Source organism: Falco biarmicus, chromosome 17 (genome assembly GCF_023638135.1).
Source record: "Falco biarmicus isolate bFalBia1 chromosome 17, bFalBia1.pri, whole genome shotgun sequence".
Taxonomy (NCBI): domain Eukaryota; kingdom Metazoa; phylum Chordata; class Aves; order Falconiformes; family Falconidae; genus Falco; species Falco biarmicus.
Window position 1 is genome coordinate 1,455,923 of NC_079304.1, and position 1,111,838 is coordinate 2,567,760.

At 50.2% G+C, this 1,111,838-nt stretch overlaps 22 protein-coding genes and 2 long non-coding RNA genes across 46 annotated transcripts; 13 read left to right on the plus strand and 11 right to left on the minus strand.

The window, feature by feature from the left end:
• Positions 1 to 33,214: 33,214 nt before the first annotated feature.
• MRC2 (mannose receptor C type 2) lies at positions 33,215 to 61,074 on the minus strand (the record flags this gene model as incomplete). The annotated part of the gene is made up of 30 exons (XM_056362728.1): positions 33,215 to 34,554; positions 35,034 to 35,060; positions 35,461 to 35,640; positions 36,055 to 36,174; positions 36,452 to 36,601; positions 36,794 to 36,962; positions 37,048 to 37,286; positions 37,764 to 37,872; positions 38,088 to 38,251; positions 38,333 to 38,447; positions 39,109 to 39,254; positions 39,341 to 39,441; positions 39,668 to 39,735; positions 40,036 to 40,196; positions 40,552 to 40,587; positions 40,881 to 41,019; positions 41,138 to 41,240; positions 41,364 to 41,506; positions 41,753 to 41,970; positions 42,093 to 42,241; positions 42,381 to 42,496; positions 44,802 to 44,909; positions 45,172 to 45,326; positions 46,807 to 46,995; positions 47,583 to 47,726; positions 48,451 to 48,564; positions 48,744 to 48,908; positions 49,128 to 49,301; positions 49,578 to 49,976; positions 60,885 to 61,074. Coding segments are annotated over 30 exons (4,512 nt in total), but the record flags the coding sequence as incomplete, so codon positions are not given.
• A 9,085-nt stretch (positions 61,075 to 70,159) lies between these two features.
• Positions 70,160 to 113,626, minus strand: TLK2 (tousled like kinase 2). 7 transcript variants are annotated; one of them, XM_056362266.1, is made up of 23 exons: positions 113,330 to 113,626; positions 111,124 to 111,209; positions 109,209 to 109,274; positions 102,302 to 102,373; positions 99,699 to 99,768; positions 98,604 to 98,647; positions 97,480 to 97,575; positions 94,599 to 94,766; positions 93,942 to 94,037; positions 90,951 to 91,043; positions 89,369 to 89,479; positions 88,320 to 88,456; positions 86,773 to 86,925; positions 83,237 to 83,303; positions 81,275 to 81,372; positions 80,823 to 80,904; positions 79,033 to 79,124; positions 77,987 to 78,076; positions 77,324 to 77,493; positions 75,652 to 75,790; positions 74,414 to 74,525; positions 73,231 to 73,338; positions 70,160 to 72,858 (listed from the first exon to the last, which is right to left on the minus strand). In XM_056362266.1, the coding sequence occupies exons 2-23, from the start codon at positions 111,202 to 111,204 to the stop codon at positions 72,685 to 72,687; spliced, it is 2,319 nt and encodes a 772-aa protein (XP_056218241.1). In that variant the 5' UTR covers positions 111,205 to 111,209; positions 113,330 to 113,626; the 3' UTR covers positions 70,160 to 72,684. The 7 variants fall into 7 exon arrangements, with proteins under 7 accessions (XP_056218241.1, XP_056218240.1, XP_056218244.1 ...); XM_056362265.1 differs by having other exon boundaries at positions 111,124 to 111,212; positions 113,330 to 113,625; XM_056362269.1 differs by lacking the exon at positions 113,330 to 113,626 and adding an exon at positions 113,012 to 113,159 and having other exon boundaries at positions 111,124 to 111,212.
• Positions 113,627 to 126,070: 12,444 nt separating this feature from the next.
• On the minus strand, positions 126,071 to 139,372 carry METTL2A (methyltransferase 2A, tRNA N3-cytidine). The gene is made up of 9 exons (XM_056362375.1): positions 139,245 to 139,372; positions 137,373 to 137,464; positions 133,082 to 133,443; positions 131,680 to 131,729; positions 131,131 to 131,191; positions 129,814 to 129,953; positions 128,919 to 129,025; positions 128,653 to 128,718; positions 126,071 to 127,300 (listed from the first exon to the last, which is right to left on the minus strand). Exons 1-9 carry the CDS (start codon positions 139,331 to 139,333, stop codon positions 127,149 to 127,151), a joined length of 1,119 nt encoding a protein of 372 aa, XP_056218350.1. The 5' UTR covers positions 139,334 to 139,372; the 3' UTR covers positions 126,071 to 127,148.
• A 13,993-nt stretch (positions 139,373 to 153,365) lies between these two features.
• On the minus strand, positions 153,366 to 174,120 carry ITGB3 (integrin subunit beta 3). Of its 2 annotated transcripts, none has more exons than XM_056362482.1 (15): positions 173,793 to 174,120; positions 168,592 to 168,677; positions 164,141 to 164,333; positions 161,867 to 162,119; positions 161,193 to 161,355; positions 160,429 to 160,590; positions 160,175 to 160,270; positions 159,892 to 159,981; positions 159,378 to 159,512; positions 158,521 to 158,950; positions 156,055 to 156,277; positions 155,731 to 155,831; positions 155,485 to 155,604; positions 154,276 to 154,442; positions 153,366 to 153,530 (listed from the first exon to the last, which is right to left on the minus strand). In XM_056362482.1, the coding sequence occupies exons 1-15, from the start codon at positions 173,848 to 173,850 to the stop codon at positions 153,462 to 153,464; spliced, it is 2,346 nt and encodes a 781-aa protein (XP_056218457.1). In that variant the 5' UTR covers positions 173,851 to 174,120; the 3' UTR covers positions 153,366 to 153,461. The 2 variants fall into 2 exon arrangements, with proteins under 2 accessions (XP_056218457.1, XP_056218458.1); XM_056362483.1 differs by lacking the exon at positions 173,793 to 174,120 and adding an exon at positions 172,712 to 172,997.
• A 3,976-nt stretch (positions 174,121 to 178,096) lies between these two features.
• Positions 178,097 to 178,432, plus strand: RPRML (reprimo like). Its single transcript, XM_056362729.1, has one exon. The coding sequence runs from the start codon at positions 178,097 to 178,099 to the stop codon at positions 178,430 to 178,432; it is 336 nt and encodes a 111-aa protein (XP_056218704.1).
• Positions 178,433 to 178,670: 238 nt separating this feature from the next.
• LOC130160341 (uncharacterized) lies at positions 178,671 to 200,712 on the minus strand. Its single transcript, XR_008825987.1, has 3 exons — positions 199,732 to 200,712; positions 183,158 to 183,266; positions 178,671 to 182,242 (listed from the first exon to the last, which is right to left on the minus strand). It is a non-coding gene; the product is annotated as an uncharacterized LOC130160341 (long non-coding RNA).
• Positions 200,713 to 239,716: 39,004 nt separating this feature from the next.
• On the minus strand, positions 239,717 to 269,235 carry CRHR1 (corticotropin releasing hormone receptor 1). The gene is made up of 13 exons (XM_056362634.1): positions 268,862 to 269,235; positions 260,324 to 260,408; positions 251,331 to 251,450; positions 250,051 to 250,136; positions 248,877 to 248,983; positions 248,360 to 248,480; positions 247,940 to 248,093; positions 247,626 to 247,686; positions 246,684 to 246,756; positions 245,433 to 245,518; positions 243,550 to 243,685; positions 243,309 to 243,350; positions 239,717 to 242,138 (listed from the first exon to the last, which is right to left on the minus strand). The coding sequence occupies exons 1-13, from the start codon at positions 268,904 to 268,906 to the stop codon at positions 241,998 to 242,000; spliced, it is 1,257 nt and encodes a 418-aa protein (XP_056218609.1). The 5' UTR covers positions 268,907 to 269,235; the 3' UTR covers positions 239,717 to 241,997.
• Positions 269,236 to 322,612: 53,377 nt separating this feature from the next.
• On the plus strand, positions 322,613 to 832,246 carry ASIC2 (acid sensing ion channel subunit 2). Of its 3 annotated transcripts, XR_008825954.1 has the most exons (11): positions 322,613 to 323,351; positions 783,323 to 783,473; positions 811,353 to 811,480; positions 824,467 to 824,617; positions 825,039 to 825,095; positions 825,623 to 825,776; positions 826,503 to 826,594; positions 828,313 to 828,392; positions 831,328 to 831,396; positions 831,605 to 831,779; positions 832,142 to 832,246. XR_008825954.1 is itself a non-coding variant. In XM_056362461.1 (10 exons), the coding sequence occupies exons 1-10, from the start codon at positions 322,788 to 322,790 to the stop codon at positions 831,704 to 831,706; spliced, it is 1,548 nt and encodes a 515-aa protein (XP_056218436.1). In that variant the 5' UTR covers positions 322,613 to 322,787; the 3' UTR covers positions 831,707 to 832,246. The 3 variants fall into 3 exon arrangements, 2 of the variants coding, with proteins under 2 accessions (XP_056218436.1, XP_056218437.1); XM_056362461.1 differs by having other exon boundaries at positions 831,605 to 832,246; XM_056362462.1 differs by lacking the exon at positions 322,613 to 323,351 and adding an exon at positions 730,305 to 731,159 and having other exon boundaries at positions 831,605 to 832,246.
• Positions 832,247 to 903,631: 71,385 nt separating this feature from the next.
• Positions 903,632 to 918,702, plus strand: SMARCD2 (SWI/SNF related, matrix associated, actin dependent regulator of chromatin, subfamily d, member 2). The gene is made up of 13 exons (XM_056362144.1): positions 903,632 to 903,868; positions 911,226 to 911,410; positions 913,594 to 913,636; positions 914,208 to 914,330; positions 914,434 to 914,553; positions 914,713 to 914,808; positions 915,783 to 915,884; positions 916,137 to 916,298; positions 916,578 to 916,675; positions 916,937 to 917,072; positions 917,155 to 917,277; positions 917,358 to 917,459; positions 917,568 to 918,702. The coding sequence occupies exons 1-13, from the start codon at positions 903,704 to 903,706 to the stop codon at positions 917,619 to 917,621; spliced, it is 1,509 nt and encodes a 502-aa protein (XP_056218119.1). The 5' UTR covers positions 903,632 to 903,703; the 3' UTR covers positions 917,622 to 918,702.
• A 63-nt stretch (positions 918,703 to 918,765) lies between these two features.
• On the minus strand, positions 918,766 to 922,685 carry PSMC5 (proteasome 26S subunit, ATPase 5). Its single transcript, XM_056362145.1, has 12 exons — positions 922,533 to 922,685; positions 921,996 to 922,067; positions 921,475 to 921,544; positions 921,217 to 921,314; positions 920,785 to 920,841; positions 920,441 to 920,671; positions 920,145 to 920,271; positions 919,784 to 919,974; positions 919,584 to 919,682; positions 919,355 to 919,465; positions 919,190 to 919,276; positions 918,766 to 918,880 (listed from the first exon to the last, which is right to left on the minus strand). Exons 1-12 carry the CDS (start codon positions 922,569 to 922,571, stop codon positions 918,827 to 918,829), a joined length of 1,236 nt encoding a protein of 411 aa, XP_056218120.1. The 5' UTR covers positions 922,572 to 922,685; the 3' UTR covers positions 918,766 to 918,826.
• A 55-nt stretch (positions 922,686 to 922,740) lies between these two features.
• FTSJ3 (FtsJ RNA 2'-O-methyltransferase 3) lies at positions 922,741 to 929,767 on the plus strand. Of its 3 annotated transcripts, none has more exons than XM_056362143.1 (22): positions 922,741 to 922,845; positions 923,381 to 923,507; positions 923,603 to 923,708; positions 923,909 to 923,955; positions 924,136 to 924,215; positions 924,411 to 924,510; positions 924,677 to 924,871; positions 924,951 to 925,066; positions 925,575 to 925,679; positions 925,858 to 925,958; positions 926,034 to 926,114; positions 926,204 to 926,362; positions 926,679 to 926,814; positions 926,922 to 927,127; positions 927,247 to 927,367; positions 927,464 to 927,557; positions 927,812 to 927,965; positions 928,064 to 928,140; positions 928,265 to 928,367; positions 928,512 to 928,695; positions 928,791 to 928,885; positions 929,168 to 929,767. In XM_056362143.1, the coding sequence occupies exons 2-22, from the start codon at positions 923,441 to 923,443 to the stop codon at positions 929,355 to 929,357; spliced, it is 2,517 nt and encodes an 838-aa protein (XP_056218118.1). In that variant the 5' UTR covers positions 922,741 to 922,845; positions 923,381 to 923,440; the 3' UTR covers positions 929,358 to 929,767. The 3 variants fall into 3 exon arrangements, with proteins under 3 accessions (XP_056218118.1, XP_056218116.1, XP_056218117.1); XM_056362141.1 differs by lacking the exon at positions 922,741 to 922,845 and adding an exon at positions 922,999 to 923,051; XM_056362142.1 differs by lacking the exon at positions 922,741 to 922,845 and having other exon boundaries at positions 923,274 to 923,507.
• Positions 929,768 to 930,055: 288 nt separating this feature from the next.
• LOC130159997 (alpha-2-macroglobulin-like protein 1) lies at positions 930,056 to 942,985 on the minus strand. The gene is given in 37 exon segments (XM_056362139.1): positions 930,056 to 930,717; positions 931,175 to 931,216; positions 931,393 to 931,495; positions 931,599 to 931,667; positions 931,801 to 931,891; positions 931,987 to 932,111; positions 932,183 to 932,398; positions 932,498 to 932,712; positions 932,832 to 932,988; positions 933,156 to 933,230; positions 933,382 to 933,541; positions 933,675 to 933,756; positions 933,924 to 934,100; positions 934,273 to 934,347; positions 934,596 to 934,647; positions 934,837 to 934,958; positions 935,248 to 935,374; positions 935,451 to 935,676; positions 935,856 to 936,000; positions 936,244 to 936,340; positions 936,593 to 936,796; positions 936,974 to 937,123; positions 937,375 to 937,520; positions 937,603 to 937,660; positions 937,964 to 938,191; positions 938,358 to 938,522; positions 938,684 to 938,793; positions 939,502 to 939,616; positions 939,700 to 939,829; positions 939,918 to 940,002; positions 940,151 to 940,304; positions 940,428 to 940,448; positions 941,094 to 941,146; positions 941,450 to 941,612; positions 942,009 to 942,198; positions 942,639 to 942,732; positions 942,735 to 942,985. Coding segments are annotated over 37 exon segments (4,548 nt in total). The 5' UTR covers positions 942,829 to 942,985; the 3' UTR covers positions 930,056 to 930,685.
• A 1,371-nt stretch (positions 942,986 to 944,356) lies between these two features.
• LOC130159998 (alpha-2-macroglobulin-like protein 1) lies at positions 944,357 to 955,124 on the minus strand. Its single transcript, XM_056362140.1, has 22 exons — positions 954,917 to 955,124; positions 954,272 to 954,461; positions 953,794 to 953,956; positions 953,631 to 953,683; positions 953,082 to 953,102; positions 952,351 to 952,504; positions 952,149 to 952,230; positions 951,943 to 952,057; positions 951,430 to 951,541; positions 950,522 to 950,631; positions 950,202 to 950,366; positions 949,346 to 949,561; positions 948,977 to 949,034; positions 948,749 to 948,894; positions 948,280 to 948,429; positions 947,567 to 947,785; positions 946,874 to 946,964; positions 946,663 to 946,762; positions 946,073 to 946,298; positions 945,870 to 945,996; positions 945,495 to 945,616; positions 944,357 to 945,032 (listed from the first exon to the last, which is right to left on the minus strand). The coding sequence occupies exons 1-22, from the start codon at positions 954,988 to 954,990 to the stop codon at positions 945,015 to 945,017; spliced, it is 2,712 nt and encodes a 903-aa protein (XP_056218115.1). The 5' UTR covers positions 954,991 to 955,124; the 3' UTR covers positions 944,357 to 945,014.
• A 154-nt stretch (positions 955,125 to 955,278) lies between these two features.
• LOC130160005 (uncharacterized) lies at positions 955,279 to 964,074 on the plus strand. The gene is made up of 3 exons (XR_008825914.1): positions 955,279 to 955,358; positions 955,955 to 956,108; positions 962,396 to 964,074. It is a non-coding gene; the product is annotated as an uncharacterized LOC130160005 (long non-coding RNA).
• AGPAT1 (1-acylglycerol-3-phosphate O-acyltransferase 1) lies at positions 956,438 to 960,826 on the minus strand. Its single transcript, XM_056362146.1, has 6 exons — positions 960,642 to 960,826; positions 958,171 to 958,304; positions 957,690 to 957,865; positions 957,461 to 957,556; positions 957,151 to 957,223; positions 956,438 to 956,957 (listed from the first exon to the last, which is right to left on the minus strand). The coding sequence occupies exons 1-6, from the start codon at positions 960,824 to 960,826 to the stop codon at positions 956,716 to 956,718; spliced, it is 906 nt and encodes a 301-aa protein (XP_056218121.1). The 3' UTR covers positions 956,438 to 956,715.
• Positions 963,685 to 967,943, minus strand: PRR29 (proline rich 29). The gene is made up of 6 exons (XM_056362148.1): positions 967,834 to 967,943; positions 967,241 to 967,361; positions 965,298 to 965,431; positions 964,259 to 964,434; positions 964,081 to 964,151; positions 963,685 to 963,795 (listed from the first exon to the last, which is right to left on the minus strand). The coding sequence occupies exons 1-6, from the start codon at positions 967,909 to 967,911 to the stop codon at positions 963,764 to 963,766; spliced, it is 612 nt and encodes a 203-aa protein (XP_056218123.1). The 5' UTR covers positions 967,912 to 967,943; the 3' UTR covers positions 963,685 to 963,763.
• A 7,867-nt stretch (positions 967,944 to 975,810) lies between these two features.
• Positions 975,811 to 987,063, plus strand: LOC130160115 (vasoactive intestinal polypeptide receptor 1-like). Its single transcript, XM_056362379.1, has 13 exons — positions 975,811 to 975,894; positions 978,034 to 978,157; positions 981,113 to 981,220; positions 982,162 to 982,271; positions 982,545 to 982,642; positions 983,145 to 983,277; positions 983,910 to 984,063; positions 984,729 to 984,789; positions 985,074 to 985,140; positions 985,225 to 985,316; positions 985,556 to 985,685; positions 986,010 to 986,051; positions 986,259 to 987,063. The coding sequence occupies exons 1-13, from the start codon at positions 975,823 to 975,825 to the stop codon at positions 986,349 to 986,351; spliced, it is 1,284 nt and encodes a 427-aa protein (XP_056218354.1). The 5' UTR covers positions 975,811 to 975,822; the 3' UTR covers positions 986,352 to 987,063.
• A 5,908-nt stretch (positions 987,064 to 992,971) lies between these two features.
• SCN4A (sodium voltage-gated channel alpha subunit 4) lies at positions 992,972 to 1,032,847 on the plus strand. 4 transcript variants are annotated; one of them, XM_056362290.1, is made up of 26 exons: positions 992,972 to 993,080; positions 1,001,773 to 1,002,071; positions 1,002,379 to 1,002,497; positions 1,003,453 to 1,003,542; positions 1,004,225 to 1,004,353; positions 1,004,480 to 1,004,571; positions 1,006,326 to 1,006,634; positions 1,008,431 to 1,008,494; positions 1,008,858 to 1,008,999; positions 1,009,808 to 1,010,020; positions 1,010,887 to 1,011,042; positions 1,011,285 to 1,011,408; positions 1,012,166 to 1,012,404; positions 1,014,206 to 1,014,379; positions 1,014,685 to 1,015,041; positions 1,018,095 to 1,018,532; positions 1,022,111 to 1,022,240; positions 1,022,538 to 1,022,692; positions 1,023,871 to 1,024,044; positions 1,024,613 to 1,024,735; positions 1,024,987 to 1,025,265; positions 1,026,469 to 1,026,522; positions 1,028,001 to 1,028,138; positions 1,028,303 to 1,028,407; positions 1,029,116 to 1,029,386; positions 1,029,853 to 1,032,847. In XM_056362290.1, the coding sequence occupies exons 2-26, from the start codon at positions 1,001,808 to 1,001,810 to the stop codon at positions 1,031,043 to 1,031,045; spliced, it is 5,532 nt and encodes a 1,843-aa protein (XP_056218265.1). In that variant the 5' UTR covers positions 992,972 to 993,080; positions 1,001,773 to 1,001,807; the 3' UTR covers positions 1,031,046 to 1,032,847. The 4 variants fall into 4 exon arrangements, with proteins under 4 accessions (XP_056218265.1, XP_056218268.1, XP_056218267.1 ...); XM_056362293.1 differs by having other exon boundaries at positions 1,024,987 to 1,025,196; XM_056362292.1 differs by having other exon boundaries at positions 1,018,095 to 1,018,523.
• Positions 1,032,848 to 1,035,251: 2,404 nt separating this feature from the next.
• CD79B (CD79b molecule) lies at positions 1,035,252 to 1,040,800 on the plus strand. Its single transcript, XM_056362530.1, has 6 exons — positions 1,035,252 to 1,035,427; positions 1,037,375 to 1,037,416; positions 1,038,249 to 1,038,557; positions 1,039,088 to 1,039,206; positions 1,039,435 to 1,039,476; positions 1,039,829 to 1,040,800. Exons 1-6 carry the CDS (start codon positions 1,035,361 to 1,035,363, stop codon positions 1,039,925 to 1,039,927), a joined length of 678 nt encoding a protein of 225 aa, XP_056218505.1. The 5' UTR covers positions 1,035,252 to 1,035,360; the 3' UTR covers positions 1,039,928 to 1,040,800.
• A 4,545-nt stretch (positions 1,040,801 to 1,045,345) lies between these two features.
• Positions 1,045,346 to 1,048,721, plus strand: GH1 (growth hormone 1). Its single transcript, XM_056362358.1, is given in 5 exon segments — positions 1,045,346 to 1,045,678; positions 1,045,680 to 1,045,712; positions 1,046,432 to 1,046,548; positions 1,046,938 to 1,047,099; positions 1,048,440 to 1,048,721. Coding segments are annotated over 5 exon segments (639 nt in total). The 5' UTR covers positions 1,045,346 to 1,045,552; the 3' UTR covers positions 1,048,641 to 1,048,721.
• A 631-nt stretch (positions 1,048,722 to 1,049,352) lies between these two features.
• On the plus strand, positions 1,049,353 to 1,055,736 carry RDM1 (RAD52 motif containing 1). Its single transcript, XM_056362367.1, has 7 exons — positions 1,049,353 to 1,049,455; positions 1,050,462 to 1,050,641; positions 1,051,030 to 1,051,152; positions 1,051,628 to 1,051,790; positions 1,052,352 to 1,052,450; positions 1,053,509 to 1,053,597; positions 1,054,992 to 1,055,736. Exons 1-7 carry the CDS (start codon positions 1,049,369 to 1,049,371, stop codon positions 1,055,094 to 1,055,096), a joined length of 846 nt encoding a protein of 281 aa, XP_056218342.1. The 5' UTR covers positions 1,049,353 to 1,049,368; the 3' UTR covers positions 1,055,097 to 1,055,736.
• Positions 1,055,737 to 1,055,885: 149 nt separating this feature from the next.
• Positions 1,055,886 to 1,071,221, plus strand: LOC130160100 (leucine-rich repeat-containing protein 37A2-like). Of its 8 annotated transcripts, none has more exons than XM_056362360.1 (16): positions 1,055,886 to 1,056,189; positions 1,056,540 to 1,056,900; positions 1,057,122 to 1,057,193; positions 1,057,392 to 1,057,430; positions 1,057,600 to 1,057,671; positions 1,060,407 to 1,060,478; positions 1,060,914 to 1,060,994; positions 1,062,894 to 1,062,965; positions 1,063,882 to 1,063,956; positions 1,064,456 to 1,064,574; positions 1,066,541 to 1,068,003; positions 1,068,106 to 1,068,201; positions 1,069,084 to 1,069,148; positions 1,070,068 to 1,070,125; positions 1,070,235 to 1,070,386; positions 1,070,767 to 1,071,221. In XM_056362360.1, the coding sequence occupies exons 2-16, from the start codon at positions 1,056,719 to 1,056,721 to the stop codon at positions 1,070,813 to 1,070,815; spliced, it is 2,667 nt and encodes an 888-aa protein (XP_056218335.1). In that variant the 5' UTR covers positions 1,055,886 to 1,056,189; positions 1,056,540 to 1,056,718; the 3' UTR covers positions 1,070,816 to 1,071,221. The 8 variants fall into 8 exon arrangements, with proteins under 8 accessions (XP_056218335.1, XP_056218334.1, XP_056218338.1 ...); XM_056362359.1 differs by having other exon boundaries at positions 1,056,579 to 1,056,900; XM_056362363.1 differs by having other exon boundaries at positions 1,055,886 to 1,056,900; positions 1,070,262 to 1,070,386.
• An 810-nt stretch (positions 1,071,222 to 1,072,031) lies between these two features.
• PLEKHM1 (pleckstrin homology and RUN domain containing M1) lies at positions 1,072,032 to 1,093,217 on the plus strand. Of its 2 annotated transcripts, XM_056362569.1 has the most exons (13): positions 1,072,032 to 1,072,125; positions 1,072,992 to 1,073,427; positions 1,076,725 to 1,076,813; positions 1,078,536 to 1,078,783; positions 1,080,236 to 1,080,871; positions 1,082,096 to 1,082,489; positions 1,084,378 to 1,084,618; positions 1,085,084 to 1,085,992; positions 1,087,575 to 1,087,720; positions 1,087,904 to 1,088,097; positions 1,088,549 to 1,088,612; positions 1,089,183 to 1,089,340; positions 1,092,340 to 1,093,217. In XM_056362569.1, exons 3-13 carry the CDS (start codon positions 1,076,772 to 1,076,774, stop codon positions 1,092,467 to 1,092,469), a joined length of 3,162 nt encoding a protein of 1,053 aa, XP_056218544.1. In that variant the 5' UTR covers positions 1,072,032 to 1,072,125; positions 1,072,992 to 1,073,427; positions 1,076,725 to 1,076,771; the 3' UTR covers positions 1,092,470 to 1,093,217. The 2 variants fall into 2 exon arrangements, with proteins under 2 accessions (XP_056218544.1, XP_056218545.1); XM_056362570.1 differs by lacking the exons at positions 1,072,032 to 1,072,125; positions 1,072,992 to 1,073,427 and adding an exon at positions 1,073,438 to 1,074,142.
• Positions 1,093,218 to 1,093,607: 390 nt separating this feature from the next.
• ARHGAP27 (Rho GTPase activating protein 27) lies at positions 1,093,608 to 1,107,119 on the plus strand. The gene is given in 19 exon segments (XM_056362577.1): positions 1,093,608 to 1,093,925; positions 1,094,171 to 1,094,817; positions 1,099,636 to 1,100,064; positions 1,100,640 to 1,100,855; positions 1,101,644 to 1,101,754; positions 1,101,853 to 1,101,920; positions 1,102,041 to 1,102,128; positions 1,103,354 to 1,103,458; positions 1,103,888 to 1,103,986; positions 1,104,056 to 1,104,092; positions 1,104,095 to 1,104,145; positions 1,104,284 to 1,104,396; positions 1,104,398 to 1,104,410; positions 1,104,695 to 1,104,793; positions 1,105,092 to 1,105,169; positions 1,105,325 to 1,105,459; positions 1,106,234 to 1,106,292; positions 1,106,294 to 1,106,340; positions 1,106,443 to 1,107,119. Coding segments are annotated over 18 exon segments (2,553 nt in total). The 5' UTR covers positions 1,093,608 to 1,093,925; positions 1,094,171 to 1,094,190; the 3' UTR covers positions 1,106,621 to 1,107,119.
• The last annotated feature ends 4,719 nt before the right edge of the window (positions 1,107,120 to 1,111,838 follow it).

The following is a 1,111,838-nucleotide window of genomic DNA, read 5'->3' on the forward strand; positions in this document are numbered from 1 at the left end:
TAGATCCTGCAGCACTTTGCAGGTCCCTATCAGCCAGATCACAGCAGCGCTGACTTCCTCCTTCCCAGTATTTGTCTGCACTCTGTGCAAAGGGAGCGCGGTAGGCAGGAAAACTCAGGAACACACACACCACACAGCCCCCCCCAGGACAATAGCGTTCACACCAAGGAGACGCAAACCCAGTTCTCCTACACCCTGAGTAAGCACTCTACCTACCAAATTATTTAGTAAAAAGTTGGAGTTGGGATGTTGATTCCGTGCTTTCCAGCATTATGGGACCGAGCGTGGACATGGTTCCCAGAGAGGGCGAAAGGGTGTGAGTCACCGTGTTTCAGATGTGGAAAAACTGTGTCTTCTGCAGTATGAAATTAAGTCTAGAGAGTAAACGCTCTCTTATGTGGTTGAGTCTGTTCTCAAATCAGGTCATTACATTTAGGTCAGAGTCATTCCCTAACGTGCAGACTATTGGCAAATGTGGATGATATTACTTTGACTTGGCTGGATTCAGGCTTTCCAATTCTAAAAGCAAAGCAATCTTACTTCAACTTGGCAAACATTAAAACATGCAATGGGTGAATATTTTGGCTGGGTGTGCGTGCCTCTCCCATACACTTTCTCTTTTAAGTGACATCACTTTTATAGTTCTATTCAGTTTTTGATGCATATTTCTGATGCCAAATTGAATACACTGCTCAGTTACCAACCTCGCTGCTATTTTGGTTGTTATACTGCCATCGTCAGCGTATTAGGCATACAAAATAATACACAATTATGATTTCCGACTCAGGGGGGGGGTCCATCACATTTCCAGTGACAGAATAACATACTACAGTGTTTTGGTTTCCTCACTTTCTGTTTTCCCCTGCCCAAAACCTACTGTGACACAGATTCCTAGTAGAGAAGACCAAGTCAAAAAAGAGCATCCAGGCGGTGGTAAGGTCAGAAAAGGGTTCGTGACCAGCCCTACTTCCCTGGACATTCATGGTACCATCTTAGACTGGTCTCTGGGTGGCTCTGGGTTAAATCTGCACCCGGCAGTAATGCAGCTTGACAGAAGCAGAGTTACAGCGTTGGAGTCAAGGACATGACAGCCACACCAGATGCATTTTAAGAGGTTTTTACTTCTGCCCGTTGCTCAGCTGGTCATGTGAATGAATGCAAATGACCAGCCAGAACCTGTCTTCCAGTTGAGTTTCATCCGAAAGGAGTTTTAGTGTGTGCTCTCCCCGGCTGCTCCAGGGGCAGTAAGCGGCGGCTGTAGACACGTTTCAGAAGTGCAACGTCAGAACCCGAACAAACTGCTCGTGCAGGTGCACCCTCTGCCCTCCAAATGGCTGCTGTGACCTACACCCGGTGAGCCATGCTTGCTTAGGGTGGGTTTGGGTTGGCTTTTGGCTCCAAGTGGCAATCAATCAATTCCAAAAGCGAACCCAAGACAACTATTTACCTAGAAGACTTCTCTTGTCACTGGTTTGTCCCTTAGCTGTGTTGAAGTTCCCTTGGGTGCTTCCCAGGGAAAGCGGTGTTGCTGGTCTCTGGGCGGGTGCAGGACAGAGTGACTAGCACAGGATAGCACGCCGAGGAACACTTCAGCCACAATGCAAATTCTTTGCTAAATACCAATCCTCTATTCAAATGGCTTGACTAGAAATATTTTTTTCGGCCGTGCACATATTGCGGACAAGGAAGGGAAACAACAATTTTGTTGGTGTGTGAACTTACTGAAAATCAATAGATGATTGATATTTAATGCATGAATATCCAAAGGTTATAATTTGACACTTTTTAATCAAATATAAAGTCCATAATGAGATCACAATTCTCTATAAAGCCTATTTTGCATTCATGAAGGTAGATCCTAAAATGAAAAGTAAATAAGCGTTTGCATATGCTATTTTTGGTGGAGTTACATGGAATAGGATCTCTGAGGAGGCATTCTAGTAGTTCTAGAGAAACAAGCAAGAAAACTCCCCTTGGCTGAGTATCTGCTGGTTCAAGCCTTTCTTTCCGCCCACCCCCACCCCCCCACCCCCCCTGCCCCGAAAGACTGTATCAACGTAGAAGATTGTTTGCTCAGGGGTTCACAGGACAGGGTGGTGAACTGGCCACATTCACATTGTCTTATGATTAGACCAGAATGAAAGACAGTGGTCCAGACTGATCTGGAGACTGGTGAGTTTCACAAGAGTCTTACCAGATAACCCCTAAAATATACAGATATTTTATTTCAATATGCCAGAGGACTTTTGTGCCAACAAATATATTTGGCTTGTACATATTTCATGTATTATACTACGTGATAATTCTTTTACATCATGCAGCTTTCCATGAAACAAAGCTTACCCTCCAGATATTTCTGTTTATCTGACTTTGAAACTATTTGGTGAGGATTCAAGTTGTTTGCATTGTTTAATAATTATTTCCAGAAGAAACATTTCTGTTTATTAAATAAGCTTTCTTCTAGTTATTGAGCTAATTCAGTAGCCTCACAATGGATGGAGCTATCTACTGGTTTATCATTCCTTTATGAAAGAAGGCTTCGGTATTTTTAATTTCCATTGTATAGCATTTGTCTAGGCATTTGTTCTGGTGTTTTAAAAGTGAAATGAAAATGTTTTATGCATTGATAACTGAATGAAAATGTACTCATTTATACCTTTAAACCACAGGACAGATGAATTCAGTCTTTACTTGGCCTTACATTTGCTTCCCTCTCTTTCTCCCCAATACAGGTAATGTATGTGCTTCCATTAGACTAAGTAGTCTATATTTCTGCCTTAATTATCTATCCCACCCCCCATGCTATTGCTACATATTTTGGACAGGTTGTTGGTTGTTTGTTTTATTTTTTTCTCCTGTGAAAACAAGTTTTCTAATTTATTTCAGAATAAATGATAATGGAGATTATTTGTGAACAACAGCTCCCTCTAGTTTTTGTTCTGCTCTGTTTGTCGCCAACAGGGAATTGAAACGAAAATAAATCTCCCCCTAATGCAAAGATTGATCTTGGTGTCTCACTTCTACGTTCTGAAATACAGTGTTTATAATTTTTATCCCAAATTGAAAGCCAAGTGCAATTAAAAGAGTGGAACTAAGTATGTTAAAATGGACGGCGAGATTAGAAGATTATGCACAGTTTACAGTCTCAGTTTAAACAAACATTAAAAGTATCTGGGTAAAAACAAAGGAAATTACAATGCCCCTGAGAAAGGAATCTAAATCATTTTAAAGCTGAATAATGTGGTTCTTCTTTTCTGATCTGAGGATACACAACACAATCATTTGTCTTTATTGGCTAAAGCTTATATCCCAAGCTAACAACTGAGCACGTGTAGCTTGTCGGAATTTTTCATCCCTGCTCCGCTCCTCGTTTGTACCATACACTACAATAAATTACCCTGCACTTCGCTGACCGTTCAGATTTATAGCTGTATCATCCAGAGCTTTGAAGCAGCACCAAAGGCTTTGAAGGAGACCTCTAGTCCCGCAGCAGCAAGCAACGGCGAACATCTAGACTTTTTCGAGATGTTTAAATGGAAGAGTGAAGCTACGGCAAGGTATACTAAAGACCTACTTTAGGACCAACACATTTAAAACTAGACTTAATCCTATAGTTAGCACCCCAGTTTGTGGAGAACCGACATCAAGACAAACTATCTGTTCTTAGCTATTTTATTTGTCAGAGAGCAAGATCTGTGGTTGAAAGCTGAAGTTACAAAAATAAAATATGAAGAAAATGTGCAAAGTTTTTATGATAGGCAGTTAATCATTGAACAAGTTGTTAACATTGTGGTAAACACTCCATCCTTCAGAATCTTTAAATAAGATATGACTGTGTCTAAATTACAATATTAAGACCACAAAAACTGCACATAAAAGCAAACAAAATATCCTCCCACCACATCAACAGCACAAATAATCAAAAAACAAAGTTAGAAAGCAATGACTTTGTGAGCCCAATGGCAGAAATACCATTGACTTCAGAAAAGTTTGTGTGTTTAAGTTCTGCTGCTGCTCCAGAGCATTGTCTTTCCCCAAGTCCCTTCCACTTTCTGCCTCAGTGCTTTGAGCTCTGCAGACGATCTGTGGGACAGAGGACTAGATGGTTCTCTCCCTCACTGCAGTGCTACCTGCCAGCAAATGGTGATAGGTAAATAAAATAATAGCATTTCCTTCTTAGAAGAAAGCTGAAAACCTATTCCAAGTATGAAGTGAAAAATATACATTTATCTGAATATTTTTTAAGAAAACTGACCTCATCTACCAACTAGCAAGGATAAAGTAAGGTGAAAATTCTGTGAAATTAAAAAAGCATGTAAAATTTATCTCCTAGGATCTAATTTCAAAACAATAATGGTGTGGTAATTCTTTCCACTACAGTCCTTTTTACTTTAAATTTCTCATATGAGGCTTGCAAGGAGTGTCATATCAACTTTCAACTTTTTTTTTTTTTTTTTTAACAGTTCACTAACCTGGATGACAAACATTTCTCTACTTCTGATTGAAACATCACTATACTACTAATCACTAACACAACATGCTGAATGTACAATTGTGATAACAGCTCAATGAAATAATCTTCGTTAAAATATGCAGGTCACTACAGTAAACAATTATAATCAGCAAAGTACTTGGCAGAATGAGATCAGAGAGATCTTAGGAGATGATACTCAAGGAAGAATTAACAATAATATTATCATACTGAGATACTTGCATATTTATCGCCATTTTGACGGTGGCCCAGCAGGAAGATGTTTCTCCCCAGTGATTATCTCAGCTAATACTCTAGCTATTTAGCTAGATTGCCAGGCATCTATCTTCTGCCACAGAGGTTTTCCTTTTTTCTTTCTAAAGAAGGTTCAGCAGTCTTTTCTTTATACCATGTAAAAGGAAGATTACATTTATACAGAATTTGCCAGATTGTGAGTAATGGATATGTTGGTACATGCTACAGCTCTTTGGCTCGATCTTTTTATGTACATATAAACAAAACCCAAATCCTCCTCTTGCATATTCTAGTCTAGCGCACTGTATTAAAGATCTCCAAAAGAAGATGGAAAAGAAACCCTTTACTGCCATTAGAATTAAAACTATCAGCATAGTCTCTGTATTTGAGTAATTTTTACGTTCCTCTCCACCTATGCATATATGTAGTAGGAATTATTATTTTTTTTAACCCATGATCATTCAGGGAATGATTGTAGATCTACTTTTTTGTGAGTGCCATATGTGACCTTTCTGAATCTGCAACAGGAAAAGGGCTTTAGGAGTTCCTTGTAGCATTTGATTAATGTAAGCAAGATTAACATGCTTATATTGAAGAATGTTAGGTTGCTACCCTTATACAAGCTTCCAAAAAAAAAGATTTTACTTTCAATTACTGCTTTTTAAAGCAACCCAAAAAAGTGCTATGCTCTTGAAGCAGCTAAGTGCAACCAGACATAACCTGGTAGGAATTTACACGACCCCATCAATAAGCCCTCACCTTGACATGTGCCATGCCCCTTCTCTCAGCTTTTCCTGTGTATCCAAAGGTATTAAGCCAAGTTGCATAAACATGTTTGTCTGCAACTAGTGTAAAAAGTTGGATGTGCATGAAAGTTTGTTACATTATTTTTCTTTTTGTTTGTTTTAAAGTAACATAGCTTTTTAAATTCAAAAGTTGAAAGACTGGTATATTAGCTATTCTGCTTTTCTTTACGCATTAGCCTAGACTTCATGCTTCAAGTGTAGCTACTCCAGGCTGTATTCTTTCCAGAGCTTGTTATATTCTTACCCTAAACTGTGCAAGTATTGTTGAGATGTTAATTTGAAAATTATTTTCAGTATTCAGCACTCAATATTTGTATTCGTATTCAAGCATCCAGCAGCATAAAAAGTTACTATGTTTTATCTCTTTACAAAGAATTTTTGAAGACCAGAATTAATTTGAGTGTTATTGTCAAACGGATACATCTAAATGAAAAATGCTAACATCATAATGACAAAGGTCATGCCCGTCCTCGAGAATACAGAGGGCAGGATTGTTTTGTGGAACAGGAACATGCAAAGTGTTTCACGATGGAACCACCACCATGTGGTTTGAATGGCTCACATTGTAGTTCCCCTGATGATATTAACATGCAAAAGGTCACAAGTCCAAATTAGACTTGCAAGTTAACAGACCTAATAAACTTAACTGAAAACATTCACTTGTATATCTACACAGACAGATATATATATATAGGGAGAGGTCTCTTCATGTCACATTGGTACTTATTTATGCTACAGAATCACAGCTTTCAGTTTTATTCTTGCAACAGTGATATCACTCTGGCAAGTAATCTGCAAAATAAAGATTTTCAACAAAAGGCCTTGGTTTGCATAGTGAAGAGTACCATACTCCGTAAAAGAACCCAAATAAAATACAAACAAAAAATTGAAGAACATAGTACACTGTGTGGAAAAAAACTGATTTCAATACATGTAAAACTACTTCAGGGAGAGATTAGAGCAGAGGAGGAGAAAGGGACTTTCTGTTTATGGGTGGTACACGTGTTTTCTTTCTGCTATTTACAAGATTTGTTCTTATACTGCTTTATTTGTATTGCAGTTTTCCCCCCTCAGAGCTGGTGATGTTCAGTCACCCCCCTTGCTTTTCCAGACCTTCACAAATCAAGAGTTCTGGAAGCAACATGGATCTGTCATCAAATCTCCTGGGAACAGGTGAAGCCTTAAATTTCCTATTATAGACTATGTATCAGTCAGGCAGAAGTTGAAACACAACAGAAGCTTCAAAAAAAGTCAAGAAAAGTATGTTTGCGCCAAATAAAGTCACCTCAGGTGAGTACTGGGTACATGAAATAGTCATTTGTCCCATTATTAGAAACAGCTAACTGGATGGATGCTTAGTAATTTATTCTTTGTATTATACCCTTATATTACTTTGCTTTATTTTCTTCATATAAACAAATCAATTTAATAACAGAAGAGTTTCAAAATAGAGTTCACATCTGCATTTTTAGGTAATTTTTAAACTGCCACACAACAGCTTGTAACTGTAAACTTTTTCTTGGTGAATGAAGTGAAATGGCTTAGCGGTATGATTCAGGACACCCAACATTACTTTTGGAATAAGGAATCACAGAATAGGCAGACGTGCCTTTCAGTTAATTGTGAAACTTGGGATCAAAGGCCAGAGATAAAGCACATCTTCTGATCACCCTGCTCCTGCAGGTCACTAGGCTTTTAATGAACACAGGATCAAGTCCATATTTCATGCAACTTACAGTTGGTTGAGATAAGAAGGGTAATTTAAAATGAATTATTTGTGTTTAAAATAAAAAGGAAATAGGAAAGTTACTTACCATAGTTAATTTTATCAAAACAACAACTAAATCCTCCATAATTTACATAGCAGCCATTAAACAAGTTCCAACCTAACAATGTGTATGAGTAAATTCTCCGAAAACAATATGAAGTTTGCCAGGATTAGCTAATCAGTTTATTGTTTCGGTGAAGTCAGTCAGCATCTGTGCCAGCAAGTTGCTTTTTAAAGTGATATTCCATTTTGAAACACAAAGCTTCAAGTATTTGTAGAATAGAACAAAGAATATTCACTAAACATCAGAGCAGATGGATGGTTTCTCTCTTCTCGAGGGAGACTGTGGGGACACAGCTACATCTCTGGAGACAAAAACCAGGCCCATACAGACAAAGAGTTTTGCAGGAATGACCATCTTTGCAGGTTTGTATCACTGTAGAAATAGTTTGCATAAACACACAACTGTTTTGATCTTGTTCCTGACATTTAATTAAACTGGGGCTCTCCACACAATCAAAAATGCCATTGAATATTCAAGACTCTGGTAGCGGTGTTTGCAAGTTTTAGAGAGGAAACGGAATAGGTCTTTTCCTAATTCTGATTTACTGCATAGTCACATTCCACTAACTCGAAACCAACACCATTCAGCAAAAAAAAAAAAGTATTTTAAAATTAAGGTTAAACCCATGTAAGTCTGCATTCACGTAGGTCTGAGGTAATCCCACTTGCCTCAGCGTTATTTCATGTCTTTGCCTTAATTTAGAACAGAAAATAGGCCTCAGGTATTTGGGGGAAAAGTGCAGTCAGAATTAATGGGTGCCCTGCTCTTGTAACCATGTAAGGACAAAATCTTATTTCCATCCAAAGCTTCACTTCCACCAACCTCCAGAGCCAAGGGCTGCCTCTCCTCGGGCAGCCAGGTCTGCAGAGCAGGACCACTCGTCCCTCCCTGTCCTTCCAGCAGGGAAAACAGGGAGCAGCACAGAAATGCAGCAAAATTAAGTGTTGCTATGGGCTCATATTCTTATGCATGTAACTTGCTCTTTGTAGAAAGACACTCAAACTTTTCCTCAACTTACCAGCAACAAGTAGCTCGAAGGGAAGTTTATCTTAAAGACTGTCCTCATGGCCTCCCTGTCTGTTCTGGTTCAGACTGAGGATATGTTTTCCCACTTGCCCATCACATTCCTCATATATTTTTATCTTCATCTTTCTTTCTCTCCGACATAAACATGCATGCAGGCATACTCACACCATTATTTTACATACTTATCTGCCCCTCACAGTTTGTTTCTGACTATCCTACGCTATTTCAATGACTTTGCAGCACCTGTGGGTTTGTTTATTTATGTTGGAGTGAGAAACTAAGGCAAAGTAAGTGATTTATATAGGATCAGTTTTAGCAGAGCACAAAACCGAATCCAACCATCCTATCTTCCATACGAGGGTCCCAAGTACTGACTGTATTTTCCATTCAAAACCTGTCTGAGGCTCGGAGAGCTCCGTTTCTGCTGAGGCCACAGGCAACGAGGCAACTGTGAGAAATAACACAGCTATTTTTCTTCTTTTGATATCACCATCTTGGAATTACCACTTTCATCGACTTCAAGAACTCTCAAATTGCCATCTAGAGAGTAAACATCTTGTTTTGAAGAAGAGAAAAAAATAAACTTCTCAAGACCAGTTAGATGACTATGGCCCCAGTTTACTCTTACTGTTGGTTTTTGGGTTTTTTTTAATGATGCCTTGGAGTTAGAGGTGAAGTATTTATCATCTAGACCATGTTTTAGTGTACAGCAGACCAAAAGAAGTACAAGAGAAAACTGAACTTAATGGGAAATGTTGCCTTCTGCACTACATCTTGGTGAATTCTCAAGTTGCTGCCAAGTTTCTGCATGGTTTCTCACAGTAAAAGCAGTTTACTTGACACAGAGAGGACACAGCCACAGTAAAATATGGGACGGCAATCGCTGATAGAGCACACATGTTCTTAAACCTGCATTACAATTAGAAATTGGAAGTAAATACATTCAAGTGCACCCATGTAGCAAGAAGAAACATGATAAAGCAGCCTCAAGCAATATAAAAATACGCTGTATGAATGAGCAGGCAGCCCAAGCAGAACAGCAGTCTTAATATCTCCGCGGGATGAAAGGCGCACACGCACTTACCAGCCGAGGGATAATGCACGGCTGGGAGAACCCCCCGGGCTGCGATTCCACACCAGCAGGTAGAGGAGCATCGTCTGCCGGAGCAGTAGCAGGGGTTTGATCCCAGCGACCTAACCTGCAACTAAATCAGGCTGTCGGAGGGATTAGTTTCTTTACCTGTGAAGTTCTATTCCTTCCTGCGGTTTGAAGATTGTACTGCGGGAGGCAATTTTGCAAGATGACACAAGACGGTGGGCTGCTTCTCGCTCCTCGAGAAGTCATTGATCTATCGTGAAGCGTGAGCAGGCTGGCTTTAGCCAGGCAACGTTTTTGAGCTAAACAAGAAAACAGGACTTGCAGTCATCTCAGGGGATAGATCACGTTTCCTAATGGTTTGTGTGACTTTTTGGTAAGATAATAATTAGAATCTCTAAAACTTTTTTTGCTGTTGTTACCATAACATATGGTTTTGCGTATAAATGTTAACACACGGCGAGTTCTGTTGCAGGGCGCCCTTGAGGATTAGAACAAGTAGCAGACCTCCCCCAGAGTACATGTTAAAAAATCAGCTCAGCTTCACGTTCAAACTGGGGCAGATCAAAGTGCTCCCTGAATATGTACATCACTGTGTAAGAAGAGAGATAAAATTCTTGAAACTGAAAATCCCATCTCTTACATTCCATAATAAACCCCCCTCGGACAGGTCGGCAATGCAATTCCCGCTGCTTACACAGAGTTCTGCAACTGCATATTCAAGGAAACAAAGCTCAGGTGGGTCAGAATGCATTCCAGGAGGGAGGTAAATATTAACTGACCTTCTAGGTGCTACTGCATCATTTAGTGCTATCTATTAGTGTTCTTCACATGTTCCTACACATATCCCACCAGACAAGCAGTATTGATTTTCTGTCTGCGTTCTAAAGCAGCTCATGAATAAATTCATATTGTTAACAAGAATTCTAACTAGAATTAGAATTACCAATAACTGACTGTGCTATAACATCAATACCAGGATAATTTTCTTAAGCCACTCCAAATGTGTGCTAAACACTCAATACAAAAATAAAACACTATTTTGACAGTCCATTTGTTTGCTGGATTTGTATTTTTTTTTTATTTTGATGGCAGATCTTGGAGTTCAGCAAGATTGTGCAAGAAAATCAAGTGCAACTGCATTTGAGGACAAGAAGTGATCTCAAAGGAGGAGAAGTGTAACAGTCCTCTAACCTCAGTCTAGATAGCAGGGGCCTTGAGACAAAAAAAACAGACCGAAACAAACAACAAAAACAAAATAGGAACTGTTCCAGCACAGGCACAAGCTCAGTCATTTCCAGCTCGGTCATGCACACTGATCTCCCAGGGAACTATCGGTTCCTCCCCAGCAAACAAGCTGAGTAAGGTTCATCCCTCCTGCACGATGGAAGGGCCCCTTTTCGGTCCAGAGGGAATAGCTCATGTTCTAGTCAGTATTTAACCTTGGAAGATCCTTTTAAAGAAATGGAAGATAAAGAAAACTAATCGGCACCTTCTGTAAATCTTTCCTTTAAGTCTTTCCCTCAGCCTTAGCCGGTTTCCTAGTATTCTGGGACACAAGAACAAATTTAGTTAAATATATTTAGCACAAGGTGAGTGACATAGCTTGGGAAAAGTTGGAAATGACAAAAATGCATCATCAAGAGGGGGTACATCTTCCCATTGGCCTTTAAGCATGCGCAGAGCGAGGGTCACCACTGTAGAACCACAGCAGAGAGAATCCAAGGACAGTGGCAAATGATACCCTCTAGGTGGGAAATGTCCAGAAGATGCAGATCATTCTGAATTTGAAGACAGGCCAAGGAATTAATCTATTCAAAAGATGCTTAATATTGTTAATTACGGAGGTAGGGCTAGAGCTCGTATTTACTGCTAAGACCGGCATTCTTACAGAAGCCGGCAGAGGTGTCCCATCCCGGTGGCTTTGTGCCATGGGTTCCGTGGCCGTGCCGGGAGGCTGCTGCTCGCCACCACCCGGGAGCCCCAGCTCAGCCTGCACATCGACTCGAGCCCACGGTGGGCTGGAGCTCAGCAACCTGCTCTCCACAAACAGGGGGTTTGTATGGTGCTTCAGCACTCAGCGTGCATATGCCCCTGTCCCTTCTACACTAGGGATGATTTTTCTACTTCAGAAAGCCTTGAACCTTCATTGCCAGTTTGCAATACACCTGAAGATGGCAGCTCACCGGAGGACAGCGTCAACAGCAGCTGGAACATTTCATCTCCCAGTGGTACCTCGTGTTGGGGAGGACTTACAGAGTTCACCTTGGTCTTCATCTCTAGATTCTTCAGCCCATCCTTGTTTCAGACAAGATTCACCCTTGATCTTTGTTGCAGCACTCTCCAGACTAGCCGGCTGCCACAAGGTCTTTTACTGTCACATACCAACACACTCCTCATGCCAGACCCTCTGCTGCCTTCTCCTGGTCTCTCCTCTTCCAGGGTGTGTGTTCTCTCTCTTCTCTCTGCTTCTTCCTCCTCGGCTGCTCTCTCTTCATGACTGCCCAACCTCTTAGCAGAACCAGCCACAGCTGCACCTTATCTACATCAGCCAACGCACCACCCCTGAAGCCAGCCCACAGCTGTATGTTATCAATATTAATTAACCCAGCTTCATTCCTCTACAGATCTTCATATTGCTTGTATTTTCATGATCAGCTGCCATTGACTTTCTTGGCAGTGCCTTATTTACAAACCCAAAGTAATACAATAACCAGTGCAATGACCTCCCATCCAGCAAGGACAGAGCGAGTGAAGAGACCACTGGCAGATCGAGAGAAAAAATTTAACATGAAAGGTGAGAAGTATAATCCATGTAGGTGCTAACTCTGGAATTACACATAAACATGTGGTAGCTAGATTATTAATTGCAAGAAAGAGTGCTATAGCTAAGTGACAAGCTGTGTAGATTTCAAAGTTCTGTATTTATCATAGGTTGTTTTGATATTCAGCTTGTTTTGTAAAGAAAGGGCTACATTTTTCCTCTTTCAAGCTTCTTATACAGTTGGAAACATACAAGAAAAGTCAGTAATTCTTCCATCTGTATCTCCATCCTGATCATTCACACGCAACTTCCAGCTGGTTCTACTAGAGCCATGAAAACCACTCAAAAAGAAGACGGAGTTTGCATCATGACGCTACCTCTACAGGGCACACACTCTGTTGTTTTATTCCTAAACACTAATAAACGCCGCTGAAGCTTTACCCAAACTTTCTTGGGCAGAGGCGTGAGGGAGATTTGTGGGTTTTATTGTTACAGAGTTGGAGGCAAAAAATAGATTCCTCAATGTGACAGAGCCTACCACAACCCACAAGGGCGCTCTTTGGGCACTGGTATACATGGCTAATGGCACAGTCATGGAACTTGCCCTTTCATTCTTCCAGAAGGAATCTGTCCCCTTTGGGATAGATCAAATTTAACCAGCACAGAGTCCTTTAAGCTCAGCTTCTTCACATGTTCCAGCCATAATCAGAAGTTCAAGTGAAGAGATGCAGCTTTGTTCGTCAAAGTTATTTTTAAATGTTTGCTTGTCCTATTTTCTATCAGTGGTCTAAATACAGCCATTTCTTTGACTGCAGACTTTCAAATAAAGGCAGAATGAAGGAGCAATAGGTTTCCCTGCTGCTCATTGCAATCAACAAGCTGCTCACTCTGTCTCGAGAAACTGCTTCAGCAATTAGATCCAGAGATGCTATCAGGAAACACATTTCTGTTCCCAGCTTCATTGCAAATAAACCAACTGTCGGTATTTCAGAGTTTGTCAGCTCTCCCGGGGGACACAGCAGACAGCTAGACAGAAGTTTCAGAATTCAACAACTTCTCTTCCAAAGTTGAAGGAATGCAGAGCGAGGGGAGCCGCACCGCGTGGAGGTCACACTGCAGATGGAAGGAACATCGAGAGTTTTTTCCTATTTTGCACTGAAACGTTTTAAATGTTCATCTTCCCTGCCATGCCAAGAGGAAGCCTCCCTTCTCTGGAGTTTCCTCAGTCTCCGGGTGATGTTAGTTGGTGTTAGGAATGGTACCTGTCCTGCCCAAGGAATTTAGGGGCACAGATACCAGAAAATGGGAGAAAAGATAACCAAAGGACAGAGTAGAAAGAAACCGAAAGCTCCGCAGGTAAACAGATCTTCTGTTATTCCAGCTTTCAGACAAAAGCCTTTCCCTTCTTTCTCAACACAAAACATTTCAGCAAACCAAAGCATGGCTAGAAGGGGATGGAAAAAGGGATGGAGTGAAAAACCCAAACCCCAAACCAACATTCGGCGGGTGACATTAACTTGAAGAGTCTGGTTTTCTGAGGTGCGATACACACAGCCCTCAGGGTATTAGCAGGCAAAGTTAGGGATGGAGATGTAACTCCGTGTGGCTAATGTTTGAACGTGTGAAGTGATAAAGCCACGAATTGCTTTTTTCATTTTCGTGTTTTTACTTTCACAGTATTAGTTAATCTATAGTCCAATACAGGGCTCCACATTTTTGTTGTTTCGTATCCTATTTATTAAATAGGAACCCAATCTGTTCATCAGATTTCATGCAAAAAGCACTATATCATAATCAGTAAATACTTTGCATGTTTCCATCCATCCGTTGTAAGTACAAAGGCATTAAAATGTTTTTTTTAACATAACTTTTTTTTTTTTCTCATTTGGTTAAAGCATCACTCTTCCAGAAATGAGCTTCCCCTGCATTAGCACAAATCTGGAAAGGTTTTTAGAAAGCAAGCCACTCTGGACAAATATTCCAAACTGATGCGATACCAATGCAGCCGAGAGGGGAGAGGATTCAGCAGATCCCTCCTGTCATGCTTGTAGGCAGCATTCACCCAAACACACCATGGCTCGGGGATTCTCAGCAGATCTGGATTACACAAAAGCAGAAAGGGGATTTAGAGACTATAAGGTTTTCCCTTTGAACATTTATCAGCTTTAAGGTACATCCTAACTCTAAATTGTTGGATATTTTACTTCCAGGTCACTCCCACATGATAAAGGTCCTTAGTAAAATCTCCCCGAACGCTAGAGCAGCAGTGCAAAGACACGGACCGCTATTCAGCTGTAGCCTGCGCCAAGGGCAGCGTTTTGATTTCTTCTGTTATGTCTTAATAGTCTCCTGGCAGAAGACTCAGAAGAGGAAGATCAGCGGCGTATCTGTCAGATTGCTGGAGGTTCTCCTACCAACCCACTGCCAGAGCCACGTGGCTGTGTGGGAAGCCCGCAGTTTGTTCATCAGGAACAGCTAAAAAAACAGCTTAAAGCTAAAATAAAGTCAGGTGAGAGCGAGACCCACAAGACAGAAAACGTTCTGTTGAGACGCTTCTGCCAGGTTTACCTCTTGGCTAACTCCCCTGTATTAATGGAGTTGAACAAGATGAAGTCTTTAAATTTACTCAAAAGACACATTTAACTCCTAGCTCGATCACCGTGGTAGTATTTTTCTGTAGCACAAGCATTCTCAGAGAAATAACAGTAGATATTCATGTCTTTGATGAGGCTACTGGTGTGTAGTAAGCAGATCACCAAAACCGTTTTCTAGCGCTTGGCTTAGATTAAAAGAAGATCTTTGCTATTAAGTGCTGAAAGATTTAATGAGCCAATCTACAGCAATTATAGTATCAGGTGAACATCAAATTTTGCTGGGATCATAAACCACACATGTAAGACTAATAGGTATGAGAAATGTTTGAATGACAAAAAAGATAAAATGCGAGTGTTAGAAGACTTCAGTTGGGGAGCGGAGAAGGAATATGAGCAGGATGAATTTTAGCGTTCAGGAAGGCAACTCCCATCTGGAGGCCTGTTGATTATTCTTTGATTTCACCCTGACTTATGTCAGCATGCTTTTTTTTTTTTTTTTCCCCTCCTAAGCAACTATCGTCACTGCGCCGTTTCTAGTTCCATTCTAAACGAAGATTATCAGCAATGTTACATCACTGCAAGTTTAGATTATAGGTGCATTTTCACCATATGGACCCTCTCTTTATCAAGAGATTGAAGGTAATCACAACACAAGTTATTTGGTTTGTTGGTTTTATTTTTTCAAGATGCATTCTGCAGTGTTCATAATCACTCATGTATACTGTGACTTCTGAAGTTCCTGAGTGAGTTGTATAATTTTCAATTTACTCCTTGTAAGCACTTAAAAATACAAATTAAAAAACAAAACAAAAAACCCCACAAAACACCCAAAACAAATACCAGCAGATAATAATAAGAGATTTAACCTCCAGAAAGGATCTAAGTAGGTATATGATATATACACACACCCTAACATAGTGTAGATTGTGTAAAATGCCGATCCTGTACGTGGGACGAGAACAGCTTTCGCCAGCTTTGTTTCTTCAGTCTTAAAAGGCAGATGATGTACCAGTGAGATCCGGTGTACTTGGCTCATCGCCAGGCCTTGTTCATTTAAATTCCTGGCTTGCCCCCAGCTTGGGGAAGTGATTCACATTTCCCAAACCTTCCCCAAATCCCGTCCTCACAGAATAATTTCAGTTTCCCCTCCATGCTGGCTGACAGCACACAGGGACACGATCCTGGTCAGAGAATTCCTCCGGTGGCTTGGGAGCCAGAGCAAGAGGAGAGGTGGTGGGACATTCAGCAATGGAAGAACCAAGGGGAACCTCGTCCCAAGAAGCACATTTGATGAGGGAGCAATCTCAGCACGCAGAACTTTTGCTTCTGGTCAGCAAAGTGTGTGGGGAGGGTTTCTTTCTTTGGGTTTGGGGTTTTTTTGCTTTGTTTGTTGGGATTTTTTAAGCAGACCATTTGCACACATGGGAAGTGGGGCTTTTTCCTCCCGAGAAGTTTTTGGTCCATGTTTTCCTTTAGAAGAAAAGGGGGAAAGAATCAGTTTATAGCGTGGGGGTATATACATTTGTTTTACGGCACGCCAATGAAATTCATTGTTGTCTTAAAATTAATGAGAAGACACAAGTAAACAATTCCAGGCAATTCCTTGGCTTTGTTGGTACCGATGAGGCCTTCGACAGAGGTTTATGTATGAGTCCATTATTGCATTTTACATCGGTGTGGCTCATGATCCCTGCAGTCTTATTCCATCAAAGCTACAGATTTTGTCATTTAAAAGCAAAACCAAAAAATCCAGCGCAGTCATATACCACCCAGAATTTAACAGAATATTATCTTAATTATCCCTACTATTACATGAGTTTAATATTAAAAATACTGTGGTTTCAAAAGATTCCAATAAAAAGACTGTAGAAGATTCCAATAAAAAGATTGCAATCTGTAGAAGACTGCTTTAAAATAAAAAGTTTCCGCATTCCAATTTTAAAACAGGCATGATGTAGTTTAAGGTTAAAGACTTCATTTTTTGCCTTATTTGCAGGGGCTGATCTGGAGGCTGTGAAGACCTGTGAGCTTTGCAAGCAGAACCTGATAATTGATGTGGACAATTTTAACACGAATGCATATTGCACAAATCACCGGCAGTCATGGCTAAGAAACTGCCTCTCTTCAGATAAGAGCCCATAATCCTATTTTGATATTGCTGCCTTGCAATATTTCAATGTGTAGTGAAATGTCAACATCAACCGAAACCCGCTAAACTGTGAGGAAGAGATATGCTTACTTATGCAGATTTCAAGAAATGTAAAGAGACTTTATTCATTTTAGGCTCAGATTGTATAATCCCAGAGCATTTCCCAGAACTGCCCAGTATATGGAGGCTTTGCATAGAGAGAACCTGTAATTAAGCGCGGCAATGGAAGAAATTCCTGGTCATTGTGTAGATACAACATAGCGGGAGCGCAGCAGATCCAGGGAAAGCAGCCAAGGATTTCATTGTTTCTCCCTCACAACATTATGCAAGATGCAGAGTTTAGCAAACTGAGGGATGGAAGAATCTAACATCTTCCTGTCAGGCTTTTGTTCTTTCATTAAATGAACATGGAATTTTAAAGAAATACAGGAATAAAGGATTGAAATATTGAAATAGAGACCCTCCGTTTTTAGCGCTAGCCAAGAATACTGTTTTCCGAGAAATCAATCTCACCAAAGCCAGATGTGTTGATTTCATTCGAAGGTGATGCGAGCGCTGAGGAGAGACCAACATGCTCAGCAACCGAAGAAAAATCTTCTTGGTAAGATTTCAAAACACTGTTCTTGCATTTTAATGCAAAAATTCTATTACTTCATTGTTACTGACAAGTTTCCACGACCTTAGGGAGTTCAAGTCATGGCCAGGACCCCACTGTGCAAGCTGGAAGTAAATAAGGTGTTACAACAATGGCTTTTAGCAAACGGCAGTAGAAGTTGCCTTCTCCAGAAGTCTTGCAAATGTCTTGGCTCTCCTCAGAGTGCCTGGTAGGAGTTTCAGCCCCCGCTTCTGCACAGCCTTTCTAGCACTAGCAGGCAAGGAGGAAGGCTTGCACGCGAGCTACGTGCACACCGTCCCGTTTTGAAGCTTTTCGAGTACTTTGCAGCACTTGAACAGACGCCTGTATCGGAGCAGAGTTTGATAATTCGGCGCTCGGTGCTCACATGTTCCACACCAGGAGAAACTGCAATGCTCATTTCCTGCCCCCCAGGCATTTTAAAACTGGGATGAATTGCAAGAGTGAATAATTGCTAGAGTATTTAGAGTAATTAAGATTATAGGTTGTGTTTCTTTCTTGAGGTGTTTTATATCTTATTATACTGCTGTACTTTTAGGGTATTATTTGTGATGCATTCCTAGTGATGCCAGAAGCTTCTAAAACATATGGTTAGGTGCCCTTTTCAGCATTTCTACTCATCTAAATAAATAATTCAATGTGCCAGAGTCTTTCCTATCAACAAGGAGAAGATGCACAATCTGGAAGAAGCATCTTTCTCAAATTATTTGCAGTAAACAGTGTATATTTCCCCATCTGCATGCCTTCAGGCCTTACTTACTCATAAAAAAAAAGTACATTATTTCCCAGAATGCTCTGACAGAAGCGTTCACCAGCAAACCATTTTCTAGGTGATTGATTTGCCGCTATACTATAAAATACATATGAACAGAAAGCCTTTTACTTAGGCTGAGATTGCCAGGCACTCATTGAAAGCCTAAAGGAAAATATCATCGTGGCCTGAGACGTCCAAAAGGAATATAGAAATTTAAGGGGAAAAGATGGAGAGATGCAACAGCTAAAAGAACAATTTGAGGAGAGTTTATAAACATGCTAAAGCATAGAATACTATATCACAAAGAATATGCTAACCTGGTTACACCACCACCCCTAAACCACCTAAACAAAAAACCCCCGAACAACACAAAAAAAGTTGCTTTGATAAAAGCCCTGTGCAGTAGGATGAATTCGAGGTTAAGGGCGATGCTGCTTCCACTCACAAGCTGGCTGGTCCTGCCTCTTCCTACTTGTAATTTTTAAAAAGGTGACGGTACTTCTCAGGGACACTATTAGCACACTTTTATCAAGCTTGGATTACATTCAGCATCCGGCACTTGCATTCTGCAAGCCCGCACGTACAAAAATCCCTCCCCTCCTCCCTGCCATTCTCCCTCTCTGCCTGACACAAATGCACTTACGTATACATGTAATTTTTTTTGTCTCTAATCAGTGGAACACAGCCATCTCTGGCTTGGAATGGGGGCTACTTTTCCCCGCCAGCAATATCATACACTGTATTTACAGGGGAAATAATTATTAATTTCTATAGTTCATTTCACTGTTGGCAGCTGGCACTTTAATTACAGAGGCAAAATGCAAACAAAACACTTGTTTGTCAAGAGGAAGACAAAATAAATGTTTTGTCCTGAGGGTTGATTAGATTCACCATTTTTAAAAAAAGTATTCATTTAGAACTATGGAGTGGAAATGTGGGGAGGCAAAATCAATTACCCCCAGTGGAACACGGCCAGGATGCTGCATTTTATTTTATGACAGTTACAAGTGCCATAAAATCTTCAGTACCTACAGGTGGTCAAGATCTCTTGCCGTATCTCACCAAGAATTGACACTTTTAGAGGCAGTTCAGCCCCATTTCATGATCTGTTTTAGGAAAGCTTAACACCATCTCATTCTGTACCTGGTTCCCCACCGTGCCAGAATTTTCCTTAGAGACCTTCCATCTAGGAATGCAGAAAACTCACTGCTTGTTTTTCATATTAGCGATTATTATCTACGTTGTAGTTGATCTAGATTAAAAAAGAAAGCAGCCACCTCCTCCCAAAAACCACACGCACCCCCTGCAGTTCTAGATACTACAGCTGTAGTTTTAATTGCACCATCTTTTTTCCCCCCCACCTTTTAATTGCTGCTTGGTATTTGCCAGTGCTCGTGTCAAATCGGTGCTTCACGTTTGCTTTCTTCCTGGTGAACTACCCCAATCTTCACTAATATTCACTGGACTAGACCCATTTCTCTGCTGGGATTTGCTGAGTTCTGTTCTGGTCAGATATTGTACTCATACAGCGTTACATTCCATGCTCGATTTTATAACTGAGGCCAGACCAGATATTGATCTTTTGTCAGTTCCCCGTGTTCAAAACCTTCATTTTTTCCTTTTTAACAGGATGCTTTCTCAGTAAAACTGGCAACCCTGCATTTTTGCAGGCCAGGACTAAAACTCTAAGAGAGCTCCCTCGGCATCCTCCCTCCCTTCTGAGGATGCCGAACTCTCGTAATAGGCCAACAGCCGCAAGCACTGCTAGTAAGGAAGATTATTATCACACACAAAATTAATTGTGAAAAGGATCCAGAGTTAATATGTGGATTGCATTCAGTGAACCAGATACCCAACCCACAGGCTTTTTGGCTGAACACGGCTCACGTGCAGCTTCCTTCTTCCCGAAGGCCTCACAGACACGGACAGAAACAGCATCACGGTAAGTTACCCTGGGCATCCCCTCCCTCCTCACCTCTCTCTCGAGGCTCCAGTCCCACGACAGTACTAGGCATACAACACAAAATCACGTCCCACACACCGAGCTGTGACAGGAACACACATACGCATCCATAACCAAGTGTCACTCACATGCCCCACAACAGCAGGGCTGTCACTTTGGTCATGGCTTTCCATGAAGACCCCAGCTGCCGCTCAGGCTGCACCACACTCCTCACCCACGTGCTTAGCGTGTAACCGTGGAGCACCTGCTTTTTAGGCATGGAAGAGAAGAGAGGTCAATTACACACAGGGATAAATAGCTGTACAGCCTATCCCTGCTGCAGTGTTGCCTAAGCCTGCAGTCAGTTCTAGCATCTTCGTGCAGTTTAGCACCAGGTATCGCCAAAAGGGAAGATGCAATTTGTGTTTTACATACAGGCACAGTGCAAACTAATAGATTCAGGGCTCTCTCTTGGACTGCATCACCTTTACACATCCAAATTTGCAGAACCCACGAGGCTAAACTACAAACTGGTTACCAGAAAAAACATAAAAAGAATAGCAAAAATAACAGCATTTCTAGTTACCTTGTAGTTACGTCCCATCCACACGGCTTTCTTCAGAGAGTTACAGGGGCTCAGCGGTCCTCTTTTGTTGTCACACACCTCAATCCACACAGAACAGCAAAGGCTTTCCAAGCAGACCTTTCTTTTCAAAACCCAGCAGGTAAACTTCTGTCGTGCAGCGTCCTCACTGGTGCAGGCTGCAGTCACACCTGGTCCCCATATCCTGCCCAACATCCTAATGCAAGGTAATTAATTTCCTCGTTGCCTTCCAATTAGTTAAATGAACTTCACTGTGGTTTTGGCAGCTTAACAAAAGTCACCTGTGCTCACTCTGCTCACCAGTCATAGCAGTAAACATTGTTTTTAGAAGAGACCCCAAGCAACTTTTGGGATTGTATAGGATTATACACCTGGTAAATGCACCTGGGATGACTGAGGAACGAGAACTGTAACGACTTTTTCAGCAGTGCTAATTGAAATGAGTACAGACCTATCCCTACCAGCTTCTCTGGTTGATGTCAGCTAGTCACCAGCTCCTTCCTATGGGTTTGGCAGCGATGCATTAGGGAATTTTAATTAAACTAAGGGTGAAAATGAGGGTTTTAATGAGGCCTTTTTGCCAGCACTCCTCCTTATGGTAAGCATCTCAACCCATGTGAAAGGTTTGCTCGGCTGTAGGTAAATACTGCTTCCATCATCTTGAGAGACACTTCATTATTCCGCTCGTCCCAGGCATGCAGACAGGAGGAGTTGAAATACATCTGCGATGCTATCACTTGTGACCAAGTCAGTGGGTCAGCACTATGGACATGTCAAATTAAAACACGCTTCCCTTGTCTGAGCTTGTCACGAATTGCAAAGCCGCAGATGAAACTTTCCAGCTAACCGTCAGGCAAACTCGACATGAAATGGAGACTGTGTTCTGTACCCTGCAAAGCTCTCTGGAATGACATTTCTGATGTTTTTAAATTCATAGAACATCTTTTCACTGGGGCATTATGACTATAGTTGAGCTGATCTAAAAAAAGGTCACATCAACTGATCCAGTGGTTGCTTGTGGTTTGTCTGAAGTCTTTCATCACTCATCTTGAAACTGCAGGAACAGTAATTTTCAGTCCTGACTGTCTGGAGGTTGGGAGGGATTTTAATTAGAACCCAGACTATGAGATGCTGAATTCTTGCGATTCCTTTCTAGTCTTGCCATTTTGAAATGTCCAGTCTAAAATAATACTGACTTATAATGATAAGAATAATTCTTTTTCTTTTATTGTTGTTCTTATGATATGTTTACCCTTACAGTTAGTGGGTATTTCTGGCTTAGTTAGGGCTGAACATCATTAAAAACAAGACAAGAGAAAACAACTCAAGAAAAACCAAAGAACCAAGCAACCACACAGTTTTCTCCTGACAAACCATCAGTCCAGTTGAGAAAACAAAATGTAAAATAATAACTTTCAAATATAGCACCTGCCTGTGGTGCATCAGGACCTGGCATTTCCACAAGCTACCTCTCATTTGGACTATAATAAATAATTTCAAAAACTTTCTGTTTGCCATTCAGAAAGCTGAACGCAGCCCCACACAGTGCCAGCTGAAGTCAGCAAAGAATTCAGCACTTCCAAAAATCGGGCAAAAGAAGGGGGATTAATCCCTGCTCATTTTAGACACCCCTGGTACAAAGTCAGCATCGTTTGGTCACAGTTTCATTACGGTCTGTGCAGAGAAAAAGGCAAGCTGAGACACAGAAATATCTAGATATGGTTCATCTTACCTTGTGAAAGGTGACTTAAACCAGTCACACGAGCCTTGTTGTCGAGACTGTTGTCTCTAAAGACATGACTCTGTAATACAGCTTTATATTGCAGCCACGAAGCGGAGCAGACAGATCACATTCCGAGTGATTCATGCTGGCTACTGTAAAAGTGGAATCAAAGAGCATCCCCTAAAATCACCCGCAAACCCACTGGCAAAAATCTCAACTTCTGAAAATCTGGGTTCAGGTGGGAGATACAACTGGTGTAACAGTTGGGAGGACTGGGTATGGCATCTGCTCCTGGCGGGGGATCTCTGGAGTGGTGGGGCAGGACAGAATTACAGCTAGAATGAGTCTGGTTTCTGAGCAACCTTAATTATCTGTTAATGGCCCAGCATTATATGGCCAAATGTGCTGTAAATGAGTCTAACTCCCTCTCCTGTAACATCGCCAAGCTCATCTGACGGGACACCTACTGCAAGCAGGACAAATAGTACAAAGTGCTGAAATTTTTTATTTGCCATCATTTTCCTAAAACTTTGGGGAGTTGAAGGTACCGCTTTAGTGCCGAACGCTACAATGCTGCAGCAGTCAGAGGTTGCAGATGGCCTTGTTAAAAACCCTCATAAAGCCGTCTATCAGCAACAGGCAAACATGAAAGAGAAACCACTTCCACACAGACACTTCGGAGAGAATACTGAATTCAAAGAGAGACCCATGGGAGCAGTTCAGTGAAGCTTTTCACAATCATTCATTAGTTAGTCATTCAAATATTTTGATACGGAATCATGTACATTCATTTATTTTTGAAGTACATGCGCTTTTTGATAGCTGAGTCAGCCCACTTGATGTACACGGATCACAGCAGCGCAAATCAATGAGCTGTGCCCCAAAGGTGGCACAGAGGTAGGATGTGCTGCGTCAGTGATGGACAATTAATGAGTCTTTGATCCTAGTTTTTTAAACATTTACCATCGATGCTCTTCGCTTTTGGGCTGCTTGTGTTGCTGAACCTTCCCTCCCACACATGTCCACCTTAATATGCTTTGGATGGGGAACAGCAAGCGAAACGCGTGAGCCTCCAGCTATGGGAGACCTTCAGGCTTGGAAAAAACATCCTGCCCACCCCCGCAGCGCCAGTCTAGGTTCAAAGGGATGACAGAGGCTTTCCCACACTCCAGGTGCCATCCCGTGACCAAGAGGCAGGAGACCTTCAGCTGAAATGACCTCACAGGTTGCATCAGCCAGATACCGTGTTCGGGCATCTCGCCTCTTTCAAAGTTTGGATTGGAGTCGGAAAGGAAAAACACGGTGTCCAGATGCCAAGCTCTCCCCCACATGTATCTCAGAAGAGTGCATCACTCCCAGGTTTGAGTTCATTCATACTTCTGAAAGTTTGTTATTAGTACACAATCACAAAGCCATATAAATCTCTGAGGGTCTGGTAGATTTCCCCCCATGTATAAATATTATTTTAGAAGCCTACAGCTTAAAAAATGATCAGGCATCATAAAAAGTAAGCTACAACCATAGATTTTCCCGGTTTAGGACTAGCAGCTTAAATGAAACAAGTCTTTTAAAAGTGAAAGTAAATATAGATGAGTAAAATCTAATGGCAAACCAGACAGTCATGTCTGTTTACAAGTCATTTTCATATTGAGAGTAATCCAAAGTTTTACCGTATGTTGAGTATTAAAGTAATTTCCTCACTTGTTTTGTTTTTAAGCATTTCCGTGTTTTTGGTTTGTTGTTTTTTTTAAAAAAAAGCATTCTTTTTGCTTTATCTAGCTATATTAAATCGTATGTCTGATCAGTATTAAAATGGGAAAGCTTTATTAATGTTAGTTGCCTTTCTCCTAGTGCTCAAGGCAACCTAAAGCAAAGGAAAATGAAAGTAAGCTTCGGAGCTTAAAACTCTCTTTTAAAAAATTCTTGTTTAATTGTTCTCATTAAATATGCAAGATCTCATTAATTGCCAAGAGAGACTTAGATATAAAAGACACGCATTAAACATCAAAAAGTGGGAGGGAAAAAAAATCAGGAAATGTGAGTTTCAGAAACTAGGAAAATTTACATGATATCAAGTGTACAAAGATATTTAATTGAAGTTCCCCACAAAATCAATGAGCAATGAAAGAAAAGAGGAAAAAACCCCACAGTGCACCAAGTTCTAGCTGTTGGGCTTGAGTCCTTTAATTCTTAAAAAGTCTATTGCAGTAAAACTTGATTTGTTACGCGTTGATTATTTGATTCACTAAGATGTTAAATTGCCTTTACCAGCATTTATGAGCTTTTTCTGGAACATCTGAAAAGGCGGCTGGCATCTTGTTAAAGACTTTATTCATTTATAAGGCTTTTGTTTTCATCTAATTTTGCTTTAACAAAGTCACTGTGTTGTGTTTCCTTTGAGCTGATCAGGAAATTCTGCATAACCCTCCAGTTTTAAAAGCAAAACACCAACAGCGAGACGTTGACATGTGTACATTATTTTTTAAGCTGTAATCACAAACTGTAAGGAAAATGCCTTGCTTTTCCTTGCAAAATCATCTTGGATTCTGCGGGTTTGAAAATCAAGTGCTTACTCATGCAGCTGGGCTGTGATGTCAAAGAGCATCTCTACGTGGAATATCCAGGAGGAGCCGAAGCAGTTTTCCACACTGTGTTCCCTGTCTCCACAACCAGCAGGTGAAGCCTGGTCCTCAGAGACCTTCCTGCGTTCGCTTCTGCTGCTTCAGGCTTCACGGTCCAGAACCACGTGGAGCCGCTGGGTTTGTAGGTGGCCGCTGCCGAGCTCCCAAGGGCAGCAGAAGGAACCCGGGGCTCCTACTGACCCGCTGGGAAAAAAAATCCCCTGTTTTTTCTTACCTTAGTGAAACATTCCAGACAGGAATTTTAAAGAGGTGCTAGTACTACTGATTAAAAAAATATGTCTTCAGCAGTCTGAAACAGCCTTTGCTCTTCAATGAGAAGTTTCAGCCTGTGGCCCCTTCTCCCACCCTTCCAGCTCCATGTCGCCTTGCGGCTTCTTCCTAAATGTGACCATTAGTCACAATAAATAAAATCTTCTGCAGTCCCACAGGACTGAAGTTCATAGCCATACCTCCCCTGGAACACCTCCTGTGAGCAGTGAGGGGTTTAAATCAATTAATGAGAAGGAAAGAACAATTTTTAAAGGTAGTTAAGATACTTACTTGAACTCACTTGCTTATTGATACGTATCACCCGGCAAGTGAGGGATCGTTCAGTCCTAATCTGCCAGTAACTCAGTTTACATTTGTTCTTGTAACTGTAAAACAATTGCCTCCGAAGTTTCTAGCCACAACCTTGACTTTGACCTCAAAGTGAAACCGAGATATTTTATCCATTTTCTGTTCCAAAGATAATTTTGTCTCAACTCTGATTTTGTAACAAGTATTCAAACAAAGTAAACTTCATATTCAGATAAGCTGTGTAGACTGAGAAGAGATTAACTCCCATTTCTGATGTCAGTGCTTGCTGAATTGCATTACAGCACGGGGATTCTTGTCCCTCAGCCAACAGGACGGACTTGCATTTCTCTCAAAGGTAGAAATAAAATGGAAATAAAAGGGTAAGGAAACTTTCTCTGGTAAGTTATTTATTAACCTTAATATGTTAATATTCTCCAGAGATGTGCAATTGCCTTCCTTGGCCAAGCCAGCCACTTTGCCTTCACCTTCTAGGTCCTATTGCAATTAATCGTCCAGGATTAGGGAACAGAAAAATGAGAATGCTATTTTAAACACACACTTTAGCGGTGAATGGCAGGGGCTTGTTGTCTTGCAGGTCTGTTTACCCAGGAGCTGGTGACAAGGTATGAAATCATGATGATGCTGCAAGAAGAAAGGTTTCTCTGAATTCCAGCATGCCACTTACAGGAAAAACATGACGTATAAACAGGATTTAAAAAACTTGTAACACCTGGGAACAATGCTAAATGCCAAATGAGTTGTTTCATTCTAGAGGAGGACTCCAGATCTTGTGTTTACAGCACAGTTAATATTCTCGTGGCAAAGCTCTTTCAGCTGCAGCAGGTTCTTTGTTGGGCTGGTCCCCGCAGGGGGTGCAGAGGGCTCTGGGCTGGGGCTGCAGTCACACCAAGGCACTGCTGGGCTCATTGCAGGGAGGCATCCCACCCCCACAGCTCGCCTGCATCGCCAGCGGCTCACCTGCCACCCCCCGAGCTCACCTGCCACCCCCCAGCTATTGCCTGCCACCCCCAGGGCTCGCCTGCCACCCCCCCCCCCGAGCTCACCTGCCACCCCCAGGGCTCGCCTGCCACCCCCAGGGCTCGCCTGCCACCCCCCAGGGCTCACCTGCCACCCCCCAGGGCTCACCTGCCACCCCCCCCCCGAGCTCGCCTGCCACCCCCCAGGGCTCACCTGCCACCCCCAGGGCCGCTGCCCTGGTCTGAGCAGCCCCAAGCACTCAGAACCAAGTGACGTGCTTCTGCTGACATGCTCCTTAGAATATAAAGTCATGCTTTGACTCAGGCATTTCAATTAATTAGTGATAGCATCACTTCTAGGGAGCCCTCCCTGCATCCTTTCTGCACCTTACATTATCCCCCATATGGCCACGATGCCAGCAGAGAGGAGACGTACATCTGCTAGTTATCTTGTTGAACCGACTAAATTAACTTCTTATATAATCCCGAAGAGCTAAACAGTGCCGGGAGCGCGACCGAACTGACAGCCCCTTCAAAAAGCAAACGGCGTTTCCAGTGCCCCATAAATAACCCCCGAGGCGATCAGCAGGACCTCACAGGTTTCGCCTGATTCCCAACCAGCGGCTTGAAAAGGTTTTCAATGAATTTAAAAAACTAAAACTTAACAACAGCATGGGAAGAACGACAGCATCCCCATTCCAGGAAAAAAGCTGCTGAGGCCCTGGGCACAAGTGGTTCCCACAGCGCTCCGGTGGTGCTGAGCACCTTTCCGCCTCGCCCTGCTCGCCCCCGGTAATTCAGACGATAAATCTGGGGGTTATGTCAATACCCATTGTTATTTTTTTTTTTTTTTACAAGCTGTTGTATCCTCGGATGGGCAGCAAAGCCGAGTGCAGCAGGGCTTGCACAGGTGCCCCTGAGCGCAGAGCAGCAGGCTGGCAGTGCCAATAATTGGCACTCAAAATAATTATTCAGGGATTGCTCTCTGCTTCCAAGCCGAGGAGAAAGCAACGACATTTCATCTTGCTCAGCATTTTTCTTGTTGATGGAGAGAGGTATTCTAAAACACCCTTTTTTCTTCATTTACAGATCCTGACTCAGAAAACCAGGTAAAACTCTCATGCTGTTGGAATTCCACCAAGAAGCCTTTCTACTGAATACCCTTTTCGTTGTTTTTTATACCCCTACTTTTCTCCTACTTTAATTAAAGCCCAAACAAGCGTGTTTATAGTGCACAGTCCTTTTTGTAGCCCTACTGATGTCTTGAAAACGTCCAAACGCTGACTGCTCATTACTTTAAAAGACCGTAGGTCAAGGTAACTGGCAGTGAAGTCAACATGACATTTCTATTGATTATGTCCTAAAAGTGCCTCACCTAATTGGAAACAGTCGGCTAGTAAGTCGAGGGGTTAACTGACCTCCTTCAACCTCTAAAATCACAACTTACGGAGATGCCTGTGGTTCCTTTCCTGCGTCTTTGGCATCACATACAACGCTGACATTCTTTGCTTCTGAGCTTTCTTCTGATTAGAGCTTGAGCTTATGAAGCGACACGATCCTGTACACGATCCATCTTACAGCCAGGAGGTTCAGAGCGCGCTTTGACATCTGTTGATTGAATGCACATGACAACAACCCACCGAGTGCATTGCCTTCAGCTCGAGTGGGATGAACGTTCCGTCAAGTTCTTGTATTTAATGTTCTCTTCCTTTAATTAGCATGGCCTCAACATAGCCGGGGGTTTCCTTTGTTTTAGAGGCGGGGGATGAAGGCAGGAGAAAACTAGTTACTCAGATCTGGATTTGAATGCTGACAGACAAAGGCACCGGGTTGAATTCATGTGAAACATCTAGAAAATACGGCTGCTCTTTGGAAGCAAAGATGGGAAGGAGCCCAAAGGCTTCACTGTACTGTACAACGAGAAGCGTGGGGGATCTGCAGCTCAGCAAAAAACGGATCGGTACAAATCTGCTGTATAAACTCTTCTAAGCTATGCTCAGATTTGTACATGAACCTTCTGGATTCTTGTCCGATCAACACATTTACTAACTTCTCGATTCCACATAAACTTGAAATATATTACTTAATAAGCTATAATTCTTTTTACTGTGTGTGATGAGAGGGTATAATTTTGCAAGTTTTAAGGCACTTAATAGCCCCTCTGCTGCTTGCTCACACTGTGCTGGGTATTGTCCATCACGGGAAACCTGAGCTACGTGCGCGGCTCTGCTCACTCGTCTCCAAATTGGTCCTTGCAAGCTAGGTACTAAATGCATCAATTAAAAATAATTATTAATCATGAGCTACACATGATATGGCCAATAGCCATCCCAAGTGAAGAGTACCTAGCATATTTGTGATCATTCCTGAACAAAATTACTTACTAAGCAGACACCGTGTTCACAGAACATTGCATTCCATCTTCATCCAGTGAAGATTAATAACTTCTGAGTCAGGCTTATGCCTGGATTCTGGGAACGAGGAAACAAAGATCTTGTGGTTACTCGTTTTGCACAAACTGGTTCTTTTCAGAGTAGCGGTTTTTACCACGGGGTAAAATGCAAACAGCTGCCAACTGCAATTTGCTTCAAAAAGGCAGTGTCCACCGGTCAGCCCGTACAGCCTGCGGCGCGGAGGAGCCCGGCTTTGATACGCTGCAGCCACCGAGCGCTTTCTTCTTCCTGAACATTTAACACTGAATCCTCCCCTTCGCAAACACTGCTGCGTTCCATCCGAGTGATAAGGAGCGGGCTCAGCGCAGCGGGCTCCTCACCCTTTCCGTACACAAGGCTTGCTACAGCTTGTAGACGAAACAGCCAGTGTGTCTTTAGCAGAGCCGAGCACAACAGCTTCCGCACTGCCCGTACCGTGATGCTCCCAAAACTATTTGAGTGCTTCCTGCACACTGTGGATGCTGGGGCGATCTCAGTGCAGGGCTCAAAGTACTCTGTGCAGATGATGAGCAAGCCCTAAGCTGCTTAGGTCTGCTTTTACCTATCAGTGCAGGCAAAATCAAGGGAATTAGCCTCTTAGGGCAGGATTCTGCTCATCTAACATCAGATGTGATGTGGTCACTGCAGTTCAGCTCGCTGCCCCAGCCTTCTTTTTATATTCAAGGGAACAGGGCGCTTCAGGTCACCAAGCATCTGACCCAATTTCGACCTACTAGCACTCAATGAGCGCATCAGAGCTACACAGAGCCTCAGGTGACGCCAGGACCCCAGGCTGACTCAGATTTTTCGGGTGAAGCCCACCCCGGAGTCTAGGTGTGCTGTGCTGCACTTCTTAGACTTAGACACTTCTGGAAACAAACCCAATGTGCCTCCTGAAAACCCTTACCACCAGTCCACAATCCAGGGGCTGGCGGGCAGCACACCTGCCAATGACTAATTTTAGAGTGTCCTAATTGCCTGCCTCGGAGGTGTTGCCTTCCCTCTGTCTGATACCTAAGTAGTCAGTAGGGAAATTAAAGGGGATTAAAATAACGAGGCTATTTCGTATCCTTTTCCAGACGAACCCAGCCTGAACCAGACCCCATGGAATTTTCTAATGACTCCCTCCCTTAAAATGGGTGTGCTCGATTCAAGTTCAGAAGAGCAGATAAAAAGTGGAGTCTCTTCATCATCGTGAGAAAGGGCCTTTGGTTACTACAAACTACTATTTTCTCCAAAAGCTGCGCTTCTTTTAAATTAAAAAAAAAAAAAAAAAGGCACATTCTGTGCTTCACTGTTTAACATCAGCAGTGCAAGTTTTACAGGGCTTCCTTTGAAGAGGAGCCGCATACCTGAATCCAGGTCAGGTCACCCTGAGAGCATTAAAGCTCCGGAACGAGGATGACTCTCGTGTCCTTTCCCCTGCTGCAGTGCGGTGTTGCTCGGCATTATTTCCACTGCTGTTTGCAATTAAACGGAGCAGCCCTTGCTGCCCCCTGTGAGCTCCCCTCACCCCTTGGATGAAAAACAAACGAGAAAAATCATCTATTCCTTCAAAAGCATCCTCAGAGCTTTGCTCCAAGCGCCTGCTCTGTGCTCGTCACCTAACGCAAGGCAAAACTGGCCGGCCCTGGCAAACCCGAGCGAAACCTCGTTGGAATCCCATCGCTCCAGACCGCAGCAGCGTGGTGGGGGAGCGGGAAGGGCGCTGGGTCTGTGGCCCAGGGAAGGGAGCAGGGGGTGCGGGCAGCCCCAGGCAAAGCCCTGAAGCAGAGGGAGATGAGCAAACAGCCCCCTGAGCAAAGGTGGGGGGCACCTTGTGCGGGACCGCTGCTGGCAGCGCGATGCCCGTGCTCCGTGCCCCGTGTCAGCGGGATGCTGCCGACCTTGCCGCTTCAGGAGTGCTCTCGTGCAGTGGCTTTGGTGCAGCTCACCCCTGCCACAGCGCCCAGAACACCGCAGCCTGGCCGGGGGTGCCGGTGCCACGGTGGTCACATCCTCTGTTCACCATCCCAACAGGAGCTGCGGGAGGGGGCAGGTTTGGCCGGAGTGCACCCCATCCCCCAACCCTTGGTGAGGAGCAGGCATCCCAGTGCTTTTCCAAGGACCCTGCTCAACCTGCCCATCTTCCTTGAACTCCGGAGTCATCCATCCCCAAGTAAACGTGCCCCATGCTCCTTCATCCTCTCCCTCCAGCCGACCCTTCCGAACAACAGCCAGCTGAGGAGAGGCACCGTACCCACGGGACACAACCAAGGAACGCCGCGAATTAATACAAATCCACCCACCCCCACCCGTGCAGCCTTTGAGCCTCCTCCACTAGAGCCAGGGAGGTGTCATTCCCGCTTCACCTTCACTGCTTGTTAGGAACGCAGGGAAAGACAAGTTGGGTTTGGGGTTTTTTTTTCCAAATAAAAGGGAGGAGGGGGGAAAAAAGGAAGAAAATAGGTGGGGAAGGAAATTTTATTTCCAAGCTTCTAAAAGGATCTTACAAACCACAGAGTAAAAAAATGCAAAACTATATATATATATTTTTTATATATATATATATATATATAATTGACAGGGTCCTTTTAAGCAATTCTTCACATTATTCTAATGGTGATAGGAGATACCACTTAACCATATATGCGTTTTTCCCGTAATCCTGATCACTGCCGACAGCTGACAAAACTCTTCTCATACAAAATTTCCCCTAGACTGTACAGATATCTTCTCTTGAAAGCAAAGAAGAAGGGAAGAGAACAAATTAATCAAGGAGAACAAAAAAAAACCAGAAACCCTTCACCAGGGTGTTCCCAGGTAGAGCTGTGTGAAAGCCGGGCGCGATGCCCCCCGCGCAGGACCTCCTTCCAACCCCCGGCGCTCCGTGCCCCTCTGCGGCATCAGCTCTCCTCCAGCACCGGCAACCCGCCACCATCCCAGCTGATCCCCCCGTGCCTCCCTGCGCCCACCTCGCCTGGGGTCCCACACACGTCTCCAAACGAGCCCCAGCCCTGCCCAGCGGCACCCCTCCACCACAGCACCACTCCTTGCCCCACTCCTTCCCACCAACCCTAACCTCAACCTCTGGATTTTAGGACTTTCTACCAGCTCTGCTCATCCAGGAGTCGTTCATTCCAGACCTCCACAGCCACCAGCAGCACAGCTTCCAGCTCAGCATCCCTCCTGCTATTCCAAGCATCCCTGCGGCAGGGCCGCCAGTGTGCTCTAAGCTTGCTTTTTGGTACATCGATGCCCGCTGGGGATGGGGGGGAATTCACGCTCGGCTTTTCAGGATCCAGCACCCACGTCAGGAAGCCATGGACCCGCAGATAAAACGAACAGCTCCAAACCAGAAAGGACCTCAGGAAATAAATGCAGAGAAAGCCAAAAGAGAGAAATGGAGCTGGGGCAGCTCCATGCGCTCCAGATTCCTGCTCGCCCTGAAACGTCGGGGCGGTTTTTGGACAATGCCAAGAAGTAAACAAAACCCCACTGATCCCTCGTTCCCCCATCCCACCCCCCCAACAGTTTCTTAAACACTTAATGTCCAGCTTAAGTGAAATCAACAGATTTAAAAATCCACACAGGCGTCAAAAAGGAGAGTAACAAAAATCAGCTAGCTCCTGTTGTCGTCGCAACAAAAAAAACACCGCAGCGTGAGCCTCGGAGGCAGAGGGCTAAATGCAGCGTCCCTTGCAGGGGCTGTGCTGCCCCACTTCGGAGGGGTAAGGGGCTCTCTGGGTCCCACTCCCAGCAGGGAACCCCCCCTGTGGGGCCCGAATGTCTCTCGCTGGCTCCAGCATCCTCTGCCCCGACCCTGGCTGGGGCAGCTGGGGGATGGCTCAGCCCCAGGCACCCCCACTCCTCCCTGCACAGCGCAGAAGCCAGGCAGGGGCTTAGCCCTGCACCGCCTTCCTCCTCCTCCTCCTCTACATCCTACACATAAAACAGGCAACCACAAACACCCCAGCCAGCTGTGTGAAAGAACGTATATATTCAGCACGCACTCAATACAGAATAGCAAAAAAAGCTATCATTTCCTTAAAAAAAAACCAAACAAACAACCAAACAAAAAACCCAAACCGAACAACCACCGAACTTTTTCGAAGAACCACCAAAGCTTCCAAACCGCTCCCCACCCTACAGCCCTGACCTCGTCCTTCTGGCCCCAACAAGGCAACCGGCGAGTGACCCCAGCCCGGCGAGGGACAGAGGGTGGCCCTGCCCCCCCAGCATCGCCGCGGCACCCAGCTCCTCCCGCAGAGCCTGGGGTGCTGAGGGTGCTCCTGCCGCAGGGGGCCTGGCCGGCGGTTTGCTCCGGTGCCATCCCATGCGGTGATTTGGGACAACCCCCCCCCAAAAAAAAAACCAGACGGTGGGGCAGGCTCTGGCTGCCAGCCCGGGGGGAGCAGCCACAGCCTCGCCGGGGCTGGACACAGCTCTGGGGATCTGCCAGGGAGGAGAGGGGATCCCATCGTCGATGCCAGGGGTCCACGCTCGGATCGCTGCGACGGTGTCTCCGCTGCGTTCTGCCGGGGGCAGGGGATGCGGCCGAGGAGGGGGAGAGGAGCGGCAGGGTGGCGGGGCCGGGGGGCTGGCAGGGCCCTCGCCGCTGCGTGCGGAGGGGAGGTAGATCGGCTTTAGAGACCTCTTGCCCAGGAGGATGTCTTCTCGGACACCAGCTCAGTTCCTGGGGGGAACGAGCCCACTGCAGGGCCCTGAACGCCTGCGCTTGCCTTCTCCCAAGGGGAAGGTGTCTCGGAGCCTGTTCGCACCACCAGAAAGCTCTTGAGCCGAGGGGGCACCTTTCCTCGGAGCTTTTTAGCCCTGAAACCGCCTCCACAGCTGCTGCAGGCCAACTCCTGGCAGCCAGGACAAGCCCGGAGGTGGTGGCAGCGACCCGTGGGGCAGGGGGGACCCCAGCTCCCTCCGCTCACCCGCCCGGCCGGACCCCGACCCCAGCCCCTCTCCCTGCCCTGCTGCAACGGTCCTGCTGCCGCCCCTGCCCCGTGCGCCATGGGGATAGCGTGTGTGATGCTCTCCGTCCTCCCCCCTCCCCAGGTCCCCGTCCCCAGTGTCCCCCCTGCCGTCAGTCTTGCTGCTCATTCATCTCCATGTCCGACACCAGGATGTTCTTCTCAGCGGATTCGCTGGGGTTGGAGGTGGTGCGGCTGTAGCGGGCACTCTCGAAGGCGCCCCGCTCCGCGCTCCGCCGACGCTTGTACAGGTACACGGCAACACCCAGCACGGTGCACAGCGCCAGCGTCGACAGCACCACCACTGCGATGGCCGTCGTGTTCTCCGGCAGAGCTGCAGGGAGGAGAAGAAGGTGGTGAAAGGCAGCCGGCCGTCTCCCGGCGTCTCCCCCTGCAAGAGGGGCTTCGGCTGGCGGGGGGGACTCCAGCTGGACAGGGGCTCCCAGGCAGCAGCAGGACAGGACCGCAGTCACGGTGCTGGGGTGTTTTGGGGGCAGCCTGCCCAGGGCAGCCTCCCTGGGTTGTTCCTGATGTGTGTGCAGCTGCCTGGGATGTATCTCTGGGATCCCACCAGCAGGTGTGGTGTCCACAAGGGCAGGAGGGCCCGGCAAGGGGCTGGCTGCACACACTGCTCCATGGAGGGATGGCTTCTGCTGCCGGGGAACCCTAACCCAGGGCAGAACCACCTGGAAACGGGATTTCCCACCCACAAACCCCATTTCTTTGGTTATTAATCAAAGCTGGGCTGCAGCACAGGCCCCCAGCACCGGCTCCTGGTCCTGACACTGTGCCCAGGCTGACGGTGCCACTCACCTGCCCTGGAAAAGCTGCTCTCCTCCACTGCAACAGCAACACAGACAGATGAGCACGTGGTCACGGCACCCTCCCCTCTTCCCAGGACCCCCCACCCCACCCCAGCCCCACATCCTCGCTGCCCCCAGCGCTGACACCAGGTGATGCACAGCTGTGGGGGTCCTCTCGTTCTGCTCCACCACCGCCCCACCGCCCTCATCCTGCCCTGAGGTTCTGACCCAGCCACTGAGACACACACAGCCCACCACTGAGCCCAGCGGGGACCTGCAGACCCCAGCACCAGCCCCCTGAAACCCCCCTACACTGGAATTGCCCCAAACATGTGGCTGGCGCTGCCAGCGGGACAGAGCTCTGCCCTGCAGCACCCGGACCCCCAGCTCACCCCACATCAGCCCAGGCACCTCAGGGAGCAGAGGGGGGGCCCTACCTCGCGGGATCTTGCAGATGACCCCCATGGTAACGTTGGTGCAGGAGCCCAGGCGCCACACGCCGTTGCTGCTCTGGATCCAGTAGCAGCTGTTCTGGCTGAGCATGCTGGGCCCAGTGTCGTGCTGGCCCCAGTTGGAGTAGTTCACGGCCGTGTTGTCATGCCAAACCAAGGTGCCGCCTAGGACATGGAAGAATCAGGAGAGAGCCACGGGGAGATCGTAAGAGAGATCATGGAAGAATCTGGGGAGGCTGACAGGGTCACTCCGTCTTTCCCCCAGCTCAGAAAGCACTGGGAGGTGTGATGGGGAGGTGTGACAGGGTGATGGGGAGGACCAGGGGCTGCAGGGCTCCTTCCTGAACCTACAGGCTCCAGTGCCTTGGAGGAGGCTCTGGGCTTCAAAGCCACCGCTCCCACCCCACCAAGCCAGAGGAGGACCCACGGGGCACATCCAGCACAGCCTGCGGGCTGGGGCTCCTGCTCACACCAATGCATGAGCACTGGTGCCACCACCAGGGGCTTCCTCCACTCACCGCAGAACTGGTGGGAATTTATGGTGGTGCCTGGGGGAATATCTAAACCCTCCCTTTGTACCTTTGGGGTTGAAGGTCATGCCCAGCCAGGCACCCTTGGACTGGCCCTCGTATGCCTGGAGATGCTCCCACACGAAGACGTTCTCCATCTCGTCCTGGATGGATAGCACCGTGCCACCGACTGCGGAGGAGAGAGCGTCAGGGAAGAGCCCGGACCTCCGAGGATGGAGCTCGGGAGCAGCAGTGCCCCAGAGGACCCACCCATGGGCCACACGGCAGCTGGGGAACCCCAACACGTAACAGCAAGGAGATGATGGCTGACCAAGGCTGGACATGGGTGCGGGGACAGGGATCCCATTCAAAGGTGCTCTGTGGCACCCATGGGTGCCCTGGGGACTGCACCCTCTTCCATTTCCAAGGGTGCGTCACCTGCCTTCACCACCGCAGCCCCTCCCTACCTTTCTGGCACCTCCTCATGGCATCCTTCTGCCCCAGGGTGATCTCCATGTGGAAGGTGTAGCAGTGGTCCCGGAATGGGATCCAGGACGAGTCCTCCAGCGACTTGGGACAGCTGCCACTGTAGCTCCACTTGTGTGTGCGGGGGGCGCCTGGGGGAACACAGGGTGCATTGGGGGGGCACAGGGTCTCAGGGTCCCACAGCACGCTGGGGACACCCTGCCCCACAAGGACACACGAAGAGCTCCAGAAGGTCCCCCCTGGGATGCCACCTCCAACCCTTGGGTGCACTCCACCCAGTCTGCCCCACACTGAGCCCCCCGTGTCCCCCCCCCAGCCAGTACCTGCTCGGAGCTGGCAGATGCCCCCCTGCAGCTTGGTGTCGCAGCCGGCCGTGCGCCAGCTCCCGTCCACGTCCATGTAGGAGCAGCCGGCGACCTGCTGGGGCTCCCCGTCCTGCCAGTTGGCGTAGAAGAGGTTCTCCTCTGTCAGCCACGAGTAGCTCCGGCCTCCCTGGAGAACCAAGGCGAGGGGAAGCTGGGGGGCTGCCCCGACCCCGCAGACACCCCCATCCCAGCTGCCTGCCCTCTCCCCTCACCTCGTCGTTGGCCAACCCGATCCAGAGCGGCGCCCGCAGGCTGCTGACGGCCTGGGTGAGGAACGCCTGGCTGTAGGGGTCGGGGATGGTGGCCAGGGTGGCGTTGAGGGTCTCACAGAGCAGCAGCGCCTCGTGCCACCTGAGGGGTTTCTGCAGGATGCGGTAAGTGCTGTTGTGGTAAAAGAGGGTGCCGGTGGGCGAAGGGGGGTACGGCGTCCGCGCGGGGCTCAGGGACGGGTCTGGGGGAGCAAAGAGACACAGTCAGAGGGCATGGAGGACACTCCTGCATCCACCCCAGGGCGGGTCACCCCCTTGTCCCTATCCCCCCCCCAAGCCGGCGTGACCCTGGCAGTGCTGCGCATGGGGCACCCCCACGCAGCTGGGGAGGGCAAAGAGGCCACAACCCCCAGCGGGGCGAGCAGTGACACCCCGGTGCGGTCCCCACCCTGCAGCTGTGCATGTCCCTGTGGGACGCGCCGAGCCAGCCCGGCACGCACAGGTCTGGGGCTGCCCCACAAGCGGCTGGGACGAGGGACACCCCGCCCCGAGTCAAACCGGTCTCCCCAGGCTCCTCCAGCACCCCCAGCTCCCCCCAGGCTAAGCCCATCACCCTGAGCCCCCCAGCCGCAGTCCCTCCCACAGCACGGGGCAGCGGGGGGGGGGGTGGCAGGTCCCCAGCGAGCAGAAGCTGGGGTGTCCCCCCGTCCCCCTCCTACCTATGCTCCGCTGGCAGATGTAGCCGTGCTTCTCCTCCAGGCAGCTCCGGTCATCCCAGCGTCCCGTGAAGTGGGGGGGCGAGCCGTGCCACACCACCACACAGTTGGTCTGCACAGCCAAGCCGTGAGGTCAGCAGTGCCCTAAGCATCACCGTCCCACCCCCACGGACACCCCCACGCCAGGGACGCCCACCCTGCAGGGCCAGACACTGCTCTGCCCTTGGAGAGCCACCCCGGTACGCCAAAACCTTCCACCTCGGGGGTGGGGCATGGGACTGAGAACATCCCAGGGGAGGGGGGATGCTCCGGGGGGGTCCCACTCACCGGCTTGTCACGGGGGCTGGTGGCACTGCAGCCCGAGGGCTCCCCAGGCGCCCAGCCCACGTGCCGCAGCGGCTCGCCCTCCACCCACTGGAACTCCCTCTGCGCATCGTGGAGCCCGATCCAGAGGTTGAAGGAGATGTTGGGCAGCATGGACGTGATGAAAGCTGCAAGCAACAGGTGAGGTGCTGAGGACCACCCCAGCAGGTCCCCAGTCAGCGGGGCCAGTGGGGGTGGGGGGGACATACCCTGCTCCAGGGGGCTGGCGATGGTGGCCAGGATGGCACCCTGGCTCTCACACGCCTGCTTCGCCTCTGGCCATTTCACTATCTCGGCTTTGTCGTGGCCATTGAAGCTGAAACACTGCACCGGGGGGTGGGGGCATGTGGGCTGGCCCAGGGGGTGCAGCCACCCCGAGCCCAGCGCCCTCCCCACTCAACCACCCTCTGCAGCCTCATCCTGCTCCAACAGCCCTCCTCCCCTTCGCACCCTCACGCTTTCCGGCCCCCCAACCCCTCCCGCACACCCTCCCCTCAGCACACCTCCCTCCCAGCACCCCTGTGCATGCACCCGCACCCCGCGGTGCGCCCCTCGAAGCATCCCCTTGCATGCACCCCCAGCATCTCCCCCAAAACACGTGCACGCGTCCCCCTCCACCCTGCCATTTCTCAGCCCCCCCACCCCACCACAGTGGGGCTGGTGGGAGGCCAGGAGGCAGCTGCTCCCTCTGTCCTGCCATTCCCCTGTCCCACTGTCCCCTCTCCGTCCTCCCACCCCCTCTCCATCCTGCCACCACCCCTCCATCCCGCCACCCCCCTCTCCATCCCACTGCCCCCTCTCCATCCCGCCACCCCCTCTCCATCCCACTGCCCTGTCTCCATCCCGCCACCCCCTCTCCGTCCCACCGCCCCCTCTCCATCCCACCGCCCCCTCTCCGTCCCACCGCCCCCTCTCCGTCCCACCGCCCCCTCTCCGTCCCACCACCCCGTCTCCATCCCACTGCCCCCTCTCCGTCCCGCTGTACCTTGCTGAGGAAGGGGAGCCAGCCGCGGGGACAGCCCCCGCTCGTGGCAGCGGGCAGCAGCGGGAGGGAAGGCTTCACGGCTGTCCCGTTGCTCCGCTTGCAGATGTAGGGCAGCGCCGTCATGCACTTCTGGTCCCCCCAGTCCTCTGCGGGGAGGGACAGGCTGGGCATGACCCCACCGCCACACCGGGGTTGGGGTCTCTCCGCTCAGCCCGCAGCCCCAGCCCCTCACCTCTGCTCGCCGTCATGTACACACACTTCTTGTCCTTGTTGATGGGCCGGGGCTTGCCCGGTGCCCAGGAGACGAAGTTGAGCAGGGACCCGTCGGACCACCTGGGAAAGGCACCGGTGGGAACACGGAGCCGAGCAGGAGACTTGGCAAATAGGACCAGTTGCAAACCTTAACTGGGAGCGTGCCCCACCACTGCCCTCTATTGGGTGAGGAACCTCCAGCCCAGCACCCCAGGATGAGACCCCCTGAGGTGCAGGTGCTGAGCCACAGCGCTCCGAGAGCAGGGGACAGCGGCACGGGGACGTGGTGGCTTGGTCTCCCACTTACTTGAACCTCCCGTCGTTCTCGTAGGTGTGCAGCCCGATCCACCAGTGCTGCTCCTGGCCCCTGGAGAACTGCACGCCCAGGGAGGACATGTCAGTGCCTCGCAGGGACTTGTTGGGGACAACTGCAGCCACCCCAGCCACGGGGACTGGGCAGCACACACCCCCCAGCTCGCACCACAGCAAAAAGCATCCCCTGGCTGAGCCCCAACCCGCACCCAGGCACTGGAACCGCTGCACGAGACCCATCGTGACCCCAGCTGTCCCCACATCACGTCCCTCTGGCAAAGGACGAAGGAAGCCGGGCAGGGAGCAGCCCGGGGAGGCAGTGGAACCCACTGGCACCCAGGGAGGTCCCCATCCCCCTGGTACCTTCTTCAGGTTCTGGCCCAGGAAGCGAAGCTCGGCCTCGCCATGCACCGACGCCAGCTCCGCCTGGAACCAGCTGCAGATGCGCTGCGCCTGCACCCAGGTGGAGTGGTGCTCGAAGAACTTGTACTCGGCCTCCTGGTACTTCACCCACTCTTTGCTGCCTGCAAGCAGGGATCAGAGTCATGCCGTGGTGTCACACCGTGGCTGCGCCACCCCCTGCTGCAGCCACCCGCACCCACCACCCTGTCCCTTGGTCCCCCATGGGCTGGGCTGCTTTGCTTTTGCCCCTCTCCTGCAGCGGAGGGGCCTGATCCTGCCCCATCCCTGCAGGCAGCCTCTGCAGCCATGCTGTGCAGCAGGATGCCTGCGCTCCCCTCCCTCCTACGACCCGATGCAGGATCCGTCCCACCCCGGGTAACGCCGCAGGAATGCCCCGCAGGGACACGTGCGATGGGGTGGCAGATGCACAGGGAGAACGGTCTGTGCTGGATGGACACACGGACACAGCCAACACACCTTGGGTCGTGATCTCCGGCTCCTTCACATCGGCACCTGGTGCAAGGGCAGGGAGAGGCTCTCAGCGGGATGCGGGGCTGGGATGCTCCCTCTGGTGCTTCCCGGCAAACCGCCCGTGGGCTCCAAGGGTGAGGTACCCTCCCAAATCCCCCTGGGACGGACAGCACCTCTCCCACCTCTCCCAGCCCCTGAATGAGGACCCCCCACCCACCATAAAAGTGCAACCTGCGGCAGGGAGGTGGCAGAGGCTCCACCACCCTGCAGCCCAGCCCCTGCCAGGTTATCAGAGGTGAGGGGGTTGGATTAGGGGGGTGGTCCTCGCCAGGTACCTTTGGGCAGTTTGCAGATCCAGTCCAGCTGGGCTTCGCACTGCATCGGCATCCACTGCAGGGAGGCCAGGTCCAGCACCGCGCAGGTCCGGATGTCATCGTCGTCGTAGTTACTGCGGTCAAAGTTGTGGTAGAAAAACTGGGGGTCGAGAGAGATGGGCGGTGTTGGGCATTTCCACCAGCGCCACATTTGCCCTCACCCTGCACCCCAAACACCAACCGGAGTCCCCTTGCTGAACGCCCCCCCTTGGACTCACCCCCAGCCCGTCGCTCCACCTCCAGCTCCGGTCCCCCGCGGGGTCCCGCCGGTTCAGGCCGATCCAGAACCAGTGCTGCTCATGGAGCTCCGGCTCTGACTCCCTGCGGGGAGCCGGGGGGAACGATGAGACCCCATCCACGAGGGCCAGAGCACCGGGAGGGCTGCGGGCTCATGCCGAGCCCACTCCGGCAGCGGGACACGCACCGGCGCAGCCAGCCTCTCACCCGAAAATCTTGTTGAGGGTGTTGGCGACGAAGTGCTCCTCCTCGTAGCTGCCCAGGCTGAGCAGCTGGGCCCCCAGCTGCCGGCAGAACTCCTGCGCCGCAATCCACGTCTTCTTCTCTTGCAGTTTTTCAAAGTTGAAGACCTGGGGAAGGAGGAACCAGCAGCGGAGCAGGCTCAGCACCTGAGACGACCTGAGCATCATCCCCACCATGGTAGCACCCCGGGGCACACTGCCACCACTTAGCCCGAGCCAGGCTCACGGGATCCAGGCTGCCCTCTGCGAGCACCAAAACACACCGCCCACCCCCACCACCCACCCCCATCGCACTGGTGGGGAGGCACATGCACCCCCCCAGTGGCCAGGGCAAGCCCCCCCAGCACCCCTTACCTTGTAGCAGTGACGGAGCTTGGAGTCAGAGCTCCATCCCGGAGGGCAGGCGGCGGTGAGGCTGGGGGTGGGGTAGGGACCAGGCAGCTCAGGGTTGACCGGGGTGCCCAGGTTCTGCCGGCAGATGTACTTGGCCTTGAAGGTGCTGCAGTTCTTCACCTCCCACAGCCCCGTGGAGCTGCCGGTGGCCAGGGCCACACAGCCACCCTTGTTGTAACCTGGAGCACTCACACGAGCGGGGAGGATGCCAACCTTAGGGTCGGACCGTGCCAGGTGGCAGAGCCAGCACCCAACCTGCAGGGACAGCACATCCCCATCCCACCCACAGCCGCCCCCTTACCGGGCTGGTCGCGGTTCCAGTGGGTGTACATAACCTCATCGCCACTCAGCCAGCGGAACGCGCCCGTCTCGTTGATGTCCTGCAGTGCTGTCCAAAAATACTCCCCGTCCCAGCCGTAGATGAGGCTGCTGACGTACGCCTGCTCAAACCTGGCGGGGCAGCAAGAGCGGGAGATGCTGCCAGCTGAGGTACCCGGCAGCCCGTGATGCTCCAGCCCATGTGGTCGGGTCTTACCGCCCTGGGGGGCTCGCTCTGCAGCCAGCCCCCCGCCACCGGCGTGGTGCTGACCTGTTGGTGATGGTGACCAACGTGGAGCCGTAGTCGGAGCACATCTTGCGGGCATCGCTGTAGGGGACACGGTCCTCACCCAGCCAGAAGCAGGAGGGGCTGTGCCACTTCCAGCCCTGGGGACGGGTGACAGGGACCATCCACCACTGCTCACCCCAGCCCTCACCAGAAGGACAGCAGCAAAGGCGGGGGGGCGAACACCATGTCCCACGTCCCCTGCCACCACCTCCACCTTCCCCTGGGCGGTCTCCTGCCCCCGGCCGCCCCAGCTTGACCCTGCTCAGCTTTGAGCTCTAACAAGCCCCTGGCCCCAAAGGACATGGCTCCAAGGAAAACAAACACCCAGGCAGCTTCAAAGCCAGGGAAACGGCTTTTCTGCCAGCGTCCAGCCCCAGCCGGGGCACGGGGAGGGGAACACAATCCTCCTCTATATGCTGCGGGGCCGAATCCAGCGTGAGTCCCACCGCAGCCTGCTTTAATCCCCCGCCTTGTTGATGTTGGAGCCTCTCCGGGGCTGGAGACACAATAGCGCCTGTTTTCTGCCAGAGCAGGGAGCGGGGCGGCCCCGGGGCTGGCAGCGGCAGTGGCGGTGCGGGGAGGGACGTGGGGGCTCCTCTGCGAGAGGGGACACGCATGTGATGCAACAGCCAGCCAGGGTGGAAGGGTGAAGGGGCTCAGCCGGGGAGGCAAGTGGCCCCAGGCGAAGGGATCCTCCCAGACATCACTGGGATTTTACCCCTGGGGCACTGGAAGGACTTGGGGGGACTCGTGCCATCTGCAGCATCACCAGCGTGGTGGGGAGAAAAGCAGGAGAGCAGCTTTGGGAGACCGTAAAGAAAAAGACCCCAAATCCCACTTTCTCCCCGCAAGTTCCTGCTCCTGCAGCCTTCCCCCAAAGTTACCAACCCCAGGGACAGCCCCTCCGGGAACAGCACCGACACCCCTGAGCAGCCAAGAAAGGGGCACAGCATGGCACAATGTGGGTCCCCGACATCCCCAGAAGGGTTTACGTGGCCCCACATGGGTCCCCAACCAGCCCTGGGCCTCAGCATCACTAACACCACAGGGGTGCTCTCTCATGCACTGAGCACCACCGCAAGCACCAGGATGGGACCGTCAACCCCGACTGCTGCCTCCAGCTCCCGACCCCGGCGTGCCCCCGCATCGCTCTCCAGCTCTGCCTTTCCATCGCCCAAATCTCCATCCCCCACCTCTTCCTTTCAGGCTGTTCCAAAAATAGAGGGGGTTTGGAAAGGAGAAGGAAAAGCAGCAAAGCCACCAAGAAAAAAAGTACAGTGGCCGGAGAGCACCGAGGCCGATTCTCTGGGCAAGATGCTGCCTCCTCTCCATCAGCCTCTGCATCTGCGTGGCAAACGGCCCCACTGAGGATGAGGAGGGGAGGAAGGGTGGGAAAAGGTCTTTCCTTGGTTCCTTTATCACTCCCAGTTTGCTTCCCAGCGGGTGCATCTCTGCCAGGCACCCAAGGCCAGGGTAAGACTGAGGCTGGAGAGGCAGGAGGGAGTTAAATCTGCACGGGGACATTCGATTAGTCCTCAGGACTCCTGCGGTGATGGTGGCACATGGCCACCCAGTGCCTTGTCCCCAGCACCCACCAACACCGGGGCTCCTCCGGCTCCAGCTGGCAGCCCCCCAGTCTGGCCTGGCATGGCAGCTGGCCCGGCTCCTCCCGAGCTCTGGCAGAGCCAAGTGCCTGCTGGGGTCTGTCCCTGCCGTGATGGGGAAAAGCCCTGGGAGGAGCCCGGCAGCACCTCTCTGCTTGCTAGTCCGAGCGCGAGCGCGCTGGCTGCTCTGAAACGCTGGGAGACGTTCAAGAGTGGCGGTGACGCCCGGCGCGCCGCTCGAAGGCTTTGCACACAGGCACAAAAGCAACTTCCCAGCAAGCGTGGGAACGGGGCGGGCTCGGCCAGCACAACAGCTGGGGAAACTGAGGCAGAGCGCGGTCCCAGCAAGAACCTGCCAGCGTGGTGGCCGTGTCCCCAAAATGCCTGTACCCCCCGGAGGAGGCAGCCTGCCACGGTGCTGAGCACGGGGCTGGCAGCTCCTCCATCCCACCGGGCTCCACGTGGAGCCGCTTTGCTGATGGGTTTTGGCACCGAGAGAGGCAAGGGGAAGACAGAGGCATGAACGTCCCTGCTGGCAACCAAGCCGGCCCACGGGGGAGGATCTTGGACGACGGAGACGTGCGTTTTGTCCCAGTTTTTCCCTTGGCCTCATGTAACCACCGAAGTGAGGGGCTCTGCAGCCACGGGATGCTCCGTGGTGCCAGCAGCCCCCAAGCGCAGACCACAGCTCCAGGTGCTGCTCACCAGAGCTCCCCGAGATGGTTCTGGGGAGAGGTGCCCTGCAACCCTGAAGCCCCAAGCATGAGGCAGAGCCACCTCCCGACCAGGTCCCACTCACCTTTCGGCACCCGTGATCATCCTCCTCCTTCTCCTGGCTCACCCGACCGGGCTTCTTGCAGATGGACGGCAGGGTCTGGTTGCACGGGCTGTCATTCCACCTCCCCTCCTGCACAGCAGGGAGAAGGGCAGGACTGAGCCGATCGGACAGCCTGGGTGATTTCCCACCCCATCCACACCCACCTTGGGGCCACAGGCTTTCCTTCCCTACCTCAAATCCCCAAGGATGCTGTGCCAGATCCCTCCCACCAGGATAGCCATGCTCAACCCCAGCCAAAGATGCTCCACGAGGTACCCCGTCCCTGGCCACGAGGATGCTACAGCACTCTCTGTGGAGGTGCAGGATTAAGCCCCCGGCCCCGGGCTCTCACCGGTCCCCAGATGGTCACACAGTCTTCCAGGCTGTCGCGGAAGTTGTTGGGCTCGAAGGGGTGCCAGTACGTGAACCTCACGGGTGTCCCATCCGACCACTCGAAGTTCATCTGCAGCTTGAGGTCGTTCAGGCCAATCCAGAGCTCCTCCACATCTGCCGAGACAGCAGCGTCGGGAGGTGGAACTCTCTCTGCCTGGCCAAAACCTGGCAGAAACTCCCCGGTGGCACGAGCCCTCGAGCTGGGACAATGTCTCTGCAAAGCACCGGCTGAAACCCCACTGCAGGGCTCTAACCCCAGCGGTGCTACAGGCAGGCGGGGCAGGGCGGGCAGGGCAGGGAAGGCAGGCAGGCAGGCAGGGAAGGCAGGCAGGCAGGGAAGGGCAGGCAGGGAGGGCAGGGCAGGCAAGCAGGGCAGGTGGGCAGGCAGGCAGGGAAAGGCAGGCAGGGCAGGGTGGGCAGGGCAGGCAAGCAAGGCAGGTAGGCAGATAAGGGCGGGCAGGAAGGGTGGGCAGGGCAGGGGAGGCAGGCAGGCAGAGCAGGCAGGGCAGCCAAGGCAGGGAAGGGCGGGCAGGGCAGGCAGGGCAGAGCAGGCAGGCAGGGCAGCGCGAGCAGGGCAGGGCAGGCAGGCAGAGCAGGGCAGCTCCTGCCCACAAGGATGGACCTGTGGAGTGGGAAACGCAGGGGTATCTGCCACCGGTTTTCAGAGAGGTGCTGGCAGCAGCAGCAGCGTAGTAAAAGTCCAGACCCACAGGCCCAGGTCCAGTGAGCTGATGGGTTTCAGCCATTCCCTCACATCCCATCCCACTCTGCTCCCAGTTTGGAGGCACCAGCACATCACCCTCCCTTCTCCACCCACGGCTCCTGCCTCCCTCAGCATTAAGCCCCTTCAGCCCCCAGCCCCTCCCTGGTCCCCGCTGCAGTCTGGGTCCCCCGATGTCCCCGCGGCAGGTTTTGCTGCCAGCACCTTCCTCTGCGGAGCAGGGCCGGGCTGTCGTGAGCTGTAACCTGGCCGGAGCGGCCGCGCTCGGACGGAACAGCAAAACCCAAGCCGAGGGTGACCCTAATGCCAGATGGCACAAGCAGGGTCCGGAGGATGGTGGCACGGGCACCCCTCCGTACTGCCACATGACTGTTTGGGCCGAAACTTCCCAAGCACCATCCCAGCTCCGACACATCCTGATGTGGCAAACTTCAACGCAATTACACCTGGGTGAGACCAGAACTGGAGAGGGAAGCCTGGGATGCCACCGGCAGGCGCCCCCTTCGCCTGACCTGGGGACAGTGACATCCTGGGCAAACTAAGCAGTAAGAGGTGCAGACTCGCCCAGCAGGATCTTTTTCTCCATTTTTTCCACATTAACCAACTGGCAGTAGCACCATCCCCAGCTGCAGCTGCTTATTTCCTTCCTCAGCACCGCAGGCTCCCGGGAGCAGCACTGATATTTGCGGGATGGAGGATGTGCCCAGGACACAGGCTCCTCCAAGCAACACGCCACCTCCCAGCCGGGGGTCTCCACTCCCCTCGCAGCCACAAACAACTCAGCTTTGCAGCCCCCGTCACACAGAAGTGGGATCGCATGGAGCCCACGACCAGACGGGAACGGTGCTGCCGGCACAGCGGGCTCCCCCTTACCTTGCTTGATCTGCTTGGTGACGAACTCCAGCTCGGAGAGGGTGTGGATGCTGACCAGGTCCCCCCCGCTCCGCAGGCAGGTCTTCTTCGCCTCCTGCCAGCTCTTCTTCTCTCCCACCAGACGGTAGCAGTTGGACTGGAAGGGCTGCCAGCTGGGCTCGCAGTCCACCTTCACCTCCGACCACGAGTCTGGCAGGACACAAGGCAGCCTGAGGGCTCCCGTCCTGCTCTCCAACCCCCACCTCGGTGGGGAGGAGACCTTGGGGAGGGGACCGCAGTCCCACAGGGTCCTCAGGAGACCCCACAGTCCCATGGGGTGCTCAGGAGACCAAGCCAAAGTAACAGCAGGGAAGCTACAGCCAAAAATTACCACGCCATGGCAAGGTGCAGAGACTGATGGCTTTAGAGCTCTGGGGACAAAACAAAATCCCTTTTGTTTGCAAAGGAGCGATGGCAGAGCACTGCAGAGAGCACCCCAGGGGATCTCCTGGGCCCACGGGTCACCTCCCGCTGCTCGATTCCTCCCGACCACCCCAGCCGTAACAGCGCCGAGCGCTCCTCGGGCAATGCCCCTCGGGGGGGACTTCTCCCCACTGCAGGCAACCCTGGGAGCTCAACCACCGCTCTGCCCCAGCAAGCTGGAGACACCACGGGCATCTCCACGGGCTTCCGCCACGCAGGGAGCACTCCCCGCCTGTGCCGGCATGGGAGCCCACCCGGCTGGGATACAGGATTCGGGGCTGCTCGCTGCTGCTGCTACTCATCCCCCCGCTCACCCGTCAGAAAGGGGTCAGCGGTGGCATTCGGCTTCTTCTTGCAGACGTAGGGGAGCGCGATGCCGCAGTCACGGTTCTGCCACCCCCCAGACGACTCGGTGCGGATCACCCCGCAGTTCTCCTCGCTGGGGTTGTCGGGCTGATCTGGAAAGCGGGGCAGGGGGGGATACACTGCTGAGGAGCTGGGGCAGAGCCGCCAGCGCTGCCCACGCAGGCAGGGCACTGCACAAGGGCTGGCGCCGGCAGAGAGCAGCTCTCCCTGCTGCCACGTCAGTGAAGACCTGTTTATTTGGCACAATGAAGACATGACCCCGGGTACCCAGGATTATTTATTGTGCCTCACTGCACGAGAACCTAGAGCATCACTGTTCTACCCAGAGATATCGATGGCAGTCGGGGGGTCACAGTACCAGACCTGAACTGCTCCCACCCGTCCCCAAACCTCCTCCGAGGGTATCACTGTCCCCACAAGTGACTCTGAGTGTCAGCACCGGGCATGACCAGAGCAGCCCTTGCAATGGGTCTTTCTGCCCCCCAAACACCCCAAGGTTAGAGATGGACACCTGCAACTGGGGACCACTCTGCCAGCACCAGGCTGGGATGCAATGACCCTCCGAACAAGGAAGCTCAACCCAGGTTACCTGCAGGGCTGCTAAGAGGGACAATTCCCCCTGCAGCACCCTGTGTCCCTGCCCCAGCTCCACCGATGTCCCAGGCTGCCCCACAGTCCCATGGGGCTCTCTGTCCCCAGGCAGCGAGGGGACACCCTGTGGCAGCCCAGGCCACCTCCCCGGCCACGGGGGCCAACTCCAGCGGTCACAGGCTGTTCCCCAGCACCCCCATCACCACCACAACCCTCCCATCTCACCAGTCTCCCAGTTGAGGTACTTGAGGGGTGAGTTGTCTGACCACTGCCAGCCTCCGTTGATGTCCAGGTCGTTGAGCCCAATCCAGAGTGTGGAGCTGTACCCAGTCAGCAGCCCTGGGGCCAATGCAGCCACAGGGGCAGGATCAGTCCCCCCAGCCCCAGCTCAAGCCCCAGCCTGTCACCACCCCCAAACCAACCACCCAGGGCAGGCAGAGCAACCCGGCACCAGCCGCGGTGCCACCAGCCCTGCCCCTGGCGAGGATGAGCGCAGAGCCTGGCTGCCACGGTCTCACCATTGATGTAGGTCTGCTCGTGGATCTCAGTGATGCTCAGCAGGTTGGCCCCCTGCTGCTCACAGCTATTCCAAGCCTCCCGCCACGACAGCGTGGACTGGAAGTTGAACTGGTAGCAGCTGTTGGTGAGGTGGTCCTTGTCCCAAAAGGTCTCGCAGTCGTTGCCTGCAGGGACGAGCAGGGTGAGCACCCAACGCAGCCCCATCTGCGGCTCCAAGAAACCCCCACGACCCAGCAACCCCAACAACCTGTGCTGTTCCAGCACCGCAGGCTGCTCGCAGGAGGGGGGATGAGGCAGGAGGGAAGGGGGCAGGCAGGAAAGCCCCCGGGGGGGAAGGGCACGGGGTTTCTGCTTTTCCCGGTGGGATGTATCACCCCACTTACTCTTTATGGGGCAGAAGCCCCAGCGCTCATCCTTGCCGTAGTCCTGGGTGGTTGCACACCAGAGATGGCCATCCTCCCGTCCCGTGCTGGTGCACTCGTGAAACCACTGGTTGTCGTACTTGAAGGGGATGGTGCACGGCTTCCCGTGCGAGTTGCCCTGGATGGTGTAAATCTCTGGGGGAAAAGAGGAGCCCTGGCTTGAGGCTGGGTCTACCAGGGGCTGGAGAGAGGTGTGGGGTGAGAGGTGAAGGCTGGCCTGCTGTGGGGGCTACGGGGGTGCCCGGAGGCTGCCCACTCCCCATCGCCCCGATCCTGCCTGGTTTTGCAGCCCCAGGGAGCTGAAACCGAGCTCCCCAGGCAAGAGCTGACTGCTGTGGCGCTGTGGCCTCAGCGCACGTTTCGGGGTTGGTTTGGGTTACGGGAGAATACCAATGCCCAGCGAGGCATTACCAGAGTATGGCACGGAGCACAGATCCTCCTCGGTGCCATACGTCCTCCACTGCGAGCCACGCGCCTGGTCCCCCCTGTCCAGGGAGGAATTGCCTGGGCGGGCGCCGAGATGCTGCGAGAGCTGCTCCCCGAGGCCGCGGCAGCTCCAGCGCATGTTGACCGACTCGCGGTCGCACTCGTAGGTGGCCAAGGGGTGCAGCCCCGCCGTGGCGTTGGCCCCGTGCCACGACACCCCCAGGCACTGCATGGCCCCCACGTTGAAGAGGCGATTTCGTGAGACCCATTTCCACTGCTGGGCCGGCGCGCTGGCGTTGCAGCCCTTGGCGAGTCGCACCAGCGAGTCCTTCGTCTCCAGGCAGCCCTGCGCGCCCGCGTTGTAGATGAGGAAGACTTTGGAGTCTGGGAAAAAAAACAGGGGGAAAAGGTTAAAGCATCAACTGGGGATTCAGCATCATCCCAGCCCTGCCAGAGCATCCTGGCTCCCTTTCCACGCACAGCAAGTTTTGGGGTGCAGCCCTGGGCGCAGCACCCGGCACAGCGGGGACCACCGCTCCCCTGCAGCAATAACCGCAGGGTCTGCCCCTGCGCCTGCGCGTGGGGTGATGGGCTCTGGGCAAGGCCAGACGGGTGGGTGTCTGCACCAAGTGGGGCATCCCCCCGAAGCACCAGCAAGAGGCTTTTGGGCACTGGAGCCGGTGCAAAGAGCTTGCCCACTCTAACGGCACCAGCAGAGCCGTTTGAAACAGCCCCGCAGCATTCCGGGGCACCAGAGCGAGCCCCGCGCTGGCGCCGGAGGAGCCCACGCAACGGCTTCGGCACCGGCCATCTGCTCTGGGCGGAGAAAAACAGAGCAGGGAAGGAGCGAGCGCATCCGTCATTTTTATGTGTATTTGGGGACCTGTTAAAAAAACTGCAGAGCAAACAAGAACGTCGGGGGAAGGTCTCCCCTCGCGTGAACAGGGCGTGATGGAAAACGCCTGCACGCAGCCGCAGCCCCCGTGGGCACAGCCCCAGCCCCAGCAAACACGGAACGTCGGGACCCTCCGAAATCCCAGCGCAGGCGCTGGGAGGCGGGAGCAGAGCGGGGGGAATCGCTGCCAGCAGATACAGCGCGAGCGCAGCTGCCGAGGGAGAAAGGCTGATCTCAGCCCCGGCTCGATGTGACGGCCAAGCTCTGCATCCCCACGGTGACCCCCCAGCCCAGCATCACCAAGGGCCACCCCAGTGCACCAACCCATTCCAAAACCCCAGCCCAAACCAGTAAAGCCAGGGCATCGCAGCAGGACAAGTTGCTCCAGCTGATGTGCCGTTTTTAAGAGACACTTTATTTCCTCAGACGTGTGTTTCTGAGCTTGAACCGCCACCGGGACAGCCACCTCTTGCCCCAGCACAAAGCAGCACATCAACAAGATGACTTTTTTTTTTTTAAAGTAGGGGTTTTTTTGTTTTAAAAGCGACCCTTTTTTTTTTCCACCACAAGCATTCACCAGAAGTCAAAGCGAGCTCACGGGCCCCGCTATATTTAGCTTTGGTTTGCTTTGGGGTTTTGCCATTATATGAATTTTTTGGGCTGAAAAGGTTTTCATTTCCTATTCCCCCACCACCTCGCCCTGCCCCAGCTATGTCGTTACAGGCGGCTCTGGCACATTCGAACAACAAACATCTCAGCTCAGCAAACTCTCCTGACTTGTCTCTGAAAGGAAAAAGAAATGGAGGAAGAAAGACACCCCCATATCATCCCAGAGCTTCAGCATCAACCTGGCTCCAGAAAAGAAATGATGCAAAAGGCCCGTTCCCCAGCCGCGGTGATGTCTGTGATGACCTCAAATAAAGCGAAGCGAAGCCCGTTCGCACGGTGATCTCCAAGGAGCAGGCTCTGCACACGTGCAACAGAAAAAGGCAACGATTGGAAGAAGAAACACTTATTTCTCGGAAAATATTTTTCAAATCACGGGAAGTGACAAAATCAGCAAAAATCCAGACAGGGCCGATTTTGGCTGGCGGAAGCTCCAGTCCCTTAACTGGGGCTGCTGCTTCCCTGCCCGGAGCTGGCTTGATCCTGACCTGGACACCAGGAGACCAGCTCAGCCCCCCACCAAGCACCCACCGCACCGTGCCAGCACCACCCCCGGCACAGCCAGCCCCTTGCCCTCCCCTTCCCACGAGCAGCGAGGGGTGGTGCAGCGCGGTGGGCTCTTCAAGCCCTTCTGGGGTCATGCAGCATCAGTGCACAACCAAGTACCAGGCTCTCCGGCAGGATGAGGCCTCCCTGGGTCACAGGCTGATGCCACTTGCTTTGCAAGGAGCCAAACGCCGGGTGCCCTTTGGCTGTAGGAATAGCAAAAGCTGCTCTACCATGAGCATCACCACAGCCGTTAGCAGCAGGGGTCAGCAACGGGACACCCTCCTCTGCTTATCTGCTAGCATTATCTGCATTGCATGAAAAAATGAATAGCACCGTGGGAAAGCCCTGGAGTGGTGTCAGGGCGCTCAGCACCACATTGGGGCCGTGCGGCACCGTGCAAGGACGATGCTCGACAGCAGCCATGCAGCAGCATGGCGCTCGGAGGAAACTGTCCAGACCGGAGGGGGCAGCCCCCGAGCCAGAAAAGCACAAAATATCATTTTACTCTAAAAAGAGAAGAGTTGGAGGTAGGAAATTATAGGCTAAGGGTTTTGGGCTGCCCACGCACACAGCAGGCAGTTCAGCCCATGGCCCCTTTGCTCGAAGGAGGCAGAAGACGGCACCCAACGCGGCCCCCTGGGTCCTCCCTGAGCCACGGAGGAACGGGAGAGCTTTAGCACCGGCTCAGCCTTCGCACCTCCCCGGTGCTTCCATCTTCTCCCCTTGAAAAACTCACTGTGCACCGACGGCAGGGACCCACTCCTGGCATGGCTGGAGCTGGGGGGGGGGCCAGCACCAGCGAAGGCACGCATCAGCGATGGCACGTGCTCTGCTTCACCCAAAACACGCTTTTCCTTCACTTATTTATAGGGAGTTTGGGGGTGATGTGACCCCCGCTGGTGCCCATGACATTGGCAGCGGTGCTTGGACAGGCCCCTGATGGATGAAAGGTGCTTTCAGCCCCCCTGACCCCAGCCCCCCGGCACGGTTGAGCCCAACGGGCTTCAACACCCACAGAGCGAAGAGCTCCCAGGGGAGCCCAGGCTTTTGGCGCGGGTCCCGACCATCTCCCAGCCGCCACCTGCAGAGGAACCCCCGGCACGTGCCAAACCGCTCAGTGCCAAAACCGAGCGCCCAAGCGAGTGCTCCCCGCCCCCACCCACGCCAGGGAATGGGATGGATGCAGGGATGAGCGGGATGGGGCGAGTCTGTATCCGTGAATCCCTTCTCCCATGCCGGTATCCCACAGAGCAAATCCAGCCCTCGCGGAAGGCAGCTCCAGAGGAGCATCCCAGTGGGACTGGGAATGTCCCTGTCCATTCCAGGGCCCCCTCTCCTGCCCTGCCTTCTGCACCTACAGCACAGCTACGCGTGACTCCTCTCAGAGATGCTCCTCGGGTTTCTGCACCTGCCTGTGGACCTGAAATGCCACCGGCAGAGCTTCCAGCCACCCTCTGGCTATGGAAACCCAACCACGGCAAACACTGGCAGGTCCCTCCCAAAGAGGAGCTGCCCTCCGGCACAGGACGAAGAGCGCTGGAAAATGCAGCTGCTGGATGCTCTGCCTGGAATCACCAAACTTAACCCAGGGCTGGATCTGATGGGTGCTGGGGTAGGCACCCTGTACACCCTCTCCCTCCTGCATCCCACATCTTCCCAGCAAGACCAGCTCAGAGCAGCTCTGCTCCATCGTGTCCTGCTCCTCCTCCCTGGGAAAGCAGAGCGAAAGCCCACGCTTTCAGCAGGGATGCTGCCTCACCCCAGCCCTGGCGACACCTGCGTGCTGCCTCTGGCTTACTGGTATGAGCACGGAAAGCAGCTGGTGTTAGGAGGCAGCGTGACGGTGGGGACAGCGGGGAGCTGGGTGGAGTGGGACACCGGCTCTGCCTGCAGGAACAATCTCTCCTCCCACTGGGGAATACTGGGATGCATGCACTCCGGCACACTGGGAGAGGTTGGCTTTGGCACCAGTGACCCAACACAGCAGAGATGGAGAGGCTGTGATGCTTTGGGGCAGCCCTCATGGGAGTTTTTATACTCCATGACTGGCTCCAGTCTTGGGGTTTTTCTTCATTAAAAAAGCAATTTTTTAGCCAGCAAAGTCTGAACTGAAGGGAACGCAGCTCAACCCTGCCCACAGCGGCTGCACCACCCCACAGCAAACAAGGAAAGCTTCACAGCCCACAATTGTGGGGAACGTGGGCAGCACTGGATGAGAGGCAACGGGGACAGGGAGGCTCCAGGGGAGAGAGGTGGCCGTTGGTGGTGGCAAACGCAGAAAGCGCCGCAGCACGACGCAGATGGGTGTCCTCAGCACCACCCTGCCCCGAGCACGTCCCAGCCTGGCCACCCACACCAGGACACCCAGAGCACCCCTGCTTCATTGCATTTGTCACCCTGTCATCACCAGCAACAAACACAGGGAGCAAATTTAAGAGGACTGGAGCTAGAGCTGGACCCTGGTCCCGGTAACCCCGGGCGGGAGCAGCTCCAGGGCTCTGGCCACAATTTCATCTGCGCGCGGCTGAAAGCAAACGCTGGCCCCAGCTGACAGTGCCGCTCCGGCTCTGTGCCCGCATCCCCTGCCCACCCTGCCACCCTCGAGCTCCGCTGCCAGGCTCATGCTGGCACCCACCTGACGGCAGAGCCCTTCACACAGCCCCAGGGCTCAGCACCATCCTGCAGTCACCCTGGCGAAGGTGCTCCCCGCCCCCTGCTCTCACTCAGGACTGCTCTTTATTTGGGGTGTCCTGAAAAACTCAGCTCCAACCCCACTTGTGTGGGATGCTGAGCACGCACAGAGCAACAGGGTCGATCCCCTCCTCGAAGGTTTCGGTGCTGCATACACGACTGCAGATGTGGTTTGCTCCAAACCGCCTGGCACGGTGCCCCCACCGCAGCACCAAACTGGGCATCCAGGAGCTCCTCAGGGGCTGCAGTCGCCCATACGAGGAAAGCAAGCCTCCTAACACACACCTTCGTTGGGATTTGGGAGCCCATGCAAAAGCTTTACCCATAACACCCCACAGCGAGAAGCCCACCCTTCACTCACACGGTGCATAAAGAAACGTCCTTTCAGCCTGAACCTCTGGGTTCCACGTGCTCTCACCCGCTGGAAAACGGGGCACAGCAGCCCCCGGCCACCTGCTCCCAACCGCCAGCGCCTCACCCCGCTGCTGCTCCCGAACCCATGCCACACAGATGCAAGACAAGCTGCGGGCAGCGGCGGCTCATTCACAATGACAAGGTTGGGGATGCACCAAGCTCGGCAGGACGAGCAGCAACAGAGAAGCAAAACCCTCAGAATAAAAAACCCACAGAAAAAGCGGCAAAAAGTGTTGCTGGCCAAATACGGAGGGGTTCACCCAACAGCGCAGCCCTGCCAGCAGGGGAGGGAACTGCTGGGTGGGGAGAGGACCAGCCTGAGAAGTCACCCTCGGTGACATCTGGGGGTGCAGGACCCCAGGGCTGCACCCCAGCACTGTGCCTGGCCGGCTCCACCGATGGACGCTGCAAGGGCACAGAAAACCCTCCGTACCATCTTAAATTCCGTATTATTGGATGAAATATTCCTCTGGAGGAAACCCCCCTGCCTGGAAAGGAGTTCCCAGCAAAGCCCCGTGTCACCGCTGCTGGCATCTGTGCTCCCAGCAGTCGGTCCAGGCGTGGCTGATGCCATCCCCATGGTCTCAACGTGGAGAAGAGCAAAAGCATGGCCACTGCCATAAAGAGCAGCAATGTTTGGCCCCAGGAAGGAGCCTGTGCATCCCTCAGAGGGCTGCGAAAGGGAAGCAGTGGTAAGAGAAGCAGCAGCTGTACCCACAGGAGCTGCCAATGGCAGAGCTGGCGCATCACTGCTGCCATCGGCCCCGGGATGAGAGAGCAGCCCGCCCCAGCCTGCGGGGAGGGCATCGCTGTACTGCCTCCCCCCGCCCCCCCCTCCCCCCCCCCCCCGCCCCGAGCTGCTTTCTGGCACTGATAAACTCTATGCAACTCCTTAAAGGGGAACTTCAGACCGAAGAAAAAAAAAAAAAAAAGGAAAAAAAAAAAAAAAGGGAAGGAAATGCAGAGGGTATCAGCAGCCCCAGCACATGCCCCGAGCTTCTGGCTCAGGAGGGGGCACTGGCACCGCTTCCACTCTGCTCGAGAAACGATGGCAGACACCAGCCTCCCCCCTTCCAACACCCTAAACTAGAGGTTTGAGTCAAAACAGTGATGCTGCCTGACATCCCACAGGCTCGCCCCAGCCCAGCACATCCCCAGGGCTTGGCTGGGCCAGCCCCAGCCACGGGCAGCGCCGGGTGCTGCAAGCCAAGCTCCAGAATAAAAGAGGATGGTCGTTGTTTTGGTTTTTCAAAATAATCCTCAGGGAATAAGGAGCGGATCTCTTGTCACAGGGAAGAAAGCGAAGCTCCTGCTGGCCTGGGTGAGGGTACGAAGCAGCAGGACCAGCACTTGGAGCAGAGAAACTCCTCTTGGCTCGCCCAGCGGCGCAGAGGAGCTGTTTATATGGTGGGAGCTGTACGAGACAAGCTCCTTACTTGGCCGCGACCACGAAGGCTACCTACCACCCTGCTCACTCTGCTGCCTCCTAAGGAGTTTGGATGGGGTCCACATACCGCGTTTCAGCCTTTCTGCAGACATTAAAAAGCTCATTCTCCCCACACCCTGCCCAGGATGCAGACAAATAAACGCGTTCCAAGGGGATGCCAGCCCGTGGGCAGCTCAAGTGTCCCCCTGGCAGGGGACAAGGCAGCCAGGAGCCCCCACATCCACCCTCAGGTACCCAGCAAAGGGTAGAAGGATGTAAATTTTCCCCAAATTTCCCACAGACCCCCTCCAGGCTCCAGCCCCGCAGTGGCTGCATACATCCAGAGGCAGAAATCCCAGGTTTGCCGACCCCCCAGGAATGCCAGAAGGACGCAGTGCCAGCCAGCCAGCGGGCTCCAGCGGGATGGAGGAGTGCGATGGAGCCGCCGGGAGCACCCCGGGGAGTGGCAAAGGATCCCTCCCACCACCCTGTCCCGTCCCACATAAGTGTTCTCACCCAGCCACAACACCCTGGCAGTGGCAGCCTCTGCCGCGGCCAGGGGGGCTGCTCTGGCCCCCGCTCATCTGACTGCCCCCAGTTTGCTCGCCTTGAGGCATTGCCCACCAGCACCACAGAACCCTCCCGCCAGCAGATTCACAACCACATCCAGAGGCACGATGTGACATGCGGGACAGCCCTGACACATGTCCCCATAGACACAGCTTCAGCACAGTTGGCTGAAAACTACTACATTTTTCAACACTCCTAAAGAAAGTCCCCCAAAAAAAGATCCAGAGATTTCTCCTCCCTTGTTTCTCTGGCACTGTTCCTGATGTTAACACTCCGAGCAGCGCCATCGGTGTCTCAGGATGGGGGATCCCCCATTTTGCCAAAACCAAGCGTGTCTGCACAGCAAGGATCAGCCCCTGGTGTTCCATGGCTTTATTGGTTTTTATTTAAAACAATGTCTAACATGAAGCTTCTCTCACCGGGTGCTCTTCGCTTGCCCAAGGGCAAGACTGGGACAAATGGGGCCGTTTCCTGCAGAGCCCCGAAGGTGCTGTGTCTGGATTCAGGGGGAGGAAAGGGAAAGGCTCAACTTCCCCATTCCCAGCCTCAGCACCATCCTGCAAACACAGAAAATGCCCCTTACATCCCTGTTGCAAGGGTGCAGCGGAGGACCGAGCTCTCGCCGGAACATGGATGAAGGGAGCATCACACTTGAAAAATACCCCGTGCCCCCTGCAAACAGCCAAACCTTCGCTCCCGGGCTGAAGAGTACTCCCAAGATTTTGCAAGTCAATCCACTAATCATTTTCTAATCCTTAATTAATTAAAGATGGGTCCTTTAAGAAAAAGAGCATCTGTGTGGGTCTCTTTTGGGCTCCGAGCAATCTCAAGAATGAGAAAAATGTCAGTGCTCCATGGTCCCAGCACAGTTCAAATTAATTAAAATCCTGCTCCTTAGCTGCACGTGAAGAACAAAATTTTAGAAATTGCTTCAACAACCTTTCAGGGAAACGGCTGGGTTGGGATGGGCTTCAGCGGGCTCCAGGGCACTCCTGCTCCAGCATCGGCCACGCTCCATGGAGCCGAGCGGCACCGGGACCTCCGGCAGAGCCACCAACACGGCACCCGCTGAGGTACTGGAGCCAGAGTCCCCACTATGGATTTATCAGCCAGAAAAGATGATTTAGCAGACAGCAATTACACCCTCAGGAGCCATTTGCTGTCATTTTGGGGCAAAAAAATTTCCCCCGAAAATATTTCAGGAAGAAGGAAGGCAGGAGCGTGCCTCTGCCCTGCAGGGAAAGGTGCAAAATCCAGCCAGAAATAAAGCCAAAGAGAGAAACCTGCAACGTGGCTTTGGCCACCGCCAGGACCTCATGCCCGAGGACATCTCACGTGCCAGCAAGGCATCCCGGGGCAGCATCTTCACGCACGAAACCTGCCGGGGCCACCACGCGCCCGGCGTGCCTCTGGGGGAAGGGGACAGTTTTGCACCGAAGGCTAAATCTCTTCTGCTTTTCATTCTTGTAATTCTTGCACAAGCCGCTATCCCTCGCCCTCCTGCCTCATCCCCGTCCCACCCCGGCTGGCTGCTGAGGCTGCAAGCGTGCCAGGGCAGCGCGGTCCCCGGGTGTCCCCTGCCAGCCAGGCGGGTGCTCCCAGCAAAGCCACCTCCGTTCCCATTCCTGCTCCCAAATAATCCAGAGGAGACCGAGTTGTAATTTCTTGGAGCTGCATCTGCCATGCACCAAGCTGTTTCCATTGCGAAGAGGGAAGCAGGGGGCAGCTCCGTGCAAAGGCTGCTCTGTTCGGTTTACGCGCTGCACATTCTTCCCTGGGTCCCTTTTGCCCCCTCCCCACGAAGCCGACGCAGCAGGTCCCACCGTGGGTCCCACGCTGCGCGCCGGTCAGGTGGAGAAGCTGCTCCAAAGCATCGGCAGTGCCACGTCCCCGCACTGACACGGGGACCTTGTCCCACCCGCAGCCACGGCGCGATGGAGCTGCTGCCTCAGTTTCCCCAGGGCAGGCACATGGGTGCTCAAGCGGTGCTGCGGAGGGGGCTGCCAGCAGCGATATCCCACCGGGGAGCCACAAATGCTTCCTGGCTGTCCCGGTGGCAAGGATTTGGCACAAACTCCTCAAGGAAGCGACAGCCTCCCAAGAGAAAGCAATGCTGTCTGCCGGGCCAGCTGCTGTGGCCCCCCTGAAAGAGTCCTTGCAAACAGCACTCATCCCAGGGACCCTTGGGACAAACCCATCCTGATCCCAAAATCCCAGCGAGGGTCCCTTCCGAGCTGCAAACCCAGCCTGGGGCTGGGGGGCCCTTGGATGTGGCCCCCACATCAGCGCCAGCCCCTGCACCCCTCGCCCAGCTGCTCCAAGCCAGGGCTGATGCTGGGGAGGGCGGTGGGAAGCCGGGATGGGGTGGGGGGCAGACTCGAGGGTGCCCGCAGCCCCTCGCCCGCGGGATGCTGAGCGCAGGCAGCACAGCACCGCGGGCTGGCAGCAGCTGAAAGCCGCCTTGTTCCTCGCCCTGCCCCGGCGCGGGGTCGGCTGCCACCGTGCCCCCGCCTCGCCACCACGACAGAGGTGCCTCTGTTGGGCGAGGGGCACCCGCCAGGCCCCGGTCCCTCCGGGGTTTTCCAGGGTGAAATGGCCAGGGTCGGTGCGTCCAGGTAGCCGAGCCCTGCTGAAACCCAGCTACCCCCTTCAGACCCGCGGGAGGAGGGATCTGCGGCCCCCCGGCACATTACGGGAATTTAACGGGAATTTTGCAGCCGAAAGCTGGAGGTTCAGCTCAGATGGCTCCAACCAGCAGCAAACCTTGGCAAGCACTGTCCCCAGCGCGGGGGTCTCCTGCCCCACTGCGGGGGTCTCCTGCCCCACCGCCGCCTCCTTCCTCCAGCTCTTGGACCAGCGGTGTCTCCTCCAGCCGCAGGCTGGACCCCAGCCTTGGCCACCATCGCTGCCCACGATGGTCACCCACTGGCATCACACCAGCAGCCCCCGCGCTGCCCCTCGCCCTGCCGGCGGGGCTGGGGGAGAGGGGGCACTGCGGGGGGTGGGGGGTGGGCAGGGGACAGTGCCCTCCCATGCTGCCGCTTCCCAGTCTGCTTCAGATTTGCTGGACATGCTCTAATAAAGCAGGCCAAGGGTTTATGGTTGTTATTTTCAGGCAAAAGTTGCCAATTTAGCTTTTTTTTTTTTTTTTCCTCTCAATAGGGCCAAATTAATCCAAGGAAGCAACAACAGCAGCTCCTGGCCCCTGTGCTGGACTGTCCCGGGATAAAAAGGGTCCGACATGGCAATTCCAGGGGCCATCCCACCGAGCCTCACGCCCTCTGGCACAGGGTGTCTTCGGGAGGTTTAAAAAAAAAAAAAAACAAAAAACCGCACACAAAAAAACCCCCCACCAAAACCCCCACAACCCGCTGACTTTATTGTGAGAAGTTAAGAAACAGAAGGAAGTTTGCAAACACCCCCCCGGGCCCCGATCCCCGGCCCTTTTCTATAGGATTACCCGCCGGGAGGGGGGTCAAGATGGGAGAGGGAGGAAACCTCCAACAAAACACTTCGGCCCCTGCCCGCCCTCCCCCGCCGCCAACTGCCCTCCCCCGGGGAGACAAAGGCCGGAGCGGGGCAGCGGGCGGCCCCCAGCACCCCCCCGCCTCGACCCCCCCGGCCCCCCCCCGGCCGCGGAAGCGTTTCCGCCGGGTTCGCCAGACGCTGCGTGGCTGCACGGCGCGGGGAGTTAAACTAAAAATAATAAAAAGCGAAGGAGAAGGCGGCGGAACGGGGAGCAAACACGAGGCGGCGAAAGCGGAGAAAACAAAACGCGGCGGAACGAACCGCGACCGAAGGAGGATGAAGTAAAACAAACCGCGATAAAAGCAAATAAAACATTCCGGGAGGAAATAAAGCTGAGCGATGGGAACCGCGCCGGAGCGAAGCGCCCCCCCCGCCCTCTGGGTCCCGCCGCCCCCCTGCCCAGGCAGTGCCCCGCGGGGCCGGGGTGGGGGGGGCCGAGCGCAGCCGGGGGGCTCCCCATCCCCCCCCCCCGCTGCTCGGCGCCTGCCCCCCCCCCTTCCCCCAGCAATGATAACCTCGCGGAAAGCGGGGGGGGGGGGGGGCGCGGGCCCACCTGGCTGCGCAGCGCCGAGCACCAGCTGGAGGGCCGAGGAGGCAGCAGAGGGGGGCGCCGAGGGGGGCGCGGGGGGGCCGCGGTGCCCGCCGAGCCGCGCCCCATGCCCGGCGCTGCCCCGCTCCGCTCCGCGCTGCTTCCCCGAGCCGCGGCCGGGGACGGCGGGGGGAGGGGGAGGGGGAGGAGGAGGAGGGGGAGGGCCACCGAAAAGGGAGAGGGAGGGGAGAAGGGGAGGGGAAAAAAAAAGTACAAAAAAAAAAAAAAAAAAAAAAAAGCCGAGGCGTGTGCGGCAGCCTCAGACACTGCGTCAGCGGGAGCCGCGGGCCCCCCTGGGGCGGGGGGGGCGGGGGGGGTCCCCGTCCTGCTGCCCGCGGGGGGGGAGGGGGGCGGGAGCGGTGCCCCAGCTCGCCCGTCGCATCCCTGCGAAGCCCCCGCAGGGGCTGGCTGGCTCCGCCCTGCCCCCCAGGGGTCCCGCCGCATCCCCTGCGCCCCGTGGTGCGGGGCAGGGCCGAGGGTGCGGTGGGAGATGCGCACGGTGCCGCCCGGCCCCGCTCACAAGCACCTTCCCCTGGCCGGGCACACAGTGGGGGGGGGCACCTTGGCTGGCGAGGGGGGCCACGGGCTGCCCTGGGCCCCGGCACACGTTTGCACCAGGTTTGCACCAGGGGCCGCAACCGAGGGGTGATTTCACGGTACTGCAGCACCAACGCAGCTGAACCCTCCACCCACCCATCCCACCCACCCACCCATCCACCCATCCACCCACCCACCCATCCATCCATCCACCCCACCCACCCATCCACCCATCCATCCACCCACCATCCATCCACCCACCCATCCACACATCCACCCATCCATCACCCACCCACCCACCCATCCATCCATCCACCCACCCACCCATCCACCCACCCACCCACCCATCCATCCACCCACCCACCCATCCACCCACCCACCCACCCACCATCCATCCATCCACCCACCCACCCATCCACCCATCCACCATCAATCCATCCACCCATCATCCATCCATCCACCCCACCCACCCCACCCACCCACCCATCCACCCACCCACCCACCCACCCACCCATCCATCCACCCACCCCTCCATCTATCCATCCATCCACCCACCCATCCATCCATCCATCCATCCATCCACCCATCCATCCATCCATCCATCCATCCATCCATCCATCCATCCACCCATCCACCCATCCATCCATCCATCCACCCACCCATCCCATCCATCCATCCACCTACCCATCCATCCATCCATCCACCCATCCACCCACCCACCCATCCATCCATCCATCCATCCACCCACCCACCCATCCATCCACCCACCCACCCACCCACCCATCCATCCACCCACCCATCCATCTATCCATCCATCCACCCACCCATCCATCCATCCATCATCCATCCATCCATCCATCATCCATCCATCCACCCATCCATCCATCCATCCACCCACCCATCCATCCATCCATCCACCTACCCATCCATCCATCCATCCACCTACCCATCCATCCACCCATCACCCACCCACCCATCCATCCATCACCCATCCATCCATTCATCCATTCATCCATCCACCCATCCCTACAGCGCGGAGCTGGGCACCTCCCAGCCCACCCGTGGGTGGGGGATGCTGAGGCCGGACACAGCTCATTGCACCTGGCACCCACCCTATCGGGGAGCAGGTCTGTCCCCCCAAGGAGCTGCTGCTCCAGCTGGCCTGTGCCAAGGGGCGCGTGGCGAAGAGCATCCCAGGGTACCTGATACAGGCAGATCCCATACCCAAGAGCTGAGTACCTTAAAAACTTTTAATTATCTCTTAACCGTTGTCTTTTTCACACCTCCCTTCTAGGCAGGGCTGCCTGGCCCCCCAAAAGCACTCAAAGGAGGCAACGCATGCAGAAAACACGGGAAATCGGCATTTTCCCGGCTCCGTGTGGCCATCAGACCGTGCGAGGAGGCCTGTTGCAAGGGCAGCTGCGTGGGCACCGCAGGCTCCTGCTCTGGGGGTTTCTTCGGTCCTAGAAACCGTTCGCACCTTAAAAATTGTTGGCACCAAATGGCGCAGCTGCTCACACCTTCCACGGGGTCTGGCTGGAGGTAACGGGTCACCCTGTGGCACCTGGAGGAGCTTCAACATCGCGGTTTGCTGACCCGAATAAAAACTTCAACTCACTGAGCCCGGGAGGAGAAGCTGCCACTCGGGCAGGCAGGCACGGCTTGGCACGGCTCGGCACAGCTCAGGCACAGCTCAGGCCACAGCTCGGGCCACGGCTCGGCACAGCTCAGGCACAGCTCAGGCACAGCTCGGGCACGGCTTGGCACGGCTCGGCACAGCTCAGGCACAGCTCGGGCATGGCTCGGCACAGCTCAGGCACAGCTCAGGCACAGCTCGGGCACGGCTCGGCACAGCTCAGGCACAGCTCAGGCACAGCTCAGGCACAGCTCAGGCACGGCTCAGGCACGGCTCGCCACAGCTCAGGCACAGCTCGGGCATGGCCTCGGGCACCGGCTCGGCACAGCTCAGGCACAGCTCGGGCACAGCTCAGGCACGGCTCGGGCACAGCTCAGGCACAGCTCAGGCACAGCTCAGGCACAGCTCAGGCACGGCTCAGGCATGGCTCGGGCATGGCTTGGCACAGCTCAGGCACGGCTCGGCACAGCTCGGGCATGGCTTGGCACAGCTCAGGCACGGCTCGGCACAGCTCGGGCACCTCTTGGCACGGCTCGGCACAGCTCAGGCACGGCTCAGGCACAGCTCGGGCATGGCTCGGCACAGCTCAGGCACAGCTCAGGCACAGCTCAGGCACGGCTCGGCACAGCTCGGGCACCTCTTGGCACGGCTCGGCACAGCTCAGGCACGGCTCAGGCACAGCTCGGGCATGGCTCGGCACAGCTCGGGCACGGCTCGGGCACAGCTTGGGCACAGCTCAGGCACGGTTTGGGCACGGCTCAGGCACGGCTCAGGCACGGCTCAGGCATGGCTTGGCACAGCTTGGGCACGGCTTGGGCACGGCTCAGCACGGCTCAGGCACGGCTCAGGCACAGCTCAGGCATGGCTCGGCACGGCTCAGGCCTGGCTCGGCACGGCTTGGGCACGGCTCAGCACGGCTCAGGCAAGGCTCAGCACGGCTCGGGCACAGCATCGTCCGGCTGCCGGAGAGCTGGTTCCCCCACCATTCTTGGGAGCGACGGAGGAAGCTGCGAGTGTGGAGCTGGGAACACTCGTGGCACGCTGCAAAGATCCAGTTGCTCCAGCGCGGGAAGGGTGACACTCACAGTGCTCATCCCGCGGGAGCATCCCTGAGGATGCAGGAGCCTCTCACTTCCTCCTCCAGCTCTCCAGGGATTTGGGCATGTCAGGCCTCGCCACACAGGTTCTGCCGTGCAGGATCCAGGTGAGATGATGCTTTTACTAAGGCCAAGAGGATGGCAGTGCTCCCCTGAGCGGGCAGCAGGATCTGGCCCTGAGATGGCAGGACGCAGGGACACGGCTGTAAGCCAGCCACGTGCTGTTTGGCCATTCTTGCAAAAATAAATGAATCCGTTGTTTCCCAGCAAGGCAGGAAGGACCTGCCAGGACGGGCTTTGGGGATGCAAACCCTCCGGGTCGGGTGGAGGGTGGGGGGTGCCAATTAAGCACATGAGCATCTGGGCTGTTGATTATTTTTAAGCCAGGGATTATTTTTTAATTGAGGCAGCGCTGGGAGAGCAGCCTCGCTCACCCTCCACGGGCTGGACGCATGCCGGGGGCTGCCCGTGGGGAGTGAGCACAACAGCCGGAGGAAAGGAGGGAGCTGCCCAGATCCTCGCTCCCATCCCTGAACCTTGGCAACCACTCCTGGGGGATGCTGCCCACCGGGGCACTGGCAGCCAGACGTGATGTAGCCGTGAAGTCCCATGAGCGGGACCCTCCGTCCATCCCAGAGAAAACTGACATCCCTTTCCCAGGAGTTCAATCCCATCCAAAGGAGGGGACACAGCAGAGACAAAAGGCGTCGGGTCCCACGGAGCATCGCCGCCCCCCAGTCTGGTTCATCCCATGTCTTGGAGGCCCCTTTGCTGCATGCGATTAGAAGATAATTAGCACTCCCTAACAATTAATTCCTCCAACGCCGGCCAACAGCTCCTCGCCTACTCTCTCCTAATCCGGTTTAGTACCAGTTGAGTTGCTACTCGTCGGAGTGGATCGGGAGGAAATGCATTTTTCCCTTCCCCTGGGACGTTTCCAGGCTGTCTGACCTCTCTGGCCCTAACGAGCTGCTGCCAGACGAGGGGATGCGGCCGTGTGCAGGGGACGGGCGACGGCGCTGCTGGCCACGCTCTCAGGAGAGTCCTGGCACCAGGTGGACGGAGGGGAGCCGTGGGCTTGTCCCAGGCTTGCCCAGTGTTTTGTGACATTCAACATCTGCGGCCGATTCCTGCAGTCAGAGCATCCGTATCTGTTCCCTACTTGAAATAAAAAATGCTGGTTTTTGGCTGAAGCAACGTACCGTCTGGGGAGCGGCCGCAGTGGAGGGGGTGCGATGGGGCAGGGTGAAGCAGCATCGGCTATGGGCGAAATCACCCTGCAGAAGGATTTGGAAAGTATTTCCAGAGATGGATCCATGCTGCTTGCCCACCTTTGGCTGCCCTGGCTGGGAGCACTGGCAGAAAATGGGTCAGTCGGGATGCTCGGCATTGCACAAGTTGGAAATAAGTGTCACTAAGGAGCTGTGGGACCCAGCTATTCGGGATGGGAAGGAAAAACCTGGAGTTGAGCTGGGGTGCTCAGTGGCAGCAGGGCACCCTGTGATTTCCTGAGTTTGGAGCTGATCTGGGGCACGTTTGGTGTTTGATTGTGCCAGAGGTGTTAGAGGACAGGATCTGGGGACCCGTGGACCACGAGAGCAGTGCCTGCAGCACCAGCCTCGAGGGCAGATGCTCCAAAGGATTTGCACCAACCCATCAGCCACCTCTGAGGACCAGCAGGTCCAAACGGTCTATTTTAGACCCCAGGGTTGACATGGAGGTACATTATGTGCCCAGGGAGGCTGCACGTCCTGCTCAATTGTGCTTTTCCAAGGGTGTTCCCTGCATCCCATGGCTCTCAGGACTGGGCGGGTCAAAGCCCTGCCAGCAAGCATCAGCTGTGGAGGGGCTGCCAGTGCCACGGGCTTTGCTTTGCTGTGGCAGTCACAGCCGGGGGCTGCCCACACGCCGGGGTCCAGCAGCACCTGCCAGGCTTTGCCACGAGCTCAGCCCTCCGGCCGCGCCGCCTCGGCCTCATCCTGGCCCCCGAACAGGACCGGCTGGGCCAAGATCAACACCCACCTGGCAGGCGCCGCCGCGCTGAGGTCACTGCTTAGGGAAGAGGCTGTCTTGGCGTCTGCTGGCTCCTCTCTCCCCCGCGCCGGCAGCGGCAGCAGGGGAAGGCCACGTCGCTCTCCTCGAGCCGGAGACAAGGCGGGGAGCAGCCAGGACAGCCCCAGGCCCAGCAATGGAGAGGGCTTCCCCCCAGAGCCCACCGCCAGGCTCTGCGCTGGGCGGCGAGGGGTGGCTGGCAGCCCCCTGGCAGGGACGTGGGGCTTGACACTCCCCCCCGGCACAGCGGGGAACCTGCATGGGGGTACAGTGGGGGGCTTGCCCCAAAGCACCAGTTTGCATTTGCAGCCTTCCCTCTGAGGCTGAGCGTGGGGAAACGATGGGTGGGCTCAGCTCTTCCATCGGGCACCCGGGTGATGCCGATGGTCCCGAGGGTTTGGCTTTGCCAAGCACTGATGGGGTTTGTGCTGGGAGAGGGGTCTCGCCGCTGGCTGGGGCCCCACCGAGCAGGGGGTGTCGGGGAGGCACCCTCGCCTGCGCTGTGGGTTGCTCCTCGCCTGAGCACAGAAACGCCGTGTTTAAGCTCAGCCCCAGCTTTGCTCGACACCCAGCTGCGGGCAGAAGGATCCTGGCCAAAAAGAAGGGCCGTTTCCTTGCCTCCAAACCGACCGTCCCCTCAGCTCTTGCGAGGAGCAGACGGGGCTCTGCCAGCTGCTGGGGACCCTCCAGGGCTTTGGGCAGCCCCAGACCCCCCCTCGCCCCCCTGCCCAACTCCACTGGCTCCAAGCACTGCAAAGAGGGGGTGGGGGGTCCCTTTGTGGGCGCCCCACACTGGGGCTCTCAGAGCTCTTTGCTGCTCTCTCTTCTGCAGCCCTTAAAAGTCAGGCAAGTTCAAGCTGCAAATAATTTATTAAAACCAGATGTGCTCGCTCAAAGCTGCCACGAGGAATTTCAGGGCGCTCCAGCCCTGGGAGGGCCAGCGCCGAGATCCCTGCCCTTCCGCCGCGGGGGCGAGACGGGGCTGGGGGCTTCCCGGGGAGCAGCGCTGCCCTCCGAGCCCGCTGCCTCTCCTTCCTCCCCGGCCTCCCCAGAGCTCCTGGAAAGGGGCAAAGAGAAATTCCAGCCATTTGCAAGAAATCTGCCTTTTAGAAAAACACTTTCTCTGCATGACTGGAGCAAATGAGCAGAGCCGGGTTGCCGAGCGGGAAGGGAAGGCAGCTGGAGAGCGGCGGAGGACAGCACATCCCGAACGGCATCTTCCCCCAGCCAGAAGCAGGGATGGGTCCGGGAAGCAGAGATCCCACCCTGTCCCACGGCCCTTTCCAGCAGGAGCAGCCTGGTCCAGCGGCCACGCAGTCAGCCCCAGATGCTTCATTTCCACCTCTGCCACTGCCATACCCGGTAGCCACAGGCACGTGCCCTTCCACCTCTGTCCCTCGCCGGTCCCTTTAGCCTGGAGAGGTTTTGGCACCAATCCCGGCCGGTCTCCTGGGTTTGGGTGCGAGCGGGTGGATTTTCAGGATTAGCAGGAGCTGGGATGAGCCAATGCTGAACAAAGCAGGTTTTGAGCCCTGAATCTCACAATCAAGGCCAAGAGCGAGGAGGTTGCCGACACGGCAGCCCATGTCCTGCGGACCCGAGCCAGCACGTGCTCATGGCTCCCGCACAGCTGGTGGCTTCGGTCAAGAGAGGACGGCGCTGAGCAGAGCTCAGGGGGTTTTTCTTCCCGTGAACCCAAACCAGAGCCAAGCACCCCGGCCTGCGTTGCCTGTGGCTGCTCGAGTGGGGATGGGAGATCTGACCTGCACGCCAGGCCAAGTCTCCTCGTCTTCACCCCGCCGCCCCCCACAGCATCCCAGTGTTTTTAGCCCCACCTGGACCACTGCTCCTCTCTGCCCCATCCCTGCAGCCCAAGTAACAGCGGGTGGGAGGGCAGCTCTGGGCCAGGGCTGCCTGCGGGCTGGTGAGGCTCATCCCACACTGGTGGGGCAGACGGTGGCTGACGTCTCTTTTCAGACTTTACTGGATCAACACGAAGCACGGAGCCCCCCCCTGCGCTGACCCAGCAGCTGGCCAGCGTTTGGAAATGAGAGGCAACAGAGCAATAGAAGGACGGAGGGAGAAGAAAGGCTGCAGCAACCCATCCCATGGCAAGAGGCAGAGCTGGGAGTGAAGAGAAGACGGGACGCGCACAGCGCTGGCAGCGGCGCACGGCTCCTTAGCAGACAGCACGCGCCAGCGGCTTTTCCCGTCCCTCGCGCCCCCACGCAGTTAATGCATGAAATAAGAGCGTGTCTCAGCCCCGGTCCCAGCTCCTGCTCCCCCGCCCGGCACAGACAATAGCGTCCTTGTGGCCAAGACGCCTGTTCCTGGGTGAGAATGTGGTGAGGGGAGGCTGAGCAGCTCCGCGTTTGCTTGGCCTCTCACCCCCACCCAGGGCGATGGCTCTGGAGCACCGGCTGCCCCAGGGGCAGCGCCGGGGTGAAGCGGGGACTTGGGCACAGCCACGTGCGGCGGTGGAAATTCAGCGTCACGTGCAAAGGTTCCTCGGCGTTTGGTAGAAAAGGTGACTCCGGTCTGGGCGGGAGTCAGGGCTGCACCGGGTCCCACGTCCACACGCCGCAAGTCCCCTCTCCCACTCCATGCTGGGAGCGGGAAGGTTTGAGTCAAGGCTGCTTGAGCCAGGCTTGCGTAGCACCCAGAAAATACCATCCTCCGGCAGCAAACCCCAGGGAGACACTGGCAGCGGGAGCAAACCTCGTGCCGAGGGTTTGCCAGGTCGCAAAATAAACTGGGACTGGCCCATTTGGCAGGAGGCAGCTCATTGCCTAGCGTGCCTCCTAACCGCTAACGCAGGAGGCGAAGCATCCAGCGAGGCAGCCCCTCGGTCAGTCTCTCGTTCCCGCTGGCGTCAAGCTGAGCGCGTAATCCCGCACGTACCCCCGCTCCCGGGCACGCCACGCAGGCGCGGTGGGTGCCTGCCCCCGAGGCCCGGCTGCCGCCGCAGGATGCTTGTGCGCTCGCTGCCGAAACGCTGCCGCCACCTCCCCCTGCCCAAATCTGTGTCGCATCATCAAAACTGGCACAGGGGGCTGAAAAATAATCAACTGCAGCAGCGGGGAGGGAGCCGAGCTGCTCTCGGTGTTTGGTTTCACTCGCGCTCAGCCCAACGCCGACTTCAAGTGCAGCGAGGGTGGTGTAGGCTGCAGAGAAGCCCCGATCCCCGCGACGACTCCTCAATCCCCCCCGACTCCCCCTCGGAGGCAGCAGGCTCCAGGGGGCTGCCGCTGCCCAGCTCCATGGGGGGGCCACCCCGCACTGGGGCTGTGACACACCGGCAGAGGAGCCGGGCGTGTGAACCGGTGCTCCCCAGTTATTAGTCCAGATATAAGCAAACTCGACATCTTCAGCTGCCAAGGTCCTTTTTAATTTTCTATTGTATGTTTTTTTTAAAGCTGACAAGGCTCAGCCGTAAGAAATTAAAGGAGCCGAGTTTCTCATCACTGCTCAGCACAGTTACTCTGGGTGACTGAGGCTGGAGCCTCGGGCACCCGTGCGCTGGGGAGCGGCCAGCGGGTTGCAGCCACCAGCTCCCGGCAGAGACAGCCAGGGCACAGGAGTTCAACACCGATTTTCATCAACAGACACAGAAAAGGTGCATTTTGTGTCCTGAACATCTATAGCTTCTAAAGGCAGCTGCTACTCTACTGGAAATGAGGGACAAACCCACCTCGAATGTGTCTCGACGTTCCACAACAAGATCGATGCCAGTAATTAAATAAGACTTTGTAATTTTCAGCAATTCCCCCCTCCGAGGCAGAGATCTCACTGCTCTGAGCTGCTGAACGCAGCCCTCCTCCATCCTTCCTCATCTTGTCTCATGTCAACTCCACGCAGCCACTGCAAGAGAGCTCGTGCCAACGCTACAAAGAGCAGAACAGTAAGAGCCGAGCAAATCGGTTTCTTAAAACTTATTTTAATATCCATGTCTCATCTGTTGGGTAGAGCCAAAACAGTCTGGCCTGGTTTAAGTTACAAATTCTTCATACACTTTTCTTTAAGTAAATGAACAGTGTGGCAATAGGGTCTGTTATTGGAAGTGAAACCCATATTAACAAGGAAGGTGTCGCAGCCAGAATTCTACCAGGGTTCTTCACTGCCATCAGCCTCAGGAAAGGCCAACGCTGTCCCCACGCCCCTGGATGGGTGTCGCACAGCAGGAATAAATGCATCTGACACAAAACTAATCACACCCACAGAGATAGCACACACTGTATGTCCAAGAAACAACGGGACCGGGATAGAAAAAACCCTTTTAGAATTCTCCCCGATCTGGTGGACAGACACCAAATCATCAGCTTCAGCAAACGGGATGAAGCATCAACCCTGATTGCGCCTGACAGGCTGAATAGACAAGTCGAAGTGCTGTTTGCTAAATAGTTAACTTCTGGAACAGAGCAGCAGGGATGGAAAGGGCTAAGAAATTATGGCTGAGGATTTAAAGATGCAGTATTTCTTTTCTTTGTTTAAAATACTACAGTTTAGAGACCACCTTAATGCAGCTGCAAGTGAATACATCCAATTAAAAGCCCAAGAGTCACTACAAAAACAGTAAGAAAAATCAAAGCGGCAGAGTTCTCCACTTCCCAGGTCCATCGCCTGATTTCAGCAGACTCCTCCATTTTTCAGTTTACTAGAAGTTCCTGATCAGGTTTAAGCATAATACTTGCAGACGATGGCTTACAATAAGGCAGACAAGCAGTAGTTCTCTCTGAAAAGTGCACAATGGAGAACATCGCTTGCCACAAGAACGCCATTTGGCTACCAAGCACCCCAAAACCAGTCCACGTGGTGCCGGAGCTGCGGGTGCGATGCTGGAGGTGACGCACGGACAGCCCACGCCGCAGCGGTCTGGGTACCGGGTTCGGAAGTGCGCTCAGGGTCATGTGTTTTTTAAACACCACCCTGAATACAGTGTACCGCTCGGCTCCCTACCGACACAAGCCTTGCTTTTGAACACTGCATCTTTAAATATTTCTGGCTATGAACTCCTGCCACATGTTAGGAGCACTCCAACCTGGCTGCCACATGTTCAAGTGCTGTGCTTTTTGTATGTGTTTTCAGTTTTCCTTCAATGTGGGGGGAACAGGGGGCAGAGCGGGGACAAGAGGCTTGCGTTTCACAGCAGGCAGGATCCCGCCGAAGGGTGTGAGACCCTCCAGACTACAGAAGGGAGACAAAAAAAAAAAAATAATTCGGGTGTTTGCTCCCTTCAAGAACATTATCTCATCCCCTCACTTGAAATCGGATGCAGCGATGGCAGCAAGTTAGGAAAGTCAGCAAGTTTTAGAAGGTAAGTGTTAAGGGAGAGGAAGCTTTGCTGCCAAGTCACCTAACCGAGAAGAGCAGACAAGTCTTCAGCTTTGGATTTTTGTAAGATGAACAAGGTATGTACAGTACTGCGTGAGCACAGATCACACCTGTGATCAGCTGGGCTGTGCTCCGATTCTTTCCCGTTCACTGCCTGCCTTTTCAACAGTCAACAGGTATCACACTCACGAGAGCAGAGAGCACGTCGTGAACATGTCAGGGTGTGTTTTCAAAAAGAACAGCACTTCAAATAAATTAAAAAGGTGCAACCGTTGAGAGCTACGAAGCAGCAGCTGAAAACCTTGTGGCAGTCTGAGCTGTGATCCACTCTGATCACAGGAGATCTACGCAAGCCTGTTCTCCTGTGGGCTTCAGCGCCCTCCTGAGAAGGTGAATTGTATTCATGAGGCCACCCCAAGGGAGCAGAAAGCTGCACCATCCGCAGAATGGACACTGCCATGAGCCTGCTAATACGGGTTTCACTTTGAGACCAGAAAACTGTTTTCTTCCAAAAAATTGTTATTTTTAAAAAATTGAAATTAATTAGGGGTAAAACACTAACTCTAGTGCCATGAACAGGCAGGATCAACTTTTTTCCCCTCCAAAGGGCAAAGAGTCATATACCATCCCCAGCTGAACCTTGGTGCTTCGAGCTTTTCAGGAGATGTTACCTAAACTTTATTAAAAGAAAAAGAACAATGTTTAAATATCAACACTGGACTAGCCCAGTCTTTCTCCAAAGTCCACATTCTTCATATGAAGCACACACGGCGTCCTGGATTCCCCAAGGCTGCATGTTCAGAAGTTCACAGTACATGGAACCATGTCTTTTTGTATTTTCTTGAGTTTCCCCTCCTTGCTCAGAGCAGCCACCCTTTTGTGGTCATTTACTGGATAAACCTCAAGCCATCTCCTATCCACATGGCTTGGCCTAGATGCCGAAGGTTTTCTTGATGAGAGTTGATGTCATGCTCTATGGATGGAAAAAAGCAAGAGAAAAAAAGCACCTGGTACAGGTTTCTCGAGACCCTTGCGGATTCCTCTATTCCAAAGCTGTTTCTGAAAGTCTTTTTGCCGGTTTCTCAAGCAGTTTTTGGCCTATTACTCTGTCTCAGTTTGAAGAGCTATTATTGGATGATCCAGAGGTTGATGCAATCGCAGCTCCAGCTGGGCTGCTTGTGGATACAGATTTGCGGATGTGAGGCAGCAAGTACGGGTCACAGGCCAGTTGCTGGACATCTATCCGATCCTCCTTTCGGTAGGCCAAACAACGTCTGATAAACGCCTGCAGATACCCCAAAGGCAAAACGAGAATTAGCAGACGGACAGAAATAGGAAGCTTTACCAGAGAACTCTTCAGGCACGGGGGCAATCTGACAACCCCAGCGCTTGAAATTCCTTCTGCAGTGACCACAGAGACAGCCCGACTCCTACACCAGAAGCTCATCTTTTATCAGGAGAACGCGCGGGCAGAGGCACGCACCGCACTCTGTTCAGTCCTCAGCCTGACAGCTACAGCAGCGCAAAGCCACCGAACGCGCTGCAGGAGGCAAGTGTCAAACACGGAACTCCTGCTGGTTTTAGGGAAACCAAGAGGATGGAGCTGCCAGTGCCGACCCAACATACACAGCGTGATCAAACTCGCTGCAAGATTTACCTTTGCTTCTGGTGTGACTACTGGCTTTGGAGGGAACTGCACCTCGGTAGCTTTCAGAATTGTGTTCTCCTGCAGAATGTCTTGTTGTGACTGGTTGTGACCAAAGGGCTACCAAAAAAAACCCAACAGAAGACAGTAGTTAAAGTTTTAAGACAGGCCTTAAAAACCCCCGTAATTCTACTCTTTTATCATCGCTTGACATCAGTATTTTTCTGAGCAAGCAGCTCACAAATGCTGTGAGGGTGCTGCAGATTCCAGCCAGATGAGGACACATTGCTCCTGACCTTAAACTGAACAAAAGGGATGAAACTGGAACATGTCTGGGGTGTCTCCAACTCTGACAGGAATGGGATGGGATCGGAGCAGGCCTTGCTTGGGCTGGGATCTCCCTGATGTGCCAGTTCAGCAGGTTGGGGAAAATGAAAAGTGACAGTCCTGCAAACATGTTAAAGTTAGCCACAGCCCCGGGGCATGTCAGGGTCCTGCTGCCAACAGGCAGCTCCTACAAATTCTCACATTCCTTCTTGGGCTTTGGTGGTGGCGTCAGTATGTCTAAATGTGACTCGACACTGGTGTCTGCTCCACCTGGAGCTCCCACGGATGTTTTGGAGGGATTAACTGAGCTGGATAGAGCGCTCTAGACAAAGAGTTAAGTCTCTTTCCAGACCTAGGTCAGCTTCAGCACACACAAGAGGGCCTTCCTCTATCTAAGCCAACAGCAGATTCACCCACTTCAGTCCCTGCTGCGCTGGTTCCACCGTCTGACTGACAACACTAAGCAACACACCACGTTTCTCAGCCCAGGCTTTCACAACACTTGCAGCAGCAGGCTCCACAAAGGCTTAGTGCACTGAAAGCATCACAAAACAACGCCAGACCAAGAACCTCAGGTGTCTGGCCCTGAACAATACACTTCCCATAACGGCCTCAGTGGGAACAAGCCCAGTGGAAATAGATTTATCTGCAGAATACTGCTCTGAAGGAAGTGCCACGTAGAGCAAAACACAGCCTAGTGAATTCTCCCCACTTCTCCCCCATTAGATCCACCTTGGAGCTGACAGCAAGGAGACAAGGCGGAAGGAAGCACCTTCTCAGCCTGGGGAGGAGAAGGAAGCAGAAGCCAGGGCTGCCTCCCAAAAGGTTTGGGAATCACCACTAAGAAAGGACTTAAATGCAGTCTTACCTTTCTGCCATAGAGACACTGATAGAAGATGACTCCCACTGACCAGACATCAACTTTATTTGAAATCTTTGGAGGTTCTTTCCCAACCACAAAACATTCTGGTGGCAAATACCTAATTAGAAGGAAGCAACAACAGGTTATGAGCAGCATCTTCAAATACTTTTCATCATTTTCTTTTGAAAGGAAGGAACAAGGTTCTGCGATCAGATACTGGCTTAGGACTTGAGGGACCCAATCTCATTCTTGTACATCTTTGGACCACAATCACAAATGCAGACCCCTTCTGGGAACAGTGACCCCAAGACTCTCCAGATACCCATGGTCTGAGCTAGTCAGCACGGTCAGTTTCTTTTCACCGGAGCACATAAAATAACTCCATTTTCTTTGATCTTCGGAACTGGTATTTTTTGTTAAAAGGGGTTGGCCAACAATTCCACAAGAGAAACACAGAGCCAAAATACATATATCTAGAAATACAACCCCAGATGCCACGTCCTAGTTAAGAGACACTCAGCCTTGCTCAAACTACAGTTAGTTTCATTTTTAGGAACAGAATAAAATTGTACAATACAGAATGCCTTAACAAATGTTCCCATACAACTGTTGCCCATAGTGACAGTCTGCAGCTTAGGTGCCATCAAAGAATCGCTTTCAGTGGCACTCACCGTAGGTCTTGCTCTCAGCCACGGGTGACACAGTGACAATACTTGGCAGTGAGGATAAAGTATTGCTGAAAACGCCTTTCACATGACACCCAAAAGTGATGTACATCTCACAGTGCTGTCTGTAGCCAGAGCATCTTTTGAAAGAGCTGACTATGGATTTTCACCTCCTTATTTCAGTGGCAAACTCTTTCCATCTCCCTGATGTACCTAAATTTCCCGACAGGCACGGTTTTCTCCTCCTCCTTGCCCGACTGTCAGACAGTGCCATTATGGGCTGTGAAACGGCTGCCAAGCTCCACTCGCCATCTCAGCAGCATGCAGCATATGCAGTTTTTCACTAGGCCTTTTGTATAAGATAGTTTTCAAATATATAAACGCTAACCCACTGAAAAGTAAAAAGCTGTCAGCCTCATAAGGAGCTGTGTGACAACAAGAGCAGTTTCTAGGGTCTTAAACCTCCAGTGTCTCAAGCTGTCACAGACAATGGCAGCACATATAGACCTGACATAGATCCAAAGCTATTTATAAACTGTTCTTGATCTGCAATTTGCAAATGCCCCAGGTGATGCTTACCAGTAAGTACCAGCCCCCTGTGATGTCAGTTCCATGCCATCAACAGAGTTGTAGCTGTCATCATCCATGATTTTGGAAAGTCCAAAATCTGTGATTTTTATCTCTCCACATGCAGTACCATTGACTAGAAGAATGTTACCTAGAACAGAGGAAGGAAACAGCCTCTTAGGATATACATCTAACAGGAAAACCCCCAGGAATAAAATTGCATTGAACTCTGGCACTCTGCACAAGAGGACAAGGAACCTACACAGTGAGCTGCAGCAACCCCAGGGGATGTTTTACTACCCAATACCCTGAGCTCCAGAGACAACTCAACTCCCACCAAGCGCTAGAACCGATCTACCCATCCTGGAATGACCCAGTGGCACGACATTACTTGCAGCCTCCAGATTCTGAGCCCTATTAGCCAAATGAGTTTGATGCCCGTGCTGTTTTGACCCCTCCCAAAGGTCCCGTTGGAAGGGCAGGTCAAAAGGGAGGATTAAGGAGAAAAGTACACATACACAGTTATGACTCATTCTGCCCAGAAGTCCTGACTTGCCCTGGCCTCTCAACAAGCCAGAAACTCTCTCCTTCCTGGCAGTGCTCCCCAGTGGCTTTCTAAGCTCAAAAAGGACAATTACTGCTTAGGCAAGAGTCTTTTACAAATCCATCAAGGATCAAGAAGTCAGATCATCACTGTTTTTCTCAAAGCCTACAATAAAGCAGCAGAATCGTGCGTGATGGCAGTGGATGAATCACAGCTTTAGACAACTGTAGGCAGAGCTCTGCAGCATGCTCAGACAACATGAGAACAGTTGGCAGCTGGGGGAAGAAACAGGGTCACTAGAACTAGTGCAACAGCACCACCTCCCGTAAGATTCCTCATGCTGATGCAATAAACCACATCACATACCAGTTACACAATGCTGATGAAGTGCCACCAGTATAGGGAGACAAGCCAGGGATAACTGCCCGAAGAGATGCTGAGTTTTACTGGACTAGGAAAAAAAGCTATGCAGCCAATCGGCATCAACTGCACACCCCCCCCAAAAAAAAAAAAAAAAAAAAGAAAAAAAGAGCACCTCCATTTCTCCCCTCGTGACTCTGCCCAATGGCAAAGGGAAATCTGCAGCAACACGTGGAGGGGACCCTCTATGGGACAGACATTACCAAATTCAAAGGCAGACCTGCATGGCTTGACCGTATGTCCTCAGCTTTGGGAGCTGCCACATGATATGAAAAACCAAACGCTTCCAAGTAAGCTTCTGTCACCAAATTTTCAGGCAGATGATTACAGGAAGAATAAGCCAGTAAAATGGGGACATGAAAACACACTAGTAATTGTGGGAACCTTTTATGAAGCAATAACAGAAGCTCTCAACAGCAGACTACAAGCAGGACATTAAGAAACCAAACACAGACACTTGGTGGTTCAAGGGCTCGTTCTGAACAAGGAGGCTACTTTTTCTGGAATGTGACTTCCTTGTTTTATGTTGCAATCCTGGGAGACAATACCCTTTTCACAGCATGCTCCATGCATTTTAGTTTGTTTCTTGTTGCAAGTTACTTTTCCCAGACAGCCCTGTCTCCGTTTTGCTGTCTGACCAAAGCAAACTTCCCCATGTTACTTACAACCCATTACCTTTAGTCAGCATCCTTAAGCACACCAGCTAGCAGCACAGCATACCTGGTTTAAGGTCATAGTGTATGATGGGAGGTTTGATTTCGTTTAAGTATTTTAAAGCATTCACAATCTGCATGATAATGGATCGCGCCTCTTTCTCCGACATTAATTTGTGCTGTTTCAGGTAGAAGTCCAGATCATTTCCCTCACAGTATTCTAACACTGTACAAAACCTGAAGGCAAAACAGGAGTTGTTGCAATTAAGGCACCCGATACAGACAAGCAATAACAAAGCGTTCTGGTTTAAGACTCACCTATTTGGTCAGTATTTTAATTTAAGAGTCCTCCAGCCTATTAAACCCTTTCTAAAAATAAGCTACCAGGAGCACAGTCCTCAACCCCCAACAGTACAAAGGTCAGAGATCCCCCATGAAGTGCTAGATCCAGAAGGGGAAAGCTCCATCAGCTGGGGCATTTGCCCAGGCCAACACAGAGTAGGATTTACTAGTAAAGCACCACATCTGACATAATACAGCATACTGGTTTGCGAGCTAGTGTATCTAGAATACCAACGTATGTTGAAACTGCACCAGATATCTCTGCAGTACAGTCTGCTGCACTGGTGGGGACATTCTCTGGACTCTCCTCTAAAGTTTTAAGGGACCAAATACTTTGCCTGTAGTGAACGGGTCAACCCAAGTCAAAGGACATGGCAACGTAACTTACGAGTCAGTATCCAGCGAAAAGTAGTCATATAGCTTAACTATTCGAGGATGATCCAGTTCTTTGTGAATTCTGTACTCTCTACACGCGTGTCTGAAAATAGGAAAGTCTGAGCATTAGTCATACAAGTGACTTAATTCTAAGTTCTGCAGATAGCGAACTCAGACATACCACACAGCAGTCCAATCAAACCCATGCACATTATTCAGACAGCTCAGGAAAAGGCAAGCAAGTGAGGAAATATGCAGAACAGCTCTTAAGAACCACAGAATCTCAGTGCATCTCAAATGCTGGCAATACTACAACATAACTACTCTTGAATAATGGTACTGCTTGCCAAATTAGAATAACCTCATAATAAATCACTAAGGGATCCAAGATAGCTGAATACAAAAATCAGCAAGTTCTAGAAAAATTCCATGATGCTCAACAGCCCAGCTTTCAGGCTTCAAATAGAGTTTAGTTTGTCCCAGGGACTTGTTGGACAATTAACGTCACAGTGTTACCTTTGAAGCTGTCAAGAAGGCCTGGCTGCCATTCTGCAGAGTTTATCTAATCCATGGCATTAGGGAGCAAGTGTTACCAACACCAAAAGGTTTCCTGTACCTCTCCTTCTAGGCCATGACATACATACAGCCCTAATCATCTGTGAAAGGATTAAGTATTCTAGGAAACAAAGGGAAGGGGAAGGCTTTCAGGGAGCACAATGCAGGTGTGTAACCTGGAAAGTGGGCACAAACAACTGTTTCCCACAAGAGTAGAGCTTGGACATTTCAGAGAGAGGAAGCCACTTTTAACACTTTCTTCACAGAACGCTACAGGTGCTTTCAAACCTTGTGCCATAGTGCTTATACAAAACTCTGTGTGTGTCCACGAGCATGTTTAAAACGTCTCTAATCTGACCATAACTTTTGCAAGTAGCTACCGGGACAGAAAGTGACTTCTGAAATGTGTTAAAACACAGGAAAAAATGGCAGCCTGTTCACTGACACCGGATAACCAAATGCAGGAGGAGTTTGGAAACATGGCTGCTTTACAGCCTTACTTACTTGTGATAGTTTTCTTTCTTCTCATCTCGCCAGTTTTTATTTAACTGGTGTATTTTCACAGCTACGTATCTCTGTTCTGTTAAATCAAATGCCTGCAGAGAGAAGAGCTGAAAATCAGTAGGAATCACAACTTCAAATTAATATTGCAAAAACAGACAAGCTCTAACAAACCAATATCCCCACCCAGGAAATCAGCATTACGACATACTGAGTGAAGAGCAAACACACATTTTGATGTAATTAGTTTCACTAATGAAACCAAGCAACTCTGAAAACAATTGAATATTCTGTGCTTTGATCTGACCTTCCCCCTTGGGATTTAACTAATGCCACATTTATTCTGACATTTTACCACCAGAGCTATAATGGGATCAGAAAGGCCAAATTACAAAAATACAGACAGTTAATCACACTGGGAAAGACCCTGCTATTATTCCCCCAAGCCCCCTAACTCATTTTCTGTGCTCAGCTAAAAAAAAAAAAAAAAAAACCAAAACATACAGAGTTTTCAATGCTTTGTTTCGCATTGGTAGCTCAGCAATATGTCTTGGAACATAATGTTTCAGCTTATTTAGAAGCTGGAGAATTCAATGGCAGAAACGTGTAAATCTTACGCTGCATTTTTCCCTCCAGCTTCTTGCTATTTAGTCAGTCTTTAAAGAATGGACCTCTGGAATTGTGCTCTGCTCATGGAGAAATGCAGAAATTTTTTACCTTGCCTGAGAGCACCAACAGCTAATAATTTATAGGATGGGGCAAAATCCTATTGTATGTAGACAAGGATAATCTGTGTCCCTCTCAGAAGTTGCATACTTAACTCCTAATGCTTAATAGATTGGCCAGGACTCTGGAGAAAAAGCCTTAAGCATTTCTTTGTTTTAGTAACAGTTACAACTCTTAAGCGCGTGGTCAGGTATGAAACTTTCATACCCTCTTGCTTTCATCTGTGGAGCCAAAGCTTTCTGCTTAGTCAGCAAAGCCTCCAAAGAGAAATTCAGAGTACTTTCATGTAGCTTTTTTTTCACTACCTGAGCAGTGTAGCCCCTCTAGTTTAGATACCTACTGTCATACTGCATCAAAATAATACATCGCTGTGAAGTTCCCAATATTTGCATTGGCATAGTTATTTTCATTCTAGCCAAATTCAACATGAATTAAAAACTACTGAGTACAGAAGGGGAATATTTAGAACTGGAAAGGCTCTAAGCATACCAGTCAAAGCACCAGAGTACCACAGGTCTTGGCCATGCAAGAGTGCTGACACACAAGTAATCCTCAGTTCCAAGGAAGTCCCAAGATGACACGCACACACCCCCCCCCAACCCTCAGTCTGCTACTTTAGAGCATAATATGAAGACACAAGGAAAAAAAGCCTTCTACCCCCAGGAAACGAGGCTTTGCTCTTATTATTGGAGCCATTTTCTCTTATTTACAGTGACACTCAGACTTGCTATGTCATATTCCATATAACTTAGCCACTTAAGGTATTTGTGTGTAGCACTTGAAGAAACAACTGGTTTGCTTCTCTGTCCTGACAAAACTTGCAGACTTGGTGCAACATTTTCTTGAAACATACATTTGCAGGAAATCTGACCTCTGAGGACAGGGGCAGAACCTAAAAATCTCAAGTCTGCTGTCTAATGCAAGCCAGATGCAACATGTGCTTTGTCATGTCCCTTCTTCCCTCCACAACCACACACACCACTGAGAAAACAAGTGTAAAAATTCTGCTTACTGCAATATTTCACTGCAGATTCAGATTACACCACAGATTGCCACTTCAAATTTACCTTATATACTTCACTGAAGCCGCCTCTACCCAGAAGATGTAGCAACAAATATCTATCATTTAGCGTTGGATGGTCTTTAAATCTGGCGAGAAAGACATCATTTAAGAACACTGACAGAAATAATGCAATCTACTGCACAATAAATGGCAGCTACTATGCAGCTTAGAAACAACATTTTTGCATTAAACCAGAAAAATATTAAAGTTGTGTTAATGACTGACAGATGTGATACTATGTCATCACTTTGCACTGATTAAAGACTATATAATGGTACCTTGATATACCTGGAAGCCTTTGTCTTACATGGACTTCAAGTTATACCACTGTGCCACCCCCTATCAAGTGACATGTTAAGTCATAACACCAATTTTAAAAAAAAGATTGTTCCCCATTACAAAGGGGACAAATAAAAGATTATTAGACGATTTTGTCCCTGAACCCCATGTGCTTACTGTGAATTATCTTCATTGTGTATCCTTTTTAATTCCCTGATATGTAGATTTCTAACCCTCTCTAGCCGTTCCAACTCTGCCTGGATCTCTGCTTCTTCCTGTACAAGGAAAAACCAAAAGGAGAACACAACACTGTGTAAGACAATGCAGTTAGCATTTCCACCTGATTTATGGAACACAAATGCAATTCCACTTGTGAAGAAGTTATTTGTAAGTAACTTGTTTGGGAGATCAGAGAGATGGTCATGATCAACTAAGAGTCAGGTGGAAGATGACCGGAATGAAAACTGACTGGGCAGTTTTGTTTACACCTAACAGAGACAGGAGCAGAAACACCTTTACACCTTCTCAGTTTTAAACATTTTCTGTAATTAAGAAGCATTGTTGCTCTGTTCCTGCTCCTTCCCTGATTAAGTGCTATGCAGCTGTTTTTGTAGGAACTCAGCCTCTGCTGGGACAAGAGAAAGAGGACTGCCCTCAGAAGTAAGGGACACAGATATCATGATGCCACATGGGGATCAGGCAGCATGAGAAGAGGACAATTAGTGGTACGTGGTAGAACACGTCAGAATGTAACATACAGCCACGTGAACTTTTTGATACACTGTTCATAGAGTTGGAAGTTGTAGTGCCCTCAAACATGGCGCCAGAATTCACATCACTGGACAGGGCTGCAAACCTCAATTAAAGTGTGCGCCTTGAGCAGTATTATTCAGTATATATGACTCAAGGGACACAGTTACCCATTTGTCTTGTGACTCTTGTTCCTTCCCCTCTCAAATTGTTCTATTTTTAGACATATAGAATGAGCCAGTTTCCAAAAGTGGAGAAGGATAAGCACAGCTTCAGACAATGCCACGATCCCAGAACATTACTTCATTTTCCATTAAGGTCCATTTCCAAATGGATTCCTTTGTTCCAGAGTGACACACTACATGCCAGCGTAGATGGACCTGCAATTAATCCACTCTAGCAATGTGGAAGCTGTAGAGCAAGCATGCCTTTAGCATACTCCTGCCCGTATCACTTATCTTTGTTCACAGGTCAATAAAACACAATGGGCAGAGTGCCAGCAGATTCCATGTGTGCATTAACTTTCCCTTGCCACTGAAAATAACAAGCAGTACAGTAGCATTAATGAGGCCTTGCATTCAACTTGTGTGTCAAGGTTACAGGAAAAAAAACCACAACTAAGTGTAGAGCTCAGGCACCGCCTAAGAAAAGATGGGGGACTGCAGCAATGCATTTGCATGCTTCCTCTTTGTTGCATATGGGAAAGAAAACTCCTTGGCCTTAGCAGAGATCACAGCTAACCAGGAAATGGCAGGAGACATCTATTTTTCTTTTTCAGTACTTCCTCTGTTGAAGCGTCCCAGAAAACTTATTTATAGGTTACTGCAATCACTTTAAAGATAACCAAGAGCTTATCTAACTATAACCACACTTGCAGGTGCAGTTCCTACTGAAGCCAATGTATTTGAAAACAAACGTGCATTACAGCTACCTAAACAGTACCAGTTTCCAAAAGCTCAAGAGATTTTATTGGGCTGTTACTGATAATGCTGGTTACTTGATATTGCAAAGAAATGGGAAAGTCAACGATAGCTGCAGGTTTTGTTGTGTTCTTGTTATTTTCTTCCCTTGGTCCGTCCCTTCTTATTCCCCCATTATCAGACACGTACGGAGCCCAGCACTAGGCAGGTCACAGTGACAGAATAAGATGCATCAAAACAGTGCATGAAATCATAACCGTAAGGACACAGAAATCTATCTATTCAAGCAAAGAACATCTTTCCTGAACACCACTGCCTTAGAAAAAATTATTACAAAATCCTGGCCATTTCTTTCAAGCAACAAAAGCCTCACAATTATTAAACAAACAGTAGTGACCCCTACAGAGAAACACTATTGTTCGCAGAACACTGAATCTTAACGCCTACCTTTTCTGCAGTTAGTTCTTACCTTTTTAAGATGACCTAGTCGGAGTTTGAAGATTTCTTCTTGTTCATGGTATTCTGCTAACGTTAACCTGCAGAGGAGACAGATCCAATGCATTAGGTTTCAACGCATGTGATAAAGTGCAGACTAAAGAATACACATCGCTGGTGGAAGTGATAACCACACAGAGCACGTCAACAGCTAGCAGGAAATATTTTAGGTGAACTCTGCAATCTTTTTTTATTTTTTTTTAAATGATCAATCTAAAGGAGACCAAAAGCTTAAGCCTTGATAAAGCACATGCTCATTTCAAATCCAATTCCCTAATAACACCTGTTAAGGCTAGTGACTGACTTTTTAACAAAGAAAGCTAAACCATAATCTAAATAAATCATAATCTAAATAAAGCACAAGTATTCCACATCTTATTTTTCCATTTACAGTTTGCTTTACTGACTCATTTTCAAATTTTATTTTGTAATAAAGGCTGAATAATTCAACCCAGCTATTCACTCTGTGACTAGCAGTACACCTTGCCACAGAGCCACTGCAAACAGAACAATGACCTGGGATTCAGAAATTTTCTTGTTTCAGGCTCTGCAAGCAGCTTCCAGGGAAACCTTTGGGAGATCTACTTCACCTTACTGTATCTTTGACCTCACGTGTAGTTAGGAGAAGCAATGGAATAAGGGGAATAATCCTCATTTTATTGATGGTAAATGATGTGCAAAGCTTCTACTCTAGGTGGCTGGTCAAAAAAAAGTTTCATAATGTTTTCAATGTCTTTCATAGCCAAAGTGTGCCATGTAGGACAGTGGCAAAGCACACCCTTACATTAAAATAATGACAGATCCCATCACTTGTGAAACGTGATGATGCGCTAAGATCTTTAAGGCTAGAAAAATGAATTGCTGCACTAATTTTCTCACTACTACCACAAGCAGTTTGGTAAAAGCATCACGCACGTGAAGATAAAGCTAGAAGCCTTTATCAACTGCATCAGTTTACTTTGTAAACAAGACATGCACGTGACAGCATATAAATATCTTTTTTGGACCTAAATTGACTTCAAAGCATATCCCAGGAGGATTCCTGTTGCAGCAGTTATGCTCTGCATCGCACTCAGTACAAAGGTTAGTGTGTGAGGTCTCCACAGCATCGATACCGCAACTAGTTCCAAGAGGGGACGGAGGCCTGTGCAGGGCCATGGGACCTTGGCTCACTGCGCAGTAATTAAGAGGCAGTATTCAGCTAATGAAGTGCTCATCTTGAAATGCCCCAACTTCTCTCCACTGTTGATAATGCAGAGGATCCATATAGTTGAAATAAGTGCTAAAGCAGCTGTCTGCTGATAAATTTAATTGCAAAACTCACAAGCCAAGTTCCCTTTGAAAGAATGTTGACCATAAGGATCTGCTTATTATAAATTTAAAGATACATACAAAACACAGCCAGTACCATAAATGTTTACATGTTGTCTCATTTCACATAAAAGCATGCTAATTCACACACCCCCACCCTCCCACTGACAGCCTGAATTTTAATCAGATTCATCTAACCAAAAAAACTGTCCCAACAGTTTAGAGTTTTGGTTAGTGTTGCTGTATAAAGAATAAAAAGACAACTGAATAAGTCAGGAACAAACTTACCACATATTTGTGTGCTCAAATGAAATACAGGGCTAAACACCAATAGTCTACTCATTAAGCAAGAGATGTAATGAGTACCACCAGGCTAACATTGCCCAAAATAGCTGCCTGTTAGCAGCAAGCATCACAAAAATCAAGGGGGCTCCAAAACAAACACTGCTGCTCTGTTTCACAGAAACACGCCTGAAATACACTAATTCTAGTGCAGCTGAAGGCTCTAAGGTTGCCCAAGCTGCCCTAAGAGACCTCAAAAAGCCCCAGCAGATTGACCTTCCTGAATGAAAATCTTTTTCTCATTCACAGGCTAGAAACTAGTTTCAGGAAGGCACATGTTTAAATTAGCATCACGGGACCTTCCTCTCCTTTTTAAGGCACAGCAACAACCATGAACCAAAGAGGAACCAAAAAGGAACCAAAAATCAAACGAAGGAATTTGGCTGTCCGCTTCTCATTCAACTTTCAGAAACATTTATATCCAACTGACCCAAAAGACAGCCTCTGCAAGAAAAAACCTCCCTCCAAAACTCAGAAAATTTTGTACCCGATACACATCGGTTCACCAAAGGCATTTACAGGATAGCTAACGATTAAGCAAGTAGTCAGTCAGTATAGTTGCTTCAGCTGACTTGCAAAAACTGTGTTTGCATAAGCTAAAGCCCCCTACATGAGCATATCCATACACAGGCAAGCAGTTTTTAATCAAGAATGTCACAAGAAGCTCTTCTAAACCAAAAAGATAAAACCCTGAAATATGATCAATGAAGAACCACAAACCAGCAAGAAACACGGAGATAAAAAGCCGGTAGCACAAAAAGGCTTATTAGCAAACCCAGGTAAAGCCGGAGTATGTCGAGACAGGCTCACAACAGGCAGAAGCTCACGATGTATCAGACATTATCACGGTTCCCAGGCACATCGAGACCTGTGCTGCCACGTCTACAGAATAAGCCACACTACAGCTGCACCAGTCCGCTGGGGAAAAACACCTCTACAGAAATGAGAAAAGCCTCATCCAGCTGCTTAGAGGCGAAAGGTTACCACAACGAACAGCAACGCCTCAGAATATCCATGCACAGCCATTCGATTTACTTCTCCAAATGGAAAAGCTGCAATACAAAAGGATGGCTTTAAAAGTTTATGTAGTTCTTTTTAAGCTCACTTGGCCAGAATGAGGGGTAAACGTCTCTATTCGAGCTACTTTTTTTGCATAGAGCACACTGTGCCCTCCAGCACGATCCACCTGATCTGCAGGCACCTGCATCCTATCTGGGGGTACTGCCCTGGCTGCTGAGAGCACCCCGACTGTCATGATTCACCCAGTCACGTGCCACCTCCGCTGTGACTGCAAAAGGCAGTGGGAGCTTTTGCTTCACATGCACTTTTAAAGATCAAGACCAAGACTTCAAAGGGCTCCAGGAACTCTGAGGTCAATGCTTCATGTGCTGTCTTTAGAGAGAACATCTTTTTTCTTCGGTATACCAAATCAACTGTTTGAAAAGCCTCACTAGAAAGTACATGGAAATAAATGTTTCTATATGTGTGCAATTTTTTTTCCTTAAGAAAAGCACCACGTACCATACAGTGATACAAAAATCAGTTCTGAAGTTGCAACACTTAAGAAAGGCGCTTTTCAAACCTGACAACAGGAATACTGAAAAAGTTACTGCATTAAAAAAAAAAAAGTTAAGCTCATACAAAGTCTGGACTCAGCAGTGATCCTTCTTTTACTCCAATGAAAACTATTTAGAACTGCAGCCAGATGTTGCTGAATGCCAGGCTAATTCCACAATATTCACTTGTGCATGGAGTGAAGCCTAGAGGCAAGGGCAAGATTCCATTTCCCAGTAGATATTTTGTGCTCTAATCAAAGCACACAGCTTTGCAAAGCACCAAGGAGGCCGTACAACCTACGTTTCATTTTCTGCTCCGTTGGTCTTGCTCTTGCGCTGCTTTTGCTCATTGCTTGCTGGAGGGGTCTGTCCCATTGCAGGTGGCTTCCTTTTTGCTAACATTTTTCGTTGTCTTTCTATTTCTTCCCGCTGGGAATTTATCCTTTCCTGTTGCCTGGAAAGACAACAGTAAAAACCACATGAAGCAGATAACTAATGGTATATACTCAGTTGTCTTCAGCATCTGTTCTTAACAGATTGGAGCAGTGAATTTCAAATCAGTTGTACTTGTAAGATTAGTAACAAAATATTTTTGTACAGAAAAGGGGGATGTGCCAAACATTATGACTCAGATTTTTAAAGGTATTTTTACATAGAAGGGAATTCTTTTCCTGGCCCACAGAAGCCTTTCTGTAAGTGAAAGGTTTTATTCATGCAGAGGATATCCAAAACCAAGGAGCTGCTAACCTCATGGAAAACCCAGGGATCCATGGTAAGTCACCAACTTTCCACACACTTTTTCCTAGAAGGCTCTGTTCTAAATCTCAGACTTTCCTGTTAAAACTATTCCTGAAGTCTGGCACTGTCTGTGAAAGTATCCTTATACGTCAAGGGTACAGTTAAACTATCCTTAGTTCTCTGAACTATAACCAACACCATTCCCAGTTTCACTAAGAAAACAGCCTCTCCTCCAAGATATAAAAAGACTATCTTAAAACATTTCACAGTGATAAAAGCACTCTTAACATTTCAAGTCTAAATGATTTGAGCATTTACGTACTTAATTCACTTTGTAAAAGAGACCGAGGCCGCAGGTAAATATTCTGGAAGTATTTCTTCCATGTCTTAAAGCACAAACTAAGGAAGAATTAGAAAGTCCTTAATCTGTGCCTAACAAGAGCTGCGCCTCCCTAACGCACTACAGAGAAGTGATATGGTTTTAAAGGATCACACATAGCTCTCTCTCTAATGCAATTAATTTGCCAAGTCCTACTTAAAGGTCTAGGCCAGGTGGGAATTGACTGGATATTTCCATTAACATCCTGCATAAAAGGGTCCCTGATGTTCATTTCCAGGTTTCTGCAGCTCCTTTGATCACGGCTACCAGGAGGTAAAAAAAAGTTAAATAGTATGGATTTTCTCTTTTAAGCTTCTCTACTTTCTACTTTTTGTTTTAAAAAAAGATAATTAGCCTTCCTTAACTAATATATGCAAGTATGCAAATCAAACTGATTGACTCTCGATACACATAAGAATTTGGTCCACCCCTCCACCCTAACACTGCACAGCCAGGTAGACGCACTGGGAATACCCACCAGGGCAGCCTACTGCTTTCCAACCCAGAGGCCAACTCAAACAATTTGATTCCAGTTCAAGTCTCTAGAGATTTAAGTGGAAACGTTTCTCACTTCAATGCGAAAACATTCCCCACTGTCAGTAGCCGAGTTCCTATCTGATCCTTTCATGCATCAGTCACACCATTCTCACATTTTGACATGCAAGACATCACACACAACCGCTTAGTTTTTCCGTCTCTGCCTCTGAAGTTAAAGACAACTCTGTCCTCACTTGATGAGGTTCTGGAAGGCATAGCCATCTGTCCACTGCTCAGTGAAAGACGCCCCATGCCGCACTGTAGTGAAGTGGCCTAGCCTCAATCGATCCTGCATGCTCTTATCTCTGCATGCCATCTTCTCCTGTTTTGACTGAAAAGAAAAGAAAACACATGTAAAAAATATAAGCCATAAATCAGCAGCTAAGAGTTGTGCTGTGTTTTAAATCACTACTGATTCTTACCACTTTCTATGTCAGTTAGGATTAAAGACGAACCAAAGCTCAGCTCCTCACCGGAGCTATACACAACCTGAGCGTCAAGTCTACCTAACAGCCCAGAGTTACAAACCCTCCCAGAAAGGGGAGGCCCATTCAGCCAAGGACAGCCAGCTCTGTGACAAAATGAACTCAAACAGACTGCATGTACTGGCCAGCACCCTGGTAGTTTTGCCCATCCACTGCCCACAAACAATAGATGTAATTGGCCAACAGGTGAAAGAGCAATCAACCCCCCCAGTTGTTCAGCCATCAGGAAATCTGGAAATCTTTCAACACTGAAGCGGGTTGGACATTGGTAAACAGCAGCCTGAAATGTTCCCCGGTGTCTTTAATGTTTTGTTTTGAGTGTTACACAAAGCAACAATCTCCAATTTTGCCGTTTGAAAGAAGGAAAGGTCTAAATCACTTGCCCATGTCACAGAGCATATCTGGCAATTGCACTGCACAATGTGATACTGCTCTTGTATTGCCAGAGCTGGACAATGCTGCTTTTCAGGTGGACAAGTTTCCAGATCAAGTAATGCCTGCTGCATTTAGAGCTCAGGCTAGTTCACTTAAGCAAGGGGCATCACTCTTTGAGACTGTGAAAAGTAATCAAACCCAAACATCCTGAACATTTCAGTCTTAGGATTATATTCCCACTTGCAGAGAAATAATTCAAGACAGAATTCCAGTTGCCTTTCATCACTAAAGCCACACAGAAGTAGGTTTTCACTGCTCAAAAGAAAGTAAGTTTTCAAGGATGTGAACTGCAACTGCAGAGATGTGGAAAGTCCCCTGCTCACCTTTTCTATAAGAAGTTTCTTGCTCATCGTTACACATCTATTCAACCGCTCTTTGTACTTCTCCAGCATCTTTTGCTGTTCATCTATCTGCCGTCTCAAGTCACAGTTGGCCTAGAAGTGAACAGAAAAGAAATGCCTTTGACTTTATACCACTCCAAGAGCCAAACTAAGCGTCACCTAGGAAGAAGTTTCCCCAAGCTAGCTCTAGGGATCAGATTAAAATAAGCAAACCAGCAGGATAATTTAAAAAAAAAAAAGAAAAAAAAGAAAAAAAAAAGAGACTAGGTTTCTCTTAGCAAAACACACAAGCCAAGCACTTCAATTTTTAACCCACTCAAATCTTAATACCCCTCTAGAACAGGGAAGTGCTATCATCCTGGTTTACATACACGGAACTACGGCAAAAAGACTAAACAAGCAAAAGGAATTTTAATTATTTAAAAAAACCCCCACACTTAAGATCTTGCTACAGCTACCAAGTCTCAAAATAGCTTAGTCATCCCTGGACTACCCTCCCTCTTTAGCCACCATACTGGCAGAGGAAAAGGATGGGGTAACTGCCTTTGCATGTTCAATTAAATTCTTGTTCAAGTTACTATTCATCACTCCGCTATATAGCCTGCTCCCAGCAACAGCTGCTCTTTTTAACACCACCACAGCATACAGCAGGATTTTGTGTGTGATAATTTTCATCGATAAAGTTAATTTAAGCATCTCCCTTACAAACAATAGCCTAGCTTTTGATTTGACAGCCAGTGGTTAAAAAAAAATAAATATACATATATATATTTTTCCTACTTCATGGGATTGTTTTCCTACAAACCCACATGTGCCTCTGTGTATGTCTCTATGAGCTTGTCTTAGGTTTTTTAGGTGCTGAGACCAGACACACACACAGAGCCTTCCCTCTTCTCCCTTTAATGTGTTTTCTAATCCTTTTCAACACTTCACAAGAGATGCTTCTCCAGCTGAAAGCTAAATCAATTAGAACTCCTCCGTTAAGACAAGATCCTTGATTTAAAGATCTTTATCTTTAACTGCAGAATACTAATGAGTTACGAGAGGCTTTATTCTTTCAGTTTGACCAAAAGATGTTCTCTTCATCTCTATACATGTCACTGACTCTCATGCATGAGCATTTCAGAATACAACTTCCCAGTCTACAGAGAGGCTACTGAACATGCTGCTAAACAAGAAGCAGGAGCTCTGCAGTACTTAGAAGAGGGGAATAACTCTGCAGAGAAACATTGTTAGGTTAGCTAGCAAAATACAAAAGTGTGCAACAGATCAAAGAAAGACCAACAACACCGCTGAGGACACAAACACCTGAGCTACAGGGACCTGCACCGTTACAATCACAATCACTGCTACACTGCTTGTGGTTTCAAGCAGGCCCAAACACGAGGATCTACAAGCCAGACAATAACCTTGCAAGTGAAGGATGACCCTATCTGTTCTACCTTGCAAGCGTTGGTTCCGCAAATGGTATACAAAATCCCGTGCTGCAGCCTAGCTGGCACATGTGTTCGAGGTATCTTTAAATAGCGGCTTTTGAAAGAGTTGTCCCACTTTAAATACTTACTCTTAGTAAGTCATCTATCCTCCCCTCCTTCTTCTCCAAGTCAGAGTTCTTACTGTTTTCTAGTGCAGATATTTTTTCCATTGTGAGGTCAGACTGTAGGGAAAAATCACCATAAACCACATTTAAGAAAAATAGATAATATTTCACATAGTCAGCAACGTAACATCACAGTGTAACTCCCTCTGATCTAAGAAGGAACCCATCCCTTGCATCCTAGCAGTCGGGGGAAAAACTTTCTCCATTCTTCAATTTCTTATTGTATGGTGGGCTCCTCCAGCACAGGAGGGTCAGTCAGCCAGCACAAAGCTGCTCTGGTAACACATAAAGGGCTACAATATCCTCTGTGTCCTGCAAATTTTGCTTTTATAGTTAAGTTATGCCCAGTCCTCGGTGGTCTCTGACATTCACTGTCCCATTCTGCAGTGCAACACAGCTTGTACAGGAAAAGGCTTAAGAAAAAAAATCACCAAACCCCAACCCTTAGCTGGAATATCATATTTATGAGATCTTTCATAGGCACAAATGACCACCTGCTAGACAAAGACAATACCCGTGAGTTCTAAGGTGGTCTCGACAGAAAACACCGGTCTTCATCTTAAAATATTACGACTGACTGACAGCAGGAATATTGGGCACAAGCCTTTGTTTCTGACAAACTGATGTGTTACTGCCCACTAAGCACAGGAGCTTTATAGTGCTTGAGTAAAACCTATTGGTAAGTTTTATAGGGTGCAGAACGTGTCACATACTTCTAGCAGCGAAGTAAGTTGAGTCCTGATTTACACCCAGGAAGAGAAGACAAAGGACAGATAGTATATTCTCTAGCAGTAGGAGCATTTCAAACTCAGCACTCGTTAACAGGTAGAGAAGAAAAGGGGAAGAAGTCAGTATGTAGTATGTACATGAACAAAGCATCTAAAATACCCAAGTCAACAAGGGAATCTCTCTCCACGAGACTGCATACACAGATTTCACGTTTATGGCTAGCAAGCAACTCTCCTGGTTCTGAGAAGAGTTAGCAGAGACTTACCTGTGGACTTAGGACATAACTGTTCTCCAAATTTCAGGCTTGCCTGGAAGCCAACACCATGAAGTAAGAGACAAACTTTGCTGACTGTTGCCTCTCTACACATGCCCAGTATGGGAAGGATCAAAAAGAATACCTGCCAGCATCGCACATCAAGCAAGATGAGCCTAAATCCCAAAAGACCTGGGCAGGGCACCTCACCTCTGCCTTAACTTGGCTTACGCTTCCTGGCAGCCAGCATGAAGCATGTGCTACAAAAGCTTTTGTCACTGAAGTCAACAAGAAGGCTGGCTGTTGGAAACCTAAGCTGCACCCACTCAGCCAAGCAGCAGAAAGTTTCTTTAGTAAATGACTGTTATGTCATTTTGCCAAATGCACAGACAGGCTCGCGCTGTGAAACATGAAGTCATGTTTCAGGATGCATGCTCTTACACATGACTTCATCACAACTCACCTTGCCTCAGAGCACCTGGAGGGCCCTAGCACTGACTGAAAATGCTACAAAAATCATGCTTATGCTGACTTGCTTTGTCATTGCTAGAAGTGATTCAAACCAAAAATCACTGAAGATTTTTTTTTTTAACCTTATCAACTCCAAACAGGTTTGGAAGTGAAAACCAAGAACATACACATGTCCTCATCATGCAGCCAAGCATCCTCCTGGATTCTTTGCCTGAAGTGTATGCTACATCTATCTAGACCTCTAGAGAATATCACGAAGCTGAGCACTGGCAGAAAGCATGCTCTGATAATGTCTTGCCCTTTTCAAAGATGATGAAATTTGTGGGCATGTTTAGCACAGGAGAGAATAAAAACCATCTTGCTTGTTTGAGGTGGAACCACTATTTTAAGCACGGATGTTGGGACAGCCAAGATTGAAAGGCATCTCTGGCAGGTTCTTGAGTTATGGCATCGCTCTCACACAAGAATTCTCCATGCACTAGCAAGAAAACAGGAATCTTCACAGATCAGCATTTTAACAATACAGACAACAAATGTGACCCTAGTGACACAACAGAGCTCAGAGACTTAAGCTAGCAAGTATCCCCAGAGGCAGAACTGCTGTTCCTCATGCACAAAGAACTTGTACCACCTGCTGGGGAAATGGAGAACAAACTTCCCCCAGCAATAAAATAATCTCTGACACAAACTGATGTGAAAAAATGATTGACACAAAACTGATTGTTTAAAAACCACTTAAGGGAAGGGTCAGTCACAGAGAAATTGGAGATGAAAATCGAAAGATTAAAAGCAGGCTTGGAGAAGAAATAAGCAAGGTGCATTGCAGATAAAGCTGAACATCTTATAAGCAACACAAGAAGATGACAGCTAAAAGTAGATCTTGCCATAGAGCCACAAGAAGAATCTTAACAATTTCAAAGGCACCAAAAAAAGACAGCAGTACAGTCAAAAGAACTACTCTTCTGGACTCCAGGTCAGTGAAGTTGCTGAGAGCACTGTCAGGAACACACCAAGTTCCACCTTGACAGGACAAACAATTCCATGGGTGTACTCTGCAGAGGTCAACCAACTTCCAGCTAGACTGTGCACAGGTGTACTGTGAGCAGCGTGGGCGCACCCATGACCCAGTGCTTGAATAGAGGCATTCACAGCTATTGCTCATCTTTACATCTTCATTAACAGAGCAAGGAAGAACATTCAGGATACAATAAAAATGAAACAGGTGTTCCTCTCCTGAGGACATTCACACACAGCTGAAGAACTGCCCACAGTATTGACGCAGAAAAGCCCCAGTAACAGCAACCAAAAACATCCTCTACAGGATAAGGAACAAAGTTCAGAGCGATTCACTTCAATCAGTAGTTACAGACTTGAGTTGGGACTACTGGCTCTTTCCACTGGAAACATTATGTCTGCTACAAGTGGCACCCTCTGGCATGGAAGAGAAGCTCCATCAAGCTTCAACCTCATATCCAAGAGATGTATCATCTAGTGAGCTATACCTGTGACTGTTTGTGCTGGATGGAAATCTGTTTTTGGGAAGTGCAGGAATGCTCAGTGTTCCCTGATCCAGTAGAAGATGGGCTGCCTTGCTGGGCCTGAAAAAGAAAGTTAGTGTATTGTTATATACTCCTCAGCATGACCACTACACTTTATCTTTACACGGGAGGTGCAGCCTGGCCTGGTATCGTACTTTCATGTAAGGTTTAAGAATGCTCTAGAGATTTAGTTCAGCAAAACAAGAGAGTCAGTTTCCTTCAAGAAGCCTGGCCCAACCTGCTAAAAGACAAAGGTTTTAAAAGCCTAACATAATTCATGTCAGCTGAGATTAAGCGAGGCCAAAACAAACACTTCTCACAGCAAGACTATACTTCATTCTTTTGCTTTTTTGCATCTATGAGATTAGCCTCTCAGATGCTATTCTTTTTTCTACATAAGATTGAGTCGTTAACTTAAAACCCACACCACTTTATTAAACAAGCAAAGCCTGGGACCTAGAACTCTTCACACGGAAGATGAACTTACCAGAAGATGGTAGACTTGGTCATCAATAAACCAGGCTGCACTTGAAACACTGTCTTTAAGCAGAAAAGCTTCAAGTTCCCCATCCCTTAACTAGAAACATCCCTTAGGATTTAAATCTTTTCAGAGCTGCTCACCGAGACAAAAGTAAAACAGAGGCCACCTCCCCTCTGTGCCAGCTGCTCATTCTCTAGCCGCTGTTTCGCCAGCATCACCGACATCAGCGTTGGCAGAGCAGAGTGTTCCTCCTGTGGTTCCTTTGCTGTGCTGCCGTCTACCCCATACAGCGGCTGCTCCACTCGCCGCTGTAACACAGTCAAAAAAATATACAATGAACTTTTTTTTTTTTTTTTAAAGCGATTCTCTGACTCTGCCAAAACTGTTGTCAGTGAAGCAGCAGCTCAGGAATGGGCAGGCAGCATGGTGAGGATCTGGTAACTCAAACAAGACTCCTGGAGTGATTGTTCCAACAGCAGACATCAAAAAGTAGATGAAGTTAACAATTAAAAAAAAGTAACAAATGAACACACAGGACAATTTCTTGCCAGTTAACACGCTCCCTTCCTTTGCAAATACATGTGTTTCAGAGCCAGTGGGACAAAGTAGGCTGTGGATCCAAAAACCTTACTGCATTGTGGTTTTTGTCAATGCACTTGAAATTACACTACCTGATGATTTTTAAAGACTCGTTTTAAAACAGCCAATGTCACAACACTTTTGTTATTCTGGTGAAGTAAACCGAGTCAGAACTGCTAAATGCCAGCAACCTAACCACTTCTAGGACCCAGCAGCCTCGATAAGCTCATTTGTGTCATTGTAGCTGGGACCGATCTCCTGCAAGATAAGCAAAATAGTAATGCATTTCCAAATTCTTTTTAAGATGCATTACATTTCTTAAAGGCCAGCTCCTTTCTCCAGCAGTAGACTCATTTTCCAACTGTGATACAGCAACTGGGTTCAATAAGAACAAGAATCATCTGAGCTACATTGATTACAGCACTTAGAATCTCATTGCCTCCGCCAAAAGCCAGCCCATCACTGCTAAAACTTGGCAGTCTGGGTAATAATGATTTAAGTCCTTCCAAGCTGTAACTCCGGGCCAGGCACATGCCACAGAAAGTAAACAGTCAGGTCAGGCTTCAGTTTTCTTAAAAACCTAAATTGCAACCTGAAGCATATTTTCTGGCTAACATTACAAATGTCAAGAGTGAACTTTCTTCCGCAAAAGAATGCTTGTGCATGACAGCGACCTTGCAAGAGTCTGAAGACCTGCAGATCATTCTTCTGATCAAAGGAGAAGCAAGACAATTCAAAGCAGTCAAGAGATTTGAAGACAAGTAGTAACATCCTGAAGCCATTACAATTCCTCCACAAGTTCTGATTGCAGAAAATTTCCAGTACAGTATAGATTAACTCACAGGTTTGGAGGAGGTTTGTCTCATTGTGAAAGACATGTTAACACTCTGCTCTCTTCCTAGAGCACAGCAACACCCATAATGGGTAAGATAACTCAATCCTCTCCAATTGTCACTCATCCCCCCATTTTTGGGGGCTTAGCTCAAACCGTTGATATTCAGTTTATAAGAAGAGGACAGATCTTGCAAATGCACGTAATAGTTTGTTATGAATAAGCAAACATTACAGGTTTAGCTGCAAGAGTAAAGAAGAGCACCTGCGCAGAGACGCACAAACTAGCCTAGCTGAAACTAACTGTAACACCAGTATTCACCACATATGTTCAAACTTTAACCTACTCAATACATACAAGCATAGAAGAAGAAAACCAAAGGAAGAACCCACTTGTCCCATTATAAACACCTGCAGGGTATCTCATCTGCTGGAATAAAGAACTGCCCCTAATACCTCATGCATATGTGACATTCAGAAATGGTATTTCTTTCATTAAATTCTCTTTAAAGAGATGTACTGGCGAATTAATAAAAGACAGGAGGAAGGCCCATTCAATTAACAAGGTAATTTTAATTTTTATAAACATAAATACCTAGAAGCATATGTGAAGCTCTCTCTTAAAGCAGCATTACAAAGCTTTGAAATCTAGCTACACATATTGAATTCTGAGCAGTGCATTCCACGTTGGGATTTAGTTCAGTACACATTCATGAACTGTGCAAATGTCTCTGCAGAATAATGTAATCAGTAAAGACTTTGCATTTGGTTTTCGGAATACTAACCTTTCTCAAAAGCATGGAGCATTGTGTGACACTCAACAAACGCTGAAAATTTTTTAAAAGGGGCCCAGGCAATGGTCAAAACTACAGATCAGACACCAGAGCCCTCTGAATATTGCTTGGCTAGTTGAAATTTCTTTAGCTGCTCTGTGCTGAAATGGCTTTAAAATACTGGTTATTTCTTCACATTCAGATCTTGCAGAAATGCTGTGACAGCAAAACGGAATTACGTAACAAAAAAAAGCAACAGATGTGCATGTATACACATTTCTTTGCAAGCTTTTGCTAATGCTCCTTACAAGTCACATGCACACAAACAGAAGTAAAAGACTTCCCAACATAATTATGGTATGCACGCTTTTCAGTATACCCAAAGGGTCCAATCAAGATTGGAACATTATTGCACTAGTGCTATACAAACACATGACATACACCCAACTCAATGGAGAAATTCTATGAGATACAATGGAATACAGTATAAATAATGTGTCAGTCCCACTTTTTAATAAGGACAGCGATCTACCTGTAACCACACAGCATGCTAAGAACATTCATCTTGCATGCTTTAAGCTCAGATATGAATGTCAGTTACAATCAGACTAGCCACTGTTGCAGGGTCCTAGATACCTGGCTTTGCTGCCAGAACCCAGTTTCAGATTTAAAAAACAACCACCAAAAACACAACAAAAAAACCAAATAGAGAGTAAGCCAAATCACTCAGCAAGAGACACTTCTTTCCTGTCCAGAACCTTTTATTACCTGTCTGAAGCATGGTCACCAACCTAACCGATGCCATGACACCAGCTCTGCCCCCAGGGAGAACACTTACCGGCAAGGGGTTGGATAAGGAATGCTGCGGTGACGATCTGGCGACAGGCGGCACACTTCTACCGGGACTGGTTCCTGGGCCACTTCCCCCAGCAAACTGGCCAAAGAAAGAGATCTGATCATCAGTAATTCCACAGAGATACTATATTTAAGCAAATTTAACAGACAGAGAAGAAACACATTAATCTTAAAAATGAAGACTTACAGGCTCTAGGGACTCATTTAAACAAACCGAATATAAGCTAAGAGGAAAACCTTAAAATTTCATGTACTGTTTTCAAAAACAACAGTAAAAGCAAGCACTTCAGGCAAACATTCACATTTGCACTGAGTACACAAAAAGATAAAAACCTGCACACTTGATCTAGATCAATTATTTACTGTACAGAATTAGGAAGCCCATTCCCTGTGAGGAGTTAGAAACGCACACCTCCACTGAAGCACCTTTGCCAGTCACCGGTAAAGACAGGATAGGTAAGCAGCTGGGCAACTGGTCTAGCTGGCACAGAAATTTTTCTGTTCCTGCATCACAGTGCACCACACTTACAAAAAACTTTAGACAGGAACAAAGTAAGGCCTAATAAGCGCTTGATTTCTGACTCCAAGTTACTCAGTAAAATAAAGAACAGATTTCAAGAGAAAAGCTAGAGCTCTTGATTATGCCGATCTAAAAAGACTGTGCAACAACTATGCAAAACTTGTTTTTGTTGCAAAAACTATGCAACAAAAAAGGAATACTGAATTTTAGAATGTTTTGGGGAGGGGTCTCTGTCTCCCACATGGTGCCAGCCTCCCACAGCAAGCTGTTCTGAAGAGGGACCCCTGTAAACAACTTCCTAGTCAAATCAGCAGGACTTTGCAGGTAGGTTCTTTCACAGCACTGGGCCCTTACCAAAACAGGTCTGCATACTCAAGAGATACCCTCATCCAAGATCCAGGTTCCAATGGAAATCAACCTCAAACCTATACTTACATGGCTGCTCTTTTAAAAACATTGCTTTATCAACTGCTCAGAGAAACGTTAATTTAAAAATCAACTTCCAAAAAGTACATTACAGGCTTCCATCTACAGATTTTGCGCAATGTGAATTCAAGCCGATTTCCTGACAATGTAAAGATGCTTACCTCAAAATAATCACTAATTTTATGTCCTCTAGGAGTGCCTTTTCCTAAAAAAGGAAAACAAAGGATGAAAATAAAGAGTTGTATTTTTAAGAACAGAAGTTATGATGACATTCTAAAAAAAATAGTCCTATATTTTGACACTCCTTTCCCTGTAGAAAGGTGCGACACCTATCACAACAAAAGCTTCTGCACAATGAAAGACTGCCCCAGGGTTACAGCTCTCATGCTGTTGTTGGGAGGGTTTACAGTTGACAATTCAATTAAATCTCAATTCCAAACATGTCAAATCCAATCAAACAGCATTTGCACTTGCTCAAGTACTTGGAAAACACTAAATGTTGTTGAATGTTGCATAGGTTCTCCAAAATTTCCTTCAAGATAAGGACAGAGCAAAGGGTACTTTTAGTCCTCCGCCTTCAGGTAAATTACTGCATATTAGATCTCTTGCAAGCATTCCTATAAGAGTCAGAGAGATAATTAGTGGTGGCTTAATACCAGCTCATTAAAACTTAGCCCTTTTCTCTTATTATCAAATTATCAAAGCGGTTCTGTCAACACAATCCTTGTTACTTTCTTGTTGAAGAATAAAAGAAATCTGCCCCTATGCCCATTTGCTAGAAAATCTGAACTTGGACTTGAACATGCTGGGTTTTTCTTAGTACTCAGAGACAGCACCGCGTGCTTTATACTTGAGCACAGTTTGTTCTCTTATTTGTTGTGGTGAGAACTTACTCTAACAAGGCAGGCATACGTCTCAAAAAGCAAGGAAGAGAGTACAGCCTGTATTTCACAGCCTGGCTGCTGTATGTGTGGCAATGGGGGACCAAAACACTTCAGAGAAGCCACATTAAGCCTTTGGGCAGTCTGTCCCATAAAAATGCAATAGTTTGAGCCACTAAGCTGAAGACGAGCGTTATCCTGCCAATGAGGATAACAAGGCTCCCAGAAGAGAACTACACCATCATGGAGTAGTTTATAACAAGCTGCCTGACACACCCTTGAGAAGAGCCATTAGTTTCCTAGGTCACTGTGCAAAATGTGTGCAAATTACCAACCGTTCAGAAATCCTGCAGCAGCATCAGAGGAATGAATTACCTTGACTGGTCTCATACGCTTCTGCTTTCCTTTTTCTATTCCGCTGGTCATTCTGCTTTTTCTCAGGAGTCTGTTAAACAATACTTCAAAATTAACATTTCTGCAGTTATCCCAAGATTTAAAGAAAATGCCAAAACACAATGATCTGCTCCATATCCCCAGTGGCCATTCACTTCTCTGGTGCATTTGTTTCTAGCACTGGTACTTATAGAAACCACTGCTCTCAAATAGCTGCTACCTCCTGATAGATACATGCATTGCAGAAGGGAGGCAACATGGTTAGCAATGAAGTTATTTTTTTTTTTTCCTCCTATTTCAGCTGCAGCAAGCCAGCCTCTACTGCCCAGTTACCTCACGTGGTTTGGAGGACAAGTTCAAACACTTACAAAAAAACCCCCGTGTAAACTGTTTCAGGGTGATCATAGTACTGACATGAAGAGGAGTAATGACGAAAGGTTTGAGTACAGACATCCAAATTTGCAGTCCAGTGGCTACTCACAGTTTACCAGGACAATTAATCTTGCCTGCTGCTAATGCTTCTTCCCAAAGCCCTTTGCAGATGGCTGCCAAGAACTACCCTGTCCGCTAGTGCACAGCTGCGGCCTTACACAAAACAAGGCAGAGCTCCCCAGGAGAGCAGCCAGGAGAAAGCTGCCGCAGCTGCAGCAATTCACCTGGACTTTGGTTTGCTCCTCATCTGCTCTCATTAAAGTCAAGGGTTAGTTGCATCTGCCATTTCTGTGAGCAACCAGAGACCTGAGCAGCAGCTTATCAGGGCACAGTGATCTATTTATGCACAGGCATGATACAGAGCACAGGTGGGAGGTCTGAAGGCTCCAAAAGCATCATGCCTATCTGTACAAGGCTACCAAGCCTAGACATGTGAGAGTGAAGGAGACCCTGGCGTGGTGGCTTCCCCCTCAGTAGGATCACTTACGGGGCCAAACGTGCTGAAAACTTCAGGAAGCACTGCACTAGAAGCAGCTTACAGAGGGTGCTGGCAAGAAAGATACCTTGTCATTTCCATCACCAACGTCATTTTAAAAACATCTCTTATCCCAAAGGGTCCCAAATAATTTCTGAGCTATATGCTTTACAATCGCTGCAGCCACCACTAAACTATAGCCTGGGGGCAGGAAGAAAACCACAGTGTGCAAAACACAACTCTGGGGGAGGGAAAGCCATGGCCAGAAAGTTTGTGGTAAACCTAAGTTTCATGCTTTTTGGAAACCGAAGTCTAAAGTACCCTGTTTCAAGATCTCTGCCAAAAGACTTGCACACAGTAAGCACAGAAATCAATCTACCTCCTTTAATAGGACAGAAAGGATAAAGCTGACACAGCCAGAATCTAAACCTGGCTGCATCCTCAGTGGATGCTGGACATCTACAGTCCCATGTTACCAGCTGGGCAGTCACCGACATGTTATTGTTTTGGTAAGAGGATGGAGGGGCTGCTAAGACAAAGGTAGCTATTGTGTCTGCAAAGGCTTTTTAAAATGAGGGGACTGAAAACTCCCTATCTAGAGACTTGCTGTACCAGCTCCTCTGTGTGTAAAAGTCAGTGACATAGCCTCCTCACTGCGTAGTGAAGAGCAACTCATGAACAGCGTTGGCGTGACTGTAACACCACAGGCTCCATTACAGCCTCCATGGAACTGTAAGCATATTAATGAGATGCAGTTTAAGTTGTTTTTCCATTCAAGTACTTACATAACAAAAATTACACACATTATCTGTTACAGACTGAAAAAGCAAGCAATGGTAGATGTGATTATGTCAGCTTGGTCAACTTAAATCACTCCACAGAAGTTCATAAAAAACCCCATGGAAAACAAGAATGAATACTCAAGTTTTCCACTACTAACTAAACTTATTTGTATGGAGTTTAAGAGACTGCATTCTTGAAAGACTTAGCTTCACCAGGCACCTCATATGAGTACTGCCATATAAGAGAGAGAAACAGCATCCAAAACTTACCTGATAACAGTGTGGAAAGTTCTTTAAATGCATAAGAAAGTGCATTTAAAATTGAGATTTTGCTTTATTAATGTGGAATTTTCAAGCAAAAACGTAACCCTACAATTCATTTTGCTGCTTTGGCAAGTGTTTTGAAATAGTTAATCCTAAGCAGTGAGATTAAACAGGGACAAAGCATTTATTTTCACCTCTCCACAATTCCACAGAGCGATTTGTAAAAATGCTCCACTTTGTACAGACTTCTGCAAATGCAGTATTTGATAGATAAGGCAAACTTTTCCATTAATGCTCTCTGGTTTTTTGTTTGGCCAAAACTGTATCCAAAACCAGCAGACAAATCACAATGCAGCTGAAAACAATTTCACAAGCTGAGCTCTACAAAGCTGTGTTTTTGGGGTTGGGTAAAATCTGCCTGCTATGGTAAGAAGCTTCAAGGAGGACTCTTTCACAGCACCGTCCAAAGACTGTAGGGTTAAGATGCAGACTAAATATAAATAGTTCCACTGGTCCCTTCCACACCCCAAACAAAGAACACTGTCACTCACTCTCACACAATTCCTTCTATGTTTCGAGTTCAGTCGTGTCCACCTTAAACCCGATTACCATGAGGATTTGTGCCAGCTTACCTCCAATTCTTTATCACTCAGAGAACCCACGCTGCACAAGCTCTGGTTGGAAGACTCACTATTTAATGGACCCTAGTGAAAAACAAGCAAAGACTGTTAGAAACAACTTCCATACAAGGCAGATACATCCTATCAAACATTGAATCTCTGGGCTAACTAGGCTGCTCTAAGTCATGTGGATACAGCAGCAGCACGGGTCAAATACCTAGACACATGATGGGGCACTAAAAACATCAGAAGTTGTTTGGACCAAAATGGAAGTTGGACTGCCAGTTGGACAGTCTTTTCTCAGTATACTGATCCAGCCTTTGCAATGATATTTCTGTATCAATTTATATCCCAACTGCTTTATTTAACCACATCCACAAAACAGCCAAGGCAGTATTCATAAAAGTTTAAGGCAACTGGTTCGAGGAACAAAACTTCTGATTGAGTAGCAGTAGTTCCAAGCTCAGCTCTTCAGGCAAGCATCTGCTTGACCCTGGACTAAGAATTCAGAGGCATCTTCCATCTGGCAAGGCAGCTATTACAGTTATCAGATGCTGGCAGTACCACTAATTTTTCTTTAAATGCGTAATTTTCATGCTTTTGTAAAGCACTAAAAAAAGCAAACAAGTCAAAGTTGTGTTAACAGCAGTACAACCAGCACCCATAAGACAATCCTTCCCACTGGGTTATTTTATGGACCCATGGCTGACCTGCCAACACAGCAATTGCTCCTACCAGGCTAAAGCACAAATACAAAAGGCTGAAATAGATTTACCAAAATAGCATCCAGGTACCCACAAAGTCTGCCTGCATCTTCGCAGGCTCTACTGGATACACGTGCATTTTTACGTATCCGAATAGTTTTTTAAATTATTTTTTTCTAAATCTGTACCAAAACTGGTTTTAAAAGGAAAGAAAAGTGAATCATGCAAAGTCACCGTGTTTTAGCCCAGCACTCTGACACAAAGGTATCCTCCTACAGATGTAACTTACGAAATCTAGACGAATTTGACAAAGATATAAAAACAAGATTCACAATTACTGATGGCATGTATTAACAAGAAGAATGACATGATAAAACGACCTCTCCATTAATAACTTGTGAGCATCTTTTCCCAAAGATTCATTCTATTTTAGCATTCTTATTTTTGCAGTAACCACTTCCCACCACCAATATCTCCCCAAGGCAAGTCCACTTCTCATTATATACTTGAGCAGAAGACTTATGTGAGGGGTCGGGGAGAAGCCTTAACACCACAAAGAAATCCCATAGCAGATCATTTGTTGAGGGGAGCAGCTCTCCTTTCCCTATTTGAGGCAAACACCACCACCAAATTAAACCTGTGATACAACCTAGCTATTACTAACCCAAATTTCCAAGCAGGTATTCACAGAAGGTAAAAGTTCTGTTTACCTTCTGTATTACACTGTGAATGTTAACTACCAAATTTGTTTTTCCTACAAGGACATGCTTAGTTGCTTCAACAACAACAACAAACAAAAACCCAAACCCACAAATCCCCATGTGAATAGCTCAGGAAACTACACATTTAGGATTCCCTTTTAAAAAGTGAATTACTATAAGAAAAACTGCAGATTTATACTCTAAGCCATACCATACGCTTTCAACTCGTCACACAAATAGCTCAAGACCACAAAGGTATTTCACCTCACCTGTTCTGTAACAGTTGCTTTTTAAACAAAGAGGCAAGCTTCCCACCACCCAACATAACAGCTCACAAGTCTCAGAGGTACAACTCTTGGTTATTCCAGAGGTTTATTCCATGGCCAACAGGACTTAACAGAAGTGCCAACACTAAACTTCGGTACATCCACATTGATAAAAAAAATATGGTATCCTATTGCAAGCAGTAATTTTGTCTTTTTGCAACTTCATCTTTTCACCCATGTAAAAAGCTTGTTTATAAACTGCACAAATGCAGTCCTTTAAAATCCTTCACTTCCTCCCTTGAATTCAAGCCCCAGCAGCACGTCTAAGACGTCAACCTTCTGTGCAAGCGCGAAAGCTTTATTAAGTGCAGGAGCATCTCCACAAATTAGCATTTGCTGGTCTCAGATGGACAGGGTGGGGTTCTGACATGATGAAGATGAAAGTGAAAGTCATTTCCACATTTGCTTAGATCTCGCTGCCTCCATTTTGCACATGGGTAGCAAATGACAGGAGCAGCTGCTCCCAAAATGCCATATTTGAGCTTTTCAGGAACACTGTGGTCGAAAGGTTACGTCAGTGGCTTACGAACAGCCAGCATTTCAGCAATGGACCTGTATTCTTGGGTCACCTGGAGAAATAAACTGATGAGGCTGCCCATAGTTAGAAATGATCCTAAGATTTTTTTTTCAGAAATACAAGTTTATCCTTTCCAGTACAAGAAATCCACTCAGTCTGCACCTGAATGCAAAGTTCTGGAATGCAAGCAGCTGGAAAAATGCCTAATACAAAATACACAATGTTTTTCTTACTTCCAGTACCACAACTACCTGTACTGACTATACCACATGGGAAATTTACGGCTCTAGCTGCTGGAATCAAACCCATTTTTTGCATCAACAAAAGAGCAGTTCAGTTCCGATCACAGATTCTTGAAGAGCAAAAAACCTATTTTCCCTTTACTTTAAAACTTCCTCTAGAAACTACACTTGCAAAATCATAAAATTTAACTCAACGCAGTAGCAGACAGGGTGAAAAGGAACTAACTACTTAGTTACAGAACCAGAAAAGAACAGCTTGTCAGCTGTCCACAAGTATCCAGCAAGTTTGCTGTCAGTGTATCGATACAGTGAACAAATGCAGAATTAATTCTTCATAGGCATGTTTTGACCCATTTCCACTGCATGAGCTTTCCTTTCGCTCGATTACCTCCTAGAGGGCCTTCCATTGACACTTCTCTTACAGTGCAGTATTGGGCCTATCTTACAGGCAAGGAGCTGAAGCGATGAACAAGAGTTCATGTCAAAGCTGGCATAAAACTCTTGTTTTGAGGTATTTCAGCTATGGAAACAAACTGTTCATTAGAATGTGCTGTACTCAAAGCACTGAAGATGCAATACCTCAGATATTTAAGGAACACGGCTGAGTTCTCGGCTGCACCTCTTCTCACATAGTTATGCGAGAAAAAGAAAAAAACAGCAAGTTTTCCCGATCGTCCAGCTCGGTATCTAGTTTCACACATAACCTCATGTTATCAACTGCTTACAGCAACAGGTTTAGACAATGGATGTGAGAAACCATACATCTGAGTCCCTCCCCCTCAACTAACAGTAAGTGAGTGTATGTATAAAAAACCCTTCAAATTTATGTTTTATCATTCCTGACTGTTTATATTTAACTCAGCAACTGACATTGGATAAATGTTCAGTACTTAATTTAGCATACCATTTCAAGTGGTCATGACACAAGAGGAATTAAAGGAACGAACCTGAATTTTGGGAAAGAAAACCCAAGTAAGCAATGGCAAAGAATACTAACATCAGGATATTGCCAGGGAAGTAGCAGTAGGGAATAATACACATGCAATAGTTTACACAGGAAGGGCTTATGAATTTTTTTCCAGAAGAAGTCATCTGCACTGGCATCTGGCTTTTCTAGCATCGACTACTTTGGGATAATACCGCACTTCTCTGATATCACTTCCAGCCCACTCATCCACTGTACCCTGTCAAGAGAATTGGTGATGGGGCTCAGCAAAAATTCAAAATACGTGGGTCATCTGAAATAAGCTAATAGTTTCTACAGTGTTTACCCAAATGACAAGCACAAGAACAGCACACACTTCCTCCTCCGCAAGGAATTTCTTTCCGAGATAAGCTGGCATGCTCTTTTCCCTTGTGATTCACCTATGAACTGTTGCTTCTAAGTCCGCGACCTACCTATGCACAACAAAACCTCCATGTTGAGAAGTGGATGCAACAGTAGCAGGCGCTTTCACGACTCCTACTCAAAGGCAAGAATCTAAAATCTGTCCACTCACACGAGCTGGTTAGTCATTTCTCCCTTCGCAAGAGCCCTGGAAAGGCCACAAATGAGGCACAACATCTGAAGTTTCAACAGAAGCAACTTAGCCTGATAATAGCTCCCCTCAGATCTTCCGTAACAAAGCTAGCCTGACTCAGATCGCCTTTACCTATCTCCCGTCCGAGTCTATCCGCCGCCTTGCATGACTCGTGCATTTCCCCAGCCTCTCCGAGCTCCCCAAAATGATCCCACAGGCCTGTCCACAAGTCTTACGTTGGGCAGTCTCCATTTTGTGCTCTCCAACTCCTCGTATTGAAAGGGAGCTCTAGGAATTCAAGCTGCTTAGCCAAAGTCTCCCATGTGGACTTACAGCAACACGCGTTGCAAAATTCTCTTGCTAACTAAATGGCAGAGTCATGCTTCATTACCTCAAGCCAAGGTAACCCCAGTTCTTCTCAATTCTGTAGCAAATCAAGAGATTTCAAAGTGAAAAAGTCAGTCCTTAGTTCCACTGCAAGTTAGTGATGACTCCACACAGTCTTACACCAAAACAAAATGGCTGAATGGTTTTCCACTGCTCTAGTCCAGTACTACTGTGTAAGACAGGTTTAATTAACATTTTCTTATCTTATTTCTTACCTTATTTCAAGCACATCTTGTATAAGAATTACAGACTACTTCTTAACTGGGCTTTTAGAAAAGCTCGGTATTATAGCCAATAACAAAATCCCCATATCACCCAGGTCTTTTTGCCTGGAGAAGTTAATCTACTATCAGATGTTCACAGGTAACCTCCACTATATCAGATGGATAAGCAGATCTGCAACAGGATTTGCTTGGCTTCCATATGTGTCAAGACTTCTCTCAGGTTGAAAAAAAAAATAGTATTTTTATTTTACTCACAGCAAACTGGACAGAAGGGTCACACAATTCACCCTTAACCCTCAGTTCAGGGGCAGAAACAGAACTGAGATCTGACAACTATTCCTGGGCTCTAGCAGCCAGACAACACATTTTAAATAAGTAATCTTGTACACGGAAGCATCTAAACAATTTTCAAGTATCCAGCACAAAGTGCTGGCCCGTTCTGCAGTAGCTCAGTTTCAAAACTCTTAACTAGTTCTTCTCGTGGCACACGACACCTGTTAAGGACCATCATGATGCAGCACCACTTCCCTCCAAGGAAGATACGATTATTCTCAAACATGAATTCTCAACTTTGCAACATTTTTAGCACCAAAGTTACCAAGTAGACTACACAACTGGTAGCTACTGAACCAATCCAAGACCGCTACAGTGACAGAGAAAGGAAAAAACCCAAAATAATACAAGTAAATGCTGTTACGAGTAATTCTCTTTTTGGAGGTAGATGTTCTGCAGCATAAGTGACACTCTTGAGGTTATTTTCATTTCCCTCCTTATGACACTTCAGAGGGGGAGGAAAGGGAGCACTAGCCACCACCAAGACCAATACTTTTTTGATTCCAGCAGAGTCATCTGCATCTACAAGACTCCTGCAGCACGACAGGAAAGGTTACTCCCTCTAGAAATACTCCAGCCTTTTTAGTTCAGCTATACCAAAGTGGCACACACAACTTAGTTTGAAGATTTTCTAAAGACCAAACTTTCAGAAGGTATGCGTGCTGCTGTGATGATCCGCCCTGGTCAAGCCTGAGACAAGCCATGTGCAAATACGGATTCGCCCATCACAATTAACTCTTCCAATTCTTATCCAGGAAAAGTTTGTGGAAATGACACATCCTTTGGAGTTCACCCACCTGGTATCTTAAAAGGTAGCAACCGATCAGGGGAAGGGGAGGCAGAGGATGAGAACAGACAAAATGAAACAATGTTATCTAGAGAAACAACTATATTTTGTCTTCTGAACCTACTGACCCAAGGATGCTGTTCGAGATGACTAGTCAGAACAATTCCTGAAGTGAATGCACTTAGATTTCCCCTAGTAAGTAAACATAAACAGGAGCTAAATAGGCAAGAATACTGGTAGGTGTCAGATAGTCATGTGTTAATTTAAGGACTTGCTTTGCGAATTTGGGGAAGAATGGCACTTTACCATATGGCAAGAATAGACATCTAAAGCATCACTGGCTTTTTGAAGCTATCTAGTGACCTGGATGAACCACATGAGTATAACAGTTGCCTAGAAACATTCCTTGCTCATAAATTTGACTTCATGTATTAACTCCAAGCTTCTAGAGAAATATATTCTCCAGTTACTAAGTAAGATAATTCATCACAGACTTGCAACAGAATTTTGAGGCATTTGGGACTGCAAATGACCTCGGCCATTGGGTTGTGCCTTCAGCTACCACAGGAGGTGACAGTGCACAGCTGTTTCCAAAACAGTTTAGGATTTCTGTCCTCTACTACTGTTACTGGAAAGCTCTTCCAGAATCCCATGACTCTGATGGCTAGAAGCTTTTTTCTAGTTTCCAGCCTAAAAATTTATTCTAGAACAGCTTAGTCTCATTCATTTCTCAGAAACACGTACAGCCGCTCTTGACTTGCAAACACGGAGGGGAAGCGGGCTTTAAAGCTGCACTTGTATTATGGATGTAAACTAGCCCGTTAGTTTTATGCAGGACCAAAATATATCCTGTATTTTTAAACATAAAAGAAACCTAACCAAACACACTAAGCGATACACCCAGTCGGTGGAAGGCAGGAAGCTCAGTTACAACTGCCTGCTGCCTTCACCCAATAGGAGAGCATCTAAGATGACATTTCTTCCTTTTATGCAATAAACAGCAACAGAATACCTTCCATCCCAGGAGGATGTGCCAGTCCCGGTCCCACTAGATGGCACTAACTTACTCTACGTAGCCTTCCTTAAACATTTAACTGGAGAGAGCTGAAAACCTTAGTTGAACCACACAAATTGTATCACAGCTTTCCCAATATATTCCTTTTAAGACAATGACCTACCAATGCCAGTGCGGAGCATGACGGACGGAGACTTGGGGGGGTAGGGAGGGAATTTGAAGCACCAACCTGGGAGGGAATGTAGTATCTGAGATTAATATTGCAACCAAGATTTGCTGCAACATAGTAGAGTCATGCTAATTCATATCAATGGTTGGCTGATCTACTGCAGATTAGCAAGTATGCAAGTAAATAAATATATATCGGTTGAAAAGTGTAACGCACTTGAACAGTTTACTGACTAGTACAAAGTAAAACACTATACTGCATAACAACAGGTTAAAATAAAATTCAGTAACAGAACAGCTTTGCCCAAAGCAAAGCCTCCAAGAAATGAGGCTTTTTTACATGGATATGCTTTAGAAACAGAAATGGGTTTTCAATATTCACCGGTACAGAGTAAGGGCATGTACTTTCTGCTCCAAACATACTGAAAACATAATTAAGACTTGCTTTCCTGTATCTTTCAAAGGTTATTCCTTTAAAAGGAATGGTTCCTAGTATCATTTGTGAGTATTGAGTACGTTGGCACTGTCATAAAGTAACGACAGCACCTACACTTCTAAGCCTTAGCTAATCTAGAAAGTTGTTTGGCTTTATCTATACCGGCACAGCTAAAGACACTAAAGTGACATACACGGGGCTGGGGGGGAAGAGGTAAGAAACAGATGAAAAGAGTACATAAAAGTTGTAATGTTTTATAAAACAAGTTTTTCAAGATTGTAAATACGTTATGCACCATAAACTTTTATGCTAGTAAAAACCTTAAAAGTCTTAAGAGTGGGGGAAAAAGATCAACCCCCCCCTACACTCTTACTTCAATAACCGAAATTGTTACGCCACAACAACTTCTAGTGTTAATCTTCCTTACTACACTACCTTACAGCTAAACATTTTACTTACTCACGCTCCCTTCTGAGACTTAAGCTTGTTTGAGTCCTGACTGAAGTACAGGTCAGAAAGAAAAGCATGAACTCAAACAAAACCCTCTTTCCAAGTGCTGATGTGGTCTGAATTTTCCCAAGAAATACAGCATCTACAAAGTCTCTTCTCAAAATAATCCTAAGAGGTTTTTGAAAATTACCTAGCAACGATACGTTGTTTTATCATCTACCCTTATGTTGTCCAAAACTCAGTATCTTCCTCAAAAGTAAACTCCTTCTCACTGACCTAGTTTAAGATGAGTTCTGCCACCATTTCATTGCTCAGAGAGACTATCTATTAACACTACCAACATCATCTGGAGAACTTACAGGTTAATGCTAGTATATCAAGCAACCACACAATGTTCTTATTTAAGTGCCTTACTCAAGAAAAGCAGCTACTGAACAGTCATGAAGTTGTGCATGAGGACAAAGATGGGATTTTACTAGCAGGTTGTGGATCGCAGGTATAGGAGAGCTTACCTTCAAATACTTTTTGCGTGTGTGTTCTATGCAACCAAGTATACAATTTTGGCATACTGCACCCACAAAGAACTGAACAAATTCCTAAATATATTAAGTCTCTGGTTACTTGTTGTATCAAACACAGTAAACTCGAAACTCTGTCTAACAAGTGGCCAAATTCAGTTCACAAATGCATTCTTGGAGAAAGAAAGAGACAGATGAGATTCCCACTTCCAAAGACAAAGTTGTCACAGGCTTTTTTGGGGTGTACAAGCTGCCTTAAGATGGAGCCACTCCTAAGAACTTAATTAGAACCCAAAATCTTCTGTATAGCAAACCATCTGCTCATAGAGATCCCATTTTCATTCCTCTTAAACATACTTCAAGCAAATTAGCAATCAAAACACAACTACTGATACAAAAAATATTCTGCTAGCAAAGCAAAATTATCAATGTAGAAATTAAAAAACCAAAGTGCAGTGCAAGATGGACAAGCAGTCATGCCTGTTACCAAAGGTACGTACACTCACCTTAGCAACCCCGACTCCAGTGAACCTGGCCTCCAGTAGTTCCTGCCTTCGTGGGTCCAGGCTATGCAGTTCTTCCATCATTTCTGCTGCTACGGGAGAACAACACTCAGATTATGCAATGCAAGGAAAGGAGAGAGATTTAATATTCCGCGCCACTGACGAGACTCAAAAGTGCCTGTTCTGCAGCATAACCATGTAGAAAGCGTTTTCCTGCAAGAGAAATGCAACGCTACCATGCAATACTGACAAGACTTTGCCACCATATTACTGTTCTTAAACCGTAACCCTGCTGGAGAGTTTCCTCTTCTATCTGTTGTACCAGCCATTTCAAGATCTCTAAATCCAAGAAACCAATTATGTCACATTCTCCCACTGGATGCTTTATTAAAAGGAAAACATGGGACCAGAGTGTTATGACTAAAAGCTTCAGAGCTTTTCATCCGTGCTGCATGACTAGGAGGAAGAAAAAGAAAAAAAAAAAAAAAAATAGCGCAACATTCTTCACCCCATAATTTATTTTTGGCCAATCCTGGAAACACTAGATCTCCCTGAACTCCAGATTTCACCATCAGCAGCTTTGGTTTTTCCAAGCCCAGAAAGGAATTATAAAAAGAAAATAACACTCATTTAAACCTTTCCCTTTATAAAGGTTTGGATACCTTTACTGTAACAGCCGCTTCTGTATACTGGATGTACCCTGAGGTACCTCTTGGCAATCCAACACAAGGGATGCTGTTATTTGAAGGGTTAATGATCCCCCCTCCCCCCCCCCCCCGACCTAGCATAGTTGTGTAAACAGGTTAAAAATCAGGAAATACACAATTCAAATACTGAACTGCAAAAAAATGGGACAAATTTCAATGTTCATTATAACTGTGAATCACATCTTCCCAACTGCACCAATCAAGTTCTTTTCCAGAAATGTCTGTTCCAGTTTCATTTTCTGGACTGGGGGGGGGGGGGGGGGGGGGGAGGAAGAAAAAAAAAAAAAAAAGAAGACAAGACAGAAGATAAAGATTTGCTGTATAAAGAGCATATGCGATGAGGAAAGTTCTTGAAGGGCAGCAAGTGCCCTCTAGAATAGGCAGTATACAATTGTTCCTTTTATTAACTGTCCATTTTGTCCCTGCCGTTTCCTCCAAATGCTGCAGATCTAAGTTACAGGGGGCAAAGTGAATCCATCCGGGGGCATTTCCAACGGCTCTCCCAGATCTGTAACAAGCCTCAGAAACTAGTGGGATACTAAAATGTGGTCATTAGAGAACCCCATTCCTACCATGGGCTTTAAAACCCCAACAAAGCTATCAGCCTAGTTTTTCAAAACAGGAAATCTGTGCACTGAGGAAAATGACAGAACAAGCCACGAAGGCAAAGATGTTAAAGTCCTCCCAGGTCTCCCCCTCATGATGAGGCACAGGGCGACCATCGGCGAGGGGATGGCATCCCCACGCCGGGATGCTGCTCTGGGGAAGGGACTGCCACAAGTTCCCGAGCCTCCCCCGCCCCAGGGCCGACCTCCCCCCGGGGCCTGGGCACTGCTCCCCCCCCCCCCCGCGTTGCCCCATCCCTCCCGGAGGGGATGGCATTCCCTGCCTGCCCTCCCGAATGCTTGGCGGGGGGCTCGTCAGCACCTCTCTGCCACCCTCCCGCCCCGCTCGGGAAACAGAGGCAGGCGTTCGAAAAGCAGCCGGTGAGTGAGCAGCCTTGCCCCGCCGCCAGCTGCTGCACCGCCTCGGCCTGCCTCCTCCTCCCCTGCACCCCAGGCAGCACCGCCTCAACTCCCAGGCCGGGGATCCACAGGCCGTGCCCACCCCGTCACCTCCCCCGCCGGCCAGGGCCTCCGCGCCCCCCCGGGCCGGGCCGGGCCACCCCCTGGCCCTGCTCTTACCCCCCGCCCGCCGGGGCTGCGGGCCCGCGGGGCCTGCGCTGCGCCCTGCCCCGGCCACCGCGGCCCAGGCCTCGCTCCTGCCGCCTCGGGGCACAGGCCTCGGGCCCTTCCGCCGTGACCCCGGCCCGGCCCCACCGCCAGCGCCGGGCAGCCCCTCGCAACCGCCGCCCCCCGCCTCCAGCGCGGCCCGGGGGCGCTGACCAGCCGCCCCCCCAACCCCCGGCCCCGCCGCCCCCAGGGCGGGCTCGGGCCCGGCGCCGGGCGGGCAGGCGGAGGGGGTCCCCCCGCGCTTTCCCCGCCGCCCCCGGGCTCTCTCACCTGGCGCTGCCGCCGCTGCTGCTCCTGCCGCCGCCCCGCCGCTCCTCTCCCCTCCTGCCCGGGCCCAGCGCTCCCCGGGCACCGCTCGGATCCCGCCGCCGCCGGGGGCAGGAGCAGGAGGAGGAGGAGGAGGAGGAGGGAGGGAACCTGCTGCGGCGGCGGCAGCGGCGGCACGGGCGGGAGGGGGAGGCCAGGGGCGGCTCCGCGGCCTCTCGTGAGCCAGGCGCCGCCGCCGCTGCGGGCACCCGGGCTCCACGCGGGGAAGGGCGGAGGGGAGGGGGGCGGCGGCAGCGGGGGGGGGTGGGGGGGGGGAAGGTGGGGGCTCGCCCCTCGCCGGCTGCGGGGCGGGGAAGGAGACGGGGCGGGTGTGGGGGAGCGGGAAGGGATGGCTAGGCCGCGGATCCCCGGCCTCGCGTAAGAAACCTCGCCCGGCCGGGGTGCGCGCAGGCCGGCGGCGGCCGCAAGGCCTCGCGGCAGGACAAAGGCCCGAGGGAGGTCTCGGCGAGCGGCGGCGCCCGGGCAGGTGGGGAGGGCGAGTGGAGGGTGGGGGGGGCACCGGGGCTGCGGGGACCCCTTCGCTTCCCGGGGGGGCGCGGCGGGGCGCGGGCAGGTGCCGGGGCCGGTGCTCGCCCCCTCCCCGCGGCGCTGGGCCCGGCCCGGCCCGGCCCGGCTCGATTGGTGCACACACACTAGTGAAAGCGCGCGGCGTCTCGCGAGATTTGCACGGCGGCGAGAGGGCGGGGGAGGGGCGGGCAGGGCAGGTCAGCGCGGGGGGGGGGGGAAGGGGGAGGTCAGCGGGGGCGGGGCATGGGGGGCGGGGCCTGCTCCGAGGGGTAGAGGGAGGGGCCGGGCTGGGGGGGCAGCAGGTACTGGGGGGGGGTCGGGGGGTCGGTAGGCCCTGGGGGGACAGGGCAGGCGTGGGGGGGGCGGGGCAGGCCTGAGGGGGGGGCAGAGGGCAGGCGGGGGGGGGGGGCAGTAGGCCCTGGGGGTCAGGGCAGGCCTGGGGGGGACACAGGGCAGGCCTGGGGGGCGGGCAGGGCAGGCTTAGAGGGGGGACATAGGGCAGGTCGAGGGGGGGTCAGAGGGCAGGCCGGGGGGGTAGACCCGGGGATCAGGGCAGGTCTGGGGGGACAGGGCAGGCCTCAGTGGGGGGTACACACACGGTAGGCCCCGGGGGCCAGGGCACACCTCGGGGGGGGGGGGGGACACAGGACGGGGACAGGAGAGGGTCAGAGTGGACCCCGGGGTCGGAATGCTGGGGTGGGGGGTGGGGGTGCTGGGGGGGTGAGGGGGCAGCAGGCAGAAGGTCAGATCCACCCTCAGGATGCAGACAGGGCTGGGGGTCAGGGCTGGGGGGGGGCCGGGCTGGAAGCACAAGGGGGAATCGGGGCAGGCTGGGGGGCATTTCCCCCTCAGGGGAGCAGAGGTTGACCTGCACCCCTGGAGGTGTCCCCAGAGCGGGGTGCAGGGGGGTGCCCCCACACCCCCTCCAGTTCTTCACCCCCTCTCCAGGCCTCTGTCTTCCACAGCCAGACGGATCCTCGCTTCCCAAACCGCCCTCATCCCCTGGGGGGGGGCTGTGCAAGGGCACCCTGGTGCCCCCCAACACACTATCCTGCTGTCCCGGTCCCCCTGGGGAGTGCCAACCCCCCCTCCCCCAGGAAAGGGTCTGGCTGTGCTCCCCCCCTCATTTGGGGGGGGGGATGTGATCAAATACAAGTATCACATGTGAACCCAACCCCGGGCACCCCAGCAGCCCCCTGGGACCCGCTCTCAGCCCTTTGCTGCAACACTCGGGGGGCGGGGGGTGTAAAAAAATTAAAATAATAAAAAGACGGGCTGGTGCTGGCGGCAAAGAGCGCTCCCATGGCTGCTCATCCCGCGACCCGCTTGGCTTAGGGCTGGATCCGCTTTGTGAAACGCAACTGGGGGGGCGAGGGGGGCACCGGGGCTGGTTGGGAAGTGGCCGGGCCTGTCCGAGGGGCGGCAGGCGCGGATTAGCCATGGCAGCCGTGCTTCCCGCCGCTCTTCTGGAGGATTCGCCCGGGCCCGGAATGCCGAGGGGCGCCCGTCACCCCCGATCCACCGACGCCGATTTATGACCGAACTGGAACCTACCAGTTTGGCAAACGCTGGGATGTGGAGAAGAGCTGGCGGAGCATCACGGAAAAAAACGCTCTCGCAAGGCAACGGGGAGGGGGGCGGGGGGGGGGGGGAGTCGCATTATTTAAAAATTGTTGATTTATCATACATCGAGCCTGGCGTTCCTGGTGAAGTTACTGTTGCAAATGGCTCTCGCAGCGCCTGCCTGCTCTCGCAAGCTGCGTTTCCTGTGCTTTAATCTGGGTTTTTTTCGGTAAAAGAGCCGCTCCAGTTTCAGCTCCTGCTCCGTGAGTCACATTTTCAGCACGACCAGCAGCAGGATTTTGTAAAATAAATAAATAAAGAGCGTTTTGTGTGTGTGTTGTGGTTTGTTTTTTTGGGGTTTTTTTGTGTTGTTTTTTTTTTTTTAAATAATAAAAAGGAAAAAAAATCTAGAGTAAATATTCCATCAGCTGGTAAACTAATCATAGCCATTTAGGGGAGCGCTAATTAGTACCATTTGCAGTTAACATTGTTCAGGGAGGTATAAATTTCATTTGTGTGTTTGTTTGATTTTGGGTGGAGGGAGGAGAGGATCTGGAGCCGTTACACCCAACGAAGGGACCGACTTCCCGTACCCTTCGGCTCTGCCGGACCCCCGCCACTGCCCCTCGGGATGCCGCCGACTGGAAGGGGAGCAGTTCCCCCTCTCAGAGCGCTGGCCAGGGGTTGGGCACCAGTAACACCACACCTACGGCAAACCAGGCACCAGTAACACCTATGGTGCTGCCCCCCACCTTTGTGTTTTCGGGGTGATGGGGGTCGCTTTGATCTAATTTTTCCCGTGCTTTTTGGAGCGACCCTGGCGAGGCTCTTCCTGCTCTCCCCCGCACTGCTGGGCATGGCATTGCCGGGGATCGCGTCAGCAGGGATCGCATCGCCATCAATCTTCTCGTGTAGGCTACCAGACAAGCCCGCGGGGCTACCATTTCCCAATGGTGGTTTGCTCGCTATCGTTTCCACCGAAGTCGGACAGATCCGCCACCCTGCCCTCCTTCCCTCTGGCAGCACCGGGAGCCAGTGGCCTCCTGGAGGACTTACCGCAGACAGGAATGTCGCCCAACAGACATCCCGCGACACACTGGCAAGCCATGGGCTTGACGGAGGACCCGCGGTTGCGGCCCTGGGTCAGGCTGGAGCAGGGTGGTGACTTCCAACAAGGCAGCCAATGCCCTGAGGTGGCACCATCCTCTCCTTGTGCCGTGCCCCTCTCCCTGCCCCATGTTCCCTGCCTTCCGCAAAACAGCTGGGCTTTCTCTTCTCAGGGTGGTTTCGGGGATGGAGCACGTCCCCTGCGGGCATGCACCCCGCAGCGCGTTTTGGGGCAGCTCTGGTGGCTTGCTGCCTGAGGGCTCCACGGGCTCAGCTCTGCTCCCGGATTATCAGCAAGCTGCAAGTGCTCCCAAACCCCTTCCTCCTAGCCTTGGCGAGTCGCATCCGTCCCTACTACTCTGCTGCAGACCCAGCGGCCGTCCCTTCTGCCTTCATCCTCCAAAGAGCGGCTCAGAGCAATGCTTTCAGCTGCAGTTTCCTTCCCAAGATGCCAAAATAGCAGCTCAGACAGGACACAGCAGCTCATCTTTCTGCGGCACGGGGTGGGGGAAGGAATCAACAAGTTGCAGCTGTATTTCTGGCCATAAGCAGAAATTTTGGAGTAGCCTTTAAGGGTAGCACATGCTGTCAGCGGAGTGCCAGATAGCTACAAAGGGATTTTAGACAAGTTTGTCAGGGAGCCCGGGTAGGAAGCAAGTTACTGGACCGATTTCCCAGCTCAGATGAGCCTGTAAGTCAGTGACCTCAGAGTTTTTTCCTCCTACACTCCACCAGGACGCTGCTTTGAGCAGGGATGCGCCATCCATCCCAGCCTGGTACAGTGCTTCTTACTGTGCTGTGCCAGTGCACCCGAGACCAGGCTCCCGAACAGCCGTGGTGTCTAAGGTAAAAATCTATTTATCCGTGATCAGACATAGTACACTTGGACGTTTTTTCATGGCATTGTCTCCCGTGGGAGCTGATCCCACAGGTTGGGCTCAGCAGAGAAGTGGTGGACTGTTGTTTGTTTTGGTTTTTTTTTAAAAAAAAATTCTGTTTTCTAAATAAGAAAAGTCCACTTACTGGAATGTGCTTCTGGCAAGAAAAGGTGAGTTTGTGTTTCTGTTTTTGCAGGGAAAGGTTTCCTAATTCAAAGTGGCTGGAATATGTAAATATTTAATCATTTTGTATCGGAAAATTCTGGATTCAATTAAAAATTCTAATGTCAACTTTTCAGATACTACCTCTCTCTAAGCCTGTAAAGCATCAAAACCTAAACCATGCTTAAGGTTAGGAAACCAAAATTCTGTTGATCTCAACTTGATTTTCCCCATAGTATTTCAGTTTGTGAACGGTTCCAGCATGTTCGACTTTCTGGCCCAGCAAGAGAAGCGAGTGTTTGGATCTCCAGGAATCCTGGTGCAGGTAAACTTCTCCTTCCAACCCACACTTGAGTGCGGACACAGGAAAACTGTCCTGCTTTCCTCCTTTTGCATTAACTTCCTAAGAGTTCCCGAGCTCTCGTGCTTTTGGAGGAGCTGGTTTGAGAGCTGGCGACGAGGTGGCTATGAGCAATGCGCTACGTACATGGCTGACCAAAAATTATCTCATTCATGGGGGTAAGCCAACCCTCCTACACCACCGTCGTGCCAGATTCCTCCTGTACAGCATCCTGCTCTCCAGGTCTGCCATCAGCCAGTGTTAATGCTTCCTATTACATCCCCCGTGGCAGCTCTCATCTCCTTGCATCGGTCTCCTTGGATGTCAGCAGTATCCTTGGCATGCTGCGCTTCTATCATGTTTTGAAGAACTACTCGGCTGCTGCAGCCATTTTCTTTGTCACAAATTCGATTTGAGCAGCTCCGGCAGCTCCCCTCCAGCTAGCACGGCGTGAGTAGCAAAAGAAGGGCAAACCCCTGCCTTCGCATCACGGCTTCACTGCTAACACATGTCCAATTTGACTAAAATTTGCTAAGATCTTATAGATATTTTAACATAGCGTGTAACAAGTTCCTTCTGTCTTGAATTCTGAGAAGATAAAATACCAGAAGACAAGCTCCTGATCTTTTTGATGTGATTTTGGTGACTTTCCTTTGCCTCTGCTTTCCAGGCTTGTGAAATACTCTAACCGTTTTTTTCCTGGAGTTTCTGTGCTGCCATGAGGTCTAGAAATGCACTGACATAATGTAACACATACACTAAAGAGAGCAGAGATTCCTCTGTCGTGGCAGGATGCTGGGGGCTTGGGACTGGACTAAAGCACCAAAGTAAGAGCTGGCATCAGTGATCTCAAACCCAAACATTTTACAGCCACCGTGGGGGAAAAAAAACCCCAACAACAAAAACAAACCCAAAAAACCCTCCAGAGCAAGAGTTCAGCACTCAACAGGTTTCTTAAGGTTTTAGCACTGAGGGGTGACCTCATCTCTCGCCATCACATCCAGAAGAGGCAGCCCCTGTCTGCAGAGCAGCTTCTGTCACACCTAAGTCATGAGTTGCAAGATCTTTCTAGACTTGGGGCATTCAAAACATTTGCCCTTGTGTGGATTCCCCAGCATCTGGTAAGGGCAGGGCTCCAGGCACAGCCCTTCCCTCACCAGGAACATTAAAAGGGTCTCTCCTTATTTTCATTAGACGGGGAGAAAGCTGGTATCTCAGCTACCCAAAGACAACATGCCATCACCTGATTCCTTCCCGAGGCCATTCCGAGAGCCTCCACCCTCCCACACAATGGAGTTTATCTCCGAGGTTGTTCCTGCCCCTCCCTCTGTCTACACCTTCAGGTATCCCATTAGGGAGGCTTTGATACCCAAACCCAGTAGGAAAGCATCCAGGTCCCTCAGCCTCCAGGAGGCCAGCGCAGCCTCAGCACAGTGCCCTGCTCCCCGCAGCATGTGTCCTGCCTGCCACCACACGGGTACCTGCACCCCTGCGGCCACCACTGCCCTGCCGAGGGGAACCAAACCTCGCAGGCAGGAAAGGAACACCTCTGCCATCGCGCCCGCTCTGCCCAAAGCACATGGTACCAGCAAGACCCACTGGTTTTCCTTCTGCATGCACCTCAAAGATGCGATTCTCCTTTATGTGCCAGCAAGTCCTTCCCTGTCCTCACTACCAGCTTCCCAGAATACCAGAAGGTATAATTCTCGGCAGGATTTGCCCCCTGCTTCTCTTCCTCCTGCATGAAACGGGCATAATAACATCCCACCTTACAGGGCTTTTGAAAGCCTCAATTAAATAAACTGCTCTGAGATTTGTGTAAGAGGAAAATTAAATCAGCATCCCATTGTAAAGCTAGAGTTACTGCATGCCTCTCTGTGCAAGTATGTTCAACCCCTGTGTGAACGTCTGTAAATACATACCAACCTTCACAACAAGGCTCGCCTCAGTAGGGAAGAAGTCACCTGAAGTGGAGGAAAAGCCAGCTTTAGTTTTCCACGCGACCTTGATCGACCTCTTTACATCCACCCTTGGCAGTCAATGTGGAAAAAACAATGTGCAGCTGTGCAATTACAAGCGGTAGCACAGTGTATCTGCCTAGGTGGTGCTCCCCAGAGGAGGGGGACCACAGAGGAGGGAGCAGAGAGGGATATCTGCCCCTTTTCTTTCTAAACGCGGAAAGCCACATCCCGTGCCCCTGGAGCAGGGGGGCAGGGTACCTCTCCCCTTACGGCCATAGAGCAGATCCCGCAGCGTTCCCCACGTGCACTACAGCGGTGTGAGCCTGGCCTCTGCCACCTGGGACTGGAAACAGCAGCATCCCACTTCACAGGAGCTGAAAGAAAGTTTCAGAGGTCAAAGGACTGGCTGTGAGCCCCCAGAACTCCCCACTCCCCAAATAACACAAGAAGGCAAGAGCTGCAAGGGTCCTTTGGACTACAGAACATTAAACCAACCTGAATACAGCAGTCGTGCTCACACTCCAAATTCAAGCTGCTGTTCACACACTGTGCTGGTGCTTACAGTGAAGACTCTTCGGGGTTCTGTGGTACCAGGGAGCACGGTTTAGAGCAGCAGGGTCCCAGCCCCATCAGGATGTTCCTCCTTCCTGGAAACAGCCATGGACCAACAGCCTGGGAGCTCCAGGCAGGTGCTGACACAACAGACTTGCTAGTGGTCTTTGCCATCGATGCTTTCTGGCCCCAGCCAGCTCCTGTTCATCCAGTTGTGGGTCAAAGACCATATTTTCAAGAGTAAAACCCTTCACTGGCACAACATCTCCTGTTGCACCGTACAGCCTGTGGGCAGGAGGTGAAAGCAGAGGCACACGTGGCTCAGCTGCTCTTGCTTCTCCCTGTACGCATTCCAGCCGAGGCACCAGGTCTGGCTTGTGCTCTCCCTGACAAAAGCAGCCGCATCCCACCTACTGCATCCCACCTAGCGCAGCCCACCTACTGCATCTCACCTACTGCATCTCACCTGCTGCATCCCACCTACTGCATCTCACCTACTGCATCCCACCTACTGCATCCCACCTACTGCATCCCACCTACTGCATCCCACCTACTGCATCCCATCTAGCGCATCCCATCTAGCGCATCCCACCTAGCGCAGCCCACCTAGCGCAGCCCACCTACTGCATCCCACCTACTGCATCTCACCTACTGCATCCCACCTAGCACATCACACCTGCTGCATCCCGCCAAGCACATCCCACCTGCTGCATCCCACCAAGCACATCCCACCTGCTGCATCCCACCAAGCGCATCCCACCTGCTGCATCCCACCAAGCGCATCCCACCTAGCACATCCCACTGAGCTCCGATCAGCACCCACTGCTGCCCACACAGGGCATCTCCTCCCCGTGTCCCACCTTCTTGGCAGTACAAGCTCCCGTTAAGCGAGGCACTCGTGCACAGGAATGTAAAGCACAGAGCTGCCAATTCCTTTCCATCTAAACCCCCTTGCTTCACAGGAGAGTCCTCCAAAAACCTCCTCCCTCCTCCTCGCTTTTCTAGTGATTTCTGTCTTGCCCTGAAAACATAGATGACAACACTGTCACCATCAGAATCCCACAGACGCTGTACAAACAGACGTTTGCCTGGGACAGGCCCATGTCAAGGCAGATGAACAGCTACAACAGCAAACATCATCCTGATCATCCATCTTCTCTTCTGGACTGATTCTCCCCAACATGGCACCAAACCAGAAGCGGCGGCGCTGCTCCGATTGAGAAATCTGATCCAGTTGACTGATCAGAAGAGCAAAGAAGATTGCATGACTCGGTTTCCCTCCATCTGTCTTTACAGAAGTGGAAGGATAAACCCCAAATCCCTTAAGAACTTGATCCCTGCAGCCTCATCCTCACTCCATGGCGCTGAAACCTGCGCATCTTCCATTGCTCCAAGGGGAAATCACATCCGACCAACCTAATATTCACCAAGGGGAACCCATGCCTGACTCAGCTGCTACTCACTGAGGGGAAATCACGCCTGCTCAACCCTCAGCCTTCTCCGATGGAGTGCCTAGCCGGGTAGGTGAGGGTGGTGGATGTTGTCTGCCTTGACCTCAGCAAGGCTTTTGACACCGTTTCCCGTAACATCCTCGCAGGCGAGCTCAGGAACCGTGGGTTAGAGGAGCGGACAGCGAGGTGGGTCGGGAACCAGCTGAACGGCAGCGCTCAGGGCGCTGGGATCAGTGGCACAAGGTCTGGCTGGAGGGCTATGGCTCACAGTGACCCCCAGGGTCAGTGCTGCGCCCCGTCCCACTCCACCGATCCATCGGTGACCTGACCGAAGGGGCAGAGGCACCCTCAGCACGCCCGCCAACGGTACAGGACTGAGAGGAGCGTTCAGCCAGACCTGGGCAGGCTGGAGAGTGGGGGAGAGGGACCCCATGGAGTTCAGCCAAGGCAAGTGTAGAGGAGGGACGGCCCCACACACTGGTAGGGGCTGGGGCTGACCTGCTGGGAGGCAGCTCTGCGGGGAAGGCACTGGGAGTGCTGGTGGCCAGCAGGTTGCCCATGGGCCAGCAGTGTGGCCAAGGGGCCAGTGGGACCCTGGGGGGTGTGAGGAGCGTGGCCAGCAGGTCCAGGGAGGGGATCGTCCCCCTCTGCTCTGCCCTGGTGAGGCCACGTCTGCAGTGCTGTGTCCAGTGCTGGGCTCCCCAGTTCCAGAGAGACTGGGAGCTACTGGAGAGGGTCCAGCGGGGGCTGTGAGGATGATGAGGGGGCTGGAGCATCTTCCTTAGAGGAAGGGCTGAGAGAGCTGGGGCTGTTCAGCCTGGAGCAGGCGGAGGGGGGATCTTACGATGCCTACAGATATCTGGAGGGTGGGTGTCAGGAGGACGGGGCCAGGCTCTTCTCAGCGGTGCCCGGCGCCAGGACAAGGGGCCACGGGCACCAGCTGCAGCGCGGGAAGTTCCACCTGAACATGAGGGAGACCTTGTCTGCCCTGAGGGTGAGGGGGCACTGGGACAGGCTGCCCAGAGCGGCTGCGGGGTCCCCGTCTCTGGGGACACCCAGACCCGCCGGGCGGCTCCGTGCAGCCTGCTGGGGGAGAGCCTGCTCTAGCAGGGGCTGGGCCGGGCGACCCCCGGAGCTCCCCTCCCAGCCCCACCAGTCTGCGATGCTGGGACTCATTTGTGCTCAGGAAAAACAGTTCAGTTCAGTCTGGGTCTGTGATTCCTGTGGGGAATCCAACTGGGGACCAGCCAGGGCTCATCCCAACGCAGCGACACAAGGAAGCGCTTCCAGCTTTAGTTACAATGCAATGCCAAAAGCCGCTGGCATGCATACATGGAGGTTCCTTCTCCTCATACCTCTGTTTTACTGGAAATAACCAGGTCTCATTTATCCTGGAGCTCTGCAGCTAAGTACAGAATTAGAGCTGGTGGTGACATACCCTGAGAAGGTGAAGCTGAAGTATTTGGGGGAGAAGACAATTGTGTCTGGTCTCACATGCTTCTGGCCAGAAGCATTTGATGGTTACTGTTGTAACAGTAAAAACCACTACGGATGACTTCTGTTTCCCACTTTTCTGTGCTGTCAGAAAGATCCTGTGAAAGCTCCAACTTTAAGGGGAATTTACAATTTATTTATTTTTGAAGTGACGGTATCAGAAACATCCCCCAGCCTTTTGTTCTGTTTACCTCCCCTGTTCCCTTCCTGCCTCCCAGTTTCTAGCTGATCTGTGGAATCAGAATGCCACCAGAGGAACAAGGTACTGGGGAGGCGAAGGGTTCTTTGCCGTTCACTGGAGACCTCAGCATCACGGCTGGACCAAAAGCTTTTCTGCTGGACTAGTTCTGGCTCAGCCCAAGTCACAGGCTTGACGCATAATCCCTACATAAAAGGGTTATGCAAAGGGTCAGAACAGGTGACAATAAAGTTCCCTTCCTGCCAAAACAATCTACGAACCCCCACAGAAATCCACCATCCTCTGGCAAGAGCCAGGACCAGACTTTCCAAAGCATAAAGATGCCCAGCTCCAGCAGGGCAGGGGCAGCGCTCTGAAGAGCTACGAAACCATCTCTTCTGCTTGGGAGGTTCAACAGGCGACGCTGGCATTGCCTGTAAGGCACAGACCACAAGGCTGGAAATGCTGGGAACAAAACCAGAGCAGATACGTCCAGGATGGCTTTAAAGCTAATTTTACATTGCTAGAAAGGGAGAGGGGAAAAGAAAATAATAAAGGCACTTAACCTGGCTTTTCAATATAGTAAAAGTCAATTTGGAGATCTCCTTTGAACACGCTAGAAAGGCATTGTGCAACCCAGCCTGCTCAGCAGGCCCCAGGTGGGAATGGCAGGAGCTGCTGCAAGTCAGGACCGAGGTACCTGAGCGGAGCCGTGTGGGAGGTGAGACCTGGAGTCGCAGGAGAGCAGCAGTTTCAGAGAGGACGGGAGCTGGCGGAGAGTAATGAAGGAAGTATCTGTCTGTAGGAGGCCTGGCTCGATTCAAGGCCATTAACTTGTGGCTTTCTGAACACCACCAACAGGACTGGAAACAAAAGCATGGCTGCCTAGCATGGTTTGTGTTGAGTGATTGCTTGAATATTCCGGCAGAACGAAGAGCATTAAGAAAGGCAAAGAGCCACTTCAATGGCTGCAGGCTCACAGGGCTGCAAGTTTTTGCATGAAGCCCGAGTCAAAACCAGGCAGGCAAGTGGGATGTAGCCTTGAAAGTAGAAACAAATAAATTACTAGCCTTCATTTTCTCTCATTCAGGAGCTTAAGTTTAAAAGGGAGTCCATCAACTTTAAATAAATCATGTTTATAATTAAAAACATATTTTCCTGCGCTGCATACAAGCCTTTGGATGATTAATAAGGCATTTTTCAAATTACTTTAATTCACACTAATTATGCTGCTTGTTTACCCCAGTCAATAATTTTTGTTCCACGGAGATAAAGCTATCCCAGGAGGAGGTCTCCCTCTGGGGAGCAAGAGGGAAAGGACCCCAGGGAGCTGCCTGCGGCACCAGGAACACATGGGAGGTCTTTCACTGAAAGCTACAGAGCTGGTTACATGAGCCACGTCACATCGAACGCTCACAGGACTCCTTTTGCTATGCCCGGCTCTTTGCCTGGGTAAGACGAGGAGACACGAGCTTGCTCAGCTCCCAGAGGCCTTGAGCTGTGTTTTGCCTAGACCTTGCCCGAGGTACCAACCTTGACAGGGAACCAGACTTTGTAGGTTTAGCACAAAAACACAGCAGCGACTGCACAGCTTCTGGGCTGGGTCAGGCTTGTGCCTGGCAGAAGCCACATGTGCTTAGAAAGAGAGAAGCCTCATCTCTATTTCATCCCTATTTCATTCGCAGACACTGGAAAGTCTCAGCCCTTTTGAAAATACAGCACAACAAACTGGACCAGAATTCTCTTCCCAGTTATTTGATTCCCTTTCAACATTACTTAGAAGAATTAGATATATATATATAAAGCAATGGTGCGTTTCCATTCCTGCCCCAGCACCGCAGCTTGCGCCTTTGTGCTGCGAATGGATTTGCTGGGTCACCTTTCCACAGGAAGGGCAGAAATGTCCTGAGCCAGAAGCCTTTGGCTAGCAGACACACTAGTACCTGCAGGGTGACACAGTGACGTGCAAGTTACGAACGGCTCGTGCTGCCACATGCCCAGCAGAAAGTACTGCTACAGCCCCTGCCAGTGCTTCACAAGTCAGGGTGCTCTTGGTGTGGCTGTCCAGGACTCCTGCAGCCTCTCCAAAGACAGCAATGCCATTTCCTCATCTTACCCTTTCTCCTGTTCCAAGGCAGCAGTTATTTCATAACCTAAGTGGCCCTACAGCTGACAGTTATTCTTAGGCAACTGTAAGCTACAAATAAGAGTGTGTAGCTAACAAAACAGACATGTTTTGTGTAGCATGAACTGCTCTTCAGCCAGTGGTGCACACACAGTAGACCTTGTTGCATCATGAACTAAAACAAGGTAGGAGGTATCATCCAAGGTTTTCCCTTCTTGAGAGAAGAGAGCAGGCACTAGCGAGACTCACAACAGAAGAGGAAAAAACCCCTGTAGTTACCTAACGGTGGCCCAAATCCTTCAGCTCAGGCATGCAGAAACATGTGAGTTTCTGTGGCAGCCCAATTTATATTAATCAAACCAGCACTGAAAAGCATTACCACAAAATTTATTCTAATACCTGTTGTACCACACCCTAAAAATAACAAAAGAAAACAAGCTGAGATAAAAGGTATTTGCTGTCAAAGGTGGGGAAATACCTTCAGAAAGCCACAAGGTTGGCTTCCTCTAAGAAATTAAACAAGAGTGGTAGACATGCTTCAGATTTCTTACCGAAGACAGGTGTCTTGTCTCCTTGAGTTTAGCACGCCACCGTGACAGGGCAGCGCAGTTCGTGACCCGCGGGCTGCAGCCAGCAAGCACAGTTTCTCACTGTTCAAGCAGAAAAAGCAGGTAATTCTGTGTAAACCCTGGTCCCAGGAGCTGCTTGTGGTACTCCGCACTCTGGAGGTGCCCCAAAACTGGCATCAGCCCCAAATCTTTGAAAACCTGAACTCTGCCTAATATGAATGTATAGCACCCGAGCTATAGTGTGCTAGCTCCCTAGATGAACTTCCTTGTGGACAGTGAGGGCAAGGCAGCATGATCCGCTTTCTCCACCGAACATCTGCTCACCATGAGGCATCCATAGGGATGCTGGCAGAGAGAAACTAGCGTGCTCTCAGCTCCTGCCCTTGATCGACGTATTTGAACTTGTGGATTTGCACAAACCTGAACGACTAGAAAAGAGCTGCATGAGATAAGCTGGCTAAAGGACTCATGTTAGACCTAGTGACCAGTTGCAGAGAAGATGTATGATTTTTGTTCCCAAACAAGAGTACACAACACAGAGGTAAGGTCAAAGCTCTCCTTCAGTTTCATGTGGAAGTCCAGAGTAAAAGTGACTCGCTACTCAACTTGCTCAGCTGCTGTACGACAGCTTAACCATTTCTTAAGTTGTTAAAACCACAAATAATTTAAAAAACTCAGACCAGTAGCAAGACATCTAAAATACTGCTTAGTCTCCTCTTAGAGCATTCATCCTTAGCAAAACTCCCTTGAAGTGATGCTAGGCACTGTAAAAGGCACTGACATCCTGCGTGCGCTGAACTCCATAAAACCACATCTCACCAGGAGGAGACACTCATGGCCATGGAGAGGCTCCAACCTAAAAGCATGCCATTTCCTCAGAGCTGAGGGGTGGCAGGCTTGCGGTATTTGCACTGGATCCATACTCGATACATCGTCATTTGTTTCCCACGGTTCACTTGCAATCGCCGATCAACCAGATTCTGGATTTTCTCCAGCCCAGCTGCCGTGAAGAGATCGTCTAATTCACCTGGAAGCAGAGAGAAGGAGATGAGGATGCCGTAGCTTTCATTTAGACGGTACCTGCTCACGCTGAGGAGTAAACTGTGTTGCAAGATGGGCCAGAGGAAACTCACAGTCTCACTCTGGCAGGGAAACTTAAAGATCAGACAGGACTTAACTACTGTACTACGGGGTGTTAAGATCACCGTTCTAGTTTCCCTTGAGTTTAACTTCTACCAAGGAAGGAAAGAATTACTTGGAGGGCAACTAGAATTACAGAGACTTGACAAAGAGAAAGCACCAGTAGTTTCAGACACGGGCATTGCCTCTAGTGACTGATTAAAGGAGCATCTTCTGGCGAGTAGGGACAGATCCGTTCCTTCCCCCTCCCCCCTTTCTGCAGAGGAATTTCAGAGTCTGCAAGAGCAAAGAATGGGCTCAGCCTTACGCGTTTAAATGGTGGCAATAAGATCTGTGCTGTATAGGCTGGAGGGAAAAAAAGACTCATCAAGGTTAAGTTTGGGGGAAAAAAATCCTTCAAAAACCACACCCTGCTGGGGCCCAATCAAAGCACCAAGAGCCCCGGAGGCTGCAACACTGGCAGGTATTCCTGACCGAGCAGTGAGTATCGCGGTGCCCCAGCACACTGGCCGTGGGCAAAGCCAGACCGAGTCCTGCTGAGCAGCAGGGAGCTTGTTCAGCTGCAGCCGGGGAGCACGTGATTCGTGCAGTTTCTGTAGAAAAGGGCTAACAGGTCCCAGCTTGCGCTCTTTTATCAGATGCTTGCCATCATGGAGCGTTTGCCAAACACGCATTAAACATTAATTTTGTTGTGACAAACAAGACGTGCAGTGGGGAAGGGAATAGTTCGTTGCAGTTGTGCCACTGCTCTAAAACTGACCATGCAGAGGGGCCCGTGGTGGAAGCGACTGAAGGTGCAGCTGGTGATCAGCGGGGAGAATGCGAACCCTGCTGAACACCAAGCAGCAGCAGAACTGGAGGGGCTGCCTCAGCTCGGTGCTGAACCGCACCCTTCTTACTTCCTCACAGAACAATAAAGTTAAGAGAAGTTCCTTCAAGTGGTGTCCATCTCACTCTGTCCTCCGCAGGTGACGAGACTCAAGGAGAGCTCCTCCAGTCCCACCCCTCCCAGTGTAGCAAACACACTAGTTTTCCTCTAAAGGGATTTTCCATTAAGGAATTTGCTACACTATATTCACACCAGCAAGTGACAAGCCCAGGTCCCTGTGAAATTTGGAGACATTTAGAATTTCACGCTGCTCCAAGAAAGACAGGCTGGGAAGAGCTGGTGGCAAAACCCGAGGGCACAGGGACAAAAAGGGGTGAGGAGAGTCACAGGGACGTTTTCTAGCCTCCTACCTTGTGTGAAGAAGTAGACTCTGGTGCCATCACCTCGCACATAGAAGTTATCAGACAGACATTGACCTAAGGGCAAGAGGGATTTAGACGTTTACCAGTTGTCATTTAAAAATCAGCAACTGCCATCCAACAAGAGGCACTTCTCCCAGCACACGCTATGCTTAAGGGGAATTAATGAGCTGCCTCCTGAACAGGGCAGACACTACTCCAGAGAAGCATCATCTATTAGTGATCTGGCAAGACTCCCCACAGGGAAAAGAGAATACCTTTCTTAAACCGAAGCTGGGCCAGATCATAACGGCCATAATCTCGTAACAAAATCATTCCTCCTGGTTTCAGAAGGCGACTCAGTCTGTTAACGATGCACTGCATCCTGAGGAAAGAACAAAACAGAAGTATTCAACGTTCTACAGAATGACACTTGTTTCCTCCTCCTACTTTCCAAAACAAAGTTATAAACTTTTACATATGTTTCAACTTCATATAAAGAGCTACCAAAAGCTAGAAGTTTTTGGAGCTCTCTCAGGCTTAGGTGGGCTGATTTTATTTGGCCACCTTATTTCTGACACTCCCTGATTCTGCTTTTTTTTCTATAATGATAACTTAGCCTGGCACAGCAAGGATTAACTGCTGTCTCTCATTAATTACAAAAGGATCGCCACTGGTTGCTGTAAAACAAGTAGTAAGTGAACATGAAGAAAAATGCTGTGAAATAAAACCAAAGAGAACAAAAATGAGAGACTAGTGCAGGTTGTAACACACTGTCACTTTTCTTAATGATTTTCTGAACCTGTCCTCTCCCTTCTTGCCACCTCCCATACAGGAAATTCCTCTAGCCTTTGAGCCTTACAATCTAGCAGCACACTTTCCACAAATAGGTGCTGAGTGCTCAGCGTGGCTGGGGTTCAGAACAGGTGAGCAACTATGACTGCAGCAAGATGCCACTTATAACCACTTAGCACTTCAAAACCACACCTACCCCGTGCCAAAATTTATTACAACAGAAAATCCTGCAAATTTCATTTTCAGAAGCTTAATGGTAAACTGGACCAGAGAAAGAACAAACTTTAACTTTCCTTGAGAGGAGGGGACCTATATTTTAAAGAACTCTAGTTCTCCATGCATTATCTTCTGCAGCCAGAAGGAATTATTAAAACTTACTTCTCTGGGAGAATTGCTGAGAGGACAAAGATAAGAATAACAACGTCAAGACTCTCATTTGGCATTGGGAAAGGACTTTGGTCATTGCACAGGTCATGGACGAACGCAAAGCAGCGAGAAGAATCGTATTCTGCATTGTTCTGTATTTAAGGGGAGAGAAATTAGAGCATTAGCAACAAACTCTGAACTCGGTATTATCTGGACATGTGAGCATTTTAACTTTCACATAAAAAGGTGGTGTCTGCAGAAATCTGTTCCGGCCTCACTGGACCAAGGCAGCTGGGGTCAGACAGGTTCCTTGGTCAGACAAGGATCAGGGGTGAAATGTGAAAAATAAGTACGCATGGGAGATTTACAAAGAGCTTGGGACTTGTTACATTCAGACAATCAGCGCTGCCAAACCCCTAAAACTGGATTGAGGCATTATTGCAATTTTAAGGTCAGATTTTCCACTAATAGTGGTAAGGAGTGAGGGATTTTCACTGTTAAGCTGGAGATCCTTACAAAAGTGAGAGCGTCAGGGCCCCTCTCTGCATCACTGAAAGCAATATTCATTTCAACTACAAGCAGACTACTCCCTATACCCCAAAAATCAAATCTGGCTGCCTAAAGTTGCAATCTTAAAAATCACATTTAAACTTCTAAAAGAAGTGGTATATTTTTCTAAAGCTGCTGCTACTGATTGCAGTAGCCTCTATAAACAGTGCTTGTGTCACCTTAAGAGGATGAAATGGCATGCTGCCTCTGCTGCTGTGCTCCTCATCTTATCTCCTGAAGTGACTGATAACATTTGAGACTTTATATATTTTCAGTTCTGTTCTGACCTGAAATTTGTTAGCTGTATTTGTCCTTTGACTAAATTCCAGCCTCCTGCTCCACAGACAACAGTATCCCTCCTCAGCTGCCTGTGCAGAAGCAATCAGACCATGTTCCCAGAACTGCAGTGGCAGTAACGCACAGACAAACCAAAACCAGCTTCAGTTCCTGTTAAAAAATAGCCGGAATGTTTCCAAGGTTCAGCAGTTACTCAGCTAAAAGAGCACTGGGTTTCAACAAGTACTGCCAACCACAGGGGAAAGAAAATCTGGCTGACTTGTCTGCTGCTAATGTGACACTTTGAGAGTCCCAACTTCCCTCATTTCTGCACTTTGATGGCTTATTTTCCTGATTTACCAGTACAAGGGTCAACATCAGGGCTAGCTCAAACAAGAAAGCTGCCAACACAGCCAGACAGCCGGAGGCAGCTGTGATACACTTGTGTTAACGCGCAGTTGGCGCCATGTAATTCCCACCTTGGTAAGTCACCACTGTGTTTACCTGGACAAGATCCACAGCTGTTGTAGAAAAATCACAGCAATAAACAAAAAGGCCTGGGTCACTGAAATAAATAAAAGAAACTATCACCACTTATATAAAGGTGGTCCAGAGGAATTAAGAAGTGTCTCAAATGCACAGAGCACAGAATTGGGAGCTAGAAATCCTGGGCTTTACTCTCTCTCTGTCAAAGATGCCTGGTGCAAAATCTGGTGGATCACATTGCTCCTTTATGCCCCAGTTATTCTCAGGTAGAACTGACTGCTTACTTTTCCCTCTGGAACAGGAGAGGCACTAAGGCCTGTATGAAAATGCTTTCACAATGAGATGTGTAAACTTGCATCACATTTTGATGGTTGCCTTCCAAGACCAAAGACTTCCAAGCTCAAAACACAACTGTTTGAAGTTGCAGATGGCAAAGGTAGCAAAGGTACCGTTTGCATCTGGCCTTTCTCAGAGATTATCTCAACTAAGAACACATGCAACATTTTTCCAAGCATTTTTCAGAGGCTGGTATATCATGCAGGTAAAAGCCTACTGAGGACTACTTACTTGTTGGTTTGTAAAATTGGGAAGACTGTATTTCCAGCACCACAGCCAACCTGCACAAACAAAGCAGATGTACACATAGTGAAAATAATTTCTTCAGCCTGTCCCATGCAGCTGATTTCAAATCATCTCTCTACAGCCATGGAACAAAGAGCAACTCATGAGTAACAGCTGAGCATAGCAGTGACTATCTGCAAATCTCACTGCAAGATCTGAGTACGTTCAGCTCTGAGGAGCAGACTTACTTATACGCGTTTGTGGGAAACCACTAAGCCGGTTCTCGTAGAAATCTTACTAACAAGCTATATAGTGTTACTCTTCTGAAAACTGTTATTGCTGGAATCGCAAGCATAACAACCAGTATGAGTCACTGAAGCACTGGCAAAGGCCATGGATTAGTTGCATTCACATCCACAGACAATCAGAGCAACAGAGAAAGAAGTTTTCTTTACTATAATTACATCCTGCTGTTTCAGAGCTTCCTTCACTAGACGGCTTGTCCTCAAGTTACAACTAGGTCTACAATGATTGCGCCTTTTTACTCTTTCTGCTTGTTCCCACTTGAAGAGAAGATGGCTCACCAAGTGAGTTTGGGGAATTTTCCTCTGAATGTTTAAGGAATCAGTAAAATTGAATTAGACTGAGGAGAAAACACCACTGATGGCTTGCCGTGACAGATATTACCAAGAGTACTCGGGTGAGACAGGAAGGCCACAATGGCCCAAGAACATCAGAGTATAAGGAAGTCTCAAAGCCTCAGATTAAATAAAAAAATTTAAAGGAGAGTTCATATTATTGACTTTCCCTGGAAGGGCAGAACTTCCACAGGACATGAAGCACTCAACAAAACTAGCGATATCTACAGTGAACAAACTAGAGATGGCAGAGCAAAAGGTCATTCCCAGCTGTGAGGAGTCTAATATTTACAAATCCAACTGACTTTTCTGGGACAAACCCTCTGCCAATCTGAGATCCCCTGTTACTGCACGGGCCATAAGGAACAAACCAAATAGCATCTTTACATACTTGGTTTCACTGTTTTGTTTCACACCTCCCAAAGCAAACAAGAGTCAGCACAAAAATGCAAAACATAAACAACATGGGAAAGCTTTATACAGACGAGAACCAGCTTCTTCAAAAGATGACTTTCAAATGCTTGTTTCAACATCTGACAGGAATAGTTTGTCTTTTAAACTCAGAAACTTCTTATGGTCCTTGTGCTCTGCCAATTCACAGTCTGAACCAATGGATTTAATTCCGTTCTAAACTTTTTTGCATTTTACTGACTTAAGACAATCATCCCATTCACTTGCTGTTTGCCAATGATGCATAGTTTTATGTCTCAGTCACACTAACGCTGACACAAGGGACTGTGTGATGTGTGACACTGTTTCACGGCTATTACCTCTAATATACGGTAAGATGCAGATGATCCTGGGTAATCTCCATCACTTTGATTCAGCTCACTATACTTCTGTGTAGCCAACTCTTCTGTGCAGATCTTAGGTGTGCTTTTTATCAGGTTTAACTGATTCTCTGCCCTGGTTTCCAATGAACAATGTCCCTTTTCACAGCTTCCCAGCCCTTCGTTGTCGGATTCTTCTTTGTTACTAAATTCATGCACAGAATCCCCATTTTGATTTGGGTTCCTGCTAGGTGCCAGCTCAGGAAATTCAGTGAAGAGCCAGTGCCTGTCCTTGAAGAAGCCATTTTCATGGATTTTATAAAAGTCATCCCAGTACCTCTTAGCATTCACCTCATATTCCTCTGTGAATACAAACAAAAACGTCACCAGCAGCCAAATCAGAAGGTCTCAGAGTTTAATCAGTTTAGACAGCGAGGGATCACTGCAGACATCTATTCAGCAATCTGCTTTAATACGTAAGGTTACCGACTGAAAATCCCCTTTATTTCAACTGTGCCATCCCCCATAAACACTCAGCCTGCCTCCTCACAGTCACTTTTTTAGGACTGAAAAAGGGAGAAGATATAGAAGAGGCAACTGTCTCCTGGTAGGATTTAAGGGAAGCTAGCAACCGAAAAGGTGTCTTTGAAGGAGACTGGAATGAAAAAAATCCAGGTTTTACTTCCATCTCTAACATTAACTTCTTCAGTTCACTGGAACAATTCATTTGGAGCCTCATGACAGTAAGTCTCAAGCACTTGCAACTTCTAAGGAATTCTACAACAGCTGCCTGGACTGAAGAGCTCCTGTCTAACACGCTACCCCCTTTTTTCAGATGGAGAAACAGAAAAGTTAGTCAACATACAGCGCTGGCAGAAAGCTCAATTAGCATTTGCACAATACTCCAAGATTACGAGACAGAACGTTTTACACAAGTATCGCTAGAATCCAGTCTACAGCACTTTGTGCATGTTGGAGCATCACACATTTGTGGAATAAAAACAAGAGGGGAATCAACAGAAGTGAACACTGTCATTATACTGGAGAGCCAAGGAGGATAAAGATCGTAAGAATGAACTTTAGCAGCAAGCATTGCCATTTTCACACCAAGTGGATACACTCCAGTAGCAAAATGAACATTACAGAATGCTGGAAGAACACTTGCAAAGCCATGATCTAGTGAAATTTGAGTCACCCACAGAATTATTTCCACACATCTTCACAGATTTCAGATCAAGTACAGTTCGAGGGGAACTATTTTTGCCATGGGAAGTACGAATCCAACTGGCTTCCCAAATTCTCATCCGTGCGATGAGTTCTCTGTCCTGGGAAATAAGAGCTAATTATAGCATCCTATGCCTGTCATCACCCAGAGGCATTAACATCCACAGCCAGAGATCCCAGCTGCATTTCAATAACATGCAATTCCTTAGCCGTCTTTGCACAGCAACAAGTGCATTATTGAATGCAAATGATTCTCCCACAATTAAAGACAACGACTGCATGTGAGAATGGATAACCTCTCTCCAACATCTACTACTAAGAGTAGGGTTAAGAGAAAGAGCAGGCATCTTAAAATTGGAGATTAGCATTATTATCTGAGCTGCAGTTTATTTACTAGTCTTTCTGGAAAGTATACAAGTGTTTAGAAGATATCTGAAGGGAGACAGTAAAACGAACCAATAACACCTGGAAACATATGTAGCCTCAGCCAAATATAGACAAAAATTGCTTTAAGAATCAGAAGGCAGTCGTATGTGTATTTTTAGCAGGATCTATCCCTGAAGCACTAAGAGCTATACATAAAAAATAATCTCTTTACCTCAACTACCAGGATTTTTACCTTTTAAGAAGTTTTGTCCTTAAACCCCAAGCCAAAAGAAATTATATTGTCTGATATTAGACTAGAGCAGTAAGTTTGTGCCATGATCTCACTGCAGCTCGAAGGAAGCAGGGTCAAGTCAGTTTGCTATTTGCATAGGAGACCTCAGTGGCTGCTAATGCCAGAGGAAGAACTGCTACTGAGTCGTGCCCCAGTGCACTCCTTCCTGAATTGTCACTTCTTCCAAGTACTACTAGGGATATGCAGGGCTGCTGGGGCTGGAAATGCTCTTTCACCTAATAAAAGTATAAAGTTCTGATTCCTGCTGGTCCCAAACAATCCCATGACAGCCTGACGGTAATGGGATGCTTACCTGAGGTGCTGGGGTGAAATTCCAGCCTAGCCATTTTGGATTCCCTGTATTTTTGCCGCAGTATAACGCTGAACAAGACATTGCGCTCTTCCTGTGTTAAAATATTGTGAAATTCTCTTGGATGTACTCCAATCCATGTGTGCGGAAGCTTTGTTTAAAGCTCATTTACCTTATAGCCTAGTGTTTTCAAAGGACTGGAATAAAGGATCAGTAACAATATAAAAGCAAGAAATCAAGGGGCAGCCGACAAAGATCATGCAAGAAACAGATTTAAAGTAAAAAAATGACCGTATTAACTTTTCAGTCTGACTTCCTGCACAATTTATACCAGAAAAGTTCACATAATCCTTGCTTCAAGATCTTTTTTGTGGTGTTAGCTCATGGGGACATAGGTGTGCGAGCCAGATTCCTCCAGAGGCTTTCTTGATAAGGACTCCTGACTTTTCTGCTCGTTTTTGTAAGGACACCCCCAAAGCCAAGCCCATACTCACCCCTTCACACTGCAGAAGAAGGGCAAACAAAAGTAACTGTTCACAAAAGACAGGAAGAGAACCAGGGACCCCCTGAATTGCATGGGGGCTAATTATAGAGCCTCAAAAGGAAACCGAGAAACTCTTCCACTTCTTTCTTTGTTCCCGGCCAGGAGACACATCTTCAACATACCCCATAGAACTTCTCTGCTTCTTCAGAACAAATTCTGACAGCCCCAAAAAGTCCACAGAGTAATACAGCCATGATGACCAATAGTCTGCCTTTGTTCTCCTGCTTGGACATTACTGATTCTCAAAATACTAGACCCTTCAGGCACATTTGGCTGGGCTGGCTTCCCTACATTTCAGCCATCCCATTGTCTCCACACGCTTCCCACTGAATAGCAACCATCAACATTTGACTGGCCTCCATTGTTCAGTCTGGGAAATACATCATGAAGACCTGACAAACTGCTCTAACAGCAAATTGCTCCACAATTTCATAGTTGTATATAGGTTCTTAAAGCATGACAGACAGTATCCTTTAATGTTAACCAGATTTTAAGATGAAGTCAACACAATGGGCATCACAATAGAAACTGCTGGATACTTCTGGGAATCCAAGAAATTAGGAGGGTTGCTCTTTGGTGTAATTAAATTTGCTATTGTGAACACAACTGGAAGCTATATGGGAAGTGTCTCAATAGCTCCAGTAGTGTTCAGCATAGCCTTACAGATGACACAGTCAATTTAATTTGAACAAAAGAAGTAGATCTGTCCTAGCGCTCGGCAGGGTAGAACAAGATCATCATCAAACAAGACTCTTATCGTACCAAAGAACAGGAAGCCATTTCCCCATCAGTTAAGGGACTGGATGATACCTCTAACAGGCGTGGAGGAGCATTATTACCAACTCGGAACAGCTTCAACTATATTAATTGACTATAGAACTCTGCACCTTTAGCTTGATTCAGATTCAGGTAAGCTTTACATTTTGGCTGTATAAATATCCTTTAAGCCAAGTTTGAGGAAATAAAAATTTTAGAATCCCTCTTCTGCCTCTTTGATGATAAGCACTTCAATCAGGATAAAATATTTTTTTAATTCGCTTCTGATTTAATCACTATCATGCTGTTTGTTAATTTGGTAGAGACAGATATGGACACTACTTTATTAGGCACTTAGGAGAAAAACTGAGCTTGAATTAGGGATAGCTCTGCAGCATGCAAAGAAAACATTGGCTGATAGAAGTTAAGTTTTAGAGAACAAAAGCAAGCAGAGGCAATAACGCTACAATGAAAGAAGTTTGTTGATAAGGAACACTAACAAGTATTTAAACATACACAACATGAACAAAGCAGCTCAACCAAAGATGACTCCTCCCAGCCAAGACCATTTCTGTTCAGGTAAGATGAGTCTCTGGAGAAGGTGGAAAAGTCACTGAAAGGTAAATTAGGACCAGAAAGGTTCCTCCTCCTCCTCCATTTTTTATCACCAACAACTAGGAATGATTCAGGAGAGAGGGGAAGGGAGGAATAAATGACGATGCATACGCAGCTCTGGCCAGACTGTTCCGCTCTTGTAGTGTAAGGCAAGATTTTACATTAGAAGATTATCCAAAAGTACCTTGTTTATCTTGTGGCAATAGCTGTGAGCTGTTCTCTTGAACTTTACTCCTGGCATTTGCTTCCTGCTCTTCCGACCATTCCACATTATCCCTGTTGTGAAAAAGAAGATGAACTACTCAGCTAAGAATAGTAGGGGAAAGACAGAAAGAAAAGAGAAAGGTCTAGACAGCCCTCCAAAGTGACAGCTGTGGAGCTCTTCCACGATCTCCAATTCTAGCTCAGCAGCCACACAAGAGCTATCAGCACATACCGTTCCCAGTTCTGAATGAACTGTGCTTGTAGCATTACAAAAGACGTAACTGGAAGGGATCCCAAGAGACACCAAGTCTGTCCCCTAAGATACTCAGCCAAGCTTGGAGGAAATAAATCCTTACTACAAAACCACGAGGGCACTCAGCACGAACTGGCCTCCTTGGAGAGGAACTGCCATTCTCACACAGTGAAAAACACTTGTTCCTACACAGGCAATAAACAGGTAGGCGCTTGTGTGCTTTCAGTCAAGCAGGTCATCAACACAGGCCACCTGATTTAGCTTAGAAAACTACAATTTCTTTCTCAAGTTTAAACAAAAAAGGCAGTAGGGTTATTTGGAAGGTAAAGTGCTATATTAACATTAAATCCAATTATGAGAAAAACACGCAGGAAGCTTTAAGTTATTAATACTTCTTAATGCTTTAAATGTGCATACACTATTGTGTAGTCATTAAAGCGATTCACTTGACCTTTTCTCATTAAAAGAAGTGAACGAGAAGCAGAATACAAGGATCAAGAAGGACTATTCTGGCCTCAGGAGAAATTAGTCTTTTGATATTACTTCACAAAACAAAGACTTAAACGTCAAGTCTGTGAAAAACTAGATTACTAGCAGTTTCTGCAGGAAAGTAGCATTGAGGATATGCTTTTGTAATATACCTTTGGTATACTATAGTCCCAAAATGAGTGACAAGCTGATACATGTGCATATTACTTTATTACAAATTAAGCATACTCAATTCTTAACAGGGTATAGCAGCCAGAGACCAAAAGTGGACATGCAAAATACCTCCAGATTCCAGCAAATCTGAGAATTTGGGTGCTTAACATATCTTAACAGAACAGCTTTCTCCAGCCAAAGACCTCCTGTTCCAAGCTGACACCTGGCACTATCTCCCACTGCTACAGCATCGCATGGCAGCAGATGGGTGAAATGATCTTCGCTCCGTTCCTACATTAGTCACTAATGTCCGCGGATGGAGAAGTGTTATAGATTTCTGCGAGTGGCTAATTCAACTTTATTAACTATAGCAATGAAACAATTGCTACAAAGCAAAGCAGCACATTTTCCAGACAAATCAAGGGAGCCTGAAGAATCCCAACTGTTTCGGGAGGAGCTAAGGAAGGCTCAGGACCCCCCCGGGAATAGCACTCCCAAGTACCTGCCGAACCGGGCAGGGCCCTCCTGCTCCTCCAAATCCTCATGGCACTGCCTGCCATGCCAGCAGCGGCCCGGCCCAGGGATGCCAGGCCCCCGCCATAGGCTCCCCTCGCTGCCTGGCCGCCAGCCCCGCACCCACAGCCCCCCACCTGCTCCGTGCCCCGGCGGGCGCTTCAGAGCCGAGCCCGGGTGCCGGGAGCAGGGCGCAAACAGCTCTGCGGCGGGGCCCCTGCGAGGCGGAGCGGGGCAGCTCGGGGCTCACCCACCCCGGCCACCGAGAGCCCCATTACACAGCGCCTCGCCCCAGACCACCAGCAGGCCCCCCACAACCGCCGCGGAGGCGCCACAGGCCTGCAGCGCCCCGGCCGGCTCCCCGGGCCTCTCCGGAGCGACCAGCAAAGCGCTGGGCACCCGGAGCAGGCACCGACAGGGCGAGAAGGCGGCGGCCGCCCTCACCAGGCGTTGTGCTGGAAGAGGCGGGCAGGATCGGTGAGGAAGCGCCTGCCGAAGGGCCGCCGCTCCGGCGCCTCCCTGGGCGCCGCCATGACGGCGCGAGCGGAACCGGAAGCGGAAGTACCGGCCTCCGCGTCCGACGCGAAAGGGGACTCGGCGGGCGGCGGTCACGTGAAGGGGGTGGGTCACGTGGGGGCGGCGGCCGCTGCCTGAGGGAAACGGCGGGGCGGCCGCGGGGGGTGGCTGGGGAACGGCGGTTCCCGGCTGTCGCTTCACGTCTCGTACAGTGGGGTGGGGTGAGGGAGGGCCCCGGGCCCAGCCCCTGCCGCCGCCCGGCGCTCAGCGGCCTTCGGTGGCGGCCAGGCCCGGCCTTGGGCTGCCGCCCGTGGCGGAGCGCGGCCTACGGGGCTCGGCGGCTGGGAGCAGCGCCTGCGGGGGGCCGGGGGGAGGCAGGGGGCTGTGACATGTCATCCTGGCTGGTTTAGCTTTGCGACTATATTCCTTACCTGCTCTGTTTGAGTTTGGCAACCGCATTGTTTGTTTCAGAGGAAGCGCCATCGATAGACCGCTGAGTGACCCCTGGTTGTAATTTTATCCTAAGAGGGAAACGGTCGTATAAAACTTACAATCACTGAGGAGACTCTGGTAGCTGGGGAGACCATTGCATTGGTCACTGATGAAACAAACGGGCTCTGCTGCGGCTCTCCATATAAAAGAAATAAATTAAGGTTCAATGATCGGTCAGCTGTAACTATAGGGTCAACTATTTGAGACCCAGAGATACCCGTAAGGAGCATGTTCAACACTTAATTACCATAGTACCTCCTGTTGAACGAATATGCATGATTTTTCTGAGAAATGTAATGCATAATTGTAAGTGTGGACTATATAATTTTGTTTGAATGAAACGTACGGCATGCACGTTGGGTGGAATGATCCCATTGCATCTAGTGCTGCAATAAAGAAGGCCTGCTTCTTCATGCTGCGCTGGCGTTAACGAGTTTTCTTATTCCTCATTTCAGTGACAGGACCGCAGTGGGGAAATCCCACAGCTTTTCCCAGCTCAGAGCATGTGCATATGTACAAGACAAAAAGCACCTCGGTGGCACGTTAGGATGTGGTGCTGGCAGGCTATAACCAATTCATGCTGACAATTAATAAGTAAGTTATTATTATACCTCTGGTTTCGTTTTTCCTTGCACTCAGGACAAATTTGCTTATTAATACCTGCGTCTGGTTAAAGCATTCACCAGACGGTTAATGTATAGGTTACATGCGTGACCAGTCACACTTAGTTCTGCTCTAATTGCAGTGCCCGTAGGACAAAGTGTAACAGCTACCTTCTACATTTCACACTCTTGAATGTTTGACGCTGGTTTGTTTCGCTCGTGTCTTGCCCAGGCTGTCTGTTGTCAGGCAATGTGGTGTGTTCGGGTGCTCGGTGGTGATGCCAGGGGCATCTCTGAGAGCAGCCCCCTGGTTAAACCAAGCACGGGTTTGCAGGCTCGTCCCTGCACCTCAGCTCTGTCGGTAGTTACACAGCTGAAGCTCCACATGTCTCTCACCTCCTGCATCTGGTTTCTGTTGCGGAAGAAGCGGCGCTCACACCAAGTGGTTGACTCATTCCCCTGTGCCACCACCTCCTGCAAGCACTTTTTGGGCTTTGCCAGTGTTGTCGCATCTTGTTCAGAAATGAGTGGGAAGGTGGGTGCTTGGGCGTACGAGCTGCCTGAACAGGGCAAAAGGAAACAGCACCCAGAGTCGCTGACAGTGCAGCCAACAGCTAGCTGCCTCCTGCCTCTGCGTTTGCCTCCTCTCTCCGGGGAATGACTCTGTGAGTCCCAGATCCCTCACTCCTCTGACCCGTGGGCCACAGCAGCTGCCATCCGGCACGCCTGGCGCTGGCAGGCACAGATCCCAAAGGCACCAGTCCCCGGGCTGCAGCATTGAGTGCTCGATCTGCGGTGATCCATGGTGCAGGGGTGCGGGTAGGTCAGGGTAACCCAGAGATCACCTGTTAGATGCTTTGCAGCGGGTGGTTTGCAGCAGACACCTCTGGAGGGCGATTCCTTTGACTGTATGAGCCCCCGGAGCACAACCCACCACAACTGTTTGTTTGCTTCTTGCCCTGGGAAGGTTTTGAGCTGGGGGGACTCCCAAGGTCTGCTCGAGCTGCCTTTTTGGTGGTTTTGGGAAAGGTTTGCTAAGGCAGGGCTGACCCTGAGCCTTGCTGAACTCAATACCCGAAGCAGCAGCCCTGCACCTTGGGAGAAGGCCATGTGCCAGGAAGGGACAAAAGAAGCTGTGGCAAACTCGAGCTGTCACCCTCGTGGCTTCAGTGACTCCCCTTCTGGACACTGGGAGTGACAGTGTCCAAGCCTTACTTTTGACGTGCTTCACGGAAGCTGCTGCCTCCCTTTTGCTCATGGCTGAGACGCGGGCAGCACCGACAAAGGCGGGCATAAAGTAATCTCTCTTTTTCCCAATTTTGTGGGAATTCTTTCTGCGACACTTGAGGAAGTTACCATCCATCCAGACTTCTTGGCCGGTGCAGTCCCTAAGCTTCGGCTGGTAGTGACTATAAGACAAAAGAGGGCGTCATTGTCCTGTGAAAGAGCCCGAGGCCCCGCTCGGAGCTGGCTGCCTGCACCCACATATCTGGGAAGACCGAGTCCATGAGGATATTTAAACTGCAAAGGTGTGTGATGGACACATGGTGGCATTTACAACAGTGTCTTTGCAGAGCAGATGGCTGAGCTATGCCAGTGCTTTTGGATTCCAACTGGATATAAAACAGTTCTGGAAATCTAGTCTCGGCACCCCTGCATTCTGTATATTTTATTCCATGAGGCACAAATATCCCAGTAAAATGGGGACCTCCCTCCTCTAGCTCACGGAGCTAAGGCAGCTCACCCAATAATCCGAAACAGAGTTCTCTGGGGCAGAGCTGCCAACTCCACCAGCTTCAAGATGACTTTGAAGAGGAGGATTCCTCTGGTATCCACAGATTCAAAGCTGCCCGAGTCATTTTTCCCAGGGGCTGGCAAGGAGGAGAGCGGTCAGAGCAGAGCCGTGACTGGGCCTTGTCTTCCCTTCACAGAGCTCAAAGGGAGCAGAGATCCCAGCGGCCCCCAGGAAGATCTGGACAAGTTGTGCCATGGGGATCCATCCCCATTTTCTGCTGAGTGCAGGTTAGGTATCTAGCAGGGAGGACAATTCTTTGCAGCTTATCGTTTGCCAAAAGGAAGTAAGGTCTTCCACTCCTTCCATGTCCCATTTTGTAAGAGAAGAGTTTGGCCTTTGCTCTTGCAGCCAGGAAAACGTGGATCGAATGCTGGATTCCTGCTCCTGCCCCTGGGACTGGGAAGCACAGAGAAGAGATGGCTGGCCATGGGGGCAGAGCTGACCCGAGCTGGCCTGCCGTGGCCCAGTGGGCTATTGCTGCCTTGTCTGAGTAGGGCAGCCCTCGTTTCTTTGGGTCTCAGATGCTGATTTCATGCTGGGTACCAATTAGTCTGAGAATCAGGTAAATTCAGGTACCTCTGGACAAGTGAGGCTTTTGCTGGAGTAGAATACCTCTTACTTGCATATTGTCTGGGTGAAACCCATGTTGTCATTAATGATATCCAGAAAGTCAGAGAAATCCACCATCCTGTCTCCTGCAGGCACGTGGCAGCAAGGCAGTTTTTTCCTGTAATGAAATGCTGGAGCAAGCGGCTCGGAGCTGGCAGTGCAGAAAGTACTAAAACCTAAGGGTAGGGAAAAAGCTGTTAAAGCTGTCACGTGTCGCTGGGCTGTGGATCCCGGCACTTCAGCATGCATAAAGAGGTCCAAAAAGTGCAACATGTATTCATGAAGGACAGTCCCTGATAAGTGCTAAAATGCTGCAGCCCGAGTACAGCCCCTGGCTCAAGAAACATTCCGGCCCAGTAATGCTTGGAAGGCGCATGGAGAGAGGATCACTCTGCACGCCCAGAAATCAGCTCCCGACAACCCCCAGGGGAGCAGTAACGTGTGGTCTGGTGCTCTCACTGTCAGTGTCTGCACGCACCAGCTCATCGTGCACCTCTTGACTGCTTAAGCTAATCCCCAGCTGCTTAGCGGTCACCTGCAGGCTGGGAAGTTTAATGTTTGGGAAGTTTAATGTTACTATGCGGGTCTTTGGGGAATAAGTTGAAAGCATCAGCAAATGCTGGAGGCAGGGAGGAGATGGTGGATGGAGCGGGTGGGAGGGAGGCACGACCTGTATTATGTTCGTTTGGAAACGATGAACTATAACCACCGGGGATGTGGGACTGGGATTGGGGTGGGTGGTTCCTTACTTCCAGCGGCAAAGCAGCTAACGGGAATGCAGGGGAGCTGGGGAATCTGGGCAGAGGAAGGGTGAGCCTGTCTTTAACATGAGGTGCTGGGTGAGGTGGCTGGTGTCGTCCTAGCTCTGCTCATGAGCTTTGGTTATCACGCTGTCAAAAAGGGTATTGACGCTTCCTTCAATCACCGGGTCCCCAGATCCTTGGGATGGGGGGTTTGTCCCTTCCTTTGTGTACTCCCGGTTATTGTCTCAGGAGGATCATGCAATGCTGCAGGTCAAACTGCTCCTGGCCGTGCTGGCAACGTGCCTTCCAGGGAGGAAGCCCTTGGCAAGGTGACAGTAACTTTCTCTTGTTTCCTTGCCGCGCTCTTTGCTGCTTTGCCCTCAGTTCTCTGCTGAGGGATGCGCGCGAGGTCCCCGCCACACACACAGGTGTAAAGTGAGGTGGACAGACCGACAGCTCAGAGGCACGCACTGACAAGGGACCAACCGATAGGCAGCTGCTGCTGCTGGAGCCGGAGCAAGCAATGCAGGTGCCAGCCCTTCTCCCAGCCCTACGGGCCAGGCAGCGCTGGAGGGGCTGCCGGGGAGAGCTCACCACCCAGCTCCGTGCTGCCAGCGGTGGGAGCGAAACGGTGCGGCAGCTCCTGTTAACTGCTCAAGGCTGCGCAGAGCTGAGAACAGGATCTCTGCTGTCTTCCCCAGTTCAGGCCAGCTTTTGGTGTGTGCGGGGAAGCAGGAACATCAGCCAGGAGGTGACAGCCCTGGAAACCTCCCTCGGCCACACTGCGACATGGGATGGAGCGAGCTCTGTGACCCACAGCCCTTGTTGGGGCTGGTGCTCAGAGGGCCAGCCTGATCCACCAGCCGTGCCTCAGAGTGTCTCCTCTAGATCGATGATGCCAACACACAGAACAGTGCAGGGATGAGTGTGAAGGCAGGTCCCCTGCATGTGATCACTTGACAGACCAGGGACAGCAGCATTTCCACACACCCGCTTTCCACCTCCATGCTCACCTGGTTGTCTCTCTTGGCAGGGGTTTTCTCACCCTCTTCTTTGGCAAAGGCTCTGGTGTCATGCTGGTTTTGGAAGCACAGCCAGGAGAAGGAGCAACTTTTTCTGCATGTGGAAAGACAAATAAGGGAAAGAGAAACTGAGGGATGTCAAGTAAATCTTTGCCAGTCTCAAGCAGGCCATCGTACACTGTGATTTCCCACCCTCGTGGCTCAGGAGTTACGACATGGAGCAAGGAGCATGCTGAGAGCAGCCTCGTGCTTTGATTTTTCCGGCAGCTCCAGCTTTGCTGTGTTTACCTCTGATGGCCCTGAGCAATATTAGGGTTGCTGGTGGGAAATGTGTTCAGTTGGAAAGTCGGGCTGGGGACAGCGTGTTTGAATCCTCGATGAGAAGTCGGGGTTTAACACGGTTTCTCTTGGCATGCCGTACTTGGGAGCTCAGCTGCACAACCCAGGTGCTGTGGCTAAGCTAGGAAGGCTGGTAAATATGGGAATCTGTTTTGCTGGTCTGGCTTCGGTGAGTCTGCACGTGGCTGTCCTGAGCCCTGCAGTGAAGTTTTGGAAACCTGCTGCAGCTGGCGTGCCTCTGGCTCTGCCTGCACAGCTTCGCTACCAGCATTCATTAAGGTCAGTGGCCGGGGAGTTTTCTTCTGAAGGACTAGTCGCATTTGCTGTCATCTGGCAGCAACGTGGGTTACAGAGATCTTGCTCACCTTCCCCCAGGGGTGGCTGCTGGACTGTCCTCACCACCTTCATGGATTCACGTGGATTCACCTTCCCGTCAGCTGTGGAGGGAGAGCAGAGCTCAGCGTCGGTGGAAATAACGGGCACCAGCGCGCAGAGGGGACAAGGTGCTGATGCTGGACCCAGTGGCAGCTACTGCATAAGCTTGGGGCTTTCCCAAAATGATGGTCAGAACTTCCTTCCTTCCAAGTCAAGGCAGGACGGAGCCCTTGGGCAGGGTCAGGCATTGGGAAAAGGGAAAGTTGAAAGCAAAAGTGCCGTGGCTTGCTCCTCGTTACACTGGTGGGAATCCAGACTGACTCCATTGGGCACAACATCCCCTCAGAGCATGTGGCAGGTGGGGGTACGAAAATAAAGTACGAGACCCCGCTGAGACAGGGGAGGTGGATTTTCCTGCCAGAGGAGCAATCCAGTCCCGCAGCACCAGACTTCCCTCGCTCACCCCACCTGAGCGGGAGCCATTGCATGACTTTAAGGGAACCCGTTGCCTTGTGTACCTGCCGTGTTAACCTTGCACCCGCGTCCTCTGACAAGCACCAGTACAGGCATGCAGAAGGCTTTTAACTAATCTGGTGGTTTCCAGAGACTTCTAGGCTTCCCCCAAAAGAAAAAGACCGTAGATCCCTAGTCTTACCTTCCATGTGTCCTGAAGCTTCCAGCTTTTCCTTGCTGGTCAGGCGGACCGCGCTGGCCACGGCACCCAGGGTGAAGCTGAGGTCCTGGGTGTCACCTCGGTCCCTGGGGTATGGCCCGGGCAGTGTTCGGATGGAGCAGGGCGTCCCGCCAGCAACAGGAACCAACTCTCCAGGGAGATCTCAGACCTCGGCCATGGCAGCGAAAGGGCAGCCAGAGCGACACCGCCCGCAGCAGCCAGGCTGGGCACCTCCTGCGGCTCTGGGGTCAAGTGCATCTCCACCGTGGCCAGGTCGGAGCCCAGGTTATCCACAGCGGCTGCGTCCTCTGTAACAAGAAAGTGTTGGAAACCGCCTCTGCGTGCTGGCAGTCAGCGCAGAGAGACTTGGCAAAAAAAGGTTATTAATAATAATAATAGAGACTCCTTTGCCTTTCACCTACCCTTTCCATTTCAGGATCTAAAGGACTGTAGCCACAATAATGCAATGAAACTCCCTCCCCCCAGGCAGGGGGGGATGCTGAGGCCAAGAAGGATTAAATTCATTTTCCACGGCCATTCATCACCCATCACCTCCCTCCATGCTGCACCATATGTAACACACTCCAGACACAGCCCCCTTCTTCTTTGATATGCTGAGGGATGGCGTTTACGTCTTGCTGAGGCACACAGAGTTCACACTGTGCCCCCTGTGCCAAATTAATGCAAAGCAAAAATTCAACACAAGATTAAAAGGAAGGGAGAAACGGAGAGAATTTAACCTCTGCTGAGTGCACGGTGCCTCCCACGCCAGCCATGGGCCAAGCATGAGCTGCAGAGACCCAGCAGCCTCCCCACGCTCCTGCCGCTGGGTTGTTGGCTGGAGGGGCCATGTAGGAGCAGAGAGCAAGGAGGGAGATATCGGTCCCCCCTGTGGTGTGTCCTAGGGCTTCTTGCAGCTCCTTGCTGGTTCAGGGGACATCCGTGGTGCCCGTGATGGAATCTGCATCGTGGATGTCAACTGTGTCCCCTGGGGTATGGGGGAAGATGGAGCTTAGTCAATGGGAAAAGACGTTTGAGGAAGGGGAGCCCAAAATACAACTGCAGCTCTAAGTGTCCCACCGAAAGGGCAGTTTACAACACTGAGAACTCATATCAATAAAAGATAGGGTGATTTTAAGGAATCTTACCCCAAAACTGCTTCCCAAACCGGGGCCTTTTTGGCCAGATGTAGTCTGGAGGTCCAAGCTCTCCCCAGAGCATGGCACTCTCATCCCAGGTTAGCTCCGGCTCCTTTACAGCCCTGGAGATCCTATAACAGATAAATCCCAGAGCAGCCCAGTCTGGTCTCACAGCTGACCTCGCTTTGAGTAAGAAGTTGGACTACAGACCTGCTGAGATCCCTTCCAACCTGAATTGTTCTGTGATTTAGGGCCCTGGGAAATGCCATCATTCTGGCTTTTTTTTATTTATTTCCGTTTTCCTCCTCTTCTTCCCTAAGTCTTAAGCTTTCTGCCCAGCAGATGCTCCAGATCATGGACAATCCTGAAGTGCCAGTGTACTCACCATCCACAGGCACGTCCCGGTGCCTCCTGGTGATTCCAGTCTGGTGAGCAGATTTCCACAGGGGGTAGGTGAGACTTCACCTCTCCAACATTGGCCTGCTCTCCTAGAATAATTGGAGAGATGTTTTTCATTTCAGAAAATTTCCTAGAGACCTGGAAATGACGGTCCTGGCTCGTGAATGGGAACTGAGAGCACCTTAAATCAGCTGCTAGCTGCATCAGGAAGCACTTTGCTCCTTCTTGGATTTATTAACTGACAACTGTTTACAAGAGGAGTTGATGTATTAATGGGTTCCAAGAAGAGGGAGCACTTCAGCACTGCCAGAAATAAGAGCAGCATTACAGAGAAGCCCACCCCGAGGTGCTGCTGCAGGAGCTGTGTCTGTGGGATGGGTTGCAGGGTGTCCCCACTCTCCGAAACCTCCATGGGGGATCTCTACCTGCAGTGGGAGATGATCAGAAAGCAGTAAAGGAAGGTGGAAAGCAACTGACCGAGCACGTACAGACATCACCATCTAGTGGTCCCCAACACCAACAGCCTCAACGCAGCCCAAAATTTGCAGGTAGAGCAGGGCTGGGGCTATTGCTGCCTGCAGATGGCTTCTCCCAGGGAGCTGAGAGCAGCCACCACCTCCACCACCTGCCCCAGGAGGTCAGTCTGCTGCTCACACTCTACACCAGCCAGCACAGTGGCACAGTTCTGATTTTTGAGGGAAAACCAGTCCAGACTCCCAGCAGTTGGTCCTCATGGTCATGGGCCTGATCCTGCAAGCAGCCGTGCCCACTGGCGTCAAGGAGCAGTGAACTAAACGGGGGTCTTGTCACCACGGCTCAGTGGGAAAGGGACATCTTCTGCCTGAGTCGCCCACGTGGCATCTCTCCGGTTCCTCCAGACAGAGGATTTCAGAGGAGCACAATGGAGCAAACGCAGCGGAACTGGATGAGGGGCAGGGTTACCATCCAGCTCCAGCCCAGCCTCATCCTGCCCTTCGCCCTCCTTGTGCTACGGACTCGTGCACAGGCTGGACATGCTCTTCCTACCAAGGGAGCGGGCGGACATGTGCGAGGTGACCCTGCCCAGCACCCCTCCCTCGGCACTGGGGGCCCAGATCACCCCGGGGAGAGACCTGGGGGGCACTGGCTCAGCCCAGAGGGTCCCTGTGTTACCTGCCTGGGGTGTGACAGCCGCCTCGGTGGGGCTGGGGGCTCCGCGCTGCCGTGCCTGGGCGCAGCTCTCCGTGGCACTGCTGATCCGTGAGGCTCGCTGCTGCGGCTGATCCGGGCCATCACTCACATACTTATTTTTCTTCTTCATCTCACCCCGTGGCTGCCATTCCTTCTGTGACACCTCGAAGGAAGAGGGGGTCTGGGGCCAGAAGCAGCCAGACCACCAAACACTGTCTGAGCATGGTGGGAGCACAGGGAGGGGAATGGGAGGGACCTGGTAACCCCCATCTGGGCGGTTCTGGGGGCTCCAGTCCTCTGTCTCTGGAGGGTCCCCAGCCCCTGGGCAGGAGTCTACCCCAAGCTGGGCCACAGCAGGGTGCTCAGCAGCAGCCAGAACCATCTCCAGGCCAAATCCTTGCCTGTGTTTCCCAGGTGGACACGCAGCCCCTGGGGATGAGGGTTGTGTGCATGGCTGATGGGCACGTAGTTTTGGGGTGTGGACATGCTTCCAAAAGAATTCGTGAGAATGTGTGTGGGGGCCAGTGCTGCCCACCCTCACCTGCGTTGCTTTATCTGCCTTGGGCACGTCCCTCCTGCACGCTGCCTGCCTGGGTGGGTACGACCTGGCCAACAGCACCACGCACCATGGGGCAGCCCCCCTGCACTGTTGGCACCATCCTCCATCACCCTCCCTGTCCTGTCCTGCAGCTTTTCCGCCTTAAGGACAAGTAGGGAACATGAGGAGGCCGAAATAATGGGCAAATGCGGGCTCCCTCCGCCCGAGGAGGCACCCCCTCACCCACTTGGAGGTCCTGCTGGGTGTGGGTTTCTTGCTGGACTTGGCATTCCTGCTAGGCGTCAAGGTCCTGCTGGCTGCGGCAGTCCTGCGGGATGAGACCACCCTCCTGGGCGCTGGTGGGGCTCCGGACCAGGCAGCTGTGTCCTGAATTTCTGCTGAGCCACACCGTGGTGGCTGCTGCTGAGCCCCGGTGGCTGCGGGGCCGCAGCGGCTCGCTGGGGTCCATCCTCTCCTTGTCCTGGCTCAGCTGCCAACAGGGGCACCCATGGGGCCCCACGGACACCTGGGGGTCTCACACCCAGTGGGGCCACGGCTGGGAAGGATGTGACCCAGAGCTCTGGGCCCATGGCAGGGCAGGAGGTGGCTTTGGTGCGGGGGGCTGCCTAGGAAGAGGGTGCTGCAGCCCCCTGCCCCGCTCCAGGGACCCTGTGGCTGATTCACCTCTGGGTGACTGCCCTGGTGGCCTTGGGCGCACCCCAGGCTCGCTGCCCGATGTCACCTCTCTGCCCCTGTTCTAACTGATGTCACAGAGCACTTGGTGGCATTCCCAGGCTCAGCTCCCTGCCACCAGAAAGCTGGGACAGGGTCCGAGGGGGTCCCATGGGGTGTCTAAGGCACAGAGATGGGGACAACATCCAGAGCCTGAGGACAGCTGCGCCTCCATCCCTCCAGCTGCTGCGTGCTGGCCCTGCGCCATGCCCGCAGCCCTGAGCAGGATCAGTCCCTGCACAGGCTGGGTGCATCCCGTGGGAAGGACCCTCGCTGGCCGGGCGCAGCAGCGGTGCAGGTTCCCAGGCTGGATGCCCCAGGGTGGGCGACTGCCCTGACCCCCGGGCTGGCACCGCACGCCCACGGCACCACGGGCTCTGCAGCATCACCGAGCGCTGCTTCAGGGTTAGATTTTTGTTCTTGCTCTGTGCTGGCAGGCGGGCAGCTTGCAGGCTCCAAGCGCGTGTTATATCGCCCTGCTCCTTACAACCGTGTCAGGGCTCTGGGGCTCCACACTGAGACCTCACCACGGATCGGGCAGAGGCGTGTGCGAGTGTGTGTGTGTTTGCTGGCCGTATGGCTTTCTGCTTTCTCTAGCTGTGAGCCACCATCTTGTTCGAAAGCATAGAATCGTGGAATCGTAGAATCATTTAGATTAGAAAAGACCTTTAAGATCATCAAGCCCAACCGTTAACCTAGCACTGCCGAGTCCTCCATCAGTACCAACTTTTTTCCCTACAAAACTGATTTCTTTACCTCCACTTTTGTTATTATTTGTATTCCTGTAGCCTAGGGGCAGAGCCTTGGGGCAGAACACCGTGCAGGAAAGGATTATGCAAGTCTAAGACATAAAAATGTCCCAAAAGTATTTACAAACTAAATGTCAGACAGGTGGAAGCAAATGGTTTCATACAGGTGGAAGCAAAGGAAGCAACGACGGGCTGTTAGCCAGCGTGAGTAGCAGTGGTCTTGGCACAAAGTCAGTGCAAACGTCATTAATTCTTGTGAACATCATGGAAAAGAAGAGAGATCTGAAAGTGGACAACGAGGTAATAAGCGTAAATACTGACGCATAGTGATGGGCAGCTCCGAGGGAGGCAGGAAGATGCTACATTTTCAAGTGATGTTGTGGGCGGTGCGCTTTGGCCCTGTGGGAATGGTCACCGTCCCCGCGCACGGCCTTTTTGCAGAACACCAGCCTGTCCCTTCCGTGCTCTACTTGCTTACTTATCAAAATTGAGAATGTTTTCTTGTGTCAACTACAAGAGGGGGGTGTCTAATTTGACAGAACCTTGCTTTCATAAGCATAAGGGGTCAGCCGAACCCCCTGCACCCCAAACTCGCCCTTGGGCTCACTGCGCTGGGGCAGCCCCAGCCAGCTCGGGGGTCTCATCCTACTCCTTCATGCTGCAGCCAAGCTCTGCCTTGGGCACCCTTTTGCCTTCCCCTCAGCCCACCCTGATGCTGAAATGCTCCCCCCGAGGCCAAACCCAGCTGAGCCCAATTCAAACCAAGCCCAGAGCCCACTCGGGTTCTGGGAACCCCCGCCTCAAGCTCCTGCCTGGTGCAGCTGGGAGCACTGACTGCTGCTCCAGGTGCCTGAACACAGCGCTCAGCTGCAGCACCCTGTGGCCCAGGGGGTGCAGGGGGGTACGGGACAGTTGTTTTTCTGGCACCTTCTGTGGTCCCAAGGTGCTGCTTCGAAGGGTGTCCCTGCAGCCCTGTGCGACATGGTGCCAAGTGGGTGCGCGGGCTGGGTGCTGTGGGCACAGGCAGGACCCTGCTCCCAGGTTTAGCACCTTCGCCCTGAGCCCAAGCCCCAGCTGTCCCTGGGACAGTCCTGCGGTGGCCCCAGCCCAGGTGCCCTCTCCTGGGGGCTTCTCCCACAGCCCGGAGGGCTGCAGGGCCCCGTGGGGCAGGGCGGGGGGCTGCTGGGGTTCACCCCACTTGCAGTGAAGCAAGGTGGCTGCCCAAGTAGCAGTCTGCGGTGGGCTCTGGCTCGCCCTGTGCCCCTAGGTGTGTAATCCACCCCCAACAGGGCACAAGTAAGAGAGCAGAGACAGCCCTGGGGTGGCCCCAGCCCTGCTTGCGCTGGCTCCGCTGTCCCTCAGCTCCCCCCGGCCCAGAGCAGCCCCCCGAGCCCTGCTGGGGAGCCAGGGGCTGCCCCCGGGGTGGGAAGCCTGGGCACAGATTGCTCGTGTGGACACTGACACCGTTACTAGTTTGAGGTTTTTTCATTTTATTTTTATTTTCGTGGTGTGAACCGCTGCTGTGCTGGTGCTGCCCACCCAACGCCCCCGCGCTGGGGCTCAGCCCCAGCTCCCCCCCAGCACCAGCCGCTGCTGCCTGCAGCCAGCCCCTGCCCCTACTGCTGGGGACAGGCCAGCCAGGGAATGGGGACACACGGCCACCGCCAGCTCAGCCAACACGCTGCTGGGGCCAGCCCTGTGCCGGGCACAAGGTCTCTGTTGCTTTTTGGTGGGATTGAGGGGAATAAAGCCACCACGATCTGGCCTGGGCAGGGATCAGGCAAGCAGCACCGTCACAGCCACATTCTGCTACCGGGACATTTCTTTGTTTCTCCCCCCCAGGACAAACCATGGGTGATGCACAGCCCCAGGCAGCAGGACAGGGCTCGAACCCTGCCTGCTCTTCTGGAACCCTGAGCCACACAGAAAACCAAGCGTGGTGCAGTTATGCAGCCCAAAAAGCACAGAAAAGGGAGAGAGGTGGCCAGGCTCAAGGGATCACAGGCATCATGGCCCTCCCGAGGCTGCTGCCTGCACATCCACGTGCTCTGTGGTGTGGGGACAGCAGAGCGGGACACGGGGTGCTCAGCACCATCCCAGGGGCTGAGCCAGGCTGCAGCTGGGACCAGCACAGCTGACGCTACATAGAGTTGGCCGGTGGTGCAGAGTGCAGGTGGAGGGAACAAGGAAGGGCGCCGTGATGCTGGGGCACTGCTTTTCACCGTCCCGGGCCGCAGCAGCACCAGAAGCATTTGGCTGTAAGAAGCAAGAGGCTGCCGTGTCACTTGAGCGGTGTCCTCAACCCACCAAGCCATGCGATGGCTCCTGCCTGCTGGCAGCCAGCGTAGCTGCCCTGTCCCCGGGGAGATGGCTCCTGGGGGACCACAGCTGTCCAGGGCACGAGGGGACACGGGCCACGCACGGTTCGAGCAGCCGCTCCTGAAATCCACTTGGCCCAATGAGCACCTAACCCTTCACAGACTCGCCAGGCAGAGAAAGTCCCATTTCTCCGTGTTCAGTGTATGGAGGGGCCGCCAGCTCCTGCGGGGCGACCCGCTGAGGTAAGGAGAGGTTTGCTGCAGAAAGCACGTCCCTGCAGTTACAGTGGGGTGACGGACAACAGGGCTTCGGAGGCGGTCGAGGGATTGTTAAATTACACGCAGACACACTCACACATGCAGACGCACGCAAGCTCTTCTGTAAACTGGACTCCAGAAGGTCCTGTGGATCCTTGGCTGATCCCACAGCCAGCGCTGGATGTGGCATCCTTACATGTTCCCGCGGTACGTGATGTTGGTGAAGGTAGACGTAGCCTCCTTGTATAGAGGGTTGTGGCCCTGGAAGAAGAAGGAACAAGAACATCATCACTTTGCGCTTGGCATCAGCATTCGTTCTCCTTTACAGCTGGGGAAACTGAGGCACCATTTCAGCATCGAGTGGTGGATCCACGTCTCCACTCGAGGCTCTGGCCGTGCAGTTTAATGGCTCTCCATTAGGTTTCATGGGGGAGAGCAAGGAAAAGCTGCTGCGGAGGAGAGGCGAGGCAGCAGGAGCTCAGGAGGCGAGAGGCCTCCCGGTGGGGTGGGATGGAGTGGCTCTTTCCCTTCCCTCTGGAGAGGGGGGAGGGGGGGCGCAGGCACCGGTGCTGCCCCAGCCCCTTCCCTTGTGCTCGGGGTGCCTCAGCCCTTCCAGCACCCCGTGGCAGGAGGGACCTTCCGCCTCGCCCACGGGATGGAAAGGCTGGTGTGGGCAGTGAGTAAGAGGGTCACGCTGGTGACAAACGTTTGGGATGTGCTGGAGGTGAGAAAATCATCTGGAACATCTGCTGTCACCTATGCACAGCCCCTGGGACCGCAGCGGGCTTGGGGAAGGGGTGTCCAGGCTGGCAGTGTCACCCCGTGTCCTGCCTGTGACACTGTGCCATGCTCCAGGGAGGGATGGGGCAAGCAGGTCCCTGAGGACTACGCCCTGGGACCACAGACAGCAGCTGGGCTCTCCTGCTGGGAGCACCGGGATCTGGATCCACTCAGCCCACGGGATTCAGGGGCTCCTGCCCAGCACACCCAACCCGCTGCCCCTCACCGTGTCCCACTTGGCCCTGGCCTTCTCCTCCTCGAAACGGGCGAATTCCCGGCGGTCGTGGATGGTGATGAGGAGCTTCCAGATGAGCAGGGCGGTGAGGCCGATGAGCAGGATGGCACCCATCACGGAGAGCAGGACCACCAGGACGTCTGGCCCCTTTGGGCAGTCTGGAGGAGGGAGGAGGGCAGGGTTGGGAGGGCTCAGCACCCCTTGGACAATTAAAAGCAGCTCTGGGGCTGCCTGGCCGTGGGTACATGGAGCTCCTCTGGTCTCAGGAGGGCTTCATCCTGCCCTGTTAAGGAGCAGGAGCCTCCAGCCCTGAACACAGCAGGCTCTGTAACGGAGGGTCCCATCCGTGGGGTGCACGTGCAGGACTCCTGTCTGTAGGGTGAGGTCTGCACCCACGCCTGGAGCAGCCCAAGGGGTTGCTGGGGTGCCAAGCTGGGGCATCACCGCTCACACCCATGGCAGAGGATGACATCAGTGACCAAGTCATCCCCAAGCCACCAGCCCGGCTGACACCCCGCATCGCCCCCGCTTCCTGGATGTGTGTCAACACCGCGCTGCCAAACCGGGGTGGCGAGATCTGGTGCAAACCCCAGCAGCTGCCCCGGCCCCTGCCTGCCTCCCCTCTGCCGGCACAGGGGCTGCGGAGGGTGGGCTGCAGCCCTGCCGAGGGCAGGCAGTTGTAAGGAGAGCTGGCAGCTGCCCTCCTGGCTCTGCTTTCCAAGGATCTGTAGCCACACAGCCCCTGGCTCAGCTGGAAATCAGACCTGGAGGTCGCCGGAGACCCCGGGGGCTGCTCTGCGTGGCAGGGGGCTGCTGTATCCCAGCCCTGGGATGCAGCCGCGGTGTGGCTAGCAGGAGCCAGCTCTTCCCTGCTTCTCGAGAAAAATCACACCCATGGAGTCAAAAATGGGATCAGGGTGGTGGGAAGGTTGAGCCCCCGTCCTTGGCCTCACTGTGGGGGTGAAATAAGTGAGCAAGGTGGTGGGGAAATGTGAGACAGAGGCAGGAAATCACAGCCCCGGTGGCACGGAGCAGGGAACAAAGCGGCTCTGTAACCCCTCTCAGCCCCCCACCGCAGCACCCCGTGAGCCTGGCTGGGGTGGGAGCTATGAAGGGCACTCAGAACCCTCCCATTCAGCGCAGAAAGGCAGCACGGCACGCTCTGCATCCCCCAGCCCGACCACAGCAGCTGGGTCTTACCAGGCTCCTCGATAACGTAGAGGATGGACTTGCCGCTGGCGTCCTCGTAGTACTGGAACCGCACCACGCAGTCGTCCTCGTCCTTGTAGGTGCAGTTCACGGCATCCTTGCCCCTGTCACCTGCCAGAGCGAGAGGCTCAGAGCCCCCCGTGCCAGGGGGATGCACATGCGGAGGGAAAGCTGAGGGCATACGCAGCCCCCTGGATTTCCACGCTTTCGGGCAGGGCGTTGGGTCTCCTCTCTTACCCAGCTGCTGCACCGTCTCGATCTCGTCGCGGCACATGCGGCTGCAGGACTGCTGCTGCGCCAGCGTTCCCCGCTCAAACTTCTTGCACTCCACGCAATCCCTGAGGAAGAGGAGGGAGGTACCGTGAGCTCCCCCGTGCTCTCCCCAGGGAAGCATCATACCTTTCGGTCTGAGGCTGCGGAAATCGCTGCAATCCCAACCAAGCCGGGCTGCAGCTGGTGAGAGCTCCTGCTGCCGGCTCCCTGGTGGTGTATGACCCATCCCAGCTCTCTGCCGGCTGCCCCATGGGGTATGACCTGTCCCAGCTCTCTGCTCGCTCTCACTTTTTGATGGTGCAGGCGTCCGGGCACGTGGGACACTTCTCGCAGGTGTCGCCATAGGATCCAGGCTGGGTGCAGTCGCACTTGCCGCAGACGCAGGAGCCGTGGCCACTGCACACCAGCCCGTTGCTGGACATGCACGTGTCGGTGCGGGTGGTGCAGTTGCAGTAGTCACCGGTCCAGTCCGAGTCACACAGACAGTCACCGCAGCTGCACTGCCCGTGGCCTGGGGACAACGCAGAAGGCATCAGAACCCTCGTGTGTCCCCACAGATCCCGTTAGCAGTCACCCATCTGGGATACCTGTGCACCCAGAGTGGCAGCTCCACCTCCGTCAGCACGGCAAAGCGGACCGGCCGCCCAGGACAGCCCCTTTCCACCGCCCTGGGGTGGCGCGCACAAAACTCACATCAAACCTCAACCTTCACTGTGTCCCCAGCACTCCTCGTATTTCACCCAAACAAGAAAAAAACTGTCAGATTTCAGGCTGAGCTGCCCCAGCTCTGGCAGGTTGGCTGCAACAGCTGGAGATGCTCCATCAGATGCATCTCTGAGCAAACTTCGGCTTTTAACTTTAGATTGAGTCAGAACATCTGGTCAAACCCCCCAAATCCCACTCGTTTCCCAGTCCCAGACCAGGCAGGGGAAGCTGATTGCTGGGAAAAGCCCGACAAGCTCTGCACACTCGCCGAGACTGGTTTAATCAGACAGACAGACAGACAGACGTGCTCAAATCCTGCCAAAGCCTGGAGCTATTTGGGCTGATTCCTGCTCAAAGACAAGACACGGTAAACGGAGGCAACACCACGGAGCTGGCACGTGCCAACCCATCCCCATCCCCGACCGCACCGGGGTGCATCGGGAATGCTGCTCCTGGCGAGGCATCAGCTGGGCACCAACCCACCACGGCCTTGGAGGCACCAGCGTGAGAAATTAATGTGTAACCCCGTTAACGAGGAACTAGGGCTGAGTCACAGGAAAACGGTGCCGCACCGGGTGACGGGGCATGGAAACAGACGGGGAGGCTGGGGAGAAGTGGCTCAGTGGGACGGGATGGATGCCAACGGGGTCAGACAGGTCAGGTTAATTAACAGCTCGCCCAGGCTGGAGGCAGTGCTTCATCATCGCCCTTCATCCCTCCTGCCCAGGCCTTGTGCAAACAGGCAGCGGGAGCAGGGGGAGGTCCCGGCTCCCCAGGGGCATCGAGGACACGGACTGTTCGGAGCTGGGAAAAACCCCAGTTCCCGGCGCCGTTCTCAGCAGGCTGTTAAGACAAGGGATCAATCCCAGCGGCGCAGAGCAGCCCTGAGCCAGGAACTGGGCTGAGGGGCAGGTGGGGTCCCAAAAAACTCGATTTGGAGATGTTGGGAAGCAGGAACCTGGTCATCTGGCCAGCAGGTTTCATATCCCCAGCCCTGGGCTCCAGCAGAGTGGGATCAGCTTTGGGTACTGATGTTTTCTTGAGGATCTGGGGGCTTGCAGCAGGAAAGGGGTGGCTTTTCTGGCACTGTGTTAGCAGCTGCCTCACCTGGGCTCACGGAGGGAGGCTGGGGATAGGAAAGGGAGGGGGTACCCCTCTGTCATTCCCCCCTTGAATCACACTTGGGATGCTCTGCTCCTGGACGGGACATGCCACCGCTTCATGTCTCAGTCTCAGGCGCTGCCACCCCTCCCACATCCTCTCCCACATCCTCTAAAAAAGCCAGGAGATGGGGCAGAGCCCTGGGGTTCACTCAGGCCTTCGGTGCTTACTGGTGGGAGAAACCCTGGGTGGGGATTTCCTGATGGGGAAGAGACCCTGGCACATCAGGACGCAAGAAAATGCTTTGGGACGGGTGTTTTGCAGAGAGGGGCTCCTTCCCCAGCCCCTGGCATGGGAGAAATACTCAGGGACCCGCTCCTCTCCCCGGTGCTGAGAGCAGCAGCAGCCAGGGCGCCTGGCAGCAGGTGGAAGAGATGAATATTCAGGAGCGGACAGGCTTCAAGCCAGCGATGGGGGAGGATTTACTTCCCCAATGCTTTTTCCAACAGGGAGCCTTCAAGAACTGGGTGGAGGAGAAAAGTTGCCTCTCCCCAGCCTTCTCCCTCCATCCTGGGGTTTCCTCCTGCAGAGCAGTGCCTCTGACGTGCGGGGGGCTGCAATGTGAGCAGGGTCCCTGCCCTGTGCACCCCGGGGCTGCTTCCTTGGGTGCCCCCCAGCCCACTCAGGGACTCCCGAGCCCAAGTAGGGACAGAGGTCTGCTTTTTAACCCTCTGGCCCATCACCCCCCCAACAGCTATCGGGCACGGGAGGTGACACCAGCTGCCAAAAAGGGAGTCATTCCCCTGGCATCGCTCCAGACCCAGGGCTGCTCCAGCGAGGGAGCTGGAGGTGGGGACAACGCATGGGACAAGCCCCAGAGGAGCCGGTGTCGGTGTCGTCCTCCTCCGTGAGCTCGGGCAGCGCAAGCGCCTGGATCCCAGCACTCACCTGAGCACATTTGGCCCTTGAAGCGGACGCAGGAGAAGTCGTCGCATTCGCAGTACTTGCCCGTCACCTTCCCGAAATCGCTGCTGTGGCACACGCACTGCCCGCAGATGCACTCGCCGCGCTGGCTGCAGAGGGGCTGGCCTGGCCGGGGGCTGCAGTTGTCCTGCTGCGAGGGGTTGTACTCCTCCTCCGAGCACTCGCAGTGCGAGCCCAGGCGCCCGGGGTTGCAGCGGCACACGCCGCACTCCAGCGTGCCGTTGCCTCGGCTGCAGGACGAGCTGTTGGCTTCGGCTTGGCCCTCGCAGTAGCAGTTGCAGCTGAAGTTCACCATCACCGTCAGGCTGTCCTTGAAGCCCACGGGTTTGATGGTGAAGGATTTCTGCCGCTCCCGTGGGCAGCCCCGCACCTTGGCCTCGATACTGAAGCTCACCTGGAAGGCAAGAGGGTGCATCGGGGTGTCAGTACCACCAGCATGGTATTGGGGTACCTGCCCCACTCCGTCCCCAAGCTTTAGGAGCCCAGAAATGGGACCCACCATTTGGCTACAAAGGCAAATAGCCCTCTTGGGGCTTTTCGAAGCTGTCCCGGCATGGTCTGGACCAGGCACCTGCCTGCCACAGCTAAATCCCATGCACTGTGGCCAGCGGTGAGACTGAGCTAGAGGACCACAGAGTCTGCATCCAGCAGGCTCAAAAAAGCATTTTCCCCCTTGCACCCACCCAGCTGGGCCCCTCTCTGCACTGCAGAGGTTACAGGGCTCGTGTCACCCAGTGGGTGCTGGAGGAAAGTGTCAGATGAGCTGGCAGCACTGCTACGTGGAGGGGGAGAAAAACCAATCCCACGAGCTGGATCCTCACCGTGTCCCCGATCTTGAGCCCCACGCAGGACTTGAGCCCAGGGATGACCTCGTCGTTGAGGCAGGTTGCGTTGAAGGCCAGGGACAGCTCTTCGGGGAGGTCACGCACCTCCAGCTCCACCTTGGAGCGGATTTTCTAGGGGAGGAGAGAGGAACAATGAAGATGACAGCACAGGCTGGGCAGGGCTCGGTCCTGGGAGGGGTCCCCCCGAGCACCCCAGCGATGTTCCCACGCAGAGGGGAAAGCAGCCAAGTGCCCCGAGTCTTTCTCAGGACTCAGCTACGTCATCCCCCACAGAGAAATGCCTTCGAGGATAGAAGGGGCAGCGAGCACAGTGATCGCCCTTCCCCAGGGTCCCCGCACGCGGGGGTGGAGGCAGATGCTCACAGCTGGTGCAGGGAGGATGCTCGGGGTTGGGGGAGCTGCCAGATCTGTCTGGGCTGTTTGCAGTGTGAAGCAGTGGTTATTTTGGGAGGGAGAAAGTGGCTGCGGGGCCATCACACTGCACACTCACCCCATAGGAGTCCACTATGAGCTGCAGGACATTGCTGGAGTCTCTGGACAAGGTGCCCACGGTTGTGCCTGGGATCAGCTCGCTGTAGTTCTGGAGAAATATCATAAGCGTGGGCTGCTCGTGATGGGTGAATGTGCCACTGCTGGGCCAAACCCTGTCCGGGCACACGGGAACTTCCCAGGGAGCTTTGATAGGGCAGGAGACCACCCAAGGCCAGCCGCAAAGGGTGCTCCTCAGGACCCACCAGCCCGCCAAGAAGGTGGCTTTGCATAGCAGCTCTTACCTGGTAGAGGCCAACAACTGTGTCTGTCACAGCAAAGATCAAGTTGATGTTCTTCTGTGAGAGTTTCTCAGTCATCAGACCCAGAGAGGGATAGTCCTGGGGAAGAGGAGAAGCTATACCCTAGGAACATGCACCCCCAACCACCCTGGTCCCCATCACGCTCTCCAACCGCAGCTGGACCACCTTTCCCATCCCACGGGGATCCTCAACAGGAGCTCTGGGCTCCACAACCCCACACAGGGGTCAGCATTTACCAGTGTGGTGGAGGCAGAGTAGAAATTATCCTTGTTGATGTGGCACTGGGCATCATTGGGCTGCACGATGCCGGCCAGCCTGCCATCCAGCGCGATGTGGGTCTTGGCATCCGTGGTGAAGACCAGTAGGTGGGAAGCATCGTTCCTCCAGCCGATTTTCTCCTGCAGCGAAAGGCAGCTCCCAGTTGTGCGGCAGCACGCACCGAGGGCAGCCCTACGTGCCAGCGCCCCACGACCATCTTTGCTGCCACCTCGGGTCACGGCTTGGCCGCAGGGACCAGCCTGACACTGCAGAGGGAAGCGAGGGCAGTCGCCCTCCCAGGGAAGTGCTGGGGTGGTGGGGTGGGCTGTGGAGCCTGGCAGGTGGGCATGGGCTGCTGGTACAGGTGAAAGACAGGTTTTAATTTGCTAGAGTGTTAATCAAGGTGGCTAATGACTGGGGGACGCGACCCCTCCCATTTCCAGCAAAACCAAGGTGCAGGCACAGGAGATGGTGTCCCTTCTGGGCTGGTTACTGCAGGGCTGACGTGGGATCACCTGCTCCTTTCTCCCCCCAGGACCACCTATGGGCCCTGCTCTTCCCTTGCCTTGGCTATTGGTCTGGAAATGTCCTAGTTGAGATGTTCACGCTCTCCAGATCTGAGCCCCAGAGCAGCTCCACAGGGCTTATTATGGTCCTGGTGGGGTTGGGTGGTCTCTGCCAACCCATCAGGCCCAGCCTGATGACCCTCTCCTGGCCCCAGTCAGATCTTCTTGCCCCTTACGTCGCACACGGTGGCCTGGATGATGGCATCGAAGCCGCCCTCGGGTGCGTCACGGTTCCGTGAGACACTCTGCTTCCGCACCTCCTCATTGAAACGGGTCACCTCGTCCGTGAGCGACAGGACGTGTTTGTAGCCAAACATGGGCAGGCAGGTTTCCCCAATCCTGCAGGAGAAAAGCAGTCAGGGTGTGATGCTCACAGGGCTCTTCCAGCTCCCATCCCTGCCCTGCACCCATCTCGCATCCCGTGGTCCCATCCAGGATGCGTTGGAGGCACCCAACCACCCCAGGAGCCTGAGGACACAGCCAGAGGCTGGTGAAGGACCTTTTAAAAACCAGCCACATGTTCTAGAGATGCTGGGCCCAGGTCAGCTCCCAGCCTCTGTCCTGCTGGGGTTTTTAGGAGTCCCTTTTTTTGACCCTCTACATCTCTCCTGAAAAAATGGTGTCAACCCAATTGTTCCCTTAAAAGCTTTTCAGTGACAACGATACTTTTAGTTTAGACCTGCTGTTGCTCTCTGTGCCAGCAGAACGTGCATCACAACCAGGTTTAATTCTGCCCAAAAGAAGGCGCCCAGCTCCCTGCTGAAATCCATTGGTATGGATCTCCAGCCACGTTCCAGTGATGTCCCATTAACTTCTGGCCCTTAGAGGACTTCCTCAGCCTGGAACTTACTCATAGCAAGGGTTTGTGATGGCTTGTGGAGGAGAGATATACATGTAGGGGGAAATAGGCTTGTCCACAAAGGCCCCAAAGCCGATGCGGAGGTTGCTGGTAAGCTTGCGCATCTCGCTGGCCAGGTTTGTGCCCAGATTCTGGATGTTCCTCAGATCGTCCTTCATGGAGTTGGACAGGTCCATCAGGTAGTAGATGTCCACAGGGTAGTCTTCCACTTGACGCACTTGGACACGAAAGGTCTGGGAGTCATCTGTAATGTGACAAGGCAGCGGGGTGAGAGATCCGCTCCCAGGAGGAGCCACGGGGGCTCACCACAGGGCTAGGGAGAAAGCCTGTGGGGTCAGCAGGAGCCAAGGAGGTGGCTTAAAGCTGCTGGAAGGAGAACACCACAGTTAAACAGACCCAGGGGTAAAGCCCTCAGGGCAGGGTGCTGGTGGGAAGTGTGCCATGCACCCCTTGGAGATGTGAATGTGGTGTTTGGGTCCTGTTCTCCAGACCTGTGGTGGCCAGGCTGTGAGCAGATCCTCCCTCTCCGAGCTGACCCCCAGGGTGCCCTGCACGAACAGTGTGACCAACACGGTTGGATAGAGAGGGTGAAACACCCGGCAGGTGGGCAGCAGGTCTGCAGGGATTGCCAGGGGCTGCCTGGCTGCTTCAGACTTCTCCGAGCTCCCAAGGGACTCCAGGCACCTCCCAGGGCCTCCCCCATCCCTGTTCCTTCCCTTTCCTCTTGGCTCCTCCCAGCTCCTTCTGGGAAATTGTTAGTGAAACATTTTCCAATGAAACAAAAACCTCCTTAGACAAAACCTTCTGGGGAACAGGCCAGTTTTGATGACTTTTGCACTTAAAAAACCCAAAAAAGCTAAAAATGCTTTGGGTTGATGTTTTCATTCTGCCTTTTAAAAAACACAAAGGTTCTTTCTTGCTGCTCTTTGAAACAGCTTCTTTGAAATGTAAACTGGGGCACAGCTGCAGCTTTCTCAGAACACCTCAAATGTTGAGGAAAAAAGCTTTAATTGGGCTTAAATTGTTAATGTTTTCATATTCCCTTCTAAACTGGTGTGTCGCCTTCTGACTTTCAGGATGGAGAAAGTCGAGAGCCTCCGTCCCCTTCCAGGAGCACCACCACACAGGCAGGGGTCCCAGCTTTGTGCTCACACAGCAGCTTTCCTCCTTGTTGAGCTAAAACCACAAGGACTCCAAGTTTGTGGAACGTGGGCTGTGACTTGTCCTGCTTATATCCTCCAGCGTTTGGTCTTGATTCATGAGTCAAGGCAGATGACTTATGCTAAGCCTTGGCTGGGCAGAGATGGTATCAGGCTGGGGGTGGGTGGGGTGTCTTCTTCTGCATCCAAGGAACAGAGACTCAGGGCATTGCACCCTGCCTCTGTTCCTCTCCAGAGCAGCACACCTCCTGCCTCCTGCCACAGCTTTAGACCTGAACAGAGCAAGGGCCACTGAGCAGCCACATGTCCCCATGGCATCGGATGTCCCCATTGCATTGGGACACTTCAGACTGCCGTCATTCAGGTGGGACAGGACTCTTGGCCAGGCCCAGGGACGAACACAGCATGCCACGTGCTATCGGCCACCAGTACCTGGCCCCAGGGCTTGACTGAGCACAAGGAACCAAAATTGTTCCTGCTGAGCCTGGAGGAGCCATCGGTGAGTGGAAGGCTGGGGGTGGGCTACTCGCAGGGCAGAGCAGGGCGATGGTATCACTCACTCCGTGTTCCCCAAACCAGTTTTGTAACCTTGGGCAAGTGGCGTTTGTTAGTTTTGCCTCCTGCCTGGCACGGTTTGAAACTCCTCAGCGCTGGCAAACAACCATAACAGTCAGTTGGCTCCAGTTTGCCTGGCTGAAATGAGCCTGGGAAATTACAGCGACCTGTTGGTATTCCAACCCTGCCAGCTGCTCCACGGCTTATAAGAGATGAGCTGACCTCCACCGAGGCGTTCAGAGCGCAGCAGCAGTAGCTGACATCTAAAGGGCTTTATAAAAGAAGCTTCTTGTTGAAGTTGCATCCTGCCCTGCCCCCCAGGATACACAGGATTGATCCAAGAGACTGAACAGCAGAGAACAGCTTGCAGCCAGCCCAGCTGCCCACCAGGGATGCGCCTGGAGGGTCGGTGCAGCCCCCAGCTTGGCCTTGCCCTTGATGGACACAAGACAGCTATAGCCATGGCCATAGCGATGGCTCATCCGTTGCTTGAGCCTTTGGGTTATTTCCCACTACATCTCCCGCTCCCACAGCAGCTGGGGGGTCTTACCCGGCCGCAGGTTCAGCTGTATTTTCTGGGGGCTCATCTGGGTGGTGGTGGAGCCCCCCGAGCCCTTGTTGCTGAGGGGTCGGTCCTCCAGGATGGTTACGCTGCTGGTGGGGAACTCGATGTAGCCCTGCCCGCAGCCGTTTCGCAGGAGGTTGGCACGCAGGTCACAGCGAGGGGACGACTGCAACATGACCTGCAGGAGAGGGACACGGTCAGGACCCAGGTCCCCCCAGGGTTAAGGAGAGACCCCCAGCTTTATCACACCTAACGCAAGAGCAGGATAAGAGGCTTTTGGGGGCCCATGGTCTCTCCTCAAAGGAGGTTGCAGGCAGAGGGGATCCAGGACCAACAAGTCCTGCTGGGGTTCAGAGAAGGTTCTGGTCTGTTGTGCTCTGCGGCAGAGCTCAGCACCTCCGCCAAGGAGCGATGGATAACATATCCCTGCCAAACCCCATCCTGACTCCCGGCAGCTGGAACCTCAGCTTTGGGTTTTGGCAAAGCTAAAAGGAAAGCGCCTCTATGTGGGATGGTTGAATTGGGTGAGGCGGGATGTGAAGATGGCAGGCTGGGGGTGAGGGGCAGAGCCCGGGACTTTTTTTTGTTGTTTTCTAAACTTTGGCAAAAGGCAAGGCACCTTTTCCCTCCATTTTCTCATCACGTTCCCTTAGAAGTCCTGCTGCGAGCAGGGAAAAGCCCGCTGCGGGTGAGCCCATCGCAGGGAATGGCGCTCAGTTCCTGCCCGAGAACGGGTCAGGCTTATCTGCAGCTCTCCAGCTTCCTGCCGGGTGAGCTGGCTGGGGGAGAGGAGAACCAAAAAAGGAGCAAAAAGGCAACGGGGCTGCAGGAGCAGCCGTCAAGTGCCCATCAGGGGCAGGAAGCCCAAAGCGTGGAGTCACGGTGGGGCTCCGGCCCCGTCCTTCCTTTCCTAGAAAGCTCCCGGCTTCTTGCCCTTATCACGGCACGTCAGAAGGGCTCCCGTCCTTTTGGTTTCTCATGAAGACAAATATGGGAAGAATTTCTTTCCCAGCCCAACACTGCCAGGATCTGCTGCTGTACATTCCCGGCCAGGCAGCAGCCACCCTCCCCTCCAAAAGGTTTCTCCATTTCCCTCCCACAGCCTAAAACTTTCTACATTCACAGCCCCGCAGCAGATGACCAGCACAGCCTTTCCCTGCAGCAAAGGGGGGTGGCACAGGTCCTGCTGGGGCTGGTTCAGCTCCCTCCGGGCTCCTGGGAAGCTGGATCCCGATGCCGCAGCCCCCCAGCACCGGAGCGGCTCCCCATCCAGGCCATCATCTCCCCCAGCTCCCGGCTGGCTGAACCCCGGAGCAAATGCGTGTGTTTGACAGAAACAAGTAGAAAAATGCAAACAGTGTCAGAGGCCCTGGTTGGCCTACAGCCCTCTGGAAGTGGTGGCCAAGTGATAGCCAGAAAATACATCAGCAGGCGTGTTCTCCCCCGCGGCCCCCTGCTCCCACCCTCTCCGCCTGGACAGCATGCCGTGGGCGAAGAGGACAAGTCATCCCTCCAAATTAGCTCCATTGCATGCGCCCACCCCGCGGGGCTCCCTGCTGCGGGAAGAGGTGCCTGATTTACTCCAGATCCCATCAATCATCACCTACATTCCTGTCCCAGGCAGGGAAATCACTGGGAAAACATGCGGGTGAAAAAGAGGGCTGGGCAGACACGTTTTTAACTGTGGTGCTGGGCTCTTGGGCAATACCTGGAGATCCTGGGGAACTCCCAGGACCCAAAAGGGCACGCAGCACCTTCTGGGATCAGCATCATCATTCCTGCTGTGGGATTCCCATGGGGAAGCTATTTAACCCCAGGGCTGCATCCTTCTCCTTTCCCTGGAGCCCTAAATATTACAATTGACTCGGGAGTCACAGGAGCAGCCCCAGCCACAAAACTACTGCAAAAGACAAAGGAAAAAGTTATTGTGGCATCAAAGGGGCATTTGGCCACGAGGCCCTCGCAGCCCCCAGCCTGTATTTTACCCCAGTCTCCGCAGCCGTGCTGACTCAGCAACTGGGACACAGCCCCAGGTAGGACAACCCAGAGGCAGCCCAGGCTTGCTGGTGACAAACTCTGAGCGCAGGGACTTCGTCCACTGCCACACATGCAACAAACCCCACTTCCCTGCCAGCACAGCCCCGCCAGCACCAGCTCCCCACCGCAGAGATGCTGCGGGGGGGTGGATATCCCCACCCCGCTGTCAAAAGCCACCCCACAGCCCTTTGCAGGGATACTCCCCAGCTCCAGGATGGGAAAGCTGATGATTTTATCCCCTGGTGGCTGCCTCCAGACCCCGTGAGCGAGGGCAGGGTCAGGCAGGGGGCTGGCAGAGCCAGCTCCATCCCCCAGCTCCCTTGCTGCTGGGCAGGGAGGCTGCGGGAACTCATGCATCCCCACGGCTTCTCTGTTTTCAACCACACGCAGCATCAGCTTCTCTGCAGGAGAGCTCCTGGGAGCACCCAAAGAGAGACGTCTCTGCAGATGAAGCTAAAACCTTCCAGCAGCTTCTCTAAAATCAAAGCCTGGTCCAGCCTTGCCTCCACCTTTCCTCCAAGGGAACCACAGCGGGTGACATTTCAGTTGGGTGAGACCCTGGAAGACGTCATGATAGTCTCCAAAGGGATTTTAGAGCCACGTCTCAGTGTTAAGGTTCAGCTGACTTTTTCCAAAAGGAAAAGCGAGTGGATGGGCACATCTATTTGTGGGTAAGAGTGGTCAAAGTTTCTGAGAAATAAGTAAAATGCAATTCTCCTCTGCATCAGCACTCGGTGGGGTCAGTGATCGCAAGAAGCCACAACGAAATCCGTCCATCCAAACCCAGGACGGAGCAGGAGTGGCTGATAACCCCCGGTCCTCGGGAAGGCCGCGCTGCTCAGCAAGGGCTGCAGTGGGAGCAGAAGCACAAATAAAGGCACTGTCCCTTTAAAAAAAAGGGGGGGGGGGGCACAGTATCAGAGACCTCCCCCACTCCAGGGAAATTAAACAAGCCCACAGAAAAAGCCCTCATTTGCTAAATTAAGACAATGTGGTCCAGATGTTGGAGGCAGAGTTGCTGAGCAGAGCTTGCACAGCCCGGCTCTCTGGGGGCCGCTTGCTGGCAGCGGGACGGCTCCCTCGCTGCTTGTCACGTCTGCCCATGAGCACAGCTCTGAGCAGCACTGGAAATATTTCCTTTTTTGGAAACCTTTGCTGATCTGAAGGAAAAAAAAAAAGCTCATCACAGCCCCCACTGCAGTGTCAAGACACCAGCCCAGCCCAGGAGCAGAGGCTGGGAAGGACGAGCCCAGCCCAGCCAGCCATTCCCCTCCGGAGAGGGGAGCAGGGTCCTTATCACCCTTCAGCCACTCCCCGCCGGAGATAAGATGGGGCACACAAGCATCTTTATCCACACCGAGATCCCGGCTATCCGCTGGGCACAGCAAGCGGAGGCACCCCCCCCAGATACACGCTGACCCCAAAGCATCAGGCCACAGGGGCATGATCCAGCAGCGTTTTCCAGCTTGGATCGCTTTCCCCCATTCTTTCCCTAGTCCAAGTGGGCACCACGGGCACAGCTGGAGGAAGCAGAGCTTCAGGGATGGAGAAGCAGAAAACAAGGAAAGCCTTGCCAGAGGGGGAACGGGCTCTGGCCGCAAAGCCCAGGAGGAGGTTTCATCACCTCTCCCCATCCCAGCCTCACCTCCCCAGTCGCTGCCCTGGGGCTGCTCTCCCACTGCTGGGAAACTCCCTCCTTTTACCTCCCTGACGGACTAACCCCCAGGGCTGCATTTTTGGAGGGGAGCATGGCAGATGTCCCCAGGCTCCCACCTACCCAGACAGGGTGATTTCAGAACCACAACTCAGTTCTCACATCCTCTTTAGCTCAGTAACTAAGACTAGACACCTGTCTTCCTTTCCCTCTCTTTACAATGAAAAAAAAAAAAAAAAAAAAAGGGTTTTGAACCCAAACCCTAACTTCTAATCAGTATTTTTCTTCCTCCCTCTAGGCTTCCTTCCCTTTCCGGTCCTTCTAACATTTAAACTCCTTTAGCCAGAGCTTCACGATGGGTTTTCAAAAAGGAAACCAAAAATAAAGTAAGTTTTCAAATGTACATTTTTTGAAAGACAAAGTGAATTCCCAGTTGAAACATCAGCATTTCCCAGCCACCTTGACGTGGCTCCCACCACCTCCCAGGTGAGGGGCAGATTTTCAGAGCAAGGCAGGAGCAGGCAGCACGAGCCCTGTGATGTATGCACGTCTCGAGCTGTGGTCTGAGCCACATGCCACCGAGGAATGTTTTAGACACAGCGGGAACAGATGGAGACCGAGGTTGTGGCTGTAACGCAGGGATCAGCGCCCATCACACAACCCAGAGGCTCATCCCTTCCTACACACCCCCAGTCCGGCTCGGGGACCCGCTTCAGCCCTTTCTCAGCCGCCCCCCAGCTCTTACCTCTGCAGAGCACCAGGCGCAGAGGGGGCTCACGGCCAGGCACTGCTTGCAGGAGTTCACCCCGCGGGTGGTGCAGATGTTACCCCCTGAAACAGCAAAACAGAGAGCGGTTACAGCCTGCAGAACCCAGGGCTCACATGCCCTGAAGTCCCACTGCTCAGCCGACACCTTCAGGAGCAGACACAGCCCCTCTACTCCAACCCCTTTCCCAGCCCCAGGTGCTGCCTCTTGGCCCCTTTTATAACCACCTCCCCAGCCTGCTACCAGCTGGGCTTCATCCTGCTCAGGACTGAGCACGAGTTCCTATCTGCCAGCTCCTTACTGGTCCCTCCATCCCTGCAATGGTGCGTGTGTTGGAGTGAAGCCCCCACCGCTGGCAGGGAGGGCGCAGGCGTCTCCCCTTGTGCCTCCCAGCAAACAGCCTGGGGCAGCAGGGAGGGGGCCGTTCCCAGGGGTGCAGCGTGTACCCGCAGCCCCCCAAGCGGGTGGGGTACCGCCACGGCTTCCCACCGCCCCTGACCCGGGGGGGTCAGTGCCACCTGGTGCAGATGGTAAACTCAGTGGGTGATCTCGGCTCGGGTTCAAACCCAGGGAAGGGAGGGGAGGGAGAGGGCATGAGTCCGGAGACGCGCTGGTGGCATTTTGTGCCGATGCGCTGGGCAAAGGCTGGGCTCTGTCCGGGGCAGCGGCCAAGGGGACTTTGGAAGACACGTGTTGGCACCAGTCGTGAAGGCCAGCGGCTCCGTGGTGGGGATTAAAGGGCCCCAAAATGCCCACAGGGGCCCTGGGGCAGCACCAGCGTTGGCCCGAGCAGAAGGAGCTCCTCCGGCAGAGCCAGGGCTGTGCCGCTCTGCGGTTCCTGCTGCGGCGAGCGGCGGGGGGCACGGCCGCAGTGGTGTCACCCTCAGCTCTTCCTCCCTCCTGGGGCACAAGCGTCTTGGCAGAGGTTTAGGATTCCCTGGGTAGAGCAGACCGCAGCCATGTGCCTGCTTGGCTGGGGGAACGCTGCAGCCTGGGGAGCCTGGGGGATGCTGGCGTGGAGCAGCGGGTGCTGGGGACTCCCCTTTGCCCCGTGTCCCCCCGTCCCCGCCCAGGGCTCTCCTGGGCAGCTGCAAGCAGAAAGCGCAGTGTTTTCTGCGGCGCAGGAAATGCAACACAAAGCAGAAAGGAAACAGTGGGACAATGTCGTCAGGTTTCTGGTCTGGGCAGAACCACAGCGATGGCATCACGTGCTCATGCCCACCAGTATGCAGCCTGGGAGTGTGAGCGTGCATGCGTGTCTGCGCGTGCGTGTGTGCATGGCAGCTGTGTGTGCAGCGTGTCACAGGTGTGTGTGTCTGTACAAGGCTGGTGTCACAGGCTGAGCTGGACACGCTGTGGCTGCCCTGAAGGGACGTGCTTGGGGACATGCCCCTGGGGCCAGTGGCCCCATCAGACCTCTGCCACCCACGCTCCTTGCTTGTCTCATGCAGGGGGACTAAATTAAATGCCCAGCTGCTGGCTCAGCACCACCTTTGGGGTGGATCTGCTCCCATATCTCTCTTTCTACACCAAAATACCCGGCTGTAGCATGCGAGGATGGGAAAGATTTGAAATTTAGCATTGTCCAAAAGAGCAACAGGTTGATCTCTGGTGCTTTCTGCACCAGGACACTGAGCGACGTGTTAGCAGCAACAGCGCATCCTTGGGTGGACAGGTCTGGATGGCCAGGGCTTGGCAGTGGGAAGGCAAAGGGCTCAGACAGCAGCAGCGGCACCAACAGCACCAGCTCCTGCTTCCCACGCCTGCTCCCGCTGCGTCCGTGTGAAATCCCTCCTGCCTTGCCAAGTGCCGGTGGCTGCAGCCCAGCACCGGGGCGCGTGCCTTGGATTTGCACCGTGCCGTGCAGCTGGGAGCCAGTTCCGCATGGCTGGCAGCAGCTCAGCCCTCCAGGGACAGCAGGGGAGGCATTACCCTGCCAGCCCTTGGGGACGGGGAAGGCCCTGGCAGCTCCAGATGCTTAGGATTAAACTCTTAGAGCTGCCAACCCTGGGGCCACATGCCCGAGCATGGGAACAGCCCCCAAAGCTGCAGGTCGCTGGGGAGCCCTGATGCTTGGATACCTGGACCAGCACCGTGTGCCACTGGTCAGGGATGGGGGGAGAGGTGCCAGGTAGCCACCAGCCCTGTTCCAGGATTTTCATTGCTTTCCACTCTCACGTCCCTCCCAGCAGCAGCCGTGTCCAGCTGCTGACTCACGGCCGCCGTGGCTAGGGGCAGGGTTATAGCACCTGGTACCACCAGCAATGCTCCTGGCCCAGTTTAATGCCAGGTTTGCTGAGGTTTGTTCCCTCTGCAGTGGGTTTAACTTGCCGTAGGAGGGTTTGGTCACCTGGCTCTGCCCCAGCACCCAGCTTGCTGGCAAAGTGCGGCGCTGACAAGGGTCCCTGGCACCCATGGGTGCTCCAGCCATGCTCCCAGAAAAGGGACAGGACCCAGGGCTCACACCAGCATCCGGGATGTGAGACGCACTGTGACTTCAGCCAAGTCACTCAGCCGCTGTCTGCCTCAGTTTCCCTTGTGCAGTACTAACCCTGCTGTCAGCAAGATCTGGCTGCACTGAAACATGATGTGGAGGATTTCCAAGCTCATATCTGCCAGCCAAACCCTTGGCTGCCTCCTTTTTGCCTCTTCGTGCTGCGAAACCTGAGCTCTGGGGCTAATGAGCCCCAGGACTGTCCCTTTGGGCTGGAGAGCTCATCTGCTCTCCAGCATCTGGTACAAATTACCTCCTGCCTGTGCACAGCCTCTGGACCCCGGTGGTTTCCTTTCCTGCCCTCCTACTACGACCCCACAGCTCATGGGTCCTCGATCTGATGTCCCCCCTCCATGCTGGAGATGTAAATCCAATTTTCTGGTTGATTTTGGAACGAGGGCCACAAGCTGGGCTGTCCTGCCTGGGCAGAGCAGCGGCTGCATGGCTGGGGAGAAGCACATGGGGTTAACAGGGCTGCAGCATGGGGGTCCACAAGAGGGATGCTGCCATGTCCAAGGCCGCCCTGGGGTCTGCCCTTACCTCTGGCTTTGCCTGGGGGGTCCCTACAGGTCGGCACCTGCCCCAGACTCACGCAGCCCTGTGGTCCCCTTGGTCTCCATCTCTCCATAACCAAGACACATGCCTGGGGGTAGAGGACCCTTCCCCAACCTCCAGCACCATCCAGAGCCATTCTTGGCTGCGCTACACTGGGGGTCGGGTGGAGCATGGCCATCCCTTCCCCCTGGGAAGGGGCCGAAATCCCCCGGGCGCCAGTGGTAATTAACACAGGGCAGTTATCACCATCCAAACATGTGGCTGGTCCTGCCGCGAGCAGGCAGCTTCACCCCCTCCCTCACTGCGGGGAAATCTCTCTGTTCTGGCATTTCCAGCACTTGCTTGCCTGGCCCGGGGCAGGGCTGTGGTGTCGCGAGGGAGGTGGGCAGCGGGACCCCGGGGTGATGCAGGGCAAAAGCACAGGTGGAGGATGGGCAGCTTAAGTCCCCTCAGGTTTTGGCCCTGAGAGTGCCCAGCACCACTTCCCAGACTCAGGGCACTGCCTGGCTGTGAGCACGTTAACAAGATCCCAGCACAGCCTAAACTAATAAATTCTGTGTTTTTTCTTTACTTTCCCCCCCCTCATTTTCTGGGGCTTGTTTTTCCAGCCATAAAAACTAATAAACCCCAGTACAAAAGCTGCATTTTTTTTACCATGAAAGCAGCTGGTCTCATATAATGATCTGATCCTAAAAACTCAGGCTTTTAAAAAAAAATTCAATAACCCTAGCACACGAAATACAGGGAAACGGGAGGTAAACTGGGCAGCATGGGACCCACCCGCCTGGGGCTGGGCGGCATTGTGGCCCCAAGTGAGGTGAAATGATGCACTTAAATTACCCCAGACGCCTGTGGCTGAGCATTACCCTTCCCTGGCTGCAGAAAATTACTCAGTCCCCAATCTGCACTCTAAGTAACCCCTCTGCATACTGGAGGAGCCACCCATACACTTTGTTTTTTCCCCCTCTGCCAACTTGAGCAAGAATGTGCACGCAGAAAACTTGAGAAAGAGATTTCAGAAAACTCGATGAACACACAAACCATACTTACATCCTCTCTGGCCTTTCTGCTTGGCTCAGGGGTAAGGATTTGGGCTTTTCTGGCTGGTCTGCCCACACCATCCTGGGGCTCTTTTCTCTGAACCTCTCCCTGTCTGCCAACATCTTCCCGGAGATGGGATGCCCCAAGCTGAGCTCAGCTGATGACAGGCACCAGAGAAATCACTTGCACAGCCCCAAACTGCCGCTTTATAAACTCAGGCTCTTCCAGGGGTTATCCTATGTCCTGTACTGATGACAGCTCGCTCTGGCAGCAGATTGGAGCCTCAGGCTGTTCCTGGGAATTCACCGAAGTCTGGAATTCTTTAGACAGAACAACGTTGCCCCAACCCCCTTCGAGTCTGGCCTTGAAAACAATGGGACTGATTTATAAATCAGGACCTGAAAACCCCACACCAGTTTGCAGTTGCAGGATTTACTTTAAGCCCCACACCTGGGGAGGAGGCAGCACTCTTCTAGCCTGCTTCTCCACACTACAGATACTGGAAAATCTTTTTTTAAATAAAAACTATATTTGTCCTGAAGTCACCTGATGTCAGAAACCAGAGTTTTTAACGAAAAGCACTGGAACAGCATGAGAAAAAAATAACACAAGACAGCAACGCTGACATAAATACACCCCCTGCCCTTAAAATGACACGGACACAGTGGCTACTGCCCTGCAAACTCTCCCAGCCTATTTTCTGTTGATGAAGGACGGAGCACAAGTCACACCCCAGTCGTTCCATTACAAACCGGTACCCGGAGCCAAACACAACGTAGGTAGAGAAGAGAATATGAACTTGCCACACCCAGCGTGCAAATAACGCACCAAACCGTGTCTTGACCCTGTAACATCTTGGAGAAATGCTCCCAGCCCCGTCCCGGCCAAAACCCAACGGCTCGAGCGGTGCTTTGGGTTTGGGAGCCGTGCTGCAGTTTCAGGCTGCCAGCTCCCCCTCCGAGTGATTTTCCTGGGAAATCACAGACCCTGGGAATGCAGAAAGTCCTGGGATTTTGTGAAATAACAGGCAAGGTAATCACTAAATGACCTGGCTTTCAGCAAGCAACAATGCTACGGGCTATAAACCTACCCCAGCTGCCAGCAGCGCAGAGCATGAGGACCCCCAGAGTCATGTAGAGTTTTTCCATCTTCTCCTCCGAGCCCCGGACGTGGGGGACTTCGTGGACCAGCCCCGCCGTGAGCGATGGAGAGCAGCTCTGGGCCAGCTGGAGGTTTTGAGTAGTCCGAGAGATGAATCATGAGTCTGGGTGTATGACACACATGACGAGCGCGGCCGGCCGGAGGAAACTGCGCTGGCTCATCACTCAGTTTTGAGTGAGGCAGTGCCCCCGCCCGCTCTGCCTGCAGCTCCTCTTGGCTTTTTTTACTCGCTCAGCTCAGACAAGGACCTAATAAACGCTGGCAGCAAGTACACAGCGCTGGTGACCTACAGCCCTGGGGCTGGTAACAGGCTCTTTCCCATAGGCTCTTTCACGGGGGTTTAATTCATTGCAAAACCTTGCTCACTCCTTCCTCCTATTAACTCTTGCATGAAAGGCAGATGGGGTTTTAAACCCAGCCTGAGCTGCCACTGAGTTCAAGGATTTAAGGAGAAACAGAGCAAAGAGGTACTGATATGAAAGTGTGGGTCCTCAGCTCCCCTCCCCAGAGCATGGGTGCAGATGGGAACATCTCTGCTGAGACAGCGCTGGGAGCTGAATGGGACCCAGCCAAGAACTGGACCCAGTGAAACCTGCAGTTTGGGTATAAACCTGGACATCGCAAGGGGAGGGAAGTTTGGCTTTTGGTCGGATCATTGGGACTGGATTGTCTTCTTACTTGTTTTGTTTTTTCCCCTCTGGGTCCTCAGAAATTGCTCCTTTACTGAGCAAGTACAAGAGCCGGGTCCACAGGGGAACCGTCCCCACTTGTGGGGAGCTCCTGAAGGTCCCTTGACCTGTTTGTGGGCGCCTCCTGAAAGGGGTTTCATAAACCTCTTGTTTCCCTGCAATACCGAGGTCCTCCTCAGAGATGGGGAAACTGAGGCACCCAAAATACAGGCTGGGGGGCAAAAAAGAGAGAAGGGCTGTTTCCCTGGCACCGTGGGATGCTGTCATCCCACCAGCTGACAGGTGTTGGGGACAGTAATGACACAACCCTGGGTCAAGATGATCCAACACACAGACGCACCAAGCAGCAGAAAACAAGCTCGTGGGCGACGTGCAAGGTGCTGTACGAGAACCACAGCCCCACATCGGGAAAGATGGGGAGAACGGCACCTGCCCCAGAGCTGTGCGGCTCTCACCAAGAGGTGATGGTGTTTGTGAGGACGAGATGGAGGTAGGGACACTGCCTCAGGAGCTGGGGACTTTTCTTGGCTTTAAAAGAAGTTGTGAAGCCTCTTTGCTCCCCGGCTCAGCCCCACTGTCCCTGCGCGGAGCTGCTGCCCTCCTGCGGCTGCGTGGGCTCCGCTCAGCGGGGGATCATTTTCCACCTGGGATCCAACTCCCTCCCGGAGGCTTGGATTTGGTAAAGGGGGCTAGGAGAAGCCCACGGACCCTCATGCAGCATCAAAAAAGGGCTGCATCTTGGCTGGGACATCAATGCAAACCCCAAGCCTGCTTTCTGGGAGGCTCTGAGTCTTACCCTCTCCAGATCCCAGAGCTATCTCTCATTGCTGACCCCGTTAGATGGTTTTAGGGTATCCAAATTCCTGCTTTTCCTTCATTGTCCTGCCTGGAAATGCTGCCTGTGTGGCCTTTCCCCATCAGGCGGGGCTTTCTGGCTACACAGCAGCCCGTCCCCATGTGCTGCGCTGTATCACCCTGCCAGCGTGTCTGGATGCTTCATGGAAAGGATGATGAATTCTTCTAAGTTTCTAGAGAGAAACGTGGGAGCCCTGCTCCGCTCTGCACATCCCACAGACCCAACCTGCCATCGCTCTCCCAGGCCCTTTTAGCTGGGGGACCCGTCCTGCCCAGCAGCCGGTTGCCCAGACTGGTAAGTGCTGCTGGCTCCGAAGGGACACAGCCTGGGATGTCCTGAAACTCGCTGCCCAGCGGGAACTGCGATCCAGCCCTTGCTTCCAGCATGCTGCAAAAACTCTGAAGAAGGAAAAAGCCGCACAATGAAGTGTTTGATTTGCCTGCACCCGTCCGGGCTCTGGTCCTGTCTGAGGACAAGGATGGCATCAACTTAATTCATCACATTTGGACTGAATTTCCCTGGCTACTGCAAGAAGGTACTGCTTGTCCTGGAAACATCGCCGTGCTGTTAACTCCAGGCGCTCGTAACAGGCAGTGGGATGCTCTGGGCTATTTAAGTCCCTGCTTGGATGAAGGCACGGAGCAGGCAGGAGGGTGTTGGGGAGCCCAGAGCCCCCCCCCCCCCCATCACTGCTGTGGGTGCAGCAGCTCGAAGCCATGCTCAGGCGTGCGGGGGAGAGGAGAGGCTGGAGCTGGAGCCACAAGAGGGAGCAGAAACTCCTTCAGTCTGGGAGCGAGCAGGGGAGAGGAGCTCCCACCCGCCCTGGGGCAGGGGGGATGCTCTGCTTTCCCGTGGGGATTATTCCAGGCCCTCAGGTTAAACAGGAGCAGATGCTCTTGTTCGATCAGGGCTTTTGGCCTCCCTCCTGCAAGCGCTTCTGCTGCAAACTGCTCTCGCAGGTCGGGCAGCCCTTTAGGGAGAGAGATGCCAAGTGCAAAACAAGGAGGAAAAAGCAACAAGTAAAACACAGAGCAACTGTTTTTTGAGCCCCTGAAGTCACAGCAGCAGAACAGGGGCACAGGTCCCAGCTGCCGAAAATGAAAATCGATTGACACTCTCTGTCCCAAGCCACTGGCCACCTGCGGCCAGCCAGCCTCACGTGCCCGCCTTTAGCTGCAATTTATCACTTCTCATCTTAGGCTTAGGAATATCCCCTTCTGGGGGCTGGGCAAAGAAGGCAAGCCAAGAGGTACACAGATAAATGAGGACAAGGTCCTCACATGGTGGCTGGGGGGTGAGCTGCAGTTCTGTGCCCTCCCTGCGCCTTTCCAGGCGAAAGCTGATGGGTGAAGCCGAGAAGCTGTGACACGGCTGTAACACGGGCACAGCCCTGGGACCTACAGGGTCGGGACTGAGCCAGGCATGGCTGGACACCCCGACTTGTGGTGTCACTTCAGGGGCTTACGCAGACACAGGGAGGGAAGCGCGATGAAACTCCCCCTGGGATTGCCTCGCTGGGGCTGAGGGGCCTGGGCGAGGGGGTCTGTGGTGCTCCAGCCCTGGGTGCAGCCGTGATGCTGCTGTAGGACCCAGGGCTGGGGACAGGGCAGGGCAGGGGTACTGGGCAGAGATCGGGGTGCAGCGGTGCAGCGCTCCCCTTCAAAGGGGCTAAAGGAGCAGGAGAGGGAGAAGAGGGAGGCAAAGGTGCCTGGGGTGGAAACCCCCAGCCAGAGAAGATAAGGATGCAGGAAGAGGGAAGGATTCAGCTTTCATCTGGAGGCACAGGGTAGGCATCGCTGAGCAGAGCCGGGGGTGGCCAGGGCTGGCTTCGGCCGGCGCTGCTCTAAGGAGTGGGTGGCACGCAGCAGCAAGCGGGGATCAGCGAGAGCAGCACTGACCCGAGGCTCACGGGAGCCTTCGTGGGGGGGGGGCAGGCACCTGCCAGCAGCCCAGGACAAACATCGACCGTGGGGGCTGCTTTTGGGAGCAAGCGGGGGAGCCGGGAGGAAGGATGAGTGAGGTGACGCTGCGCAGGGCCTCAGGGGTCAGCCCCCACCTGGGGGTGGCACAGGGGTGGGTGCTGGCACCCGTGGCAGGGCAGAGAGGGGGTGCACAGGCGTGGGGAAGGGGTGGGCAGCCTGGGTGAGCGTGGAGGGGGAGGAAGGCGGTCCTGGGGGGAGGCTGGAAGGGGGTGGAGTTGCTGTTTTTTCTTTGAACACGGTGAAGACTTTAGCGTGGAACTTGCATTTGTGGAGCTCCCAGCCGGCAGGAATCAGCTCTCCCTCCTGCGCGAGAGCCGGCGGGGAACGGGCTGTGCCTTGGGGTGGCAGCTTCGGGGCAGCGGCGAGGGCAGGAGGCATGGGGTGATCTTCAGCTGCCGTCTTCTCCCCCGCGCCCCCTTCGCCTTTTCTCTCGCTCTCTCTTTCTCCTTGTTTGGGGGCTTGTGCTAACGCTGCCTGTGCCAGGAGGGATCCGGGAGCGAGCCATCCCTCGGCTGCACAAATTGGCTTCCCACCTGCTCGCAGCCTCGAGGAAGTTTCCTCCCGTCCGAGGCACGGTGAGAGCAAGGCAGGAGGTGGCTCGGAGCCCGCCGGCCCACGGCACCCAGCCCTGGCGTGTGAGGGGTGGGCAGGGGGACAGCAAGCTTTCCACTTGCCTTCCCCAGAGGTTTGGGATCGCGCATAGACCATGAATGGATCCTTTTTCAACCAGACTCTCCTAGAGCAGGGAGCTTACCCCAACAGGACCCAGGGCTTGGGGATGCTCATGGCCTGCTGCAACGGGACCAGCTCAGTGCTGGCGACCGATGGCAGCTCCTCGGTCCTGGCACCCGATGAGAGGAGCCTTTACATCACACGGGTGGTGCAGATCGCTGTCCTCTGTGTCCTCTCCTTGACTGTGATGTTTGGCATCTTCTTTCTGGGCTGCAACTTGCTCATCAAGTCGGAGAGCATGATTAACTTTCTGGTGAAGGACCGAAGACCTTCCAAGGACGTGGGAGCTGCAATCATAGGACTTTACTGAAGGCACCGGGCTTTTGTAGGCAAGTGAACTGTCTGGACCTGGTGCTGAGATGCACATTCCCATGTGTTTGGGGCAGCTGGGGGGGACTGGAGAGGGTGGGAGGGGTCTTTTAATATGTCTGTGTCCATGGGAAAGCAAACCTGCAGTCACCAATCAACAAACTGTTGTGGTGAATGGGGAAGTCTCCCCTCAGTTGTATGAAGCACAATAAATGACCAGCATCGTGTTGCATGCAGAAATGGCTTAAGTTTTGCATGAAACTTACAGAAACAGTGATAATGTGCAGATCTGGACTTTTTTCTGCTGTTACCTTGGATACCACTACCTGGGATTTAGGGCTAAAAAAAAAAAAAAAAAAAAAGACAGAAAAAAAAAGCGAATAACTCACTACAAAAAGAAAACAAAAAAAACAAACTAAAGGGAAAGCAAAACACATGTCATGGACCACATCTTTGACCATGGGGAAGGGGAAGGGAAGTTATGTGTGGGTTGTACAACAAAGTCTGCATGCTTCAAAATGTGTCAGTCTGTTTGTATTTCGGACCTCAAGCATGAATCTTCTGGTAAAATTTTGTAATGGGGAAAGCATGTTTTTCCTTATTTTTCTGAGCTAACCTGTTAAATAAGCTGGTACTTTCTCTCTTCACACTATGCTAAAGGAAGAAAAGAACCCAGATAAATACAAAAACCCACTCCAACCCCAAAACTAAAGCATGCTTGTTTTTGTACAAAACAGCCTTTTTATCAAGTGCTATATTGTTACAGTCTTTGAGGTTTTTGTAGTTTTTTGAAAACTGGTGAACATTCAGGAAAAAAAGAAACTGTTTCAAAAGAATTTTGTGTTGTCTTCATTTTCTTTCTCTGTGTGTGCAGAGTTCAGGTATTCCAATCCCAGTTCCAGATATAATCATCTCACCTTCCAACCGAACTCTAACTGGACATGTTTCTTTAAAGCAGAAACTACCATACATTTCTCACAGGCAAGTATCAGTTACCAGCAGCAAATCAATTCATCAGGAATTATGTATTTCAGGTTTGTGTTAAATACCTGCACAGTGCTGTAGCAGAGATTCATGAAGATGCACTGAGCACCTCTTGCAAAGCAAGATTTCAGCCTCCAAGCTAAAATCTCCAGCTCCTCTGATCCTGACGAGCTGTCAAAACTAAATTATGTGAGAGGAGGAGGACTCATGACCTTTGTTCTGTGATGGAATTACAGCTCTGTCTGTGGGTGTGAGATGGAAATAATTTGACTTTTGTTTTACCAACAGTATTCCTGCTGGGTCCACTTCTGTAGTGGGAAAGCAATCCTGGATGCTGGAGGAGCTGATGATCTGATGTACTTGGATGTAAATCCAGAAGAACAGCTCTCTGCCTTTCCCAAAAGGAGGAACAAGATTAGAGTACATTTTGTAACTAATCAGTATTTGCTGGGCACCTTCTGCAAGGTTCCCACAGGGTACTGGTGGACTAAACCCGATGCAGAGCAGGACTACTGCAGCACTGTCACTGCTTGCTCCCACTAACCTGTGGTCTGTGATGCCTTAAGGGCACAAAGACAACATGGCAGCAGGACCAGAACCTGGGATTCAAAGCTCTGAAACGTCCTGCTGGTGCCAGTAAAATGGCTGAACAGGCAGGGCTCTGATTTTCATGAGCAGCTTGTAGGTCTGCACACCTGAGCAGCCTTCTCGGCACCGAGGGTTTGCTGTCATGCGGACAGATGTAAAAGTGGCTTCACACAGCAGGGTGGAAGGGGATTTTGGTCCCTGCTGTGGGAGAGGGTGTTATGGCCATTGACTCCTTTGCATATGAGTGCAAACCGCTGGTGGGAGCACAGCCTGGTCACGTTTTCAGGTTGAGATGCAAATAATCCCCAATGCATATGATGACCCAGCTCTGCACACACTTAGGACTGTACTTGCATGTATAACCTAACTGTGTAATTGCATCTTCATGTTGCTGTGCTGTCAGAGGACAGCCCAGATGTAGTCACTAAACTCTCACCCAGCTTCTGCTTTAGGCTGGCATTTGGTCTCTCTTGGCGATCCATCCACCAGCCGTGGCCCAAAGATGAGTTCAGGGAGAATTCAGGGAAGATGGAAGAAACCTTCCAGTGTTAGCAATGCAAGCAAGGCACGGGAAGAGCTGCTAATACAAAGAACCTATCAAAATCACCTTAACTGGTCTGCAACAATGCCCTGAGTGAAGATGCTGGTCAAATTGTCTCAGCTGTCCCTACCTGCCTTGCTCTGCCAGAGGCCGTCAGAGCTGATGTGTTTTCCCAGTGGGGAAACATGGCTCTGCAATCCCACGTAGCCACCAACTTGCCAAGTGTCCTCAGATGCCACATCCAGGAGTGGGGCGTGGGGGTGAGAAACGTCAGCCACAGGAAGGTCATGGATACATGAGGTGGAGGAGCAGTAATGCCCCAGCAAGCAGAGCTGGGAACCTACTGAGACAGGGGGAGCTTGCACAGGTGTTTGCCCATGGCCCCTTGGGACAAGAGCCCAACTTTACATTGGCTTATTCATCCTCTAGTTGTGCTGTGTCTCTTTCCTGACCATAAGGGCTACGTCTGCGTTATGTACATACATGTCTGTGTGTCCATGTGGACCAACAGAGGAGGGTCAGCAGAGCAAAGCAGTTGGTGGGCACCATACTACATGGCACGTGTCCACATGGGGTTACTGGGCTGCTGTCTTGCAGTGGGTTTAAGAGATTTGCACAGAAGTCCCATCCTGTTAGATTCCCAATAAAAGGCTGATTACCCCACTGAGAGGAGGAATTACTTGGGGAAAATAAGATCTCTGGAGGATTGATGCCAGCACTGGTATGGCAAGGGGAGACCAGAAGGAAGGCAACAGAGGGCTGGCATGGTGAGGGAACCCCCGGGTTAGAGATCTGGGGTCTAAAGACCCTCTTGAGGTGAGGTCATGGTTGCTGTTTTAGCTGCCCCGATTCCTTCCCCATCCTGCTCGCACAAAGCAGATGCCAGTGCAGGTCATGCCCGGTGGAAAGAAGGTGCTGAGGGCACCATGATGCTCCCCAGATCTCAGGGGAAGAGCTGCTATCTCAGACCCTGGAAATCCAGCTGTCCTGCCCTAGAGGCACGAGTCCTCCAGCCAGAGGATGAGGTGGTTACTCCAGGGCCTGTGTAAGGAAAGCAGACCATAGGGCTCTTTCTGCCCTTCCCCACAGATAGCTGCATTTTTTCCATCTCACACCTACTTATTCAGCTTAAGCTCACAAGCGGATACTGGCTCCCAAGAAAATTTAAGCGGGGTTTTTTTTTTGGAATGAGGCTGAATATAATGAATATTATTTTGATTTTTTTTTTTTTAATTGTTACTTGTAGCATCTTAGCTTCTAGAACGTCACTGGGGTGCCAGGAGCTGTACAAGTATGATTGAGAGACACTGCTGGCTATAAAGTACAGCAGAGAGACAGGGAGAGAAGGGACATGTTTACGTGGATCATCACATCAGTGACCGAGTGAGGACCAGCCATTGAGTCTCATTTAGAATCATCTCCTAGCAGTGGAATACAAGATACCGGGTCAGTTCTGTGGGACAGGCCACATTGGTCTGAGCCACTGGTTCATCTACTCTGCATCTCTTTGCTGAAAGCAATCATCATTTTAGGTAGTACATGGTCAGTATAAGTTGTCCTACTAATGGAGAACTGCTTCTTGACCCCCACCAAGAGCAACCCGCACTGGATCTTCACCATCCTGCTTCAGGAACAGTTCCCTGTCTCTGGGCTGGTCCCCACTTGCCGCAATTCTGTTCCAGCTGGAATTTCTTATTTCTAGACAGGCAGCAGAGAAAGGCAATTGTGAGATCATTTTTCCCTGCTGAGCAGCCTGCCTGCAAAGATAAATCCTCTACCTCTGTAATCACCAATTTTACAATTGGAGAAACAAAGAGGTGGCTTGACCCACCTGAGCAAATGCAGAAACTCTGGTCATACAGTCCTCCCTGCAGTGGGGAAAAACCCAAACCAAGTCCCAAACCATACCCACCTCCTTCTCCCTGCCCTGGCAGTCTTGGTTGAGGGCAGTGAAAGAGTTAAACAAGAAGAGACAGACAAACAGATTAGGGGGGAGGGAGGATCCCAACCTGAGCCTGGCACCAGATGTACTGGAGCAGGTGCACCAAACATACACAGTATTTAATAATTCCTGAGAATTGCCATGGTAATGAAGCGCAGAGTCAGGTTGTTATGGTTACAGCCTTTTTTTTAGGCAGGGAGGCATTACCCGGGTTGTAACCTCAATCCAGACTGAACACATTTCTGAAAGCCCAAAAAATAAAAAAGAAGTAAAATAAAATCAAATTAAGTAAGTAGCAGTTTCCTGTCTCTCGTCTGGCAGTTCTGGGCTTGTTCTGTAGGTAGGTGGGGGGAACCAGGTTGCTCCAGACACACGTTGCCCTGGAAAGCCTGGGGAATGGCTGGAGTGGATCTCCGCGGGTCTGAAGCTGAGTGCTGTGAGGGGTGAGGGGCTGGACCCCTCTCATGGATGGGTCTGGGATGCTCCTCCACCACCTGGTTTCCCTTCCAGACCTCTGGGCTGGCTTCAGGTGTGTCCCCAGCTGGCTAACGGGAAGGACACTTGTCTCTCAAAGTGTATATGCACAAGAGAGCAGTCACGGACAAGCCCTCATCCCAGCCAAGCCCACAGAAGGATGCTGTGATCCCAGTTTGCAGCCTGCCTACAGTTACCTGCATCCCAAGTGATGAAGGTCCCAAAGCTGGTCTCCAAGATGAGGCAGGCAGTTCAGAGGCTGGGAAGGAGGTAACAAAGCACTTTTCTTAAAGCCACATGACAGACCTAAGAAGAAAACACAGGTTTCCTGAGCTCTGGGGAGGTCTCCAAGCAAAGGGGCACTCATCAAGCAAGAATGGAAATCTCCTGTGTCTCCCTCCTGCCCTTCCATCAGTGGGCAAAAACCTACTTCCACCTCCCCTCCCAAGCCATCCCCTCTGGCAAGTGGGTCAGGTTTGTCCATTTGATCCTCATATTGAATTTTAATTTAGTGCTGGTTAAATCAACAGCTTTGTGAGCCCGTTCTCTATTAAGGAAGCTGTGGCAGTGCATGTAGGGGTTCACTTAGCAAAGAGATGGCTTGAAATACACAGTGCAATTACTCAGGAACATTGGTCCGTTAATGCCCGATGCAGCTCAGCATGGTTCTCTTGTCCCCACTTTGTGAGAGCTATTAGCCTCCAGATAAAGCCTCTGTAGTCCATTAGCTCTGCCAGAGAGGGACAAGTTGATGCTATCAGAGTCAAGTACTCAGGGAGAACTGAGGCCAAAAGATGACAGAATTCAAGAGCCAGCATTGCCTCACAGCTTCCAAGACTTTGCCTACCAGTTTCTCCATCTCAGAGGGAAACATTTCCCAGTTTCTGTGTCTTTCCAGCTGCTTTGCCGCTGTGGCTGCTGATGGTATTTTGGCATGGAATTCCTCAGATCCCCTGTCCTGCCCTGGCCCTGTGCTCTACCTTGCCTGGAGCTGCTAGCCTGACACAGGGCTTGCTCCCTACTGAGGTGTGCAGAGCACCGGGCGCACACGACAAAATCTGGGGCACAGAAAGCTCCTCACTTCCAAATAAATGTGGGTTGTCCCTCTTCCTGTTTCCAAATCAGAGCTGTTACAGAATTGTGTGAGCATTTCAAGTCCTCTGTATAAAATATGGATCTCACAGCTCCATCTGTACTAGGAAACTGAACAGGGCCAGGGATGTTCCTGGGCACTGGAACTTGCCTGATGGTACTGTTAACCTGTGAGAACGGTTGTTGGTATGGTCCAGACCTGTGCCGACAGCCTGACCTGAACAGTCCCTGGGCAGTGGCAAAATGACATAGTTAAAAGACCACAGTGCATTCAAGGACATTGCTTTGGACCATGCTGTCTGTGCAGGGTGATATCTCAGATTTAATGGATTCACATGTAAATGTAGATGTCCTCAAAGCAGTTGTTTGGCTTTCTGAATCCAACTTGGTTTTCTCAAGTATGAATGAGGGATTGGAAACCCCTGGTTTTAGTCCTGGAGAATATGTCTTTGGAAAAACAGTGAACACAGGGAAGCACACGACATCCTCAGCAGCCTTAACAACTGCCTGTTCCATGGTGTTGAATACATCTTTGGGTTCACACTAGTTCCCCCATGAAGATGACTTAGCCAAGCAATTCCCCAGCAGTCTGGTCAAGTTTGCGCTGCTCTGATTTTAGAGACAGGCAATTTCTTGGACTTGTTTGTTCCATGAACACATGGTTATGGAAAATGCAGTTAAGAGAAAATCAGAATGCTGCCAGCAATCAGTATGGTTTGGCACATCCCTGAAGACATCACTGTCAACATGCTGGAAAGCGGTGGGGGCACTGGCAACGCTCAAAGACGTGAACACATATCTAAAGTGACTGTCTCTGATCTGAAAAACGCTGCTCATCTACATGTATTTCAGGTTGTAAGAACAACAGAAGTCTAGCTTCAGAGATGCCTTTGCAGCTCTCATCCTTCCCAGAAGCTCATTAGAGTGGATGACATTTTCATGTCATTAATTTAAGGCAGGTTAATCAACAACAAAGCAAAAATGACTTTTTAATAACAGAGGTTTTAGCACAGTAGTGCAAGAAGCTGAGAGATGAGTCTGCATGGCAATCTTGGCTGCAGGTCACAGATGACTCCAAGGTGAAGGCAGCTGTTTTGGCACTCTGTCTACCATGTTCAACTGGTCAGGATCTTGAGTCCTGGACATGGCAAAGCGCTCTCTGTTGGGGTGTAGTCAGGGAGCAGCTATTAAATCAAACAAGTTTCCTCTTTTTGAGTTAATCAAATCTATCTCAATATCACTTATCAGATGAATGGGGTTCTTCTGCCCCAGCAACAATCTTTGAAGATACCAACTCTGCAGGTCTATTTACTCTCCTAGCAAGGAGCTGTGAGAGTAGAGGACACAGCACCTGAATCCCTTGTCAGATCTGCCTTTTCTTTCCACGTGGGCTCAGGGGCTGTTTATGATTTATGCAGCACCAGCTGTGCCTTGCTGATATGTGCCTTCAGTGAACACCACTTTTGGTTTTGTTCTGAATGACTGTAGGGGAAAAGGAGACAAGATCCATCCTTCCTGTGATGCTCCAGTTCTTCTGAAAGGGTTCAATACTGTGAGGACATGAGTTATCACCTCATTCTAACTGTGGACATGACACTGGAAGTGGAGATGATCAAGGCAATAATCAACAAGAGGCAGGAGAAACATCTACCCTGTGACAGCAGGCAACTAGAGTGATCTTTCTGGAAAAGGGGCTGGAACTGCAGAGCTACACAACTCTTGCTTCTTCATTAAAGAGCTGATTTTGTTACCTTAGTGTGTTTGTTGGTATTGTTCAAGGCTGGTACACAAGCGTGGGTGTGAGGATGAATGCAGGTGCTTGTGCAGAACACTTCACCTTCCAGGAAAACAAGGTGTGCATGAAAGCAAGCTCAGGGCACTGTTCCCTTTCTGTGACAGCTGCCTGGCTGGTGCTGGATGCTGGCTCTCTGTCCTGGCATGGCTCAAGCTTTCATGCATGTGGGGTTAAATCCAGAGTCATCCTTTCTGGCAGGCCCCACAAGTGTTCACAACTTACAGGTTTCTGTGCAGCTCTAAGTACTCCCCTCTTGCCTTGCAGAGTCCCAAAATGCAGGTTTAATAGGACAAGACAGCTGAAGAAGCAGGCAAAATGTAATTAGGCTTTAATTAGCTAAGTTCATTCTCTCAGATAATTGAAAATCGGACTAATTGGATGCAATGAATTCCCAGTACAGCCAGCCATCCAGCTTGGCATGCGCTAGGCCAGCTGCCACAGCATTGTGCAAGGACCAGCCTGGAAACTGAACCCATTGACCTGCAATACTCTGCAGGGCCCAGCTCATCTCCAGCAAGATGCTAAAACCCCTAAACCCCCAGGCTGCAGTGAGGATGGATTAGTGACCCATGTACGCAGCAAGGCTCATTGTTCTTCATCCCACACTTCAGAAACCGGGGAGCCAGAGGGCCACTAAACCTCACACAACCAGATGGGAGCATGCCAAAAATCCATGTGACAGGACCTACCCTGGGCCATCTGCAGCATGCCAGACAGTTACAGCTGGAAAGGACAACAGCTTTAATCTCCACTTGCCTCCATCATGCTTACAGCATGCAAGCAGCTGGCTGGCCTCAAAGACTGATTGCGTTCGGTTAGTGCTGAGTCAACTCTGCTGGTTGCCCCTTCTCCTGTCTCTGCTGCCCAGCCTGTCTCAGCTGGTGAGTTTCCAGAAGCTCTGTTTCATGATCAGGGCTGTCCTGGGCTGATGGAAACCTCTAGGGTGTATGTTGGAGTTGGCAGTGACACTTCTAGATCTGCCTTGGCAATGCTTTCTGGTAAAAATCCATAGATTTGGTAGCTTCTGGTTGTACTGGAGCTGCCTTCTACCTGAATGAAACTGAGTATCTCCACCATGAATGTGACATGGCGAAGGGATGCACTGATTCTGGATAAGGAGCTTCAGGAAATAGGTTGCCTTGCCCAGGTGCGCACAACTTTTCTAGCAAGTCCCTTGTGAGACTCCACATACTTGTTTCATGGTATTTGGTACAGATGGCAGTTTCCCAGTGGCCAGGGATGCTTCAGAGAGACTTGTACAGGTAGGAACAAACAAACACAAGGTTGTTCTTTTCATTGCAGTGCTTGAAGGACCATGCCTAGAAAAATGCTGGACTTATTCTGTATCTTTGGCTCAAGTTTCCCTTCTTCTCACTGCTAGGCAGCGTGCTGTGTGCCAGGTGGCTGCATTTCATTATGGAGTTTATAAAGTGCCTGGGGAAACAAGGCATGGGGGGGATGAAAAATTATGCACACATTTCACTCAGAGCTGACTGTTTGTCATCTCATTGTACAGAAATGTAATAATCACTGGGGCTGGCAGGAGGTGCAGAAGGGAGATACTAACCACAGTTGCACCATTCCTGTAGTTTGTGGCTTTTTTTCACACTTCCATCTACCTGGGATGTATCACTAGGGGTATTTCTTTTGCTTTGGTGTTAAAACCTTCCAGCTTTATGTGCTTCCCGAGTGGATGGAAAGAAAAAAGAAAGAAGGCAGCTCTGAGGTGACAGGCAGCTCTGGATGTTGCTACAGTTTCAAGTCAAGACCTGACACCTTACTTTTCCCTTCTCTGCACTGACCACATTTCACAGTGGTAAGAACGGCTGTGCCCAGTCCATCCTCTTGTGTTTAAGGTGCTTTTTTCAAAGCACTTTACACTAGAGATGAAGTCTCCAGCATGGCTGGATGAGCCACAACAAACCCAGTTCCTTCTCCTTGGCTCTACGTGGAGCAGCAAAGGCTGACGGAAGAGAGAAGTTAGTAAGAACCTTGGCTTCTTAGGAATTTGCCACATGCGCAGTTACTTGAAATGGCTCAGACCTGCTGCCTGCAGGTGTCTTATTTCAGGGCTTTAGGATGACTAATAGTTCCATTATTCTCTGCAAGGTATATACCAGGTTACCCTTTAACAGTCAGGAGGGAACAATACCTGGCAACAAAACACAAAGAAACACAGCTGGCCATTTAGACGCACTGGGCCGAAGTCCCTTTTTATAGCTCCCTCCTCATGTGCAGGGGGTTGTGGGATGAAGAAATCGAAGAACAGCAAAGACAAAGCTCAGCATCAGCTTTCTCCTCTTTGTGATGGTGGAAATGCCCGGCTGAGCCTCGCAGTTATGGCCATTTCTGGAGGAGGGGATTGTTTAGGACTGTGCTTTCATGTGCTAAAGCTCATGGCAGCTACAGCTTAGAGCATCCCCAGCTCCTTGCATCTTTGCTGTCTCTTCATGCCTCCCCAGTTCACACATAGGGGAGTCATGCTGCGAACCAGATCAGGGAACGTGAAAAAAAACACCACAGCAAACTAACATTAAACAGAGGTTTTCACGTTGGTCAGTTCATTCTCTGGTTCGCCAGCGACCCTCAGGCAACACCGCTAGCACAACTAACAGGAACTGTGTCCTGCTACAGAGAAGAGGAGGGAAAGGCTGTCACATTGTGAAAGGTATTTTTCAAGCTCCCCAAAAAACAGGTTTAGAAGAGTTCTTGGCTTTGGATCCACTAAAATGCCAGGACCATTCCTGTATAAGCTGCTCCCTAGCTCATTGTCCCCCACCCACAATTTGCATAGCTGATGACCAATGCAGGTTTGTGGAACTCCGCGTTTATTCCTAGTGAACCTCATCACAGGGGCTATTTCAGCACCATTTCTCCATTTTACCGGGCTCCTTTCAAACTCTTATCTTGTCTTACATTACTCATACCTCTCCTCCCTGTGTGGGGTGTCTGCAAATGTGTTACATATCCTCGTTTCCTTTGTTCAAGCCACCTAACAGTCCTTGTGCAGAAACCCCTTGATTTTCTGGTAGCTTCTCCCTTGCTTTTCTTTTCTGGGTGCAAGGAGGCATTTTTGGGAAACACAGGCAGCATGCCACCGACTCTTGTCAGCTGCAACAGTAAAAAATGCCCTGGTCAAAGCAACTTATGTGGGACCTGTTGCTACCTTATTCAACATAAAGTCTTCAGTTTAGATCAATTCACTACAGTGGAGCTGGGAAGCTTTACTCCTGCTTTGGATCACAATGCAGAGATGGTGGGAGTATGTGGCATTGGTTCCCTGCCGATGGGTAATTTTGGAGCTTGGGAAATAAACAGAAAGAGACAAAACATTAAAATCTTGTGATAAAACTTGGCTTGCTTTGCCTTAGTCCAGCTGCCACGCGTCATTTCCATTTCTCAGGCTTTTTCTCCCTTGTTTTAATCTCCATTTTTTGCAATGTGACAAGACAATAACTTCTTGTTACAAAACTGGCCCTTGTCATTTTGCCTATGCCAAAATGTCTAACCTCCTTTTCTTGCCCCTCCCCAACTTTCTTCACCCCATTTCCCTTCAGATTTGCTCCCTTTGCCCTCTTGGGGGAATCTCTCTGTGAATCCAGGCTACTTCAAGGAAATTATTCCACTTAAAAATATCCTAGGGTAATAAATTCTAAGCCATTCTTATCATGGTTTGCTTTGTGTGGGTCTCCGGCAAGTTATTTCCTCCTGAAATCCCAAGCTCAATGTAAAAGAATTACCTGTCTTTTTAACCAAGGAATAATTTCAGCTGGGTAATGAATTGCCTGAGAAAGGAATATGGAAGGAGCCGACGTCCTCCAACAGCACAGCCTCCAGTTTTGCGCTATTAATGCTCCTTATGAAATGTGTCAAAACTCTGCCAGCCTTCGCTGTGTCTGCTCGCGGGACTCTGCCTCATGACTAGGAAAATAAGAAGACAGCTGGGGAAGTGCACCCAGAGCAGGACTTGAGGAAAACATCTCCTGAAGGCCCGAGAGCTCTGGCATGGCTGCTGTATTCACGCTGAACACAGGGAGCCCATTGTGCTGTGCTGGGATTGAAACTGGTGCCAAGCACTTCACTGCTTTGTCTGCAGGCTGCCAGAGACCTGCGGAGCTGCTGAGAACACGCGCCAAGTGTGCACAGTCCCCCGTGCAAAGCCCTGCTTAGCTAAATCGGGTCCTGCGCTGACTGCACGCTTACACCGGCTGAAACTGCAACTGCATGACCGCAGACCAGTGCACGCGCCACGGGAGAAGGGGGTTCCCTCCTCCCTTCCCCTCTCCTGTGCCCACCAGTGGGGCAGCTCAGGGAGCTGATCTGGCTGAATATTGGAGATTTTTAGTCCTCAGTTCTCTGGATCAGCTCCCTGGCCTGACTCACAGCAAGGAGCCATTTGCTGCTAGTGCCATCACAGGGGAGACAAGTGCGAGCATGGGATCCTCCAGCTGGCAGTAGCCTGCATCTCCCTGACCTTAAGCCTGACCTTAAGCCTTAAGCCTGCAGCTGAATCTTCAGACAAATCAAGTCTCCATCGTGAAGGTCAGTGAGGCAGAGGGAGGAGCCCTGCAGCTGGAGACAACATGGAGCAGCAAAGATGCTGGTGGACACTCCTGCAGTGACTAAGCCCCATTGGTGGCTCGGGGTGCACAGGGTGCTGTGTGCTATCCCTGCAAGGAAGCCAGCAGTCCCAACACGAACGCTGCCTGCCTGCTTGCTACGTGGGATCCATCATCCCGCTAGATGCTGATGAACCAAAATAACTCCCTGTTTTTCCCAGCCAGTACTGAGCTGGGATGTGTTTGGGAAGGCAAATGCGACACTGTGACAGATGGCCAAGAAAGCAAATGCTGTTTTTTATGTCACCTCCGTGTTTCCTCCTCTGCTGTCTCCTGCGCTGGAGGTGGTGTTTGGAGATGGTGTGTGCTGCCAGCACGCGGCTGGCGCCAGAGCTGAGGAGACAGCAGAAGGCTGGAGCATGGTGCTGGCCACCTTGCACACATCTCTCCCCTGGCTTTCTCATGGCTTTTGACCTACATCAAGGCATTCTCCTACAGGAATCTGTGCCAAAGATGGGGCTTGGAAGTGGACTGGTGCTTGAGGTAGAGTGTTTGCTTTTGCAGAGCCACTGATGAGCCCCCCACAACCTGCCCGCAATGACTGCTGGCCCAGTCTGTTTCCTTTTGCCCTGATGAGTCAGATAGGACAGGAAAACTAGGCCAGAGTCTCCTTCTGCCAGCTGGTGTCTGATACTGGGTTAGAGGCATGGTTTAGTGGTGGACTCAGCAGTCCTGGGTTAACAGTTGGACCTGATGACCTTAGGGTCTTTTCCAACCAAAATGATTCTACGATTCTTCTTACAGACCCAACGCTAACAGCACATAGAAGACCCGGGCAAGACAAAGCTTTGATAAAAGCCAGTTTCTGAAGCTCCTTGATGTGTCACTGCCTCTCCTCTGTGCATATCACTCAGTATCTTTGGGCAAGGGACCACTTCCCTCCCCTCCTGGGGCACAAACATCATGGCAGTGTTCAAGGAGGGTGGGCTAGTGACAGATGGAGCCCTAGATTGCTGACGCACAGCGGAAGTTCAGCAGGGAGAGAAGCACACTTCAGCAAGAGAAGGGGAGCACAATAAAGCTGGCGACTGTAAACTGCTTGGGTTATACCTTAGAGGAAGCAGAAATGGCCCTGTGCAGGGACACAGGTATGAACCACACCAGCCCATGCAGGTGGCTCCTGCTCCACGCTGTGAGCTCTGTTTCCATGGCAGGAGAGAGCTGCTTCTGCCGCACCACTCAGCTGCCAGGACACCAGCTCCTTTTGCAGTCTGCCTGGTGCGGAAGGAGTGCCTGACATCTCTGTTTGGCACAGCATCTATCTGCCTCCTGCTTCTGCCTTGTTGCACTTGGCAATTCTCCCCCTTCTCCCTCTGTTTTTCCACTAGGAGATCTCACACTCCTCTGCTTTGGCAGCGAGTAGACAGATGAGAAGGGATGGACAGAGATATGGGCTCAGAACAGCTCAGCAATGGCTCTCCTGCCTTTCCCTGCCTGTGATGGAGGAAGAGTCTCCCTGAATTCAAGGATCTGGCATTGAGTAGTAGGGATCACAGGATCACAGGCAGTCAGAGCCTCTTTTCCCAAGATAGGGAAACTGAACTCAGAGAGGCTGGTGAAAAATTAGTCACACTAGGTGACAGAACTATGAACTGGACTAATTTCCACTGTGAGCTGGGGGCATTCCCTTGTGGGCCTGGGGATCTCAAAGGGCTCTGCTCAGCAGCTTCCAGCTTCATGGCCCTGAGGACCACAAGTGAAGGATGAGCAGCTGGCTGCAACTCTGCTTTGGGGTAGTGTTGCACTGGGCTCTCTGGCTTGCTGCCACCTCAGAGCCCTGGGAGGGGTAACTGAAGCCCCATCTACAGAGTGTTCAGGAGAATAAAGCAAAAGAGATAGTGGTGGGCAGATATGAAGGTGAGGGAGCAGGGCAGATATGATAACAGGAAAATTCTGCAGAGAAAAAGCACAAGGTAGGGAGAAGCGAAGAGGAGCTGCTCTGCGCCCACACACCCAGGCCCAGCCCTTCCCTGCAGCAGGAGCACTGAAATGGAAATGACTTGCTATTTGCAGTGCCAGCATCCTTCCTGCCTTGGGCGGGCAGGGAGGGCCCCAGTCTGGCTCTGTGGGGGGAGCAGGAAGGATGCTGGCACTGTGTGTGTGTGTGCGTGTGCGCATGTGTGTGTGCGTGTGCGTGTGTGCACGTGTGCGTGTGTGTGTGCGTGTGCGCGTGTGTGTGCACATGTGCGTGTGTGTGTGTGCGTGCGTGTGTGCGTGGAAACAGGGATGCTGTGAGGCTTAAGAATGCTGCGGGGAGCAGGCTAGGCTCCCTTATCCTCTCTGGACAGCACAGAACGTGTCACAGCAAAGAGGAGCAGCATGCTCATGATTAAATACATTCTGCCCTTGCCATCTCCCTGTGCCTCTCCATAGCCACCCAGGGGCTTAGGAACAAGGCAACGTGGGAGACGTAGGGGCTGGGCAGAGCCACAGTTTCCTCCAAGTGACAGAATAGGCCAGGAGGTATTTCAGACTGCCCTATAAGGCCTGGTCATTATTCTGCAGCAGTATTCTGCTATGCAGGGAGACACGTGTGGGAGCGCGGAAAAGCAATGCCAGCCCATGACCTGGCTTCATTTACCCATAGAAGTAGCATTGGCAGCAGAAAAGAAATTTGATCCCAGGCTGCTCACTGCTGTGGCTGCACCCGCCTGGCCCCGGGGGAATTACTCAGTGTTGTAAGAGCCAGGCACTATTCCAGCTCCTTGGGGCCAGCATCTGCTGACAGGTGCCAGTGAGCAAGAGCTGAGGCTGAGCTGTGCCTGGAGCCCAACACCCTCCCTCTGAGCTGCTGAGCAGCAGCTCGTGGCTGTGGAGACCTCCCACGTCTCTGTGGGCCCCTGGAGCTCAGCCTCCCAGACCACGCTTTCCTGGAGCAATGTCAAGGTCAGGCCTGTCACAGGGATGTGCCCCTAGTGCTCACCAGAGAGTGGATGATGGGTCATTTGAGAGCAAGGCTGTGAGGACACAAAGCTTCAGAACAGCACTCAGATTTTCATCTCTCTCCACACTGCCACACACAAAGGACAACTGTCCCAGACTTGGAGAAGGGTCTGTAAAGACACAGAGAAAGTCTGTGAGGGGTGGCCTGTGGTATGGTGGGATTCAGCCAAACTTGCAGAGCTCTGAGCTGCAAAGATTCTTGATATTTCCCTTTCTTTGCCTTCATCAGGTCTACTCTGAGTGTCACTTCCACAGCACAGGTCTTTGATGTGGCACTCTGCATGACGAAAGAGTTAACCATCCCCTAGGATGGGGCTGAGGCTGGCCACAAAGCAACTGTGAAGTCAATTAAGCAGAAAGCTCCTCCAGCTACTCCAGGTCCCTCCCTCTCAGCTCTTTCCCATTGGAAACAGGGCTGGAGGGTGAGGCAGAAGGAAGCTAATGACTACATTGGCATTGCCTCCCTGGGCAAAGCATGAGAGCAGCCTCATACAAGTCCTTTTTCAAAAAACAATAGAAGTGGTAAAGCTACAAATCTGGAAAGTGAAAGGTTTTTCAGGTATTTGGTTCCCTACATGGCACAGCCCAACCATCTCCCTGCTCTTATTCTTCCCTCCCTACATGTTCCCAAGCATTCACTCCAAATGAAATGGCTCCTACCAGCTAGCCCAGTTCCCAGCCTGGAGACCTGCGGGGTTGCTCTCTAACTGGGCTGTCTCAGGCCAGATGGCTGAGGGTCGGGCTGGCTGGTAGGCAGCAGGTGTGCTCAGCACGATAGCTGGTGGGGCTGGCCAGATGGAGCACGTCTGGGCTCAGATGATGGCGGGGCAACAGCCTTTCACACAGCTGTCTCCTGTTTCAGCAGAGCTGGCTGGGAGGGTTCCCAGTGGGTGGCCTCCTGGCTGCCTGAGGAGAGCCAGACCTGCTTGATCCTCCCCTTCCCTCCGGCATGGTACCCACATTCATTCAGATGCAACAGGCTGGCAGGAGTGGGGCTCAAATAAGATCAGGCACTTGTCTGTTTTCCAACTGTCCCTGGCCTTTCTGAAAGACCTGCCACCTACACAGCTCCCACGCTGCAGCACGGCTTGCTCTACAGAGCTGACCACGCGAAGGGTGCAAGCCTCCACAGGATGGGACCTGGCCAGTCACTGGCCAAGGTCAGCATCTCAGGGCCTGATCCTGCAGCACCTTGAATGAAACAGAGCTAGTTTGTTACACAAGAACAAAGACTGTGTAAAAAAGAAGTCATGTTTTGAAGCAATGCAGTTGTCCAACATTGCAAGGATCTTTCCTGTTTTCCTGGGGCAACTGGAGCCCAGTCCTGGTCAACAATGTGACAGCCCAGGGCAGAAAGAGCTCAGGATCATTCTCACCTGGCTCTGGGCTGCTTGATAAGTAAGTTGTTTCAGTCAGGCAGCATGCCTTAGTTTCTTCATTTATAATGTCACTGATGCGCAGCTTCTGTAGAAGTACTGTAGTATGCAGTTTAATGTGCTATGGACCAGGGCCTGACCCTGGCTGTTACTTATCCCTTATCAGTTCCTGGACCTTATCAGACTCCCTTCCTGTTTGTACCATTACAAGAAAACAAAAAGCCAGGATGCTCTGGCTTTGCTGGCGGAGGAATGTTATGGTTTCAGCTCTTCTCTCTCTCTCCCATGGCAGTGCAAGAAGGGACTGGGGACTGATGTGGTGCCGGTGTTGCAGCTTTAACAGAACTCAAAAGAATCAAAGATCAAAGTGTAGAACAGCTCCTCTACAGGGATGGACTAACCTAGATGTCTTCAGCCTGGAAGAGAGTTCAGGGACAGGAAAGAAATGGCTGAGGTTTGTAGGATCTTCAGAGTGACCAGGAAGCAAATACTTCAGAAAGCTCATTCCCCACTCTCCAAGAACTAGAAAGATGGAATTCAAAAGAAATTAAAAAATCAGCAGGTACAAAAGAAATACAGGAGAGTGCTTTTGCGCACTGCAGGATTCATGTTTGTTTGCCGGAGCCAAAGCCAGCAACATGCTCGGCGTGGGGTGAGACACACTCACTGAAATCTCCTCATCAGGACTTTAAACCGTAAAACAACTCCTAATCTGTTCCTGGTGAAGGAACATGTACAAGCGGAGCCAGACCGTCTATCTCTGCCCTATTACTCACATGCTTCAAGAAACAGCACTGCCTGCAGGCAGCTGCCAAGCCATATGCCCTTTGGTCTGACCCAGCATGCCTGTTCTCACCCCCTGCGTGCTGCTCGGCCCCATGGCTGGGAAGAAGAGACAAATTCTGCACGTGCCTGCCTGCCTGCCTTGGCTGACGCAGGGCAGGCTCAGTGTTATTTCGGGACAAGATTTCCATGAATAACTCCTCATCTGCCAAACCCAAATTAAAATTTGCTGCCAACAGTCATAAGCCCTCCTCCCTATTCCTCCCTCTTTTCTTTTCTGGTTTTTGGACAATTTCCTGCATTAAGATAAACCAGTGATAAATCCAGATTGTGCATTAAACACTGGCCCACGCGGTCTGGGAGACAAAGAGCATGAAGGAACACTGCGATTCAAACTGTTGCTAGCCAATACGCATTTGGGCATGTCAGCTTTTGAAGGATTTTCTCAGAACAATTATTTCAGATTTCCTAATGAGTCTGTAACATGAAAATTTGTGAAAAAGCACTATAGACTGCAAGCACGTGAGCCCCAGACCCAGAGATGTCCCAGAGGGCCTGGTACTGATGCCTTTCTGTGCAGGGAAGAAGTCTGGTTCAGGACTGGGAAAAGCTATGGTGCGAGGCCTGCAGCTCTGCTCACCAATTTTTGGCGAGCTTTAGGAGGCTCCCAGCCTACTTTTCAGTTCAGAGGACTGGGGAGCCCAGGCAGAAAATTCCTTGCAAAAAAGGTCTGGTGTTTTATCTGACAGAGATTTATCTCTTTTCCTGTTCCCTGGAAATCTACAGGAGTCCTGGGTGCAGTGACACAAAACCTCTTTCTTCTGCCAATGAAAGTGTTCTACAGCCTTGGAAAGGTGAAAGGAGTGGCTCAGTGGGTGGCTTCCACTGAAGAATGAGGATGGACTCATCCAGCAGCGATCCCCATATGTTCACAGAGGCAACAGTTCTCCCTCTTCCTCACAGAAGCAGTCACAGAGCAGAGCAGTACAGCACGAAACTTCCCAGCAGCTAGGTTCAACATAGCTCAGGCAACCCCTTCACTCACTGGAGCACTGGTAGTAGCTTTGCGTGTGAATGCGAGTATCTGCAAACCAAAGGAGTGATGGAGGCACGAAAGTGGGGGAAGAAACCTGTTGGAAGAGATCAGACCCAGGCACTTCTGTGTATCACACGCACCCCAGCCCCTGGCAGCTAAGCCTGAAGGGGAGGGCCAACACATCTCTGTGGCATTCATTTCCCTTCACCTCCACCCGGTCTATTCTAGGAAAGCCTGCCTATAATTCATCCACCCAAGGCGTCACACTTCACAGCTCCCTTCCCACGCAGAGCTCACCCAGCAGCTCGCTTCCTTGCTCTGAATAAACACTGCTTCGCTGCCTGCCTCCCCACACCAAGCTGCACTGCAGATGGACCCTGCCCCAAAGGCAGGCAGGGGTACCTGCCTCCCCCGGCGCCCAGGGGAGGATGTGGCAGGCCGAATCCACACCACACTGGTCTTGGGCAGCTGTGCCCTGCTTCCCACCAAGGGCAGGAAGAAGGGGTAGAGCTAAAAGCTACACCAGAGCCGTTGCTCCTTGGTTTCTGTTTCCAGCCAGGACAAGCAGAGGCAGATGCTCCCAGGTGGTATCATCAAATGGTTCAGTGCTCTGGACCAACCCGGTGATCTGGTCCCAGGCAGCTCCCAACCCACCTTTCAGGACCACTCTGCTGTTAAGCTATGGGCAAATGCCTGTTTTGAGGACAGAAGAGTGTTTGTGGCTTGCTAGAGAAGAGTCCCAACTCCTCTCTGGCTCCTTGATGCAAAGAGCTGGCAGTGCCCGAACACCCTTCATTGATGTGGATTTTGACCCAGTCTTTCTACACTAGAAACAACTAATTTTCATGAAAGGTCATCATCAGCAGTACACCACGGCACAAGGCGAGAGACTCGGTGAACCACCACTCTCCTGAGACAGAGGCAACCACAGCCATAAACTATGAGCAAGTTCCAGAATCTCACTTGCTTCTGGGACTCAGGCCAGTGCTCATTAAGACCACCACCCTGCTCTGAAAGGACACATTCAGCAAAGACTTGGTAACAGTGTTTCAGCTGTGAAATATGCAGAACAAGTTTTTCAGGAAATCGATCAAGCCCTGCTTCCGTGGGGACTGATAACATGGGATGTGAAAATCCAGAGGAAAGCAAAGAGAGAACTGGCCCCTTGGGGAATGTGCTCATGGAGAACCCAGCAAGCCCTGACACAGGAGGTGACAGACAGCAATCTTACCACCACTTGAACAGACTTGGATGGTGAGATTGTGAATATTTCTGTCCCATTTCACATTCTTGCAGAGGTAGTTGGCAATACAGGGAAACTCCAAGCAGCCCCACAAAGGAATCATCCAACACACTGCCTCCTTTCAAGATTTCATTTATGAAAAACTCCAAGAGAACTAAATTCACCATTTCACCTGCTTGTAGCGATCAGCTCAATGTCAGACTGATGGCAGGGCAGACAATGGCTTGTATCCCTAGAAATCTGTTATGCCATTTAATCCCTCTAATTTCAACCCTCTCCGGCCTGAAGTCTTTCAGTGGCCGCAGGCAGATACCTGTATAACTAAGAACAACTCTTTCCTCTGACAAGTCTCCCTTCTCCCAACTATTTTCAGACTTCCAGGCCTGGTTGTGGTTTAACTGAGTAATTCTCTGTGGATTTTCCTTCCATGAATTTGTCTAGTTTATTTTTGAATCCATGTAAACTTCTACCACCCTAACAAGACAAAGACTTTCACAGGTCAACTCCCCTCATTTATAAAATTTTCCAAAAGGTAAGGCCTCCTGTGGCCGCTCAGCTTTGGCTCCAAGGACACTCTTCCACTGTTGCAATTTTGTTAAAAAAAACCCCATACCACACTCTGGTAGATGGTCTGGCCCAGAGTTTTTGGCAGATGCTCCTTGAGGCAGCCGTAATCACTCATTTAAATCTCATTTATTTTTATTTTAGAAAGCTCTCTAACAACACAAAAGATTTCTTTGCTGCATGTCACTGGAATTGTGTTCATATTGCCATGGCAACCATGCCAGAGATTTTTGTGGTCCCAGACCCATTTTATTGGTTATTAGAGATCTGTGCAATAAAAATATATATATAGCTTTGTTCTCCCATCTGTCTGTCCCATCTGCTTATTTCCCAGTGAAATACAACCATTTGGCTCAGCCACAGCTTGCTTTCCTTCCTCATGGGATTGGCTGAAGGAAACAGAGATGCATCTGCTGGTGGTCAGGGAAGTGGTGAAGGGGAGGAAGAGGAATGAAAGACATTGCTGTGGGCATGAATGTGACTATCACATACATGGAAAAGCCTGTCAACTGTGATGACAACACCTGCAGGGTTAAACTAATTCTTCCTCACAGTCCTAGTCCCTGGCCACCATAGCTAGCCTGCCCATTATCAATTATCTCCCAGGTGTGAAGGGGAAACAAAGCTCAAGAGGACTTTGGCCAACACAAACCTCATTTGATCCTGGTGGAACTGCTGTGGCCCAGCTGCAGTTCAACCCCAGCTGGTTGGTTTCCTGCAACTGGGTCACTGGGGAAGTAGAGTCAAACGTTATCTCATCAGTCAGCGAACAGGAAACTCATCACAGCTCAGCTGTATCCATTAAGAGTAATTTCTACCTTCCCAAAACAGAAGGAGAAAAGTATCACCTCATCCTAGTACATGCTGTTCCACAGAGTGGGAAAACACCAGTAACAAGACCTCTGCACCAAACTGACCATGTTCCTCCCTACAGTCATCTGCCTCAGATCAGAACCCATGCTAAAAGCTATTTGACATGCCCCCACCTGAGGGACTAATTCCTTCTGGCAGTGTTTGCATTGCCTTCCCACCCCCATAGCCTCTGCTGGGAGAGAAGATGCTTTTCCAGCCTCCCAGCTCCCTTACATTATTTAAGCTGTCGGTTGTTAATTATAGTGCTGCATTTCAACTTGATGCCTCCCAGGGGGCCAAACCACACTAACAGACTAAAAGCAGTTCCCAGCTGAATACTTTGGGAGCCTCTGCTAGAACTGAGCCTGTCTCCATCAGCCAGGGCGAGACATTCCCTACCACTCTGACTGCTCCTGGGAGACTGGAACTGCACCTTCCGCTGTAAGACCCATATCTGCACTTCCCTACCCCACAGAACGAATATTCCTGCTCATCAGATGGGAGCCACGGCTTTCTTGCCAATGTCAAATTGGCCTTCAGCTTTCTCAATGTAAATGTCTCTTTGCCTGCCTCCTTGTCAGCTCTGAATCTCTCTGTGCAGGTGGAAGGGCCAGGGAGGATGCAGAGCTTTGTCCAGTTGGGGATGCCTCAGAGTTCAGAGCAAAATGTAATCCTCACTACAGCCTCCCCCACTGCTCTGCTTGGCTTCCACCTCATCTGCAGAGCAAGGCCATGATGACTCGGTCCCATCAGTCAAGCTCCCCATTTCTCACAGGCTGGAAAAACTCTGCTGCCCTTCTGTTGAAGCAAATCAAGTCTCTCAATCACACAACCATGACCACTAAGCCTGGGAGACTCCCACATCCCTCTCCACAAGGAAGGTGTTGCTAAGCAGTTGCTAAGCGAGTGGTCAGGTCAAGTGAGAATAAGCAAATGAGAAATTGATGTGATGTTGATGCTTTCTAGCTTGTAGCAATATCCTCCAGCCAGGCTGCCCCTTTGCCTCATGTGACCACGGAAACATCTGCTTTAGTTGCAGAAACAAGCCGAGCAATCAGTTTGCTCAGGGAGAAAAACAAAAAAAAGGTGGAAGCTCCTGATCCAAAAGCATCTGTTTCCCTCAGCTGTGTTAAGGGGGATGTTGCTTTGTGGGGATTTGTTTCCAGGAGAATCAGATCTAATGGCTCCAATATGCCAGGAGAAACTCAAAAGCTGGTTGAAGAGTGCTTCAGAAAGTTCCTGCTGCTGGCATCACCTTCCAGTTGTGGTCACGTGAGTCTGTCCTGCTAGCTGAGCATGGCGAAAAGCAGCGTAGCTCAGCGACTAAAGCCAAAGGAGGCCCAGCTATGTGCCCTCTGCCACCACTCTCGCCTGTTTGGAAGTGTTTTTCTCAACACCCAAAGAGCAATCACCATAAGAGAATTCACAGCATGCTTAGCAAGGCACAACTCTTCCTAAAAACAAGAAAAAGCAGAAAAAAGGCAATAAATGAAAAAGCAGAAAACCAGAAAGGTGAAAATTGTATTGTATTGAACCATAACTATAGTTGAGAACATCCTTTAGACCAGGAGATTCAGGGTGGCAGTTCAGCTCCTACGTGCTTTGTCAAATTTGCATAAACAACCCACAGTAATTATAATTTCATCTTGAATAGGTATTATTTTAATTGTGACTGCTCTTCCTGCTCAGCACTAATTGGAGAAATCACAAAAGAACAGTGAAGCGCTAACACAGTTGATGACTTTGGCCTTTCCTTCCTCCAGCCAGCTCACATGCCCCATCAGACCCCCTTTCTGGTTGAACCCCCACCAAAGCTTTGTGCAATGCAAAACAAACCACAGAGTGCTGAAATAATTACAGCCCCTAAGTGGCTGTGCAAAGACACCAAGGACCTTCCTGCCCAGGATGGTTATAGCTCTCAGCAAAGCTGCCTCAGAACATGCTTCCAACCACAGACCTGCTTTGGCACTTGGTGGTGGGGTCTGTACCTCAAGCTTTGGGTGGCTTCCCCTTAAAAATCAACTGCTCAGACAAACTGCTCTGGTTCTGGAAGAGCTTAGGCCCACAGCAACCTCTCAGAGAAACCTGCTTTGGGCAGCAACCGCCTGCAGATAAACCCCTCAGAGAAACTTGCTTTCGGTAACAAACATCCCTGGCTAAACCCCTCAGGGGGACCCTCTTCGGGTAACAACTGCCCCCAGCTAAACTCCTCAGAGAAATTTGCTTTGGGTAACAACCGCCCCCAGCTAAACCCCTCAGGGGAACCCTCTTCGGGTAACTGCCCCCAGGTAAACCCCTCAGGGGAACCCTCTTCGGTAACTGCCCCCAGGTAAACCCCTCAGGGGAACTCTCTTTGGGTAACAACCGCCCCCAGGTAAACCCCTCAGGGGAACCCTCTTCGGGTAACTGCCCCCAGGTAAACCCCTCAGGGGAACCCTCTTCGGGTAACCGCCCGCAGCTAAACCCCTCAGGGGAACTCTCTTTGGGTAACAACCGCCCCCAGCTAAACCCCGCACAGAAACTCCCGCCCCCGTCTCACACCCTCGCTCACCGCTGCCAGCACGGAGGGTGGCAGTGGTCACCGGAGGAGCCTTATATAGCCTCGGTGCAGCTCGGCTGAAGGCGATTGGCCAGGAGCCCCGGCAGCGGCTCTGGATTGGCCAGCGCGCAGCCCGGGCCCCGCGCGGCCCGAGGGGAGGCTGCGGTGCCGCCATGAGGGGCTGGGCGGGCGCGGGTGCCCGCCTGTGCTGCGCGTTACAGGGAGCGGCTGCCCCTGAGGGGGGCTGGGGGCCTCGGGGGAAGTTGGGGACACCAGGACGAGGGTGCCAGCACCTGACGGGGGCTCATGGGGGAGAGGGTGGGGGCCTGGGGCGCCCGGGAGATGGAGCAGAAGCAACTGCTTGTGGGTGTTGGTGGCTCCCGTGGCGTGGGTTGGGGCCTGCAGGGCTCAGGGGCGGCACCAGGCTCTGGGGTGTGTGGGGTGGCCTTGGGGGGGCCCGTCTGTGCGTCAGTGGCGGGGGTCAGGGCCCCTCTGTGTGTGTGTGGGGGGGGTCAGGGCCCCTCTGTGGCGGGGGCTGTGGCCTGGTGGCAGGCCGTGTGTGGCCATATCCTGCACAGGGCTAGCTGGCGCTGGCCCCCACCGCCCCCTGTGCCCCAGCCCCGGCTGTGGGAGAGGGTCTGGGGGCAATACACAGCTCTTGGGTTTCTGGTGAAGGCAACTGCAGCTCTTTCGCTCACTTCTTCTTGCTGACTAGTCTGGCAGCCAGCCTTTGGGCTGAGCGTCCTCCTGTTGGCTCGCTTGCCTCAGCCGACGGCCGTCTCGCAGCGTGGTGTCAGGGGCTGGCAGCCTGCTCTTGCCCCCTTAGCCGGAGCCGACCTCCACAGAACACACTTGACCTCTCGGTTCTGTGGAGGGGGTGGTTCAGGCCTCCCAGATGTCATCTGCCCTCTGTAATTTGTCATCTTTTAAGGCATGATGCTCAAAAGTGGACAGTCTCCAGCTGAGAACTCCTCAGCAGTGAGCAAAGTGCACTAATTATCTACTGCATCTTGCATATGATAGTAAGTATGTATCTTTGGAGGAGAAAGAGCAGACCAAGTGGATAGTGGTCTTTTTGGACTTGAAAGAAAAGATACGCAAAATTACATGGAACACTTTTAATTAATTGCTGCCTGCTGAGAGCAGCTAGCAAGACAGCCCTTAGCCCCTCAGCATTCAGGCAATTAGTTAACTCTGTACTCCACCTGAGATGGTGGATCAGCTCTGTATTTATTCAAATTTTGGGTAAGATCAAAGTGAATCACTTCCGTGATTTATTGTCTGCAGAGAAAAATCTCTACATCTCATTTCTTCAAAGAGTGCAGTCTCCAGCTCAGGGATCAAAGCACTGCCAGGGAAATGTTCTCCTCTGGGGAGGGTTCATGACTGAGCTTCTCACTTCCTTAGTACCTTTTGGCAGGTGCTGTGCGTGACACGGAGCCTGTTCTTTGCTTGTGTCACCAAGGTCAGTCAGCCCAGAACCACCTTGCTCACAGTGGTGGGTGCAACCGCAACGCTTTGTCCTTGGCATTGCTGGCTGAGCAGCCCTTTTTCCTGGAAATCACAACTGGTTTGTGGTCAGGCAGGAGGAGTCCTCAGCTGCAGCTGGGCTGGGAACTGTAAGGGAACCAGTAAGAGAGCATGGGCTGCTGCAGATGGACCCGACAGCAGTGTCCTGCTGCCAGCACTGATCCTGGAGCTACTGCTGCCTTTAGAGTTCAATTTCTGAGACAAAAGCATGAGCCAGCCCCTGATGCAGCTCCCTGGGGCCTCCCATGTTCTCCTGCTGCACCTAAACTAATCAATCTGCATCTCCCTGTAGGTACTGGGTGAGACGCAATGGTCTGGGCAGAGCGTGTTTTTCAACAGTCTGGGGTGGAACATGTTGTGTGAGGCGTGGGGCCATGCTCTTTCCTTGGTCCCTGGTGAGTTGTGATGAGGTCCATCGCACATCACATAAGCAGCAGAAACATCTCGATTTTTCCACTAGTTCCCTGTCTGTAGGCTGTTTGCCACATGTGCAGGGGTACTGCTGTGCGGTGGGTAGCTGGGATCCAAGGTACTCCTGGAGTTGCAGTGAATTAATACAAGGCTGTCATCGAGCCATTTATACCTCCATCGGGTTAGGCAATTTTAACAAGAAAGAAACAGTCCCAGATGCTCGAACTCAAAGCAGGTCTTGCTTAAGGCTGAGGTTGTACAAGCAGGCACTGGAACTGCAAATTGTGAACTGAACTTGCAGTTAACCTCGAGGTAGGAAGTGTATTATAAACTGTCACAAACAGTAGCAGTCATGGTATTTGCTCATGATTATTTTGTGGGGTTTTTTCATTAAAAAGCTCCAATTGTGTATCAGGTAGTTAGTGATCAGATATATTTTAGAAGTGGTTTTATTCAGCAATCCCAGAATCCACAGGGAGAAGGTGTGGATTCCTGTCAGACTGGCAGGGCCACGTTCACCTGGCTTACCCTGCTGCTGGGAGGTCCCTGAGTTTCAGGGAGCACCAGGAGCAAAGCAGCAGCAAAGCCCAAGGAAAAGGAGAGAAAACGAGCACTAAAGAGGCAGAGCACTTCTGTAGCAGAGCAAATTCCTCCTCCTGCTCCCACCTCCACTGCATCCATTCTGGCTTGCAAAGGAAGATGGACTTCTGCAGCACAGAAAACCTCGTGGGAGAAGGGGACAGCTTCATGGCACAAACCTCCTGCTCCAGGAGCTCGTCACCTTGAAGATCACGTGAATGTGGCCCTGATCATCCTTCACAGGATGGCAAAATTTGGTGTGGCTTTTGGCACTGAGAAGCCTTTGGCTGGCTCCAGGTTTTTCTCTGGCCTTGTTCTACTGTTCAGTGACAGTCCCTTTGCTCGAGCCTGGCAGCCTGCAAGAAAGGTGGAGAAAAGCTCAGTTTGCAATTGTGCAAAATTCCTCCCCTCTCTTGGGGTCATCTGGGCAACTGGAGAACTGTGAGCTTGTCACTGATGGCTACAGACACACCAAATACACTGCCCTTCACTCCTGCACCTACCCACCCTGCCTCTCCTGTTCCAGGCAGTGCCACATGCTAATCAAAAGCCAAACCTTCATCCTTCAAATTGACCCCATCCTGGGGGAGGAGGGCTGTGAGCCAGATGGGGGGGTCCTAAATGCTTCTCAGCAGGCTTGGCCCTACTGGCCTGAGTGGCTGCCTCAAAGAGGTTTGGGTTGCAATTTGCCTCATTATTAGTGCTGACGTGCAGCCCCTCCAGGACACATTCTGTGCCCAGGGGAGCTACCTAATGATACATCACAGGAGCCGAATTGCCCTGCTGGTGTCGGCTGGGGAAGGGAGCTGGGCTTCAAAGGAACCCCCTCACTTCCTTTGTGTGGAAGAAATTTCCCCATGTCATTAAAACCAGTGGGCCTGCGAATCTGTAGCCGTTGGTGTTGGAAAACAGGATGGTGTTGGCACGGCAGGGCAGGGTAGCCCTCCCGAGAGGGATTCACTGGGGTCACTGATGCTCTGACACGGGGATGTCTCCTGCTGCGCTGCGAAGCGGTGCCGTGCTTGCAGGGGCAGCTGTGAGCTGATAATTTTACAGTGGATGGGAGACATGGCTGCTTGCTGGGGGCAGGCTTTCTTAGGATCTCACACATCCATGCCTGCTGGCACTCTGCACTTGGGGGTCAGGGGTGCTGGGCATGCCTCTGGAGTCCAGGGCAGATACAAGGACGGAGTGACTCGCCTCTGGAGGGTCTGTCCATCACCACTGATGCCAGAGCGCTGAGGGCAGTGACACTCACAGCCCTGGCACTAGGTGGAAGGTTTCTTGTCCTTGTGAGTGTCACATGTCTGTGCCATCCCTGACTCATCACACTGCAGTCCCTTGGCTCCTTTAGACCCTCAGCAAGAGGGTGCAGTCCCAGCGATGGTGCAGGAGGAGAGTTTCAGCAATTACTGTGAGCAAGCAGGAATGAGAGGTTGTCATGGATACCAATATGCAATTAGGGACCCAATTCTGCACTGCTCTGCTCCTCTTGTCCTCTCTTGCCCTGTTGTGTGGGATCTGTGGAGGCCCCACTTCATATCACAGAGATAAAGGTGATTGAAAAACTAAAGTTGTTGGAAACGTGGCTTTGGTTCCTAACTTGTTCACCCAGCTGTACCTTCCAGCCCCCATTTGCTGGGATGAGTCTGGATTCAAAGAAGTCTGCAGGAGGGGAAAGCTGGGACAACGGTTTTGAGTGAAGACCCCCAAACTCTCAAACCAGCATGGATATTCCAAACTGCACAAAGCCAGCATGTATTTCGGGCTACCCAATTGCTGGTGGTGGAAAGGAAGATGAGGGAAGAGATGTGTGCAAGGAGAGGGGTTTGGCAGCCTGGGGAGAAAGCCCTAACTCTGAATGTGCTGGGGAGATTAAACCTCTCCTGGGCTGGATTCAGGCTTCTGCAGAGAGCTGGGCAGCAGTTTTACTCAGCACTTATCCCCTGGGCTGTGTAGGACTGACGTTGTGACCTCCAGAAGCTTTACAAGTGCAGACAAGTTTCACCATGTTTTAATTTTCAGACGAAAACATCTCCCCAAATATAAAACTGAGAGGTCTCATTATTTCAGGCTGAAATGTTTTGGATTTCCCATTTGCAATTAATTTTTCTATTTATTTATCCAATGCCTTTTTTTTGTTTTTCATTCTGGCTAATAAAAAATTCCCGTTGCTCTTTCCCCACAGAGTTGATCACAGTGTTCTAGTTGGATTTTAGGCATAAAATAAATTCTGGACCAGACCCTTTTTTAAAAATGGCATTACTTAGGGACCTTGGGAAGATGAAATTTTGGTTCATGTGTTACTTCTGAAAAGGTTCTATTACATGCAGACACATGCACAGAATGGCCCTGATTTAACAGAAGACCTTTTTGGATCCAGAAAGACTGAAATCTGACATAAATAAGAATATTTTCAAGATGACTGCTTGCAAACATAAGCATCAAGTATTTATCTCAATCTGGTTAAATAGTGTGGGCAGATGACTACAAATGATTGTGATGCTGCCACTTACTGCCTTATTACCCCACACCAAAAATCCTTTTGATTTTCCAGAATCCTGATGATCTTGGTCTTTCTCTGAGACCCCAGTCCAGGGAAGCACCTAAACATATGCTGACAGACATCCCAGATGCGGAAAATACTGTGGGTGCTTAACAGACTTTTGAATTGAACCCAGGATGGGAGCAGCCTGCCTTTTTTTTTTTTTTTTTCTTGTTCATGTGGAACAGCAGCACTAGGAAGGCAGTGGGGGAGTGGAGTCTGACGTTGTAGGAAAGAATCAGGAACCCGTAAAACATCATGAAATTAAAGAGGCTTTTGACCAACCCCATAACAGAGTGTTTAGAGAAACGTGTGTGCTAGATCCGTGCTTGTTTGCATCCATGCCATCATCAGCTGGACACCTTCTTGCCTCCCTCCAGGCTACCAGCCCTGGTCTGCCCAAACCCCTTCCATGTCCCAGTTCTTTGAGCTCTCCTGGAGGAGGCTGGCTTATGGGGAATTTCACTGCCAGGCCTTTTGCTCGGCCCTTGATTGCAGAGGCCAGACAGCCTGTATTGAGAGCCAGCTCCCCCCAGCCCTTTCCCACCGACTCACGGTACAGCCCACGCAGCTGGGGACTGAGGACAACCATGACTCCCGCCCACAGCCCCCACCATGGACCTGCTAATTACACTTGTCTCAAGATTAGTCAGAAGGAATCTGTTCTCTCCGAGCTGGGCTGCGGAGCTAAGTTGGGCAGCAGCTGCCACTGCCTCCTCACTGCAGCCCATGCCAAGCGAGCAGTCTCCTTACGCATTGCTGGGTCTCTGGCATGTACGCAGCCTCCTCAAGGCAGCGGGTGGGCATTAGCTTTGCCTCATTAGCGTGATTGTGGTTTGGGCTGCAGCCCTGCTGGCAGGCAGGTTCATTCAAAAGGGGGTTTGCAGCGCCCTTTAGGATTTTGCAGGGGGGAGACGCTGAGAGTGACTGAAGCGGTGGAGCAAATCCAGGCTCCACGGCAGGGGGAGACCCCCAGTGCTCCTCAGCCCCTGTGTCTCTGGGAGCTGTACATAGCCTTCCCCCAGGGGCTTCACCTCCAGCCTGGCAGAGCGACTTCAAGGTGATGGTCACAGAACTGACTTGCCCGTTTCCTCCGCCTCCTTTCCTTTGGCTTTACCCCAGGTCTCCGCGCTCCCTGCTTCAGGGACTCTGGAATCCAGCTCTCCCATCTCTGCCTTTCCCCCTACCTTTGGCTCGTTGATGTCAAAGCTGTGTTTAATCACCTGCTGCGGTCCTGCCGAGGAGCTTGGTGAGCTGGAGGAGAGCCAAGAGGAGCAGGAGAACCACAGAGCTTTACAGCTAACCAGGGGCCCTCCTGTAACCCCCTGCCCACCCCTCCTGCCTAGAGACCCCCCGGCCCCTCCCCTCAGACAGCGCATCACTGCTCTGCCTCTTCTCCACTTTTCCCCCTCCTCTCCTCGCCTCTCCCAGGTGGTTTCCAGGATTCCTGCCTGGGGACTGGCCGTTGATGGGCAGATTGGTCTGCAGGCGATGGATGAATGGCACCATCTCACCCTTCACTGGCCCTCAGCAAACACTTGCCAGCCCATGCTTTCTGCTAAGGTTCCTTGGGACAGCTTAGCGCCCCTGGAACTGCCGTACTGAACACAAGATCTGGGGCTGGACCCATATCCCTGCTCTGAATTTGCTATTTCTACACCCAAGGAGCAGAGCAAGCCCCTTCCCTTGTAAAGAAATGAAGCTGGGTTAATTAACAGTATACAGCTGTGGGCTGGCTTCAGGGGCTGATGTGGATGATGTGCAGCTGTGGCTGGTTCCTGCTAAGTAGTTAAATAGCTCTAAGGAGCCTATGGAAGAGGAGCAGCCAATGAAGAAAGATCTGCAAGAAGCAGAGGGGTGAGAGAGTGTGCTCCGGGTATAGGAGGGACAAGGAAGATACAGCAGGGGGACTTGCCTGAGGAGTATGAAGAAACAGCCCGGCCAGTAGAATCCGACCGACGGTAAAAGCCTTGTTGTAGCCTACTGGTTTGTTTGTGCTGCAACATTCCCTGGCTCGCATTTCCCGGCCCCCTGCAGCCCCCTGCCCGCGCGGCGCGGCTGCCCTCTCCCGGGCTCTCCCGCAGCCGCTGGGCGCCGGGAGGTGCCGCCTACGGATGCTGCTTCTGGGCGGCCGCGAGGGGGGGAATCCGTCGCCCAGCCCTGTGTCCCCCTCTGAAAATGAAGAAGTGTGAGGTTGAGCTTTCTCCTGCCCTGTCCTTTGTCACATTGACCCTAGCAAATGCTCTGGCTGAAGCTCTTCCCAGGGGTTGCTTTTTCAGAGGTGTGTAAAAAAAAATAAAAAATAAATATAGTCATTCCTTAGTGCAAGACTGCTTGGGAATGATGCTTTCCACAACTAAGGACAAACACTTGGTTCAACCTGGATGATAGGTCCCCTCCTTGTAACGCTCAAGTCCTGCTGCACCTGGAGCATCCAGTGTGGCAGAGCTGGAGTAAGTAGCAAGGAGTGAGGCTGTGGTGAGCAGGGCTGGTGCAGACCACCGAGTCAGACTGGACCATCTCTACTCATGTTGACTGTGAATGGGAAGCCACATCCTTTGGCAGGGTGGTCAGTGAGGAGAGGGTCCTCCCGCTAATACCTGGACACAGGCTGGATGGGGACCCTGCTTCACCTGGAAAGAGGAACGCATGGGTCAGGGAGGTCCAGGAGGAGAGCTTTGCAGGTCTCACTCCTTGGTGTTCCCAGCTGGAGGTGGCTGGCAGGTCCCAAGGCAGGGCTGCTGGCTGTCCTGGGAGGAAAGCAGAGGAGCAGTGCTTGGGCTCAGCTTGGCAGGTGCTCACCTTGCTCTGGTCTCCTCTCCAAGGGTCCTGTTGGCTTTCCAAGGAGTCGGAGCAGAATATTTCCACCTCCATGCTGATCTATTACCTGAGCAGCTACAAAGTACCAAAGGCAGGATCCTCATGGTCCCCAGCACCCTGGGTCCCCCAAGGTATGGCCAGACACGTGGAGCACAGAGCATCCTGCCCTGCTGCGCAGTGTTGAACATCATGTTACCATGGCAAAGAGCAATCTGCTGCTGTTCCCCGTCACCTTAGCGATGGCTAACAGGCTGGGCAGCATCATGTCTCCTGCCCACCTTGGTCACGCTCACCAGGGCTGGGCTTTGTAGGAAACGTGGCCGTTCTTCTGGGGACCATCTGGGCAGGAGGCATGAGAGGAAATGTAGTTGCAAACATACTAGTAGAGGAGATGTGGTCAGAGAGATGATTAAGGGGCAGGAGGAGGAGATAGATAGATGGTGAGAGTGCTATGCAAGGCTTTTTTGGTGGAAATCCTAGCAGCCCAAGAGGCAGGGAAAACCCAGAAAGCCTAAACTGAGCATGAGTTTGCCCTGCAACTCAAGAGGGAGATTCCAGCCTCTCCAGATGTGGAAGGTACCTAGAACTGGCTGTGGAGGATACCTGAAAAAATAAGAACATGTTAAAGAAAATAGGAAATTGTGGTTTTGAAAGGGAAATTACACACATGCAAGAAGTCTCAGAGGGAGAAACGACAGTAGTTGCTGAACAAAGGAGAGCAAGATGTGGCCACATACAAGGGGGGACTTTCTTTCTGCTACCTTGGGCGCATCCTAAGTGAGAGCTCAGCCCACAGCTTCCAGCAGGAAGTTTGGATTCAAGCCTGGGATGCTTCAGGCAATCTCTTGGTTCAGATTGGAATCTCTTAAAAAGGGTGTGTTTTCTTAATGTTCCTGTTTGTCCTGGAAATGAGATTTAGGTTCCTATGATTGTCCACTGAGAACTAAAAGTGAGCAGTTAAAATACATGGACAGCCAGAAACTTGGGAAGAGTAAAGTTAAAAACTCCCTCTCACTTGTACCAGCATTTCTGGAGGCGAGATGTAGGGGGAGGGAGAAGTGCTTTTTGGGTAAATATGTTCAAATCATCCTACTGGCTTATGAAAAAATGTATACATGAGAAAACACCAGAAATTAAAAAAAAAACCAACAAAAAAAACCCCAAGAGAAATCAGAAAACACCCACCACTTAATTTAAGATACAACAGAAATACAGAGCAGGCAACAACTTAGAGACAGTTGAAAGCACCAGCAATTATTCTTGGGGAAAATAGTGACAAGTGAAGGCAGCCCTCCTTCCCTGTCCTCCCAGAATGAGGAAATCATGAGAAAATCTGTGGAAAAACCTTGTACTTCCAGCCCTGTGGCTGGGAGGGGTGGGGGCCAGATCCAGCATCACCCCTCCATCCCGGTGAGAGCCGAAGGGAAGGGCAGGGCTGAGCAAGCATCTCCGGGGGCTGGTTTTTTTCCAGGCTGTACCTATGGAGAAAGTTTCACCCTGGTGAATAACAGGATGAATGAATCCTTAGTGTTTCTTTCAAAAGGGAAAAAAAAAACCCACACCCAAACCCAACAAAAGCCAACCCCCTACACCCTAGATCAAGTTTTTCTGACAGTTTTAGCTTAAATAAACCAAGTCTGGCCTGAAATCGCTTGGGATGAAAACAGAGCAGCAGAATGACTGGAGATTTCCTTTTGATGTATGGTACGGGGCTGTGCATTCCCGTCCTGCCTGGTGCTGGCTGGGTCATGGCACAGCTATGGCTTTTCTTCCTTATCACCTCTTTTTACTAAATTTGCAGAGCTTGATAGTATCTTTGAGATCTCCACTCCGTTAAATTCAAGTGAACTCATGTTCAAAAATTATTGTAAAGAGGGCAGCCAGCCAGGGCAGACTCTGAACGACTCCATGGATCTCATTTCCTGAGGGAACCAGGCTAAGAATGTACAGGATCTGAGGCAGGTGTGACATTTCTGAAATTTCCCAGTTATGCTTTCATTTTAACTTATCAGCTCATTAAGGGATTTGTTTGTGAGTTCTCAGAAAATGTGTTTAGCAGTCACTGAGCATGTGCTGTGGTGTCAGGGGAAGGGATGCCCTTCTTGCATAGTAGAGAGCTCGGATCTCTGCTTGAAATACAAAATTCAGACTCGCGTATGAAGCTGAACTTGGGTCATCCATAGTAAAATGCCAAGAATACAGATTCCCTTTCTTAACTTCTTATAGCATTCGTTGCGCATTTGCCTGTCTTGGCGGGAGCACAAGCACTGCTTCGGTAAGTATTTAGAAAGATCATTCCCGGTATTGTTCTGACTAGGAATTACCTTTCCTCCACCCTCCCTCCAGAGGGGTGATGTGAGTTACACTCACGTGCAAACTCCGTTTATAAATATAAACTGATACGGGAGTGCCTCAGCAGTTTCTGCATCCCCACGTGGCTGGAAAGGGGGGATCTGGGCTTTGTGGACATTTTGCATCAAGGAGGTTTCATTATCCCTTGGCTGGTGTCAACTGCAGCCGTGCCCAGGAGTACAAACACAGACCTACCTCCTGCCCCTGGCACTGTCCCTCGTGGTCCCCTGTGGCAGACCTCATAAGGTGTCACTCCGTATGTCCTCGCAGCGGTCCCCTGAACTTGACTGGGGAGACCTGGATTGGCAGTGATTAAGTTAAATCTGGCGAAGGCGGGGGTACATCCAGATTCACGAGGAGAAAAAGGTGGCCAAGCTTGACCTCTGGTGGAGATTAAACTTGTCAAGCAAAAGAGTCACCAGCTTCAGTGCTGAACAAGAAGGTGCCCAAGTCCCTTGAGGACTCCCCAAGGGCATCCAGGGAACTACTGCTGGGCTCCCAGAGGAACAAGTGCTTTATGAGGGTGGCTGGCTCCGAGCCATGAAATCCCGATCCCCCTGTGCTGTTTAGCACAAAGGGAACGTGCCCCTTTTCTGCAGCCCTTGATGGCCCATGGAAGGCAGAGCTGGATCTCTTGAGATCATGATGCCTCTTAAAAAGATCCTTTGGGCTCCTGCTGCCCCAGAGCACCGCCTGGATCAGGTCCAAGGCGCACTGCCTAGACTGTGTCCAAGGACCCCCACCTAGATTGGGTCCAAGGAGCCCCGCCTAGATCGGGTGCAAGGAGCACCAGATAGACCAGGTCTGAGGAGCACTGCCTAGACCAAGTGCAAGGAGCACCACCTAGATTGGATCCAAGGAGCCCTGCCTAGACCGGGTCTGAGGAGCACCACCTAGATTGGATCCAAGGAGCCCTGCCTAGACTGGGTCCAAGGACCCCTGCCTAGACCAGGTCCAAGGAGTACTGCCTAGACTTTGTCCAAGGAGCCCCACCTAGATCGGGTGCAAGGAGCATCGCATAGACCAGGTCTGAGGAGCACTGCCTAGGTAGACCAAGTGCAAGGAACACCACCTAGATTGGATCCAAGGAGCCCTGCCTAGACTGTGTCCAAGGACCCCCACCTAGACTGGGTCCAAGGAGTACTGCCTAGGCTATGTCCAAGGAGCCCTACCTAGATTGGATCCAAGGAGCCCCACCTAGACCAGGTCCAAGGAGCACCACCTAGATCTGTCACCGCAGCTGCTGGGTCTCTTGGTTTCAGACTGGGATCAATCATCTGGTGACTGTATTCTGCTCTGGAAGCGCGCTCTGCTAAAGACAGCAACCCTGGTTATTGTAGGCAATCAACAAGTCGTGTTAGCAGTGCAGGGTCACGTTGATCTCCCCGTGAGCCCCCCAGCCCCTGGGACAGGCAGTGGTGGGCAGCTTCCCGGGAAGAGCAGCACAGCTTGGGAGCTGCAGGGAACAGCCAGTGTCAGAGAACGGGAATCCATACTTCAGATCCTATCAGGAATCAGTTGAACATGGCTCATTAGGAAGGAATTACGCCCTGATCTCTCTTCCGGTGATAAATAACGTTGGTGATGATAAATATTCAACATGGGCAGAAAGCAACAAGGGTGGCGTTTATCTCTGGGCTGGTTTTCCCTCTGTGAAGGGTCAAGGGTTGTTGATAAAGGCAGGAGCTGCGCTGGTATCACCTCAGAATTAACCCTGGCGATACCGGGCTGCTCTCTGAGACCTGCAGAAGGGCTGTCAGTGCTCGGCAGTCAGAACCCTCCTGTGAGCTGCTTGGTACTTGTGAGCGATGCAGAGGGAGGAGCGGCACAAGGGTAGGGTTAAAGGGTTAGGGGCAGAAAGGACAGTGCGAAAAAGCAGGCTGTGGGGTGGAGGGAAGCACAGCTGCTCTGCGTAGGGAGGTGATAACTTTTGGGAGATGCTGCCGTTTGGGAAATGGCTCCGAGTGGTCTGGGGGAGCAGATGGTTGAGGGGAGGCAGCAGGCTCAGCCCAAAGGCACCTGGAAGGGCTCAGCATCTTCTGACGTGAGGGGTGATGATGCCGCTGTGGCAGTGACAGGGATGGAGAGGAGAGAGGGAGGTAGCAGTGGCCTCGGCTAGAGGCAGGTGAAATAGCAGGCGCAGGACAGCAGAGGGCAGCAAACGCCTGAATTCCGCTCCTGGCCTGGCAGGGCTGGCGTGAGCCGCCGGCACGGCTGGGCGATGCGGCCTGGTGCAGATTCACAGTGCACATCTGGGCAGATTTAAAAATAAAACAGGGAGCAAGGCGTTTAGATAGGATGGATATGTTCTTGCCACAAAGGCTTATTTTGAAAGACATTTCCTTTAGAAATTTCCTGCTGAGATATCCCCAGTGACCCCATCGCTGCCAGGGAGAAGGCGAGGCAGCATGTGATGCTTTGTGCTTTGATTATAATCAGAGTGGAAGGTTTTGACCAAATGAAAAGAAACTTCTGTGTGTGGGGATTTGATTTCCCAGGAACGGTAGCGACGCTGCATCTTGGTTGCTATTTGGGCAGATTCTTCCTACCTTTTAAGGTCTGAGCTTTGCCCAGCTCTGCTGTGGTGTTGTCCCTGTGGACTGCAAGGATGGAGATGCCCCGTTCCCTTCCCTGGGCATCCTCCGAAGGCTACACCTGGTCTCACTGCTTCAGAGGGGAAGCAAGTTTCCTTCATGCTTACAGACACAGCCAGCCAAGTACAAATTGAAACCGCAGCAGCACTTTGCACTCATGTCAGAGGACCTAAAGCCAAAATCCCACTCACGGTCTTGCCACTGCAAACCAGCACAGCTGGTGGGGCTGAGACTCACCTCTGGCATGTCAAGGTCTCCTGCTGCCCTCCGCATGCGGTGACTTCCCCATTTAATGCAGGGGACTGAGCAGGGGGATGGTTGTAAATGCTTTAAGTGTCATTAGTGCCCCAGGGATAATTTTGAGCCATCTGTCTCCCTCCTTCCCTGCAGATGCAGCCGATCCATACCAGACTTGATGCTTTGCTTTGCCCTTAAAGCGGCCGGGAGATGGCCCCGGCTACTGCCTCCTGTCATCACATCAGAAAGGATCATTCATCTTCATGAATGAGCTGGCCAAGTGGGGCCGTGGGTGCCAGGCCATTCCTAGGCTCTAGCTGGGGAGGGGTTTGGTTTTCAGGTGGTGGAGAAGGGTGCAGAGCCCTGGGTGCTGGGGGGAAAACAGCTGCAGTGGCCAGTCCTGCTGTGGTGGCACCTGGGGTATCCCAGGGTGGCATTAAGGCTGTTCCCTCCTCTTCACAGAAAATCTTTTAAACCCTTGCTTGTTTATGACCCTTATTTTTATGACTGTAGATGACTCTGCCAAGTATGAAGGAGTGGAGCTTTCTCACTGAGGCATATTTAGTTTGGTGAAATCAGTTTTCAGGCTCACGTCACCTGCCGAAGAGGCTCTTGTGGAGGTACAAGAGCAGTATCTTCAGTTTCCATAGGTGGCACTTAATGAGATCCCCATCGTTTATTGCTATGATGAGTCTGTAACAGGTGGTAGAGGAGCATTCGGGAGGAAACCTCTTACATGGCTCCTTGCATGACTACAAGGCTCTGCTTAAATTTTGGCCCATGGCCATGGGATCTGGCATGTCAGGCACACAGAGCAGGGGAGAAGTCACAAACTGAAGAACAGCTGGGAGATATATTTATGGGCTCACAGCGTCCATATTTCCCGTTTAGGCTCATCCTGCCCTCCTTGCAGAGGCACCCACAAACCAAACACGTCCCCTGGCCGTGGGATGCAGTGCTTTCTGCCCGGCTGGGAAAGTGGAAGCTTGAATGGAACATCACTTGTAGGAAAATAACTGTGCAGGTGAGTTTCGGAGTTGATTTATGTGGCTTTTTACTGATTTACACACCATGTTTTACACCCCTCTGTTGTAAATAACAGGAAAAGTATTAACAGAGGGAGACAGGTATAGGATTGGGACCAGGTACTCAGAAATATTTTCTCTGCAGTTTTTGCTCTGAATTCAACCTAATATTGCAGAGCTTTCAGTTCTGTTTTAAAGAAGGATACATCTCTTTTCCCCTTGAACAAAGGAAGAGATTTTCCCTTTGGTTTTGTATTTGAGTCACTCCATGTTATAGCAAATTGCTGGCAAAGTTGCAATTATGGCTAAATGGTCACTTCAAATTTAAGTCTCTTTTCCAGCAGTTTTATACCTTTTTAAAGCAAACAATTGCTCTTCTGGGATGAAAATTTCTCCTCACTTGGTCTCTTTCTGATGTCAAAATATTCTGGAACAGAGGGAGAAAAATGGATCTGAATCCCTGAGATAGCTGATAGCACCTATTCCTTTCCAGCTGGTTTCCCTCATGCTGATGGCTGAAGAAGTCATAGTTCCTCTAATTTTAGTTGTAATTAGGGGTAATTTAGCCTTTCTCTGAAAGCGAAGGCAAACAAAAATACAGTGGTTAGCAAACAGGGTGGGATGTTGGATCTGTGGACTGGTTATTTGCTCAGAGTGGGAAGGTGTGAGTTTCCATCTCTGCTCTGCTTGAGATGACCTGGATGAATACAGCCCAGTCGCTTTTCTGTATCCCAGTTCCTCCTCTGTAAGATGGGGACGAGGATCCTATCTTCTGCCAAAGCCACATACGCAATACTGGCCTCGATGCCGGTACACCATGTAGCAATCCGGAGGGACTGTGGTGAGGAAGACTTTGGCCCCAGGAAACCAGACGGGTGCTGATGGCTGTGACATTGATGCGATCGGCTCTCTTAACAGAAAATGTCGAGGTCCTCCCACGTTACCACCCAAAACACGGGGTCCAGCTGCAGCAGGGAGGTGATGCAGCCATCCCAGCCACAGGAGAGCACCTGGAAGGTGCAGAGGACATGGTGCAGCCCAGGGACATCGGGTCAGAGGTGGGCAGGAGTCACACCAAAGCGGCAGCAGGCTTTTGTAGCACAGAGATGGCAGGCGGTCTCTGCTTTTCTTAGGAGGGAGCTGCTGGGAAGGTCTGGGAGCAGTCTGACCTCTGTCCATCCCAGCAGCGTTCCAGTGAAGTTTTCCTCCTTCTGTTGCTGTTGCTGGAGGAAAGTTGGCAGTGAAAGCAAAGGGCACCTTCTCCCCTGCTGCTCACTGCAAACACACTAGTTGAGCTGAGGCTCTTTTTTCTGCCTCCACATGGTGAGGCTTTTCCTCTACAAAGATTTGTCACATCTGGCAGTGACCAGCCCTTGCCAGCCTTCACGCTACCTGCCCCAGCACAGATGTTTTAATCCTTGAGCTGTTCAGGGAAAGCCTTTGATTTTATTTTCTGGCTCCTGACAGGCATCTCGCCATGCTCCTCTGAGAATCTCTGGTTCTCCCTTTCCTTTTCTGCTCCTTTTTAATCTCTTCCCCTGATGACACAGGGAGAGGCCGTTGGTGCCAGGGCAGGGGTGCTGCCAAACTGCTTCCCTTGTCCTCAAGCAGTTGGGGCTGGAGCTGGCTGCAGCCAGGGGCTGTGATGTGGGCCAGCCTGCGTGCTGCGAGCCCAGCGAGGGATGCAGAGGCTGTGCATCCAATTTCCCTTCTTGCAGAGGTCAAACAGCCCTGGGGAAACAAATCCCACCTTTCCGGCAGGGCCATCCCACAGGAGTGTTGTACTGGGTCTGGCTGAGCCCCATAGCAGCCCCCCCAGCAGCACCATGCTTGCATTAGTAGCAATCACCAATTATATATATATATATAAAGGTAGTTATCACCACCTTTCTGTCTCTGGCTACTGCTGAGCTGTGCTCACAGCATCAAGGCTGCTCAACATTCCCCTCCTCACCAGTAGGCTGGGGGTGGGCAAGATCTTGGGAGGGGACATAGCCAGGACAGCTGACCCAAACTGACCAAGGGCATATTCCAGGCCATGTGATGCCTGCTCAGATATAACAGCTAAGAGACAGGAGGAGGAAATAGGGGCATTCGTTATTTACGATGTTTGCCTTCTGGAGCAACCACTACACACGCTGAAGCCCTGCTTCCCGGGAAGTGGCTGAGCATCTCCTGCTGGTGGGAAGTACAGGATAACGTCTTTTCTTTTGCTTCCACGTGCACAACCTTTGCTGTTGCTTCATTAAACCTCCTTTATCTTGACCCACAAGGGTTTTTTTCCATCTTATTTTCTCCCCTCCCTGTTCTGCTGAGGAGGGCAGCGATAGAGCGGCTTGGTGGGCACCTGGTATCCAGCCAAGGTCAACCCACCACAAGGGTGTAGGAAATTGTAGCTCCAATTGAGGGGAGGCATTATGGGATGGCTGAGGACATGGACCTAATTTCCTTGCTGACACCTGCAGTTCTATAAGAAAATGTAGTGAACTGCAGAGGTGTGGAGGGAGGAAGGATCGTGCTGCAGCTGGTGCATGATGGCTCCCTGGAGGGAACTCACTCAGATCTTGTTTGATGTGATATTGAGCATCCCAAATGATGGAGTTTCTAACTCTTCCACATTCAGGAGGCTAATGCTTTTCCTTACTGCTCAGCCTGGATCATCCCACCTCTGTTTTGACACAAGCAGCTCAGCCATGCTGCCTTTGAACTCTCTTCCACCATAAATATTTCCTTCCCTGCCTTGGCAGCAACATCTCTTGATATTTGGAGATTGCAATTATCTCCCTGAAGCTGAGTCATCACAAAGCCAGCTGGATCTGCCTCGCTGCAGCTCGGTGTGGCTCCCTCCTAGAGATTTTCCCTGCTCTCAGTTTTAAGCTTTAAGCTCCCTCCACTGTGTCAGTCACTGAGACGAACCCCCCTGCGGTCCTGCAGCAGCACTGTGGCTGGCTGTTCGTTGCCCCCCAGGATGGAGGAGTTAAGTCACCTAACACTTTCCTCCTTTATGTGATGGTTAAGACAGACATGTATAAAATTAATATAGCCGTAGTAGAAACCATGGCACATTACAGCGATGGACTGATTCCCAGGCTGGATGGAAAACAGCCGACCAGTTTGGATGTTCAGAGTGTGTTAATGCTCCAAATTGGGATGAGAAGGCAGAACTTTTCTCAAACTGGGAAGAAAAAACAAAAAAGGAAAATCAAATCAGGCCAAACAGTTCAGTGATTCATGATGTCTCATTTTGCCTTGGACCATTTGCATCTAAATATTTGTTTTATTTTACCATCATTAGCCATTAGTGCCAAACCAGCTTTTGAACCAGCAGACTAGATTTTCACGTCAAAGCAGCGGAAACCAAATACTTGGATGATTTTAAAGCTTTGCTAAATGTCTCCTTGAGGTGAGAAGTACATGGAGGAGCCATTCGCTCCTGCGAAAAGGCTCAATTTAAAGGGACAAACATCACTCACAGGGAGAACAGGAAAGAATAGATTTTCTGTGGAGCCACTGATCTGAAATTAATCACGTCCAGCCTGGCAGGGAAAGCTGGGGACACAAACTGCTGCCACTGGGCCACTTGAGAAGGATTTTGCTGTAGCTCCGGTATTAGAACAGGGACGTCCTTCAGCGTCACAGGAAAAGACTAGTTACAAGTAAAGAGATAAAGGTGGAGAACATGGGGATCAGTCCCAGCAGGTGTCTGGCCCCTGTGTGAGTGCCACGACATTCCTCTGGGATTTCCTGAGGCTCAGCTCGTGGCACAAGTGCTGCTAATTTTCCTTGCTATTTCATTATCGACTGAAGGGATTTTATTGCTGGTCCCCAGCACGGCATAAAGTGCAAGGTGAATAACACTGCTGCTCAGAAAAGCCAGATGGAATTGTTCAGTGAGTCAAAGCGAAGCAGAGAAGAAAAACAAGCCAAGACACCCAGTCCGGAGTGTTTTTTCTCGCCAGCCTCCCCCTGCTCACCTCAGTGGCTATTGGTGTCCATCTCAAGGGGTGGATCAGCAGGTGATGGTGGCAGTCTGGACCGTGGGGCTTTTCTTACATGCCCCGCTGGGATGTTTGAAGCTAGGTGAGCTCGCAGCAGATGCCAGCCATGCTGCTTCTGTCGCAGCTTCTCTCTGGCAGAAGTTATCTCTTTGGCGAGAGTTTTCCGATGACCACCTCTAAAGCTGTTTAACCCACAGAGGTGCTCCTACATTTACACCATACAAGGGAGCATCGGTTCTTTTAATTGACTTTGTGATGAACACAGAGCAGGGGATGTCACCCTGGTCCCTGGAACAAGCCCGTGGTGTACTGCGTGACCCATCGCTGCCAGGACCACCGCTGCCTTCTGTCTGACGACAGCAAAAAGGGATGAGTCCGGCACTGCTCCAGTGAACGAGTCCCTGGAGAGAGCAGAGCCTGCTCGGGCCCCTGCAGACCCCAGCCAAACCCCTGGGGCTCTCTGGTGGGCAGCACATCTCTTTACAGGTTGCTGCCAGGCCTGGCAAAGCCCCTGATGGTAACCTCCTTAAACTCACGCCTTGTTTCTAATGTCAGCGCCTCTGCCTACCTTCCAGCTGTTTGATGCCTTGCTATGCCTTTTCTCTACGGGATGAAAAAGCATTTCAGAATCTGGTGGTGTCACCTTTGAAGATGCTCACCCACTGTATGCAAGTCACCCCTTTATCTTCTATGACAACTAAATTGTCTAAATCACAATGCCTGGAACCAAAGCACTTCTGTTCACACCACCACTTACAGACCCATTGCTCCCCTGTACCTGATGAGCTCTCACAGGGACAATTGTGTTACAACAGATTTGTGATGTGCTGGGGTCTCATCTGCGGCTTGTTCCGCAGCCCTGGGTTGATGATCTTCCCTGGCTGCTTCCTCACTGGGGTCTGGGAGTTTTGTGAGCTCAGGCAGAGCTGGCAAGAGTTGGGACAGATGGACCCTCGGGCGCTTTGTAAGACACTTGTCTGCTAATAAAGTAAAAGCCAGGCAAAATACAGTATTTTGTGAACTTTAAGCATCTCTTGTCAGTAGTTGTTACTGGTTTAAGTGGGTGGCTATAGGAGTGGCTGTGACACAGAAACTGGTGCCAGACCATCATTACACAGTGAGCAGCACTGCTTCTGCTGGCTGCTGCAGTCAGTTCCTCCGTCCAGCAGCATGGATCTAAAGGACTCCTCTTTTTTCTTTTTTTCCCCTGGAGAAGGAAAAATCCCAGCGTGTGACTGCTGGTACTCTGGGTGGGATGGGATTAATCTGACCCACGCTGGCAGCTACGTGTCCTCAGAACCCTCTGCTGTCAGCGCAGGTCCAGTTAACGAAGCACTCTCGTTCCCCCGAGATTTTACCTCCAGCCCAACAGCCACCTAAAATAGGTCAGAGGAGCACAGAAGTGCTATGGACTTGTTGTGAAGGGATCCTCAGTGTATGGGGGCCCTGCAGTCGCCCTCGGTGCTGGTAATTTCAAGGATCGGGGACATGATATCTCCCTGAATTACCCTCATTTGGCTACAAGAAGTGTTCTATACTTCTTGTATAGTGTATATTCTTGTATATACTTTCTGTATATATACAGAAAGCTGTGCTCCCCAGGATCATCCATGGGTCCCGTGCACAGAGCAGAGCCAGCCCTCAGCATCCAGCAGCACAAATAAATCCAGGTCCTGCGCTGGAGAAGAGCCCAGCACCAGCCATCTACCAGCGCTCCCCACCCTGTGTGACATTTCTTCTCTTGGCATTAACTTCCCAGGTGCTCTGAAAGCCTGTCCCTGCCTAGCATGGAGGAGTTCCGCAGTGCAGCACAGCGACGTCTGAAATCTCACTCACTTTTTGTTTGTGGAGCTCTCCTTTAAATTGCTGCAGCTCTTGAGCACCTGTCAGTCCCATCACCGGGGGCTAATGGGTGGCAGGTTCCTTGCACACAGGGTATTTTTAGCTTGTAGACACCCAGAGGATGGCAAAACTGGCAGCTGAGCCAGCTTCCAGTGGGATGGGGAGGCAAACTCCCCCCGGGGATATATTCTCCCTGGGAGAACAGCAGCAGAAAAAAAATATCCCCTCCTTGGAGGATTTGTTTGCTAAAAAGGAAGTTTAAATAACCTTCAGCTGAAAGTTTGCACTGAAAATCCTATCCCCAAGCTGCAGTCGCTGCTGGGGAAGCAGCAGGGCTCCTGGGGTACCAGCCAGCCTCCAATGCATGGAAAACCCCTCTAGGACCCTCTTTCTAGGATCACCACCACCACCACCCCCCCCGAAAGGGCTGCTCCGAGCCGCTGGCCTGGTTTAGCCCGGCCAAGCAGTTGCTGCTGCAGAGGGGGGGTGAGGGCGGTGTAACCCCCCCATCGCTGGGATGCGGAGGGGGTGAGGGTGGTGTAACCCCCCCATTGCTGGGATGCTGGGGTTGAGCAGCTGCTGGAGGGGCAAAGACTTGCCGTGTGGGACCGAGGGGCATCTTTACGCAGCTTTGCCAAGACCCATACTCACACCTCTCAGCCTCCTTCGCTTTTCAAGCTGTGGCTTACATCTCTTGCCTCCCTGGACCTGAAGTTTTCAGAAGCTTGAGAGGAAAAAAAACCCAACCAGCTGAAAACTTTCTGTAAACTCTGTGTTTATTTTTTTAGTGCAGAATCAATAGAGGCAGAGAAAGAGAGCCCCTGTCATTGAAGAAAGCCTCACCTAATCTCAAGTCTTTCTCAGTACGACCTCTTCCTGTAAATAATTGAATCACCTTTAGTTCAGGAGGCAGGGAAAGGCTATCCTCAGGCTACCTGCTTGTACTGGTGGAAACCTGGCTGCACCCTGGGTGATATTAGCAGTGGTGGGGAGGAGAGATGTGCCTTCACACCCTGCTGTTATATAAAGCACCGAAACCACGAGAACGTCGATTTTGTAACATCATAACAGGAGCAAGGTCTGCCTTAAAACCTTTTTTGGAGGCGGGTGAAGCACGAGGATATGGGGGGTTATAGGGATGGATGGCTGGGACCAGTATCTGCTCATTGCAAGCCCCTGAGCCACCTCAAACGGGGACATGGGGTCTTTGGCTGCCTTACTGGTGGCAATTTCTGTCTTCAGGTCCAAGCTGTGACATGAGGAATGGGGTGGGAGTCCAGATGCAACCCCATCTAGGCCAACAGTGACAGAAAGTCTTTGCCACCTGCAAATGCCTTCTAACCTGCATGAAATGAGTTTGCTGGAGCTCAGTCCCCCTTTAAATAAGCCCCTGGGCAGCACACAGGGAGCCACTGCAGCCCTCAGCCTCGCACAGCGCAGGGTGATGGCCAGTGGGGACTGTCTGGGGGTGCCAGGGGGTGCCCCATGTGTCGGATGCTGTATGCTCAGACCAGCTCCACAGCAGCTGGAAATGGCTCACCAAGCCATCAGTGAGAGAAAAATATACCCACAAACACCGAAGGGGAGAAACTGAGGACTGGAGGACACCAAGAGCCAATAAATCATCATCACACGTATGAGTGATCCATCCTTGCACCTACACATATGTGGAGATTTCCCAGGCGTGGTGGGTTTTGTGGTTTTGATCCCTCCTTGGGGAGCAGAGCTGGTGCTTGGGGGGCAGTTCTCCATCTCTGTCTCCCTTTACCCCTCTCCAGGCTGTATGGGGTCATGTCAGACGTTTTGCTGCAGCATCTCCAATGCGTACTGGTTTGCAGATGCTGTGCGTTAAAGTCAGATGCTTAAGAGCATCAAGCTGCAAACAGTGGTTCTTTGTGCTCTTTGCGCTGGTGGGTGTTTGGCCACTCATCCTAATTGCTGTCTGGTGGCCAGGAGCAGTGAAACCTAGATGAAGGTTTATGATCACAACATTACTTAGGAGGACTTGATTGCATCAGCGGATTTGTTACTGAAGAGGTACTTAACTCCGTGTGTGTGGTTTTTCTTAATGGAAAGTGATGAACTGCAATGTTCCTGTTAGAGAAGTACGCTCCCCTGCTGCATACGGCTGCAGAGACCTCTGCCACCAAAGGCAAAGAGGAGAGTCCCTGCGGCGCCCTTGGCAGTGTCCTTGCACTGAGAACATTAGAGAGGTCATTCTTCACGTGCATCACAAAAATCCCTGCATTTCATAACAAATTCTGCTCTCATTCGAAAACTGCTTCCTGCAGAAGTTATAAATCTCCTTTTGTGCCAGGAAGCCAAATGCACAGGGCAAGACAGATCCACAGCTGATATGAATCAGCCTTGCACCATTGGCATCACCTGGGAAACACTGATTTATTGCATCCAAGCCAGTGGCCTTACAGGAGTGCAGGGAGGAAAGCATGCACACACACAAAAAAAATCCAAAATTAAAGGTGAGCGTGGCAGCTTTAGCAAGAAACTGCTGCTGAACCGTTGCTGCTGAGCAGCCTCCAGACTTTATTGCCAAGGCAGGTAAATCAAACACAGCCTCGTGCCATAAAGAGCCCAATCCCCATCAGCTGCTGGCTGTAAGCAGTGCTGGATCCACAGGAGGGTGTTTACAGCTAAATGACTGTTTAATGAAGATGATGGAAGATTTTGCAACCGTAAGATTTCAGTGAAACCTCTGCAGCATTTTCTCTTGCTAATCAGAAGGAAAGCGTTCATTCTGAGTCCCAGCAGCAGGACTGCAGATGAACTGGAGCAGAGTCAGCGCCAGGCCATGGGTGCCAGTTTTGCTGGGGAGCAGCCTGCTGGAGGTACTAAGAATCGCTTTCCACCAACAGAAGATCTTACTGTGAATCCCAGTCAACCCACTTGGCTTATTAAGGTGTTGCCACCAGCGCATGCTCTCATGGAGACTTCTCCACCTCTGCAGCTGCACATGGGAGCAGGCAGAGAGCAGATAGCACATGGACACGCAGCGATGCCACAACCCACGTGCAAAATGCTGGCAGAGCTGGAGGGAGATGCTGTGGTGTGAAAGTGATGTGAGAGAAGCCTGGGAGAGCATGGAGGTTAGGCATGGCTGGAGGTGGATAGGGCCAGAGCTGGAGAGGCTGCAGGGAGACTTGTCCCTGCTGGCCTGGGTTGGTTGACCTGCTGTTCTTCTTTCTCAGCTCCTGGTATCACGCTGGGGCAGCTCCTGAGGTCACCCGTGCAGAGTGGCCCTGCAGAGCCTGAGGATGAGGATGGTGCTGCCAAGCTCTCCTCCTTCAGAGCCTGCCCAGAGACTTTCAGCATTAAATGAGGTGCACTTGCTCACTTCATCCACAGAGTCTGCTCCCTCCCTTGGGGTGTCCATCCAGCGTGGTTCCCTTTTAGCTCAGGCCCATCCCGTTAGGCACTGGAAGAGGGTGCTTGTTACTGCCCATTAGCATGTTGTCTGCCTTCTGACCCTGCTTGCACAGCACTCGGGGCATGGCCAGGACGTACGGACACTGCGGGCAGCAGCCCAGCCCCGTGCACGGCTCCAGGGCTGAGCAGGGGGTGGGTTTCAGGCTGCTGCTTTCAGCCGCACAGCCAATTCCCCCCACCCCCACCTCTCTCTGCTTGGCTTGTGATTCATGAGCACCTTCCCGCTCTCCTCGCTGCTGCTTTGTTACTGCCACCAAACTATTTCCATGCATATTTGATTGATGTCAAATGCAGGCTCAGGATCTTTCTGTTCTTGCTGCTCACCATTTCCAGCAAGAGAAGAAAGATTGATCCTGTCTGTCTGAGTTATTATCCTGATGCCTGAAGGCCTATTAACACCGGGAGGGGGATGCTGCTGTCATCTGTGAGTCTCTACATTGCCGTCAGAGATGCTCCTGCATCGCCTTCCTCCAGCAAACACAGGCTATGGCGATTCCGGCAGCCACGCAGGCAGCTCGAGCTTGGCCCTGGGATGGAGCAGATGGCTGAGCTGTGAGCTCAGGGCCACACGTCGCAGTTGGGCTCCTGCCCAGCACAAGAGCAGCCTCACGGGTCGCGGTGAGGTCCTTCTCACCACATAGTGCATTGTCGGTGGCCAAATGCAAGCGCTAGGGAAAGAGCAGGAGAGGCACACACAGGTCTGTTCCCAGCCTCCAGCTCTTTGTGGCTTGGAGGGGTTGTGTGAGAGAGGTAGTTTCTCTGTGTAATAACTTTATGGATTTCCCTTCTGCATAGTTATCTGCTCCCCTTTATACTCCTGCAGGTGTAGCTGGATCTCCTTGCCACAAGCTCCTGGGGACACCAAGTGCCCGCCTGACCCCACATCAGCAGTCTGCACGAGCTGTGACACAGCTGTCACTCGGTAGGACTGGGCTTAACCTCCAAGCAAGGCTTGGCTTTGATCCCAGGGGCACAAGTGTTCCTATTTGGGAAAACTCCAGTTTTCCATCAGAGGCAACAAGCCAACCCTGGGTTGCTCCTAGCCGCTCTCTGCACCCACCCCTTGGCAGCAGCTGAGCAGGATGCCTTGGCTAGAGCAGACAGCAACAGGCTCAGTTAGCCTGTAAGGCAACAAGATCAGGTAGGAGCCGAGCTAGGCAGGGATTTAGCCAAGATTAGCTGTGTTAACAACATACTTAACTCAGACCCGCAGCAACTCGCTGGGAGGCAGCCAGCACGGAGCGGGAGCACCGGCCAGGGCTGACCCTGGTGTTGGGAGCCGACTGGCAGCTTGGAGAGGCTTTTGAGCAAAGACAGCTTTCCCTTCGGTACTGCTTCCCCCTGTTAATATTGTTTTGGGTAGAGGAGAGTCAAGCCCACAGATTAAGGCTTAAGCAGGGTGGACTAACTGTTCCCTGAGCAGAGGAACAGGGGACTGGAAAGCCACAGGGAGACAGATAAGAAGGTGACTGCCAGGGCTGGCAGGTGATCCAACCTCAAACCAGACAATACTTACCAAACAGGGAAAGGCAGGAGGTTTTCAGAAGCATTTGGTTGATTTTGGAGCTGAGTTCTGGGAACTGGAGCCCTTCTCAGATGCAAATCCCATGGCTTTGAAATCAGTTCCCACTGAAATTCCCAGAATATTGGGAGATAAGCCAAGGCAGCTGTTTGGAGTCAAACACCTGCACATGTGACTCTTCCAGCGTAGCTTGTCTGTAGGAAGGTATTTTGGAGCAGTTGTTTCAGCACAGCCCCTGCAAGCTCAGCCTGCATCCGTTCAGGTGCTGGGCTCCGATGCCTCACCCCATGGACCAGGGCATGGCTCTGTGCCATCACACAGGGGTTCAACACCCCGAGTGCTGTCTTGGTGGCAAAGGCATCCCCATCTCCTTCCACCACAGCTCCTGTATGGAGTTTTTCTGAAGTTACACCTGTCCCAAGTACGGGCACAGAAGAGCAGCAGCCCCGTTGGGTAGCACGGCTGGAACACCATCTTCAAGCAGCATCTTCCTCTAGCCATGGAAAAATGGTGATTGAAGTGTGACAGTACCGGACACAACCTGAGAAGCACCACGGGTCCTAGAGAGCGTCAGCATGGATGTGTGCCCACATCCTATGAATTCCTGGGTATTTACTGCTGTGGGATTCCTTCATGGACCTTTGGGAGTTTCTCATATTTCTGATTACAGTTATGGAATCAGTTCCAGTTTAATTCAGTTTGGTAGCAGCTGGTGTGCTCTTTGCAGCTCCATTAAAATTAGATAACAGGGCAAAATTTAGGTAGGAACGGTTATCGTAATTAACACATAAAGTATACCCGGTGAAGCACACTCCTAGGAGAGGTAGGTAAAGGTAAATGAAACCTCTGCAACCCGCTGCAGCTGATCCCCTGCTGCAAAAGGCACTGCGCTCAGCACATTTTTAGGGCTTGCAGCAGGTGAAGGCTTTTTCTGGGTTTGTAACTGTGCACAAAGAACCAAAGGGCAAAAAAATTCCCATGGAAGAGTGTAAACCAGGGAAACGCTTGTGCTTGGGTCTAAATCATTTGCATCCCAGGCAGCAAAGGGGGAGCAGCCTCAGGAAGAGCGTTCCTGCTCCTCCTCCTTTCTGCATTAACACCTGCCTGAATGGCCCGGTTTAGGATGTTTTAAAGATAAACTTCATCTGTAAGAAATGCAGAATGAGGAATTGAAAATGAGCAGGGGTAATAAGTTAATACATTCAGTAGTTACTGGAGGAAGCTAAAGGTAGCAGTAAAATGTCCTTGGGATCACACTACACGTGCTAAGTCTGGCTTTCTGCTCCAGCTCCTATTTATCACCCATCTAAGAGGTGTTTTAATGCTCTGTCACACTCACTCGTATCTCTGTACGGGCCAAGAAATTCTCCACCCATATAACATGAATTCCCAGGTGGCTTTTCACAGGTTTTGGTTTCGAGTGATGGCGTGGCTTGATTTGAAGATCCCTGCCATTTATTATATATAACCTGCCGTTAAAGGGCCTGCAGCACCTTGGCATCACTGGCATTTTCCTGCCTGAAGGGAGAAGCCAACAAAAACCAGCCCGACAATAAACACTGTGTTGTGTCAGTGCAAACAACAGGGCGACTGACTGCAGCAGCAGTTTTTCTCAGCTGTCAGAAAAGCGGTCACGGATTCCCCTGCCGAACCCTTACTGGCAGAGCAACGAGGTAATTTCTCACTCCTTGCTGCTCACAGCCTTGCATCCCAGAGCATCCCCAGCATCCTGGGAAGGCAGGGGGGATAAAGATGGCTCTGCGTGTGCCTGCATGGTGGACATGGCAGTGTTCAGCAGCCACCTGGTTTGGCAGAGGGGTGCAAGCTCACCCTCAGAGGTCTGAACACAGCACCCGTGGCCGGTGTGAGCCAGGAGCAAGCACTGCAGGGCTCTTCCTGCAGTGTGGAGACTTATTGCAGCAGCTTCAGTTCAGGAGTACCAAGAAACCCACCTGCCAAAGCCCTGCTTTCCGTGCGGGCAGAAGCGCTCTGAAATAACCTTGACACCTTTGCTGGTGAGAACCATGCTACGTGGCTGGTGTGGCAAGGCTCCCGCTGCACCCCCCATCCCACCCGGGAACACCCTGGGCTTCCTAGGAGGCACCATCCTCACAGGGCCACCAGTAAAAAAACCCCGAGTTGCCTGAACTGGTGCTGCTGTGTGATGCAGAGGCTCTTACGCTGTGTTAGGCTGGACGCAGATGCGAGCATCCGCATGCTCTCCCCAGCACTTGGGATGCTGAATTAATGTGATGCCTTTAATTTTGCAGGTGTGCAAGCACAGCTCCCCCAGGAGCTTGCTGCAGAGCAAGAGTGAGTTCATGGAGACTGTTTTTGCATGTTAATGAAATGAGAAAACCTGATTATTCCACACAGAGTTAATGGGTTACCCAGGGAGGCAGCAGGAGCTGGATAAAATCATGGCTGGTTGCAATTTCCACCTGATGCCACCTCCAGCTTGCCACGAGTCTCCTTTTTGCTCCTTTTCCTGTGCATCTTCTGTCATCTGTGCCTCTCGCCTTCGCTGCCGCCCCTTCTAAGTTTAGATCCCATCTCCAGGCCTCTCCCTCCTCGCTTGGCTCTTTCCTCTGTCAATCAGCCAGGCGTTTCTGAGCCCTGCATCACAAGGAGAGATGCTCTGTGCAGCGTACATCTGGCTCAGACAGCAATAAATACGCCAGGCGTTCACCTCTGACCGATTAACGCTCGTCCTGTCTGCGTGGTGAAATTTCAGCGCAGGGAAAGCCTCCGGGGCCAGGACTCTGCTTTACCTTATCTCCTCTCTCCCCAGAACATGGAGAGAGGAACTGTCTGAGCCACCTGAGCTCGCTGAGACGTGTTGATCTCTCCAGTGCTTTAGAAAATGATCAGGTCTCCGTCTCCTTCGTCAGGAGCCCAGCTGCTTGTGTTAGCTGCTGTGGGTCAGCAGCCTGCTCGGCCTCTCGTTTTTCATTTTGAGCCAGCCACCACGTTTGCGGCTCTCAGAGGCAGCCCTGGGAACAAAAGGGTCATGGTGCTATTGTTTTTCTGTGTACTCATCTCCCCAGAGCTGTCATGGCCAGGAGAGCCTGGCAGGATGGGAGCTTTGACCCAGGTTGTGCACCTTGCACCAGGAAGGTGTTATCTCCTATTTTTTCCTGCCCTGGATCCTCAAGCCATTGCCTGTACTGGTACACATCATCCGTGTGTTATCCTGGCTGCTGCTGGTTCAGTGGGAGCTTTGACTCCAGATGACACGCAAGGAGCAGCCCAGAGCTGCAGGACCCTTTCCACCAGGCACCAGGAGCTGCTGTGGAGCAGCCTGGGTCGCAGCCTGGGAGAGCTGCTGCTGCCAGCTCGGGAATCCCTCCTTGCAAGGGAGATGCAGGTGCGTGGCATGGAAATACCCTCGGGATGACCACGGGGTGCCTTGGGTCTGCCTCCAGCTTTTCCTCCATGGAGAAGAGGCTTTGCCAGCAATTCCCCTTCAAGTGAGAGGAGCAAAAGGGGGTTTTCCAGGTGAATTAGAAAATGTTAATTTTGTAAGGATTGCAGTGAAAGCAATTTAATAGAAAAAACAGGTAATGGGGTCACACCCACACCACCTTTCCAGCATTTGATATTGGCTAGAGCAATCCCTTTAATGGAGAGCAACACGGTGAAAAGCAGCCCCTTCCACTCTGGTTCATCGAGGACCCATGCGAGTGGAGCTCACCTCGCCTCTCCTTTTTGTTTTTGAGTAAATGAGGAGAAAATCTCTCCAGCATCATGACACCGATGTTTGGTCATTAGTTTTCAATTTGAAAGCAATCAAGCTTCCCAGCACTGCCTCGACCCGTCTTTCCTGCCGTGCCGTGCATGCCAAGGCTGGTGCCACCAGTGCCGCACACGTGATTCCCAGGCATTGCTTTATTTTTGCAGGAGGAGGATTGGAGGGATGGGGAGGATCGAGGGATGAGGGACCTTAAATCAAATAATTCTTCAAAGGGAAACCAGTAGCTCTGCAGGTTAAATCCACTCCCAGGCAGTGAATGGGGTGAAGAATGAGAGAAAGAGGATCCAGATGTGGGAGGGAGGGTCTGGGACTTCAAAGCATCCTCGGGAGCCGCGGGGGGAAAGGCAGGTCCAGCTCAGCTGCAGGCAGAAGGCACTCGAGTCTCTGGATTTCTCTCTTCCCATTTATTTTTTTTGGATTATTTTCCACTGTTGCTGTGGAGCAATGCCAAATTAGAAAGCTGCCTCTGCTAATGCATTGCCGCTACTCAGAATGGATGCCTTGCTAGTATGTCCCATCTTGGGATCCCTGCTTGGGCTTAGGGGAGATGGAACCAGCCCAGAGCTCCAAATTAACCCAGAAGTGGCTGGGCAGGAGGCACCGGGATGGGGAGGAACGTGCCCGGGCATCCTCGACTCTCCTCCTGCCATAGCCATGAGCCCGGTGGAAGATGTGACCTGGTGACAGAGGTGGTGAATGCACAACCCCCTCCCAGACTACATCTGTTCCAGGACTTGTTAAAAATAAATCTTAACTGAAAACCTACAAAACTAAGAAGAGTTTCAAGGTTTTAAAATGTTCCTTGGAAAGACTTTAATGATTTTGGTTCCAGGCCAAAACAGCTTGGGTTTTCAGCCACTGAAAGCTTTGCCAGTAAAATAACACTTGGGGGTTTTGATACACCAGTGGGAAAGAAAAACAAGAAAGAAGTAGGTACTCTATTAAAGAAGAAAACAGTAATCAATCCCCAAATGCTGCTCAAGAAAAAAAAAAAAATTTTGACTAAGAGCATTTGATGAGCCCTGACTGATTTTTTCCCTTTACTGTAGGAAAGAGGTGATGGAGAAGGGAGAGAAACACCATCAACCTGGCCAGGCCATCAAAGGATATTGTATTCATTTATATTATAGAATGATGAAAAAATCCCACTCCCTTGAGTAAAGTAAGCAGCACAGATGCTTTTTAGAGTGCATCCCTTTGGAAACAGGAATGGCTATTGACTGGAGCAGGGAGAGCACAGGGACAGACACAGAGAACGTCAGCCAAACTCCAAAGTCCACATTAATAAAAGCTCATACATAAATACAGATGGCAGATACTGATTTTCCTTTGCAAGCTGCATGCTTTCCCTGGGCTAATGAAATGCAGCCCCTCCTTTAGAGACAGGTCAATAGCACGGCATAGCCGCAAAGGTTTAACTAGGTGGGAAAATAAATAATGTTCCTCCAAGAGGAAAATGCAGCTGGTCTGCCCAGGTCTGTGCCCACTGGAAAATGTCTGTTTGAGGCTGGAAATATGAATTCAGACAAAACTGTTCTGTATTATGAGCCGTGCTGGCACACACCAGGATGTGTAAGGCTTCTGGTGGAATTTGTCAGATGCCCCTAAAATCCAGAATGACTTTTTTTTCTCCTTCAAGCTTGACATATTTTGCTGTGATATTTTAAAATTACATGATGTGGAACCCTCCCAGGATACTGATATGGGGGGGAATTTGCTTTGAAAGCCTTTTTTAGTTCTTTTTTTTTTTTTTCACCCCTTATCCACTGAGCAACTCCTAACCCCCAAAAAAGTCAGTGCTGGGAAAGGGGAGAAAGAAAAGCTTTATTTGACTTCCACCCCTCTCCTAAATCGCAGGTGTGTTCTTGGCTTGTGCAAGTGTGCAGCTCCAGAGCGCGGCTGGGGTGGCCAGTCAGTGCGGAGCAGCACCGGACCATCCCGTTGCAGCAAACCCCAGGCACCCAGCATCTTCCCTGCTCGTTCTAAGGAGCTGATGACACTTCACACACTGACCATGGCACTGGAAACAACCCGCTGCCTGTGCCATCCCTGCCCCGAGAGCGCTGCCCGTGCCCCTTCCCGCAGTGCCCCGACTGCCACCCTTGCCAGCGCAGTCCTGTGCTGCCCGGAGGGACCGCTGAGGTGACAAACGCTGCCGCAGCCACCCACTGTCCCATTAGGATTCTTCTCACGCCGTGCAGTCGCCCTCTCTGAAGGTGCTGGGACCCCAGCCGGGGTTTTCGCTGCAATTGCTTTGCAGCACGGGCGCGCTTGCGGCTCTGCTCACAGCGGTGCAAAGCTGCTCGCTCAGGCTCGGCTGAGGGAAAATTGCAAGGAGCAATCTATGTCTGGTGGAGAAACCGCCTCTCCTGTCTGGAACGGCACAGGGGATTGTGCTGCTCATGGTTTGCTAGAGTGCATCCCAGCCTTCATCGTGCCACGTGCCCTGGGAAGAGCCTTGTTCAGCCTCTTCCTCAATGCATCTTTGCCTTGGCCCGACAGCTCCAGTAGGTTTTAGCCCACCTGCTAAACACTGGCGTCAGCTATCTGAAAATGTTACTTCTAAATGTGTTTTTTCCCCTCCTTCCCAAACACATTTTACTTTCTTAAACACTTTGGCTCCTGCGCAGACGCACAGGGGCAGAGTTAAGGGTGTCTGGAGGGCTGCAGTGCTCTGGCGGGCTGATGACAGTGTCTAAACAAGCAACAGACACCCCCCGAGTGACCTGCCCCTTGTCAGCCCAGTGCGATGGGTGGGTCAACGCACCCAAAGCCCGGAGAGGGTGACTCCGTCACTTGAGGGTGGATTTGGAAGCCAGGTATCCTGACATCTGGCTGCTTCCCCCTCCATGCCCTTGCTGTGCCACTGCAAAGAGCTGCTACTGCTGCTAGTTTATCACACCATCAAGCCAAGAGGCACTAATTACGCTCCAGCGAGGTGGAGAAGGGCACAAAGGCCACAGGGAAGGAGCCTGCATGACCCAGTGCTTGCTGCCTGCTTAGCACCAGGCTGCGATGCTCCCCGGGTACAGGGGCTGTGCGAACTTTCCGGATCAGTTTTCATGTGCTGGAGGCAGGGAGCTGGAGGAGACGGAGGGATGGGTATTAGTGAGTGGCTGCGAAGCACAGGGAGCACAGGGCCAGACATCAGGAGCAGGAACATGGTACCAAACCTGTCCTCACAGCACCTGAGCACGGTCAGCATCTTCCCCAGCTCCTGCTTGCTTCTTCCAGGCAGGAATAACCCATCTCCTACCCTCTTGCCAGGCATACTGGGTGCTCCTAGGGTGTCCCCACTGCCTTTGGTCATACCCAGGGTGCTGGTAGCCCAGGGCAAGGGCAAGAGCCTGTTGAACACTGGCAGCACCCTTCATCATGGACAATCTGAATACAAAACCAGAGACCTCCACCTATAGGTGCTCTCCACCTAAATACACCTCCTAGCCAGTGCAACAGCCTTAATTTGCCCCAGGATGAATCAGATGAGGCATGAGGGAGCTACAGCTGCTGGGTGTTAGGAGCAGGTACAGCCCAATGCGGTGATTTACTGCCCCTCGCCCAGGGGTGCAGCTCAGGCACCCGGAGAGCCCCAGCGTTGCCGAAGGGATGCTCCCGGGAACGACCACGACCAGGCTTCGCCACAATGGATGGCTCTGTGCAGTGTGGTGGTGTCGCTGTTGGGTAATTAGCTCCCGTTTACATCCGTTAGGTGTGCGATTAGTCTTCTATTAATGCAATTAGTGCTGTGGCATTAGCGTAAGTATGTAATTGGCACAGAAGGCAGCTGCAGCTCAGCTGCTGAGCATCAAGCAGCACCTATTTTGGGGTTTGTCTGAGCATGGTGAGGATGGATGGCTGGTGGTCACCTCCCCAAGTGCAGGATGGGCTGCTTTTTGTGGGTGTCCCTGGCTGTGCGTGCACACATGCTCCCTGCTTGCTTCCGCCACAATTTTCCAACCTCTGTCCTTGCTTTGACCCCCTAGAGCTGTTTAGGGGGGCTGGGGAGAGGTGTCCCAGCCATTTCCCAGAGCTGTGGGGCTGGGGGAGCTCGGCTTTATCGTTCTAGGGTGTCAGAGGACCAGATCTGACCTTGGCTGGACGCAGGTCCTCTCCCAAAGCCTTTGATTCCCCAGGGCCATGCGGATGCGAGAGGTGACCATCCATCTGGTCACTGTGCCAGGGGCACGAGGGTGGACAGGGGGAAGAATCAGACATGTGCCCACCCTCAGCCATCCCCCGGCCCCCTGCCTGGCTTGGCAGGCTATCAGCCCATGTCAAGGCTCGGCTTTTGGTGAGACAGCCTGACAAAACACCCTGTTCCTGCTGCACCGCAGCCCTGAGGGCAGATGCTGTTGGCCTTTCAGGATGTCAGGGAAGGAGAAGGGCTGCATGGGATGGGGATGGGCTGCAGAGGATCCATTTCCATCCCACCCCACCAGAGGTGTCACCTTCCTGGCCACCAGTGTGAAATCCCCAGCCCTTCTCTGGGCAAAGCAAGCCGCCTGCCTTCCCTGGCCAGCACTTCTGTGGTTAACAGCTGAGCAGACAACGCTGCAGCAAAGTGAAGGTCCCTGCCGAGCCCTCGCTCCAGCGAGGATGTTTGGCTTTGGGAAAGCTTCTGACAATCTTGATTAACAGCCTCTTCATCTATCCACACCAGTGATAAGCCATGGGAGCTCTGGGCCATTTCAGCTCTATAATCAAGAGGGTTTGAAAGAAACAATTTTCTCCTCTTGCAACCCGGTTAATTCTCATTTAATTGCTACCCATTTTGCATAGATTTTCCTCGATTGCCATGGCATTGGCTCTGCACTTCCTCGTCTCCAGCAGTGCTTGACTTGTGTCCTGTTTTGCTGGGGGGGGATTTGTGATGCCTTGGGCTGTGTTGGGCCCTTCAAATCTCTCCTTGCAAATTAGGTGTAAGATGTCTGAGATGCAGCTTTTATAGGAGAAAATCTCTGGGGACTGGGCTAGGCTTTGTTCTTTGCTGTCACCCAGCGTATTGGGGCACTGCTTTCAGGAAAAGAAATAGGAAAACATGGGAATTACACACAGAGGGGAAATTTTAGGAGCAGGAAACACACTTTGTTTAAAAATAAACTGAAACAACTAACCAGAATTTAGTATTTAAGCAAAAAAAACCTTTCTCCTGGGGGTCAAAAGAGGTGGATGAAGCATTTGTAGGTTGATCTGAATTAAAATATGTGGGTTTGGCCCATCTTCAGGGTGGGTTGATGTGCAAGGGCTAGCACCAAGGAGGGAAGGCATTAAATGCCTCCTGGCCACTGAAACACAGCAACTAATGAGAGTTTCCATAACGAGCTGAGGACAAGCACCCAGGTGGACCCAACCGTGTTGGGAGCACCTGATGCTGTGTGGAAGCAGTTGGGTTGCTCTGGGAGGTGCTAAGATGCACTTAGGTCCAGTTTATAAGGTATGTGTCGGGTCTCAGCTGGCCTGGGGAGGTGGACCAGAAACACGGAAATTCTGGAATCTGCCTGGTGATCGCGGCCATCCCCAAGGATGCTGAAAGTGAATTGGAAGAAGCACATGGTGGCATCTCCCAGCTGCCCCAGTGAGGGACCGGCAGTCCCAGCAGCACCTGTGTAGCGATGGGGGGAGGCAGCAGCTAATTCCAGGCTGCACCTGTACAGGACACATTAATGCAGGTCAGAGCCTGCCCAAAAATCAAAGTCGTGGGCAGCTCTTGACCAGGCTGGGCAGTTTCCAGGGCATGTGGGTGACAAGCTACAGTGACACAGCTCATCTCCGTGTCACTGTGTGTGAGCTTGCTTGGTTTCAGCTTGCAATGTTTTTAATTGCTGGTTAATTGGATGAATTTCCCTGAGCACTGTCTGGCGCAAGGGCAGCAGCCAGGAAGATTCCTGTGTGGAAAGGTCTATGGAACGAGCTGTTTGCTGTTGAGCAAAAAAAGGGTTATTTTATCTGCTTAGTCAATCTGCAGTCTGTAAGCATGCCTTAACCATAATAACACATTAAAATATAGCTCCCATTAGCCACCCAAATAATTTGCATCAGAACCATAAGCATTTTTACTACTGTGGCTTTGGGTTAGTGATGCAACGCTGGTCAAAAATAAGGATGTAAACGTGCTAGGCTGTAATCCAAGGCTTTTCCTGAATATCTCATTTTCCTTTCCAACAAGCAGGCACAGTCGCGCTGCTTTTTCCTGGCTTGTACTAAGACCCTGCTTCTGTGTTTGCAGTGTATTTCATTTACACATGCTTCTCGGGCTGCGGTTTTCCTTGTTTGTGTTCCTCCAGGTCTCTGGCTCCTGCTGTGCTGACAACCCCTCTGCAGTTGTGGTCGCTGCCAGTACTTCAGCCCGGGCTCCCTTGTTTGTCCCATATTTCACATACCCACAGGCTTCTCTGTGGCCACCAGCTCCTTGGGACTCTCCAGCCACCCAACTGAAGTCACGCTCCTGCAAGAGGAACCTCATTCAGCTGCCAGACCTGACCCAGCACCCCCAGAGATGCAAGCACAGGGCAGGGGACCCCTCCCCTAATTGCAACATGGCTGGATCATCTGCATTCCCAAAGGCTGGTTTCATCCCAAGCAAGGCTTCAGCTTTCTGGAAGCAGAGATGCTAATAGTCTCTGGCAGTCGGAGATGACCCTGTGGGACCAAGCCACGAGCCCTGGCAGTTTGTGATAAGAGCTCAGCCACACTCAGCCAACGAAGCCCAAAGACTTTGTGCTGCCTGAGCTGTGACAGCCATGTCACCGACACCGTGTGCTGGAGAGGACAGATGAGGACCAGTCATTTGTGTTCTGCCCCCGTGCAGAACTGGGGAGGCAGCCAGGGACTGTGGGAGGAGCTGGACCTCTGGGTCTCAAGCACTTGCCACTGGTGTTACTGGGGGACTCTGCTGGGCACTGGTCCCCGTGGGCACAGCACAGAACGAGGGAAGTTGTGACCCTTCTCCTGCTGCACCCAAATTTCGGGTCCCCTGCTGCGAGAGCCAGGAAGGGCAGCTCGGAACGTCAGCAAGCTGGCTGGAAATGGGTGCTGCCGTCGGAGCAGAAGGCGATCATGTTTGAGGGATCGTTGGCTGGCTCAGGATGGGGAGCCTCCCGCTGGGGCTGTTTCCTCCAGGACAGAAGGAGGCTGTGGGCTGCTGAGGAGGGTCCTGAGCCCCCCATCACACTGATGTCTCCTGAAGCAGGTCTCAGACCTGGACTGGGGCTGGCAGGATGTTCTGCAGCAGAGGTGTCTGGCAGGATGGTGCTCAGTAGGTGGAGCCCCACATCTCCCTGTGTAACACAGTGCAAATCCGTGCCTCAGTTTCCCCTACTAGCTCAGCAGCAGATCAGCACAGCCTAAAAGCAATAGTTTCCCACGGACACTTTTGCCTGACAGGGAGGAAGGCAGGGCAGCTCGGCCATGGTGCTGGCAGGGGCTCTGCTGGTGCTGTGCTGGGAGCAGGCTGTTGGGGACTGCAAGGGGCCAAACTGTTTCCAAACAAACCTGGAAAACCCGGACAACCCTTGGTGCACATCCCCCTGGGAGCATCGCTGAGGGGTCCAGCTGGGAGGATGGCCTTAGGTGTGGGTGACCCCTGCAGACAGACCCAGAGCCACGAGCATGAGTGGTGGGACTTGGTGGTGGGACTGACCCATCCCTGCTCCTTGCAGAAGCCCATCTCCAGCATGCTGTGTGATGGATGCACACACCTCTGTGGCCTTCGGCATGGCTCTGGGGCTCCTCGAGGAGTGGCCAGAAAAGCGTTTTCTCAGGGATGAGCAGACAGGCTCTCCGATGGGACCCGTGGGAGCCACACTGGCATCTCAGACCTTTAGATTTTTCTCCAAACTGGAAAAATACAGCCCTTTGAAAATTTCATGAGGGTGGCAGAGAGCTGCCTCTCTCTCGCTGCCATGCACTTTTGAAAGCCATTTAACTGTGACTGCAGTGACAAATGTCAGCGGGAGGCTTGTGCTGGGGGGAGAGCAGGAAGAGAGAGGGCATTGGAATTAAAAGATGAAATATTTATTTGGGAGTTAGGCAGCACTGGAAGGACAACACATCACAGGTGAGAACATCTTGGGGCGGACAGCACTGAAAGCCACAGAGGAGCCCATCAGGCTATTAAACTGCCACAAGATTTCCTCTCCTTCCCCACTTCCCCCCCTTCCAGGATTGTTGCCAGCCTGGGAAGGTACAGAAAGGGTTAAACATCCAGAAGTGTGGCCAGCTGGACAGCAATGCCGTGTCTGAGCCAGGATGGAGGAAGAGGAATGATAGCCCAGCTTGGCTTTAAACATAAGCTGTACCCCCCTCCCCCATCCGATGGGTGTGATGCCCAGGGCAGTGGGGCTCTCGGTTTGCTGGGGCTGTATGTAGCACAGGGCACTTGGGACCCCGGTGGTAGGGCTGAGGCTGGGGAGTGACTCCAGGGCCAGACACAACCCCCATGGTGCATTTCATGTGTTCTTCAAATAAAGAAGCTAAATTAAATTCCATCCCTGTGTGGTGGAGAGGTTCCTGCGAGCCTGCCTCACTCCCAGCCTGGGATGTCCCATAGCACCACGAGGTCCCATCCTCGGGGTCCCGCTTGGCCTCTCCCACCCCCGAGAGCTGCCACGATAACCTCAAGGGTTAATGCAGGATTATCTCAAGAGGCTATAACCTCATCAAGAGTACAGGATTGGGAGGTCATTAATCTCAGAATTACTTGATAACTTTAAATACAATCATGTAATCAGCAGGAGCCTGTAATTATTATTTATGTGCATGGTACTTACCAAATTACAGCACTCTCCAAGGCTCGGTGTGATGAACAAATTAATTCTGCAACAGAAGAGCTTGACCAGAAAGATGTTTGTGTCTGAATTTCACTCGTAAACATTGATGTATGAAATGAAATTCGAGTTTAATTGGCCCTCCCTCCTACTGCGAAGCACATTACATTTTTATTCTGTGTTAGCTCAGCTGGCAAGAGGAGAACATCATGGAGAACCTGGAGTTTCTCTAGCCCTGATGGTACTTGTGTGGGAGACCCACACAGGGTGCTCCTCACCCCCCCTTAGACGAGATGGTGTTGATACCTTCAGGAGGAGCCTGTATCCCACCTCTGTACTATGGGCAGGAGCACTTAGGGTAGAAGAGGAGACAAAAAAGCCCCCAGCTGCCCCAGGGACCTCTGTGGCCAGCGGGATGCTGAGCCCACTGCATCGTGAGATGGAGAGTGGCTGTGCTGGGGTTGTCTTTTCCAAACGATAAACATGCCCCAAAAGTCCTTGTGAGAGGAACTGAAGTAATTTTAATCAAACAAGGCTGAGAATACACACACTTCTCCAGCTACAGAAAGCAAAGTCATGTCAGTCAGAGCAGACCATCAAGAGGAGAAGGAAAAAACAGTGATGGGAATACAGATGATTCTGTTTGGGTTTTTTCTTTGGTTTTTTCAATTTCCAGCTTCTTTTCCATCAAAAATGACCCCGCTTTAGAAAAATCCAAATCGAACATGTAGCACATCACTTTTTGGTAACACCACTTATATGTATGGTGAAAAAAGCTTCCTGGGGCATTTCCCCTTCTCTGTAGCCACCAGCTGTTTATTAACTCCTACCAAAGCACCCAGCAGAGAAATCAAAGTGACCCACAGTGGGGACACACAAGTCTCCTCCTTGTAGGGCATCAGCAGAAAGTGGCTGTAAAGCTGGGAGCTGCCAGGTTCCCCATCGCGTAACACTGGGGGTCCTTTTCTCACCCACATATTGGATAAGGGGCAGTTTCTGGGACTGGTGGTGATGGATGAACTTGTACAAGGACTGAAGGCCACCCCACGTGCAGGGGAGGGTCCTCGTTGTGGTCGCTGTCACACCGGGAGCTGTCGCTCTCAGCACGTTGTTGGAGGCGATGGGGTAGTTCTGGGTTTAGCTGCACAGTAACCATGCAGGTTGGAAATCTCAGTGGGAGGGAGAGAGGAGGAGTTTGCTTCAAACTATTGAACTTCTCAAACGTTTAAAGAAACTGGAGGTTTTTGCCTCTGCCTCCCTTTAATGAAAAAAAGAAAGATTTTATTCCTTTCTGGTGGTGTATCCTGAGGAAATCACAGAGTCCTACAATGTCAAAGATGCTTGAATCTCCCCAGGGCAGGAAATGTTTATGCCTGTTCTTTATAGTAGGGAAACTGAGGCACAGAAGTGTGAATGGACTCATGCCAGACCCTGTAGGGCTCCAGTGGCAAAATCCCTGGGATGCAGAGAGCAGACTTCGCTCTAACATCTCTGGCACCCTCCCCGTGCCTGAGCATCCCTAGACCTCATATGGAGTGGGGAAAACCTGGCTCCGAGGAGGCCAGGGCACAACCCTCCACTTGCATGGACCTCTCTGCTCAGCTCCTTTTGGACCACATGAAACAGGGCATCGGGGGTGGATCAGGGACTTGGCAGCTGCACAGGAGATGATCTGAGGTCCCTGGCATGGGGAGGGAAGTTGCTGCTCCTCCAAGGCACTTAATCCCAGCGTTGGGAATGATTTGGCCCCATCCCCTGTGTAAAAGCAAGGAGCAGCTTTGGCACCGAGCCCGCTTGCACAGGTAAAAGCAGGGCAGGGAGGAGGGGAGCAAAACCACGGCATGTCCCTACGGTAGCTGCCCCTGGGGAGCTCAGCCACTGCCTCACTGTGGAGGTCCCTCACCTTTCCATCCCCGAGCAGGGGCATGGGCCTGAGGGCCAGGGGCTTTGCAAAGACCTGCAGATCCATCTGGGCTGGACCAGACCATAGGATTAACTAAACCTCACGCCTTCCTTCAGACCAGACCACTACCATGTGGCTGTTCAGAGCCCCTGGGACCCATCCCCAACCCTAGCAAGGCTCCGTCCCCTCTCCCACCCCATTACTCTGCCTCACATCCTCGGTGTCGAGATGAGAAATGACCTGGTCAGACCAAGCGGCAGTTACAGGACATCCCAGGGATGCAGCAAGGTGCAGGGGAAGGGCTGGAAGGGCTCAAAGAACCCCGGTGGTACAAAAACACAGCCACATAAAGCAACATCTGAAATCAGTCCAGGGGCTCTTCATCCATCCCTCATCGACCCAGATGCCACCCCCAGCAGCATCCCATCATGCACTCACTGGAAGGCTGACACAGCTTCCCAAGGGATTAGCCCCATAAACTGTCCCAGCAATGTCCTAGTGTCCTGTCACCTCAAAGCAGTGACAAACTCAAGAGAGGCAGTGATGGGACATGGGGCATCATGCCCAGGATGGAAGCAGGCAGGGAGGCTGCTGCAACCTCTCTGGGCTGTCCTGGCTCCTTCTGCCACCCCAGCAGGTCACAGCGCTGCCAGGGAGATGACAAAGCAGCACCCCAGCTGTCCTGACCCACAGGGCTGCCCCAGCAAGGGGGACAGGAGCTTCTGCCGGGTTTCCCATATCCGCAGCGAGCTGGCGTGCCCTCTGCAAGACCAGTGGGTGCAGGCAGGACCTGGCCCCTGTGCTGCTCCGTGGCAGGGGTCCCATGCAGTGGGGACGCCAGCTCCCCCACCCCGTACGGCAGATCCCTCCCCGCTCAGACAGCTGTGGACTGCTTGATGCTGTGGAAGCTGACGCGGGTCGGGGAGGTGGGGATGGACATGGCCCGAGCCACGCGGGCGCGGATGGAATGTTTGTCCTGCCATCGGTGCCACCGCTTCCGTACGGCTGATCGGACCTGGGGGAGTGAGACAGAGAAGGGGACATTAAGTCACCACACAGCTCTCTGAAGCTGTCCAGGGGCATCGGCCATCCCCAGTCTTTCAACCAAAAATGCTATCAAACCCCTGCCAAGTTCCCTGGGGGCAGGGAGGGTCCTGGGAGCCCCTGTCACCTCCGGGGACACCCAGCCTTGTTTGATGTGGTGCCCGTGAAATGCAGCCCTTGCAGTTGTGAAGAGAGATGAACCAAACTGACGGTGCCTTTGAGCACAAAATGGAAATGAAAAGAAGAAATAAATCTGAGCGGGGGCTCTTCAGGGAAGCCAGCACCTCACCCGCTGCATCGGATGCTGCAAGGGGCTAAGAGCGGTTTGAGCAACGGTTGGGAAAGTTTTATGGCTTGTCTGCTTCATACTAGTGGCATTTCTTCAATGTTAATTCTGCCCTACAACAGCCCACGTGCTTTGTATGGCAGGTAAATAGTGAAGAAATGCCTTTTCATCGACTGCAGCATGGGATGGCCCTGGGAGATGGGTGCTGGATGGTGCAGTTGGGTGAACACCAAAATCTGCCACCAGCCCAGCTGGAACTGAGAGATGACAGAGCATGAATTGCATGGTGTGACAGCCCTGGTCCCATCCCTTTTCCTCCTGCATCAATTGTATACTATTTGGTAACAAAGCAAGCTTGCCTGGAGCAAACTCTCCTGAGCCAGCAATGGTGCAAGAGCATTTGGTAGGAGGCAGAGGAAAGAGCTGCCCAAATAACTGGCCTCTGCTCTCACCTCCTTTGCTTTCTGCTGTCTGGGTTTTGGGTCGGAGCCTGGGAGGTGCCCTTGCCCATGTGCCAGGTACCCACATGTTTATGGGGACTGCCTTGGAGAAGGATTTCCTAGGGATGGGGGGACCCCTGGCTCTTCTGCTGCACCGAGTCACACAGATGCACCCCTAAAGCAGCTGTTCTTGGGGGTGGATTTCCCTCCTCCAGAGGAGGAGACTGCCAGTGTCCATTCCCCTCTGGGCACAGTCTCGGGCTGCAGGTATCCCTGGAGCCAGAGGTAAAGCACCAACGCTGACCAGCAAACGCCTTCAGCTGGGGAACTGGGTGCCAGCACCCTCCAAGCCCTGTGCAGGGGCTTGGATCTGCCTGCAAGGAAGAGTATAGACCCCCCAGCCCCCAGTGCTCACCTCGCTGTTCAAGAAGCAGTAGAAGACAGAGACGAAGAAGCCCTGCAAGGAGACAAGCTGGAGTCACTGTGGAGCTCCAGCCAGCAGGCACCCCAGGCTCAGAGGCTTTGGAGCAACCCCAGGGTTTGGGGCTGTCTGGTTTTGGGAGGGGGCAGAAGCAGGGCAAGGCATCAGCCAGGACAGGCTCCTCCACACCTCTTGGTGGGGGAACTGGGACGGGGACTGGTGCTGAGGACCATACCTGGAAGGACTCCAGAAAGGAGTTGAAGTAGATGAAGACAATCCTGGAGATCTCATCCTCCCCCGGGTTGACAAAGAACAGCATGTAGGTGATTCCCAGCAAGGGCAGCAGCACCAGCGTGGCCTTGACTGCTTTCCTGGGGAGAGAACATGGACCTGAGCTGCCGCAACATAGCCCTGGGCACCAGGAATCTCCCCATCCCACCCCCAGCACCAGCACGGCTGGGATGGGACCGGCTGGATCTGGGCAAACCAGTGACCGGGGGAGGACAGAGCAGAGCTGAGCTGTTTTCCAAAGTGATCCCCAAGTGACCGGGCTGGTGTGAGCACTGGGCACCTTCTGTGGCTTCTCCATCCACAAAAGGGCAGTGGGTAGCGAAGGCTTGACCTTGAGCTGGCGTGAAATGATTACTTGGCTGATCTAAGGCTCAATTTAAAAGGAATTAAGGGGGGTAAAATAATTCACACCCTTCAATATGGGTTTCTGGAAAACTCAGCTAATTAATTTGATATCTTTTCCTTGATAAGATTACAAGTGCAGTCTGTGGAAAGTAATATTGCTGGTACAAGAGTGAGGGAAGGATTTGGGCTTGGCATCTCATTCCTTTGGATTAAGGGACAAGAAATTTTGCTTAAAGATCCTGGTAACGGACAAATTCCAACATTAGCTGAACACAGGAAAAGTCATCCCTGGCAGGGCTGGGCTAGGCAGGGATGGGGCCTGGGACCTGTCCTGCATTGCTGGCCTGGAGGAGAACCACAGCCACTGACACAAACTGGCAGATGGCACAGAGGAGCTGGAAGTAACTGAGGACATGAGCATCTTCAGGCTGTCAAACTATGGGACAGCACATGCACCGGTGCACTTCTCCAGGGGAGCAGCCATGTAGCAGGGGATCCATCAGCTTTTCACCAAAAGCCATCACCTAAGGTGAGCAGGAGCCCTCCAGGGCTGTCCCTTGTCTAGTTTAAGCATGACTGAACAGTTTGTAAGTTTTTTCTGTCCCACAAAATGTTTATGGGAAATGAAAATGTTCTGCCCAAGGGTGAAAAATGTTCCCTGCCAAAATCAGGCAAATGCTGGAAACCCAAAAGTCTCTCAGAACTGCTGAGGCCAAGCAGCCTATTTCAATAGCCTTGATCTTTGCTCACCCCAAGCTGAATCCTTCATCCCAGCTCAATACTCCCAGATGAGGGAAGCTGGCATTTCCCAATGACAGCATCCAAATTTTTCCATTCTCAGCTGAAAAAGCCACCCTCAGCCCCAAACCTGCTTCTTTTACAGTACGATTCCCTGATTCCTGCCCAGAAAGCAATCCAGAGAGGAGCATTGAGGAAGACCAAGGTGTCTTCTCCTGTTCTGGGTACTTCAGATGGCTGCTCTGACTGTGCACCTCCCAAGTTGTCTGCAAAATATTCCCCAGCAGGGAAGGGTTAAACTTTCCTGCCCTGTGCTGCTGGGAGAGCTGCCTTCTCCTTGTGAGGAGGTGTTTGGGTGGCATCGATTCATTCCTCCTTCCTCAGCCTTTGCTTTGCTGCCAAGTGTGGTCCAGTTCTCACCTCTGTGCCAGGGTTTGCAGCTCTGAGCCCGGGCAGCTGCTCGGGTCCCACCACAACGGGCTTTTGCCAAGGGACTCTGCTCCCAGCGGCTGCCTTCGACGGCAGATCCAACCATCCACGTTCTCCATCACAAAGCTCTCACCGTCCAGGATTTTTGAACCAGATGCAATAGCCACATGCCTCCGAAAAGCATTTGAGGTGCTCTTCGCTGTCTCTCCATGCTCCCACCCCCTTGACATTTAGCTGACGGGGCTGTCCCTGTCCCCTGTAACCATGCTAAGGCAGTTTCTAGATCTGCTTTCTGCGGGGTCATCACGCTCTTACCTGTACTGGATTGTCTCTGACGTGGTTGAAGCCCGGAGCTTTGTCATGAGGATTCGGACGATGTTGAACAGAAAGATAAAGTTGATCTCGAAGGAAAGGGGCACCTGGTCAGTGTCTGCTCCCCCAGCCTTTCCTCCCGTTGCCGCAGCGGAGGGAACGGGCTGTGCCAGGGGGAATGGGAACGTTCCCTCTTGACCCTGACCTGCTGCCTTCCACGCACTGGATCAGGGCATCTGCGTTTATCGTTTTTAAAGCACTTTAGCAATAGCATTTAGGAGTGTTTTCAAGGGAGAGGGGCAGTAGGGCACGCCAGGAGGTGGGCAAAGAAGGGCAAACATTAAAGGAAGGGCTGAAGGTGAAAAAAATTGGAAGGGGAGGAGGAATAGAAGGCAGCCAAAGGGATTTTGGGAGAATGGCTGCCATTGCAGCAAGGAGCTGCTTGGCCACTCTCCCGGCTGCCGAACTGCTAATGAGGGCACAGGAAGGCAGCACTGGGAGCGGAGCACAATTGACACAGATTAGAAGTGGCCGGGCTACCTGATGGGCTGGGAAATGAGAAGACGCTCAATTATTCAGCGAGGCCGTTTGGTGCCGGTGATTAGCCCTCCTTTGGGTTTTCTCAGCATTGGGCAAGGAGGGAGGGAATGCTGTGGGACCTCGTGCATGGCTTTCCCCCTGCCAACACAGGTTGGACCCCTGCCACTACTGCGTGTGGCTTGCCACTGCTGCTCTTTGTCCCTTCCCAAAAGGGCAAAGCCCCAGCAAATTATGCTCCCTATAAGCCCTGGTTCAAGCATCGCTGCTTAGCCAAGGGACAGGAGAGATGTGATGTGGATCAGGGAATGGAGCTGAGGTCCCCAGGCTGCTGCGAATGCTTGGCAAAGCACCAACCTGCACCCAAAGCACCCAAAGCACCCTGCCAGGGCAGGGATGGAAGGACTTACTGGCACACGTGGGAGTCTGCCAATGGGAGCATCCCTATCCGAGGACTTTCTAGTCCACCCCAAGCCGGCAGGATCCGTGCCCGCTATTTCCCATCAGGGGTTAGGTGCCCAAACTGGTGAAGTTTGGGTGAGGGGAGCCGGGCTTGCAGGCCGAGCGGCATCACTGCTGTGGGGCTGTGTAACTGCCAGCAGCAGGGAGAAGCTCAGGAAGGGGGCAAGACCCTGTCTGGGAGCAGCTGCGTCCCATGTGAGGGGGAAGGACCCCATATTTAGAGGGGATTTAGCGAGCAGGGCGCTTTCCTCTTACCAGCAGCACCAGGATCATGGGGCCTTGGTAAATGTAGTCGGTATAAATTCCCGCTCGCTTCCCAAACCAGCACCTGCGAGGCAAGGACAAGCGGTGTCAGGGACAAGCCATGTCGGGGACAAACCTGCAGCATGAGCAACCTGGATTTACTCCTGCCCTCGCACACTCTCTGTAAGTCACTGTCCATGGGGTGAAAGCACTACAGCTTCAACTGCTGTAGCCCAGGAACGCGGTATATGGAGGCACATGCGGGTGTTCATGGGCTCCATGGGGATGTGGAACTGGTTATTGTAGAATGGGCAGGGACAACCTCACAGGCACACAGGTCTGGGCCGGCTCTGACCCCAGCAAATCCCACGGGAGCTCCCACACGTGTACCCGTGTCCTGGGAGCACCTTGTTGGGCTCTGTTAAATGGGTGCCATGCCTGCACGTAGCGCAGGGCTGCTGAAGTCAGGAGACAAAACTTGCCCTGGAAAACAAGACGAGCTGCCGCTCATCCAAATGGTCTCCTCTGAACTTCCCAGCCCGCCCGACAAACTCTCAGGTGTCTGTTAAGACCTCCATTAGCAAGTCCCTGTGAAAACGGCTCAGGTGGCGGTGTTTTGTATCTCTGCCCATAGATTAAATCCCAGCTCCATTTAGCAAACATGTTGTAGGAGCTCGGGCTTAATCTTGCCTTTTCCCCCTTAAACATCTCATTTGCCCTTTGAAGAGAAGAACGCAGCAGCAGGCAGCTGCAGGCAGGGCGGCAGAGAGCCTGAAGGTGGGATAAAGGAAAGAACAGAATAATATTACCTTTTTTTCCTCCCACCCTTTCCATGTACCCTGCCTTGTGCCAGCCCTTCCAGGCAGGATCCGTGCCTGCTGCAGCCCCTGGCACGACTGATCCCTGGGGAGCTGGGACAGGAAGGAGAAGGGGAATGAGAGCAATCAGGCTCACTTCTCGTTGTCGTAGTACAGCTTCCCGATGGCCCAGGCGACGATGATGGGAAAGGGGATACCTGCAGAGGAACATGCAGGTGAATCTCAGGGGTGCAACGTTGCCACCAAACTGTGCTGTAACAGGGATTCTCTCACAGAGGATAAACCATCGAGTGAGATGAATTGACCATGCAAATCCCATCCTCCTGCTCCCAGCAGCCTTTTTGCAGATATTTGGGTGAAAGAAGAGCTGGAGCAGAAGAGGGAGGTGGGCATCACCCATCACTCGACCCCTGCACACCCGGTGGGTGAAGGGTACATCCTGGCACTTACACCAGCCGATGCAGATGAACATCCACTTGCGGAGCTTGTCCGTGGAGTAGGTAAGCACGATGGCCGTGTGCAGGTAGCAGCCCTCACCGAACATCCAGAAGAAGTTGGTGACATGGAAGTAATTGTATGCAGCAGTGACCAAGCGGCACCAGACCTGCCAAGAGGGTTAGGAGGAGACACGGGGGCTGAAGAGAGGAGCTCTGTGTTACAGTGGTGAAACATGCACAAAGCAACACAGACCCCAGCACAGCAACTGAACCCATGATTCTCACAAGCCTGAGTTGTCCTGCAGCCACCAGGAAGCCCTGTTTGGCCCCTCAAGCTGCTTTTATGGCCTCATCTTTAGGATCCTCAAGCTCCCCACACACCCCAGCCACTCGGGGTGGGCTCCGACTGCCTGCCTGGCAAAGCTGCACCTACCACATTGCTCTCGTGCACCTCCGGGTTCATGGTGAGCTGCACCACGAACCACGTGGCATTGCGTAGGATGAAGGCTGTGATCAGGTTCCAGTGGATGATGTTCCTCAGGCACCGGATGCTCCTGGGGAGGGGGGGACAAGGGACCATCAGAGCATGGTGGGTGGCTGGGGGCCAGTCACATGTGGGCTGGGGGACACGGCTGTTTGTGGAGCTGCCTGTCTTTGCTGGGACCCCAGGGGTAAGCTGCTGGGGCTGTGCCCTGGGTAAGGTGGGCAGGATCAAGACCAGGAGGTGGAAGGCACCAAGGAGGACCCACTGCATCCATAGCAGAGTGTTTCAAAAGAGGAACAGGAGGAAAATAACCCTGAGATAGACATGATCCCTCCAGACTGGAGAGCAACAGCCATGGGGGAGGATATAGCAAAAGACAGGGTCTGGGTCCACCCCCAGCCTGTGGGGGTGATGTCTCTAGGCTCACCCCCCCAGCAGGAACATGGCAGTGGGTCGGGTCACTCACCGCAGGCGCATGAAGAGGACAAAGGCCACGAGGAGGGCCCCCAGCGAGACACAGTGCCCCAGGTAGTTGATGATGACAGCGATGTGGTAGTGCAGCTTGCTCTTCTTCTGGTGGGGGGAGATGGGAAGGGGGTCAGCAGCAGCCCTGGGTACCACCACAAACCCATCCCCTCTGGGAGCCCCACTGCAGATGCTGGGCCCTTTTTCAGAAAGCAACTGGAGCCCACCTGGTGCAGGGCAGTGGAGAAGGGCTGGAAGGGGACGGGGCTGGTTGGATGGGGCTAACGTGGGCAGGAGAGGCACCAACCTGGCCCTGGCAAAGGGCTCAAGCATTTCACATCCTACCCGTGCCAGGGCAGCTCACTGCTGCTGCCCCTACATCAGCCCGGCTCAGCACGGGACATCCCCAGCCCACCATCCGGGGAAACCCTGCTGTATCTGGTCCCAGCTCACTGGCAATGTGGCATCTGGTGTCTCGGTTCATTCCCAGTTGCCCTGAGGGCAGCCGAGAGGCTGGGATGAATTTGGGCAGAGGGAGCAGGGGATCTCAGGAAGGTGTGAGTGATAATTAAATTAATTGATTGCTCCTGCTGTTAGGCACTCATCCAACCTGTGAATTAGCAATTAACTGAGTGAGAAAACCATTCCTGGCAAGAGATATCAGCATCTTAAATACCAGAGGTGGTATCAGCTGCAAATGAACAGCCCATATCTCTTCTCCTCTGCTCTGAGGGGGGGCTTGACCTACTCAGGGGCTTATAATTCTTGTTCTCCATTTTTTTTATCCCTTTCAGCTTCCTAAACATCTCCTTTATTTCATTGCTGACAGGGAGGGTTGGGGTTTACACTGAGAGCTTGGGGCTGGGGGAGGCTGGTGGGGCTGGAGGGCACGCTGATCTGCACCCAGCAGCCCTGGGACCAGGAGACCTGACACTGCAAATCCTCTTGGATTTTTAACAGGGATGGAAACGGGCATGGCTTTAACTTTGGCAGGGAATAAAAATGCAAATCCAGAAAAGTGTGTGTCACATATACTGCATGCCACCTTTTATCTGGGGTGCTGCCACAGCCCACAGCTCCCTTGGGCTATTCCTGGGTGCTGTTGTTCTTCAAAACTCCATTGTCTGTCCCTCACCCTCCCCCAAGAGCCCAGCCAAGGGATACCAAAGTCCTACCTCTTCGCTGAGGATCTCCTGGCACTGGGAATAGTTGACCCGCACTGCCCAGCTCCCGTTAGCGAGGCATTCCCTGTAGCCATTATCTGAAAGAGAGCGTGTCCGTCGCACAAAGATGTGACCACCTGGTGGTTGTCACTAGTCAGGTGTCACTGGCATCAAACCAGTGGATTCTTTTCCTTTGAAGCCAGCTCAGGTTGCAACTGCAGAACCAAAGCCCTTGGACCATTTCAGACTCACTCAAGGGCTTTGGGTCTGCACCAGCTCTGCCCCTTGGCACTGGGGGACCCCGACACCTCCCACTGCCGAGATGCAGTGGGAGCAGCACTAGTTCCACTCTCCTTTTCCCCTCCTCTGTGCTGTTTGCTCAAGCCATCACGTGCCACCCTGCTAGCGCTGCTGCAGTGGCAGCATGAAGTTCTCACTTCTCTCCCTGCATTAGGAGCTTTTTTTGCCTCCCAGCCAGGATGGTGAGTGGTAAGGCTGTTTGGGAAGGAACAGCCACAGCAGCCCCGGGGCAGTATCCGATTAACGTCAACAGTGGGGTGATGCCAGCACTGGGACGATGCTGGGCTTCTGCTATTAACAGGAGAGACCATGAGCCTCATCAGGGTGATGGGATGGGACAGGGATGGCATTGGCTCTTAGGCAGGCAGAAGTATGGATTAATGCAAAGAGACTCGTGCAATGGCATAAGAAGTCCCACAAAGCAAGAGCTGCACGCATGCGATCTTCCACTGCTGCAAAGAAAGTGTCGGAGAGAGAAATAGATGTTTTCTGCAGGAAGCAAGATGTTTCTTTCAGCAAAAGCAGCACTTGCGTGGTCAGAAACTCAGCCATGTGCTAGGAATGGCTCTGGGCACTTTTCAGATGTCTTCACTTTGTCCCCAGCTCCCAGCACATCATTGGCAGTGACAATGCAGCCACCCGTGCCGGGAGGGGACGAGCCACGAGGTCCCCCAGTCCCTGCTCAGCTGGGTTGCCACCTCCAACAACAGGGCAGGCTCGCTCCTCTCCCCCTGTCCCCAAGATGGGGACACCAGCCCTGTCCCCCTTCGCAGGGGCATGTCCAGGACGAGCTGCTTGTAAAGCTGCTGCTCTGAAACCTCCCTCCCTGAAATTCAGGATATGAGGGTGGGCTTTTTTCTTTTTTGGCTGATGGATCCCACAGAGCCCCCGGGGGGCTCTGTACTCATGCCCCCACAGCCCCTGATGCACATGGCTGGCTGAACTCCCCCACCCTTCGCCCATCGTGTGCCCACCAGCGCTGGTCATCTTACTCGTGGTGTTGTACCGCACGCCATAGAAGTACTCGGGGCAGGGGCGAGCTACCAGCTGTCCCACCGCGCTCCGGGGCCAACACGTGCCGATCAGGTCTACCGAGGCGTTGCACTGGGGACCTGCAGGGAAAAAGGGTGGAGGGTTAGTGGTGGTCTGTGGGCCACCATGAGCCACCTCCAGGCTGTTGAAGGGCCAAGGTCTGCCAGGAGAGCTGGAGCTGTGGTCCTGGCTGAGCTGATGGGTTGTTGCAAGCTCGGCCCCCCCAAAGACCCTCATGGCAGACACCAAATGGGGTCTGTGCCAAGGTTCCCCAAGGGCTGGTTGATCCATCCTGGCCATGACTATTGCCCTGGACCTGTCTGAGCCCCTGTAGTAAGCTCAGCTCTGGCACAAACCTGGTTTTCTGTCCTGGCTTCCCAAGTCAGCTTGGAGTTCCCTGCCTCTGGTCTTCCAGCCCTGCTCCTTTCTTCAACCATGGCTTTGGCATCCAGCCCCACAACAGCCAGCAATAAGCTAGATATTCCCTTTTCTCGTGGAGACTGCAGCCTGGTCTGACGCTGAGCTGGTGGGACGCTCCTTAGGGCCCCTCCAATTCTCTCACACCTCCTGGCTGCAGGAGCTCCTTCCTAGCGGTTCCTGTTGGTCTCTTCCAGCCTTTCCCAGGAAGAAAACTCCAAGTCTGCTGCTGCTATTTCAGATTTCAAGCAGGACTTGTGTGCTTTTCCCAGCTACACAAGTATGCTAACGTAGGCATTAGGTAGGCCAGATTGCAGGCTTTTTTATGTATAATTTGTATATATTTAGAACAACATGTACTGTAGCTAAATATGTCCTAGCTACATTTCAAAGTGAGGTTGGAAGCAGAACGGCTGCAATATCCACAGAACACAATCCTTGACAAGCAGCAGGCAGATGGGCAGCAGAGCCTGGAAGGGGCAGAATTCAGTGCAAACCACTCCTGGGTACCAGCAACACGTGTGCTGTCAGCGCAGAGGCAGGCGTTGCCATTTCTGAGACAAAACACCCCAATTCACAGCTCTGGGGGTGTGAATGCAGCGTTTCCTCTCCACCCAGACCCGATTATTTGAATGACTTTCCCAGAACTTCCAATGGATAGAGCTGGCTAAAGAGTGACCAAGCAAAATACTGTTTTATTAATATGATGAAGGTTTTCATGGAGGAATATCTGTTTTCATTGGTTATCTGAAAAATTAGGACCTTGGTTTCTTGGGATGTTCTCAGAGCAAATTTTCAGTGTGAAGGAAAGGAGGGTTTTCCTCAAGAGTCTTTGCAAGGGAAAACAATTTCCAAGCACGTGAGCTGGGGAAGCATCAGAGCATGGTGAGCATTACCTTCTGCCTTCCATAGCTTGTGATGAGAAATTAATTTTAATGGTGACCTTTGCTTTTAGGTTTGCTAATGTGTATGGTTGCTGCAGCAACCTTCACTTTCAGTTAACTGGTTTAAGCTTGTCTTTCTTAGGAAACAAGGTGCATTTAATCACGTGTAGTGTGCGTGTCTATGCGTATCTGCATCCATTAGTGTTTGTTGAGCTCCTTAGTTGTTTTGACCCAAATCTGACAGAGAAATAGAGGGTCACAGAAAATTAAGTGCCTGTATAAAAATTTATGATAGTATTTATCCAGGTAGGGAAAAGACAACAGGGAATTGCTTCAACTGAGGACAAAATTATATTGCAAGCGCTCTCCCTGTTAGCCACCTGGGAATTCACCCATGGGAGATGTTGCTTGAATATCTGGAGCAGGAAAAGCTTCACTTGGAATAACCCAGCACAGAAAAATGGGGTTTGCACAGTCCCAAAGCCCAGAGTAGCTCATGCAGTCCTTGAAAACTCTCCCTGTGTCCAGTGGGGCTGCGCACAAACTCCATTTTCTCTCTGTCTTCTCATGCCTCAGTTTCCCTCCCACGTCCCAGATGCTGTGCTGGGGCACAGAAGCAGACTGCTTGGGGTGGGGGGGCAAGCAGGAAGACTCAGTAATTAAAAGTCAGTAGAGCCAGAGAGCAGTAGCAACGCACCCTCTCCATCAGTGAAACAAAACCACAGCGATGCAATTAAGAACCAAACCCAAGACAGATTCAAGGAAATGATGTGGTCAGATAAAGGTGGCATCATTCTGCTACACATCTGCTCAAGCCTGGATTTATTATCTCCGCATTTCTCCAAGGAACTTAATTTACTGCTGCTTGGCCCTGCCATCAAAGCGCCGGTGGACGCCCACCAGGTGACAAAAGGAGTGGATGGCTCTTGCAAGTCCCCCCGTGGCAGGGCTGCAGGGTAAAGGTGGAGCAGCATCACCAGGAGATCAGTCCCCTCCTCGTCCCGTGGGTCAGGATTGTGGGGTGGGGTGACATTTGGGCTTGGGGGCTGCCTTGGATGAGCAGAGCAGCAGGTTGTAGCAGGCTCCTGGGACCTCGCGCTGTGCACAGCAGGCTTTGCCCCAGCACCATGGTAGGCAGTGTTGTGAGGTCTGTCCCATCAGTTTTTAACCTGGTGGGTAGCTGTAATATTTTTCCTGGGGTCACACCGAGAACCGCCTTGATGAAGAAGAGCTGAAGAAAGCAGATGCTGCTCTTTCTGCTCTCTTCAGCACACACGGGGGGGGGGGGGGGGGAAATCATCTCATGCTGGGGAAGGGTTAAGTAAAACAGCGAAGGCGATGAGTTCGGTGAGGGCTTCGACATCCCTCTGCCCAGCATGACAGTGTGCTCCAGCTGTTCCCCAGTGGCATGAAGCCTCCAGCACTTAGAGCACTATTTAGCATGGAAATTATATGTATCAGTGCTAAATGCTTTCATATCTGCTTTGCGGCCCATCTGTATTTGCAGGGGGATTATTCTCCCGGTTCTGCAGATGCCTGCTCTAGCTTCCTCAGCGCCGCTGGCTGCGCAGACACTTTTGGTCTTTGCAGCTTTACAGCAAGAAAGGTCAATGAATTTCCTATCTGCACCAAGACCCCTGGTTTGGCTCCCTCCTGCACAGAAGCATGACATTTGGGGTAGGAAGGAGCCGCTCCTGCTTTAAGACAGGGAATGTGGCACTGGGGGAGTCACTCGAGTCCCTTCGCGCCGTTTCATTCGGGTTGTGCTGCTTTGGAGCCGTACAAAGCGTTTGCTTTCTTCTGAAGAAAAAAAGTACCTGTCCAGGGACTTACACTGGGACAACTATACCACAGTAACTGTCTCAGGATAGCTGTAGCAATATCCCTCCTGTTTATACAAAACATCCTCCTCCAGCCTGCTTCCACCACTTGGGAGGCCCCTGGGATGGCTCCAAGCTGAAGCCACGCAGCCGTGTGAAGCCTGGCAGGGAAAAGCTCTCCAGTCCCAGCTAATCTGCCAAGAGGTTTTGAGCAAATTTAAAGAGGATGGAACATGTTTATCCTGGGCCAGCACCACCAGACGTGTGGCCACAGTGCTCTTGAGCCAATGCCAGGAGGTCTGAAGTGTACTGTACCGTCAAACCATTGCTAGGGTGATGTGAAGAGGACTAAACCAAAGGTGGTGCTGATACCGCCGTGCTGGTAAACACATCCTCATCTCACACGGGGCAAAGCTCTGCACCAGCGCAGCATCCCAGCTGGCTGCTGTGCCCCCAGTGATGCTACAGCTGCCCCAAGGGCGAAGCTTCTCTCTCCTTGTGCAATGCAAAGGGGCCAGGAGCGCTGGTGGGAATCTCTGAATCACAGGCTCATTCCTGTGGTTGGGAGCGGTGGGGTTATTCACCTAAGGTGTCTCAGGAAGCTGAGTAACAGCTGAAAGGTGTGCGCTCATATCTCTACCTGTCCTGAGCTCTTACTCAACCACAGTTATCTCATCCCATCCCTGCAGCCAGCGTGCAGAAGATCCTTTGTCCCTCCCAGGCAGCTCCACCACACTGGTGGAGCAGGAGGAACCATTTCACACCTTATTGCCCCAAAGCCAGGGCCTTTGGGGGATGCCCAAGGAAGGGTGGCTCCATCCCAGCTGTGGAGTCACTCAGGTGCTAAATGCTTGAGTAACACCTTGAGGGAAACGGCACTGGGGGACAATTTGTGTTAACGCAGGGTTGAAACTGGAGTGGTGTTGCTGCTTGCTTGCCCCCTGAGTTGGGGCTGGGCACTCTGTATGGCTGGGAGCAGCTGTGGTTGCCTCAGAATACTCAGATCCTTGTCCACACCCTACCTCCAGCACTGCTTTTGGTGGCATTAGGTGTTTCTGTTTACCCTTGTAAGAGTCCAGTCCTTAAAACATCACCAGCAATCCTCCCAAGCATTCCAGTTCCATGATCCTCAATGTAAAATAATTACACAGGCTAATTAAGTGTTATGATAGCAAAGTGTCCTTGTAATGAATTTTCGGCTTGTTGTTATTGACCATCACTGACTGTCCCCTTGGGTCTTTGCTGCTCTTCTGGAGAAGACTAAATTAGAGGCACCAAACCTAGCTTCTGCCATTGGTATTGATGCACTTGCTCAGTGTCGTCACTTCAGATGGATCCAGGTACGGTTCTGTGGAGCACATGTAGTTATGGAATATATGAGGTAGTGGGTCGGGTCTGGGACACATCCCGTTCTCATGGTATGACCCGTGGAGTGGTTGGAGTTGCATTATTACCAAGGGCAGCAGGAAGAGGCTTATTCCCTGCTCTTGGCTGGGTTTTGCTGGTGGGTGAGCGAAGCAGTGTAATCCCTCACCGGCAGAGTTCTCCTAGCAAAGGCTTCTGGTTTGGCTACAACTGAACAGGGTAGCTGGCAACAGTTTTACTGCATCCAGTCCAAAGTACAGTTTAGCTGCTGTAGCTGCTGCTCATGCTGAGATGTGCCAGGACACTGTTTTCTACCAGAAAACCTCAGCACCTTCTTCCCTCCTCCGCTACAATAAAATCTATGAATATAAGCAGGTTTCTATTGACATCCCTGTTTCCTGGATGATGGAGAAGAATGGCTTTATCGATGCTAGTGTACACTTCAGCTGCTATGATTTTCCATATAGGTGAGTTCACATGTTTTGGTTCCCAAACCTGCCCCAGTATCACCACTCTCCCTCAGTGCCAAGTCCCTGCCAGGGCTCAATGCTTCTCTTTAGCCCCTGCTCATCTCCTTTATTAGTATTTCTGTGTTGATGGGAGAGATGCCAACGAGGCTGAAGGGAAAAGAGGCGCCCATGTTGTTAATTTGACCTTTATGAATTTAAATTCCAGTCTTTCCCCAGGGGAGTCAGTGAGTGAATCAAACAGCAGTGGCAGGAGAAGGGGCTGCTGGAGCAGTGTCAGCGGTCTGGGGAGCTGAGCTGGAGCAGGTGGGAAGTCTCTTGGTCAAACTGTCACCCGCTGTGAAACGTGTTTCCAAACCTGTCTGATAAAGTGCCCATGAAGGAAATGCTCTCATTGCTTGCTGCTCGCCTGTGCTTCTTAGCCACAGGCTTTTGCTATATCTGGACCAAGTTGCTTTGCTTTATTTAAATGCAAAGCTATGCTCCCTTCCCCTCCTTGGAAAAGCCTCCAGTTAAAAAAAAAAAAAAAAAAAAAAAGACATTTCTATTCAGTTCTGCACAGCTTTGGTGTCATTTTCCTTTGCTTTAGGTGAACCTGCAGTGGCAGGAAAGGTTTCTTCCCTGGGAAAGAATCAGCTGTTCTCCCCCCTCTCTCTCTCTCTCTCCTGAGCCCATACACAGGATTGAGGATAACAATTTGTTGTGATAATGGTTTAACAGCTTAAAGGAGTGGATCGTGCAGTCAGGACCAGCCGGGGCTATTAGCAATTGGGTGCCAACTCCCTGGGCTGATCCAAGCTTGGGTGCTATGAATGTAAAACAAGCCCATAAGTGCTCTGAGCTCGCTCTGCTTGAGTGCTTTCTGTTGGGCTGCTTTGGAAAAGCCTCATCTATTAATTAGGAAGAGGCTCTCCCATCTGCTCAGATTCCCCTTTCCTTCCCCAGGGAAGTGCCGGGATGGGAAGCGGTCCTGCAGCTGCAGGGGGATGCTTTGCCCTGATGGGTGAAATGACCTTGTTGCTCCCTGACCGGCTTCGTGGCAGGGCAAGGCGAGAAGCAGCTGCGCACAGACCCCAGGGAGCTGAAATCATCAGGAAGACAAATTCACAGTCTGAGGCATTCTGTAGGCTGGGAGCCCTTGGGACAAGCACCTATGCACCCCGCACAAGGGATGCTCATCCTCGCTGCATTCTTTTGCAAGCCTCATCTGGGAACTTCTTGGCTTCCAGATGTTTGAGGGTGCCACTGACCTGACTTTCCTGATGCACCACGTTGACCTCAAGTCCAGCCTGACATGATTTCTGCCTGGAGGAGGAAATATTCACCACTACTGAGGAAAGCAGCCTTTCTGGTGGAGTGGCCAGTTGTGCATGGTTGCCCACGTGTTCTAGCACTGGCCAGAAGTGGAGGCTCATCGAGAGGTATTTTTGACACATACCTAAAATCTCAGGTTGGACCATCACGCCTGTGCAGGAGCCTGAATGCCAAGGGACATTGCCCAGCATCGGGGACAGTGTGCTTAGAGGAAGATGGGTAAATCCGTGCTCATAAGAGGGCAGGACAAGGTAGCTCTGTGGGGCTCATCCCAGGATGAGGGTTTGCTTGCCCATGCCTGCACCCCATGAGTCTGGTAAGCATCCCCCCCGACCTGTCTCCACCACACTGTTGTGAGCAGAGACCTTTCCAGCTCAGTGCATGTGCCTCAGGGAGTGCTGGCACCCTGGCGATACCCCTGTCCAGCCATGCATCCTCATTAAAAAGTCTGAGATTAAATAATGAAGGGATTGGTGAGCAGAGAGGGGAGAAGAGCTCATGCTGGGCTGTTTTTCGGAGGAGAGGTGCTGCACACAAGCACAAGGCAGGGCGCCTCCATGCATCCGACTGATGCCCTGCTGAGCCGCGTGCCAGAGGACCAACTGGGCTTGTGTTACCAGCATGTGCCATTTCCCAGGGGTTGTGCAGACACTAACAAATTAAGTCTCACGGCCTCGCTGCAATTCTCATTAGCGTCATCCTAACAACCTTTCATGTTAAATAGCCTTGAAACAAAGTTTTCAGGTTTGTAAATATCCCTCCCTAGGAATTGCTGCTTGAATCAGGCAGGGCTTAAACGGACTCCAAGGATGAAGGCTGGTGCTGAGCTCCACTTCCCAAGCAGCAGGCATAAGACAATTAGTTTCATGTCTACCTCGTGTTCTAAGCCCCCTTGTGAAGCTGGAAGTGGCTCTCACATGCACCATCCCCATCCCAAATGAATGAATTACTCAGGGATGGCAGGTTGGATGCATGGAGTTTGCAAATCTGAAGCCTGACATGCTCCCTTGTCCCAGGGTGATGGGCACTGAGCTGCAGTAAATCCTGCTGGGATTCACACCAATAAATCCCTACTGAGCGAAGCAGAAAGCAGCACCCACTGCTTGAGGGCAGCGGCAATTTCAGGGCATGCCCATCAGCAAAGCCATGGCAGAAGTTCTGCCCACTCTCTACCCTCTCCCCTGGGCTCAGGAGGTTCCAGCAGTGGGCTGCAAAGGCCATGAGCTGGGCACGAGCAGGCTCTGGGACCTGCCTGCTGCCCCGGGTCATGCCACCAGGTCCGTGCATCACAAGAAGATCCTGTGGTGCTTGGCTGGTGCTTCTGTGGGTCAGAGCCCACAGCGCTGGACACATGTTGTGGCAGGGGAGACGAGTAAGAAGAAAACAAATGCCATTTATCACAGCCTAACGTGGCCAAGGACAGCCACCTGGCCGAGCGGAGTGATGAAACCTTCAGGGAGCAAAGCACATGAGTGATGACCAGGTTTTTTGTCTGCGCCATGGCCAGGTCAGAGACACGCAGGCATTTCCATTTCCACAGGCAACCTTGCTCTCCCTCAGCTTTCTGCCTCCATTTCTCCCGCTGGGGATGCCCTGGGGATGCTCCTTGCAGGGCTGTGGTGGCCTGGCCTCAGCCAGGCACTGAATCAGCTGGTGCCAAGCTGTAATTTTTCAAGAAGGAGTTTTTAATGCTGCTGTTAATGGGAGCCGGGTGGCAGGCAGCCATCCATCAGCGCCGAGCCTCCGCGGCCATCCGTCACCCTGATGGAGGCAGCTGCTCTGAGCAGCAGGGACGGGAGCAAGCAGGGCAATCGCCTGGTGCCTGCTCTGGTCTTCATTCAGTCCTGGGAAAATGAACTCTGCAGCATCCTTGAGCTGGGGAGGACTTCTCTCCTTGCTCCTGTGAGCTCCTCTCCTTTCCCTCCTCCCCTAATGCCTGTCCCTGAACCAGACCTGTCACTGCTGCAGTGACACCCAAGTCACGTCTTGAATGTAGGCTAAAAGCCAGGTTTGGTACAAACACATCTTGGGCTTGACCCAGTTAGACGCAAACTCCAGTATGGGTGTTGAGTAGGACTGAGCTGCCCGTGTCCCTGCTGGTCTCACCCAGCTCGGCTGAGGCAGCCCTGGCCGTGGCCATGTCCCCAGAAGCTCCTCGTGGCTGGTGGCCCAAGGTTCTCAATGGCACACATCTAGGAGCATTGGGGGACGGAAGGTGGCCGAGCCCTGAGCACAGGCTGGCCAGACTGCACTGCTGACGTGGTCTCTGCAGAAAGTCACAACCTCCAGTTGTCACCCCTGGGCAGGGGGACTGCAGAGGGGGGGACACACAGGGGACAAAGGTCCTGGTGTCCCTGGGCATGGAGCAGAATGGGCAGCGCAGGAGTAAGAGCCAGGCAGATATCTCTTTGCCCACCTCCCCCTCGAGCCCAGACCACCAGACATTTATTTTCCCTATTTTTAGCTCTCCTGAGCTCTGCACCTTTTACCTGCCCCAACTGTCACCCTGCAAAGAGGCTGCAGCAGCCGGCACGGGGCTACAGCGCAGCCTCCACGCACCCCACCTCCCCCCAGAAAGGATCTGGGCAGCTGCGGATCAGCCAAGAGACCCCCTCCACAAAACCCTCTTCCAGCCATCCCTGCTGCTGGGGTCCCCTGGGGATGGCTGGGGACACAGGACACTCACCGGTGTGGTTGGTGACAGGCGTCAGGCTCTCGCAGTACTGCTCTTGGATGGAGGTTGCGACTGGGCTATCCCAGAGGAGAAACGCCTGTGCAGGGAGAGAGCAGACCACAGGCAGGGTTACATGTGCAAGGTGCCGCTTCCCCAGCCCTCAATCCCTCCTTGGACAGGACAGTGGGTGGGTCTGGTCTGGACTTGTCCATGTCTTGATGGATGCCAAAGCTGCCTGATGGATGGGTACCCGTTTGCAGGATGGGTTCCCAGCCCAGAGGAGCTGGGCTTACCCAGCTTGCGGCTGTAGGGCTGATGCTCTCTGCTCTGTTTCCCACCCACCGATCCTCTCCTGCCCCAAATATCCCTCTCAGCAGCCCACAAGGTGGCCCTGCACAGCCCCTGCCAGGTCGAGGAGCTTCTGCTGTTTAGCAGTTTAATCAACACTTTTAGTTTTAGCTTCTTTGCATCCCAAGAGCACACAAGGGAAACATGAGGAGCCTGACACCATGCTTGGATTTTCAATACCTTACTAAAATCACAGCCTTGTAAGCTGTCAGTGGGAAGATGTTAATGCATGTCCTTAAGGAGATCTGATCCCCAGACAACCAGGTCTGGCTAAAGACTTTTTTCCAGGAGGGAGGCTTGTCTGCAAACACTGACATTCCCATTGCACTGACCAGGATCTATCCCACCCCTTCTCCAGAGCAGCTCCTGGGCGGTTCTGCAGCTCCACTGCAAGGGAAAGCCATCAACTCCATCTGTATGGGAAGCTGTTTTGGAAAAGCTACTATGGAATTATTGTGCCTTTGCAGGAGTTTGGGGAAACTAAAACCCAGGAAGGCAATTGCAAGTGGAAGATGGCAGAGGGATGGTGCTGTTAGACCCAAGGCTCACTAGCGAGGCAGGTGGGGAAGGAGGGGACCTTCTGTTTTGCAAAACACACAGATTTCTACCAGAGCACCTGCCCAGGTCCTCCTCCGGCTCAGAGGCAGGTGACACGGTGACACAGGCTGGTCCCCTCTGCTCAGGGGACGGACGCCAACAGTGGATGAAGCAGAACTCCACTTCCCTCAGCCCAAGCCTGCCCTGCGAGGGCTGACCAAAGCCCTTGGAGGAAAGCTCGCTGCTGAGTCAACGGCGGAGCCGTGCCTGGAACGACCGGCACGTACATCCCCCGGGATGCTCAGACCTGAGCCTGGAGTCAGCAAAGGCTGCAGCCTCCTCTGCTTGCATGGAGGGTCCCAGCTCCCCAGGGCGGTGGGCTCGGACGCTATCCTGTGCTGAGCCAATGCAATGAACAACAACCTCCAGGCTGGTCCCTACTGCCTGGTGCCCCGTCCCCAGTGCCAGTTACCTTCAGAGCTGCTCTGGGTGGGGAGGAGACCATCCTCCTCCTCCCCTTTAGTCGTATAAACACCGCCTGCTCTTGCTGGCACACCCAGCGATCTCCTGTGCCTTACCAAAGCATTAGCAGGATTTATTCAGACATGGAGACAAGCTCAGCACCCACTTGCTCTTTTCCAAACAACTATTTACTGCCTGGGGAAGCTGGTTTTGACAGCAAGAGAGATGTCAGGCAGACACATAAATGGAGCTGAGAATAACTTCCTTGTTATGACTGCTCCAGATGGCACAGGGGATCCGCAGCAGAACCCTGCCCCAAGTGCGGGTGCTGCAGGGAGCTCCTGCTGTGCTGCTCCTGCGGGAGCTGGGACCCTCCTGGGTCTCTTTGCTGAAAGCTGAGACCACCCAAACTCCAGCCATGGGGTAAGCGAGGGGGCGTGGGGTCAGCTCCCCTCTGCATTGATGCCTGCGTCTGGTGCCCACCAGACCTGGTGGCTCTTTGCACAGGTAGCTGGGACACAAGGGTTCCTCCCGAAAGGGACTGGGGTGGTTTGCCTACCAGAACAGGCTCTCAAGTGTTAATTGGATGTGTTTCGCCTAATTGCAGCCTGCTCTAGCCTGGGAGTGCCAGTTCTCCTTCCAGACACAGGGAGAGGTCTTGGCACTGAGCAGCACCATGGACCAAGCTGCAGCTAGAGGGGGGCATGGATGGAGTGCAGTCTCTGGCTCTTTGCAGGCTGAAATGAGCTGAAACAGCTACAGAAGGAAGAAAGAAAGGGGGAAAAAAAAGGTTCCCCAAACCACAACAAACCCCAACAGCTTTTTTTACCAGGCTCTGAGTCTTGTCTCACTGCAATGTGGCCGATGCTCTTGACAGAGGTTTTTTCCCACTGCCGTCAGACCCAGCTCAAGGGGAGTAAGCTGAGGAAGGTGGCAGCTGCAGGTGGATTTGCACAAGCCAAAAGCATCCTGGTGTGGTACCCTGATGGTTGGGCTCTGGTCTGTTTTGCCCTTTGGGGCTTAGTTTAACCCCTCCCCAGGCTTTGCAGAGAGAATAGGTCAAAGCTCCGTCCTTGAAGAGCTTCTCCTGCCAGAGCATCGCTGCCGTAAGATGCCACATGGCACCCAGCAGGTCCCAGCCTGGCCGGGCTGGAGCCAAGCACACCTCCACAGCCCCAAAACGGCGGTGGGTCGTGTTCAGGCCAGAGAGGGACCGTGTCCCTCTGCCCTCCTGGCCCTGCTTTGACACGGGCTATGGCAAATCATGCTCTGCAGTGAAGAACACCTCCACGACCTCTCTCAGACTGCCAAAATCCTGGAGAGCTTCAGCTGAGTGTTCAGCTGCATGGGAAAGAAAAGCAATCTGCTTTTCTAGAAGTCGCTGCTTTGCATAGAGATCCCGGTCAGCCCAGGGAGTTGCTCCCACGGGGATGATGGTTCTGCTGGGAGCTGCACGGGCCCCAGTGGTCCCCAGAGTGGCAGCAGCTTCTCCTTGGTTAGGAGCCACCAAAGGCTTCACTGCTGTTGCCTCAGCATCAGCCCAGCTGCCTTCCAGGGGCTGCAAACATCTCGGTCTGACCCACGGGGAGGCACGGCAGCAGATGCCGGTGGTGCTGGGTTAACCTGGGACCCCACGGAGCAGCAAGCTCCTTCCTTTTGCCCCCATGTTCCCTGCAGTGGGATCAGCTGCCCCCCCCGCAGTCCTCACTGCATGGCTCAGACACCAAAACCTGACGCTGCTCTAGCATTTACTGCATCCCATGCACAGCAAACGCCAGAGACAGACGGGGTCCCCCCACCCCCCATTGTCAATGCTGTCCCAGAGGGGAAACTGAGGCACCGAGTACCACTGCCTAGGGTCACCCAGGTCGTGCTGCGCCATGTGGGGCAGGTCGCTCCTATCTGGACCCACTAACCATGTCTTGATGCAATGCCACTGGGTTTTTCAGAGCCATTCCCTATGCCGAGGGGCGCAGAGTGGCAGGTCCCCTGGGCCAGGAGATGCAGGACAGGCTGGGACAGCGTCAGCTCTTCAGCACGAGGGGGCTGGGGGTGTCACTGCTGGTATAGCAGTGAGCAGCAAAGTCATACGCACACACACAGTGTCAGTCTCTGTGACCTGCCACTGACCTAGCAGCAAAATTCAATTAGTAACAATTAGGAATTAATGTCCCCCTGCAGTGCTTTCCCTCTCCAAAGCAATCCATGGATATTAATTAATATATTCACATCTGAGTCAAACATCAATCCCCCACACTGTACTACCCAGAGACAGGCTTGTCCCCCCTTGATATCTTATTGCCTCAAACACGATCGGATCTGCGTGGCAGGAAGGGCTGACAGCGCTGAGCAGTGAGATAGATGGCTCGTAGCCTAATTAGCAATCTAAGATGGGGCTTGGGTTTTCCACTGCCGACAGGGCTGTAATTGGAGAGCAGAGCGATTAGCAGGGTGAAGCAGTGTGAGCCAGTGGCTTTGCACAAAGCTGGAGGGGTCAGTAGGACTGATGGGTGGTGATGGCCACTGAGACCTCCCTGGGAGGGGGGTCAGTACCCACCACCCTGGAGTTGTCCTTGCTGTAGGGACCTTGCTTACCCATCAGCTCTGCTCCCCGGCTTGGCTGGGCTTGCGACACTTGGTGTGGGAGAAGAAAGACCTCGTGGGACACATGGGCTGAGCACGGTCTCTGCTCTGGCCCTTTGCTGAGGTTGCCCGGGGCATTAGGCTGGGATCTAGCCTGCTCTTGGCCCCGAGCCTGCAGGAAAAGGTGCCAGACTTTGGGTGTAAAACACAGTGAATGTTCAAAGAGCTGGATGCCAACCTCAGATGGCAGAGCAACATCAGCGGTGCGGGAAGCGAGGGCACGGAGCAGCACGTGTCACCGACACTGCAGCTGTAGGCTGGAGGTGGCCGTGAAAAGCCTGACCAAAAGAGCTGCCCCCTCAAATGTGGCTGGAGGTGGCCGTGGTGCCCCCAGCCCCTGCTGCCCAGCCCTCCCTGTCCCCTGCCTTCACTGCGCTCTGGGGGATCCCTTTGCCCTTGTCTCCTTGGACATCCAGGCACCGTCTCCTGCAGGTGATGAGCTTCTTACCGTGTTCACCTTGAAGTCTCTTACTTAGGTAAGCCCTGTCCCAGCTTGAGCCATGAATGAACCCCCAGGGAGCACCTGGCCCATGAAGGACCCTCCCCTCTGCAGCCCCCTGCCCTAGCCCTGGCACTGACCTGCTTTGCCACCCCTGAGCTCATGGTTCCTCTGAGACCCCTGCTGTGGTAACAAGCGCCCTGTAGCTCCTCCACTTGCTCTCATGCAAAGCCACATCAGAAGCACTGCTAGCATCAAGGCATCAAGGCAAAGCGCAGGCAGCAGAACAAGGCTCAGAGCAAGAGCCACAGGGGGATTTTCTGCGGCTGATGTTACTGGGGTGGGGGGGGTGGGGGGAAACAGGCAGTGATAACGTCTCCATCTGGCATTAAAATCTGTGAATTTATGAATTTAGCCATATTAGAGGGCCAGCCCCCATTGTGTGTAGATAGAGGCTTGGGTATGAGTATTTATTCTGTTTGGAGTCTCCGAGTGTGCTGGATGCAGATCCTAACAAAAGAATATCAATCAGGGCTAAATGAATGCCCTGTAAAACCTGATTTATGGGCAATTAAAGGTTTTCCTGGATTAAGCTCGGATCTCTCTTGCTTGCCATAAAGAATTCTGACTTCATTTATCTATCAAAAGGGGCATGGATTTTGGAGAACAGGTGAAAAAAAGAATAATGGCATTTGGATCTTGGAAGCTAAAGGCACAAACAAGCCGGGGCAGGGGACACGGTGTGAATCGAGGCAGCTCCTATGGCACCCAGATCGGCCAGAGCAAAAACTGCTGCAGAAGAGCTGGAGTGCTGGACACCAGCACGGGGGAGGGCTCTTTTTCTAAGATGCTTGTATTAAACTCTTGCAGATTGCACGTGTGGGACCTGTGTGCGTTCACAGATATTTTCCTTTTGGGGGTGGAGATTTCTTTTCCATGGCTGTCCCCCGGGACCCACGCCTCGGCTGCCCCAAGCCCCCTCCTTCACCCGTCACCTTTTTAGGGTCATACGCTGGGCTGAGCATCTACCGTTTAATTCACCGATGATTTTCTTCCAGTGTATCTGCATTCACACCAAGGGAAAGCTTGGCCACACCAAAGCTGCATCTGCCTTTGCCTTGTCAGGGCAAATACTATGGGATGTCAGGGTGGAAGAGGGACTGTGATCTGCAAAAGACCAACACCCTTTGCCCTCTGCTGTCTGAAAGGAGGCGATTGCTTCTGGGTGGGTGACTGATAAAGAAGGACACTGCAGAGAAGGAGGGTCTCTTCTATTAGCTCAAAATATAGTTAGGGAAAAAAGGAAAAACAACAGATGGGCCTCTGGGTATGTTATACCATCTTCAGAAAGAGCCACCCGCTTATGAGTGACAGCTGTCAAGCGTTGGACAATGGCTCTTGGGTCTGTTTGTTGAGGGAACCCCATGCTAACGATTTGTGCAGTCCAAATACTGTTCTCCAAGACAAAACCACAGGTGCAGCCTCCCCAAATGTTGCAGGCTCAGACCTCAGCTTGAGCTCGTCGCTCACAACAAACTTTGGGGCCAGCCCTGTGCAGGATTTCTGGTAGGCACAGCTACATTTCAGGGCAGGGTTTTGCTGGCTGTGCAGGCTATCCTCATTGTATTTCTATATATTCATCCTATGGTGATAGAGCAGCTGTTCTGAGAACAGGCTGTGCCATTTCCATTCACTTCTCCACTGGAGCTGCAAAACCACAGGGGTGATTTCATACACACTGAATCAACTCTGGCTTTTAAGGAAAGCGAGGACTGGAAGAGATCCCCAGGGTCAGCGTGTCCTGCTACCGCACCTCTTCGTCTGACACAAGGATTTGAGCAGGGAAGGGGTAGGGGGCTGGTTGTGGGGCTTAATTGCTGCTGAGGCTGAGCAAGGGGGAAAGGAAACTATCACACCCCCAGCACCAAAGTCTGTTTTTTCATGAAATGCCTTTGCAAACAGTTTTATCAACCTGAGAAGCGTCATCAGTTCCTGACAAAGCTGCCGCTGAACTGTTTGTTTTTAACCACTTGTTTAGTTTCTTGAAATGTCTTGCAGAGTGCTGGAGAGCATGCTGCAGCAAGTTTGGCTGCCTGTCTCCCCGTCTGTTTTGTCTGACCCCCCAAGGGATGTCTACCCAGCAAGGCAAGGTGGACAAACTGATGCTAAACTGGAGCTGCTGGCCAGATGCATGGGGAACATCTCCGCTGTGCCAGCCCAGGGATCTGCAGGCTGCAAAATTTGCCCAAGCAGGAGAGAGTCACCCCTGCTGAGCTCTCTGTTGGAGCTGTACTGCTGCAGGTCTCTGCACTCGCAGGCTGGATGCTGCTGTGGGTATTGCTGGCTGCAGGGATGCGCTCACTTAAGGCTGGAGTTTCATGGTCCTTCAGCCCATGCTGTCCCCTGGAAAAGGCTGGGATCATGCTGGAAAAGGGTCTGAATTTTGAATGCATGTATTTATAAGAAAAAAGAGCCTGACTGCAAGGGGGGGTTTTGTAGCTGGGGTGTTTCTTTTTGAACCTGTCTGGGAGAGACTTCTCTTTGCTTGGGCTGGGTTTTGTGACCCCTCCTGGTCCCAGCACCAGGGCCGGGGGGGGGGGGGGGGGGGGGTGTTTGCTCTCAAACTCCAGAAGTTTTTTGTGGATTTGGTCCCCCCATCTTCATAAGGGGACCAGCCTTGGGGAACACCTAGGGATGGCTAGGGAAACCCCCGAGGCTGTGGAGGTTTAGCAGAGGATGGGAAGTGTGTCTCAGCACCTCTGGGCTTTTTTTTTTTGGCCACTTTTTGCTCACACAGCAGCTATCAGGAGCTCTTGTGCTCGCTTGGCTCCCCCCATCTCAGACCCTGCCCCTATTGTACCAGGTCTGCAGCTTTGCCAATGGTGTCCCCACATATTGGGCAAGGAGGACCTGGGCTGGGGGGAAGAGGTCCTGCCCTGCATCACCTTCATTTCTTACATCAGAATGAAACAAAATCTGAACCAGGGAACACAACTGCAAAAGAGCTCCTATACAGCAGGGTGGGGGGTGTGCAGGCAGCGGAGAAGGCAGCTGCTCGGAAGGGGAGCTTCTAAAAGCAGCACCAACTTGGCAAGGAGGTCACCCGGTGTATCAGCTCTTCTCATTGCTTAGGTGAGTACTTTCCCATCCCAAAGGTGCAGCTAAGTACTCCTCACTGCTCTCACTGCCGGTGGTGCACAGTGAGAAACCAGCCGGTGGGTACCGAACTGCAGGGGTGCTAACGGGGAGGGCTGACCTGCTGCTTTTTCTGCTGTTTTAACTCTGCAGTCACAACTGGGCCACTGAGACAGCATTTTGCAGAGAGCCAGGCAAATTTTTTCTTGTAACCCTCTTTGACACAGAGATTTAATCAAGAGCCTGATCATTGTGTTCAGCTGCCTGCATAGGTTTGTTCAAAAAATGTTCAGGATTTCAGTGGAAACCTTTTTGCCTCCTCTTTTCCCCAGCATTTGGGATTTAAATATGCTTTGGGCTGGGAACATTTCCTTTCTTGATGAGCCCTCAGGAGGAGGAATATTGCTCCTGACAAAGCATTTGCATTTTGTGCAGAGCTGCAAAATTAGCGGTGGCTACAGTTCCACAGCGAGGAATTTAGAGAGGGAAGTCTTGTGCTTTGTGGGTGGGGGAAAAAGGAGAGATGTCTCTGGAAAATCAGTGCAGGTGGGTACAATTAAGCATTGCATTTGTGTTGTCCCCATCCATCACGCCCCCAGAACGGCTGCCCTCTCCCAGCAGCCTACGGGAAACTGGTGGCAGCTGGTTTCACTGGAAGGTGCGAGGTGGGGAACTGCTGGGAGAGCTGGACTGCACTTGTGAGGACATGCCTGTAAAGTCTCCCTCCCTTTAATGATCCCTTCACCGATTCCAATCCCCTCCCTTCTAGTTTTTGGGCACCATGAGCTCTTGCTAAACCCCCATGGCTCGACTGGAGGAATTCTCCCAAGGGCCCTTTGTGTAGTGGTTTCTCCTTTTACTTTTCCCTTCCTTCAAAGAAATGGAAAAGTCGTTGTAGAGAAGGGGAGCAGTGCAGGATGCAGAGGGGTGATGGGGAGGAAGGCAGAAGGGACATTCTGAGAGAAGAGGACTTAAAAACATCTTACCTGCAGGAGGAGGAGGAGGAGGACAGGACGTAGGCTGGGCACCATCCTTAACTCCCGCTGCACCCAGCTCCCTGGGGCATGGCTGGCAGCAGCCCCCACTGCTGCTGGGCTCCTGCTGTCGGGAGAAAATCCTCCGGGCTTCGCACAAAGGAGCGTGTCCGGGTGCCAGCAGCTGCGTGGTGGCAGGTGGGCACCTCTCGCCCTCCCTTTTGCTCAGCGACCCGCTCCTGCCTTTTATAACCTCCCTCGGAGCCGCTTCTCTGGCTTCCCACCTTCCAGCTCGCCTGGCTATGGGCTACATCCCTCCGCACCAGCCTCCCACTCCCCCTTTCCCTCCCTCCTCCTCTTCCTCCTCCCCTTTTCCTTCCTCCACCTCCCTAGTGCCTTCCAACTCTATTTATCTTTTTTTTTTTTTTTTCTTTCTCCTTCCTCCCTCAGCATCTTTAGCAGCAGAAACTTCCTACCAGCCCAGGGACCTCCAACTGCCCCCACCCACCCCCTCCCCGGACCAGGCTCGCCCCTCTCTACCCTCCACACTCACATTTGCAGCTGCTGCTGCGGGCTCCCCTGGGAAGGCTGGGGGCTTCCCTGCCTGTGTGGGATGGGCTAGGGGCTGCAGTCTGTGGGAGGGGGGTTGTAGTTGGGGATTTGGCTCCAGGGCTCTGGGGGAGGGTCTGGGAGAAGGGGAGGCCTCCCTTCCTGCCATGGTGCCACCTCCCTTGCAGCCCCTTGGCAAACTGGCTGGTGAAGGTGGAGGGAGGTGAGAGCCCCCTTCCCATAGGGATGGGGTGGAAGGGGCTTCAGACCTTCCTTGGGAGGGAGATGGGGATGGGGTGGAAGGGGCTTCAGACCTTCCTTGGGAGGAAAATGCTCCTTAGACAAGGCAGGGAGTTGGGGCAGGCGGATGTAAGGTCCTTCCACGCAGTGGGGCTGTGCTGGGGGGACTTGATCATAACGGGGGGAAACTGAGTCACGGAGGAGGTGTGGGTGCTGCTGGGAGGGTGGTTTTTCCTGTGGGATGGGTGGTGGAAGGGGCAGAGGTGATGGGGGAGGAGTGGGGGGGTTGAACTGACAGAGGAGGGGAGCACTCTTTTGGGGGACATGTCCTGGGGAGGGGGTGGGAACATCAGTGGGAGGTGCAGGGGCACCTGGATGATGCTCCTGGGGTCTTGACTAATCACACCCCCCCACCCCCTGCTCAGCCTAACCCTCAAACTTTAAAGGCTGTTCCTCTCTGTCTCACCTCCTGCTGTCCCCTGGCAGGCTCCACGTGGAGTGGGACCCCCACGTCCCCTCTCTTGGGGATGCCATGGCCAGGCTTGGGTCCATCCCTGAGCTGGGTGAATTTCTGCCTGGGTGACACCTGCTCCCCTGTGTCAGAGCAGTTTCAGGGTATCCCTTCTGCACCCACCTGGGGCTTGGGGGGGGTCGTCCCAGCTGTGGCTGCTGTGCTCACCCTAGGGAGCGAGCCAGGCTCCACCTGCCCTTGGTGACCTGGCAGCAGAAAGCCGGGCAGTGAGTTGTGGTTTCTGCTTTCCTCGAGGGCACAAGGAGAGCCGAGGCGTGCTGCTGGGAAGGGAACGAAGGAAGACATTGCCATTGGGGTCACCATCCTGGGGGGACCAAAGATGTTTCTCCTACCTAATGCTGGTGCATCCACCAACAGCCTCTCACAGGGCGCTGGACCACGCTCCCCTCTTCGTCCCAAGCACAGCCTCTGCCTCTGGGAACGGCTGCGGGCCACGGCGTATCTCGCAGACAGATCAATAGGAGGGCAGTGCCCCTTGATGGATTCACGGCTGAAGCCTCCATCCATCTTCACGGAGCTGCTTTCTGTCTCTGAAGCACAGGAGAGGGCAGGAGGGGATCAAGGTCCTTCCAGCATCTGCTGGACCAAGGCGCAAGTGGCCAGCCAGGGCTGCATCCCAGCATGTGGGTGCAACCTACGACCCATCCCAGGCCCCAAAGGGTAAATACTCCTGGCCCAGTAATTCAAAAGAATAAACAACACCAACATAAATCTTCTGGCATTAGATGGATTTAATCAACGGTGTCACTGCTTTTGCAAAGGAGTTTGGAAACGTGTAAAGCTCTGATAAATTCAGGAAATTCTTTATTAGATCTCCTAACATCCCTACCCCTGACAAATGACAGGATGAGATCTGTTCCAGAGCCACCCCTGTGATACCTTCCGCTTCAATAAGCCCAAGTGAAAAATGCAAAATTTTCTAAAAAAGGCTTGAGAAGGCTCCTGCACTCCGGAGCAGCCGGGATTCAGCCTGCTCACCAAGTGCTTTGCAGCTCTAAACCACAGCTCCACGCTCGGGTCTTGGGGGGCACCCCAGGCCACGGGAGGCTCCTTGCAGTGGCGAGCCCTGGAGACCCCATTTCCATGCCAAGACCCTGGGGATTGTCTTTAGCCATCTCAGCCTGCCTGTGGCCACCAACTGGGACATGGGCAATGGCCACACTCTGCTTTGCTGCCCAAAGGGCAAGGTGATGGGGGGAGAGCAAAAGTAAACATCAACTATTTTTAGTCAAGGAATTGGTTGCCAGGGACATGAAGATAATTCCTTCCCCATATATCAGGGAAACGGCTGCAGTGCTGTTTGAAAGGCCTAATTGAGGGGATTTATAGTAAAATGCAACTTGTCAGATGTAGCAAAGGAAAAATAAAACAGTCCCTGAGACGAGGAAATCAGTCCATTCGTCATGGCTAATCTCAAACTCTTCGGTGCGGCACAGAGACAAATGTGGGAGATGGGTATTAGGGATGGGGAGAATGAAGAGAAATATCGGATCTCCAGGAAGGAGGGAGAGGAGCAGTTTAGCCTGACTTCATCTGCCTTCATATATTATGATTATTTATGTAACTGCATATGGTTTGATACTCCAGTTTCTGAGCAGCTCCACGGCGGCTGCTCCATGGGGTGTGACTTACACCACCACGGTGCTCCTACATTGTCCCCTGCAGCCATCCCCTCCCCTTGTCTGGGAAAACCACGCAGCTCCATGTGTCCATCTTGCACAATGGGGATGAGCTGGGGCCAGTCCCTGCACCCAGGGGAATGTGGCACGTGTCCCTGCCTCTCGCATGTGGCACTGGCAGCAGTGTGGGCCACGGGGCTTTGCTTCCATGTGGGACATCTGCAGGAAAAAAATAATCATCGGTGTCGACATACAGATTTAGTTGATGGAAGAGTGGAGTTTGGCTTCTCGGCTGAAAACACAGCTGAGGTCAGCGATGTGCCTCAGTTTCCCTACCAGTGTTTTGGGACTGTTCCTTTCTTGCATAAACCCAGTGAAGCTGAGGATGCTTTTCAGTGCGGTGCTCAGTGGAGGAAGGTCTGTCAGCACGTGGAGCTGTGTAAGCAACTGCAGCCTGAGAAAATAAAACACAACTTACCCAGTTTCTCCCAGGGAACTTGCTTTTTGCCTTGGTTTTAAAGTCCAGTTTCAGACTTTCTGTCCTGTGGCTGACCCCTTTTCCCTCCTGCTAGACCTGCAGCAAGGGGCAGAACATGCTCTCAAATTGTGCCTGACTAAAGAAAGTGGTTGCTGGGACCAGGTTTCCTTCATTCCAGGTCACCACATCACATAACCGTGCCCCTGATCCGGGTAGCCCTGTGGTATTTGGCTGCTCTGTGCAGCCTGTCGTGGCCCTGCAAGCCTTGCAGCTGCTCTGAAAGGGAGAGCAGGAAAGCTTCAACCACAGACCCGCTGAAGACGTTGCAAGGAGGGAAGCCAGAGGCTGGTTACTCAATCTCCAACGTCCTTTAACGGATATTACCTTAGAGCTGCAGAAATGTTTCTTGGTCTCGAAGACCTTGCGAAAGGCTTAGGTGGCCTCTGGACACTTTCGACCCTTGTTCATCCCATCAAATTCTGCTGAAGGTGCAGAAGTTGTCCAGGCAATCATGAAGGGAGAGAAAGCAGCATCCTCCTGGGAGAAGGAAAACCCGTTTAGCACAGGCATTGGGCTGGGTTTTGCTCTGACTCATTGCTCCATGCAGCAAATGGCTGGTTCCTTCAGTACATAGATAATTTCCTCCTGCTCTGTCTTCTCCCCTCCCCCAGATTGTGTGCATCAGTAGGGGATACCATGCTAACAAAAACACCGAAACTGCAAATTTAAACAAGCAAACTCAAGGAAGCTGGGAAACCCACAAAGATCTGAGATCTAACTGAACGTCTCGTTTGATTTCCTAGTTTCTTAAAATAGCTTGTCATATTTTTCAAATTTCTTTCAGGAGGAAGTGTCACTTTTGAATAGAACAGAAACACAAAAGCTTTTGTTTTACAGCTAATTAAACCTCAAGGCAGAATGCTAAACTAATCATAATAATAGTCATAATTATTATTTTGCTCAATCAAATGCTTTAGCTAAGTCAACCGAAATTTGCCAATCAGTAGATTGGCATTTCCTATCAAACAAAATACTGCAGTTTATGGCTGGGAAAAACTCCACAGTTTTACTATGGAGACTGATTCCATTTCCATCAATCCACCAGCTGAAAGTGCTGCACTTTAGTGCACTGTGTAACGGAGAAATGCATGACCCTGTCAGCATCAAGCCATCCTGTTTGTGGCTCGGTCTGCATTAGCAGCATGGGGACCCATTCTCCCCTGCAAGGTGCTGTTGCCTTGTACATGATGCGGTTGCATAGGTGTCCTGAGTTACATGGGTGTTCATGATGCCGTTGCATGGGTGTCCATGAGCTCCATGGGTGTCCGTGATGCTGTTACATGGACAGTGGCCAGTGCAGCTCTGCTGACTCAGGGACATGCCTGTGCCTCTGGGGACCCATCAGTGGCATGGTCACATCCACGTATTGTGACTGATACACCTTCTTTTGGGTGTGATCACACAGCATCACTGGCATGGAGATGTCATGGGTGATGGAAATGTCCTGCAGAGATCACAGCAAGGACTGTAACTTCTTCAGAAACTGCTTGTGGCAAAAATCCCTCCCCACTCATCAGGTCTGTAAATGCCAGTCAAGGCAGGAGAGATTCTGGAAGTCTTTCAAATCCAGTTATTTATTCCCCATACATTTGATGAAATATTAATCTTCTCATCTCCAAAGGCAATCAAATAAAACCCAGAAAGAATGATGCACAGCACCTCGATGCAGAGAGCAAAAAGGAGCAAAATAAAAATAAAATAAGAATCCAAACACAATGTACAATTCTCTAAAAGGCATCTCTGTGGTGGCACGAAGGGCAGAGAAGAAGTGACCTGGTGCCTTTGGGGCGGGTGGGCTTGGGAGGCTGAGCAAGACCGGGAAGGATCGGAAAAGGACTCGGATCAGGCAGTTGCTTGGGCAGGTCTTAAGCTTTCCTGTAAGGACTGTCGGGATTTCTTTGAAGGTTTCCCCTTTCTCTTTATGCCTTAATTAAAGCGTGGGTTGGTGCCAAGACACCAGCCAGCTTGGGCCATTGCGCTGGGAGCTGGGAGGAAGCCAGATGGTGGATGTGTTGGAGGTGGTGCCGGCTGTTCCTCGTAGCAACTGCGCCGTTTGGCACGACGGGGACCGGCAGCCTCGCGGGAAGGAGCTGTGACATGGGGATCTCTCCCTACAAAGCTCAAGGCTGATACAAGGCCCTGTCTCCATCTGCTTTCAAGGTAATGCAACCTGAAAATGGGCTCGGCAATTGTTTGAGGTGGTTTGCATGACTGTGTCCTCTACAGTCATGCTCCTCCATCATTCCAAGCCCAAGAGCATGGCTTTCAGAAAACATTCATGGCTACTGTGAATGGTGTGGGTACAAAATGGTTTGCACATGCAGCCAGAAAAAAGTCTGATAAAGTGTTGTCCAGTTTGGGGGTGCTGGGACATCTTTCCTTTACAATAATCACACAGACAACCTCCTGATATTTGATGAATCTGAAAACTTTCCATCTTCTCTGTTTCTCCAGCTGTGGCCTCTGTACAAACGAGGTGGTTATTGTGGCGAGTGATGGGAAAGCTAGCTTGCCTCCTAGTTGCGGTGATAAAATAATTTGGCTACAGAGGTAGAAAGCTTCTTTCCATCAGATGTGTTTCTCCAGCCACATTAACTACGATCCTGCAGGTCCTCACTGCTTCAGCTGGGAAAAAGGCCAGTCATGTACTTGGTATGTCATTTACTTGGTACGTCTTTTGATTTGCTCGCTCATTCTATAACATCCCTCTGTCCATTAGAGGCACAGAGATTATTAATATACCTATAATGCTTCATTCCATAGAGTTTAATGTCCTTGGCCCTTTGCTAACTGTATTTCTCATGCATGTTTTACTCCATCATTGCTCACCCAGGACTTTTTCCTTCATTAGGGATAATTAACTGCTGAGTAAGGGTCAACCAAAGGACTGCAGTTTGTTACAGGGGGAAAGAGGAAATTGCAAAGCTGGTCTGCAGAAAGGGATCCAGCTTAGACAGGGATGTATTTCTCCCTTCGGTGTATGTTCTTGAACGCCTCAGTGGTGGGCATCGTGTGGGAAAGGGAAGTAGTGTGTGGCAGCCCGTGCCTCCCTCCACGCACATGGAGCATTGCTGTGGCAACTGCAGTAATGCTTCTGCAGAGCAGTTAATAACAGGGCAGAGCTGCCTTTGGAGCAGTGCACTTCCCTTTCCTGGAAGAAGAAAGAAAAATGAGAAGACAAGAGAAAGAGGAGAAGAGGCAACACCCCCCCCCCCCCCCCGAAACCCGCTCTGCTTTGCCTCCTTTCCCACCTCTGCAACGGAGCCAAGTGTGAAGCCAGAGGCATCTTTCACCTCCAGGCTTCTGCATGGGGAGTTTTTCACCTCAGGCTACCAGGGAATGTCCCCTGGCAGGAATGATGCTCGCTAGTGAAAATGCAGCCTGGGTCAGGCTCCATCTGTGCAGAAAAGCCTGATGTCCCTGTTCCCCACCATCAGCCCCAGCCTGTGTGGGGTCACCAGCCTGTGCCGTGGTTGTGGTGTGCGCCGGGGAAGGGCAGCCCCCCCTCGCCATATCCCAGCTGCTGAATCCCATGGCAGGACATCCCACCCCCCCGAACCCCTCAGCGCTGCAATTCAGTGGGACTGAATCCAGCAGCAGAGCCCTCACGGAGGCACTGACAGATGCCGGCTACAGCTAATTCCTCTCTCCCCATCCATCACCCGTGCCTCTCCTGCCTGCTGCACAGACACCAGCCTCCAGGGTGCTGGGACCCTGGAGCAGGGCCGGGATGTATAGCTAGCAGCCTCAGCATCTAATTCAATTCTACAATCCATCTTGCTGCTTGTCTTTTGCCGTTATCCAGAGAAGCAGCTCAGAAACCAGCCACACAGGTACCCATAGGTTTACACCTTCAGCACGGGAAGGAGATGGGCAGCAGCTGGGGCTGCCCCTGTCATTGCACTAGCAGGGCTCTCACCTGAGAGCAGATAAACCCCACACTCCGCTTTGCCAGGCACGGTTTGTCATCTCAGCTCCTGAGCTGCACAGAAAGGCAATCACATCCCCCCCGCAGCAGGGATGGGGTCTCATGGGTCTTTTTCTACTTGGGCTTTTGTTGCTACACAGGGTGACTCAACACAGCTAAAGCCTCCACATTCCCATAAACTCAAGCATAAGCATCACATTAACTAATTTTGCAAGGTTTGGCTCCAGCTTGGCACTTCAGTTGCACTGTCCTGCTCACAGCTACCTCCAGCTGGATGGAAGCAAGATGCACAGCGCAAAACTTGCCCCGTTTCAGGCTGAGTGAGCCGCTGCCTTCGAAGGCACTCTGCGCTTTGAAAGCTTGGCTGCTGCTAAGTCATCGCCGCGTCTGTGACTCTCCCACGGGGAGGAACTGGCTCTGTTTTCTAGGCAGAGAGGGGTTTGTGCTGCTCAGGTTTAGTGCAAGTCCTGAAATATTGGTCTGTGTCCATACTCCAGCTCTAGAACCTGCAGCAACAGTCACCTTCCATACAAACAGGAAAATTAGGAAATGAAGGCTAGAAAATGTGACCCAAAGGCATCCAACCTAGAAGGATAAAAACCCCAAAGTGGTTCATTTTGGGTTTTTTGGTTTTTTTAAGTCACCTGGATATTTAGGCTTTTTAATCGCTGGAGCCTTCCAGTCAGTGGGGGTGACTCAGCATCGGGCTGAGGTTCCCCTGAAGGTGAAAGTGCCAAAACAGATGGGGTGAGGCACAGGAATGCCCTTCGAGAAGTTCTGGTCCAGGAGATATTTCCCCTGGGCACTTCCAAGGGCAGATCACAGGAGTTACGGCTGCTTTGCGGGAAGCTGTCACTTCTGCTCCCCTCAAAACCTTGTGAATATTTCCCTTTGGAAAGCCACGGGGAGGAGACTGGGCTCTTACAGAGTGCCTGGAGCATCCTAGAGGCTTGGCAGCCGATAAATGGCCTTTAACCTAAAATTAGCTGTGGAGCAGCAGGCGGGGGGAAGCAGGTCAGACCGTGAGTGCAGCAGCTGTTAGGGCTGCTCAGCTGCATCTCCAGTAACATCATTTGTGGCTCTCCTCCAGTCTTGGGATTTCTAGTGCTGGTTAATCTTTTTGACAGCTAATCCCAGCCCAGAAGCACACCAGCTCTCTTAGCATAACCAGCCCTGTCTCCTTAAGCTTGGCTCGTGCGGGTTCAGTAATCTAGGAAGTGGTGGGTTTGCTAAAAGGTCTCTTTTTCTCCCCACGTACGAGCAGCTGAGGTCAGGGTGTACTGCATAGATCCACTTTGCTCCTATGGACCAAGCCGCGCTTGCAGGGACCAGTGTGAAAGCCTCTCTGGGCTGCTGGGGTTTTAGATGAGCACACTGAGCTGCTGGGCATCTACATCCTCTCTGCAGGAGGATGGGAGCCTGGTCCAGCCTCAGAGGGATGCTCTAAGGTCTTGGTGTCCTTAGATGCCTAGTAACAAGGATCCAAGAAATGCCTTAGCAAGGTAAAAAAATTTGAAAGAGGAGGGATGTGTCCTTGTCCTTGGCCGAGATATGTCTGAATGGCTCCCACCATGGCTCACTCCCCAGCTCCTGAGCAGTGGTGCCACGTGCAAGGAGGTCAGAACTAAATGAATCACCAATACGTCACTGCCTTCGGGCAGAGATCGGACATTTATTATCCCGCGTGGTACACCTATACGGAACACGTGTCCTGCACTCTCAGCAGACAAAGCAGCATGGACAGGGAGAGCAGCAGTGATTTATGTCATGCTGCCAACATGCTGAGCCAGCGCTGGAGCCTGCTGCACCCCGTCCCTCCCCAGGGCGGTGAACTGCCTCCCAAGCAAAATCACACGTGTGCTCTGCAGGCAGCACATTCGAGACAACTCCTGCTCTCCAGGGAAGCGATGTGGGTCAGGAAGCTGCTTCTCTGAGGCACCTCCATCTCTTTGACCTCCTCCAGTGGAGGAGAGGACAAATTCCAGGATTATTTCTACAGTCCTGTGATCTGTTATTGGTGTGTTTAATCCATCAGACGCTTGCTTACGGGGGTCTACACCTGCCTGGCATTTCCTCAGCTCCTGCCTTCAGGAGCTGGGGTTTCCCAACCGTTCCACTTTCCCCTTTCCAGTTTGGGCAGAGCAACCAGGGGCAGCTGCCAGCAGCCTGGCTGGGAGCATGCGGGGGTCCCCGGGATGCTGACTGGTGGGGACTGGCTCTAAGGAGGCACGTAGGGAGCGTGGGGAGATGGAGGAGGAGGAGGAGGGCTGACGAAACAGCAGAGGAAGGAGGGAAGCAGTGACAGCAGCAGACTGAGAAGGCTGGGAGAGCAGACCGCAGGCAGATGGGAACCTTTTGAAAATGGGGCTAAACCAATCTGGAGTCCCAAAGGCCAACCTCTCCGTCATGAGAGGGACCCGGACTGGCATCACTTGGTGCAACTTCTTCTGCCTGCATCTGCTGGAAAGCAGCAGCCGTTTGGGAAATTGGGCCCTTTTCCAGTGTTTTTCAGTCCTGTGAACGATCTGCTTGGGCAGAAGAGGGGCTCCTTTGGTGCTTTCATTTCCCATATTGCAAACTAAGCTTAAAGCCCAGCTTGGAAGGATGTTGTAGAGGCAGAGGACATTGTATCAATGCTTTTAACCCCAGCCAGCAACTCATCCCCGCACAGCCAGGGGGGAAAATTGGAAGAGAAAAAGGGAGAAAACTCATGGAACAGTTTAATAGGTAAAGCAAAAGCCACATGCAAAGGAAAACAAGGAATTCATTCACTGCTTCCCATGGGCAGGAGGTGCTCAGCCGTCCCCAGGAGAGCAGCGCTCCATCACGCATAACGGGGGCTTGGGAAGATGAACGCCACCACTCCAAATGCCCCCCCCTTCCTTCTTCTTCCCCCAACTTTATATATGGAGCCTGACATTGTATGATATGGAAAATCCCTTGGGTCCACGGGGCCAACTGTCCCGGCTGTGCCCCCCTAGCTCCCTGTGTCCCCAGCCTGCTCGCTGTGGGGCGAGGAGCAGAACAGCCCTTGGCTCGCTGTAAGCAGGGCTCAGCAATAACGAAAACATCTCTGTATTATCAATACTGCTTCCAGGACACCCCCAAAACACAGCCCATAGTAGCTACCATGAAGAGAATTAACTCTACCCCAGCCAACGCCAGCACAGGGCTCCAAGCCCTGGACGTAGAGTTGGGCTGAGCTTAAGAATATGGTTAAACCCGAGGAAATGCTGGTGGTGCCTGGCCGAGGGCTTTGGGGGGGGCACCATACTGCTGTGGGATGTGGGGAGGTGTCCCAGGGATGCCACCCTGGCCAGGACAGCATGGGGACAGGCACCACACGGTCTGTAGATGCCACCTAGGGAGGACACACGCCGGACCTCACTCCAATGTCTTCTTGTTTGCAAAATAAATCCCAGAATGACCAAAACAGGGGGCTCAGAAACAGCCACCAGTTTTTACATGGGTGCTCAGCTGACCAACAAAAGCTCACTGCTGGTCCCTGAGTCTTTTGATGAATTTTCTGTATTTCAGGCTACACCTGCTGCTGAGCAGGTTCCAGCTGGGCTTGGGTTTTACTGTGGCTGGCAGGAATGGCACAAGCAGTGACGGGGATGTCCTGCCACACTCAGGGGATGAAGGAGGACAGAGAGACAGATGGGTAAATGGCCTTTTGGCTGCTGAGATACAGCTCTGGTCTCTGCACACATAATTATTAGCAAGGGAAGAAGGAAAACATGCAGGAGTAGAACTAATATGCACAGCCATTAGGTTTATGCTGCAGTGAAATAGCATCATTGATACGATCCTGTCTAACCTGAGGCACTGCAGGACCTTTGTCATCTTATGCAATCCCAAGGGGTTGCAGAGGCAAATTGCTTCTTGGTGACAGACACCAGAGAGTGGAGGTTTGTTCTCAGAGCAGAGGTCCACCACTGTAAACCAAAAAGCTCTGGTTCAACCTCTGCCAGGGCCCTTGGCTGCCCAGAAAATGTTAATGTTGTCAAACCCTATCTGGGTTCTAAGCATTACCTGGACCTGCGATATCTTGATGAGCTGTGATTTTTCTTCTAATCTTCAATATGTTGGGGTTTTTTCCCTGTTCTCACTCTGTTACCATCATTTAGCATGCTCAGCTGGCCAGGGACCAGAAGCGCTTGGCTTACCTTGGTGGGAAGAAGGAACCCGTGCATCTTGTTTGAGATCAGCCTTTCTTCCCTGTGATCCCATCAAATCCTGAGGTTGCTCTGGTCCCTTCAAGCTGCTTTTATTTCATGTGCATCTCTGTAAGAGCTTGTCTGTGCCTTAGATTTTATTCTAACATGAGCCTTATAGGGATGCAGGTCCCATCAGGGGTCAGGAAGGAAAACCTACTGATGCAGACCAGGGTTTGGGATGCTGGGATTATGGAAATGGCTTTATTTATGGAAATTTCCATCCCTAAATCCAGTGTCTTGGAGCTGAAATCATCCTGCTTCCTAATAGCAGGATGAGCCCAGAGCCCAGATCTCCATGCTGTGCCCAGTGTCTTCTCTACTGTGCTTATGCTGCTGTGACGAAGGTGCATGGGGAGCCTGAGCCACGAAAGTAAGCGTCGTGAAATGAGTTTGTGTGATTAACCTCGTTATTCCAGCCAAAGGACCCGGATCAGCCCCCGGTCAGCTTAATGGCTGTTCTGCGGGTATTACCCAGCTGTTACATCTTCCATGTAATCCCCGCACTGGAAGGATGAGACAGACTGACGTGTGGATGTTTGCCTGCCATTTAACCAGCCCTGTAATGGTGACTGGGATTATTTAACACAAATTTCACCTTTGTCCTATCAGTTAATTTTAGTTTAACTTTTGTATTGCTTGGCAGGGGAAGGTCGTCATCTGTCACCATGGTGGTCTCCACACCGGGGCGCCGGTCACCTTAAGGTCCCTTCTTCCCACCCCTAACATGACATCTGCGTTAGGTCAGATGAATCAAGCCCTCAGCAAGGTAAAGCTAGAAGAGGGAAGAAACCCATCAGATACAGAGGAAAAAATCAGCTCAAGGAATGCGTCCAAAGCATTGAGTGAAGGACGGCCACGCTCTGTGCCAACTCTGCAAAGCAAGTCAGAGATACTTGCTGAGCTTTGTATAACACATACAAAAATTTCCTAAAATCTTCCTGGAAAATATGATGTAGTTGAGCTGATGGAAGGGAATTATCCAGAGATACCCTGCTAATATGTTGTGACAAGCTCCCTGCTGCAATGCATTAGGTCTCCACTTAAATGCAGCAGCACAGAGAGCGTGTGAATGAGCAAGAGGCAGAGAGGTTCCCTGTGCTCAGCTGTGACACCCAGACACCTCGGAGAGGGGAAAAAAGACAAGCAGAGTCACTGGCACTGACCCATGGCAGGAGATAGCCTGGCTGTGTCAGTAAATGCTTTAGATCATCATTTGCGGTGACACTGGGGGTGCAGGGGGTGGGTTTCCAGCTTTGCTGCTTCATGAGTGGTGGAGGTGAAGGAAACCAGCCAGGCAGGATCAGACCCTGGCCTAGGGGATGCTGGTGAGCTGCAGCACATCACTGGGCTCTTCGGTATATATTCGCCAATAAATGTTAGTCAGATCCTACCAGCAAAAGAGCTGGTCCTAAAAAAGTAATTAGATGTCTCTCTCTCTCTCTCTGCCTGTATGTATCTCAATAGGTATGAACTTATTTCCCCAGCTCCGCTATTTCAATAATAGCTTTTCCCTGGGGGTGTAAGAGTTGGTACCAGCAGGAGAAAAAGCCGCATTGCACAGCGTGATACCTGAACTGGAAAAAACCCCAGATTTCATTCCACTGTGATTTGCCGAGGTTTGCTATGTGCACTTCTGAGGGTTTGAAGGACCATGGTGTGTTCACAAGGAATATGCTTTGCAATAAGGATGGCATTGAGGCCACCAGACCAAGGAGGGGACATCCCTTTTCCACCTGGACTGGCTGGATTCAGGTGAAATAAAGACATGTTGGGGGGGCGACTCAAGGAGCCCGAGGAAGGGCTGAATCCGGCTGTGCTCATGAGAGATTACCTGCACGGCAGAGTCCAACCCACCTCTTGAAAGCAGAGGTGGGCAAGGCTGAGTATGTCCCCTTCTGTGCCCGCAGCAGTGTGGCTGGTGGCGTGGTTGAGGATGGGACCAGTGGCAATGCTGCATCTAAAGCCCCAGTTGGCATTTCCAGGGGCTGGACCCCACTTTTCCTTTGCATGCAGCGGGTGCTGCATGCTCTGTCTGCAAACCAGCACACATCACTGGGTGCCAAGCCTTCCCCCGATGGTGATGGGACAGCTCGCGGGGCTGTCCCCCAGGAGGGGTGGGATGGAGGCACCTCTCCAGGCAGCCGCCTTGCAACCAGCGCAGAGCTGCTCGCCTCAGCCAGGCTGACAGCACAGCAGCCCTGCAGAGGGAATTGCCAGAGGCAAAGAGCACATCTAAAGGATCAGATGGAACCCCCCGAGCGGTGCCAGAGGGGCAGGCAGAGCGCCCGGGTCCAGCGCCAGTGCCTGGGGGAGGCAGATGGGCAGAGTCCTGCGTGGGACCGGTTGTGATAACTGCTCTGCTCCGCAGGGAGCTGCCTGCGGGGACCTTTGCTGGATTAAAGAGCCGAGTATTTCTGCGGCTAATTGACCTGACAACGGTGCCGGAGGACATGAGCCAGTCCCAGGAGTAGGCTGAGCAAGTGCCACCACTTTTACCCCGGCTGCTGAGGCTGCCTCAGACTTCACTGTGGGCAGCGGTTCCAGCCAAGCAATTTTGGATGTCCATGCTTGCATGACCAGTCAGTTCCCACCCGCTTTCTTTCCAATGCTCTCCTTTAGCTTCTTGAACAGGCTGTGTGGGTTAGCTGGGTGACAGAGCTAACCAATTTGTTTGAGCATGCTGTCATGGTTTAACTCCAGCCGGCAACTAAGTACCACGTGGCTGCTCGCTCACACCCCCACCCACACCCCCAGTGGGATGGGGAGGAGAATCGGGAAAAGGTAACATTTGTAGATTAGGATAAGAACAATTTAAAAACTGGAATAAAGTAAAAGAGAATAAAAATAATACCACCACCATCATCAATTGTAATGAAAAAGAGAGAGGGATAAGACCTAAGGGAAAAAAACCCGAGTGATGCACAATACAACTGCTCACCACCCACTGACTGATGCCCAGCAGACCCCCAGCAACCCACAGGTCAGGATTTATGCCTCCTCAGGTCCTCTTCAGCACCAGTCCACTCACTTCTGGACAAGGGCGAGCTGGTAAAACACTCAGCTGCTGAATACGACAGACACCGCTGTGAGAATCTGGCTGAACACATGAAGTTAGGGGGATCACGGTGTAGTTTAAGTGGGAAGGGATGTCTAGGGGACTTCTGGGTCACGTTGCATCTTGTCCTGAGACAGGTCAAAGGTTGTCCCTAGGAGAGCTCCCACCTCTGCCCCATGGGCGGTGCCTGGGGACTCCATGCCATCCCCCCCTCAGCCCAGACACAGGCAGGTTTGGGTTTGCCACCATCCGTGCACGTCATGCCACGGGGACCCGGGCAAGGAGGGTGACCCCTGCCCCTGGGAGCCACCCTGCCTGCACTGCCCCGAGACAGCCAGGCTGCCTTCCTCATCCAAAGGGTCAACGCTTCTCCTACCATCCTTGATTTTCTTTTTCTCATTTCCTTTTTTTTTTCATTACAGCGCATCTTCAAAATCTATAGAAATGGTATTTATAAAGAATCTGTACCTTCACCCCTCTCTTTTTCATAGTAGCCTGGCCATTTGCTATTCACGCGTTGCGGAGATTTTATCTCATTGCCTCCTGACAGCTTTCACTCAGGCAGGTACAGAGCTCTGGTGAGGCTCACACTTTGCTTTAAGACGCATTTCTGAAAAATTGGAGGCAGATGCTTGGCTTTGCTGCAACTTGAAAAGGATCATAAAAATAATAACAGCTTATTTCAGGGGGAAGTGCCAAAGGGCTGCAACCAGTTGGGGCCAAGCTCCTGAAAACTGGGAGCACGTGTGTTGCAGGGCGAGGAAGAAGGAAAAAGGTGTGTTGGGGAAGGGAAATAGAAAATGAACAAGCAAGGGTGGAAAAGAGACAGATAACAGGAGTGAGAGAGAGCAGTGTGCTGCCATTTCTCTCTCTTCCCTTCAATCTCTCACAAGAGAAATGCAAATGTTTCTCTTTTACAGGAGAGAAGAGAGACAAATCAGAAGGCTGTCCCCCCTGCTGTCACCTCTGGAGAGCCTAGGGTGGTTTTGGGGAGTCTCAAGGCTCTGCTGGCACACAGTGAAATAGCCAGTATCTCTTCCAAAATCCATCCTTCCAGCCTGGGGGGGATCCAGCCACATTGCAGCCTGGGTGCAGCCCACGCACCCCTGCCCCTGTGCAGTGGAGAAGAGCCAAGGCTATTCTTCGTGGTGGTCTGCCTGTGTGACCTCTTGGGTTCAGGCAGCCCATAAGCACATAGCCCTGAGCTGTCTGAGCGTGCCTCCAGCCCTGGAGATTTAGTTTTCACCATTTCCCTTGCACTGACTGCAAACTTAGGGCTTCCCATTTATTATTCTTTGAAACAGCATCTTCCAAATCAATGTCAATTGCAATAAATTGAAAAGGAACTGAAATGAAAATAACCCTGGATGTGACATTCCTTGGAAGCTGCCTGAGTGTCTGTGCCCCCATGAAGCCACAAGCTGTAATTTTCTCTTTGGAGGGAGGCCCTTCTGCTGCTTCTGCCTTCTCCACATTTCACATTCTTTTCCAAAGCAAACCAGGTTTCTAGAGCAAACAGGAGCAGCTGCAGAAGAGGTGGGGGGGGAATAAAAAAGGAAAGTGCAAGTGCTAGAGTTAAAGCCCCACTGGGCTAAACACAGGAGTCAATTCTAAAATTCACACATATATGTGTGTGCATGTCAGTCCTAGAATAGAAGGGAAGGGGATTGCAGAGTGAGGTCCATCATCTGGAAATTTGTCTGACTATGAAAAATAGGCTTTGAGCCACACACACCAAAGCCAAGAGAAAAGTGACATCTTTACTGCCACTGGCCACGGCGTCGGTGCCTCTGGTCTTTTCCAGACTTTCTCCCATGCACCCAGTTTTGAGGGTAGCTCCCAGGCTGGGTTGTCCCCCCCAGTTCTCCACCTTTTACCTGCTCTTGCTTGCTGCGTACCTGCCTCTTGCTCACAGCTCCCTGGTCTTGCTCCAGGCTGCCACAGGACTGTGTAGATACCAACACTTCTTTCCTTCCCAGCTTCTGTTGAACATACAAAGACTTGCAGGTGTCATTTGCAGAATAGATAAATACTCATTATATGTTCTAGCCAGAGCCTTCGTAATGATTCTACGGGCTCAGTGAAATCAATACAATTTTCTGCAGCTTTCCAAGCTGAGTGCCAGTCAAGTAAAGGAATGTTCTTCCTTCTGATTCCTCCAAAGTGTCAGGCTGAAGTCAGAACTGTGTCTCCTTCCCATGGGAATCTATTAGTTCCTAATATTATGAGCAACGTTTGGTTAATAATGCTCCTACTTTCTCAACAAGCCGTATATGGGTGGAGGGGAGATAATGTCAAGCACAAATCCTTTGTTAATGCAGCAGAAATACATTGGATCTTCTCCTTTCTGAAAGTGCTCCGTGCTGTGGTGTGTGTGTGAGGGCAGGAGTGCACGAGGGTGCTTGAAGGAGGATGGGGAAAGAAGCCATAAGCTTTATCAGAGAGATGGTAATTGAAATTAAATTGCATTTGATGCACCATGATTAGCAATGCCAGACTGAATGTGAGACAGGCAAAGTGATAGTGCTCATGTGAAATGCTTTGTTCAATCACTTCTCTGCATTATTAAAGTAATTTGGAAGCATCATTCCTTGCCATTGGCACAGTCTCGCCTGACCCAGGAAATGTGTGCTCTGGAGACATCATTCATGGGCCAAAAAGCTAAGTGGATGGGAAGTGCTCTGCTCTGTTCTGTGGAGTAAGCCTGCCTCTTGCTGTGGGTGCACAGCTTTGCCTCAATCGAAAGCCTCGGTCTGTCTGCGGGTGGGTCAAGACCTACCAAAAGGAATAGGGAAAGATTTTGAAGCAGATTTTGGAAGATTAGGCTAGCGAGAAGTTTACCCATAAGTAAAGATACAGCTTCAGCCATAACTGCGCAAGTTTCTTTCCCCATGGATGGGTCTGCTGCAGCCGCCTGAGGAGCGCTCCCAGATGGCTCTGCCCAGGAGAGGGGGGCACGCCCTGAGCGGGCTGCATGGTACCAACGGTACCATCACATTCCAGCTGGTGTGGTTGGGCTCCAGACCTCCAAAATAGTCTTGCTGGGGGCTTCAGCCAGCCCTGACAGTCATCAGTGCCCTACTGTGTCCAGCTGCCACCTTCTGAGTGGTTGAAATGCAACTGGAGATGCAGACGAGACCAACCTGGGAGTCCCTTGGGGCAATTTAGCAGAGGCTCCCCTGTTTGACCGCTCAGTTGTATCCCACAGATCTCCAAAGCCGTCCCTGTGACCCATTCGGTCGTGATGCAACCGTCATCTTCCACGAGCGCCTAATGCAGCAGCTCGTGCCTCCTCCTCACCCCGTTCCTCATGGCCAGTCCCACAGGAGGCTCTTGGCTGTGCTGGAGGCACAATTTCTGGGTCTGCTTAGTCAAGTGGATGGTGGAACCAACTGCAGCTTGGAGCAGCCCGCTTCTTTCATTTTCTTTCTTGTACTTCTGCCAGCACGAGCGCAGGAGAGGTGTCCCTAAAGGCTCTGCCTTATTGGTTTCCAGGACCAGTTGCAGGTTTCACTGAAGGAAGTTGTCTGAATGCAGAGCAACAGCAGCTCTTTGTTGGTTTATTACACAAATGAAGTTCCTTAGAGGCCAAAGGGTTCTCACCGCACTGAACCTGCAGTAATGCAACAGCGAAACAATCATTTTGAATCCTGAGAGAATGAACTCTTAAATAATTCAGTCAAGGAGAAAAACGATTCCAGGATGTTTATGAGATGGATGAAGGGATTTTAATTAGTCGGCAAGAATTCATTTAAACTGCACGGCACTCCGGAAGGCAGTATATCAGCTCCTTTGTGGAGTTTTATGCTGTTTCTAGCATGTATCTGATGAACTTGCTTTCACTGCAGGAGGGGCATGCATCTGGGTTTAAGCGTGCTAAGAGCCCTCAGGACTCAGAGAGGCTGCTGGGAGGTCGCTGGTGTGCAGGGGGCAGTGCTGGGGAAGTGATGAGTGTAGAAGAGCAATGTTTTCCTCGAAACCGCAGGAGACTGGTGCTGGCTGGCAGCTGTCCTGGGTAGAGGCTGCAGGAATTTCTCTCTCATCATAGATGCTACTTCCAGAAAGATGGAAGGGAATACCCTTGGGAGCAGCAAAAACCACAGCTGCAATAACTGCAATGAGCGAAATCAGCACTTGAGTCAGCCCTGCCCAAGGAGGGCTTCAGTTTCCAGGTATTTCAAACCTGGTCCATACTTTTCATTAATGGATGAAATGATAAATGGATGAAATAAAGGAAATGGGGAAAATGAAAAAAAAATAAATGGATGAAAAAGGTAAAGTTGAGCTTGAGTCATATCATCCACCAGTGCTGGGGATGCTGTATTCCTCTGCTGCCTTCGGACCCGCAGACACCCCGCTCCTGCACCGTGAGTCACCCCCCCAGTGCCATTTACTCAGCACATTCTCCCACTCAGGCTGAGTCACTCCCAGCTGCCCAGCTGCCGCGCACTCCCCACCACGACGGCACTCGCTCAGCAGGAGTTAACCTGGTGTGTGTGTCATTCGAGTATAAATCTGGGAATAACCCCGTGTTTCTGAGAGGAGGATGCTAAAGGCAGGAGCTGGGCTCCCTCTGCTCTCGACGGAGTTTTTGGAGTAGGTGTGTGCATCTGCATCCAGCGCTCCTTTCCTGGACCGCTGCAGTGTGGTCAGTGGCCTGATGCGACACTCCTGTTGCCTGCAGGAAAAAAAACCCACAACCTTTATGTGCTTGACTTTTTTTCAGTTTTCTGCAGAAAGCCTAAATTTGGATAAAGAGCACGTATCGAGGAGCCTACCTTTCTGCTAGACAAAGTCCAGCTCCAGCCGTGGGCCCATTCTCCTGGCGGAGCCCCCATTCCCAGCCCCATGGGAGCCTGTTGCACATCGATGGGACTGCAAAGCCACTCTTCAGTTTTCTCATCCCTAAGCTCTTGAGCCTGCTCATTTCTGCTGGACACAGCCGGTTTGCTAGGAAGGCATCCAGCTTTGCTCTGGAAACAACAGAAGGGTGGCTAGTGCCTTCTTGTGTCCATTAGTCATGCTCATTGTGGAAAAAAATCTTGTGCCTCATTTCCAGTGCAAAGCTGCCCCGGTTCAGCTCCTCACCACTGATTCCTGCTCCTGTACATTTAAGAGCGCTTGAGTACCTTGTATTTTCTCTGTGAGGAGACACTTATTCACTGTGATCCAATCACCCCTCAATCTGGCTGCTTTTTTTATGTTTATTTTTTTCTTTTTTACTTTTTCATCAGCTAACCAGACTGAGCTTTCTGTCTCCCAGAGTACGGCATTTTTTCTGGGTCTCCAATCACGTCTGGTCCCTGCTCTCAGTCCTTCCTTATTTCCCACTTTCTCTTAAAGGCTACTGATGCTGGTGACACCGCAGCTGCCCATGCAGGCAGAGCCAGGGAAGGACACAATTATTAGTCAGGTCTTTCTGGCTCTTAACACAGACACCTATTGCCTCCAGCCCTCGCAGCAAGGCTGCTGTTCGGTGTTATCTAGCTTGGTTCATTTCCTGAGCTGTCAAATTCTGGGATACGGACCCACGTAGGTAAACCTGGCTTGTCCTTTGGTGCAGAGCTTTGGTTCTGGGGAGAGACGAAGGCAAGGTATAAACCGATGTATTAGAACAGGCTTATTGCATGGGAGACTTGTAATCCCTGGCCTGTCTTCCCTTCTTTGTTATTCACTGATTCATCAAGCTTTGCACATGGCTTTATTGCATGTGATTTTCTATCTGCTTCGGCGGTGGTGATGAAATGGGAGGGAAGCATCGGGGTGCAGTTCTGCAGCACTCCACCAGAAACGTCCCACCCAAAGGTGATTTCCTTCTGGCAGCTCTTTATTTATCTGCTTCATTAGCACTGCAAGCCAGGCTTTGTCAGGAAAGGTAGTATCTTCTCTCAGACCAGTTAGCAAAGTCTTTTCAGGGCTCAGTGCTAATCTTTTAATCAGTGCTAAGCCAAACGCCTTTCAGAAATCAAAATCTACTGTATCAGAGCAGGTACTTTTATCAACCGCAAGTGTGAGACTGAAAATCCACTTGACCAGAGACAGCCCCAGTCGATCAATGGCAAGACATTCCCAGCCTTTAGTTCCCAATTAACTGAATCCCATGATCAACTTTCCCATTATTTTGCCCTTGACTGGCATGTGTTCAGCAGACATGTTGTGGTCTGGGACATCCTGCCTGTCCTCTGCATGATGCTCCATCAGCTTCTGCAAGTTCCCCCGTAAGAAGGATTTCTCTCATTAGCGTTTAATATCAGCGTGCTGGAGAACTCCTTGACCAGCTTTTTGAAGACTCCTGAACAAAAGTTATCTGGGATTATCAATTTTTAATTATATAAAGATAGTTTTGTTCCTATCAGGTGTTGCCTAACAACCTCCTTAGTTACTAATGGACTGAAAAGTATTTTATTTCTCTCTTCATACAAGCATATTTTTCTGCTTCTTCACAGATACAAAAAATAAATATTATTGGAGATCTTCTCAAGACTGTCAGTGTCTGTTCCTCAGATATACACAGTGGAATGAAACCTCATCAAAGGACAAGTCTGGAAATAACCCAGTTAACGTTCTTGGGGGGAAAGAAAATGACCAGTGTTTTCATGAGAGAGGAAGCTATTTCTTAAAAGACTAAAAGAAAAACCAAAAGCAACCTCTGACTCTTGTTCTGGAAATAATGCAATTACACAGAGCACATTAAAGCCCCAGATGATCATTTATAGCACACAATGTGAGAAACTGAAGCCTCCAGGAAAAGCTAAATGAAAAGGAAGAAGGAAACAGAAGTGATGAAGTAACTATCCCACCATTGACACCTCTCTGTTGGGGGGCATCGCACATCTCAGACACCCACCAGCTCCCTCCCTCCCCAGCAAGCAGCTGAAGGGGTGGAAGGGCTGAGCATTCCTCCTCCCCAAAGCTGCCAAAATAACTCCTGTGCCCTGGAGAGTGAGACCAGCTTCATCCCTGAAACACCTCTCAGAGAAAAGTTGTTTGAAATACAGCTCTGAGTTTCTGCAGCCACCTCTCAGGTTCCCTCCCTGCCTCTGCTGCTGCCCAGTGTCAGATTTAAGGGCTGAGGCTGTGAGTACAGCTGCACTTCTGGTGTTCCTGACCAGCTCAGTGCCCCTTGGTGGAAGCACTTTGCTGAGGGTCAGCAGAGCTGGGTGGTGGGGACTTGAACTCCTGTGCCGCAGTGGATACGCAGCTGATGTACTGGAAAACACTTCTCTTATCTTTTTATTGACGAGGTCAACAAAACAGAAACTTGCAGGAGAAAATACAAATACATCCTTCCTGCCTCGCTCTTCTACTGCCTTTCTTCCCCCTCCAGCCCTTGCCGACATCCCATCCCCATGGAAGACTCATCCTCCTCACCCTCCCCACCTCTCCATCCTGAGCCAGCACTTCTGCAGCAAGTGCTTGCCTAGAAGCCCAGCCCAAAGGAGGGATGAAGGATTTGTGAAGCGGGATGGGGGACTGGGGGCGGCAGGGGACCTCGCACAGAGCATGGGCACAGGTATAGTGAGTGAGGAGGGGGGGCGAGCACCATCCAGGCTGTCAGGAAGGGAGTAGGGAAGGTACAGTGCCCCTTCCTAACAACAAATATACAAATGGACATGGGAATAGACCAGCTCCAAAATAAAATGGAATTTCCCCGCCCCCCCAAAAAAGTGCATCGTGAAGTTTAGGGGCAGGGTGGCTCAGGTGTCCCAGTCCAGCTCTGCAAATTCAGACTGATTTCCAGATTTGAGGAGAAAATTACTTTCCTCTTCCCGTCAACTACCCGCAAACGTAGTTACAGGAAGCAAAGTGCCTTTGGGGAATCAGCGATGGGTGCAGGCTGCCTTCCCCTTCTGCCCCAGAGCCGGGAGCCCGAGCATCAGGTGCCTCTGCCATCGCTGTCTTGTGAGGCTGCGCCGGCGCGTCAGACTGCGGCACTGAGAACAGGCAACAACGTGAAATCTGTGTCGCCTCCTTTCATGGATCCCGATGGTCCCATCAAACCCCAGTTGGGGATGGTGCTAGAAATCCAGTGCAGTTTAAAGCAGAGTGGGTTATGCTTTGTGCTTGCCGTTTAGTTTGAAATCTTTACTTTTCCTGGCTTAGAAAATCAAGAAGCAACTTGAAAAGACACCCGGAGTAGATTATCGTTTCTAAAATATTGTGACTTGAGTCAGTCATCTCAATTTGATGGAGAGGGTGGAAAGGGGAAGGATGAGTCCTGCGTTCCCAATTCAGTGGGGGAAGGGCCCTCCTGTATAAAAAAAAAACCAACAAACAAACCTAAAACGAGACCAGAAGGAGGTTGCATCTTTGTGAGATGCCAAGCTCAGCCAATCTCCGGGTGAACTGCATGCATACATAATCCTTATTACATATTCCACAAACAACTTCCCCTCTGCTTCCAGACAGCCGCCCACCAGCCATTGAGCACGACGATGTTCCTCGCATGACAACCACTGAGTTGGGCAGCTCAGAAGCTGTGGAGCACAAATCCAAAAGGCAACGCAACCATCCCGGCTGCCATTGCCTTCCTCCCGTGGCTTCATCTGAGGCACAGCAAGGCCAGCTGCAAAGTGGGGACACGTCTTTGGAGCCAGAGCAGCAGGGTGTTTTTCAGCACCACATTTTGAGATTGGGAGGGTGCTGATGTAGAGTATCTGTCAAAAAGTGGGAGGACTTCGGGAAAACCTCCAATTGTTTTGGGTTAGGAATGCTTCCTTGGCACCACACAGCCTCAGTAGAGGTTGCCTAAAATAGACACATTGACTTTAGTTGCCCGAACATGGGTGGCTCTTGCTGTCTGAGGTGTTGCAAGCCATCTGGGAGGTCCACAGGGCTGGAAAATATGATATAGGACCAGAGGAAATATTACACTCTTCTAAAGAGACAGCCAAAGGCTGAGGAGTACCTGATGGCTTGGAGCTGGGCGCCTCCACCCAGGCAATCACAAGCCCGCGTGGCTGGTGGGCTGCCTGCCTCCTCCGGCTCCGTTCGCTGCCTTTCTGCAGCCGGAGCTCGGACCCCAGTCCCAGGGGCTGACACAGGCGCAGGCACCTCATGCCAGCAACCAGCACTGAACCTGCTACAGCTGCACCCTCTGAAGCAGGCTGCCAGAGGGAAAAATCACCCGGAGTCCACAGGAGAAGCAAACGGACAGAATCCCTCGGCTCATGTTTGGCAGCCAAGAGGAGGAGAATGACTCAGCCCTCCCGGCTTCCGAGTGCCTGAATCTGTGACATGAGCAAACGCAGCAAAACATGACGAGATGCGGGTCCTGCTCCCGAGTACACTCCTCATCCTTAATCCAGTACGTGGGGACAACTCGGAACGCTGCAGAGCCGCTGAAAGCCGTGCTGCTGAACGTGCCGTGGAAGTGAGGGTGGGTTTTGCAGTGGAATAAATAGAACTTCAATAGCAGTTTGTCATCAGGGCTGTCAGAGGTCTCTGCCAGCCTGATTGGGACGGGGGGTACTTTCCTCCACCGAGGTATTGTTTGAGCGGTGGCGGTGGCGGCAGCCTGGCAGCTGGAGGAGGTGCCAGAAATTGTGCAAATTAGCAAGGTGCAGATGAGAAAAGTGTTGTGCTGCTAGAACTGCACCTGGAATTGAGGTAATGAGCAGAGGGCTGAGGTAGTCTGCTTGCAGAACAGATAGTGCTCTTCACCTGACGAGCTCCAAACATTTGACAGTGCTACTCACCGCTGCAAGAACCCCCTGTTGCTTCATCTCCTCCCCTAGATCAGACAACTGCTGGCGAAAGAAGCTGAAAAGACGTTCTGCTTAGCAAACCGAGACATCTTCTCAGGAAACACACTTGTCCTTCTAAACCAAAGCCCCCCTCCACACAACACAAGGCTGCAGCCCCAATACAGAAATGCTTCTCTCTCCCTGCATCGCCCACCTCCCATGGCAGAGGTCATGTTGTGGCCATGATGAGAATTCACGGCAGACAGAGGAAGCTGATAGAAGAGCCCATATTCCAAACCAGACAGATGAAGGGCGGGAAGAGGTAACTATTTTCCTGTCTCTCATAAGGAAAAGGGGCTCAGCAAGTGGGAGGACTCCTGCAATGCATTTAGCAAGTTGTTATCTTGTTTATCTCTACATTTGTGAAAGGCACCCACTGAGCTGTGACCTCTCCAGCCCCTGCTTCATGCTCCAGAGATTTCCCTCCTCTTGGGAAATAACAACCACAACTACCTTGTATTTCCCGGTGCCTGCAGGTGCCCCTGCAGGATGACTGTGGCTGCAAAGAGAAATCCAGGAGTGTTGGGGGGACCTGGTGGGAAGAAGGGAGTCAAAGCTTATCGGGCACGGCTGTGAGGAGCCACCAGGAGCTGGGGTCATGCTGGCCAGAAGCAAAAGAAGAGAACCAGAAATGTTTCAAGCATGGGTAGACTCACCTGTACTGAGCAGCCACGTGACAAGTGTGTGCCTGGCTGGTACTGAGGGTTTGCCCCCTATGGAGAAGTTCAAAGGGCAGTTGCCACAAGGCTGAGCTCCTGCCTACAAGTCTCACCTGGGCAGGGTAGGAGCTGAGGGCTGTGGGGAGAAAAAGCTGCTTCTGGTTTCCATAAATTTCCTTGTCCCTAATGTCTCAGGAGCCTCAAACGCCAAGTGAACCATGGTGTGAGACACCAGTTCACCCAGGGATGAAGAAGCACGACCACTTCTCCAAAGCTCTCTGTGGGTTGCCCTCCAGGTTATCCCTCTGCTCCTGGTGCCCTGTCCCTGAGGTTTTCTAGGGTGTCTTCATCCCTCCCCAGCAACGTCACGGACTTTCTTCCAGTTCCCGTGACTGGAACAAATACCCTGGCTCCTTTTGGCAAGGCTGTGCAATGGCCTGAGAAATGTCAGCTGTGGCTGTGCAGCTGGAATAACAAGGGCGCTGAGAGTGAGTAATGAGCAATTAGGTATTAGATTAGCAAACAACATGACTGTAGACTGTCAAAGGAATAGCGTGGGTCTCTGGAAGACCCTATGCTATTCTGTGGAGAAGGATGTGGACACTGGGAAATGTCCAAATGTGGCTTTTAAGGAGGATTAGATGTGAAAGATGTCCCTGCCCAGAGGGGCTGGAACGAGGTGATCTTTAAAGGTCCCTTCCAGCCCAAAGGGTTTTGTGTTTCTGTGATTAGCATGAACTCGGTGCAAGCCTTATTGTTTGTGCATTTAATAACACAGCTTATTAAGCAGAAACATGACAGAAGATAACCTGGGTTCATACTATGTCTGAGGGACAGGCTTCGTGCAGAGAAAGGCAAGCCGCAGTGGTGTTTGTGTTGTGGGAAGCCTACGCTGCCCCGCTGTTACCAGCTGTGGGCAGGAGAAGGTTAACTTGCTGTGTGGTACCTGACAGCATCCCAGTGATGGGTCTGCTGCTGGGTCTGGAGGGGGCTGGCAGCCACAGGAGTGAGCTGGCCAGCCATGGGGTAGGGACAGAGCGATCCCGTGTCATCCAGTGTGACACCAACTCAACTTATGCTCGTCTAAGGGCCATAGGGACACGAGAGATCTCCCTTTCATGCCAGCTCCTATTCACATTGTGCCTGTGGACTTAAATAGAAGTCAACTCTTTGGGTGTTTGTTTTTGGTTTTGTTTGTTTGTTTTCCACTGAATTTTGCTGAGTTTTCCGCTGTAAGGGGAGTACAAATTGTTGGGTTGTCAGAACAGCAACCCCCAGACTGGACCAGATCCACTCAGCATCTCTCCGTGTCTTGGTTTGGATCAGATTCTCCAGCTGGATATTTAGTTCAGGACGGGCCAGCATTTGCATCTTCAGCATTCAGTATGCCTGGCTGGGAATCTTCAGCAAACTTTGTAACAAAACCTAATCCCGATTGCATTTTTCCCTCAATTTTTAATGCTGGCATTTTCCACTAATGCCCCCCAAATTAAAAAAAAAAACAAAACACAAGAATAATTTTTATGCTCACGGTGACTTTCAGCATGGATCTGAACCTGGGCAAAAGATGAGAGGATGTATGTCAGCTCTTGTTTATTGAGAGCTCAGCAAGAGCCCTTTGCATCTTGGAGTGGGCAGAAGAAATAAAGCAGGGGCAATAAATATTTGTTCTTTGCCTGCAAAGGAATTTCCTTGTAAGCCTCACCAGCCTCCAAAAATATCTTGACATGTTATTTTCTCCTTTTTCCTATTGATTCTTAAAGCTGTCACTGTGACAGACAGCGGAAAGTGCTCTGCAAACACCCCTCTCAACAGGGAAAGCTTTCAGCTGCCTTTTAATTTTTTGTTTAATTTTTGTTTTCCTACCTTAGCACTGTCTTTTCAGTACCAGTTCTTCAATTCAGGAAGGGGATCATTTGTTTCAAGCCTGACTAAGTCACTGACTATCTGATTTTCTCATTACTACAGGTTTCATAATTCCTCCCTCATATTACTCTGGAAGCAGTTTTCGATCTGAGGATTAGGTGCTGAAAGCTAATAATGGGCTGGTTAAAAATTAATTGTTCTCCTTTGTAAGGAAAATAAATAAATGAATAAAGATTAGCAGCTGTGCTACTAAAACACACAAAATACTAGTGTCTGTCTGAGAGCCTGCCTGGTGAGATAGATGTTTTTGCGAGCTGTTTGAGTGGTCTGTGGAGATAATTTGTCAGATGGATTTGCTCCATTCCTCCGCTTTCACACAATAAGCAGAGTGCGTTTCCTATACATTAGTTAGCCATCTGAAATTGGTTGAATATATTTATGAACCTATTTCAGATGCCCGCGTTTCAGTTCAGGCATCACTGGCAGACTGATTCTTGTTTTTATCTTTGGGCACTGAAAAGCTGCTTGATGCCTCTAAGTCCGGGTGACAGATATTATGGAGAGATTCAGAGATGGTTCAGATCTGGGACGCTTCACTTCATCCCCGGGAGAAATCTCCTTCAGAATGACAGACTTCATGTAAGAGACGTGAGGAGCAGGGCAATGAGGAGGGATGAGGCTGGCCGGTGGGGCTTGGCAGCGTGACACGGTGCAGGTTTCTTGTCAAGGTGTTGCTCCTTGCGCAGGTGACTGTAGCTGCTGAATGGATCTGGATAAATTCACAGGAGTAGAATGAATGAATACCAGAGATGTTTTGGATGCCCTGGTTAACAGCTTGTGTGTGGACCTGGTCCAATATCTGCTATGAAACGAGCTGGTTTTCAGTCTGGGAATAGTCAGTCTCAGTTTTTCCAGTTAGCAGCTGTTCTCCTTTTATTAAGACATAGCAATCAACTGTTTGTCCCTTCTTAATCACCCCAGGTAAGAAATACAGTAGGTCACCCGTCTTCATGGTTGCATGTGATCAGGCACTATGGCTCAGCTGACAGCTGGTAGCATCCTAATTCAGCCCAGTTCAGCCTTGGCTAATGGCTATTCCTCCACCCCACTCTGAGCCCTTCTCCTCCTAGAGAAGGATCCAGAAGGCAGAGAGCGATGGCATGGGGAGAGGAGATAGTCTGCAATCTTCTTTTCTGCACCCCCAAAACACTGCAGTGTTGGCTGCTGTGTTGTGGGGACTGGAGGTGTGTCAAGGAGGATGTGGTGTGACCAGGAGGGCATCTGCTAGTGAGGTCTCCCCTGGCTATAGGCTGTCCATAGGCATTCGTGTGGTCTCCAAACCTCAAAGTGAGGGTTTCCTCTATCATTTCTCTCTTCTCTTTCCTGCACAGTCAAGCTGAGTATGCCTTATTTCTACAAGCATGAGAAAGGGAAATTCTGAGGGACTGAAAAAAAATAGGTTGTAGTTTTGGAAATGTTGTAATATTTTAACAGTTTTTGATTGATGTGAAAGATCTCAGCATTGTCAAAATGGAAATCTCTCTTTTATGTCCATTGCAAGACCATGAAATGCTCTTTCACCTCTGCTCAAGTAAGAAGTATGAGATGGCAGTTACAGAAGGGATACTAAGAAAGAAAAATGGCTGATTCCATGTGATTTGGAGGATGAGGAAAGGCAATGAGGGGTTAAAAGTGTTGTGTAATTGTAGGAGCCCCTTTGCCTCCTGCACCTTTTTGCAGGTTGGCCTAGGTGGCCTCCAAATGAGCAGCTACCCAACTTGCTTTAGCTCCCACCATGGCGCAAGGCAGGCACGTTTCAGGGATTGTGCTTCTGGCTTTTTTGAACCTCACTGAGTGTTTGCAGGGCAAAGGGCTCATCCAGGAGCTAATGGCAAGATCATCTGCTGAGATTTTCGGGGTGGGTTTCTTGCAGCAGGTGCTGTGACAGAGCTCAGAAGCAGCGGCAACAAGCCCATAAGGAGAGCAGGATGTCCCCTCTGCTGCCATGCCCGTCTCTGAGAGTGGCTTTGCGATGTAATAACCAGCAGTGCCTTGTCTTGGGCAATGGGGATGTGATGTCCTGGCTCCAGCCCACACGCTCAGTCCTGCTCTCAGCCCAAGAGAGGACCACGGACGGTAAGAGAGAGGAACCAGGAGAAATGTTGCTGCCAGCAGAAGATGCCTTTTGCTTGCAAATAAAACCAGGCAGATGGCCTGCTGAATTTCAGTCCTTAATTAAAAGTGCTTTATTCTCTAAGCTAATTATAGAATAATTCGTGCTGTGGGAGGGGCTCCTTTGGCATGGAGAGGGTGGTAATGAACATCTCAGCTCGCCTCCTCGTCAGCAGGCTTAGCCCTTCGTTCTGCTGCCTCAGGGATAAAGATACCCTTGGCTGTTAGCTCCCCAGTGGACCCTGTGAAAGGCAGTGACAAAAGAAAGGAGAGAGAGGTCTCAGACAACCCCGGCATGACGGAATAGGATCTCACTGCCATGTCTGTCACCGTGTGGGTAACCCAGGGAGCTCCCACGTCAAGCTCGACCCCAAACTGGGTTGTGACTGCTTAGTGAAAGCTCTGCTAAAGCAGATGCATTTCTTCCAAGTGACACAAACCAGGGTCTGGATAATGTTTGACTTGATAAGAAGAGGTTTAAGCTAATGCTGTGATTCTTTACTTCAGGATTTGCACGTGAAACCAGCTGCAGCCTCTCCATGTGACGTGAAGTGCGGCCTGTCCCGGTGCTCCTTCCATGACACCCTGGATGGATGCTGCCTCGTGGAGAAAAATTCAAACCACAGATGGTGAATTGCCTGAAAAAGAACCATTTGCACAAGATGTAAAAGTTTAACAGCTTGAGCATCACCAGGCCCTCCCAGACACCAGGATCCTGGATGGCCTTGCTGTCCCCACAGCTCTCACCCCAAGCGAACAGCTGCTGCTGGTGCAAAGTGTCTCCTGTCTCCCAAACTCATCATCCATCACTTTGATGTCTCTGCTAAGTGGCAAAAGGTACAGCTTTTGCCCTCCTTCTTCATCTCTCTCCTGTGACCCTTCCTAAACTGAAAGGCAGTGAGGTTCACCCCATCCCCCTCCCATTCTGCTCAACACCAACTATCCTGGACAGCCTCCACGATTTCCCCAGTTCCTCAGGTTTATGGTCCCATCTCCAGCCTCATCTTGCAGTTAAAGAAAGAGGAAAAACTGATGCCTACAGTGCTGTGCTCAGCCCCTGGCGAGGGGTTTAGGCTGGCCTTGTCTTACCAGGGCAGAAGCGTTGGCAGGGCTGCGTCTTTCGGGGCTCAGGGAATGGAAATGCTGCTGATCTCTATCTGCCCGGCATTTCTCTCTCCATCAAAATCAATGCGAAGCATCTTTCTCAGCCCCTCTCCAGGTTAAGGGGGGTGGGGATAGGGGGGGGAAAGGATGGAAAAATACTCAGCAGATGAGAAAGTTTTCACGCAATTTTTCCTGCCTGCAGCTTCTATATATAGGTTTAATTAGAACGTTAAAGGCACCTCAGGATTATGCTGTGAGATTTGTTTCCTTGGCCCTGTAACTAATGCCCTGTGGTTTCAATAATGCTGCCTTGTCTTCGTTAGCCTCCAAGCAAATATCTACCTATGGAAATTGCAGAATTGCTATCCTGGGTCAGAGCACCACGTGAGCCCAGGGAAGTCAGAGGCTCTGCTTTAGATGCTCTCTAATTATCTCTAGCCGAGGTAACGGAGGAAGCGGTTTGGCACCTGTGAATTGGATTCTTGGGAGAGAGCCCCTTGAAATGAGCTTCTTCACCTAATACTGGAAAATTTTGTCTCTTGCTTCCCCCAACCCTTTGTGGCGGAGGCAGATTAACTCTTTCTAGCCTACCTGGAAAAAGACTGAGCCATTTCTGATGGGGACGGGGAGTTAGCCAGCTTCGCTCTGGCTGCCCCTTGGAATGATGCTGGGAAAGGGCTGTGGCCACGCAGCTGAGTGCTATTCGTGCCTGTCTTGGTGGGCAGCTGGCTTGCAGGATACGGCCCATAGGGCACTTGCTGGGGGTCCTGGAGACCTGCATGTGGATGCTTCTGTGCAGAATGGCCACTCGCTAAATCATTTTATGGGCACTAAACGCCAGTGATGCTTTCTGCCTGGTGACTCTGCATCCTCAGCCTGAGGCTGCAGGCCACGGTGCCCACCGTGCAGACCCTGCTGGGCTCTGTGAAAGATGGCCATGTCTTTGGTTCTGCCTCGGAAATGCTCCTTGTCATCTGTTCCAGCACCACGGCTGGGGCTGGCTATTAGACCTGAAACAAGGACAGGGCTCACGAAGTGCAGCTGTGTCATTATTTGGGAATCTTGAGGGAGACAAACACAGTTCTCAGTGTCCGGTAAGGCTTTCAGAGAGCTTAGATGTTGGAAGTTAAAACTGAATTATGCTTTTTCCCCCCCTTTTTTTTGCTTTAAAATTGCAAAGGGATCACAATAGCAAGCCTTTCAGCAGCACATCTTTATGAGACACAGGCTGGTGTTGCACGTATTACCGAGGAACCTTAGGAGGCTCAAGCACGGCTTTCTACCTGAAGCCTTTCTCAATTACTGTCATCAAAACAGGGAGCAGCACAGAAGAAAGGCAGAAGGTGCATCTGGGGCTGCTCCCTTCGTCGTGGAGACGCACTTAGGAAAGCTTTTTGCGGAGCAGACAAGCTCTCACCCGCATTTCTTTTATTCCCCACCATTTTCTATATACGTAAGTTAGCTGGCAAAACTGCTGCAGCAGCTTTTTCTCCTCTCTTCTAGGATTATCATTATTTTTTTTATTGTCATTATTATTAAGGGCACAACAAGATTTATGTTCTGTAAAACAAGCCGTGTTATTGTCAAGACAGATTTAAAGGGCTGGATTAGGAAGGGGCCTTATGATATATTTTGTATGAAAATGAAGTATCACAAGCAGTTTCTTGGCAGACCTAATGTCTTTCAGGGCTGTTCTTTGGGAATAGCAATTCCAGGCAGGGACTCTGGAAAAAGTGGAGTGCACTGGTATAATAAGAGGCTGTATCAGAATGGATATGCATGAGCCGAGCAGATTAATATTTAATGAACAGTGAAGTCTCTATCCCCTAATCATTGAGTGCCTGGGATTTGCAAAGTGGATAATTTTAAAGCATTTTGTATGGAATTATTCATGCAATAAAAGTACATGACTCTCTTGCAGTCGAAGTCACTGAAATGGAATTAAGCTCAATGAAATATTAGTCATCAAAATGCCGGGCGTTGGATCCAGCTGAGACAACGGCACTGGGACAAGGGTGTTGGTCCCAGGAAAGGACCTGACAGAGCTGGAGAGGGCAGGCTTGGGGTGCACCGCCTCACCCCCAGGGGGTTCCTTGGGACCCCACAGCAGGACGATCCCTTGCTGGGCTACCCAAAGCCAGGAAAAGCCAGCAGTGGCTACCAGGGCCAGCAGGAGCCACAGAGCAGGAAAATCACATAGAGGGATGAAAACACAGCACAAGGCTCCTGGTACCGGGGCCAGAATAGGGTTGGGGATATATGATGGATATTTAATGATTTAAACACGTGGCCTCACTGGAGTGACAGTTCTGACACTGCTGTCATCACCTTTATTTTTGTTTGTATTTTGCCTAGAGGGATTGCTTAAAATATACTTGTTGATCTGGAGTTTAATGAGACTTTACTTTGGCTTGAACAAGTGTTTTTTGGACCTCAGTTCAGACAATTCTTCTGGCACTTCTCCTAGTCTCACTCTCACTGGTTTCTGATAAAAGAATGTTCCAAAGAAAATGTCATTTTCAATTGGAAAATTACTTTTTAATTGGGGCTGGGGAGGAAAGATTTTGTTCCCTGACATCTTTAAAAGGTTTTCACTCTTTCCCTGTTAGAATACAGTTTGTTGCCGTTAATGCACCCTCTTGAAAGTCGCTGTTTGGCCGCAGCTTGTCTTTTGTGCAAAAAGCGTGGGGCAGAGGAGAATAATTCTTCCTCGACACACAATCTATGAAAGCAATAAGCTCATTGACTTAATGAGAGAAGATAAAAAAACCCCAACAACACAACCCAACAAATAAAAAGTGTTTATAGCTATTTGAATACTACTAATTATACCAAAGAGCTTTGCAGGAGAGAAGAATATGGCAACGAACGTATGGGAAAGGCAGACAAGGGAAGGGCAGAACAGGCTGAAGATTCATTTTCTCCTTGTGTGCCTGCGTGGTTCTTCATAGAAAGCACCTGCGTGATCAGTACAAGCAATTAATGATGATACTGGCTCATTAGGAAGATACAGTAGGTAAACATTGCAGTCAGGAATGAGAAAGTCACCCCTATGGTCGTAGCTGTGCCCCTTGCAGTAAAATGACTTTTGTTAATAAGGAGGGAGCGGAACAAGGGCGGCGCGCACGGTGCCCACAGCCCCTCACCGGGTTTGCATGGGAGCAGGTGGAATAGTTGGGTTTGTTATTTTTGGAACAAAACACTGACTCAGAAATCAATTTATCCTTTCTCTGGATAAATTAAAACAAATGGTAAGCCTGAATATGAGGAGAAAACATTTCACATCAGCTTGGGGAAAATGCTTTAATCAACTCAAAGTAAACATTTTTCTTATTTTTTTTCTTTTGTTTTTTGTTTGCTTTTGTTTTGTTTTATTGTGGGCTGTGTAAGGATTTGGACCTTCCCAAAGGTTATTTATTCTTTCCTCATCTTTTTTTATTTGACCCCAAAAAGAAAATTATTTTCACAGTATTTATTCTGAGTACAGCTAGAGAAAGCCACTTTAGGTGCCAATTTGAATATGAAACATAATTAAAATACTTTTTTTACATTGTGAATTGTTCTCTTATCTGCCTGCCCATAAATGTCGCTGTATTAATGGTCACAATTTGTCTCGGATGTAGGAAATAGTCTTTTCATCCCATTGCTTTTTTTAAGCAGTGGGGAAACAAGCACAGCAGGTCAGGCTCATATGACCATGCAAAAAAATTCCCGATGCAGTTTTCCTTCAGCCGCAATTGAAAAGCCAATCCCTTCTTGCCAGCTGATTATTTCTGCTCCTGAATATACTCTTCAAACTGAAAAATGTTCGCTAGGAGCAGAAAAAGGAAGCGGTACGTTTTAAAAGTCTTTTATTAAACTACCAACCAGAAGAAAATGGGAGAAATTAATAACTCAGGGTGTGATTAATATGAAGCTTTTGTTTTTCTTTTTTCGGTAGCTGGAGCAACGAGGAAGTAGACACACGATGCTTTCTAATGATGTGAAGAAAAGGTTCATGCGAGTGTTTGTTCAGTGCCAGATTTTCCCGTCCTTGTGGCTGACCAAAGCTTTGGAAAACACCAACAACCCTCCCATCAAGGGTCTCCACCTCTGAGACCTCTTGCTCCCTGTGATTAATTTCCATGGACTTTATGCATCATTACTAGGCTAACAGCCTTTAATCACTTATTTCTTTGATCTGATTTAAAGCCTGTCTCTGGGCGACTGCATTTCTGCTAGTAGATGCGCAAAGGGATGGAACCACCACATGCGCGTTGAACTGCTGCAATGGTGTGAATTGCTTGCGAAAGCTGCCTCCAGAAGCTAAACACATGCATGGAAATAAAAAGTATATTATTCCACATACTGGAAATAAAAGTATTAAAGACCAAAAGTTACAGACCAAAAAAAAACCCCTCAAAAAAAGGGGAGGGGAAAGAATGAAAATGCAGTTTTTCACTCCCCTTGGCCAGACCAAAAGATGGATGGTTTTGGGAGAACTGAAAATCAATGTCCCTGGGAAAGAATGGGGCAAAATACACAAATGTTAGAGCAGAGCATTGCTGTGAACCAGGCAGGGGACTGTGAAACCTGCACATTTCTGTTGTGTGTGACATTTCTGAACTTGCCGGGTATGCAGAAGGCAGCTTCCCTGTGCTTTCCGAGGGAGTTTCTGCTGATTTACACCACTGGCTAAAAGTCTCCCCCAGGTTCAGTTTTTCAGTTGAAAATAAGGACTTAAAGAAACTAGAAAGTGTCCCTGAATGGACTGACTTTGTCAAGAAAAAAGATTGAAGTGGGAATTGAAGCCTTTCTTTCCACTTTTACAACATCCAGGTGGAGAACCAAATGACTGCCTCTGGAACTGACCCAGCTGACCACGTCGGAGTGAAGCGTTTCAAGGTTTGTCAATACTTGTCACACTTTTGAGAGGCTTTGTTTAGTGAGAAATTGCAACTCGTCCTCAGCGCTGGGAGATTACAAGCTGTGCTGCTGGACGTGTGAGCCGGAGAGCATCAGAAAAGGCCGTGACTTGGGGTGAGCAGAGCTTTGGTGGCTGGTGCTGGGTGCCACATGCCCACACGTGAAGGTCCATCCCAAGGTGATGCTGCCTACCTTTTCCTTGTCCCCACTTTCTTCTGCATCCATAGTGCTCTCTCTCTTATCCCTGCATCCATGTACTCATGGCCCTGGACATTTTACTGCTAGAAAAGAGTGGAAAACCCATTTGTGGATCTGTTGGGAGCTTGGCTGAGTAGAACTAGGAAGCCACCCTGGGTACGAATGGACCCAAGGGTTGTGCTGCTGTTGGGAGCCCTTTGCTCCTCTACCTCCTCCATCAGTGCTGCCTGCACCGGTCCCGCTGCCGCTCTAGAGGAAAATAGGAGGGAGGGATGGCTTTTGCATCGCTGTGGAGATCCAGCACAAAACAGCTGGAAAAAGGGAAGTCGGAGCTGCCGTGGGAGAACAGCCTGGTGAGACTGTGCCTACGGCAGGGCAGGGACTCCTCCAGTGGTGTCTCTGTGGCTGGCGCAGCCCCGCTGCCCTCCTTTCCCACCTGCCAGAGCTTCTCCCCAGGAAGGCATTTGGTTCCGTGGTGTCTCAGTGCTGCTGTTAGCCTGGCAGCAACAACAAAAGGACTGAGTTAATTAAACACACAAGAACATAATTGCAATTAAACCCAAACAAACTGCTGAATCAGAATAGCAAATTGGCCCAGAGATGGCGGGGAAAGGCTGGTTTGCTTATTCTTTTTTTTTTTTTTTTTATCGTAAGGGCTGATGAGGCACAGAGTAGCCAAGCAAATGCTGCAACATGAGACATGCCACTGGCAAGAACGTTTAGCCTGCTGAATAAAAGATAAAGACGAAGCTGGGACTGGGAACAGCCTGGCTGTTCAAGTCAATCTAGGTTGGTTTCACTCTAGGAAAATCCCAGGAGTTTGCATTTGGCAAACATCTTTGCAACTTGGCTGGAAACGCTCTCCAGCTGGGGCCAGCCCCACCAGTCAGTTCCACTCCTGGCTCCCTATTCTAGTGATGCCAACCCATGGTGGAGTGGTCTGATGGGCAGAGCACCCCCTTGGCCCTCACCAACATCCACTCCAAGGCTGCCTTCCCAAGGGATCTGCAAGAAGGATGTGTGGTTTGCTCTGCAGCATGCCTGATCATCAAGGAAAAACTCAAGGACACACCAAGGACCACCTGAAAATGAACTGGCCGGGCACTGCTGTCCTGCACCCAGCCAGCACTGCCCTGTAGGGCACACCGAGAAGGATTTTGCACATTCCTACCTCCCCCATGCAACTTCTGCAATACTTGTTTGCAGCAAACCCATGTATTACGATCGCTCCAGGGCTGGCTTCTGTCAAGCTGCTTCAGTGTGTCCCACTAAAGGCATAAAGCTGAGAGAAGCCAGTGAATTAGAAGGTCCCTGATAGCAGGACACAGCAAGCGGGTGCTGTTAATCTTACCTTCGCTACTCAGTTTTTGTTCTGCTTGTAATAAATCCCCATGCCCTTTGCTGTTGAAACTGCAGCCTCGCTACTAGAAAAGGAGGAAAGGGAACAAAAAAAAAAAAGAAAAAAGCCAGAGATTGCCATGTGCAGAAACAAAATAAGGGATTCATGTCTTGGTCTGGCCAATACTTCTGTTTACTGAGGTCTGAGCCTTAGCGCAATAACCTGGTGTTAAATGCAACGCTACGGTAACTCATGCTGGACTACAACAGGCTGGAAAAGCTGTTGGATTAATGCAGGAAATGGGGCACGCGGCGGTGTGTGATTTCTTATAGCAGGTCTGAATGGGCAGTGGAAGACATGATGTGACGTTGCTTCCAGATCTGGAGTAATAGCTGGCTGGGAATTTGTTGATGAAAGCCTTTTTTCCCAAATGCCACCTCTGTGGATTTACAGCTACTTGTGGGAAAAGGCCATATTTATAATAAAAGCTGAGGCTATCTACTATTTGCTTTGATGTAATCAATACAATAATTTCCATCTTGGATCACAATTGAGTTCCATCTGGAAATTTTTATAAAGCAGAAGTTAAAATTATTAAATAATTATAAGAGAACACTGCACTTAATAGCACTTAACATTTCTGTGCTTTTGTGCAGGTTCTTCATTTTGGACTTGTTACTATTCACCTCCAGCTGAAGCAGGAAAAAAAAAAAAATGTCAGAGAAAAATTGCTTGAGGGCTTTGCAAATATATGCCAGCACGGAAAAAAAGTGGCAGATCTCAGATGGTGGGAAAAGCTGCATCCTGGTGACAGTTCAAACCATCCCATCATCCCTCCCCGTCGCCCAGTCCCTCTGCTCACAAGCTGCTGAGTTTCATTTCCTGTGGCTCAACAAATCCCTAATCCCAGAGCCGATTTCATGGTCAGGGGTTTACTTAATGTCTAACCCTGATTCCTGTTGACAACAAGATAGCTTTATATTACTTGTCAGGCTGGGGAGCATTGAAGAGGGTGCAAATTTATATTAGCTGCCAGGCAGGAGCTGCGTAAGATTGCCTTTGTGTCGCTGAGGATCGCGTCTCTGCCGAGCGGTGCCTGATGCTATAGAATCCTCGGTCATGACGAGGCCATAAATGTTGTGACAAAGGCGAAGTGCGTTAAAAGGGATAATATCTTTTATTGGACCAACAGTCAGAGTTGGAAAATGGAAGAGCTTTTGGCACGCTGTCTTCTTCAGCTATATAAAGGTTATACGGTTCTTTACAGCCGTGCAGGCGCCTGCATCCCTGGCTGCGAGGCTGTAAAGGATGCTCTCTTCCCACAGGAATTAAAGTCAAGCGAGAAAAACGAATGCCAAGGCACCGCCATCCAACGAGGCAGGTAACAAGGCTTCATCCTCTTCGTGAAGGAATGGAACTGGATCTCCCACATTGGAAAGACTTCAACAGCACAGCCCCCACGTGGGAAGCTGCCTCTTGCTCTCCCCCAGCCCAGTGGGCTCTGGGCAGACCCAGCAGGGGGACACGAGCTGCCTAGGACCACTGGTGTTGACTGGGTGGACCTGCTTATGGCCCCTTGGGTGTCAAACAGGCCAGGGGAAAGCAAGCAGAATTGTTCCCAAGCTGTGTAACTCACGGGTCTTCATTTCTTGGAGCAGCATGTGAATTGTTTCTACCTGGATCTTGAAAATTTCCATCTGAATGGGTGGAAAAGGAGGGTTTCAGCATCATGCTTGCTTTCACTGTGGTGGGAAGCACCAAGACCAACATGCTTCGCCCCGTGCACGCCCCAGAGGGAACATCAAAGCATTTTCTCTGAAGACAGTTCTGTTTTTTTGATACCTCTGGCCTGAAAATACTGTGGATTGGTCTAGAAACCATCGTGATCTGAAGAAACTTGAGCAGGTTGCTTTTCACACAGTTGAACTTTTTTGGGGTGAAAAAAAAAACAAACCCTTTTTGAGCAATTCTTCTGTTTAACTTTCAGCAGATGAGAAGTCACAATGAGCTAGCCTTGAGTAGGAGTTGAATATGAAAAACAGGCTCTTGCAGAGGAAGGGAAGATGTGAACTTAATGAACTTACTGGCTTAATCATATCAAATTCAGCAAGAGAGCAATGTCATTTCTTCAGTGACAGTTGTGTTGCTGGTCCCAAATCTTTTTATATTCCAACTATGCTCGCTAGTCTAATAAAAGATTTTACTTTGCTCCCCATACTTTGCCCGGTTGGTTACCTACAAATGCCAAATTCTGTATTATGTCCTCAGGAGATGCAAAATTAACTGGAGTTGCCCCCATTTGCAAGTGCAAATCTGTTAGAAATGTTTTATAGTAACGCAGTGTGTTGGGTAACATAGCACGGGGGAAAAAGTTGTAAAAAATTGTGTAGACTCACTCCCACAGAATGAAAATCCTTGCCCTTCTTGTTCCATTTACATTTTTACACTGTTATATTGATGCTGGTATTTTTGATACATTTTGGAGGATGTACTGAAGTTTTTAATATACTCAGATGTTTAAGAGCACTGAACATTTTTGCTTTTTTCTTTTTCTGTACACAAACCTTTAGACTTTATTAAAACAAAACAGTGTGATATTTCTGAGGCAAATGCCAATAATTTTGAAATTCCAGAAAGGTAGTTTCAACTGAAGGTGAAAAGCCAGAGCACAGATTCGAGACTTTCCTACCAGAAGACCCTTCTGCTCTGGTCGTGCCCATGGGACTTGTCCACACCTTGCTGTAAGGTGTTTCTGGCAGATCCGTTTGCTGGCCTGCCCAGAAGCAAATTTGAGCATTTTCCCCCGTTTCTTCCAAACTGCTGCATCCCAGCAATTGCTTTTGGGTCATTTGTGTAAAGAGAAGGGAAACAAGCTGTTTAAACGCATCGGCTGGTTTGGTTATGACACACTTAGACCCCGAAGCACGTTAATACCCATTTATTGCTTGTGAAGGCTCCTGCCTGATACAAACGCTGGCCTTTCCCAGGACTTCCCAGGTGGCTGTTTTGGGGAACAGGGTGAGGATGTCCACCCAGGTCCACTGCTGGGGGCTGGGAACATCAAGTGTGACCCCCTCCGCTTCGTCTGCCCCAGCCCTGTGGGGCAGCACGCCTGGGCACAGCGGGTCAGGGTTAAATCAGCAGCTTGCAAAGAAAATGGATGTGTTTGGCGATTTTTTTTTTCTTTTATTTCTGCCCGCTCTCATCAGAGGCCCCAGGGCAGAAATGATGACACAGAGTTAAGAAGTATTTAAACTGAGTTTTGGCTTTTATAGGAAAAAAAGATGGTAGGGGGAGTGGGATGCCTTTGTAGGGAAACGTGGCAGAATTGACAGTAAAATATTGCTCTCCAGGTGAATTAATGTTGGCAAAGGAGGGGATATTCCTTGGGAATTGGGTATCACTGTAATAACTCCTGTTTCTCCCCATACCACAGATCTCAGATGCTGGATTTAGGCTGAAAGGCAGCAATATTTGCTGTTGGACAGTGACTCCAGAACAAACAAGCTCACAGTTTACAAGAGAATTTCTCCTTTCATTAACTCTCACCTCCAAAAAGTCAGCTGTGCTGCCGGAGTCCAGCCGCTCTCTTCCTTTGTGAATCACAGCCGGTGACAGGAGTTTGCAGGGTTCATGCTGGCCTGCGTGACAGCATCGATGCCCCTGCGTCTCCCGCAGATGATGGATAGATGTACCTGGGTCTCCTGTAATTGGATTTGGAGAAAACACTGGCACGACCCAGAGAGTGCCGTGAAATAAAGCCAACTGAATTTCTCCATCTGCAGTTTTGTCATCATCTCTGTCTCCTGGGACACGGGAGATGACAATTTCATTGCCAGAGAGGTGATATGGGGAAAGAAGTGCCCCCTACCCCCCCGCTCCATCCTCCCTTCTCACTCCTACAGCCAAGCTCACGCTGCTGTGGTGCTTTGTGAAGGCCAAAGAGGTTTCACTGCTGGAAGCCGCGTGCCTTCAGCTCGGGGTGATTAGTTCTTGATAGTTCAATACTTTCTACGGTGAAGATTTTTTTTTTCTTAGAAGGTTGCTTTTGCCTTCCCCTTAGATGCACAGCGCCGCTTGCTTTCTGAATGATGTTGGCAAATTTGTCTATGACAGTACAGGACCACAAAGGGCCCAGTCCTTCCCTATTGCACGCTGGGGGAATGTGCTTTTCTTGCACACCTCACCCTGAATCTGGGACAGTGACCTAGGGATGCCCAGCGGTGCTGCCCAGCGCTCAGCATCCCGGAGAGCCGCTCCAGGATTTTTTCTTTGCAGGCACCACCACCTAGTGCAGTGCACTGGAACTTCATCGTTTCCCCTTGGACTTTATCCTGGAATTGCAATCGGTTGTTGGAGCTGGTGGAATAATCGGTGCTTAATAAATCAGCCACTGCACGGAGCTGTTTCTTTTTCTTAACCATCTCAAACAGTTCTCAGAAAAGTGGCAGCGTAATTTCTGCAGCCACGCTGGTGGGAACAGCGGCTGCTGGATTCATTGTCTCTGGAAAGGAATTTGCAAAGTGATCACCTGGCTGCTCTTGAGAGATTTTTCTGGATTTTGAAGTTGACCCACTCCTTGTCTGCATGACCTAGGCAGGCAGGATAGCCGTAAGCCAGGACAAGGGAAAGGAAAAATCACCACCTGTGGGAAGCACACCAAGCACATCCAGGGTGTGGACATGTCTCAAGAGAGGTGCTGAGAGGTGCACTGAGTCAGAACCTTCCACCTGGGCAAGCCCTCTCCTTTGATGCTTGGCACCCCACCTATTGACCCTTTGAAGCTCTCCAGATTTCTACAGTCGGGCTCCTTTTTGCTATGAATTGCTACAAAAGGATGCAACACCGGGACGGTGGTGCAGGTCTCTGCTGCTGAGCCACCACTGACTCCTGTCCCACAGCCTCGTTAGAAAGTGAAGCTGGATGGTATGAACAGAGGTTTGTTAGAGCCAAGACGGCATTTCCTTTCTGGAGAAGTGACTCCACGTTTTGAGTGGATCGTGCCATGACTTTAACTAAGGACCTTCAGCTCTTATACCTGCAATAGCTCCAGGCTAAGCTGGAGGACTTGCTTTTCCTCCCAAAGTGCTGGTACTTTCCAGTTTTCAGTAAAGAGAGAGCAATGTGACAGTTAGTCACCTACAGATTAAACAGGTTTATATTTTTGATTGCCCTGAGCTACTCCTCCAACACTGCTTTCAAGGGGAAGCTGATTTTCCCAAGGAAGAAGACAGAGGGACCCTCAGCTCCAGAGTTCGGACAGAATTGCTTGGTGAAGCCTGAGTAAAGCTGGGGCATGTGCCCCGTTTCTCCCATCCCATGGCAGCCCACTCATGGTCACGACCTGAGCGTGGGATAGTGATGGGCTGACAGGCTTTGGGAGGGGTGAACTGGGGGGCAGAGTGCTCCCACCCTGTTTGCAGCGCTGGTCCTTTGCCACCTTAGCCCTCCATCCCCACCTCTTGCTCACAGTCAAGCAGAAGATTCGAGCAGTGGAAATAAAATTACATTATTCCAGGCAGAGTTGATTTCATGAAAAATGCATCGTCTTTCCATGGCTTCAGTGAAAATATATTGGTTTCTGCCAGATTTAATTAGAAGACATCCATTCTCAAAGCTTGGGAAGAACTGGCACGAGAGGGGAGTGAACATGAAAGATTTGTGAGACTTCAAATGTCTTGCAGGGACTAAGTTAACGGACTTTAGCTCTTTGCCTGCAAGTGAAACTAAAGTAACGTTTCCTCCTCTGGAACATGCACTGGAAAATAATCATATGAAAACACTAAAATATTCATTTATTTATGACCTGGGCTCAGGAATTACTGTTTTGCTTTGCTTTTGCTCAAAATGAATAATTTTGTCCTAAAAGGTAAACTAAAAAAAAAAAAAAAAAGTAAAACTATCACCCACCTTAAAAATAGGAGTAATAGTCAGTGAAACAGAAGGTTGCATCCAACAAAAAATAAATGTTTCTATTTACTTTAAAGGACTTTCAAATTCTGTTTTTGTCTGGTTTTCCCAATATTGCATGGTGGCAGTCTTTGAGATAAAAGCACTGCAATGAGACATCAAGACATTTCATTTTGTAAGTGTCAAGATTCAGAGGTTTGACTTTTCCAAAGTCTTTCTACGCATTTTCTTTTAAGCTGAACTCAGCAAGTCTGCAAAAAGCTACGGGGCTCTGGGAAAGGGCTTGGCTTCTCTTTCTGACCCTCCCATTCAGCAGATGACTAAAGGCCTGTGACTAAAAAGGTGGTGTTCTGATCAGAGAGCAAAGATTTATATTTATATCACTTTGCTGGCATTGACTCTGCTACCAACCAGCCCCAAATACATCCTTCTGAAAAATAAATGGGATGCTCTTGAACTGCAGCAAAGAGTCTTATTCTGGTTTAACCTTTGAAACCAAATTAACCTTCGCCAGAGCAAGGCATTTACGTTCTGGAATACATGTACTCACACACCGAGTTATTCTGCAATTCCTATGCGCTTGAAATTCAGTCTCACTGCAACGTGAACAAGCGCTAGAGGCAGGAGGGTGTGCTGGCTGATGGATACCACTGCTGCCCGACACAGACATGCACGCTGCGTGCTGATCTTCGCTTTCTGAATTTGGTATTTGTCAAATAAAAAGGGATCCTTGAATGAACGAGTGACAAAACGTATAACCACCCCAAGGCTGTGCGCCTTGGGAACCCCGGTGAAATCCCTATCAGGGCTTTTGGCACCTGGTTCCTGCAGGAAGACAATGATTTAACCAAGGGGGTGTGAATCATCATCAGAGGGCTTTGAGAGGACTCCAGCTTTGCTTTCAAGCGGTTTTGTGTCAATTCCTCTTAAACCGGTTCAAAACAAGGTAAACGGGAACGTGCCGTTCAAACAGATTCACCCTGACAGCAGATAACATGCTGGAACTAGACTGGTTTTGTAAAACTTAGGCAGAGGATGGAATGCAGAAATGCTTCAGCTTCCTAAACACCTGAGTGACACCAGCACGGAGCAGCCCTCCTGCGGGAAGCCAGCCAAAAATGAGATGCTGAAGACGACTTCTCCCACCGCCTGGGGCCATCCCCGTATCCAGCAGCCCCTGAGAGCTGTAAATGATGAGTATGTAGGGAGGAATAAATGTAAACGATTGACCCTGACACGTCACGCTCTGGAAGAGGATGGGTTGCGTTGCTGTGTCCTGTTTTGATTACTGGGTGTCAGCCCTGCGTCTATCCCGCAGTTATCAGCAATTTCCAAGCCGGTTTTGGCAAGGCTCGCTCAACCGAAGCATGGCTTTCTGTTTAAAGGGGATTTACTGCTTGTAAACTTGTCTTTCCTGTGCTTACAGCTCCTTCCCAGCCAGGTCCAGGGGATTGGGGTTCCTTGTTGGTGCCACAGCAGAAATAATTGCCAGGGTGGGTCTCTGAAGGGTGGGACTGATGACAACCCGGGAGGTGCTTTCAGGAAAATGATTTTAAAGGATGCTTTCAGCCTCCCGTGCTGCCCCCATCTGTGCTGCTCTCTGTGGGTCAGCCGCAGTGGCTGCAGTGGGGACCCTGCCTGCTTGCTGGGCTCCGCTCTGCTCACCCGGACCTTCTCCGAGCACTGGGTGAGGGGCTTTCCCGGCCACTTGGTTAGGGACAAGGGCCTTGAAATATTCTTCCATTCATAAAAGCATGAGCTGCTGCTCTGGTGATAGCTGCTCTCACATCTGGCTTCCAAGTGAAGATGAGTGATGGACAATTTTTAGCTGGTCGGGGATTTGCTTCTGGAGTTTCCCAGAAGCCCTGGAGAGCTGCTCCTTCACTGCCCTGACCAGCCTGTGGGTTCCAAGCCCTGGCTCCTCTTTGGCTCGCAGCAAACCTCCCATCACATCCCGCCTGGCCAAAATCATGGCCAGACACAGAGCCACGACAGTGAAATGAGCAGCACTGGCTTTATTCTTCCATTAAAAGTTGATTTGTCACTGTATTAAAACATGAATAACCGCGAAAGCAAAGATGGGACTCTGCTCCTTGCTCGCTGTTATTAAAACTCTAAATCAGGTCGCCTGCAGAGCCATCTCTGTTACCTTCGCAAATGAAAGCAGGGAATTGGCTTCTTTTGTCTCTGAGCGAGGATGCAGGCGCTCAGCGATGCCGATAAAGCACCTGGGTTTGCCCGGAGCTGCCCGTTTGCAGCTTCATACCACCACGGGGTCCTGTAGGAAAAAGAAGAGGGACCCTCCTCCGAAGGGGCAGCTCTGCAGCAGAGGGAAGGCGATGGGCAGGAATCTGCGCTGCCCAGGTCTCCTTCAACTGTAGCTCAAGTGATGGGCTGCTTAGGTGTGGGTATTTGTGCTGCAGAAACCCACGTTCCAGTGAGTTTTCTCTGTCCATAAACCCCGAACCCAGAAATGTCGCTGAGACATGGCTGGAAGGACCATAGGGAGGGTGGCAGGTGAAAAGGGATATTAATCTTCTTCTATTACGTTTAGGCTGACCTAATGTGAATTCTTTGTTTCAAAAAAACAAACACACAAACACAGACACACACAGACACACACAGACACACACACACAGACACACACACAGACACACACACAGACACACACACACACACACAGACACACACACACAGACACACACACACACACACAGACACGCACACAGACACACACACAAGGTTTTTTGTTCGGATTTTTTGTCGCTGTTATGCAAGGTTTAATGTTTTTTTCATTTGATTCTTCTGGCAGCTTTTTTTATTTTATTTTTTTCCCCCAGATATCACCCATCAGCTTCACTACGAATAGCTTTGGCTGACCTGAAAATGCTTTTCCACTGATCAGATAATTCATCTTAAACGCTCTGCCAAGTGAGAGCAGTGAGTCACTCGTGTCTCTCCAAACCTGGTGACTGCCTGCTCCACCAGCCAGCCCAGCAGAGCTGACACCCACAGAGAGGGCTTGAGGGCTCAGCTGGCTGCCCCCCTTGGGCATGGGGACATGGGGAATGTCGTTAAACCAGAGAAAAACGATCCCTCCTCCATCTTCTGCAATGAACTTTCTGTCCTTCTCTAGATAAGAGACCAGCAGGGCAGAGAACTTGGTGATGCGTTGGCAGACGGGCATGGATGAGCTTGCAGGGCACACCTGCCTGCACGCACACCCCTGTGGCTCTGCCTCGCCTTTTGCAAATCAAAAATCAGGCAGGGAGAGGAGGGCAGGAGTCTCGGGTGCTGGCAGGCCATCAGCTCCTCCAGCCCTGCTTCCCCCTGTGCTTGCCCCTGTGCCTGCAGGTCCTGGTGGCCGGAGAAGATCCCACCTGAGGGATCAGATGAGGATGAGCATCGCAGCACGCAGGCGATGGGCAATGCCAGCGATGGGCTCGTCACCGCGATAGTGAGAGGTGCTGTCTGGTCAGGTAAGAGTCATCTCACAAAAGGCTGGGTCACGAAGCCCAGACTGCACAAGCAGAGTTATTAATAACTGACGCCAAAGAGAGCTGTTTTTCACTTCTTTGGGGAGACTGAATGTCAAGTAGGAAGGATCAGCTGCGGATGGAACAGAGCATTTCAATTTATGTCTTGGGTCCTTCTCCTTTGGGTTTGAATTTGTAAAGGTTTGGGGGTTTTTTTGTAAAGCTGGACACACAGTATTTGAAAAAACAGAGCTGAGCTTGGAAAAAAGATCTATTGGGCTCAGTCTGCATTTTTTCCCCACTGAAAGCAGGCAGGTTTTAGCTTTTCTGGGCCTTTCTTCTCACCCAGCATCTCGGGTACCATCTCAGGGAACCTGTGATGTCTCACCACAGGAGCAAAGGCTGATGGAAAGACCCTCTTCTGTCACACCTTAGACAACTTGAAGGGATCCACTCAGCTTGGGTTGCTCCATAGGGTAACGACACCTGTGCTGCTCAGTTCTGAGAAGGAAAGACTCTGTGCGGTTATTACTGTGTCGCTTTGCACTGGCTTAAATTACATCCAAAAGGAACACAGAAATTTCATGTTTTCTTCCCCCTCAGAAAGGGCAAGGATTTAAGATGAGGCTTGTTCTATCAGTGCAGGAACAACTCGTCTCTGGAGTGAATATCATCTTATCAAAGAGTAAATACCATAGTCTGGTCGAGTTCCTGTCCCGACTGCTTGAACAAACATTAACTAACCCATCAGACATCCCCAAGGAGGGGAAAGGATCAGGCCCATCCAGCACCCCACAGAGCACAAACAAATGACATTACATGTTTCCAGCCACCGTGTGCCTTGGCTGGCCTCCAGCAAACTTCACCTCTTCCTTATCCATGGCTCTGATTTCCGTAATGAAAGGGCTAACGATGTCACGGGACACAGCCTTGGCGTATCAGTCTGCGCCCACAAAATCGACTATTTCTAGGCGGCTTCACAGGGTTTCTTTAAGCCAAGTCACTTCACGCCAGCTGCGCTCCCCCAAAACCCTATTGAGGAATCCTCTGCTGATCGATGGGGGTGGAAATAAACCATTTTAGTCAAATCTAGTTAAAACAGGCTTAAAATAAACACCCCAGGGCTGGCATGGTCTCAGGTTTGTATCTGTCCTCCAATGCACCTCCAGCTATCTCAACCCCAGCTCCAGAGACACCTGAAGGGGGTGAGGACGAGCACAGCTGGGGCGATGATGTTGGCTCAGCTCCTGTGGGTGCATGGGCTGGGACTGAGCACCGCTGGCACTGCCAGTGTCACAGCTTGGGGTGACCCAGCGCGGGGGATGGGAAGCAGGTAGGCGTGCAGCCCCCCCCCCCCCCCTCCGCCCCGTGACAGCGTGGTGAGGATCACACCTCTGTGATGACAGACCCGGCAGCCTTGTTATCGCATTCTCATTAATTCAAGCTGCTATTTGCTCTAGATACAAAGGCAAACAAAAGTTTTCGACCTGCTGGCTTTTCAAAGGCAGTCAGGGCTGGGAAATCTTGCTGTGTCCTCGTGGAACTTTGCAGGGGGGGTAGAATTGGGTTTGAAAGCTGCCAGGGACTGTGGTGTGCCAGGAGCAGAGCTGAGTCCCTCTCTCTGCTCAGACTCTCCTGCTTTCAGGCTGGCAGCCTCCCAAGGATAAGCTTTTCCATGGGGGTGGCAGCATCTCTTCTCTTTTGACAGGAGCCTGTCAGTGGGGTGAATCCCTCTTTGCCTGACCTGTCCATCGTGCATCTCCTATCCACGGCACGTCCCGAAGCAAACGCTCCATCAGCATGGGGGGTGTGTGTGTGTGTGTGTGTCCAGGTGGGGGACGTCCTCACCAGGGCACCCTAAACGTGACACTGTCCCCATGTGCTGGGTGGCTCTGCTCCCTCTGCAGTCAATGGGGACTGGGACAACCCACCCTGGGGAGCCCAGATCGGCTCATCCTGGAGCAAAGCCCCCGTGCAGCCACCACAGAGACCCACCATGCTGAAGTCAAAGGGAGGTGGCCCAGAGGGGTCCCCCCCGGGGGGCACCGAGGGCCACCTGTCCCATTTCACCTCACAGCTTTGCTCCTTTGGCAGCAGGATAGCAATTATCTTTTAGATTGTTGTGTTTTCTTCTTGTTTTCTCGGTTCAGCCACCTGAGGAAGGACAATCAGGGTTGCCATAGCAATGGAAGGATGACTTCTTAATTTGTGGGATTCTTTCTCTTAATTGTTCTGAGAATTGTTATCCCATGAAAACTGCCACCTTTGGAGAATTTCAGTTAGGAACTGCAGTGGCATGGAAGGAGAAGTTTAAGAGAAAGAAAAGCTGATTAAGACATTTTCAGGCAAAAAAGAATGAAAAATGTATATTTTGGTGAATTTTCCTGGCCTGTTTCATGTGCTGACAAGAACAAATGCCTGGTGTTATCCAGAAACAAGGGCCTGGAATGCGTCCTAAACTTAAATTATCCCTAAGTAATTCAGAGTGCTTTCACAGACTTCCTGAGGAACAGGAGTATCTGGCAGAATTAACACATATAACTCAAAACAAAATTGTGTAAATCTTTACAGAGATCAGGTATGATGGCAACGGCTATTTAAATGGGGAGGCGCCAAAGGAAAATGTTATTTTTCTATTGCATTTTTCATCCCCAAACCTCTAAGCCTAAGACACAGGACAGAGCACCATTATTTAATTTTGCATAGAATGAAAAACCTGTGGCTGGCTGAGGGTGCAGCGAAGCGATGGCACACGAGGATGGAGCCGGAGGCCCCTGCAATCCCACTGGCTCACTTTGCACACCGATCAGGTGCCGTACGAGTCACCGCTCACGCGAACATCTTCGAACCCCAGCTGACAAACACGGCCCTGGAGAGAGGGCTGATAAATCTAAGTTATTGCAGAGAAGCCGGGAATGTCAGAGCGGGCAGGACAGGCTCCAATTGCTGCAAAACACTCCTGCAAATCCAATATTCCCTTTCTGTAATAAAATCTGTAGATGTTACTCGGTCTGCAGGCTCTGGGCTGATTCGGAGTGAGAGTTACCCCTATGCCAGGGAAATATCTCCCCCATCGCCAGCTGGATTTGGAAGCTGGAGGCTCAGCTCTGCCACACGCAGCTGTTCATGTGCTGTGATGGTTCTGTGGGTGGAGAAGGAGGAGGAGGAGGAGGAGGAGGAAGGCATCCTGGAGCATCCTCTCTGCTGCTGGGGGATGCCAAGTGCAGCTGGTGGGGAAATCCTCCCTCCAAAATAGTTCTGCCACTGGAAAATGCTGATTCGACTCTCTGTCAACATGTTTTAACCAGTAATCTTTTTAGGGAGCCATGAGTATCAAAATGGAGTGTTTCATTGTCTTCCAACACCTTCCTTTAGAAGGTGTTTCCCATTATGTAGCCATTTTTGGTTTTCTTTCAAGGAGACCTTTTTCTCTTTAATTGCTTTAATTGCTTTCATTTTATACCCCATTGTAAATCCAAACATAATATTAAATACATTGAAATCCAATCACAATTTCAATTTTCTATATATATTAAAAAGCCATTTAACCAAGCCAAAGCTACTTTGGAAGGCATCAGATTTAATTTCAGGGGAAACATAATGTTGAATGCTGATGTTGTGGTTTGGAAAAGCAGGCTCATTTAAGTAGCCAGGCTCTCTCCGGTAAGGGGAGCGCTGGGTTCCCAAGGGTTTGAAGATACTGACAACAAGCTGTTCGGTGACAAAAGGGTCCAAAAAGGTCGGGGAAAGGCTGAGAGATGGAGGGAGACTTACAGGACCTCGAGCAAAGTCCTTCTTCCTCCAGGTATCATCACGGGCCCAGTATTCCCTGGCTTCCCCTCCAAATGCCTGTTGTCCTTTTTTTTTTGCAAAGCCCACAGAGATGGGGCAGAAGCAGCGCCCTGCGGAGCTGGGAGCACACCGGGATCCCAACGGGGACATTCTCCTGGTGCTCGGTGCAGCCGTGCAAGTAACCTGCAGCGGGGCCGGGGAAGATGAACGGCTCTCCCAGACTGCAGCCACCGTTGCTTTTTCTTTTCTTAATTTTTCTTTGCTTAATCAAGCCCAGAGGGAAACATAAACCCAACAAAGTGGCAGAAAACACAGCAAGCTGTAGGGCTAAGGAGAGGGCTCTGGCTGGGGTGGTGGGGACTGGGTGCTGGACCCCACAGGGGACCAAAGCATCTCCTTTTATTTTTAAAACAACCCATTTTTCTGCCTCTTGAGGCCAGTCCTGACTTTCCCAGCGCAAACCCTTCGCCTGGGACGTGCTTCTGGGAGGGCATCGGTGGCGCTGTGGAAGCAGAGGGGCTCACACAGGGTGGGGGGACCCCTCTCCATCTCCTTTCCCTCCCCAAACCAACCCATTTCCCAGGGATTCAGGACTGGGATCCCTCACCCTGAGCAGTGCAGCGTGGGCTGGAGACACAAGAGGGCAGGCACAGGCTGTGCAAACCAGAGGGGGCTCCGGCTCTGCTCCCTCTACCCCCACCACCCTGCCCTGCTGCCCCCTCCACCTCTGCCAGGGGGGAAAAAGGGATTTTCCTGAGGATTGTCTTCTGGCCCTGCCCGCCTCTTCTGTCCTTCTTTCTGAAGGAGATATGAAGCAGCGAGGTCTGTGAACATTATGGGGCTACGAGCACCCAAAGCAGCTGCTTCACCCCCCAGGGGCGCGCTGCCATTCCCTGGGCACCCCCAAGGAAGGGGGAAGCAGGTCTCCTCGGCTGGGCTCTGCATCTCAGGGGCTTTTATGGGACCAGCCAGGCTCTTCACCCGTACCATGCACGCCCACCTGCAGAGATGCTGTTTGCAGGGGTGGCAAAAAGTGCTAACAGCCCTCACCATCCCTGACAGCCCATCACCCCCTCCTGCCTGGTGCACCCTGTAGCGCATCCCAAGAGCTGCTCTCCTTGGCTTTCAGGGCACCCTGGGCACAACCCGAGGCACCGGTGCTCGCCAGCGAGCATCTTCCTCCCTGGTTTGCCCCCAGCCCCATGGGCAGCGGAGCTGGCGAGCCGGTGCCAGGCAGCACTGCTGGGCACGGTGCTTCTTCCTCCAGCCAAAGCGCTCTGCACGGTTAAGTAATAAAAGGCAGCAGATGGTATATGGTATGAATTACAGAAAACAGGATTGTAAAGGCAGCGCGCGTGGTGAACGAATGAAAGCATTAACGCACCAAGCCAAATAACGCAGATGAAGGGGGAGAGGAAGGAGATTTGCAGATGGGTTGATCATGGGTGGGAAAGGGAGCCCATTCCTGCCAGGAAATTTTTTTGGGGGAAGGGTCTTGTCCCCAGCTGCGGGGAGCTGGTGAGCACAAGGGTAGACAGGCAGCCAGGTCTGGAGCCCAGAAGTCCTCAGCTGCTTTAATTCTGGTTCACAGGTTGCTTGGGTCTACTCGTGCTCTTCTCCACCCCTCCTGGAAAGGGCATAACAAGATGCAGGTGGTTTGTAAGGCCTCACCTTGGCTGAACTTCTGCTTGATAAAGAAGGGGCACAGCTCTGCTTAGCCCTAAATAGGCTTGAGCTGAGAGCCTGGCTTTTAGGCACGAGCAGACACAGGAGGAGGGAACCGGTTTTGGTTGTGGTTTTTTTGTTTTTTGGGTTTTTTTTTGTTTTGTTTTTTGCATTTTGAGGCTGGTGTGGATTTGTATACAGAGGATCCCAGCTCCTGGCAGCAGCTCCTGCTCCCCTGTACCCCACCTGTCTGTGAGCACTAGTTGTGCTCTTGGTGCAGTCTTGGAACCTCCTGGCTGTGGAGAGAGGGTTCGGCTTTGGGGCAGCAGGAAAGACCTATCGGGAAATTCAGCTGCTGGCTGCATTGCAAGCTTGCTGGCTGGCTGCTTGCGAGTCATTTGTCTTCTCTGCCTCAGTTTCCCTGGTGTAAAATGGAGAAGCAGCATTGCACTGCCGTGTACCGGTGCTGGGACGAGGAGCTCAGCACCAGGTACTGCCATAGGATCACCTGTGCTGGGGGATGCTGCAGCAGGGCTTGCCTTTGGCTGCTGGGGCCAAATGTGGCTCTGGAGGTAGCAAAAGCTGAAACTACCTCATCTCTGGGTGAAAACCATCAGGGGGAGGACAAAGTGGCTCATGGCCAGGGGACAAGGGAATCGGGGGTCTGTCAGGGGAGGTGAAGCACCTGAAGAGCTGAAGGGGCCAAAGGGTGCAAATTGCAATGGCTCTTGCAGGGTCTGCTCTGACGATAACAGCACTTGGGGTTATAAATTCAAACACCGGGGCTCATTTTATTCCAGGTAATATTTAAATTTGTCTTCTACCTCACAGGCAGCTGAAAGTGGCTAGGCATTGCCCCATGGACACTGACAGGCTCTGTCTGTGCTGTGACCCTCTGCTCCCACCTCATCCAAGCTGGGAAAGTCACCTCTGGGTGCTACCGTGGCCCCTGGGACCCTCACCTGCTGTAGTGCTGGGTGTTGTACAGAGACAGAAACTGTTTTTATATTCTGGATCTGAACAAAAGCAGGCAAAACCACTGCTGTGCACCAAGGCAATATGGAGGGGAGTTACTCCATACTCTGTTCAGACCCCGGTACCTTTCATCTCTGGGCTGAACCCTGCCCATTCCCACCTCCTGCAGCATGCATTAAGGACGCGCTCATCTGTGGAGGCATCATTACAGGATTTTGCAGCATCTCCAGGGTAGGAAACCTTTCCCAGTTTGCCTCCCTCCCCTCCTCCTCCTTCCAAACCTCCTGGCTGAATGCACATCTCGGAGCGTCTTCTCCAAACACATCCATCACAGCTGCCTCTCGGCAGCAAACAAAACATCTGGCAATCGCACTGGCCGAAAGTCTTCCGAGTGCTCGGTGGGTTGAGGCTGGGGGCGACCAGGAGCTGCTCGGCACAGCCCCCCCAAGGCATGGCTGCTCAGACTCACCCCCCAGGGAGAAGCCAGGGGTCTCCCATGGTGGCCCCCTCTCCCTGCCCTCCCCTGGGCTCTTGCCCCGCTGTGGGGCTCCAGATCAATGCGTGACTCACGGCTCTCAGCGCTTCGCCCTGTCAAGAGTCCTGAAGTGAAGGGAGAGAAAGAAGAGACGAGAGATGCTGCAGCCCCTCTCCTCCTGCTGCCTCTCCCCACTGAGTCTTGTCCTGTCTGATTTTTTGCTCTGAGCTGCTGTGTGGCAGAGGAGAGGCTTCATGCTATCGCTCTCTCCTCTGCTCTGTGTGTATGTGTGCCTGGAGTTGAGCAGCAATTTTTTGAGAAGCCCTTGGAAATAACACCGGCAGCACGGGGTGGGTTTTTTGGGGTGGTGGTATTTCTTCAAGCCCTGCCCAAAATGGAAGGGTGGGGAGGAGGAGAGATGCCTAAATCCAGCGGCTCGCATCCCTGGAGCACAGAGAGCATCACCCGATCGGTCTGAAAGCCCTGCTGCTGTGCAAGACATCAGCTCCGGGAAGCTGCATCCTTGGGCTTTCTGCACTAGTTAACAGCCTGCGAGCTGCCTCGACTTGTTTTAAGCTCTCTCACTTCATCTCATCTTCCTTCGGTGTGTGTGTGTGTGTGTGCATGTGTGTGTGTGTAGGGGGAGGACTTTATTTCCATTGGCTCGGCTTTGCCTGCCCACCCACATCTCTTCCACATCACCTTGGTGTCTCCCTAAATAAAACCAGCCCTTCTTATCGCACCGAGGAAATCAAGAGCCAGAGTTTGAATGGATTTTATATAAATATTTACCCCGCCGAAGCTACTGCTGAGCTTGTGGGATAAACTTGAAGCAGCTGGCCTGAGACTCTCCTTCTATCTCCCGCCCCTAAGAGGGTTTAATTACTTTCGAGAGGGGAGGGGAGAGATCCAGAGCCCAGTTCCAGCTACAGACTGACCCAAAAAGCAGTGCCAGGATTTAACTAACTGTCCCTGATGGATCTGAAGGACAGCACCAGCGAGGGCAGCATGGGCAGCCTGCAGCCTTCCAGCATCCAGATTTTTGCCAACACCTCCACGCTCCACGGGATCCGTCACGTCTTCGTCTATGGGCCGGTGACCATCCGGCGCCTGCTCTGGACCTTGGCCTTTGTGGGCTCGCTGGGTCTCCTCCTGGTGGAGAGTTCGGACCGGGTGGCTTTCTACTTCTCCTACCAGCACGTGACCAAAGTGGACGAGGTCGTGGCTAACAGCCTGGTCTTCCCCGCTGTCACCATCTGTAACCTCAACGAGTTTCGCTTCTCCCGGCTCACCACCAACGACCTGTACCACGCTGGGGAGCTCCTGGCTCTGCTTGATGTCAACCTGCAGATCCCAAACCCTCACCTGGCTGACCCAGCCGTCTTAGCCATCCTCCAAGAAAAGGCCAACTTTAAGCAGTATAAACCAAAAGTTTTCAACATGCAGGAGTTCCTGGCCCGGGTTGGCCACGACCTGAAGGATATGATGCTGTACTGCAAATTCAAAGGCCAAGAGTGCAACCATGAGGACTTCAAAACTGTGAGTATGAGCAGACACTCTGCTTTTCCCTTCTCTGGGTGTGTGGACGGTGGTGGTGTTGTAGGACCAGGACAACACCGGAGGTCACTGGCCCACCCGTGTGGGCACTGTGCAATGAGTGAATGGTGTCTGCTGGGCTCTGGCACGGCTGAGGAGGAGGAGGAGGAGGAGGAGGCAGCCTGTTGAGTTGAAGTTTGTTTGCTGGAGTCCTGCTGGGGGGTTATGTGGGGCCAGCCCTGCAAGGGGCTCGCAGCAGGTCCAGCCTCCATCCTGCATAAGGCCCACAGCTGCTTGGTGTCAGAGCAGGGCATCAGACGGGCCCTGCTGAGCATCAGAGGGGGCTTGGGGGTCTCTTGTTATGGCTAGTGAATGTTAGCCGGCTGAAGAAAGTAGAGGGGGCTGGAAAGAGGCCAGCAAGAAAGGCAGGCGCTCAGGGATGGTCTGAGTGATGTCCATTAGCCAGTTGTATTTCCCCGGGTGTTTGTAGCCTCGCTAAAATCGTGTGTATTGGGTCTGAGACCCAATGCATCGTGGAAGGGGAAAAATTTCTGCTTGTTCCTGGTGGTCACGGTTCATAAATCCTAGTTTGCTGCACGGTGTGGGCACCAGCTGGGTCCCTTCCTGGTGGTGTGTTAGACAGAAGGGGGGAGGGAAGGAGAAGAAGAGGAAAAGAAATGAGGCTCAGCACTGCTCCCAGGCTGGCGGGGAGGTGGAGCGAGCTGCTTAGCCTGAGGATCCTGGAGGAAGCAGACGCTGCTCAGTTTACAGCTTCTGGCTGACACCCTGATGGCAGTGCAGGCTGGCCTGGATAGTTTGGCTGGCAAAAAGCATCAGCTTAAAATAAAAATAAAAAGTAGGTTGCCTGGCAGCAGTGATGCCCCCTGTGTGCTGCTGGGGCGGTGAGGGGGCTGGGCTGGGCGAGCGGCTGTAGAGGGGTCTGCACCCCGCAGGCTGGTGGCTTGGGTCACATCCTGGCAGAGATGTGGGGGTGCTGGCTGGGGACTGGGCTGAGTTGCCCTTTGCTCGCAGGCCACGCTGGCCAGTCCCTTTGCACCAACTGTGCTGGCCGGGGGGGTCGGGAATCCTGGAGTCAGCAACGCTGCAGCTTTCAGGCGGTTGTTTCTCTGGGAGCGACGCTGCTTGTTCTGCTCGCTGCTCTACGTCCTGCACGGACAGGCAGGTGCCATGGCAGGTTTTGTGGTGGTCTGGTTTGTCAACAGAGGATCTTCGTCTGTTTTTAGGAGATGGGAATATTTTCTTGCTCTGTTGCTTTTGGATCTCCCAGCAAATCAGCCCAACCGACTCATGCTACAAAGTCATTGCCATCACCCGGACTGTGCTCTCCTTAAATGTCTGAGCAGGAATATATACTTTTATGTCTCAGTTATTGCCTGTGCATAATCCCGATGCCTTGCCCATTTCAAACTGGATATCCAGGCAAACTGCTCCTTTGCTTCTGCTCCCTGGGCAGGTCTGGGCAGAGGCTGGGTCATAAGAGTCGTAGGAAGGTAGCAAGAAAGTCACTAGGAGAAGAGCTGGCTAAAGAAAAGCCGTGTGTGACTAAGTCTGGAGAATGGGATAGAAAAAGAGCAATGCATGCAAAAGTCCAGGGGACAGGAGAGTTGGGGGGAGGACATATCCCAACAGGGTGGACAGGCGTCCCCCTAACCCTAGTGAGGGTGCGAGGAGAGGGAAGTTTTCTGCCGGGGGGCTTCCTGATCGTTCACTAAACACCAGCCAAAAGCAAAAGCCCCCCAGCCAGCAAGGAAACAGCATGTTCAAAACATCTGCAGGACTTAAAAAAGCAGGTCCTGTTCTCAGATAAGACAGGAGCTCTTGGCAGCCTCCCTGGAACATAATGGGGTGTCATGTCCCTGGCCATTTAGTTTTTTGAGGCAGCTGCTTTTAAAACAATGATTTTGATTTTTATTTTTTCCATGAGGGATACAGTAGTTTCCAGAAAGACTAAACATTCCCGGTCTGCTGAATAAATCCTTGCTCTGCTAAAGCAGGTTAGGGCCAGCTAGAAACAGGGTATTACAGACTGACAGTGCTTGTCCTTGTCAAAGTACTGTAGGGATCCAGCAACCGGGCGTGAAATACTTCAGCCCACGCTGCCAAGCAGCCCCTAGCTGATGCTGCAGACCCCTTCCCGGCACTGCCCGTGGTGCCTCTAACACAGCCAAGTGTTCCAGGCTCACCGACCTCCAGGTGGTCCCCTAGGTTACGGCAATCCAGGGAGCATCCGTCAAAAGGGACGCAACACCCCTGTTTTCCTTCCAGATTTTAGCTCTCAGAGATAAAAGGCAGCAAAAAGGGCTTGAAAGATGAGTAGGTCGTTCCACAGGGAGCATGCTGTAAAGGTCTTTGAACTGCCTCCGGGCTGAATCAGAACCTCATGTCCTGGATGAATTTTGCATTTAATCACCAACGACCTGTTGCAACTGCATATAGGCTGACAGCCCATCCATCCTGCTGCATTACCCCTTGGAGAAGGAGGAGAAGCAGCATCTCTGAAGCCTGGTTTCTATCCTGTCAGGAAGCAGAGGGTGTAAATCCCAGAGCAGTGCTGTAATACGTCATCGTGGTGAACAACTCCGGCTCTGTTTCTGTACTCCCCAAATTCATGCACCTGGGAGCAGAAGAGGCAGGAGTTTTGCAGTGGGAGGCTGCATCAAAGCGGTTAGCTCTGTGCCAAGGCACTGCTGGAGAAGTTAGGGCAGTGTTGCCGGCTTGGGCAGTGGTCCCTCTGGATGCAGAGGGGGGTGTTGTGTGCGGCGTGTCCCCTGAACAATGCACAGGTTGCTTTTGCCACCTGGGAAAGCAGAAGCCGCAATGGCAGCGTCCTGGCATTTCAAAAATGTGACTTTACCCTCCTTCCTCCTCTGCTTCCCCGCTTCAGTTCTCTGTCACTCCTTTATTAACAGGATTTGAGCTGTGCTTTCCTTACACTCCCTGTCCCTTCTCCCCAGGATAATGTCTAATGCTTCTCAGACGTTTCCTCATATTATGGTCTGCTCTGAGGAGCAAGTCCCCTAAGCTTTCCTGCAGAGATACATCCGAAGGGAACAGCAAGGTCCTCGCAGAGCATGTGCAGATTCCTGAGCTGGCATGGCGATGTGCTGAGCAGCAGATAAGATAATGCAGACCTCTGCTGTAGGCAAAGCAATGAAGAATAGAAAATTGGCAGAACACGAACAGGCTTTAGCAAACCCATTCCCTTCCCTTCAAGTGTTTGGAGGAGGGAAACCTGATAACAGCAGCAGCCGAGGAAATCCCCTCCTTTTTTTCTGCATTGCTCCTCCCAGGAGGTCTCGGTTGAAAATGACCTCGCAGATGGCATTTTTCGGGAGAAGCTGTGCTCACGCTGCTTGACAAGACATTAAGGTCATCCCATCCTACTGCTGCTGAGCGTGGTAAAGCTGTGGCTTGTCAGCCCTAGACACGTGGCTGGGATTTTCGGGGGATGTCTGTGGGTGTGCTGGAGCAAAGCCTCTTCCCTGGCCTGGTGGTGTGGTTTGTGCTCCTGTGCTGCTCCAGCATGGGATGAACTGGGCAATGGCAGGGGATTGATTTGTGCATGTGGCACAGCAAATGCATGGGGCAGCAGGGGAGAAAAGCCTATGAAAACCCTTTCAGCCCATGGGGTAAATGTAGAATGACTGATGGGATGAACTGGGAGCGGATACAGAGAATATGAGCAGCCAGGGGAACGGGCTACATCAGTCCCACCTGGCTGAGACAATTAGCCCCAGCAGGTGAGCCCTGCCAGAGGTGCTCAGCTGATGGCAGTGGGTGTGCGTCCTGGTGTACGAGCCTATTTTTCAGTTGGGTCATTTGCTAAATGGAATGTGTAGCGTGTGCTTCCTCGCACATCCAATTCATTTCAGAGGTAACACAATAACTTAGATTGAGCCTGCTATGCCTTAGTTGCCAGATGTCTATTTATTTTCAGTGGCCATGACAATCAAAGGATATAACTCATTTATTTTCAATACACATGCCTACTGACAGTGTCCGCATAATGGAGAGTATCTCATGTGAATATTCCTATTTTGAGACACAAGTTTCTGTCAATCTATCTGTCTTTTTCCATGCATTTTTTTTTTCTCCCATTCTCTCGTGTGCCCGTGAGGCCAGCATTTAGTAAATAGCTTTTGCTTTTTGGGCTAATTAGTCCATTCTCATCTCTTATGATGCAATTTCCACTTTCATCAAGGAAAAAAACCACCAGGGTGATAGCTGCTGGATTTGGAAAAACATTACTTCTTTCTTTTTAGCATTTTTTTGTGGGAAATTGTGACTTTTTCCAAAGTTTGCTCCAGGATCTGAGATGCCATAATGAGATCTGCAGTTCTGTGATACCTTTTACACAAATAGATGGTTCTTCCACTAGGAGACCACATCCTTGCGCAGCCTTCCCAGTCTGCATGATAACATCGGGAGTTTGCCCGGGCTGTTGCGTTCCAGCGCGTGGGCTTTGGCATGGGAGGCAGCGCAGGGGCAGCGTGTTGCTGGTGGTGGTTTCTTAGCTGGGTGTCTGAAATGAAGTGCGTTGTTCCTGGGTCACGTATCTTGGCTGACACCCAAACCATGCCCTTGAGAAATGCAGACCTTTGTCCTACCCAGCGTTTGGCTACACAAAGTTTCTCTCTCCCTTAAGCATTTAGCTGTAAAATGAGCGTGGTGGTGCTTCCCCGTGGTGCTGGTGGGGTTTGTATTTCCTTTATTTATTACAAAATGGTAGGATAATGCTTTAAAATTCACCAGAAAGTTTCATGGGATGATGCCATTTGGGATGAACATCTGTTCATGAAAAAAAACTTCCTGGGTCTTGAATGGTTACTGGAGTTAAAATCTAATGAAGAGAAGGCTGTAGAACTTCGGTGGGGTCTTTTCATGGCAAACCCAGTTTTAAGCCCTTTAATCTGAAAATATTCACCCTGGGTGAAACAGCTCCCATAGGATAGAGCCTTCAGAAGTGTGGCTGCAGCTCATTTACTTGGGACATTGGTGCTCTACATCTGAGGCATCAGTCTGATTCAAGACCTGAGCAGCACACTGATGAACTCCTCTTTAATTTTCTTCTAAAAGATCTGTGGTTTTGTTCTGGTTTGAGCCATTTCTTCAGCAGTCACACTCCCATCCCTCACTAGGGGTTTGAGATGGCAAATAATCTAAAGATCTGCGATATCTCAGAAACGTTCACAGCCAAAGTATTAGGGACAGCGAGAGATCAGAGGGTTTTGAATGCAAAGGGAGATGAGGCACAAGGAGGGCGGTGGAGGATGAAAGGCAAAGCATTTCGTGTGTGAGAGCCAGCTGTGGGCTCAGCCTCCCCTTGCCCGTGGCCTCGGCTTATGCCATGCACCTGGCCACTTCGTTGGAAGGAGCGCAAGAACCACTCTTGTCTTCTAAGTGATTCCCATTCATCACAGTCATTCATCAGGAGGCCAAGGCAGAGCTCCTCTGTCCCCCCCATCCGCACCACATCTGCCAAGGGATCTGCACTCCAAAGAGCATCTGGAGCTGCAGCAAAGTGCAGACGCTGCCTTTGAGATGAGGAAGAAATGCTGAGCAAGAGGATGTCATTAGAGCTGCAAGGACAGAGCTGATGTTTGGGGGCTGCAAGACTTTATCAGAATTTTCCTGGGAATTACATGAGGCTTTCCTTTGCCTTGGAAGTACCTCCAAGTCCAGCTTCTTGCACCTCAACTCTCCTACCTGTAAAATGGGAGGGAATAGCCTTTCTCCCAGAGAGGCACTGAGAAGTGCTAGAAAGCTGTTGGGGGGGCAAGGTTGTAAAAAAAACAGAGAACAAGGATGATAAATGTCTTCCAGCCACCATGACCTGGTGCCTCCTCAGCCCATGGCTGTCCACAGCCAACAGGTTTCATCTCACAGGGTCTCTTTGACAACTGGTCTTGGAAGGGGGTCTCCTGGGTACAGCTTTCTGTCTGCGGTGGGTGAAGGGTGAAAGTGTTCAAAAGTACTTGTGCTTTTTCTATATGAGCCAGAATTAAATCTAGTCATGCTCAAAACTGTAAGTGAATGCCAGGAAAGACAAGGAATGTATAAAAAAACCAGCATAGTTTCCATCTGGACAGGTAAATTGGGACAACACATCTTGTCCTGAGCTTCTTCCATACACCTCATGCAAGTGTCCCTTGGAGACTTCTTGACAAATGATAAATAACATTCTCCCAGATGTTCCCTCTTGCAGAATCCTGGTGCTTTTCTGACCAAGTGCAGTGATGCCCTGTGAAAAAGCATGATGTGACTGCTGTAAGCCACTCTGCGCATTTGATCTAAACACTCCTTGCAAGGTCCCGACCACTATGGTTCAATGTCCATGATCCCCACGGAAGAAATGGGCAAAAGTCAAAACCAGTCGTCATAAAAAGAAGTAGGAATTCTCACTTGATTAAAGGAGAAAACCGGTCTGGCTTCAGTGATGGCCTGGGTGGCCTCCTGAGGTCCCTTCCAACCTGAATTATTTTATGTTTCTATAATAAAAAGCAGTTGCATACCTGCTGGGTCTTATCCCCTTTTGCTGTTTTGGGGGGAGACTCATTTTTTTCATAGAATTCCAGAATGGTTTGGGTTAGAAGGGACCTTAAAGACCATCTTGTTCCATCCCCCTGCCATGGGCAGGGGCACCTTCCACTGGACTAGGTCACTCCAAGCCCCGTCCAACCTGGCCTGGGACACTTCCAGGGATGGGGCGTCCACAGCTCCTCTGGGCAGCCTGTGCCAGTGCCTCAGCACCCTCGCAGCGAGGAATTTCTTCCTAATAGCTAATCTGCACCTCCCCTCTTTCAGTGGAAAGCCATTCCCCTTTGTCCTATCACTACATGCCCTTGTACAAAGTCCCTCTCCAGCTTTCTTGTTGGCCCCTTTAGGTGCTGGAAGGTGCTATAAAGTCTCCCCAGAGCCTTCTCTTCTGCAGGCTGAACAACCCCAGCTCTTTCAGTGTGTCTTCACAGGAGAGGTGTTTCAGCCCTCTGACCATCTTTGTTGATCTTGCTCCAACAGTTTTATGTCCTTCTCATGTTGGGGGCCTCAGAGCAGAGGCAGTGCTGCAGGTGGGGTCCCACCAGAGTGGAGTATAAGGCAACAGTCCCCTCCCTCGTCCTGCTGGCCACGCTGCTGGTGATGCAGCCCAGGGCATGGTTGGCTTTCACACATGGTCAGCTCATGCTGAGCTTCTCATCAACCAACACCTCCAAGTCCTTTTTCTCAGGATGGGTCTCACTCCATTCTCCACCCAGCCTGGTTTTGTGCTTGGGATTGCCCTGACCCGTGTGCAGGACCTTGCACTTTTCCTTGTTGAACTTCATGAGGTTCTCATGGGCCCACATCTCAAGCCTGTCAAGGTCCCTCTGGGTGGCAACGCTTCCCTCCAGCATGTCGACCGCACCACACAGCTTGGTGTCATCGGCAAACTTGCTGAGGCTGCGCTCAATCCCACTGTCCATGTCACTGGCAAAGGTTAAACAGTACCGGTCCAGATACTGAGCCCTGATGAGCACTGCTCATCACTGGTCTCCACTCGTGTGTAATTCCCTGTTCACCTTCAATGCAAGCATGCAAGATCAGAGCCAGCTTTGGAAGATGGTTGCCTTCCCCACTGTGAGCCTTGCATACAAGTTCGAGTTTGCATTACTGACCTACAGAAAAAAATTGGCCTAAAATGCACAGTTGTTGACAGCTCCGCACCGAGCATCTGAGGCAGTCGTGGTTCTGGTTCCATAATGAGCCCATCACAGTTTCTCTGAGCAAGCCCCTGTCCTTTTCCATCTCTGGAAACCACACACATTCACTTTAGAAGGAGGCAGCAGAGATTCCCTCAAAAAAACCTCAAGTCCATCATTCAGCTCCTCTCGACTGAGAAATTGTGCCCTGCAGGTCCCGAGGAGTGCAGCTGGCTGCACAGCAGCAGGGGTGGCGAGGTCAGCTGAGGCATCTTCATCGCCTCCAGCAGGACCTGGCATCTGCGAGGCCCTCCAGCACCTTCAGGAAAGCATTTGTTAATGGGATTTGTACCTGGAGTGCTGGTTGGACTCAGCTTGGCTGGCGCAGCAGGATTATGCCCGAATTGGCTGTCAGGGGACATATGGTTGGTGTGCGGGCGATAAAGGACGATATATCGCTCAGCTGCCATGGTAAGGTGGACCCAAGCAGGGTGCCAGCTGCACGTGTTGCTGCCGCAGCTATACTGACCATATTAAGTACTCAAAAATATATAGAAAGAATTTTGCCTGCTGGGCTGACATGAGCCTTCATGCAGTTTTCCATAGGAAGAAGTCTTCGGGAAACCAGATCCATGAAACACTTTCTTGCCTAGAGACGAGCACAGCTGTGAGCTGGAGAATGCAGAGGGAGGAGAACACGAGCTGTGGCTATACGTGCAGGCTGCGAAAGTCAGTGGCTATTTTGCCACCTGCATCTTTTGGGAAGTTGAGAAAAAAAAAGCCTTAATTGTCCTTGCTTTACTGAGGGAAAAGCATAACCTGAATGGTCTTCTAAAAGCTCGTTGGGGTTTCCAGACCTGTGAATAGCTGTGAGGAAACCTCTCAGGGATCACAAGCTCGACAAGCTAAGATGGAAAATAAGGTGGACATGTCTGACTTCGTCTGCCACGGATTAATCTATGAGACCAGCACCAGGCAAACAAAATTGCCCCTTGGAGTTAAAAGAGCCTGTGAGTCATTTAAGCAGAGTGACAGCAGTATGCCCAGGGCCCATCAAGAAACAATTTCCATCCAGCCATGAATATTTACAACTGAAGCACATTCCATGATTTGAAGAAAAGCTGAATTGTTTTGATCATTTATTGCTGTTGAAGAAGAAAGGATTTAGCCTGTGTGAAAAGTCAGGGAGCGTGAAGAGGTGAACGGTAATGGAAAACGTGCATGGATTTGCTCGGGGTGAGCTGGATGAAAGGAGTTTTAATCCGCACTTGGTTTGATTTCCAGAGAGGAGCCTGTGGCAGGGGAACCTGGACCATCAGGCCTGTCCCACCTGCAGTAGAGGTTGCTCAGTTGGTGGCTTCTGTCAGATGAGCCCCTTCTGCATTGTGATTTCCTCAGGGACTGGAATCTGAAAGAATATCAGGAGGGAAAATGACCGAGCCAAACCTTATCTGCTCCTCGGGTGCTTCTTCAGATCAGTTTGACGTTGCATGAGAAGGTCATTCCAGGCTCTGCCCCGGTAGTGAGAGCTTCACACGGAGCCTTCAGGCTTCCCTCTCAGTTGGTCCAAAGCTTGCTCAGATCTCACTTCCAGTGTGAGTTTGTTGGGAAACGGGGTTTGTCCTGAAGGAAACCGGCAGTTCTGAGTTTGTCCTCCTCCCGTATCTGAAAAAAAACCCAACAACAAAACCAATCCAAACAGGTTAAGGGCCAAAACTTTGAGTGGGATGAAGTTTCACCTGCTTTATAAATCTGAATCTTCACAATGCTGTTTCAACGATGTTGAAGACTGATATATAAATGAATGTAACATAAAGGTGGGCATGAAATTAAAAGAATTAAAAATGTGTTTGCCTTCTTTTTGTCATTGTTGGAGGAAGAAAGTCAGACCAGCCCATTCAGACATTTTCTTGTTTCATGTTTCACTCATGTTCTTCCCAAGCTTTCTGAAATCCCATGCTGGTGCAGAGGAGGACAGTCACACGAGGACTTCACTTCATGGGGCTGAATCCCATAACAGTGAGTCAAACTGTTTGTTCACCTGAATGTTTGAGGGAAATTAACCTTAGGCCAAGAGAAAAGAATAAACTCAAACAAATGCTCTCCAGTGACTTAACTGCATGTACTATGAGCGGAATAATTTAAGGGCTCACATCTCTGCCCCCGTGACAGGTGACTGACTTCCCCCAGTTCAAATAGAAAATGATAAGCTGGAGCCCTGGTGCAGCAGCCAGGAGAGTGTCATTGTCATGTGGGATCACTCAATGGCAAGCAAGAAAACATCACTGCAGTATGCCATAGGCAGGAGAATAAAGGACTAAATTAATTGCAGAGGACAGTTAATGACCAGTGGGAGGAATTAATGTAAGCTTAACCCTTAATTAGCTCAACTTTCAGCAGCACACTCCACTGCTCCCTGGCACTAAAATGGATGGTAGAGGGAGAGAGGTGTCCACGAGAGCCTCTGTATTCCTGCCACCACCAGCTGCGGTGCTTTGGGCGAGCAGCATGTGTGATCCATCTCTGCACACCACGCACGAAGCGGCAGCAGCGCTGTCACCTCGATAGAGTGATGGAAAAACCTGTGAGAGCTCGACAAGGATATCAGAGAGGCTTCGGTCTGACCTCACATGGGTGATAGGAGATGGGAGGGACCCTGTGCCATCTGGAAAGTGATGGTTTAGTGGAGGGGGGCCTTGGAATAGAACAGAATTTTTGCCACCACCATGTTTCTTTTTCGCTGAAGAACGTTGCTGTGAATTCTGTCAGGAACTGCAGTTTTGGTTCATCATACCGCTGTTTCAATCTGGGCACACTGGTTGGATTACATCTCCCAGAACATAGCATGTCTCCTCTTTTGCTAGGGAAGTGATGGCTGGTTACAGCAGTCACAGTCCTGTTGTATGATTGGGTTGGGTTTTTTTGATGCATTTAATGTTTGGGGATTCTTTCTTTTTTTTAATGAAAAGAAACAAAGTATTTTCCCAGAAGGTTTTGTGAAAACTGCTGCAGCGGTAGCTTCTCAAACAATATTCCCATCTAAACCAATCTTTATGTAAAAAGTTGGAACAGTTTTCATCAGTAGCGTGACGAGACAGGGGGTCGATATCATGCCCTCATTAAGGGAAGGAGTTTCTGTGCCAGATGTTAAGCTTCATACTTGTTGATTCAACTGCGTTTTTCATACTCCACCCTGGCAATGAATCCCACAGCCACCATCCCTTCCACAGATGCTCCAGGAACACTCTAAGTGGCCATTAACTAATGCTAAATTATGATGGAGCATCTCCTGAAATACATGTGACATCCGCATGAATAACAAATGAATTTGTTTCTGTCAAGGCAAAGACAAGGCATTGCGGTTGAATTATTATGAGTGCCGTTTGCTGCTCTACACCGACCGCGACGAGCTCCTTATAGGGCGTGTGTAATTGCAGAGATGCAAATGACGGCGGAGGAATGCCCTGAGTGAGAAGATGCAATGGTATATATGGCTGTCAAGGATAAGCTGTGGGAGAAAGCAAGTCCCAGGATGAAAAAACAATCCTATTTCCATTGAACCTCAGCGGAGTTTGCCTCCTAAAGACATTAATGAGAATGAGATCACACTGTTAGCCCCCACAATTGCATCCATCCTGGAAAAATCCTTCTCATTATCACTTAGTACAAAAAGAAAGACCTTTAGAAGTCTGTCCTATGATGATGCCTCTGTACATCTGCACCTCTCCAGGGAAAAAGAGATCAAGGGGGAAAGGATTTTTCTAAGGTGTGCATGCATGGCACTAGAAACACGTGCAAGGGTCTTCTATAGTGCTTATATGACTCTAAAGTTTCTAAAAACTGTTTCTCTGCTGGGTACATCAGTGTTCAGAAGCTTGTGCTACATCTCTGCTTCTGCTGGCACATGGTAGTGGGTTGAGCCTTAGCTCCCAGCTCCTCCTTCTCAGTCCGCGTGGTGCATCTTGGGGTGCGGTGCAGGGTGCGAAGTGGCAGGTTAAATGAGGTGGGGAAACAGGAACAGGGGCGAGCAGCTGAGGAAGTGGGAAGATGAGACAGAAATTGTAGAAAACTGTGTTTATGGTATGAGGAAGCAGAGCCCTGAGGCTGGCTCGAAGAAAAACAATTCAGATCAGAAGCAAGCATGGGTTTTTGAAACACAGATTGATGAGCCTGGAATTGGTCTGAACATTTCCATTGCAAACTTTCCATCAGAAAATGCTTTCTGAATGAAAAAAAAGTTGCTTTCTTATAGTTACACTGACTGGGATGAGATTTCCCATGAGAAAAATGAAAGCTTTTTGTCTTAAAGCATTTCTATTTTCCATGAAGTTGATTAAAAAAAATAATAATCTCACAGCAAAACATAATCTTGAAACCCTAGAATGTCTCATTAAATGGATATTCTGATTTTCAGCTAGTTCTGAATTCAGTAATGGAAAAAGTCACCCAGAGCTGGGGAACTTTCCACAACATGCAGCCTCCACACCTTGCACCTGTAGGTTAGGTGCACCCCAGGCTCTATTTTACACGGGGTTTGAAGGAAAACCTGGGATCACCTGATGTTAGGCAGGGCGAACCCCAAGTTACATACTCATATCTGCCTTTCCCTGAGTAGGGGGAATTCATACGCTGTTTTCAAACGAGTTCCAGGTTTCAGAGCAAGATGCTTTCTGATCGGCCATCCTCTGAGCTTTCTGGAGGTGGCTCAGGTTTAGCCTTATTTCCTGATAATAAAAGGTTTCAGCAATTTTATCTCCCTCTGAAAGAGCAGAAGTCTCAAAAAAACTTTGGTTTCTACAAGTTTCATCAAAACTGGCAGCTGGGACAGACCCAGACTCAAGCCCACCAAGGAAAAGCAGGGTCAACAATGGTATTATACATTTTGTCTGACAGCAACCAGCTGTCCAACAAACATATGTGCCCCACTTTCTCCTAAAGCAGGCTGGCAGTGACAACACAGCTTACGCTTCTCTGGCAGTACGGACAGCACAACAAAGGAAAAATCAGTATGCACAGAGCTGTGCTACCCATGGGACATGGAGAAACCACCCAGGGGTAGATCTGTGTCCGTGTGAAAGTACGTACATGGATGAGGATGTTACTGCCCCTGTTTTATTCTGCTTTTGCCTGGTGGGAGACCTAAGGAGCCTGGGACAGAGCAAGGAGAGGTTAGAAGACAAAATGCCTGCATCCTTTGGAAAAAAGCGAACCAACTTCTTTAGTTCTTCAGTTTCAAGAACAATCTGTTTTATAGTGTGTTGGTTTTTTTTCCTGAATTATGTAAAGCATTCATCTCCCTCCTTGCATTTGCTGGAGAGACTTTCTTCTGCTGAGTGTGTGGGTCACTGCACATGCACATGCATGTCTCTACCTATAGATGCATGAATCAACCTGCTGGGAGCACAGGTTCTGCATCCCAGTTTTTTAACCACCACATTGTTGAGAAAGTCAGGGACACTCATGCTGGTTTATTATTCAGGCATGGCTTTGGAATACAGTGCTGTGTGTACAATATGGGCTACACAGGGGATCTGGGGGGGACCAGAGCCTCGTGGCATTGGGTGGTTTCTGCAATATAATGCCTGCACCCCATCTCTCAGACAGCAAGTGGGAATGTGGAAGAGGGACTGAGAGAGTGGAGACATCCTTTTATTTTTAAGCAAAGGCCCAGACAAATGGCATCAATCTCATTCTTCCCTCCTGAGCTTGGGAAAGGGCAGGAAAAGTACAAGTTTAAACCATTTGAACACCTCCCTTTGCTGGGCTCTGCTATTCTGATTAGTTCCCAACCATCCTGGTGTGGCTTCTTTTGCCCTTGAGGCTCATGGCTCTCCAGGAGAGGTGGGAAAACGCAAAGAGCTCCTGTATGGAGCCCTCCAGCCTTGCTCCCGCTGTGCCCTCTGCTCTGCCCCGCAAGCAGGAGGCTGTGAGCAGCAATACTGCTTCTTCGCTGCACCACCAGGGTTATCCATCTGGTCCCATCACGTCTGTGGTGGTAGCGCTCAGCCTCCAGCCTGAAGGGAGCCAGCAGCTGATTTCCTTGGGAAGAAAGCAGGGATGCTGCTGTTCCGCCCCATGGCATGCACAGGACAGGCGGCGTGGGTGGGAGCTGCCCTGCCCACCCCCTCCCAGGGACCAGACACTCTCCATTATATCCATCACCAAAGATGAAGTACATGTGGACATGCTGAGGAGGATGAGGAGAAGACCCCAAAATCCATATAGAGGTGATGCTGCTTTGTTTCGCCAAGATCCACTCCCAGAAGAGCGGATCTCCATGGAACTCCACGGAGTTCCCCCTCCCACCAAGCAGCTCTGCGTGTGCCTGATTCCCGGCAGCGGGAGCGGGTCAGCGGTGCAGCTGTGAGCCTGTCCTGCAGGATGAGGGATGCTCGAGCTGGCCCCAGCTTTGCATTGTGCTCCTCAAGCCATGGGTGGGAGCAGCCGCCTGCCCAGCTCTGAGCCCCTGCAACACCACATCGGTGCAGCCTTCACACACCCCTGCTCATATCGATGGTAAAATTGTCTGCTCCTTGGGGTGAGGACTGCCTGCCCGGTTTATGTTTATTATTAAAGATTTATTTTTTAAATTGATTAAAAATTAAATTGATTAAAAAATTGATAAAAAATAAGGAAGGCAATTTCTTTTAGCCTGCCTCAGAGAATGACACGGGTTGTGATTTTGTGCAGAGACAAGAACATCCATCATTCCCATTTGGAAGGAATTAAAACTAAATACATTTTTCTACAAATGTCTTCACGCAAAAAAACATTTTGATAGCCTTGCTTATTTGCAAGTCAGGTACACAGCGTACCTGAGCATCCACAGCTATTGCCAGCTCCGCATACCCCAGATAGCTTCTGCAAGTGCCTGCAGGCTAAACAGCATCCCTAACTAAACCGTCTGCCTCCCTTCCACTTTGGAATGCTGTTAAATGTGGAAGGATGCTTCTAAGCCTAAGATTACTCCTCCATTTCGTGTGCCGTTGGCTGTTTGTTGGTACAATTAATTGCAGCATATTTTCCTCCCATGTTTCAAACCAATCTGTAACAGTACCTCTTGCAGGGGGTTGAAGTCAAGAGCAGCTACCGCCGGTGAATTCACGTGGCAAACTATTTCTAGAGATCAAGCAAGGGCAGTTAAGTCACCAGGAACAGGGCAATGTGTTGTGCATTTATTTTCTTGCAGATCAGGTAGGTAGGTACGGAGCTCCCATTTGCAAAGTACTCTCGGAAGCTGGGGAAGAGGTGTAGGTGAATTGTTAACACTGCTATTGTAGCTCGTGTATTCTGGTCCTTCCATGGTTTTTTCTATCAGGAGGAGGAATAAATGCCTGAGCAGGTACGTTCTTGTAATTGCACTTGTCTTGCAGAAAAGACACGCGCGCTTCCATTAAACACAATAAACCCAGAGAACAGCACGCAACTTCTGTGCCGAGAAAACCTCCGGTCTGCCCCTCCTCCGAGCTGTGTGCCACAACAGCTCCAGCTCTCTGCAGTGTTTCACGGCCACGCTCAGAATAATTTCTCTTTGCTTTCTGTCCAGGCATATCCAGGCTTGAGATTTTCCAGCTATTGAGTGTGCAACCAGGGGTCCCCCTCAGGCCACATCCGAGTGATGTTTTTCAGCAAGATCTTGGCTCCTGTCTCACTGGATTGTTCAGCAGGGTGATGATTCAGTGATGCCGATGATGATTTTCTATCACTTATTACAGCAGTGATGCTCTAACCCCCAGTTTTGTGCATGTGATGCTTGCTACTCATGGGGAAACCTGCATTCCTGAGATATCCATCTGGGCAGCCCCCCCAGGGAGGGGGTTGTGTCTTGCTCCTGAGTTGAGAGACAGTTTCCAGTAACCCCGCACTGGGTTTTTCTACCTACCCAGTGCAAGCTGGGAGAGGAAGGAAAGGCTGAGGGAAGGAGAGACTGCTGCTGGGAATATTCCCCGGGCTGGTGGGGATCAGGGAGGCTGCTGTCTCTGCTGTAGGTAGGCAAATGGCCACAGCAAAGGATATTCCCTAGGGACCATGCTGGAACGTTCAGCTCCTTTCTTGCAGGCACCAGGGAGTTGTCAGATGGTCCTTTGGACCATCTCGGACCAGCTTCGGACCAGCTTGCCCTGGATGTGAAGAGCAGGCTGGTGGCTGTGAGCTGGGCAGACCTTCTACCGGTGGAAGCAAAGGGCAGGTCTTTGGCTAGGTCCAAGGAGGAAGAGGAATCGTGTGCTCCTCTGCCTCACACAGCAAAAGCCAAACACAGCACAGCAGGATCAACATCAAGATTTTGCTCGAGTTACCACATTTTCCAGGGATGCGGGAATGGGTCCCCAAGTGCAGAAACACGTGAATGCACCTTTGGGGGCCCAGGCTCTGCCCTTCGATGCTGGTTCCTTTCGGGATGTCTGTAGACTGTGTCCCTTTGTGCAGTACAGATGGCCACGGAAACAAGCAGAAGCATGTCTAACCGTGGCAGCTGATATTCTCCCAACCCTGAGGTCAACTGCCTGCTCTGCTGCCTGTGTGATCTCGGCTCTAAGAAAGGATTTGAATTCAAGGGAGTGAGGAACATTTCTATGAGCCTCCATTGCTGGAAATAATGCTTAGCCCTATTCTTTCGCTGTATTTTTCATTCCACACTGTCATAAAAAAATACTTCCATGCTGAATTTCATAGATTTTCTCCCTCCTTTACCAGTAACACAAAATTATCTTCCTGTTTCTTTAAAATCCTGAGGTTTAGCAAGTAGATAAATTATACTTCTTAAAATCCCAGCCCCAAATGGGAAGCAGATATTCCTTTCCTCTCAAGGAACCTTTCCTTTGACTTGTTATTTTGAGCTCCATCACGGTTGTCGCCATGCAATGGCAACTTTGTGGAAAAGGAGGCTAAGTGCTAAGGTTAAAACAGGTTCAAGCATAATCCAGAGTGCCCTTGGCAAAGACAGAAGTGTTTTACTGGGACTCATTCATCATTGCCTGACTGCTTAAAGTGGTGGAGTGGCTCATTACTGGTTTTATACGCCTTTATGAAAGCTGCAAAAGAGCCAAAGAGAAAAGTACCACTGTTTTCCTCCCTTAACCCACACTCAACAGGGAACAATAATATTTAAGACCTCGGAGTGCAATGTAAAAGGTTTTTTTCTTCAGAAACTAAATTCCCCTGCATGAGCCACCTGGAGCAGCTCGGGCTCAGCTCCAGGGGAGGTTTCTCTTGGTTTGTGGAGTTACATCTACGACAGCATTTTGGAGCTGATAGTGGGGAGCTGCTATTGCCAGACCTGCCGTCATGAAACCACCGCCTGCCCTAAGCCCACTGGGAGCTTTTCGCTCTCCATCCTGCCGAAGCTTTGTCCTCCCTGCGGGCTGGAGAAACCTTCAGCCGGGGCTGTAGACTCTGGGCTGTAGGGAAAGATTGCACCGTCACAGAGCATTACAAAAAATTTCTTTGAAAATCACAGATCTTGAACATCACTGAACAAAGAGACCTTCTTAGTGCTCCATCCCTGCCTATTTGTTTTGCACGTCGATCCCAGCTGATACATGCAGTGGCTCAGAGCACTCCACACCCGAGACTTTTTGTGCAGGTATGTAAGCTACCAGAATGATAAGGCAGAGGTCTTGACTAGCTGGGGTTTTTTTAATTAAGCAGCTGTTTTAACTTCATGTACCTTGCCAAGGATCTTTGCAAAGCTGTTTCTTAGGGAGGTCAGGATCAGTGAACGCTAGTGGAGAGTGAACACTCAGTCTCATGCGTTCAAAAGCTGCCGAACCCAACCTGGAAGGTACAGAGAGACACTACAAGGGGGATTAAGGAAAAGAGGCACCTGTTCTAGAAGGGATGATTATGAGAATTTAGCTCATTTAAGCTGGCGAGGCAAAGGCTGAGCGAAGGGCCATGATTGCTCTGTAGAAAATACGTCTAGGGGATAAGCACTGAGAAGGAAATGAAGCTATTTCAGCTAAATGATGATGCTGGCTTTGGAGCAAATGGTACAAATTGGTCATAGATAACCTTATGCTGGAGGCTAGAAAGGTGTTTTTTTTAATTCTTGAAGGAATGAGATCCTGAAGTAACTGCTCAGCGGGAATAATGGGGATAAAAAGCCTAGCAGGTTTTAAAACAGGATCATCACTCATGGATGGGATTATATGATGCGGTTGCCAGTAACAGAAGGCTGCGTTCAAGGACCTCTCCAATCTGATGCACACCGGAATTTTCCTTTACTGAAGGAATGGATCAGGTGTACACCTGTGTAGTGCGTGTTAGGCACATCTGATCTGGGTTCAGCAGTCGTGTGGTGCCTGGGAAACCTGGGAAAATATAGTCACGTCCTGGGAAGCTCTTTCCTCTCAGGTCAGAATTCACACAGTGTGAATTCTGTGTTTCTTGGATCATGGGAAGATTTTAATACACAGCTTGTCAGAGCTGGGAATTTTACTAACTCAGACCCTTTCTATGTCTGGATGGAGATACTAATATTTAATCCAACAGGATGCAAGTCCTTTGGGTGCTTAACTGTGTCCAGTGCCGTGTGACGATCCCACGTGGATGCTGAAGCAGCTTCTGTGGCTGAGGGTGTACATGATGCTCGCTATGAGCATCCACCCAAAACATGAGTGCAAGGCAATCTGTGGTCTGACAATCTCTCAAACTTCCATGTTAATGTCAAGCTGAGGACATCCCTGAGTGTTATTCAGCATTTTCACCTTCAGGGGGTGGTTAGAACATCCTGGGGGGTTTGCTAATGGCCAGTCTGACTGAAATCACGGCACTTGACATGGTGGGACTTTTGTTTATTATCTGTATTGATACAGCTTCTGTGAGCCCCTGGAATGCTGTTGTATTAGACATCATACAAAGTCTCTCCTCTCTCTTGCTTAAAAATAATATAATCTTCTCTCTGAGTTAAGGCATCTCTGAGCAGCAAGGGAGAAAAAGAGGGGAAAGCATCAGCTGGGTTGATTCTGACCAACAGCTTCCCAGTACTCATAACACAACAGAGAGAGAAACGGAAACCTTATTTGAAAAGACAATAATACACTCCCTCTGCAGAAACGAGTGAGTTGGTCTTGATTTTATCCACCTGGGAACTCTGATTATTGTCTCATGGAACAGAGCACCTGGTCCGTTATCCCATAAATAAGCGAGAGCGCCCGCGCTGTGTTTTTGTGGCAGAGTGTGGCTCCCCTGCGGGGTATGGGGGTGTGCTGCAGGGAAGGGAAGAAATTTGGAAGTTGGCCCTCAGGTTTCCTAGAGAAACAAGGCTGTGGGAGCAGTTAAACACTCACTGCGCCTGCCGGGGTTTCCCTCCCCTGGCTAAAATGTGATTGTTGCTGCTATTCATTAGAGCCGCACAGAAACATTCAGGGGCAGAGCTGGAGCCACATCAGATGTGCCTTTCAGGGGTGTGTGATGGGCTTAAATCGCAAATCAACTCCCTTGAAAGATGCTCTGCCCTGCCTGAAGGCATGGGGGAATGAGCTAGAGATCTGGCATCAATGACATGGGAATGCATTTAGGGCCAACCCAGGTCCAGATGTGGACCAATTAAGACTCATTTTCTGTTAACGCAGGGGATATTATCTAACAGATCTGGGGCTGGCATCCCAGCTTTGTGCTGAATGTGCAGTTCAACCTCCTTTCTTCTTGGTTTTAGTGCCAACACAGGGATTTTGCTCAGAGTCCATTTTGTCCCCTTTTGAATCCTAAATTTTGTGCTCAAAAGCTCTACTCAAAGCAAGGACGACAATGACCCTGCTAACATCGCTTTGTGCTGCAGTCAGAGCTAGTACTACTGAAACCCTTCGGTGCTTTGCTAGATTCACCTCCGACCCATCTCCAGAGGGATTACTCTGATGTGAAGGAGAACTACGGATCAGGCTGGCCAGGTCTCAGACAGTCCTGCTGCAAGGGAGGGATGCTCTGCTTACCCAATGCAGCCAGCCGGGAGAGAGATGAAAAAGTAAATCTGTATGGGTGGTTTGGTACCAAGTACAGTGAAGCTGTTCGAATGGGTGGGGGTGGCTTTGCCAGAGCTCCCTTGGATGTGGAAATCACCCCTCCTGGTTGGCAGTAGGAGGTTTGTGCTGGTGAAAAAGCAGCAGGACAGAAGCATGAAGGATCTGCCCTAGCCTGCAGCTCAGCATCACCCCAGAGAGACGTGTCAGACCGGGATGTGAGAGTTTTCCATCTCTTGCTGTTGTGTTCCAAATCATTTGCTTTGACTGTGTGCATATGTTGTCAATTCACCAGCACCTTTACGCAGTCAGTTATAATTCACATTTGCTGTTTTTTAATGAATGTTTGTTCACTGGAGCATTTTCCAGGGAGTGTGCGTGGTGCACAGAGCCAGCCCACATCTTAGCAGCCTCCAACACAATCTAAGGAAAGGAATCAAGCTCAGAAAGAAATCAAGACTGTATTACATGACATACACCGCCTGCGGTGGTGGATAATGTTGACCCCACTGAAATTCCCTTGAAATCCTAATGTAGTCTGTGTCACCGCCACACTGAAGCACCTCACTGTCTTCTGTTCCCGCCGCAAGGTTCGTTACCTGCGTTGCTGCTGCCATCATCCAGATGGAGAATGGAAGCAACCTGGGGTCTGCTTATTGCACGGTGATGAGAGGCCTTTGAGAAACACCCCAGATCTTCAGAAGGGTGTTGAGAGCCAGAAAGGAGAGAGAGAGAGAGCCAGGATTGAATGGGATCCTTGCAGAGATCCAGGACTCATGCAAAAAAGGGAATGGAATGCATGTGCTATGCGAATACTTCAGAGGGTGCTGGGAGCCCAATGCACTTTGTTGATAGAGCGAGCAATGCAAATTCATAATTACTGTAGATAAACATGTTTGAGTTAATTACTTCTCCCATTTGATGGCTGTGCAAATGATGCAATGACTAATAGAGACTGCTTTCCTTTCTTGTTTGCTGTGAAAGCCAAGGCTGCAGCATGTGCTTGGGAAGGACGTGTCAGGAAAGCCAAGGAGCGGACAGAAGAGCAGATGTCAAAGTCAAGCAGCTCTAAATCCTGCTGGGGCCATGAGCCTGTGACCAGGAAAGCGGACTTGGATTTCAGAAGCTTTCACTTCTCGCTCTTTGCCCTCAAATGCAGCAGCTGCTTGGACAAAACCAGCCTGGCTTTAAAGTAGGTCAGACTCTGCAGAACTGAAGTCATCTCAGGATGCTCAGGAGAAGCAGAAATACGTGTCAGTGTGACACCACTCCATACAGTGGCTTTACTAGAGTTGCTCTCTGTTTACTTTCCATTTACTGATCCATGTGATTCAAACGGTGGCTGTAACACAGAAGAAATGCTGCATCCAGCTGGGACAAGCCATGGGTCACAAATCCCACGTGGAGGGACAGACTCCAGAAGAGCCCAGGGCAAGAGAAACACAGAAATAGAGGTTCAAATTCTCAGGCTGCTTCCAAAAAAATGGACTTGGAGAAGCACCAGCATCCTGAGCACCTTTTTACCAAATTTGGGGTTCCCAAAACCTAGTTATCCGTTCGGACTCTATTGCCTCATCAAGTAATCCCAGATTTTTTTGGATAGTCTGTCAGCAGTCCAGTTTGGACTGTTTTAATAGCATGAAGGCACCTTGGACACTTCTTTTAGGTCTCAGACACATAATTAGCAGTTCGGGGTTCTGAACAGCTTGTTAGCATTTTGGGAATCAGAAAGGCGACGCCAATGAATCACGATTTCAGGCACCTGCTCAGCAGCTGTGAGTTTTGGATCCCCCCTGCTAGCAGTCCCAGGGAGTTTCAAGCCTGTTTTCAGGGCAACATTCCCATTAGCCTGGAGAAAAATTCACATTTTGTCTCCTGTCATCCCCCAGCAGCCAAACCCTTCTGCTCCGTTTCCCTGGGAGGCAGCAGCCCCCGGCACCACGACTGCTGAGCTGCCGTTTGCCCTGTTTGCTGTGTGCTCTAAAATCTGCGTTTAGTTGAACACATTAAGCCAATCTGTTTCCCAAACCCAGCTGCAACTAGAACCCACCAGGGGAGCTGGGCAGCACGGCCGATCTGCCACCGCTCGCCGGCAGCGCTCGGTGATGCGGGCTTTTGGGGAGGCAGCGAAGAGGGGCAGGGAGGAGGAGGAAGGTGTAAAAGCAGATCAGCACAGCACCTCTGAGCGACTCTCCTTCCTCCCAGCTGCCCACCCTTCAAGAGAAAGACAAAGAGAATAGAAAAATAATATTTGCTGGCTCCCTGAGGAAGGCAAAGCTGAAGCAAACTTCATGTGAGGGACCTATGCATTATTTATGGCGCTCTGCGCTGTATGCTACCCCCCGCTGGATAAGCAAGTTTCCTTGTTCAGAGAAATGCTCTTAACAGACAGTTTAAACCCCAATCCCTCTTTTCTCCACCGAGCTGAGACTGTAGGATGTGAAAGCGTAGCTGCGGTCTCTTCACCTCCCCGGGGATTGCAGCCAGAAGGATTTGTCAGCCCAGCCGTGCATGGGATGCAGCCCCCCGGCCCCGGCGAGCGCATCGTCCCTGGGCAGGGATTGCTGTCGCTGCTCTCGCCAGCTCGGCTGGAGCCAGCAGAGCCCTGCTGAGCCAGGCAGCAATTAGCCCTGAGTTCTCCCTGTCTAGACAGGCCTTGGAAACGGTGCTTCTGAGTCGAGATCTTCCAGCTGGGGTCGGTTTGTTTCCCAGCCTCACCTGACGGCTTTCCCTGGAAACGCTGCTGCTTTGTGATGGGTTCCTGTCCTGCTGGACCAGAGCCCAGTCAAACCTGCTCTTCATAGTGTGCCACCACCAATCCGTGTTGTATTCCGTCGTGGTGCATGCAAAATAAATCTGAATAAAAATCAGAGTGACTTGAAGGTAAGGCTGATGTGGGCTTGTTTGCATTTTACTTCTTTATTAACCATAAAATATGAAACTATATTACAACATGACAGGGGTTTATATTGTGTTATACTAGGCTTCATATATTATAAAGAGTTTGTATTAAATATGATTTTAGATAGCTTTCTATGCACATACATTATTAAGTGGATATTTAGTATAAGCTAAGTGGTTCTGTTATTATAAAATGCCATCAATATTTCCGTACAGCAACATGTTTAAAATGAAGGTGATTAAAGTGACAAGTTGGAACTGTCTGTTTTACCTGCCTAGAATAAAATACGTCAACATTTCTGAAACTAAACAACAAAGTCCAAGTGATTCATTTAGATTTTTGTCCTGAAGTGGATTTCACTAAATCAGGCTGACACTTTGCTGTGAAACGTGAGAAACGAGATGAGCCCACATTTTCCTCTCCAGTGTTTTCTGATCGTTTCTCCACGCGGCACCTGCCCCAGCCCAGCCCGGGCAGCGAGCAGCCTTCGAGCCAGGGCCGCGTGGGCTCTGGGAAAGCACGAACCACCAGAGCCAGGGCTTTGGGTGTTTGCAGAGGGAAAGGTTGAGAAAAAAGGCCAGGCATGGGATGACTCCTCTGCCTCCCCTAGCAAGGTCTTAGCCCTTGGGCTTCCCATGCTGTTGGTGTTCCCCAGGGGGCGAGTGTGCATGTGTGTGCATCCGTGTGTGCACATGTGGGGAGGGCGGGGGGGGCTCTCATGAGTACACAGGTCTCAAAAGACCCTCCATTAGCTGGTAGCCACTGAGCCTCCCGAAACACAGCCGCCACGGGCACACGCAGAGGGAAAACATGCTATAAAATACACAAACATACGTATAGACCCGGTGGTATTAGTGACAAATGCTTTCCTTGTTGGTATAAACCACTCAGAGTGACAGCCTGGGACAGGAGGGATTTATTTTGCTTTGCTTTGTCTCTGGATGTTTGATTTCAGAAGAGCTGGGGGATTTTGCTGAACTTCTGAGAGCCTGAGTAAATGGAGCAGAGAGAAACTCGGGGAGGCAGGCAGCTATTTCGCCTCCTTGGAAAAACCTCCATGAGGCTCATTTGGCCTGATTCAGCTCTAGCAAAACCCTCTGCGGCAGCTTCGGGTTGAGATGTGGTTGCAGATGCCACAGCGGTGAGGGCTGCCTCTGCCAGCCGAAGGTGAGAAGCTGTACGGGGAAACCCTGTGCAATCTGCTCTGCTGTCCCTGGTGCCTGCGGGGCTGCTGCTGATGTCTCTGTTTATCGGGCAAGACACAGCCTCAGGGGGAGCCTAAGGAAAAATTAGCAGCAAAGCAAAGAGTGTGAAGTGCTGCGAGGCAGCAGGCGCCTCTCCATCCTCTCCGTCCTCTCCGTGCAATGACTTCCAGCAGGAGGAAGAGGAGGGTTGCTTAAGGAGCTATAAAGAATTTCCTAGCCAGATTGTGACAGGTTTGGGGTCAGACAGCCCAGCAGACCTTCCAGTCGTGTCTTTCAAACCTCTCCAGTTCATTTGCTCCAGAGAGGGAGGTGGGCTGCAGAGGGGACTCGTGCCGCCCCATGGAGCCCTGTCCCCCCGGCCGCTGTGGGAGCAGGTGATGCCTGCGGCTCCTTTCTCCTCCAGCATCCATGTGCTGGGCTCAGGGGCTGGGGGCCCCAAAGTTTCACAGCTTACACAGGAGAGGTGACCAAAGCTACAGGAGGAGTGAGGGGGGTCTGGGGTCTGAGTCACACTCACGCAGGTGCATCTGTGCTGTAGAAGCCGTGGAAAGCATTGGTGGGTGGGCATCACCTCTTACCCCTCCCTCACACCACAGAGGAGACAATGTGCATTCTCTCCTGCTTTTTGCCCTAAGCAGTTCTGAAAACCCAGCAGGGAGCTGCAGAAAAAAGAGTCTCCTGGAGAGCAGCAGGATGCAGCCACCCACCGGCATCCAACCCACTCCACAACCGGTCTCTGAGCCGGTAAATTAGCACAGAAAGAAGCCAAGAGCTGGTTCCACAGTGGACAGCTTTCCCCTTCTCCTCCCCTGCTCCCTGCCACGGCCTGGGAGCAGGAGCGAGCTTGTCTCGTGCTGAAACAACTGGGGATCTCCAGGTTCTCCTGCTACAGTTTAGTGCTGGTTATTACCGGGCTGGTGGGGGAAATCTGCCAAAACAACTGGCTCCATCCGAAGGACTGGGAGTGTCCGTGCCTTTGTGCACATTCCCCAACTCGCACCCTTTCGCCAGCTTTGTGGGTTACCCTCTCAAGTCCGTTACCACCCACCAAGCTTGGTTCTTACTATTCAAGAACAGCATTTCTGAAGTGGTTCTTCAAAGGCAGGTGTTTTCCAGAAAAGACTTTTAGACCTTTAGGAGCCGAGGAGTCTCATGAGAAAGAGCCAGCTAAGCATCACTAAAGACATTCTTTTAGCTCTTACAAAGTTAAATATCACATAGCTTCTCTCTTACAATCTTGCACATGAAAAAAAGCTTGTTTTGAGTATGCTTCAGCTAGTTTTAAAGAGTAACTTGCCATGAAATATAGCATCATGTTTCCCAGCTCACAGATGCAAAGACACAGTGAATTGGTTTCCCATAAAACAGATGTGTGTGAGCTTGATTCTCTTTCAGGTCATATCCCTGTGCAGAAAATTGGCTCTTTTTTTCCAAAGTGCAGAGTTTTCAGCTGAACAGATCCTAATCCCAGCTGCACGTGCAGAGAGGCTGAGGAGTACACTCCTGGGCTGAAGATGCTATCGAGAGAGGGCAAAGCTCAGGAGCCTTTTAGTGCCTGGGACCGCTCGTACCTCACCGAGGGGGGCAGGGATTCTCTCTGCAATCATACACACGTGGTGCAAGTAGGAACCGAGAATGCTCTTGAAGGTGCCCAGGCAGAAAGCCCAAGCAAGAACACCCACCAAGGCAAGAGCAATTGCCAAAAGCTTCCTTTTTCTTGTGCACCAGCGTTATTCATCCTGCCCACAGACCAGTTCTCACAGTTGGGTTCATCTGGTGGTTACATGCGACGAGGTGTCGCACACATCCAGGCTCTACTCTTGGCTCCTCTAGTGACAAGCATTTGTGAAAGCAGATAAGTCAGCAGGAGAAGAAATTCTGAGCCAGCAGGTCTAAGACTGCTTCAGGGAACTGCTTGATTCCTGAGCTCCTCACCCCAAACAGAAGGGGAAGCTCTGAACCTTTGTTGCCGTCATTAAAATAGGATTAATGTGAACATGAGTTCTTAATCAGTGGTCCACAAACCTCCTCCCTTCTCAAGGGCTGATTTCTCTGTTCTTTTACCAGTGGGGAAAGTATGAAAGAGCGGAAAAAAAAAAAAATTTGGTCCTGTACCCCACCTGTGGTAGGGCAACTGTCCCCTGAATCCCAGCCTGATGGTTTAACCGCTGCGAAACCCCCAGTTTAGGAGCTGCCATGGGGGCACCCAACCAAAGGAACCCCTGCGGCTTCCAGCGCGGAGATAAACACCTGGCTGCGCTGGAGATACAAATATACGTGTGTGTGTATATATAAATATATACACTGGCATATATGAGGGGTGCAGGTAGGTGCCAGAGCTCGGTCCAAGCACCTGGGAGGCTCCTCTCCTGAACTGGATTCTCAAGCACAGGTAGCCCTGTGGCTTTGGCACCACAGAGGAATTCATTCTCCTGGGTGCATTCATTAAGGGCTCCGTGGCACTGTAATGAAAACACAGCAGGTTTGCCAGCGTGGCCCTGGGCAGACGTCTTGTAGGAAAACACTATTTCTCCTCTCCTTTCAAGGATCTCACACTTTTTATTCCTCCCATATCCACAGAAGGCAAAGGTCGGACTTGTGATGAGGAAGAAATACCTTCTTCATCCCTTCTAGGAGGCTTTCATCAGAAAAACCACACTGTAAATAACCCTTGTTTGCACTTGCAGCTGTGGGTTTTATGTTCTGGGCTGAAGAGATAAACTAACTCCCTACTCACAACAGCATTTATTTCCAATCCTCTCCCCCCACACACCCACCTTGGCATGACAAATAAGAGATTGTAATTCTCTGGGAGGCATGCTTTATGGGAAGCAATGCATTTTCCTGTCCAAGCAGCTAAATATTATGTAGCTCGGCAGTTGATACGAGGTTTGGGCAGTATATTCTCTGGCAGACTTGCCATGATTTTCTGATTCACTGAGCTAATACGGGATGATTAAGAGAAGTCTTCCTTACTGGCTACTGCTGTAATTTTCCCCCTGCACTATGTAATTGTTTCCCAATCTACTTTTGCACAAATGAGGCTGTTTCTCCCTTCTCCATATAGGTCTAAGGTTTAAATTTCATTTCTGTCTTGTGCACCTATGGTGACCACCTCCATGGAGAAGGTTCGGGGAGCATGTTTGAGTGTGTCCCAGTGTTTAAGTCCACTGTTCTCAAAGCTGGGAAACCTGGACAATACTTCTGCTGGCTATTTTAAACCATTTCTGCATCAAGGCACAGACCATCCGGGAGAGGAGGATATGCTGCAGATGACCCTGGTACTAGAGACACAGTTCTTACTTGCATTGAGGACAGTTAGCTGTAGAGGAATGAAGCTGGGTTAATTAATATTGATAACATACAGCTGTGGGCTGGCTTCAGGTGTGGTGGGTTGGCTGATGTAGATAAGGTGCAGCTGTGGCTGGTTCTGCTAAGAGGTTGGGCAGTCATGAAGAGAGAGCAGCCGAGGAAGAGAGAGGAAGAATCAGAGAGAAGAGAGAGAATGCACACCTGGGATGAGGAGAAGGCAGCAGAGGGACGGTGTGAAGAGTGTGTTGGTATGAGATGGTAAAAAGACCTTATTGCAGCTGGCTAGTCTGGAGAGTGCTGCAACAGTTAGCCTTGTACGGAGGTTAGTCAGCTACCAACTGGTGGGCTGTGCTGCTCACATGATGCTGTTTTGTTTAAAACATGCCCAGGTCCCATCAGTTCCGTGGCTCTGCAATTGTTAATGCTGTTTCAGCAGGATTTTTTTGGCACGTTTGGCTCTTTCCATATCCTCATGCAATCTCTGTTGCTGATATTGGCATTTAACTAGCAAGTATCATTGTCTTGACATCATTTGGATGCTGTCCTGCAGTTAACAGGTTATTACACAGCTATTTTGCAGTGCAGCCACAGTCTTCTTGTTCACCTGGGAAATTATGTATGCCATGTCCTACAGGCACTGCGTAACAGTCCGTCTCCAAATGTATTGATGCTTTCTCTGCTCTTCATGCTCATCTTCACGCTCCCTTGTTGGTGGGACTGGTGTCACTGACACAGCATGAGCTGGTTACAGTTTTGCTTCTAGTCTCAGTGGGGCATAAGGAGCGTAACAAAAGTATAAGCATGTCAAAGATCAAGGAATCTGTTGATGGGGGGCGTGGCTCATGGGGGAGAAAGCATTAAAGATAGACATCGTACTGAGTTCCAGAAAAGTTAAGATTAGCAAGGCTACCTCCTGCCTTTATTTTGGAGCACAGCATAGATGTATCGTGTAGGGGAGTCAGGTACCTTGATTCTCCTGTGTTTTCTATTCACTCACTGAATTTACTCGAGGATGCAGAATGCAAGTAACTGAAGGGCGGGCTGTGCATACACTGCGAATTGATGTGGTAGCATGGGTCTAGGTATATATTCTCTCCTGAACTGCAGGAGTGGGATAATATTCAGCACCAGCAGTAATGGTAGCTACATAACAATTGAGAGAGAGAACACCATAATATTACCAATATAGTCTTGACGACTATCACTGAATTCAGAAATTGCATTATCCTCTTCATTTGTATTTATGACTGTGCTTATGTTTATGTTATTTCTGCTATGTGATGAGAACACCGGCTAGAAAAGAGAGGAGGAAGAGCCAGGGGTTATCACTGGCCTAGGGACAAGTGTAGGACACCACTTGTGATTGAGTGAGTATAAAGGCAAAGGCAGACCAAGGCAAAGCATTTCAAACAGGGGCAGAAGAATATTAATGCATTTGTACATGGAGAAATTCTGGTCACACGAACAAGAAATCATAGAAGAAACTGATTTCCCTTGACCTTCCTTAGGTTGCCCATTGCCTGTTCCTCTGGGAGCACCCAGAATACACTATCCTGGCAGTAAATCTTTAGCAATGGCAACACCAGACGAGTGACCAAAATGACCATCTTCCTGGTAGGGGTTGTTTGCCTGTGAATGGATAATTATTGACCCAGCAGTCCCTCTGCACACAGCTGGTTGCTGCTGGGACAATCTGGCCAAAGCCAGAGGTGGTGGAAAGGAAGCAGAGTCGTCAATAAGAAAGTTAGGAGAGCCCTTAAGCATATAAATCACTTGAAACCATGGAACTGCATCCCAACAAAGCTCATGGGATGAAAGCTGGGACAACTAATAAAGAAACATGTTAGATGCCTCTGAAGCTCTCCACAGTTCGGAAGGGACTCAAAGTCCAAGATGAGAGTAATCCCAGCAGAGGGTTAACTTAAGTGTGGGCAGAGAAGGAAGATGGACAAAGTGTTTGGAGTCCCTGCAGGAGCAGCGGGAGCCTGTTTGGGGAGCAATCAGCAGTGCTCACAAGTCATTTCGGGCTGGGGGTGCTCGATGGTGGTGGGAGCTCAGCTGGTGGGTGGCACCTAATGCAGACCCAGAGGTGACAGCGTTTGAGGGACCTTGAGCAGGGCCCTGGCAGCTGTCCCATGCAATGAATGGCCACACAGCCTGTGATCCAGTGATTTTTCTTTAAGGCCTTAGCTAATATAAGAGCAATTTATCTGTGCTATATTCTGTCCTTGCAAATACAGGGTCATCCTCCCCTTTTAAGCACAAGAGTGGAGACGAGGCCTCTTAAGTCAAGGCCTTAAATCCAGATAGAAGCCAAAGTACATCCCTGGCTGTCCCACGAGTGGCCCTGGCCTTTCAGCAGTAATTAATTTAGTTGTAGGCTGTTTCATGTATTTGGCTGTGGGGGTGCAAATTGCACCTGTTCATTGAATTTGCAGCTCTACCTCCCTGCTAGCCCCTGGGTAGGATCATCACCTCTCATTATTTATTAGCACACAGCATCTTTCTCCTCTCCAAAGGTGTTTCACCAGCTAGACAGACTGTGGCTCTGTACTCAAAGAGTTTGTGATGGGAGGTGGAGGTTGGGTTGGAGCTGCAAGCACCGTGGAGGAAGGCTCAGTGTGGTTGCTCCGCATTTACAGTGGACTTTCCCACAGCACAATGCCACAGACCTTTGAATTCCTGGGTGCAGTCAAGTTTTGGGGTTTGCATCCCTCCAAAGGGGTGGGGTGGTGCTTTTGCCCCATCTTGAGGTTATAACTTGAAAGGTGACACAGTTGGCATGTAGTGAGCCTGTGCAAAGGAATTTGTTATACTAGAAAAAAAGGGATGGATGTTCTAATACACAGAGAACGTGCCCAGTTTCCTCTAGAATAAAGAGAATTGCTGCATTTTTGCCAGTATCTTGACCACAGAGCTAAGCAGCTCATTTCTGTCAACTAGAAGCCATGGGAAAACAGAGGGAGGAAGACAAAAAGAGACAACAAACCACTATTGTAGGTCTAAAAAAAAAAAAGGGGGGGAGGGGGGAAGAAGAGTGTCTTCAGTCCTTGGTGTCGTGCCATGTTAGCAGCATCATAGCTCTAACAGAATTCAGGAAGGTTTAAGATAAAGGCAGCAGAAGAAATGAACCCTAGTCAAGACTGCTACAATCATTAAGGGAATTTTAACCTAGCCTGAAGATATGCAAACTTCTTAAAACATAACCTCTGTGTGACCTTAAATAAGATTTTTCCCTGTTTGAAAATAAAATTCTGAAGGGGAGAAAGGAGAAAATTGATAGAATAAGTACTCCAGACTTTAAACACAGACATTATTGAACGCAACCTACATAAAGCCTTCTCAATCCCTCATGCACTTTGTCATGAAAACCCTTACCTACTGTTCCATCTCATTTGCATTTGGGAGAGTGGCTGACAGGCAATTAGGGCCCTAGATTAAGCACCAAGGTTTGCAATCCTTGGTAGAGGCAGAAGGAAACAAAGGCCCAGGATCAGGGCTGTGCTGTTACCTGACTGTTTGTCATGCAGATCCATACGCTGCATTTCTTGCCAACACCTCAAAGCTAAAAATAGAAACGTTTCTTTCACGGTTGGCATGCGGGAGGAGTCGGAGTCCAGGGAGTGGGGACATTATGGAGTTTCATGGGGAAAATCTCTCATTTGGTCAGTTGTACATGATCAACTGGCATCAATGACAGAAGTAATGAGCAGCATCAGCTACTTTGGAGCATGATGAAGAGCAGAGCTGGCCCAGAGCCTACAGATCTTGCAGGCAAGATCTGAGAGGACAAATTGAACTTCAGAGATGCTCCTGTTAGGAGCATAATGTTAGGCAGGGAGCACATGGCCTCTGTGCCCCACGGGGAAAGGAACGCTTTAGCTGCCACCTCTATCCCTCCTGAGTGCCACAAGGTGCCCAGACAGAGGAGATGCCACATGGGTTTGATTGCAGTTGATTGCAGGGTCCCTGCAGTGTGACAGGCTGGGGAGCTTCATGGTGGCCATAGCTGGTGCAGCTGGGTGGGCCATAGCCACCTTGCATCAGTGCTGGTGAGCAGTCACTGAGGCTGCTCCCTGTCTGTAGAACGAGCATGAGAAGATACTAAAATCACTCAAGTCATTAGCTACGATCAGATTTCGGTTTAGGGTAAGTACCTGACAAGCCTGCCCGAAGGAAGGTTGGCTGGGGAGGGCAAAGGGGTTCGTGCCTATCGTGATTGCTAAAGGGAAGGGAGGTGACAAACACGCCAGACTTACTCCAATTTTTATACCTTATTCCATGACCAATCCATTCTGCCGGGTCAATGCGCTCCCAGCTCTTTAGCCCGGGACCCATCTGACTTGCCACCAATGTCCCATTTCCAGGTGAGGTGGCGGATGGGCCGTTACGTTCCTGAGACACGACTGCTCTCGGCAATGATAGCTACTGATACTTTGACTGCCTTCCCACCTCCTCCACCTCACTGTCCACAGCCATACCAACATCTGGATTACTTGATCCCCAGCAGAGAAGGATGCCTCAGGGCCCCGGGCACATTTGGGAGTCTCTCGCCCTCTTTGGGACCTCTGCCACATAACAACAAACAGGATGATGTCTGCAGCCTGCCAGGAAGATCAGGAAGGCGGCTTCACACCCTCTGAAGCTACTGAGCTATAGAAAAATGACAACACCTTGCCAGTCTTGGTTCAATTGGCCACAAACATCGATCATAGCTGATGATTCAAGAGAGTTCATACTGCTCTCCTCTCTGATACCATAGTGACTACAAGCACAGGTGGTGGGAACCTGGGAACCTTTTCAGGGGTGTCCCAGCAGGTCTTTCTCAGCCTTGTTGAAGTAACTGCAACAGTGGAGGAATAACCTGTTGCCCCAGAGATGGCTGGCAGGCTCTACGCTGAGCTTTCGGTAGGACCTTCTCGCTGAAGTAACACTGGTGTGGCTTGTTCTTGATGTAGTACACACTGTTACAGCTTCACTATCTGGTCATGTTCATTTGGGGCGAATAATTGATTGGGAGTAAGTTTTATCCCTTTTGGGTTTACATTAGGGTAGTTCTTTCTGCATGTGTGCTGGTGAGCAGTCACCCCGCCACAATTACATTTGTAAGCAGCGCGCTCATGATGAAATGCCTATTTACAGCCAGACTTACTCTTTTTTAACAGGTCCATGCAGAGCAGCTTTTGCTTCTGGCAGGAGCAGCCAAACACCCCCTCAGCAAATGCTAGAGCCAGTAGGCAGCCAACCTCTCCACTTCCTTCTGAAGGTTCAGCTGTTCCGCAGCTTGAGGTCCATAAGTGAGGTCCTGACGCCCACTGAGGAGGTGAAAGGCAGAGCGCGTGGGTAACGTATATCCTAGGAGGAGTTAAGCCTTGATGTGTTTGACGTGCTCTCAACAACGCGTCTCAGGGACGCGGTTGCAGCCTGTCCTTGATGTGTTAGACCAGAACGCTCTGGTAGCGTCAAAGCACTAATGAGATCTGCTTGAACCTTTTCAATGTGGTTTGTTCTGGAGGGAAAGGGGGCGGTGAGGTAGAAGAGATGGAAGGGAAGAGTGCTAAAGCTCTTCATGTCAAAGGGAAAGGAGATCGTGACCCTTTAACTATGGATACCCCCCAAGCCAGGCAAAACGGGATGTTGGCATGGGAGGAGCAAGGATTATGTCAGTGTCATGTGTTTCCTTTCTCCACAGCTGCCACTGGATGGGAGTAACATGAATCACCAAACACCACAGCTATGTGGTGTGGCCATGCAGGGAGAAGGAGAAGCATTGAACCTGATACTTGTCACCATCCCAAGCTTGGACCAGCCATCCCAAAGAGGGATGTCACTATGGGTGTCTCTACCATAGGCATTGCCCAGGAGGTGCCACCTATTCAGTCATTGCCCAAAAGAAGAGGACAGTGGTTCAGGAGTGACTGCATGAGGAGAGCACCCACAACACTGAATACCCCACGGTCTTGTGAAGAATTATTTCACATTCTGTGTTTTAAAGAGAGAATGTTAGACTCAATTTTGGATTTCAGACAGCCTTTGGATGTCGTGTTTCGCTATCCCCTGACACACCTGTCATCTCTAGGTTAAGAAATACCGAAACAACACAATGTCAAAAGCAAGACCTCTGCCAGCTTCCAGAAGACACTGCACAACAAACTTAAATCTTAATTTGAAAACTTTTCCCAAAAGCAGCTCCCCAGCATCATTTTTTCTGGCCCACATGGCATCTAAGTTGCAGACACTGAGACGCTCCTGAATGCATCCCTCTGCCCCTCGGTTCAACGGTGGTGGTGGGGATCTTTTGCATTGTTGTTGTACATTGGGTTGACGATGGGATAGCATGTGTGCTTCAGGTGCAGTGTGCATAGCCTGTGAGACATCTCCTGTGTTGCTTCTAGGTGGTGGTATTTGACTGATGGCTGCAAGATTTGGCAGATGGTTGCAGGCATATCTTGTTCTTGTCCAGGTTCTCCAGTTCAGGCTGTCCTTTAACTCCATAGCACCACGTTCCTGTCTGGGTTGAGCATGTAGCCTGCAGAATTAGCTAGTAAAGGTGGCTGAGGCTTCTCTTTAGAGATGTTGGGTGTAACCTGCTTTCCTTTCTGCTCAGACACCTGTGGTATGTGCTAAAAGGGAGCAATTTAGTTTCCCCTGCTTCAATACAGAACGGGCTGGGAACACAGAATATTTACCTTAGGTCTTTCGCAAACCGTACTTGCTGTGAACGAACACTGATGATAACTGCAAAGGACTTCACTAAAAATTCTCTCTCCTGGATGATGCTTGTTTCTCCCCACCATACACAGTGAGCAACAAATCGCTTCCCACAGGCCGTTGCCATTTGCAGCCCTGCCTGGAAAAGCAGGGGAGAGCACGGTGCCTCTTCTGATCCAGAAGTCTGTCCTGCCTGAGTCTTTGGGAACATCCCTCCAACTGCCAGACACAGAACCAAAGGAGGACTCTGAACTTTGATCCCAGGATGGGGGAAAACTGAGGGTATTTGTCATTGCCACCTAATATTTTAGGAAAATGTGAAAAGCAGGAGCATGGTCCCATGATCACCTGGAAGGATTCCACTGCAGAGGACAGACATTTCCCAACCCTGCTATTTGTCAGTGGGATGCTACAGCAGGTGATGCAGGCTCTGCAGCTCATCACAATCTACCCCAGAAGACACAGATCTCAGGGGACTGGTTTCCTTCTAGAGTTACTTCATATGGATCCAACCAGCCAGGCCAATCTTCGCATGGATCCAGGCCAAGGACTACACTTGCTAGAAGGTGCCGCAGAGATTTCACTTTCCCAGAAAACTGAGGCATCATCCAGGCGCTCTGTGCCTGTGTTTGAAAGAGAAAGATACCGTTTTGCTTTACATCCCAATTATTTTAGTAACTACATAGAACTCACGTCAAAGAAGGTGTCCTGCCGTGGCAGTGGTCTTTGCATCAGCTGGACTGGATATGGGAAGCGAGTCAAGGAGAGCCATGAACTCTTGCTGCCAAGTCCTGGTTCCACAGTACTCGCAGCTAGCACAGTCAGGAGATGGGAACGCCACAAATAGTTATGCTTGGTGGGATGCTGAGCTGTCACTCAGCCACTGAAATGCACTACCCTGATCCCAGTTCCTTGGCAAACTTCCCAGGGAAGGAGGTCGGCTGGGTAACAAGGTCCCATTAAGTGGGTTTGCAAGCTGCCCTACTAAACCAGATTTGTTTGGTACTTAAAGCATTGCAAAGCTTTGTGGGCAACGGGCAGGAGGCTCGGAGGGAGGCAGAGGGTCATGTTAGCAGATGGAGGAGAGTGTGAACATCCTACGGCACCAACAAACACGCGCCCTTCTCCTCCCCGGGGCGGCCTGCCAGAGACAAGATGGGACAGGCAGCCCTGGCAAGGCTCTGGGGAAGGGATCCGCCGCTGCTCTCACGGAAGAACATATTAACCTTGCATAGCAAAAGCTGCTGGTCCCGGTATTCAGAGATTATCCCGTGCCAATAGAGAAAACAGTGTGAGCTACCTGGGCTCGGAGCTGTCATCCTGCACAGCTCCCATTGGCAAAGGTCCTCCGGTTCACAGCAGAGCTGGCTCAGAGTTCTCCAGCTCAGTGAGTTTTTCCCTGTTTTATTAGGATTTGGGGCTAGACTGCAATGTGGTGGTGTTTGAGAAAAGTCTTCTTTAGGAAATTAGTTTAAGTGTAGGAATAGTCCATTTGCCATTGGTACAGCCAAACCTTGTTGGTTTTGGTTTACTGTGAGGTTAAGTGAGCTTTTTTCCCCCTTTTTTTTTTTATTTTAACCTTTTCATTTTAAGGAAGCCCCTCCTCAGAATAAAAGCATCTCAACCCAAAACATTCCATCTCAAAGCATTCTGTCTCTCGCTCTCCCCATTTTTATTGCTTTTTTTTTTTTTTTTTACTTGGTTTGGTTCAAATTTGTTCAAACTTGGCAAAGAGCAACTGGCAAAACACTGGGATTTTTCAGAGGGCAGGTGGTGAAGGATTTATAAACCAAAATTCAGCAGCTCCCTGGAAGCTCAGGCAGCCCTGCCTGCCCTGGCCCTCCTTTTGCCAGGGGCTGAAATTCCCTTTTGACCCACACATGCATTGAGCTGAGTAAAGAAGCAATTGGATGGTGTGTGTGCTGGCGATTCTAGAGGATGAGGGGGAAAAAACACTGACCTTCAAAGCATTATTGAATTAAAAAAATTATTTAAAAAAATACTTCAGAAATTAACTGAATACATCTCTTACAATTCTAGCATTTCTTGAGTGATTTTCAGTTAATAAAAAGTCCAACTGAAGGAATTTTTGAAATGAAACATATCTTCAAATGAAAAATAATCAAAGCTTGTTTTTTCCTCAAAGTGCCTGATTGACACACACCAGAAGGACTGAAATCTTATTTTTTTCCAATTAACAGCTTGCATTTACAACATGTATTAGCATCAAACTAATTTTTTTTTAAACTGGAAAAAATTATTATGCCTCCCTTACTCCAAACCAACCAAGCTTTACCTCCTACCTGTTACAGCCTTATGCCCATTCCAAAATTCAAATGTTACACAAACTTAGCATTAAAAAGTAATCAAAAGGGAGGAGCAACCAATATATGCTGTTTGCTCTGATGAAGCGAGACAGTTGCTTTGCACATGAAAAACAGCATTATCAGTAAACTTGAAAATAACGAGTTTTCCTGAGACATGCCTCAAAATTGCTTTTTCCCGTAAGGATGGCTCTCCCTGATGCTGTGCAGCACACGTGGCGCCCGCTGCCACAAAGCTGCTGTGCTTGCACCCCTCTGCCAGACCTCCTCCACTCCCATTAGAAGCGATGGGTGCTTTGGGGCTACAGAAACTGAGATGCTTTGGAAAGCAGCACCCTGAATTCCCCTTGTCCTATCCCGAAACACAAAGAGGGAAGCTGAAGATCACAGCACAAAAACGGTGGGATTGAGGGAGGGCACAGGGAAGCCCTTTCAGGCTAGTGCCAGCCGGAGAAGCCTGTGCTAGGCACAACAGCGAGCATCGCACAATTAGTTTAGACTTCTAACTTCTGGATATCTAAAACGAAGCCCAAACCCCCAGCCTTGGCTCCTCTGCTCCCATCTGTTTGCTCGAGATAATGGCAAGGCAGAGATGTTGTGAAGATAAATACAGCTTTCAAGTGCATGAGACAGAGCTGTGAAGAGAAAGGCAGGAACAAGTTCTCCTTGGCCATGTTAGATAACATGGGAAATAATAGGTTTAAGTTGCAGGAAGGAAGATTTGGTTTGGGTGTTAAGGAAAGCTACCTAATGAAAAGGAAAACGAAACCCTGCAGTAGGTTGCCTGGGAAGTGGAGCCTCCACCACTTCTGGGATCTAACAATAAGTTTAGAGAAACATCTGGAGCGGTTTTGGGGAGAGCAGAGCCAGCCAGGGGGGCATTGCCCAGGTGACCTGGTGTGTCCTACAGGCTCTGCTTTCATGTTCTTGTGTGACAGACTGAGGGACTCGGTAACAGGCGTCTGGTAAATGCCCTCAGCCAAGTCTCGAGCTGAAATTGCTGGGGGTGATGTTTCACCCCACTCTTCTTATACCTTTTCCCAATCTTTCACTGAAAACCACTTAAGGCTTAGAAATAAGTGGTGGTGCAGAGGAATTGCAGCTGGTGCCTCCTCCCTGCTCCGAAGGCATTGTGTCAGAGAAGGAGAGCCATAGAAAGGAACCCAGCAAACCTGGAGTCAGCACATGTGGCACCTCAGCAAAATGCATGCAAAATGTGCTCACAGTCTGGGCATGCAGCAGAGTTTATCATTTGTGTAGCCATGCCCTATCACTCCAAGTTCGTGCTTGCCTGGAGATCACTTTTTCAAAGCTCTTGAAGTCTATTTTGACATTAAACCCCTTCAGACATAGCAGGTGTCTGAGAAACCAGACGGCCCAGAAGGTGGGATCAGCACAGGCATGGGCACACAGAGCTGCCTGGTCTGACCCGGTGGCTCAGAGATGCCCTCAGAGAGATTAAGGGAGAGCAGGGAAGGAGCAAAACGCTGAGGAGCGTTTGCTAGCTGGACCCTGCACAGCCCCATGGCGCTCTGGCAGTGCTGGGAGGGCAGCAAGCAGGCTGGGCTTTGAACCCTACACCCTGATGGAGGAAAAGCAGAGAAGCAGCCCCAGAGGTTGCTCACCTCCTTGTCAAGCGGCAGCTCTTGCCCTGGCATTTATAAGGCACTGAGCAAAATACCACTTTAGTCTAAGTTTCACCAGCACTGAAACCCAACAGGAGAGGACAGAGATGGGTTTTTTGCTACACCTACAGATTTCTGGTAACACTTTGGCTCCTCCAGCTCAGCCCAGGGCATGGGCTCGAGCAAAGCTCAGGCAAGCAGGTATGTGTGTGGATGCTTGTTAGCCTCTCCCCAGCTTTGCGTGAGGAATTGGTTAAAAATCCAGAGCAGAAAAGTGTCTTACCCCTGAAAAGCAAGAGGAAGAGGAGAGGAAGGTTTAACCCACTGCGCTGCAGAGGCTGCAGGTACCTGTGCCAAACCATCCAGCAACCTTTTACATAGAGTTTGAGCCAAAGCAAGCAACACACAGACCACCCACCCGATCCTGCACAAGCACCCAGCTGCTCCGGACACCCCTGGGTGTTACAACGGGCACATCTGTGTGACAACACACATCGCCACGCGAGCAAGGCTTTCTGGAGAGCTCTGAGTCAGCTGTGCCAAACTCCAGCATCTGCCTGAAGGTGGTCATCAGCTAGAGGCAGCTCATCTGTTTCTCAAATGGCAGAGTGACAGAGATGTTTCCACCTCTGGAGGTTAATAGGAGCTGCACTGCTCTGCCGAGGGGTCTGTGCTGCCACCCAGATGGCATTTGCGACCAGGAGGTGCTGAGCTACTCCAGGTGTAAGCGATGCCTCTGATGGCTGTTGAGCATCTGAGCAGTTCAGTTCTGAGGGAGTTAAGCGTTTGATATTGAAATCCTGGGCTGCTGTATTTTATTTCTGTTTCCCTCCAGTGGAAAGTCTCTGAAAGAATTTATTGGGCATTGACAGAACATTTCTTTTCCTCCTTAACATGAAAAGATTTGGGAGGTAAGAATTAATCTCGCGTATAAGTCACAAGTTTGGCACAAAAGCTCTCTAGCTAACTTTGTGCTCAAAGTGCCTTTCTCAGCATTAGTCCTTGAGCTGGAAAGCAGCGAGCAGGCAGCAGCGCCAGTTCTGAGCAAACACACAGCAAATCTCCCTGGGCCTGATCGCTCTCTCACTGCAGCAAGAGCAGGCAGGGGCAGGGCTGAACTCCCGGTTTGGTGCCTTTGGAAAGCTTGAAAGAGGAAAGACTGTTCAAGGAAACAATAAAACCCGGTATCTCAGAGCTACGGGATTCTGGTCTTTGATGAATTTGCTCAGTCATCTTGGTATGAGGGATCTGCCAGGTACAGCAGTACTGAGAGAGTAGCCTTTCAAATGCTTACCAAAATACCAGTGCAGACAGGTGCCTCCAGAGACGTAGGAAAGAGAAACTGCCTCCCACTCCATCCTCAAGCTCTCCTCTGCTCAGGTACAAGCCACCAACCCACAGCAGGCTAGAGCCATCTGCAGTCTTTAACAGCTCTAATCCCTTTAACACCCCCTCCCCAGGCAGCAGGGTACTGCCTCCCAACTTCACAGGGGGTGGGGGGAGTAGCAATCAGACCCAGGGGAGCTGGGCTGAACTTATGGGCCCCCGTTCCCATCCCACACCCATTTAATCTTCATTAATCATTGCAGGAGCAATGCAGCCACCTCCAGCTAGCAGGACAGTGCTGAGTTACTGCAGCAATGCCCAGCTGCAGCAATCAGCTGTGTTAAAAGCAGAAGAGCCTTCCCCCTGGAGACCTGTGCTCCGTGAGGCCTGGGTCCAGTGGGAGAGTTTTTTAATTGAGGGATTGCTGAACTGATGAGCTTTGGGCACTATCCTGGAGATTTATGAATTTACGGGCATCAGTGATCCCCATGTTGATGTAGCATGAGGGTGTCTGAATGCAGGTGAAGGTCTTTGCTTTGGAGGGAAACAGGAGCCACCTTCTCCTAGAGACCGTGTTGAGTCATTTCTTTCTGCACAGCTGGAGCTTTAAAGGACACAGGGGGCACTCGCCCTGCTTGCCTGCCCCACCGTGTGGAGCCCACTTGTGCTCCCAGGGGAAAGAACAGCTGTTTTCCTTTGCAGCCTTTCATGCTCTGTCTTGGGGAGGTGGCTTATGCTGGAGATTTTAGCTAATAACTGTCAGGACAAATAGCATCGGACCTGCCAGGGCCAGGAAATGGGCAAAAAGAAAGGAGAGCGCCATCCGTTTTGAGAAAGAGGAGGAGGAACAGGGGGTGTTTCCTCTGAAGAGGAGGTTTCTCTAGGTGGACGCTGAGGGTACCCCTGGATGGCTGGAGGGGGGTCAAGGGAGGAGCCCTTACACCTCAGCCCACGCTCCAGTCAGATGCTGGAGGAACCTGCTCTGCTCCTTCAGCTGCTCGGTGCCTCCACCACCGTCACACCAAGGGCTGCACCGCTCTGAGCCCTCACAAGCCAGTCACCGCTCTGCAGCTCTTACAAGAGGGAGCTGCAAGCCTGGCTTATCGAGTTCGAGCCTCAAATCTCTCCCTTCCCATGTCCCTGAGCAGAAGGACACCAGCTCGTGGTGCAGAGCATCTAGAGCCAGGACAGAGATCCTGAAGCTCCCGCTGACACAGGCTGGGGAAGGCTCTCCTTCCAGCCTCTCCTTTGGCTCTCATCCAGGCTCAGCTTGGAGGAGCACTGCCCAGGGTAGGTCCCACCTCAGGGTCCTCTGCAGAAGTTCTCCCAGACAAGCCTGTTGCCTCAGGGGTTATTCATGACGGAGCTATGCAGAGACAGTAAGACCCTTTAATTCCCAAGGGAAGCAAAAGGAGAGACTTTAATTATCAGTCAAGTCCAACAAAGCAAATACACGTAGGTTAATGAGCATCCCATTGGCATGTACCTTATCTGAGCAGGTAGATATTTCCCCTCATTTAAAAGAAAAGCTATTCACTAGGCAAAAATTCTTCTGGTAATCATAGGGACGTTCTTTATGCAATTAAACTGATAATGGGGCCTCTCAGTCCTTCTTACTTTTCTTCCAGTATTTTCCTGTTGAGGCATACCCCTGCTCCCAGGGTACCTTAGGCTGAGGCAGAGGCAGGTTCCATTCCTTTGAGGCGGTTGATGGAGGCTGGGGGGAGGGGGCTGCTGGCAGGACCTTTCCCTCCTGGGCTCAGGGTTTCAGCTGCAGGCTCTGATTTCTCTACTCTTTCTTATATCCATAAATCCAGGTATAGGTGCTTATTTCTAAGCTCTTCCTTCGGGTGGACTTCAATTGTTTTAGTGCTAGCGATCTCTATTTAAGATACGTATTTTATGTACCTGTAACTATTCCTTCTGAACTTTCTTCTTACCTGAAGTGCTAGGCGGTGACTACTTCTATTTAATGGCTACAACAGTGGTAAAGGAGGTGGATACTGAAGTAGGGACCTCTGCTGTCTGATCTTGTAAGCACTGTGAGCCACACTGCACTCCTGCCTTGCCAGAATGCCAAAAAAAAAAAAAAGACAACAACAAAAAACCCCAAAATAATCATTATAGTCATTTCCTTTAGCCTAAAAACCAGAGCCAGGATTTACAGCTGAGCTGAGGGCATGCACTTTCTGTTCTTCCTGCAATAAGTCTCCTGCTTCTTCCAGAGGTCTGTCCTGGGCAATGATTTTGGGGGTTGGTAGAAATGTGCCAGTGCAGTTGCCTTATTCTGCAAAGAGCTGAGGCTCGTTTGGATGTGACTAGGCTTGCGAGTGTTTAAGCTCTTTAGGGAAATTGCATGTCATACTTGGCTGGTTTACAGCTGTAAACATCATAAAAACAAACCCACTGAAGTACCGTACTCAGATTGTACCTGCTGATACTAATATTTAAGAGTAGATGGACTGCAGAAGAAATAAAGGCAGAATTTGTTGTTCTCCTCTTTCTCACCTCTGACTGGCAGTGAAATGCTTTGCTATCTACCATACCCACTGCTTTTAGTCCAGTTCTAAGCACTGCCACAAAAGTGATGGAAACACAAAATAGCCTTTATGAAGCACTATTAGGAATGACTGCAGATCTAATGATATATTCCCTGACATTTGGATTAAACTATTCAGAAGCCCTGTTGACGCTCAGAAGAGTTGTACTATATATGGACCACAGCGGCCCCTTGCCCAGTATCTTGCAGCCTAAGCAGAGAAGGCAAGAAGAAGAGGTGGGCTGATTAACTGCTCCCAGCCACGTGCGGCAGGAGAACGGAGACACGGGGAGCTCAGTCTCAGGCCATGACACAGCTGAGAACAGAGCCCAGCTGGAAGGCTTCAGTGGATTGCTCTGCCTCATCACTTGATGCCATACTCTTTCCAGTGTCTCCCCTGCATGTCAAGAGAAGGTATTTATTAGGCTTTAAACAGTTGAAATTCTGTTGTTGTTAGCTGTTAAGATACACTGGTTTAATAATTCCCTCTTTTCCTATTCAGAGCATTTACTATCCCTCTTCTCCAAAGTTCGTCTAGAATCAGAAACTCTCTTAGTATGAGCTAAAGGCTAGAAAAGTGATGAGTAACTCTGTGCACGTAGACACTTTTCCTCCTTTGCGGATCCTCTGGAAGACCTTGGAGCTTTGCCTGGATGGAAGCATGATAAGCTCCTGAAAATCTCACTGCAATACTTCTAGGTGTGGATCACAGTGTTCCAGGCACCTTACTCAACTTGTACGAACCGAAGATCTGTCCCCTTTGCAGAGCAGCTGCATGCAACTGATTGCGGGGCCCATGTAGAGAGAGTGGTTACACGTGCACGTGAACGTGCACATATGGTAGTAACTTCCATTTAGTGCTGCTGCCAATTATTGCTATTGCTTTGGTCACTAGAAAAACCTGCCCTGCAAGGGGAATCTGCTGTATCATGGCTGTACCTTGCAGTCCACAAGGCAACCTTGTTATCCTGACTCAGGGAAATACTAAATCGTGACTCTGAGAAGCAGCTTAAACTGGAGTTTAAGTGAAACTTGGCAGTGAAACTTGGCAGAGCATCGCAAATAGCAAGGAGCAAGAATCCCTAAAATGGGCTAGTTCAGTTTACCTTTACTGTTGAACTTTGGCACGGGTGCAAAATTTGCAGTAAGAGGTGGCATCTCACGAGGGAAAACAAAATGGGACCTTTTCAGAAGCCCCCACCCCTCCTCTGTGCTCCTTCATGCTCTTTAAAAACCAAGCAGACCTCTGCACAAGGTCCCTGAGCTCAGGGGTGTGTGAAAACAGGGAACCACACCTGGTACTAACCCAGGAAAGCTGACAGCAGAGCCAGAGGGCAAATGAGGGATAGAGGAGCCAGAAGCAGCTGCTAAGGGAATCCGTCTGCTAAAAATCAGCAGATAATCAGCATATCTAATCATGCATGATGGCCTCCTATCTCCTTAGCACTTCAGAGCCAGCAGATCTCTGCACTCCTATCGATTTTCTGTCTGGATCCTTAGGGGATAGTGCTCATTGCAGATAAGGGCTTTCCCCCTTGGGCTGCACGTTGAATGAGGCAGAGCCCTCACCTCCTGCTCAGAGCTTGTGGCAGAAAGAAGAATCATGTGCAAAAACCTCCTTGTCTGGGGAGTTTGTGTCTACCAAGCAATGCAGCAGAAAAGACTGATCCTGGTCCTGAGCATGGTGTTGCAGGGACAGCCAGTCTTGTGGTATGGATTTGAGAGGCCTGGAGCTGGCTGGATTGGGATTGCAGGTGCCACCATCTCATCTTTGTTGTAATAATTCACTTAGGCTAAATAAAAAATTACTCTGACTCAAAAGGAAAAAAGGAAGTTTTTTTCTTTCTAGAACTTGAAAAAAATTGTTCGCTTCAATTCAGAAGAAATCTTCCTTGTGCACCAGACGCTGTCCTTACGATGTAAAAAAGCTTGGGTTTGATGACTTGACATTTTTTAACGGGAAAAACCTTGTTGCCTAAAGAATTGCACTGGATTTTACTCCCCTTCAGCAAGTACTTGTCACTTCTTGTGAGTTTGTTTTACACTTGGCAGGAGAGGGAACTGAGGCACCAGGACTGCTGGCCATCACCCTTCCCCTCCCTTGGCTTTGCCCCGTTGGGGAGGGAGGATGGTTGGCAGGGGTTGGAAATAAACCGCTGCCAAGTGGTCAGGCAACCCCTGCGTTGGCAGCCAGAGCCAGTGCTCCGGGCCCCAGGGATGCTCACACCCAGGGCTGGTCACTCCCACATGCTTTGGGGTCCCTCTCCTCAGGTGTCATTGCATGTAGTCCATGAACCAGCTTTTAATAGGTTGATAGCCAAAAAATTGGCTTGCTGCCTTTATTCCTCCCAGTAAGAAGCCTCGAGTCACCTCACCAAGAGCTGAGAGCTATGACGGGAAGGCTCCGTGCTGTTCTACAGACTGCAGGAGGATTTTCCACCCTGCACATACTGCCTGGGGGGCTCTGAAGTGGAAACATTTAGAAAAGCAGGCAGGAGCAGAGGGGTCGCCTGCAGACCATGGCAGCACCGCCTGCCCTCTCGGAGGCAGCTGGGTTGCTCCCTCGGTGCATCACAGGAATGCCTTGCCGTGGAATGATTTTCCTGGGAAATAAACTCCATCCCCAGGATGTTTGGAGAGAGGGGAGGCTTCCCTCTCTTTCCCCTTCAGCAAAATGTGAGGGAGCAATCTAGAAAAATTGTGTGATTAGCAGAAATTGCCTTCTCTTTAATCTTTCAAGAGAAAATACAGGAATGCCTTGGGGAGGTGCATATTAACAACATATTAAAGCAATATATATTATGGGCCATGCAACAGGTACTACACTTCGGCCCCACTCCTTGGGCTCCCCTGTGATTCAGCTCTTCAGAAGTTATTTAAAACACCGTCTTGTCCTATTATGCAAAGAGCATTTTTCTCTCCCATTTGGGTACCTGCAATTTTCCTGCGGTACAAGAGGTTGGCAGGAGGGCTGCCCTATGCTGAAAGAGCCGGGGTAAAACATCAGATAAAGTCTCATGCTATTAAAATGGGGAAAAACCTCAGTCACGCCGCTTTTCTCACGACCTAATATACTTTCTTTCACATGACTGAAAGCACAAATTGTGTTTAATCCTACCGCCAGAATTACTCGTATCTATATGCTCTAAGCATGCCAGGAATAGCAAACTTGCAGTCATCCTTTTGAATTCAGCTTTTTTGGATTAGTGACTTGTTTGTGGATTCTCTCCTGTAGTACTTATGTGTATTTGCTAAGTAATCTGGACAAACTTTAGCTTTGGCAGTGAGTTATCAGCTTGACAGCTGTCCATGCCAGGGAAAAGGGCTGGAAATGTATACTTCAGATTACATGGTTGCCAGCTTTACTGATTTTATTATGAAAAACTTAAATGTTTTCCTTAAAGCATCAGCTTTTCTGATGAGATGTGAACTTGTGCACCGATGTCATTACAAAGCACAGCTCTGGGCTCTGGGTTGCAATGGGAAGGTTGCAAGTGTGACTGAAAAGGTTGAAAAGCCAGACAGTAAATGAAAGGTACTCATGTTCTTTCATTTAAATCTCCTTACTTTAAAGCAAAATCTCATTATTTTGTGGGTAACTAGCTAGGTCCATGAGAGCAGGGCTTCTGGAGGGGCAGAGAGCTCAGTACCTACCCAGATAAATGCAGACATAGATATGTACACGTGCAGCTGCAAATGCATGAGCATATTGCACTATTAGCAGGAGAGAGGGCTGGCTAGCATGCTGCTTGCCCACAAAACCCTTTCAGCATGTCAAATCCTCTGCTGGTCCTCAAGCCCTTGCTTCAGAGCTGCTCACCCTGCCACTCCCTGCAAGCATCTCGCTGGGTCTCTGCAGGGCGGAGATCAGTTCTTCCAGCAAAATCATCATTGCAACGTTTCTGGCTCCAGATGTCCTAACCTGTAAATGACGCAGAACCTGATGTTCACTCCTGGAGATCTTGCTGTCCAGGGTTCTCTTTTTGCTCTATCCCAGAAATCTGGAGAGTCAGACAGAGCAAATATTTGGCAAAATATAATGCAAACACCTGCAAAACCCACTACCTCAACCTCTGCTAAGCACTGCAGCCTCTCTAAATCATCTATGGTGCTATTTAGAGAAACTGTGAGGAGTGCATGAAAAGATGGGAGGATAAGTAACAATTTGTGCTTTAATGTAAGCTATTAATCACAGGATGTTTTCTGGATGTGCTTTGTATGTCAGCAAAGCACGGGTCCCTTGCCCTGCGTTTCTCTAAGCTGCTTCCCCAGCCTCTCCCAGAGAGCTTTAGCAAGCAGAGAAAAAGTATAAGGCACTGTGTTTTTGATGTGTCACATCCATCACTGGTTCAATCAGGAGAGATTGTGTAGATGCTGACAAGATGTTTTGTCTGTGAAACTGTTTAGACTGATTTAAAGTGCCGGGACTTGTGCTTCCAGGATGCACAACTGCCTGGAAACGGTTGTTATGGCAAACACGGGCAGGCAGTGGTGCCTGTCAGAAGTAATGAGTGTCGGGAAGCCAGCAGGCTTGGGGGTGGTTTCCTGCCCGATGCCAAAGTCGGTGGGGTCAGAGGTTGTGCGTGGCCTGGGAGAGGCAGGGATGCTGCCTGTCTGGTCCACATCCAATGCCAGCGCACCAGGTGTGGACACACCAGGGTGTTTTCTGGCAGGCTTTTGTGCAAAAGAGATGCAAAGATACACTTGGGCCAGACCCCAAAGTCCTTCAGCTTTTGTCCAGTGACTGGTGAACGAAGCTGAGCTGCCACGTCGTGCAGCGCTGGCCAGGATGAGGGACCTTCACCCCATGGTCTCACCAAACGCTGAAGAGCTATGGAAGGAGCTCCTGGGTTTTGCCTCCTGGGAGCTGGGAGCTCTTCATGGTCCAGGTTTCCAGTGTTTGTATCTTGTGATGGCTTTTTGAATTTAGCTGCTGCTTTAACTTGTAGCAATGCAACTGCCAAGCCGGAGCAAGGGAAAGCCCTTGATCAGGTGGGTCAATGAGCAAACAGCCCATCCAAAGGGGAGAGCTGGTCAGGAGGATATTAGCCATTTGAGTCTCCTCCACTGGGGGAAGGAGCAGATATTTTTAAAAGCAGCTGAGTTTCCATAGAAACCCCAGGAAAGGGTCCTGGAATCGTATGGGGGAAGGGTGGTTTTCTTATTCAGCCCAAACAGCTGCCAAGAAATTAAATGCTGGAGGTGATGTAAACCCCTTGTCCCACAGCTGAGCTGGGAGGGGAAATTGCTTTTCTCTTATTAACACTTTAACAGCTGCATTCAAGTTGCTGCATTTCTGTTTGACAGTTTCAGCTGCTTTCTGTTGCCCAGTTCCCTTCCCAAAAATAAATCACCTCCAAAAACTCTGCTGCACCTGCTGATGTGGAGCCCATCTGCACGTGGGACTCCAGCATGCAACCAGGCTGGGTTAGATGGTGCTTCATCTCCAGATCACCTGCATGTTTTGGTGTCAGTTTGATCCATTGTAACTGCAGCGAGTGAGCTGAAGCGGCAAGCTCACCTGGCTGAAAGGGTGGGAAAGCCAAAATGGGGAGGGAGAGAGCAGACCACAAAGGAGCATCGACAGTGGAGGGGGTGGCAAGAGCTGGGGGGGTTTCCTCCATGCAACATGCTCCAGGTGATGTTGTGCCTTGCATGGTGTCCATGTGCTATTCTGTAGGCAGAAGCGCTCTCAGTCTGCAGCGAACTGATGCCAGCCTCCTCTGTTCATCCTCTGATCTGTGTGGTGGGTTAGGACCAAGAAACATCCTAGAGCTGCTGGGTGATGATGGAAATTTCCAGGCTCATTAGCTCCTGAAGATCTGCCTCACCCTCAGGGAGAACCAATCCTCACTTGTCCCTGAGCACACAAAGATGTCTGTGCAGGTTCAGATCTTGGCACTTTCTACGTCAGTCGTCAATGACAACTGCTAGTCCTCAGCTCTGTGCTTTGGCTCCTTCATTCCCATACCCGTCTTCTTCCAGGTGTTGTCACCTCTAGTTATCTGGATCCTTCCTATTTTTATTAGGTCGCTAGCATGGGCAGAATTCATACGTTTGCAAGCCATGAGCTTTTTGGGGTAGAGCACAAGGAGCAGGCGGTCTGTCATCCCCCCAGTACCCCAGCTAAGGCAGATTTGCTGGAGCTGTACCTGGACTATTATTGCTCAGTAACATCCAGGAGCCTTTGAGACTATCTAAACCCCTCTTGAAACAACTCTGGACCCCTCAGATCCTGTGCCAGTGAGTGTTTCAGCTTGATTATGTACCAGATGAAAGGGTTGCCACTTAGAAAGGTCTCTGGGGCCATTCCCTGACCCCTCTGATGTTGCATCTGGGAAGCAGGTGCCCTGGTCATATCCAGGTTATAAGTTCTATCATGTTCTACTCCCATGACTTCTTAGGGTTTTTTTCTGAAGCTCACCTCCACGCTTTCCTGCGCTAATAGCCAGCCCTGGGCCTCAATGAGCATGACTACAACCTTTCCAGGGCTCAATGTCCCTTTGTGAGAGAGCACACTCTCCTTTAATCTCCAACCCTAAGCATTTTAGACCATGATTACTAGAAGAATTTGATACATAGCACATCCAGGAACGGGAATCAAAGCATTCGCTGAGCCAGGCTGAGAGCTGGTAATTACAGAGGGAAGCTCAGAGTTTTCTACCAACCCCAGCTGCACGGAGGGGAGCTGACCTCCAAAAACACCCAGGGAGCTTCATCACTAGAGAGGGAGGGAGATGAGGATTGTGCACAGAGGGAATGGGTCTTAAATTCTGGCTGCTGAGTGAGGTAGATCCAGATGGTATTTACAGACAATTGCTTTTAGATCTTTGCCCGCTGGTGCCACAGCCTCCAGGCACAATTTGTTCAAGCTGGCTTTGGCAGCTGGGATTGGAAGAAGTTTCAGCAATCCTGTGATTCCAAGGTTAATAATCACAACACTCAACTGAGGTATAAGAGTCATGAAAAATGCTCTGGAAGCATACTGTTTCAGGGTTTTTTTCCTGTCATTTATGACATAAGAAAGAATAGAAGAACACGCCTTTTTTTGTAAACCTGAAGTTACGAACTACAGTTGGTTGTAGTTCTCTCCCCCTGCTATCCAAACTGAGAAGCTTCCTAAGGAAATCTTGATTACACAGAAATGTATTTTTCCTGATGGCAAAAGTTTTGCTCTTAGGAGGAGTGGTAGAAATCTTTGGCTTTCCATGGCCAGAGCAATAATCTGAGGATCGCCAGGAGTCATTGCATTGCGGTGTTTCTCCTGTGTTTAAAAGAGGAGGTTAGCATGGGCTATCCTTCTGTTTTTATAGGTCTTTGCACCTTCATTACCTCCATGGAGCTCAAAAATAACAAACCACTATCTTGGGTGCCTTGGAACCTGTCACATCCATCACCAAACACCACTTTTAAGACCCCATAGAGTTGCTAAATACGAATATAGCTGCTTTATGGGTCTGCAAATGTGTGCTGGAACCTTGGGAAACAGAGCTTCTGCTCTGCCTTGGTCAGACGATAAGAACAAGGAGATTTTCTGAAAATTAGAGATAGTTAAAAAAGCCCTGATGTGCATACTACCCTGTTTTCAGCCTTTTGAAGAGCAGATATGTGCCAGAACCAGAGGTGAGGGATTGGACTAACAGCATTTGGCAAGGTTAGGTAATTCCCAACTGCCTAGAAACAACTGAAGCTCAGAGATAGTAAAAAACTCTCAGGTAGGCAAACACATGTGGTGACAGTATGGAAAAATCGTATTTCTTCTAGAATCAGATGATCTCATGCTTCTGCTCTTTGTGGGCCATAGCTAATGGTGCTGCTTTCCAATCAGGCCAGACAATCCTTCCAGGCTTAAGTGGAAAATGTCAGCAGCCCTAAAATCAGCGACACCGTTATTGCTTTAAATTTGTCACGAGGCCAATCCATTTTTGCTGTCATTCTTTAGCACCACGAAGGCCATAGCAGGGCAGAGATGGGTAATGAACCGCACTGTACTTGACCCTAATAATTCAGTTCTCTGCCTTGGTGAAGCAGAAGAGCCATATTTTGAGAAACTCTTTACAGTCAATCTACCTTTGGTCTAGGAGGCCAGAACTAGATACATCAAGTGGAACTACCCTAAAAAGCTAAAACTATCTGGCCCTACATGAGAGCTTAGAGAGGATAAATGTTTTGCACCCAAGATCCTTGCTGGATGTAGAAAGAGTTTTTGCTGGAGACTTCAAATACTTTTCCCATTCAGAGCAAACAAGAAAACATGAAAAACAACACTCTTCATGAAATTAAATTTCTCTTAATCCACAAAGAAAATATTTGCTTAAATCACTGTGAAGCTTTCACTTTCAACTCAGAATGAAGAGGAAGATGGAAGGATTCAGTTCACTTACCTAGACACTGAGAGCACCTTGATCTGGGTTTGAAATTACATTTCATTTCCAAAATACTTCACAAAGAAGTCCTTTTAAGTCTGAAATGAAACATTTTGATTTAAAAGGAAAGATGCAAATATTTCATTTCGGCAGTTACTGCATGCCCACTTTGTTTTCACCATAACTGCTTCATGCACGAAAGTAATTTTGAGCTCCGCACTTGACCACTTTCTGACAAAGTATTTTGTTGAACTGCCAGGCAGGTGCCGTAACTGTAAAATGGCTTTACAAGGAAGGTGCGTTCACATTGCAGCACATTGCACAGATTTAACACTGGCAGTGGTGAATAAAATCCTTTAAACACTTGTTAACTCTGGGAGAAGAAATGAGTTAAGCTCATTTGTCTCTTTCCCTAGATGAATTTTTCATTTCTTTTTCAAGCCCATTGACGTTTGCGAAATGATTTTCTGGCATATGTTCAGTCAATAAAAACTGCTGCTGGATTTCAAGTCACCACAAAGTAACACCTGGCATTAGATGTGCAGAGGGTATGTGTGTGCATTGGGTTATAACAAAAATCCTTGATTTTTATCTCATTTGGATACACTTCGGGTATTAGCTTTTTGTGTCTATCTTCAGAGCTGTCAGAGGGGTTGGGAACTGTGGCTGATGAATTCCACTTGTCTCCACCTCTGGAAAACGCAACAGAGTGCACCTTTAAATACACAATGAAATTATCATTGTCCTGACTTAAAAAAAAAACAACAAACCCACGAACAAAAAATCACCTTATTTTAAACTCACGACCAATAATTTACACAACCCCCTTAAGCTTCACACAGTTTGAAATCACAGCCTGAGGCACCATGTCATGGAAAATGGTTGGGTTGCCTGGAGTCACAACACTTTTTAAGATTTCAAAGTTTAGTTGCCACTTCATAAAAAAAATAAAGGGGTGGGGGGTGGGAGGAATCTGCTGTGACATTTCAAGCATCCTTTTGAATGGGGAAGGCATTTCCTTCTTCTCAGTGCATCTCTATCAGATACCAGGCAGCCTGAGATGACAACTCTTTTTTTTCAGCAAACCTTGGTCTTTTCCTGTGAATTGAGCAAAGCAGTTACTTAGTAGAGAAATAAGGCTTTATATTGGCTTATCCTGTCTAACAGTGGAATGAATTAAAATGAAACATGTTCCTTTTCACAGCCCCGTGATGAGAAAAAGTAGGATTTCCCTCTGTGGACTTTGAACAAGGAAGAGGGGGAGGCAAGGGGGAAAATCTCCTAATGACCAGCCAAACACTCTAAGAATTAATAAGTATGGATCATTTTTACTGGCCTGACCCAAAGTGCCATGCAAATCATTGTGAGTCTCATCAGTGATTTCCAAGTGTGTCAGGTTGGGTAGGAGAGGCATACATTGACTCTGCAAAGTCAATAGGGACGTATCGACTTGTGCTGCTAAATACCTGGCCCTATCTGTACCGCTTCGGAATCATGAGGCTGTGAAGTGAACAGTCTTTAATTAGGAAGTAAGGCAGTTTGGACCTCTATACTTCTATCTCCCTCCTAATTAATCCCAGGATTAATTTTAAAGCTTATTTTGCTCTTTCTGGAAGTTTTTATTCCAGACATGCCCTACACTGCAGCCAAGGAGACCTGTACAACACACCGACTGCAAGAGGCTGTTTGGAGAAAGCAAGCAGGCAGCAAAGAGAGCTGAAATTTTGATTTTTTAAAAATTGCTAAATAACTAAATTTTACTTCAAATCACCAGCCTGTAAAGTGATGTTTCAGTGTGTATGTGGCGAGTGTTCAGGTGTTTGGGGACATATCTGTAATTAGAATAAGTAAAGCTTGCCATCTGGAGAGAAAATCTGCTTCCTTCTCAATATGGCTGGGGTCACAGGCAGTTCCACATGTGCTATCAACACAGAATTTTCTTCCTCAGATGCCACCTGCTTGGTCATCTGTGTTTATCAATGAATAAGGGCTGGATTTAATCCGGGGTATCAATCTGATATGGCTTAAGTGAGGGACTTGCTTTTTATGCAAGGGAAAAATCACAGCAATTGATTTTTCAATTAAAAAAAAAATGGAAACAGTCCCCAGTGATGGGTTCCAGGCAATATCCTACGGCAATCCTTCCCTTGCTGGATCTCATGGTTTTATTGCCTTGTGATAATTGATGATTTTCTGAATGCTTTTGTGAATCAGTGAGAAAAACTGCTTTTTGTTCCAGCAGGGAGTTTTCCACTGACTTGGTTGTTAGGGGAAGCTTGAAAGAATGACCTGAAAGTTCAAGCACCAGAAAAGAAGTAAGAGAAGCCACACTTCTTCAACAGTCTCGTGTTCTGGGGACTTGCTGTAGGGCCATGCCCTGACTGTCCCTTTGTCCTATGGCCCAGAGCCTTGGGAACAGGCAAGAAATCTGCTGACCATGCTTGGTGCAAAGGGCAGGGGCTGAGCTGCCTATTGCTCAGTGCAAGGGGACCACTGCATTTGCTACGTGACTTGCACCAGGGAGTTGCATATACGTATCTCTCCTCCTCTCTCTGAAAAAAAAAAAAAAAAAAAAAAAAGGAATACACAAGATGTTATTTTGGTCACCAAGAGCTTTCACTGGGGAAAAAGAAACCTTTTTTAATGCTGTAGTAAGGAGCTTTCACACTCTGATATTGCAAGTGTAATAGAAACTATAATGGGATCTCCATCTCCTTGCCAAGCTCCAGGATTTGGCGTCATCCCCTGTCATCAATATGCAACTAATGACTCAAGCCACTCAGTTATTCCTGGTGCCTTTTCCTGCTGAGTAGGAGGAAAATACTTGTAATGGCTATTTTGGGGGTGTGCATCTGTTTGCCTGAAAGAACTTTGAGCTTAGAGACATTAATGTTTCCAATTAAATTACACTTGAAATTTTCTGGGTGGGTGGTTTCCTTCCCTGTGACTGTGTCCTTGTGGCAGAGCTAAGGTAGTTCCCTGGTTGTGCTCCTTCTCCTGACCTTGTCAACATCCACCAACCCCAACCTGCTGGGGCACAGCATGCCTTTGCTCTTGGCGCCTCCAGTGAGCCTCTTCCTGAAGATGTTAGAGATCACCACACTTAATCTACAATACAGAGAAGTGTCCACCAGAGCTTACAATCCAGAATTACTTGACAAAGACCCAAACACTTCCAGGAGTTGGTAAAGGCTCTCAGTTGCCATTTAAGAAAGCGATGTGCAACACAAATTCCAGTATTTCTGTTAGCCAAGTTGTCCAAGCGCTTGCCTTGACTTAGGGCTAGATTCTGCTTTCCTCTGTACAAGGGACGCTTACTTTGGGTAGCAGGTGACACTGAGTCCCTTTTCTTTCCCTAGTTTTGGTCCCAGTGCACCACCTTTCAAATGAGAAGTTTCATCTTGGTGAGGCTGAGCCTATGTGTCTGGCACTGCGTTTTCTGATATTTCAGAGTGTATAGCATGTGAATATACCTGCGTGAATTTGCACAGGTGTGAGTAGGTGGGTGCTTGTAAATGTTCATACATCCAAAGTTGTATGAACACACACAGGAGATGGAGGTCTTCCATCACCATTTGTAGGCAGAGGGCTCCTGGATTTTGTTGAAGGTCTACTTGAGATCTTTGAGGAGGATACCTGAACGTGCAGCTCGATGTCAGTGTTACTTCTGCTCATTCTGTCCACCTCTGCCATCTGTCTTGAAGGGTTTATTCACACAGTTTTTTTCAGAGCCCTGGCCTTAGGAACACCCTGGGATGTATAGTATCCCTTCAGGGACATAGAGTTGGAAGCAAGCATCATTCAGGCTCTGTAAAAGTTTAAAAGTCTTTTTCACTCAGTGCAACAAACCAGAATTCAAAACTGATAAATGCATTTCTCAATTCACAAACCAAATTAACTCTTTTTTGATACTGCTACTGGAAAAAAATAACTTGTGCTATCTGCTTTATGGAGCAACTGGTTATCAGTCTGGTCCTGTCTACAAAAGATAAGGAAATGCTGCTTTAAGGAGTTTTCTTCACAGAATGCTTTGTGGTTTGAAAATCACTTCAGGAGTATATTTCTACCCTGATCTGAAGACAGTCTCAGCTTTTCATCTCTACATCTAAATATCACCCTACGCCTGGTCAAAGTTGTTTGTTATTTCTGGGTGTCTTCATTTGAAAACAAGCAATGAATCCCTAAGTGTCTGGTCTCCAGTTCTGTTCAACGGGTGTTTAAAGAACAAGGAAAACATTTTAAGGAAGAAAATTCTTCAACTGCTTCCCTTGTTGCTTCAGCAATGGTGTTTGTGTTAAAGTTGGGATTCCTTTGAAAGCTTCACCGGGAGACTCGTTTTCTCTCTGAGACTGCCTCTAATGTCTTTTTTAAGAAGCACCCAAATAGCTAAAGTATAATCCAGATCTCACTGAAGCATTCAAAATGGGCTCTTTTAGAAAAGGAGACAAGGATTTATGGCTGGTGAGTACTCGTTGCGATGAGCGTGGAGAACTATGGCTCTAATAACAGCAAGATTTATGGCTTCCAATCCATCAGCGCCCAAGTTGCATGAGAGATTTTTATGACTGGAACTCTGTCAAGACAATGCAGGCACCTGAAGGTTAAGTCTCTATTTTCATGAATAAAAGTTACAATTGGAGGGTTTTGGTTATCAGGAAAGATTCCTGAATCATCCATAGATTAAAGGGAAAAAACAGTTGTCACGAGAGGATTTATTGGGAGGGAAGTACAGCTGAGGGCTACGAGGCTGGTGGGGCATAATGAAATCGAAGGATGTTCTCAAGCTGTTGTTTACAAAAAGTTCTTCAGGTTCAACACCCTCTTTCAGTGACTGCCAAGGAAGTGCTGTGGTAGATCGCTTGCTTTGGGACTGCCGACTGTCACACTGAGCCTGACACAGGGTGCCCTTGGGTGTGACAGGTGACAGCTTCCCCCGCTACAGCTGGCTCTTTTTTCAATTAGTGTCATCATCACTTGCTGCGGTGGTTGGTAATAAGTGCCATGAATGCTAAAGATCTGCCCCACAGGCTCTCTGCTTGTAAGTCAGCTCTGTCCGTTTAACTCACTGTCCCTCAGTCTACCCGTCCACAAAGGGCAGATCTATTTTTCTATTTCTACAGTGTTCAAAACAATTTCATTCCAACTCTATCTTTCCATCCATGGTGTCGTCGAACTCCAACCCTAGTTACCTTTCAGCTGAGAGGAGCAAGCTTGATCTTTGTGTGCCTTTGCACAATGATGAGTTTGGTTTCTGCACCTCCCTGGTCCAGCCACGCCAGATCTGCTGTAATCGGCCAGGCTAAAAAGGAGGCCAGTAGAACTGCTGAAAAATGCCTTCAAAATACTGATCTTTGAATTATACTATTATTATTATTATTATTATTATTGTTGTTGTTGTTTTTATTTATTTATTTTCGTTTTCTTGGATTAGGGTGGTTTTTTTTTCAGAAGTCTTTTGCACTATTCTCTTTACATCTGTCTTTCCTATGTAGCTTCACATCCAGGGTTTTAGGAGACACTTTTTCTCTGTTGGGGGGAAAAAAATCCTAATAGTAAGAAAAATGATCAACTTCAAAACCGCTGGCAAGCTGGAATCCTTGTTATTGTGTTGTTCTGTCTGTCAGCTTCAAACAACCCCCCTGCCCCTCCTGAGCCCATGCTCTGTTTAATCCTGTCAGAACTCTCCTGCTGCTCTGGATTTTGCAGGTCTCCTCCCCGAACAAGCTTGTTCGTGCCTGGAGGAGCTTTAGAGCTGCTAGGTGTTTGGGTTTTGATCCTCAGTCTGTACTCTGTTTGCTGAGTGAGAACATCACTTTTATCCCAACCCAAAAACACTCCTGAGAAGCAAGGCCAGTTTGCACTACTCAGAAATTCTGCAGCGTACCCCCTTTGCCAGGGTTTTCTTCTCCTGCACTAGCTCAGTCACTAGTATTTTAGAAGCAGACTACGCAGCTGAGCTGCTGCCTTCCCGCTTTGATCCTGCCTTGCCCTGACTCTCACAGACTCTCTTTTCTTGAGTACAGTATTAATCTCATCTAGATGTAGATGTGTAAATCTGAAGTAGTCATTCTGGGTTTGCTTTGCAGTTATCGGGGAGTGAGATGCTCCAAGAGGACAATTCATCTTCCCTGTCCTACATCCACTATCACGGGAGGCACCTCATATCCTTCAGGGCTGCCTCCTTCTCTCTCTTAACTACAAAGGCGGCCACTCAAACCTAGACGGTTTTTTGCTTGGCTCAGTAAGTGCAGATTAATACCCCTGCCTGTATAATTAACGAAGAAAAAAAACCCCAATCCTACACATGACATTGACTAAAAGGGCTGAAAATGTACAAATGAATTCCCCGAGGTCCAGTTTAAAAGTACACTCCACTCCACTTAAGTCTAAAATTATCCCAAATAATTCCTTCTGGCAGTTTAATGGTAGATATTTTGTTGTAATGCTTCCTCTATGACATTTGCAATGACCTAGTTTACTGTTTTTACAAATAATAATTTGTCTTAATTTTCTCTTTGAAGTAGCAAGCAAAAGAATAAATGAGTAAAATCTAAACCTGGTAACCTTGCTAGATATTTTAGGTCAATAAATTATCTTCATGCATAGCTTAGTATTTCAGCTTTCCACTCCAGTAGATGAGAGCTTTTTAATGCTTGTTAAATAGCAGAGATAAGTGATTGCAGTCTGAAGATAGAAAACATTGAATATGCAAAGATCTGTGGATTTTGTGATTTTACTTGGCTGGGGGAGAAAATCCTTAGATTCTTTCAGAGCCAGAGATAAGAAAAGCTTTCTTTTCAGAGGACTATCCACACTTTTGTGCCAAACATGGTTCTGAAAATGTAAAAATGCATCACCGATGAAAGCATCCCAGTTGGGCTATGTCAGGGCTGGACATTTCTGACCTGTTTCTCTGTTTAAAAACTCAGAACAGGCTGGGGATTATTTCATTGGGAAGCCACAAAACCTTGTCAGAAACACCATTTGGTGCTACTAATGCAGCTGATGTTCTGGATGCTATGGTGACACCAAAGTTGTTGCTCAAAGTTAATTTATTAAATAGAGACCTGATTCTAAGAAGTACTTCAAACTGACATTACTCAAAGCAGAATAATGTTTCTCAAGAGGAAAGCAGAAGTTTTCATGAGGCAGAGATGTTCATAGAAAGAGCCTGACTTCCCTCATTGTATTATTTTTTCCAGACAAATAAAAATCCTCAAGGCCACAGACTTCTTTTAACAAGATATCAAAAAGTTCTGGCAAGAAACTAAAAACTTTTAATGAAAACCAAGTTTTCTGCTTTTGTTATTTCCATTCCTTTCTACGTTGTTTTTTTTTTTTCCTGATAAACTGTAAATCACATTCTCCAGGGTCCATTTCAGCTCCTCAGAAGATCGGTTTAATTTCTGCTCCTTTACAGCAACCATTTTCTGGGTCTCGGCTCTCACTACATATGGCCATTGTGCTGTCTCAGCTGCTGCCTCCTGGAAGGATCATCTTAAATGAGGTCCATCACTCTGAAACTCAGTACCCTGCAAACGCGGCCATGGGCTCACATTCTTGGCGCTGAAGAGTTGCACTAATTTTCCTCTCTGATAAATAGGGATGCAGTCAACATTTCTAATATTTTATTCCCCTGTTAACAGATGAGAAAATAATAATTACACCCTGCTCTGCAGGACTGGGAATTATAATCAACACCAAAGCAGGATCTGTACATAATTAGAAGCTTGTTTTAGTTGCTTTTTTAGAATTTATTGCATAAGAAATTGCCAGTGTCAGGTAGCACAATTTTAACCAGTAAATCTAAAAGTGGCACATCGTTGTTATAATTGCCATTGCAGCAGCAGTTAAAATCTCCACCACTTGCTCCAGAACAATGAAGACCAAAGGCTATTGAAAAAGTTCCATAAATCAGCCAGAGGCACTGGCCTGTTGTCTGCAAAGTTTTTGGGTTTCAACTCAGAGGCAAGAATTTTGTCTGCACCTCGTTTTTGTATGGTTTAGGGTTCTTCATGCCACCCTAGGGTGCAAAGGAAAGTGCATTAGCTCTATCTGAAGTTGGACAACAGAAGCATGAGGAAGTACTGAAGTCAGGTTTTTCAGAAGGTGATTTGGGAGCCTTGGTCACAACAGGGACATTTAGAAATTGAGTTTGAGATCTCCAAAGAATTTGCATTTCACATAGACTTGAGCTAGTCTAGGGGTTGGGATCCAATCTCGTAAGACTTTTTTAGCAATTGCCTGACCACAGTACCAGTTTTCCTCTTTCAACTTGCCTGTTTCACAGGGACAGGTGGTCCGCATCATCTTCTCAAAGACCCACCTCTCTGCCTCAGTTAGCCCATGGCTCTCAGCTATGCCACATTCAGGTGCCTGCTTGGCACCTGGCAGCAGGATATTGGCCATGCCTGATGCTGAAGCATGCTTGGGTTGCTCTGGTCTTCAGGACAGTGACTCTTTTAAGATTCTCTTAAGCAATATGCTACAACAGAGGAAATATTTAAGGCTGCAGGAGCTGTCCATGCTAAAAGCAAGGTGGACTCAAGTCTCCATGTGCTTGGGTGTACGTCTGTACTGCCCTAAGACAGCTGGTGGTCTGAAATAAATACATCAGAGATCACATACTTGGAAGCTCACAGTAGCTAGAGGTGGAAAAGTACCTGAGACAAACACTCCCATGCAATTTATTTGCAAGAGAGGGATCCTGATTACATGATGGCTCCTCGTAGCCTCCTGCTAGCTGGATACAGTATTATGACTGTGCTCTTTTCTGCCTTGGTGTGTCATATATTCTCTCATTGACTTTCAGTCCGTAAGCTGCTGTTAATTTAAAAAGCTCCCTTGTTCACCTCTGATATAGACTCAAGAGCTTTTCTGGCTGAGATGAATTGGAATCCATGTAAGAGCAATAAAATGCCTTGTATGGCTGTGTTTTAACTGGCTCCTCTGAATCTCTTTTTTTCTAACTGCATGTTACTCTGCAGCTTAGATGCAATGGATCCAGACCCCGCAGCGCTGCTCGTGGGACTGCACTGGCTTCATTAAATGTACACACGTACTAAGTTGTCTTGGTTTTTGGCTTTTCTTCCAAGCACTTGAGAAGTCTAGGCAAATGTGAGAAGGCAGGAAAAGACCTTTTAAATGCATTATAAATCCCATTTTAACTCAAGTAATTATAGCTATAGTGTAATCAAAATATTGTGTAGGAAAAGAAAATAATCCTACCAAATTTAAATCCTGTGTGCGTTAGCATATTGCCATCTGCAGACTTCTGAATCGCTACACCTTTTTACCTTAAGTCAAAATGATCAGCAGCCTGTTTCGCCAGCAGCACCGACCCTGCTAAGCACATTTGTCTGGCTCGCCAGGGCTTGGTCAGAGAGGGAGACGTCTCTTGTTGGTGTGTGCTCCCTCCTGCTCCCTTTCCTAAAGGTGAGAATAAACATGTTCAATTGTTGGCAGTTACGAATCAAAATGTCACACCAGAAGAAAAATCCTCATTACATAAAATCTCTCATTTCATATTGATTGGAAATTTCCAGGAGGAGAAATGAAAAATGTTGAACTTGATTTCATGAACACAGCCTTTTTTCAGTTACAAGCAGCAAAACAAGCCATCATGCCTGCAAAACAAATGCAACTATTCTCTGACCAGCTCTAACTTAGCAATTTCAAGAGTAATAAATTTGCTGGAGGAAAAAAAATACTACACTGAATCTTCATCAGTCACAGAAAATCACCATATATGTCAAAGAAAGTCTGAGGTAATATATCTGATACAAATATACTCACACAGGTCAATCAAATTCTTCCAATATCAAAGTGGTTGAATTACCTTGCTTAGTGACGTGGTATATTCTTACTGCAAAAAAATGAAGGGAAGGATGGATATTTCTTCATGTCTCTAGCTGAAGCAGAAATTACAAGGCACTGCACAGAAATTACAGGGTGAATTTCTATCTTCTGTGTTATGCTGGAGGTCAGGCTAGATGGTGATGATAATATTTCCTTCTGGCCTTAAAAAAATGCATCTGTGAAAATACAATCAGAGCTTATGGGCCATTGAATCCATGTGCTCAGAAATTATTTTTTTAGCAGTATAAATGACATTATCTGCAAGAACAAATAAGCTGCATCTAAAGGAGTCAGCAGTCAAGCCTGAAAATGGGAAAAGTATGAGGAAAGAATCCCAACCTGCTTAATTGCCTCACAAATCAAACATATGGGCAATAACTCCTGTTTAGGGGAAATTCAAATGAGAAATACGATTACTGCTCTCTGCAGGGGAAAGACAGCACTTTGACAGAACAAGGGCTGTTTTTTTCCAAGTGATCCAAGTGCCAGGGCCTGACTTGCCGAAACTCCTTGGGAAGGTCAAAACTTTCCCGTGTTTCAGCAGTGTCCTGCAGGGCAGGGTGGACTCACCGGGGAGGACCCAAGCTGGTGCAGCTCCTCTCATGGGGTGGGTTAATGTCCTTTTGTGTGCGCTGAGCAAAACACAGGGCAGTTTATGGGCCATTTCATGGAAATTCAAATGTATATGGGAAAAACATTCTGCACATATATAAAACTTCTATTTCTTTCCAGGAAAGCAGCTTGAGATTTTATTAATGGGGCAGCTGATGAAATGTTTGTATGTAAATAATACCTAAGCAAAAGTTGTATTGGTGTTCACATGTATTAAACTTCCAGAATGTCCTGCACACAGTATCTTCCCCCAAATATTTTTTCAGTAGAAGTATGTTTTGCTCAATCTGAGTATAATGAGTCTTGTATAAATCCACTGCCAATTTATACAGGCGGATTCAGCCTCTGTTGGAGTATCAAGAAAGACAGCATCTTATCTGATGGTCTGGGCTTTACAGACAGGATCTTGAACAGTTAAGAACAATTCCATGCATCAAACAACCCAATACAAATATAAAGCATAAATATTTGGATACACAGGGGGTTGTATGTCTTTGCATAGACACTGAGGTTTGGGTTTGGCTGCTCTGCACTTCTTTCAGTGTCCATTTGCATCTGTTCAATGCACCCTTGTACGTAAGATCACACCATGATAGAAATTCAAACACTGCACACACATATAATACGCCTGCAGCTGCAGGTGGAAGCAGGTGCTGTACAGCCTGTGTGCAAGCACCAGCTCTCCGCTCATTTTGTTCCGACTTGTGTTTGAAGTTTCCCCCCATTCTGAGCCCCAGAATTTTTCTCCTTCTGGAGTGGGAAAGATGCTGTCGTTGGCAGTGGTTGGTAGAAAGGCTTGAACACTGGGCAGGAGAAGCTCGCTGTGTGGCTGGGCTCAGCCTGAGCCACAGACATGGCAGAGTGGTTGCTCCAGCATCTTCATTACTTAATGTGGGGGCTGGTCCCACCAAACACCACCAGCAGCGGTGGAGCGGACTTTGATGCAGTAGGTGGGAGGTGGGTGTGGGAGGCTGAAAGCAATAGATGGCTGTGCACCATGAAGGACTGGGTTAAATCCCCTCAATGTGGTGCATGATGCAAGGGTGAAGCTTTTTTTTTTTCTTTCTTAGTATTATTAGAGGGATTAAGTGGAATTTAATTGACGCTTTAGCCTTGAGCTGTCCTCAGCGTGGGAGCTGCAGACACAGGCAGCACTGACTGCAAAGCCAGTGAACTCCAGCCTTTCACCTTCCCTGTCCTGTCAAAAGCAAACAAACACTCCGTTAATTAACTGCAAACACTCCAACTGCAATGAGTAGTGCTGGGAGACATCACCCAGGAGAGAGAAGTCAGGAAAAGGAGGAGGCTGAAAAAGTCAGTCCAGCAGAATAATAAACTCCTCCTGGGTAGGAGGATGATGCAAAATGAATTTGGGCTGTAAATTCCTCATTCTTCATCATCTGCCCAGTGCCAGTAAAAAGGACAAGTTGGCTGGAAGGACTCCTGCTCTGATTACCCCTGTAAGGGCTTCCTTGCACTTTACTGTTGCCCTTCCAACACCTGAACTAGACTTACAATGTCAAGAAACAATCCTGGGCATAAGGACTCCAGTATACCCAGTAGCAGATTTAGACCTGGTCCCCAGCTTGGTTTTGGACCAGTCCCGATGGGTTTTTCTCATAGAAAATGCGAGTGCAGTTCAAGGAACAATTCCCATCATACTGTAGAGAGTAAGAGCTAAATTGTCGTGGCTTGGGCAGTTCCCCATCACCTGCCATCAGTGCCAGAGGGTAGTCTGGGACACGGCAGCTTTGCTAGTGTCAACGCAGCCACAGGCCACTGCAGGGTGATGGCCGTGTGATGGAGTACTGCATCGTGCTCAGAGGCTGAGCCAATACGTGTCTGGGTCACCCTGCCAGATCTGCACAGAAAGTTGTTTTTCTCTGTGCTTCCCTTCAGCTGAGTAATTACTTTGTGAGAGTTTGTCATCTGCTACTGCATGAAGTAAGACAGGCCGAGCAGCCACTGAGGCGGCTTCTGTTTCTAAACCTGCCATGTGCGAAGCTGAATGGCTTGATCTGATGCCTCAATTGCTCCATCTGTGAAATGGAGATAAGTGTTATGTTCTTCCGTAACTTTCTGGGAAATATAGTAATGAAAAGTGTTACATGGGAACTGCTGTTCTTGTTCGGGCATAGATTAGTTTGGGAGACTGCTAGCTCTAGCTCCCTGTTCCCAGGATTCAAACGAAGCAAAGCCTTCCAAGCAAAACAAGTATCTATAAACTTCTTTGTTGGCTGATCTGTGCTCTGAAGGATTTCAGCAGGCTTTATCCTTGCAGAATACTCAAGGTCCACCTAGCACAGGGCAAATCTGCGTATTCAAAGTAGGGCACGCGCATGTTCCCTGCTGGTTCTCAGATGCATGGGGAGATGCTACAGCTATATACAATATATATGCTACGCTGAGTTCTTCCCATGGTGGAGAGACACCCCAAGATGCCCTGTAGGCATGAGTTGCCCAGTTAATGCATTGGCATGGGATCTCTGATGTACCCTGTCTCACAGAGGTGTGAATACACTAACCTATATTTTCTGGGACCTAGCAATTAAATTACTCCTGAGCCCTTTGCCAGACCTGTGTAATTCCTGAATTGGGCAACATTTCTCCCTGGCAGCTTTTGTAAGACTTTGGTAATTTTGTTATTTTTTTCTGCTTCTTGAATATGTCAGCTATATAGGTCCATTCAACCAAAGAGTTTTACAGAATATTAGAGTTCTTATTTTTAGTCCCAACTTTTCAGACATGAAATCAATTTTGAGGCCAGCAGGAGCTGATGAGAAATGCCAACTGCTATTATATCCCCTCTGGGATTATTTTCTTACAGAGACTTGCATGCTGTAATATTTTTCAAAGAAACCCTCAAAAGGTACAGAGACCAATGATGCATTTAGGAGACTTTGTGGGAAACGCAGGAGTTTTGTGCTGTGACAGGATTGTAGATCAGGCAGTGCAAGAGCCCAGCTACCTGCAGTATCCCACCGATCCTGCTTTTGTTTAACTGGTCTTTCAAACTTTAAATCTTTCCTGTGGCATTGTTTCCAACCCCCCTGAACTTCCAGTTAAGCTCTCCCAGGGCTGTGATGGTGCTGGGAGTTGGAAGGCAGCAGTAAATTCATCTTCATTTAATTGAGCTGGTAGCTTTGATTCTGATCCTGGTGAGGAGCTGCTATGAGGAGCCAGAAGAGCCTTCTGCAATTACGTGGTAGCTCAGCACAGCGTGTGAGGGCCTCCACCTTTCTGCACTGTCCCAGCACCACGTTTGCAAAGCAGGTACCATCCAGGCTCACAGAAATTGCTCACAGAAATTCTGTTTTTCTCACTGCCCTCAGTCCATGTTTATCAAGTTTGCCAAATGTTAATGAAGCTGCAGAGGGTTAAAATCCAGAGAGTGACTGTGCTGAGAAAGACTCCCAACCCTCTGTCCTGGCTGGAGCAATTCCCAAGCTCACAGAGTGCCCCTGAGTAAAGTTCTGTAACTGAGCTGGGGACTGGATCTGAATCTGTAAGTGTGATGTAATGGCTGCTTCGTTGTCAGGATAAATGAGCAGCACAACAACTTTTCCAAACACGCAGTTCTTGCAGACCGTCTGAGTTTCTTAAAGTCTTCCCTATAGATATATATCATGTCCGTTACCACTTTTGAGTGCGCTCCAGATCCACTGTTAATATTAGCCATAAATATGCTCCAACAGATAATGTCAAAGTAACAACCATCAGAAAAGGAAGTAAATAAATGAAGGTTGTGCATGCATGAGTGCTTCAAAGAGATTCTGTCTCCTGTCCCACTGAATGACTCTGCAGAGGGCTTTCATCACCAGGGAAGACCTGGAAATCACTGATAGTTCCCTAGGGAGCCATGGAGAAATGGCACTGAGCTGCGAGCAGCCAGTAAAATATTGCACAGCTGAAACACGTTACTGGCTGCAAGTCTTGAAGGGTAGGTCTGGGATCTGCACAAACAGAAAAACAACTCAAGACTTTTCTCTCCTCTGGTTGCATCTCTTCTGTGTTGTGTCCTGCAGTTAACCTTTAGGGGACAGAAAAGGCAGAGGTACAGAATTCGTCTCATGTTTCTCCGTAGACTGTGGAAAGAGCCTAAGAGTTAGCAGGATGATGTGTAGGTGGCCCACATGGGCTGTGATGTCTTCAGCACAGAGAAGCTTCATCCAGCGTTTATCAAGAGAAGACCATTGTGTTGTAGAGTTTATAGAAGGCTCTGGATACAGTGAACTAGTTTTGCCAAGGTAGCAATAATTTTCCTCCAGAACGCGTAGTATTGGGCTATTGTAAATGCCATAGGTGAATTGTGGTGCATAAGGTCAAGGGACAATTGCTTTCATCTGTCTGAAATACACTCTGAGAGCCTATTAGTACATAGTGTTTAGTGTTATCCTGGCTGAGTTAATTCAGTCCACCTCTGGCCGAGTGCCACTACATAAACCTCGGTGACATTTTCATTTCCATTTCCAGCAGCCTTTGCTGGCAGCAGAGTCTCTGATTTCCTCCCACTCAAGTTTTAAAAACTTTGGGAGAGTCTCTTCTTAGTGCAAAACAATTTGATCATCTTTCAGTGCCCAAGGAAACATTCTGGCAGGAACATCACTGAAAAGTACTGATACAATGAATTCCAGTGGGCTTTGTCTGTTTATTCTGTGTTGTCAGTCGGCACCTCCTGGAGATGGAGACCATACCAAGAGGGAATGAAAAGTGAGTTTATAGAGGCCTTTACTATTTCTCTGTATCACCTTCAATGATTGGTCACCCAGGGTTGTAGGAAGGGTCCTTGAATGTCTGTGGGACCTGCTCTAACAGAGAGGAATGTGTCTCTTCTCTTACTGGTTGACCATTAGCCTCCAATGCCCGTGGTTCATACCACTGCCAACAGGTTTTCCTGGAAATCCAACACTCTTCTGCAATCTTTCCTCAAATTTACTAGATTTCCCCTCCAAACTATAATGGGTGACAAGAGAACACCACCAACAGCAGCTGATTTTGGCTGCTGTCGTTCCCTGTCTTTATCTCCAACACACCACTAGGCATTTCTTGCTTGCTTTGCCTAACCTATTTTCACACGCTCCCTTGCAATGTGGTTAATTGTGTCCTGTGGGTGCCTGGTTTTCCTCATTAATTGTCAAGGGAGTCCAGATACTTGTTCAGATGGAGATGTCAACACTGAGGATGTTTACATTTGGGCAAAGATTATCAGTCTAGAGTGTCTAAGGGGTTAGATTCATCTCATCATGCTTTAGGTGTCCAGAGAGTAGATGTCAACACTGAGACAATACGTTTAGACTTTTTTCTTCCTCAACACGGACAACTCATCCTCAGATGTTCAGAAGACAGGATGACTAATCTATCCTTTGGCTATGAAAGGAGTCAACGTGGCTAGCTGAGCTGTCAATACATATTTTGCAAATGACTCAGGGTGGGCTGTAGCTGAAGTGTCTCACACAGTTGCAGAGCGATGGCTGAGCCCAGGTCTACAGTCAAATGTCACCATTTGTCAGCAGCTCATCTGGCTCTGCTCTGCTATGGATGGTTTAGGGGAAAAAAAGTATCCCCTGAGTCTAGTCCTTCAGGATCTGATGATTGAATTTCCCCAGACTCTAGCCATAGTAAAACCAAAATCCAATGCCCATTTTGACTCTGATGCCTTGTCACAACAGTTTGGCAGCACATAGAGCACTCACGTCGGGCATCCGTATCTCAAAACATGCAAATAGCTCAGTCAGAAAGAAATAAGCCTACACTGCCGGGGAAGGACCGAGGATACAGAGGGAGGTGATGCTGGCTGTTACCTTAGCAACAATCTCCATCTGGTAGTAATCTGAAGCAGGCAGTCTGACCCCTGGCAAAAATATTTAAACATTTAATGACTTAAATAACTGAATAATTCTAGGCTGTTATGAACAGGAGTAGGATGCAGCCCCAGCTGAACATCACTTGTAACTGCAATGGGTGAAGTCAACATGGTCTCGTTTCACATGCTTAGACATTGGCAGAGAAGGTGATATGAAAGTACATGCAAAATACTGCACTTGAAAGAAAATGGGCCTGATTTTCCACTTAGACCAAATTTATGTTATTCTAACTCTATGAGAATCGAGTTAGTATTTCTTTCTAAAATGAGACAAAGTGGTTTAGGGGTTTGGTAATATAGTGATATTAAGCTGTTATACAGCTTTGTTAATCTATAGATTTCAATACTCATTAATGCCACAGAAGGGGAGGGTGCAATTCCACTTGCATTTCACCTACTAATGTATTTTAAATCTTTTTTTATTATTATTACTACTTTATTTTGTGTTTAGGTGTGGCCAAGTAATTCTAGCTTGATGCCCTGGAGAGTTTGGCTCGGCCTTGAGCTTGTTTCACGGAGTCTTTAGGGCCCTTTTTGGCTGAAATCTTGTTAAGAAGTAATAGAAAGACTGTACAGGGCTGCATGCTTTAGTGGTCCGAAACCCCAGAAGCTTTATGATATATTCATATGATATATGAGTGCCATCTGTTGTTTATTTACCTGAAATTAACTTAAAATCAAACAAAGATTTAGGTTGGAAGGCCACTTTGGAGATCCACAGAGTCTAAACCCCTGCTCAAAGCAGGGCTTGTATGCAGGCAAAAGCTCTTGCCACAGGCATGTTCTTCACAAAGGTTCTTCTACCTGAACCAAAGGGCTTTGCTCTGGGGGAGACTTCTGTCTTCACATGCATTTATTGTGTGGCTTCTTTCTGACTCATAGGAGGAAGGTACATTGCAATAGAGATTTATTTATTTATTTATTTTACTGTGTTCTGCTGGAACCTCTTATTGCTATAGGCCACTGATAGTTGACATTTTAGAAATTTTAATGTCCATCTTACTATTCGTGCCTCATTTTCCATTGTATCATGTCTATATATAGCTACCTTGCCACCTACTTTTCCCATGGTACAAGCTGTTTCATGCAGACCAGGTGAAACGTAGCACTGGTTTCAGCCTTATCCTGTCCTGTGCCTTTCTTATTATTTAGTACAGAACTAGGACTCTGCCTGGGCTTTGGCCCATGCCGCCAGCAGCACCCCTCCCATTTGGGCTAGCAATCCATATTCCCTTCATAGCCCTGGGTAAATTCCCCAAGTTCTCAATACTCCCTGGGAAAACAAGCTGAAATACCTATTGCTTTTCACTGACCTTCAGCAGAGCTCAGGATGACCATCTCAGAAGGAAGGACCTGTCTTAATTAACTGTTTAACACTGGCTGGGTCTGCCTGGGTAACCGTCACAGAAATGGCTTCTTACAGGATGTTTTAATTTGCTTCAAAGATTCCTGGCACTGGAGCTGCCAATGATGACAACTGTAGTGCTTCTCAGGATAAAAAGCACTGGGATAATATGGAAAAAAAAGAAGAGGTGACAGTCAGGCTGTTCCCTGACCTACTCTCTGTTCTGCAGTTTGCAAAAGGTGAGAAGACTGAAATAGTTCTTAAACTAGGGGAAGCAGCCAATTGCCACCCCTCAGCCCTTGATTGCTTTATTTCTTTGCATCAGTGATTCAAAACCTGCTCCCTGGAAGCTGGCCCAGATACATTCACTGATGAGGTGTGTGACATTCCTCTCACCAATGCATAATGTCCAAGAAGCTGATGTGGTTTGCAGTAGTTAACTATCTCATTTCTTCACAGAAAGTTTGTTTTGCCTTTTAATATTTTTACAAATCAAGATTTACATGCAAGGAAGCCAGCTTCATACATTACATTTTAACTGAAATGTTATTTAGCTGGCAGAGCCATGCCTTTCCCTCCCCGTTTACCCAAAGGCTCCTTGGAGATTCATCGGTTACTGGTTTTAATCAGAGGGGAGGTAAGAGGTCAGGGCATCTAAATTAATCTTATCAATCTGATGAGAAATTTAAGGCTTAGGAAGCTTGAAAGTCCATGCAGGGGCCTGATTCCGCATTTTATAACCTTATGAAACACAAAGCCTGTGCTCATAGAAAGCTGGTGAATGGATTTTGGGTTCTGTAGGCAAAATAAATTTTGGATCTGCACAGAGGAAGACAAAACTCCACTAGGCTAACAAGGTAGGATGAGCTGTGGAGAGCTGGGTTTTCTGCCAGCAGAGAAGCAGAAGTGGAACTGCTAGGAAAAACATCATGCCTCCACGCCTTCCACCCCATCTTCACCTTGGTGGCAGCTGTCATCAGACAGCTGCATGTCTGTGCCCTGTTCTGATATGAAATACGTACATCAGTTATTCTGAGTGAAGATTTGGCCACCAGTTCCTTGGGCACAAGTAAAGCAAGGAATGGGGTCTGGGGGGCCCTTTGCCTCTCCAGGCAGCTGCCTACTTTAGCTAAGGTGAGATCAAGTCCTAGCCTTAAAAATGGGTGTTTGGGAATCCTAGTGCCTGGGGTTTTCACTTGCACTTGCCTGAATCGTTCAGTTCTGAACTACTCCTCTCATGCTATTCACAGAATATTCAGGTTTTGGCCACAGATCAGTAGGAAAATGTACACACTAATCTCATTCACTCATGTAATTTAGATTTTGCAATACAGTTTAAGATTACCTCAATTCTTTGTTAGTATTTGTATAATGGAGAACAATCAGATACAAATACAGGTATCTTGAAGATCTTGTGACATGAAAAACCTTTGTAAAAACTGTGGGGCTCTTATTTTGTGATTTAAAAAAGTACAGTTCAGTACAGGTTTCATATTTATGTAAGGAACATAAAATCGAGATTTCTTTGCAGTGACCAAATAGACAACTGTGTGGGAATGGATACAAAGGCAAATGTAAGCTGAAAAGAGATAAATTAACTAAAAGCCTGGATCTTGTGCGTTCTATAGAGAAAACTCGGTTAGTTGAAATGAAAAACTTCTACGCATTATTTCTTTTCACTAAACCTATCCTTGGAAGAAGTCTTTGGTCAAAGTGGTGAAAGATTCCCGTATCTGTATAACTAATATTGCCGCACGTGGGATGTGAAGCCGTGAGGGAATGGTACCATGTTCAAAACACTTAACACTCCAAGGACTGTGTTTTCTTGATGCATCCAGAGCAAAAACTCCAAGTGGAGTCTCCCATACCCCAGCTGAGTGTTCCAGTGCTCAGGCTGTTCATCATTCTAGGATGGATTGGTCTTTTTCTGTTTTTAATGAAACTTTTCAAAAGCTTCTGACTGCACTGATGCAAAATGAAAACAAATGTGCAAACCTCAAATAGTTTCACAATTCATCTTTTCTAGCCATGCCAGATTCTTGGAGTGTGTCATTAATCTTTTCAGTGGGATAGCTGGGTTTCTTACCAGGGATTTGCTTCTTGTTTACTTTGGAGCTGTAAGTCTCTTGTCTTCTCCCACACTCTCCATGGATAAATGAGAGGGAGCGCAAAGACCGTGCCTCTGACCAAGCCCATGTGCTGCTGCTGCTGGTTAGGTCCTGCCTGGCCAGTTCCTGGTGGATAAACCTTGATCTTGTCATGCTTAAGGATGTCGGCTGTGATATCCCTTTCCTGAATTTCAGCAGTCTTAGCGGTTTTGCAACTCTGTTCCTCAAGGGCTGCCAGATGTGGCTTTCTAACTAAGGAAGGGTCTCCAGCCTCGGTGGGATGCAATGTTCCCTGCCTATCATTCCTGCCTTATGTAAGGCTCACATGCACAACCATTTAACAAACTATTCCAGGAGCAAAGAGACTTTTCCAAATTTGGCATTGTTACAAGACCAGACAAAACATCCTCATGGAAATTACATGCTGCATGTGTATTTGAGTTACCGGTAGAGCTGTGGTCTTTGTCTAATGGGAGCAGAAATATGTGGACATAAGAGAAATTAAATGCATTAGCCTGGCTCCATGGTTACTAAGAAACAGAAGGATGCTGGTACACTGTAGTTATTTCATTCCCAGATGAGGAAGGGATAGTCAAGCTGAAATAAAAGTTTCTTTTTTTAAAATGGTTGTATTTCTGTAATGCAAGAACAAGCACCCCTATTTAACCTGCACAGCCAGTAAATCGTTCTGTTTGTTTTGCACGCTCTATCATTTCAGCAAAAGTTGATATGCACCTTTGTTTACTTAATTAATTTTTCTCTTTTGTTTTATTAAACCACATTGCCTTCAGCAGATCATGTTTTGTTCTCAGTAGGTAAAAATAATGAAAAGAAATTACTCCAGATGAAGCAAAAGTTTGCACCTTGTTTGCAACTGAGCTTCAAAAATTAAGGCGGCAAGTCAGAGACAGAAGCAAAGGTGAGTTTCAGGTTTGCCAAACAGTCTTATGCTTAGAAGGGGTGAGGACTTTCTCAGCCAGTGTCTACTCAGTCACCTCTCTGCAGGGGACACCAGACTCACTAGGCAGCCAAGGGAGCGGAGGAGAAACACCACTGCCTCTTCCTCCATCCCCTCGGATTTCACTAGCCAGCTGCTTGGGGAACATCCCCGTTGCCTCGAAAGTACCCAGGGAAGGAAGGCACCAGGCTGCACCCGCAGGATAAGCAGCAAAAAGCTTCCCTTGGGTAAGGCTTTCCTGCTGCCACCTGCTGCCATTCACACAGGCTCCTTGCTGCCTCTCTTAGTCATCTCTGCCCACCCGCTGGTGTTCATCTGATCTTTCTTGCTTACAGACAGGCCCATTTCTTTCTCTGTGTGAGCCCTGGCAGAGAGTTTCATCCCATTCAGCTGTTAATATTTGATTATGCCTCTAGTGAAGTGAACACTCATTACGTTAATTTCAGCAACAATATAAACATCAAAGGACTGAATTAGTTGTAATAGCAGAATGTGATGGGCTGGCATCAATGCTTATTTATTGCTTCTGCCACTGTCGCTGCTGTTGAGGACAGAGCATGGCTTTGGGGGAAACTTGTAGGTGCTGCATTGCAAATCTGGCTTGTAACAAGTGACTCTGAAATAGTGACTCCTGCAGAGGTTTGCAAGACCTGGCATGAGCATGGGGTCTGACTCTCCTCAAGTATGTCAACTGTGGGAAATAATGGATACAGATAAGAGTTAAGATTTCACTGTGCTCCTTATATCTCTCTCGAAGACTGACAGCCCTCAGCTGCTATATGCTCACTGGTTCAGACGAGCACTAGAACTAGAAGATTTGGGATAAATTCAGATCACTAGGAGCCTTGTATTTCTAATGGAAAACTGTGTTCTTTTCTTTTGTTCTGCTTTTCCCTTTCAAATCGCTCCAATTGATTTCCATTGAAATTATAAATAAACATTTTGTGGGGATGTTTAGATTTTGACTGCGGCATACCTTTTGTGCAGTCTAACCCTTTGGTTTCCTCTTGCTGCTGGTTGACTGCAACAAGCCAAAAGGCTTTATTTTGACTTTTGCTAAAATTACTTACATTCTGTTAAAACCTGAAAGTTACTATTGATGATGAGTGTGGCACAGGCACTGTTTTTATAATGTAAAGCAATATTGTGACATGCATATGTTGCCATAACTTTCCTATATAAACAAAGTTTGAAAGGAAACAAAAATATTTCCGTATTTCACACCAGTTCCACAGGAAATTACTTCGAAGCTTGTTTTCATCCCAAGTTGCAACAAGTATCAATTACTCCTGAAAATATTGTTTCTGGCTGTCTCTGTTACCTTCCTTTAAATAACAAACCTTTCCATGTTTTCTCATGCTACTCTGCACCTGGGTTCCCACGTTCATTACCCAGCACTGCCCAAACCCCTGCAACTGGCTGGTTTCTCACATTTCCAGTAGCACCATCACTCTCTTGATTTTCACAGCAGGTCGTACAAGGACTCTGCAACTGGAAGAGCTGCGCTAATTGATTGCCTCATTTAGCTCTTTGAAAACTGAAACAATTGCACAAAGTCCCTGGTTCAGTAACGGATGAGGATTTGGAAGCCGATGAAAGGCTTCAATTTTGTGGGGCATGACATATAAATATAGTAACTGTTGTTTTATCTCCTGTAAGTATAATTACCTAGTCAGATGAGCGATTATAGCACTCACGGTATTTGCTCTGGAATTAAAGTACTTGCAGGGCTATGAAGTACTGTACATGCTCTGGTAAATCAAATCAGCTTGAACATTACATTGTGTATTATAAAGTCCAGAGCAAGAACAGGAGGCAGGGAACCTGATTCACAAGAGATTTCAGGTAATTCACCTATTTGAATGGTCTCATGGGTCTTGTCTTTGCTATCCCTTTCACTCCCTGGATTTTGGGTCATTCTCATTTCTCCCAAGTCAGATTAGATTTATCAGATGGATGAAGGGATGTGTAACCATCCAGTACAGCCCTCTCATCATGCAAGCACCTATCTGTGACCCTCTGCAGCTTGGTACAACCTTCCAATTCTTCCTGTGCATTTCCCACACTGGATGCACCCCTGTTCAGACACTGGAGCTAGGTACCAACCTCTGCATTTGAGTTTTGCCCTGTTTGGACTGCTGTCTGCTGCAGTTGTAAATTCATTCCTCAAAACTAAAATTCATTTGAAGACCGTGTTAGAGAGGAAAGAAACTATTTACTCCCCCCGCCTCTGTTCTTACAAATGTCTCTCTATATTTTCATTCTCCTTGAATGCTTGGCAGAAATTCTTCACAGACATTCTAAATATTGCTAGCAGTTCCAGGTAGCAGGACAAGTATTATTGCTTTACAAATGGAACTGCCTGCTTTCTTTCCTTTTCTGTAGGGCACTGCATGAGGAATGGCTGAATGGTGTGCTGAGAGTGGCTTGGGTACGGCTCATGTACTCTCTATCAGGTTATTTCCATTTCACATTCTAACAAGTCTTGGTAAAATGGTCACGCATTTGCTGGAGTCATATCTCCAGCTCAGAGCACATGTACAGAACAGCATTTTATAATCTCTGTCTTTACTGTAGACATGCTTTAAATCTTCTGTGTCAATATGTGATGGCTGCTTTATACTTGACATCTCAGACATCCTTTAAGAATGCCTGACTAGAGAGGAAAACAGTCTTATGAAACAGCATGACACCAGGAATCACGCCTTTGGGTTCCTGTTCTACACTTAATAATTAATTTCAATCTCTTGATGCCTCAGTTTACCCATCTGAACATTAATGTATTCCTGACAAGGCAATGAGATACTTTGGCTATGGAGCCTTGCACAGCTAGAAATGATGCTGATGTTTGTCTTTAGCATTTGACTGGCTGGCTGAGATCAGAACAACTCTGATCAACACTTCTTAATTTTTTTACATTGCAGGAAGTGTTAGAGTTTTCATGGTGTGTGTTTTTCTGAGCAGTGAGCATCTGACGTGTACTGAAATAACCAAAAGAAATACAGAAAAGTTGCAACGTTGTATTAACTCATCCACTGCCATTTATTAAAGTCCAGTGTAAGTGGAAATTCTGTCAGTCCAATTAACTTTAAAGCAGGCACTATAAAATGCTTACACAGAAGGTAAAAGTGAACACTGTCCATCCCAACTGTTTTTCAAAAACGTGCTCGAGGCTGTTGAAAGTGCTCTGAAGTGTTAATGTCGAACTTGACTTGTTAAATGAGTAAGCCCAGCTACCTGGGGATGCCTCCTCCTTGTTTCCTTTGATTTTGCGTGGTTCCCCAGGTGCTGAGCACAGGGGAAGATCAGCCCCTGTTAGTAAGTGTGAATGACAGCGAAGTCGGAGGGGCCTTATCAGCACTCCCACGCTGGCACTGGGATTCTGGCTGCAGAAGAAAAGCCGTTGTCGCCATGGTCACCGAAACAGGGAAGACTAATCAGAAAATATCGATAGAGTAAAATGTCAGCAACTGAAAACTAAACTGGCACATGATCTTTAAAGAAGCGTGGTGAATCATCTCTTAGTTGTGATAGGTGAGGTGATCTCTGACTGCAGGGAAGCTTTGGCTACAGGGGAACCCAAGGGGTAATTTGCATCTTTCATTATTATTATTATTAACAGCAGTGTCACAGTGCTCTTGCAGCATCCCAGTGCGTTTAGATGCTGGATAAACAGAAAACAAAAACAGCAACAGGTTCTACGAGTTTACTGTCTGAGTACCAGGCAGGAATAGGAGGGGCTGGAAAGACTGAGCAGAGACCCAGAATATTTTAGTCCCAAGATTGCTGAGCCCTGGCACACTCAGCGCCAAAGCTGAACGCCAGGCAAGGGCACATCCACCTGGGAACTGTGCCACGTGTAGGGACAGGCCAATGTTGCTGCTTTAGGTCCTGCCTTGTCTAGTCTGTGCCTGCGGTATTTGCTGCAGCATAACGTAGCCCCAGTGTCGCCTGGCAGTTAAAACACCCAGCGTGATGCTGCAGCCCCTAACCACTGCCATGGGACAGCGGTGATTTGGGGAGATATGTAATACAGCCTGCTCTCCCGAAAACTAATCAAGACCTTACAAGTTAGCCCATTTATCATTCCAGAGGGGAATTTTCTCATCAGTTTCCAAATCAGAACCTCCTCAAATCCCAGAGCTAATCAGACACTGATTTACTGCTTGGTTTTGCTATATAATTTGCAAAAATACATCCACAGGCTTGGCTGTAATGGCAGTGCCTTTATATTCTGTAGTTCTCTGAATATATCTGATTACATTAGTAAGAGTATCAAAGTAGTTGTTAAATGGAAAGGACAACTTCAATAGACCCAAGTTTACTGCTTAGAGGAACTGCAGCAGGAAAAAAGGAATGCAGGTAATTCACCAGCTAATGCAATTTTTTATTGTATGTATGCCACACAGAAGTAGGTACTTTGCAAACACACTGCAATGTGGTTTTGCTTCTCTCAGAATATTTAAATGGTCTTATTTTTTTAAAATAATACATTATCTGTGTCACATTGAGTTCTGTCTCTTCGGTGTTCAAGATAAGTGTCCCAGGATGGGCTTTCCTTTGGCATGAGATGTGATTGAGCAGAGACAGGATCTGAAAGATTAAAAGGGCTTATCTTGCCATGAGAGACAGGGGAACTTCTAGGGGTCTCTTCATTAATGCGATTAGGTCTGCAGGTACAGTCTGATGCTCTCTCAACATGTCAGGTATAAGTGATACGGCGGGCACTGATTTCTACGGCAGAGATGAGGTTTTAGTTCAGTTCTCCAAGATTCCTTTCTAGGAAATCTCATGAGAACAACACATTGAGATGATTTATTTTCAAGGAGAAGAGGAAGACAAGCACTTTTGTGGTAAGGCAGTTCCTTTTCAGAAACCTCCAGGATGAAAATGGACCTTCTTGAACTTAGAAAGAGGAGAAAAAAAAGGAAAGAGAAAAATAAAAGGTGCTTTGTTTGAACTTTTTAGGCAAGTAATTGTCTGTTTTCCAATTTTAAATGAGATCTCCTCTCCATGTTCAAAAGATGTTCAAAAAAAATCAAAAAAATATAAATTCATATATGAATATAAATTCAACATTCATATGGGCTGAATAGGAGTCTTCTGTCCTACTTTATGTTAAAGTGCTAAGCAAATACCGCAAGGGCCCTTCCTCTTCTCATACCCTTCCCAAGCCTCTCAGCTGGGGTGACTGCCACCAGCCCTGTACTCAGGGAGGTGATGTTTTTCCCTTATATGACTAAGAAGCTGTCACACACTCACTCTGGCAATCTTACCGCAGGGCACTGCTGCTGTGAGAAGGGGAGAAATGAGTAACAAGGGCAGTAGCAGGGGAGAGGGAGGGAACACGAGCCACCACAACCATTTACCAAGACCCAGTGAGAGAACTGGGCACTTAGAGAACCAGGGTATGCAGTGTGCAGCCTGACAGGCTCATGAGACAGAGCAAACCCAAATTATTTTATTTTCCCTAGTATGCTATTTTAATAACTTGCTAGTGCTTGTTACCACACCATTAAAAAGTGTGGCAGACAGAATGGCTATTTACGGTTACACAGTCGTGCTAGGATTTCAAGTTGTTAATGCTGTTAGCTCTAATTCTGATGTAGATGTTTTGGTCATTTAATCATATAGAAAAAGATTCTTTCCCCTTTAATTCCAGGGGGGTTTCAGGTGTGTTCTTCAGATATATAATGCATATATTAAAACCATGGTGGTCATTCTGCCTGCTAGGTAGACTCTGAAATGACCCTTGAACTGCTGTATGATCGCTGCATTGTTATTGCTGGATGTTCTGATGATCATTTTTCAAAAAGGACTATGCAATGAGTAGGAAGTTAGTTTGCACTATATTATAATTAATGCAGAATAAATCTGACTGTAATCAGGATGTTTTGATTGCAGTCTAGTCAGATTTCTGGATGTCCTTTTTAGCCATGACATCATGCAAACCTGGTTTTGACACCATTAGAAGTGAGGAACTGAGAAGAGAGCTAAGGATGTTGGAAGCACTCACGTACAGCTAAGCCTAGGGAAGACTACTTAAGCCAATTTGGTTCGTTCCTGCTCACAGGCAGAGATCACACATCGGAGGAGACAGTTTAGGGGACAAATTTCCAGATTCGAATTCACAGTTATAAATTTACAATCAGGGCTGGGATTAATTTTTCCTATCAGTGTTTCCAACACAAAATTCTAAGAGATGTTATCAGTGTCAGAAGATTTTAAAGGTTATGTAGAATGAGCCAAACCATCTTTTGTTGCCTTAAAATATCCTGACTGCCTCCTCTCATGAAGATAACATAGAAGAGATTGCTTTGGGATATTTTTCATAATCCTTGTCATCCATTTTTGACTGTTGCAAAAGAATGAAGGGTCCACATTATCAGCAAAACTGTTTTGAAAGAGTCTTAGTTTTGACATAAAGAAGGCAGGATAATTAATCAGTGCAGTGACAAGAAAAGATATGGTTAAGTTTTCATAGAAAAATATATCTGGATATAAATCCAAACTGTTTATTCAGGCCTTGTCTTCAATAATCTCTTCTCTCTCATCCCAAAAAATGTCAGCAGGTCCTCCAATTCTTTGTTCCTGAAGCCTTTCAAAGGACTTTTCCCTGACAGCCAACAAGCACACTGATGAAACACTAACTCTGCTTGCTCATTTACAAGTACTTTTGGCAGCTTAATGCACGTACACGTGTTTTCTCAAATGCATCAAACAGCAAGATTCGGAATGCAGGAGAAATCTGCGTTGTTGGCACAGATTTGTTCCTTACGGATAACACAACTGCATTTGAATAACTTTCAATGCAAACTATTTTCTAGCAGACAAACATAATGGTCCCATCTAAAAGTCATGGCAGGTGCCCCAGCTACTCAAACACTGCAGAGTTTAGCTCAGCTTAGCATTTGTGTTGTCCCATATTCACCATGTTCACCACCTGGCTGGTGGTCTGATAGAAATGAAGTGGACAGAAGCTAAGCAGTACTTGCTTTCTGCTGAAATATTTTAAAGGCAAGTCCACCACAGCTTTCCTCAGTGGTAAGAAGTAAATAGTTATGTGTGGTATTCAGGAGCGAAATGGCAGCTGGACCTTGGAGAACGGCTCATTCTTTCTCAGAGTGGTGATTCCTTCTCAAAGTGTGGCTGAACTCCAGTAGTTCAGAGTCTCTCCTTGTATCATAGGTTTGTTATGAGCTATAAAGCGGAGGTCCAGGAGTACCTCCTCATAGGAGGAGTGGCACAGAAGTCACTGGTGTCTGTAGCAAAACCTGGTAATTTCTGCTACTACTTTTCTGCTACCTGAAGAAAGGTATTTTCCACAGGGTCAGAAAGGAGGATATTTCACATATAGTCTTCATCAATGACTTAAATCCCGTGGTGATTTTTGTTTAGCCTTTGAAAGAGAAGGACTGCCATGCTGACAAGTGATTCTTCCTTTTTATTGTAGCACTGGAGCATAAATGAGATATGACAGAACATCTTCAGGTTGCCTTTGGCATAGTTTTGTGTTAAATGCTCCTTTAAATTGAAGGTTTTCTGCACAGCAGTGGCAGGACTCACCAGGTCTAGTTTCCTTTTCTGTGTAGAGAATTTTCTTTTTTTTCCAATTTGGGTTGAATAGGAGTCTTCGTCTTCTGTCCTACTTTATGTTAAAGTACTAAGCTAAATAAATAGGATTTAGATTATTAGAATCCCTAGGTGCACATCTGAAGCATCTCACAAAGCCATTAAGGATGGATAAGAGCTTATTTGGGTTCTGATGAGGTCCTTATGCTATAGCCTATACAGATTTGATAGCTTTGCTTTGGTATCAGCGCTCAGAAGTGTGTGCTCCCGGTCCTTGACCAAAGGCATCATGAGCTGAATCCACCTCTAGTGTCCTGGACTGCAGTCAGGTTTGCTTATTAGGGGAAATGCTTGGTGCCCCATGCCTATGGGAAAATGGGGAATTTGGCCTCCAAACTGCACCTCTCATCAGACACAGCATCACAGCACAAAACACTCTCAGTAACGATATTATTTTGCATCCTTGATAACTTTGCCATCTATATTTTTTTCATGCGTAGCCACTGTGAAAATTATTAAAAACGCTGTACAAACTCCACATCATTTAAACAAAGCTTCTGGATTACAATGACTCTATTTAAAATCAAAGACAAGCATTGAGGCCAGAGCTAAGAGAAACATCTGCAACTTCCTGGCAATTGACAAAGACAATTACATTTTTATAATTAAGAGATTCTTTTTCTAAACTCTGTGGTTCTAATTATAATTAGGCATTCATACATGCACATCTCTTGCAGGACACTGAATTGATTTAGCACTTGCAGTAACCTTTTTTTTGAATGCTTATGCACAAAAATGTGTGAAATCCTGTCCTCAAATAATGACAGAATTAATTTTCTTTTGTCTGATTCAGTGACTTCTTTGTTGTGCAACAGACCCAGAATTTAAGGCTGAAATCAGACCCCTTTAAGAAAAAAAAAAAAGTTTCTGATTCAACCCAGTGCTGGAGAATCTGCTTGCATTTGGAAATTGCATAGTTCTTTTAGAGTTCATTCACAGGTTCAAGAGCTGCTCTGAAAGGGGGTTTTATGTAGGGTGTTTGTGGAGGTTGCTTTCTTGGGAATTGTATCACAGTTTCATATGAGGAGTGACACAGGAAAAGAACATTATGGTCACTGTTAACTTGTTATCCTCTTGTTTGAGAATATTTTTTTATATGAAATTTAGCTTTCCAAATATGATTTAGGTACTGTATTTTAAGAAAGGAAAACTCTGGGGTATAGCATTTCCAGGAAAGGAGATCCTGCAGTTGCCTCAGCTCTGACCTCTTTATTTACCCCTGACCTACGCAGATGACAAAGATCTCAAGGAGGATACAGCTCCTCGTCCTCCAGGCCCCGTGGTCTTCTGGCAAGATTAAGTACCAACGTGGTTTCAAAGCATCCTGTCTGGTACTAGCTATGTGCCTGGGCATACCCTTGGTCCAGTTTTCTTGGTGACAGTATCCAAACTGGTGGCAACTGTGGTATGTTTCTGCAGACATCACCGTATAGCAAGGATCCCTGGAGAATTCCCAGGGAAAGGCTTTGTATTAACAGTAGAGGGAAGAAAGGTGGGGGGAGGGGGTCTCTTGGATGGAAAACATGTCTCACTGTCATTCCTTCTGCTTGTTTACCCAAGGCCAGGGTCATTCACTGGGCTGACTCTGTTCCTCACAGCTCCAGGCTGCTGGAAGAAGAAATAAATGACAGCTGGTTTTACAGTCAGCTGCCAGAGCTGCCACATGGGCTGCGCAGCGAGAGAAGCCATGAGACTAATGAATGTTCAAGGGCAGGCAGCTTTGTGAAATCCCAGCCATCCTCCTCAAGTTGCTCCAGAAATGGAACAAGTTTCATAGTGTTGCTCATGTTAATAGACACCTAGAAGTGACTATACCCCAGAAGAGTAGGGAGATGGACAAACCAACCAGCTTAAGTAAAACCATGGATCAGTCATGAATTATGACACACAGGATTGACAGCTCTGATCTCAATCACACTAGTATGTTAGCTTGCCTGTCACAACTCCTTGTGATGATGATGCCTTCACCACATCTCTTGGGTGTCGAGTGCCCAGCTGCCCTTTCTCTTCATAATACTTTCATCATGTCTCACCAAGAAGGTCTTTAATTTTCCTAGTATTGTTCTTTGCCAGGTGCTGACTCTGCACACAGATTTTCTAATTGTAATTCCAATTATTCATTGCAGTTCAGATGAAGGCAACAAATTAATCCATCAGAATGTGAAAGATCAAAGCATATCATCCCCTGTTCATTCTGCAAGGGAAAGCAGCAACCCGGGCGTCTCTTAGATCATGAGTAAAAGGCAGCAGAAACAGCTGACTGAAAACTGGAAGCACCAGTATTTTCTCCCTTGATCGTACTCAGGCAAAGGATAAAAATGGAAAATGTCAAAGGACTTGCAATAAAAGGACCATTTTGACACTACCAGACAGAACACTTTCCATACAAGTCAGTTCAACTTTTGTGTTTCTTTCCAGAATTGATATTCTGCACCTTATCCCTACTCATTCTGGCCCTGAACTCATGGTCTTCTATGGACTGATGCATCAGTCCTGTACTGCCACAGCACACTACGTCTGAAAAGAGAAGTACATGGTATCCATGCTGAAATTCAGGTGAGGTATCTGCTGGACTCAGGGTCAGACCAAATGCCCCATCCTCAAATCGTTTTGCTTCAGCTTTCCCAATCAAAAATGAAAAATGCAGCATTTCCCCTGAGAAATGTTGAAACATTGAAAATGGAACAAAGCCACACTTTCTGTCAGCTTTTTGTCTCATAAAATGCAAATCCACCTTGACACACAATCCCCATCCACTTCTAAGTACAGGATTGAGAGCACTGGAAAACAATTCCCTCTGTTTTTAAGCAGAGCATTAATGGCCATAGGAGAGGAAAAAATTCCTCTGTATCATTCCAGGCCCTTCACTGGAGAAAGCCTCCTTATGTGCTGGCTATAACAGGAGTCTCAGATGACTTTTAGCAGGGCTGTAGATGTCTGTATTGAAGACATGCAGTTAGATGAGTTTGTCCTCAATCTTGCTGGGCATGCTAGCAAGGGAGAACCAGGTAACAACACTTTTGGGGATGGGCATGGAGTAGTTAACAGCTTGAGTGAAGACATGTATGCAATACATTGACTTCCTATAAAAGGGTTATATTACTGGACCTAAATAATGTAGGAATAAACTTCTCTACTCTTGAGACTTCAATGAATGTGCACAGGGATCACCCTTGTAAGTGCTTAGCTGTGCATGCCCAGGCAGTGGTACCAGTAAGTGCCTATAAGTGGTGGTAGGAATATAAGCTGCTGGGAGCAGGTCAGTGTTGATAAAACCCTTGCAGCCACCCAGAAAACTGCTATTGTATTATAAAAGACCAAACCATTTTAGCAGCATGAGACATTTTACCATGGGCCACTGAAACTCTCAGCTACCTGTGAGCACTGATAAATGCCTACTTGTGTGTGAGAAGTAGGAGAACAAGGAGGAATCGGCTTCCGACAATCTATTAAACTCAGTTTGTAGCAAGGCTGATGGTTTAACAATGCATGTGACTATAATGTGTATCTGTGGCCCAGAAGCTGCTTTGCTCTTAGCCTCTGGCCTGACTGCAGCTGCCCTCAGAAAACCTTCACAAAGGCAATAACTATTTTCTGGCAGATGAAAGAGTGAATAAAAGTTAGAGTAAGATATTTATTCCTTCTGTTTGCTTTCACTCACTTTAAGAAAAGTATAGCAATCTTGTGGCTTTCAGTTTACAAGGGAGTAATGAAAGATGCACGTGAAAATACCTGTCCTTGAGGACTTTTACTACTACCCATCATAACATCTAAACTACTTCCACAGAAAATCATGAGAAACACCTCCTGAACTAGCTTCCATCATCTACCCTTTCTCAAATCAGTTTAGGTCTTTATCTCCAACAAAAGACTAATTTCACTCTGCCAGACTGTTCTGATCCAAGGTCAAGTCACCTGGGCTGAGGGCAGACAGTTAGAAATGACAAAAGCCTGAAAGGCTGAAATTTTGAACCTCAAGAGAAAACAAAATAAAGGAGTGCATGAAATAATGCCAGTGCTAAAGATTTTATATTGGCCTTTCCCATTTAACGTTCATGCTGCCAGATGGGGTATGAAGGCACTCCACCCAAATGATCACTAGTTGATGGAAAAATTGTTAGGCAAGTGCCTTTTAGTTACCTTTTGTTCTGATGGTTCAGGTGTTTAAAGCAAAAAGTTAAAAAATAGAGAAAAACAAACAGAACAAAAAGGATGAATATTTACCTGACTCAAGATTATCCAGGTCTACATAGGCAGGTCCCAGTACTCCTACAGGGATATCCATTCTTGTGCTTCCACTTAAGTCCCACTCTGGTGATACAAAAGCTTCCCATACACCAGATATTTCTCAATCTATCATCTTAATATACACATACACCTACCCCCTTTTTTTGTCCCTACAATTATAGCCATAGTACCAAAGCCATGGTGTTACCATGATCATCACCTCCCTGAAAACCTTTGGAAATCCTTGTCTTGAATGATTTCTCAGCCGTAAATGTTCAGCAACAGGAATGAACCGCTGATAAATTGCATTTTTCTCACGGCCAACAGACTGTCGTAATGGCACGGAACTTTCTTTCTGGTTGGCAGCCACCTCTGGGACAGAAACTTGCTCTGGTCATGACTTTGTGACTGCAGCGTGCTGGAAGGGAGACAGACTCTGAGGGAGAGACTTACCTGTGTGTCCAGCTGGGCACCCCTAGCTGACAATCTCTCTGTCTGTCTGTCTCAGTGCTATCTAGCTGCGAAGCTCTTTCTCCCAGGAATGCCAATCATCACAGTTCCTGACTGCCAAAGCTGATGCTTTATTCTCTTCCTGCAGTTGTGACCAGGGAATAGCTGACATATGGAGGCCCCACGAGGACAGAGGGACTCACAGTAAGCTGCTGACCATCCTTATCCTTGTGGTAACTCAATGCCTTTCCCTGCTTTTCCTCTATATTTCTTAAATTAAACTTAGACTCTGTAGAGCACCTTGGATGCCTCTGGGCTTATTTTCAGTGTCACCAAAAGTGATTGTTCTTGGCCAGTGATCTTCTTTCCTCTGAGGATAAGCCCAAGATCCTGGAGGTAAGGAGGACTGGAAATAAGGATGTTGTACCCTTTGCCCTCTGTCACCATCACAGCTACATCCTGTTCCAACCTGGAATTGCTCAGCAGGCTGTTTACCGATGCTGGGCTTGCTGGGACAGGCTGCCTGATGCCTTTTAGCCAGGGATAGTGGCAGGGGCACAAGAGGGAAGACAGGAGGTTGCCTGCTTCCTCACTCTAGAAAACACCACACTTCAGATGCCATAAGGGAATGTACATCTCTGCTTGGCTGACTCATCTGTCGTCCCAGTAAAACAGCTTGACATGTTGATGCTCACATCTGTGTGCAGACACAGTCAGACCGAGGCGCAGAGGTTATACATTTAACAGAAGGAACTCCCAATTTGTTTACTGCTTCTTTCAGCAGAGCCTCTCCAAAGAGCTGTGATTTTCTTCTTGCCTCTCTGGATGTACTTGGAAATTACCTTGTGGTAAAGGACATGGCAAAATGAACACACTGATGGTGCAGGCAACTGCGCACCTGCACTTTGCATGACTGGGGTGATGACTGAGAACTTGACAGTGGAGGAGAAAAAGAACAGGATCTAAGGGCCAGATACTTATCCCAGTTGAACCATTACAAAGATACGGGTGTTCCTTAGGTGTCAAAGGATGTGCAATACATTTCTCAGAAAGCAAGTCAAGTGTACTGAAAGCTGCTGCTCTAGCAGTGCTGGAACTGCACACCCAGCAAGCAAACAGAGAGCAAAAAGTGAGAGAGCAGCAGCAAAGTGCCTGCTGTCTGCATCTCAGGTGGGCTTAGACAGGAGCTGGGTCCTCACCACCAAACAGGGTGGGAACTGGCAGAAAGCAAAGGTGACACTGTACTGTTAGACTTTTTCTTGAAACATAGGCAAGGCCTGCTGAAGTGTGTTACCCCAGTACACCAAAGGTAATTGCATGCTAACAGATTTTGTCTAGCCAGACTTTTGATTAGTCTGCGTGTGACATATTGATCATGTAATTTCATCAGCCAACTAACCAGCTGGGGAGGGCAGAAAGAATAATAAAGTACTGTATATTTCTGCCTGAGGGAAAGACAATTCTGTGACAAACCATGTCTCTAAGAGATGTTAATTACAGTGTTCCCTCTGGGAAAGACTCCTGTGGTGGCCAGCTTTGCCAAGTGGTTCAAATTAGTCTCTTCTTCCTCTCCCTATCCATCATGCCAGTCTTTACCAGGTATTTAATTGCTCTCCTGCCAAGTGAGAGGTGTTTCGCACACCGAGTCCAGTGTATCCTATTATCAAGGGCCTCTGGACTGGGGATCACTGGAGCCGATTTTCCTTGGGTTTAGCTCAGCAGAATGATTGCCCAAAAAGCAGCAATGAGTTGAGAAGCCAAAACTTCCCTGCTGCAGGCCCTTTAGCTCCTGCTGTCCTAACATGGGATTAAAGAGGATTTAATTTAATTCCCGTACATTTCTTACTAGGAGCACAATGTACCATCCTGATCATCTACCATCTGTATGCAGGGGATGGGCACCCCAAATCTACAAACTTAGAACTGCGGATCAAGAGAAAACTCTAACTGTAGAGTGCAATTTGGGGATGTTACTAGAATTTATCCTCATTCCCACACGCCTGGTAGCAGGACCCCTTCCATTTTTCTGGACAAGTGAGCTGGTCAAAGTCACGTTAGTGGCACTTGTATGAGCTCCCTGTGTCTGCATGGGTGAATATAACTACACAAGCACTTAATTCCACATATACACACTAATGCTCTTCAGGAACCTTTCTCACATGATGTTCAGAAACTCCTCATTTGGCATGCCCTTAACAAGGCTTAATCTCCTTTGTTGCGCTCTTTTAACAAAGCTTCATCAGATAACATTTCGAGCTGTTTTTTCTGGTGGCAATGTAGTGTCTATCCAAGACAGAAATCTTGCCGCAATGCAATTAGTTGAAAATTGCACATGTGCTAAGTGTATAATTGAATTTTTATTAATACCTTTTGCTTGCATTCTTAATTTCTTTGTACAAAATATTTAGCTGTATTTTTCTCTCCAAGAACTAGAACAACTTTTTTCAAATGTAATTATTGTCACACTTCTACTAGGAAAAGTTAAAATGTAAAATTTTGCAACTATCTAATTAACTTTCTTTTGCTCTGTAGTTAAAAGGTAGTTAAACCCCTAAGCATTCATTCAACTTTAATGAGGATGGGAAAGTAATTGCATATGTATTTCTGTATAATTATGAGTTAATTGCATTACCAGTAGATTCATCTTTTGCTTATTTAGCCAAGCTCAGAAAATAATGTATTAAGGATGAGCTGATGTTTGTTTGGACTGTTTCAAAGAACAACACGATTAGGAACAGAGTATTCTTACACATGAATACATATAAGAGGCATAAGTAATAGACTTTTCCTAAAGGCCAGCTTTAAATGCTTGTTATCAGCTGTGCAAGTGTTGAAACTCTTCAAAGATCAGCAGGAATCCAAAATACAAATTTTTCTAGTGTCCATTTTGATGACTGGTTTTGAAGATCTCAGACAGCTTTGAAAAAGCGTCTTGATATGTAGTTGTTGCTTCTAACATAATTTGGGCATCAAGAAAGTCAATTTTATTGGTCCAAGGAAAACCACTTCATGTTTGAAGTAGCTATGAGCTGTTAAAAACTGCTATCTTCTTATTTTGTTTCTCCTGTGTCACTGCGCTTCCACGTTGCTGTTGAACACACGGATGTTCCCTAAGGCCTGGGAAGACAGTATGTCTTGTTTAACATGCAAGTCGGAAAGTCAGGGAAGCAGGGATGGTTGTGCTTTTCAAGTGAATTTACAAACTACTATTATTTCAAGGTGAATAAAAGGAGCCATTTTAGAGTGACATTTCCAGGGGCAATAAAAGCTACTATCTGAGAAAATAAGGCTGTACCTATACTAGTAAATTCAAGACACTCATAGGAATAAGACTGATGGTTACTAAACTGAATGTAACAGTCTCTGGAACAAATTTGTTCCATGTTAACGGATGCTCTCTATCTCTTGTGTCCTCTTCTGGTAATGATATTGATATTTCCTAATGCTCTTCATTATAATGCCCAGCCCTCAGCTGCTTGGGAATGTGTCTGATTCTACATTTCAGCAAAGATCTTTCATGCTATATTTCTACTCACATTTTTTCTTTTCTTTCAGCAAGATCTGTACAGTATTTTTCCATCAAGAAACATAGAATAGTGCATTTAGGCAATGTTAGAAAATATGTAGGCCAACACAAAATGAACTTCTGCTGGATCACATTTATCTTGTGAAATACTCAGGCATCTGTGAATTAAAGTTCAGTGCAATCCAAGTGCCTTGTACTACTATACAAAACAGTAAAAATAAAAAAATATCAGAATGAAATGTTCATCTAGAATATATACCACTTAATGCTAATAAATATAAGCAACATGTATACTCAATATTCTTTCAGATCACAGCTTAAATATCTGTAACTTCTTCTGGAAAAGGCTCTCCTTACTCAGAACTTTGTTTCTGTTTCTGACCTCAGGAAAACAGTAATAATGAAAAAACAAAACTGAAAACATTAGCTGCAATGGTTATTGCCATGGTTATGGAAAATTCAGATTTTAATTACAAAACAAGTATTTCTCAATAGCTGTCACCACAGAAGACCAACTTGACAAAGCATTTAAATGCCTGTCGTTGATTTTTAGTATGACTTAGATAAATTCTTCTTTTGGATCTATGCCAGAGTATTTGGGCCTTGAGAACGGGTCAGCTCTGAGTTCATTACAACAGAATTGTGCCTGATATTTCTTGGGAGAAGCAGTATGTTAAAAAGCCAGCAATGTATGGGAAGGTCACCCATGCTCACTGCATATTTCTAAGCTCTGCAACTGCTGTTGCAGTCAAAAACAAGTCCAGGACAGCAGGAAGATGAAATCAGTGCTGGAGTTAGTCTGAAGTAGCCAGAAAAGATGATCTGGAAGGAGACAGGCTGAGGAGGTGACGGTGCTTTATACCACACTGAGAAAGACCAGTCATGAATACAGTACCTGCTGTGCAAGGTGCTATATAAACCACCCCCAATATGCTGTTGTTCCTGGAAGAGGAAGAAGCTGGGGTGGGGACATGGTTAAGATGGTCGGTGTCTGCTGGCTGCAGTGGGCCTTCCCTGCAAGGAGGGGTGGTCTGGCCCACAGGCTCTGACGGTGAGAGCTGGGATCATAGTTATGGACCCTGCTTCTCCAGCCTGTTGCCTTCTGTGCTGTGCCCTGGTAGAAAATGAGCCAGAATGAGGAGATGTCTCAGGCTGCTGTGGTAGTAACCCCTAACAGCAGCCTGGAGAGACCTGCAGTGCTTGTGAGTCACAGCCCTGCAGGGCCAGGGTCACAGTGAGCATTGGTCATGGTGCTGACAGTGCCCCGTGCCACCTCTGGAAAAGCAAGTCTGTCCCCTTGGTTCCCAGCCACACATTCCTAGACACTGTCCATCCTGTGTCCATGTGTGCCCCTGCACAGGGCAGAGACAGGCTGGGAACAAGCACCCAAGCAGACGGAGCGGTCTGGGCAGCAATGCTGTCTCAAAACCCCTTCAAAAGTTATAAAATAATGGTGTAGCAGGGCATTAGCTGTGGGTGGAAATCACTGGCCATCCTCAGAGATGGAGGGAGATTGAGTGCGCCTGGGGAGAGGAAACCAGTGTCTGATAAGGACATAATGAAGTACAACAGAGTTGTTATGAAGTGGTTATTGATCATGTTTACTCCCCTCCTTTCTCTCCCACTTGACTGCAGTCATGTCAGTGCTGAAATCATCAAGCTTGTAGGGGAGGCATGGTGGCTTGCCTTTTAGTGAACACACAGGGAACCAACTTGGTGGCTGCCTGGCCACCAAGCCCTACAAATGCATTGTGTAGACATCCCTGAGTAGAACCCTCCCCACTGCTACAGAGAACTTCTAACCCAGGGGGGAGTGCTTTCTTTGATCCTTGAGCCTAGCACACTCTATGTATTGACGAGGACTGATCAATACATAATAACTTTCACAAACAGCCTGGCTTTCAGAGCTTCTGCAAACCACTGCCTTTCTGCAAGTTCCCTGGGTGCAAGCTATGCTAGTTTCTGCACCAGGAATGAGTGTTTCAGACTGGCTGGGCAGAGAAAGGACAGCTCTTTTGGTGAATAACAACAGGCATGAGAGCAGTGTCTGGAGAGATGCACTTGCACTGTTTTGTTGCTATTTCACAGGCAAACCCATTTCCCTTGTAAACAGAGTATGTCTTTAGATAGACTGGTATTCAGATTGCCTTTAGTACTGTCTAAATCCTAGCCACAGCAGACTTTTGGCATCTGAGTTTAGGGTAATTAATTTTATCTGCTCTTATTCACCAGATGGGTCCTGAGAATACTTGAAACTAACAGATGTCTTTATTTTGAATCAAGTAGGTGACTATTTCCTCTTTATCCCACAGCAGATCCTTGGCCTGTAGACTTCACAGAGCATCCCAAGAAACTCATGCCGACTTCTACACGTTTTTATTATTCACTGACCCACAGCACCAACCAAATGGTTTTATCAAAGAGAAGGCAGAATTTTCAGAAAACAGCCATAATACTATGAATTCTGGAATAAAAGCTTTGCAAATATTTGTTCTAATTGCCCATTCAATTTTTTTTTGTCTGTATCTCTTAAATTTTGTTGCCTTTCAGGTGGAATCTGCATCTTTGCACTGTTCCTCTCTGCCATTTTCTCTGTACATATTTTAGTGTGCCAGACTGCTATGACAAACCTCTCTAAGGGAAGAATTCACTCAGTTCCTTGTCTGGGGCAAGGTGTTCTGCTTTCCTGTGTTTTCACAGTGGTATTAGCCTTCAGAAGGATCTCTAGCAAGAACTAAAGCTGGATGGACTGAGGGAACACAATGTTGTTTGTAACCAGCATAACCTGATGGATTGTGCCCCAGTCTAAAATCTACTCCTTAAACTGTAGGTATATAATGAGAAAGTGTGCTGAAGTATCAGAAGTTGAAGCAGAAATAATTTTACCCAGCGTTTTTGCCTGAGGTAAGAAAGGAGACTCAACTTTACTTATCAGCTTTCTTCTAATCTCTGCCATGGATCTACTCTCCCAGAGATCAAATCGTCACCTGCAAACTCTGGGTTTTACCCACTCAGGCAATTACAGTAGGGAACCCAATCTACCAGTCTGCCACAGCACAGATGCCCCCAGGCCACTCTGTGTTCATTCATGCTCTACTGACTACAAGGGGAAGCAGATCTGTATCACTGAATTAAACACCTACATTTGGTGAAACACAGAACACCCAAACCCCATTTACTAGATCTCCAGTGACTACAGAAAGGCTTCTGCATCTGGGCTGGTCCCCCAAGGCTGTGGAGGTTGAACCCCATCCTTTAACCTTTCTGCATAGTCAGGGGAAGGCAACAGCTCCAGAAGAAAATTAATCCCACATATCTTAGGTGCCTTCAGAAGAAAAGATGCATTTTCTATTTCCTTCTCCCACATAAACTATAGAATCATAGAATGAATCATAGAATGGTTTGGGTTGGAAGGGACCTTAAAGATCATCTAGTTCCACCCCCCCTGCTGTGGGCAGGGACATAAATAACGGAGAAAAAGTTGGGGGCAGGGGGGAAAGTTGTGCAGATTTTCTTTGGAGAAGAAATGTAAAGTTCTATTTGCTTTCCAGTTGTAAGTCCTTCTTAGCACATTTGTGTGATATTTTCCTACTTTTCTTTGCAATACAAAACTACAAATACCCTTCTAAGTGCAAACTGAGATTCTCACACTGTTACATGATTCCAAGAGCTGTGGCTGAAAAAAAAAAACAACACTGTAAACATCATGATTCTTATTTAAAAAGTGAAGAGTGCTAGAGACATCAAGTCAACACAACTGAAATGTGACTACTGATTTGCAAACTATTTATAGAGTGAAAAAAGGAAAGAGAAAATAAAGCTGAATTCTAAATGCTTTTAAAGAAAGGTGTAGTTTCCACTTGGATTACTCCTGAGGGAAATAATGAAGAAATAAGCTATATCTGAGAAAAAAAAAATATCTCCAAAACAAATCATGAAACTTGGGTCTTAGAAAGTTAAATTCATCATCATGCTGGGAGCCAACACAAGGCCTATGTATTACAGAGTCTTCACACTGGGGGTGTTGGAGATCACACAGCTCTTGAGACAGATCCCCAGAAGAGACGGATTTCGCTCTTACTGAGCAGATGACTCCTGGCATCCTTTCGTTTGTGAAATTTAACAATTTTTCTGATTACAGTTATCAGCCACCTATTTTTGCTGAAAATGGATACTGAAGTGTGACAGCAGTTATCAGCCCGGCTGAATAGCTGTTCACTCTCAGCTCTCTATAAATACAGAATTTCTGAAATAATCTCGAGCACATGTTGGTTAAAAATTCAAGGGCAGATGAATAATGAATACCAATGGACACTCCTGCATTAAAATTTAATACTAGCAAAGGAAAATGGAAACAAGACGTTTTCCAGGATTCTGCAAAACAATTACAAGCACTAATATTTCTCCCTAGAACAGGCTTCCTCCATTGAGGTCTTCAGGGATTTTACTGAGCACTCCTACAAACATGCAAGTGAAATTAGACATCTCAGTAGATAAAGGTGCAGAGCGCTTAAGGCAAAGCTATCTTTTCTTTATGAACTTCCTAACTGTGGAATGTGGAGTAAGTCAATTTTAGAGAATTACATATTTTAAAACTAAAAATGAACATTAGAGGAATCCTCAATAACACTGGTCAGCAAATGCCATACCATTGCTCTCCCCTTCCACAGAGCTTTCAGATAAAACATTTAATCTTCATTTCAAGACTTCATACAGTAACAGGCTGTAAAACCAAGAAGGACTGGCTGATACGGGCTCTGAAAATCAGTGCTCTAGTTGGAACAGGCGGAACTGCCACGGGAAAATGCCTGTGGGTCCACACAGCAGTATGACCTCCCATGTAATTTGACAAAAGGCTTGCCATCCTTAAAAAAAATTCTGAGGATCTCTGGAGATAGTTGCAGCTTCACAGGAGTCTCCTGGAAATACAGACATCTTTATAAGTAAAGCCCTAAGCAAATGCATCGCTAAGGGGCGTTCTCATTCCCAGCAATGAGAGGGAATGAGTCAAATTTGGGGATTAAAGACAGTAAAATGTTAAAGCAGAGGCATAGTCACTCCAGTTCATTATGCAAAAGCACAAGTTAAGATTATGACAGGAGACAGCTTAATTCCCTTTTCAGTTCCTCTCGGCTGCCTGGCAGAGCAGTGGGAAGTCAGGTATTTCAATGGTACAGCTTGCTTGGAGAATTGCATTTTTCCATTTACTGTCTTTTCTTCCTCCTCCTCCCTGCCTAAGCAGTTTGATTCCAGCTGCCACTCTGAGGTGTTAATACTTTTAGCTGTGGATCCTAAGGAGTCTGAATGTGCCTTAACGACATTAGCTGTTGTTTAGCAGAGTAGATCAAAGGAATGGCAATAGCTGATTGAGGCTGATTTGAATAATAATACAGAAATCTCCCATTTACAATAGATAGGCCTGTTCCTTGTCTTCACTTTGTTACAGCCTCCCCATGGTTGCAGTGACTGTACTGAGTCACATGCAGGTGATCTGGGAGGAGAGCTACAGGGTGAGTGTTAAGTGTAATTACTTGCACCCGCAGGGTCAGATGGACACAGTTGATGATTTGTATTTGCATCCAGTTTGGATACAGTATATTTCTCTATTTCCTTGGCCTACCACTTTCAAGCATCCTTCTAATACGCTCTCTCCACGCCCTGTGCCAGCAGTGACTTTGGTTCACAGGTGAGTCATGTAATTCCTGCATAAACTCAGGTCCTAAGAGCCTGACAAGTACTTAATAGGTCCTCAGTCTGAGTTTTGATGCATTAATTAAGAGAAATATGATCCTGCTGTCAGTTTATCCCTTCACGATTTATCCCTTGAAGATTTTCACCCTTATTGCATAGGAAGTTGATCTTGTGAGACGGGCTCTGAACCCACAATATTCAGCTCAGTACTAAGGTTCTTTTTCTTTAATGTTCTGACTGTTGTTTAGTCAGATCAGCTATGAAGTGGAAGCCAGGATTATGAATGGATTTAGTCCAGCAGAAGATACAAGTAGGTGTCTGGGGTGGTAGTATTTGCCAAGGTTCAAGCCTGGTGCTAGACTCCTCCTGCCTTTCAGTAAGAGCTAGATGTTTGTTCTGCTAAAGTGTCACTGGGTAAAGCTAGTAAGATTTTTTTTGTTGTTTTTCTTCCAGAACTGCACTAGGCTTTTGAGACTTCCCAATGCAGCTAAGGCAAAACGCATCACACAGGAGGGTTCGATTTGGCTGAAGTCCTTGGGTAACCCTGAGCTCGGGCAGCACTTGTGTGGTTCATGCTACCCGAGTCTCTGGCTGTTTGGCAGCCTGCCTTCCTGGGGCTGCCCTGTTCCACAGCTTGTTGCATCTTTGGGGCACCCAGAGCCAGAGATTCAAAGACAGATGAAGCTCTCAAGAGGCAGAGAAGCCTTTGCAGCATTTAGAAAAAGACTGTAGCAGCACAAGTGCCCACTCATCTCCAAAGGGGGAATTCAGAATTGTGCTGCGCTGTGACAAGAAGTAAGAGGTGGGAGAGACTAATAGTGCTGAAGTATGGCATCAGCTGGGTATGAGGAAAAACAGGATTCTAGGCCCCAATAATTCCATGACTCCTGCAGTATCCTCTCCATGTCACCAGGGTAATACAGAAATCCGAGGGGGGGAAAAAAACCCTGCTTGAACTTGACAGCAATTTATTTTGCTAGCAAAATATTTTCAAGTGACTGGTTGCTAAATGAGAAGGTAGATGGGGGGGGAGGAGGAGGGGAGAGGAGGGTGGAAAATGAAGTATTTCAGCAATTATACACATGAAACCAGAGGCTGGATATACCGCAACACAGTCCAGCTGCCTGACTGTGTAATTAAACTCCAGCCTGTCTGGTTGAAATGCAGGAGGCATTTCTGCAGTGAGGTTAAATTAAGAGTTGGTGATGACAAGCAGACATTATGGAAATGTCAAAATTAGCATGTGCTGAATGAGGACGCTGGATGGCCCTAGCTGCAGCCCAGAGGCTCAGAAGGAGCAAGGAAAGACAAGTTTGACAAAGGGAAATAGTCTCCTCACTATGGCTGCTCCTACCTGCCTTCTGAAGAGCAGTTACTCCACCACATGAACCACTTTTTTGCTAGAGCTGGTACTTTTTCAAGAGGGGTAACTTGAGAAGAGAAAGACCAAAAGTCGGCTCCTGCTCTGAACTGCTTTGTGGCAGTGTCCTCCATCCCCCTTAAGTGATGGGGGGCGCAGTGTCTCCTCAACAAATGATAGGCTTTAAAGTTAAATAAAAATGAAGGTTCCCACACTCATTTCCAGAGCTCCTGAGTTCCCCAAAGTAGGGAAGGCTCCTTTGTGTTCAGTCTCACTGCTTCCTAACCAGCTGTTGACTTACCATTTTAATTTTCACCATGCCTATATTGTGTTTAAAAAACAAAACAACTCACAACTGGAACAGGTATGGTAAACTTTAGAGCTGGTCAAGAAGCCCTCCCCAAAACTCTGGGTGACTTATTCTTTGTAGAAAATGTAGCCTTCCACAGTTTCTACGAATGTTTCAGCCAAACTCTTTGGCTAAGGAAATGAAGAACGCTCTTAGACTAATGCATAGCCTTTCTGATAGGAGGCATTGCTTCAAATCTCTTTAGACTTGAATGTGTTTTCAGAACAACAGGGATGTCTGTAAGCTGTTGGTATCTTAACTAAGGTGGGGAAGAAGGGAAGGACTGTTTGTGCTTGCTTGTTTAACTTCTTCACCTAGCAATGCTTCTGGAAATAAAGCTGTTATCTCCACTGTCTTGACAGGGGCACCCACACAGCCTTGTTCAAACCACATCAGGGAGCAGCAGAGAACACTGCTGTGAAGCCAGACCTCTCTCACAGGCATCTGGTTGCAGTTACATGCAGTTGACGGGGAGGGGCCCGCTTGTGTTCCCTCCATTTCTCCAAGAATGTCTCTTTAATGTTGACATGGCCAAAGTAAATACAAAATGAGAAAATGTCCTTTTTCTAAGACAGTTGTAAGTCTGGCTGGCTCACAGAAATTGCAATGACTACCTGGAATTGCATATGTGTGCAAATGCATATATTGCTTTAATTCTGCAATGTATTGATTTGCTTGTACTTGATATCATGGGCACAGGTTAAAGCAAAGGAAGCCAGACTTATGCCTGTGGGAGAGAGATTGTTAAGCACTGAGTGAACGCTAGCTTCTGTCCCAAACACAAACTGCCTTGTTTTCTCTCAGTTCTGCCATCTCTTGTGTTAATATGATGGGCAAGAGAAGATACAGGAAGAACACACTTTTTCCATTTCTCAGGAGGAGATACTCGACTAAGCTAATATGAATTCAAGACTAAAGTAGGAAAGGGATAAGCAGGGGATACAGCTAATTTGCCTGATGAAGCACTAAAGGGATGAAAGGGACTTTTTTTGTTACTTTCCACCACTCTCCTTGAATCTGGATTAACATCATTAATTTCTTTACACAGCTACATTTCCCGCATGAGGCTAAAAGAGGAAGCATAGTTCTCCTCCTCCATGGTTCACTAGGGAGGGGCTGGGAAATTAATTCCTGCATGCTGCAAATTCTGAACCTTGCTGGAGGCAGGGAAGGAAAAAGGAAAGGGAGAGATTAGTCTTCTAGGGAGCCCAGCATGAGGATCTGCTTCTTGATATTATTAGGGAAGTCACCAAGCATTTCTTAATAAGATTTTTTTAACAAACTAATCAACAATATTGGATTTTCAAGGATTTCAGAGGGAATTCTTACTAATTGAGGTGTTTTTTTCCATTAGCAGCTCCCAGCAGGAGCCTTGCACACAGGTGGAAGAGCATCACGTATCTTGTAAAATCAATAGTGCAGCCAATTAAAAAAAAAGCACAATTAGTCTGGCTGATTCAAATTAGAATTGCAAATTCCTAATGGATCCAGATGTCAAGGCTAGGCAAAGATGTAGAAGTCCGGTGTATTTAAATTCAGTGAAAAGATTGACACGCTGTATGCAATGACGTGAATTCCCAAAAAAAGCAGCTCCGGGTTCTGCTCCTGTATTTCAGAACATTTCAAGAGGATTTAACAACAGCCCAGTTCCCTGCACTGCAGATAATACAATCCTCTTTCTCTCACAGATGAAGTGAATAATCAAATGTGGTTTTGTGTTCTTCTCTGAGCCAAATATAATGATAATTTGTAACTGAAAATCCACTTCCCTCATCTCAGTGGCATTTATACCAACCCCCTGAGCTTCAGTGATGCAATCCTTCCCTTCCCAAATTGTTCTTTGCTGTGTGGTACAAAGATCAATCCTGATCCATCTATGAAGGGCAAGGGTTCTGGGTCCAGGGTTTCCTAAGTGAAAAAGAATGAAAACAGAGCAGGAAACCACATCCATTAGTGTTTGAACCCTTTGGGCCACAAGCTGTTGACTTGGCCACACTCTTTCATGCCTAGGCAGAAAATGCAAGTTGCATTTGGAGCATAAATTCAGGAAAGCATTGCTGGAAAAGAGCGTATGAATCATAGAGAAGAGAACATGGAGGGGCATCAAGAAGTGGTCTGTTGTGGTGGACAGGTAGTTACAAAAAGCAGGAAGAGAAATCTCCATTGGTTTTATGCTGTTGTACAAGGACGACATTTATGGTACCACTCTCTTGTTGGCCTGACAGATCTTCCTTGCAGAGAAAGTAAGTGACTTTTTACATCATGACTGTGTACAAAGTGTTCACACTATTCCTCAGTTAAAATGATCAGCACTGTTATTTCTAATACTTCTTACATGTCTGGGCAACAATTACAGCTATATATATGGTCACATTTTATTTTATCTGTATCATTCACCTCGCATAAAACTTGCAGCCCTTCGAAAATGGGCTCCAATCTATACCACTTTACTAACATTACTAGAGCTTTAGCAAAAGTACTCTTCAATGTACAGTTCAGCCCTTTTGGGGATCATCAGTTGCTCCTGTGAGGACCTAACACTAGCACTGTGTGGGTTTGATTACAGGTTGAATGGCTCGTTGTTGAACTTGGAGAACTGGCCCTGGATTTTCAAGCAGTGTTTTGGGTGGCAGCAGGACAGAAGTGTCACCGCTGTGATTTTACAGTAGGTTAAAATTTGCCACTGTCACTACTTGCCCCTGTGGAAGTGCTGCAATGAAATAGTCACAGAAGCAGAAAGTAGAAACTATGATTTTGTGGTGGTCGCAGCCTGGTCACTCTCTTGAGAGTTTGGAAGCACAACAGAAGTTGAAGCAATGTAAAGACACTGTACTTCTTTGTTCTTCAGAATTTATACCATATATTCTATACACCAAAGATGAGCCCTCAGTATGGCTCAGTCATAAGATCCCTCTCTTCAATGCTGCATTATTGTTGTCAGAGGTGCCTGGAAAACACACTGACAGAATGTCTTTGTGTTAGAAAACACAGATTCACTTAAATCAAATCATTGTATGAGAACACATTCGTTTTTTCACAACCATGTGTTAAAGGAAAAATCAGTACAAATTATTCTATCTTTGACTTTACAGTATCCAAGCATTCTGTTTAGAACGAGTAAAATTATCTCATGTCATTTGTATAGCTTTTGATTTGTCTTTCACCCTGTATTCAGTTATTTTAACTTCAGATTAATTTTGCAGAAAAATTTTGTTGCTAGGTTATTTTTTATTTTAACAGTGCATTCTCAAGTTTTCCATGGCCACATGACTCCAAAATCTGGAGCTTCCTGACAAAGTTGCTCTTGGCAGACTTGTTTGCTTTTGGGAGGGTATGGCTGCAGACTCTGGCTAGGCAGCCCTGTTCACAGCCAAGCACCAGAAATGCAGGAGGTGTAGCTCTAAATTCTTCTAAATTTTTCTCACTGGTAATATTTAGTCACTTAGATTTGCAAGTAGGGTTCCTGCAAGGAGGGATGTTTTAAGCTGCTGGTCTGGAAATGACAGATAACCCAAAATCATGAGCATGAAGGAGGAACAGAGCTAGGTTCCGGACTTACCCTGCATGAATACAGGGTGATGTAGCGTTAAGGTGTTTTTCAGTCTCTACAAAATGACAACACACATGTTCTGCAGGCAGGCAGAGATGGCACCAGAGCTGCTCTGCTGGCAGGTATCAGGAAACATATTCCCCTTCCAGCAGGGGAGTCAGAACTGAGAGATGAGCTCCAGTTTGTTTTCCTAATCTACTTGCTGGGCTACTTGGCTCCTCTCTGTTCAGGTAGCTGCTGAATCTGTCAGCCCGGGCTGCCCTCTGACAGCCTTGGGGGGCAGCTGATCAGGAACGTCTGCAGTGAGAAATCAACCCAAAGCCTCCGGCAGTTAGGAACTATGTTACTTGAAGCAGCTTTTCTCTTTCCTGGGACAAGGTGCTGGAATTCAGATCCTTCAGCACTTCTCCAGCAGCCAAAGTCACCCATCATTTTTCCTCTTTCCCTTCGGGATTCTTTTTGCTTCCTCCACCCCATTTTCTCTGCTCAAGTCCCCTTTCCTCTTCCCCTCTTTTTCAACTCGTATTGTGTTTCTCAAGCCGTTTGTTAAGTAGCAGCAGCCTGCTGATACCCACACTGCTCAGAGCTGGGGCTTTTTCAGATCAAATGACAGCCACACTTCCTGAAAACATGGGAGGGAAAAGGAACCTTTAGCTTTTTGAAAAATCTCACAGCATTCAGATGGTGTCAGGAGGATGAGAACTGTTGGTTAAAACTGCTATAAATTCTTCCTTAGAAGCCAGTTTGAAAGTCCACCATACAATTAATTCTATTTTGTCACTGTAATTATTTGGGACTGGGTGACCAGGCAAATCTTATCCATGCTACAAACTTGGGTCTGATTGCAAGAATTGAAAGGAGAAAACTTGGACTGAAGTGGGAGCTGATGAGAAGTAGGGAAGGCGCTTTCCTCACAGATCATCTTCCTTTCTTTCATGGTGCTTACTGAACTGGGGTCTTCTGGGACTTGCATGAGTAAATAAGTAATAACGCAGTAAAAGGACTGAATGGAGCCCATTGCTAATGTCATCCTTGCAGCTGATGAAGCAGCTGGAGACTAAAGCTGCAGTTTGCCTGGCTGGCGTTGTCCAGCATGCAGTTGTTTTAGCTTCCTCTCCCTATTCCTCCAACAACAGAAAAGATAAGCCTGACAGAGCTGGCTAATGGATGTTACCTGCTCAATGACTGGAATAGCTAAGGTTTGCAATAAAGCCTTGCCTTTTTTATTTTGGCTCTGGAAGAGGGGCTTGTGCCTTGTCACACTGATCTTACCATCCTTCCATGCTGTCCTTTTCCAGAAATGCTTTCTGTTTCCTACTCCAAGGATCAATCCTACTGTATCCAAAGAAAGGTTACCTACGAATTTCTCATTGAAAGAACAGTATTTCATAAAATTCCGTTTTCTTATTCTCTCTCCTCCTCCAAATGGAGGAAGGTTAGTTGAAAGAAGTTTTTTTCAGCACTCACTTTTACTCACAACTGCTTCACTCACCAGGTCTGCAAAATTAAATGCAGCCTTTTCTCTCTCCTCTATGGAGAGCTGCAGTGTCTGTTAATTGCATTTTAAATGATGCCCTGCAATGTCTGGCAGTCACCAATGGTGCTCACAGCTTCCCCGAGTCCTGCCAGATCAGAGGTGTGAGACTGGCTACTGAGCAAACTTTCAGGGCAGGTTAGAGCCATTTAAAGCTGCAGAGTAAGAGGAAGAACACCAGTCTGTTCCCAGAGATACACATCATCAAAGACCTTTTTTTAAGGGTGGGATCTTAAATGGTGTTCAGGAGTATTACTGTGACCAGGTCAGTCCCTTTAGGGTCCCTGGTTCAAACACAGCTCAGGTAGGGTTCCTGAAAAGATGCCCATAAAAGCATTCACCCTGTGTCCACAGCTGCATACTAATATCCATGAACGGAATTTGCTGCCTCCCTTTACTACCTATGTGTTTAAAGGTGCACTGAAGGTCAGTTACAGTGTAGGCTTTGAATTTGGGTCTGATTACTGTGTAAAACCCCATGATACATTTTGATGCGGTGCTTCATTGCCACCACATTGCATCTCACAAAATGACAGGTCCCCAGTCACTCAGTCACTTTTATGGCAAATCTCAAAGCAGACTAGTAGATGGGGATCCAGGAAAGGACCTTAGGTCTGGCTATTTAAGGGCTGTGTGCATATGGCCATGGGCCTTCCTCCTTGTAGGCTTAGAGTACTTAGAATTATTGTGGTGCAGGAAGGCAGCATATAACCTCTCCCTCTTTTCCAACCTCTCACAGTTAGTGTCAGACATTTAGGGTGTGAAGAAATGTCTGCTGGATCCTTCTCTCCCAAGTAGCATATCTGGCTAGCTTAGATTAACCTAGACTCCTAGCTTTTAGACAGCCAAAATCAAGCAAGATCATTACCACCATTACAGCAGGTTTCCTCAGGATTGTCCGTCTTCCTGTGAAGTAGGACTAATAGCACTGCTCTGCTGCAAAGGTGAAAGGGCAGGAAAGCAGTGAGCTCTCAGACCCAGAGTAACAGTTGCTTGATCAAACAAACACAGCATGGCCTGTGTTTGACAGTCTTTTAATAAGAACTCCAGAAATATTCTTGTAATCTGATTTCCTATTTCTCTCATAAATTCCTATTTACAAAAGATATCATTAACCAGGGAGACGATTATTTTTGACCAGGTAGTAAGCCAATCTGATATATTGCCTAAAACAGACAAGATAATCTTACAGGGCAGTTTCCTCAGAACACAATTTAACACAAAGCTGTACATTAGAAAATTCTTACAATAACCATCTATTTCTTAATGTTACAGCAGTCTTGGGGCTGTGTCCTCGACTAGCAAAAGAAATGACCCAGGATTAAAGCAAGTGTCTGCTTCTGAATCTGAGTTTATGTTGTGTGCTTCTGGAATATCTGATTATCTGTGGAGATGGGGCTCCAGCAGTGTGTGCATGGATAGCCCATTAGTGTAAGTAGGAGGGAGACAGTGAGTCATATACACGGGTTTACTTTAGGCAGCATTACCCTGAGTTGTACAGATGTGGTATTGTGCATTACAAAGATTTCATTTATTTGAATTCAAAGGCTTTGGGGCATTCATCTTGTAAAAGCCTCCTTTGGTGGCATTACATATTTACTGTAGACTTCTGACACTTGGGGCTACAGATTCCTATAGACAGATCTATTCTCTTAATGCCTTGGGCTTTATGCAAAAGCTGCAAAGGAAAAAGGAAACTTTCCACTAAATATAGAACCACACTCACTGTTTCAAATTCTTTTCACACATGCTGATTTTCAGCTTTTTGCTAGCTGATTTAATTGCATTCACAAGCTGTCCCCCCTTTTCCCTAAAGTAAAATACAACACCAAGGTTCTTTCTCTTGCATGCTCTTTTTTTTTTTTTTTTAAATAGCACAGCGCACAGAAGAGGGATGACCAGAAGATAAACTTCAAAAAGTGTATTGTTCAGTCTTTATTTTCTGATTGCCAAGAAACACAAACTAATTAATGGAGCTGGGTCGGGTTACAAGAGCTTTTCTGCCTCTCTTTGTTTAAATAGCAAATAGCTAAGGTGCTACAAAATGGTACTCAAAGAATGTGATTGTTCTTGGGGCTTTAAAAGAACTGAAAACATTATTATTTTTTCCCCTACTACAAATCACTTCTTTGCAGCTCTTTACTTCAACTCTGAGCAAGTCCTATTCCCTCACAATAGGCATATATGGTACCAATTTTTATTAAGAGTCAAATTTCCTTGATGTTACTAGTGACTTCTAGGATAACTGTCAGCAATATATTAGTTTAGTTTAACATTAGCTTGCAAACGGAAGATCACTGCATTCAGGAATAAATGAAGAATGACCATCACCCATCTCTGTGTCTGAAACTGAAGCTTAGTGGCTCTGAAATGCCCAGTTCCTGTCTGCGGTGTTTATGCCTGGTACCTTGATGGGCTGTTGCTGGTAAGTGGAAAAGCATGAAGTACAGATGAATCTCAGAGCTGTGTTTGCAGGGAGGAGAGGAATAGATACTTTAGTGTGATTCTAAATTGAAGGAATTGGTATTTGCATAATTTGGCTGGTGTAACTACATCAGCTAAGAAATGTAAAAAAAAAAATTAAAAATCCATCTGCTGATGCCAGCAAAACTCCCAGCATGGATGGTGTTATACTGGCAACAGACCACTTTTGTCAGCTCAATGCATGGCACTTGGGGGCATCGTATAATGAAGCTGGCAACTGCCATACACTGAGTCTACATGAGGAGAGTCTGACGGTTGTACTTGTGCCAGAGAGGATCTCTGTTGCACACTAGCCATTATCTACCTCCTGGGGCTGTTCTGATCTTCGAGCATTTACTACTACTTACAGCCATGCAGCATGTTCCTCATGAGTGGATTACCCAGCTTCAGCACTGCATGCTCGGAGGCCATGGAGAATTTGGCCTCTGGTTTCCTCTGCAGCTGCTGGAGCAGCATAAGGCAGCAGGCTCATTAGGAATTTTACCTTCTAAAAATCCACCCACAGAAGTGGTGTCCATCCAAAGAAGCACACTCATATCAGAGGGCATGATTGTGCTGCCCCATAACTTGAACACTTCTAGGCTGTGGAGTGACTCATTGGAGCTGTAACCACTTAAGACTAAACAAAAAGGACCAAGGCTATTTCTGGTTTCTGGCTGACCTTAGTGTTGAGGAATATGTAGAGGCAGCGTTCCCAGTAGCAGCCAGCACTGCTTGCAGGGCCTTGGAAAGGTCTCCTTTGTATTTTCTGTAAGTATCAGAACTCATGCCATCAACTTCAGTCCTTCCTATGCAAGCTGCAGGAGGCAGAGTAGCAAATGTTAGTCTGTCCCCCCTGAGGAGGCCCTAGAAGAGGCTTTCTCCAAACTGTAATTCCTCTAGTTCTCTCCAAACCCTCCTGCGAACTCTCTGCTCAGTATCAGTGCGTAATAACTGATGGTGACTGCTCACATTTATGGTCCATTTTGCAGTCACTGTAACTTTTAACACTTGCAGGAAGTTACCCATGGGAACATATGTCTATTTTTGCCCAGCAATTAAATGCTTAAGCACTTAAATATCCCAGCATTTCCTCAGTAATGACTCCTAGTGCAGGGATACTGACAATTAACCTGTGATCCCCTGTACTTGGCACTAGTGAGGCTGCACCTCAAATACTGTGTTCAGTTTTGGGGCCCGCAATACAAGAAAGATACTGAGGTGCTGGAGTGTGTCCTGAAAAGAGCAATGGAGCTGGGGAAGGGTCTGGAGCACAAGTCTGATGAGGAGTAGCTGCAGGAACCAGGGTTGTTTAGCCTGGAGAGGAGATGGCTGCTTGGGGGGGCCCTTATTGCTCTCTACAGCTCCCTGAAAAGAGGCTGTAGGCAAGGTGTGTGTGTCAGTCTCTTCTCCTAAGCAACAAGTGATAGGACAAGAAGAAAAGTCCTCAAGTTGTGCCAAGGGAGGTTCAGATTGGATATTACAAAAAAATTTCACCAAAAGGGCTGTCAAGAACTGGAACAGGGTACCCAGGGAGGGGTTTGAGTCACCACCCTTGGAGGTATTTAAAAGACGTGTAGATGTGGCACTTGGGAGCATGGTTTATTGGCAGTGCTGGATTAACAGGTGGACTTGATGCTCTTAAAGGTCCTTTCCAACCTGCACAATTCTATAATACTGACTTATTTCCACAGCCATATTAAGGACAGGAACAATGGCTCAGCAGTTCCATAATTACACACTTCTTTTATGCAGCTACACCTTCACTACATGGAATCTGCCATGCAGATGAACAGCACCATGCCTGGAAACAAATAACCCCAGGTCTTCAGCATGATTAGCGTCACTGGAACCCTGTCATCTTTGTCAGATGTGTAACAACTGTGGTTTGAGTGAAAGCAACGGGGTTTGCGGAGTTTTTCCAGGCACTCTGGCTGGCACCAAGCTCAGCAGCCACCTCACCCACACCTCACCTAACCCTGGCAGAGGCCAGGCCAGCTCCCTTCAGAGACAACCCGGAGCCTGAGGGAACCACCTCTCCCAAGAACACTTCTCATACCGATGTTTGCATTTACAGCTTAAAGGTGGGGCTCTTTTAGGGTTCTTTTCTTTTTTTTTTATTGTTCACCAAGACGCCCAGCCCTTTCCCGAAGAACCGCTTCGCCCTCGCTGCACACCGCACCCCCTCTCTCCCACCTTCCCAGGTCTCTCCCAGTAAAACCCCTGCCCTCCAGGGCACCGATCGCTCCCCTCAGCGTGCTGCCCTCCACCTGGACTAGGGAAGGTGACAGGGACGACCCCCGAGCACGCTCAGGCACAAGCAGAAGGCCAGCCCCCCCCGCCCGTGACAGCAGCCGCCCCCCCACCCGCTGGCGGGCGCCTCACCAGCGGCCGCCCCTCAAGGAAGCGAAGCGCCGCGCCCAGAGCTGCCGCCAGCACTAAGGGCCGTTAGCAGGGGCTCTGCCAATCACCGCGCCCCTGTTTGAATTACCCAGCCAATCATCGCGCTCCGATTTAAATCGTCTAACCAATCACTGCGCGCTATTTGAATTACCCAGCTAGTTGCTGCGCGCCTATTTTAACCGTCTCCGGTAGCCGTTAGAGCCCCTCGGTCCCGCTCCTGAGGTAAGCTGCCTCAGCAAGCGGGAGCAATTCGCGGAGTGAGCCGAGGACGGCCCCACGCCCTCGGGAAACGACGAGCTTGGTCACGGGTCTCCTCAGTGTCACTGATGTTGCTGCCCTCACGGAGAGCACGTGAAGTTTGCTGCTGTGAAACTCCTTCATTAGGTACTTCTCTTTGGGCCTCTTTTTATTGTTGAATGTGTAGCTGCAAGCCGAGTCGGGCCTTAAGGCATCTAAGATAGGTCTCAAAGACCAGGAAGTGCTTTTTCAGCTATTGTAAAAGCCCTGTGGGCAGGAGGCTACCCTGTAGCTTTGTCTGACTCCTGCAAGATGCTCTTGGCTTCCTTAAAAGAAGATTTTTGAGCTAATTGGCATCTCCAGAAGGACATTTTGCCTTTGCTTGGCATCACCTCCCTGCCACTGAATGATCTCTCCTGAAAACCTTGATTCTCATTTCCTTCCAGCTTCATAATGGACAGACGGTTTGTAGTACTCACTGCAAGTGCCTGATTTGCTTAAATGTGGAAAACCCCCAGACCTGTGGGTAGCTGCAAACCCCTAAGTCTTCTGCCAGCTATGTGGAGAAGCAGCTGGCTAATAGCAGATGAAGGGGCCACGCTGGAAGGAGGTGCCAATGTTTGAAGTACATTGGCATTGTCTTTCGTTACAGCTCACCCCTAGAGCTAAGAAGAAGTTACAATGAACTTTGGTCAGACTTATTTTCTCATGCTTAATTTATCAGTCATGGCATGGTGGCCAGAAATCATGGGGAACCTGAGATAAGATGTGTTTAGATCACAAAGTGTTTGAAGGTCTAAATGTGTTGGCCTCTCTGTTTCAGGTGAGCTGTGCAATCATGCTGAAGGCTTGGTGTTGCAGACATGTTATGTGGGACAGTTTTAATGTAAAAGCATCAAAGACTGGGAGTAGGCTAGGAGTGGCAAGGAGCAAGCCCCAGGCTGGAGCTCTGGTAATGCGCAGCTTCTAGGCCGCATACAAACACATAGAAGACCTCAGAAAATGCCATTGTGTAGCATAAGTGTTACAAAATTACAGCAAGCAAATGGAAAGCTAGCTTGGGTATCCCCACTGTGGTCTGCATTGGAGATGTGCCCTGGAAGCACAGAGCTCTGCAGAAAAACAGGCTTCCTCCCACACCAGAGTTGTTTGCAGGCTCAAGGCTGGAGTAACTCACTCAGAGCACTGGGGCTGTGTTCTGTGCTGTCTCTGCCAAGAATCAGGTCTTTGGATTCTCTTGCCTGAAGAACTGTTCCTGTTTAACAAAGCAAATTGTATTATGGACATTTTCCACAACACTTTCTGAAACACATGTCTCAAATGTGTAAGCTAATCTCCTGTATATTTAAAGCGCTCAGCAATGATTTAAGAGGGCAGCAATTACTTGACACATCTCTCTGAAGGCTAAACAGTGCAATATGCTGGTGGTTTAGGTCTGATCCAGAGCGCATCATTTCACATAAAGAGCAGGAATCCTAGTTTTGAAGGCTACTACCTGCAGAAGGCACTTCAGGACCAGTTAAAGCTGCAGGCTGCAATGTATATTTATCTGGCCACTGGCTGTGGGCTTGAAGCTGACAGAAGAGGACGGCTGGATTATCGGTTAGTTACTCGGTGTGTGGAGTGAGTGAAGAGGTGGAGGAGGGGGGTGTGAGGGAACAGTCCTGGGGATGGAGTTTTTCTGATGTAAACCTTCCCCCTGCGTGTAGTTTGCAAGCACTGGTGTTGGGGGATTGTGCTTTCCAAGTTTATGCCTACATCAAGGCTATGATGTTGGGGATTGTCTGGGATGTGAGAAATTCTTATTGAAAGAGGTAATTATGTTAAAACTTTGAGAGTTTTCCAAACAGCACAGCTGCTTTAGGCAAATCCATTCAGACAGTGAAAGTCCATTTGAAGTCTGACACCTTAATTTTCCCCTATAACCATAAGTACTGATAGATGAGCAAGCTGGATAACTAAGGGGTAGGAAGGAGGTTTGTGGAAAGGAGAACATTGTCTTGAGACTGAAGCACTGATGGGCTTGGTGATTTGGTTGCAGTGTGTTTCTGTGAAAAGTTTCTGTCTGTGAGGTGCAGTGGGGGTGATTTAATCAGCCTAGTTGAACAAATTACTTGGGGCAGAATTTTATCTAGGAAAGGGATAGATTGATGATGTTCAGCTGTGAATCTTTAGGATTTACATGAAAACAGCATCCCAACTGCATCATCTTGTTGTGCATAGTTTGGAAAATGCCACTGTTATAGGCATGGTTCTCAAATTTAGGTAATTTTCTAAAAACATGCTGTGATTATAGAGAAATTCCTCACGTATGGTCATTTAGCTCATGCTCTGCAGATGACTGTAACAAGCCCTGCTAACCTCACTGACTGGCACCTCCATTTCAGAGCTGTTAAGTTTACCAGATCTTATTTGACACATAAAACTGTAGTAAAACAACAATCTTTGTTTTGGCATCTTTTGCTTGCTCCTGTGTGTCATTTAAGGTTGTGGGCAGTTATTTGAATATCCCAGTAGAGTGCTTGGTCCTGGAGCAAGCTAATCTCCCTCTTGCACATGCTTCAGAACCACCTAGCTCTGAACAATAAGCCAGTGGTGGAACTAATCCTTCCAAAGACTTTCTTCTTGGAGAAAGGGAAAGCTGCAGGGAGCAAAGAGTAATTAAAAAGTCTTGAACAGATCCCCCTCAGTAAGCTTTGTAGTGGGCCTAGAATGAAAACAGATGTGTGAGGTAATTCTTTGCTAATAAGAGAAATATTTTAGGTGAAGATTAAATCTCTCCTACCCCTCCCAAAATGCCATCTTGAGGAGGCTGGTGGTGGGCCTAAAACAGCATATGCAGCCCCAGCTCTGCTGTTGGTTTTGGGAAACTATGGCTGCTACTTGGGACTGTTTCTATTCTGCTTTGCAGGTGGATTACTTCTGCTTTCTCTTATTTTACCTTGTGTTCTAGGATCCTTACCATTCAGGGTCATGTGAGCATAGCCAGCAAGTTCTTTCCTTACACTGCCTGCTCTATTAATTCTGCTAATTATTACTTGCTTATCTTCAGCCTGTTGCTTCTCTCTAATTTCTTTAAAGGCTTATCTACATGTGCAAGATACATCACTTTGGTGGTAGCAGCAAAAGCACCCGTTATGGAATTTGTCTTCCTGGGGCTGGGAGTATCTGGGTCAGTAATCTGGGGTGTTTTCCAGAGCTATTTTGGACATCTAGACTCTGAGAACTGAGCTTATTTTTTATATCTGTCTTAGAACGAGGTTAAGTCATGTCCAGGAATTACTGGACTCTAACATGGATGGCTATATTAGAGGCATCTAACCTTAATGGAGAGAAGTCTGAGCCTCAGCATGAGGGCAACTCTATTGGTACAAAAGCCTTTTAAATTGGAGGTGGCTGCTGGGATGTAGGAATAAGTTTTACTAGAAACATTCCCTTTCTATTGAAATAATTCTTGTCAACCTGGGGTGGTGGCTCCCATGCCAAAGATGGTGATGCTAGGGAAATCATGGCTCATCTGAGTGTAATTTGGGTACCAAAAGAAATTCAGTTTCATAGGTCTGAAATGGGTGGTAGGTCTGGATTCAGCTTAATCGTTCAAAATAAATTGCTTGCCTCAGAAGGAGTTTCTAGATATTTATATGTGATCTATGAGAATTACATTTGAAGCCAGAATTCCCTATTCTTGGTGACGGAGCCTGGAAGTTTAGCAACCTCCATAGACAACCCAGGCACCACAAGAGGAGGACAGAGACCTGCTGATATAAGGCAGATGATCACAACAGTTCCAGAGGAGTAGCTGTCACCCCATTGTGTTCCTCTCCAAAGCCATCTGTGTTTGCAGCCCTTTTAAGGACGTGCACTGCAATGAAACCATATGTGTTTTCATTTGGTAAGACAGCTTGTGGTGAAAATAGAAGGGTTGTTAACAAGACAGGCAGATGGCAAATTTGCTGCAATATCATGATTACTGTACTTCAAAGAGATAATCAATAATCAGGCAATTAGGTTCTTGTTAAATCGGAAGCAGACTCTGCAACATTTAGGAGGATGCATTTTCAAAGCATCCTGAGATTCAGGGATGGAGTGAGCCTCTGTGCAGCAAAAGAAATTTCTGCATAAACCTCTTACAGATCACTTAATATGTACCTCTTAATCACAACTAATTGTTCACAGAAGTAGCTGATGGGCAATATGTTAACATTTTATGAACTAAACTTTATTATGTTTCAAAGTGGATGTCTCAATTTCCTCTATGATTTCTTTACTCTTATTGTCTTTTTTTTTTGCCTAAGACTCCTTATTTTGTGTTTTTAATTTTTAGAGGGTTTTTTGAGAATTTTGACCAAGATCTGAAATAACTAAATTTCTGACTTTAAGATATAATTTAAAAATAAGAAACAAAGCTTGGCTGAAAAGAGGCGGTCCTCTGCTTGATCTTAAAACATGCCTTTCTGGTAGATTTTATATGCAGATTTCAAAGAGTTTAGAAAAAGATAACATTACTGGATGTGGCTGGTACAATTTTTTAGTGTGCCAGCTTCCACTATAATAGTGAATTCACTGCAACCAATATGGTTAATTAGTCTACTACACTAATTAACTTCCTTCTCAACACAGGAAAAAAAGATAGACAGGGGAGATTGAAATTGTTAAAATGTGGATGTCTTTTACTAGCCAGGCCTGATTTTTTTTCCTTTTTGAAGCTAGTGTTTGAATTTACTTTTGCTAGATGAAAAATAGTTTAATATGAAATCCAACATTTCTAAATTATTAAAATTATTTAGACTGAACTACATGAGTAGTTTTTTGGCTTTTTGGAGCATGAAAATGATCAATATTTCAACTTCTAGTCTGTTACATGAACTGATACATAGCTATACAACTATCATGCCCTGGAGAGTCAGCTCTTCCTCCACTGGTGGCCAAGCTGAAAAGAATGAACTACGTCTATAGCAGTTCAAACATTAAATTATTAGTGCTGGAATACACCCCAGGTGGCCCATCTGAATCTCCTATAAGTCATGAGGAAAAGTGCTGATACCCTTCCAGGCAATTTATATATGGCCATCTGCTTTTGGCCCTGGTCTCTTTGTGTGTGTACAAATATATATATCTCCATATATAACATGTCTATTTACACACACATACATATGCACACTTGTCACACTTGCATGCAGGTTTGTGTTGGAGTAGCCTTTGAGAAACTTGTCAGTGCATACGACCAAGTAGATATGGCCATGGGAAAGTTTGCACTGGTTGTGTTTAGTTGTGATCTTAGTCAAACATTTGGAGCAGAACTTGTCATGAGCCTGAACTGTGCTTGGGTGTCTTACAAAGACCATTCAAATAATCTATAAGAGCACAGATAGTTATTCCTTATGTTAATATGTAGCTTGATTTTATTTTGCTGCAAAGTGACTGGTTTATGATTACTTTGTGATGCAGAGCCAGTGAAAATTGTCTCAAAAATACTTTTCATGGCATTACTTAACACTGACTTTAGCTTCCTGAGATCAGGCTGAGCTTTATGCAATCTAAATAAGGTTGGGGGTTTTTTTTGCTTTACTGGCGCCCTGTAATTAAGGAGAAAGATTGGTAACTACACTCTGGGAGTTTATATGATAGAGATAGCTTGGTTTTAGAGTACTTTTTCTATTGCTCCTGATGTAATTGAATATAGGAAATTATTTGCTGTGTGTATTTTCTTTCCTGAGAAACAAAGATCTGCTGCCATTGTGTCTCACAGCACCTTGGTAACTTTCAGAACAAACTGATTTGTGCCACCTTCCTTCCTGATTTGACACCTGCTTGAGAAAAGAATGATTTGTATTTATTGATCTCTCCAGATAGCTTTAGTCCTTTCTAGTAATTTCTGTTAAAACTGCAGCATAGTCAAAAGCTCTGTTATTTGGTCTTTGCAGCTTCTGTTGTTTATATAGTCATTGTGGAATTCTTGGGTAATGATAAAACCTTAGGCAGAATGAGTGGAATATGAAAACTTCCTTGCTTGACACAACTGGATTGTCCCCACTGGCATATTGCTCAGTGCTGCTCAGGCTCTTAAGGGGTATCATAAGTTCATTAAGCTGTTCCCTACATCCAGTTGCACATGGATGTAGTCCCACTGCTTTCCAGCTGGGCAAGGGGTGCAGGTACTGCTGAGCAGCCTAGGCGCAGAAGGAGCAGCTTTAGGACATGAGTGTATCACTGTGGCAGAAGGGAACCTTAAAACCAAAAGTGAAAAAATCCCTTAAGCGGTGTTAAGTGACTCAGGCAGAAAATGAACAGTATGCCTTGGCTGGATCTAGCCCTCTGTTCACTGGCTAGAGCAGGCCAGTTGTGGAGAATTAAGCAAATGAATATATTTAAGGTATGGAGGACTCTGTGTTACGAGGCCCTGCATTTTGCTTGACTATTCAGTAACTTAGGCACAGGGGACTACAGTCATGCCTGGCTCAGCATCATGGAATGGGACTAGTTGATGTTAGTGAAGAGTCAGTTGCATTGCCATTTCAGGAAAATCACTTGTAAGGATAATTCATGTTCACCAATTCTTTATTTCCTCCTGAGAGCTTGTGGATGTTGCAGTAGAGAAATGTGGTCTTTGGAAAGGGCATGTTGATTACAAAGGGACTGTTCTAAATGTTTCCCAAAGTTAGACTCTGAGTCTATTAAAATGTGGGGGGCATATCTCCCCGCCCACCCCCTAAAAAAAAAAGGCACCAAGCAAACCTCAAAACAAAATACCTCTTGCAAAATGAAATGTTAAAGGCCTTGGAATAAGGTCTTATCCATGCAAACCAAAAAGGAAGAGGAGCCAGGGCTATAAGACTCAGGTACTTCAAATATCTAAGTTTGAAGTGGGGCATAAAACTTTGATGGACGACTCGGCCTGCCAGGCAAAGTTATAAGGAGACCAAGCATGTGGAAGCTAAACCAGACAAATTTAAACTAAAAGCAAACCATAAATGTTTAACAGAGGTTAATCAAACTTGGGAACAATTTGCTAAGAGCAGTGTTGGGTTTTCAACCACTAAAAATTTTTGAGTAAAAAAAATAATTTTTTTCCTCAGAAAGATGTTTTCCAGTTGAAATGCAAAATAATTCAGGCAAGGCCAATGGCTTGTATTATGCAGAAAATAAGATCTCATGTTCATTGTGATCCCTTTTTGCCCTGAAGTTTATGACTTGCTTTGACAAAACTTGGAACGTGTTGTCCTTCCGGCTGTTATCTATGAGATTTATAGTTTGAATTATTTCTCTCCTATTAAGATTGGCTGGTTATGTAGGGAAACTATTTGTATGGGCTTTCCTCTGAAAGCCCCTTTTGAAGTTTATCACGCAGTCTGTGCCTTTAGGGACTTTAGTCTGGCAAGAAGAAAATATCTGTGAAAATTGGGGCACCTGGCTTTTGAACAGCCTCTCATAAACAATACCTCTTTAGGAAGATAATAAAAATTACTACTGGACTTATTCAGGCCATGACACTTCAAGCAGACAAGCTTGAAATGTCGATTTCAGTCTGCAGTTAACTGTTTTGTGTGTATACATGTTATACCCCAGTTCTGGGATTGAAACAAATTTTCAGTGTCTGAATTTCTCACTGAGTAGATACTTTTTATTTTATTTTTTCTAGCTCTAAATGAACTCTTCTCTTGCCGATGGCAGCATTTTTCAACTGTAAACTCTGTCCCTTTGCCCTTAGGATGATGTTTTGAGTGAATCAGTCTGTATAATGTTGAATTCAACCAAAAAAATTCCCACAAACTCAACAGAGAGAATCTGTAAGTCTTTGGCTTGTTATAAGAATCGGAGAGCTCTAAGTGGATTATCTCATCATCGACAAGGGCTTCGCTCCATATCAACACATGTTCCACAGTAAGCAGTTTTTTTGTTAAATGCTCCGTGCCATCTTGAACCTGCCATTGTTGGAGTTCAGCTTGCACTTACTTTTATGAAATGTCTAATACACCAGTTAGGAAATACATTAACCCTCTTACTCCAATTACATACACAGTAGGTGCATTATTAGCAAAGCAAAGGAATGGTGAACTTTGCATCCCCAAAGAAGCCTCTCTTCTAGGGAGTGCTCCTGACTATTCCACATTCATCATGGATAATGTGCTCTCTCACTGTGAGATATATTTAAACAGACTAGTCTTAACTCTGCAGGCAGAGTATGTGTTGCTCTTCAGCCTTTAAAAAGCAATTCAAAGAGAGACTCGCTGCATCACCGTCTTCCCAGGTTCTGTGCGCCCCGTTTCAACTGCAGCAAAACTCTATCACAAATTGCATAAAGTGGATTGGAAACTTCAGCCAGAAACTGCTAACTCATGAATGTGAATCACTTCAGGCAAAGATGCTGATTTTGCTAACAGTGATAAATGGCCATCTCTTTTCATTAATGTAAACTTACTCTTTTATGGGACAGCTTTTTGCTTTTCACTTGAAATACGTTTGGAGGGGAGGAGTGAATGTGCACTTGAAAACTGAAATACTGAACAGTAAAATCTTTAATACAAATGTTTTGATATTTTAACTTGTATTTTCATTCCAAAACTTCTGAGTTTAATCTTTCTAAATCCTTAGAGATTCTAAAATGAGAAAAAATTGCAAGTTTGTAAAAGAACAAATCATACAAAATCTAAACATTTGACCTAATTTTTAATTTCTAATTTTTAATTTATTTTTGAAGTACTGAACACTTTTTTTTCATATGGGGGATCAGTACTTTTCTGTTGTAACAATTGCCAGTCATTTTTTCCCCCTCTATTTGCTGTATTAAGTTGGTATCCTCTGCTGAAGCATGCAAAGATGAAGGTGCTTTTTCTTTCTTGGGGTGTATGAAGAGCTGTGTTTGCATAAAACCTGTAGGGTTGTGTCATAGGGCGAGAGGACTTGATAGCAGCTTGTTGATTGCTGGTCGCATCCAAGTGAACAGTCCTGCAGTGTTGGGTTTCCTTGCAAGCAGGGCCTAGGACAAGCTGCTCTGGCTACAGGAGACAACATAAGTAAGATCCATCCATAATCTGTGCCTGTCCGAAAGAGCAGTCTGTAGAGCATTCCTAGGCATGCTTCATGTCTCATCCTTCACCCATATATCCCTGCTTCTGGGTGACGTGTGCTTGACAATGTGCAGATATGACTGGTGTGCTTAGACACTTAAGGGAAGCCTTGAGTGATTTAGTACCCTGAATATTCATCATCTCAGCAGACCTAGCCTACTGGTTTCCGTAGTGACTGTGCAGAAAGGCAGGAGACCCACAGGTTGTTCAGCTGTGCTTGGTTCTTGTTAGGTTTGCCCAATTGTTCTGATTCTTCCCAACCAGCTGTGATTTTCCAGAACAAGCCTTTCCTTTTTTCATCTAACACCAGGGCTGCACCTTGTTCTTTCCCAAATGTTTGACCCAGGAACTCCTCTGTATGCACAGCCTCATCCTTCTTAGTGATGCAGGACTTCTGCCAAGAAGTTCCTCAACCGTGTAAGACAGCTTCTTCTATGCATACCTGGTTCTTCTCACTCTTGTGTGTATGCCAGGATGATACTGTCTCTTGTGGGTGACCAACAGTTTCCTTGCAACACTTCCTTTTGCCTTTGCAGCAGCCTAGAGCTGTGTTGGTGTGGACTACTCTCCATGCTGCAAGTGATCTTTGTAATTGCTTCTATCTCCCTTCAAAAATCCCTCCCTCCCTAACAAAACACCCCTCTCCCTGGCCAGCATTTTGTGACTCTAGGGGTCTGGCTATTCAGAGTTTGGGACACAGTGTGTTGACAGATGTGGTTTTCAGGGAAGGATTTTCTTCAGCATGTGGAGGAAGTAAATGAACAGGAAGTGATGATTTCACTCTGGTAATGGTGCTGGATTTAAGGTCCCTGAAATACAGAAGGTGATGTGTGTTGGAGGACAATGTTAAGGAGAGCTGCAGAGGGATAGACATCGAGTGGGATGTCTGGTTGTCTGGTGGTGCTGCAGTAGTCTTCTGCCAGCAGAAGGGTCGTTGCATCAGTGCTTGCTGTGACAGCTTCAGGAGCTGTAAGGACTAGAGGAACCTGTGTTTATATATGGAGCTTGTATTTCTTCAGATTCTTTGCAGGTTTCTTTGTAAGGCTCTTTACATTCCTTGGGCACAAATGAACATAACACATGGGTCATTTATTTAATAGCAGAACAGGTATTGACTAATGAACTAGCACTGAATTAGAGGTGCTATGCTGATGGTTACTGTCTCTGGGGGATGCTGCTGTTTTAGATGTCTGCATTAATTATCTCCTTGATCATTTGTTTCTTTCAGCTTCCTCCACAGTCAGTGGAGCCCAAGCTCTGGACATGTTTGGAGGTTTCCCATAAATGAGGAAGCAACAAGGTCAATTAGCTGACCAGTTTCTCTGAAACAGTTGCCCAGTTCAGAGCACAATATCCCATTTCATACAGCTGTAGCTAGCTGAATGCTTTTTCCCTATGTGAAAGCTTATTCTGATTTGAATGAAAAATTCCTACAAGAAAATATGTAACAAATGTATATGCTTATATAAGCATGTTCTGACATTGTTTCACCTTTCCAGCATTTATGTTGTGCATTTTTCCTGGTTTTTGTATTTCATTGTTTGTCAGTAGTAGACCTTAACAGATGCTGCTATTAATGAATATGCACTACAGCTATTTAAAAGGTGTATAATACTTCAGGTAAGTGCAGCAGTTACTTAGCACTGATTGAAAATCTCGGTTTTTCTACATCCACATATCTCCTGTTTATACTGTAAAGTGTCAAACTGTTTGATTACACCAAGCTGCAGACGTTTTCATCTAGAAAGAGATGAGACATTTCAATCAGTGCTGAATAGCAGCAGCACTTAATGATGTGAAAAAAATCTAAAAACCAGACTACATTAACTCTTATATGATGTCTTATTATCTATGCCAGTGGGAGCAGCGTGTTTCACAAAATAATGGGGAAATAATAAAACTAATATAAACTGGAACATAATTCCTTTTCTGAAACCAAGGAATATTTCAGAAGGATGATATCTTAAAGAATTTCTGTTTAATGAAGTATAATAGCTAGATAAAGGCAAGAGATCCCATAAGTGTCTCCACTGAGGTGGCAATGACATGAATTAACTTAGTAGTCATAAGAGGATTCATTCTTAAGGAGAAAAAGCTTGTGTTGAAGGTATGCTCAGTGATTGCTAGAAGGCTTCACTTGTAGGACTCCCAGCCATAGGGAATCACGCTTACATTGTTCCTTTGCTTGTGAAATGGTTTTATGCTGGAATTCATATGTGGGGAAGAGATTCAACTAATCTCACTTCAGGTGCCAGCAGCAAGGCCTCTACCTCAGAACAGTGCTGTTTTCAGAATTAGTGGAAATAGGCACTTCCAAATCTAATAATTCTTCTAAGCTTGTGTGGATATATAGTGAAGGACAAGGCAACAAAATTAAAATACATATTTGCAGGTCATGGTACATCCTATGAAAGGTTTTAGCCCTCTGAAGTAGTAAATGTTCAGGTGCTTCTAAATTAAGATGTCCTCTTTGCTTCCAGTTTTGTAGATCATAGAATTGTTTGGGTTGGAACAGACCTTAAAAGATCATTTAATTCCACCACCACCACCTCCCTACCCTGCCATGGGCAGGGATACTTGGTGCCATCTTTTAATAAATCTCAGCAAAAATCATCCATGGTTCCTGTGGTGAGTTGATCTTGGCTGGATTCCAGGTGCCCACCAAGCTGCTCTATCACTGCTCTTCTCAGCAGAATGGGGTAGGGTGGGGGTGGGTGGAGAGAATAAGATAAAGAAACCTTGTGGGTCAAAGTAAAGGCGGTTTAATGAAGCAATAGCAATGTGTGGAAGCAAAGGAAAACAACAGATGTTATCCTGTACTTCCCACCAGCAGGAGATGCTCAGCCACTTCCCGGGAAGCAGGGCTTCAGCATGTGTAGTGGTTGCTCCAGAAGGCAAACATCGTAAATAATGAATGCCCCTATTTCCTCCTCCTGTCTCTTAGCTGTTATATCTGAGCAGGCATCACATGGCCTGGAATATGCCCTTGGTCAGTTTGGGTCAGCTGTCCTGGCTATGTCCCCTCCCAAGATCTTGCCCACCCCCAGCCTACTGGTGAGGAGGGGAATGTTGAACAGCCTTGATGCTGTGAGCACAGCTCAGCAGTAGCCAGAGCACTGGTGTGTTATCACCACCTTTGTGGCTACCAATGCAAGCACAGTGCTGCTGGGGGGGCTGCTGTGGGGCTCAGCCAGACCCAATGCAGTTCCAAAGCACAGCATGAGATTTAGATATCCAGCTCCTACAGATACTAATGAGAAGAAGCTTGATTCCTTTTCATTGTATGAAAAACCCAAAGCCTAGTCCTGCCAGCCTCTACTTCACTCAGGATTCTGCTCATTCTGTAGAAATTCTTTTAGTTTTAATAGAACTGCTTGTTCAGGGGACACATTGCAGGTCCAGAGACAGCAAAGCTGACTTTTCTTAGGTTGCCTAGCAGAACCAGAGGTTTTTAAAAAAAATATGTGCCTAAAATAATTCCGTGGGAGCAATTTTGAAGAGAAACACCAGCTCTGCATTTCATGGTACAATGACATCTATCAATTTGGGGAAATCACAAGAATGTGTTTTGGCTTTATCATATAAAAGCATTCTCTGTATAGGAGGAAGCAAGCCAAGTGTAATTTAGAATATTTGCACAGAACCTCTCCTGCACCGGGATTAAAGTAAATGTGGAAAGAGTTACATTTCAGGATAGGAACCCCACCTTTTCAGGAGGTTTACTTTCAAAACCTCAGTTCTGCCAATTCTGGCTGTGGGGTCCCAGGAAGCAGACACTGGTTCTTATCCACCTGTGAACATAGACATGCAGGAGTGGATTACACAACATGGTGCTACAGATCTCCATCCACCACAAGTATGAATACCAAGCCATATGTAGGAGCATTGGATCAACCTATAAACACAACAGCTATTCTTTAAAGGATGGGTATAGTGTGTATTCCTCATTTGCAGTCCCTCCAGGATGAAGACATTAATGTGAATTATGACTCACCTTCAGGGGAAGGATCTGCATTCTTAAAGTGGAAGCAGTGAGGCAGGTGACACTGCAGTCAGAGCATGAGTAGCTGCAATTTCTCTTCATGACTGAGGGCAGAGGGAGGGTGTGTATGGGGAACTGGGCATGCATGTGTGAAGCTATTTTGCACTTTACAGTGATGCTTCTCAAGAGTGACTTTATGCATTCAACAACTGGAGAAGTGTCTCCTGCCTCAGCAGGGCTTTAAGGGTCATCTCTTGTGAATAGCTTCTGCATCTGTGGAGCATGGGTGATGGTAATTCAAAGTGACAGGAGCGTCTTCTAGCCCACGGCATTGTCAGCAAGCCAAACTGCTCAGAGATGACAACCCTGCTTCCTCAACAGACTCAGAGCTGTCACTCTCCATTTGGCTTAAACCGGTAAGGGCTCTGATGAACTGATTTCAGTGAGAACACATAAACTGCAACCAGTACAAAGGGCACAGTGAACGGGAGGTTTGATTCTGAAAGGACTCCAGAGGTGTGAAGCAGCTGAAGGAGGCTTGTAAACCAAAAGCAGGACAGAATGCTGGGTCAGGACATGGAGCTAACTCACCTGGAGCTGAGGATAGTGGTTATAGTATTGGAATGTAGACTGGAAGTCTTTACTGGTGAAAGAGTATGAAGAGGTTATTGTGCTCTGCTTCATTTCTGACAAAGGGCTGTTTGCTGCCACAAGGCACACACTCACTGTAGTACACTTGCTAATGGATTTCATCAGCTGTAAGCTGGGGTCTCCTTTTGTAAAGCAGTAATCATCCTAGAGCATCTACCTCCACTCAGGTTGTTCAGGCTTCTGAGACCACTTGTCCAGATTCTTCCACTGGCTGTTTTATGTGCAGACATCTTTCCAGATATGTACTTAACTGATTGGTTTGCTTTTTGGAGAAAAAGATGGGTTACGCACAAGGTCATGTAGAAGAGAATCTATGCCAAGTGTAAGGCTGTGTAAAAGGGTCCCACCTCATGTCTTTGGGTTGTGAAATAGGGAAGATAAATCTTTGTGATGGGGAGTGTAGCCTTTATACCTTGGCTGTAGAATGGGTCTGTGTGCTTTCATCATGGGCAACTTTACTTCTGGGAAACATTTCCACAAGGAAAAGGCTGGGTATAAAAACAAGTTTATTATCCTAAGTGTAGTTCCTCCTTTGGAAATGCCACAGAAGGATGTGAACTTGTACCAGAACTGGTATGGTAACTACAGGGCTAGAGAAATATGCAAACATATCAGCAAGACAAGGAGAGAGAGAAGTCTCTTGGAAATGCAATTCTAATGCACAGATACCAGGTGTTTGCTTACTAGTGTCTGTTCATCTTCTTCCTGACACTTGAACAATGCTATTTGTATTGAGATTTTGAATAATAAATAGCTTTGCTTGAATTTGACATGTGCTGTGGGAGATTTTGAGTGACTAGCTGATGCTTGTGTTACTGCAGCTTAGAGTAAGAGTTGTGTTCTCACAGAGTAGATGTCTGCATTCAGTGAGTTACATTGCAGACAACCCTGTTTGAATCCCACTTTATTGATCAAATTCAAACTTCAGTAGTATTCGAGAGAAGTGTGGTGAATTATTTTTGTATTTTGAGTTTCCTATGTCCAGTATTATATGAGGTAAAATAACATGTGGTAGGGAAAAGACCCATGAATAAAGAAGTGTGTGTGAGGCTTTTGGCTGGAAATTCTGCAGAAGTCCAGGAAAATCTGCTGGGATCCATCTTCACATTTTTCAGGTAGCTGGAAATATTTTGTTCAGCTTGAGAGAATCATCTGTTTTGTGTGCTTCTTCAGTTGGTGTCTGGTTCCTTGGGAATTGCTCAATACATAGTTTAATGCAGACGTTTCAAATAAAATAGCTGCAAAAACTTGTGTGTTGAGACAGTCTGCCCTCATGCTGCATTCCACAGAGCAAGGTCAAACACACTACCTTAAACCAAAGAACATGAAAACTCTTGTGGGTCTAACGATTGCCCAAAATGTTTAGGGAATTTATCTGTATTGATTCTTGCAAGAATGTTAGCACTTCTACTTGTCAAGGTTACCTGCCTCACTAAGAGCTATGCTGAAACTTATTAATTAGTCCTTTGCAAAGCACTTTGAGATTTTTCAGATGAAAGGTAGTATGGAAGTCCAAAGGATGTAGAACATACATTACCAGCTGAGAGCTACATGAAGAGCTGGAGAATGTTGAAAGGAGTCCTGCCAATTAATTTATCCTTAAACAGAAGGTTTTGTTTTTCTGAAAATTAAAATAAAAAAGTCAAGCCAAAATCAAAAAGTAAACATTGAAAGGTTCAAGACCTCCTGGATAAAAGGATGCCTTTCTATTTGGTATTTGTTCAGTTTTGCTAATCAAAGCAATAAGACTTGATTAGTGGTTATATGATTCTCAAGAATAATGCATGTAAAATACATAAAGACTCATTTGCTTCTGTGAAAGCCAGGTAAAATAAAGCTGTTAAGAACCTAAGGATGCTCTGGTCAAACAGACTGTATAGTGAATGAAAAATGGTATGTCTGCTTTCTTATCTAAGCTGGCTAAAATACAAGAAGCAACCAGACAATCCAGAAAATTATCATCAGACTTTTGAAGATGTGCTAGTGTGGTGGTACTTAAAAGCGAGCAAAGAAAAAGGAGTGACAGAGTAGAGGCAAGAGAAAGGATTAAATTTTTTTAAAAACAGTGAAACTCATGAATGATAGGTGATCTTGTGTGTCTTTTTAAATAAAAAAAATTTAAAAAGTTGAAAGAATATCAGCTGGGAAGATTTGCTGCTGGCAGATCTAAAGAGGGATTGGCATCTGGTATGGAAACTACATAATTTCCTTTTTTTAAGATTGTGTTTGCAGTTTCCTATAACTTGACAGCTTTGAGGTTGGTGATGAGACTCTAAAGTACCAGCCTCATGCATAGATGGAACCTGTGGTACCCCAGCACCCAGGTGCTGATGGGAACTTTTCCTGCTGATATGTGTCTCAGCAGCTGCTGGGCACCAGTTCTGAGAGCAGCAGAGCTGCCCTGTCCAGTTGGGAGCCTCAGGAGAAGTAATTGCTGGTTGCCTCAAGTGCAAAGAAGTGAGGAGCAGAGTGCTGCACAGGTGTGATTGGCAAGAAGGAAGGAATGAGAAATACCTTGAGTAGGCCAGGTGGAAGAAGAGTGAAGGGTCCCATAAGCACTTGGACAAGTGAATTTGGATTATGCAATTAAACATATGGATCCAGCTTGGTGTAATTACCTGGAGAACTGATATCAATCCTTGCCAAATGTCCAGAGAGACAGGCAGCCAATATGTGCTCTGATCAAAGCACGTCTTTTTTTTTAAATACATGAACTTGGACATCCTTCGCTATCCACAGATATCTGTTGTTTTCCGTTCTTGCAAAGCACCATCCAAGTCTACGAGTATAATACAGTGATGTATGTGGGGGAAGGAGGGGACGATATGTTAGTTTATTTTTGTACTATTTCTCTTTGAAAACAAAAAATCTCATCTGAAGGATCTGAAGCTTCTAGCTAATGAAACCTCTTGGTTCCATGTAGATTGTGCCTTTGTTTGGATGCTGACAGGCTTGAGAATATTAATTCTATCTATCAGTAAATATTCATCTCAGCAATAAGGTTGTGGATCTCTCCACAGCTTTGGTATCTACTGGTTCTGCCCACTTCCTAATCCTGAATGATTTGTAGATGTTCTTAAATATTATTTGGTGGTTTTCATGACAGAAAAAGTAGATGGTCCCGAGGCAGTGATTTCTCATGGAAGTTTTTCTGAATGACTCTTTTCAAGCCTCTCTGGCTCCAGCAAATCTCTTATTCCTAAGAAAACCACAGGACAGAAAAGAAGAGTCTTATTGTTTGTTTATGTTTTAACTTGTCCTTGGTAGATTTTCAGGACAGGCTTGACCTTTGCCTGCTGCTGTCTCCAGGGCTTATCAGCTGGAAACCAGGAGGAGCTGTATACTCAAAGTAAGGGCTGAGGGAATGGGAAAGGCTGGAAACTAGGCAAACATACTTTACAGATAAAGCAGCAAAGAGGTGGAGTGAGCAATTTCAAAGAAAGCAATGCACAGCCCATCTCATTGCCCAGAATTAAACAGGGGAAGTGTCCTGTTTTCTCTGTGACTCAGAGTGGCAGAAAATATTGTCTGGAAAGTCAAGAAGTTCTTTTTTCCTGAATTTAGATATTCAGACTTTCTTGTCAGTATATAATCACAGCAGAGGGCTTTAGGCTGATAATGAAATTCTGATCTGAAGAATTACTGACCTTGGCTTCTCTCTGCCTAGTGGCCAAATGAAAAATCTGAGTTACATTCTGCTTCCAGGTCTGTCTCATTGAACTACCTTTCTCCTCTGCTAGGTCAGCTCCTGCATCTGTAATACAGATGACGTTATGCTCAGTGACATTTTCCACCCAGTTTCCCAAGAAAGCCTTGAAAGTATCTATCCATCAGCTCTGACCTGAAGTCTGCTAGTGATCAGTTCTTTAAAAAAAAAAAAAAAAAATACTTGCTCTGAGGCTTTCTTGAAGTCTGTGAAGAGATGAAAGGAAAAGGCAAACATCTCTGCGTCTACAAGAGCAGAGGGTTGCTCCCCAAAGAGATTTGAATGACCTGACAGTCCATATCCGGAGAATGGTTGCTTTTATTGCACTGTAGGAGGGGAGAAATAGCTCCCCAGTTAGGGCCTAATTCTGATCTGTATTTTAGACAGTCTCTGATCCTATAGGTCACAAGTACCGTGTTCATGTGTGGCTTTCAAGGTGGGGTGGTCTGTCTGCTTGGAGCACTACGTTTGGCTTTAGACAGCTGTTACCACAGCTTCTCTGGGCAGGTACAAAGTCTAAAACAATTCTGACAAGTGTCTTAGCTCATTTCGCAGGTGTGACCTGGTAGAAGGGAGTTTAGCCCCAGTGAAGCCTGTGCTGTGCTTCAATGTATGAACTAGTTTGATACTTGTATCACCTCCACCATTTCAACAAACACTTCTGACTCACACTGAGGAAAACGAAGACAGAACTAGGACTTGCTGCATACGGCAGGAATTATGATGCCTTTCTAACTGAATGAGAAGTTTCATTTCAAATGACTCTAACCTACCATCATTCTCTACTTTTTTCCAGTAGTGCACCCATACACATAAAGGTTGCAAGACTGCTGCATGTTTATCCTTCCCTGCACCCTACTAGTATTTTTTTTCCTGCCTCAAATTAAGTTGTGGGCCCTCTGGGGCAGGAAAAAAGCACCTGCATGGTTGCAGAGTCCCCATCAGCTCTAGTAACAATCATTAATCAAAGTAGCTTTGATTTGCTAATCCTTCTGTAGAAATACAACATAGGACTAGTGTAAGACATACATCCACGAAGGTCCCAGAAGCCATCTAAGGTCCTCAGTCATTTTTATATATTCCACATTAGTGCCTGGAGAAAAACCTACTCTAGCATGTAATAATGCCTTTCCCTCTCTTGCATGCAAGCTTTGATTCTTTAAGGATTTTCTGTCACAACACCCTTTCTAGAGGGAATTCTCCTCTTGACTGGCTCATGTCTCTGCCTGTTACCTTGAAGTTAGGGACAGTCCTGGTATAGAGTTCCTTTAAACTTTTTCTTTTGACATGAGTAGTTTCATCCTTCTCAGCCACCTGGAAATATCCTGTTCTGGAGGGCCAGTTCCTGCCCTTTGTACACAACCTTCATGTACTTGAGAACCTGTCTCCTTTGCTGTTGGATTGTCTCCATATAGCTCTATACTAACTTTTCTCTAGATTCCTAAACAGCTAGCCACGTGAGGCTGACCTAAGCAGTCATTGTGCTGCAATGCAATGAACTCTTAAAGGCTATGAGGCAGCTGTTCAGCAGAAGGGACAGCAAGTGTCGCATATGGGAGGCACAGCGAAATATGAAAAGGCCTCTTAACCCATTTACAAACTCCTCACAAAATCCATTTGCAGGTGAAGCAATCATGGATACAGAGCAAGTTAAGCAGATCTCTGGAGCAGGTTAATATTTTAAAGGTTGTGCAAAATTATATAGACAATTGTGCTTTGGCCAGCTGCTCCTCATCCACCATGAACTCTGGGCAGTCTCGGGTTATTTTCTTTGCATGACCAGCACTGCTGCATCAGGGGGAGAATGTCACAGAAGTGCCATGTGAGCAGAGGAGTTGAAGCAGGGTTTGCGGAAACAATTTTGATTGACTTTATGGCCTGGAGAAGTGCTTTATAGAATGGTTAGGTTCTAACTTGTTTTTTGGTGGACTTAGTTTTCTTCCCTCCAACTGCACTAAAGCAAATCCATGTTTTTTTTCCCCACAGGCTTTATTTAAGATGTTTTTGGTAGAAAAGCAGAAGTCAAAACCTTTTCTCCCTAAATATTTTTGCGTTTTTGCTTGTTTTAATGAAACAATTTTTCTGATTCACTCTTGTTGTGAATCTGAACTGTTTACCTGAGATTTGTTAGAAGAGGTAACGCAATTATGGTGCTTAAGTACCTTCTCAGGCACTTCCACTTAGTCATCAATATTTTTAATTAAAATGACAGCTAACTTAGTATCTTCTTCCTCATCTAATATGGTTGGTGATTCAGGGAAGCAGTGCTTTATGGCAGTGATACTCAGACACCTAGAAAGCCTGGGACAGCTAGAACCATAGGGTGAGTCTCAGTCTAGCAGCCTCTGTAACCTCTTACCTTTGCATTTATTATTGTTACATTCTGTCCTTCCTTTGTTGTGACAGAGAGATTAATAAACATAATCTGATGAGCTGTGACATGGTTTGGGCAGGTTTAATACCAGAGTTCATACAGGTGCTGCCACAGGCCATAACAAACGAAAACAAAGCAAACCTTGCTTTTATATCCTCTCTGAGCTAAAGCATCTGTAATAGCACAGCACCTTCTAGCTCCATGTCATAGAATTGATCCAGCTTTGATTCAGATAAAAGAATTTCTGTTTCTACACTCTTGTAAGCACATTCTGTGGCAGCTAGAATGGTCTTCTCAATCACAGCCACATCTGACTTGGTCCTACGTAATATAGTTTCAAAGAGCTGAAAATGCTTTGAGTAAAGGTAGAAAATGTGCTGGAAAATGAATCCCACAAAGGCACAGGTTTAATGCATTTAAACCTCGTTCCAAGTATTGCCTAACTTGACTTCTTTGGACTTGCAATACAATTAGGTGAAGCATGCTAATACAGTCAAAGCAGTTTCCTGTAGACAACAAGGGACTGACTCAGTGAGCCCTAAACGTTGCTGTGCACATCTCTGCAAAACCAAACTCTGTCTTTTAAAGTCAGGCTCTCAAGTCAGTGTGTGGTCCATGGTCCTCTTAAGGATGTCTGTTAAAATCCCTGTGCAGAGTTGAAGAGCACCTGAATTTTCAACATCAAACCTCTCTCTGTCTAGTCAGAAATCTCCCTAAGTTGATAAGGTTGCAAAAAAACCCCGATGGTACTTTGAAGAACGATGATACAGATTATTTTGCTTCTGTTTCTGTGGATGCTGGGTCTGTTGTCCAGATGGTAGATCCACCCTCCATACTCAGTAGTAAGAGCCTGTTTCTCTTACAGTGAATTTGTGCTAATTAAAAAATAGCTTGACTGAAATTAAATAAAAATATTTGGATTTTTTACAAAAACTTGGAATCGAATAAAAATACTGGGAAGAAGGACAGCAATTGAATCTCCTAAAGAAAGAAAACATTTTTCATCTTAATTTCTTAGGAAAGTTGTGGTAAACTTATCTTGGAAGGAGATGTAGGATGTTGCTTTCCTTTTTAGGAACCATACTTCCACTTCCTAAACTGCACAATCTGACTGGTATTGAGTGGTGAAAGTGTCAGAAATAACATTTGCAATGACTGTTGACTGTTTTCCAGCTCAGGGCAGATGCAAACTTGATGTGACTAATGTAGGGAGGGAGAAACTAATCCTTCTCCCTTGCTGCAGAGAAAGGGAAGGCTTCTACCCTCACCACTGTCTTAGCCCATTGCTTGTTGTTATGCCATGTGACTGATATGGTTCATGATCCCAGGAATAGTGCCAGTTCAGTGGCAAGACTGGGAGATAGGAAAAGGAGGGAATGGGGAAAGAAGGGGCCCCAAGCACCGCTGGCAAGTCCACATCTGTCTGAAGAATTGAAAAGCATCCAAGTCTGTCAAAGATAAACTCCTCTCTCTTGCTGGTGTCTCCCCACTGGGTTTTGTCCTGTGTAAACCTAGCCAAAAGTTGTAGCATGAAACCAAGTTGAAGAACCACTTGTTACTGTTCAGTGCTGTGTTCCAGACAGCCAAAAAACTGTAAAGAAGTCCAGAAAAATACAGGGGAAGGGTATATTCTTCCTCTGTGCATTCCAATTCAACATTTCAAGTGGGATATTGTTTCCCAGTGGTAGAATTCAAATGATAATTTCCCTGCAAGAACTCCAGGGGGGGGGAAAATAACACCCTCGATCTTCAATCCAGCAGTAATTCTGACTACCTATGTTCCAGGCACAATGTTCTGCTGTTTCTGGAGGGAACTGAATTAATTCTGATAAGCAGTATTTCAACTTTTAAGAGAGGTTTCATTTTTTTAGCATCTGATTGATTTTCTTATGTGTTTTTGTTCACTTCAAAGGCTTCCTTGATTTTCACCAGAGCATGTCATAGAGAGCCCATCCTGTTGATCAGATTAAACTTTAAATTGTGATTTCCAGATATAATCAGCAAATTGCACAAGTCAACAACAAAAGCCCATGACAAATTGCAGGTTCCCTGAATAATGAATCATTGCCAAGCATCCAGATGCTGAAGCAAGCAAGCTCTTATATGAACCAGCTCATAAATCTTTGCTTTCAGACTCAAGTAAGAGGCCAATGCTGTTTTCCAATGAATATTCATGGTCAGAGGAAAATGTGCTGTTAACAGGCAACATTAAAAGGTGTATGAATAAAAGCAGATAAATAAAAGTATTTAATCATCAAGGCTAACTCTGCATTGCAAGGAAGAGCTGAAGTTCATATATCTAAATGTATTCAAAATGGTTTGGGTGCTGAGGAGGCAACAGTGTACTGCAACACCATAGTGGCTGAGTTAACTGGTAAGGCTTCTCAGAGTGGTACTTCTCTGAAAAAAAAGTCATCTTTTTTTTTTTAGGAATAACATGTAGGGAAATAGGTATCTGTTTCCCTACAGAGGTTTGGTATTATTCACACACAAAAATGTGCTTGAATGCTCAGGCCTTGTGGTGAGTTGATCCTGGCTGGATGCCAGCTGAAGCCACTCTATCATTGCCCTCCTCTGCTGCACAGGGGAGAGAAAATACAATGAAAGGCTTATGGGTCAAGATAAGGACAGGGAGATCACTCACCAATTACTGTCATGGGCAAAACAGACTTGACCCACGCAAACTCAATACAGTCCTAGATCTAGTCCTTCCCCACTAGCCACTTGAATACTTCCTTGGTGAGTTCAGGTAAAGGTGTGGCTCAGTGATGCCTGTGCTTTGGGCTCCTCTTCTGTTCTGAGGTACTAATATCAATCGCATAGAGCCATCACAAACCCCTCCTCCTAAAGTAACAGTATGTAGGATTGATCCTATAGATAAGTTCAGAGACTTGGGGAGATAGGACACTATGGTAGAAGATGATTTGGGCCAGTAAAACGCTGTCCTCCAGACTGGATACCCTGCTCAACTTTCCAGCCAGACCATTATAATCTGGTATATCGAAGCCTATGCAAAATCCCAGAGGATCTTGATTTTAGCCTCGTTCACCTTGTTTGTGCCTCTGAGAGAACGATAGCTAACTCCATTGCGTGGTGCTTCCAGATGAAGGTGCTGTCTAGGAATCAGGTATTTTTTTCAAAGGTAGGGCCTCTTTTCATGTGTTTTGTTCACATTGAAAGACTATTTACTGGCAGGGGGACAGTAGCTTTTTTGTTCTCAGTTTTTGGCATCTCTCTAGTTAACTTCTGCCCTGCAAGTGAATGAAACTAGTAGTTTATCCCCTGCCTACAATATGCTATTTCTTTGGAAGCTGGAGTGTAATGAACTTGCTGTTTATTACAATTAACAAATAAATCCCTATCCCTTTAAATTGGATCCTAAATCTTTCAGTGAAATTCAATACTGTGGTGATTATGTTTTCTTTCCCTTAAGAGATCCTTCAGTGATAGGAGCCAGGCAACTCCTGTTCTAAATAATCAGACCCAGAGGACATTCCTTGTGACACATTTGGCCTTTTTCTCTATGGCTTCCTTCTTTTATAACCATCTGAGATGCAGCTTAAACACAGCAGTGCTAGCTAGTGAATTATAAAACAACTTATATTGTCAAGAAAATTACTTTCTGATGTTTTAAAATCAGTGCAATTCAGGCTGCTTAACTTCAAGGGGGGGACTAGACTGGGAGCTGTATGTGCAGTGCCTAGCCCAGCACTGTTCAGAGGAATGCTGGGGAAGTGGTGATATTACTGCTGTACAAAGAGATTTGTCAAGTGTTCACTCACTGAACATCAGTCCACTGAAGTCTCTGCATAGTTGTAGTAGGAGCTCATGCACCAAAGACAGCTCTGTGGCTTCTCTTACTCTCTCTGAGCACTGTATCAGACAGATTTGTGCTTCTCTGACCATTGACTTGGGTGCAGCCTGCAGAAAAGGCTGCAGAGCTGCAGTGTAGCATCACATAAAGAAATCCTGAGTCCCACACCTACAGGACCCTCCCAGTTACAGCTGTGTATTGTACGTCTTTGTGTCATGTAATACCCAGTGCTTTGGCTGTTCACTCCTCCTGTGCCTGCACTGACTGACTTGACTCAAGGAATTACAGAAAATGGGAAACTTGTGAAGAGCTGACTGTCAGATTGGACTGAAAATGGACAGGGGGCAATTAATGCAGCTTGCCTTTGCTTCAGAGCAGCTTTGTTGTCTTTTAAAGCGAATCATGTTCAAATTATCACAGTTCCCATTTTGATTAAGTAAGGCCAAATTGCTATCTTTTCTCACTGGATTTATGAAAACAGTTTAACAAAGCAAAGCTGGTCTGGCCCTTCAGCCTTCTTGTACCCTGAACCTACTTAACCTGGCAGAAAAAGAGGGTGGAGAATTGTTAGTGTTGTTATCATGGGGCCAAACTATTTCTCAACCTGCCTTTTTAACCTCTAAAGTAACTGTTTTATATGTTTAATATGCCCCAGTCATTTAGACTATCTTATTGCTGCTTCTTGTGGATCTTTGGGATTTACTGAAAAAAATGTCCTGGCAAGAGGTTGTTTTTAACCTGGCAACAGCTTTCAGTATTTCCTGCCCCCTGCCCCTCCCCCCTTTTACCTTTCCAGTGCTCCCTCAGTCTCCTCTCTCCCTCCCACCCACCCACCAAAATCTCTTCCCTGTCTCTAATTGGCAAACAAGGCCAACAACTTCAGGGCAGAATGAAGCTGAGATATTGCCAGCTCATGTGGAAAAAATCCAGTGTCCTCATGACAGATGAAAAATCAGGCTCCAGGGGCAGCTTGTTGTCCCTGAACAAGAGTTTCCACTGAAACATCAATGAAGCACTGAGCACAGTGGCTCTGCTTTGTATTCCCCCATCCTGTCTGATAATGATTTAGGAGTTAGTGTTTGTCATGCTTCTTTTTTTTTGCCTCTTGTTTTAGTACTTTAAAGGATGTTGAATCCTGGTTGTGATAAAAGCCAGTCGTTTGGATTGCTCCATTGGAGGCAAAAGCAAGGGTGAGAAAAAAATTGCAGTGCTAATCCATCCAGTGCTGCTTCTGGTTTGCTACCTTTTGTGAACTGGGCCATGTGGGGGAAGCTGCCCCTTCCCACGGGCCTGGTGCAGTGCTTGAGAAGCACATAGCTCCTTTGCAACCGGAGGGGCTGGCTTCAGTGTGGGGAGAACTCTCAGCAGTAGCTTTGCTCACCGCTCCTGGCTAATCTGGAGCACATGGAGTTGAAATTCAGACCTTGTCAGTAAAAATGAAGAAAAGATGTCCCCTTCTCAGCCAACTCACCAGAATGAGGATTTGTCCTCTTCTGTCTTAATTCCAAAAACTTTATTAAACATTTGTAAATTATAGTAGATCTTTCAGTTCAAGTGTTTGCTCTCTTCTCCTACCCCGGTTCGTGACCTGACTGGAAGCAATTGCAGAGCTCTCTTCCTGAATCTGCAGACAGCCTGAAACATCTGAAATGCGTTCTTCAAATCAGTGATGAGGAACTGAGACACCTACTTCCAGTCATTTTTACATCTATTTTTCAAAGCTCAATTCTCATTCGCTTTGTGTGACCCCAGGAGCTGGAGCATTAATAGAAGTACCCTGGAACCACTCATGAATTGTAAAAGTTTTCCAGTGCTGAGCACAACCCCAGGGTCTTGCCACAGCTCTGGATGCACAGCTGACTCGTGCTGTATATGACAGGAGCAAGCACTGAGAATTCTTGATCAGGTATTTTAAAAGCACACATGGAGGCAGCAGCTGCTGTTAGTGCAGAGGAAATACAGGATCTTAAAAAAAAGGATATACACCTTTTTTCTTCCTAGTGATTCTTGTGCTGATTTCCTTGCAGGGTAGAGCTGGCCTTGTTCCATTCTGTTTCTGTCTGGATTTCAAACCTCCTACACGCTACATTCCCACTTCCCGCAGTGCTATATCTCCTCAAAACGGAGCCAAACCCTTTCACTCAGATTATGGGTATGTTCCAGTTCAAATGTATAGAAATTTAAACGTGAATGTTGCAAGGAGGAAAAATATCTCCACTCCCAAACGTAATGGCATGGTACATATAAAGGGCCAAACTTTACCTCCATACCTGTACTACAGCTCACAGTCTTCCTAGTTTCCTTCCTATGCAGTCAGCAGCTCACATACTCCTGGTTGTAATGATTTTTCTGTGTGTAGAGCTCATCTAGTCTCTGAGTTTCATTCTGCATCGATTGGATGTCCTTCAGCTTTCTCCTGGTGGCAGCTTTGCTATTGTCTCCTCCCATAATGTTTGGCAAAATAATCACTCAAGAATCTGTTCGCAAATGGTTAGTGCCACTTGAAGCTCACAGTAATCATAAATGCTACTAATTAGCTGCAGTGCAAGTTAAATCGTTGATCATTGCCTTTCAGCAAATCAAAGACACAATTCCAATTAACAATAATAATTCAAAACAATTAGGCAGTTACTGCTGGAGTTATTTTCATCCAAATTGCAGTGAAATGAACCTTCTCTCCAGCAGGGCTTCAGCTCCTGGGTAAAGGCTTTCTTTCCTGAAAAAAAGGAAAAAAAAGTAAATAATAACAACTGTATAAAGAGAAAAATCAGTAAAAGATCATTCGCAGCTTGTAGAAGGTTTGCAGATCTGAGCAGGAATACTAGATTGTATTTAATAAAGCTTCAATAAATTGTGTGTTTACAAGGTGGAATTCGAAGCAACCTGGATTAAGGTTTTCAAAACAGTCTACGGGGACTTTGATTAGAACAAGCTGAGTGTTTAAAAACAGTGCCTTCTCTCTCCTTGTATTGTATTAGTTTTTGGCAGAAATTCCCAACTGAACAATTTTAGCAGAAAAGTTACAGTTTTGCTTTTTAGTATACAGAAGCTTTCAACTTTACAAGTTTTCTTAGTTTTCATTATAAGATCAGAAATTTTCCAGTGACAGTGTGGAGACAGATGTGGGCCAGGAGGGTTGTAGGCACTGTATTCCATCTGGCTGCAATTCTGTTTCACCTCTACCATTCACATCTGAAGATCTCTTTTACATGGGCTAGATTGCTTTGAAGCCTTATGCAATTCTTCCTTTGCACTTGCCTTAGAAGCAGTTGAGCAAGGCTTGGCAGGAGGGATAGGACCAATCTGCACTTTCCTTAGTTGCTGATTTTCCTGGATTGAGATTTGTGATCTGAATGTTTTAGCAGCTGGAGGCACCAGCCGTTGTCACTGTAGCTTTGGTCATTCTGTCTGAACACTGCCGACTAAACTGTCTTTTCTAGAAAATTGTTAAAGAGTGGCTTTTTGTCATACTGCAAACAACTGCTATTTGCAAGAATAGACATGGAGAAAAAATCTGCACTGTGACTTATTCCTAGTGACAGGGCTGTAAACCTAGAAAGCTTCTAGGATCTAGGAGGTGCTGGAAGTTTTCAGTTTTGTTTGGCTGGGGAATTAGCTTGACTGTGAAAGGTCACAGTTGTTATACTTTTAAGTCCTTGACCTTCTGTTTTATGAAGAAGCCATTTATGATTTTATATAGAAGTCACTGAAGCATGGTAGTTAAAAGAGACTTGAAGGCTATGATAGAGCACACCATCCTCCAGCATCCCTCCCACCCCAGTTCCTGCGGAATGGGAACTGCAGAAATCCAACTGGCTCCTCAAGTAACAGGTATTGGACTAAAACGTCTCTACTGAGAAGCCTGCTCCTCCTTAGGTGGAGGCATCACAAAACCTGGAATGCACCATTTCCCTTGATTGCTACTTCTTTCCTGTTTGTCCTTAGTATTGGGTGGTCTTTCACATTACAATTTTTCTGGCTTTCAGCTTGATTCAGTGAGTCTTTCACTTCTAGACAAGACTTCTTATGGACCCCCTATCATGTCTTTGTGCAAGTGATCTTGTCCCCAACCTGGGTTCTGCACCCTGTGTGCAAGAGCATCCATACACAGTTTATCCCGTGTCTGTATAGAGATGGGTGCTAGGTGGTAATCCACTAAGCTAGCACACCTCTTAACACATAGTAAGGTTTCTATACACTTTGAACAATTGCTTACAATTAAGTTTAGTCACACTTAATGCTCATTGCTTCTTACAAGCCTTGTCTCTATTTAATGGTACAGCATTCTTTTTTTTCACTGCCCGTGTTCTGTTGGGGGGGGGCTTTGTTAGTAAGGGGCTTCCTTTGCTCGAGGGTGGGTCTTTTAGAATGCTAATTGGGATAGTTCACACACAGTTCCAGTAATTTTCTGTTTAGTCTCATTAACCATTTGGTTCTCCTTGACCTTATCTTGTTATGCCCCAGCTTGACACATTTATGGTGTGTATTCCTTCCTTCTCCCAAGGCCATGTTTTGTCAACTATTTGTAAGGATTTGACTAACATCCTCTGTTTTTCAAATTCTTTCTTTTCACCATAGATACTTACTTTTTTCCTCTCTCTCTTTTTCTTTTTTAGATTCATTCTTTATATCAGTCTCACATGACCACTGATCGCTTTTTTGTAGGTGGAACAGCCTTGACAGACAGTGCTTGGCCTCAAGAATCTGCTTTCTAGCTCTCTGACTGCTTTTATTTGTTTTTCTTGCACCTGGCCTGCCACTTTCTTATTGCTCTTGTGGAGTACTGTCCTGTAACCGTTCATGGCTCGGGGACCTTGCAGGCTCTGACCTGGTGGGTTGGTGAATCATCTCTCAGCAGTATGAGTTGTCTGGAATACACGCTCTTTGAACAAGAGATGCTGGAGTGTGAGAGACCTAAAATGCAGAGCGGGGAGCATGGTGATAAATTTTCAAAGTGTGGTCGTAGAAGTGCCTGCAAGACTCATGCTAGTTCACCAAGAGCTCTCCCCTTCTCTGCACCTCACTAGCATTTTTTGCTTAGGGTTGTTTTTTATAAGTTGAAAGAGATGAAAACCATGTCATATTATTAAAACATTGTTACCCAAAACAATTTTAAAATAGCTTCTCTATAAAAATGCATGGTTTCAGAAGAACTGAAAGGAAGAAGGATGAAATAAAGATGAACTTCACACTTCCTGGAGGTGACTGCCTTTTTTATGAGTAGGTGAGCTGAAACAAAAGCCTTTGTAGATAGCTCAATATTGCCTGTGTCTGTACTAAATAGTCTCTCTGCACATGTGAAGAGGAGCAGGTCATGAAATGGCAAGAATTCACATTGAGTCACTCAAGAGCTGTTTGGGGTAATAAGAGAAAAAGGCCTGGAACAAAGGTTTTCCATCACTTTTAAAATAAATTATTCACAAATAAATGTTTTCTACCATTGGGCTGCTCCTGTAAGGACATAAATACTGTCTGCTGAGAGACATTTTCTGTTTCCTGTCAGAACTAACAGTATGTTTGCTGTGAACTGTGTTCTAGATAGTGAGCTTTAAAGGAAGACTCACATTTTCATGTACTGATACTCAAAGTCCACTTTAGGATTTTAAATTCAAATGTTATATAGCAATGTACATTTAGTGGTTGAGTCAAAAACATGGGAAGTACTAACATCACTGGAAACTCTCTCACAAAACTGTGAAATGGTATAAAATGGGGAGACGAGGCTCTGAGTGAGTTGAGTGTTACCTACGTCAGCAGTTATAAACTGTGGGTATATTTGTAGTGTATGTGTGAGAAAGGAAAACTGCTGCACTCTAGGTATTGTGAACAGCAATGCAGCCCTCTTTCAGCCCTGCAATGGACTGCACCAGTGCCCAGAGGTGGTCAGAATGTATGCAATCGTGGGACAGCCCCACAGCCGTGACATGGAGCCAGAGAAGCAATTTCAGCCTCCAACTCCAGGCTGCAACAACATACGGGGTAGGGCATACCCTAAGATTCATAGCCTATTCTTGCTCTTGCTGTAAGTCATATCACTGTTCTGGGCATGTTTCCTTGCTTGCTAAATGAAAATAATAATATTTCACCATGGTCTTGAGAGATCTGGAGGGAAAGCACAAGTCAAAGCTGTGAGAGTTGAGGTTTGAAGTGATAGTAACTGATAGATGCAGAAAAAAGACTGACTGGCTTTCCAGGTATGCAGCCCTTGAAGTTTGTGGTAGAAGTAATATCTTCTAATAGTTCTACTGATACCGCTGGAAGAAAATAAACAAATCTTTGAATGTTTGTGTGCCTGAAAGTATGTCTTACTCTCTTCCCCCAAAATCCATCAGTTGTTCGAGTAAAAAGTATTACCTTTCCACGAAATCCTTGTCTCTAATATCCTAAGATCATTACAGCTGCAACACTGCTGGTGAGAGCTCACATTTATTTAGTTATTTATTATTATGCTAATAAATGACATCTTTGTCACGTAATGTCTACGGCTGAAAGGCTGAAACTGCTGCAGCCTCACCAGTGCCAAGTACAGGGGGGACGGTCACTGTCCCAGTCCTGCTGGCCACACTACTTTGGATACAAGCCAGGATGCTGTTGGCCTTCTTGGCCACCTGGGCGCACTGGGGGCTCACGTTCAGCCGGCTGTCAGCCAGCACCCCCAGGTCCTATTCCACGCGGCAGCTTTCCAGCCGCTCTGCCCCACGCCCGTAGCGTTGCGTGGGGCTGTTCTGACCCAAGTGCAGGACCTGGCACTTCTTGTTGGACCTCATACAGTTGGCCTCGGCCCATCTGTCCAGCCTGCCCAGATCCCCCCACAGAGCCTTCCTGCCCTCCAGCAGGTAAACAGTCCCCCCCTCAACTTGGTATCATCTGCAAACTTACTGAGAGTGCACTCGATCCCCTCCTCCAGATTGTTGATAAAGATATTAAACCGGGCTGCCCCCAATACTGAGCCCTGGGGAACACCGCTTGGGAGCAGCCACCAGCTGGCTGTAACTTCATTCACCACTGCTCTTTGGGCTTGGCTGTCCAGCCAGCTTTTTTGTCTGGCATAGAATACACCCATCAAAGCCATGAGCAGCCAGCTTCTCCTGGAGAATGCTGTGGGAGACAGGGTCAAATACTTTACTGAGGTCCAGGTAGACAACATCCACGGCCTTTCCCTCATCCACTAGGCAGGTCATCTTGTCATAGGAGATCAGGTTTGTTGAGCAGGACCTGCCTACCATAAACCCATGCTAATATACTGATTAATCTGAGAGCCTATGCTAATGAGACCAGTGCAAAGTCATGTAGAATCCCAGAGGGTCTGCCATTCTACTTCAATATGTACCACTTGAATATTAGGGAAGGATTTTGCTAGCGGAGGGATGCATGAATAATGTATTGCTGTGGATAATGGTAAATAGTAATTACATATTACTCCCTTCCTTTAGATGTACCATGCATACGTTAAAGAGTCTTTGTTCAGAGGAAAGGATTATTTTAAACAGGGAGGTGATGCACAGTGTCTTGCAAATTATAGTCATGTGAATGTGGCAGATGGTACTGTGGTGTCTGACAATTGCCTGTGACATCAAATTGCTTACTCAAGTCAAGAAGCCAAATTTTTACTGGATGTGTGTGTTTGCAAGGTAGGAACAAAACAGTGGAGGCCTGTTTGCATGTAAGAAATCTGTGAAGGACCTTGTGTAAAGACCACGAGTCCACTCTCTTTGAAAATGCTGAAGTAGCTATTAAGATAGAGACCTTTGGGAACATGTCTGCCATCCCCAGGCAGCTGCAGAGATTTTCTGCTCTCTGTGGAGCTCAGCTTCACCAAAAACCATCCACTTAAAAGCCTGTAAGTCTTGTAAGGCTAGCACTGGACTAAAATGGCGTCAGTGGAGGGACTGAATGGGAATGCTGAGGAATCATCTTGTGAAGGAGAGATATTCCTTGTGCTCATCTATGACTGTGAGGTTAGTGTCTGCGCTGGCACAACCTCTCTCAAGTCTCTCAAGGAACTTATCTGAGTCCTAGCAATATCACAGCAACGTCACTGCTGTGTACTGATGATCGCATGTGGCTCACCGGAGATTGTTCAACAGGCAGGTTGAATGGAGGTTGCTATTAGAAGTCACTTGAGGGTTATATGGATACAGCTCTGCACTGACATGCTGGTCAGAAACTGACTGGAAATCTGTGTACAACTAATGTAAGCTTAGCTGCCTGGAACTTGTCACTTTAAAAAAAAAATTAAAAAAATCTGTTCCCATGTTTGATTAATGCATGGCCAGAAATCTGCTCCTTAAAGTCTCTGTGCTTCAATGCTCCATCTGCAAATAGGGAAATACTCCCTCCAGATTTTCTCCTACCTAGATCGTTAATTGGGTCAACGATGTCCTCTTGTTATAGCCAAATTCTTTGTTGGTCATGGTGGTGGGAAAGGCTGGGCTTCTCTAGGAGCATCACCTAGATACAGGTCCCACAGCAGGGCTGGGGAGCTGTTAAGTCCTTTTCAGTCCTAGGCAGTGTCTGTTGATCACCTTGAACTCTTGTGTGGTATCATTGAAATACTGAATTACTCAGCCCCATGGGCCAGGGGTGAATCATAACCAGAATGCTGCTGTTGCCCTGATAATATCTTACAAATGCTATTTTAGAATAGTGTGTGTGGCATGGTTCATTGCCTTGTCACAACCACACATGCATTCCTTTGTACTTGCTGCTGGACCAACCAGGGCAGATCTCTGGAACAGGCATGATTCCTGGCTGGCTGAGGACACTTCGGCACTGGCTTGAGGGGACAAATCAAGGTGTATGATCTCTACTGACTCCATCAGATCTGCCTGTCCTCTTTTGAACCTGTCTGTGGTTTGCAGCAAAGTGGGCAGCCCAGGGTTTGGAAACAGGCTGTGTGAGCAGCCTAGTCCTGTGTGCTCTTCAGAGCTGCTAAGTGAGAAGTTACACATTGCTGCCCTTCTCTACCTGTTCATTGCCGTGTCTCTTGCCAGGGATTAGCACTTCTGATCTGACAGCTAGAATTGTTCACTAGCCCAATTCTATCAAAATGATCTGGATTAGCTTAAAACATTGCTAATAGTAGTTTTTGTTTGTTGAATTTTTTAAACCCATTTTGGCAGAACCAGGTTAGACAGCAACTATATGATCAGTTATGCCAGCTGATGTCAGAGGCTGGTAAGCTCTTAACCTACCACAGCTGAACCAGAACAGCGTATATGACGAGAGCCCACAGAGTCAAATATCTGTCTACATCTCTGGTGACAACTGGTCTTATTTCAAGCAAACGTGGCGTGGAGGTAAATAGATGTGTTAGGCCCTAGCTGACATCCTCCTTGGGGAAGACTGCTGGGGAGTTGTGTGTGGAGGGAGAGCAGGTTGATGGGGGAGAAGGAGCAACCTGGGATAATTCAGGTCTCCTTTGTGCTGGGGTTAGAGCTCTGACATCATCACAACTTGCTTTGCAGTAACTTGTCTTCATGCAGGATATGTCTCCTCTGTTTGCCCTCTTGGGGCAGACAGGACATCTCTGGCCCTGTCCACACAGAATAATACGGGAAGGGAAAGGGCATACTCAGTGGCACAGATAGGTGCAGTGGCTTTGAAGCGGAAAGGACTCTCTGCATTCTCTGTGGAGGACATTAAAAGGCTGGGTTGAAGTGTCTTTGTTCAGCTGTACTTTTCTGCTCAGAAAAGTAGCCTGGCAGGAGAAGGGCAATCACAAGGGAGGGGATGGATGTAGGACAAAACATCCACTTGGAAGAGCTGAATTCTTCCTGAAAGGTCAGTGGAATTAGCTTTTTACTCTTTAGAAGCACTGATGCATCACGGCTGAAAGTCTGCTACAATGTGTCAGAGTAGGAATAGAAGGAAATTTGGGTATTTGTGAAGGGGAATTCTGGTTCATTAAATACTTGAGGAAGAAATACACCATCCTCCAGGATATCTCTTATTAAACAATTTGATCTTCATGGTACCCATACTCCAGAGTTATGACTAAAATCAGACTTCAGTTATTAAATTCATACTTTTAGGGACTTTTAAAGTGCCTTCAGTTGTTAGATTCCCAGCCTCAGGCACTCAGGGGCAGAATTTTCTGCAATAAGATTTATAGCTATGAAGGACCTGGTTCAGGAAGTTTAAAGATGAGAAGCAAGTGACAAGTTTTGTTACTGAACAACCTTCCCTGATTTTTAAGATGTTTGTTCTCAAAGGGAACTTTGGGAGCAGGTAATGTGCTCAGCATGAGTTTGCACTTACGTTGGAGCTCAAAACAGTTATCTTCCAGGATGTCTCTCACCAGGGATGACAAGCTACATCTTCTAACACTTCAGCTTTGGACATACCAACTAGTGGACTAAGGCCTGGTTTCCCAGTCTCCAGCCCTTGACCTGTTCTGCCAAGAGTACCAGAGATTTGCACTGAAACTTTTCAGATTCAATGAACTTGTGAAGCTGCATTTCTTCCCTTTGTTTTGCTGCAACATTCCTTAGTGTATTTTCTCTCCACTCACCCTTTGCTCAGGTAAGGCTGGATTTGGTGTTAGGAGAAGTGTGGCAGGGCTGGGAAGGTGGGGCACTAAATAAATAATGCCAACAAGATGTTTCTCCTCCCCTGTGGAGCTGTTAATAACCCTTCCTCTATGAAGCTGTGCCAAGTTTACTTGCCTCGTCTAAATCCTAGCAGAGAGAAACCAACTCCTTTGCTTGTTTAATCACTTTCGTTGTCCAGCTGCAGCTTCCCAAAGTTTCTGATGCAGAGTTTCCGGGGCACAAGGAATAGAGACGATTTCAAACAGCTAAAAAAGAAGAGAAAAAACGGATATGATGGCAAAATTCAGAGCAACAAAGTAGAATCTCCTCTGCTGGTGCTGTTCATCTGTATTTCTGAGATTACTTTGAAGCTGGTGAATCTGAAATTCCTCATTAGAAGCCAATGGTAGATGTAGGAGGCTGTACTTGTAATCTGTATATGAAGAGATCATTCCAACCATGACCTCCCTCTATCCACTTGATACAACATTTACTTCAATCAAAGAGGTAATTAAACTCCTGAGATGAGAAATCCCTGTGGTTCATGTCCTGAATTTAGTGCAGCGAAAGTTCTTAAGTAATAAAACGGCAGAACCTGCAGCTATTGCTGGAACCAGACAATGCCTAAGGCATAAATACAAGGGAATAACTTTTGTCAAGGGTGTTCTGCTTGCCCTAAACCACACTGCAGGAGCCTAAGCATTTACAGCCTTGGCATACCAATCAGGTCTCTACTAAATGTAGCTGATAAATGGTTGGGGAAACCATAGTGGTGGACATGAGTGAACCAAGACAGTGAGACTGCAGAGAGGTTAAGCTGATGCAGCTTTTTCCCATTCATTAGGTCCAATGCTGATCCAAACACAGAGCTGGCACAGCTACAGGTAATGACAGAGGAGCCACAAAGCAAGCTGTCAATAGTAGGGAATTTTCATTAGAAGCTGCCATTTTGTTGAAATAAAAGCTGTTCGGGAGAATACGTCAATAGCAATTGTGGCTGAGTAACCCTGTGTTTTGTTTGATCCCAACAGTACGGATATGATACGATCTGTGTAGTGCATCCAAATTAAAATGGTGCTGCAATATGTGCATGAAAATGCTAGCACCATCCATACAAAATGACTTAATGTCTCCACATGGAAGAAAACAATCCATTTCTTTTCTTCATTAGGAAATGCTGGTTTTCCCTTGGGTTTGAGATGATTTAAAGGATTTAAAGGACTGGGATTTTCTGCAAAATAGAAACTTGGTTTCTGGTGAGTTTAAAGATGTAGTTTGAGAGAGGGTAACCTAGGGCTGTCTGTGAAGCCCAGAGAACTTGATCAGAAGTCAAGACAAACCGAGTCTGCTCAGCACTTCTTGGACATAAAAAATTTCAGATCTCTGGACACTTTAAAAAGGTGTGGTCTCTGTCCCTGACCTAAAAGAAAAGAGGCAGTGACATATCCACTGCAAAGCACCTCTCAGGCATCTGGAATGCTTGCGCTATCCTGCAGAGTGCTACTTGGCATATACATTTCCAGTGGTAAGCACAGCAGAATTTCCATTTGGATCTATGTAAGGACTTGAATTAAAGAAGAAAAGAAAAAAACCCTGCACATTTATTATCCCTTTCAGTTTTATTATCTAGGTTTCAAAGAAAAAAATCAACAACCACTGAACTGGGCAACACTCCTACTTTCAGCCTCTCAAAAATTAAGTCTTCTCTATGGTCTTGCTTCTACCAATAAGACGCACGATTCCTCATGTCTGATATTCCTTGTACAGCTCTCCCTGGAGCTGTCAGCTCATGAACTCCCATTTTGCTATGGGTAAAGCAGATTGCTTTTAAGTGGATCAGTCCAACACATTCATCATTTGATTGTTTTTTCCAGTCCACACAGGCAGGAATAAATGGCTGGGTCATCAACCCCTTGCTGCTCTGCATTCAAGCATGGCTGCATTTGTACAGTTTTGTCATGCAGTCAGGTTTTCAGCCTCAGAAAATGTCGTTTGTTGTCTCTAGGGCTGCTGTGACTATGAGACTCGTGTCAGAGACTTTCCATGCCCTGGCTAATTATGCTGTGTATGCCACCGGAACGGGAGAGCTTCTTTGGATGCCATCTGCTGATCAGCTTATGCCTTGAAGCAGAAAAATTGGGTGCCCTAGTAATTATGATCCTAACTCCTGTCATTGCACATGCTCTGCTTGTTTTCTGTAAAAGGCTGATCCTCTCTGAGTCTGCATAAATATGTTGGTTGTTCCCTTCTCCTTCTCCCCAAGGCAAGGGATTTTGTGCTGCCTCTGGAGGTTTCCCAGGATTGCCTGGCTGTTGAATCAGGGTTACATTTCAGATCACAGGGTTTCAGTTTCTGTTGTTTCTGGTTAACAACATGTTTGTCTTTCCCCTGGCAAACGTGATCTTAAAGGGACAGGCTGGAAAGTCTCTGATCTCCTTCATTAAATAGCACTGCTTTTGTATGAAAAGCCACAGGCCATGCTATGCCTGCGTGTTCCCTAGCTCCACTCTTCCTCCTCCCACTCACAGTGCTAGGTGTGCGAGAGGTAGCGCCATGTTCTGTGTCTTCTTTCTCTCACATGGACGAGGGAAGTATTAGGTGGCACACAGCATTGTGTGGTGACAGCCAGCACAGAAGGATCCTAAAGCATCTAAGAACTATGGATAAGGACCACCAAAGACCATTCAAGTTGGCTGGAATCACAGTTAAACTCTAGGCCAGGCTCTGCTCTCCAGTACTGCTACTCTGGCTCTGCTCTGCAGTCTGCTCCTCCTTTCCTCTCCCATTCTCTTAAGCTGAGAAATCCCCAGAACACTCTGTTCTTCTCAAAGTATCTTTTTAGAACCATGTGTTATTTCCTCTTTTAACATCGCTGGAAGCACGAATTATTAGTTCCCATCTTTTAGCCTCAACATGGAGCTTCCTGTGATGCTCTCAGGTAAGATACATGTTAGCATCAGGCAGAGTACCAATAAGAAGAGAGGACCAGAGGCTGCCTTGAGAGGCAACCTGGTGCGCAAAATACTACAAAAGATACAGCTTTTCCACCATGGAAATTGTCCTGTATCTTGTATTATGCCTTTAAAACTGAGCTACAATAAAAATGGGTCAGGGTTAACCTAAAAAGTACCATACCTTGGAGAGGTAACCTGTGCTTTGTCACAGTAGCTTTTATGTTTCATGCAGCGGCCAACAGACATTTCCCTAATTACACACACCCACTCACACAGACCTATGATCAAGCTCAGAGGTGCAGTATAAACCTTGCAAGACTGTAAAAGCCAGCATTCAGCTTTGGCTTTTCCTCTTACAGCAGCAAGAAACTGCTCAAGGATTGATGATGATCGAAGGTATTAGGCACTAGAGAAGCATTAGTGATCTGGACAAGGTGTTTATAGTACGCTTTGACCTGGTCACCAGCACTCTGCCTGCTCATCCACCTCCTGGAACTGTCCCTCTTCCAAAACTACTCAGAAACTTCCAACAGCCACTTTTCAGTGATCAATCTGCAGAAGAGTTTTCTTCCCTCATTTCTGCCTAGCAGTCCTTCATTGTCCTGGCTCCATCCTGAAGCTCAACAGAGGCAACACATAGCTAGGACAGAAGGCTTTATCTCACTGATACGTGGAGGTGGTAACAGGTATTCAAGCTCACTGGAATGAGCCAATTACTTCCTAATGAGGTGTGTGGCCACTTGCTTCCTTTCCTGGAATGTCTTGAGCTATCCAGCTGTAAAATCATGCCGTTGTTCCGATCAGCAAAGCAGCACAATGTCATTTGAAGAGGTTTTTATAGCTCCTTGCAAACCCAGTGTAGTTTACTTGGTGATAATTGGCATCTTGGATTTATAGATGGATAGAAATGGCAAAACCCAAAAATAATCTTGGCAGTGTAATTTCAGAGGGCCAATACTTTTTTCAAAGTTCCCTTTTCTCTGGAGTGCTGTACCTGCCGCACACAGCATCTGCAGTACCATGTGGAAGCAAGGTGTGGGCAGCGCTGGGCTCTGGGGCAGCTCTGTAGCAACAGGACTACAAACCTTACAGTATCTGGAGCTAGAAGAATTAGTGTCTGTTGTGTGAGCTTTAAAGCCTGGCCCTATTAGCCCAGGCTGCAGCAGCTTCTTTGATCTCTGCTGGTGCCCATTTGAGGAAGGCAAGACACCTTTCTGCATGACAGCCATGGGGGCAGCCCGTGTAACTCATTTATAATTGCCCTGCAGAGATAATGCAGCCAGCACTCTGTTCTCATACTCTGTCATGTGTTCAGATTCACATGCTTTCTGTCAGACCTTCCGCACCTGGGAATGCTCCTCTTTGTTGTCATGCCTGCCAAACAAATATTAAATACTGCTACTCCTTTTAGTAAATGTAAAAGCATGTAGAACTGTAGAAAAGGTGGTCTCTGGATTAGTGGATAGACCTGGACATGCCTTATATCTTAAGGGGCAGACAACTATTTATGGAGGCCCAGCAGGGAAGTCAGCCAAGCCTGAGTGCTAGTGTTTTCCCCGTGAACCTGCACCAGAGATTGGAACAGGCCGGAGAACCAATCACCTACCGGTCATTTTCAAAGCAAGAACTTAAAAGAGTCCTCTCTGCAGTCAGCAGGTTGTTACTTAACTTCCCCCTTGACAACTCATTCTTGTTTCCACTATATGCTAAATAGCCATTACAATCCCTGTTTAAAGAAAAACATGGACTATTAGGCCTAGAGCTTAGCTTTTCACCTCAGTCCTTCAAGACTGAAATTCCTTATTTTGGAAGAGGGCATGAGAGCCCTGGCCTCTGAAGTGCTGAATGCATTCATCTACCTGCAGAAGAGTCTATTCTCCGTAATGACCCACTTGACTGTGCTTCTTAGACATTACTTTTGTATTTCAGGGCTGCTCTCTGAGGGGGCTTTTGCAATAGAGGACTGCAGCATTATTTAAAAGATGCAGCTTGCTTCCACAAGCCACAAACAAGTAAAGTTGTTCAAAGGACCTGTACAAAAAAGCAAAATTTTTCCTAAAACAGACAAAAAAATTGAAGCCTGAAATAGGAATCTGCATGTCTGATGAGCTGGAATCTCCAAGGAGGGCTTTTGTTATCTTTGATGCCTGCTGTGCTTGGCTTAGTGGCAGAAAGTTCAGAAAAGGATTTTTCCTTGGGAAGTAGAATTCTTAGTTTCATCTATTTTCATGCAATTCCCTTTCTAATTCCAAGCTGAAATAACCAGCAATTCTAATCCTCCACAACGGGAACACAAGCAATGGCTGTATTTACAAGTGCAGGCAACCACCAAGTCTAGTGAAAAATTAAATGGGATTAATTTAACCATATTATATCCTTGTATCAAATACTCATGGCTCAGAAGCATAATCACGTTACCACTGCTTAAAATTAATTGTGTGTCAGCTGAGCTGTATAGCTGTGAACGGTTTTCACCAGCAGCAGATATGAGGTCATACAATGCAATTGAATCCCTTTTCATTGCAAATGAAGCTAAATTGCTCCATCTTGCCGTTCCAGTGACTTGAGAGGAGCGCGCAGGGCTGCTGACGCTGCTGAACAGATGCATGGGCTCTTGCTTAGTAGCTTGGGCTTCCCTTAAGAATTGAAGTGGCCTTGATTTTCTTTCTTAATTTGTTTTAGATAAACTCAGTTACTTCAAAAAGTTCATTTTAAATAATTGTCATGAGTGTTTTGTTGAAGACAAGCCCACAGTGTATTACATTTGCTTTTCTCTCTACAAGCATTTTTTTTCCTACAATAGATCAACAAAGAGCAGTCTCCGTGGAGAGTGGGTAGCAGAACCAATAGAACCTTATTTCAAAGCTTCTTCTAATTTGTTTCCCCAGCTTCGATCCTGACAGCAGTTGGGCTTCAGTAGCTGTTTACATTTAGCTCCAATAACAGAAGATAATGTACTATTAACTGCTAAACTAATGATCCTAGACCTAGCATTTTCATCGGGACCTTGCCCCATTGAGCTGACACTCCTCAGATCATTTTCTCTCTCATTAAAGTAATTAAAGTCAACGTTGTTGGAAAGGCCTTCAGGCAATCAAAGACAGAGCTGATACTAATAAGCAAAGCAACATCCACGTTTATGTTTCTTTTGATCTGCAGTATAATTGCTGGTAAGCCAGGCGCACAGTCTATTGAGATAGGTTTTTTGTATATGCATTTAACTTTCTTCGAGGGAGGGGGACAGGCAGCTGGAACAGAGCTGTTCCCCTCCAGCCGTCGTGGTGCTTTGCTCTGCAGTGAAGATACCCTGGTATCCCATTTGCCTCTGGACCTTCTTGTTCCTGCACTGCAACAGCCAAGAGCTTCTGAGTGATTTTTCATAACTGTAATAAAGGATTTCATGGTGAATAAGGCAGAAATGTAAGAGGGAATGGGGATTCTTTTTAAGTGTGTGTTTCTGTTGCAAAGGAATTCAGTGAGCAAATTTACCCTGGGTGATCGAGGGCTGTGTAATGGGTGGGTGATGGGAAGAGCCTTGGCAAACTTTAGTCTCAATCTGATCTAAATTCTCCTGGGGGATCTCATCTACCTTGCCCACATTTCCCCTTTTGTGAAGACCATTTTATAGGAGTTTGCTGTTACAGTTCCACTTGAATAATAACACCATACAAACATGCCATGGGCCTGCTTCATTTTTCTATGGGTATTGCCCCCACAACTGGCTCTGAACATGCTCAGCTAATAAGAAAAGTAGCACTCCCCTTTAGCTACACCCACCATCTACTCCCTTGGGAAACGGCAGTCGTGCTGGCCTCTGCCTTTCTCTTACCACAGCTACAAAGATTAAGCAGCCAGCAGACATTACTTCTTGCACAGGAGAAGCCTGTTTCACAAGCACCTGGGCTGACCTCATGACTTATTACTGTTGAATGGGATATTCATTTTTCTTTTGTACTAATTCTGGTGGTGCTCATTAATTGTCTGAAGGGTCAATTCAGGCAGCTGAAAACAGGCTGCTTGTTGGGTTAGTGAGATGAATCTGCTCAGGGAAGGACTACCCCAGGCTTCGAGCTGGTTTGAGGTAAGGGGGAGATGAGGGGGTTGGGAGCAAAGAGAGGAGAGGAATCAGGGACTGCTGTTAGGAGCTGTTAGATCAGCTCATCCAATCCTATCTGGTGAAGCTGAAGCTTTCAAAGCCTTTAAGCTAAGTACTGCAATGCTGTATTTTTCCCAGCTGCTCTTAGAGACTGTGACTGTTCTGTTGCTTCTGGATCTCTTCTGTCCGTTGTTCCACATGGAATAGCCACTGTAAGGCCTCACATTTCATTTCAAATGCCTCAGCCTTTGACTATCAGGTAAATGATTGCAATGTGCACTGGGGAGATTTGAAAATTACGTTATGTCTCTATACAAGCACACTTGACTGACTTTACCCATGTTGTTAGAGAAGTAACACCCATGACAAAGCCAGAGGAACCAGCAGCTTAAATTACACTTGTAAATGACGTACAAATCTTGCAAGACTTTTTGCATAGGTTCTTAACTGGTATGAACAGGAATTTTGAGGTTTGGTGTCACATCCTTGGTTCAGACCTTGGAAAGTGTCCAGACCTTGATAGGAGTGTTGTCCTTTTGTCTGTCTTCAGTTGATCACCTTTCTGTTGAACCTGAAAGCCCAGGAGAAGCTCAGTTAATTATTTTAAGTTGTTTTTTTTGGGGGCAGCTGATTAAAAGTGACTGAGGCCATAATGAAAGCTGACCAGCTTTCCAAATTCTTAGATGAAAGCTGTTTGGTTTTATTCCCTTAGGCTGGAGAGGGAAAATTGGAATTAAAGCTAGGGGAAGAGGGAGGAACAATTAACAAAATTTCTCAAGAGGGAAAATTATGCAAATGAAGCAGCTTTATTGTACAAAATCAGTACTGCTTGTGAAACTGTTATCTAAGCAGAGCATGGCGCAGTTCATTATTTTGTGCTGTAAATCAATATCATTTAAGGGTTTTGCAGAACAGATCATCTTATTGTCACTGTTATTCTAAAAGCAACTATTGCAGTTAAAGTATTGTTCAAAGGCTGTGTTCTCAACGGATGCTGCCAGCATCCTGGAAGAATGTAACTGACAGGTCTTCAGTTTCATGGCAGAGGTTTGGTTCAGCTTTACACAGACCTGATTTCAATTTACACAGAGGCATCCTGCTCCAGACAGTTGGTATTTCTTATCATGGGAGATTACATGTTTGCTGAATAACTCCTTCTGAATCTTCTGTAACTGCCTGAAATCATGGCTCAGAGATGAGCTGCTGTCTTCTATCAAACCAGAATGAACTTTATGGCGTTTATGATAAACATCTCCAGACATCCTGAAAACTCAGCTTGTTATCACTTGTATGCAGTTGGCTTTTTCAGCAGCCATGTGGAAAACAAACAGTTTCAGATCCTGCATACAGGGTGAAAGAGAGAAAGTGTGTTGTGGCCCAACTGGTTTCGGGAATTTGAGGAAGCAGAAAGGAAAAACACTGGGCTTGAAAGTTCGGTCTGATGTGAACTATCCTCTTAACTGTTTGCTTGCTGTTGTGTTCTTCTACTCTGCTGTGAAAGCAGCACTTGAATGCTGTGGCTCCAGAGTACACCAGCTGCCCTAGCTCAGATCTTTCTTTCCTTCTGAGAAATGGTGCCTATTGCTGGGGAATTTTCCTAATAGGCATTTTTTTCCTTTCCTGCTCTGGTTGCTCCATAGAAGTCCCTTTCACGTTTTAGGAACTTGTCTTTCCGGGACCTGCGTAGAAGGAAGATGGACTCAGTGTGTTTGTGGAGAACTGAGAATTGGGATTACTGTGCTCTCCCTTTGCCGTCTGTGTCCTGATGAGAAAATTGCTGAAATGATTGGTGCTTCAATTTACAAATGGAGAGTCAGTGACCCCTGTGGTAATTGCCTACTATAGATGGAATTGGTGGATGTTTGAGATGTTTTGTACTACACGATGACACTTGATTTACACTTATTGGAGTTTCAGTTACCGCTCTGTCAAACACCTTTGGGTTAAAATTGTGGATGTGCCTGCTTCCATCTGAGATATTTTGAACAGTTTCAGTCATTTCTGAGAATGAGACATGGAGAAAAATATATCATTAGGTGGCTGGTGAGGAAAGGGCAGATACAGTGACCTTACTGCTAGCATTTATCAACTTTCAGCATGCTGTTTTAGAATATTAATGTTTCTTCAATGTACTGTTTAGTATGGAATCATTCTTGTATACTGAATGCTTTGCAGAACACAACAAAAATACTCTATGGCTAGATGCATACAGTGTAATAGTGAACATGATGAAGTTGGAAAACTTATGCGAGTGTCACTAAGAGGTCATAAACTTTAGGGGTTTTTGCAACCTAGTGCTCTTATTCCTTCAGTGATGATTCTCTTTGCGGGAAGGGTATTTTACTCTTTCTGTAATCCAGAAAAGATTAACACCAGCTCAGCTGCTCTGGGACTGGAGGTAGGAAGGTAAGCGGTGGATTACAGGTTGTTTGGGGAATTGTGGGTGACTGCAAACAATTATCAATTGGGCAAAGGCAAAGTCAGTATCTCCTTAGAGGAAGGATAAATCTTGTTTACTGGAACAGAACCCAATTGTTCCATCTAGTTGGTGTTACATTAGCTCAAACAATATGGGGAGGAGGGAGGGATTTCTACCTAACCACACACATTCCCACCAGCATCTGGTAGGGGAGGCAAAAAAAGAGAGAAGTAGATTGTGAGGCAGGAAAGCTACTGAGCTTCTCGCAGCTTGTGGGAGCCAATTGGGATGTGTAGCTAGAAACAAACAAAAAATTCCTTTTAAAATGTCTGTGGTGCCCAGGGTATTCTATTTTGATAAGCAGCCAGTAAAAATAAGGCAATAGCAGAGACTGCATTACATACCTGACTAAGTAAGATGTGTTGCTTCTTGGGGACAGGACTTGGACAGTGTCGGGTTCAATGTTTGGGGAAAAGGCAAAAGGTCAGTCATGCTGTACCAAAATTGCAAGGGCTGCCATTTTTCTATCTCACTGGCCTCTAAGGGCTAATGATTAGTCTGTTCAAGTCATGTTGTACTTCTTTCAGCCAGTCATGATAGACTTTCTCCTGTGATGATTATAACAGTGCTGAGCTCTCAACATGGATGCTAAGCTCAATTAATTTGTTAAGTGCTTTGTTCTTTGGATGAAAACTGAATTTTAAGTATTGCTCTGTTAAATTCCATCTTTCTTTGTCATCCATGCTGAGGGTATCCAGATGCATTTCAGACTGATAGATTCTCAGCATGTTTCTTGCTGTGCTGTTCTGTATGGATTATTTTTACATCCTCTTAATTCCAGCACTCCATGTGCTTCTTACTACAGCAAAAGCTGTAGAGACTAAAAAAGGAGATTCCTTGGGTAAATGCTGGCCTTAATTGAAGTGCCATAGTTTCATTTCATTTTTGCAGGAATTTCAAAGTAAGAGATTATAGCAGTGGGAGAGGGAGGAGGTCAAGTGAATGTACTTCAAGAGGCTGGGCTCAGGTCCTCACTGTGTGATACCTTGTGGTTCAACAGTGAGCAGGTCACTTACTGGGCCTGTAATCCTCATTACACAGAGGGGAATGTCCCACTGTTTGTTCAGATGATGTAAAGCTTTAGTAAGTACCATATATTTGCTATTAACATGCAATTAGTTCTTTAGTTCTTTCTGGCATTGCCCTACAAACAGGAATAATTTGTGCTGGTTTTGTTGAGGAACTGGGGGTTGGGACCGCTACAGAGGCATGCAAATGTACTTGTAACAGTGATGTGAATTAACCATCATGCTAATGGCTTCCTGTATCAGCTCTCTGCTGCGTCCTGATATTTCACCTGTTTTTGGTGATCTAATTATTGAATGTCTGAGACTGATGCCCCTCCTATAGGCAATGAAGAGGAGTAGCCTCTCTGGGGAGCACTGTGTCTTATCTACCCAGGACGCCTCAGGAATACCTGTTTCTCTTCATTGACTGTAGTCAGGGCCTCCATGACTAGTTTAGACTTCATTTGTCACAGTCCTCTTTGGGACAGGAGTTTGCCTTGTCCCCATTAAGACTCCTACAGAGTGCAGGATGAGTCAGGGCCTGGCTTAGCCCTACAGCCAGCCTCGGGGGTTTCACAAGGATATAGAGACTTGTGATGGTTGTAGGTAGCTGGGAACAGGAGTGTGACACTCATCCACACTTGTTTGCCCAATGTTGGGTTATTTCATACCCACAGACACCATAGCCAGCTTCCACTGTGCTCTCTGCATGTATTGTGTGATGTGTTTGCTTGGCAGACCTGATACCCTGCTATGATAGTGGATTTAGTTAGTTGGAAGCTGCCAACAAGCTGTCATCCTCATGCTAACAGATGTTTCTATTATTTTAAAACCCATTAGGTAGACAGTTGATTGTTCTCTCTTCCTCACTGCGGCTCTGTTGGAATAGTACAGTCTCTGGGCAAACTTTCATGGATACATCTTCCAGCAAGTTGGGGCTTGGCAGGCAGGTCCCCACAGTATGGAAAGAATCTGAATAGACTTATCTATCGAGAACAGTGACAATGCTCAGCATCCTTCTACCAGCTGCACGCTTCTGCTGTCTACTGGTGCTTGTTGTGCTGTAAGACCTTGGCATCTGGCTCTTCTCCAAAGACCTGAATCCTTGGCACATCCTCCTGTGGAGACTATAGGTGAGCAATGGCTCTGTGTGCAGAGAGGGTGGTTCCCTGACATTTGAAATCTCTAACAGCCAGCAACTGCAATAAGCTTGGGATTAGGAAACCAAATCTAGGCAATGGTGCTTTGCTCCATATGTTCTGCCATGCTGGACATGCCGTCTGAGAACAGACAGATTTACGTAAGGTCTTCATCTTCTTCACTGGGCCCAAATAGGAGAGAAATTCCTCCAAGTTTCGATGTCCGAGGTGTCATCTGGGCATATCCTTTCATACAGTCTTAGAATTTCTTAATTGCAATGGGAGGGAATAGGTATGTTAGTTCGCAGCTCATCTGACCTGCTGCAGCATGAGCCGAGCTGCACCCTGCACAGTTTCCCTTCACTAAGGATCATTGTGGACTGATAAAATTGAGAGCACCCCTGCCCTAAGGGTAGCAAGCAGTCATTACCTGGCATTTTGCATGTTGTCTCCCATCCCCAGGAGCAATTTATAATCATGGCTGTAATTCTGCTCACTGCTGAGTGACTCCACCGGTATCACTAGAAACGATGTGTGGAAAATCTTATCCTTTGGGACTCTGGTTCTTTCTGCCTTTGAAGAGATGCAAACAATGGAAATAAAAGAGTAATAAATGTAGATGTCAGAATTGCAACGTAGTTATTAAAGACCAGAATCTTGCCAGAGGTATGTTCTTTGTATAGAAATTAAGGTGATCACAGGAGCACCAAGTTAAATGGAACAGTCAGGAATGAAATCTCACAGAAAGAAGACATCTGTATTTCTACACAGAGAAGTAAAGAATTATAAGAGTAGATAATCTGCTACCCTCATTTTTGTATTGCTTCATTGACACGATCCTACTGGATTAACCATGTTGTCTGTCCAGGGAAAGCAGAGTAAATATTCTCTTTGAAATAACAAATGCTGCTAAAACAGTGGAGATGTCTTAAATAGGTTTCTGAGGTGCCCTGGGTGACTGAGGGAGAGATTGTGTTTGAAAGGTGCAAAGGGGGGCGGTATACAAAGCATGTGTGGGCACTGCTAATTCTGTCTTGAAATAGGCTCAAAGGACCTTTTTGTTATGCTTGAAGGAATTGGCAGTTTGCTTCATAATTTGTTCTTATTCTCAGACAGCAGGTTTTTTTTTTATCTCATGCTCTAGTTTGTTGTCTGTCTTTGCCAGCTGCTGACTGTTGTTGGTATCAGGGAGTTATACTTAAGAAGAATGATGTTTTGAAATGTGCGTGAGGACAGAGTTAGCAGTGAAGAGTGTGGAACTGCTGAAAGATGAGGTTTAAAACTGTGATACTGAACATCTACTGGATCTGCTGATTTGCTGACACAGGTTTGCACAGCCCACTACCTGCTCTGTGATGCCGAAGAGTCTTTCTGTAGAGACTAGGCTCCTTTTTGTGCTGAATGGTGTGCAAACAGAAAGGGGAAAGAAAATTGTCATCCTTGGTCATAAATTTAGCAAACCCAGTTTCATTTGAAGCCTCTTAAGCAAGTTAGCTGAAGGACCATATGTTGTGAAGCATAAGCAATTCTGTGAAGCTCCAAGAAGAGTTGCTCATAAACTGATTCATTTGTATCCAGCAGAGAAGCAAGCCATCTGGAAGCCTTACCCAGAAAAGCATGTCTCCCATTCCCAATGGAAAGATGTGTGATATAGCTCAAACAGCTCAGTGTGGATGATATGTAGTATTAATTTGATGTCTTTTGCCCAACAAGAAATTACAAGCTATATATGTAGGTGTGACAGCACTCTCCAGACTAGGCGGCTGCAACAAGTTCTTTTACCGTCACATACCAACATACTCTTCATACCAGTCCCTCTGCTGCCTTCTCCTAGTCTCTTCTCATCCAGGACGTGCACACTCTCACTCATCACAACCTTTTTAGAAATAATTTTTTCATAGAGTCCTCTGTAATTCCTCTACAATTCCTCCTTTTTTTTTTTCTTTTTTTTTCCTTCTTAACATTTAATATCTTATGTTTTTAATAATCATCACAACCTTTTTACAAATAAACTTCCCGTACAGCCTGGACAACTTATCTCCGAACTCTTTTTTGATTCTTAACATTTCATGCCTTATGTGTTTAACAATCATCACAACTTTTTCACAAATAAACTTCTCATACAGTCCAGACAATTTGTCCCTGAACTCATACACATATCCCTTCTTCCATTTTATCTTGGGCTTTTCAGCTTCTGGGGGCTGATCACCTTTCTTCTCATCTGCTTCCTTGACATCTAGGATTTTGTTTTCTTCAGAGTGGGGTTCTGATGAACTTACAGTACCTCGTCCTTTCACCTCTTGGGTCACACTGGACAGTAACCTGAGTGAGCTTTCAACAGCAGCAGATCTAGAATACAGCACTAATATGTTACTCTGTGTCACAACAAGCTTCTCAACATCCTTGTGGTCACTTATTTCTTCTTCGACCGGAAACACCTTCAACGAGCACACAAACACTGGCAAGAATACCACCAGACCGAGCAGCAGCAGCAACGGTGGGAGCTGCCTATGGCACCACGCTGCTCCTGCACCTTCCCCTGGCATAGTCATCACCACTGTCTGGCCAGACCCGCTCTGGACCTGCTGCCGCTGCTGGCTGCTGCCACATCTGGCCTTGTGCTCTGCCACTATTGCCCGTTACCCTCAGTCTCTTAACTTCACAGCAGTCAGGCTTCCTTCTCTTTGATCCCAACGGCTCACCTTTACCGGTGTCTGATCCAGATCCCCAGGCTCTTTCCACCTACCTCAACGTGATCTGGAGATCTCTCTCTCTCTCTCTCTCTCTCTCTCTCTCTCTCTCTCATGGAAACATGTATAGAATCTACAGTGTAGATTCTAGGAAGCACCTGCCATGGTCTTTGCAAATTATTTTCACATTGAACTATTTGGGTTTCTAGCACCAGCTAAGCTGGTTCTAGCATCACTAGCTAGAAGACAAATATTCTGCAGAAGCAGGTGCCTTGTTCAGGAAGCTTCTGCTTCTTGAAGGACTATTTTTATCTTGTTGATGGGCAGGAACTTAAGCTGTGTTTTATGAACCATTGAAACAAATCAATGTCCATCCCTTCTCTGTGCGGCAAGTTCACTCCTGAGGTCAATTTGTTTTTTCTCATGGTATTTTTGCTGTTGGTGGATGCCAAACAGTTGATTTGTGTGTGCTATGAAAACATCAAAATGAGCAGACAATATTTAGTATTAAGTGCCAAAAAGTTACTTGGCTCTAGGAGAAATGAAATGAAATGAAGACAGTGCCTGAGCAGAATAGGTTACTAGGTAATAAATGGAAGAGAAGAGAGCACGTCGTAGGAATTCAGACAAGGAGTTCAGTGGGGGAGATGTAAAGCTTCGTGCAAATTGCTTAGGTTCATATTTATGCTGGAAGGGGACAGGAAAGGGTCTATCTCTTGTATTCACATCTCTGTATTCAAGCAAGAACAGAACATGACTAGGAAACAAACTCCTTTGATAGTGCCACTTACCAGATGGCCCATTAGTGATACGGCTAGATCTGCCACTGCACACACTTCAAACAGATCGCAAATTAGGAAATTAATTTCCCATCCTCCGTGTAGGGAGACAGATTCAAGGAGCAGGTCAATAGAGCATTTTCCGTTGTTTGTAACTGGGATAAAATAGGTCTGGAGAACTGCACTGATACTGAAACCAATTTGTCAAGTAAGTATGTTTCAAAGAAATGAACAATAGGTGGTTGGATGCTTCACTAGAATTGACTGATTTTTCTCCAAGAGGCCCATTTGCTTCCTTTGAAAGGAAGACTTTAGGATTGCTGCTTTCGATGTTGATGCTTGCAAAGTGTACCTACCCAGCAAACGAAAGCTTTTGGGAACATGCGTTGGATTCGAAGAAGAATGAGCAGTCAGACCGGACTGGACCAACTAATACCTGCTGAGAGGAGACTGACTTGAAGCAATGAAGCCCTGTCACAAAAAGGATGTAAATCATAGCTGGAGAATATGCATTGATTTATTTAGACTTTTGTGGCTACTTCTGTGTGACAGGTGGCTCCACAGTTTTGGTAGGGGGCTGTCTTGCATAAGTAAGTCTGTATGTAGGGTGGGCTTCAGAAGCAAGTGTCACACTTGGAGAAAATGGTTAGAGAAGCCTTTGGAAACTTCATATATGATGAGGTTGATTTCTGAATGAAACCCAGAAACTTTTTAACTCGCGTCCCTATTACTTGCCCTTTATTTTTGTCACGTCAAGCAGTTCCTTTGATAGTATCATCTTCACATTAACTGTCTACACTTTGTCTATGTTATCTGATATTTGAAGTGAATATACTATTTGGGGATAGTTCTCTCAGTAGATCAGACTATTTTAAGCTACAAAGCTTCTGTGAGAAGTAGAACTGAATATTGCAGCTCAAGTATATGTCAGTCACTGAGTTCTTATTGTAAATATCCTCTCCTGCACTGTTGTAGGGAGAGGGAGAAATTAAATCCTTTAAGCACTTGGTACTGATAGTTTATGCCTCATTCTAAATTGGCCTTGGCATATTGAGAGTACTGGGGGATGATGCAACTATGAACTGATGATGTCATATTAATTTTTGGTTGTTATTTTTTTTTTAAAAAGGCAGCAATTGCAGTTGTTCTCTTTGTGTCAACAGAGCAAGATGGATATAAACAAATCCTTTATTCTGATTTCCATCACTCAAAACAAATTCTGAAGGTCAGAAGATTAGTAAATACCAGAGTTGAAAGGAGTTATTTTTATTTAAAAATCTTTAAATTATAGAATTGTAATTCACTGAATACAAAACAGAAGAGGATGTTAAAGGATAAGGGGAAAAAACAAAGGTTGGCTTTGGGAAATTTTTTTCTTGCAGGAAAGGGGAGGCTGTGTTTAAAGTCTGGAGATAAAATTCTAGTTTTTAGTCAAGTCAGACAAGGACATCCAAGAAATCCATAACTAGGTCATGAAGTATAAGATTGCCACTTCCAGCAGCAATCTGCCTGTGCACAGCAGTGCTGTGTATGGGGCCTGGGGTCAGTGGGGTAGGCTCAGCCCTGCAGATGGCTGGCACACCTGGGGGCCTGGGAGATGGAAGTTCAAGATCCAGCGCTGTGACCTGAGCAAACACAGGCTTGGAAGTCCCTTGATGGGAGATGTGTGAGGTTTTCCCTGTAGTTTGGAGGGTGAAGCTCGCAAAAAGCTGTTATCTGGCAGGGCAGTAATGTCCAGCAGGGTGCCCTAATATTAAACTCTGGTCAATAACTGTCTTGCAAGAGTGTTCCCTAATTCCTGGAGTATGGGTGACCAGAGGGAATAGGTGAAAACAGAGGGCAGGGAATACCAGTTCAGTGGAGAGAACTGTCTTTTGACAAATTTTTTAAGACCTCAATTTTTGCTTCATTTCTCTTGGAACAAAAATCTATTCCTGGCCCTCATTTTGTTTTGTAATTATTATTATTTTCTTTATTTCTAGTTGGCACAAGAAAGTATTCTTGAAAGAGGCACTATCTTGAGTCTTTTGTAAGGAAGCCTTGCATTAACATTTTGTTTATTAAATGGTCTGTGGTCCGGGTGAAATAAAATACTGCAGAAGTGGGATGCAGTTGCACAGTGAGTGGATACATGTAAGCTCACTATTTTCAGTAGGATTTCTCTCCTTAGGAGAAGAATTATTGCACTACTTTTTTTTTAAAAAAATATCTATATTTTAGTCTCTTGACAACTTATTGGACATTTCTTATAAAGGCCAAAAATTTCCCTGGGCTTGTTAACCTCCTTTGAGAAGGGCAAAGGCTCTTCAAAACTGTCATGGCATGAAATGTGAACAAAAACCAGAGGTCACTTGTTTTGCTGCTGGTACAGACAGGCCCAGAATCCTTTCTAGCAGAGGGTCATTAACATATTGACACCTAAATGCTTTTGAACAGTCTAATCCTGGTCTGGTCTTTGAGGAGCACATTGGGAGTGGTATTGCCTTTAGATCTCTGCCTGTCCCTTGGCTAATGTAGCATTCTCATGCTGGGGTTGGCAGGAAAGAATATGTGCCTGCACTCATCACCTTCAGTGCATAGTCTAGAAATTCACCTTCAAGATGGATTCATCAGCAATTTAAAATGCCAAGTTTTGCTCAGAAGTAGCTGAGGCTCAGGAAAGGTGAAGTTGGAGGCATTCAGATTTAGGAAGAAAGCTTTGCTGAAAGATCATCATCTTGGCCAACTGTTTCAAACAACATGTTTACAAGTGAGGAGGGACAACAGCCAGGTAACAACACGGCAGGCAGTTGGTACAACAGGAGATTGGCCCAGTGGGAAGGGCTGCAGCAGGGCGTAGGAGTGAAGAGTCAGCTGTGGTGAGTGCCAGTTGCAACCACCAGTGCTGGGCTAATGAAAACTTAAAGAGTAGAGTGCAGGCAGATTTCCACAAAAACTTCATTGAAGTGGTACTTAAATATTTTGATGAAAAGTGATGACTTTCCTGAGGGAATAGATCATTTTCAGAAAGTTCACTGTCCAGAAAATGAAACTTTTTTTTCTACATGCAGATTTTCCCCAGTGAGGTAGGGGTGTCTGTGTGTGTTTGTTGTTGGTGTGTTTTGTGAGGGTTTTTTTTTGTTTGTTTTGGGTTGGGTTTTTTTTAAACAACTTCAGGTTTGTTCTGTATAAACAGTTCCTGAAAAATCTGTCACTGCATAGGATCCTGAATTGTACTATGTTTTAGCCCTGTTTTTTTCCTTTTTACTCTCCAATTTATTAATTTTTTTTAGACTTTTGCTACAGGGAGCGAATCAAACATGGGTAGAAAATAAAGTAAAAATTTAGAAAATGTAAATTCCATATTTTGTGGAATGGGAAAAGGAGAAAAAAGCCATGAAAACTTTCCATTTATAAACTGAAAATGCTTGTCAAAGACTCTTCAAGATGCTTTTAGACATGCTAGCTCTTTGGCAGCAAGAATTCCCACACAAATATACATGATGGGAGAATAAAAAGAGCTGTGAAACCTGTTCTTTTATTCTCACACATTGTTCACTGTGCATTGTTGCTAACACGTCATTCACTATTTCAAAATCAGCAATTTATTCCATGACTTTGAACTGTTATTGTGTGTAAATTGTACCTGTTGCCGAGTATCTTGAAGGCATCTGTGTTAGAATCCTAAGTAGGATGTCTTGCACTTCCCTTTAGCTCCAGGAAACTGCCTGGTTTGGCTTTACAATTTATATGCAGTACTAGAAAGTTATTGCCTGGGGAAAACATCACAGAACTGGCCTTCCCACTCTGCAGTCCTGCTTGTCCTGAGCAGAAGGCACAGAACTGCCTTGGAGGGTAGCAGGTGCAAGGAGAGTAGGCTGGACTTCTGCTCCACTTCCTTGGCTGCTAAACTAAAAAAGGCATAACTTGGAATAAACCAAGGGCAGAATGAAGTGACATCCTGCAATAAGCCTTGCCTGTTGCTTAAGGGACAAATCCCCCCTCCCCTCTCCCAGATAAGAACATTTACAGGCATGTTGGAGGTGTCTTCCTGGCACATGAACTCAGTCCTCAGTCCCTCCTCCAGCCCCACGCAGCCTTTTTCTTTTTGTGAACTGCCTGTGCAAAGTGCTGGAAAAGCAGTTTACAAAAGCGCTGAACTGACACAACTCAGGTGAGGGGCAAAACAGTAAATGCGCCCTGCTAGAAATGTGATCTGTCTTCGGCCAGCTCTCAGACACCACAGGGACTCTGGCTTCCACATCCAGAGACTCTGGAGTCAATAGCTCTGATTCAATTGCTTTGGCCTTTGGTTAAGTTTCAGAAGCAGCTTCTACCTGCAATATGTTCACTCTGATTTTTTATTTATTTTTCTAATTGCTTCTAGGAAGAATGATTCCACGTACATTCACCTGGCACTGGGGGAAAGAGGCCCATCCTAACTATTTTGCTTTTTCAGGTGATGAGGACAAACAGAGTAATACCATAAAGCAGTGAGGTCTTCCTGTGCTTCATGGCACTAGTACTCCTCTAACATACACCATGCATAAGCTTCTGCAGATCTACTTTGTGCTGTATGCTTGCTGGCATAAGAGCAAATTTATCCATCAGAGAACTGTGTCTTGGTAGGCAGGAGTCTGTTAGTTCAGGGCCAACCAACAAACTCATGAACCGCACTGCTGTCTTCCTAGCCGGAGTAGCAGGAGACGTGAGGGACTGTCTTGTGCAGAGGAGAAAAGGGGTAGGTCACAACCATGCTTCTCCTCTGTGCCCTGAGTTCTGGCCCCATGCTATATGACTTCCAGCTCTTAATCAGGAAACTTAGCAGAACATGTAATGGTGTAACTATATGGTATGTTTACAATGGTTAATTGAAAGTACTTTTCCCTGGAGGCTAATTACAGTGCAAGCCATTAAATTATGATTAGGATGTGTTCGACTATCCAAAGTTTTATGAATATAATGTCTGGAAAAAAAGTAGGGCAGTATTTATGGCTAGCCACAGCTAGGTACTTACATTTCAATTTTGTACAAGAATGCAGAATCTGATCACTTTTCTCAACTGGTGAACTGCTTAACAAATCTACCATCTACCATCAGCTGTGGCTGACACCTGATACTTTCGAGAACATCAATTCATTCTCTTTTAGACTCTACACCTTTCCAAATGCTATAGTAGTAAGTGCACTAATGGAAAACCATAGTCTGCTGGAACCTGCTGATTCTTCAAAGTATAGCACTTTAAGGAAACTATTTCTGATACTATAGAGTATTCTGATAGTACAGAAGGCTGCTGGCCTTTCATCATTATTTGTATGATTGGACATTAGAGAGGAAGTTCTGTCCTTGATCTCATGACACTGCAGCTTGATGATCTTTTATTTCTCAGTTAAACAGTGCCTTGGCATACAAGTGTACAGAAAATGATGAGTTTGGCCCTTTGGCTCATCTGCATTTTATAAAAATTTTTCTCTTACCCCAGTGTACCTGTTGATATCTGTGTAGGTCAATGACTGCTGACACAGTCAGTAGCAGGGTACTTCAACAGAGAAAGTTAGGGTTCTTAAATTTGGTCTTCCAACTCCACATTTGACATCCCTGCTAAATCTGATATGTACAAGTAAAACCCCATCAGTTTCTATAGCCTAAAGTGAAACAAGGAATGAACCCCTGCATTTAGGTGCAATGCTGAGTTGTGTGATTACTGAAGTATAATCAGGGCTAGACATTTTTGTCGGATAGGTGTGTGAATAGTTGAAGAAACAAAGATCTGAGTGTGTGTGGTGCACATGTGCAGATCACTGCTGGCTTGTGTTATGGAATATTGCTGTTGTGTCATATTAAATCTCAAATACTCTTTCTTCACTGAAGGAGGCTCAAGGCTACAGTTGGACTGAGTTTCAGATTGCATCCAGTGTCTGCTACGGAGTCAGTTCTGGGCTGTTCTAAACCACTGCAGTTCCGCTGAATCGCTAACACTATAGCTCAGCCTGGGGTCTAGTCCTCAGCTCTTGTTTTTGGTGGATTTTATTTTTTAGTTATTCCTCTGTAATATCAGTAATAGGTATTGCAATAAAAATGTTAAATGTAGGGCATCTAACTGATATTGACAATGCAAAAAAATAAAGAAAATAAATATGAATTCTTTTTTTTAGCATTTAAAGTTTGAGATGTGATCTACCAAGCTGGCAGGTATTTGTTTTAAGAATGAAATGCTCTTCCTTAACTAAGAGTCAAATCCTAAATCAAGTAGGAATGTAGCATGGACCAAATGCTGTGGGCCTTCTTTTGCTCTAAAAACTACTTGTTGTCACCTAGGCTTTCTAATAGTCTTATTCTAGCTATTTAGCATTGCTGAACAGATGGGGTGGGGTAGGCAAGGGGTGCACCCAGTTCCAAAAGCCCACTGTTATGAAGCTGAAAAGCTGAAGGATCTGAAATTTGGGGTTTGCAATGGTTATTGTGAAGGATTCAAATGCCGTCTGCCTTCCCTGGATGCGCATGTGCATGCTGTGTGGAGAACTCAGGTGGGCAGGCGACCTACACTGAGCTCAGGGTTGTGATGCTGGAGGCTGGGAGTGAAGACCCTGGGAGGATTCACTTGCCATACAATTAGTCTGAGTCAAGTCCTCAGGCAAAGAAACCAGCATCTAATCTGCTACCCCAGCTGGCCTTGCTGTCACCCTGAAAAGGGTGATGAACTTTTCTTGAAGTTTTCTAGAAAGGAGAACTGATGACTTTCAAGTTTTGGAAGCTTTCTTTGAATTACAACCTTCCTTTCTTTGTGTTCTCTGCTGATGACCATAATTCTCTCTTCTTCCCTTTATGTGAAGGGATAATTTGATGGTTGAGTAGGGGATGTTACAAGTGACATGCTGAAGACGTAAACAGCAGTGGTGACAATATTGTAAGCTAATTTTGCATGAGTTGATGGTACTGTGCTTCAATACAGATAAAGTTTGTTTTGTATATGTGTTTTTTATATATATATATGTAGATTTAATTATATTTTTAAAAAAGTATGAAAAGCTGCCAGTGATTTCTGGAAACCTGAGAAACCATCTAAATCTGATAATACAGAATTGTTACAAGTGGTTTACAAGTCAGATTTAAGCTGTTTTCCTAAAAGAGCTGCTCTTGTTTGTGCTATTGTCTCAGTTTCCCTTTTGGACAAGATACAGAGCTCCACTGAGACAGTTCTCCCATACATACTTGTGTCCCTTTCTGTTCATGGTGGGTTGTTATTCCTGACAATGCATCATCGTTACTGCTGTGGAGAAGGCACAGTTCAGCCCTGGGGTCAGCAGTCAGCCGCTCTATAGCACTAAAAGCGTGTATGAATGTTGTTCAGCCTTGTCTACTCTGGTGTTGCAGATAGTAGCTGCGGACAAGAACCATTTGTGCTTTTGGTGGCAACAGAAAGTAAATCCTTCATGTGAACTCCAGTGAATTTCCTAGACAAGCTCTTGGTAAACGTGGAATTGGGATTTGATTTTAGTTTTCCTGGAGTAACTAACAATACTGCTCTGTCACAGCTGTTACTGTTAGCCAGGTAATTACAAGCCCATCATATAAAAAACAGCATCTTCAATCCAATTTAATATTAATCTATGTCAAATTTACAGTGACAGCAGGCTTGTCTTACTAAGGAACATTGATGTAATTATCCCCTTGCAAGAATACAGTTCTGTAAGCAACAAGCAGACATTTCCTTGAGAGGAAAGGAAGCATATAACCAGCTCTATAGCCACTGCTCTTCTTATGGATTTTGTTTAAATGTGCTGCCTGATGGCAATCACATTTCCTTGGTTTTCCTTTCACTGACAGAGAGGGTCAGATCTGAGAATTAAATTTGGAGGAATGAATCAAACTTTTAGGGATATACTTTAAATACTAGGATTTGAGCAAATTAATTTCTAGATCACCTCTGCGCAAAAGGAAGAAGCTGAAGTGGAAATCACTGGAACTGTCTGTTTCCTCCTCCCTCAGTCTTCTGTTTTGTTTCACCCTCAAGCCTGTTTGGCAGAGAGAGTTACTGGAGTCCTGTATGCATGGGCCTGGATTCAGCTGAGCAGTGGGGCTGAAGGTCGCTCCTCTGCTCCATCAGCGTTTCTGTGCCAGGAGTGTTCCTTCTTGCAAAATGAAACTTAGATGTGGGAAAATATCAATACAGCCAAAGCTGACAAACTTAAACCAGCTTTGATTTTCCTGCCAGGAAACGATCCAGTAAATTGTATTGTTTTGATTTAGGCATCAGTCTGGACCTGAATTGTCTCAGTGCCACATGTAGGGGTTTTGATTGTGTGCCTCCTGATATATATATTCTTTTTAAAAAAAACAACAAAACAAACCCTGCATTTTGAGTAAAACTCCTGCCAAGAGTAATCCTCCTGCCCTACACTGTGGTGGTGAGATGTCACCGGAAAGCATCTTGATGAATAATGGAAACTATAAATGGTTCTGCTGCTGTGTTTGGTGAGGGAGAAGGAAGAGACATCAAAGCCAATATGCACCAACATTCCTGAACAGAAATTCTCATTCTGAGCTTCTCATCACACTAGTAGTTTTCGCATTTTCAAATGTTAAAATACCACTGTTCTTTCCACAGGAAGGGAATTTTCCTTCTCAGTTTACAGCTGCTTTCATGTTGGTTTGTTCAAACTCCCATTTGCTGGTGGAATAAACACAACAATGCTGCAGTCACAGAAAGCAAGTGAGATTTTACTGAGAGCTTGAGGGGGAGGAAAGTGAGGCAAAGACAGTTACCGCTGTCTAGCACAAAGGGTGACTGGACCAGCATAAATATTATCTTCAGTCAGTAAGTTCTAGTCACTGATACTTATCTTTGTGGAGCCTCTTTACAGGCAAATTTCTTTATAAATGTGAGAATAAGCAAGAGATGGCATAGGCAAAATTCTACAGTAGAACAAATTCGACAGAAAATTAAATGAGGATTTCCTGGAGTGTTTGGAAATGTTCACAGATGGTGTTTGTTTTTCTCCAAGTCTGAACATCAAATTGTCTTGTGTTTTCTGCCACATAGGGGAGTTAAAAGCAAAGAAGACAAGGGTGGGAATTATTCCCTATGCCACTAAGTGTCCGGTTTGTATATCCAGAATTTGTAGAGAACCAAAGCTTGAATGCTTTGTGATCCTAATTGCTTTTTCCTTTCTTGAGAGTTCAGTCTCAGATTGTAAAATCCAATTAAATAAAAAGTTTCTGATGACCTCAGTAAGCATTAGGTATATTTTTTTCTGCCTTTATTCTTTGATATATGACCTTTCTTTCTTCTGTAAAATGAATTAAGTTCAACTATTCTTCATTCACCAAGTGTTCAATGTTACCCTGTGTTGGAACCTTGGCCTCATCACTGTTTACCAGTTCATAGACTGCAGTGTTTGTTGCTAAAGTAGCAAATGTTTGAGATTTTCCTCTGAGTCAGTGATAGAACTCTTTGCTAATGTTTGATGAAGTCAGGGTGCAAGAGAGTGTGGGATGCAAGGGGGGGATCAGAAACATTCAAAATTTTGGCTTCTTATAGACCCTCAGGCTTTAATGCTCGATTATTTTAAATCATTGGGCTTGTGCAGCATGCGGCTGGCTGGGCTGTGACGTGACGTGCCATGTGTGGGTGTCCTCCCCCGTCCACCACTGTGCAGCTCTACGATCTGGTTAAGGAAGGAGCAGGCGATCTGGTTAAGGAAGGAGCAGGCGTGAAGCAGCCTCAGCCCCAGCTGGCTCTCCTGTCTCTTGGCATTGTTGTTGCCAGTTGGTCTGTGGGACTTCAGTTCTTCTGTCAGGAATTTCTTTGGTGATTTGCATTGCCTCCTTGAATCTGCGCTACAGTGAGAGTGAATTTCTTAACGGGGCATCTATAAATGTATTACAATCAATTGCTCCCCTTTTCAAAGGGGACAGTAAGTTGGCTTACAAGTAGTGGGCTTACAAAAATCACCACCCCCGTTCACACTGCAGAAATGAAGGAGCTCTTAATGATGAGTATTAATGCAATTATTACTCTAGTTACAAATCCACCTGCCCTTTCTTGTCATAAGAGCATTATTTCCCCTATTGATAGTGTCCTAACATCTGCTGAGACCCATCCCAAGTATGATTAATTTTCATTATATTTCTCTCTAGTTTATAATGGGGGGTATAGAGCAATCTGAGTCCCGGAACGGGTAATGTTTCAAAATAAAATATTACAAATTAAATGCAATGCAGGTGTTACAGTATGTCGTTTTATTTGTATGGCTGTCAGAAGTGGCCATGATAGTGATGGTAGAAGGGAAAGGTGCCCAAACATTTGCAACAGGGGTATTGTCAGCGATCTTCAAGGCAAAAAGATCAGGAACCAAGGAACTGCAGGTGCTGGTGGCAGAGCGAGGAGAGGTGGGCAGCTACAGAAGTTTCAGTCAATGCAGCTTGAGAGTGGGGATAGTCATCTCCATGTCGGGAAAGGGTTAATCCACATACAGGTGCATTCTACAAAGATCAGTATAAGTTCTGTAGGTTAACAAAGTGGTGGTAAGGTTTCTTAAGAGAAAGGGGGCATGTAAGGCTTCTGAGTCACAGTTATGAACAGCATAAAAAGCTGAGTCTACACCTGCACATGGCTGTTCTCCAATCAGTAAAACCTGAAACAAGGTTGATTGCACTGACTTCATTCTATGCCAACCTTATCCATTGTTTATAAAGAAAATTTAAGAAACATAAAGGGTTTTAAGGATAATAAAAACAGCTTAATGTTGTATTGTACTACTATATTTTGGAAGGATCCTTCCCACTCTGGTTGTTGAAAATGAAGCAATGTGCCAAGGTTTCCAATGGAAACTAGACTTTCTACCCTACCATGAAATGAGGTTACCCAGGGCAAAGTAAAAATAATTTTTATATACTTCTCTAAAGGCCTGCTTTAGGCTTTGCTAAAAACAAGATTCTTAGGGAAGCCACAAATTCTTCTGATTTCAGGTTGAAAGGTCCCAGGTTCAGTTCCTGCTGTTAGAAATCTGGTCACAATCAGCATCTCTACCATCGCCTGTCAGTAAAAGCACAGTAGTCCACCACAAACTTCAGTGACTTCAGTTATTACTCTCAGTGCAAGGTATATGGCTTTTTCTGCATTCTACAATCATGTGCACACTTGAGTACACTGAAATACCCGTGTGGGACTCAGCCTCCTGTTTGGATCTCCGCCTGTTTTGTGGATTTACCTTTTTCAATAGGAGACAGCTTCGAGATACTGTAACTGTCTTACGGGTAACTGTGCTGACCACAAAAATCGGTTGCTCCTGCCAGAAGGGCAGAGACTCTATACCCTAACCCTTAGGGTGCACACATAGGAACAAAGCATTACTGCTGCTTTGTGTACCTATTGATTCCATGAATAAATGATGGACTCCTTGTAATGATGAAGTGGTAACTATAGTTTCCATAAGGGTGTAAGTGCCAAGCTAAATATTTAAAGCCCACATAAATAATTGAAGTATCAGGCACTCTTCAGCAGAAGGAGATTGGGGTTATAATTTTGTTTCTCCCTGAATGATCTCCTGCCTTCATGGTACAGAAACTTGTCTGGGAACCACAAATTATTTAGAAGGTTGTGCTGCTCTGTTTATTTTGGTACCAAATCCAGATTTGTGTTACTTCTGCAACTGTATCAGCAAAGCATTTTGATATTTCTCTGACACATAATAGCTTGGCTGGCTGGGCTTGCTAAGGTTCAAATAGTCAAATCCTTAACGCCATTTGGCCTTTTAATTTCTTTTTTATTTCTTTTTGGATTTCATGACAGATGGGGAATTTGGGGCCTTTAAGAGTCTCATCTTCATGGTAGCAAAAGGTTTCCTTAATTACTCTTTAATAAACCTTGTCAAAACTTAAAGGGCATGTCAAGAAGGGAGATTACATTGCCACAGGGTTCAGGCAGAACCTGAGAAGGCTTGCAAGAAAGTGAAGGCTGGGAAGACGCAGGAGGGAGTAAACTTATTTTTTAAATCTCCTACCAGGAAAGCCTAAATTTGGCTGTGTGGAAGGGGTTAACACAAGTAGCAGAGCTCAGTAGAAATCACAACCTGGAGAAGGATAATCTGGGAAACAAGTTTTAGAGGTTCATCCCATCTGGGTCCCCAGTTATATAAGGTTTGTGGGCAGGGAGGCTGGAAGGTAGGGTTCCTATCTCCTTGCTGTTATGTTACCTTAATTATCTTTGTGAGGAGGAGGAGCAGCACAGTCTTTGAGAAGACAAAAATCCCGGGTAAATCTGCTACTTCCTATGAGTCAGTACCTTGGCTCCCAAATGCTTTTAAAGCCACATGCCTCTGAACAAGGCAGAACAAAGCATTAAAATTAGGAGAAAGGTCTGTAGGTTCTAGACAACTGCTGTTCTACTTGCTTATTAGGTGAAATTATTAAAGGAGGCGGTAGGGGTTTTTTGCCCTTCAGCATTTTCTGCATTGACACTGGGTTCTCACTAGCTGAGCCACAGAAACCTCCTCTAGAATCTTTTTTGTCCCATCAGTCTGCTGGATTTTTTTTGAGACCACCTGAGGAGAGGTCTTCTCAGGTGCTTTGTTAAGAAGCCATCCATAACTACAGTTACACTGAAGGATAAATATCCTCATTATGCCACCATTTGGCAGCACTGTGCTAAAGACAGCAAGTTATTTTATGCTTTGATGTAATAGGCCTAGAAAGAGCAAAACTGTAAGCCTGCTGAGATCTCTCCTTTGAAACTTGTATAAAATCTGCAGAGGAAACAAGAATATGGACATTTGGATAAATAAGTATAGTAAACCTGCAAGAGTTTGTTGTAACCAAGGTCAGGTGGTTCTTGCTAACAAAGCACTTGCAGAAGTGTCTTACAAAGTCATGTGGCTGGTTTGCTTGTAATGGAGGAGATAGAAACAGTTTGGTGTCTAGTGAATGTCCTTATAAGATGTTAATGAAGTCAGGCTGTGTTTTCCAAATGTTTGCGAAGTTAATCTTTACAGTGAGTTCCTCTAGTGATATTATAATGCAAGTGTAATTGTAACCAGTAGAGGAAGATATATGAGAAATACTATGAAGTACCTAAGCAGTAGATAGAGTTTACTGCTGCATATATAGTTTCCAATGGTCTGGGAATACAAGCAGAGTAGTTAGAGACAGGAAAACCATTCTGCTAAAATGAGATCTTTGACACGTCCTTTAAACTGTTTCTGTCAAGTCAGAGAGAAAACTATGGAGTATAGAAACTGCTAAATGCATGGCTTGGTTGACAAACTTCTATTGTGAACGTTACTGAGGGATATAAACTATGGATTTTGATGTTTTAAACTATGGAAATGTATAATATTTCTTATAGTAACTTTCATAATCTCCTATAATTTGGATGAAGAATGGATCTAATAAAGAACACGTGTTTAACCGTCCTATCATGTTCAGAGGTCTGAAAGCAATCAGGACAAATTGAATTGTATGTTAATATAGGTATCGTTATTCAGTCTGTATGATTATGTGTGGTAAAGGGTAGAAGAGGTGAAAGTTACTTTTTATTTTAAATTAACTATAATAAATCTTTTAACAGGAATCAGTGGGAATTTATGTGAATGCCCTGAGTTATGAACTGTGGAGCTCTGCAGCTGATAATCTCACTGAGGCTTCACTTCTGTGTGGGACAGAAATCTCTCATATAGGGGTAGGGGGACGTTGCTGGAGCCAGTGCAGGGTTCCACTATCTGTTACATTGGCTGGTGAACCTGAGTGGGAGATGTGAGCTGCTTCTGCAGGTAGAACTAAGTGCCTGCAAGAGAAGCAATTGTGTTACGGAGGGACAGGGACTTGCTGGCTTTCAGGTGGACAATGATAGTGTGAAGCAGCAAGTGTAGCCTTAGGTGTGACTAGCATAAGGTTGCCCCAGGATCCTTTGTATTTCCCATGAAAACTACGCAGTCTGTGATGAAAACCATGCTGCCGTGCCTTCATTGCCAAGGCATCTGAATGGAAGCTAATCTGAGGTTAGCTAACTGTCCTCATTCTTCCAGCTGCAAAGGGCTTGTCTGCAGGTAAAGCCAGGTCAGCTATTTTGGACCAGCCATGTGTGAACTCCTGTATTTCAAACATCTTTTAAAAAAGTTTTAATTCCATTTGAAAGTGATGCTTAATAAACATAACTAGTGTGGAAAAATGCAGTAGCAGAGCTCATCTGTGAGTAAAGTTAGAGTTAACACTTAAAAATCTTCTCCTTCCCTTTATTTCATCTCTGGTGTAGGCAAACCCTAAAAATGGCCCTGCAAAGGTGGCTAAGCGATATATTTAAACTGCTGGGGTTTCCGTGTCCAGCCTTGTCCCTCTTAATTTTACTGTGTTTTCTAATTGCCTAAGCTTCTTTTTGTAAAATCATCAGAGCTGACCTCTCAGTAGTATCTTCCTGGCTCGGGAACACAACAGGTATGAATGGCACAGAACAGTAGCTTTGTCAGGCTGGGTGGTTGGCTTTTGCTGGCTCTTCTGGGTGAGCTGAGGCCTTTGGAAATACGTTGCTAATGGTGTGTAATTGCTTTCTGAATTGGCCTTTTGGAGAGAGTAATTGTATTATAGGAGCTACTGAACCTCACTGCATGATCTTGCAGAGAAGTGCTAAGCTGATAGATTCCCTTTCATGAAGTACACTGGAACTCAGTAAGCCCTGCTGCAGTATACCCTGCTTAGTCAAGGCTCTCTACTTTTTAATCCTCCACCCACTGCATTACCAGCCACTCCTCCGAACTATGGGGTTCTTTTTGTTTATTTATTTGTTTTGTTTGGAGTTTAACTTTCTGTCTCCACCTCAGTAAAGGTTGGAGTATGCAGAGTTTTTGTGTGGTGTGCAGTTTTTGGGCAGACAGACCCTTTTCTAAGGAAAACTGTTTTCTGACTGGTCAGTAAAACCTACAATGGGAAACTTGACAAATGTCTTTGTCATTTTCTTTGTTATTATTCGAATTGGTTCCATCAGAAATACGCAACCCCTGTCAGGCAACATTCCAGCCTAGGAACACAACCTAGAAACCCGTGGGTAATTTTATTTTATTGTATTATTTTTTTTTGTGCATGGAAATTCTGTGTGCTTTGGCTAATTCAGAGAAATGCACCCTTTTGCTCGTGCATATTCTGGATCAAAGTCTAAAGATTTGCTACTGATGGGCATGGAGCCCTGCCCGTGGGGCATGGAGCCCTGCCCCGCACGGGAGAGCCACCAATGAGCCCAGCATGGTTTCCAGATGCTTCTTCAGATATTGTCATTCACGGATTACACTGAGTAGTTTTTAGTTTTTCTGATGAGTTGGCAAAGAATTTGTTTCCAAAACAGATGCACACTATTCCAAGCAGGAGTCATTAGGTGCTGTGCTCCTTTAGTTTTGATTGTCTGCCATTATTTCTTTTATGTTACTTTGATTTGATTATTCCAGCTGATGTGGAGCTGGAGATTCTTTATTGCTCTGATTGCATGATGTTGTGTTTTCTCTTGCTTTAATAAGAGGCTTGCCAATTTGTTTTTCATGATTCATCTCTGGATGTCTTGAGGCCTCTTGTTTTTGATGAGAATTTCACAGCTTATATTTTCACAGCATTTAGGATGAATGCTTATTAAGTTTATCACGATCCTTAGGCATCAGCTCAGCAAGATACCTAAGTATGTGCCTGATTTTTAGCATATGAGTAGTTCCAGTGATTTCAAGGGGATTTACTACACATGTCTTTAAAGATAGACATAACCATATGTAATGTGCTGAACTGGGGCCTTTGTTCTTTATAGAACAGCTTCTGAAATAATAAATTGCAGCTTTGGCATTGTCTTGGGAATGGTTTCTTCATGTGTTGTTTGTGATTTGCCAGAGTCACTCAGAAATCACGAGTCTACGTTCTCCTACCATTCATGACAGGAATTGCACAATCAAGAAGTATTGTAAAAGATAAACTGTTGGAATATTTCTCACTATTTGGTAAAGGGTTATATTTCTTTCAAAGTCATTAAGCATAAAAATTAAGCTTTTAAGGTGAAATGGAGAAGACATCATTTAATTTCTTATCTCTAGGAGACAGGTTGTTAAGAAAAACACAGACTGTGATTCTCAGTGAAGGGAGTTTTGTCCAGATCCCATCTCCGGAAGGGTTTTCACTGAAAAGTTTTCAGTGAAATCCTGAGTTGTCAAAAAAATCAACTTTTCCTGGAAGCATAACAGTTTTAGTGAAAGATTGTCAATTAAGAGTAGTGGTTACCTCTAAGGCAGGGAGAATGTTTGACTACATACAATTGAATACATTGATCTGAGCTATATTTTAGATATTTATATATTTTAGATAAAGGTCTTGTGACCAAACTGGCCAAATGCTCAGACTGCTGTAGAAGGGACCAAGTATCTCATGGGGACAGAGATGTATGTCATCTGTAGGTGGAGCAGCATGGTCTCAAACGCACCCAGGCTTCCCAAAACTAACAGGAGCCATAACAGCGTGATTCAGTTCTCAGTTCTTGAGATGCCTGTGCTTTTACAAAATATGCAGTCTTGCTATAATCTTGCACCAGTGTCCCCTGGCCCTGTAACCAAGAACAAAATAGCTTTCCCATCCTGCAGGAATTTGGGTAGCTCAAAGGTTACCTTGTTCTGTGTCGGGATAAACCTTTCTTTTGCTTGTCTCTGCACCCAAAATAGAGGACGATTCTCTAAAACGTGCAAAGTAAACATCCAGGAACATAGTATTTTAACAACTCTTCTGCTGGTTCCTTTGCAATGATTTGCGTTTTTGCCTGCAAAGAAGCAGACATAAATCCACTCCAATTAGTGGTAGAATTTGCCGGTGGCTTTTTCCTGTCGGCAGTCAGTACCCCAGTCAGCAGGCTCATGGATTTTCTCTAGTTTTGTGCTGAGAATTGTCAGCTAGCCAGATGCTTTTACATATGAATTGAACCGTCCTCTTTTTTTCTGGGGTTTGTTGTTGGGTTTTGGGTTTTTTTGGGTGTGTTTTTTTGTTTGGTTGTGGTTTTGGTGGGTTTTTTTGTCTTCTCCCTTTCACTTCCATAGGAAGATGTTGGATTTTTTACCTTCTCATGTGATTTATGAAAGTTGTTGGTATGATTTTTGCTGTGGAGGAAAAAGAAAGGAAAAAATGTAAATTATGAACACAAAGTAATTTATACGATAGAGTTTTAAAGAAAAAACCAAAAGATAAGCTAGTGGCTAAAGCATTGTCAGTTGACTGACACCAATTAGTTATATTGTGTATAAGAGAAACAACCTTATCAGTGTACTTGGTTTAATCCCCTTGTCTTTGCCTTTCTAGGCATGGAGTATTTAGAACAAGCACATGACAACACAGTAATAAAACCCCAATCAAAACACACCCCCCCAGCTCAAGAAACAAAGACTCTAAGCATAGTTTAGATATGTTTGTACTGATTACACACAAAACATGATCTGTGAAAGTATTCAAAATACTTCTCTTATTGATGCCACAAGCATTGGTGTGGTGTTGGCATCTGGGCATTGCCAGGGGTCATTTCCATCAGCACAACCTCCCATTCATCTATCCCTGCCTCCACCCAATCCAAAACAAAAGAAAGCCCTCTGGGGAAGTATGTGCCAGTGATCAAAAGAAGGCTCCATAATAAGAATTCTGTTTAGATTTAATGAGACAGTAATTGTGGTTTAATGAAATACCAGCTGATTGCTATCCCTGCATGTTTACTGGAGGCAGTGGCAGCTGCTAAGCCTGTGAATTACCAACTGGACGTGGGACTAGCCCAGGTATCACAATTCTTATGATTTATTTTATTTAGATATAAGCTGATCAGAACACAGTGCTTTTCCACTGGTCTAGACATCATGTTGTTCCTGGGATTCTTAGTAATACTGAAGTGCTGGGATTTAAGAAGGCAGAGATGAAATGGGAACTTCCCAACAGAATCAGCTCAAGGCCCCCTGGCAGCCCTGTAACTTTGAAATTCAGCTGTGGGAGTGCTGGAGAGCTGGAAAGTTATGGCTGCTTCCATTGGCTGGGCATGATTTTCTCCCGATTCCCCTGAAAGCTTTTCCTCAAATTCCAGCAAAGTGGAGTCCTGTGTCACTTGCTGGAAGTTGATGGAAGAAAGCAGTGGGAGGGATCCTGAGTCCCTTCCTAGGAGGAAGAGGAAGGAGGGTTGTTGGGTCCTGTGCCACTTGTGACAGGGGGATTCTCAAAGCATTTCTAGAACCTTCATCATTGTTATGCTACAAGACTTTCGAAATCACAGGTGTTTCCTTCCCTTTTCATGTTCTCCCTGTCTCCTGAAATGCCGTACCACAACCTTTTCATTGCTGTGTAAGTCTGTACACACTGCGGTCTGCTCGGAGTTGTGCTCACCAGTAGCACTTGATATCCAGTACCCAAGCCTACCACCACTGCCTTGGCACCTCTCACTGACAGACAGAGCTATGTGGGCTAGAACTGGGAGAAGCAGCTTCGTGGAAAAGACGCAACTTCCATGGAGATAATGAGTGAGGAGGAAGCCAGTAATAATGTCTGTGGGCTGAACTGGAGGGTCTTTCTACAGTCATGCTATTCAGGCTGTCCTGTGATGAACATGTTTTGTGAAAAGTGATGAGTGTTTTCTTTTGATTTGTTGTTGATTTTTTTAAAACAAATTTCCTTTTATCTCCTAGAAGTTTTCCCCATTGACAGTTAAGAGTCCTTTTAGACTAATGTGGACTCCTGGCTTACATTTACCAGACAGAGCTTGGGTCTACCTTGGGTGCTGTACAGTCTGAACTTTCACAGTCCCAGCTGCGGGGCAAATTTATCTTCTTCCCTCTGAGACAATACTCCTCTGCTGAATGAAGCCTTTGCTACTTTGTCTGCTGCTTTTCTACCTCATTAAACACAGACCATCAATTAAGCAACAGTGGCAGATAGGAAAAGGCAAAATGGTTTGGAAGTAATTGGCCTCTCTTGAATCTTGGAGGAAGAAGCCATAATCGTCTATAGCAGTCATGCAGTTGTCTGTCTGCCATGCATTTCTGTATGCAAGGAAACACAGACCTGCTCAAAATTCAAGGACTTCTGCATTTCAGAATATATTTGAGAACAGCTCCTTGTCTGAGGAAAAATGTTGCTAAGTTACAGAGTGAAAATTTTGGAACAATGAAGTCTGTTCCTGAGGAAAAATGAGTCCTTGTTTCCTCAAGCAGAGTTATTTTTCAGACTATAATCATGGGAAGAGTGTTATGCACATAGATGGATTCTGGGCTGTTTCTTCCCTGTTTCTCAGCTGTGCTGGATCTGAGCAGCGGTGACCATTGTATGACGTTGAGCCATTTTTAATCCCATCTGTTATAATACTGGTGCATGGAGAAACTCCTGCTCTGAACTGTGTCTGCATCAGAGTGTTCATGGTGGATGGACAGGTTGACTGATCCTTAATGCACTTGCAGTTGGACCCATTAGAAAGGGATTTTGTCTTAATGTGAAGGAGGATGAGATTGTAGTAGGACTCTTGTGACATTGAAAACTTATGCTGTATTGGGAGGGCTTCTTTCTCTTTCACTAAAGAGTGCTGTATCAGGTGAGGGTGGTCTCACCTTGTGGAGAGCAAGTGAAGATGTAAGACATATAGCAGGATACAAGGACCAGAATGAGTGGAAAAATAGGGCCAGACTGGGGACAGCAGAGTTGGAACATGGCCTGAAAGTGTCACGAGAAGGAGAAGAGAGTGCTGTGTAAAATCTCAGATGCTTCAGGAAGGAAAAAAATAATTAAAAAGAAACCTAATACATGGAAATTCAGTGTTTGCTACGTCTCATCAAACAACCCGGAAATCACAGCCCCATATGTTGCTAGGCTGTGTGCAGACTTATGGCTGGGAGTAGATTTTCAGAGATGTGATAGTTCAGGCGTAGTAAAAAGGTCTCTGCTTGGGCAGTAACATCCATCAGCGAAGATATGTCCCCTCTCCTGCTTGGGCAGTAACATCCGTCAGTGAACATATGTCCCCTCTCCAGCTAGGCAAGGTGCTCTCTGGGGACTATTGGCCCTGCCCTAACCAGTGTGTTGATAGTGAGATCCAGATACAAATTCCCTCAGAAATCGTCAGTGTTAGGTGAACATCAGTGGTACAGAATGAAAGGTAGATCTTCATCGTGCTGTTAGCAGCTACTGTTGCAAAAAACAGAGAAACAAACAGCTCCGAACCTGAGAACATAAAAAATGATAGATGGTCTGCACCAGATAGGAAAGGCAGGCAGAAACAGTCTCAAGAAACAGAGCAGTGATCTAGAGAGAAATGTAAATAGCGTCTGAGTTGTGGGCACTGACAGCAAAAATATAAATGCTTGTAGAATAAGAAAAGAAGCTGCTTTGCAGACGTGTGCAATCAATTACTGGGATAGGTGGGTAAGAAGGACTAGTTGAAACTACTTCACTAAAATGGCTTTTTGACAGTATGCTGGATTTGTGGCTGAGCAGATGCCTTTGAGAAAAAGTGGCTGCTTTCCACAAAAAATCTTTTCTTTTTCCTGTTGAAAACTTCAGCTCCTGAAAACGAAACATTTCACGTAAGTCTTTTAACACTGGAAATTCTGTCAAGAAAATCCCAACTACTTTTCATGGCAACTTCAGGCAAAACATCTAATTCTGTTCTTTATTCTATTCTTTTTTATTTTCTATGAGAATAACGACCAGTGCCACCACTGACTCACAGTAAGCAAGATGAGCAAGTTACATGCCTGCACAGAGAGTGGCTTCATTGGGCTAATGGACTGCTAGCGTGAGGAGGAAAAGAAAAAGATTATTTGTGGAACTAAAACTTCAACCATCACAAAGACAGCCAGCTCAGATGTTACCTGTCAAGCTGACAAACTCTGTCTCAGATGTGAGGAGCATTAAGGACTACTGCAAAGTTTGACAGGGTAGCCCTCCCTAAATCATTGGAAAATAAATCCAGATCAAAACTCTGCACTGGAGTATTAGCATCTCCTGGGACTGTGAAATCTGTGAAGTGGCACAACTGGGTAGGAAAGGTGGCAGGGACCACAGGAGATCATCTGGTCCATCCTGCCCAAAGCAGGCTCAGTGTTGAATTCAGGCCAGGTTGCTTAGGGCTGGCTCCAGCTGGATCTTGAAAACCTCCAGGATAGCACAATGGAAATGAAAGAGAGGATGTGTTCATGTGCAGTGCCAGGGCTGCTCCTTCCCAGCCATACGCTTCCTGCAAAGGAACAAGTGCTTTATCATTTGTGGGGTGCTTTTTAGAGGCCATTGATGTCTCCCTAGAAAACAGCACTTGGCAATTAGCCACTAAAGCAAAGCAGTAATACAAATGCTGGGTGTTAAAGCCTAGTCCTTTTCCAAAAATAACTTTAAGAAGAGATGGAGTGTAGTCCAGAACAGGCTCGTCACTAACAGAATAAAACAGCAAGAAAAGGAGCTACTGAAAAATGGACAAACTCTGTCCATTGATTGACCCTATGGAGCATGATAAAGCCAGAGAAGATTTACGGTATCTTTTCCAACAAAGGAAAATTCCTGCCAAGATTAACAAAAACTTTTTCAGCTTTAGCTGCCAAAAATCAGTTTGTGGCAGGTGAAAGTAAACGAGTAACAGCTATGTGAGGACTGCAACATCCCATCTTTGTATAAACAACTTTCTAGACCAGCAGCAAGCTTATAACCAATCTGTTGTCAGCAGCCCAGAGCCCTGTTATAGTCAATCAAGGGCTCAGCAGGCTGTTACGGAGATATGGGAACTATTTCAAATATTATAGTTTTGTTGGCTCTGGCAAAGAGAGCTCAAAAGCATTTTTGACTGGACCTAACTATTTTCCATCTGAAGAACAGGAATATAAATGAGCTCCAGTCAATCTGTACCGGTCTATTGGGACTCTACACCCCGAAGTCTGATCAAATTTACTTAAAGCATTTTAGCACACAAGTGTGTTTGGCTCTCCTCATTTTAATTTCATATCAACTCAAGTGTAATCATAATTCAGCAGACTGTAGCATCAAGAAAGCTAGAAAAAAAATCTGGATTTGCCATTAACCAGCAAAAGCTGGCAGTTGCCTGTGAGACTCACAGTCCCATTCTGCATCTCAAGAGTACTTTGTATGAAGAAAAGGAAATCTAAAGGAAGCCCAAGTCCCTACCAAGCATCAGGGGTGTGCAGACCTTCCTCTGAACTCTGCGGGAGAACATTGATTAAAGGAGACAGACATGAAACGGTGACACTGTGCCTGAGGTCGCCACTGGCTCTTTCTACCGACTCGGGGAAGCCAGAGCAGTGCACAGGCTCTCGGCTCTGCGTCTCTGAGTCACAGCTACTTAAATTTTGATGACGCCACCAGGTTTTTCAATTTTGTTTAATCTTTTGGACATAGGGGTTGTGAGCTTTCAGGGCTGGTGAGTAGTGGGGGCTAAGATCCTTTTCTCCTTCTAGCCTTTTCTTCACCTCCATGCTGCTTGGTAGGATGCTGCAGTCTGTCCTAGGAGACCTCACTCACCACAGCAGCTCACAGTGATGCCACACTGCCGCAGCAGCGGTATCGGTGCCTGCTCATTGTCATTTACACTAGGTCACCTTTCGACCTGTGCTGTCACCATCATATTGGTGTATTGCTATCAGCAGTATGGAACTGCATGACTATCTGTCCTCTGGGAAGGACCTTTGTAGATTTTCTGTACCAGGTTGTGTCATACAAAAGATGAGAAGCAGCAACATGTCAGTTCAGCCACCAGGTATCAAAATGACTGACAGCTTGGGGAGGCAAAGCTCTAACTACACTGACTTGTCCCTTGAGAGTTCTTTGATATGTAGTTCTGCTCCAGGCATTCATTTAAGGAGCTGGCACCTAGATTTAAGCTCCTGCATGGGATCGTGATGGGAAGGGTCCACCAGGGACATGCAGAGAGGAAAGGTGTCCCAGGCTTAGCACAGATTTGAGGAGGAAGAAAGTGCTTACAGCAGGCTTTGTAACTGCCTGCAGTCTTGGGAGTATAAGCACATCAGATGACGTTTGCCAGCACGTCTCTCCTCTGAGCATCTCTGCTATTCCCAGTCAGATTAGTTCAATTTACATGGCAAAATATTTCTAACCACCAGCAAGGAAAACTCATCCTGAGATCAGAAAAATAATAATAGTAAGTCTTAGTCTTATGCAGCACTTCGGAGCCTTCAGAGCGCTGAACAAACATTAGCTAATGAATCAAGCTGCGCTGCTTCTCCTGGCCCATCTCTAGCAATAAATGCTCCAAGATTAGAAACTTGCTGACACGTTTGTGCTGAGGGTGCCTGAGGCAGAGGGTGCTGTGGCTCTAGAGCTGTGTTGCTTTTATGGTGCTGACAGGGGTAAAAATGGATTATCATGTCAGCAGATATGATCAAGACATGTGCAAGGTTCATCCTTCCTAGACTGGTGAGATTAAATCTGCTGGAGGGTAGGGTGTTGTTACGACCACAGTTCCATCCATAGGGAGCAAAATTGCCGGATAAAGTGCCAGCCTTGTAGTCCTGTGGCCAAAACCTGTTCACTCAGTGGTGTTGGGGTAACCAGGGAAAAGCTCTGAGGGTTTTAAGCAGAACTCTAGATGCATTTCTAACAGCCAGGATCAGAATTTGTCGGTTTTCTGTGTTATCTGTGTGGTTTTCTGTGGGTTTGTAGCAGTTTCCCCATCATGATGGCAGGGCAGTACCATCAACAGTCTGCAGCAATGTCTGAAGAGCCTCCTTGCCTTTTAGGATGCTGTAGGTGTTGTTGCATTTCTTCTGGGGCACTGTTGTGCCTTAAACACCTCTTCCTATCTTCTTCCCAACCTCTCCCTAAGAGGGACTTGCAATGCAAATTGGGGGGAAAAAAAAAAAAAAAAAAAGAAGAGCGAGCAATGCAAAATGGCAAGTGCTAAACATCTTTATTCCTGTAGTCAGTCATAGTGATTTTGGGATATAGGATGATGGTTTTAGAGCTGCCCCCAAAAGAGAGGCTAATGTTTACTCCGAAAACCTGGGGCACAGCCCAGGGGAGAGAGATGAAAAGGCAGAGCTGAATTGTAAATCCTTCTTTAATCTTGTTAATTGAAGTGTTTTGTGGCTCAAAGGACTCACTATATTTACAGCATGATTAAATGCTTGGATAAATAACAGCTATTAAATGGGCAGTATCTAGATGCTACTGAAATAAGACATCTACATCATGGTTTTTCCTCTTTTCCCTCTTCTTCATTCCCCCTCACCCCCAATTGCTGATATGTAGTAATAGCAGTGACAGGGCAAATTGCTGCATCTCTTGACAGTTCTCTGCTACTACTGGAATGGATGAAGGGGAAAAAAATACCCATGTATATCTATATCTATATACTTCAGTCACAGCGTTCAGGCTCTTTCCAGGAACTGTAGTTCCCCAGACTGCTGGACTGCACTGCAGAATTTACCTTTGTGGAAAGAAATGTCGTCTGGCTGGGCAAGACTGCTACGTGTGTGATCGTACTGCTTGGCTTAAATGCTCCCATGATGTCTTTTAATATTAATGAATGATGTAAAGAAAGAGAAATACTGCTTAAGGTAATTATTATAATGTCTTCCTAGGGATTTAGCAGTGAGTTTGTAGATGCTTGTTATTTGAATTTTTAATTGGTGCAAGAAAAGGGGGTGAGGAAAATGGAAGGAATTGTATTTTATTGGTGGGGGAAGAGTTTCTCAGCTGTTTTGCTGGAAGGGTTTGAAGCTAAGAATGAAACCTCTAATTTTATAAAGGGTCAGGGTGGGAGAGCAGGGACACCTACCACCTCTATCCAGCTGTTCATTTGGCAGTAGTCCAAGGGAACCATGTCTGGGCTGGTGGAGTCAGGGAGGATTGTACAGAGACAGACATTCCCAAGGACCTGCGTCCTGCACTGAAACCCCCTCTGGTCTCAGACCCCATCCCAGAAGTAGGCAGAGATGTTTCAGTAGAGTTAAACCATTGGAGATAAACACATTAGCATAGTATATGAACATAAAAAAAATCTTTACAGGTCCTTGCAGTCCCACTCTCTGAGAAGGGGACAGCGACCAAGAGGTTAATTCTGAAATATTGGATAAAAAAGAGAGTGAGTGATTCTGAAACATGAGAATTTAGATATTCATGAACTGGGGTTTCTCATTATTTCAGTTCACAAGAGCTTTTCACTCTAAAAATTATTCTAGTTTAATTAGGAAATAATAGGCTAAAAAAGCCTGGTTTTAAGGGAATTCAGTTTTGTTGAACCTGAAAAGGATTTATTTTTATTTTCAGTTTGCAAAACCAGAACAGAGCAAGAAGCCAAACACTTCTTTTCAGGTTGAGCAGAAAAACACAGCTCTCTTTTCTCTCTTCTTCTCTCTCTATCCATTTTTGATATGGCTAATGAACTAAAATTGCCATTGTTCACACAGCTCCATTCTGATGTGCCCTTTTTGTCTGTATGTAAGGGAAAGGTCTTCTGAGCTTGACAGAGGTTAAACAGAGAAAAGCCTTTAGTGAGAACAGAAAGCACAAGCGGGCGGGGGGTGGCTGTGGAGGCAAGGCAGGAATCTGTATGGAGGATCTGTAGGCCTGGGTTTTTTTACTCTCTGTCCTCATGCTGACAAGTTCTCTCTAGCTCTCCTGTTGTTACAATGTCTGATTCTCTACACTTTGAGCCCTTGCTGTTTCCTTTGCACAAGCCACCGAGACAGACGGTAGCCCTGAGGCAGCCTGCAGGTTGTGGGAGAGGCACGCTCGATGCTTTCCACTGTCTGGCTACTTTCTGACGCTCCCTGGCAGCATGAAATATGCTGCCAGTCCTGCCTAAACAAAGCTGGTGACACTGGCCGGGAGCTCCAAGGCTGAGGTCCTGAGCAGCAGAACGCCTGCTGTCCAGGGGCTGGAGCGCTGGCAGACTCCGGGCTGGGGAAGAAACCTGCTGTGATAATGAGTTGTTATGGAGCAGGTTTGTACCAGAGCAGAGGGATCAGGGATTTCTCTGGTGCGGTTCAGGGGTAAAATGTAAGATGCCAACAAAGTAAAACTCCTGGGGATTTCCCAGACTCCGCAAGTACCTGCAATCCACTATGAGAAAACCTGTCAGGAGGCTTATGGTGCCTAAGAATAGGATCATGTCACTTGTAGTAGTCTGTGTAACCAGCTTTTGGCAGGGCTTACAGCTCCCACCAACGTGTCAGTGTTAGACACCAACCCACAGGCATGCCAACTAGTAGCCACAGACATAGGGTTTTAGCTTTTTTATGCAAGTTGCACATGTTTTCAGCTTTGGAGATCTCCTGTTTTAACTCTTTCAAGGGTAGCCATCACACAGCCTGTAGCACACAAGCAGTATGTAGTTCAGCCAATGCTGAGCTAACCCAGGTCAAACTGCAATGGCCAAACCTTTGGAACTACACCTAATTGCGTATTAAAAGGCAGTGTATAACCAGTGTAAAACTGCATAAATATCCTGAGGTGTCTGCATGTTTCTGTACTTAGAAGGAACTGGTACATAGTTTTGTGCAGGTTTGTATGTCACGTAAGACTGGTGAGGTACTTCAAGTGCAATAACCATGACATGAATTGTGCTGCACTTCCATCTTGGCTCAGGCCCACAGACTTTATCAAGTAAGAGAAGAATTTCCCTTCTGATAAGAAAGGAAATTGCTGACCTGGAAGAATGTGCTAATTGGGAGGTATCTCTAATCTAATGCCTAGCATCACTACTTGTATTCGTTATTAGCTGAAGTTCAGTCACCCTCCTGGAGGTAATTAAAAGGTGTGTAAATGTGGCACTTAGGGATGTGGTTTAGTGGTGGACTTGGCAGCCCTAGATTAATGGTTGGACTCAATGATATTAAAGCTCTTTCTCAACCTAAATGATTCTATGATTCAGCGATTCTAAGTGTTCTCCATCCTCACAACACTTGTCTGGTTTGTGGTCCGCTTGACTCATGTCTTGACCCCTGGAATGTGCTGATCAGTGCAGAAAAATCCACACCCTTTTCTAGGTTTTGAGGGGCCATTTCAACAGATTCCATCTCAGCCAAATGCACAATACTCACAAAACCCACTTATATAAAATTTCCACGTGGGGAAAGAGGTTTTTGGAAAGGCTGGCCACACACTTGCCCTATGTGTGAACTCTACAAGAAAGATGCTTTTAGATGTCAGGAAATAGATACATGATGTTGACAGTTCTTCATCAGGGGAGAGTTAGTAGAACAGAGTAACATTTCTGAAGCATATTAGAAGGCCATTTTGCATTGCTGGTAAATGTATCTCAGGCATACAGGAGCTGAGCAAGCTTACTCAAACATTTCACCTGTTGGTTAACAGCAGCAACCACCTCCTGGAAAGAGAAACATGTCCCTTGCTCCATCCAGTTTATCTTCCCCATGAACACAGAAGCTTCCTTTATCTAAGGAAAAGCCTTTCCACATGTCCATGCACGCCCCCCTGCTGTCTCTGCAGCTGCTGAATTACAGCAAATGACAAGGAGCAGCAAGGTGAGGGAGTAAGAGGAAGTGGAGAGCAACATGAGAGACTCAGAAAAGGTGCTGTGAAATTTTTTTTCTCCTGCCATGGGCCAGGGCTAACAGGATTGCAGGGAGAAGTTCAGCAGGAGCAGGGGTAGGGGTGGGTGGGTGGTGGGAGAGGTGACAGCAAGCTTCGAGAAAAGCCTGAGATGGGGAGAGGAGCAAATGTGAGAGGGAATCCAGGATACTGGTGCTGTCTAGAAAGGAAAGGACCTAGACAGATGTCCATGTTCCTGACCAGTCCTTGTCCTGCTTTGAAGGGTATTTAAATCTCAGCAAAAGAAGAGGTGTCTCATAATGAGAGCACTTGCTTGGGAGCTCCTATGTTCTGGCTTCATAGCAGTGACATGGATAGTTACTTCTATCTTCACGAAAGCTTCAAGGATCCTGATGAGGGAGAAGACGGTTTTTATCCCTGGCACCTCTGAGACATTCGCTGTAGTCAGCAGGGCTGGACAGTACCGGGGATGCTGCTGCCTAAATCTGGGGCTGTGAGAGGGAGTTAGAGCTCAGCAGGGAGCTTCCTGTTGATCCTGTTAGGCTTGAGAAACAAACGCTGCCGGGCCCTGCTTTGTGAGATCAGCTGTGCCAAGGAGGCCTCAGAGTTGAGCCCTGACCAGGCCTTGTGTGATGGTTGGCAGCTGTAACGAAATTGGGCCCCACCAACACAGCTGCCCAAATCCTCATGCTGCTTAATAACCAGCTGCTGCAGCCTGTGCAGGGAAGTAGCTCTTTGGCACAGCACTGGTGCATACGGCAGAACCTCCTGCCTGCAGTTGCAGTGAGAAAAAAGAGGCTGTTTTTCTTGAGAGATTTAACTCACTGAGCAATTATTCATTTCAGTGGCTTTACTGCAAAGCTTGCTTTGTTTCTGCTCAGGTTTTAGCTGAGAGAAATGTGAATAATTTACAGCTGAGAGTTTTGGGGTTATTTGTATTTGATCTCTCATTTTCCTCTTCCTTTCTCTCCCACCCCATTGCAGTCATATATCTTTTAACTTAAATCCTCTTTTCTTTTGTTGGAATGATCTTGCTTTCATTGGGAGAAATAGCTGCTACTTTGGGTGGAATTTGTCTCTTTTAACTATAGTTACCTGAAGGCAGTGGGAGAAAGAAGCACCAGCCTCCACATTAATCCTGTCTCTGCAGTCTCCACTGAGCTTCTGACTCCAGCATCAGTGTTATTCTCTTCATAGATGTGTAGATGAGGTCCTTCAACCTGTAGACCTTGAGAAGACCTAGAAGGAAGATGCAGATGCATGGTAAACTGCATTACAGAAGAGCCTCAGCCCTGTTCTCAGTCTAGGCAATGCCAGGAGAGAGAGGAATGGGGACAGCAGATTTTCTCATTTTCCCCAGAGGATGCAGTGAGATAAGGAGCAGCATTTTTCTGACCTGTTGGGTAACTGTCCTCCTCTCTACTCCTTTCCATGCTAAATGGGGCAGGCCTGCCTGCTTCCATCATCAGCGTGTCCCCTTCAGCAGCAGGGTAGTAGGGATGGCAGCCAACACGAGCTCCCTCGAGCAGGGAGCATGCTGTTGAAAACTGGGTAGTATGAGTGCTGTCTGCTAGGCACAGCTGTGTCTGCTCATGGGACTGTTATGGGCAAAGTACTTGCTTAAACATGGCGACAGAGGGCTGTGCTGTTCAGGTCCCAGCACAGTAAACTTACTTCAAGCTAGTGTGAGAGGAAGGCTCCCGACCTCCAAAAGCAGGTAAATTATTTGCTGAGAAGGATCAGTCATTGTTTCTAATGAGACCCTAGGAAGTAGACTGGATTGTTGTCTGCAGCTGTTCAGCCCAGCCGTGCACACCGTTGTCTGAGTGCCAGCTCTCAGGATCTCTGCATGTGCAGAGCTCAGCACCTTCTTTCTGGTGATGTATGGAATTAAACTCTATAACTTGAAAGTTATAAAGTAGGTATGTTTATTGCGCGCAGATGCACGGGGGATCGCTCCACCACAAGCCTGCATGCCCGAAGTGAAGACCCATCTCACATTTATACAATAAAACAAATGAATATTCAATTAACACATATACATATTCATTACCTAAACCTGCCTGCTCTTGCTTGGTATGTTAATTAGCTTATCAGTCCTTTGCCTGGAATGTGGTGGTCTTGCAGGTTTGCAGGTGATTCTTGTCCTTGTGACCATCCTGTCTTCTCCAGCAAGGAGACTTAGCGCTCCCTCTAGATAACATTGGAATGTCTCTCATCCTTTTCTCATCCTTTTTATAAATAGCCCCTTTGTTAGAGGAAGAAGAGTAGGCGTTTCCTCAAAGCTGTGTGACTATGTGACCAGACACCACACCCATGACCAGTCACCATACCCACATTCCTTGAGCAGACATATACAATCACAATCGATGTCCATTGCCCCTATTTCACACTATTTCTCCATATCACTGGCTACACACTGCTGTGCCCTGGCTGCTTATTCACACTCCAGGAGTAGTTGTATACTCAGACTGCAGTATGTACTGTCCTTGCTGTAATGTACCTTGTGCATCTTTGGGATGAAAAATGCTAGGTAAACGTAAGCCTTGTTCCTTGCTCGCTGTAGTCTTGTCACTACGTGAATGTAGGTTGTGCAGACAGTCCTATCAGGAAATGTTTAGGTTTTGGCCACAAGTTTTGAGCTTTTAATCAGCCTCTGAGTACAGATATGCAGTGGCAAATGATTAAATTACTCCTGCTTATCAGCTGAACCAGAGGAAGTGACCCCATAGATTTCACTTTAACTGCAAGCCAAACTGCATTAGCTTGTTCCAGTGATTAATTTGTCTTCTTGGTCAAAAGTTGGCATTTCATTGCTTGTGTGATGGTTCACTTCAGCAGCCTCTGGGATCAGAATCTCTTGCATATAAATGTGAGAGTGATAATGAAAGCTCTTTACTTTCAGCTTATCAGTGTTTTATCTACCCCAAAACATTTGCATTCCTTCCCCAAACATAGAGCTACAAATGCTGAGTGCCTTTTTTTGGGGTCTGGTATGTCTGTTCCTTCAGGATATGTCCATGCAGGTATGTCTCAGACTGAGTTCACCCTCATCCTAACCCAAAACCGTGAATGTTGCCAGTTTGCTGGAGCATTGCAGCTCAGCCCAAGTGGCTGCCTTAGGTCTTGGGTTTTGTCCTTATTGAACGCAGCTGGATGTATTTTATAAAAAGTTTTTGGTCAGGACATACAATTTTCAACATTTGCAGTAAAGCAAGTTTTTACTTGCTGTAAGAAGTATAAACCCCTATCACATTTCTTAATATTTTTTTACACTGTACTACGTTGATTTGACTGTTCCTATGTGTTTGCTTTTAATATTAAATGTTCCTCTGACAAAATGCACTTAGCTATAGCTATCAGTTATCTTCCTACCAGGTATTTATTGGGAAATAGCTATAGCTATCAGCTGTCTTACTACTGGCTATTTAGCAGGAAATTTGCTCCCAAGACTTGGGATTTGAAACTTGGTGACAGGTACATCCTGACCCAAGTGTTTGCTAGCAGTTGCAAGGAAAACAGCTTGTTACTTCTGCAGACCTCTGGGAACCACAGATGCTGGAGTCGATTTGAAAACAAAATTAAGCAAAATGTATCTTCTAGCAAGTTTCAGGGTCATCTTCTTTGTTACTAAGTTGCAAAGGAAGATATAAGCAATACAAACCATGTGTCTGACCTACTTGCAGTCTCTCCCAGGTCCTCACCCAGAGTTCCTTTCACTCCTTTCAAGGGTGGAGGTCTTGAAAGAGCTCACTTTTTACCTCTTCAGCAACACCTTCTTTCCCTGACTCATTTTGGCCTGCTGGCCACTCCAGTTATACCTGGAGGTTATCTAAATGCTGCTGCATGCAAATGGATATTCAAAGTGCTTCTGTAGGACAACCTTCCCTCTGTCTCTACTACTTAAGGAAGACTTATTGCCTGGTTGCTTTGACCTCTCCTTGTCTGTGAGAATGCACATAAAACAATGGTAATTTGCCTGGAAATGATTCACATCAATACAAAAATATCCTTCAATATGGGTATTTCCCTCTTTAGATTTATCCTTCTGCTTAGGAAGTAAATTGATATAGCTTTATGACTCCATCCTATAACATAAAAAATTTTTATTTGCTTTATAAGACCTTGCAAATCACAAACTGAATACATTTTATGACACAACAAGCTATGTCCCAGTGTTTTTCAGAGCCTGGAAATACAGATATGACTGACTTTGCATGTTTTGATCATAAGCTTTCGGTCTGGGGAACTCAAGCTATCAGTTTTAATAATATGTTCTTTCAGCAAAATGAAAACACTTGACTTTATCATGGAATATACTGATATTTGCCTGTTTGGAGAAGTTTGTTCTGTGAAATGTCTAAATCTGGACTGTTGTTTTTCAGTTGAAATTAAATTATTCTAAAGGTCAGAATTTCCCAAGGAATGTAAATGAAATGATGCAGTGGACTCAAGTCTTTATGCTTCTGAGAAATCTGATAGGAAATATTTGACCTAGAACACTGAAAAGGCTGTCTTGATAACCTGAAAAAGTTCAGTTTCCAGTTAAAAAGTTGACATAAGTCATGCTTTTCTTCCACACCTCAGTGCTGATAAATATTATTTTTCTTACATATAAGCTCTTCAGTGTCTTCCTTATCCATGCCAAAGAAATCTTAATTTTCCTTCAGGTAAGAGAACAAGAAGCACATATTTCAGTTCTGACTTTGAGCTTGGTTTAAGCTCCAGAATAGAGCTGGGACTGGAAGTTTTTTACTAATTTTGATGTGAGAGTTGAAAATAGGAATGAATCTGTTGCCTGGGATGAAACAGTCCCATTAAGAGCTTCTTCCTAGGTAGTTTAATTAAAAGATTAGCTTATAGATTGCACTGATATATTATAGAGCAATTTGCTATAGCGTATTTAAACTCATGGCTGGAAGTTAATAGACATTGCCCATAAAATATCTAAAGACAATTTGTGGACAGAAATGTTGCTCTGTGACAGAAGTTCATGCTTCCCAAGACTACCCTTGGTGTTACCTGTCAACCCCGTAAGAGATAATCAGGAAGGAAGAGGCAAAAGCTGTGCAAGGGAGGGATTCAGCACCTGAGCATGGCTGCTTACATAGAAATCAAGCCTCCAGGACTGCTCTGGCAGCTTCCCCAGCTTGGCCCGGTTTGCTGCAGTTGTTTGTATGCTGCACAAGAGCTGTATGAGCAGCACAGAATCACAGAATTGTGCAAGTTGGAAAAGACCTTTAAGATCATCAAGTCCAACTGACGTACGGAATTAAACTCTCTAACTCAAAAGTTATAAAGTAGGTATGTTTATTGCGTGCAGATGCACAGGGGATCGCTCCACCACAAGCCTGCATGCCCCAACATTTATACAATGAAACAAATGAATATTCAATTAACACATATACATATTCATTACCTAAACCTGCCTACTCTTGCTTGGTATGTTAATTAGCTTATCAGTCCTTTGCCTGGAATGTGGTGGTCTTGCAAGTTGGCAGCTAATTCATGTCCTTGTCGATCATCTGCATCATCTGGTTTTCTTTAGTGAGGAGATCTCTAGATAACATTGGAATGTTTCTCATCCTTTTTATAAATAGCCCCTTTGTTAGAGGAAGAAGAGTAGGTATTTCCTTAAAACTATATGGTTATGTGACCAATCACCATACCTACACTCCTTGAGCAGACATATACAATCACAATCGATGTCCATTGTCCCTTTTTTGCACTATTTCTCCATATCACAACCATGTCCCCAAGTGTCACATCTACACCTCTTTCAAATACCTCCAGGGATGGTGACTCAACTGCCTCCCTGGGCAGCCTGTTCCGGTGCCTGACAACCCTTCTGGTGAAGAAATTTTTCCTAATGTTCAATCTAAACCTCCCCTGGCACAACTTGAGGCCATTTCCTCTTGTCCTATCACTATGCACAGAGCCTGCGTGCCGTTGGGAAGGAGCAACACTGTTCGGTGTTCCCTTCACTACCCTTAATTCCAGATCCTTATGTCTGATCCAGTTGGATTTGTCTCATCTGATAAGCTGGTTTCTGGTTTTCATCTTGCTAGCGAAACTCTTCTTTGGAAGTGTCTACTTAAACCACAGAAGGAAAGTACTGAATAGAAAATGGAAGCAGCATTTATTTGAAATATTTGGGTTAGCTTGAAAAATGAATGTGCACTCACCTGTCTACGAACCGTAACAATAAAGTGTGGCACTGCAGCAGGCTGGATTGTACAGAGCTTATGTAGAGTGGCACTGACCTTCAGTCCTCAGTCTGGTGTGCAGAAATTAATGCCATTACCCTAAGGGCTACAGAGGCCGTTCTTGCCCTCATTCCTTCTCGCTTCCCCTCCTACTCTCCTTTACCCCAATGGATTGGAGAGGATGGGTAAGGAGGTTAGAAATGAGATTTTCATATGTTCATAAACATTTAGGAAAGGAAAAGAGCAGAAAACAGATGCAAGAACAAGTTCCTGGAAATGCTCTGGGACACAGAGAGGCAGGAGCAGCACAAGAGAAAGCTGGATTCTCACCCAGAAAAGAAGGGGCTGTTGGAGGTGAAGATGGAGGACAGCTGGGGTGAGAATGAGCACGATTCTTGCAAGGGGGAGAAGGAAGAACAGTGGAATAATGGTAATTGTCAATGAGATCTCATCAGAAGCAGATCCAGGGGGGGAGAAACTAAGGAGAGGGATAGGCATTTTTCAGCCAACCTGGATTAGAAAAGCATAAGCCATGTCAAATAAATGGAATTTACTCTTAAAACAGAGAAAAGCCTTTTGGATAGTAGAAAAGCAGACATCACGGGAAGCAGCGTACTTAAGTGCAAGAAATATGGTATTTTCATAAGCCTGTTAGAGAAATCTAGTCTAGATGAAACTACAGTAGGGTGGGCCAAAGGAGGCTGGAAGAGTTAATTGAGTCAGGTTTCATTAGGAGTTGTCCTGTGTCCAGTTCTGCGCAGTACTTCCATTAACTATCTGAACCGTGTGATAGTGGATGCATTTGTTACATTTTTCAGAAGGCTGGGAGGCACACGGTGTGTATCATCTTGACAAATAACATGCTGGGGAATGGTTTTGTTAGAATACAAATATACTGCAACTACTGCTAAAACGAAATAGCCAGCAGTCATCACGGGAACAAATGTGTATTTAGGAATACAGATTTGGGATAGGATGTGAGAGCAGCTGAATTTTCAACACATATTGGTGTAAAGAAAAGCTCAGGAGGGATGTATTACAATCCTTCAGTCATATGAAAAACTGGTTTAAAGGGGTTCTCCACACCACCAAAGGTTCGTTTCAAAATTGAGAAGAGTTCAAGCAACCCCAAGAGAACTGACCATTTCAGAGATGCAAGCTGAAAAGAGCTTGCAACAAATCTTAAACAGGAAAAGATGAATGCTGCAGTGGGCACACTGTGCATAGGCACGGTCCAGCAGCTGTAAGCCTGATGGGAAGAGAGGACTGTTAACACCTAGCATTTCTAGGCAATGACAACAGTTAAGGCAACTGCTGGGGTTATATCTCAACCAAGCATCATGGCTTAAGTTTCAAGGATGCGAGAGTCTTCCTACACCTCAGGGTAGAGACCCCAATACCAAGAGAAACTGTGTCAGAGGAACAGCATCTCTGGGCAGAGACTAATGTAATTTGACTGCTGGTTACAGCTACAGAAATGCTGGTTTAGCAAGCAATATATCAACTGCATTACCACGCCATACGCCAGTTCCACTGCTTTCTAGTCACCTAATAGTGTATCCTGTAGTTAATGGAGATCAAACTGTTCTGTGTCAAAAGTTCAGTTTGTAACACTTTCTTGCATAAATCACCTTCCTTATTCTGCATTCCTTAAACGTAATTCTTGCTGCATATCATGGCCTAACTAATCTAAGAAGACTTTTGTAGTCTTCTTGTGGTCTTCGATGAATAAAATCTTTTCTCCATGCCCTTGCTACTTAGAACAACCTGTAGTAAAATGAAAATGCAGCAAGAGTCAGCTTAAACAGTAGTGAAAACTTTCTAATTCTCTGAGTAGTGGTGCACTGAAAGGGATTACTTGATGAATTTTCTCATCATTAAAATGGCAAATCTGTTTTGCCCTTAATGTCTTTCTGCAGAGACAGGCAGCTGGCTTCCAGTTCAGTTTAGTGCAGGCTGTCAGAAGTTGTAAACATACATTACTCTCTCCACTGGAGACTATTGTTTGTTACTTGTTTCTATCTATTTTTGAAAAAGCCATCCAGGCTAAGAGGGTCCATTGTTTGTATAGTGGAGCAATTATGCTAATAATAACGTAGAGTTGTGCTTTATTTTAATATTAATTTTAGTGACTTGGATACGACAGCAATTTGAATGTATGAATGAGTAAAAGAGGCAAAATGTTTATAGAAGTACATAAAACTAATGTTACACACTCCATTTTACAAGTAGCTTGAAATGGGTTTTTAATAAGCATTTAAAATGATGTATTCATGCCAGTATAAAATGTCATATCTCATCTTAGGAAAAGTGATTTTAAAGAGTTCTTGTAATTAACTATTTATTTATTATTAAATCATTTACAATGGTATATTATCGGAAGTGTTGAATGCTTTTGTATTGGAGAGCCTGCCCACTCTTCTTAGGGGTGGTTATTCTTTATTGTGTGCTGTGGCTGTGCTAAGACAGAACCCTTTGGAGGACTGTGCATTCCCTGTGCTGGCAGTTCATATTCTTCCTTTGCTTCTTGTTAGTTTCTAGTGCCTTTCTTTAGGGTGAAACCTACTGATTGTGCTCACAGGTCCTTGCCTCGCCATGCTGTTGTCTCTCATGAAACACTGAGATGGTGGGGTATTCTTATTTTAGTAAGACCTAAAAATGATGATGTTTTCCAAACCTTGCATCAGATTCTTTTCTCTGGTAGGTCCAAAACAGGTTTAAACTCATGGATCAAATTCAGATAGTAGGGTGGTTGTTGCCATTCATTTAAAACTTGAAAGAAGATAGGCCTAGAAGAGGTCTCTAGAGGTCATTTTATCTTATCTATTTTTTTCCTGAATTCGTATTATCTCTACCCAAAGCATGTCTATATTGTTAAACACCAGTGGTAGTGATTCCACAGCCTTCCCAAGCAATGTGTGCTAGTGCTGTTCTATCCTCAGCACTGGATTGAATGTTTGATTTCAGTGCTGAAGCTAAACCTCCTTACGCCAGACCTTGGTCAGCCTTTTCAGACTCTTGGGATGGGAGCACCAGAGGTGCTGCAAAAGCTTTTCAGAGCTGTGCTCTGCATGGTATTTAGTGGCTGGCTAGGATTAAACCACAACATCTTGTCACTTTGAGGAATTAAAGTCCTGTTAGCAGCTGGCACAAGCATAGCGCTGGTGCTTGCTAGGAGGGTCTGAGCAGCAGTCATCACAGCCGCAGCTGTGCGAACATACCCCCAAGGATTCCAAACAAGATGAGCTAGAGTAGGGGTTTGACTTTCCAGCTCTGTTTCCACTTGGAAGGGGATTGAATTTGTTTCATGTCCATCTCTTTGTGTTTTGTACTCACAAAATAAGCACAATAAACGTAAGAGAAGGCTCAGAGCTAGGGCTTTAGGGACACACCGAGGAGGATGAAAAGCTTCTTGGACAGGTGATTTTGGCTTCTCATAATACTTATGTTCTTATGTCCCTTTGCTATGCTTAGAGCATGTGGGGTTTATTCATTCATTTATCTATCTATCTATCTATCTATCTATCTATCTATCTATCTATCTAATCTATCTAATTAATTAATTATGGATTCCTACTGGCACAACATAAACTCCTAGTGAGTAATATCTTTTGGTGCTTGGCACTTCTAATGAGTAATATCCTTTGGTGCTTGGAGGTCTAGTCAGTCCTTAAGTTTAGACCTTGGCTAGAGTGGGGATTTCCATCAGAGGGAAAGCTGAGCTGTGCAGACTGTTCCCTGCCATCGAGGGTCACATCCTTAGCTGCTATACCCACAACAGTTGCTACCAGCTCTACAAATGGAGTTGTACTTCCACATCCCTGACACGGGAGGGACAGCAGGCATAGAATATGTAAGGTAGTCAAGAGATGGACATACTGGCCCATCTGCTGACTTTACCATCACTCCTTGCACCTGGTGAGGGTTGTTCAATGTGTTCTTGCCATCGCCTCTTCACATGTCTTGCCTGACTTGCAAAGAAACCTTTCTAATTCTAATGATCAGTCTTTCTGCTTTTGAGGCTTTCTAACTAAATTGCACCATCTAGGGTTAGCAAGAGAACTGCAGAGCTGTATCTACAACTGATTTTGGAGGAAACAAAAGGAAAGCAGATGCAAGAAACCTGCCTGGAAAAAAAAATAGTGCTGGGAACTAAGGGACTGGAGGTTAAGGTAGTCTTTTGCATCTGGAGATTCAAGGCCAAGTAGCTATAAATGCTGGGGCAAACTGGGAACCAGTATTAGGTTTAACTGATCACAAGGGCTGTGCCTGATCTCTGCAATAACTAAACCAATTAGGTAGATGCAGCATTCCCTTACTTGCTTCTGCAGTTTCTCCTTGCCCTTTAGGTTTTCCAGTCTGCAGCGCTCCTTCTGTGGCACCCACATCAGCAAAGCCCTCCAATCTCATTTGCACTGCCAGGCGTGGGATGCAAAACTGAGCATCTTCTACCGAGAGCACAGTCCCTTGTGTGTGCACGTTACTCCTCTTTTCCTTACACACTGCAGCAAGGAGCAAGGAAACGAACCTGCAGGTGCTTGGTGAGAAGGCTTGTCCTTCCTGGTGTTTGTGTTGGATGAAATATTTTGTTTAATCAGCAGAATCTCCAGTTGGAGCATCTCCTGTCATGCTGGCAGGCTGCTTTGATCTGCAGGCAAGGTTGATGGGAACTGATCTAAGCTGAGCTGGCAGACACCAGCTCTGGCTGATACATCCTGTCTTTCCCCAGTCTGAGCCAGAGGGAAATGGGAGCCAAAGGCACCAAGTGCTCTGAGGTCACAGGGCTGAACTCCATAGGAGAAGGTTCAGACAAAAAGTGAGACATATCACTTCAGCCTGCATGTTTCTTTTTCTTTCTTTCCCCCCTCCCCAAGATCTTTGTGTCAATCTGTTAGTAGGAACTAAGAAGCTGCACCTCCTAGATCCCTGCTGCTGTCTCAGTCAGAGCTGCACCATATCCTTGGAGAAAGGGAAGGAATCTCCTGCAGGTTTCTGGGCACTGTGCTCTGCTCTAGGATTGATACCTGCTTTCCCACTCGCACATGTAGCTGATTAAACATCTTTTAAAACAAGGATTTAAATATGCATCTCCTTGTAGTGCATGCACTGACAGTAATATATGTGATTTCCAACTGAGGAAACATTTTAACATCCCTGAAGTGATGGAGATCTCTGGGGTGAGAGTATGTTCTTCTAAGTTCACCATCCTGTCTGAATTCAGCTCTTCCTGCCTCAGTGTTTGAACTAACCCCCCCCCCCCCCCCCCCCCCAAAAAAAAAGTTTCTTCTATGGGGGAGGAAAGGGAGTGATAAAACCTTTCAGCCTTTTCATGGACAACAGAGAGAAACAGGCACTTTTATGGCAAGATTTGCTTCATACCAAAATGTCCGAATTAAGCAGTTTATCTGTCTGTCTCCCTCCATTGACTGAGATTAGGCTTTGGCTGACTTTAAATACCTGCAGCGCTTGTATCTGTCTCAGATCAAGTCAGGTGAGATGAATCTAGTCCACTATCTTCTTGCTTTCCTGTGGCTTGTAACACGTAAATGAAGCAGGCTATTTTATTAAACCTAACAAAATGGAGACGGTAGAAAACCAGTATAATCAAGAAAGGAGCTGGATCAGGTGGAGCCAAGTGCCTGCAACATTTCCCATGTCAGTTTCCAGGCAAATCTATGCAGAGGGGCAATGGACCAGAAGGCCAGTAAAATAAACGCCAAACCTATGAAGCAGCTGGGAAAAGGAAATAGAGCCAGCTAAATGGGACATGTTTGTCCTTGGCTGTGCTAGGAGGATCATTACTTTGCATCCATGTGATCTCACTTAGGCAGTTCTCTGTCAAAATGCCACGGAAAAGGAAGGCAGTGGCCTGTTTCTTGCAGAGTTCTCAAAGTAATTTTTAAAGCATCCTCTGGGACGTCCCCAGCTTGGAGATGTCCCTTCAGCTGCCCCTCCGTTACAAGAACAGGGCTGCCAGCCTCCTTGGGAAGACTAGGATGGATGGATGGATGGAGAAAGGGAGAGGAGTGGAAAACACACTCAAATGTATTTGCTCTGGTCAGCTACTGAACACGCAGAGGCAGTAATGAATTAAAGAAACTCAGTTAGTTCTTTGAAAAAATTATGAGCAGTCCCAGTCTTGATTCTTGCCTTTCAATCTTCTGTAAATTATTCACTGTATTGGAAAGAAGACCCTCACACCCAAGTTAATCAGCTGTGATCTAAGAGTTTTTAATAAGCTCAACAGCACACACCTATCTTTCACTCTCCCGCTGTGCATAACTGCTGACAACTGATTAGCATCTGACATGCAGGCACTAATCACAAGAGGGCTGCAGTAATTGATCAAACCAGGAGCTGGGCTGTCAGTGCTCTGGAGACCCCAGAGCACACATGCAACAACCTCTGGGCTGTTCAGTGGTAGAAAGATGTACTGGCTGAGCTGCATTTTAAGGATATTTGTCTATCTTTTTTTTTCCACCTCTGCTTTTGCTGTTTCCTCTCTGCCACCTTTGCAGCAAATTTGGCCAGTTCCAGATGAATATGACTGCAGAATAGAGACATAAAGATGATTACATTCCTGCAACTGTAGCAGTAAGTGAGCAGGAGGCGGAGACCTTGTACATGGTGCAGTTGTGGGAAGAGCTGCTCTGTGCTTGTTTCCTGTAAGAAAACATAGAGTCTAACCTTTATCCGGTACAGCGAACAGGGGAGAGAAGGCATCAATCACAGCTTACTCCTGTTTGATAGCAAAATCAAAGGACCACACAGCTGTGGAAACCAGGCTGCACTGCATGACGTTTTTAAAAAAAAAATATTTTGCACTGAACAGCTGAATTTTTCACATAATGAAGAATTGCCATTCTGCTTGTAAACTTGGTATTTTGTGACGGAAAATGGAAAATATCAGTTCTGTGGGTTTGGACTTCAAAGTCATCTACTATAGGAAACATGGAGAAGCAAATGAAGTTACCACCTGGCGACAGCAATGTCTTGGTCAAAGACTGTTCCAGTATCTGTGGTTTCTTGAACAGTATCTTGTATGTTGTGAGAGAACAGTATCTGTTCTCACAGTTTTGGTAATGAGGAGCCAGGGAGGGCCACGGTCTCTGAGTTCAAAATAAATCCAGAGGCTCCTGAGTCCGAGACTGCTTCTCCCACTGGAGTTGCAGAGCCCAACAATCTGTTTTGCACAAAATGACCTATCAATCCCAACAGGCAGCATTTCCCGGCACCTGCACAGCGTGGCAGTTTCTGAACAGTGTTTACTCTTCCAGCAGCCCTTGGGGGTCCAGTAATTTATCTATTTCTGTGCAGCACGTACATGACCTTTAATACAGAGCAGAAGCAGAAAAGATCTTTGTGGTTCTGCTAATAGAAATCGCCCTGTATTGCACATATTTGTCAAGCTACCAATGAAGAACATTGCTTCTGGACGTGTGTCTGGTGTGGGGCTAAAATGCTGGCTTTTTGGCCCAGGAAACCTTCATCTTGCATATGCCTTATCAGCCTCCCATGTTACTGTGCCCATTGTGCATGCCCCATAACGGGAGTCACTCCAGGAGATACAACCCTCAAAGGGGTGTAGGGAAAACCTCTTCCTTTTGGAGAAGCCTTGTGTTACTGCCTCTCCACTGTTCTTTAGTGTGAGGTGTGAAACTGGGGTGGCATCTGGAGATGCTCCGAACTAGACAATAAAATCCCTCCATTCATTAGCTAGCAAAATGCAAGCTTGACAGCCTTAAAGGATATGCTGAATCTCTTCCATGAAATAACTTTAGCTTGTCTCTGTTTCCTGTTTCTTGGTTTTCCACGACCTTTGCAAGTCTGGTTAAACTTAGGAGAAAGGTGAAGAGATGCTTTGGTCAGGAGACAGCCTAACTCAGCTCTGGGCAGAGACCTGCCGTCTGAGCAGACAGCGGCATTGCTGGAGGCAGGGCAGAGAGCATCTTGGCTTCTGCCTGCTTCTCTGTGTGCACCAGATTCTTTTCATCAGCAGAACACTTTTAACCATAACCTGTTTCTTCCCTTTTTGTAAAGGCAGATTTGGATACAGCTTATTTGCAGCAAGGAATTACCTTGTTACATATTTTGCATTAAAACATTCATCCCACAAGGCACTACAAACCTTTGGCCAGGTAGAATTGACAGGTATTAGCCAAGCAATGGGATGGGCTTGAAATGGTCTTTCTCCTCTCTTTCCTTTTGGGGTGAAGAATGGTGAACAGAAGTTTCTTAGAAGACTGTTTCCAAGCAGCTGCCTTAGCTGAATTTCAGAGATGTTGCAGGCTGCGAGGCTGCTGGAGCCAGCCTGTGTGCCAGGGCGCCCTTCCCACAGCCAGGGTGCAGATGAGGCTTCGTGTCCTGTAAAGGAGAATGAAATGTGCCAAGTGCACAGTTTGCTCTGTTGCAAAGAGCTTGGGCACATGGCAGCTGCCTGACTTTCTACCAGAAAAATAGTGGCTTTACTCCATCGTAGATTTGAATTTTATATATGAATTATATATGAGATTTATTAAGTATATATAATGAAATATAGATCATATTATATATAAAAAAGCATGTTTCCACTGCTTATCCCAGTGCCCTGATCACTTATCCAATACCTTGTGTTCCTCTGACTTGATGGTGACTACAAAGCGCAACAGCTTCAAAGGGGAGCTTGGCTTGAAGTGGTTGAAAATGGTTTATCTGGGGTAGCTGTTAGGCAATTAACTGAATTTATCTGTGGATGAGTTTATAGTGCATAAGCTTAATTTCCTGTGCTCCTGAATTAGGCCATATTTGAAGCAGAGTGGTCACCTCTCAGGAGGATGGTCTGACCACTTGTTTATAAAACTCCTGGTTTTGGTGTGTTTTGTTTTCTTTTGCGTGAAAATGTCTCCAAGTCTCTGGTTTGCTCTGATGTGTGATTGAGTTTTCTGGGAGCACCTTGTTTTGATCTGCAACTTTTTTTTTTTTTGTTCGACTGAGAAGTCTGTTCCCTGTGCAGCTCCACTTACGGCTTCTTCCTTGTTTATAAAAGTGAGAAAACACCTTCTTTGCAGTCTCCCAAGCCTCTAATTTGGAAAACCACTTTTTGGCAGGCACGGGTGGCAGTCTCAACAATATGGCACTTAAAGTCTTTGCCTCTCAGCTGTTTGCTCGCCCTGCCTAGTGACTCAGCAACTCCTATTTCTAGCAGTATGGAATCCCCAAGGTGAGAAATCAGAATTTTCAGGTGCTGAACCGGCTGATCCATAAATCTCAGCAGCAGGACAGATTGTTCCCTTGCTGTCTTACAGCCTCACCCCCGCTCGTGCCTTTCGGGCTCTTTTCCTGTTTTGACGGCAGAGCTGGGAGCGGGCGCTGCGGGGCTCGGCACCAGCCCAGCCGCGGCACAAGAGCGCCACCCAGGGGCGGCGGGGCTCACGCCGCCTGGGGCTGCGAGTCCTGCCCGAGCTCCCCTGCGCCTGCCCGGGGCCCGGCCGCTCCCCACGCGGCAATTCGTTTTACTGACAGCAGAGAACTGAAACTGGGGAATTCAGCTTCTCTGCAGCCCCGTGTTTGCCTTGTTTGTGCCTTAGGAAAGCAGTCTCTGTGTAGTGCCTGCCTAGCAGGTAAGTGGTTATCTGCATTTGCTTGGAGAAATGGCTAATGGTACGCCCAGAGGCTTATTTGCCCAAACCTTTAGGCAGCTTTAAGTAGCACCTATACCGTTGGTGACTCTATGTCACCTATTTTATACTAAAGCTGGGTAAACAGCCCCTCTCCTCAACTGCTTTTTGACATAAAATGGGGATTTTGGTTAAACTTGTGAGCGTGTTTGCCATAGAATTTTAAAGATATATGTAGTTTTCATTTGAACACTGAACACCTTAAAATTGATGTATGTATCACTTACTGAGTTTGTGTAACCTGTTGTTTGTATAATAATCCCACACTTCTGTGCTGCAAACTCCGTAACTGAAGTCATTTCCCATCCCATACTGTGGCCAGTGACAATAGCAGGAACAGAGAAATCTCAAGAGGAAACTGGTCTGACCAGACAATGCAGCATGTAACCGATGATTCATTCTCTCTGTTTCCTACAGTTGATGAGAAATTCCCTTTGGATCCAAGGAACCTCACTGAAGAAAAGATTTGGTTCCAATAAATTGAAATTCTCTGATGAAGAAATATAACAAAAAAACCCCCAAACCACCACCAAACCAAACCAAACCCAACCCAACCAAACCACCAAAACAAAAACTGAGCAAAACCAACAGAAAAACCTCCCATGCAATATAATATAATAGTGATGGACACTATTAAAAGTGCAGGTACTGGGGCAGGTATAGGTAGTCAAAGCTGACCAATCCACTGCTGTACTCACATCAAAGCTCAGCTGTAGTTTTAGTGAAATACAGAGAAATAGAGATGCTAACTAGACCTTCCAATATGCTACTATGTCTCCAGTGGAAAGATTTCTATTAACTCTGTCAGATACCAGATCAGTGAACAATAATACTGATGGATCTTAAGATTCAAGCTCCTGAGCTGCTACCCAAATAAGCAATTATTCATTAAATTAAGATTAAATTCAGGAAATTAAATAATGAACCCTAAGGGTGTATATGTGAATGTTGGAAATTCTACTTAAAACTAACTTTTGAATCACATAAAGGAAATAGCATATAGGAGGAGGAATATTACAAAGGAAAACATGTCCTTCTGATCAGATAGGAGTCTTTAAACACATAAGGGAAATAACAGATAATAAAATTACAATTGCGTATGATGTGTTTTGATTATTTTTTTTAAGCGAAGGTTCTCTCAGAAGAAATTCCTTGCATTTTTTTTAAGTGTCTGATTCTGATGATGGCTAGAGATGGCATTATGGCATTTTAAGGCTGGGTAATACAGAGGTCTGATGGTGAACAGGTCAGGCAGGGATTGAAGTTAAAATGGAAATAGGGAGTACTGTGGCTGGCTCGTGCTCTGTCTTCAATATGTGTCAGGGCTACATCTAACCACTCCGCAGCATTTCACTGAGGGTGCTGAGCATTGCCCCTATTTCTTTGTGTGGGACCAGAAAGAAGAAATGGAGAAGTGATGCAGAAAGCTGTAATTTCTGTGAGGGAACCTGGCTGCATCTTAAAATCACAGTATTTAAGCTAGTTACAAAATTTCTTTCTGCTTTCCGACATTTGGTGAGTTGTTTTCTTTATAATTTCCAAAGGATTTTTGAAACTTATGGCCAAAAGATTGCTTCAGTTAAAAACTCTGGTTCCTAGTGAAAAGCAGTTTGCATGGTAATTTTTTTACTAGATTTGTTCTGTGGCACTACCTGAGCAAAAAAAATCCTGATAGCTAATAAAGTTGTGCATGATGTTACCAAGCTGGCTGTTTTACAGCAAGCTTGTATGTGTCTGTGTGATCTGCTGCTATAGAAATGCTTATTCTTGTGTCCTATAGATACCGGATAAACGTCTCTGTTCGTGTAGCAAATTGTGCCCTCCCCGTTGACACCAAGTACCCCAATGCCCTGTATTTTCTTGCTTTGAGCCAGAAGAGTCCCCTGCATTTATTAAGGTGAAAACCACACTTTTCTCCTAGCCTGGAAATGCATGAAAACTGAATGCTGATTCAGGAGCTGTGTGCTTGTAATACAGAAAGCCGTATTAGAATGCAGCTCCAATGTTACACTTCTTAAGACACTGAATAAATCCTATTCGTTTCCAGGACACCATACATAAGCATCAGGATGCATTTGAGAAACCATTACATAGAACTGATTCCACATATCAAAGCCCAAGGATGCTCTCGGAAACCTTAAAGCACACACACTCATGTCTGTCTTTGATCAGCTCACCTGAATGTTGCTTTTAACTACCACAGTTAGAGACATCCTTTGGGACAGCACATTCACAGTGAGATATAGAAGTACCAGTTGGTGTTCTCCTGAAGAGACATATATCCCACAGTTTATATTTCTGCCTGTACACATCTCCAGCCTTCCCTCTGCACTCTCCAGCCATCTGCCTTACCTATTCCCATCTCTCCCTGTTATACTGCTCCTTGCTTGCGCCCTACCATTTCAGCAGGTAAGTGCCTTTAAAAGCATTTAGGTACCCAACTCCCTAAATGCTCTTGGGGACTGCTGGGGGCTGCTTTTTTTTTGGTCTGGGGGCTTTGTGCAGGAGAAGTTGCTGTCTCTGTGGAGGAACAAGGCAGTCTGTTCACATCTAGATCCCATTTGATCTCCCTTGTGTCTAGAAAGGGTCACAGGAATGTCGCTAGATTGGGCTTTTCCCTTGCATCTGAAATAGCAGCTTCAGCAGTGACTTCTCCCATATAGTTGTATTCTTGGAAAGGAACTACCTTAATATGAAACCAGGCTGTGCAAAAGGTGGCTCAGGGATGACCAAGTTAATTGCCTGTGAGGTACTGGACAAACTGATATTCAGATACCCAAAATAAAGTATTTTTATTTGGGTTGGTCTGAACTAAATGGATTACTGTGAGTTTCTGAGGGGGTAATTTGACATAAAGAGCAAAATCGTCTTTCATTCTGTTGAAATTACCCTGTAAAGGCAACATATAGTGAGATTTGTCTGGAAAATTTCTGGTCCTGTATAGATCTGAAGAAGAGCCCCTGAGAACGTTTTAGCATTAGACTTTGGAAGAAAGCTTTTTTCCTCTAGAGGGAATGTCTGCTATTCCCAGCGTAGCAAGACCCTTAGCACGCCCGTGTGGGCTAGGTGAGTTAAGATTTAAGAACTTTTTAGACACCTTGCAAAAAGCTGTTTTATAAAACTGTGTTTGCTCTCAATTTTTGGTTTGTCTTAGAAAAGGATCAACAATATACAATCATTTAACCCTTTAATTACAGTTTATCTTCAGTCAACTTTCTCAGTCACCAAAGAAGTGGGTCAGCATATGGCTTTGCTGCTCTGGACCCCAAACCAGCCAACAAACTGCTCAGTGGCTGTGGTTTGTCCCCATTCCTGATGTTTCTGATGCTTGCCACTGTGTTGGATTAGTCTCATGATATCTGATGGGAAAATGGCCACAGGACATCATGCTCTGGTGATGTGGCTGGAGTATACTCATGAATAAATTGTGTCAGTTTGGAACACGCTGAAAGGTTTGAGGTCTGGAATAAAAAGCCCAGCAGTGACATAGGAGTCTAAGTTGCATTTTCAGGGTGACTTGGGCTCTTGACAATCTTATTAAATAGCTTCAGGTTTTTCATCTCTGATTCATGTGCCCTGAAGCAATCAGCTGAGATGTTTCTAAGATTTTCCTTTTCCCCACTGTCTGTTCCAGCTCTGAGTCTGAGAGCAGAGTTGCTGCTCTCTCCTTATCATCACAGAACTGGCAGAAATGACATTGCTTTAGCTCTGTCTGAAATATTTGCGTAAACTCACTTTCTTCAGCAGTTTAAGCTAACACGTTGGGTTGAGAACAGCAAGGCCTGTAGTGCACATACGTATTCCCTGCTGTCAGCTGTGCTGTGGGATGAGAGAGAAAAGACTTAAACAACCTTAGCTAGAGCTGGCAGAGCTTATTAGCCAGATCACGTAGTCACCTGAGAGTCTGACTCTGACCATGTTTTCTAGGAACCAAACCCTGCTGGCATGAGTACACGTGATATCTGAGGTCATGAGATCAATAAAGGATTCACAGTGCTTCTTCGCTGAGGCTGCCAGCCATCGCCTTTCTGTACAGAGGATGGACAGCAGTTGCAGTGACAAGTTGGGCAGGTCACTTTGTGTAGTCTGAATGTGGCTCCTGGTGTGCAAGTGAGGAATGGGACTAATTATTGCTTTGATAAAGTTCTTAGGGACCTAAAAAATGCAACAGAGTTTCAGAAATTAAGAACACCATGGATGATCTGCTCTGCACACGTTTGCCTATGGAGGTCTGGCTTCAGCTCGTGTGTTTACCACTACAGTGGCTCTGCTGTCAACTTCCAACCTCTTCTGTGGATCCCCAAGCACAGAGAAAGGAATTGTCAAATTATCTTCTCAGACTAGTGGGTGAACAATACGTAGTGATGGATCTGAGTGCCTGTTTGCTTCTGTCTATAGCCTTCGGCATTTCTGGAACATGAAGTCTTGGTAGAGGTTAGCATTTATACTGGTTTTACCTGGGATAGAGTTAATTTTCTTCATTGTAGCTTGTATGGTACCATGTTTTGGATTTGTGATGGAAACAGCGTAGCACCTCTCACAACATGAGGTACAACTATGGGAGGTACATTCCCTCCAACACACCAGTCTCTCCCTTGCCTTTTTGTTTGAATTCCTTTAATCCAAAGTAAAAATGTCATTAGCCAGGGACTGAATTGTTCCTCTAAAGGCAGAAGACTAGTTTTCCTCCAGCACTTTCAGTCAACACGATTGCCAGCATAATTTTCGTTAACCCACTGTTTCAGTTTGGTTTAGTTCTCCAGTGCAGCACCTGGTAAGACCTGCCCTGCTCAGAGCTCTGACCGCCCAAGGGGAAGTTTGTCCTCAGACTGGCAGTTCCTTCACTCTCTAAAGCCAAAAAAAGAATTTTTCTCTGACTAGGATTTCCATTATTTTGGCATTCATTTTTGCCTGCTAATTGGATCAGAAGCCAAAATACCAACATTCAAGTGGTGTTAAACATTCAGGAAAATGATGGTTTGGAAATGGCAACCTGAAAATCATCTGTTTTGAACAAAATAAATACCTAGTTTCAGAGAAATGTCATTTTTGACAGACTGAAATTTCAAAATGTTGATTCAGAAGCTTTAGTTTAGAGTCTTCTTATAGGAAATAGCCGTTTTGACAATATTCTGGTGTTTTGTCATGTAAACTTGTCAAAGATTTCCATCAGATCTGCTGTTTTCCCTGTGTTGTTCAGAGCTATGCAGTCCTCCATGGAGAGCATCATTCAAACCAGCAAAACACAAACTCATGAAAGCTTCAGAAAGGGTCTGGCCATCCTGGACAGAGCCATATTTTTTGGATGTAGCCATGAAAATTCCAGATTTGATTACTTTGCAAGCCATTCAAAGAGCAGAAAATAAATGGAAAATGGAATCTAGTGGTAAAAGTAGCAGCTGGAAGTTCCATGTTCTGGCCTTGGACTGATTTCTGCATGAGTTGAAGCTTACTAGTTATTTTTGTTTTGTTTGCCTCAGCTGCCATTTCTGCCTTTAAGTCAGGACCATTTTGTTCTCCTCCATCCATGGCGAAGATTTCTGAAGATAGGGATCATCTCTCACAGATTATTTATACAGTTTAAACAACAAGATTCTGGACTGTACAGGGAGTAAAAATGAAGCTCAATCTTAGGGCTAAAAACCCTTTGGGACTGTGTTTTTTTCACGTGATATCCAGATCGAATACATCCTCTCATTTCCAAAAATAACTTTTCACTCTCATGTTTTGTTTCTAATCTTTATTTCATTTTACATTTCACATGTTTCTGCTTTTCTTTCTGAAAATCAATAGTAAACTGCAGACATTTTAGGTTTCTCCTCAGTTTCTATCTCCAGACCACAGTGATTATCTGTTTGTATGACCTGAGGGCTTTTTACTTATCACCTTAATCACCATTGCATTTAATTAGAGGTCCAGGAATGTTAATAATAGGCCATATAGCACCAGCTGGTATTTTCTAAGCATTAATTTTTTGCTGATGTGTTTTACCCAAACCCCCCACTAGATGGTATGAAGCGACTGGAAAGAAAATTCACTCCACATATGGAAAGAAAATTCACTCTAAAAAAACCCACCAACCCCCAAACCCCTGAAATATCTGAATAATAGCTAAGAAGCTAAGAATGGCATAAAGAAGACTGTGTGTTGGGTGGAAGGCAAGGCAGTTACTGTTCCTGCAGTGTTCACCAAAGTTGTACCCTTTTGTAACGTGGAGGGTCTTTGGTGGGCTCCATGAAGCCCCAACCCCAGAGGGTGATCTCAGTGCAAATGTGAGTTTTACCCACGGTTTTAAGCCCCTTGGCAAATCAGTCATCTACTCCTTACATTAAATGCCTTTGGCTCAGCTTGGAGCCAGGACTCCTGTACGTCAGTCTGGCACTGTGAGACATCATTTGCCCACACCTCTTGGGCTCTGCAAGGAAAAGCTTTTCCTTCTGCTGTCCCTCACATAAAGAACAAAAGGAGCTTATTTTAATTCCCCATGGAAATGCGTGGGCCGTTCCAAGCAGGATACTTTCCTCACATGCATTTCACCTCCAAAGCATATCAGGTGAGTTGAGGGGAGTGCAGAAATTTCCTCATTTGATTCATCATTCTGGCAGAAAAGGTGAATACTTGGCAAAATGGTCATCTTCCGGGGACATGCTACATCTCTAGGCCACATTAGAAGGCAGCTGTTGAGTACCTAAGTGCACATTTAGCTAATTAAGGAACAAAGGCAGACTGAGTTTCACTTGTAAGCTAGCAGGCATCGGATATGCTGGGAACACCTGGTGCTTTGGTGGGTACCAGATTTCTGCTGAGGGTATGGGAAATTCTATTTCAGGTTTTTGGAGAAAAGTGGGTGCTCATTTTTCACAAGGTCTTTAGTCACAGGTGGTCAGAATTAAGAGAACAGCTGGAAGAGAGATGAGCTCATTTCCCTAGAAGTCACCCAAAAGGGCTCCTCTTTCTCTAAGTCCCAAATTTAGAGACTGAGAAGTGTCAGTTCTCGCTCCACTCCTCGGGCCTTGGTGAGATCTGATGGAACAAAGTTGAACAAAGTCTTCAAAGAACAAATGATCATAGAATCATAGAACTGTTTAGGCTGGAAAAGATCTTTAAGATCATCGGTGCAACCATTAACCATTAACCTAGCACTGATCAAACAGGTTGGGTTGTTTCGAGTTTCATTTTGGATTTTTTTTTTTTTTTTTTTTTTTGCAAAAGCTGCTCCCCCGCCACCCCAGTACAACAAGGTTTCCTTGAAAGAAGAGGGTGGAAGAAGAAAGTGATTCTGAGGAAGGAGAAGAAGTGGGGCATCATTGAAAAAGTGGGACTTATGTACCAGCTCCAGTTTCTGTCACTCATTCTTTTTCTCCTTAAGACAAGAGGAGAAAGTGCAAATACAAGGTGGATGCAGGGGCAGTTAAAAGAAAATAAATTGAAGAAAGGAGAAAGAGATTTTAAAATGAACTGTTTAGTTGTAAAATACTAAAAGAGCATAAGAAAATACGAAGTGAGATAATTCCATTTCTTTCCATTGAAAACGTTCCCTGTGCTAGTCTCCAGGGTAGTGATAACGTGCTGCTTCATATCTCTTGTGTCAAATACACAGCACACTCCTGTGCTACGTTCAGTACTTGATGATAAGTGCAAATTGCTTGTGAAGACGGTAATTTATAACATCTACCAAGGGCCTTGGCCATCTGGTGATTAAGCTGGTCTATAGCCTACAGCTCATTCTGGACTCCTGGCCAGACACTTAGCTGGTTGTTGTGCTGGAAAATACCCCAGTCCATTGCTGCTAGCAGGCAGGTTGTGCCCCACTTACAGGCAAAAGCCAACGTGGTGATCACCTTCATAGCCTCTGCTCTGGCTGGGAGGAGGGCCGTGTATCCTGAGACACAGCAGGTAGGCACCATCTTCCCTTCCTCCTCCTCCTCCTCTGCCAGGAGCCCTGCACAGCTCCCTGGCCCTGCAGGTGTGCTGGGATGGGCACTGGCAGGAGACCTGCAGGAGGCAAAAAGGCCCTGTGCTCTTACATCCTTCTGGAAAACTCTTCTTGCAGAAAGATTTCAGTTGCACTGAAAGACTTTTTTTTTTCTTTTTTTTTTTTTCCTCAAGCCCTCCTCATCCTCCCCTGAAAGCATCCTTCTGGAGGCTCTTGCAAAACACCTTTTTACTGTTCAGAAAGGGAGGTGCCTAGGGAAGTTGGACTCTTCTTTCCCAGTATTGCACAACAAACATGAGGCAGGCTTGGAGCAGATTCAGTGCCTGACTCAGCAACGATCTGAGGCACAGTATCCCCAGCTAACAGGCAGGGCCATCCGTCCCCTTTCTCTGTATCATTAGAGAGAACTTCAAGGCCAGAAATGTCAGGCATGAGAGGATCTCTCTTTTCACACAAAGCTGTGTTGTGTTTGTGGTACTTCACCATGTGGCCTTGGCTACTATGGCTCTAATGAGGTCTGGAGGAGAAAAGCTACTTTAGGCAAATCTCATTTCCAGGGTAAACTTTCATTCTCATGATAATTAGACATCCCAGCAAAGTTTCTCCTGCTTTTCCCTTGGAACTCGTTTAATGGTCTAAAGAAATGATTCCCAGAGTCATGCTGTTGGATCCACACAGGAGCCATGGAGGAGTTACCACGGCCATCAATTCAGGAGAAGTTAGAAATTCCTAAAGTCAAGGATCTGATTTCAGCTGCTTTGAGTTGCCTGGATGATTCAGACTGAAGGATTGGCACATCCAAGTGAACAGAACTCAAGAATGTACTGTCAGGACTTCCCTGTGCCTCAGCAAATTTTCTGAGCTCTTGGCATCCTGCAGTCTTATCCTACAGGATTGGTAAAGGAGAAAATCAAGTCACCTCTGCAACTCATCCTCTCCTTCACCAAACCTCCCAAAGCATGTTCCAGTGAGCTAAGCTCAAGTTTCTGTGTTTAGAAAGCAATATGAGAGGCCTAATTTTAATTAAGAAGGAGGTTCCATGATGGACAGGGATGGCACAGAGGTGAAAAGAAAATCACTGCGTGTGTGACAGAGTGTAAAACAGACATACACTGAAATATTACACTCCAGCAGCAAATAAGCCAGGTGGCAAAACCCCCTGATCTCCAAACCCACCACACCTCTAAACATATAAACATATATTATTAGTTTCTTCATATTCTGCAAGAGAGAGACAGCCCATCTCTTTGCTCTGTAAGCTTCCATATTAGCTGCAGAAAATTATCACCTTAATGTAAAAAGGTAAGGGAAGGAGGCAACATGAGAGACTGATCTGCAAGAGTGTGTCTGTACATGGGTGTTAGTGTATATGTGTGTGTCAGACAGTGTTTCAGTGTATTCTGGGTGAGAAATGTAAGAAAAAAGGCTTTCTAGTGTAATTTACATCTGGAGCTGTACTTAGTACTGTGGTAGGGATGAGCAATTCAAGATTTTAAGCACAGCTCTCCAGCTGAGCTGTGTGGTGCTTGGGATCTGTTTATTTAGGCTCAGGGCATAGTTACAGCTATAATTCTGGCACTGATAGGTGAGGTTCACACCAGTCCCAAAAGCTCCTTACCCCCTGCTCCCCCGACAGAGGTTCCTGCCATAGGCGCAGCTGTCTCCACAGTACTCCTGGGTACCAACAAGCACTGGTGAGGCTCCACGGAGAACCCAGTGGAAAAAGAAATGATTGATAAAACTGAATCAGTTCCCAGGTCACTGCACTGCAGAATCGCCATGATCTGGTGGTGCTGGCAGAGGGAGGGCTGTGGCACTGGGAATGGATGGGCAGGCGGGAGTTTGACTGTTCCCTCAAGCATCACCGTGTGGCTCCATGTCATGGCTCAAGGATGCACAGAATTTTGCTAGCACAGCTGGGCTGTGGCATTGGTGTTGCATAAGTATGCATGTACCTGTATGTATGTACGTAAGTTTTGGTTCAGAAGGGGAGGAGAGAGAGGCACTAGGATCTGTTTGGCTGTTGCTGGTGTGGAAACATAGGCTTACAGACCCCTGAGGTTTATCAGTCTCCTGTTTTCCCCATTCTGTGCAAAAAGTGCATCCAGTACCTTCAGTGTATGGGACTACTGCATCCCAAAAAGTGTTCTGGCTCCCCTTGTCATCCAGAGGAAGGATGCTGTTAGGTGCAGTGGCATTTTCCAAACACCTCAAGAGAATTTTTGCCCCCCTCTGAAAACCTCAGGATCTAGTCCCAAGAGTGACTTTAGCTGTGCAGTAAGCCACAAGGAAGCCGCACAGCAGGGTGGCACCTTGTGTTCCTGCAGGGCCAAAGTGCTCCTCAGATGTAGAATTCAGAACTGGAGGGAGTTTGCTCAGGGAAAGATGCCTGCTTGCCTGGGCTGTCCACTCCTCTCTGCCCGAGTCCTTTATTCCCAAATGAAATGAAGTGAATGTTTGTTTTACTTTGTCACAGAAGAGTCTTGTCACCAAAAAACCAGTGAAATACATCACCTTGTTGTTTTTCCTGCAAGAGAAGAGGGAGCTCTTGTCCCCAGGGCCATCGGCAACATCAATCACCAAGAAGATGCTTAGTGGAAAAAAAATCTAATAAAAAGGATTTTTTTTCAGTGATTCAGTGCAGGACAGAGAACTGTACAGTATCAATTTTCCTCTGTCTGTTGGCTTTTCTGTCTATCTGGGGTGCTCTCTCTTTGATCCTTTGTGCAAGCTTATTATGAAATGAAAACTTAGAAGAGTAAGCTGGCACGGTTTCTCTTGGTACCGTGCATAGGGAGGTCACAGAGCCAGGATTAGACACATTCCCTGGAGAAGCAGGCGGAGTTTAAATGAAGGTTTTTTTATGGCCCTTGACATTCCTTTAGCTCTGAGGCACTGATGTAGTTCTCTTAAAAAAAAACCACCAAAAAACAATAAAAACAAACAAACAAACAAAAAAACCCAAAAGAAAATAGAAGGGAATGAAAAATCCATCTCTGCCTGAGACACCCAGTGCCTCTGTGTATGTGAGAATGAATACCCATTGAGCTGGCTTTAAAATAAAATAAAATACTCCAAGGCTGTATTTTCAGACTTGGAATATTGATATAAAATAACTAAAATCTATATCTGGAAAATGAATAACATATCAACTTAAATATGGATTTTGATGCCTAACTTCCTCCCTTCTTTCTCTTCTTCCTTCCCAAAATTAATGGAAAATCTGTAGTAATTTTTCTTAGTACTGTACCTTATCTTGAGGGCTTGTGTGACTCTCTGTTGGCACATTGTCCTCACTGGTGGCAGCAGTACTCACCTTGGTGGTGTTTTGACTAAGGACACATGAAGTAGCTAAGGAGAGTCCCAAAACTTGCAGGAACCAACTTAAACTTTCAGTGTCCTTGTTTTCTGTTAGGGAAGAAATGAACAAGCACATTTTTAATATTTATTTTCTCCAGACAAAAGATATTATTTACACTAATTTTTTATTAGACTTCCCTGAGCTCAAATTTCATGGAAAAATTTTAGATGAGGTCTTCACAGCTGCCAGTTACAATTTTATTATTGTTATCAATCTTATAATGTGGAACAGTTGGTTGGTTGGTTTGTTTGTTTTAAAGTCCATATCTTTTAATTCCAGGATTCAGAGGGACTCTTCCCTTCCGTGTATTTTGAAATGCTAGTGGAGAAAACATTGACAACATGAAATATATACCCTCCAAGTGGACAGAAACCAGATTCCAAGTGAATTTTGCCTAAAATATATTATTAAAAATTCCCTAAGCCTTCATGGTTTTTCAGGCAGTATCCTGATTGCTAAACAGGGGCTGGCAACCTGGCATATGATTCTGTGTGTTTATACTTGACACTACTGGTTCTTAAACAAACCCAACCACAACAACAATTTCTAACATAATCTAGTCTATTCCTCTAGGTACTTATTTCTTATTTACCTCTGAAATATCTGAATGTGTATTTGCTTCTCAGGATCTGGCCACCAAGCGGTAATTGCCCTTTAGAGTTTGAGGAACATGTTTTCTAGCTATATCCTCCTCCAATTTTAAATCCCCAGCTGGGGAAGGAGCTGAAATCAATGAGAAACAATTTGTTGTTCCTGCAGCGAAGCTCTGACAAGTCATATGCTTGGGCAGATGCCTGGTGCCAGCTCTGGTAAGTCTGTATTTGAAGCTTGCGGAAGAAATTACATTGTCTGTCATTGTCAGCATTATCAAGAGCAGACACAAAACAAAACACATTTGAGGATGTTAGATAGATAATTCTTTGGAGCAGGGAAGCAGGTAGATAAAGCTGGATCCCAGAGCAGAAGAGCCAACATTATACATCATTACTGACATTAACATTGCCTTATCTTTATGGTGTTACCTGGTAGGTAACTTACCAGAGAGCCATCAGCTCTAGGATCCTGGGTGCAAAATCTGGAGGATTGATAAGAATGGGGGAAGAAAAAAAAAAGAAATTATGTCCAAGCAGAAGCTGCTGTGCCAGCCTGAATAATGGCCTGTGGGAGTGAATGGTGTGAAATTTGTGTGCAGATATGTCTGCAAGATATCTACTGTAGAAGCAGAGTTGTGTGCTCTGGAAACCTGCATGGGTCCTGTCACACCAGAGCCTGGATCTCTTGGTATGAAGCTGAATTCACAGGCAAGGATGTATACCCATTCCAAGCCTGGGCTTCTCCTTGCACGAGGGTGAACGTAATCCCTCAGGGATGCCCAAGGCAAAACCCACCTAAAACAGCTCAGGCAGAGAGGCACAGAGGGGCTTGATATGGTGACCATTTTGGTAAGCAAAGAGGCTGGGACACAAAGGTTGTGATTCATCTCCCCACATTTCTGTCTGCAGTGTAAGTGTCCATGCCAAAGTCTAGATTTTCTTCACAACCACTGAGAGCGAAGACGATGAGCCACAGGTTGCTTAGCCATAACTACACAGCTCAGTTTGGTGAGGTGACCATGCCTGCGAGGTGCTGGACTCCATCTCCTGTGACAGGAGGGTCCCTGTGTGTGCGATTTACATCCCATGGCAAGGCACCAAGAATTCTTCACTGATGGGCATGAGATGTAAAGTGACACAAAGTCTACAAAGAGTGAATAAACCCAGACTTTGACAAGTATTGTCTACAAGTGTCTCGGCACCATGCTAACGGGGCTCATTCAGGCAAGGCTGAAGTCCATCCTGCTGTTCTCGGTACCTAAGTCTGTTAAGGATAGTCAGGATGCGTTTACTATGGCTCCAGTTCTGCATGCTGGGTGAAATGCAGAATTGGAAGGGAAACTGAAATTTTCAATAGCTATCTAACCTTTTGAAAAGTGAGATTCATCTGACAAGTGTTGGTGTTTGTAATGCAAGATGAAAACCTGGGAACTGCTCTGACCCAGGCTGTAAAGCCTTGTGCAGGCATGCAGGGACTCCTTGTAGCCTTCTGACTCTGACCCTGCAATGACTGCTGAGGGATGGATTGCTCCGCTGTGGCCAGGAAGCCATAAGACACAAGCAGAATTGGTGATGGGACACCGGGCAGCTACATCTTTCATTAAGACAGCAACTTTTTTGTAAAAAAGGTGTTGTAGCTGATCTCCCCCTCAGCCTTGACTCCTGCTACTCTTAATGTCAGTTATGCTTTCAGATTAGATGAGCCTGTTATTAACACTTCAAAAACCCCCCGAATTATTTTCTCTTAAAAGCTTTGAGTGAATTTACTGAACTGCATATTACATCCCAGCATGCTTTCTTTGAGAAAAAAAAGCAAGTGTTCATTAGAGCTGGTTGAATTGTCTGGTGATGTAGCTGGGAATATTTGTGTGAATAAAAAGGAGTGAATTTGCTTTTTTTTCTGTGCCTGGAGCCCTGTAACCTGTAACGATTTGCAACCGTCTCAAGAGTGGGATGTCACTGAATCTAAGTTTAGATGTCTGTAGTGTAGAGTTCAGTCTGCGCCAATTGTCTGGACTCAGCTTACAGTTTTCAAATAAGCTGAAAGAAATAGGCACGTCTTCTTTCTTCTCTTGGGGTCAGTATTGAAATGCATGAAGTAAATCATGCTTCAGAGCTGCCTGTATCTGCATGAGACTCCAGATAATTAGTTCAGAAGGGAACACTTACGTTTTTGGACCACCACCCCAGTAAGTGAAGGATCCCACTTGAACTGGCTCTAAGAAAATTCCCTGATCTTGATTTTTTCGTGAGTGGTTTGACATTTTTTTTCCTAAGTTACATGAATAAATACATAAAATATATCATACATTTTTAACGCAGATGGGTTAATACATTGTTGAAACCTGGACATGTAACGAAGGGCCCACATTTAAATTAAATTTAAGGAACAATGATGGAGGGTCATTTATCATGATGAAAAGTTTAAATGAAACATTTCAATCCATCTGGCCAAAGCACCATTTCACAAATTAATTCAAACAATTCTGCGCTGGGATGATTGACCTGCTTGGGCTGTAAACAAAAAGCTTCTAACTTTCACAGCGAAGTGTTTTTACTTTATAGTCTGTCTTGGAACATCTTTGTTACTGTTTTACACCTGTCTCTTGTTCTCCTTGTAAATAAAACCAAATGTTAGAAGAGCCTTTTGGCCAGTCAGACACATGCACGTTTTCCTTGGCTCCTCTATTTCTCCCAAGATGGTCCCAAGACTCTTCTCTTCCCACAAAGACGGAGGCACAACAGAGAGCAGCGCTCACTGGAGGACAGACCTTGCTTGCAGGCAGTGATCACAGACTCCCGGGAGGAGCAACGGCACTTTGTGAGCTATTATACCTCTCACCAATCTCCTTGCCAATAAGACTCACAAAGAGTGTTCAACAGCCTTGTTATTACTGTCAATTCTGTTCTCTCCCTCATCATTTCTGGACCACTGAGAGGCTAAAATATTAACCAGGACATTGATGAATTTGAGGCTGAATTCTTTTAATTCATTCCTGGCTGAGTTCCTACTTGCATCTGTAACTCCACTCTAGTTAATTCAGAGAATTTATGGCTTTAGCCCTGTCAGGTGCTTTGAAAAGTCTCTATTGGTTCCTCATTAATGGGATATTTTTCCCCTTTCTGAAGCCTATTACCTAAGTAGGATTTTTTTTAACAGGGAAAAAGACATATATATATATATATATATATATATATATATATATATATATAAGCAAGCAGAGCAAAAAGTAAGAGGCCTCGCTGCCTTCCTCCAGTCTTTTATCAGCAACAGCGATGGGTCAGCCACAGAAACCTCCTGCAAAGCCAAGGTTACCACACAGTGTGACACACTCCTATCAGCACCTGGACATGTGGCTGCATGTCACTCACTCAGGGCTAGCAGAAGACTCTTTTAGAGTCACCTACAGTCCTTTTAAGAGCTTGGTCTGGTAATCTGAAAAAGACTTGTTTCTTTTAATCTCATCTTCCTCTGCTCATCTATCAGTGGGTTTGACCTTGCAGCTTCGTGCCAGAGGCTCACTGTTGCTGGCTTTGGAAGAACCTGCCTTAATCTCTTCTCTGTGTCGAATATGACTCTACATCTGGTTTTATTTTTCTCTTAGCATCTATCTGTCTGTCTGTCTGTTTCTTTTGTTCTATATATCTGTCTCGTTTACACTTACACAATTCACTGCTTATAAGAGTCTGCACTACTATGTGTAGATACATGTAGTATCTGAGCATCTGTCCGTTACAGGCAAAAGGGATAACCTGAACTGTTTTCATGGGCAGGGAAAACAGCATTGCCAGGTGAGAGTGCTCGGAGCCAGGAGTGCTGTAATACCCTTTTGTTTCACGATGTGGCAAATTCAGGCTGAAGGGCTGAGATATAAGAGTACCTGTGGGCAATATATAATTTTACTTCTTGCACAAATTCTTGCATTCAAGTCATGTGATTGATCTTCTTCCTCTTTAGAGCATTGTATGGTGGTTAAACTCCTTGTGTTGAATATCCTGAGTTTGAATTAGTTCTTTTGGGGATGGATATTCCCCACGTTTTTTCCTCTTTAATATACAGCCTTGCAGAGTGTGTGGCTTTCCTTTCTGGTTATTGAGTAGCGAAATGAGCAGCCTTGGAGCTGAGTTGCAAACCATGGCTAGGTCTGTATCCACCAGCGCAGCACGCAGCTTTCCATCTAGCTGGGGATGGAGAACAGGTAAGGCTCTTTGCCTTCTCAGCCACCTCTCAGCCCTGAAGTCTCTGCAGGGCTTGAGTGACCTGTAACTAAGGTTGGAAAAACATTTTATTTGCCATATTTCCCATTTAGAAGCAAATAAATCTGCCTGTGCATTTGTTTTGACTCACTGAAGAATTCATCTCAAGTTTGATAAATATTTCTGGCCACTATAGATATATACAGAAGTGGGAGTGGGATTTTTTTTTGAGAAGCTGGAATTATTTTATTTTGGTGTTTCTGCAGTGAATCATTTTGAATTCTCTTATTTAAAATGTTTTGTCTATAAATTTAGCTTTCCACAGTGATTTTGAAATATTTTAAATAGCTGAAAATTAGATGTTTAATTTAACTCAAGCATTGGGAGGAAGGAGAAAGGAGCAAGACTGAGCAGAAAAAAATGTCTCAGGAAATGTTACTTGCTTTAAAAGAAATGATAGCCAAACAAACACAAAGCAAGCTGCCGAGTTGTTGTCCTCATAATCTTGAGTGGGCAGAAAACCTGGGGGTGATGCTGTACTCAAAGTCCAGGTCTCACTGTTATGTCTGGGCTTTGACTCACATTTGTGGAGTGAACAATTCAGCATTGAAATGTTGTGCTGTTAGGAGCGCTGCCACTTAGCCCAGCATTATTCATCTATAGCATCCTCAACAGAAGGAAGGAGCCTTGGTTCTTGTTCGCTCTCCCAGCAGCATTGCAGAGCACTGTGCAGGGACACGCTCCCTCGTGTTCTTTGTGGCACAGCCCGTCTTGGTTTTACCAGTGAGCAAGAGAGTGGTGGACTCACCTGATGGTATTGTTGCTGAGGTGGAAGCATCAAGCATGGAGCTCATGTCTCTGCCAGCGGCCTGTCCTCATTTCTGAGGCTGATATTCAAAGTAAATGATTTAATGTAAGTGCGGTTTCATTCAAAGGTTTCCTTGTATTCTGAGGAAACAGAGTAAGAAGCATGGAGCATTTTGTTTGAAGTATGTGGGAGCAGCAGCCAGATGTGCCGTTTATTCAGTTAAAAAATTAAAATGAGTCTTTTAACTTGTAATCTCAGCTTCCCTCCCCTCTTTAATTCTTTAATCCTGCATGCTTTTTATTGATCCTTTCAATCCTGGAGGAGAATGAAGAGGCATTTGCATCTTTTTCCTCCTCCTTCTCCCATGGCCATCCAGACACCTTGCAGAGATGCACACAAGGCAGAAATTGTCCTTCTCCTCCCATCCAAACAGCATTACTTCCAGGTCTCAGCAGGCTGCCTGGCTCTTCAGGTGCATTTATATTGATTGAAATGGGGAGTTTTACCAACAAATTCAAAACATCAAGTACACTGCAGAAAATGATGCTGAGAAACAAGACACTGTTGCAGGGTAGCAATTCACCATGGGCTCAGTCACTGGTGGCTCTGATGTCCTGCTCAAGGTGTCACCTATGCTGTGGGGTGGGCTGCTGTGAGCAGGCAGTGATGGATTACACTGTTCAAATAGCTGGAGCTACGCTGACCACAGGAGCTGGTTTTCAAAGAAAACTTTAAACAAGAATGATCTGGGCCCTGGGCCAATGCTTGCTGTGATAAGCAGCTGCCTCCTCTCTGAGTGGGCAGGTAGACAGACAAAAGAAAGATCCCTGGGTCTAGTATCAGAAGACAGATATTTGGCCAGTCTCCAATTAAAAAAAAAAAAAAAAAGAAAGCATCTAACATGCAAGGTACACCTTCCTTGTGGCAACACCATGCATTGTCACTAGAAATATTCCATTTTATTCTTCCGTGGTTTAACTCTTTTGTGTTTTAGCCCCAGCTGGCAACTAAATACCACACAGCCACTTGCTCACTTGCTCATGCACTGGTGGCGTGGGGAGGAGAAATGGAAAAAGGTAAACCCCACAATAGCAGCAGTAATTGTAATGAAGAAGAGAGGGAGAGAGGGGAATAAAGTCCAAGGGAAAAAAAAGAAACAAATCCCCAAGTGACGCACCATACAACTGCTCACCACGCGCAGAGTGATGCCCAGCCAGTCCCTGAGCAGCGATCGGCGGTCCCTGGCCAACTCCCCCCTGTTTATGTACAGACCATGATGGTCTATGGTATGGAATAACCCTTTGGCTAGTTCGGGTCAGGTGTCCTGTCTGTGTCTCCTCCCTGTTTCTTGTGCACCTCCTCGCTGGCAGAGCACGGGGAACAGAAAAGTCCTTGATTTAGAGCAAGCACTGCTTAGCAACAACTGAAACATCAGGGTGTTATCAATGTTATTCTCATACTAAATCCAAAAGATATTACTGTACCAGCTACTAAGAAGAAAATTAACTATCGCAGCAGAAACCAGGACAAATTACTTCATTTTTTTCCATAGGATGCATATCTGTATTGAGGATTGGTTTTTGGCAGCAAAGGACAGGAGGAAGACAAATATCACAAATGTATGTGGGAAGCAGACGTTTTTTGTGAAGATTTTCTTTAAACACTTCCAAGCAAGTATTTCCAGGCACACTCAAAAATAAGTTGGGGAAAAAAACCCAGAACTGCTTTAGAAAGAATCTCCTAGTCCCCAAATACATGTCCTTCATTATCTGAATCTAAAGCAATCAGAAATCACAACTCCTGATGAACATCTTCAGGGGCTGCACATTTTCGTGTCCTGTGTACAAAAGCCCCCAAATTCTGTATCGGTGTTTTCCACCCTGCTCCATGGTAAGTCCTTTGACCTCGCTTCTCCAAAGGAAATTTGTCCTGTTACCTCTGGCCTCTTGACTCCAGCCTCCTGCAGGGGAGACTGACTCTTGTTCCAAGTAGCTGCTGGTGACATGTCCACACTGGACTTGTACAGACTGAACTGAGCTCAAGATTTCTTTCACTTGGAGCGTATGGTCTGTCCCAAGTGCTCCGCGTCCCCAGTGGGAAGCTGTGCGCCCCTGCAGCACAGTGTGCCAGATAAGACAGCTCTCTGCAGTCACTCCTGGAGACTGATATCTGCACGAGTGAGGTAACTGTTAAATCTGATGGAGACAAAGAAAGCAACAGAAAGGATAGAAAGACAAATACAAATCAGCTTGTCTGTCAGCCTCCCTTCCAGGAAAGCTGCCTTTCCCCTCTGCAGCAGTGGGAAGGGAGGTGGGCAAGAACTGTCTGCCAGCAGAAGTTTCTTTAAAGGGATTTCACGTTGCTCATGATTATTGATTAGGTCATCAAAATGAAAAATTATGCTTTGATTTCTGCCAGAACGAAACAGTTCTCTTTATTTTGGCTTTATTTATTTATTTATGCCCCTCCTTCCCTCCTCTTAGGAAATACAGTAGATCATGTAAAGTTGTAAAAGAATGGTAGAATGGTGAGTTTAATGGATGGAAAAGTGATCAAATTTTAGTTCGTTAAGAAGTTTGAAATTGAAGTTCCTGTGATTTGGATGGAAAAGGGAGGCAAAATTTCACTTAGTCAAAGTGTGTTGTTGAAAAATCAGTCTTTTCCTGCAAGCTGATTTCAATTGTGTAAGTTGGTGGGAGAAATCTCTTCTGTCTATGCAGTAGAATGGCTTTGGACAAAGCAAAGCCCACGGCTCTCATTAGTGCTTCTGTCAAGGCAAAAATCAACATAATAGTGACGCCTGGCTGGATGTGCTTCCTACATCATTTCACGGGCAAAGCAACCGCTAATATCTCAGTGTAACATGGGGCTGTACAAGGGTTGTTCATACGCTGGAATATGCGATATGAGCTTCAGCTTCCTTTCTACCTTTAAGCACTCTCGGTGTCTATGCTCCCTCCCAATTGTAATTGGTAATCTGAATTCTGTACTGGGAGCCTTCAAGGGAAATAGCTGTTATGTATCATGATAGCGCAAGTTGAAGTGATCATTAAACAGTAGGAGTTACTATTTGAAATCTATCCTCACTAACCAGGCCATTCTGTTTCACCCCAGGTAAAATCCAACCCTCAGAAGAACAAGGCCAAAGCATAATTTAAGCTCCACTAAACCCTTGCAAAATAACTTCACCAATTCTGAGCACATCAATTTTATTTACATGGAACATAAAAACCTAAGAAATTGTAACAGGGCTGCCATTAGTATCAATTCCCTCTAATAGTAAAGCCTGGGTTGGACATCTCTGCTGGTAGCAAGCTCAAACATGTATCGTGAACAGAACAAAATTAGAAAAGCAAATAAATTCTGAAGTATTAAAGTAGGAAGAACACTTAAGTTCTGATTTCACAGCTGACAGGCACTTTGAAAGGAGACCAGTCCATCGTTCCTGTTTTAGAGGTGGGAAACAGAAAAAATATCATGGCATTCCCAAAGTCCCATGGAAGGTCACTGGCCCAGCTGTTGAGTCCACATGAGCTGTCCCGGTCCCTAGGCAGTGTTGCCGGCATGTAGCACACACGTCACTTACAGATTGCTGGGGAATTTAACAAAGCAGGTCAGAAGTGGGGGGCAGGCCTCCGCACAGCTAATTGTCAGAGAGAAAGGGAAAAATTATAATCAGAAGCATCTCTCCATTGTCTCCTCCTCTGCAGCCTGGGAGATCTCCAGTGATTTAGAAGAGCATTTAATTAGCTACTTCATCTTGTTTGAAAAGGGAAGCACGGTCAGGGCTATGAATTAGTACATATGAATTTATCAAAGTAATCTGGTTGCCTGGAGGCCAGGAGCCAGAGGCATATGTAATCGCTGAAAACATCGTCACAGACATACAGCCCGAATTTTAGGACGTTGATGATCTCAGATTGTGAGCATTATTTGAATGCTAGCTGGTATTGGAGAAGCGTGGGGGGCTCTAGGTGCTTTGCCAGCTGACTTCACTTGCTGTCTGCCTGCAGCCAGCGGAGAGCGAGCCTCCCTGGATCTGGGTTAAAGTGGGAGCCTAATTCAGGTGCTCTGAATGTTCATCTCAAGGAGCTGGGCTCTCGGTAGTGACTGTAGGAGGAATCAGGGAAAATAAACCACTTGTACTAGCCGTGGCAGATGGTGTGAGCACTCTCTGCCATGGTTTCAGAAAGGGTAAGTAGCAGCTCTCCAGGAGACCAAGGTGCTTGTTTTCCAGGTAGGGGTTTTGTGCTTGTGTAGCCTTGGCAGGCTGAAAGAACTGAATTTGTCCTAGACCAGAATTTGTTTCTCTGCATGTGAGTGGTAGAAGGGACTGAATGGTGACAGAGCAGCATCTTTGACCCCTTAATTACTTTCTTGTTAGGTAATGGCCTGATATTATTTCTCTAAGCAGCAGTAATGCAACCTACGGTTAGAAAGACAAATCTTTAGTCACAAAATTGAATTTGTCCCTCAGCTGATTTTAGAATCCAATTATGATCAAGAAAAGGTCTTGAACGAAGAATAACAACAAAAATTCACTCCAGATATCTAGAGAGGATAGAGCATGAGCAGCAGCTGAAATGGTCTTGGCTTAATGGGGAAAATCCCCGCAGTTTGTCTTGAATTCCCTCATGTGAGGACTCAGGGAGAAGAATGAAAAAATACTTGCAAAAAGCAGGAAGCTTTATTTCTTCTTCAAGATCTAATAATTCTGACAAGTACATTGAAAACATATCAGAGGAGAAGATCTTACTGTCCCCAGATGGAATAAGTGAAATTAGCAAATGGCACATTAACATATTTCTGATTATATTCCAGCCTTCCTGCAAAAGGAAATGTTATGGGGGAATTAATTAATTAATTTGTGTAGTTTACAAGATACCTAAGTTTTTCTTGGAGTTAAAGACAATGAAGAGCCTCTGCATCTGAGACAGAATCCTTTCAAAAAAGGAAGGAAACCTTTTCCTTTCTGGTTAGTCTGAGCCCAAGCTTCAGGCTCGTTATTGTGAGCTGTCTTCAGTCATTGTGTGATCTCTGGAGAAAAGACTTCACAGGAACTGGGTGAGAAGTGGTTTTCACAGCCTGACAAAGTTACACATTCTACCCCAAGGAATACTTAACGCCTTTTACAAAGTGCAGTAACAAAGACAGAGAGGCACCTGATCTGATGATTTAGGGCACTTGCATGGAAAATAGCATGTACACCTTGAACTTGCCACTCTAAATAGTGAACTGCAGAACAGCTTCAACCCAGGAGTCTGCAAGTGCCAATAGTCTTTTAGCCAAAGAGGTCCTTGGAGTTGAGAGAGACGCAAGGCTGCTGGAAGTATAAAAGCAGAAAGCTGAAAGGACACTAAAGTGTTCTCCGGGTGACCGGCTCGAGCAGGAGGTGATTAACTGTTCTTGTATCCCACCCCTTCCTGTAAACCTCAAACGATCAAAAGAATTTTAAGAACAGATTAGTACACATCTGCCAGGGACAATCTTGTCCCTGGTGTGAACAGACTGAACTTTTTTATTGCCTGTTGAAGGCTGTGTCTTTTTTGAATTTTAACCAAGAAATCCACATGGTGCTTGAGAAACTTTCTTCTAGAAAAAAAGTCTGTGGAAAATTCAGTTTTACCGTAACGACTTCTCTAAAAGATCTATTTTAAAAGTGTATCAAAAATACTGAAGCAGTTATGATAGCTACAATGCTTAGCAAATCATTAACATCTCAGAAGTAGTAGTCAATATCTGCTTCCATAGCTCCGAATTCCACGTATATCTATAAGTAGTATATCTATGAGTAGTAGCTAACTTAAGGAGGTAGAGAATGATGGACTTGGAGTCAGTAAAGATGGTCACCTGTATCATTTTGGAAACAGGTCAGTTTTCCAAAAGGTTAGAAGGATACATAATCCTTAGTAATCCAAGTAAGACAAATAGCATCCTCCTTGAGCGGTACACACAGTAGCTCACAGCAAAGGGGAATTAAAGTAGGGGCTTTGCTTGCAAAGGGCATGACATGGTGTCCAAAATAAGTGTTCAGATATCCTCCTTTCAGATTACTACTGAAGTTTGTGTCTGGGGGAAAAAAACAACCAAACCTCCTGCTTTACAGAAAGCCAGGCCAAACGTTTTGCTGGTGGACAGCTGCTTGGAAAGGAGACAAGCTGTTCACACTGACTTAGACCTGGAAGGTAATAATACACCTAACAAGGCTCAGATAGTGCTTTTGAAGCCATTTACTGCCATTCCAGATCAGAGAAGGTGTTCTGATAGTCATTGTGAAAACACCTATTGTTCCACCCAGGTCTACCCAGATCACACTTTTTCCTGTGACTGCTCCTAGCCATACACGATACTATTATTTTTTTTAGGCTTTTTCAGTGCTGAACCTCCCAATCAGTGGAATAGAAAATGTGTTATTACACGTGCCGGATTTGATATGTCAGAAGGGATAACCTTTCTTTTATGCAGCTTGCAGTGTGATATTCTCATTAGCCCTGTTACTGAGAGCCAGACAAAGTCCTAACAATTAAATTACACATTTCTAAAAAGTCAGGCTGATTAACCTAGCTGAAACAAACTAACAAGGCAGATGTAGTTAGGGTGCCCTGAAGTTTCTCTATTAGAACTTTGTGCACTGAAATAAAAATGCATCACCATTATTGCTTTTCTAAGCAAAAGGTCATTTTTCTCTTTCGTGAGAGAAAATTTAAAAATTTTTACAGTGTTCTCAAAACAAAGTTCAGGTTTTACATTCAAAAGAGCTTTTTGCTTAGGCATGTATGTTACATAAATAGGCAAAAACTTCAGAATGTTGAAAAGCAAAATGAAACTCTTCAAAATCATTGGTATAAAATATTTAATTTATGCCTGAGTAATATTAATATATTTGGGAGAGATATTTTAGTTTCCCCTATTAATCTATGAATTCTTTAGTTTTCCTTTCTCTTTTGAAGAAGGATTTCTCTTTTCTTTTTAATCTTGATGCTTTTTCCCTGGACTTAAACAAAAAATCTTAAGTGGCACTTTCCTCCTCTTACGTAACTTTTTGAATGAGGACTGGAAGAAATGCTTTAATGTTTGGCTTCATGGTATTGGTGCAGTGCTGGAGTTACTAGCTGCGTGCAGACCCTGAGTGCAGCAGAAGTTCCTGCTAGATGCTATAGGGACCTTAAAAATCTCTAAGCATGTGAAAAGTCAAGCTGTTGGAGATGGAGTATGGGAGCCAACAAGAGTTAACTTGTCCTGTGGACTTTATATATTCATTTTAAAATTCATTTTATCAATTGCTCTGTGTAGTAAATTCACTGAATCATTCTAATTACTTATTGATTGGCTGCTGGTGCATTGCAACATCAATGTCCCTCTGTCATTGCAGGCTCGCTCGTTGGTGACAGCATCCATCTGTAACGGACGGGCTCCTTTGTTCCTTGTCTCTGGGCTGTACAGCTGCCTCTGGCTTGTCAGCTGCTCTGCAGGATGGTCTACCTTAGGTTCTTCCCTCCAGAAGTAAGGCAGTAGCTCCCAGCAAAATTATTAGTATTTCCCTACCTACTTGATGAGGTTTCCTAGTATTCAGGGGGTTTATTCAGTGGATGCAACCTGGGATAATCCTGCTTTATGTAAAGTCTTGCTTTATTAGTTGCATGTTTAAATCAAACTTCAAGGCAAACTTGCTGAACACTCTGCGCTGACCCTGATGTGGGTGTAAGGCTCTGACCTCCCATTCAGTCTTGCTTAAGTACGTAGGGCCTGTCAAGCTTTCCCCTCCATGGAGAAATGTTAGATTTTCTGACTGTCTTCCACCCAGGCAGTCTGTGCCCTAGGGATGAAAAAGGAAAGCTCTCCTTCAGGAACCAGTAATCATGAGATTTGGGACTCTCACTGATTATCATTTTAGAGGTGGCAAAGCCCCCTGCTTGCGTTTCTCCTCTGCTGTGATGCCTGAGCTCCTTGTCAGTGAGTGAGTCCCCACGTCTGTGCTGTGCCTCTGCTGAGCAGCTGAGTGACGAGCCGTTAGGAGCAGTGACCCAACAGACTTTCTGGCCTCGTCTGTCGAGTTTCTGTCCTTTCAGGGTTGGTCTCGGAAGAAATCTGGGGCATCTCTGCCCTGCCCTACAACTCCCCTACAAAAGGTTAAACATGGCAGCTACACCAAAGCTGGTTGTGAATCAAAATGAGTGTTTCCAAGGTCCATTTCTTTTGTTAGAAATCTTGAATTATTTGAGTATGTTAATAAAGTTCATCTAGATCACCTGAACTGTCTAGCAGTTGTTTAATAAATTACTCACCGAGGGCCTGAATTGAACAAAAGGTAGGACATTATTTAAAGGTGCTGGTGACTGACTGATATTCAAGCAAGAAAAAATTCTGTGCAGTGGGTAACAAGTGGTCAGGAGGACATGAGAGAGCTGGGGTTTCTGTGTGGGGTAGGACGGGGGCACTCTGGAGCCCAGCTATAGGGCAGGCATGCCTGGGGAAGGGTACAGAGTGGTCAGCATGGCAGCTTGAGTAGAGAAGACAAGCTCTTGAGTAAAGAAGAGTAAGCACATGGTGGATGTCTCTCGATATTTGTTGAGTTGGGCCGTGTCCAAACTAGAGGAGGAGATCCTGATTTTGTGCTAGGAGAGGAGAAGTCAGTGCTGGGGCTGTGGTTTAGGCTTCAAGTGAATCCCCACCTGGACATGCTCCCTGCAGCAGTAGTGTGTCTGTGCCTTTCCTGGCACAGGCCAGCTCCTGGAGCTAGGTGTGCTGGGCACTAAGCCCTCCCAGCCAGTGCCGCCTCCTGCTACGAGGTGGGAAGACACAGCTCACCCAGTCCTGCCTGTGCAGGTTTTCTCCCGCTCACTTTTTGGCTGAGATGTGCTGCCTTGCTGGCTCTTCCCTCGAGGATGCTGGGTGGTACAAGGACTTGAGCAATGAAGAAAAGAGGGACAGGTTTTGATGACTGATGTCTTTCCTGTCTGAGACAGAGTCCAGTCTTTTAGGAATCTGTTTGGGTGGTGGAGGAAAGGAGGAGAGAGAAAAAAAGTGATACCAGGCAGAACGACTGAGTCAGCATCGCATTAGGAGAACCAAGCATCTGCTGATTAGGGCATTTCCTTAGGAGACTAAAAATCCAGGTTTAAAGCCATCTTATGCCTGAGTCAGATATCCTGCATATACGGTTTCTCAAAAATTGTAACAAGTTCTGGAATATTCCTGAAATACTTCTCTTAATGCTCCTGCATATAAATGATCTGGAGCTGCAGGTTTTAAAATGTTTGACTTGAATAGCTGTTGTTTAACACCCTCTTTAATTATATTGAATTCTTTCTGTGCAATCAAACATTGCTTAGGGCCATTGGAAAGTGAAGCATTTCATTATCCTTGTAGGATATGAATATATCATCCAAGTTCCAAATACAGAACTGAAATATTTATTGACTGCTGCTTGTTCTGTGTTGCAAGGCTAATTTTCCATCCTGTCTAGTACTGGACCCATTGGAACGGATTCAGTCTGAAATATTTAGGATTAAGTCAATGTGCTCTCAGCAGAAAAAAAAAAAAGTTGTTTGATTTTTGTGCCATGCACTTTCTTCCCTAGAAGATCAGGTTGGGAAAACCCAAGGATTCCCCTTACAGACATTTTTTTTCACTTTGCTGAAAATCCTGAACTCTAAATTATTTTGTTTTTTTAGAGGGGTTCTAGAATAATAAAAGAAAAAAAAAGTTGAAGGAGTTTTTATGGGAAAACCTGAATAAACAAAAAGCATAGGTGTGAAGGTCAAAGGGGCCCTTGGATTGTCTCTTAAGGAGAAAATAGCTCCAAATGTGCAGCTCTGACAGTGCTTGTCTAGCAAACCCTCCTGTTGCGGGGACTGAACTGCGTGTTTGTGGAAAGCATGCCATTCCCGGGAAAAGAAAAGAAAAACACCTTCAATTTTTTCTAAAAATAATTTTCTGATGGGGAAGAAACGTTTAAAGGGAATCATTTAACCAAGCCTTAACAAGAACTCTTTTGTAAACAGACACGAAGGACACCCTTTTGAATAGGATACTCCAAGAATCATTCCTACATTTTTCTTCTGATGCTTTTCTGCAGGTACTGAGTACGTGTCACTCCCATCAAACTGATGGGAGAAAGGAGAGGAGAGTTGTTTCTGAGGGCAGACTGCGGTTGCTCCTATGAGAGGGTTTTAAGGAACAAGTGAGGCACTCAGCTCCTGCCAGTGGGAGTCATCTCCATATATGTGTGATCACTAATGTTCTGCAAGGGCTTCAGCTCCTGTTTGCCTGCAAAACAAGAACTATTCCCACACTTGCCTGCTCTGAAAACCACAAACTGCTTTGTAATGATTTTGCCTCCTTTAACAGTTGATTTTTCCACTCATTGCTTCAGCTTGGCCCCTTCAGTATAGGAAGAAGAAAAACAAAACACCTGTATTTGTTTGTAATGTCTCTTTGCCACTCATTTCACAAGAGCCTGGGAGCTGTCAGAGCCATAACGCACAATGTCAAAGTAACATATTTTTTTTCTGAAATGGTAATTATACCCTTTTGTGCTGTGCTGAGCTTGTGTTTTTTGAAGTGTAAATGTGGAAGTTACATCCAAGTTGCATTTTTGAGACATCAGTATGGGGGCATTTGTCCATGTGCTCAGTGGGAAGACTTTTGCAGTCCTGGTGGACATCGAGCTGAACATCAACCATCATCTTGTCCTTGCAGCAAAGAAGGCCAACAGCATCCTGGGCTGCATTATGAAGCATGTTGTCAGCAGGTCAAAGGAGGTAATCCTTTCTCTCTCTCCAACACCAGTGGGACACATCTGGAGCGCTGCAGCCAGTTCTGGGCTCCTGGTACAAGAGACACATGGGCATACTGGAGTGAGTCTAGCAAAGGGCCATGAAGATGTTTAAGGGACGTGAGTGTGTGACGTACAGGGAGGAGCTGAGTTTGTTCAGTGTGGAGAAGAACTGGCTCAGGGGATCTGTCAGTGGGTACAAATGCTTCTTGGATGGCAGTAAATTAGACAGAGCAAGATGCTTCTCAGGAGTGCCCAGAAAAAGGAGAAGAAACAATGAGCAGGAATTAAAACACAATAAACTCCATTTAAACATAAGAATAACGTTTTCTGGTTTGAGGGTGGCTGAACACTGGGCCAGGCTGTCCAGACAGCTTGTGGAGTCTTCATCCTTGGAGATACTCAGAACTTGGCTGGACATGCCTCTGAGCAACCAGCTATACTTGATCTTGCTTAGAGGAGGTGGGTTTGAGTAGACAATATCCAGAGGTTCCTTCCAGCCTCAGCAGTTTTGCAAAGGGTTTGGATTGAGCATCTGCATTTTGCTGCATGACTTTTTGTGATCTCAGAGTGTGAATGCTGCCTAAGCACACGGTAAATCCTCTCTGTGCTAAGGAAAGCAGAGATCTGAAGTATTTGCCTTTTCTACTGGCATTGGAAGCAGTTGCCTACCCAGTCCTCACGTTCAGTGAATCCCCCAAGGCAGCTGCTCCTCAGTCCCCTGCCCTGTGCGAGCTTTTCTGCTGTGTTGTATCCAGAGGAATGCATGGAAACGGCTGTGCAACCCTGAAGTTCAGTGCATTTTTCTCGAAGGAAAAGTACATATGCAGAAGTTGCTGGTTTGCCCTGTGGAAGTTGAAGTTTTCCTAAGCCCTGAGACGAAATCCATCTTGGTTGACAGAAAGGGTTAGTGTAGTTAAATGGTTAAACAGTGCCACCTCTCTTTGGATCATCCACTTGCTAGCACACTCCCCACCTTATGCGCTGCTGTGGGGCTATTACAGCTGTGGTGTAGTTATCCAGCAAAGAGGGCAAGCTACAGATGTTGTATTAAGAGGGTAAGAAAGTGATGGGACAAATACAGGTGTTTGATGGAACAGAGATTTATTTTACCAGCCTGCATCGGATTCTGCATCTGTGCTCTGGTGGAGGTCTTACTAGCAGCAGAAAAGCTGCACTAGTGTCCAGCTTCTGAAGTTGTGGACATTTTGAACATGACACTCTCTTTTCTAAATGGTGCTTGATTATTTGATAGCTTCTTACTTTAGGTAATTGTTTCAGTTAGGGTGGTTTTAAAAGGCTTTTTGTAAGAGGAGGCAGAGTCCAGAATTAGAAGCAATACTTAGCTAATAACGGTGATTGCTCCAAACCACTAAATGAAAGAGCTAGTACAGAGTTAACCGGTGCTCTTTGTCTGCACCAAGCCATCCCAGTTAACTCGATTTCTATGGGCACTTCCCCTCCTACCATCCTGACTTATCTCACCAATAGCTTAATTAATTTAGCTTTCCTGCTGTTAACTTGGGAACATGGGGGCTCTGTCCCTGTTGTCACCATCTCCCTGGGCCTTGATTACACTTTGGGCCACACACCTGTTAATTAATGTACAGTGTTGCTCATATCCACAGTAAGCCAGTAGCAGCTCTGGGTGAGGAACCATACTTGTAAGGGGCACTCAAGCTCAAACACAAAGCCTGTATAACACTAAGAGGGATTTGGAGATATCTCACTGTCTTTATAGGCTGTGCTTTCACAGACTGTTGTAACTCCAGTGACTCCAGCAAACTGCACTGGATTTACACTGGTATAACTCCAGTGTGTTTGGCCCATGTTAGCTGGGAGGTAGACTTGGGCCTGAGCTGAGGGCTTGCGTGTTTGATTTGTGTACAGCTTTATTCATCTCCCGAGCTCGCCTGGCTGTTGAGTGCTGTGTCTGTTGCCATCAGGGTTGTGACAGCGGAGCTCAGCCACCTTTAGCAAGCCACCAGCTATCAGCAGGGCTCGGTGCAGGGCTGTCATGGTTCAGAGACAGCCACAGCTCTGAAATTGATGTCCTTTCAAAAACGACTCAAGGTGTTCTCTGGTTGATTGCAGGTGAGGCTCTTGGCCCAGAGTGAGCGTGTTTGGCGATGAAACGTTTAAGCTAGGGGTCAGCAAAAATGAGAGGATATGGCACAGTGCCTGCAGGGGCAGGGGGCTGCAGGCAGGGGTGTGCATGCTTTCCTTCGGTCTCTGATCTCATTAACATGAGCAAGTCAGTGTAGAACAGACAAAGTCATTAACCTGAAGAAGCAGATTGATGCTCTCCTCCTGCTAAAGCCTATCAGAGCAGATGACGGGAGACACAGACATCCCCTGGTTGCAGTCTCTAACCACACGGAAGGGACACACCTGTAGCCACAGGCAGAACCCGCAGTCCATTGGGCAGGTGGACAGTCACCAAGCCTCTCACTTTAGCCCAGACTACAACCCTGGTTTTTGAATAAATTCATTTCATCCAGCTCTTTCCAGATTTCCCATCAATTAGCTCAAATTCCCATACAGATTTGAGAAAAATATTTTGGTACGGTGTTTCCTCACTGTTAGAACCCCAGGCAGAGGTGGAGCTGAAGCATCAAAGGTGATGTCTGCTTCCCATTCACTCAATACGGTATAAATTAGAAACAATTAATTTCTTAAATTTTCATTAAAAAATAATCCAGTTAAAATAGATTATTCTGAATTTTTATTTTAAAAACCTGATTTTAGCTTGTCTCTAAAGCAAATCATGTGCTTTTTCCTGGCAGACTGCCAGGGCTAAATTAGCTTGATACATTGGACACAAGTGCAAGCTAATAGGCAGTCTGGTCTTCTGTCGAACCTATGCAATCTTTTAAATGTTTAATCAAGAAGCAAAATTAGGACTTAAAAATCCATTGCTTCCAGCATTGGTTTTTTTCTAAGTAAGCAAGTAAAAATTTTAAGCCTCCTGTGATAGGGCAGAGCTTTCGGTGATGCTGCAGGCATCTTTCTTTGGTCAACAGGATACAGTGCCAGAGAATCAAACACACGGAGAGGGCACGACAAAGCTGTGCTGACAGCTCGGGATGAAGGGTCCAGGAGAAGATGGCAGCAAAGAATCTGTTATGTATCTGTCTATGTATCTGTAAACACACACACTCACATGCACATATACTCTCACGCATGCAGCTCCGTACACCCTGCAGCAGGGCTCAGGGCTACCCAGCCTACCCAGTCTCCTGCCCAAACCCGCTGCATCCCTTGGGAAGCAAGCCCCAGCATTCCCACAACCTGTCCTGACAACAACGTTCACCCTCAGCTGTGAGTTCCTCCCTTAAGGTGTTGGGCTTCCATGAGCATGCTGCAGTGATTATACACCTCCAACACTACAGCGGGATTGAAATGATAGAGATCCTGGAGCCTATATGCTTTGCCATGCCTTTACTCTCTGGTCCTGGATCTCTCTATAGTGTACCCAGAGCAGGGATTTTTCTTGGCTAAGAGGTATCATTACAGTATTTTCTTTTCCCTCTCATGCATGACAAGAAGAGGCTTGCCTCCTCCAGCAGCAATGTAAGAAAGCAATAACATGGCTAATATTATTCTCCCAGTCCACCTCTAACTCATTTCAAGTGTTTGCCAAAGCCCAAGGGAAGCTTTGTCTTTTTAGGAAACATATTACTGACATGTGAGCCTCGGCACATCCCATGTGGAACCCCAAGAGAGTGGCATAAATATTTCTCAGTCATCTTTCAGAGAGAAAACACAGTAACATCTCCTAGTAAGACCAGAAGCACAGGAGCAATATATATGTCCAATAAACTGCTTTTGGACTACTGTGGACAATGTTTGAGTAAGAGTTAGCAGGCAAGAAGTCTGCAGGGCTCTGTCAGGCTGTCTTCCCTGCTTTGTTGTTGTAACAGCCAGATCTCAGGCTTCAGTGTAACAGCTGCACCACCAGGCTTTAGCGTACACCTACAAACCAGTTTCTTTCTGCTCTTCATTCAGGGGTGGGATGTCTGTCTTTGCAGCATGCCGTGCAGACTCTTACCTGAAGTTCTCAGAACATGAGAGGAAAAGCAGCATCTTCACCCTTTACAATGCCTTGGTAGCCTGCCAGCAAACAAATTGGACTCTCACATTTTGAGAACTAGCTCAGTAGTCCTCGACTGCAGCTGAAAAAACACTTTCAAGTTCACGTGGCTATGGGCACAGCTGGTAAACACAAGATAAAAACCATCCCCACCACTGAGCAGCAATGAAATGTGACTTTTCACTGTGTTGGAACCTCATCCTCTCCTGTCATCATGCCCCCTAAGCAGAGCTGCTTCATGGCTCACTCTTTAACCTGGGGATCTTCCTCCCTCTTTGAACTGCAGTGTGCTCACAAGATTGTATCATGGAGAGACATGAGGCTGTGCATGAACATGCCCTTGGGAAGGATTCTCTAGAGCTTTACTGAGAACAGGTTTTGGGAGGCACTTACAGAGAAGGAAGTTATCTCCTGAGATCTATTACAAATAGGATGCCAGGCAGCCTTCAGGAGGCAGATGCTCTCTCTTCCCTTTTCACAATGTGTAAAAAATCCCCATATCCTGCCTTGTCGAAGCTAAAAGTTTCTTCTGGCATGCTGCTAAATTAAAGTGGTATTACTTTTTTGGGAAGGTGCTGGAGTTGGATTGTTCATGCTGCAGATTTGGATTTGACAAGCCATAGCAGTATGTGGAGTGGCTGCAGAGCTCCTGTGGATTGGGATGGGGAAGATGCACAGAGCTTCCCTCTCTAAGACTAAGCACAAAGTTTTCCATTTGGGAAACCCCTTGGGACCTCACTTTGCAAAAAGTCAATTCTGAACAAGCAGTGGGAAGTAAACTCTGAAGATCACCTGAGTTTCCTATGATAACTTAGTTCAAAAAAGGACTGAATTCAGACCAAATAGGTAAAGAAAGTTATCCCTTTAAATTTTTTTCTGGATTCCTTCACCTTTCCTTATCACTCTGGTGGGGGCAGGGGGCAGAATTTGGTATCCAAAGCTGATTTAATAGGACCATCTGCACTGGCTAATATGACACTGGCAAAGGGGAATTCCTCGCAGTTAATTTGTTTTTTGTTTGTTTGTTTTTTTATCGTGGCAACTGAAATGGAATGTGTCAATACAAACCTGCTATGGTTAGTGAGGATAATGTCATAAAGAACAGACTGACAATCTATGGAAAATCCTTTTTACCCCAGGGCAGACTTGAGTATTATATATATCATCCCAACAGGGCTGCAGAAGTTGTATTATGGCTATAATTTCAGATAAAATGCAACTAAGAGTCAAAGAAATTTTCCATACCAGAAGGCAAACAGATTTGCTGTCTCCCAGCAAGCCTCCATGGTTCCAAGTAGCTTCTGTTAGAAGTATTAAGTTGTAGAGCTCCTATATGCCTTTGTTTTATTCAACTTTTCTCTGATTTCACTTAGGCATTGGACATTTCCAAGAGCTTCCTGAGCTAAATACAATCTCTGCTTCACTACTTATGGTTTCCACTGACTACAAGGAAATTTCTCCTCCATAAGTGGGAGAAGAGCTGATTCACTGGGTCTCAAAATGCTGTGTTTAATGCTGGGGAGGATAGTACAGGATAGTGGGGATTTGCTCCAAACCCATGGACCCTCCAAGTTCCACCTTGAAGTTAAAAACTCATGTGAAAGCCATTGCTCAGACCATGCTTCCAAGTAAGCATCATACAAGACATGCAGGTTTTAAAGAGTTTTCATGATAGATTGAGACAAAAGAGTTTATTCACACCTTTTTGGAGACGACCTGCAGAGACACAAAGGGTGGGATTCACCTCACTTAACATTAGACACCGAATTTTCAAATGTCTCCATCTATGGAAGTCATCCTTCCTCTACCACACACACACACATTTTTAAGCCTGTGCAGAGAAGGGGCAGCACCAGACGGCAGTTCATCTCTAGGTGTCTTGGATGTCTGTCTCGCGATGGGCTGACCACCCCTGGGGCACGCTCATCTCTCTTGACTAGAGAGAAGCTGAAATTATTGTCTTAGATATCTACTCAGCATCTAGATCTAAGGTGACTCCAGCCTGGAGCAACTTGCTCATGGGCTTGTTGCAGGCCCAATGCAACAGCCAAGTTTTGAACTATTTCTCCAGCATACCGTGCCTTAAACGTACAGTGACCTTCCTCCACAGGCAGTGGGAGCAACCCATTCACTGCTGGGTCGCTGTGACTCAGCAGTGAGGGGTGGGCCAAACCATCTTTAAAGGTCAGTAAGTTCCTCTGCCAAGGCTGAAAACAGCAACTTGGCCCTTTCATCTGTCAGGTCTGTTTCATATCATCTGTCAACTGCTGGCATCCCATCCAAAAATAACTCACTTCACCTCTGTTTTCAGCCTCGCAGCCCATTAGACTGTTCCTGTCCTGTCACCTCCTATTGCCCTGTGTCACATCATGGGCTTGGTATGACATGACAGGCTGAGATGCACTGAGCCAGGGAAGCCGTAATCATGGTTCAACAGAGAGAAGGGAAGAGGACAGGATTGGTCAGAATTGCAATTAAACAGGCCACATTTGATCAGCACTCTAAACCCACAATAGATGTGTTCCCTTTCAGCCTTCTCTGAATCATGCTAGCTTCTTACAACTTCTAAATGCATCTTTTTCTACACTTGCATCGATCATCAGAAGTCAAAGAGAACAGATTCTCTTGGCTAGTCTTTGTGAACAGCTTCAGGGAACGGGATCTCTCTCAGCCCACCAGAATATCTGTATCACCAGAGATTTCAAGAATGAATAAACAACTTCATTCTGTAAGGACTTTTTTGTGCCCAGGAGGAATGACAGAGCAAATGGGACAGTTGCCTTAGTATCGCAAGAAAGGACTTGTAACAGTGAAAGCGTATCAGGGCACTGCCTCAACCCTTTCCGTGTGGATTAGGAGAACAAAGCGTTGGTGGAAGTCTTGAAGAGATGTACCCTGCTTTACTGCAGGCTGAAAGGGGCAATTTATATGGCTTGGGCTGATCAAGAGACCTTGAGTTTGTTGCTAAATAATAATGTGGATGGACTCAAAAGCTACAGAACACTCTTCCCCTCCCTCTAGAGACACGCTTTTAGCCTTCGTTACAGGGTGTTATTAATAATTAGTAGCTATGGCAATATTTGTGTAGAAGTCCAATAGCTCATAAATCTTGTGAGGAGCTTTAAACTGGTAGCTGAGGTTCTTTTATACACTTGTACAGTAGCATTTACATTGATGCAGAGAGCTTGAAGGAGAAATGTCTGTTGCTCGCTGTGCAGATGGGGATGGATTTGTGTGATGCCCACAAGGCAGGTACTCAGCTGATGCAAGGAGACAGCTACCTGAAAGCCAGGTGATCATCTGCCCTTCAGGGTCTGAAGGAAGAATGTATCATGCCCTTGGTTTGGAAATGCCAGATGTAGAGGAGAAAGGAGTGGAAAAACCTGTGTATCTCTACAGTTTCTGTGAGGACAGATGGCTTTGCATGCTCCTGAGAGGATGATCTTCTTCCTTATCTTCCCAATCTTACTTTTAAAATCATCTTGTCTTTGGCAATGGGTCGGGCTCACTGGGCTAACGGAGGAAGCCTGGTGCTGCAGCCTGGTACTTCCTTCACAGGATGGCCGCTGGGAGAGGGAGGGAGCACTGCCCGCCCCCCCAGTACATGCCATCCCCCGGGAGCACTGCCCGCCTTAGCCAGGATGCACACACTGGCATGGGCCAGAACGGACCAGTTAAGGATGTAACCCCCATCTTCAGCTTCTGCGCTGCCGTGTGCTTCTCCTAGGGTGGAGCTCCCCATCACAAAGTGGCATGTTCGAGGTTTTCCCCCCTCTCCTGTTTCAGGCTCTGCTCTATGCCATGGTGCATCTCTCTTTCTATCGTATGGTGAGCTCGTATGTTCAGCCACAGCAGGGAAAGGAGGTGTCTGTGGGTACACAGGCACCGTGTTTGCCTGATGTGAGGTGGGACTGACAGCACTGTTCAGCTTCAGGGTTGTCGTGAGTACCACCATTAAAGAGATTGGATTGACGGAGCCTCAGCCGGATTGCAGGAAGGCAGATGATCTCCCTCAAGCCTGTCGCTGCTGAGGTAACCAGTCTGCTGCTGTGCAGTGATGGCTCCCTTCCGCGTGATTAGAGACTGCAGCCAGGGGATGTCTGTGTCTCCTCATCTGCTCTGATAGGCTTTAGCAGGAGGAGAGCTTCTGTTTCCTCAGGTTAATGGCTTCGTCTGTTCTACCTTATCACGTGTCTTCTGCCACCTTCTCCTCAAATGGATGATAGATTTCCAGCCAGTGCTCACATGCAGGACCAGAGACTGGAGGAAACCGTGCACACCCCTGGCCTGGGCTAAACCGAGAGGCTTCCCTGCTGTCCAGCTGCACAATGGATTGTGGGCTCTGCCTGCGGCTACAGCTTGCATGTGCAGAGGAGCTCAGCTCTGCCTGTGCATCGCTAGGCTTTTATAGAGTGAATGCAGAAGGATGGACAGTATCTCATCTGATGTGATGCCTGATAATATAAAGCCTAGCTGTGAGCATTTGCACTTCAGAATATTTTGAATGACATTTCCTGGGAGCCACATTGTGCCCTTGCTGATACCTGGAAGAATGGGTGGGAAATTGCACTGCATTTCACTATGTCCATGTGCTTAAATGTTTTTCTGCGCTGATAGATGACAAGCTCTCTGAAGGAAGGCGCTCTGTGCTGAGTGCCCAAGAAAAGCAGAGCACACGCTGCTATAAATCTGGCAAAAGCCACCTGACAAAGCTATATGTATGATTTATGGCAGCTCCTTTCTCTTGCCATGAATATCAGAGACCAACACTAACATAAGTCAGTGATCTTGGTCCCTGTCCTAGGAGCTGAGTGAGCAATTCAGCAGGACTTGAAATCCTGCTTCAAGGAGGAACTTGAGAGCAGCATAAAACTGTCAAGTGGATTTGAAAATTTCTAGATATACCTTTAGGTTGATGCAAAGTGATGGTGGGCAAAAAAGTTACGTGTTTCGCCAGAGGCGTCCATACATCCCCAAATCCTAGTGGATGCCCCAGTGGGAAACCAGCAGGGTGGGCCTGGCATGTTGCAGAAGGTAAGGAAATGTAAAACTGCTTTTCTCAGTCCCAGCTCTAGTGATGGTAACCTTTCATGGTGACCACAGGTCCAAGTGAATTCTGTACATGGACAGTAGGCAGGGAAATTCTGTTGCTTGCTTTGCGTTAAGCTGGAGTGTAGAAGGCCCTGGAGGACAGGCCTTTAGGAAGAATCCTGCTTTCATTCCCAGACAGCAAATTCCATTTCCAATTTCTCTGATGCTACGAGACTTCCAGCTTGTGCTGTATTGTCAGAATAGAAAGACTCATCCCCTGAGCCAGAGAAGTGTCACACTCTTCAGTTCCTCCCTTCTCCCTTTGAAGGTGACAGTAACCTTTCAGCAGCAGAACTTCTTCCTCAGACATTTTCAGTTTAGCTTTCATGCAGGGAAGAACAAGTGGGAAGTGACTTTCCAGCTACAGCAGCTTTCCCAGCCACGTTGCACACAGGCATGTGGCAAGTCCCTGCTCTGGAAGTACACTGCTTGCACGCTCCCTGCTTGCATGAGCTGTTGCAGGAGCTAGACAGCTGCCATCTCTGCAAACAGCATGGTGACTCTCAGGGGTTAAACCAAAGACAGATTATTTCTTATATGTGCACAAATAAAACCCTTACCACTTTTTTTCTCAGATTTTCTTTTTTTCATGCTTTACATCTTTTTTTTTTTCTTTTCTTTTTTTTTTTTTAAATCTTGAAAGCTAGATGAATAGGAAAAGTAAATTGCATTGGTTCCAGTTTGCAATGAGAGAGCAGTTTCAATTGATTTAAAGGAAGGAACAGTTCAGGTAACGATCACAGAAAGAGGCTGAAATTAGTCAATAAATAAAGTGCAATGTCTTATCCTGCCTTCACTTTCATTATATTAGATACACTTTGAGACTAACTGTTCAGGCAGTAACATGTACGCTGCCCGTTTATAGGCAGCCTGGAGCAGTGCATCCTCCTTGTATGGGGCATCTGGCCAGCGTGGCTCTGGCAGAGGATGTCCTGCAATAAATGCTGTGCCTATATATAAGACTGTCCAGGACTTTATTATAGCAAAATTATTCTGCTCACAACGTGAGATAACCTGGAATAACATTAACTATCCTTTGCTGTTGACACTAGCAAGTCTGCAAACAGAAGTTATGTCTAATTTGTTATTTATATTCCCATTGTACAGATGGAAATAGTTTGGGGAACAAATAAGTGAGCTGAACTGCTTAAGGTGGTGGCAATTATGGGTTAGAAACCAGGACACCCTGAATTCCCTGGGAGACCTTCTCACTACTGCAGCATGCTCTCCTCCCTACACCTGATGGAGACAAGGCACCGCGAGTGTGGGGAACGGGTGCCTGAGAAACATGCTGTAACATTTGTGAATCACCTCAGGACATATCAACCTTCAGGCGCAGTTAGAACTATAGGAAATCAATATTTAATACAGTTCATTTAAAATTCACAGACACTGATGTGTTAGGAAAGGAATAGATTAACATTCACTATATACCAAAACCACTGTTCTTTGAGATCTTTAGCTTCACATCCTCTGGAAATGGCAGTTTATTATGTCAAGTATGTGAAGGAGAAGGAGAAAGTGGTGGGAGCTGCAGTTTTAAAGGTTTTTACATATTGTATTTAATTTATTTAAGCGATATGGACCTTTTCTTCCACGTAACACATTGTGCCACAAGGTTTTGAGGTGGATCTGTGCCGTATTGGTGTGGTCAGACAGATACAAGCTTGTTCATCTGAGATGCTGGATGCTGTGATGTGAAAGCTGCGTGGCTGTACCAGCACGGTGCGGTGCTCGGGCTACTAGAACTACACTGCACCAGGCTTTATCAGCTTGCTGTGCTAATGTGTATAAAGTGCTTCTGTGTATAAAGCTGGCTCATGTTTGGCAGCTTGATGAGTGGGCAAAGGGACCTGGGACACACAGGGCTCTCCAGTGTCAACCACCCTTCACGGTCGGTGGAGAGAAGCAAGTGCTTCCAGGTCATGTTTAGTTCCTCCTTAAGCAAACCTCTAAACTCACTTAGATGAATCCTGCCTGTTTCTTTCTCCTGGGCATGAAAGGAGTTGAGAGTGACAGCTGAGGACATCTGCTCTGTAAATACTGAATGTGAAGTGACTGGAGCCCCACCAACACAACCACTCCTGACACAAAGGCAGGGGGATTGGATTCCCTGCGTCCCAGAAACGAAGGGGTGTGCTCAGCTGTGTGTCCACATGGGCTTGGTTACGACTGGAGAGAGTGCCCAAAGACAGGTTGTAGGAGACTGAAACACATTTTGCAAGGGAAAGAGTGAGACATTATTGTATTTTTAGAGGCAGGTGGTATTTTTAGATTAACTTTTTCTCCTCTGGAAGACTCATATGTAGGTTGAGTGAAGCATTTTAAATAATACTGTCAACTAATGTCAGTGGATCATCTGTTTAAAAAAATCCCCAATAATAATAAAATTAAAAAGATTGAAGAAGTTACAATATTTTCTGTTGACACTTGCAAAACAGAATTTTTCCATTTTTCTATTTCTGTTCAAAATTGACTTTGAATTTTTTAAAAAAGGTAAAAGTATTGTAAATCTGAAACCACAAATGAAACATTTCATTTTGGACCATGTGAAATTGAATACTTCTCTTTTGTTTTTTCATGCTGTTGTGTTGTTTGTTCTTTTTTTCTATACCAGACATCTCAGAAATCGCTGAAGATAATTTCCATTGTAAGTTGTGTTTCCCCATCCATGGCCAACAATTTTATGTCTGATTTTCTTATGGAAAAAAAAACCCCAAAACAATTCAAAGCAAACCAGGTATTAACCTAGCTTTACTCATTAAAAAAATCTTGACGCAGTAGGTTCTTCAAAATGTGTTGCATCTGCAAATTGAACAATCCCTTTACAAGAATAGCTCTTCTCATTGGAGAAGCCATCAACAAAACAATTAGGGTTGTGCAGGTATGCATTCCTTCTTCTGAGCCTCTTTTCTTCCTTACCCTCTTTATTCTCCCTGGAAGACTTGTATCCCCTGCAAGCTGTCAGCAAATACAAGCCGTCGTGACCGACCGAGCAGAGTATTGTACCACCTTTCCTCTGCTCACTCTAGAAGCCTTACTGTGACAGTGGGAGGGCACAACCTGGGGGAGCAGCGGGCAGGTTATAGACCTGGGGAGCCCTTAGGTCTAAGGCGGAGGAGACCTGCTCACTCCCATGGCAGTGAGTACCTCCAGGAGTGACCGTGGTCTCTCTGGTGGTGCAGAGTTGGAAGATGTGCAGCTTGTATTGGGTTTGCATGGCCAGGTTTTGATAGTGGGGGGCTATAAGGGTGTCTTCAGTGAGAATCTGCCAGAAGCTTCCCCCATGCCCAGCGGAGCCGATGCCATCTGGCTCCAGGGCGGACCTGCCGCTGGCCAAGGCTGAGCCCATCAGCAATGGTGGTGGTGCCTCTGGGATAACAGATTTAAGAAGGGGAGGAAAAACCCTGCAGAACAACAGCCAGAGTAGTGAGAACCTGTGGGAGAGACAGCTCTGCAGCCCCCCAGGGCACTGCAGGAGGGCAGGGGGGGCTCCAGGCACCGGAGCAGAGATTCTGGGGAAGCCCACAGTGAGGCAGGCTGTGCCCCCCAGCCCATGGAGCCCATGGGGGAGCAGATCCCCACCCTCAGCCCATGGGGGACCCCATGCTGGGGCAGGGGGTGCTGGGGCTGTGACCCATGTGCAGCCCACGCTGGAGCAGCTCCTGGCAGGACCCACAGCCCTGTGGGGAGAGGAGCCCAGGCTGGGGCAGGGCTGGGGACCCCGCGGGGACCCCCCTGGGGCTGGCTGTGCCTGGGGGGCTGCGCCCATGGGAGGGACTCACGCTGGATCATTTCGTGGAGGACTGTCTCCCGTGGGAGGGCCCCAGGCTGGGGCAGGGGCAGAGTGTGAGGACCCTCCTCGTGGGGCGGAAGGAGCAGCAGGGACAGCGTGTGATGAACTGAGTGAAGCCCCCATTCCCCATCCCCTGCGCTGCTCGGGGGGAGCAGGGAGAGAAATCGGGAGTGAAGTTGAGCCTGGGAAGAAGGGAAAGGTGGGAGAAGGAGTTTTAAGATTTGGTTTTATTTCTCATTATCCTGCTCCGATTTTAATGGTAATAAATTAAACTAATTTCCCCAAGTTGAGTCTGTTTTGCCCATGGTGGTAATTGGTGAGTGTTCTCCCCGTCCTTATCTCTACTCTCAAGCCTTTCATTATAATTTCTCTCCCCTGTCCAGCTGAGGAGGGCAGTGACAGAGTGGCTTTGGTGGGCACCCAGTGTCCGGCCAGGGTCACCCCACCACACAGGTGTAACCCTAGGGGACCAGGTTGCAATGTGCTTTCTTGGGGCTGGTTCCATGCAAAGCTCGGGCTAGGATGCAGGTGGTTCCTGTAGTGCGCTGGGTTTCTGGTCCAGCTGCAGTGCTCCTGAACAGAAACCGTAACAGTATTAAGCAACGGGAAGGCTGAGCTAGAGTTTGTTTACCATTATGTTCACAGCTAATTTTATCCAATTTAGTTTTCTGCAGAGCACTGTTGTCTCTCCTGAGAAGACTTGGCCTCATTTCTGTTATCTCTTAGATGAATTATTGGAACTATTTGGACATTTTTGTTCAAGCACAGTAACGTTAAAGTCATTTTCAACCCTAGAAGTGGTCAAATAACAGCCACTGTTTAGCTCAGCCAAGGCATGTATCTTTTGCTTGCCAAATGTGTTACTCACAAATCTGTTCTTTTCTCATTCCTCCACCTGTGATGTTTCTGGTGATGGAAGGAAACTTTTTTAACTCTTACGTCTCACTGGTTGTTACTGACTTGGCAATGCAGGCAAGTCAATCTCAAGAACACATAAATAGTACCACAGTATGTGAAGTGTAAGTGGTTCAGTATACTGCCTTCTAAAAAACCTGCCCATTCCCCTCCCTAAGGACTACGAGGGCTGGAACGACTGGAGAAAACTTGGCACTAACTAAGCCAGGCTCCCACATGCTTGGGAACAGCTCCCGTTCGGTTCTACAGGGTCCTACATGAAAAGCCTAATTAGAGGCTGGTCTGAAGAAAGTTTTGCCCCCCAAAAGTCTCAAAGTTCACTGCTGTAAACTATTTACCTTAAAGTCCTGATTTGGAACAGACACAGTTTTATAGAAAGTATGAGGAGGACTTCTGGCCAGCTCTCAGGCTCTGTGGGGAAGGTGGCAAGACATTCATTCTTTTGCTTCCTCCAGTCCTGCTCAGTAGTGCTGTGATTCTGTGTTAAGGAAGGCTGAAGATGTCTCCAAAGTAGTGGTTCCGAAACATATTCCTCCATTGAATAGTTTGAGAAGTTATTGTAAGTACTTTGCAGAACCACGTTGAATATTTCACAAACAAAGGTATGCTGAAGGCGATGCCCAGCATCCTCAAGATCCTGTTGAGGGCCAGCATGGCCCGAAATATTGCAAGGCCCTCTTCTAGGGGCCTCTTGAGAGGCCTTCATAATTTAGGTTTTGTTTGTCTACGGAAATAAATGTATTGCATGCTTACTAACACATTGGTACCTAGAAAGTTTATGAAGGCTCCAGTGGTGTTTGCTGTCATACTCCAGGATTCAGAAACAAGCCAAAACTGCAAAGTGTGTGTGCATGTCTCTATAAACCCAGGCAGGCCCTGCAGGCGTAGTAGCACTATTATTATTGCCATTTTACCTTTGCCCACACCATTTCTTCACACCATTTTCATTGTGAGAAGAGAAAAGCTTGCAGCACACCCACTCTCCTACCTGAAGAAGCTACTCCTCCTATCTGGCAATTCTGCAAGGTGAGAAGCCCATTGATTTTTTTGTTTCCGTGATGTCTGCCCAGCTCCCTGCGTGCGCAGCCGCCTATTGCATGTGTAAACCACACACGTCATTGAGGGACATGGCAAAGGGCGCAGGAATTTGGGCACAAAGAGAGGATCAGGGATTAGAATCCTGTGGTTGGCTGGAAAGAAGGTGCACCTCCTTGCTTGTCCCAGTGCCAGACTGGCCATATGGGTGACATTGTATTTTATCTTTCTTCACCCTCAGGCAGTTGAGAATAAAGTTCAAAACATTTGTCTTAAGGCCTTCAGGTGCAGGGTTTTCACCCCGAGTTAATTTGTAACCAATTACCTCAAGATGGTTAATAACACATTTGTAAAGGTTAGTTTGAGCACAGTCCTCCCCCTAACTTTTGTTCCAGGCAAGGAACATTCATGTCTCTGTAGGGCAGAGTGCATGCATTTATATTCTGCTATTAATGTGCTGGGAGTAACCAGGTTTGCAAGTTAATTGGCAATTAATTAACTGCAGGTTAGAAAAAGACCAAGCAGAAAAAAAAAGTCTTCGCTGTATGGTGTGGCCTTTCACTGTGTGACTTTTGTATTTCATGGAGGTTCTTTGGGTAGAGACAACAGAATGTGGGTGATGGAGGCTCAGTGCTGCGGTCATCCTGATGAGACCAACACTCTCCACCAGTAAATCAGAGCCTTGTGCTGCTTTACCAGTGCCACCCAGCTCTAAGACCGCTTTTTAATATTAAGCTTATACCACACATTGACAAAGTGAACAGACAGAAATGGTGGATTCTTCTACCAGTTGGAAAATCAGGTTCTGTGACAACAGAAGCACGAGAAAGCAGAGGAGAGCCTGTGACATTAGGCTTGTGAGAGGGAGCCAGGGAGCTGATTTCAGCTTTTCTTGTTAGGAGGGAGTCCAAGATGTAGGTTGCAGCATGCACAATGATGATGCTGAATCAGTTATCTCTGTCCTACAGTCAGCTGCAGAGCTCTGCTCCTGCTGCAGGTGTCTGAGGCAGCTCAGCCCAAATCCACTCCCTTTGGTCAGAACTAGCTTGAAGTTTCTTCACAGCGGGGAGAACTTCAGGCAGCCTCAATGAGATGGCCGCTGGCATTACCCGTAATGGTCTGTTACTTGGCACAGAGGAGCCCCACTGGCTCTGTAGTCAAGGCAGAGCACCTCTGCTCTCCCTCCTGTGTCACTACATGAACCAGAAAAGCTTTGGATGGGTACAGGCACATCAGCTCGAGCCTTCACCTCCGTGGTTTCCTTCCTTTAGTTATTTTCCAGTCTTCACTTCATCCCAGTCTTCAGTTCATCCAGGACTGAGTGCAGTCCTCACTCCACCAGGGCCAGCTCCTTTATGCCAGAAAGACTGCAAGAGAGGTGGGAGCAGCCAAACTGTGTGACAGGAGCATTGCCAGAGCATGGCTTCAGTCCCAGCTTAAGGTCTAGATCAGGCCCAGAGCCAGCTTTGGGAGCAAACTGGGGAACAGGCTTGCTGGTCCTGTAGTGACTGTGTCACCCATGAAACCCAGAGCAGGCTCAGAGCACTCCTCGCTGTCAGCAGCAGTTAGCTCCCCTGCAGAAAGACCTGCCTGCTAAGGACCACACATCATCTCCAGGATTCAACTATTAAATTCAACACTATTTTTGTATATAAAACTGTTCATGTGTCTCTAAACTTTTATTTCCACATCATTAATTGGATCGATATACAACAGTTATCTTTAACCTTAATCTCCTTGCTGGTCTGTCTGTAATTTGCTTTCTATTACTCTCGCTTTGGCTCCTGCTGGGTGGATTGAAATATGCAGACTGTGGTAGTGTCGGGGTAATGAAGCCACTAACACATCTCAGGCTGTGGTTTCCCTCTGAAGAATTCAGCTCAATCCCAGTTTAGATATTCCACCCCGGTGTTAAACCCTCTTGTCTATTCAGTGCTCATTCACCCTCTGTGCCATGCCGCACATGCAACCCCAGCCACTGCAGACCAGCTGGAGGAATAATTCTCTTGGTTTTATGTTCAGTTTTTGCTTATTTTAGTTTAGCTGCCTGATGCAGCTCATGGACCGGCCCATGACAGATCTGCTGTGGGGTGGAGATCAGCAGGGGTAAGGCAGGAGTACTACCTGCTGAGTATTGGGTGCTATGAAAGTGTCACCTCCAGACCTCACCACAATTTGGCTGCAAGGTGACACAACTAGGACCAAGACATAAAGACCTACAGCCTTTCCATCATCTGGCTTCTCTCCTAACTCTTAGCAGGAAGAGGTGAAAGTGAGCACAGCTGTTTCCAGCTGAGGAAGAGAAGATCAACTCTATAAATACACTGCAGGGCAGGCCTCAGCGTGGCGGAGGAACTCCTATAATTACAGGATGGACTTTGTGCAAAAACAGTAGAAAATGAGAAGGAGGCTATGGAACAGCTACCCAACCAAAGCAGCAGAGATTAAGAAATAGATATAATTTAAAAATGAATTTTGTTAGGCTCATAAAATGGCATTAATGGTTCTCAGGGTGCAGTCGGCTGGAATGTCCTTTGCTGTCCTACATTAATCATATTTTGTACTACTCCCCTGAGACAGATGGTCCCTAGAACAGGTGGTTTAGTTATTATTTTTTATTGTGCTAGAATAATGTCCTAGTCTTGAAAACTCTAGGCTCTGAGCCAAGGAGAAGTCACAAAGGTCTGGACACATCCCACCTAACTTAATGCTTCTAACTGAAGCACCTAAGTGAGAAGCCTGGTAAAAATCAGGAGCAACACCATAGAGCCCCGGGATGGAGGGTGGCTCTGTCTAGACTGAAATCCCTCTGCAAGGACCTCACTCTACTGTTTATGGACAGAGCTCAAACGCGAAATCTAAACAGGGCTCCCAATTTAAACGCTTCAGTAAAGGTCCAATACTCTGCAGGATGCATCTAGATCAAAATGTCCTTAGGTGGGGTGTCCATGTGGTGGTTTCTTTGTGCCCTGCTTTCCTCCAGCACTCATGGTTACAGGTTAGCTTCAAAGCAGATGTGATGCAGAGCACATTTATTTTACTTGAGCTTTTGGTCTGCTGACTGGTGTTTAAAGCTGTTGCCACTTCCCATGTTGATGTCTTCAGAAGTTTTTCAAAGGTGAATATGCTCAATCTGTTGCTGCAGCCTAATTTGCATATGTTTTGCATAGCATAAGTATTTTTCTTTGGGTGTTTTAACCCACCCCCTCATTACCAGAACCGATTGTGAGTTGACTGTATGAAGCTTTTTGCGGAGATGCCTACCCATGAAAATGCAGGGTTATAAGATACCTAGCCATGAAAATGGCAGGTTGTAGCGCACTGAAAGTGTTTAGAGAAAGGGTCTCACAGGGCTTTGGAAAACTGTGAGCATTCAAAGGTTTGCAGGGAACCCAGCTAACCAGGTTCTGTAGTTCTTTTTCCAACTCAAGGCAGGATTTACTGTGCTAAACCATTATATGTTTGTCCGGTCTATGCTTATGCCCCTGATGATGGAGACTCTAACCATGTCCCCAGGCAGTCTGCTCCAGTGCTTACTGGTAATATCATTTAATGCTTTCTTAACATTTAACCTAATATTTCAAGCTGCAACTCTGTCCTGTTCACTAGCCACGTAGCACAGTTTGTTCCTGTCTTCTCTGCAGCAGCTCCCTATATATTTGCAGACTGTTGTTGTCTCTGCGCTCCTCTTTTTAATATGTTAAAGAATATCATTCAATTTTTTAATTGTAGACTGGTTTGTAGGGTCCTGATAATTCCTGCAGTTCTCTTGTGGATCCTCCTGCCAGTCCACAGCTTTCATGAGGGTAGAGCCCAGTACCACCCCTAGGACTCTGGCTCAGGCTTACTTGATGCTGGTGCAGCAGAAGGACAGACAGGATTTCTCTTTGCCTTGTTGGTGCCTCCCAAGAGGGTTTTTGCCTTTGGTACAACAGCGTCGCATTGCTCATTTATGTTCCCCTAGGTATGCGCTAAACTGTTCAGATTCTTCTGTGCAGAACTTCTGCCTGACAAGTTTTAATCTAGCACGTATTTATGCAGTTGATGTTCCAGTGTAAGCATAAGTTATACCTAGGAGAACTCGTTATTGAATGTCATCTTGATTTTTTTAACTTAATTTCTCCAGTTTTTAAAAAATGTCCTTCTAATGTGCCTGTATTCCCCTGAAAATATCAGAAGTGCTTTTCTGCTTCAGACTGAGGGTCACTGCAGCCCAGTATCCTGCCTCCAAAAGTGACCACACACTGGGGAGGTGTGAGAACAGGAAAAGTGTACGCAAAACTTTCCATAGGTGCCTTCCCAGCCTCTAGCTGCTTGAATAGCTCCTGAGCCTGCTGTGATTTGTGTCTACACCTTTGGCAAGGATCTTCAGAGCTATGTTGCCTGTGATATGAATCACAGAATCATAGAATCATTTAGGTTGGAAAAGACCTTTGAGATTATCAAGTACAACTGTTAACTCAGCACTGCCAAGTCCACCTCTAAACCACATCCCCAAGTGCCACATCTACACATCTTTTAAAACCCTCCAGGGATGGTGACTCAACCCCCTCCCTGGTCAGCCTGTTCGAATGCTTGATCACCCCTTCAGTGAAGAAATTTTTCCTAATATCCAACCTACACTTCCCTGGCACAACCTGAGGCTGTTTCCTCTTGTCGTGTCACTTGTTACCTGGGAGCAGAGACCGACCCCCCCCTGCCTACAGCCTCCGTTCAGGTACTTGTAGAGACCAATAAGATCCCCTCTGAGTCCCCTCCAGGCTGAATACCCCCAGTTCCCCCAGCTGCTCCTCATCAGACTTGTGCTCCAGCCCCTTCCCCAGCCCTGTTGCCCTTCTCTGGGCACGCTCCAGCACCTCTACAGACCTCTTGGAATGAGGGGCCCAAAACTGACGCCAGGATTTGAGGTGCAGCCGCACCAGTGCCAAGTATAGAGGGACAATCACTTCCCTAATCCTGCTGGCCACGCTACTTTGGATACAAGCCAGGATGCTGTTGGCCTTCTTGGCCACCTGGGCGCACTGGGGGCTCACGTTCAGCCGGCTGTCAGCCAGCACCCCCAGGTCCTATTCCACGCGGCAGCTTTCCAGCCGCTCTGCCCCACGCCCGTAGCGTTGCGTGGGGCTGTTCTGACCCAAGTGCAGGACCTGGCACTTCTTGTTGGACCTCATACAGTTGGCCTCGGCCCATCTGTCCAGCCTGCCCAGATCCCCCCGCAGAGCCTTCCTGCCCTCCAGCAGGTAAACAGTCCCACCCAGCTTGGTGTCATCTGCAGATTTACTGAGGGTGCACTCAGTCCCCTCCCCCAGATCGTTGATAAAGATATTAAACTGGGCTGGCCCCAGTACTGAACCCTGGGGAACACCAGAAGAACCATCTTTTTTGTTTCTCAACCTGCTTTCAGTTTCACGAGTCTCTTCTCTGCTTTGTCCCCTGGTTATGTGACAAATAACGAATATGGTGCCCAGCACAGACCCACATCGAAAGACAGTCAATGCATCCTTTCATTTTGATGGTTAGTCATTGAAAACTGTATCTTAAGTGTGAGTATAATCATGTTTTTACTCCTCATCCTTGGTTTGTTCTACACCATTTTCTGTGGCTTGCTTATGACATCTGGGAAGGCATTTCAGAAATTAATTCTGGGAAGACCTTCTTGTTCAGGTTTTGCAGCACCAAAGGCATGCTGCGTGTGAGGGACATGATCCTCAGGGGTCAAATAATAGAGCGAAATGTCCATATGAGGGTATGGGCTTTTTTCTTCAGTTCATTGCACGGCCAAATTCACTGTTAGTGTAAAATGCTTTGAAGTCAATGGGGTTACATCAGCAGAGAATCTAGAAATAGAAGTGAAAAATGATATCTCATGAGTAATTTCCGAAGTGCTTGGACTATAACTTTAAAAAGAAATAATGATCAAATTAGCTTATGATGCAGAAGTTGAAATTATGCTGCAGCTTTTTTTTTTTTTCTTGTATTGTGTTCCAAATTAGTTAATGTCCCATAAAAGAAAGCCATTAATGGAATCACAAAAGCTCCTGAAACCTGAGTTGGACATTCCTGCCAAAGTCCCTGGCAATAGTTAGCTTGTTACAACTCCAAATCAGTAGAAGAATCTTGAGATATTATGAAAATTAGCTTAAGTCTATGGATCTCCAATCCCTTCAGATATCATCAGTTCAAACTTTTTATTTGAACACACACATAAAATGTCAAAAAAAAAGAAAAAGAAGCAGCTTTCATGGCATGTGAAGCGTCACAGAGCTAAGTTTGGAGTCCTAGCTTTGCTCAGAGGCGAGCTTCCCTGCCAACCAGTGGTTCATAAAACTGTTGGCTCTAAATTAGCTTAACAGAACAAATGATTTAAAGATGGAAGTATTAGCCAATTGATCATAGTACCCAGAATGCACAATCACATTTTGCTGCCAGTGAGCTCTCAACAGGGTAACATTTAAGCTGATAGTAATTTAAATTGTACTTCAGACTTAGACAGCTTCTTCCTCTAATTCCCTGAATGGGTGCTCATTCTGGACTCTGGGCAGTTAGCGAATCTGCGGCTGTGCTTTGGCTTCCCTGGACTTGCTATGTCTATAAAGCCACGGTTGCATGGTCACAACATGCAACAGCATGTTTCTGCTCTTCATCTGCGCCTCCTCTACTTGTAGTATCTCTCCCTGTGCTTCAGTGCCCCAGATCCCCAGGGGTATCTTTGGTTGAAAGTTAGGTCCGTGCCCAGCCTTGGGTTACAGCACAGCCCCACCAGCTTTGCCCTGGTGTAACTGAAGGGGCATGGTGATGGACGCGCGGTTTCCCTCTGACCTCTTGCTGGGTCCTGCTCAGGCTATCTGGTGTGATTTTTGAGCAGCTGCCGTAATTTGGGATATCTCATCAGCAATGTGATATTCACACACTTTGTGTGAGGCTTCATGGCATGTCTGAAGTGGCCATAAGCCACCTCTTCCCTAAAACCATGGCTTGGGGGAGCTCTGAGATTTTCTTGCACTGCAGCTGCTGGAAGTTTGTCCAATATCTACCGTTAAAAGGTGGACCCTTAACTTATTTGCCTTACCCGTAAGACAGGACTGAAAGCAAATACTATTGGCTTGGTCCAAATGTGGAAATGGAGAAGCTGCCTTCTTGTGACAGATGGTCAGCCACCTTCTGCGTGCTGAGGGCATCGTCCTTAAGATGGGCACCCACTATGGGCTCTTAGGCAACCAAAATAATATGGAAGACATCCTACATGAACGGTCTCAGTCCATCCAGAAGATGAAGCAGGGATATTGGTTGCAACAACACTCATTAAACAGAGATGAAACAAATATTTCTTTCAAGAAAGGACGCCCACCTGCTCCCCCGATCCTTGTGCTTCACAAGAGAGTCCCTAAATCCTCTTCACCAGAACCAGGCTCACGGCAGCCATAGATGCACCAGCTGCCGTGGGAAGTTCTGCTTCTCCAGCCAATTTGATGTTAAGGATTTGAAGTCTGGGAGGTTGTTTTCAACAAATTATACATTATAAAGCAATACCAGAGGGTCGGGGGGGAGGGGTATAAACAAACGAGTAATTGAAGAGCTGCTTGTGGCCTGGAGCGACCATTTTTAATTGGTTATCTGGCTCTGGTTGGTTTAGTGGTTTACTTAGTGGCTGTGGCTTAAGCAAAATAAATAAGCTGGGGTAGAGAAGATTGTGAGCTGTTGGAGAGGAACCATTCCCTGTATCTCAGAACAGCCAGTGTTCTAATTTTAAGGGAGTTCTCTTTCTTTTCTGCAGTGCTTACAGGCCCTAAAGTCAGGGCTTTTTGTTCTAGGAGGGGATTCACTGGTCTCTGCCACCAAACCACATTTTTTCTGATGCTGCTTTTTGCAGCAAGAGAGCAGCTGCGAGGCCAGAGTGGTTTCAGGGTGAATGATGTGGAGGCTGGCAGTGCAGCTGGTCTTCCTTTCCTTCCACCCCTGCCTGCACGCTCTTCTGCAGCCCGTGCCCTCAGTGTTCACTTACAGGACTGGTTTGGAGTGGGGTCAGATGTGTCTCTAGGAAGGTACCCTAACAATACAGTGGCATCAGAGGAATGTAGTGTTTTCCCACGGGGTCTGTCCAAAGCTTCACTGCTGGCAGTAGTGATGTAGCAGGAAACACCTGGAAACAATCATAAAATAACTGTCTTCTTAGAGAGGAACTAGATGGGTTCAAGATGCCTTTCTCTCCTGAGATCTCATCTTCCAACTGAACAGGTCTACTGCTCTGTGGGGGCATGGCTGTGTAAAATAAGGATGATCCTAATCTCATGGAGAGCAGCTTCTACTCTTTCAAACCTTCCCCCCTTCAGTATGCAAACTTTCTCATGAAATGTTTGCTTGGAGTATTCCCAAAGTTCAGGTTGATTCTGAATTTTCCTTGCAATGCATTATGTAAACTGCTTTTTTTTTTTCCTTTTAAAATTGGTTAGGTATCCTCTCTACTCCAAGGACACCATTTTTTCACAGGGTGTATTTATTTCAGAGCAATCGTGGAGGAGTTCAGCTTCATGTAACCCTGAGATGCTGCAGGCTGAGTGCACACTGTAGCAGCTCTGTGCTGACCCACGGTCACTGGATGGGCCAGGGCAGTACCATCCCGAAGGAGCCCTTCGGATAAAGATACAGCTGAAGTACATCTGTTTCAGCCAAAACAGGAGTAGGATGAGGGCAGGCAGAGAACAGAGGCATCATGGAAATGAAGAGACCAAATCCAAAGAGTGTTTTGTTGAGCAATGTTGAGCATAAGAACAGAGAACAAAGGATCACAGCAAAAAGGAGGAAGCTGTGACAAGTTTCACCAGAAGCAGTGAGTTAAATATAGCCCTTGGATTTTCTCATTATTAGAATTGGTAGCTGAGCTAAAGACAATCAAATCTCATGCTTCGATGCATAAACTGCTGCAGGCATCTGGAATGAACCCCCTTCTCCCTCTTCTGTGGCACCATACAATTAATCAGAAATGTTAGTAAAAGCAATTTCCAATAGTTAAATTCAGAAGACCTGGCTTTGGTTCGTAGTCCATCACTGATGCTGTCTGGCCACAGGCAAGCCTTTCCCCTGCTGTGTGCCTGAATTTCCCACTCTTTATGAAAGGAGACAGTGCTACCCACTTGTCTTGAAAAAAGCGTCAGGAGATGAGGGTTGGCAAGAACCAGTGCTCATTAGTAAGGGATTATAAGGGGTTGGGATTTGCTTCCTGGGAAGCCTGTCAGACACTGCTGGACCTTGAAGCAACAGAGGGGCCTGGCATTATGAGAGCCGAGTTCCTCTTCTTTCATGGAAGGAAATATTCACCTGGAGCAGCTGCTTCTCTACAGTTCTGCCGTAATCTTTGTACCTGTAATCAAATCCGTTCAAACAAATTAGTTTTAAATTGAAAAAAGGGAGGTAAACCCACGCTGAATAAATTGTATCAGTTTAGTGAAGGGATAATTACATTCTTCATCTGTCAGGAAAAGCTGACATTGTGATTTACACTCACTAACTCCAGTTTTCACCCCATAATGGGTGCAGTGATGTACAGTTCACCACGCTTGACTTCTCAGTGGCTCTTTGGCTGGCTGGCTGTTCCTCCCCCAGAGTTATGAATTGTGCCTGATGTGATTGTATGATTAGTCCAGAACACAGGCTGGAGATAGCAATTTGCTTCTCATTAGGAGTGAAACTTCAAATTGTTTCCCACTGTTTGCCCTAAGAGATGTCAGGTGACATTACTGTATTTCTAAAGGAAATTAATACAATGAGCAGAGCCTGGAAGGCTCAAGGCAGGGGTATTGGTAGGGGAGAGCTTTTCTTCAGCTCACTGGTTTGAAGGTGACTTGCTGCGATAAATGGCTGTTAGTTATTTCTATCTGACGCTGGCTCTGGGGAGCCAGCTGGAGAAAGCAGTGGCCCTGTCATCGTTCCTGATGAGCTGAATCAGAGAAGCAGCCCCCACAGACGGCCGTTTTAAGAGGCACAGCAGAGAGAACAAGGAGTGATTAACCCTGGAGAGCAAACTCCTCTTCCATGCCTGCCAGCTCCTGCGCACCTTGGCAGGGCTTGGACAGGTTTCTGGAGGAGTTCCTGTCCAGCAATGCTGTGCTGGGAGCTGTGCTCTCCCGACAATTGCTGGTAAGTGCAGGGATATTACTGAGCAGGCATTCAGCAGCAGAGAGCTCGGGCTCGCTGGAGTCAGTGGGAATCCTTCATTATGAGCTGGGCGCCAGCAAAGGCTGAGAATCCTTTAGTCCATGTGCTCTACAGGAGTTTGGTTGCAGGGTTCCCAATTGCCCTCCTGCAGGAATGAATGAGGCAACGCAGAAACGGGCAGGAGAGGAATTAATAGGCTGACAGAGAGGTGTGTGGAAGGAAATCGAGTTCTGTAGAATCTTTCTCAATAGGTGGGTGAATTCATTACAGAAAATCTTCTGAGAGCAATTGTAAGTGGCTAATAGAGTTTGAATGAAACTGATATGGAGTGCGTGGGAATAACAGACTCATTATGTTTCACAGGGCATCCCTTATATCTAAAGGGTGATATACTGAGTACAGAGGGGTGGAGGAGTCACTTATTGAAGTGAGACAAGAAAGACTAACAGAAGAAACTTTGTGGAGTGTAATTGCAAGGAAAATAACTTTGCTGGGACAGCAATTACACTGTGTGTTAGTCTAGCAGAGGAAATGGGGGAACTTACTGCTCCATGTTGGACTTGGAGCTCTAGAGAACAAGCCCTGTGAGACAATCTTGCAGCAGCTGGTGCAAGGGCTGTCTCTTCTGCCATTCTCACAGAGGAGGCAGCAGAGAAAGCCCTTTTGGCCAACAGCCTAGTGAGATGCAGCCCTGATCAGAAGCACTTTCATTGAGTTAATTTACAAAATGCATTCCATTACTGCATTGCCCAGCATGGAATCCATCGTAATAATTATGACAGGGTGTCAAGGGTGGATGCAGTTGAATGCTGGCCATGCTCAGGGTGAGTAGAGGTTAGCTCACCGTGTGGCAAACTTAACAATAACATCATCAAGACAAGCAGATTTCTGTTCTCCTGGAGGCTCCTTGTCTTTGGAGCAGCCTCCCTTCACCGGGATGATTCTGGACGCCAAGGGAGTACTGTGTGCCGAGAGCTTTAAGTGCACTGTGGGGGAGAGAGTAGGGGCACGAGCTTCCTAAGTCAGGTCTGCCCAGCCTCTTCTGCTCTTCTACACCCTCCTGCAGCGCCAAGGCTGGGCTTTGCCTTTGTCACAGGGACATTTCGCCACAGCTGGGAAGCAAAGGCCCCCAGGGACAAGAGGGCAGTTTGAAGTCCTCTGTCTCCACTTGCTGGGAGCCTTTCCCCAAGACTTTCCTGACTGATTATTTCCCCTATTGCCATTTTTGTGGTCAGTTCTCCATTTTAAGGTCTGCACTCCCTGGGCTGCGGTTCAGCCAGCACCAGGCCTGTGGGCAGTACCTGCCATTCTGCTGGCTCTGAGCTGCTCACAGATGCCCTTACAGATGCCCTTACAGATGCCCTCCTCAGGTGTTGTATTTTTTTTTTGGGGGGGGCTGCACTGATGCACAGAAGCTTCTAAATTAGATGTCTGATATATGGGCCCCTTGATCCTGCCAGCTTCAGCTTAGAGTGGTTGCAGACTGCTTCACCCTGGGCAAGGTCAGAAAGCCAAGCAGCTCTGACCAGCTCTCTGGCATCTGTCTCCGGGCTTTACTCCGTCACATGCGGCAGAATCCGGTGCATCATTGGGCAGTGGGAAGTGGCAGTACCTCAAGGTGTCTGCATGGTCATTAGCTTTGTCTAACCTGAACTCATCTTTGATCAGAGGTCCTCCACGACAACTGATGACTTTGATAAAATGCCCTGGAGGCACAAAGCCTGTTAAGTCCTTAGGCCTCAGAGCATGAAATGTTGGTCCCCCTGTTTATGTCTTCAGTGGCCACACAGCTACTGTCCCATTGCCATATGGATTTTAATAGGTACAAGCATGCTAACCAAAACCACAGGGACAACTATAATGCTTTTTACAAAGGGTGTGTTCTTCTACAATTAGACCAGGCTTTTAGGTAGAAGTATTATCTTTTATTAGATCAAGTATAGTTGGAAAAAGCAGAGAAGCTTTCGGGAGTTCTTGCCATTATTCAGGTCTGGAATAGAAGCATCAGATTTGAAAGCTAAATACAAGTTTAGGGTGATTGCTCAGAGTTTAATTAGAGATGTATCAGGTTGTTCATCTCTGAAAGAAAAGGTAGGAGTTACACATGCAGTAGAGTGGACGTTAGTTGTAGAGAGAGATGGGATAGCGTGCCTACCTCCTAGGAGAAAAATGGAGATAGCTTATAGCCTGTGTAGCACAGACAAGTTATTGGTGACGATTGGCCTGCTGCAAATAGGTATTTCCATTTGATCCATGTTTAGTCAGATTTCCTGTGCCTGGTAGGGACTGGAAACTTAATTCCTGTTCTTCAAATACTTTGGAGAAGGGGTAAACCCAATTTCTGCACTGTGTATCACTGGGTAATTCACATGCTGGTATCCTGTTTTATTTCATATTGCTGCTTTGAGGGAAACAATTTCACTGCTGTCTTCATGCTGCCTTAAATACTGTTTTATCCATGCACAGTTTCACAGCCTCGCCTCTTCGTTTATCAGCTTGCCAGTGAAGACAATAAACTTCCCACTGCCTGTGTTTCAGCAGTGCTTATTTAGGGAATATGTACTGCAGAACTGCACAGGAAATGATGGACTGCCTGTAGAAAGAGTGTCATATCCTTGAATCCTCCAAAATGTTTTATAAGAATTCCCAAATGTTCTGTTCAAACTACCACACAATGATTGCTGTTAATATTCCTCAGAAAAAAACCTCACACTTAGCTGTGTGTGCCAGTTTATGACTTATGTAAAAAGTTTTCCGTATAGGAGGAGGAGATATTTTACACACAAGTCATCAAAAATCCAGTTTTCAATTTTTACAAAACGGATTCAGTCCAGACTCTTCAGCAAATGCTGCCAGGTTAGCATTCATGCGTGCTACTGCACTCATGATGGTTGGGTGACGTGTTTCCCTAGACTCTCATATCTGAGACAAGCACTGCTTTTGGTGCATCTCCAGTCTCTTTCCTTCAAATTATCAGCTCAAATCCACCGACTCCCATAAGTAATAATGAGGGAAGAACCCCACATGCATTTGAAGGAAGCCTCTCATACCTAAAAGAATTTTTGTTTGAATAAGGCCTAGCCTTACCAGGCCATGAGCTATTTGCTTCAGATGAGGGTTTCTTTCTTATTTTTTGCACAAAGCTTCTGGATCTGCTGTGAAAAATTAAAGAATCTGATGCATTTTTTAGCGCAATTTAGTATCTTGTGCTAAATTAAAAGTGACTCCTAGGTTACTGGCTTGCCTCCTGTCTGGCACATAATAAGAATAGCATGTATTTTGCTAATGTTTTCTTATTCATCATTTTCTCCCTGATTTTTAGCAAGCTGCCTCACCTTTTGTTCTCTGATTTCTCTTCCATTTACTTTTCAGCAGGTAATTTACCTCCTTGGGACCTGAGCTCCCTGATGAATTCTGCTCTGCATTACCTCTTGATTTGCCCTGAACCCAAAATCTATTCTGGGTTTATCCATGGAAGACCAAGTACAACTCCACCAGCTCTTCATCAGGGGAAAATGTCTCATTATTAGTTTGTATTTTGTACTCATTCTTCATTACCTCAAGAGCTCTTTCTCCAGCTTGACATCCTTTAACATGTATTTTTAGACTGTTTCTGGTATTTAACTTCATCTCTGATCATAAAGGCTTTTTTAATTCTTCTACATCTTTTTACTTCTTTTCCTCCCAAACTTGCATTAAGCTGTAGCTTGACTGAATCTTCTGGGTCAGACACCAGCATGCAACTAACACGTGCATCAAGTCCTCGCTTAAAAGGTCAAGAGGGAATGCCAGATGTCCACTTCTGAGCTATCTTCCAGCTCTTTGGCTTTTCAGTACTATCATATGGTTCTTACGTACCCTTATGTGGTCTTCTGCTCTTGCCTCTCCCTGTAAAATCAATTCTGCTGCCTGCTGTAGTGTTGTCTCTAGTTCTGCCATGTTACAAAATGCTAAAAATTAAGCGTAATCAGGCAGGACTGGGTATCCTGATGTCTCTGCCAAGTAGTCACACTTTGGGAACATCTGCCATCTTATGCTTTCATCCATGTTGTATATTCCAGGTTGGCATGATCCATGGAACCAACCAAAACATCAAGCCAAACAAAGCTGATACATCCTGCTTCCCTACCCAGATTGCTGGGTCCACAGCAGCGCTGCGCCAAAACAGCAGTGCCAGGGCTGGGGGCAGGTACGGTGAAGCCTGCTGGGCTCTGTGTACTCCTCTCTGCTTTCAGAAAAGGAAGGACTGAGTTGTTTTGGTTAAGCCTGAAGGTGACAGGTAAATCAGGGTGAAATCATTTATGGGGAACATGGTGCAGCTTGCTGTCAGCTCATTTATTAGTTCATCCAACCCATATGGTCATAATATAAAAGTACCAAGCGTGCATGCAGAAACTGAGATTCAAGAAGAGTTAGTTAAGCAGGGCTAAATTACAGCCACCCCCCTACACCACCACCCCCGCCCCCAAACCATTTTTAAAAAGTAACGGATAGTCTGGCATGCTTCATGTTTAAATTTCAGTCTTTTCTCTTGGCTCCGGCATGTGTTTTAAACATTTATTATGGCTTGATGATGGTTTGCAATTTTCATTTGCGCTTTATTTCCCTGAGGAAAGCTCAAATGCAAGCATGGCATGTGGCTTGCTGTAGGTTGCCTGCTGGATGGTTTTTGTGAAGTTTTCCAGCTGGGTTCACAAACACATAAGAAGTTAAACGATTTGTTTAAGGTCACCCAATGAACCAAGGGCCTTCATGGTAATAAAACACAGCGGTCCTTGACTGGAAGAATATCATTTCAGTCCTACAAGACAAAACTTTGCAACACTTTCAGTTACCTGACTGGCTGCTCAGAAGGGAAGAAATGTGTTCACTGAAGATTAAAGGTATATGATGATTAGATTACATGTTTGCACATACAGGGTCATAAACCTTGTTTGAGTATGAATTACCCGTAAGAGATCAAGAGAAATGGCCTCAGTAATGACTACATTGTCATTAAAAAGCAACACTCATTTGGCATTGCAGTCAGTCATTCAGAATTTTCCCTCTAAATGATTTGGTGGACAGGAAAAAACCCAAAAGGTCATCTACTTTCAGAGCACAAGAATAACAAGGATGAAGCACGCATGAAGCCTATCAATATTTCAAGCAAACACACAGCAGCGCTGCTGTTCAAGTAGATGCCACAATCCCGAAAGCACTTAACTGAGATCAGGCTTGAAAATGTATTGCTGGCGCCATCATATCTCTGCATGGAAGAGACTCCAGTCGGATCTGGAATGGAAGAAACGCTTTAAGCGTTGGTTGTCAGTCTGCTCCGGGTACCTGCAAGGGGTAGGTGGGTTGGTGTTGAAGGATCTTAATATGCCACGGCAGTTTCAGTAAGATTAAGCAAAGAGGTCTGGGTTCCAGGCACCACGTGATGGGGATCTGATGTTTATCAGGTTTGTATCCCTCCTTCAGAATGTTGTGTGGCAATATGTCTTGAGGTGAAACCCTTCCTCTAGAAATGTAAATTATTCAGAAATTTTACAGAAATCAGACAAGAAGGAAGGCAAAGAACAAAGATAAATGCATACCTCAGGTGTTTTGTTTGGTAACAATTCAGGAATTGGAATGATTAAATGCATCTGCACATTCATGCTAAATTCATTTAACTATTTCAGTAAAAAACTTAAAAGTTGAAACTTCCCATTTCAGCCTTTTCTAAACAATATTTTGAGTTGGTGGTGCCCAAGATCCTCCCGTTCACACATGAGAAAACAAAAAACAAGCAATGAAGCTGCAATTTGAAAGCCAAATGAAATAATTAATTGCAAACGACACAGAATATTTCATTTGACCTGAAAGAAAATTCGTTGAAGTGCTTATTATACCAGGAAAAAAAAAAAGAAAGGAAGAAAAAAAAGATTTTTTTTTTTCCCCCATTTTGAGGGTTTTGGTCAGTGAACTGAAACATCAGTTATTTATGCAGCTCTAATCACAGAATTTCAGGCACCAGGTTGCCTCAGTCACACGGACTCGCTCATGTCCACAGGTGATGTTAGTCCCTTGTATGAAAGAGTGATCCACTTAACAGCCTTAACGCCTTGAGCAGATGTAGTTAAAATCTTGATGCCAAGTGGAAATAATGAGAATACTCCCAAACGCATTAGCTGCTCCTCTCACAGAAGTCAAAGGGATCATTTTGACTTGTATTTGCTGTTTCATATTATTGCTCAATTACTGTAATCTCAGCTCAGCTTTGAAAGGTCATCTCTGCCTTTTCTTTCCGCTTGGAGGCCGGGGACTGGAGAGGGTTTATCCATAGGTAATCAAGCCGGTGTAATGGTCACTGATTAGAGCCCATCTGGGCTCTCTCCCCATTCAGGTGGTATTTGTCCTGCAGAAGGCATTGCTCTCAGCTCAGCAGTGCCTCAGGGATATTTGACACGGAACAAAGACATCAAGATCAGGCTGTAATTGGGTCAATTCGGGAAGCAGAGGAAAGTTGCCTGCTTTCTTCCAGTTCTTTAGCCCAGCAGACCCCATGCTCAGTGGCAGTCACCGTAACTCAGTGAAGTGGCAGAAGGTCGGTATGGCATGAGGAGATGGCAGGGTGCTGCCCCAGCCTATACCACCACAATTGTGGCTGGTGGTCCGGGGAGCTGGTGTGATTTACTCGTTGAGTTTATCTTCCCTCAGCCCCCATCTATGCATTGACTACCTGGAGGGTGAGATTCCTTCCTCATCCTTTGAAACACCTGCTGGGCTTAGGCTCTTTTGGGAAGGAAGGTGGTAGGATGCTTTTTTTTTCTGACACCAGATGATTCTGAAGCACTTTCTCTTTGCAATTATTTTCTGCTGTCTCAAGAAGGAGGATTAATAAACTGCAGTGAAGAAATCTGAGGAACGTACATGCTATGTAGAATGAAACACTTGGCTCAGACGGAGTGAGAAAAGGTAGAGGAAAATGAGGAACAAAAATCACAAATCTAGGAAGCTGAAGAACCAGCCTTGCAATTTTAAGGGCTTGAGTTCCTCACAGAGAGCACAGTGCATGGGATTATCTGGCTTCGCTTTTGTAGGCACAGCTGCCCATGCTGACTGATCTCCGATGACTCTGTGGTGCTTCTAACAAGGCTGGCTCCAGCAGAGATGCCTGTACTGTAGACATCTGTCTTTAGGTGGATGGCTCCTCATTTTGTCCAAGAAAAAAAAGAGTAGACTGAGTGAATTTACCTCCACTTCATAACACCTACTCTCTAGCAAAAAGCATTGAATCGGACTGATCTGGCTTTTGTATTAATACATTTGAGGACGCAATTGTTGACACATTAGTTGCTAACTGATGGCTTTTTATTTAGCAGAAACCTGTAAACAAGGTCTGATATTTTCTGATATGAGAATCCCTGTAAACTGATGCTAGAGGTCTGCAGATGTATAACAAGACAGCTATGAGAAAACAACTATGTCAGGAAGATTTGGGTGTCTGAGGGTTACCCTGCACTTCAGAAAAACTGAGAATCCGTGTTACGGGAGAGAGTGGTTGCAAACAGCAGGCGTTTTGCAAGACAAGCTGCTCCAGTAAAATGAGACAGGTACCTTGGAGATGGTTCCTCCAGGGAAAAGGGAACCTTCTGTCCAACTGACAAAGTGGGGTGAGGATGCCAAAATGAAACAGCTCGTTCTTCCTGATGAATTCTCGACAACATTGCAGTAACAGCAGCAGAACCACCGACTCCTGGGGCACATTCCAGTCAGAATTACTGGGTTTAGCTTTGCCTAGCAATAGTAGCGCTGCTGTCACACCAAAGACCCATCCTTCTGTATGACAGCTCAGAGCACCTCGGAGATGGGTAACTTACTCATTTGTGAGACTTTTTTTCTTGACAGTCAGTATCATGTTGATGCTGATTGACAGTTGTTATTTCTGGGTGGGAGAAGGTGATGTGCAGAACTAGACCTTTAAGAGATATTAGGGGCGCTTGAAATCAATAGTTTTGTCATCTGAAGACTCATTTTTTGCTATCCTGCTCAGTCAGAGCTCAGATACTAACAACTAGGACTTCCTCCGCATCCTTAGCACCGAGCCTCGCAGGCACTATAGGAGGAGGGAGCTTTAAGGAGGATGGGGAAGGTTGCGGAGGTTTTTGGAGGACTGTTCCTTCTTGTCATGGAAGTTATTGGAAGAGATCTACCCTAGCTTGCTTTCTCTCCTAGCAATTGGGCCCCTTTTCTTCTCTTAGTCTTCTTCCTCAAGCGTCCCTCGTCCGCAGAAGCTAAGATGTCTCCACTCCTGCCTGTTGTATACTGCTATGGGAAAGGGAGCGCCTTGGAAAGCAGAGTGGAAGAGCTAAGGTTATTTTTTAGGCTCTGTGTCATGTAGAGTGGTTGAACTACCTTATAAACAGAATCTGGGTAATAGCCCAAGCCATGATTTATGACAGCTTCAACAGTATGAGGTTGCTTTGAAAGACATTACACAATGCTGAATGTGCTGCCCGTACAGAAATGATTCAACTAAAATGTTGCAGCCTGCACAGGACTATGCATTTATCTCATAAAACAACCAGCAAAGAACCACCATAACTCACCAAACTCATGGTTTTAGCAATAGAAAGGCTTTGCAACAAGAAAAGGATAAAGAATGTCACTCAGAAATTATTGTAGAAATGTGTCTCTTTAAAGGAGTTGACAATAATATGGGTTTGATTATTTCTGAAGGAGCTTAACCGGCCTGTATATCCAGATTCCATTGAAAATGGATAATTTTCCATTTAAAAACATATTTTTTCCTCACAGTGAATGGGAAATGAAACTAGATGACTCTGTATCCTTAAAAAATGTATTATTCAGATTATCTTTGGGGAGATTTAAAGAAAGAAACCAATCTCTTTGCAGCAGTGAAATTTCAAAGCCTGCTAATTTAACTGTTACGCTTTAAAATAAAGAGACAATTTAATTCTCCTGATGTAGCAATGTTGTTTGGTCCTTGCTTCATCTCAGGTGCTTCTGAAAGGCACTGGAAAATAATAATCATGTTCCCTTCTAGACACATAAATCAGACTCTCTTCAGCAACATAATTTTAGATTACAAACATAAAAGTTCAGGAAGAATTTCACATCTCACTTCAGCTGTTTGCAGTGAAGGTCTCCCTCAAGTGATGTCTTAGCCACCACTAGGCTTGCATCTTACTCCTCTGCCTTGTGTTTTCTGGGCATCACTTGGGGCCAAAGCACTTTTAGGAGTAAACTGATTGTAAAATGCTACAGGAAGGAGGATTTCTCAGCAGGGCAAAATAAACAAACCCCTCTCTTTCTAATCTGGAATCCTTTGAGGTAATGAAGGATACCGAGAAGAGATCTGCAGGTTTAGGTCCTCTGCTTACAGAACAGGTCAAGCAAGGACAAGACTAGTTTCCTGCCTCTTGTCCAGTCTGTCGGTGCAGTGTTTCTGCTGAGATGAGCAGGAGTTCAGCCTTCAAGCCCAGTTGTTCCCTGACTCCCACGGAAAAGGCTAATCAGCAAAGCTAATCAAATTATAACAAATGGAAGGCAGAAGAATAGTAACTGTTTCCATGAAATACGTATTCCTTTCTGCTCCGTAACTAACAAATTCCTATTTCTGCATGCTTCATTTGTTAGGTATATCTGTATCTGTTAATATATAGCTATTTACCTCCTCTGTCCTCTCAGAGAAAATAAGACTTCCCTGGTCACTTCAGAACCCGTGGGAGCCTCTCATGCTGATGCTACTTGTGTCCTAGTGACAGGAGTATGGACACCTTGTTTACTACAGGCATCTATCCTTCAGGCTGAGGGAGGAAAGCCACCGTTACAGAACACGGTGGATGTCCTTCGTAGAGGTGAGATGTTCAGTTAGTTTGGAGGGTTTGGAGTCTTGGGGGGGGGATTATTAATTTCCATCACACCTCATACAGCCCTGAGTAGTAGCAGTGTTAGTGAGGCAAATCCTGTTTCCCTCATGCTGTACTGTTTAGTACAATTTAGACTAATCCTGTGAAAATAGATGGCATTTGAAGAGCAATTTTGGACAATTTTAAGAAGATTGGCTCCAGTGGAGATGCCTACATGCCTACAATTTTCCATCTGCTTTATAACAGAGACTAATCAAAGCCCAGGACTGTGAAAAAGAGGTGATGAGGTCTGGCCCAGTTCTCTGGTCCCTCTCGACAACACGCAGACTTAGGTGACCCATCTGCCTATTGCAGATCTGCCCTGTCCTCTCTGCTGGGGCTCCAGGGACTGCTCCTTGCAGAAGTATCACCCTTCGTTTGCCAGTTCTCATCTCACATGTGTGACAGACATCTTTGACCTTAGTGTGCTCCTGTGGTTCACTACAGGGGACTTCATCAGGTCAGCTCAGGTCACATCCTACCTACCTCGTGTCAGAGAGAACAGGGAGAGATCGTCTCATCTGGGCTGTGTGGAGGGAATAGCACTATAGGCTGGTATACAATCAGTTAAAAAAATATGTTTTTTGGTAATGGTCAAATTGGCAAGGAAATCCGTTGTTGGAAATCAGGACAGAGGTTTTAATCAGAGTCATAATGGGTGTATAGGAGCATATGATGTCAGATTTGAGACCAATGGCCTTGGAGTCTCATATTTAATGGGTTGACATGGATTTTTGCTTAGAGAAGCACCTATCTAGTGATTCAGAACAGTGAGATAACTTTTGAATGTTTTATCTTTCACCTACAATAACAGAGTTCAGTTCAAGTCCCTATTCTTCCCAGGACAGAGCAGCAATTTGCTTTAGGGCTTTCTTTCTAATCCTATGCTCTATTCATGGAGCTATTGGAAAAACCTTGAGGAAAAAAGCATCACATCTTATAGGTCTGCTCTGCTCAGAGTTCCTCCTTCCCATTCTTAGAATTTCAGAATTGCAGCCATTTATTCAGTGTGTCTCCTTTTGCAGTTTATAACCAAGCACAATACCCTGCAGTCAGAATCACAGTTTAGTTCCAGTTGGAATTTTGCTCACACGAAGAATTTTAATAAGTAATCCCAAGTAATGAAAAAACTCAGAGAGAGTATAGCTGAAGCACAGATCAAGCAGAAGCTGTAAAAAAGCTTTAAACTGGCAAGCCCTATGAAGAGAAGAGAAAACTTAACTTTGGGAATAATGCTTTAAGTTTATAGGGATCTGCTTACAGCCTTAGATCTGTCTTTCATAGTCTGGGACCACAGACACCAAACGTCTCACTGCAAGCTGTAGCTTGAGGCCAGTGTTTACATTTGTTTGCCTTTGTTTCTGGTGTCTTGCAAACAGCTCATTAGCTAAAGCTGAATGTTTCCCAGGCATGGGTAGAAACTTCTAGTTTGAGCCACATTCTGGCTCGCGTTTAATATTTCTTGCCCTTGGAGCACAGTTTGTTCCATTGTTGCCCTTTAAGGGCTTTCTTCCAGAGAGTGGAAGAATGGTTGCTGTGAAGCAATGCTAGATGCCTTATCCACGTCCAAATATGTTTTTATTTGAATGGAACAAGATCAACGTTTCTCCACACTCTTGGCTGCAGGTTTCTCCTCCCTAATGCTGGCACATTTCTCACTGTGTTCCACTTTCAGGGTATTCTTTGACCTCTGCCAGCCTTGGACGCCTGGAGAAGGGGCTGAAGATGCTCTGTGCAATGCCTCCAAGCCATTCCTCGGCTGAGTTGTAAGGGCTATTTGGAGGAGGCAGTGCTTCCAGTGCTCCCCTGCCCTCTCTGACACACCAGAAGCAGGTGACCATGGAAGATGGTTATGCTACTTCTTTTCCTGAATGGGAAAACTGGTGAGCTGGAAGAACTCTACCCAAACAGTTCTGTGTACTTAGAGGCATCTTTGCTTTTCCGCCTTGATATCCATGCTGTTAAACAGTCTTCCTCTGTCCTTCCCCCTTGTCTTCTCACGAGTGCCTCTGCTTTACTGCTGACCTGTCAAAGCTGCCTCCGTTGAGGCACCTTCTTTCCAGTGCTGCTGCCTTCTAAATAGCTTCTGTAATGTTAAAACTCCTTGTAAGGGTAAAATCATTCTTGGGAGGTTTTCAGCATCCTGGTAAACCATTATGCCATTAGGACAATTTGCATCACCAGCATCACTTACACAAAATAGCAGCTACTTTATCTTAAAATCCATTACAGTGTTGGCTGCTGCCCAGCGCTAGAGCAATTGCATTACAATTAATAGCATCTCCAACATAAGGCTTAGAACATCATGATTGTGCTAATACTTAACATTCAAAGTTTCCTCTTCTTTTTTATGGAGAACGGACTGAACTGACTCTTTTTCTTTTGTTTTTAAGAGATCCATCCAGACCTTTTGGGTTGATATATTTGTCCAGTCCCTTTCTAAGAAGAAACTTGGGTTCCCCAAGGCAGTTAGAAAATCTGAATGAAATGGGGAAGGCTAAGACTGCTTATACTGAGCTGACAAGTATGATTCCATTGTGGCTCTGATCCTTTCCATCCCTCTGTCTGAATTCACAAGGGATGGGATTCATCTCAGGGACTGAGTATATCTACAGCTTGTCTCCAAATGAGTGAGTTGTCCTGAGTTTCCTGGTGGTCACTGAATTCAGACACCAGACAACAGAACACGGTACCTTCTGTACCATGGTTCCTGGTTGGTGTCAGTGCAGTCCTGATCAGCTAGGCTGGAGAAGTTTCCATCGTGCTCAGTAAAATTTACTTTAGGCCATTTTGGCTTTGCATCACAGAGGCAAATCTGTGACACATCAGTTAGCTCAGCACAGCTTTGCTTAAGGTAGCAATGAAAGAGGACGCAGAATAGCCCCGGTGATAGTCCCTCTCACTATGACATGACACTCCATGCTAGACCCCTGCCCCCGCTGCAGAACTCATGTTTGTTGGTAAACTGAGGAGGGGAAGATCTGGTTTCTGGCCGTAGCCAAGGCAAGGTGAATGCCATTTGTCTTGGCATCTGCCTCCCTGTGGGGAGAACATGGTTGGGAGGGGGGTATCCTGCTGCTGCAGATGGTCTGCAAGTTTTGAAGTTTTGTAAAAGAAGCAGAAATCACTATAGCTGCCGAGAAAAGGTGGGAGTGCAGAGATGGTTTAGCTGGTGCAGACTGGCTGAGAGGCAGTGAAGGTGATGCTGGCCTTTCTTCTGGATTGGTTGATATCGCTGCTTTCTGGTAAGGTAGTTCCTAGTGGAAAGAAATGATCTAGAATTTGAGGATATGTAACTGTTCTGTTTCCTCTCGCCCCCCCTCCCCACCCCCCCACCCCCCTTTTTTCTTTCTACATCACACCTTTGCTGTGATGGAGTTCTGGAGTTTTTTTGTTGTTTGTCTTTTGTGTGTGTGTGTGTGTGTGTTATGGTTTATTTACTGGAAATATTGATTCCTCATCAAAAATTCAGCAGCTTTTTGGCCTCAAAACACCACTTTTCAGCCAAGAAATGACTTTTCATTCTCAGAAAAACCTTTGCTTGGGTACAACTCACAGTTTCTGAACTTTTTTTGTCATAAAAAGCCCCACTTGTGTGCAAAAAAATCATTTTGATGGATAATCTTTGATCAGTCTCATTGGGAACATCAAGCTCGTAGTGCCTAACCTCTTTCTTTGGCTATTTTTTTAATTCAAGATCTTTGGAAAACACAATTTATTTTTCTTAGAGCTTAAATGAAAGCCTGGTGGAAGCACAGTTCTAGAAGACACATCCTTTCTTCTGTTTGTCAGACACTGAAATATAAATCTTTTTCTATTCTCCTCAAAACGTTTTGGCAACACCCTATTTGGACCAGCTGTTAATTCCTGCCTAGCTTTCTCCACTTGTATGTCCCAGCGTGAAATGTAACACTTCCCATTTTATAGGTAAAGGAATTAGACTAAAGCCAGCGTTAGACGTGAGTAACCTCCAGCCCCAGGTCCCTGTCTTACCCTGTCTCACACCTTCCCTGGACCTGTGACGCTGTCACCCTCCAGCAAGCTGCCAGCCAGGGTGTTACACATGATTTTTTGGTCAGACCCACATCAGCTTAAAGGTTGTAGGCCACAGAGAGGATGCTGCTTTCAGCGGGGGACTGAAGGCTGTATCATTAACATGCAGTCAGGGGAAGAAGAAAGTATTCAATGAGCATGGCTGCTTCACAAACAGACTTTGAAAGTGAGGACACACTGCAGCTCTGCTCCCTCCACCCCGGCTGCCTGGCCCGTAGCACACAGACAGGGTGCTGCACACCCTGCAAACAGTTAAAAAGCATCTATTCAGGCTGCTGTTCCCATCTAGTGCAACTCAGCTAAAAGAGCCTTTGAAGTGGGATTATACAGTTTATCTTGTTTCCTCTTTTCTTCTGCATTCAGGCATTTTTGCTCTTGAAGCCACACTAGAAAGAAGGCAGAGGCAGAGCGCAGAACTGTGGCTGGTTTTGGAGTCTGGTTTGCATGAGGCTGCTTTACATAGCACAGCATCAGTCCCATTGTCCAAGGAAGGGCTGAAAAGAGAGGTTTTGGTCTAATAAAGGATATTAGCTCTCCCCAGAAGCCTTCCTTTAAAACGAGAAGACAAACAAACATAGCCTGAAGGTGAGCTTCAACCTCTAGTCACAGTTACCTTCTCCTGAGAACTTCTCTGCTTGGAGTAACAAAGCAGTAGCTTTAGGGCACTGAACACATGTACACTGCTTCTTGGTTGCCTGCTGTCATCCTTGAATAAGCAACAAATAAAAGCCTTCCCAAAATATCCCTCTGCTTCCACTGGACTGGGAAGCTCAGACTGTGAGGCCCCAGCCTTGAGCATGATACTCAGAAACACGGGCTGGGTGTTAGGTCCAAAAATAGTGTCAGTCAATATATTTTCAGTGATTTTTTCTAAGTTTCCCATGGAACAAGCACAGATTGTCTGGCTGCCAAGGTTACAGCTGCAAGCATGGGCAGAGCCACAGCTGGGCACACCAGCAGGAGCGCGGGGCTCTCGGGGCGCCCGCCTGCTCCCCGGCAGCAAACTGCTGTTTTGCAGCGAAGTTCAGCTGCCAGACACTGCTGGCCAGGCTGTCCTCAGACATGGTGCCAGCCCTCGGCGGGGTGTCTGCCAGGCCCTCGTGTGCGCAGGAGATGGACCCATCAGGGAACATGCTGTGCTCGCAGCTGCTCCTGAGATCCCTACTTATAGGCAACATCAATATACCCTTGGCCTCAAGCAGCTAAGGACCGTTGTAAGCTCTACCGTCTACTGTTCAAAGTGCAAGCATCGCTGCTATAGATTGAGAAGAAAAATACAAGTTAACAAAAGGGCATTTTCTGCTAGATACTACTTTTCCCTCCAGCTACAGGAAAAATTTCCTATGATAAATGGTAATCACACTGTTTAATACACTGCTGAGAGATGCTGGGATCCTGTAGTGATGAGGAAAGGGTAGAGCCTTTGTAGAGCATCTTGTGCTTCTTTTAGGCATGTGCTGAAAGTGGTTTTTAGACCGTCTTCTAGGATTAATGTCTTTCAGAGGTTGTTCAGCTGGAGCTTCCAGTTGAAAGCTGCTAAGAATCAGGTGGTCTGAATCTAATGTGCTGCTCTGCCATGGCTTTTTGCATCTTTAGATGCACTTATGGCTTTTTCTTCCAACAGCTTCCAGCTGCTCAGTTTCATTAGTCTCATATTCAAGAGTTCTCAAAGCTATACTCATGTTACCAACACCGGAATTCCCCCAGTCACTGCCTCCATCAGCTGCATCATGCATGGACTATAGGGAATGAGCTGGCCTCTTGGTCGTGATGATTCTTCAATTGGTTCGTGGCCTTGCCTCAGATGACTGTGTTTTCAGAATCTGTTTGGGAAATCTGGGCTGAAGCTGAAAAATGGTGTTAAAAAAGGGTCAGATCAGTTGCCTTCTCGCTGTGTTTTCTCAGTTTCTTGTATTTGCAGGCCGGTAGGCATTTCAGATCACACAGACAATTTAGGATGAGATAAATAGCATCTTAGCCTTCATTGGACTGCATTAACTAGTTCCCCATCTCCCATAAAGAGAGACAATTACAAAAGATTTTTCATGCCTGTTCTCTACATACTAGAAATTATTTTAACTGTGTACTTTATAAAAAGGCACCTCTGACCCCATCCATGGGTCCTGTCAAACTCACTGTGGGCCAACACAAGCCTAACGCATCCCTTGCCTCTGAAGCTTCACCTTTGGAGCTTCATGCCTTTGGAGCTACATCCATCCTTGGATGGGGTTTGCAGGTGGCAGGTTTTAACCAAGTCAAACAAAGTGGCCACTTGTTTCCAGGGAATTTGTCTCAAGGAATTTGTTTGCAGGAAATTTGTCTCAGTGCCTGACCTGTTGCATCTAGGCAAAACCTTGTTATCTATTCTGGTTTTACCTCGAAAAGGGTATGTTGCCTATTCGTGTAGCTGGAAATTCAAGGCTGCACCTGCCACATGCACCAGCACCATCCCACCCTGAGCGCTAGGGAATCTTTGCAAAACCCAAAATGACTATATTTGTAACCAAAATAACCTCTGTGTTTGAAGGCCTGATTTGGTACATAAGCAACAAGCTAGGTGGTGGAGATAAACAAGCCCATTACTGCTGCAGCCAGGGACATGCAGTCACTGGCCTCATTACTGCTATTCACACAAACAAAATGAGAATAATACAAAAACATTCCCCCAGACAACAGATCCCCGGGAGGGGTGGGGGGACACTGGAATTAAACTTGCTACTGTTCAAATATTCCTGGAAATGCTTGGTTCCTGCACTTTCTTGTCATCTTTCCCTCTTCTCCAGCCTAGAATACATTATCTGATGGGGTGGCACCTTGCAGGGCTCTGAATTTCACATGTGATTATCACCTTCAGAGCCAGCATTGCTGCTTCAATCAAAATGTTCCCTTCAGCAGCCATTTCCCCTGGACTGAAGACAAAATACAGCTTAACTCTGCTTGGCATCCACATGAAGAGTGTATGGAGATACTGACTTTCTCAGGCCCTGTTAATAGAAGAATTTGCCCGTTCTGTGAACATAAAAGGTCATTTGCTGTAAAACAGGAGGCAATAATCTTACCTTTATTAAATTGCCCCATATCTGGGGCCCAAACAACTCTCTCCAGGTACATCCCAAAGTGTCTGCAATTGAAGGTGTCATCCCATAAATATCCACAGGAGTGGTACGTGCCCAGTTCAGAACTCTCTTGAACAATGGCTGTGGATCAGTGATGTTTTCTGCCATGCAGGGAAGGTGATTTGTATGAAGGAGAGCTTTGTTTTTTCCACAGTACTGAAACATATAGCAGCCTCGGACAGGGAGAAACCCAACTCAGAAACCAGCAGAGATGGCACCTCTTTTACACTGGGGCCTGAAGGTAACACCCCCAAACCAGCAGTGCCAGTTACTGTGTGCTTGGCGGAGAGAGGTGCCGCTGCAGGGATGAAGGCTGGTGCAGGGAATCGGAGACCTCAGGCTTGAGAGGTGACTTTCAGTCATGTTTCCTCAGACGTAAAATCAGAGTATGAACAGGGATGAGGCATCCTTTGGAGCCACAGTTTTCAAAACTATTGCAAACCTGCTGCAGACCACCAAAGGGAGAGAATTACTCCTGGCCTGGCCCAAACTTGAAAATATGAATCAAGCCTTGAAAGAATAATGATATTTGTGGGGTTTATGGTATTTTAGCGTTTCTTTTGTCTTTTGCTCCCAGCTTTATGGAACCCGATGGCTCATTTAGGCTGTATTTAAGAGCTTTCCTCTGACGCTGCAAGATTTTAGATTTCTTGTTTGTTTAATGCTACCTGAGAATTTCACAGGGCTAAAGAGCTGAGGCTTTAATGCTGCTGTGTTCCTTATAAAATAGTGAGAACCTGCAAAGCTGGATACCTGTGCTGAGTTTTCTGCTTTAAATAAATGCCAGTATTTCTTGTCTTCTTTACCAACGTAGTCCTTTCTTCTGTTTCCCTTAACACGTTAATGGGACAAGCAGTCTGATACCTCTTCCAAGGCTTCTGTGTCTCTGTGCTCTTTATCAGGGGTGAATACACAGAGCCAAAGACCCAAAGATACAGAAATAAAGTGTTCAGAATCTCAAACTGATATTCTGCTGCCACTGGCTTTGAACCCAGCCTGGAAGATGGAGGATAAAGCCAAGAAACTAAGGAGATTTAGCATGATTCAGGAGAACGTGATGTTTTACACCCGCAGCATTGGTAGGAGAGATTAGGCTGGGTCATTAGCAAGTCCCAGATTGTTTGATTACCCTAACCAGACTGTGCAAAGGAAACAAACCAGGAGGAAATTGGCCCACAGGGGCACTGAGATTCTTCTAGTGATGTTCCTGGTTTTATTATTTGTGTATTGTGCTTAGTGGAAGGTTTAAAATCAGCCAAGTGGGAAACATTGGTTTCAGCAGCAGGACTGGATCCAGCACCATTGAGTACACGTGTCCATAGCATAAAATGCTGTAATACTGAACTAGAGCTGTTTGGGAATAGGGAAGATGGAAGGCAAAGCTAATCAGTTCCTTCCCCACTCCCTCGGGGTGCTATGTCTCTCCCAAGGAGGCACTACACACTGTGACAGCTCTCTGATCATGTGAATATTGTGCTCCTGCTGGTAGTTGAACAACTCTTTTGGCAAAGTTCTCCACCATGCTGCCTCTCTGCCCACCCCACTGCTCACTTCCTGACCTGGCTCCTCAGTTGCAGTGTTGGTTGGTGTTCCCTGCCCCAGCGTGCAGCTTTCTGCTGTGCCAGACCAGCCTTGGTCATCCTCTGAAGGCAATTCCTCTGCAACACCAGTTTGCCGTGTTCTGGGCTCCATCCCTTCTCTGTCTTCTGGCTCTGTGATTTGTTTTCCCAAGGCAGGTTCATGCAGGGACCTGGAAGATAAGTTCCAGATTGACATCCTTGAGGAGAAAAAAGCTTGCAGGTTACCATGCCCCATTTTAAGCAGTGGATACGTTTCAGTTTTGCTTTTGTACCTAAGTTGGCATTGCCACTGAATTGTTCAGTGGGGCAAGATGTCAAACTGTGATATATTGGGACTTTGCTCTGGCTTTCAGAAGAAGCTGACACAGATGAGAAGCATAAAACAAATAACCCTTTCTCTTCACAGAGTTTATTAGCACTTTCTAGCTATACGATAGTCCAGAATCAAGATAGCTCCAATCCGGCACTTGCCCAGATGTTTTCAGAGTCAGTAGAGCCAGTGTAACTAATTGCAGTTGATGGTTCTCAGATATTAGGAATAAAACAAAAGCAAACAAAAAGAATATTTTCAATCAGGATGGATCACTGGGAAGTGTAAGCAACCCCATTCTGTTGCAAAGTATGAAACAATAAGCCTTAGATCTTCCCAAACTAGAAACAAGAGATGGACAAAGTTAATTTTGATTTGGACTGTACCATCGTGTAGGGTTGGTTTAGCATTAATGTAAGAAGAACTGAGGTTTTTATTTTGCTGATCTACAGTGAGCACTATTATCCTTTTGTAAAGGAACTGAATTTAATCACATCTGGCAGACCTGCTGGGTATAATGTGTCCCAATATCCCATTACATTTTCAATTTACATGTATTACCTTTCCCTGGGAAAGTTCCCTGCACTTCTGCCGGTTGAATTAAGTGGCTATTATGAAAACAGAGCAGGACATTTTAGTGATGTGGATGTTTGATTTTACCCTGGGAGGCAATTAGTGCTAATAAGTCCTGTACCCAATGTCTGCCTCTGATTTGTCTCAAAAGTAGAGCATATAAAAGGCAGAGAAGTGGGACAAAAGTTTCGTGGGCCAATTCCCTTTCAACCAAACCCACCAGTAACGAAGGACAGAAGAGCTGTGTCTACGCAGAGAAGATCAGAGTCAAATTCTGCGTCTTTTAGACTGTGTAACGTGTCTACAGTTACTTCCAAGCAAAGAAGTAACATTCAAAGTCAATGCTGCTTTAGTCTGTGTCTTGCAACACAAACAAATGCCATCCAAAACATACTGGGGAGCTAATGATGTTAGCGAGATAAATAATTAAAGCAGAAGGGAAAAGGCAGGCATTTAAAGGCTCAACAAAAGTAAAGGAAACACATTATAGACCAGATTTGAAAGGAGATGAACACTTGATCCCCATAATCTATATTGATCAAGGCATTTCCAATATGCTCATCACTAGCAGAGAAGGGAAAGGAGGAGCGAGTCATTAATCACGCAATGGCTCTACCTAAGGGCTCAGTCAATCACGTTCTCGTGCTGCCTAGGCGCACATGGCATTCACACAGACACACTACTTGCTGAACACTTTACAGTCCAAGTATATGTTTTACAGGCAGGAATACGAGCCCTTTGATTTTAGGCGTTGGGATTTAACAGCTGAGACCTTCCAAGCCTGAAGCTTGGCAAAAAAAGTACGATAAGCCAACATGAAAAGAGCACGGCCAGGGAGCTGCAGCGGAGGCTCTTGCCATGAGAGTAGGGGGATGGAGTAGGAGGCTGGTGGTGAGCAGAGCAAGGGAGGAAAAATGTAGGAGCTGGAGCTGGACCAGGTTCATGGTGCTTAAAAAAGAGCATCTCATACAGCACGCACCGTGCTGAAGCTGCTTCCTCAGAACCGGCTCCTGAGCTCCTGAGAAGCTGACTTGGGACAGAGGGACCTGAAATTAGAGGATCCATCTCTGCCAGCTTAAAGCCAGCCAGGTTTTACTTCCATGAGAAACTACAGCCTTATGAGGCATGTGATCTCTGTGAGCAGCTCACAGGAAAGGTTCTGCTTAGAAACAATACTGTCCATTGCACTATATTTAACAGATGAAAATATTCCCCATTTTTAATTACTAAGGACATCTGTTCCAGTGGCTTATTCATCACCTGCAGTTTTTATAATCTTTGTAGCTTCTAAATGCAATATCACGCCAGGGACATAAGCAATAAAGACCTTATTTTCATGCAAATATGGCTAGCAAGAAGAACAGCAATCAGGAGGAAGAAAAATAAGGAATAGGTGAATATTTATCAGTGCAATATTGCCCAAAGCTCTCTGTGGGATCCTGATTGGTATTTAGTGTTAGGCAAAGTAAGAAATGATAGACAGAAAGTGGATACGTCTGTAGTTTTATACCCTGTTACACAAATGTAGGGATGGAAGCAGAGAGCTGTAAAATCCTGTGTCCAGAGAAGCTTGTTTACCATTTGCTCATGTGGCAAAGTACCAGCAGAGAAGGTGCCTATGGAGTAAGAGGAGGCGCATTTTCTGAAGACTTTTTGAGCGTGTTTATTGGTTTTTGTAAAGACTCCTTTAGGAAGCATGCCTTGAGATCAATTTTTTATGTGCTCCAAAATACCCAAGATTTTGCTTTGGAAGTATTAAAATGAAATTAGCATTACACTTAAGAGAGGGAAGTTCAAAGGTGATAGAAGCAGTTGAGATGGCAACACAGCTGGGCTTCTCTGCCGGTGGTGGGATGGTACCACTGAATGCAGTCCAAGTCAAACGGGCATGTACGAGTACTAGGGGGAGTGGAGCCACCTCTTCTCCTTGCCTACAAACTCCACCTGCTCTCCTCACCTCAGGGGACATTCCTGTCCCCTGTGAAGTCTTTTCAGTGTCTTGCAAATTGCTGCAGAAGGCAGTTTATCACTTTATTCTGTTATTGCAGATAAATATTAAAGGCAGCACAGATAGAATTTCTATTCAGCTTAATGCAGGTCATCTCCCTGCTTCGCTTTCTGAAGTGTGTGAGTAAATTCTCCTGGAAGCAAGAGAAAGCAAAGGAACGATAACAACTCAAGAGCCTTAGAGAAAGCATGCAGCTTCCAGTCAGTGCTCCAGTTATGGCCTAAGGTGTGTGCGGTGTGCATGTGTTTGTTCTTCTCATTTTTTTTTTTTATGTTTTGCACACACCAGTGCACTCCCATCCTGGGCAGCAGTAACTGGACTGCTCCTGGCCAAGCCTCAGGCAGTGCTGCCTTCCCCTGGCCTGGCTCACCAGGGCTTGCTGGAAGTAGGGATGTGTAGGGAGCCACCCAAGGCCAGTGTCTTCTGGTGAACATGCCAGAAAGACAGGAGGGAGGAGCCCTTCAGGCAACACCACGGATGGCTGGAGTGAGATTCATCCCTTCTGACCTCAGATAGCTACCAACCAGGTATCTGCATTCCAGTTCAGTATAAGCACTGACCTTAGGACGTGAAGAATTTCACCATAAATGCAACTTAATTTTCTCACAGGAGTACATATTTCCATACCCTCACACATGCCACAAGCTTTTGTGCCCCAAGGTAGTTTCTGACACATACAACCGCACTGCCATGCATGCAAAAGTGTTGCCAGGTTGTTTATTAGTCTTGAGATTTCTCTCCCAGCATTTCTACGATATCTACTTACGTATGCCTAGAATTTATTTATTTATTGCCTTCTGCTCTGTGTATCAGCAAAGTGATTTCTTTGAAGGCTGTATAGATTTTTTTCTTGTGCTCTGTTTTTTGTCTGTACTGAACTTGCAGGCTTTGGGAGGGAGGGGGGGAGAGAGAGAGGTTTTTCTAAAGTTTTTAAAAAGAAATTGCTGGAGATATTTACATATTAACAAATTTGTACTGAAAGACAGACATCCCCATAGGGTTCCAGCTGTAGTTGAATAAAATAATCTACAAACAAATGCAGCAGAAGAAAGACAAGTGGGAGAAGTGGGAGAATGGGTATAGAAAGATGGAGTGTCCTGTTCTCTTCTAGCCCTTTCTTTTTTGCTGCAAACTTTCAGCAAAACTGGTCTCTTGGTTTATTCAGCCATTGCCTTCTAAAGACGGTTATCATGCCTTAATTCCTTTCTTCAAGCAGACTTTCCTGCAAGCTTCTTCTGTTGCTAGAACCGTCTTCTGCCTCAGGATGATTTCAGGCAGAGGTGTCTGTTTGTCCACAGCTCGGAGCAGAGGCAGCTGGCTTGAAACCAGCAGCTTGTGTCTGTGGTTGCTTTGTCATTGCAAACACATTTAAGAGCTGGGTACATAAATGCAAAGCCGACGCTAATCTGTGCTGGACTAAGGAAGAAACAATTGACTCTGTTGTAACTGAGGATGATCTCTCATGTAATCGGGGAGGCGATGCCTGTCACGGATAATGAGAGCCCGGAGTGAAGTAAATGGGTGCTTTGCAGGGCTGGGCTGTCCCAGATGCTTTTCTCCCCAGTCTCTGCACATGAATGTGCTGGCTCCTCCTCTCTTGTGTCAAGCATAAGTTACTTGTCTTGGCTTTATAGGCCTGTGAGACCTGCTGGGGGATCTTTACTATCATCTCTCATACTCTTTAGACAACTTCAGTGCCCTCTCGAGACCTTTCCACAGTGCCCCATCACTCATCGGTTAGGTTTTCAGCCAAGGGTTTTTGTGCTGCTTCCCCCGCTGCTCCTTGTGCAGACAAACTCAGAGCCTTCAGAGCCTCCCCAAAACCCTCCTTTCCTGAAATCCTTTTCCTGATGTCTGTGAAATCACTTGACAGCAGTTGCTCATCAGCAAAGAGCAATCACTGCGTGCTGAACAGCTCTGCCGCATCGCTCTCTCGCTGCTCTCCTCTCGCCATAGCCAGCTGTTGGCCTTGGTGCAAAGCCTCTCCATCTTTACATCCTTCTGTGTTTTGTACCACACCTGGCATGACTGCGTTGTAGACTCACAGACCTTGATCATATAAATAACCAGTAACTATAATAACTACAGCTACAAGCTACAAGCTGTTTTTCCTGGCTGTCTGGAAGCTCGGAGTCCCACTGCTTTGAGCCTCATTCTTTTTGAGCGTAGACTGTCTGCAGCGTGCTGGTCCAACACCCGCTCAGGTATTGATCACAAGTCTCTTCTCTATTGAATTTCTCTCCAGGCAAACGAATGAATTAGATTCTCTATCAAAACAGAGGAGCCCAGCAGCAAGTAGAGTATATCTGGGCAGAGATCTTTCTCTATTGTTTTGTAACAAGCAAACAAAACTGTGAATCTTTTGTGCTTATTTAAAAAAACAAAGCGCCAGTTTGGTTTTGGAAATAGTGGCCTATATTTTCATTGAGGTTGCTGAAATCTGTTCATTAGTCACAGAAGTGACACAGGTTTTGTGAAGGAAAGCTGCTCTCCTGGGATGGCTGTTTTACCATGCCCGAGGCTTGAGGTCACGTTCAAACCCAAAGCTCCCAGTCACATACTGGTTTCACACTGTGGGCTCACTCTCAGACTGGAGTTTGGAAGTTTCCCAAGTTGGGAAACTGAGGCACGGGCAGGTGGAGGGAGGAGCATAGGTATGGACACTCCACCTCATCCCACATCACACGTAGGGAAGATTTTTTTGACATAGAGGACAAAGGAGTCTGGGCAACCTTAGCTCCAGAACAGTGAAGCAGAAAATGACCTACTGATACGGGATGTTCGGGGCCATGTGCATGGGATGTGCAGCTCAATCCCTACACAACATTTACTTGCAAGATGATCTTGGGCAGAAGGCAGCAAATACGAAGGAAGGAAAACGAGCTGATGTAACCATCTAACAAGTCCTCATTGCACATGTGAGCACTGGAGAAGGGACAGGTTAATGTGCCAGCAGACATACGGTGCTCCCCACAAGCACAGCACCTGGCTGCCAGTGTGTGGTTAGCGACTCCCAGGCAGAATACTTCAGAACAATTTTTTTCAGCTCCAACACTTCCTCCAGCAAAAAGAAAGTTAACCCTGAACCACAATACTTTCTTCCCTCTGACTATCTAGAAAGTGAACTGAAATGGCTACAGCAGGCGCAGTCTCCCAACTCTACTGATCAATGCAAGTCTAAAGCCTAGGCTGATCTGGAGGAGAAATTTCAATCCCAGTCCTAGTGTAATGAAGGGCAGGAGATCCTGGGATCCCTCAGCAGTCCACACTCGGTCTGTGACTCCCTTCTACATGCCCACGGTTTGTCTCTTATCACAGTGAAGTTAATTTTTTCTCCACTAGTGAAGACCTTTCAAGAGAAAGCAGAATTTTCTGTGCAGCTGTTTTCTGATGAAAATATTCCCACTGAAATCTGGGACAAAAAAGATTCCCTTTCTCACCTAGGCAAAGGAGTACGTTTCAAACAACTAAACTGAACCTCTGCGGTTTGATCTTTTGCTGCACTTTCTCCATTTTTGGTTGTCAAAAAATACTCTTTGCTGTCCACTGAAATGTCAACCTCCCCTATTCCTAAATGGCAAAATGGCATAAAATTTTTTAAATACATGGGCTTTGGTGGTACCTCCCGTGAGTTCTCATTGACCATTCAGTGAATTCCTGCTTGGGGAGTTCAGCTCAAGGGAAGCAGGCTCCTTCCCACTGCAGCCCGGTCAAAACTTCCATTTTCCCAAAAGGAGAAATGCAACAACATGCCAAGCCAGTAAAGCATCTTCTTCTGTTCCAGGCAGGGTGGAAGCAAATTCCTCTGGTTATTTACTACTTAGAGTTGTGGGTAATAGAAACATCTTGCAGCTAAACCAAAGCAGTACCGTTACAGAACACAGGGGTGACTTACAGGCTTTGCAGGGGTGAGCACAGCTGCCCCTGGAAGATCTGCACAAACCTCCTGTATTTTCTTTAGCAAGTTATAAACCTGGAAAAAAAACATCAAAAAAGTAGGAGGTAGAGCTGGTAGTAGCAGTGGGACAGCCAGTCCCTGAGCTGCGGGAGCGAGAGGCCGCGACGGAGGGCTCCCATCGGGGAAGCACACGGAGAGCTGCCTGTCCTGCCAGGAGCGAGCAGCTCGCTGCCTGCCCGAGCTCGCCTGCCTGCCCGGGGTGAAGCCCCACCACCCCCGGCGTTTCAGGACGAGAAAAATCCCCCAGTCCCAGGAAGCCAAGCTGGGTAGACCCCTGAAAAAGAAGCGGTCTGTAAGTGATTAGGATGAGTCCTAACACAACTGCATTTCTATCTCCTGACAGCTAATTATTGCAGAGCTTTGCAGCCAAGGCTTCGCTGTGATTGTGATGTTGTTTAATGAATCTCCATTTGTTTTCTTGTCGTTAATATTTTAAGTGTATTCTATTCTTTGTATGGCTTTTTGCCATCACAAAAGGGCTGTTGTCTCAGAGATCAGGCTGAATTCTCCCTTCTTTGAGGGGAGAAAGAATCATCTGTGTGGCAAACCTGTAGAAGAATGGGCTGAAGAAAGGGAAAAAAGGAAACAAAAGACGTTGTTTTGGAAAACCTCATTGTGTTAAGGAAAATGCATCCACCACTGAAGGCTCCAGGCCAAATGGGCAGGGGACAAGCGTCAGCTTGTGGCTGTGTGTCTTGTTCCTACTGCCAGGGCAGACCGAGCAGAAACTTGGAAGCGTTGGAAGGACTGTCACGGTGGGTGTTTTTTCCCCAGTCTTCCAGCTGCCTATCCCGGATACGTGCGTGTGTACATGGGCTGCAGAAAGTGCGGTTTGTAAGAAGCTTGGGAAATATGTCCCACCTGCCCCCGCCCGCCCCACAGACAGCAGAGTCTTGTTCTCCAGGCAATGCGGCTTGACATGTTCCTCTGGAAAGGCTGCGTCTCCGTGGCGATGCTCTTTGGAAAAGGCAAATATGCTTTGTACAAATGATGTCTCACAGGCAATGCTCTTTGGAGGGAGAAGCCTGTGCCTTACTCGGAACAAAGAAGCTGACGGCATGAGAAAGGGACGGCAACGCTCACCCTGGGCACTGAGAGAACACTGTGACCTGGACTCCCCTGAGTCCTCCCTGTCCCCTGCGCAGTCCTGTATCTCCCATGGCTTGTGGGAAACATTGAGCAGGAAAATTGTGACCTGAAGATAGTAAAAGGACCTCATACACATATGAAACACATACGTGTGTGACATGCATACATGCACATGGTAAAATGAGGACTTTGAGGAAGTAGAGTAATTCACAGGCTGTATGTTTTCCCCAGGGGTGCTGTTGCACTTGTCCCCCTTGCTGATGTTCCCACCTCTTTTTACCAAGCACAAATAGCACTTCACACAGAATATTCCCAGTTAAAAGGTTTTTAGTTGCTGATGCTCCCCAAGGCCATATGGTATGAGAGACTTGTACTCATTCACATGGCTCCCTGTGCTGGAGGCACCTGCCTGTGAGAGGAAGCTGCTCCGCTCCTTTGTGGACGCGGACTGTGGGATCACCCCACATCGGTGATCCACACAACGAGGGTGATCGGGGTGCTGGGGCCGGACTTGTGTAAGTGGTTTGTGTGGGCTTGTTACTTCTAGCAGGCTGGCTGAGAGCATGCGTTTAGCTTCAATTCTTTAACTTCTTCAGCAGCACTTAAATTTCTGGGAAACTTCTTTCTGCAGACACTGATATTTTGAAATGAAAGATTTGGTCCTTCTGGTTAGGCAGGTCTCTTGAAAGGAAGCCAGCAATACCGTCTTTCTCGGAGGACCACCTCTGAATGTTTATCATCCTTTCTTATTTGTACTTCACTTCGCCCTAAAACAAAATTCAGGTGAAATCTGTGCTGCATGGGAATGATCTTTTCATCTTCAAAGAACCTTTAAATGACTTTCCTGTTCTGAATCAGAAGAAAGAATCAAAAGCCTCAATTTTTTATCACTAACTGAGGAAGGAAAAATTTGAGCCAGTCAAAACATTGGGTCTTCAAGCTGTTTATTTCCATTTGACCTTTAAAAAACATTTGTAGTGTAAACTAAGTTACATTTCTAAGCTAGAAGTTGTTCCACATAAAAAATATTGTTTTTGCTGAAAGTGACAAAATAGGCTTTCAACAATTTTTTAACACTTTTTTTTTCCTTCAGCAGGAGATTCAGCAAACTGATCCTTTCTCATAGATATTTTTGGCTTCAATAAATTGGCATTGTCTGGGGAAGAGACATTTTGCTAGCCAGAAAGCTAGACCAGGAGCCGTAGGAACAACCACGTGTGACTGATTTGTGGGACAGAAAAATAGAAAGGGCAGATGCCCGAAGAGTACGGGAGTGCAGCCCCTGCTATGAATCCTCCATCAAGCTGGGCACAAAGCACTGGGTTAATGCCATTTCAATTGTTACTTCTCATCAATAGGTCACTAAATTCTCCTAATTGCGTGGTGCTCCCCATTCATCATCCTAGGCTGATGTGGAGACCTGAGGACACTGCTGTGCACATGAGTGCCATCTGCACACAAGAGCACATTTTCTTCTCGCTCTCCCAGGCTCCATCTGTTGACACTAATGCATTAGTGACACATTTCCTTCTAAATTTCTATGACTGCAGCTTTATCCATTAATCAGTATTTACTTTTTTAATAAAACGTACATGAGTAGAATACTGATTTATACACTGGACCAATTCTGATCCCGCCGTCTGCTGGTCTGCCCTACAAGCTTGGTGCGTACTGCTTGAATGCCCCTGGGTCTTCCCGTTCTGCTTTGGAGTCCTTTGGGGCCTTTCGCACTGGGCAGGCGTGCTGGAGCATGGTCCCAGGGACCCAGCCTTCCAGCCTGAGGAGGGTAACATGCGTAAGATCAGCGTAAGGCTTTACACGGCTGCTTATTAGGTTGAGTTTTTTAAATCTGGGGAGATTTCTGTTTAGTCTGAATCATTTTCTGCACCTGCCTTTTATCCCCCTCTGGTCTTTCCAGGTCTCGTCTTTACACTGGCTGGTTACAGAATCTCTCCGCGTGTGTCTGTATTTTGGCACATTAAAGAAATGTATTTGCTATGTCTTAACTCACCACTCCGGTTTTCTGACCGTTCCCCCCATTTACAGGAGATCTAGCTGCTGGGCCGTGTTTGTAAGTAGGTCTCTGAGCAGAGCGTGGGTTTTGGAGCACTGAGCGCAGGAGAGTAAGCTCACTGCTTGAGAAAACTGTGTTGTATCCAGCTTCCCCTTTCACAGCAGAAATCCTGCTCTCAACCACAGGACCCAGCTGGCTGAAGCAGGAGAGGCAGCGAGGGTGCAGGACAGCAAAGCATAAGCAGGCAGAACACGCAGAAGTGGGGAGGGAGTTAGTGAGGAGGGGGGATGAGGCGAGGCAGTGATTCATTTGTGGGCTGCAATGAGGGAGCTTCGGGTACAGGCCTGAAAAGTCTTTCTCAAGCCTGACAAATGGGATGACAGCCCTTTCAGGCATTCGCTTTATTGCTGCTATTAGTTATTTTAGAAAAAGCATTGTAATCTGCCATTTCTCTCATGCATTATTCAATACATTCATTTGCTGTCCCATACACAGGTAGTCGCACCCCAAACACACTTAAGTGTGCTTATACACACAAATAAATGGATTTCTAGAATGGTTCCAGGAGCAGGCTGAGAGCCAGCGAGACCCAGCGGTGCATTATAACCCTCTATTTCCACTGTACTTTGCCAGTGTTTAGTCATTTAGCAGGTCCACATTGCACAGAGGCTGAGGTGTGGAGATTTACTCTGATGCTGTCACAGTTGTGGACCAGAGGAAACACCAGATGAGAGCACTAAGCTGGCGGATTTAGGACGCTGACTTCAAGAGTGGGCAGCAACAGACAGTTTGGAGCGAGGGTGCTCAACCCACACCTTACAAACCACCCCTGGGTCAGCAGAACATTGTGCCTGACCTGTTAGCTGGTTTTTCTCCTCCTCTTCCCAGGGCTGTTTAGCTCCCTCCCTGCATCGTTCTCTGACTTGGAGTACATCCTTCTTACCACAAAACCTGCACGTAGCTCCCATCAAGTGCTGGGGCACACTTCTGGGGCGGGATACACGTGCATGTGGATGTCGGGTCACACGGCAGGGAAACTGTGAGGGGGAAATGGGCAGGAGAGGAGCACAAGGGGCTCTGACCTCAGGAGACCAGCCTGGTGAGAAGTTACGGTCCCTCGCGGTCTGTAGGAGCAGATGCTGCGTTGCTTGGGAGCCAGGCTGCATTTCAGCCGTCCCTTTGGCAGAGGCAGGCAGCGTGCAAGGAGAATATGACCAAGGACCCTACCCTGTGCCCTGCCCTGGGCAGGGGCACTGTCCCACCCTGTCCCTCCGTGCCCAGAGCCCTTCATCAACAGGGGGAAAGCGGCCAGTGGTAACAGGCAGAGCCCTGCCCTCTCCTCCTCCTGGCTCAGCGGTGTGTGACTGATGTGCTGCCGCTCCTGCCAGCGAGGATGGGTCTCCCAGGGGAAAATGGGTTCTTGTTCACTGTGTGATTCCAGAGCGTTGTTTCCGCTACAAGCGAAAGCAAGTAGATCGGAGATGGGCTGACAGGAGTGACAGCTGAGCTGAAGAGCAGGAGCAAGAGTGAACAACTTCAGAAATGGGAACTGCTAGAGAAATAATCAGAGCTGAGGATAAAAGCTTGGAAATACCTTAGAGGCAAGGAAAGATGAAGCAAAGCCATATTCAGTGTTACAAATCAGTGTCTTTCTGTACTGACACAGCACTGTCGCAGAAAGTCACCAGGGAGGAAGCCTGTTCTGTGAATGCAGTAGCAGGACAGGCTCCAGGAGGTGAGTGCCAGGGCCATGTACCTGTCCTGGGCATGGGAGCTGCTTACATGATGCGTCTTCATTAACCAGACAGTGTCACACCATCTGCAGGCATCCAGCTGAGCAGCCGTGGAGAACTTTTTAGGCAAAGCTGGCCAGAACCAGTCACAGAACAAAGCCAAACTCTTGAAAGCACTGCAGGCGCTGAGAGATGCTTGATCGCCATATGGCTGAAGGAATAAATTGGACCTTAGAAAATACCCTGAGGAGAACAACAGACCTCTGCCAGCTTTAAAGCTCCCCCAGTACGTGGAAGACCACTGGCAGACATTGAAACTGCTCGTCTTTGACTCTCTGTGAATACTGGATGCCAACAAAAAGGCAGGCAGGCATGTAGGCAGGAGCCTCTAAAGCACTTCAGGTGCTTGGTAGTTTCCTGCTCAGTCAGGCAAGGAAAGTTCAACTACAAAGTTCCATGGAAAGGCTTTGATGACCTCTGCACTCCACCAAAAGCAAGACATTTCAGAGACCTGTACGGGGAGGATTCTCAGCAGAGTTTGTTCCCTGCTATCTCTCCGTCCTTGCTAACAATTATAACTTTCCCATTCAAACTAGAAATCATTAGTACTGGTGATTTAAAGGAGATGTTGTCATCATGATCCCTTCCAATGGCTGAAAAATGACTTGGGTAGCATTTGGAGAAAGGGACAAGAATTTGTCAGAGGAACTTTGTCTCATCTTCCTTTTCATTAGCTTTCACAAGCCCGGCTGTGCTTGGCAGAGAGATATGCAGGCGAGAGAATGGGGATGCAGCGTAAATGGCAGCCTGTCTGACTAATTGCCCTTGTGGCAATTCAGTGGCTCATGCCAGCTCACTGTGAGATGAGAAAGAGCTGGGGCAACGTGAGCGCTAGTCAGCCGGTCCCAGCTGCATGGATCATGTTTGCAGCTCACCACAGGCTGTTGCAACCCGTTTTCCATCCTTGCAAGTGACAGAGGCTTTGGTGAAAAGCTGACTGGTTTCCCAAACCAGATTCACTTCCATCCTCGTTAGGCCTTTTGCAGCATCTTTGCTGAGCCCCAGGCACGAGGGTGAGGGGCATCCTTGGGCCAGGACCTTGCAGGGGGTTCTGCTAGGAGCTTTGCTCACCTGCATCGCCCTGCTGCAGAGGGGTAGTCACCTCCTGGGAGCATTTAGTTTTTGGATATGCCTGTCCTCTCCCTCTCTGGAGACTGAATCCCATCAGTGGCCCTTGACAAAGAACTGAAGGATGAGATAATTGGCCTTGACCCCATTATGGATCTTCCCCTTGGCTGTGGAGACATAAGTCATGAGCTGAAACCACAGCTCTGCATAAAGCTGAGTGAGTTAGGCTGCTGCTGAAGGATGAGGGGTGTTTTATAGCTGACAGGGGCTTCTTCTGTCTCTGAGGAAGTGATGATGCATCTTGCACATGACGGGCTTTAGCTGGCAGGCGCAGAGACAGCGCCACGTAGGCTTTTCCCTGCAGGGCCCTACCAATGTCAAGGCTCCATCTGCACGGCTCCTGGCTGCTCTCCTGCCACCTCATCCTGACCCTGTGTGCAAAATGAGGGTCCTCAGCCCAAGTCCCCTCTATGGTGTTTGTCTTCATGTAGTCACCAGGGAAGCAAGGCAGCCCAAGGGCTGCAGGAACCTCTCCCAGTTCAATCCCACCTTCCAGCCCCAAAGCTTTTGTGCCTTTTCCTGGGTTTCTGTAATGTTTTCCCGAGTGTTGTGGTTTAACCCCGGCCGGCAACCCAGCCCCACGCAGCCTCTCTCTCACTGCCCCTCACCCAGAGGGATGGGGAGGAGGATCGGAATGTAAAACTCCGGGGTTGAGATAAGAGCAATTTAACAGGTAAAGCAAAAGCTGCGCACGCAAGCAAAGCAAAGCAAGGAATTCATTCACCGCTTCCCATGGGCAGCAGGTGCTCAGCCACCCCCAGGGCAGCAGGGCTCCGTCACACAAACGGTTAATTGGGAAATGCCATAGTGCCAGATGTCCCCCCCCCTTCCTCCTTCTTCCCCCAGTTTATATACCCAGCATGATGCCATATGGTATGGAATATCCCTTTGGCTACCTTGGGTCACCTGTCCTGGCTGTGTCCCCTCCCAGTTCCCCATGCCCCTCCAGCCCTCTCGCTGGCAGGGCCCAGGGAACCAAAAAGTCCTTGATTTAGTATAAACATCACCCAGCAACAACTAAAACCATCAGTGTGGTTATCAGCATTGTTCTCACATGAGAGCCAAAATCCAGCACTGCACCAGCTACTAAGAAGAAAATAACCTCTATCCCAGCTGAAACCAGGACACTGGGCTAAGCACAAATACGCAGCGACTTTCAGCCCGTTTTGAATTCTGCTGGTGGTTTTGGGCATGTACATTATCTGTCCTCAGAATTTCTCCTAACTCAGAAGTTGAGATGTGTGTAAACTGAAGCATACCAGAGAAAATGGGGAGCATCACATAGGATTTATCAGAAAACCTTACGCTGCCCCTCCGGCCTGAATAGGGTGTGAATATCCAGCAGCATCACCTCCATAAGGAAAAGGCAAAGGGATCCTTTTCTTCCTGACACCTCCTGGCACCAAAAATGTTTTCTTCTTCTCTCTAAATCAAAAGGTGCCAGCAACTGCCATTGCCTCCTCTGTCTGGGAGAGCTTGTTATTGCAGCATAGGAGAGGAGGAACAGGAAGGGCTATACAGCATGCCTAAGATTATAAAGTGCCATCCAACCTGTTGCATATCAAAAAGAAACAATTAAGTACCATTAACTAGGAATTATTTTCTAAAAGGCTCTCCAAAGATTAAGAAGCTCTTCAGCTCCTACCTGCTCTACTCTCCTGACAGCTGTGCCTCAGTTTCCTGGTTCATTAAGCGGGTAAGGCAAGCTGAATGCAGACGGGTGCTCTGGGGGTAATTAGTTAAGCTTCCAGGAGTGATCTGAACATCGAACTCACTGCATGAATTATTTATCCGACTTAACATTTCCAGCACAATGAGACAAATGGTCTGTAAATACCTTGTTGACTTCTGGGCTACATTCTGCTTAGCTGCTTTGGTGGGACCTTTTCATTGACTTTTGCAGAAACATTGGCAGCAGCAGATGTTTTTTTCTGGGTGGTGGTTTTTGCAGGATGTGACCTATGCCCTATAAGACAGGCTTTATTTAATCACAAGATAAGAATTATTTTAGCTGGAGATAAAATTAGGTTGACAGTCATTCAAAATCTCCATCCAAAATGAAAATAAAATTATTGAATTGGAGGTAAGATTGAATGCAAAATGCAATAACATAGTCAAAAAATGTTTTGGGAGAATACTGCAGGAATGATTTGAGCTAACATGTAATACTCCAGGAAATTCAGAGTTTGGTTAGATTTACAGGAAAGCTAACAATCTGAGAGTATGGAAATAAAATTTAAGATCTCCTACAACCTTATTTGTGCCCTTGCAAATCTGACACTCTCTAGATTTCCCATATTTGTTCCTTCAGTGCAGTCACATTCCTATATCCATATATTTTGAAGCCTGGTGAGACCACACAATAAGAGAGAAAAATAACAGCAGATGACTACGGAGACATACTGTCACATGAATATAGAGAACTCATGGTGCCCAGTTCAAGAGTTATACTTAAATGGAAATATTTGTTGAGCAACACTGGTTTTGAGCACCAAATTTAGAAATTCTTTTCTTTTCACGGACACCTATTTCCAAGGAAAAAGGCTTAATGTGCAGACTCCAGAGCTGGTTGTGATGTGTTTCACTGGTTTTATTTGTCATTAATTGGAATCCTTGCAAAAATCTGTGCTATCAGTTGCAGATTGTGGCCTTACGGAGAAAATAATGAAGAAAAAAGATCCCAGATCAAGCTGCCACAGAAGCTCAGAATGTGATATAAGATGCTGCTAATAAGAGCAAAGTCTCTTTGTTTGTGCCAAGAAGTGGCGCAGCAGAGGCGTGGACATATATACCGCCTGTGCATATATTAACACATACAACTGCCACCAAACATGAGAGACCCAGACTTTTACAGATGGCAGCTTGAATATCAAGTGCTTTTTTGGAATCTTTTACCCGTTTCAGGAAGTTTCTCCACTGTTCCAATTAGCTGGATTTTGGTGAGGGGTCGTTTTCTCTGGAGCCGGGTTGCCAAAGGAACGTGGTTTGCATGGTGGTGAGGCACATCTGTGGGGATGCGCGTCTGTTAGTCCTCCTCATTCCCTTCTGCATGCACTGGCCAATTTCTGTAAAATCTGACCTAGCGGTTAAGGATTCAAAGCTATTATTGTTTAGTGGAAACAACATGCAAGACACTGGGCTTGTTTATGCAGTCACGAAAGAAAAATATCCTTAGCTCACCTCCTTATAGATAACGAAGAGTCCGCACAAGGAACAGCTTTGAAAACCAGGCTTTATTCTGCTGTTCTAGGAACTACTGGCTTTCTAATCCAAAGCAGGACCCACTTTCAAATCTAAATTGCAGTGCAAGGCTTGAAGAGTATAACAACTTCCTAGAAACCACTGGCACAGCAAAAAAAAGTACCTGCTTGTATTAATAGGTTATATTTTTAGCTTAAGAATTAGCTTCTGCTCAGTGAGCATCCATTCCTGCAGTGCATGATATTATGTATCCTCAGGACTAAAGCTGAAAAACAAGAAACAAAGAAAATCTTTTCTCAGGGGGTTTCTCCACCCAAAATGCCTGTTGAAGGACTGGCCAAACATTTTTTTTCATGAAACTTTTCTTAGTTTTTTAGATAAAATTTGAGGGAAGTGTCTGCTTGCCCCCAAAATGCTCAGTTTTAATTCATGGAACCAAACCCACAACATTTCTTTTTACACATGAACCTCCAATTTTTTCCATTTTTTTAGGATTTCATTTTTAATATCAGATTTCAGCCAAAAAAATGTTGGTGTTCAATTACTGAGATTCAGTTTATTCTCTTTCTGAGCACTTGGCTTAATCCAGCGCAGAAAAGTACATTAATGAACGCTCTTACAGATGAAAACAGGGAGCAATACTTTGCATTTCATTAGCTCTTAAAAGAAAGCTGAGCAAGTTAAGCAGGGGCCAGCAATTTTTTAATTAGCCTTCCAGACACTGTCTTCTGCAAAAATAGCCCATTTTAATTACATCTATTAAAAATAACCTGTAGCAGGTTGACTCCCTACTCAAAGATCTCTCCACAGCGTGGTCTCTGCATTGTGGGCACGCAGATAAATCCGGAGCGAGTCCCGTCTCCCATCTGTGGCTGGAAGTGCTCCTCGCACAAGGTTACCTCCAGGTCTGGGCTGCCTGAGCTTGAGAAGCAGCATTAATTAGTGTATGTCTCTTTGTCAGAAGGATTTTAGATCTTCGCTGTATGGCCTTGCTATCTATCAGGGAAATTGCTACTGGTTATGCTGGCAAAAGCAGGCCTGGCTCTAGATAAAATATATCTGGGAGATTTACGGGACGAAGCAGCATCAGTCATTTCACAGTCTTCGCCTTCATGACGGTGCTATCGTCAGTCACGGTATCAATCACCGAGCCTCTCTGCGGGCACAGGCTTTGTCACCGCTTTGCTGCAGAGCTTATTTCACCTCCACTAATTATCACACCCTGCATTAGAGTAATTGGTCACTTCTCAAGCTTTTCTCTGGGGATTTGGAGGAGAGTCAGCTGGTTCAGCTGGCGTGAGCAGCGCTGTTCCTCGGGAAGGGCGATGTCAGCGTCTGCCAGAGGACAGAGACCTGTGTCTGCTGTTCCCCTGTGTCCGAATGATACAGAAAAAGAGCCAGGTCCATCTGGACCTTGAAGGGCAGGATGTTATTGTGGGCCCTCGTTTATCCTGGCATCCAGAAACGGCCTCTTTCCTGTCCTCTTGCAGGGACAAGACAGATTTGCTGAAATATTTTCCTCTTAAAACTGTTCCCTCAGTCCGCACAAGAATTATTGTTATGATGCCACATTCATCCCTTTGCCTTTGCATTTTGTACATCCCGTGATACGCCACTGGCTCCTACCTTGGAAAAAGGAGGGGGATCGTGGGATATCCTTGTTTTGCTGTGTAATGGCAAACACGATGTGGGGGGACCGTGGGATATCCTCATTTTGCTGCATGATGGCAAACACGATGGGGCTGGGAACCTGCCTGCAGCAAAGACGGGGGTCAAGGGACAGCCAGGCTGTAGCTTCTGGACGCTCCTGCCAGGTCTTTCCGAACTGGATCACCCTGGTGTCCACTGAAACAGCTTTGATTGCTGGCATTGTGCTGTTCTGCAACAAACAATGAACTCTTCATTTTCTGGAGAAACTGCTCCCCAAAACCAATATTAAATCATGAGCCAAATTTTCAGCCAAAAAAAAAAAAAAATCATTAGGAAATATTCAATTAGGGGTGGCAGTGCCAGCTGAATTTCTGTGCTGCCTCCAGGTAGCTGCCTGCTCTCGTCCCTGCTGCAGTGTCTGCAGGTCCTATTTACGGAGCTCCCCAAAGACCCCAGGGTGGTGGAGGATGCACAGCACTGGGGAAATCGTCATTTCCAGCTGAGTAAATGTTGCTGCAGCTGCTTTACATGCGCAGGACCAGCCAGCTCACTGCACTGTGTGTGAGCCGAGATGAGTCAGGGAAGTGGGGAGCCCCTTAGGGTATGCTTTCCATAGCATGAATGCAGCAAACTCCTCTCCGACCCATTGGTCACACTCAGATCATCTCTTCACCAGGTTTACACAGTTGTAAAGAACGTAGACCCCATGTTAAACTCAAGTCTTTTTTTTCCCCTGCATTCCCAACTGGCAGGATCGGAGATGTTTGGTATTCACCAAAGCAGAGCTCTTCAAGGCCGCATGTCAGTTCGTTTGCAGACAGATGTTAGTTGTGTTGTCGAAGGCAGCAGCGTGGGAGTGCTTGGACTCGGCAATGAGGGCAGTGTGACAACACAGATGCAATGGAATAGCGCAGAATTTGTGCTGGGGGAAACGAGCAGGAGTCGGTACTTGCTGTGGGACATTTCACTAGCACAGCTTTTACATAATGTCATGTCCTTATGTTTCTTCCCCCACCAGCACAGGCTCTGGATTAAAGACTAAGCCTTGTTGACCCTTTGGATGCTATCAGGAATGGTATTTCATCCTTCTTGTGATTCATGTAGTGGGATAGAATCATGGAATCAAAGAACGGTTTGGGTTGGAAGGGACCTTAAAGACCAGCTCGTTCCACCCCCCTGCCATGGGCAGGGGCACCTTCCACTAGCCCAGGTTGCTCCAAGCCCCGTCCAACCTGGCCTGGGACACTTCCAGGGATGGGGCATCCACAGCTCCTCTGAGCAGCCTGTGCCGGTGCCTCGGCACCCTCACAGAGAAGAATTTCTTCCTATCATCTAATCTAAATCTGCCCTCTTGGAGCTTAAACCCATTACCCCTTGTCCTATCGTTACAAGCCCTTCTAAAATGTTGGCAAGCAAATACTGCCACAGATGTCAACAAAGGGTGGCCCGAAGGTAGTGTCATGAGATCCAGCAACTGGTAGTTATATTATGGGAGACTTATACCATGGTAAGGTATCACCCTCATTCAGGCAACAGCTTCACCTCTTGACCTTAACAAAATAACATCTTTGGACCAGGAAAAATATGTGGGATGTGTCAAATTATCTTGAGATTGAATCCAGAGATTTTCAGCAACTGTTGTAAGGCTCTGTCTGGACATGTGGTACTGCTCCCATTACTTCAAGTTATTAAGAGAAGCTAGAGAAGCTTAATCTGGATTTTGTAAGTCAGTGCTGAAGCTGTCTCAAGGAAATTCTATGACCTCTCTTTGTAGAGCAAGGCAGTTATATTGCTGGGGTGGGAGGTGGGTCTCAAAAAGACCGTGACAGCACGTCCTGTACCTGGGAGCAGTTTGAAATATGCAGGTCTTACTCTGTTGTCAGTATCTCACATGCCATTAATTTTCTCTAAGCAAAGTAAATATCATAAGTGACATAATAGTAGGGAAAATGTCACTATGAAATATGGTTAATAATCATAATCAATTCTACTAAAGAAGCACTAATCAAACTTAGTACCCGTTGTAGCAGACCCGTTAGAAATACAGCATGGGAGATGTCTCTGCTCAAAGCTTATGAGGAAAATCACAGCTTATGAGGAAAGCCAAAGCTTACGAGGAAAATCATGGGGTTTCAAGGGAGCAGGGAGGTTCAGCCAGTTGTAATTGCTGCTTTAACTGAAACCTCACCAGCACTATCCCTGAATCCAATGGCATGAGTCTCAATAAAAATCAAAAGCCAGGCTTATATGTCATGTCTAAATAGCTGAAGGGGTTTGTTTTGCCCGCCACACCTGTCCCTGGAAGATTTCAGCTCAACACACTCCATCACTAAGCAGTTTCCCCTCTGGAATCTGCGCGGTGCTGGTGAGAGAAGTGGAGGTTCCCTGGTGAGCCTCAGGTGAGCGCGGGATGTGCTGTGCCTGCTGGGGTACGTTCCCTGCCACAACCCCTGTGCTTCCCCCCTCAAACTGTCCCAAGAAAATTACCCAGAATCACGGAGATCTCTCAGATAACAGCCGCTGGTCCAAAATACCACACATCCTGGGAGTCAAAATTCTCCTTTTTTTGGGCATCCAAAGAACCACATGTTAATTTGAATGTGGGGAAGAGGCAGTTCTCAGGCAGCATGCATCAAAGGACCTTTATTTCTGTTTTTCACAACTTTTTCAACAGTGGTAAACTTTTAACGAGCAGAGATTTTTCACTTTTTTTGTTCAGTTTTGAAGTTGTTTTTGAATTATTTTTTTTTAATGAGGAAATATGCTTCTTAACTTTTCCTTTCAGAGGGTCTGTTTTCACAGGCCCTGACTCTTTACATAACAAGCCTACAACTAGTACGTGATGGAACTGCAATATGCTGCTCAGATCCCAACATGCTTCCAAAGCAAGATTCAAATCTAATCCGTGGTCCAGTTTGCTGTGTGACTGGATTCTAAGCTGCAGCACCAGCTTCCTTAGTGTTTCAATATGTGGTTAAAAATACTCCATCAGCTGATGTCCATTTGCAGCCTAGAAAAGCCGTCAACACATTTCTCATTTTGCAAAAAAACCATGTGCCCAGTGTCAGTTCTGTGGTTTGGGTTTGTGTGTGTGTGTGGCTAATGCTGAATTTCTCCAGGCGCAGCAAGGCAGGAGAATCTGCTGGTTTGAATGTGGGTTTGGGGGTGGGGGTTTGTTGGTTTTTTTTTTTTTTTTGGTGATTGCAGGGACAAGCAAAGAGGTGCAAAAGGAAAATCTTCAGCAGAATAGTGAAATGCCACATGACAAAACCTTTTTGTACAATAAGAATTATCCACATTGTATCTAGTGCCCTTGTGCAGGGATTAAAACCTGATTCATGGTGAAAGGGCAGAGTCTGGCTGGAAGTGGCTGTATGAAGGAGAAGGAATTGATTTCTGAAGGGGCTAATACATCTCCTCTGTCTGCGGGGTGACAAGGCTCCAGGGGATGAGCTTCTGCCAAAACTGCAGCCAAGGTGCATGGATCTAGCCTGGCTTGGGACTTTTTTCTTCTTTTCATTGCAGTCTCACAGTTGGAACCAAGCAAGTACAGCTAAATTTGGACCCTTTTTTCAAATCAAACCTTTTACATGTCTTTGTGTCTCTTCTTGTTTTGTCTTGGAAACTGGTCTGGTCTCTGAGTTTTACTCAGCATGTTTCTGTAACACATGAAGAAAATTCATTAATGTGTCCTTGAAGAAGGAGATCATTAAAAATTAAGCCACTTTGAAATGCTGGATTTTTGTCTGTTTTTTCTCCTTCCAGCTTGGAAACAATTTTCTCCTGTTTTCCAGAAACTTTCCGCAGTCACGTCTCCTTGAAAACTCCTCCAGGTTTCTGTGGGAAATGCTGATTGCCTAAAATGGGCACTTGCCACTAACAGAACCATCCAGTGGAAAATTCTTGCCCCATCCTGCACCACTGGCCTGATTTTGGGGGGGTTGTACTCCATGAATAAACACGGTTTCCCAGAATGAAGGATGTAGCCTTTTTAGGATGAATTTGGCCCTCTTTAATAATTTAAAAAGAAAAAAAAAGAAAGAGCTGTTGCAGTTGGCTTTGACCTCAGGATGGCCCTGAGAAAGGTACAGATTCCAAGGGCAAGAACAGCGTAAGGTAAGAGGAAATTTCCCCAAAGGGCTTATGTCCTGCTTACAGGCTCCAGCTTTTTGTTAGAAGTGAAGATATGAATGCAACCTTCATTTTCACTCCTGTTTAGCTGAAGTGAAAAAAGACAAAATATCTTATTACGTGTGTGTATGCAGGCAGCTGTCCTTACCAGTAGAGCTGGACCTGGATCCCTGGGCTGCTCTCATTTTCCCTGTGCAGTTGAGAGTTTAGAAGCATTTCTCCGTCTGGACATTTCCACCTCACCAGGTTCTCTGCACTCTAGTGACCAGTTTGTGTGGCTTTTGGTCCCCTGTTGGGATGCTGGATTGATTATTTTAAGACTTTCAGTCTTTTCCCTGAAGGTCTTAGCATTGGAGAACAGTGTGGGATAAGGGGCTGGCTTGTGCTTGAGGGTGTTCGTAGGGTCTGGCCTGACTTAGGGGGAGGTTTGAGAGAGACAGTGAATGAATAGGGTAGGGTAGGGGGTAGGGTAGGGTAGGGTAGGGTAGCGTATAGGGTAGGGAAGAGAAGAGAAGAGAAGAGAGGAGAGGAGAGGAGAGGAGAAGAGAAGAGAAGAGAAAGAGAAGAGAAGAGAAGAGAAGAGAAGAGAAGAGAAGAGAAGAGAAGAGAAGAGAAGAGAGGAGAGGAGAGGAGAGGAGAGGAGAGGAGAGGAGAGGAGAGAGAGAGAAGAGAGGAGAAGAGAAGAGAAGAGAAGAGAAGAGAAGAGAAGAGAAGAGAAGAGAAGAGAAGAGAAGAGAAGAGAAGAGAAGAGAAGAGAAGAGAAGAGAAGAGAAGAGAAGAGAAGAGGGAAGGGGACAAGACTATTTCAGCTGGAAGGGACCTACAATAATCATCTTGTCCAACTGCCTGACCAGGTCAGGGCTGACCAAAAGCTAAAGCATGTTGCTGAGGACATTGTCAAATGCCTCTTAAACACCTATAGGTTGGAGCACTGCAGGGAGCGACGAGCTTGTCCTTCTGCCACCTTCTCTCTGCATGAGACAAACCCAGTGGCTGCTCTCCCAGTTTATACTTGTGCCCACCATTACCCTGTCCTGGGTGCAGAATCTGGCATTTGGACTTATTAAATTTTATCCCAGCAGCGGTACGTGGCTACCCTGGATTCAGCAGATGTGCTCAAAGCCTTTTCTATTACTGGGCAGAATCGAAGCCTTTTCCTTTGTTTTTAGCAGTGACACAAGGCACTGCATGATAATAAGTAAGAAGGTCTCAGTGGGAGCAGAGATGCTCCAGGTTTGCACAATTCCTGATAAACTGTGTTATTTATTCAGAAAAAAACACTCTGGAAAAAAGTCTTGCTCGAGAAGTACTTACTGATGAGGAATGTGGCCTGCTCGCAGAGCCATCCCTGAGCCTCGCAGGGCAGGAACTTCTGCCTTTGCTCGTGGCTTCTTCACTGCCACTGCTGAACGAGCTGGGAGGATACAGGGAGATTCCCAGTAACTCTGCTAATGAAGAAGGAGTGCATGAGCACTCTATGTATTTGTTGCCTGATTACTATAGAAATAAATGAATTGGGGAAGCACATTGAGCAGTCAATTCCCTCTTATTCAGAAACCAGCACAATTTAATTAAGTCTAAATAGCACTTAGAATGGTGAATACTGAATCGATTGATGGACTGAATACTCTGAGAGTGTTTTATCGGAAGCTCTTTCTGATTCCCTGGATGCTCAAGCAAAAATTAAGAAAAAGATCCTTTCAAAAAGCTCTTCCTCTCAAGACTAGAGGCTGTTAGGTTCATTTGCAAAACAGATTTTCCTTTCAAGAGTTAATTGGTCCCTAGTCTTTCCAGAGACGTGAATATTTGAGTCTTGAGCCGGAATCTTTTTCATTTCACAGTGATGTAAATCGGTAGTGACAGCATCGAAGTCACTGAGACTGCACGGGGAAAAGGAATCAGGACCTTAGTGCCACAGGCCTGGGGTGGTGCCATGTCTTACAGTGCACCTTCATGTGAGTGTCTCAGCTTGGTTCAAATAAATTGCTATATACACACTGCCCCCGTGGAGAGAGAGCTGGGTTCAGCGGCCGATCCCATCCAACAAGTCTTGCAAAGTCCTGGACAGAATATGTGTCATGACCAAATAACAAAACCCCTGTGCTGGTGGAGTTAGCACTGAAGCACAGGTTCTCCTCTTGAGTTCTGTCCGCCTTGGTCTGGAGTAACTCAGCTGGGTCGGTTGTATTGGAAAGTTCTCAAGGGTGTGAGCAAGGACCCTATTTCCTTGCAGGCTTTGACTGTGCAGTTACACCTCTTAGAGGAGCACGAAGGCTGTCTTCCCATCAACACCTGGCTGCTGCAAGCGGACAAAGCAGCTGATGCTCTTAGGTGTAGCTGCTAAATGCTAATGTTACCCAGTCTGCCTCCCTTTTCACAAAACGCCTTCTCGCCTCCTGGCATTTTCAAATAGCCCTGACCACAGGAAAGTACACGAAAGCCCAGGTTAAGAGATTTCAGCAAAAATCCCAAAGCAAAGAAATTCTTTGCAAAGGATTATAGCAGGATAAGCATGACACCCTTCAAAGAAACTCTAATAAGCGAGGAAGTGCCTGGTTCCAGTGCATCCTCTCACCTCCGCGCCAGCACAGTCTCCCTCCCCTGAGCTATTGCTTGTGTCCTGTGGTGACCTGCTGTCACTCTGCCATAGTAGGAATGCAGGGCTTGATAGCTGGGGTGAAGCTGGATGTCATCATATACTGTCACCATGATTAAATCTAGTGTGGGCTCAAGTGCACTAAGTCCAAGCTCAGGTGTCTCTGGGCTATGCTCTTGCCTGTCTGTGCTGGCTGGGCATCACACTCAGCACCTGCTCCGTGCCAGGAGCTGAACTCTGGGGATATTTGAGCTGGAACATCCAGCTTTCCATAAGTCTATCACACAGCGCAGCACATCTGTGGCCTCAAGGATACTCTGTCCCAGCTGAAGGCATGCAGACGTCCAGATGTCAGCTGGGCACGAAGTTATTCTCCACCCTAGTCCGTGGAGAATAGCTTCGGGGTGTCTAAACCAGAACAGGGGAGTCACACATCTGGCCCTAGGAATTGAGCTGTCAGCGTGTAAATGTGGTGGCTGAGGGTTTATCTGCATTTTAGTGTGGACCCGGACCCACGTGGAGCTGAGATACCCCAAGAGCAGACAGATGTTTTGGAGGAAGATGTACAGTTCTCACATCAGGCGGCTGTAGGGTAATCCTCTTGCTACATCACACACTTCTCACCCTTTTAATGTCTTCTTACAAAAGTCCTGCTCAACTTCTTGCATTTCCCAGCTGTCTGTATTTATCTTAAAACAATTTGCATTTTTTGTTCTGTTGGTCTCTTTTTCTTTTAATTTTGGCCAGAGCAATAGTAACCAACATTACCAAGGGCAATTGATTGACAGGGAGCTGCTGAGATGATAGCAATTTCTTTTTTAATTAGAGCATTCCATAGATCCCACTGGAAGAAATTCCATTAATCAGTTTGTAAACTGTGCAGTGGAGGGTTACAGCAAACATAGACATGCAATACGGGTGCTGGTTTTCTAAAGGGCGGGGTTTAACTAGATGCAGGAGCAAATGGTATAGCTGGAGACTGCACAGATGTTTTTTGACTATGATGGGAAACCATAAACCAAAGAGAAGTTAGAACAGGATCACATCTTTATTTTAAAGCTCAAAAAGAACAGAAGTGTTTCTAAAACTTTTTTCCTTTATCTCAGGGGAAATTAAGTTGCACATTAAGCCACTGACTTATTCGTAACAGAAGAAAGTGAATTGTTGCAGTAATACTTTTGTCAATTCTTTTTTGAAATCCCAGCACCAGATCGTCTTGTCCCCTCTTCTCAGACGCAGAACTGGTAACAATACTGTGTTTTAATAAACAACATACTGATTCTAATCCAGTATTTAAGCTCATTTCGCATGCAGTATTCCTTTTCTATTGCTCAATCATTCAGTGTTTAGCTACCACTTCTTTCTGAGTCTAGATCGATTTTGTTCTTCATAAAAGAAATCACTGTGTTACATTGCAGTTCTTTGGACTGCTCCAAGCCACAGTTCCGCAACTGCAAGTTGATTTATATGGCATTTAGCATCAGTCCTAATTATAAACCTAATCTTGTAAGTTAGCATTAAGGGAATGCCAATCTTCTTGCAAGTCTAGCATTACAAATGGGGAAACTGAGGCACCGAGCACACATCACCCAGATTCCTCCAGCTAGAGCAGGGATTCCAGACAGATTTATTGAAGTCTCAAGCTGAGACACGGCCAGGGAGATCTGTCTCTCTCTTCCACATCAAATATTATAAGAGCTTACATAATTCATGTGGTTAATGCACAGGTTTTAAATGTAGTTCTAATGAATAGTTCATTTTAATAATGCATGTGTTCCTGCCTGTGTAGGTACCATGTTATAAACAAGCAGGTGAAACTGTAGTAGGAGCAACTATTTTAAAAAATCACATGAGCAAGTGCATCTTCTAGTTCCAGCAAGGGAAAAAAACAAAGAGGATGAGGAAGGATCATCTAAGCTGACCATTAATTAAGTTTTGGAGAAACTTATTAACTGCTTAGTGACCCACTTACCTGAGGGCAAAGCACAGATGAAGAGCTTCTGTTATAATATAATAAGAGTCAAAGTGGATAGTAAAGTCATACTGAATATTTGCTAGCTGTGACTCCAAGCAACTGCCCAGGATCTAAGGGAAGCAGCAACTTGCCCCAACCAGAGAATGATACAGTGGAAAAATTCACAAGGTGTAAGAGGATATTTTCCCATTCTGGAGATTTCTCTCGAGAGCATAAGAACCATCAAATTAGATTAGATCTAAGATCCATCTAGACCATTACTGCATCTCAGAGGGGCTGTGCTTCATCATCAACAAATGGATGGGAAATAATCTGCTTTCCACTTTCTTAATCCTTTATAACCAGCAACTGGTTTGAGATGCAGCGTTACTCTGACTTCTGATATCTTGTTTATCACTCCTACGATTCAGGTTATTCTCACTGCTCGTGTAAAGAACAGTCCTGCTCTGGCTTCATATAACTTCCCAAGGCAACACGGCCCACTGCCAGATCCGTGTTGCATGTTCACCATGTGCTCACAGGGCGGACACACGTGCATGGAGTCATGTGGGATGGTTCGTTCACCGGATTTTGGGATCCCTTCCTCCTTGCGAAAGGAGGAAGCCACAGTAATACTCGCTAAAAATCATTTCCCGTTCAGGGGTAATAGGCTCTTCCCAGCTCATAACTTGTTTATGTTACATATTCTCCCAAAGTCATGTAGGAAATGTGTCAAATGTTTTAGGGGTGTTGGGAGTTTTGGGCTTATTCTTTTGTGGAGGACTGCTTCATTTCCTTCCTGCAAGCTAAGCAAGGGTTCCCAGAGCTGAGTGCGACTCTGTGGGTCTGGAGAGAAGAGAAAAAATAGGAAATGATAAATGCTGGGAATTAAAAGTGATCTAAAGTTGCTGTCACATTATAATGCGATTTTCAGGTTCGGTATCTCATATTCTGCAAGATTTGGGCATAGATTGCGTGCAGCACTGGAAAGGGAGTGCTCACCCTCGATCCCAGGCACATAAAGCACTGGCTCTGCATGGGGAGTGTTTGCAACATCCAATAATAAATAATAATAATAGGACCTTAAATATGTTGCTAAGCAGGGCTGAATAATGCCTATCATATATTGCAGACCAGTGCTAGTGGAGGGTTTCCTGCCAGGCTGAGGAGGGTGGGATTTTTTGTGGCTTATTTGTGGAAAAGCAGAGGAAAATTGTCTGAAGGCTGCTGGGGGGCTGTCAGCGGCCAGGCAGTGCAGGTGGGGGGGCCAGTGGCTGGCAAGGCTGTCGTGAGATGCCAGTTCATCGTGCCGTACCCCAAAATGCCAGAGTGCAGGGGGAGGTGGATAATGCAAGGCTCAAGCAGAGCTTTGTATTATTTCTATAGCAACATATAAAGCATCTGGGATTAGAAAGCAGCTTGGGCTCTGGAAGAGGAGCCAAACTACAGTCTTTGACTTTAGAATCAATCCCTACTTGATATATTTGCTATACCCACTGCTTTCCCAGGGAAGGCTTAACAAAACAGTATGGCTTAGGCATGGAAAATTGGCTCCTTGCACTGCCCTACCTGATTGCTCAGGCTAATGATCACTCTGCAGCGCGTAATATTTTTTCAATCAGATTTAAGAGGAAATTCAATTGATCATCACTTTCCCAGACTCCTGAGTTCTCCACACAAACTCAGGGCTGCTTTGCATTCCAAACAGGCTCGTACTTCACTGAGCCAACCTACGGGAAATTAATTCAGTACAATTTTTAAAGTGCACTAGGTTAAGTCTGACATGCCTTTCATCTAGTAGGACACAATGTGTGGTGTCTTGCACGTCACCCTTACAGAGGCAAAAAGGGGATGAGGCAATGTACGGTTGGAAAAATAAGATGATTATTGATACGTTTCAGGCTTATTCTTCCAGATCTCATTAGTGATGTATTTTGGAACTATTGAGAAAGAGACAGGGAAACATCCACATATATATATTGTTTGCAGATAAGAGAATATGGCTCGTCCTGCTGACAGTTTGCTGAGGAGCTGCTGAAATTCAGGAAAGCTCAATCTGGCTGTATGCAGATGTTACAGATGTGTCACACAGAAAGCAATAGTCATACGAGGTGTGCAAGGGGGGCAATGCCAATGTGAGGAAGATGAAGGAGCCGGGAAGGGAACAGCCCTCACGTGATGGAGGGAGGCACCAGAAGAAACTCATGGCAAAATGTTTTGCCACCGCTCTGCCCACTGTCTGCAGAAAATGCAACCTCTGCCTGGTGACTGCCTGTATTGAACAGTGATCCCAAAAATATTGCCCTTCACCCCACCCTACCTCTCCTTCCTCCTCTCCTGTCTCTTCTTGGTAACCCCTGCTGTGCCTCGGAGCCAGGTCCCTGCAAATTCTCCATTGCTCCTACCTCTGCTCGCTCCCTGCCTGTTACCATCCCTGGTTTTTTTCCAGGCTCCCCATCTTCAGAAAGAAATGCAGAGAGGCTCAGTGGTGTGCAGGGAGGAGGATGACCTTTCCGGAGACCTGCAGAAGTAATGAATGCTCCAAGGTACTACGGGCTCAAAACCCAAAGCCTTTATTCAAGTAAAATCTCCCAGCAGAGTGTGAGTCTTGAGACTGTGAGAGGGAGGGGCTTGCCTGAGACTAAGTGGGTAAAGTACGGAGACCTTGGTTCAGCAGAGAATTTTATTTATGTTGTCAAACCAGGAAAATCAGTATGATGATGGCACATGTGGCTGAGAACTTGTTGAATTGGGGCCAGTCTGCTACTCTCGGTGCTGAGATGGGTGCTAGCACTTTGAATTGCATTGCGGAGCAGCTTGAGAGCCAGAGGAGGTTTGAGTGTACCGAAATGTTACAAAATGCTGGAATTTGTTGTTGCCTCTGTGGAAAACAAGCCCCAAAACACCTCATCACTCTCCCCTTCATAATATTTCCTTGGACATTTGCAGCTGAATTTTTGTTGAAACCCAGTCTTTTCCAAAAACCAGAAAAAAAACCCCAACCAACCCAGGTATGTGTTGAGTTGAAAATGAATGATTTTGATGAGCTCTGGGAGTAGAGAAGTCAATTTTCCAACAGAAAAAAATTCCCACTGGTCTGGAGGAAGACTAACACACGCTGTCAAAACTTATTTGATTTTTCTTTAATTCCATCAGTGCTCCCCCCACCCCCCACCCCCCCTCCTCGTCTGCTGAAAAGCTCTCCCTGTGTCACGGTAAAACATGTTTCTTATTAAAGTGGCAGCCGAACTCTGTACAGGCTTAAGGGGCAAGGCAGGGGAGGATTTGCCAAAGTGACAAGGAGGGATTGCAGCTGCGTGTGCTCCAGGGCTATGAAGGTACAGATGTTTGCCTCTGCATTGCTGCTCCACGTACTTCCAGGCATCTGTGGCCCTCATCTAAAACCCTGAAACCCTTTCTTGTGATCATTCAACTGCCAGGTGACAAAAACAGGAAGGGAAAGCCGAATGTTCCAAATGCAGAGGAGAAATACTGGCTGGGTACGTACTTTCCAGCCAGCACAGACCACTCAGGGCTTTGTCAATCTGTCAGCCCTGGGGATGGTGCATAATTCACAACAATAATTTCTCTGGTAGCTGAAATTTGCTCTGGACTGCAATTTCTTCCAGTTCATTCCTTCCTTGTGTTTGAATCATGTGTGTAGTCTGCGGTATTCAAAAACCTGAACGCTGCTGCTGAGCTATGATTGCTCTGATAAGCCCGAGGTATCATTTCTGATCCATAGCTGGAAGTGCGTATTATCCATTTCCAGAGTGAATATTTGCCTGCAAAAATTCGCAGTGCATCATTTGCCTGTGCTGATTTTCAGCAGAACCGGCTCCTTCCGCTAAAAATTTCAGCCCCCAGCCAAAGCAAGAGCAGCTCCGCTTTGGGGCAAACCTTACCGGGATGTGCTTTTCATGTCATTCCTCCCTGGTCCCCAGGGACGGAGGGTGAGGGGCTATCCGAAGGGCTGCCCGGAGCTAAGCCTGGGAGGAGTGAAATGGCACCAAGCCTTCATTTTACAGATGGGGAAACAGAGGCACAGAGTGATGGGCTGGAAATCCAGCAGATTTATGGAGAACTGGGGCTAGCAGAAGCCTCGGCGTGCTATGCTTGAGGCTGCTCTGCCTCCTCGCTGGGGTCCTGCACGCACGCGCTGGTGAGTCGCTGCTTTCCTGCCTCCCACCAGCCCGAAAACGCTGCCTCCCAAGTGGGGAAACTGAGGCCATGAAGGCCTTTCCGCTGCTTTGAACCACCACAGCAATCATGAGAAAAGGTTTTGTGAAGGCTTTTTTGTCCCCTTTTTTGTCCTGCTTGTAAAATTGGCTTTTTGTGAAAGAAGGCAACATCTCCTTGCCTCCCACTAAGATGTGTATCCCGGGTTAATGGCAGAGCTGGTGCTGGGTGAGGGGGGGGGGGGGGCAGATCTGCCTCCATGGCCCCATCAGAGGCGTGAAAGCTTTCATTTGTCAACACAGAGATTCCACCCTGGATCCTGCAATGACAAATGATTGTCACTAGGATAATCAAGCTGCAGAGACAGGGTCATTTATCCTGGCTTTTTGCTAAACAAAGCACTTCCCTCCCTCCTGCCTGGCACCTGCAAGGCCAAGGGGGCTGCTTTGCCAGGACATGTAATGGCAGAGGTCCCCATGTCCCTACCGCTGTCAGTCAAAGCCTAAATTACCCAGAAGTGTTAGAGGTGAGACATGTACATGAGCCTGCAGCATCCTGCCAGGCACCCTTTGCCAGGGGAAGAGGAAAGCCAGCCAGCCAGCATAAAGGCACTTGATGCTCGTTGCCTCTAATGCTAAGGCGGGCTTGCAGCATTCACCAAACATGCATTTGTGAGCTGGGTAGCTCATTTTTCTGGTCCTTTCATGCTTAAAATGGGGAACATATTTGACTGGAACTGGCAGCTAATAAAGCCAACCTGGTAGAGAGTAGCTAGAGTGGGGTTTGAGAGACTGGTGCTCATTTCCCCAATGCCCAGCTCAACCTTCTGCACGATTTAATGAATCAAAATGCTCCCGGCTGAGTTGGGTGCCTAAATCTCAAAGACTCAACTTGCAGAAGAGTCACATTCCTGGGCTGGGATTCACAACGTGCTTGCCCAGTGGAAGCCACCAGCTTTGCATCCCTTCAGGCTGGCTGGAGCTTTCGCCGGCATTTGCAGCGAAGCCATTGAGCAGGAGCCCAGGCGCTCCCGGCAGCTCAGCCGCAGACCCGTGGCTGCTCACAGCCTTACCCGCATGTGCTGCAGCGGCCCTGGGCTGGGCTGGGGGGGTGAGTTTGCCCCTAGCTCTTGGGGAGACTCTGCAGCAGTCGGAGGATGTTCTGGATGTCAGATGCAGAGACTGCGGTCAAACCAGGGCGGCGTGGATCGGTGCTTGGTCATGTCTGAGGGTCTTGCACGTAGGACAACAGAAGTCAGCTTTGCTCTGGCCAGCCAGGCTGCCTCTCCCTGCTGAAACAAGAGGTTGAGGATAGTGACACTACAAATTGTTTTCTCCTTTTAATAGAATGAGGTGAGCTCTTTGAAGCAAAGCACTTACTGAGTCTTTTCTGCCACTTCCTCCGAACACGGCAAATGACTTCTCCTTTTCATTGACGTGCTCACAAGCTTCTATTACTTTGAAGTGTGGCTGGTGGGAATGTACTTCAGGCTGTGGATTTGCTCACAACTTCTTTCTCAGCACCTCCAGTTGTCCCTGTTCATCTCTCTGCTGTTCACACTGAGTGATGGATCTCTTAAGTTGATGTGGTATTGTTCCTCCTTGGCGACTGGCATGCTCCTGTACGAAAGTGTATAGACTGTGCAGCTGAAAAGGCCAGCTACTGAGCGAGGAAAAAATAATTATTTTGATTTGAGTCATGATTTTCTGTATTTATTTAAGTCATTTTTAAATTTAAGGCAGATGTTTATTTACGAGTTGCCTGTTCTTTAATATCACTTTTTTAGTTGAAAATCACTAGTGTGCGAGTGTACTTTCTGTTGGATCATAAATCCTAGGAAGTGTTGAGAAGGCAGTTAAAAAAACCAAGTACATTTCCCTGCCAGGAGACTCTGGCTACCTACATGCTAATATTTTACATAAGTGCTGCTCGCATCAGTGAAATTACCAGCTGATGACTTGGACTCATAAATTTTACAGAACCTTGTCCTGATTTCAGTTTCCCCCTTCAAAGCTGTGGGTGCCGTCTCCCAGCCAGGAGCCTGCATATCCGTGGGAAGAGAACCGAGAGATGTTAAATCACGCTCAGCCCCACTCCCAGGTAGGCATTGAATTGGGGGAGCTTGGAAATTAGATGAGGTTGAGCTCATTCCCTGAAGTTCTATGCGGTTGATTGATTTGTGGTTGGACCTTGAGCTTTGAAGATGTCCCATTGGGGCATCAACCCCAAAGATGTTCTCCCTTCTCAGGATCTCACCGCAAGACAACTTGATGCAAAGCAGGCTTGATTCCCTTCCCCAGCGTCTCAGTTCCTGCTTGGAGCTGGAGAGAGGGTTTCCTTTGCAGACAGGCCTTGGATGTGAGCCAGCCCAGGCTTTCTGAACTCCTGTAATTAGTCAAAATATGAAGGTGAATTATTTTCTGACAAAAAGTGTAGGCAGACAGGATTTTTAAGGCTTCATTAGTCCAGGGGCTGGCAGGGCCAGTCTCCTCAGCTCAGTGGCCTGAGCATGTGACGGAGAGCAGATTCTGATATGTATAATTAACAAGCACTGAATAATTTGACAGATTGGAAAAACATTTCAATATGTGTTCCAACAGGGGAGGTGATTGGCATTTCTGTGTTACTTCCCTGCTAAGAAACTTTCTAAAAGAGATGTCAACGCGTGCGGCGACAAGCCCGAGGTGATGTGGGGGCCCTTGTGCAACACGATGGACACCTCCACGCTGGTGGTGGCCTAGGCACGGATGGGGCTAAACCCCCCAGGATTAATAACATTGCATGAGGCTGGAGCACCTGATCAAACGCCCATAGTTCCTACGGAGCTTGCAACGAGGAGCTTGGCTGTGACTCCTTCAAAGTCAGGGTACACTGCTGACTCACCCTGTGCCTCAGTTTACCCTTTTACTAAATGATTAGCTGAGCAGTGGTGGACATCACCTGTCTGCTACACCTTCCAGACTGAACTCACTACACACAGAGAGGATAACAGAGCTGGCTTCTTATCTGCTGGAGGCCTGCAGTCTGCACAGACCGGGGGAGATTCTCCCGGCCCCACAGTGATCTAATCATATTTACAGAAATCCTCTGCCCCATCTCCTCCTCTCCTTTCTCTCTGTCATTATCGTTTTTTTCCATTTGATGGCAAGCTGGAGTTTTCTAGCAAGGCAGAGCCATCCTGTGTGTGTGCAGCATACGCGTACACAGCCTGTGCTGGGGACTGGGGAAGGAAGGAGCTGCTCCTTGCCTGATACACAGTTTTCCTTCGATCCAAGCAGGAAAGAAAAGGGCTTCCTGATGCACAGGCTCCAAAGAAATCCTGCCCTAACATCCTGTTAGTGAGACAATCTCATTATCCAGTAACAAAACTGGCTGGAAATCTGCCTTTGAATACTTTTTTTCCCCCCTTCAAAAATCTTTGGACGAGATAGACATTCTGTGGCAAATTGTTTTTTTGTAGGATTTCATTGCAAACACAATGGGAGCTCAGGAAAAGAGGTTAAGCATCCAGACTCTGTTCTTCTCCCCTCCTTGTTGCCCTATTCTTCTCTCATTTCTTCCAGCATGTATCTAGGAGTTGGCCACAGCTTTATATTTAACATGTACTGGTCCCACTGCACCTTCCACCAGCCTCCCCAGAAGCACTGTGGTAGGCACAGAATTAGAATCTCCCTTGAACAGAGCTGTTATAACTTATATTCTGCTTGGATGCTTGAGCTTCTCATGTTGGGTCATGTCAAAACAAACCCTGGAGAGTTTCATTAACTGAAACAGCAGAATTAATTTCCTTTTCTGCTTCTTTTTTTTGTTCATTCTTCCACTGAAATTTCCAGCCAATGCTGATCCAGACTCAGCAGGCCCATGGTGACTGCCTTTCTCAGGTGGGGGAGCAAAGGCAGTATTCACCAAGGGATGCACTGAAACAAAAATAATAAAAAAAAATTATTTAGTTTCGCCTTTTGTTTTCCCCCAAGCCATTCATTTTCATCCCACCCATCTTGCCCCGAGCTGGTCTGAGTTCAGAGCAAACCGTATTCCTGGTATATCAGGGTTCTGTGGTCTGGCTCCATCCACCAACTTGCATTTGTCCCCTGCTCTGTCCCCAGCAGCTGTGGGCTGCCTGGTGGAGAAACAGAGATGATGAATCGGTGAAAATGAGCAGCATGAGCCCCTCCAGTGCTGTGAGGAAGCGTCTGGGTCTGCTCTGGTAGGAGTCACAAAGCTCAGGCGTCCAGGAGAGACATGAGCTAACTCTGTCTCCATGGCAGATGAGGGGGAAGGGCGGGTGATGGGTCACGAGACCGTCATGTCTTTCAGACATCGCTTTCAATGGCAAATGTAGTGAAAACAGCCATTAGCTTCATGATGTGAGACTAGCTCTTGCTTCACATGCTCTTATTAATGTAATCAGAAAAAGTGCTGTTGCAAGGCTTTCTCTGGCACGCTCTACGATACTTGGATGTTATAATCTATGGAATTCTTCCTCCTGGAACCACTGAAGCGGGGTGCTCTACTCTCCCTACTTACCACCTTCTCCCAGCCCCGTAGAGGCAGAGGGGCAGCAGCACTGCAAGCTTTCCTGTTGCCTGTGTGCACAATGGAAACATCTCCGCTGTATCTCGATGGCCAGGTCACCTTCGTGGTTGATGGTCTGTGAGGCTGAAGGTGGGACTCCCCAGACAAAGCGTGGTGAGCGTGCTCCTGCCATACAAAAACTCCCAGCTCTGGCTAGAATTCCACCAACCAGCTCCTGGCTCCCAGTAAAGTCCCTGCCTCAGTGGGAATCAGACAGCAAAACCCTCATGCATGAAAACCTCATTTCGTGCAAATCCGGTGCCGATCCCTGCCTCACTGATAAAAGCCAGGACTGGCTTTCCTCACTGCCAACAGCTGCATACCGCAACGCATGAAATACTAATGGGCCTTCTCCTTGCTTTGTGCTTAATGCATCGCTCCTGGGGGATTTTCAGGGTTTCCTGGCTGCTGTGCGAGGTGAAGCTGGTCACAGCCATTGTTCCTATAGAAATGGAAACTTCAAAACACTCTGGAATAATCTATGTAATAGTCACTTATTTTCCTGAGTATGTCTCAGTACTGCATTTGTGCTTTTTAGGAAGGTTAATGTGATGGTCTAGCTAGCGAGGAAGGGCCCACTAATGATCCCAGCGCAGCAGGGAGGCACCCAGAGATGTCTCTCCCTTCTCATCACTTCCACACAGAGAGTGGCAGCAGCGCTGATCTCTCTCTGATTTCAGTGCAATGATGAAAACCTATAGCCAGAAGTGCCTGGGGTGACTGCGGATGGGTGGCGATAATTGTGCTTGAGGACAGTGAGCAATGGAGACACTTAAACGTGGGGTCACCTCGGAAATTGCAACCCTGGGGTGATTCTGAATGCTCCTCTGCTGAGGAAGAGAGAACTGTCATCTCATAAAACACATGAGGTTTCTTGGTGAAATAGCACTTCTTCGCTTCTGTGTGGGTATTTGTAACTTCTGACTGAAGAAGGAAAAATAAGCGATTGCCAGTAGCGCTCTGTGAGGAAGGGCTTAGGGGTGCAGCGCTGAGCAGTGAAGCAGGACTCAAGGGTTCTTTTCCTTGTTCAGTGATGAACTCACAGTGTTACCTTGTGCAAGAGACTCGTGCTGATCCCAGATTGCAAAGCATGGGTAGCAAAGGATTATGATGGGGTTTGTGATGGGAAGCGAGGGGAATCTCTGCTTTTGGCTTAGCTAACCAAAACACATTGCAAATGCCCCGAATCCTGGACTGTCTGACGGCAAAGCGCTCCCCCCGACTCCCTGCTGCCTATGCAACCCGTAAGAGCTCCCCACTCACTTTGGATGCATACAGGCTGTGTACAACCAGAAGAGACACTTTTATTCCTCATTTGCCTCCAGAAATCCATCTCTTGCTCCTGCTGGAGAAGTTATTGGGGAGGAGATGCTCTATGCTGCGCAACCCAGGGCCAGCATATAAGAGGCACAGCTGGTTTCCCAGATCTGCGCTGATTTTTGGCCGTAGGGAGGGCTGCTCCAGCCCATTTGGTTGGAAGGCTGAGACCGTTTTCACACCTCACCCTGGTGCTGTGCCCTGCTCTGCTGTGCGAGCTGGCTGATCACTTCTCTGCTCCATCGTGGTCCAGGCAAACTCTTCCCTGCTGCTTGGTTGAGTCAGGACTGTTGCAGTTCAGTGAGCACCCCAAGAAAACATGTTCCCTGCCAGGTCATCCTGGCAGAGACTTTCTAAGCAATCCCTCTGGGAGGTAGCTGGCAACCTTTCAGCCGACCTTTTTTTTTTTTCCTAAACTAAATGGTGCTTTGATGAGTGAGACTGTTTTTTAAAAAGTAGAAATAAGTCTTCCATTGAAGGTTTTGGGATTTGGATTGAACTTGTGAGTAGATAGCTATGGACTTGCTTTGCAACGGTCAGGAGACAGCGTGAGCAGCCCCCAGGGGTGTTTGTTTAAACACGTGCTGCCGTAGAGGCAGGGCAGGAACCCAAACTGGGATTCTTCCGTGTCCTGGAGAAACGAGCTGACTGCTGAGCTCTCAGGCAGGTGAAGAGCTTCTTTCTTGGGAGCTTTTTGATGGGAGTTTTGAAGGCTCCTATTGTCACGTCAGTGGGGTGTGACAATGAAGGTGTACATCCTCACAATACTTTGCAAAAGGCAATTGTTGTTTCCCAGCCGTTCCCCACCACAGTGGATCAGAGGCTCTCCCTGTGCGGAAGAGAAGAGCTGTGCCCCTGTGTGCCGCTGGCATTGCTGCCCTGCTCCCCCTGCCCTGGCACCGCGGGCGGGCAGGGCTGCAGCAGGGACTGCTGCCTTGGGATCGCCGTAGGGAGCGATCTACAGCAAGCACGGGCTTGCAGCTTTGGGGGGAAAGGAGAATGGGGGGAATCTGATGGAAAATGTTGGGGTGAGGTCAGTGGGATAGGTACCGATGGGACTGTGGTTCAAGGTGGTCACCCCCAGACTCATGGGGAGGTCACCCCACCACGCTGAGCAGAGAGTAGGAATGAGCAGGTCTCTGCAGCGAGGGAGGGAGCAGCTGTTCTTCGTGTGAAGAGCAGCTGTGTAAACACTGGCTAAAGAACAAAGTTACTTTTGAAAACAAGAACAATTATCTTTAACAGTTTATTATTTACCCCTAATCTGTCCTTCTGTAAAAGAAAAGTTTGAGACATCAAATTGAGAAGCAAAAATAACCCCACAAGAACTGGATGAGAAATTCTAATGCAGGTTAATGATTAATAAAGAAATTAATAGCACCTTAGTGTTCACAAAGCCTAGTTAACAAGTATGAGTAATGAGTAAACTTAGAAAAATCAAACTGCGAGTTGTTTTGCAACACAATAAAAAAAGAAGAGTCAAACAGTTGGTTAATTTATATGCAATGAATAAATGAATCAGTTCTATTTTCTCTAGTAGAATAAAAGCAAACAAGAGAAAGGCGTTGTATCTATGCACACAGCATTGTTTTCAAACCTCAGCTGTTAAAACCCAGAAAATATTTGCAATGGGGAAAATTATTTGAGAAATTATACTGGAGTGGGAGGGGGAGTCTGCAGTACTGCCGTTTGCCTGATATTAACAAAGCCCCTCGGTATTTCATGCTGGTCACGGGGAGCAGTGCTCTGAGCAGGAAGGAAATGAGAATGCCACAGGAGGACAGCACCTGGAGAAAGTAATGGCTGCTTCGTCATCTCCCCCAACGCTTCTAATATGCCCACTGGCAAAGGGAATATGAGCTACAAAATCCACCATCATAACCAGGAACGAGGACGCATTGTTATCTCTGTGTCCCGTGTGAGTTAAATGTAGAGGAATGAAGGCTGATTAGCATTGATAATGTGCAGCTGTGGCCTTGCCTCAGAGGCAGTGGGTTGGTTGACATGGGTGATGTGCAGGTGTAGCTCGTTCCGCTAAGTGTTAAATAGGCCTGAGGATGGTGGGAGAGGTTGACCAACAGTAAAGCCTTGCTGCAGCCTACTAGTTTGATTGTGCTGCAACAATTGGTGCCCCGTGTGAGGCTGACTGAGCTGGACTCCAACAACTGGTGCCCAACACAGCTGAGACAAGTGGGAGATCCTGCAACCCATAACAGACACTGTGAGAGGTGAGCTGTTGCAACTAATTGATATGGGTATATTGCAATATTTGTTGTCCATTCTGACTCAAATTGCAACTTTTGGTACCCATTGTAGATGGGGACTAACTGATATGGGAATGGAAGAAGAAAAATCTGGTTTGACAATGCTTATAGATATATTTGAAAAAGGGAGTGTCAAGTATAACAAGAAGGCGATAAGAACTTTGCTAGGATGGTGCAAAGTAAATGATGTGCTAGTTATGCTGAAAAACGTCTCCACTGTTCAGACATGGCAAAATGCTAGAAAATCTCTTTTTGAGGCTGCCTCAAGGGGTGATAAAATTGCAACACTGGAGTGACTTGTTGGTAAAGGTGGTCTTGACTTGCCCATCCCACTGCAGTGGTGCTGTGGCCACTGCTGCCAGCCGTCTCCCTGCAGGGCTGGGTGGCTCAGGAGCCTTCCAGCCCAGAGGGGCATTGCTCAGATGCAGGCACTTTGGACAAGATGCCTGGTTTACAATGGCTTTTGTGGCATTGGCATCTTGCGGTTTATAATGAGAGTATTTAGACTTAAAAGACTCTCCACTGATACAGTCCTTGCCACCTGAAAGCAAGTATTTAATTTCTAGTCAAAAACAGGTTTTTAGAGGATTTTTTTTAGACTGAATTCCCAGTCTGGGCTCCCCAGATTGCACCTGCAGGAGGGTTGCGCTATCTGGGCATCGCTTTTTCTATAATTTGCAGCGTGCCCACTCTCTGGTTTCAATCCCCATCATCAGTGAAGCAGACCCATCATGTGGCTGGTGCATAACGCACTTGGCAACTTGCTAAATCATCTGAGGTGCGTGCAGGTCCCAGTGCCATTAGCTCCATGCACAAACTGGCTGAGGAGGTGTGAGAGGCAGTGACAGAAGGATGGCAAATGGCAGACTGTGGAGCATGTCCCTTGGGCAGCCACAGAGTGCTGCATTTTTGTCCCTTCCTTGAACAGTGCTGTGCCACAAAAAAACCCCAAAACCCCAACATCATAGATATCAGTCCTGTTGACAGGCTGCTGATGAGCCCATGTGTCCTGCTTTCCAGTACCTGCACCAGTTCCTGGTGGCAGCGCTGCACACAGACTATTGAGATGTTCCCAGTTACTCTTGTCCTGCTGCCTGGCTGCGTTGTCCAGTTCAGCAAACTATTTTTTTTTTTCTCCCTGATGTTTTCTGTGAAGCAGGAGCAGGTTGTAATAATAACACAGCAGACCTGACAGCTATCTCTGTGCTCTGATTTTGTCCAGTAAAAAGAGCAGTAATTGCTCATCTCTGCTAACAGGCTGACAAACCTGGATGCTTTCCTACCTTAAAACCTCTGTTGTGAGAGGGGGAGGCACCAAGGGTGGCTGTTCAGCAGGAAGCCTCAATGCTCTGCTTTTTCGTGCCTGTGCACATTTCTGCTCTGTGTCTTTAGTCAGACTATGGTTTGTGACAGTAGATTTTGCCTTGGAGCTACGTGGGTCAAATCCTTTGCACGCCACATGCTTGGACCTTGGCTGTCTGAGCGCAGGCTCCTCGGAGAGGTCCCCACACACCCTCAACCCAGGCAGACTGGAGCCTTCAGCTGCGGGCACAGAGGGGTTCTCCGAGCCCCCCAGGAGCTGTGCAGTCCAATCCCCTCTGATGCCTGCTTCCCTTACTGAGGCTACAGCCCGTCCTCTCTCCCAACACTCCATTCCCAGTAAAGACAGAGATCCCGAGCCCTGCCTCGGCGAGGTTGGGGGTGAGGGTGCCGTTTCTACAAAGCATTGTTTTCCAAATAAAACCATTTTGTCAACACCCGGAGTGCCATCCTACAAATCCTTTGGATTTGCTCAGTTCCTTCGCTCCCTTGCAGCAGCAACACAATTCTTCACGTCCAGGTGTGGATCTCCCATTGCATCACTTACACTTGCAACCATTTTTCTGCAATTATAAGTGTGGCAAATAGACTGAGCAGTTTTATTCTCAATGGCAGAGAAATTCTCCTCTCTTTTTGTGCTGCCTGTATTGCCCATGCCCCAGATTCCCAATCTCACCTCTTGTGAAGGGACAGTGAGAAGGAGCTGTGCAGAGGGAGAGGCAGGAGGAGTTAGAGGAGCATTCAAAGGCCCCAGCATAGGAGAAGATGCTCCAGGCATACAAAAATGAGAACTAATTAAAATGAATGAGAATTATTTTTATCTCTTTAAACAATTGTATGATCACATTTTAATTAAAATAATTTTAAAATGTTACACTTTTTTTGGTAATTTTGCTAATGTATATGCTCATGCACTTATCAAAAATAGACAAAGAGACTGGAACGATTTTTCTTCTTCCTAAAAGGCTTTTAGTGGCAGTAAATTGAGATATATGTATATATGTAAGGATTATAGGCATAAAGACTGCACTGAGTTATAGAAGGCTTTGTCTGGGTGAGGTTTCTTTTTTTCTTCTCAGCATTTAACTAGTTTTTGATGTTGTAAAGACATTCTTGCATGTAAAGCTCTTTGCAGCTCATAGAAACCGTTATTGAAAAATAATTGGAAGCCTTGATCCACTGAGGGAGAGCGCTGGGTTTCTTGGATGCTCTTTGCATCTATCCCAGCTCTTTTTGAGAGTTTGTGCCCTGTGTGGAGGCCAAGTGACTGCCTTTATTTCTTATTCCTTCTCTGTTGTTTGGGTAGGTGTAGGTGCCTGTAGGAAATACAGAGTTTGGGGTGGAGGGAGTAGTTCAGGAGGTGACTGGAGTGGAGAGAAAGGGGAAACCAGTAAAGAAATAAGAATGGAGGAAGTCAAATATCCAGCTGGCAAAGGATAAAAGATCATGTATGCTGAGGAGAAGAAAGCAGGTACCTTCATCTGCTCAGCTATGGGGGGCTCTGAAATCCAGGGAAGCTTTTTCCTTGCCAGCGACCACTGTTGTTTGATGCATTTTTCAGGATTCTTCTGGGCACTGCATCCACCAACCTGCCCTGTGATTGCACCCTGACGCATCCATGCCAGGGCCATGCTTGGTGTCAGGACCACTCACCCGCAGGGGTGTGTGGCTTTCTGAAACTGGTGGCAGCCAAGGACAACCCTCCCCCTTGCTGTGGCTGCTTCATTAAGGCCAGGTGGTTAATGGGCCCGCAGGTTTTGTGTGACTGCTCCAGACTCATTAGCTTTGTCTTGACAGGACCAAGCTGAAAAAAGCAAACATGCATGTTTCGATGCTGGTGATTGATGATGCTTTTAAAGAACTCAAGAAGTATTTGGAAGTGGCATATGACACATGTTTAGCTTATCACTAGCATGCATAATTTGGCACACTTATTCTGCTCATTACACATTCTATTACATCGGTTTCAAATTATGTCATTTAAATTAAAAAGCACTACCAGAGAGAGCAGGATGTGGCTGCCTTTATGAAGATGATCAGATTTAAAATGCAAAATTATTATGCTGAAAAGGAACTAGAAATTTAAGCCAGTGCAGAGTCAAGAAATACTTAGAGGTTTGAAGCAGAAAATTCCAATGCTCTGGATTTTTTTGAAGGATGGAATGAAAACTGTGACTTATTTATTTGGTAGTTGTTGTTGCTAAAAAATATAAACTTTTTTCCTACCCTGAAGGAAACCCTGAGCTTGAAATAAGATCATTTCTGTAAATAAAGCTGTAGGACTTCAGCCAGTCACACATGTGACATTGCATATTTATATCAAACCTAGTGATAATTGCAATGATGCCTCTCATCAGGGAAAAAAAAATCCACTAAAGTTTCTTCCAGCAGCCAATGCTATCATCCACTTTCCGCTAGCTGAGCTGCTCTGGGATGAAACGAAAACGTTTGTCTCCCTCGTGACACGTTTCCTAGCATGTCCCTGTGTAATCTACAGAGCCATATGCGTAATAAAAAGAGGGAAAGAAAGCAGAAACAATAAGTAGAGATGATAAATGACCAAAGAGGAAGAACTTCTCTAGGTGTTCATTTCAGACCAAAGTAGACAGTATCAGGAATGTTTGGAGCTAACTGGGAGGAAGAAATAGTCAGAATGTTTTAGAGTTTTAAGGCTGATTCAAGGCTAATTGGGGAGGGGTTGAATTCAGTGTTTACCAGGACTTTCTCATTTGCTGAAAATGTGTGCTTTTCTTAAAAAGAGATAAATAGAAAATAGAAAAAGAGTGTCTGAAAATGAGGATGACTTGGTTTGGTTGTATTTATCACAAAAAAAAGGTTGATGCCTTTGGGCTTCTTGGTGGCAGTGGGGACTCCTGGGCTGATAGTCTAAACTGAGACTGAGCATCACGCCCTGCTCGAAATGGGCTTTCCTGGGAGAGAAGCTTTCCTCCTTGATACATGCACCCTGGGATCCATGTCTCTCTGATATAAAAACTTAGCTGCTATAATTCTGTTCTAGAGAAATCATATTTTGGGTAGTGAAAGAAGGATTATGATATAGGTGATGTTAGGGCACTTTAATAGTGCTGTAACCCCTATTAAAGCCTTATCTCCTACATCCTACATCCATCCTTGTCCTCTCCTTTGGCAAGAGCAGCTCAGTTGAGGGTGATGCTGTGCCGTGTCTCCCAGTCTGCGTTAGCAGGACACCTTAAAAAAGATGTTCAAACTCATCCAGCTGGCCAGAGCTCTGAGACAGCAGTACAAGGCAGCCGTTCTGCTCACTGAGATGTGGAGGCTCAACAGCAAACCATCAAACTGTGTGAAATGCCCCCGAGGGGCAGAAGCCACTCATGAGCTGCTTGTGTGGGAACATCGGGAAGAGCTGGATCCTTATCAGCATTCCCAGGTCCATATTCAGCTCTTCACTCTGAGGATTAGAGGATAAATAAGCCTTTAAACTTTAGAAAGAAACAAAGTGCGTGACAGTTGTCCTGGTTTTGGCTGGGATACAGTTAATTTTCTTCTTAGTAGCTGGTACAGTGCTGTCTTCTGGATTTAGTATGAGAATAACATTGATAACACCCTGATGTTTCAGTTGTTGCTAAGCAGTGCTTGCTCTAAATCAAGGACTTTCCAGTTCCCCGTGCTCTGCCAGCGAGCAGATGCAGAAGGAGCTGGGAGGGAGCAGACCCAGGATGCTGACCCCAACTAGCTATTCCATACCATAGACCATCATGTTCCATATATAAATGGGGGGGAGCTGGTCAGGACCACCGGACTGCCCGGGGACCAGCTGGGCATTGCTCAGCAGTTGGTGTGTCACTTCTTCGCTTTATTTTTCCCACTTTGGGTTTTATTCCTTTCTCTCCCCCTCTCTCCTTTTCATTAAAATTGTTGTTGTTATAATTATTATTTCAATTATTAAGTTGCTCCTATCTCAGCCCACGAGTTTTGCCTTTTTCCTGATTCTTCCCCCCCATCCTGCTGGTGCAGGGGGGAGTGAGCGAGTGGCTGCGTGTGGGTTCGGAACACAAGGAAAGGCCCCAGGTTTTCCTCTGCCGCTAGCCATTGTGTATCCCAGCCCCTGCAGGCCTCCCGCTCCCCTAGGGAGATTTTCTGATCCTTTCCTCCTTAGGAGAGAGATGGGAGATAAATGAAGATCTCAGAGCGGAGGGAAAGGAGAGAAGCCCTTGGGGAACTGTGGGCTGCTTTACGGCAGGAGGGTTATGAAGTTGAGGGAAAGAAATAGGACTTTGTCAGCCTAGAGCCCTGCAGCGAGAGCCACGCCGGGGGGGGCTCTGCACAGTGCCCCTGGCCTGGGGACCCCTGACCGGCAGCCTGGGCAGTGCCTGGTGCAGGACCGTGCTGGCACCGCCAGGCGATGGTGGCTGATGACCTTGCTGTCGCTCCGCACCGTGCCGTAGCATCACAGGCTCCTCTTCCCTGCAGCCCTCTCCATTCCTGCAATACCTGGGCCATGGGACACATGGGTTCAGTCTCTGCCTGGAAGGTGAATGCCGTGTTCCTCCGTGCTGACAGAGTCTGAAGGAACAGCTTCATCATGAAATTACAGTCAAATTATTGTGTGCCTTTGGCCCCGCTGCATTCCTGTAAAGAGTCTGGGTTTCTTCATATTTTCTGAGCTAGAGATCTGGCCATCAGATAACTTCTGAACAGAGTGAATTTGCCATATTACTTGAACCATGGAGAAGTAATACTCCACTCACATCATTCTATTGATTAATGCAGAGTTCATTAAGGAGTAAAGTAAAAGGACAGGAGAGTGATCTCATTTGGACCAGTGGAATTTGACGGGCTCCAAAGCCGTATGAACCAATTTCATTAAATTGCTGTCTCCTGTGTCAGTATAATCTCAGCTCTGGTTCTTCATCACTTCTTCTTCACTGTACTGCTTGATCTGTGCCTGTTGATGAGGTTTGGGAAAGAAGGGGTTTTTACTGTTGGAGATATGACACATCCTGGCTCAAATGGACTCATCAGGCACAGAAATGAAATGACTGCTGTTAGATCTTCTCTTTCTGCGCTCAGCAAGTATCTCCGCTCTATCAGTGGCTTTCCTGGAATTGGGCTAGACCAGCAAAAGCTCTGTTGTTTCCCTCAAAAGTCCCACCACCCAGATGGAGTGTTGCACCTGAGAGCATCAAAAAGAGAGAGAGGCAGGGAGAGAGGAAGAAGGTGGCAAGGCATGAATTATTGAGTATTATTAGATTGCTGTTACTTGTATCGCTTCTATAGCTGTGGCAGCTGGGGGCTTTAATTACAGAGATTAAAGGAAAAAAAAACCCTTATAGCTGCTCATCAAATGATACATAAAATAAGCAAACTGGCATTGTGCCTGGGAAGCCATCTGAGTAGGGCTGCACCAGCAAACATGAACAGGGAACGCCAAAGTCAGGATCCCTTCTGATGAGGAAGACTGTGGGATCAACTTGAGCTTTAGCAGTCCAGAGAAAGCAAGGAGAGGGGAAGGTCAAGCCCTGCAGTGAGGAGGGGGATGAGCCAAGCTCAGGCTGATGGCAGCACCCGGCTCCTCCTCTTGTAGCCGGCTTGAGAGCTGGAGCATGGAGAAAGAGTTGCAAGAAGAGGCTGGGAGAGACCGGGGACGTCGATGTGCATTTAGCTGACAAGAGTCTCTCCCTCAGCAACTCATCAAGGACTGGAGCTGTCAATGACAAGCCCGTTTACTTTCATCTAAGTGGCGTGCATGCTGCCCATCAGTGCTGCTGAGACGCTGGCGGTACAGCTCCCCCATCCCAGGCTCTTTGGGGTGGCCCCGGGCAGGTCCACAGGCTGGCCACATCTCCAGGGCACATCTCATGACCCTGGACAGGAGCCAGTTTTCCCATTCTGAGAAGAAAGGGAGGACAAAGAAGGAATCAATTCGTCAAAACCCTCTTAATGAGCTGGTGAAGACGGCTCAGCCAAGGTACTGATGACCTACCAGGTTAATTAACCTGCAACAAAACCTGATGTCTTTTTTTATTCTCCCTGTCTAATTTTCTTCTTATTGCCAGCCAAGTTCCCCTTTAGTGTGGGTGCCGAGCTGCTCATTGTGTGACACCTTCAGGTGCTTTTATGCCTTCCACATCCTCTGCCAGCAGATCTGGCACTGGACGGGAGTGCCAGAAGCCAACATCCCTCCCAGCTAGCTTCATGCTTCATTTTTCTTTATAGTGCAATTGCATCTGGCAGGAGCTCTCTGCCTCCCAGCCTGCTGCTGTCCTGTCTTGCAGAACTGCCATCCCAGCCCCTGATGCTGCCAGAAAGGTGCCTTCAGGGCCAAACCAGCCCAGGCTCATTTGCAGGGCAGAGCCATGTGGGATGGTGATGGAAAGGAGCACACAGACCCCCCCCAGGACAGGAAAGCTGATGGCAGCAACAAGGAGGGGCTCTCGCAAACACCTTGTATGGCCTTGGTGATCTAGGGGCATTTCAGCTCCTATGGAGCTCCAGGGCAAGAGCTCAAACACTGAATCTGCAGGTGGATCTTCCCTGTTAGGGATGAATTTAGGTCCCTTTCATTGTATGTCTGAGAGCAGGCACGGTATCAGAGACCAGAGCTCTGGAGTTGGGTACAAATGGAAGGAGTCAGGTTCCCAAGGGACCTCTGGGGCCTGGCCGTGGGTTTTGAGCCTCTCTCGAGCATCCTTTAGTTCAGACAGACTCCCTGGGAGAGCTCCTCATTTCCCAGCACACTGAGGGCACTTTTTCCATAGGGAAAGGCTGTGTTAACCTGAGTGAATCTAGCACCCGAGGGTGACACCTCTTTGCCAGGGACAGAGACTATTTTTAAGCTGTAAGTGTGAAAGGAAATGGAGAAGAATATGTACTGCAAAGAGGAGTGGAGTTGCACCAGCTACTTGTCGTTGACAATTTATCTAGCAGCTTCCTCCTCCGTCTCCTCTGTTACGTTGACTGAAAGCCTTCCAGTGCCCAGGAATTTTTCTCCTTCATGCCTAGTTGATGTACCCCAGTTGATGTCTTATGTTTGCACAGATAGACTGTGCATAATCAGCTCTTTTTTTTTTTTTTTCCCCAGTGGGGAAGAAAGAACAAGTTAAATGATCAGAAACAAGGTGGATTAATTGTTTGGAGCAGGCACCACATTCTTTTTTCTACAATCACATTCACATTCACAGATCTTTCAGTAAAAGGACATGGTTGGGTAGTAAAAGGAGAGCAGCCTTGTTTCTGGAATGGGAATGAGGTTGCAGATACTTCATCTGGAAGGAGTCGCTGGGCAAGGAGTGTAGCTGTGGGATAAGTTTTGGGTGCTGTCCTCGTTCAGTCCCTTGAGGGCTGCCCGGGCTGCCCTGCCACCAGCGTTTGGTGTGGGCTGAGGCGCGGAGGAAGCAGCGTTCAGCCTCATCCTCGCGTCCAGCGGCTGCTGGGGCTTGAGCTTCCCAGTGCAGGGACCCGTGGACTGCTCCGGGTCGGAGCGAATGGAGCAGCTGGTTCAGGCTGTCTCCTTCAGATAATGACAGAGCAGAACATGCCCCAGCCATGCCCTTCCCGTGCCCTCCTCGAGCCGTGTGTCACGGGCGGGCTTCTCTCGCAGCTGGCATTTTCCAGCCTCCCTCAGTGTTAACAATCAGTCAGGGAGGATTTTATTTTAATAAAAAAGGTTTTGTCAAACGTGACCAGTTTCACCAAATTGCATTGATTGCTGTATTTTGCTTTCCAGTCACAACAAAGGGATTTTTCAGCAGATCAAGAGGCCAAATAGTTGTTTTTCTCCTGTGTGATGCTGAGCTGCCCTGGTTACATTCAAAAGCTGCCAAGACCATATCTCCATGCAAAGTCAGAGCTTGAAAAACCCAGGAAGGTTTGCCCATCTTAGAAAGGCAGAACTCTGTACTGGAAGTGGAAATTATAATTTGTTCTCAGCTTAAAACAAACAAAATTCCCTAAAGAGATCCTGGGTCATTCTGAAAAATGAACATTCCTGAAATGCTCATCATGTGATGTTAACATCAGTGAAAACAAGAGACACGAATAACTGACAGATTGTGTTAATTGCTTGTTATTGCATTGCACATACATTTGTCATTAGCTATAACAATCAGATATTAATATTATTGTTATTTTATTTAGATAAAAGGTTGGACATCTGCGCAGTTATTCATAACTGTAGGAGTAATCATGAGATTATAGTTATTGTTATTCTTTATAAAACAGCCCCAAACATTGTGGTTGTTGAAGTGGGCTTTTTGCACCGTTAACTTGTGTTTCTGCAGTTCCCCTGATTAATTAATTCTGGAGTTTGGGATGGTGGGGACAGGACCCTTCCCCAGCCCTTGCTGGCCTCAGTGTTTGCTGGAGAGCTGCCCTGCAGCTCTGGCAGGGCTGTGCAGCCCCTCACTGGGGGCATCTCCTTGAGCACCCCTGAGCGCTCACCCTGCCATCACCTCTGCACAGGGACGTAGTCTGACTGAGCCGGGCTCTTGGGGAGGATTGCGAGGCTAAAAATCATCTTTTGGGCCATGAGATGCCCTGATGTGACCAGCCTTGCTCTTTTACTGCAGTTTATGCCAGCCTCGCTGCATATGCTGTTGCTATGTAAATTACAGAAATTACAAAGGAAAATCACTTCATCCATTTAGGAGGAGTGTTTTTTCTTGTTGTTTTCATCTGAAGCCACAGCATACGCAAACCTGTCCAGGACTCTTTCTGTAAGCCTCACTTAGCAAGAAAATTGTTTTATTTGTGTTTGGGTTTTGAATCGCAGCCTAATGACATGCAGGGCTGTGGATTTTTTCATTCCATTTTATTTTATTAGCTAAGTATTGAGTATTTCTCATCTCTGCTCAGGACAAAGCATGCTCCTGTCTCAAGAGAGAGAAGTTATGCTTTGTCCCTTTGTCCTCTGCAAGCTGCGATACCAGTATCTGCTCATAGAATGACAACACACTACTGCTTCTCACTGTGCTCAGGTGCAGATTCTGGACATGTTGGGAGCATGAGGAGGAGAGCCCATGGGTGCAAACCTCCCTCATGTGTCCCACAGCAGGGGTAAGCATCAGGGGCTGTCATTTATGAGGGCTGCTGCAGTGTATGCTTGCGAGTGAGGTGTTGAAGGCTTGTTTTCATGGCACTGAGAAAACTAGAGCATCCCTTTCTCCAAGCCACCGTGCGTGGCTGGAGGAGGTATTTCCTCCAGGAACCTCCCCTGCTTTCTGATGTGTTGGAGGTCCAGAACTGGACCTGAAATCTTCTTAGGTGCCCTTGCTATGATCTTCGGAGGAGTCTGACAATCTCCATCCTTCATTCAGGGGAGTAGAAGAGCTGTTGAAACAGCTGGGAGTGGAGGAAAGCATGCCTGAGCTGCAGGAAGCAATGATCTAATAACACTGCTTTTTCTTCAGCATCATCAGGTCCAAACACCCAGAACTCCTCATTCACCTCTGCCTTCATCACACGACTGTTTCCCAGGACCATCACCCTGGATTCCTGGAAGCATTTTGCCCCTGCGTTGGCCACTGGCCAGGGAAAGAGACCCTGAAATCGCTCTTCTGAGAGCCACCTGCAAAGTACTGCAGCCTCCAACACTTCAGGAGTCACTTTCTTAAAAACTCTGGAGATTGTCTTTTGAAGCGTGTGACTTTTTAAATGGAAAATTTGTCAGATTCTCATTTTTTTAACTTATTTTGTGAGACTTGAAGCTGGAGGGGAGGTATTTTTAAGTTGCTGTGTTTTATCAGCAGCGATGGAAGTTACTGAACTGAAAGCTGAATCCTGTCACATGCCTTTGAGCCTTGAAACTTGAATAAAAACACAGCTACTCCACAGCTCCCAAAGAAACTTGGAGAGGTGATCTCTGACTACATGAATCGGCTCAGGAAGCCTTCTCCTAAATTCTTAAATGTTATTTTTTTTCTGTCAGCTTTAAGTTTCTCTAGATACCAGGGACAATTCTATTAAATACTACTGAGATTTCAGTTTTGTTTGTTGGTCATTCAATCCACCCCTTTTCTAAGAAATGTAAAGGGTATAAGGGCTGTAATGTAGTCTTGAAAGCTGTCATTCTGCAGCTCTGAGCATGAGGGCTTTATAGTAAGCTCAGTGTCCTGATATGCTCATATGGACAACTGAAGAGAAGACAGGAGGCAAAGGACTTAAAAAACCTATTGGCTGGAGTATGAAGTAGATTGCAAAGGAAGATGTATCATTTTAATTTTACTCTAGGGAATCTAAGGTGCATGATTCCCATGTGTTTCCATGGCATTCCTCTCTCTTCCATGGATACAGCCATCCCAGAGTCCCCAGATCCTGTAAAACCCCCTCGAGCACCGGTCGGAAAGCAGGCTGAGCTGCAGTGCTGGATGCGTCCCTCTGTGCCGGAGCATGGCCCGTCCCATTTGTCTGTTGGTGCTAGTTGTTGAAACACCTCGACAAAATAATGCTTTTCTCCTTTCATCTGAGGATTTCAAAGCACTTTGCAAACATCAAACGCACCTTAGGAGCCCTCTGTAGTTGGTGAGCATGACTGCTGGAGAGGATAATCCCAGCTCGACGGGGAGAGGCGTTGGCTTTCTCCCCTGGTGAGGCAGTGGGCTGACTTGAACTGCATCCCATGGCACCCTGGGCTTTGCAGCACCTTCTGGCGAAGGAAAGCCTCCCCAGGCTCCCTCTCTGCTCTCGGAGAAGGAAGCTGGACCTTGCCCAGGCTTCTTGACTGTTGTTAATAGGCTCAGCCCCTTATGAGACTGGAGAAGTCTGTGCGTGGACCCTCAGTGCCCAGGCGAAGCATCAGGCAGCCACGGTTGTCATCTCGGGTATCTTCTGAGACAGACACAGAGCAGCTTAGTCCTGCTCGTGGCCTTTGCAGCTCGGGCCTGGATGGCCACGTGCCATCTCCATTCCCCTGGGACACATCACAGCCAGGCTGATACTTGCATGGATGTTCCCAATTCCTCAGCAACTCAGAGGAAAGGAGGGCAAGGAAATACCAAGAAAAGAGAGAAAGAACATGAAAGATGGCATTTCTCTCTCGAGGCAATGCAAGAAATAAAACAGAGTCCTTCTCTTCCCTCCCCCCCTTTTTTTTTTTTTTGAATTAACATATTTGTTTCCTTTCTTGGCCTAGAAGATGGTTTTGTGCCCAAAAAAATATAATATACTCCTTCATTTCTGACAGCTTCTGCAGCGTGCAGCTTCAGCACTGCGGTGACAGGCGCCGGACTGGCACCAGGGCAGGCCTGGGGGCTCCTGCTCTGGGGTCCCAGCATTTCCCTGGGCTGCTTTGGGCAGTTTGACTCAAAAATAAGGCTGAGACAAAGGCAGCAGCAGCTTCAGTGGTGGGCATTTAGGAGGACTAGATATATCCAGCTCTTAAAACAACAGATTGGGAGTTATTTCTAAACAAGGGATGGTGCTCTGTCTGCTTCTCTCGAGTGCCTGAAGAAGAGTGGTGGTGAAGAGTCTGTCTTGACCAGCTGGGCCAGGAAAGTTTGGGACATCTCCAATAGCCACAGCCTCCCAGGACAGCTTTGAGGATGACAGAGTTTGTTCCTTCTGCTTAAGCTCTCTGCCCAAGCCTCACCTCAGCTGTCAGTATTTCTTCAGATCCAGTGCTAAGACAAGTGATGTAGTAAATTAGGAAGGAATGAGGGGAAAAGTAATGGGATCTTGGAGAGAACCGAAGCCTAAAGACAGAAGCTGTTGGAGCTGGTGCAACTACTGAAGAGCCCGTTTAATTTCTTGATCACAAATGTAGCAGCTTAAATTTTAGAGCCCCCGTTTCCTTTGTAGACTGGAAATAAGGCATAAACTCTGGTTTGCCCCTTGCTTTGGGATGCCGGAGCCAAGATACCCAGATGTTGTCCCAAAGCTGAAAGTTAGGAAGAACCCAGTGTCACGGCTAGTACATTTCCTCCGTGGACTATGTACCTAAGGCCAAGTGAAACCACAGTGAAACCTCTAAAATAACTGCCCATCTCCTGCAACAGGCTCTGCTCAGGGTTGAGCCAGCTGGCTACATCTCTGTTCACTGGCAGCCGTGGCAGCAAACTCAGAAGTATGTGACTAAATATATCTCAGCCCTGCAGCCTCCTTCCAGAGAACGGGGGGAAAAAGAAAAAAAAAAAAAAAAAAAAGATAAGAAGATGGAATGAATGAAGGGCTCGAGCATTCCCAAAAGCCATTGCTTCTCGTGTTATGAAATATAGACGACATTTATGAGTCTAATACCAATATTGATGTTTGCAGAGACATTTGTTCAGTGCTTGAAGTAAATACCTTCCCAATCGATATAAATAAATGCGGCTGAGTTTTTGTTGTGTGTAGGTTTTATATTTGGAGGAGAATTGGAAATGCCTTTTCTCTTTTATTCCTTGCTTCCTTAAAAACTTTTAAGATGTTGAATCATGAATGGACCATGTGAGGGGCGGGTAACAGATAAGACAAAGACAGGAACCATTGCTTACAAAGATTTTATTTGATTTGCTGTGATGGTTTTTTTCCACCTCCCCCCCGGATTATTTCCATAGATCAATACAGTTAAGCTCATAATAGGGAAAATTCGGGTTGGGTATGGAGTGTTGCTTGACTGGCTCCAGTGTAGAACAACGAAAATGTGAGATTCCCGGAGCTAGGATGAAAAAAAATCTACCAGCTTTTTGCTGCCCAGAGAAGTGGCCCCATTCCTACAAATTTTTATTCCTTGATTCAGCTCGCTAAAGGGGAAGAAAAATAAGCAGTAATGGGGAAAATTAAGCAATGGGAGTAGAGGGGAGATAGGAATGGTCTGGTCTTATTTGGAGACGGACAGATGATCTGGCTTAGCATGGAAGTGGAGCCTTGGTTTAAGGGTAAAATCACCAGCGGTGCTGCCAGTTCCAGAGTCAGACCCTCCCATGGGTCCCGGTCTTGGGGAAGCAACCTCTGGGATGTCAGATGCAGGCTCAGGGTGGTTGCTTGAGGAAATCAAGGCGTTGTGTTAATACTCGGCATTTATATGGGCTCAAATGTGAGGATCCTGACTATGAAATTCTGCAAAGCTCAGATGACGAACCTGAGATGCAGCTCCTCCTTGGGTGGAGTTACCGTGCTTGTGAATATTGCTTGGGGGAGACCAAACAGGAGTTTGGATGGAACAGGGGAAATAAACTCTTTATGCTCACATAAAGTGGCCACACAGCTTTCCCAGGGTGCTGGCAAGGTAGACAGGGACTCGTTTTTCAAACTCTACCCTGCAAGAGCCCTTACAATAAAACTGAACTTTCTTGCCAAATCAGCAAAAAAGCTGAGCCTATTTCTGCTGACTTTGAGATCAGTTATCTAAGAGGCGTGGTTCATGTTAGGATTGCTAAGATCTTTTCTTCATTTTCATTTTAAGCTTGAATTTACCTTGTCCTAATAGGAGAGGACTAGATGAGACCAGACTGTTTCAGTACATACAGCTCAGCTTCATCTGAGTCAGTACATTTATCATCTGTAGCTGTCATATGGGGAGACTTCTGTGCCGAGGAGTCTTGGAATGAGAAATTGGATTCGGGGTTATTTTATATGCAGTTCTTGTTTGCCAGAAAGCTGCTTTTACATGACCAGCATATTTGTATTAAAGATAATAAAAGGTCATCAGAAACCCAGCGGTCTCTTTCTTGGTCTGAGCTTGGTCTTCGGTTTGGTACAGACAACGCCTTAAGTGGCACCACCAACATCAGGGGATTCTGAGGCAATCACGCAGTGAGATTGAGAGCATGAAAAACCAGTGATGTTTGCAGAGTCTATTGTACTTTCTTATTAATGGAAATTTAATGAGTGGAAAAAATCTATAGTGTTCAGAGCCCACAGTAGCCAGGGCTTTCCAGGCAGGGAGAGACAGCATATCCTGCCCTTTAGGTTTACAACGTAAAGATTAATTGAATGCATAATCCTTGCTGTTTCCTTTGTATCACAGTTCTAATGTCTGCATATTGTTAGTCTTGTAAAAGGGCTTGACTTTGTGGTGGCAGAAGAAAGAGGCTGGAAGTACCCTTTGATCATAAAAGTCCCCAAACAGCACATGACTCCTCTGCAACTCCTGGCAGGGGATCCTGAGCACTTTCTTTGCTTTTTATTTTTCTTTTTTTCCTTTTGTAAAGAGAACCATTTTTCACGTCCACCATGAGATGGTACTCGACTGACATTTAGTAACAGGCTGCAGGTGAAGTAAGGCTTCACTACAGAGTGGCCACCAGCCAGCTGCTCTGCTCGGTCCCCATCCTCCCCAACTCCTTCTCTCCCTTCTCCCTCGTGGCTGCAGCCCCATCAAAGCTCCTCAGTTTCGACAGCGAGAGCAGCTCACGTATCGGTTTCTCCAAGGAGATCTTGGAGCCAGCGCTGCTGTGGGAGAGTCTGACCTACGAGCTGGAGTCAGCTCATCTGCCAGGGCTGCACACGGAGCTGTTTGCTGCGGTCTCATGCCCTCCGGGCAGCTTGCTAAGGTCTGCCCTACAGACCTCCTGCTACAACAGTTTAATTGATTTTAAAGCCAGCAAGAATCACAGTGATTGTCTTGTAGGTTTTCTGTCGGGGCAGTCGAATCTCTCTCTCTCTCTCTGATGTACTTAGAACATCCTCGTAGCCATAGAAACTAGAAGAATTTATAGGCACCACACTTTCTTTGGCTAAATCTATATCAGTAAATAACAGTGTGCCAGGGAACGTTTTTGGGTACTGAAACGTGCTCATCCTCACAGTGATGTTGTTAGTGTGCTCCCTGGCACGGCATCCTCCCCGAGTCCTGGGCACTGCTGGGATGCAGCATGAGTCAGGTTTTGCTGGCAACAGGCCCTTTGCACGAGGGAATTTAGCAGCATCGTTTGCTAACGAGCTCTTCGGAGTGAGGAGACTTGGTCTGTGCCCGGCTGGGGCAGGGGGTGCACCGTGCTGACGTCCCATGAAGTGCCGTGTCACGAGGCAGGGTCTGGTAGTTTGGCACCATCATTAGTAGGACAAGAACATCTCCTCCCCAGATGGTCGTGCTTACGGGAAGCCCACTCCGTTTTGGGGCTGTTAGTCCGTTTGTAGAATGTACCACTCACAAAGGTCTAGTTCCAAACATCTCCACATGCAGGTGGGCTGGTTTTGGGGAGAGGCTCTGATTCAGTTTGAGGGGAAGAAACAGGCATTTAGAAACTATCTATAGCTTAAGGCTCTAAAATTGTACTTATCTCTGAAGGGAGTTTCAGTTCAAACCAAAAAAACTCCAGTGGAACCTGAAACTTTTTAAATGGAAAATGAGGTTTCGGATTTTCCTGTATATTTCCGGAAAAAGCTTCTCTTATGTTCTTCAATATTCATCAGAAAACCCTGAAGTCAAAACCCAAATAACTCTTAACAAAAAGGAAAAATTCTACAGTGAGAGGAGGGGGTAGGAGGGAACATTTTACAAGCAGCTCTATTCAAAACAAAGAGGTATTTTAGCTACTTGATCACAAAAAGGATGTGAAAAAAATTAAGGGCTGTAGGTATTTTTTATGATCATGTAACTCAAGAGGAGCTGATTAAGTTCTTCAGAAATGCAGAAAACATCTGAGAAATGTCAAACCAATAAAGGTATTTCTGGTGTGACTGTTTTAAGCAACTGACAACAAAGGTTTAGTACAGAAGCTGTCTCAGTGGTGTGATGCATCACACATTGACAAGGCAGGGGAAATATTAAAAGACAATCTCTAGTTAGCTGATTTTTCCGTGACTGGCGCTCGTTTGGACGCGTGTGTTTCCCTACCTGAGATGCAAGTAATTGAACTACGTAGAATCAGTGAATTTTTAATTTGGGGAGTAGGTGAAAAAAGTAATAACATCACCCAGTGGAGAAAAAAAGCAGTTTTCTCCTTTCTCTTGATACATATCTGCCTGCGTACACAAGTAATCCAATGCAATTCAACAAGATGTCTTGTTTGTACAAGAGCTGTGCTCAGCAAACATCATGCTCGAGGCTTGCCGAGGGAGAGCAGCCACATCTGCAGCAGCCACTGCACATCTGCTTGTTCTCAGCCAGCCTGAAAGCTTAGCCTGAACGGCAAAAACACTCCCCTGAAATCGCTGCGTGAAGATGGGACACCTTGCTGAAAGCTGCATCTGAGCTTGCTGTCCAGTGGGCACCCTTTGGAGCAGCCGGTGATCACTGGAGAGTAAACTGGACATTTTGGGAAAAAAAAAAAGAGAAGTTTTTCCATTTTTCCGTCCAAAAATGCTAACTCTTTGAAAACATGGGGGGGGATTCTCCTTCAAATGTATCATTTTACCTAACCACTCCTCATAGCAAGACTGGCATTTCTGAATCCAAAAAGAAAACATCTAACGTAGTGTGGTAGATAAAGTAGGTGGCTCTGCCGGTGTCGGTACCTTTGACGTGCTTCGAGTATTGCCCATCATCCAGAGGGGTCGTTGCAAGGCCAGTACACCAGGAGAGTCCACAACACGGGTACTGGGGAGGCTGAATGCAAACTGCTCTGTGAGCATCAGCCGCGGGCGGTCCTGTCTGCTGAGCTCTGCCTGCGGATTTCTTGGGAGGGTGTCGGTGGCCACTGGCCTTAAGCTTGCAAAGGACCAGCCAGGTAGTCTGGCAGTCCCGGGAAATGTTTGAACTCTACTAATGTACACGTGCAGTTAGGATCTAAGCAAAAGCAGAGTTTGAATGCATGCTTCTTGCAATGCAGGTGGGAAGTGCTAATTAGCCGTTTCTCGGTACGGCACAAAGGGAGGGGATGCCGTGTTTCTACTTACCATTGTTTTCTTCCTTTAATTAAAAAAAAAAATCTTAAAAGTTGTGGTCACATCACATCTCCAGCTGATTTCTGCTATGACTTTTTGACCTTGAACCACTGCTGTCCCTTTATCAGCACGATTTACATTTTCAGAGGAACAAGCCATCTCATCCTAAAATAGATGGTTACCTTTGATTAGGTGACTTTGAGAGTGATTTTTTTGCCCCTCTGGATAAAGTGTTTCTCTGTGTCCTCAAAGCCCAGGCTAGTCATGCTACAGGAGAGGGATCCATACATTAATATATACAACTCCAGGGGCCTTTTGAATCAGTGCAAAGCTGGATATGTCTTTCCTGAGGGAACGGCTTTTCCTTCTTGGACAAAGCTCTGTTTGATTGCACCTTCTGATCTTCCACATCAGCCTCTCCAAGTGTTCAGTGCTTTGCTTCCTGCACAGAGAGAGGAAGGTGAAGTTAAACTCTCAGACAGCTTCAGGCTTTGGAATAACAAGCCACCTACCTTTGGTGTAGTCAGGATAGCAGAGACGAGGTTTTGAGAGCTCAGTCACTGGAGGCCACTTACTTTTTAACATTTTGTATCTCAGGGCTGAAACAGAGATTTTGACCTCTGAATTTCAATGACCACCTCTCAGGAACAGAACAGCACTTTGGCAGGGACGTGTTTCCCACCTGCTTATTGCTTCAAACAAAATCGCTGCAAACGGCCAAGCCTCGCCGGCACGCACGGCTCCTGTGGGTGGCTGCAGGACACAGCGACTTGGCCCGAAGTGTTAGCTCTGGGCATGACCAGCTGTGGTCATATGCAGGATCGCTGCCTGTTCTTTCTGTGCCCTTTTGCACAGACGCTGGCGCAGGAACTGCTCTCTTCCACGCTATTAAAAGAGCAAGGTCAGTCTCTTCAAATGGCCACGCTGATGTGACCTGCAGGTTCATATTCCTTAGGGATCATTTTTACTTGCTTGCCATTAGGCGGTTGCTGAATCCAGATGTTGAGCAATCCTGCGAATTCATCAGCCCATGAACTGTAATACATTCTGACCCAGTAATTTCTTTTACAACCTTATTTCTTTGAGCCAAGATCAGAAACAGGAGTTTGAAAGCCACTATGGTTCTTATTGCGGTGCTGGAGGATCAAAACCCCTCCTGTGGCTGTGGTACAGGTAATGGAGCATTCACGTACGGGAACACATATGAGAGGTACCAATTTTTTTCAGCAAAATGTGGAGATTTGTGTTGTGCTGCTGGGTAGATCTCTCTTTGCCCATAAACCTCCAGTGAGGAGGGCCAGGGGCTGGGGCTAAGCTTTTTCTGCCCTGTGTCCTAGAGACTGGGCATAAGAAAGCAGGACATGGGAACAGACCAAGATCTACTTAAGAAATTGCACAGAAAAGCAAAAACGTGAGGTTCACGGTGTATTGCTCCTTGGGGAAACCCACTGCCAAGGCTGGAGGCTGCTCTGCTAAGCTCAGCCAGGCTGGTTTCACGACATTGGGAAGTCAGGGACTGGATGAAGGATAAAGGGCATAAACATTGGTTGATCGTAATAGTTATTAAAATCACAGAAAATCATGGTTAGGAGGGACCTCGGATGGTCTTTGCTTTGCCAAAGAAAGGAGCATCCAGGCTGCTGCTTCCTGAGAGCTGCACGTGTAATCTATCCTGCACAGCTCCAGTAACGGTGCTGCTATGCCTTTACCAGGCCATTTATTTCAGTATTTAATTGGCCTCATTGCAAAAAAAGTTTTCCCCAACATCTAACCAAAATCTCCCTTGTTAGAAATTAAGCCAACTGCTCCCTGTCCTGCCTGGAAGCTCATTTCTGCAGTATGGGCTGCAGGGGCTGCAGAACGTATCGCTTCAGCAAGGCAGACCCAGGAAGAGCTGCTCTTCGCGCCGTACCTTTTCCTGCAGCTCTGTGCTTGTGCAGTAGTGAGCACAACAGGGACTTAATCCTGGCTGATCCTTAGGCATTCTTGTAATAAGCATGATTAATAACAAGATAACAAATTCCTTTTGTTGCTTTCCTCTGGAAAAAAAAAAAAAAGTCAAAGCACAGGAATGGAAAGATTTTGCAGCTCTAAGAGAACCACGGTACGGATCGTGGCTAGTTGTAGGGAGACCAGCAGGCATGAGCTGACAATATGCAGCAGCAGATTCTTGGGCTCAAAAATGATGAAATGTCCCTTTTTCTATCAAGAAAAAGCATAGAAAGTATCCTCAAGCAGAGGCTGCCCTCAGGCTTGAAAAGAGAAGGATTGGTTTCTGCTTTCTGCACTTTTCTTAGGAGTGTGAAAAGCTGAAATCCCAGATTCATGGTTGACTTATTATTCTCCTTCATATTTCTCATTTGCTTGCCGAGTTTTGGAATACAAAGGGAAATCCATGAATATAAACCTCTCCAAAATCCCACAAAACATCCAGAAAACAGATAAACACAAATGAGCTCTCTCTTCCAGCACAACTAGGATCTATATTAGCTCCTAAATGTAGTTTTGTCGTTCCCATTCTCTGAGCGCTGCACATCTATTTACTGCTCCATTGTAGTCGTCCTGTATCCTCTCCCACATGTGCTAATACATTTTGTTACTTTCTGAAAAGAATGAAATCAAATATTTGCCTGACGTAAATCAGCATAAAGGAGCAATTTACAAAAAGTGTTTCTTTCAGGAAATGATGAGCTGGGTATTGCAGAATGGAGCGAGCAGCTCCCACAGACAGGTGTGTAATTTCAGTCATGGAAATAACCTGTAATTCAGATAACCCATCTGTTCAGGAAGGATTGTAAAGCATCTGAGAGCATCCTCTGCTACAGCCCAGACATCTCCACCCCTGGACTTCAGGCACAGCTAATTCCTGTTAATTTTTCTTCTTTCTGCATAATAAATGCAGTCTGGCTGGTGGCAAGGGGAATCCTTTGAGGCCATGGGTGGAGAGGATCTTGACCTCCCTGGGGGTTGTGGTGTCTTCAGAACAAGCATCCAGGGGCTGTTCTTTGTACAGAAGGTCCTAATAATAAAAATGATGGAGAACAAGAAGTGTGATGGATGTGACACGCTGGGAGCCAAAGCCTGGTCCTGTAACATTCAGAAGCAGGAGGTTTGCTGGGATTTTAACCTCCATGAACTTCCCAGGCTGTCAGCAATCCCTTCTCAGTTGAGCCAGAACCTGGCTAATCTTTCAGCATAAGCTTATTGCATTTTGATTCGAAAACAAAATCCTCCAGAAGGCAAAGATCTGAAGGGAAGAAGTTCTCCCAAGGCAGAAATCTGCAGCGGCAGGTTTTCACCGCCGTTGGAAGTGAATCACTGCCTGCTCCGCATGTGTGGAGCTTGGATGGCGTGGAGGGGGCTGACAGCTGGTCCCCGTCCCCATCTGTAGCGCTGCTGACGGGTGAAACAATGCGCGCTGTGTCTGAAGGGGCTGCCAAGCTCGGGATGGGGTTGTATAAAAAAAGGCAGGCAGGCATGGCAAGGTTTGGGTCATTCCCCCAGCTCTGAAGGTGTTCCCTAGCTGCTGCAGGAACGATTTTTGCCAAGCCCAGGGCCCAGATTCAAAGCGTGCTCTTCCTGCCCCATCAGCTCCCCAGGGGCTCTGCTGACCCTTTGGATGTGCGGGGCACAGGCCCATCTCCCTAGCTCCTGGGGGGAGCTTTCCTCCCTGCTCAATGTTTTCTCTGTCTTTTCCATACGTTTGGGAGCAGCAGAGAGAGGTGGATGCCAGGGCTGTTAAAATTAGGGACTGAGCAATTACTGAGGGACACACAGTGCCACCCAGCCCCCCCCCCCCCCCCCCCCCCCCCCAGCCCATCTTTTGCTATTCTCCTCTGCCTAAAGCCAGCTCCAGAAGATGAAATAAATATGCTAGTGACAAGTAACAGCACTGGCTCTGGGTGCTAGTGCGGGGAAAGCAAGCGGGGGGCTACTCGGGAGGGGCAGCAAGGCCAAGGTAGTGCAGGGAGCAGGTACTCCTGTGGGGCAGGGTTAAGGGTATCGCATGAGCTCTGCGGTCTGTTGTCCCCGTGCACCTGCTTACTGAGGGGGGTGAGGTTGCACCTCCTGTACTGAGCACGACTGCTGTCCCCCTGAGCCCCAAACTGTGGCAGTTCAGCTGCTTTTGGCACAGCTCTTCATGCTGCAGGATTGCCCATCCTCTGCGCAGCCGTGGCACGATCCAGCTCCAAAAACCAGAACTCGTGCCGCCCTGGTAAGGCAAGAACAAGCCTGGCTGTGCAGAACCACAGGCAGGCACATGGGGAGGATTTCACCTGGCACAAGTCCTAAGGCCACCGGCGCACCTGCAGCTGGCTGGGGAGAGGAGGATGCTCTGCTCTGTGCTGCTGGAGGAGCTGCTGGCCCCGGGGTGGCCAGGACCCGGAGCTGGTCCCCGGCAGAGGGTGGCAGAGCTCTGCGCTGAGCAGCCAGAAGTTGCAAACCCATCCTGCTTCCCAGCTGCCGCAGGAGCAGAAACCCTGCGGTCTGAAGACTACTAATAAGCGGTGCTGACCTTTTTGCCCTGTGCTAACGTGGCCCAAAATGTTGCTTCATTCACGGTCTTCGCACGAGTCTGGTCTTGCAGGAAGGTAGAGAAGCTAAAATGTAAACCTGATCCCTCGCTGGACGATAAAAACAGAGGGATCAGTACTTTCATATTGCTGTAGGCACAGAGGTGCTCAGGCAGCCCTCTCCCACTGGAATCTACAGCAATTAAATAACTAATCATCTCCCATGGCACTGGCTTAGCCCTCCAAAGGTGTCCTCGGAGCCTTGACCAGAGCGCAGCCCCTCGCAAAGCCTCTGCTGGAAAAGGGCAGAGTGACAAAATGGGAGACAAAATACAGCTCCTGTCTTTGGGGAGGTTCAACGTTTTGAAAATCATTTTCCCTTCACATCAGAACGAAAGGGGAAATTTAGAAATATTTCATCAAGCGGAAATTTCATTTTGGAAACGTCAGAACCCCCTTCTGGAAATGCTTCATTCTCTAATACTGAAGCAGGATGATTTCAAAAAGCAAATGTAATATATAAATATTAAACACCTGTAAAATATTTATCACATTCTATATTCTTGAAACTCTTATTACACCTCACTGTGTTACATTAAAATAATAGCGTAAAACCAGAGTGAAATCAAACAAGAAACTGGAAATGAAGTGCCCTATTTTGACTACAGATTATTGCCATTTTCAAGGGTGACTCATTCTCATTAGATTTTCCCGTTTTGGAAAAAGAAGGTTTTGTTTCCTGAAATACTGTTTCATTACACATCCCTCCCAGGTTGTAGCAATAGGTACAGTTCTTCACAGTGCTGCTGGGAAGAAATCTCAGAAATGTTCACCTAGGAGGAGAGGTTTGTTTTTATAATTTTAGGTATGGGGTGGTGAAGAAAAGGAGGAGGAGAGGGGAGAGGCTTTACTCTCTCCTAACTTCAGTAACTCCCTTTTAGTCGTCCTTGCCTGAGGGCCCTCCATGGGCTCCATCCCCTGTCGTTCTTGAGGAGACCTTCCCCACCCAAAGCCCAGAGGACCAGGGACCAGTGTTTAAAGGGGTGCACAAAAGCACAAGAAAGGGGCAAATTTTGCAAACTCTGCTCTGAAAAGGGCCCAGGCCGAGGCGTTCAAAGCTGCCAATGAGCAATTTGCTCGGTTTAGAAAGGGGGTCCTGGGGCTGGTCATCTCCATGCCAGGAGAAACCTCCTAGCTGGGTGGGATAATCCGTGCAGGACCCGACTGCAGGCAGGGCAGCCAGGAGTTACTCAGAGCCCAGCCAGCAAAGCCCATAAACGTGCAGCCAGGGAGTAAACGGCTTCTCTCAATCTGCACACAAGGTCTATAACAGAAAATGAACCTGCTTTTCCTGATTCGGCTGCCAGGTCTCCCATTAACACTGCCGACGCAAAGTTTGCACAGTCCTTTCCAGATTCACTGGGCAGTTTGGCTGGATGGAGGTAGCATCACTCAAGTTTAAAGCCTAAAATGATATTTAAGATTCTAGATCAGTAACACTGCTTCTGCTCAGCTCGAGAAAGGCATTTACATCCTTTAAAAACAAGTGTTTTGATTGTGTTTTATGTAGAGTACACATAACCAATTGAAATGTAATAGCCTCTGTGTTACTGAGCTCATTTTTGCATTGCTGTGGCTTATGTCTTTACATCTTTAGGACATTAAATCATCCCTAGGGTCTCATGTTTTCTTACATCCTCTAGCACTGTTTCTTTTATGGTAGACTAAGTCTCTATATGGGAGATTAAGTTTTACAGTGTGATGCCTCAATCCAATTTTTTGTTACCGCTGCTTGTTCTGCAGACTTCCACTTGCACATGGTATAAACTCCGGCTGCGGGAACTGCTGACATTGCTCCAGACTATCGCGCCCCAGCTTCCATCTTTCTAAATATGAGGTTGAGCTACAAATGACCAAAGATGTCTGGCAGCACCGTGGCATGAAGCAGGGTGTTGGGAGAAACGGGGAAGATATGGCAGTGGTTAGGACTTTTTGAAATCTGTTTAGCATTTCTTTATCATTTAAACATCAGGGCTTCTGCTTTTGCACTGCAACACGCTTTTCGTGTGACTGTGGTATATTCAACAGTCACAGACTGGAAATGAAGGCTGTGGTTCACCAGGAATTTTTGGGTGAATTTTCCTACGTTGTTTTTGTCAATACCAAAACCCACCAGTTTGTGACATCTATGAGAAGCAGATTTGAAGCCTTGAGTGACTTGAAATATGTTTTGAGGAAAATGCTGCCATAGTCCAAGCATTTCAGGTTTTAGATATGGAGTCTCTGGGCTTTCTCATAAAAAATTTTAGTTTATTTAGACTTGGAAAAAGAAATTAAGAAACTGAAACCAAAACAAACCATGGCATTTTGATTGATTCTTGCTTAAATCCCTCCCCTTGCACCACAGGAGGAGGAATTGCGTTGGTTTTATTTAATTCCCAACCATTTTTGCCACAGCTCAGGACAGAAAGATGTTTCACTGTTACAGAGATCTTGCTGTGACAAAGCTCACTTTCTTCTCTGGCTCAAGTTAATAGCACTGCCCTTTCCCAGGACCTCGTGTGAGTGCCTGAAGGATCAGGGGATGCCCAGGCACCGCAGTAATGGGGCCAGTTAAGCAAGACAGATTGTTGTGACCTCTTGTGACTGTGGTTGTTATGTGTACAGGTGTGAGGGGACATCACCGCGCTCCTGCACAGCCGGGATGTTGCTTGTTGATCCATTCTCTTTTTATGTCTCTTTGCTTCATTGCCTTCAGCTCTCTAACTGCCCTGCCAACGAGCTCCTCATTATACCAGTCCCCAACATCCCTTCGAAAACAAAACCAAAGAAGAAAACGTATTTAGCTCTAACAAGGCACACACTCTGTTTGTGTTTGGATCTATTGCAGATTAATAAGCAAAGGAGCTGCAGCCCTGCTGGGAGGACGCGCAGGGCACATGGCTTCTCCTCTAAAGGGGGGCTGGTGCTGGCCGTGGGTGACGCAGTTAAGGTACAAGTGACCTGAAGGAAACATACTGTCAAGTTGAAAGTCAAGCCTGACATTTAACTGGGAAATATCAGGAAATTATTATGGGCAAGTGGGAGGTGGTGGAGCCCCAAGGTGGGCAGACAGACGGGGAGCAGGTTTCCTGCAGCAGGCAGGGTGCAGCTGGGGGGTGAATTGTGCTGTTGCAAAATCCCTGCGACATGGGGATCTGCAAGGCCAGGTACTCATGCAGATGTAAACCAGGCCAGTTAATAAATCGCTCCATAAATGTTTCATTTTGAAGCAATGAGGAAGAGCTGTTGGGGTAGCAATCCTTTCTCTGGCACCCACCCCAGCCTGGCACAGGAGAATGGACATGGCCGCATCTCCCGGGATGCATCCAGAGGAAGAGGCGCTGCCCAGAGGCGGTGTCCGTTCTTTCCAGAGCTGCGTATGAGTCGACCCCCTGCCCCCCCCATTTCTAGATGCCCTTCCTCTTGCTGGATTCCCTCAGGATCTGCAGCATCTGCCAAATCAGTCTTCCCTTCTGTGTACTTGCAGCCTTCAAACACACAGATTTCCCTCTCCTCACTTTTCCAAACTACTTGCTGCTTAGCCGCGCTATAGGTGTTCCACTCTTTTAATCTTCCATCCAAACTCAGTCCCACCAATGCTCTAATTATTTTTTTCCTTCCAGTTTTTCTGATCTCGCTCCAATCTTTCTCATAACAAGGTGCTTTGAGCTGCTTGTAAAAGCAGCTGTAAAAGCCCAGTTCAGTATCATCTCAGCTGGCAGTGGCAGCACTGGTGTTAGAGCCAGTCAAAAAGTCTCCAGCGAAACCAAGTACCCTCACGAAAAACACTGTTTCATGCAGCACCAATTATCTCCTCCAACACTTCAGAGCTTTATACTTGTTCAGCCAAGCCCAAGGCCAGGTTCTGGGAAATTTCGTTCCAGTTAACTCAAGGGCTAGGAGGTGCAGGGAGCTGCAGGCTGGTAGCCACCGGGCCAGGCAGGTCTGCGGCAGGGCCAGGGATTTTAGGGATGTGCAGGATCTTCCCCGCCGGCGTTTCAGTGCCATTCACAGCCTTTCCCATTTCTGTCCTCAGTGAAGCTGACAGGGATGGTAGTTTCACGGGAGCAGCTGCAAAACCGTGGGAGTTTCTACTCTGTGATAAATTTAAAAAAATAGTATTGGTTTCAGTTCAATTTGGACCAAAATCAAGAAGCGAAAGGCAAAAAAAAAAAAAAAAAAAAAAGGAATTTCTTACAAATTTGCTTTTTAGCCATCTCCAGCTAGTGTCTCTCTGCTCAAGGACGTGACGAGTTTGTGAATGCTTGCTTTTCAACTTGCTGCTATAGCACACTTCTTGAAGCCAAGAAGAAAGTCTGCATAAAGAGTATCTAAAACAAACAATCTTTTTTAGATAAAGCAAAGCAGGGGGAACTTGCATAGCTTGATGTAAGTGTCCAAGTGGCGGCCTGTCTCCTAATAGAAGCTGCTTGTGTTAGAGTAGATGTGAAAGTCAGCGTTGTTCAGGTATGGACTGATTTGGGGGGTACAGGGGAGGAATTGCAGGATTTTGTTGCTTTTCCATTCATCCTTCAAATTAATACTGTGCGGTCTGTTACACGTCCTGGGTAACATGATGCAGTTGCTTTTGTAACCTCTCCACTTTCCTCAGATCCCAGCTGCCTCTGTGCCCACTTTTATGCCCCTAAATCTGGTCTGTATCTGATGAAGACGTTTGAACCTGTCCACGTAGCCTACAGATATTTCGGAGGTAGGCTCTGCTGATCGTCAGTTCCCCACTGGTTTCACATGTCCCCTGCTGAGCGCATCCAGCAGTTTGAGACGTGCTTGCTTTGAAGTGAACTCAGCATTACAAACACATCTCAAGTAAACAGCTTGGCGTGGTCCTTTCAAATCCATACTTCAAACTCGATGAACTCACTGGAGCATTTCAGCAGATTTTTTGGAGACCTAGGTCTGATTAACTCCTCTCCTAATCTCTCAAGCCATTATGTTCAATGAGAAGTGTAAACAGATTGGAACAGTAAACTCAAACAAACAGAAAAATGTCAGTGCATTAAATTCTTGGCTGCAGCCTAGTGAAGGAAAATAGATTGCAAAGGGGAAGAAGCAAACAGGGAGAGGTAGGAAGGAGCTTGTCCATCACAAGCTTGTGACAAGCATTGCTGCTAGCAGCAGAGCAAGAGGCAGAAGAGTATGGCAAGCAAGCCGCACGCCCTGGCAGGGTGAAGGACGGAGGGAAGGATGCTCCCTGCCAGCATCCTCCTGCTCCCCGGGCTGCGGAATGCTGGGCCAGTCCTAGGACACCAAACCCTGAACTGAAACATTTAATTTCACTAATCTGAGCCTGCTTAGCGTGCTGCCATGTTGCGCAGGAGATGGGTTTGGGTTGTTTCTTATTTCCATTCAGTGAACCTCATCTCCCGTGGCACTGCAGCCCTGCTGCTGGTTGCAGCTCCGGGTTCTCTGTGTTGTCCCAACACACCACAGACCACTTGGCCACCTCCCCGGCCAAGGGCAGAGGCAAGAGTGACCTCATTAGATGATGCTTTCCCCCAAAGGAGGTTACCAACCCAACCAGACAGCAAAAGATAAGAAAAGAAACAAACCAGCAATGTTCAGGTCTATGAAAGGCAATGTCAGAGGGAAATTTTTCAAGTTTTCCTATTCTCTAAATGACATTCTTGTTCTGATCAGTGTATCAGCTCTGCAAAGCCAGTGTTTTCAGAGACTATACCAGAATTTTTTGTTTTAATTTGTTCTGTTAAAAAAAAAAGATTGAAAAACAATCTTTTTGCCTCCTTTTTGCATTTTCAGCTAAATGTTTCAATTTCCAAGGTAAATCTTTTTTAAAAAAAGATCGAGTGTTTTTTCCCTGAAAATTTCCACTTTGCACTGCCTGACAATTTATTATTGGTTTTATTTTGATTTTGAAAATAGGCAATAGCACTCTTTGGTTGTGATGGCTTTTCATTCTTTCAAAATAGAATTGAAACCACCACCCTGAGCCAAAGGGGCCGTTGCTCCACATTCAGCATGGAGCAATTAACAGCCCCGCAGCGGTTAATGACGGAGAGCATGGCCAGACCACACCAAGGGGCTTGCAGCCCAGCTGGGGACAGCTGACTTGTAGGAAGGAAAGTCACTGCAAAATGCTCCCTGTCATAAGAAAAAAAATTGGTTTTCTCCCCTCTTACTAAATTGTTTTTTGGGAAGGCCAAAGGAAACTAGTATGTTCCCATCTCTGCAACTCAGACAGATGCTTAGTGCTTTCTCTCGAAGACTACTGCAGAGCAAACTATGCACCAGGGTGTATTTTGGCACAGAAATGCTCCTGTGGATGTACGGGGAGTCATTCCTGCAGGGAAAATGGTATTTTTTGGTATTATTCTGATCTGTTCCAGCAGCTCCTGGGGAGTTTTACTCAAATATTCTCCTTCTATCACTGGCCTTTGCTCTTCTGCATTTAGTTTATCCCAGGGATGCTTGCTCAGCTGGGTTCTCCGTAAAAGCTTGGGGCTAGTGTGTTTCCCTGGGCAGTTCAGTGGCTGAGACAAGGTGCATCCCCATCATGGTCACTTCGCTGGACCATGTGCACCCTTTGTGCTAAAGTGGGAGCTACTGGGGTGACTCTTTCTGGAAGCATCCAAAGCTATTTCTCCCTCTGGATAAAAGGAGCACCTTGAGGCCATAAATGCGACCCAGGACCACTCTGTCTGTCAGCAGGGAGGTGGCCTTGCTGTCCTCGAGGGCTTTTAGGGCAAAGAAGGTATCCTCAAGACACACCTCAGCTGGTCTGGGAGCTCCAAGTCATCTGTCTCCCACCTCACGGGCAGGATGTGTCCCCCAGGAGCTGAGGCAGCCACAGTACATGGAGAGCCCCATGCTGGGCACCCCAAGGAACAAGCAGGAGATCTGGGAGGCAGCTCTGCGGGGAAGGCACTGGGAGTGCTGGTGGCCAGCAGGTTGCCCATGGACCAGCAGTGTGGCCAAGGGGCCAGTGGGACCCCGGGGGGTGTGAGGAGCGTGGCCAGCAGGTCCAGGGAGGGGATCGTCCCCCTCTGCTCTGCCCTGGTGAGGCCACGTCTGCAGTGCTGTGTCCAGTGCTGGGCTCCCCAGTTCCAGAGAGACTGGATGCTACTGGAGAAGGTCCAGCGGGGGCTGTGAGGATGATGAGGGGGCTGGAGCATCTTCCTTAGAGGAAGGGCTGAGAGAGCTGGGGCTGTTCAGCCTGGAGCAGGCGGAGGGGGGATCTTACGATGCCTACAGATATCTGGAGGGTGGGTGTCAGGAGGACGGGGCCAGGCTCTTCTCAGCGGTGCCCGGCGCCAGGACAAGGGGCCACGGGCACCAGCTGCAGCGCGGGAAGTTCCACCTGAACATGAGGGAGACCTTGTCTGCCCTGAGGGTGAGGGGGCGCTGGGACAGGCTGCCCAGAGCGGCTGCGGGGTCCCCGTCTCTGGGGACACCCAGACCCGCCGGGCGGCTCCGTGCAGCCTGCTGGGGGAGAGCCTGCTCTAGCAGGGGCTGGGCCGGGCGACCCCCGGAGCTCCCCTCCCAGCCCCACCAGTCTGCGATGCTGGGATGCTGGGAGTCTGTGCTCAGGTCCCTCTGCAGCTGCGGCATGGCTCGGAGCGGGGAGGAGAAAGCTGACAGACGGTAGAGAAGTGCATTAATTTCAAGCTCTGTTAAGAACAGTGAGGGGAAGGAAAGAGAGGATCGATTTCTGAGAAAGAAATAAAATACAGCAGGAGAGACGTCTTATTTCAGAGTTGCTCCGAGCACTCTGGAAGGAGGCATCACATGTGTTTTAAACTGACCAAGAGGCTCTCTCTTGGTGGTGCTGGCGTCAGCCACGTGGCAGGAGGTGATTTGGAGCAATGGGATCTGCTGTGGTGAAAAGAAGGATGTAGATGGGGAGGTGAAGTTGGACCAGCTGTGGGATCAGGCCCCAGTCTGGGAGGGACTGGGGAGGTGGGGAGGCCGGTTGTTGAGGGATGCTTTCATGGGAGAAGGGTGGTTCAGAGTGGAGAGCAGGGTCTGCGCACGGAGCTGGCTTAAGCCTTCAGTTTCCATCCCGAGGAAGATTTTCTTTTGGTATCAGAATAAAAATTAACAACAGAAATGAAAAATGAATATTTGGTTTAGGAAGTGTTACACTTCCCAAGAAATTCATCAACATCAATAAACGCTTTGTGATGCATGTTGAAGTTTTATTTACATACCATTTTCCAGCAGAATATAATGATTATGAAAATTACCCGGAAGGTTTATTCCTTGGGGAGAGAGGAGAAAAGCTGAAAGCAAACATTCACCTCTGTAGCTCGCAAACGTGAGTCGCTGTCGCAGATGACTGATACAGCTCAGGCCATGAAGGTCACTGCAGAAATACCTACAGATGTTGAACACACACCAAGTCAGACAAGCAACAAATGGAGTGGACGGAAGACGAAGGTCATTTCTGTGGCCATGCTGTGCAAATCTTCCTTTCAACAGCTTTTGATCCCAACTCAGAAATGTCTTTTTATCTATTTAATTTAAAAATGAATTGCTTTCTACCCATCTCTGAAAAACAAAATCTGCTAGATAGAAGTAAACCACACAGGCCATTAATTTCATAAGGTCTTAGGCTGCTTACCCCATCCGTTCAGCAGGGAAAGCATATTTATAATGCATTGAGTGGCAGGAGGAAGCAGAGGAGAACATTTTCTGCAGTTGCTCAAAAATATCTCCTTTTCAAACATGGCTTTTCATTTCTTTTTTTGTTTCTTTTTTTTTTTTTTTTTTTCCCTAATGCAAGAGAATCCTGCAGGCAACAGCCTCTGTCACTGCCCAGGGCAGGTTCATCTTGTGCACTGAGTCAGAGACCGTGAGGACAAGGCGGTGTATGATGATATAATTAATGACTGTTCTCAGGAGTAGGCACAAAGGGCCTTGGATGAAGTCCCTGGGCCCAATGGCACTTCGCTTGCTTGTTTGCTTCTCCGAGCCTGTTTTGTTTAATGCAGTATTTTGTGACGGGTGGCAGTACTGGCTGTCTCTGCTCCCTTCCCATCCTCCCCCGAGCGGGGCTGCTTGGCTGCAGGGGGAGAAGGCTGAGGAAGGACTTCCCATAACAGTCCTTAAATATTAAAAAGGCTGCTGCAAAGAGCAAAGGAAGAATCTCATTTCTGGAGCTGTGGTGGCTAGGACAGAAAGTTCAAGGGCTTTGGACTGAAGCTCAGCATTAGCAACAACTCTGGGTTTTATCAGGTAGCTAGCAATTTAGTAATTTGGCACATCTACCTAAAAATACCTTTAAAAAGCCGGCTTTTAAGGTCACGAATCCTTAGTGCTTTCTAAATAGAAGAGCCTTTTCCATCATTCTTGAGTCAGAATCATCCAAGGGAGAGAAATCCAAAATCAAACCAAGCCAGTTTTGTTAAGTTTGCTCTGTGAAGAACATGTACAGCATGCTTGAAGTGACCCTGGAAGACTGCTGTGGTGCGACTTAGCTGATGGAACAAGAAAAACGTCATTTAGGGCTGATGGTGTAGCTTTTTCATCTATTCTAAAGCTACCTGCAGGGTAAAATTTTCTGGTGCCAATCGCTACAAAGAGTTTTGCAAATGTTCCAGGATAGGCAGTGTACTTTTAATGTTTAAAATGAGATTGCTTGATCCTCTCACTGTCTCACTCAGCATTTTGGGGGATTTTCCTGAAAATTCTGCATTGCTGGCTGTAAAAACTCCCCAGGTATGAGAGGCTCACCCGCTCCCTTGTCCTCTCCTTCAAATCTGGCACCAAAAGCCAAACCAGCACGTGAGTGGATAAATTCTATGGGTAGAGGATAAACTTGCACTGCGTAATTCTGGTACTCTCAACAACTTTTAGGGAATCTCCCATGATGCAGCTGGTCTCTTTCCTCAAGGCATCACAACCCAGGGTGCCAGATTCCTGCCCTTGTCCCTTGGACAGGCACCTCACTGACTTCTGCCTCTGCAGATGATGCATTTTCTTGTCCATTTGAATTTCTTGGGTCTTCAGGATGGCTCATTTGTTCACTAATTACAATGATACCGTAAGACTGGATCACCTGGAAGCCCCTGACATGAAATCTTGGCTCAGCTTCCAGTTGAACAGAGCATTTTCTTCAGGCAGTAAAGGAAGAGCAGTCAGCCTTTGCCCGCAGCAGCTGGGCAGCAGGCGCTGATCCAGCCGGGGTACGCTTCCTCCACCAGCCACCCGCATCAGAGGCGAGGGCGAAGCGTGCACTGACATCATCCCAGTGCTGTAGCATCAGCAGCCCAAGTTTCCAGAGGAGCTTAGGTAGAGGATGGAGCTTTCTGAGTTGCTCCACCCGTCACTGGAGGGCCAGGACATGATCATCCCAGGTTTGCTTTCTACGTGGTTCAGCCTGTTCCTGAGGCGTTCCTGACTGGAACCTCCTGTTGAGAATTTGGAAAACTGGAATCTCATGCTGAGATCTGGGCAGCCAAGGGCCAGCAGCTCCAGAAAGCACGTCCATCACTTTACCAGTACCTGCCTTTCTGAGGGCTGCTGCCTGCTTTTCCAGCATGTGTCCTCCCTCAAACACCAGGAAGGTCTGGATGAAGAATGAACTTATTTCACTGTGCTGTCAGGAAATGTTGCCCACAAAAACAGATGGGTTAGTGAGTTCCTCAAATCAACTAAGACGAAACCTCTGCTTATTTTTTATATCTAAAGAAGCACTGCAATTAGTTCCTTAACCTTCTTTCAAAAGAACTGTAATTGCTGCTGTGGCAACATAACAAGGGATGCTGTTTTCCACCCGATGCTTCATTAACTTGACCCTAATTGGCCAAGTAAACAAAAACAAATTGCTGCTTGATCTTGACTTGGGCTGTGTCTCTTAAAGGCATCTGGTTAGACAGGCAGAGGAGGACTTAGTGCTTGAGACAGAGGTCGCACAATAAGCAAGAAATCCTTCAGTTCAAACACAATCCTGCACCTACTAAGAATAATCAACCGTATGCTTTCATGTCATGACCAGAAACATTAAGCAAGCAGTTGCTTAAATTATACAAGGGCATTTCCATCATCCCCCCCCTTCCCCCCCCCCCCCCCCCCCCTTATTCTATTAATGATGCTTGTGAGTGAATTAAGTGGCTTGGCTGCTCATTTTTCATCCTTTGTCCCCTCAGACGTCTCTGAGAATAGACCAGCAGACGGAGGGAAGATGGAGATGGCCATAATGTGTGCACACAGGCTGCCGAAACCTCCAGTGTGCTGAAAATCCTCAAAAGCCTGGGAAAGGGTGAAAGCAACAGCATCGCCTTGTATTCAGGGTTAAACTTGGTGCTGTGGCTTCTGGCCAAGCTCAGAGAATGTTCCTCCAAGTGGGTGGTTGCATGGTCATCAGCACAGCCCCTTCATCCGTAGGTGGTTACAGAGAAAAAAGGGGGTGACAAATTAAACTGGCCATAATTTCTCTATTTAACATCAGGTTTAATTCCCCCCTTTAGGGTCAGATTCATCTCACATCAAAATCCCTCCATTACAGACACGTAAGGCTATCTCAGCTAGTCACCCTCAGATGCCTTTATAGACAGTGGAGTTTAGGGTGGGAATCATCTGCCCAATGGAAGGCATCTACTTTAGGCTGAGATTAATTGCACCAGACCCTGCTAACAGTGTTGACTTTGAATTGATTTCCACTGACCTTAAAAGAAGCCTTGCTCAGGCAGGGCATCTCTCCTCTAAACACCCTCCCAGTTCCATCCAAAGCATCTGCTGCCTCTTAGATTGCCCACTTCTGGAGGACAAAATGCCTGATAAATTAATTATGCCAGTTTGGATGTCGTGTCTTGATGTAACTGCAAGGTTGAATGTCTCGGGCATCCTGACTTGCAGGGTCTCTGCTTGCGGCCAGCCCGCATCTACTGTGGAGGGGGTAGCTAGTAACAATTGTTTCTGTCCTTGGTGTTTTCCTCATTCCTGTTTTCCCAAAATGCCCCAAGGCAATGACAAAAGTCTCATTGACTTCAGCAGGGCCAGGATCTTGCCCTTTAAGTCCATAAAAGCTTTCTTGACAGCTGCTGATGCTTGCTGGGCAAGGGTTAAAGCTGTGTTCAGCTCTGGAGACAGGAAATAAAATGTTTACATCTTGGATCATTAGCTTTTTTCTGGCCGATTGCATCGCATGAAATTCAAGGGCAGTATTTATCAGAGGACAAAAAAGGATCACAGAGACTGAATTTGTCTCGTTTGTTCATTAAACCTCCACCAGGTCCCAACTTGTAGAAGTCCCCAGTGAACCCCATCCTGCCCAGGTAAGCCAGGCACCAAATGCTGCAGAGCTGTTACGATCCAGCTTCCCATCAAATCTGCTCTGGCGCTTGAGACGCTTCATCTGTAACTGTTATTTTTTTCTTATTATTATTTTGGTTTCTAACATGACTTTAAATAAGCAGCAGCAGGAAAGCCAATAAAGCAAAACTGAGGAGAACAGGGCTGCTTTCCCGCATGCCCCAATTAGCCAGCACTGGAGTCCTGCTTCTTCTTCTGCTCCATCTTCCTCCGGTCTTATTACATTAACAGCTTTTCCACACAATGGCAGGACTTCAGCAAAAGGGGAGGTGGGAAAACATCCTCTGTGTTTCTGGTAGGAAGTGCCGTATGAATTTCACTGAATAGGAGATGATCTTGGATTTGGTTCTGCAGGTGTTCATAGCAGTAGGGTGCCCTGGAAAAAGAAGATAACTGTTCCTTCAGCTTTTTTTTCCTATCTGTGCCAAGAAAGAGCTGAAGTGAGTCAAAAGTAGGATTGGGAGCACAGAGGTACAACTTCAGATGCCCAGGGAACATCATGGTCCAGCACATTGAGGATTAAGCTGAACACCTGGCATTTTCTAATTGCAGTTTTGCATTTGAGGGTCTAAATTTCACTGAGCTCCTCCCTAGGCACCTCCACTCTTCAGTAATTCCGACTCTAAATGGTTTGTGCATCTGTGCCAGATTGGCAGGAATGACTCCCATGGGCTTTGTGGGTGTTGGATCAGGCCCTGCCTGGAAGAGTGCACTGTGGCGAGGAAGTGCATAATGATTTGGAGAAAAATGATGTGTTTATGAGCATCATTTATTCCTTTAGAGATTGGCCACTGAAGCAGGGAGGATGGACTGGCCAGGCTTTCCCTGCGCAGTAAACTGCTTAATCTCTCTGCACTGTCAACAGCCGTCTGTGGCTTCCCATCAATTACCCATAAAAAAACATTCTGGAGCAGTGATGAAAGCTCTCCATTTCCACAGCACTAGTACCAGATCTCGGTTTTAATGGCCCAGAGCTGCTAAACACATGATATACGGTTGGTTCCGAGGCATCTGCAAGTGAAGGGAAGGTGGGATGAGGGGAAGAGGGATGGAAGAGGGGGAGGTGTTGGAGGGAGGTTTTATAATGCCCTTATTGCTAAGAAACTTTACAGAGAGAGTAAAGAGTCAGAAACAGCTTGGGAAGCGCCACAGTAAAAGGACTGCATATGCCTGTGTTTTTTCAAATACAACAAGGGGGGGGGGGGGGGGGCGGAATTAAATATCAAGGAGTTTATTTAGAAGGGCTTTGAAAGCCCCTGGTAAACCCAAGGCTGTGTTAGATCACTGGGATCTAAAATAAATATTTGATTGCTATTTCATTCTCTCTGTGCAAGAGGAAAAGGTGAAAAATATTTAGGATGACCTCCTTGGTCCAGCTGTATTGAGTCAATAGATTCAGAGTATATAAATTCAGAGTGATGGAAAAATCTCTTTTGATGTAAAAGAGGCTGGTCATTGGAGAAAACACTAAATCCCAGAGATGGGAACTGTAAAAGAAACACAAAACATTCCACCCCCCCACCCCCCCAGCCCAAACAAATAAACAAACAAAAAAAGCACCAGGTCATCCCTGGAGTTCAGAACCAATGAATAATCAAAAAACCAACCAAACCGCTGCAAGCAGAGAGGAGATAGCAGGGCATTAAACAACTGCCCAGCGCAGGCATCATCCTGAGAACTAATCTTGTTGGCCGTGCAGCTCTGTGGTGCAACCGGGATCCACTAGCTGGGATATGCAGTGTAATTATTAGCAGATATCACTTGTCTGCATTTCCCGTTCCTGTCCTTGCCAATAGCCTCCAGGGAAGGGTTTTCATCTGTTTCTGATGAAAGCAAAATTAAAGTGATCATAAGAAAAAGGTATCTGACTGCATCCCAGGCAGCGGGGAGGAGGAGGGAGTGGAGAGGAGCCCTGTGCTGGTGCTCACAGAGCTGCGCTGGCCACGCGGCTCCCTCCGGGACAGGCACCTGGGATGCTATGCGCTAACAGAAAATTAGGCAGAAATACAAGATACTCATTTTCCTTGGAGAAAAAGCAAAAAGACATTTGCAGTTTTCTTGTAACGCAGAAGTGTAATCACTGGGTCTGAAGAAGCAGAGTTAGTCTTGGCTTTGCCGGCGTAAGCCAGGGGCGAGTTGTGTCTGCAGGTTCATGCAGTCGGAGGCTCCCTTGCAGGCTACCTTGTTATTCCTGTGTCTGACAAGAAGAGAAAACCTGTCAGCCTTGGGCAAAACCCGTGTTTTAGGGGAAACTGTTAAAAACGCTTTTAACTGCATCCAAATGATCACGCATGTTCTTCCTTATGAGACATTTCTCCTGGTAAGTCGAGCCTGCAGTTGCTTCTGGCCTGTGGGACTCAGCCCTTGAGCAGCAAGAGCTTCTCGTTTGTTCTGCAAGGAGTGCTGCTCACAGGCTCTGCCACCTCACAGTTTATTAACTGAAAGTTGTTTTGCAGTGCCCTGCGGTTATTTTAAAATATCCCAGCCACGTTTACTCCGTGGCCTGAGAGTGGCAGGGGTAGCTGAGGAGGTGCACAGGTCTGCGTCTGGCTTCCCACCGGGGGTCGGGGAGGCGGTTTGAACCGTAGTAGAAGATGACAGAGAAATTGGGCTCCCACTCACTGTGCTCAGGCTCTGCACGGCGGTTCGGGCTTGTGGCTGGCTTTTAGGGCCACTTTAGATGAGCTAAGAAGCCCTGCATGATCCTTCTCTTGCTGGAGGCAGCCTGGGATCATCGGCGTGTGGCAAGGTCCATTCAGTTGCTCCAATGAGTTGGGTTTGTGCCTTCTCTCTCTGCTACTACACAGCTTTGGCTTTAATCACAGAACGACTGACAAGCTTTGCTTTACAGTCTGCAGTGTCTGGAGACCCTTTCCAGGTTCAGTAAGCATGAAACTGCATTTCCAGGTAGATCCTTCACCTTGTCTCTCTCTCTCAAGTCAAGGCTCACACTCCCTTTCTCCCTGTCTCTTGGTTGCTGCTCTGCCCTGGGCACCGCAGACCAGGACAGGGCCAAGTTACAGCGCCTGACGGGAGTTGGTACCATCAACACACTGTTCCCTCGAGGTGTAGCTGTGGTAGAGAAGATCCCATTTGAGTAGCTGAGGCAGTGTGAGCTGAGCCATCAGCCTACCAACCTCTGATGCAGCCAGAGAGCTGTAGGCATTTTGTGCTGCAGGTACTGGGGAAAAAAAACTGGCGTGCATAGGCAAGAGAACACAACTGGCTTTCTCCAGCTCAAGGCTGATTGCCATCATATGTTGTATAGCACAATTACTCTTTTTCCTGCAGCCGTACTGCTCCAGGAGGCATAGCATTAGCAGAGCAGAAAGAGGTGAAGCTCTTGAACATCTTGGTATGTAGAACTGGTCTTTGAAGATTCATCTTGTCTAATCCTGGTTTGGGTAGAGCTGAGCTGGCATCGGGGCGACAGCACAGAGCAGGCACTTCTCGATTTGCTCGTCTTCATCGAGTTCCAGCCATTGCAGCAGGAGTCAGAGGAGCTCAGCTGTAACGTGCAGTGGGGAGAAAAATTGCTGCAGTTGGGAAAGGAATGATTTAGTTGCTCTTCTGTAGATGCCTGCCCACCAGCAGCCCCCTGTGCAAATGCCACACGGCAGTTGCTTTCTCCTGCCAGGAGAGAAATGTTCTGCTGGAAACTCACACTGCTCTTTTGCATGAGCAGAGGTTTAATTTCAAGCCATTAATCCGCATGATCTGCACTGAGGCTGCAGGCAATGTGTTCAAGCTGAATAAAATCCTCTTTCATGTGTCAGAGCTGGGCTGGGGGCATGCTGCCAGCACTGTGAGATCTGTAACCTTCCCTTGACATCCCACTCCTCCCTTTCCACCCCTGTGCCCAGCCCAGCCCTGCCTCTTCCACACTTCTGTTTCAAGAGACAATACTTCATTTGCTCAGAAGAGTGGAGCAAACACAAGGTGATTTTTTTTTGTCCCCTTCAGAAAGAAGATATTTTTCTCTTTTGCCTCCAGGAGCCCCTGACTGAAGGCTTTGGGCCAGATCTTCAAAGTCGTTGCAAAGCCAGAACATCTTTGAAAGTCTGGTCTTTAAGATTTGGGATGGGAGATGTGCCCCCCAGAAAGAACGCAGAAGGTCTGTGACCCCTAGCAGACACCAGAGCAGGTGCAGATCTCACTCTTTTAATCTTTATTGCAGCTGAAATGTTTGTGCATCACCATGCCTGGGCACAAGCATGGAAGTGAATCCCCTTTCCAGCCTCTGCCTCCTGCTGATGCTCACCTCTGCAGCCTGGTACCCCAGCCCCTCCACCCACGGCCCTGATACAGCTGCAGTTGTCCTGTCCTACCAGGAGACAAATATGCTCCTAGAAACACATACTGCTGTGCAGAGGTTTCATTTCAAGTCTTCCAGCAGGCTCTGGGTGTTCCCAGGTCCCAAAATCCACCATGAGCAGCCCCATATGGTGCAGTGGGAATGAAGCTGGGTTAATTAGCATTGATAACATACAGCTGTGGGCTGGCTTGGGGTAGTGGGTTGGCTGATGTAGATAAGGTGCAGCTGTGGCTGGTTAAGTTAAGATGCTGGGCAGTCAATGAATAGAGAGCAGCCGAGGAAGGAGAGAGAGCAAGAAGCAGAGAGAGCATGCCCTGGATGAGGAGAGACCAGGAGAAGGCAGCAGAGGGTCTGGCATGAAGAGTGTGCTGGTATGTGATGGTAAAAGACCTTGTTGCAGCTGCGTAGTCTGGAGGGTGCCGTGACAATACAGGGTGGTGTTGGTCCTGCACTGAAGAAATTATCATCTAAACTGTTAATGCAGAGAAACGGTGTTTTGGCTGGGTTGGGGGGTTCTTTGTGCTCAGGGGCCTGGAGAGAAAAGGGGCGTGATGTAGAGAAACATGCAGACTTTTGAACTGAGCAGTGGAAATAGTTTTAATTTTGCAACTGCAAAACCCATACCTCAAGTTTCGTTCCCCGTGGTGTGGTAGGAATCCCTGCCCGCTCCAGGTGCCCCAGTGCCACCTCAGAGCTGTTACTCAGGCGTTACGTGTCTGCCTCCTCCTCTGCCAGCCGGGATCAGCGCCTGAACCACCGTGACTGTCCCTCCTCCCTGTTCGATGGCAACCAGAGCAATGCAGAGGTGGTGGCTGGGGAGGCACGGCACTGTCTCAAGCTCCTGACTCTTCTTCCAAGACTTAGCCTGCAAGACTGTCCTCTCTTGAAAACTACTGAAATTGCTCTTTTCTTTGTTCATTTGCATAATGATGGCTTTGGGGTTTATTTTGTTTGTAAGGGAGCAGTAGACTAACCTGCTTTCCACTTAGCTATAACTCCAAAGAAGTCATTAGAGTTGCAGTAATAGAAAAAGACTGGACTTAAAATTTTGCTAGTTCCTGCATAAAAGCCTCTCTAGTACATTTTAATAGGGCTAAAAGACCTAATAAAAGAAAATAAGGCTGCAGAAAAGCATTTCTGACCTTGAGATATTTGCAGCGCTCTTCTTAGGTCTGTCAGCTGTGTAAGTTTAGTCGAGGGTTGTCTGGGCCAGTCAGTGGGTTTTTCCATGCTGATGAGGATTTATCTCCCACTTCAAGATTTAGCATTAAATCAGACTGTTAGGTGACAGTTTGAGCGAGGACTTATGCGGTGCATCTGTTATCTATCTCGGCTGCATATTTCTAGGGAGCCTCTGCTCCAGGGAAACCCCTGGATAACAAAATTAGCTTTGTGACTGCAGCCAGTATTGCTGTGGGAACCAGCCTTCCCTTCCCAGTGTAATGGGGGGGGGGGGGGGGGGGCAGCAGGCAGGGAGCTGCCCCCAGCCTGCCCTGCCTAACCCAGCGATGGGGCTGCAGAGGGGATTTGTAGCTGCCATTGCAGGAGGGCAGCACGGCGTGGGGCTGCGTGGCTCCTTCTGGAAGCCCCTCCTCGAAGCTACATTGCCAAAAAACTGCTGGAGGGGCTACCCAGGCATCGTGGTTTAATGCTGGCCGGCAACCAAGCACCACCAGGCACTTGCTCACCCCCACCCCCCACCCCCCCCCAAGGGGTGAGGAGGAGAATCAGAAAGGAATGTAAAACTTGAGGGTTGAGATAAGAATAATCAAATAATTTAAACAGAATAAAGAGGTAAGAACAACAGTAATAGCAATTATAATGTAAAGGTGGGGGAAAAGGTTTTCCTTTTCCCTTTTTCTTTGGATTTTACCCAAGTGATGCGCAGTACAAGTACTCACCACCTGCTGACTGATGCCCAGCCAGACCCCGAGCAATGATCCCCCCAGCAAACCCTCCAAGTTTCTATACCAAGCATGACATCCCGTGGTATGGAATAGCTCTTTGGCTTGTCCAGGTCACCTGCCCTGGCTGTGTCCGTTCCCCAGTCTCTTGTCGTGTGTCCCCCCCCAGCCCTCTGGTTGGCAAGGCCCAAGAAACCAAAAAGTCCTTGATGTAGTATAAAAATTACCCAGCAATAACTGAAAACATCAACATTGTTCTCAGAGCCAAAACACCGCACTGTTACTAGCTACTAAGAAGAAAGTTAACTCCATCCCAGTTGAAACCAGGACAGCAGGGTCACGCCGTGCTGCTGTGGAGACCTGAGCACTGTTTGTCATTCATCCATCTCAAAGAGCCACCAGCTCCACCAACAATCGGTGTTATCCCTTTGCCTACGCTGTAGGAAGGACAACTTTAGACCAGTCTAATTTCGTCTCTTTAGACCAAAGCCTTGAGTTAACAGGGTGTATTTCGAGCTTGTTTCAGCTGCAAAAGAGCTGTCGGAGCCCCCCAGATCACGTGTGGGGGGCTGTCAGTGCTGTCAGTGGGGAGTGTGGCTGCTCTCAGGGCCCTGTGACACCTGCAGCTGCCCGGACGGAGGGAAAGCCGTGATTGATTCAAACTGCCCACTCTTTGCAGAGGGATCATCTCCTGCTCTTTGGAGCCTCCTGAATGTCACTTTACAGCTGGTGCTGGAAAGCAGAAGGGACCGGAGTCACCTGAAGGATTTTTGCAGGAGTCATTGACCTTTCTTTTTTCTTTCCTGGTTTGTTTTTTGTTGGGTTTTTTTTTGTTTTGATTTTTTGTCTCTTGTCCATTGAGACATTTTGTTTGGTATTTAGAGTCTAAAAAATGAAACACTTTCATTGATGGTTCTTGGCCCCGAGTTATCAAAGACAGTAAGCTCCAACGCCTGGCACGCGATCAATTCCTGCGTGAATTTGGATGCGAACCGGATTCGGGTAACCTGTGTTGTAGCTGTCTGGCAGGAACAGCGCGCAGGGAGGCTGCAGACAGAGTGAGGCTAACCCCAAGGACACCCGTTCCCTCGCTCGCAAGGAAGGAGCCGGCTGTCGCTTGGCAGAAGGGACTCGAACATGTAGGTTTGATGTAGCCGTGCCGCCCCCTTCTCGTACAGATGGGCAGCACCCTCCGACCCCCCGGGGGCTGCCCTGGCCCAGCCCCCGAGCCCGGATGGAGGCTGCTGCACAACCAGGTCCCACAGGCTGCATGGAGCAAAGGACTAAAAATAAAAACAAGTTGTTCTTTATTTGCAGCCACAGTTTGATTCACTCGCTGCTGCAGTTAATGACAAGGCTAAATGATGGTCATTGTATGCTTTATGATTGCCGATAATTCCTCTTTTATGCTGTAGAAACCATACGGCATGATGGATTACGGTATCATTTTTAATGTGCTTTATACACTAAATAAAGGCTTTCAAAACCAACTTAATGACAGCTAGTCATATTCATTTTTCCTTTGGCCATTAGAGATTATTAGCTAATTAGTATCTTGTTCTCATGCAGCACAGCCTCCTTTTTTGATTCCAGAGGTCTGGGGCCAAACCCGGAGATATGATATCGTGCACGGGCTTGGAAAACATTGCTTCCTTTCGTGAGATGGCATCAGGGCTCAACCCCGTCGGACCAGGGCTTTCTGAGCAGGCTGCCTCCGCAAGCACCGCGCAGCCCCTCGGGTAGGAGGGAATTCTGCACCTCCCGTGGGCAGCATGCTGGCAGGCGTGCCGCCAAGGCGGGGGGTGGGTGGGTGGGTCGGTAGGAGTTATTTTCTCCAGCCAGGTGGGCAAAACTCATAATTTCAGTCCTATTGGAAACAGCGATTTTAGGAGAAGCCTTCTGAATCCCATCAAAGGGAAACATTAAAGAATTTTGATTGGAGAAGAATGATCTGATGTTCTGTTGTGACTAAAGCAAACGCAGGGTATGTCTGAGCCCGCGAGCTCAGGTTCAGCTCTGATCACTTCCAGACCCCGGCTGGCTGGAGCCACCCTGGAAGCCCCCATGGAATAACACCTGGTGAGGGTGAAGAGGGACCGTATGAGCTACTGCAGCGTCCTGTGGAGAGCTGCTCGCAGGTCCTGTTCCTCCTGATGAGCTGTGCTCCACAGGCTGCACAGGCTTGTCCCTCATGGGATAGGAATCTTATCCCTGGACCTATTCCAGTTCTAGAAGGTCAAAGTTCTAGATGTCAAACTCTCCCAGCAATACAGCTGTCAGATGTGGCCCAGACAGCCTCCGAGGCGGCTGGAGTGGGTCCGTCTGGGTGTACGGCTGTTCCAGGCGTCATTCATGCTGCAGGTAGCATTCCTGGTGCAGTCTGTTTGCACCGAGGTGGTGAATAATACAGCCTTGTCCACAACATCAAAAGCACTGGATTCCTTTTCATATTCCCCCACCACCAAGAGGCTGAGACCGTTAGAAGTGTGGAGATGACTGCAAAAAGAAAAATAAATAATAAAATAAATCCATCATCTCTAACAAATACTTAAAACAACAACAGGATGATTTCTGACATGCCCACGAGGGTGTACGAGTGACACAAGGATGGAAGAGAAACGTGTGCCAGGCACCGGGACAGGCAGGACCTCAGCTTTGTCAGGAGCTGTCACCTCTGTAGACTTAGTATGGCTGTGAAACTGTCCCCTGAAAGGGCGCAGCATCTGCAGTGGTGGCCAGAGCCGCCTCAGTGAGGACTTGCAGCAGAAGGATGATGGCAATATCTCCCTAGCTTTTGTCAGCACTGGATTTCAGGGTGGGGATGAATTTGTGGAGTGCCCCTGGCCTGTTTGTGCTGGGGAAGGGAAAGAAAGAAGGCACTATCATTTGTAAAGGATGTCTTTGAATTCTGCACAGGCAGAATTGGTCTCTTCAGCCTAAGAAATAAGCTGTCGGACCCGCTATTCAAACTCAGCACCCCATCTCCAGCAGTGGCCACGAGCAGGATAAAATCCTTTTCCCAGTTATCCCCTCCCAGCTCCAAGAAATCAGTGGTTTAGGAGCTATGAACCAGAAGATGCTACAATCCGTCTTCCCAAAAGCTCTGGAGCTGCTCAAATTACTGAAGGCTTCAAACCCAAATTCACAGTTTTAATGGACTTCAAAGAATATTTGTTCGAGGCAAGTATACTCTAGAGCAAATTTGCCCAACACTGAACTGGTGTTAGCGAAGCTGTCAGCGAGGCTGTTATCAATCACAGTTCCAGCAGCCAAGAAGAATTCTTAAGCAGAAATCCACATGTGGGGAAAAAAAAAAAAGAAGAATATATTTAACATTTATATCTTCGCTTTATTACAGCAAATGCATTTTATGTCCAATGGATGAAATATATAGCGCCAGTCAAATTTCTTGTTTTGAGTAACATCCATTATGAACTCAGCCCCATTTTTGTTTAGTAAATCATTTGCAAGCCGTTCCTGACGGCATTGTATATGATTCATAAATCTTAGCTGAATAGCTTCTTTCCAGATAGTCAGCTTTTGGAAGAAACTTCATCTTCATCTTTACAGATTGGTACACTCAATAGAGGAAAAAATTCTCTAACTTGATTTCTACGGAAGGCTGTACTGAAGCTCCAGTGGTAACCATCTTAGCTTTTCAGTATGTGAACCCACAAACATCTGCTGGTCCACAGCATCGGTCCTCAACACAATATTAAGAAAATATTCTCTAACTTTCAGTTAAGCATAGTGTTATGAGCAAATTCTTTTGACTTGTACAGCGCCGGTCGAATGTGGATCGTAAGAAAAAGTGGAGGTGCAAGTGGTAACAAAATGCCTTTAAACTGGTCCCGGACTGTTTTGGAGGGTATTTACAAAGATGCCATAATTAACTGTGTGTTGTGTCCAAAACCCACCCTAAGGTGTCTTTGGGGATGTTTCATTTTAATTTTTCTCATCAGCGATCATTTGATGTCTTTGAATTAGTCCTAAAGATGGATTCTTCCATGCACAAAGGCATCGGATGGGTAAAGACATCAGATGCAGAACAGTGTGGTGGGTTGGTTTCTATCCAATGTGGCTACTAACACAGGTTCTCATAAGACTAAGGTAAAAACGGTTGGGAAATGCAAAAGGTTCACAAATTTCAGTCCAAATGAAATTGGCCTGGATGGAAAAGTTAATTTCCATAAATTCTGCAAAAAAGAAGTCAGGAAGTTTGGAAGTCACCAGTTCCTTTGTTTGATTTCTTGCAATGTTAGGAAGAGTGACACAATTAATAGATTAGATTTGAAAACAGTTTTGTCTTTCATTTTTTGAGGACTTGTGATCTGAGTGTTGCACCCAAAAGAAACCCCAGAAGAGAGACGAAGGCGAGTGGCTGCAATGTCTGGAAGTCAGCTCATGGCAAACGTCTTCGTGGGGTTTCCCATCACACCTCATGCATGTGAGAGAGAGAGGATAGCCCTGCTCCACAGGGCACCGTCCCAGCCCGCAACTCACGTAGTTGGGAGATGGGCAAAGGACTGGGGCTCCAAGGGCACAGCATATCCCGCGATTCCATGGGGAAGGAGCAGCCCAGGGGCAGCTCTTGTTCTTTCTCTTCACAGCTCTGAACTACCTGACCTCCTCCCACAACCCTAAACTAAGGGAAAGATCAGATAAATAAATAATTGAATGAAGGTTCAATGCTGTGGCAGAGATCAAATGCAAAGTGGCTCGTGCGGTGTGGTCAGGGCAGGAGTTGACTGCGCGGGAGATGGTGTAGACTAAATGCCTGAGAAAGGACCTGGGATGTGTTTTTTTCCAGATGAAATTATAAAAGAACCATCTGGCTTAAGAGATGGGGAGCAAGCAGAGGTGAGGGAATAACCAATTTTTTGGTTCACTGGCTCTTCTGGATAGGAGAGAAAAAGTCATTTCAGGTTGAATGAAGTCTTGCCTTTCTCCTGAAATGAAACATTTCATTTGGGTGGCCGAGGGATGTTTTGTGTTTCAAAATAAATAAAACAGAAGGTCATTTTGAAACCAGATTTTTTTTTCCCCCCTCACATCCTGAAGTTGAAAAGGGACCCAAGGTTAGTGAGAACAACAGGAGGCTCCTGGATGTGTGGCAGTCCCTTACAAAGGACGTTCCTGATCCCAGGTCCCAACTGTCCAACCTCACTGAGAACCTGGGGGTTACACACTCCTTAGGGACGAGGGAGCTGCCCTGGGAGCAAGGTGTGCTGAGCTCCAGGTCTCCAGGTGCTGTAACCAATGGGACATAGTGCCAATATTTCCATATTTCCCAAATGTTCCCCAATATTTATCCAATCAGAGCCTCACGTGACTGGAACAGGTCACGCACCCAGCACTGAAGCTTCAAAGACACGACGACACCTTAAAACTATTAAATGTGTTCCCATGGGTGATGTTAATTTGCATTGAGTGGATCTTGTGGACTGTAAATGCGGTTTCCAGCTCCTCACCTGCCTCAGCTTCCCTCTAGCAGCGGTTCAAGCTGATTTTAGCTACTGCAGGGGTCATCGAAGGGATGGGGACCTTTGATCACTTCAATTACTTCTGCCGCATTATGAGCACCATCTTTCTCCTGCATGCTGTTGAGAAAGACTGTTTATTAAAAAATGTTGCGACCAATTTACTGAGCTTTTAATTAAGCTGTCATGTTGAAACAGAACTGCCTCTTGGGAGGTGAACACACATTTTATGGTCATTTAATTTTTGCTTAGGATTTTAAAATTTACTTCTGGTGTATTTAGAATTATTAGGATTCAGGGATTCTAGCCCATTTGTGGCAATTACACGGCATAAATCGTTAAGCTTAATGAGGGTGGGAAGAAATTGCAAAGTTGGATTTTTCTGTAGAATTTGGTTTTGCTTTTACACGTTCTTTGGTACAAATACACTCAAGTTGGGACTGGAGTAGGCATCCGTGGCAGCAGGCACTTATGTGGGCACGTAGGGAATCTCAGCACCTGAGATGAGAACAAGGTTGTTTACAGAGGCAGATTTTAGCTTTCTTGGAACAGCCTCAATCGGGATGTGTTGGCAACAGCCTTGGTAGGGACTAAACCTGCGGAAAACCAGAGACTCACACTGCGATGAATTGATTTGCAAGGGGCGGCAAGACTGTTCTCCGGTTAGTACCTCTCTCCCTGCCTGATTCCTTACCTTCCCCTTCTGCACCCGCCTGACCTCTCTGTCTTCCGTCTCCTCTCTGACAACCTCTCAGCATCCATGGAAGTGGCCCAGCAGATGAGCTAAGATCAGAGCCAGGTGCTCTGGGACTCTATCACGGCCACCGTAAGTCATGAGTATGTGGAGAACATCTCAGCATGACGCCGGCGTGTAGGAGGTGGCTGTGATCTTCTGGCCACTGCCATTGTCACTCTCTGAATGTCCGTTGTGGCGGGCCCCCGCAACACACTTCTGGCAGGTAAAAATGTTCAGCCTGTGAATTACCCGTAAGCATCACCGCTGAGACAGCCACCACAAGGGCTCTGACAGGTAATGCGTTCCTCCACAGGGATAATTTTGGCATAAGAAAGGCTGAACTCCAGTCAAGCTGTCATGAGAGAAAGGTTGTCTAAGTTACAGTGAAAAATTACTAGATGTGCTCATGGAGGAGAACAGCAGGACTACATTTCCTTACACCTATGCCGTGGTCATTTCACAGCGACCTTGTCTTTAAGCTCAGGGCTGCCAATCCCCATTCTTCCCTTCTTTCACACTACTAAAAACTAAGATAGTTTAATGCCTTTCTTGCAGGAGTGTTGTGAGATTTGCCTAGCTAATGACTCAAAAGAGCTGTGAGAGCTTTTGGTGACAAAACACATTAGAAAGGGCAAGTAAATTATTAACATTTTCTTCTAAGCGTCCTGCTACTAATAGTCCTTCAGGATCATTTTGTTTCCCTGGTCTCAGTTAGACACAATCGATGTCATTGCAATTCCCTTCTGGATAAGGCAGTTGATGTTCTGATGCTCCTGAACATAAAAGACAGAGTTATCAGCCCCCCAAGCAGTCCTGTTGCTTAGAAGCCTGCCCTCTGTGCCCGAGTTATTTTGTCAGATAACCAGAAGAGTCTGCAGATCCAGATCCCCGCTAGCCCAGAATTATCTCCTTTACCTGTTGGCGTGAAGTGTCCATCACACAAGTGGAGAGCATGCCACCAAGGGCAGGACAGTGCCAGGGCAGATGGATTGCTGGGATGGTTTTGTGCTGGGCGTTACACGAGCTACCCAAAGATGCCCAGACCAGACCAGCTCCCCGCAGACACGCATCACCTGGGAATGGGCAGCTGGGTTGGAGGAAGGGGGGGAAGAGCTGTGTGCAGGGCGACGGCAGACTGTGCAGTTGCAACCACAACTGGAAAGGACATCACATCTTTCTCTGTAGTTTCCTACCTTGGCTACTTTGATGAACAGAAAATAGAGAGAAGAAAGTGGCTTTAGGGGTAGCCGGTGCCTTAGAAGCACTTGGAGGTCGACTCTGTGGGGCACGATGTGCCAGAAATCCTGCTGGGATGCCTAGAGCTCTTCCACTTGGCCTGAGCTAAAGCATCTCCAGGGCAGCTCCTTGATGCCTGCCTCTGCCTGAGAGGGCTCAGCCGCATGGCTCCTGCCCTTCCCCCTGCTCTGGGCAGCGTGGGCATTACTGGGCAGAAGAAAAGCAAGATTTCTGGGGCCAGCACACACAGGGGTCTGACCACCCTGATGTGCGCAGCATCCGACATGCTGGCCCTGCTCCAGGGACCCGCCACTCTTTCCCAGGGAAGGTATCGTCGGTCAAATTCTAGAAGCCACAGTGGCTGGAAACTAAAGATGCCTTCTCATCAGCTTCAGAAGTGACAAAATATTTCACCTGATAAGTGACATTTGACATTTCCAAATTGAGATAATTTTGATACTCTGTTCCACAAAGGAAAATAGAACATGACAATTTCAATTCCCCTTCCCACCATTTGGGACAAACCCCAATACTGAAATGTCTAAATTTATCCCTAGGTGGAAATCCACAAGTGCTTAGCTCTCATACTAAGAAAGTTTGGGATTTATATTTCCCATCCATCAAGTGGAGAACAGAGCATGGTCTATGAGTGACTCTGACGCTGCTGCAGAGGGACAAACCAGCAATTCTTGTGACAAGCGCAAGATTAAATCTCTGAGAACAGCAGCACATGAGAAGTACAAGTATCTAAAATGTTCACTTCAGCGATTCTGCCGCAGTGAGAAGTGCCCTCAACATCTGCATGCAGTCTGGTGATCTCTGCCCGTCAAAACATTACTTGCATTTCAGATACCGTTTAATCAAGACCTTGCGATGAGATCATTTGAGAAACTGGGACTTTGTGCGTAAAAACAAGGCACAGCCCAAACCAGCCATGGAACTGGCTTCTTGCAGAAGGTCTGGGCTGCTCTGAAGGGAAGCTCCGGGAGGAGTGCATGAGGAGAAACTATCACTTCATACAGGTTCTCCGTCTAATGGCAAAGAAATAAAGGGTGTATACCTGGGTGTCCCAGCAGAGCAAGATCTTCTTACTCCTTCCAGGGCCTCAAATCCCCATGTTCTCTGTGCAGCCACAATTGCTTCCCTAAAGGAGCCCCATCCTGGGCATGGACTGGGACGCGGCTTTTGCAAAACCATTAATATTCAGCGGTACAATAATGGACACACACAAAGAAGCAACAATGAAGCTGCCCTGCTGAATTTGTGCAGGTAGCTCCTAATTTCTGGATCTTGGAGGTGCATCTTCTGCATGAGCTGAATACTTGCACTGTATTAGGAGACGTGGGTCCTACGGGTAGGCATTGATGGCATGCATTGGCGGGAGGGTTGTGTTAGCATAGAGCAGTTTAAGGTGATTTGCACCATGGCTACACAAGCAGGTATCTCAGCATGTTGAGGAGGATGGTGTCCTGGAGTATGTAAATGAATGAGTGGCTTGAGTGCGAATGGTAACAAGAATGGGAATGGGAATGGACAGCAACTCTTTGACCTGGCCTTACTCCCACATCCGAATAGATCCCAGTGCTGTAGTTCCCCCTAACTTCACACTGTTGAGTTTGGTGTGTCCAGGCATCTTATGTCCAAAATGACATTCCTACCCCGATCTCTGCATTTAAAGTGAACGTAGCACAGTCATGCGGTTAAAATGGCCCTGCTCATCATTCGCATGGTGACAAACGCTGCTACAGAACACTGGTGGCTCATAGCCACCCTTCTGCAAATCACTGTGCTAAAAGAGCACTGCTGGCTTCAGCGACCATCACCCTGGCTGTGGCTTCACGGGCAGCAAAGGGTTGGGGAATGGGAGGGCCAGAAGGACGGGCAAATGATCTGGGCATTCACAGCAATCAGTGGAAGTGTTCATTCTCATTGTCTTCTACATAGCCAACATTAAGAAAATTACTGCTAATTTCCAGCTGCTGGCTAACAGTTATGAATTCTGCACAGACTTTATAATGCCAGGGCTTGGACAGGCAGCTGATGACAAATGAAGAGGCTGATGAGTCCTGGTGAGACTCCGATGTAGCTGTCTGAAGGCAAAGAGAGAGCACAAAGCACAGCTGGTCAGGGATGCGTGTAACGTGGGTAATGCCCTCAGCTGCTGCGTCCAAACCGTGCGAGCGGCCAGACAGCTGGCGACGAACCTGCAGGAGTGGGGGATTTGAAACTCAGGGGAGGGGAGGACTGAGTGTGTCGAAACACTCAGAGCAGGACAAGGCCAAGACAGTTTCATTTTGTGAAAAAAACATGCAGAAAAACCGCCGAGAAAAATTCGCAAATTGAGAAAAATTGCAAAGCAAAAACAATTTTTTCAAAATACTTGTTTTGATGATGGTTTCAGGGCAGGATTGATCTGAACAGTTCATTTTTATAAAACCTGAAGATTTCCTGCCGATGCCAATATTTACTCTTAAGCATATCCATTTTCTGGTACTTGTTTGCAAAATGGCATAGCAAACTAAGAGTATTCCAAAATAAGAAACTGAAAATTTCAGTCATGATGTTGTCATAATATTTCGATGTCATCAAAGTGCTTTGTCTTCCCTCTTAAAACAACCCTGCAACATTTAGTATAGGATGATACATTTCCCCAGAGCATTTCAGTGTGATCGTTTTCAACACAAAAATGCTCAGCTGTACGTTTCTTACCTGGTTCTGGGGAAGGATTTATCCCAAGCACCAGGGAGGTGACATCTCCACCCCAGTGCCATCAGACACGTGAAGGGGTGTCAGCCGCACAACCTCAGGCTCCAGAGCACAACTGCGTCCAGCCTGGGCACGCAGAGGTGGGCTTGGCTCTACTGCCTGCAAAATTGTGAGTGTCCAAGGGGCGTGAAAGCGTTTCTAGAACAGATCGCTCAACTTTTTGTGGAAAAGGAATTGTTTTCTTAGCTTTTGGGTATCCAGTGCCTTCAGCAACAGAATTTGCATGCTCTCAACTTGGAAAAATCAAGCTGTAAAAGCCCAGGTGGGATCTCATAATGTCACACCAAGGTGGGAGTTCTCCATCCAGCACAAAAAGCTCCCAGACTGCAAAGGCATCTCCCAGGAGGGGTGGGCAGGAGCCTGGGGGCTTGAAAAAGATTAAAATCAGATGGGAAAATAGGACTTGTTAACAGATAGGAGAGTGCAGACTGGTCTTTCAGGTCTTTCCCACCCCTAGCATTTAGGTTTTCATAATCTGGCCAGACTTTCAACCCAGGTTGGTCCCCACTGGACAGTTGCGTGGGAGCTGGAGCCCTGAGCTGAGGCTCCTTGCTGTCAGATGTGTCCACAAACCTCTTCAGGTGATGGGATGCTCCAGAGGTCCTTTCCTGATGGTATCAACTGAGAGGTGGCATCAAAGCTTCAGAAGGTATCATGGGAAGGACCATGAGGTGACCAGAATTAGGTGGGGTTTTGACTTAGGTTTCGTTCCATGTCCCTGAGCTTCTAGACAGGCACAGGTTCCACGTAAAGCAGTCTGGGACCGGGGGCTTTGGGTGAGTGGAATAGGCAGAGAGAGGAGGGAAATCGTAAAACTTCTGTAGAAACACAAGTGAAGACTTCGGTGTAGGCAATGGTGGGACTCCAGCTTCACAGCACCGTGACGAAGTGTCTTTCACAAGTAGTTTGCTCCGGCAAAGCTTAAATCAAGCAGTTCTGAAGTTCATGCTGAGAGACCCTGAGCTTCATTTGTCAGGGAATTTAACACTTCCAAGGGCATTTGACTTGAAAAATGGGAGCACTTATTGTGATTCAAGCCTGGTGTGACATGGTGGCTGGGTTTTTTTCTGTATGTCTGAGGCTTTTCATGCTTCGGAGAAAGCAAAACATCGACTTTAGAAGATTTTCCCTGGTCCTAGAAGTTGGGATGGATAGTTTTGCAGATGAAGCAATTAGTTACTTGCAGAGCTTTCCAAAAAGTAGGACATGGTTTCTTTTTCTAAAATTATTACAGGTGAAGTTAAAGAAGTAAATGTTTATTTCTGTCTCTGTGAGTTACCCTGAAGAGTGTTTCCAGCTCCTTTTTCAGTATGCAGATGGACAAGGCCTCTAGTTAATCTTTACCTGAGCTATTGACACAGGGAATGGTGCCATTAAATAAGAATTAAGAATGTGCTCCCTACCTTTGAGGGAGTTTGTGATAGATTTCCTCATTTTATAATCTCATTCACTGAAATGTTCTCTCTTCAATCCTTTTCCCTGCATCTCAATTGAGATTTTGATGACTCATAAAATTAATCCTCTCTTAGCAGCAAATCTTCTCCCTGCCCAGCTTTAACGTGAGGAGCTGTGTTTGCTGATGTGCCCGTGTTCCTGCCTCAGTTGCAGGTGCTCCTCAAGCCGGCGCCCAGCCCAGGCAGCCCCTGCACCCAGAGCCCACCAAAAGCCAGGCTGACCATGGGGGTAGGGACCATCCTTTGCGCCCTCCGAGCTGCAAGGCAGAGCATTCATTCCTTATTGTGTTGGGGGAAAAAATCAGGAACAGGATCAGTGTCATCAGGGGTATCACTGCAAGCTCTTGAGGTGGCCCTTTGTGTATCCTCTGCCATCTGGCTTTAAGGAAAGACAAGTGGGAAGGTGCTTCTTGGCTATGAATCTCCACCTGGGGTGAAGAAAAAAGTCTTAAAAATGAACAGAAATGGAGAAAAGCAAGAACCTGTTGGTGGCTTTTTCCCTTGCAAAAGAAACTTTCCCTGGGAAAAAAAAAAAATTCTTCGTCCAAAGAAATGCCTGAACAGATTCTTTAAAACCCATCCTGAATGTGAAATTAAAAACATGAGGCAAGGCAGACACCTGCAGCTAAAAATCCCTACATTTTTTATTTTTAATAATTTTAAGACATTTTAATCTTATTTTTAAGAAGAGCTGGAAAGCTCTCAGGAAAGGGCCTGACTCCCCACGCAGAGCCGAGGAGAGGCAGCCAAGGCCCCTGTGCCGTGGCTGTGTGACACCAGTGGCACCGCGGGACCCGAGCAGGAGGATTAGTCTCCAAATCCAAACGTGCTATTAAAAAAAGTTGATTTTAATAATTCCGTGAAACTCAATGACAGCTACATCTAAAGAACCTTCAGGAATAGCTCCGAAAATGCTGTTTCTAAGTCCCATGTCTCTCTCTGAAGCAATTTCTGAGGCAGTTTTGGCATTTTTTAAGGCAGCACCAGCTTCTCTAGGTTGAACCAGCCTGAACATTGAAAGCGTTGTTCTGACCTTTTGCAAATAAGCAGGAAAGAAGTAAAAAAATGCATTCTCATTAAAAATAATGTATCATTTTTGAAAGTTGTAATTAGACAAGTTGCCGGCAGCTTGCGTTGATCGTTCAGAGACAAGTGCTTTGTTACTGGGTGGGAATGATTATTGTCGCGTGCTGGGGACGGACGCGCTTGGCAGGTTTTGTTGTTTGCTTTAAATCAGTTCTCAGTTTCTGAAGAAGTCTGTTGTGCAAGCAAAGGCTTTTCTAGCATTATTCATTATGTCGATAGCTGCATAACAAAAAGAGGTTTAGTTTAGATACAGGGACAGCCACAAAATTGATTTAACTAGGATTTAATTAGGATTTACTTCGGCAAAGTTCTGGAGCCAGGTAACATCTCGTATTTATTTTTAAACTTGTTTTCTTCCTTGAATTAATTGTCTTCCATCCTTCTATAAAATGATCTATTGTTTTATTGGGAATATCTGTTCTGGAGAGTCCCTGGAGACTGACTACCTTTTTATCACCAGTTTAGTACCCAAGTCATTTCGTTTCCCTCTGTGCAGATATCTTTGATCCCGGGAAGCCAGGTCAGAATTAGGCCCCTTTGCAATGAAGAGTGGTGCACAGGAGGCGGACATTCCTGAAAGCCCCGAATGACTCCGGAGAGGAGGAGCAGGCTGCCCAGTAGCAGAGCAGTTGATTTTAGAAGGACACGTGTCCTCACCCCAGGCCAGAAATAGCCACGTCCTTCCACGCCTAACAAACCCGGGTTTTCCAAACTCCCCATCCTGACCCGCTGTTCCTCCATCATCCTGACAGCTGAGTTTTCCCAGCCTTGTCTCAGAAACCAGCTCTGATGTGACTTTCCAAGATCTTTTTTTTTTTTTTTCAGCTAAGATGTCTGGCTCCTTCTACCAAAGCTCTGCTGATGCAGTGCCCCACGTGCCTCGTGCCGTGCTGCTCTCCCACAGCGATTCCCCAGCCTCAGAAACCTTTCCTTGCCATGACCCTCCTGAACGTGCACCCACCCAGAAAGGTGACTTCCCCCTGATGATGTCCAGATCTGCTTGGGAAAAGCCCTTCTAATGAGCACCCAGTTCACTAGCAAACCTCTTGCTTCAAATGCAACGTAACTCATCCCTTTTCTATGGTGGGTTTTTATAAGTCTGGCTTTTGGTCTTCCATAAAGGTTTTAGGTTTGTTATAAAGCACCAAGAAGTGCTTGTGGCTGCTAGACTCCCCGGGCTAAATCTCTGTCGCGCCCGTGCCTGAAATATTAGAAGAAATTACACCTGGGATGCTGCTTGTCCCTCCCAGAACATTTCAAAATGCTCCTGAAACACGTACGTTTAGTGTAGGTAACAATGATACAGTAGCCAAAGTCTAGAGGCAGTAATATTTCATCGACTAACCCAAAATAGTAAAGCATATGCAGGGAGAAAAAGCTCTAAATAAACAAAACCACAATCTGCTCTTACAAAAATATATTTGAATAGTATGTGCACAACAGACTGGGTTCCCCTCAGGGCGTTTCCAAGTTTCTGAGGGTTCGAATGGGTAACAGCTCTGAAAAGTGACATATTTTCAGCCCTGAAAAGCTCAGAGTCATAGTAATTACTAACTCTTTAAGTAGGACTATATTGGCATCAGATTATATTTTATATTATTTTCAAATGACAGTAGACACAATGACACTTTCAGCTGTTTATTTTTGGAAGAGAGGAGATTTTAAAGGAGGAGGTAGAAGTGATGCTGGCACTCATGGTGCCAGGGCTGTGATGGGTGGAAGGTAACGTCATCTCTGCGTAAAACCAAAGCAGCCAGGCAATCCCCTGGCTTTCAGGCTTGCAAGTTATCAAGCCAGGGCAACAGAAATCAGGAGAATTAACCTCCAGAAGCCCCCGGCAGTAATTCTGCTTGTAGTATCATTGAGGCTCCACCTAACCTGGTGTTTGCAGTCCTAGAAACCACAATAAATGTTGATTAATTGAAAAAAACCCAACAAAACAAAAACAACAACAACAAAACAAAAAAAAACCACAAAAAACCCCCAGAGAAATGGAGACTGATGCTTAAGGGACACATTCAGTTATGACTAAATTACAATACTTATTTTTTAATAAGTATGCAAAGTATGTATGCTCCAAGGAGGGAAAGGAAAGTTAATTCAAGGAGCTCTATCTAGGGATAATGCAATAAGGCGAAGAAAGGGGGTGCCTACACCAAACACCAGGGAGAACTGCTTGACAGTGAACTGTATTTCCATAAATCAGTTTCTCACAGGACAGTGTAGAAACTCCATTAGTTGAGGCGCTGAGGACAAGCGGGACCGAGTGAGCCGCGCTGCGTGGGACACCCGGCGGTGGGGAAGGCTGCCCTGGCTGGGGCTGCCCACGGCGGATTTGGACAATATTTTCTTCATCATTATTTTCAGCTGGGAATATGTTGGTTTTGCCAAAAAATATCCTCAAGTCTTGCTCGCGATTTGGAGAGAAAAATCTCCAACTAGAAGTTCCCTGCGTGGTTAAGGCTCGCGCTGGGCATATCCCGGTGCAACCCACCGAGCAGTTGCGCTTGGGGTGACGCTCTGAATTCAGGGTTTGCAGGTAACACCACCAATGTTAAAAATGTTTCTTTCCCCCCTTAAATTGAAGCCCATGATGTCTCGGTGTTAAGGGCGGTGGATAAGTTTGCCCTCATCCTTTTGTTTTGATGAAGCTCTTTCAGCTCTTAACTGCTTAAACCCGCTAATGCTGCTGATGCTGATGGAAGTTTAGCATCTGAATAAATGATAATGCAGAGTGTGTGCTGTACTGGGGAACCGTGTCCTCCTAGAAAATGATGATTAACGCAGTCAGAGCCTCCTCCCATTAATATCTCTCAGGTAACTGTTCCCACGTGCTGAGCATCCCTTGGCTGCTGGTGGGGACCAGGGTCAGGATCCCACCGAGCTTTGGCACAGGCTTAGCCCTGCGGCCACGAGCCCCGTCGCTGCCTGTCTGCCGTCCACATACGCTTTACACCTCTCAGCCTTGGAATGGGAAGACACAGGCACGGCGCTTGCAGAATTACAGGCAGCAGCTTGCAGGAGCAAACGCCACGGGGAGGACGCTGACAAGCACTGGCCCTGAGGCAGGAGCGAGACGTTACGGCAGCTCAGCCCCAGCCCCCTGCCGCGTTACGACCTTGGCCGAAGGCATTCTGTTAGGCTGTGTTATGGTTGTACACTATCGCTGTGTGACTGCTCCTGGCATCACAAAATGATATGCAAACAGCAGGAAAAGGAAAACAAAATCCCTTGTAGCACAAAATTCTCAATTTTTTTTCCAATGAAACATTTAATATGTCGAAAAACTTAGGCGTTGCTAGACCTTTTCTTCACTTGACGTACTCTGACCTTCAAAAGGAGCTGCTGCCTTTTCCCAAAGGGACCGTTGACTTTCAGCAGCCACCCTGCAGAGGGGGGTAGGGATCCCACCCGGGTTGGCACTGGGGGGCATTAGCCCTGGTGCCACTGGCGAGCTGTGGCCAGCCTCGGCCCGTGGCCAGTAGCCAAGCAGCCCAGCAGCCCGCCATGCCTCGGGGCAGTGATTACACCCACAGAAACCACCAGGATGGACTCCAGCTGCCCACCAGAGCGGTTTGCTGCCCCGAGTTCCCTCCATGGCTATATTAAAGGGAGAAGATGAGTTTTATTAGCAAAGAGGAAAAAAAAAAAAGGAATGAAGAGGGAAGGTGGCAGTGTGGCCAGCAAGCACCCCGAGCTCTGCCCGTGTGCTTCTTGCCCCCCCTTATCTCCAAGCCTTTCTCTCCGAGGGAGAAGAAATGGGCTACATTAAAAAAAGGCCTTAAAGAAGATGTCTATTTCCATACCCTCTTCTGATTTTGTAAGCTGAAGCTCCTGTCAAGGTAAAGAGTGAGTGAATATAAAGAAATCATTTTTCCGTGGCAGAGATTTGATTCCTTTTCCTATTTTCCTGCTGCCTAGTACAGCGGAAAGCTACTTTGGGCATTAATATGCTTTGAGCGCTCCTGGAAGCCTGGGTGAGGAGAGGGGTCAGGGAGAGAACATCGGTAATACCTGGTGGAAATTACAAGAATTTTAGTCTGATTTTTCCTCCTCAAGATTATTGCAAGGTGTTGACTTGCTGAGGAGCTTTGAGGAGGTGGGGGGAGGTAATCCACGGTGGAGGTTTCACCAACTTGCCCCAGGCTCTGCTCCGGAGGTCAGAGGAGTCCCAGGGCCAGCAGGAGCTGGCACAATGCTGCAGTGCATCTTGCTGGGACCTTGCCAGCCTCCCAGGATGCCAGCAACGGCAAAAATCCTGAACCTCGCGATGCACACAGCACACCGGCACGCTCGCTAAGGCTCGCTATGGACAGAGCCCCACCTCTAGCCCCACATGAAAAAAATCAATCAATCCAGCTATTTTTGCCTCCTGTTTCCTTCCTGATGCCTTGCAAAGCAGCAAGGAGGTGATCAGATATGCAGGGAGGGGATGTCCCCCTGCAATCCCAGCTCAAGTGACACAAGTGCCAACAGAGAAGGAGCAAAACCAGAGCCCAGGGAAGGATCTAGTGGTGGAGAAAACCTGGTGGAAGGCGATGCCAAGAAGGGTGCCAGGCAAAGGAGGACGGGAGGGTGTTTGCAGGGAAGGCACGGGCAGGACAGATGGTGCCAAGCTGGGAGCAGGAAGCGTGGAGGAGGGAAAGCACCATATGGGAGAAGTGGGTGAGTAGGGAAAGAAAGTGACATTGTTTTCAGTTCTTTTTAGCTGTCCAGGAGCTATAAAGTACGTGCTGCATTACCATGATTTCATTGTTCCTTAGCACTGGGTTGTATCACAGTACGTTTTCTTCCACTTTAAATCCCCATTTCCCAGAGTTACGTGAATATGTGGACGTGTCAGGCAATCAAACTCAGCAAGGCGTTCTACACATTTAGCGCGTCTCTTAGTGACTCGAGAGCTGGGCAGTCTCCAACTAAATGTTTTCTGGCCAGGAATTATTGTTTTGTAGAAACTTAGTGTGTTGAGTTTTTGCATCTCTGGGAATAAATCTTTTTGAGAAAAAGTCTCCAAATAGCCAAAGCATCCTGTTTCGCATTTCTGGAGGAAGGGATAGCTTTTCAGGTGAGACACTTATCTTTTAGGTAACTGCTTTCTGAAAGGGAAATGCTAATTGCATCTTTTCCTACTGACAGAGCAGCCATGCCCCAGGCTGGACCTGGGTGAGGGTTTTAACTGCTCTGAGCCCTGATGTCGAGGATAAACGTCCTTCGCCTCAGCGGTAGGTCACCAAGCTACTTGCTGCCCCAGGGACTTGTGCATTAGGTAGCTCAGGCTTTTCAGCTCATGCTGCTTTGTTTTACTCAGAGATCCTGATTCAATCATGGATGCATCCAGGGATTTTGCAACCAGCTTAGATTTACACCGTTTTTCCAGCATCCAGAGCAAGCCTCCTCGTACAGAGAACAGCTTGGGATGAAGCTGAGGAAGAGCAACCCATGCAGCAGCTGTCCCTGGGCAGCTATGGGCTCCATCCCAGGCGGATCACACGCACTGAGCTGCCACAGTGATGAGGCATCTTTGAACTGCATTTTGCTTCCAATCTCCACTGAATGACTAATCGATATGTGGATTAGAGAGATTACCCTGGCCTGTCTCCTCTGATCTGAGAACTTCCGAAATTCAGTGAAAAGAAAATAACCCCAAGCCCCCAAGAGTCATTTAAAGGAGTGCTTGATCACTTAGCACTGAATAACATCTTGATTTGAGCACGGATTAATTACAGGACTTCATCTTTCTTGTAGCTGAGATTGTCTTTTCCTTGGCGCTTGCATAGTAACTTTTACAGTAAGTTCTGAGTCCATGACTGGGCTCCAATATGCTATTAAAATGCCATCACCTATGGCTATTAAAAGTGAGACTGATTGTGTTGGAAGCAACACTTTTGACTTCAATAGCTGCTGATAAAGCATCCTCCTCCTTCAAGGAAGATCCTGCATCATGTTTTCTGCCAAGCAGGCTGGAAACAGCCACAGAAATGCTATGTTTTTCAATTCCACTAAGGCCACAACAACTTTTCAGGCAGCTTCAGACATGGGACAGCACTGAACAAGCCCATGTGATGATTCTGTGTTCCTCCGAGATGCTCTATGGCAACCTTGCATCTACAAAGCCAAAATCATATTTAAATCACATACCTCCAATTCATCTCAGTTTCAGGGGGACAGACCATTAGATACATACTGACACTGATTACAAAAATTCAATAATAATAATATAATTGTTATTATTATTATTATTATTATTATTATTATTAATGAAAGTGTTGGTTTTCCTCATTGCTGTGTTTATTAGAAGTATGTTACTCCTGTTTACACACATCCAGATTTTTTTCCCGAATCTTTGTTCTGAATTTCTGCCTTGGCTCACGATAGCTGACGACACAGGCTGTGTGCATCCCCCATGTGAAGAACAGCTTCACACAGGGGCTGTAAGTGCAGGGATTTGTGCGTGTAAAGCAATGATAGCTTATAGGCACACATAGCAACCTAGGGGTGCTCCAAGTTTTACAGGAAAATTCACCCATGAGCTCTTTTAAAGGTTGTCCTGAGAATCCCCAAATGCTCGTACAGTTCCAGCTCTTGTTAGAAAGTAATTTGTGTAGTCAATTATCTACTTAGATATCTTTAAATGCAGAAGATACTAGTAGTAAGCACAGTAAGCAAAGCACTATACGCTCGTGTATTTTCAAGGCTTCTAATTGTAAACCGTGGACAAAAAGTAATGCAATTCCATTTGGGGAAAATTTACTATGCTAGCAAACTGGCAAGGATAACGTGCTGCAGAAGGCAATGTTTCAGAAATGCCTGAGGAGCGTTTGAAAACGTGACAAAGACATTGCTGAGAAGTGGATCCACTTCTACCAGCGCTGCACAAGTAGCATAGAATCTGCAATGAAAGAAAGCGTTGTAGTGCCAAGCAAGAAAATAAAAATAATAGGTGTGAGAGCGCAGTCTCACGGGTTGCAGCCGTGCATGGGAGATGGATTCAGGAATCTCATCCTGCTGCTGCAGAGACAGCTTTTCTCATCCCTAGACTTCTGCTGGCATCAAAGGGACTTGCCGCCCCATGGGGTGGAATTTCAGGAGTGCCTGATGGATTTGTCAAGGCACTTATGGACCAGCTCAGCCTGGCCCAGGCGAGATAAAGAAATACAGTGGTATGAGGTACAGGGGAAGGCACCTTGCAGGGAGCTGCTGCTGCTTCTTTGGAAAGCTGCTGTGCCACGCAGCATTGCCACAAGGTCCGAGAGAGGCTGACGTGCAGGGCTGTGGCTCAGCAAGCTCGTCACGGCCGTTCGGAGCCGGCGGGTGAGTGCACACAGCACAAGGCACGAGCCCTGCCATAGAACTGGGGACAGGAGGTGACAAACACAGTGCAGCGAGGGGACAGGCTGGCGCCACATTACCGGGGCTGTGTCAGTAGCTAGGGAGCCCTCCAGGACCGTGGTGTTGTACCCAAAATTCAGCTTCAGGGAAGGACTAACCTGAAGCAAATTGTTTCTCAGGCCATGTTGTGGTTATTAGATGTGACTCAATGCCTCTGGCTTCCTTGGGAGCTCTTTCCAGCATTTCTTCTTTCCTGTGGAATAATCTTTTCTGTGGCAGCTGTTTTCCAGGGCACCCACACAGAAATGCCACGAGCCACAGATAAAACCCAGGTGCCAACCCAAGGCGGGGGGATGCAAGGCAGGGCATGATGCTTGAGTAAATCATACCTGAAGAAGCAACTGTTTTGAAGAAACCAGTTGTCAATGAGATAGAACAAAGTTCCCACAAAATTCATCCAATACTCCGTAATGTACAGCTATGAAACTTGCTTCAGATTTTGCCATCGTTTCTTGTATTACATTTCCAAAGCTGTTTTTGTGTCAAAGGGGCAGCTGTCATTTTAGCGTGACAAACACACTATGCTTGCTCTTGCAGAAATCGGTGTTTTGTTCTTTCACCTGGCAGCTGTTTTCCTTCAAATGCAACAAAGGCTGCTCAGGCTTAAAAGGTAAAACATGACATTAAAACTAAGAAAACTCAGGATTTTTTCTTGAAAGTTGCTGCAAAAATGGAATTTCATGGACTTGGAGCAAAATAGCCAAACCTGAAATGTTGCAAATGGGTAAAATAATTCCTTCAAAGAGGTGTCATGCTGCCTTGCAGGGGCTGGTGTCTGACAGCGTGTGCCCCCGCTGCTGTCCCTAGGCCAGGCTGCCTGGCACATCAACCCTTTCTGCTCGGCTGCATCCCGCTGCGGTGCCAGGACTCAGTTTCCCCAACCTGCTGGGAAACGTTGCTATTAGACCGGATTACAAAAGTGAACTCGTGAGCATTTTATGGCTCTGGGGTTTGTCGGCTGAAATGCTCTCTACAGGCTAAATATGTTCTTCACTAGCAAGACTTTAGTGCTATAAAGTCCTTCTTGAATGGAGATGAATTTTATCCCGATAGTTATTCTCACAAAGCAAACAAAATACAGATTTTCAAGTGACTGAAATGCAAAGGTGTTTGAATTCTGTCTCGAGGTATACAAAGCCAAATACGCCTCCCATGGGGTATGAGTGCCAAGCTGTGTCTGTAAAGAATAAGTGAGAGGTTTTATTCTTCATAATCTTGCTTAGGAGGAGAGGAAATCCCCCTTTGGGACAGAGTGAGAGACAGCTCCAGAAGTAACAAAACGACTTGCGGAGCTGCATTTGGCTTCCTGCATGCCACGCTCTGCAGAGGCTGAGCAATTTGACCCAAACTGCAAAGCAGACCCTTCCTTCAAGCCCACAGCGGCTGTATTGAAGCAGGTGGGAGGAAGAGAGCATCGTCAGCATCTACCACATCTCCTTTAACCCCTGAGGGCAAAGGAAGGAATATCTTGCAATGTTTGGTCACCTCGAAGCTCTGAGTTACCTGAGCAGCTTCTCCCTTTTTCCTCTCTCACCGGCTCCCATTCAGTGAGGGGAGATTCATCTTACTTAGGCTGAGCTGTAAAATCTAATGAGGGTCCTCTGAGCACCCATAATAGTGATCATGCCTAAATGCATGCATCCAAGTACATGTGTATATATATAACTTTTTATTTAATACACCTGAAAGCCAGGTTGGACGGGGCTTTGAGCATCCTGGTCTAGTGGCAGGTGTCCCTGCCCATGGCACGGGTTGGAACGAGTTCACCTTTAAGGTCTCTTCCAACACAAACCATTCTAAAATTCTATGATTCTCTGATGTTTAAGAATATATATAAAACAAGATACACAGCCGCTTGGAAAGAAGGCAAATTGATTTAATTTTTTTGGTCTTTGCTACCATACAATCTGTCTTCATTCCTAATGGCAGAGGAGGAATATGGCTCCCATACCATGAGAGGAAGGAAAAAACGCCTGTGTGCAACCAAGTAATTCTTTTGTCCCTTGCAAAAATGTGCTTCACGTGCTGGGTGTAAGATTATTTACCATCATTGCTTTGTCAAGGAAAGGACCAAGGACCCCCGCACAATGCAAAGCCCCCTGTTACTGCACACAAACCAAATGCTGAACACCAGAGATAGGATTCTTATTTGCAGCATTTGTGAGATTTATTTTAACCTCAGAAGCAGCACAGCCTGCTGTGTGCGCCGAGGCTTGTGTGTGCTTGTGTCATATGCTGTGCGGGCAACATTTAACGCTAATGAGAAACAAAGAATTCCTGCAAACCCAAACAGCAGCAAGCGAGCTCAATTAGATGTCTGGCTGGCCACAGGAAACAGATTCTATTTTCTTTGTACTGAATAGCAACCAGAGCCTTTGTCCCACCCGCACATGGATGTGGAAGGCAATCTGCTGGCGGCCAGGGAGAACTGTGCTGTGCTACACCATCATCCAGGAGCGTCCCTCTTCACCTGTAAAGTTACGATAATAAACCCCACCTTTCTCTGCCATCATTCCTCCTATTCAAACATCATTCTTCTTATCTTTCTTATTGTTGTTGCGAATTATGAAAGGTCCGTTTGTTCTCGGGCGGGCAGATGTCCATGTGTATGAGGTCTACTCAAAAACTCTTGGTCTGTTCCACAAGGAGACCGGACGGGGCAGTTTGTGCCTCTCATTCTCCACCGGACAAGTCAGGGCGTGACGTGGTGAAGCCACAAAGCAGTTTTCCCCCTGGTTTTACGGAGGGTGCGTTCCCCTGGATGGTGAGGCTGGAGCTGGGGGCAGGGGGGCGATCCGGCTTACCGTGCCGCTGGCGGAGGGGCTGCGGAGGGGCAGGAGGGGGCTCGGCTGGGCCAAGCGCAGTAAATGCTGTGTGGGGGGACACCGAACCGCTGCAGGTTGGCTTAATGTATCCTGGACACAATGCCACGCTGGAAAATGGGCTGGCAGTGGGGCTGAGAAGGAGAAGAGAAAGAAAACGGGGTAAGGAATGAAGAGGATTCAGGAGCAGGATGAGGCCCCGGTGCACACAGAGGAGCTGAGGCTGCACAAGGAGCTGGAGTGGTCCCCTGCAAGGCCATCTGCAATGTCTCTAAAAATATTCATAATTTGTTTCTTTTTTAAAGCAGAGAGTCCTTCAGGTTAGAGCCCAGACAACCAAACAGGGAGCAAACCGGAGCTCTTTATCTGCGACAGGGAATGACTTCCCTGTACTGACAAGACAGACTGGGAAGAAAACAGCAATCCATCAGTCACAGCACCAGGCAATGGAGAGGAGCGGCTGAGACAAGCCAAAATAATTACTCTGGAATGAGCAAAAGGCTTTTGATATTGCAGGGTGAGCACGAGAGCAACGCCAGAGAGCCAAGGGGCTGCGATGGCTCGGCTTGGCCTGACATCCAGGTGATGCTCATGGGGGAAACGCGGCTGCGCAGACACCTCCGTGGCCACCAGAGGAAGGTTTTTCCCCTCCAGACTTTCTAGCGAATGAAGAAAGAGTCAGTGCCGTGGTGTGGAGAAAAGAGTCACTCTGGCAGCTGTGGAGGAGCAGCTGAGGATCCCTGGGGGGACCCCAGTGCCCGGGGAGGGTGGCAGACAGCACCCAGGGTTTGGGACACTCTGTCTGGTTTAGGGAAGGTGACAAGGCTGGGCAACGTTCTCTAGAAATGACTGTTTTTATAACAAAAATGCAAAAATCTTCAAACGTTGCCCTTGAGAATCCAGGGCTTTTCCAGCCCTGCAGGGGCAGGTTTGCCTTTAGGGAAGATGCTGTTCTCATGATGCAGGTTTTACCAACGCGTTGTTTCTGTTGAAAGCAAAGAAAATCAAACTGACTGGGGGTGGGGGTGGGGGTGTAATGTTTCAAACTGAAATGCTCACTTTGCTGTGCTCAGAAAATTAATATGTTAAGCCCTCTGCTTTTCCCACTGAACTGGGAAGAGAGGTGGCCGGGGCAGGATGAGGGTGAGGAGAGAGGTACCCCATCCTCGTCTTTCTCTCGGTTTCTCTTTCCCATGCTATCACACTTGGAAAAAGGATCAATGAGATCTATAACCACCTAATTGTTTCCCCATCAACCCCGCAGCCCCATCCCACACCCCTCCCCCTGCCAAGCAGCGTTTCACCGATCCCAGCCTGCGCTCAGCCTTCCTCCCCACATCAATCCAGGATAAGGCGTGGACTGGCAGGACAGGGGAACCTAATGGGACTGGGAGATGTGAAAAGAGTTTTTCCAGCTTGGGGAATGGGTCTTTAAATACATGAGAAGGGAGCACGGTCTCATCCACCCAGACAGCTGTCAGGGAACGACTGCAGCGCCGTTATTGCTGTGTGCTCTAGCTTGAAGGTAGTTCAGAACAACACTAACAACCTTTTCGCCACTCACGATTCAACCATAATACACATGTCCAAGAACGCAATTTGCTGGAGCAGAAACAAATGCTCTGTAAGAGAAAGCAGAGAGCCACTTATAAAGCGAAACACTTGTAATTATCGTATGCAAATCAGCCTGACTACAGGTTGCACTGGGTGTGTGTGCATTGCCTGGTTAATTTGGAAACAGTTCAGTAGTTAAAAGTGAACTATAAGGTTCTCATTATGCAATTAGGACTTTAGTGAAAGACTCATTAATCTGAAATGCAATTAGTCGGGCTGCTGCTGCACAGAGTTCAAAAGTGATTTTGTTGGGTGGTGATTTTGCTGTTCACGTAGCGTTGGATATCTCCAAATGCTTTGATAGGATCTTCTCATTTCAGGCTTACATAGACTCAGTTTGGAATGATACAAACATGAAAAGAATGAGGATTTAGTTAATTTTAAACTGTCAGCTGCTCTCTTACATCTGAATTTGCTGTTTGTTCTAATCTCTGCTATTTGTCCCTGTGGGGAAGATACAGATCTAGTGCTTAGAAACAAGGGCTGATGTAATGATGCTCAGATATCACAGTAAACATTATTTCTAAGAAATATGCAAGCAGTCAGGTCTCTCGGGTTAAGTTATCAACTCCACCAGTGGCTCTTTGCATGACTTTCAACAAGACCAGCCCAAGTATGTTGTGGTGGCATCATCAGGTTGGGGGTGGAGTGGAAAGATCAGCCGCGATCGCTGCGTAAGGCACATTCTACCCCAAAAACTGCTTTACAGGGATTACAGAGACCAGATAGATCATAAGAACCTGTGTATTATCTGCGGGTTTACAGCATTGTCAAAGTAAATCATTCAGTCCAGGTCCTTCAGGAGTCCTTTTTGTGAAGTTGAAGCTGCACAAAATCCCTGTATTGCACTCCAACGCCTTTCCTGCAAAAGGAAGATGAGGGTTCCCATTCCCCCTGTCCCGGCTTATCTACAAATAGCTCCAGTGCTGGCTGGCTGCCCGGGGCAGGTTTCACCTGCTTTGCTCACAGGTAAAACAGACATTTTAATACATCCCGTACCTACTGGGTAAAAGGTGATTTGAGAACCTGAGAGAAAATGTGCTTAAAGAGCTACAGCTTCACCTGGGTGAAATATTTTGCCAAATCTTTTTGTCTCACAAAGACTAGAGGTTGAGCAGCAGTAAACTGTTCCCTGGATGAATTTCAGCCTCACAGAATTGCCTGTGACACACACAAACAAAACACCAGAAAAAGTAAAAATATGACAAAACACTTTTTGGTTAGAAACCTCCTTAAGTTATATTTACACAGTGATTAAAGAAAATACTTGGCTTCAAAATGGAACATTATATACTAGGGAAAACAAAATGTTTCACTTAAACCGAAGTTTATTTCTTCCAACTTTATGATTAAAAAAAAAAAATAATTCAAGGATTTGAATTTCAAGTTGACCTGAAGCATTATTTTTTTTAGTTTATTTGTTTCTTTGAAATTGCCAGTGAAGCAAATAATTAATTATTTACACGGCTCTACCTAAGGTATACCTACCTAAAGTGTGCGATGATAAACAATTTGCTTGACTAATTACTGCCGGGACCCTGCTGCAAGGGGGGGGTGGGGGGGTGGGGTGATGTGACCTTGCTGGTGGTCAGGATGAGACCTCATCTGGAAGTCACCATCCCCTAACTGTGGTCCTGTAACTGCCCTCGGTTTTCCATACAAATACAATTAAGTATAATTAGCCAGATCCAGTCAGAATTGTAATAAGCCTCACACACCAAACCCTCAATCCCATCTCTGGTAATGGCTTGAAGAGGATGCTTAAGGGAAGCGTGTACGTACAGGTGAGGTGCATAAAAATGCTAATTATCTCCCTCCCTAGGCACACGCGGCTCAAAGACCGTCTGAGCCAAAGGTTGTGGAGGCTGCAGAGGTCAGTGCAAAATAAGGTAGAGCAGTTTTGATCACCTTCAGCAGAGGTTTAATTGATGTGCTTGATTCTGCACTGAAATACATGAGGAAAATGCACACATCTTGCTCAGCGGCGCTTGTGATTTCCTGTAACTGGCAATAGTAAAAAACAACCTAGGGCAGTAATGTTTTATATCTTTTCAGTTCAGGACACAAATATATATGCCCTTCTTCTCTCTTAGAAGCCTACACAGATATTTAAGGCATTGGCAAACAAAAAAGATCCTGCTTGGGTAGGGCACCTTGGGCGGAGGTATCTCCCCCAGCGATGGCGCTGGGATTCATCTGAGGAAGGGTCATCAGTTCCTTCAGGGGAATCACCCCTCGAGAGCATTGCTCTCTGGGGTCCATCTCCACTGAGGGCCAGGGGGTTCACAACCGGCAGGTTTCACGTGCTGCAGCCAACAGCTGAAGCCGTTTCTCTCCAAGGACCTGCAGCCACAAGCACCCAGGGACATGCAGTTGCCCACTGAGGACACCTGGAGCCTCCAAGCCCAGTAAATCCTCTCGGCTTTCCTAATCTGTGTTTGTGTTTGGGTAGCTCCTTGCTTCTGAGTGCTTCAGGGGGGTTCGGCATGGTGAATGTAAGCAGGAAAGGAAGAAATTCAGGATTCTAGGCAGAAAAAACCCCACCTTTCATTAAAGCAGATAGCTCGAGATCTGCAGTCTCACAAGTGACACAAGCTTCGCTTTACGGTGCCCTGTCCCCAAGGTGGTTTTGACTTGGCTCTCCGTGTGACCTCCCCTTTGCAAAGCACTTGGAAATGGGGGTCTCTCTGAAGCCAGCCACATCTGCAGCTGGGATGCAGGATGCCGCATGGACAGCTCAGACTGGAAGGGTGGTCCCTCTCCAGAACTTCAGACACCTGAAATACCAGTACATGATGGCAGCTGAGCAGCTAAGCCAAAGAATTAGCCCTCCCCAGGGAGCTCCAGCTCCCCTTTCCCGTGTGGATGGGTTGAGCGACTCCCTGGAGGTGCTGGTGGGTGCGGGGGGTGCACGCTGGCCTTGCTGAGCCCCACAGCCACACGGTGGTGGATGAACCCCAACCACGGCGCTGAAAAAACACCCCAAACAGGCTCAGCTTTGCCCAGATGTCGCTTGGAGTGGAGCTTCCTGGCCTTGCCAGAGGTCAGGGCTGTCCTGGATTGTCTCCTCCGATGCTGGGCTCACACGCTGGTGAGGACAGCCCATGCCACCAGCTGCAGCATCCTGCATCCATCCCACATCTCTGCGCTCCACAGACAAGAAAGAGCTCTGCCCAAGGAGCCAAACTTATTAAGATTGGACTTAAGTGTTCTACCTAAGGTCTTGGGCCACCCCTTGGAACAATCTCTCCCCGTATTTCCATTACCAAGCAGATGTAGCTGGGCCTTGAAGAGATGTTATTTCATGTTGTATTATTTCAATAGCACCTTGGAGCTACAAGAAGATTGAAATCGCCTTTATGTTTCCTCCCAAAATGTCAGGCACCTCGGTGCATACAGACAGTGTGGCTGTGACCTCTCAGCTCAGTGCTCTCCGGGGAAAGCAGATATGATTTAAAGGTCAGCACAGGAGTGTAATTGCCAGGTAGAGTCCACGGTGTGAAAGCTGTTTCTGCAGAGGGATGGAGAATTGATTACCGGTCTCATAAAGCTGCCTGGTACATCAGCATCATCTCCTGCAGAACGGGGGTCGTTTACATACACAGAGCTGCAGAGCCAGTAGTGGCAAGGGCAAGACTGCTGTCCTCCAAGTTACCTCCTAGGCTGATGGTGAACACAAAGACTGAGACAGAGGCAGCGTGACAGTGTCTTCACTAGAGCACTCAGCACCCACGTGTCCAAGCAGGGGTCACCCCCTGCCCTCACCCACTGCCCATAGGCTTTCTGCAGGGAGGCAATGACATGCTGCTGCTCCAGGAACCTCAGCAATACAGATGTCAGGTTTGAAAATACCGGTGACACAAAACACAAATGGCCCCAGCTGGCTGCAAAGAGCAGGGGCTGAGCAGCCAAGCGATGGAGGCATCTCCCAACATCTCCAGTGCTCCCTGCTCACCCCTCTCCATGTCACTGCCTCACGCACAGAGTTCATTAGCTTCATCCATCCCTGCCTGCTGGAGCCCTGTGGTGGGAGAGGACTTTTTACTTTTTCTTTTTCTTCTGTATTAAGCTTCTCACCCTCTGTATTGTGCACGTGTGAGCTGCAAGCATCCTCCAAGGTTCAGAAGCCAAATGAAAAAGAAATGAATGTTTGCAGATATATAAGCACATCTGATGATGGTATTGTAATGTTTGGCCAGTAGCAGTACCCAGGGGGAAGGGGAACTGACTTACGATCTTCCGAGCCTTGTGTTTGGCTTTCCCATGTCTGGATCATCTGCAGTCGCTTATGGGAGTTTTTTTTAGCATGTGCTAATTGAGCATGCCTTGTCTCATTATTAAACAATCTTCTCATTTTGTGCTCCTTCCAAACTATCCATCTATCGATAATGTTCTCCAGTTTTCCCCGGAGATGCTTTGCCCTTTGCAAATGGCAGTTTTGCTCTTGCTCTTTAAAATCAATGTCACTTTTGCTTTGCAAGTGTCCTTTTTTGCTTTTATTGCAGCACCCCTCCCTCTCCCTCCGCCAGCCCAGGAACCTTGCTCACGCTATACCCAGTGGAGAGACTACGTGTGTCAGTGACTGGTGGAAATTAAGTGGAAATTAAAATTCAGGGTTTCTCGCTTGCTGAGGCCAATACAGAATTGCCTGTTGCCACCTCTTGGTAGGAGTAAAGAACGGCAAGTGAATCCTGTCCCCTGGGAAAAGAGAAGGCTGTGAACTGGAGACATCCTTTGAATGTCATTCTCTATTTCCCTCCACCCCGGGGATGGCAGCATGACAGCAATGAGATCTGGCAGTGCATTCAAGGTAACGCTGTCCTTGGGTGTAGACACATCCATAACGTCGCTGTCTGAAGGTCTCCAGTGGTGTACACAGAGCCATGTTGTTGGACTCAATGATCTGAAAGGTCTTTTCCAACCGGAATGATGATTCTATGTACCAACGGAGTGTTGACGTTCACCAGCACATATCCACTGCACTCTGAAAGCCCCCAGTCCCGCACCTTTGGTGGTGGTTGGGGGTGGTTCCGTTGTTATAAGGAGCTCAGTTGTCTCCCCGCGGGGTGGACAGCGTGTACCCGATGTGCTGTGCAACACTTGCCTGGTGCTGACCCAAGTATCTTTACTCAAGAGGAGCATCCTCTTCTTGTGGGCTTCCTCAGCATCATTTTCCTAAACCGGTGTCAAGGGACCTAGAGCACAGGGTGCACGTTTAGTTGCAGTTGATCAGCCTAAATAAATTCACCTTTCTGCTAAAGCTGCCTGAACGAAAACTGAACGAAACCTTTCCCATAAACATCCCTCACAAGTATCTAGGAATGAATAAATCATGGACTGTGGATGAGAGATGGAAGAGCGAGCTGTGCGTGGATGCAGGCGTGTGGTTGTGTACCTGTGCAAGCGAGGGGTAAATCAACGGAGAAGGAAACTCATCCCTCGTAGGGACACACGTCCCTTGAGTGAAACACTCACTGTGCTTCACTCCTGGGGCCAAGCGTGAAGAAGTAAAGGGAGCACGGGGAAGATCTTTGGCTCTACTGATGGAGTGGTACCTTCTGTTGTCAGCCCTCGGGTAATAGACATAACTCTCAAGGAAATATTCCTTTTACCTCTTTTTCTCGCTTTAAGCTGCCTTCAGACATCAGAGGAGACAGGTTGTATCTTCAGCTGCATCTTGAGGTTGCCAGCAGGAAACCTAAGGGTGATCTCTTCGCCTGCCTGCGGTCAGGGCTTGCTCTGGCTGCATCATGATGACCAGCAGCCAAATCCTCCCTGACTATATCTCCACCAGCTTCAAGGACTGTGCCTAGCTCCTGTGTCTAGTGCTTCATAAGCCCTGATGATGCAGTTGCTCCTGAGTTTGGGAATTTCACCAATTTCAAAGATTTTCGTGTTTTGCAGGGCTTTAAAATGGCAGTGTACCAAACCTGCAGAAAAAAGCGGGGGGACCACGTGTCTTTGAAAGTTGCATTCCCCTCAATGTGAGGCAAATCAGCCAAACGCTATCGGTAATGACTTGTTTTGGATATTAAAGGGAGTCTTAGCTAAGATGTTTCAAATTAAGTATTTAAGGCTCAACAAGTTGGTTTCTCATCCGACCAGCTCTATCCTCAATTTCAGGCTAGAAACACTCCAGCATGAGCTGCGGAGATCCTGCCTGCCGGTTAAAAGCAGCGGCGACACGGTTTGGGTTGTTAAAATTCCTTTGTTCGAAGAGCTGGTGAATGGACATCCAAAATGGACCCTCACCCAGACAAAGCAAATTTATTTGAAAAGATGAATGAACATTTGCAGAAAATTCATTGCTGCCTTCTCCCCACCCTGATGAGGATAATGTTCTTGTTCTGCCTCTGAGGACACACGGAAGCACACGTGCATCTACAGTTGGTTTTTATTTAAGGAGACATTTTATTTCGGGTTATATAAAGAATGAAACTGCAGTAGCAGTCTCCCATGCCTGGTTTTACAGAGAAAACACATTTCTCGAGTACTCTGAACCTTTGTTCCCTCTTCCTTGTGTACGTGGGTTATGTCTGTGTGTTCCCTCTGCACCCGAGACCCCGTTCCCTCTTTATCTCTACATATTAATTTGTCTGCCATTCTGGGTCGGATTCTTTGCAGGTTCGTTAGCTCTCAGGGGTAGCAGTTACAGGCTGACAGCATCCATGAACGGCTCCTTTCCTCCTTCTCCCCCTCCTGGGCAGTGTCACCACCCTCTCTGCAGGCTTTGCTTTTTGAGGGTGTTTTGGTAATTGCATTTATTTATGGATAAGAGCGTTTCAAGGGAAAGTAGCAATTCTTCCTGCAAGTCTAGTGGAGATTTCCTTCCCCTGAACCATTCTTGGGAGGTTTTTGTGCTCCTTAATCAGCTAGGCAGGATTCAGTAGCCCTCATGTAGGTGTTTGATGCCATTGCAGATGTCCAGAGGCTGTTTCAGACCCCTCCTCTGTAGGTCCTCTGTGTGATCGGGCAGCCCCGTGCCTGCTGGGGATGCCTGGGGATGTGCTGAGCATCGCTGGGTGCCGCGTCTGGGCAGGTGAAGCCCACCCTGTCCATCGGCAGCCCCACAGGCAGGCATCTGTGCGTACGCACATGGACATGCACACAGACCCCCACTCCTGCTCAAGCAAGGGCAGAGCTCAGCCCGGCTGGAGAAAAAAACAGCAATTGCTATTTCTTTCCTGAGCCTTCCCGGTCCTTGTCAGGGTGTGAAAACATCCAGATGGAATGATGGAACATCAATTCTTATTAAGAAACAAAAGGACAGATGCTCCAAGGGCGAAGCCATCTCTGGGCAATGCTGGTTACAGGTTCTGCTAAGCATTTACGGCGTCCCACTGGCCTGCTTCTGGTCAGCTCAGCAGTGACTCCCAGTGATTCCTCATTATGGTTTTTGGAAGCTGTCTCTCTACTCTCAGCCGAAACATCCCTGACTCCTCTTCCCCTGTGCTTTGTGGCATGTGACAAGTGTGTCACCCAGGCTGGCAAGGGGCTGGGAGGAGCAGCTAAGCCAGCCAGTGCTAACCCCCAGGTAGCTAACAGCATGCCATGCACAGGGGTAAGTGACAGCACCAGGGCCTTCCCGTGACAGAAAGGACTGGGGACATTTTCTGACAGTCGTTCTGCTGGAGAGGACGGTGTGAGATGTTAATTGTGCATTTTTAATTGGAACGAGCAGCAACAGTCATGCCCACCAAAGGACTTTCCTCACTGCAGCGAAGTTCATTAGCAGCAGACAGCGAGATAATAGATGTCCCCTCCGTGAGCGGTGAGAAATGTCACTTTGATGAAGACGTGTAACCATGGGCACAGTGGGCCAGGACCAGCATCTCTGCTGTGCTCTTTGCGGTGTAACTCCACCGACTTCAGTGGATCTCCTCTCTCCATTGGCTTTAAATGAGTCCTAAATCTACCCCGAGCAAATTGTTCGTGAGTAGTAACAAAGCTGGGGAACCCAAAACTGAGAGCATCGGCAGAGTATTAGGGGGAAGCTGGAAAGGAAAAGACCCCCTTTCCCTGCCTTCAGCCAATGCACCCCGATCCTGCACGCAGCGTGATCCCACAGGCAGTGGAACAGTTACATCCCGGGAATAACATCGATCCAGCGCATCCACCAGGCACGCTGCCCCGGGCTTGTACACCAAGGACAAGACATGAAAATGGAGCCAAGTCCTGAGGTTCAGGGTAATATTTACTAGAGGTCTCTCTGCTCCTGGACTTCTCCCAAGTCGAAGCTCATCATTCCCAGACTCGTTTGTGCTGGGGTCTAATCACTGTGTAGCGGGCTGCCCTGTAACGAGCTGGCTCCATATCTGCAGGGCGCTGGGCAGGCAGTGAGGGGGCTGCACCTTTGGCATCTGGAGCCTTCACTTTTCCTAGTCCCCAATTAAAGAAGCAGTGACCTTGACGCTGCAGGATTTTGGCTTTTTAACAGGTTGTCCTGCCCCAGATGAACTCATGGCAGAACCTCAAAATGCTTCTCTGGCTCCTGGGGTCATGGCTAAAAAGGCAGCAGTGCTGCTTTGCCGCCCAGGCTCACGTGATGCTGGGGTAGGGAGAAGCCACTGGGAAGAGCACAGGGTCCTGCCCAGGTGAATGTACTGACTGGAATGTCCAACACGGCACAAAGCAACTTTTACATGCCAAAATTGTCACCCTGGGGCTGGTGGTAGCCCCTGGTCCTGAGCAGTGTCCGGGCAATGTCCAGCAGAGGGGTTTAGCTCCATGGGGGATCGCTAACTGCACCCAGGGGCAAATTCCCTAATGTCTGTGTGCCTGAGGGTGAGAAAACCACTGACAGGGATCCAGGCAGCTCCGATTCCTTGAAGGCAAGAGTTCGGCAGGAGAAAAAAGGTGATTCCTGTCCCCAAAAGTCTTGTGGCATGTTCCTGCGGGGAAGGCTTTGTGCAGCAGCTAGAATTTCAGTCTCAGAGAAACATTCAGTAAAAGGGACTTTGCATTTAGCACAGCCTGGCTGGGACCGGGGCCACGAGGTGCTTCCCTACTCGGCAGCACCGCTGCACACAGCAGCACTCCTCCCTGCTGCCTTCAGCATTTACATTTATTTCCACCTGTTTCTGGAGGGTCCTTGCTCCCTCCTCTTGGCCAGGGCATGATCGACCTCAAACCTCATGGCTTTCCTCCCGGCAGAGCTCCTCCAAGGACCATCTCAAAGAGAAGCTCCAAGGAAAGAAGGCACAAAGACATTTTTCTGCAGATAGATTACCAGGGCCCTCCAGCCAGCCTTTCTCTTGCAAAGCAGTTTATGATAAATATTACAGGTAAATGAAAGTCCCATTAAAGATCTAATATATATTGAACAAACAAAATACATTCTGTCTCTCTGCATGACTAAGAGAAGGAGGACTGACCTTCTCCTAGCTTCTTCTTTATTGGTGATAGGCTGAATGCTTATTAGGTATTTAAATACTGTATTTACAAGGAGATACATCTGCCTGTGATACCTCTGCTTCTGCCTTCAATTCTGTTTTTAATTATGATGGCTATTTTTAGCCCAGACTCATGGCCTGGTGGATTCCCACTACAAACACGAGCTGTGGAAGGCCCTTATCTCAGGCCGTCTTGAAATGAGGGCGTCCAACATGCTGTTAGCCCGGCTCCCTAATTAGCACAGCGTGGTGTAGACTTATTTATTATTGCTTGCTTTAGAATAGTATCCAGAAACTCTGCCTGAGTCAAGAACACCCCCGCACACCACAGCACAGCACAGCGCTGGGTGCAAACACATGCAGAGCACTTTTAGTGGCTAAAAATTAAACACAGGTAATAGTGGGAATGGAGAGGATGTACTAAAACAGGCTTTGAAATGGTTTTTTTTGGGGGGGGATGGTGAGAATGTGAGCCCAAAACCACGACCCTGACAGACTGTGCTCGTTTGCCACCGAACTTCACCCTGGCTTGTCAAAACCCAAAGGTCGTGGGTGTTGGTACCTGGTGTGGACCTCGAGCAAGGTAGGCTGAGGAGAGTAAGCACTTGGAGGAGTAGTGCAGAAAGAAGAAGGTGGACAAAGTCCCTTTTTTCATGCATGTACTGGAAGTGCCTCACCTGGCTCCGCTCATCCAGATGCTGCTGTTCATGGAGGATTTCTCCAGCCCAGTCCTTGCCTACCAGGCATGGTGGTGCCACCCCCACGCGGCAGCCCGATGGCAGGCAGGCGATGAACTTCCCTCAGACGCAGCTCCACGGACGTGTCATCTGCTGTATGATTAGCCCTGAAGTGAACTTTTAGCCCAGAGGAAAATTTCTGGAAAGAAACGCAAAGGCGGCAACATCCTGGGGATGCTGGGATGAGGAGCACGTGTCAAAGAGGAGCTCAGCCCTCTCCCCTGCCTGCTCAGCCTTCCTCCTTCCCGCATCAGCACAGTTTAGCAAGCAGGCTTGATTTTTTATTTACCCTTTATTTCTTTCTAAGCATCCAAACCCACAGTGGCAGCATCTTTTAACAAGGGCTGCATCAAGTGACAGCTCAGAGACAGGAGGCTAATTGAGAGCTTCCTGAGGGACACTTTAGCTGGTGGTAAACGGCACGAATATTCTTCAGCCTCTATTTCTGCTGCAACATTAACAGGTGGCTTGATTTGCATTCCATACATTGACAGTCGGGGAAAGAAAAGGGGATTTTACGGGCTGTTGGTAATGTTTATTAACCCTCCAGCCCCGACATCGTTGCGGTTTGCCTTTGCTGGGGCTTGAGGGTCCTGTGCGTGCCTTGCAAGGAGTATCACCACAACCCCTCATTTCTTCTAAATGAGCTATTAGGTAGATCTCAGCTGGCTTTGCTAAGGAGAGGGGGAGAGTATCCCTGCACTTAAAACCAAACACTTAGACAGAGCAGCGCTGTTCCTCAGTAGAGTCTACATGAGTATTTTTAAGAGCTGAGCTTTGTATCTAACTCGATTGTGTCCCATTGCAACCTTCAGAGGAGGATGCTGAGAAACTACTGGCAACAACAAGTCCTCCACAGCCCCAAAGGTACAGAGGCACACTGAGGATTTCAGGGAAAAGGAGAAAAAGATTGTAGATTTTATATATATATATATATATATATATATATATATATGTCGTGTTTCCTCAGATATATTTTTATCGCTCAGAAAAACTCTGGAACAAACACAATCACCCTCTGAATTTGTTACTGTGGTGTCTTCATCATAAAACATTTCAGTGGAGCCAGAAGAGATCTAAAGAGGGAAGGACTCATCAACTTCATAATACACCGCAACAGCATCGCCACGGCTCCATTCCTCAGCTGTCAGCACAGCGAGCTCCTCCGGGTACCACGGGGTACCATGCTGCTGCTGCCCCGCTTGGTGCTGCTGCCCACCGTGCCGGGGGTCCCCGTGCCGGGCGGTGGGGCCAGGGGCACTGCCGGGCAGGTGGTCCTTAGCGCTCCCCTCCAAAAAGCACAGTGATTTTCTTCCGTGAGACACAGAAGCACAACGCGTGGCTGCGATGGAAGTGTCGGCTCTCGCGTGGGAGGTGTTCCTGGGGCACAGAACGTGCCGCCGGCCTGATCCTGCGCTCACCCTCACCAAGGGTCATGGGAGAGCAGCCGCGCTCCAAAAGGAGGAGGAAAACCAAACCAAAACAGAATTCATAACGGCATTAGAAAACATCTAGTTTAATCCCATTGCCAAAGCATCATCCTCCCCCAGTCCTTTCATGTTCCTGCTTAGTCTATGAAGTCAATATTCCTTAAGCCTCGGGCATCCCGTGGTTTATAGACATTATAGGTCAGAGCTCCTTTTGCTGCTTTAGTAGCCTCTCTCCTCGGCTGGCTGTAGCTATTTTCTGTCTGACAGTGGCTGTACCGTGCCGGGCAGAGGGCTGTCCCGTCCCTAGTGCTCACAGAGCACCCCGTGCCGCGGTGCCTGCCCTAGCATGGAGCTCACTGGCCGTGGGACGGGTGGGCTCCCGGTGCCGGCTGGCGTTTGGCATTTCAGTTCTGCCCAGCAAATGTTTGGGGCAGAGCCCAGGTATGCAAAACCTAGCCATGACATGAGGGACAGCAGAATTGGCCAAAATTTATCCGACATGGTCATCTTGCAAAGACAAATGGAGGTGCTCTGAAATAGAAAGGGGTTGCAGGGCTGTACTGATTTCATCAGCGTTTTCAGTAAACTGTAAACAGTGCTTTATTCCATATGTGCTGAAACACCTGGGGGTGACACAAAACAGGACTGGAGATGTGGAAAAATGCAGTATTCTGTCCAACTCATAGACAATTCTGAAAAAATAAATCAGGGGAAATGGTTTTGTGATGGCTGATGCATCCTGTTTGGACTGAAAGAAAACAGTTCCCTCCAGTTTTGAGCATGTCTTTTTACATGATGTTTTAAAAAGGAAAAAAATAACTTAATCACAAAAATTTAGACATGTCATTTGGGGGACACAATGGCAGGTGGGCAACTCACTGTGGCTTCCTGATCTCTCCTGGAGTCTGAACTGGCTGTGGAGGGAGGATGGGGGTCCTGCCCTGAAGCCCACTGATCCATTGATGTCTCAGGGAAAGTGCCTCAGCTCAGGGGAGGGTCTGAGGATATTTATTTTTTTTTAGAGAAAAACTACTGACTGATATGAATTCAGAAAAAGCCTTGGTGTCACCAAGTCACTGTCTTTACCAAAGAATCCCTAGCCAAAGAAAGTTACACAGCTGAAGTGTAATAGGTGCAATAATCCAGCTTTAAACCTTCAATGTTTTCAAAAACAGGCATTCCTGTAAATCCCTCATCCAGAATATTGGTCCCCTCGCAGGTAACCAGGGATAGAAATGCTTCTCACTGGAGGCTTGGTAAATATTCCGTCGCCTGGGGTGTAGATCCATTAGAGGATGGCTTTTTTCTCCCATTAGTGGCTCAAGACCAGCAGGCTGACGAGTTTCCTGCCCTGTTAATATGATGATTAAGTGAGATGGAGATTTCCAGGTGGGAGCACAACTCTCGCGGGGTTTAGTCCTTACCTCCTGAGGCCGATCATCTGAAAGGCTCGTGTCAAAACACTTCCAGCACCTGCAAATTAAAGAAATTAATGTCGTCTCTGCATGGACTGGGGAGCGGACGGGAAAGCACCTCTTTTTCCATGTCAGATGAAGCCTGTTGAGTCTCAGACCCTTGGAACAGAAGAGGACACCCCTGGGTTGCAGTCGGGTTTTCTGCAACGTCACCTATCAGGACAGAGCTATGATTGTTTCTAGCACATCAGCAACAAGCCTAAAACATGTGATTAAAAGAAAAAAAAAAAAAAAGCAACCCTGGTGTTAAATTAGTATGGACTACCTTATAATTAATTTAAGATTAATGGGAACAACTGAGTTAAGATTCTGTAACGATAATTAGCAAGCAAATTACAATAAAAGAGAAGGGACCAACTAAAAGTAATTATAGTGTACATACTTGAAGATCCTGCACTGCCTAGCAGAATAACACGTGTGTATTGAGATAACTGCGCTGCCTTCAGCCTGTTTGTAACAGCACGAACAGCTGGGCATGAGCAGCCGAGAGGTTCCTCTGGCGTCACTGTTGGAGTTGTACGGCTTGTGCATCTGATCTGGGTTACTATTTGTACCATTCAATAGAAACCTGAGCACAGCACACATACGTAGTACAAAGCTGAAGGAAAAAAAAAATTTTAAAAATTTCATTAAAGCTGCGAAGTGAAATGCTTCAAATACGAGGAATAGAAGATTTGCTTTGCACTCTCCGTTTGTCACTTCCACTCCTCACCTCTCATGTGAGTTATGAGACTGTCTTTATTTTCATGATTTCACACTGCTTGCAGGAATACTCCTGCCCGTAGCAGGCAAGGATGGACAGAGCTCGTTTATAAAGAGAGCAGATTTACTACCTCGGCTCTGTCGTTATGCTCAGTGTTGGTTCTCAAGCCTTACGTGCTTATTAGGGGGAAAAAAAGACAGTTTGTTTTTATGTCCTGGCTTTTTTCTGCGGTTCTCACCATGGCTGTGTGAAGTGTTTCACAAACATGAGGAGACAGCATGTAAGGAGATGGCAGCCTTACCCCTGGGATGGATAACGGGAGGTGAGGGAAGGAGGCAGGGAGCAGTTCAGAGCAATCCGAGATTCTTAACTCTTGATTTTGAGACAGGTTTATGTCTTATTGCATGATGGATATTGACTCTCGCCCGTGTTTGTCACAGCCCTCTGGCTTCTGCCGTCTGGGTTTAGATCCTCGCGCCGTCACAGCTTTGTTCTGGTCAGATGTGCGGGCAGCTGGTGTCTGCTGGTAGGATCTCGAGCTACTTCTACAACAGAAACAAAATGATCACTTACAGTAGATAGACTGAGCAATTAATGAAGTTTCCAAATGAGCCTGGAGGGCAGGGGAGGATCAGGGCGATCAAATGGCTCATCCACTGGCTGGGAAGGAGGAAAGTGGCGCTGCTCCAGGCTCTGCATTTGGTGGGACTCACACGAGGGTCTTGGGCAAACCCCTTCACCTCGTTTGGCTCTTCCCAGCTGCAGAACAGCCTGCTTGCTGCTTTCCTCTTCTTCCCAGATCTCAGGAAAGCCCCACAACTGGGGGTACTGGGTGCATCACCCCTGCACAGCCCCATCCTGACTGTGGGACACTAGGAAGGGCAGCACAGCTCCCGCCAGCCGTGCGGTACGAGCGATGCTGAGCCGCCTGCTCCCCCTTCCCCACGCGGTGTCACAAGATGACAAAGCATCAAATTGGATTCAGATTTGCAAATTACAACTTTCGGTGCAGCTGAGCAGAACCGCACCACTTTGACAAATGAGTAAGTGGATGATGTTACAGCACAGGTCATTTGTTAGGAAAGAAGGCTTTTCCCCCCTGTGTTTTTTTTTTTTTTTTAATATATGTATTTTGTTTTAGCATTTCAGATCTTTGATTCATCGACTCAGACCACTTGAGGTACAGACAACAGTGAGAGTTGCATTTTAACTAGGCAAACAGAGCTGTTTTAGGAGTGGCCTCTTTTGAGAGGTTAATATTATAAATGCATCTTAAATGTCTAATACATAATCAAATGCCATAAAATGGAAATGTTATGAGTATTGAAACACAGAGAAGAAAAATCATCTCTCATTGCTCTTGCCACCAAAGAATTCAACTGTGAATACAAGCTGCAAACTTGCCTGGAGTCATACTCCTGGAAATACCATGACGGAGTGAAGGAATGAATGGGCCACTCCTGCTTCCCCCTGGCTCAGGACCACTGTTAAGTGCAGAGCGGAGCCTCCAGGTCTTGATCGCAGACGCCTCAGCCTCTTACAGCCAAAGGTTGCAAGGGCTGGAGGCTTTCTCCCAGGTCCGTGCTGCCACCCTTTTTCTAGGTCCTTGCAAGCGGCGCCGACAGCTTGTCCGCAGGATGCGCTTCACGTGAGAAAAGGGTTTGGCATCCGTCAGGAGCAGCAGGGTATCTGCTCAGTGTATGCATAAGTAATGAACTGTCTAGAAAGTTCGTGGCAGAGGATGACAGCCAGTAGGTGAATGCATGATGTAACGTATAAGGAGCTGATTACACCTATGCAGAGGAGGGCTGTAGCTTGGATAATTGCGTTTCACGCTGATGGACAGCTGTTCCTGCTGTGTTGCCTTCTGATCGGCGGTGACGCACGGTTATGTTTCGCCGTTTGCTCTCCTGCCCTGGTAAGGAGCCCCGAGTGATGGGTTGCGTGTTGACCCCGGGCTCTCCAGCACAGCCATACCGTGCTGCCGGCAGTGGGGAGCCTTCTCACAGGTCTTTTGCCAACTGAGCCTGTCTCCAAGGGGTTGGTGGTACCTGAAGTGTCTGTACACCACCCTCCGAGCATCACCTATGGCTATTAGCCAACAAAGTGTTGGTCTCAGTCACCACCCTCGCCCTGCCGGCATGGCTTTGGGGACGTTTCAGGGTCTCCGTAAACTGCTTGCTTGTTTCTTTGCTCAGCAGATCCAAACATGGGGCTTTGCATGGCCTGATTTACCAAACAATGTAAGATTTTGGTCATTCCTTGCAACAGATCTAAACTAATGTTGTCCCATTCCAGAGACCTGCCACCATCTACCACGCATGAGCATTTAGGTGCTGCTGGGCAGGTAGAATGAGCTGCCGGACCCTGGGGACCCCCAAACCGTCTGGCCTTACACCCTGCAGAAGCATGTGGCTCCACACATGTGTGTGTCTGCACACATATGTAAACCTGCACGCCACGTTCCCATCTAACCCTCAACCCCTACCTATGAGAGGAGCGGCTGCTCCCCAGAAGCCTCGCCAGGCACCCACACTTTAAAGGCAACAGGCTATTTGGGCACTGGCCATTGTAAAATCATTTCTGGAACACAGGATTTTCCATAGTAAGTGAGATTTGGCAACGCAATAGGAAGACCTGCCAACTGAGGATATTCGGATTAAGTTTTTCACTAAAAATGCCATTCATCTAACTGAAGTGGCTTGCAGCGAAGCGCTGGAGCTGACAGCTATCCCAGCCCAAAGGCAGCAGCGGAGCTCACACTTATTGCAATGTCCCATTTACCGTTGTCAGAGTAGAAAGTTGCAGTCTGAAGTGGGGTTTGGTTTTTTTATTTTTTCCTTCTTAATTTTATTTAAATGAACCCAATGTCTATTTGGGAAGGGAAAAAAGTTTGATTTCAGAATGGAAGCTAAACACATCAGCGTTATCAAATTGTGGTGTTGGGATTGCTGGGAGCTGAGTTCAGCTGCCTCCTTAACTGGTTTCTGGGTTCAGTTTTATTAAAAATGGTTCAGCTTGCACAAACTTTAGCAAATGCCAGCATCCTGGGAACATTACAGGTGCCTTTGTAAAAAAAAGGCAGATGAAACTCCTCCCTGACCCACGCTGCACTGATAACCCTGTCACTCCCCATCCTACCAGATGTGCCCCAGTGCCGTCCCTTCCACAGCCGGTTCTCCAGGTGCCTCCAGCAGACATCTCCCTTCGTCAAAGGCATCAGCCCAGGTGATTTATGGGCTCCACTGTCAGAAGTCTGATGCTGTCAAAGCCTACAGAGGAAGGCGCCCGTGCTGGCTCCCGCACAGCAGCACCCTTCAGCTCTCCTCTCAGGCGTGCAGCAGGCTTTGAGAGATAACAAATAACTGGGAGGCAACCTGAAGTTTTAAAGGAGACAAGTCAATCCTGACTTATTCTTATTATCTCCTAATAGTTTACACGGGATTATTCTGTAATTACTCAGTGAATCATGCTGACAGTTTGCATGTTTGCTGTTTCTGTGAATTACTCCCATGCCTGCCTCTGAAGGCATCATTACTCTTGCTTGCAGAGGTGCTGCCCCGATGCGCCGTGTCCCACTGCCAGGCAACTGCAGCAGAGCACGGAGACGCTATTTGCTTGGGTTTAGTAACAGTTTCTCATCTCCGTAATTAATTCCCTCCTAATTGTGCTCTGACTGGCTGGTACCTATTGTACAGCCTCATGAATAACAGAATGGGGAGTAAATTCTTATTTTAATAAGGTCAAGAAATATTTAATGCAACCACCATGCACTAAATTAAACAAGTTTTTGCCAAAGTGGCTGATAGACTGAGCTCTGTCTCCTGCAGATATTGCTTTGTCACTGTCTTTCTTTAGGCCATTGATGTTTTTATTGTGCCAATGTGGATGTTGCTGGTGCCTTCTCCACTGCTTTGCTCTGGAAGTCCATCAAGTCTTGCAGTGATAGCGGCAGAAATAAAGGGCTGTTTCTCTGAGCTACTCTAAAAGCCCTGATCACACTAATAAAACATCGGTTCATAGAGAAAATCCCACCCTCTCACTTATTTCAGCACCCGGCTCACTTTCCAGCCAAACTGGTCTTTCCCACCTAGAGCAGAGGCCAACTACGGGCACACCATTGCACTTAGCTTCATGTTTTTACTGCAGCTGCTATTTTTCTGGCTACAGTTCCCTAGGTACACTTTACCAAGCACTAAGAGATGCTGATCTGATCTACTACCCTCAGCTGGGGCCCACCCGCGCCAGCTCCCAAGATGTGTGGTGGCTTTGGACATGCACGCAGAGGGCTGATTGTTCTGCCTGCATCCCCCTGGCTCCTGCTCTCTGCTGCTGCCTGGAGAAGCTGAGAGCCAACAAGGCTGGGGACACGGGTGACATCTGACAGAAAGCATCTGCCTGCTTTCCACAGCCCTGTCGCTGGTGCCTGTTGCATCACCACTATCCAGTTTTCTTCATCAGCGTTTTCTGGTTTGTTGTGGCTTTTTTCTGACGTTCGAGGTGAGCATCCCTTTTTCACTGCGCTTAACCTTGCTGGCACGACAGAGGGCTTTGCTGCCATTGTTAAACAGCTCAACCAGAATGACCCAGCAGTGCCCCACTAATTGCATGCACTTCTCATGGCTAATTGTGTCTGCTTTTACGTAACGCTGAGCAGCGGCACTTTGCTGCACCCCCAAGCTTCTCCCCCCGATGTGACGGGGCTAGCAGCACGCTCCCTGCCTTTCTGCAAAGGCCCCCGCTGTCGCAGCAGGACCAAGCCCAGGGAACTCAGCTTTCCCAGCTACAATTTCAGCACAGCTCCCCTTTTGCCAGCACCAGCAAAGCTGCAAGCTGGTCCTGCCTGGGCCATGCCCACAGCAAAAGCCGTCTCTCCCCACTGGCTTTCGGTCACTGCCCCAGTCTGGAAAACTTGACCTCAGTGACTGCCGATGTTGGTGCCCCCGATGGCACGTAGACTTCCTCATGATAAGGAGGCAGACTACAAATGCTCATCGCAGGAGAAGAGAAATGATGCTGTCTATGGAAGTGACTCAGCAAGTCAAATCCCGCAGCAAACTCCACCAGCTGGTGCGTGCCTGTCAAACCAGGGCATCGCCCGGGGTGCTGCAGCCTGGATCAGTGGAGCTGGCTGTTAATACCACAACCGGCTCCCAGTGGGACTCTTAAAATTAACTACTAGTTTTACCCTCTATGGCTCATTCCCCCTTTTCCAGGGAGCTCTGTCAGCTCCCCGGCAGGGCCAGGCATCCCACCGAGCATTTCAGAGGGGGCTGATCTCTGCTCCCCCCTCCCCATTCAATCCCACTGCCAAAATCAGTTCGTATTTCTTTGGCAGCACCGCCTTGGCTAACGTTGTGTCACTCTGTGAGCCTGCAGCCGGTCTGACTAGCTGAAAAATCAGTGCATGGTGTGAAGCGGCTCACTTTCAAGCAAAACAAAATATTCTGGTATTTGATCTTGTTATTTTATTTCCTGGTGACAGCGCAGTCCCTCTTCCCATTGTGGATCGGGAAATACTGATCCAGCCCATGCCAGTCCTGGTTCTCAGCAGCGGTTTCTCATTGAAAGCAGCACGCATGCAAACATAATACAGTTATGTAAAAGTTTACGTTTCAGGAGACTTACATACATTCATTCAAAATGTTTAAACAAGAAAGTACTTGCAAAGTTAATGATTATTTATGACCACGTGTCATGCCTTCTTCGAGTACCAAGGGACTCTAACCAAACACGGAGAAAACATCAGGCAAACAAGAAAATGACAGTCTGAAAGTAAAGGAAATCTTTGCTTTCGATCCATCTCATTTCCACCTCCAGCCTCCTGGGGCTAAGCAGCAAACTGCTCCTGAAAGACGCTGCACTGACGGCACACGGTGGCTCGGGGGGATGCTCCCAGGACCCCTGCCACAAGGGCTGGTCCTGCACACCAGCCCCACACACCACCCCCTTCCCCAGAGCTGTCGGTTCTCCTCTGCAGATGGGCTGGGAAAAAGCACTGGGTTTCCCCCAGCTGCCTCGTATGGCGGCTTGTGCAGTGCAAAGCAAGGTGTAATTAAGAGCTACTCTCTTGGGCAATCAATTAATCAGTGATGGAGATCCCTTCCTGTGCAGGGGCCTCGGCGGTCCCCGCGGTGGGTCTGCATTGCCAAGGCCACACATGGCACAGGGGGGCTGCATTGCCAAGGCCACACGTGGCACAGGGGGGCTGCATTGCCAAGGTCGCAGGTGGCACAGGGGGGCTGCATTGCCAAGGTCGCAGGTGGCACAGGGGGGCTGCATTGCCAAGGCCACACGTGGCACAGGGGGGCTGCATTGCCAAGGTCACATGTGGCACAGGGGGGCTGCATTGCCAAGGTCACAGGTGGCACAGGGGGGCTGCATTGCCAAGGCCACACGTGGCACAGGGGGGCTGCATTGCCAAGGTCACAGGTGGCACAGGGGGGCTGCATTGCCAAGGTCGCAGGTGGCACAGGGGGGCTGCATTGCCAAGGTCGCAGGTGGCACAGGGGGGCTGCATTGCCAAGGTCACAGGTGGCACAGGGGGGCTGCATTGCCAAGGCCACACGTGGCACAGGGGGGCTGCATTGCCAAGGTCACAGGTGGCACAGGGGGGCTGCATTGCCAAGGCCACACGTGGCACAGGGGGGCTGCATTGCCAAGGTCACAGGTGGCACAGGGGGGCTGCATTGCCAAGGTCGCAGGTGGCACAGGGGGGCTGCATTGCCAAGGTCACACGTGGCAGAAGCAGGAGTGGTTGTAGGTTAGAGATGCAGCAACAACGGCAGCTTGAGTTATCGTGGCACACAAACACACAAACGTGATCACACGAAGGCGTGCAAGTCTCCCAGCCCTGGGCTCCCCAAAAGCCAGAAGCCGTGCGTGTGTCCACCCATAGGTGTGTGCAAGCACACTTATCCCAAACTAGACGCGTTTTCCACATAGGCGCTATACTCACAGCGTGGGAAGGGATTTCCCATCCAGCCCTGCCTGCTCTCCCCCCTCGGTGATGCCAGCCCTCCTCGTAAAGCAGCCTAATGCGAGGATGTAATAATGCCTGATCTCAGAAAAGCTGAGCCACCCAGTTACTTGCTGAAGCCAAATGGTGCTGGGGCGCTGGGGGCTGTGCTGAGCTGTGCTTTAGTGTCTGCCTTGCCATGGGGTGAAACCCTGATTCCAGGAAAGCAAAAAAGGAGTTTCACCATTGACTCAGCAAGGCCTCCAAAGGGATGATGTGGCAATCTTCCTGGCACTGTGCAGCTGAAGAGAGGGTTAATTTTGAATTATTTAAACACAGTTTGCTGGGGTCATCCCTTCCTGTCTCAGGGCTTTGGCTCTCTGGGAGAGCAGTGCCAGGTTGCGCCCACCGCAGGTGAGGACATCACCATCTTTGCCCTGCTTTGCTCAGCCCATCCGCATCTGCTGGGGCTTTTGGAGCAGCAAGCGCAGCCTCAATCACCGCGTGGAGCAGGGTCCCCAGCCCTCCAGCGCAGCACGCAGTGGTTCTCTGGCGATCGCATCTCATTTCTGAAGGGTTCATCCCTAAAAACTGCTTAAAGCTAAATCTTCGCTGACCAGCCTTTCTTCTGAGCACTCTGTCCACCAGCTGAGTATGTGTGTGACACTCCTGAATTCAGCGTTTATCTGGCTTATCAGTAGGTAGATCTCCGCTCATAATCAGGTGCATACTGTTTTCCCAGCAAACAGGGGAATTTGCTCAGACTATCACCCTTAAGGCAACTACTGTTTGTAAGACAACCAAGAGATTATAATTATAAAAGCAAGCACAGCATGTGTACACAAACCTAACTCCTAGGAAGCGTGGATGAATCTGGGGCGGTTATGCCGCTGCCTGGATATAGAAGCCCAGAGTTATTCTGGTAGCTGATTCAGTCCCTTTTAAGATGCATGAAGCTGTTACTCATGATAGTAGCTCCAGGCCATGTGCTCATCTGAATTTCACCACCAAGCTGGTGTGGGTGCATTAGGTTTACACCAGTGAGAAGGGAAGCTGGTGCACATCTAGAGAAACCTGTTGTAGATGGGATGGTCCTGGGTCACACCGAGGCCACTTCACATAGCTTTAGAGATGCATTAAGTATCTTTTATACTACCAGAGAAGTCTAAAGGGACCTATGTGAGGCGATGGGCTGTGTCAGACCAGGCAGAGCACAGCATCCCTGCTTCGCTCTGACCTGCTGCATCCTGAAGGCTGGATGGGTGCAGACCCTCGAGGAGTCCAAGGACAGACTCCCCGGCACTGATGCTGCTGGACCCTGCCTGCCCCGGCACCGATGGTGCTGGGAAGTTTGCGTGAGCACAGCTTTTGCTCAGAACAGCAATTCCTGACTCCTCGCCCCGGTGCTCCCTATGCTGCACAAGCTCTGCGCTCTGCCTGGTGCACTCTGTTCAGAGCAGCATCCTTAGTCCAGTACATCCAGTAAAGCAGAAAGTTTCACTGGGCTGCGGTGGGTGATTGCGCTGGGTGCTGGCTGAGTTCTAAGCAGCTGATTCTTAGCATTTTCAACAAAATTCATTATTACGTGTCTTTATACGACATCAATTGAAAAGCACACAAATCTTTATAATGCTTAAAGAGTGTGATTGATACTGGGTTATTCATAAACTCCCCATTCACGCCTGCACCCATGAATCCCTTTCCAGTGTGTAAAATGCAGAACAGTTGTTGCTGCAAGCAGTGGCACAAGCATGTCGGGAGCTACACTCGCCCTCTGCTCCTTCCCAAGAGGTGACCGAGCAATGCAAGTTCCTGCGTGCTCTGCTGCAAGCTAAACAGCCGCCTTTGGCAGGCTCCCTGGGTCTTGTTTTCAGAGGTCCCTGAGCACGTAGTTTGCAGTGCAAAGAAACACCGGTTCATTTTGTTTTAGCGAGCTGTCATTGAGCTGAAATCCATTTGCTTTCCAGCAGCCTAATGGGAAGCTGCTGGATTCAGGCATGTCCCACTTTGCAAGTCGGGAGATTGTCAGGAGTGTAACGTAGGACTATGCGAGTAGCTTGTATTAAATCATATTGAGAGTCTGTCTTCTCCAATATCCTGCCTCTGATAACAACATACACCTAGAGAAGAGGATAAGAATAAGGACAGCGGGTAACACTGTCCCCCAAACCACTCTGCCAACCTTTATCGGGCTGCGGTCAGTCTGCCGAAGCCAGAGTATCGTTGTATTAACAGCCCTCAACTGATTTTCCACTGTGCCTGATGTGCAGTACTATTCTGCTTGGTTTGAACACTAGCTGCTAATTTTATGTGACGTTTCTGGGGGCACTGTAGACTCTGGGTGCTCTCAGAAGGGGTGCTAGTTTGTATCGGCCAGAAAGGATGATGATCCTAGCGCTGGTGATACTGGTGTCTAAACCAACCTTTTGCTGAGCACCAAGGAGTGAGAACACAATATCCCAGTAAATTTCCCTGGAGAAGCAAAGCAGGGGAGAGGGTTAAGTGAGCAGGACTGGCAGGGAGATTTGTAACCCCCAGCCGTGCAGCTGAGCTGGTGGCCGGTCTGTGCCAACACCTCCCCAAGAGATGGGCTGCACCCCAGCACCGACGCGCTGCCCAGAAGCTGGGTCTCTGCACGAGAAGTTGTGGAGAACAGTGGGAGCTGTCCCAGGCCAAGCTTTCCGAACAAAAGATGCTGGTTTTCCCTTGAAGATGGCTCTAAGATCAATATTTTGAATTCTTCCTTCTTTTTCTAAGGTCAGCATCAGGTGTTTCCAATTATCACAAAGAAACGCCACATTACTTCATCCGGAAGAGCAGAAGAAAATAAATTGGAAATACTGATTATTTGTCTTGTGCAATTATTCTGGGAACAGTTCCCTGGGGATTTGGTGCATAATGTGATGTCAATGAACGTGAGAAAAGAAACCCTATTGTCATGAAAAACACGTGCTGTGAGGAACATGTTCAAGGTTTTTCGGTGTCCACATGGAAATGTCTCATCTCAGACCCTTTCTGTCCATCTCAGCGATGTGAAAAACCGAACACGTCACCATTTCCAGGGGCTAAATGGGGAATGGAGAATGATGCTGCGCTAATATTTAGGAGTAGCTGGAAGGAAAATAAACAGTTCTGCTTGTCTTCTGTTTCATGGAAGTTTTGAGGAGGCTTTTTGGAGAGCGATATGCAAACTGGCAGGTTCCCAGCTGCTGATTCCCCCTTATTTGAAGACTGTTGACTGCCATCACCTTTCGTGACACCAAGGAATTGATCCTGGCAAAGCAGAGAAACGAGACAGCAATGTGTTCGTTCCCCAGATTTTAAAGCCTGGTACCTTGGCACAAGAGCAATTCCTTCCTTGAAGCATCTTGTTTACAAGATTAATGGCAAAATTGAAAAAAATCATGTGATGCTGTTAAAACAGCTCGTGTTCTTGCAGATATAAAGGGGAAAACAGAGGGGACTGCTGAAAAGAGGAGATCAGAAAGTGCTTGGCAGGTGCATTTCCAATCCCCCTTTCTCAATTCTCCACACAGATTTTACACCTTCAGGTATATTGTTATAAAATAGCAACTCAGAGACAAAAAAAAGACTTGCTAAGAAGAAAACATCGCCATGCCATCCCAGGGAATCATCCAGTCCATTAACCGTGGCTCAGAGAAGCACCAAAGCACCATGTGCATCTGCCTCACGCTCACCCAGCCACATCCGATGGCTTTAAGAGTAGGAGAGAGGAATTATGAATATAAAAGTATATACTATTTACGGGGACTGCTATAGAGGGAAATAAAAAAAGACGAGGAAACTTCACCTTGGTGCCTGATTGTATAGCTGGAGCAAAACCACTTCTCTCAGAGGGGTGAGAGAATCAGTTCAAACCTTCCCAAAAAGCACTGAGGACATTTCTTCGAGGACATTAATTCTGACAGCACCTTCCTTTGTGTCAAAGCAGAGTCAGTCCATATGTCCCCCCTGGAGGAACTTTCTCTCTGCTGCAGTTTCTTTTCTTTGGGGCTTTTTCCACCTAAGAGCTCTCTTCATTTTGGTTTCCCATGGGATTATATTAAAGAAGCAAGCAGGTATTTTTAATAAAAAGAAAAAAAGCCATCAACCATCAGAAGAGCCAAATGCTGGAGCCCGCAGGGAAACAGTAATAAAAAAGTCCCAACTGGCTAGGATGGGGGAGGGGACAGCTTACCAGGAGCTGGGTCCTGGCCAGGAGAGAGGTCAGGCTTGATCTGAGCCAGGTCCCACTGTCCTTCGTGCCACACCAGCCTGTGCCTGGAAACCTGCTGCTGGCTGGGAAACTGAGGCACAGAGCAAGATGTCCAGCTCCACCTCTCAGAGCAGGCGTGACACCCCCCGTGTCCTTTCCCTGTGCCGAGGGGCAGCTCACACCCCAATGGGGGGGTGCTGCAGAGCCCTGTGAGCCCAGCGGGGGTTTGGGGGGGCTCTCCCAGCTGCCACCCAGCCTGGAGCACACCCAAGCTGTGGTGAACCAGGGATGTTCATGCTCAGCTCGCAGTCTTGCTGGCCGCCCAACCTCTTGCTGCTCCTTCATGGGCCACCACCTTTGTTTTTAAACTCTGCCACCAAGTGTCCCCCCTAGGCAAGCCCCGAGGCCGGAGCTGGTAGGCGCATGCATGCTGGGCACCCTCCAAAGCCCCCCAGGTACCGCAGAGGGGGCTTAGCAAGAGGTACCTGCAAGGGGCCAGGCGAGGCCAGGACAGTGTCCACAAACAGACCTGGTGGTAGGGACGATGGTGCCGCATCCCTGCGAGGTGCAGAGCCCTCGTACATCTCGGGCTGCACTGATGCCGGTCGGCATAGTAACGACATGCACAGGGAATGCTGGCTGGATGCAAACTGCAGACACTTCCCTGAGTGGAACGGCTCAGCCCCTTTTCTCCTCCCTGTACAGCACCGGTGGCATTTAGAGGCTATTTATACATATATAATAAAGGTGAAGGGCCAAATCCTGTTTCTCATTCCCCCGTCCTGGGGAAATGAAACTCCCCTGAAATCCATAGGCAAGGACTCAAACTTTCTCTGCTGAGAGCGAGAGCAGAATCCAACCCTAAGTGTTCCAAGTTTCCCAGTATTGGTTTTTTTCCTTTTTTTTTTTTTTTCTTCTTAGAAAATCAATGTCATTTAAAAATTATATAACTGCAAAAAAGCATCTGAAAAATTTCAGGATGGTGCTTCTATTTTATCAAACCTTTTCTCCATTAGTCTTCCCACACAACTGCTGTCACCCATTAGCCTGCCAAAGAAACTTTAGGCAGATCCTTTCTGTTTGGCTGCTCAGCAGGTAGCACTTACCTGCCCAGCCAGCAGCCCCGCTCGCATCCTGCATCCTGCCCAGCATCCCTGCGGATACGCTTCACCTGTGCCAAGGACAGCTGGGATCCTAGTGGCGACAGTCCTTTAGCACCGACCCAGTGTCCTCTAGTCCTGGCTCAATCCCATAGAAAAGGTAAAAGCCCCCAAACTCTCCTCCTGCAGCAGCTGCTGGTGTCAGGAGAGTGTGCAGCCACCTGGGATTTCCACGGACAGGAATTGCCAAAGCGAACCCATGCCGAGATAACCTGGCACTATCTCCACTGCATTTGAAAGGAATTGGAGGAACTTTGGGGCTGTCAATTTTTTTGAAATAGCTTTTGATGGAATTGATTTTTTTTTTTTTTTTTTTTTTTAAGGAGAGGGGGAGTCTTTTCCCAATGCAGAAAGGGGTTGTTTCCCTTGGGAAACATCACTGAACCCCTACACCCCCCACCCTCCGGTATCTGCAAACAGCCGCTCTCACCCTGAGTCTCCACGTGCCCTCGCTCTGCTGTGCCGCAGGGTGAACATGCCAGAAGCAGAGTTAGGTCAAAGCTGAATCTGCTGGAGACTTGCCCTCTTTATGCTTCCAGCTGCATCCCTCAGGTACACCGGCAATTTTTATAATAATTGCATTTATTGATTTCTTCCAATGTGACCTCTGGGCTCAGCTAGAGCACAGGGGTTGTGCGGGCAAGCATGACAGGGTGCATGCATGTGAGATACGTGCCCTGCCCCCACACTGGCCCAGGCTCATGCGTCTCTCCCATCCTCAAGACATCTAGCTCCAGGTGGCCGCCCATGCTGTGGACCTCTGAAGCTGCTCTCCCTGCAGAGCCGATTGCTTACAAAGGAAAAAAAAACAACCCTAAGCTAGATTTTTTGCTGCAGCAAATGATCATGCAATTCTTTGTGCCACAAATCGTTCCCAGTAGCAAACGGATCTGGGGATGGAGAGGTTTCAGTGGCAGCTTTTGGGTCAGACCCTGGGTGTGGGACCACTCCAAGGCTGCTTGACCTTTAAAAACTCTGGCCAAAGCCTCTGAGAGGAGACCCCAAACTACCCCAGTGAGTTCAATATTTGCTTTCCAGCAGATGACCCTCATGCAGCAAATAAAGCAGCCTCCAAGCACGGCCCCGGTGCTGTGGGATGAACATCTGATGGTGCTTCCTGCAAGAGGTGACCATCTCCTTTTCTCTCAGTCAAGCTGTGCTCACATTTCAGTCTTTGAAGCACGACTTTCCCTGCTTCCCTCCCTGCTGCTGTAACAAAGGGGCCTGTGGCAGCCCCTTTGCCTTCACTTGTATTTGAAATAACAGCAACAGGTTGAAGAGGAGAAAGCGCTATCTCCCACCTGGCTCCCAGAAGAGTCTTCAAATACCTAGGAAAGACAAAGAATAAATATTAACTTAAGAAATTGCTCCCTTAACTTGATTTAAAACCAAAACTCCCTGGGAGAGATATAATGTTCAGCCTGCTTCGGCATCTAAACACACAGCAGCTTTCCCCTGTATATGCTGGGTCCAGTAAATTTAACCTGAGAAAAAAGGGTTCAGCAGAGGCAGGAAGGGTGGAATTGAGACAGCAGGGGAATTTTCTCTCCAGACAGAAGATGACATGAAATATTCACCAGGACTCCTCTGGTGTGTCCCAGTGTGACCGCAGGGGCTGGGGGCTGGCACCGCTGGGTGCTCCAATGTCCCAAGTGTTCCCAAATGTCCATTGGTAAGCTCCACGCTCCCATTTTGCAGGTGCTATTGCTCCTTGGAATATGGGATCCGAGGCCAGGTGAGGTCCAGAAGAGCCTCCAGACCCACTTTCACACTCCAGGCTTATGCCCACGTAGTTTGCAGAGTTATGCCTGCAGTACATGGGAGCCGGGATGTCCCTCCCACGCTTCCCACTGTTGCCCCCACTACCAGGTACGAAGGTGCAGGTGATGTCTGATCCCCACACAGACCCGCTCACGGCCACACAGCCCAGGACCAAAGCACCGAATTACATAGATGCAAAGAGTAAAGCGAGCTTAGAGGTTGTTTTGTTTTGGGGTTTTTTTTTTCCCCTTTCCCTAGATTATTTTTTAATTAAGCCAGAATGTCTCCTGTGGCAGTGTACACAAAGCAGTAAAAAGCTTTGGAGCGTGATTAAACACCCAAGTGAAGCAGCGACAACATCGCTCCGGCTCTTCCACTGCACAGCCCATCAGAAATAAAGACGTGAGCTAAAATAGCAGGCGCTCACCCAGCAAAATGCCAGGAGACTCCAAGCAAACTTCAGCCCTTTATATACAGGGGGGGGGTTAAATAAATAAATAAATAAAATTTACAAATGACAACACAAAGAACCACTGCAGTGCCGCTCTGTGAAGAGCCACCCCAAGGCTCTGAAGTTCAGAGGCGCAGTCTCTCTCTCCAAAAAGGAGATAATATTCAATTTTTTTTTGCGTCCTCCTGAAGATGGAATAATTTCTCCAGCTCCCGGCCATGTCTCATGCATCCCCCCACCCCCTACTTTCCTGCAGTCTTGCAGGGGTCCTTTTGAAAGGCTTTGCTTTCTCTGTTCTCTTATCTGTGCTTCATGTTGGATTGGATGGGTCCAGGATAACTCTGGCAGGACCAGTTAAGGTGGGAGAAGGACACCAAAACCTCAGGCCTCGGGTACCAGCCTCCTCTTCTGCAGGTTTCTCTTCATTTTCTTCTAATCCTTGAGGCGAAGCAGCAGTGACATGTTCCAGCTTGCAGGGAGCTGCCTCACCCTCCCCTGCCCAGCACAACCACACCATATTTCACTGTGGCTGAGCTAAAACTTTGCAGCTGGCCGAGTGCGGGGGGCTACCCAGCGCGGAGGGGAGGCTCTCGGCCAGCCCTGGCAGCTCTGGCCAGCAGGATGGTGGCCACAGGGCCATCAGTGTGTGCAGAGCAGTGCAGCAGGAGGTGGGCTGTCCCCATGTCCCCTTATGACCAGGGTACCGGTAGGTACCAGGTGCTCCACGCTTGATAGAGTTACTGAGTGCAACAGAGAAGGAGCTTACTGATATTAAGAGACTGTGAGAAATTTGCTTTTTAATTTGCTCAGAAGAATTAATGTTAAAATTAGTTCTTAAAAAATTAAGAGGTATTTTGTTTCATTCCCTCTCCCCTCTTCTTCAGTGGTGAAAAAGATAACAGAAAAAGAAAAAAAAAAAAAAAGATAATTGGGAGGATGCCAGCTGAGAAATTTTAAATAGATTAAAATCATTCCTCTTTTCTACCTGCAGAAGGAAAATATATACACACACACAGAGGCATGTGTGTGTGTGTGTGTGTGTGTGTGTGTGTGTGTATTAGGTGTATGTATTAGCACTTTGCTCCTTTAAGGAAAGTTAGTGAATAATGGTTATGCCAGGAAGTGCCAATTTAACTAGACTCTGCTAATTAGAAGACATGGTGTCACCCCTGTCAGGCGTGGCATTGCACAGGACCTTCGAAAATCTGCGGCTGGTTTCCAAATGTATGTCAAGCCCAAGGACCAGCCCTTTCCAGCCACGTGTCCCAGCGTGTCCCACTTTTTTTTTTTTTTTATTTGCTTTTCACACACTGCAAGTCCCAGTGTAATCCCCCAAAGAGCAACAAAGCAGCATCTTTACTCACTTGGGCATTTGTTTGATCTCTCTCACATTTGTTGGTTTTATACACACACGAGGCATGGAAAATGAGGCATCAAAAGTTTCCCTATTTCTGGATCTGAAAGCAGAGTTGTCAAATGCAAATTATTTTACTACTTTATTGATGCTATTGATGCATGCAGCGGATTAAGAAGTAGCCTACTGACATATTATTTATGTGCCTTCAATATTTTGTTACGGGTCAAGTATTTCACCTCCCTGCTTTAAAAGCACACAGCCCCAGACACCTGCAGACCCAGAAAAATCCCTGTAACAGATCGAGTGCAGGGCTGGACCCAGGAGGGTTCTGCTCTGAGAACCCTCAGTTAATCAGGAGACTTTCACAGCTGGAAGCTCAATGATTTCCTTCCGAGGAAAACAAAACACTACCAAAGAAAATTTGGAATAAAGGCGCTGTTTGTGGGTGGTAGCACCCCACAGGTTCCCCAAAGCTGCCCTGGTCTGGGGTCACACTGCAGGGGGGCTTGTCGTGTGCTATGGGCTTTGGGCAGCAGTGAGAGAAGTAAGGCTGAGGTGGTGGCTTCCACGGAACCCCCCGTTGCCAAGTGGTTTATGACTCTCATAACATGGTGGCTTTGGCGTGAACTGTTTTTGTGGCAGTTAGGCAAAGCAGAGGATTATTCTGGAAAAATTGGTGTTTGCAGAACACAACAGAGGAACACATTTGTTTTGCCCTATGATCATTGAATCGTTTAGGTTGGAAAAGACCTTTGAGATCATCAAATCCAACCATTTCAGCCAGGACTGCCAAGTCCATCACTGAACCACTTCCCGCAGCAAAACAAGAGACACCAACCTGCTGGTCTGCGGCATCGGACCTGCCCCACCGGGGCGGCTCGGTGTGTGTCGATGCCCGCATCACGTCCCAGGCAAAGCCAGCAGCCTTGCAGGCTGCCCTGCCAGCCAGCGGTGCCCAGCTGTGCTCAGCCTCTGCTTTCCATGCCAGCATCTCCAGTGGCACTGGGCGATGCTTCTGTGCAGGGAAGGGGGGGGTCCCTGAGCCCCCCTGCCTAGGGACAACCGGCCTTTCGGTACCTGAGCTCTGTTCTCCTTGCCTTGAGCTCCTGGGAGCTAAAATCAAGCCCTCCATTTTTCAGGGGCTTTGATGGCCCAAACCCCAGCGCTGCAAGGTGGAGATCAGAGTCCTGCACCCTTTAATCCCACCCCTGTAATCTCACCTCCTGCTCTGAGGGACTCAAGCCGCTCCGAGCCAGACGAGACGGCAGCTTTTGCGAAGCTGATCCGTGCCCTGGGCGCAGCGAGGGTGTTCCTGCCAACCCGTAACGCGTCGTGGCACCAACCCGGGGATCAATCTGCTGCCCACTCACCCACCAGGGATTGCTCTGCAAAACTGAGCAAGGGACTAAATCCCATCAGTCCTCCAGGATGCACTGACTCCTCTTCGCAGCGCTGGGGTGAAGCTGCAGCCCTGTGAGCCGAGCCCCGAAACCTCGGGAACTGTTTCAGCAAATCCACATTTACGGTCCTGAGCTTTTAACTCGGCATCCCGCTCTCCCGGGGCGTTGCAGGGCTCTGGCAACCGGGGGCTTTGGTGAGTCTTTCAGCTTGCCAGTCACACCGCGAGGCCGGAGGGAAAAGCGCGTGGGGTTGAGCTTTCACTCCTTTTGCTCCCTTATGGGATGAATTAAACAGTAATAATAAAAGGAGGCAGTTGGAACAAAGTATTATGATTTACTTTCCAGGGGTTTTAAAGCTTTTATTTAAGCCTTTTTGTCTTAACCTGAGTCGATGTTTGAAGTGAAAATGAAGTTTCAAAAGGCAGCGATGCTTTTGGTTTAGAAAAACTTCAGAGTATTTGTCTTTCCCATACCTGTCGGGTGCGTGCAGGTTACGCCTTGGAGGGAAGAATGGCAGGATTCACCCAAAATGATTCATTTATTTTCTCCTGTTAGTTTCCTTTCCACCCAAATTCTGTTCTCCGGCAGAAGTAGCAAACTCACCCACCCCAAGGGATGACTTCAGAAGTGACTTGTTGATTAATAAGCAATATTCATTGATTCCAGCTCTATTATTCCTCCCATGCATTAAGCCCAATAAGCTTTTAAGCTGCTCTGGCTGTGTAAAGCATTAACCAGGACTCTGATGCAGCAAGCGCAGGGGGCGAGCGGGCAACCGGAGCTGCTTCCTCAAATACCTGGAGAAACGGAGATGGTTCCCGAGGGATGGGTGGCCGGGAAGGGCGGGACACCACGCAGCTGATGCAGGCGCTGAACTTCACCATCAGGTTTTGTCTGGTTTGGATCCATTGTGTTTTCCACCGGGGAGCTTTTGCATTTTAGCTCAGGGGTGAAGCTGATCTTGGTCACCCTACTCCTATTTACCGTCGGTTGTTGTTTGTTAGTTAAGAATAGTCGCTTCCCTGGGATAAATCAGGCAGGGAGATTTGAGCGGATCATTTGGAGTGGGCGCAGTCGGGGAAGATAGCAGCTTTCCACGCCAACCTGCTGTTCTTTCCTTCACTGAGCTACCCCCAGCCAAAAAAACCCCAAGTGACGAAGCCTTTAGGAAGGGGAAGAGGTTGAAAATGAACCAGGGGACCAAGCCCAGGGCTGCGCCGTGCGCCTGCAGCCAGGCACAGCCCAGGCACTGCCAGCGAGCCCAGCACCGTCCAAGCCTGCCTTTGCTGCAAGGTAGTGATGGAGTTTGCGGGGCAAGGCACATCAGAGGATGTTTAGAGTCGGGCACCTTTTCTTTCCTTGCATTTGTGTCAATACATCAGGGGTGTAACGATTGCAGCCCACCTGGTGGCAAAGCGCTTGGGATGTTTATTATCCTGTGAGGGAGCCAAGGGGAAAAACTCCCACCGATTTCAACAGGCAGCCAGGAGAAAGCGGAGCTCTGCCTCAAAACCAGGCGGAGAGGCTCGAGGGGAGCTACTCAGTGCCACGTTATAATAAATGTCGTAACTGCTGGGCTTTTCCCGTTGGGTTTAGGAAAGGTCACAGCCATCTGTCTGGGTTTGAAAAGGGCTGGACGCTTCTAAGCAGTGCTAGAAATGGTGAAACACCTGCAGAATGTGCGCCGTGAGCAGCGGCACGGCACATGGAGACGAGTTATTTGGGGGAGCGGAGCTGAGCCCCCGCCGACGTGTTTGTGCCGATCCCTGTCGGCAGCGAGCGCGGTGCCGGAGCCCAGGGCACAGGCTCGGGCCCCTCGGATAGATTTTTCCAGGGTCGGGAGTGGGATTTTGGGGACAATTCCCCACCAAGTCGGGGTGCTGAGCGTTTGCAGCTTTGCCACAGTAAATAAGAAACTCTGGGCGAGAGGCTGGAGATAACCAGGCTGTAACGGCTCCATCTATTGGGTAAAAATATAAAAGGGATGGAGCGCACACGGAAAATGAATTCAGATGAAAAAAAATATCAGAGAGGATTCAAAGCAGTTATCGCCACTTACAGCTTAATTGGACACAATTATAGAAATGTTGCTCGGTACTGTTCAAAAACCCAACGAAGGTAACGGCGAGCTGCTTTTGGAGACAGAGCTGAGCAAAGGCGATGCGATGCCAAGGGGTATCGCAAGCCCTCGGCGGGGTGTTGGGTGGCAAAGGGGGGTCGGGGCGGCTGTGCCCGGGGTGGGGGTCTTGGGATCACACGGGGGGAGGGGGAGCAGCGCTCGGCCAGGGGGGCTTTGCTTTGCTGGGTGCCTTCCTGCGGACGTCCACTCTTTCATGGGAGCAGAGGATCGTGGAGCAGCTTTGCTAAGGAAAGCAAACAACCCCCCCCCCCCCAAAAAAAAAAAGAACAAACCAAAACCAAAACCAAACCCCAATCCAGCACTTTCACCAGCAAGGAGCCGCTAGGGAGGGGGGCTGCGCCCCTCGCCCGTGCTCCCGGGGGCTGTGCCGCTGGTCCTGTGTTTTCCCCCGGGAATGCTGAAAAACAAACTCCGGGGCGGGAGGGGGGGGGGGGGGGGGGGGGGGGCTCCCCGGGCGGCGGCAGCGGCGGTCCCGCGGCGGCGGGCAGGGCTCGCCCCCCCTCCCCCCGCGCTGCCGGGGGACACGGAGCGGGGGGGCAGGAGGGGCGCGATCAGGGCCGAGCATCCCTCCCTCCGCCTCCCAGCGCGGCGGGGCTGGCCGCCGGGACCGGCACCGAGCTGCGCCGCGCTCTTCCTCCTGCTCCTCCTGCTCGGCGCGGCGGCGGGGGCTTTCCGGGGGGCGGGGGGCAGCGGCAGCCCGGCTGCGGGGGAAGGGGGGTCCCGCAGCCGCAGCCCGCGGGGGGTCCCGGCGTCATCGCCGGGGCTCGCTCGGTGCCGGGGAGCAGCGGCGGCCCCGGGTGCTAGCGGGGGGGGGGCGAGCGGCCGGTACCGGGGAAGGGGGGTCCCGGCGCGATCGCCGGGGCTCTCTCGGTGCCGGGGAGCAGCGGCGGCCCCGGGGGCCGGCCCGGTGCTAGCGGGGGGGGCGAGGCGGCGGCGCCCGGTACCGGGGGGGGGCGTCCCGGCGCCATCGCCGGGGCTCGCTCGGTGCCGGGGAGCAGCGGCGGCCCCGGGTGCTAGCGGGGGGGGGGGGGCGAGCGGCCGGTACCGGGGAAGGGGGGTCCCGGCGCCATCGCCGGGGCTCGCTCGGTGCCGGGGAGCAGCGGCGGCCCCGGGTGCTAGCGGGGGGGGGGGGGGGGGGGGGCGGGCCGGCGCCGCCCGGTGCCGGGGGGCGGGGGGCGTGTGCGCGCGCGGGGGGAGCGGCGCCGCAGCATGTGAGCGGTGCGGCCGCCCAGGCGGGAGGCTCGGCCGGCGGCTCCCGGGCAGGGCGGCCCCGCTGCCCCCCGCGGGGCGCGGCCGGGGGGCGGCGGCGGCGCTCGTAGCGGCGGGGCCCAGCATGCCGCGCTGCCGGAACTGCTGCCCGGCGGAGCGCTCGGTGGCGGAGCGCTCGGTGCCGGCGCGGCGGGCTGCCCGCGGCGGCTCCCCCCGCCGCTCGGGGCCGCTGCCGGCCGCGGCTCGGGGGGCGGCGGGGCCCGGCATGGCGCGGCGCTGCTCGCCCTGAGCCCGGCGCGGCGGGGAGCGCCCATGGCGCGGGGGCGCCGGGGGCCGCGGCTGCACGGGCTGCGGCACATGTGCTCGCGGCGGGCGGCGCTGCCGCGGCGTGCGCTGTGGGTGCTGGCCTTCTGCACGGCGCTGGGCTTGCTGCTCGCCTGGTCCTCCAACCGCCTGCTGCACTGGCTCGCCTTCCCCTCGCACACCCAGGTGCGCACCGAGTGGAGCCGCCAGCTGCCCTTCCCCGCCGTCACCCTCTGCAACAACAACCCGCTGCGCTTCCCCCGGCTCTCCAAGGGGGACCTCTACTACGCGGGGCACTGGCTGGGGCTGCTGCTGCCCAACCGCACCGCCCGCCCGCTGCTCACCGAGCTGCTGCGCGGCGACGAGGCGCGGCTCCGCTGGTTCGCCAAACTGGCCGATTTCCGCCTCTTTCTGCCCCCCCGGCACTACGAGGGCATCAGCGCCGACTTCATGGACCGCCTGGGCCACCAGCTGGAGGACATGCTGCTCTCCTGCAAGTACCGCGGCGAGCTCTGCGGGCCCCACAACTTCTCCGCGGTGAGTGTGACCCCCCCCACACACCCGGTGCTCGGGGGGCTCCGAGGGATGGGCAGGGTAGCCCCCCGCCCGGCAGCGCCCCGTTCTCCTTGCAGCCCCCCTTTCCCCGACCCCCCCGGCGGGTCCCAGTTTGCTCCAGTGCTCGGTTCCGCTCCGGACCGCAGCTGATGCGCTCTGGTCCCAGGCCATCAGCAGCGGATGCTGAGGGGCTGGCTGCCCACTCATTTTTTAATTAAAAAAAAAAAAAAAAGTGCTGTGGCCATCCCAGCTGCTTCTGTCACGCTTTCCCTGTTGCTTCCAGCATAGTTGCATCCCGACTTTTCCCACCTCTAGCCGGGAGGGGAAGCGGCCCCCGGGGCACCCGGTCCTGTCCCGTCGGGGGGTGCCGTGCCCGGCCCCTGCCCCTCCGGCTGCCCGGGCATGGGGTTGCGGAGCTGCACCTTGTGTTGTGCTGTCGGGCAGCCTGATGAGGCTCGCAGGTGATGAGCTCTGCTAATGAGAGCTGCCGCCCTCACCTTCCAGAAGCCGCCCCCCCCCAGCCGATGCATGGGCCGGGAGTTTGCCGGTGGGCTCTGCCATGGCAGCGACCCCCAAACTCAGGGCACGGTTTTGCAGACCACCGAGAGTATCTGCCTGCAAAAATTCCTCTGGGACCGCTGGCAAGCTACGGCGCGGTGAGAGGGGATGCTGAGTTGCAGTTGCTCTAAGTGAGAGCTGGAACCGGACTCTCTCGAATGACCCTTTCGTACTTCATTGATAGCAGCTGGATGTTTATTGTGCTGGAATATTCTGCTCCTCTGATCTCTGCAGATATCCTAGAGAGGTGTACGCTGTGATTAAACACTCCTGCTGCTGCTAGTGGTGCCCGTGTCTGTAGGGAGAGATAACTAGTTCGAGCTGTTGCTGCTCCGCACGCAGGAGAGGAGTTGAATTCCCTGTTCTGGAAGTGCTGCCTGAGATGCATACCTAAAATCAAAAGAAATCGCCTCTTTGGATTTGTCACATCAAGCCTAGCTGGCTGCTAAATTGTAAAAGGGAGGAGAGAGAAGATCCCTGCGGGATGAAGTGAGCTGCCCAGGACTGTTGAGTTAGCATATGCTGCTGCAAAGATGAGCAGAAATGGAACGCGCTTTTTTTTTTTTTTAAGTGTATTGAGATGGGCCCTTTATAGCAGGACAAGTCTGCAAGTGGTGGCACAAGGAAATTTGGGAATGATAGGCAGAGGCAGGCACTCGGTGCCGCTGGGCTGTGGGAAGCTGCCTCCCTCTGCCAGTTCCCCGGTTTCCAGGTGTGATGATGTTTGTCGCCACGATCTGGCTGCGGGTTTTAATGAGCTCTTGTTCTGAGTTGCGGCGAGCAAGGCAACGTGACTCACGTTGTCCCAAGAAATACAAAGTCAGGAACGCTGTTTTGGGCTGACACGGGCTAAGGGTGCTATGGGGAGTAATGCCGGAGTTAAGGGCAGGCTCTGATGTAACTCATTACTAGAAGCTCTGCAGCAGCTGTTTTGGACCACCCAGTGGGGTAATGGAGGTGGTCTCTCCAACCATCCTGCACAGACCTGAAAAGTTGCCTCTTGTGGGTGGGGGAGAAGGAAACGGGTGCGTGTCGGCCCCTCAGGACTCGCTGGGAGCTCGCAGGACACGGGGGCGCGGGGCAGCGCTCCCCACCTCCGGTCAGACCTGTGCTGTTGCACGGAGTCACTCAGCTGAGGAAATAGGAAAAATACAGGGGAACTTTCCCCCTCCTTCCCATCCCAAAGGGTGTGTGGCCCCAGCGCTGGGGTGGAGGGAGATGGGACCCTCCGTGCCAGGGGAAGCAACTGGAGCTGCCTTCCTTGTGCTGAGCAGCTGCGTGAAGCAGCATGAGACGGGGGGCGAGTGCCACCTCCCTCCGTCACAGCATGCCCTTCCTCCTCCCCGTTAGACAGCAAAGGAGTGACCTCTGCGTCGTCCTTGAGTAAAGGCTGAGGAGCTTTTCCACCTGTGAATCCCTAGAAAAGAGAGGTATTTCTTTGGGAGATGCTGGAAACAACTTCTCGGGGGTCTGGAGACCTCGCTGCGGGAGGGACACCTCGCTCCCTGGGGCGTGTAGCCTGGGCTCAATGCACCAAACCCAGGCTTTGGGCTTTGCTGCGAGGGTTGAGAGTTGCGCAGTCCCAGGCATCCCTTTGGGTCTGGATTACTTGAAGCTTCTGCTTTTCCTCCTGAGTTGGGAGGAAATAACACCAAGGAGGGGCAAGAAAATTGTGTGGTTTGAACTGGGCACTGATGTGTAGCAAAGTGGGTGAAAAAGATCAAATGCAAAGTGAATAAATGATAGTGTAAAGAGTATTTTGCAGTTCTTCTAGCTGCTCAGATGCTCAAAGAGCATGTTCTGTCACAAAAAATCAAAGTGAGGTAATGCTTGCAGGGTTGTGTCTTTCATTAGGTAAAAAAAACCAAAAACAAAACCCAAACAAAAACCAACCAAAAGATGAAACCAGACATCTTTTTGAGCAAACAAGTGCTTCCTTAGATCTGAAGCAGAAGCATCTCTGGATGAGAGAGCTGGTCTCCTTTCATTCTTTCCAACCCTGTTAGAGCATCTCATCCAAGAGATTGCCCCTCCTTTCAACCTCGCCTTGTTTATGCGGTGAGGGTATGGTGGGAATTGCACTTCTGTAACGTGAAAAAGCAAAGGGCTACTTGAGAATAAGCACAGCAAAACCAACACGTGGAGGTAGCATTGCTTTTTTGTTGTTCCCCGGTATCTGCAAAGGTAAGGGTTTCCTGCTGATTTGTGGAACTGGGTGCTGCGGGACTAAAATCACTGACTTGGGCATGCTTAATTGTAGAGGAATTATAGAGGAATGAAGGCAGGTTAATTAACATTGCTAGTGTACAGCTGTGGGCTGGCTTCGGGTGTGGGGGGTGGCTGATGTGGCTGATGTGCAGCTGTGGCTGGTTCCTGCTAAGTAGTTAAATAGCTCTAAGGGGGATGGAAGGGGAGCACTGGATGGAGAGAGACCCAGAAGAAGCAGAGGGAGGGGAGAGTGAGAGTGTCCTGGATGTGGGAGAGACAAGGAGAGACCCTGGGAGAAGCAGGGGGCCGGGAAGAGGAGCCCGGAGAAGGAAGAATCCAGATGCAGCAGGGTCAAGAAGCAGGTGGGCTGGCCTGGAGAGGGTGGAGGAACAGCCCGGACAGTAGATCTTGTGAAACCTCGTGGGGGGTGGGTGGCTGTGCCGGGGCAAGGTGTGGGAACTGCTTATGGAAGTTCCCTGGGATGGGATGGGGAGAGCCTTGCTGCAGCCGGCTGGTTTGCTAGTGCTGTGACATTTAACTTCTTTATGAGCGCTAGGTTTGGAATTATCCTCTTGCCGGTGCAAGGTGGGCTGTGTGCAGTGCTTTCCAGCTGGGCGAGACAGAGTCTCCTACCCCTTGGTCAATAGATGTGGGTTTACTTATTTCTGTAGGCGGTACCGAAAAGCTTGGCTGTCGCACGATGCGATGGGTGTGCATGTGCTTGGCTGTCGCCTTGACCCAGGGGAAGCAACTCTTCTGAGAGACACCAGCTACTGAAACTTCTTCCCATTTCTGATGTCAAAGTGTTGAACCGGGCAGTTTTGTGGTTAAAGATGGTATTTGCTTTCCCTTGCAGGAGTGGCCCCATCTCCCTGTAACTGAGTATCTGGATTAAGTGTAGAACTCCTGTGAATCTGAGTGTTCTGTTCCACTGAGCTCACTTTTCTTCCAAAATATATCTTGTTTGCCCTGTCCTGTGCTTATCGATTTCTGTTTAATAAGTTTCTCAGAAAGAAGAAAAAAAAAAAAAATAATACATCGCATGGGTTGGGATTTATGGGCTAATTACCTCATCCTGATTTAATAGCTTCCCAGTTAAAGCCTGTCACCTGTGACTCTGCCTGGGAGGGGGCAGCTTGTGCCCTGCCCGTTGCAAGGGGGAGAGATGGGCTGTGCAGGGGGGGCGGTGGGTCTCTGTTTCCATCCTGACTGTGCCTGGGTGAAACCAGCCCTGCTGGAGCTGTGATTTACGGGGTGCTTTGAAGGTTCTGTGGTTAATACCTGTTAGTGTTTCTGTTTGGTGGCTGTTTATTTTTTTTCTTAAAACGTTTTTCTTTATTCCCAGAACGGGGATTGTATGGGGTAGGGGTTGAATAGAGACCTGGGTGCTGCTTTGCTGTAGGAAACTGCATTTCTAAAAATATTGCTGAATGCTGGGGTGGGGTTATTTTGTTGTTTCCCCACCAGATAATCAGCTGTGTCCCATGTGAGGCTGACACTCGTCAAGGTAAATTACTGAGGCACTTCCAGCATGGAGTGGGTGCTGGGTTTCGCTGTGGCCGCAGATGGGGAGCACTGTGCCACTGGCTTGGATGGACCGGGGCTGGAAGTGGCTGTAAGCGCCGTATTTAGCACCACCGTAACTAATTGCACAGTAATTTCAGTGTGCATGTGTGGTTTTGTTTGTTTGGGGATTGTGTTTACTCGATTACAAACAAACTGTATTACCCAATTCCTTTTTAGACCCCTATTCTGTTACATTTTAATTTTAATTTTTTTTTTCTTAGCGCCAGTTCCAAACATAACTTAAATCTGGCTTGCTGTTACTATTGCTTTTGGAAGGGAAGTGGGTTGCGTTTAATTATGCTGATGTGGGGCTGAAGCTTTAAATATGCTCCCGATTTGTACAAGTGCCATTTAAGGGAACTACGCGCGGAGCCAGTTGGATTCAGTCTGGCTCATTAAAGCATCAGTGCCAAGTCCGTGCGCTCCTCACCAGACTGCAGCGGCATGAAGTAATATTGCTAATTTTGTGTTAGTTAGTGTCAAAGAATCCAAGGAGAAATTAGGACTGAGCCGCATGAAGCGCTACCCAAAATGATGCTCGCTGGGAAAGATGGGCTGGTCCCAAGCAAGGGTTGGGACGATTTAAGGTAGGTTGGGGTCAGTTGGTCCCTGTGCTGAAGTCGGATAGTCGTGTTTTCCTGTACAGTTGGTTGTTGAGGTGATTATGACAGCAATTAGGATGGGGAATAAAAATTGAGATGAGCTGGCTTGGTGATTGGCATCTAATTGCTGGCTGGGTGTGAGGTGAGCATCAAGCTGCTGAAGGAGAGGGAGCAAGGAGCATCGCCGGGCTGGTGCGGCGCTAGCCCTTCCGAAGCACGTTTGAGTTTAAGAGATCTCAAATAAATCCATGGAGCAAGAAAAGCTGGGCAGTGTGCGTCATCTGGGGTCACAGCTTCTCTTGCCCTTATTTAATTTGGGAGCTTGATGCTTGTGGAGAGCCGGCTCCCTTGGCAGTAGCCAGCAGCTCTGCCAGGCTTTCTATTATCGCACCTTTTTGATTTAGGAGTTTGAAATGGGATGTGGCTGGAATGTGGGTATCAAAGTCCTTTTTATTTTTTTTTTTCTTTGCTGCAGCTAGCCCAATTTATCTTGTCTCATGGGATTGATAGACCACATCAGCAGACCTTCAGCGGGCAAATGCTGCCTTGACGCTGCAGCTGAATTTGTAAGGGCTGGTTGCTGTGACCTTTGAGGGGACGATGGCAAGGGCTTAGCTGAGAGAGGCGGTGGGTATGGTGCCAGGAGCAGGAGGACAATCCAGGCACTGGGAGGGCATTACAATTGGCCCAACAGTGACACAAGTTGGTGCAAAGGGGTTGCCATTTTCATTGCTACTTAGGGTTCCTTGGAGTTGGAATTAGCCCTTTGATGTGCTAATCGGTGTTGGTGTGGCCGTCTGCCAAAGCGCTTTGTGCTTCTTGGCATCTGGTGCGGAGAAGGTGTACGTTTTATTTCGGAAAGGGCTGGTTCTCCTTCCCAGTTCAGGCTTTTAGGAGATGGATTAGGTCTGGTTGAAATTCAGAGCTCCTGTCTCCTAGGGGACTTCGCTTGACTCTCTTTTTCTCTTTTTTTTTTTTTTAATAGGTATGTTATAGAACTTTTAATGCTGTAAAATTACTTGAAAACATTTTGATTTGGTGTCGTCTTGACTGTTTGCTTCTCCTTATGTGTAGATCATGTAGCTGAACCAGATCCCTTTAACAATTTTCCATTGGAAAATGGAGATGCTTTGAAAACTCTTCTGTTGGAACACTTTTGACCAATTCGCACTCAAACAGATTCTAGATAGAGACATTACTGGTACCTTTCAATACGGCACAAACCAGTATTCCTCCAGACATGAGGAAGATAACATGCAGTTGCAACAAAAATGTTTTTTGCCACCCTCTATCTTTGGAGCATCTCTTCTTGAAAGAAGAAAAAACAATGACAAATGGAGGTGAGCGTGCAGGATAACAGCAATAAGAGAGGTACGATTGGGGATTGATTTATGAGGCAGGACCAAAGGAGCCGTGTGAGTTGTCCAAGCCAAGGGTGGCTGTGGGAGCAGGAGGTGGCTCTGATGAGGTAGCCTTTAATGAGGATGTGTTTGGGATGGAGCCGAGGACCAAGGACCGAGAGGTTTCCAGGGTGGATAGAAACTTGCTTTAATTGGTCTTCTGCCATAGACAGGCGATTGAGAACAGGCTGTGGGGAGCAATTCTTTACTGTCTTGTGGATAATCAGTTTGGTCCAGCCAAGCTTCTCTGACTTGCGCCTTTTTTTTTTTTAATTTGAGAAATGACATTGGGTTTTAAAGGCTGGCATAAAACTGATCTGAGGAATGTGCCTCGCTGCTGGGTCAGCACTGATGTCTCTGAGCTCCATCAATACACCGTGCCGGGAAGGCTGCAACTAATTCTTTCGAGCTGATGCAGAGATGTGCCCCCAGGCTCTTGCCATAAACTCTTCAGGCTGTGTAGGATGAGGGTCTTCAGGGAGACCTGCTCTGCCTTGGTAATTTAGGGGGGAAAAAAAACCTAAACAGAAGGTTCCTTATGTTTTATGGTTGTACAGCCCCTCGGTCTTTGTTTCTGGGTAGCTGCACTGCAGGTGCTTGGTGGATGTTGCCTTTGAAGGCTGTTTTTGGGGTGGGAGGCTGCACCTGGGTCACTTTTCCTCTGGGTTTGGCAGGAGACCTTTGCTTTAGGGCTCCTGGCTGGGCAAGTGGGGATTGGATGTGCTGTGATGGATCGTGTGGCTGCAGAGGGGGACAGGGTTGCAGCGGCGTGTTCGGGGAGAACAGGGCTGGGGTGGCTTCATGCTGGTCCGTGCTCCTAAATCCTTCGCATCCTGTGCTTTGCAACCCGCCCGACCTGGGTCCAGCTGCAAGCAGCTGTTAAAACCTACCATCGTGTGAAGTTTAAACAAAATCTGGGCAAGTGTTTGGGGTGAAAGCTATGGGGACTGTTAGGCGGGGAAGAAAAAAACCTCTGTTCAGCAGGAAAACAGTTCAGCTAAGGCTTCGCCACTGTGAACCTTCTGAGCTTCTCCCAGTTTCTGGTCCTCTCTTGTCCCTGGGTTGGAGCACAGGAGCAAACCGCTTGTGTAGGGATGCACACCCAGTTTGTCAGAGAAGGGATGAGCATGGCTGGGATGAGGAGAATCAGATTGCAGAAGCAGAGGAGGGATTTTCACTAGAACTTCCCTCTCTGGTTTATTTCCTACCTACTCTTTTTTTTTTTTTTTTTTTTTTTTCTTCCTCCATTTATGCTGAAGCCATCAGTCAGGAAACGAAATACCGGTTAGTTGCATGCTAAACATGTAATCATCAACATAGGTTTGTTTTAGTTGTATAATAGATTCCAAATAATTACTTGCCACCCTACCACAGAATTAATATAATTAGGGACATAATTACAGTTACCTACCACTCAGGGATACTGCTAAGGCTTAATTAATATTTGCAAATTGCTTCAGGATCTGCCAACCATCTACTAATATGTACCGAATGCAAAGAATAATAATTCTGGTATTGTTATGTAGGTACCAAAGGAAACTGGTGTGGGGAGGTTAAATAAACGCAGCGGAAATCCAGGTTTTCTGCAGGATGGAGATAAGTGGGATCGGGGCTCCCCGCTGCCCCCACGCACATGGGAGATGCTGCTGAGGGTTTGTTCAGTGGAAATGGCTGTGAGGGGAGCCTGTTACCCCCCCGAGGCTGCTGCTGGGGTTTGCCTTTTACTCTGGGCGTAGCTCATGGCAATACTGTTTATCCTGAAATCCCTGGGCTGCTGGAGCTTGTTCCTGGCTGGAGCATTGCAGGGTGCCCTAAGGGCTTTGCAGCATCCTGGGCCGGCTCCAGAAACCGTCCCTTTTTCCAGCGAGATGGCTGAAGTTGGGTCTGGGATGAGTTTTTTCTTGTGGGTTTGCTTTTTCCATCCCGGCTGTGGGTTTGCCACCTCCTGAGCTGGGATGGCGGAGAACTGCTCCAGTGGGGCTGCGGGGTATTGCTGCAAATGCATTTATCCCTGGTTGGGGCTACGCCTGCCTGTGGGGCTGTTGCTTGTCTGTAAGTTTTGCATCTGATGCCATCCAAGGTGACATTCTCCATTCCCTGACCAGGAGGGCAGAGGCCAGCCTGTGGGTGGTACATCCCTGGGCGAGGATGCTGGCTGCGGGGCTGGGGTGGTGCAGTGCCCTTATTGCCTATTGCAGAGACAGAGACCGCTGCGTGCACATGGGGCCTGAAATGACCTGTGACGGAGTGCCTGGGCTTTAAAAAATAAAAACCAAACCCAAAAGACACATGCTAGCCCCAAAAGATTTAACAGCACATAGGCAGGCTTGGCCGGGGCTTAGCAGTGGGGCTATTTTGTGTAGTCTTCCTTTCCTTACCTCTGCCCTTTTGCTTGATTGCAATTGTTTTTTGTTGGTTTTTTTTCTCCCCCTCCCTCCTGATTTGCTCAGTCTCACTTGCTTTGCAGTTTTCATCACTTCTTTCACCCTTCCCTGATTTCCCTTCCTTTTTCCTGTCCCCTCTCTCTGCTACTCTGACTGGGGCAAAAGTCACCCATGAATCTTGGTCTGTTTTGGAGTACGATCTTCTCTACACTCTTCTTCCCTCTTTCTGAAAATGGGGAAGGAAACCCTGTTGTTGCAAACCTCTGTGATAACACAGCTGATTCATTCTGCTCTTAGGCAGTTCTGGGAATTCTTCCTCATTTTTTTCCCCCTCCACCCGGAGTGCTGTAATTTCATGCAGTGGGAGAAGGTATTTGTAATTTGTTTTTGATTGTTCCACTCCCCTCTCCCACAATTTTGTAATTTACTTCGGGAATAAAATGAACTCCAGCAAAACATCCTCCTCAACACCCTTGAGCTTTAAATTTTTCAATAATACAGTGTGAACATAAATTAAGAACTAGAGCTGTTACTAATCTTATGACCACACTCGCTCACATACTGATTTTCATATGGTATATTAAATCAAGAAGAATGGCCTATTATAATACAATTAGCTGTGATTCACAAGCAGGAATTACTGTTGCCATTGTGGGGGAAAAGTTGCATAATACAATCGGAGAAGACTGAAGCCTTTGTGGCTTGGGTGTTTTGTTTTTTGGTTTTTTTTTTTCCTTTTAAAAACACTTCAACATCTGGAACCAAGGAAAACCTGTGATGAGGGATTCACCACGTATTTTGTAATAAATATATGTAATGACTGAAAATATCTCGTTGTGGGCATGTAAATCTTTATAGGCTCCCAACATATGTTACTGACAAAAAGAAATAATGTCATCCTGTGGCTTTGGTAGACTTAATGCATCGGTGCTCCCCAGCCTGCTCTTGCAGAAGGACCCTGATCTGTCTGAGCAGTGGGCAGGAGCAAAAGCCTCAGCAGCTTGACCACAGAGCTGTGTTCCTGCAGCTCCAAACCGCTTCAAAACCAGCCCAGATCCAAGTGGTGGAGAGGTTTTTACAAGCAGTTGGAGAGATACGGACGCTGAGTAGCATCTCCCTCTAGCTTGAGGGCTTGCTGGGAGCATCTCCTCCTGCAGTGCTGGTTTTTGTGGTCCCTTAGAGGACTGGCTGCTTGGGGCTGTGGACCATGTGTGTCTTGTGGGAGGATGCTTCAGGGTTCATCCAACATCATAGCGAGTTGGTACGTGAAGTCCTTTGGGCTCTGACCTGGGCTTGTGCTCCTTGAAGCCTTGGAATTCCAGCCAGCAGTCTTTGGCTTGTCTCCATCCAGGCAGCGATGCTAATGAGAGATGCTTTGTGAGGTCCTAGGTGGTTTGTCGCTCTGGTTTTCTGTTTGAAAGCTTCCTTCCGCGTGTGCTGGTGAGGGAGAGGAAAACCCCTCTCCTCCCACACTGTCTTTAACCAGGCGATGGGAAGAGCCGCAGTTTTCTCCCACTTTGCCTGAGGGCAACCAGTGACCATAATATCCAGGAAAATGGGTCTGAAATCACGGAATGCAAAACTGCAAGTGGGATTAAAGTCTGCTTTCTCTCACCAGCTCAGGGTGCTGGGAGGGAAGCACCCACTTAGGCAGAGATTTAATGGGCTGTGTTAGGGAAGGTCTAATGATCCCTTCCTCTTGCAGTCTAGAAAGGAGTGTGGCGTGTGAGTGTGCCTTCATTGTTGTGTGTATATATATATATTTTTTTTTTTTTAAGCTGGGGACTTGCTGAGTGTTAGAAGGAATGCTTTTCCCCTCTCCTCCCTGCTTGATCTCCTGCCCTGTGCTTGTCTTGGTCTGCACCGTGTCTTGGGAATTGCTCCTCCATCACTGTCGAGAGCCAGGGGAGAGGGCTTCCCATTTCTGCAGGTGGGGAGGTGAGGAGGAACGGGGATGCTGAGGCTGGTGCTGGGACTCAAGGCAAGCTGCAGATGGGCTTACACACGTGGATGGCTCCACGGGGAAGGGGAATGAGCCCCTGAGGCTGCTTCTCCCTGCACGACCCCATGGGAGAGTGCAGGGACACCCACTACGATGCCGCCAGCCTGCACCCCTGTGCTTATATTGTGAGGCTTCATCTCTCTCAGACCTTCTTTCCTTGCTAAATTTAGTAGAAACGCCTCCAAAAGCAGTGGAAAACAGGCAAGTTTTTTTGCTGTACTACAGTGGGAAAGCAGCCTGAAAGTTTCCCTAAAACACACCGATGTGTATCATACAGTTCCCCCAGGTGCATATAAATTTATAAGAAATATTTTGTTGCAATGGATTCTGTGAGGGATTAGTAGTCTTTATACCCTCCGTTTTCTTCCCCTTGTGCTACCACCTCCTGGCATAATGCGTGGGAATGCGTGTGCTGCTCACGGTGGGATCTGGGAGCGTTGAGGCTGGAATTCTCTGCGGCGGGAGCAGCAGCGTGCAGTGCCAGTCGGGCTGTCCAGCTCCTTCCCTGCCTTGGATAATAATTAAGCATCTCCTGGTCTCTAAACCAGTTTATGCTCAGCTGAATGCAAAAATGCATTCCTTCCCGAGAGCGAGTGTATTTTCAGCATAAGGTATCACCCTGCCTTGAGTTATTCACTGTGAAACAATACTTAAAATATTTACTGCGTAAGGTGACAAATCCAGACGTTGCATGCACATAATCTCAGCTACCTACACCGTCATAAAGTCAACAGGCTTCATAATATCAAACACATCAGTCATTCTGTTTCTAATAATATCTGCATCTATATACTCTGTTGAAACCTCCTACAGGTCTTGGATGACTTATTGCACCCAGGGCTGCGGCTAGATTCTGCGCTGTGCGTTTCATTAGTGGTTATCGACGCTCGCTCTCATGCATCCACCACCATATTTCAGTGGAGCAACCAGCCAAGGATGCGTGCAGAGCTGGTTTTCTTCTGGACTGGAAAAGCCCAAAGATGGTTTTCTTCTGAAAAGTGCATTTGCTTCTTAGCTTTACAAAATTTGCCTCCTCTTCTGTGTCCCTGCATTGAACATAGCTCTGATTTCCCTCATCCTTTCCCTCCATCCGGGTTTATCAGCCTCCAAAAGCGTTAGTCCCTCATCCTTCCTGCCCTTTCTGCTCTCACTGCCCCCGTCCCACCTCCGTGCTGGGGATGGGGATGCAGAAGTCCCCAACCTTTCGATGAGATAACGGCCCCTTGCTTCACGGGGGTGGGTTTGTGGTTGTAGGAGGCTATTTCAGTGTCACGGTTTCTGCTCGCTGCTCTCTCATTACCTTAATTAAACACAGTCTCCAGGCTTTAAAAGTATGATCTCCCTGACTCCGGGATCATATGTTTTCGTGACCTGGGAGGGCAGAGGCTTCGTCATGGCTTTTTTGCCAGGCAGGCAGAGTGAGGAGAGAGACGGGACAGATGGATGCTGCTCTCTTGGCTGTTTTTTTCCCCTCCATCTTGCGGGTGCCCAGCTGCTCCCGAGCCCTGTGTGACGCAGCCTTTGGAGAATCCTCCTTCCCTGGTGTTCTGCATCGCTCTGGGTGACCTTCCCAGATCCTTCCTCTTTTTTCCATCACCTCCCTGCTGCTCTTGTTGCATTTTCTATTGCCTTGTTCCCATTGCCATCCCCAGGTTTTGGCTGCTGGTCAACCTTTGGGCATCCAGCTGTGCTGCTGCTTGGTTGCCCAAGTCTGGCCGATGCTGCTTTGTGGGTTCAGCTGCATTTTCCATATTTTTTTTTTTTTTTTGCATAATATTGAACAAACACTGCTTTGTGTTTTAAACATCCTTCTGAAACGGTGGGACCTAGAATGGCACACAGTGTCGCCTCCCTTTAAGTACTGTGTGTGGTGCTGGGCCCCACCACTTAAGAAGGAGGTGAAGGTTCTGGAATGCTTCCAGAGGACAGCCAAGCCGGTGGCAGGGCTGGCATGTCCTGTGAGGACGGCTGAGAGGACTCTGGGCTCATCTTGTGTGGAGAGAAGGCAGTGGAGAGGCGAGCTGGGTGCTCCCTGCAGCATCCTGAGCAGGGGGTGTGGGAGGGAGGTGCTGAGCTCTTCTCCCTGGGGTCCGGGGACAGGGCACCTGGGAGCGGCTCAGCGTTGTGCCAGGGAGGTTCAGGTGGGACATGAAGAACCGTTTCTTTACCAAGAGGGCGGTCACACACTGGGACAGGCTTCCTGGAGGGGTGGTGGGTGCCCCAACCTGTTGGTGTTGAAGAGGCTTTTGGACAATGCCCTTAACGTCTTTTGGTCAGCCCTGAAGTGGTCGGGCAGTTGGACGGGGTTGGCATCGTGTGTCCCTTCCAGCTGAAATAGTCCATCTTGCCCCAGGTTCTATCCTTGCCCAAGTTTCCCCATTTTCTAGAACATCTTCTGCCTTTGCGTTTTTCAAGTGGTGGACAATTCCCCGTGACTTCACTGCTTGTGTCGACCCACCTGGCCTGACTTTTTTTTTGTGCTAAATGAATTGCATGTGCTGATGTGTCCGAGGCACTTGCACAGGAAAGCTGTTGGGAGGCAGGTGTAAATAATGTTCTTGGCTGGGTAGGGAGATGCAATAAATTCATTAGTGTCCTGTGACAGCGCGACTTGCTGCTTGGAAAAGGTTCATCTCAACTCCTGGTGCTTCTCTGTGCTGGCTGCCGGGGATTTATTGCTGCGGGATGTGCGAGAGTTTGTAACTCGCATGTTTTTGTATTCGCGTAAATATCTTCTCCTGTTCAAAAGACCTTTCGCTCCTGAAGTCAAACTGTTCAGTTTCGACTTTGCACGAGAGGGTATTTCTTTGCACCAGAATTTGATCCAGTGCCCTGCTACTTCCACTAAATTAACCCATCGTTAATTAGTTAATTGGTGGTAGCCTTGACGATAGGGAGAAATTACAGGTCTTTCCCCTACCACATCTCGCCCTTGCCAAGGTTGGGGAGGTTCTGTTTGGAGTGACTCCTGAAACTGAGGTCTGCCACCTTTGGGGGAAGAGTAACACGTATGTGGGGAGGAGAGACATCACCATAAATCGCAGGTTTTGTAGCTTTACACAGGCTGGTACGCCGGGTGGAAGCAGCTCCATCGCAGTTGCTGTAGATTGGCGCGGGGGGGGTGGTGGTGTTACACCTGAAGATGCACCGAAGGGTTTAGCAGGACTGAATCCCGACAGTTGGCCAAAGGTTAACAAAAATAGCATTTTAAGCTGGTTAAAGATTTTCTTATGATTTGTGTTTTGCTTTCTGACTTGGGCGTTACTGGAGGTGAAACTTCCAAGACTCTCTTTGTGGCCGTAAGGATTAAGCACTTAGGCTTAAAAAACATTCACCGTAAAATACCTGGGTGTCCTTAGCACTGGTATTTAAATGTCAAATTCTGTCTGTTTATGGACTCCAGAGGTTTGGCTGGGCACAGAAAAACCCAGGGTGGTTTTGTGATGCTGGTACATGCTGTTTGTGAACCGGTCACCTATCAACAGTTACTAGGTTTAGGGCTGGAGATGAGAAACGTGGGAGTTAGTAGGATTTTTAAAAATTTTTAAATAGGATCTTCCAGAGTGGTTTCTTTTATTTTTTACCTTGCACAAAAAGCAGCAGCGTGGGTTTGAGAAGCTGCTCTGATCTGTTACAACAGCTCTCTGGGTGCTGGAAACATCTGGAGAGGTTTGCAGGTGGTTGGACAAGACCGGCAGAAAGATGCCAAGTGCTGGGGAAGAGCTTTGAGTTTGTGGTAGGTGGGCGGTGGGATTTGTGCTATCCAAACATTAAAAATAGCGCATGATGCACTCCTCTCCGCGTTTTGTAGCCTGGTTGAGTCATCGGTCTACCTTTTTATTAGCATTGTGGGCGCTGCTGTTTTGGGGATCTTCCTTGTTGGCTTGTCATCCTGTCTCGGGTGGTGATTGCCTCTCCGGGAAGATGCTGGTGGGATGTGTCCGTGTCCCCGCGTGGCTGAGCACGCTCCCAGAGCCAGTGATGGAGACTCAGAAAAGGGGGAGGATTTATTTTCCTGTACAGCACCCTACACAACCATAACTGTTAATATATATATAGGGGAAGTGGAAAACAACCCTCTGCTTTGAAGAGAAAGTAAAATTTTGTGTGATAAAGAAAGAAAAAACCAACAGCAAACTACAGAGTGAGGTCACTGCAGAAAGGCTTTCACCCTCTCCTAAAATAAGTGCCAGGGTAAGGGGGGCTGGGGGTCCTCTGGAGCCCCTCGTTGCCTGCCTCTGTGATGGTGAGCGCGTTTTGGCTGCGCTCTCACCAACCGCATCCTTCCCCACTTGCCTGTCGCCCCTTTTCCCCTTTCCCTCCCTGTCCCAGCTCCCTGCTTGAAGTCCGGGGCTGACCTGGGGTCCCTGCCCGCCCCGTGCCGCTCGTGTAGGGTTCATGGAAATGTTTGATTCGCTAATTGTCCTGTTTGATAAGGGTGAAGGTCAGAACTGAGGGCGCTGTTGGCTGTTTTGAGGTGTTGGAATAGTTCAGCTGCAGCGATCAGCCTGTCCGTGGTCACCTCTGGTGGCTGGGGGAGATCTCGACCCCGAGCTGAGTCTCCCAGGGTGACGCGAGAAGAGCACGGATTTGGGAAAAGGAGTATAAAAGGGGAAAAAGGAGAGAAATAAAGCATGGGAGCAACTTTGAAACGTGCAGGTGACCGGACAGCTTGTCCAAGGGGAGAGGAAAGATGCTGAAGAGGGTTTTCATCTATGTGGTCATTGTAATGCTCGAAGGCTTTTGTGGGCTACTGAGCCGAAGTATTTAAGTGCCTCGTTTCTAAGAGGAGAATTTTGAGAAGGTGAAATAAAAGTGCTGGAACAGTTTTTTTTTCTTTGGAACACGGTCTTAGCAGCGGCAGGCCTGGTTGTGGTGCTGCTCCAAGGGGTGCTCCGCAGTGAGGGGTGAATGGGGATGCTCTCCTCCAAGGGATGCTCCGCAGTGAGGGGTGATGGGGTGGGGATGCTCTCCAGGGCGTTCCTGGAGCTACCAGATGGGTTAAAGGAATAAATGGGGAAAAAAAATAATAGGCTTCCTCACTGGGTGGCTCTGGAGAAGTCAGCCTTTTCAAGCAGCACCAAGATGGTGCGATCTTCTTCTGTACAGCTGAGCTCGAGCCGCTTCTTGTGGAAAATCCTGCATTTTGGTTTGGCTCCCTCCACTTTTTTGAAGTGGTTTTGCTCCTTTGGCCTCCGTTTGCTGTCTGTCTTTATTGCAGATGACTCCAGTGGAGATGAAGGGAGGACCGAACCATTGGTGCCAACTGTGTGAGCCCTTCTGCTGCATTAAGACGGGTTATTAGTGGGACTGCCGACTTTTTGGTCTTAAAAGGCCGGACAGTGAGAGGGGTGGCACTGCTGTGGGCAGGTCTTCACCTCCAATTTTCCCGTTTGAAGGATCATAGTCTCTTCTTGCCTCCCCGCTGGTGTTGGGTGGACTCACACTGAGAGTTACAGCTTCTGTCGGGGAACAGGGAGTAAGTGCCAAAGGGTCTGAGATGCCTCAAAAGAGGCAGTTTCCCAGCAGCTAAACAGGAGCAAGAAAAACCCAGGTAAAATACTTGAAATGTGGCAACCTGTTTGTATTAGAAGTCATCACTGAGACATCAGCGCTTGTCAGCATCTGTGTGACAATTGCTCGGTTTTCAGCTTGCTCTCCTCTGGGTTTGCAAAGGCAACGTCCTTTTGATATCAGATATTAAAGAAACAGGCTCCTGTCTGCTGGTTTGGGGATCCCAGCTGGAGCGGGGGGATGCAGCCTGCCTGTAGCAAGCCGATCGCGTTATGTAGAGCTCGTTTGCTAATTCATGCATCCTTACCTTTAAACACAAAAAGCAGCGCCAAGAAAATAACAGGTGGAAGTAAAGCTGGTGCAGAATAAGGCTGAAGCTCATCGTGATGAAGGTGTGGTGCTGCTTTGGAAGAAGATCAGCGGCAGGCTGCGAATACGCCGTGGGTTAGTTAATGCTCTGCCTCTGGAGTAAGTTGTTTGGAAGCTCTGGGTGTCCACGATGCAGGGATCAGTATCTATTTAGTACTTCTAAAAATGGCTTCATTTGGTGTTGTCCCAACGCGAGTGTGGAAAGCCTTGAGGGAGGGTGTTTTGCTGGCAGGGTGTTGGGGTGCTGATGGTTGGAGGACTCTGTTCGAAAGCGGAGCAAAACCCAGCTGGAGCCATGCAGCAGGCTGCTGCTGGTGCAGGCTTGCAAAATCCTGGCTAAACAAATGCTGTAAAACCTGGGCCCTTGAGGGAAGACTCATAAATTTTGCAAAACAAATTGCTCATGATGTGATAAAACAGGTGAATATTTAGCTGCTCATGAACTTTAATGGTGGATCCGTGAGAGCTTCGGAGTCTCTTGTGATGCAGCGTGCGGTGGGATTGCAGGCATCAGCACAAGGGCTTCGGCCCTGGCTGGGGGTGGTCGGTTGTAGATTTGCTCGTGGTTTTGTGACATTATCTCTGCCCTGATTTTCTCTAACGCCTTGAGGTGGAGGAGCCAGGCTGGGACTCCACCTCACTCTACCTTCCGGAGGCACGTGAGCATGGGCTCAGCCTCAAACCCCCCTGGGACCACGTTGCAGCAGAGCGACAAGCTGCAGGGATGGTGGGTGGAAAACTGCGTGTCCTTACCCTGTGCTCAAGGACACGCTTCCCCAAAACGTGGGTAGACCGGGGTGGGTGCTGTCTCGTGCCCCTCCTGCTTCTCAGCTGTTCCCCATGGCAGGGGGTGCTTGGGGGCAGTAGGACCCCTGACAGCCAGGGTGACACGGAGCAAAGCAAGCCGTTGAGTAAGAGCATTTGCTAAAGGGAAGAGGTGTGCATCAAAGGCCAGGTCAGCTCGTGCAACCCCTCGGTGTTGTGGCAGGAGGAGTGAGCCTTGCTGGGGCAACGGGGCTCCGCAGCAGCAGCCGTACACCAGCTGCCTGGGACTCCTTGCTCTTACGGCAAGGTTACCTTGCCAGCATCTGCTTTGTCTCCTCAACCTTACTTCTTTTATTTTCCTCCTAGCACCCAGCTGGGCTCAGATCATGAATCTTCAGTCTCCCCGCAAGTGTGACGGTCGGAAACAGTCTCAGAGCTGACAAAGTCCTGATGAACTTTGAGGAGAGAACGTTTATGTCTGAGTGAAAGGTTTTGTTGTTTGTTTTTTTTTGCCATTGATGTAGGTGTTTCTGTTACTGTTTAATTAGATTAGTCCTCTAGGTTTGGTGGCCAGCTGTTCACTTCGCAGACAGGCAAAAAATTTTCCAGCATTACACTCCTGCTGCTTTCATCTTGTAATGAGCTTGTTAGCAATTAGTTGCTGTTAGAACAGGCTGCTGTGGTGTGGAGCGGTAACACAATGAGCTCAGCATCTGAAAAGTTGATTTTTAATGGGAACTGGGTGGGGAGGGGCTGGAATATTAAACGGTTTCAAGACTGATGGGTAGGACACCTCAGAGCAAGGGGCTCTACTTCACGGCAGTTTCCTTGTCCTTTTGCGGATAGTTTGGCTGAGTTTGGGATTATAGTACAAAGATATAATTTGGGGATTTTTTTTTTTTTTTTTTTATTGTAAACACTTCTGGCCTGGAAATTTTCCCTTCTCGCCTAATAGGCAGGCGAGGGAATGCATTGAAGAATGAAGTATCTCTAAAGTCCGTTTCTAACCCAGCCGTACCCACATCTGCAAAGAAATGGGGATGGCACAGTGCGTCCTGGAGGAAAAAGGGGTGTGCAGGGACTTGGATATTAGGAAAAAATTCTTCACCAAAAGGGTTGTCAAGTGCTAGAACAGGCTGCCCAGGGAGAGGATTGAGCCGCCGTCCCTGGAGGTGTTTAAAAGACTTGTAGATGTGGCACTTAGGGACGTGGTTTAGTGATGGCCTTGGCAGGGCTGGATTAATGGTGGGACTTGATGCTCTTAAAGGTCTTCTCCATCCTGAATGATTCGATGATGTGATGATTCAAGTGCCCGTTTGGGCTGGCAGGGCTGAGCATGCTTTCGGGGGGGAGCAGGAGGGTGTTTGCAGCGTGGTGCTTGTCCCAGTTGTTGGTTCAGAGCCAGGATTTTTGCCAGCCTCACCGGGTGGAGATGCATCTGGGGTGGCTTCTAAGCCCCGGAGTTGCAGATATGTTGAAGGGCTGACTTAGGATCTTGGAGTTCATTTTGAAACTCGCAGAAGGCTTGCTGTGCATTGTTGTTTTTTGGTTTTGTTTTTTTTTTAAGACATTGTGCCAGGCAGGTTGCTGAGCTTTTCCTTGCAGTGGGGTCCCAGAGCTGTGGGTTTCTGCCTCAGTTTTTCTTGCTGGGTTAATAAACCTGAGCTGCAGAGCCAGGACTTGGACAAACCTTGGACTCGCTTTGGACTGGAGTGTTTGGAGGTATCTTGAAGGCTACCTGTCTGAGGCTCCATTATGAAAGTGATAAAACAGATGCTGTTGTGGGAGATGATCGTAATCCTACAGCCATTCTTGGTGGGATTTGCTCCCGTGCGCGTCACTGGGCAGGACTGGCCTGGTATTAGGCACCAATATTTTCATTGCTGGGAACTGGTGGTGGAAAATAAATCCATGTGGAGCAACTCTGATGGCTCCAAGCCCCACGGGTGCTCTCCCTGGCTTTGGGGTGGCTGGGAGCAGGGGGGAGCATCGCTGCACCTGAGTCCAGGCGCTCGGGCTGCCCCGGGGCTGGACCGGAGCTCGGTTCACGTTGCTCTTCCCCAGGCTGGCACAGGACCCAGCTGTGCCCCGCAGGGTGCTGAGTTCTGCTGCAGATTGCTGCTAGGGTTGAACCCCCCCAGCATGCCAAAGGCCAACCCAGTTTCTTCCCGAGCAAAGTTGCACATCTGGATTTAAGTGATGTCTTGCTGGACAGAACTGCACGTTTCAAAGCTGAGCTGTTCTGTCCCAGAAGCGTTTCTAAAAAGAGTTCCTTTATTATAAAAAAGAGAAGAAAAATGCTTTTGCGCAGAGTTTCTCTTGCTCTCTCCTCCAGTTGTGTTTCATTCATCTTCCTTTCCAAAAACCACCAAACCGTAATGATTCAAATACTCCAAGCAAATTAATCCTTGGAAAGGCTCACAAGTGGAAGAAAAAAAAAATTTTAAAAAAATTTAAAAATTTGGCTTTGGGGAATGCCCTGAGGAAAGAACGAATCAAGAAATAAATGAAGCTTCTTTTTGCAAGCTGCTTTAATTAAACCTTAATGACCGTGGCCCTCCCGCTCCGCAGATGCGGTCTGCGAGGGGACTGGCGGAGTTTGCAGGGGTTTTGCAGATGCCACGCACAAGTGTGTCCAGCTTCTTTGCCACCATCGCTGTTCGCAGCACGGAATTGCTTTTTCTTTCCTGGCTCACATGGCTGTCGGACATGGGAAGTTAATGAGCATTAAATGAAGCTGCAGGCTTGTATCGACAACCAAGTCTGCATGCAAACGAGGGCTGACTCGATTTATTTAGCAATAAATAAAGGGACCCACTGAAATTTGCTCATGACGCGCATAACCGAAGTTGTGTATTTGGACCAGAGGAATGTTTTCCCAGGGGCTCTGCATCTCGTGAGCTGCAGCTGGGGTTAATGAGGGTTAAAGTTTGCCTGCGGCCGTGTGCTGGGGAGCGCCGATGCTGCGCGTGTGTTCACGTGTGTGTGTACATGTGTGGATGAGTGGCTGTTGAAAACTTCTGGTCTTTTAGCCAAAAAGCTGTTTGTAAAGGAAAGGCAGGCTCACTGGCTGCTTTATTTACAGTCGCAGAGGTGTTCTTCGCATGGGAATGTGTATGCTTACCCCAAGCAAGATGTGAGCCATTTCTCTGGGCTGCTGTAGTCAAAGCGAAGGCTGGCAGCAGGAAAACAGGTCCTTGGCTGCTGCCTCTTTTGTACCCGATGGCTAATGGAAGCAGAAAACACCATCTCTGGGAAAACAGCTCCGGGTTCTCCCAGCTAAATGTCAGTTTATCTGCTTACTCATCTACCTTACATGTTCGCTTCCTTCAATCCCTTGTACTGTCCCTCTGGTTTGCACATTTACTCTTCTGCGCTGTCAGGATGGTGTTACGACCTGGCCTGGCAGCTGTCTCATCCCACTGCCTTGCACCAAAGCAAGGTGGAATTTAGCCTAGAGGCAGTCAGCCGGGAAGCCCTTGCACCTTTTCCGTCTGTTCCCCAGTCGCTAGAAGGTCGGTCACTATTTCCCTGTCAACACAAACCTCCCGTGGCTTTCTGTGTTTCAAAACAAACTCCTACGCGCATCATCTCACACATCGGCGATCGCTGATGCCAAGTGCCAAAGCTCCTAATGAGGTCCTGGAGGCTCCTCTTGTGTGTTCAGGAACCCCTTCACGTGGCCAAAGGGAGGGTGGAAGCGGCAGCAGTTGCAGGGGTTAGAGACGGTAACTCTCAGCTGACGGGGACCACGATGTGCTAGAGGCAGCTCTGCTGGGTTTTTATGGTACCTGGCTTAGAAGCAGAAGGGAGGGTGGCAGAAGCCCCCCTGTGGTCCTGCCGGCTGCTGGGGGGATGCTCGGGTGCTCACGCTGTGCTGGCTATGGATTGCTCCCAGGTTGGGGTCTGGCATCTATAAACCAGCCGTCAAGCAAAGGTGGGCACTAGTGGTGTAAGGACGTAAAGACATCGTGGAAACTTGGCAGCGAGTGCCTGGGTCGGGTTGGTGACACCAGTACAGGGGCTGTGATTGATGCTGGGGTGACGGCTCAGTCTCAGACAGAGGGGGGCTGCTGTGCTGCAGGAGGGACCCCGAGCTGCGGGGGTTTGCAGGGGGCTTCTGGCTTTAGGGGTGTTGTACTGTAACTTCATTACTCTGCAGTGATGCAGCGATGATGTAGCTGCAAGAAGTCTAATAAAAAATGGATCTTGCCATGTATAATGCATAACTCCCCGCCCCTCTCACCTGTATTAGAGAAAAAAAAAATATAATCAGGCAATTTCCTAGCAAGGAAGAGTGACATTTCTGACATTTCTATTTTTAAAAGAGCATTTATAAATAGTGGCATTATTTCAGTCTTTTGCAGAGCAAGGGTGCAAGGCATCAGCCTACAACAGACTGAGTTTTGCTGTTTTGCTGCAGCCCTTAAAACTTCCACTCCCTGTTTATGCTGTGCAGGCACGTTTTCTCTTGACCTATTTTTTTGGTGCGTGTTTGTGATAAGCCCCAGCTGTAATGGTACTTTTTTATGAGTTACCAGAGTAATAGATTTGGAAGGAAGGTTTTGACACGTTTGCTAATAGCTCACCTGTGCAGTTATTTTATGCCTTGGTGAGTTCAGCCTGTGGTGTGTGCAGTAGGAGGGGGGAGGCTGGGGAGTCATACCTATTTAATGTCACACAGCCAGGCAAAATGCTGCTTCGAGTCGCTTATCGAAAGCTTTTCCTTGCCCTTGCTGCTGGGATGGAGGCGCCTTGCTTTCATGCACCTCCCTGTGAATTTATGGCAATGACAAGCTGCTCTGCAAGCTGCTCTCCTGGATTTGCCCGGGAGGGAGAAGGATGTCACCGAAGGGCAGAAAAGGGCTGGTGGAAGGGGCAGCACGGGATGCAGGGAAGGGATGAATAAAGCATTGCCTGCCGACCTCTCCTGGCACCCGCGGCGGAATTTCTCATTTCCTACTGCCATGCACTTTTAAGGTCTTGCTGCAATTTATTTGGCTGATTAAAAAGCACAACAGCAAGTGCATTTCTGAGTCATAGAAACACCGACTTGACCAGCTGCTTTATACCAGGCTGTGATGCCAGCTCTGCCTGGGCAGCGTTTGCCCGTGTTTTGAGTCCCGGCTAAGTCAGCAGGGAAATGCAGCATCGCAGCAAGGAGCTCGTGGCTTGCCCCTGCCTGACAGGAAGGCTGAGATCATTGCTTCCTCGCCATCAAAGCAGAAAAGATCCATCCTTAGACCTCACCCGGATTTCTCCCAGTTGGAGATAACTCTGGAAGTATTCCCTGACCGATGCCACCAACCCCACACGGGGCTGCAAATGCCCCGTTGGCATCCGTAGGTCTAAGATAAGTTCTGGCTGCTGCCCCTGCCTGGCAGTGGGCTCTGGTTTTAAAGCAGGTTATTTCACCGAGAGCAGCTCTGCGTGAGCGCTGGGGCTGTAATTAATAATCTCACTGCCTGGCAGAAGATCGCTTCTTTTCATCGATACAACACGCTGGTCGATAACGGGCTCTGCCGCAGCACGAAGCCATCGGGACCCTCCTCCCTGCCGTGCCTGGGTTCAGCTCGGCTGATGGGATTTGCAGGCGGGGACAGGTCACAGGGTTGTTCTCTGAAGGTCACTTCGAGCAGCTTTTTGGATGCAGATGAGGTTGGAGGGATTATTTGGGTTTTTAAGGTCCAGAGTGTGGGCACTTCCATGCTCGGGGTGTGTGTGTGAGGAGTCAGGCTGGGAGGACCAAAGGCGGTGGCTGGGCAAGATCCAAACTTTGCTATTTTTTTTGTATGATAATTTTTATTTTATTATTTCTTATGGGCAAGGGAAGCCTGTGGCTGGGTCTGGGCGCTGCCAGTACCTACTGCCAGCACCGATGTGCCACGAGCTTTGCTGTGCCAGGAGCTTCGGATGAAGCATCCATGGGCAAAGGGGTGTCTGAGAAGGGTGTCCTTGACCCCCCAGCTCTTGAAAGGGCTCCACATCCTGCCCTTCAATATTTCTGGCCACTATTGAAGTGAAAACAGTAATAATCATCCTCCAGTCTCTATCATCCCCACTGATGCCTCAGAATGTCCCGTAAGTCGTGGCCGCATGGCAGGTGGCCGTGGCCCAGAGCCGCAGTGATGAAGGCAGAAATCCCTCCAGTTATTTGGGTTTTTTTTCTCTTCTTTGAGCAAGACCCGGTTTCATCTCCTCTGCCTGCTGTTGCACTTTGGTTCAGAAGGTCTTAGCTGCCTTTTGGAAAGGTTGAACGTGTTCTGTTGCATTTCTTTTCTGCCTGTTTAGTAAGTTAATTTAAACCTGCCAGGTGGGTGCCTGTGGAGACTGTAAATCAGCATCACCGTACAAAATAAAAAGCGTGCGGAAAGATTAGAAGCAAATAAATTCCTGTGATTTCTGGCTGTTCTGGAAAGTCATTTCCATTTTCAGGTATTGTAGGGATGTGAAGATGCTCTCGGTGCCTGGAACAAGAGTGATGGAGTGCTCAGCTTTGGGCTGGTGCATTCAGCCCAGGAGAAGAGAAATGTAAATCCCACGGGGTGAATGTGGAGGGGATTTTGCATTTGTGGGGAAAAAAAAAAAGGGGGGGGGGGGGGGAAGATTGAAGCAGAGAAAAAATGTAGCATAAATACAGGCAGGGTTTTTTTAATTGTGGACTGTTCAAGGCATTGATGGGGGCATGGAGATGGGAAATTTGGGCCTGTGGAGAGGGTCTGGGCAGGGGCTGTGCTGCAGGGATTAACGTCACCTTGGGGTTAGAGGTGCAGGGGGAACACGGGAGCCTTTCTGTGTCGCTGGGGCTGTAGCCCCTCAGGTTAAGGATTTGCATTTCAATGCATATACTGTTCTCACCAAAGGCAGCATCAAAAAGCTTCCAGCTTCTCTGTTGTTGCTTCATTAGATGCTACTTCTGTCTCTTCCTCCTATAAAGTTGTCAGAGAGCATTCCAGCAGCCCAGCTATTGTACATCGCCACAAACATCTGTCTTACTGTGCCTGCTCCTCTGCCAAAGCAGAGGCACTGTTGTCATCTCAAGGTAAAAGAACTGCTCGGGCAAAACTCCGAAAACTGTCTGCAGCATGAACTACTTGATTGTTCATCACTTTCGTTTGGCGAGGTGGGTTTTAGTTTTGTCCTCACAAATTCCTTTAGGAGCTCCTACAGATTCCTAACCTACTTGGGTGCTTGCTGTTGTAACTTGCCTTCTTTGGGACCGGAACGATGTGTTTTTAAGAGCTGTACAGCTCACTGCCGTAAAACACGTGACTTTGTCGTCTGATGGTTGGACGCGATGATCTTAAGGGTCTTTTCAAGATCTAAACAAGTCCCTGGTTCTGTGGCCTGGGCTTGTCCTCGCTCAGCCCAGAAGCTGGATGGTCCAGCCTTGGGCTCCATCGGGGCAGGAGGACAGAGCTCCCTGCGGGTTAGCCAAAACACGAGGCGATTTTGGGGTCCCGCCGTGCCTCCCCCCCTGCAGCTCAGCGTTCGGGCTGCTGCTGTTTCCAGCTGTGCTCGGCTGCAGTAACCTCCAGAAGGAGCTGAGAGGCTCTTTGGGAGCGTGGAGCGAAGGTGAGCGGAGCGGGTGCTGGCTCAGAGCCGATGGTGCTGGGTCGGGGGACAGCGAGCACTGCGTGCCAGCATCGGGGTGCTGAGCAGTGTTTGCTTTGAACGTGTAATTTCCTAATTAATCGTGTTGAATGACATTAAAAAACCCAACTCTGTGTTTTACAGCGAAGGACCTTTGTCACAGCATAGAGGCTGTGCTGCATGTCTTTTTTCCACAATGTTTGTGTGGGTTAGGATATACTTACTACTTTTCATTTCCTTGTGTATCATATAATCATGAGCACTTAGAAGCGAAAATGAAAGCATGGACATGGCTAAGCGATTCAATTAATCATGGGTTTTCTGTCCAGCCTCCATAGCTGTGATTTACCAGCAAGCCTTTCTTCGCCTTCCTGCATTAAATAATACATATATTTAGAGGCAGTATTCAGATGGAGATTTTTTGAATGAAATGATTGGGCTGGACCACATAATAACTACGCTGATACGACTTGTTAGCCTTCATAATATCAGCTTCGTATTACTACCGGAGATAATTAAGTTACCGTTCAAGCTGCTAAGCACCGTCCAGAAGACAGAGCATTAAAGCTGTCCCTAAACACACGTTAAGCTGTCAAGTGTTTTTGGCAGTGGAGATCACAACCTTCGTTAACCATCCCGACGCCAACCTGTGTTCGTTCATAAGGATCGTTTATCACGATCATGCTTTAGGAATACCAGACGGTTATTTTGCCATAGAAGGCAGCTTGATGGTGGTGGGCGAGAGCTGGCATTAGGCTACCTTCACACCTTAACTTCTGGGGACCTGGTGCGTTATGAGTTACTACAGGGAGTTGATTTCCAGCACGGATCTGGTCCAGCATATCATCTGATGCGTTTCGCTGGGTCCTCTTGGGTGAGAAGGTGACTGGTACCTTCAGTCGCTCATGTCCAGGGATACTCTTAGCGTGAGGGAGAGGGAAGGGGGGCACGGATCTGTGCCTCGCTTGGGCACAGTTGCACTAAGACAGGTTTTGAACCCTTGGGGCTCTTCCCCTTCTACCTGTCAAGAGCTGGTGTCACCTACTGGCTCAGAGGTGGGAATCGCTTAAGCTGAGTGAGCTGGGAGCAGCACTGCGGGGCTCATCCCTCACCGAACATCTCTGGGGGGTCCCAACCAGCATGGGAAACCCACAGTACTCATGACAGATGTGTTTTCTTTCTGTCTCAGGGCTAAAAAAAATAAATTAGGAAATTCTTGTTTTGTTGTGTTTTTTTCAGAGCAGTGTGAGAGGGTGCCTGTTTTGAGCTAAAACTCAAGGCATTTGGGGATGGAGAAGAGGGCAGCTCGCGTGTTGACACCAAGATTTCCATTGTAAGAACAGTTCAAGTTTTGAATCCTGTGCATTTAGGGTAAACAAAAAGCAAAATTTTCTTCATCATGAAAACCTTCGCGGCAAACTGAAATGTTACGTTTTGGTGTCGCTGAGCAGTTTGGGATTAACCGATAGGTATTTTCCCATTAAAGGAAACACTGGCTTGCTGTCCCAGCCCAGGGGAGATGCTGTGTGTGGACAACCAGAAGTTAAAATAAATACCCCTTTTCTAAAGAGTTGCTGCTTTTTGGCATGCTTACAGTTTTTTTTTTCACCCAGAGTCACATTTTGAGCGGCGTGGGGACGTCTCTGTGTGACCTCCCAACACGTTTCTGTGCTGCAGGACGTGTCTCCTCTCCCTTCACAGCCACACGCTTTAATCTGAGCTGATGCCAGTGGCTGATCTTGAATGTAAGGATGTGATGTTTTACGCTTGTTGAATGCTGGATTTAAACTTTCAGAGTGATTTTCTGTTCTTTGGAAAGCTGCAGTTTGCCTCTTCTCTGGAGACAGGGCACTGCTAAAATACCTGACCTGAAACTGCTCCTACAGTATGATGAGTTTTGTGCCTTTCCTCCCTCCTTGCTGCAGCTCTTGGCACTTGAGACTGATGATTTTGGGAGCAGAGAATTGGGAAATTAGCATCGTGATTGTGTCTTTTAAAATTCTTTTGCAAAGAGAAGAGAGAAAGAAAAATCTCAGCCTTCCCCCAAAAAACCCATGTGGTGCCAAAACATTTCGGTTTTATTCTCCAAGCTGAGGAGGAAGAGCTCCCCTTCACTGCCAGGTTTTATTATTTTTATTTTATTATTTGATAGTGAGACCAATCAGATTAAACGCTCAGCATCTGCATGGACTTGCATGGACCAGAGATGAAGTTGAGAATATTAAGCATTTTGCCAAAAGCCATCAGCATCTTAGAGGGCTTTGTGCTGTAACAGCATTTAAAACCTTGAGAGCTACAGTCCGTGTTGCCAGCTCTGAGGATGTTTTAATTAAAGATGCTGCCATTAGAGACAAGCGGTGTGCAAATTGTCATTTTCTTCCTTGTTTTTCTAGAACTTTCCTGGCAAATGTGGACTCTGATGCACCCCAAAGACTGCACAAGTGCTTCACACTGATGCTTGGGCTCTCACCCTGATTCCCTATGTTTTTTAATTAACCTTGACAACACATCTGTATGTGTCTGTGTGTCTGGACTGTTTTTAAATGTGTACAGCAGCAAGTTTTGGGAAGGAAGGTGAAGTCCATGCCCAGGTGTTCTTTCTCCCTCTTCTGCACCTCACTCATTGGTTTTTTTTCCTCCCGTTTTTCAGGAAAAGAAAGGGGGTTGGGGCAAAAAATGGGACTCTGCTTCAAAGTATGGGAGACTCATCAAAACCAGAGACACGATTACAATGAAAAAGTGGGAATTGGAGCTGCTCGGGCAGAGGTGTTGCTTGTGCTTGCATGAGTTATATGAGGTTTTGCTGCAGAAATTACCATAATGCTCCACAGTAAGGAGAGGCTGTCCTGTCTGGCACAGGGGCAGACCTGGCTCCCCCCAAACCGTCACCGGATTTAAAGCCAGCACGCAGAAAAACAACCATCTGCCTGCCTGGGGTGGCTTTGCAGATACCTAGCGGGTCTGTAACACTAGTCCCCTGGGGCATCGGCAGCTCCAGGGGCTCGAAGGGGTCTGTGTTGGCACATGTAGGCTCAGCCCAAGGCAATAAACAGGGGGCTTTATGGAGCTGTGGGAAAACTTTGTCTTTCTATGCCTTTTGTTGCGTGGCCTGAAAATATTGCCGGTATATATGGTTGTCTGCCTGGTTTGCTGCCCCCGTCGCTCCCTGATGTGCACGGTGCCTTCTTGCGAGTGGGGATGGCCACCAAAGCCCAATGTATTGATGCTATGAAAGCAAATTTTTAGCGGTGCAAACACCAAGGGCATCCACGCTTAACTCCGCGCCAATGCCAGCAGCAGATTATATCTGTAACATCGAGCTGATAGGGCATTCCAGTGGCTTCTCAAAATGCGATCCGCCCTGCCTGTCCCTGGGGGATAGTCAGAAGCATGTATCTCTGCCAGGCTGCTAGGTGCGAGGGTTTCTTGTCTGCTTTCAATTAAAAGTTGATTAATGAGAGCACCAGCGATGCTTTCCTCTCAGAGCAAAACGGTTCCCTAGGATGGGAGCCCAGAAATAGAAGTGATGTTTTGTCAGATGATTTGTTTGTTTGCCCACAAAACCCGTCAAAGCGTGTTATTTACCTTTGGCTGTACCAGGATTTCGGGCTTAGCTCGGAAGGCAGAGGAGTGCGCTGGGCTCGAGGATTTAGCTGTGCCTCCCGTATTACAGGAGCTGTAGTTTATCCATAAATGTCACTGGCAGGATATATGTATTTCGAATAAAATGCAAAATGTACAAGGCAGAGACGGTCTCTGAAATGAGAAAGACCCTTGCAGAGCCTGCCATCATGAAGCACCGGCACAGATTCATTAAAAGACCCTAAATAAGTCATTTCAGATGGCAGATTATAGTGCCACGAAGCTCTGGAGGAGGGATCTGTCCTGCCTGTCTCTGTTTGTGTAGCTGTGTGTCCCAGCCGCTCCTTTGACAGGGTAGCGACAACAAGATTTTCATATTTAAACCTCATTATTGGAGCTGCTGCTGGGGACCTGGGGTTTCCATGGGGAAGGCAGCTTGGGGGGGTGGGGGGTGCCTCTGTAAGGCAGGGCACAAGCCCTGTTGGGGTTCAGTCTTAATTTCAAATGTGTTGTGACAACTTGCTCCTTCTTTGGCCTCAAATTTTGTAGCCCAGCTGCCTTAGACCCCCCTGCAGTTCTAAACCAGATCTGGAGAGCATCGGTCCGAGGGACATCTGAGTTTCCTTACCCCTGAGGGGAGAAAAAAAAAAAAAAAAAAAAAAAAAGCCGAAGCCCGGGATGTGATGCTTTGCTCGAGGCTCTAAAACACACGCTCATCATCCAGTTTATCTCGCTGTGAGCTTAAGGCACTCGCGATGGGTGGCTGTTCTACTCCCCGAGCTCCTGCTTTCCAGCCTCTTATTTCCGTGGGCTGCCCCACCTTGCGCCTCGGCAGGACGAAGGACCCTGTCCCCATCCCCACCCTCACCCCAGCAGCTCCCACTGAGCCCTTTGCCTGCCTGGAGGGTCTGGTTGGGTTTTCATCTCGGCCACCCCCATTGCCCAGGGGAACCCATCCCTGCATGGAGTGATCCCACGAAAACCCACCCCCTCCTCGCTTCTGGAGTCACCGCCTGTTTGAATTTTGTCCCGACAATTGGAAAGTAGTGTGGAATTTGAGACAAACCCTAGCTGGAGACTTTAAGTCAAGGATTGGTAGGATGCTCCCTGGTTTGTTGTACGATGTGATCTTTGCGGTAGAGCTAGTTCTGCAGGGGAAGACCGAGCTGTCTGCTTGGGCTGGTGGAGGCAAGAAGTGGTTTCCCTTCTGCTTTCACGTTGCTGGAGCACGTTGTGGGGCAGGACGGCTCTCCCAGGGCTCGTGCAGGTCAGAGACGGAGCGTGGATCCAATAAACACAACGCCAGGGTGGGTATGAAGGAGAAGTTCACCTACATTTGGATTTATTTTCTTCTCCCCTTTACAAAACATTGTTCCGGTGGGGGGGTTGCACAGTTCTCAGTGCTCTATGGCAATCGTGGAGCAAAGCATCGTTAAGTCTCATACATGCTCTTTTGCTATAAATCTTTTCATGCAAAATCTTTGAGTCGCTTTTCTTCGAAGGCACCCTGATCTTTGCTTCTGGGTGGGACTGGCTTGTCCCTGGCTCCTGCTTCCTTTCGTTCTTCTCTTCAAAGGAACTGGAAATGTGCTGTCTCTAAATTAACATTTTTAGTTATCTCCTTGCACTGCTCTTAAAACCAAGCTTCCCGAAGGTAGATGAAATTCCAAAACAACTAGGAAAAGAAGCTGGAATCCAAAACCTGTGGATCAAATGCAGCTTGTGCTTGTTTGGTGACTATCTAGACACATCAGTGACAAGAAGGGGACGGCCACTGCTCTTGGGCTCTGGCTGTAGACAGCAGCGTTGCAGCCAGGGTGATGCTGCACCTGCCTGTAGTCGGTCTTGGGTGATGTTGTCCAACACGGACAGCAGAAATGTGTGAATTCAGGAGGATGAGCTGCCGCTGGCGGTGTTCCTCTGCTCTTTAAATAGAGCTGGGCACAGGCGGTTTGTCTCCATCCATAAATGGGAGTGGGAGGCTTTGGGGTGATGTGATGGTCCTTGCCCCGTCGTTGCCTTGGGGGGTGGATTTGGCTTCTGGAAGGAATTGGGGAGCTCTTTGCATCCCGGGGACAGAGCGGGGAGCGACCTCTGGGGCCCGATGCAGACAGCGGTGCCAGCTGCTGGGGGATGATGGATGTGTTACGGTGATGGGTAGCAGGGACCACCCTGAAGGTCCCTCCCTGTTCCTCTCCTCAAAGGAGAGCAAAGCACCCTGGAAAATCACTGATCTTCAGTGCCACTTGTCAGCCTTGTTGCCAGAGACAGCTCCGTAATGGGGACCTGGGCAACCTCCCTATCCTACAGGGGCTGTAGGGTCCAGTTTTTTTAGTAGAATGAGAAAATAGGAGAAAAAGTAGTCCTCCTTGTTAGGCAAGGGGTGACCTGACGTGTATCTGGTGGCTTTTTCCTCCAGCTCGCTGCAATAGCTGCAGTCCTGAGGAGAAAAGCACTTATCCCCAGGTGCTCCCCATCCTCTCTCCTCCACGCGCTACCCGCTTGCGGGGGAGGCTGCTCCTTGCTTGCTCGGTGTGTTTTGGTGGTGTTTTTATTTCCCTCCCCCCTAAATGCATCTTTCTTGACTTACTCATGCAAAAATCTGTTGCCTTTTTTTTTTTTTTTATTTTTTCCCCCCCCATGCCTGCTCATGGAGTGGCTTTCAATCATCCTTAAGACAGTCCATGGCACCAGCGGTGTTAATATTTCCATCGGACAAACTTAGCCTGGTCAAAGTGGACAACAAACAGCTAACAGTGCCTTGCTGACCCCCATCTGCTCGGGATGACCTCCCACCTCTTTTTTTTTTTTTTTGGCCAGTTTGTTACCCAGTTTATAACCTTGGTTTGGGGTGACTAAGAGCAGAGCACGTGTCCCTGTCACACCATCGTCCTCGTTAATGCATCTCCTTCCAGCTCCGTTCGCGGGCTTTGCTGCCGTGAGCAGGTAATGGAAAGCCCACTGTCCCCGGTAAACAACCCTCTGCCTGCAATTTTGGAGCTGTGTTTAATTGGGATCACATTTGGCCTGATTTACCTGCGGGTCAGCTTGCATCATGACTCTGTCCATACGGTGCACAAGGAAGGGTGTATAGAAAGCCTTATACTGAAACCTATGGAGTAGCTGGGCTTGATTAAACATTATATCTACCTTTATAGCCCTGGATGCTCGTCCAGCTTGTTTTCCTGCTCGAAAAGCAATTAGAGCATCTGCTTTCCCCAGCAGCAGTTTCCCTATCCCGAGCAGAGCAGCTCTCCGGCGAGACTGGGGGATGCTGGCCCAGGGCATTCCTCCTTGCTGCCTTCATGGGGTCACATCTCTTGGCTGAGTAACAGCATTTCTCTGGGCTTTCCTCGTTAGCGTTTTTAAACCAGAGACGAAATAATGAGGTGTTGCAGAGCTGGTGGGTTGCACTGACGGGCTCGGAGCAGGAGACCTGGACACGTGCCCAGAGCTGGGCACATGCTTGTAGTGGGGGTTTTGCAGGGACAAAATCAACTCAAGGGAACAGTAATAAGCTTCATTTTTTTGCACCATGTTCTCTCCCCATCCACAGGCCAGTTTCATGCTTTGTTATGATTTCTACGTTTTAGTTTATGCTGCAAGTGGAAAATTATGTTAGGATTCAGAGAAGCTCATTAGAGTACATTAAAGCTTTCGCTGAGGCGGTTCTCTGGAATTAGAGGCTTTAACCTTGTTTTAGTTAAAATTCGAAGCCAAATCTGGCCATGGCAGGACTGGAAGGGATGGTTCACTCTGAGGTTAATGCACTTTATCAATCCACTTGAAATTCCCTTGGCTGTTGCACTGGCTGATGCAGCGTGTTCATCCAGGCAAGTCTATGCCGTGTCCCAGGATAAAGCGAGTGCACTGCTCCTGGGAGCCACCGTGGGCCAGGGTGGCTAATGCAGAGCTTGGTAGGTTTTGGCAAAGAGTTGAGCACAAAAAGCACTTTTTCCCGGATCTGACACTGTCACCGGCTGCTAATCCTGGGGTGGGATTGAAAGTTGGGGTGGGGTAGCTTAGTGACCCAGCACCTGAGTCCATCCTACAGTCTCTTTAAAGCCTGACTCCTCCATCCCCAGGTAATGTCATGATCTCTGTCACTTGTAATTTTCCAGTTATTTCCAGCTTAATTTTGGAGCCTTTCCTTATTGCTCATGTAGCACCTACCAACCCATCTTGAGCCAAGAACCCGTTTCCTTGTAAACACCTGCAGCAGGACCGCCCTGGAGCGCCGCCACGAGCCCTGCATCCTTGCAAGCTGCCTTGGGTCGCGGTGAAGTTTATTTTTCACCCACTGCCACATAGTCCCTGTCCTTCAGGGAGGAGAGGGATGGATTTATTATCCTCAAAGCTTGCCTGGCTGTTGTACAATACCTCCCCAGCTTCTGGTAGGGTGCGGTGCAAAGGGCTAAGCAACAGCTGTACGGCAGACAGCATCACTTGCGCTGCCACAGACATAACTGATGTGTAGAAACAGATTTTGTCAGTGCTTATAGCTGATTTATTTATAGCATACATTAAAAAGGGATTTGGGATTAGAGCTTTGTTCTCTAGGCAATAGCAGAGGGGAATAGGACGCACTGAGTTCCAGTGTGAGCAGCAGGTGCACGAGTGCTCTCGGGGCTTCACTGATGTGGTGGGGACCATGTAAAACAAGTGACATGACCAAGGTCACACAGGGAATCTGTGGCAGAGCGTGGAGCAGGATGGAAGTTTTGTGGATTTTAGGTTCATGCTCCGATATATCAGGGTGCTGTAAAGGATCTTTGTGTCAGCTGGAATCAACTTCCAAGGTTTCTTTTCATGGGCTGAAATTATTTTCCTGGCCAATGCCCCAGGTGGAAGCTGGCAATGGGCTGTTGAAGGAGGGGAAAAAAATAATAGGAAGCAAATCAACTTTTTTTCTGGCCTAGTAGGAAAGACACACAGGACCGGAGTCTGGTTTCGAAGTGCTAAAATGGGTGCCCTGAAATTTGGCAAGGGCAATACCCCCGAGCAGACCTGCCTTCAAAGGTCTGGACTGGAAAGCCCTTGCAAAGCATCTGCTTGTGTGGGGACGGTGCAGACAGCAAGGAGGCTGCTCTGTTCCTGACTTTAAGACTTCATTTTGGAAGTGGTTTACAACAAGCAGGTGTATTAAATGTCAGTGCTGTTACCTGTCACCTCAGTTAGAAAAATCGCAGATGAGAAACGGGGAGAGGCAAGAAAACCGGTCATCTTGGGTGTTTGTCACAGCTGTGCCAGAAGGATCTATTTATTTATGCCTTGGCTGAGCGGCAGCGCAGGGCAGAACTCGTGCGCTCACCTGCGGGCCAGCAGCTTGCCACGGGGAGTGTGAGAGCTTTCACTTGGAGTTGCTCTTGAGACCTGCAGAGAAATCGGCTTCGGAGCCCTTTGGGGAGACCTGCGGCTCCAGGCAGAGCAGCGGTGACGTGGGATGGTGTGGAGCAGCCCCACAGTGGCTTGTGGCAGGCGAGAGGATGGGTACAGCATAGAAGCGATTGCTCTTTAAGATAGTGCTTCATACATCTTTTTTATGAGCTATAACAGCAATAATATATATAATAGAGCAATAATATGTGGTCTGTTAAGGTGCAGGCAGGGCTTTTCTGCATCTCAGGTACCCACCTGGGGAGCACGGTTGCACCCCAGCTATGGTATTTCTTTGCCGAAAGGATAAAACAACTCTGTGGGCTTTGGAGCAAAAGTAACCTGGCCATTTTTTCCATGCCTTGGTATTGCTGCTGCGGTCTTTGGATGGTCATGATTTGCAAAAATCACTTCCTAAGTAAATAACAATCAATGAGGCTGGGAGGCTGGGGAGCTGGGGCATTATCTTTCTGAATTAACTGTGTTGTGTTTAACGTGTGGGTGAGCAGGTTGGGGTTGGCGCAGGAGTTGAAATTTGAGCAACAAGTGACTCATTCCTAGTGCCTGCTGGAAACAAGTTGGCAGAGGAAGGGTGGGCAGGGGCTGTGGCTCCGTTGCACCCACCCACAGCACAGCGCATGGCGCTTGGTTTCGGCACAGGGTGGTGGCAAGGGGTGTGGAGCATCCCTGGGCACCCAGGTCATCATTGCAGCGGGAGCCCCAAATGCCTGCTGCTTCCTCGGGGAAGATTTTAACATCCACAAGGGGGTTTCGATTTTTTTTTTTTTTGGTATAAAATCTGCAAAATATAGTAAAAGCAAAACGATGCACCTGAGGTGTTAGCAGCGCGCAGGGAGAGAGTATCTGAACCACAGGTTTCGCTCATAGCTGGCAAAGCGAGTTAGACCCACGTAAGGATAATTCAGCTTATCCTAGGGTGCACGTGGCAGGGAGCGGGTGCCTTGTGTCCTTGCAGCATCTGTTGTTGTACCTGGCATGTTGCTGATAGATAACGTTAAGGAAGATTAATTGTGCTCTTGCTGTCTAACCCCCATTGCTCTTCAAGATGTATAAAGCACCTAGAAACCTTACCCCGGGACTTGGGGGGGGGGGGGGGGGGGGGGGGGAGCTTACCATGGTTTTCTTGCTTCTAGTCCTTGTTCCTGGGTAAAAAGAGTCGTTTCATATGGCCACCACATGCAGGGGAGAGCGGTGGCCACAGAGGACCCGCAGGCTGTGGGGCCACGGGGAGGTGGCCCCAAAGGCAGCTGGTCACGGTGCTTGGTCAGAACGAAATGGAACTTTGATCCAGTGCCTGCATATCCACTCCATGTACGCAAGGATTATTAAACAGCTTATTAGACCTGAAGGTCCTTGAACATCAATCTGCTTTCCTCAAAAATCCATTGACCTGGATAAGAGAGACCAGGTAGCTGTTAACACTGATTAGCTAATGGGATCCATCTGAGCTCATAAATGTCGTGAAATGATGGGTAATGGAATAGGGACATAAAAGAGCGGCTCAGCGAAGGCATCCTGGGTGGGGAGGTGCCACCACCACAGTCCTCTGGCAGCGAGCACTGCCTGGCATTGAGAGCTCAAGCTATGAAAATGAAATTTTAAATCAAACTTTCTGGATAGAGAGTCTTCAAAGTAATAACCTTTTTTTTTAAAAAAAAAAGAAAAAAAATCATCTCCCGAGTGTGGAGTGGGCTTGTGCATGGCTTCTCTGTGTGCCTCTGAGCCCAGCATCGCTGGGGCAGGGATGTGCCGGTCTTGGCCAGGGCTGTATTTCATCCTGGGTTCTCCACAACAGTAGATGGCTGCAGACCACCCACCAGCCCTCAGGGTCCAGCAATAACCTCGGTGATTGGGATGGGAGTGTTTTATAGAGCCCTGATCCCACAGCTGATGGAGCAATACAGCTCAAACCCATTCCTGGGGAGCACACCACACCACTGCACAGGCAACTGGAGGAAGAAAAAAAAAAAAAAAAAAAGGGCTTCAGAAAACATTGCTTTTACGGCATATTGCAATTTTCTGTTTGCCTTATGTCATGCTGACAGCTCACCACGCTGCAAACTGCCACCCTCTCTGTTTGCACCAAGGAGGGCCGTGTCTGATGTCCCCTCTGCCATCACCTTCTGCTCTGCAAACCCTTGTGGTTGTCATCTGATTTATTCACTCCCAAGTTCAGCTCCAGGCAGTTGTTCTAAGCTTGTGTTTGGCTTCTATGTGACCACAGCCTGAGCCCTCCGGAGCTCAGGTCTCTCCATCGTAGGCTGGAGTTCTCCATTTTAATTTTCCTTTTTTTACTTTATAAGGGATGTTTCATTTTTAAGCAAAAAATGCAGAAGAAACGGTGGAGAAGCAAACAGTGCTTGAGCTGGGTCTGTGTTGCATCCTGCATTAAATTAAATTGCATATCATTTTCAAGTGTAGATCAGCTGCTTAATTGGGATGGGTCTGAAGTTGACGTGCGTGTGTACTACACGGTACGTACTTAAAGGGGGCCTGCAGGAGAAACGGGGTGGGGGGCTCTTTATTGGGGATCATAGTGGTAGGTTAAGGGGGAATGGTTTTGAACTGAAAGAGGGGAGGTGCAGATTAGCTATTAGGAAGAAATTCCTCGCTGCGAGGGTGCTGAGGCACCGGCACAGGCTGCCCAGAGGAGCTGTGGACGCCCCATTCCTGGAAGTGTCCCAGGCCAGGTTGGACGGGGCTTGGAGCAACCTGGGCTAGTGGGAGGTGCCCCTGCCCATGGCAGGATGTTGCACTGAGATGGTCTTTAAGGTCCCCTCCAAACCATTCTATGATGTCCCTAAAGTCTGGACTTGCCCACAGCGGTACTGCCAACCCCGTTGCTTTTAGTGATGTAGAAATTTAAAACAAGTTTGCATTTGCTTCTTGAGCCTTTTTTCCTCCATGGCTTCTCATAAAACCTAAGACATCTCCACTGCCTTCCATTTTTTTCTTCCCTGGATGCCCACCTTAATGCACCCATCTTCTGAGGTGCCCAAATGCCTTTTCTTGTGTGGCTTTCTGGGGTGAAACCCAACAGCATCCCACCGCAGCACAGCTTGCCACTGCACCTTGTGTCAGGATCATCTCTAGGCTCAGCCTTGACATCTGCCTGGGCAGAGACTTGACAGAAGCCATCCCCACCCTGCCAGGTCCTGTCGATCCACAGGTAATAATGGAATAACTCCAACGTGGATCCTTCAGCTTCAGGAGAGAAATCCACGCTTCACTTCCCTGCTTCCATTGCAATTTCAGTGCTTTGTGGGTTCGGCCACAGCTCGTCCCTGTGCACGTCAGGAGGGATCTGTTTAGTTCTGCTCATTTTCCAGTTCAGGTTTGCTTGCGTGGGGTCAGCCAGTTGCCTCTGCAATTTGTGATTTGCTTCTCCAGCAGGTCTGTTATTCCATTAACAACAATAAACTGTAAAGCTGCTGGCCCCTGCTTTGCTGATAATAAAATATGTTGCGAATAAGGCAGCTTTGCCAGGCAGCCAAGTAGCCCAGGAGCAAAGGGAAATAACCCGATGTGATGACTAACAAAATTATAAGGTGTGGAGGGAATAACGACCCGAGTTATTACGTTGCTTTACAGAAGCTTTTAGCATTTCAGACAGCTGCGGTTGCTCTAACCTGATGCTGCTTTGCTTTTAATTGGGTAATAATTGCTAGTCCCTGAAGATCACTCTTGGCAGGGACGCATGGCATTTCCACGCCGCTTGGATAGTCAGGGGAGGTCCTGTTTTGGTTTCACCTCTGATGTTCCATCTCTATTGAGTTGCTTTTGGCTCCTATTGCTGTAGAAGAAGGAAACACACCTTCTCCTGTCCCTGGAGCTGGTCCTTTTCCCCTTCGGTGTTATTTCAGACCTTCTTGGTAAATGTTTCCCATAACCGTGTTGTGTTTGAGGTATGTATCTGTATGCCTATAGTGTGTGTATGGAGCACCTTATCTCCTAGAGGCACCCAGCTGGTGTGGGAGCTAAGCTCCTTCTCGCAGGCTGTCAGGCACGTTGGCCAAGACCCGCTAAACTGTTGAGATCCAGGAAAACCAGGGGTGGGGAGGAGCATGTATTGCCCTGAGATGCTCGGCTGCTCGTGATGCCAAGCTGCATCATGCTGCACGGAGGATGCTTGGTGCGTTCCCTCCTGTTGAAACCCAACAGGCTGGGAAACGGGGCTTCTCCGTGATGGGCACCACTGTGATGGCCAGGGCCGGGGCTACAGGACTCGTGATTATTTTGCTTTGTGAAACTGTGGCTCGAAGGCCAGCCTTGGACCACTGTGCTGGAGCAGGAGGTGCGCAGGGATGGCCCCTGCCCCAGGAGTCTGCAGCCAGCTCATGTAGGAGCTTCAGTCTTACGAAGTGGTCAGCTTGAGCCTTTATTACTTACTGGTGTAGATCTAAGCATGGAGAAAGGGATTCCTCCCCATAAAGGGGGAGGCAGAAACAGGGCAAGTGATCAGGGGAAACCAGCACAAAATGGTCTTCTAGGACGAGCCACCTTTCTGCTTCCTGGCAGCCAAAGCTCAGAAAGGAAAAAGAACCTTTTCCATTGATGCAGGACTGTCTCCGTGCTACGAATCCCTTCCTGCTCTCCCCTATTAGCTATTTTTTTTCCTCCACCGGTTCCCTTCACTACTTTTTGTATTGACTTGGCATCTTGGACAGGTCAGCTGTGAAAGCTGCTGTGATCCCAAATGTGCCGGCTCAAGCTAAGTTCGGACAAATACCTGCAAGGCTGACGGAACAGCTAGTTGACTTGGGAATGAGGAGCTGCAAAAGCCCTCGACAGAGCATATGAGGCTTTCCAGGATCTGGCAATGCTTTTAAGAAGTCACCAGGGAGACGTGAAAGTGCAGAGAGCTTCCAGAAATTCTTCTGTATTTCTTATTTTGTTGCAAAGGATGGTGGTGGTGAGATCATGTCCGCTCACCCACAGCTCGGGGCAGCCGCAGGGTAGCAAATTGAGGGGGGAAAAAAAAGAAAACTGACTGTATTAAAAATGCAGAGCCCAGATGAAGCTGTCTTGTACTTCCCTGGTGAGGCTAAAACCATAAGAAGGCTCTGCAGGTCACTGTGGATGTCTGGAGTTGTTATGATGAATGGTTTTGTGGTAAAATCTCCAGCAAGAATTGCTCCATCCCCCCTTTGCCAGAGCACCCAAGGGGAGGTTTTTGGGCTGGGGGCTCCTGGGTTTAGCTACTTCGGTGATGCTTGTTTTTCCTGGGCGCTTGGGACAGACTGCATACCCTCAAAGGTCTGTGGGTTTACTTTGCAAGTGGTGTGGGATAGCCATGAAATATTTTCACTTGGAGTTGCGTTTGAAGAGTTTCCCACTGTTTGCCTGGGGTTAATTCTCCACTGATGTAGTTTAATTAACCAGCCTGGCATTTGGGTCAGGCAGTAGCTCTTTACTTCCAAGTACAACATCCTTTTTTCAAACACAGCCCATTTTTGGCTGCAAAAAGAGTTTCTGCCTGCTGCAGCCGAGCATCACTCCCTGCTTGCATCCTTCCACGCGCAGGTCCCTTGCTGTGGCAGCTTTACACCCCCAGCGTGCCGGCCGCCACAATCCCTGCAGCATCTTGATTCTCAGCAGCATCTTGATTCTCAGCAGCATCACCAGCCTCTCGCTGCCTGCAGGGTGCTGCCTCCTTCCCCTGCTGCCCTCAGCATGCTGCCATGCACCAGTGCTTGGGTTTCCCGCGTAGGAATTGCACGGCTCAACTGAAAATCCCCTTTTTGTAGGCAGGTTTGGTGTCCCAATACCTCTAAAGTCCACTTGAAGGAATTTATGAAATAGGCTTTCTTATGGTGCTGCTGAGCAAATAGGGCTGCGTGCGTTTATGTGCTGAATGTGCAGGGCATAGTCAGGAATAGATACGGCATCAAATAAATTCCATGAAATGGAGAGAAGGAGGATCTTTATTCAGTCTGCTCAAATGGAGCGCTGAAGAGCTGAGCCTTTTAGTAGCTGGTGTCAAATTAATTACAATAGGAAGCAGTTACATTCCTGAACAGCTGGTTTTTACATTTTTAGAGTGGAATTTTGTTTGTGATTACCGTAGGCTCACTCCTGTGAAGCGAACCATAAAACAAGACCAGGGAAAAGTTGTAAAGGGAGTCACGGTACCTGTAATTTCAGGGCCTGAGTGGAGAACACATGCTGAGCGTTTAGGAATTGCAGTCCTGGGTTTGTTCAGAGTGGGTATTTTCTCCTTGAGAAAGTTTTGTCTGATGCTTTTATTAGGAGGGCAGGAACCAACGCGTGCTGCTTGCATAAAAGTTGAAAGGCCAAAAGAGAACGGGTATAAAGACATTTTACGTACTTGCTTTTGGAAGCCTTTGCACCGTGCTTTTAGGGTCATTTACGTTTGGATGGGAGGATGCCCCCACCGAGCGTATGGGGGCATAAGAGCAGCTGCGGCTGCTGCACTGGGAGCTCGTGCTGCAGTCAGTGGGAGCGAGGGCGAAGCGGAGCTGTCAAGAAGCATCCCAGGGAGTGCTTGAAAATAAAAATATATTTTTGGTTTGAGTGCAGGTTCTCAAAATCTTGCATTATTGCAATTTGCTGCCTCTGCAGGAACCGCTGATGGCTTTTGCATCAGGGCGGTGTTTGTCCATTAAATGCCGTTCCCTCCAAGCGTGGTGCCGGCCAGAGGCAGCATGCTCCTGCCTTTCTAGAAAAAGTCTCTCTATGGGGGCTTGGGTACCAAACCATGTAGTTTGGATGGGAGACGGGTAATTGGACCAAGGATTTGGCAAAAGGGTCTTTGCGGTGCTTGTAAACCCTTGTCTCAACCTCAAAGCTGGAAGAGGAAGCATGTTTCAGGGGCTGTAGGGTTCTGGTGGAGATATCTATATATAGGGGGAGACATATAGATATATATTCTTGGCAAGCTAATTAAAAGGGTATTTTTCTACTTTAAAATCATGCTGCGTGCACTGAACAAACTCATTTCCTTGCCTGGGTTATGAATATCTTCTGAGGTTATTATGAGCTCGGAGCAGCTAAGAGCACTATGATGGGCCACATCAGCTCTGCATTCACGTGTGCTGAGGTCCAGGTTCCAGATCTCTGGCTCAAGGATGCTCCAGAGAGCTGAGAGGTGATATGTCTCAAGCAAGTTGACTTGCATATTTTCTTATCTTCCACAGCTTGGGGTCTGTCTCTAGTTCAGGCTGTCAGGTCTGTGTTTCATCTGCACCAAGTAGAAGGCAGTGCATAGTTGGAACATGTCTTTTTTAAAATTATTTTTAAGAGAAAAAAACCCACACCAGACTGGCATGGTCTGGGAAACTGTGTTTGCCTGTAAAGAGCTTTGAGCCCCCCTGTGAGTGTGAAATGTCATAAAAAATGTAAAGGATCCAGCGGATTCCTAAGCCCTTTGGTAGCAAGTAAAGAGACTTTAGACTGTAGTAGACCATAAATAGACTCTCTGGAGGTCTTTGCCAAAAATATCTGAGTGCTGGTTTTAAGGAGGGATGCAGGCGAGCTGCCCAGCTCCCTTGTGTCCTGTTAGACCTGTATTTGCTGTGATGAAGGGCTCTCGCTTTCTCTTGCCTTGCTGCGTTTCACGCTTGCATTTACAAAGCAAATTGTCCGTGTCCTGGGGTTTGGGCACATCCTCAGGCAAAGCCGCTCCCTGCAGAATCTGAAGTGCTGTTATAATTAACCTGAAATTCCACATGTATCAGGATCTCTTGGGAAGGTTTTGAGTTGAATAAAAGAGTTAAGAGAGAAAAAAAAATAAAAATCTTGCTTTCAGACTAATTGGGCTTTCATCCATCATCAGTGATGGAACAGAAGTGCCCCAGCCCTGGAGCAAGGATGCAGCTACGGAGGGGATGCTCATGCCTGCCCGGTGCTTTACGTCTTGCACTTAATACCATGTTGCTGCTGCTGAGGGATGTGTACAGCAAACCCTTTAAACACCCCGGCTCGTGGTAAGAGCTGGGGTTTCTCTCTGTGTGTCTGGCCCTGGGCCTTCGATCACGTGGATCAGAGGTAGTTCCTAAAATCCCCCATGTAACCCAACGCACCGGCTCTGCGCCGTGGGCTGCTGCATCCCACCACCTTTCTGGAACAGCAAGGGGCTGCTTGGAGCGGTGGCTGTACAAATAATAAATAACAGCTATAAAATCTCTCATTGAATTGGCTACTTAAGCAGTAAGTTAAATTAAAAGGCTAACTGAGGTTAATTCTTTAGCCAAAGGATGCTCTCAGAGTGCTGGTCTGGCTGCAGAGCCCATGGATCAGGTACTTGTTTGAGGTTTGGGAGTACAAAATTATTTCCTTGCTGTATGATTATTTTTTTTCTCCTTTAATTTCCCCTGGAAAATATTCCAGTCCTTTTCATAGAGTCTTTGTAGGGCTGTCTCCAGAAAGCTGTCCTGCATTGAACGTGCCGTACGTACGTTTGTTGTGAGCAGCAGAGCCTGGCTGTCACTGCTTGCCTGATGGTATCAGTATATGTACTCAGTCATCCAAATCCGATCCTGTCCTCTGTAGAAAGTGATCAGGAATGATTTGTATTAACCTAGAGGGAGCTAAGTGGATTTGCCAAGAGCATCATCTTTGTCCCGCTGCTGTGGTGGCTGCACACGACCTTCCGTGGGGATCGTGGTGCTGGGCGATGCTGCATCCCGCGTTCTCCTCCAGCGCTGCGCTGCTCTAAAAAGTGACTGTAAAAATGCCAACGTACCACGCCTGGTTTACTGCCACTCGGTGATTTTGAGATCCAATCTGCCCCATTTACAAGCATGATTTTTATTTTTTTTTATCCTCCTTGTTGCCAGTACTGATTTACCCTGGAATCAGAAAGTTAATTTTGTCGTGTCCTCAGTAATGAGGATGATATAAAACTGCAGTCGCCTCCCTGGGTGAGCGTTGGTGGCAGAAACACGGGCTGGAAAACCACTGCCCCCGGCTGTGCTGCTCTGCCCTGCGAGAAGTGGGGGGAAAGAGCAAAAAGATCTGACTTCCTACAGTCACCTGAGTGAGGAGGGGGCTATGGTTACTAATTGTCTCTCTGCAATAAATTCACTCTAAATTTCAAGCACAGGATTTTTTTATACCTTGCTATAAACCCAGGGCTGCGTAGAGCTCTGCCTCTCATCCCACGTGCTTTAAATGGATGGATCCATCCTGCAGAAACAGATGCTCGGGTACAACGCACCCTGTCCATCGTGAGCCCGAGGCTTAAAACAAACTTTATTTCAGTTTAGATCTATATCTGTGACTGTATACGTACGTCTGTCTGTACCTCCCTCCCTGCTTTGCCTGTCTCCACTGCTTGCAGGAGTCTCAGTAGCAGGGTTTGGGTCCACATTTTACTGGCAAGGACTGAATTTCAGATGGGGTAAAATCTGCTTTTGCTGTTATTTTTATATTTTTCGTGCAATAAGGGGACCGTTCATTTTGCAGCTGTCACTGGGCATAATTCAGTTACGGCTGGGGGTAGACCTGCCAACATCTCACTGTAGGTAACGCTGCTTTGTTTGTCACATCTGCAGATGATGAAATGCTGCGTGACCGTAACGTAGGGGAGGGAGCAGAGACACAAAGACGATGGGATTGGTGTGCTCGGTCCCGGGAGCAGGCATGGAGCTGGCTGCGGTCCACCAGTGACCCCATGAGCGCAGCAGCCACGTCCTGTGCCTGGAGACCATCGCGCCGTACGAGGCAGCGGTTGCAGGCACGGCGTGTCAAAAGCGATAGCGTTTTCCCTAATTACAGGCCTGATTCAGCTCTCGCCCATCTGTGGCGAAACTCCCACTGCCTGCGTTCGGCGTGGGAGGGTATAAATATGGCCACGATGTCTGTGCTCCTCGTATTGCCATCGTTTCGCAGCGCCTCGCAGGCGGGAGCGCAGGTGTCTTCACATGCTCCTGCGGAGTCGGACGCTGCCGATATCCCTGTTTTACCTATCCACAGGCTGTGTTTTCCCTGCAGGAGGTGAGAAACGTTGACAGCTGCCTGTCCTGCCTACTCCGTGCACCCAAGGGGAGTCCTTGGGATGAGGCACACCGCCACGCTGGTGGCACGTGCACGAGCGATGGGGAACAGCTCTGCTTGCTGAGATTTTCTGTACCAGAGAGCAGCGGGGCATTGCTGGGAGCTCTGGGTGCAACCAAGGGGCGAAAGAAGGTGACACCATGCATGCAGCCTCCCCAGAGTTCACTCTTCCAAATGATGTAGCCATCACAAGAAGGTCGAAAAGAGCGCTTTGTGCTTGGAGCACATCTTGGGATGCTTGGGAGCATCTCTTCCTGAAGTGCCTGGAAGTGGATGATGGAAATATCTTTTTCAATCGACTGCATAGAAAACTTACGAGCCTAAATGGTGGCGCTCTGAATTACGGCGCTCTGAATGTACTGGTTATATGCCAGCGAAAATCTGCAGTGCACGTGTCTTGGTGTGCGTGGGGCATAAAACCATCACCTGGCCGCGGGGCCGTCACCGTTCACACTGGCCACGGTGGCCAGGCTGGTACTGAGCTCCACCCCAAGCCCTGTGCTGGCTGGGGACGGGCTTTGCTTTTTACGTGCCCCAAATACTTCAGGCAGAAGTTGTAGCATCAGGGCTGTAAGTAGTAGGAGCCTCCCAGGGGTTTAAGCTTTGCTGGCTGCGGAGGAATGCTGTTTTCCATGTGACGTTTAGTACTTACCACCTCTGTGTAAGCATGAGGGAGCAGCTGCTGCTTTGCCTTTGCAAAAGGCATGAGGTGGAATTGTCCCATTGGGAGTATTTGGAGCTTGTTGTCCTTTTCAGAAGGCTGATGCCTCCCTCCTGCGCCAGCTCTGGGGAAGGGCTAAATGGCCTAAAAAGCTCCAGACATGGGAGCGGTTCTATAGCAAGGAACAAACACTTCTGGTGATGGCCGGGGAGGAACCGTCCTGCAGGTTCCTGGTATCTCAGGAGGGTTGTGGAGGAGCTGAGGGCCACGGCTGAGGAGTCTCTGGCCAGTCTCACCCTGGATGAGCAGGATGGCCCAGCTCACCAGCGTTTCCCCATCCCTCCTTTGGCATTAGGGTGATGCTTGATGGTTTTAAGGTGCATGGGATGTCTGAAGACAGTTGATTGGCATCTTCTGGAGAACCCGTTGGGCACATGCCTGCCTTCCTTAGCTGGTGGGGTTTGGGTTTGACACTGGCATTTCAAGCCCAAGTATTTTGCCCACCCTCTTCGCTAAGGCTCCACGGCACGAGTGCCTTCAGGAGGATGGGTGCTGGGGTGTCCGTGGGCTCCGGTCGCACACTCCCAAGGTATTTTTGGCAGGACCACGCAGTGATATTGCCATTATCAGTCCCAGAGATGCATCTGCTGCTGGGCTGGAGACGGAGCTGTGCTGCTGCTCTGTGGGGAGTTCAGCAAGGGTAATGAAGAACAGTTCACTAAATGAATCGGTGGGAAGAGGTTAGGAAGACAGATTGTAATTATTATCCGAATGAATCCTGGCCTTCCAGCCGTATGCTGGCACCTGTTGTTGAAAGGCTCCGGGGCTCCTACTGCCGGGGATGCGCAGAGCTCGTCCACGGGTGGCTGCTGGTGGAGGGACAGCCTTGGTGGTCACGAAGGAGGAACACAATCCTCCTCTTCCCACACCATCTGCTGCTTCCTGAGGGCATCATCCAGGTTGTCATCTTGTCCTCGTTCAACCCGAGCCTGGTGATATCATGGTCCCAGCCTGACGTGTCTGGGGCCGTTGACCTCATTTCACCCGCGTACGGTGCATGCTCGTACATGCCGGGTGGCCTCACACTGTGCTGGGGCATTAATTTCCAGAAGGTGAGAAAGTTTTTGTTAAAAAGCTGAACCCATCCACTCTCTTCCCCGCCCCCCCCAAACCCAGCAGAGAGACGAGGTTGGTGTTCTGCACCAGATTACCGGAGGGACCGGTGGATGCTGTTCTGCCAGCTGAGGCTGGGGAAATGAAGAGTTGTTCATGGGTTAATTTGTGTTCATGTGGGAGATGAACCTTTGTGGGAACATGCAGCTATTGTTTCCTACAATTAATAAATTACAGTCTGGTGGGACAGAGCTGCTGTCACATCGTTCTGCATCAGTTTGTTATGTGTGGAAGTAATTAGGGCTTGATGGGGATCAGAGAGAGGGTAGCAGTTTTCTTAGTTTATGGACCAACATAATTCTCAAATATTTGGAGCTTCACCATTATAGTTTATTCATTTGCTGCCAGAATATTAGCGCTATATTTCTTTTTAAATATCCACTCAACCAGTGCTGTATTGCAGTGATCGCTGCGGAGGTGATTTATGCCAGCTATAAGGACCCTCCATAAGTACTCCCCATTCAAACAAATGCTTGCACCAATATGCCATTATGGGGAGTGGCTGATTGCACAAATAAGAAGAAAATGGCAATATCTTGTAGTGAATTAAATGGCCTCGCCTGTCGAGCCTCCGTGTTAGTGCCGCTAGAGTTTAACTGTTCTTGCAGAGTAGAATATAGGGCTATGAAATTGTGATCCGTTGGGTGACGTTTAATGCCATCCTGTAAAAGGAATTAAAAAATGAGTTGGTCCTGTCCCGTGGCAAAAACTGATTTTGAAGGCAGAGATCAATGTATTAGGAGTGTTACATGTTACGTAGCAGCTTGTTGCAGTGGTAGACTATTACATTTGGGATGCTGGCCACCACTAGTTTGTAAAAGAAATAATGTTAATGCCAGCACAGGACTATCTTAGCCTCAGGTGGTACCTGGGATCTCAATAACTTCTCATTTAAAAACAGCAGACTTGTATAAAACCAAAGCTGACATCCCTGCTGTTGTCACGCAGCCGTGCGAGAGCGGTGGGGGCAGCCACCGAGCCGATTCCGAGGGAACGCTCCCCGCCGAGCCCCACCAGGATAGCTCGGTCCCGGAGGCTGAAAGGAAAACCCTCAACTTGTAAACACATCTCTGACAACCTTTATGGCTCCGCTTTCCAGAGTGCCATCCCCGTTACTCTTCTCCATCGTGAGATTAAACCTGACACCGTGAAGGATGGGTAACGTTTGGCTTGTCTGTCACGCTTCTGCGCCAGGGTCCTGGTAACACAGAACAACCATGGATTTAGAGAGAAATCCATGGCTAGCCCTCGAGGGGGAGAAGATACCGAAGTATGTCATTTCTATGTGTTTCCCCTCCTGGTTTATGTTAATGTTGGAAAGAGCTGTGCCTTGCCTAATGACCTCTCGAAAAGCTGACCGAGCAAATCACGTCTGGAATCCATGGGCCCGTACTCCCAGGTTTTTTGTATTCCCCCAGTGGTTTTGTAGGACTGAGACAGATAATCGCCTCCAACAACGAGGATTGTTAGGTGTGCATCCCCCTCCGCATGGGATAGGGACTCGATTCCTTCTTTCCTTCTGTGTTTGCGTTTGGCAGGGAGATGAAGTCCTTTTTGGCCATTCCCGCAGTTGCCAGCTTGGTCTCCTTTGGGATTTGGTGCTTCACAAACCTGTTTATTGCAGGCATCCTTTGTGATCCTTTCATTGGGAATAACGTACTGCTGCCTCCTGCCAGGGTGTGAGCAAACGGACCGTCGTGGTGGGCTTGCATGATGCCAACCGGACCGTGCTCTTCCTCACACCTTGATTGACATCGTGGCACGGCTCGGTGCCACCACCGGCTCCGCAGGTGCCAGGGGAGAAGCTGGTAGCTATGGGAATGTATCGCTCAGCCACAAACGCAGAAATAAGGTCTTCTTTCCTCCTAAAGAGGATCTTTTCCCCATCTTCTCACAGGTGTTCCTGCCCACACCCACCTCCGTCCTCCCCAGCCCCTTTCAGCATCACGTTCCCCTTCTGGACCTCTCTGGGAGGTCCCTTCATTTTGCTTTTTGCTCTGTTGCCCACGGTGCTGTCGGATGTGGCTTGGTAGGATGTGTGCTGCAGACCCTCTGTGTACCACAACTGTGGAGAAGATGATGGTGAGGGATGCTAATTTGCTCTCTTTCCTACGGTTAGCGCCTTAATCTGACAACTAACATCTTGCTTTGTCAGTGAGCTCTAGGCTGCGTCTTTGCATCTAGAGAAGTAATTTACAGACTTCAAATTACTTGTTTTTGCCATCATTTTGCTCCATACTGAAAGGATAATTTATCAGTAGACATGCTGGTTATAAACTGTGAAATGCCTTTTTTGCTGTTACTCCGGTCAGGCTTGCTTGCCTTTGGAGCATCGGTCTCTTTGGGACTCCAGGTTCGGTACGCAGCAGGATGCGCGTTCATGTCCCGGAGCTGGCGGTGCTGGGGTCCTTCTTGTTATTTGTACGAGATACCTGCGCTCTGCTTTTTCTGTTCACAGGATACACGTTTTTTCCCTTTGACATGCTAAAGAAGGGCTCATTGTGTCACTGAAATACCATTTCACAGGTTTGGAATATGTTTGCCTTTGTACCTAAATGGGGATTTTCAGAGGAGCTGTCAAAAGTAACGGGTGATCCATCAAAGGAGAAAAAAGGGTATTTTTATCGAATATTCTCAAGGTACATGTTTGTATTTTTGTTTCTGGCTTGTGTTGGACCTTCTTTTTATTGTAGGTTAAAACATTACTAGGAGCAAGGAGTGCTGTTTTCCCCTAGGACAGGTAAACTGCAGTTAAATCATTCTGGTTTGCCTGGTGTTTACTGTCTCAGATGAATCACATCACCTGGTATATACTGATGTTGCTCTTTCTGAACAGCCCTGTCCTTTTTTCCTGATGATCTGATAGTGCTCTGAATCCTTCCCTGTTATCAGGGAGCCCAAAAGAGCCTGAAACAAAGAGGGTTCCCTGAAAAAAACCCACTTATAACTTCCCAAATAAACATTCATGGCAAAGATGAGAAGGTGAAGAACAGTGCAGCCCCCTTTAATGTGAGTTGAAATGAATGCAAATGGTTTTTTGAACTTGGCAATGTCTTTTTAAATGCTGTTACGAATAGTCTTTTATAGCTTCTTCGGGAAACATGGAAAACTTTGTGGTTGGAGGTCTGGAGTGAGAGGTACCTGCGGTCATCCAGTGCTGTAGTCGGGTGCTGGGTGCTGAGCACTGTGGCTAAGCCCAGCTGTGCACAGCTCGGCTGTCTGCAGGGAAATTATATGTGTGTATATATATATTTATGTATTTATCTATTTACATATAATAGAGCATATATATAAAATATATAGTATGTATTGTAGGTATACTATTACATATAACAACATAATAGCATTACAGAAAATATATTATTATACAAAAATACATTAGAAGAGATATGTAAAGTATCTAATAATATATATAATATATATTATATAATAATATATATAACGTGTGTGTGTATCTATATGTAATATATACGCACTTCTCTCTATATAGCATTTATATATGGTTTGGTAGGGCGCTGTCCATATAGGCTCTGTGGTTTCTACCGGTGGAGGAGGTGGAAGGAGCCTGCCCTTTTTGTCCTTCTTCCTTTCCCATTTTTTTTGGCCCTTCTCGTTTGTTTGCTCGACTGCTGTACCGGTGTCTCCTTCCCACCTGCAGGGCTGAGCCCGGCGGAGGATTCCTCGAAGGCGTCCCCCATCTCTGCTGGAGCATCAGCGCTGCTCTGGGCTGGGGGCTGCCTGGCCCGCGGGGTCCCTGCGCCAGCCTTGTCCTGCAGGGACCTGTTCGGTCCTGCACCACCTTGTCCTCCTCGATGCTCAGCTCTCAGGTCTGCGTAGCCCTGGGGGTGCTCTCCCAGCGAGGGCTGTCGGAGAGGAGCAGCGGGCTCACAGCCCGGGGGGAGGTATCTGCCCGGGGTTTGCTTGGATCAGGAGGGAATATCCCAGCTGTCCTCACTGGCTCTGCTCTGGTTTGCGTTGAGGAGCTGCCTTGGGGCACTTGGGCTCAACTCCTTGTGGATGAAACTTTGTGGAAAGATGTGCTCCAGCTCACCTGGGCACCCACTGCCATCCCTGTGGTGTTTAAAAGACATGTAGATGTGGCACTTTGGGGACAGGGTTCAGTGGTGGCCTTGGCAGTGCTGGGCTCGATGATCTGAAAGGTCCTTTCCAACCTAAATGATTCTGTGATTCTAAAGAGCAGCAGAAAGTCATTGGGGCTTCCTTGGAACTGTCTCCTTGCAGAGTCCTAGGAGCGACACGGGTGATGCCAGCAGCACCTGGATTTAAGCTCCAACTCACATGGTTCCTGGGGTTGCCGCTGCCCCACAGGTCCATCTCCTGCTGTGCAAGAGGAGCATCTGCCGAGGTGACAGCAGATGAGCTCCTGGCCATGGCCAGCAGCCTCTCATGGACCCTGGGGGGATGGAGGAACGTCCTTTCCTTTTCAAGTCACCATTTGATTTCTTCTTCTGGGATTGGGGTCCCAGACACGCAGCTGAAGGGAGCCTTGGGTCCCTGTCGTTTTAGATATCGTTTGTTGGGTCAACGTGCCCGAACTGGAGGTTTTACAATTCACATTTTTACAGCTCCAAAGGGCTGTATAAAAAGCCCCATAAAATTGCCTGGATTTATTTGGCTGAAAACTGCACTGGGTACATCAGCCTCTAAATCCTTACTCAGCAGTTACACTGCGCTGCTGCTCTCGATAGAAGCTTGCTTGTTTTCCCGTGATTTGTACTAATGTGGGTTTTCTTCTTTCTGTATTTTGAACTGTCCTAATTAGAAATTTTTGACTTCTGCCTTCAAAGCCTATCAGGAGAAATCCATCTATGGGGCACTGGCTGCTAACACAGGCTTACTGTTGTTTGGCTTATCTTTCTAGCTTGAATGGTTTAATAGGTCAGTCCAGTATTAAAATGGGATTTTCACTTGGCTATAAAATCTTTTTTAAAGGGCATCTTTTTTTTCCCCCCTGTAAACACTTCTCTGCATCCTTTTTGCTCCCATTGGAGGTTTTAAAACTTGAATATGGTTTTGTATTTCTCTTATTTGACCTGCTTCCCTGATGCTGTGATGATAAGGCCTATGTCAATATTTGAGGGGAATAAATTGAATGATGGCTCCAGCTCCTGTTTGGTTTTGTGAATCATCTTGGGGTCCTATGATCTCAACGACTGCGTTAGCCACTTGTGATTTCTGATGGGACTGCAGCCAGCGTGCCGCCTGGTGTTGGGCTCCCTTTGCTCTGAATATTCATTACCGGCATTTGCCAGTTGCTTACTGATTGCAAAACCTGGCTTTTCTGGAGCCGTGAAGCAGCAGAGCAATTCGGAGATGGCTCACGCTCCCCGTTTCACGCTGGTGCTTCTCAAAAGTCACCACGTGCAATGGTTGGGGGGGTCCTAAATGGCTGTGAGCTGTTGTGTCCTCTTTCACTATAGGAAGGAGTTCTGCACATCCCCCACACTGTCCGTGCAAGACACAGGAGGGACTTGTGCTTTAACCTGCGGTTTTCCATACGTTCTCCAAGTTCAGGGAAGGGCTGAGCACTGGGATGCTCAGTGCCTGAGACTGGCAGTGCCACCACCATCAAAGATGTCACATCTGCTGCCCCACCAAGAGCCGTCCCGCTTGGGAACCCGTGTCAGCCCTGCTTTGCAGAGCTGCTGGTGGCCCTGAACCCGCCCCCCCCCCCCCGGCTTTGCCCAGAGTTTCTTTCCAGAGATGGGCCAAAATGAGACTAAAGAAGAGCAAAAGTCGTGGAGGAAATCTTACTTGCCTCAGTGTTTTTAACTCTTCTTATTTGCCCAGTAGTGGTAGAGCGTGGAATTAACGGGATATTGTATTTTTTTTGTGCGCAGGCATCGCTCACGTTGGCCCCTGTGGGTGGGGGGCGGTGGGTGTGAGCTGTGCCTGCAGGGTTTGGATTCTGCAGCGGGATGCACGGGGAGCAGTGCCGGCATCCCCATCCTTCAGGGGTGGTCACCTCTAGGTCTGCATCCACCCGCGTGCAGCAGCGGTCGGTGGGCTGAGGCATGAGTTATATTGAAGTACAAGCTCAAGCGCAGCGCGTGTGTGTGTTTCTCAGTGACTTAATGTGGTGTGACATCAGTGAGCTGCTGAAGACATTTGTTTGCTGCTCTCAAATGGCTTTCCCTTCCTCTCTTCCATCTTTTCTTTTCTGCAAGGAGAAGATGATACACTAAATGATTAAACCGGGTTAGATTTACCTGCAGACGTTTCCCTTCGAGCAGCGGCGCGGGGCTGTTTCTCATCCCTCTGCCCGTGTTTGGGTGGGAAGAGGCATTGATTATATGGGAAATATTCTATTATTTCTCTCTTCTCTCCTTGCAGGTGTTTACAAAATATGGGAAATGCTACATGTTTAACTCAGGAGAAGAAGGACGGCCTCTTCTTACCACAGTTAAGGGTGGGACAGGCAATGGACTGGAGATCATGCTAGACATACAGCAGGACGAATATTTGCCAATATGGGGAGAAACAGGTAAGACCTTTTTCCTCCTGCAAAAGTGCATGTACTGATGTTTTTCTTGGAAAGACCATCCCGTCCCACCCCATCCTATCCCATGTCTAGGCCAGCTCTAGAAAACAAGAGGAGCCCGGTCGGTAGAGGAACGAGTTGATTTTCTTTCTGGTCCAGCTGGGACCAGCATTTCTGTAGGTTCAGTGCATCAGTGAGTGCTGGACTCGGCAGCAAAGTTTGGGATTCCAAACAGGAGTGCCATCACCTATCCTGGGGCAAGGGTGGGTGCTTGTGGGTGACAGGAGGTGCGGTGTCTCCTTCAGATGCTCCAGCGCATCCCTCTTCCCTAGAAAAGGCATTTTTGGGAGACCAGGTTCAAGGCAGACCTCCAGCTGCTGCCTGGGTTTTCCTCCTCCTTATCTTCAGGGACTTTTGCTGCCCCAGCTGTGGTCTTTGCGGGGGTCAGTGCTCCTTGGGTGCACCGAGGGCTCAGCTCATTGCACTTGGAGCATTTGGGATGGACAGCATCTGTCCCCTAACTGATGCCAAAACGGCACAGAGGAACTGCTCAGAGACCAATTTTGTCTTTAAGCAGCAAAGGTATTTATTTTGTGCAACGTTGGGGAGCTAGCTGATTCGCACCAGGCAGACTAGCTCTGGAGTTTTAAGTGAAAAGTTAGGTATTTATGTGAAAAGTTAGGTATTTTATACAGTTTTCGTGAGAGGTTGCAACATCTTTACATACATATTCATTTGATTTTGACACCTAATCATTCCATTCATAATAGGTGGGATCTAGGTGGAGTAAACATTTCAACTTTTTGTTCAACGATCTCCTGACTCATGGTCTCCTTATCTCCTTCAGGTGCCCACCTTATCTTTTCTAATTATTCAGAGCACATTCCTTTACTTTTAACATCGTCAGTGGTACATTCCTTTGACATCGTCAGTGGCACCTTTTCTCATTATTCCTTTCTCAAAGGACAAAAACAACAAAAAAACCAAACAGAGCATCACCCAGAACATTGTACCAAACTCATCCTGACCGATCTGTTTAAGACCTTGCTCCGTTTCGTGACGGATGTAACAATGTTGGGCACCTCCTGAGGAGCCTCCAGCCGCATCCCAGAGAAGGACAGGGGGGTGATGGAGGGGCTGGGGGCTGCCTTGTGGGCTGCTGGGCTGGGACGGTGGTGCTCGCAGGGGATGTGGATACGCTGCCTCCTGCATGGGCAGCTCAGCAGCTCCCATCTTCCCAACCGAGCTGCTGCCGCGGTGGAATTTGCTGGAAACTCTGGTGCCAGTTTCTTTCACAAGCCCTGCTGCAAAACCTTGGGGGGGTGGGAGGCTGGGCACTGTGGGAGGGGAGGTATGGGCAGGGGGCAGCATGGGAGGTGACACGTGCCACCAAAGCCACCCGCGCAGAGCAAGCCTTATCAGTTCTTCGGCAGCTGCAGTTTTCACGAACCCACGTTGACATTTTAAACAAAACATCCCCAAAAAAGTGTTAGGAAATGTGCCAGCCACTCTGTTCCTCTGGCAGGTGTGAGGCAGAGCGTCGCGGTGGGAGGTTTCAGGATGAGGTTGTCTGTGTTTATTTTTGGGTATCAAGAAAGGGAGAGGAGTAAATATCCTTTCAGGCTTTGTGTTGCCATTGCTCTGTCATCCTGTGCAAATGAGTCGCTCCGAGCACCTTACAAACCTCTGCTCCACAGCAAAGGGGGGAGTTGGTTGCATTCCTTCAAAACGCGGAATTTATTTGTGCGGTGTTTGATTTGTACAATTTAAACAGATTCCTGTGGTCCCGTCAATCATGTAAAATTGCACAGGCTTTTCTAGCAAGAGCTTTGCCTTCCAGTTTTTAAGTCGTACTCAAAGAACAGCCTGATCTGGCCCGGGCGAGGGGGAGGAGGTGGTGATTTGAAATAATCATTTCTGACTTGTTGCATTTGTTTGAAGCCTTTTTCCTTTTAAAGGCAAACCAGTTCACAATCCAGAGTGGGAAGATGAAGTGCATCTTCTACCTCTGATGCTTTTATCATTTTCAGGCTGCCTGGGGGGAGCTCCTGGAGGCAGGGAAGCACTGCAGTGACGGCTGGGGGCTGTAGCGGGCTTGGACAGCACACCACGAGCGCTGCATGTTCAGCCTCATCGGGTTTTGGACCCCTCTGAGGTTCCCCATGGACACACAGACCTTGTGTAACACCGTTCTCACTTTGGGTTTGCTTTTTGGGGCTGCCTTTTGGAGAATCTTTGGGAGGAACCCGTCCAGGAACGTGGTGCCTTTGGAGCAGCGCTTTTCTATCGCTGCGGTGCTGGGAGAGGTGGCTCGGTCTCAGCTGGGTAAACTGGACAGTCATTGCACAGGAGGCAAAAAAGGAAAGAAGAAAAAAGCAAGTGGAGAAATAAATAGGGAGGAGAAATGGTGAGGGGGTAGAAGAATCAGTCAAGTCTTGTCCTTGTCATCTGGCGGGAGAAGCTGGGCAGGAGAGCCGTAGCAGTGGGAAGGAGGTTTCCAGTCTGGTACATCCATGCCTGTGAGCATCACCGTCATCCAGATGTTGGGTGGGATGGCAGCTTCTGCTCTGGTCACTCTCTTTAGACAGCTTTCAAGCCCTGCACGTGGCAAAGGACTTGAAACCTGAGAGGGGAAAAAAAACTCAACCCCAAATGCATTTGTTGTGTTTTTTTGGTTTTTTCTGTTTTTTTCAAAAGTCTTGTGGCTTTTAGGGTATTTTGAGCCCAGATTTGGCTTTTGACCACTTGTGGAAAGGAGCAGTGGAGCCCTTTGATTTTCAGGATGCTCCTGATTATGTCTTACTGCCTCATCGCCTCACCAGTGCTAATCTCATGCGCATTTAACTTAAATTTGCACTCAGCTCAGAATTAGAGGCGTAGGGAGGGATGCTCACATCCCTAGAACTGGGTTGATGCTGGGGGGGCTGGATTGCGCCAGGGTGGTTATTCACGTCTCTGTCTGATGACAAAATGCTGTAGGATTCAAGGCAGAACTATATAAATAGGGCTCTTGATTTGGTTAAATGGTGTAGGAGAAGCTCCTGGACTTGTTGCCAGCAAATTTGGCCGTGTTCTTACAGGACCAGGTAGGACCCGTACTTGACTTTGAAGCTCATGAACTAATCTTTGCCTTTCAACAAGATACTTTTTCAATTCGTACAGCGCCTTGTACAAGCTGTCTTCAATCTTCATTGAGCTCTCTGGACACTACCAGAATAAAAATACTAACTATAGTGGTTAATAGTTGCTGTTCCCATGGAAACACTTAGCTTTTCATAGGTAAGCGAAGGAGTTGATTATTTCCAAATATTTGCATAATAATGTAAATGTGTTTGGAATTAAATCTCCTGAGCTGCTACCGCTGGGACTGCACAGACCTGGCTCTCCAGTGAAAAGCTCCGTCAAGGGCGTGCAGCCGTGGTGGGGAGCATCAGCCCTGGCTACGGAGCGGGATGGGGGTGCACACGGGTGGGATCTTTGCATTGTGGTGCCAAAGCCACCTGTGGGCATGGGGAGGTCTGGCCACGGGATGCCTCCGGAATGGGAGGAATTGAGTTTTTTCTTCCCGGTGAGTGAATATCGCTATTACAGCCTGAACTGTTCCATTCACTCACTTTAACTCTTTAGATACCTCTGTGGGCGAGTTTTGCTGCTCCATTTTCCCAGCAGCCATCCCACAGCCAGCACCTGCTCTTTTAGTTGGCTCTTAGGCGGTGATTTTTGTGTGGTTGAGTTACTTCAACCGTTTTTTCTCCACTTTCTTACCTCCACAGCATCCCTCAAGCATGGCTGCTCAATGCATTTCCTTTCCCAGCTGTTGTCCCTTGTTAATCCCAAGGTTTCCCAGAGCTATCTGGAGCGGTCCCCGCCGAGCTGCTGTCTCAGGCACGGCATCTGTACCCCATTAGAGCTTCACAGATGCTGGAGATGGAGCAACCTCCATCACCGCAGGCAGGGCTTCCCATGGGCAATAATGCATTTCTCTGGCCTATTGTGGTGGCCTTGGCTCATGCTTCCTGCAAGGGTCTGTCCCCTGGAAAACAGCCTCCCAAAGAACCCTCCGGCCCCCAGTTCGGTGCCTCTGCATCCCAGCTGCAGCCCATGGGACCTTTCCTCCTGCACCCCGGGACCCTCAGACCCCCTGCCAACACACAGAGCACTTGTGGTTCTATCGGATGCAGGTCTGATTTGTACCAATGCCAGGTTCAAACAGCAGCATCTTATCCCCTACGTAGTCCTGTAGCCGCTTTGCTTTTTGCTCCAGATTTGGAGATGCCATAAAACCATGCTCTTCACAGCCCTGCATGAAAATAGTTGGTGTGTGGACTCAAAAAATCCTCCTTTTGCTGTTGGCTGCATGCCTCAGGATCTCAGCTTGCTTTTTCAAACTGTCCTTTGCAATTCAAATAGGCAGCAAAGAAGGAAAATATTATTTCATAGCTTGGGATAGGGCTGCTCCAGGAGCTGCTGCCACCGTGTCACGTTGGCATATGCTTTGCAATAGAAGAAGTGATTTAATTGTTACTGACTCGGCAAACAAAACAAAGTGTATTGTCATTCTAAAAAGACCTTTACTGAGTATCCATTAATATCTTGGGAAGCTGAAATACATCTTGTCTAACAAGTTACTTGTAATAGAAGAAGATACCTTTTGCTTGACTGTCTGCATATGCAATCCCATTATTTGAACATGTTAAATTTATGTGCAGTCTAATTTTGGAATAGTGAGTGTACACAGTCTGCTTCAGTCTTGATTTTCAAGTGCAAAGAATAGGGTATTTTGACTGTGTATGGATGTCATGGCATCAGGCAGTCTTGCCATCTTTGGGTGTGCAAAAATATTGTGTCAGGACTGTCAAAATCATGAGGCGTGTGGAAAAAAAATGACAATAAAAAGAAAAAGAGATGGAAATCTCTGTCTTTGGAATTTTGCACTTGTAGAATTTATTTTTTCTAGCATTTTGCTTTCACCACGAGGGTCCTAGACGTGAAAAGAGTTGGGAAGGTAATTTGTGGCTTGAAGTCTTCACATCACCTTTGTGCTTTAAAGAAAGCCTTAAGACCTTCCAAGTGGGAATCGTGATGCAAAGAAACCCAAAAAACCTTAGAATCCTGTATGGAGGTAAAAGGTTAGATGGAAAGAAATTTATACCAGGGAAAAACTCTTTCCAGTAACCAAGGGGGAAACCAAACCACCGTCCCGGAGTAGCGTAGGTGGGAGCTGCAGCCACTCGTACATATGGCACGGAGTCTCCCAAATTCTGTGGTTACACATCTTTGTCTCACAGGATTAGGTGGTGGGGCTGCGGGGGGCGTTTGTTTTATTGCACTTGATAGGGAAAGCAGCAGAAATGCAATCAAATAGAGCAAAAGAAACTCTTTAATTTCTAGCAGCGACTATTTGATTGGAAAGGGAATCCGCTCCTGGTTAATCTTTCTGGAGTGGCCCAACGTATTATATAGCGACCTAATAGAGCAGCGCAGTAAATTGGAAATCGCTCAGGCTACAGGGCTGTAAATAAGAAATACAATTGGAGAGTTCTGCGTTTGTGTTTCAGGAATTGTTGGATAAAGATGAACATTTCATACCAATTAATCAAGTAACATGCTGAATAAAAAGAAGGGGATGAGAAATGCGCTATAAAATTGCACTAAGAAGAAGCATGAAATCTATAAAGCTGGAGGCTTCAATCCACTTAGGAGACTGTCCCGTAGTGTTACGGGCTGCTGTTGCTTAACTCGACAAAAAACACGGGCTACGAGCAAGGCTTTTGGTCTAGGTCATGCAGAGAATGATCTCAAGCCTGTTTCCTTCACGGCCAACCCATCTGGATTGCCATTTGGTTTGTGCTTCCCAGCAGGGCTTTTTCACGCTCTTCGGAAGCGACGGGTACCAACCTCTGCCATCACGTGGTGGGCGCAAGGGAAAACCGTCTGTCGGTGCCTGGAGGACGCCCGTCTCCAGGGGGTTGAGGTTCGGGAAAAGGAAAAGCCGACGGTGTGTGGTGGGAGCTTGGGGACCAACCTCTGCCATGCCCGAGGCGCTGGATGCTCACCCTCCCTCCCGGCATCGCTGCGGGGGCAGCTGAGGCGTGTCTGTAGCATTAATCCAAATTAACCAGAGGTGCAGGTGGTTTCGGTGGCACTGAATTTCCATGCCGCTGCTTTTCTTCCTCATTAAAGCCGCCTTAATTCCGCTGATCTCTTTCTATTTTCAAATTGAATTTAGGTAAATTGAATTAGGGCGGCTTTAATTTTGAACTGGGGTCTTCACGATGAGCCCTGATGCTGTAGGAGTTAGCTGGGATTTGTTGGCGGATGCTGGCTCTTCTGAGAGCGGCCGGTTTTGAGTCTCTAAAGGGGGGAAAAGTGTTGATGGTGACATCCCTGCTGCGAGGAGAAGCGCTTCTCAGCCAGCCCTGACCTTCTTCCAGCTGTCTGAGGTGGGATGCTTGCAGAGCCGAGATGTGCCCTGGGACATCCCACCAACGCCAGCACAAGCCTCACTGCCTCGCTTTGTACCCAGCTTGGGGTAGGTCATGGAGAAGGTGTCCTTCTGGTGGCTTCTTTCTGATGAAGGATAGTTATCAGGGCTGTGTTGAGAGATCTCCTGCCTGCTCTGGGGTTTGGGATATGTAGTGGAGCATCTCGAGGATCTACGCAAAGTTTGGGATGCTCCAAGCATCAGTTCCAAGGGATTTGCAGCACAAATCATCTGCATTCCCTCCTTGCAGCCAGCACCACGGCGATGCTTTTGGCTCAGGACAGGGCTGTGCCTCCTCATTGCTCACAAAAGCCCTGATAACTTCTGGGATCCTGCAGCTGAGCCACTGTGGAGAGGACTTGAGGAGGGCGAGAGTGACCCCAGGCAGGTGCAGGTGGCTGGAGGCCAATGCTGCCGAACCTGAAAATTCATCTTGGAAAAGTTTACTGATGCGGGCACAAATTGAGAGCGTTTCCATGGTTTCTTTGATTTTTTTTCTTTTTCTTTTTTTTTTTTTCTTTTTTTTTCCCCTGCCCTCTGGGATTTTGTGCCAGGCAGGCAAAACAGATTTAAACAGCATCTCTGTGCTGCTGCGATGGGTCTGCGGAGCATCATTCCTGCTCCGCTACAGCATCTTATGGCAAAGATTTTTTACAGCAAGAAGGGACAGTTGATTTAGCTCAGGGGTCAGATGTCTCCCTCTTCTTGCCCTTCCCCAGAGCCTCCCCAGCTCCAACATTTGGTCTTCAGCTGTGCAGCCTCTGTGCATAACACATTAATCAGCCCAAGCCCTGGAGCATTTGCTTTGCCAGCTGTGGAGAGGCACAAAGCGCTCCCTGTCATTTACTTCTGCATATTAATATGATCGGTGGCGGTTCTTCATAAATCCAGGCCTCCTTTTGCTTACAAAAGATCTGAATCCAAGTGATGGAGGAGGCAGCCTGGGCTCCCCCAGATCACAGCTGCAAAGCCACTGGGCTCCTGGCGTGATCCGAGGGGCTGTTTTGGGTTTACACCGTGGGGAATCGTCTGCAGGCTTTGAGCTACTGGCATTAGCCACGGAGTTTGGGGAAAAGGAAAAAAGGCACTGGTTTGTGCGTCTGCTTCATTTGCAGCTTGTGGAGTTCTAAGTGGAATAATTATAATCAATATAAAACTCATCTGTAAATATAAAACAAGTGGGAAATGACCTGGGAATGGAAGAAGTGATGAGTAGCAGCGGATACATGCCGTGGTAAGATGCTGGGCTGTGGCAGCGGGTTGCACAGGGATGCCTTGTGTACACACGTGCATGTAAAACCTTGAGCACATTTTAAAACAGGAATGAAGTTCCTAGAAATCCGTGTGGTTGGTCCTGGCTCCAGGGCTTCTTGGGAGCTTTTGCAATTTTTCTTCCATTATGAGGATGTTGCGAGCAGTTACCTCCTGTGTGCAACCGCAGCTGCCTTCGGGCTGCTCTTTCACAGGTGAAACTCTTGTTTTCCTTGGAAGGGTTGGTTCTCAAGTTCATTTATTAATTAAAATAAAAGAGGAAAGAGGAGGGGGGGAAGGCAGGGCAAGGTGTGTATAGGAGTAAATTGTCTTCTCCAGCACTTTGCAGCCCAAAGCATTTTCACCAGCTGATTAACAAACAGGGGGTGTACGTGTAACGGCACGGGTGGGTGCTCCCTCTGGGAGGAGGAAAGACCAGAAAGGCTTTTGTTATTCACAGTAAGACTACACGGTGGTTTAAGGTGGAGATAATGATACTGAATTCAGCTGGAAGCTGCAGCTGGGACGTGGGGAGCCGGAGCAGGATGGTTTTTTTGGCATTTAACTGGGACACTTGCGTTAATGCCCCTGTCATTACAAAAGAAGCATCCCAGGATCCTGAATTAACAACCTTCCCTCCTGATTAGCTTCAGCTAATCTTTTATTAAGGAATGACGGATAAGACACGCTGGCATCTTCACTGCAGCTTTACTCATGGTCTTCAGGGGATGCGGCAGTGCGCTGCCTTGCTCTCAGTTTTGCGGGGGGTGGTGGGTCCTGTGTGGCTGCGGGGCCACGGACACCTTTGGTGGTGGACATCCCTCCCTGGCTCCTCTCCCACCTTGTCTCCCAGCAAGCCAGAGCAGAGCAATGGATCTTGGCTGGTGCTGGATGAGCATAGAGCCCCAGAAAGGCACAAAATAAAAATCTGAGTGAGTCAAGGCAGCCACGGAGCCGCAAAGGGCTTTGGTACCGAGGGCAAGCCTCGTGCGTCGGCTGGTTATGAAACTGCGAGGTTGCCTGGTGGTAATTGGTGTGTTCAGAGCCCTGCACAGACACCTCTGTGCCAGAAATACTTTCGATTACAATCTGCGGTGAGAGCCCATAAAAGCAACGAAGAAGATTGAACTAGGGTAGTAATTTGTTGTGTGACATCAAACTCATCCTCAGAGAGTCAAATTCTCTTTGCTGCTTACAGCCTTTCTGCATCAGTCTCCTCTTGCTATAATACCAGCGATTAATTGGTACCACAAAACAACTTCTGCTGAACCGCAGGCAGTGCTGCGAAGGGAGAACGCCGCTTTATCTGCAACGATGCAAAGGTTTGGCATTACCAGGCAGCAATAATGAGCCATGGCAATTGAAAACCACCCCAAACCCCAGTGACACGTCCTTCTGATGACTGGGACATCCAAAGAGATCAATGGTACCTATAAAGCAGCAGTGGCCTTGAACGTAAATAACACCGAGGGGTGAGGGCCAGGAAAGCTTGTTGCTTTTTTGCAGTAGGAAAGTCTGATCTTGGATCAGCTCGTGAAAGACAGCTTGACCTTTAGGAGGCTGTTTGGTGTCACCTAAAGGGAAGGCGTAAAATGTGCTGCATCTTGGACCTTTTCCTAATGAGAGCAAGAATCCGTTCAATTAGCCAGGTTTCCCGGGGAGAAAAGGTCAACGTGATTTCCACCTTCCAGCACAGCCCCCTGACAACCAGAGCATCCACAAAATGAGGCTGCCACTAAAAATTAATTATGTTTGCCTGAGCACACTCATCAGTAGTGCTGGAGTGAAGAGAAGCAGCTCAAAGGTTACTTGGGTTTTTGTGTCTGGGCTGTGTCATTAAGGTTGTCACATAACCAATATACTCCCATTTGTGGTGAATTGCTCTCCAGGGCTGCTCGATGTTATCGTAGAGCTGGAGAGAGGCAATGGAGTTATTGAAAAAGCTGTTTTTTCTCTTGTGTGATGGAGCAGGTACTGCTTTTCCCATGTACCTAGGAAATCGTCAGGGGCTGATCCCCGTTCAGGTTGCCCCAAGGATTGATGCTGGCCATCCAACACGGCTTGTGGAATGAAAGGACTTGTGTGAGGGGGGTTGATTTCAACTTGGTATGAAAACCAAATGGTTGGTTGTTTTTGATAAATAGGGGGGAAATGTTCATTTGTAGCCAGTGTTTAAGCTTTTGGATTTCTGAGCCCAAAACAGGTGCTGGTTTTAGCCATCAAGATGAACATCTCAATAGCTTTGGCAGCTGGTAAGTGACCATGTGCCTGAAACTTCTGGGCTTGGGATTCCCTCACCAGGGAGTGGAGACGGGTCAGTAGCATCCCTGCACTTTGTCCATCAACCCCTCTGGTCCCCAAGATGAGCTTGATGCTGAGGTCCTGCCCCAGGAGCTCATCCTAAGGAGCGTGTTTCAGACCATCCTAGTGCAATCCGCACGTCGTGCACTGTCCTCTAGGTCCAGTTTGTGCCTGTTTGGCAGTAAGATGCTCCAAATTTAAAAAATAAAATAAAATCACAGTGCTTGCGTGCTGCGGGTATCTCATCTCTTACTTCCCCAGCACCCAGTCTGTACAGACACGTAGGTGCAGAGCAGTTAAGACGTGGCTGGGAAAGCTGCTGGGAAATTCCTGTGCTCCTGATTGAGAAGGTGTGTGAGCTACTGGGGCAGCAAGGCTTCATCCTGGGTGGGGCTGCTGTTAGCCACCACAGTCCGATGTCCCCAGTCACATAGTGCTGTTAAACTGAAGGCTGTATCAATGACTTAATGGGAAAATCCTTTAAGGGATGTAGAAGCTTCACAAGCTTTTCTTAAAAAAAAAAAAAAAAAAAGCTCCAAAGTCAGAAAACGTTCATTTAAGGCAAAACTAAAGGAATAAAAACTAGAAGCCAGCTTTGGGAAATCTGGTAAAGCAGAGATAAAGCACCTAAAATCAACAGATACGTGTTACAAAGCAACGCCGCATGGCATTAAAATTAAATATGCATTTCATGCTGCAGATTTCATTTCACTCTTTGTGGCTGGTGTGTAAAGTTAAATGTCCGTAGCCAAAATACAAGCACTCAAAATAGCAAGAATTCACGGGGTAGTAAGGAGGCATGAGAAGAAGCCTGGCACGGCCAGTATTGTGGCTCTCGGCTGGTGGCACCGAGGTGGCGAGGTTGGGGGGCTGCTGCCCACAGCCCCAGCCTTTGCTGTCCCAGGGGCTACAGAGGTGCCTGCAAACGTCTCTGTTTTTATTGCTATTTTTTCTGAGCGCTGGGAGCGAGGTGGTGGCAGTGCTGGTGAGGTGGTGCAATGCTCTCTGGATGCACCAGTTTTCCGTGAGGATAATCCATGTCATTACCCCCCATCTCTGGTCTTGCCCCTTCCCCGAGTGTCTTCATCTCCCTCCTGGAAGATGAAGAGCTCAGCACATAATCATCAATCTCACAGAGGTACCAGGAGATTTTGTGGCTAGAAAGCACTTTGAAGATAAAAGTCATTTGCAAGTGCTAATTAAATTTAATTGCATTAATCTCTTTGGTGCTGGGATCATCGTTTTGCTCCGACTTTGTCCAGCCGGTAGCGACACGGGCTGTGGTTCATGTTTGAGACTTCCCAGGAGCTTCCTAAGGCCGTTGCTGCAGTCCCGGTGCGGCAGTGGGAGCGTTTCCCCTCCCGTGGATGCTCTGGAAGCATTTCTCTTGCGCTGAGCACCGCGAGTAGAACCCGACAACCTTCTCTTAAAAACATCATTGCTTCAGCCAGCTCTGCAGGAGCAAATAATGTGCCTTTCGTGAGATATGAAGCAAATCAAATCTGTCTTTCCTTAGATAATGCAGGACTTGGTGAAGGAAATCAAGGTGCCCCAGTGCCTGGGCAGCAGGTGGGAACGCTCCGTGAGGCTTTCCTGCAGCCCTTGGAGGCCGCTCCTTGACTCATCTCGTTTCACCATCAGGCAGCATCCCCAAATTCACATTGTCCTTCCAGTTACGGCTCTCTCCTTGCTTGTTTGCAAGACAAACAGCCAGCGGTCCCTGTGGAGCGTCTCTGCTGCAGAGCACACCCGGCCCTGCCTGCACCGTGTCTCGTTGCAGTCGTGCAAAGCGCTGGAAGGAGTTGTAGGTAGCAAAGAGCATCAGGAGCGCGCTCCTGGATGGCTGGAGAGCAGGTAAAGATATCTCAGCAGAACAGAAAAGCAGACGGGGGAAAAAAAACCAACCCACAAAACACCACAGCTAAAAGAGTTGTGATTAATTATTCAGCTTTTACGGAGGTTAAAAGGAGGGCAGGAGAGAGTCAAAGCTCTGCGAGCCGCACGTTTCTGCCGCTGTGTTTACTAGATCCGTGATGGTGGGGTGTGTGGAGGGAGGATGAAAAGGGAGAAAAAAGCTGTAGCGTTGCGAGGTCGGTGCTGGTGGTGCCGTGGCTGGTGGTGGTGGCCCCGTCGTTGCAGTGATGCAGTGGTGGCACCTGCTGCCCCGTGAGGTCCTCGGCAGTGCCTGGGGCTTTGCTTGGGGGGGGGGGGGGGGGGGGGCTGTTGAGATGGGCAGGGAGCCAAGGCTGTCTGGTTTGGGGAGGAAACCTTCAGGTTTGGGAAAGGCTAAGCTGGGGAGCAAGGGAGGGACAACCTGTGGTGGGTGAGTGAAGGACAGATGGCCTTGAGTGGTGGGGAGGACACTGTGTGAAGCCCTGGGAAGATGCCTTCTCCTCCTGCTGTCCCTTGTGCCCATCACGGAGGGGGGGAACCCATCTTGACTGGAGGCTTGAGGGACAGGTTAGCTGTGTGCGACCACGGCTGCCTTCGGGCTGCTCTTTCACAGGTGAAACTCTTGTTTTCCTTGGAAGGATTGGTTCTCAAGTTCATTTATGAATTAAAATAAAAGAGGAAAGGGGGGGGGAAGGCAGGGCAAGGAGTAAATTGTCTTCTCCAGCACTTTGCAGCCCAAAGCATTTTCACCAGCTGATTAACAAACAGGGGGTGTACATGTAATGGCACGGGTGGGTGCTCCCTCTGGGAGGAGGAAAGACCAGAAAGGCTTTTGTTATTCACAGTAAGACTACACGGTGGTTTAAGGTGGAGATAATGATACTGAATTCAGCTGGAAGCTGCAGCTGGGATGTGCAGAGCCGGAGCTCCCCACGTGGTCCATGGACAGGGGTCCATCGGAGGAGGCTGGGACTGCCGTGAGGCACCCCTGGGGTGGGGGGTGGGGGGTGGTCTCCCAGGGCTCTTCCAGCCCCAGCTGTTGAAGATGGGTCACTTGGCAGCCGTGGGGACCCTGGCAGGGCTGGCCTTGCCCGCTGCAGCGCTGCGTGTGGGTGTTGTTATGGGGGACTTGAGCTGCTGGCGCGTTGGCATCTTTCTTCTTGTTCAGGGGACGTTTCTCACGCTTCCTCGTTTTTTGGCCAAGCGAGGTGTGCCGGGTCACAGCTGCTGACGGGGCTGGATGCCTTTCCTGCCGACTGGCAGCAGAGCGAGATCACAAAGCCACGCAACAATAAAAAATGAGCTGTTTTAGAGCCGTGTGGTACATGGAGGCATCACCACCTGGGAGGAAGCCCGAGCATCTTGGGGTACCTGGGGTTGGGGTCGGCGTGCTGCCATCGCCAGCGTGCGCTTTGCTCCCAACCCCCCTGCAAACCTGGGGAGTTTTAGGAAAGGGGACTGCGCCTGTGTGTTTTGTTTATTATCAGGTTTTAATATTTTTGTTGTGGTTATTACTTCCACTACTACTGTTCAAGGAGAAGCTTAGAAAGATTAAGAGAGGGAAATGCCATCTGCGGAGTTTGGCCAAGTGACAAATTGTACTACATGATGTTGTTACTTAAATATTCTGGAGAACAGCAGAGAAGAGGAGTGATTGCCATTGACTTCTTGCAAATATATATGTACAGAAGCAAAAGTCTGGGTTTTTTTCCAGCAGAAGGTCAGCATGAGAAAAGCAAAATAGGTGTCTCTGGAGGTGGGGATGTGAAAGAGGTTTCTGCTATTAAACAGCCCTGTGGCGGGCAGCTGGAGGCAGAAATCCTTCTCTCCATGGGGAAAGGGCAAAGGTAGCGGAGGATTCATGTCGGGACCCGGAGAAAAGGGGCCCTGAGCCAGCTCTGCTTTTCCTTGTGACCCGGTCACCTTTGGTCCAGGGCAAGAGACCTTCAGCTTGCAGGGATGTTGGTTTTGAAGTCTTACATTCAGGCAAGAAACCCATTTCCCACCAGTGCTGAGCACCACGGTGCTGTGCGCCCAGCGCTGGCATTGCAGCCATCCCGCAGCCTCCCCAGACGAACTGATTTTGTGGCCCTTCAGCACCTGCCACAAGGTCTGAATCCGGCCCAGGCTGCTGGTCCCAGTGGAGGAGCAGAAGGTCCCCCCAGTTTGCTCCTCTGGGCTGTTTCATTGATGGCTTTCTCCATCACTTCGCCAACCTCTTCCTCCAAGGGTCCTGGCGCTGGACTCCCGTTAATCCCGGGCTGGGGCTGAGGCCAGCTCAGTGGGGTGACAGCATCACAAGGGATGTCAGAGCTGGCTTGGCAGGGGGGGCATGGCAAAAAATCCCATTTATTTCAATGATGTCCCAATTGAGATGCATTTCTCACGCTCCAGGCTCTTATCTGAGTGTGTTCCCAAGGGAAAAATTGACACATTTTAACATTACACAGCAGTTTGTTATACTCCATCCCAGGAGCCAGGAACAATTTATCTTCAGTGTCTCATCGTCATGCCCTTCAGTGCAGATATTTATTTCTGTAGCGGTAGCAATGGCCTCACGGGGTTGTTTGTATAATGTTGCATGGGCTTCTGTAAAGACTTCAATAATAAACCCAATAATTAAGCATTATTGCTGCCATACAAGTTAGTCTTCAATGGGTGGAAGCTGCAAACTCATAGAAGCAAGAACACTTGCACCTCTGGCTCCTGGCTCCCCCCCACACACTGTGGCCAAGGGAGCAGGACCAAGGCTTTGGGCGTGCGTTTGGTCATTTTGCTGCCCCGGGGGGGGGTGGGGGGCTGCTGCCATGCCGGAGCGTACGTGAGCCCAGGGCTGCTGCCGTAAGGATGCTGAGCGGGTCCCGTGGAGGCAAGGACCCTCTTGCTGTACCAGAGTGAGAACTGAGGTTTCCAGAGGCAAAATCTTTCCTCGAGGTTGGCATTGGGGTCTATCAGAGGTAACGATGCAGATCTTTGGGGCCAGGTCAGAGCAGGGAGATGTGGGAGGCGGTGTTTGCATCTTCAGAACCCCGGTGGTCTGGTTCCCCCACCTGACCCTCCCATGGTTTTGCTTTCTGGTTGCAAAAGCAGGTGCAGAGCAGGTGCAGTCATGCACGGTGCCCACCAGGATGGTGGAGGACCTCAGCCTTTCACCGTGACCCACACAGCCTGGAGTGAGCTGGGGGGCTGTCCGTGAGCCTGTGCAGCCAAAATCCCTTTGGGCTTTGAAAGGGCATGGACTCTCCTCGAAGAAGGGATGATGGTGTCCTGGCTTCAGTACCACAGGGTGGGATTGATGCTGTCCATGCCAGCAATACACTTTCTCCATGAACCTGTATTGTTGGCTCCAGACCTTTTGATTTCCAGATTGAATTGACTCACCGTTAGCTTATCCTAGTTTGGATTTTTTTTATATTTTTTTTTTACAAATATTTTCCTGTCAGTGGAAACACTCTGCTCCCGTCTGGTGTTTGCCTTTGATGTATTTTTAGAGAGGATTCATAGCCTTCATCTCGCCAGACGATACACAACCCAAGCTGTGTTGGACTCCTCCCAAATGCTGGGTTCCCCACTGCTCTTCCCATCCCAGCAGCTTTGGTGTGCTCCTTTCCCCATCTCCATCCATCGGGCTCCAGTCACCAGAGCTGACGACAGTATTTCGGATGAGGTTCCACCAAGGACTCCGTTGGAGTCCCCTGGCTTGCAGGGTCCATTTCTTTGGGTGTCTGGGCACCTGGGAAGGTGGGTTTGGGTGATGAACAGGGTGATGGAGCTCTGAAAGCTGGGGTGGAGCCATCCCACCCTCCGTCACCTGTGAAAAAGTGGTTTCTCATCCAAATCAGTCAAGCAGCCCCCGAAGGATGGGGTGGGTATCGCCCATCCCTCCACGTGGGCTACGGAGGGACCCTGGTGACCACCTGAGAGTTGACGGGCAGCTCTGAGCTGGCCAAAGCAGGAGGCAGCAGATGTGTTCCCTCTTTATCTCTCTTGAAAACCCACCTCATCTCCCCAGCACCTCCGCAGGGTCCAGCTGCGCCTCGAGCTTTGTCCTGTGGCTGCATTTCACCCCCTGCCTGGTCTTCCCTGCTGCTGTTTTCTCCCTGTGCCTTGCAAAAATTCAGAAGCAAACTCCAGTATCAGCACCGCTGTTTTCCACTTAAATCTCCAGGTTAGCACTGACTGATTCTTTTTCTTTTGTGTGTGTCGTGTCCCCCCCACCTCCAGCAAAATTCATTGCAGCGCTGCAGGCCACGCTAGATGTAATTTTCACAGGTTATTTTTATCAAAGGAAAATATTAGCCTGCCTGCTGCCAGATGAGATCTGTCTGTGCCTTGCCGGCCTTGCCGTGGGCAGTGCACTACAACACAATGCAAATATTTTTATATATAGCATCCTCCATATGCGGCGCTGGGGGATGGCAGGAGGAGAGAGGGCTGGAGCGGGGAGCACCAAGGGGTTTGGGAGGGCAGGGGGAGGGGGGTGGAGATGCTGCGAGGAAGCAACGATGCTTTGGGCTGAAGGTGGGACATGTATGGAGAGGGAAAATCCTTCCCTGGTGCAAAAAGGGTTGGGGTTTGGTGTGGGGATGCTGGGAGGGGTGAGGGCATCTTAGGAGGGCGGTGGTGGGAAGCAGAAGGGACCTGGGGGGAGCACCACCTCCTGCGGCCACCCGCTCTCCCCGCTTTGGCAACCCTCATCCTGAAAGACTGCCGTAAAATAGGAGGTCACGGATGAGCTAACGAAATAGGCAATATGAAATTCTGCACTCCCCAGGCAGACTTCTGGGTTTTCTTCTGTTAAGGTCTAAAATCCATTGGACTGCTAGTGGAAAAAAGTTACCAGGTGGGAAGTTTTCTGAAACTTCTTGTAGAAATGTGTGGAAAAATACTAAATCCCTCTAAAATATCCTGCATCCCAGTTGTCGAAGCATTGCTTTGAATACAAGACGAAGACTTACACCCTTGTATCCCTGAGTTAGAGCAGGGGATTGGGGTTTCTTTTTATCTTTTTCCTTTTTCCCCCACCTCCAGAAAAGTCAGCTGTTGTTTTCAGGTCTGGCTTGCTCCTTTCTAGGCAACGCTTTGAAATATCAACCAAATATATAAGCAGGAGAAGCATTTTCCTGAGCGATGTAACTAAAATACTTGGGTTTTTTTCCCCACTCTAATAGACTATCTCTTCCCTGGAATTTTGTAATCATAAACGGCTTCTGAGGCGCATCCTTTTCCATTAAAATAAGTGTTTACTTAGTTGCCAAGTTCACCAAAGTGCTTTGAAATTACATCACTCAAAACACCCGACATTTATAGGCAGTGCAGATTAAATAGACATAACTACAGCTGTCAGTGCAATTCAGGCAGGGCAGACGGAGTCAAGGTTTCTCAAAATGGTAAAAATCTCTCTGTCCGCCACCTGTCTTCAAATGTCCTTGTACCGGCAGTAATTTTATTTAATTGGATGCTAACTCCAAAGCTTTCCCATCCAGCCTGGCTTTGTTTTCCGAGAGTAATTGCTTTTCTCCGAAAAGATGCAAAAGCACGTGGGACCAGCTCCGGAGGTGGGCTCTGGCAGCAGAGTCCTGCTCCTGTGGGGACTTCTGGGCTTCAGCCTCCAGCAGCGTGTCCTGGAGAGCGACCAGGAGGAAATAAATAGTTGTAAGAGCTTATTACTCCTTGGAGAGGCTGCAGAAAGGCGAAAGCGGGCGGCTGATGGTGAGACAAGCTTGGCTCGAGAGGGAAGTCTTGTCTTTGCAGAATAAAGGCCCAGCGGGAGCAAATCCTGGTTATCTGCTGGTGGTGCTGGACCACTGTGAGCTCTGCAGCATCCTCCAGGATGGAAAATTAAGTACAGATCCTGTGGAGGAGCTGGACCTGGTACAGCTTGCTTTGATGACCCGTGTGGACCTTGTGGTCCCATGGAGGCTTTCACTGCAGGTCAGGGTGGTGATGGTGATGGGTTCATCACATGGGATGGTGACCCACCACAATCATCATCATCCTTTCTCCTACTCTGGGATCATCGTGCCTTCCCACAGGACCCACGTTCCCAGACAGGTGTCAGGAGGCAGGGGGGCTTCCTGGGGACCAGTGATGCTCAGAGCTGGGAGATCTCCCTGGCACCTCTTTGGGCCTCCAGTTTGAGAAACCTCATCCTGCTGACTTCTCTGCCCCGTACCTGGAGATGACATCTCCCTTTTGCAGTGCCAAAAGCTGGTGGACCCCTGGGCTCACCCTCCGAGGTGTCCCAGTCCCCTCCGTCCATCCATCCGCCCTGAAAGGGACAGCAGCAGAGCCAGGACCCAGCCTTGGCACTGGGAAATCTGCTTCCATCTGGCTCTGCTACCAGCCAAAATTAGCAGCAGCTCTTTCACCATTTAATATTTCAAGATGTTCTGGGGGAAGCGGCGAGGCTCCTGGAGGGGGAGGGGTGGGGAGGGATGTGCAAGAACTGCTTCTGCGCCTTTAAAATGTGTCCTTTCTTATTTTTATTTTTTTTTCCCCAATAATTTCTGTCCCTGCAGTGGCAGCAGCTTGCCAAAGCAAAAGCCGGCAGATGGGTGGCCCAGGGGGCCGGCACCCCTAGCTCTGGATGCAGGGAATATTTCTCCCCTCCAGAGGAAATATCTCTCCCACCCCTGCTCCGTATTTTGGCAGCAGCTCCCAGGGATGGAGAAGATACCAGGGTGGCTCTGACCACCCTCTTAGTTTTTGGCTATCCTCCCTCCCACGGTCACCCTTCTGTGCCACACGTGATTCCCAAAGGATGCCGAGGTGGGAAGGGAATTTATTTTCCTTCCCCGCCAAGGAGCGTTGGTATGAGCAGCACAAGGAGCCACCCCCCCCCCCCGCCCTGGCTTGACCCCGCCTGTAAAGCAGGTTACAAGACACTTGTTTCCCCGCTTTAATGATTAAAGTTTAAGCTTAATAGGAGAGGAGCAAGGAACTGAAATATTCATTTGCCGGCTCCTCGCCGTCCAGCAAAACCACTTTAAAGAGCTCTGGGCTTGGCTTGCTGGAGACCTGCCGGTTTCTCCTGCCCTGTATATTATGTAAGAAGCTTTTTAATAATATACGTTGAGACATATGGCCCCTCAGATTTAGTACGCAAATGCAATATGCTTAACTAAAAATAGCGGATATGCTTAATGTAGTTTGTTATAACACCTTCTGTTACTTGGTGAGTAATGAACCGCGACTGCGCTTTACAGAGAGCTTGGAATGGAGGGAGCAGGCAAAACCCTCTGCTCCGAGCTTGCCTTTCGTGGGCAAGGAGCTCCATCGTGTCCCATCTCACGCCTCTTCCAGCACCACAAACAGATAATTAAGTAGAAGATGTCCCCAAAAAATGCTTAGCAGGGGATTAAGGAATGAATTGCTGGTAGGAAAGCTTTGGGTCCCAGGTAGGTGTAGTTGTTGCCTTAGCGTTAGCTTGTGGTCTGGGGTTTATAGCCCATATAGATTTTCCCTGTTGAGGCTGTAGGAATCACGCAGTAGTTAAATCCCAGCAGTGCCAGGTGAAAAGCATCGGCTCCGTGCCCTTATCCTTTGGGATTAGGTGGCAGAGACCTCACTGCTGCCTTTCCAGCCTTTGGGCCATTGGAAGAATCTCCCCTTCAGCCTCCCTCTTGCAGGCTCTGCAGGCAGAAGGCTTTTTTATCTTCTCTCTTTTTGTGCACATTCCTCCTCGCTGAAGCAAAGAGAAATAACAAACCAGAGGTGTTATTTCGTGGGGACAGTTGGGACAGCAGTGCTCCCATCCCCTTTGCAAGGCGGTCGAGGTGGGGAAGCAGCCCCCCATGCTCCTGTTGCAGCCCCAAAAGCCAGGCTGTCTGCACCTTTCAGATACAAGGAGATGAGGTTTTTCATTAAAAAAAAAAAAAAAAAAAAGAAAGAAAAGGGAAAAAAAACCCACCAAACATCTCTGAAATACTCTGACTGTATCCCAAGAGATAAAGAGGAAGGTTTGATTTACCTCTACAGCTAACCAAGCTACCTTGCTTGCCTTTAACACAAGCTGGTGGCCTTTCATCCTGGTAGCTCTTTCAGGTGCAGGGCTTTTGGGTTTAATTTCCCAGAATAAATCTTTAACCTTGCACATGAAGTACCTGATGACTTGCTATAGCGGAGCTTGTCACAGAGTGCTGCTGTGCTGCTCTTCATCTGCTCTCCAGCACCATCAAAGGCTTGAGATTGTCACTGATGTGCTGGAGCCACATCTACCTGGGTTCTTCGGCTCCTGGGCGATGTTTGCAGGGGTCTCACATCACTTTCCACCTCCGTGAGAGAGAAGTTGGTCCATCAGGAGACAATCCTTTTTCCCCCTGTCATCCCAACCCTGGTTATGGGAGAGGACCAGGGGAACGTGAAGCCCCCGTTGCAGGTTTTCAGCAGCGCTTTGAAGCGGCAAGGTTTGATTTCGTAGCTACGGGGAAGGGTTTGTAGAGAGAGAAGCTGGTTACCTTGATCAGTTCCTTAGCTCCGAAAAGGGAACGCCTGAATTTCCCATTGGGGCACAGTTGTGCTTATCTGATCCTATCGTAGCTGCTCGTGGAGATGAAGGAGTTGCCTTGGCTCAGTGGAGGGGAGCTGCACCACCTTGGACGTGACTCATCCTGCTGTAGACATCTCCCTGGGGTGGGATGAATCACTCCGGAGCTGCCTGCCTCCTTCCTTTGGTGACAGAAACCTGAAAATAGATGTTAAGTGTCCCGAGCTGAGCCCAGGGCTTGCCCGGAGCTGGCGTTGGTGCTGCCGGCAGCGGTGAGCCCTCCAGCAGCAGCGGGGACCCCGGCAGCATCACTGCAGCACCCACGAACCCCGGCAGGGACTGTGGCAAGGAGATCCCCTTGGAGAGAAGAGACAGCATTCCTTGGGGCGCTCAAAAGGTTGCAAAGGGGAACGGCTTGGGAGGTGATGTCCTGCCTTTTGGCCTCCCAGCAGAGAGGGGACAAGGCTGAGGGACCTGGCCGGGCTGGGTGGGCTCCATCAGCCCTCTGTGTAGGACTATAACCTGTAGATTACAGGACTTCCCATCCTGTCGCCCCCACCCTAAATGCAATATCCCCCTCCTGGAAAGCAGTTAGTGAGGTTTTCCCCTCTTCTACAACAGGGACTGTTTCTCCAGCCACTTTGGGGACATTTTTGTTTTCTCCAGCATCAACTTATCCCTGTTCCCTTGGGCCAGCGCTGGCCCTACCACACACTCAGGAGCAGCCAGACCCCTCCAAAGCTTAGCCAGATGGATGAGACCACGACGGGCTCCCCACTGCCCTGGCCACACTCATGCAGTAGCTTCTGTACGTTTATTTTGTCCCTCTTAAATGCAGGCGAGCAGCCAGGCTGGGTTCAGCGATGCTCCTGCCACCTGCATCCTGCTCTCAGTCCTGCCACATCCCAGCAGGATGCGCAGTATTTTTCCCAGCCGGTGGTAGGCATCTCATTGTCATCTGGGGGGAATTTCATAGTCCCTGATTGCTTTCAAAACAGCAGTCAAAGCACAGCCCGCAACAGCAAAATACACAGGACAAATTTCAAGCAACTGGTTTTTAGTGGGGAAAGTTGCGTCGGCTCGGCTGCCTGTCACACGAACGCGTTCAAACCTCCCCGAACCCTGCTGCAAATACTTATTTCAGCTTCACTTAATCCTGTTACCAAGCAACTTTAAGCGAAGCAAAACACACTTCCACAGAAATGAGAGCACGCACATGGGAGAAAAACTGGTTTCACTGGTGTGAAACTGGTTTCTTATGATTCCATGTGTTTTTGTAGCAGGCTTGCAGGTCCTGTTTTCTTACAGTTAATGTTTCCATGACAATTTGGGTGGGTTTTTTTCATCTATAATTTTTTGTCTAGGAAAAACGTGAACGTTAGGCATTTATTTAAGATTTCTGCACAGATACAGTCTGGTTGAAGCGGCAGTTGAACCTCCCCGAGTCTGGGACCACAGGTCACATCCTCTGGGTCGCTGTGGGTCCTGGGTGCCCCACTAGTGTGCTGAGCCCAACGTGCTCAGGAGGTGCTGACCTGCGGGCACAGACCCCAGCGGGTAACGTGAGGACACACAGACGGGTCCCACGTGCTGCTGAGCTGGAAGAGGGATGCAAGAGGGATGCAGGGGGTTGAGGGGGTTACTCAGCTGGTGGGAGCCGGGACGTGGCCATGCTGTTTTGCACACCCAGAGCAACTCGGGGTGCTCAGCCCCGGTGGCCAATACGGGAGGTGGAGGAGCGTTTACTCTGATGCACATCATTTCCATGGCAGTACAGAGCGAAGGATGCCATAAAAACTAGAGATGAACCTTGATGTCTCACAGCATCTTCTGGGCATGTCTGTGCTGCCACGGCCACCCCCCTGCTCCTGGGGAGCCTTCCTCCCCGAGGGAGACAAGAGACCATGGTCTCGACATACCCGTCACCGATGCCATGCAGCCAGCACAGGGATGAACATCTGGGCATCCTTCCAGATGTTGCGCTTGGTGCTGCCCGTACCCCTTGAGGATGCTGTCCCCATGAGATGGTCCCTGCCTTTGCACCGCAGTGATACGCTGCGATGTCGAACCGTGCTTTGCAGAATGTAGAAGAGCCACCAGTGGCTCTTCCAGCCCAGCGAGTTAAGCAGCAGCATCGCTCCCATTTTACAGACAGGGAAACTGAGGCAAAGGATGAGAAGAGTGGGGAGAACCCAAACCTTCCAGCTCTGTGCTTACTTCTTGACGGCACAGGAGAAGGCTTATTACTCAAAATAAACCTTCAGGCCGCCTTCGAATAGAGTCAGAATGTGAACCAGCTGAGAAAATACCATCTCCTTTTCTCAGATGGAGGTGTGTGGGATGTTCTCTGTGGGCAGGAGTATCTCCCGGGGAGCTGCCGCCAGAGCTGGCAGGTGACAGCTCCAGCTAGAAACGACCCGTGGCTCAGCCTGTATCTTCAATTCCCAATAAATTAGTGCCAAGCACAGCTTCAGATGTTAATTGCCAGAGAAAAGTGGATCAGTTAGGACATAATAAGGCAGGGGGAGAAGGGTAGCTCCGTGCCTTTGGCAGCATTTCTTATTTTAATTGCAGCTTCTTGCATATTCACAGGGATGAACTTTGTAGCCCGTGCCCGAGCGTACAGTCAGATGGAGCTTTATTAAGATTTTTCGAGCGATGCTCTGAGCAGAAAGCCCCAACCAAGGAAAGCCAACACCAGAAATAGAAAGCTGTCTAATCTGCACCACAGAATATTCTGCAGCCAGCTTGAAGCACATGCTAAATTAATCCCCAATTTAATTAATGCTACGCTAATCCTTCAGTGAAAAGAGCAGCTCAGGATTTGTTTGGAAACACTGTCCTGTGTACAATAATGTATGTTAATGTATTTTAAAATGTAGTCATTAAGGAATTTTTGCTCTATTCCCAACCTGGGATGCACTAAGAAAGGAATTTACAGGCATTGTCCTCTGAAAAGTGGGATCGGAGGGTGAACGAAGGTCTGTGCTTGGGCTTCCCAACGTCACAAATCTAGTTTAAAAACCTCAAGGTAGAACCAAACCCCAAGTCACTGGAATTTATTTTTTAAAGGTTTTCTGGCATCTGAACCAGTGAAAGGGGTTTGGGCGTTATTTTCTGCCCCGTTGATGAGTGATTACGGGAAACAGGCTTAACGAGATAGCAGCCACCGGCTGGCAGCTCCTGCCTCCAGGAGGTGCGGCCAGAAGCAGCCATTCAGAATGATGCAAAAACTGCAAAAAATGGGCAAAACCACAGCTGGGATGTGTCTGTGGTGGTTTGCACTCCTGGTTGCACCTCTCGCTCTTGGGTGACAGACGGGGTTTGCTGCCGAGCCTCTCCGGGTTTGCTCTGCCCAGGGATGCGCCTTGTAGCCAGCTAAATGCACCCAAACCCGGGAAGTCCTGTGGCTCTGGGTCCACGAGACGTTCCTTTTCTTTACGCTTGCAGCACGAATAATTTTATTAAATAAATTCAATAATTAAAATGTTTAACCTGCGCTAATGCTTCTCAGCCCCAGCACGGAGCTGGGAAAAGTTTAAGACGCAGCTGAGGACTGGTCCAGCCATATTCCATCAAAGGATTTTGTAGCCAGGCTTTCAGTTTTTCTGAAAACAGCTATTTTGTAGCAAATGAATTTTTAGGAGAAGTGACAGTTTTTCAAAGCCAATTTCATGTTGATGGTTTCATCCTCGCATGTGTTTCTTCCTGGAAAAACAATGAATGCTGCCTGGCTTTTGGCAGCTTTTCTGAAAAAAAAAAAATAAAAAAAATTGCTGTTTATTTTGCTCTTGTTATTATTGGTGATGAAAATTAATAACTGTGTGTTTTAAAACCAAGGTTTCTTCTGTGGCACAGAAAATGCCTTCCTCTCCCCGTCCGTGATTACAGCTGGCTACCTGCCAGGATTTTCTATCTAAAATCACAAACCCTGTTGCTTTTAAGTCTCTTACGGATAATTGCAGGCTATATCTCGTTTGCTTGATATGGATGTACAGGGGGTTACCTGCAGATGGACCCGGGCACAGCACCTGGTCGTGGAAAATACATGGAATTAAAGTCAGAGCTGAACAGACCCGGGGCAGGAGCAGAAATGGGCAGAATAATTTCGGATGGAAAATGTTTCAACAAAACAGCTCCCGTTGCCCAACAAGTTAGACTAAATAGAAGCCTTCTCCTCCAACTTGTCAGGTAATTACTGAAGGAAGCATATGGTATCTCCTCTGAAGTGCTGGAAGGGGATCAACACCAGGCAAAGTGATGGAGCCGGGTGGGATCGGTAGGAGTGGGCGTCATGTGGGAATAGCAGGATTGGGATTGAAATTGGAGGAGTTGGTGGGTGCTCGGGAGAGGGTTTGAACCCGTTCTAGCGTGCGTTTGCCCATGGGGCTTGGGCACCTGGGTGCTGAATTGGCTGCAGAGCCCAGGGCTGCATCCCAGATGAGGTCAGATGGGGACACTCAGCGTTGCCAGAGGTTTTGGGGAAAACTGACTTGACCCTCAGCACTGGAGGGTTGACACTGGGGAGGTGCTGGCAGGCAGGAGACTCTCAAATGGGACCCCCACAGGTGGGCAAATGCAGGGCTTGAGCAGACAACGAGGGAGCTCGGACATGCCAACATCCACTGGACAGCTCTTGGAGTGAGAGGAGCCCAGTTACAGCTGGCCAAGGCAAAAAAAAATACTATTTGTGGTACAGTGGGTCCCAGTAATAGGGTTGTGTTCTTGCAGTAGCCCCCATCATGGCAAGGTGGTGGGGAGCGATTCGGGTCGTGGTCACTGGGTCTGGATCAGAAGTGGAGGCCAAGAGCAAGGATGGGTGATGTCTGTCTCACTCTGGGAGGCTTCGGTGTAGGCAAAAGCCAAAATAAACTCAGACTCTCTGTGCCAGCATCCTACTGGCATGGGATTCGGAGGAGATGCACTCAAGCTCTGCAGCCACCGCATGCCACCCCATGTAATAGCGATGCCTCATGCCCTAAGTCTTGACATTATTCACTTACCAAAACCACTTTTGCCACAGAGAGACAAAAACAACTAATTACCTTGCATGGAGCATTGCAGAGCCAGTGCACAGGCCAGTGAGCGTGGGCACTGGAAGCATCAGTCAATGCAAGTGTGTGTCCCACAAGCCGTGCAGATCAGTACATCTCTGACTGCATGAAAGCCCAGGTCCAACCAAGTGCATGGAGAGCTTGCTGCCACCCCAGAATTTCACAGTATGCACAGCCTGCAGAGGTAACTTTTAATAAATCCTATTTACCTTCAAATTGTTTTCCTGTGCCTTAGATTGAAAAGCTGGGCTTTAAAACGCTAAGTGTTAATAAGCCTGCTCCAGCAGCTCGCTGTGCAGAGGCTGCTGAGGTCAAACATGCACGATGCGGCGATGCTGCAGGTAGGCGCAATGCTGCAGGTGGGCGCATTGCTGCAGGTAGGCACGATGCTGCAGGTAGGTGCGTTGTTGCAGGTAGGCATGTTGCTGCAGGTAGGCACGATGTTGCAGGTAGGTGCGATGCTGCAGGTGGGCGCGATGCAGCAGGTGGGCACAGTTTCAGATAAGCATGAAGCTTCAGATGGATGCATTGCTGCAGGTAGGCACGATGCTGCAGGTAGGCATGTTGCTGCAGGTAAGCACGATGCTGCAGGTAGGCGCGATGCTGCAGGTAGGTGTGATGCTGCAGGTGCAGAGCGTGACATTCTGCGTAGCCAACACGTAAAGCAGCCTCGCTGTCAGAGTGGAGCTTTGTAAATGTTCCCAAAAGCTGGATGAAATGTGTGGTTTGGTTTCTGTCGGCAAGGAGGGTTTGTTTGCTTGGTAAGGAACGAAGGTGACAGCAGCGCGTCTGGCATGGGGTCTCCGGGGGTCTCTGGTCCAACCTTCTTGGACCAACACTTGATGGATTCGGTCCTGGCTTTGCCGAGCAGAGCGTTAAAGCTTTGGAGTAAAGGAGGTGGCTCTGAGCGCTGCCTGCCCGGTCCATGAGCCCACTCCCACCCTTGCAGCCTCTGGCTTTGTTTGCCTGGGGAGCTGCTGGGTGAGCAGAGTCCTCTTGGGAGAGGGAGGCTGATCCCTTTGCTGCCCGATGGAGTCAGCAGAGTTGCATCCTCTTAAGTGATGGGTTCCTGAGCTCTGTAAACCTCATGTCATCCACTATCACTGTATTCCGTCCTTGTCCTTCTCCTCTGCCCGTGTCATCTCGTGGCCTGCTGCTGCCCCTCTTTGTGCAGCCCCTCGTGTAACACCTCTGCGGCCGGGGTTCCTTGGTGCTGGGTTTCTACCAGTGCTTCGGATGGAATTCAGTGCTGTTAACATTGGAAAAGTGTAATAAAATAGTAGAGAAATACCAAGGAATAGTAAGAAAAGAATGGCTCAGCTTTAAAGAGAAGGTTTTTTCAATGTGGATGTGGCATTGCTGGCTACAGGCATGGATTCATATTAGTGGGTAACTCAGGGTTTAGGATAAATTATGCATAATTAGCAACTGCCATTGCAAATCAGCCCCCCCACCCCTTCATCCCCATATGCTCCCTCTGGTTTGTTGGGACCTGAGACCACGGCAGCAGTACTAAAGAGAGAAAGGTTACACACCCCAGCTGCCTGAAGATGCTTGTGTGATAAGAGGAGCCCAAAGTGCTTGTATATCACACTTCGGACTGATTTGCATCCCATTAATTCCGCTTCAGGAAGTCTCTTTTGGGTTGGTTTTAGCTGCTCGTGGAAGAGGGGGACTGACCTCGAGTTACAGCACAGATGTGGGATGTGGAAACCTCACATACCTGTAACTCGGTGATGTGTCTGAGCCCATGAGCTGCAAATGCCTTTGCCCAGCTTGGAGCAGCTTCAGCTGCCCAAACCCATGAGCTTCTTTGGATCTAAACCACTTTTTTTGTTCTTGAATTACTGCATTATCTCCCAGGTGACCTCAGGCTGTGTCAGAAATAAGGCAGAGGAGGCAGAGTGCCCCAGTGCTTTCACCATTGGAGACCTTTTAAATAGTAGGAGCATCGCTTTTTGAGGGAAGGAGGAGTTTATTTGTTTCATTAATACGGGAATGCATTCTGTAACGAAATACCAGCTAGAAAGTAGATGTCACCTCCTGGTTTCTCAAGCTGGGAGGTACAGACCTCGCTGGAGAAGTCCTGAATCTCTGTGTTGCAGGGAGGGTGAGCCCCTGGAGCAGGCAGCGGTGTAAGGGACCAGGAGCCCGGAGATGCTCGTGGTCCTGATGGGCAGCAGTGGCAGTTTGGGCTGTGCTCTCCTCATGGCAAACGCTGATGCTGTGTTTCCTTCCTCAACGCCCAGAACTCTGATCATCCAGGCGGAGCATTCCCAACTGTTTATCTCCTGCTTTTGGGCAGCACAGATTTACCAGAGACAATTTTCCACAGAGGGGCAAGCATGCCCATGCCAGTGGACATCATCCCACCCACCACAGCCTGCTAACCTCCCCCCTTCTTCTTCCAGAGGAGACAACGTTCGAGGCTGGAGTCAAAGTCCAGATCCACAGCCAGTCCGAGCCACCCTTCGTCCAGGAGCTGGGGTTTGGGGTGGCTCCTGGATTCCAGACCTTTGTGGCCACCCAAGAGCAAAGGGTAAGTCCTAAATTTCATTTACACACCAAGATCCCTCCAGTGGGTCCGTGTGAGAGGTTGCTCCTATTTACTGATGCCCCTCGAGAGGCATCTTCACCATTAACAGCTATTTTTTGTGCATTGCTTCTAACTGGTTGGGATGAGGGCAGCTTTTTCAGCATTGCTTCCCATGCATTGCCCACAGTCCTCATAATTTTGGCCACAGAAGGGGCTTCAGCACTGGTAATCTCCCTGCCTTGCTCTTCCACGGTTGTGGTTCAGCTGTGGCAGTCACTGAGTGTGTTGGGTACCTTCCAGCCCGCCGAGAAAGGATGCTTTTTGCCAGAAGGCTCTCACACTCCAAGGATATAAAAAGAGACAAGAGGAGAGTGTTTCATTATGTAGAGCAGCGGGAATCCTTTCAGGTAACGCAGAGGTAGTGGTGTTATTTATTATAAACTGTGGGATGCTCATGGCTCGTGATGCATCACCCTCCCTGAGTCCCAACAGTGGCACGTCATCGCAGTGTGGATGGATGCGATGTGACGTAGCGTCATTAGATCTACATCCTGATTAGGCGTATGGAAAGGCAGCCAGCGGAATAATTTTTTTCCCCCAGCTTGGCCCTGGCACTTTCATTCCTAGCTCTCCTGCCTCATTGCCTCTCTCATTTTCCTCCCTGCTCTGGCATCCACCCTCAAATGAGACATAAATCAAGCTGAGGAAAGCGAACACAAGCTGTTGGACGGTTTGCTCTGATTAAACCTCTGTGGAGATCAGAGCCACAGTCGTTACACTTCAGCTTAGAGCAACACGAGGAATTCACCACCAAATGTATCGTTAAGACATCTCTCCACGGCCACTGGGTACCAAACTACACCTGAAGATGCTGCATTTCAGCAAGCCTGGATGCAGATCTTTTCTCCTTCATTATGGCACGCTTGTGCGTAACTATCTAGAAGATAACGAACGGTGTGGGCTCCCGGTGGGCGAGCGCCAGGTGGAAGCTTCTCAATTAAAGCAGAGAAATGTTTTGCTGTCGTCAGTTTGTATCTTGTGGGAAGTCCAGTGGGCTGGAGAAAATGAGCAGCTTCATTAGCACACAGGGCTCTTGTTCGGAGCGTAACACCTTAGTAATGGCAAAGGCAAAGGGCTTTTTGGGGGCTGAGGCAGCAGCTGCTGAAGTCCAAAGCAGAAACAGGCTTGAAAAGCCATCGTGGGCGTTTTTCACACCCGTTCCCTTGACACAAGCCATTCCACGAATCCACATGCATCCCCACCTCACTCCGCAGCTGCTTTCTGCCGCCCCAGGGGACCCAGCACCATTCTGCATTGCTTACGTGGGGTGTACTGCAAGGTAAAGAATCTGGAAGGATGGAAAATTGATTAATTAGCACCAGAACCATTGGTAGTAATTACCAGGTATTGAATGCCTTATCCATCGCCTCATGTGTCTTGGTCATCTCATGCAGCAGCCTGGGGCTCTCCAGCACGCGTGCGCCTTTGGGCGAAGCCCTCTCCACTTCGCTCAGCAGGAAAGAGCAGGATTTTTGTTCAGCAAATTATCAGCGGGGAAAAATACCTCGACAGAATCCGCACCCACTTAGCGAGGCCACATTTGCTCCGGGGAAAAGCTGTCGGCGGAGGTGCCGAGGGTGCCCACCCAGGAGGGCAGCACCAGCCCCTTGCGTGGCGCTTTGCGTGCCCCGTTCTGCAGGCGGTGCTGTGCGTGCCATCGCGTTGGGCGCTGCAGCCACCTGGTGCTGCAAGAGTTTGGCAACACCTCCTCAAATCAGCCTCGCCTGGCAGCGCCGGCGGTAATTGGAAAGATTTGTCTTCCTTAAACGTCCCAGCTTCAGGAAGATTCGGGAGCGTGGCTGGGAGCTGGAGCCTGCAGCGAGGATCTCAAGGACTTTAAAGATAGAAATAGTGTAAATGCTGGAGACAATTTGGAGGCAGGTGCTGTAAATCTTCCCCATCCCATTGCCAGTGTTAACTATTTCTATGATTTCTATTACATTATATATCTATTTCTAAGTATCTCTATTATAACTATTATTTCTAGTAAAAAACCCGGTTTCCTATCAGGAAGACAGCCAGCTGAGAGGGAGGGGAAAGAAACCTATCCCTCTGGAAATCCCTGCTCCCAAGCAGGGAAGATGTAGATGGTGACAAGGAAAACAGATGTGGGGGGAATCTCAGCTCGAGCGTGTCCCTCTTCTGCAGGGTTTGCCAGCCTTTCAGTGCTGGGAGAGGGAAGGGCATGTTTCTGCTGGGGGCCAGGGGCTCTGTCACCAGTCTGAAATGACACCGCGGGCTGCAGAGCCTTTACCCAGGCGATGTGCTGCCTGCCTGGAACGGCATTCAGCTCCCTGGGCGGTGCAGCCTACCCCAGTCCCTCCTCTCCACAAAGTCATTTTTTTAACCTAATTACAACCATTTACAGCATACACGTGCTACTGCCTCCTCTAATTACCCTGCAGGGACTGGCTGGGCATCACCCACCTTCTGAAGCCCTGAATGCACATCTTTTATTCAGACCCCTGATTTAATCATTGGGTTTTTTTTTTTTTTTTTTTTTTTATATTAAACCTCTACATCTGAGGCAGGCACGTGCTGCTTCTTCAGTAAGCCAGAGGAAAAGATGGAAAAGCCCATGAACATCACCCGGAGGGCTGAGTCCGGCCAGTTACAGGGTCCTAAACCATATATTTTACGCCATGAAAGATAAGTGAAATGATCCTCCAGCTGGAGAGAAATAGAAATAAAGATAAAGAGAAGGTCGTTTCACATCTCCTGGCTCGGAGCAGCTGCTGTGGTAGTTATAAGCACTTTTCCCAGCGATAAAAACAATAGGTGCGGAATTGGGCAGCCCTGCCTTGGTGCAACGGTGGGAGCCGTCTTTGAGACGGGCTTTGGGGTGGAGGGGATTTCTTTGTGACGGGATTAGAGGCTCATGGCTTGCTTTCTGGCTTTGTTACTCTTCCCTGTGTCCATGCTCAAATCTGTCCCTTCATCCCCTGTCCCAGTCTGGAAATAAGAGTATTTACTGGGCTTTGCTCACTGCTTCCCTGCCTTTCCAGGTATGCAGCTGCTTAGCACACGTGAGGACTTGCATCTTGGTGCTGGGGTGATAAATCCTGGATCTTTATACCAAGAGCTTTCCAAAAGCCCCTTGTCGAAAGTAAACTCTAACTCCATGATGGTGCGTGATCTCATTAAATCTCCCTTTTAAATTAGCTGTCAGTCTAAAAAAAGGAACGAAATCAGCTTTTCTTCTCCTTCTGCAGTAGCTGAGCCCTCTGATTCCTGCAGAGTGATGCTTTTAAGATACGTTTACTAGTCTGGGAACTGCTTCATTAATGCAGCGACAATCTCGTGCTGGTTTGCACTAGTGGCGTGGTAAAAGGGACGTTGCACGCGGATCAGCTGCACGTGCTGAGTCAGCAAAAGCAATCCTGCAAAGGCAATGCCAGCAGGAGGTTTCCTCCATAAAACATGGGGTTTGGTTATATAGGCCAAGCTGTTTCTTCGCTGTGGACTCGAGGCTGAAGGGAGATGCTTTCTCCCCGAAATCTCAGGCTGAAGCAATCTCCTGAAGTTGAGGAGGAGCCAGGACGGAGCTCCCTAAAGCGACTCAGGAGGTGGCGCAGCAGAAGGCAACGCATGATGGACGGTTGCAATTAAAACAAGAGTGTCTTGATGGAGCGCAGTGGAAAGCCTCCTCTCTGGCTTAGTTTCCGTACGCCGTGGCAGTGGCTGTGTCTGAATGCAACGTGAGAGGAGCTGGAGTGGTTTACATGGACGTGCGAGGCCATAGCTGCTGTTTTCTGGGGGTTTCACAGCGTTTTACACGGGGAGAGCTGGCTGCGGTCCCCATTGCGCCTTGCAGCGAGAGATGCTCTGGTCTCCAGTCGCACAGGGGAGCGGTTTCCATGGCAATTGCTGAGTCTAATGAATAAGGTTTGTTTTCTCATGAATGGGCAAAGCCCTGAGCTGTGCAGGAGCTGGCTCGGGGCACGCCATGCCGTCACCCTCCAAACAGGTCCCAAGGGAGGGCAGGACCACCCTGAGTAGGGCAGTGCCTTTCAGCTCCCGCTGCTCCTGACTTTGGAGGGAGCCACCTCAATTTTTCCCTTTTCCTGGCTATTCTGGGTGAGCCTGGTGCTATAACAAGCCTCTCTGGACCTTGTGTTGTCCACAGCCCTGGGGAGGCTGCAACGTCCACCCATACCCCTGCACTGGACCACAGCACCAAGGCATGGGTGGGCACACTGGAATTATATTTCAGAGGGCTGATCCCCTGGAAAAAAGATAAATTCCTCCTGGCTCTGCATCCCCTTTTCCCAGCTGGGTTTTACAGCATCGTCGCTGCATCTCAGCAGCATCACCCGAGCCTCTCCCATAAATGATGCGATCAGATAATTTTACTTCCCCAGCTCGGCTGCTCCCTGCTATGCCATCGGCACAGCACGTTAGAGAGGATGAAAAGCGCACTAAAAATGGCAATTTCTGCAAACTTGGCAATAAAAATTTAAGAGGCTTCAATTAAGCAACAGGTTTGAAGATGGAGCAGTATTGTTTAATAGGACTCTAGTGTGCCTTGGAGACTCATCCCCTCGTAATGTTTGCATGGGACAGAGAGCATCAGCTACCAACAACTGCAGTATCAAAAGTGTAATTACAGAGGCAGGAGAACAGGACTTGGGGTCTGGCAGTGACTGCTCTGAACCCCCTATTTCCAGACAGGCTGTAGGCAGTGGCATTTGAAAATCAGGAGCAATTAAATAGCATTTCCCATGTTTCCTAACCCTCGCTCAGAGCATCTTCTCCTACCTACAGTCTTACACCTCCTCCTGGAAAAACATTCACTCTCTGATTCCTTTTTGTTTCCCTCAGTCCCACACACTCTCCCAGTCAATTTCCTCCAGCATGTCATCAGACTCTGAATTAATTCAACAACGAGAAGCAAAACCCGCAAGCGGTGGTGGCCAGCCACAGAGGAAACTTCATTGCACAGGAGCGATTCAGAGCAGGAGATGTAAGAAAACGATCGCATGGCTGGTTTTGCAGGGCAGCAGAGTGGTTCTGCTTAGAAAACAGCATTAGGAGTGAATCAGCCTGTTCGTAAAAGGATATAAAAGAAAATGGCTTTGGAGGCAAGCGATAGAAATGAGTCAGGGCCAGGAACGGTGCGTCTGAACGGGCAGGGATTGGAAAGGGCTCGCTTAGGAAGGAGGTCAGAAAGAGAAAACATCAGGGATGGGGGTGAAGTAATGGGCTAGGTGCTCCTGCTAACCCTTCACCATATTGTATGGATAACAGGATATTTTGAAAAGGATGGAAAGCTGCACGCTGAGGACAGGAGAGCTCCGGAGGGTCCCGCTCCCACTTTCAAGCCCTGAACTGGAACCTCTGTACGAGCGTGGCCGTGTGGTCCAGCACATCCAGCCAGCGGCGTCTGGCAGAACGAGGGGGAACAATCACTTTTGCTGCCTATAGACATGCCAGGGGTGTGATCGGGAAGGAGAGGGCAGAGTTTCTTGCAATTCAAGACCGAGTTTGCTCATGAGCAAAGGGTGCGACTCATTTAGGGGGAGCCAGAAGTGCTTTGTAGATGGTCAGTACAGCAGATGTCGGGAGCAGCTGCCCAGCAGGTCCTGGGAGCAAACCTGAAGCTCAGAAAGGGCTGCCCTCGTCTTCTTGGGGAGCTGCAGGAGGTTTCAATACTGTTAATTGATTTGCAAAATTATTTCCAAGGAAATGGGCACCCGGAGGAGCCTGGAGCTCCAAGATCACGTTTTTCTTCAAATGTCCACTCACTTCCAGTACCCTGGGACTCGTGGGCTGTGTACCTTCCCCGAGCTCTGCTCAGCAGGACCTTCCAGGTGCTGGAAGGGTTAAGCTCATGTCCTTAAAGACAACCTTTGGTGCTTGTGTGAAGGGAGCAAATGGGAAGGAACAGCTGTATCACACCGGCATGGCAAAGGGAGCCGGCAAACAGACAACTTCCAGCATCATTAACTGGGGGGTGGTGCCAACGAGCTGTGTGTATGCCGAGCTTTTTAAGCATTTTACAAGTGCTAAGGCTGCCTGGGATTGAAATTCTATTAAGTCGATGCCATTTGATGTCTCATTAAAGAACAGAGGTTTCTGGTTATTATTTCCTTTGGAGCAAATGCAAACACACCCCATCGAGATATTGCAATGTTCGCGGCGAGGTTCGCGTCCCTCCTTGCTGATCGCTGCCTGAAGTTTGGTGGCATCAGCTAGGGACCCACACGTGGAGGAGGCAGGAGAGGGGCTGAGTTAGCCCAGAGCCAAGTCAGTACAGGATACATCCCCAAGCCGGATTCATCACAGAGCCCAGCTGCAAACTGGGCTGAAACTGCCCCAACCTCATGCTGGAAACATCACCACCGTGTTTCCACACCTTGCCTATTACGCAAAATTAAACATGCGGAAAAAACAGGGGTACCACTTCAAATAACTTTCAAAAAAAGACCTCTCCAGCTGCAGACAGATGTTGCAATTATCAGGAGGCTTTGTGCTAAGAGCAGCATGCGAAGGGGAGCAGCCTGGCTGGGAAAGAGGGTCATGGCAGGAGGGAGGCTGTGGTAAACAGCCCCTGCCACCACAACCCCCTTCCCCACCACGTTTCCCGAGAGCAGCCCTTCTTTTCTTCCCATTTTGGGCAATCCATCCTGCTTTTAAGGAGACAAGTCAATTTGTTCCTTTTCCTTTTGGTGCCTGCCAGTTTGTAAGTGATTGTCGTAATCCCAAATAGCTGGGATCAAGAGAATTTAAAAAGCATTTCATTAATTAGTTGAGTATTAACAATTGCGAAAGCGTGAGGACGCGAGTTTGTCAACCTCAATTAGAGGCTGAAGCTGAATTTCTATCAGCGTGAGACGGCGTGGTGCCGGGGAGGCATGTGTGCCCTCGGAAAGCTGCCACAGCACCAGGGCAAAGCTTAGAGCTCAGCACTACCCTCCTGCAGGAACCGAGGGCAGAAACTGTCCCTGCTGCCCTTACCCCTGCTTTTTGGCTTTTATTGTGTGGGGTTTTTTTCCCCTCCAGCTTCACAGAAAAGTAGCTTTTCTCTGGTGGTTGCAGAGCAGGTTGGAGGGGAGCAGCTCAGCATCCTGGGGCTCCACAGGTCCAGCGCCGGAGCCCTCCCACCAACCCCAAATCAGCATCATCTGGAAGAAGGGAAGATGATTCTTGCAAGAGAAGGAGACATCTGCATGGCTGCACACTGCCCAGGAGGGACTGCAGGGGAGAGGAGTCAAATCCAATTAGCGTCTCTCCCGTTGATTGTTTACATGGTGGCGGTTTGCAGGATTGCTCCGTCATGCGTGCTCCTGCTTGCTGGCCGGCGAGGTGGGCTTGGCTCCCTGGTGGGCTCCTCCAGGCGATGCAGCGGCCTCCTGGGCATCGTGGGCAGGAGATTCCAATGGCAAATGTTTAAAACAGGTTGCTCGGACAGCTCTGTGGGGCCGAGCACTTATGGGTGTAAAGGCTTTGCTTGAGGTTGCAGCCCTGTTTGGGCGAGGAAAAGGTTAAGGAGGGGTGCTCTGATGGGGGGGTTGAGCATTGCATTAACCACAGGGCGTGCACGGCATTGGGAGTCCTGTGCCGAGGCAGCTGGAGCAGGGATGGGGCTGGTCTGTGTCAGGAGAAGCCCTGGGGGCTGGAAGGAAGAAACTTGGAATTCTGCTGCATTGCACTTCAGGGCAGGAAACCCTATGGAAGAGTTTGGCCCCTTGGTTGGAGTCTTTCACTACGAGGTACAATATTTGATGGGTAAAACTGTACCCAGCTGTGGGGCTGGATAGTGTCTTCTTTGAAGGATAAGAGGGAGCGTTGCACAGGACGCAGCGCAGCAGTGCCAGCAGTCACCCCGTACGGGCGAGCAGCGCTGCTGTGGCTCCGGGCACGGACAGAGTAGCCGCCTTCAGAGATAATTGGAAATAAAAGGTCAGGACAAGAGTCGACTGCATCAGAGGCTTGGTACGTTGGTGCCTGCTCAACAGAACCACCTGGGAAAGGCGAAGGGAGCTTTCCTGGGACAAAATTACCTTTGGATGTTGAGGCAGGATCTGGGAGAGGTGGGTCCCCTGTTCTCTGCAGAGCCCTGTCCCTGATGATGTGCCTTCTGCCTCCGGAGAGGTCCTGTATCCATGTCTGGCTGCTGATCAGTTGAGAGTTTGCTTCTGATTACAAATTACAGAGTGTGAGAGAAGCAACGAGTCTTTCAAGCTGTAATTACCATGGAAGCTGCAGGTAATAGCCCTTGATGAGCCCCTTGGAGACGAGTTCACTGACTTGCTCAAGGGAGGGAGGGTCTGACCCTGCCAGCCCAGGGAGATTTGTCTCTAAAATCGTGCCCGTTAAGAAGCACAGATTTGCCTGTCATACTTCGAATGAGCCCTTGCTGCAGTGCTGCTTCCCACCGAGCCAGGGATGGAGAGGGAAGTGCTGGATGCCTGAGCCAGGGATGGAGAGGGAAGTGCGGGATGACTGAGCCAGGGATGGAGAGGGAAGTGCAGGATGCCTGAGCCAGGGATGGAGGGGGAAGTGCGGGATGACTGAGCCAGGGATGGAGGGGGAAGTGCGGGATGACTGAGCCAGGGATGGAGAGGGAAGTGCAGGATGCCTGAGCCAGGGATGGAGGGGGAAGTGCGGGATGCCCGAGACAGGGTTGGAGGGGGAAGTGCAGGATACCTGAGACAGGGATGGAGAGGGAAGTGCAGGATGCCTGAGACAGGGATGGAGGGGGAAGTGCGGGATGCCCGAGACAGGGATGGAGGGGGAAGTGCAGGATGCCTGAGACAGGGATGGAAGGGGAAGTGCGGGATGCCTGAGACAGGGATGGAGGGGGAAGTGCGGGATGCCCGAGACAGGGATGGAGGGGGAAGTGCAGGATACCTGAGACAGGGATGGAGAGGGAAGTGCAGGATGCCTGAGACAGGGATGGAGAGGGAAGTGCAGGATGCCTGAGACAGGGATGGAGGGGGAAGTGCGGGATGCCCGAGACAGGGATGGAAGGGGAAGTGCGGGATGCCCGAGACAGGGATGGAGGGGGAAGTGCGGGATGCCTGAGCTAGCGATGGAGGGGGAAGTGCGGGATGCCCGAGACAGGGATGGAGGGGGAAGTGCTGGATGCCCGGTGCTGGTCCCCCAGCTGTGGGAGATGCTTTGGTTACGGCTGCCGCATCTCAGGGCTCGGCTTGGAGGCATGGCCAGCAGTGAGACACCCCTGCCCTGTGGCACGGAGATGTAAGAAGGAGGGATTAATATAAAGCAAGGCAGCACCAAAGTGCCTGTGGCACAGCTGAGAAGGCTCTGCAGCACTGCTGGGAGTTTCACTTGGGAAATTTCCTTCAAAAAGTAAAAACTGGAGCTTCCCTGGAGTCTGCTGTCAGACCCAGATGCAGTGTGCTTTTCTCCAGAACAGGGAAAGCCTTTATACTGCAGAGCAACAAAACCTCTGCCAGCAGTACGTGGACCAGGAGGCTTCTTCTGCTCTTAAGTAGCGATGGGGAGAGCAAAAGTCTTGGTGTGTGGCCAGGGAGAAGTGTTGCCCCTGTTCCTGCATGTTTCGGAAGCTGGAGGGAAGCAAATTGCCCTTGCACGCTTGTGCGAGTGTGTGCATGGGGTTGTGTGGGTGCCAAGGCAGCAAATCCCCAAGGAATGCTACGCTTCTGGGGAGATGCAGGCCAGCTTTGCTTTGCAGTATAGGGGCACTCGGTGCTCGTGGTCCTGGCTACAAAATGGGCTATAACTCTGTTAACGAAGTTGCATTGATTAGAGTTTAATTAATCGTTCATCCTGTACGCCTCCTGTGGACACAGTGCTGGTTCACAAGCAGGAGGGCTTAAATCCAATGCTGGCTGAGCTAAAGAGTGTGTAAGCTAAATATCTGATCATCACTTCATCGTTTCTGGATCCCGTCACCTACATTCAGAATAAAATTTAAAGGGCTTAAAAGATTTGTGTGTAGCTGTACTTGGAAGAGAACCGATACCATCTGAGACTGCAATTATTTATTCTCCCTTATCATACAACGTGCAACATATGGGCCCTTTTCTCCACCGCGGATGACTAAATGATGGCATCTGGTACTCTATTATATTGCAAGTGTAAAGCAAATGAGAAAAGATCCCCTTCAAACAGCACTTCGCTATTGTCACAAAGAAGCTCTTGATACTTTCATTCCAAGGTGCTGCTGTGCCGACTTTCAAAACCACCCCGCTCAGAGCCAGACCTGTTTCTTGGAAGATGCTGAGATTACTGGGAAATGGGTTTTTTATTTTTTATTTCCCCTTAATGCTTCAGCTGGTCCCCGCAGATGGGAACCCTCCAGCACCTGCTGCATCTTCACACCTGCTGCGCCTGTTGCAGCTCTGCAGGCTGGACCCCCTGAGCACAGAGGTGGGTGGGTGCCTGTCGCTCTGAGCAGCCCAACAGCTCTCACTGCTGCTGCTTTCCAAAGCAGCTTGAGCGGCCACATGGGCTGAGGCAGATTCGGGCAATGCCAGAGCTCACGTCCCTCAGCGAGCAGCCCAGCACCCATGGGTGATGCCGGCGTCCTGTTCCCTCGCCCGTGCACAGCGGGGTGCGGAGGTGCGGAGGGGACCACACAGATCTGCTGTGGCTGAAAGTCGCTGCAACGTTTTCCATCTCGTTGGCACTTGAGGCCAGGGGTGATGCTCACAGGAGCAGGGGAAGGGAGTTGGTGATTGCCGGCTGGTGGGGCAAGCCAGAGAGCCCGAGGGGGGCCGGCCATCACATGGAGACCCCCTTCACCCTCATGCAAGCGGGGTCTGAGCTTTTCTCAGGTCTGTCCTTGGAGTCATGCAACGGAAGACCTTGAACTACCTTGATCATCATGAGGAGGTCCCACGGCTCATCTAGAAGATGGGGATGCCACAGGGCTGCCATGTCCGTGGTTCCAGCTGGTCCCGTAAAGCCTGCATCAGCCTGTTCAAGACAGAAGTAACTGGGAACCAGTACAGTGCCCATAGATGCAGCAAGCAAAGTGCTCCTCCAAGGCAGTCTTCTCCCATACCCAGCTGTCCCCACCACAAGACACGTTCATCCCAGCGTCTTGTCTTTTGCTTCCTGGCTGCAATTGAAGCCCATAATGGGCTTTTAATGTCTGAGTGGTTCTTAAGTCAAAGCCACAGGGAGTGGCCCGGCACTGCAAGCTGGTGCACAAGGTGAGCATCTTTCCACAGGGTCCTTTGGAGAGCTGGAGCTCGGCTCTTACAGGAGAACTCATGGGGCAGACCTAGAGCAGGGCATGGGCTCCAGACAGCACGCGCCATGGTGATTTTGTCATAGTTACCCCAGGTCCATGCCTGAAGGTTTCACGGGCTCGTGATTTATCCAACAGCATCTGCAATGTGCCTCCACTTTGTGGGTCATCTCTTTTCTCCTCCCTTTCCCATCAGAAACCCAAAGCCAGGACCGCAGAGCCTTGCCACCAGGTCCTAGGCTCGAAGTCCATCAAGCATGTGTTTACCTGTTTATTTTAGGAGGTGGTTAACGTTGCTCCCTTTTTTTTAAAGGAATGTTTTTGTTCAGCCAACGTGCTTTGCCAGCACAAAACGTTCTGTGTTTGGAGCAAAGCACAGCAAATTGGACGCTGCCTTAAAACACAGGGAAGGAGGGGCTGGGGGGATGCTATTTTCTGCTCTCTAGCAAAGAGTAGTGCAGAGCATTTAGCAAAGATAAAGAGAAATGGGGGAGGCTGCCAAGCTGCAGACAGAGGAGAAACAAGGTAGATTTGGCCGTGGGGGCCAGAGGGTGACTTGTTTTCCTCCGGTGTGTTCTAGGTTCTGATTTAAGGTTTCTGGGGTGGATTGTGGAGCCCTGTTTATCTCTGCAGTTGTGTTTTAAGCAGAGCGGTGACAGCAGAAGGGTTTGCATCGCACTAGCACTGAGCAGAGCAGCTTACGAGTCTCACGCAAGGTGGTGTGCAAATGGGGGAGAAGATGACAAGTTCCTTATCATCAGGGGGTGGCAGGAGAGTGGATGATGTCTATCTAGCTGCACAGGGCTCTCCCTGAGCGTGGGTTCGGAAAAGGACCTGACTGACTTGTCTGCCTTCTCTGACGCTGGGGTGAGGTACTGCTCTGCAGCCCAGCACCCATGGCAGTACCACTCTGAACAAAGCCATCCCTCCGTGGGGAGCATGAAGGTTTGGAGGCTCCTTATGGCACCGGTACGCCCTTCCCGTGGCATTTTTCACTTTTGGCAGCAACCTGTAGTTCCTGAACTGCTCCTCGGCCCTTCCATGTGCTTCCCAAGCCCCTGGCCCTCTCTGAGGGCTGTGATGGATCTGCTGCATTTTCATAAAAAGAAAAGTGCCTGAAGAAGGGGATGCTGCAAATGTGGCAGCTTTGCTCACGCTAGAGCAACCGCAACCACAACCATCGCCAGGATCTTGCTGCCACCAGTTTCTGCTCCTCAGCATCACCAGCACTGTCTGCGTTGTCCCCGCGAGTGGCATGTAGTGGCACACTCTGGAGGTTACAGTAAGCCGGAGATGGGAGCAGTCGACACGCTGGTGCCAGCAACCCCCTGTTTGCTCTCACCAAAGTCTGAGACGATTTGCAAGTCGGAGCCTCCCCCTCAGTCCCTGCGTGGGCAGGATTTTCCCAATGGTGCAAGAAAGACCACAGAGCTGGCCTTGGAGAACCTCTGGTTCTGCACATCTCCAGGGCACCATCCTGCTGCAGCTGTGCTCCAGAAGATGCTGGGTTGGAGGGATGCAGCAGAGCAGCTCTGGAGCAGAAGAGCTTGCTAAAGTCTCTCACTTGGCAAAAGTCATGCTGTGGCCTTCCCTTGCAACAACACCGCTTGGTCCCCTCCTTAAAAACATCATGAAAAATGTGCTCTGGGTCTCCTCTGTGGCAAAATGGGGAGAGATGCTGCACCCCACTCCTGGCTGCCGGTCCCCAGCATCCCCTGACACCCCGCTCCTCCCTCTCTTGCAGCTGACGTACCTGCCTCCGCCATGGGGTGAATGTCGCTCGTCGGATATGGGCTTAGACTTCTTTCCCGTTTACAGCATCACGGCTTGCAGGATCGACTGCGAGACCCGGTATATTGTGGAAAACTGCAACTGCAGAATGGTTCACATGCCAGGTCAGTGTGCCAGGGGGGCAGGACCCCCTCCCTCCACCCAGCCTGGGTCATTAAGGGTTAACAGGCTGGAAAGGGACCAGGGATTAAAATAGCTGGGAGTACTTTTCCCTAAGGAAAGAGGGATGCTAACAGCCTTTGCAAAATGCCCTGAAATAGGGGCAAGACATGGCAGAGGGACGTGGGTCTCATATCCCCTTATTTAGCACCAGTTAACACCCCGGGTGGTATTTCCAGCAGCCCCCCTCCCCAGATTGCAGGAGAAGGCCCCCATGGCAGGCAGAGGTGGGGTTGCCCATCCCCAACCTGGGTTCACTTTGCTAAAGGGAGGTCCTTGTGGTCCCCACGGAGAGCCCAGGGGTCCCCAGCTCTCTTGCAGCGGCTGGGGCTGATGCCCACTGATGGACGTGTCCTTTCCACGCAGGGGATGCTCCCTTCTGTACCCCGGAGCAGTACAAGGAGTGCGCAGAGCCTGCGCTCGGTGAGTACCAAGGGATATCCCTGGGTACCATGGGCATCCCCAGCTGGAGGGACTTCCAGGAGCCTCCTTCCTGGCTGGCAGGACTGGGGTGATCTAGAGCAGCTGCATCCCAGAAGTGGGTCTTGCTGAAGACACAACTTGTTGAGAAGGTCTGGGTGCACCCTGGGATGAAGTGTCTTCTGGTTCTACGTGAGGCATGGAGCTCTGCCAGCACCCTGGGCTGTGTAGGAGGGGAGCACCTCTGGGGCTGGTTTGGGATGGAGGGACCCATTCTGGATTTCAGAGACTCAGTCACCCCATGTTCCCCAAGCAGGTGCGGGTAACAGCGCAGCCTCCTCCAGCAAAAGGCCCATCTTCAAGATGGGGGGGTGTGTGTGGTGTGTGTGTGCAATAAAGTGGGAGAGAAATGGCCAGGACTGGATTTCTTGCAGCAATTCTGAGATGTGCCTCCCTGGCCTCTCCCTGCTGGCATGACCTCTGCTGTGTGTCCCTGACTCGGTGAGATTCAACTCTGTGACCTTCTCCAGGTTTGCTTGCTGAGAAGGACAGCAATTACTGCATCTGCAGGACACCCTGTAACCTGACGAGATACAACAAAGAGCTCTCCATGGTCAAGATCCCCAGCAAGACCTCGGCCAAGTACCTGGAGAAGAAGTTCAACAAGTCAGAAAAATACATCTCGTGAGTGTTGCAGAAAACAGCTCCTTTGCTTTATGGGGGCAAAGTGTCTGTAAAGCCCCACGGGCTGTTAAAACCAGCCTGTGCCGAGAGCAGAGCTTGCCCATGCCTCCATCACCCAGCAGAGGTATGTCCTCCAGGGAGGGTTAGGGTGAAACCCTTGCAGAGATGAGGTGTAGGTTGCTTTCTTCTGAGCAGACATGTTTCCAGACAGCTGTATGTTCCTTCCCTGGCCTTGTCTTCAGGAGCATGCCCCATACCAACCAAAAAAAAAATGAATGCAAAATCTCCTCTTACTTTGATGGGGAAGCCCAGTCTTGCTTGGCCCTGTCAGATATGGCTGCTGCCGACCTGAGTCTGGGCTGTGGACCTCAGGCCACCACCGTCTTGGACCTCTCCAAGCCCTGGGCACGTTATTGCCTTGTGGAGGCAGCAGGAGTTATTCCATCGTAAAGCATCCTTTGGATTCTTGCTGTTATCGTCAAAGTGAGGTACAGAGCTCAGATCCTGAGACACCTTGGGGAAGCATTCTCCAGCTTCTGCTGAGGCTGCCCTGGGGTCTCCTGGAGGTCTCCAAGTGTCTGTGGGCTGCTGAGGACCCCAGAAAGAGAACAGTCAGGACAGGGAGGGCAATAAAGCCTTAAAGTCCCTTTTTTTTTTTTTTCTTGTCCCAAAGCACACGAGGCAACTGGTGACTGGTGGGCTGATGCTGTTGTCCTCTTTCTACAGAGAGAATATTCTTGTGCTGGACATATTTTTTGAAGCACTCAACTATGAGACAATTGAGCAGAAGAAAGCCTATGAAGTGGCAGCCTTACTTGGTAAGGAGAGATCAGGGGTGCAGTTTGGGGTCTGCGTGAGCCTGTGCTGGTGTCCATGTGTGTTGGTGGGACAGACGGATGCTCTGAGTGGGTGCACAGTCCGTGTGCGTTGCCTTGAAAATCCCAGCAAGGTCCAGACACCTTCCTGGCCAACACACTTTCAACCCCATCTCTTATTTTCCTTCCAACACCAAGCCATGCCAGGAGCATCCCAGGGACCACAGCATCTGTGTGTCACCTGTGGAAGGTTAACATGAGCTGCTCCATCTCTGCTTGCTACCAGGGCCCTATTATTTGGCAAACATGGGGCCAAGTGGGTGCTGGGTGCTCTCTGCGGTACCCCCCATGCTGGAAGGGCAGTGTGTGGAGGACAGCTCTTAAAACCATGTACCCATCACCTCTGACGTGCTCTAAATCCATCCTTCTTTCCAGCCAGGCCAGCCGGGACTCTGAGCTCTTTCCCTTTGGGTGGTGCCCCACAGCTTGATGGAGAAGATGGAGATGTTGGGTTGCTCACCCTCAAACTGGGTCAAGCTCTGTTGGTGCCACCTGCAGATTTGGGTGCTGGGGACCCATTGGGTTTAGGGGTGAAGGTGTTTGGTCAGGAGAAGCAAGCATGCTCTGTACCCACGCTCAGCCTTGCAGCCCCCCCAAGCCGCACATCCCTCTTGGGGCGCAGGGAGCGATCAGCACCTTTCTTTGAAAGCTGGAGCCAGGTCATCCCATGGGGCTGGCTGCTGTGAGCCTGCCCTGGGTCGGGGACACTGTAGGGAGCAGAGCACCCCACGTCACCCCACAGCAGGAGCTCTGCAAAACATACATGCTGTGAGCCCTTCGGCGCCTGCCGTGGGTTCCCCAGGAGTGCTACAGTGAGGAAGAGGAGGCTGGTGAGGAAGCCTCTTTGACACAACCTTGCATGACCCTTGTTCCCAGGGCACTGCGGGCTGTGGACAGGGTCTCACCTTTCCCCCAGACCCCCCTTTGGAACCAGCACTTTGCCCCCCAGCACCTTTTTTCCCCTGTCTCATGGACACCCCAGCAAAGGTCCCGTGGCCCCTCCACCCCCGCGTGCCTTTGCTCTGGGGAGCTTTGCAGTTGAACCATGGGTGTTTTGCAGCAAAATCCAAGAGATTTGTCTTCCCCGAAGCGCATGGTTTGGCAGCTCATGTCAGCAGTTATCTTCCCAGCAGATTCCTGGAAGTCTCTCTCCCCATGGTGCCTCCTCCGCAGCCCTGGGGGACTTGAGCGCAGAGACAGCCTGGAGATGCTCCTCTAAAAAAGCAGGCTGCTTCCCTTTCCTTTTTTTTGGCAGGTTTGGGTTTTTTCTCAGCTCCAGGGGATGTTACCTAATTCTTCTCCAGCATCTTTTTTCCTTCCCCCACCCAGTTTGGGAATTGGGCTTTGGGATTCCTGGGATGAAGCCAGCTGTCTGACTCTGACAGATGGCTTCCTCAGATGCCAGTGTGCAGTATCGTATCCTCATTAGGCTTCCAGCTGATGGCCTCGTTAGCAGGAAAGTTGCTTTGGTGGCCGGCAGCATCCTTCTCGGGATGCTTTTCATGGCATTAGAGCTGTTGGTGTTTCTGGGGGTCACCCCTTGCATTTCCCCACTTTCAGGGACGGCAGCACCCAGGGCAGCTGCCCCACAGTTGCACGGGTGCCTCTAAGAGCATTTACCCCAGGGGTAAAAACCATCCACGTGTTGTTCTCTCTCCTAGGTGACATTGGAGGCCAGATGGGGCTATTTATCGGTGCTAGCATCCTCACTATACTAGAGCTCTTCGATTATATATATGAGGTAAGACCCTTGCCCTTTGCCTTATTCCCCCAGGGGGATGTGGGTTGGCAGCCTTGGTGCCAGGCTGGGGTGGTTCTGGACCAAGACCCTCCATGCCCCACATGGATTCTTAATTTTAATTAATGATACTGTATAATTAATGCTCTACAGTAGTGCTGTGCGGTTGGTCACACGTGTAGCATGGTGCAGAGGTGGGGTCTCCACGGGCGGGTGGCTGGCGCACAGCCTTGGCATGGCATAGCCTGGTTCGCTTGGCACCCTGGCACCCTGCCTCTGCTAACGAGGTTTGCTTCTCACTTGGGCTAATTAAGCACCACCTTCCTGTGGCTGTGCTGCTTCCCACCCTGAAGCATGCACTGCCCAGGGCGCTGGCTGGGGATGTGCTGCTGCACCCTCCTCTCCCCGTCCCTGGTTGGGCTTTTTCCTGCAGCGTGCCGTTATCATCCTCTCATAAAACCACCTTTAATTAATGCCCAAGTCCCAGTCCGGCCATCGGGCAGGAAAAGCAGCGAGGCCAGACCTTGTACGGCTGCTGAGGGGCGGAAAAACCCCAGTCCCTGTTACCTGCTGCCTGCAGCTCTGCCAGCAGCCCTGGAGCAAGGATGCTTTCTAGGAAGCACCGAGACGAGTGTGATCATGGTCCCATGGCTCTGCCAGTGGCTGAGAGTCAGCTGCTCCAGAGAAAAGTCCTCTTTAATAGGAATCGTTGCAATAAGCAGTCCGGAGGGGATGTTGCTTTCTGGCAGCCCTCCCTTCTCCTGCCCTCCAGCAGCAGAGTTAGGACCTTTGTATATTTTTCATCTCTTCTTGCCGAAACAAACTCCCCCAGTGAACACTGGTGCCTCAGCCCAGCAGCACAGCTCCAATCTTCCCTGGGTTTTCGGCTTTTCTTCTCGGTGCCAGCACAAACCTTGGTGGTCCCGTGCTGTCACAGCCTGCCTGCAGGCAGTGTCCCTCCAGCATAACCCACTGCTGCCCCTGCAAGGGGAATTTTTTCACTCCATTTTTTTTCCAACTAAATGGGCCATGGTTCAAAATAATCCTCCCTGGAGCATCCTCCCCTCCAGGCATTGATTTTCCTTCCCAGTCTTCATTGCCATGTCACAGAAATCTTTGTGTTGGGGGTCAGGCTCATGATTTTTGCTTATAAAAGGGGGAATTGAAGCAGGGAGAAGGGCTGCAAGCTGGGTGCGAGCTGCTGAGGAGCACCCGGGTAGCACCAAGACGACCCTCGGAACCCAAACACGCAAGCGTGTGTCCTGCTTCAGAGCAGGAAAGAATGAGATTATGGCTTGGGATAGTTTCAAGAAGGATGCAAAGACCTATGGAAACAGGCAGTTTCCAGCAAATTTGGCAAATCCCAGCCCGAGGTTCTTTGCCCTTGTCCCTGGGAAAGTGCTTCCCGCTAATCCAGCTCATCTGCTCATTGCTTGGTGATTTCAGTGCAATGGCTTTGGGACCCTGCACCCAAATATTCAGTATCTTAGACCTGCGTCATCCAGCACTCACATCGCCCTGCCGCAGCCCCATACCACGATGGGACCAGGGAATTTTAATCCCATGGGGTATTGCAGTCAGGGGTCATTCATGGCTGTTGCATTAATGTGTGCCAAGCCAGGTGGTGCACAGGGATGTCAGGCAATCAGCCTCTGCTCTGAGCTTGCTTGTGCGTCTTGAAAAACCTATTGATGTTATTAAAGTTGGGATGCTGGCTTTACATTTCAAGACAGCCACTCCCCGTCACAGTCCCTTCTGGGCAGCTGTTGGCACTTGGTGGTATTATTCTGCAATAAAAGATATGGGAAATTACAATCATAAAGCTCATAATGGCTTTGGAGTGCAAACAAAGCCTGCGCCTCAATTTATATCTCAGGCTGAATGCATGCAAGATTTCATTAAAGTCGCCTATTCCCAGATTTCTTGGGGTTCTTTCCTGAGAAGGTAATAAGAAACCTCACAAAGTTTGGATTTTTCTTCTCTGTTTTACCCCTTTGTTTGACATCTGCTTACAAAACTTGACAAATAGTTTCCTCTTGCTGTTTTCTTTTTCTTTTTTTTCTTCTTCTTTTTGGGCAAATATGGCTTAAGAGAGCAACCTGTCCCCCGGGGGATGCACCAGCAGGGTCACCCAGGTGTGCCCTGTGTGGGGCACCTTATGGTCACCCATGACAGATATTTAACACACACCAGGCAGGGAGAAAAGGAATAAAATGTCTTAAATGATGCTTAATCTACATGGCTGATCTAATCTGCTCAGGGTTTCATCAAAGCGGGGGGCAGTGCGTTTGCAACCAAAGCATTTGGAAGCTCTTTTGAGATCACCAGCAGACAGATACAGCTGTTCTTTTCCAGTGGGTTAGCCAAAAATCAGATGAAATATTTACCCCATGGTCTTTTGCATCGTTCACTCAGCACAATCCTCCTCTTGGTCCTGCCCGAGAGTCGAGTTGTGCTTCTGGGGTCCCAAATCTCCACCGCGCATCTCTGCATGCCAGCCAGCATCCACCTCACTTCCTTAGGAACTGACCCAATTTTCCACTTGTTTAGCTTTCATCTTTTCTTTTCTTTCCCCCCAGTGAAAGTTTTTCAGAAAAACACTCACTTTTCAACTGGGTTTTCCCTTCTTCAGCAGCAGTGGCAGCCAGGAAAGTGCTGTGGCTAAGGGAAGCGGTGCTCCCACAGCTGGCATTTTTCAATAAACCCCTAAATACATTGAAAAAATTGAGGTTTGGGGTGGTGGTTTTTTGTTGTTTTGTTTTGTTTTGTTTTTTTCCACATGAGAAATTCAGGTTTTGACACATGGGGTGGTTTTCTTGGAAAGATTGTCTCCTTCTCCATATCCTTTGAGGAGTGTCCCGGGGGGCTGTTCATCTGCAGGCAGGGCAGATGTCTTGCCTGTTCCTGCCCACCTTAACGCCGCCTCCCTCTTTTGCAGCTGATCAAGGAGAAATTATTAGACCTACTGGGAAAGGAGGAAGAGGAAGGGAGCCATGACGAAAACGTGGTAAGGAGCCCCAGGGGGAGGCAAGAGGAGATTTCCCCGCAGTCAGGCGAAGGCGCTGGGATGCGGATGCAGCGTTCGGCCCCGGTTTGAGGGATTTCCCAAGGAGCGACGCTATGGCTCGGCCAAAGAAAGGAGATAGCGGCTGGGGAGGGACGGGGAGCATCCAGCGGCCCCCGGGTAACCCTGTCCCCCCGCTCTCCGTCTGCAGAGCACTTGCGACCCCATGCCAAATCATTCGGAAACCATCAGCCACACTGTGAACGTGCCGCTGCAGGCCACCCTGGGAACGCTGGAGGAGATTGCCTGCTGACACCGTCCGACCGCTCCACAGTGCCAACACCTAAGGAAGGAAAACTGCACAGGAAAGCAGGGACCGAGCTCAGGTTTGCAACGGGGGCAAAAAAAAAATATTATAAAAATATATTAAAAAATAAAAAGGAAGAAAATCGCTATGCATTAAAAAAAAAATAATATATATATATATTATATATATACACTCTGCCAAAACCAAGCGAGAGGCGCCTTGGACTTGACTTGTGTTGTCCTTTCCTGTGGGGGGGTTGTCTTCAAGATGTGAAGGCAGCAGCTCATTTTTGAACTGTACAAAACAAAGAGACCACCACCAAAACCAAAACCGAAGGCCCGCCATTTCTCATACTGCCAAATGTATAAAGCACTTGCATGCCAGTTCTTTTTACGGCGATATATTCCTATCTGTCTTTATAAGCTCTGTTCCTCTTTACAGTCTCTGATTTTCACTACAAGAAGGAACTCGCGGGCCCAGCCATCCCCTGAAATCACCATTACTAACGTCGTAGGCTGAATTAGAATAAAGAAACAAAAAGTCGCAGCTCTTGGATTCTTCTTACGTTCTTGTCCTTCGTGTCAGTCTGTGATGAATCTTAAGCTAAGCCGGGTCCCCCGAGGCCGGGCCACCGCCGGGGCTCCTCAACGCTACCAGTCACCCCAAGGTGAGCATCCCTGGAGAGGGGCCGGATCGGGGGGCTCCCGGTGGATCGTTCCCCCCCGGCTGCTGTGTCATGCTCCTCCGTCTGCAGTGCCTGAATAGTCCTTCTGTGGCATGTGGGCACAGGGCGGTGGGTTTCTTTTTTTTTTTTTTTTTTATTTTTCAATTTTTTTTTCCTTTTTTTTTTTTTTTTTATCCCGTTAATGGATTCTGTGCTTTCTCCTCGTTCTCATGACTGATATTAAAGCTGGTCTTGTGGAAATGGCCGGGCTGTGTCATTTCTGCCTTGCCCCCCCCCGACCCCCCACCCCATGCTGGAGCCCCCCGGTGCAGCCTCAGCACAGGGTGAGGGGCAGACACCGGGACAAGCCCGCCCCAGGGGCTGCCCAGGGCCATTCCTCCCCCCTCACCCCCCCCTTTACTCCTTCCACCATGTCCCCACACACCTCCCGATGGGGTGGGCATGGTGCCATGGCCGTGCTCAGCTGCATCCCCACCTGCTCTGTGATGGTGGGGCCAGCTCTGATGTTGTGCATTGCGGGCACCTCTTGGAGTCGCATTTATTAGTGACCAGGAGTTTAGAACCGGGTCAAAATGATGCTGCTTTACCCCGAAAAAGGAAGAAGGCAAGTTTCCCGGAGCTCCAAACCCTGCTGGTTTCACAGCCTGGAGGAATGGGAGCGGGATGCAATGTGTGGGTGTGTTTGCACCTCTGCTGGCTCATGATGCTGCTGAATGGCCATGACCATCAATGCGGTGGCCACAGTGGGGAGGATCACAGCTGGACTGTGAAAAGCTGTTTTGGGAGAGCTGAGGGAGTCCCAAACCTTGGGGGGGCATTAAACCAGCCACGGAGAGTGGAGGTCAGCCCAGATTTACCCAGACGGGAGGTGTGCTGGGGTCTGCAGCCAGCTGAGGGACTGGGGACATCCCTTTGCCTGGAGAAGATGCAGATCCATTCTCCAAGCCTGCCTCAAGTACCCATGTTCATGCACAAGCCCACTTTCCTTTGGGACAAATCCTTCTGCTGCCCAGAGCATGGTGCAAAGGGCTCCCAGTCCGTCACTTGTTCTGGAGTAGACTGTCCCCTCAGGGCAATGTCGAGCAGCCGGCCAAGGGTGCTCAGGGTAGGTCTGTGTCCTGGGCCACCCAAGTCACCAAGAACTTCCCTGTGCTTGCACAGAAGTCCCAGTGGGGCAGCTGTACAGCCTCAGTGCACTGCAGTGTCTCGGGGAAAAGCAGGTCCTGTCCATCCCGTCCATCACATGCCACCAAACCTGCGCCCGCTGCCGTCCCCACCGTGCCCCCAGCAGGACCTCGGAGCAGCGCTCGCACCGCAGCTGCCCCAGCTGCCCTCTGCAGCGCAGCACGGCGGCAGGGCAGCCGCAGCAGGGGGCTCTTCCCATGCAGCTCCGTCTGTCCTTGTGTCCTTCCCTGGCTGGAGCCCTTTCGGCTCCTCTCCCCGCTGTCGGCGTGGCTTTGGCTGATGGCTTGTTATGGAGAGCCTTGCTGAGGCAAGACCGAGGGGCAGGATTGTAGCCCAGCGCTCAGCCGTGCCCGCTGTCCCCCCAGGGCATGCTGAAGCTTCTTCCCTTCCCCTGTACTTGCTCACCAAACCCAAGAAGCTGCTTTGAGGGTGACCCACCTGGTCAGACACGGCACGAACCATCCAAAGCTGCCCAGCCCCAGGGGTTGGAGCCCATCCCAAGCTCAGACTCCCGAGCAATGCTCAGGGCTTTCCCAAGTTCATAGGAAAGCAGCTGGGTTGAGGGGTCTTCTCTGGCTGCTGCGAAGCTGTTCCCTGCTCAGCAGGGTCCTCCTTCAATTAGACACGAGCTGTGGCACCCAGGAGCTGCACTAACACATCCTGCAGGCTGTCCGGCTGCCAGCTCCTCCTTGCCTTGCTCTGCCGCAGCAGGTAGTCTGCAGCCCCTCAGCGTTTTCCTCCCTTCAAACAAAAATAAAACCAGTAAGGCTCCTAACAAAATACCTGGTGTGTAGGATTGAACACATCCAATTAGCCTTCACCAAGCAAGGAGGCAGGCAGAGTTCTTTCAGACATCGAGGACCAGCAGATGGGTTTCAACCCAATCTTCTCCAGGCTGGCAGAGAAGTGCTTGGAGGATGTGTGCTCAGGTCTGTGCCCTCTAAAGGGTTAAGGGTGGCCGGGACTCCAGGAGTCATTTCCATGCATACAAATATCTCCACTTGGCAATTTATTAAATCTCCATTAGGAGCTGTTGGTAGTGTCATTGGAAGGCTGCTGAAGCTTGCTAAGGTGGGACACCACGGGGGTGCCAAGGTGCTGGGAAGTCTTTTGCTAATACCACCTAGAGAGGAAAGCCACTTGAACGGGAAGGGGGTGGCATGGGGGTGGTCGCCCCTGAAGAGCACACCCTCCAAAGGACTTGCTGAAGAGCTCATTTTGTGTTACCGGCTGTCATTTTCTGTGAGACCTGGGCGCTGGCCACATGTGTGTTATCCACGGGATATGCCGCAGCCATCAGCTGGTGGCAAGTGCTTAGGACAGCCTGGCCACCAAGCTGTGGAGCTCCCAAGCTCCGTCTGCCAGTGCCAAACCCTGTGCCAGCCTGGTCCCTGCAGTCCCAGGAGGGAACTCGTGCCAGGCCTGGCTCAAGGTGACTCATTGCAGGATCTCCAGGCTCTCAGCCATGCCCGTGACGGCTGGTGGAACCAGCTGTCATGGGCTCCTCGTGCAGGCTGGTCTTTCTGTGCCTTATGCTCACTAATGGCCGAGAAGGGGGTTGGCCCCACAGCTGTGGTGGACCTCCTACTGCGTTGCTTTGTGCTTGAAGGAGCAGGAGTGTCTCCACCTTGGGGCTGGAGCCCAAGGGTGAACCTGGCATTTTACAGGACCCAGCCTCCCAAATGCAAAAGCAACTGACTGGCAGTGCGAGTGGGGGGTGGGGGATGGGGTACGAGCAGTGAGACGCTGCCGGCTGTGCCCGTCCCTAGCAGAAAAGCTGGTACCATTTGACAGCCAAGGCTGGAGGAGGTACCACCAAACTGGGCCAATTTAGAAATCTCAGCTGCTGAGCTGCTTTACCAAATTTGGGGGGCAGCCTTTCACTAAAAGAGGTATTTCATTACTGTACCTGTGTAGCACCCCCCCAAATACCCTACAGGCACCTTCAGCATCACCCCCAAACTGCACTGCATCAACACGGCTGGGACAGCAGCGGCGGCAGGGTGGGCAGGCTGACAGGCACTGCCTCTCCTGCTTTTGCCCTGTGAATCCAACACGCCTCAGCCGCTGTGACGGAGAGCCGGCCCGCATCCAGCGCTGGGGTGCTGGGGCGCTGTCATGCTTGCAGGAGGCTGCTGTAACTGCAAACACTGCTCCGGCTCGGTGCTGAGCCCAGCGCCCCGGAGCACCGCCCGGCTGAGCAGCAGGTAGGAAAAGGGGAACCTTTAGCCGTGGTGTCTTCCACCCCTCGGGTGAGGTGGGTCACACGGGGGCAGTGGCTTTGGCAACTTCAGCACGGGTGGATTTTTGCTTGTCTGGGTGACCTCCCACTTTCCTACCTCCTACCATGGGATCTGCCCCTGAGCCACAGCTGAGGTTTCTCCAGCAGCGATGCTGAAGGGCTCTGCTGCCCAGCTCAGGGCAAGCCCATGGCCCCGAGGCTCCTGATGTGCCTGTTGAGCCCAGAAATGCAGCGCTGCCCGGTGCCACCGCGGCTCTGCGGCTCTCGGCACAGGCGCTCATTCAAGAGCCCTCTTCCACCATCTGCCTGCCCTCCCCTGCCCAAGAGCCTGCATTTGGAGAGCCGAGAGGATGGATGGAGGAGGAAGGGGGAGCTGAGGAGCCGACACACAGCACCTCTTGCTGATGGTCAGTATAAGATACCCCAAGTTTCAGAGGCTCACCCCGTGCTAAGGCAGGGCATCCCCGTGGACCCCAGTTGTCCCATTGCCACGCGAAGCCTCGTCCGTCCATCCGCTCTTGGGAGGGATGTTGGGGCATCGCAAAGGGTTCAGCCGAGAGCTGCAAGGGCAGACAGGAGGCTTGCCAAACTGCCTGTCAGCAAGACAGAAGCTCGAGTCATTTAGCTTAACAAAGGGAAGGTGAAGAGGGCTCCATCAGTCTGTATATTTCTCTGTGGAGAGATTTCTAATAAAGGGTTCTTTAATCTGGCAGACAGAGCTAGAAAGGAGGGGGAAACTAAATGCATTCGGAACAAAAAAAGCCTGCCTGGGCCCATGGATGGTCCCTCAAGCCCTGAAGTCTTTAAATCAAGATAGGACAGCCTTTTCCAAGAGATGTGCTCCCAGAGCCGGTCCCCATCCCAGCTGCACCCTCTGGGCGGGCTTATGGGGAAGACCTTGCATCAGCTGGTGGTCAAGGTCCTAGAAGTGAAGACCTCAAAACTTTGCATTTGAGCCTGTTGGTGTCTGAATTCACCCAAACCCTTCTCAAGCTGGACTTGTACCTAGTCTCCCACCGTTAGACATCCACAAGCCTGTGTCTTCCCAAGGAATTAACAACAAGAGCTTGAACAGGTCTTTGCACCTGAGTCACTCCTCCACTCCCGACTATTTCTCTGTTTGATGTCTTCGTCAGCCTAGGAGGGGTGGTTTAAAGATTCCAGTTGCTTATCACACTGAAAGCCACGTGATCTCCAAGACTGGCAGGGAACTAATAATTACCAGAGGGTACAAAGTGTTTTTCTGTCAAGGATCTAGCGTGTCAATCGATTAGAGGCAATGCGCATTGTGTTGACTCCATCTGTCTTATCTATCAGCTGCAAAGCCAAATTCATACTGGAAGAAAGGGAACATTATACCATGTCCTGGGGGTGGCCAAGGACATGCCTGCCCGCTCTCTACACTAATATAAGCACTAATAAACAGTTCAGCTTTTAGGGGCTGATGTGTTCAGTGGCATCTCAATGGCAGCAGGCAAGGAGGGCGTCATGGGGTGGTGCTGGGCTGAGCCTGGAGGCTGGTGCTGCTGCAAGAGACCATGCGGAGTGGGATAAGCGATGCACATCGACCCAAGGATCTCATCCTGGCTGTAAAACAGGCTCGGAAGCTGCCATGAAGCCTCCAGAAGGAGAGCTGCCTTCCAATGGTGGCATAGGATCCACAGGGCTTAGGTATGGCCCTTGGGATGTAAACTCAGGAGTTGGCCTTAATCACCTGTCTTCAAACCTCAGCCTGAGCACTAGGTCATGCTGGAAGTATTCTGTTCCCTCGCTTTGCTCTCCCCATCCCCCTCCTATCTGTCCAGATCAGTTTCTCCCATTTTTACCTGCCTTTCTCCTGCTCAAACGCCCAGTCCACCATGTGTCCATGGGTGCTGGGAAGTGAAGGAGCTGGTTCCTTCTGGGTTCTCCTTAGCAGGCAGGAGAGATTCACGTCCTGCTGCTTCCCTGCTTGTGCCCCTGGGTGACAAACCTTCCATCACCTCTCCCAGTGCCACTCGTAAGAGCTGCAGAGCCCAGGTCTGGGAGAAAATTCCCATCCTTGGGCTTAAAAAGCTCTTTGCAATCCTCTCTTCTCAACCAGCATTATGCCATGTCTTACAGCCGTCCATAGTCACAAAACTCCCTTGCACAGAAACCTTGTGGCATTTCTCGCTTCAAGTTGTCAGGAAATAAGTGAGGCTCAAATTCTTCAGCCTGTGAAATGTGTTCTGTTTCACAGGCACTGGGAAAAAAAGCCAAAACAAAACAAAAAACCCTCACTTCCATCTCCTGATCTTCTCCCCAATCTCCTGACGTTCTCACCCACCTCCTGATGCTCCCAACCTCACTCCGATGCTCTTCCCCACCTCTTGACCCTCACACCTGCATCTTGATCCTCTCATCTGCCTCCTAATGCTTTTCTCCACCTCCTGATGCTCTCACATCCCCTTTCCTGGCATCCCAATAATCAGATATTCCAATCCTTGAGCTCTGAATCAAGTGGGAGAAACTTCATGAGAAGATGCATCGTCTCATGAGGGCTTAGACACTTGGAGGCTGTGTTCACCAGACAGAAGCTCTTCAACACCTTCTGAAAGCTATTCAATGGCTGGGCATCTTTCCATGAGCAAAGGCGCCAGATGCCCCAGTGCAAGACCCAGCAGCAAACCTCCCCAAAATCACAAGTTTGCCTTAAACAGTCATGAGGATTTTCTCTTAAATTAAAAAAATAAATCCTAATTGGGTGTTGTTTTCTTTTCCTGTTTCTCCCACCTCCCGAGTGAGAAAGGTGACATTCGATTCACAGTTTCAAACGCTCAGGAGGAAGCCTGGAAACATGCAAAGAAAACTGCGAATCTCACGCAAATCCTCTGCTTCCACCCACCTGCGCAGCGAGGAGCTGGTGAGACTCGGGGGACGCTCACAGGGGTGGGCAGCACGGCCCCACCACTGTGCAAGTCCATGGCATGGGGGAGGATTCTCCTTCAAGCAGCCTCCTGGATCTCCTGGATTGTCCTCACCCCCACCAAGACACAAGATCAGATGGAGCCATGGAGAAGCCAGGAATCGTAGGTGTGCTATCGGGTTTTTTAAGGATGCAATAGAAAATCATGACTTTGACCCTGTCTCCAGAGGAAACACCTTACACGAGCTTGTTGTCAGCCCGTTTGCCTGCTCATTCATCACCCCCGGCGGCTTTTGAATCCATGAGCTGGTTCCAAGAAAATTTGGCAGTGGGTTCTTAGAAATCATTCAGGTCCTGCACGTCGCCTGGGTACCGCCGGCCGAGGGGAAGCCAAGCTGGCGGCTCTGCCGGGATGAAGGCAGGCACAGCCTGCGGGCGGACGGACCGTGTCCAGCGCTCCGAGCTGCTCCAGCATCTGCTCCTGGATGCGCTGTCCTAGGAGGTGGGGGATGCACACGGATTGCTGGAGGCAAAGGGGGCTGGGGGGACGACGACAAAGGGCACAAAGCCATAAAAAATCAGGTTGCTTTCAGGCCACTGCTCAAGGAGCAATTACTTTTCACCCAGCCAGAGATTTTAGCAGCCAGGGAGAGCAGCTCTGTGAAACTCCACGCAGCTGGGGCTGGGAGCTGTGGAGCTGGCAGCTAATTCCACCTCTTCCTTTACTGAGCAACTTTTAACAGGCTCAAAAGAGTAACAAGAAAATAAAGTGATGTGCAAGAGCATCCAGTCGAGCCCTCCTCTGTAACAAGCGTGCGAGCAGTGGCTTCAGTCCTGGGTCAGAGACCAAGTGGCCGCTCTACTGCTTCTTCAGTAGTGGGAAAGACGGTAAAATTTTTGTGAAGCCAGCTCAGTGAGCCAGCTGAGAATGTGGGGATGTCCCTGGAAAAAGGGACCTGCAGCCCCAGTGGAGAAGGTGTGATGGAAGGAGACTGCACTGCCAATGCAAAACCCCATTGCCTGTTGGGACTAATAGTCCCTTTTTCAGGAATAAAAAAAAAAATAAAAATGTAGTGATTAAAGATCAAGAAAAGCAGTGAGGATTTGGAGATTTTTCAGAAAAAAATAAGAAACTTCAAACCTCAACCTGCTGAGCAAGCACAGAAAAGAGCTACGCTGAAGTGCGAGGCTCTGCCAAGCAAAAAGGGCAGCTCTACGCACCTGATAAATTATTTGCTGCAAATTAGCCCCGTGCTGGCTTAGAGCGTGTTTCAACAGAAGGAGAAAGGAATTTAAAAGATGCTGCATGGCACATCCCTGCCCCCCATTACCGTGTATCCCGTGTTGTGATACATCTGTATGGTGCAGGATGCTTTGCATTCGGCCGGCTGAGCTGACTGAAGGGGACCAGAGGTGATGGCTGGATCGCAGCCGCTTCCTTGCCCCAGCTGGAGAAGGTCGGTCTGCGCTGCCAGTGTACGATGCTTCTGCAGATTTCTATCTCAGGTGACTGTATCTTTTTTGGCAATCACACCCTTTTCTCTGAAAAACAACTTTTCTGATTATTTATTAATACATGCTACAGCACAGAAAGCCTCCACTGGGGAAGTCTGTGGGCACCAGCCTCCTGCTACCTGGACTCAGTCAATCTTTTCCTGGGTAATTTTTTAGTTTTCAGAGCATGGGGACTTCGAAACATTTTCTGGCTCCACTTCTTCCTGAGCTGATTCCATTAGCATTACTTTTATTGAAGCATCTCATGTGTTGGATGTTTCATGGAAGAACAGAGACTGCAGCCAGCTGAAGGCTGGGCAGTTGCACATCTCTGGAGGACACAGGGATGTGGAAATTTAGACCATGCCCAACCTCTGCAGGGACCACCTTATGATGCAGCCAAGCGTTTGGGGTGGGTTTTTTCTCACACATTAAACAAAGAAGAGGTTAAAAGGAAGACGGAGTTTCGTGTGTTGTTAAAACTCAAGAAGCCTGCATATCTCAGCCTGCTTGATGCTAACAAGCTGAGATGGCCCCACGCTGTCCTACCAGCAGCTGCTGAAGAGCCAGCTGGGTTTTGACATCTCCTGCCTCCTTCCCAGAGACATCGTCCTCTCAGCTCAGAGCCACTGGTGGATCCAGGTGCAGCGGCTGTGAGCAGCCAAAGCAGGAGGAGTCAGGATTGCTTTGGGTGAAGGCTCAGATGGCCTTAAAGGCTCAGATGTAAACTTGACAAGGTGGTCCATCAACTCTTGCAAAACACCCTCTGAAACCCACCTTGAAGGCACCTGGGGGACTTAAAACAGCTCACAAAGCTGCTGTCTCTGCCCTGGGAGGGATGCTGGCTGCTGTGGCTGCTGCTCCCTGAGTTTTTGTATGGGTTCCATCTTCTGGACCAAGTCCAGCCCTACCAACCAGTATTGCAGTGTGAGATGGGGGTGATGCGGTCTTTGTTTGACCACTCTTCAGGTGGATTTCAGCTCAGAAGGATCTTCTGGTGCCTCCTGGAGGACAGATGGAGAGCAGGACTTCCAGTGCACAAATCAGACACGCAATACTAATAAATAACACATGCCCAGGGCCACCAAAATGGGGTATCATCACAGGTTGAAGCTGCCGAAACATACAGAGGGTGAAATGTCTGGGAAGTCAGAGAGAGACTAAAAGTAGAAATCATGAATGAACTTCAGCCAAAACCTGTGGGAGGGATGGGGATGGCCACGCCAGAAGTCCAGGAGCTGAAGCTGCAGAAGAGGCGACTTTGCCAAGAGAAGCATTAAAAGCTCACAAGGCTCCATCACCAAACTTGTGGAAGATGGATAGACACCCCGGCCCACATGGCTGGAGCCACTGGACCAATAAATCACTTTAAATGCCTGGGAAGTCAAAGGTTCCTGTATTTACAAGACAGAAGTGGCTGGAAGTTGCTTGGCTCCAGCTGGAGCCCAGACACCAGAAAAGCCCAGGGGTGGGAGCAGCAGCCTGGCCAGGGGCTGAGGGCAAATCCCGTCCGCTTTTGGGGGAAAGCTCCTTGTACCTCCAGGTTCAGCCTCTGCAAAGGCTTTTGTTTGAAAAGGGAAGTGCTTTGGGGAAAAAGCAAACAAACAGGGAAGAGGGACTGGTTTGCTGTTCTCACCCACTGAAAACAGACGCTGCTGTGAAATCTGGCAACAGCAAAACTGTTTTCCAGCCCGAAATTTTGTATAGGGAAAGTCTGAGTTTTAAAGGAGACTGAAGATGTTTCCACATTCTGAGTTCAAACAAACAAACAACTCTTAAAAATATATATAGTTTGATGGGATTTTTCTTTTTCCCCCAATCAGCATCCCAGTCTTTTTAAGTGAGTGGGCAAAGCCCAGCAGGTATAAAACTTCAAATAAAAAAGGATTCTGGCAGGTTTCTTGCTTCGTGCAGGGAGAGGTTTCTGCCAAAAGCTCAGTCTCGGTTGTCTCTGCGGTGTGGATGAGCCCTGTCTACATCTTAGAGATACCCACGGCTGGATCTTTGGAGCAGCACGTGCTTGGAGGTGGCACGTTTCCTATCAAACCCGCGACAATTTAGCTCCTGGTGGTGTCCAGAGCCAGGGAAAAAGGAGACGTTCCCCAAAAGTGTTTGTCCAGCTCCTTCTGGATGGGGCTGAGCAGTGAAAAGACAATTTAGGGCTTTTAGGAAACCTATATTGTCATAACCCCTGGGGTCAGGGCTGGGTATGCACCCATGGGTCCCAAGGGAGTCAGTGGTCCCTGTGCAATCCTTCACCGGGTGCCCTGGCTCCAGAATTGCAAAATTAGGGACAACACAGAGATGAGAAATGCTCAGTATTCCCGCACTGAGAGAAAGGATGCGTGGAAAGGTCAGCCAGCACAAAGTAAGATGGAGATGCCCAACTGGGGCAGTCAGAGCTCAGCCCTGGGCAGCCGCCGGCACATCCAGCCCAGAAGATCCAAGCTCTGCTCACCCAGCTGCCAGGTCAAGGGCTGGTTTCCATAAAGCAAAGACGTTTCTTTTTGGTTTATAAAGGCAGAAAACAAACGCACGAAGCAGAACCTGCAGGTAGCCTCGGTGCTTGCCAGGAGGAGTTTGTTAACGAGAGGTACCCAGGGACTGGGATCGATGGAAGAAGCACTCGGCGAGTATGAATTCAAAAGGAAAAATAGCTTTCTACTCCGTCGCATCCCGTGGCTGGCTTGGCCCACGTTATAAATGTTTGACGAGAGGAGGCGGCGCGGGGGTCCCACGCGCCCACAGGTCGGGCAGAGCTCAGCCCCCCGGGTCAGGGCTGGGAGAGATAAAAGGGGGTTTGAAGAGCACAGGCAGCGATAAACAAGGCTTGAGCCAGCTGAGAGGCACGGCGAGGTGTTTTGGAGCTGCAACAAGAACTCCCAGGCAAAACAATCCTAAAAAAGTCTGACCCCCCCCTATTGCTCTGACAGTATTTCTCAGGGCTCTAAAGCAAGGTGCGGGATGGGACAGGGGGGTGATTTGCTTTGTATCCATATCCAGGACTTCCCACTTTTTGCACAATTCCTGCATGAACGCAGACAAGGACTTAAAAAAACACCCCTCAGCTCAAGCGGCCCAAAACACATTTCTTTGTGATGGATTTTTTTAACCCTCTCCCTCCTCTTTTTAAAATCAGTCAGCTGCAAACAGAAGGGGGGAAAAAAAAAAGAAGGAAAAAAAAAAAAAGGTACTGACTTTGAAAATATCAGAATAATTGATAACACTTTGTTTATACTTTACCAAATACTTCCCTTTTCTTGGCCAGTCCATTCAGTTCATCCTGCATTCAGAAAGCATCCTCCTCCCACCTCTGCCTTTCAGCCACATGTATATATTTATTACTCAGGTGAAGATGCCTCCAAACGATGCCTGGGGGAGTCCTTTGAGATATCTGGAAGTCCCTGGCCACGTATCCACATGGTCTCCAGCAGTTTCTGAGTATGTGGCCACCTCTGCCTCCCATCCAATACCTGTCCTTTCCCATTAGGATCAGGAGAAATAACTGCACATCTCCACATGCTCCCTCCTCATATCCGAGGCTTGCAACCCACGATGCCGTGTCCCGGCTCCGATGCCCGCACCACCTTGGGAGCTGGTGTTCCTGCTGTTTGCTGGCAGCAGGGAACCTGCTGCAGCTCCCCACGGCTCTGGAAGGAGTGGGAATAAGCAGATGAATACTGAAAAAAAGAGAAGACAGAAAATGAGCTGGGGAATGGCACAGCGAAGTGGCTGTCTGTGGCCAGCTTCCCTGCTTGGCACCCAGCTAATATGCAGAAAATACTGGGGCTTGGGGAGGTTTTCCATTCCTATTTATAAAAGTGTGGGAGAAGATGATTCAGCCCTGGTGTTGCAGCTCTCTTGTGAAAAACCTGGACATCCTTTCCCTGCAAGGATTCCCCTCCAGCCCCTGGAAGAGCTGGATAAAAGAGCATCAGCCCGCTGACCTGTGCTCCCCATACCAAAGCTCTGGGAGGCGTATGGCCCATTTGCCATCCCAAAGGCAGGGCAAAGGTACCCAGCTGAGACAAGAGGCCCTGGATTCATCATGATCTCGAGCATGGGATCAGCACCACTGTGGGGTATTAGCCCACAGGACTGTCTTGCCTTTGTGTTGTGTTCAACTCCCTGGGCTAGCAAGCACGCAGGCTGGGCACTGCCACCAGCCCAGCAGCCCTCTGAGCATCCTTTCACAAATTTGGGCATAAACAGAGAAAGAGACAAGACTGCTGGACCTGAGCCATCTCCAACTTGCAAGGCAGCATGAATAAAATATCGATGGGATGCCCTGGCTGCCTACTTCCCTGCGCCCCAAAAGAGCAACGCCGCTCTCTCACCAGCACTTAAGGCAGCCAAAGAGTTGGTTGTGCATGGCTGCCAAGTGGCCTGTTACTGCACCTGGCCTGTGGATTTTGTTAGCATGCCGAGATGCTCCTCCAAATATGCAATATCCCTGGAATGCACTAGTAGCCCACCAGAAAGTCTCTGAAGCACTTTCCTGGCATGGTCCTGCGGTAAGGTGCTGGCATGCCAGCTTGTCTGATGGGTCTCAGCTTCCAGATGCATCTTCGCCATTGCCCTGCCACCCCCAGCACCAACCCTTGGACAGTGGCACTTCTGCTCTCATCACCAGTGCATCCTCTGGTGGCATCATCCCTTCTTCTCCAGCCAGCTCATCTGCTGAGTCTCAAACTTCCCAGTGCAGCATTAAGGCAAAAAAAGCCCCTCTTGGGATGCAGCACGTGATGGAGATGTGCTGTTCGGCTGATGTAATTGACATATAAGCAGAGAAGGTCACTGTCGTGGGTTTGATAAGGGAACATGACAAAGCTGTTACATCTCCCAACCTTCCCTTTCAAGCTGACAAGTCCTGAAAAATTAAAGAGCACATGCACACGTGTGTCTGTCACATCTTTCCCTCTGGTGTTTGTGTGCAAGTGAGAGCTCAAAATAGCGAAGTGGTGACACCCTGGGCTGGACCATTTTGCAGGATGCCCAAACGCCAGCTCTAAGTGCCAGTGCTGCCGTCACATCACGTCTGACTCAAAACACATACGAGAACGGGAGGACAGCACTGGTGGTGTGCTCAGGCTTGTGACTCCCTGTTGATTCTCCCTTCTCTGACTCATGGCAACACCAGAAGGCTCTGCAGCGTTTTCTGGGTGCAGCCGAGCAAAATGGGTTCGATTGCGGAGTCTCCTTTCCAAAGCCACAAAATCAGTGGTGTTGGCCATTCTGCCATGGAGGGGAAGGAACATCAATCACAGCTTTTCCCTCCTGCTATCTACCATTGGGGCCATTTAAAAAAGTTGAGTTCAGTAAAACTAGACCATCATGTTTGAGTTCAGCTTGGTTTATGCACCCACTAACACAAACCTCAGCTCCGGATAAAATGCCTCTTTGCAATGAAACGCTCCCCTTGCAGTCCGGTAAACCTAGCTGCCCCAAGTGCCCCTTTTGGGTTTTTTGCAGTTTCTGAACCAGCCTTTCTCGAAAGGAATCCCTTTCAATTGAGAGTTTTCTTTTCATCAGGGAAGCTTCTTCCAGCAGCTACAACTAATCCTTTAGAGAGAGTTTTATCCAGCTCCTGCCAACAGCCAGTTTTCTGGATGCTCCCATGTCTTCCCACTGTCAGCGCTGCTTTTTAAACATCCGCGAAAACTGTTAGAGATTTTTCAGGAGACGTAAATTTGCTCCGTGCATCACACAACCAGCTTGTCTACAGGAAGCTGAAGCTCTTCTGTTAATTTTAGTTGCTGAAACTTATTTCTCATATGGTTTTCCTTGTAGAAAGTCTTAATTCATTTTGATGCTGATTGTACGCAACCAGTCAAATTCAGCTCTTCTCTCATCTTTTTAATATCCTCCTCTGTTGCCTTCTCTCCTGCTCTGATAACATCAAAGACCCTTTTCCTTGTCACTGCCATGCTCATGCTTCCTCTTGTCATGTCACTTTTATTAATTTGTACTTTCAGAGGTCTTCTCGTCTCTGCGTCAGGAGGTATTAACTTCAAACATCACAAGCAAGCGGCTCGGCATGGGGGCTGACAGGCAACTGCCATCTCCTCGGGAGCCCACAATGTTAAACGTGCATCTCACGCTTTCCCTGGCGAGGGTTTTTATGCGCTGTATTTGCTTTCTGAGGCACGAGGCACTCTGAAATTTTGCTGTCTGTATATTAGAGAGCCAAAGAGACCAGTGGTGCAGCCGGCTGAGCAAGGGCCAGCAGCTGGTCCGAGCACCTGCAGCACCCAAACGCTGAGGTCCAAATCGATGGAGATCCAGGTGGTTTTCCAGCACGTGGACAGGCTCGTGGGTAAAGCCATGGGTGAAGGGACACGACAGCCCTTTGGTGAGACTGGCACAGGTTGCCCAGGGAGGTGGTTGATGCCCCATCCCTGAAAACATTCAAGGTCAGGTTGGATGGGGCTCTGAGCGATGTAGTCTAGTTGAAGATGCCCCCACTTATCACGGAGTGGGTTAGATGGCCTTTGGAGGTCCCTTCATGTCGCAATTTGAATTACAGCAGTCAGGAAGATAAAACACAAATAAAATAGTAAGATGCAAAAAGTTTTACCATTGGTCAAACTCTACGGTCCATGCTGTTTTTCCATCCTCCTGAGGCCAGACCACATTCCTCCTTGTCTCTGCTTCATCCAGGTCCTCCCTTCCCCACACTCCTCAGAGCTATTTAACCACTTTGCTGTAGGATCACTGCACGTGGTCCAAGCAAGGCCACAGCTGCACATGGTCCACGTCAATCCACCCACTGCCTTCATTCCCCTACACCTTCCCCCCCCAACCACTCTGTGACCGCGCAGAGCTGGCACGCACAGCCCCGGTCCCTGCCCCAGCATCCGCAGGATGAGCGCATCCTTCCCGGAGCAGGTCCTCCTGGTCGGACCCCATGCCGATGACATTTGCTGGTGAAGTCCGGCCAGCGAGGCGGGGGCAGGCAGCGCTTGGGCTCAGCGCAGCGTCTGCTGTTTGGTGCTCGCACAGATGGTGGGTGGCAGGCAGGGGGGTGGCACATGCCCAGATCCATCCGAGTCGTCTCACCTGCATTCAGACAAAGGTCTGCCTGGGCTGGACGCTTTGCTGGCACAAACGTCGCTGCACATGAGCGGTTCATACCACCCAGCTCCCTCTGGGATCAATTTTCTCAGGATACACAGCCACGTTCCTGCCATAAAGCGCTGTTATTGGCACGCTAATGTCGCAGGCAGCAGCTCCAACATGCGCTATACCCCATAACCACGGTGTTTACTCACACATCACATAAATAGATGGACACCGGGAATTAGAAATGGCCACTTGTCCCATCAACTCATTATCAATTTCCATATCATTCTTCCCTGAGGAGTCTAATTGCTTCAGAACGATCCCAGTTCTCCTCTTCACAGCTTTACCTCCTGGACCCATGGAGGCAATTAATTACAGAGGTGAAAAGCACATCCCTGTGTTTGCTCAGACTGTTTTACCTTGTGTTCAGATGTCCTGGTATCCCAAAAGAGCCTTTCCTTGGCTGGGTTCAGTTCGAGGGGCCACCAGTGGTGGCTGAAGCTGGTGATTTTCACTCAAGATCTCAGCGCTCTGAGCAGCGAGGGGACCCTCATTGCACCTAATGTCATTTGTAAGTGCAGCCTCCAGCCTGAAAGTCATCGAGGCATTTCCCACCAGTGGAAGGAACATTTCTCAAAGCAAGTTCATCCTCTGCCCTGCCTGCAATGGGAAGCACCTCACCATGGAATTTTTTAATCTTCTTCCAAGATCTAGAAATATCTTTGTGAAGAGTTAAGTCTCTTCTAGGCTCAAATTGGCCCATTTTGTGGCCACATGTGTCATAGCTGCTCGCAGCAAGCGAGCAACCAATTGACAGCACTGAACTTTTCAGTGGGAGCCCAAGGAAGACATACATGTTACGCGAGAAGAGATTGTAGATAAATCTATAGCCCAAAAAGATCAAGCTGTAGCCAGATAAAGTCAGAGTGGTAATATTTTCTAGTATTTTTCCAACAAGGTGTTTAGTTCTATTGGACCAAGTGACTACGGGATGCTTCATTCCCCGCCACTTGCTCTTCATAAGCCAAGTGGGATGGCATCTCTGGAAGACCTGAGTTGAAAATGAAATTACTGGCTTGTACCAGATACAATTACTGCTGGAATATCTTGGCTTGCTCGGAAGATAAAAATTTAAAATTCTCTCTATTTCTGAGCCAACAGCCAGAACCAAACGGAAGGCAGAGAGCACACCACAGGGTGACCCACCATCTCACACCTGACCTGTGTGGGGCCCAGTCCATGGTGCTCAGCCAGCTCCATCCCTGCTCAGGGCTCAGCTGTGGGTGATACAGCTATTTCTGCTAAAGCTTGCAAAACACAGAGGTAATTCCACCTCCTGTAGCACTGACGTTGAGGAGAAACTGCCTTGCCAAAGCAGAGGTCCTGGAAGTTCACCCCAACGTGAGTGCCCGGCAGAGCCGACACGCAGCTTTGCCAGTCAAACCAGCAGGAGAGTTGAGTGTGAGCATGTCGTCCAAGCAGCAGCCAGTGCTGAGCGTTGCAGGTGAGCCCCATCACCCGGCCATTTCATCCGCATCTCAGCTGAGCTCCATGCAAAGTTGTAACGCCTGGATTAGTTCTGTTGCAGAGGGCTCCATGTCTCTGGGAGGTCTCGGCGAAGAGGACAGGTCAGAGCTGCCACTCTTCCAGCAGCAGAAGGTAGTGGGAAAGGTGCAGAGGGGCTGCCAGGAGAGCTGCTCAGGCACTTTTTGCGTAGGTGACATTTTGGTAAAAAAGGTGGGTTCTTTCAGTGCAGTCAGTTTGAAGCTGAAGCTCCAGAAATGCTCTTTCTGGAATGTGGTGGAGAGCAACACGTAGCTTGACTACAGTGGCGCAGCATGGCAGGAGGAGACTAAGGCTGACTGCCTTCCTCTACCAGACTTGGTGGAGAAAGATGGTCCCTCCACCAGCCAAAAAAGCTGGGGTGCTGCTCAACCACTTCCAGCTGTGAACTTCCAAAGACCTTTGTGAGCATCTGTTGATGCTGAATGAAGGTAAACTCAGAAACCAAACACAGCTGACTGAACACCGTGTCCTCTTCTGGCCCCTGCCAGTGAGCTGGGGGCACCTCTGGTGGGACCTCAGCTCTGGGGGCCCCATCACTAGGGGCCAAGGAGGATGAGAGGTGGCCCAAAGGCTGATCCCTCCAACATCATGAGCATGGGCTGCAAACAACCATCATCTTCTAAGTCCCACACCTGCAGGCATGGTGGCCAGCATCACTGTCTCCCACTCTGGGGGATCCCAGCGTTTCTCCCAATGAAATGGGGATGATGAGGGGACTTCGCAGGGCTGGGACCCTGAGGATGAGTGCACTGCTAGGGGATGAAGACAACACCCACAGCAAGGAGCGGCAAGCCACTCCAGGTGAACTGAGAGTCCATCAATCCAAATGAAGGATAGGGCACGGACTCTCACCCTCCAACACTGCTTCAATCACTTTCTGCCACCCCTTCAGCACAGGGTTGCAGTGCGTGGCCCTTATGTAGGTCTTTTTCAACAGATCAGGTTAATCACCATTAGGGCTTTTTAATTTTTCCCTCCAAATACAGCTGAGGGGACAGGAGAAGTTGTGGGAGAGGAGGAGGAACAGCAACAAGCTCTTTGGCTCAAAGGCTGTCCAAAGTCTGTTGCTGTCCTGGATAAATTACCCAGATGCTCTGCTCTGCTTTTCAAACGAGGATTTGCTTCTCCAATTCCCAGGTAAAAAGAAGCTTTTGGAAGGTCACAGGTTTTCCTCGTAAACTCAATCCTAAACCCTAAAAATATGCAATTTGATTTTACTTTTTCTAGTTTGCAAGACTACATCTGAGACACCCCGGGGAGAGCAAGGCAGAAGGACACCAGCCGTGCCCTGCCAAGCAGCTCTGCAAACCGTCAGCTTGAGACACCCGAGACCCTGATGTCAAAAATGACAGGTTCCTCGCATCAAGAGTCACCGAGGGAGATTAAACTCCCATGCAAGAGCTGAAGAGCTGGGGAAATTTGAAGTTCAGTGGGACTGACAAGGGGCTTAGCCTAGGAGGAGCTCAGTAAAGTCATCCTCAACACACGGGCTCATAAAGCAAGCCAGAATTGGCATCCAAGGGGACAGCCCTCCCCTGGAGCTATAGAGGGCACAGGCCCAGGGCACTGCACCGTCCATCTGTACTGTGCAGCAAGGTCTCAAGCCTGGGAAAATGAGCAATATCCCATGGGAAGCCCAGAAATGCTTAAGGAGAAAAAGCAGAACTAGAACCAGCCCAACAGGCAGTTTCTAAAGCGCAGCTGCATTTTTGGAGAAGAAGAGAGCTCAGCTTTGCATTGAGATGTTTGGTTTCCAGGTGTTTATAGCACAGCCAACATGCCCCTGACCAGCTATCACAGATGTTTTACCTCCTGAGCAGTTTCCACAAGGACCAGAAAAAGATCCTGCAAATATTCTTGGAGACCCTTGGGATCTCCCAGCAGTATCACACATCCGCAACCCAAGGCCAGCGTCCCCACTGGAAGAAGGATCACTGTCACCTCCATCTCATGGCCGTTTGCTCAAGGTTACCCACCACACAGACCAGGGTGGAGAGCAACCCACCTCTCCCCTACACCAGCTGCGTTTCCAGCATGCACAAAGCCTCTCCATCCCATCCCATGCTCCGAGGACCATTATCACTCCTGATAATCACAAACTATCAAGTACATTTCCATGGCCCATTCAACATGCGCCTCCCTCCAGAGACTGCCAGCAAGGAGATCAATTAGAAGCAATTAGACTCATGCTTTCAGCAGAAAGATTGTCCTTGCTATGTGTGTGTTTGGACAGAAAGAGCCAAAGCCTAATCCCAGCCCTATCGGGACTGTTTGTGATAAAGCTTCTCCCACAGCTTGGTGGTTTTGGGAAGGTTTTGTTGCCTTCTCCACCCCGCAGCTGTTGATGGCAGCCCAAGAGCTCAGAGCATTTCTGCAGAGATGCAGTCATCGTTGGGGTTTTGGCCATATCTAAGTGCATGAATATTAATGTGTTTCATTTTTTGACTTGAGGTTTACACTATCGGAAGCTGCTATTTTTCCTCCCCTCCTCTGCGTGGTTCCCTGCCTCTGTATTGTTATTCCAGGTACAGAAATATTTCTCAGCCTCCTTAAAAAAAACCAAAATATTGACATTCTGCTGCGTTTCTGCTCTTCCCCGAGCCAAGGAGCAGCTTGTCGCCACCAGCACGCTCGGAGCACACACTCAGTGTTGGCCAGAGACCAGAACGAGCCAGCATCACTGTGTTTCGTCTGGGAAATGCTGGGGAGGGCTTTTGGCACAGGGAGGCTCAGGCTACCCCCACCCCCCCCCAGCCCCTGAAGGACCGTAGCACTGAAACCCTCAGCCACATCTCCATATTTGCCTTGGTGGAGCTCTGGAGTGAGATGCGATGGTGGGTCTTGTGGGTGGTGGTGTAGAGAAGGGGACCTCCCTCAGGAGGTTTGAGAACTTCCTGATCACAAATTGCATTTTTATCCTCTCTAGCCCTCCGAACACTTTTGTTTCCTTAATTTTATGCCACTCCCGTAGCTTGTCCCTGATTTTGGCTTCCCCAGAGCAGCAGGTCCCCAGGCTCACTCCCTGCCGGCTGAAAATTGCTTTGCCATTTCAGTCACTTTAAATAATTTTCTCCACCTCTCCCTCCGGTCTTCCGGAGACCTCAGCAGCTGCAGCTTGACACCATTTTGTCCGAACATGCCAAAGATGCTCTGTGTCTGCTCTCTCCATGATACATCCAGGGTGGCTGCACCAGGTGCTTCCCCAGGTCCTGGCGGTGCCGCATGTTCTAGCAAAGGAACATCCAGCCATGGCCATCAGATGCCACAGCCCCTGCAGGGGGACAGGCTGCTCCCCCATTTTCCCACTGCAGACACCGATGGGGACTGTTCGGCTTGTGCTCCTTCGTGCAGTTGCGGTGGTGTCCCCAAGGGACGGGCAGGGATGGCTCTGCTGAGGGATAAGAAGTTTGGTGGGTCTGAGATGGATGTGCAGCAGCTCATGTCTTTTTCCACTGTGTGTTTTATCTCCTTTTTCTCAGTCTGGTTGCAAACCTCACTGGGCCCCCTCCAGGGTCGTGTCCTTCCTTGGAGACTCCCAATGCTGGTGGCCACGGTCACCCCAGGGACTCGGCAATGAGCAGGAAAAACAGTCAAAGCAGAGAAGATTTGCAAGAGCAGAAATCCTCTTTTCCTACCACGCTGCCCCAGGAAAATGTGGCAAGAGAAGAGCAAAATGGAACACGTCCAGTGCGTGCAAAGGCACGTGGGTGTCTACCAGCCCCAGCTGGCATTCGCAGCCCCCACACCCTGCAGCCCCCCACGACACAGGACCCAGCTCCCAGGCCTTGGCAGAGCCGGTCAATCTGTTGCAGCAGATTCCCTGGCTGGAAACTGTCAGTCTGTCTCTCAAGCGTGAGGTTTGATGCGCTTGGACGTGACGGGCTCACGCGTGGTGGCCGGCAGAGCACCCGGTGCCAGGCGCTGACCCGTGCCAATTAAAGCGAGGGACGTGCAGCATATTGTGCCAGGGAGCGATTCGCTGCGAGAGCCAAGCTGACCGAACAAATAAGCCAGACTCCAGAGATGGCTGGAGGCAGGGTGCAGGCTACAGGGACAGAACGGCTTCCATGGGACACAGGCTGCACAGCAGAGAAAAGCTCAGCTGGCCACAAGTTGGAGAAACACCAAGATGGGGAGATCTCACCTTTGGCTCCTCTCAGACACTGTCCCCAGACGATTTGCAGGGCTGGGATGTGTCAGATGCAGGTTTGCTCTCATGCTGCCACGGTCTGTGGAGGATGCTGCTCACCCAAAGGCTCCTGTGGGCTTTTGTGAGTCTCCCTCATTGGTCCCTGGGTGGATTTTACTCATTAGGGTTATTAACGGCAGTGCAGCCTGAACGCCCAGCTAGGAGCTTTGCCATCCAACCCTAAACCATTGCCGTCAGACCCACCAGCATCCTGGCTGTGTCCATCAGCAGGGTCTGCTGTCGTGCGAGAATACCCCCATCCCACACACACACGGACACAGCTTGGGGGTGGCATGGGCATGTCCAGAAGAGAGGGCAGCAGCTACAGAGGAAGACCACAGCAATCTGGCCTCAAAATAAAAGTGTAATGAAAGACAGGGTGGTGTGATTCCTGCGATTCTCCTAGAGAGCTGGGCCAAGCTCAGGGCTGCCCCATAGATTCCTATAACTTTCCAGACAAAAGTGAATGGAGCAAAGGCACAAAGCACCCTGGCTAACACTGGGGCTACTAATGAGGGCCAGTCTCTCGGCGACACCGTAGCCCACCCAGCTTATGGCTCTGCCTCCCACCATGTGCACCGCTGGCGACTTCACAAAATGTTGCAATAAATCAGTGCTGAAACGATCTGTACAGGATGTTTCTTCTTAATCCTATTTAGTTACAGCTGACCTGTGGCCTCCATGAAAGCATCTTCTGTTGGTGCACAGCTTGGAGCAGGGATGTAGCACTCTCTGGTCTCCCTGGGCAAGGAGAAAGAGTAGGGAGAGGTGCCCAGTTGCCCCCAGAGACCACTTCATCGCATCACTCTGCTCTTAGCTTCTCCTCTAAACTGCACTCCTATGGTTGTTACCCTCTCCCAGATGCCTGCATCTCCCAGGACCAGCCTCTGACCCCCTCGGGGCAGTGGAACTTCAGGTACAGTTGAACATCCTCAGCTAAACATACTGCCCAGGAAGCTACTGAGAAGCTACTTTTAATCTAGAGCCTGATAACCCATAAGTGTAATAAAACATGTTCCTTCCAACACACATTATTTTCATTTGACAAGCACAAATTTCATTTTCCATCACCTTTCCCATCCACCTGTCTGGGGAAAAAAAAAAATAAAAATTGTGCTTCATGAGCTCCGTGGAGTTGGTCATGACTCTAACAGGTGAAGTGGGATCAAAGGTGATCACTGATCCTGGTGAGCACCGGGGTCCCCTTTGCAGAGCCAGTGGGGGGAGGGCTGGAGCCCATCCCCACGGATGGGGCTGGGGCAGCAGCCTGATGCTTAGTGTGCCATGGGCGGTGGGGTTGCCTTGGTTGCAAGCTCAGCCTCGGAGCTACAAGCCCGGTCTATTCCTGGTGCAGCCACACTCGTCTGCAAAAATAAAAGTACAAGAGCAGCCCAGGCCCCGTGAGTAGGTGCTGGAGGCAGAAACCAGGAGGGGTGGGAGCCAGGACCCCAGGAGAAGGGCAGAGCCTAAGGGACACCTCCAGCTGCCTCCAACAGGGACTTCTCCAGCTGTGAAGATGGGAAGATCTTCCCCAAAGGGGACCCCACCACTATTCACCACCAGCCCTGCGGGGGAGAGAAGCTGCTACAGGGACTGGAAGGATCCAGAAGAAAGCATCCTTGTAAACTACGTGTTTGTTTGCCGAGTACAGGATCCAGCGTTTCAATTATGTATGACAAAATAAGGCATAATAGTTGTATTTACAAGGAGCAGTTTGTCATGTGGGTCACAGATGAAATATTTAGAGGCCTTTTTCAAAGCGCCTTTTTGCCTGGATAGGATTCTTGGCCTTCCCCCTCTTGCACAGGTTTGCAATCGCTGTGCCAGCACCTAGGAAAAACATTAAAACCCCAGAACGGAGTCCCAGTTTGTAGCTAAATTGTACATAAAATATGATTTCCCATTTGTGTTTGATGGCCCGTGGTGGAGCGCTCCCACATGGGACTGCATAATGGTTCTAAGGGCTCAGGAGGGGGGAGTGTCTACAGGGACACAGCGGGGAAGGGAAGCGGGACCAGGCGCCGTGGAAGGTGGTCCAGAGCCCACCAGCAGCTCTGCCAAACACATCCCCAAGGTCGGGAGAGGCAGAAAGACACAAAAGGCAGGGATTAGGAAGGGAAGGGAGAAGGAATCCTTTCCCCGGCGCTACCAATACCCCCCACCCGGGGGCTGATGCATTGGAAACCGAGTGGTGCAAGAGCATCCCAGGCTCCTCAGCCCTCCCAGCAGGAAGGTGCTTTGCCCGCAGAGCTTTAAGATGCATTAACGGGAATAAACAGCGCATTAGAGAAGATGAATCTTGTCCAGGCCGATACGATCCATCTCCCAGAGCACGCTCCATGTGAAATTTCATTAGCTTCCGGAGGGGAGGTTGCTCTGCTTGTAATAATTGATAATTATCCCCTGTGATACATGGCTTAGTGGTATTGAATGATTGTTTCCCTCCACGCCAGTGACTTCATCATTTCGCCTGGTTTAAGACTTGCTTTTACGCTCACATCATTTTTAGGGGAGACTTTGGGGAGAGTAATTCAGACTTTTATGGCCTCCATTCAGCACAGACCAACGCTCCACCCCAGCCTCCAGCACCACTGAGACCTGCTCAGCAGGGTTTCCCTAGTGATACTGCAAAATTGCTGAGGAGCCCACCAGGGAGTGAAGGTCATGGATCTACTGCAGAAATCAGTTGTCACCTTTCGTTTGCCCCAGGGCCAAGCCCAGAAGCCCTCCCTGATGTCCACAGGGGAGAGGAACACGGCAAAGGCTCGTACAGCTGTGAATCCCTCTGTGCACCGAGTTCCCTGTGAAACACTAGATCCGATCCCTGTGTCCTATCCTGACCCATCCAGAGGAACATGCTGCAAGGTGGAGCTGATGAAAGCAAGAGCAGACAGCTAGAAAATCAGGTCCATGAGGAAGAGGAGACCAGATTTCTAAGTTAGATGTGGAAAATCTGCTGCAGGAGCCCCCGAGCCCTTGGTGAGGTGTTCTAGCCCTGGTTCTGCCAGCACCCCCCAGGACCACAGGATTCATACCTGCCCCAAATGGCAACCTGGGATCAGCGACTTGAGATCATTTGATAAAACCAGGGAAATCATTTGCATTGTTGGGATCACTGGAGGGAGCTTCTTAGCTTCGATTTGTCTGCTGCTGTCATGGTCCTGCCAAGGCAAACTTAAACGCATAAATTAAATCCAGCTCAGTCCCTCTTCTCCCAAGCCCCAGTGCAAATAGAATAAATCAGTTTCATTTAGAAGATCAAACCAGGCATCACTCACAGACAGGTTTAAAAATAAACTCCTTCGCTGCATGCATTAAAAAAACAACAAGCAATTTATCTTCTCCATCACTCTTCAATTTGTTTATTGTAAGCTCGGCTGGCAGTTATGAAGAGCACTGCGGTTGCCCCAGCACCTTGACCATGCAGAACCCCTCCCGCCATGGTGGCCCAGCTTTGGAAATGAGTAGCCACATCCCCGCAGCCGGCAGACCTCCTCCTTGCCTGCTCTGCCTGGGCTTTGGGGTTTATCCTGGTGCTGTGCATGTTTGTACAACCTGAGTGCTGCAAAGCCCAAGCCTGGTTTAGAAGGAGTTGAAGCTCCCCACAATGATGCTCAGCGGAGGAGATGGCCAGTTCTGCTCCCCCGTGGGGCTGGACCCAGGGAAAGGGCTGGGAGCCGGGTGGTGGTAGCGGGATGAGGAGTGCAAGGCACAGGGCAGACGGGCTGCTCTGAAGACATGGTGTTTTCCAAACTTGCCACCCTTCACCCCTACCCTCAGCCCCTTTAGTCCCGAAATCACCGTGACTCCTGCTAGAAAAGTGAATGAGTGATGTCCCACCACTTCCCAAGGTCAGCCCCGCTCTCGCTCCTTGTAGGAAGGGAGGAATGAGCCCCAAGGTGACAGCCCGGAGCCTCAAAATGCGGGGAGGTCAGTCCCTCTGCAAGCAGGAGAAGGACGGGGCCAAAAGCCCCCGAAGACCTGCACAACAGCAACCTCCCCAAATCGCAAGCCACCTCCTAACCCCACAGCACCCCAAGTCCAGGATGGAGGAGTCCCCCCAGCTATGGCAGCAAGGACGGGAGTCAGAGACACGAATCTGGGCAAAACCCCATGAATCCAGCGGGTAGTGACAGCCGTGAGCCTGTCCCCATGCCTTGGCCACCCCATCAGTGGCAGGGGGGGACTGGGGCGCAGGGTGCTCTGCGGAGAGCGGCTCCATGCAAAGCACCGACTTCTGATTTGTTTTTAATGACATTGTTTACTGCTAGCAAAATCTCCCGGAGCCAAAACTTGTCTTTGCTAATAATAAACAAGCAAATAACAATGAGAAGGAGAAGGAAGCACATTTTTAAGCCATCAGGGTTTGATTTGATTGATCCTGGTAATAAACCCCAGCAAAATGGAGTTGTTAAGCTGGAACGGAGGTTGTAGATCTCCATCAATAATTTAAGTAGGGAAACAGGAACGAGAGCACTGCATTTGAGCATGCAAAAGCCCCACGGACTCAATGCCAAGATAAGGCTGAAAAATGCAGAAAGGCCAAAGTGAAGGTTTCCTTGGTGCTGGGGAGCCTGCCAGCTGGCGAGGAGACTGGGGGCTGCCACGGCATCCCAGTCCCAGTTAAGAGATGGGGCAGGTGCAGAAGCCAAAACCTTTTTCTGGACAGGAGGCTTCAGAAGCTGAAACCATGCTGGCAGCATCTGGTCATCCTGCTCCATCATCCTGCCCTATTTTCTTTTCCCTGTGTCCTTCCAGAGCCAGAGATCAGAGATCTTCCTCCCCCCAGCCCCAGCCCTTGCCCGTGCATCACCCAGCCCACGCACCACCGAGCCAACAGAGGAGGGACCGAAGAGCAAACCCTGATGCAAGATCTCAGGCCACGGCACCAAGGCTGCACCATCCTCAGAGCCTTCCTGGTGCGTGCAGGGGAGGAGGAGGAGGGGATACGGGGAGGGAGGAAGCCTGGCCTTGCTCTCCTCGTTCCCCTTTCTGCAGGGGGTCCTTCATGCCAGCAGCGCTCTGTAAATGGGGGGTGCGGGAGGCAGAGCCGCTCTTTACAAACCGCAGGGAAAGAGGCAAGATGAAAGCTTAATCCTTTAAAGGCTGGCTGGGTAACGGGGAAGCCGATAGACTGTTCTGGGAGCACTCCATCAGGCTGATTCTTATTTAAAATAGCAAATGGAAGACACTTCTGCTACTGTAGGATTTAAAGGCAATAAGGCGTGACTAATACCCCCTTGCTGAGCTCAAGCAACAGCACTTCACCAGCCATGCAGATTGGAGATGCTGTAAGTGGCTCTTTAATGTTGTTTTTTTTCCCTGAAAGAAAGTGATGTTTCATGTACTTGCAGAAGACATGCTCCCAGCCTTACATTGCTGGTGAGGGGGACTCACAGCCCAAGCCACAGACCAAGAGATATCTCCACCTTCCTGCTCCCCCACGCCCATACAAGCAGCTCACCACCTCCAGAGCTTTCCAGCTTATATTGTCCCATCTCTATTTCCCCCTGGAAGCACCAGACTGCTCAAGAGCAGGTTGCTGCAGAGTGTATGTGAACTTGCTGCAGGACATCCTCCACAGAGCCCTTTTGAGCATCCCCTGCAGCTGCTGCAGTCCATCTAGATGTGGCCACCTTAGAGCATGCTGTAGCATCCTCGATAGAGGTTTTGGTCCAGTAGGGCCATGGGATGATGGAGAACAGGGCTGTCTGGGGCTACCAGCCTGTCCTCTGCTCAAGTGAGATGTTCATAAAAGCAGAAAGACACCCGTAGCCTGGCTGTCCATCAGGGCATGGTCCAGGGTCCCCACATGGCCGAGGGCACGCTGGGCGCCATGGGCAGAGCATGGGCTGCCCGAGCCCTTTCTCTCATCTCCCTGTCCCTCTGTAGGAGTGCAGCCACGGGTACCTGGCTCCTCCAGAGCTAACCCCTCGGGGAAAAGGTTGTTTTATGATGTGTTTTAAAACAACCAGCATCCTCTGAGATCCAGCAAGAGTCCCTCCTTGCTGCGAGGGCCGGCAGCAAGCCATGCTTGCACAGGTGAGAAAGGAAGATGAGAGGTGATGGAGAAATGTCCTGCATTGACTGCTGCCTCTGGTAAAGCACCACGGGCCCTGAGCAAGCATCTGTGGTGGTGGGAGTGTGCAGTTCATGTGTCTCCCTGGAGCAGCGAGGAAATACACGCTTGGCATGCAAGACAGTCCCGTGCCTGCTTCACCTGCTCCCACAGCGCCAAGCAGGGAGGACGGTTTGAAAATTGGTGTCACTGTAAAACACGCTGATGTCTTCAAGCCTTAGAGCAAATCGAATGTACAACGTGGCAGTCGTCGCTTGATGGATTTCCACTGCCTTGGCTCCTTGTAAATTACCTGCGGGGAAAAAAAAAAAAAAAAAAAAAAAAAAAAGCGGTATTTCCCTAACTGCTTCTTTATGTGGGATCAGCTGGTGCTGATGCTCAGGTGTTCACAAGCACTTCTCTGCAGACATCCAGCATGCCAAGATCCAAGATCCCAGGAGAGGTTTCCAAAACCTGGGCTGACGCCTGGGGATGAGCTCAGAGGTGCAGAGAGCAGAGGGTGCTTGTACCAAAAGGCACCCTGAAGCTTTGGGAATCCGCTGGTTATCCCGAGGGGACACCCTCGCTCCATGGTGTACACAGGGTCCCACGTGGTCTCTCCTGCTGTCCACCCTGGCACACCTCCATCACCTGCTTGTCTTGGTGCACCAGGTGGGTGAAGGGTGAACTCCCACACAGGGGTGCATTGCTCCTGGGGGCCCAGACTGAAGCTCACATTTTTGCAAGCAGCTTGGAAAAGGGGTTGAATGAGAGTGAGGAATAACCCCCCAGACCCTCCCTGCTGCGCACCTACCTCGAACAGCCTTCTTGGGTTGCACCTGGGAGCTGAGGACCAGAATTCTCCTCTCCTTCAGCCAGGGGCAGGAAGGAAGCTGGGAGCACCCTGTCTGGCCAGGGAAGGGGAGACCGGCTTGGACCCATCCACCAGCGAGTGGTGAACACCAGACGCCAACCTGCGTGCCTGCCCCATCGACGGTGCAGCAGCCTGCACAGTTTCCTACCCCTAGTAACCAAACTTCACCCACTAGTTGTAAGAGCCCCAGGCCCTGTGCACCGTCCCCCGCGTGGAAGCCTTCGGAGCCTCTCCTCTTCCTCCATGAGTGCCCTGACCACTCCTGGCAAGTGGCCCAGAGCTTTCTCCATCCCTACAAATGATTAGCTGCCCTCCATTTGCAAGCAACGTAGATTGTACGAACATCCCCTCCCCACTCCTATCACATTAGGCACCAGGGTGAACATGGGAGGGAAGTTAAAGGAGAAAAAAAGTTTTTACTGGCTACAACCACCCTGCCAGCATTTGGCCACTGCCAGCAGGAGCAGCACAGGCTGCTGGAGGAGCAGGAGACCTTGTCCTCAACCAATGCTTTTTGACCTCACGTGGCTGCAGGCTCGATGCCTCCAGGGACGTGCCATTCCCTGCCAGCTCAGCAAGAGCTACTCCTTTAATTGCATTACCAATGCCCGGACTTGGGGACAGGCACGCTGTATCCCACAGACAGAGCATGAAGGTCGTGCAAAGCCCTGGGACAAGGGACGGTGTGCGGCGATATGCGCGTTGCTGCTCTGGAGCTGCAGCGGGAGCCTGGCCCGTGGAAATCAGAAATTCAGAGCCACTCTGCTTTCCAGGAACAGCTGTGTCTCTGTCACCGGCATGAATTATGGCTAATGATAAGTTATGCTTATTAAGTATGTCAATAATTTACCCTCTTACAGACAGGAAGGACGTGTTTCATCGCCGCTCAGAGGCTGCTGCAAGTCCAATGAAGCAGAGCGTAAGTCAGCTGAAAGCAGCGTGATCCCCGAGCCGGGCTGCGGAGCAAAACGTCCCCACGGTGCAGAGTGAGCTCCCCTGGAGAGACACAGAGCTGTGCAAAATCCCTTCTGTCCCTGCCCCAGACCAGCCCCCAGCCCCCCATCTCCCTGGGGACCCACCAGTCCCTGTACGGTGCTGCTCCCCCAGAGCACGCAAGGTGCAAGGGGAAGGTCAGGCACGCAGAGACACCTGGAAGATGCAACGTGCGTCTTTAAAAAGACATTTTCTGAGTGCTGAGGGGTCACACATCCTAAGGACGTGTTGCACGAGCCTTGCTGCAGGCAGCACAGCCTTGCGGAGCTGCTGGAAGGGCAGGACACACCATCACCAAGGTCTTGAGGGACCACAACCACAAGGATGGGGCGCCCAGGGGAGGCGACGTGCCCGGTGTGTAAATACACCCCACAGCCCAGCCTGGGAAGGCCCAGGTTAATCCTCCTGCTGCCAGCCAGGCTGGGGAGACGTGGCCAGGTCTCTCCCTTCGTCTCTTTTCTCCACTTTCCTCACTGACAAGCTTGCTTTCTTCTTTGATTGCAGGGTGTTGGCTGGAAATTTGCCACTGCCAATTTTTTTCAATCAAAAAACCAGAGGATATGATTACATGCAAATGTCTGCCCAAAACATCTGCTTTTCTCCAACATGTTTGATTACTCACTTGGAAAAAAACATTCCCATTTCCCCTTCTGCTGCTCCGGGTAGAAAATGTCCTTCCCTTCCATTTTATTGAAAGATTCAGTCTAAAACAGCGGCTGTGCCCTCACCCACATCTCCCCCTGCCTCTTCGAGGTCCAGTTTAATATCAATTTCCTTTTCCTCCCCACTGGAAGGGATGAAGGATTTTCCTTCCGACCCACACACATCCACAAATGTTTCTCACATCTTCCTGGACACAAAAATATGTTTTCTTGTAACTCAAGACCAAAGGCATGGGCTTGGAGTGGCACAAAAGGAACCGTTTCTACTTCACTTTCTTGTCTTTTTCAAATACATTCCTGCAAGAAATTTAAAATACATTCCTGCAAGAAATTTAAAATACAATCCTCCAAGAAATTTAAAATACATTCCTCCAAGAAATTTAAAATACATTCCTCCAAGAAAGGCATCATGGCTGTTTGCGGAGATGGTTGGTGACAGCAGCCATCGCCTTCTCCAGCCCTTCTCCACCCTGCAACAGCGCGTTTTTGAACTATCTCCCTTTATTTTTCTTGCCTAAGACATTTGATTGAGAAACGAAAGAAACTCCTCCACCTCAAAACTTTGGGTTTATGCTTTCCGGCACTTAGCCGATTTTTTCAAAGCAAGAGGAGCCGCTTCTCACACGCAACCTCCAGTTTTCCCAGTTCTCCACCCAGACACACCACTATGGCCCCACTGTGGCGGGAAGCCAGCGGGCAGCTTGCTGACAGCCCCACACCTCTTGTGGCCTCCAGACCCCGCGGTATTCAACTGCCCCGTTAATTTTAACCAGGAGATGCTTGGATGGAAATAAAACCAGGCAGCTCCCATCTCTCCTGCGGGCTGGGATAGCCCCAGCAAGGCTGATTTAGGGACCATGGTTGCTCCTCGCTATCTTGCAGGTCAGTAAGAACAAGCTACACACAGCACTACTGCAGGTCATTAACACTGGGTTGATCCTCCCAGCCTTTATGCTTTTTTAATTAAACGCTTTTAAAGGTTTATTGAAGTCTCAGAGGATCCAACTTCATTTCAGCAAGAATCATGTTCTGCTGTAGCGAAAACCCTGTAGCTAATACAGTTTATGTGCAAACAGGGTTTGCCAGCCCTCTGGGTTGGAGAGTTGTGTAGAAATCAGGGCTGTGGAGCATCCCTTACTCCAGGGATTGCTCCAACTGAGCAACATGAAGTAGGGAACGAGCTCTGCAAGACCCTGGAGCTCCCAGCTGAAGCCTAAACCCACCTCCTGGCTGGGCTGCCTGCAGCATCACTGCCACGGTTCCCACCCGAGCTGTTGTGGAGGTTTTCTTGGCAAGCAGGGACAGCATGAGACCTGGCAGATAATAAAGGGTGGAACATAATTGATTTTACAAGGAAAACAGAGTTTCCAGAACATCCACTCAACAACAAAGAGATGCAAGGGTAGTAATTGGGAGGAAGGTACAGCCATGACTCACAGTATTATTAAATCACAAGCAAACACATTCCCAGCACTCAAACACAGTCCATATGCTCAGCTCCAAAACCAGCTAGATCTGCATTCCTTTCCAAACACCAAAACCACAGGGTTTTGTTTACTAGGGGCATCTGCGTGAAGCTACTCAGAAAAGCTCCGTAGCGGGGAAATGTCAACGCTTTGAACGCACGGACCTCTTGGAGACGGGAGTAAATACTCGTCCTGGCCTCCGAGGGGAACTGTGGTCTGGAAACGATGCTCTTACTGCTACTATTAGCATAAGTATTGGAGTGGCTGGATGTCCCAGATGCCAGCAAACATGACAAACAGAAGCCAGCACACCAGCTAGCCTTCCTTCTAGCTGATAAGGGAAACAGGGACCAGAGGGATGGAGACATCATGGCTCACAGGGAGGGAGAGCATCCTCTATGAGACCCACTGATGGTACCCCAGAAAATGAGCAGCTCCTCTGCACAGAGTCCATTCACGATGCCCTTCCTGCAGGATTGCACTGAAATGAAGAGGCTTACCTCCATGGGAATAAAATCTGTCTCCAAAACAGCTCTAAGCACTGTATAAACCCCTGTGCATATTCTGAATGCTGAGTGTGGCTTGGGTCTCCCACCTCGGGGCACAGCAGGATGGGAGAAAGTTCAGCGTGTGGTAAGAGGGCGAGGAAAGGCTCGGCACAGCTTCTGGTGAGGAGCAGCCGAGTAGGCAAAGCCAGTCCAAAATGAAAAGATTGCCACCAGAGAGGGGATAAGGTACATCAAACCCTGAATGGCAAAGGGAAGAGGGAACCAGAAAATAGTTGTTCACCATCTGTTCCACAGCAAAAATGTGGCAGACAAGGGAACTAGCAAAAGCCAAGCTCGTTGCAGACAGCAAGGTGTTTTTCATACCATGCCTGTGATGCCTTTTGCTGCAAGGTGTGTAACTTCAGAAAGCGATGGAAAAAATCAAGAAAAGAACATTCGGGAAAAAAAAATCAAATATAAAGCAAACAGGTCTGTCCTGGAAAACACCTGCACTACAAACTGGTGGGGGTGGGGGTTTGGGGGTGGGCGTGTGTCACACCTTGCTCTCCAATTCTTATATGTTACCCAGAATGTTGGGAAGGTGCCCACGCTGGTCCAGATGTCGGTTTGGACTGAGCAGGTCAGGCTATCCCTAGGTCACATCCCAGCCCCTCGCCCCATCTGCTCCCTGACGTGCCTTCTTGCAGCACCTCTCAGCTGACAGCACATCCTACCTGCCAAGGAAGCGAGGAACCCCCCCAGGTAATTCGCTGCCTTTTGTTTCTTGAAGCAGCTGAGATTAAAGAGCAGCTCTTCAAATGTGACATTTGGGTTTAAAGCAAATAGTGCAGCATGATGGAGCAGATGCTCCTCGGTGCATTGCTGTGTGCTAGGGAAAAGGAGAGGATTTGGGGGTCCCAGAGACCTGCACAGCACCCACCACGGGCACAAAGGTGGAATTCTGCAGGGTGCAAAGCCCCAAGGGTACCTGAGGATCCTGGTCACAGGTAAGTCATTGGACTGGGTGCTCAAGTGGACCCAAAGTCCTGGATCTCACCCCCAATTTTGTTTCAGCTTTGCCCAAATCTGAATAAGAGCAGGGCTGGTGTCCACCCATCACCCAAGGGTGCAAGCTGAAGGCCACCAAGGGCAGGGGAGCCAGGGCTGTGGAATTAGCATGGGTACGCCAGGATGTGAATGTGCAAAATGGTGATTTAGCTCTAAACTCATTAAGTTTTCTCATTGAACAGAGACAACAATGGTTATTACCTGCACCGGATCATAGCAGAAGAGCAATAGCAAAGCTTGAAATAGATAAAATCCCAAGTCATTATATTAGCAAATTATCTGTTTGGGTCTGTTTCCTATTGACAGTATTAAGCCTATTTTCATTAATATTTCACTCTTCAGGGAAATTAAACTTTAATGAAAGTATGGTACTTACAATGCCAGTCTGATGACTCAAAAAGGAAAAAACAGCGAGGCCACGGCATCTGAACTATCCCTTGCAAATAAGTCATCTAGGAAGCAGAGTCCTTATTTATTTGAAAATTATGAGCCCAGACACAAGTTTCTGGGAAGAGGCAGGTTACCTATGAGTAACTGCTGCACCAGGCTTCATGTGGCACGATGCGATGGCCTCACATGGGACAGTACGGGGGAAAACACGGTGGCCACGGACCCCCTCAGGGTTATGTCCCACTAGGGCACCCTGTCAGGGGTCCATTCGGACAGAATTAGCTTGAGCTCCGCGCTTTGCTCTTCGCATCCTTCACCCTCTGCGTTTCCTACCCGAGGGTGGGCGGCAGGCACCCGGGACACCCACCGCTGCCCCTGGCACCACGTGCTGGGGTGAAGCAGGTCCAGGAGCCAAGAAGTGAGCTCTGAGCCGAATCTGTTGCTGTCTGTGTGACAGTGATGGATGGTGCAACACATCATGTACGAAGCCTCATTTGGAGGCTGAATTAATCTTGTGTGGTCCCAGCTGCCTCGGTCCCACCAGCTTCCCCCACCACCCCCAGAGCCCAGCACTTTGGAAACCCACTTACTGCTCAGCATTAAAAGAATATTTTTCTCTGTCGCCACTTGACATTTCATTTTTACTAAGACAAAGTAACTATCACTGCGACTTAGGGGAGAGCTGCCGCTGCAAAATGGCAACGCTCCCCGCTCTCCTCCAGACTGTGTTTGCTGGCACCGTGGCTGCTGATGAAAGAAAATTAATTAAGTTCTTGGAATGCTTCCTGGGCACCCAGTAGCACCAGCAAGAGAAGCTTTCTTGTAGAGAGAGCATGTGGCAAGCCCGGTTCTGCCCTTTACCTCTCCTCCCAGCACTCCTCCCCCAGCAGCAACGACTTCCAAGCAAGCTGACCCACTGCCCAGCAGTTCATGGTAGCTAGAGGAGGATTTTTTCCCCCTTTACCACCACACTTTGCAGCTCCAGGTCCCTGGGTGACTGGCTCTGCCAGAGTGAGCCCAGCAGCAAGCCTTTGCTGGGCTAAAACGAAGGGAGCATCATCACTGCTTGAAGACAGCTTTGCTCTGGACCACGCAAGGCACTGGTAGCACCGAGAGGTCTCTGCTTCCAGCACCACATCACCCCGAGCTGCAGCTCTCCCCAAGCCTGAAAATACTCGCAGACAACAGCAGACAGCCCACGTGCTCCTTCACTTCTCAGCCAGCACTTGCTCCAGCCATCGGTGAGGGCAACACAGCTCCTGCAAGCACCCGCCTTGCCCTTGGGAAGTGCCTGCATCCCTCTACCCCAGGGGACCTGTGGCAGCTCAGCTCCCCAGTTAAATATCATCATTTTGTGCCTTCATCTAACCTGCACCTCTCTCTGCTGCCCTGCAGCTGCAGACGCACGAGTGTATCGATCCCTCTCCACTGTGCCAACTCCAGCTGTAGGATCCCTGGCACAGGGACCTGCTGCCAGCACCGAGAACAGGGGGCCACTGAGGTGCCAGCAGCCCGGGGCTACTCACCCACAGCCGGGGCTGATGTCCTTCTTGTGGACCCTGGGGCTGCACTGAGGCCCCTGTGCATGGCAGAGGCACCCACCGCCCCTACTCCATGTGGGTCTCCCATGGAGCTGGATGGAGGAGCTGGGGACAGCTCAGTGGCCAAAGCATGGTCCTGTCATCCCCAGGCTTCAGGTCCCCCAACAGCAGCTGCTGAAGTCCAGGGTCTCCAAGGGAAAGGCTTTTTTTGTCTGAAAATTTTACAGAAAAGGTCACTTCCTTGAAATCCGGCTTTTTACAAGGGCACAAAAATCTCGGTTCAGGAAAAGAATCTGGGACCTGACACTGAGCTGCAAGTCAGAGCTGGAGAGGAAGCTCCCCAGAAGCTGCTGGCCCTGTGGTTACAGCTCACAGCTGGGAAGGAACGCTCCAAAATCCTCTTCCAGGGATTTTTCATTTTTATAAGGATCAAACTTGAAGAGAAACCACCAACTGAGTAAGCATGGATGGGTCAACAGTGGCTGGGGTGAGATTTCACCCTGAGGATGCCAACAAGCTCCACATCCCCATATTATTTCTCTCCTTTATAACAAAAGTCTTAAATAAACAAAACCTGGGGCCGGAGGGGGAATAATCCCCATTTTCTCCAATGCGGAGCAGTGCATTTTACAAGTGGCCAGAAGTCTGTATTTTCCAGTCCTCCATGCTCATCATCAATTAGCAATTACACCATTAAAGCTTTATTTATAAAGTTTGGCTTGCTTTTAAGACTAGCCAGAATGCATTTTCTCTTCTTTTATTTTGATTAGTAAATAAAATACCCCTGGCCCAGGAGCTGTTAGCGATGACATTTGGAGTAATCCTGAGTGATTTACCTGTCAAGAGCCACACGGCTGGTTTCGATGTGCCTGGGCTCGGCCATCAGCATCGCAGCACGGATGGGGCTGTTTGTTTTCCCAAGGCATTTTTAGTGGAGTAAACGGCTGGCGGCTGCCTTGCGCCGTGTAATTTGAAGTCATTAACCGCAGCTGTACACACCGCTACCGGGCTGACAGAGGATCACAAGGTGGCATCCCGGGTCAATGGAAAATTAAGGGAAAGTTGGCCACGTTGCAAAAATTGTGCTTCATTTCTCGAGGAAAACTGGGGGGAAAATCTCCCCACTTGTCTGTAATTACAGGGACTGTGCGCTATACCAGCTATTCCGCAGCTCCTGAGACTTGTCTGCGAGGAAGCCTGAAGCACTCTCCTGCTTCTCACCCTCACTTACTCTTTTTCTGCCTCAACTCTCCATCCTTTCTTGCTGATACAGCCAAGCCTGGGAGGAGCAAAGTCCTCCAAGCAGCAAAGCTACCTTCCCCTTCACCTTGCTGTTTTCCAGTTGCATGGCAATAAAAGCAGAATGATTTGGAAGACTTCACGTGCTTCTGCTAAATCTGCAAGATCAGTTGTTTTCATGGCTTTCCCACCTTGCTGGTTGCCTGGGAGCTTGTTGCTTTTCACCCCAGGCTTTCAGTCCTCTCCCGTTCCTCGCTGGATGGTGTCGGCAGCATTTGTAGATGCTGGGACACGAACAGGTCGGTGCAGCAGAGGAGGATCGAGAACATGCTGCCAAGTTTCCCAATTCAATAAAATTTTATGCAAACAGGAATTGGCTGCTTCTGTGCAATCCTGTTCTTGCAGGTCACCCTGTTCATGTAAGGCACCAAACACAGCTTTCTGACCTGTCTTACTGGTTAAACTGGACAGAGGTGGATGATAAAACCTGTAGGTGGCCTGGACTCGAATCCTTACAAGACCTTAGATCCTGTCACTGTTATCCATGTACCCAGCACAACCGATGCAGCTGTTTCACTCTGAAATATTACTAAATCTGCTCCCCCCCCCCCCAACCTGTGTTCATGTCTGGTTTGGGGGGGGGGGGGGGAGGTTTCTGGGGTGTTTTGGCAGGGGAGCATCACTAGCCCTTTGGGTTTTGATGAGGCACGAGATGCCGGCAGCCCTCACCTTCCCAGAAGTACCTTGCTGAGCCCCAAATTAAGAAGCTATTTGTGCATTTTCAGCTTTGCCACTGTTCTCCCAGAGACCAGCCATCACACACATAACATCACTTGGGGGGGGGGGTGGTGTGTGGAAATATGAAGTTTTAAGCTTTATTACAAAAAGAACATATTATTGGTGATTAAAAAAAAATAAACAAGGTACCCCCAAAGCACTACCAGCTCCGCCTGGAAATCCAGCAGTGCATGCTGCCATCCCTCCCTCTAGTGACTGAACCCTGGCTGTACAATCCCCTCCTTGGGTTTAGAGACATTCTCCTCCTAAAGCTGAAATTAAAGACCTGCCATCCCCACCATGCCCAGGGAGTCGCGACTCGGGGGTTGAAGGCAGATGAGCCAGTTGTGGTGGATCCCCAGCCAGGTGGGGATGCTGGAGGAACAGGCCACCAGGTCTCCCCAGTGCTGATAATGCTCATGGACCACCTCACTTCTACCCCCAGATTATTATATGTACTTTTGAAGAGGGCATAGCCACCCTAGTTTTTTGCAGAGCAAGATAGGCAGGACGGCAATGGGACAGGAGCATGTCCCGGCTGGTGATCCAAGTACCCATGGGAGAAGAGGGGTTGTGAGCTGTTGGTCCCAGTTCTCAGGTTGGACCTCCAGCCCCAGAGCACTAGGTCCTGGTCCCCAGTCCCACTCTCACCTTGAAGCCTGAATACATGCCTTCACCATAGATCCTCCACTTGAGCAGCTTCAGTCATACCCCAAAGCCATTCAGGACAAGGAACTGCAGCTTTTGCCTAATGCTCCTCTCCACGCATCTCCATGCCCCTCCTGGAGCCCAAGCAGAGCTGGAGATCGGGTGGAAAACTAAATCCTGCTGTTCCCCACTGCAGACAGCCCCGAGCATCTGCAGGCAGGCTGCTCCATCCGAGCTACAAGCCACCAGGGAAGGGGCTGGGGAGGAAAGCGTTGATGCAACCATCACCAGTGGCACAAAACTTGCTGCCATCACACCCCGACCTCTGAGATCTGCCAGCCTGGTCTTGGCAAAAATTCTGCCTTTGTTGTCTTGTCAGACCCAAGCCCAGCTGCAGAGCCAGGCCTCCTCAGACAGCACTCCCATGCAATAAAAGTAAACAGGTTTAAGACATCACCCCCCATCTCCACAGGCATCCATCTCAGAGACTCCCAGCGCAGTGCAGAGCTGCTCAGGCACTGCCACAGGGCTCAGGGCAAATGTTGAACCGAATGCTGATAGACAGCTTGCTTTATGGTAAAGCTTTGGCAGAGTCTCTCAAAAGCCACCCCTGTCAGAGCTCAGGAAAACACCAGGGATGCTATAAAGTAAAACAGCCCTTTATAGGCAGATTTATGCATGAGTAAACGCCAGCATTAAATCTGATGTCTCATCTCCAGCTCTGGACTAATATTCCAGGTCACTGCTAAAGCAGGGAGAGGAAAAACGATTGCAGCACGGGAAGGGTGAGGATGGACCATGCATCCTTATTGTTTGCTGTACCAGATTTGGTCTTGCAGACAGCATCATGCTAAATCTTTTAATCAGCTTAGCTCTTCCCCACCCGTCCATGGGCAAGGGCCCCCAAGCCCTGCAGGAAAGCAGAATTGAATTGCAAATCTCTCACTGCAGCTCAGGAGCTCAGTCCCTGGGGCAGTCTGCTGTCCGGATTCTGTTCAACCTCCTTCCCAGGGCCACAGCACCACTGCTCACACACTGCCCCAAGGACCGGAAGGGGGTTGGGGGAATTTGCCCAAATTGCTGGGAGATGGGGGAGACGTCATCAACCAGGACATCTCCGAGGTCTCTGGAGCTGGTCACCCAGGTTAAAGCACCCAGGAGCTTGGTCTCCCCATACAGCAAAGCTGCTTGCTGGGATCAGCTCTGGTCCCTTCGGGAAATGCCTGGTGAAATGCTTCACAGGCCAAATCTCACAAAAAATTCTGAACCGAAGTCACATGCTGAAAACTTTCCCCAGGGTGGGGAAAAAAAGAAAAAAAAAAGAAAAAAAAAGAAAAAAAAAAAAGAAAAAGAAAAACAACCAACAAAACACCAATGTGCTTTGATCCAGAGCCACATTTCACGCAGAGGTTTCTGCTCCCCATGGGAGGTACTGCTCCTTACTTTAAGGGACACAACCATGTGACGAGTCCTCAGCACAAAGCTTTGTGTAGGAAACATCGATGGTGGGTCATGGGCAAGCTGAAACTCTTCTTTGGGTCAGGTGAGACCGCATCTGCCATGGGGTCACGGATGGTAAGGATACCACGGGAGGTGCAGCACGGGCAGAGGAACAGCTCAGCCCCAGCAGCAGCCACCTGGGGAACCTGCTCCCCGAGGCCAAGCAGAGCTCCCCAGTTGCTTGTTTTACCTGAAATTTAAAATAACAAACAAAAAAAACATTAAAAAAACCCAACCCTAATCTATTTTTTCCCCGTTACTGTTCACTGACCAAACTAACTCAGGAAACTACAGAAGGAGAAATAAAATTGACATCTCCCAAGGAAATCTAAGTGCAAATGGGGACTGTCACAGCAGCTTTCACGTGGGTGCCTCTACCTGAGATGAATGAGACGGAGCTGTAACTCACACTTGAGCTGCTATTGGAGGTGTGTGGGCGTTAAATGTGCGTACCCCGCTCCAACGTGTGCTGCTTCGGAGAGGCAAGCCTCCCTCTGCCTGCGCAAACAGATCAGTCTTGGCTATTTGCCTGGGATGCTGTGGCTGGTGGAGCAGGATGGGGCTCAGAATGGGGCTTTGAATCCTGCTGTGCCTCTCTGGGGAGGGGAAGAGTGGCTGGGGACTCCTCCATGGGTGATCGCCAGGATGGAAAGAGCCAAGGTTCCTCTCCAGCATAAGGCATTAGTTTTATTAAGGCATAGGTTAGGGGCAAATATGCAGGTTTCCATATGGCTTGAGTCCCAACTTCATCTGCCTTATGTACCGTGAGCAAAGCCATCGTGGAGCACGCTGCCAAGAGACGAGCTATTTAGGGAATTGGGTCACAACCATAGTGAAACAGAACACCTCAGGTACGAGGCTTCCAAAGAGCACAAGCACCATATCATCGAGGGCTCACCTCCGAGGGGAACGAGTTGAGGAGCCAAGATGGGGACATCCCGCCTTGAGCTGCTTCGCTAGTTCGTGGCTCCTAAAAGCTGTCTTCCACCTGGACAACCCAAAGAAGTTCTCACCAGGGAAGCAAATGCCTTTTCAGCCGCTAAATCAGACCTTATGGAACATCAGCCACCATCTACTGTCACACTCTGTGTAGCTAATTAGTCACGTTTTGTGGGGAAGAATAGATCAATATTTTAGTTTTCTATGGCCAACTTGACACCAGCAAGACAACTTTATGACTCCGACAAGATTTCCATCTGCCTTGGGAGGAATTTGCTGTCAGAGAAGAGCTCTCCATTTGCCATCTGCAGCAGGGGAGGAGGGAAAGGCTTCCATCCATTAAACATGAGGGCGGTCAGGAGAGGGCTGCAAAGGAAAATTAACGCTGGTGCCAACCGAGAGCATCAGGGAGGAGAGGGAGAGGCACCATGTAGACGATCAGCTTCCACCACTTGGCAGAGCTGATTTGTTGAACCATCTGGGACCAAGAAACCCTCCTGAGCTTTGCTTAGGAGCCCCATGAGCCCCGGAGCAGATGCACAGTTGGGGTACACTGTGATTGCCTGTTTGGGTGCCTGTTTGGGATGCCAGCCCTGCTCCTGTGGCCAGGAGGTTGCGTGCATCACAGATCTGCAACAGGGCAAGAAAAACGCCCTCTGTAAACATCGAATAGAAAAGATCACCTCGGCCCAGAGTCTCAGCATCCAGATGTTGGGGGGGACCGATGGCACGGGCACAGCTCTGCCAAGCCAGGCATCAGTGGCCTCAACTCCCCCCTCCAGCCCCACATCACCTCCTCATCCATCCCAGCACAGCACCGTGGCTTGAGCAGACCCCTAACACGTAACCTAGTGGCGCGTAAGCCTCACACCTCCCAACCCCAAGGCAGCATCACAGCGTTTGCAACCACCTCTATTAAACCAAGACTTGTGTTGACATTACTACCCCCGGCGGAGGTTTGCAACAGACCATAATCACCTCGAAGCAATGTCACGCAGGCTTAAATGATATTATAACATGAATTATTTAAGAATGTCTAATGGGCTGGGAAGTTTAAATATGAAGAAGTTGTTATCCATGACTATTGCTGGCTGTAAAAATGTTTATGCTGCTTCATATCATATTACAGGCTATATGGTAATTTGCTAAAAGTAAAAGAATATCAACATTTGGAAGTGCTCTTTAAACGGAAGATCTAACGCTGAGGGGATTGGGGCTGTCACGCCAGGCAGCCCATGGAGGCTGCTCTGCTAACGGGCACCCCAAATGCAGTTGTGATCCCAAGGGGGCTCGGTGTGGGCAGCTGGGTCCGGGGTGGAAGAGAAAATAGAAGCAGAAAGAATAATAAAACACTCCAGCCTCTGCTTTTTTTTGCAGTAGGTGATGACCAGGACCCCACTGCACTGCTTGGCCCCCCCAACCCAAACCAGGGCTTGTGTCCAGCATGATGCAAAAGCACCAAAAACCCCTGAACCTGGGACCCACTGAGACCTGAATTTGGCCCAAGCACAGCCACGGCGGGGTGCTGAGCCTGCCCACACGGGCTGTGCCGTGTGGGTGCCCAAGCCCTGGTGCCCAAATCCTGGAGGCGCCCACACCAGGGTGAGAGCACAGGAGGCTGCTCTGGGCCACACACGAGGTCAGCCCAGCACGGGGCACCGCGCTCCAGATGGGTCCCTTCCTTAGGAGCCTGCGAGGGGCTGCCAAGCCCAGGGTGAAACACCCCGTGGACCAGATTTTTGGCAAAACACCATTTCAGGGAGCCTTCAGAGACAACACATGCTCCCAAGAAACAGCTAAGAAATCCACTTCTCCAGGCAGCACAGATGCACTGACTTTTCCTGCTGCTACAGTGAAGTTCCAGATCTCCTCCTCCCCCAGACCTAATGACTGAGCACAATAAAAAAAAAAAAAAGCCATCACTTCTCTCCAAGTGACTGGAGTATGATGCTCTATATGTATACACTCGGAATTTTTTTCTTTCCATAGCGTAACTTATTACCTAGAATTTTTAGTGAACTCATTTCTCTTTGAGAAGCGTGTTGGATGTTTGTTTACTCCTTTCTACCTCCAAGCAATCAGTTCTTCTAATGATCGCACATTTATGTGCCGTGTCACACCCAAGCGGGTCCAAAGGCACTTTACAAATCTGCTCCCCATCCCACATACAGCTCTGCCCAGCGCTGGAACGCAGCGAAAGAAACAAATAAGGGGGGGTGAGACCCATATACGCACTTCTCAAGCAATGGAAAAAGCCGCTTCTTGCTTCTATTTTCATCTGATTAAGGACAGAGCGCTTTGTTTCCCACACAAACAGATATGAATCTCCTGTCCCTAAATAGTCCAACAACGCTGAGCTGCAAAATGACTCCGTGTTCGAAGAGGCTAATGCAGAACAAGCCAATAATGGACAAACTTTATCACTTAGCGGCGACGGGCGGGTTGCATTAGCATGCGGCGGCACTTGCTCGCCACGACCCACACGGGGTGGAGGAGGCTCAAAGCAGCTCTGGAGCTAATGGCTTAGCATAATTCTGCCAGCAGCGTTATTGTACCTCACACTTGAAATGCAATCTGCCTCCATCACCGGCAATCCAGCGGGAAGCACAGGCAAGCAGCATTTGCCCCCAGCCACATCACCTCCCCCCCGCAGGGTCCCCTCGTGTCACATCGCTTGTGCCAAGGTCCAAAATCAGTGTTGCCGCAGGGATGGAAATCAATGGCTCTTGTTTATAAATATAATTAGCTCAGTATGTTAATGATGTTCTCTCTGCTGGTCTGGGAAGTCTTTGCTGTGGACTGCCAGCCAGAAGAGGTGATGCTGCAAAGAGCTAGTGAGTACCAAGAGGTTTCCCTGTGCCCCAACAGGGAGAGAAAATGCTCTTCCCAGGGCTGAAACCCACTAAAAATCCACTGGGTCTCCTGAAGCTATAAAACTCTGCAGGTTTCCCCCTTCTGCCTGACACACTGACAGTCAGCACAATTTACAGGGGAAGCAGTAAATGAAATAAGATGATCTGCACAGTTTATTTGCTACTGCTTTTCCCATAAAACACAGCTTAAATTTCATTTCACCTGTGTTCTTGCTTAAATGAAGCCTCATCTTCAGCTCCTATCTGCCTAACAACCCTTTTTCCACTTATTTTTTACTGCCTTGAACATTTCTCTCACCTTCACTTACACGATGCCAGTAAAAATGCTGGAGAAGCACCTTCAGGGAAAACTTTTCTTGGCTGAAACAGGTCGCTATGAATCAACCAGAAGCTGCAGGCACTGCTGCAGGAGCTCACCTGCACCCCACCTCTGCCAGAGTCCCATCAGGGGCAGGTTTAATCAGAAAGTCACTCCAAAACCACTCCAGTTTGATGGATGAGGACTCAAACACTTGGGCTGGGGGTGGTCATGAGCAGGGCTGGGCTGCGTCAAGCAGAGGACGGGTAGGAAGCAAACCCTGTGCCCCGGGAGCCACCACACCAGCATTTTCTTGCTGGAAGCAATCAGGTGAAATGGAGTTTTGCTCCCCACGGCCAAGATCTGGCTCCCAGGTTGCAACACACACTATGCAAACCCACTTCTGACCCAGCAGACCCCAAACCCTTCACTTGAGCCTCCCACCCTTTGCAGCTGCTTACACCACTACAGGCTAGCTCAGCCTCATCCTTCTGGTGGGACCATGATCTCACACCCTATCTCTGCTAGTGATCTTATAGGTGCAGAGAGCCATTAGAAAACAGCCCTAATTACTGCACAGGTGCCACATGCCACCTGGGGCTAGTTACCCCAAAAAACCCAATATATTAAAAAAAAAAAAAATCCCAGCAGCAGCCAAAGCTGTCAGGGCACACTCCAAACTTTTGCAAGCAGGAGGCTACAATCAGGATTGTATTTATTCCCCAAAATTGGGCCAGCAGCATGCAGTGCGCTGGGGAAAACTGCTCTTTGGCAGGGAAGGGAGAAAAGAAAAATAGAATTTTTGCTGCAGAGCAGCTCCCTGGGTGCCTGGAGGCTCCAGGCTGGGACCACCTTCCTCCGTTGGCATGCATGAGATAAGCAGCTGCTCCTCCTGCTCCCATCACCAAAATCCATTTCTCATTAGAAATCCCAGCTTTTCCCCAAGTCACTGCCCACTTCCCCCTCACTTCCCCATGGGGACACTGGTCTGTTCATTCTGGTTGCCTCCATCCCCCACCCAAGCATCGATGTCACCCCCTCCCTCCACAACCCCCCCCTTAAACCCTCACTTTTCTCCAAGTGCACTCCTGCACCACGACTGCATTTATTGCATTTTTCACCCCCTGCTGACAAACGCCAGCCCAAACTTCCAGCCCATCCAAGCAAGACCCTAAGGCAGCAGTGCTGTGCCTCTTGTTATTGTTATCTGTGATGTTTCTTTGCTTTATAGCAACATAAATAAAGCCTCTTATCTCATTTGCAGCTACACTGGCACTCTGATGCGCAGCCGGCCCTGCCTGGAGCACAGCCCCCCTGCCTTGGATTAATCTTCATCTGTTTACTGACAAATATACATATTTCGTTTGCTCTGTATCACTCTCCCATCTGTTGTTTGATGGGAACCCATGAGCCAAGTGCTCATTGCTCTGCGCTTGCAGGTGCAAAGCGGATGCACCTCTGTGCAAGCGAGAAAGAGCAGGAGGCTAGTGCAAGTGCGCTGGGGTCCGCATCCACAGCGGCGCTCAGAACCCTCCTCCAGCTCCTGAGGAATTGCTTTGGGAGAGCATAATGACTGTTGTCCCCTGCCCGGCTGGGACACCACGTCTGAGCTACAAATCAGCACCTAATATTGCCTGGGAGCCTTGGGAAGAGCTTGGAGTAGCACCTAAATCCCTTGGGAAATGCTTCCTCCTGAAAGCCCACCAGCCTGGGGTGGCTGCGGGATGGTGGCTGCTCCAGGGATGTTATCATGGTTTTTATTATCTTTTAAGAGAACCAGGTAGAAGGTTTTTTGCTTCTTAGGTGGGTTGGTTTTTTTTGGTTTTCTAATGCTTCTTTTATCCAAACCAATCAAGATCTTCCGCAGAAAGCCAGTTTTTCCAGGGAAAAAAAAAAAAAAAAAGGATCAACAGGAGCTCCACACAGCCCTGACCCCAAGTTCTTGTTGGTTTTCTCTACTGCAAGTGCTGAATAAACCCAATTTTGCCTGAGCCAGACAATATGCTGGATATCATCTTGCCTAACCTGTTGTTGCCATGACCAGTAATTGATAGCTGCATAAAACATCAACCTTCTTCAGAAAGGCCTTACTGTCCCCTCGTGCTAGAAAAACCCGATTTTTTCTGGCCTATCTTTCATCATCTACTGCACAAATAACAAATATTGGATTTTCATGAAGTCAGAATCCTGCAACGAATGAACGTCCTAAAGTCCAAGGTTTATCCTGAAAGACCTGGCAACAACATCCATCAGTGGGCTGGGCTGGCTGGAAATAGCTGCAGTATTCAGAAACCCTCAGAAAAAAAAGAAAAAGTTAGTGAGTTGTTACAGCTGAATCCACAACAGGGGCTGAATTTACTGAATTTACAAACAGAAGCACCTGGCTTTGCACTTCCAGTTAGGACAAGTCATCTAAAGAAGCAGTTTCTGATGTTTTAGTAGCCTGGGACTTTGTAATTTTTCAGCAAAACAGATACTTCCTAGGCCAAAAAAAAAAAAAAAAAAAAAAAAAAAAAAAGCAAATTGGAGGTTTTCATTATGAAATGTTCAGTGGAAGTTCTGCCTGCCTTCAGTGGCCATCAGTTAACAGGAGCTGCACCCCATGCCCAGGGAAATTCTTCTGTTTGAAATATTTGCAGTGAGGCTCACACCTGTAATACCGTACCGACACGCACCACCACAAGGGAGGTTATTTCAACCATTAGGTGAAAGCACTGTAAACCCCCAATTAATTTTTACATTCCTCCAGGAACCCCGAAAAGGCTCCTTTCCTAATATTTCTATCCCTCTATTTTCCTTCTTTTGATGTGAATGGTAGGAAAATACACGGCTGAGTTGTATTATTTGTTCTGACTGAACAAGGCAGTCGCTCTGTGTGTTTCTATCACTATTTTTTTAGTCAAGCTCACCCCAAGAGCTAGCAAACCTGCCGGCAGCCAGCCTTGGGTTCAGTCAGGATAAATCTGCCCGTGACAAAAGGAATATTAACAGGACAAAAGTAGGTTGTGTGGGGTTTTTTTGTTTGCTTGCTTTTTAAAATCATAAATCGAGCAAGAAGTGCAGAGATTGGGCAATGCACCAAACAGAAGCGGGGCTGGTTTAAACAATCTGCCCCGTTTTGCCTTTTGAGAAAGAAATTAAAAAGCATCAAAGATCCTCCAGCACAGGGCAGGCACCTTTTTCACCTCCACTGTGAATCCCATGCCCAGACTGCCCAAGTGCTTCAGGACCCAAAGTTACGCCTCCACCACATGCTACAAAGCAAATGATCCCAGGAAATCCAGCCCGCTCCCTATTTACCCCTCGGTGCACGCTTTGCTTGAGGCCACTGCGTGTTTTTGGTGCAGAAGAATAAAAGAAAGGAGCAAACAGCAGGTTGCGTTCGCGGGATGCAGCTGAACTTCGGGATATCTTTTACCTTACTTTAAACCCACTGATGCAGCTCCTTGCAACAGGCTTCTCCTGCGATCCATCTCTCCTGGCAGAGATGCTGCAGTCAGAGGTACTGAGCGCTGGAGAATTTGTGGGATGCATCACTTGTAACAGTGAGGGGAACAGTGGTGCAGCTGCTGGGGAGCCCCCCCAGCAGACTGCAGGGGTTGCAGGGCAGCCCACGGTGGGTGAACCCCTGGGAACAGGGACAGGGCATTTGCTCTGGTCTTGGTGGGTGCAAATGCAGCACACGCATCCAAAGCTGCTGGGGGCTGGGGAATTAAAACCTGGAGAAATAACAGATTGGAGGGTGGTTCCCTAAGTTTTCCCTGTGATGGAGGAGAACAGAGCGAGGGAGAAACAGAAAAGGAGTTTGTAAAAGATTTAAAAGAGATCCAGATCTGTGAATACAGATTTTACAAGACTCTAATGAAGACCAGAATATGCTGAGAGTTAGCAGTAAAATACCCACAAAACCTTCAAGCAGTTTCTTAGGGAGATGATTATGGTGCCAGGAAAAGTAACGTGCATGTGCCAAGGGCTAAAAATCCAAGGAAGACAAATATACCTCAGGGAAAGGCCCAGGAATAGTTCATGAGCTGAAAAGAAGCCAAGTTTTGGTTCATCCGTGCCCAGCCATGAATTCAGACACTGGCCACTTGCACTGGCTGTGCCCTGAAGAGGCAGAATTTGGGGCACCCCTGGCCACCCCCCCCACCACAACCTGCTCCATCACCTGGGCACCTCCAGCATCAGTATGGGACCCCTGCTCCACCAGGCAGGGGCTGAGCCCGTAGGGCTTTTCTCTGGAGAGGGTATTTCAAGGGTGGGTGGCAGGAAACATGCTCTCTCTTTCCTCTGCTGCTGCTCCACTTTGCAAAAAGCACTTTACACACCCTCTTGAACGGAGACCAACCCTCGTCAGGGAGCTTCCTCACCACCACAAACACATACACCATTTCCCTTCCCTCTTATTCACACTGGACCAAGGAGATCCACTGGAAAAAACCCTCCTGGACCAAGGAGATCCACTGAGAAAACCATCCACCAAAAGCCCAACCCCACCAAGCAGAGACCACCCAACCCAAGGCTTATCTACTCTTTGGGGAGTGACCAGAAAGGACCGGGCTTGTTGGAAAGACCCAGGGTCCATCAGTACTGGTCCTAAGGCAGCCCAAGAGCATCCCCCCACTCGAGGCCACGTAGCCCAAAGGCAGTGGGAAAGTTTCATGCGGATCCTTTGCTCTGGCAGCACCATGACTGTGGTTGAACCCAGACCTGCAGAACCTTCCATATCCTGGCTCCCAAAGGGAAACCGAAAAGTGTCTCTTCTGCCCAGAATAATTCATTCCTTTCAGCACAGGGAAAAATAAACAAATGCGTCCTCATTCGGATTCAACCAGAGATTTTTTTTCCCCAGAAATTTTAGTTAGAAAAGCAATTGTTCTTGCAGAACAATGTAATTGTTTATGGCTTCCAGCCGGCGAGGGGCAACAGCAGAGGTAAAGGAGCAAGGGGGGATGGGGTGGCAGAAATAGAAGTCTTCCAGGGTAGCAGCAGTCAGCCTCAAATAAGCAGGTACCCAGCTTCCAGACAAATATTCAGAAGCCCTCATAGTGCCAAGCATTGTGAGGAAAAGCTGACGGTGCCTATATTAAGAGCAGGAAAGGTGGCTTTGAATGGCATGGAAGAGCTGTTGCTCAATTCAGGGATGGCTTTACAAAAGCTGCAGAGATTGTGTAAGCAAAATGCAGCCTGATGGCTTAGACATGGTCTGTCTGGTACCACTGAGCCCCAGGTAGAGACACGATCGGCGAGGGAGTGATGAGAAGGATGAGGAAAAGTGGCAGGGAGGATGAGCATGGGGACTAAGGAACAAGGGAAGTGGGAAGACAGGAGCCTGTGGCCACACAAAGAAGTGAGAAACCTGATTTGGCCATAAAGCCCAGACAGGTTTCCTCCTGGAGCCGTTCAGCCTCTCAAGCACACAGCCACGGCTGGATGGGACATTGTCCCCCGACAGCAGGCAGCGGCGCTGTGCACTTCGGTGTGCTCAGGAAGCTTAAAACCTCCTGGAATTCACAGGAGAGAGGTGGGCACCTACCAGGGGAACATTTCACCCCCCAAGGAGCATAGAAAGGGAGACCAGGTCTCCCTTCAAGGCATTAGAAGGTCCAAAGGACTAGAAAGTCCAAGATCTTGGTTTCATCATCAACGATACAAGTCAGCTCCACTAGGAATTGGGATGCACAGACATATTTCAGGGCACAGGTGGGAGAAAAACTTGGTGAACTGGGTGCAAGACTCTCTTCAAAGCACCTGAGAGCCTGGAGAGATGAGCAAAGGGAGAACAGACATGCAAGATGAAAATAATCCAGATTTATCTCGTTATTGATATGGAGAGTTACTGGCACTGATGTGGCAAGGATTGCTGTCTGTCCCCAAGAACTAGAGGGGCAATGAGGACATATCATGCTCTATTAAAGCAATCTCTAGAATAAGGTGCAATAGGGTTTATTGCCATTTTCTTTTTAATTAGCAGTATTTAACTTGTGCTCTGAAGTCCTCTAAGAAGGGCAGAAGGGACCCAGCTCCCTGCACAGGGTATTATACTGGTTGGGTTTCCCAGGGGATCGGCAGTGCTGGATACTGAAGGGAGCATGGGCAGAGCAAGCCACCACTGCTAGAAGAAACGCATACATTGTGCTGCCTTATTTTCAGTTATTTTCAGTTTTTACTAAAGCATCAACCTTGATGTTCTCCATCACCAGCGAGCCCAGTGCACGGTAGGCAAAGCAAAGTCTTTCGCAGCTAAACAGGTGGAATTCCCTTAATGCTTGTTCCAGCAGGGATACTGGGGGCTCCTTCAGGCTCCAACCCTTCGTTGCTCCCTTACAACAGCAAAACTATTGGACCCTTTTTGAAGAGTAACAACTTACACTCTCCTCCCCGTGGGACAGGGAGGCTCCTGCTACGCTGCTGTGCATGAAGCATCCTCCAGACCACCCCAGCAGCCCCCTCCCACCCTCCCAGCCCACCCTGCACATTGCCGTCTGGTGGGTCTGCTCGTAGAGGGAAAGCAGCTCTTATAACCCTGCAGACACTGCTCACCCCCATCCTGAGGCCACACACGAGACCCTCGCCCCACAGGGGGATGCTCATGGGTGATCATCCCATCAGGGGATGCTCAGCCTCACAGATTCCTTGATTTCCTGCCTTGTGGGGGATTTTAGGAGCAAGCAGAAGTGGAGGCAGCTCTGTTCATCTCTGCTGGTAACCCCAGTGTACTGGGTTTGCGTGGCCAGGTTTTGGTAGGGGGGGCTACAGGGGTGGCTTCTGCAAGAAGCTGCCAGAAGCTTCCCCCACAGCCGATGGAGCCAATGCCAGCTGGCTCCAAGACGGATCCGCTGCTGGCCAAGGCTGTCCTTACCTTGACCCACGAGCCTTTGGTTGTCTTTTATCTCCCCTGACCAGCTGAGGAGGTCAGTGACAGAGCGGCTTTGGTGGGCACCCAGTGGGTCAGCCCACCAGCCCCAGGAAGAGAAATGCCGCTGACGGGCTGCACTGATGCTGGGCATCACCTGATCCCAGCCAGCTTCATCTGCTGCTCTATCAAGTAATTTATCAAGTGACCAGGGGACAGTTCAGACAAAGCGAATGGATCTCATTAGCATGGCGCTAACGATTTGGCACTTTAATGGAAAGAGAGGAGCGTAGGAAAATACAAGGGGTGAGTTGCCCATGAAGCTCTCATCCCATCTGCCCACAGGGCTGGCAGCACAGCAGATAGCGCATCGGTCTTTGCTATCAAAGCCTGTGTCTGAAGGCTCTCATTTTTAAAAGAGCTGTTAGCACGTGAGAAGACTTGAAATTTTGGTTAATTCCCTTGTTTGCAAGAGCTTACAGTTCTCAGGAAACCCTAAAGGGTGTAATAAAGAGAAGACATCTTTACTTCAGGAGTTGTCCAAAAAGTTGGGGGCAGGGGGGGGGCAGCAGAGATACTGGGATTTACATAGGAATGGATGCTCCTGATGGGCCCTGGGATAATCCCACCTGTAGCTTCATACTCCAGAAGTGCAGAACCAGAAGGAGGTGAAAGATGCCACCTGACACCACGCAAAACTCTGCAAGCCAGCCACGGTGACTGCCAGGTCCTCCCTGAAAGAGATGGGAATCACCGGAGCTGGGCTGCATGGGAGCATGGTCCACAGGGAGACGGACCAACCTTTCCTAGAGATCTCCTCAGCCGTATTTTGCTGTTGGCACGGTAAGCTGAAAGCCTCAGTGGTCTCTTTCACTGGTAGGGTGGACCTTGACAAAGTGCATCTTAAAGGGCTAGGCATGACCCTGCTGGGAAGCCGGGAAGTGGTGGTCCAGAGATGTTCAATGCACTGGCAAAGCTCATGCTCCAAAAAACACTGCAATAATTAAATCCGCAAGCAGCTGCTTGGATGCATAATTTAAGTGTAGGTGGATCCATCCCATCAGGATCCCCAAGGAGAAGGAAAATGGGAACTTGGTAGGGAAGTTCCTGCTTCCTCAGGCCCTCCTGCAGAAAGTGCCAACCTTACAGCTCTGTGCTGATGCATTGTGAGGGGGCAGCTGAATGAGTTTCTTAGTTATCTAAGAAATGTCATTAAAAGGAGCAAATTGGGCTGAGTGAGCTGTTTGGTATTGCAGGGAGAAAGGGCAGCTTGGACCTGGAGGGCTCTGTGGGGTCCTCCTGCACCTGTAGTGTCCAGGGAGAGCAAGCTGTGTCCTCTTCCCACTGCACCGAGCCCCCACAGGGCATTGCCTTTGCTCAGCCTGCCTCCCTGGAACCTCTGAGAACATCCACCCAGTCACCTGGAACTACTGTTAAGTGCAAACAATCCAGAAAAAGGTGTCTAAAAACCTTCCCTTCTGTTTAAGAAGGATTGGCTGCAAGCTTCACCTAGCCAAGGGGAAAGTTATGGATGATTCCCAGTACAACTGAAGTGATGCCTCAGCAGTAGGAGTGACAGCACTTTGTGGCCAGGACCAAGGCAAAAAAAAATCACTGGAAAATTCCTAATGTCAGTGGTAAAGTGAGAGAAGCCAAGAGCCAAGACTTTCCAAGCAATGGGGACATGGGTGGGAGCCAGAGATGCCCTAGTAGCTCAGTGTGATGGCATTTAGAAAGGCAGAACGGGGGAAAGAGAGGATGGGCTATGCCTTGTTCCAGGTCTCCACACACTCCAGCACTTGGTCTGTCCTCGTGGCCACAGACACATCGCCAAGGGACCACCAGGGTCCGAAAGTTTTGCTTGGTGACTTAGCTTGGCATGAGCTCAGCCCCCAAATCAGCACTGTAGGGACCAAAAAGCACGTTAGATACACCTCACCTACAGCGTGCAGGGATGGCCGATGTAGGGAAAGCAGAAAGAAACATCTGCACGTGCGTGCATAATATGCAAAAAAAAAAAAAAAAAAAAAAAAGGAGTAATATTTCTTTAGAGCACTTTACTCAGTGCAAACATCTTCAAATTGCAGCCCAGCTGACCGCGGCTGTGCAGCCTCTCAGCAGCCTGATGCCCTCATGCCATTAGCGCATCCTTCCCTCCCCTGCTGTAAGGATGCTCGCAGCAGCTCTCCACTGTCTCTTCATCTCCAGCAGCAGAGACAGGAGAGGGCACAATCCTGCCCTGCTCGCAGCAGGTTGAGCCTGGCGGTTTGGCTGCCCTTCCCTGCAGGGTGCTGGTCCCCACCGGTGAGGTGTGCAGCAAGAGGAGGAGGGCGGCTGGTTTCCGTGTACTGACAGACCCTCCGCTGGCGTCCCCACCGCTCCCGTCCCGACCTCCGTAGCAGAGATGGAGCGATAATATTGATGCGCTCAGCCTCCCCTGCTATTTTCACCTTGCTGCCATGGCAAGAAGCCTGTCAGCTTTGAAGACACTTGGCTGAGGAAGTGTGAAGGACAGGAGAGACCCTCTGAAATGTTTTCCCAGCTGATTATAATAAACATTTATAATATTCATATTATAAATTAATTTTATATTATATAATATAAATATTTTATATAAATATTTTATTTATATTTTCTATACATTATATAAAATTTTTATATAAATTTTATATAATATAAAATAATATTATAAATTATAATAGATATCTCCAGCCCGGTCTCCCCAGACTGGATCCCTTCTGGGGTTGAAGGCTGAGCTGGTCCATGCCTGGTTTCGCATGGGTGGGTGAGGGGCTGTTTCATAGGTTTTCTCCCTTTAATCCCCTATCAGTTAACAAATAATTGCTGGAGCTAATGATGATTACCTCTAAAGTGAAGCCTGATGAGTCCTGGTACTCCCCATGGGATCCTCCAAGCCCTTCTCTCATGACTCCAGACTGCGGTCCCCTCCCAGCCCCAGCTCACCTGCTGTCCCCTGCTCTTCCTTGGCACAGGACCAGCTTTTCCTCCTCTCCTGCTCTGCCTGCCCCAGCCAGCTCCAAAACACCCATACCCTGCCACCCCACAAGTGTTTTAGAGACAGCACGGGCAGCACCGTCAGCAGGAAACCAAGGGACCGAAGCATCACCCCCCAGCATGCTGTTCGCTGCTCCGTGGGCACCTCTCCAGCCCTTTAGTGATAAATTCACCTGCAATGGGCAGGTTTGATCTCCTGGAGAGCCCAGTCAATAAGGCTGTTGGGAAATCCAGAGCAATAGCACAGTCTTGGCTGGTATTACTTGCGTTCCCTCTTGAGGAGCCAGGTAATGGCCACCTCCAGGGTCCATTCTCCATAAGAGACTGCTCCAGTTCAGTTCATGGTCAGGTTTTAGCCTGGGTTGCACCTCAGCACAGGGACAAGAGGAACGGGAAGATACAACCAGTCCCAGGCTCTTGATCTGCTGTGACGGGGCCATTTCCCCAGGGAAACCTTCCAAAGGCAGCAGCGGTCCTGAAGATGTGCAGTGCTCCTCTTGCAGTTCAGCGCTGGCTTCGTAGGAGTAGCTTTGTGTTCTACAAAATACAAAGTTTAATTGTTTTCTGCTGCCTTCCAAAAGAAATTGTCACTTTTCTGTTATGACCTGCCCACCAGCCTCTGTGCTAAAGGTCAGCTCATTTATTTTTGTTTTCTCGTCCCAGCGAGTATCTTCACACCCTCATGTGAGGTACAAATCCCTCAGAAGGGCTGACTTGGGTCACAGATTAGTTTCATTATTACGCATTTTATCAAATGGGGTTTATTGTGAATGGAAACTCAGTCACTGAGGAGTTTTCATGCAATTAACTGGTTTTGCTGAGAAATTAATCAGTTTTGCTGCATAAACTGACTTCTGAGGTTAAACTTCTCCAGCTGGATCTATACCAATATGCCAATAGTTTTGGGAGCCCTTGGGAGGCTTTCAGGGAATTAGCCATTCATTTTTCATTTATATAATGCTTTTTGAGCCCAAATGGTCCTAAACCACTTTGCAAATTCCTTTTCCTTAGTTGGCGGCCCACTGAGCTACTCCGAAGGCACCCTGCATCCAGAGGATGCTCCTCCAGGCACAGAGACATCTCCAATGCCTGCAGCTTTCCATCCTGCCACCGCTGTGATTCCAGCAAGGTTGCGGTAATCATGATGAATATTAGGGAAATTCAGCAAAGAAACACTTCATAAATCAAGACAATTTAAAAAACATTAGCATTCAAAGCATATATAACCCCGGTTTTACACCACGCTACAGTTTTTTGGTTGGTGGTTTGCATACACCAGCTATGCACCAAAGACATTAATTTTTGTTATAAAATGCCAGGCAGTTTTACCTGGGTTCAGCTACAAAACAGGAGAAGAAGAGCAAAATCTTAACTGCTGCACAGGCAGGTGGCACAGATCTACCCAGCCTTTTGCCATCACCTTGCAAAGCCCCTCACCGTAAATGCCTTTCTCCCCTCAGAGGTATCCCATCACCTGCTTTGCACCGATTTATTCTGCAGGCAGCTGCTCTCAGCTGTTTAGAGGCTTAACCCCCTGTTTTGCAAAAGAATTTCTCTCCCTTTGGCATAGCACTGGCTTCCAGTGTCAATCCAGACATGCAAGGTGAAAGAGCTTCTTCCAGGAGAGCACAAGAGGTGCTGGTGGCTTTGGCCGGAGCACGCTGAGCTGGGGAGAGCCTTTGACCTGTCCCATAGCCCAGAGTTCAACCCTGCAAACAGCAGAGGCAGTTAGGGCTAATAAATCCGAAATAAACCAATTAACCTATCCTAAGATATAAAAGGCAAGAGGAGAGGTGAGTTAAAGGTGTTTGGGCATGACCACGTTTGAGGATGGACAAAATCATCATAATGATGGACAACCCCAAGGTATTCTAAAGAACAATGAGGCTGCATTTATGAATTTATGAGGTTGCATCAAAAGCTGGTGATTTTGCTCCTTTGCTGGGGCATTCGCTGCTTTCCTGGGATCCTGGGGATAATGGGAGGAGAGCAGTGGCCTGTTTCAGAAAGTCCCATGGCAGCAATTCTGTTTAATTGTGCCACTAAGGAGACGAAGCCCCACCGAATGGCCTGGCACTGGAGCTGAACCCATCCCTCCCACAGGGCTGCTGGTTCACAGAATTGACACCAGGCTCAGGAAACAAGGCTGGTTCCCGAAACCACAGTTCCCAGGATCTCATCATTTCATGGGAACACCAGCACTCATTTTTACTTCAAGCAGGTTCCCAGCTTTCCTGGAGTCAGAAAAAAGAAAAAAAAAAAACAAAACCCAAAACCACAAACCACAAGCTTACCTTGAAACAGCACTCAAAGGCTTAGAACTAATGGAGGAATAAAAGGGATCTGCCACCCCCTTTTGAAAATCTTGTGCTTTTCAAGGACGTGTCCTGATCCAGGGTTCTGAGCCTCTGATCTGTGCATGGCCGTGGATGCAGGGACCATGGGAGTGGAGCATCTCTGAGAGAGATGGGATGGAGCTGATCCTGCAGCCCACAATGAATGGGGGCTACGCTCGTTCCCAAGCACTGATGCTATTCCCCTCTCTCAGCACAGGAGGGGAAAAAAAAATTACAATCAGTGACTGCATTTCCACTCCTGGGAATTAAAATCTTTTCAAAGGCGCTCAGCTCATGGCCTCAGTAATACAGCATAAACATGCAAATCCCAGGAAAAGCCTCCCCACGCAGCATGCCAAGCTTTCACTCCCTCCCAGACCCATCTGTCTTTTTAGGGGAAGCACTGCTGAAGCACATGCGGCTGTTGGACCTGGGGAACTGCCGCTGCAGGTGATCAGCTGCGTCTCCTGGCCGGGAACAAAGCAAATCGCACTGAACAAGACAAGTGCAGATGGCAGCTTTCTAACAAGGCTGATGCACCCACGATGAAACAGCCAGGGCACGTCAAGGAGCGTTCAACAAGCGCCAGGGATGGTTCCCAAGCCTGCAGCACCTTGGGGTAGCTGCTGAACTCACGAAGGGGTGTTGCTGGCACCGTGTGTCTGGTGAAGCTGGTGGCAATGTTCTTCCTCCCAAAGCACGGTCCGGCTGCAGGGAAACAGTTTTTTCCATTTTTAATCCGATCCAGGCCATGCAAAGTGATGATACTTTTTGCCAGGCTTGCTGGCGTGGAAATACCTGAAGAGCACAGTGCTGCGGAAAGACGCTGCTCTTGCCCCTGTGCTGCAGATCTGGGGGCTTGTCCCCACCTGTGGCTCCGTTGCCCGTCCCACCTGACTGTACGACACCGAAACAAGGGCAGGGTGCTTCAGTGTAGGCAGGCAGAGGTGAGGGAGGTGGGAGAGCTCAAGTTATACCCTCTTATTGAGAAGGACCCCTCTGGTATCACCCCAACCCCAGCGTCCTGTTCTCTGCTTCGCTCCAACCCCAGCCACGTGAGACGAGCTCAAAGCAGCGGAAGATCAACATATAAAGCTGATGATTTATTCTGCCAACGTTTGTGCTGATTACTGGGGAGAAAGAAAAAGAACAGAGCTGGGATTACAGTCTTAATAAGGGCGAGCGCTTATTGTGGTATCTCTTATTCTCTTTGTAACAGTTGTGCTGGAGCTCTTGCAGAGTTACACCGATATCAGCGTTACAGCATCATCCCCCAGCGCAGCCTCAGCAGTCCCAGTGGCTGTAATAAGTGAAAATCTCTCTTGTTGATGCCAGGGCTCAACCACGTGCTGATCTCTGGCTGCAGCAAGCTGCCCATGCACGGGGTGAGGAGAAAAACAAGCCTGCTGCCGACAAGGCTCTGCATCCTTATTAATATCCACCGGGATCTTCCTCTGCTCGCAGCTGATAGCGCTTGGGGAAGAGAAACTCCAGAGCGCTGCAGCAGGTCCTGCAGCTGCCAAGCATTGCACTCGTTGATGCAAGACTGCACCATGCTGCAACGCAGCCCTTGCATTTTTAGCTGGCCTGTGGCTCTCTTAGGGACAGGACCCACGTTCAGGCTCTGCAGTTTCAGGGTGCGTTAGGGTGGCAGATGATGGAGCTGCCGGGATGGCTCCACCTTCCTCCAGCTCTGCTCCCCTCCAGCATCACCATGCCCAGCACCCTCCCCTCCACGCAGCCAGCCCTGCACCCACGGGTACACCACACCTGGGTGCTTGTGACCCACCTGTGGGTCGAAGGAGAAGCCACCACCACACGGGACAGCCCAGCTCACCGAGGCATCTCAGCACCAGCACAAACAGGCAGCTGCCGGTGGGCTGCAGTTCTCCCACCCCCTTCCAGCAGCGTGGTCCTGCAACGATCCCCCTCCTTCCACAACAACCGTCGAGTGCCTGCCAGGTTACGTGACATCGAGCGATTCGCACTTGGCCGAGTTGAACACTTTACTGAAAATCAAGATATATGAACGCCTAGCGCCTTCGCTTCATCCCCTAATTTAGCAGTTCTATCAAAAATGTAATTAAGTTTGTCTAGCATGATTTGTTCTTAATAAACCTGAGCTGCTCGCAGTTCTGCTATCCTCTCGGTGTTTATAGCTATTAATATTTGCCCAGCAAATTTGCTGGGATTTGAAATGAGATTCATATAAACTTGTATATATTATCTAATTAATAAACAATACTAATATACAAGTAGAAGCAAATGAGTGGTGCCCAGCGCCTGCACTTTGCTAGCTAATTAATTCTGCCACCAGTCCCTTTTGCAGAGTGGGCTTCAGCTCCCCAGCACAGCCATGTGGATGCTGGCATGGAGGCTCCGGCACGGTCCTCAAGCCCAGAAGGGATGAAAAGTCAGCGGGACATCAGAGCTGCTTCTGTGCCTCAGCCCAAAGGCCCCGTGTCCCCTCGGTCCATGGCAGCAGACTTTGCCTGGAGAAGAGAAGAGGGATGTCCTCTGACCCTCCTCCTGGCTCCATCTGTCACCCTGCGGCTGTCAGTGCTTCGGGGACTTCCCAAGCCCCCAGGAACACCACACCATCACGCCTGGTAGCCTTGTCCTCCCCATCCCCTGCTCTGAGACGGCATCTCCTGGTGGGACCATGGGCATTGCCTGCCCTGCTCTTCTCTCTGCTAGATTAAAGCACCTTTTAATATTCGTGTTTTCCCTGTGAAGATAATTAAGCACCACAATGAAATGATAAATGATTAAAGATCCTCTTTTTTTTTTTTTTTTTTTTTTTTCTTACAACACCAAACAGCCTTTGCCCAGAGCACTTTTAGGAAGTGTCCCATGGAAGCTAGTTTCCTATGGATGTGTGTCTGTTTTCTGTCCCATACCACACATGGGGACATCAGCCCTTACCCTGGGCTCCTGGGTCCTCTCCTGCGCCATTGCACGCCCATAACGTTAGCTGCCATGCAAAAAAGTCTCCTTGAGCATCTTTGGCGCTGCAGCAGCCAGAAGAAAGTCACTGGCTCCTTTAGAGATGTGTTTCTAGAGAAATCAAACACATGGATGGCTAAAAGGCTCTCATCTATACAAACCATTAGTTCAATAATACATTAAAATAAATGTCAGTCTTAGGTCACAGCGTATTGTGAGGGGAGATGACACAAGCCATTCGCCCCCATCGCCTCTGCATGATTCTCACCACACCCTTTAAATATCTCCAGAGAAGAGTTTAAAAGAAAGGCTGAAAATCTAAATCAAACAGCTTTTTTTGATGGGAAGTTGGCATTTCAGCAGAATGAATACATGCACAGAAAACAGAAAGCAAAAAAAAAAATAAAAAGGATAATAATCCAACAAGAAATTACAGAAGAAGGTTTTGGTTTCTCAGAAGTTCTTTTCTTTCCTTTTCCAGTTAAAAGCCCACATTTTCTGCAGATAGCCTCCATGTCCAGCCTGGTGCTTGCTGGAGGCTTGGGACATGTCCAGCCTGGGATGGGGAAGGGGATGCTGAGACCAAGCTCGAGGCAGTGGGTGATGCTGAACAAGGGACAAAGCCCAGAGCCAAGCTTCGAGGACAAGGTGCAGGAGCAGGATTACTTCTCTGCACCAAAAAAACCAAAGCATCCATCTCTGAACAGAGCAAAATTCACACATTTTGATGATTTGCCCCAAAACCCCCACAGGGCCGGTCTGCAGCCCCTTTCCCCATCACCTGGAGCTGGTGACAGAGGGCTCTGCTCCCTGCTCTCCTCCTGGCAGCCACTTCATGCCATTCCCCACTCTGAGGCATTTAAAGGAGCATTTGTAGCACAAAGTAGATGTTTACAATTTATAATGGTGTTTCAATTATGGGCTGGGAAAGCGCCTGGAATTGAGCCTGTCTCCATTATTTATGGGCAGTGTAATCCTAACCCAATAGATACCTCTCACCAAGAAAGCTAACATTTTTCACTGGAGCACTGAAAGCAATACTTCATGCTAATAGAGTCTGTTATCAGAGGGAAATAAGCTTGCACAGCCAGCTCGCCAGCTCCCCAGAGAAGAACATCTTTAAAGTACGGGGATCCAGAGGTCTTGATCAAAAAGCAACAGGCTGCTAAACCCAGACATCTGCTTTTGGGATGCACCCAAGAAAGCAAAAGATGGGGCCGGGAGAAGGAGCAGGGACGTCCCCCTCCCACCGGGTGCAGGGATGGAGATGGAGGAGAATGGGGCAAGATCCTCATCCTTCCCGTGCTGACAGTATCCCTCCCCATTCCTTGCGCTGCATGGGGCTCAGCTGGGAATATCTGCATTTGGAGACTGTTTCACACCTCTGTGACACCCCAGTTTTATCCAGAGCTTGCTACTTGTTTCTTCAAGAGGAACTAGCCATCGCGCAAGAGGGACAAGGGATGATCAGACCAGCTGAACCAGGACACAGTGCCAGGTGCTCCCTGGGACACTTAGGACACCCACCTGCTTGCTTTTTCCTTGCCTATAAGGGAGGACCTGCCTGCTGGATGGTGACACCAGGGCTTACAACACTTCTTGCAGCCTGGCAGGAGAGGAGCTCCAAAGCCAGCAGGTCTCAGCCACGTTTTGGGGGGAGCAAATCTTGTCTTGGTCTGTGCCTGCACAGAGTGGTCCATAACAGATTCCTCTAAGCATCCTTGTCCAGGGTGCACAGGCTGAAGGGCCTCTAGCACAGTGAACGATGTATATATAAATTATAGTCTTGGCTCATTAAGGTCCACGAGGAGCTAGATTCTTAAATAAACCCTTTCCACTCTCCCTAAATATCTCCCCCCGCTCCTCCCCCAAAGATGCATGCTGGGCTGTGAGAAGAGCAGCGGTAGTGGGGCGGTCATCTTCATCTCTATCTTGATGACCTTGATTTTGCATGACAAGCTGCATACTTAATTAATTAAAAAAAACAAACCTCCATTCCTTCTAAAGGGCCATTATTTTCATTTTGACAGGTAATTACAAGAGAAGAAATGATAAATCTTCCTGAACACTGTTTGTCTTTAGCAGAGGCATTAATTATGGATGTTTTAAAGCTGAGGCTGGATGTAGGCTGAAGACGTGTCAATGGATGAAGAAGTGCTCAAGACCACCTTGAGCATGACTTCCTGATGGGTAGGCCCATCACCGCATTTCTTCCCATACCAGAGGAAGGATCGTGCTTATCTGAAGCTCCATAGCAGAAGAGAGGGATTGAAACAGCTAAATAAAATTCACTAGAGAAACTCATAACGGCATGACACACTTGGCCTCCGGAACTCATTGCCATCATATATCATCTGGCAGCGTTTAAAAAGGGATCACCGTTTTATGCAGATAATAAGAAAATCCAGAGTTATATCAAAGGGGGAAAAAAAAAAGAGAGAGAGAACCAAGATATTCTGTGAACAGTGGAAATAAGACAGCCTGACCTCTCATGCATTAGTGTGCTCACTCCCTTAAATGTGCATCCCACAGCAATTCCAGCTTTTCCCCATTCCTCTGGAGGAAGAGGAGCCCACCACCTCACTGGCTGGCAAACCAGCTGCTTCCAAACTCACCATTTAACGGCCCAGTTCTTCCCACCTTCCTCTTGGAGAAGGCATTATTAATCTGGGTCCCTCTTCTCTATCCAACCATCTCCACAAAAGCCGTGGGATCTCCATCAGCCCTCAGACCATGCTGTGGACGGAGACCAGACACTGCCGTCCTCGTGCCCCCATGTCCCAAGGGCTGCCAAAATGCTGGCATGCCAGCAAAGACGGTGCTTTTTTTAAGCTGCCATGGCTATTATTTGCTTCTCACCTCACCCACTGCAGCTCTAAAAGGCAATTCATTCTGGTAGAGGTGTTAAACCCAAGTCATCAAAGCACCCGAGACAGCCAGAGAAGTACTTTCACTCAGACCTGGCATGGAAACAGCAGCTCGGATGAGCCCAGGTTGACCTTGCTTCTGGCTACGAGCCAACCCGCTGCTTACACACAGGTAACGTGGAGGGGTCCAACTAAACGGCCATTAGCCTTTTCTGAGGCACGAAAGCCATTTACATCCCCCAGCCCAGGAGCTCCACAGGCAGTCACTGTGTCACTGGTGGGCAGGACGTGGTGTGGGGCACTGGCTGAAAGGATGCAAAGGGACCCGGTTCCACCAGGAGCACAGATGGCCCAGAAAGCATCCTCCCATACCGCTGCCCCTTCCTGGCAAAATATTAAATCGGTAGAGATCAAATTCCCTTTCCTTGGTTTCTATTTCAGCTTTGCAATTGTCGTACCGCAGAAAATGGGCTCATCCCTTCCACGTGTTGCTCCAAGGAGCATCCCTGTGCCAGGACTGCCCAGGAGGAAAGTCCACATTCTGCTCCCACTCCATGGAAAGAGCCCATCCCACATCCGAGCCCAGTGAGGAGGTACAGCAGGATGGAGCAGCAGCTGGTGGGATGCTGGAGACACCCCCTGGGAGAAGAGGTCCAGTTGCCAAGGAGATGATGCTCTCCCATCCCGCTCTCGCTCCTGACCTTTCAGCTTTAAATGATTTTCTGCCTGGCTATAGGAAAAAGCAAAGGCATTTAGTACATCTGTAAGTGTCATTAGCAGGCTAATTTGCACAAACTGTAGTTGCAACTATCATTAAGAGGGCGATTTGCAAAGACCAGCAATAAGTCAATTAGAGTTGATGTGATATTAAAATCAGTGCCTGTCCGCAGAGGGGAGCTGACAGGTGGGTCGGACCCCTCCGTGGTGGCCACCTCCTGCTTTTTCCAATCTGCCCACAAAGTCCAGCTTAAACAGAAGGATTTAGGTGGTGTCCAGCTACCCAAGCTGGCAGCCGCTCCAGAAATTTGTCAGTGCTAGACTAATGCATGTGGTGGGGCCCTGAGTGCTCCGGGGGAGTGTTGGCGTAGGGATAAAGGACCCAGCAGCATCCCATTGCCATCGACTTACTGGGAAGGGCTTGGCCAGGGGGATCTGGTGGGCCAGGCATCAGCAGGAGCACACTGCCAGAGCGCATCCACGCCAGCGTTTGTCCCAGCAGCGCTTTAGGGGAGGATTTCTCTCATCCTGGAAAAAAATGGATTCAGCTGAGAAAGAAGCCAGCTTTCGCAGACTGACAACACATTTGGGTGCAGATCCAGGCAAATCCGGGCTGATGGAAGGTGCCAGGTGGCAGGTGCTCACCCCACTTCCAGACCCTTCCCCAAGCTGTGATCTCGGCTCCTCTACAGGCTCATGCAGCCTTTGTATCCCATTACCACAGAGGGCTTTTCCCTTGGCTATGAGTGCTGGATTCTCATTTTTGCTGGAAAGCTGAGCTCTCCGTCACCCCAGAGGAGAGGCTGCTGCCCTCCAGCCCCCCCAGCCTCCCTGCCCCTCCACGTGCTCTGCGGCGGTGCAGGTTTCCATGCTTTTCTTTCCACGCTTTCCTCGCCAAAGGGCAGGGACAGCATTAAGACATCACAGCAGGGCCCTGAACGCTGGGCTGGAGCCACGTGAAACACAAACCCTGTCGATAAATAACCGACAAGGTAGAAAAGGCTCCATAGCCCATCTGTCAGGCGCACGCACCTCTTTTGCATTTGACTTTGCCCAAAGGAAAATAAAAAATTCACTGCAAACCACCGTGAAGGTTTTACACATGCCCAAGATGAGCCCATCCCGGGTACCTAAAGATGTCCCCCTGGAGAGGCATCCTGCCCTTGCAGATGTTATCACATCCCTGGATGCATGAACTAAGCCACAGTCACGCTGGAGTCACTTGATTGTTCTTTGAACAGCCTCAGACAGAAGCAAAGAATAAATCCAAATTATTAAACCCCTTAATCACTTCTTGTCACCAAGCACAGAGAGAAGGGATGAGGTTGTAAGCACCATCAGTGGTGGAGCCAGACAAGAAACCCCACTATGGGGCTGAGCAAAGGTGAAGGTGAGCAACCAGCGACGGTCACCTCTGCCCTGGACATCTGTCCACCACCTGGGTGACCACACCAAGCCTCTGAGGCTTTCAGGGGCTTTTTGGTCCCCACTTCACTTGAGCTTTTCATCCTAGTGCCTCTCTCCACTGTGAGTATCGTGGGGACAACAGTGCTCCTCTCCCACGCAGGAACGCTACGAGGATGAGTGCACTGAAGGCTGTGAGATGCTGAGACACATTACTATGGTAACAGGAGTACCGCACACCTGAGACAGACCTGGAGGAGGCGGCCTCGACAAAAAGAGCAGAGAGGGGCAGAAGAACAGGAGAACTTATTCTAACCCTTGCCAGCTGGGAGCAGACCCCATGCCACCACCCAGGCTGATGAGGACATTCAAGAAGAGGTGAAGGAGATGAGCTCTGCTGGGAGCCTCCTCCCACAAGTTGGCCATCACTTAAGGAGATGATGTCCCCGAGCTCACCTGCTGCACAGCACATTAAATTAGCTGGGGCACCATGTCCGGGGCAGGGAAGAAGAATAAGGTTACAGTGTGGTGGGGGAAGGGTGGTTTGAGACCCATGGGTACCCTGGAGTGTCTGGGGAAGACAAGGCTTGTCTGGCACGGGGACAACTGCAGACACATCCCGTGGCTTTGAAGCCCCCTGTTCCCCAGCTTACTCCTTGTTCCCCCTTGCTGCAGATTCATCAAATGTTCAGCCATCAAGACCAACCCTCTCAGCACCACAGGCCACTTCATCTCCCCCAGTTCCCCGATAACTCAGGGGGGCATGAAGCATCTCTCAAACCATCCAGCCTGCACGGGAAAACCCACCTCTTCCTTAAGAGTTTTCCTCACATGGTTAATCACCCTGACTGCCTGAAGCACGGGTCTCAGTTCTCATCCAATTCCCTCCCAGCCACGGCTTCCCTCTCGTACCTTTATTCCACGGGATATTTTGCTCTTCCATAGATGCAATAAGGCACCTCATGGTCTTATTTTGGAGGGACTGAACAGCACAAACTCTTTCCCCCCCCTATCAGACGCTTTCCTCTGTTCACCCATCACTAAAAAACATAATGCAAAAGAACCTATCCCGCATCCCTCTCAAAGGGTGATGCTTCATAAATTCATTTTATTCTCCTCACCTGCATAAAAACTGCTCACACAGGTGTCTCAGGGCTTGCAAAAGGGACGTTTTTATCATTTAGTCATTGAAGGTTTTCAAACCCCTTAATTATATGCAATTCATAGCGGTGTGAAGAAGCTGAACAGTATCGGCAACTTCTGTAACAATCGACACAAAAGCATCTTCCAAGTGTCTCTTTTATGTGGTTTTGCCCATAATCATGGCAGGGAGATAAAGTTCTGTAATTTATTTCCACTAATATAGTCAGGCAGCAATTGACGTTTTTTATGAGGGTGAATATGTCTGTGGGATGTACTAATGTTTATAGGCTAGTAAACTTGATTTATATGGAATAGGCTGCGTCTCTATTGGTAAAAGCCCAGTGTTTCTAGGAGAGCTAATATGATTTGCATTGATGAGATTAGTATCAATTAAGTGCTCCCAGGTTTGCAGAGCACGGCTGATCCGTGATTTCCACCTGCTCTGACCCCCGCCGGTGAAGGGGCTGCTGGCTTTGGTGGCAGGGAGCAGCTGCTGGACCCCACCAAGCACAAACCTCAGGGAATTCGGCCGCTCTCTTTGGTCCCAGCACCAGCACCAGTGGGGCTGCTGACGCAGGAGGTGCTGGCTCCGCTCGCCTCTTGCTCCCCACATTTGAGGCGATACAATTTACTGGGAAGGGCACAGCATGGCCGCGCACGCTGCAAGGCAGGGCAGGAGCATCGTCTGGCTGTGCCTGCTTGTCCCTCCTGCCCAGTGACCCTGCGGAGCCAGGGGGAAGGTGGGGAAGGGACTTGACGGCTCCAGCAGCTCTGTCCGTGCTCATGAACAGGCTGGTGGCGGTGGTGTCTCAGTGCCCTCTTGTGCCCAAGCACAGAGGGTTTATGGAGGGGCTGAGCCCAGGGAGGTGCTGATGTGAAGGTCTCCTGGGGAGTTTTGGGAAGAGGGGAGAAGGTTTTCCACCGGGATCAACCCCCTTCGCATGATCCTGACCTAATGCCTAAACCCCACGAAGAGAGAAAACCGCATTAAAGTCAGGCTCAGTGCATTTCAACACCGGGTGCCTCGGATGGCGAGGGTGGTCTCCCATACGGGGGAAAGCAGGGGGGCCTGGGGTGAGTCCCTGCAGAGGTGGCACAGCGAGGCAGCCCATCGCTGCCGGACAGGCGTGGGAGCAAGCGATGGGGCTGGAAATGACACCAGGGATGTGCCAGGAGAACCAGCTCACCTGCTAGCGTGGGTGCAGCTTCCCGGCACGGTGTCTCCAGGACTCTCAGCATCCACAGGCTGTCCTAAGCTGTTTCTTCTGCCACTCTTTTCCCCCTCAAAGCACCTTGGCTTGGCTGGAAAACACAGGATTTATCCCAGCTCTGTCCCACGGTACCAAGTGCCACACAAACCATCTGCTCTCCAAGCCAGCCTTTGCCACCTGACCTGGGGGGACAGAGAGGGGTTGTCCCCAGCCTCCAGGCAACACAAGCCAAGCCAAGCCCATCACACAACCTTTTAGTGGTGGATGGGTTTTGACAGGCTTCAGTGTCAGCCTGAAAGCTTACAGCTGCCAAACGACACTGGTACGGTGAGATGACAAACTCAATCTCATTACACCTCGGAGCAGGTTGAACAGGAGCCGTCTTCCCAGCATTGCTTTAACTCCTCCTGGCAGAGAAACCTTCCCTGCACAGGTAAATAATTTAAAACCTGAGTTACCTGACTGAGAGCTCAAAGCTTAATCGTGTGCTTTATGCGAGGTGTCAGGCAGCGCTGTGTCACAGGTTGGACCCAGGTGGAGCTGGGACAGACTGGGGTAGGCATCGACTTGCAAAGACTCATAGCTGGATGAAGATTTTGCAGCAGCCAGCCTGGTGATGACACAAAAAGCAGATAATTTCCTTCCAAAATGAGAAACACATCTGCTCAGGTGAAGGAAGTGATGTCCTCTGAGCTTGGCATCTGCTCACCCCAGGACCAGCATCCACACCGCTGGGAGACTTCCACCAACAATCAGCTCCAGCCCTGAGACGCTGAGGGGCACCGCAAAGCCAGTGGTCCTACAGCTGGGAGGGGGAACTGTCTCCAGTGATGTCACCCTGCCAGCAAGGGAAAACCAGGAGCTGTTGTCCATGGATTCACAGGCTGAGGCTGCAGCTGCCCTGGAAGCAATGGGGTGATGGATGGCCAAGAGGCAGAGCAGGCTCACTTCCAACACATCTGCAAGACGCAACGTGGTCATGGCTGGAGGCTGTGGGTGGGATGAAGCACTGCAGGGTCGTACCTGGTGGTGGTGCAGTCCCACGCGTGGGCTTGACATATTGAGCCCTCTGCTGTGAAATGCCCCTGCCACTCAAGCTTCTGCATCAGTCATGAACCAAAGCCATCTCCATCCCACCAGCGCCAATAACTTTTTGCTTTAATGGTCTCCTGGGCTCTTGGTGGCCACCGGTGTCTGGGAAGGAGTTTAACACGTGGAGAGCATGTCCAGGGCTTGCACCAGACCAACTACTTCAGTCCCCCAAGAAATAAAATCTAACAATGGTAGAATCTGCAAAATCCAGATCTTGGCTGGTGGTTCCCTAGTGATTCCCCTCAGCCCTTCCTCCAGAGAACAGCTTTTTTTTGGAGATATCCGCAGACGTCTTGGCCCCGGGGGCTCTGTGCCTTTCCTTGACATGGTTGAAGCTGCTCATCAAACAGCATTGGTCCCTGCTGCCTTCCTCCGCCACCCGTGACTGTCCATCTGGGAGATTTTTCCATCTCCCAGGAGCATTACTGTGATAAGCTGAATATCTCTCTTCCATCCCCAAAGTATGAATTGGCCACCAGCATGGATTTGCAATTTATATGTTAATTGTATCTGCCTCCAGGGAATGTGCTGACCTCCAGAAAGGGAGTTTTAATTGAAAAATATGCAAAGGATGCTTCTGACTTCATCCAGAGAGGAAGTTTCCCCTGGTCTGTGCAGGCAGCTGAGAACAAGCAGTCTTTCCGGAAAGGCACTGAGCTTCACCTACACTAACGAATGGGGTCTTGCTAATTAGGTTTCAGCCTGTGCCACATAATAGGAGAAGAAGCCAGAGTAATCACGTTTGCTCCTAGCTGGCAAAGAGAAGGTCCTTTAATCAGCATTCTCTGGGCTTTGACCCCCGTGCTAATGATCTGGCACCTGGTGGGATGCTGGAAAAGTTCAAAATTTTAAGAGGAACTCCAGCAAATTAATTGTTGGGGTCTCCACACGTCTGAAAATCTCACGAGATAAAACCAGCATTCGAGTAAGTGGAAAAGATGGTGTGGTGCCTAGTGTTCCTGGAGGCTCCAGACTTTCTGCATTAAGGCAAAAAGGAAAGTAGGATGTTTCCCCAAGTGCCTGCTGAACCCCGGAGACAAGACTGAAACAGAGAGGGACTGCTAAAGCTGCCAAAGCTCTCAGGCCACAAAACAATTGCAAAGATGCACCCACTAGGAACTGGAAACACCCATGGAGATGTTCCTGCCCAGCCTGGCTCTGCTTTCCTGCTGGGAAACTGGCACCATGATTTATTGGCAACGCCTGCCCCATGCAGGGAAATCTCCTGCCGGCAGCAGCAGACCAGGCGGATTGGGATGGAGGATTTTCCACTGCAACAGGGGTGGGAAAACTGGGGAGATGGGGCAAGAAGCAACTTGCTGAAGGTCATTCAGCAAACCAGAGACAGGAGGAGGACCTGGAGTCCTGGCTGCTGGCCCATGCTTGTCCCCAAGCCCCGGGGATTTTTGTGCGCTCACGGTAAGACAACGGGAAGAAAACAGAGCTGGAAAAGCAATAAAACCCTAATCCTCACAATCCTTGCCTTCTTTCCCCGAAAGCCCATCGTTTCTGCAAGGGCCCTGCGGCATCACAGCAGGATGCCTTGTACCTACCGACTGCATTGCAGAGCACACACGCAGGCAAATTAAATTACTGTTGTGCTGGCATTTCTTCATCTTAAGCCTTTTGTTTATCTACCTTATTTCCAGAAGTTTATTTGGGTTTAGGAGCATCTCTTACATTTCAGCAAAAGAAAAACAACAAAACACAAGGGGTAAGGATTCTCTGCTTTAGATTTCTTCCTTATCTATGAGTAGGAAAAGCAGCTCTGCACTCTGGAGAATGGTTTCCCCATGGGAAAGGGAACTGGTGCCCAGCACGGCCCACTCTGAAACAAAGCAGGAAAATGATCTTGGCAATTGCACGATGACCAGCAGAACTACATGTGTCCTCCACAGGAATGAAGACCCATCATCGCCACTAGACTTAAACCCTGTAAGAGGGAAAGGGCTGAAAGAGCCTTTTCTAACCATTAATATGTAGGAAGTCTGCTCTGGGGAAGGTCTTCAGCAACAACCGCGATGTTAAGAGGCTTCACCATCACCTTCAGATGGGTTTTGCCTGTGCCCAGTGCCCAGGACACCGTGGTGAAGCTGCTGAAGGAGAAAGATCATCACTTTTACTGCCCATCCTGGTGCCTTCACTGAACAGACAAGGACTACACCATACCCACATTGTCCTCCAAATCCTAGAAATCTTCCCAGAACCACTGGCAAACTTTCTGCGATGGCAGAGAGCAACTAAATCTGCAGCAAGTTTATGATGCCAGCCCAGAGATCAACTCATCAGATGCACAACTCCCAGGCACAGAGTGCAGTCCCCAAGCATCATGCGCTGCCCTGTGCCACCACCGAGAAACTCCCACGCTGGAGCAGTATTTCAGCCTTTCATGGGATTTCATTAAGGGTTATTAACTGCTCTGTAATCACCACTGGAGCAGGGTTTCGTGTTCTGCTTAATGAAGTGTCAGTGCTTCTGAAGGGATGTGCTTTAATGATGGTTTAAGGCTGCCATGGAAGCGTGCAGGCGGGGAGAGAGCCGGACAGTGGGGAAACCGGGATGAGCACAGCCCCAAGCACCAACTGCCCCCAAACCTCATTTCATCTCCATTTCATCCAGGCACAGGGGTCCACCACCGGGACCAATTCAAACAGCAGAGGATGCAGGATATGCAGTTTAACAGGAAAATCTGCTTTTTTGGTGCTTTGCTCCATCTAGTGCCCATGAAGCAAGGCTCAAAAGGGACACGGATGTCAGTGGTACCTTCAGGAGTCCTTTAGAGAACCTGCCCCTGGGGAAGCCACCTTGCCCCACAGACCTTCTCCCCCAGCACTATGGATCCCCGCGCTCTGTGGGGAGCAGCCCTGGCTTGTCCCAGCCTCTGGGGAGGAATGACCCCACTTTCAGCCTCGTGGGATGAAAGAAAGAACAAAAATAAGCCCAGGCATGCCAGTCCAGCTCCATATTCCCAGCACAGGGGATAAGCAGCCACCCTGGGCAAGCTGGCACGCCACGGGGCGCTCTGGGGGGAAAAGCCCTGCGCACCCCCGCTCGGAGCCAGCACCTGCAGCCCCGTGCCGAGGGTGCCGAGTGGTGGCACTTATGGCTGCAAAGTTTGGGCGACCACCCGAGGGAGGGGGCACAGGGACCACAACAGGGCCAGGGCCATGCCACCCAGCTCTGGGCCGTGCCCCTGCTCAGGGTTGGGGCTAGCGGGGGGCGAGGTCCATGGCCGTGCTGGTGTGAGCAGCAGGACTGTGGTTCACACTGGCGCATCCCACAGCGGGGGATCCCTGCCCCACAGCGGGGGATCCCTGCCCCTCAGCAGGCCCTAGGCCTGCCTTACCCCACGCTGGGCCCTACCCCATACCAGGCTCTGCCCCACAGCAGGCCCTGCCCCAGCCCTGCCCCATGCCAGGCCCTGCCCCATGCCAGGCCCCACAGCAGGCCCTGCGCCTGGCCTGCCCCACACCGGGCCCTGCCCCACAGCAGGCCCTGCACCTGCCCTGCCCCATGCCAGGCCCTGCCCCGCACCAGGCCCTGGTCCCGTCCTGCCCCACGCCGGGTCCTGGTGGTCCCAGCACGGCCCCCCGGGGACCCCCTGGCCCGAGCGCAGCGGATCACAGCGGGGACCGCCCCGATCGCCGCCGGGCCCTAGCTGGGACCCCCGCGCTGGGACCCCCCGCGCTGGGACCCCCCGCGCTGCCCCGAAAGCGCCGCCCCGAAAGCGCCGCCGGGAGCAGACGGGCCCGGCCCTGCAGCGGCCCCTGGCGGTCGGGCCGCGCAACGGCGCTGCCCCCGCGGGGCTCCCCCGGGTCCCATCGCCCCCCCGCCGCCAGCGCCGAGCCGCCTGCACTCGCGTGTGCCAGGACCCCGCGCTTACACCCCCGCACCCCCTGCCTGCACCCCCCTGCACCTCCTGCACCCCTCCCGCATCCCCCGCCTGCACCCACGCGTGTACCTGCACACGCTTCACGTGCAAACGTGCCTGCCCTAACGCCTGCGTGCCATGCACACGCGTGTGCCTTCACACCCTCATCTGCACACGCACGTGCTGCTCGTGCAAACGTGCAGGCCTTCGTGCCCGCAAACGCACACACCTCACTGGCACACGCGCCTGCCCGTGCGCATGCACACGTGCTTCCACACTGATGCCTGTAAACACGTGTGCCTTCACACACCTCTGCACACGCAAACACACCTTCACACCTTCCCGTCTGCAGACCCCCGCACACGCGCGTTCAGACCTGTGTGCATGCACACCTGCAGACACACGGACATGCACCCTCGTGCCTGCATACGCACGCTCAAACCACGTGTGTGCACACCTACATGCCTCCTGCGGCACTTTTGCACAGTCATGCCTTCACACCTACACGCAGTGTGCGCACACCACTGCACCTGCACACCTCTTGCACACGCAAGCACAGGCTTGTACACATATGTGCTTGCATGCACACACATGCTTTCACACCTATGCCTGTAAACACATGTGCCTTCACGTACACACCTGCACATGCAAACACACCCACGCACACGTGTCTGCACACGCAAATGCACACAAATGCGCAAACCCACACATGTGCATGCCTGACTGCAGCGCTGCCTCACCCTCATGCTTGCACACCCATGTGCCCACACACCCCTTGCACACGGGCAACACGCCCCTTGCACACGCCAGCCCACCCCTTGCACACGCCAGCACGCCCTTTGCACATGTCCAACACATCCCTTGCACATGCTAGCACGCCCCTTGCACATGCCAGCACGCCCCTTGCACACGCCAGCACGCCCCTTGCACACGGCCAACACGCCGCTTGTACACGGCAAACATGCCCCTTGCACACGACCAACACGCCCTTGCACACGACCAACACGTCCCTTGCACACGCCAGCACGCCCCTTGCACACGGCCAACACGCCGCTTGTACACGGCAAACATGCCCCTTGCACACGACCAACACGCCCCTTGCACACGCCAGCACGCCCCTTGCACACGCCAGCACGCCCCTTGCACACGCCAGCACGCCCCTTGCACACCCTCATCCACACGCGTGCACCGGGCGCGGAGAGGCGGGCCCGGGGGGACGGAGCCTCTGCTCAGTGGGCGGGACTTTGTCGCGTGGGGCGGAGCCTGCGCGCAGTGGGCGGGGCTTTGCTCCGGCGGATGGCGGGGGCGGAGCCTGTGCGCAGGGGGCGGGGATTTTCCTGGGGGCGGGGCCACCGGGCGCCGCGCGCTGACTCCGGCGGCCGCCGCTTCCGAGTAAACAGCGCGGGAGGGGCCGCCCCGCCATGGCCGGCCGCGGCGCCTTCCCGCTCAGCCCGCTGCCCCCCGCCGCCGCCCCGCCGCCCCCGGGGCCCGCGGCCGCCATCCTGCGGGGCCCCAGCCCGGCTCCCGCCGCCGCCGCCGCCTCCCCGGGCTACCGCCCCATGGGCCCGGCCGCCGCGCAGTACCAGGTGAGGCGGCCCTGGGGTGGGTGAGGGGTGGGCGCGGGGAGAGCCGAGACCCCTCGGGGCCGGGGCGGAGCAGCCCGCGGATGGGGGGCGCCGGGCCGGCGGTTAGGGCCTTCCCTGCAGCTCAGGGCCCGCGCCGGGCCTCCGGCATCCTCCCGCCGGCCCCCCCCGCCTGCAGGCCCGGGCCGCGTTATTGCCCCGCCAGCCGTAGTCGGGAGACCCCCGCGCTCCATCGGCCCGTGCTTCCCCTTCCGCCCTCTCAGGCCCCCGGTAGGAGCTGCGGTACCATCGCCGGGCGCGTCCCGTCGGCCGCAGCGGTGCCCGGTGGGCGCCCTGCCCCCGGTGGGCGCCCTGCCCCCGGTGGGCGCCCTGCCCCCGGTGGGCGCCCTGCCCCCGGTGGGCGCCCTGCCCCCGGTGGGCGCCCTGCCCCCGGTGGGCGCCCTGCCCCCGGTGGGATCCCTCCGGGCTGAGAAGCCTGTAGCGCTCCCGGGAGAAGCCCCACGTCCCGCTCCGGCTCCGCAGCCGTTTCCCGTAGCACGGACCAGCCTTGAGACCCGTTTATGTGCGTCTCCAGCCAAGGCGGACGGACCCTTCGGTGCCGCTAGTTCTTATCCCCAGGGAGAGGCCGAGGAGACGGTTCGGTGCTGGACGAGGAGAGCAGGCGCTTGCTGGTGTTGGGGGAAAGTAAATCCGCACGGCAAGCAGCCCTCCAAAAGCAAAAGAAATTGCTCATTTTCCATCTCTTGCAAGAACTACGTTCTGCCATACACTCGGTTTTCCGCCTCCCCCTTGCACGCCCAGCTTGTCGGTTTGCTTTGGGGTGCATGGTGATTATTTTGGTTATTCAGTTTCTGGTGTAAATCAGTCTTCCAGGCAGGCTTGAAATGGAGGAGCCCAGTTGTGCAACACGTTCTCATCCGCCGCTAATCGCCTCCTCCAGAGCTGCTGCCTTGTTTGCGTGAATTAAAACTTGAGAAATAAATCAAGCCGAGGGAATTCCAGCTCGCAAGCTTCATTAATACAAGATGAGGAAACAACTTGCCCCTGTAGCCTTAAAAACGCTGAAAACTGAGATGGCACAGCCAAGGCCGGTCTGAGCATGAATCAACGGTAAATTGACTCGGGCCGAGCGGGTGCTCGATCGTTTGTGCTGACCTTCCTTCCATGCGGCAGGTTGCAAAATCCAGCCGGGAAGCTGGAGCCTGACGGGAGCAGCCAGGAACCGTTCACTGCTGTGGATAAACAGGCCAGCATATGCTTGCTTTCCCCACCCCCTCCCCGTTGCTGGCCGGTAGCAGGTGCTGGGCGCACACGGTCAGCATAGGGTGATGTATGCCGAGTGTGTGGCACCACCACGTCTGGCACTGGCAAGCCGGTGCGGGAGCTGGCTGGGTCGGTGGGACCAGTCGATCCCCGGGGCTGGCGGCGAGTGCCGTGCCTCGCGTCTGGCCGTGAGCTGCATCTGGCCAGCAGCTTGGTGGCAGGGCTGCCTGCATGTGGGAGGGGAGAGCGGGCATGATCCGGAGGGGCTGCCCTTTGTTTTGCAATCCCCAGGTTGGGGAAAGCAGCCCCTACCCTCCCAGTGCCATCCCTGTGGTACCCGGAGGACTTCTCTGCTGTTATGCCCTGGCTTAATGAAGAACTTCATTATTTGGGGACTAGGAGACACAGTGGGCCTCATCCACACCAGCGAGTGCTTAGGGGTCTTTAATCACTGGATTATTAAACATATGCTCGTCCTTTTGACATACTTGCATGCCTGCTGGGTGTTTACGGGTAGCTCACACAGGGAATGGAAGCGAGTGACTCCCTTTCAGAGTTCCTTTTGGAACTCATCCGGGACCCTTTTGGGAGCTGATGTTTCCAGAGCAGCCAGGTGCTGGTGCTGAGCCTGGAGCAGGAAGGAGAGGGTTTCCCCCCCCACACCGCCAAGGAGGATCAGCTGAGCTGTCAGGCTACTTGGTGGTGGGTCTACGGGCAGAGCCCCTGTCCTGGTGGCTGGTGCCAAGGCCGACTCCCAGCCCTTAGCATCCAGGTTGTACTGGCTGGTGTAAATGCAGCAAGAAGGAGCCTTTCTGCTTACTCAGGTGCTAGTTTCGGTCTTAGGAGAGTTTTTTTCCCAAGCTGCCGGATTGACACTGTGGCAGGGAGCAGACTTGGCTCTGTGTAGTGGAGATGGGGCTGTACAAAGCAGTGCTCCAGCCTCAAAGTTACCCCATGCTGATGCTTCGCTGGTGCAGAGAGATGGTAAAAAGCAGCGCTTGTTAGGTGCCCTGTTAAAAGGGTTTCATGGGTGCTTGCTGGCGAGAAGGAGCCTGGTTTCTGTGGGACAGGAGGGCTGCTACAGACCGAGCAACTCCTAAACTGACCCTGCAGGCGACTGGAGCTCGGTGATGCCGTCCCTGGCAGGCGGCGGTGTGAAGGAGAGCGGAGTCACGCTTTGTGGAGGAACCTGTGCAGGCAGCTGGGATGGAGGAGCTGGAGAAACGCGGTTTGCTGGTATGGAGCCAGCTGAAAGATGGGGTGGCCTGGACATGTTGGAGAGGGTGTAGTGTGGCACGGGAGAGATTCATCCGATCTTCTTGGGAGCAGAGGAAAACAGGGTTTCTGCTCGTTGGGTGATTGGGAATGGCTTGAAAAATGGGCCTGGGGACAACAGCCAGGGCTGGAGCTGTACCAGAAAGCTGCATGGAAAGCTGTGATGCTGCTCAGGCTGGGTGACCCCACCCTTCCCAAGGGAGAGGGTTTCCAAGGCAGGTTTCATCACAGACTGAGCCTTGAGTTAATTCGAATGATGATACAAAGCAGATGAGCGCTGTCCTCTTGGAACAAGAGGGAGGAAGGCAACAATGGAGACCACGGCCCCCCCTTTGTTTCTCCTGAGGAAATGTGATGGTGAAATTCTAGGTGGACAGCATCACCAGAACTGGCTGTTGAAGGCCCTCGCTCCATCTTCCTCCACAGGACCTTCTCGGGAGCTCTCAGAGCTGTTCCGTGGGCAGTTTAGCACTGCAGCAGCACCAAAGGCAGTGCTTTATGCCAGGTACCTCTTCTGCTCTTCCCATGTGTGCCTCCACGCTCTGTTAGCAGCTGCCGGGGTTTCTCTTTCAAGTGGGAACCCAGCACGTTTGTTCCTCGTTCCTGCTTGCGTTAATGCCCATGCTATGATTTGAATCCCTGTGACCTTTTCTTTCTCTGACCTGTAACATCTGCAGCTTCAGATGTGAGGCCGCAAACGGGCAGGTTTGTCTGGAGCCAGACATCTCCACTGGTGCTTGAAACGTTGCCAGCACGTGTCCTAAATTTGCTCGGCGTCTTTGTCTGTTGCTTTGCCCTTCTCCCTTTGATTTACTACTTCCTTGTCTCCAGTTTTTAGCTGAGAAGTGATCTGTCTCCTGGAGCTCCTCCTGTATCAAAATATGGCAGGTCTTCCAAGCGTGGCGAGCTGTGTTGGGGCAGTTCGGGGGCTTGCTGGGAGCAAGGTGCTGGGTGAGGGCTTGCAGCATGCAATGGCGTCTTGGGAACAACGCTACCTCCTGGATGAAGACGTCCACCAGCACAAACCCAGGCTCTATCTGGCACCCTCCCAAGATGGATTTGCTCACAGGAACGAACAAAGAGGGGGAAAGCATCCTTTTGGGGTGTGCTGGAGGGGGGCTCTATTGGTCCTGATCCGTGCGAAGCTCTGGGTTGAGCAGAGGCTTTAGGCAGCTGAGCTCGCTTTGGGACCAGCCTGGTGTGGAGTTCAAATCCTGTTTGAACAGGGTTTGCTTCTGCATCTGTCCTAATGGGAAGTGCTGCTGTCCGGGCATGCGGGGAGGAACTTGCAGGAAGAGTTTTTGTTGCCTGGCGTCTGTCCAGGGCTCTGCTCCCAAAGCCCTGGGCGAGGATGCATGTGGGCTCTCGCTCCCTGACTGTTAGTGTGTACAAAGTTGGATCACGCCTTTCTGAACGGAGCAAAATGGGATGTGCCTTGGGACGAGCCGTTCCCCCTTGTTGGGGAGATGCAGAGACGAACTGCGGCCTTGGAAGGAAGATGAAGAGATGCTCTCGAGCTGTTTTCTGCATTGCTGCTTTCCTTCAAGCTCGCTCTCCAGCCCAACTTCGTGCAGGTCCATCCGGCAATTTATCGCTCCCCTTGTTTCTCCTTTCTGCTGCCAGCCTCTGGTTTCTGAGCGGCCCTTCCTCAAGAAGGGGCCTTTGGCAGGCGGGGAGGCTCCTGTCGATGCCAACGAAGGTCCAAAGGGAAGCCTTCCAGCCTGCCATCGGATTCAGCTGAAGCTGGCTCTCAGCAGAGCTCCCCCAACGCCAGTGGCCTGTGCATTGACCTGGGATGAACCGCTAAACCGCAGCCAGCCCCGATTCGTTCCTTCGGCTTTGGCAGGGAACAGAAACAAGCTGTGTTCTGTCCCGTTTCCAAATGGCTCTGCTCGCTTTCCGCAGGGAAGGCTGGATGAGGTCCAGCTTTTTCCTCGGAGCTGAGCTTGCAAGGTTTGCCCTTTGTCCGCCCCACTGGCAGGGGCGGTGGGGCAGGGAGGGGAGCGTGAGGCAGTACCCGGAGGGGATGGGGTGGCAGCGCTGCTCTGGGCAAAGAGGAGAGGACAGAGGGACAAGGGGTGTTAGGCAGGAATGAGCAAAGGGAGGCCTCCTTGGTTTGAGCTGGGCTAATAACATTTCCTGAATTTAAGTCCTCTTGCATCCTGCTAATTTCCAGGGCTTCCGAACGGGGATGGAGGCAGGCTTCACCCCACTGGGGCTGTAACGCTGCTTTGTGGCTTGGCTGAAGCTCGGGGGCTGCACTGTGCTTGCGTGAGCTGTTGTAGGAGCCTGCAGCCCTCGGACAGGAGGCGAAGGGGCCGAGGCTCCCCCCGACAGGGATGCAGTCACTGGTTGAACACAAGGCAGAGTCTGGCCTTGCTTTGCCAAGAAGCTTCTCTTAGCAATTTGCAGTCCTGCAGGGTAAACTGAGAGGAAAAAAAATCCTTGTGGAGGATTCTGCCTTCCCATGTTTTTACTTGTGCAGGTCTCTAGTGTGCTGGAACTCTCTCCCCTGGCAGCTTAGCTGTGGCTGATGGCTCTCAGATGTTTGTGGAGGTGACATTAAAGTCTTAAGTATGACAGATTCCTTCATCCTTGCACTGAACCTCTCCCTGCCAACAGAATGGTCTCCTCTTCTTGCAACCAAGCAGCCTCTCGCCCTCTGAAAAGCAGATGGACACGTGGGAGACCTTGCACAAGGTGTTATCATCAATGTGGAACTGTCAAAGACTCTCAGCTAACTTCAGCCAGCCTCCAAATCTCTCATTTCAGGGATAAATCAGAAATGTGAGCCACGGATTTGCAGAGAGGGAAGCAGGAGAGGTCTTGGGGCATGGCAGTGGTGAGAGCTCCTCCTGTAGCCACTGTGTACTGGCAAATAGCATTTACTCAGTATCTGTGTTTTTTAATTTCGCAAAGGGTGTGGATCTTGGTGCTGCCTCTCCTAGCCTGCCATGAAGGATTTCTTGATAAACCCCAAGAAACCAGGTTCTTTCCTTGTGATTTTTGGCAGAAGAGGAGGTGCTGCTGGCTGCGGCTGGCTCTTGGCAACGCCAGTGCAGTCCTGCTTGTCACAAGGAGTTGCGCAAATGTGGCTGCTTAAAAGGAGAGAAACATCTGGGGGCTGTTAGGAGGAAGAAGCAGGCCCCTGCTTTGTAGCAGGGGCAGGTTAGCAAGCCCGGGCTCTGGAGGGGCTGCTTCAAAGGAAGGCTGAGCAAAGGTGGAGACACTATTTGGTCATGTAATGGGCTCAGCCCGCACCTCGCGTGTGTGTTTTTGGAATTTGCTTTGCCAAGAGGCTTCTCTTAGCAATTTGCAAACCTTGAGGGTAAACTGCAGGGAAAAGCAGTGTGCGGCGCTGCTCCTGTGGCCTGCTGCTCCTTGGCTTTCCAGCTGCAATACGCTCCTTGACGCAACGCTTGTATGTTTTTGGGATCTCCTGCTTGCAGAGACACCTGTGGCATTGGGCTCCGGCATGGGAGCAACACGAGCAGCTCAAACTCTTGGTTTTGTGTTTCTCAGCTTTTTGGGGAGGTGATGGGTGCGTTTTGGCCGCAGCTGCCATCAGACCAACTACCCTGTTGTGGCTCTGAGCCTGCCCCTAAAAGCTGCGGAGGACAGGCAAGTTGCGGCGGTGGTCTTGTGCTCCCAGCCCTCCTGCGCCCAGGGTTTGTGCTGAAATTAATGTAGATAAGGTCATCAGTTCATCATCCAAAGAACGTTTTATCAGTATGGTGATAGGCGCTTTAAATGTATATAAATAAATAGTGGGGTATGGAGGTGGCTTCATTAGTTCCCTTCCATGGCACGGCCATGTGCCCCAGCAGGGCGGTGGGAGGGGAGCGGTGGGGGATGTCCTGGCACGTTGGGGAGCCTGCGGCAGGGGAGAAATGTTGTTCTGCCGGCTTGGTGGCTCTCCCAGCCTTGCATCTTGGCAGCGGGGAGCTTCGGGATCAAAGGATCCTGGGAGGCTGTTGCTGGGGCCGCTGGTGAAGCCAGCTGGAGCACGTAGGGCTGGGCAGCGTGTTGTGGGGTGCTGTGACCGATTGTCAAGGGCCCTGGAGGGGTGGCAGACCTAGCGGCGCCTGCGAGCCACCAGTGTGGGTGCTGGCTTGCCAAACTGCTCAGCTCTAAGGCATGCAGAGGGGCTGTGGGTGCTGTGCTGGGTCGGGACCCCTTGCAGGAGGGGTTGGGTGTTGCATCGTGGCTTCTAAATGCCCTTTCTGGGTCCCTGGAGGCGGAAGGAGGGGAGCTGGCGTGCTGGCAGGGGGTGAGCTCTTGCCTCCGTCCCGTGCACCCAGGAGCCCAGCTGCCAGCCTCATGACCGGTGCCGTTAGGAAGTGGGATTGCTCCGCTCCCCTGCTCTGTGTCTGCTGGCACTGCTGCTTTCTGGAGAGGAACCCACACCCCAGCCCCTGATGTCCCCATGGTGAAGGCTTTGCAGGGAATGACCCTCGTGACGGGGCCTCGTGATGCTCCAGGTCTGATGCTTCCTGCTGCACGGTGGTGGCTCAGGGCCACGCATGGCTTCGGCTCCGTGCCGGCTGGCAGGTTGGCCTTCCCCTGCCGTCAGTGGCTTCTGCTAATCCCGGTTCTGCTTTCCCGTTGCTCTTCCTGCAGCGATGAAGGCTGCAGCTCATGATGTCCTTCCTTCCTCCCTGCCCTGTCCCTTGCCCACGCCTCAGAGCAGGGTTCAGCCTCAGAAATCTCTCCCGGGGAAGAAGCAAGAGGGCAAATGGCATCCGCTGGCCCCAGCGAAGGTCAGGGCCCCTTGCAGGGTGGTGTTTAATGCACAGTCTTCCTCTCCTCTCTTCCCTATTAGCGCCCCGGGATGCCGCCCGGCAGTCGGATGCCCATGGCAGGGCTGCAGGTGGGACCACCAGGAGCCCCCCCCTATGGAGCAGCCTCCCCGATGAGACCTGGCCTGCCGCAGTCGATGATGGACCCCTTCAGGAAGCGCCTGCTGACCCCCCAGGCACAGCCACCGCTGGCCACCCAGAGGAGAGGGTAAGGGGCCGGGACAGAGACCCCAGCAGGCTGGAGGCGGGTGGTTTGACCCCCGGCATCCCAGTTGCACTTTGCTGCAGAAACCCGCAGCTCCCTGCCCTGCTGCAGAGGGGGGAGCTGCCTGCAGCGGGGCACAGCCGGCACGGCTCACATGCAGACTGCCTCTGGCTGGCACCGCTTGCGGTGGGAAACCTGCCAGGGCTCAGGGTCGGGATGTTTTGTGATAGTGGGGTGGGGATGGGGGCAGAGAACACCCAGCTTGCAGCTTCCTCGCACTCTGATCTCTGTGCCAGTAACCAACAAGCCTCGCTGCATGTGTTTGTGCTTTGCCAGAGGCCCCAGCACTGGCTCCTCAGGTTCTTTCCCCTCCTCATGGGGGTTTGTGCTGGCTCTGGCCAGCGTGGAAACAGGAGACAGGGGTGGCAGGTTGTAGAGACGCTCCCCGGAGCTGTGGTCTCAGTAGGACTGTTTGCTGGGGCTGGTCTCATCGAGCTGTGGGGCTCTGCCAGCAGCTCCTCACTTGTTTATGACACTGCTAATCCCTTTGCTCCATTTCTGTTTTTCCTGAGGGCTTCTTGATTACTGGAGGCTGTTTCTCAGGGCAGGATCCCCTGGTCCTAATGGATACTCGGGTCCTGTTCCCTGTCCTGGCTGTACAACAGGGCTGAAGGGCGACAGCTCACTTAGGTCCGTGATCCCTCCGCAGGGCACCACAACCCCGACACAGCATCTGTGCATCCCTTTGGCGCTCTGGAGCAAGCTGGGGATTAAGGGCGAGGGGCAGCTCGCCACCAAGCAAGGACGTCAGCAGCCAGATAAGGCTGCGGCTCTGTTCCGGGCGGCTGGCTGTGTGGGATCAGCCATGCTCGGCTGGCTGAGCATCCTTGCTCCCAGCTGGCTGTGGATCAAGGGATTGGGAACAGCCAGCTGCTAATGGGGTGGCCAAACCCTGCTGGGCAGGAGGCATTTAACGTGGCAAGAAGAGCTCAGAGAAGCGCTCTGACCCTCCACTGAGCTAGGGCTGACCTCCTGACGTCCTCCCGTGTGAGCAGCCGTGGGGCAGCCAGCACACCTTGGGCACCTCGTGATGGCAGCAGGAACGCCCGTGTTTGCTGCCCTGCTGCTTCACCGGCTGCCAAAGAAAAGGGACTTCCCTTTGCCTGCTGGACTCTGCCCCATCTCTTAACTCACATGTGCAGCAGAATGGGAGAGTGTTTCCCTGCGTATCCAGGCACTGAGCATGAACTTAGTGGGTTATTGGGCTGGGCTCAGGCTGATGGGGCGGCTGCGGTGTGTGGGATGGGAGGAGGGCCCAGGGCCCTGTGGTCTGACAGTGTTACAAGCTTAGAGCTAAAACTGCTCTGAGCAAGGCTGCAGCCGTTCTAGTTCACCCTCAGTTCTAGAGGCCACTCTGCTTCCTCTCCCCGCAATGATTTTGGCCCCACTGTAGCAAGGCTGATTTGTTTTAAGCGAGTTCCTGGAACTGGGCTTTGGTTTGTAGCACTGGGAGAATGTGACAGCCATTTCCAGAGAGGAAACTCAAGAACGCTGTCCTGCAGACGGGAGCACACCTGCTGCCGCAGCTTTGCAGAAGCTTCTTCCTTCTCCTTGCTCCTGCCCTGCAGCACCTTCAGGAAGTGGCAGCAGTGAAGCAAACTGAACCCAGGGACCGGATTTCCTTCCCTGGTCATAGGCTCTAGAAGTCCAGCACCTTCCCCCTGGAGTCCTCTTGGCTTGCCCACAGGGATGTATTCTCTTACTCCTTTGCTTTCCACCACTGACCCAAGGTCCTGTGGTCTAGGTGCTCCTACAGCCTTTCTTTGCTCCCCTCCTCCAAGTCCAAAGTCCCTGTCACAGGGAGCAGCCCCAAAGGGGACCTACTCCCCCGGACCTGTTCGGTGCAGCAGGAGCCTCGATACCTGCCTCAGACCGAGCCATCCACATGGCACACAGCTGGCGCTGCCGCTGTGCCTCCTCTCTCTGGAACCTGGCCCTGGTTGTGACCTGGAGGGGCCAAAGAGCTGCCAGGCTCCTGCTGTACCAGCAGGACTCGGCAGTATTCCCTGAGACCCGCAGCTGCCCAAGCACACAGCAGCCTCCCACTGGGCTGGCAGCAGGATGTCCTGCGAGAGTTGCAGGGTTATTTATTTTTTTTGTTTTACCTGTCTCGGTGCTTTTTGCAGGGTGAAAAGGAGGAAGATGGCTGACAAGGTCCTGCCACAGAGGGTGAGTGCCACCTCGGTGCGTGGGGAAGGAGCTGAGCTGCTGGAGGGAGGTGGTGCAGCTGGGGTGGTGAGGTCCCCACAAGGACAACAATCTCGCTGAGCCACCTCCTGCCCTCTGGGCATTTCTGCTCAGTCGCAGACCAACCTGGAAGATTTCTGTCTCTTCCTCCGAGGTGTCAGGAGAGTTTGGAGTGTGTATAAGTTGGACAAGCAAGGATTTTGAGCAAGCAAGGAGCATCAGTGGCTTAGGCTGGAGACCCCAGAAGCACCCTAAGCCTCTCCTGGGGGGGGTCCCTCTTAACAATCCAGGGTTACATTATCTGTCTGTGACACCAGGCAGACTACTGGGCACAGTGACAGGCTCCACACTGAGGTCTGCAGCAGAGCGACTTGGGGAGGAGAGGTTTGCAGGGTGGTAGTTTAAATTTAAATCATTTCAAATGAGAAACTGGTGCTGTTGTGCTGGGCTTGTCATTTGGCGACTCCTTGGCATCTCAATCTAGCGCTGGTGGTGGCGTGGGGGATACAGCCCCAGCCCAGCCCGTAAGGCACTGGTATTTTCTGTTTGACAGATCCGGGAACTGGTCCCAGAATCCCAGGCCTACATGGACCTCCTCGCCTTTGAGCGCAAGCTGGACCAAACCATCGCTCGGAAGAGAATGGAGATTCAGGAGGCCATTAAGAAACCACTGACGGTGCGTGGCAGCCCTGGCTGGCTGGGGGGTGGGCTGTGAGGGGCATGCTGGCATTCAGCCTCTTGCCTCTAAGCATTCCCCGCCCTGTTTTTTTATTCCACAGCAAAAGCGGAAGCTGAGAATTTACATCTCCAACACTTTCACCCCAGCCAAAGAAGAAGGGGAGGGTGGTGAGCGTGTGGCCTCCTGGGAGCTGCGCGTGGAGGGCAAACTGCTGGAGGATGTAAGGATACAGGCAGGGATGAACCGGCTGTGGTGCGCTGTGCTGGGAGCTTGGCTGGGCTGGATAAGGCCCCTCTGCAAACTGGGTGTTGGCGGTGGTGTTTGGGCTGGGGCCCTCCGTGGCCATGTCAGGTGAAGTCTCTGCCATGCTCTTTTGCAGCCGAGCAAGCAGAAGAGGAAGTTCTCCTCCTTTTTCAAGAGCCTCGTCATTGAGCTGGACAAAGAGCTGTACGGGCCAGACAACCATCTGGTGGAGGTGAGGCAGGAGGTTCCTGGCTGTTCCGGGGGCACCTGGGCAGGGTGGGCAGAGGTGCTACCCCAGCAGGCAGTGGGGAGGTGGTGCTGCCGCTTATCCTGTGGGTGCTCAGCTCCGGACTGAGCAAGGTGCTTCTGGGTGCAGGGGAGCAGTGCCTGGCCCTCCTTGGGGGACCATGCTGCCTGCCGTGCTTTCCAGGCTTACCCTGGTGTGACGGCTCCCGGCAGCAATTAACTTCACCCCCTCGTGCCTGCAAGTACGCAGCCAGAGCTGAGGTGCGGGGCTGCAGCGAGGACGTGGCTCTGAGGGGCAGCCCAGGCAGCCCTGGCTCCCGCAGATTTGCAAAAGCACCGCAGCGTTGGGCCTCGATGCTGCAGAAAGGCTCATCTGTGCCCCCAGCACCAGCTGGGATGAAGGGTCTGTCCTGCTGCCTAGCTGGAAGGTCCTCAGGGACATTAAGCACTGCCTGTGAGTGGGATCGGGGTGGTTTTTGGGTCTTCCTGTCGGGAGCGGGCTTTTCCTGCCCAGGAAACGCTTGTTTCTGAGGCGGTGCCTGCTGTGGCAGGGATGAATCCCCTTCCCCTACACAGGGTGGTTTGTGAACAGCTCTGGTGTGTATCCCCTGCGGTGGCCAGGGCAGGATTGATCCCACATTGACTCCCGGAGCTGCCTGAGCCCTTGGCATCAAGAGCTGAGGGCTGTAACTCTCCCAGCCCATCCAAACTCCCATCTGCCTCCGGGCTGGAGCACGCCAAGCTGTAGCTGTTGGACTGGGTGGGCTCTCGGCTGAAGCCCACGGGGGTCAGACTCCCAGGAACTGTGGGGGTGGGATCCAGCCTGGCTGCCTCGGCTAGACCCCTGCACAGAGCCCGAGCACGGCTCCGCTCCGCTCCTGGCTGCGGACACAAGTGTCTGCTAGTGGGTGGCTTGTCATGGTCTTGGAGTTGACCAGCGTCCCCTTGGTCTCTTTGTAGTGGCACCGGCTGCCCACAACCCAGGAGACCGATGGCTTCCAAGTGAAGCGTCCCGGCGACGTCAATGTGAAATGCACTCTGCTGCTCATGCTGGATCACCAGGTAAGGGTCCTGGGGCTGTGCGGGTGCTGGCCTTCTGCTGCTGCCCTTCCAGCGTGGCTCACGCACGGGGCAGGCCAAGGAGGGGCAAATCGGCCTGGGCTGGGCCTTGTATGGGGCTGTGGGACTAGAAGGGAGGACAGAGAGCTCCAGGCACAGACCCTGCAGCAACCCAAGCCATGTGGGGCACCACGCTTGGAGGAAGGGCCCTTCCAAGTGCCAACCAGATCCTCTTCGTCCTGTGTGTCCCTGCAGCCACCACAGTACAAACTGGACCCTCGCCTGGCCCGCCTGCTCGGGGTGCACACCCAGACCCGCGCCAGCATCATGCAGGCGCTCTGGCTCTACATCAAGCACAACAAGCTGCAGGACAGTCACGAGAAGGAGTACATCAACTGCAACCGCTACTTCCGCCAGGTCAGCTCTTGCCCCTTGGCACCAGCACACTTTGCTGGGAGGAGAGCACCCTTCCCTCGCCCAGTAAGGCCAGAAAAAGAATATTTGGGGGCTTGCCATGGACACCCCAGGTTGCCTAGTCTCGATTTGTGCCCCTTCCCCAGGCTCTAGCTTGCATCCATCACCTTGCCATCCATCAACCAGGCTGGGTGATTCCCCCCGGCTCCTGCCTGGCCCTTTCTGTGGCAGGTGGAAGGAGGCTCTGCCATGGACAGCAAATGTTCTGCTTTACCCCTCCAGATCTTTAACTGTGTCCGCATGCGCTTCTCTGAGATCCCCATGAAGCTGGCGGGGCTCCTGCAGCACCCAGACCCCATCATCATCAACCACACCATCAGGTAGGGGTGGAGAGCGCACTGGTGTGCCCTGCAGGGTGGAGGGGCAGGGCAGTACCTGCGGGGGCTAGCGGGGGTCTCCAGCCCAAAGCAGCAGTGAGCACAAGTCACTTGAGAGGGGAAGAATCTGCCAAACAAATTTAGGGGCTTCCTGGGGCAGTTGTGGGGTGCCTGTCTTGCTGTTGGGGGCATCGATCCACCCCTGCAGCAGGGTGGAGGCTGAGGAGGTGCCCCCCTGCCCCTTAACACCCTGTTTCCTCCCAGCGTGGACCCCAATGACCAGAAGAAGACTGCCTGCTATGACATCGATGTGGAGGTGGATGATCCCTTGAAAGCTCAGATGAGCAACTTCCTGGCTTCCACCACCAACCAGCAGGAGATCGCCTCCCTGGATGCCAAGGTGCAGGGACCACCACGAGGGGGGCAGCCAGACCCTGTTCTGGGTTTGGGACAGGGCATGTGACACCCCTTGTCATCTCTAGATTCATGAGACCATCGAATCCATCAACCAGCTGAAGACACAGCGCGATTTCATGCTGAGCTTCAGCAACAACCCGCAGGATTTCATCCAGGAATGGATCAAATCTCAGAGGAGGGACCTGAAGGTAAAAAGCCTGGGGCTGGGCAGAGTGAGGGGCTGAGGGGGGAGGGTCCTGCCCTGGCACTCACCCTGTGTTTCGCTCAGATCATAACGGATGTGATCGGGAACCCCGAGGAGGAGCGGCGAGCCGAGTTCTACCAGCAGCCCTGGGCGCAGGAGGCTGTGGGCAGACACATCTTCGCCAAGGTGGGCTCCGTGCCACGCCGATGGGGTGCTGCAGTGGGTCGAGTCAGCAGTGGGGGGGGGTCCCTGGGACAGCCCCTCCCTGCCTGACTGCCCTTGTGTGTCCTCTAGGTCCAGCAGCGTCGGCAGGAACTGGAACAAGTGCTCGGGATCCGCCTCACCTAAGGGGCTGGCGGGGGCTCGGGAGCTCCTTCTCCTCTCCCTGCTGCCTGAGCCTGACGGTACTTCTTACTGGAATCAAACACAGCACTTGCACAAGCCCTACGTGCCTGGAGGGACTCGGAGCCACTCGCACCCCTGGGCTCCCTTCGGCCGGGAAGCTCTGGCCACAGGCAGAGCACAGTGGAGGGGTCCCCCGGTCCCCCCCCACCCCTCAACTCCTGCTGCAGCCCTTCTGCTGCATTAACACATCCTGCTTTTGCATCGTGCTGTTCGCCTCCTTCCCCTTAGCACTAAATGCAGCCCTCCTGCCGGTGCTGCCTGCCCTGCCAGCCCTCCCTGAGCCCAGCCGCTGTGAAGGCAGGCCCGGCCCTGCCCCTCTTCAACCAAAGTTTTGTCATTCCAAATGCCAGCCCCTCCCCCCTCCCCGCTGGTGCCCGACGTTTTGCACTATTTTTGTGAACAGGTTTTATAAAAAAAAAAAAAAAAGCGTTTTGTACAGTGGGTTTGTATTTGATTAATATATTGAGTTCCTTTTACTGCACTCATTGCCTCAATCTATGCAGTGGTTCGTGGTGATCTCAGAGGGCTGGCTCGGGCCAAGCTGTTCTTTTTATACATAACCAAGTTTTTTAGCATTAAGTTTTTGACAATCAGTTGATTACTTCACCCTCCCCCTGCTGTTTTACATAATTAGCAATGTCTTGTGAGCGAGAAGAGGTCTTGGGGGGGCGGGGGGGGGCAGAGGGGGTAGCTCTGGCCCCAGGAGCCTGGGGGCAGCAGGTCATCAGGGCTCTGAGCGTGCAGCACAGAGAGAACTGGATATACTGGGGAGGGAGGGGATCACAGGGCTGAGGGGACGGTGCCACCACCCACCGGACCCACTGAAGTGCCTTAACCCCACTGGCCTCTGCCCACAGGCTCCACGTGGCCTGAGCAGCTCTGCCTCCTCAGGGAGGTCGAAGGCAGAGGGGATGGGGGCGTTTACATATTCCCAGGGTGTATGGCTCAGGGGTGCCTGCTCTGCCTCTTGTGTAACCATTTTTTGTCTATTTTGGATATTTTCTAATAAAACCAATTAGCAGCAGCTCTGTGTGTGTGCTGGAGTCCTGCAGCCCCCCCTACCCTGCCCCAAATCAGTGCAACGGCATGGCCATAGCAGCACTTTTATTAGAGACAACGCAGCCCACGCAGCAGCTGCAGCCTCACCGTTACTTCCACAGCTTCTTGATAGACATGTTCTTCTCGCTGTCCTTCTGCATCACCTGGGGGGGAGGAAGAGGAGACTGTTTCCAGCATGCAGGCCCCCCATTTGGGTGCCAAAAACCCTCAAAACCACCCCCAAGACCAGGGGAAGGGAAGCTCTAGCCAGGACAGGTCTTCATCACCTCCCCAGCCTCTCCCATGTCACTCAGGTGGGGCCAACCCCCTTAACGGTGTCCCCAGAGCTGATGCCCTCCAAGCTTTGCAGCTCCTGGCAGATGCTGCCCAGGACAGTTTGTGCCCCAACACAGAGCTGTCGGTGGAAGAACCCACTGGCAACCCCCCCCCTTTGCCTCCCCCACAGCACTTACCTTCGCAACAGCCATTTCAAAGTCTTCTTGTGTGACATGCACCCGCCTCTCCCTCAGCGCATACATGCCAGCTTCTGTGCACACCCCCTGTGAGGGACAGGGACATTAGCACCCGCTGCTCCCCCCTCTGCCAGCCCTGGTACCACCATGGTGGCCCCTGCTCACCTTTACTTCTGCGCCCGACGCCCCTGGCATCAGCTCTGCAATTTTCCGTAGATTGATGCCTCGCGTCAGGTTCATTTTCCGGGAGTGGATCTTGAGGATGTCCAGGCGGGCCTGGAGGAGAGCAACAGCAAAGTGAGGGTTGGAGCTGCAGGAATCATGCCCAGACAGGGCTGGGGACAACACAGTCCCCAAAGTAAGAGCTGGGGCCACTGTGGGACACCCCACCTACCTCCTCATTGGGAGGGGGGAACTCGATCTTCCTGTCAATGCGGCCAGGGCGCAGCAGAGCCGAGTCCAGGATGTCGATGCGGTTTGTGGCCATGATCACCTGCACAGGAACAACAGCTCTCATTGCTCTGGGCACCCCACTGCCACCACAGAGTCATCAGGCCACTGCCCTCTCCCCAGGCAGGGATGCCACCCTCCTACCTTGATATTCTTGGTGGCCTCAAAGCCATCAAGCTGGTTGAGGAGCTCCAGCATTGTGCGCTGCACCTCGCTGTCCCCGCCAGAGCCCCCCTCCAGGCGGGAGGAGCCGATAGAGTCGATCTCGTCCATGAAGATGATGGAGGGCGCATGTTCCCGGGCCATCACAAACAGCTCCCGCACCATGCGGGCACCTGCCAAGGGAGCAGAGAGGGCTGAGCCCTGGCACCGCACACAGCTCAGCGCTCCGCACTCCCAGCTGCCCTGGACACCACGCAAGAGGCCAGTCCCGAGGCCACGCAGCACCGCGAACCCTCGCTGGGGCTCCGGCACAAGCAGCCACCTCCCCCCGGCTCCCTTTTACCTTCACCAATGAACTTCTGCACCAGCTCGGAGCCCGAGACGCGGATGAATGTGCAGTCCGTGTGGTGGGCCACAGCCCTGGCCAGCAAGGTCTTGCCTGTGCCAGGGGGTCCGTAGAGCAGCACGCCCTGCAACAGCCACGTGGACACCTCAGCACCCCTGTCCCTGCCTGCACAAGCAGTCACAGCCCAACAGAAAACATGGGGACGCTCCCAGGGGTGACACAGGCAGCATCGCAGTGGTACCACGGAACCCCAAACTGCACACCCACTGCAGACACACAGCAGCAGCACTTGCCTTTGGCTGGGCGATCCCCAGCGCCTCAAAGAGCTCAGGGTGCTTGACTGGCAGCTCGATCACTTCCTTGATCTCCTTTATCTGCTTGTCCAAACCCCCAATCATCTCATAAGTGGAATCTGGAACCTTCTCCACCATCATGAGGGACACAAGAGGGTCCACTTTGTTGGGCAGGATCTTGTGCAGCGTGTAGCTGTCATTGCGCAGGGCCACGCGGCAGTTTGGGGTCACCTGTGGCGAGAGCAGAAGGAGCTCAGCAGCCCTGCAGCAGCGAAGGGGGCAGGCAGCTCCAGGCTGCCCCCAGGGAGCAGCCACCTCTCCTCCCACAGCCCCAAGACACTCACATCGTTGATGTCGATGTTCTTGTCCACATCCACCACAAACTTCCCCTCCGGGTGCACCTGAAAAGGTGGCAGTTGCCACCACGACAGTTATTTGTCTGAGAAGTCCCATTGCATGCCCAATATCCACACCAGCTGCTCGGAGCAGAAGGAGCCAGAGCGCTCAGCCACCGCCAAACACGCTGCGGCCCCTCCTGTCCATCAGAAGTCCTAAAGCTGTTGCCTCCCACCAGCCTCAGGCCCAGGAGAGCTGCCCCAATATGTTCCTCTGGAGAAAGAGCTCTCACTTCACATCTTCTAGTTGTTACGTCCCTCCAGGGCTCACGCTCACATTCACTCCCAGCCCATGGGGTCAAACAGGTCTGTCGGATCCCACCATGCTCACCCCTGCTCTGCCCCAGCCCCAGTTGCCCACAGGACAGCTCAGCCTTGTACCTTGACAAGGACTTTCTTCTTGTCCATGGCTCTCACCACTTCTCCCACGTAGGAGCCCTGCTCCTGCAGCAGCTGCAGCTCCTCCCGCAGCAGGCGCACTGCAGACAGGAAGATGTCAGCACCAGCCACAGGCACCCCCCTGACCCCCTGCCCACAACAAAAAGGCAGCACATGCCACAGTGGCTGGCAACTGGATCAGGAGCCACCAGACCAGCCCCAGAGCCCCAGGTGAGAAAGATGAGAGCAGCTGAGCTGTACCCTTAGCATTCAACTCATTTCTCTGTGCTTGTAGGCGCCGCAGATTCTGGCTCTTCTCGTTCACGATGAGCTGTTGAAAGAAAAGCTTTGCTGAGTCCTCAGCATCCCATATAGCACCCACAGTAACGCAGAATGGGATCCAGCACAATGGCCTTTGTCTTGGGACAGGGACTTGGAAGGGGGCCAGCCCCTTCCAGCAGGACACAGCCAGCCAAAGCCCACTGGCAAGGGCTGGGCAACACCTCAAGCACACGCAGCAGCGCTGGCAGCTCATAGGACCAAGCCTCATCTCATACATCCCCACCACCCAAAAGCTAGGTCCCACTTGTTGAATCCATTCTGGAGCAGCGCCTCCTCCTTGAGCCTCAGAACAGGGCGCCCAGAGCACAGAGAAGGCTGCAGGTGCTCTGGAGGCAAGCACAAGTATAGGGACATGGCCACACAATCCCGGCCGCAACCACAGCAATGCTGTTCTGGGGCAGGCCAGCTGGCCGTCTCCTGGACAGCCAGCACCAGCTCACCTGCAGCTCTTCAATCTTGGACAGGTAGTACTGCCGGAGCCCTGTGCCACCCTTCCCATCATCCATCTCCATCTGTGAGAAAGCAGAGCTCAGCAGCACCAGCCTTAGCCCCAAGAGCCGCCCATTCCACCCGGGCCGATGAAAACAACCCCTACCCCCAGCCAGCCTCCGTACAGCCCCTCTGCTCCCCATCTCCCCCCTCCAACCTACCCGGGTCGGGTCCTGGGTCCCTAATTTCCTTCCCACCCACCTGGGCCGGTGCCCAAGAGCAGCCCCCGTTTCCCCGCGAGTCTCATCACCCCCCATCCACACACCCTGTGTCCCCCCACCCCTCCCGCAGCCCCGCACCGCACCCCCCAAAGCCCGCCCCAGGCCCCGCTCGGCCCCCGCCCTCTCAGGAAGCCTGAGGCGAGACCCGCCGAGTCACGGTGCCACCAGGCCTCGGCCGGCCCCGGGCCCAGCAGCGCCCCGCGGCAGCACGGCGCGCCCCGAGCACCCCGCGACCAGCGGCCGCACCCCGCTCCAGCCCGACCGCACCTGCTCGGGCCCGTCCACCGCCATCTTCTCCGCCGGCATCGGGACCCCGGCGGCGCTCCTGCCGGCACTAAAGATGGCCACCGCCCTCCTTCCGCCCCCTGCGCGCCGGGCTGATGACGTCACTTCCTCTCCGCGCCGCCACACGGGCGCCGCATGGCCTCGTTAGCGCGCATGCGCAGTGGCGGCGCCGGCGGGCGGGAAACCCATGCGCAGTGATGGCTCGCTCCGGTCGCGGCCTTGCCGCCATCTTCATACGGTCAAAGGAGGATGTCTCCGTGTGGCGAAGTGCCGGAGGCACAAAGACAGGTCGCAGGTGTGCCTCCGAGGGGACGCGTTGTCGTTATTGCTACCGTTATCGTTATCGTTCCTCTTTCTCCCTCCCGCGCCCGCCCGCCCGCCTGGTCGCGGTGTCGGGGCCGCGTCACTCCCAAGATGGCGGCGGGAGCGGAAGCGGAAGTCGGGCGGCCCGCGCGGGGTGCGCCGGGACGGCGGCGAGGGCACGCGGCGGCGGCGGGGGAGGTGGGGAAGGGGTCGGGACCCGGCTTGGGAGGCTGTGGGGGCACACAGCGGGGCCGGGGTGCGCCGGGGGGGGGGGGGCACCAGGGTGCGGGTAGTCCTCGGGGGGGCACGGAGGCTGGGGTAGGCTTTGGGGGGACATGAGGGCTGGAGTAGGCTGGGCACCGGTGTGCATATAGGCCTCGGGGAGCCACGGGGGCGGGCGTAGGCCTCGGAGGAGATACGGGGGAGCACTGAGGCAACGCTAGTGTTCACCTGGGGCGGTCACAGGGGGACACCGGCCCATCCCTCTCCTCTGCCCTGGGCTTACCACATCTGTTTCTCTCTCCCAGGTCCGTGCTGGTGGCTGACAGCAGGTCCTGACCCTGCGGAGGGCCTCACCCGGCACCACCATGGGCAAGAAAAGCAAACTGGGCAAGAGCCGGAGGGACAAGTTCTACCACTTGGCCAAGGAGACGGGTGAGGGGCCTGCCCGCTCGCTGAGAGGCACGGGGACTGCAGCCTGGTAAACTATAACACCAGCAGTCCCTAACCCACGGCCCTTGCTCCCACAGGCTTTCGCTCTCGCTCCTCCTTCAAGCTTCTCCAGCTCAATAGGAAGTTCCAGTTCCTGCAGAAGGCCCGAGCACTGCTGGACCTGTGTGCAGCCCCCGGCGGGTGGTGAGTGGTGTCAGGGTCTCAGGTCACAGCCCAGCCCTGCAGGTACCCAGGGGCACTGTAACAAAGCACCTTGTGTGGTTTTTGTTGTTGTGTCTCTGTCTTTGATGCCAAAGCTGATCCTAAACCCTTGGCAGCGCAGTTCAAGGCTGGGGGCTCTCCTGGCATCCTGCTGTAGCTTTGCTCCTCTCTGTTCTTTTTAGGCTGCAGGTGGCTTCTAAATTCATGCCAGTTTCCAGCTTGATCATTGGTGAGTGATGAGGCCTGGCAGGAGTGGACTGGGGTTAGGGACCTCCACTGCGGGCCCAAAGAAAGGAGATCCTGGACTGGGGGTCCTGGTAGGAGTAGAGGGTGGGTGGGAAAGTCATATGGGATAGGCTGGAGCCCAGTTTTGAGGGACTGTGATGTTCATATCTCTTCCTTACACCAGGGGTGGACTTGGTGCCCATCAAGCCCATTCCCAACGTGGTGACGCTGCAGGAGGACATCACTACTGAGAAGTGTCGCCAGGTACAAACCTCCCCTCTCTGCCTTGAGTGTCACATCCCAATCATGGTCTCAGCAGATCCATCTGTGATGGGAGTGGGCGGGTGTTTGCTATGGGGTAGGATGGAGGCAGGGGGCTGAGCTGACGTGTACACGGGGTGCTGCCTGTTGGTTCTTGCAGAGGGGTTAGTGGGACAAATGCATGTCCCCATCCTTCAGGCCCTGCGTAAGGAGCTGCAGACATGGAAGGTGGATGTGGTGCTGAACGATGGAGCACCCAACGTAGGAGCCAGCTGGGTGCATGACGCCTACTCCCAAGGTGAGCCATGCCCGGGGCTGGTGTGTGGCCTGGCATGGTCTGGGGGGGTACGAGGGCATGTCTCATACCCCAGCAGGGCAGGGTGGCAGTGGTGTGTGCTGTGGGGCAGGGAGCTGGGCGGTGGGGACAGTTGACAACTGCTGACTGTTTTTCTCCCGTGCTCCAGCCAACCTGACCCTCATGGCCCTGCGTCTGGCCTGTGAATTCCTCTGCAAGGGCGGCTGGTTCATCACCAAGGTTTTTCGTTCCCGGGACTACCAACCACTCCTCTGGATCTTCCAGCAGTTCTTCCAAAAGGTCCAGGCCACCAAGCCCCAAGCCTCCCGCAACGAGTCCGCTGAGATCTTTGTGGTGTGCCAGGGTGAGCAGCCAGGGGGACCTGCAGCCACTGGAATGGGACTGGGAAATACCGGCTGATAACTCTGATTTCTCCATCCCAGGTTATCAGGCTCCAGACAAAATTGACAGCAAATTTTTTGATCCAAAATACGCTTTCAAGGATGTGGAGGTTCAGACTAAGTCTGTTAGTGAGCTGGTCAGCAAAAAGAAACCAAAGGTATGAACAAGGTCAAATACACAAATGGGACTGGAGCCAAGGAGATTGTAATAAGCAAAGTTGCTCAGGAAAATGGAAGATCTGGGGATGCAAAGTGGTGGAAGAGCCAGTTAGAAGGCAGTACAGTAATGGGGAAACAATGACACAAGTTTTGAGGCTCAGGGTGGATCAGCAAAAGCCTCCCTACAATGGTTTACCACTGGGCTTGCATCTCTGCGAGGTACTTTTAGGACATAGGACAGTAAAGGCCATGTCAGGTGGCTTCAGCTGGGCAGGGAGCTGACACAGACCTCTATTGCCATTTCTTGGAGTCCGAGGTGGTACTGGGAGATGCCATGGAGCTGGCAGGTTGGGGCTGGTAACTTGTCCATGTCCCTAAGTCATGTGGGCACATCTAGGTGGACGTTGCACCAGGATATAAGTTACATGACATCATTCATCCTTTAGGGATGGTTGAAGCTGGTCGTATGTGCTTTCCTATAGCTGATACAGCTCCTTTCTCCTGTAGGCAGAAGGCTACGCAGATGGCGACATGACCCTCTACCACCGCTTCACCCTGATGGACTTCCTCAAGGCTCCCAACCCCGTGGACTTCCTCTCCAAGGCCAACGAGGTGAATGCCTGAAGCGAGGGGGGGGGCTTGGTGCCCCTGAGGTGTCCCCAGGAGCACAGAGCAATGAAAAGAGGGAGCTGGGTGCCCCAGCAATGGCCCCGTTTCTGTTCTTGTGGAGGCGGGGCAGGACAGGAGCTGTGGCTCAGGCATAACAGCCCTTTCCCTCTGCTCTTTCCAGATCACGCTGGGGGACGGTGAGCTGGAGAACCACAGCTCTACCACAGAGGAGCTGCGTCAGTGCTGCAAGGACATCCGGGTGCTGGGACGCAAAGAGCTCAGGTACTGGGGGAAACTGGGACAGGGCGTTATGCTGGGCCCAGTGGGTGTCTCATAACGGTCTGCCTTCCTGCACAGAGCCCTGCTGAACTGGAGGACAAAATTGCGGCGTTTTTTGGCGAAAAAGCTGAAAGAGCAGGCAAAGGAGCTGGACATCAAGTAGGAACACCAGGGCTGCCCCAGAGCACCAATGTGGTGGGATGGGCCTGCCACCAGGAGAGACGGTCTGAGCTCCTTCCTTTTGGCAGCCTGAGTTCTGGCGAGGAGGAGGAAGGCAAAGAGGAGGAGAAGAAGGAGAAGAAGACATTGCCAAGAGCTACAGCTGATGAGGTGGTGAAAGAGGAAGAGGAGGAGGTGGAGCTGGCGTTGGCGGAGATGAAGGCCAAGGAGCTGGCAGAGTTAAAGAGGTAAAAAAAGTCTCATGTGAAGAGAGATGGGGAAGCAGCAGGGCACAGGGGGGCTCCAGCAATGTGGACAGAGGGTACTAGTGTCAGAAGCTGTCCCTGTGTTGGCAGTGGGTGTGGTTTGTGGGTCTGGGGTCCTCAGGGTCGCCTGCTCCTCCAAGCAGGTGAAGCATCTATTCCAAGCTGGCGTGGGCCTCCTTTGTCCCTGGATAGGGGACCGCTCACAGAGGGATGACAGGGTGGCAGAGGCTGGGCCACTGGGATGGGTCTGTGTGGGGAGGGAGGCAATGTAGCCTCATTCCTTTGCCTCCTTCTCTAGAAAGAAGAAGAAGATCCTGAAGGAACAGCGGAAGCAGCGTGAGCGTGTAGAGCTGAAGATGGACCTCCCTGGTGTCTCCATCGCTGATGATGGTGACACCAGCATGTTCTCTCTCCAGACTATCCACAGGACGCCGGTGCGTGGGACAGGGGGAGGCCAGGCTCCCAGAGTCGTCAGGACTGGGACAGTGGTGGCCACATGGCTGACAGATGTAGCTTGTGACTCGTCTTACTTGCCTTGCAGCTGCTGAATGAGGTGACCCGGGGGGATATGGCATCAGCAGATGCTCTCTTGGAGATAGGACCTGCGGACGATGACATTTATATCTCGGATCACGAAGGAGAGGATGATGTGTCCCTGGCCAGTGATCTGGACCCAGAGGAGCTGCTTGAGATAGAGGCCCGTCAGCGCCGGCTGGAGCAGGAAAGGCGAGAGCAAGGTGCAAAGAGGTGAGAGCTGGGAGAGGCCTTCCTGGGACAGAGCCTTCCCTTGGAGCAGCTCCAGAGCCCAGCAGTGGGTACACCCCGTCCTGGCTGGGGGGCACTGATCCTGCAGCTGTTTGTCACAGGGTGAAGTTTAAACAGAAGGAAGAGGAGGAGGAAGGTGCGGAAGAGGAGAATCCCCTGCTGGTGCCCCTGGAAGAGAAGTCAGTGCTGGAGGAACGGCAGACCAGCCTGTGGTTTGGGAAGGTGAGTCCCGCTGGGCCGAAGTGACAGGGTAGCCACAGCCCTAGCAGCTCCCCGGGTCTGCCCTGTGTCCCCTGACCCGCTGCTCCCCATCCCCAGGATGCGTTTGCCGGCATCGAGGATGATGCGGATGAAGATCTGGAGCTGGGGCAGTCGCAGATGCTGGCTGAGAGACAGCGTGAGTCTCGGAGAGGTTAGTGGGGGCTGCATCACTGCGGGGGGCACAGAGGGACAGCCCCAAGGCCCAGTCTTGAGCACGGGAACAAACCATGACGGGATTGCTGCTCTAAGCAGGACAGGAGATCGACAGAGGTTGTTTCCAGCCTGTAGCGTTACATAGTTAACGCGATGGCATTTGTGTGGTGTGGATGTGCTGGTTCTCCAGAGGGACGATCTGCAGTGGGGTCTGCGTCAACCGTTTCTCACCCGGTGATTCCTCTTCCCCAGACAAAGCAACAAGGGAAGGGCAGAAGAAGAAGACGACAGTACCACAGGAAGAAGTTCCAGCTGAGCCCCAGCCTGCTGCAGGTGCAGGACCTGATGTTGATAAAGCGCAGGATGAGCAGAGCAGCGATGATGACAGCAGCAGCGATGAGGAGAGGTGAGGGCTGAGGTAGGGGTGGCCTGGCTGTTCTCCCCCAGCTCCGCAGTCCTGGAGAGCTGGGATGCGAGGACCCCAGCCCTAACCACTCTCCATAGGCCACTGACACCGGTGCAGAGGAAGCAGGGCCGTGTCGAGCCGTGTGGCTTCGAGGTGGTGCCCATTGAGAACCCAGGTGAGGCGGCGGTGCTGTCTGGACCCATGTGAGTCCCTCTTTAGGGACAGGAGGCAGGGACAGACTCTGCTTATGTGGGCTGGCAGGGCCGATTACAGGTAGATAATGTGTCTGTATGCTGCAGTGAAGAGAGCCCGTGTGCTGGACGCAGAGGGCCTGGCGCTCGGCTCTGTCATCGCCACCTCCAAAAAGGCCAGGAGGGACCTGATCGATGACTCCTTCAACAGGTACTTGCAACTGTGGGTGCTGGAGGCGGAGCAGTGTTCGGTCTCCCAACGGGAGACAGGTCATAGGGGTGGCAGATGTGTTGGTGTGGGGACTCCGTGTCCCGCTCACAACTCACCCAAGTGTCGTCCCCCCACCCCCCCCAGGTATTCCTTCAATGAGGATGAGGGAGAGCTGCCAGAGTGGTTCACAGAGGAGGAGAAGCAGCACCGGCGCAAGCAGATACCCGTAGACCGGCAGACGGTTGAGGCGTATCGGCAGCGCTGGCGTGAAATCAATGCCCGCCCCATCAAGAAAGTGGCAGAGGCCAAGGCCCGCAAGAAGCGGCGGGTGAGTGGGGTGTGGACCTGAACAGGAGCTCTGTTCCCCCTCCCAGCTACTCCGTCCCTCTTCTCATCCCGCTTGTCCCTCACCCTTGTCCCCAGATGCTGAAGAAGATGGAGCGGATGAAGAAGAAAGCAGAGGCCGTGGTGAGCACGGTGGATATCTCAGAGCGGGAGAAGGTGGCCCAGCTGCGGCGGTGAGTGCTGAAGCTGAGATCCAGATCCTTCATGTTGTGCTGGGCGGGTTCACGATGCCTTGTCCCTGCAGCCGCAGCACAGGGACAGCTCCTGTGCGTAACCTGGCAGGGCTGGCGGAGGCTGGGCTGGATCTGGGTGTAGGCTGAGGGGTGGCAGAGCAGGCAGGGGAGCCCCAACTTGGTGGGGCCCAATATTGGCTTTTGGCTACATCCCAAAACCACGTGCTGGAGCTGGGCTGGGGCGCTGGAGTCTCTGTTTCACCTTTTGCCGTTCTCCCACAGCATCTACAAGAAGGCTGGGCTGGCCAAGGAGAAGCGGCAGGTCACCTACTTGGTGGCTAAGAAAGGTGTAGGACCCCGGGTGCGCCGTCCTCCTGGCGTCAAGGGCCAGTTCAAGGTCGTCGACAGCCGCCTGAAGAAGGACGTGAGGGCACAGAAGCGCAAAGAGCAGAAGAAAAAACGCCATAAGTGATGTGGGACCGCCTCCATCCTCAGCAAGGGACTTGGCTTGGGGCAGGGCTGGCTCCTGTCTTCCCGCTGCAGCCTCGGGAGCGGCCAGCTTGCCCAGCCACTCTTGCCCCATTGTGGGGACAGGGCTGTGACCTGACCACACGTTCCTGTTAGTCCGTGCCTTCATGTGACATTGCCTCCTGTCCTCCGGTGGGTCAAGGAGGGTTTATATCTGGCCACATCTCCAGGTCTCGCTGTTGCTGGCTCTGCTGGGAGACTCTGGGCCCTGTGGAGATGGCTCAAGCATCCACACCAGCCCTCGCTGTCTCCAGAGAGGTTGTGGCTCAGGGGTATGGCTCCCTGGGCCATATTTGTCACCGAGGGCACAGGACAACCGGTGCCAGCAGCATTAAACCCTGGTCTGAGGCTGCAGCAGGATGTGTCCTGCGTCTTGGCGAGGTGAGGGCCCTGCACTGTGCGCTGCCCCGTCCTTCATACACCAAGAGGGGACCGTCGGGTGGGTGAGTTCTGCCTCGGGGGAACCCACCTGGGTTTGTCTGGCAAAGAAGCTGAGCAGCGACTGACTCACCTGGCAGCCAGCCGGCCTGACCGACACAGTCCGCAGCAGCCCCCCATCCCAGCCCCCCGCCCCAGTCCCCCTCCCCCTCTGGGTACCATGAGTTTAGGAAAACAGAGACCCCAAGAGAAAAGATCCACTTCGAGCAAATGTATTTATTTAAACCCTGGGGAGGGGACGGTGGCTTCTCTCTGTCAACAAGCACCTGAATCTGTTTTGATGGTGTGTCCCCAGGTCCCCCTTGGTGACAGTGGCACCATTTTCATGCCAAGGAGGGGACCGGGGTGGCACCTTGAGTCCCAGAGAGAACAAGATGGGGTGAGTGGCGGTGGAGATTTGCTGGGGAAGGGACAGTTGGTCTGGCAGGAGGGAGGAGGTCTTGGTCACACTCGGGCACGCTGAGGAGTGGAGAGGCCAGGCCTGGTGCCCCAGAGCTCCCTCGGGGCGCCCCGTAAAGCTGCCGCTGCTCAAGTGACGACAAAATATCAGCGGCAGGGACTTGCAGAGCAGCCAGTGGGGTCAGCCCCTCGGCCGTGGCTCCCTTGGGTCCTGCTGGGGTGGGGGCTGTGCTGCAGGGGGAAGTGGCAGAGTCTGGAGCGAGCCATGCTGTGCTGGGTGCGGCGGTGCTGTGAGCACCTCTGGGCCGTGTTCTGGCCCCGTGGAGGGTCAGGGTTGTGGCCAGGGTGGGAGCAGAGACTGTTGGCCGTCCTGGTCCTCGGTGGCTGAGGGAGGTGGAGTGAGCAGAGGGACCAGCTGCTAGGCTTCAGGCTGTGCTAGAAGTTTCCCTGCTCCTGACCGTCAGCCACTTCAAAATCAAATCCAGGCATGCCATGAGAAGAGCGCCCCTCTGCACCCCCAGCCCCTCTCGGCTGCCCCTGTCCCTCCAGCTGAGCTCCATCCCTCGGAGCATAGTGTCTCTTCCCCTGTGTGACCCCAAACCCATGGCTGGGAACCTCCATAAGGTGCTCAGGAGGAAGGCCAGGACTGCGGGGGAGCCTGAGCCCCCTCGAAGAGGCACAGCTCCTCTCTGAACCCCACAACCTGGGTGCTGGGTCCTCCCTGACCTCTAGCCCCTCAAGCTTCAGCCAGCAAGTCCAGATCAATCAACCCAGGGCTCTTGGCTGGGCTCCTCCATCCCCACTCCCTGCCCTCCTTCCCCTGGGTCCAGGGGCTCAGCACAGCCCAGGTTGGCCCTGAAGGGTCAGGGGGGGGGTCCCCATCGGGGTCCCAACGGTGGGTGACCCGTCTGCCTTGTCCCCTACCTGAGCTGCAGGGCGCACTGTAGGCAGCATCCGTGCGGTCACCTGCAACAGGAAGGATGGTGAGCAGCAGGCTCAGGCTGAGCCGTTCTGTTAACGAGCTTTGGCTCGTCAATGTGAACTGGAAGCTCAGCCGGACCCGCGCTGAGGCACTGCGGTTGGACGGGAAGGGCTGGCAGTGAGGCCGGGCACCGCGGGGCCACGTCCCCAGCAGGGCTCACCCGTCTCGTAGTAGTCATACAGCGTCACGGTGGCTGGCTGGAGGTTCTTCACCGGGAAGTCCTGTGTGGCGGCGAAGGCAAAGGTCTCCTCCTCCTTGGTCAGCTGCGGAGATGACCCAAGGGTGAGGTGCAGCCATCCGCCACGGGGAAGCACCCCCACGCCCCAGCACGTGGGGTCCTGCTCCTGTCCCTGCGCCCCATCTCACCTGGTCCAGGTAAATCGTCACCTGGTTGGGCTGCACCTCCACCTTCTTCACCAGGTTCTGCCTCTTCAGCTGGAGGAACACAGCTCAGGATGGGCAACAGCCACTCCGGTGGGTGCCCCAGCACCCTAAGGGGCAGGGACTGGGGTAGGGTGGGTGCCCCGCTGGGGCAGAGGGGGTCCTGGGGGCAACGGGAGCTTCTCACCTCCACCACAGAGCTCTTGTCCGGGATGTAGCCAGACGGCAGCTTGGCCTCGATGACAACCATGTTGGTGGCAGGACGCTCCCCAGCGTACCTGCAAGGGCAGAACCCCGGGGTGGGTTGGGGTCTGCCCTTGCTCCTTGGTGGCCCCCGGCCCCCCCAGACGTGGGGGGCAGCTGCAGCCCCTACCGTGCCCGGAGGAGGAGGTGGAAGCGGGCCCTGGCGTCCCCCGTGCACTGCCCAGGCTCCGTCTCCACGTGGAGGTCAAACGTGCCGGTGCTCGGAGGGGGTGGCACGTTATAGCGCAGGGTCACCTGGGGTGACGAGAGAGTTCGAGCCACCCAGCGGGCACTGCAGGGGGCCAGGGACCCCAGGCTGTACCAACCTGTACCAGGGCACAGCCCTGCCCGCGGGCTCGCACCCCGTACGTCCCCGGCAGCTCGTGCAGAGCCGCCCGCTGCAGCACCAGCCGGTTGTTGTTGTGCAGGACAAAGTCCTGTGTGGTGCCCGTGGGGGATGTCACCGTCACCATGAAGTCCCCGTTGTTGCCATATGTCAGGGCAGCATACTTGGCCAGGGCTTGCAGGGCCACCACGGTGTCCTGGGCATGGAGAAAGCACCGAGCCAGGGTCACCCCTCGCTGCCGATCCAGGGAGAGGGGGATGCTTTGGAGCAGCTCCGTGGACCCTGGTGTTGGTACCTGCGTGGAGGTGAAGCCCCCGTGGGGGTTTTGCTGCTTGCTGAGCCAGCGGACAATTTGGGAAGCAGTCCCCAGGTCGGCAGAGGACACTTGGGGCTGGGAGAGGTAGGCCAGCAGGACGTAGGCAGTCATCTCCACTTCTGCCGGAGCGGCGGCAGCCCAGGAGTCAGAGGGAGTCAGAGCCTTCCCCTTTCTCTGCCAGTGGAGCTGCCCCTCTGGGAGAGAAGGGGGTGGGAGCTCAGCCCCCTGCTCCTGGGGTTCCCGGGGTGGGCTGGGGTGGCCCAGGCAGAGGATGGCACTGCCCGGAGGTACCACCGCCTGCACCGGGTGGTACCTGTGCTGGTGCTGTGCTGGGCCAGGCTCCGCAGCTGGGCTTGCTGCTGCTCCCAGCGCCCTGCCAGCCCAAAGACGTAGGCGAGCAGTGCCTGCGTGTAGGGGTTGTCCGTGGCCGAAGCCTCCAGGCACTGCAGGGCTGAGCTTACCTTTGGGTCCTGGCAGGGAACAGAGTCAGGAGCCAGCCCACGGGCACAGGAATCACTCAGAGACCCCAGTGAGACTAGTTGCGCCCAGGTCAGGCTAGAAGGTGGCCTGGAACAGCCGGACTCCCTGCCCCACCATCCATCCCCAGCCACTCCAGGGAAGATGGGGTCATCCTCACCGTTGGGGACAGCCCCAGCTCCAGCATCGCAGCAGTGACATAAGCTGACAATGAGAGTTCATCCGAGACGCCACCCTGCAAAGGGGACAGCAGGACACGGGTCTGGCCAAGGTGTGCCACTGGCACAGGGACCCCTCCTCTGCCTAGACCACGTGCTGGTGACATGCTGGGGTCAGCCCAGCTCTGGCCGTGTGTCCCCATCTCCCACCCCAGCCCACCCACCCACCTGCAGGGCGTTGTTGAAGAGCTTTCCCACGCTGCGGAAGCAACCTGTCTGCTGCTGCTGCTGCTTCTGCAGCCAGCGCAGCGCATCCGTGATGTGCCGCTCCTCGATGGCCACGTAGGCTCTGGCTTGCCCGAAGGACTTGAGGACAAACGCCGTCAGCCTACGAGCCAGAGACATCAGAGGGATGGGAGACCCAGGCTGGGGTGTGCTCGGTGGCAGGGGGAGCCCTGAGGTGGCCGGTCCCTGGAGGGACGCTGCTGCAGAGCCTGCCCGAGCCCCCTGGGGTCCCTCACCACGTATTGCCCGTGGAATCGCTCTTCCCGAAGGCGCTGTAAGAGCCGTCGTCGTGTTTGTAGAGCAGCTCTCGCTGGTACCCTGTGGGGAGGAGATAGGGATGAGTCTTTACAGCCCCAGGGGACCTCGAGACAGCCCAGACCCCCCACCCCGGGGTGCAGGTGGAAAACGGGGAGAGGCACTGTCGGGTGGTGGGGTCCCTCCGCGGCGAGGCAGGGTGGGATGGGGAGGGGCCCAGGGGTGCTCACCGCTCTGCAGGAAGCCCTGCGCCTTGGCGCGGATCTCGGGGAGCAGCTGCCCGCTCTTCTCCAGGTACTGCTGGATGTAGATGTTGGGGGCGAAGCGAACCATGTTCTGCTCCCCGCAGCCGTAGGGCATGGCCAGGAGGCGGTCCAGGTTCTGCAGAGCGTTGCCCATGATGTCACCTGTCCCAGGGGGACATGGGGAGCACCATCATCAGCTGCGCCCCCCCTACTACCTACCCTGTATCCCCTTCCATCTCAGCTCCAGGTGGTCTCACCTCCCGCTGAGCTTGGGTCCTGGAGCTCTGCACCCTCCCCGGCCCAGGTAGTCCCTGGGCCCCCACCGGTCCCTTACCCATCACGGTGACGTGGGCTCGCTGGGAGCCCTCTAAGATGTTTTCAGGAACCTCCAGGGAGATTTCTTCAGTGACTGTGGGGATGGAGGGTGATGACAGTGGAGATGCCCAGCTCCTCCTGGTGTGGCCCCACAGCACCCTTGCCCACCCCCTTCCTGCTCCAACCTTCCTTGGGCTCAAGGCTGAGTTGCAGCATCTCAGCCAGAAGCCCCCAAGGACGCTGGTCCTTGGCTTCTCTGGCTTGGTGGCCCTCACGGCCAGTGGCCAAGCATCCCTGCACCATGTCCCCACAGCACTGCCGGCCACCCCCAGCTGGTCCTACCTTCCTGGCAGAGCAGGGAGCTGTGTGCCTTCTCCACCAGGATTCCTCCAGGCTGTGAGGAAGCAGCATCAGAGTTGGTCAGAAGGGACCAGGTCTGTGTCCCTGTTCCCCAGGGTCATGCCTGCAGCCTGGGCTTGGGGCTGGGTGCTGTTCCACTCCTGGTCCTCCCACTGCAGCCCAAGGGCTGCTCGGACCCTGTCCTCAAACCTGTCCCACTTTCCTCCTCCGTAACCCATCTGACCTGCACCAGCAAGGGCTTTATCACGGTGTCCATGCGCCCCTGGGCTGGCACCACGGGCACCTCGTTGCCACAGAGCTCCTTGGAGCTGAGTGCCTCAGTGCTGATGGTGATGTTCACGTCCCCTGTAGATGCAAACGGGACAGTTAGTCCCCACGGAGTCCCCAGCTCACACCACAGCCCCATGGGCTTGCATCAACCCTGGGGCTTTGTGTGGGGCTGGCTGGATCAGGACGGGGGTCACCAGGTTGAGGAGCAGTGCTGGGAGGCAATGGGGAGGGTAAAAGTGGAGTGGAGGAGAGCTTCCCAGGTGACACTGCATTTGCTCCCATCCTCTCTGCCCACCCCCTCCTCCAGGAGGGTCCCCAAGCAGCAGAGCAAGGGGGTCCCCTTCATGACCCTGGTGCTCCATACCCAGGCTGGTGGCTCGCACGCCCCATCGGAAGGTCCTCGCCTCATCTGCGCAGATACAACCACTGTACACCTCGTCCGTGACTGCTGACACCTCCAGCTCTGCCGACTCTGCCAGTGTCACCTGAACCTGCCAGACCATGGCCACGGCTTCATCAGCCCCCGCCAGACCCCAGACCCAGGACCCCCTCCCCGGCCCCGCTCACCCGCAGGCACTGCCGCAGGTAGTTGAAGACGGTGGCCACGAGGGTGAAGGCTTCATGGCGGACCACAGCGTAGGGCAGCGCCAGCTCCACAAAGAAGGGCTTGAAAACTGTGAGGGTGGTGGCAGGGGCCAGCCCCAAGCCCAGCGGGGATGTGCAGAACATCCCAGCTTCCCACTGGGTGATGGCATCGGGCACTGTCACAGTCACCTCTGCAGAGCCCACCTCCCTACGGGATGGAGAACATCAAGAGGCCACCCCACCACGTTCACCCACAGGTCATGTCATCCCCAGCTAGGCTGGTTCACTGCCTTTGGGAGAAGGAGCCATCCTGAGGTCCCCAACCTCCCTCCATGCAGAAAGGGAGGTGGGGAGAGGACCAGGTCCATGAGGATCATCCTCACTCACCCCACAGGGACCAGGTCCCACAGCCACGTCTCTGGGAAATATGTCCGGGGTGCTGGTGGCTCTTCCTGGACAGAGTTGACTGGGGTAGAAATGTGCATTACTTCTGGGGTAGTCCGAAAAGAGGTGACACGGATATCTAAGTCACCTGGAAAAGGCAGAGCAGAAATTAGGTCCACAGCCATCAGCATCTCAGCTGGACTTTGCCTCCAGGCAGCACAAAGTTGGCCAAAATCCTTTCCAATCCTCTCCAGTCCCTTCGATGCCGAGTGTATTTTCAGGAGGGCTCTAAATCCCCCCGAGGACATGGGAGCCAGGACTGGGCACCAGTTCTTTGCTCTTTCCTCCCCAAAGGGCTCAGTGGAGCGAGCAACCTGAGGGCTGTGCTGACCTAGGGGACCGTGGGAACCTGCCCTCCCAGGCAAGCCGAGCCTCTCTTTGCACGCACGGCTGGTGTTGGCATTGGTGAAAAGTTTCAGTGCCGCGTTCTGTGAAAAAGAAAAGAGGTTGTCCACCTCTGAAACCCAGCAGGAGGAACATCCCCATCCCAGCAGTAAATGGCCACAGGGATGCAGAAGACGACAAGTGGAGGTAGACTGAGATCCATGGGAAAGGGAAAGAACTTTGCCACAAGTGTGGCTTTCCCAGGATGTTGCTGTGCTTTCCCAGCACCCTGAGTGAACCACTACCGGCTTCTGGATGAAGAAGAACCATGTGGCATGGGTGGGCAGGGCCTTTACCTGAAATAACTTGTAGGTGTCCATCTGGGAATGCCTCCAAAACCCGAAAGGCCCCCTTCGAGGGGGAAAGAAGTCTCGCTGCCTTGGTACCCATGGGGGGATGGGAATGGCATAGTCAGGGAAATAGCCCCAGGAAAATGCTGAACAGGATGGTGGGTCCTGAATGCTTCCAGGGTAGTTGAATTCAGGGAGTACTTGGTAGACCTGGGAATAGATACGTGTGCTAGGAACAACACCAGCCAGGCACCTACCCCCTGCCCAGGAGCCACCAAGACACTGAGTCCCCGCCGGGGGGTCCAAGCCAACGTCATCTCTTCCCCCCACCATCCCAGGCTGGTCCCTGGGGCTGAAGCAGGGGCCCTGGGCAGTGCCACCACTCACCGCCTTCGCGTTGAGCTCAGCCTCGGGCTTCAAGAGCAGCACGCTGCGGTCCACGGCACGGATGGCACACAGGGACCCTGGGGCAGCCTCCAGCTCCAGCCTCAGCACCGAGCTGGGCAGAGCCCGGTCCTCCGAAAAAGCCATCTTCACCTGGGGAGGGACAGAGGCATCAGGGGGCAAGGGCAGAAGGGGAGCCACCTCTCACGGAGGAGCAGGACCAAGCCACGGACATGGAGGTCCCTTCTAGACAAGGGTAAAATCAGGCGGGTGGGTTTGTGGATCAGGGCATGGGTGAAAGAGACTGTGATACTGCAGCACGTCTGGAGCAGGATGGAGCTCAGGGCATGCAGCTATGGACAAGCCATGGAGCAATTCCCCCAGCTCCAGCAGCCTCCGCTCACCTTGTTGGGGAAGCACTTGGCCACGCTGAGCTCGGTGCTGTCAGCCACCATCTCCCCGTTGGGCAGCACCACGTAGCCCAGCACCTTGGCCGTGGGTGCCAGCTCGGGGCCGATGGGCAGCTCCAGGGAGAAGGAGCCTCTCAGCCCTGCGCCGTGGGAAGGGAGGTGACATGAGGAGCAGGCAGGGAGAGCAAAGCCTGCACAGCCCATCCGCGCCTCAGGACCTACCAGCCTCTGCAGGCAGCTCTTTCCTGAGGACAGTGGCAATGGTCCCCTTGGCCAGGACCTGCAGAGGAGGAGATGGGAACAATGAAACCGATGCTGAGCGGGGAACCACAATGCCCTGACTGAGGACGGACTGAAGGGTGACAGTGTTAGGATAGATTTTGACCTTGGCCAGCCTCCAGCCCCCCCAGTATCTCCCACTGGCATGCAGGTCCAACAGTGCCAGCAGGCACCTCAAGCGTTGGTCCCACACTCTAACCAGGACAGCTTATCATCTTGTCCTCAGAGATGTGTGTGTAGATGTGGACCTTCACGTCCACCCACCCTAACGCCTGCTGCCCTCCCTCCCCAGGCCAGGGCTCACCAGGAAGATCACATCCAGGCTCTCCAGCTGAGTCCCCAAGGCTTCCTTGCTGAAGATGTAGTCCACCCCAAGCTGCTGGGGCTGGCCACAGGGCAGCTCGCCCGCCAGCCGGTGGATCTGCAGGAAGCTCCTGCTCACCGAAAAGAAGGGGCTGAGGTACATGTCAGCATTTTGGTAGGTGAGTGTCGGGTCATTGTTTGGGGTGTGAGCTGTCTCGTTGACCTGACCCTGAGCAATGGAAGTGGAAATCAGGATGGTGAAACCATCCAGCAGCCCGTGAGGTGCTGGTCCTGGTGCCAGGCATCGCTGGTGCAGGCTTGGAGCGGTGCCCAGCCCTGTACTACTGGAGAAAGCAGCATGAGGACCCTCGAGGGGCGGGAGATGGGTCACTTACATGCAGGGAGACTGTGCCACTCCAACCAGCGGTGTCCAGCTCGAAGGAGGCTCTCCCCGATGCGTCTGTCAGGAAGGTCTGTCTTGTCTGTTTTCCTTGCTGGCTAACGATGAGCAAGAGCTGCTTCTGCGGCAGCGCGGCACTGTCAGCTCCCTTCAGCAGCATCTGCACCACCAGGGGAGGGGAGATGCTCCAGGCTGGGCTGCAGCCATGGGGCAGAGGGCAGGGGTGGGCGAGCAGGGCTGGGTGTCAGCAGGAGCAGGACTGGGTGCAGCAGGGGAGCCCTGCGGTGTGGGGGGATTCCCCCCCCCCCCCCCCCCCATTACCGTCCCGGTGTAGGGGATGCCCAGCTTGTAGAAATCATCAGTGTTTTCAAATGTGACAGTGAAGATTTCAGGTGAAATCTTGAAGCTCTTGGAGTTTTTCAGCTCCAGCCCTGTGGAGAGGGAGTGGGGAGCTGAGGGTGTTGTGGGGACACAAGGCACAGGTCAGCTGCTGCCAGCTCCCCTGTTGGGGTGCAGAAGAGGTCCCGAGACATTTTAGGCTTTCCCTCTGCATCCAGCACATTTTGCACCTCTCAGAAGAAGAGCAAAACCTTTGCGTCATGTTTTAGACCTAAAACCAGGGTGCAGGTGGCTGCAGAGCCTTCAGAAAAGGCTCTTCACCAAAGCACCATGGTGCAGGGTCACCTCAGTGCCAGTGGGCCCAGGAACATCCCTTGGTCTTCTCTTTTTTCTGAAGCCAAGCTGCCAGCAGTCATTTCTAGTGTGACCGAGGTGGTGGGTGAGGGGTTAGCTCGAAGAAGGAAGCCACGCTGCCAGCCTGGTTGAACCCACTGTTCTGCATTGCAAGGACTCAGCTTGCTGCTGGCTGTGGTGTTGCTGGATCTTGGAAAGGCATTTTTACCTCCTGACCGTGTCTCTGGTCAGAATTAGGAGTATTGCCCAGCTGACCTGGCTCACAGCCTCTCCTGGACCTGGTCCTTGCACGTGTGCACCCCTAAATCACAGCGTTGCGTTTGGGCTTCCCTGGAGAAGACCAGTACCCCCATGCCACGAGCATTTGGGTGCATGCAGGGATGGACGCAAAACCACGCACCAGCAGCAGTGCCCATTCCTGAGCAGGAGAACACCACCGTCCCTACCTGTCCCATCCTCCACCAGCGATGCCTGGACTTGACATTGCTTCTCATACATGGAGCTGGTCAGGTTGAAGGCAGTCAACAAAATCTCTGTGGAAAAGCAACCGTTCTTCTCCGTCTGGAGAGAGAGAGGCAACGCCATCAGCCACAGTGCTGGGAAGGGGCTGTCCTGGTGGCACCCACATTCTTGGCTGTGCTCACCTGCCCGCTAACCTCGATGCAGTTCTCTTTCTGGGGGGCACCGTTATGTCTATACAGGAACGTGATGGGCCTGAGGGGCTGGCACAAGGTGGCCTGGACCTTGCCCTGAACGGGCTTCCCGTAGGTGTAGCTGTTGGGTGGAGGGTGGTGAGGATATGCCTGATGGACTGCGTCGTGTCAGATCCCCCCACCCCTTCCCTCCTCCCGGCACAGCTCACCGCCCACAAATCTCTATCTGGAACTTCTCGTCCTTCACCAGCACCACGGCAGGGACATCAATGGTCACCTCAAATTTGGGCAGCACTGATGGAGAAGCAAAAGGAGAGAGGGTTGTTGCTCACAGGACGAGGACAGCGGTGCCTGGGTGGCCAGGGGGACCAAGACATGGTGCCCACAAGGACGTGCCAAGGTGGGCCTCCCACCCTCTGTGCACCTCCCAGTCCCCGTGTACCATATTCCTCCACGCTGAAGGTGTGGGTCTTCCCCTCCGCCTCAATGGTGTAGGTGCCCAGGGCTGGCTCCGTATCCAGTGGGAGGGACAGCTCCACGATGCCCTGACGCGGGGTCACCTTCTGCCACTGCGCAATGCGGTTCCCACTGGGATCCTGCGCATAGGGACACGCGGTATCGGCACCCCGCAACAGCCCGGGGCAGCATTATGCCTCCTAGCCATGCCGCCTTCCCAAGCCCACACCACCCAGGAGCCTCCCTCCACCTCCCAAACTGACCTTCAGGAACACGAGGGGCAGCTGCAAGGCAAAAAGAAGATGGTTAGAGGAGAAATTCAAAGCCTTCCTGGGGTCTCACCAGGGTAGGGACATCCATGGAGCCATGGATGGAGTAGAGGGAGAGTTATTTGTGGGATGCTGAGAGCTTCCAGCCCTTCAGTTTGCTTTGGGATTGATTTTGAGCCTGTGGGCAGCTCTAGCTGGGATGATGGGAGAGGTGGCATCTCCTAGTGCCTTCGCAAGAAGCCAGCAACCGTTTCATCTGGGAACCTCCCGCACTTCCAGAGACTCAGACGATTGTTCATGGTGCCGGAGACTGAGCTCGCCTGTGATCCTGGTACCCGCTGACTTGATGGCTACCAATAGCCTTTCCCCACTTCCCACTCACCATTGCCACATCCCTAACCGAAACTTTAAGTGGGTATGTTCCCATGTCAAACGTGTGATTCTGCTTTCTCTTTCCTTAGCCTGCTGAAGCCTGCGTGAACAACACAGGGCATCCCTGCCCCTGGGGAGCGCAGCCACGCAGGCAGAGCTGGCTGGGGCAGGATTCCCAAGGGGAAAGGCACCGGCTGACTCCCACACCTCTCTCATGGCTTGCCGAGACTGTGGGAGGGCAGTGCGAGGAGCCCTGTCACCTCCCCCCTTCCCCAGCCCTGCTCTCACCTTCTCACTGCTGGGAGTGAAGTCTTTATCCAAAGAGACGATACGAAACTTCACTGGAAAGAGCAAACAGGGATGCAGGAGTGAGTGCATCCGCAGGGAGGGGGGTTCCCCATGGGGAAGGAGGATGGAAATCCACCCTGCGCCCTGCAGTGGGGCACTGACCCCTAAGCAGCACAGCCTCCAGCACTGCCAGCATGTCCTGGCATTGCCCTGGGCCAGTGCTGGGGGTCTCCGTGCATCCCAGGATGAGCCCTGCTATTTCCATGCAGCGCAGGAGCAAGGCTGAGCCTCCTGCATCCCTCTCCCACTACGTCCTTCAGCCCAGAGCAGAGTGGTCCACCTGGCCCCTCCCTCACCTTGCTGTCCAGGCTTGTAGACAGCCTTGTCTGTCTGTATGAAGATCCCAGGCTTCAGGGCTCTCAGCATCACCTTCTTCTTCTTGGAGACATCCAGGGAATCTCCTTGGATTGAGATGTGCAGGTCTACAATTTCCTCCTTCCCTTTGGTAGGGGCTGGAACCTGCCAGGGGGAACACCAGGGTGAGGACAAGGGATATGCCATGGCCAGGATGCTCTGCTCACTCTGAGTACCCCAGAGCACTCCACACCCACAAGGACACCTTCCCCAAGCTAGGATCTGGGAAGAAATGCCCCTCCAACACCCTGCCCTAGTCTGCAGGTCTGCTAACTGGGGGATTATTTTAGCTACTGAATGTCTGGGCTGAGCCTAGAGTCGTTTTGCCTGTGTAGGGGATGAGATCCTACCAACAGATGGGGAAGTCACCCCTGCCTCCAGCCCTGCATGGGACCACAGCCCTGTGCTCATGGGAGCTGGTGGAACCTGCGCTGCATGGAGACAACAGGGTGTCCAGAGCATCCCCCTCCATGCTTACGGCTGTGCGTGGGTGACACTCACGGGGAAGGTAAGGTTCAGGTACAGATGAGGCTCCTGGACCTTCCTCTCCAGCAGAGTGATGTTATGGGTCCTGTCTTCTCTCTGCAGCTGGACAGTCACCTGGACAGGCTCGGAAAGGCCACTGAGATGGACCCACAGCATCGCTGTGTGTGGGTGGTACATCACAGCTGGGGATGTGACCACGTAACTCCTGGCAAGGCGAAGTGCTGACATGAGAGGTGTGGCAACGAGGCACATCCCGGTGCAGACCTCGTGGAGGTCTTGAAGAGCTCCCAGGTGCACAGAAACTGGTTCTGGGGTACAGGGCCACCTCCCCCAGCCTCCCCACTCTGCTTCTGGGCTCCCCTTGGCTTCTCAGCTCAGCAAAGCAGAAGCCCTGCGCACACATCTGCTGCAACTGAGGTTGCACCTGCAACAAACCATCCCAGAGCCACCGGCCCCAGCAGCAGCCCCAGGTGCCATGTCCTCAACGCTCACGGGCAGGGGCAGCCCACCAGCCCGAGCGTTTCCACCCTGGCCAACAATCCCACGCAGGGGAAGGATTAGCTCCCGCTACGTATGACCAAGGAGCCAAGACTAAGCGCCCTCCCCGCAGGCACGGACAGACAGACGGACATGGAGAGGGCTTACGGCGCTGCAGACGCCCCAGCTGTGAGGTGCAGGAGAAGGAGCAGCAGGACAGGCAGGGCGGCTGGGGACCTCATGTCTCCAGTGCAAGCAGGCATCGGAGACAGCCACAGCCTCCTTCTCCAGGTGTTGGATTGCCGTAGACCTGCGTCAGCTCTGCTGCAGGAACTGAAACGAGATCTTTGCTTTCCATGCAGTGAGCAAACAAGGGCTGGCAGAGGGATCCGGCGTGGAGCGGCAGATATAGCCAAGGCAATGTTTACCATCTGCCCACAGCTTCCTGGGTTCAAGGCTCTGACGGATTTTTGCAATTTGAGGAAAGGTTCCCGAAGAGGTTCAAAACCAGGGGGCAGGACCCACCTCCACACTGGTTTTCTGGGAAATGAGGGCAGGAGTGGGAATGAGTTCCCCAAATGAAAGCAGGCAGCACATCGTGAGAACAGTCTGTGAGCTGGTGGCGATTTCGCGGAAGGGCTCGTTTCCAGGTATTGCAGATAGAGCCGAGCAGTAGCCATTTGGGCTGGCCACAGGTCTCGGGCTTTTTTTGCCCAGTTTCCTCCAATTTCAGCAAATTTTGGGGCACAGGAGCAGGACGGTGTTGGGCTGCCGTGCCAGCTCCCCTAGCTCTCATTCCTCTGGGTGCCTGGGAACTGAACACTGGCCGGGGCAGGGGCTGAGCCACCTCTTTCTGTCCTGGTGGGAGTTTCAAAACTTAATTCCTTTCAATACCTAAAGGGGCCTTATAAGAAAGATGCGGACAGATTTTTTAGTAGGGCCTGCTGTGATAGGACATGGGGGTAAGGGTTTTGAACTGAAAGAGGGGAGGTGCAGATTAGCTATTAGGAAGAAATTCCTCACTGCGAGGGTGCTGAGGCACCGGCGCAGGTTGCCCAGAGGAGCTGTGGACGCCCCATCCCTGGAAGTGTCCCAGGCCAGGTTGGACGGGGCTTGGAACAACCTGGGCTAGTGGAAGGTGTCCCAGCCCATGGCAGGGGGTTGGACTGGATGATCTTTAAGGTCCCTTCCAACCCAAACCGTTCTGTGAATTTAGGAAAGTTGAGGCAGCTCCACAGCAGCCACAGGCAGTCCTGCATGCGTCCCCTGCTCCGGAGTTTTGCACTCCCCTTCCCTTTGGGGACAGGCAGAGGCACTGCTGGAAGCCACAGATGGGGCTGACCTCTTTCCTGTGGGCTCTGGGATGACCACAGCTGCTGTCCCCACGCCTGCCCTGCTCGGGCTTTGCTGGATTCAGCCCTGTGCTCACCCCCCTGCTCTGCAAGTGCAGCCCCACACAGTGCCAGTGTCTGCAGGAGGCTGGTCCCTTCCACCCCCATGGACCTGAGGCTGGTCCACCAGCCACCCAGCGTGTGGGCACGGGTCAGTGCCCCAACAGGCATCCCAGGGACAGTTCAATGTGACAAGAAGCTCAGGGTCATCAGCACATGAAGCCTGGCAGGGCATGGGGCAGGATGCAGTGGGGGACGTGAGCAGCGTGGTCAAGGGGAGATCGATTCAGGCGCGGGCAGGAGCTCAGCCTCTCCGGTGGTGCCTGGGGGGCTGCCAAGGGGAGGAGCGCACAGAGGATTTGTCACTAGTGCCTGACCTTGGAGCAGAAGCCAGAGCGCGTTGTCCCCCAGCCCCTCCTGAGCAGGCACCACTGACCCCCTGTTGTGTTGTTCCCTCGGCTGCCTTGTTCCCTGTGCAATGAATTCTCCCTCTGGTTTGGTCTCAGCTTTTTATTCAGCAAAAAAAAGTGAAGGTACAGCCCCTTTGACATGTCATTAAGGTGGGCAGGAGTACTGAGCCCCTAATGCAAAGTGTGTTTTGGGACACAGGGCTGGCTTTGGTCAGGGATGGTGGGAAAGAACCTGAAGAAAGAGAGCTTTCTTGCAAGCAAAACATTTTTCTGCTTCCACTTCTCTTACCCCACCTGCATTTTTCTTAATTTTTCAGCCGGGCTGAGCAGGGACAGGGACAGGGCTGCACTCAGGACAGCCCTGAGCATCCTCTCTATGCCCAGCCTCCAGTCTTGCGCTGAAGTCCCAAGGCTTTTTGTCAGCCTGGGGTTGGCTCACCTGCCTTGCTCCCCTCTATGAGGGGTTGCACTGGCATCAGCTCAAGGGAAACCATGACTCTGTGGTGCACAGCAAAGCAGCTGCTCCCCAGGCAGCCCCCGACCCCGGTGGGATGGCAGGGTTGCTGGTGAGTGGGGCTGGGATTTGAAGTCCTTGTCTCAACCATCTTGCTGCAGGCTCCTGCTGGGTCAGGTGGAAGGGACGAAGGGATGGGAAAAGGCTGCCAGCCCTGGAGACCATGGCTGTCCGGTGGGGTACGACAGGGTCAGGAGCCGAGGGACAGCCAGGCAGCTGCAAGTTTGCTTTACATTCGTCTTGGGAGCTTTAAAAACAGGAATACAGCATGTATGAGACCAGCATCAGCATCAGCCTTCCCTTCTCTGTCCCAGAAATGCCTCTCCACCCCTGCCAAACACCCCGTCCCCACCAGCCCATCAGCTCCGACGGGCCAGGAGAGCTCAGGGCCACCCCCGCTGTCCTTGGCACAGCCCCACGCACACTGCGATGAGGGGAGCAAACTGAACATCACCCGACCAGCGGCTCAGACCCACCAATCTCCCCCCAAAAGGGCAAGGAAGGCACCATCCTACTGATGGTCCCTAAGCCTGCACACAGGCTCTCCCCTCGCTCTGGGTGCTGGTGCTCCCCCGCCTTGCAGCACCCACAGGTGCCATCCAGCATGGCCAAGGGATGGGGAGATGCTCCACTCTGGGGCCAACTGCTTTGGGGGCAGCTCTGCTCCTGGCGAGAAGATGGTGCAAGCCCACCACCTCACTGTGCTCACCTGCACCAGCAGCAGTTTTGTCTCGATGTCCACGTGCCCCTGAGCTGGCATCACGGGCATCTCAGTGCCGCAGAGCTCCTTGGAGTGCAGGGCCTTGGCGATAACGGTGATGTTCACATTCCCTGTGGAGGTAGACGAGGGACATCACTGTGACACTGCCTCGGGGGCTGGCTCCAGCTCAGAGCCATCCTGGGGAGCCGGGAAGGGGGAGGGTGCAATGTGACTGGGAAACGGAGGGAAGGGGCTGGAGAGTGGAGAAGGGAAAGGGGAGAGGGAGGAAAGGGTCAGGAAAGCAGTGGCAAAGAGGAGTTTTGCAAGTAGCCTCACTGCTGGGGTCTCCTCCTCCCTCCCCAGCCCTTGCCATCCCCTCCATACCCAGGCTGGTGGCTCGCATGCCCCACTGGAAGGTCCTCTCCTCATCTGCGCAGATACAACCACTGTACACCTCGTCTGTGACCGCCGACGCCTCCAGCTCCGCCGACTCTGCCAGCGTCACCTGAACCTGCCAGACCATGGCCACGGCTTCATCAGCCCCCGCCAGACCCCAGACCCAGGACCCCCTCCCCGGCCCCGCTCACCCGCAGGCACTGCCGCAGGTAGTTGAAGACGGTGGCCACGAGGGTGAAGGCTTCATGGCGGACCACAGCGTAGGGCAGCGCCAGCTCCACGAGGAAGGGCTTGAAAGCCACGAGGGTGGTAGCAGGGGCCAGCCCCAAGCCCAGCGGGGATGTGCAGAACATCCCAGCTTCCCACTGGGTGATGGCATCGGGCACCGTCACAGTCACCTCTGCAGAGCCCACCTCCCTGCAGGGTTGTAGAAGATGGGCAGATCTCGCAGGCTGAGTCTGATGGACAGAGCCAGCAGAAGGAGCCTGTCAAGCCCCTTCCTCTAGGTCCTGGGGACCACTGAGGGCCATCACACACTTGGAGATGGGCAGAGGTACCGTCAGTGTTCTTAACTCTTATGGCATCCCCTGCCTACAGGCCAGACTGCCCCAGTCTCTCCTGGGGGAAGTGCTGAGGTCCAAGGGAAGGGGCTGCACATGCCTCAGTGTCATTCCTGGATATATGGACACCGAACTGCAGGTCTGGGTGCTGCACCCAGAGGCAAAGCTGATGCAGCGAGGACAGTCCCTTGGCTTGAGGTCTGCTGGGTCTCCTTACTCACCCCACAGGGACCAGCTCCCACAGCCACGTCCCTAAGAAATCCACCTGCATCCCTGTGTCCTCCATGACACCTGCCTGCTCATCTTCCTCCAGTCCTTCTCCTGCAGACAGGACACAGCCTGAGCACGCTGCCAGCAAGGATGGGAAGAGGCAGGCTGTGCCCACCCAGCCTGCAGCCAGCACGGGGGCTGTCACAGGCTCTCCCCGCTCACCTCGGGGGTATAAAAGGCTTTGGTAGCTTTGAAGTTGGATGTTTGGTGCACAGCCCAGCTGAGCATTGGTGACAGCTTTCAGACTTGCATCCTGAAACATGACACATGAAAGAGAACACCACCGTGCTGAAGCCCAGAGATACTGAAATGCTTTTCCATCCCTCTCTGAAGAAAGGAAGCGACATGTGCTTAAAGCCCCATGCCAGAACAGAGCTCCCAAAGAGCAGGACCCCCCCCCCTCCCCCGCCACGCTGCAATGGGAGTGCTGGAGAGGAATGTCTGTGCCAGGGGAACTCTCCTGCTGCACCAGGGAGAGTTGGGAAAGATCAGGTGGATCTGCTCTGCCTGCCCCATTCCCAAACAGCCACCCTGGCCAGCGGGAGACACACAGCCCAAAAAAGCAGGGGGATGCCAGGCCAGTCCGTGCTGATTGCTCCAAGCCCAGATTTGTGATGGGAAGAGCAGAGCTTAGCCCCCTCCCTGTGAAATGCTGTTGTGCCTGGACTGACAGATGCCTCTCACCCAGCTGTCCCCAGCTGGCGAAGCGAGGGGCAGGGCATGTCATCTGAGCGATGTAAGAGCTTGGTACATGAGCGTAGATGTGGGCTGGGTGAGGGACCAGGTGCCCCCAGCACCCTGTGTAAGCCTTGCTGGGAGGAAGAGCAGCGTGAGGGAGGGCTGGAGGGCTCATACCTTAATCAGGGTGTAGGAGCCTGGCTGGATGTCAGGCACTGGTACCGCCCTGCGCCAGAGGCTGTGGAAGCAATCCCTCCAGCGACGCCTGGGCACATCAAAACAGTTAATGGATGGAGCCTGTAGTGCGGGGTACAGATTTGTCTGACAGCGAGGTGTATCACGTTCTTCGACTTGAGGATAGCCATCTTCAGAAAACATTGGGATTAACTTATAGACCTAAACAAACACATGAATTCTGAGGGAGAAAGACACAAAATGCTCCTGGCCCAGCTCTGACCCCTTTTGCCCCCAGCATATTTTGCCCCCATAGCTTCTGCACCTCTGCAGGCAGCACAGTGATGCTGCCCTACAGCCAGCCCCAGCCCTCTGCTGGGACCCATCACTGCCCCATCTCTCTTCTCCCCAAGGGCAGGGGATGCTTCCCACCGCCCGCACCCTGTTTGCAAGATTTCCACCCCAGTGGGCCCTGCAGTGGCTTAGCCCACCCCCGTAGGTGATGCACCATCTGCCCTGCAAAGCCCCAGAACCCGTGGGTGGTGTCAGGGGCTCTCTGGGGGCTCCCAGACACCCGGCATCCATCCTGTAAGGGCAGCTCCCCCAGGGTCCCTACTGTCCTGCTCTAAAATGGGTGACAGTGGCAAGAAACTGCTGTCCCCATGTGCCAGCAGTGAGTCTGGTCCAGCCCAGTGCCAAGGTTACTCCAGACTCACCACACTGGGGTTGACCTTGCCCTGGGCACCAGAGGACCGTGTGCGTTGATCCACAGCGTAGACGGCACAGAGTGACCCTGGGGCAGCCTGCACCTTCAGGCGGAGCTGCGAGCCCACCAGAGCCCTCTGCTCCGAGAAGGACAGATTCACCTGGAGAGAGAGAGGAAGCCTTTGGGATAAGGGAGAGGGTGGCTGTCCCAGGGAGAGCTTCTGTGCCACAGCCTGACCCCAAATCCCAGTGGAGGATGGAGAGTGAGGACCACGATCAAAGCCAGGAGGTGGTTTGCAGCAACAACAGGAATGGGCAAGGAAGAACAACGCCCCCCCCCCCCCCCAAAAAAAAAAGGCGAGCCTGGGACCAGACGGTTGCAGGGGATGAGGAAAGCCTCTGCTGAAGAGCAAGGTGCAGTGCCCACATCTCCCACTGAGCCCGGCAACAACTCCCCCAGCTCCAGCAGCCTCCGCTCACCTTGTTGGGGAAGCACTTGGCCACGCTGAGCTCGGTGCTGTCAGCCACCATCTCCCCGTTGGGCAGCACCACGTAGCCCAGCACCTTGGCCGTGGGTGCCAGCTCGGGGCCGATGGGCAGCTCCAGGGAGAAGGAGCCTCTCAGCCCTGCGCCGTGGGAAGGGAGGTGACATGAGGAGCAGGCAGGGAGAGCAAAGCCTGCACAGCCCATCCGCGCCTCAGGACCTACCAGCCTCTGCAGGCAGCTCTTTCCTGAGGAAGGTAACAATGGTCCACTTGGCCAGGACCTGCAGAGGAGGAGATGGGAACAATGAAACTGATGCTGAGCGGGGAACCAGCACAAACAGATGAGGGGAGGCTGTGGAGGATGCTCAGGGAGAGACTATTAGACCCACAATGTGCAGGAGGGATGGAAATGGTGCCCCAAGACCTGACAGCTCCAGGATCCATCCCTGAGCGCTGAACTCAAGAATGCCTGCCCAGGGTTGGCTGGAAATGGCTTCTGCTGTAGCTTAACCCCAACCACAACCAGCCTCATTCCACTCCCTGAGCTCTGCCCTTCGTGCAGTCTCCCATCTCTCCCCAGGAGAAGGCTCACCAGGAAGACCACATCCAGATTCTGCAGCTTCATCCCCATGACCTTCTCGTCGAACAAATAATCCACCCCGAGCTGCTGGGGCTGGCCGCAGGGCAGCTTCTTTCCCACCCTGTGGATCTTTAGGAAACTTTGGCTGTCCGAAGAGGAGGGATACAGGTAGCGAGAGACACTTTGGTAACGGAGATAATTCTGGCCTTCATCTGTCTTGGGTGCAGCCTGACGGGGGGTGGGAGGGGAAATGGAGGCTCTTAATGGCAAAGACCAGCTCAGCAGCAGAGCACAGGAGGGGTGGAAAGTCACTCTGCTGCTGTGACTGTGACATCCCTGCAGGAACATGCCAAGAAACACAGTCCAGCTGGACTCAGCACCCAAAAAATAGAGCTGTGTGCCATCAAGGGGCTTGTCCAAGGGACACTCAAAGGGGCAGCCAGCAGATGGCCGGAGGTGGCAAGCATGGCTAAGCAGCACGTGTGGGCAGATGAAAAAGCATCCCACAGCTCTCTGATCTCGTGCCCAGATGGTGAAGGTAGAAAGGATTCTGAAATTTGGCAGTGAAGTATGAAAATGGTAAAGGCAGAGAGAAGGAATTAGAGCAAGAACTGGCAGAATGCATCAAAAGTGAGAGCAGCCCCTTTTCCCAGCACAGGAGGAGCAGGGAGGGTGCCAGGGTCTGCAGGGTCTGACAGGCAACCACGGTGTTAAACAGGGCTAATAAACATGTGGAGCTCTTTACCATAGGATGCTGTGGGTGCTAAAGGACCAAGTAGGGTCAAGGGGAGGCTGGAAGATTTTGTGTAAGAAAACCTTTGTGATCTTTACTAAATCCAGGATGCCTAACAGGGCGTGGGGCACTTACGTGCAGGGAGACCTCGCCATTCCAGCCAGAGGTGTCCAGCTCGAAGGAGGCTCTCCCCGATCCATCCATGGGCAGGGTTTTTGTTTGCCGTTTTAGTCCAGTATCAACCACAAGCAGGAACTCCTTCTCCTTCAGGGCAGAGCTGTTGGTTCTCTTCAGCAACATCTGCACTGGCAGGGAAAGGGAGATGCTCCAGGCTGGGCTGCAGTCGTGGGGCAGAGGGCAGGGGTGGGCGAGCAGGGCTGGGGTCAGCAGGAGAAGGACTGGGTGCAGCAGGGAGCAGGGGAGCCCTGCAGGGTGCCCCCCCCCTCCCCCATTACCGTCCCGGTGTAGGGGATGCCTGGCTTGTAGAATTTATCGTGGTTTTCAAAGGTGATCGTGGCCATTTCATCCACAATTACACAGCTTCTGGTCACTGTGCGCCACATCCCTGCAGAGAGGAGGGGGAGGCGAAAGAGGCACTCAGCAACTTGTCATTGCGATTCCCCCCAGGAAAGATGGGTCAGAGTGTCTCTGACATGCAGCATTACAGGTTTGCTCCCTACTGCTGGCTTTGCAAGTGGCCACACACAAAAAAGCCCACCCTGTCCTCTTGCAGGCAGTGGTTAGGGGCAAGTCTGCACAGTGCAAAACCACACTCGTTGGGCAACAAATGCAAATCCCAGTGCTTAGGCGTGATGGGAGCTGTAGTGTGAGCGGGGCCACACTCAGCCGAGATCTGTGTGCTGCCAAAATACCAAGCTTTACCCCAAAATGCCCCTCTTAATGGCTGCAAGCAAACAGAAGAGGCCTCTCACAGCTGCACTGCGCTGAAATTGGGCTTTTTATTTGACCCTAAGGATGCGTCTAACAAGCCCTCCCAGGCACAGCACAATTATTTGTAACTAGATTCAAGTCAGAAAGCCCCAGTATGAAAAATAATTACCCCGGTAGCTCTCCAGGCACTAATCAAGCACACTAACTAGGCTCAGGAAGGCAGAGAGTGGGGAAGGAGATGTGGATGATGGAGGGATACCTAGGGGTGGGCTGTTGGAAGGGGAAGAAACTCCTGATCTGCCTTCAGGACCTAAGGGATTGCTCCGTCAGTCAGGAGTAGAGGAAAAATGGCAGCAAAGAAAGTAAGGGCACAGAGCAGCTGCTGCTTGTGGATGGGAAGGACAGAGACCCTGGGGACATGTGGTAGCTGTGCCACATCCTCCAGGTGTCACCAGCCCAGGGCAGTGCTCACCGGTCCCCTCCTCCAGCAGCGTTGCAGAGGCATAGAGCCGACTCCTATGGAAGCTGGTCAGGCTGAAGGAAGCCGCCGGCACCTCAGCGGAGAAGCAGCCATCCCTCCCCATCTGAAGGAAAGAATCACCCTGTGGCTGGGCCCTTGAGCGTCGCCTGCTGTCACCCTTGGGCTCCCAGCTGCTGCGAGCCCTGCTGCTGCTGCATCCCTCCATCCTGTCCTGCCACCCTTGGATCCTGCGAACTTGCCGCCCTGGGGCTGGTACTGTGCTCTGCCGTGCAGCTGGCTGTCCCGTTCCTGCCCATCCTGGCCTGAGGACCACCCCGAGCCCCTGCTCCACTCCTCTGTGCCCTTTGGGATGACTCCGGGTTTTCAGCACTGCCACGTGAGAGCTGAATCACCTGGCAATGCCCGATCGATGCACCCAGCCATCAACAGCCCAAGCACCACAAGATAAGGAAACATTTCCAGGGCCACCAGCCAAGTGCCTTCTCCCTTTCCTGCTGCCCTCACCTGGCCCCTAAACTCAACACAGTTCCTCAAAGATCCCTTCAGGGAAATATCATCTTCACGGGACCGGCACAGCCTGGCTTCAGCTCTTCCCCGGAAAGTTCTCCCGGACGGGTACCTGTCAGGAAGGGGAGCAGATGGGGCGGCTGTTTGGGGGAGCATTGTCCCGGGAGCATCCAGCTTTCCTGTGAGGCTGCTCTCCCACTCACCGCCCACAAATGTCCAGTTGGGTCTTCTCGTCCTTCACCACCACGCAGGGCAGCCGGATCAGCACTTCAAAGTGGGGTGGCCCTGTGGGGAGACCAGCAGCGAATGGGACTGTGCCCATCTCTTCTTTTGGGAGTTTCTTGCCATCCCATACAATGGCTCCCCGAACACTCCGTGCGGAGCCCAGCCTTCATCCCCACGCACCGTCGTCCTTCACACTGAAGGAGTGCTGCTTGCCCTCCACCTTGATGGTGTATGTGCCCAGGGCTGGCTCCGCAGCCAGCGGGAAGGACAGTTCTACGATGCCCTGCCGTGGGCTCACCCCCCGCCACTGCGCCACGATCTTCCTCCTGGGATCCTGCAAACAGGGACACGGAGCTGACGGGGCTGAAGATCGGCTGCGTGGCAGTGTGGGTTGATAATCTCAAGGATCAAGTCACCCTGCGTATCCTCACCCGAAGCAGAGGTTTTGCCCTGCCATCACGCTCAGAGTGGCATCGCCTCTCCAGAAGGAAAATGCCCACCCTGGGGATGTATCAGCTGAGCTCCATCCTGGCTACACTAGCTGGAGCTGGCAGGGAGATGCTCCAGCCTGTACTGGGAGCTCAGGAGGTTCCCCAGGTTGGGTTGAAGTCTCTGTGGCAATAGCCACTGCTGTCTCCATCCATGTAGCCTGCCCCTTAGCAGCACCTCCGCAGAGGACCCCCTGTTTGGCGGGCAGACGGTGAGCTGACCCCGAGTGGGCTGGAGATGTGGATGAGGAACCCAAGCCTTTTTCCCTGCCCCTTGTAACTTCTCTCAGCACCCACAGCGGGCATGTCCCCATCCCTACTCCTTGTCCCCACACCAGCTCCTTGTCCCCAGCATCACACACGTGCTGTGGCCCTTTGCTCCGTGCAGGGGAGCCGACATGCTGGCACAGGGTAACGACTCACCTTCATGACCACCAACGGGAGCTGCAAAGAAAGAGGGGAGCAGCATTTAGCACGATGAGAGCACGAGACGCTGAGCTCGTAGCTGAGCGGGGGGCTGAGCCTGTGGGATCTGGCTCGGCCCCTGCAGAGCTGGTTGCTGGGCTGGGGGCTCAGAGCTGCGGTCACTGCCTGGCTCCCGCTGCCCTCTCCAAGCAGCAGGGTGCGAGGCTGCGTTGTGCAAACAGCATTAGTTGTGCAATGGGGCCTGGCAGCACTGTGTAGCACCAGGAGTCTGGAACCGGTGGGTGTTACAGTGGTGCATAAAAGCTACGCAGGAGGGAAGAGGGGGAAAGGGAACAGCTCATCTGTGCCAGTGCCAAAAGCGAAGGGCTGTACCCTGGGCACGCAGGCTGGGCAGAGCTGTACCCCTCCTGCCGCCTGTCCCTTCAGTGTTTGGGGGATTCCCTCCCTGTGGGGACGCTGACGGCTGTGCCACTGCTGCCACTGAGGCTTGGGCACACGGGGATCCCGTTGCCTCCGCATCCCCCCCGCACCCCGATCCCATCTCACCTTCCTGTTGCTGGGAATGAAGTTTTGATCCAAACGGACAATTCGAAACTTCACTGGAGGGAGCAAAGGTGGGAGCAGGAGTGAGTGCTTAGGGCTCAGGACCCAAACCTGGCAACCCCATCCCAAGAGCCAGCAAGCTCTCCCAGCAGCTCCTGCCCCTTACCAGTTTGTCCAGGCTTGTAGACGTCCCTGTCTGTCTGCACCAAGGTCCCCAGCTCCAGGGTTTTCACCAGTACTTTCTTCTGCTCAGACACCTGCAGGGAACCTCCCTGGATGGAGACGTGAAGATGCGCAACCTCATAGATGCTTGCAGGAGGGGTAGAAACCTGCCGCAGGGGAAACCAGAAATGGTTGCAAAGCCTTTATGTTGGATGCCAATGAGACAGTACACCCGGCCCCCACTGTCACCACCCCGTGGCCCCATGAAGGCACCAGGGAACTGGTGTGCATGGGAAGATGAGGCAGATACAGCCAAAAAAGTCTCTGTGCACACCCATGTCCCTCCACTCTTCACCTCACCCGTTGCTCATCCAGGATGGACCCCACGTCCCCTCCCAGTTACCCCAGGCCCCTCTGGCAGCAGGTGGGGGATGGATACCCCTTCCCAAGGTCCTCAGCCCTGTTGTGGGGCCATGACTCACGTTGGAGAAGCGGGGCCAGTTCAGCTGGAGGATATCGCTGCCCTGCTTCTCCAGGGTGATGTTGGGGACTCTGAGGCTGCTGGCCAGGTGGAGCGTCACCTGCACGGGCTCGTCCAGGTCCATGAGGTGGATGTGCACTTTGCCAGTGTATGGATAGTACAGCATGGAGGGGAAGAACACCATGTAGTGCCTGGTGGAGGAGACACCTCAGTAGTGGGGGAGAGCAGGGAGCCCTGCCAGATCGCAGTGCTCCCTTCCAGATTCTCAAGGCAGAAGGCACGTGGGGTTTTTTCCATCCCATGGATGCTCTCCACAGGGCTATGCCACCCAGCCCTGCCCCATCTACCCAGGGAAGCTGGCGAGCGCACGGAGCAGAGCAGAGCCCCCTTTGCCTAAACACCTTAGGGAAGAGCCGAGGGGTCAATCAAGAGCGGAGGGAGGAAAGGCTCTGCTCACCCACTGGCTTCTGTGTGAGGTTGCACCTCCACCAAAACAGCCCAGAGACACCAACCCCTGGCACAAAGTCCTCTGTGGGGACAACCACCACCCCGAGCATTCCCACCCGGACCAGCAACCACAGTCACAGCAAGGATTATCGCAGCGCTGAGACCGACCCCGCTCCCTGCAGGCACAGACAGGGCTTACGGCTTTGCAGATGCTCCAGCTGTGAAGTACAGGACAAAAAACAGCAGGCAGGGCAGAGCTGCCACAGACCCCATGCTTGGAAGACCAGTGGAAGCAAGGTGGTCCCAGAGCCCCGTGTGCTGAGTTTTCTTCTTGTCTTCAAGCCTTCACCTCCCGACTGGCAGCAAGCAAAAGCCAGCAAGGTCTCTGGCTGGGACCCAGCCAGCCAACCAGGACAATGTTTAACCACCAGACCCAATGTTTGCTGGGTTCAAGGTTCTAGGCACCCAAAGCACACCCATGGTGGTGGGCACACTGCAGGACTGCTGAGCCAGCTCGGAGCTGACAGAGCTGCCACACAGACCCCCGGCAGCAAGGCAGGCAATAAAGAGGCTTTCTGCAAAATTAAATTCTTCACGTGCACACTGCCCTTGACCATCTCCATGTGGCAGTTCCCGATCCGGTGAGCTGTTACTCATGGGAAGTCTCTTTTTTTATTTGCTCATGTTTTCGCCTGGTGATATCTGTCTGGGCAGACAATTGCCACGGGTTTGCAGGATTTCCTCCTGTAATGAGCCAGCCGCTGCCTAGAGTGGGAATGATGCCAAACCAACACTGCACCCTTGTTTGGCCACAGTTTGCACATCTTATTGGAAAGACGGGAGGTGAAGCCTGCCCACCCTGCTGCCAGCACTGGGACAGCCACATGCTGCGTTTCTCCCTGCCCTACTGTCACTCTGCGGTGGCTGTGACAGGAGCTGCTCGGCTGGGAAGGAGCCAGCAGATGCCTAGAGCTCTGCCCGGCTGCAGGGAATGGGCCAGGGGAGATGGTGGCTGGTGGATGAGTCTGGTTGTGCCATGGTCTGGTGGCCATGAGGAGGTCCCTCCTGCTCCAGGTGGGCATAATCCAGGCACCTCTTCCCTCTGAGGGTTTTGGGATGTAACGGATGCTCTTCCTGTGCACTTACTGCTTGTCCCCAAGGCAAGGAGAGGTCTACTTGGGACCTAGTCCACCCCAGTGTAACTCTCACTCTGCCACATGCTCCTCACACCACCCAGCGCTGCACCCCACGGAGAAGCTGTGGTGTCCACAGGGATGCTCCACCTGCAGTGATGCAGGCACCCCACATGGCTGTAAGGAGATGGATCCCCCTCCCAACTCCCCCCTCGGCACCCGAGGCGCAGGCAGGACTCCGTGCACGCGCAGCATCAGGTATGCACTGTTTAATCTTGCACCCTTGTCTCATAGTTCAGCCTCAAGGATGCTGTTCCCCCTTGACCTCCTGCCCCTGCCAGGCCTCACTCTGTGCTCTGGACCCCTCCCCAGAGCTGGCTGCAGCTGAACAGCATTGCCAGCTTGCAGGAGCCTCTGGAAGAAGCAACCCAGCAAGCCCATGGGTGAACCCCACCGCGTGTCACACCATCAGGGGTGGAAAAGGGAGCGGGAAACCCCCCAGCCCAGCCTGGCACATCTCTCGCCCCTACCCAGTGTGCAGGCAGGAGCCACCCGGGCACACGGGGCTCGTTACCCAGGGCCAGACACAGCGTCAGGTTTGGGGGAGACAGTTAATGCCCTGGGGAGGGAATGCACAGCCACAGAAAGGGGTTTCTGGGGGCACCTTGCACTCTTTCGGGGTGCTGCTTGGTCCCCCTCCTGCACTGCTCTGCTTCCCCTTGCACCGAGGCACCATCCTGCTCTTGCAGGCTGCTGGGGCAGTGGCAGGTCTGGCAGACACATCCACAGGGGACAAGGGGACAACATGCCTCAACCTCTGGCTGTGTCACCTCCCTTATTTCCCCGAGGGGTTCAGTCCCTCTACCTAATTACTGGCCCTGGTTGTGTCCTCCTTGCACTGCGGGCTACCCTGTCCCCTGCCAGCATGGGCCCCAGCGCAGCGTAGGAACGGAGGCTGCTCAGCACCCTGGTCCACACAGCGATCTGCAGACAACTCGGCAAGGGCATCAGCCATGACCTGACGGACAGTCTCTGTCAGTCTGGGGACATCCTTTGGGCTCAGGCCACAGGTTTCTACCTTGGGGAAGATTCGGATGGTGCACGTCCCTGGAGAGAGAAGGAAAAGGCCAGGGATGCTGTTAGATGAACCCACCAGCAACCAGGTCTTCCCACCAACATCCTCCAGCACCAGCTGCCTCCCCATGCCTCAGTGTCCCACAAAAAGACCTTCAAGCCCACATGCCTCATCCCCACCAACAGCTCTGCTTTCCAGCAATGGGGCTTCTTGCCCATCACTTACCAGACGTGAATTTCTTATCCTTGGAGCTGAAGAAGTCCCAGTATGGGGAAATCACAATGGGGAAAATGGGAACCTATAGGACACAGAGGGTCAGGGGAGTCCTCCATACAGACCCACTTCCCAAGTGGGACTCTAGCTCCTGTGTGCCCCAGGCTTCAGCAGGTCCCCGTCCCCTCCCTGGGTCCTGCACAGCAGGGTGCCTGTCCCTGGGGACTCCAGAACCCAAAAGATGCTGATGTCTCCCACCCCACTGCCTCAGGGTGCGTGCCCACCCCACTTTGTCAAGGGCAAGTGGAAAGGATGGCCTTACCTGAGCCTGCACAGCTAAGTGGAAAGCCCCACGCTTGAAGGGCAGCATGGATTTTTCCTGGTTCCTGGTGCCTTCAGGGAAAATCCACACTCGGAGCTGCACGGGATGGGGAGAGACGTGAGCATGGACCCCAACCAGAGCACCCTGGGACCTGCTGTGTCAGTCCTCCCCACACCCCCCTTCCCCCATCAGTGTTTTCTCCCTGACTTCCCCCGCTGCCCGCCCTCACATTTTCACGCCGCATGGTCTTGGCCGTCTGGGCGATGACATCAATTGCATCTTCTCTTTTGTGGCGGTCGATGAAGATGATGCCACTGAGCCAGCAGGCCCACCCCACGGTGCCCATGTACATGAGCTCCTTCTTGGCGATGGGCACACAGCGGTCAGGAATGACCTCCACCATGCCTGGAGGATGGATGGGAAAGGAAATGATCCGTCCCTGCCCAGTGGCACCCAGAACCAACAAGCCCTGTGGCTGTAGTCACCTGGCATCATCTTCCATTGTCCCAGCCCTCCCTCTCTGTCGCACACCCATAGCCCTGAGCTCCTGTCCCACCAGCTCTTCTGGCTTATGCCTACCACACCACCCTGTACAGATACTGGTGCTGTTCTCGGTGGGAACCCCAGGATGAGCCTGGTCCACCCCTGCAGCACCCCAAAGGCTGCTCATGCAGTGATGAGCCCCCCCCCCCCCTTTCCCTTGCACGTACCCATGAGGTCAAGGGAAGCTTGGTGGTTGCAAACTATCACATAGGGCTCCTTGATGTTCAGATGCTCAGAGCCCCACACCTGTATCTTGATGCCGTAAAACCATTTCAGGGGCAGGATGGCAGCACACAGGAGCCTAGGGCACAAGAACACACGTAGGGAGCGGGTTGACACAGGGGGAGGCTGCTTGATATTTTCCAGCTCCTCACCATCACACAGGGAGCAAGATGCAAGGAGCAAATAGTGTGTCCCAAGGTGGATCTGTGCTCGGTCTCTGATGCTTCGCTTTTCTAAGCGGGTTTGTAGCCTGTATAGCTCAGAGCTAACCTTGTAACCATCCCTAAGGCAAAAGCAGCTACTACTTCAGTAGTAGAGAGTCTTCATTGGAGCTTCTCGTGAAGAAGAGCAGCCAGCACAAGCTGGTGGGAGGAAAAAATACATCAGGCTTTTTGATCTCCAGGGATGATGGGGAAGCAAGAAGAGAAGGGATGGGATGTCTGCCTGCAGCCAAGCTGCAAATCATCACATTCCACTGAGGAAACTGGCCTCTGGCTGGGTGAGCCTCACGCTGAGGCTGCCCCATGCACAGCTGGCTTGGTGCATGCAGGCTGGAAACCCAGACAATGGGCTCACAGATACCTAAAGCCAGAGAGACTGGATTGCACAAGAGAGGTGCTGAGCTGTAGGTAGACGAGCGCTGGACAAGCAGAGGAACGGTCTTGAAACAGCTCTACAGGGATGCTGATGTCTTCAGGGACTGTCCCTGCAGGCACCAAGCTCTGTGCTGCAGTTGGAGGGGGAAAAGAGCAGGGAAGGGAAAACCAATGCTCATTCGAGGAAATCACAAAGAAAAACTTCACTGGACCTGCACCGTCAGGAAGAGGTGGAGGTTTCATCCAGGCAGATGGAAGAGGGAACAAGAAAGAGCAGTGTCGCCATCCAGGGAGGGTTGGACAGGAAAGGTAACATCAGGATGGCAGCGATGATGAAGGGTGACACTCAGTATGAGAATAACGAGAGGAATGGAGGGAGGATGGAGCAACGGGGATTGCAGCACACAGAGTGGCAGTAAAAGGCTGCTATGCTTTCAGGATTGAAATCAGGCACTCTCCAACCCACAGCATGAAGAGTGCCCGTGCCAGGGTCCACACATCTGGCAGCAATTGGTCCCAGGGAGCCCACAGGGGACAGGGCAGGGGATGGGGCTGTCAGCAAGCGCTCAGCACCAGGTAGGGATGAGAAGTTTGGGAGGAGAAAGCAGAGGCAGGCACAGAGGGGTAAGGAGGCACGATGCTTGAGGGTCCACTGTATCAGAAGACCACCCATCCCTTGGGAGATGCAGGCTCAGAAATCACTGCATCTGCAGAGAAGCAAAACACTGGTGGCAATGCCCCAAAGCAAGGACTAATGACAGGAATGTGCTCCAAGCCGGAGGCTTTGCGATTTGGAGGCTGAGGAGGAGAGGGTGTGCTGCTCCAGCGGAGGATGGCTGCAAGGTGTCGGTGGGATAAGATAAGGCAGCGTGAGTCACCGCTGCATCACCCCAGGTATTGCCATAAGCCGGAAACATTTGCGCCAGGGCTCGGAGCACCTCCAGGCACGTGTGCGTGCACAGCGTTTCTGCACAGGAAGGATGAGGGAGAGAGGCTACACAACAGCCTAATAACATCAACCCCCTGACCACACTCCTGCCTGGGGCCTACAATCCATCAGCACGAATACGTGATGGCTCAAGCTCAGCAAATGCCACAAGCTCAGACATTTTTCACTCTGACATAATTATATCTCTTCTGGTATGCTATCATGCCCAGGAATCCAGTAACAAGATTGCAACACCCTTCAAAGCAACTAGACCTTCCTCTCATGTTGCACGGAGATGTTATCCCAGTACTGCCACCACCCCCGAGCACAGCTGACAGCACCAGCACACGACTCACCAGAACATGACTGCCCCATGCCCTGCAGCTGATGGCACCGCTGCATCCCCAAATCCCTCTGCCAAAGCGCAGTCCCCAGGGCTCCTACTGGGCAAGAACTGCCGGGGAGACGGTGATGGGTGTGCATCTGCATCCTGCTAATGGTTGTACCTCCAGCCTTTGCCAAACCCCCCTATCACTCACCCAGCCAATGACCCCAACATTGCAATGGCCAAGAACGATCCCTTTTACGTTACTTCAGCCTCCAGGAACCACTAGTTCTGACCCAGATGGCCACCTCCATCGTGGCATAACCTTCCCTGGGCATGGCCAGCACCTCTTCACCGTACCACAACATGTAGATGCACCCTTCATTGGCACACGGACATGACCACAGCCCTCACTGTGGCCCCAGGGCTCAGCCACCAGTCATAACGCAGCTGTGGGTATGTCCAGCCCAGGAGAGAGCGTGTGTCCACAAGACCACATCAGCTCCTCCATCACAGCCAAGCCCCAACCATCTCCACTCCAGAGGCACGCCCCCAAGCTGTACTCACTTCATGTTCTCCACGGAGCGTCCCCGAAGAGCTGCAAAGGGGGACAGGATGGTGGCCATGGCCACAACCCAGCAGTTGAAGAAGACCACCTTGCAGTAGTAGTGGAAAGTGGCATTGTACCGATAAAGCAGCAGGGCTGCCAAGGGGAGGAGGAGCAGCAACCCATGGAGCAGGACCTCCATCATGCTGTCCTGGCAGGAGGATGCTGGGGAGCTCAGCCCACGTCCCCAGGAGCAGGGCGAGTGGAGCAGGGGGTGCTGAGGAGCATGGCAGATGAATCAGGTGTATCAGCAGAGCAGTGCGTGGGTGTTTGGGGCTGGTCCAGGGGAAGGTGCTGTGTGTGTCTCACCCCGTACAGCGGCTGGAGGCTGGACTGGCTCAGGTGGGAGGCAGGCTACCCCACTAAGGGTGGAGAGTGATGGTGAGTCAACGCCGGGGACCCTGGAACACCCAAGGTATTACCTGCTGATAAGTGCCCACCTAGGCTGTTAAAAGCCATTGCAGTGCCTTGGGAAATCCCCAACTGCAGAGCATCTCGTTGCAATGCGATCTGTTGCCCACAAAGGCGCCCATGCTCTGGGCACCTCTCCTGGCCACAGGGACCCCAACCCCAGGAAAGGGGGAACCTCAGCTGGTAGGAACAGCAGGAGCTAGTTCTGGTCCCTGCCCATCACTCTGGCACATCCTGTTGCAGCTCCCTGTTGGTACCATGGCTCATCCCCAGACCTCACCCTGCAGAGTATCAGATTATTAGAAAATATCTCCCTGCTGTTCCCTCCCGGGTCTGCAACAGGCACGTGGTACCGGTGCTCCCCCCTTCTTGGGCTGCAGGACCCCCTCTGCCCTTCCCCTCCCGAGCCCTAGCATCTGTCACCAAGGTCCCAGCAATGCCACAGAGGTCTGAGCCCCGCCACCCCCCCTCCCACTGCCACCCTGGGCTGAAGGAGATGTCAGCCCTCGCCCCAGTTGGCAGTCAGGGGCTGCATTGCGTTAGGTGTTTACATAGGTGCAATTAGCACGCACAGGGCTGTAATTAGGCTCTCTTTCTGCTCTGTTGCTTTCGCACTGCACACGCCGGGTCCCCGCCAACCCTGCGGAAACCCTGGCCTTGATTTTAACTGCTTGTCATTGCAGAGATAACTCTGGCCTGGTCTCACCCACCAGCAGCATCTCCCAGCCTGGCTGTCCCATGTCCCAAGCCCTGCCAGGGACACCCACACGATGCTGCCCAGACCCCTTGGCTCGTCTCCGACCCCTGGGGCAGGAGGCTGTGAGCAGAGGGCTCCGCTCATACCTTCCCATCACAACCTACCAGAGCTCTGGGGCAAAGAGACCTATTTACCACGCTGGGGAGAGCCACCACATCACCTGGGTCTACCCCAGCGGCCCTGCCCCTCATCTGACACCACCCCACACCTCCCTTGCTCCGTTCCCCTCCATGCCCACGGCTGCTTTTCCCACCCACACCCACCCCATCCCTGCTGACATGGGTGCACACGGATGCCTTCAGGCTCCCAGCTGTATGATGCTTTCCGTGCTGCCAGCTGGTGGGTGCCACAGTCCAGTCACTGTGACCCACAGAGGGCTCCAGGGGTTACTTCCACCGTGGGTGTTGCAATCCCCGTTGCCTCACCCTCCCATTGCTCTCATTATTCTCATATTCATCCTAAGATTGGGCCATATCTTGAGCTCACCCTTCCTGTCCACCCCATCACCAGGTGACTCCTCTCTTTCTTCCCTTTCTGTCTATATAGATGTGGAAACCTTCGTGCACCAGCCTGGTGCCCATCAGACGAAGCTGTGCTTTTGGATCATCTCCATCCCTTCTGCCCAGCCAGTCCCATAGCCTGCCTGGCTGCTCCCAGCTGCAGACATGCCTTCACGATGCAGCCCAACACGGCTCTTCTGCTCCACATTTGGGAGCTTCTCCTCCAGCTGCAGCAGGAGCCAGGCTGAGGTTTGCTGCAGGGGAAGATCTACCTGTGCCAGAGCACAGCTCAGTCCTGGGCTCCGGGAGGATAAACCCTCCTTTCCACTGGGACCCCAGAGGGGAGGCAGGGCAGTCCTTGTGCCCAGGGGGAGCAGAAGGAGGGAATTTAAAGTGCAAGTGCCTGAGCACCATCTTTCCACGTGCTCTGTGCTCCAGATGACCCACCAGCCCCAAAGTCTCCTGCTAGGACCTCTGCTCTTAAGGCAAAGCCTCCTGACAACTGGCCTGTAAACCAACCAGGGTCAGAGCAGAGCCATCACCCCTCAGTGGGGCTGGGGAGGTAGCTGACACAGGGGAAAGCTTCCAGCACCCAAAACACATCTGCTCCCACTTCCCCCTTCTTTCTGAAGAGCAGAGGGGATGCCAAACCCTGAGGAACTCCATGCTTCCCCGACTGCATCCCCACCAGGAGCAAGCTACAGGCCAGATCCAGCCATCCGATGACTGTGCTCACCAGGAGCATTCCACTCTGCTTCCCAGCAACCACCAGCAGCTCCCCATATTGCACCAGCACCCACATCAGGCACTGATATACCCTCCCACCAGGTGCAAGAGTCTCACCCACCCCTCACCCTCCCAGCTTGGAGGCAGCCCTGTGTTTAGGCACAAAGCCAGCATTCTGGGTAATTACAGATGCTTAATTAATGACAGCAGGGCACTTTCTTAACAAAGCAAATTAATTACAGGCGACGTGCTGCATTGAGATCTGAAGGGACTAATGAAGACCAGGACCACCTGGCCCTCCCCAGCCACAGGGACACAGCTCAGCCCTGCCCCAGAGTCCTCACGGTGCTTGGCAGAGATACGTTGTCCAGCTGGGATTGGGATGTCACCACTAACCTGCTGGGGATAAGCCCTCTGCAGAGCATGGAGATAAAGCCTGCCCCTGTTTGGGGTCACGCTGTTACCTGGGGTTTGGTGACAGGCTTTGTGACACCCCCTGCTTGAGGGTGGCTCATGGGGAGGAAGCCAACATGCCGAGCAAAATCATTTTGCTCGGCACATTGTCTTCTTCCTCATGAGCCACCTTGAAACTATAGGTATCACGGAGCACCCATGCTCAGCACCTGCAGGATCTTCTGGGGTCAAAGGCTGGGACGTGGAGGAGAAACCATCTTGGGAAGCACGGAGCTCACAGCCTCTCCTCCAGCATGTTGTAGTACTCTGTGGGGAGAAAGGGAGAGCTGGAGGATGTGCAAGGGCCACCCCTGGGATCTGATGGATAAAGGGAGCTGGGAGGGCTCAGCCTTTGATTGGGGGCTGCCTGGTTGACGCATGCTTAAAAAATGCATCGATGCGGTGCTTAGGGACGTGGTTTAGCGATGGACTTGGCAACGCTGGGTTAATGGCTGGACTTGATGATCTTAAAGGTCTTTTTCAACCTAAAAGATTCTATGCTTGAGGGCAAGACATCCCTCGCTGAGGGACATGGGGAGAACGTGTCCTTACCTGATGCTGGTAGGACACTGGGTCCCACGGTCCCCGTGGCACTGGGGGGTGGAGGAGGGGGCACTGCGCGGCTGGAGAGGAGCAAAGACAGGAGTCAGTGCTAGCCCTAGCATTACACCAGGGACCACAGGGACACGCACGCAGCCCTGCTCCAGGTGGCACAGAGCTTGTTACTCACGGCTCCCCATCCTCAGCTAATGAGCCTGTGCCCGGGTACCGCAGGGCCACCGGCCTCTGATCCTGCATCAGGACCGGCCATGCCAGGATGGGAGCGGGACCAGGGCAGGGGATGTAGTGATGGTGAAAAACCACAGTCTCCTCTTCCTCTCCGGTCTGCAAAGGCACCACCATCTCCTGCAGGGAGGAACAAAAGGCAGAGCTGTGCCGGGTGCCTTTCAGCAGCTGTCTCCCTGGGGCACTGCTCCCCAAAGCACCAGGGAGGGAGCTCCCACGGAGCTGTGCTTGGCTGCGATGCCGCTGGCACTGCGCGGCTCTCCCAGGGTCCAGCTGGGTGGCCTCGACCCCACACAAAGCCCCACGGTCAGACAGCGTGGGAACACGGCCGTGGGGGACGCGAGGAGGTGGCAGCCCCACAGATGGGACCTCAGAACGCTGCTGGGAAGAGCCTGTTTGATCCAGCCGCTGAGACACAGCAGGCAGGGTCCAGTCTTGGCCAGCATGGTGAACTGGTGGGCGCTGGGTGGGCAGCCTGGGAGGGTGCTTGCCTGGAGCTGCCAGCTGGCAGTGAGCAAGGCAGCTGCCCGCAGCCCAGCTCTTGCCCCCGCTGAGAAAGCGGCATTTTTTCCCCCCGTGGAGATGAAATGTTGAATGTTATTTTGGTTCAAGATGGACTTTGAAATGAAAGCCCTTGCAGAGCCATCCTGCCTAATAGTGCTCAGCCTTGCTGCTCGGCTGCCGCAGCCCAGCACTGCACCCTGCCTGCGCCGCACACGCACGGAGGGTCCTGGCGCTTCCCAGCTGGGCTAAACCACCTCCGAGCAGCCTGGATGTGACCTGTGCTGGCAGAGCTGGGGGTTGAACCAGCACAAAGAGCTCCAAGGGGCTGCAGAGCCTGGACTGAGCTGGGCTGAGACCACCCAGTTTCTGCATAAGTGAGACAGGGTCATCCCGTGCTCATGAGCAGCCCTGGAAAGGTCCCTTTGCCCACCTCTTTGGTCCTATGGTCCCTTTGCCGATCCAGCATCCCTGACCCTTACCTGGGCAGCAGCTGGGGATGGCCCGAACCCGAAGGACGTCAATGCCGATACAGCCAGGTTGTTCATCACCACCTGGTGCATTTGGGAGTTTTGAATCATCATCAACTCGATTAAATCTGCCAGGGTAAGGGGCTCTGCGTCAGAGAGAGATCAGAGCAAGGGCACACGAAACACAGCCATGGGATGAGTGCCTGGGATGGGGTGGCACCAAGGTTTGTCCCTGTGCCCAAGCAGTGGGAGCTAAGCCAGACTTCCCCCACCCCAATTTGGAAGGCCCATGTGGCATTTAAAAATTATTTTGCTTGGATAAAGCTTTAAAATAGCCATATTTCAGCCTTTTCTTCTTTGCAAATGTGATTAAACATCTGGTCTGGCTTGCTGAAGGCTGCTCACAAAAGGTGATTAGTGGTGCTGGAGGCATCAGACTTTCCACCCATTCGGAGGAGAAATGCTCTGGTCCTGGCAGCGCTCAGCGGCTTGGCAAGCCTCTGCCTTGGCACCAGGCAGCAGAGCCGGTGTCCTCGGGGTGTCACCGCACGGGGAGCATGCCAGGGTCAGCTCTGCTTTGTCCCACATCACGCACGGGGAGCTGGGAAGCCCCCAAAGGAGGAAGGAGCTGGGGCTGGGCTGTGGGGGGTGCTGACCCCATCTCCATTCCCAGAAGCCAGCATCTATGGAGTGGGGTCCAGGAGAGGAGCTGGCTGGGGAAGCTCAGTGCCTCCCCAGCCCCTGCCTGGCTCTGCATAGGGGGGCTGGGACCCAGAGCAGCTGTATACATACAGGTCAGTGTCCCAGCCCCCTTGGCTGGATGCCGAAGCCACAGGGCCGCTGCTGAGGACAATCCAACTGCAGAGGAAGCACAGCATCTGGCTCTGCACCCCCATTAAAACATCCTCATTTGCCACAGGCTTGAAATTCCCCTGCAAAATGTCTGCAAACCTGCTGGAGGGGCTGCCTCTGAGATCCTGCTGGCTTTGTGCATGAGACCTCTGAGCCCCTGTTAGCTGCAGCCTGGGTACAAAAGGGTTTGGGCATCCCCGTGCCCCATGTGCCAGATCCCAAAATGCTTTCATAGCTGCAGGGACAGGCTCCCAGGGCACCCAGGAGGCAGCTGGCTCTCCAGTGAGGAGCACTACAGCACAGCCCGGGAGGTGGCCGGAGCCACAAGAAGGCAGTGGGCCAGCAGCCAGGCATTGAGCCGGGAGGAGGAAGCATGCAAAGGTCTGGCAGCTCCTCATGGAGCCCACCCATCCTGCTGGAAGGGCAGCTAGCCCCCACCGCAGGGCTGCGAGGGGCCAGGCTGGGGTCTCCATTTTCTTTCCACATCGATTTCCAGCATGCCCTTTCCTCCATGTATTTTTAAAGACGGCTCAGCCTTCCACCCTCTCCACAACACTGCACAGCTTCACCCTTGGCAGGTCCCAGGGACCAAAAGCCTCCGTGTCTCTGCTTGTCCACTCCCCCAGTCCAGGCTGATGGACCCTGGGTTGCACCAGGTTGGACAAAGCCCCTGTAGACGCTGGTCTTTGCTGCTGCCTGCACCTCCCACAGGCTCTGGGGCTAGCATGTGTCCCACTCCGGTCCCACCTAGCACAGGCAAATTGCCTGTATCACCCTGCCTTTCCCTGGTGATGCTCCCTACAGCCACGTGAAATGGGGTTTGGGAGAACAAAGAGAGGTGGATTTATAAAAACAGCCAAAAAACATTCCCTGGGAGCATCCTGGTGTGGCCAAAGCTGGCTTTAAGGTTAGTAAAATCACCGAAAGTCACATCCCATGGGACAAAGCAGGCATCGAAGCATGGTGTGGCCAGCCCTGCGAGGCTGCAGAGGGTAGGCACAGCCCCCCCACCTGCCTCTTGTCCTGAAAAGGCTGGGGAAAAAGAAGAGGATGGAGATAAGCTGGTTTTAACGCTGACCTCTACGATGTCTACCGTCACGCACCTCCCCGGACATGTGGGGGTCCAGTGGCAGGGGCCAGGCAGGTCCCAGGAAGCTGCTGGAGGATCATCACCGGCTGCTGGGGCACTGGTATGGCTCCATGGGAAGATCGCTTGGGTTGGAGCTGAAAGGCAGGAGGGGAAGGAAAACCCCAGAAATCTCCCACTCTTGTTTAATTTAGTGCCCTGTTACTGCAGCAGCCAGGGAGGAGAGGGGACAGGAGCTGGGCAGGGAGGAGAGCAGTGCTGGCCCCGGGGGAGCAGGGATGAGAGCCAAGGAGTTGGGGGGTGGCTTGCACTGACCCCCATCCTTGCAGGGGTGCAGCCCCGTGAGCCTGGCTGAATTGTACGCCTGGCGGGTCCCCACCTCTGGGGACATGTCCCTGTGCAGAAGCCACCCTCCCAGGACCCCGGGGTCTGCAGGGAGCAGGGAAGCATTTTGCAAAGAGCAGCTTTGCTGCCCCAGACCCCAGTGCCCATTCAAAACCCCAACCCCAGCCCCACTCTCCTCCCACCCCACCCCACTTTCTCCACCCCACTCTCATGAGCCCCGACTATTCCATAAATCCAGAGACAGAACCACTCCCCAGGGCTTACGCTGTGCGGGATGACGTAGGTCCCTACCGGGGGGTCCCCCCAGACCCCATGGGGGTCCCTTGCTGCCCCCACCTCCATGGCTCAGGCAGGTGCGCGGGCGATGGGGCGAGCAGAGCAGCAGCAGGGCTCGTTGCTATAGCTGCTGGGGCCAAACAAACCGCTCCTTGGAGCGTTCCCAGGCTGGTTTTCCCTGCGGTGTATCCCCAGGATAAGCCTCCCCCTGCAAAAGGCTGTGGAGCAGGGATGGCTTGTGTGTGTGTCCCGTCCCACCCCTCGATGGTATTTCTGAGCCTTCAGGACCACCTTCCCCCAGGGAAACAAGCTGAGAGTTAGAGGATGCAAGTTTAGCTGAGCTCTGCTACTGGTCCCAGTTGCAGGGGAGATCTGGTCCCAGTGCTGGGGCTGCTCAGCCCCACTGGTAGCATCTCACAGCTTGTGGCATTGTGAGCTTTCCTAAGATCCCAGGTCCTGGCATCCTGTGGGTCTCCACAAGTCCCATCTGTCAGAGCCAGTGGAATACGGGTCCGCTCCTGCCCCATGGCTCATGCTGTCAGTGCCTCTGTTTCCTGGTCTCTGGGGCTGCAGTTCTGGGAGATATGTGGGGATACTGAGCCCAGACAGAGCAAAGGTCACTCAGCTGGGGGATAAGAAGGAAAATAGGCAATGAGAGCTCCCTGCTACCTTCTCCTGGGCTTTGGCAGTGTGGGGCTCTAAGACATCCCACGCCAGAGGTGGCTGGGTCTGTGACAGCCTTTATTTGCTGAGTACACCTTGCTGAGCCCAGGTGAACTTCCAGCAGCAATGGGATCTGCAGTTTCAAGTCTGTTGCCTTGTGTTGTCTTCAGTCCTGCTGCCAGGTCACCGGCTTGGGAAATGGGAAAACAAGGATGGGGCGGGGGCTGGCAGGATGCACTCTTCCATCAGAGCGGCTCGCTCCTCACCACACCGCCTCTTTGATTGGGACATATTGAAAGGACCTTTCAGGCACTGGGAGAAAGCACCTGGAGGGGCTGGAGGCAGCTGCAGTGTGTCCCTGCAGAGCTGAGCCCTGTCACCTGTGCCTGGGGGGTGTCCAGGATGTTGGAGCCCACCTGGTAAGGGGCTGCTTCAGGGAGTGCTGGGAGATGGGTCTGGGTGAGAGTCTGGGATAGCTTTGGAAGTCAGGCTGGGATCGGATCTACAAGGCTCGCTGGTGCCTGCTGTCCAATGGAGGCATCCCTGCCTGTGCGCCACGGACCTGGGGTCTCCGTTGGTGGAGGGAAAAGGTCCTTCCACCCCATGGGTGTCCCCTTGCCGGTTGTCAGTGACAACATGCCCCTGTGCATGACCAAGGCACAGTGGCTGGGCACATCGCTCAGTGCTGGTGCTGTCACCTGAGGTTTGGCCCCCGGGATGCCCGTGGCACAGTGCTGAGCCCCCTGGGCTTGGCTCCCAGCCTCGTGGACCACTTCCCCAGGGCTACAATGACTGGCCACCACTTTCCCCCATGGAAAACCAGGCAAGGCTCAGCATGAGCACCAGCGCCTGGCTCCACCTTGCTGCTCTCCCCTACCATGAGCCCCTCCCAGGATGCTCACAAGCGGATTTGTGTCCAGCAGACCAAAACCAGCTCACATTTTCTGTTTCTCTCCCCCTGGCCAGAAAGCTCTGCGTGCCTGAGCTCATCTCAGGGAAACACTGCGTCTTGGAACACTATGTCTGCACAAAATATATAAGCCCCAGCAAGCCCATTGCAGTGAAAAACCACTTTCTCCCCCTAAACAGCCCAGCTTCCCACCAGCCTCAGTATCTTTCCTCCACCTCCATCAGCTGCATTTCCCCAGGCTGCTCTTCTGGGTGATTATTTGCATCAATATTACATCCAAAATCTGCCGTCCACCAATAGCACAGATCTGGGAACTTTTCCCAGGAACCCAGCCTGCAGCCAGACCTGCTCACCAAGCAGGAACAGACCTCTCCAAAAACTCTTCTGCCCCAAAAACGGCACCGCAGACACCCCCAGATGCCAGGGGAGGAGTGCTCCGAGGCCAGCTGCCTTAGCCCCCAGCCGTTGGCTCCACTCCTGCTATTTTCTGCTTGATTAGATTTTGTTCTATGTTCTTAATTTCTCCAAGCCCTTCCAGATTATTTCTCTGCCTTTTGTTATAACTCCCAAATTCCCATTATTTGCACATTTAATTACTGTGCTGATTACCCCCTGCTTCTGGCAGAGCATGCCTTGCTCTGAACAAAGCCCTGGTATCAGTCTTGCTGGTGCTAATATTGTTCTCATCTGTAGGAAGGATTCAAGCGCCTGGGCGAAGGGCTGAGCAGCACAAGGAAACCTTCTGCCAGTTGTAGGACAAGAAGGGGTGGCAGGGGACCTGCTCTGGATGTCCTCAGGCCCCCCATGGCAGCCTCAGCCCCTTTGGGGGTGTCATTAGCTGCCCTCCTGCATGGAGGAACAGAGGGAGGGGAGAGGACAGGAGAGGAAGGGAATTTAGGAGTGTTTTAGCATGAGTTCACATAAAACCAGGGAAAATTTCTTGAGTCAAACCAGGCACAAACCAGCACAACCCACAGCCTTGATGCATCTCATGCAGCGTAGCAGGACAGGGCACAGGCTCAGCTATGGGCAGGGCTGTGCTTGGCTGCAGTCTGTCCCCATGGCATGTCCCTTTTTAAGCCCCCCAGCACGTCTGTCAGGCAGAGAGAAGGTCTGGGCATGAGTGAGAGAGAGGAACCAGGAGACACGGGTACCACGCACCCACCTGTGCATGTCAGCCCGGCTCCATCTTCTTCAAAGCACAGCCCCACTGCACTAGGGCTGCAGATCCCTAATCCCTGCCCAGACCCCTCCTGGCCCTGTGGGTTGAGGGAGGATCGACTGCCGGGTGATGCACAGATGCTGAGCGGCATCGTAAGCGCTGGGCAGCAAACACGGTCTGGGCACAGGGAAATGCAAGTGTTGAGGCACGTGGGATGGGGACGGAGAAAGGCAGCCGCGGCTGTGCTGTGCCCAGGACACCTTCCCAGAGGCTTCCCAGAGACACCTCCCACAGGCAGAAGTGACCCTCCAGCTGGACATACCACCTCTTCTCACCAAGGACCTCACCAAGGTGGGGTGAGGACCCTCATCAGCCGACTCAACTACACTGGGGAGAGGTGACAGCCCAGGACCAGTTGCTCCATGTCATGGCATGGATGGTGATAAGCCACCCACATCTGCATCACAGAAAACCAGGGCCCAGGAGGGAACAGGGAGATTATAAAGTTCTGCTGGGGATGGACCCCGCTGTCCCCAGTAAGAGCCACCTTGCCAAACCAAACCCCAGACTGAGATGTGTGCCAAGAGACACCCTGAGGATGTTCAGCAGACAATTTTACTAGCAACCCTCACTTTGGAAGCTCTTCAGCCCCACTTTTAACTGTAACTATGGAACTTCTTGTTCTGGAAACCCTCACCTAAATTTTTATCCTCATTCAAACTCAAAGGCCAGGAACTCGTCCCCATCCTCTGGTTAGCCAGAGGTGGGCTCCACCAGAAGCTGTGTTTTGGATCATGGTCACGACCAAGGCAGCGGTCATGAAACAAGGTTGGTCCCCTGGGGACCAGGAGGGACAGACACCCTCTGCCACCACCTTGGACATGAACCCAACGCCTGCACCATGTTGGTGCAAGCAGACCCGCAGCACAAGCTGGGAGCAGGGGGTGATGCTGCACCAGGCATCTGGAGCAGGAACGTGATGCAGCCCCTCGGAGGCACGCGATGCTCTCACTGCACGGGTCTCTGCTTTCAATGCAAGCAATGAATGCTTAGCATCAACAAACTTGGCAAATTAGCTGAGCAGCAGAGCAGGAGCAGCCGGGGCGTGATCGGCAGCCGTCAGACCGGGAACACCGGGATGGTGATGCATCAAGCCGGGACGAGCCGTGCGTTGATATGACCCAGCAGCAATGACTCCCCGAGCTGCCTTCTGATAACAGGGGGAGGGCAGTGAGATGACAGCACACCCCTTATGCCATCCTGCTTCCCTGAAGACAAATTTGAGCCAGAGAGATTCCCAAAATGAGGAAACACAGGCAGGAGGCAGCAACCTTGCCTAAGACTCGTGGAAGATGAAGTAAGCACAGCTGAGGCAATGCATCCCCCCATAATCACTGCTGGCTCCTAAGGGGTATAAAAAACCAGTCTAAAAACCAGTTTGTATTGCACATGAAGACAAACCCTGGATATGGAATGGCAGCTCGGCAGCCACCGTCCCCTGTGCTCCATCACGCTGTCACACACAGCACGCACCTCTCGGGGATGCTCTGTGGGTCCAGGAACTCGAGTGGGTGAAAGCATCTAATTTTGAAAGCTAATTACAAAAACAATGCCCACTTTCCCCTTGCAGGAATTCTCACAGTGCTGGTGCTTTGAGCCCCATCTCCCCCGAGGCATCATCCAGCCATCGTGGTCTCCTCGTAGTCTGAGCCACCCTGTGCAGGCCGTTTCCTTCCACAGCCTGAAATGAAGCCAGAAATGGTTGGTGATGGCTGGGGACACCCTGCTTCTTTGCTGTCAGGTGGGATGGAAGCAACACAATTAGTAATTTCCAGCCCTTGGTAAATGAGCGTTTGCCACTTGCAGGAAGATTACTGCGAATGACTTCATTTGCTTTGGAAACGGCTGAGTCATTTGTAATTACCGACGCGCACCAGCAGCAATCCCAGTGCTGGCACTGGATTAATGGGAGTGCCCGTGGCTGGAGGGCAGCCTCCGGGGAGCTTCCCCGGGACTTTGCCACAGTCATGGAGCCCCACGGTCACTGTTCCCCACCACCCACGGCCGTGCATGCCTGTGCTGCCACACCACAGCGGTGTGCCCAAGGCAAATCCTCCCATCCTGTGCCCTCCAGCCAGCCACCACCGTCCACATCGCTGTCACCATCGCATAGCGGTGTGCTGGTCCAGATGGGGAGCCCAGAGGGGCTGGAGGGTCCTGGTCTGGCCAGGATTTGCAGTGAGGCCAGTTTGACCTCATTTGTTTTCCACTTGCTATTGCAAAAGAGAGCAGCGGCCCTGATGCCAGCAGGGCTGGGCAGGTCACCTGGTGACAGACAGGGGGTCAAGCCACCATTGTCTGCCCCAGCTCATCCTCACTGGAGGAAGGGCAGGACCAGCTCAGGAAGGTGGAGGTGGTTGGGCATCACCTGAGGGGTCCCCACTGCTCCCCATCACACCCCCTGTGACACAGGGTGCTTTGCTGGGGAGGGGACGAGCAACGCGCATCCTCCGGTGATGCGGCACTTGGCAAACCTCACCCGGGTGGGACCAGACTGGCCACCTCCGAAACTGGGCTCCTCCAGCTGGGGTCAATTTGCCACCAGATGGCACCAAATAAACTGGCCTTGTTGGGACTTGTTGGGCAGCTCTGGGCCACCGCCACCCCAAAACCAGACCTTGTCCCCATTCCCCCCCTCCTCTGTCCCCCACCTCGACCAGCAGCAGCCGGAGCTGCCAGTAGAGCGATGCAGCTGGCTCGGGCACAGGGTTATTTGCACCGGGTATGGTTTTATTTGGTTTTAGCAGTGTCTAAGACACCCTCCCACTGTGTGTTTATATGCTGTTGGAAAATTAAATGATTAAGATTGGGTGTTTGCATTTCAGCGGAAACTATTAGATGGTAATGAGTCTGGCCGGGTCTCGGCAGCCTTTTGTGTTAACATAACCACGGGCTCAGCCTTTGCCGGTCTGCACCTCTGAAAGCAGCGTTGGTCATTCCTAATGATGTCAATCAAGTGTTTTTAAATATTAAGGACCTAGTTCTTTCACTGAGTTTTTCTTTTTTTTAGGGGTATTTTTTTAGGTAGCAATTCTTATTGAGGTCTTTGAATTGCAGAGCAACAGCAGCAGTTCATTCATTGGCTTCGTATCTCATGAGAAGTTATGGAAGGAGCAGCTAATGTGATCTGCTGCCTCGTTAAGAAATCATATTGATGTAGAATTACTAAAACTGGCAACAGAAATGGTTCACCCTTCTCCCACCCCAGCACAAAGTGCAAGGCAGCCTCTCCCAGCCCTTTACCCTTCCGCAAGGGCCCCTGGGGACATCTTCTGTCCCTGCTTTCCCCATTGCCCACACCTGAGATGTCTCGGTGAGGAGGGACCAGGGTGGTCCAGGGGCACAAGGCTGGATCTTTGATCTTAAGAAATTATCACAGCTGCCCTTTGTGTACTCTTGGGTTTCCCCCGCCTGCCTTCACCCCTCCTGCTTTGTCACTGAAAGCATCAAAATGGAGAAATTCAGGCCCAAATTCCCCTTGCTAAAGGGGCTGGGGCTTTCTAGCAGGAATAATTATGTGTGTTTACATATATTTTTATATATATATATATGGAGAAGACCCCAGGTGATGGCCTGGGGTCCATAGTTGGCTCTGAGGGCAGCCCCATCCCTGGGCACAGCTGGGAGCGATGCTGTGCTGGATGCTTTGTGCTCAAGGAGTTGTGTCCCCATCACGGGCTGCTCCAGTTCCCTGGGGTCCACCAGCACCCCTTCTGCCCTGCTCTGCTTTGGTACCGGCACCCAGCATCCTGGTAGAACTAAACCACCAAAATCACAAGCTCAGCCAAAACCAAAACCCTTGGCCAGGGCAGAGTTCAGGTTATTTTGCAGAGCTGCAAGCTGCCTGCCAGACACCCAGTGCCCGTCCCGGGCCTTTCTGGGCAGGGGGGTGCGTTTTGGAGAGAGGGTCTGGGGTGTGGCAGACAGGAGAGGCAGGAGAGCAGGCAGGACGCAGATGGGGATGGGGATGGGGATGGGGATGGGGATGGGGATGCAGATGCAGATGCAGATGCAGGTGGGGATGGGGATGGGGATGCGGATGCAGATGGGGATGGGGATGCGGATGGGAATGGGGATGCAGGTGCAGGTGGGGGTGAGGATGGTGGTGGGGATGCAGATGGGGATGGGGATGCAGATGCAGATGCAGATGCAGGGGGGTTATGGGGATGCAGATGGGGATGGGGATGGGGTGGGGAATGGAGATGAGGATGGGGATGGGGATTGGGATGGGGATGGAGATGGAGGTTGGGATGGGGATGGGGATGCTGATGGGGATGGGGGTGGGGATGTAGTTGCGGATGCAGATGGGGTTGGGCAGTGCTGCCTGCCATACTGGGGCCAGCAGAGCTTCCTGTGCAGGCAGGGCTTGAAGGAGCATCACTGCCCCCAGCCTATGTGCATGCCTGTGTCCAGCCATGCACACACATGTCAGGGCATGTGTTTGTAAATGTGTGGATGCACAATCCCAGCATCGCAACATCTCCTTTGAGCTCTCTACCTTCCTCTAGTTCCCAGATGCCACCTGGAGCTGACCAGGGAGCAGCATGACCCTTGGCGTGCCCCCTGCACCCCATCCCGGCGGCATCCCCATCTCCCACAGCCTTTAGCCAGCAGTTTCCCAGCTCAGCAGCATCCAAGGAGCAGGCGAGAGGGCTCCGGGCCCCCCTGGGCATCCCCCTGGGCCCACCCGAGGGGTCCCAGATCCTGCCCAGAGCAGGTTTAGGGGGTTGCTGGGGGCTGGGGGTGGCCAGACTGGGCAGTGCCAGGTGGGGGGGTCGTCCCCCTCCCGTGCTGCTCCTCACATCCAGCCCCCAGCTTGGGGAAGGGGGGGCGGGGGGTGGAGCCTGCTATATTACCAGATCCAGGGGCTGAGACATTCAGTCTCGCACAGAGCCGGAGCCCATTGGCACCGGGCGGGGACAGCGAGGCAGGGGGAGGGGGTCACGGCCGGGCAGGACCACCCGAACGGGACTGAGCACCCGCTGCAGGAAAGGGTCCGGGAGGAGGACGGGGCTGGGAAGGGGTCAAGGGGAGGTGGGTGCTGGGTCGCCCCTTTGGAGCCGGGGTCCTGGTGCGGCCCCCCCCCACCGCAGGGCCATGCAGGGGGAGCTGGGGTGTCCCTGGCCCCTCGGGGACTGACCCGACCACCCGTGGATAGGGCAGCACGGGGCTGGCTCCAGCTATGGGGGGCCCATGGCAGCCCCCCGGCACCTGCATGCTGCCGGTCCTGCTGCTCGCACTCCCGATGCTCCGGGTAAGTGTCCCCGGGGACGGGGGCGGGGGCGGGGGGACAGGGTGGGCAGCGGGGGCGGTGGTCCCCTGCCTGCGACAGCCACCGCAGGGTCCGGCCAGCCCCGGGGACGGGCTGGGCAGGGCTCGGGGCACTTCGCCATCCCTGTCCCCATCCCTCGTGCTGTCCGAGCGGGTGGGCGATGCCAGGACCCCCTGCACTCCCCAGGGCTGGGACCACCGCTCGGGCAGCCAGGGCAGGCAAACCCCCGCGGGGTCAGCTCTGGGGGATGCTCCAGGCCATCCCCGAGGGGGGGGGGGGGGGGGGGATCCCTGCTCCCTGCTCTGCCCTGCCTCGGGGACTGTCCCCTCTGTCCTCACGTTGGTCCTGGCGCCGGCTTTGCTGACATCATCCCACACACCTCGAAGGTGCCCAGGCCCCAGAGACCTGGGGGAGCACCCAGAGGTTACGGTGGCTGGGGGGTGCAGGGGGCAAGGACCACACGTGGGGTGCTCCCCATCCCAGGCGGAGCCATGGGGGTGGCTGGCTCCGAGCCCCCACTGGAATGGGGGGACACGGCATGGTGTGCTGCCGGAGCGGTGTGCAGCGAGCCTGGCAGCCACGTTGGCAAAGCATCCTCAACTGATGACACCGTCACACCGCCTCGGTGGTCCCTCGCGAGCGGCTCCGGTGGGAGGGGGCTCCGGTGGGAGTGGGCTCTGGCTCGGCGGTCTTCTGGATGCCTTCAGGATTTCTCCCAGCACTGTTTCACTCTGCAAGTTCTTTAGCAAACATAGAAGGTTTGGATAACGGAGAGGAAAAGAAAAGGAAAAGAAAGGGAATGGGGGAAAGGAATGGGAAAAGGAAAGGGAAAAGAAGGGGAAAAAGGAAATCTGAAAGGAAAAAGGGGGAAGGGGAAGGGGAATGACAGGAAGGAAGGAACAGAAAAAGAAAGAAAGAAAGAAAAAGAAAGAAAGAAAGAAAGAAAGAAAGAAAAAGAAAGAAAGAGAGAGAGACAGAGAGAAAAAGAAAGAAAGAGAGAGAGACAGAGAGAAAAAGAAAGAAAAGAAAGAAAGAAAAAGAAAGAAAGAAAGAAAAAGAAAGAAAGAAAGAAAGAAAGAAAGAAAGAAAAAGAAAGAAAGAAAGAGGGAAAGGGGAATGAGCAGGGAAAGCAGGCAGGGCTGGAGGAGCAGGAAAGGAGCTGGAGGGCAGGAAAGGACAAGACTCAGCCAAGTGATGCTTTAATGACCCACACTTCCCTCCAGTCCTTGGGTCCTCTTGCCCACCCTCATCCCTTTATTTCTCCAGCTTTGATATCTCTGTCCGCACACCTAAACCCATCACCAACCCAATCCCATGTCTTGGCCCAAAAACCCTGCCCTTGACATGTCCTGTATCTGGATGCTGCAGCCCCCACCGCATCCCCCCATGGGCATGGGCATGAGCATGCCTGCTTTCGGTTCAGCCTCAGTCTCCCAGCTCTCCAGTTGGAAGCCAAGGGGGCAAACCCCCAAAGTGGGGATTCCCAGGCAGCCCCATCCCAGGGCACTGAGCCACCACATCCCTTGCATTTTTGGGAGCTGTGGGGTCAGGGCGTACTCCTTGGTATCTCAGCACTTCTGCTAGCGAACCCAAAAACCTTCAGGAGGTCAGCGTGCCCGTTTCATAGTATCTCCCCAAAGAGCTGGGCGAATTGACAGCTGTTGTCAGTGCCTCCACTTAAAATACACCAGCCTGAATGTGAGCAAAATCCAGCCATCAAGGGAAGGATTAGACATGCCCAAATAGGTGTTTTTTAAAAATCTCTAATTACTTGGTTTCCTTGTTCAGGCTTTGAAAGTGCTCGCCTCTGCCTCGCTGATGGGGTCAGCCCCTCGGTCTTTAAGCTCAGCTCCTCTGCTTGGCACTTAAATCTTGGAGGAGCTGTGCCCTTAAGCATCACATGCTTTCAGAGGGAATTAGAAATAATTGAAGTGGTTCTTTATGGTGTTTACAAGGCAAACAGTAGAAAGCTAAGGAAATGTCAGGGTCCAGCATAGGGTTACATAGATACGGTCTCCTGTGGCTGGCTGCTGCAGAAATAGTGAATATTGGCTGGTACCCTGCCTGCTCGGGTCTTTCAATGCTCGGCATCCTACTGTCTGCCCTTTCCCCACTCCCAAGGTGCAGGCAACACACCCCGACTGCTCCATCGTCCTCTATTTCCAAGAGCAAGAAGCTGAATGTCTGGAGATTATCAGGAGCGAAAGCCAAACACCAGCCCCGTCTGGACCCCCCAGGCAGCAGGGTGAGTGTGAGCTGCCTGCCCTGCATGGAGTTAATCTCCCTCAGGAGCGGGGTGGGGGGGTGGGGGTGGGGGGTGGATTTGCTTAAGGGGGTCTTTGGGGGATGAACCATGGTAGGGGGGTTGCAGAGTGCACATGGATTCAGAAAAGCAGGTACTTTCAGGAATATGGAGAGCAGAGCCAAGGCAAAGGCTAAGGAGCATCCCTGGGAAGCCCTGAAAAGTGCTGCTGCAGGGAGAGATGGGGGCTGAGGTTGCAGCCAGGGGCTGTGGGTGGGCTGAGGGATGCAAACAACTGCAGGGGCTGAGTCCCCCCAGATTTATGGCACTGGGCAATGATGGTGTGGTCCATGCCCCCTGCCCCACTCCTGTCCTCCCTGCACTGATGCTCTGGGGCCAGGCAGGGCTGTGGGCATGGGTGATGCAGAGCCCTGGCCATCAGCACAAGTGTATTTGCTTGGTACTTTTCACCACTTTGTGCCTTCTTGCTTTCCTAATTCAGTTAGTTTTAATGCTAAACATGTTCTGAGCAACTTAATTTTTACATATCCAGGACTTTTAAACCAATTAACTAATAGAAAAATAGTTTTGAAGTGCTGCTTTTGTCCATTTTTTTTGTAATTGCATTTCAATTTCCATCCAAAAGCAGCTTGGCTCAAATTCTGGGTAAAAATTATCACCTAGTGAATAAGAAATGCGTCATTCAATGGGTTTCATCTAATACAAATGTAAAAATTAAGCATCTCAATAAATGCATGTTAAGGTGCATAATTGCTTAAGTAACTGTGCAGAGATATAACGTATCATCCAGCTCAGCAGAGAAAAGCCGAGTTGATTGGAAAAGGTCCATTTTGCAGCCTAGATCATGCCAGCCAGGGGGGAGGAATCTCGCTGTAGGAAAACAACCAAGAAGAATGAATGCAGAATTAAAATCAGTATTTAATCTCAGGTTTCCTGCCTGACTGCTGCCTCCGCTGCCCACCTGAACTGGATTTATCCCTTCCCCCTTACTCGCTTGTGCCAGCGTGGGGAGCATCCCGTGGAGAGCATGACAGCTTGGGGGGAAGGCTCAGATGCCCTGGGTGGTGGCAATATAGCATAAAGGAACAGGACAGGGACCTCAGGCTTCAGCATCCCACTGGGGAACCTGCCATGGGGCCCCAAAACTGGTTAGAGATCACAGCTGCGGTGCGTTCACTTCAGTCTGCTCCTGTGCTCACAACATTTACTGCTCTGAAATAGGTGGGAAGAAATAACCTGCTGGTGAAGCTGGAATGATCACTTTTGGAGGAGTCCAGATACCAGTTAGGGCAGCAAGAAATAAGGAGGTAGCCCTGGCAGGTCTCTGTATGATCAACCAGTAGAAACGCTGAGCAGCTTCCCATCAAACAGCATTTTGAGGGACAGAATGCTCTTTTTTGGCCACATCAAGGAGAACATCCTGAGGATAATGTTGATCCAGGGATGTTTCAGCCCTCTACTGGGAAAATGGGAATAAAGCAGGTCACTTTGGGTCTATCCCAACCAAACACCTCGGGCTACCAGACTACACCAGCTGGGAGCCCAGGGACAGGGGACATCGTGGGGAAGTGGCAGCCCCTTGGGATCAACAGTGTGGGGACACTGAAGGCACAGCTTCTGCCTGCGAGGTGGGCAGTGAGGCACACTGCCAGTTCCCTTGATCATGTTTTTTTCCCCCTGTCCACCCCAGAAATTGCCTCCATCACCTCTTCTCCATGGGAGAGTTATTCGAGTTTTGCGTAGCTCTAAGAAATGTGAGGTTTTTCGAGGGAAGCAGAGTGGGAAAGGGGACTTAAACCTTTTCTCCCCATCCAAGTGGAGGGGTGACTTTATTCCCTGGGAATGCACTGCAGAGCTGCATGAATCCCAGCTCAACCCCTGTGGCATGGGCTGCTCCTCTGGCTCCTGGTCAGGTGGTCCTGCAGCTCTCACCGTGCTGGAAGAGTTTGTCCATACAGCAAGAGATGCATTTATACAGCAGGACTGCTCTGCTATTCAGCCACAGCCAGGTGTTTTGCTCAGACCCCAAAAAATGAAGCAACTGGCTCTCAGTGATGTTCCCAGGTGCCGTGCTCGGCTCAGCTATCCTCCAGAGCAAAAATCAAGACATACCCTGAGGTGGCAATGACAGTCCTGCAAATCCCTCCAAACCTGGCCAGATACATAGAGAACACTTTACTGAAAATCAGAGAAAACCAATTAGATTTGTCTGCGTCCACATTCTCCAGCTGGGAATAGATGTGGCTCGAGGTTAATAATGTATATCTGCAAGGTTAATAACGTACGTGTGCAAGGAGGAGAGCTGTCCGGGAAGTGTGATGTATATGTCTCATCTTGGTATAGCGCAGCACTGATTCTCCAAGGCCCCGCGTCTGCTTGGCCGTGCTCATTTCCAAGGCAATTAGAGAGTCATTTAAAGATGGACTTAGTGCTAGAAAAAAGCAAAAGATGTTTAAGCTAACTGCTTTCCAGCAAGTCTTGCAGTGCTTTCTCCCATCCTCCTTCAGGCTGGAGAGACGCCTAGAGCTCAGCCACCATGGCTGCTGGGTGCAGACACCCAGCACAAACCTGCACTATTTTAGATGCCACCAGGAAAGTCCCAGCCCTTCCAGCACCCTCTTCCCCCATGGTGTCCCCGCAGGAGCTCTGGGTCTGATGTAGCCCCAGGAAATACCAAGTCCCGTCTTGCCGAGGGCTAAAAGGAGATCTGGGCACTGGGGGAGGTTGTTCCCAGAACTGGAGCCAGGATGCTCCTAATTCCTGAGGAGGTACAGCGTGGCCCTGTAGATCGGGTGACGGCTGGGCTGGCTGCTCTCTGCTCTCCCGTTACATTCGCGCAGCCGTGCCTGCTGTGGGCTGTGTCTGGGGATGGGGGGCTGTGTGTGTCCCCCTGGCACGTCCCTTCCCGGCGGCACTAACCGTCCCGTCCCTCCCCAGGCTGCCTGACTGAGTGGGATGGAGTGAGCTGCTGGTCAGCTGTGCCCGTGGGCCAGTCCCGAGCTGTCGCCTGCCCTGACATCCTCCACATCTTCAAGAAGTCCAAAGGTGCAGTGTTCCCAATCCAGCCCAGACCACGGATCCCCTGGGTCTGAGGGCTAAGCTGCACCCACCCCTGCCTGCCCGGGATCCTCGTGCCACCCCAGCGCTTCCCCTCTGGTCCCACAGCTCCTGCCCCATCCAAAAGCTTGGCATATATTGCAATCCAAGCAGGTGACGGACAAAAGCAGAGATGTAGAGTGTTGCCACACCAGGAAAGTCCCCAAACCCTTTCATCACCCAGTACCAAGCATCCCCTGTGGGTACTGCACGTGGGGACCTCATCCTCCAACTGGGTGACACCAGGACAGTCCCCCAGCTGGTCAGTGCCTTCCTTTCCCTACCCACACACCAGCCTAATGCTCCTGACCTGCTCAGTAGTGCTCCAAGCCATGCAGATAAAAAATGCAGCATAAAATCATGATTATTTCAAGACCAGGTACTCCCCTTGGGCTGCACCGCTGCTGGGGGAGCTGCTGCCTCCATCCATCTTGGAGGCAGCGGAGTGTGAAGGAGAGCACCCAACCAGTCCCCATGGCATCTGAGCACATCCTCAGCTGGGCATAATTGAAAAGGCGATGGAGGGTTGGTAAATGTTTTGCTTTAGGACAGAAACAACTCAGGAGAGGCTTGATGAAGCCCTCACAGGATGTAAAAGCCCCTTTTTAGCCTTAGTTGCCTCCCACGGTGAGGATTCATGGTTACATCCTGCCCTAAGGTGCCCTGGCGCCTGCAGGCACAGCACCGGAGGGCAGAGATGTCACCTGGATGGGAGGGATGGGGCAGCCAGGCCATTCAGGTACCATGCTGCTGTCACAGCTGGGATGCTGGTTCTGGGACTGAGGCTCCATCCCGGAGAACAGGGTACCATCCCCAGACTGGACACCTTGGGGGTGCTGATGCAGAGGTGATGCCCATGGCTCTCGTGAGGTCCCTTATTGTTGCTGCAGCGCTGATCCGGAGGAACTGCACTGAGTCAGGATGGAGCTTCCCCAGCCCTCCCTACCACAATGCCTGTGAGCTGGAGGCCATCGGCAGTGATAACAACACGGAGGCCAAGGCAAGTGGGTCCCCGGAGCCATGGGCACCTCCCTAGAATCACCCTACCCCACGCTGATCCACGCCACTGGGCAATGAAACATGAAGATGCTCTTGGGGACATCTTGTTGCCCTCATTCCTTATGCTGGGCTACCTGGAGGGATCCGAGCTTGGCTGGGAACAAGCCCAGCCTGGGAAAGAGCTGGGGCCATCACCCTGCCACCTCCCTGCCCATCACAGACCAGCACCTCCCAGCCCATGCTGCCTTCACTCCACTGGTGTTTTCCTTTCCAGAAAAGCTATTTTGTCACCATGAAAGTTCTTTACACCTGCGGCTACTCCACATCCCTGGCAGCCCTCTTCCTGGCCATTGGCATCTTCCTCTGCTTCAGGTAGGGCTCAGTGCTGGCTGCTCCGTGGGCTGCAGCTGGAGGAAGGCAGGGAAATGATCAGCAGAGGATGGTTGCTCTCAGGCTTCCTCCCCTCGGAGCAGCCAGGCTCTGTCCCTGCCAACACGGATAACCAGGGAGGTATGAGACGAACTGCATCGTTGTCCTTCCCTGCTGACACACAGACCTGAGACCCTCAGGTTGCCCTTTCAAGCTTTGTTTTCGCAGACCTCACTGTGCTGCAGAATGATGCTCTCCGCAGGTGGTTGGAGGATGTTCCCCAGCACACCTTGTCCCTGGGCAGCCACCTCGAGCACAGCACAGCCCTGTCCTTCATGATTTCAGAGCAGGAAAACCTTCTCCAGGGCTTTGGGCTTGACCACCGCCAACATATGGTCCCTTGGGCTGGGGTCTAGCCAGGGAAGCGGCTCCTAAAGGAGAAACTTCTCTGCCTGTCTGCTCTCTCTGCTCCTGCCGGGGCACAGCGCATCTCTTCCTCCCATAGGAAGCTGCATTGCACCAGGAACTCTATCCACATCCACTTCTTCACCTCCTTCATACTGCGTGGGGCCGCCGTGTTCATCAAGGACGCCGTCCTCTTCTCAGACGAGTCCATTGACCACTGCACAATGTCAACAGTAAGTCATGGAGTCCCAGCCTGGGCATGGTGCAGGAGAGGGCACCACATGCTGATCGGGGGGATGGGCTAGGTGGATTTGCCGTGGATTTAGCACGGCAAAGAGGAGAGAGAGAGGGAGGCTGAACCTGGGGAGGAAAGGCTGGCTTGGGTGGACTTCAGGAGGTTCACAACAACATTTCTGCATGGGCACTGTCTGCAGAGGACATGTGCTGCCCTCAGAGCTCTCCCTGCTCTCAGACAGTCTCCCAGCAGGGCTAAACCTCTGCACAACCCAGCAGCACCACGTACATGCAAACAGAGCTCACACCGCTGGATGTGCAGATTTGGGGGTGTCAGTAGACTCAGAAACCTCTGCGTGCAGCCCAGATATGACACTATGGGCACCACAGACACGGGTTTCTAAAGAACTTACAATAACAGCTGGTGGTCGTCCACCCACGTCGTGGAAGCCCAGCAAAAAATGCTGCAGGTGACGTGTGGGACCAGTGCAGCACACCTGGGGCTGCAATGAAAGGCCATCACAGGTCTCCTCGAATGGGTGGATGGGGAAGGTGACCATCCCCCGTGCCCCCAAGACAGGGTCTGATGCCAGCCAGCACTCCTGAGCCTTCCCCTTCCTTTTCCTCCCAGGTGAACTGCAAAGTAGCCATCGCCTTCTTCCAGTACTCGGTCTTGGCCAACTTCTACTGGCTGCTGGTGGAAGGCATGTACCTGCAGACCCTGCTGCTGCTCACCTTCACCTCTGACAGGAGGTACATCTTGTGGTACATCCTCATCGGCTGGGGTGAGTGCGGGCCCCAGCACATGATTCCCTCCAGCAAGGTTCCATTGACACAGACCAGGGGTAGGCACCGCTTTTGGGGATCACCCGCTCTGACATCCACAGGCACAATGGTCCCCATGGCTGCTCTCAGCCTGACCCCCACCCCAGCATCTCTCTGCATGGCCTTGTGCTCTGTGGGGCACCCATCAGCTCCTGCCAGCCCCTGGCACTGGTTGGCAGCATGATCCTTGCCCTCATGGCATGTGTGCAAAGTCCCTCAAAGGAGAAAATTCTTGCCACTGCTGACCAAAGAGCCTTTGCAGCAGCGTCTGCTGCCAATCCATCCTGAATGTGGTCAGGATGGGACAGAGACAGATCTTTCCTTCTTCCCACACCCATCCAGGGCTGGAAATGTCCATCCCAGGTGCCCAGGTTAGGTGTAAGAGCACACAGCTGGGCAGGAGGGTGACCAGGAGGTGACACACAAGCAGACACGTCACCATCAGTCAGCACCATCTCCTTTTAAACCCCAGAGAAGGGGGAAAGACTGTACCTTCCTGCCACCTCCAGGGCCCCAGACCTGACCTAGACACGTGTTTTGGGGGGCAAGAGATGGAGGGGAGGTGCAGGGGCTCCCCTGAGCCCTAGGGTGACTTTGCATCCCTGCCTGGGTCCTGTCCTTGCAGGTGTCCCCATGCTGACAGTCTGCGTGTGGGTGGTCACCAGGCTGCAGTACGACAACCATGGGTAAGAGCAGCCACCTCTCTTCTTTCTCCAGGCCAGCTTGGCCATGTGTCCCCCATGCAAGTCCCAGGGGATGAACCTGTTTCATAGGAGATTCAGGAGGGGAGAACTGGGGCAGCACTTTATTTTAATGCTATTTCTATTTTCTGGTGGGGCCCATGCTACAGTGGGGCCCCGTTGCAAGAGGTGCTGTGCAACTGGGGCAGGGGGCTGGGGAGGGTGGCAGGTCAAGGCCTGGGCTAAAAGGGTGCAAGTGGGTGGCAGGAGCCATTTCTCCTCTCCCGTAGGTGCTGGGATGACTACACCAGTCTGTACTGGTGGGTGATCAAGGCTCCTATCCTCCTGGCCATATTTGTGAGTATGTCCCCTGAGCACCCCAGGGCTGGGGGACACAACCAGGGGTCTGTGCAGAGCCTGACACCTGCCTTCCCATGGCAGGTGAACTTCCTCATCTTCCTCAACGTCACCAGGATGTTAGCACAGAAGATCCGGTCCCCAGACATTAGCAAAAACTACAAGCAGCAGTACATGTAAGAGCTAACTCGGGCAAGGGGAGCTCTCCTCACTCGGGTTTCTGAAGGGACCCAGGGCAGCAGGGACCCCTCCCTGGAGCTGCACTGAGAAGGACCATCCTTGGAGCCTCCAAGACCTGCCTTTCATGGAAAACCTGTTTTGGGTTAAGACCAAGCTCTTGGGAAAATCTCGTCTCATGGGGCAGCAGGACCATCGTTTGCACCCAGACCCCCACTCATGACACCACTCTCTGCAGGAGGCTGACGAAGTCCACGCTGCTCCTCATCCCTCTCTTCGGGGTACACTACGTGGTGTTCGCACTCTTCCCTGAGCACATCGGTGTGGATGCCCGGCTGTACTTCGAGCTGGTCCTCGGCTCCTACCAGGTGCAAACTGGGGGAGAGGTGTAGGCAGAGTCCTCACGTACCCATCGCATCCCACCCCAAGATCACACCAGGAGCCCCTGGGATGTGCTGCTGGGGCTTTGCACTCTGTAGGGAGGGGACTGTGTCCCAGACACCCCCCTCAACCACTAGGGACAAAGCACAAGGGTTGTAGTCCAGTGAACAACTTGCAAACTTGCACTGCTGCCCTACTGCCCATGGGATGGGGCGAGAGGTGTGGGAGGATGCTAAATGCAGGCAGCAGATGAGCACAGAGGGGTCCAGCCTCTTTCTTTGGGTGAAACTTGCTCTTTCTGTCCTTTTCAGGGGTTCCTAGTGGCTCTGCTGTACTGCTTCCTGAACGGGGAGGTGAGTGTCCCCCCCCCCCAAAACCAATCCCCTGGGCACCACAGCCACACGAGGGCACACAGCTACCCCCAAGGGTGCATGCACACAACCACACAGGGGCATGCAGACATGCATGGGGGTCCCCACCCCCTTGCACCCCAAATCCCTTGTCGAGGGGTGCTGGCAGGTGTCCCTGGGTGCCAGCACCAGTCCGCGGTGTTGGTTCAGGTCCAGGCTGAGATCAAGAGGAACTGGGGCAAGTGGCAATCATCCATGGAGAGCAACGTCTTCAACCTGGCCACCCAAGACTTCACCGCATGATGAGGACAGCGTCTGGGGGGAAATACCTCCTCGAGGATGGTGGTGGTGGTGCTACTCCATGGCTACGGTCCCAGAAACACAATAAAAAGGATTTTGTAGGTTCTGGGTCTGGCATCCTCAGAGGGTGGTGCAGACGGCTGTTGGGAAAGGCTCTGCCTGTCCAGCTGTTGGTGGCTCTTGTGGCTCCCTGTGACGGTGTTTTACCTGCCCAAAGCTCTCCTTGCAGTTTGGTCCGTGTTTTAGGCAAAGGGAAGAGGGCTTCTCTACCTTTTCTGGGTTGGAAATGCAAATATCATTTCACAAAAGACACGGGACATTTTTCATTTGGCACTGCAATGAAAATGCAAGCAGCCTCAGTGCTGAAGGGATTTACTGCTGGCTATTTTCCCCTTCTTCATTGATTTACAAAATTGTCCCCCTTATGGAAAGATGCCTAAACACAGCCCCCAGGAGCCATTCCGGGTGTGGGAGAGGCAAACACAGAGACAGACAAAACCCCACAGCTTTCTACAGGAGTCCCCTGATGGTCTCATGACTCAGTTCCCCCCACAGCTTCTAAAATGTTTCCCTTTCTCCCGTGCCTGTTGCTTCAGCCGCACTCAGCGCTGGGGAAGGTGTCCCACCATCCTTGCCATGCCAGCAGTCCCAGGGGCTGCACACCAGAGGGACAGGACAGTTTGCAAGCAACGGGACTCCCCTGTCTTCACTGGGGGCTCGTTTGACTGCGACTAACAAGGTTTTTGCCAATAAAATCTTGCTCTGAAATCTAGCATTGCTTTGTCAGAGGTTTGGTTTGCTCTACAAACCCAGATAACTTGGTACCAGGCTTGCTAGAGGGTAGAAACCCTGCCAATAACTGGAATGCCTGGAAATACCTCCTGGGGGGGAGAAAAATCTGCTTTTTCTCTGCCTGGTGAAGCAGCCAGGCTCTGGGCATGGCCATGGAGAGGAGATGGAGGAGGAAGGTGAGGAAGAGTGCAAGATAAGTGCCTTACGGGCTCTCCCAGAGGTGCTGGGATGCCATGTCCCCTTTGGGTTGGAGTTGCTGTCACTACACTGCAGCCTGGCCCTGTTCACCCGCACGAGCATCCTTCACCCTCCCTGGACTGAGCTCCTGCCTTGGCAGATGCTGTCACCAGGAGCGAGAGGCCTCAAATGCCCTTTCCCCAAACCTCCTGGCCCCACCATGTTCCCAAGACCCAAGCCACTCGATCTCACAGAGCTCCTCACTCTTCCTGGGTTGAAATTTCTCCATGTAGCCACGTGTCCTTCCTTAAATAAAACCCACTTGTTGGCCCCTTTCCAGGCTGCAGGATCTCCAGAGATCCTGTCTGGTCTCACAAAGGGACGCTGAGAGAGAAACAGAGCCCCAGACCTGATTTGAGGTGAGATAGAAAATGTTCTGTTAAACAACCCCCCCGGGCCAGCACCATCCTGCACACTGCCGGCCAGGAAACCTCCAGAGGAGCATGGCAGCTGTCAAATAAATGCCTGCCTGCAGCCATGGAGAGACCACAGGTGAATAAACATCTCTCTCCATCATTAGCGAGGAAGATGCTGTTTCAGCAGGCACATGAGGCAGGCAGCAGCAGCAGATTGCACCAAGGCTGGGGATGCTCGGTGGGACTGTCACGGTTGCCATAAAGCTTTGAAAAGCGCTGGGTTTGGCATGTATTTTCAGCAGTCAATGGGCCTTTTTGGGTGCTAAACCTGCACCCTAAATGACCTGCTGGGCTCTGAGCCGTGGCATCCGTGCTGCATGGCAGAGGCTGCAACGCCAGGAGCTTGCTGCAGGTGCAGCAGGGCTGACGTGCCCCTGCGGCGGGGACTGTGCATCACCTCCAGTCTGCAGAAAAGGTTTTTAAAAGCGTTTGCTACATCTCTAGCATGGATCGTGACCTACAGCTGCATATTTGGGGCAGCTGAGCCTAGGCTGGGCCAGGTCTCCCCTGACTCCCCTCCAGCCATTCCCATCACCCACCCTGTCCGGAGGGTCCCTTCTCCTGCCCTGGGGCAGAGGGGTGTCTGGGGGGGGGTGTTTTGCCTGGGGCCGGTGGGTGGCACTGCGGCCCCGCAACGCCGCCTCGGGCACCGACATCAGATCCGGGGTGTCAGCCCGGGAGCGCAGTGTCCCCAAGCACACCGCCTGGGACGCAGGCTCAGCCGTCGTGGAGGGACCCCGAGGGCTGGCCCTGGGTGCCAGCACCCAATGACTCTACCCAGGGCCCTGAGAGCACCCAGGGAGTAAGGTAAGGGGCTACACTGCTTCGGGGGAGCGCGCACCTCGCCCCGCACGTGGCCCAAGGCTTCAGCAAGAGCTGGAACCCCCCCAGATCCCCCCCCAGCAGCCCTGGCCAAGTGAGGGTTAATCAGGGATGGGGACGGGAATAAGGCTCAGGGCTGGGAGAGCTATGCCTTCGCCTGTTGCTCCTTTCCCAGCCTGCATCCTCTGACCTTCTGGGGGCTGCCAGGCCATCCTGCTCGGGTGCCGAGGGTGCTCCGATGCCTGCGCTTGCACCCGCTCCTTCATCCCTGCTCCAGGATGTTCCCAGCTCTGCAGCTTGGGGGGTTCACCCTCAGATGTCCCTTCCCCATGCCCCCCCTTGCTGGGGCACCTTGTTTCTACCCTGCTCTGGGCAGGCAGCTCTGCCTCTGCCCAGCTCCTGCCTGCACAGAGATCAGCTGGAGCCTGGCCCCACAAAGCCCCATGGATGCAGCCAGCCCCACGGCGGGGCAAGTGCCTGGCCCCACAGAGCCCCATGGATGCAGCCAGCCCCACGGCAGGGCAAGTGCCTGGCCCCACAGAGCCCCATGGATGCAGCCAGCCCCACGGCGGGGCAAGTGCCTGGCCCCACAGAGCCCCATGGATGCAGCCAGCCCCACGGCCAGGCACTTGCCCCACCATACAGGAGGGTCAGGATGCATCTAGCACCAGCAGCTTCAGGGAAGGTGCAAGCCAAGGCACCTCAAACACCCCAGGGTCCCGCAGGCTGTGCCAAGCACTGCCTTTATCCTACCCTGTCACCCCAAGGACACATTTTTTGCACCCAAATTAATGTAGTGAGTACCACTGGGTACCCCAAGTTCCCATTCTACTTGGGATTTAGCTGGTGTTTGCAGGCAGAGCTGTGTCCTTGTGGCTGCCCAGTGCCTGGTTGGGCACCCTGGGGTGCTCCCAGCTTTCCAAAGGGCAGGAGCCACATCCTGGGGTTTCCACCTTCATGTGCCTCCCCCCAGGTTTGCTCTTGGCAATAAGCAAAGCAAAAAAAGACCAGCACAGCTTCCACAGGCTTCCCAGCGGTGACAAGGCTGGGTTTGGGGCAGCCGGCAGCTGATGGGACCTGCCGAGCATCCCCTGAATTTCCTGCTGCAACCAATGGAGCAGGTGGAAATTCCCCACAACCACAGCAGGAGGATGTCCCTGTCCCTGCCCTCCTCGCCGGCCAAAACCACGTACTACCGGCTGCACTGGGATGCTCTTTGCCCGTGGGTATGGGTTGTTGCTTTGCTGCTGAGCTCCTGACAGGCTCCCAGTGCTCTCCACCCTGGTTGTAGCAGTTCCCTGGGAACTACTGGGGGGCTTTTCACTCCCTCCTTCCCACGGCTCCAGCTGCTCTGAGCTTGGCCTGGGCTCCAAGTCAGCAAAAAAAGAGGCCTGGGATGGGGTTTTAATTGCAGAAGTCAAAGTTATGCTTCACAAAGCACACCTTCAGCATCTCCTGACTGGAGCTAATCCTCTGTCCCTTGCTGCATGACCTGACCCCCAAGAGCTGGACCTGGGCTCCTGGGCTGCCTTATTTACATAGTCTTGAAAAGAAAAGGAAAATTATTGAGTGAAAAGCAGATCTGAGCCAAGGAACTTCCACTTCCCAGTTCCCTGGGTGCTCAGGTCTGCAGTCTTGGCCCTGTTTTATTGATTCCGTGGGATGCCAGCGAGCACAAGGAGACCCACGGACGAGGGGCTGGAGGCAGGGAAAGGCAAATTGCCATGAGAACGTGACAGCAAGGGATGCCAGGCTGGGGAGGGCGGGTGCTTCAGCTCCAACAAAGCCCACACCGGCGTGGGAAAGTTGCTGCAGGGTATTTTGGGACCAGACAAGCAGCAGAAGAGTTGTACAGGGATGGCAGTGCTGGTGAGATGATGAGTCCTCTCTGACCAGGCTGAGTGCTGAGGTGGTTAGTCCAGCCCCAGCACAGACCTGTGCACCCCAAAAGGGGTGAACCCTGCCAGCTGGGCACCCCTCCACACTCTCCTCTCCACCCTGGGTGCCCACTGAGCACCCTAAGTACCCCCAGAACTGCCTGGGCATGCAAAGAGCACCCAAAGGCCCCATCAGGAAGGGCAAGAAGGGAGACAACCACATGGCAAGTGCCTCTTTTGCACCATCCTGTGCCACCCTGGTTCTGGCTCAGACCTGTGGGGGTCTCCAGGGACAGGGTGTGCAGCGTGGGACACGGGGTGAGATGTGCCGGTGTCGAAGTGGGGTGACCCTGCACAGCTGCTGGCTGGGATGCTCCTGGTGTGCAAAGAAACGCAGCACTGGTGCAAAATTAGGCAGCAGCGGAGGGTGGGCACGGGGGCAATGAAGCAGAAATGACAGACACCCCTCGCCTGCACGCAAGAGGAGGAGCTGCAGCTGGTGCTGCACGATGGGAATAACACTCCCAAAAAACCACAGGCTCAGAGGCAATGTTGGCAGCGGGGTTGGCATCAACTCCCCTCCCCCCGCCCCAGCCCTCACAGTTGTCCTGCTGCTCTTTTCAATTGCATGTCACTTCTGGGAGAGATAAATGGGGAGGTGCTGGCCAGGGTCCCTTCCCACCTCCCCTCCACCTCCCCATGTCCCATGTGGTGCCAAAGCCAGCCCAAAACCACCTCAACATCTGGGACACCCTGCTCGGCCACCGTGACTGCCCTGGCTGGCCGTGTCCCTGGTCAGAGCATGGCCAGGGTAGCCGTGGTGCAGGGGGGCCCATGCACGCAGGACCCCGGGAGCATTGGGCGATGGGGCCGAGGGGGTTGCCGGCACCGCCAGCCCCATGATTGGCGCGGCGGGGGACGAATGCCACAGCTGAGACGGGCCCAGGCTACCTGAAGGACCCCGCATGTCCTCAGGTTTCACTCATGACCATCTGACAGCAGCAGCAGCTGCTCTGCCAACAGGCACTCGCGGAGCCAAAGCCTCCAGGAGTCGAAGGAGAGGGAAATTCTGGCCCTGAAAGGTCTCTCCTTGGGATTTTGCTCTCTCCACCCAACGGTAAGTACTGGATTCAGCCCTGGGCTGATGCCAGACCACCAGGCGGGGTCTACGGGGTCTTGGATGCCGCTGGGGTTGTCATTCTCGCTGTGCCCAGAGCAGTGCAAGCAATGCCGTGGGTTCGCCGTCAGAGCGCTGGAGGTGGACGGGAGCAGGACAGCCCCTGCGGTCACTGGGGTGGTGTTTGGGGCTGTAGGCACCCGGTGGCCCCTGCTGTGTGGAAAACAGCCTGGATGGGAGGAGAAAGTCCCCACAAAGGCACAGGCAGGGCATGGGGACGAGGGTGCCAGCAGCCACCACACCCTTGGTGGCCACAGACCTGCCACTGGGATGAGAGGGGACGGTGCGGGATGCAATGGGCAACCGGTTTCTGAGCCACCTTCCCAGCCGGAGGGAGTACAGGCAGGGCTTAAAAGTCACAAGTCGCCGTTCTCCTGGCTTCTCCTCCTGGAGATCTAAATATAAACCTCAGCTTGGCCAAGCCAAGGTTGCAGGAAAGGTCTGTGGGGTGCTTCGCAGTGTCTCCTTTCGGGAAGGCGCCTGTCCATGCAGAGCCCCTGTCCCCTGTGGGGGAGCAGGCAGGGACCCCCATGGGGAGAGGGGGAGGAGATGGGACCCTCTGCTGTGCCAGAACAGCGGTGACAGGGTGACACAGAGGTGGGAGGCCACCGTTCCCCCACTTTCACGCAGGGGCTGCAGGGTGCACGTGCACAGCCAGTGGCTTTGGGGTGCCGGGGAGGCAGGGTTCAGGGCTTTGATCCAAACAGGCAGTGACAGGGTGGGATTTGGTTCATTTTTTGGGTGCCGAATCCCCCCCACGTGCCTGCAGTGGGTGCACTGGGCTGTGCAAAGCTCCCATCACTCGCTGCACGTGCGGGGACCGCTGCGCACCCCCAGTGCCATTCCAGGGTTTATCCAGAAGCGATCCGCCACCCTGGCACCCCCATGCCTCGCAACAGCATCCATCTCTCTTGGCCAGATCACTGCTCTCTTGATCCCCAGAGCCAGTGCTGAGGGATCAGCCGGGGCATGCAGCACGCAAAGAAAAAAAAAAAAAAAATTAACAGAGAGCATGGGGGGGGGAGGGGACGGGCAAAAATTCCATAAAACCTTGGGGACAGTGGGACATCCCAGTCAGTCCATTATACAGGGGAGATCCTGCATGTGCAGCTGATGGGTTGATGCTGTGAGCGCTGGAGCCGCCTCCTCTGGTCCTTGCTGGGAAAACGCCTGATGTTGTAATGGTTCAGGGGGGAAAGAGCATATTTACAGGAACTGGTTAAAGAACACGGAGTCCTGCCTTGATTTGGCTGTGCTAATATTGAAATAGCATTTTCTATTTTCCGGTGTGTACATAAGGGTCCGGTGAGCATCACTGAGGGCAAAAGGGCCCTGTGGAGCCACTTGGGTAGCTCCAGCTTCCCTCGGAGAAACTTGCTGGATTTGGGGGTAGGAAAGCGAGTGGCAGCAGGTACTGACGAGCCGGCCAGCATCATTTCTGTGTTCAGCAGGTTGGACTAACGAGGTCATTTATATGGGGGGGAGGAAGGGGGAGAATGTGGTGGATGCTTTGCGGAGTTATGAGGGCAAAGATCTCGGCTATAGCTCCGGAGATGCCGGGAAGGGTGCTCAGCCTCTGTGCTTGTCTGTCTGTCCAGCTGCCTCCCTCCTCGGTTATTTATACAGCCCTTGGGGACATCTCATCTTCAAGACCCTCTTCTCCAGATCCAAGCGGATTTGAGTGAGATGCCTGGGGAGCTGGAGGGTGACAGTGGAGGTGCAGGGCTCAGCACCCGGAGCTGGGCATGGGGAGGGCTGTGGCCCCGTGGTGGTCCTGGTTTGCAGGGTCTGGTATGGGGTATGGTCTGGTATGGAGTGCAGAGGCTGCGGTGGGAAAATGGGCATCCTCCCGCCTCGGGATGCTGCAGGGTCCCTGGTATTACAAACCCCACAGGAACATCAGGTCTGGGACCTGCTCCCAGCACTGCTCCTTGATGGTCCCTGTGGGAGTTGGTGGTGTTGTGTCTTTGCTGGAATCCCTTGGAGGTGGCTGCATCGATGCCTTCCTTTCCCTCCCCGCCCCCCTCCCCCGAGCCTAGGGGACCCCAAGGGGGGGGCAGCAGGTCATGACAGCCCCATGCCATCCTCCCTTTCCCCACGCTGTCACCTCGCTTCGCTGCCTTCACAGCACCGCTCAGATCTTTTCCAAGCCTGACATGAGAGCTGCTGGCAGGGAGGAGCAGGAGCTTTGGATGACACCCGAGTGCAGTCAGTGGGCAGTGGGCAAGCGCAGGGTCCCCGCTTTAACCCCTTCCCTGCCTGCTGGAGCCTCCACCACAGCCAAACCTCCCCCCCCCAAAAAAAATAAACCCAAGCAGCCAACCGCCCCAGTGTCCCCTTTCCAGCAGTGCCCTCCCGGGAGTCAGTAAGAACAGTGGGCTGGAAAGGAGGTGGGGATGGGGTGATACCCCCCCCCCTCTGCTGCATCCCCCAGCTCCAGGCAGGAGGGGGTTAGCGCGTTGCTGCAGGATGTTGCAACCTCCTATTTCCATCTGTGGCCAGGGAGAGTATCTGAGGACTTCACAGCTTCCAGCCTATGTGTCCACCCCCACCCTGGAGCACATCGAGGTACCCTTGGTAGGGCTGCGGGCGAACAGGCACCGAAGTGCCAGAGTTCAAGTAAATTCAGGACCAAAACAATCGGAGAATTGTCTCAAATTAATTTCCACGCGGCTTATGGTGCTTGTGGCCGGAGTGGAGGTACCTCTGCAGGGCACGCAGGTTTGGGGGTTTATGTTCCCGGGGGAGGCTGGTGCCCCCGTAGCATGGTCAGCATTAGGGATTTGGCTCCCCAAAGGAAGCCAGCGGTGACATGGGCTCAGCTGCATCTCCACAAGGAGTTGGGGCCAGGGAGCAGCGTTTGGTCTTGCATGTGCAGGGCACCCAGCGTGGCTGCGACGTCACTGAAAGTGCTGCTGCTGCTGCAACGCGCCCCGAAACATGGGATTGTGCATCTCATCCTTCTCCTCCTCCATGGAAGTCCCCTGAGTGCCAGCGCAGCCCTCAGCTCATGGGTGCCCTTGTCCCACAGCCCATCGCAAGGCGGATGCCAGGAAAGGGACTGGAGAGCTTTTGGAGACCTCCTCTTGGCCTGCCAGAGACAGGCAGTGTCTAGCAGGCAGAAAGCAGCGGAGCAGCATCATTCCCATCGCAGGGAACTCATACAACGTGTGCTGCAAACCGAGCATGCACTTCTGCATTTGGCCCATGCAACCGTACCAGCATTGCTGCTGCTGTGGGTGACCTGTCGGTAACGCGCAGCAAGTCACCTTGGCTGGTCCAGACCCACCGAGGGGACCGTGATGGCAACTGAAGAACATGAACTTGCTGCAGCACCTCAGTCCCCCTGGTCTGGCTGGGGAAAGGCACCCAGCAGCGCTGGGCTCGCTCTGGCATTGTCTTCCAAGGGCTTTCAACAGAGCAACCCTTTTGCTCGGCATCGGGCAAGCTGCAGGCTGCACGGCTTCACCCAGCTCCCCGGGATGACGGATGCTGCTTGGAAGCATCCCACATTCCTGCCAGCGCAGTTGGCTTGGGGCACACTTTAGGCGAAGAAACAAAACACACCCAGAGGAGGGGAAAAAAACCACGGTGGTGACAGGAGTCGGCACGAGGGGACATGTCACTGACGGGAGCCAGCGGTGCTTGCTGAGCCTGGCGGGCGAGGAGCTGGTGTTTGAACCACATAACCCACGGGACTTCCCAGCCAAGTGCTTAAAAAAAAATCAGGAATCGAAAGAATAATGCTGGAAAATTAAGAATTAATTTTTTTCTCACTCTCTAAGCCTTCTGAGTCCACTTCTATTTGAAAATGGAGTGGGGAAAAAAAATTGGGGTGACTCTTCATTCTTTTATTGGTGTTATTTGCTTTATGTGAAAACGTAGCACCACCTGCCTTTAAGAGAGGGCAGCTTGAAAACACAGCAGCTGTATGGTGAACTCAGAACTGCCACAGCGGTGGAGAGCCAGCGTCCCACAGCAGCCTCCTACGAGGCATTTGTTTGCAGAAGGAAATTTTGGAGACTTTGCATATCTTTCCATATAGTCTTTACGATGTAGTTACAGCAAAGCATTACGGGACAACAATATATCTGGGGATAGTAAACATCAGACTTTCAAATGGCACATTATCACGTTACAGAAAGGGGCATAAACTCGTTTCTAAAATGGCTAATTTTGCCTGGCTCAATGCAAGGGTGTTTATCCCAGTCGCTGCTGGAAACTTTGATAATCTCAAAACCACCGATGCAGCACCGTTCAATCACCCATGTGCAGGGCTCAAAAGCAAATCTCTCCACCCCCTGTGCTATTTGTGAGCAGAAAAAAAACCATTCCACATCAGACTTTTTCAATTTTTCCACTTTTTTTTTCCTTTTTTTTTTCCAAAACATGGGGAAAATACAATAGGAAATTAAGACCCCATAGGGCTTTTTTAAGCTGTACCATGCCGGAAGGTTGGGGTTTTTTTTCTGCAGCCATCAGACTTTACAACCAAGCATCGTGCCACCCTGTACACTCAAAGATCATTAAAAAAAAAAAGCAAATATCCTGAAGGCGTGACAAAACCCACGCAGCGATGGCACCACCGCCACAGCACAGCTGGCATCACCTCCTGTGTTGCTGTTTGGGGTCTCGGCTCTGCAGGGTGCAGGGGCAGGATTTGGCCCTGCTCCTTCTCCTTCCCCGTGGTCCCACCACTGGGGCTGAGCAGTCAGAGTGTAGAGGTGGGAAATGCAAAAGGTGTAAAGACTCTGGTATTTAATCATCCCCATAAAGCTCCCTGTTCTCCATGGACGTATAAATGTTCTCCTGACTATACGAGTGTCTGTGCCCTTGGGCTGGCTTTGAACCCAATACACATTCTCCTGGCAGCAGATCTCCCAGCCCATGTGATTTTGGGGTTTTTTAAAACCTATTTAATGGATGCAGGACTGGGGAGGGGAGCTGCTATGGGGGGCTTCATGGGGCATGCAACAAGGTTGGGAAAACAAGACCCATGGTGCAGCCCTGCGGGTCCTCCTGGGTGAGCAAGGCGGCCGCCACGGGGATGGGCAGCATAGAGAATGGATGGTGCTGGTGGCAGCGCTTGGGATGCACGTGACTGAGGCACCATCGTAAGCTGTGACTCATCCCCCAACCTTGTGGTCCCAGCTGGTCCCCATTGCACCATCCTGCCCCACCCTGCCTCTCCTCATGGGGATAAATAAAGGAGGGATGGAGAGGGGTGGGCTGTCCTGTGTGCAGTCAGCCCCGGGTGCTGGCTTGGGTGGAAGTGGTGTGTCCCAGGTGGTTTTGGGGTGCAGGTAGCAAGGAGGGGGTGCTGTGGGGTTATGTTTTCAGTGTGCTGTGTTGGGTTTGGGTTCTGTGTGCAACTGGGTCTGGTTTCCAGAGCTCTTGAGCTGCTGGGTGCTGCCTTATCTCCCCTGGTATCAACTTGTCATTGCTCTAAGTGTGTGGGCTGGCTCTGGGCTCCCTGGCACCAGCTCTTCCAGAGCTGGCTGCTTGCTGGCTTTGGTGCATGAGCTCCTTGTCCCCATGCTAACCCCTGCTGCAGGGATTCCTGTGCACTGTGAGTCCTTGGTTGAGCATCACCTGCCTCTGCTGTTTCTTGGTGAGCAAAGCTGACTTACGTTGCCTGCTGACCACTCGGGTTGCTTTCTGTCTTGTACTTCTGCCCATACCTGTCTCTTCTGGGGTCTTTCCAGAGTGTCTCCTATGAATCTTGAAGGGCAGGTTTATAGATCACAGAATGGTTTGGGTTGGAAGGGACCTTAAAGAACATCCACCCAAATCCCCTGCCATGTGCAGGGACACCTTCCACTAGACCAGGGCTCCTGGAGCCCTGTCCAACCTGGCCTTGGACACGTCCAGGGATGGGACAACCATGGCTGCTCTGGGCAACCTGTCCTGGTGCCTCGCCACTCTCACAGTGAGGAATTTCTTCAGGTGGGTAAGAGCAGCTCCTCAAGCTGTGTTTGAAGGTCTTGCTGCAATGCTTGGTACTCAGAGGGTCCCACTGATGTCTCCCATGTTCTCAGTATTTGTAGAGCTGAGATCTTAGGAGCAGTGTGTCTTCGCTTGAGACACCCCCAGTCAGATCTGTCTTTAACCCAGCCCTGAGTATGGGGGGGTCATAAGTGCATCTCTTTGGGCTTACCGGGGTGAGGGCCTCTGGATTTGCAGATGCTCTCCCAGAGAAATGTCCTAGGAAGGGAGGAGCAGAGCCCTGGAGCCTGGATGATGGGCTGAGCCCAGCACCTGCATGGGTCAGCAGGATCGGGGCAGACCCCTGGCCACCCTGTGTCCCTTGCAGCCACATGTCTGCACACAGCAACTGGGAAAGTCCTTCCTTCTCTTCCTCAGCCCACAGGTTATTTTCTGGGCAGGGGTAAGTGCCAGTTCTGGATGGGGTGGCTCTCCAAGCAGTTTCAGACAGGACCCTGTCACCCTTCTATCTGTACTGATTATAAAGAACCTATTACGCAGCATCTCTGGTAGTTTCCAAAGTTTTCCTGTTATTTTGGAGGTGGATTCATTTGCCTGACCTCAGAGTAGCAAAGATATCTCAGGAAACTGAATTTTTATCAAAGCGAAGGCCACGCACTCCTGGGCAGGCAGCTGCTCCCAGCTGGTAACGGCTGATGCTGGAATGGGGGGTGAGATGCTCATCCGTGGTGTTGAACGTAGGCAGTGAGCAACAGCTCACACGTGTAACAGCAAAAAGGAGTTATACAGCTTAGCTGGACGTCTGAAATTGAAGAAAGCAATAAATAGCAGATCAGAGCTTTGTAGAGACATTTAAGTGGCTGATTTCTTAGCAGGAGACCTGGTGGGGCAAGGGTCTGCCTTTAATAGGGGACTCGGGGGGGGGGGGGGGGGGGGGGCGGGGCGGGGGGGACCCGGGTGCTGGGGAGGGGGGTCACAGGGTGGTGCATGCCTGGCACAGCACCTGTCGCTGTGTCCAAACTGCTTTTACCTATTGGAGGTGCAGAGTTTGATCTCTGTTATTTATAGCCGCTGCTATGAGTGCGCCAGGCTGGGAGCGGAGGGGCTGTTTGCCTCATCCCACCGGCTGGTCCCAGGGTGACCTGCTGCATGTGAGGTGGTGGGACCCGGCTGTCTGCCCCATGCCTACTGGTGTGGGAACTGAGCTCAGTGGGGGAGACACGGCTGCTGGGCTGAGCCCCCACAGACCCTGCGTTTGGTCCTTGGTTCCTTCTCTTTTGGGAAGCGGTGATCCACCAGAGATGCTGAGGGCTCCAGGGCTGTGGTGTGCATGAGCTGGGCATAGGCTTAAGCCCTGCTCCCTGGGGCCATCCCACTATCTCTGGGTGGCCTCAAAGAGGTCAAAGCAGGATCACATGCTGTAAAAGACCCCGCAAAGCATTTCCATGCCCAAGGCAACATCCCCTTTGAGGACCCCCTGCGTAGCCTTGGGTGGTGCTGCCAGCCCCCAGCATCTTCCCATGTGGCTGCAAGCCCCTATGCCTGCTGCTGCCAGGGGCTGCTCCATCAGCCAGTGGATTGGTGCGGGACAGCATGATGGCTTCAACCTAGCGAGAGGAAGAGGAGACATGGGCCAAAAGCAAGGCTGGTGCCACTGGAGCTCCACTCCTGCCGGGGGAGGAATGAGCAGAGTCATGGGGCTGCAGAAACCTGACGCCTACGGTGATCGCTGGTGGCAGCTGGGGCACAGCCACCTCCACCGGGACCACAGGCTGGGTGCAGTGAGCAGGGACAGGCCACCGCTGGGGCTTTAGAGGGGCAGAATCCAACAGGAGGCTCCAGGGAAGATGTGGGTCATGCAGCCCCTCCATGCACCAAAGCCTTGGAGAGCGGTGTGCTGCTGCAGGGGCTGGAGCGCTGGCGTGGCCCGTAACGCAGGCTTGCCCTAACAGCTCTCTGAAACCCTCTTTGCAGGGAAACTGAGGCTGCCTAGACCAACTAGCTCCTGTGAGTCCTTGGAGTCCCCAGGAGATGGGGTGGGTTGGTCCCCCCCAGGTGTGGGTCCTGCTTGAGCACACATCAGCGCATCCCTGGTGGCACTTGGGGCAACAGTGACACAACCCCACGCTTCTGGCTGGAGCTTTGAGGCTGCTGGTATTGAGGGGGATGCAGAGGGCAGGTTTCCAGAGCTGCTCAAGTAAAGCATGAAATGGGTGTAAATCCAGAATAACTCTGGATGAGAAGAGGCAACAGCGGTACCCTGCTGACCTGCTGCCATGGGCACTGTCCCCTCAGATGTGTGGTGGCAAAAATTCCCTTTTGCCTTGCTTTGCTGAGATTCCACCTTTGGGGTCCAGTGTGCCTGGGGTGAGCTGGGGCTGTGCCCATCTGGGCTGTCAGTTTTGCAGCAGTCTGGGCCATGAGCTGGGTCATAGGTGGTGCCAGACTCCAGTTTGCAGTGATGTGACTTGGTTTATCCTATTAGATGACCTTGTTCAGCAAAGACAAATTTTTCCCTCTTCTAAAAACAGGTTTAAATAGAAAAATCGGTGCTCTTGCCACTTGATTATTTTTTTTACAAGGTTTCCCTGTCACAAAAGGCAACAAGTTACTTCTATTCCTCTACCAGCTGCATTTTGAATGTACATCAAAGCCCTGGTGCTGGAGCCACCAAGGGGCTGTGCAAACACTGTGATGAAGGTGGCCTCTGCCCAAGAGACATTGTAGCCAGGGACTGGTCCCTGCTTCATCCTTGGGGCTGGATGCGATGGGGGGTGAACAGTTAATTCCCCCTCAACACTGTGCTGCTGGGGGGGTTGCCTGCCCTTGGCAGAAGAAAATCCATTTTGCACACCAGGATTCAATTCAGCAGCGATAGCAAGGAGAACTAAAATGCATTTATCCTGCGCTGCTTGAAACCAATACCTCCCTTTGCTGCTGCTTCTACCACTTGGTTCTATAATCACCATAGGAACGTGTCAATGCCATTACGCACCCAGAGTCTCTCTTCCCATCAGGGCTATGAATGTCCAGTTCTCCTTAATTACAAAAGGTTGAAGGTTTCCAGCTCTTGTCAGGGCTTGTGAGGAGTATTGATCCTCAAGCTTTTTGGTGGGCAGGTCCTCAGCAGCATCTCCTCAAGTTTTGGTGCATGGAAGAGTTGCTGCTTGCCAGCGGGATGCTCATTTTGGGGAGGGTGAGGCACAGAGGTGCATCTATCCCAGTATCCCTGCAAAGCAGGATCGAGTGTTACGGTATATTGGGTTCATCTCTGGCACGAGCTGATGTTTTTGGGTCAAACAGACGCTGAGGCAAGGGGACTCAAAGCGAGAACCTTTCTGGTGTCTGGGAAGCCTTTGCCAGGTGTTTTGGCCTCAGCTGGGGCATGGCAGCCTGTTCCTGCAGGTGCAACCACCCCTCCGGTGACCACTTTACTCCCCAATCTTTTTTGTTGTTCTGTTGCACAGTGGAGCCGCTCTTATCTCCCCGTCCCAAACCACCCATCCTATTCCCATCTAGGGGCTCATCCTGATCTCTGTAACATTAGAAAGTGCCGCTATGACCTGGCTTTTTGGCTCGAGGTAAGACTAACTCGTTCCTCTCGGGAGCAAGGCCACCCGGAGCTGCAGGTTACTCGCCTTTCCTATGGATGGGTGCTGTGAAATGGCCACTGACCCCACAGGTCCATGCTGCCCTGGCTGAGCCACCTCTGGCTTTGAGCACTGCCCGCTGCTCGCACAAGGTGCAGGAGGAAAGCCTTGCAGCACATTGCGAAGGGGAGGCAGCTGGAGAGGTGCCGCTGATGCTGGAGGTGGTTTGTTTTGTTGAACAACCCTGTCTAGGTTGTGAAACCGCGTGTCTAGCAACAGCCAGCTGGTGCCAGGGATGCCAACTGCTCAGCTCGTATGGTGCTCAACCTGATAGTGCTTTTTGATCAGAGGCTGAATGGGGATCTGGGAGGAGAAGGAGCACACAGGGTGCTCCATCTGCAAGTAATCCATGCGTAAAAATCTTTCTTTCAAGTTCAATATTTCTGCAATAAATCTGTTTGCAAAACCCCACCAAGATCCTGCCACCACCTGGCTTCGAGGGCTCAGCAAAAATGCCCCAAGATGGCACCAGCTGGCATTGCCTTCTCAGCCCCCCTCTCCCAACAGGCTGGGCGCAGGCATCCTGGGAGCAGAATGAGAGGATGGCTGGCCTGCCGTACATCCCGGGCCCCGAGAACCTCCGCCCCTTCACCCCCGCCTCGCTGGCTGCCATCGAGCAGCGAATCGCTGAGGCAGAGGCACTCAAGATAAAGCGGCAGCAAGTGGAGCTGCCTGAGGAAGAGGAAATCAAGCCCAGAAGTGACCTGGAAGCTGGCAAGAACCTGCCCCTCATCTACGGTGACCCACCACTGGACCTCATCGGGACCCCCCTGGAGGACCTGGACCCTTTCTATAAGGATAAGAAGGTGAGGGCGGAGCTTAGACCATGGGCACTAGATGTAAGTCCCAAGAATAAGACCAATGTGTGGACCTCCTCTTCTTTCCACCGTGGTTTAGGGTCTCATCTGAGCCCATCCTGGTGATCCACAACCCCAGACTGCTGTGGTTGCTTCTCCTCCAAAGCAGAGCATCTGTTCCTTGGTGAAGTCTCCAAGCCTTTGGAGATCCAAAGCATGCATAGATGTCTCGCTTCTAATGGCAGCACTTGATCCATGGGTGTTTTGGGGGTGTACAGAAGGGCTAACCCATCTCCCTCCTCTCTTTTCTCCACAGACGTTCATAGTCCTCAACAAGGGGAAGGCCATCTTCCGCTTCTCAGCAACCCCTGCCCTCTACCTGCTGGGCCCTTTCCACCCCATCCGCAGAGGAGCCATCAAAGTGCTTATCCATTCATATCCTTGCCCTCTGTGATGCTGCTCCATTGCCAGGTCAAACCCTGATGCTCAGAGTGCAAACAGCCCTGGGGAGAGGGCTGAAAGAAGTGTTTCATGACGGTGTGGTGAGCAAATCTCCCAGGCTGGCCCCCAGTATGGCCAGGACCCACTGCCCAGCCACCCCAAGGCTTTGGTCCCTTCCCAAGGAGTGGGTGCTTGAAGGCTTTGGGCACCTTGGTGGCATCAGCAGCTCAGTCTTGGTTGGAGAAGGGAAGAAACCAAAGTGGTGGAGCTCCTGGGGAGGAGATTCAACGTCTCTGAGGTCTGGAGGGACTTGGGAAGAAAGGAAGAAGTTTACAGGCCAGGGGATCCTGTCACATCTGCGGAGTGGGAGAACTGAGGAGCTCAAAGGATGCTTCAGGAGGGGGAAGGCAGAGGAACAAGGACATTGGGATACAGGGAAGGAGGCAACTTGGGCAGTGCTGGGACTTTTGATGTGAGTCAAGCAGAGATGGAAAGACAGGAAAGGACCCCCAAAGCAAGAGGGGCACTAGGATGGGTGGGAAGGGACCCCAGCAGAGCTCTGGTGGCAGCAGGGGTTGGTGGCCAGGAGGTAGGAGGAAAAAGAGGGTGTGTTTGTGGCCCAGGGATCAGACAAGTGGGGAAAGCTGAATCCTGGGGTGATGGAGAGAGGAAGGAGCACAGGGGACAAAAAGGGAGGCAGAGCCAGCACCACGGAGGTGGGGAGGTGAGCAGAAAGGGAGGGCAGGGGCCAGGACCATGTACGGGAGCAGGAGGGCCAAGGGGAAAGTGACAGTGCAGGGCTGAGCCGGGAGAGAGCTGCAGGAGGAGCAGGTCAGGGGTGGGACCTGGGTGGGAGCCAGGACAAGAGGAGAAGGCTGCTTGGCTTCATAACCGTGTGAAGGGGGGAATCTAGGCAACAGCCACAGCGTTTCTCCTTGACAGGTTTTAAATTATTCAGCATGTTCATCATGATCACAATTTTAACCAACTGTGTGTTTATGACGATGAGCAACCCCCCGGCGTGGTCCAAGAATGTGGAGTAAGTCCCTGCCTTCCATCACCTCCTCCAGACTTCGGGGCCACCCCAGCTTGGCCATCCTCAACAGGGACAGGAGCAAGGCCGAGAGAGGGATGTTGGGATCCAGGCACCTTTCAGAGGAGGGCAGGTGTCACTGGGAGGTGCTGGTGGCCCTCTTGTCTCAGCAGGGATGTCCACGCTCTGCATTAGGTATTGCAAGGAGCAGGAGTGTTTCAGAGCTGCCCAAAGTCTGGTGGGGTCTCTGCTACAGGAGACCACTGCAGAGCAGGTTGGGTTGGGTCAGTGGTGAGAGGCTGAGCAGATCCACCAGCTCAAGGAACATGGACAACCATCCCCAGGTGAGAAGGGAAAGAGCCAGTGTTTTCTGCTGTGGTTTTGCACAATCAGGTCTCAGCAGCATTTTACAGAGAGCACCGTGGTGTTGGGGGATGAGCAGGGATCAGAGGTGTTGCAGAATAGTCATCAAAGGGGTTGGTACCTCAGGATGTCTCAACTTGCCTTATGAGGTGAGGTGAAGACCTCCCCCAGTGCTGAAGCATCCCAAGAACCCAGAAGGCGGTGACTGTGAGCCCCCAGACCCAGCTCCCTCAGATGGTCCTACTGGCAGAGGTGGACAAAACCCCATCATGAGCTGGCCCCTGGACCTGGGTGAGCATCCCCTGAGCCACCGTTCCCATTTCAGATACGCCTTCACCGGGATATACACCTTCGAGTCCCTCATCAAGATACTGTCGAGAGGTTTTTGCATCGATGACTTCACATTCCTGCGTGACCCGTGGAACTGGCTGGACTTCATGGTCATCTCCATGGCGTGAGTTTGGTGGGATGGGGGGAGGACAGGAAGTCTGGCCACTGGCACCCTGGGGAAGAGGGCTGAGAAACAGTGGGGTGGGTGCCTGGCAGCACCCTTGAAGCCCTTTCCTCTCCTGTCCTGCAGCTACATTACCGAGTTCGTGGACCTGGGGAACATCTCTGCTCTCAGGACCTTCCGTGTCCTCCGCGCCTTGAAAACCATCACCGTGATACCAGGTGGGACTTGGAGAAGGGGGTCTCCTCTCCATATCTTCCCCTTCTTGAGCTCAGGTTTTCCCACAGTTCACAGCAATTCCTCGTTCTTTTGACAGCTCTAAGAAAAAACACGGGAAATAAGGTATTGGATGCTTATAAATAATTTTCCACGTAATTCAGATTTTGGGTCAGGTCCTGCTGGTTTTACATCTTGAAATCAGCTGTGCTCACTCAGTTTGGCCAGGGGAAGCCCCTGTTGAACCAGGTGTGTTGTTTGTAGGGCTCCTTGGAGATGCCTTCGGTGGGCTTGTGCTCACACTGCGTTTACGGCCTCAACTAACCGATATACTTCGCTTGGTCCTTGGAGCCATAAACACAGTTTTGTCCCCACTGCTGACTGCTCTGTGCCAGGGCTGAGATATTTAACGGGTGTTAGTGCAAGAGCCATGTGGTGAGCGTTTAACATCACCCTAGACATCCAGCCTGTGGTGTGAGTAGCACGTTATGAAGTGCCTCTGATGGATGTCCCCCAATTCTGATACCTTTTTGATGCTCTGCTGTGGTACCACCTAGTGCAAGCTCACAGAAATGATAGGTCAAACCCCTTGAAGAAGCATGAGATTGAACTGAAAACGGTAATTTCCTGTAATGGATGAATTCTTGTGCCCCTGCAGTTTCCAGATCTTTAGGGTTCACATTTGAATGGTTTTTGCCTTCATCAAACAGGCTAAAAATTGCATTTAGCAAAACATAAGCTGCTGCTTTTTTCTGGAATGACATCCCCCCGAGAGGCTCTGCAGAAATAGCAGTTGCAAAAATAAGCTGCTGCTTTAGAACGACTGTCCTCAGCAGTTTCCCAACATAGACAAGCCCTCGGAGAACAGGGTTTTACCTAAACAGTTTAGGGAGGGGGGGAAATGGGGTGATGACAGAGCTAAAAATCATGCCTTGGGAGAATTGCCTCCACGTGATGAAAGCTCTGTGCTCAGAGCTGCTTTTAAGATCAATGTCAGGATGCCCCAGCATCCCCCATCATCCATGTAGAACGTGGATGACAGGAATGACATCCTTCATGTCAAAAGCCCACTGAGGATGTGTGGGCGAGCCTCCTCAAAGGGAACGGTGATGCTGGGGCGGGGGAGGGGCAGAGATGAGTTAATCCCGATGCTTAATGCAGATGTCACTTTGCCACCTTCACTTGGACGCGTTGGGCTTTCTCCAGCTTGAAGGGATCAGGTTGGAGGGTCCGGCTGGGCTGCTGACCATCCATGGGACAGCAGAACAGGGGAGGCTGCACCACAGAGGCTTTTCTGGAGCTGAGAGCAGTGCTCAGCATCTTCCAGCGGGGCTGGCAAATAGTTTTTCCGTGTGCCACAGCAAAGTGGTCTGCTCTAGGGATTTGGGCCAAAAAAAAGGTCAGATTGTGGCATCTGGGGAAAACATAAAGCCGAAAGGAACTGATGGCAACCTCACCAGGCTGGGGTGGGCTTTGGCTTATGATAGCCAGGTTAATGTTGGCATGGGGAGGCTTGGCTGGCCCTGGTCCAAAGGTGACAATTTTAGGGGAAGGGTTTATGCTGCCCAGCAATGTGTGGGGACAGAGGGGTAGCTGGGATGCAACACAGGGCCCAGTGCCGGGGGTCTGAGGACATGGGGTGAATTTGGTGATACCACCTGTTCCCACCAGATCCAGCACCTTTTGGGAACGCCATAGCACATAGTTCTCCACAATTAGCAACTGAGCGATTCGCTCAGCGGTGACGCCTCCCCCCTAGGGCTGAAGACGATCGTCGGAGCTCTGATCCAGTCAGTGAAGAAGCTCTCGGACGTCATGATCCTCACTGTCTTCTGCCTGAGTGTGTTTGCCCTGATCGGTCTCCAACTTTTCATGGGGAACCTCAGGCAGAAGTGCGTGCGGTGGCCCCCCCTCAATGACACCTTCCTTGGGGACTTGGGGCTGGACAACGAGACGCTGGCCAACACAACGCTCTACAGCAACTTCACCGATGGCATTGCCAGCAACTTCACCAGCAACTTCACCAGCAACAGCACCTTTGATTTCGAGGCCTACATCAATGATGAAGGTAAACGCTTGTGTGTCCCCTTCTCCATTGATCTATCACCCTGGTTTGCTCCTGGGTTTCCTTGTTCTTCCTTCATGTCAGACCGAGATGGTTTGCTCACATGGATCTTCCAGCCAAGGAGCTTTGCAGGGAGATGTGGGTGAAACAGGGGTTGTGCATGCTCACAGGATGGACAGATAAGATCAGATCCTCCTTGCCAGGGCAAACGCAGTCCACCTGGGCAAGCTAAACTCCTCCAGAAAGGTTTCACTACAGGAAGGCCTGGACAAACCAGTGTCTCCATCTCTCCCAGTCACTAGTGAGGACACAGCCTCCCCATCAGGGTGGGCACTGCTCCGTCTGGCTGGTTGCAGAGGGTAGACCAAGGAGCAGATGGGATTTTGGGCGGAAAAACAGAGGGAAGGATGCAGGGATGACATTTCTCACCAACTTGCACTGCTGCATCATAGCTGGGTCCTTCCCCAAGTACCACTGCATCCAGTGAGCATCGCATACAAACATGCAACGCTGTGACAACCAGCAGGAGGGGATGGGGGGGGGGGGGAGGTGAGATCAAGCACAGGTCCTTAGACCGGTCTCCAAGTGTGCTTCTTTCCTACTGCTCCTTTTAAACAAGTTTGACCCCAAAAAGTGCAGTGGGATTTTTATTTGTTCTTTGGTTTGGGGTTTTTAAACTCCATGAAAACATAAAAATCTCAGCAAATCTGCCTGGCAGAACTGCACAGCAGTGGGGTGCTCCACAGGGATGTTTCACATCTCGTTTAGGGCGCTCGGCAGAGCTCAGCAGAAGGTCTGGTTATGTCTCAGCTGAGCTACTTTGCCCAACTGTACGAGCAGCTCTGGCATTAGTTACAGGAAGGCTTCTTGGTAGAGTGAATATTCAACATACAGGATCTAACGAGCACAGTGCAAATAGCAGCAGCACCCTGCAGCCACGTGTTTGGGTTAACAGATATCAGGGCCAGGCCAAAAACACATCGCCTGGAGTCTCCCAAGCGGGACATCTCCTTGATGAGCCCACACAGGTCAAATAAAAGCCTGGTGGCAAGAAGCCAGGCAGAGCTGGGGATGCTTTCAGGAAGCTTCAGAAATCCCTGGGTGGCTCCCTGTAGGGCTGTGCTGGGTGGTGCCCAGGATGGGGTCCAGCTGCCCCCTGCCATGTCCTGGGGTGGGTGTCTCCAGGTGCTTATGTCCTGGAGGGCAGGTGACCCGTGGTGGCACTGCTTGGCAGCTTCTGCAGCTCTGGGTCTGTGCTCAGGCTGTAAGGAAGAGCTCTAGGAAGCCCCAGTCTGTGAGCAGGGCGGGTTTCCCACCAGGCAGGGGCTGGTTGGGATGGGAACAGCAGGAGGAAGGTCATAGCCATGGAGCGGGAGCAGTTAGTTTCCCCAGATCTTTTGGGGACCCCTGCAGTCCCCCATGCTTGGTGCTCCCTGGGATGTCATACATTTTCCCAGCAAAACAGACCAGCCTCTGTCCTTTGACCACATGTTAACTCACCTTTCCAGGAGGCCTGACCCTGGCCAACCTGGCTGTTTCCAGAGCTCTGTATGGGCTTGGGAGCCATCGAGTTGGGTCGGTGAAACAAGGCGCTGAGCTAGTGCCAAGTAGTTCGATGTCAGTGGCAAAGTCAGGAGAGAAGAGACAACCCAGTGCCCAATGCTGGGATTCAGGGAATTTCCCTGTCAGCAAGGAGCTGCCAAGAACTTGAAAATCAGTCTCTGTTTGTTTGTTTGTTTGTTTATTTATTTATTTATTTATTTATTTATTTACTTTCTCTTTTTCCCCGAACTGCAAAGCCAATTTCTACTTTCTGGAGGGAGCTCTTGACGCCCTGCTCTGCGGGAACAGCAGCGATGCTGGGTGAGTGCTGCTCACAATGGCGGCTGAGGGTTCCCTCTGGCTCCCTGGGAAGGGGACAAGGCAGCCAGCACACCCTGTGGGTCTACTGATGCTTGGGATGGGACAGGATTGGGACTGGGGGGGGGTATCGGTCCAGGCACCCCGATTGTATCAGCTTGGGGAAGGGGGTATCAGTCTGGGCATCCCGACTGTATCACCTTGGGTGGGGAGGAAGGTACCAGTCTGGGCATCCCAACTGTATCAGCCTGGGGGGGAGAGTCTGTGGAAGCCTCCCAGTGCCACCAGGGATGGAGCATTTCGTGGTGGGTGCAGGAGGGCACCACTGGGGGCTCATGCCAGCTGCCTCCGCGGCTCCTTTGGTAGGAAGTGCCCTGAAGGGTACGAGTGTATGAAGGCGGGGAGGAACCCAAACTACGGCTACACCAGTTACGATACCTTCAGCTGGGCTTTCCTGGCCCTCTTCCGCCTCATGACGCAGGACTACTGGGAGAACCTCTTCCAGCTGGTAGGCACCAAGTTTTTCTCTTTGTGCAAATGCTTCTGTCGTTTGGATGCTGCCCTTGGTCTAGGACAGGTAAAAAGTCACTTGATTGGAAACTTGTGGGACCTTGTCCTGTGGTTTACGAATCTAAGCAGGATCGGCAGAGATGGGGCATGATCCCATCCAGTTCCCTAAACCTGAGCAGTGCAGTGTATTCTCCAAAGTCCAGCAGTGCTGCCAGCTGTATCATGGAAATCAGGGATTTATATCTACTATGTGTCTGGCTTGAGCCAAGAGAGAGGGTGAGGAGGAAAAGCTAGGTCACTGGTCCTCTGCATTGAGTCATCCTTGAGGGAGAAGTTGTAGACACCGTAAAATCCCAGCTGACTCTGGGTCCAGAGACTGTTTAGATAAAAGCAAGCCAACATCCAAGGGCTGCACATGTCCTGTGGAAATGAATATGCCCAGATCTGGAGTTGGAAAAGGACCACTCTTGGCCCAGGGGTAAGACCTGGGAAGCTGGGTCACAGCAAAGTGAGTCTCTGGTGAAATATTGGTCCGACCTCCATTCATGCTTGCAGCCCTTGGGCTGCCAGATACACAGAGCAGCGTGGCTGGGTTTGCTGAAACTTCTGGCTGCTTCACGCAAGCCCTAACCCAGTGCCATGGACTGCAGGAAGGTCAGCTGGGCCACCACCAGCCCTTGGGGAAGATAGGAGCAAAATATCCTATCCCATCCCACCACCAAAGGGAGGGTGCCCTAGTGCGAGACCTTTCCCTGGAAACATCGCCAAACCGATGTGGTGACGTCCCGTGCCTCCTCTCTCCACAGACGCTGCGTGCAGCAGGGAAAACGTACATGATCTTCTTTGTGGTGGTTATATTTCTTGGTTCCTTCTACCTCATCAACCTCATCCTCGCAGTAGTGGCCATGGCTTACGCAGAACAAAATGACGCCACATTGCTGGAGGAGCAGCAGAAGGAAGAGGAATTTCAGCAGCTCATGGAGCAGCTGAAGAAGCATCAAGAGGAGCAAGAGAAGATGGTTGGTGGAAAGTGTGGAGACCAAAATGAGGGACCTTAGGAACAGGGGGAGAAAAGGGGTGGCAGCAACCTAGAGAAATGGAGAAGGCAGAGGGAATAGGGCTGAGAGTGAGGGTAAAGTGGCTACAAGAAACGGGGGCTCAGATCCATTTAATATCCAGTGACTTGAGCGTGGAAGCCACGCAGCAGCTCAGCCATGTGCAGTGGGAACAGAGAGGTTCTCACTCTGCTGTGACATCCTAAGTGCTACCAGAGAGTGTAGTAAAATTCAAATATTAATACCACTGTCAGAAAGAAAAAAGAAAGGAAAAAAAGAAAAAAAGAAATTATTGTATATGCAAATGAACACCTAATGAAACATTTGGGGGGAAAAAATTAAACGTTGATGCAAACATTCACAAAATCAGTACAAGTCCAAAAATCTTGGACAGCATGTTTCAGCAAAAGCCTTGAAGATTTTGCTTCTCTCCCATTTGGGATGAAAGCATGTTTCAAAGATTAAAGTTTCCTGCAAGACAGAAATTAGAAGGTTTGCATAATTTTGTCCCTGTGAATTATTCACCCTGATCCCATCTGAACGGATTTAATACCGCTGTGTGAAGAGCTTAGTACAGTGGGGCGTGCAAGCGAAAAGGGAAGGTTTGCAACTTCTGTTTAGCTCCTGCAAATTGGTACCCCTCATCGCTGCTTGTGAGGATCTGAGTTTGCTGCCCAGGTCCTGCAGCAGCCGACTTTGGAGTCATGAGTCCTGCCCAGGACACTCCTGGGGCTTGATCCATCCCCCTCCTTCACCTGGTGCCCCACAGCCATCGCGGGAAGCTCCGACGGCGGCGGGCACAGGGGTGATGGGGATGTGGGTTGCTGCAGTTGCAGGAGCGAGGGTCCAGCAGCGGTTCCCTGCGCAGCAGCATGGCTGAGAAGGAGCGCGACTCCGACCTGAACAGTGACCAGGACAAGCCAAAGGACTGCAACGGGCAAGTGGTCCCCAAGGTTGTGCTGCAGCGGTCTGCTACGGTGATTGATGTACGTGCCCGATGGTCTCTGCCATCCCTTGAGGGTTCCCACCTGATAAACCCTGGGGGGGGACAGGCTCATGCCCAGCTTGTTGTGGGTCGGATCTGACGAGCCTTTCTGCAGCCCAGCTCCTGTGCTGCACCCCAAGGTCTCTCCAGACCCTGCCCTTTTTCCTGCCTGCTCTATCTTTAAGTGCATGACACAGCCTGCAGCGCTCTGCATTCACCCCCTGTGGCCTCCTCTCCTTCTAGTTCAACCCAGCCAATGAGCCAGAGAAATCAGACCACAACCACCTCGCTGTAGGCAACTCAGATGGGCCAGGCCTTGAGAAGAGGGTGGGGAGCACCATCAGTGTCCTCTCCAACGCCGTGGAAGGTACGTCCCCCCCCAGCCCAGGCGTGCATGTGCAGCCAGCTGGTTTCACCCAACCGTTGCGCGTTGGTGGACTTGGGGTGCTCGGTGCAACCCAGTGACAGCAGCTGTCCCAGATCTCCAGCCCTAAGCAAGGGGTGACTCTGGACCTGGGGTCTCCATAGCAGGTGTTGCTCCAACAAGGCTTTTCATTTCGGCTCACTAGGATGATGCCTGGAGGAGATAATACAATATCTCATGCAGGTGAATGGGATTGCGATTGATTACAAGTTTCCAGAGTCAAATGAGAGCTGTTGGGTGGCTTCCCAAGAGCTACTGTCTCAGTTTCAGCAAAAAGTACCGGGGCCTCAGTGATAACAGGCTTCTGAGCCCCATCCTCCCTGAGAATGGGCACCAAAGCCTCTGGCCACTCCAGAGCAGCTCTCTGGGATGTCCCAGCAATCTCAGCATGGCAGGGACACCTCAAATCCTGCCCAGGTGCTGAGGGTAGGATTGGACCTACAGTTCCCCGACTGATCTGCCTTTCCATCCCTCTCTGGTTTGGTAGGTAAGGTCTGCAACCTCACTGTGCCAGGGCATGGGAAGGCTCCTCCTTTCAGCCCCTGTATTTAACTCATAGGTGATCTAGGACTGGTTCAGGACCTCAGGAGAGATCTCTTCTAGTGGGTTAGCGTTTATGCTGTCCTCCCCCGGGGGGGGGGGGGGGGGGGCGGCGGGGGGGCAAGTCTACACTGATGTCATTTTTCTCTCCTGCCCTCAGAGCTGGAGGAAGCTCACCAGAAGTGCCCATCTTGGTGGTACAAATTTGCCCACACATTCCTGGTCTGGAACTGCTGTCCTCTGTGGATAAAGCTCAAGGAGTTTGTCAAGCTGGTGGTGATGGACCCCTTCGTGGACCTGGGCATCACCATCTGCATTGTACTCAACACAGTTTTCATGGCCATGGAGCATTACCCCATGACGGAGGAGTTTGAGAATGTGCTGTCCGTGGGCAACCTGGTAGGCAGCTACGAGCATCCTGCTCTTCCCTGTTTGATGGCACAGCAGCCACACCGTCCCTGCTACCGCTGTGTCACCTGAACAGCATGCATGCATGCCAGGAAACACATCCCAGCTGCTGAGAAAGTGCGGCAGGGGTCCGATCACAGCGTTCCTGTGCTGGGTTGGACTTCAGGATGACTCAGGTCAAGGGAAGTGATATGGGGGTGGGATCCGTCATCCCCTGCTCCCCTTCTGCTGCACCTTCTGTCTTGCTTGGTGCACGTCGGCGATGCCAACGTGGCCATGGCCTGGCAGAGCTGCCCTGAGCCACCTCCTTCATTGCAGCCCAGGGTCAGGCACCAGCTGCTGCCAGCCCTGGCTGGCACCAGTGTCCTCACGATGCCAGGGGGGCATGTGGCAGAGCAGGGGCCATTTCAGATTCTGGGAGCAAACACGTCCCACTGAGCAGGAACAGCAATGTTAAAAAAAAAAAACAAAACAAAAACCAAACAAAACACCAGGACTTTTCTGGGTGAAATTCCTGCAAATCTGGGCTATTCTGATTAATAGGCATATTGAACAACCAGCTGTGGCTGCTCCTGCTGGAGCTTGGGATAAATGGCTTTCAGATGGATGCAATCTGCCGGTGGGGCGAGTCCAGGAGGCTCCAGTAGCTCTGGGAAACACAGCTAAGGGATGGGAGAGCTTGTCATCTCCTCTCCTGCCACCTTGTCCTGCTCCAGCACCTGCTGGGGCCTCTCTGAGCACAGGCACTGGAGTGACACACGCCGGTGCCTGAGTGCCGGGCGGGCAGGATGACGCTGAGCACATAGCTGCTTTGTCTCTGATTTCATTCAGGAAATACAAGGGGATTAATCGGCTGTTGCTCAAAGCATGATCACGCTGCAAAGACAGCCCCAGCTTTTCCTTTGGGCCAGCAGCAGTTTCTGGCTGTGTGTAGACCCCCGTGCTGGGTGGGGATGGGGGTGATTTGCTGGGGAAGGGCCGGGTAGGGATGGGAGCAGGAGAAGCAGCTCTCACTGAGCCACAGCCCCCCCCACATCGCATGTCTGTGCCTGAGATGAAAGCTGCGGTGCCTGCTGCCTGTCTTGCTGCAGGCAGAAAATGGTTAGGCTGTGAAGGAAAAGAGCAGGGATCAGCTAGCAGGAGCAGAAAAGGGGACATTTGTGGGCTGGCGTGCAAAGGGGCATGTCAGGGAACATTCCCTGGGATGCCGGTGGAGAACTCTCCCTGCAGCCTCCCCTCCCACGGACCTGTGCATCCCAACGCGATCCACATCCAGGGCAAAATTTGTCACTGGGCCCCCTCTGCACATGCAGTGTCATGAAATTGCATCGAGGATGCTAATTGTCACATTGCTGATCCCGCTCCGGAGTAACGTGATAATGCACAGCGCCGCTGTAGTCCCAGGAAAAGAATCATGTGTAAAAGCTGGATCAGCTTTCGCAGGGCTCTGGGAGGGGCAGGGGAATCCCAGTAGCAGTCCAGTTCCCAGTGCTGGGAATCTCTGTGATTCAGCAGTCGTTCAAAGGGGGTCCCTTTGCCAATGAAACTTTTATTTTTAATTTCCACCTGCCAACATGGCACTTTCGTGTCTCTCCAGAAGCAGTCAGTCACCAGTACTCCCAGCCTGGCTTCACAAGCCACACTGGGCGGCAGCTGGGGAGCTTGTTCCCAACTAGGACTGCACCTAATGGAATTAAATACTTTGGGAATACACCAAAAAAGGTGCCACCCACCCCGCAGCAAGGCTCAGCACTGTCTTGCAAACAAAGTGACAGGGTGCTGTTTCCCACAGGTCTTTACAGGGATCTTCACGGGGGAGATGGTCCTGAAGCTCATTGCTCTGGACCCCTACGAGTATTTCCAGCAGGGCTGGAACATCTTCGACAGCATCATCGTCACCCTGAGCCTGGTGGAGCTGGGCTTGGCCAACGTGCAAGGGCTCTCTGTGCTCCGCTCCTTCCGCTTGGTATGTGCCGCGGGGACGAGGTGTGCCTGGGGGTCTTGGATGCAATTGCCACCAGGGTGGAGAAATGGCTCGTTCAGCCTCCTTTACGGCAGTCACCAACTTGTCCCCTGTTAAAGATAACATTGACAGTCGAGCTAAAGATTTAAGAAAGTCTGTGCTCTTTGCAAAGCAGTTGGGTGTTTAATCCCTCTTGCCTAAACCAAACTGCCACACGAAAGTCTAAGCCCAGCTTCGCAGCCTTGCTGACACTTTGTGGCAATGGAAGCCCCAGGCAAATCAATGCCTTGTCTCCTTGTTCCTCATAGCTGAGGGTTTTCAAGCTTGCCAAGTCCTGGCCCACCCTCAACATGCTCATCAAGATCATCGGCAACTCAGTGGGTGCCCTGGGGAACCTCACGCTGGTGCTGGCCATCATCGTCTTCATCTTCGCTGTGGTGGGGATGCAGCTCTTTGGGAAGAGCTACATAGAGTGTGTGTGCAAGATCTCCATCGACTGCACGCTGCCCCGCTGGCACATGAATGATTTCTTCCACTCCTTCCTCATCGTCTTCCGCATCCTCTGCGGGGAGTGGATCGAGACCATGTGGGACTGCATGGAGGTGGCTGGCCAGACCATGTGCCTTATCGTCTTCATGATGGTCATGGTCATCGGGAACCTCGTGGTTAGTCTCGGAGCTGGGGTGGTCCTTCAGGGAAAGGTGGGGGGCAAGGACAGAGGGTATTGTGGGGTGGGGACGCCTCTGCCCCTCGCTCTCTGGCCAACATTGTCCAGCTCAGCCCATCTACAGGGCTACGCCTGCAGGCATGGTTGTGTTGGAGCTGTGCAGGAGCGCGGGCAAAGGGCTTGACCTCCCTCCTGCAGGCCTGATGGGATGCGCTGTGTGCTCAGTTCCATGTAAAGCAGGGAAAGAAGCAGTTTCTGAGGGACCTTCAGCTGAAATGAGATGAGGAATAGAAGGGGGCACCAAGGCATGGAGAACTTAACGACAGGCTTTAGGCAGATGCAGGAGCAACTCTGGGACAAGAGAGAGCTCATCTTTAAGCTGCCCTTTCTTCTCCATATGACTTTTCAGGCTTTCCTCCCCTATTGCCCACTGTCCTGCAATGGGGGATGGAGGCAGGGTTACATTCAGCTCACCCCAGGGCTGACCCTTTGCTCCTGGCTGCTTTTGGGAGCAGACCCCCCCGGGAAGGCTTTTGCAGATCCCCAGCATCCCCAGTCCTCATGGTGGTGCAGGTGGCATCCTGGCAATGCACGACCCCTCTGCAGCAGAGGGGGTCCTTCCCCCAGGTCCTGGTCACCACCACCCTCCATCGCTGCCCATTGCCCTCCCCGCTAACCCAAGCTGCTTGCTGCCTGCGCTGCGGGTTTGCAAGTTCCAAGCGAGCATGAAATCCTTTCTAAACTTGGTAACCCTCTTGCTGGCGGCTTTGAAGCTTGTTTTCCAGCCAGCATGGGCCGTGCTCTCCCTTCTTAAGGAGCAAGGCAGGGGAGGGAAGTGCGGCAGCTTGCAGAATCGCTCCTATTACTTGCCGGGGTTGTGTAAGCCCTTTGGAATTTACTTTGAAAAACTATCTACCCGGGGAGCTGCTGACACCTCCCCACCACCATGCCTGCTCCAGCCCCAGGCTGGCACAGCCCTCCAGAGGGGGGAAAGCAGCCCCCGGGGAGAAACCCAGACCACCCCATGGCTCGGGTCAGGGGCAGGGCAGCTGGGAGCATCCCGCTTCGAGGGCAGCAAGTTGGGATTTGGGTGCTGCTTGGGTTCCCTGGCTCATACCAGGTTTTGGGGGGCTGTGAACTAGCTCCCATAGCAGTATGGAGAGCCATGCTGGCTGCAGAGCTCACCCTGGGGTGTCCTGGGGGCTGTGCAGGGCAGGCACAGTGCATGCATTGCCTCGAGATGTTCACCCAGGTTGCCCATCACCCAGCAGGCAGGCGGCAACAGCCTTTCGAAAGGAGGCTGCCTTTCGGGGGACAACCTGTTCATTTGAATTGCGATGCTGAACCAGGCTGAAAATCAGCCAGAAGCAGCAGGAGCATCTCCAGAACAATCTGCAGGGAGTGCAGGGGCTTAGAGACTGGAATGGCAGCTGAGGCTCTCCCCAAAATGGGCTCTGGAAACTTTTTCTCTTCTGGAGCCAGTTTTTGGAGTAGGACAGCCCATCCACCCCTCCAGGAGACTCCTGGAGAAGACATGGGGGCAGCACGATTTTCAGCTGGTGGGGTCAGAGGCAGCTCTCCTGGAGGTGTAGCCCTCCCGGAGATGGCACCCCAACTTTCAGGGCACGCTTTGCAGCTCCTGCTGTGCTCTGTGCTGTGGCACAGGGTTCATTTAAAGCTAAGTAGAGAAACGTGGCACACGACCACCTCCAGAGCCATCTCTGCCCCCTTTGTCCTCTCTGCCAGGCTCTCCTGGCCATGTCTCAGGTATTTCTGAATCCTGGAGCCTGTCCTGCACAGCCTCCCAAGCATCCCAGCTGCAGGAGGTGTGTGTTTCTCCCCGCTTCCCCTGCAGAGCAGTCAGGCGACGGCTGGGCGTCCTTTGCTGTTAATGACACTCAGAGCACTTCCTTTGGGGTTATTAAGGGAAAAGGGAGGAAGTCCATCGGGTGACAGGCTAATGGACTCCCATCCAAAAAAGTCAGAGCCAACAGCACCTATTAGCTGTAATTGGTACTTAACGTAAGCATTAAACTGGTGGGATAGTAGGGATTTATTTAAAGATGCGATTTAAGTCATATGGTATGAGCCATGTGAAAACAGCAGTGACCTTGAATAGCAGCTAATTCCCTTCTCAGATAGTGCTGGCACAAAAAGGCACAAACATCAACAGCTGTGGGCTCGGCCCATCGGCCGCCCCGTGCAGCAAGCACATGTCTGGGTGCCGCCAGGGCTCCCATACCCCGCGCAGAGCCCATCCTGCTCCTCATGAGCTACTCCGGGTTTCTGGCATGCAGCGAGTCCAGCCCTGTCAGGCCAGGTTGTGGTGGGGTCCGGACACGTTTTGGGCATGGTGAAGTAGTAGAGATCTAGGGGAAGCAGGGGAGAACTGGTGCTTGGAGCTAGATAGAGCATTTGTACCCCATGGGCTGACTTGTGCTGAGATGAAATACCCCCTTCTGTGGAGCAGAGCAGTCTCTGCTAGGGAGGGATGAGGGTGCAGGTGTGGCTCAGGCTTATACATGGCTCTGGGGCATTGGGGACCTTCAGGAGCTTGCTGGGTGTCTGGGCTACCAGAGCTAGCAAAGAGGAGAGGAAGAGCTACAGCCAGGAGGGCAATAAGTAGGAGGTTTCTCCCTGGGAAGAAAAGGGAGAGCTGAGTTGCATCCCAGTGGGATGCTCAGCCAGGCCAAGAGCTCCAAGAGAGTGAAGCGGGGGACACGCTGGTGGACCCACAGGGGAGGTGGTTTGAGAGGGGCTGAAGTAATGGCTGGTATCACTTGCACATGGATCAGCAGGACCCAGGCAGCTGGGGGTGACACTGAGGGCATCGGAGCCCAGGGAGGCATGAGAGCACCATGTCCATGCCCTCCAGGAGATAGGGCTGGCATCTCTGCAGTCCCCAGAGCTGGTTGACAGAAGGACAGAATCCCATGACACGCTCAGTGAAGGGGTCTTCTTCACAGCCATGACGAGTCCCTGCCGCTCCAGCCTGCGGGGATGGTGTTGGTGCTGGATGTCGGTGCTGGTATTTGCTTTTGTCCCCTCCAGGTGCTGAACCTGTTCTTGGCTTTGCTGCTGAGCTCCTTCAGCGCCGACAGCCTGGCGGCGTCTGACGACGACGGAGAGATGAACAATTTGCAGATCGCTATTGGCAGGATCACCAACGGGATCGACTTTGTAAAGACCTCTGTCATCACGCTGCTCCACAGGCTGTGGAAGGGGAAAAAGGTGGCCCCGGAGGAAGAGCAAGAGCCCAATAAGAGGGACAACTCTGTGCTAAACCACGTGGACACTGGCCAGGAGCCCAAGTCGGAGTACCTGGACGGAGTCACTGGCAAAGAGCATTTTTTCATGGATGAACTGGACCACATGAATTTCATTAACAACCCCAACCTGACAGTGCAAGTCCCCATCGCCTCGGAGGAGTCTGACCTCTACGAGGAGACCAGCACCCAGTCTGACACCGAAGACACCAAGGTAAGAAAGGTGGGTGGAAGGATTTCAACCCAAAACCCAGGACTGACCCATTCTTGTTGTGCTGCCCAAAGAACGATGCTTTTGATGATTTGGATTACTTTTAGCTTTTCCACAATGTGTGGTACTGGCCAAACTTGGAGGGTTTCAACCTGGCATTTCCCAGTATAAGCTGGTGGGGGATGGGGGTGTCCCAGCAGGGTTTGGCCCATTTTGGGCTGGGCTGTGGGGTTATGGCTAATACCAGAGGGACCCACTGCACCACAGACTCGGTGCAAGGGTTGAAGCGCTCAGTTTGGGGTTAAAGTTTTGCAAGAGGAATCTGATGCTAGGAAATCTGCTGATAGCACTAACATTAGATCCACTGCTAATGCCTCAGAAAAGCATCGTTGGGAAGGGTATGAAACCAGATGGAGGAGCTTAGCACAAGTGAAAGTGGAGTGCTGAATTTTGGATCCAAAGCTGTTGAGACAGCTGATGTCGGCATCGCTGCGTCGCGGCCCAGAGAGGACGGTCAGCACTCGTGGGACGCTGATCACCTTGGTGCTCTGGGAGGATGGCAGGGAGATGCAAGAAAAACTACTCGGAAAGACCCTGAGCGGACAGAGAAAGGAGGGTGGTAGTCTGGTGGGAAACCACTGCTGGCAACGGGGTCGTGCTGAGGTCCTGGGGGAACGCGGGGCAGTGGGGATGCTGCGGTGGAGGGGAGCAACTGCATCAGTCTGACGAATAGCGTAACAGTTCTGACCCGGGGGTTTATCACGACTGTCGGTGGCCCTTCTGCCCAGGAGCTGAGGAGCCTCTGAGCAGCTCTGTCCCAGCTAGCCCCACTCGGGCGGTGTGCTGGGGCAGCAGGCAGTGTGGTGCAGCTTAGGTGCAATCACAAGTGGTGCTGAGTGCCTGGCATTTTTCCTGCAATTTTTCGTGCTACAAATCCAGTCCCGTAGCCCTAACCTCCGGTACCCCCAGGCCATGCCATAGCACACTGGCTGTGCAGTTGCGCTGCACAGAGGTGATGCTAATGGCAACCTGGCCGCTGCAGCGGGACACATCCAGTCTGGTCTGTGGGGTCCCCCCGGACCTCGGTTTCCCACCACTGTGATATATTTCCCGGCAGCTGGGGGAAAACCTCGGCGTGCAGCTATTGGACATGTCCCAGTGTGGCTCAGGGTTTTGGGGACTGTGTCCAGCTGACATCTAGCAGCACCCGCCCCACTGCCCTGTTGTATTTTGAGAGCCACCCCTGGCTGCTCAGCATACGCAGGGGGCAAACAGCATTTTTCAACCACTAAATGCCAGTTCAGCCCATCGTCGCTACTGGTTTTGGCGGCGACTTTCAGTCAAACACTGACCAAGGTGCAAGCCAGGGGTGTGCATGAACAACCCAGCCCTTGCCCGAACAGGCAGGGTGAGCGACAGGCTGGCAGTCAGCATGTGAAATGATAATTAGAAATCAGGTGTTAATTGGTGGGAGCCCTGAGCTGGTTCTCGGGACGGATTGCTCCTAGCTGGGTGTGCTCGTGTACCGTGGATTAGCTCCAGATGGAGCCAAAGCCCGGCACACCGCCTCGCACCCATGACACGGGCAGCCTGACGGCTGCGGACTGGGGGGGTTTCTCTGGGTGGGCTGCTCAGAAAATGCTGATAAATGCTCTCCCCCTTCCAGAGCAGCTCCTTTCTGAGGCAAAGATATTTTTCATGGTGAAATGATAGTGGCAGGATGACGGCAGCAAAGCGGCTGCCCTCCTTGAGTAATTTTTGCATCCTGGAGATTTATCTTCTGCACCGCAGAGCAGCGAGGAGGTGACAGGAACAGCAGTGTGGGTGTGTGGCTGCGCAGCCTTGGTGCTGTGGTTCAGGGCTTTCCTGGGGGGCTTTTTGCCTCGAATTCCCATCCTGCTGGGCAGGGGGATGTCTCCTGAGATGCTCTGGGGTATGGTGTGTCACAGGACTATTGTCAAGTGCTGTGAATGATGGGGGTGGCAGGGTGAGTCTGGGTGCGCAGCACCTGAATGGCAGTGCTCAGCACCAGCAAGGGCAGGGGAAGCCCTGGGTTTGGGTGGGAACACCCAGCCAGGCTGGAGGTGCATGTGATGGAATTTGCCCCATGAACCTGCTGGGTGCAGGCACGGGGCAGGGAGGGGCGCGGGAGCTCTCAGGGAGGGGGTTTGAGGGACCATGCAGTGGGACCACAGGGTTATCCCCGTCCCCACCCCAAAGGACCTGCCCTGAGCACCAGCACACAGAGCTCCTGGGTTACCCGAGTCTGCCAAGCGCCTCCTAGGCACCTTGCTCCCCACCTCTGGGGTGGCTGCGCTGGTTTGTCCCCACTTCGTGCCTTTGCAAGACTTGTCCTGCAGGCAGATGGTTTCAGTGTGTCCTTCCCTGGGGTCACAGCTTGCCTGGCTCCCTGCCGAGGCCTCCTAATCCCCCTGTCCCTCCTCCCCCTGCCCCAGCCCTGACGGAGGGTGGCCCCGCTGCTCCTGCAGAGCCACCAGCTGACAGGTCGTGCCACCTCTCCTGCCGTGTCCTGCTCCTCAAGGCAACGTCCTGCTCATCCCCAGGATGCAGGAGCCTGGCTGCACGGGTCCCCCAAAGCCATGGCTTCTCATAGAGGTGTGGCCGTGGCCCCTGAAGCACCAGGCGATGGCAGTGCCTCAGGTAGCCCCAGGGAGTCTCCCCTGGCTTGCTGGAGGATGGAGCAGCTCCTTTTTGCACTACTGAAAGCCCTAGCAGCCTTGGGGAAGGATTATCTCCTTCCCATACAAGCCAACACCATCCTGCATTGGAGATACCCATCTGGTTGCAAGCTGCTCCCAGGTAGGGCAGGCAGGTCTGGGGATCTGCTCTTTCCTCAAGTGCTGCAGAAGGTCTTCTCAGAAAGCCAAAGGAAAAAAATGGAGGAAAAAAAATCATCCCAGGGGCTTGCCAAGGTTTTCTCTTGTTATCAGCCCCTCTGGGCCTTGCTGAGTGGTGTCTGGGAAGCCAGCCAAGCTGAGCTGTGGAGCAGGACAGAGCTGGCGAGAGATATTTGGGATGCAGGTTTTGAACTTGGGTGAACCTCAGCCTAAAAGCCCTTAGGCACGAGCTGAGCCAGCAGGATTTGAGAGGAGTGCTGTGGTGGCTGCCTAGGTTTCTGCAGGTCTCATAGTACCAAAGGGTGTTTGGCAGAGAGTTTCTTGGAGGGGGGCATGCAGGGGAGGGGGAGGACGAGAGGAGAAAATCAGCCTGAGATGATGGTACAAGCGGGTGGGAGATGGACTTGCTGTGTTGGGAGGAAGGTTGGGGTCAGGGGACCTCTTGCTCCTCTGAACCTGGGTGAAAAGCAAAGCTTGTGCAAGCTGAGGTGTCCAACAGTCCTCCAAGGTTTGTGGCCCTGGACAATTCAGCAGCTTCACTCTGGGCTGTGTTTCCATAGGAGAGGGAGTCAGAGCAGCTTCTAAGCAAGCAGGGTCCCACCAACCGGCTCCCCCAGTACTGCCCAGTCTCTCTGGGGGCAGGAGCAGCTGGAGGATGCCCAGAGGCATCCTGAGCCCAGAGGCATCCCTCCTGCAGGGCAGCCAAGCCTGAATCCTCCTCTCCCTTTGCAGAATCCCCTCTCCAGCGACAACGCATCGTCCTTGTGCAGCACTGTGGATTACAAGCCCCCGCTGCCAGAGGAGGAGGAGGTAGCTGAAGAGGCTGAGGAGAGCAACGAGCCCGAGGAGTGCTTCACTGAGGGTGAGGGACCAAGCAGGGCAGGAGACCCTGTGGAGAGAGGGAGGTGGATATGGAAGGGCCATTGCCAACCCCTTCTTGCAGCGTAACAACCCCCAGGCTCACTAAGCTCAGCCCAAACTCCAAATTCTCCTGTACCACCATGGAGGCAGTCCCTATGGGTCCACCCCAAGCCCAGCAAGATCCTGCTCCAGCCTCCACCTGGGAAGGCTTAAAATGATGATAAAACTATGAATAGTGTCTCATTGGTGGGAACACCCTGGCCAGGAGGTAACCCACGGCTCTTTGTCCCATCCCCAGGCTGCGTAAAGAGATTTCCCTGCCTCTACGTGGACATCACCAGTGAGAGAGGGAGGGTATGGTGGAACATCCGAAAAACCTGCTTCCGAATTGTGGAGCATGACTGGTTTGAGACCTTCATCGTCTTCATGATCCTCCTCAGCAGCGGGGCGCTGGTAGGTCCCACTTTTCGCCCTGTCCCGTTTGCTCTGCAGCAGCTCCCCAGTTTGGTGGGAGCCCAGAAATGTGGGCAGGGCCCAGGCAGCAGCACTGGAGGCTCTGGGCATCACCTGGTTGTCTCCTGTGCAAAATAATACAGCTGTGGGCAGATGTTGGATTTAAAACCTCATTTGGCTCAGGTCTGCCCAATGTACAGCCTTGCAAGGGGATCTAAACACCCTCCCCAGCATCCATCAGGGGCTGTGGTCCATGGGCTCAAGGAGATGCAACCGCCTACAGTCCTGCTCTTAATGTCAGCCGTGAACCACCTGCACCATCTCTTCAGCTTTAAGGGGACGGTTCCTCATTCCTCTGCCTCCACAAGCGACTGTCAGGAGGTGCTTTACACATAACTCATGGTTATTGTTTTGCTGTTCAGCGCTCCCAGGGACAGTGCACCCTCTTAGAACCTGGGCGTCCATTTAAATCAGCCTCGTTAGAAAGCTGTGTGTCAGCCTATTGATCCTCTCGGAGTATTTATTTGTGCTGGGTGTAACTCAGCTGCACCTTTAAGTACACAGAGCTAATGGGGAGGCCAGTGTCTCTGCAAATCTGGAGGTAAAAGGAGAAGGAAGAGGAAGAGAGGGACTGAACTAGTTGTCAGACATACTTTACAACACGTCTGTATCACGCGCTGAAGTGCAGTTTAGGGATGTCTGAGGTTGCAGCTAGTGCCGGAATCGAAAGCTGTGCTAAAACAGCTGTGCAACACCTGGCCACCATGCCTGTACCTCTGATTGCTTATATTTTACATGCCACACAGACAGAGCAGTAACTCGGACTCCTATGAGCATTTGCAAATCTACCAAGGCATCCAAAGGTGCAGGTTGGTGTCCTGGCTTTTGCCTTGTGCTCAGACTGGTGGGAATTTGGTGCAGTTGGACATTTGCTTCAGTGAAGCTTTGCTTCGGGACAAACACCACTCTACGTAGCCAACAAGAACTTGCAAACAACAGTTAGACCCCAGGTTGGATCAGGCGCATCAGTAAATGCCACCCATGGTTAGCTCCCAACTTTCCAAGCTGCCCCAAGCCCTGGGAAAGCGGGGACAACACAGGCGTGGACATGGCTGTGCTGAGCCATGCAGTGGGTCTAATGGAAGAATGACTGTCACGTAGCTCCACACCTCTTCCAGGCTTTTGAGGACATCTACATTGAACAACGAAAGGTGATACGCACCATCCTGGAGTATGCTGACAAGGTCTTCTCATACATCTTCGTCATTGAGATGTTGCTCAAGTGGGTGGCCTATGGCTTCAAGGTGTACTTCACCAATGCGTGGTGCTGGCTGGATTTCCTCATCGTTGATGTGAGTGTTGTCTGATGAGCACCTCTAGAGCTATAGTCAGCCAAGGGATTTGGGAGCACTAGGGGATTGTGGCAGGCTGTTGGAAATGAACCCATATTGTTAAAGGACAATGGGGTGGCTGTGGAACGAGGGGTTAGACCATTGTTTAAAATAATGTTCTCCACAGGAGGGGCCGTTTCTTCCCCTTGTTGCAGAAACCCTTTCAGACCCTTTCTCGTTTACACTTAAGGCAAGAACAAACCCATGCTGTTCTACCAGACCCCAGCAGAGACATGAAGGGACATAGGGTCTTCCAAACGTTCTGTGACAGAGCAGGCCATTCCTCCTGTGCCATACTTCTGCATCCCCCGTCACCTTCACCCTCATACTCAAAAGGCAGGGACATCCTCCAGGTTGGCCGGTCACCAGGGACCCAAAGACTGTATTCCAGTCCCTGTGTCCCAAGACAAGACAATGACCACCAGCCTGCAAGAGAGCTGGTGAGAGAGGGAAGGGCAGGAGCTGCAGGGATGTGGTTCAGTTGTGTTTCCATCTGAGACGTTGTTAATCCCTTGGGCTGCTTTTCCAGGTTTCCATTATCAGCCTGACAGCAAACTGGCTGGGATACTCTGAGCTGGGAGCCATCAAGTCCCTGCGGACACTGAGGGCTCTGAGACCGCTGCGTGCCCTGTCCAGATTTGAAGGCATGAGGGTAGGTGCCTTCCCCGTGTGCTGCTGGCTCTGACAGAGACATGCAACGTAGCACTGTTCAGCAGTCACCCACATCAGGGACCCATCCCAGCTGGTTTACAGGGGGCTCTAGATCAGTGGGATCGATGCTAAGGCACCTTTGGTCCACTCTGAGCCCATTTGGTGGGGCTGGGGCACAGGGACGTGAAGGTCCGCATGATTACTAGCCTGGTTCCCTAGCCAGGTCCTCTAAGGTCTTTTCTCCCCCTGCAGGTGGTGGTGAACGCCTTGCTGGGTGCCATCCCCTCCATCATGAACGTCCTGCTGGTCTGTCTCATCTTCTGGCTGATATTCAGCATCATGGGGGTGAACCTCTTTGCGGGGAAGTACTACCGATGCGTCAACACCACCACGGGGGAGCTCTTTGACAACAGCGTGGTGAACAACAAGAGCGACTGCATGGCCCTCCTCTACACCAACGAGGTCAGATGGGTCAATGTCAAGGTCAATTTCGACAACGTGGGCTTGGGATACCTATCGTTGCTGCAGGTGGTACGTAACGAAAGCAGCTGCTATCCCTCCAAGATGCATGTTGCCATAGCAGGGCATCATGATTAGCATTAGGGCTGAAGTGAGATGCTGCCCTGATGCCCAGACAGGGCCTCTTAGCTGCTTCTTAGCTCCAAAATTGGTATTTAACACCAAAAAAAAACCAAAACAAAAAACTCTGCAGAGCCAAGGAGGAAAGGGCAGAAGACAGGAGGGAAAAGTAAGCGTCATCAGGGAACCGGTGTGATGAGTGTGGGTAGCACCAAGCCCGGAGAAGCCCTCTGCCCAGCACGGGATGTAGGAGCGAGGAGGGGAGGCACTATCTTTCACCCCCACCATGTGAAAAGGTTGGCGTGCTGCAGTCGTGGGCTGCAAGAGTTTTGCATGGGGAAGATGACGACTGGAAAAAAGAGCACATGTGTCTGCTGCAGGGCAGTGGGCGAACGCAGCCGTGCTTCCACCAAACCCCTTGCAGCTGAGCCAGGCAAACAGAAGGGGAACTGCTCACCACAATTTTAATAAAAATCTAGGTGTGGGCTCCATTAGTGGGTGGGCTGGGGTTATTCCTACCGGATCCAGGGGAACTGGCTGTTGCAGAATCGGAGCATAACCCAAGCTAATCAACTAGCTTTAAATTCAGCTTCCTCTTCAGGTTTGTTGTTCCATCAGGTTCAGGAAACAAGGTGTTGAGGCTTTTTGTTTAACAAATCAGCAGCAAAAGCCTGTGGGAGGTGCAGAGTAGCCCCCCACCCCACCAGGGTCGGGTCCAGCAGGTAGCAGAGCAGCGATGCAGAAGTCAGGGCTGTGGAGCCAGCACAGTTTGGGAGCGGGAGGGAGGCAGCCGGCCCTGGCATGGCTCTGCTGTTGGGAAAACGCGCTTTGGTTTGGGGAGAAAAGTCAATTGCTTCTTTTCCCAGCCTGGTTTGCAGCGGTGTTTTGGGAGGTCGCTGGTAACCTCAGCCCCAGAATGGTCCATGCGAGTGCACATGTGTGCACATGTGCAAATATCAGTGGGTTTGTATCGGGGCATTTTTCTTGTGGATTCAACTCATGGTCCCTCCCTTGCCATTCCCACCAAGAAGCTGTAGCTCTGGGCTGAGCAGGCAGGCTCAGAGCTAAACCCCAAACACGCACCCACCGCCCCCGCCTCCCCCCCTAGCCCCAGATACCTCCCAGTGAATCTGTTCTTCTCCACTGCTCCCACAGGCGACCTTCAAAGGCTGGATGGACATCATGTACGCTGCTGTGGACTCGCGCGAGGTGAGAGGACGGGCAGGGATGTCTCACAACCAGCACCAGGCATCGCTCATCCCACTGGGCTGGTTCCGCCGGCAGACTGGCAGCAGAGTCCTGGGGCTGAGGTGCAGCTTGGCGCAGGCTGGGGATGGACCCCTCGGCCACAGCATCCCCTCCGACTCTGCCCATTGGTGCCAGGGACTGCCAGCATCCCACCCATGGCTTCAGCTAGGACATGGGCTAAAGAGTGGAGAAACCCCCAAAATGTCCCCCTTGCTGAGGTGCACAGCCTCACAAAGGGCAGCCCCTTGTGTCCCTGTGCCACCCGTGTCATTGTCACCTGCATCCCAGCTGCAGCCTGGCCCCCACGCTGGGCTCCCAGCCGGGCTACAGCTGGGGATGAGCCCACTCCTCTCAGCTTCAGCTTCATGGTCCAAAATCCCCGCTCTGCCTCTGCAGCTCCAGCCCAGAGGGCTCATCCCTCACCCTGCTGTGAGACGATGCCCTCCACATGCCCCTCCAGCTGGGAGAGCTTATCCTGTCCTGGAGAAAGTGCCTGGCTTGCCTTGAGCAATAAATGGGTTAAAACAGAGCAGCCAACATTAACCTTTGGGTTAAATGTGTTACCAAAAAAACAAAAAAAATTGTTTTGAAGTTTCATGCAGAGACCTTCCACTGTGACCCATCCCAAAAAGTGTCCCCATGCCAGCCCGTGTGCATGCACACTGCCATGAGCCACCACAGCAGGAGGGACTTCCTACCTTTCTCTAATTAAGCAAACCTGCCCCACTGGGGCATCAGCCCCGCACACCCACGTCCTGAAGGTATTGTTTTCGTTCCCTTTTTTAGCATCAGAAACAGCTGCTCCCCTTGCCCCAGCCACAGCTGCCAGTGCCCAGCAGAGGAGCCACTTCCAGCTCCCTCTGAAAATGGCTGGGGCTTCTGCCTCCATGGGCACCAGGGGCAAAGCTGCCCGGGGAGAAAATCCGCTCCCTCCTGCCAAGAGGTTTCCTCAAAATGTGGGAAGGCAGTTGTGACACCATGGGATGTCTCCAGCCAAGGGTGGAGCAGGATGAAGTGATGCCCCTCGAGACGAGGAGTGTTTTCTGAGGCTGACAGGCTGTGCCACCCCCAGGTGCTGGTGTGGCACAAATTAAACCACTGTTCCTTTCCCCTCTTGCCTATGCTTGAGCCCCTGGAAAGTTAACTATTGTGAAGAAATTAATTTGCTCAGTGATATCGCTGCACCTGGGCATCCTCTCTTATTCCCCAGCCCAAGCGGTGGGATGGGGGGTCAGCACATCCATCCCCCAGCCGGTGCCATGTGGATGTCCCTTCCCATGGCAGCTCCCACAGGGACCACTCAACCCACACAGCACCCGCCAAAGTTTTGGAGCAGGCACCCCATGGTTCTGTCCGGATACAGTGACCCCTTGTCTGGGGGCTTGGGGACACAATTCCTGAAGAAGGATAGTCTCACATTTCCCATCTCTCCTGGTCAGATTGAAGAGCAACCAGTGTATGAGATCAACCTCTACATGTACATCTACTTCGTCATCTTCATCATCTTCGGTGCCTTCTTCACCCTGAACCTTTTCATCGGCGTCATCATTGACAACTTCAACCAGCAGAAGAAAAAGATAAGTATTTTCTGGGTCCTGCGGCCACTGTTCCCTCCTGAGGTGCTGGTCCAGGATGGGGAGGGGGGGGGACCAGCACGGTCATGGAGCGAGGGGACCAGGGCCACCGTGCTTGGTAGGAAGAGGCAAATTCCCAAGGCTAACAGCTGTGATTCCCTTTATACTTTGGAGGCAAAGATATCTTCATGACAGAAGAGCAGAAGAAATACTATAATGCCATGAAGAAGCTTGGCTCCAAGAAACCCCAGAAGCCCATCCCCAGGCCATCGGTATGTTGGGTTAATCACTATGATTGGGACCAGCTGTCTCCAAGTGGACGAGAAGGGCCTAGGGAAGACCATTTGCCAGGACAAGGGGCCAAATCCTGGCTCCCCATTGCTGCTTTTTAGAAGGACCTTGCTAAGAGCTGGGGCTTCAGAAGAGGTCCACAGCAGGCAGCCCCCTTTGGGTCTGCTCTTCAGCCCTGGGTCTGTTGGCAAGGGTGGGGTGTCCCTTCTGCAGAGATTAGGGGTTTCTCCTAGCTCAGCTCCAAACTCCTCTCTTGAAAGGAGTTAAACTCAGGGAAAGTTCAGCTCTCGGCACTCCTAGAAGGGACGCTGGTCCAGCCAGTACAGAGGCAGTTATGACTCAGGTTTGGTTTTGATAGCCCTCTCAAGTGAGACCTTGTCCATGTGTTTACTTTTGCCCCAATGCATTAGCTGCAGATATAATTAGAAAGCAACTGTCCCCTGTGCCCACATCTCCTGGCTGTGGTGTTACCAGGTGGGCTTCATCCTGCAAGGTGCTGGGTATCCTCCTCCCGGAAGATTTTCTGGGGCCATCAGACCTGTACTGGCCACAACCCTGAGGTTTTCCACATCCTGTTAAATACTGTTCCTTCTTCTCTTTCTGCTGTGTCTTCTGTTTTGTGTCTGTCTGTCCCATGTTCCCACCTCACCTCTGGTTCTCCATCGTCACCCACGTGGCCCGTACGGCAGAACAAGTTTCAAGGGATGGTGTTTGACTTTGTTACCAAGCAAGTCTTTGACATAACCATCATGATCCTGATTTGTCTTAACATGGTGACCATGATGGTAGAAACAGATGATCAAAGCGAACTCAAAACATCTGTTCTCTACATGATAAATCTGGTCTTCATTGTCATCTTCACCGGAGAATGCGTGCTCAAAATGCTCGCCTTGCGTTACTACTACTTCACTATTGGCTGGAACATCTTTGACTTTGTGGTGGTCATCCTCTCCATCTTAGGTGAGTCCTGCTGGTTCCGCAGGGATCCCACTGGATAATGAAGAGTTGGTCTAGCTGATCCACCGCCACCAAGCTGTCATTGGCCACCCCCTTACACACATCCTTTGAGCAGGGCCAAGCCATAGGACCCTGAGACAAGGCAGATATGAGGCCACCCCATGCCACCAGGCTGAGTGGGAGGCTGGGGATGTGTCTCACTCCTCCTTGGTGCTGGGTTCCCCTTGTCTCCATGCTGCCTGGCGCTGCTGAAATGGAGCAGCCAGCATTTAACCTTTGGGTCCATGCTCAGAGTTTATTTTTTAATATGTTCCCCTTTGCCACCAGAGAAGCAGAGCTGCGTGCCATCGGGGTGGCTCATCTCCCTGTATCTGCCCAGCTCTGGCAGGTGGAGCAAAGCAGCTCCACCTCACCTCCCTATGTTGGCTGCAGAGCATGGTAAACTCACTTCTTCTTCATCCCTTCACAGGTATCGTCCTCTCGGACATCATAGAGAAGTACTTCGTATCACCCACCCTCTTCAGGGTCATCAGGCTGGCAAGGATTGGCCGTGTCCTCCGGCTGATCCGAGGGGCGAAAGGCATCCGGACTCTCCTCTTTGCTCTGATGATGTCCCTGCCTGCCCTGTTCAACATTGGCCTCCTGCTTTTCCTCGTCATGTTCATCTACTCCATCTTCGGGATGTCCAACTTTGCCTATGTAAAGAAGGAGGCGGGGATCGATGACATCTTCAACTTTGAAACTTTTGGGAACAGCATCATCTGCCTCTTCCAGATCACCACATCGGCTGGATGGGATGGCCTCCTCAGCCCAATCCTGAACAGCGGTCCTCCCGACTGCGACCCTGACCTGGAAAACCCTGGCAGTTCAGTAAAAGGGGACTGTGGCAACCCATCCATTGGCATCTTCTTCTTCTGCAGCTACATCATCATTTCCTTTCTCATCGTGGTGAACATGTACATTGCCATCATCCTGGAGAACTTCAACGTGGCCACGGAGGAGAGCAGCGAACCCCTCTGTGAAGATGATTTTGAAATGTTTTATGAAACTTGGGAGAAGTTTGACCCAGACGCCACCCAGTTCATTGCGTACAGCACCTTGTCTGACTTTGTAGACACCTTACAGGAGCCACTCAAAATTCCCAAGCCAAACAAGATCAAGCTAATCACCATGGATCTACCCATGGTTGCTGGGGACAAAATCCACTGTCTGGATATCCTGTTTGCCTTGACTAAGGAAGTGCTGGGCGACTCGGGAGAGATGGATGCCTTGAAGGCCACCATGGAGGAGAAGTTCATGGCTGCAAACCCCTCAAAGGTGTCCTACGAACCCATCACCACCACTCTGAAAAGGAAACACGAGGAAGTCTGTGCTACAAAAATCCAGAGGGCTTTCCGGAGGTACCTCCTGAGGCGCTCGGTGAAGCAGGCATCCTACATGTACCGGCACAGTAAGGACGAGGATGCTCTGAAAGAGGACGCACCCGAGAAGGAAGGCCTGATCGCCACCAAAATGCACGAGATGTATGGGAACAGTGGGACAGATGTGGAGACAGCCCCTGCCATTGGTCTTGTGCCCATTCCCAGCTCAGAGACGCCAGATGCTCCAGGTGAAGCAAAAGTGTGTGATAAGGAACGTGTTGTGAAAGAGTCGCTGGTATAACAGAAGGAGGCTTCCATCTCTTGCCCAGCCTGAAAAGACTTCATTCGTATCTCCTTTTCAAGAGCTCTTCCATATACAGATCAATAGATCTTAGATATTGAGCTAATTTCAGATATTTCAAGTAGACAACTTTCGAAGCAGGATCTCTTACCGATCCTTGTTGTTACAGATCACTGCACTTACAAACAGTTTAAGAGTTTTTTTCTTATGAGAATTAAATGTGAAATCTCTTGTTGGTGAAGGAGAAACATTCTAGTTTTGAAATGATCTCATCATGGTAACGATGTTTTTCAGACATTAACAAACGAGTATGGCTGTCCCTTTACTTAAAGTAATTATTAATGTTATTTCACAGTTAAGAGATTTTCTTGTGTATTATTCTTCCAGAGTGCAGCCGAGTAGTGACAGATGAGCCAAGTGAAATAATATTAAGAATAATTACCGAAAAGAACAAGGTTTTGTGAACAAAAATCTTCAATGTCTTAAAGTAGCACCTTTCTTTTGAATATTTGAATAAGCTTTATGGATTATTTTTTGTTACATACAGAGAAAGTGCAATTATGTCTTAATGATTTGTTTGCATAGCCCAAACAAAGCATCTGCAGATATGTTCTCAGGGTTAAATATCAGGTTTTAAAGGTCTTTGAATATGCATTGAAATCATAAATTATTCAGGTCTTTACGGTACGAATGTAAACAGTATTTATAGTGACGCTTCTTCTCTGTTTTCCCATTTCATCCAGATTTTGTGGCAGGAAAGCCACTGGCAAGGGTAGGGTTTGGGAAAACCTTCTCCAGGAATCCCCAGTCCCCGTAACCCCTAGAAACCCTCTAGGGTTCCTTCAAGCCCCATAGCAAGAGGAAACATCCCACTGGAGCGCTCTTGATTAGCCGTAATTAACAAGATGCATCCCCAGGGCTCGGAGCAGGTGTTTGAACGGTCCTTGCAGCGAGCCGCTTTGGCGGGGTCCCTGAAGCCCATCAGCCGCTGAGCACCGGGAGCTTTAAGGTGATGAATGGTCCCACCGGGGTGGACATCCCAGAATGCTCAGGCAGAGCATCCCTCCCTCGGCTGGGGCTCTGGAGGGGACCCAGCGGCACGTGCTGGCATCTCTGCTGAGCCAGGCAGGTCCTTGCCAGGAACCCTCCTGGCAGAGGAGCGTTCTCCCGGGGTGGGGGGGAAAGGGTTTTGCTGCTCTTTACACAGGTGGGCAAAAGGAAAACAAATCAAGAAAATTGTGCAAAAGGCCCCGAGTTCAGCTCTGGACTGGCATCTGCCTTCGAAAGGGGGAAAAAAAAACCCCTCCTGATCAAAACAAACATGAACCAAAACCTCTTCCACTTAAAACAAGGGCTGCTTCTTGAAGTCAAAGGGTCTGTCTTTTTGTATTATTAATATAATAATAATATATTTTGTTTTTCTTGGGCTTGTTTTGGCGCTGAGCCGTTACGGATGCCCCATGTTCAGGCTGGCCAGGGGCGGTGCTGAGCTTGCTTGCATCCATGTGCTGTCAGCCAGGCGGCAGAGCCAGGGTCGCTCTGCTTATCCCGTGGCGTTGTGCTTTCCTTTCCGTGTTGTGTAGGGTGATGCTCCCTGGAACAGGAGCCCGTGCTGCTTTCAGTGGCGTTTGCATGGGAAGCATCCACGGCACGGCAGTTTCCAGGCCGGATTGTGGTTCACAATCGATGCTGCTTGTACGTATGTGTCGTCGGTGATGGAAAAAATGCCAAAGAGCAGGATTTGTGTGAGCTAAAGCCATTCTTCTTTGTACATTTCTTAAAATAAACAACTGTAAATGGTCTATTATTACAAAACTAAATGTGTTGGTGTGTGTTAGAGGGGAAAAATGTTTTCCCTGACCCTGGGAGGGGTAAATGCACCCTCCTTTTTCTCCAAGGAGATATGGGGAGACCCTGTGCATGACCTTGGCTGGACCTGCTGTCCTCAGCAGGACCTGGTGGTCCCATCCTGAACAAGAGACCCCCCTGGGCTGCCTCCCCGAGCATCTCCAGCCCAGCCCAGCCCCCAGCGCTTCTGCTCTGCTCATGAATACATCCCCTGGAGCCCTTGTGCCTCACGGCAATGAGCCCTGACCCTAGAAGCTATTGGAGATGCTGCTGCAGGTCCAACCAAGGAGAGAGAGGTGGGCTTGGAGGAGGTGCAGCCCCCCTAGGCTGCCTCGTAGCAGGCTCTGGGGGGCCAACCAGCCCCACTGGCCATGCGGGAGCAGCTCAGCATCACAAGGAGAAGGCTGCAGGTGGGTGAAGGAGGTTTCTGCGTCAATGTGTGGCTGGAGGAGGAGCCGCCTCCAGGACCTGCTGACGTCCCCAAGGGCCATGGCACGGTCTCACCACCGTGTTTTTTCTCTCACTGGAACAGCTCGTCCCAGGGCCAGTGTAATTCAAGTTAGGAGCATCACGGTACCATACAGGCAGGGGGCTGGAGAGAGGAGGTGACACAACCCACCGTCCCTGTCCTCCTGTGGCGGGGGAGAGGACAGCAGTGAAACCCAAGCCTTGATGAATAGGAATGGGTTGGAGAAGGGTGCAGCTGCCCGGCAGCAGCTCTGCTGTGCCCACAGGGCATGGTCGGGCCAGGTGCCGTGGGCTGGGGAGCCAGGGTGGCCCAGGGGATGAGGCATGGGGACACAGGACCCTTCCCATGCAGCCATCAGGTCTCCCTACATCCTGTGCCACTGGGTACTGTAAGCACAGGGGACTTCAAGGGGAGACCAAGCCCCTCTGGACCAGCCCTGTGCCTGCTCAAGGGTTCCAAGGAGCCTGCGAGCAGTGCACCGGGGTAGTTTGCCACCGTCACTGCAAACCCTTTAGTTTGTGCCCCGCTCCTGGCATCACCTTGCAGGGCTTTCCCAGGCACCTCCAGCATCTCTGCCTCGCTCATCGCAGCTCCCACCTCCAACCCCTGGGCTTGATAAAAATCACTCCAGTGCCTGCCGAGCGTATGGGGATGCCCTGTTGCTTTTGCCTTGCCGGGACGTCATGGCCAAGCTGTGATTTTCTAACAAGACCTGGAGTGATGGCAGCAGGTACAGCACCACGCACGGCGTGACTTGCCTGCTCTTTCAGGAGAGAGCACCTCTCCCATCATCTCTCTTTCCCTCCTGGGGCCAGCCCTTCTCTGGAAACCTTTATTTCTCTCTTTCTTGTTTCGTGTCCCCTTGTGTACAGGGTGAGGCTCAGGCCGGTTCCCAACAGCCACCAGATGCTCAGAACCAGCAAAAAAGCCACCAAAGCTGCAGAAGGTGAAGGTGTGGGGAGGGCCCAGGCAGAGAGACCCAGGCTCTGGGGACCAACGGTTGGCAGAAGTACCCAAAGGTGTTTTTCACATGGAGTTACAGTTCAGTGCTCATCCGCAGCCAGTAAGTCACAGGAGGGCATGGCATGGTGGAAAAGCGTATTTCTGCATCAGAGCAAAGTAGGGGACAGAGCTCACCTTGGGGTGCCACGTTGCACTTCCCCAGGGACTGGCTGTCTCCAAAGGACTCACAGAGAAGGGTCTCAGTCATGGAAAATAGGGTGTGGAGAAGGATGGGCATGGCAGGCACCCAGGGAGGTGACACCTCGTTTTGGCCATCTCTCTCCTCTTCCAGATTTCATCCTTCCCTGGAAGGCTGGCTTCAGAGACAATCCAGAATGCAGGATGAGAGCTGGGGGACCAGTCCCGGTGCACCCCACAATAAGCAGAGAGCAGAAACCCCACAAACATCCCCTCTTCCCACCCCATTCCTGCTCCAGCTCTTGCAACTGGGCCAGCATCAGCCCTGTCCATCAACCGCAGGGTTAAATGCGCCGGGGGAGGGGCGGAGGGGGGAGCAGGGGGATCTGCCCATGCTGCTGTGGAGCTGGGATGCCACCCTGGGGGTCACCTACATCTTCTACCCCCACAGAAGCGAGGACATGCTGCCAGTCACATCCCACTCCCTGGGCACATTCCCGTGCTCGGCCCCGGTTTGGCATCACCAAGCACTTTGCAGATGGGCTCATCTCTGGTTCTGGTGCAGACCTACACCAGTCACGGTCACCTCCATCAAATAACGAGCACAGCCCAGGGACACGAGGCTGGACAGGGCGCAGGGCGCAGGCACCAGCCACCCCAGCGTCTGCGCTGCATTCAAAACCAGCCCCAAGGGGAAAGTCCCCGTCGAGGAGGATTTACATGAGCAGGAAAGGGGCTGTCTTGTAGCAGCAGCTTTGCCATTTTTAGGTACGGAGGCCAAGGTGGTTGGAGAGGCTGCGGGGTATTGCAGAAGCAAGGGCCATCGACTGGATGCTTCCCTGCCCTTTGCAGTGAAAGATGGCTGGGTTTTGCACGAGAGTCTGGGTGCTCCAGGTGAACCTCTGGCTGATGGCTCTGGTCACAGGTAGGTGTCGAAGACGGGCTTTGCATTTCAGAGCAAGGAAACACGCAGCAAGGAGATGCACCAGCACGCATCCCTTGCTTAGTGCACCCAGGGACTTCACCCAGGTCTGGCTTTAAATGCATTTGTTTTAAGCTTTGCAATCACCGCTCTCAGTCCTGCTTTGTGCAGGGAGCCAGCCCACGGCGCAGCGGAGCCAGGGAGGACCCCCGGGGGCTTGGGGCTCAACACCTGCATCGGGTTCAGGGTTTTGCTTCCCGTTGGGGTGCAGTGACAGGACACTTTCTCAGATGGCCAGCTGGCTTTGGCAGGAGCCCGGTGCTGTGGGGGTGCAGAGCCTGCCCGGTTGTGGTTGCAGGTGGCAGGAAAGAAGGGCTGTTGAGGATGGGGCCAGGACATCACTGAGGCCATGGACAAGCCACATCCCTTTGCTCCGTGGGGTTCAGTGCCTGGGAGTGGAGGAGAAATGGGAGAAAAAATCCTCTTGAACATGATTTGTAGGCCCTGGTTGAACATCCCTGTGCTGATCCCCTTTGCAGCCCCATGGAGAAACAGCAGCTAAACCTGGGACACAGCTCCTGTTCCCATCCAACCCCTCTTGCTCAGTGCAGGGACACCCACAAAAACCTGCAGCAGATCCCACCCTATGCTGGGGAAACTTGTGTTCTCCAGAGAAAGGGTATCTAGGGTATCTAAAGGGTTTCTGTTGGGTGACTGCTCAAGTCCAGCACAGATTCGAGGTCACAGAGTTTCATTCTGGCTCTTGTGGTGGCTTCATGAGGAGAGGGGAAGCTCAGCTCACCCGTGGTTGCAATGGAAATCTTGGTTTTGAGGTGTGTGAGGACTTTCAGGGTGAGGGACCAGCCCGATCTTCATTTAGAAACACCAACAAGACACGGATGGCAAAGCCCTGTGTCTCAGCTGTCTGGCAGGACTACAGGTGGCAGGGACACATACCCAACACACAGCCCAGGCAAGGCGCATCTCCTCATCTCAGAAAAAAAGAAATGGGGCTGAAGGGGAGAGTTTGCCCGCAGAGATGTAGTTGCTGGAGGTGAACAGGGCAGCATGGACATGGAAGAGGCTCTGGGGGAGGGAGGGGAGCCCAAGGCTGAGCCAGGAGGTCCCTGCCAGGCTGCTGCTCAGGGCAGAAGGGTCTGCAGCAGGGTGGCAAGGCTCGGGGCAAAGCTCAGGCTAGGGAGCTGAACCTTCCTTCTTCTTCTTCTGAGGGGAGTTTTGCAGCTGCCCCAAGATGCTGGGAGGCAGTGCAGCCCCCACCTCCATGCATCTTCCCCACAGGGGTCTGGCGAGGGCTCAGCAAGCAGAGCTGGGCACTGAAGCGCTGCGGTAAACAGGGCTGGTGCTTCCTGCCCAGCTGCAGCAAGAGGAACCGAGGCACAGGGGCACTGGAGCTGCGGGCAGGGGCACCCATGGGTGCTGGGGGGTCTCTGCCTCACCCCGCTTCCTGCACCACATCGCAGGTCCCACAGCTCCATCCTGCTCTTGTCCTGGGGGGCTGCACGGCCTCAGGGTCTGAGAAGTCCCCTGGCCACTGTGGGGCTCCAAGACCAGGGAAGCCCCAGCAGGGAAAGTGTTTCTGCTTGACTCAGAAAATGGAGAGTGTAAATAAAGATGCGTGAGTCTGTCTGGACCCTTTCTGAGAGGTGCCAGCCTGGGGGAATATTAATAGCAAAGGCAGGTTTCACTAGGATGCCAACCTGAAAGTTAGAGAAGAGTCAGAAGATGGGACAGAAATTGAAGGGTTTGAACCCAAACCTGCGCTGCCCCATGTGCTCTGAGTGGGGCTCTGGCTGATGCTCCTGAGCACTCCACCCCATAAGGAGTGGGCGCAAAGGGCCCACGGTACATGCCATCCCACACGGGACATCCTACATGGGCTTGACCTACATGGCCTCTTGGCCACTGTCTCATGGCCCTTCTGTGTTGCAGGTGGGATCTCAGCAGACCAGAACAGCACCAGGAGCAGCACAGGTAACCGCTCAGACGCACTGTGGTCTTTCCCTGCCTGTGTCCCCCAGGTCCTCCCTGTCCTCACTGGCTATGCCATGAAGGTGCCCATCCCCTGCAGAGCAGGAGATGTCCCATCACCCACAGGCCTTCTCCATCACAAAGGCAATTCCGAGGCTGTGACCTCCTCCAGGGCACTTCCCCAGCCCTGCAGCTTGCTCTCCCTCTGCCAAGTGGGATCCGTTTTGTCTTCCCTAAACACACACACGTTTGTCCTCTGCATTTGCAGAGCACGTGGCACGGACAAGCCATGCCTTGGGACCAGCCACGGGGCTCACACACACAGCGCTCGCACCGTTCCCACCCACAGGGTATTAAGCACGAATTCTGCAACCCAAACAAGTCCTCAAACTCCCCGGCTCTGGGACCAAAACACAGGCAAAAACACAAAATACAGCAACATGCAAAAAGTGTGGAAGCATGAGAGAAGCCAGCTGGGGAGATAGGTTTGTCCGAGCAAAGGCTCCATGGTACGTGCCAGCACAGCCTGGAATTCTGGAGATGCACAGAGAGAAGGGTGGGAGCAGCAAAAAAGTATTTGAGTGAAGCCATTCCCACAGAAAAAGGAGTTTCCATCAAAAGCATGTTTTCACCAAAAGTCTCTGGTTTCTACCCCCAGATGATTATAATCCACCAAAACAAAGCTGAATGCTCAAAAGCAGTACAATCCATGGAAATGGAAAACTCTTGACTTGGGAGATGCTGGGGGGGGGGGTGTCTCATGGGAGCATCTTTTATTCTGACACTCCCAGGCACCAGGTCCTTGCTTGCCATGACGACCCTTGTTCCCTGACAGGCAGCAGGTGCCCCATGGTGCAGCAGCATCCGCGCTACGTAGCAGCCAAGAAGAACATGCCCGTCCACTTCATCTGCTACACCCAGGAGCCCCATAGCATGCAGTGGTACAAAGCAGAAAAGGACAGCAATGACCTCTATGAGCTGGATTATAGCACCTCCCGCTACAGCATCGAGAGGAAAGCCCACCTCATCAACTTCACCATCTCCAGGATCACCTACGAGGACAACGGCATCTATGTGTGTGACAGCAAGAACCGCACGGCAGAGAGGCGGCCGCACTTGTGCGGGACAGAGCTTAAAGTCCTGAGTGAGTGGGAGCTCCCCATCCTCCATGCACCCCAAGGAGACGTTCCTTCTCCTTCTCTCACCCCTTCCCCCTCTATATGAACCTCACATCATGCTCCTATGCACCCACCTTTCCCCATGCTGGTGGGACCCTTTCAGATAGAACTGTAGATGCTCCATGGCACCACAGAGATTTCTTTGCTCGTTGCCAGCCACCAACCAGTGGGACAACCTTCCCCGGTTTGCCCTGGCATGTCCATCCTGCCAAAACACATCCCAGGGACTGCGTTCTCCTAATAAATCAGATTTTTCCTGGTCCTGGTTAGTGGTGGGTCCTGCCCAAGGTGTCTCACCCCAGAGCTGGTCCTTGATGCCAACCCCAGGGCCAGTTCACAATGCTCTGGTCTCTCCTGAGGGGAGGGCATGTCACCCTGGTTCCTCCCGTCCGCTCTGGCTGACACATGAGCCTGTGGCCATGCTGAGCTCACCCCTGTTTCCTGGGAGCCTGGCACAAGGTGGGACTTGGGGATCTTCCTGTGCTGCTGCTCCCAGGTCACAGCAACATCCAGCAGCTCCAGAGCAGGAACACCCTGAAAGATGCTATCATCATTATCCAGTCCATCCTGCTTGTCATCTTCATCAGCATCCCCATGCTCCTCTTCCTGGATAAGGTAAGTGACAGTGTCTCCAGCGGCAGGGATGTCCCCAGCTTCACTGCTGCGGTGCTCACAGCACCATCCTGCTGAAGTGGGAAAGTAAGCATCTAAAATGGTGTTGGGGACTGCATGGATTCGCCTGTGGAAGCAGTGGGACCTGGCCTCAGGGGACAATGCCGGGGACAGGGAGTGGGAGGATCTCGGTGAGTGCTGACACCCAGCCTGTGACTCTCTTCTCCATAGGCTGAAGGCAAGCAAAGCCCAGAGGAGGACCATACCTATGAGGTAATGCTGCATTTATTACAGAAGTACCTTTGTAATATCAACCTGAGCCTTGAAATAGCCAGTTGTGCCCTTGCTGGGCGTCTGCCAGGGACCACCAGCCCTCGCAGGGCGCATCAGGGCACCTTCCTCCCAAGTGCCTGTTGCACATCAGCCTTGAAGATCTGCTCATAAAACCAAGCCAAGCTCTGAGCCCATCCAGCCATCTATCTTCATCTTCTCTCTCAGAAGCTGCCCCGATCTCTGAGGGAATAGCCTGGAGATGGGTCCCCACTTGGGGGTCCCAAAGGGGGATGCTCTGTGCATGGAACCGTGGTCCTGCACCCGTGTCTTAACCTTCTTCTTCTTGGTGCAGGGCCTGGAGGTGGAGCAGATAGCCACCTACGAGGACATCACTCCTTTCCGGGACGTGAAGGCCAAGTGGACAGTTGGGGAGCACCCAGGTGAAGAGTGAGGGGTCCTGCACCCACCACCAGGCTGGCACCGGTGGCACGGCCCCCTGCCAGCACCCTGCCAGCACCGGCAGGGACAGGCCCCCGGCTTCTGCCCTGGACCCCTGGCTCCTGCCCTGGACCACTGGGCTGCGATCCCAGGCTGAAAATCACCTCCAGCAGCCTTGCACGGAGCTCAAGTCCTGCTGCCCTTGGGTGCTGGCTTTGCTGCACCCAGGCTGCGCCCACCAAGGCTGCCCTGCCCCAGCTGCCCCTCTTACCGCCCCGCTGATGAACCCCTAAAGCCTATGTAGAAATTAGGAGCCACCTGCAAGCCCCCTGGCAGCAAACTGGCCCCAAACCCCAGGCAGCCCCACACCGCGGCACTGAGCTCCTGCATGGTTAATGCAATGGAAGCACCAGGGTGGGTGGTGGGTCTCCTCCAGCTCTACCATCCTTGGAAAGGAGAGGACCAGGCACGATCACTCTTCATGCTGCAAGGACCCTCCTGCGCTGCAAGACCCTGCTGCAGCCCTGGCAGAGGAGCCGAGGTGAGCAGCACCATGTGGGCAATATAACAAGTGAATTATGGGCCACTGTTTAGCTCGCAAGCCATGGAGGTGTCCAGCAGGCCAAGCTGGCAGTTTTCTGAGGAGAGTCCTCCAAAAGCACCTCTTTCTCCCCAAAGACTACAGGAAAAGTTGAGGAGACGGCTCTCACCCAGAGAGTCTTGCACAAGGCTTGCTCCTCTCCAGGCAAGAGCTGGTCCATGCCACAAGGACGTCCCCATGGTGAGGGACGTGTGCAACCTCAGAACCTGTGGGAAAGTTGTACACTGTGGGACACAAATGTCCAACTGCTTTTTGAAGTCCTAATAAAGGTAATGGGTAAATTCACATCCTGCTCCGTCCTGCCGTGCCTGGGCCAGGGGTGTCCCATAACCCTGCTGCAGGTGTCAGAGGGATGCGCTGGGAATAAGGAACAGCTTTTCATGGGTCCACCTTAGCTAGAAACCAAACTTCACCCCATCAGAGTCCCGAGCCCAGTGATGGTAAAGCCGAGAGCAGCCGTGAGGCTCCCCTGGAAGCTCTCGCTGAGCATGCACAGGAGGACCCCCATGGTCCCATGACATCAGCTTGGGACGGGACACAAAGACCATCACCAGGACCCAAAGCAGGAGAACAGGACCCAGGGCCAGGAGCTCAGCACCCGGCTACATCTGGTGTCACAAGAGAAGCTAAAAACATCTGCAGAGGAGCAGAGCAGTGCTAATTGGTTTTGTTAATAAAAGCTATCAAGGCATGACACCAGCAGCCATGGGGATGATGGGGTGTGGGGCTGGCTGGGCACCCAGTGCCAGGGCTTGGGGGGTCTGGAGCAGCACGGGCAGCACAGCGCGGTGGGTTGGGTGGGCTTGGCAGGACAAGGGGGTGATGAGGGCTGCGTGGCTGGAAGCCTGCCCCCACTCAGAGAGGCCACAGTCGCTGCACCCCTATTGCTCATGACATTTTGGGCTCCAAGAAGAAGCAGGCAAGACTGCTCCGCTTCCCAAAACACTCAGCAGAAGAAGGAGGGTAAAATTGTGAGCAAACAGGGCTTTTCCGCAGGGAACAGCATGGCCCTTTTTTTACCAGTAAACCACCTTCATGGAAAACTGGAATTCAACCAAAATAGCATAAAACAAGCATTTTAGGATTGATTTTTACTAGTTAAATAAAACTATCCCAAATTTGTTGCATGCACATGTATACACAAGTTACTTAAACATGGTTTACTTATAAAAATGATTAATTAAATAAATATTATTCACAGTGAGAAAAGTGAAGGGGCTGTTGCCAGTTTCTATATTTGCCAAGGACCAGCAGAACTCATCCCTCCATCCCTTGTTTTCAGTTACGAAATGGAAGTGGAAGGCGGATTTTCTGGCCTTCCCAATTCCAGACCTTTTATCTCCGCTCTGCGTAAACAACTCATTCAACTGACACTGAGTAATACGAAAACGAGGAGAACCTGTCGTTTGCACCTGGAGAGGAAGCCACCCGTGTCAAAAAGCAGTTTCAGAATGCCAGTTCTGCTCTGTGTGCACGGCCACCCTCTCAGCCCAGGGCTTCAGCTTCCTTCAAAATGCCAGAAGCAAATAAACGTTTCTGTAGTGTTAGTGGTTTATTTAAAATGTTTACACATAGTTTCTAGGGAGCCTGGAGACAGGGCATTGTTTTAGTTTTATATTGAGATAGGTTTGTATTTAAAATGCTTTGAATGTAAATAAATCTATTTCAGTATATATAGTCCAGGCTCTGTATTTTGTCCAGATTTGCTATCCCTACCACCAGCCAGATGGTTAGACAGACTGGGTTGCTGTCCTGGACCTCTCCAGTCTCATCTTTAGAAATGGGTTCAGTCAAACTGAGCAGTTCCAGCTCCAGTAAATAAAACCCATCAGTCCAATCTGACAAGGAATATTTACCCTCCCGGGTCAACCGTCACTTCAAACCTCCGTCAACCACGTCGCTGCCCACCAAGGAGCGGGACTGGGCTGTGGGCCAGCAGCCGGCTCCTCTGTACTGGTTTCGGCTCACCCACCTGGCTGGGAAGGTCCTTGCCACATAAGCATCCCAGGCTGGGGGGTCACCAGGACCCAGGGTGTACACATGCCTCCAAAGGAGAATTGCTTCACTTGTTTAGATGCTGCTGGTGATGCTCAGGGTAAGGCAGGTGGACATGGGCCCATCCTGCAGAGAACTGAGGGGTTCTGTCTCGTTCAAAAAAGAAAAAGGAACTTGGAAATCACAGTGTTATGATGAAATGCTACTTTGGGCCGCAAATGCAGGCATTTGAAAGCTAGAAAAATGCCAAGCTGATATTTGAGAGCTGCTTATGCAACTGTAATTCTGCCAGTGGCATGTGTTTGCCCAGCCCAGCGCTTCACAGTCACGCACTGCCTTCTCCACGACACTTCTGCCTCATTTAATGCTCAGAGATGATAGGGAACAAACCAAGCCTCAGGGGCACCGCCGAGCCTGGATCATCCTGCTATCTCCGTGCTTGGCTGCAACATAAAAAAAGTTGATTTATTACCACGCTTTTACTAACAGAGATAGGGAGGCAGCAGGGCAGCAGTGATGGGCAGGACTCGGGTGCAAGTTGCTGTACCGACCTAGCTGCGGTGGTAAGAGCATCATCATTAACGGGCAGCAGAGCCTGTGCTGGGCTGGGGTGCCTGCTGCTTTCCTCATCTCTGACAAATATTGACATATTTAAACACGACCTGGAGTAGAAAAACACACCCAGATGTTGCTGGCTATTGGGTGACGGGATACCTGATAGCTGCAGGACCCACTGTTCCCTCTTCTCTAGGGACTGACATTTACTGTGCGACACCACCACGTCTCCAGCGAGCAAACACCCGGGGGCTTCTCGGAACAGACCGAGCTCTCCCTGGCATGTTTATTAACCAGCTCTTGCACCCTCTGCTCCAGCCACCCCGGCGATGATGCTGCCTCTTGGAAACCAGCGCCACGCCAGGGGTCACAGCAAACGCAGCGCCCAAGGCAGCCACATCACCGCCCTGACCAGGGAGCAGTCCCTGACACCCAGAGAAAGAGCCAAAATCGTGTGGTTTGGGACAAGCAGTGCCTTGTGGGGAGTAAAAGTCCTTTAAGCCCCCCCTGGAGCTGCCCATCCAGGTTCTGTCTCAAAAGCAGGGATAGGTGTGCTGTGACCTCTCCTCTTCCCCACCTCCCCTACCTCCTGTCCACACCAGCCCTTTGCTTAATCCGGAGACACTTCACGTTTGTATCTCAGGCAAGAGCAGGAGGACACTCATCACCAGATCTTCTCCCAGCCTTGTCCAGCTAAGGGTGTGAGAAAACTCCCAGAGCTCTGGCACCTGGATTTGCAGTGGGCAGACTGGTACCCAAACAAGCACCTGAGTACAACAGCTCTTTGTCACACTTACAGCAAATAGGCTCACCAAAACCGTTTGCTGAACTTTTGAAATTTGGGTAGAAATCGCACAAAATTACTTGCCAGCAACAGGGTCCATCTGACTATCCATCTAGCTCTATCCCCGCTAACAATAAAGGGGAAAATATTCTACTTGCTTCAAGTCTCCCAAAACATCTCCCAAATGGACCAGTCAGCCCTGTTAACTGCGGGCCAAGGCTGCAGAGCCAGGCAGGAAAATCAGGTGACATGGCAACTTCCACCATGAAAAAGCACTGATCTGATTTGGGATGGGTCTTCCAATGATCAAGAAACTTTTATTTGCAGTAAACAGCAGAATATGGTGAAATCATCCAGCACTGATTTCATCCCTAGGCAAACAACCTCCCCAACCTTTACATCTATGTATAAATGACTACAATTAGGTAGCACCATTGCGAACACTTGTGCATTTATGCACGGAGAAAATATAGAGAAGTTGTTGTGATCGTGAACACATATATACATTTTAAACAAACCCCCTGCTATATAAGGGGTGGCTCACCAGTTTTCTTTACCAGCCTAGATGAAAGGAAGAAACAATCACTGTCAAGCAACACCTGAGCAACTCACCAGGCAGAGATGGCTCCAGGTACTTTTCTTTATTTCGGTTTTAAAGGGTTGTCAGTGCTGTCGCATGCTGAGGGTGATGGCAGATGATGCTGGGGTGGTACTGTGGTTGGCTATACCACATATATATATATATATGTGGTTGTGGTTGTGATGGCTATACGCGCTCCCTGCCAGCCCTAAATTAAAATGTGGCAACTTAGAAATCAATGAAAAAAAAATACCTTTCCCTACAGTGTGACTTTAATCCATGAATTAACTTGGGCAGTCTGTAGCCTAAAGTGGGCAAGGAGAGAGGGTGGAGAAGATGAAGAGCAAGGTTAAATCACAGTTATAACAGTTGTTGTTAATGTAAGTGTTGGCAGGGATATTAAAACTCATAAGCAAAGTTTAAGATGGATCAGGATGATGTCTAATGCCTAGGGCATTCCTCCACTGAAGGGCATTAGTCTGAGATCAACTTCATGGTCTTTGTAAGCCCAGGTGGACACTTGTGTGAGTTAGCTGTCAGGAGCTGAAAACCTTTAGGCTTGACAAAGATCACCAGGTTCTACAGGCATGTCCCAGAGAGCAAAAGCAGCTGGTGACAGCACAGGGAACATCGTCAGCTCTCATCCTAGTGAAGGCTGACGGCCGGGTTCAGGTCAGCAGCACTGTGTAAACCAAGGCTAAAGCGAGGGACCCCCAGGTCCTCACCAGGTATTCACCATCCCCTGCTTGCTCACGCAATGAAGGGGAGTTCAGGCTGCTTTTCTCACGAGGGCAAGGCCTACAGAAAAACATGAGTTAGGAAAAAACACAGGGACACGGACTAGTTTTCATGGAGCAACAATGACTCTTCAGCCAGGAAGACACTGCCTGTACCACTGGCAGCAGCAGAAGCCCCGAGGGCACGTCTGGTGAAAGGGGACAGGGGTTTGTTGGATTGGGGGGGGGGGGCTACGCTCACCCACAGAGCCCAGCAAGACATCCAGGAAGGTGAGCCCTGCAGCCAGCACCGGGAGAAAAGGCTGGGACTTAATTCCCAGTGCCACCCTCCGCCTCAGCGCAGTCACGAAGGGGCTGCTAACACCTCTCCGCTCTGCTGCAGGGTCATGGTTCTCTCCTCTCTTCATTGCTGTGATCACTCTGGGACTGCAGTGGCCGCAGGAAGCCGCCACCTTCCCGGCCATGCCCCTTTCCAACCTGTTTGCCAACGCGGTGCTGAGGGCTCAGCATCTTCACCTCCTGGCTGCTGAGACATACAAAGAGTTCGTAAGTGTTGTGGCCTCCAGCCATCTCTTCTGCATTAGCCTGACAGTTTTAAGACTGTGTAACTTGCTAGAAACAGACTTTTGAACTATGGGTGTCTTCTCTGTCAGCTCTTGATGAGGAGAAAGGGTCTTCATAGGATGGGACAGGCTATGTCCCATCAGCCTGGACCCTGTCTCCTCCTCTCAGCTCTGCCCCACCTCTCGTGCCGCACAGTCCCCTCCTTCGGGGCCATCGCTGCCCACGATGCACAAAACTACTGCTCAGGGTCAGCTGCCTCAAAAAGAAACCCGGCTCTGACAGCAGTGGGAGATGGCATGAATATTTTGCCAGTCTTCACTGTGTTGGTCACCTTTGGCTCTGGGTGAGTCTGAGTGCTTAAAACTCTCCAGTTTCTGCTGTTGGCAGGAGCTGGCAGGAGCTGTCACTTTGGCAAGAGCTGTCCCTGAGGCTCATCTGCTCCTTGGGAGAACCTGGTCCAAAAGTGTTTTGCATTAGGCTTAGCACCTTGCCTTAGTGACAGCAAGACCTTTAGGTCTGGTAGCTATTGTGCCGACATGCAAACTCCTGCTTCCTACCTGGCAACCCTGTACAGAGACACCTTATGTCTCACATTTATTTCTTTGCAAGGAGTAACCATTCACGACAGCTTAGGAAAGTGTCTATGGTCTTCTCCCAGCACTTGGGCAACAGATCTGAGTGTATTTGGGATGTCTCCACAGGAACGCACCTATATTCCAGAGGACCAAAGGCACGCCAACAAAAATTCCCAGGCAGCATTTTGTTACTCAGAAACCATCCCTGCTCCCACGGGGAAGGATGATGCCCAGCAGAAATCGGTAAGTTCTCTCCCCCCAGGGCAAGCACAGGCCTGCTTGAAGAGCCCAGCTGTGCTTCATTACAGGAACTGAGGGTTTCCATCTGTGAGCACTTCAGCGCTTCATTCCTCCTCACCCTTTTTTACTATTTAAACCCTGCATGAAGAAAGACAGGCTCTTTGGGCTTATGCTATAAATCATATTCCCACCCCAAGGATGAGAAAAACCGTTGTCTGCGCAGCACACATGTCTGGGTGGTGCTCTGCAGCTTCCAAACTTGTGTGCCTCTGATGAAGTTGCAGCACATCTCTGGGTCACCTCCAGGCCATTTCAGAGGGAGCAAGATGCACCGGTAACTCTACCAAATACCTCACCTGCACAGCTTTGATCCTTTTATTTCTTAATTTCAGGACATAGAGCTTCTTCGGTTTTCACTGGTTCTCATCCAGTCCTGGCTGACCCCAGTGCAATACCTAAGCAAGGTGTTCACAAACAATCTGGTTTTTGGCACCTCAGATAGAGTGTATGAAAAACTAAAGGACTTGGAAGAGGGGATCCAAGCTCTGATGAGGGTAAGTTGCAGCATGTAGCATGACTACAGAATAACAGGGATATCCTAGACACTGGGCACTCAGCTCTCGGGGTCTTCCACAAGATCCAAAGGCTATGAGAAATCTCCCCACCTTCCACTCTGAAGACCAGTGGCATCCTTTGGACTCCGCTTACCTTAAGAAAATGGGATCACGACACCCTGTTGCACATGTTTCATCACTGGGAACTATAAGAAAACACATAAAAAATGTTAATAGCACTGCCATAACCACTCAGAGCAGTACAGACCAGGAATATCACAACAGTCCCGATCCAAAGTCTTTCTAAACCCAGCACCAAAGAATACTCAGTTGCTTAAATCTGCTGTACAAATGGCAGCATAATGTTTGCTAGATGTCCATGCAAAATACTTGAAAGTGGAGTGCATTTTGCAAGGTTTGCAACCTGGCTTTAAGGACTTAGGACATCTTATAAAAACAACCTGCATACAGATGGAAGCCTAGGCTCTGAAGTTTCTCTTGGATTAATACAGCACCCAGGCAGCTGGTGAGAGCTGGAGCATGATCTTCTTCAAGGGTCACTCTTGAGTTTTGCTTTGTTGTTTTAAATGAAATAGCTTATTATCTGCCAGGACACCTTTTTCAGTTATGCTTGCTCTATAGCTCAGTCTATCTGCCAGCATCATCATGTAGCTAGAGCTCTGAGACCTATAAGAAATGAATCTGGGCAATTATTTACATCTTCTGGCATCTAAGTAAGTCTGAAAGTCAGGCCCTGAGAGTAAGCAGAGATCTTCTGTCCTGGCACTTCGGCTGAAGTATGTGTATCAGCACCCTTTCCAGATTTTGCTCGCCATTTGGTATGTGCTTGGGCACTGGGAAGCAGCACACAGAAAGTAGACAAATAATGACATTTAATGCATTTACACTTTCCTTAACCCAAACTGCCCTGCGTACTGTGCCAGCTGGGGAGCAGAGCAGGGCAGGAGCAGCAGGCTGCAGGTCTCGGCTCCAGATGCACCTGGCTCAGGTTTGGGTCAGAACTTTGTTCCCTGGGAAAGGGAAAGAAAAGAGAATTATTTGCCTGGTTCCCCATCTCCTTGGCTAGAGCAGCTACGGAGAGAAGACCCCACAACTCCCCCTTATTTTATGACCCCACCAGACCCGCTCCTGCCTCCCTCCAGCTCCCTTCTCCCTGCCAGCAATTAGTGCAGCATCACCCCTGCGCAATGACCCTTCCTGTAAATGCATAAACTCCCCAGTATGTTTTGGGGGGGGGGAAAGACCCCCAACCTCCCCTAAAGCCGGCTGGGGGTCTGGGCGCTGGGCCCCTCATCCCCAGCACCTCCATCCCCTTGCAGGAGCTGGAGGACAGGGGTCCACGGGGTCCCCAGCTGCTCAAACCCACCTACGACAAATTCGACATCCACCTGCGCACGGAGGATGCCCTGCTGAAGAACTACAGCCTGCTCTCCTGCTTCAAGAAGGACCTGCACAAGGTGGAGACCTACCTGAAGGTGATGAAGTGCCGGCGCTACGGCGAGGGGAACTGCACCGTGTGACAATGTCCACCCTGGCCCCTGGCCGGCCACCGCTGCCCCGCTCCTGGGGAGGAAAACCCAAGAATAAACCCGTTACCTGCCGACAAGGCTCTGGCTTTTGGGGGGCTGCAGGGTGGGGGCTGTTATGGCTCTGGCTTTCGGGGGGCTGCAGGGTGGGGGCTGTTATGGCTCTGGCTTTCGGGGGGCTGCAGGGTGGGGGCTGATATGGCTCTGGCTTTCAGGGGGGCTGCAGGGTGGGGGATGACATGGCTTTGGCTTTTGGGGGGCTGCAGGGACAGGCAGTGGGGGCCGACAAGGCTCTGGCTTTTGGGGGGCTGCAGGGGATGAGCTGTGGGGGACCACATGGTTCTGGCTTTCAGGGGGGCTGTGGGGTGGGGGATGACACGGCTCTGGCTTTCAGGGGGCTGCGGGGTTGGGGATGACATGGCTCTGGCTTTTGGGGGGCTGCAGGGGATGGGCCATGGGGACTGACGTGGCTCTGCCTTTGGGGGGCTGCAGGGACAGGCTATGGGGTCCCACATGGCTCTGGCTTTTGGGGGGCTGCGGGGACAGGCCGTGAGGGCTAACACGGCCCTGGCTTTGGGGGGCTGCGGGGGCTCGGCAGGGACGGGGCGGGTGCGGGGGGGCTCCCCTCCCCTCCGGGCCGGGGGCGGGGCCGGGGGCGGGGCCGGGGGCGGGGCCGGGGGCGGGGCCGGGGGCGGGGGCGGGGCCGGGGCGGCAGCCCGGGCATGGCGGAGGTGGTGGAGTTCCGGGTGCCGGCCGGGAGCGCCCGCACGCTGCTGGTCTGGGGGCTGGAGCCGGGGCCGGGGCTGGAGGTGAGGTAGGGCCCGGGAGCCCCCCACGATCTGGGGAGCAGAGCCCGGGTTAACCCCCCCAGGGCCACAGGAGCCCCCGCAGCTGGAGGAGCGGGGACCGGGATCCCCCCCCCAAGAGCTGGGGAGCAGAGCCTGTGATCCCTCCCAGGCCCAGAGGAGTGGGGGCCGGGATCCCCCCCAGGGCTGGGGAGCAGAGCCTGGGATCCCCCCAGCAGCTGGGAGGTAGAGCCTGGGATCCCCCCTGGAGCTGGGGAGCAGGTCCTTGGTCCCCCCCAGAGCAGGGGGTGCACCCTGACACCCCTCCAGGGCCAAGGAGCTGGGCCCAGGACCCCCCCAGGGTCCCTCTCCCCCCTGGAGCTGAGGCCCCAGTTCCCCCCCATCTGTACTGATGGCTTCACCCCCATCCTAATAATACATTTTTTAATCCCTCCCTTCTATTTTTTATTTGTTTGCTTTTAATCATTTTTTAGTTGCCTTGTCTCCCTGAGGCATGCTGCGGGCAGGGCATCCCCGAGGGGGTGTCAGGCCCCCGCCAGGTGATTTCTGCCCCTGTGCCATGGCCAGTTTCATGGCCAGCACAGCAAGACCCCTAAGCACCCAGCACAGGGTTGAAGCCCTGGAACAAAACCCCGCTCTGCCTGCAAAATACGGTGCTAACGTTCCTGCATCCATGCAAAGGATGGCAGAGAGCAAGAGCCATCTGGGATGAGCGTGACGGGGCAGAAAATCCCGTGTCTGTCTTTAGTGTCCTCCTGATGCAGAGGCTGGATGATAATGGAGATGAGATATCATCAGGGTCAGAGGCCCAGCCAGACTGAGCTTATTTTTAGGGAGAGATACTCATCTTCAGCCTCACTGCTTATTCCAGGGCTTATCGCTGTTCAACAGTACTAAAAGCTTTCCTTGTTTTCTAGGTAATTAGGTTTTGTGGCTGTTTCTCAGTCCCTGGAGCACCCATAGGTATTTCAAAAGACTCTATTTTTTTTTTTCTCTTGTTTTTTCTCAGCATTCCCTCTTTTTGGTGTTTTCCAAATTCGGGCCACTCTACTCCGTGCGAGCACACAGAAATGCCGCTGTGGCAGGGCCTGGGTATTACGCCATCATCAAGTTTTATTCAGCTGGAGATGCCAGCAGAGCTCAGCGCACATGCAATGGGAAAAGGCTGTTTCAAAAATCTCCCTTGAAGGTAAGCAGAACGGCCCCAGGTGTGAAACCTGCAGGACTCAGCACTGACATCCAGAAGCAGGGTAGAATCGCACTAAATGCTTGTTGATCTCAGTGATGCTTCCTGCGCAAAAAGTTTACTGCCTTGTGGCTGGGCACTACCACCATGTTGACATCCTCACCACTGACTCCCAGGTAGCATTTAAGCAGTAAAAGGGCAGCATCCCTCCTCTGGAATAATTTGCAGGGCCCGTTCATGGGTAAAAAATATTTAACACATGTCCGAAGCACACATGCAGTCAGGGAATATGTTGTCTTCAGATGAGTCTCCCGGAGCTATCAGTGGTGTGCTTGTAGTGGGAACCTTACAAGCAAAGCCTGGCTAACAAGGGTTCTTCTTTCCTGGACAGGTTTGCATTTGCGCCAGGCAGAAAGGGTTTCAGCAACAAGTCCTTGGTCTCAACAGCAACAAGTGCCAGCAGCTGGCCAACCACTACCTTGGCTTTAACGGCTGGTCCAGTCGCATCATCACAGTAAGGGGCCCTTTATATTCATCTGTCATCTTTTCCCTCATCCTCTCCTTAATTAGAGTGGTTGGTGGAATAAGAATCGTCCTCAAGTCAACAACTAAGAGACAGCTACAGGAGCTGAGTTTTGGACCACAAATGGGGGTATTTTGAAAGCCTGGAGAGAGAAGATTGCTATGGGTGAGGGCACTGGCTTGGCCCTGTTAGTAAAAACAGGGGCAGCTGTGATTAAAGCAGTGCAGGGCCTGACAGTATTCTTCATCTGCTGGAAGTGGCTGAGATGACCAAGACTCCCAGAGGATGAGGACTGTGAGGTATTTCTAAAATAGGGTCAAAATGGTAAACATCCCTGCTCTGCCTTCACCATGTGCTTCTGCCTTGGAGTCACATGTTGTGCAGAGGTGGTGGTGCATAGGCCTAGGTGATCATAACACACCCTTCCTGTTTAATCGAAATCAATTATCTGTGGTCTTCCCAACAGCTGCAGAATGTATCTGGTTTTGATGGTGAGAATGAGGAACTGGGAAAGACATTACAAAAGCAATCTGTGAAATACCTGTGTGCTGTAGAGGTGACGCTGCCCAACCATGGGGTACGCACCAGGGGAGTTGCTCTCGGCGAGGCAGACGTGGAAAACAGTGAAGGTACGTTTTGGATGCAGCTGGAAGTCTCTCAGCAGCTGTCACAGACACTGGTCGCTCTTGCTTCTGCACAATTTGTGGGTCTGATAAAGTGCCTGAATTTAGCTGGAGGCAAGGATCTGTGCAGGGCCTTGTGAGCTACTGTGCTATGCAGCGAGGGATACTGAACGTGCCACTTCCCTCCCTGCTTCACACCAGTATCGCTTTCCTACCCTCTGTTCTCTCCCTCTTGCCTGCAGCAATATTCATTCCCCATCACAGACACTTCTGGTGTGAACATCCATGTGATTGTGCCTGTGGCACAGCTCAGGTCCCAGCGGGGCTCTGCCCTGCCTGCTGTGCTGGGCAGGGTCCTGACACAGCCCTGACGGTGGTGTACCGCGGTGGGTTGGCACACGAAGCCCCTGTGAGGGTGCTGCCATACTGCCGATGAGTCCGGAAACGTAAGCGGCTTTCTTATCAGATCTGTAGAGCTGTGTTTGGTTACGTTTCCTAGCGCGATGCAGCTGGCGTGCTTCATATGCAGAGTGTCAATATCAATAACATGCTGCTTGTCATGTTCAGATCCTCTCAAGTTTGTCACAGCCACAAGAAGAGTTCAGAAACTCGCAGTTGGGAAAGCCTTGTCTAGTGCCTTTCAGAAGATACTCCTTGTAGTCTTAGGTAAGGCCTAGTTTTGTATTAAGAACTGGGGTGTTTGGGCTAATGACATTATAACTTCCATGATAATTGATATGAATTCTTTTTCTCTGAACCTTTCTTGGGATTTATTGAGGCCTGGGAAATTTCAGGCAAAATTAAACTTGTGTTGTGGTCTGTAATGATTTAACAGAGTGGTTCCACCCTATGGGCTATGTGAGTGAAAGGAAAATCTGAAAGGAGGCCAGATTTTTTTAATGATAAATAACTAACTGATACTCCAAATTCCAAGCCTGTAAACTCTGGCAAGGAGAGCTTTTTAACACTACATGTCCATGCCGAATAAGGACGTGAGGAATTTCTGCTTCCAGGAGTAACATGGACTGAACTGCAGCACTTTGCACGTTCCTGTCCTGGTTCCAAGGCAGCCAGGTGCCGTCAACAGTCCATGCCCCACTGCTGTGTTCAGTGTTACTTCTTTGAGGCTACTATCTCCTTGTGAGTTTTTAATCACAGAAGGTGGCTCTGTGCTGACCCAGGAACTGCCACACCTGCTTTCTCTGGGTTCCAGGTCTTGTGCTCTCTGAGCTTTTAGGTGACATCTGTTTATGTGGTGTCGGGGTACTTTAGTCTTTTAGGCTTCTCAGGATCCCTGATGGGGATCGGGTCAGTGCCACTATCCTCATTTTACAGAGAGGGGCCTTTCATCTGCCAGATTCCTCCCCCGAGTTCTTTAAGGTGTTCCTTTGAAAGGTGGATTTCTGGATTCAGATGTTTTGCAGTGCTTCCTGCCTTCTGATCTATGCATACAGAGAAACCAGTAATTAACATGCTCAGTCTTCTTCGTAGATTTCTGCTTCCTCAGTTTCAGTTTCCACTCCATCTAGTAAGAGCCATCTGGTTTCCTGCAGAGAGGGCAGGCAGGTAGGCTGGAGAAAGAGGCACATGCATTCAGGCCAACCAGCCACTCGCTCTGGAAGTCATTATGAAGCACAATTGTCCCATTTGGAGGTCCAGGTAGGTTTATTGTCATTACACACAGTAGGAACTAACCACATCTCTGGCTGTTTATTCTGTTTCAGAGAATGGGAAAGTGGCCGTGGAGTACAATTCCTCCCAAGAGGAGCCCATAGACTCCTTAACAGAAGAGGAACTGAAGGGGCTTGTTCAGGTAAAAGCCGTGGATATTTAGCTTCTGCCCAGGACCTGTATGTTACATCTAGGGATTGGAAGTAACAGCTGTTAACTGTTACAGCCTCTGACATCCTCCTTTCACGCAGCAATTGCCTCGACTTAAATCCCAGGAAGTCATTACATCGTGGAATTGTACAGCACACTGAGGCTTTAAAACTCCTACTTTTTGAGGTATCTTTGTACAGAAATGCATGTATTTTTTAGACAGCACAGGCAAGTAAGCAGTTAGTGTACAGGACTATTACGGTGCAGCTTGACAGGTCACACACATGACAGCATCCAGGACCGCTCTTCATGGAATATGTGAAAGTGAAACTCCTGGTAAAGTCACAGTAGGTTAAATCAAATTATTTTTTTAGTAAGTTGTTAAATTAATCAACCTCCCCATCTAGAAATGCACTTCATATACTTATTCTTACCCAGAGGGAACAATTTAGTGAAATCCCTGCAGGTAATTGTGGGATCTGTTAGCATGTGCCGCAAAAAAATACCCTGGTACAACAGTAAAACTTTAATCATTGTGCTCAGTGAGACGAGTTCTGTGTGCCAGCAAGTCACGAGCAGAGGATTTTCATCCCACTTAGTTTGAAAACATTGCTAGGTACCAGGGGAGACCACTGATACGGCACTCTTTGAAAGCAAGCATCACTCTCACATGATGCATCAGCACCGTGCTGCACAGTGTTGAACCCCTCATGCTGTGTGCATGGAGGAAGTGCCTAACACACCTTGTGACACATTATTCCATTTGATGGCACTGAGTCACCTAGTGTCCACAGGCAAAACTATCTTCCTCTCTTACTGAAGAGCAGCAGTAAAACAGGAGTATTTTGCTGTGTGAAGTGACTAACATCCGTCAGATGTTTTTTTGTTCATTGAGAAAATGAAATTTCTGCTGGTTTGTTCTCTCTCTGCATTTTCCTCTGTGCAGCCCCTTCTATCTGACCTCTTCTAAACCCACAGAGAGCTGACCTAACATGTAGTGATCGTAAGAGAAGTGAGCAGCAAAGTGAAACAGAAAGCCTGCTGCTTCTCAAACCTCTCTTTATCAGAAGAGTCATCCCTGCCCTCCCATCCCTTGTGATGGTGTGTGGGAGGTAATTCAGTGCGCTCTCTCCACAAGGCACCTTGCAGCCTGATAGGAAGAGGAACAGACAGGAATTTGGAAGGACTTGCTCGGGAGGAGGGATGCTGGGTGTCCTTTTGGTTCACTGCCTTGTGACGTTGGTCAGTCTTTCCAAAGCAGAAATGTTCCCAAGTTGGTAAATTCTGTCACTTGTAGGTGGTAAAAATACATTGTTTCCAGGTGCAGAGGAATGAAGCTAAAATGTGGTGTAGAGAAAGAAATTTACTCTTGATTTCTATTCCCAGGTCAATGAATTGTCCTTGGCACAGTTTGACCTCGAAGAAGAAGAAGTTTTGTCTGATCTCAGTTTTGATGATGAGCTCCTTAGCTGGGACATGCCATCTAATTAGTGCAGCTCTGTCTTCAGATCATTTCCAAAAGTTCTGCAGTGTTTGATTAGGAATGAAATTCTAACACCATGAAATGACATGCGCGTCATAGCCAATGTTTTCTTTTTCTCCAAATACATAACAGCAAAAGAAATGGGCAATAAACCTAGTGTTACTAAAATTAAGCCCAAAAATATATGCTGTTTTTGGAGAGGAAGTGTTTTTCTGTCAGCTTATCCAGGTCAGCTATATATGGAAGACAGCTTAGCTGCGTGATTATTATTTAGACAGGGTAACAGATATGCATAGCACTTACGGAAAAATAAAAGGAACCAGCCCTCCCTGCAAGAACCTACATACAGTTCAGGTTCTTTCTGATCTGTAGGAGAAAGCTGGAGACAGCAGAAGGTATCTTACCAGCAGGAGTAGCTGTGGTACTTGCATATGCCTGCACAGGCACAGAAAAAAATATTTCTCTTAAGTGAAAATTCTTTCAAAGAAATAAACCAAAGTCCTGTAATAATGTGTTGAGCCACTTGTGCCACTTAAGCCACCTGTGCTGAGCCCCAGCTATAAGTAGCTGGGATGTTATCACTATGTAAAGCAAAGATTCTTTCTAACTTTGAACAGATTTTTCATTAAACTAAGTAAAATTTTGTAACCCAGTGTGATGAATGAATCTCAGAGGCAGCACAAAAGCAATGGGAAGGGGCATCAAGCTCCCCAAATCAGGGAGGGGGGAACGCTTATTTGATAAAAACTCTGCTCAGATTTTTTGACCTCTCTTCAGAAAAAAAGGTGATTGTAAACTGGGAGAGCTCAAGGAAGAGCCCCAGGAATGACTTGAGATCCCTTTTGAAATGGGAGGAGTGCAACCTGTTTCTTTTAACAAGAAAATGCGGAAAGGGGTGATTTGCTCCAGAAGACGCCTGATGCCCGCGGGGTGAGCTTTTTAACCAGGTGGGTGAAGGTGGGACAAAATCCAGTGGCTGGACACTGAATTTGGAGAAATCCATGTGGGAAGCAAGATGCAGCGTTTCCAAGGGGGAGTACTGAGCGGAGGGACTGACCCTCTGCAGAATGCCGTAAAGCCTTTACTGGGGCAAGTTCTCAGGTGGAGATTTTATTTATTTCACATTATATTATAGGCTCAGGAGGGATTTTATTGCTCTCTACAACTGCCTGACCAGAGGCTGTAGCCGGGTGGGGTTGGCCTCTTTCTCCCAAGTAACAAGAGACAAGAGGGTGGTGCCAGGGGAGTTTTAAATTGGACATCGGGTAAAAATTGCTTTACCAAAAGGGTGGCCAAGCACTAGAACCGGCTGCCCAGGGCGGTGGTGAGGTCACAATCCCTGGGGGAGTTTAAAAAACATGTTGGTGCGGTGCTTGGGGACATGGTTGCATGGTGGCCTTGGCAGCGCTGGGTTAACGGCTGGGCTTGATGCTCTTAAACATCTTTTCCAGCCTAAATGAACCTGTGATCCTACCATATTTTCCCTCCAGCCGAGGTGCCCGAGGCCCCTGGTCCCACACCCGGCCCTGAGGCGCAGCCTACCATGGGGGGGGCTGTGTGGTCACAGACCTGCGCCCCCCCACCCTGCCCCGGCCTGTAGCCCGGTAACCCCCAGCCAGGTGTGACCACCATGGGCCTGCCCTGGCCTGGCCGCCTCCTGCTGCTGCTGCTGCTGGCAGCCACCCCCTGCCCGGGACATGCCGGGGGGTCCTGCCCGGAACCCTGCCGCTGCCAACAGCGGCTGCTGGACTGCAGCCATGCTGCCCTGGTCAGCGTGCCCCCGGCCAGCCGCCGCCGGGCCTTCTCTGTCCTGTGAGTAGGCTCCGCCAGGCCCCCTCCATCTTCCCTCCTTGGCTTCTTAGGCCTGGTCACCCCTCCCAGGACACCCAGGAGTCACCGACAGATGTCTTGGTCTGGGGGGGGCTTGTGCTGCAGGGCCGGGGGTGAAGCCACCACTTCCACCTCAGCAGCCACATTTGCAGGGGAAGGGGCTTTCCTGAGGGGTGACAGCATCCATCGGGGTTTTTTTGCAGAGATTTTACTGGCAATTCAATTTCTTCCCTCGAAAATCAAGCATGGAAGGACTACCTGTGGGCTGAGTACTTGTAAGTATCCCCTAGCATTTAAAACGTTGGGAGTTCAGGGATTTTCAATTCTTTCATCTGGTGTCTGAGCCAAGGGTGTAACCCACGCCAATGGTTTCCAACTGCATTCAGAGCTGAGCGGCTCAGCAAGGAGGGTTGTGACCAGGGCTTCCTAGGATGGCAAGAGATGCCGTGAGCTGTGTCCCTTCCACCCTACAGACCATCCCCATGCCTGTTGAATCACCGATCAGCCTGCAGGTACCTTCAGCAAGCCGGGAGCGAGCACTCCTGCGATGAGTGGTGATGATCCCTGCAGTGACTCAGAGATGCTTCAGTAAAGCTCCTGCAGGATATTTTTCCCTGAAAATGCCGTGTCCTCCTGGAGAGCAGCTGCTGTCACAGTGAATGTCTGTTTGTCTCATTCCAGAGTCCTCCAGTACAATGATCTGTGGGTGGTGAACAGGCGTTCACTGGAGGGTCTGTTCCTGCTGAAGCACCTGTAGGTACCGTCCCCTGCCCGCTGCACTGGGCTACTGCCTCACCCTCCCTGGGACCCCTGTGCTCAGCCCACCCCCATGCAAGCTTGCTTTATTCCTCCTGGGTTTCAGGCTACAGCCAGAGCAGAGCAGGGTGTCTGGGTGCTGCAGTAGTGCCTGGGGGGAGGATTCCCACAAGGTCAGGGCGCAGCTTTCATTTCCCTAAACTCAACCAGGAGGAGGACACTGCTGCCCTTTCCCACAGATATTGGATGACTTTTAGTCAGCCCTAAGGTAACAGTGACCTCCTTAACCCCTTGGAGATTGCCTTTGGCTCTGTTCATCTGAGGACCAACATTTTTGGTGTGACAACCACTTAGAGCAAGGGAAAACACATGCATGCCTTGCTTCTGCTAGGGTTTGGGTGAAAATACCTCTGTTGTAGTGAAGGCAGAGCCCTTTATTGCTGATCGCTCCTGGGATAGCCTCTCCGGTGGCTATGCCAGGTGGAAAGAGAGAAGTTTGCACTAACCCTTCCTCTGCTGAAATCCCAGCTGGACTGAGGTTGGGAGATCTCTGCTTCAGCCTCCAGCTCCAAGCGGGGCTAACCTCAAAGCTAGCACAGGTTTTTTTCTATTAAAAAATCAATGAGGTTGCTCAGGGCTGCATCCGGCTGAGTCCCCCCTCTTCTTGGAGGAGAAACAAATGTGCAATCATGTCCACGCGATGTCATATGAAATTGCAACAAGTAGTCTGTCTCTAATGCTGTCTGGAAGGGAGCACAGAAGCATCAGGGTTTTTTAATCCTTGAAGTTCAGGTTTTTACATATTTTGGGGTTTCCTGTGCGGTGCAGGCAAAGGAAGTATGAAACAAGAATGGCAAAATCTTGCCCTGTTCTCTCTCCTCTGCTTGGCCGCTGTCATGCTCTCCTTCCTTATCTTAAAGGCTAAGGGGCAGAAATAAATCGCACTCTGGAGGTTCACAGCTTGAGTGCCCAGAGCCCAGGTTACCTGAGCCTCAGAGGAGTCACAGGTACAGTCATTTCTCCATACAGACATCACGTCAAAGATCAAAATAGTACTCACGTGAAAAAGCAGACAGCAGGAGAAGCTCTGGCTTGGAATTATTTCATGAGGGTCATGTTTTGGGTCCCACTCCTCTGTTAATAGAGCAGCTGAAATGAGCACACAGGGAGGTGTCCCTAAATTGCCTCTCTGGCTTGCGTTTGTAGATCATTGCAAGTATCTTGGTTCCATCACTATTTGCATTTGTAGTGTCATTTATTGAGTGTGGCCCTTACGGGCTTGCATTTTTCCCACAAAAAGGGAGGTTTTGTATTTTCTAGCATGCATGTTGGCTTGGAAGGAGCCAAGTCCAGGGTGGTCTTGGACTTTCTGGTGCTGCTGCTGTGGTGAGCCAGCCCTAGGGCTGCATCTAAGCCTTGTCTCAGTGCTAGGGAATGGTGGAAAACAAAGTAGCGCCAGTGCTGGATCCCACTGGCTCCCCCTCCCTGTGTCATTCTAGCAGGTATGTGTGCCCTACATCATAGCAAAGAAGGATCCAGGAACTTAAAAGCAGAGAGCATGTCCTGCAGGATGTGGGTTGCAAGCTAAATGAGTCAGGTTGGGAAGAAACAGGCTTCCAGCCATGTTTCCCTTCCACAAGGCTGAAAACTGAACTCTCCCAAGTACTTCTGAGATTGCACGTGCAAAGACCTTCCTCCTACCACCCAGCTGCCTCCCTGGGAGGTCCAGACCCTGCAGGCAAGAGCTGCAGTCACTCCCTGATGCTCTCCCTGAACACCCTCTCCAGTAGCAAGGCCATCTTCCTACAAAAGAAACCTTGTGCATTCATCTCCTCTAATTTTAGATGCCTAATAATTGCCTGGGATTACACTAATTGTTCAGGCTCTTTTTATTTTCCGTGGAGAGGAACAGACACTTCCCATTCACCCAAACGATCTTGGGAACCTGTCTGAGGAGGGGATGAATCACTCCCAAAAAATACTTCTCTCTCACTGATCGCTGCAGAACAAGCCCAGGCAGCTAATTCAAGCTGAGACAACAAACCTTTTGATTTCTGAAGGTAGGCCAGGTGAATCCCACAGCGGCTGTGTATCTACACACATCTCCCCACAGAGCTGTGCAGGAAAGTGGGATTTAGGTTACCCCTTCACTGTGCCCTTTCCAGACTTCCGTGTTCTTGATTTTGCATCTTTAATAGGGTCCCTCTAACATAACTTTTTTCACCAAACATGGTGTAGGAGGGAGGGATTAAGAGAAAAATAACCATTTTGGTCACATATGTGGTTACCAACCTATCCCTGAAACCCTCAAACAAGGGGTGCTCTCCAAGCTTTTCTGGCTGACTTCAGCAAGCAAAGCATTGATGGCACTGGGGGAAGGCAGGTTGCATCTCTGTGGCCCATCCAGAGGGTCACACAACGGTGTGGTCCCTGCAAATGCATCCTCAGCACCTAAACTGTGCCTGCATAAAGAGTCTTTTTTGTTAGCAGAGAGGAAAATCAAGCCCTAAAATAATTCTGGTGGGACCATAGCTAGAAAAAAAATCACTGAGACGAAAGCCACCTCCGGTTAGGAGGGTTATTACAGGTTACACACCACTGCAAGCTCATACCAGATATAAACACCCCGTGAAATCAGAGCTGTATGACTTATATGCTGCCAGTGTCAAAGCAAATAAAAGTAAACATGACAGTGCAAATGTAACTAACATTTTGTGTTCTAATTTTAACAGGGATTTATCTTGCAATAAAATCCTGTCGATTGAGGAACATGCTTTTGAGCCACTTCCTTTTTTGCAGCTTCTGTGAGTTACAAAAGTTTCTTTCGAGTGTATTTAGTGAAGTCTGTTTGCATTTATAACCCTTTTTGTGCTAGAAAATGTTCCTGGTATTTTTAGAACAATGACTAAATTTCTCCTGCTAAAAGACTAACGGAGCTGAAGAGATCAATGCGGATGGCTGGATGACCCACAACAGGATGAGGGATCACAGCATGGCTGTCCAAACGCAGCCATAATAGAAGCCATTTCTTGAAGGCTTGCTGTATCCTGGAACAGAAATAGATTAAGCACATGTGCACTTCATTTCCTCTCCCTGACAGGTTAAAAAAGAAATGAGAAAATGGCAGTTTCCTCCCTACTCTACCTTAGATTTGCATATTTCGTACAAATCAGTACTGCTTCGGTCCTGCTTCCTGTAGGACAGACCTGATTCATTTCTGTGATCTTCTTTTTCCCCAGAAACCTTGGTGGAAATCTCATCACGCAGATCCAGAATAGCACTTTCCAGGCATGGCATGGGATGCAGTTTTTACAGAAGCTGTAAGTGCAACAAGGTCTAAAGGTAGATCAAAGTGGGAGTCCGCAGTTACAGTGGGGTAGAGCAGATTTGCTCTCTGTAAAGTACTGAATCAGAATCATAGAATGGTTTGGATTGGAAGGGACCTTAAAGACCAGCTCGTTCCAATCTCGCAGCCATGGGCAGGGACACCTTCCACTAGCCCAGGTTGCTCCAAGCCCCGTCCAACCTGGCCTGGGACACTTCCAGGGATGGGGCGTCCACAGCTCCTCTGGGCAACCTGTGCCGGTGCCTCAGCACCCTCACAGTGAGGAATTTCTTCCTAATAGCTAATCTGCACCTCCCCTCTTTCAGTTCAAAACCCTTACCCCCATGTCCTATCACAGCAGGCCCTACTAAAAAATCTGTCCCCATCTTTCTTATAAGCCCCCTTTAGGTATTGAAAGGCTGCTATAAGGTCTCCCCAGAGCCTTCTCCAGGCTGAACAAGCCCAACTCTCTTAGAATCCTATTGTAGGTGTCATCCAGGGTCTACCAGGAGTCTTCAGTCTGAAAGCCTCTTTCTGCTGGCCTGCTTATCTTCCCCGTAGCTTCCTTGAACCAGCACCAGGTTCAAACGGTAGCGGTGGGAGCCCAGGGGGACAGATAAGAAAGAAATGCTGCAGGAAGGGAGAAGAGGCAGGTTGATGAGGGGTATGGGACGTGACCCAGATTTCTAGCCTGAAATTTCACTTTGCATATTTGCATTTAAAAGTAAAGAGTCTCAAAAACACCCACAAAAAATGAGGCTTTGTTCTTTTGGTGTCTTGAGAAAACATGATTTAATCCACAGTCGGTTCTATCAGGAAGCCCTTCCAGGGGTAGGATCACTGTTCCCATCTGGACCTGAAGTAAGTGGGAAGCCAGGGCATTTGGTGTTTGGGTTCATGTACATACATAAGGGAAATCCATAGTCTCCTTGCTGTCCTGAAAAGTGCAATACTTCTCGCGTGATACACCAAATAAAGTGGCAGAATAAATTATGAACAATTCCTGTAGGACTAAGCCACAGCTTTGCCTGGCTGGATGTAGTAATAGCATAAAAGTTGATGGACAGTGGAAATGTTAGAAAATACGGAAAGTAAGACTCCAGATAACATCAAAGTCCTGGTGGAGGGAAGCAAAGAGAAGGTGTGAGCTGAGGAGGAAAGGAAGAGATGTTGTGTTTTCCAGAAGCAGCACTTCTGGGCTTTTGCTCTTTCAGCTGGAGATAATGAGGACCTGATGTATTTTGTGAATCAGCCCATCAGCATCTGTTCCTGCCTCTAGCCTTCATCCCAGGCCCTTCTTCACACGCATAGCACTGAGCCAATTTTTTATCTTCAGGCTGAAATTTCCTATGTTTGTTCTCCACTTGAAAGGAAATTCTTTGGGGAGGTTCGAGTGAAAATTGTTCAGCCAAATTCACATCTGCCATCCATAAAAATTGGCTGGATCCTTACCCACCATAAACCTCTTTACACCACTCACATGGTGGAGAGGAGCCTGGAAAGGGGATTTCAGTGTAATTCCACATCAGATCCAACAGGCATAACTCTCTCTGGGCCTCTCTGATATTCAAAGGGTAGAAATGTGAAGCCTGGCAAAGAGGAAAAACTCCTTGATCACAGAAATACTTTGCAATGATCTAGTGGAAATTCACTTTGATTTACCTCTGTTTATACAGATCAGGAACCACTGGGTTTTTTTTTACTTTACACTAAGTATTTTAGTCATCTGTTTCTCCAGTGCCTGCTGCATAGGGCCAGTTGATCTTGGCTTTCCAGGCTCGTGGGTTTATGTACATGTAAGAGGACAAGTGGGCAGGCCATCCCCACATGCCCCAACCTACACAGCTTGCGTCCTTCCCATCACCCACTCACAGCGGTGTGTTGTTTTTTTCAGGATCCTAAGCCATAACCCCCTGTTCGTTATTGCTGACACATCATTCTTCAAGCTGCCTTCGGTCAAGTATCTGTAAGTATTGACTCATTTTTACTGGATTAATATATATCTTTGTCTCTCTTGAGTGCCCTGTTGTCAGGAAAGCAGAGATCTGGTAGCAAATCTCACTTTTCTCCCAGCCTTATTCTGCTAGAGGTGCAAATAGCCCTGGCACCAGCAGAGCAGGGCAAAGGCCAAGCTGGTGTGTCCCCAGCTGCAAAGCAACCAAGCAGCTGGGATACAAGCTTTAAAAGACTAGAGGCTGTCCAGGTCTGGAGCCATGGAGTGGCCTGAAGAGTCTGGGAATATCCCCCGCTCCTGCTTGAGCACCGAGAAGGTGGGATCCCAATCACTGGGGCACTCGTGCCAACAGCCCAGGGCTCCTGCCTGCCCTGCATCCCCATCCTGCTGCCTTGCCACAGCTGGGGGCAGATGATGCTCTGTTAATCATCCTATGGCTCCTGCTTACACATCCCTGTGTGACTCCTCAGGGAGGGAGACAGGCTTTTTGCAGAGATCCCTCCTGCTCCCAGCCCTGCTGTCCCACAGATACCCTTTGCTTTCTGCTCAGCACCGTGTCTTTTTTTCACTGATACGAACGCTCCTTCCAAGGTCACAGTCGATTCATCCTCTTGGGCAAGAAGTGTTTCCCTTCAGGGGCTGGGGCTGCACTCATGGGAGAGCAGGAGGAGGGCTTTGAGCCAGGGAATCCTTTCTGTTTGCATCCATCTACCCCAAGATCTGCAGGATCCCCTCCTGATTCAGACCTCATGGTTAGGAGCCGGTCAAAGCAGAAGAACGATAGCGTTTTGAATCATTTCTGTTTGATTAGGCAGAAGTGGATCCCTTGTGAACACCACCACAATCATCAGGGACCTGGGCTTATTCTCAGAGCACAGTTCTGGTAACGCCACCTGAAAATTTAATGTTGTTTTTCAAATGCTTTCAGAGACCTGGGTGCAACACAACTGACTCAGCAGGCATTGCTCATGCTCCTCCTGACAACAGTCCACTTGGAAACGCTGTGAGTATGCAGGACTAGGTCCCAGCCGCCAGCAGACTGTAATTGCTGAAACAAGGGGTCTGCTTGGGACATGAGTCCACCCGCCACTAATTCAGAATAACTCCAGTAAGCTTAAGGTTTGCTATTTACTGTTGAGAACCTCCCAAACTCACCTGCTAAGAAACAGAATTTCACCTTTTAGATGACATGTTCCAGGTTTTTCAAGGGGAAGTTTTAAATCAAGGTGGAGTGCATTTCTGTTTCAAATTTGATTTGGGGACTAGTTCAGTTTTCAAGGGTAACGTCAACATTTTGATGCCAACAAAGAAGCTTATCTTCTGCTTGAAAGCTCTCTTAGAAATTAGAATATAATTGTCCATTGGGATGGGGGGGGGGGGGGGGGGGGGGCAGTTTTCCAGAGCTGTAGAAGAAATTGAAGCAAAACCATGTGTGTTACAACTTGGACTCAGAGATGTGGATTGAGATGCTGGGGTTTTCTCCAGTAACCTCTTATCTTTAGCAAACTGCCCAGTGATGTGGCCTGCTGCCTCTGCCAGAAGAAACACCCCACGAAACCCCCGTGCAGGACCATCAAGTTTCACTGCGAGAACCTGTGCACCACCAGCGCTCCCCAGTGCGGTAGGCTTCCCAATGATATCGATGGAGACATCCCATCTGCCCGGTTTCCTCTAGCTGTAGGAGATGCTGTAGCATTGGCCCCGTTTTCTGGGGGTTCCCAGGCAGCATTGGCCACCGTGATGGCATCAGTCCAGCCTGGTGGCACCTGGACAGTCCCAAGGACACTGAATCTGGCCAGACTTTCTAGAGGAGCTTCATCTGTGCGAGGCCTTTAAATCAGCCCAAAGGCGAGTGCAGGCAGCCCAGGTGAGACCTGGGAGGCCTCGGACTGTGCTCCCTGAGCCACAGACACAAAAAAATTCCCCTTTGAGCACATGACTTGGGAAAAAACAAGGGTTGAAAAGTTACCAGCAATTACACGTATCTTCTGTGTCAAGTACTATCTTGAGAAGAAATAGCTTGCTGGGTTAAACAAACACACGAGCTTCCAATCCACACAGTACATCTAGCCAAGGAAATCATGCATTCCCAGTACCGTTCCCAAGCACTGGAAGGCACCGTCTGCTCTGAAGCCCCCCAGATTTCCCCTGACAAGCTCCTGAGCCTTTCCAGTGCCACCCTACCACAGCTCAGTGGCGAGAGGGGTCCCAGGCACAGCACAGACATGGCCAAAGGGGCTAGTTATGTTCACGTTGCTGTGGCAAGGTGGCATGTGCTGAGCTGCACCTCAGACCTGCCACGCACACTGGGAACCCCAAGACCCATAACCAAGCACGGATGCCCCTAGGCAAGCTCTGCAGAAACCTCCTGTCATGACGATGTGTTGGATCGGGTCTGGGATGTACAGGCTCCAAAAATTGCCTGAGTGACCTTGGAAAACTGCCTGGTTTCTCTGCCACCCTGCTCCCCGCGTGTAGGAGAGAGGACCCCAATCTCCTTTGCAGGGCATTAGGTGAACACCAAGCATCGCTGTTCTCCGGTTAGCCTGCACAGCGTGAGCAATGCACTGTCCTACTCAATCTTTGCACAAAGTAAATACCATCCTGTTCAAAGCAGAGACAAGCTGGACTTCTGCAAACAGATACAGTAAGGTTCCCAAGGTCCCCAAGTAACTCATTTGCAAACTGAATGTGGACAAGTGAGCCTAACCTCATTGCAAGTCAAGGGAAAACAGGCTGCTAAGCTGCTTAGGGCTAGGTAAAGGTATTTCTGTGTCCAACTTCCTATCATTTTAACAGGAAAAAAAGGCCTGAATACCTTTGTAATCTGTAAATATTCTTCACCATGTCGGCCTGCCTCTGGCATTAAGCTATCTGCAAAGCAGGATTAGAGATAAGGTTGTGTTTGCAGCCTTGGTGTAGGACTCTTGAAGACTTATCCTAGCTGTGCAGATGCAGTGTGTGCCCTTTGCATGCCGGGGCAGGAGCTCTCCTGGGCTGTTTGCATCACTCTGGGTCAAATCCTCACATCTTCCACTTCTTCTAAGCCTGGGTGATGGAAGCTGCATCCATCAGCAGAGAAACAGCTCTCTGTTATCAGGGGCTCGCTCTGACTGCAGATAGAGGCATTTCAATGTGAAATATCCCAGGTTTTCCTGACCACAGGGAGAAGGGCTAGCTGGGATAACTGCTCAGGGAGAAACATCGTGTCTTTGGGTATTCCACTTTCCAAGCTCACCCGTGAGTTTAAAAGCTTTATGGTGATTTTAACAACTCAACACTGGCTCGTATCGAGCTGTGGGAAACTCTCCGGCAGCAAACCCATTCCCCCGGGATGTTTGACACCAATTAAAGCAGAGCCCTGGGAGACACCAGAGAAGAAACAGATATCTGTTTTACCCCGATGAGATAATCTGATTGATTTAACAAGACTTTTCCCGTCTGTAACACATCCACCATTCAGTTCACACGCCTCCCTTGTCTCAAAGACAAGCGCCTGCTGCTCAGGGTAAACCTTTGGCACTGTATTTTGGCAGAAAGCTTCTCATGATACCAAGTCACTGATCTGCTCTCTTGGTGTTTTAAAGCTTACACAGATCCTCTGGCAGAAACACCAGGAAAAATAATGGAAGTGTTACCATCCAGAAAACTGAAAGCCAGCATGGTGTTGAACCTCAAGCCTGAGGATCCTTTGCTCAGAGACAATGAAACCATAACGTTTGCAGTTGTCCTAAACCTGACCGGCACTGATGGTGATCTCGGGAACGCAAATGATCACATTTCCAGAACAAATTCATGTTCCTCTCAGCAGCTGTTAAGGCAAGGAGACAAAACCAGTAAGGAGCTGATGCTGCACAACATTCAGCACATGGACTGGACCATTGAAAGTCATACAAGGAGACTGGATTTTCTAGCAAAGGCACTAGAGGCCGAGCTCAAGAATAAGCTGCACAAGGCTGAAAGCATCATGACTGTGACAAGCACTGTCTCACCCCTGCCAACATCTGCCATGCAAAAGGACGAGGTGCACAAGATCCCAGCAGTGGAGGGAGAGCCAACCACAGGCTGGGTGCAAAAGCAGCATGGCTTAGGTTTGAACCAGACAGCAGCAAACCCCCAGGAAGCAGCTGGCAGGTTAAACCCCACTGACAACACCTCCATCTTCAGACATCACAAAATATCCACAGCTCCTTCAAAACATACCCTTTTGCGCTCCCCAGCAGAGGCCCCCCATTTGTCCAGGTGTTTTAATAATCAAAATTGTTCCAAAGCTGTGGAACAGACCAAGAAAACTCATGGGATGGAGGATGTGGAGGATGCAGAAGATGTGGAGGATGCAGAAGATGTGGAGGATGCAAAAGATGCAGAGGAAGCACCACGTCCCAGGCAGGACTATGTTTGGACTTACAAAAAGCAGAAGCAGAGGGACAGCCCGTATCTGAATAAAAGTAATCAGCTTTTCTCCAAGACATCTGGCAATGTGACTCCTGAGGAAGAGCCCACACCAACAGAAAGTAAAGCAGAGCAGAAACTAAACACAGAACAGCATTTTTTCTACAACCTGTTGGTTAACTACAGCCCCCCCACCGCAAGCAGCATGCTAGAGGACACGGGTGAAGAAGAGGGTTCCTCTCTAGGTAGGCATTTACCAGCCGTCCCTCAAACTGCAGAAACACACTGGAAGCAACCAAAGGAAGGATCCAGTTTCCTCAGTAAACCAGGGAGCTCCGACAGCCCAGAGAGCATTTCATTTCAAGGAGACCTCTTTGAAACCAAGGTCAATCACTACCTAGGTTTGCTCGTCTCGGACGAAGCCCTGCAGATGTTCATCGCCCACGTGGCACGAGCCCTGAGGATGGACTGCAGCCTGCCCGAGGTCCAGCTGCCCTGTGCAAAGATGATCTCGAGGATGGGGCTGCTTGTAAAGCTGCTCAGCGAGAGGCAAGATGACCAGGGAGACTCTGTTCTCGTGGGCCACTGTCTTCTGGAAGGGAATGTTTCCAACAGCATGCCCGAGACCAGGAAGGTGGACAGGAAATCCATAAGGAAGGTGGGAGAGATATGGGGCATTGCTGGTTGTGTCCTTCTAGACAACAGGGAATGGAAGGGCCAGCCCTCTCTCCCCTCATGATTTTCTTTCCTTCTCTCCCAGCAGAGACCAAAGCACGCCCTCGGCGACAACCTCCTGTTAGCGTTATCAGCGACCCTCATCATCATGATTAATTTCACAGCGTTTTGTCTCATTGAGGTAAGCCAATAACTCGTTTGACAGACAGCTGTCAGTCATGCCTTGTAGCTGGAGTGCACAGGGGCAGAGCAATGCTGCCCTGCACAGTTTCTGAGCCGCGGGGTGCTGCTGTGGATGCTGGGTGGCACAGGAGATGGTTTTCCACCCTTGGAGCTTCTTGCAGCATCCACACCACAGAGCTCAGCATGGGTTCAGCCTGCTGGGGGGGGAGCCTGTCCTGGTATCTGTCACGACCTGTCCGCAGCTCCGCACTGCAGCTTTCCTAACAGCTTCCTTGAAGGGGGCTGTGGCTCCCTCTCCCAGCAGCCCTTCCCCAGGTTTTATCCCGCAATCCCCAGCCCTCCAGGGTCACCTCCCAGGCTCTTCTCTTGACCCCGTTTTGCTCTCCTGCCAGCACGGTTTGCCTTCAGCCATGCAGCAATTCCCCTGAAAGCAAGTCCTTCCGCAAGGTGCCACGGCTCTGCGTGGGTCAGGGCAGCAGCAGAAACAGGGCAGAGGAGCCAGCATGCCCACAATTTCAGCCCCCCTTTGGGGCCCTGCTCGGAAAAAAAGGCTTTTATTTCTTTAAAAGCCTACCTTCATGTTTCAGGCTGGGGTTAAACAGGAGGAGAGTACCCTGCAAAACACCACCCAGATAAGAAAGGCAGACATAAACATTGCTGAGATTAGGAGAGCTCTGGGAGGTCAGGTCATTCCAGAGGCAGGGAAAAGTGGGGAGTTGGGATGGGAGGATGGGCTCTTTCTAAAAACGTGGCTGCTGCACAGGCTTGTGCATGTATATAACGGGCTTAGTTGGAGGAAGAACCTTTTGGACTCCTGTGTTTTGCAGAGTTTAATGAGAAAATCCTGATGTTACAAGTCTCTCTGCCTTTCCTTCACCAGGTTTGCTCCCAAAATCCTGAAGCTGCTTCCCAGCCCCAAAGGACCAGTCAGTCACACCCAAAATGGTAATTACTCCCTGCACCGTGCCACAAACAGTCCTTACTCCAAACAGCCCCTAATCCGCAAGCCCCCCCGCCCCATGTGGGTGCTGGCTGCCCAAGACTGCCCGGTCTGTGTGTAAAACACGTCGCTTTTTTAAAAGATGCAGAAAAGGGACCCCAAAGCGTGAGTGATAGGCACGGCCATAAGCTCACACCTCAACCAGCCACCCAGGCTTGTCCACGCGGGTGATGCTGCACCCTGGATGTGTCAGTGTGTTGGCCCTGTGCTCCCGTGTGGTCCTACATCCCCGCAAGCACGCTGCCCAGCTGTGGGGCTCCGGCTTCCAGCAAAACTCTGGTGACGGCTCTGCCCTGTTTCTCCCTGTCCCGCTCCCCAGAGAGGCTGCTGAAGAGCCTGCTCCTGTCCTCTCCCAGCGCGTTTCACATCCAGGCTAAACTGGGACACCTTCCCAGCCCCATCAGCCGGCGCCATCCCTTCCTTCTGGGGCTCCTCATCTCCCTTAGGGTCAGCTGAAATGTCACCCTGAGCGGGTACAGCTGACATACCGACACACCGAGCGGGGTACATCACCCCGAGCGGGTACAGCCAACACACTGAGCGGGGTACATCACCCCAAGCAGGTACAGCCGACACACCGAGCGGGGTACATCACCCTGAGCGGGTACAGCCTTCTGCCCTGGCAGGATGCTGGCACCGCTGCAGCCCTCCCGGGCCAAGCCTCCCTGCTGATGGATGGGGAAAGGTGAATTCTGGGGAGATGATGCACAAAACCCTTTTTACTCCCACTTTAACTTGCTAAATCCAGGTGTTTTGCAGGGCTAAATGCCACTTCCCTGATTCCTGCTTCCCCGGCAGGAAACTTCCCACCAGCAACTACTAAAACGCATGTTTTAGCCTCCTTTCCCTTTTTTTTTTTTTTAGGTTCTTTCAAAAACTCCCAGAGGGACAGAGCGAGAGCGAGTGTGGCATCGGAGAGCAGGTAAGGGCAGGGAGCACACGCCAGAGCTGCCCTTCTGCCCGCTACCAGCACCGCCGGCTGTTTCCCACTGTCTCCAAAACCTTTCCTTCCCTTCCCTGGCACTTCCCAGGGCTCGCACGTGTCCTGCTTCAGCCAGACACAGCCGTGGTGGCTGAGGGACTTGTACCAGCCCCTGGAGGCCCACCACATGGAACACATGAGCCAGCTGTACGACCTGACCTCCGAGGAGGAGGAGGAGGTTTTCAGCAAGTCCAGGCTAAAGTAGGTGGGGTGGCCGCGATGGCCACGCTCGGTCTGCAGCTCTCGATCTGCTGTAGGAACTGCTGGGGCTGTCCTCGGCTGTTTCCTTGGCAGTTACTTCCTTGGCTGTTATTTCCTTGGATGCTACTTCCTTGGCTGTTTCCTTGGCTGTTATTTCCTTGGCTGTTATTTCCTTGGCTGTTTCCTTGGCTGTTATTTCCTTGCTGTTGTTTCCTCGGCTATTTCCTTGCTGTTATTTCCTTGGCTGTTATTTCCTTAGCTGTTATTTCCTTGCTGTTACTTCCTTGGCTGTTATTTCCTTGGCTGTTTCCTTGCCATTATTTCCTTGGCTGTTATTTCCTTGGCTGTTTCCTTGCCATTATTTCCTTATGTTGTTCCAGCAGGATGCCACCAGCACCGCAGAGCAGCCACACCGACGTGGAAGGGTGACTACCTGCCGCCTGTGCCCGGTGGCCCAGCGCACCCCAGCAGCTGCCACAGCCGCACACCCCCGCCGAGGAGGACACGGGGGCCAGGAACGTGCTGGGGACACCCCGAAGGCCACCGCTGCGGGAGGGGGACGGGGGGGGCTACGGGCAGCAGGGAGCCTTCGTAGGGCTCCAGCAGCAGCAGGCCGGGCTGACGTGGCACCGTGTTCCTGGAGCTGCAGCCGTGCAGCCTCGCTGGGCACGCGGGGTGTCCCTGGGGGGGACACGTGTGTCCCCGCAGGCAGCTGGCAGGGGGTGCCCGGGGTGCTGGGGTGCCACTGCAGACCCCGGGGGCTCTGTACCGGTCACGTTTGTTCAGTGGCGGGGAAGGGCTTTGGAAATTGCCATTAAAACGTGTGGGTTTTTCACCCAGAGCATTCTGAGAGCAGATGGGAGCGTGCACGCGTGTGTCTGGGCTGGCGTGCACACGTACACACGCGTGTTGTGGCATGAACAGGTGGTGGCAATACAGCTGTGCGGGGAGGGGGAGCACCAGCCTCCACCGAGTGCCCGTGCCCCCACAGCAGCACCCACCTGTGAGGGTGTTTGCTTGCACACACGTGTGCCGTGCCAACCTGCGAGTACACGTGTGTAGTACCCTGTGTCTGCCCGTACTCGTGTCTGTGCATGTCTGCCCCACACATGTGCATGGGTGGGCATCTGTGCACCCACTTGTGCATATGTCTGTGCATGTGTGCCTGCCTTGTGCATGCATGTGCTTGTACAACTGCATGCAGGTGTGCACGTGTGTGTATGTGTGTGTCAGTGGGTGTGCACATGTGTATGTGTATGTATGTGTGTGCATGTGTGCATGCATGGGTTAATGTGTGTGTATGTGCATGTATGCATGCATGCACTGTGCATGGCTGTGTGCATGCATGAATATGTGCATGTGTGCATGCATGTGTGTGTGCGTGTGTGTGCACACATTTGCATACATGTTTGCATGTGGGACTGTGTGCATATGTGTGTACATACATGTTTGCATGTAGGAGTCCATGCGTGCACATGTGGGGGTGCACGCGTGTACATGCGCCTGTGCAAGGGTGCGTGCACGCGCCCGGGTGCGCGGAACACCGCGTGCCCGCGCCTGCAAACCCGTCCCGTGCCGGGTGGGCGTGTCCCGACGCCCCTCGGCTCCGCCCCGTGCCGGGTGGGCGTGTCCCGGCGCCCCTCGGCTCCGCCCCGCCGCGCGCTGCCGTCAGGAGGGGCGGGGCGCGCGCTCCCGGCACCGCCGCCACTTCCGGGTTTCCGGCCCGAGCCGCGGGGCCGGTGAGCGGGGGGGGGGGGGGGGGGGCGCGGGGGGGGTGTGTGGAGGCGGGGGGGGCGGCGTGATGAGGGGCACGGCGGGGGGGTGCGGGCTGATGAGGGTGCCAGGCAGGGGGGTAGACGGGGGGCGCGGGGTGGTGAGGGGCGTGGAGGGGGGGCAGGGTGGTGGGGTGATGAGGGGGGCGGGGAGGGGGCAGCCGGGGGGGCCGGGTGATGAGGGGGGCGGGGGGTGCAGACAGCGATGCGGGGTGATGAGGAGCACAGGGTGATGAGAGGGGCAGGGGGAGCAGGGGGAGGAGCGGTGCAGACAGGGGGTGCAGGGTGGTGCAGGCAGGAGTGCCCCCCCTTGCTCCCCGTGGCTGCTGACCCTTCCCCGGGCACGCTCGGCCTGCACCCCCCCAGCAGGGGGTGGGGGCAAGGCCCTGATCCATCCCCACCACCCGGGTGCCCCCCGCAGCCCCGAGCCCCCCGGGGAGCCCGGCACCGCAGCCCACCCCTGCCAGGCCCCACGCGTGGGCAGCCAGAGCCTCGGCCCTGCACTGAGCCCCCCCGCAGCGCCCACACACGGGGGGTCAGGTGCGGCCTTTGGGGGTCCCTGGGGGGGGCTGATGGCCTCTGGGCCTCGATCCACCCCCTCCAGCGCTGACACCCCAAACCCTCGGCCCGGTTCCTCCCTGCAGGCCTCACACCCCGGGGGGGCTGCACCTCTGCGGAGACCCCAGCACCCCTGGGGGTCTTGATAGCTTTCTCCCTTACATTCTCTATCAAAACCATTTTCCTCACTTAAAATGAGCCGTTGCAAACAAATTCCGGGTTTTGCTGAAAAACGTAGAGTTTAAAAAGCCGCTTTGTTGTTACCCTGCTTCCAGGCCCCCCCGGTTCCCCCCGCCAAGGGATGCGAGCTGCCCGCCCTCTCCGATGGCCACCGACTCGAGCGGGGGACTCCAACGCTGGGAACCTGAAAGAGGCACAAAAATTGGGCGTATAAACACGGCAACGTCCTGCCACGCCGCGGGGGGGGTTTCACAACCCGCGTGGCCCTTGTGTGGTGGCTCTGTTGGCTGCGATGTCGGGGAATGTCAACCCCGGTGTTACCCACAGCTCCGGCGGGTTGTAGCCCAACGGGCTAAAAGAAATTCTGGTTTTTGAGCGCTGGACGAACACAAGCTTCCCATCGAGGGCAGCGCTGGGGGCTCCCCGGCTGCTTTTTTCATCCCTCGGCAGCTCCTGGACGTCCCGCTCGGTGCTGTAGGGGTAGAAGTTGGAGGGGTTCAGCAGCAGCGACTCTTCGGCGTCCACCGTCAGGTTTGTCAACTGGAAGGAGGATGTTTCCCTGGGGAAGAGGGTGGCGTGTTGGGCCCCGGCCCAACGCTGGCGGTCCTGTAGCGGGGACGGCGGCGGTGCGGAGAAGGAGCTGGAGCCAGACCGTGAGGGTCCCGCTGCGAGCAGAGACCCAGCTGTCACCCTGCCCTAACCCTCGCCGAGTTATTTCTGAGGGGGTTTATCCTCTGGCAAACCAATCTGCCGGCGGTGCCAGCTGGCTTTCCTGCTCCCCCGGCTGCTTCTGCTTGGGCTTGGCTTGTCTTTGAAGCGTGGCTGGGTGTGCAGGGGCTGTGGGGGGAAAGTAGAAGCTGTGTAGGAGGGGAAGGGGTGTCCCAGCACCAGCCCTGGGACTCACCGGCCCAGCAAAGGCCTCGTTTCCTCGGGGTGGAGGGTGCCTGGCGCAGCACTCGTGCTTGGAAAATGACTGGCTCCGTGTCCAGGCCTTGAGTCACCGGTTCACGCCGTTGTGGGCTGTTGTTTTCCGTCCGCAAAGCACGAGTGGTGACCTGCTGTTTATTTATAACTTGGAGAGCGGCGCTTGTTGCGAGACCGAAGAGCCGAGCTCTGAGGGGACGGGGTCTCTGCCTCTCCTGGCACAAGGCTTGATTTGAACAAGCCATTCCCAAAGGATTTGGCTGTTTTGCAGCAGTTTGGTAAATAAACAGCTCCGCTCTCGCGCCAGCGACTCTCTTCCTCGGTAGGTTTAACCACACCAGCTTGCTGGCTGGTTTTATTTCTCACTTGTTTTGTTTTCTTTTTTGCACTTGAGCTGTTGTGCTCTGACTGTGTAGCCTCCGGGGTGGTGACTGCTGGGAAACGATGTGTGTCGGGGGTGGTTCTGCTGTAGATGTACTTGTCTCTGCGTTTGCACATCCATCCCGTCTCTTACCCTTTCAAGATCACAAGGAACAGCCTTGGCTTTCCAGGATCTGCCTGGAAGTGCTCCGGAGCCCTCCAGTTCCTTCTAGAGCTGGCTATCCTGGCACCAGGGCTGCCAGTCCAATTTCTCCATGTTTCACCAACGACTTGTGTTAGGTGAAATCTGCCTCCGAGCTAGTTTGTTGCACTCGTTATTCAGGAAAATGCTGTCCCAACAGAAGTGGTGCCGCGTGGATTCGTAGCACTGGAACAAACTGGTTGGACTGGTCGTGGTAGGAGTGGAAAGTCCCATGATGAAGGCGGCAGGTGTCCTCCTTGGTGTCTCACCTCCTGGTGATGCTGGCAGAGAAGCATGTGTTTTGGGAGAATGCCACTTGCTTAGTAAAATCTGGACAAGGTCTTTGCAAAAACGCCGCTGTCGCCTCCTCCCCTGCAACTGGCCAGGGATGCCAGGCTGGTCAACACCGAGAGCACGAACAGTGGGTGCAGTCCTGGAGCTGAAACACCCCACGCTGCCTCTCTGGGCAGGAGAAATGCCACCCTGTGCCCACAGCTTGCTTCACCCACCCCCAGCTCTTGTACCTTGAATTTGTCGTGGGTGGGCTGTGCGGCTTGTTTGCGGGGTGTGTGGAGGTGGTGGGGGCAGGGGCAGGGGCTGCCTGGCCCTGAAGAGCCTGAACCTCCCGTGTGGAGGGCAGGGATGGGGGTGGCTCTCTGAAGTCCTCATCAACTGCTGCTGTCACTTAGGTGTCCCCTCGCTGGCCCCAAAAGCCCCCAGCAGCACCTCGTACCTCTGAGGCAGAGGGTAACTTTCCTGTAATCGCTGCGCTCCCTCATTTCTGTGTTGCAACCCAAGAGAGGAAATCTTATGACAAGTCACGGCGAAAACAGTTTCCTTTTCTATGAAATTGTGAACTCTGGAAACACTTGAGGATCAGTCCAGGGTTTGTCCCCAAAGAGCTCTTGACCTGCTGCTCGAAGCAGGACCAGCTGGCGGGATGCTCAGGGTCTGGGCTGCTCTGGACTTGGACCGGCGCCGCCTTTGGCACTGGCCGTGTAGGAGCTGGTCTGCAAACCGAGTTTCTGCCCTGGTTTGACAGCTCACAGCACAGGTAGAGGGGCACATTGAGGCCGTCAGCTCTCCTCGGGGAAAGCTCTGGGGTTTTTGTGTTGGCTTGGAAATAAAATCTGATGTATCGATGCCATACCAAGCCCGTTGTCTGCCGTGGGCATAGCCAAACCCTACGGTCAACTGCTGAGCTCTCTCCTCCATTGGGACGGCAGGTGCTTCCAACTCAAGGGGATAAATCTGTTCTCCCATCTCTCGTATCCTTAGAAAGCTTTGTGGCAGTAGCTGGTACTGGAGCATCTCTCAGACCCTTTCCAGCACCAGGACACGCTGTGTTTGAGCAGGGGTGCAGCCATACGATGGGCATCTCACCGACAGCCACGTGCTTTGCTCTCAGAGCCTCCAGGCACAGCTTGGTTTCAGCAGACGGCTCTGAAGAACAGGGCAGGAGGCCAGAAGTCTGAAGTCAAAGGTCCCTTGTTGTCTGCAAACACCCTGCGGTTGCAGATGACCGCAGCGGGGCTGCTGCTGCCTGCTTGGCTCTGCTTTTGCCAAGGTTTCCCGTAGCAGGAGGGCACCGATTTTTTTCTCTCTGCCCCCAAAACCAGCTGCAGCAGAGCAGCGCTGCCATCCGTGGCCCCGAGAGCAGGGAGATCCTGGACTTCATCTGCCTGTGAACAAAGTGGCTGGGAACCTGATGGGGAACCGGCATCCTTCCTTGCCATCTACCCCAGGCAGCGCTGTGCCGTCGGGGCAAGCGCCCCAGCACCTCCGTCCCCACCGGGTTCGGCAGCAGCATCGCTCCTCCGACGAGTACTGGAGAGATGAGCTGCTGCCACCTCTGCCCAGGGTCTGCTAGGGGGTGGCACTGACCCCCCCTTAATGCTATTCCCCTGGGTTTTGCGTGCTGTTGTTCAGGTTCTCTCACTAGATGCCTGCTCTGATGCCCTTGCTGGCATTCGGGGATTGCAGGCGATGTAGAAACAGAAGGGAAGCCATCCCTGGCCCTGCGTGCGTCGCTGCTGGCTTGCCTGGCCTGGTGTCCCACCCCGCTTTAGGGCTGCCTGCGGGCAGCTTGCAGCGGTTAATTACCCCTCTCGCTGTCTTGGCCGTGCTCTGCTTTGCCTGAAACTCTCCCGGTCCCCAGGAAGCGAGGTGTGCTTCGGTGCGGTCCTAGGTCAGTCCCAGCTTGAATCCAGCAGCAGCCCTTGCAAAATACCTCGGTGCATGATGTGCGCCTGTTGCGTGACGCCGGGTGCCCTTCGCGTGGCAGGTGAGTTGGGTGTAAACCAAACGGGTGCTCAGATGTGCTCCTCCTCCTTGTCCCAAAGGTGACATGTGAAGGCAGCGCCCGGCGCGGGGAGCGGCAGCAGCTGAGATGCATTCGAGCCACACCGATGACCCCAAGGAAGCCATACAGGTGAGTGAAACACCTCGGTGCTCCCCAGGTAGCCCCAGTTACTCCCCAGTGCAACTCCAGTTACTGGCAGGGACGTGGTAGGACTTGTGGGTGCTGCCAGCTGGGATCGGGGTGGTTTATATGGGTGAAGGGGGCTCAGCTTTCCAGCAGAGAGGATCCTTGGTGGTTTTTCTGGTGGGGGGCGGTTAAAGCAAAAAGGGTGGCCATGACTTAAATCACACCAGCCTCTGCCCTGGGCTTTGCCCCTCGTGGCAAGGCCCAGCGTGGGGCAGGGGAAGGTGCTCAGCCCTGATACGTGGCTGAAGGAGCGTCGCTGCTCGGTATATTGGGGGTTTCTTTCCCCAGCGAGCGTCGCTGCTCGGTATATTGGGGGTTTCTTTCCCCAGCTTTGAGAGTCTGAACACGTTTAATGAGCAAAGTTCAAACCCAGCGGTTAAAACCGGGTGTTTAATTCATCCCACAGCAGAGTTAATTCATGCATGACAGATAAAATCAGTTGCAGTCTTTCATCCAGTTAGCCCACAGTTGCTGCTTGCAGGCGGGTTGCTTGTGCTAGCAGATCTGTGGGGCACCTGGAAAACAGCCCCCGCTGCAAGGGGCGTCCCCAATACGAGCAGGGATAAGGTGCACGTTCCCCCGGCTGTTGTCCTTGAACTACAGCTGCTGGAAATCTTATTTAGATGCTGGAAAAAAAATATCCCAGGCTGGAAATTTAATACGGGATCGTGCAGCCAACCCAGGCTGGAGTCAAAATCTGCCCTGCCCCAGTCGCAGCGGCTGGTGCCGGTCAGCGTTCGCCTTGAACGCTGCGTGATTGATGCTGAAACGGGAATTGTTTGATGGGGTCCTGCCTGAATTTGCAGCGTTTGCCAAATGCCTGCTGGGAAGTGCAACTTTCGTTTTCAATGAGGTTGATTGAGACATCCGGGCTCAGCTGTGTTAGAAAAAAAACCTAAAAATCCTCTCCACCAGCTTAAAATTGTTAAATTCACTGAGCTTGCTTCTTTTCAACTGGTGCTAGAAAGGGGGAAGCAAAGCTGCTGGAAGGTAAAACTCCCATGTTCCAGCTTCAAAGCCTGCTGAGCCTCTCCAAAGGCAGCAGCTGAACCCCAGCCATCCTTCCAAAAGCATCTTTTTGGGGGCGGGGGGGCCGACCCCGGTGGCGCCTGTGGGTTAATCAACACAGAGCCGGCAAGATCGATGGCTTTGATTTCTGCTGGCGGGACTCATTAGTGCGTCACATGCTGCTTGGGCTGATCTGCATGAGTTCAAGTGGTATCGAAGCCCTTATTATGGGTTACCTCCTTTGAGTTTCGAGTTTCTCCCCCGTGTTTATTTAATCCTTGTGTTTCCCCCGAGCAAACGCCTGGAAAAAGACAATTTCTTTTGCCTCCCCATCCTCTTCAGCAATTTGGTGTCTGCAGGGGAAGCACCACACGCTCTAAAGGCAACCTCAGCCACCCAGTGGGCTCTGAAACACCAGCTAAAATTGCATAAATTATTTTAAAAAGCCAGGTGAACTGTGATGCCGAGAGCATGAGTTCCCAGTTTGACCAGTTCAGCTCTGGTGCTCCCTAGCAGCTGCTGCCAAGCATGTGGATGAAGCAGGCGTTGCCTGGCGCTTCGCTCTGGATGAGCCTCGCAGTTTTTGGCCCCCTTTAAATGAAATTTATCGTAGTACTTCATTTTTTATAAGCCAAGCATGTACCTCCTGTCTTGCAGCTGATCAAGAAGCAACTGGTGAATGCCATCAAGGCATTGCAGAAGCAGTACGTGACCTCGGATTCCATCGTGACCAGCGACGATGGGAACGCGAACACGCTCTGCAGCGCCCTGGAAGCTGTCTTTGTGCACGGGCTGAAGGCGAAGCATATAAAAGCAGAGAGTGGGGGGAAAGGGAAGAAAACTGGGGGTCGGGGACCACTTCCCCAGCCAGTCTTCTGGGGTCTGCTGAAGAGCATCACCCACCGGTGAGTGCCCGTCCCTGCTGAAAGGTGTTTGCACGCTCAGGTTTATCCCTTCTCTGGTGTAAAAGCCACAAAATTCAAGGAATGGTGAGCAGGAGGATGGCTTAATGGAAAGATATGTCTCTGCCCTGTCCCATGTCCTCAGTCCTTTGGCTGGGGGGGGGGGGGGGAGATGCTGTCACTGGGGGGCTGGGGGTGCCTGGGGGGCTGGGAGATGCACTAAGGAGAACAGAGTCGCTGTTATGCCAAGCGATGCAGGGCTGGGCACCCAGCACGGCCCCTCTTGGCACGTGCAGGGGCTGAAGTGCCATTCAGGCATGAGCCCATGTCCCCAGACAGTTGAGGAATGACACACTGCTGCCAGCCTAGGGCACACACCTTTCTTACAGTGCCTGGCTGTGTACGGGGACCCCGTGTCCCCAGTGGGACCCCCCTGACCGTACTGGCGTACAGCAGCGGTGGGTTGTGGGATGCATGGTGCGGGGGTCTGGTCTCTCTTCTGACCTGGATCTGCTGGGGATGGTTGGCCTGCCCTTCCCCACATCCCAGCCAGCCTTCGAGGAGGTCTCGTCGGCGTAACTATTGTTATTTGCTGGGGTTTTTTATTTGCTGGGGTTTTTCTGAGCCACTCCCTAAGCAGAGTCCTCCCACACTAAATAACAGCCCACACACAAATAGTTTTGAAAGCCTCATCCAGTTCCCATCACCGACTTTTAAATTATGAAAGGGGATGAAAATAACTCTTTCACATGCTACGGAGGATATTTTTGTGCCCTTTGAACGTTTTTTTCCTTCTTGAGAGACAGATGAAAAAAAAAATCTTCCCAAACTTTTGCTCGGTTTTTTTTGTAGCATCTGCAGCACCGACGTGAGCTGGGACCAGGGAGGATTAGGGAGTGGGTGTCACTGTCAGATTGTAGAGGAGAACCGCTGAAGTCAGGAGGTTGAGATTGCTTGAGGAGCTTAACCTGACCTGATGGTTTTTTTGGTTGCCGCAGCAGCTTTCACTGCGTTTGGGCTGATTTTAAATTTGAAGCTAGGATTTAGAGATGCGGTTGTTTCCGAGATGTATCCAGCCAGAGCGAGCCCCAGTGATGTGCAGGGGCACCAGGAGTTTCCCCCTCTGCATCCTTGGTCCAGGGCGAGCTATGTGTGGGAGATGCCTCCAGCCGGAGGGAAGAGGAGCACCCAGAGGCACCCCAGGGATGCCTAGGGACATTACCAATATATTTAGCTTTGGGACATTCAGAAGCTCTTTTTTCTTCACAGGAAACCACATTTTCCATGAAGGAAAGAGATTTTCCACAGCCTTTTTTGTCCTAATTCCTAAATTCCCCATAGCACAGCAGGTTGGGCAGTGCCTGAGGGAGGATCTGCCCCTCCTGCACCCCGTGACGGACCAAAAGCGGAGCTACTCATGTCCTATTCTATTCTTTTTTTTCCCCCTTTCCCCAGAAATATTGTCTCGGAGCTGGAACAACTCATTTTTATCAACACGGATGTCGGGCGCTGCCGAGCCTGGCTGCGGCTGGCTTTGAACGATGGCCTCATGGAGTGTTACTTGAAGCTGCTCCTGCGGGAGAAATCCCGGCTGCCCGAATACTACCAAGCGACCGCTCTGCTCTTAGATGCTGAAGAGTGCGAGTTTCTCCTTTGCTACTTGCAGGGCTTAACATCCTTAACCTTCGAACTCTCCTATAAATCAGCGGTTTTGAACGAGTGGACTGTCACCCCTCTGTCCCTGTCAGGTCTTTGTCCTGTTTCGGAGCTGCTGGAGCCCCTCGCATCCTCGGCATCCGAACCCCGCAGAAAAGCATCGCTGGGTTCGATCTCCCAATCATCAGGGTCGGACGAGATCGAGATTCAACCCTCTGTCCTACCCATCAGCAAAGCCAGCAGCAAAACTAAGCTCACGTCGTCCTCGCTGAGCCTTAACACCACCGGTTCGTCCCAGCTCTCCTCCAGCCTGGGCTCCGACAGCATCCTCCCAGCCCACTGCGCCCGCAGTCCCGAACGGAGCGAGGAGCCGCTCTCCTGCGACTCTGACCTGGGGACGGCCACTGCCGAGGACCTGGACAGGTCTCTGCAAGAGTGAGTCTTTTCCCGGTCTCCTCTTCAAGGGGGTTTTTCACCCTCTCCTGGGCTCTCATTTGTTTTCTCTCTGTAGGCAGGAAGGCTTTCTTCCCTGTTTTTCTTTAACAAGCTACTTTTTTCCTCCTTGAAAGAGCCTAAAAGGTAAAAAGAACCACTCGGCACAGCTTGCTGGGACCCTGCTGGCACAGCAAACAAGCTCCCGGCCACTGAAGTGCGTGTCCTCTTTACTGGGGCAGAAACATCAGAAAAATGCTGCTCCTCGGTTTCAGGAATGTCACATCTCCCTGACGTACGCTGGGGGATGCTTCAGGGCTTTCTGCAGGGGGAAAGGAATGAGTCTGGTCACAGGAAAGGTTTATAATTTGCAGCTTTGACAGATGATTTAGGGAAGGGAGGTTGTTAGTTTGTCATCGTCACGATTTATTTCTGCCAAACACCAGCACAGAGATTCCCGGTGGGTTATATAAGCTGTGAGTAATCAGGAAATATTTTCCCTGCCACCTTTAAAACTCTGAAGGAGCCTGGCCTGGGGTGCTGGTTGAGGAAGGCACCCTCTTCCCGATAAAGGTCTTTGAGAGGGTTTAGAGCTGCAGTCTGTCCTTCCCATCGATAATGGCACCGTTACCTGCTGCTGGGTTTTTGCATCTTACGATGATCCAGAAAGAACCTGCCTTGATTGGATTAAACTCGTGATGGAAAGATGTCATTTTGAATTTTAATCTTGGGCCGGTTTAATTCGACCTAACTGGTGGCGGAGCAGGGGCATGGGAACAGCATCTTGTCTGGCCAGGCTCCACTAATAATTGCTCGTTAATGGTTATGAAAACATTTGAAGTTTGGCACATGGTCCATGGCTGGATATGTGTCCAGGAGCTGGACGTGGGGTTGGGGCTGCGGGGACCACCCAGCGCTCTCCCTCCATTAGGAGATGTCCATCAGGAGCAAATTAAACCCTATTAACGAGCGTCATTAGGAAATGCATCCTTTGCAGGCAGGGTCCTTGCAGCCGTGGGGTTGTCTGCTGCTCTGTAGGGCACAAATCACACATTTTTCTGGGAGCGTGGTCAGTGCCATGGGGGTTTTTTGCAGCGCTGCCAGCCTGCAGGAGACGAGCAGTGATGCTGAGCCCTCTTTTTGGGTGGTTATAATTTGCAATAACTATTTTTTAATAGGTTCTGGTTGACATAGCTGTGTTCAAACTGGTCACTTTTCTGTTTCAAGGGTGTTGTCTGAGTTCAACAAAGCCAAGCCGAGCCTGGAAGCCCCGGAGGGACGGCTGGTCCCCAGCGTGCTGGGCTGCTCCCCACGGCCACCTGCCTGCCCCCCACCCGCATCGCCCACCCCCCTGGCTCGATCCCATGGGGCTCGCCAGCAGCTGCCTCCCAATGCCGACAGTCCAGACTCTGCTGGGACAGGTGACGCGGTGACCGCCGCCGGCGGGGATGGAGATGCAGCACCGCAGGCCAGCAGCACGGCCGGTGCCTTGGCCACGCGGCGTGGTGGTCCGAGCAGGGGAGAGACAGGCAGAAGCAGCACAGTTGACAGCAGTGAGGCAAGCCAGGCAGTCCGCAGCCCGACAGCTGAATGCCTCCTGTCTCCGCTGCTGGGCTGTCCGGTAAGTGTTGCAGCTCCCTTGCTATCCACCTCCTTGGTTTTGCCCTTCCTGACCAGCCGATCTAATGGAAAAGGAAAATAAAACCGGTGACAGCTCCTGAGTAGGCACCAGTTCCTCCAGTATCTCATCTTCCATGCTGCTCCCATTCTCCTGACAGCAAGTTGGTTGGAAGCGATGCTCCCCACGCCACGAGCATCTTCCTGGACCCTGTGCAGCTGTGTCCATGCAGCTGCTCTGGGAGAAACTGTCTCAAAGTCAATATTCCCTGGTAAAAGAGGCACCAAAGCTTTTGAAACTCTGCCTGGCCCGCCAGCCATCCCTTGCCAAGAGCAGCTGCAACGGGGAGGTTTTGGTTTTGTTAATGATGTCAGGAGCGTGATGAGCTCTTGCACAAATCTGGCCGTAGGCTGCGTGCAAGCTGATAACACAGTCGGGTTCCTCAGGGGGACTTTTCTTCATTTGTGGTCCATGTAAGAGGAGGGAAAAGGGTTGACTGAACAGGAAACAAATTAACAGTTTTCCAATGAAAAATGTTCACGCGGCACATCTGTTCCCAGGTCAGGATGGCATTCCCTGGTGCTTAGGCTAGCCTAAACAGCAGCGGATTTCCCCTGCTGCCGCCAAGGACTTGATCCGTTTGCTTTTGCTTTTAGGAAGCTCTTTGAACAGCCTTGTCCTCTTGTCTAATTTGTTACTGGCTTTTCCATCCTGGTTCCCATCGTTTCCATCCTGCTGAGGTTAGGATATACCTCATACCCCGCTCCCACCCCCCTCCCCAAAACAGTTTCTCTTTTTGGTCTCTGCTCCTTTCAGTTCCCTCCCAGTTATCCCATTTCCGCTGCTTCCTCGTGGCGTTGGGCCAGTTTGACCTAATCTATGTATAACATACGGTGTCAACAGGAAATTCCCCCCTGCTTTCGCATGACTCACAGAGCAACCTGCGTTCCTGGCCCAGGAGCGAGCTGTGCCCGCCTGTACGCGGGGAGCTGCACCACAAGCCACCCGTGAGCCTCGCCGCAGGCTGGTGACAGCTCTTCTGCTGGCCTTCGCTTTGGTGGTCAGAATAAAAGGCTCTTGGAAAGCCAGGTAGGGTAGCTGAGGGGGCGTTCCTGGTGGGATGCAGCCCCAGAAAGGATGCGCTGGGTCTAGGGAAGCTGCTCCCTTTTGCCAGAGCACTGAGCTGGGTCATGTTTTGCTCCTGGTGGGACCTTGTCCCAGAACCTCGCTCTGTTCTTGTAGCCAGAAAAACTCCTGGGGAAGTTGTAGCCATGTTTTCCTTCAGCTTAACGAGCTTTCTTCTGCTTGCAGGTCTCACCCCTTCGTGACATACGGAGGCAAAGGTTTCCTTTGCCTTCCCTGCCTTACTTTTTGCCTGTGCTGCTCAAGCCTGGTGTTTGCAGCAGCTGCTTGCAAGCTGTAGGTCTCTCTTTCAACCTAGACACCTTCCATGTACCTCTCCCCATCTCTGTTCTTCCTGGAACAAGGAACCGCTGCTCCAGGGGAGCTCGTCCCCTTCCATGGCAGAGCTGGGGTTTCACCCACTATCAGAAACACTTCACGGACCAAATATCTCCTATGTGGTTACTGCAGGGAATGTGCTCTCCTGCTGAGCCCTTGATGATTTTAGCAGGGAGGACTAATCAATTTGGGACTTTATAATCCCACCAGTATATATCCCAGTATTTGCCAGCTGTCCCCACAGTCCCTTGGAGTGTTCCGTGAGCGGAGGGAGCGGAGGAGCCATCCGTGTGGGAATGGCCAGCATCACTGCGTGGGACTTGTCACAGGCAGCCCCTGTGAAGGGGACGCAGTGGGCGTGAGTGTTTGAGGGGCGCAGGATGTTTGCTAAGTTTTGATAATTAATATTTAATAATATTTTTTTTAACAGAAAAGAAAGAGCTGGATCTCGGAAGATGATTTCTACAGACCTTCTCTGGGAGAGGGCAGCGAAAGCACGGCCAGCACCAACGGCTTTGGGCCAGAGGGGGCTGCCGAGGGGCTGGCCCCGGGGCTCATCAGCGCTCTTGACTTGGAAAGGCTGTCGGTGCCGTCCTCGGAGAGTGGGAAGCCCAAAATGTCACCTGAACGGGAGCAAAAGGGCTTCAGCGTTGTGCATCGCAGGCAGATGGGTACGTGCCGCCCTCCCCTCTCCAGCTTTTGTCCAGTGGCTGTGCTGGGCAGTGCTGGGCCGGGGGGTGGTTTGGGCAGGGGGCTGTTGCTGAGCTGTGACAGCACTAGAAGCCAGGGAAGGCGGTGGAGCAGCTACCTTGGCCCTGCCGAGCCCGCCGTGGCTCTGGTGGGAAGCACCGAAAAAGCAGTGGGGATACGCTGGGTGCACCTGTCCCTGTGTCTCAGACCTACCCGTGGGACGTGTTTCCTTTATCCCACTCGTTCTCAGCCTGAAAAGCCAAATACGGGTGGACAGATGATGGAGAACAGGGTCCAGTGACCTCCTGCCTCATCCCAACACCCACTGGGACCGGCTCTCAAAGCTGCGATGCCTCTGGTTGCTCGCTGTGAGCCTACCGTGGGCTTTTCTCTCCCCACTGGCTTCCCCTTTTGGGATTAAACTGAGACATCTGCTTTTGCCCCAGGTCTTTCCAACCCTTTCCGAGGGCTCCTGAAGCTGGGCAGCCTGGAGCGGAGAGGAGCCATGGGGATATGGAAGGAGTTTTCCTGCGAGCTGTCGCCGCTGGAGCTCCGGCTTTTCCTGGACCACGAGGACCGCATCTGTGTCGAGAGCTATTCCCTGCTGCGGTGTGAGTCACTGGCACTGACGCACTCGGACGGCCGTTTTGAGCTGGTTTTTCTGGGGAAAAAGCTCTACCTACGAGCTCCTTCTCGAGACGAGGCCGAGGACTGGTTGGACAGGATCCGCGAGGCGCTGCAGAAGTGCCGGCCGCAGCTGGAGGAGGAGGAGTGGGAGACGCTGGAGTATCCAGAAGATGGTGGGGAAGGCCAGCCCATCCAGAGCGACTCCACTGCTTTTCTCCAGTACAGTGATGTGCCTGGGAACAGCTTTGACTGGGCTCCAGCTCATGAACCGGAGCTGGATGCAATAAAAGAGGCTGTTCTGTACGTGGAGGTAGACAAAACCTGGCTCCCTTTCATTTTTTCCCTGTCTCTAGAAACTTTGAAGTGCTTTAAAGTCAGGAACAACGACAAGATTTTAAGCAACAGTTACGGTATAGAGACCATCCAGGACATCCTTCCAGACACCAGCCTTGGGGGACCTGCCTTCTTCAAGGTGATCACCTCCAAAGCTGTCCTGAAGCTGCAGGCTGAGAATGCCGAAGAAGCGGCCTCGTGGAGGGAGCTGGTCCGAGGGGTGCTCATGTCCTACCTGGAGAGCGCGGAAGAGGCACTGACGCTGGGTGGCAGCTTGGACGGGCACTCCCAGGTCGTCCTGAAGAACATCGTGAAGGAAAACGGCTTCTTGTTGCAATACCTGGTGGCCATCCCCACGGAGAAGGGCCTGGACTCGCAGAGCTTCATCTGTGCAGGTATATGGTGGCTTGTCCAAAAACCCAGCTCTGTCTGGGAAGATGGTGTGGCATTCGTTCAGGTTAATGAGGTGACATCAAATCAGAGACCTCCCTGAGACCTGCTAGCCCGTGGCAGACCAGCTGCTGGCTCCCCCATCCAAACCCCAGGTAGCACCAAACCCCTTGGGGGGGCTTCACGTCCCCAGTCAGTGGCACCTTGGGTGGCCGGTGTCCCCCCCACACTGAAGTCCCCTCCCAGCCCGGCACAGATCCAGCTGGGCTGCCGCTGGGCTCCGGTTTAAGATGCTTATGGGTCAGACAGCGGGGGTCTCGGCTTGGAGGCAACCTTAGACGGACCGAGGAGTCTCTTCCGAGGCATTTTGTGGCCCCAACCCGAGGGGAAAGTGCAATCAACAACAAATGCTGTTTTTCCGGTAAGGCAGCACCGGAGCGAATGTTGCCATGGGTGTGACGAGCTGATTTTGCAAAACATTCATTTAACCTTCCAGCAACGCCTCCCCGCACACGGGGCGATGCTGGTTTAATAGGATAACACTCGCTGACCTCTGAATGTGCTATTTACCTTGGTAAGTTAATTAAACTTCAGATTTCTCTCCTGCTTCAATTATATTTCTTGTACCCTCCAGCAAGTTTTTATTTTTCTTTTAATCACTCTTCTTCTTTTTATATATATTTTTTTTTTTCTGTTCTATCTGGTCTCTGCCTTGCCCTCCAGGCTCTGTCCTGCATCTTCCACCTACCAACAGATGAAAGCAGCAAGCTGAAAAGACAAATTCCCTGGTTTTATCTGTAGTTTTTTTAGGGGTCTGCCCACCCTGCTTTCACCTCCCTCCCAGCCTGACACCCCAGCCTGGCACAGGAGTGGTTTCCTTACGTGTCAGGGCATAATAGGCAATAAAAGCTTTCTTCTTTTTTTTTTTGGTTTTTTTTTTAATTCAGAGAGCAACACCTGACCTCTGAGAATATTTTTTTGGTGGGGGATGCACTGCAGCTACCCCAAAGTGTAAAGGCTGGGGTGGCAAAGCCGAGCAGGGTTCCTCCTGCGTTACCCACTGCTGTAATAAAGGTTTTTTTTGGCTTAATCCATCCTGACTTCGTCTCTTGCAGACGTGGTTTTGGTACCCTGTGGTGGCAGCTGGAAAGAAAAGGGCTGAGTGAAGGCAAAATAGGGCAAAGCTACTGGTGGAGGTGATGGGGCAGGCAGGTGGGATTTAGGTTCTTCCCTAAACCACTGGAGTATTTCCAGGATTCACTTTTTCTGAGAAAAACCCAAACAAACAATTGAACCACGTGATTGATGAATAAAGGTTGGTTCAGGGCTGGTCCAGACTCCTTTTTGGCGGAGATCAAGTGAAGCGGCTCCTGTTGGACCATCATGGTCTGAAATCCCCAGGGAAGGGGCTGGGGACCTCTCACTGAACATCCTACAAGTGCTTTAGCTGATCTCCAACCCTTCCAAAAACTTTCTTGTTCCATTCCCCCCGTCCCAAAAGTGTCTCCCCCGACCCTGGCAGTGATGGGAACAGGTTCCGTGGGCAGCACGGGTCCCTTCTCATCTCCTCGCCCCTGTTCCCTGCAGGCTGCTCCAGGCAGATCGGCTTCTCCTTCGGAAAGCCCAAGCTCTGCGCCTTCTCTGGTCTGTACTACTGCGACAGCTGCCACCGGGATGACGAGACGGTGATTCCCTCGCGCCTCATCCACAACTGGGATCTGACAAAACGAGGGGTAGGTCTGGGCTTGGCCAGCACAGGGAGCAGAGACACGCTCCTGCATCCGCCTGTGCTCCCTGAAGGTCCATCTGAACATTTCCACCATCGGCAGAGGCGGAGGTGTCCACCCCAGACCTCCCTCTGAGCCTCCTGAGCCGCTCCTCAGTGCGTGCCCACCTCTTGTCTCTCTCCGCCCCAGGTTTGCCAGCAGGCTTTGAAGTTCCTCACCCAGATCCGTAACCAGCCTCTGATCGACCTGAAGCTGGTCAACGAGAGCCTCTACGACCACGTGGAGAGGATGAGTCGGATCCGCCGGAGCAGAGAACAGCTGAAGCTGCTGGGAGATTATCTCATCATGTGCCGCAGCGGGGCCCTGAAGGAGCTGAGCAAGCGGTGAGGTCCCTCTCTGGGTGGCGTTACCCCTGCGTCCCCCTCTGCACCTCAGTGGCCTCTTGGTGCTCCTCATCGCTCGCCTGGAGCCGTGGTGCCAAGGCATGGGCTGGCTTTTAGCTCCATGTCGTCTGCTCTAAGGAGTTATCCGTCTGTTGGCTGGGTCAACACACTGAGATGTGACTCAGGAAACACCTTCCTGACCGAGAAGCTTCTGGCTGGGCAGGAAACACCTGGAAAAATAGATGAGATATTTGGGTTCTTTCCCCCGCCCCTTTGAACTGCTCTCACACGATTCCCAGTGGCAGGATTTGAGAGATGTGGCGTGATGCAAAAATCATGTCCGTGGTGATTTGCTTCAGAATTCTGCATCGTCCAGGCTTCTCCTTGCTCCAAAGCTGTTGGAGCTGTGGTAGGAACCATCTACCACCTTCCTCTTTGTGCTTCTTTGCAGGCTTGATCACAGACACTACCTCTTGGAGTGTCCCCACAAATACAGCGTCGCTGACCTGAGGCAGGTGAGAACTTTGCGTGGTCGTAGGTGTTTTGCTGGTGAAAACATCCCGGTTTCTGTCTGTGGAGACACCGTGTCGAGCGTGTCTCCTTCAGCAGAAGGTTTCAAACAGCTTTGCCTTTTGCCTTGCTGTCACCCGTCACATGCATTCGGCAAGCTTGCACATCAACTTAAAGGTAAATAATTTACCTTTATTTTAATTTACCAAAATAATTGGCCCAAGCCTATATCCTCCGAGAGCTATGGAGATCACATGAGAGAAATTGTTTCACCTGTTTAAGCCAGCATTGCTGCTAGCACCTCTCCCTGCAAACTTGTATCTATTGCAAATACTGCTGGAGGTGATGGGGGGTTGGATTTTGCGTTGATTCCAAAGCCAGGAGCCCTGGCCACGCAGGTGTGGGTGCTGCTGTCAGCTCGCTCTGGGGCCCACTCACCACCCAGGCAGGTTTTTTTGGAGGACAGCCTTGTCTTCGTGCAGCAGCACAAAGAATGGTGGTACCGTGGATTTTGCCCAGTGCAAACCCAATGGGAGATAAGCTCCATGAGTGCCTGATGTCTCTCTGCTCTGCAGATAGCTGACGGCGTCTTTGAGACCTTCCTGCAGTCTCTGCTCCAGTTTGCTTCCCATCACGTCTACAACTGTGACCTGTGCACCCAGCGTGGCTTCATCTGCCAGATCTGCAACAGCAGCGACATCATTTTTCCCTTCGAATTTGACACTACCACCAGGTGAGCAACGCCTCCGTCGCGTCCCACTGCTCATGGACTGGCCTTCCCCAGGAGCCTGGACCATCCCCTGGGTTCCTCTCGGAGGCTCTTTGCTTTCTGGGCACGTAGCACCAGGGTGGCCTGGAAATAGCTCTGAGCTGGCTGTGTGTCTTTGTGGTGCCCGCATCCTTGTGGTACCCATGTCCTCGTCGTATCCACATCCTTGTGGTACCCGTGTCCTCGTGGTGCCCGCGTCCTCGTCGTATCCACATCCCTGTGGTACCCGTGTCCTCGTGGTGCCCGCGTCCTCGTGGTATCCACATCCCTGTGGTACCCGTGTCCTCGTGGTGCCCGCGTCCTTGTCGTATCCACATCCTCGTGGTACCCGTGTCCTCGTGGTACCCACATACTCATCTGATCTGAACCAAAACAGGGCTGTCTGGGGCAGGAGAGGACCATCCTCACAGAGCTGAGATGTCACCAAACGTGGTGGCTTTGCAGATTGAACATGCGGTGCCACCCAGCACCTTGCTGTCAGCTTGCAAAAGCCTGGCTGGGTGCTGGGGGTCCCAGGGCAGCAGAGGAGCTGGGGGGAGGAGGAGGAGGATGATGAAGGTGCTGTGTGCCCCTGCCTGGCTCACCTGGCCAGCGCATCTCTGATTCACATCCAGCCTGGCCCCTTGCAGGGGTTGCAGGAGGGAAGGAAAAGCAGCAGCGGGGACCGTTCATACACCCCTCTGCAACCAGGGAGAGGAGGAAGGACACATGGACACGGATTTGGAGATGAATGGTGGGCTGCCCTGGGGGATGTTCCCGGCAGGATGGTGCGGGGGACGACGACACTGGCTTTCATGTGGGTTTCTCTCCTGCCTGCGGAGCTCGCATCCTGTGCAGGCAGGGTCCTTGCCTGTGGTGGGGTCGGCTGCTGCACGGGTTCAGCAGCTCAGCGGACATGGAAATCAGCTGGGTGTGTTAAAGGGGGATGTTTATCCCCACCATCAGGATTATCTAAAGAAATCGGTATCAAACCCTCCCGGCCCAGGAGCCTGGTCCATCAGAGATCGACATCTCGATGGTTAGTTGGTAATGAGTCTAATCCTGGCAGAGAGGTTTAACAGGCTGATGGTCTGCCTGGTCCTGCTTCGGCTGGCAGTCCCTAAAAGCGAGCAGCAACACCCAGAAGCTGCAGAAAGTGCCAACAAGACCAAGATCCGTGAGTACCCCACGCATTACGTGGCTGCAACTGTTTCCAGGGCAGCTGAGCAGGATTCCTCGCTCTCCCTCCTCGCCACAGGGACAGCATCATGCTTATTATCGAAGACAACATCCCCAGGGAACCGATTTTCCCTAGAAAAAAGAGCGTACAGTCTCTGGAAAGAGCAGGCACGCGGGGCTGAGCTCTGCTGGCAGCCTGCCGGAGGTCTCATGTCCTGTAAAGCTGAGCTCAGAAGTTTGTTGACCTCTTTTCTTTTTTTTTTTTTTTTTTTTTTTTTCCTCTGGCGGAGGAGGTTGTGCAGCAGGAAAGCAGCTCGACCAACATCCTCGCCAAGCTAAACCCGGCTTCCTGCCCCTCTGCCCGCCCCGGGGGACAGCCAGCTGCTGGGGTCACTCCGTCACTTGCTGTCACTTGCTGCAGGATGCATCTGAAACGCCTCGTAACAATCAACCCAGCCAAGCGCGGGACTTTTTCCTTTGCACAGCAGCGGTGGCCGCTTCCTGCAGCCGCTCTGGCAGGTGGAGGCAGGAGATGCCGCCTTACGGCTGCTGCTCGCTCAGAAACGCACAGGGTGAAAACCACCCCCTGGCTTTGCAACCCCCCCCCCCAGCTCGGGGGGGAGCTGCCACCGCTGCTAAGCCAGAAAAATCGTGTGAAAATCTGTTCCGCTGGGAAAATGCACAGCACCACCAGCACCCCGCGTCCCGCCTGTCCATGCACAAGCCATTTCCGTATCCTGAGTTCACTCAGGGTTTGCAGCCGCCTGCCAGGAGCAGGATTTGACCCAGGCTGCGATATGTCACGGTCCCTTGCCCGGTGCGCTGCTGGGCGTTTCTCCGCTGCCCTTTCCACTCTTCCTTTGGGAAATTCAGGTATTCAGCGGTATTCACACCTGGATTGGGCACCAGGTATTTGCACTTGAGGGCGTTTAAAAAATAATCCGGCTGGCGTGTGGATGGGCTGCGTTTTGCTGTCCCTGGCGAGGTGGGGGAGCCCAAGTGGGAAAAAAGGGAGCTCAGCCTTGGTGGCAGAGACTTTTCTTCTGTTGACTCGAGATAAGTAGCGAACGCCCGGAGCTGGGTGTCTCCTCCCGGCCGCCCCGCGCAAGGTATCATTTGTGGCTGTTTACATTCCTGCTGCAGCGCTGAGCCAGAGCAGGGAGGTCCCAGGCTGGTGCTGGTGAGATCTCCCCAGAGCCGGCCAGCTCAAAGGCAACGCCGTCCCCGGCTGCCCGTCCCCTTCCCTGCAGCTCTGCTGTCCCCAAGCAGCATCCCTGCCACCCATTGACCCAGGGTCAAGGTTGGGGGTCTCCTGGCTGCACCCCCACCCCGGCAAGGAGAGCATCAGCACCCTGGCGCTGAGCTGCATCCCCAGGCGGGCTCTCGCCGCCCTGCGCTGTGGCAGGGTTTGGTGTCTCAGCCGTGAAACTTTGTTCTCGTGCCGTCAGCGCTCTTGAAGACAAAGTGCAAACCTGGCTCCGCATCTCGCTTTGTCATCTGCAACAAGATGGCAGCGCGCTGGCAGCTGCCCGCCACACTCTTTCCGGGCGAGCTGCCGCTTTCGCTCTGAGGTTGCTGGAGGTGGATCTTTTGCTCGAAGCAATTACTGCTTCTGCTAACGAGGGTCGTCTGGAACCGGAGCTGCCTCTCGCTGGGGCTCTTCGCTCAGCACATGCTTGGAGAAAGCAGAGCCGAGGAAGCGTCCCCGGCTCTGGTTTGGTGGGGAGAGGTTGGGTCCCAGCTCTGATATTACCAACAGGGTGGGTTGTATTTTATTTTATTTTTTTCCCCTTGCTTTCTCCTAGGTGCAGCAAATGCAAAACCGTCTTCCACCGGGACTGCCAAGCCAGGGCCAAGTCGTGCCCCCGCTGCGAGCGCCGGCAGCGGTACCAGCAAAAGCTGGAGGCGGAGGCGAGCGTGGAGCCCAGCCTTTAGCATCCAGGGACTGACCTCGACGCTGCCCTGGGCTTCCCATCCCGCCGGACTAGCACCGAGGGGAGGGGGCCGCCGGGAGGTGCAGAGGAGAGACCCCCCTGCCCGGGAGCTGATCCTGCGCCTGGCCCTTCCCCAGGGACAGGGAGCTGGCGGTGCTGGGCGATGCGGCGTGGGTGCTCCTGCCCCACAGAGGGACCCTCTGCCCACCCAGGGATGAGCAAGGGGGGCTGGAAAGGTCTCCCCCCACACACCCCCTACTAACCTGGTGCTGCTCGGGGGTGCTCCCAGTCACCTCCTGGTGCCAACCTGGTGCATCCCCTCGCAGTGGGAACCCAGCGGCTTCCCAGGGTGTAAATCAGGATTTCCAATCAAGGGTGTGGATAACTGACACTGATTAAAGCTCTAGTTTTTTAGGATGTTCGATACTGAAAAAATGGTATTTTTTTACAAGGGGATTTTGCACAAGCTGGCCTGCTCCGGGGAGGTGACGGCGGCTGCACAGGGAGGGGGCAAAGTGACACTTGTGCCTTTAGGGACCTGTGTGCCCTGGGGGACCGTGGTGCACTGGGGTGGCTGAGCATCTCCCGCTCAGAGAGCCCACCCATCACCGTGGCCTCTGGGAAGAGAGGGGAGAGAAGAGCCGAGCTGCTCCTCCCCACCTGCTGCTCTTAATCCTCGGAAGAAATTTTATTTTCCTTTCACCCTTCCCCATGCAAAACTAATAAAAGTTTATTTAACAATGAGCAAAGTCGTCTTTGGGGTTTGCTTCTGCACAGTGTGTGACAGATCCCGGGTCCGACCTGATCCTGCACCTCCGTGGGAGGAGGGTTGGGGATGGCGATGCTGCCCACCCTCCATCCTCCCTGCCCAGTCTCTGGGGTTTTGCAGGGTGGTTCTGGGGGGACCCTGCCCCATTTTCCCTGCCCCGTTTTCCTTCCCATCTGCTCCCCACCGGTGTTGGTATCTCTAGTTGTTCTTTCCCTCTTCTCCCCAGCGCCGGGAGGGTTTGGGATGCACCCACCAGCACAGGGACCCCAGTGGCACTCCCTGGGTGGGGGGGACAAAAGCGAGGGCAGGGCAGCTCTCATGGGACCCCCCTGATGGGGGTCCCATCCCTCTCCCCGGGGAGGCCATGGCGGATCCGGCAGCGGCGCAGATCCCGGCTCAGCCGCGGGGCAGGGCCCTTCCTGCAGCAGGAACCTCCCGAGGAGCCGTTTCCTCGGCCGGGCGGCAGCGGGTCCCCTCCGCCATCGTCCCTTCCCTCCAGCTCCGAGGGCAGGAAACCAGCCAGGTGCCCACCGCCCCTCTCCTCCTGCCGGGGGCCGGCCACCCACCCACAGCGTGGAGCTTGGCTCCGTCTTTCGGCGGCAGGAAACCGGGGCGAGTTGGGACCAGCCCAGCGTGGGCACGAGTGGGACCCGCCGCCGCGCGCCCCACTGCCCCGACGGGGCCGGAGGTGAGATCGGGGGGCTCGGGGCGCTCGGGGGCTTGGGGCTCAGGGGCTCCCAGGGGTCGGGGTCGGTGGGCGAGGGCAGCGCGGGCAACCTTGGGGCTGTTTCAGGCGGGTTTGGTGGTTCGTGGAACGGCATGGTGGGGCTGGGGCTCAGCGGGCACCACCCGGCTCGGCTGCCCCAGGGTCCCCATGAGCCCCCGAAGGGGCTGGGAGCCGCCATCACCCCTGGCCTGCCCCGTGTCTCGCAGGCGGAGGTGCCGGGGCGGCCATGGAGGCAGCAGTGCCGGCGGAGGAGGCGTTGGTGCTGGTGGAGTACGGCTTCGAGTACCGAGCCAAGGACGGGACCCTGGTCTCCATCAAGCCCAACGAGCGCTACGTCCTGCTGAAACGCACCAACCACCACTGGTGGCACGTCAAGAGGAGTGGGGACACCCGGCCTTTCTACATCCCTGCCCAGTATGTGAAGGAGCTGCCCCCCATCGCCACCCCGGCCCCTCTTGACCCCCCACCGCCGGGACACGCCGGGACAGACCCAGCCGTGCTGGTCCCGCAGCAGCCGCCGGGCTACGAGTATCGGTTCATCGGTGCCACTGAGGCAGAGGAGCCGGTCGGAGGATGCTCGGTGCCCAGGAGGGACTCACCGCCGGTGCTCAGCTCTTTTCGGGCCCCCCCAGCACGGAGCACCCACCCCGCTGAGCCGGTGCAGCACTCACACTCCCTGGATGACCTGGCACGGGTGATGCCAGCACCACGAGGTGCCACCGCCATGGGGTCCCGTGGGGACCTCCTGGGACACACTCACCCACTTGGCAAGAGCCGCTCCGAGACCCTCTACACCCCCGGCAAGGACGGGGACACGGCCAGGAGGTGGCCGGGGTCCAGCCATGCGACTCAGGTACGGTGACATCCCCACTGCCATCCCCAAAAGCAGCGCCAGGGGGGTTGAGTGGTATGGGGGGGGCAGGACACCCAGGTCCCCCAGCTGACTCAGTGCCCCATGTCCCCCCCCCCCGATACAACCCTGTGACCCCTGGCACAGGGTGGGGTGGCACCCAGGGGCTCCCTGGCACCACAGCCACCACCGGGACCCCCCTACATCCCCCCCCACCAAGCTGACCCCATGGGGCAAACCTGTGGGCCAATCCCCCCCCCCCATACAGATTTGCCAGCATTTACTGCCTTGGGGAGGGGGGGGAAGTCACCCCCACCCTGGGCACCCACCCCAAAGCACCTTCCTTGCTCAGCCCCCTCGTGTCCTGCCTCAGTTTCCCCACCCTCACAAGCACCCCCAGGCTCTCCCAGGCCCCCGGCTCTGCCCCCGCAGCAGCATCCCACCCGGGTGCAGACTCCAGCTATGCCCACGACCCCCGGGGGGGGGTCGGTACCACCCAGGGGACTTTGGGGCACCCACAGCCCGTCCCAGCAGCATTCCCAGGGCAAGAGGAGGCAGAAAGGGTTAACAGGGAAGCGCAGCAACTCCTCCCTGCCGGGGCGGGTGTCTCACCTGGGCGCAGCACCCAGTGCTGGAGGTGGGTGCGGGGTGCACCCCAGCTAAGGTGAGCACCCCGCCACCCCTAAACCCACACCGCCCCACACCAGTAAGTAGCAAGGGGCCCTTCCCAGTGCCCCCCCAGTGCTCCCCACTGCACCCCCTCTTACGGGGGGGGCACCCAAGGGTGGGGGGTGCGCCCTGGCCGCTCACCTGCCACTGTCAGGGGCTGGGGCGCAGCAGGGTGAGACAGTAACGGCAGAAGGAGGGGGGTGGGGGTGGGGGGGGTGTCCTGCATCCTGTCCCCCCACCCTGGCACCTCTCTGTGGGGTAGCCCCAAATGCCCGCAGCACCTCAAGCCCTGGTGTCCCCCTGTTTGAGGGGGGCTCGAGGGGTCGTGCTGCCCGGGGGGGGGTGTTTTGCCAGTGGAAAGGGGGTGCTGGGGAGGGTTGTGCCGTGTTTTACACCCCATTTTACACCCCATTTTACACCCTGCGACCCTGGCTGTACCGGGTTAACCTCCAGTGCTCTTTGCACACCCAAAGCCACTGATCACCCCTGAGAGGGTCCCCAGGAGGGACTCCAGGAGGTCCCCAACCCCGGTGCCATCACCAGAGCTTTCCCCTGCCCAAACCCAACCGGTGCCAAACCCAACCGGCACCGGCCACGGCGGGGCTGCGGCAGCCTTGGCCTGGCCACACGTGCATCTGCCCCCTGGGCCGCCAGGACGGGTGGTCCCGGTGCTGGGGGGACACAGCACCCACCGCCTTGTCCCTGTGCCGGTGCAGTGGGTTGGTGCCAGATGAGCCAACCGAAATTTGGGGAGGGGGTCTTTTCCCGGTTGACGCCGGCTGCACCCCCAGCACAGCATCATCCCGGCGCAATCCCTGCTGGGTTGTCCTTGGCTTTGCCGGAGCAGGTGATGGGTGGAGGGTGACAGGGTGACAACAACCCCAAAAAAAGCCAATTCCGCCCCAAAGAGAAGCGCAGGGCTCAGAGGCGGCTCTTCCGCTCCCCGAACCCCAGCAGGAAGCGCAGCCGGCACGGGGCCCAGCACTGGGCGCCATCAGCGACACCGCAGCCTCTGGGTGCCCCCCCCCAGCTGCCCCCCCCCAGCTGCCCCCTGCCCTGGTGCCCCCCGAGATGGGTGACCGGGTGCCGGGTGCTCTGCAGCGATCCTGTAGCAGGGCGTCACGGCTGCTGCGTTCAGGGAAGGTAGGCAGCACCCATGGGTGCACCCAGCCAGGGGGGTTGGGGGGGATTGGGGCGTCACACCCCCCTGGCTCCCTCCTGAATTTCCCCCCCCCTCGAGGGTTGATGCTGGGGAGGGGGGGGGGCGGCAGGCACCAGACGTGCCAAGTTGCTCGTCCCAAAGTGGCAAGGGGCACTTAGCCCCCTGTCTGAGGGGGGGGAAACCCCCAGGGATGCACCCATGGGAGAGAGGGAGGTGCTGGGGGGGGTCTGTGCTGGGTACCCCCCCCCCGTCACCCCTATGTCCCTTGTCCCCAAGGCGAGGCTGGCCTCTCACGCTGGGTTTCCAGCCCCTCTCACCGCGACAGGGGGGTCGTGGGGTGGTGGAGAGGAGGGCGACGGGGTGTCCCTGGGGACACTGAGTCCACTCTCCCCCTCTGCTCCAGGGTGTCCCCAGGGACGCTGCACCTGCTGTCACCCCCTGGGGTGACGGGCAGGGCTGGGGTTGGGAAACTTTGTCCCCGTGGCCGTTGGAGGGAGGCTCAGGGGCTGTAAAGCTGGGGAGGCCAAAGGGTGCCAGGAGGGGATTCCCCGCCCGAAGCCACCCCTCGGCGGCCACCCACCCCCAGGGGACTTGCCCCGCCCCCCTGAGCAGCCCGGGGGGGGGGGGGGGGGGGGGCAGGCAGCCATGCTGGGGGTGCGTGGGACCCTGTTCTGAGACGTGGTGACGGGGCTGTCGGTCCCAGCACAGGGCTGCGCTCCCCTGTGGGTCAGGGTGCTGGGGGGGTGGCGGGTGCTGGGGGTGCTGGGGGGGCGGGTGCTGGGGGGCAGGTGCAGAAGGCCTGGGTGCTGGCAGCGTGAGGGCAGGGGCAGGGGGTGCGGGTGCTCTGGGCGCTGGAGATGTCCCAGGGTGCTGGCACTGGGGGTGCTGAGCGCAGTGGGTGCAGGGGGTGACGTGGGTACCAGCGATGTGGCTGCTGACACCGGGGACCACGATGCCCCAAGCCCAAATTCTCACCATGTGCCCAGGTGGGACGCCCATCCCCACCACCAGCTGGGTGCTCCTGGCCCCAGCATGGGTGCTATGGGTGCTGTGGGTGCTATGGGTGCTGTGGGTGCTGTGAGTGCTATGGGTGCTGTGAGTGCTATGGGTGCTGTGGGTGCTATAGGTACTATGGGTGCTGTGAGTGCTATGGGTGCTATGGGTGCTGCGGGTGCTATGGGTGCTATAGGTGCTATGGGTGCTGTGAGTGCTGTGGGTGCTATAGGTAGTATGGGTGCTGTGAGTGCTATGGGTGCTGTGAGTGCTATGGGTGCTATGGGTGCTGTGAAGTGCTATGGGTGCTATGGGTGCTGTGAGTGCTATGGGTGCTGTGAAGTGCTATGGGTGCTATAGGTACTATGGGTGCTATGGGTGCTGTGAGTGCTATGGGTGCTGTGGGTGCTGTGAGTGCTATGGGTGCTGTGGGTGCTATGGGTGCTGTGAGTGCTATGGGTGCTGTGGGTGCTGTGGGTGCTATGGGTGCTGTGAGTGCTATGGGTGCTGTGAGTGCTATGGGTGCTGTGGGTGCTGTGAGTGCTATGGGTGCTGTGGGTGCTATGGGTGCTATAGGTGCTATGGGTGCTATAGGTGCTATGGGTGCTATGGGTGCTGTGAAGTGCTATGGGTGCTGTGGGTGCTATGGGTGCTATAGGTGCTATGGGTGCTGTGAGTGCTATGGGTGCTGTGGGTGCTATGGGTGCTATAGGTGCTATGGGTGCTGTGAGTGCTGTGGGTGCTATAGGTAGTATGGGTGCTGTGAGTGCTATGGGTGCTGTGAGTGCTATGGGTGCTATGGGTGCTGTGAAGTGCTATGGGTGCTATGGGTGCTGTGAGTGCTATGGGTGCTGTGAAGTGCTATGGGTGCTATAGGTACTATGGGTGCTATGGGTGCTGTGAGTGCTATGGGTGCTGTGGGTGCTGTGAGTGCTATGGGTGCTGTGGGTGCTATGGGTGCTGTGAGTGCTATGGGTGCTGTGGGTGCTGTGAAGTGCTATGGGTGCTGTGGGTGCTATGGGAGCTGTGAGTGCTATGGGTGCTGTGAGTGCTATGGGTGCTGTGGGTGCTGTGAGTGCTATGGGTGCTGTGGGTGCTATGGGTGCTATAGGTGCTATGGGTGCTATAGGTGCTATGGGTGCTATGGGTGCTGTGAAGTGCTATGGGTGCTGTGGGTGCTATGGGTGCTATAGGTGCTATGGGTGCTGTGAGTGCTATGGGTGCTATGGGTGCTGTGGGTGCTATGGGTGCTATAGGTGCTATGGGTGCTGTGAGTGCTGTGGGTGCTATAGGTAGTATGGGTGCTGTGAGTGCTATGGGTGCTGTGAGTGCTATGGGTGCTATGGGTGCTGTGAAGTGCTATGGGTGCTATGGGTGCTGTGAGTGCTATGGGTGCTGTGAAGTGCTATGGGTGCTATAGGTACTATGGGTGCTATGGGTGCTGTGAGTGCTATGGGTGCTGTGGGTGCTGTGAGTGCTATGGGTGCTGTGGGTGCTATGGGTGCTGTGAGTGCTATGGGTGCTGTGGGTGCTGTGAAGTGCTATGGGTGCTGTGGGTGCTATGGGAGCTGTGAGTGCTATGGGTGCTGTGAGTGCTATGGGTGCTATGGGTGCTGTGGGTGCTATGGGAGCTGTGAGTGCTATGGGTGCTGTGGGTGCTATGGGTGCTATAGGTGCTATGGGTGCTATGGGTGCTGTGAAGTGCTATGGGTGCTGTGGGTGCTATGGGTGCTATAGGTGCTATGGGTGCCCTCCTCCACTGCCAGCCATTTACATCCCATGGCTCGCAGGTCCTGCCCTATGCGAGAGAGTGTTCTGCGCAGTGCCTGCAGGGATGCAGGGCAGGATCTGGCTCCTTGGTGCTCTCATCCATCCGCCAGCCCGGGTACCTCGGTGGGGATATCCCAGGAATGCTGTCCCCAGCACCCCTGCCCCACAGCTCACCGCACCCATCACCAGCCACAGCACCCAAGTGATCCCCCTGTGTGTCCCCCCAGGCACACAAAGAGCCAGAGGAGCCGCCTGCCCCCATCTACCTCAACATCCAGGAGCTGCGGGAAGAAGCCGCGGCCGCCAGATCGGCCCCAGAGGAGGCCGGCAGCTCCAGCTTGGATTGGGAAACCCACACGGATACGGAGAGTGGACATTTGTTTTATTATAACCCGGTGACGGGCGAGACCACGTGGGATTGTCCCTTTGGGCAGGCAGAAGATGGAGTGAGTCCCGCCGCCTCTCCCGCCTCCTCGCTCACCCACAGCCCGGAGTTTCCCGCGTGGGAGCAGTACGTGGACGAAGCCAGCGGACAGGCTTTTTTCTATAATTCGGTAACAGGTGAGACGTCGTGGGACCCCCCCCCCGCGGCAGACGGAGGCAGCTCCCAGGATATGTACCCTGGGGTGACACGGTACAGTTCCATGGAGCAGAGGGTGAGCACCCAGCGAGGCACAGGGATGATGAGGATGGGGGTGGAGATGGAGGTGGAGATGAAGGTGGGAGCAGGGATGGAGATGGAGATGGAGATGGAGATGGAGATGGAGATGGAGATGGAGATGGAGACGGAGATGGGAATGGAAATGGAGATGGGAATGGAGACAGGGATGGAGATGGAGATGGAGATGGAGATGGAGATGGAGATGGAGATGAAGTGGAGACAGGGATGGAGATGGAGATGGAGATGGAGACAGGGATGCAGATGGAGGTGGGAATGGAGATGGAGATGGAGACAGGGATGGAGATGGAGATGGGAGTGGAGATATGAGTGTGGATGGAGATGGACATGGGAATGGAGACAGGGATGGAGATGGAGGTGGGAATGGAGGTGGAGACAGAGATGGGAATGGTGATGTAGACAGAGGCAGTGATGTAGACAGAGACAGAGATGGAGATGTAAATGGGAATGGAGATGATGGAGATGGGGCAGCCCCCACCTTGGCTGGCTGTGGCCTGGGGATGTGTATGCTCTTGGTGGGGCACAAGACCTTGACCTGGCTCTTCTCTCCAGCCACCCACTCCAGAAACAGACTATCCTGACCTGTCTCCAGATGAGCTGGAGGGTTATCCTGAGGAAGACTACTCGCCTGTGGGCTCCTACGATCAGGGGGCTGCTTTCTATCTGTCCCCGAGGCACCCTGAGGAGCTGGGTTCGCCCCCGGGCTGGTACAGGCACAGCCACCCTGAGGGAGCCGTGTTCTACCCCGAGCACTTCGCCTCTGACACGGTATGGGAACGGGGATGGGATGGAGTGAGATGGGATGGGGTGGGATGGGATGGGGTGGGATGGGATGGGATGGGGTGGGATGGGATGGGATGGGGTGGGGTGGGATGGGATGGGGTGGGATGGGATGGGGTGGGATGGGATGGGATGGGGTGGGATGGGATGGGATGGGATGGGGTGGGATGGGATGGGATGGGGTGGGGTGGGATGGGATGGGATGGGATGGGATGGGATGGGATGGGATGGGGTGGGATGGGATGGGATGGGATGGGATGGGATGGGGTGGGGTGGGATGGGATGGGGTGGGATGGGATGGGATGGGGTGGGGTGGGGTGGGATGGGATGGGATGGGATGGGATGGGATGGGGTGGGGTGGGGTGGAATGGAATGGGATGGGATGGGGTGGGATGGGATGGGATGGGGTGGGGTGGGGTGGGGTGGGGTGGGGTGGGATGGGGTGGGATGGGATGGGATGGGGTGGGGTGGGGTGGAATGGAATGGGATGGGATGGGGTGGGATGGGGTGGGATGGGATGGGATGGGGTGGGGATGGAGATAGGCACAGGGATGGGATTAGGGATAGTAACAAGGATGGGGATGGGGATGGGAACAGGGATGAGGAGGGGGATGGGGATAGGGACAGGGATGGGGGCAGGGGTATCTGCCAGGGGATTAGCATCCTCACGGGGCCACAGAAGCAGAAGACAGGGGCTCTGGGGCACAGTGGGTGCAGAGCCCAGCACCCACCCGGCACAGGCACCTCAGGCATCACCTGCTCCCTCCCTTCCCCAGGTGCCAGCGGGCGGCCGCCACAACCGTGCCAGCAGCGGCTCCAGCCAGGACAGCGGGCTCTTTGCCTGGCACAGTGCCGCGCCGCCGGCGCTGGGGCTCAAGGAGGAGAAGGTGAGCACCCTGCGGAGGGACAGGAGCCCTTCCCCACCCCAGCACCAGGGAGGGCAGGGGGCAAACCTGACCCCCCCCACACATCCTTTGTCTTCCAGTTTAAAAGCCTTGAAAAAGCCGGGGTGCTCAACCGGACCAAGACAGTGGACAGAGGGAAGCGGCTCCGGTAAGCACATCCCGGTGTCCCTTGCCACCAGAGAAGGGAGCCCTGGGGGGTGGCGGGGACAGGGCTGTGCTGTCCCCCTGCATGACACACCCCACACACACACACCCATCTGCTCCCCAGGAAGAACTGGAGCTCCTCCTGGACGGTGCTGGAGGGCAGGATCCTCACCTTCTTCAAGGACTCCAAGCACTCGGCTGCCGGTGCCTTGGTAAGAGCCCTAACAGCCTCCTTGGGGCCAGCACCCATGAAATAGGGCCAGCACCCCATAGGACAAGGTCAGCACCTGTAGGATGGGACCAGCACCCATGGGATGGCACCAACACCCATGAAATAGGGCCAGCACCCACAGCACGAGGCCAGCACCTGTAGGATGGGACCAGCACCCATGGAACTGCATCAGCATCCATGGGATGGTGTCAGCACCCATGGGATGGTGTCAGCACCCGTGAGATGGCACCAGCACCCATAGCACGAGGTCAGCACCTGTAGGATGGGGCCAGCACCCATGGGATGGTGTCAGCACCCATTGGATAGAGCCAACAACCACAGGACAGGGCAAGGACCCACAGGATGGGGTCAGCACCTGCAGGATGGGGCCAGGACCCATGGAATGGGTCAAGCACCCATGAGGTGGAGCTAGGACACATGAGATGAGGCCAGCACCGGTGTGGGAGCAGGGTCAGTGGCAGGGCGTCTGTCCTGCCCAGCAGCTCATCGGGGGGAGCAGAGAGGAAGCGGTGTCTGACCCAGCCCCCCCACCCCCCACCCCCCCAGCACCCAGCACCCGCCGCCCGGATGCAGAAGCTGCCGTGAGTCTTGCAACACCCTGTGGTGACAACAGCAGGGGAAGGAGAGGAGACAGACCCACACCCTCGGGGGGGACACATGGTGCTGGCCCCACTGCCAGGGTGTGGGTGCAGGGCTCCGTCATGGGGGGGGCCTTCTGGAAAACAGGGATGGAGAGGGGCTGGATGGAGGGGGAGCATGGCCAAAGCACCCCAAAACCCAGGGCAGGAGGAGAGCAAGTGGGTCTGATGCTCTTCTCTACTATAAAGACCCCAAAGGACTGTCCCCTCCCTGGGGACAGCCACCCAGGCTCCTTTCCCCATGTAATGCTGCTTCTACATGGTGCTGTCACCAAGAGGGACCCTGAAGCTGAAGCCCCTCAGGTTGGGGATGTCTCACAAGGTGAGGGCAGCTGTCTCCAGGCTGGTGGCCACGACACCCACCCCACTGCAGCAGCACCATGTCCTAGTCCTGCCGAGAGGTCCCAGTGCCACTGGAGGGGACAGAGATGTCCCACAGGGGACATTTGCCACTCCTGCCTTTCTGGAGGAGAAAGCCCACAGTGCCCCCACAGAGCAGGACCCCAGTGTCCTCGTCCCCTCCAGGACGATGCCAGAGGTGTCACCCTCATCTCCTTGCCCCCACAGCGGCACCCCAGCACCCTGACCACTCCCGAGCACACGGTGGAGCTGAGCGGGGCCACCCTTGCCTGGGCCAGCAAGGACAAGTCCAGCAAGAAACACGTCCTGGAGGTGAGCCGGGTGACACTGGGGGGGACATCGGTCACCCGGCAGGGTCCAGACGTGGCCTGCAGGGCAGTGGCTATGCCAGCACCTGCCTGGTTCATTCCACCAGCAGCGAAAGGGATGTGCGGGGGCTCCTGGTGGTGGGGACACTGGGGGACAGCCCTGGACTGGGAGGAAAGGGACACGTTACCAGCCACTCTCCCTTTCCTGCGGGCATGGAGATATCACCAAGGGACATCCTGGCTCCCAGAGGGGGTTTTCCACTTGGGCTTTGCACGGGGAGGTGGTTTCCAGCTGTCCCAGCAAACTGGCAAACAGCAACAACTAGGGTCATCGGTGTCATGAGCTGGGCACCGTTCTCAGCCACCACCCCAAAGCCGGGTGGTCGTGGGCAGCCCCGCGGCGCTGCTCTGACGCTGCCCACTGCTCCCGCAGCTGAAGACGCGGGAAGGCTCGGAGTTCCTCATCCAGCACGACTCGGAGCAGATCATCACCGCCTGGCAGAAGGCAATCAGCGACAGCATCAGCAGGCTGGTGAGCAGGCGCCCCCCGCCCTGCCACCATGGGGATGGGCACAGGGGTCTCACGCTGCCCCTTCCCTAGGGCACCGACCTCCCCGGCGAGGAGGATGCTGAAAGCGGGCGGAATTCGGCTCCCGGGAGAAGCTGGGGAGCAGCGAGGAGAAGAGGGCAGGTGAGCTCAGGCATCCCAGCACAGGGACGGGCACCGGCATCACCATCCACCAGGCAGGGTGGGGTGGCCACCCTGCGGGTTGTCCCATGGTGGTGGGACATGCCAGGACAATGCTGATGTGTCCCATGTCCCCGCCAGTGGCTGGGCAGGTGCTGGGCAGCGCCAGCGGTGAGAGTGACTCCAGCAAAGTCCGGAACAAACTCCGCAAGTTCCTGCAGAGGCGGCCAACGCTGCAGTCCCTGCGCGAGAGGGGGCTACATCAAGGGTGGTGCCAGGATGGGGCTGAGCCCCCGCAGGGTGTCCCCAGGCTGGGATGGGGGTGGGGACAGCCAGGGATGGAGCTGGGACAGAGGACCAAGCCCAACCCTCACCCGATGCTTTGGTGATGGGCTTGGGCATGTCCCGTCACCTCCAGCCACCCCGGTGTGACACCCACATGGGAACAGGACCCTCTGCGATGTCCCCAACCCTGGACCCCACCCTGGACTTGTCACTGGGCATCCTTCAGGTGTCACCTGGCTGTGCTCAAGTCCCTGTTGTTTTTTCCAGATCCAGTTTTCGGCTGCTCCCTGCAAGCGCTGTGCGAGCGGGAGCGGGGGACGGTGCCCCGCTTCGTCCTGCAGTGCATCCAGACCGTGGAGAGGAGAGGTACCTCCCGGGGGCTTGGGGACAGGGACAATCCGGGGGGGGCACCAGGATGGGGAGAGCTCTGGCTAAAGCCTCCATTGGATGGTTGGGTTTTCCCAGGAATCCCAAGTGCTGGCTGCTGCAGGCACCGGCACAGCCATACCGGTCGCTGTCACCATGTGCCACCTGGCTGTGGGCACCTTTCTGGGGACACCGGGGGACCCATAGCTCCTCGATGGTGGGTGGCATCACATCCCAGGGTGGGTTGTGGTTAACCGGGAGGTTTCTCCCCATCTCCCCCCTCCCCATTCTCTGCCAGGTCTGGACATCGATGGGCTGTACCGGGTTAGTGGCAACCTGGCCACTGTCCAGAGACTGCGCTACAAAGTGGAGCATGGTAAGGTCACCCACGGTGACAACGGGGGCAAATGGGATATAACCCCCACCAAGGGCAGGGTGACAGGGCTCTGGCTGGGGTGGGGGGGAGGGCACGGGGACCCTCTCCCGTCCCTGGGGCTAGGACCTGCCTGAGGTGCTGCCCTGGCCCCACAGACGAGCACCTGGACCTGGATGACGGGCGCTGGGAGGACATCCACGTTGTCACCGGGGCGCTGAAGCTCTTCTTCAGGGAGCTGCTGGAGCCGCTCGTCCCCTTCAGCCACTTCGACAAGTTCATCACTGCCATCAGTGAGGCCTGGGGACAGGGACCGAGATGGCATGGGATGGGATGGGGACAGGGATTGGGACGGGATGGGACAGGGATGGGATAGGGACAGGGATGGGGATGGGATGGAACAGGTATGGGGTAGGGACAGGGACAGTGGTGGGAATGGGATGGGGACAGGATGGAACAGGTATGGGGTAGGGACAGGGACAGGGGTGGAATGGGATGGGGACAGGGATTGGGATGGGATGGAACAGGGAAGGGATAGGGACAGGGATGGGATGGGGACAGGTATGGGACAGGGACAAGGACAGGGATTGGGATGGGATGAGATGGGATAGGGACAGGGATGGGAATTGAGATGGGGATGGGATGGGATGGGGTGGGATGGGATGGATGGGATGGGATGGGATGGGATGGGATGGGAAGGGATGGATGGGATGGGATGGGATGGGATGGGATAGGGACAGGGATGGAATTGAGATGGGGATGGGATGGGATGGGATGGGATGGGATGGGATGGGATGGGTGGGATGGGATGGGATGGATGGGATGGGATGGGATGGGGTGGGATGGGATGGGATGGGATGGGATGGGGACAGGAACAGTGCTGGGGAAGGGGATGAGGATGGGCACAGGGCTGGGGACAGGGATGGAACAGGGACTGAGATGGGGTGGGGTGGGATGGGGACAGGGATTGGGATGGCATGGAACGGGGGAAGGGATAGGGACAGGGACGGGGATGGATGCTGCGGCTGCCAGAGCCAGCACCCCACCGTGCTGCCCTCCCCTTGCAGAACTGCAGGACCTGAGCAGGCGGGGCCGTTGCATCCGTGACCTGGTGTTTTCCCTCCCGCCCCGCCCACCACGACACCATGAAGGTCCTCTTCCGCCACCTCTGCAGGTGACACCTCCCTCACTCCCCCCAAACCCAGCCAGCTGGCAGGAAGGGGGACAGGACCTGGCTTTGGGACACGCTGAGTGACACTGTCGCTCGTCCCCACAGGGTTATCGAGTACAGGGAGGAGAACCGCATGTCGGTGCAGAGCATCGCCATCGTCTTCGGCCCCACGCTGCTGCGGCCGGCGAGCGAGGAGGGGAACATGGCCATGCACATGGTCTTCCAGAACCAGGTGGTGGAGCACATCCTCAACCAGTACAGCTACATCTTCCCCGACGGCTAAACCCGCCAGGGACACGCATGGGGACAAGCCCAGCAGCGGGGACATGAAGGAGCAGCATCTCAGGGAAGGACTCGGCCACGTGTCACCTTGGATGATGGGTGGTGGCAATGGTGGGCTCAATGAAGTGCAGCGCGGTGGCCCGGCTCGCTTGGGATGCAGCTTGAGGGGTGGGTGCCGGAGCAGGGGGCACCCCGAGCACCCCATCCTCCTCTGCCACCGCCCCTGCTGGGTGCATCTGGGCAGGTTGACCCAGGGGTGTGCGGGGTGGGGTCCCCATCGCTCACAAGGGGACGATGGAGCCCTGTGGTCCCCAGCTCGCCGGGGCCAGCAGTGCAGACCTGGCATCCCCAGGCGAGGGGATGGAGGTGCCCGGCCGGGCAGTGCCCGCGGGGACGGTGCCACCAGTGGGGCGGGCACAGAGCCGGGCTGTGCCACGGCCGGAGCCAGCGTCCGGCACCAGCCACCGCCGTGTCCCCAAATAAAGAGCCCGTTCAGCCAAGGACAAGGTGTTGCCGGCAGGGCGTGGGGGACGGACATCCCCAGGGACACCGGTGGCACAACGTGGCCTCAGCACCCCTTGGCTCCTGGTGACCCTTGCGGACGAGATTTGCCCTTTGTACCCCATGAGGACGAGGGGGACCTCAGCATCCCCAGAGGGACGAGAGTGCAGGCCACCACAGTGCCCATGTCCCCTGTGATTTGGGACACCTTTCCTGGCTGGCATTGCCAAACCCCATGTCATCGCAGGTGTCACCGCAGGCAGCAGGGACAGGTGCTGAGAATGATACAGTGGGGGGTGGGTGCCAGTGGTCACCCTCTGGGGTGGGGACACTTTGGGGCATGATGGAGATGATTTGGGACACAACCAGGACAGTATGGGAGGCAAAAGGGACAGTGAGGGACACAACTGAAATGCTTAAGGACATGACGGGGACACTCAAGCGCAGGGACATGAGGAGGCTGCTTTGGACATGGTGGGGACACTTTGGGACACGAGGGGGGCAGGTCAGCATACAACAGAGTTTGGGACACAGTGGGGATGGCTGAGGCATAGAGGGGACACTTTGGGCTGCAGCGGGGACACTTGGGGACACAGCAAGGGCACGTTGGGGTGCGGAGGGATACTTGGGGATGTAATGGGGGCACAAGGGACACAGTGGGGACAGGACAGGGACCCTTTGGGGTGCAGGGGGGAGATATGAGGGCACTTTGGGATGCAGCGGGGGACAAGGGGACACTTCAAGGGTGTGCAGCAGGGGCAATTTGGGCCAGGAGGGGACACTATGGATGCAGCGGGGACGCTTTGAGGCACCAGGAGACACTTTAGGCCAGGAGGGGACACTTTGGGATGCAGCTGCGACGCTTTGGGCCACCAGGAGACACTTTGGGCAGGAGGGGACACTTTGGGATGCAGCAGGGACACTTTGGCCAGTAAGGGACACTTTGGGATGCAGCTGCGACACTTTGGGCCACCAGGAGACACTTTGGGCCAGGAGGGGACACTTTGGGATGCAGCGGGGACAACTGGGGCCACCAGGAGACACTTTGGGCCAGGAGGGGGACACTATGGGACGCAGCTGGACACTTGGGGACACTATGGGACGCAGCTGGGACACTTGGGGACACCAGGAGACACTTTGGGCCAGGAGGGGACACTTTGGGATGCAGCGGGGACACTTGGGGACACCAGGAGACGCTTTGGGCCAGGAGGGGACACTTTGGGATGCAGCAGGGACACTTTGGGGCAGGAGGGGACACTTTGGGATGCAGCGGGGACACTTGGGATGCAGTGGGGACGCTTGGGGACACCAGGAGATGCTTTGGGCCAGGAGGGGACACTTTGGGATGCAGCGGGGACACTTTGGGCAGGAGGGGACACTGTGGGATGCAGCGGGGACACTTTGGGATGCAGCGGGGACACTTGGGGCAGGAGGGGACACTGTGGGATGCAGCGGGGACACTTTGGGATGCAGCGGGGACACTTTGGGGCAGGAGGGGACACTGTGGGATGCAGCGGGACACTTTGGGCCAGGAGGGGACACTGTGGGATGCAGCGGGGACGCTTTGGGGCAGCAGGAGACGCTTGGGGACCCGAGGGTGCAGTGACGGTAGTTGGGGGCACTCGGGGACACTTGGGGCTGCAGCGGGGACACAGGGGGGAGCGGGGGGGCCCCGGGGGCGCTGCGGGGCCCGGGCGGGGGCGGGGCGGGCCGGGGGCGGGCCGGGGGCGGGCGGGGGGCGGGCGGGGGCTGAGCCCGGTTGAGCCCCGCAGCGGCCCCGCTCCGCGCCCCCCGCCCGGCTCCATCTTGTGCGCGGCCGCCGCGGAGCGGCTCCAGGTGCGGGGGGGGGGGGGTCGGGGGTCGGGGGTCGGGGGGGGGGTCGCTCTGCCCGGTCCCTCCGCAGGGACCCGCCGAGGGAGGGGAGCGCGACCCCCGGGGCGGGGCGGGAGGGACCCGCGGAGTGATTCCCCCTCCCCGGGACCCCCGGGGCCGCGGGACCCCTGGGACCGATGCCCCCCATAGAGCCGTGCAGGACCCCCAGAGGGACACCGCCCCCCCGCCTTGGGACCCCCGGAGCGACCCCCCGAGGGGCCGTGCGGGACTCATCAGTCCCGTGCCCCCCCCTCAGCCGGGGCTGTGCAGGACCTGGGACCGCCTGGAGCCACCAGTGGCGACCCCCCCCCCGCCATGAACCCCCCCCAGCAAACCCCCCCCCGAGCCTCACAGGACCCCCCCAGACATCCTCCCCCCCCAGCAAACCCCCCCCGAGCCTCACAGGACCCCCAAGACATCCCCCCCCCAGCAACCCCCCTCCCCAGCCTTATAGGGCCCCCCCAGACACGCCCCCCCCCCAGCACCCACCCCCCCCGAACCTCACAGGCCCCCCCCAGACCACCCCAGGACCCCCACGGGCCCCTCGCAGACCCCCTCAGCAACCCCCCCCCCCCAAGTCTCACAGGGTACCCCCGGACATCCCCCCCCCCAGCACACACACCCCCCCCCCAGCCTCACAGGGCCCCCCCAAACACCCACCCCCCCATAACCTCACAGGGCCCCCCCAGGCCCCCCCACTCCCCCTTGCCACCACAGGACCCCCGCAGTGCTCAGCGCTGCTTGGGCAGGATCCGACCCCAGCCCAGCCGGGGCCAGGGACGCCCCCCCCAGGGCCGGGGGGGGGAAGGGGGGACCCCCGGGGCTGTCCCCGCACCCCCCAGGACCAGGCACCAAGGGGTTACGGCACAGCACCGGCTTTGGTGGCCAAAATCCCTCTTAAGGCATTAATCACAGTGGGAAATGGGGGGGGGGGCGGGGGGGGGGGCGGCACAGTGTGTGTGTGTGTGTGTATGTCCCGCGGGGGGGGGGACAAGTGCACCCGGGCTGGAAATTGAAGCCAAATCACTAAACCTGGCTTAAAATTCAATGGGATTTAGGGGGGAAAAAATTGGAGGGGGGGGATGCACTGGGGAGTGGGGCTGGGGGCTTTGGGGGGGGCACGTGTGGCACCCCGGGGGGGCCGGTGTTCTCAGGGTGTAAAGGTCGGAGCCGGTGTTTGCACGCCTGGTGCGGAAGTGGCACCGTCCCCTGTCCCCGGCTGGCAGCAGGTAGGGAGGGCAGGGCTGGGGGTCCCCTGCCCCCGCAGGATGGGGCCCCCCCCCGCCCCAGGGTGGGCACACAGGGCACCCGCTGTCTGTCCCATGGGGGTCCCAGGTGGCTCTGCCCGGGGGGGTGGTCCCTGGGCCTGGCATGGCCAGGTGTCCTGCTCCCTGTGGGGACAGGGACACGGCGGGGACGGGGACTGGGGGCCTGGGACGGGCACTGGGGGGCTGCTGCTGTGCTGGGGGTGGCTCAGGGGGTCCCTGTGCACCCACAGGGATTGGGCTCCGGGGAGCCCCACACCCCCATGGGGACCAGCTCTGGGGGTCCCCATGGCCCCATAGGAACAGTGCGCTGGGGGTCGGTCCCTGCACCCTGTAGGGACAGTGCTCTGGGGGTCCCCCACAGCCCCATGTGGACTGGGCTTGGGGGGTCCCTGCAGCCCCATAGGGACTGGCCTTGGGGGAGTCCCCACAGCCCCATGGGGACCAGCTCTGGGGGGTCCCTATGGCCCCCGTAGGAACAGTGTTCTGGGGGTCCCTGCACCCCATAGGGACAGTGCGCTGGGGGTCCCCACAGCCCCATGGGGACCAGCTCTGGGGGTCCTATGGCCCCGTAGGAACAGTGTTCTGGGGGTCCCTGCACCCCATAGGGACAGTGCGCTGGGGGTCCCCACAGCCCCATGGGGACCAGCTCTGGGGGTCCCCATGGCCCCATAGGGACAGTGCACTGGGGGTCCCTGCACCCCATAGGGACAGTGCGCTGGGGGTCCTGGTGGCCCCATAGGGACAGGGCGCTGGGGGTCCCTGCACCCCATAGGGACCAGCTCTGGGGACCCTCAACAGGCCCATAGGGGCCGGGTTCTGTGGGTCCCTGTGGCCCCATAGGAGCCAGCCTCAGGGGGTCCTGGTGGCCCCATAGGGACGGGGCTCAGGGGGTCCCAATGGCCCCATGTGGCCCAGACCTTGCTCTCCTGATCCCAGCTCCTGCCCCTGCCCCTTGTCACCATGGCCGTGGTGGCAGGAGGGGGCAGCCCCCCCACGTACCATGGCCAGATCCTGCTGCACCCCGCTCCAGCAGCACCCCTTCCTCCGGCCTCACGGGTGACGCGGCCCCTGGAAGGACCCCCCGGGGCAGGGATCCATCCGTGGGTCGCACCAGGTCCTGGCCAGGCATTTTGGGGTACGGGGGGGGAGGGGCGAGCACCTGTGGGGTTCCCAGCCCTTCCCTGGTCACCTGTCACCGCAGACCCCACTGTGCCGTGATGGCACCCGACGCCTGAGCCACCCCCCCACCGGGACCAGCCACCCCCCCCACTGGGACCAGCCATGGAGACAGTTGTCATCGTGGCCATCGGGGTGCTGGCCACCATCTTCCTGGCATCCTTCGTGGCACTGGTGGTGGTCTGCCGGCAGCGGTACTGCCACCCCAAAGACCTGCGACACCACTATGACACCAAGTGAGTGATCCGGTGGGGGGTGGCATTGTCCCCATCCCCACCAGGTGAGGAGGAGGGACCCCAGGCCCCTTGGGCTGGGGGACAATGCTGGGGACGTCGCCCATCATCAGGAGAATGATGCTGGGGACACATGTGGCATCATCAGGGTGTTGCACGGGGCGTGGGG

Coding starts and splice junctions, on each gene's coding strand:
- RDM1 (XM_056362367.1), top strand. CDS start 1,049,369: ATGGCGGAGGTGGTGGAGTTCCGGGTGCCGGCCGGGAGCGCCCGCACG. Junction 1,051,791..1,052,351: donor AGACGTGGAAAACAGTGAAG/GTACGTTTTGGA, acceptor TGTCATGTTCAG/ATCCTCTCAAGTTTGTCACA. Junction 1,052,451..1,053,508: donor GATACTCCTTGTAGTCTTAG/GTAAGGCCTAGT, acceptor ATTCTGTTTCAG/AGAATGGGAAAGTGGCCGTG.
- LOC130160115 (XM_056362379.1), top strand. CDS start 975,823: ATGGGGGGCCCATGGCAGCCCCCCGGCACCTGCATGCTGCCGGTCCTG. Junction 981,221..982,161: donor CATCTTCAAGAAGTCCAAAG/GTGCAGTGTTCC, acceptor TTGTTGCTGCAG/CGCTGATCCGGAGGAACTGC. Junction 982,272..982,544: donor ATAACAACACGGAGGCCAAG/GCAAGTGGGTCC, acceptor TTTCCTTTCCAG/AAAAGCTATTTTGTCACCAT.
- TLK2 (XM_056362266.1), bottom strand. CDS start 111,204: ATGATGGAAGAACTGCATAGCCTGGACCCACGAAGGCAGGAACTACTG. Junction 109,275..111,123: donor CTGGAGTCGGGGTTGCTAAG/GTGAGTGTACGT, acceptor ATTCCCTCCCAG/GTTGGTGCTTCAAATTCCCT. Junction 99,769..102,301: donor TGAGTGATAAAGAATTGGAG/GTAAGCTGGCAC, acceptor ATTGTTTAACAG/ACTCCTGAGAAAAAGCAGAA.
- CD79B (XM_056362530.1), top strand. CDS start 1,035,361: ATGGCTGGGTTTTGCACGAGAGTCTGGGTGCTCCAGGTGAACCTCTGG. Junction 1,038,558..1,039,087: donor GACAGAGCTTAAAGTCCTGA/GTGAGTGGGAGC, acceptor TGCTGCTCCCAG/GTCACAGCAACATCCAGCAG. Junction 1,039,477..1,039,828: donor AGGAGGACCATACCTATGAG/GTAATGCTGCAT, acceptor TTCTTGGTGCAG/GGCCTGGAGGTGGAGCAGAT.
- AGPAT1 (XM_056362146.1), bottom strand. CDS start 960,826: ATGATGGAGGTCCTGCTCCATGGGTTGCTGCTCCTCCTCCCCTTGGCA. Junction 957,866..958,170: donor AGCTTCCCTTGACCTCATGG/GTACGTGCAAGG, acceptor TCCATCCTCCAG/GCATGGTGGAGGTCATTCCT. Junction 957,224..957,460: donor ACTTAGCTGTGCAGGCTCAG/GTAAGGCCATCC, acceptor TGTGTCCTATAG/GTTCCCATTTTCCCCATTGT.
- PLEKHM1 (XM_056362569.1), top strand. CDS start 1,076,772: ATGCATTCGAGCCACACCGATGACCCCAAGGAAGCCATACAG. Junction 1,078,784..1,080,235: donor CTGAAGAGCATCACCCACCG/GTGAGTGCCCGT, acceptor CCCTTTCCCCAG/AAATATTGTCTCGGAGCTGG. Junction 1,088,098..1,088,548: donor CTGAAGGAGCTGAGCAAGCG/GTGAGGTCCCTC, acceptor GCTTCTTTGCAG/GCTTGATCACAGACACTACC.
- CRHR1 (XM_056362634.1), bottom strand. CDS start 268,906: ATGGTGCCCAGCCTACGTCCTGTCCTCCTCCTCCTCCTCCTGCAG. Junction 260,409..268,861: donor TCCTCCTCCTCCTCCTGCAG/GTAAGATGTTTT, acceptor CTCCCTGCACAG/GCGTTTCTCCTCTGGGATAG. Junction 250,137..251,330: donor CGTGCGGTACAACACCACGA/GTAAGATGACCA, acceptor GCTCTCTTTCAG/ATAATGGCTACAGGGAATGC.
- PSMC5 (XM_056362145.1), bottom strand. CDS start 922,571: ATGCCGGCGGAGAAGATGGCGGTGGACGGGCCCGAGCAG. Junction 921,315..921,474: donor AAATGAGTTGAATGCTAAGG/GTACAGCTCAGC, acceptor TCCTGTCTGCAG/TGCGCCTGCTGCGGGAGGAG. Junction 920,672..920,784: donor AGAACATCGACATCAACGAT/GTGAGTGTCTTG, acceptor CTCTCGCCACAG/GTGACCCCAAACTGCCGCGT.
- METTL2A (XM_056362375.1), bottom strand. CDS start 139,333: ATGGCGGCGCCCAGGGAGGCGCCGGAGCGGCGGCCCTTCGGCAGGCGC. Junction 133,444..137,372: donor ATTGCCACAAGATAAACAAG/GTACTTTTGGAT, acceptor TTGTATTCACAG/AGGAATATGAGGTGAATGCT. Junction 129,954..131,130: donor CAGCTGTGGATCTTGTCCAG/GTAAACACAGTG, acceptor CCTTAAATACAG/AACAATGCAGAATACGATTC.
- FTSJ3 (XM_056362143.1), top strand. CDS start 923,441: ATGGGCAAGAAAAGCAAACTGGGCAAGAGCCGGAGGGACAAGTTCTAC. Junction 924,216..924,410: donor CTACTGAGAAGTGTCGCCAG/GTACAAACCTCC, acceptor CCCATCCTTCAG/GCCCTGCGTAAGGAGCTGCA. Junction 928,141..928,264: donor GGTGCCCATTGAGAACCCAG/GTGAGGCGGCGG, acceptor TGTATGCTGCAG/TGAAGAGAGCCCGTGTGCTG.
- LOC130160100 (XM_056362360.1), top strand. CDS start 1,056,719: ATGGGCCTGCCCTGGCCTGGCCGCCTCCTGCTGCTGCTGCTGCTGGCA. Junction 1,057,672..1,060,406: donor CTGTTCCTGCTGAAGCACCT/GTAGGTACCGTC, acceptor TAATTTTAACAG/GGATTTATCTTGCAATAAAA. Junction 1,060,479..1,060,913: donor CTTCCTTTTTTGCAGCTTCT/GTGAGTTACAAA, acceptor CTTTTTCCCCAG/AAACCTTGGTGGAAATCTCA.
- PRR29 (XM_056362148.1), bottom strand. CDS start 967,911: ATGGAGGTGGGGGCAGCAAGGGACCCCCATGGGGTCTGGGGGGACCCC. Junction 964,435..965,297: donor CATCCCCAGCTGCTGCCCAG/GTAAGGGTCAGG, acceptor TCCTCCCTGCAG/GAGATGGTGGTGCCTTTGCA. Junction 964,152..964,258: donor TTAGCTGAGGATGGGGAGCC/GTGAGTAACAAG, acceptor GCTCCTCTCCAG/CCGCGCAGTGCCCCCTCCTC.
- ITGB3 (XM_056362482.1), bottom strand. CDS start 173,850: ATGGAAAAACTCTACATGACTCTGGGGGTCCTCATGCTCTGCGCTGCT. Junction 161,356..161,866: donor ATCACAAACCCTTGCTATGA/GTAAGTTCCAGG, acceptor TTTCTCCTGCAG/GATTGGGGAAACCTGCCTGC. Junction 158,951..159,377: donor GGCTCAAGATCGGGGACACG/GTGAGGATCCAG, acceptor CTTGCCTTCCAG/GTGAGCTTCAGTATCGAGGC.
- SCN4A (XM_056362290.1), top strand. CDS start 1,001,808: ATGGCTGGCCTGCCGTACATCCCGGGCCCCGAGAACCTCCGCCCCTTC. Junction 1,010,021..1,010,886: donor AAGAGGAGCAAGAGAAGATG/GTTGGTGGAAAG, acceptor GGGTTGCTGCAG/TTGCAGGAGCGAGGGTCCAG. Junction 1,022,693..1,023,870: donor TCCTCAGCAGCGGGGCGCTG/GTAGGTCCCACT, acceptor CACCTCTTCCAG/GCTTTTGAGGACATCTACAT.
- SMARCD2 (XM_056362144.1), top strand. CDS start 903,704: ATGGCCGGCCGCGGCGCCTTCCCGCTCAGCCCGCTGCCCCCCGCCGCC. Junction 914,554..914,712: donor AGGGCAAACTGCTGGAGGAT/GTAAGGATACAG, acceptor GCTCTTTTGCAG/CCGAGCAAGCAGAAGAGGAA. Junction 914,809..915,782: donor CAGACAACCATCTGGTGGAG/GTGAGGCAGGAG, acceptor GTCTCTTTGTAG/TGGCACCGGCTGCCCACAAC.
- ASIC2 (XM_056362461.1), top strand. CDS start 322,788: ATGGATCTGAAGGACAGCACCAGCGAGGGCAGCATGGGCAGCCTGCAG. Junction 825,096..825,622: donor GTGCGCAGAGCCTGCGCTCG/GTGAGTACCAAG, acceptor GACCTTCTCCAG/GTTTGCTTGCTGAGAAGGAC. Junction 831,397..831,604: donor GGAGCCATGACGAAAACGTG/GTAAGGAGCCCC, acceptor CTCCGTCTGCAG/AGCACTTGCGACCCCATGCC.
- LOC130159998 (XM_056362140.1), bottom strand. CDS start 954,990: ATGGGGTCTGTGGCAGCTCTGCCCTGCCTGCTGTTTTTTGTCCTGTAC. Junction 949,562..950,201: donor ATGGCGAGGTCTCCCTGCAC/GTAAGTGCCCCA, acceptor ACCCCCCGTCAG/GCTGCACCCAAGACAGATGA. Junction 945,617..945,869: donor CATGCGAGCCACCAGCCTGG/GTATGGAGGGGA, acceptor CTACCTCCACAG/GGAATGTGAACATCACCGTT.
- RPRML (XM_056362729.1), top strand. CDS start 178,097: ATGAATGGATCCTTTTTCAACCAGACTCTCCTAGAGCAGGGAGCTTAC.